At 39.2% G+C, this 1081661-nt stretch overlaps 1 protein-coding gene, 4 long non-coding RNA genes and 1 other non-coding gene across 7 annotated transcripts; 2 read left to right on the top strand and 4 right to left on the bottom strand.

Annotated features, from left to right (window-relative positions):
• Nucleotides 1-8273: 8273 nt before the first annotated feature.
• LOC134299778 (uncharacterized) lies at nt 8274-13118 on the bottom strand. Its single transcript, XR_010007031.1, has 3 exons — nt 12396-13118; nt 9298-9408; nt 8274-8576 (listed from the first exon to the last, which is right to left on the bottom strand). It is a non-coding gene; the product is annotated as an uncharacterized LOC134299778 (long non-coding RNA).
• A 115209-nt stretch (nt 13119-128327) lies between these two features.
• On the bottom strand, nt 128328-175112 carry LOC134299261 (uncharacterized). Its single transcript, XR_010006445.1, has 3 exons — nt 175025-175112; nt 138045-138134; nt 128328-129687 (listed from the first exon to the last, which is right to left on the bottom strand). It is a non-coding gene; the product is annotated as an uncharacterized LOC134299261 (long non-coding RNA).
• On the top strand, nt 163455-864314 carry sgcz (sarcoglycan zeta). 2 transcript variants are annotated; one of them, XM_062981523.1, is made up of 8 exons: nt 163465-164574; nt 585575-585769; nt 693792-693893; nt 760755-760842; nt 796499-796621; nt 834839-834911; nt 845522-845645; nt 851518-864314. In XM_062981523.1, the coding sequence occupies exons 1-8, from the start codon at nt 164392-164394 to the stop codon at nt 851716-851718; spliced, it is 1089 nt and encodes a 362-aa protein (XP_062837593.1). In that variant the 5' UTR covers nt 163465-164391; the 3' UTR covers nt 851719-864314. The 2 variants fall into 2 exon arrangements, with proteins under 2 accessions (XP_062837594.1, XP_062837593.1); XM_062981524.1 differs by lacking the exons at nt 845522-845645; nt 851518-864314 and adding an exon at nt 835381-837419 and having other exon boundaries at nt 163455-164574.
• On the top strand, nt 392888-392960 carry mir383 (microRNA mir-383). Its single transcript, NR_129968.1, has one exon. It is a non-coding gene; the product is annotated as a microRNA mir-383 (primary transcript).
• On the bottom strand, nt 663277-671069 carry LOC134299262 (uncharacterized). The gene is made up of 2 exons (XR_010006446.1): nt 670558-671069; nt 663277-663629 (listed from the first exon to the last, which is right to left on the bottom strand). It is a non-coding gene; the product is annotated as an uncharacterized LOC134299262 (long non-coding RNA).
• On the bottom strand, nt 711500-713813 carry LOC134299263 (uncharacterized). The gene is made up of 2 exons (XR_010006447.1): nt 713647-713813; nt 711500-712101 (listed from the first exon to the last, which is right to left on the bottom strand). It is a non-coding gene; the product is annotated as an uncharacterized LOC134299263 (long non-coding RNA).
• Nucleotides 864315-1081661: the final 217347 nt, after the last annotated feature.

Consider the following 1081661-nt stretch of genomic DNA (forward strand, 5'->3'; position numbering starts at 1 on the left):
ACCACAAAAAATGCAGCATCATGGCACAATCAGGGACTATTTATGGGTTTTCTAGTTAATAGTAAGAAATAGTTTTGTCACAGGGAGGTGGTGAAATAGATATTTCACACTGTAATGTGTTAGGGACCTGCTTCTATGCTGGTTTGCCACTGCCCTGTGATAAAGTTCTTAATGCATTGTAAGGATTTTTTTGGACCACAGTTTGCACCGGAGTGGGAGATAACAGGATCACAGATAGTATAAAGATGCATGATAGTTAATATAGAGGAAGGGGAAGAACATTTTCTGACATGATAACTCAACATTCTTCAATGTAACAGGATGGGAGCTGCATAGTCATTCCCGCTATACCATTCTGTTAATTATTTTTCCTCAATATTTCTTTGCAGTTTAATTCAGAATGTTCCCCATTTCTCCCATGGCAATAAACTCAATTCCTGAAGAATTGGGGGGAGGCATTCTTAGCATTTAGCTCATGCATTTTCCAAATCCAATTGTCTGTATTTGCCTTAGAAACTAAAGCCTTAATGCTTGTGTTAAGGCTTAGTATTAATCTCTATCCCAGAGAAAGTGAGATCAATTGAAATACGAAAGCATGAAAGAATCTAGCCATGGGGAATGCATTTCAGGAACAGCGTCACATGTGGTTTCATAAAAAATGAACATATTTATCAGGAACCTGTATAAATTGTATTCACTCTGACGAATGGGAGAGGGAAATGACTGAATTGTTACTTTCAAAGATGTTATGTGGTTTACATTTTTACAATCACAGAAGTCCTTCCCATACTTAACATAATGCCTCTCCTAGACATGGGAACAATTTTTGTTGTATTCAATAATTATGCCAAAAGTAGATCATTTTCATATACATACACTTACAACACAACCTCATTGTGAGAAAAAACTAATCTCTGATTGAGAATTCTCATATTAGAATACACTGCTTTTTAGAGAATGGAAATTCAAATAAAAGTGAGCAACTTATATTGTGAATGACTAAAATGTATACATTAAAGAAGTACATACCAAAAATGCTTTCATTGATGGGGTAAAATGCATGTTTAGATAAACTAAGCATAAGTAAATTCACACATTAGGGAAAATGTCTTTACATGTATGTGATGGGAAGTTGCTGCCAGCTATGAGAGAAATAAGGTTGAACACTGTGAAAGCCACCCACTGCATGGCTATCAGCCTCCTCCCAGTAGACTCAAAATAAGGAAAAGTTTCATGAGGACCACCACTCCTCTTGACATTGCCCCAATAACAGCGAGGATGTCCCTCTGCGCAGCTAAGCCATGAAATGCCAGTTGGATGACCCCACCAGAAGGTCTGCCTCCAGGGGCAAACAAAGAATGGGCAACTTGGAAGTCCCTCAACAGACGCAGAAGTGGAGTAGGCAGATCAAAAGACAACCTGGCAAAATGGCACTACCTAAATGAATCCTCCACCTTGTGCAACTGTGGAGCAGAGCAGACAACTCCGCATCTGTATGCTTACATCCACAGTGTCCTGTCTCATGTACAGAGGAAGAATTGTTTGAGGCTACAGACATTGCGATCGCTGTTTCCAGTTTTTTGTCAAAAGATATTTAGCCACTTGTGCTCCTTCTATTTTTATCGGTTTTATGCTAACTTATACAATGCTTTTGATATGAAATAAATAAATGGATGGAAATTTCAATGCAGCAAGAAAAATAATAAAGCTTCAGAATGATAAAAAACAAAGATGGAAAGAAAATATATCTGGGACTGAAATGTCACAAAAGCCCCACTGGGTGATAGTCTGTTTCTGGGCACAATTTAAAGTGCCAGTTGTGACTCACAAAGGCCTATATGGCTCAGGTGCAAGTTATTTGTAAGACTTCCCATATGAGCCTGCCCAAGCTCAGGGGATACACTTATCGATAGCCCATTGATTTCACATACATGGTTGGTAGGAATGCAGGAGAGGGTTTTTTCTGTGGCTGCTCCCACACTCTCTGCCCAAGGATGTTACCATGGCTTCTTCCTTGTTCTCTTTTCTATGGTTGGTTAAGTCCCTTTCTATTCTACTTAGCCTTTGGAAATTGGTTGTTATCAAGATAAGGTTTTTAATCCTTGTTCTAAAGTAATACTTTAAATTATTTCAATCCTATTCTAGGTTTAATACTGTTTTAACCTCAACATCTGTACGTTTTTAGCTATATGTTCTTTTAATATATTATTCTGCCTTTGGGAATTCACTTTTAGGTCTGGAAGAAAGGTGTGATCTAAATAAAATGATGCATGGATTGAAAAAGCACAGCGAAATCAAGATCAAGAGATTTTCACATCCTAAGTCTCTCGTAATAATGCTTCCCATGTTTTGTGTGTTGCACTTTGCCTTTTAAAAAGTTTTTAATGGATCCCCAATAATGTGCTGCTCTTCCTGCTGTTTTCCATCTCTTGCTTTCCTCCACTTCCTCACTCTTACTTTCATTGTCTTTGTTTGCTTTCTGATTAGCTCTAAACACAATATTTTTGCTTCTTCTGTGCATTTGTTATATTGCAAGACAGATATATTACGTTGTTTATCCAAGTAACAAGACAGTTAACAATTTAGTGTCATTAATCCAGAGCCCATGTGCAAACAAATGGGTTCTGTGCACATCATGCTTCCTTATTAACTTGAGATGAGTTGCTACTCTAAATGTATTAGTCCCATGAATACATTTGAAGAAGTAGAGGGTTTCCAGTGGAATGAAGTTCCGTCCAGTCCAGTCAATGCAGTCCATGTTCAGTTAAGTGCTCCTTGTTAGGCAGAGTAAAACATTACTTTGGACAGTTATTTGGTGGCAGAAACCCTGTTCCACTAAGGTAGTTGTAGTAAATGGTATCTTAGCAGGAAGCAAAAGCCACTGTAAGCCTTATACATGCTGGAAAAACTTGGCATTGGTTGCCTTTGCCTCTCTGGGACAGATAGTTGAGTTGTGGAATCTCTGCTGATGCCAGAACAGGGAGCCCATGTGACCACCAACAAGAAGAAAGGGGTTAATCTCCCTTCTTGAAGATCACATGTCATCCCATTTTGACATGCTGTGATGGCCAAGAAATCTGTGGCTGCCTAAGAGTGGAAGAAGTAGTGACACGGGCATGATCCCTCCCCTTTCTCTGCACTGATCAACTCAGGAGAAAGGGCATGACACCAGGATCCAGTCTGGACAGCAGATTGGTGAACCTGATACCACTTTTACAGACTGCTTGAAGCTCTGGAATAATCTGGAGTTTCTAGCAAACTCTGGAATAGCTTTGTAAAAAATGAGGCAACTCCATTCAACCTCCCCTCCCCCCACCCAATGAAGTCTCTGTGTGATATGAGAGAAGACAGTCACTGGCTTTATGGTTAATGTAGACAAGCTCTATGATTTAGCATATATTGGCATACATACTTCTCAGCCTCCTGGATTTAACTTATGTGGATCAGCATTAAGACACTAGGATAAATATTTAAGTTTATATCAAAAAGATCATGTTCATGCTCTTTTGAATGACATAATGTATAATATAACAATCACAGGGGGGCTCCCTATCTTGGCTCAATTTAATGTAAGTAATAAAAGTGTGTGAAACAGCAGAAATCTGTTTCAAATTTTGGATGGCCTCTGTTTTGTTTCAAAAATATTTCCAAAACTTCGGGAAGGGGGGTGTTCTTTTCAAATCTGAATTTCCAAAGTTTCATTTCATTTTGTTACTGTTTTGTTCCATTGATGGCAATAAGGGGACTTAGAAGCTTGTTTTTTCTGTTATTTTTATAGCTATCTGGATAAAACATGGGTGTTATAGCTCAGCCATCACGGCCTATATTTCATCAGGAGATGGATTTGGAAACAGATTATACTATGGATCTAGGAGTCATTCTAGACCCGGAATGAGGCCCCTTGCCCTTGCAGCCACCAGATGTTGTTGCACCAGAGGATCCACTAATTGCAGAGCATTCCAAGGCCTCGTCAATCTTGCCTACACCAGATGGTGTTGATTTGGGCGAATATGGGCCTTTTAATTGGAGGGAGGCTTTTACAAGAGATAGGAGCAGGAGAGAGGGTGTGAGAAGAAGTAAAAAGTTATCTCTCAAACTTGATAATGGCTAACTTTCCCATGAGAAGTTTTGTGGATCCTGTACTCCCTTAATCTTGCAACCTTGGGATCTCCTTAAAGGTGTTCTTTGTGTTCCTCTTTGCGGTGTCAACTTTCCTCTGAAGATGTTCCAGTATCCAGCTCCTAGCCTTGTGTTTCCAGCCTTGTATCCGTGACGGGTTTCCAGTTGCATGCAAATCGCACCGCACCTGTGACTTCTGAGTAGACCTTGCCTTGTTTACTTTGCTTCCCTTGTTCCTGAATAAAGTCTTTTCCAGCCGAGCCATGCTGCGCCAGTGACCTTGCCTCTTATTGTGTTATTCCTGCTCTTGAAACGGGACTCTCTGAGTGGATTACAGTTTGCAGATTTGCAGCGTTTTGTTCCTGTTCCTGGTTATTGGACTAACTTTGGTTTCTTGGTGGCACTAGTGAGTTTCACTGGTGGATTACAATTGGAACATTGCTGATCTTGTTTTGAACTGATAAAGACTCTACCTTAAGAACTATTTCTTATACTGACTTTTTACGCTAACTGTACATATATATATATATATATATATATATATATATATATATATATATATATACCTTAATAAACTGCTTGTGTATGATACTGGCTCCTGTCTGGTTTTCAGGGTGCTCCTGTAGCCTCGGGGTGTATCAATGGAACACTTGTAGGACACATTTATGATTGTAAGCCTCCCAAGTTTCAGAACATCTTGTTCATCCACTGATTTTTTGAAAATGTTAGTTTTTACAAATAATTTTTTTTGAAAAACTACTACAGTTATCCCTTTGAATTTCTCTGTAATGACACAACATATGCAGGGCATCATTCCTCCCAAGTTTGAGAAAGTTTACCTCATGCACTGATTTTTTGGAATTTTAAAAAGTTTTTAAAAGTTTTTAAAAAAAACAACAGGAGGGATCCCCTTGAATTTCTAAACGATGAGACAAAATATGCAGGAAATCGTTCCTCCTAAGTTTCAGAAAGATTTGGCCATCTATTGATTTTTAGGATTTTTTTCAATGTAAGCAATTTAAGCACCCTGGGCAAATCACACTTTCTCAGCTTCAGAGAATGTTGGGATTTCATTTTTTTTTTGCAACTTTCAGGATAAAAGTTACCACACTTGTAGGATTTTAATTTTAAGATTTGTTTTCAATTACAGCCTTTTGAGTTGGGCTGGTCTTGATGGCCTTTGGGTTTCCTTTAAATTCTAGGGGAAGCTTTAGAGGCTCATTTCTCCATCAGTTTTATGGCTATCATGATGAAACTTGGGACACTTGTAAGACAATTTTACACCTGTAAGCCTTTCATGCACTGATTTTTAATATATTTTTTTGCAAATATATATTTATATATTAAACTACAGGAGGGATTACCTTGAATTCTTCTACAATGACCCAACATGGGCATCATTCCTCCCAAGTTTCAGAACATTTCACTCATACATGGATTCTTTTGGAATTTTTAAAAATGTCTTCTCTTTCCTACTGAGAGTAGGAGACAGCTTGCAGGAAATATTTTTTCGCCGCGGCATCACATTGTAAGCTCATGTTTAACTTGTTGTCCACGAGGACTCCAAGGTCTTTTTAACACATACTGCTGTCGAGCCAGGTCTCGTCCCCCATTCTGTATCTTTGCATTTCATTTTTTTTGCCTAAGTGAAGTATCTTGCATTTGTCCATGAAGTTCAACAGAATGAGGGATGATGCCTGGCTCGACAGCAGTATGTGTGAAAAAGACCTTGGAGTCCTCGTGGACAACAAGTTAAACATGAGCTTACAATGTGATGCGGTGGCAAAAAAAGCCAATGGGATTTTGGCTTGCATAAATAGGGGTATAGTGTCTAGATCCAGGGAAGTCATGCTACCCCTCTATTCTGCCTTGGTCAGGCCTCACCTGGAATACTGTGTCCAATTCTGGGCACTGCAATTTAAGGGAGGCATTGACAAGCTGGAATGTGTCCAGAGGAGGGCAACTAAAATGATCAAGGTTCTGGAGAACAAGCCCTATGAGGAGCGGCTTAAAGAGCTGGGCATGTTTAGCCTGCAAAAGAGAAGGCTGAGAGGAGACATGACAGCCATGTATAAATATGTGAGGGGAAGTCATAGGGAGGAGGGAGCAAGCTTGGTTTCTGCTGCCCTGCAGACTAGGACACGGAACAATGGCTTCAAACTACAGGAAAGGAGATTCCACCTGAACATCAGGAAGAACTTCCTCACTGTGAGAACTGTTCAGCAGTGGAATTCTCTGCCCTGGAGTGTGGTGGAGGCTCCTTCTTTGGAGGCTTTTAAGCAGAGGCTGGATGGCCACCTGTCGGAGGTGCTTTGAATGCGATTTTCCTGCTTCTTGCAGGGGGGTTGGACTGGATGGCCCAACGAGGTGTCTTCCAACTTTACGATTCTATGATTCTATGAATGCAACTGCCATTAAGCAGCAGGCAGCAGGGATTTCTGGGACTTGAAGTCCAAAACAACTTCACAATAGGGGAGGAGAATTGACAGGAAAACCATTCCTGTGATTGATTGAGGAAAAGCATGTGATGCAGCATACTAACTTTTCTGGAATTTCGGAGGAGGGAGCTGTTTTGTTTTGTTTGGGTTTGGGGTGTGCGTGTGCCATTTCAGGATCATAAATTGGATAGTAAATACAAATTTTGCCAAAATTAATATGACTTTACAAATCATGTCCTAAATTTCACACACATCTAGTAGGTAAAATTCATATGCAAGCATCTTTTTTGGTTGGCAACAATGGATCAGATGTAGACATTTAATGTGACTTGTCTTGGGAAGGGAAGGTTAAACTCCTTAATACCAATTTTCTAAAAGTTTTTTTTCCTTTCCCTCTTACTCATTACCACTGTTCTTTTCCAGGCTCCCTTCAACTCATGCCAGGTGGCTTCAGGTCTCCAGAGCTGCATTTGCTGAGCTTTGCTTTTGAGATATCTAACAAGGAACAATTAACTTCTGTTTGTGCTACTGGTTGAAAGATTTCAAATTAATCTGATCAGCTAATTCCTTCTGGTCATCAGATGCATGACCTCTGATGCCTCTGATGTTCTATTGATTCTATGAGTGTACTTTATTCGGCTTGACAACAGAATTTAAGAAATTGTATTTTTATCATCATCTGTATGGAACAAGTCTGAGGGAACACATAGATACCCACAGTAAAAATAATCATCATAAAACAGCATCTGTCACACCAATAGAGAAATTGTTGAGTGTCATCTTGGCTGTTTCTTGACAAATAGGTTAACCACAAGCTTTCTTCTTTTATCACCAGTTCAGAGCATAAAACTGTGTTCTTTGGCCCTGTACAAACAAGTGGGATGTACACAAATTCCACTGGTATCAATTGGCCGCCAGCTATGAAAGTCCTGAAACATCACCTTCAGCTATTGAGCTATATAAAAGCCAAAAGAAAACTACTCCCTTTATTACACATTGCAGAACAATAGAGTGATAGTATAGTAGGTTAAGAGCTGTAGACTCCTCTAAGACTTCTGATAAACTTTCCAATTTTGTTAAAGAAATTACTAGGAAGTGCTTGGAAGGATCTGGGAAGAAACCTGCCTTTAACTTTCTCTCTCCACTTTAGTTCTTAGTAAAGGGTGATGTAACTTCTCTACGTGAAAAGAAACAACACAACAGTTGTTTGAATAAGACATACAGCAAGAGACATAGTGGATGATCTTTAAATCTTTGCTACTTTGGGAGAGGTGGACTATCTCACTAGGGATGTGATGTGACCCTATTGAAAATATGCCTTCATTTATGTGCAACCTATATATTTTAAACAGTAGTGCATATTATAAAATACCGAAAGCCTCTAGTAATCTCTTCCAAAAAAAACACCGCTGGGGAGCTTGCTCTGTTCAAAGAAATGGGGTGAATATAACTATATTTCCATAATATTAGGTCTCCATACCTGTATGCATAAATCAACAAATTAATACAACCATATTAAGCCAGTTTCATAGTTCTATTGATGACCTATTGGCTGAGCCCAATAATTAAAGGAGTTTTTACATGTGCATTTTTGTATAATTTGATATACAAATATCATTTTGCACCTCTCTGAATCCAATGGTGTTGTAATGTTTCAGAATGTTTTGATGTGACATGACACATTTACAGCACAATAATTAAAGGAGTATTAGAGCTTTCTCAAGATGAGTAGCAGACTGTAGGTTGGCAATAAAATTTGACTAATAAAGTAGGTACTACTAAAAAGCTTTAATTTCCTTGGGAAAAATAGTAATTTATTCCATGGTGTTTTCTTTTTTGCTGAACAAGTACCTGCATTTCCTCAGTGGTAAAATAAACCAGCTGGGGTTTTAATGTCAGGAATAACTCAGCACTTCAAAATATTGCACTTGCAAAGACAGCTTAGCAGTTTAGCTCAGAGGTCAAAAAACATGTTTCTTCTAAATGATATTGGAAGAGGATAATGCTTCTTCCTTTAATCTTGGGCAGAAGGAGGAAAAGAAAAAAAAATGAAAAAGTTAGTATACCAAATTGAAAAGCCCCTTACTATAAGACATACAAGCCAGCAGTACAGTTTTGTTGAGACATGCCCTCATATACTTATTTATGCAATAGCCTCAATTAAATTGCTTGTCTGAACCAAAGTAGACCAATGGACTCGACTGCTGAATATTAAGTCAAAACTTTTGTTTTTTGTTTGTTGTATGTGTTTTCAGCCAGATAGGTATCGCTATTAGGGGTGCACAAATCTTTCTTTTTAAATCAGCTTGGGTGCGACAGCACAATGGGATTTAAATAAAAGAGGGAGGAGATCTCACTGATTCAACGGGTTTCTTCTAGCTGAGACTAACAGTTGGACTTGGGCCTTTGACATGTGTAACTTGACTAGCAAATGAAAAGTTATTCAAGAAAACTCCTAGATCCTTGATATCTAAATATTTTCTATCAGCACCCAAAGAAGGAAGCATGCTAACTAGTGACACATTACTGATAATTCATGCAATATTACCTTCATCCCAGTAACATGCCACAAAAATGGGAAAGATTTTAATTAACACATCTGTTTCCATCAGACATTCCCAAACTTTAATCCATACTGACTGTCAACATTAACTGCAACCTGGTATCTGTACCAAACTGAACAAGGAAAGAGAAGAAAGGTACAGTCGAAAAAGAACTGAGATTGGAGAACACGTATTACCTATTTTAAAGGTATGTGGATGGGTTCTTTCTCAGTTATCTGCCAAGATCTTGGTCTTCTTTTAGAGGAGGCACCAAGTTTGTGTCAACTGTTCCTGAAGTCATCAGGGCTCTGAGATAATAGGAAAATGTCTGTCATATGAGAATAGGCACAAATGGAACTGAAAAACAATAGAATTCTGGGTTCTTCTCCAACCCTATAAACATGAGAAAAATAGTATAGAGGCAAAAGGCCTAGAGGTCAATGACCTCTCTTTGCTGAGCAATAGATAATAAAAACCTTGGCAAAAGATGAACTCACATCCAAGATAGTGGAAAATATAACCACCAAAAACCTTGATTATTGTCTAAAGAATTAAAAGAAAGAAAAAAATGGAAACAAAGAATTCATTTTCCGTTTCATTTGACAAATGAAAGAGCAATAACGTGGGAATCAGAAAGGGAATATAAAGAATGTGGGTGTATTTCACTGATCTTGTTATATGCTATAAATGTAGTGAATGCACATTGGAAGGATGCCAGTTTTGCTTTACTGTGAGCTCAGTAAGCTCCTTTCCTTGAGAACTGAGAACTTGAAGTGGAAGAGTATACATTGCAAGGCCCTGAAAATGTTGCCTAAATCAGCAGTTTCATTGGTAGCAACAGTCTACTGCTTATGGCTCCCATATAAGTATGGTCGTGAATCCTCTTGAGATTTTTGTCTAAACTTAAAAGATGCTGTCCAAGGTATTGAACCTATTTTTACTATAGGATTTAGCACCCTGAATAACAGCTTCAAAATTTGAAAGGCAGAACAGATTCACAACCCCACAAAATAGCAGCCACCATCAGCGACTTATTATCACCTGTTGGACTTATAGCATCAATTGTGTGAAAGATGTCTGGGTATGCTTGCAGTAGGATTCAGACACTGCATGGCAGTTCACCAATGATGAAAACAGAACTTATCTATTGGCACCAGCAACACAGATAGCCAGAGGGTAGAGTCGCAACTACAACCTGATAAGGTTTACATGAGTCATGGAGCCAATATTTTTCCTCTTGGCTGTATATACAGGTGGTAACTGTAGGAATATTTAGTATATATCAAAGGTAGAGTGCAGGATAGTAACTGTAGGACTATTTAGTATATACGAGGCCTATCCAGAAAGTAGGCTAGGTTTTGGATTTTAAAAAGATCAAAGTATAGGATAAATCATTTACCATATGCAGCTGAAAGACACATCCCAAAACTACAATCTCATGTAATCCCCATTTAAATTTAGCCACGTTTTTTATAGATGAGTTTGAAAAGTACTGCACCAGTAAATTCCCCGCTTGTGTCGTCAGCTCTTCTCCCTTCTCCCTTCCTGCAGCGTAGCCAAAACGCTGCGCTGCCAGCCACACCCCCATTGTTGCTATGCACCCTGCACCTTGATTTTCATCCCTAGTCACTGTGGTGCCTATAATATTATGTATTTACCCTTCTATTGTGTTTGCCCATAAATTCCTTTTGGGGCTATTTATCGTTCACTTCTTTGACTTTCCTTCGAGATATATTATTGTACCTTTAGGAACTCTTCATTGTTTTGCCCGCCAAGTTATTGGATATCTTGGCCATTTGCATGTGATCCATTAACTTATATTTCCAATCCTTTTAAGTTAATGCTTTTTCCCCTTTCCAAGTCCTAGCCATTATCATTCTTGCCACCAAAAAACTGTATTGGACTACTGTATTTCTTTATCATCCCAATTTAAGCCTTCTCTGAATAAGCCCAGCAGATACATCCTTGAATTTTTTTTGACTTTACAGCACATTTTATTTGTTTCTTTAATTATGTTACTCCAAAGTCCTTGAACATTCTCACATGACCACCTTATATGAAAGAAGGTTCCTCTCTGTGTTTTACATCTCCAGCACCTATCTTGTTGAGATTTAACTATTTTTGAGAGTAGGACTGGTGTTGTATAACTTCTATAAAACATTTTGTATATTTTTTTCTCTAATTGACCCCGCTATTGTCAGTTTGAATTCTTTCTTCCATAGTAGTTCCCAGGTTTCTAGGTCTACAGCTCTCCATAAGTCCCTAGCCCAAATGATCATTGTTGATTTTACCCTATTGTCTTCTAGGTTGTAGCCTAGTAAATATTTGTAAAGTCTGGAGATTAATCCTTTGCTTCCTTTTTCTTGTATACTTTCTAATTCTGATATTTTTTATTGCAAAGCCAGCCCCCATATCCTTTTAAAATCTTGCATGTAGTTGATGACAATAAAACCAATTATTAATGCCTAAGTAGTTTCTTCCTCTTAATTTCCATTGGCCTTTTTCCTTAGTTAGTTACTTTCTGTACGTTCAGATTTCTTCCCTTGAGGTTGGCCTCAGTGTTGCTTCTAATGGCTTTAGCCATAAGGGTGTTTTAGGTTCTATACAGTATTTATATCTTTTCCATATGTCTAAAAGACTTCCTTCAATTATATGCTTGTTGACATCTTTATTTAACTTATTCCTTCATACCATAGGTATGCATGCCAGCCATATCTGGCCCTCTAGATTGAGTAGATTTTGGTTCTCTAGTGTTATCCAATTTTTAACCAGCTTATCCCTGCTGCTTCCTGGTAATATCTGAGCTCTAGTCTGATGAGGTCATAAGAGACCTTCTATCTGAGGCCAATGACACATTACACACAAATGTGCAAAGACCAAAATGTGGATAAGAAATTACAGAAGGAAATTATTTCAAACTGAGGAACTGCAGGGGACATGCCCACTCTTTGTACTTGTTGTCCCTCCCCTTTCCCTTCACACTTTACAATAAAATCACTCTATTGGTTGCCAATTAGTTTTTAGGCAAAGTGTTGGTCATTACCTTTAAAGTATTACATGGTTTGGCTCCAAGTTACCTATAGGATTGCCTTCTCTTTTGTGCAAGATCCAGCTGTATGCAAAATACAAACCTTTTTTTTTAGAATGAAATTATTGCAGGACTCCTAAGACACAAAAAACCATTTAAAAATAACATTCTGACACACTCTTTGTTATCAAATAGAGAGAAAATGTGAACATTCTTTTCATCCCCAATATTTCAAAACAAGGTTAAACACCTCATTTTCTTCCTTACCCAATTACTTCCTTTTGGAAAGACACAATTCCAAATTTGATTAGAAAGCAGGCCATCACAGTTTCTTTACACGACTGTTACACAACACCTTTCTCAGTTTTCAATTATCTTTCCCTTCTTATGTTGGCGTCACTGGTGTGGTTCTTCTTAAATGAGAGCACAATGATTTGTGATCCTTGACCCACCATTTAAAGACTCCTCAGAGCATAAGAAGAGCAGTGCTGAATTAAGCCTATGAAATTCAGGGGTCCTTCAACAACATCTTTGCTCTACACAGCTATAGTGCTATGATTTCACTTTAACTGCCATGGCTCCATCCTGTGGAATTTGTAGTCTAAGGAAACACTAAAGTTCTCTCACACAGAATTCTAAATATCCTTCTTTAAAACTGAAAACCTCAGAATTACATAGGATGTTGCCTTGCCAGTTAATATGGAATTATAGTGCTAGAATTATGGAACATAGAAGGGTTCCACACTCAGTCCCTACAATGACCAACAAAATATCTAGGTTGAGTCCACAAAGGACACATGAGCAGAATACCACTATCTTGCTCCTGCTCCTAATGTTTGCTTTTCAGAGGTGTATTGCTCAGATACTAGAGATATTAAGGTGTATTGACACCCAACTTGAAAAGGGGGGCCAGGAAGACACCATTTCACCAAGTTGCCTGTATCAATAAAACAACATAATATATAATACTAATATTATACTATACCAATAGTATAATATTATGCATATAATATTGATAATATTATTATAATGGAATACAATACAATAATAATATAATGGAATTAAAGTAATAATAATAATAATAATATAATGGAATACAATATAATAATAATAATAATAATAATAATAATAATAATAATAATAATAATAATAAACCGCACTACAAACTAGAGCTGACAGCTGGCACAACAAAACATTGCATGGAAAGTTCCTTGACAAAATTGAAGGAAAAGCTGATAAGGAGAAGACCTGGCTATGGCTCACGAATGGGACCCTGAAGAAGGAGACAGAAGGCCTGATCCTTGCAGCCCAGGAGCAAGCCATCAGAACAAATGCAATTAAGACCAAGATCAAAAAATCAGCTGATGACCCCAAATGCAGACTGTGCAAGGAAACCTACGAAACCATTGATCATATCCTCAGCTGCTGTAAGAAAATCGCACAGACAGACTACAAACAGAGCCACAATTATGTGGCTAAATTGATTCATTGGAACTTATGCCTCAAGTTCCACCTCCCAGCAGTACAGAACTGGTGGGATCACAAACCTGCAAAAGTATTGAAAATGAGCACGCAAAGATACTGTGGGACTTCCGAATCCAGACTGACAAAGTTCTGGAACACAACACACCAGACATCACAGTTGTGGAAAGGAAAAAGGTTTGGATCATTGATGTCGCCATCCCAGGTGACAGTCGCATTGACGAAAAACAACAGGAAAAACTCAGCCGCTATCAGGACCTCAAGATTGAACTGCAAAGACTCTGGCGGAAACCAGTGCAGGTGGTCCTGGTGGTGATGGGCACATTGGGTGCCATGCCAAAAGATCTCAGCCGGCATTTGGAAACAATAGACATTGACAAAATTACGATCTGCCAACTGCAAAAGGCCACCCTACTGGGATCTGCACGCATCATCCGAAAATACATTACACAGTCCTAGACACTTGGGAAGTGTTCGACCTGTGATTTTGTGATACGAAATCCAGCATATCTATCTTGTTTGCTGTGTCATAAAATAAAATAATAATAATACACTATTATAATTGTATATTATATATTACATGTAATATTACTAATAATATTGCAATATAGTGGCATAGTACAATTTATTAATATATAATGCTTATATTGTGCTATGCTAATATATAATTTATTGTATGTGCATATAACTTGTAAGCTGCCCTGAGTCCCTTTCGTGGTGAGAAGGGTGGGATATAAATGTTTATTTTTTATTTATTTATTTACAGTATTTATATTCCGCCCTTCTCACCCCGAAGGGGACTCAGGGTGGATCACATTATAACACACATAGGGCAAACATTCAATGCCCATAAACACATCAAACAGAGACTGAGAGACACACGCAGAGGCAAGTTAACCTTCTTCTGAGGGGATGTTCGATTCTGGCCACAGGGGGGAGCAGCTGCTTCATCATCCACACTGACGGCACTTCCTCATTCCAGGTCGTAAATTAGTTAATCTTGCCTCCCCACTTTATAAGTGGTACCTTATCTCCTACTTGATAGATGCAACTATCTTTTGGGTTGCTAGGTCAGCAACTAACAGGGGCTATTTTTTATTTTTAATTGACGGGTGCTCACCCCGCCACGGGCTGGCCTCGAACTCATGACCTCATGGTCAGAGTGATTTAAGGCAGCTGCTCAACAGCTGCGCCACAGCCCGGCCCCATGTTGCTAATAAATAAATAAATAATAACTTTCCATCCACCCAACCCCAACAAATGTCCCAACAATCAGATAAACCGATTATTGGGACATTTTACACAATAGTTTCAATAGAATAGGCTTGAGTTGTAGGTAAAATAAATTTTTAACTGAATAAATGTCTGGTAGCTCTGATTTATCCTGATGCTTTACATGATGTCAGGACATTCTTATTATGGTGTCTCTTCCATTCCCTATGCAAGAGTGAGAAAGCAACACATTTCTCCCAAGGCTGATGAATATAAAATGGAACAGATCTTTTCTAAGGTCCTTGGCCCACTGACCTGTATGGTTTATTCCTGTCTTCCTGTCTCTATTTTTTGCTATACTTTCATTTGACACTAATTGCTTTGCCACTCAAGAGAACGTCTAGGGCCACATTCATTCTGGTTAACTTTATGCCTGTCATTCCATGGTATAGTCAGCATATCTAGCAATTTTACCTTCTTGTCACAGTTAGAACATAGGTTGAATCAATCTAAACAACTCACTGTTTCCTACAAACATTAGCCCTTGAATGTCTTGTGATATAATTATCTATTTAAAAGATTTTGGTCAGGGGAATTGATTTGACAGTATTCCGCCATCCTAAATTAATATTAGGGCCTTGTACTGTAAGTCACAATGACTCCTTGCAGGAGTCACAATGAATCTTTGTGCTTTTTCTGACACCATGATCTCTTGGACACCACTTCTTCTAGTACAGTCAGCCCTCCATATTCACAGATTCAGACATCCATGGTTTGAAAATATTTTTAAAAATCCAAAAAGTCAACTTTGATTTTCCCATTTTATATAAGAAACATTTTACTACACCTTGGTATAAAATAGGACTTGAGCGTCCATAAACGTTAGTATCCACAGGAGACCCTGGAACCAAACCTCAACAGATATGAAAGTCCCACAGTATACCCTTCCCTGTCATTCTTTTATGGTTAAATTCCAAGGGTAGCTGCATTTCTTCCATTGAGCTCTGGGCACCACCATATATGTCTCTTCTCTACTTTATCTTCTCGAGAATCTTTTAGGATGGGTCAATCTGGAAGAGAATGATTAGTCCAAAATCACCCAGTGAGTTTCATGACTCAGTGAGGACTTCAGTCCTGCCCCACCCCCTCCATCATCCCAGACCAACTCTTTGAAAGTTAAGACATTTCCCCAAAATCCAAGAGCAGAATGGTAAAGGCTTTTTAAATTGCCTACAAATATATGCCCATTTTAAAGTAAAGTATTATGTAAACCAATCATGAAATATAGTCAGTGGTGCCTTAGCTCACAGTACATAAAAAGTGTAAGTAATTGTGGCATTTCTGGCAATAAAATTACTCTGGTTGGGGAAAATAATAAGCAATTTCTGGTTTCTGTCAAAATGACTGTACAAGCAACTAGGTCAGCTCTTTTGGTGGTGGGGAGGGGTGTACCCTAGGGAAGTGTGTCCAGTCAAGTAATCTACTATCTATCACTGTTCCCACAATCAAAATGATTTATTTGAGCTCCACAATGTTATGCCATTGAAAGTATCCCTCCCTGCAACCCCCCCCCCCCTTATTCTGAATTTTCTTAAGGCAGCTTTCTCTTGACTAAATGCTAATGTAGCCTTTTGTTCAGTCCCTCAGCTGATCCATATGTGCAGGAATGGGAGGTGTGGGGATATATTTTTGAAGCCATAACATTTCATACATAATAACTGACAGAGGTGCCCTGTACTAGGGATGTAAATGTCACCTGAAATAGGTAAGACTGCCTGTAGAAAATCCCTGTAGGTATAGGTTACTACACAAAATTCATATTCTGTCTGTTCCACTTGCTTGAGGAATCACTGGAGGTGGTAGACACTGGTGGCCTAAATGCATTTTGGATTAATTAATGTTCATCTGAACTAGATTTCTGTATATATTTAAATGGTTTTAATAGAGTTTATATGGAAGGAAAATATTAGCTTTTTCTAACAAGGAGAATACAGCATTCTAATTGCCAACAATTATATTTAAAGCAATTCATCTGCATTACCTAGCATTGTGGTATAGAAGGCAAATATTATGATCTGCACATAATGCAGATTGGATGGGGAAGTTATGAGTTTGTGAAATATAGGCTCATCCAAGGCTGCAGTACTATGTATTCATAATGAGGAATAAGTGACATCTACTTCACAATATACCAGTAGAGGTTCAAGATACACAGGTAGTGGGTAGATTTATGGAGCTGATGTAATTTCAACCAGGAACCTCACCGCTTGTAAGCTTAGATGTGGTCATGGGAAACTTCCAATGAGGTCTCCTGCTGTTATGTACAGTATAATAGCCAAAACACTAAGACTGTGTGTGAGTGTGTGTTTGTGTGTGAATGCAAGTGTAAGATTGAAGCCTCTCTCCCTACCCTTATTCCAAATGCAAGTTCCCCCCTTTGAATTTTTCTAAAGCGACTAAAAAATAATATTCAGCTCAAAGGTGCTTTGATTCTGACATATTATGTCTATCATTATTCGTTTGCAATGTGGGTTTTTTTTGGGGGGGGGGGACTTTTAAACTGTTTCAAAAAACAAGGTTGTTTTAAGCCTGAGGTTTTAGAGAAAACCCAGTGTTTTCTATGTCTTGTTGAGCCTCTGTCTCTTTCATCAGGTGGAGAAGTTAGTTGTGGGTAGAACTGGTTGGTGGGAGGTAATCATTCCTGCCAGGAAGGGGTTCTTTCCCAGGTTGAATTTTATTTTTTTTTATATAAAAGGTGATTCCTGTGTGCAGATTTTTGTATATGAGTATATGCCATGCCAGACTTCCCAGGCAGGGATTTTGTGGTGGCGGATGCTGTCCCGCCCTCCATTGTGCCTGAGGGGCTCCTTCTTCCCAGGAGTCCCCTGTGCAGCTGGATACTAGGAGGCCCCTCCCATACAGTACTCTTAGGCACTCAAGAGGATCTGCACTTCTCCCTATGAGATGAAGTTGTTCTCCATGGCTTTCACAACTGCTTTTTTGGGGCCCTCAGGTTGGGGGAGGATGTAGCCAGCTCCAAGTCAGACAGTTTGGGAAGGGCATTACAGCTCAAGAACACTTCTGTGCAGAGCAACAAACTAGACCTCCATGTCAAAACAGACCAGGGTGGAAAAGGGATTTCCCTCACCATCCACAGGTTACAGATAGAGCAGCTTTGCCCAATTTGCCCTGGCCTGGTACTTGTGCACCCAAGGCCAGCCTCTGTCCTCCTGTTTGTACACCAGGATGGGAGCCCCCTTACTAGATACCACTTCATGGCTATCTTCTGCAAATCCCTTAAGGATCTTGGCCTCCCACATGCTGAATTTGGGGGGTACTCGTTCAGAAACAGAGCAGCTATCACAGTTGCTGTTGGTGGAATCCTGGTGGATGTCATTAAAAAATGGGGCATTGGAAATCTTCCGATGCCTTGCACATTCGACCGGGCCTCCTCCTCGAACACTCTTTGCATGTTCTCTTTCATACTCACACAGGACTGCTGATTTGGACAAGAAGGGAGAAGGTACACCCTTAGCAAATGGGACTGTGAAAGGCCCTGGTGACACGTCAAATGGTGCACTGGTTCACGAACATGGCAGCGAAGTTCTTCAGTGTAGGAAGAAGGTGGACATGACCAACAGGAGTTAGCCATATCAGCAAATTAGACAGCGCACTTTGGTGACAGTTTGGACTGTTGGGGTGCAGAGATGTTGCAGCGGCAGATGTCCTCCTGCCCACCATTGTGCTTGAGGAGCTCCTTCTTCCGAGGAATCCTCTGCGATGGGCACCCTTCCCACAGTGCAGCCAATCAGCTGATCATCGACAGGTCCCTCCCCACCACCTCACTGGCTGGGGCTGGCTACCACCACGTTAACCAGCAGCCCATTTAAGGCTGTGCTGGGCCACTCCCCAGTTAATGTGCCTCTTGGCTGTCCCAGCCCCCCCCCCCCTTTCATATATGTTATGCTGTTTGGTGGTTTTGTCAAGAGTTTTATTCCTTTGTCACAACTTGCAGGCATTTGGCATAGGCCCTGGATGTGGCTTGCTTAACGTCCCCTGGCTATTGAAAGGGGAACGTTTGGTGGCTTAGCAGGGGTGCAGCAGTAATGGTGTCCCAGTATTGTGCCGGTTGGTAATCAGCTGTACCCCCTGAAGTGGTTCAGTGATATTGGTCAGCAGTGAGCTTTCTGATTCCTGATCCAGAAGCCATGCATGGCCACCAAACCCTGTTTCTCATTTCATTAAACAGGTTATGGCCTTTGGTTATCCCAACCAAGGGTAGGTACATGCCCACGCAAAGCAGTACAAGTGCATTTAATTCAGCTACAGAGTTAGAATTTGGAATGTAATGCTCAGAATTGTCCATACAGTATAGTTAGGAGATTCTAGAAATGTTGATGTGAAAAAATTGAGTTTGAGTTGAGAAACAGATAGAAAATCGAAGGTGATGAATGAACTCAAGATCAGCAAAGTTGGTCAAGTGTAAGGGGACGGGAAAGGAAATGAGATGAGTGATATAGGTGAAGACTTTCCAAAATACACTGAAGAAGTGAGTCAGTACCTTCTGAGAAAAAGAGATATCAGGCCATGCTGTGATGTTCTATTCTACTTTTGCAGTGCTCTAAACAATGTCTTAAGACCACAACACTTAAAGCAATATTTTCAGACTGGTTCAGATAGAATAACTTGTGGAATTACACCCATCTCTGTTGTTCCATTTCCCCTATGAAATTGGTAGCTACAGCATCAAGGCTTATCATTATCTTATATTATTGTGTGAGTGCCCTTGCCAACGTCAGTTCTGGGGATAGGTCCAGCAGCTGGCAGAATTCATTTTGCAACTTTCTGCCAGAGGAGAACCTTTTACACCTGATCCTGCCTATTCAATTGTTGAATTGGTTTATGGGTTGAAAATATAAGAAAGAAATGCCCTTTTATGAAATTGGAATCATAAGAAGAGACATCAAAATACAGAAGAAGCCTCATTATCCCTCATTTCAATTCCCTTCTCTGCTTTGCAATTAGATATGGTACATTTCATAAAAGGTCCCATTTCAAGATATGATAAGAGTTCAAAAGAAATGATTGACATTTATATAATAAATCTCTTTCTCACTGGAGGATCCGACCACACATACTCCTAATAAACTTTATAAAAGATACATGGACAGTATTTTAAAATGTAATGCTATCACATAATCAATGTGCTTGGCTATCCTAAGTTCAGAGCCTCTAAAATAAAATGAAATGATCTTCAAAATACACTGGGAAGTTATATTCTTTGCCCATTTTTATTGGCTGCCCTATGCTCACATTGAGATTGCAATCTCACATATTATGGGGGGAAAGTAGAACTGACATTGTACAAAATAAGAAGAAAAGAAGTTTCATTGAATGTTTCATTTGTGAAATCCAGCTGAAAACAAAACTGGAAAGCACAACATGCCCCAAGCACAACCAAGTGCGAAGTTCTTTCTTCATTAGAATTCTTATCTCTTTATTATGGGTCTTGGTTGCTGTCCCACAACTCTGGAACATCTTTGTCAAGTAAACTTACCAAAGTCCAAGCACGATATTTTAATGAATTCTATTGAAACATTTGTTTATTAGGCAAAATCTTTACTGGTCAACTGACAAGCATTTTAAAAATAGGGGGTCATTTTAACTCCCTTGTATTTTAATGTCAATCAAATTTTTAATTAAATTCATTTTAAAACTGAATTTTTTTATTTAGTTTACAACTATATAATCCTAAAATATAAAAAGTCAATCCATATGTAATTATAAAATAACAATACATTAAATCATCATATCAAATAAATAAGGTTTTTTTTGTTTTTGTTTTTTTTAGCCTCCAATGGCCTAGGGGATAAAAGCCTCATGACTTGAAAGTTCTGACCTGAAAGTTGCTGACCTGAAAGCTATCAGGTTCGTATCCTACCCGGGGAGAGCGTAGATGAGCTCCCTCTATCAGCTCCAGCTCCATGCAGGGACATGAGAGAAGCCTCCCACAAGGATGGTAAAACATCAAAACATCCAGGCGTCCCCTGGGCAACGTCCTTGCAGACAGCCAATTCTTTCACTCCAGAAGCAACTCTGGTTGCTCCTGACACGAAAAAAATATAAAAAAATAAGGTTTTGAATCCTGATCTCAAAATGTTTAGGAAGAATTTTCACTGTATTTATGATGGAAAATATCATTACTGTCAAAAATTGCTGCCAAAATTCCAACCATCCCTGTTGGCCATAACCTGATGCAAGATTTTCATGTTTATAATTAAACAAAATGTAACCCTTGTACCTAATTTTATGAATCCTTATTTCATGTACCAACCAAGATGATGGCATTGGGTACCCTATGGGTTAACTACATGTTGATAGATAATTTATTTATAAAGTTAATAAAGTAACAGACTATTTGCTGTCAGAAAGAAAAGCTTGAAATATTTTGGTATATTGACAAATAGATGTGGCATGGTTAATCCTCACTTCCTTCCACGTAGAGCAAAATCTTTCTTAGTGGTCCTTCTGCAAGGAGACAACTGTTGTTTGGCACATCAAATGCCATGCATGACAAACTGAGTAGTTCAGATCCTACGTACTGAGTAACATATGTGTTTGAGATCTGAGCTTCAAACTTATTTCTTTATTAGTTTAATTTCTAACCCAATTTTCCCTTAACAAGCTTCAAATGGCTATATTTTGGGTACAGGTACCAGCAGTTTGGATATCTTGCTTAAAGTTTTGTTTAAAACCTGAAGTAGATTTACCACCCCACTGGTATTATTGCAAGACAGACCCCTTAAAGCACCAGAGCAGTCTTTAGTAAAAGTAGAGTTTATTAGTTCACAACAAAAGAGCCCAAAAACAAACTCAAAAAGGCTCAAAACACTTAATCTTCAGTGTGAAGCACAGTATTTCCCATAGTTAAAGCAAAACCCCAAACCCTGGAAAATTACCCAGATTTAACTGGAGTATAATCCGGATCAACTTTGCAAAACAATGGAAAAAGCACTCCAATTCACAGCAGGACACCAGCAGGCAGGAAGAGTCGAACAGGGAGGGGCCGGGGGGGGGGGGGCGAAGACATCTGGCAAAGTTAGTCAAACACAGTATCGTTGTTGAATCCAATCCAGGTCAAAGCAGGAGAATGCAGCAAACACAAGAATCCAGTCCAGGTCATACACAGAGCCAAGGCGTAGAATGCAGCGCGGCAGCTAATGCACAAGATCAACACAAGGCAGTCCAGAGAAAACCCTCACAGTTCCAACCCCCGTAGCCAAGAATAATCTGGATTAAACCTACGTCCACAGCAGTCTTCCCAAACAGCTCTCAAGGACACACGAATACCCATCAACACCTTGCCAACTGCAAAGGGGCCCCATTTCCCAACCTCACTTTTATTCACAATTCCTCCTCAGAACTGGAATCAGACAACACCCTGCTAGCAGCTGAAGCCTCTTGCCTCAATTCCTCCTCAGAACTGGAATCAGACAACGCCCCACCAGACCTCCCTTCAGCTGAAACCCCTTGCCGATCCCTCCAATCTGTCCATCTTTTATCCAAACCCATAACTCCCCAAGATTCAGCTGGATCCCCACTGTGCCAACCCTTGAACGTGTCGCTCCTTGTGGGTTCTCTAAAGATGTCCTGGATATCCCGCACCTTAGTCCAGTCCATTACCTCATCCTCAGAACTTGCCATCCCATCCTCCTGATTCTCAACCCCATCCTCCTCCTCAACTGAGTCATTGTCAGTAGGTTCCGTAAGTCTCTCCCGGATCCACTTCCTTTGTCGCTCCTCATTGGAGTCTTGCTCACGAGTAGTCTTTCTTCTCCTTCTAGTACTCCTAGTAGTATCACTACTCAAAGACTCCATCACAACAGGTATGGGGGAACTATATATACCTGGTGGCACTTGTCACTCTCTACCTTAACATTTTCAAAACAATCCTGTATGACAGGGTCAGGACGAGGAAGAATAGATGGCCCGTAATAACCCAATGACTTTAATTTCTTGATGGAATATTGAGCCTTGGTCTCCCACTATGTCACACTTGTCTCCTTTTCAGGATTAACAAAAAAAGTTTTGTTTTGTTTGTTTCGTTTTTTAAAAACCCAGCTGTCACGCCCAAGGCAACGGAGCACTAAGAACCAAACACGGAGACCAAAAACAATCTAATATCTTTATTAAGGAAATATTATAGTAGAATAAAAACAAGTAGAAAATGTAGTCCAGCAATAGACCTTTCAGGGAAGGTCAAATATAGTCCAGAAATATATTGTCCAATATATTATATTAGAGTCCAAAGTTATAATCCCAAAACCGAAACACACTCTACTTTCAGGCCGTAGAGTGGGGAAAACGTCCAAAGTGTTTCTAAGGTTTTAAGCAAGTCCAAAGCAAGAACTGGAGACAAGGCTAGATACTTGAGACAAAATCCAAGGCTGGAAACACGACAAAATAGTTCATGAAAACTTGACAAAACAAGGCAAGGCAAGGAAACTGGAGTTGCAGACTTAAAACGCAGTCCACACTAGGCTGGAACCGAGGTTAATCCTGAAGCTGATCTGTTGACTCCGCACGGATTCCCCTGTGTGGGGAACTTTTATGTTCTTCCATCTTCCTGCAAAGCAGGTGTCCAGAACTTCCTTTCCCAAGGGAAAGAGAAGCGAAACACATCTTTCTGCAGCTGCGTTCCTCCCTGCAAATTCCCAGGAGAAACTTAGCTAATTAACGTCTTGTTTGGCTGCTAATCTGAGGCTTCTCCTTGATAGTTCTTTCTGGCCCCGGCTCGCAGTATAGGATTCCTTTCTCACAAAGGGAGGAGAGGAACTGGGAGATACTTGTTCAAGGTCCGTTTGGCTAGAATCATCAACAACAGGCATCTGGAAGAAATCCGTCTCCTGCTGAGACGGCAGAAAACCCATGTTTTCGTCATCATTATCCATGATGGCGCTAGGGTCAGAACTCTGAGGCCCATGAGACATCACATCAGCTGAAATCTATGCTCAAAACTCTGTAAATTATCTCTGAATTCATAAATGAAAACACCAGAACAGAGTGGCATGGTTCTTTGCATTTCAATAGTGGCAAATGTTGGGCCCTATGTAGTGAGATGATGAATCCAGGTTTTAGTTGAGAGTTAATAAGAGCTACCCAATGTGTTCAACAATTTCCCCAAACAATTTCAGGACCTTGTGTAGTGATTTCAATCTACTCATAACATGGAAAGGATTCACTACACTAACATGGGTTCCATTACCCAGCACAACCTCTGAATCAAATTTTCAAATCTAGAAGGGGAAAATAATTCCAAATGGTTTCAGTTCAGACCTCCATATTTTGCTATCTATCTATCTATCTATCTATCTATCTATCTATCTATCTATCTATGTGTGTGATCATGATGACCAAAAGTTGTATGGGTTGTCAATAGATTTGTAGAAGTTTAAGAAACAAAAGAAGAGTAGAATCTGAGTACGTGACAAATCAAACCTGAGCACAAAAGAGTTGGATAGGTACACAGACAAGGTAAGATGAGAAGCAGGGATAAGTTATGTCAGATCTGAGCCATACTGGTTGGATTTGTAGCCCAGCAAGATCTGGAAGATCATAAGCTGCCCACCCTTGATTGATGTAATAACACTTATACAATCCTTATGCAGAAGGGTGACAAGGTAGGATTCAAATGTTAAGGCATCATCTTATTTCTGTTGAGGTACAAGAAAAGTGTAATACCTGAATATTTGTCAGATAAATATTTTCTGCACATCTGCATCTGAACAATAACATCATACCTTGCTCACACAACCTTCCAAATATGGAAAGGAAATAATGGGCTAAAACTGAATATACGATATTGTACTATACTGAGATGGATGAAAGGGTTTATCTAGCTCACAACTAGCTCTTCTGGGAGTAATTCAGAGTCCTTTCCATTCTGAGACCCCTTCTGTAGGAGACAGTGACTCTAAGACTTGTGAGTCTATGCAAAGCATGTGGTCTTGGACTGAGCTCATCTCATTACCTAAATTCAAACTCTCAGCTTTGTCAAACAGAACCAGTGGCATCTACATCATTAGGAATGAAAACAAAAGTACAAAGGGGTTTTTTTCCTCCTAAAGTCTAGGTTGCTGGGATTTTTTTTTTTTTAAAAAATCAGCAACTTCTACAATGTTCTTTTGGTTTCAATATTTTATGCACATCTCCAGGGGGTCGAGCTAGCACCAGATGTTTTCATCTTCTGGCCGTTATGACCAGATAATGTGAACTCGTAACATCATCTGTATTTCTCAACATTTAGCATTAAGACTAACTGGAAAGGGCCCAGAAACATTCTTTTATTACGAAAGCATATCAAAATGCTTCTGGCAATCGCTGCACAATAGGACGTTGTCAGATGAAACAGATCCTGCTTTCATGGTGTCATTACTTTGAGGAAAAATATGCTAAAATTTGGAAGAAAAATACCTTTTGACTCAAATGGTTTTTTCATAACCTGCCTCCAGCTCTTTGCTTCCCAGAAGCTGTGACTGGTGCATTCATTTTAAGGTAACAGCATATGGCACGCAAAATAGCCTTCCCCCAATGTCTTGTCATGCTGCATTGTACTCCAGTAGGCAGAAATAATCCTCTTTTCAGGAAAGTTCCATTCTGCAACTGCAGAACTTAAAATGATTTAGTTGAGGTCATGCTAAATGCCAAGCCTTTTGAAGCTGGAAAGTTAAATGATTGTTTCTAATTAAATTACTGTTTAGAAATTATTCTCTAAAGTATTGCCATTCCATATATATATAACACTCCTCTCCTGCCTTATTTATTGCAACTGTATTGCAACTGCATCATAAAGCCTGTCCAAGCTGCAACCAGCTAAATATTTGTTGTAACCTTTTGTCCCTGTTAGATGACACACACAAAGAGGCTTATCAATTCCAGCAGGCTAACATTATGGCTTGTGGTTGAACTTGCAGAAGTTACTATTTGGAGTAAAATTCCCAGAAATTCCCAGAAATCTCAATGGCTGTGATGGCTGACCATTCTTGGAGCTTTAATAATAATAATAACAAAGGAACTTCTCCAAGACCTCGCCTATGAGTTGCCCATAGCTCAATAATTCACATAATGCAGCCCTGTTTGATTTATAGAGTAATGAGAACAACTTTACTTTATGTATTGTTAACCATGCCAATCAGCACAGTCTAACATTGATAGGATGACAAGATAAATGTCATAATAATATAATACATCTACAACTCTAACAATGAGGAAAGCAAAGAAAATCCTTGTTCAGTGGGGAGCGACAACTTGCTCATTTCTGTAATTGCCACCAAGCTCTTGAATGCCATAAATTATATGCAAATCAAGAAGAAAAATGACTACTGTCACTTGATAATTCCATTGTAACTGCCATGGTTGCATCCTATAGAAACTTGGGACTTGCAGTTTAGGCACGAGTGTGCCAAATTCTTTGCCAGAGCACAATAGTACCTCACCAAGCTACAAAGCCTAGGATTCCTTAGAATGTTGCCATAAAGTAAAACCACAGTGTTATGGCTGAGTTGGATGAAAGGGCTCTAAACCAGATTATAAACATTTCTTCTGGACAGATAGGTTTAATTCACTGGAGTGGAGTTGCTCAAACTGTGCTCCTCCAGATTTTTTGAACTTCAGCTCCCACAATTCCTAACAGCTAGTAAACTGGCTGGGATTTCTGGAAGCTGGAGTTCAAAACACCTGGAGGAACACAGTTTGAGAAACACTGCACTAGAGAATTGTTCAAATATAACGTTCAGTGGTTTCTCTTTCAAGAATTACAGAGAAATTCATATCTTGAATGTTTCTGTCTTTTCAGAGACAGATATCACAGAGAAAGAAGGGGAGAGGAGGAAGAAGGGGAAGAGGATGAATTCAAAATGTCAGTCAGGTGGGAAACCACAGTACTTGCCATAGGAGATGCCCAACTGTGTCTGGATGCAAATTATGGCATTAATTTCTATGAAGACAGCCTGTAATAACAAAAAATGTCCATAGACCCAAAAATAAAGACAGTGTAGCTTTAAAACACTGCTTTTGTCCATAAAACAAATCTCTATTTATGTATTATTTTAAAATTTATGTACTGGGGTGAGCTATGAAGGTCAGCTTGGGCCCCAAATCCCCCATGATCAGTACTAGGACCACACATTTCTAAAGGTAAAGGTAAAGGTTTCCCCTGACATTGTCTAGTCGTGTCCAACTCTGGAGGTTGGTGCTCATTTCAATTTCTAAGCTGAAGAGCCAGTGTTGTCCAAAGACACCTCCAAGGTCATGTGGCCGGCATGACTGCATGGAACGCCATTACCTTTCCGCCTGAGCAGTACCTATTGATCTACTCACATTTGCATGATTTCAAACTGCTAGTTTGGCAGAAGCTGGGGCTAGCAGCGGACGCTCACCCTATTCCCTGAATTAGAACCACTAACATTTCAGTCAGCAAGTTCAGCAGCTCAGCGGTTTAACCCACTGCACCATCAGGGGATATTGCTAGATAAAGCCAAAAGAAAATATTAGGCATGTACGAATTGCTTAGAATAATCATAATTCGGAATAAAATCAGATCTATTTTGGGTTCTGAATGGGGTTCCGCCACGGGTTGCCACCTTGGAATAAACTTTAAATTTTGAAGCATTTGAGCCCATTGATTTAATGGGCTCATAGGCTTGTCGAATATATGAGAAAGCGTTTTTAAAGCAACCAAACTTGGTTTTGCAGCGAGGAGCAGCCTAGGCTAGGCTTGCCTCCTTGCCCAATTAGTGCTGACATTCATGTGAGTGGAGGGGTTTTGGACATCCTCCTTAAAAGCCCCTCCCGCATGTCCTGAGCCTCATTCTGGCCTGGAACAGGGAGGAGGGTGGTTTTACTGCTGCTGCCTGGCCTGTTGTTGCATGGGGGGACCTAGGAAGGCAGGCAGCCATTGGAAAAAAGAAGGAGTCTTTACAAAGAAGAGAAGGCATTTATTTTGGGGCGGGATGGGAAAAGGGTTGTGTTTTGTTTTGAAAATCTGATGCAGTTTCTTCAAAAATAAAGAAGTGAAAAAGAGAAGCATTTATTTTTGGAGAAAAAAGTGGGAGTTGAAAGTTTGGGGTGGGGAAAGGGGTTGAACACTTCACAAGTCGAACACTTCCCAAGTGTCTAGGACTGTGTGATGTATTTTCGGATGATGCGTGCAGATCCCGGTGGGGTGGCCTTTTGCAGTTGGCAGATCGTAATTTTGTCAATGTTTATTGTTTCCAAATGCCGGCCGAAATCTTTTGGCACGGCACCCAGTGTGCCCATCACCAACGGGACCACCTGCACTGGTTTCTGCCAGAGTCTTTATTATTATTATTATTATTATTATTATTATTATTATTATTAATGAGTAATATGATAACATCAACATGGTCCGATTGAAGGCTGAAGCATGAGGTTTTTAGACAAATGGATCTAATTTACATATGTTTTAATTGTTATAATGTATTTTAATGATGTATTTTTATAGTTTTAATTGATTATATGTACTGTTTTTGTTTTATTATTATGTTCTTGGCATTAAGTGTTGCCAACTGTTGTAAGTCGCCCTGAGTCCCCTCGGGTGAGAAGGGCGGGGTATAAATGCTGGAAATAAATAAATAATAAATTGTGTTTTGTTTTAAAAATCTGATACTTTTGTCCTGCCCAAAACACTGTGCCTCCCATCATTCCCCAAATCCCTTTCTGCTGTCCTCCCTTCATCTGGGGAGCCCAGCAACATTACATAGCTGAATCCTTCTCTGGATTCAAGCCCTCTTTGCCTGTTGTGTTTGTTTTTTTAGTTTGGCCTGAGCCTCCTCAAAGCACTGCACCTCCCATCATTCCCAAAACCCTCTCTGTTGTCCTCCTTTCATCTGGGGAGCTCAGAAATGTTACATAGCTGAATCCTTCTCTGGATTCAAGCCTTCTGTTTGTTTTGTTAGTTTGGCCTGAGCCTCCTCAAAGCACTACACCTCCCATCATTACCCAAACCCCTCTCTGGCGTGCTATGATTTCTGTTCTTGGTTGAGAAATGCCATTTCCTAATTGGTTCTGTCACAAAAACATGGCAAAACTTTATTACACTGCCAGAACTTTATCTTTGTGCAAGGGACATCATGCTATAAATAGCACATTTTGGTTTGCTGTGTGTCCACAAATTTAACAGAGTTTCAGCCACAAAAACATAGTTTCTGAAGTAGAACAATGACTTTCAAAGTAAAGACAACCCAATAAAACAAGAAATAACACTTTCAAACAAGGAACAGATTTCTGTAATTATTAAAAAAGTTTTTTTTATAAAAGCCATGAAAATTTGCCATAAATCATAGGATAAGGGAAACATTCTGAAATGTGGAGAGCTAACAGTGGTACATGTGCTCTACCACTGTAGCAAGTTTAATCAGGATAGCTAAAAAAATGAGGGTGGGAGAATCCCCCAGTGCTGTTTTTTGCTATTGCGCATGCGCATCTGCCATTAATGAATTAATTACAAATATTTGGAAGTTTCAGGAAGTTTCAAACTTTTTGCCTTCAAAATTCAGGAATGACTTGAGAAATGAAGCACAAGCACCCCCTACTTTTGAAGAGAGTTTAGAACCAATTTTTTTTCTGAATCGCACATGCCTAGAAAACAGGGCTAGGAATGACTTGAACTCCACTTCCATTTTTGCAGAAATGTGAATGGTTTGGATTTGGGTTATGTGCAAAAATCCCCACTGGTCCCAGAAGTCTCCAAGAATAGGGGGAAAGGAATTAATTTTGCACTGAACCTTTACACGTGTGCATAAGGAACCACAGGGAGGGGATTCTCCATGTGTTCTGTGAACACAAGAGTGCCCCTGAGGCACACTTTGTCCAACTCTGCTGTACACTGATAAATATGTTGCTCCAAACAATACTACTACTATACAAGAGACTTAAGTGAACCCCAAGATTTGCAGAAACACTAAAAAAACTTTATAAAGGGTAATGTGGGGGGGAGAGATTTCAACAATAGGCCAAAGAAAAATGAACATAATAACTGGTTGTTGAAATAATTTAAAAAGAAAATGGGGTGAGGGTAGATAGATGCAGGCAATGGATATTCTGAAAGACAGCATGGTTGACTGGCCAACCAAGTTCCAAACAGAAACATCTTCCACTGCAACATTTTGTTCCAGGTCACACTTTTAACTTTATCATTTTCCAATCTGCAACATTAGAAATCTATAGCTGACATCAGAGCTTCTGATCTTTCTCTGGAGTTCCACTGAGAGAAATGATCACTGAATGCAGCCTTCCATAAGGAACAAATGACCCATGCAGTCCTTCCCCTTGTTAAACAGAGCATTGTGCCAATCATCTGGCTGTGATCGTTAGACTCAGGGAAACACCTCCACAAACCTGCTCCTTCAGCAATCTCCCTCCTCCATTCCTGGCTCACTGTTATTCATCTACAGCCAACAGAGACTGATTAAAGTGGACAGGCAAACCAGGCATGGAAATGGCTCCAGTTACAGGGCCAGAGCTGCTCTGCAACAATATTCAACATTTAATTGGCACCTGCCTCTTTCTTAATCCCTCTTTGCAAATGGATCGATTCTTGAATGGTGTTTCAATACTTCTCCACAAATGATTATAGTGACCTTGTGGGTGGAGTTTCAGTTATAAGGTTGCACACCCATAAAGTGATGCCAAAAACTTACATGAATTCTAGGTAAAAGAAAGATGTCAGGAAGGAACTTTCTGTCGAATGACAACTCAAATCTGTATTAATGTGATAAATCCTACATGAGGTTTCCCCTGAGGAATTAACCTTAGCTCAACAAAATCAGAGCATGAAACAGTTACCATTTTGAATTGCAACTTTCACAATGTGTGCTTTAACATGTATGCTAGCAAAATTGTGATTTTACAGTTGACCCTCTATACTTGCGGGTTTAACTTTTGCAGATTTGATAATTCATGGAGTTGATTAGTATGTTCTCTGAAGCAATCTCTAGGTCCACCAACATGACTCTATTATCAATTTTTCCAATGGAATATAACCATAGAATCATCCTGGAGGAAGAATCCTTCCTTTTGTCTATGAGAGAAATATATAGGTTAGTAAATTTAGGACTAGAAACCTGCAGACATGAGTCTTCATCACACAGACAGTGCGCCCCCCCCCCCAGCTCCGTCAACATTCATGTCACTCCTGAGCATTGTAGTTTCCCCCATCACATGAAGGAAGCATTGCCAAAGTGGTGCTGACTTTGGTGGTGCTCACAACACAAGAGCCTTCCCATGTTAGGAAGAAGGCATCCTATGATGCTTCCACACCAGTTGGGGATGGGGTTTCAATAGGAAGTCCAGCAATGTCATGTGATGGGCAGCATGCTCATCCATCACAGGACTGTCTCTTTAGCATCCTAGGACACTAAAAATGTAAGTGTGATAAAATCCATGGAGGTGCAGTTGTGACCAAAGCTGGACCGAAATATTCGCCTAAAGATATTTGCAATTATTTTTTTCATTTAAATTTGCATATTTATCAAAAAGAACAACAATAAAAAAACTCTATGCACATGTACATATACATAAATGCATTTAAAAATATTTTCTAGACTCTATACCAGGGGTCCCCAAACTAAGGCCCGGGGGCCAGATGCAGCCCTCCAAGGTCATTTACCTGGCCCCCGCCCTCATTTATAATATAATATTTTTATATCAGTTTTAATAATATAATATATTGTATATACATATGATATTGATAATAATATTATCATTTTGTACAATATAATTCTAATAATAATACCATATAATAATATTAATTATATGTTATATATGACATATAATATTACAGTATAGTGGTATAGTTCAATATAGTAATATATAATGCTAATATTGTGCTATGCTAATAATATAATATATTGTATGTACATACAGCTGCTCTGAGTTCCCTTCGGGGTGAGAAGAGTGGGTTATAAATGTAGTAAATAAATGTAGTAAATGAATAAATAAATAATTTTGGACTTGGGCTCACCCAAAGTCTGAAATGATTTGAAGACACACTGCAACAACAATCCTAATTCACCTGACTATCCCATTGGTCAGAAGCAGGCCCACACTTCCTATTGAAATCCTGATAGGTTTATGTTGGTTAAAATTATTTTCATTTTTAAATACAGTAAAGTCTCACTTATCCAACACTCACTTATCCAACGTTCTGGATTATCCAACGCATTTTTGTAGTCAATGTTTTCAATATATCATGATATTTTGGTGCTAAATTTGTAAATACAGTAATTACTACATAGCATTACTGTGTATTGAACTACTTTTCTGTCAGATTTGTTGTATAACATGATGTTTTGATGCTTAATTTGTAAAGTCATAACCTAATTTGATGTTTAATAGGCTTTTCCTTAATGCCTCCTAATTATCCAACATATTTGCTTATCTAACATTCTGCCGGCCCGTTTAGCTTGGATAAGTGAGACTCTACTGTATTGTATTGTTCTTTCATTGTTATTGGTGTTGTTTTGCACTACAAGTAAGATATGTGCAGTGTGCATAGCAATTTGTTCATTTTTCCCCCCCAAATGATAATTCGGCCCCTCAACAGTCAGAAGGATTGTGGACCGGCCCTCTGCTTTAAAAGTTTGAGGACCCCTGTGCTATACAGTGATTGTTCCTAACTATGCCATTCTTTCCTCCTACCCATTCCATTGTAGTGACTTACCATCCCTTGGGTTGAAGACAGTCATGTGCAGTTATGTCTTTCCTTCCTAGTAAAATATTTTTCCTTTCTTCCTTCTAGAATAATAGTTATTATTTAAATATTCTATATAAAAATTCTAACAGCAAAAATTGTGAAGCTTTCTTAAAAAACCTTTCCCTCTTTTTTATACAAAATTTATAAGTGGTTTCCAAACTTTGATAATTGACAGGGAGCTCTGGCGTGGGCTGGTCTATGATGTTATGAAGAGTCGGAAGCGACTGAATGAATAAACAACAAACTTTGATAATTTTGTGTGTTTTTTCTTTATTCATCATAACCAATTTATCAATTTCTGCTAATCTAAAAACTATTGTTGGATTTTTCATTGTTTTGTGGGTAGATGAAATGAAAACAGTCAGTATAACTTTTAATAGTATTATCACAAGGTTTTGGCAGTTTAGCCAAGCCTGTAACAAGGAAAAATAAAGTCAGCTTCTATTGTGTGGGACTGTTAGTTCATCCAGCCCCATTTGGTCAACATTTGTTAACCAGGAGCACTCTATGGTTTCATCAAGATTTTTTCTATCCTTGTGAGTGCAAAGCCACTTCATATAGTACTACTTTCATAAATTTTAACTGCAACATCTTTCTATCATATTGGAGTTTGGCTTTTTCCCACCTTCCAAAAGGCCTTAGAGCTACCTTGGAATCTTGTTTGCATGTAGTTAACTGAAACTGGCACCTGGTGCCACTGCCCTCTGGGGCTCTAGCATCTGTGCCTAGCTCTTCACATTCAACCAGCCAGAATTTGCTGAAGAACCTTCTGCCTACCGGAAAGCCAAACTATGACATTTAATAAATTATTAACAGATTCTGTACATACGTGCACAACCCTATTCCTATAAAAAGTATGTTTTCAAATTTAGCAGTGGCACAAAAGGACGTACCACTACAGTGGCTTAAATGTCAAAACTGAAGCTTCATTACTGTTCTGAATGTTTTGAGGTGATTTTGAGGAGAAACGTTGAAGAAATTGTATTTTTTACTCTAAAGAGAGTTTTCATACTTGGGAAACAACTGCAAGAATGCAAAGTATGCAACTTGCAAGATTAAGTATGATTAATAAGGCCTTGTAGTATGGACTTCTTAAAACTAGGCTTGTTGGGTGGTTTGTTTGCATGTTTTTGGTCACTTGGTCAGGTTTTCCATACTTGATCTCTGTGTGTACATGCCTTGCTTCTCAAACAGAAGAGTCAGCATTTATGTTTTTTATTGATGTTGTTCTGTGCCTACAGACTGACTCTAATTTCTGGTGCCCTTATCCTACAGTTTTCTTGGCAAACATTGTTGAAATGGGTTTTTTTCCATTGCCTTCTTCTTAGGCTGTTAGAATGTGATTTGCCCTAGTTTACCTGGTGAGTTTTCATAACTGACCAGGGGTTTAAACCCATGTGATGTAGTGTTTTGAACACTTAAAAGACTACACCACATTGATTCAGCTGCTTTGCATTGAGACATGCCCAAATTACAAAAACCTTGAAGATAAAAAAGCACATCAGTGATTTTCGTGTGCTTATGCTCGAGGTGAAAACTTTCTCAGAAGGCTGTTTTGATGTGATGCGACAACCTCTCTCTTAAAGAACATGAAATCTGAGAAATGTGCTGTAAATCTCTACTCAGCCTTCAGCATCTATACTGAGAACATTTGGGTGTCATTACAGATATCACCAAAAGTAGCTGCTGTTGGTATACATCTCTCTGGAGCAAATCCTTCAACAATTTCCAGGAACATATTCAAGGAAAAAACAACAACAAACATTTAACTCCATTGCCCCTGAGAGAGAGATTACATTTGAAATACTTTGGCTGTGTTATAAGAAATAATTTTCTTTGTAAGAATAACCTTTTCAGTTCAATACCAACATGAAACCTTTAGTGCTTCTCCTCCTCCCTTTTATTTGGTCTTGCAGGGACAACCTTTCAAAGAATTCTTGGAAAACCCCAGCTTAGTAAAATAAAATATACAGAGTAGAATGGGAACCTGGGTTAATCCCATAATAACACAGCTTTTAATTGTATCGACAAAGCTAGGCTCTTTTTTATCATTGACATTTACTTTTCATTCTGTCTGCCTGAAAACAGGATTGCAGACTAAGGCAAATTTATTCTCTATTCCATCAAGTTTGCTGTGATGTGCTGGGATTTATATTGTACTATACTGCCATTCTAACCCCCCCCCCCCAACAAACAAATACTTGTAAACATGCATGCTTTTAAAGTATTAATTCTTTTAAAAAAATTGACAGTGACAATGAAAAGAGACAATATGAAAGTTTCTCCCATATTGTGAGATAGACAAATCCATATGTTCCCCATTTTCCTACATTGACATTTTTTCACCTCTTTTGTTCTGAAAAAGCCCTAAATGGTTTGGGCCCTGCCTATCTCTGCAATCACATCTCCCCCTATGTATCGGTGCAGACTCTTAGATCTTCCAGGGAGGCCCTCCTCTCGATCCTACCACCGTCTCAAGTGTGGTTGGTGGGGACAAGGGAGAGGGCCTTCTTGGTGGTGCCCCCCGCCTTTGGAACACCCTCCCCAAAGAGATAAAGCAAGCCCCCTCACTATCCTCCTTCCACAGGGACCTGAAAACCTGGTGGTTTCAGCAGGCCTTTGAAAGTGATTAATCTGAAACCCTAGACTGTACCCTGGCCACCAGATGGGTGCCCTCCTTGCACTTTACACACTTACATGGCCCTTAGATATGCCATTGAACTAGCTTAGCCACCCTATAGCTACTCAGCAGGCCTGAAGTTGAGTAACCCAGGCTCTACTCCTTGTCATCAGTTACACTTTATTTCGCCCCCTGGCTCTATGTTACTTCACTGCATGAGTCTTAGCCCAGTCCCTACAGTTGTTCTGACTTATCCTGGAATTTGTCCATTGGTAGCCGAATATCACCCAATGGAATGAAACTGATTTCAATAAGAATTACTATTCTTGTTATAGAAAGGACCCTGCTATACTTACTTACTTGTTGTACAGCTGGTGAAAGTGAAGAGCTTTCTAGAAAATAGAAAAAATGGCAACTCTAAACTGTTATTAAAATGATTAAATATACAGGAATTCAAACATTTAGAAGCTATTTACTCAAAGCTTTGCGGGGGGTGGACAAATCTGTCAGTTTCTGCATCTTCCATAGTCAAATTCTTTTTCACTCATATTCTTTCCATCCTATATAGTATGAGTTTTCTCTTTTTGTGAAGGCCAGACTGAAACGTCTCCACAATGCCTATACTGAACAGTTAACAATAGTGTACAGGACAATGGTCTTTTGGGTTGCCACTCTGTCATAATCCCATATACAATGTCAGACACATTTGAAATGGGGACTTCGGCCTGAAGTTTGAATTTGTGGAATCGGTTGTTAAATGGTGACTTCACAGTATTAAATTCAATAATAATAATAATAATAATAATAATAATAATAATAATAATAATAATTATTATTATTATTATTATTATTATTATTATTATTATTATTAGGGTGCAGTGCCTAAAGGCCTTGGCCTGAACTTAAACACAATTGGCACTGACAAAATTACCATCTGCCAACTGCAGAAGGCCACCTTACTGGGATCTGCACGCATTATTCGCTGATACATCACACAGTCCTAGACACTTGGGAAGTGTCCGACGTGTGATCCAATTCAACAGCCAGCAGAGTATCTGCTGTGGACTCATCTTGTTGTGTTTCAAATAATAATTTATTTATATACCGCCCTATCTCCTCAGGGGACTCAGGGCAGTTTACAACATGATAAAAACAATGCAATACAATATACATAATAAACAGAACCATACAACAGTTTAAAATAATACAAATGGTAATTGGAAGATATGTAAATCAATGGAATTGAAAACTTGGTGGTTCCTGCAGATCTTTGAGCCGGATTAGTCCCTGGCCCTCCCTTTTGACCCCACCTTAGCACTTTATCCACTTCCTGGCCTCAAGCCCTCCTCTTGCACAAGTCTTGAATAGCACTTTATAGCTGGCCATTCCAATGTTGAACTCTGGGTCACCATAACTGGCTCATAAAAGGAGTTTTGTTACTAGTTTTTTTTCATTCTTTGGATCGCATGTTGTTTATTTATGTTTCTTCCATTTGTCAAAATAGTCTTGACAATTCCACATTTTGTATTTTGTACTCATCTAGCTCAGAAGTAGAAAAGGAGATAGAGTGGTGGAATCTTGCCCCTCCTTGTAGACTTGCACCCCCAGTGCCGTTTCACCAGCAAGTGTGGCAGTTGGGAAGATGCCAGTTTTGGGGGAGAAGCATCCAAGGATGCTTCCACCCTGGTTGGGGGGTGGGGCCCCTGCCCAAAGCCACACAATGTTGTGTGATAACTGGGGTGGGGCTCCATTTCTGAAGTGTTCTAGGATGCTTGTTTTAGTAAATGTGATTAGGTCGTAAGGCAAAAGCAAACTGCTACCTCAGCTGGTTTGTTGATTCTTCCTCATTCATAACTTAGGCCCTCTTGACCAACCTGTGATGGGTCATGGTCACATGTGTCCTGTTTTTCATCAGTCAAATGGGGAGACTACATATACAAGAGTTGGGCTTAGCAATAGAATTCAAGCTTATTCCAAGTGTTTATCAATGAGATTTTGGCTAAAAAGAAATGGTTCTAATGTGAGAGATCACTGGAGGCATTGCAAAGAAAGCCAGAAGAGTTTTCATAAGGCCGCCAACATTTTTAGCAGGTTTTCAGACATCATTACTCTGAAGAGATAACAATGGCTTGGATCCTAATAGGAGGCAAAGACTCTGAGTGTATCAACTTTCAACAGCAACCTCGTGGCTGTCTAAGGTCAGGAAACCTCATAAAACCACTTTGAACATTTGCTCAGATGTTTCTCAAACATGACAAACATGATTAAATGTTGCTGGGAGAAATATAAGCCTGTCTCTCTTTTTCGAAATGCCCCATAGTGTATAATAAGAGCAAGCAGACTCCCACTGTGGGTCAGTACTGAAACTGGAGATTACAAATGTGAGCCTGCTATTGGAGATGCTTCTTCAATCCCCTACAGATAAAGCAAAGGAGAGAACGTCAAGGAAATGCATGGCAGTGAATTCATGCAGAGCAGAACCTCGCTCTCTGTTTCCTAAGGGCTCAACATTTCTGTTCTGAAACAGAGTTATAGGAAGAATCTAGAAGAAAGTAATGGAGGAGGTTGGGGGAAAGAGGAACAGAGAAAGAGAGAGAGAGACAGCAAAAGATTGTAAGAGAGGCCTTGGCATCTTATTAAAAGATATATTGGAGTGATTTTTCCAAATGTGCAGAAGTGTTTTTCAAATTCTGACATGCATTTGGTTGACAGAGCAATCATGAGTCCCATTTGGAACAACTAGCAAATTAGAGCCTTGATTGAGAATAAGCATATAGCTCTCTTGTTAAAACAGCTTCACTGGCTACTGGTTCATTTCAGGGCACAATTCAGAGAGCTGGTCGTGATCTATAAAGCCCCATATGGCTTGAATCTAGACAATCTGAAAGGCATATCTCCTAATACAAACCTGTCAGAATTTTAAAATCTTCAAGGGAAGGCTTTCTCTTAGTACCACGACCATCACAAGTCAACCTGGCAAAAAAGAAAGCCTTCTTAAAGGCTACTCCCAATCTGGAACTCATGGGAAAGTTGGCTAGCCACCTCCCTGCTGTCCTTTTGCTGGCACACAAAGCTATTTTTGTTCAAGCTGGCTTTTAAGGTGTAATCACTCTCAGAGAGGGTTCATATTGGGGTGTGTAGTTTGTGTGTTTATGTTTTAAACTTTTGCATCTTTTTAAATAATTATATAGTGCTTAAATGAGATTATTTTAATGTTTTTTAATATATACATTTAGGTTTTAACTGATATAATCTGTGAGCTGTTTTGAGTCCCACTCTGACAGAGAGGTAGAATATAAAAGAAAATAAATAAACATTTTCAACATTTATATTATAATCTCTCTTGTGTGTTCTCTCTCTCTCTCTCTCTGTAATATGAGACCTACAGAGACTTTACATGCACAGCTAGCCGCGTGTGAATTCTTTTTCTGGACTACCATGAAACATTACCTGTTGCTCATCTCTGTTACAAAGGGCTTTGAACTCTGTACAAAATAAGATTGACTTTGGCCTAAACTCTATGTAGGATATATTGTGAGTGGTATTGTTACAGTTCTTTGCATACTTATCAGGGGCTCATATTTATCAAGGACTACAGTGCTTAAAATTCTTGCAAGAGAAAGCTGCCAGTGTCATTGATATTAGGCATGTCCTATGTCTTTTTTCCTCTACCAGTCTTAGGGTGGTTCTACACAAACAAATTAAGTGTATTCTTTTGTTTTATAATCCCATTACAAAATGGGATTGTGATGGGATGTTCTTATTATTCCATGGAAGAAGAAGGAGCGGGGAAAGCAGAAGTAGTGGTGGAGGTGGTGGTGACAACGGACTGACAAAGATAAGAATGAAATTTCCATAGATCGTATTACAATAGCATCTGGACAAAATGGCACACCTTGGAACATTATACATTATCAAAATATATCTCACTGAGTCTCAGGTTCCTGTATAGAATCAAAATAAATGATGGTTCAGAATTCTAGTCAATAATACCAGGTAGGCTGTGAATGCTGTATAATAGCTTTTATTTAATACCTTGCTATTTAAAAGACAAGATATAAAAGCAACAGATAGCCTTATTAGAAGTTTGTGTCTTATAAGTGGTCAATAAAACATTAATGAATGAAAAACACACAACTATTACTTGATTTCTCTATGCTTACCCACTCTCTATTTGATCTGTGGCAAGTAGCATGTAAAAACTGACTACATGGGGAAGGCATTTTGTCTAAGCTAAAACGGAATATTCTACTGGTGGTGTTACTTCTATAATGGTCCACATACAAATCCAAGTCAATAGATAGATCTATAATAGATTACATAGATAGATAGCTCTGCAATCAGACCATATTCTGTCCACATTTTATACAGTGCAGAAGAGTTCAACCTGATTGCAGAAAGACAAGTGAAAAGTTAACCTCTTCCTATATCATTTTCACCATTAAGTGAGTTTTCCCATTTTGTTTCGTAACAAGAATGTGCTTCATTATTATACCATGATTTTTTTTACTGTAAGGAGAACACAAAATGGCTGTTAATGCACACACCTCTAGCTGTAGGCAATACATAGAGGTGTTTATGGTACCTCCCTGGTCTACTAAAAGTGGCTTTGTAGTCACCTGAGATTATTGATACACTCAAAATATATAGAGATGGAAAAGCACTGTCATTTTTCCAGCTGTTATAACAGGTGGCTGCATAATGGAGCCCTATTAACAGGGAAGAAGATTAGCAAAACACTGACAATTTATTGGATGTTTATACAGGTGACCATGGCCAACAGGTGACAGCTCTAAACACTCCAAGTGCAAACTGTATTTAAATAGCATGAAATGCAATCCTTGTAAGTGCCTGGGTGAAATCCATTATTGTGTTGTTTCATTCCACCATCTGGGAACTATTTTCACTCAGTAGATTTAGGTAGTTAATAGATCCACCCTTCAGGCTAAAAATCCTTTGATTTTTTTCTGTATTATGGGTAGTGAGAAGCATATTGTCACTTATGTAAATATAGAAACGTGGAATTATACAGCTGGAAGGCACTGTAAGGACCATCTAGTCAAAACCCATGCCATGGAGGAATAAATAATTATTGTGCCCTGAGCAGTAACCATCCAACCTCTGTTCAAAGATCTGAGAAGAATAATCCCCACCATTTGAGGCAGCCTAATCCATGCTCAAACAGGATTTAGAGCAAATAAATTCTTCATAATATTTAGATGGAACATTTTTTCCTTATTACTTGGTGCTCATACTTAAATCTTTGGAGCAGCAGAAAACAAACTTGCTGCATCTTCTACATTACATCCCTTCAGCTATTTAAAGATAAGCATCAAGGCATCTCTCTTTCTTCTCTTATCCAAGCTAAAGTCACACAGTTCCCTAAGCCATCCCTCATATGGCTTTGTTTCCAAACTTTTCATAATCTTGAGCACTGTTTCAGTTTGACATTCTCCTTCTTGAACAGTGGTGCCTAGAAGTGGATAATACAGTATTCCACATGAGGTCGGAACAAACCAGAATAGAATGACAGGCTTGGACAGTATATTCCTGTTGACGTAGTATATGATTTCATTCGCTTTTTTTGGACATTGCATCACAGTGTTGACTCACATTTAGCTTGAGGCTTATTAAAACTCCTAGATTCCTTTCCACATGAATAGCTTTCAAGTCAGGTATCACTCATTTTATATTAGTGCATTCTATTTTTCCTGTCTGTAATACCTTACATTTATTCCTGTTAAAATTCATTTAATTCATTCAGGCTCAGCTCTCCAATCTCTTAAGATCATTTTGAATCTTTATCCCATCCTTTTGCCAATTTCCCCCCACTTTTGGTGTAATCTGCAAATTAGATAGACATGTCTTCTGTTCCATTATTCAAGCCATTTATAAAGATGTTGAGCAATATTTTCCAAGACAAGACTTGACTCTGAGGCAACCACTAGTTACTTCGGGATGAGAAAGAACCCTTGATGAACTCTTTGGAACTTATAACAAAGGAAAAAAAACCTGTCACCGACAAGGACTCCCAGATGCCATTTAAATTGAGTTTTAAACTGAGCCTTTGCCCCGTGTTAGCCGCCCCGAGTCCCTGCGGGGAGATGGTGGTGGGATAGAAAAATAAAGTATTATTATTATTATTATTATTATTATTATTATTATTATTATTATTACTACTACTACTATTATTTGAAGTCATGGTTTTATATGCTTATTTATTTTATTCAATTTGTGTTTTTATTTTAGATGTACTTTTTTATTTTTAGGCACTTTGTGCTGGGTGTAAGCTACCCTGAGTCCCTTCGGGGACATGGTGGCGAGATACAAGAATAAATGTATTATTATTATTATTATTATTATTATTATTATTATTATTATTATTATTATATGCATCTTGCCAGCTATGCCAATGATATGTCCTTGAGGGCATGTTTGGGGGTGATGTTTTCAATTATCCTTGCTTTCTAATCATAATCATAATCATTATTGAATGCTAGAATTGTGCAACTCCGCAGTAACTGAGAAATATTTTAATATTTCTCTGTTAGTATAAAAATTATAAATTTGCGCAGTTGTCCAAGATCAATCCCCTCCAGAAATAACAGGAAAAAAGGAGGAAAGTGATGTTGGACAGGGCATTTTCTCTTTTATTTGACTCATGATCCCTTTATGGTTGGTGACAAGAGGATATCTGGACTGATGTGAATCTTTGTAGTTCATGATTTATTCCAAGCAAAATACATGTGTGTTTGTTTTGCTCAGAAAACAGAATTTCATGTGCAGGAAACAGCATTTTCTGTGTGGAAAATACATACTTTGACCTCAGAATAAAAATTCATGTATAGAAGCTATTTTCTGCACGATTATTTTCTATAATTAGGGATTTATTAATCATAAAAAAGTGTATGGTTGATTTGCATAGCAAATTAGCATTTTCTTTAGAGACATCTGTATTTTCTGCACAGGAATTGATATTTCTGTGTTGAAATTTCATGCAAAAATGCTTTTTCCTGTGAGAAAGATGCTGTTTTTTGTACAAAATAACCACATGTAAATGCTCACAGAATAAACTATGAGTTGCAAAACACTTTGAAATAAGCATGGTTTTTGAAGATTTTTTTTTACAGTGGGAGGAAAATTGCTGAAATCACTGCCTTCAAGAAGAAAGCAAAGAATTACATCTCTTATTATCTACAAGAACACCAAGTTATGCATATCCCACTTATTTAGGAATTGTGTATGGCAAGGATTTGCAAGCTCTTTAACCTTCTCCACCACAGAGTACTGGCATCACATCAAACTATAACTTCTATAATTCCATAGCATTGATCCATAGTAGTTAAGATGGGTGTCAAACTGCATTCATTAATTCTCAATGTAATTAATTCTAAATATTTCTACTCATTGTTAAAAGGTGTTGTTCAATAGTTTCTTTTCAAATTTCTCTTTTGAGAAAAGATACCAGCATAAGACTAGCCCCAATGCAGGCATTTACAAACAAACACTTAACTCAAACATACAGGTTAAAATTTACTTTCCTCTCCATGTCATAATCAGTAGGCTTGTGCCTAGATTTCATTTCCTCCATTTCCTTCTGTACCTTCGGGACTTCGGGAGCTTGTAATGGTAAGGGCCCTCCCGGTATGAAAACCTACCAAACATGAAAGCAAGCAGGAACCAATCTCGGCTCCTCCTACCCTATTCGGCATCACAGTTGAATCTTGTTGATTTTCCTTTAATTTCCTGATTCTTTCTATTCAGTGAGACTGACTGGGAGTTGGGAACCTGAGGGTTGATGGGTGAGATGTGCACGTGCATGTTTGGGGGCTTTCACCCTTTTAGCTTCTTTTTCTTCTTCCCTTCCTCTCCTTCAGGAAATACTTCTAAAATATTATTATTATTAATAATAGTAATCCCAGCAAACACAAAGAGAAGCCTATCTCCTCTAGAGTATAAAGTAGAAACAGCTTTAATGAAGCAAAACCCCAAGCAGAAAGGAGTTGCAGCCTTGCAGGCAAGTGAGGGGATTTTAAGGTAGTCCAAGGAGAATAGATCAATTGAGCTCCAAGTCATCACTCTTCCTTCCTTGGGCCTCCTTAAAATGCCTTGGAAAGCTGCTGGTGCTGGGAGAAGTGTGTGTGCCTGCCTCTCCTCTAGAGTAGAACAGCTTTAAGAAGCACTAAACCCAGTCTCCTCCGCTACAAACAGAAGGGAAAGGATTCGGAAACTTAAGAGTGGTAACTCTGATATTTTTAAATCCAGGTATTAATGAAGGATATGGAAGGGGAGCCTGTGGGCAGTCCCCTCCCATAATGGGCTGGATAGGGTACTTTCTTAACCCCATTGCTGACAGTGGCTCTCTTGAAGGGAAGAAAGGAAAGGCTCCCAGGGGAAAGGGGAGCCTTGTAAAATACCCATTGCCACCAATGGGCCAAAAATATCAATTTTCTTTCAGATGTTGAATGAAAACACCCATTTGGCAGCACACCCGTTTTCAGTAGGTGCTGGAAATGAATATTGGGGGGGTGGGGTGGGGGTCTTCTGGTATCCAGAAAACAGAAACTGATAGTGATTCACCTGAAATGCACAAGCCTAATAATCAGTTATAATTGTTGATTTGTTTAACACCTTGGGCACATCTCATTGCTATCCTAGGGCTGATCCAGTTATACTGGGGTTGATCCAGAATAGAGAACTCTGGATCAGACCTGGAGGAGTCTGGATGGCTAGCTCTTGAGTCACCCTGGCAGTGCTGAACCATTAACTAAACTTTAAAATATCTACTTTAATTGATTACATCAGTTTAGCTATACATGAATTCATGCCTACTTGATTCTATGCAAGTGGGGAAGTAGAGGCAGACTACTTAAATTAATGAATTAAAGAATTAATTGGCAATTATGCATTTAATTAAATTTTCACAGTATTAAAAACACACTATGTAATGATCCCATTTCCCAATGTTTAATGCTAATAAATTATTTTTAAAATTGAGGTCTCATTTGACATTGTTCCAGATAACAATAGAACACACTGGGGAGAAAAGCCAGTGTTGTTAGGACCTCAGAATAGAGGTTTAGGCATAAACAGTATGCATATTTGAGTATAAATTTTAAGGCTAGAAGTTTGTGATCCCAGTGACATGTTTTTTTGTTCCTATACCGATCACCCTGAATGAACTTGTTGAAATTATTCTTTTCAGCTCAAAATATATCAGTGAATTCAGCGCATGTGAATTCTCATCTGGTCCTCCAAATGCTCATCTGGTCTTAACTAAAGCCTATGAATCTTTCAAGCACCATCCTGTGTCATCTTCAATCATGTTACGGACATATAACTCAGGACTGGTGGACCTTAGGGACTAGTTTCTTGTAGCTTGCTTATGGATCATTGTGCAGCCATCTGCATTGAAGCTAGTGGCATCCAGCTTTCAAATAGTGGGACTTTAGCAAGCAACATGTTGCTCTCTATTATTAGTTCACTTCAAGGAAAGTCCAGCTAGGGCAAAGTATCTATAAAATGTGAAGAGAATCTAATGATTTGCATTTCTCACAGAATTGTCAACTTTTATGAAGCTGTAGAATGAAATAGAAATTCTACATGGAGTGACATACAAGATAAGCTTGGAGGAGACTATCCAGTTAGGATGCACATAGGAATTTTGAGAGACAAGAAAATATTTCAGTAGTATTTGGATGGGAAATTGCAGGGATGTTTTTGCACTGACGGTTCTAGTTCCATTATTTCACTACACACTGCAGGTGGAATTAATTAACAAGGTAGCATGCATGTAGATAAGGAGATATGAACTGACAACACAACTTTGAAGTTGCTTAGAACCACAAATGGTGAAACTGGGTAGGTGATATGGGAAAGTTGCAGAAAACCAGAAGGTGGAACAAAAGAGGTAGATTCAAAATGCAACAGTTCAGACCACAGCATTTGCCAGTTAGATAGTCAGCTGGCATGCCTCCTACAATATGTGAGCATTCTGCTCTTCAGACATTTCCCCATAAAGACAGTTTATATAGCAGCAATCTCAGTGCTGATTCTGTTTCCAAACTGCTGATAAGAAACTCTGGGAAATACCAAGCTGATCATCTCCCTATTGTCTAACAGGGAAAAAAAATTCTTACTCAAATAGGCTTTGGGCTGCTGAGGAAGAGTCTGGTGGTTTCCTTTTAAATTGTCACTAATACATCATTTCATGTAATAATGTATACAATTGTCTTTTAATGTTGCATTATGTATGCTTTTGTATATACCTTCTTAGTAGTCTTGTGAGCTGTCTTGAGTCCCCATCCCATAAGGGAAGATACAAATCAATCCAATAAATAAATAAATAAATAAATAATGTTCAGTAGGTGGCCAAAATACCCCAAAGCAATGTTTCCCAAAATTTGGACTTAAATTCCCAGAAGCCCCAGCCAACATGCTTAATAGTTTGAATTTCTGGGAGCGGAAGTTCAAACTGACTGGAGGAGCAGAGTATGAGAACCATGGTGCTAAAGCAGCGGTTCTCAACCTGTAGATCCCCAGATGTTTTGGCCTTCAACTCCCAGAAATCCTAACAGCAGGTAAACTGGCTGAGATTTCTGGGAGTTGTAGGCCAAAACACCTGGGGACTCACAGGTTAAGAACCACATTGCTAAAGGAACTAAATCACATCTGGACTTTGAAGCCAAACAGGATCAGCTCTGATTAGTACCTGGACGAGAGACTGCCAATGCATACTTAATAGTATAGGACTTCAGAGGAAGGATCTGGCCAAACAACCTCTGGGTTGTCTAAGAAAAACTTATGAAATCCACAGGTTGCTATAAGTCAATAGGTAACTTGAAGACACATACACCTAGACATTCAAGTGGTACTTCACCCTCATAGGTGTCTAGGAAGTTGTAGGCCCTTCCCTTATATATACCTTTTTCTTTTCTCTCACAAAAAGAGAACTCCCAGTGTCATAGATGCTTGTCATAGCATATATACCTGGTAGGCCCAAGACTTCACAGATACATACACAAGAGATGACAGAGGAGAAGAGGTTTGTCCAAATGAGCACATGCACTAGCAGAATACAAGATGCTCTTTTGTGTTATTTAATCCTGCCACCCACAGATTAACAAATTCATTTGATGATGTGTTGAAACTGAAGGCAGTGGAGAACGTTCTTCTTGGATATGCAAAAATATGTTTCAGAAAGACAAAAAAGGCATAGGCTGTAGTCAGGGCCGTAGCCAGAAAAAAATTTCGGGAGGGGTTTTGAAAATTTCGGTGGGGGGGGGGGTTGAACCCCTAGCACATACCCTCCCCGCTACAAACCTGTCAATATCTGCTTGAGATAGTGCCTGGAGGTACTCTTAATGTTTTGCATCTCATAGACTTAGCATGGGGATTTGGTTAACCAGTTAAAATTCATGAGTAAACGAGATTTTTTTTATAACTTGAAAAATTTCGGGGGGGGGGGGGTTGAACCCCTAACCCCCCCCCCCCCCCTCGCTACAGGCCTGGCTGTAGTTATGGTTTCCTAATATGCATTGCCTCTTTTGTCTTGTCTGCACTGTTGCTTCCTCACTTATAGACTGTAACTGTCAGGCTTGACTCCACACATCTTTTCTTCTCCTAATAATGTAGCCAGTGATACCAGAGCTCATCTATCTTCTTTCTCCAAATATACAACACTCTCTAATAGCATTTTCTCTTTACTGAAGATGTTTTTTTTTCATGGTTCCACACAGCAGCTTCCATAAAGTAGGGATGGGAAACTTTGCTTGTTTCGTTTTTGCAAGCAAGGGAGGCAGTTTTCTTCATGTTGCAAGTGCTTCTTTCAGTGATTGCTTGAACTTTCTGAACCTTTTTTTTTTTTGCAAAAATCAAAATCATTTGTACTATCATGTCTTTTATGCCAAAAACACAAAAAAACATGAAAAATGGCAAAAGACACTTTTTTGACTCACCCACTCACCCCAAGGGTGAAAAACCTCATAATATTTGATTTTTTAAATACAGTGTCTCAGATATTTTGAATATGACTCATTCTCTTCAAAGTGACTGCACTGGGAGTATAGCTACTGTTAAAGGAACAGGAAATGTGTATGTGGGTCCACACTTGGTTTGTTGGCTTTGTTGTGAATTAAAGAAATAGTGTAGTTCAGACTTAGTGCTTGGAAGTGAACAAAGCACAAAGGAAGGAAACACTATAGCAACCGTCTTCACCAAGCAAGGGATCAGAGTTTGAGGTTTGTGTTTCTTTAATTCAGTTTTTATCTGCTTATGCTTCTCCTTACCTGTCTAAACCCATACAAGTTATAGTGTGTGATCACTCCTCATCTGCAGACATTCTAGACACTTATACACAGTTCCCAGTCAGTCTACCATCCACTATGATTTAAGAATAGAACTACAACTTGTGCCTTTTGTTTCTTGTCTTCTAAACATTAGCAATCTCTTCCACACTTAAGTTGCTCAATGGTTCTCATGATGGTTACCTGCTGGGAAGAATAGTACTGCTGCTTCTTGAAGAAAGGAGCAAGAAGCACAGAAAGCTGAAATGAGATGCATGAGGTGCAGCCACAGCATTTTTAATGCCTTAAAAAAAAAACCCAAAGTAAACAGGTAACCGGAAGACAAGCATTATTTTAAAAGCGCTGTATGTGGGAGTATATTCCAAATAGATAAACAAGGCAGCAGGCATCCTCCTACACAGGCAGCAAGCATGCAGGGTGGCAGGAGGAGATTACGGCTTGCTGCAACACTTGAGATTAATGACACCTGTTTTACAAAAGAAAATACTATGCCAGAAGAATCTTGAAACCTCTTTTGATATTTACACAGTGAGATGCTAAAATGAATAGGTGATTCATTACACTGACAATATATAAATGCATTTGTTCTAGCTTGTCACCGTACAGGATTAATAGGTAGCTATGGTTCTTTCCCCTTTCTCCAAACCAACCCATGCGATAGTGTATGGTCAACTCCATTTTAAGGACACAAGTAGAGAAAAGAAAATTGCTTTATGCCCAGTATTGTCTGCTTTGACAAGTGTCCCTACTGATGGTTCAGGGTCAAAACAGATTGTACATCAAGCTTGCAATTAAAAACTGTTAGCTTTTTTTTTTCTTCTGTAGCAGAATAATTTTTGAAATAAGAGTCTATGCAGTTGGATACTCAGGTGAAGTTTGTGCTTAATTCCAATGAACAATCATGGAGTTGCTGGGAAAGTTCTCCAAGGTATCCCATAATTCTCTATTTGTCCTTTGTCTGTCTGTCACTACACTGATTATTTATATTCTCACACTGGAAAGTTTTATGTATATGTTGGGAGTCCTTGGTGGTGCAGCGGGTTAAACCGCTGAGCTGCTGAACTTGCTGATCAAAAGGTTGGCAGTTCAAATCTGGGGAGCGGGGTGAGCTCCAGCTATCAGCCCCAGCTTCTGCCAACCTAGCAGTTCAAAAACATGCAAATGTGAATAGATCAATAGGTACCACTCCGGCAGGAAGGTAACGGTGCTCCATGCAGTCATGCTGGCCACATGACCTTGCAGACATCTACGGACAATGCTGGATCTTCAGCTTAGAAATGGAGATGTCCACTAACTCCCAGAGTTGGAAACGAATAGACTTAATGTTGGGGAAAAACCTTTACCTTTTACCGTGGGAGTTTGTAGGTGTGTGTGGTGCAATCTTCTGTATATTGCAGTGGTTCCCAATCTTTGGGCCTCCAGGTGTTTTTGACTTCAGCTCCCACAGTTCCTAACAGCTGGTAAGCTGGCTTGGATTTCTGAGAGTTGATGTTCAAAACACCTGGCGACCCAAAGGTTGGGAAACACTGGTATAAAGGAAGGATGGGAATAAGAGTATTTCACTATGCATATTCAGTAACAGTATTTTCTTCAACAGTAACACTACTTTTATCTAACTGAAGTTACTAAGAAACCATACAAGAGGAATGATAGATGGCAGAACAGGGTTGCTCCTCTGCTTCACAATATAAAAGAACAATTCTTCAGATAATACTGGAAGAACAGAGACAGTGAGGATAGGATTAGAATATATCAACTGCCCTCCTCTCTTCTATTGTATAGATGAGTATATGTTTATTTCCTAAGATCAACCTTTTTCCTTTCACAATGGAGCTTGAGGGGAGGGGAAATGGACATTGACTGAGGGTCCCCATCACTCTGCTAGAACAAAGTCAAAGTTCAAAAGATAGATATGGGGAAATAAACAAATTTTACACTGATGTTCCGCCTGGATAAATAATTATTTCAGATCAGGAGAAATGGTTTGCTTTGTAATTTTTAATTTTCTCAAATTGTTTTATCCTCATTATTCCTATTTTGCTGCTCATTGCTGGCAAGCTGTGGAACAAGGTACAACAGAGTTGCATTAAAAAAATCACTTTTTTCAATAAACCTGTTGGGCCCCAAAGGCTCAAGACTGAGAAAGAATATGGTATGTGCAGTCAAAATATTTCCTCATGCATGGATCTATGGGTCATCCATTAGCATCCTTTTGCATGTACAAACAACGCATACACACGAACATCTTGTGTCTTGTTATAGTGCCACATCCATCTACATTGGGCCATTTCTTTCTCAACAACAGCTTTACCAAAAAAAAAGTCACAAATTGCTTCACACTACATTAGCTTAATGAAAGTTCTTTTTCAATCTAAACAACCACTTCATCTTCATGACCTGTTGTAAATTCATCACCAACAATGAATTTTTTGAGGTTTAGATTCTGCAGTTTCCTTTGCTAATACCCTTAAAAAAAAAAAAAAAACAGCACAGGCCCAACAAAAAGGCATTAACCTATTCAGATTGAACCAAGTATCACAAAAGTAAACATTTTTTTATTTTGTTTATATGGTATCATATAAAATTATGTAACTTAAATAAGTTAATAATGCATCACATGCTGCAGGGCATATTACTTTATTGGATATATGACAGTCCTTTCCTTTTGTTTCCTGAGGACAAATTACATAAATTAAATTAAAACAGAGCACATAGATTTAAAGCCAATTAAACTATTATGAATCAGATGCCAAGTTCTCTAAGGCTGGGAATTCAATTTGAGTATTCATTAGATGAAACTGACACTCCAGCTAGGTTTGAATGGGTTTTTTTAAAAAAATGTTCTATCTTGTTTCACTCGCCCGCCTACATCTTCTCATTCTCTCTCTCCCTCTCCCCCTCTCTCTCTATCATTCTCCCCCTAATAGTAAAAATTTCATTTTTAAATTAATGACAAGTATATGCACTTAACTATCAGAATCATACCAAGAAAGTCAGTTCAGATGAATAGAAAAATGTACAGTCTCCAGTCTGGTAAAGAGGATTGTATACAACATTGCCCTGATATACTAATATGGTATCAAGGAAGTTATATTGGCCAGAGTCTGTAAAAACAAAGAAAATAGTCTGGATACCATTGATAACATGTACATGCCCAAAGGACTAGATACCATCCAGGTTACCTGGGACTCATCTAAATCTCATCTCTGGGTTTTGATCATAGCCTCCAGTTGATCAATACTTCATCCATCAGTAATTATAATGAATACACTAATGAGGCAAGAATATGATGGCTGGCATCCAGTTCAATATCCATGAGATTGTAAGCAAGATTTAAAGGTAAAGGTAAAGGTTTCCCCTGATGTTAAGTCCAGTCATGTCTGACTCTGGGGGTTGGTGCTCATCTCCATTTCTAAGACGAAGAGCCGGCATTGTCCGTAGACACCTCCAAGGTCATGTGGCCGGCATGACTGCATGGAGCACCGTTACCTTCCCGCCAGAGCAGTACCTATTGATCTACTCACATTTGCATGTTTTCGAACTGCTAGGTTGGCAGGAGCTGGAATATCATAAATGCGAGGGATTCATATTTATGGTAATTAACAATAGAATGTGACACACACACACTCCACCCACCTCTTCAGCTTGGATGCTTAGTTTCAGTCTTTTGTGTTCAGGGACCTCATCAGGTAGCCTTTGTAAAGCAGGGGTCAGTGGGGGAAATTGTGGGGCAGCATAGGGAACCCATCTGGCTGTATTCCCTACTGTCAGGGCCATCTTCTGCCTTCCCATGATATTTCCCTACTGTCCCCCACTTCCTCTTTGGCTCATCTGCCTTTTTGAATGAGGAATTGGCTGTACACTGGGTGCAATGCTACCCACACACCGAGCCCCACCAGAAGTAGCCCTGTGTCATGTGATGGGCTCTGAAGGACTCCATGCCAGCAGCACAGAGAAGTGAGGAGACTACGACTCCATTTGATGACGTCCCAGGACAGCTTTAAGAACATCATTTCCCAGTGCCGTGATGTGTAATGCCTTGAAACCTTTGACTCAGAGTGCATCCAAGCTAAAAGTTGGTTTTCTGAGAGTTCCGATGCCATTAAAAGCAACTACAATGATAGTACTATATCCTCATAACTACATCTGATAATGCAGTCTTTTTGCTGATATTTGTACTTTGTATATTCCTACACTAGGAACAATGTGATCCAGGCTGAGTTATATTGTTGAAGGTAACTATATTCTTAGATTTCTGCTGATGTGAGGATGAAATTGTTCCTTTCTTATTTACATTTCTTTTCACCTCCTATCCATCACTATTCATAAAGCCATGAAGTTTTGCCTGGGTGCTGATGTTATGTTGGTGTACAGGAAAGAGATTTAAAGATGGGCTTAAAGCCAACCCAGGCCCGGTTTGTCATGGACACCACTGAAGCCCCCACCTCGGGCACAGTGCCGAGGCAGCGGCGGCGGCGGGTGGTGCAGACCACTGGGTTGCTCTCCACAGAACCAGGAAGTATTTTTGTATTCTCACAATATTTTGTGAGATCTCGAGAAACATCACGAGATTTCTGCGAGATCTCACGGAAATCTTGCGAGATCTCGTGACAATAGAAACTACTTCCTGGTTTTGCGGCATGCGACCCAATGGTCGCTGCCAGCGATAAGTTTGGGATGGGGGGAGGCACAATTTCGGGAGGAAGGGCGTGCGGCCCTAGGTTGGCTTACCACCTAGAAAAAGCTAGGGCCTCTCCTGAGCCAGCCTTAAAAACTGTGGCATAGACACCGAGAAGTGGGAAGCCCTGGCCCTTGAGCGCTCTAACTGGAGGTCAGCTGTGACCAGCAGTGCTGTGAAATTCGAAGAGGCACGAATGGAGGGTGAAAGGGAGAAAAGTGCCAAGAGGAAGGCACATCAAGCCTACCCTGACCGGGACTGCCTTCCGCCTGGAATCCAATGCTCTCATTGTGGAAGTACATGCGGGTCAAGAAGAGGACTCCACAGTCACCTGCATACCCACCACCAAGACACTACACTTGGAGGACCATCATACTCAGAAAATGAGGAATCGCCTCAGTAAGTATGTAAGTATGTAATTTCAGAATAGTCCAATATAGAATCATAGAATCATAGAGTTGGAAGAGACTTCATGGGCCATCCAGCCTCTGATTAAAAGCCTCCAAAGAAGAAGCCTCCACCACACTCTGGGGCAGAGAGTTCCACTGCCGAACAGCTCTCACAGTGAGAAAGGTCTTCCTGATGCTCAGATGGAATCTCATTTCCTGTAGTTTGAAGCCATTGTTCCGTGTCCTAGTCTGCAGGGCAGCAGAAAACAAGCTTGCTCCCTCTTCCCTATGACTTCCCTTCACATATTTGTACATGGCTATCATGTCTCCTCTCAGCCTTCTCTTCTGCAGGCTAAACATGCCCAGCTCTTTAAGCCGCTTCTAATAGGGCTTGTTCTCCAGACCCTTGATCATTTTAGTCACCCTCCTCTGGACACATTCCAGCTTGTCAATGCCTCCCTTAAATTGCAGTGCCCAGAATTGGACACAGCATTCCATGTATGGCCTGACCAAGGCAGAATAGAGGGGTAGCATGACTTCCCTGGATCTAGACACTATACTCCTATTTATGCAGGCCAAAATCACATTGGCTTTTTAAGCTGCCGCATCACATTGTTGGCTCATGTTTAACTTGTTGTCGACAAGGACTACAAGATCTTTTTCACACACACTGCTGTCGAGCCAGGCATTATCCCCCATTCTGTATCTTTGCATTTCATTTTTTCTGCTGAAGTGGAGTATCTTGCATTTCTCCCTGTTAAACTTCATTTTGTTAGTTTTGGCCCATCTCTCTAATCTGTTAAGATCGTTTTGAATTCTGCTCCTGTCTTCTGGAGTATTAGCTATCCTTTCCATTTTGGTGTTGTCTGCAAACTTGATGATCGTGCCTTCTAACCCTTTGTCTAAGTCGTTAATAAAGATGTTGAACAGAACCGGGCCCAGGACGGGACCCTGCGGTACTCCACTTGTCACTTCTTTCATGATAAAGAAAAGGCATTGGTGAGCACCCTTTGGGTTCATTCACTTAGCCAATTACAACTCCACCTAACCATAGTTTTGTCTAGCCCACATTTTACCAGTTTGTTTGCCAGAAGCTCATGGGGGACCTATATAGCTCTATAGTATCTGCCTGACTATGCAGCGTATGAGTATGTATGTATAGAATAATTTTATTTATCATTTGATTTTGGTTTGCTTCAAAATCAAGATCTTTGAAGTGGCTGTTACAGCTCCTGAAACATTAAAAATCAAATAAAGATTAATGCATAAACATATTTTTTGATAGGCAGAAAATATTTTTATTCAAAAATGAGTGTCATGGATGTGGTGAGGAGAGTGCATTGAAATTAGCATCTACAACAAGGTAATGCTCTCTGAAGAAACCAACGGAAAGAAGATCAACTACAACTTTCCCCCAAACAATGCTTTTCTGTAATTATATCAGTTTCTGAAATCTACTCTTTTGGCTTATAGCTTCCAGGTATTCTTAGCCAACAGTGCTTCATGGGCTCTTTCTACATAGTTAGGAAGTTTAATCCTGTGTTATTCTTGCAATAGGTAGCACATAACATTTAGCAAAGGAGAAAAGCCATATATGGGCATTGCCTCTTAAATGGTAACAGGGAACATTGTGAAAACTTTCAGTGATGGATATGTGTCTTTATCTATCTAAAAATGAAGAAGAAGATGCCACAGAAGATGACAGAGATGGACAGGTGGGAATTGGAGCCCAGAATTGGCTGGTTTGTTTGAACTATCTGGAAGCAACAAAGAGGAAGAGGGAAAAAAGACAAGATATGGTTTCTTCTTAGTTTTGGTACACTTTTCCGGGTTTGAAATGCTAGTCAGTTCATCAGCCTTTTGTGCTGCAGTCCTTTCTTCAGACCCCACTTTCCCCATACAGTTCAGCAGTAGCATGTCACCAGTGCTACACTATGGGAGAGGGCAATAGTGTAAAGATTTGCCAGGCAGTGTGGCAAATCCATGGGGTAGAAGGGAAAACTGTCACTCCACATCTCGCATTGCCCACATCAACCCTTTCCCCATCCTGTGGGGGAAAGCGTTACTGCCTGGCTTACCTCTGTGCTGGCCCCATTCTTGTCAATGAAAACACAGGAAGCCTAGGAAGCCGCCAGAACACTGGGAAGATGGACCCCCACTGGAATTAGCTATGTATTGTCTGATGAGATCTGGCAGCTCCATCCTCTCAGTATCCTAGGAGTATCCTAGGATGCTGAAACTGTCAAATGTGATGAGGTCCATATTCAAAATGGGCCCCTCTTTTGCAATGCAAATAAAAATGACCCAGGATTGCATTTCACTGGGGCATATTTACTAAATGACTTTTGAAGCACTAGCACATGCCTCGTAACATTAATGTGTTTAAACAACTGGGTGAATAATTAGTATTTCAATATGAAACAGAAGATGATCCATTTTTTTTCTGAAGAAGCGGAAGCATCCATCATGTAAGCCTGAATGAAAAAGTATATAAGTGTGTTTTTCTAAATTTTATTCATACATCTGTGTTTGCTCATGTTCTTGTAAATTCATTTCTAATGATCCCATCATATGGAAGTTCAGAAGCCTGGAGACAGTGGAGGACAGTGTGGGAGACCATGGGGTAGCACCCAGCTTTGCCCCCTTTCTGTGGTTGGTCATTGGCTGTCATCCCAAAATGTTTTCCTGCTATCCCCAGCATCCTCCTGTGCTGTCCCCGGCTGCTTCAATGAGGTCACCCATCTCATCAGGGCTCCCTGTTAGCACGCTGCCAGCATGCTGATGCCAGGACAGAGCCCAATGGAGCCCCGCTGAAGGTAGCCCTGCATTATATGATAGGCTCCAGCAGGCTTCATCTCCAGCAGTGTGCCGGCAGCATGCTCGGATGGGGAAATGTCCCCGTCTGATGAGGTGGTAAGTAGGATAGGGAGAGAGAAAATATTTTGTGGTTGTGGGGTCTATCATCAGACATACATATAACTGTGTCTGGATCATTGAGAATAATTAATGTTGAACTGAATTTACCTGGCTTATGGAGGTGGAGGATAACACTCAGAAAATCATGGCTTGCATACTATTCATCCATTACAAGGTTGTATATTAGAATTAGGACAGCATAGCTGTTTCCTATTTATATTAACAAGCAGTGTGAAAATCTGTGTTCTTTTTCATCTGCCCTAGGTTTATAGCTCCAACGAGCATAGAGAGAATGACCTTTTAAACAACTGCACTCTCAAAATAAAGCAAATTTAAAATTTATTGAAATGATAGACAAGATGGTGAAAAGCAATATAAGATTATAAAGCCGTAAGTAATACAAAATATGAGACAATGGTGGAAATAAAAATGGTTGCAGCATAACAACGTAAATGACTATAACATAACTAGCAAAAGAAAAAAAAGAATATAAGGCACTGATTAAAGTACAACTATTGAAGCTATGACAGCAGGGATAACGTGTGTGCCGTATACAAATGCAAAATAACAATAAGAAATTTCTAACATCCTCCAGCCCTCTTATCTTTTAGTGCCCAAACTTTAGATATAAAATTTATTAAATTGCAATGTGTTCAAGCTCAAGCACAATCTTAATCAAATGTCTAATGTATGAGCCAAAGGAAAAACCACAAAATAGCACAATTTTTAGAAATAAGCAGATGCATTTGACATAGCAACCTTTTTAGGCATTGTTCTAGTCTGATTGCATCGTAAATATTCCAATTATTTTTGGCTCAATTCTGCCTAGGCTTAGCCCAAGGCAAACATATACAGTATGAAAACTAAAAGTAACTTGAATAAAAATGTTATGATTTATATGTTCACTTTAAGTTTGCCATTCATTGGGAAAAAAACTTGAAGGCACAGAATCACACATACACACAATCTCTTGATGAAATCTATTCACAAAGTCAGGGAAAATAATAATAATAATAATAATAATAATAATAATAATAATAATAATAATAATAATAATTTCATTTTTATACCCTGCCTCCATCTCCCCGGGGGGACTCAGGGTGGCTTACAAATACAAAACAAACATATAATAATATCAAATACCAAAACACGCAAATAAAAATAAAAAAGGCATAAAATAAAGTCACAATCATTGATAAATCACAAGTTAAAACGCAGCAATAAAATCATAGAATGAACTGGGCAAAAGTGCACTGAGTGAGACTTGTAAACATGAAGGGAATTAAAAGTGCTATAAGATCATGGGGAGAACCTTAAAATGGGGTGAACCCTGAGGCTATATCAAAAAATTAACCATGCAGGTGCAACCAATCAGAAAGTAACCACTAGAGTGAAAGTTCAACATACAATGGGCGGTACTTATTCAAAAGCCTGTGTGAAGAGCCAGGTTTTTAGGCTCTTCCTAAATACTTCCAAGGTGGCAGCTTGCCTAATCCACTCAAGAATATAAAGAAAAATACAAATGGAAAAGAATAGCCCAAATTCTTGTCTTCTAGAATCCAAAAACGATTCTCTATTTTAAACATGAAATTCCCCCCTGTTTGATCTAGCTTTGTTCTTTCTAGGTCAGTGGTTCTCATCTTAGGGTCCCCAGATGTTTTTGGCCTACAACTCCCAAAAATCCCAGCCAGTTTACCAGCTGTTTGGATTTCAGGGAGTTGAAGGCCAAAAACATCTGGGGAACCTAGGTTGAGAACCACTGTCCTAGGTGGTGGTTTTTCTTATTGTTCAGAACTGATATCAAATTTGCACATGATAACATTGTCATGACTGGAAATGGTCCAGAGGTGGAATTCCGTGGTTCTGGCAAACAAGGCACCAGAGGATGACATGACCAATTCCCTTCAACTAGCATAAGATAGTGTGAGGAGCAGAAGCAGACAGCACTGTGGAGATATTCATTTCCATGAATATCTCCACACCCCATATTACTGGCTGTTGCTGGATAGCCAGATATGCTGGAAGGATTTATTGGCAGATGCATATCACAATGTTTTCCACCCATGTTAACAAACCTATATTAGAGGATTTTCTTTTTGTATCCAATAAATCCAAACATATATACACACAAAATTCTATCTTCAACACTGCATGAAAGAATGGAGAATGCATATTGGTTATTACTAATGCAGAAGACAGATGTGTTTAGTCACCCTTTTCCCTTTGCCCAAGTGCTACAAGTGTAATGGAGAAAAACATTCCTAAGACATATTTCAGAAGTGATACTTATTTTCAAATGAGTTACAGTTCACTCACTGGAAAACTTAACAGTTAACATATTTCCCCTGTTTGGCAATATCATTATCAAACTGGCAACATGCCCTAGCAGAAACTATTTCCAAAAGTTCTTGAGCTGAAGAATACATAATATGAAAAATGCCCCTTTTTGCAAATACTGACAAAATGCTAAGTATAAGAATGCATTAAGCATGAAGTTAGCTTCCCTTCTCACATAGCCATATAGGAAAAATTCATGCTGGAAATGCTGTTGTAGATTTTTTTAACAGGTTCAATCATTATAAAGTATGATCTTGTCGCTGAAAAAACATAGGTCTATATTACTGTGGAATGGATGCTGCTGAGGTTAATTTTATTTGTTTGACATAGGGCATGAGTGTTGCAGAATGTAAACTATACATTCATTATATAAACGTGATCATTTATTGTATACTGCAAAATACTTTGCATACGGAATTTTTTGCCACAAGCGAGATAAGTATATACTTAAGAGCAATGAAAATAAAGTTATAAATAACAAAGCTCTTATTCCTGTCCACAACTGGGTGCTGGTCTCAGTGATGAGATTTGGGGGGAGGGATATTTCCAAAATCATAGCTCTATGTTTTAAAAAAATAAAAACAAGAAAGCAAACAAAAACAAAGAGTGTTCTATGCTTCTTGAAACCATCCATCTGCTGGTGGTATCTGATTAGCTTTGGATATAATATCTCCTATATGGAGTTTGAATCCTTTGGAGGGAAAACCCATGCGGGCATTGCATCCCCAGTACTGAAAAAAGCACTAATTAATGTCAGGTTAAACTTTTTCAAGTGTTTGGGGACACCATGGACAAACCATATTTTCATTTGAAGAGCTGGGTGAAAGAGAGGAAATATCAATTCCAGTCTGCTGAAAGGCAAGAGAAAAGATCCTGCTTAAAATTAAATTAGTAGATAACCATATTAATGGTAAGGGAGTTATTGGAATGTGAGGTGGTGCAACTGGAAACGTGAAATGAACTGTGTGTATGTGTCTTCAAGCTGCCCTTTGTCTTATGGTGACCCTATGAATTTCATAGTGTTTTCTTAGACAAGGAATACTCCAAGTTGGGTTTGCCAGTTCCTTCCTCTGAATCTAGCCTGCAGAACCTGGTATTCATTGGTGGTCTTCTAGTACTAACCAGAGCTTATCCTCCTTAGCTTCAAAGATCAATTAGGACAGTGGTTCTCAACCTGGGGTCCCCAGATGTTTTTGGCCTTCAATTCCCAAAAATCCTAGCAGCTGGTAAACTGGCTGGGATTTCTGGGAGTTGAAGGCCAAAAACATCAATTTTATGCCACTAATATTTGTGTTCAGCATCAAAATGTTGATTTTGTTTAGGACAGTGGTTCCATTGAGACAGTCCCATATCCCTGGACCTTGTCTGGGATTTTACCAGGGGAATCCAAACGATGCCACTGGTAAAAACGAATTAATTCAGAATAACCTTGCTTATTGCAAATTCATTAAATACCCCATTAGATCTGCGTCTTCCTAAAAGGCCCGGGTCTAATGGAGTATTGGGCTTGTGGGGACTCACCCCTGGGTAGTTCCAGGACTGACTGGAACTACCCGGGGGTGAATCCCCACAGCCATCTTGCGCCTTTGGGCTCTTAGAGCCCAAAGGTGTAGGATGGCACCCACCTCCCCCCCCCCAAGTTTCCCAAAACAACCCTTAAAATTAAAAAACTTACTCGGCCGCCATTAAGGTTTTCAATTTGTGGTGCCAGGAATTTTTCTCTCCCCTCCCCCACCCCATCTCCTGCCGCATCATTTATTTGCACCAGAAGGACTGAAGGAGTATCTTGATGGCAGCCGGGTAAGTTTTTATTTTCATTTTAAGGGTTGTTTTGGGGGCTTCTGGGTGGGTGTATGCCATCCGGGTAATAGCGGGGATGGCATGTAGCCACCCTACCCAGGAAAGCCCGGATTTAGAGTAGTTTGTGGGAACCAGAGGAGCATTGGCTTCAGTGTGGGTTTTACCCCTGTCTGCTATATGTGTAAAACTTCCAAAAGAGCTTTTTTTTTTTAAAAAAAAAAAATCCCCTTAATGTCTTGCCAACTTAATACTGCAACTTCTTTCATTGTGTCAGTCCATTTGTAATACAATGTTGTTGTTTTTTCTTACCACCTTCTACTTTCCCCAACATTATCATATTTTCCAAAGCATTCTGTTTTCTCATGATATGCCTAAAGTACAATAATCCGTGTTTGGTCATTTTGGCCTCCAGTGAGAGTTCAAGTTTGATATCTGCTTTTTAGGTTGTCCACAGCATTTGTACATCTCTTCTTTAGCACCATGTTTCAAATGAATTTATTCTTTTTCATGTTTCTTCATTTTCATATCTATCTCTAAAAATGTTTCTGTATAAGCTATCCTTGAAGCCCATGAGGGTGTGCTTCTGCTCACATGCATGCATGCCCACAAGCACTCACAAAGGACTTAATTGAGAAATAGATCATATACACAAATCCTGCTCCTCCATATCCTTATACACTTAGTTTCCTCAAAATTTTTTGTGTATTAGCCATAAAGACCTGGAAAGAACTCTCTAGGTGTTTTGGGCTAAAAATGCTTACATAGTTCCCATAATCAGAAACCCATTCATATCAGGGTTTCCAATCATGGGAGCTCTGGGAGTCTATTCAGCTGAATGCACTTACACAGACTCACTCAGACCTTTTGTATTAAATGAGAAAGATCTAAATTGAGGAGAAAGTAGGGATGGGGCTCTAATGTGTACTCTTCCCTCCCCACTTTGATCCTGTTAAATGCAGATGAATGGTACGTATTGTGCTCTTTGTTTTCTTCCTAACCCAACATAATGTTTGGCTTGCTAACTCATACTATTTGGAGCAGGTTTGTTGTTGTTTTCATCCTAATGCTGAGAGAGCCATTCAGTAGATTTCTACAGTTGATAGTACAATGCTTGGAAATAACTCTGATTCTCTTTAATTGAATCCAGTTGGCTGAATCTATTATAGTCTATCTTTAATTACACACAGGTAAATCTAGCTGAAATGTTAAATGGAGCTTAATCAATCACTTAAGATATCTGAATATTCTTGGAAAATGAAGCCATCTGTCTATTGTCCTTGAACTCCTAGCCCCTAGCACATTTGTGAAAGAAAGCCTACACTCAAACAAATACATTTTTACTGTTCACTGTGTAACTGTAATACTAATAATATCTGACTGGATAAATAGATGAGTTCATTTTCTTCCCTTTTAATGATTTTTTATTCAAAAACAGAAAAACAAAACAATCAACAGCATGTTTACACAAATTGCAAGTTTTGATTTTTTTTAAAAAGAACTACTTATTTAAATGCTAAACACTTCTAATATTATTATATTTTCTGGCATATAAGACTACTTTTTAACCCAGGAAAATCTTCTAAAAAATCAGGGGTCATCTTATATGCTGGGTGTCATCTTAAAGGGCGGGTGCTGAAACTTCCGAGCTGGACTGGAGAATCTGTGGTTGCCGCATATGATGGGGGGGGGCCTCAAAAACTGCCGCGATCGCATCCCCGCCATATGCGGTGACCTTATGAAAGCAGCAAGGGTGGCACTGTACAAGTACGGTAGAAGAAAATTCACTCACCAGGATTCATGGAAAGAAGTGACTTAATGTAGTCCTAATGACAAGGTGAGGTGGCATCTCACCCGGAAGGTGTAACTGAAGAGCGGGGCAAGCTGCAGGCATCCGGGACTCCCGGAGTCTGGAAAAAAAGAGATAGAATGGTGCTATGCCCAGAAAAACGTGCCTTTTTCACCTGTTTGGCCTGCCCTTGTATCCTATTACTGTACCTCCTTCTCTGCCTCTCAGATATCACTCCTGAGGACTGCAGTGAAGTGGCACAGGTGCGCATGAGCGAGATCTGAGAGGCAAAGAAGGAGGTATGGTAATAGAATACAAGGGCGGGCCAGATGGTTGAAAGAAGCATGTTTGCGCTACCGCTTTGATAGTCTTTTTATTTGCTGTGCATTGGAAGAGGGGTAATCTTATACGGCGAGTTTATCCCAAACCCTATATTTTAACTGGAAAAGTTGGGGTTGTCTTATACACCCAGCCATCTTATATGCCAGAAAATACAGTACTCTATTGCAGATAGCAAAATGTAAACACACAGAGAGACACCTACACAAAAAGAACAATACTAGAAAACAAGCAGCAAGTAATCTACACACCTTTCACTGACTGTATACTGATTTTTATCTCTTTTTAATCTATTTCCCTTAGATACTACTGTATAATTACACTTCTACTTTTAGTAACATTATACTAATTCCTAAAGCCCACAATAAACAAATGCCCCCTCATTATCATAACCACAGAGTTAGAAAGTCCCAATCATGCTTGTAGTTGGATAAATATTTCTCCTTCGTCAAATCTAGTTAATTTGTGTCAGGACCCAGGCTGCAGAGCACCAATAACCATGCACAGAGACCAGAATCTATCTAATATCTTTATTAAAGGAATATATAAAGTCAATAAAAACAAGTGAGGAATATAGTTCAGAGGTAGACCTTACAGGAAAGGTCAAATTTAGTCCAGGAAAACAATGTCCAATATGAGATATTAGAGTCCAAAGTTATAATCCAATAACCGAAACACACACTTTGCCAAGCAAAGTGTGGGGAAATGACAAGGTCCTTTAGTCCAATGGAGCTTGACAACAAGGCTGGAAAAACAAACTAGATTCTTGGCAAACAAGACTTGATTCGAGGCAACAAGAAGCAAGAAGCAAGAACAGGGTCCGTGGCGAGGTCCGGGGAACAAGGCAGGCTTGGAACTAGAACAAGGTCCTGGAAACAAGGAACTGGAGTAGCGTAGTCCACACACGATCTCACTCCTGAAGCTGACGAATTGACTCCGCAAGGATCTCCTTGCGGGTAAACTCCTATATAGGATCTTGTTTTCCCGCCAAGGAACACTTTCCCTGGGGAACAAGAAGTGAAACCCAGACTGTGTCCAGATGCATGACTCCTTAAGATTTCCCAAGGGAAACAGGCTTAATCAGCTAATTGTCTGGCAGCGATTCTGGCGCTTCGGCGATTCGCCTCCCTAGCGCCTCTATCTCTATTATAATTATCCTTACGAGAGAACGGGGGAGAATTCTGCCCAAGGCTTGTTTGGCTGACTTCTTGAGGGCAAACATCCTGCAGGTGCAGGGGCTCCAATTCTGACTGAATCGGTGGGAAACCCAAGTTTTCCTCTTCGTCTGCCACAATAGTACTAGGAACGGGACTACATGGCCCATGAGACATCACAATTTGTCATTTCAACATATTCACTGATCTTCATCAGCCATTGTCATAATTATTTATCTTTCACTCTCTAGGCATGCATTCCTCCTGCTTTTTTTTTTATTTTTCTCTGTATGCCAGTTTTGTTACCAGATCTCTTCCCCAATAAGATCCATTGATAGTTCTAATGCTAACTCATTGCCCTTAAGTAGATTTTATCTACTCTACTTCTATTTGTTTTTATATACATATTTTTGTAGTATTAAATAGTTTTTAGCCAGCCTAAACCCCTTAGCTATGTTGGGATGAAAGGACAGTTTTTTTTTTTAAAAAAAGAATATGGTTGGCATTCTGTTAGTTATAATGTAATGCCACAGACATATAACCTCCAATTCACATTTATCACTGTGATCTGTGGTTTGTATAATCATCATCTGGGTCTCAAACTGGTTTCTGGATTTCCTATCTGCACAGCATTTTCTTCAATGCTGATTTGAAACATGGTCAATGTAGATGGGCCTGGAATATGATTGCCATTATCATAAATGCCCCTGAATACCAAAGTGAAATCCAGGCATTTGCCCCAAAGGTTGAAATTCTGCAAAGCAGTCAAAGATGATGTGTCTGGCCCCTTCTCTGAACAAATGGCTTTCCATTAATGAACTGTGACAGAATGTCATAGCTATCCAAGCTTCTGATGTCAGTGAGGGGAGGGAGCTGAAAGTGTCATCCTTTGGCATCTCGTTTGCATGCAGTACAGAACTCCAACCCTCATTGGGGCTGGCTGGATATTAGAATTGGTTTCAGGAAATAGAGCGAGAGACATACCATCACCACACTATCATGGTTAAGTGTATGATGCAGGAGCCCAACCTAGATGTGTATACTATACAGTGTTCTCTCGCTACTTCGCCGTCCGCTTTTCATGGACTCGCTATTTCCCGAGGAAACGGGGGTATATTTAATCATTGTTTTAATTGTTATGTGGCCTTTCTCCCCCTTGCAAGTCCCGGGGAGCTAGTGAACCCTTCCCTACCAGCACCAGCTGGGCCCTTGCTCTGGGCCTGCCGTGTTGCTCTGGCAGCTTTCCTGCAGCCAGGGAAGAAGGAACGCTGCTCTAGCTGGATGCGTGAGCGAGGGAGGGTGGGTGAGAGAGTGAAGGCCGGCGGCAGCAGCAAGTGCTTGAAAGGCAGCCAGGTCCGGCTTCTGCCTCCACTCCAGCCGGGCCACGCCGGGAAACTCCTATGGAGGTTTCGGAAGAGGGGGCAGGACTTGTGGAGGACTCCACCCCCTCTTCCGAGTCTTCCAGGGGAGTTTCCCAGCATGGCCCGGCTGGAGCGGAGACAGAAGCCAGACGTGGCCACCTCTTTCAGGCTCTTGCTGCTGCCATCAGCTTTCATTCTCTCACCCACCCACCCTCGCTCACTCATCCAGTTGAAGCAGCGTTCCTTCTCTGCTGCAGGGAAGCAGCCAGAGCAACATGATGGGCCTGGAGCAAGGGCCCAGCCGGCCCTGGTAGGGAAGGGGCTTGCAAGAGGGAGAAAGGCCACATAACAATTAAAATAATGTTTAAATACTAAAATTAAAATAGTGTCCCTACTTTGCGGATTTCCACTTATTGCGGGAGGTCCTGGAACGGAACCCCCGTGATAAGTGAGGGAACACGGTATACCACATTTAACATTTATAAATATTATATGAGTACAGTTGGCACTCTGTGTCCATTGATTTTTCTACAAATGCAACCATTCGTGGCTTGAAAATATTTTTTTACAATATCCAAAAAGCAAACTTTGATTTCCCCATTTTATATCAGGGACACAATCTTATGATGCCATTGTATAAAACAGGACTCAAATATCCACAGATTTTGGTATCAATATGGATCTTGGAACCAAATCCCAGCAGATACCAAGGGCCCATTGTAATCTTTCCAACAATCCTGCAAAACAGTCCAGTATTCAGACCCTCATAATATTTGTAAAAACAAAAAAAGTGGATGCCAGTAATAAACTATATATGATTATAATTTCAATTTTATTCCCCATAATCCATCTGCACAATGATTTATTCAATAATAAGGATGAAATATTGCCTGTATTGAAGGGCCATTTCATGAAATCTTTACTCAAGATTAAGTCAGCTGCAAATTTCAATTAAAAATACAGGAATCAGGAATGTTGTGTCATTGAAAGGGCTGCTGTAGGGCAAAACTGTACTATAATGACTTCAAATGGCATGCAGTAAATTAACTTGCCCATTTAATCAAAAATTACAAATGTTCTAGACCGAGCAGGCCAACAGATGCTATAAAAATATAAAGCAGCAACCATTACGTCAACCTGACTTGAAAATGTTTCTTATTTTAGTGGAAGTATCCCCATGTACAAGATATGTAGCATTATATACTACAGAAAGTATAACAATGGAGGTGCTTTTATCAATTACTATTTATGCTTTCCATATGTTTTTCCTGAGGGAGCTCAGAGTATAATTGTAGTTCAGACCCATGGATAAGTTAAGGGTCATTCCGTGGAGAGGAGGAGGTACCAATTCCACCTCAGGGAGACAGCTGCCCTGGTATTAGCCCCACCATTTCCCCACTTAGGCATTCAAAAAGGCAGAGAGTGTACAGAGAGTTAGTGCTTATTAGTGTTCTCCTAGGATGAACTAAGCTTTTGCCTTTCACTAGTACTCAAAGAAGAGGACAGTGCCCTTTTTGATAAGAGTTCAGGTAAAGTACTCGAATTGATCTGTGGATAATTTGACTCAGGTCTTTTGGATTGATTTAGAATCATAGAATCATAGAATAGTAGAGTTGGAAGAGACCTCATGGGCCATCCAGTCCAACCCCCTGCTAAGAAGCAGGAAATCGCATTCAAAGCACCCCCGACAGATGGCCATCCAGCCTCTGCTTAAAAGCCTCCAAAGAAGGAGCCTCCACCACGGCCCGGGGGAGAGAGTTCCACTGTCGAACAGCTCTCACAGTGAGGAAGTTCTTCCTGATGTTCAGGTGGAATCTCCTTTCCTGTAGTTTGAAGCCATTGTTCCGTGTCCTAGTCTGCAGGGTAGCAGAAAACAAGCTTGCTCCCTCCTCCCTATGACTTCCCTTCACGTATTTGTACATGGCTATCATGTCTCCTCTCAGCCTTCTCTTCTGCAGGCTAAACATGCCCAGCTCTTTAAGCTGCTCCTCATAGGGCTTGTTCTCCAGACCCTTAATCATTTTAGTCGCCCTCCTCTGGATGCTTTCCAGCTTGTCAACATCTCCCTTCAACTGTGGTGCCCAGAATTGGACACAGTATTCCAGGTGTGGTCTGACCAAGGCAGAATAGAGGGGTAGCATGACTTCCCTGGATCTAGACGCTATTCTCCTATTGATGCAGGCCAGAATACCATTGGCTTTTTTAGCTGCCGCATCACATTGTTGGCTCATGTTTAACTTGTTGTCCACGATGACTCCAAGGTCTTTTTCGCACACACTGCTGTCAAGCCAGGCGTCCCCCATTCTGTAACTTTGATTTCCACTTTTTCTGCCGAAGTGAAGTATCTTGCATTTGTCCCTGTTGAACTTCATTTTGTTAGTTTCGGCCCATCTCTCTAGTCTGTCAAGATCGTTTTGAATTCTGCTCCTGTCTTCTGGAGTGTTAGCTATCCTTCTCAGTTTTGTGTCGTCTGCAAACTTGATGATCGTGCCTTCTAACCCTTCGTCTAAGTCATTAATAAAGATGTTGAACAGAACCGGGCCCAGGACGGAGCCCTGCGGCACTCCACTTGTCACTTCTTTCCATGATAAAGACGACGCATTGGTGAGCACCCTTGGGGTTCGTTTGCTTAGCCAATTACAGATCCACCTAACCGTAGTTTTGTCTAGCCCACATTTTACTAGTTTGTTTGCCAGAAGGTCGTGGGGGACTTTGTCGAAGGCCTTACTGAAATCCAGGTAGGCTACATCCACAGCATTCTCTGTATCAACCCAACTCGTAACTCTATCGACTATTTTGGACTAAAATTTCTAGACTTATACATGGTAAGTCTTCTTGGTCTGACTCAACGTTCTATCTGGTAGATTGCATGTTATCAGAAGTATGAGCTCTGCCATGTTCATTCTCAATGTCTATTCTCCATCATTTGAATGTAGTTGCTTGTATTTGCTGTGTATTCTATGTATTGGATGATGAGTGTTATCGTGTTTTGACATTGCTGTTATTTGTTATTGCATATTGAATGCCACTTTCTCTCATTAGCTAGAAAATGTTTATCTTTGCCTGGTAGATTAATGTCTTTCATTCTTGTGAGAGACCTAATATTGGGGGATAGCTGAAATATTTTGGTTGAATGAGCCAATGGGGAACAAACCAGCGCAAGAGGGACTGGTGTTTCCTATTAACAAAATGGAATGAAAACCTATGGAATATTTGAATTGTTTTACCTATAAATGTATTTCACATTTATCCACTCTTCTGACCTAACAAAATATGCTGTACTATGTCTGACTCAATTTTCCTAAATGAAGCTTATAGACTCTGAAAGCTTTGTGTCCAGAATTGGAATATGCCAACTATTATGGCTGTCATCTTGAAAGTGTTTCAAAGTGCTCAAGAAGATAGTGGAAATCACATTACAATTTAAATAGTGGCAATCACATTAACCTCAGGAATAGTTCTTCTGCTTACATCTTTTTAATGGCAGGTTGTGTAAAGGAGCATGGGCAAGCTTTGGCACTCTAGGTGTTTTGGACTTCAACTCCCAGAAAGCCCAGTCAACTTACCAGCTGTTAGGAATTGTGATAGTTGAAGCCTAAAACACCTGGAAGGTCAATTTTTGCCCATGCCTACATGGAATCCACAGTATAGATTAGTGGTTCTCAACCTTTGAGTCCCCAGGTGTTTTGGTCTACAACTCCCAGAAATCCCAGCCAGTTTACCAGATGTTAGGATTTCTGGGAGTTGAAGGCCAAAACATCTGGGGACCTACAGGTTGAGAACTACTGGTATAGCTCTACAATGTTCAAACAATTGCTATAAAGTTGATAGCAGCCAACATGTGAACTGGTTTAAACCAGCCGTTACTTGATAGCCACAAAGGAAGAATGGACAACTTTCTACACTCCTATACTGGGCTGAAACTCCTATCTTTGCTCACAATTGGTTATGGTGACAAGGGCTGCCATTTGTGCCATGAAGCAATGGTTTATTATCTAAACATGTGTCCACGTTATCCTCCCAGTTGTTTGTATCTAGTGGAGTGAGGCTTATGGTGTTGTATATAAAAAGATAAATCATCCCTTAGATAAACCTTTTACAAATTTCTGTCTTCTCCATCATTGATATCATCCACTTCTACAATGAAGATCACTTACTAAAGAAATCTAGAGAGCATCTGAAAGTTACCTGTTGTTCAAGTGCATGAGATATGTAATCTGCTGAGCATTTATAGATATGACAGAATGTTCAGTGATGTTTGGGTTTTTTTATGACCTATAGCTTAAACAAATAAATCGAACAGAACTGAACTTACCTCCTGCTTACTATTTGTTTTCAGCAGAATCTAACGCCAACCACCAGAAGGAAAGAAGAATGAAAGAGCTCCTTTGCCGGATCAGCAGGCTTTCACTATTATAAAGAGCTATAGTCTCTTATTCCTACTGCTGCTGGCATGTTCCAAGGTTTTTATGGAACCTATCATACCATTTTCAGCCACTGATGAAGAATGTTCTGAGAGACTGAATTTTAGGGCACAGCTCAAGAATGTTTGTGTTTCATTTTGTAGCCACACACTTTTGTTTGCAAGCCAAATATTACATCCAAGAGAAATGAGGAGATGACAAATCAACAGGCTCCCGCTAATTTAAACACTCCATCTTGGGAGCCATTTCCAATCTAGAAAACAAATGCTAAAGCCAAATTACTCAGCATTCTCCCTGGAGTAGAATAAAAACTGGTCTAAAGGCTCAAATTAGGAGATTTGATTTGGTTTGATTCAGAAATGTATGCGCCAAGAGATCGGGACATGCTCTGCTTTTGATTTCTGTGCTGCAGCATATGAAATATTCTGCTGCCAGGTACTTACTTGTTGATGCCCCATGTATATATTTAACACTCCTCACCAAAGTATTGCTTTTCCACTTGGAATGCATAGTGACACCACACTGATGTTGTTAAGAGAGCACATTTGCAATCCAATGGGCTATATCAGTGAAGCATGTGGAGAACATTTTGTACATGAGTTCAACAGTTCATGGAGCAACCCCCTTCCTGGAATATATACTGCTACTTATTCACCTCATAGTAACTTGTGCAGTGTTTCAGAAGAGTTAAGTCATATAAACATTACTTCTTGGGACTTTAAAATAAATGTTTTTAAAAATGTGGGTTGCTGGCCACCAACCTTGGTGATGCTTGAATACCAAGTACAACAAAATGCAATGCGCTCTCAGTTCTGTGACTGCAAGCAGTAAACCTCTGTTAAAGGTCACTAGACATCTTTCCTGTTATTCAGATGAAGACATGGTTGCAGAAATAAGCAATGATCTGTTATCCTTTCACATAGGCTTTATGCTATGCCTGATCATTGGTCCAATGTACTTTCTACACTGATTGGTTGTGGATATCCAGAGTTTCAGACAGGAGCTTTATATAGCTTTTCCTGGAAATGCAAGGGATTGAACTATGGACCTTTTGCAGGCAGATGATATGGACTGCGATAAATTTATAGCACTCTCCACATACTATGACTGTATACATCTCTATTTTCTTCAGATTTTTTGCATAAAGCATCCAGAATTTGGCTATTGGTGGTAATGATGGTGAGTGAGAGCTTAATCCTAGCTCTTCCCTTAATGTCATAATTCCCTGATATTTACAAGCTGGCATAGAACACCTTCATTTCCCTTTGAATTTCACAGCTCCATTCATGAAGTTAGTAAATGGGCTTATTAATGGGGCAGATTAATTAGCAGGAAATGTATTCTATTATGTCTTCACTATTACTCAACATGAGACTGTTAAAAGACCGCCTGTAGCTCTGTAGCATTTCACTGATGACTGTTCGCAGATTTGAAGGATAATTTATCAGACTTAGAATAAATAACTTGTAAATACAGGGCCAATTCTACAGTCATCAATTCCATTTCAGTGATTGATCTGAATTCTGTGTCAAGCCCAAGGATAGTACTGAATAGTTTATGGCAGAGTAAATGATAGAACAGGAATGGTTTCTCTGATAGGGTGCCTTTCAGATGCAATGGACTATTACACCCATCATCCACAGGGCTATTTGGAATTATGGGGATCATATTCCATGATATTCTTTATTTAAATTTGTGACCAAAATAAAGCTATTCATTCATTCATTCATCTGCCATTCTGGATGGCAGATGCCCTGATTGGTTAAAGTTGGGACAAATGTTGTTACATTTAGTACATATTGATATTCTTGATTACATCTTAGACTCCAGGAGGAGGGGATGGTCATTATTTCTGAATCCTTACAACAACGAGCATTAATTCAAGAGGATTCTATTGAATGATAAGTGGAGAAGTGATCAGTATTGCTACTGGGCACAACTCAAAGTGCTGGCTTTGACCTATAAACCCCTATTAATGCTCCACTGTGAGAGTCGTTGAACAATTAAAAAGATTGTTTTGGGTGGCAGAGGACTTATCCTCTTTGGATAAATCAATAAACAGAGCTTGAATGGCCAATTTTCAGATGTGCTTTACTTGTTGCTTTACTTCTGCATTCCTGCATGGCAGTGGATTGGACTAGATGGCCCCTGCAGTTTCTATGTTTCTTATAATCAATTTAAAAGATGAATTGTCTCACTCAGGAACTGGCAAGAGAAGCACTTTTATATGGACAAGAAAAAAAAAAGAGTTCGGAGGGCTGCAAAACAATCATGAGGGTTATGTGTGACCCCAGTACAATATTTTGCCTATGTATGGTGCAGTGAGAAACCTTACCTGTGGTGCAGTGGGAGAACCCACAGTCATAGCTACTGGCTACAAGCTAGAAAGAGGAAGATCAGACTGAAGAAGATATTTTACCCATTTGTTTTCTTGGGAGCACTATCCTAGTTGTAGACTAATAATTTATCTAAAAGACACTTAAACTGATTAATGCCCCTTTAATAATTGACAGCCATACTCATTTTCTATCTTCTGTACTTCCAAAGCACTTAATAGATTTTTAGCTGCAAGACAGGAACAGCTCAGTCTTGCAGAATATTGTCAAATGCATCTTAAATAGTTTCAGGACTGGTGGCCTGGAGTAGGTGAATAAAAGCAATGAGAAGAGCTTGGAAAAATGGAAGGCGTCAGATAGGTAGGCTCACAAATTGCCAGAAAACTGAGAGGCAGTTTGATGACATCTTGTGTTTTTCTTTTTACCCCAAATCAGTGGTTCTCAACCTTCCTAATGCCACAGCCCTTTAATACAGTTCCTCATGTTGTGGTGACCCGCAACCATAAAATTATTTTTGTTGCTACTTCATAACTGTAATTTTGCTACTGTTGTGAATTGTAATGTAAATATCTGATATATAGGATATATTTTCATTCACTGGACCAAATTTGGCACAAACACCCAATGCGCCCAAATTTGAATACTGGTGGGGTGAGGGGGATTGATTTTGTTATTTGGGAGTTGTAGTTGCTGGGATTTATAGTTAACCTACAATCAAAGAGCACTCTGAACCTAGCCCACAATGGATCTGCATCAAACTTGGCACACTATCTACATGACCAACTTTGAATATTAGTGGAGTTTGGGGGGGGGGGGAGGGTGACCCAACATGATGGTAATTGTAGTTCTTTCTGCATCCAGAGAACCCTATGACCCCCAGTAATGATGGATCTTAACCAAACTTGGCACACAGACCCAACATGGCCAACTGTGAACTGGTGGAATTGACCCACAATTTTGGGAGTTTCAGTTCACCCACTTCCTTATGCATTTTCTACTGGGAGCATTAATAATTAAAAAAATGAAAAATTGACTTCTTTCTAATAGATAACATTACAAATTTCCTAATCTGCTTCTTCTGCTACTGATCCTCCTGATGCTGCTGGGCCACTCTCAGTCCCACATTGCACGAGCACTCTCCCCCCCCGCCTTGAAGTGACTTGCTGGTACAAAGAATAATGAGGGGCTTCACTGTTCCTTTCTCCTCTCCCTCCTCTCCCTCCCCCTCCCGCTCCAAGCTTTCCCTCTGCTTTCCTGCACCTCCTTTCCCTACCTTCGTTGCTCCAAAAGCCTTCCCCCCCCCACTTCCTTGACGACAGGGGGGAAAGCACTCGTGCAATGTGGGACCGAGAGTGGCCCAGCAGCATCAGGAGGAGCAGTAGCAGAAGAAGCAGATTAGGCAATTTGTAATGTTATTAGAAAGAAGCCAATCTTTCCTTTTGTTTATTATTAATCCTCCCAGTAGAAAACTCACCTTCTTTGCTGCCCAGATCCTTTCTCCCTTGTCTTGTTTACTTCCAAAATCCTATTTCCCTCCCACCTCTCTTTTCCTGCATGAGAGAAGTGAGTTGAACTGGATGGCCCCTGAGTTCTCTGCTATCATCATCATCACCATCATCACCACCACCACAAAGACTGGATGGCCATCTGTTGGAGGTGCTTTGATTGTGTTTTTCCTGCATTGCAGAAGCGGGTTGGACTAGATGTCCCTGGGGTCTTCCACTGAAATACTGTTTATGTTGGTCAAAGAGTTTGCCCATGACTGATATATACACATATTTAATATAAGATATATAAAATTTTCTTTGGGCTCCACAAGAAACTTTTGCTTCAAAAAAGACTCCATGGCTGAAACAGTTTGGAAACCTCTGCTCTAATGTGTCTGGATGCATGCCTTATTGCAGGGCTCAGGTCTGCCACATATAAATCTTGAGAAGGTTTTGTTCTTATTTCTTGAAATTTCACAGTAGTTTGATAGCAGAAAAACAGATTTTGTTGTGCTTTCAGCATTCTGACAACACATACTTGCACTTCTAGGATACTATTATGATCAAAGGCTACCTTTATTATTAAGTCATCAAGCTGATCTTCCAGGAGTTTGATGTCTCTATCATTTTGAAGATTTTGTTGATGACTCCTTCCATGGCAATTGTTGAACATGGCATGGTTTCCTACAGCAGTTTTCAAGCTCCATAGCAGGTTGGCAACAGCCTGTTCAAAGCTCTTGGTTTCTATGGGCTCACCAGTACCAAACATGAAAAGTCACCTAGCAGCTGGATGGTCCAGCAGTGAAGAAAAGAAGGAGTAGTGGGAAGAGTGATGAAAAGGTGATGGAAGGTGGCATCTCTATTTCAGCTGCCATTTCCCACTCTCTCAAAACCACTTGCCAACATGACCAACACTTGCCTATCAGAAATGTAATAATTTGCTTTCTATTGTTGCTTTAAAGAAGAGACGTTTGCTTAGTTTGACAATTTCATTCATGAAGAAATCACTATTAATCAATATCTGGCCAATACGTCTTTATTTGTACAGAAATAACCCTATAAATCAATATCTGCCTAGAACAGAGAAGATGCATTAAAATGATCCATAAATGATATAACTATCCGCTCAGACTCCATAAATTCAATAATGGCATGTCCAAACTATGCTGGAGACGTGGCAAAACAGGAAATTGGACTCCTATGTATCCACCTTGTCCAAAAAAATGTATTATGGGAGGATGTATTATGATAGATAAGTCAAATGTTGGGTCAGAATGAAAACTTGCCAAATAAAGAGCTTATAGCAATTATATTAAGTACCGCAAGGCTAGAAATAGCTAAAGCATGGAAAATATTAGAAATCTATAGACACAAAAGTAGTTAAATAGGATATGTCCATAGCTCTTTCAGAAAAAATAGCATACAGAATAAAAGTAGCAAAAGGGGATGCAAAAGAAGACATATTTTAGATTATTTAGAAATGATTTATTATTTATGTTTCTCCAGGCACTACTGGACTTAAACTTCCTTTGGATCAAGGAGATTCTGGAAAAACGAATATTGAAGGTTATGGTTAAAATATACATAGCATGTAATTATTTGGAAGACAATTCATATTGATGAAGATTTATAATGATAACCTTTATAATTTCATGATTTGAGGAAAGCAGGGTGAAAGGAAAAGACAGAAGGAGAAGAAAAAAATTGAATTCCGATATCAGTATAGGAAGAAGGGATTTATGGATGTATCACGATTACAATTGTAGAAAGTAGTAATAAAAGAGAAAAAAATCACTCCAAACAAAAGGAGGAGGAGGAGGAGGAGGAGGAGGAGGAGGAGGAGGAGGAGGAGGAGGAGGAGGAGGAGGAGGAGGAGGAAAGAGAAGCTAAAGAAGAGGGAGAAAATAATGACTGTGTGGTTCATAGATTTCTGAAATTTATATCCTACTCTTCAGTGATTAGCATTCGGCCGGAGGGGGGGGAGTGTTAAATAAGTACATAACAATAGAACAGCACAGAACAGAATAAACAAATCTAATCAAATACAAACCTATAGCAGTTTAAGGGAACTGAAACTAGAAGTACTTAAAAATTCCAGTAAATAATTAGGTTTTTGTCTGGTACTAGTATGATAGCTAAGCAGAAGCCACATGACTCCTTGATGAGAATATTCTACAGGGCAATTATTGTTCTTATATCCTAATTTATGAACCTTTTAATCCCTGTTGTTTTTCTTATGTGAAGGGTCTGAAAAGAACAATGTCAATTTTAGCACATGTTTTCTGTGTCCCTCTACTGCAGTGATTCCCAAAGTGGGTGCTACCACCCCCCGGTGGGCGCTGGATCGATCCAGGGGGGTGGCGATGGCACCTATTAGGACATGGGGGCAGGGCCAGAGGAGGGGCCAAGTGCCGGAGACAGGGCTGAGCACCTGAGGCACCTGTTAGGACACACAGGGGATGGAGCTAGAGGAGTGGGCGTGACTTCTTCCCAAGAGCCTGAGACAGGGCTGAGACTCTATACCTCTCCTGAGGTACTTGTTGGGACACAGAGAGCGGAGCTAGGGAAGGGGGCGGGGCCTCCTTCCAAGAGCCCGAGGCAGAGTTGAGCCTCTGTACCACTCCTGAGAGGCCTTTTAGGACTAAAGGGCAGTGGGCAGGGCCTCTTCCCAAGAGACTCTGTATATCTCCCCTGAGGCACTTGTTAGAACACAGGGGTGGGGTATAAAGGTCCAGCCCCATCAGGCACTTGGGAAGAGGCCCTGCCTGCTCCTGTAGCCCCACCCCCTGTGTCCTGACAGGCACCGCAGGACAGGGATAGAAGCTCAGCCCTGCCTCAGAGCTCGTAACTCTGCCCATTCCAGTCCTGGCCTCCCATTTGTGCCCCCCCCCCCCCCCATCTCACCCTCCCAGCCCTGCATCTTGGACTGGGGAGAGGCTCAGCCCCGCCCTCTTGAGCAGGAACCATGCCCACCCCTCTAAGCCACGCCCCCCTTTCCAGGGGGCACTGAGTAATTTTTTTTTTGGAAAGAGGGTGGTAGGCCAAATAAGTTTGGGAACCACTGCTCTACTGTGTCGCTCTACTGATAATGCTAATTTTCATGAGTGGTTTAAATTTGATTTCAGACTGCTCCAGAGGATTGCTGTTTAGGCTGAGGGTAGGCGTTTCCTGAATCTGGCTGAATCTGCCCAATTCAGTACTGAATTCAGGATCTTTCTGTACTCAAAGGACTGTTCTGCTGCATAAGGTAGAGATGATGGCCATGAATCCAGTTTGGTTCCAGATCTTATCCTCTGTCTAGAGGGTGGGGGCTGTCTTGGGTTTGTTGGGTTCCAGAAGCCCAAGAAATCCTAAACAAGTGTGTGGATGAGCACTGGAAGTTGTATGACGTGATCCTCGGGCCCAATCTACACACCACCTGCAGCTGGAAAGACCCAGGTCTTCTGAAAGACCTGAGTCTTTCCAGCTGTCAAATTACTTCAGCACAAAGCAGGGTTTTTCTGCTTTGTGCTGAAGGAATTCGGTTTTACATTGGCTGTTGTTAGGATTCCCCATGTGAAAACGTGGGAGGGCGTGCATTTTGGGTGCTGTCTGGATGCCTTCCCAGATGCACAGTAATAATTCCTGGCAAAATAATAACATCCCAGGCCAGGTACTGGATGGAGCCTTGCCACTCAGAGCTTCTTCCAAAGACCAAACTTCACTCTTTCAAACATCCCTTTTCCTGCAATGAAGAATGAGAATGGAGCATTAAATCTGAACAGGTAGTGTTTGCAAGCACTGGGTGAGAATGCAGCAACCTTTTCTTTTGCCTTTACCTGGAGGAATCTACTTCTTAGAAGAAAACCAGGATGACAGGATCCCAAAGAAACATATGCTTAATCCTTTATAGACAACACATTTCTATTCCTTTTTATTATTTCTGTTTCTAATTCTTTCCTTTTTATTTTTTATTTATGATTTTAAGATTTATGTTGAAAGTGGGAGAACAATTGTGTCAGATAGAAAAGTGTCCAAAAAAAAGAATAATAGAATATTAGAATATAGATCAGTTGTACTAAAAAATAAAGAGGGAGAAAAAGAAATAAAATAAAAAATAAATGGGAGAAAAAAGAGGAGGGGTATAGATTTTAAAAAAGTGTCTTTTTTGTGGACTTCCAATCCATATCCTTGCCATCCTTAATAAAGGAAAGTACCTTTCCCATTGGTATGTTGTAGATTGTTGTGAGTCTGCTTCCCTATATTACCAAAATCTTCCATGCCTGAGTGTTTGCTAATATCCTTTCTTTGTATTATTATAGTTTTCTTCTCTTTCTTAATATAATCCAAGAAGGGTTGCCAGTCTGTATTTTTCTTCGGTAATCGTTGTTTTGTTATTAAGTATGTCAGTCTGTCCATATTTCTTGTTTCAATTACTTTAATCAACCATTGGTCTACGTCTGGTATCTTTTCTTGTCTCTAATACTTTGCATATGTAATCCTCGCCGCTGTTGTCATATAATTAAATAATAGCTCATACTTTTTTAAAAACTTCATTTCCATTATTCTTAGAAGGAAATGTTCTGGTTTCATCTGACATTTAATATTTCAGATTTTTTGAATTGTTTTGTGTATCTCTCTCCAATTTTTTTCACCTTATCACAAGTCCACCACATGTGGAAGAAAGGATCCTTCCTGATTCATACATTTCCAGCAGGTGGTCTGTATATTCTTATAAAAGTTTCCTAATTTTTGTGGAGTTATATACCACCTGTGGAACATTTTAAACCAATTCTCCTTCAGATCATACTCATACCTTTGTCTCATTTTATGGTTTTCTTGTTTTGCTTGTCAATGATCATACCTTTAAAAATTCTAACAGTGTTTTTAAAAGTTACCTTACCTAGATGTTTATCCATTTTTGTCCTATTTATTGACGATTTGCTTATTCCTACTCATTCTAACGATGACTCCTTTCTAAATCCCCATGCCCTGACCCACAACAGACTCTGACTTCTTTCTGTGGCTTCATGTACACTGACGATTTAACATAGTTTCAAATGGATATTCAAGAAAGTGATTTTGCTGTGCAGATGATTACATAGGAAATCTGGAAACAGTTTGAGACAAGGGCTTCCTTTTGTGTGCTTTTATGGTCATTTGTTGTTTAGCCACTTCAATTTGAGGCTAACTTTAAACTTCACTAAATGGTCAATGTAGATGGGGCCTATATTGTTTCCCTCAACTAGTTATTTACTGAGGAAACCCTCTTGAGCATTTTCTGACATAGAACAAGACGGCTTCCCTCCTCTTTTTAGTTTTCTACAGAAGAAGAAGACAGAGAAACGAATGCAAGAAGGGAATCCCTATTCTCATCAGGGATCAGAAATAGCAATAATTCCCTTCCTGGTAGTTTTAGGAGAAGTCCTGAAGGGGAGAAGAAAGGCATTTTTGGAAACTTCTATGGGCCAGATAAGGACTATGGGTTGAAGGATCCCCTCCTCTCTTATCTGTCTTATATGGTCTTTATCTGGGCATGTCTAAATGTTTTCCAGAAAGCAACACTTCCTTAAGGTTTTGCTAGAAATATTTACTGATATCATTTGCATCTGGAATAAACTAGAATGACAAGGTATGTGTGTTAATGTTTGTTCTAATGCTCGATATGCTTGCCATAAAATTCTTTCTGGTCTTTGTGTATCTTCATCAGCCTTCAGAGCACACATTTTAAGTAGTCCTTCTTCATGTGTCCTTATTCACAGTGCAGCGATGACAGAGTTCCTTGCTCTGACTGATTGACACAATTCCCAGCTTATAAGAGTGAAAGCAATTGAGATAAGCTGAAGATAGATCTCTGTCTTCTCCCAGGGTGTTCAGAACAATATCTCTTCATCTTCAGATAAATCAGCCAACTTGCCACTGCACAGCAGGATGAAAGTCACTGCAATTTCACTTGCTTAACACCACCCCCAACCATAAAACATGACACAGTGTGGCTCCTCAAGGCAATAAGCGAAGAGCTCATTTGGAAAAGTTAAGCCTCTGACCTTTGAGAAGAGTCTTATATTTCAATGAAGAGTGTAGGAGTTGTGGTTGCTAAAAACTGAAGATTGATATAGGCCAGCATTACTGAAAATTTCCAACCAGTAATGATATCAGTAGGTGGCATCCCATAAGCCACCAATTCAACTAATAATGGTAAAAGTGTTGGTGATATCTTCCAGATCTTACTTACAAGGATTTCTCAGATTTTAGACCAATTCCCTTTAATTGGATATACTTTCTGGTAACGGGTACAGGACTGCCACCACAAGGACTTTGTGAATGCAAATGTTATGGTTGTTCAGGTGCTGTCTTAAATTAGGTTCCATATTCTATTTTAATTACTATTTTGATTATGATCAAACACATATGCATTTGTTAAAAGAACTGTCAATAGCTCTTTTGGTAAGAAAGATGTGGTGCTGAAGAGAGATTACTTGTAAAAAGAATGCAGGAAATGCTTGGAAGTGAGAATTAAAAAGACCTGCTTTGGGAACATGAGGCTGAAAGTGTCCATCCTTGATTGATTTTTGTCTTGCTATCCCATCTTTTGTTCATAGGACCCAAAATATATTTTGCCACATTCTTCTGCCAAAGGAGTAGCTTGCTGTTTGAAACCAATTACAATGGACAGTTCTTTAATGTCCTGAAAATCAAATCAGTTCTTCTTCTTCATCTCCTCACAGCTGCATGTCAGTCTACCTTTCTCATCTTTGCACATCTATAATGCAACTAGTCAGGGAGATGGTAAGGAAACATCAAAATATTTCTCTGGATCTTCACTGCACTTCTTCTTTGCAAAGATTTCATACCAACATACTTTACCCTGACACATCAGTGTGTAGGTTTCAAACCACACAAAATAATCCAGAATTTCTAATTCACATTTATCAATGGAGGGCTTGGGAAGAAGTTCACTTTAGGAAATACTGAAGAAGAGCTACCTTTTTGGACTGCATTGCCTAGAATACACCCAAGATAGTAGAGCCACTGATAGGTATAGAATTCTGGTGGTTGTAGTCTGAAAAGAAACTTTCTAGTATACTGATTAGGCCATCCACTAAATATCTCTCAATAAGCTAAAATTTCAATTGGTTATATGACATATTTCTTTCCTGACTGTGTGCTCCATCAGATTTCCTACCAGTTCCAGTAAATATTATATTTCCTTTCATGATCTCATACCTTCTAATGCCTTGTCATGGTTATATCCACTCTTGTGTCCAATTATGCCCAAAATATACAAAAGTTTTGGTCCCAATTTGTCACTGGTTGTACCAGATTTTAGATCTATCTCCAGTCTGCACACTTCTTTCCAACTGCTCATTTCATCTCCCACTTGAGATGAGGTTAAAGGATATGGACATGGTTGCACTCTAAGCCTGAAACATCTTCCACAAACTCAACACCTCTCCCATGTTCCTTCTACAATATCCATGTTCCCTGTCTAGCATGTTTATTTTTCTAAAATGATGATGATGATGATGATGATGATGATGATGGTGAGAATTCTATATCTCTTTAACACTGTAACCGTTTTGAAAAGGAAAACAAAAAGAAACATTCAATTTGATAACATCAAAATGTATTGCAGGAGGCATACAACATAAGCGACCTCCAGGACAAAAGTTACACTCCCATTGAATATTTCATTGGTGTACTGACATCATAGAATCATAGAGTTGTAAGAGAACAGAGGGGTCATCCAATCCACCCCCCTGCCATGCCGAAACATACAATCAAACACTCCCAACAGATTGCCGTTCAGTCTCTGTTTCAAAATCTCCAAAGAAGGAGACTCCACCACACTCTGAGGCAGTATATTTCACTTTCAAACAGTTTTGACCATCAGAAAGTTTTTCCTAATGTTTAGATGTTATCTCTTTCCCTGCAATTTGAATCCATTGCTCCACATCTTAGGATTCACCCACAATGTAACATTAATACAGTTTGACACTGTGTTAACTCCCATGGTTCAATGCTATGGATTCATAGGAGTTATGCAAATTGTTTTGCAGGATCGTTAGTCTTCTCCATCAAAAGTGCTCATGCATAAACTGCATTAATTCTATAGTGTAGATGTAACCATAGAGAAATGGGAGAAAAGAAGGCTGTAATACTGAACTGTTCTCCATTGTTTATTCACTAGTATCCATTTTAATTAATGCATGTTGCTGGAAGAATTGGGGAATAAGAACCCTCCCTCCCTGAAGTCTCAGATCTTTTTTCTTACTGGCTGCACTGTCCCAAAAATGTTATGCAAGGTCTTGAGTGATGTTCTGTATCATTACATTGGCTGTTCCAGTTGCTGATACAGGCTGATACATTGATGACAAATGGGAATTGCTTGTGAAGGAAAGTACTCAATACCTCCTAATGCAAGCGTGTACTAAGCATACTCACTAACTCCAATCTGGAGTTATGCCAATGTAATACTCCAACAGGATTCTGGCCAGAAACTTGAATTCCATAATGGGCTGTGATTTCAGACATGAAATTGCCATAGAAGTATTTTCTATTATCTGGTGCAAAATAAGTTGACATTATTAGGGCTTATCACTGGAACAGTCTGCCCCACATATGTTATTAAAGGAGTGCATTTGAGGAGAAGTTCATTTCAAGTATGCAAAAAGTACTGCAGATGAGACTGAATGCAAATAGATGAGCAATGATTACACCAGCTGGAGCACAGAGCCAGAAATATAGGCTCTGAATCACCACCACTTTGTCAACACCCCAGAAGCTTAAACATTATATTTCCAACTATGTGGGAAATTCTGACAAGCAAGGGTACATTTAAAGTAATCATGAATAGTTTTAACAACACTTTAGTTTTACAAGGTCTTTAGCCTTCTTGACCATAGAGTGCTGCTGACTCACCACACTACTATTCCCGAGATTCCATAGCATTAAGCCATTGCATTTAAAATTGTGTCTAACTATATATTTTTTTGCAGTGTAGATGCACCCCAAGACACCCTTCTCCTAAATTCTAGAGCATTTCTCCTTACTTGTAAATAGTGCAACCATATTATTTTGCTATAAAGAAAATCCTCCTCTATAAAGAAAAGGAAGAGATAACATTGATTTGTGTTTTCTCCATACCTCACAACCTCTGAGGATGTCTGCCATAGATGTGGGCGAAACGTCAGGAGAGAATGCTTCTGGAATATGGCCACACAGCCCGAAAGACATACAACAACCCATTGATTTGTGTGTTTTTTCAATCACTTTTGGCTACTGGTGCTGGGTCACGCTGCTGCTAATAAGTTACTCTGCTATGTTTTTATGGGGAGGGTCTTTTGTTAATAAGCCCACTCGCCCAACAATGATTACATGGGAAATTCTGGAATCAGTTTGAGGCCCTGACGGCGATTATACAAACCACAGAACACTGTTGCACATGAAGGGATTGACGTGTATTGACTATAGGAACGGACCGGATTATGCTTGTGGATTATGTGATTACTTGTGATTGTTTGGTTTTAAATGTCTCTAATTGTTTTAATTGTATTTTATTATTCTATTTTAAATGTCTGTTTTAATTTTGTATTGTTTTTAAATCATCGAATAACTGCCTATATGTAAAGCCGCCTTAAGTCCCCTTCGGGGTTAAGAAAGGCGGGATAGAAATATCATAAATAAATAAATAAATAAGAGATTCCTTTCACCCGCTTTTGTAGGGGTTTGTTGTACGACCATTGCAATTTGAAGCTAGCTTCAAAGTGCATTAAATGCCTGGTCAGTGTAGATAGGGCCCATGTTTGTTATGCAGTTAAACAGGAGCAAAGATAGAATGAAAGAGCATTGCGAATTCCCAAACCTTCTCATCCATCTGTGTCCTTGTGGATCACACTGGTGTGCAACTGGACAAACAAACACATCAATACAGTAGAGTCTCACTTATCCAACGTTCTGGATTATCCAACACATTTTTGTAGTCAATGCTTTCCATACATCATTTATGCTAAATTCATAAATACAGTAATTACTGCATAGCATTACTGCGTATTGAACTACTATTTCTGTCAAATTTGTTGTATAACATGATGTTTTGGTCCTTACTTTGTAAAATCATAACCTAATTTGATGTTTAATAGGTTTTTCCTTAATCTCTCCTTATTATCCAACATATTCGCTTATCCAACATTCTGCCGGCCCATTTATGTTGGACAAGTGAGACTCTACTGTAGCATGTAAAAGCAGTAGTATCCTGTTTTGGAAAGTTTCAGATTTTCTCTGTGATTGTCCTCAAGAGAAACAGGAAGAAACACTATACAGGCAGTCCCTGAGTTACAAACATCAGACTTGCAAATGACTCATAGTTAAGAATGGGGGTAAGACAACAGGAAGTGAGAGAAATCTATAGGAAGGGGAATTCACTCCAGAAAAAGTTTTCATGGAGAAAAGGTGTCTCAGCTGAAGCTTTAATCTCAATCCTCGTTTCTAAAATCCAATTATCATAGGAACAGAAAGTGAAGTGAACTCTTCTGAACTGGAGCACAGACAGCAAAGCAAACACTACAGAGGTGCTGCTAACCCTTCCCTATGTTACCCAAAGCATACATATATGGCTGGAGTTACACTTGAAACATGTACCTGTTCCAACTTACAATCAAATTCAACTTAAAAACAAACCTACAGAACCTATCTTGTTCGTAACTTTGGGACGGCTTGTACTCAAATAAATTCATGTTCCTCCTGTATAAGACTAAAGTGGGGATAAATGTGAGATTTCCCATAAGCCCCTTCTCTCAAAGTTGCTGTTTGCTTGGTAACATTCCAGATCTTTATGTACTGGGTGACAAGGCCTAAATAATAATAATAATAATAATAATAATAATAATAATAATAATAATAATAATAAATAACAATAATAATAACAATTTTCCTGGTGCTGCTCCTTTTGCTGGATCCTTTTGTATCAAATATGTTCTCCCAGTTGTTAGCCATTCACTGACACTTCCTTTTTGCAGCATCTCATTGAATTGTTGGGCCATTTTTCCATGTAAGCGAATCAGATATTTGAGCCAAAATCCATGCAGTTGATCACTACCAGGCAATGTCCAGTTCTTTTTGCACTCATTTGCTGATCACTTCGTCATACCAGGTGACAGTCGGATTGATGAAAAACAACAGGAAAAACTCAGCCGCTATCAGGACCTCAAGATCGAACTGCAAAGACTCTGGCAGAAACCAGTATAGGTAGTCCCGGTGGTAATTGGCACACTGGGTGCTGTGGGTGCTCCATTTCCAAGACAGAACCTATTCCAACCAACAACCAGCTACTTAGGATTTTCTTCAACATTGAATCTGTTTCCTTGGCTTTGGAATTTACTCTTGTTATAGTGAATTGACTTCTGATAGTATTTTGGAGATACCTCACATCGTTGACACCATCAACACAGGAGTTAAAACACCTATAAGACTTTACCTCAATTGTTTGTTACCTAGACTATTTGATTTTATACCTGTGTTTAACTATATGGAGTCCTGAAGAATCCTTCCAGAACTGCAAAGATACTAAGTCGGTTTGACTCCAATCCATGTTTAAGCCAATTATGGCCATAGGAAATCCTTCCATGACTGCAGAGACTTATATCTTTATAGTTGATTTATAATATTCAGTTGAATACTTTTGCATTGCTTAGCCCATATGATACCATAGGACTGGGCACCGATTTAGTGAATGTAAAATGCATATGATGCTCTAATATACGTATTGTGTACATCATATGGTTTGAACCTTTATTGTGCTTTATATATTTTGTCACACTGGGTGCTGTGGCAAAAGATCTCAGCCGGCATTTGGAAACAATAAACATTGACAAAATTACGATCTGTCAACTGCAAAAGGCCACCTTACTGGGATCTGCACACATCATCTGAAAATACATTACACAGTCCTAAACATTTGGGAAGTGTTCAAATTGTGATTTTGTGATATGAAATCCTGCATATCTCTCTTGTTTGCTGTGTCATACTATGTTGTTGTGTCAATAATAATAATAATAATAATAATAATAATAATAATAATAGGCATCAAATAGCTGCCTATATGTAATGGTATTTTATTTGTAACTTGCCCTATCACCCCAGGGGGGCTCATCAGGTTTCCAATCAGAAGAAGAAATTTTTTCAGGAAATGGTTACAGAGCTCTATACCGCCCTGAGCCCCCCTGGGGTGATAGGGCAAGTTACAAATAAAATGCCATTACATGTAGGCAGCTATTTGATGCCTATTAGGGTTTCTGAACACAGGAGCTGAGTCATAATGTTCAGCCCTATACACGTCTGCATGTGAAGATTGGTAGACACATCTGATGGGCTCCAACAGGCTTTGCCTCCCAGCAGTCTGGAAGCATCCTAGGATGCTGAAATTGTCAAATGTGATGATGTCCTAAGAATCATAACATATTTATTGGTAGAACGCAACATCTGTCAAAGTTTCCCAACAGAATGGGAACACTTTCTTCCCATCTCTTATCTGAAATACTGAGCACAAACGTATTACATTTGTTTTATAAAGTCAATGGTTTTATGGTCAGATCAGTCTGACATGCTGTGTATCTTTGACGATCCACACTCTGAAAGATGATTTTCTACTTGTGCCTTATTCATTCTTTTATATATAGATCTTTCTTTTGTTTAGTCTTATTTTTGATATTATGTTCACAATTCCAGCTCTCTGCTTCTGTTGAAGGCTATGGACTCATAAACTTCCCAATGTCTCAGTCATCTGTTCCCTGATCAAAAATTAAGGCTTACATAGAGCCCTTCTTTTCCTGATAAAGTATAATACCTATATCCATGGGACTGGTATCCTAACAGCTGGCAAACGGGCTTGGATTTCTGGGAATTGTAGGCCACTGGTTTAGAGACTTCAATATTTGCTTATGGACTTCAGTGAGCACAGTTATATTAAAGGCTATGGACTATCGATTAAGACTGATATCCTGTGTTCTCAACACAGAGAGAAGAAGCTAGATCCTATCTGTAACTGAACTTTATTAGGAAATTAGCTTGGGGACCTGGGTTATTTGAGAAAGGCCTTGTTTGTTTTTGGATGTGAGGTCATATCAGTTTGGTCATATGTTACGGTGTTTATTTGAAAATAGCCAGTCTTTCCTTATGTTTTTTATGAATGCTCCCATTAGAAAATGAATGAGGATGTGGGTGAACTACAATTCCCAGACTCATGGGTCAATCCTTCCCAAACCCTGCCAGTATTCTCAGTTGGCCATGTTGGGTCTGTGTGCCACATTTGGTCCGGATTCATCACTTGCTGGGTTCAGTGTCCTCTGAATATGGGTGAACTATAACTCTCTGATGCCAAGGTCAAGCACCCCCAAACCTGTGTGCCAAGTGAGTTCTAGATCCATCATGGTGGGGTTCAGAGTGCTCTTAGACTGCAGGTGAACAATACATCCCAGTCCTTACAACTCCTATAAATCATGGTGAATTCTCTCCAAACCTCTCTCTCTCTCATATGTTCAGTTGCTGATCAATTCCCCTGTTTGCTGTGTGCCATAGAAAAGGGTACGGAAGGGTTAAGGGAGAGGTAGTGGGAGGGGTCATGCAAATGGAGAGAGAAAGAACACTGGGATGTGCTCACTGTAACCTGCAATGTTCTGGGAGGAAGTGACTTGGTGGCTCCTCAGCACTGGGAACTATAGCCTGTTTGTGGAGGCTGGAGGTGGTCTATGCGATCAGACACCCATGCCACATACACACATACAGATTTTCACTTTTATTATGAGCATAGATACTGTAGATGTGTCTGTATGGTGAAATAATACAGATATGTTATTTTTCAAAGAAGACTTTGTTTTATCTCTGAGTGCATATTTTAACTAAGAGGTTTAAAGGGAGTGTATATCTTTTAGGTAACTTCAACTACAAAGAAACAACCATCATCTGCTAACCAACTATATTTTTGTAGTTGTACCCATGGCAGTCTAAAGACATGGTTCTTCAGTTTAACAGCTGAAGTTACCTGTGTGCTATTAGATTAATGCTTGTGAATATCACTTGTTAAAAGAGTTAACAAGGTCATGCTTTTTTTGAGTAGTGGTTTTCCAAAGGTGGTCTCCACATATTCATGGAGATTCACATTTGCGAAAAGAATATGTGCTCATAGACTGGGTGCAGTTATGTTCTAACAGCTGATGCAATAAGTTATGTTTTACAATAGATTATGGAATGTCCGATAGAGTTTGGCTTTCTAAAACAAGCTGAAAGAGCTCCATATAACAATATTTCTGGTATAATGGCATCCAGCAGCAGTTTCACTTCCAGTAAACATCAATGAAAGATTCACATTTTATTGTGCCTTTCATGTGGTTACTTACTAAAACTGAAATCTGTTGGGCATTTTGCTGACAGTCTTGTGTTTTTTAACACCTAGTAGAAGGAGGCATTCAATGCACCCCAACAGGCTCACTTTTCACCTGCATCTGTTTTAGATTGGTACGTATAATATCAAGACCAACTTCCTTACTGTTTTATCTGTGACTCAGGAGGATACATTTATTGAATTACGTTGGATTCAGGTATTGATGCAGGTATTAACAACTTCTTTCAAAACTCCTTTGTACTACAACTAGAAGACTCACTAGTATTTAAGGAGGTACAATTTTTCATCACCAGATTTTGAGATGACTGTCATCATTACCTACATTTTATTCATTCTAGGTGTCTATTTTATTGATGTCATATCTCCAGAGCCAGTGCTAATGTCTGAAGTCAATGTCACAATATGATACACAGGATGCCAGGTGGATTGAGGTGAAGTGTCTCTGGTATTGGACCTTTGTCTTAACAAGAAGCTATTAATCTTTAACTATTATGTCATGCAAAGGCTGAACATCTGAACAATGTCACATTATGTTTCACTCCTTGGATGTGAAAGAATAAACATGGACCAAGCTCTTGAACAATAATAACATGCACACATGATAATGATAATAAGAAACCAGTCAACTTGTTTAGGGCACTGGTGTGTCTTCCATAGATTGAATTCCTTCCTATGCTTCTTCCAACATGGTGTTTACAGCAGAAAATACCATGCAGTTTCCTTGGAAACAAAATTGCATTCCATTAAAGGCAAAAAAGTTAAAATAGATTCTTATTCCACTTGGAACCTGATTCAGGGAGTTCACAACCGGGGAAATGTGAAGATAAAATGTTGCAATGGAAATAAAGTATGCTCTAGACCTTTAAAACCCACTTCTTCTGACTGTTAAGAAATATTATCAGTGTTTTCACAAGTAAGCAACTACTTCTGTTTGGAAGGTCTATTCAATATAGACTAATCATAAGCCATGTACTGGTAGCCCCAACCTGCTATTTTTGCAATAGCAGAAAGAGCTTGCAGTGGGTCATCATTCATTGCCGATGGCAGTACTTGGCATAATGGGTCACACTTCAGTTTATGTAAGTGTGTTTATGTGTGTGTATATATATTCTACAAATTCTAACTAGGAAGTTGGAGCAACCAGTGGCAGGCATTTCAGCTCAGAACATCACATCTTCTCAAATTTGTTCCTATTTACTTCTGAGCTGCCATCTCTTTCAAGCATTTTAGATAAAATGGAGGAATTTTGGATTCATAGATTTAAGACCCTAATATCTCATGGTCTCAGTCTAGATTATACAACTTTTATCCAGTGAACATTTTTTAAAACAAAATATTCAAAAGTGACACCTGAGATGCAGCTTAGCATCATCTGTAGTGACAGAAAAGGATGTAAGCCAAAACATTTTATTTATTGTATATTTTTGTAGCTCTGTTAATCCCTATATATTTGATATTGTGTGCCTTCAAGTCATTTGCTATTTATGTTGAACCTAAGGGCAAACCTGTAATGGGATTCACTTGGCAACATTTGTTCAGAGGGGTGTTTGACTTTGCCTTAGGTTTGTCTGAAAAATAACTATAACACACATGTACTCCCTGTCTCTTTCTAATTTTTCTGGCTCAAAATGGCATATGTACAGAAAACATATGATGACGATGATGAATCAAATCATAAACATTAATAATAGTTCTCTAGTTTGATTGTAATAATTTTTAATGAGTGAAATATATTTTAAGAAAATGAAATGCCACCAACAAGTACATAGGAAACTATTTTAATCCATATAGTAAAGGTAAAGGTTTTCTCCTGACATTAAGTCTAGGCATGTCTGATTCTGGGGATTGGTGCTCATCTCCATTTCTAAGCTGAAGAGCCAGCATTGTCCATAGACACCTCCTGGTTCATGTGGCTGGTATGACTGTATGGAGTGCTAACATATATTCCTCTAAAATGCTTGGGAGAAAAGAAAGATTGTCACTTGCTGCTCAAAATATAACAGTGTAGGCACCAGGAAAATATTCATTGAAGAAGGAATCCCATAAACAGGGTTTCACAGTGAGAAAGACCTTTGTCTTATAGACATATATATGTTAATCCCTTCAGTGAGGGCCCTCTGAAGACGACCTAAAAGGGGGTGGGTGTCTTATAGACATATATATGTTAGTCCCTTCAATGAGGGTCCTCTGAAGATGATCTAAAAGTGGGTGGGAATCATGCAGCTTTCCATGTATTGGTGAGCTTGAAATAATCTGACCTGGGCCATATAGGGCTTTGAAGGTCATAACCAGTACTTTGACCACATTGTCTCATATAATAATAATAATAATAATAATAATAATAATAATAATAATAACAACAACAACAACAACAACAACAACAATAATAATAATAATAATAATAATAATATCTTTATTTAGATCCCACTTTTCTTCTTCTATCAACAAAATAATTGCTATAAATATTAAATTTGACAATATTGTTGCACCTTCTGCTTTCATCTGGAAGTACTAGGTGGCTCTGAAAGGTCCCAGATTTTCTCAGTCTCTGTCTATAATACGTTAAACATTAGGCCTGTGTTTCAATATTCATTATGAAATTAGGGGGTGGGGAAATTGTTTCTACAGTGTTCCCGAAACTGGATGGAATCTGTACCATAACTATAATGAGTTAACTACTTTTTGTTACTTTTTGTTAAGTAATTCATTGAGCTAGTGGGGAAACTTCAGGGGCACCTTTCTCCCTCATTGTTATAGCTATGATTATAGAACACATGTATCACTGTTTGCCCATCAAGTTTCAAAATGTTTCACTCATCCATAGATCTTTGGGGAATTTTCAAAGTTTTTACAAACAACTTATTTTTTTTTAAAAAAACCACAAGAGCTATCTCCTTGAATTTTATATACAATGGCACAAGATAACAGGGATCATTCCCCACAACTTTCAGAAATATTCATACATCTGCTGATATGTGGGATTTTTTTTAAAACAACATTTTTTAAAGAAAAAGCCACAACATTTATTTCATTTAATGTCTCTCATATTAACCAATATAACTTCAATTTAGGGATTTCTTCCCAGCCCAGCACAGATTTACTTACTTGTATTAAGGCATCAGTCAGTCCTCTACTTTGCAGATTCAACAATATATTGGAACTCTGGTTGCTGCTATGAGGGATAAATCTCCCTCCTATCCTAATTGGGCCTTTCTGATGCTAAGCAGAATTCTGGGAAAGTTAGTTTATGGCAGGGCTTTTTGAGTCCTCTGCAAAAGGGCTCCTTGCCATCCCAAACTACATTTCCCAGAATCCTGTGCTCTCTCAGTCTCTTTCCCAGCTCATTCAGCTTTGTCCTGCCCTTCTGCTTTCCTCTCCTTATGGTGAGAGGCTATTAATTTGAAAAGGAATGGCAGCCTTTTTGGCTTCACCTCACTTTTGCTGAAAGTGAAACTGACTTTGATAAGTTTATGAGTGTTACAGAATTCAAACAAAAAAGTATTGGGTGAGTTTTGATTCTTAAGTTTTTGCATGCCCCTCAATGTTTCTTAATATCTGTTCATATATATAAAACATACAAATTAGATATGACTTACTAATTAAAAATGAAATTTTGCACATCCCTATTGGCCATGCTTAAGAACAGCTACTTTGCTGTTCAAATTTCCAGGGTTCTTTTTACAATTCATTGCTCAAATATGATAAAAAATTTCAAGGATGGGAGTTTCCGGGGAAACTATTCTATACTTACAATAAGATAAGAATAAGCCAGGGAAAACATCTAGCTGAAAGGCATTTTGTCAAAATTTGCAAAATATCAAAAAGTTGCTAACTATCTTTTAAGCAATGTTCAGCCTGATAAACTTGAAGTAGCCAGTGATGCACTGAAATTGATAGGTCTTTTGAAGTGGTAAAATGTTTAGATATTTTCCATCTCACTGGCATTCCGTCTCTCAGAAACAGCTTGATTGAGTTTAATAGAAAACAGGTGAGCCTCTTCAATTTACCTTTTAATGAAATTGAGATATCTGATTTCTGGAATGATGACTGATGATTACTCTACCTTAGGTGGGTAGGCAGTGTCTAATGTATAAATCTAAATGGCTTGGTTCTGAATGGCAACGGACTTTCCTAACTTGGTGCCTTACAGATGGAAATATGGAAAGCTTACTAGCCATGCTGTTTGAGAGATCCTGACAATCATTTTCCCCACAAAGTAAGCAATCCAATCTCTGCTCCAAAATGTGTTGTTATACTCCATTTATGTGTAGTGTGTTATTATTTTGAGAGGGATGGCAATAGTGGTAAAGAGACAGCAAGGAGGAAGATAGCAGCAATAACTTTCCATTTGAAATCTCACTCATTTAGCTACATTTCTTTTTAACACTTGCTTCTGCAAGTGTTAATGGTGCTCCATGCAGTCATGCCAGCCACATGATCTTGGAGGTATCTACAGATAATGCCAGCTCTTCGGCTTAGAAATGGAGATGGGCATCAACTCCCAGAGTCGGACACGACTAGACTTAATGTCAGGGGAAAACCTTTACCTTTATCTTTCTGCAAGTGGCTTTGGCATTCATTCTTCCTTGGATTCTGATGTAGAGATGCATACAAACCTCAGTCCAACAAGCTGCAGGGAAGGTGCTTTAGAATGTATTCATTTGATGTATCTTGAGAGGTGCAACATGACAAAAAAAAAAAAACAGCAGGTATGGCACAACACAATCCCTTAGCAGGGTGGCATGTGCTCCCTTAGAAGATGTTATTTATTGGAATGCCACAAATTCTCCACCCTCAATAGAGTGAATATGCATATTTGCTGTTGTTGCAGATATATGACCCAAAAAAGCAGCAGATTTGAGAATGTTATCTTCAGAGGATGTGAAAAGTGAAATGCCAAGATGAACAACATGAGATGGAGCTGAGATTCATATCTACATTATAAAGCTTAGTGAGCCCTTCTATTTCTGAATAGAGAACATGACATGTAATTAAGCTTACCATGGATAACAATATACATGTAGCACACAACAATGATTCAGAGAAAGTAGATTTCTGCTTCACAGGAAAAATGATGTTGGATACAGGTATACAAAGGCAAAAGTGCCTGTAAAAAAATAAAGGGCCATATTTCAAACCATCCTAGTTATTTTTACAGTGCTTAACAAGCAAACAAACAAAATTAATACATCTGGAGAAGGGATACAAAGAAGCATTTCCAAAGTAAGAGAAGATGAAAGAAGAAAACCTATGAGAAAAGGATGAGGAAAAAACTGGGCACAGTTACTTTGGAGGTGGGTGATTAAATTTACAATTTGACTTCTGTATCTGTGAGAGGAAAACTCTGAGAGTGCCTTGGACCGCAAGAAGATCCAACCAGTCCATACTCCAGGAAATAATGCCCGGCTGCTCACTGGAGGGAAGGATATTAGAGGCAAAGATGGAGTTCTTTGGCCACATCATGAGAAGACAGGAAAGCTTGGAAAAGATAATGATGCTGGGGAAAATGGAAGGAAAAAGGAACAGGAGCCGACCAAGGGCAAGATGGATGGATGGTATCCTTGAAGTGACAGTCTTGACCTTGAAGGAGCTGGGGGTGGCCATGGCGTGGGCTGGTCCATGAAGTTAGGCTAGATGACCTGGAAAATGCCTACTGAAATCATATGCTATATTAATGAATAAATGAAACCATAGGTACTGGTCTCACAGATACGGGGGACCTACTGAATAATTCTTACATTGCAAGTCAATAGGACCCGCACATTAGCAAGTGGGTTTAAGATTGTAATTTTGGTGAATGCCTTTGCAGATGATGATAAAAATGATGTTTTTGCAAATTAGGTTTAAAATCTCATAGTAGGAAGAACATGTCCTCCATACCTATTAAAAGTCACACAATTTTTTTCAACTTTGAGGAAACAGGCTGGGGATAAACTTTGGGTAAACCTTAGCAAAAAGTTTCTTGCTAATTTTGCTATTTGTGGCAGGAATTGATACTTTGATATTCATGCAGCAGCAGCCCTACTCTCCAGTTTGTGAAAGACAGATTTGCTTATCTCCTGGAAAACAGAAGCTCTATTCATGTTAATAAACTGTATGCAAACTGTATCTACACTACACAGCTAATAAGCAGTTTGATACCTCTTTAACTATCATGGCTTCATCATCTGGAGTTCTAGGATTTATATTTTGGTGAGGGATTTAGAATATTCTGTCATAGAGCTTGAGTGCCTTATAGAAAGTTTTAGTAAGTGAAATACAGCAGAGCTTTTCAATTATTTCACCAAAGTAAAAAACAAAACAAAGCCTATAATCTTGTAAAATTACATCATCAACAATTAAAGTAATACTGAAGGGATATGCCCATCCATGGTTCCAGGACCTCCCATGGATAGCAAAATCTCTGTGTGTTCAAGCCCCATTATAGACAATAATGTAATAAGATGGTCTTCCTTATATACGATGGCAAAAACAAGGTTTACCTTTTGGACTTTTAAAAATATTCTCAAGCCATGGGTGCAAACAGTGGATGCAAAAAGGCCACTGTGACTGTGTAGTTCACAATAAAAACATTGATTTGTACTAGACAGCTGAACAAGCTCCCAGCATCTAGCAAGCAGGACACCACCAACTTGTAATCTCCCAGAACTGGCCTTATTGTTTGGCGAAGAAAGGATGCAGTTTTCCTACAACACAAGTTCCATTCTCTGTTATTAAAAATGGTGTACATTGATGGGAGGAGGGAGGGAACCAGGAAACATACAACTGTGTTGGGGTGTGCAAAACAGCAGAAATCCGTTCTGTTTTAGTTTTGAATGTTGGGTGCCTTCCCCCCTGGTTATATTTTCATAAAGATTCTGGGAAAATTGGATTTGGGATCTGGAGTTCCATTTATGTTTCAGGAAAAATCTTCCTGAAAGCAGTACCTGGGGTGGGGGGGGGGAGGCAAAATTTGAAATGAAAACATAACAAAAACTTTGCTTTGCTGATGGTCAAAGGAGCCTTTGGATGATATGTATCATGTACATGGGGAAATATGCAGACCAACCAGGCTACCCCTTGCATCCCCAGAGCCTGGAAATGTGATATATGGCCTATGAGGCTGGATATAATGAGTGCCTTGTTAGCCAGCTATTTATAGGTTGAGCATCCCTTATCTGGAATTCCAAAATCCATAATACTCTAAAATTTAAAATTGTCCACTCGAGTGGCTTAGATGGTGACAGCTTTGCTTTCTGATTTTGTTTCATGTATGAAATTATAAAATTTTGTGTATAAAATTTCTTTCAGGCTATTTGTACAAACTGTATACATGAATTTTGTGTTTAGACTTGAGTCCAATTTCCAAGATACTTCATTACGTATGCATATATAAATACAGGTATTCCAAAATCAATTTAAAAATCAAAATCCAAAATATTTCTGGTCCCAAGCATTTTGGATAAGGGGTACTCAACCTGTATTAGAGGGAACATTTTATCTCCTTACTTGGGATTGGCCATTTGACTTGGGGATGATTTTCACCTGTATCATGCTGATAGGGAGTATAAGCTTGCTGAAAGTATATTTGCTGCAGGCCAGTTATGATATGGCAGGCAGAAAACAAATTTGGCGAGTGTCCTGGGACATCTCTTAAAAGTACGAAAAACATACCTCAGACTTTTCTCTTTAAGATATGGGGTTACAAAAGATCAGGACAGATTCTCCACTTACAGCCTTTCTGAGTTAAACATCCTGATGAAACTACAGTGGCTGTCTTTCAGACTTGATAAAGAACAGTTCTGCATTTGAAGACATGTTTTGTCTGAAAGGCTGTCCAGTTCAAATTGGTTTGAAGATAAAGGACTGTAAGAAAGGAGAGCGGAAGGCCAGGAGGTTGGCCATCAATAACTACCACTTGAGAAGGAGATTGAGCAGCTATATCGGTCACCTGGCCACGGTGTTGCCCATTATAGTGAAGCATACTGTGCTCTCAATTTACTTATACATATCAATGTATGCAAATCAATAGCATCATATTTTATTATGAATTTCCTCTTTATTGCCAATATATAAGTGGCTCCAAGAACATGAGCCAGGGTTTCTTAGCACAGCAGCGAGGAGATAAATCATGATTAGAAGAAGGACTAGGCATTATCACTAAACTAAAGTTGCTTGCCCATGAAAATGCCAAGAACGTTTTCCTTAAATCTAATGGCTAGGATATCAGATTCAGTAAACTTTTCCTCATTCAAATTACTCAAGCCTTGCCTCTTGATTTATATATATATGGTTCCATCTTTCTTCAGTAAAGTAGATGTAACTAGGGAAAACATATAATTGTATCATCTTGTTCCATCTTCATGCAATAGAGAACATGTTAACACAAAAACACAGAATTGCACTTATACGTAGGTTCAGTGATGACAATATGGATCATTTATTCAGATCAAATCAGAATTTAGGATAACATATTTATGTATGTATTTATTTGTGCTATTTCTCTATTTCTTCTACTTCTATCTAGCCATTTCCAATGTAAGAACTAAAGTGGTTCTTGAAGGAAGCAATGAATAGTTCTAAGACATTTTTTTCCTTCTGTGAAAAAGTCTTAGAAAATTGTGCCAATTACAAATAGCATTGCCTGTACAGAAAAAAGATCCTTCTGCACAGAATATTGAAGAAAAAGCTGTTTTCTGCACAAAAATCATATACAAATTTGCTGCATAATAAACTCCACAGCTATAGCATTAAACAGCATGTTTTTCCGAGGGAAAAAAAGAATCTGTACATGGATATTATTTTCTGAGTTGAAATGGGTGTATCATGCACTGAAAATGTTGATTTGGGAGAGGGTAAACAGTGTCTAACTTTATCTCTGTTTTTATGGGCTGGTGTTGATGGCAAAAAGAGTCTTTTCCATAGAACCTCCTTATCTGGAAGGGTGTTGTGTATCCATAATATGACCGGAGCAAATATGTTTAATTATCTGCAACTATATCTAGTAGAATAGGCCATAGACCAAATTCAGCTATGCCAAAATCAATCACCAGGATTGTATACAAAAATCAACAGTCAGACCTCATGAACAGTATCAAGCTAGAGTCTAATGAACCTTGTAAACCCCTAATAATTTCATTTTCAGTCAATATGGGATGCTGCATTGATGTGGACTTGATGATGAGAAAGAAGAGAGTGAGAGAGAACATTATGTCAATCCATAGACCTCAAAAGTTTGGCCTCAGAACCCAGCTAAAATTAAAAAAATATCCATTCAATGTATGTGACATACTTACATCCAATGAAGTAACAATAACTGAAGGATGTAATAACATCAAATTCAAAACAGCTCAGTCGCTGACCTTGATGTAATAACTGCGGTCAGAAAAATTTATGTGCTCACAATGTTGGCGTCAGCCATCACTGCTAAGATGTAAGAGACATTGGAATCTCCTGTATATAGGACAATAAATTGAGCTCCTATAGTTCTATAAAAACTGAAATGTAGAAGAACAAGGCAGTGTTTCTGCTGCCTTGCCTTCATATTTGTCTTCCATGTATGCATGTTGTTATTAATGGCATACTGCCTTGAGGATCATTCATTCCAAAGACAGGTAGAACTCATATAAATAAATGAATAAATGTGTACATGGCCACAATGCATTGAAAAACCTGAGTCATTCATTCATCTGTTCATTTGTAAATTCATTAATTTTTCATTCATTCATTAATTCATCATTTACAGTCAAACTGAAATAAACGGACTTCACTTCTACCTAATTCCTTTTCATTTCAGTGAGATTTCAGTAGGATGTAACTTCCAGGAGATCATACCCCACAATTGCATCTGTACAGAATAGTATGTGAGATTGTGTTATCTATATCTGGTTGATGTTAAAAGGCAAGGTTCCCAAACCATCATAACATGAGGATTTTGGTATACCAAAAGTGCTAAGTTTTGGCTTTGAAGGAGGGTGTGCTGTCCTACTTGGCTTTCCCTCCCTTGCTTATTTCCTGGTTGCTGTTCTTGGGAGGAATGTTCCATTGGCTCTCATTTTGGGGGTGGAGCTTGGGACTCCCCTTTAGGTTTGGATGAGATGGTTCAGCCTGGGAGCTAATCTCTAGAGGCTTTTTTCCCTCCAATTGCCATTCCAGAGAAAAACCTTAGAGATAGGTCTTAGAATTGGTCTGGGTTCTTTGACCTGGCAAATTCAAACAGGCAACATAAATCACGTACTTACCTTACAGTTTACCTCATAGCCTTGTACTTACCTTACAGTTTACCTCATAGCCATGTACTTACCTTACAGTTTACCTCATAGCCATGTACTTACCTTACAGTTTACCTCATAGCCTTGTACTTACCTTACAGTTTACCTCATAGCCATGTACTTACCTTACAGTTTACCTCATAGCCTCATAGCTTACCTCATAGCCTTGTACTTACCTTATGTACTTACCTTATAGCTTATCACCTTATAGTTTACCTCAGAGTTATTATAGATAGTTCACTATAGCTGGTATTTACCACTAAAGTCATTATAGATAGTGCTTATCATAGCCTTGTACATACCCTATAGTCCTTACCTTATAGTTTCCTCATAGCTTGTGTTTTTATCCTTTATAGTCTCTATAGCTTTCATTCTCAATCAATATAGTTTTATTTCTGTATAATTTCAGTGATTTTACCTCATATTATTTCTAATACATTAAAAGGACTGTTTCCTGTTTTCAATAAACATATTTTTGGTTATCTTTAATCAGCTTCTAGAGTATTTACTTTGGGGTTTGAGGTATAATTATAAGGTAAACCGAAGCCGCTTGGGTAGCCAGACCTAGAGATAGCCTTCACAGAGGGTATTTCCTTTTTCTCCTGCTCAGTAATTCTTGACTGCAAATTCCTCATGTCTTCTTGTTGTACTACAAGACCATGGGCCATACACTTGCTGGGATAATCTCTAGTGTAGACCCCAAAGAGTCTCTGTTGTTATGGCTTTGGGCCAAAACAAATCAATAAATCTGAATCTGTAGACAGTCTTGCTGAAGAATAAAGATTCAACATGAGGGTCATATTTCGTTAAACCTCAGGAAAAAAGGGAAGAGCTCTGTACAGTTCTATAGATTTTGTAATAAAAAAATATTAAATGTATGTTTATCTAGAAATGTAATAAACTTATCAGGAATCAGTGTGCTGTACCAGTAGTATTGATTCTCTCTTTAAAAAAAAAAAAAAAAAAAAACCAGAAATTTGGTTTATATATCATTGAAAAGCAACAAAAGCTCATACAAAAAAGCAGAGTCTGCTAGCCTTGGTATCATAAAAATAAAAATTTTGCTTACAAGAGATGTCTGGAATGACATTAGCAAAATAGCTTTTTAAGTAGATACCACGTTTAAAAAAACAAAAGGAATCCACAAATTGATCTTTTGAGGCTTGACCTACTTTTTCCTGGCATCCAAACCGACCCTTAAAAAGATGCTGCTAATGAGAGCTTAGCTGGAGTCAGGATTTATTCCCAGAACTTAATTTGAGTTCTAGGAATCACATCAGGAAGAAACAAAAAAAATAAGAAGACTTTTGAGTATGTACAAAGTTTGGGGGTGGGTGCATGTAGTTGATACATCTATTAATTACTAATATATTCTGGTTTTCTACCAATGTCAGTTCCAGATGGCAGGGATAGCAATAACATCTGGCTTGCTTGGGTATCTGCCAAATCTCTAGTACTCATGGGTGATGCTAGATCTCCTTGCCTTCTCTATTGTGAGTGGCCAGATGAGGCACTGCCAGCTGCTTTAATTGCACAAAGCTCCTGATCAAGAATTTTTCAGGGAAATTGTGAGAAATCTAAATCTACTACTATTTCTTCTCATTATAATAGGAGAAGAAAACTTTTGACCAACTAGGAATGTTGGACTTCCTCTCTAAGTAGCCCAGAGAACATAGCCAATCATACCATCAATAGTTAGTGTTGAGATTGAAGGAAGACACGGTCCCAATCTATTCTTCTTTAATCAGACCTCATCTGAAAAACTGCATTCAGTTCTGGGCATCAAAGTTCAATAAAGATATTGACAAGTTAGAACATGTCCAGAGAAGGGCGACCAAAATGATCAAATATTTGGAAACCGGGCCTTATGAGGAATAACTTAGGGAGCTGGGTCTATTCAGCCTGGAGAAAAGAAGGCTAAGAGGGGCCATAGTTAATATGTTTAAATACTTGAAAGGATGTCACATTGAGGAGGGAGCAAGCCTGTTTTCTGCTGCTCTGGACACAAGAAAAAGTTCAATCTAAACATTAGGAAAAACTTCCTGACAGAAAGAACTGTTCAGCAATGCCTCAAAGGGTGATGGAGTCTCCTTCTCTGGAGGTTATTAAGCAGAAGCTGGATGGCCATCTGTTGGAGGTGCTTTGAGTATATTTTCCAGCATGCCAGGGGGTTGGACTGGATGGCCCTTGCAGTCTCTTCCAACTCTATGATTCTGTGATTCTATTTTTCTATTAATGCAGGATTGAAATTGGCCCATAAGGTTCCTACTCCTAAACACTTAGTGGAGCAATTCCAGTCCTTCATTACAGCAAGTAGCTGAAGAACATGGAGAAGATGTGGAATCTACAGGGGGAACAAAATTGATAGCAGAGATAGGGTTTATATCTGTTCCTGCTCTACTTTACAGAGTACAGAGAGAATCCCATGTCAACAGACTTTCTAAAGTATGAAGCTAGGGTGTATAAACTACTGGGTGTTCCCCAACATGTGTGAGGAACCTTCTCCAGAAAAGTGACCTCTGTAAGAATCTAAGGATGGAGAGCGCTCTATCAGTGGAGAAATATAGCCTTTGTTTCACTCTGCCACACGGTTAATCAGGAATAATTTTTTTACAGATGCACCTCTTTTTTTAAAATGAATATCAAGCTCTGAATCAGATATAAGAATACCACCAATGGATACTCATAATTGAGGCTCAGACTGCTAGGAGATGCAGTTTGACAATATCTAAAGGACTACAAGAATCTCATCCCCGCTCCAGGTAAAACTAGATGTATATCCAGTTCCATGTCAATCAAGGTAAATTGCTTCCAGTTATGTAGATCTGTCATCATTTTTAAAAGGAAGACAGTTATCGAATGCAATGGAATGCAAGTGACATGTATCACAAAAGCATGGTGCTAAAAATCTAAAAAGCTACTTCAGAAGTGCAAAAAAGAGCTTGTGCGCATCCAGAACTTTCATGTAAATGTAATCTGAAGCAAAATATAAAGTGATTTTTCATGTTCCTTTTCAGGCAAAACATCCAAGCAGTTCTGAAGGAAGACAAACCAAGTTTTGATAGGTTTAATGAAATTTATCAGGAACTTCATTGACATCATGATATCACCTGGATTTGCTTCAGGCAAAATTAAAGTGAACCTGGAGGTTTCACACTGGGCAAAGCATATAAAGCATCTTACTAAAGCAAACTTCTGAAGAGCAATTAGGTCCCATCCTTTTGTTATAACTTCAGTTATGACCCCCATACCTGTGGAAGCAGTACTTACAGTTTGACCTTCCCGCACCTAACAAAATATGTCCTCTCTAGGAATTTTCTACATTATCCAGGTGATTCTATGGTATGCTTCAGCTGGAAGTTTCCTTACCACTGTTCTGTAGGATGCAGCAGTATTCTAGAGATAAATTTCTAGGTCCTCCAGGATGACTCTATGGTAACTTTCAGCAGAAGTAATTCATTTTAACAAGTTGACTATTATCCACTGTATCCTTAGCAGAAATGGGATTCATATTGTACAACTTGATAGTTGTTTGTATTTAACTTAATTGCTTTATCTCAATTTGCAATGATCAATTGATGAGTTCCTACATTATGAAATGCATAATGTAGGAATAATTGTTCTGCACTGTGCGTGATGGGCAGAAAGTAGGCTGACCTTACAAAGTGCAAAGAGTTTCCTTAGGGGGCATGGTCTTTGGAATGCATGATTGACAGCAGCCCATGTGACAAAAGGGTGAACTGAGCATGTACACTTTGAAACCATGCTAGCTAGTTTCTTGATAGGTAGGTGGAATTCATACAGTTATCCTTGGAGACCTCAGTAGAAAATCATTTATTTTAAAAATATTTCTGTACAGCTATAATGATCATGATCCTCATCAGCTTCATGATAGTCATCAGCCATCTGAAGGTGGCAACTATCAGAGTGTCATGACAGCAAGAATGATCATTTTTTATTCATAATTCCTTAAGAGGTTCAACTGAATGGGAGTCTTGCGTGTCCAGTTTTGCCTGATCATTTTAATATAGTTTTAGGGAGAGTTGGGTCTAATTTTAACTATTATATCTTTCAAATTAATGAAATATTTCTAATGTTTTTTCTCAGATGCTTTGAATCCTGAACTGGGAAAAAGGCAGGACAGAAGAAACAATAATAAAAATAACAACAACAATGATCTCAGACCAACCTCTTCTATGATGATGATGATGATGATGATGATTATGATGATTTCTTGCCCACCTATCCTCATGGCTTGGGGCAGGTTACAACATTGCTAAAACACACATTCATCTAAAACATTCTTTAAAATACTCATATTAAAACATATTTCAACAAAATCTATATATATAAAAGGGTAATGAAATTTCGGCCTAGGACAAAACAACAAAACTACACATCCCAGAAACACTAAACTTGGCAGCATAACCCCTCATCCATGCCTCTATGTTCATACAACAAAAAGAAAAGAAAAATAAAGTCCTAATTAGAGGGAGAGGAATAATTGTTTTTATCCAATTGCTGCCAGTTAGAAGGCTAAGCTCCACCCACTTGGTCTTCTAGCAAACCACTCAGCCCAGGGGGCAGGCAGAGTTAGGCCTCAGGCCTCTTCCACACTGCCTATAAAATACAGATTATCTTATTTGAACTGGATTATATGGCAGTGTAGACTCAAGGCCCTTCCACACAGCTATATAACCCATTTATAATGGACTTAATGTCAGGGGAAAACCTTTACCCTTTACCTTAACTACCACCAATTCCTCAATACCTTATTTTCCATACCACCATACTTCGCCACAGCAAGGCGTGGCAGAGCACAGCTAGTACATATTAAAATACACAAAACAAAGATTAAACATAAGATGCAAGCTTAAAATTCATCATTAAAACTGTCTGGGTAGGTCTGCCGGAAGAGATAGGCCTTTACTTGTGTCTGAAATTGAGACAGCTGATCTAGCAGGTCAATCCACAGTATTGGGGCAGTCGATGAAAAGGTCCTCCAGGTTGTGTTTGCCAGTTGTGTTCAGGAAGGCTGGAGCAGACACCCCTCAGAGGACCTCAGTGTTCAGGGTGGATTGTATGGAAGAAGGCGATCCTGTAGGTAACCTGAACCCAAATCATGTAGGGATTTAAAGGTCAAAACCAACACTTTGTACTTTGCCCATAAACTAATTGGCAGCCAGTGGAGTGACTTTAGAATAGGTGCAGTATGTTCACTCCTGGATGTTACTGTAACCAATCTGGCAACTGTATATTGAACCAATTGGAGTTAACATACTTGGCACAAAGGTAGCCCAAAGTAAAGTGCATTACAGAAGTCCAACCTTGAGGTTACCAGTACAAGCACTATCATCTTAAAATCCTTCAAATCTAGGAAGGGGCACAGCTGGAGAATTGGCCAAGCTGATAGTAAGCACTCTTGACCATCGCATCTACCTGGCTGGTATTTGGAGAAATTGATCCAGGAGCACTCCAAAACTGAGAGCACAGTCTTTCAGGGGAAGTGTAACCTCATCCAGAACTGGTTGACACAACTCCATCCCCAGATTAGGACCCTTGATTGCAGGCGCCTCTGTTTTGTCTAGATTCAGTTTCAATTTGTTTTTTTACATCCAGACCATTACCTCCTCCGGGCATTAATTCAGAGGAGACACACTATCCTCAGCTGAAGCTGTTTTTGGAGGCATGAAGAAATATATTTGGATGTCATCAGCATACTGATAATACCCCACCCCTTGCCTATAGATAATCTTTTCCAGCAGCTTCATATAAATATTAAAGAGCATTGGAGATAGAAATGCACCTTGTGAGATGCCACATAGCAACCCCTTTTTTCTGGAGCAGCTATCCTGCTAACCCAAGTCTCCTTTGGGGGAGATAAAGTGGGGTATAATAATAATAATAATAATAATAATAATAATAATAATAATAATAATAATAATAATAATATCCCAAGCACCGCCATCTGGAACCTGACTGAGAGGTATGGCCAGAACCACTGCAAAAGTGCCTTCGATCAACTACTAGTGCTCACCTCTGTTCTGCAGAAGAACAATGAACTTTAAGCTTCCCTAAGATGGACCTATCTATTTTTCTCCTAACTGCAGGAGACCTGCAGGGGAACCATTCTGGTGGATAACTTTCTTTTAATTGCTTGATGATTTTGTCCATATGCAGGAAAATATTACAGCACACACCATAACACCTGGAAAATTATTAAGCTGCTGCTGAAGTTGGAAATGTGGCCTTCTGTTATTGAACAGCAGCATCCAGCATTCCTTACCATTGACTATTTTGGTTAGGGCTGCTGAAATTTGCTTCTGGGGTGTGTGGGGAGGGGGGGCATTCACACTCCTGACAGCCATCATGAAATCCAATTACCCAACAGTTAAGAAATATATTGTTGAAGCCTTTCATGGCCGGGATCACTGGGGTATTGTGTGATTTCTGGACTGTATGGCCATGTTCCAGCAGCATTTTCTCCTGATGTTTCACCTGCATCTGTGTCTGGAATCTTTAGAAATAAACAATCCATTGATCTCTTAGAGCTATTTTAGTTTGACATATACAACCAATTTTCACTCAAGGGTCCAAATACCTTTCCCACAAGATGCCCAGATAAACAAAGCTTTGTTATCAGCATCTTTATGGAGAAATAAAGTTAACAGCAGCCTAATTATGAAAGCAAATGAAATGGAATCTTGTTTCCATCTGCAGGTAATAGTTTCCACTTAAGCAGTTGTGAACACGCAAGCTCCAAATTAATTCCATCTGGAGGTAACCTTATTTGCAATAGGAGCAATATGCTTCTAAAAGAGCAATCTGGAATCAGTCTGCATCCTGAAGTATTATTTTAAAGCTGTGTTAAACTATCACCTTCTTATTAAGAGAGAAGCATGACTTGAAGTTTATTTTTATTAGGAAACTAGCTGTGCCCGGCCACGCGTTGCTGTGGCGAAGTCTGGTGGTATGGGAAATAAAGTATTGAGGAATTGGTGGTAGTTAAGGTCAAGGGTAAAGGTTTTCCCCAGACATTAAGTCCAGTCGTGTCTTACTCTGGAGGTTGGTGCTCATCTCCATTTCTAAGCCGAAGAGCCGGCGTTGTCCGTAGACTCCTCCAAGGTCATGTGGGATGACTGCATGGAGCGGCGTTACCTTCCCGCCGGAGCAGTACCTATTGATGCACTCACATTTGCATGTTTTCGAACTTCTGGGTTGGCAGAAGCTGGGGCTAACAGTGGGGGCTCTCTCCACTCCCCCAATTCAAACCTGTGGTCTTTCGGTCCAGAAGTTCAGCAGCTCAGCGCTTTAACACGCTGCGCCATCAGGGGATATTATTTCCTAAAGGTTGTGAATATACAATATTTCTGATTGGTTTTTTTGTTTGTTGGAGGCAAGTATGAATGCTGCAATTAGGAAAAATGATTAGGATGTAATGGCCTTGCAGCTTTAAAGCCTGGCTGTTTCCTCCCTGAGTGAATTTTTTGTTGGGAGGTGTTAGCTGGCCCTGATTGTTTCCTGTCTGGAATTCCCTTGTTTTCAGAGTGGTGTTGTTTGCGATATTTTATGTGCTTCTACTGTCTGTGGCCCTGAGAAAACAGAGGATTTGCCAGACTTTGATGATGGGAATCCTTTGTTGGGAGGTGTTAGCTGGCCCTGATTGTTTCCTGTGTGGAATTCCCCTGTTTATTTACTGTCCTGGTTTTAGAGATTATATTGTTCTGCATTATTCTATCCCAGTAATTATTTCATATTAAAGAAGAATCTCACTTATCCAACATTCACTTATACAATGTTCTGGATTATCCAACGCAGTCTGCCTTTTCATAATCAATGTTTTTGTAGTCAGTGTTTTAAATTCATTGTGATATTTTAGTGGTAAATTTGTAAATACAGTACAGTAGAGTCTCACTTATCCAACATAAACGGGCCGGCAGAACATTGGATAAGCGAATATGTTGGATAATGAGGAATTAAGGATAACCCTATTAAACATCAAATTAAGTTATGATTTTACAAATTAAGCACCAAAACATCATGTTAGACAACAAATTTGTCAGAAAAAGTAGTTCAGTACACAGTAATGCTATATAGTAATTACTGTATTTATGAATTTAGCACCAAAATATCACGATATATTGAAAGCATTGACTACAAAAATGCGTTGGATAATCCAGAACGTTGGATAAGCGAGTGTTGGATAAGTGAGACTCTACTGGAAATACTACATAGCATTACTGCGCATGGAACTACTTTTTCTGTCAAATTTGTTGTATAATATGATGTTTTGGTGCTTAATTTGTATAACGATTACCTAATTTGATGTTTAATTGGCTTTTCCTGAATCCCTTCTTATTATCCAACATATTCACTTATCCTGCCGGCCTGTTTATGTTGGATAAGTGAGACTCTACTGTATATTGATAATCTTATATTATCTGCTCAGAACTGGATTATATGAGGCTCCTTCTTCACAGCTGTATAAAATGCACACTGAAGTGAATTATCTGGCAGTGTGGAGTCAAGATAATCCAGTGCAAAGCAGATAATATAAGATTATAAATGGGTTATATAGCTGTGTTGAAGGGCCTTGAGTCTACACTGCCATATAATCCAGTGCAAATTAGATAATCTGTGGAAGAAGTCTAAGTGAGGCCTAAATCTGCCTGTCCCCTAACTGAAACCTGGCTGTCTCTTGGTTGCTAGGCAACCAAGTGGGCAGAGATTAGCCCTCTAAACTGGCAGCAATTGGATAAAAAAAAAATTATTGCTCTCCCTCTAATTAGGACTTTATTTTTCTTTTCTTTTTGTTGTATCAACCTTGAGGCGTGGATGATGGGTTGTGTTGTCAAATTTTGAGGTTGGGGGGCCTGTACTTTTGTTGTTTTGTGAATTGCCGTGATGCCATCACTCTTTTATATATATAGATGTAGTGTTGTAATATCCATATGTAAATGCTAGGTGTTTAATGGCCAATATGGGCCAATTAGACTGCCTAGCATTAAAAGAAGTAATGTGCAAATAGTAAGCAAATAAGAAACCTTGACAGTGCCATGAAAGTCATCAGATCATGCCTGACTATAGAAAAGTCAAAACAGCTTGAGCTGTGTATGATACGTCTGTGTAGGCCTAAACTGAAAGGGCTGTCCAAGACATTTTGCTGCTTGATGCAAAGGATAGGTTGGCATTATTCCCTTCAGTTTGATGCACAGAAGCTAATAGGAATTTTACTTCCAACATACTGGCACTAGGATTCTCTGCCACACTCAAAGGTACTAGACTTGAGTTCAAAAAATAAAAATTGCATTGGAGTAGTTTTAGAGCTCCATGAGAAATGTAGTACTATATGTTCAAGCTTTGGCTCATCATTAGTTTCTACCATAAACTTTTATTTTCTAACTCCAAATATCTTTTCTGTGTCTCCTCTTCTACTAGTATTCACATGGAAAGAAATTTCAAATTTCTCCCAATGAGCTAAATCTATTGACAACCAGGCACAACAGAGGGGTATCACACTGACAATTATTAGAATCAAATATTAGAATCTCATTGGTATGGCAGCATAGTGTGAAAGAGCACGATATATGCTTTGTTGCATTATGGTTAGCTGAAAAACAGTTTGAGCCCCCCCCCCCCCCACACACACACACATTTTTTTGTCCCAATGCATTACATTGGATGAGATTAAGAAATATTCCAGCAGCAATAAATTGATTGAGATATGTTACTGTTTGTTTCTGTTATCTGTAAAGATATCTGTGTTATCTGTGTGTGGCAAGTGGTTGAAATCTGTGAAAACAGTTTGAATATATGCAGGTACTTATTATTATTATTGTTGTTGTTGTTGTTGTTATTGACACAATGATGTTGTATGACACAGCAAACAAGATAGATATGCTGGATTTCGTATCACAAAATCACAAGTTGAACACTTCCCAAGTGTTTAGGATTGTGTGATGTATTTTTGGATGATGTATGCAGATCTCAGTACGGTGGCCTTTTGCAGTTGGCAGATCGTAATTTTGTCAATGTCTATTGTTTCCAAATGCCGGCTGAGATCTTTTGGCACAGCACCCAATTATTATTATTATTATTATTATTATTATTATTATTATTATTATTATTTTATGACACAGGACGCTGAGGGCTGTGCTGGTGGTAGTGTATTCCTCAGCTGAGGAATGGAACCAAGAGCACCTAACCCATTAGCATTATGGAGAATCAAACCAAAACGAAGTCTATACTGGCTCAGTCGTCGCCCAGGATAAAAAGGACCGCGGTGGATGCTGCTGATTCTGGACATCCATCGACAAGTGGACTACAGAATCATCAAACCCAAATGAACAGTCACAGAAGCGGCAGAAGTATACAATGCCAGAAAGCCGCACAATTATTATTATTATTAATAATAATAATAATAATAATAATAATAATAATAATAATAATATTTATATAAACATTACAAGATTAGTACATAGTAAACAAGATCACTATGCTGTCTGTTCTATTCGATGATAGTCAGACACTTCCCAAGTCTCTGTGATGTATAGGCGAATAAGACATGCACATCCGAGTAAGGTAGCCTTTTGCAGCTGGCAGATGGTAATTTTGTTAGTGCCAATTGTTTTAAGTGCTGGCCAAGGTCTTTGGGCACTGCACCCAGTGTGAGGATTACCAATGGGGCCACCTTTACTGGCTTGTGCCAGAGTCTTTGTATTTCGATTTTTAAATCCTCGTATCGTGTAAGCTTTTCCAGTTGCTTCTCATCAATTCTGCTGTCACCTTGGATTGCAACATCGATGATCCATACTTTTTCCCCCCACAGTCTTGACGTCAGAAGTATTGTGCGCCAAAACTCTATTAGTCTGAATTCGGAAGTCCCTGAGTAGTTAGACGTGTTTATTTTCTGTGGGCTTGTAATCCCACCAATTCTTTGTCACAGGCAGATGGTATTTGTGGCACAAGTTCTAATTGATCATCTGAACAATGGTATTATCCTTCTGCTTGTAGTCTGTCTGTGTGATTTTCTTGCAGCAGCTGTGTATTTGACTCATTTTTTTGTCTGCTTCCTTGCAGAGTCTACACTTGTAATCTGTAGTCGACTTCTGGCTTTGATGGCATTTGTTCTAATGGTTTGTTCTTGCAAGAATCAGGCCTTTGGTCTTCTTTTTCAAAGTTCCATTTATAAGCCACATCCATGCTTTTTCCTTGTCAATTTTGCTCTCATTTTTTTCTAGAAACTGTCCTTGGAGAGCCTTCTTTTGCAAGTTTTCTCTTCTGCTCTGGATTGCATTTTTACAATATTCAGTCTTTGTCTTTTGCACTTGAAGCAGTTTTGTATTATTGACTTCCATCAATGTTGGTTTTTGACTGTCATCATCATCATCTAGTTATGAATATCTAATTGATCCCTGACTAGTCTGGGGGCTTTGATTTCTCCCCTTCACCATTCCCTAGCAAAGAAACAAGAACTGAAGATATGTGACAATAACAAGTTTGGGGCAATTTAGTGGCTATTAGATTGACTGATAAAATGCCCATGATTAAATTGGATTGACTAGCTAAGTGCTCGTGTACTTCATGACTGAGAGATTCAATGTTTCTGTTAGGAATGCTTCTGGTGAAATGGATGCCATCTGGCATCCCAGTCAGAAGTCCGGGTGCCGGCTGGGCTGGAAGCATTTTTGGAAAGCAACCAAGACCTGCAGCACTTGAAAAATAACCGGAAGCCCCCAAAGTGGCAAGGGAGTATTGAAAATAATACACTTAGGGGGGTGCACATTATACCAGAAGCTTAAAGCATGAGATACAAGAGTCTGTTAACAAGAGTTCTTCTTGAGACCATAGCCTGGGGTGCTTATCCTTTTCTGTACCATGCCACCTTGGGGGGGGGGGGGGGTTATAGGGGAAAAGCAAGTTTAAATGGCATCTAGATGGTCCACATTTATTGCTGAAAATAAAACTCAATAAAATAGAGAAATTGTTTGCTAGTTTCCACCACCTATTGAACTCAGAACAGTAGACTCTGCAGTAGCATGAGATCCAAAGCCATGAGTCAGATGGGGTGATACACGGCATGTAATTCACATTCTCCTTGCATTAGATTACATCACCTGTACTTTAAACAATTACATTTATTAACAGAATAATCAGAACATTATAAAGCATGAATTATAGGGATTTAAGCAAGCACTATAAGGTTATTCAAACTTTGGAACTTGCTGTACCACTTAATATAGGCAAGTACTTTTTATTTAGATTTCTATTCTTAAAACGTACAGCCAGTCTTCCAGATTAGCTAGGGTGCAGGGCCCCTGTGAAAGTGGAAAGAATGCAATAAAACTCAATTTTAGGTTTTTTTTACCTAAGGCTCCATCTACACAGGCTTGAAAACCCAGAAGGAAGTGAAGTGGGATAAAAGTGGGAGTGGGCAGAAAACACATAGTCCCAATGCACACTGGAGCATGCATTTAACCCAATACAGCACATTTTAAAAAAATCAATGGCAAGATCCGAGATCGGCAATAAAATGCACTGCAGCTGATCACTGCATGGTCACTGCAGAGCTGGAATTCTGGAGCAACATGCACAGCACTTGAAAACATCTCTTCACCCTATTTGTTTGCCTCTCTGATTCTCATCCGATGGGTTGCTACTGTTCAGTGCATTCCTCCAGGCTCTTCAAGACAGGCAAAAAATCCAAGGGAAATTGGGATTTTAAATCCCACTTCCTCTTGAGATGCAGGCCACACAGCTGGCCTAAACCCTATGGTTTGCAGGGGATCAGTAGGGGTGGGCTTGGGCACTACCAGTCTTTCTCTCCCTGCCTTCCATTTTCCCCTGCACTTACATGGAGAAGACTCTGACAAGGCCTGAAGCCTCCCTCCTCCCACACGCCTCCCTTGGAAGAAGATTTTGGGTAGCATAGGAAGGATTCCTTCCCCAAGGCCCCCTGAGGAGGAACAGAGGCAAAATCTGCAGGCCTGCATGGAAGGCTTCCTCCGGTAAGTTCAGAGGGAAATAGGGGATAAGAGGTTGTCTAGACAGGAAAGAGGGAAGGAAAACATGTGTCTTCTATTCTTGCAGGTTTACACAGACATGGAAAGGTGTGTGTTTCTCAGAAGGAACTTGGTTTAAGAGTACTTTTAAACACGTAGTTTCCAGCCTTTAACCCGATTCTTCTTGATTGTTCTCACATTTTGACTAAACGTTTTTTAGTCACCTCACCTTTTAATTCGATTTAACCCAGGTTATATTGCATATGTAGAACAGCCCTCTATCTGAAGCCTCCAAAGAATAAGTTTTGTCAAGCAACAGCAGTAGTTTATTAATGTTCAGACCCTAGGCCATTTGCATGCAAAATAAATAAGTACAAGATAAAGGTGCAGCAATATAAATGGACTACAAAAAATAGACTGCATATGGATCTTGCATATTTAAAAAGTTCAATACAATTAAAATGCATTAAATATAAACTACAATACTATAATTAGATTAGATAAGATTATATTAGATAAGAACATTCCCAGAGCAATCCGCTGTAATATTAGTTATAAATCTTGCTTTAATTTTCGTTGCTGGGCAAAAAGAGAAACTTTGTGAGTTACCAGTATTAGAGAGCAGATAGGAAATCTTTACTGAAACCTTATTGGAATGTAGATAAAACAGAATAGATCTCAAGAATTAGGTTCTCAGCTCAGAATATAAAGAAAAGGAGGGCAATTAGTGGGGGAAATCAACACCAAACCTTTCCAGATGTTTGCCTATGAACTTATGGCATCATAGAATCTCTTTCAGGATATAAACAGGGGTGAATGCATCAGAAACTCATGGAATACGTAGGGGACACCCTATTGCACATGGTTGGAATAAACATCCCAATTGCTGATTCATAAAGGAACAGAGAGTGCAAAAAGAATAGATTCTAGGACTTACAAAATATCAAACTTTTATCCAACAATGATCTAACAATAATCATTTTTCATATCGAATCCTTGAATCCTTAAAACATTGTGACAATATTGCCCAACCCATCCTTGTTTTGATGTTTGGCAAGATTGCTCATGGAGACCTATCATCCAAGCCCATTTACTTGGGATTAAGACCCCTCTTTCAAACTCAGATATTTCATTCTGACTTGGAAGCATGGATGGGCATTAATGAGACTGACTAATTGGCAATATGAGTAGTAAGTTTTAATTCCAGCCTAACGGATGCTTAGAATTTGGTGCTCTGAGTAAGCCCTCTTGGGTTACTTCACTCAGAGGCATTGATCACAACGTTATTAGATTCCACACACATGTTGCTGACAGGAAAGGAAACTCAGCCAAATTTAACTTCAAAAGGATAAATTACTTAAAATTTAAAAAAATGAAAGGGATGAGTTGAAAGGAATTCTCAAAAGATGCAGGGAGGAGGGTCATATTGCTTTAGGCAGAATGGAAGTTATTTAAACTATCATAACAGAGGTACAAATAGAAAATGTATACCCTATTTGTCAAAAAGACACAAACAGGGCTAAGAGGGTGCATGGTTAATTAGCTACGAGGCACACAGAAGTTCTAACTATAAAGCAATGTTTTCTTTAAAATGCTGAACTTTCTTTAAAATGCTTAACTTTTCACTTCAAAACAACCACCTCAATAATTAAAACACAGCAGAGCAAACAACTTACACATTTATTTGCATGCTCTCAGATGTCTTGACTGGATTCCTTGAATTTGCAAATCCACTTTACACTGATTTGGACCATAGGCTCAATCTCTCTCTCTCTCTCTCTCTCTCTCTCTCTCTCTCTCTCTCTCTCTCTCTTCCAACCCCCCCCCCCCCCCCCGGTTACTTTTTCTGCTTAGGACCTCTTGTGATGGTATTTACCAAAACTTAACAATAAAGTTACACAATATGTCAAGAGTCAGATGCCAGTTAACAAACAAAACAGAGTTTATTCCGAAGATAAGCCAAAAATAACACAAACACAGAAAGTATCCTTGAAACACTTCACTTATCAGTGTTTCAAGAGTAGTTTGGACAAAAATAACTCAAAAACAAGCCACGCTATTTTCCCATGCTGGCATTCAATAAAAACTAAAAGACGCTTCAATTCAGCTTTGGAGAACAAATAGAGTGGACTGCAAGAAAATATGCAAAATAAACGAAGGCTTGAAACCTTCCAGAAGTTGCAGAGTATAACTGAAAGTGCAAAAGCCTCTTTTAGCTGCAAACTGTTTCTGAAAACAGACAGCCGGCTCTGCGGATTTAAAGGGACAGTTCTCAAAAGAAAAACAGCAAACTGGCTTGAAAACAAACAAACTAGAAGAGCAGTAAACTGCTTCCATGGTGCAGATAAAGCCGAAAGCTTCAAAGGGATGATGAATAGCTGTCGTCAGGAGAATCCAAGGTCAGGTCAGGAGGCAGCAGCAAATTCCGAATGGCAAACCAGTAGTCAGAAGCCAGGAGTAGTCGTCAGTCAGAGGGTGTAGACAGAAGCCAGGTCAAATTCAATCCAAAGTCCGAAGCGGGTGCAGTCATCCAAACCAAGTCCACGATAAGACACAGCGAGAGCCAAGCCAGATGGTATCAGCAGCTAGAAATAGTAATCAGAATGCAGTCCAGGGAAACCCACACAGTTCCATCCCTCTGCTGCAGAGCAGTCCCAGATAACTTACATCCGAATCACAGTCCAAGTCCAGTCTTCACAGAAACACAGAGATCCCAATGGCGCCTCAGCAACACCTTGTCACACGCAAAGTGCAGTGGCCAAACATTCCCATTTTATTCCCTTTCCTCCTGGGTGACCAAACACTCACACCCAAACACCAGGTGTCCCAAATCTACTCAGAGTCCGAACTCCACACAGCTAGACCTCGTGGATCCAGAGTACCTAGCAATTCGTCGGAGTCCCAATCATCCTGCCCACACTTAGCCCCATGAACACTTAAAGAACCATCCTCCCTTCTCCAAGCATCCCAAGTGGGATCAGCTCCTGCAGAAACCCCAGGTTCAGTAGTATCCATAGGCCCCAAATCCCCAGACATCTCTGGTGGCTGTGCCCATTCAGTACCCACTTCCCCAGCCACCACCTGTTCCTCAGCATCCATTTCCCCAAACTCCCCATCTGAATCTTCCTCAGAAGATCCCCCATATAGCTCTCTAAGTTGCTTCCTCCGCAACTCCTCCAGTGAACCCTCATCACGAGGGTTTTTTCTTCCTCTTCGAATCCCATCACCATCAACCATAATCCCCGAAGGCGCAGTCACAACACAATATCCTTAAAAACTCTGGTATCCAGATGTTGAGAAACAACTGAAGTCAAGATCTCTTATCACTAGCCAAACTAATTATCCTGTTGGCACTAATAAAGTGGGTGACTTCCCAGGAGTATACATCTCCATCCTGCAAAATGCTGACCTGTGTGATACCTGTATCAATAGAATCAAAAACAAACAGCCCAAATTCAAATGAAGTAAACAGTCCTGAAGCAAGTCTGAAACAACAAGGAGTTGCCAGAGATATTAGTACAGATTCAAGCCAAAGTTCACAGATACATGAAGCCGGGAATACCAAACAAGGTTCCAGGAAGTGTGGGATCTAGTGTCCACAGCACCAGGATGGATTTACTGACAGTAAACTAGTCCTGCTGGCTTCATTAACTTGATGTAGTTATACTGGCAAAAGGTGGAAGGGGCCTGGAATAATTACAAGGAGCAGGGAAGCAAATTGGAAGCAGGATGCACATGGTGCTGTGTGATGATGATGATGATGATGATGATGATGATAACTTTATTTATATACCACCCTATCCCTCAAGAGGACCCAGGGCAGTTTCCAACATAGCAAAGAAACCATACAACAAATTAAACATAATAAAGAATAATAAACATTAAACAAGAACATACAATTCAAAACAACCACTTTTTTTTTAAAAAAAAAACAACAGATACAAAATTCTCCATCGGGACCATCACCAAAGGTGACAGTTAAGGTATAAATGTTGATTTATCTGCCTTGTGTAATAAGTTAATGGATGCTTCCTGGGATGGACCAGGCTCTATATCACAACATGGCTGCCAGTGTCTTCTGACTCTAGCTGGGGATTATTCTCCTGGGACTCCTCTCCTCTTTCTTTATCTGAGGAAGCCTTCTTTAGGTAAGGTATGATATGAGGGATCTTCAAAAAAAAATTCTATACATTTTTGTTGTTTTTGGAAATGGTGGGGGGCAGGAGTTGCAGGAATTGGTCATTTATTTATTTATTTATTTATTTATTTATTTTATTTACAGTATTTATATTCCGCCCTTCTCACCCCGAAGGGGACTCAGGGCGGATTACAATGAACACATATATGGCAAACATTCAATGCCAACAGACAAACAACATACATTAGACAGACTCAGAGGCATTTTTAACATTTTTCCAGCTTCACGATTCCGGCCACAGGGGGAGCTGTTGCTTCACCATCCAGTAGTGGCTGTACTTCCTCATTCCTTTCCTCGTGTTTTGCTGGCAGTTTTATGGTGTTGTAAATTAGCCTCCCGCATAAAGCGTCCCTAAATTTCCCTAATTGACAGATGCAACTGTCTTTCGGGGCTGCATAGGTCAACAGCAAGCCGGGGCTATTAATGGTCGGAGGCTTAACCCGACCCGGGCTTCGAACTCATGACCTCTCGGTCAGTAGTGATTTATAGCAGCTGGTTACTAGCCAGCTGCGCCACAGCCCGGGTATCTGCATTATAGGGGCTGTCTGGATGAGCCCATAGAGTCATCTATGAATGAATTGAAATGTTTGAAAATGGCTGTACTAGTGTGATGGATGTGGAGTAATCTGGACGTCTAGCTACAGTCACAACCATGAGGAAGGAAAAAAGAATTCTGGAACTGATTTACATCAATGCATCAGTGGCTATGCACTCAATCAAAAACATTTACTGATAACATTAAAAAGTGGGGAAAATGCATCGCAAAGTAAGGTGACTATGTAGAAAAGTGATAAATTTGTTTTTGAAATTTTGAATAAATAGAAATTTAAACATTTGAAACTTTCTGAAGAACCCTAGGTAATGGGAAGTGGCGCTCAACAATAACTTGAAGGCTATATGTTGCCTAGCCCTACTTGGAGGTGCTTTAAGTCTAGCCTGGACATGAAAAACAAATGCACTACCAAGCTATATCCCCTCCTCACCTTGTGCAATTGTAATGCACTTGCCACATTACTATTGGAGATGGTCTTTGATGAATCAACTGCAGGCTAACTGGTAAATATCAATTAACTGAAAGTGAAGTGCACTCAGAAAGAAATGCAGATCTCGCCTCTGTCTGTCTATTAAAACAGTCCCTATGCATTGCGGATGCCATCATGCCAGTCATAATTCCAGATGGCTGAGAGCCATCTCTCACAATGTCAGCCACTGCTGAGGACAAACATCCTTAACTTCATCATTCCAAATCTTGTCCCGATATTCCCTTGTCACTACTAAGCAACATTGTAAGGAGATTTAACAGCCAAAGTTAATTTCTTTTCCTCATCTTTGTACTCTCAAGTAGCTTCTTTAGAAAATTGGGTTATGCATGAGACCATTTCCAATTGCTCAATCGGAGACGCTTATTTAAAGGAGTGTCTGCATTGTTAATATGGCTTCTTGCCAAACACTACAGTTCCAGGAGGCCAACTGAGCTGCCTCCTGAGTGACTCAGCTGGTGGTATTTGTACTTCCGTGCATAACATAGTTGTTGACTAGAGCTTTAAACTGTTAACTGTACACATTTTAAATCTTACTTCAAACCACTTCCTTGGGCAGCAATGTGTATCCAATCTCCCGCTCTTTTTTAATTGTGCTACATGTCCTCAGAACTCCTTGGCAAATATTTTCTCAGTCAAGTACTTTGGGAGGATATAACCTGAATTCTCATACCAAGACTGTATTTGTATTTAATTAGCTCAACATCAGATAAAAAGGTAACGTTTCTTGTTTAAATGCACATTGTTGATTCCAGCTTCTCTGGAGTTTAGTGTCAACGTCGCCCAGTGAGATCCCCATTGTTATCTCACTAATGCTTTAGGGACTTCAAAACATATTGTTGTACTGTGCCTTCAAGTTGTTTCCAACTTATTGCAAGGCTAAGACAAACCTCTCATGGGGTTTTCTTGGCAAGATTTGTTTGAGTGTGTGTGTTGAGTTGCCTTTTCCTTCCTATGAAGCTGAGAGAATGTGATTGAGTAGAACTCAAATTCTGGTGGTGACATATGAATTGGTACTACACATTATATCATAGGGAGGACAACTATTTGGAATAAGAATAAGGTTCTTCAACCTGTATTAGACAACAATCAATTCTACTCAATGATAGCTCTCATTTATTAATATCCTATATCCTACACTTCCTCTCATTAAATAATCAGGAAGCAGCAGACTCCTCATGCAAGGTGGAACTGAAATAGAGACCTTGTTGTTATTGGATATCTGTCATGGGAGAGGATGAGAATATCAGTCAGCTGTTTTCTGATCAACAGGGGAACATACTCTTTTTGCTCATAGCAACTACTCCCAAGTACTGGAAATGCTGTCTGAAGTGTCAGGCCAGGAAGCACTGCATAGTTACATAACTATTGAGGTTGTATACATAGCTATGTAGCTGAAAGAGAATTTTTGCCCTTGTTTCTCCTCCTCCTCCTTCAAGTTAGTCTTTAAAGGTGAACCTTCATAATAATAGATAAATCAATAGACAGCTGAGAATTATATGTAGATGGATGGATGGATACTAGGGTTGGGCGAATTGTTTGTATGCCCATTAAAATCGTATCAAATTCAGATCTAAAGCACTTTTGAAGGGGGTTCCGATGCACCTGCTCACTGCCTTTCTAATATTAAGAATTTGAATCAAAAGGCACCTTTTCCGTCTGTCTTGGATGTCTTCGGATGTAGCCATGACCAAGCCCTGCTGAGAGGTGAAGCCAAACATGTTGGCATGCCTCTCAGCCAATCTTGTAGCCTTTTTTTTTTAAAATGTGGTTTTAAAGAACTTTGAAAATTCCCAAAAAATCAGTGGATGGGAGAAACATTATGAAACTTGATAGGCAAAGAGTGGTAAATATTTTCTGAAATTGTGGCAAATTTCACCCCACTAGCTTTAAAAATGAAGGAGAACTGAGCCTCTGAATTTTCCCCATTTATTTAAGGGGAAGCGAGAAGCCATATGCCTGGACGAAACTACATTTCTCAAAAAGCATTGGGCTGAAGCAGATGTTTCCCCAATAGTACTATGCCTGCTTTAAGACTACAGTTCCCAGATATCCCAGGCCCTCTCTCCTCTTAACATTCCACACCCCATTTTGTCCTCACTTGACCATCTTGACCAAATTTTCATATGTGAATTCTTGGAAGGTATGAGAAGATTAGAGAGAGAGTGGGAGAGGGAGGGAGAGCGGGAGAGGTTTGAGAGTTGGACTCCGATTGTGGCTTGATTCCCCACTCAGCCATGGAAACCCACTTGGGCAAGTGAAGTCACACACTCTCATCCCCAGAAAAGCCAATGAAACAGGAAATAACATTTTAAAACCAGGAACAGATTTCCTTATTCAGAGGCTGATGGCCATCTGTCAGAAGTGATTTGATAGTGTACTATGATTTCTGTTCCTGGGTGATAAATGTCATTTCCTAATTGGTTCTGTCATACAAACATGGCTAAACTTTATTACATTGCCAAAACTTTGTCTTTGTGCAAGGGACATGGTGCTATGATAGCACATTATGGTTTGCTGGGTGTCCACCAATTTCACTGAGTTTTAGCCACAAAAACAAAGTTTCTGAATTAGAACAATGACTTTCAAAGTAAAGACAACCCAATGAAACAGGAAATAAGACTTTCAAACCAGGAACAGATTTCTGCAATTATTAAAAATGGTTTCTTATATAAGTTTGAAAATTTGCCAAAAATCAAAGAATAAGGGAAACATTCTAAATTTTGGTGAGCTAGCAGTGTTAAATGTGTTCTACCACTATACCAAGTTTGAAGAGTATAGCTCAAAAAAAAATGAGGGTGGGAGAGTCCTGTAAATTTCCCCCTGGCGCTGTTTTTGGCCATTGCACATGCACATCCTCCATTAAAGAATTAATTATGAATATTCCAAATATTAATTAAGTTTTTTTAAAAAAATGGGTCAAAATTCGGAAGTAGTTTCAGAAACAAAGAGCCAGCATCCCCTACTTTAGAAGTGAGTATTGAACCATTTTTTTCATGGATCGCACATGCCTAATAGATACCTGTAGAAGTTCAGCTTTTGAAAGTGAATCCATGCTTCAAAATGCTTATGTTTCCAGGAAAAAAGAGATAACTATTAATATTTTATAAAGCTGCAAAACATAATAAAATCTGTAGTCATCATAAGAAGACGTGACCTTTTTTAGAAGCATTTGTTGGCTAAGCAACATTTACAATAAGAGATAATCTGATTGTCTGAACTCAAATTATGAAATTCAATTAAATGTATAGAGTGTATATATTATGGACCTTTGCTTTTAGAAAGACTGGGTAGTTTTAAAAGAAAACTGATAAGCTAGGCATAAATCCGACACAGTGTATAAAATACACAAACTGATAAATGTAACTGACCAAAAATTAAGTATATGAAGTCCATAGGTGGTTTCTGGCCTTTACTTCTAAAACTTAATTGTTGTAATACATAACTTAAAATGAGATGAAAGCACACGTTTCTAATTCTACCCTACAGTGAACCACTTTTGGAGATGCAGAGAATAATGTACAAGGCCTTATTTTGACTAGTCACTACTTATCAGAGGTGAGCTAGGTAAGACATTAATAATATAATAATAATAACTTTATTTTTATATCCCGCCTCCATTTCCCCGAAGGGACATGGGGCAGTTCACATGGGGACAAGCCTAACAACACAAGTTAAAACACAGAACAATCAATTAAAAACATTATAACTACATAAAACAATAAAACACACAATAAGACACTACTATTTCCTCACACTCTTGACATCTGTTTTGTCAGTATTTCAGTGGCTCTCTTGGCTATACTCCAGTGTTGGGACACACAAAGAGCTCATACAAAGTCTACTTTGATTACAAACAATCCTAAGTGATGATGCCACCAAACTCTAAAATTAGTTGATACAATAGATTTGTTGAATGCATTAGACATCCTGACTTAGATTCAATCAACTTCAATAATTTTGACATTCAAGCCAAGAGTGATTATGAGTTAATTGATATCTTCTGTGGTTATATGGGCTTCATGGTTGTTATGACTAAGTAGTCAGACTCTGCCATTTGCTCTGTGACACTATGAGCAACATGACAAACATGCTTTCTATCTTCTTCTGTTGCTTGTACTTCTTTCGTTGCTTTTATAGTTTTTCTGTCCTGCAGCCACTTCCTCCAACTGCAGCAATTCTTTTCTGCAGCCACTTCCTCCAAACTATTGACATATTGACATATTGAAATATTGTATCCAAAGCACATGCCATACCTTCAGTCCTTCAGAGAAGAATGGAGCATTATAAATCATGATGGGTTCAATTAATAATACAAAGAACTGGACATTCATAATTATAATGTTGGGGGACTTGCAGCTAAATATTATCACTGAGGCCCTTGGGAAAAATTAAAATTGAACTTCAATTTGGCAAAAAAAAATGGTAGCTGATACTTAGAACTGTTTTCCAATTGTATTTATTTAAATTTTCAAAATGAATTCTGGTTAAAGAGTTTTAAGACAGGGAAGATATGTACCGAAAATGTTAGCATTGTCCAGATTAATGCTGATATGGTCACTCATAGTACTAATGACTCAAGAGCTTTATTAGTTGTCTTGTTTTCTTAAAACATGCTTTATGCCAATTTCCCCACAAAATGAATGTCAAATTGATTAAACAGGATTGAATCTTTGCTAGGCTTGTGCAATCTGGGTAAATCGCAATCTGTTTTGGTGTCTTGGATTTTGGTGGGGGTTCTGATCCATTTTTTGGGAGCCTCCTGAATTTGGGAGGACAGAAATCCGTTTTTGATCCAGGAAGCCAAGAGATTCATTTTCTGTCTGGCCCATTGGTGGCAATTGGGGGAATTTCCCACAGGCTCCCCTTCCTGTCATTTTAAGTTTTGTTTATCCTTACATACTTCATTAAGACCTGGATTAAAAGCATTGAAGTTAAGATACCACTCTTTATGTGATCCATTCCCTTCTGTCTGTAGAAAAGATGGGTTAATGCTTCGTTAAAACTGTTTCTACTCTAGAGGAGACAGGAGCTGCAGACCCACACAAAAATATAGACAAACATTTTTATCATATTATATGAAATATACAACACTATTAAAATTACAGTATATTTATACTCTAGCACTGATATAGAGAGCAAGTGATCCTTCAATCTAGCTATACCTATAATTGGTCATTATGAATAGCCCACTGTAAATATTTGATTCAACTTTCTGTGATGACGTTCAACCTTGATTCTTCATTTGATTTCTCTCTACTCATTGACATACCAATTTTGTCTTACAGTTCCTATTTGTATTTGATTCTGTCCTGTGGCTTCTAAAAGGATGTCAGGAGAATTGATCTCCTTTTGAAAAGTTATTGTTACTATCACAGCAAATGTTACTATATCAGTATACATGGGTTGTGTCTTTCTTATCCAATGTGCTTGGGATCCAATGTTTATTGGTGTTTGGGTTTTGGAAAACATGCAGTTGCATGTATACAATGAATAATGGATAGGGCAAAGGGGGTTAGTCACATTTTTCCAGAGCTTGTTGAGTTTTTCAGTAAGGAGCCCTGACAGTGGAAATAGAAGATGTATCTTAAATAAGAGACAGGCAAAAAGATGATAGCCACTTACACAAAGTCCCTATAAAAGCAAACATCTCACATGCTGCTCCAGCTATCAGCAACCTTTCTGCCCCTTTAACAAAGTAGCTGGGAAAGGGGGGGGGAAGCCTCCCTTCACCCTCTGAACCTTTTTCATTCCCTATGGATAGGATACAGGTGTTGGCCAATGGCTTCACTCTATGCTTGTCCTCATGGTCATTTCCAGGACACCAACATTGTTGTTAGCCAGGTGGGACATCTGCTTATTACAAGGGTCTTGTATAAATTGAGTCTGCATCCTTCCCCCCTCTTCTCTCTATCCTATTAAGGTTCTTTGAGGAAAAACAAAGTGGGCACTGGACATGTGACTAGCCCCCTTTCCCCAAAGATGAAAGTGGATGGTTAGTGGCAAAAAAAAAACAGAATTGGAAGAATTCCAGTTTTCTGGATGATGGAGCTTGACATGTATACTTTTTTTTCCTAATAGCAAAAATGCAGCTACATTGCATTATGATTACAGCTAAATGAAGGAAAATGTTACTGCTTTTAGAGTGTGACTGCAACTTCCAGTTACTTTCATAATTATGAAATTTGGGCTTCACTGATGAATGGAGGAGGAATGTCACATAATTAAAATTCTGCCTCATGCTGTGTCTTCTGCTTCTGAATAAGAAGCATTTAATATTATAAAATAACTTTTAATTACATTTGAGAAATGAGGAAGAGTTACTTTTAAATAATGGCAACTATAATGTTAAAAATTGTGACCCATATTGTAGCTAATTATTTTTTTAAAAATACTTTCTAAAATTCAAATATCCTTGCTAGGCTATGAATCCAACAAATTTGATTACCTTACCTTGTTCTATTGGAATGCTGGTATTGCTTTCTGTCTCCTAAAAATTCTCAGTAATGGGATTGTGAAGAGGCAGGCAGATTTCATAATGTACAGAATGATTTGTTGTCTTAAGAAAATATTTGCATGTCACAAATGAGAAAGCTATCTAAAACAGTATTAGCGGTTGAATAGAAGGATAAGGTTCATATCACAGGCAAAATGAAATTGTAGAAATGGCCCTGTATCTACAGCATTCTAATAATATTAAGCCAATAAAACACCTTTCCAGATGGAAGTTCATACTTTCATGTTTTTAAATCTCTATAAATTAAAGGCAGTTTTTAAAAAGGTTAAAGCAATACTTTTAAAACAACTAGAACAAAGTAAGAAAATAACAAAAGGAAAAAAAGAATGCTGTGTGTATGGTCAGATTCCTATTGGGTCAAACCATTCATGTTATGGATTTCCATTGCTTGTACAATGAGGCATTTCAGACTTCCCTGTGCAAATGGAAGTTACATCATTTTCAATAGCCATTGCTATGTGCACACCATCAAACCTTACTATCTATCATTAATTTTTGGCCAGGGCTTTCTATTACAGTGTCACTCAAAAGGATCCTGACCTAGAAAATATTTTTGTACCTGCAATACAATTCAGTGCTGTGAATGTTGGATTGTTCAGAAGTCTTTCTGTGTTCAACATGGCTTGCTTCCAGGAAGCATGCAAGGGAATAAAAGAAAGACCCGCAGACCTAAATACATTTACTATAGAGGTGGACAAAGCACAGCCCTTTCATATATTGTTGAATTGTCACTCCTACCAGCCCTTGCTCGCACAGCCAATGATAATGCATGTTGGGAGAGACAGCCCAACAACAACTGGATTTTGCTAATCCTGGCTCATTAATTCATATGCTTTCTTGAACATGTTGGGATTTTACCTGTATTTAGATTCAAGTGTTCTTGCAATGTGTGAGTAGAGAACAGTATCACATCGACTCATAGGTGGACCTTCTGAGTCATATATACAAACTAGTGCAATATCAACATGTAGATAGGACAACTTCACAAATACAGCGGTAGCCTTGTACACTATATGCAATTTGCTTTTATTTTCAAATCTGTTTTGCTAGTTATGTTGATCAGGCTAATACCTCTTAATTGTTTTTAAGTTTTTCTAATTGTTTGGAAGGGGGGGGGCGATACAGGCCAACAGCCAAACCACTATACCATATGATCTCTACTGAACTCTCCTCTCTAGTTGAGACGAAAAGAAAATTGAGGTCATATTGTGCTACTTCAGTTTGATTTTTGTCATGTCACTTGAAGCTACCTTTTATTTCAGTCTTACATGAATTCTAAATTAAATCTAGAATTATTACAACTTTGCTTTTAAAAATGGTAGGAAATAAAAAAAGAAACAAAACTACAATCCATTTGCAAGACCCATTTTAGCTAATGCTTACTTCAGAGAATGGAAACATATGTTTCTTTTCAGTTAAACATTAATTGCACATATACACAATGAAATGTAGCTTAAGAGACAGGAACGTCTTATATAATGTTCATGGAAAAGGATCTGTTGTCATGCACAGGCATATATGAGTACATCATATCAGTTTTAAGACTGCCATTGAAGTATGTGACAGGATAAAAGCTTTCTCCTTAGAGATCATAGGAGGGACAACAACTCTGTTTATGTCAAGCTAGTGATCCCAACAGTAAGCCTTCTGGACTGTCATATTGATTGGAGCAAGGAAGTTAAGTGTATACTAGAGTAGTCAGTCATGAACACAGCCTCCAAGGTTTAGAAGACCTTAAGATGCTGTCTATTCACTTCTAGAAAAACATCATCAAATGAAAATGGGAACCAAGGGAAGATTTTAAGTAATTTGAGCAAGAAAAGACAAGTACAAACGTAACTTGGATTGTAACGCTACCATCTTCCTGATATAAGTTTTTGATTTTGTGATATTGTCCTACTTTTTGGTCATTTTAAAAAATCATGCTGTGGTGTGTTAGAGTTCGCCTGAGCTACATTCAACATGTCTCTGGGAGGAAATACCGTATTGCATCTTGCAAGATTTTTGAGCATGCAGGCTTGGGGCACATCCATCTTGGAACTGGTTTGAAAGGAACCTCTTTCACTGCATGGGTGATTAGATTGATAAGTCTCAACCTGTTTTGAGGCCATATGGGTGATTACATTGACCAAAGTACTTGGCCTCAAGATGCCCCTCCCCTTTTCTGGAAAAATGTGCATTTGTACCACAGAGGCATAGATGGTTAAAAAGAAGAAGAAAGTAACAGTTAGGAAAGGAGGTAATCAGTTACCCCTCCCAGGGGGTTCATTTGCTGCCTGGTAGCCAGCCATGTCCTTGGGGCATCTTTTAGGCAGCCCCCTTATCACATTGTTCTGAATCCTACAGAGTGCTTCAGAGTGTCACTGTCTCTGTGATCTGAGATATACTGAGATCTGCTGCAGTGTATTAAAAGAAAGAACTCAGAAATTCCTGCTACTTTCTTTTTTTTTTTTAGTAATAATTTTATTGAAGATTTGTAAAATAAAGTAAAAACCAAAGGGGATCAGGGGTAGGGAAGGTGAATGAAGGTGTGGGGGGGAGGTATAATGGGAGTGGGACAGATATGAAAGGGTGGGGGGAGGCTGGAGAGGGGAGGTAGGGGGTATAGAATGATAGAATCATAGAGTTGGAAGAGATCTCATGGGCCATCCAGTCCAACCCCCTGCCAAGAAGCAGGAAATCGCATTCAAAGCACCCCCGACAGATGGCCATCCAGCCTCTGCTTAAAAGTCTCCAAAGAAGGAGCCTCCACCACAGCCCATTGCTGAACAGCTCTCACAGTGAGGAAGTTCTTCCTGATGTTCAGGTGAAATCTTCTTTCCTGTAGTTTAAAGCCATTGTTCCGCGTCCCAGTCTCCAGGGCAGCAGAAAATAAGTTTGCTCTCTCCTCTCTATGACTTCCCCTCACATATTTGTACATGGCACTTCTTTCCAAGATGTAGAAGACGCATTGGTGAGCACCCTTTGGGTTCGTTTGCTTAGCCAATTACAGATCTACCTAACTGTAGTTTTGTCTAGCCTACATTTGACTAGTTTGTTTGCCAGAAGGTCATGGGGGACCTTGTTGAAGGCCTTACTGAAATCCAAGTATGCTACATACATGGCATTCCCTGTATTGACCCAGCTTGTAACTCTATCAAAAAAAGAGATCAGATTAGTCTGGCATTACTTGTTTTTGATAAATCCGTGTTGACTATTAGCAATGACCGCATTTGTTTCTAAGTGTTTGCAGATGGGTAGGTCATGGGGGAGGGGGGCTGTTGCTTCCATTCTTTGTGATAGTGGTCTCAGTTTGTAAATACTTCTTGCTACTTTCTTAATTTGTTGTATACTCTTTATGCATAGTACATTGGCAGTATGCATTTTGTGGTTGTCATGGTTTTGAGTCATCTTGAAGCTGCATTGTATTGCCACAGTAGATAGGCCTTAGTGGGATTTTTATCTGATAGATAGGTGAAGAAAATCTAGGTAAAAGGCCTCTCCATCATTTTTTTCCCCACAATCCCATGAGGATTTTCATGCATCTGGCTGGGGTGAAGTAGGATCTCTTTTGCATTGCCTTGTTTACTGTAGATCCCCCCTCCCCAGTAGTTATTCAATCCACTATTTTACATGTTAGCTTGGTAGTTGTTGTAGTGTGCCTTCAAGTCAATTCTGACTCATTCTGATCCTAAGATGAACCTTTCATAAAATTTACTTGGAAATATTTGTTCAGAGGGGGTTTGCCTTTGTCCTCCTCCTAGGCTGAGAGGGTATGACTTGCCCAAAGTCACCCAATTGGTTTCCTTGACTAAGCAGAGATTTCAACCATGTTCTTCAGAACAGTAGCCCAATTTCAAAAGCACTACACCATGCTGAGTCATTCTCTATATTAACTGGAATATAGTATGGCTACACCTTGACTACAGTTTATTTGTTTAATAAGATGAATATTGATTATTTGTCACATTTGGTTGGGTGTGAGAACTTGACATTGGTTATCTCTGAAGGTTTTCAGTGACATTACAAGATGATGGGATTCACCCATTTCCCTATCACCTTCAGGGGACATGTGAGCCAGAGGGCTCACCAACACTGTCTAGAACAGTGGTTTCAACTTGTGGGTCCCCAGGTATTTTGGCCTACAACTCTCAGAAATCTCAGCCAGTTTTCCAGCTGTTGGGATTTCTGGGAGTTGAAGGCCAAAACATCTGGGGACCAGTAGGTTGAAAACCACTGGTCTAGAAAAACCCATTGGGAACATTTGCTCCCTTTATGGAATCACAGATTAAGATGATCTGCTAGGTATTTATCTGGGGTTTCGAGTCCAGAAGTCTCTGGTTGAGACTTTCAGTTTAACCAAGTTTTCACATACAAAATCATGCCCACTTGGCTATGTAGCAGGTGCAGTCTTTATTTTGTCAACTCTTGTATCTGGTATTATCACTTGTTAGGAAGGGCAACCAATTATGACCAGACATCACTCAGATGAGTGTTTTTGTTATATTATTATTATAAAAGTGCTCCATGAAGTGTTCTATGAAGCACCTTCAAAAGAGCAACAGATTAATCAATGCTCATGCTCTGGATTTTCAATTTTGTGACTATAATCATGATGTGGCCTTTGTGAAACCCTATAAAATGCAATTGACTGTGTAACTAGTGGTGACATATGCAGCAAGCAGGATCCTAGCCTAAAAAGACAAAGAAGTATAGAAATAAGAGCTGAGATAAGAGACCTAGGAAAGCATTACAAAAGTAGGAAGAGAGGTGAAATTAACTCTAAAGTGTAAGCTCATTGTTAAGCCAAGTGTGGTAAAATGTGAACTTTGCCAAATCAGTTGTTGTGTGCTTTCAAATTGACACAGCTTATTCAAGAGTTTTCATTGCAAGATTTGTGGCCCTCTTCCTCTAATGCTTAGAGAATGTGACTTGCACAAAGTCACCTATGAGTTTTCCATGATTGAGCAAAGATTCAGACCTGGTCTCCTTGAAGTTCCAGTCCAGCATTCAAGCCATCAAAGAAATTACAATGGTTTTTACAAAGACTGCCAGTCTGGACACTGGGCAGTAATTTTTGTATTGTTTAGAAATTTCATCATAGTGTACAGTGCTCCATTGTGTATAGGAGAACTGGGAAATAGTTTACAGTTGTATATTAATGAAAACTGGGTCCTTGTACTGTAAAAACAGTAGAGCAACCACTGATATGAGACACATATATCTAGCAATGAGATCGGGAGTATATTTGTTTCTGCTCAAGTAGTCTTGTCTTGAATTGTTGCAATTCAAGTTAAAATTAGGTTATTTAAATTGTACAAGGAATATGTGCTAAATCTGTCATGTAGCTTCATCAGAAACTATAGTTGGGTTAGTAAACAGAACTTCTGAAGCGCTCAAGGATAAGCTTTGCTGACTATATACATGTAAAAGAGAGGTTTGGAAAAAAAATACTTGAATGAGATGAAATTTTCAACCATATTTGAAGTCTAGTTATAGAATTAAACTAAGAATTGTGTGATCCTCTGTATGTTGTGGAATGGCAACTTTCGGCATTCTTAGGGCCCTTCCAGACAGGCACTATATCCCAGGATCTGATACCAGATTTTCTGTTTATCCCAGATTATTTAGCAGTGCGAACTCATATAATCCAGTTTAAAGTAGAAAACCTGTGATCAGATCCTTGGATATAGGGCCTATCTGGAAGGGCCTTTAGCCAATGATGAGAAAAGTAGAGCTTGAAGATACTACAGTGGTAATTTATCCTACCCAGGGCAGGGGTCTACAGCTAAACATCCCTGAGAGACAGCCATCCAACTTCAGCCTTCAATGCTCCAAAGAACAATAGTCTATTACTGCCTGAGGTAGTCTATTAGGCTGTTGAACTGATCTTTCCAGGAGAAAGCCCTTCCTAATGTTTGGTTAAAAAATTCTGTCTTGTAATTTTAATGTATTACTGTATATGTACTCATGTATGAATTCAATATGTGTATAAGCCAAGGGCAGATTTGGGGGGGGGGGGGGCAAAATTATGGATTTAGATATGACCTATGGATAAGTCAAGGGTTATTTTATGGATCTCGCAGTGATCTGAGGAGAGGGGGCTGGTGCTTCATCACATTAACTCATGGATGAGTCATCCCAGGCTTTTGGGATTATTATTTGACTAAAACTTCTAAAAGAGTATATTAGGAAGTTCAAGTTTTGTCTTCTGAACCAGCAGAAATCAACCCTGGTCTGTCTGCTAAATGATTGAACTTTTAAAAAAATAAAAACAAAACAAAAACACAAACCTACCAAATTTCTTCTTAATCTCCTCCTTTACAAGTTAAATACAGCTTCAACTATTCATCATAGATTATAGATTTAACACACCTGTCATTGTTTCTATTCATTGTGCTATATTTGTCAAAATCTGATGGAACGCTTTTGGTTGTCAGCCAAGTTGCAGTTGGCAGCTTTGTGTCAAATTTCAAGGGGGCTTCCTAGAAGCAAAAAATGGGGTCATACTATAACACTATGTAATGAAATTTGAAATATTTTCTGTTCCTGGTTTGAAAGTGTTATTCCTGTTTCATTGTGCGATACTTTGAAAGTAGCTGTTAAACTCCAGAAACTTTGGTTTTTTTGGCTGCCATAAACTATGTTGAATTAGCTGAGACTCTATGAGATATTAATTGAAAAACTATAGCAAAATGTCCCACAAAAGCAAAGTTTTTGCAGTTTAACAAACTTTTATCAATGTTTTTATGATATAACCAATAAGGAAATGGCATTTATAATCCAGAAACAAAATGGACTTACATAGTGTTGGGAAACATTTTTTTAAAGGGTGCTAGAAAACTAGAGATAAACATCTAAAGTGTTGCTGTGAAGATTACAGGGAGAAAGTCAGGAATCCAGAAAAGAAATAATGCACTGCAGCCACTATTCCTGACTTTAGAAAAGATTATAGAACAAAAGAAATGGTTTCTAGTAACATATCTGAAATTAAACTGGTGGCAAGAAAACTGAAGTTTTTATGAACATCTTTTGAGGTGTTAGGTGCCGAACTGAGCAGCACCACTAAGTTTTAGTTACCGGTAGTTATTCATACACTGCTTGGTCTCTTCCCATATATGGACAAAGGTGCTATAAAGGCAAACCTGATCATCCCTTAAAAGCAATAAGAACCTGTGTATAAAAGTTAAAAAAACCATTCTTTCACCAATTTTAAGGTAATTATTTTATCAAGATCCTCCACAAATGAATGACAGGTCTCATCCTGAGGGTTTGATAAGAGTGCCATAATGATAACTTTATTTTTATAACCTGTCTCCATCTCCCCAAAGGGACTCGGGGTGGCTTACATGGAGAACCGGGCCCAACAGTACACAAAGTATAAAATCAAATATAAAACACAAAAACATAACAACAAAATTAAAACAATAAATAATTAAAACCACAGAGTCCCACTCTGACGAAGTTGCCAACACACAGGAACCTTTAAGGCTTTTTACCAGATTTCCCCTGAAGTCTTTGGTCTGCAGCTGCCATATTTTCAGACAACTGCCATTGGCTGTCAGTGTTGAAGAATTCCCCAAAGGTTGCCTCCAGGGTCTTTTTCACAGACCTTTAGTTTTTGCCTTGAATGCTTCCAGCTTCCATCTTGGCTTTATAATTTTGCTACTGTTGATCTTCTTTCTTTTGACGTTTTCATCAGATATGTCTCCAATGAACCCCTGATATAACTTGTTCAACTGAACTGCCCTCAGTAGCTGCTTATATTCACACCAGGAACAAATGTGCAGACAAAGAACTATATAGGAGAGAAATAATACCTTGTGAAGTTTGTTCTTGATGAAAACAGTGAATAATTTTACCAATTTTCTTGTCACTTGACAACCACGAAGACTATTTGCAATTCAGGATTTATTTCTCAGCAAACTTTCCATTTAGTATTTTTGCATGAAAACAGCATTTTCTTTAACGGAAATAATATATCTGCCTACAAAATAATATTTCTATGCAGATTTATTATTTTCTGTGTAAAAATATTGTTTTCTACACAAATAATGTTTTCTGCATTTTAAAAAAATCCACATAAGACTTAAATTGTGGATCATCCTGTTAGTCCAGGATTAAAAAACATATTTTCAACCATTTTTGAATATTTTCAAATATTCTTTTTATAGTTCCTTTTTAATGGCTACTGTTTCACCTCACTACTCTTTAATTTTTAATTTTTTAAAATAAAATTGATAATTATTTAAACAAAAAAAATTTGTGATATACATTTACAAACAGAGCACACAACATACAGAGACAGTAACAAACACAGTAGACAATACATTTTCTCCATCCCTGCACACATGAACCCACCACCATGACCTGCTCACTATGATATCTATATCCGATAATGTCTATCCATATAAATATATAATAGTTCCCCTTACAGCATCCTTAAAGTCAGATTTTGCCGTCTTTCCAAGATATGCGAAGGCCAGCCGCAGATGAAATTTGTTTACAAATTCTTCATTTTTTTACCTTGAAGTTAGACGGCTTGACCATTTGTATGTAATTCATTAATTTTTCTCTCCAATCTCTCTTGAGTTCTCTTTCGCTCTTCCATGATTTTGCTATAACCATTCTTGCTGCAACAAAGCTGTATTGGCATATTTCTATGTCTTCCTGGTAAATATTCTCTCTGAATATGCCTAGACGGTACATTGCTGGGCTTTTCTTGAACTTATAGGTAAGCATGTTATTTGTTTCTATAACTACCCCTTTCCAAAATTGTGATACTATCAGACATTACCACTAGATATGGAAAAAAGCACCCTTCTGTTTTTTTCATCTCAAGCAATCTCATTCATGGGTTTTGTTCATTTTGGCTAATAACTCTGGGGTTATATAGCTTCTGTAACAAATTTTGTATAAGTTCTTTTTAATAGACCCTGCTATTGAGAATATAAATCCTTTTTTTCCAAAGCTACTCCCATTTCTCTAATTCTATGTGTTCCCCCTAATCCCTGGCCCAAGAAATCATGACAGATTTTATTCTATTGTCTTCTGGATTATATTCTAGAGTGTGTTTATATGATCACACTACTCTTAAAAACTCAGAACCTGTGGAAAAAAACCTTTTAAAATATTTCGTTTATTAATCAGACTAGACAATATGAAATCCTGAAATCTAGCTTTTTTATTATTTTCGGGAATAACACTAACAGCTTAATGGTCAAGTAGTCATTAATGATCATATAGAAGTCAGTATAAACACTATAGTTCACCTTTGTCTCCAGTAAAGAAGACAATTTGAACAGTCTTATTAAATATATAACTCACAAAAGAGCTTTTACAGGTACGAAAATGAGCATACATAGGCACTCTAGGATGAAATAGTGTATATATATATATATATATATATATCTGAAAAACAGCTATGGGGGGCTCACTTTCAAATTGAAATTGAAGGGTGTTGGCAGAAAAGAGGTGTATGTGCTGCAATTGTCAGCTATTTTGCTGCTTGGAGTTGTTTCCAACCACAATGGTTTTTCAAATGTCCTCATATTAAATGTGGTCTTTTGAAGCCAACAAATCAAACAAGCCAACATAGCAACAGTTGAAAAATTCCCCACCATATCTGATAGCCTGCAACATTAATTTGATTGCAAAATCCTATGTCAATTGCATATTTATTGGAGACAAAGGCTATGTTAAAGAAATCTGTTAAAGATAGGCCAAGTCAATTTCCAAGGAGATGCCTAGTCTAGCTTGTTGCAACAAGACCAAGAAAGTCTTGTGGCATCTTAAAGGCTAACAAATTAATAACAGTGTGGGTTTTTTGGGACTATGGCCTACTTCCAGGATGACTGCGATATCACAAGCTGGAGACGAATACATCTGAAAGGGACAAGCTTGAGGAAATTTGTTGTAGACCACACAGCCCTCCTTTTTTTTTTTTTTTTTAGTTAGACACACTTTTTAAAAGACCTTAGAAGTGCATTGAAAGAGATTTCAGCTTAAAATGACCATTATTTCACATACTGACTAGCAACCTTAATCATCTTATGGTTGACTAAGCAGTTCAAGAATTACCACAGAATTGAACAAAAAGCTGATGCATACAGATTCACCTACTTAATTAGCCAAGCTCTTTTCATTTTTCTTGATGAGGAACAGGACATTTCATGATGCTGAGAAATTTTAATCCTCTTCTCCCACCAAAAAATCCTGGCTTTAACCCTATTAAAACAAGGACTATTGACACTGAAATAAATAAACACCACCCCAAACTTGTTTTAAAATGGGAAACTCAGAAACCTGGGCATAAAATAGGATTGCCTTAAAAGCTGCAGTAACTGTCACTAAACCTTAGCTATAGGAGTCCAAAAGCAGATTATTCATGTACCCACTGAAGATATTTACCCAGCTATCAGTTTCTACTGTATTTGCTGGGCAACCCAAGGCTGAAGAAAGCCAATGCAGATTGTATGGGCAGACTGAAGCCTATAAATCATTGCTATCCCATCCCAATTTACTCCCTCGAGACAATCTTCCCCATATAAACAACTGCACGGAGAAATCGCAGTGTGACTTCGATTGCCACAGAGAAAGCCTCCAGCAATTTTTGCTATTGTGGTGGCACTTTCTGCAGCTTTGATAAAAGATGAAAATGGCTATAGGCTATTTCTATTATTAGACACATTTATAGAAGCTATCTATGATATAACTTGAATGGAATTTTTGGTCTGAATTCTTATTAGTGCCCAACTACAGTAAGCTCACTGAATCATTAGGAATTACTTATGGGTTGGTTTACCATTCAGCCATTGATTCAATTGAACTATTTTGGCTGGGAATAAGAATATTCAGGCATATGTGCAGAGAGGTAGCATACTTTTGATTACAAGATAGTGTGCAATAGGGCTGTGCACAGATTCGTTTTTCAAAACTGATTCTGGATGATTCACCATTTTTGGCTACTGAATTGCCCGTAACTGCACGGGTAGTGTGGTCATGTTTTTTTTCCCAGCTGCAACAAAACACAGCTGCTTCTATTTCTTTCAGCTACATGTGGAGTGAGCAGAGACAGCCACACATGCATGGGCTTTTCTCTGAGGTTGTGAACCTTGCTTCCTGCCTGAGCCAATCAGAAGAAAAAAGTTGCTCGAGTGCTAGCTAGCTCTGTGTTCTATCTCTTCACTCCTCTTAGGATCACATTGCTTGCTTTTGGACTCAATTCCAGTCCTTTCCTTTGGTAATTTAATTTATTATTCTTATTTAAATATATTTTATTCCTTCTTTTTTACTATTTCACTAAGGAAGTGATGGTGGGTGTGCATTTGGGGAGTGGCTGTGAAAGGGCATTTGGGTGTGTTTGTTTAAATAGTGGTGGTTTACAGAAGGGAGGGGATAACCTGACTCCCTTAGGTCCCCACGGGGAGAATTCAATTTCTCCCCAGCCCTATCTTCTTGTTTCTTTATATACTCAGTCCTGCACCTTTCTTACCCCCAAAAAACTTTTAAAAATTACAAAAAAACCCTTTTTTTCTTCTCATTCACCTCTTTAATTGACTCTCTCATTTATTTCTCTCCCTTGCTCTAACTTCTGGCTTGTATACTCCTGCCCTAGTTCACCTGTCTTGTGTGTCTTGTGTGTGCCCTCTGGCTTGTGTACTCCTTTAGCACTGAAGCCTTCCTCCCCAAAAAGAGTTATTTATCAGAATTATTTATAAAAATTCAGAAATGATATTAAAAAGCCCCTGTAAGTTGTTTTTTTTTTGTTCCTCTTTGACTGTCTCTCATATGTTTCTTGTGGCTTCTGTGTGTGTACACTCCTTTTCTCACATCTCACACAAGAAGCCTGGGCCTATCCCCCCAAAATATAAAAAGATATATATATATATATATATATATATATATATATATATATATATATATGGTGTGGTCGTGGTGTGGGTGCTACTGGGTCAAGTGGTCAGGCTTTCAGGGGAGCGAAAGCCAGAGGGATAGAGAGAGGTACTATTTAATTCCAATCAGATCATCCCTCGGGATACCTTTTTTGGTTTTAAGAATTTCCTAAAAATCAGGGGATAACTCAAACATTCTGAAACTGGGGGGAGGGCTGGCAATGGTAAATATTGTGTAGCCATTTTCATCCCAATAGACCTAAAAATGATGGAAAGGGGAGCCTCAGAAGTTCCCCCATTGCTGCTAATTGGCTGGATCTTCCCGGAGTGAAATTGGATCTTTCGGCTGTCACATCGAAAAATGGCATTTTGCCCTCCCACATTTGAGATGCTCCCAAAAAATGGAAGGCAGGGGGCACTGAAATTGGGCCAACAAAAATGGCACAGGGTTTACCTGAATTGCACACCCCTAGCATGCATACATAAAGGATCCAGGTTCTAATTCATTGTTTTAGTTCACAGCTGTTCTATACTTAGTTAAGCTGGTCCTTCGACAGCAGTCTTCCAAGAGTAGGGGGGTGTTTGAAGCCTTTCAGGCTTCTTAACATATATCAGAGATGATATCACACTGATATAGTCTTCAAGAAGTCAGGTACTTTCAAACCATGGTTTTCAAAAGCTGCTTTAAAATTGGATATCCTGGACAGGGGAAAAAATCAATGTAGTAGAAGGAGAATAGGGGCCTCTGGTGGCACAGTGTGTTAAAGCACTGAGCTGCTGAACTTGCGGACCAAAAGGTCCCAGGTTCAAATCCCGGGAGCGGAATGAGTGCCCGCTGTTAGCCCCAGCTCCTTCCAACCTAGCAGTTCGAAAACATGCAAATGTGAGTAGATCAATAGGTACTGCTCCGGTGGGAAGGTAATGGCGCTCCATGCAGTCATGCTGTCCAAATGACCTTGGAGGTGTCTACGGACAATGCCGGCTCTTCGGCTTAGAAATGGAGATGAGCACCAACCCCCAGAGTCAGTCATGACTGGACTTAACGTCAGGGGAAACCTTTACCTTTTTAGAAGGAGAATGAGGTAAAATGCAAAACCAAAAGTAAAGAACAAAAGAGGTATCACACACATATATAAACTCACACACTAACAGAGGCAAATTATTAAAAATAATTGCTATAATTGCTACATAAAGTACAGTAAATTCATTCAATGAGCTATTGAATGGCAAGTCAACGCATAGGTCAATTCAATTGATTCAGTGTCTATTTTCTTGAGAAGTAATACAGATTCAGGCCCATTGATGTTACAGTAGTGAGAAAGAGTGTGAAGAGGTGACCTATGGATCTGCTAGGTCTGCTATATAGATGCTATCCATGGAAGAAGAGGAAAAATGTTCAATATAATTCTCCCTGAACCTTTCAGATTGTCTCCCTTTGGTTTGATGTTCTTTCTTTTCTTACATTCTTTTCCTCCATAGTCCTGGTCATGACAAAGCTTTGCAATTGTGAATAGGCTCCTATACAGTTCATTTCAGTCCTATTCATAACACTTCAGAATTTGATGAGATGCAAACTGATGGCCTTTCCCTTGGTTTTTCTCAATTACACTATGTAACAAAATTTGAAAAATGTTCTGTTCCTGGTTTTAAAGTGTTATTTCTTGATTAATTGTGTAGTACTTACTTTGAAAGTAGTAGTTATACTCCAGAAACTTTGATTTTGTGGCTGTCACAAGCTATGTTAAATTGGTTGAGACTCTGTGACATATTCATTGAAAAATAATAGCAAAATGATAGAACTTATTATTATTATTATTATTATTATTATTATTACAGTAGAGTCTCACTTATCCAACATAAACGGGCCGGCAGAACGTTGGATAAGCGAATATGTTGGATAATAAGGAGGGATTAAGGAAAATCCTATTAAACATCAAATTAAGTTATGCTTTTACTAATTAAGCACCAAAACATCATGTTAGACCACAAATTTGACAGAAAAAGTAGTTCAATACACAGTAATGCTATGTAGAAATTACTGTATTTACGAACTTGGCACCAAAATATCATGATGTATTGAAAACATTGACTACAAAAAGCGTTGGATAATCCAAAATGTTGGATAAGCGAGTGTACTGTATTATTTATACCCCGCTTTATCTCCCCAAAGGGGACTCAATTAGGAAATGACATTTATAACCCAGGAACAAAAAATGTGTTATTATTCGTTTATGAAACTCTAAACTCCAATTTCCTTGCCAGGTTTGTTGTGTTATTCCAAAAAAAGTGTTATTGTGAATTGCCATTGTGTAATAGTCTAATTATCACTGTTGGTCTATATTTCCTTTTCATTAGATTCACTGTTTTCAACTCATTCTTCCTTCCACTCCAAAACTGTGTAAGTATATACACACCCAAATATGCACACTTACACATATTTATAACTCTGAACAAGGAATGTCAACCCTTATCTTTTTCCTTCTCACAAGCAACAACGAGAAGCATTTTTCCTCTCTGCTTCACTGTGACATGGTGAGATATTTCTAGTTGCTCTCACAGCATACTATTTGCATGTTCAAAAATGATTTTGCACACATTGTGTAAATTGCAAAAACTGCATGGTGGAACTTTAATCACTTCTGCCTTTTTGCAGGGACTTATAAAAATCAACAGGGGCCCCTGGTGGCACAGTGTGTTAAAGCGCTGAGCTGCTGAACTTGCAGACCAAAAGCCCCCAGGTTCAAATCCTGGGAGCGAAATGAGCACCCGCTGTTAGCCCCAACTCTTGCCAACCTAGTAGTTCAAAAACATGCAAATGTGAGTAAATCAATAGGTACCGCTCCAGCGGGAAGGTAACGGCGCTCCATGCAGTCATGCTGGCCACATGACCTTAGAGATGTCTATGGACAACGCTGGCTCTTGGGCTTAGAAATGAAGATGAGCACCAACCCCCAGAGTCAGTCATGACTGGACTTAACGTCAGGGGAAACCTTTACCTTTACCTTTACTATAAAAGCAGCATGGTTTTATTTTTCTCAATCAGTTTATTTTTTCTCAATTAGCGACTTTCCCTATTTTTGCTATGTTGATGTGATTTGCTTCAGGAAACGAAAATGATACTAGTTCTGCACAGAGGCATTTAGTACAAATTACGAATGAAAAAGTGTGTTGTCTCCTTCTCATACTGAGGGTACAGAATCTCATGAGTGTAAAAGAACTTTCAACAGTCTGTCTCAACATATCAGGAAAGTAGTTCTCAGGGAACTGACAAAGATTTCTTCTAATTGGGACAATACAACATGTTACTGATTGTATTGTAGTCCATGAACATTTATACCATATTACAGGGGTGTCAGACTCATTTTCCCCAGGGCCTCAACAGCCTTATGGTTGCCTTCAAAGGGCAATTTGTAATTGTAAGACTGTCTAAATGCAATTATGTTGTCCTGGCATCGAAAGCCTCATGGGCTACATGATGTAGAGGGCCAGGTTTGGCCTGTGGGTCTTGTGTTTGACACATGTGCCATAATACATTGGTTAGACATTACAAAGCAATGAGATTCTGGTCTCCCACTCCCCTATATTTCTTACAATTATAACTCACCTACTCTTAAAAATGCCACACATGATTAACAATAAAACCTATTTTTAAAAACCTACAAACTCCCCAATTTCCATCTAATAGTTACTCTCTGATGTTTAGTTGTAATCTATAGTATGTAATTCTGTAGTCTTGGTAGTTTTCTATCTCTAAAGTGCCCCAACAAATGTACTTATAAGAGTGATGGAACACAAAGGTATTCTCAGAAGTTTTCGAAACACAAGCCAGATCATATGAGACGTTATATTTTTTCACTTAGTCTGGGCTTACCATTGCCTTAGAGCATCCTTTTTTTCCATGCATTTGTGTGGTGGAGAGAATAAATATAGCCATACAGAACCATTAGAACGAACTAAAAACAGTTTTGACACCATCAGCTTCTGTTGAAATTATGCTACATATATTTACTGCAAAGTATCCATGTTTATTTTGCATTCAAGATTTTTTTTTGGATACTAGCCAGATCAAGTGCTTTCTTTAAAAGCACTATGCACTGGTTTCCAAACTTGAGATCCCATACATTGTTGGATGTCATCTCCCAGAAGCCTCAGCCAGAAGGGCATATTGTACAAATTGTAGTCTAACAACCTTTGAAAACTCATAGTTAGGAACCACTGGTAGGAGTGTTCAATTGCTTTCAGCTTTTCTTGTTTTGTTTACCTGTGATTGGTTGAGGTTTTTTTAATCACTTGATTTTTTTTGTAAAGGGCATATTTTCTGTACATCCACTGGAGTTAGGGACACAGGACCCTACAAAAGTAGAAACAAATGATATTTTAAAAAATCTATCTCTAAGAGTCTCTAGACCAGAGCTTTCCAAACATTTCATGTTGGTGACACACTTTTGATCCGTGCATCATTTTGCGACACAGCAATTCAGTTTTACTCACAAACCAGAGGTTAAACCAGCTCCTTATAAGAGATACAAACACATACGTAAACCACAATAACGAAATGTATGGAGACACAAAATATTTCATGAAACATTTTCATTTATATATTTTAAAATATACGAGTTATTGCTTATTTCACCTAGACTCAGAGGTTTCTCATTATGTTCACGTGGCACACTGTAATTGACACACTAACATGTCACGACATACAGTTTGGAAAGTTGTGCTCTAGACCCTCCAGTGCAATTCTGTTATCATCATCCACTAGAAATTGATCGCAGAGTTCTGCTAGAAGACTTAGAATTTCCTCAAAATAACTTATTTATTAAATCTGTAAATAATCAAATCCACAAAAATTAAAACTGTAAATGTCCATTTTTTAATGTCAGGAGTGACTTGAGAAACTTGTTGGTTGTTCTAAAATATTTTTGCGTACTCGAGATCCTGAGATGCCTTCTTGAGCCAAAATTGTGCCTTTCTCATTTTTCAAGTGATGTCAAATCATATCTGAGGTTCTGTCTTCCAACGTCAGCATGTGGCAACTATTTAACAATCCACAGGAGTGGGGAAAATGAAAAAAGTGGAAACAAATATGTACTCTTTTCATCATCTTAGACTTGCTTTACAGACTTCAAAGAGATTTTATTGTGGGAAACAAATCACCCTCCATTATCTTAATGCTAATTATAACATTAATCCCTAAATATGTTTAAACAGGATGCATTTTTACAGACACTTGCATAGTACTGCTTTAAAAAAACAAAGCTTCAGGGGGAAGGGGGCAGTCCTTTTATAATAAGATCAGTAAATTATCTGTCAAAATTAATTCTCTTAAACCTCTATTTACTATAGTGACAAAATTTGCTGTCCTAAATGTCTGTGTGATAGTGGGTACTTTTTTTAGATCCTTTATTTTGTGTGATAAGTATGGAAAACAATAGCATCAACATGAGTTTGGCCATTGTAATGAGCAGAAGTGGGTTTCTCTCTATGGCTTTGCCAGCTGGAACACCCAAAAACCATTTGTATTCCTTTGTGGCTGGACCAGACACTGGAAGTCAAACAATACGATAGATAGAAAAACAAGGGCCTCTCTACTAAAAAGCAATAGCACTATGATTCCACATTAACCACTCTAGCAGCATGCTGTGGAATCCTGTAATTTGAGCAGGCACGAAAACTGTCTGACTAACCTTTCTGAATGCCCCCTCCCTAGACATCAAATCCAAGCATTCCAAAAAGGTATTACCATATTGGTTAAAGTGGAATCATAGCACTATCATCTTATAGCTTGATTTTCCATAAAAACTGAAAACATTAGTCAAAGAGCTGTGCACAATGAAAGCTATGGACAATCAAAAGAAGGATGCAATTGTTTTGTGGACATCTCTTGCATGATTAGTAAATTCTCTGCATCCTTTAAATGGTTGTTTGCTTCCAAACATTTGCTTATCTGTTTATTTGTTTGTTTGTGTGTGCGTACACACATGCACATATATACACTTATGTGTGCACACGCTCATTTCTAAATTAAGCCTTTTGGGTTTAGAACAGTGGTTCTCAACCTGTAGGTTCCCAGGTGTTTTGGCCTACAACTCACAGAAATCCTAGTCAGTTTACCAGCTGTTGGTATTTCTGGGAGTTGAAGGCCAAATAACAACAACAACAACAACAACAACAACAACAACAACAACATTCATATATCCCACTCCATCTCCCCAAATAATAATAATAATAATAATAAAACTTTATTTATACCCCGCCACCATCTCCCCAATGGGGACTCGGGGCGGCTTACATGGGGCCATGCCCGGGAAAAATACAATATAACACAATATAAAAACAACATATCATAATACAATTACAACAATACAATAAAGAATCATATACAGTACAACACAAAATCCAAAGAGCAGTATAACAGGGCAGGCCGCACTGACACTCAGTTAAAACTCGGGGTGAGAAAAGGATAAGAAAAAGGATAAGAATAAAACCACAGGGAACTAAGGAAAAGATAGCAGACAGTCTAGAGGATAAATAATGGGGGCGTAACAAAAGCATGTAACAGTTACTCTCCGAAAGCACATCGGAAGAGCCATGTTTTTAGATCTTTCCTAAAGTCTGAAAGAGTGGGGGCTTGCCTGATTTCAATGGGCAATGAGTTCCATAAACGGGGGGCCACAGCAGAAAAGGCCCTCTGCCTAGTTCCTACAAGGCGGGTCTGAGATAAAGGCAGTGGCGACAGGAGGGCCTCCCCTGACGATCGCAGAGATCGGGCAGGTTTATGGTAGGAGATACGGTCACGAAGGTAGGTGGGTCCCAAACTGTTTAGGGCTTTATATATGATGGTCTGCACCTTGAATTGGGATCGGAAAATGAACGGAAGCCAGTGGACTTGGAGTGGCTCACATGGGCACCAATCCCAGAATGTGCCCAAGCTTTTGATGAGTAAATGACAAAGTTGACAAGTTGATTTAAGGATGAAGCATGAGGATCTCGGATGAATGGAATTAATTATATATATGTTTTTAAGGTTTTTATAATGTGTTTTAACAATGTTATTAATGGATCTGTTTATATTGTTTTGTTTTTATGATTGCATTTTGGGCATTAAATTTTGCCAATTTTTGTAAGCCGCCCTGCGTCCCCTCGGGTGAGAAGGGCAGGGTATAAATGTTGTAAATAAATAAATAAATAAATAAAACATTATAAAATACAACAGCAAAATACATTTAAAACATATAAATCTATAAAAACAAAGGGCATACAAAATACAATAAAAACATACTCACAACCAACCAATAGCCAGGCAGGCACAGTCAGCATATTCAAGATTGGAAGTAAGGCAGTAGAATGTATGAGGGTTGAATGAAAAGTAATGCCTCCACCTTCATTACTTGGATTTGGATGGGGATATTTTAATAAATCAAATGCAGAAACAGTCCTTAGAATGTGCTCCTTAACTACTGCTATTCCCTTTTCCACATAATCACCAGACAATTGGATACATTTCTGCCAATGATGAACAAGTTTTATGAAGCCGTCACGGAAGAAGTTGACACTCTGTTTCCGCAACAAGCTTCTCACAGTACCCATCGTGCACAGATCTTCCGATAGCAAAGCAAAGCAATAATGTGACCCACGCGTTCTTGTGAAATGCTGATTATGCTTGAAATTTCTCTCTGATATGACTATCGTCCTGAATCAATCTGTCAACCTTTTGCTTGTGAAACTCAGTGGTTGCTGTCACAGGATGTCCAACTCTTTGTTTGTCATGCAAACTTAAAACTTACTCGCCCAACGATGCACAGTACTCACATCAACACAATAATCATAAACAGCTTGCATTCTCTGATTAATCTCCTTTGGGGTGACACCTTCTGCTGTCAAGAATTCAATGACTGCACATTGCTTAAGTCGCATTGACCACTGTCTGTGCAAGGCTCCATACTTCACACTTTAGCAACACAACTGTTCAATGCTAAGGCTTCCCACCAAATGGAACTGTAGAGGAGAGTCTACTGAACAAGCCAGTACCTGCCGCATACTAGTACTGCCATCTGTTGAGGCGTTATGATGGTGGAGGCATTACTTTTCATTCAACCCTCATATATATGTGCAATATCTTGCAATCACTAAAGCTAGGGATCCACAGGTTGGGAACCACTGGTTTAGAATGTCTTGATATCATCCTGCAGATGAAATTATTACTGTCAGTGAAACCAGGAATATCTACACTGTAGAATTAATGCAGTTTGACAACACTGCATTAGTGTTGAACTTCATTATTTCTACAGTATAAATCCATCCTTGGACTAAGGAATTGCCTTAGTCAGCCTTGCAGCCTTCAATCTCAGATCCACTAGTGTGGTGTTAGATTTAAGCCCTTGGCACTGCCCATAGATTTTACCTTTCAGTACTTGTTTAATCTTTGGATTTAATTGTATTGGATAGGAATTGGTGTGAGGACTGGATAAAGGAAGAAAGATTTCGGTCTGGTAATATAGATAAATGCAGTGGTAGGCACAAAGCAGACTGGAATCTGGTGGTCAGTACAGATTTTTCAGCAGATCAGCAAAGATTTCTAACTTCCCATTGTCTAATTAAAAATAACTAACATCTTCCTGTACTCAACATATTATAGTATTGAAAGAAATCACCAATGTTGAGGATAAGAAACATAATTTAGTTTTCAAACCTTCTCATGTGTTTGCGCTCCAGTCAGAGCTGTCACTATTCCCCAATTACAGTGATGTTTTGAAAGACATGATCTAAAGATGTTGTTATTTTAATTGCTGTTTGGAAGTTTTTAAAAATAGATACTGATTTTATCAACTTTTCTGGAGGTTTAGGTACAACACTGTGGTCTGGACTGCTGCAGGAGGAACTCCTTGGAGATGGTCCAGATTATCTAAAGGACTGTATCTCTTTCAATTAGATGTCTATGATCAACTGTGGAGGGCTGTTTCTCTGTCCCACAACCTGCTCAAGTGCCTTTGGTGGGAACACGGGAGAGGGCCTTTTCGGTGGATGCTCCCAGACTGTGGAACTCCCTCCCAAGAGAGACCAGGGTGGCCCCAACTGGTCAAGACCTTCCTCTGCCAGCAGGCATTTGGAGAAGGATAAGGAGCACATTGCTGGGGAGGTTGTGGGTGGTATTTGTGGGAGGGGGGTTACATGTTTTAAAAAAGCATTTCATTGTATTTTAAATAGTCATAAAATACTATTTAATTGTGTTTTTTATAATACTTCATTTTAAATTGATCAAAGTGTATGATTGTTATTGACCTTGAGACCCCTTGGGGAGAAAGACAGAGTATAAATATAAACAACAATAAATAAATACATAATGATGCCATGAGTTACTGCAATGGGTGATGTCTGCTCTAGGTATGCCACTAGACGATAGTGAAAACTATTAGCCACACACAGCTGCTGTGCAAAAGTGAACACAATATCTGCAGCTTCTTGAATATAAAAAAATATATATCTGAAAACAGATGCATGATTATTTTGATGCTCTGCTACTGCTGTTCCAGTTCACCAGGCCCCTGCGCAGCATGTTACATATGCAATTGTTTCTGCTTTCAACCATGCATATTTTATTTCACTCACTTCTTGTCTTCAGAATAAATGCAAACAATAATGAGTTGCCATATTCAGCAGATGCACTGTTGCTTCAAGAAAGAAATGTGTTGGAGTATTATGATTTTTTTAAAACTCCCATTTATTTTGCCAAATCAAAAGAATATCCAGTCAGTTAATTCTATTTTTTTCTTGGAGAGACAGCAATGTGATAAATTATTCAGATGTTGTATATTAAATTATTTGGGAAATAGCTTTCTTAGGAGCTAGAGTAGTTGTAGCAAACTACTTTCTGCAGCACACACATATACATATACATCCCATTTTGTTAAACATTTTTTTCATTTTATTTACAGAAGCATTACAACAAAGATTAAAAACAAAGGAAAATCTTAAGAAGCCCATATTCAACAGTCAGCACTAGATAGGAGAGATGGGCAATCATGTTGCAGTTTTTGCATATAGTTGCCCTCACTGGATGCGTTTGCACTATAGAAATATTAATGCAGCTTGACAGTACTTTAACTGCCCATGGCACAATCTTGAAATTTATAGTTTGGTGTGACTCTTTGGCAGAGAAGGCTTAAGAATTAAAACTCAAACTCTTGGGAACCACTGCTTTAATGAGCCATGATTGTCAAACTGTCTTAATTCTATAGCAGTGGTTCTCAACCTGGGGTCCCCAGATGTTGTTGGCCTTCAACTCCCAGAATCCTAAAAGCTGGTAAATTGGCTGGGATTTCTGGGAGTTTTAGGACAAAACATCTGGGGATTCCAGGTTGATTGAGAACCACTGTTCTATAGTGTAGATGTGCCCACCACATCATACTGCCCAGGAACAGCAGCTAGCGCTATGGGGCCTTAAGAAGCAGAAACTTGGAATACAATTTATACTGTTAGATAAAATAACTTATGACCCTATGAATATTCTAGACTACAGTTATTATCATCCTGGTCAGGGATTGTGGGAGTTATACTCCAAAACAACAAAGGAGCAAAGTATAGCAGTAGGCTATACTGGATTGGATTAAGGCTCTTGCACAAGGTCTGATGGATGACTGGCATATATATTCAATGTTGCACTGTGTTAAATCTTTTATATATTGTATTTTAATATGTTATTTAACTATTTTAACTGTTTTATTATTTTATTGTATTATGATATACTGGTAGTGATCCTGCCAGTTGTGTAAGCCACCCTGAGTCCCCTCGGGGAGAAGGGCGGGATAGAAATATCAGAAATAAATAATAAATAATAGGCAATCTCCTGATGCAGTTTCCATTAGCTACACACAAAATAGCCAGTTTGCAAGAACTGTTGGAATTATAGTCTAAAACATGTGGTTTCATATCCCCAAAACAGCTGGGTACACTGCTCTGTTGACATGACAAATTCATAGTTGCAGGCAATCTGGTATTTTCAAACTTCAATTTGCATTAGCCACACCCAAGATAGCAAGTTGTCAAGGATTGTAGGAGCTGTAATACAAAAAAAGGCCTGGAGGAACTTTATGCTATGTGATATGAGAAGATGATACAGGCAAATAGTCATAGTTATTATGAAATATTACTGTTAATTGACCTATGAACAAAGGATTTATGGAAAAAACAGACCAAAAGAAACAAGTTAGGTGTGTGCGTGCTTCACTTTCAGAAAGAAATAAAAACCATAGTTAGCCCTGTCTAAAAAGTGCTCATACTGGAAACAAAAGATATAACGAAATTATTATTTTACTATATTTTTCCCATTCCTACAGAAGTGTTGCAGTCACACTGAAACAGTAGTATAATTGTTTCTTGTTCATTTACACATAGTGTAATGCTGTTGTATAATTAGTACTGGGTAAAAGAATACATTAGAAGTAACTAGCAATTTGATTGCACTTTCCTCACAATTTGTGCATTGGCGTAGAAAAGGCAATGATGGGGATGTGAGAATGGTAAGGGTAAAACAAGAACCTGTCCTTTCAAATGTTTATAGTGCTGCCTTTTCATGGATTCAATTTTTTTCAAATGTATTTGCAAAACGTATAAAATCGCCGGACATAATCCAATTTATGGTTTCTCTATAGAGGAAGAAACACGCTGGTAGGATGGAACTGGCCACTCGAACAAGGAATCTGCAACTCCCACACTTCCTCTATCAGCAAAGATCCTCTATTAGCTGAGAATGACATTCACAATTCTTCAGTTCACAATAGCTGAATAAGCTTCCTGTAGAATCTCTCAGGAGACTAGCATGGTAATGTGCTGACTGGAATTGATCCACTGGGTTTAACAGTTCTCAAATGCACAACCTAGTTTGTATTATCAGGAAACATATCTTACATTGCCTTTTTATATAAAAAACAAAGCATTCAAAATGTTTGAACTTTAAATGATAATGCCTTTAATCAGATGAATTATCTGTTTGTATCTTTGCTATTTTGTGAAGAGATTTCCCTGTTTGTCTGTTTCCTAGGCCTATTTCTTCCCATTTCCTATATGGTCCTGGTTAGGATCAGTCACGATTAATCTTCTGTCAACTCATTTTAGTTGTTTTTTAAATAGCCCATTTCTCTCTCCTACTTTTCTCTTGCTCTAAGCTTACTCCAATTAATACAAAACTGAACTCAAAGGGTATAAGTAGTTTGCACCATTAAACTCAGCAGGGAGAGAAGAGAGGAGAGGAACGGAAAGGAGGCAGAATCTTGCTTTTCCCAGTTATTATTCGTTCAGTCACTTCCAACTCTTCGTGACCTCCTGGACCAGCCCACACCAGAACTCCCTGTCGGCCATGGCCACCCCCAGCTCCTTCAAGGTCAAGCCAGTCACTTCAAGGATACCATCCATCCATCTTGCCCTTGGTCAGCCCCTCTTCCTTTTTCCATCCATTTCCCCCAGCATCATTGTCTTCTCCAAGCTTTCCTGTTTTTTCATTATGTGGCCAAAGTACTTCATCTTTGCCTCTAATATCCTTCCCTCCAGTGAGCAGCTGGGCATTATTTCCTGGAGTATGGACTGGATGGATCTTCTTGTGGTCCAAGGCACTCTCAGAATTTTCCTACATCACAGTTGGTTATACCCCAGCCACCTTTGGGTTTTGAACCTGATACAGAAATGAACTTTGACCAGGATGAAGCTTATTCTGACCTTTTACCCAGATCTTCTATGAGATCCTTTCAGTTACAGACCCTAGCTGTGGATAGTTCCAATGCTTCCTTAATTTGGAGAGATACTGAAAACATTACTACCATGGTAGAACCAGATGTCCCAAGTTCCCCAGGGAATGTATCCTTTAATAGAAGGGAGTTTTTGCTTGTTTATAAAGCTATTTTCCTCCTAACTCAGCTATATGCCTGAGAAACATGGAACATCTACAGACATCACACTCAACTTCTGGAATTATTCTATCAGCATTACCTTTGAAAAATCCTGCAAATCTCTTGGAAAGACAGGTGAGCAAATGTCAGTGTTCTGGAAAAAATAAAGATCACCAGGATCAAAGCCATGATAATTCTCTGTCACCGTGGTTCTCAACCTGTGGGTTCCCAAGTGTTTTGGCCTACACTCCCAGAAATCCCAGCCAGTTTACCAGCTGTTAGGATTTCTGGAAGTTGAAGGCCAAAACATCTGGGGACCTACAGTTTGAGAACCAATGCTCTATCAACTTCGCTGGACTGGCCACATTGTCTGAATGCCCATCACCATCTTCCAAAGCAGCTACTTTTCTCTCAATTCAAGAATGGAAAACAGAATGTTGGTGGTCAGCAATAGAGATTTAAAGATGGTTTAAATCTAACCTTAAGAAACGTAGCATATACACTGAGAACTGGGAAGACCTGGCCCTCAAGCGTTCTAACTGGAGGTCAGCTGTTACCAACAGTGCTGTGGATTTTGAGAAGGCACAAATAGAGGGCGAAAGGGAGAAATGTGTCACGAGGAAAGTGTGTCAAGCCAACCCGTCAGAACTGCCTTCCATCTGGAAATCAATGTCTTCACTGCAAAAGACCAGAACAGGTCTCTACAGTCACTTGCGGGCCCACCACCAAGACACTACCCTTGGAAGCAATCATACTCAGCATCAGTGATAGCCTATGATGTTATCCAAGATTCAAGGTGAAATTGGCTCTGCAAAATGTGAAGTGCATTTTAGACACTGACCCTGTAAAATGGGGTTTGCCTAAAAAATACCATAAGGGCATGGCTGGGCAGAAGGGGCTAACTGATCCTTGGGAAGGGCAATTGATTATGGCTGCTAATTGTCAAATATAAAGCAGTTTGAGGCCAAGTTTTATGGTAAACGTAATCACTGTTATGGCCTCAAACCGGTTCTAGGCATGGCATTCTGATCATACAGTGAAGCCAATTCCTCCCAAAACAGTTTGAAGCCTGCATAATTGTGTCAATGTAGAAGCACCTGATATGCCAGCATGCAGATAGTCTAGCTGGGCTGAGATTGCATTGATGCTGCCCCTACCATACTTTATTGGCAAGAGAGGGTCTTATGAAACTGTGGTCACCATGATCATGTCTGCTTAGTTCATAATGGTATGCCCACACAACCAATAAGGGTTTAGATCTGAGGTTTGTATATATAGCAACCTGAGCCTACAAAAATAGAGATTTTTGGAGAAAGGATGAATAAGAAATTAATTAATAAGCATCATTCTAAATTAACAATGATAATATGAGAGAGGGCAGTGAAACAAATCTGAAATTTTAAAAACCCCATAATTTTAATGCTGTGATTCCCAGCTGATTTGGACTTTAGCTCCCAGAATTCCTGACTCTTGGTTATCCTTGCCTGGGGCTTCTAGTGAACCAAAGTTTGGGAACCACTGCTTTAATGCATTAGTACCAATAATGGCAGGATATGTAGAAATCCTTTTACTTAAAATCACCAAACATTTCATACCCCTGCCCTGTTCTTGTTTAATGAAGAAAAACAGGATGTTCAGCATGTGAAAATATGAATGACATTTCATTAAGGCATCTGCAAAATCTCTATCCAAATCAGCATGCATTTGAAATGCTCTTTTTTAGGATTCGAAGATTAAGAGGAAGCTACTTAAATCGAGTTCCCGGTGGACATCTTCTCACTTCACACAGTCGTCATCAACTTAAAGCATAATTTGCTTTCATTGTTAGTCACTGCTTAAGAGAGCTGCTGCTTCTCAAACCTAATCCTGAAAAACCCTTGCTGAAATGTCATCGGTGTGGCAAACATGTATGATTCTTATGTCTGTAGATAAGGATAGAAGGCCTTCTGAAGTGCAAATGATACATTTGGAGTTTCGTCGCCAGTGCTGAAAGTAAAAGATGCTGTTGGGAGTAGTACAGCCCCTAACATTTCACTTCACATAGGGCTGCCAAACATCACTTTTCAGACTTTTTAGAAAAGTACAATGTAAATGCTAATTTGGTAGAGCATATCTAAAATACATAAATACATTTATACATACATACATACGGAGAGAGGGGGGGGGGAGACACTTTTATCTGTCAATATTTTGGTTTAAAAGCATGTCATCCCAAGCCAACTGCAAAACTGGTGGCAGAAGAATGGCAGTTGGGTTTACTTCTCTGGGTCTCTTTTTGTTTGAAATAGGCTAAGGAGAAACAAGAAGACATGCTAATGGCCAAAACCAATACGTTTCAGTAAGACAATTGTGTATTAGTCCTTGTGATGGGTAAAATTGAAAGTATTATTTTCTCTGATGGGTCTATGGACCTTAATAATTGTTGTTGTTGTTTGTTGTTGTTGTTATTGTTGTTGTTGTTGTTGTTGTTGTTGTATTTTTCCCACATGCAGATATGAGATTCATACATGATATCTGGGACCAGAATAGCCTCAGCAATGCTCACAAACTAGGACCTAGAATGAAAGTTTTCTTAAGGGAGCAGATCATATGAGTGGCTCCAGTTGTTCACCAATAACAAATAGGATGATTGGTCAATGCATATGATAATCTGGCCTATGAGACCATAAACCAAAGGCCCCATTAGAGTCATAGAGGAAGCCTACCAGCATTTATTTCCAGACTGTAGTCCCATGCCAGACTCCAAAACTAACGGTTATGATAACCAATAGAAACAGAAGTCAAACAATAAATAGTAGACTGCACATCTCTATCCTTCTTATGAGAAAGGCAAAAATCTGAAGCTTCTATCTAAGCATCCAGTAATATTCTATTCCAGCACTGTCAAACTGGTGCTCAACAAAATTTATAGTAAAGGAATAAACTAACCACAAAAGAAAGAGAACATGCTACATTCACTTGGACTGTCACCAAGTCTTGGAAGAAACTTGTATATCAGTAGTAATAATAGTACAGAGATGACATGTTTCCCTTCCTTTACATAAATAATCTCTATTCACCTAAATAAACATGAAATATATTAATATGAAGTATCTGGAGACACAAACTGATGTGCAGGAGGAACAAAGGAATGTTTACTTTGTTTTTGGCTGGAGTCAAAGTAGAGATACAAAGTTTAAAATTTGAATGATAGTCTGGCAGTTGATTGTTAGACTGTCAGTGTTTATATTAACCAAGGTGGGTGAAACTAGTTACATATCTCCTTTATAATAATGGCTGATCAAATAATAATGTGCATTCAATTTGTTGACTAATTGCTAAATGTGGGCATTCTATTTAAGGCAGTTGATCCACTGCTCTACTTATAGAATCTTACTCAAACATTTACTGATTTGCTCCATGATTTTGGTTGATGGGAGTCCCTAGTGCCACAGCGGGTTAAACCGCTAAGCTGTTGAACTTGCAGACCGAAAGGTTGGTGGTTTAAATCTGGGGAGTGGAGTGAGCTCCCACTGTTAGCCCCAGCTTCTGCCAACCTAGAAGTTTGAAAACATGCAAATGTGAGTAGAACAAATGTGTGGTCTTTCAGGTCAATGCTCATTATAGATCAAGCCAAAAAGGCAGTGGCAAAAACCAGTGAAACAATTAGTGTGGTTATCTATATAATATGATTTGCATGATTTACTTAATTTACATAACGTCCAAATGGTTTTAATCTGTTAAATTCGGGTACCAGGTGAGCTGATATTACTTGAAGGAAAATCGAGAGAAGGTATGAAAAATATGTGTGAGACTACCAAGGCAACTGTCAACAATATGCTGAGGTTAGAATGACTGTGAGTGATACCAGAGCTGTAGCTATAGCAGTTTTGAATTAAACTGAAAACTAAAAGCAGTCTTGAAGTAAGAATATGAGAGAAGATGGCATATTGAATTTTCAAGACCAGTTGGTGAGCTAATTATATTGAAGCAGGATAAAGAAACTGGCCTACGGTTTTGGATAGGGAGTGGGTTATTTATGAGTGCTCTACTAAAAAAGAAGCAGTAGCTAACAGTAATGTTAAGCTTTATATCATGTTGTTGTTGTTGTTGTTGTTGTTGTTTATTCATTCAGTCACTTCTGACTCATCGTGACCTCGTGGACCAGCCCACGCCAGAGCTTCCTGCTAGCAGTCGCCACCCCCAGCTTTTTCAAGGCCAAGCCAGTCACTTCAATGATACCATCCATTCATCTTGCCCTTGGTCGGGCCCTCTTCGTTTTTCCTTCCATTTTCCCCAGCATCACTATCTTCTCCAAGCTTATAACATATCTTAAGCAAATATTCTTGGCTCTATGTAAATTTAATTTCATGTGCACATGTGAAATTTAATTATATATTTTACTTATACAAAACTGTGCTATATAAATAAGTGAAAATGATTTTTCCACAATTGCATCATGTTCCTAGTTACATACAATGGTTTCATATACAGTAGAACCCTGGTTATCCGATTTAAACGGGCGGACCGAAACTCAGATACCTGGATTAATCGGATAACCTGATCCAGGTGCCTAGCGGAGGGAGGAAACTTCTCCCTCCAGTAGGCGCTTGGACCCAGGGAAGCACGAGGCGTGCCACTGCCTAGCAACATGCTTCGCGCTTCTGTAAAGGCCCAAACACTGGCCGAAGGGAGAAGTTTCTTCCCTTCGCCTACCGCTTGGACCCAGGGAAGCGCGAGGCTCGTTGCTGCCTAGTGACAGCCTTCACGCTTCTCTAAAGGCCCAGGCGCTGGCTGAAGGGAGGAAACTTCTCCCTTCAGCAGGTGCCCCGGCCCAGGGAAACAGGCCACGATCGCAGGACGCTTCCAGGACGCTTCCTTCTGCCTATCCCTCCTCTTGCGAGAAGGAGCTCCTTCTCACAAGAGGAGAGGAAGAGGGAGGAGGCAGTGCCCCACCTCTTCCTCTCCTCTCATGCGAAGGAGTTCCTTTTCGCAAGAGGAGAGGGAGAGGCCGGAAGAAGTGCCCCACCTCTTCCTCTCTTCTCGCATGAAGGAGCTCCTCACAAGAGGAGAGGGAGGAGGAAGCGCCCCGTCTCTTCTCTCGCATGGAGATCCTTCTCGCGAGTGAAGAGGGAGAGGCCAGAGGAAGCGGCCCGCGATCGCTGCTGCAGCAGCGCTCATGGCCTACTTCCCTGGGCTGAGCCCTTGCCCCTTGGGAAGCGGCCCATGAGTACTGCTAGGCAGCGGCGCCCGTGGGCTCCTTCCAAGGGGTGATGGCTCTTTTCGCTGGAGAGGAGATGGAGAGGAAAGGGTGCCCCCGGCGGCCCCTCAGATGATGCAGCGGGTCGGTTAACCGGGGCTTGGTTAACGGAGTTCTACTATATATGCACATGCATCACTGGGGGCATTTATGTAAGACTCTGGATCAGGAGTTTAAATATTTGATGCATCAGCCCTTGCCACTATAGTCATGGTATGGGATGCTGGATATTGCAATCCAGCAAGTACTGGAAGAAAATTCCTTGTGCCTCATGGGACTCTTGTTTTACTGCATAATACAATCTGCAAAGACAAAAGGGTTGAGAATGGGACAGGGAGTACAATGAAGACCTTGTCTGCTGCTTTTCACCTTTACAGTTATAAGAAGAATCTCTGGTTTGTGATCCGTCAATCAAGACACAGAGGAATTTCACAGAGAGTAGCTGTGCCTTTCCCATGAGTTTCCGGAACAATCTGCGGCATTCATACCGACTCTCCGTCTTGTTCATTCCCATTGAATGCACTCAGTTTGCCAGTGCTATGTGTTTTAATGAAAATTAGCGAAAACTGAAAATGTCTTTGTGAACATTTTGACTGCCTCAAGGTATTTAAAGAAATCTTCCATGTGGCTAAGAAGTAGAGGAGAACACTGAAGCTGTAAAGCGGCTGTCTTTTCAAAGTTACAGCCGAATGTCTCACAGAGATTAAGCAAAATGGCTCCATTCCAGGCTCCGTTTCTGAGAACAAAAGTACCTCCCTCCAGCACTAAGACTTGATTATGCCCTCAGATATCTGTAGCACTGAACAGCGAAATAATTTATGCATGTGAAGGGCTAACAGCAGCTTCCATGACAAACTGTTGTTCCTGGGAGAACCGTCTTCTGCTAAAAGGCAGAGGATTTGCCAGATACTCACAGTGATTTTACCCCTAATCCATTTATTCCAACTAAAGAGGAAACCTGACCAAGAGTTAAGGTCTCTTTCATAATGTGCAAATGTAAATGCAAAAAAAGATGGTTTGTTTCTAAGAAGGTACTTTTTTGTGAGCAATGAGCTGTTTCGACAAATCAACAACAAAGTACTCTCATTCAGAAAATTTAATAGAATATGAGGATTGTTAATGTACATTTGAGCAAAAATTTAAGACAATGTTTTAAAAGTCAAACACAAAAGTCGAAAATGATGCTATAAGCAATAGCCTTTCCCCCGCTCTCCACCCTGTTTATGGAAGAGAAAATGTAGTCCCATCCAAAGTCCCATCTAATCTTAAAAATAAAATAGGCCGAGGTCTGATTAATACTTGGGAGGGAGATGCCAGAGAATAGCAAGTGCTACAGATTATATACAAGGCAAGAGCAAACTTCCTCTAGATGTTCGTTCACCAAGAAAATCCTATGAAATTCCTGGTGGTCACCATGAATTGGTAACTTGAATACATGGGGCTTCATCAAATCTCTCTAGAGCAGTGGTTCTCAATCTGTGGGTCCCCAGGTGTTTTGGCCTACAACTCCCAGAAATCCCAGCCAGTTTACCAGCTATTAGGATTTCTGAGAACTGAAGGCCAATACATCTGGGGACCAACAGGTTGAGAACCACTGCTCTAGATGTCTCAAATCCAACAGCTTTTCAGGCCCCATTTACACTGACTATTTAATGCAGATAGAACTGATAGACTTATAAGATAGACTTATATAGTACAGCTCAATGCAGTTAAACTGCATTATGTGAGTCTACACTGACTGTATAATGCAGTATGATCTGCATTAACTGGTCAGTGTAGCTGGCGCCTCATATCTGAGTGTTATGTTTACCTCTAAGATATCAGGTAGGATGACAGTGTTTGGGAAGGGTCTCAGCACATCTGCAGTTCCCATAGAGCTGCTGGATTGTCCCTAAATTTACATGAGGGTTGAATCCAAGCTCCATTGCATAGCAATCTTGACTTGGTGTGACTACTCTATTGCCAGACACATCTGTTTCAATCCAAACTGAAATCAGTTAGGAAAACCATTACCCCCATTTTTCAAGGCAGCTGTGGATTTTTAATTCTTACAACACATGCAGACATTTGCATACTTTCTTAATGAAATAGACTTTGCTTGCTCTTCATTATGAGATTTTGTAAAGTGAACCTTATTGTGGGCCCTCCCACACAGCCATACAACCCAGAATATCAAGGCAAATAATCCACAATATCTGTTTTGAACTGGATTATCTGAGTCCACACTGCCATATAATCCAGTTCAATGTGGATTTTATACAGCTGTGTGGAAGGGTGGGATGTGTTAACCTGTGAGTGTGTGCAGTAAAGCTGATACAGAAGGGGGAGGTGAAATGCTGACCTGCAAATGTGTATGTACAAACAGGGGGAGACAACACCACCTTCTTCTGGATGCTAATAAAAACAAGGGAGCTGCCATTCCATGGCGGAAATGATCAGATAACCTGGGTGACCACGCACCAATAGGATTTACTCATCCCCCAATTTCACCACAAACCCAATTTGGGATTGAACCACACATTTTAAAAACCTAGTTCTTTCCCCAAGCAGCAGAGTAAATTGGATATATATTTTTAAAATCTCTTTAAAGCCCTCAGACATCAAAAAGTCTTTTTATATTGAAAGGAGAGGAATATCATGACTTTCCCCCAGGGTTGGGATCAAGGTCAGGACGCATTGTTTAGTTTGGTAGATTTAGCCTTAGCCTCTCTCTATAAGACATTCAGTGAGCAACTTGCAGATGCTGGGAGCAAGGTCTGTCATTTGCTCTGTGTCAAAGACACCCAAGTCTGTTGGGAGATTCTTCCCTGTTTTCTCAAAATTGGATCTCAACTACTCTTTGGTGCATCCCTCTATTCTGCCTTTATTGGCTAGGGGTTGATTCCTCAGCTTCTTGACCTCTCTGCTAGTCATTATCCACTTGGATTCTCTCTCTCTACTCAGAGTGAATTATGACACCAGGGAAAATCCCTGGCAGGATTAACATTAACACAGCATCTCCCCTTTATCCCCCCCCCCCCCCACCCAGCATGGTAGTGTTGTAGCTGCTACTGGTGGTAGTAATAGCAGCAGTAACTAAGTATGTAGATTCAGTTCAGTTTGCATCTTTCACAGTGTCCAGGATCTAGCATTCTTCTCAACCTTGGGGTGATATAATAGTAGCCTACAATCTTTACAATTGAGTTGAATATAAGGAAAAAGAGAGGAAAGGCATTTTCTCAGGAAAAAGAAACATCTTCTTGAAAATTTTAGCTCACTGCTACTCAAGCTGAATTTACACTGCCATATAATCCAGTTTCTTAATTCACATTGACTACATTGAACTGGATTATATCACAGTGCAGACTCATATAATCCAGTTCAAAACAATTAATCTGCATTCTGAGGGCCCTTCCAGACAGGTTCAAAATGTGGGGCCCGTCTCGCTTTTACCTGAGATGTCCAAATGACGCCTCAGGTGAAAGGGAATTAACGCGGAAAAACTGGATTTTTACAATTTGCTCAACATTAATTTGACACCTAAAAAGATCTGGACCTTAAGCTAAGGTCCAGCTCTTTCCAGGTGCTGAGCCTGTGGGAACTGACTTCCAGGACTGCTTTAGAATTGCCAGGGGTCAATTCCCACAGCCATCCCGGTTCTTTGGCTTCTTGGAACCCAAAGGAACAGGAGGGTGGCCACCCCTCCCCTCCAGCCCCCCATTTTGCCCAAAAAAAATTACCAAAGGGGCCTGGCGGCAGTGCAGGCTCATCTGCAGAATACTCCTGCTTTGTGAAAATGTTGTGTCAGGAGGTGGGGAGGAGGAGGGATTTCCCTCTCCCCCCATGTAATTTTCATGCATCAGGAGTAATGTGCAGAGGGCCTGCACTGCCGGTAGGCCTCCCTGGTAAGTTTTTTTTGGGGGTGAATGAGGGGCTGGAGGGAGTTTGGATGCCATCCCCAAGGGAAAGCCTGTGGTTTGTGTTGGGCATGGGGACATAAACCTAGGAAGAAACGGGTTATTTTAACCCACTTCATCCCAGGTTTCTGCTATGTCAGGAAGAGCTCTGAAACTGTCGATGGAGCCTCAGAGATTTAAACAACTCTGAATGGGATAGAGAATCAGGATACAAAACAGTTGTCCCACCTTCTCTCATAATCCCTGAACACAGATAGCCAAATGAAATTAATTTATTGCTGTGAAATTATTACCACAATGGTGGCAATAATGGTGAGGATAGCCACTAATACTGACTGAGTTTTTGAAAAGTACACAATAGGGTAAATGAAAGGAAAACAAGGCTACCAATAGATATTAGAAAGACCAGTATCCACTAATTGCAGTGATGCAAAAATATTTAAACATATAAAAGTTCAATTCATACATACAAACACAAATGAGTTCAGTAAAACATAGGATTGTTACACTCACACTGAAAAGAAAAAAAAGTTATTTTCTCAAAAGATGAATAGACTCCTCTTCATATGTATAGTAATAGTTCTTGTGTCTTTACTACAGATGAGTAGAGTTCAAATTCTTGTGCACCAAATGTTCTGATTTCTTTACTATAAATGAGTAAACTCCAACATTCACCACAACCTGTTTCGACTCACAAGAGTTTGACTCATCAGGGTTGTTGGGTCTGTAAATATTGCATACAACCATACAAGTTGTCATATAGAAACAACAGGCTTGTAAACTTATATGTATACACACACTACTTGCTCACTTATCAAAAAGCTTAACACTTGAGACTTGTGGTCTATTAACAGTGCTCTTTTCCACTACCGATAGATATTACCAGTCAAAATACAGTATATATATACACTACTTCATCATGACACTTTGAAGCCACTTTATTTCCCACGCTATGAAATCCTGGGATTTGTAGTTTTATGTGGTATTCAGAATTCCTTGCTAGAAAACTCTAGTGGCTTGATAAACTATAAATTTCAGGATTCCAAAGGATGCAGTTAAAATGGAATTACAATGCTATAACTTTGTTGTGTGAAAAGACCAAAATAGGTGGAATAATGGACCTGCCTGTCTTTGTGGACTTTCTTTGAGATGTTGCTATGGAGAATGTCATGATGAACATAGGCAAAAATATATCACTATACCACTTGTAGCGATGGCAAAAGCAAATTTATACAGAGGAAAATGGACAGTGTCGTAGTGTGGATTGGGGAGCTTCCTAAAGTACAGATGGTGAGATGCCTGAGGTAAAAATGGGGTGGGTAGCTAGAAAACAGGAGGCCACAGATTCCTCTGAGGATATTATGTACAAATTCAGGCTGTATTATGTACGCTTCAGCTACTACTCCACAAAGCAGCTCTGCAACTATTCAAGTTGTAGATGTAAGGTTCCCTACACCAGAATCAACAGGATACCTCTCATTCTCTGGCCAGGAAGGCTGCTTGCTTCAGTTCCTAGATGAATATATTAATCTTTATTTTGGCTCTGATAAATAAATATTATTAATCTTTTTTAGACTGATGTTATCCTTAACTCAGGAGTGTACATATTATGAACATCAAAAGATCACAATTCTGTGGTCAGTTCTTAGCTGAGAAAATTTTAAACTGAGACAAGATGGATTATGGAATTGGTACAAACAGTTGAAGTGTATTTGCACATGTTCGTTATTTCACACCATTCTTTGACTAGTCATGGATGTTGAAGCGTTAGCACCCAATTATTGTTTATGGGCTGAGCACATTTGTGCTGTAGAATTAACTACCATGAGTCAATGCTATGAAATCATGGTAGTTTTACTAGGTCTTTAGCTTTCTGTGTCAAAAAGTGCTGGTGCCCTTACTAAACTACAAATCTCAAATACTGTTACTCTTTGGCTTCTACTATTAAAGAACCTGCAAGAAACCTGAATGTTCATGAATATTCTAGATGCCCAGGGAACAGGATTTGTGATGAAAAGTACACGTTCTTATGGGTTTCACTTTAATTTTAATAAAATGTGAAAGATTTGTATGATCTGAAAACATTTTAAGAAATGGAAAGAATATTCAAAAATATTCAAAAATCATGATAATTTTTTTCTTGAGTGTCAACAAACTCTGATGAGGGGAATCCTAAACTCACTAGAATTTTTGCTCTTCAGCACCTCTTCTGCAAACATTTGCATGTGATTTTCATTTTTAGTGCAATAAAATATTTCTGTGCAGATAATGCTTTTTCCTGTACAAAAGAGGCCTACTTTCTGTGCAGAATCAAAGAGATTTGGGGCAGGAGTGGAATTTCCTGCATAGAACATGATATCTATGTGGGTAAATATTATCTTCTGGTCAGAACATGCTGCTTCCTATGCATGAATGCTGTTTTCTGTGCAAATTTTATACAGAATAAGCCCAAAGGTTAATAGTCTTTGAAAAAAAAAGGTTTTGAACTTTTTCTTACAGTGGAAAGAAACTTGTTAAAATTATTTGTTGCTTCCATTCCGAAGGAAATTAGTAAAGAATTACAATGTTAATTTGCAAATAACTTAATGATAATATTGAACTTTAATGACAGCCAAGGACAAAATCCAAACCCAACACTCTAACCTACCATCATGAAGCATACTGTACGACCCCTTTATTTGTGTCTAATAAGTTTCAAGACCCCATGGAAACCATGGGTAATAGTGAACTCAATATTTTGACTCTATTTGGGCTGGAAGCATATCATAGTTTTGCACTGGAGGACCTAGAGAGGCCCACAAATGTTTCTGGTGGGGAATATTTTTGGGAGCATGGGTAAGTGAAACCATGGATATCAAATTTGTAAATACTAAGAATTGTACTGTATTTCATTGGGGAAGTCTATACAAGGTAGATCCCTATCTATTGGTAGTTTTCTATGTGCTCAGCAAGGTTTACCGACTCACTGTGATCAAATAATAACAACTCTTTCCTCTCCCCTTCTGTATTAGATTGTTGAAAAAATGTGCTTGAGCAAAAAATATCAGGAGTGGATCTATCTATGAAAGGACTTGGGGATTGCTTCTGTCATTGACCACAATTTTAGACTAACCATATTTTGTTCCTTGATTTTTGCCATATCTTCCCCCATTCCTATTTCTGCCACTGTTTTTTTTTTTTTAAAAAAATCTTGGCTCCATTTGGTAGACCCCAGATACAGTAAAAAAATAAAGTACAATCCAATGACAGAACATATGCTTTGCATACAGAATATCCCAGATTCAATTCATAGGTTCTCTAAGCAGGACTGAGAAAATCTCGTACTGTGGAGCAACACTGGTTGTATTCATGTGATCTGGAGCTCACCGATGTTTAGTAACATCTGTAGAGCCACACAACTCCACCTCTAAAACATGAAAAGATGAGGAGCCCTTTCACACTATGCATTTACAGCACAAGGCTTCCACTTTAATTGCCATGGTTTCATCCTATGTAATCCTGGGGTTTGCAGCTTGTTGAGTGGCATTGGGAATTTTCAGGCAGAGAGCTCTAATGTCACAATCAACTACACAACTCAGGATTCCATTAGTTGAAGATATGGTAGTTAGCAAAATTATACAACTAAGAATCTATATCATGTTTATAATGAATTAGACCCAAGGTCTATAAAATCAAGGAGACCTTTCACACTATACAATTACAGCACTATGATTTCAGTTTAACTGCTAAGCCTGCATCCTATGGATTTTGTGGAGTCCTTATCTCCTCCAAGAGGGAATATTATTCCTTTCTTTTGGGGCAGTATTGTGTGCCCCTACAGATGTTATCGAACTTCTGTGTGATCTAGGCCCCTTACAAACAGCTATAAAATCCACATTGAAGTGGATTATATTTATTTTATTCATTTATTTACAGCATTTTTACCCCGCCTTTCTCACCCAAGGGGACTCAAGGCGGCTTACATATATTGGCAAAATTCAATGCCCAAAACAATTCACTAAAATCAACAGCACATACAAATCAAATAACAATACAGAATAAAAACACATTATGGCAGTGTGAACTCAGATAACCCAGTACAAAGTAGATATTGTGGATTATCTATCTTGATATTCTGGTTATATGGCTGTGTGGAATGGCTCCCAGTTCAAAGCAACTGTAGAATAGGCCATCCAACAACATCTTGGGGTGCCATGTGATTACATATGTGATATTTATCCTGTACGGTGCCAACAGGATGCCAGTGGTGAAAATTCAATATTCATCTATTGCAGTACATAAAAAGGATGAAGTCTTTTAATGTGCTTAGCTAATGTTGAAAAGACTCTCTTAGCTCTCCATGTGTCACAAAACCCCTTCATTGCATCCAATCAATAGCAAGCTACAGGGCAAGCCCTATATCTTCTTCACCTTCAGTGAGGAAACTGGTGAATGGTTCCATAAAAATAAAATACCTCTGAAAGCAGGGCAAAGGATAGTGGATGAAGGACAGAACACAGGGGCAATTTGTTTTGGCTTCCATCTCTAAACAAGATAAAATCATTTTTATTTAAAAAAAACACATAGGTGGCAGACGCTATGTCTTTTAATACTTGCCTCAGACAGACAAGAGTTCTTTCTCCCACTTTCGACATTCCACAGATATATAAACCCCACTTGCCTAGTTTCCAACAGACCTCACAACCTCTGAGGATGCCTGCCATAGATGTGGGCAAAACTTCAGGAGAGAATGCTTCTGGAACATGGCCATACAGCCTAAAAAACTCACAGCAATCCAATAATCATCATCATCATCATCATCATCATAAAAGTATGACTTTTCAAAAATCTACTTGTGGGAGGGGTAGCAAGAACCATTCCCCCTACCCACCCAAGGAACAAGCTCAGCTTTTTCCTCTAAAGAGAGACTCTCTCTTTCTCTCCCACCCCCTCCCTCCGTCCCCTTCCACACAACTTTATAAAATCCACATTGAACTGGATTAGATGGCAGTGTGGACTCAGACAACCCAGTTGAAAGCAGGTATTGTGGATCATCTGCCTTGATATTCTTGATTTTTTGCTTGTGTGGAGGTGCCCTCCTCCTCTCCCCCCCCCTTTTCTCCTCTCTCTGTCCCTCTCCCTCCCTCCCTTTTTTTGTAAGAGAAATCCCATGTCTGCTGTGTTCATGGGAATCTCAAGCTACTGGGGAGGCAGATATGACTAGGACAGGAAATCCAAGAGGATGCTCCAAATTACCTTTGTATTACTCCCCAGTGGTCAGGAATATTTGAATCAGTCAGTCAGTACATCCCTTCCCAGCGAGAAATGTATTAGCAAAATAATAATAATAATAATAATAATAATAATAATAATAATAATAATAATAATAATATAAAAGCATGACTTTTTTTAAAAAAAATCTACTTGTAGGAGGGGTAGCAGCAAGACCAGTCCCCACCAAGAAACCAAGCTCAGCTTTTTCCGCCACAGACTCTTTCTCTCCCCTTCTCTCCCTCTCTCTCTCTCTCTCTCTCTCTCTCAGACCCCTTCCACACAGCTGTATAAAATCCACAGTGAACTGGATTAGATGGCATCTTGGACTCAGATAACCCAGTTCAAAGTGGCTATTGCGGATTATCTGACCTTGATATTCTGGGTTTTATGGCTGTGTGGAAGGGTCCTCCCCCTCTCTTTTTCTCCTTTCTTCTCCTTTTCTCTCTCTTCTTTCTCCCTGTCCTCCCCCTCTCCCTCTTCTTTTGTCCCTCTCTCTCCCACCCTTGCCCTCTCTCTCCTTCTCTCTCTTTGCAAGAGAAATCTCATATCTGCATTCATGGAAATCTCAATCTACTGGGAGGGAGATATGGCTAGGGCAGGAAATCCAAGAGGATGCTCTGAATTACCTTTGTGTATTATTCCTTAGGGCCCTTCCACACAGTCATATAACCCAGGCAGAAAATCCCACAATATCTGCTTTGAACTGGGTTATCTGAGTCCACACTGCCATATGTTCCAGTTCAAAGCAGATAATGTGGGATTTCATACAGCTGTGTGGAGGGACCCCCAGTGGTCAGGAATATTTGATTCAGTCAGTACATCCCTTCCCAGCAAGAAATGTATTAGCAAAATAATAATAATAATAATAATAATAATAATAATAATAATAATAATAATAATAATATACAAGCATTACTTTAAAAAAATCTACTTGTGGGAGAGATAGTAAGACCTGTCCCCTCCCCCCAAAGAAACCAAGCTCAGCTTTTTCCTCAGCAGACACACACACACACATGCTCCTTCTCTCTCCCTCTCTCTCTCTCTGGCTCCTTCCACACAGCTGTATAAAATCCACTTTAAATTGGATTAGATGGCAGTGTGGACTCAAATAACCCAGTTCAAAGCGGATATTGTGTATTACCTGCCTTGATATTCTAGGTTTTATGGTTGTGTGGAAGGGCCCTCCCACCTTCTCTCTCTCTCTCCTTCGCTCTGGCTCTCTGGGCCCCTTCCACGTGGGTGTATAAAATCCACATTGAACTGGATTAGATTGCAATGTAGACTCAGATAACCCAGTGCAAATAAAATACTGTGGATTATCTGCCTTGATATTCTGGGTTATATGGCTGTGTGGAAGGGCTCTGAGTCCACACTGCCATACAGTTCAAAGCAGATAGTGTGGGATTTTATACAGCTGTGTGGACGGGGCTTCAGATAACCCAGTTCAAATTGTGGATTATGTGCCTTGATATTCTGGATTATTTGGCTATGTGGAAGGGCTCGCCCTATCTCTTCCCCCCTCTGTTCTCCCTCTCTCTTCTCTCTCTCCTTCTCTCCCTCCAAGCCCTTCCGCACAGCCCTATTTCCCAGAATATCAAGGCAGAAAATCCCACATTATCTGAGTGTGGACTCGGCTAACCCACTTCAAAGCAGATAATGTGGGATTTTATACAGCTGTGTGGACGGGGCCTCAGATAGCCCAGTTCAAATTGTGGATTATCTGCCTTGAAATTCTGGATCATTTGGCTTTGTGGGAGCACTCTCCCCCTTCTCTCTCCTTCTCTCTCTCCCCTTCTCCCTCTCCCTTCTCTCTCTCCCTCTCTCTCCTTCTCTCTCTTCCGGCCCTTCCACACAGCCCTATATCCCAGAATATCAAGGCAGACAAATCCCACCTTATTTGAGTGTGGATTCGGATAACCCACTTCAAAGCAGATAATGTGGGATTTTCTGCCTTGAAATTCTGGATCATTTGGTTGTGTGGAAGCGCCCTTCCTCCCCCCCCCCCTCCCCTCTCTCTCTCCGGGCCCTTCCACACAGCCTTATATCCCAGAATATCAATGTAGACAATCCTACATAATTTGAGTGTGGACTCGGATAACCCAGTTCAAAGCAGATATTGTGGATTATCTGCCTTGAGATTTTGGATTTTTTTGGCTGTGTGGAAGGGCCCTTCCTCCCCCTCCCCGCCCCCCCTCTCTCCCTCTCTCTCCGGGCCCTTCCACACAGCCCTATATCTCATAATATCAATGTAGACAATCCCACATAATTTGAGTGTGGACTCGGATAACCCAGTTCAAAGCAGATATTGTGGATTATCTGCCTTGAGATTTTGGATTATTTGGCTGTGTGGAAGGGCCCTCCTCCCACCCTCCTCCCCCTCTCGCCCTCACTCTCCTTCTCTCTCTCTCTCTCTTTTTCTCTCTCTCCTCCCCCACTCTCTCTTTTTTTTTTCTCCTCCATTGGAATGCCAGCCCAGGAACGCTCCTCGGGAACAGCAGGGGAAGGAAGCAGGATGCTTTAGGACCCGGGAGTCCCTCTTTCTTTCTCTCTCTGCTGTGGATGGCGAGAGGGGGGTGCGCTTGTGTTGGTCAGGAAAGGAAATGTTGCCTCTTTTTTTTCCTCTTTTCTGGTGACAGATGAGAGAAATCCCCTCCGAGAGAGAGAGGGAGAGAGGGAGAGAAGTGAAGTCAGTCACCTGGCGGTGAAGGACAGTAAAAACAGGACCGGGAAGGCGGCGGCGGAGGACTGGAAGGAGGGAGAGGAGAAAAAAGCTCTTCTCCTTCCACTCTCTGCAAGAGAGAGAGAGAGATACCCCCCCCCCCTTTTTTTCTCTTTTTTTGCGAAGAGAGGGAAGGACAGATACGGTTCTTTCCCGATTCTCCTTCCCTTGCCCTCTTTCTTCCTCCTCTCCGGCATCCGTGGGTCCCTTTCCCCCCGAGGCTGAAGGCAGCCTCTCCTTGGCCGGGGGCTCGGGCGTCGGAGGATTGAGAGGCGGCTCTGGCTTCTCTTCCCCAACGGGAGCCATGAAGGCGGACCGGGCACGCTCCTTCTTCGCCTCTCCCGGTTTTGCTGCATTGGGGAGACGGAGAACCGACGACAGCGCCGCCGGGTTGTGGCTTTCCTCTCGGATGGGGCTCCACGCTTGTTCCTAAGAGCCGCGCTTTTGTTTCGTGGCCATCTCGGGATCTCTGCTGCTTCTCCGGGTGGGAATCACCTGTCGCTGGGGTTCGGGAAAAGCGGGGACCGACAGGTTGGGATCCCCTCCCGGAGCATGACATTCCCCGGGAGGACGAGGCTGAGTGGTTCCCGGCGGCCAGTCCCAGCCTAGGATTGCTCTCTATGTGTCATTGGCGAGCGGCGGGGAAATTGGCACAACTTCGACGCCGGGAGGGAGCTCCTTGCTGCTGCTGCTGCTGCTTCCTCGCCTTCTTCGGGGCTTCCCGGCTTCCCGTTGCCTCCCTCTCCCGTCGCCCCTTCCCACCGATGGACAGATCCGCCAACCTGGACATTGAGGAGCTCAAGGTACAGCTTTGTTTGGTGTGTGTGTGGGTGTACAGAGCTGGAGAAAGACTACACCATGCGCTCTCTTTCTCTCTCTCTCTCTAGTCGTTTTTTATTTTACAAAATACATAAAACTACAACTCACATCATGCCAGCTTAACCCCGAAAAACTCCATCCGTACTTAAAGTTTGTTCTGTTGGGCAAGTTTGCTCTAAATGCATCATCCGTGGGGTTCAGTGTGCTCTTTGGCTGTTGGGTAAACTACAATTCCCACTATGGTGAGTCGGTCCCCTCAAACCCCTCCAGTAGGTTGAGTTAGTCATGGGGGTTCTGGGTGCCAAGTGTGGTGCAGGTCCATCATCGGTGGAAATCACACTTTCCTTGGTTGTGAGTGAACTACAACTCCCAGAAAGGAAGCTCATCCTCCTCCCCCCTCCCCCAAACCCGTCCAGTGTTCCAATTTTGGCATATTAGGTATGTGTATCAAGTTTGGTCCAGATACATCAGTGTTTGAGTTCACAGTGCTCTCTGGATGTAGGTGAACTACAACTCACCCAAATCAAGGTGAATTTCCCTTAAAGACCTCCAGTATTTTTTGCTGGTCATGGGGGTTCTGTGTGCCAAGCTTGGTCTGGATTCATTGGTATTTGGTTCACAGTGCTCTCTGGATGTAGGTGAACTATAAATCCCCCAAAATCAAGGTGAATTTTCCCCAAAGACCTCCAGTATATTTTGCTGGTCATGGGGGCTCCATGTGCCAAGTTTGGTCCGTATCCATCAGTGTTTGAATTCACAGTGCTCCCTGGATGTAGGTGAACTACAACTCCCCCAAATCAAGGTGAATTTTCCCCAAAGACCTCTAGTGTTGTTTACTGGTCATGGGGGCTCTGTGTGCTAAGTTTGGTCCAATTCCATCTTTGGTGTAGTTCAGAGTGCTCATTGATTGGAGGTGAACTATACATCCTGGTGCCTACTATTCCAAAATGTCCGGGCCAATTCCCCTCAAAACCCACCAATATTCAAATTGGGCATATCGGGTATGCATGTCAAGTTTGGTACAGATCCATCATTGTTTGGGTTCATAGTGCGTTCTGAATGTAGGTGAACTACAACCTCCAAAGACCTCCAGTATAATAATTTGGTCATGGGGGTTCTGTGTGCCAAGTTAGTTCCAGGTCCATCATTGGTGGAGTTCAGAGTGATGAACTATACATCCCAGTACCTACAACTCCTATAAATCAAACCTTTCTAGCATGTTCAGTTGCGGATCAATTCCTCTGTTTGCTGTGTACCATAGAAAAGAATAGGAAAGGGTTAAGGGAGAGGCAGTGGGCGGGGTCATGCAAATTCCACACCAATGGAGAGAGTAAGAAACACTAGGATGTGTGTGGTAGAGGAAACACATAAAATCTAGGATGAAATTATCCATGTATGAATTATCCCTGGCTGGTGGGCTGTATTGTGTTCATGGAGAACATTGCCAGGGCTCTTGTACATGTTCATGGTGCTCTCTATAACCTGCAATGTCACTGGAGGGAGATCCATTGGTGTCTCCTGAGCAGCGGGAGCTATAGCTGTTTGTGGAGGCAGAAGCTTGTCTGTGTAAGTGGACACCCCAGCCACATACACACATACATATTTTCACTTTTATTATGTGTCTAGATCAAGCATGGACAAACTTGGGCCCTCCAGGTGTTTTGGACTTCAACTCCCTGCCGGTTGTTAGGAATTGTGGGAGTTGAAGTCCAAAACACCTGGAGGGCCCAAGTTTGCCCATGCCTGGTATAGATAGCTAGATAGATAGATATGACAATAATAGTGATAATTCTCAGAATAGTATTGGTAACCCTCTCTTATTATCAGGATAGAATTGGTAACCCTCTCTGGCTGGCTTCTTTGGAGTTGGGATCAGAGTTGTGCATGGGAGGAAAAACGTAGACATGTTGGCACCCAGTTCCCACCCAATTCGAGCTAGGAGGAAAAAAAGAGGAGGGAATCAAAGAGATAGAGAGAGAGAAAAAAGGAGGGGGTAAAAGGAGAGAAGGAGGAGAGAGCTGGAGATGAGCTTGCTCTCCCACAGACTCAGCGGCTCTTCTCCTCCCTCTCTGTCTCACTCTCTCTTTCTCTGTAAGGCTGGCATTGTCTTGATGGTGAAAGATCATGCTTGTTTCTGGGGTCAGCAGCTTCCTCTCCAGCACTTCGGACAGCACCCGCCGCGCCTGTCAATCACACCCCCCAAGAAGGGATCAAAGGCAGGCACCCTGCTTTGTATTTGCCGCTGGTGGTCGGCTTTGCTGCTTTTCTTTTTTTTCCCTGTCTCTTCTTCTTCGACAGAACTTCCCTCGGAGGACTCTCTCATACACCTGCCCCCTGTTTTGAATTGGTTTCTGTGCGTACAAACCAGCAGGTTTCATCTCAAATGCCAAGGGGGTGGGTATAAAGGAGGCGATGCAGGGGATAAGAAAGATGCTGTGCCCAATTCTTGCACTATTTTGTCCTAAAAATAGGATCTCCTCTTTCTAATGCTGCCACATTCGCATAGGCAAAATGTTAACACCCCAAAAGTAGCACCTTTTTAGCATGGATGCCTTCTTCCTATGGAAAAGGGGGAAAAAATCAGGGGAAACTTTGCATGCTGAGTGCAGAAGTGGATGGTTGAAAGGCACAAGCACACTTCCCCGTCCTCTTTTCCCCCCTCTTTTCTTTTTTTCTTTTTGGCTCCTCCAGGAGCACACTAAGGAGCTTGGCGGTGCATGCGCACTGACGGCATCACCTCCCCCCACTGTCACTTTTTGCAATGGGGCCATGACAAGAGAAGGGGAGCAGACAGCACGGGGATGAAGAGAGCAGGCAAATCTCTGCCAAAGAGGAGAAACAAACCATGCTTGAGATAAAATAATCCCCCTTTAAAGGAGAAAACACCTGTGGGGGAGACGGCTAGAAATGAATGAAGGAGGAGAAGCAACATTTGTGTTTTTTTCTGAATTTCATTGCAGAGTCAGCAAAACAAAAAATAAGCAAATAAGATACCTAGAAAAAAAACCAGTTTCAAATATTCCCAGTATGTGTGGAACCTTTTTGAAGGAACATTTGTTGCCTTGTGTTGTCGAAGGCTTTCATGGCCAGAATCACTGTGAGTTTTCCGGGTTGTATGGCCATGTTCCAGAAGCATTCTGTCCTGACGTTTTGCCCACATCTATGGCAGGCATCCTCAGAGGTTGTGAGATATATTGGAAAACTAAGCAAGGGATGTTTATATATCTGTGGACGGTCCAAGGTGGGAGAAAGAACTCTTGTCTGTTGGAGGCAAGTGTGACTGTTTAAATTAATCACCTTGATTAGCATTGAAAAGCATTGAAAACACCTCCCAACAAAGGATTCTCCCAGGCAGGAATCAGCCAGGCATTGAAGCTGCAAGGCTTTTCAGTGCTAATCAAGGTGATTAATTGCAACATTCACACTTGCCTCCAGCAGACAAGAGTTCTTTTCCCACCCTGGACTCCCACAGATATATAAACATCCCTTGTCCTAGTTTCCAATATACCTCACAACCTCTGAGGATGCCTGCCATAGATGTGGGTGAAACATCAGGAGAGAATGCTTCTGGAACATGGCAATATAGCCTGGAAAACTCAAAGCAACCCAGTTGTTGCCTTACTGCTATCAGCCCATTCCTCTGGGGAGAGAGTTCACTATCCCCCAAACTCAAATGCAGGTGGTAGCTTAGATTGGTAAGGTTTGGATCATGTTCTTAGCTGAATGTAGCAGTTTCTTGATTGTTGAAGACCCTTTTCCAGGCCAAAAGTTTTGCTGCTCAATGCTGGGCACCTTTACTCAAAAGAATGCACTCCTAGGAAACTCATTGGGACATGCTTCAGAAGTAGGGCATAGAAGATGGTATCTGTATCTGGAGGTGATTATAGTGAGGATGAATCCAGTTTCAAAGCCAGTTCACTGGCTATAGTGTTTTGCTGGTGATTTATTAGAAGATTTACCCTACATATTCTATCCTTATGTGTTGCCTCTTCTGTCTCCACAGAAGATGCGATATGTAGCTTGGATTCATAAGTAAAGTTTCAATTTAGAATAATAAGGCATTTCTCCACCTGGAAATTGCTTCCCCTAATCTGCACACATTTGAAAGTTGTGTGAAAATGCTCATGGGCTATTTTTTATGGAACTGCCGTCACTTCAGGACTAGCAGATACTTTGCCGCTGCATGTGGTCTCTCTGCAGACCACAGTTGGAGGCAGAGGGACATGTATTCCCATTAATCTTCTACTGAGCAGATCTGCAATTAAGACCACATTTGCAGAGGTTGGGATACAGTGGCCGACCTTGAGAGCAGCTGCTTGGATGAAAGGGGACTCCCAATGCTCTCTCTCTCTTTTCCCACTTTGCCTTAGGTACCCATGAGAGAGTGTCAGCATTTCTTAAGGTCAACATCATTCAAAAAGTGGGGGAGAGGGGGTGGGACGAACCACTGTGCCTTCTGTTCGCTTGATATCAAACATACCTTAATCTCATCTTCTAAAGCTGACCTTATGACACCTATTTGGTAGCTCTAATGAGAGTATGCAGTGTATCTGGTCCCCGTCATTCACACACGGATGTATGCTTGTGTACATATACTGGACTCGACTTCTCTGTACCTATAGATTGGTATAATTGTGGGACCAGTATTTGAAGGGAATTCTGAATAGTCAACTTCTCCATCTTTCAAAAAGTTATATCGATATCTAATGTGATGTGACACTTTTCATTTTCATTGATGCTAGACATTGCACTAAATATTTTTCATCTATCCCATCCATACCTGCTGTGCCTTTCACGTGTTATGTTTAAGAGCTTTTTGGGCTACACAGACCAAAGATAAACAAATGTGGTTAACACTTCGGATAATTGGTTTACAACATTCTGTTCAATACCAGTAGGGGGTGATGTGTATGTAAGATTTTTTATTTATTTAACCAGGCTTCAAAGTGACTGACAGTAATAGTTGGGTGCACAAAAGCATGCAGAATATTTGAACACCCTATAACAACTAACATCATGCACTCACATTTGAATACCTTTAAGGATGAAGCATGAGGATCTCCGACGAATGGAATTAATTATATATATATATGTTTTTAAGGTTTTTATAATGTGTTTTAACAATGTTATTAATGGATCTGTTTATATTGTTTTGTTTTTATGACTGCATTTTGGGCATTAAATTTTGCCAATTTTTGTAAGCCACCCTGAGTCCCCTCAGGTGAGAAGGGTGGGGTATAAATGTTGTAAATAAATAAATACCTTCTCCTTTCTGATCTGTGCTTAACATCTTGGGCACATCTCACTTTACAGTTCAGCATGACTGAAGATGTAAGAAACTGAGATGCCTCAATGCAATATTTCTGTTTTGTTATATTTCAATATTTATTCTAATATATATTACTATACTATATTATCCTGTTGGTGCTGCTACCTAGTTATAATTATATATGGCTATTTTAACAAATATATGATTATATTTCATGTAGTTGGCAAATTTTATCTTTAAATTTTGCTAGCATCACTAAAATAACTTCAGGACATAGTATAAAGTGTAAGCCACTAAGTCGAGTGTATCTACTGAGTTGCAATATATTTTACTGATGTCATTGAGAGAACATTCTCTTCCTTGCAAGTATTTATTTTCCCTACTCTGCTACTTTTTTTCCCAAGCAACAATGATATCTCACTACTTTGGGCGGGGAGGGGGGAGGTTGTCACTGTACCTAATTGATTTTGAAAACTTTCCAAACTCTGCCTAGAACACCAAGCAAATAAAAAAGCAAAACATATAAAATGGAGGGCAGTTGCTAGGATGAGTATTTGGCAATGATCCATGACAGCTGGAAGAACTGAGGGCAGTTGTGATTCCTATTAGCGAGTGATTCTCTTCCACAAGTCCCTGTTGCATCCATCTTATTAACATGTATTTATTTGAGATGCCTGCAAATCCGTGAGTAATAGTTTATGTCTTTTGCCTAGTTTGTCTAGTTTATGTTGCTTTAAGGATATTTCGGTTTAAAAAGATTTCCAAACTTTAACCAATGTTTTTAAGCATAGCTTGTTTCTGGGTTTTGAGATGTCCCTTAAACTATAGATGGGAAAATTATAGTTCTGAGGTTGTATTTGCAATCGATTGCTCCAGATTCCCCAAGCTGCCCCTTTTCTAGAAAAAAAGGGAATTGCCTCTCCTGTAAAGCCTCAGGGATAGCAACTCACTTTTTAAATAAGCTGCAGGGAAGGAGAAGGCTGCACACCTTAATATAAAATCAATTCATTCTTCCAAATCAGAAATGGATCTCGACCTTTCTGTTTTTTTCCAGCAACTAAGGTAGTCCTTCAGGAAGAGAAGTATGGCCTCCAGACCTGATGCAATTGTTTGTCCTAATACCAAAATAGTAACTAAATAAACAGCCTTAACAGAAACTGAAGGTCAGCTGGGGAACATTAGGCTTGAGAATAAATGCCACCCCACAAATGGAGAAACATGACTCTGTAACTTGCTAGAACATTATTACATCTCCACACAAAACTATGTTCTAGAATAGACTTGGCTGACCAAAGGATGACCAATTTATCTGTTTATAGTGTGTGATTTATTTGTGCTTGGTCACTGGAAGTTCAACAAAGGATTAATTTGGGAGTCTGGCTTCTGAGACTTTCATTTCTATCTATGTGGGATGCAAGATAGCTTATGACAAGGCCAAAATAAGAAAATAAGTCAGTGGGGGAATATGTGTGCAAGGAAAAAGGCAAATTGCAGGGACTATCAATTCTCTTTGACATATGGTTTTATCCTGAGTCTGTTATATATTACAAAACGAAAAACTAGTGGTGTAGCTGGACAGAGTAGCTTGCTTGAATGGAGTGTCTGATTCTAACCTTCAATGGAAATTCTTCTGTGAGGAGCAACAGTTTATTGTAGTTCCTACTCATTTATTACATTTCCATCTCATGTAGATTCTGAAAATGATGAAGGACTTTTGCCAACTTCCCTCTTGAGGAGATTGTTGAAGGAGCATATTCATTTTTCATTCCCCACAACCAGTGCCATCATACTAACTGATCGCAAGGGCTGCTTACTTGAAGCCTTCAGTATAATAGCTGCTATTATTATACTCTTGATATGCCATGGAGATGTTGGGTTATTCTAGGACTGGTGAATGGTTTCTAGAAATGGGATAGGCAGCAATCAGTTTTGTGAGACCTACTTGGGTTTTTAAAAATGAAAACCTGATTTCTGTCTGTCAGATTCAGGTAAAAAATAGTTGCTTAGGAAAGAGGACAAACACTGATAGACAGTGTGCCTCTAAGAATATACTCAACTCTGAAAAAACCCCACACTTAGTTCCTACATCCCTGTTTCAGGAGTCAAATATTAGAACTCACTGGCCTGCTTGAAGGCCTTACAGTAGTATCTGATTATTGTACAAATGAGTCAGAAAGACTTTCCAACCTACAGCATGTCATGAAGAAATTTGTCAGAATTGTATATCCCCAACCATTATATGCCATCAACTGATCTAAACATTAGAGTAGGGATGTAGAGAAGAGACAAAAGACTTCATTGCATTGAGGTCCAAATTTGTGGGGCAGTGGAGAGAAACCGTTGCCCCATGCCCCACATTGCCTGCTGCACCCTTATTTCATCCCATGCGGGGAAGAGTTGCGGCCCAGCTTCCCCCTGTTCTTCTCTATGGAACATGGGAAGCCTCCTGTGTTCCCAAGGAAGCATTCTAGTATACTGCCACAATGCTTCCTCTAGAGACCCACCAGATTTTCTTATATCACATGATGATGTTCATCAGGCTTCATGGAGGAAGAGTCCTAGCAGTGTGCTAGGGTATGAAATTCTCTCTGTGTGATGAGGTGGAAAGTCTCAGGGTGCTAAAAAATTTTATTCTAAAAATCAGCACAGTGGAATTTGGGCTAGAAAAGGGACAAAATGTAAACAGCAAAAATTATAACAGGAGATATTAGCAAAGCCACCTAGATTTGCCTCTTCCTGTTTGTGTATTGTCTAGATAATTGTGTATTGTCCATCACCTCTCTCAAATCTGACTTCTAATTTCCGGCCTAGTTTGGCATTAGGCTCTTGGTTGGTTCAGAAAATTATAGACTTTTATTTGTCAGCAGAAAATTTAATGTTAAGGCCTTTCCAGCATCCATTTGAAAGTTAGAATTTCATTAAGCACTTAGCCACAGAGAGAAAACTATAAGAAAGCTAACTGCCAAGTATATCTTTAAATGCATGTTGTGATATTTTCAAAGGTGCTGGGCACCTCTGAAAGGTCACTTGATACAAAACAGAAAATAGAAGGGTGGGGGTTATGTTTCCCCTCACTAGTCTGTGCATGAATGTGTGATAAAAAGATCAGATCTGAAGAGTGTGTGTGTGTGTGTGTGTGAGAGAGAGAGAGAGAGAGAGAGAGAGAGAGTATTTAACCAGAGATTTGGATGCTCATGAGCTCTTTGCTTTGATCTCTCAGCTTCTGTCTCCAATTCATACCTGAACAGTTATATTTTTAAAATTCAGAGATCCATTATGTTTTTTTCCCCAGAGGAGTAGTGCCTTAAAATTAACAACTGCAGCCCTATGTCTTCCAGAAGTAAGTTTTGATAAATTCAATAGGGCTTACTTAGAATCTCATAGAATTCCATCTAAATCTCACTTTATTTATATTCCATGTTCTTTCAGACTCGGGTTCAAAGCATCTATATGGCAGGGAATCACACTCCCGATGTTTTTGATCAGGAATCAGTTATGTGTTCCTCTGAAAGTAGCTCATACTGAAAGCAGTGAGACCTACTTTTACATAAACGTACCTTGTGTATAAAAATGCCTTGTATATAAGATAAATATTCCCTAAATTGGTGCAGTGTAGCCTTTTGACTTAGCATTTTACAGCTGATACTTATTTAATGCACACCAGCCTATGCCCAAGGATCTTCTTTCTACACAGATGAGCTCAAGCAGAAATGTTTTTGCATGCCTATCTACCACCTACGCATCATTCAATTCTGTGTTAAACTGAAATAATTTCTGTTTCCTGGTTATGGATTCAACAGCATTATCTCAAATTTGAGTTCTCTCATCACCTTTAGGCAGGCTCGCAAAACATGTTTATAATGGCCTAGTCTTTGCCAGTATTCAACTCGTATGGGCAAAATTAAGCATTGTTATTATGTATTGATTTATTCATAAGAGACAGAAGCACGTGTTTAAGGCAGCAATCCCTTATCCATTTCCACTGAGCTCAACAAGGCTTATGTCTTAATAGATTACTAAAAAGGGAAAATCAAAATGTGCATAAATTTGGCTTTAAGATGCCTCATGATTGCGAGGGTAATAAGATAATTAAAAGGTATCAAAGCATAACAAATCGACATCATCACAAGTGTGCATGCACCCATGGTGAACTGTAAATTCAATAACATGAAATGTTTAGTTGAGAGTCACCTGAACTGTCTTGCAGTGACTTGCATGTTTATATATTTTAGTTAGCTGTCATATCTGAAGTGATGTGCAATCGCTTCTTATCTGTTGATGTGAAGATAGCATGTTTTGGTGTCTGGAGGAGGGCGACGAGAAGATTTCTCATTACAAGCATGTAAATTTCTTTGCTGTGAGTCACACCAACATGGCCTATATTTTGAATTTGTCATTTGCATTTTCCATTTTTTTTGTGGGGAAAAATACTCAACTCTTAGAGCATTTTGTATTTCTATTCTTTTTTGCATTTGCAATAATTGAAATATGTGCTAACTCTCAGATGGCAGGTGATTGTGTTTTATAGAGCATAAGCAGGTTCTTTACTTTTCTCCTTTTTGGATGAATACATTATGCACATATACAAAATTAGTTTTCAGGTGCTGTTATTATCATCAGTGTAATTAACGACAATGGTGAAAACAAACAGTTCAATATGAAAATTACAGTTAAAAAATTAGTAAATGTGAAGTGTTGATTCTATGGATCCTATTTTTATTTTTGGTAGTTGATATGATGTTTTGTGGCCTATATTTTAAAGGTTCAGTGCTGATTTTCTAGAGGAGCTACTGAAGAAAATACCTTTAATAAATGCCATAGGGGAAACCATAGTAAAGTCAAGGACACTTCAGTTCTGCTGATTTCACTAAAAATCTGCCTGCAGTCCAAAGCATACTTGTTACTCCTATTAATCATTATTAGTATCAGCAGCACTATTAGTATTTAATGATTATTATTAATCATGATTATAGTATGATGATGCAGCATGTTCAACAGTGGACTTAAAACATCATGTAAGAGAAACAGACATACTAGGCACAACAGGAAGTCTTAGAAGTAGCAAAAGAAGCAACATATTGGAGTAAGTATCGGGTAAGCTTGTCTTGGAAAATAATTCTAAAGCCAACACATCTCCACTGAAAAAGCCCTTTGTATTCACTTACCAAATTTCAGATGGTGGTAGAGTCTCACTTCAGAGATTTTCACAAAATATAGAGAAATAGGTTGCATGATTCAGCCAGAGAACTCATCCACTGAGTCAGCATGTGCTTTGCATACAGAGTTTCCACCAAGTGCCTTAGAGGAAGGACAACATTTATCTTCTCCTTGATTTGCCAAATAGTGGCATCCAGTGGTTTCACCTTAGCAAACAACTTGCTTCAGCTGAAAATCTGGAACATTGTATGCTTTACAGGCATATATAAAATCATATTGACGCTTTGTGTGCCATGACAGTTTCTTCTAAAATGCAAAATTGTTATGTGGGATATTTCAGTAATTCTGAAACACAATAGAAACCAAGGCAGCAGATCATCCCATTGCCAAGGGGTCTGGGCAAGGGTTCTGAAGCATTCTGAAGAACCCCTAGTTTGAAATTATTGTATAAAATGATGGAAGGAAGGAAGGAAGGAAGGAGGAGGGGAAAACAGAAAAAAGGACATGTGCCAGCACCTTTAAATCTAACTGTTTTTATTTTCATATGACCTTTCACAGAAAATCCTTTGGCTGCAGTACAATGTGATCATAATTATTGATGAGTGCAAACACTAACTGCCCACTGTAAAGACCTGTATCATATTACAGCGGCCCTTTGAAAATTTAGGGCAAGGACCATGATTTGCATTGTTCTGGGTCCTATAACGTTCCATCCCACTCCCACAACTGCATTTATTATCATTCTATACTGCATTCAAAGAAGTGTATTTCTATCCATAGAAATAATAACAACAACAACAACAACAACAACAACAACAACAACAACAACAACAACAACTTTATTTTTATATCCCGCTTCCATCTCCCTGAAGGGACTCGGGGCGGCTTACATGGGGACAAGCCTGATCCAACAAAGATTAAAACCAAGCATAGATTAAAACATATCTCAATAAAATCAATGACATTACAACAAGACAATAACGTAAGAACAGCATCATCAACAGCCAATAATCTGAGCAGCAATGAAATTCGGAAGGAAGGGAATTGTGCAAAAGAGTTTCAGAACAGGGCTGGTGGACAAAAATGCAAGGGCCAATAATAAATTAGAAGTAAAAGAGCAATGGCAGTTTAAAACGCTAAATCTATTGGAGGAAGGACAGGGATAAAGTGTGGGAACTGCTGGTAGGTATAGTTGGGGGCTGAATATCTTTGCTGAAACTCATGCAGAAATAAAAACCAGTTAGTCTTAAAGCTGTTGTTCCATTCCTTTTTCTTTTCTTTCTCCCCTGTTCCCATTCCTTCCTCTTTTTATGCTGCAGGGTATTAAACATTACTACTTTTTTGCAACTTACAACAATGGAAAGCATTTTGTTTAAACTAGCAATATTAACAACTATAACATATACGTGCCCAACTCAAGATGACTAAATAGCATTTCATGACAAGGACAAGGAGCAGGGATGGCGAAAAGCAACAACAAACCTGGAATTGTTTGATGATTTGACAAGGTTTGATGTACTTACAAATCTCAGTAGTTTTCTGTTTCCAGATGAAATATGGTGTCATCGTTAAAAACAGTAGACTACAGAACTAGCCACAGATGGAGAGTTTTGAACAGTCTTCTGGCACAGTGTAGATTGATGGTATTTAAGAAGTGCAGCATATGGCATAAGGAATGCTAAATGGAGCCACAAGAGGTTGATTCAGCAATTCTGGTGGCCCTAAACCAAGCAGTCTTATAAACTGGTTCACAGTTTTGGATCACAGAAAGAAACAAATATACTTAGAGCGATTTTTGAGCCAAGTCAAGCCAAACTGAGTGCAGTGTGGGAGGATTTCTGACGGGCAAATCTAAGTAGGTGGCTGTATTTCTGTTACATGTTAGTCATTCCACAATGCAAAATACTACTCAGTAGCAACTGACATATTTTGGTGCTATAAATATTGTATATTCATTGCTGAGTTTAGAGCAAGGAGAGCTTTCTCTTGTTAAGAGTTTTGGAACTGGTCTGATAAACAGCTCATCTTTCTTTTGTGCATCCTTCATTTGCCACCTCAAATCCCATCATCTTCACAAAGCCTGTCATCATCAGCAGTGGATAAAAGACAATTAACCTTTGCAGTTCACCTTCAAAATATCTAGTCTTCAAACTCTTTCTTAATTAAAGGTCAAGCAGAAACAAAGTAATGCTTGAAGATTTCTCTTCTTGTTTTGAAAAGGATGAGGGAGGTGCCATCATTCCAACCAGAAACCGTTCCTACCTCACATATTTTATGCTGAAGCCTTATACACACTAACTTGTGAGTAAATCTCACTGGCTACTAACCTGAAACTATTCACATACTTAGGACTGCAGATCTATGTTGTAGTAAGAAGCTCACATACCAGAACTAAACACTATTGAATTCAATGAGATTTATTTCTCCGAGTAGCCAACCACAGGATCACACTATTAGTCATAAAATCAGTCAGGTAAGTGATTACTTTTTGTGCAGAAGCACTGTGAGGTCTCAACCAGGATTGAAAGAGGCTGGCTGATATTTCCATGTGCCAGTTTTATGTGCATGAACACTGGGAATAGGCATTTAGATGGTCCTTTCAGATTGCTATAGGCTGGAGCTGGCTGAAGAAATGTTGCTATCTCACATGAAGGAGTAAATGGATCCTCACATCTACTCAAATCAAGCTACATAATATCTGATATCACACAGAAATATTTGCACATGTAACAAAATATCCCACAAGCTGTTATTGTCTTATTACCTGGTAGTAAAAATACAACCAACCCAATTAAGTAACAGATACCTTTCGTGATACCCTAGGTTTGATGGTTTAAGCTGCTACCAGGGCATATAAGAGTAGGGTTCAGCCAGTACATAGGTTTGAGGCCTGGAAAGCCAAGGAAAGGTCCATGAATTTCTGATGACCCCCTCATCAAAAAACAACAACTTCACAGTCTTCCTCTTCCCCTTCCTTCCTGCTGTGCCTGAAAGCAAGCTATCTGAGGTGGCTACTTCCTCACTCCAACTTGATGACATGAATAGACATGTCAATCCATGATTTCAGGGTCAGAACCAGAAATGCTTCCAGCTCACAATCCAGATAGTGAGAAATTCACTTCTTCCCAGGTGTTAATTTGTTTGTAGGAAGTCAAATATGAAATGCTACCAACAGGCATTCACATGTATTGTCCCTCAGGTATAGATACAACTCTGGTAAGCATGGGGAGAAGAAAAAAGATAAATGGCTTCTCTGAGTGCTAATAAAAAGGTTGGATTCCATGAAATTATACATATGGAACAGATTTGCTCAGGAGATACAGTATGTGCTAAGTAAATTGCTGAAAGTAATTGAGAATTTCATCACACATAAGAGGCAAACCAGCATTAGATACCAATCTCTATCTCATGATGCCATGTTCCTCCTGTCATTAATCTGCATCCCCTGTGATTATCTCATCCCGACTTACTGATGGGGTAAAACACATCAATAGTTCCTAATCCTGCACTGTTCCCATCACCTCCCTTGGTTCAATGGGTCCCTAGGACTTCTATATCAACATGTTGGCAGTAATGTGATGGGATTCTGCTCCTTTTCTCTTTCCCACTTTCTATTCTCAAATGGGTATTTTCCCTGATTGTTATGTTTGACATACATATTGGTTTTTTTAAAATGCTGGAATTGCACAATTGTGCTCAAAACAATAAAATTAATATGTAATTAATTGATCCCAGCAGAAGTATGGGAGGGTGGACTATGATGATATGCAGAAGTGTGATCATGGGACCATAAATTGGCGCATTGGTGCACCTGCACTAATGAAGAAAGGTGTTATATTGAGGGCGCTCAACACTATGTATCAATGATAATGTGACTGTAGTGGAATAATGGGTTTGTGTGATCAAGTCCTTGGAAATTCTTTCTTTAATTATTTAAAGTTTGCTGTTATTCTAGCTGAGCTCTTCAATCTTGCATTAATATGGAGGTTTTGCTAAGCTCACAACTTTTTGAGCTGAAAATATATCAACACTTGAAGGCTTAGTTAAAAGGAAAATCCCTCTGACTTGTACTTATTCATGGCTTTTTATATATGCTATATCCATGCTCTTAGGAACTGTCATATTGTGCAAAAACTGTTAATCATCAAATGAAGTTTTTGGTTTTAAAAAAGGAGCAGAAACAGTTGTCTCAGGACTCTTCCACAGAGCTGTATAAAATCCACATTGAAGTGGATTAAATGGCAATGTGGACTCAGATAACACAATTTAAAGCAGATATTGTGGATTATCTGCTACTGATATTTTGGGTTAAATGGCTATGTTGAAGGGCCCTCTATCTTATAGGTCAAATTAAAGAAGTGATACCTCAAATATTCACAGCTTTTTCAGTACTGACAGCTTTTTTTTAATTTAGTGTCAAATGCATTGCGTAATAAATAAGTTTAAAAGTGATGAAATAAAGGAATCACAAGCAGCTAAATAGTTTTAGACCAAAAGTGGGCAACAGTGACCGCATTATCCGTAGCTTTAAACAACAACTCCTCCCTACATGAGGCAGGACATTGTGGGCAAGTATACATATGCAGAGTTGTTTGTTCTGCTCCACAGTCACACAAGGTGGAGGATTCCTCCAAATAGTGCAATCTTGCCAAGTTGTCTTTTGATCTGCCCACTCCACTTCTGAGTCTGTTTAGAGACTTCCAAGTTGCCCATTCTTGGTTTGCCCTTGGATGCGGACTCTCATGGGGGGGGGGTCATCCAGTTGGGATTGCCTGGTTTAGCTGCCCAGAGACAGCTCTCACAGTGAGGAAGTTCTTCCTAATGTTCAGGTGGAATCTCCTCTCCTGTAGTTTGAAGCCATTGTTCCGTGTCCTAGTCTCCAGGGAAGCAGAAAACAAGCTTCCTTTCTTCTCCCTATGACTTCTTCTCACATATTTATACATGGCTATCAGCCTTCTCTTCTGCAGGCTAAACATGCTGTTATTTAAGCCGCTCCTCATAGGGCTTGTTCTCCAGACCCTTGATCATTTTAGTCACCCTCCTCTGGATACATTCCAGCTTGTCAACATCTCCCTTCAATTGCAGTGCCCAGAATTGGACACAGTATTCCAGGTGTGGTCTGACCAAGGCAGAAAAGAGGGGAAGCATGTCTTCCCTGGATCTAACACCATACTCCTATTTATATAGGCCAAAATCCCATTGGCCTCTTTTGCCACCACACTGCATTGTTGGTTCATATTTAAATTGTTGTCCACGAGGACTCCAAGATCTTTTTCACACATACTGCTGTAAGGCCAGGCATCCCCCATTCTGTATCTTTGTATTTTGTTTTTTCAGTTGAAGTGGATTATCTTGCATTTGTCCCTGTTGAACTTCATTTAGGAACTTGTAGTTTGGGAGAGACCCTTTGTTTTTTCTGCTTCTACTCTTTATCCACTCTATTGAACTACAGCATTAGAACTTCCTTGCAACAAATTCTAACTGCTTCACCAAACTAGAGTTCCTATTACATCATATCTGGATATGGTGAAAAATGCATAAGTTACATCCTGGTTGGGTTACTATAACATGTTTTAAATGGGGCTGTCTTTGGAAACGGGTCAGAAAATTCAGCAGCCTGAAACCAGATTATTAAATAAAATGGCTAAGGAAAAGCACACAGCCTCCTTATTGGAACAGCTCAACTGGCTGCCAGTTGGTTTCAAAATTCTAGCTTTGGCCTAAAAAACCCCTACATGACAAGGGTCTAGGTTATTTGGACAATCATATTTCTCCCTTATGAAGTTCTCTATGCTTTCAGATCTACTGGGAAGGCCACCCTTCTCTCTGTCCTACTGGGCAATACATGTATAGGTGGGAACATGGGACACAAGTGTTTTAGTACATGTGATCATACAATTTTTGATGTTTCTTGCATTCTGGAAGTAGTTTTTCAAAAGTTATCTGGTGTACAAAATTATTATAATACCATTTTAGTATGAATCAATCAAAAGAGTAAATAGAGAATTTGATGTGAAGGAGGTAGCACTGACAACATCACCATTTAAGCACAATGCTATGGATTAATTTGCAGAGAACTAAATACACATTCCTTCCTTCCGTTTCTAGGTATAATAGAAAAGATTTATGGTCTTCACTGCATCATAGAAAGATATCAAAACCAATGCAGATGAAGGTTCTTATTATTCTATAGAAAAACATCGCCTTCCACAAAACTCTCATCCCACCACACAAATTATCTCTAATTGTAGATGGCTTCATTTCCACTGAACTTAAAAGACTATAAAACATGGGTTTTATGAATTGCGAGCATACATATAACAGTATAAAACACAAATGATGCCAAAAATCAATAGGAGTTTCACTTCTATATAACTCTCTATGCTGATCATTGGCAGTGACAAAATGCAAGAGTCGATTTAATTTTTCAAGCTACATTTTTTCCAGCTATAACTATTGAAGAACAAAATATGATTTGTATTATGGGTCTTTGGAAAATAGTATAGTACCACCATAGGAGCCATTTAATGGAAACTCTACTTAGTAGAAAATATTCTCCTTTCTTATCTACTTTCATTATCAGCCTTCTCTATCTGATACTGAAATGCTATAGACCTGTTATTGCTAAAACAGGGAGGATATGTATAGACACCCCAGAAATCTAATGCAGCAATCCGCAATCCTTTACTCTCATTATACCAGGACTGCTGATTAAGCCACTGCCATACTACTATTGAAAGGCATGGAGTAATTTTGAGTGAGTCACACCTCTTTTGATCTTAATGTAAGGTAAAGGCAAGGCTCCTCTAAATAAACCTTGCCAAGAAAAACCAAGAGCCCCTGCAAGCTCTGCCAGTGCCTTCCATTGAGAACTGCGTCATTGCTGAAACCGGAAATATTGGCCACACAGAGACAGAGCTACTAAACTGATAAGAGATATAGTGCTATAGAATGCATCCAAACAAGAGAGTACAATGATGCACCATTGGCAAGATGTCTGTTGTTATTTTACATACAACATAAATGGAAGTAAAACGTTCTTGTTTATCAACATAATGCTTCCGTAAGACTTGGTATGGATGTGAATCATCTAAGTAATATTCCATATGTTTCCTGAATAAGTGTGCCCAACAAAGTTCTGGAACTATGTTGGAAAAAGAACCTGGAAATGCAAACAATAGGATGATGAAAATGCCAAAATAAGAGAACAACAGTTAATGGTGTCTTTGATTCATATTATATTTATTATTTATTTATGTATTTACCATATTTATATCCTGCCTTTTTCTACTTCGAGGGGGACTCAAGGCAGCGTACAGACAGCACTTATATAGACATGAAATAGAATTATAAAAATTAAAACAGACATAAAATAGAATTAAAATACTTTCCAATATGAGACTTTAGTAACTTTAGAACAAAAGGAGAAACATAATATTTACCAAACTACCAAAAGAGTGTTTCCCCCTACCACAAAGAGGTGGTAACATATGGCTACTCAACATTTTGTGAATGTACGAAATACGAATTTGAACATGCTATTACCAAGAAGTAAAATGATGAGACTATACACTGAGAAGAATTTTGATGATGATTTGAATTCAGCATAAGAAAAAAAGATGGTGGTAAGCATCGTATCAACATGGAAATGTGTGTGTGTTGTCTGTTATCTGTCATTGGTGATGCCATGAATTTCCCCAGGGAGATTAGGCAAGACCCTACACTTCTAATTTTTAGGAAGAGCCTGAAAACTTGGCTTTTCCAACAGGCCTTTGGTGAATGATTCTCACTCTTATGTTTAGGGTTGTCCCATTGATTAACAGCATCTTTGTTGCACTTTATTCCATTCCTTAGTTGGAAATAGTTTTCATGTTTACCTTATCCCAAGCCCCTTTCTTATGATAATAGCTCCAGGTTATTTACCTCTCCTCCAGTTTACATTCTTTACTATATGCACTTTCTTCTGGCCCAGTTCATTTTATGAGCTTCTCGGGTGTTTTTTTTTTAATCTAACTATATTTTATTGTAAATGTGATTTTAATATGTTTTACTGATTTGTTTTTATATTGTCGTGCCTTTTATACTGGTTGTAACTATTTGGGCTTGGCCCCATGTAAGCTGCCCCAAGTCCCTTCGGGGAGATGGAGGCGGGATATAAAAATAAAGTTATTATTATTATTATTATATTAGGTATGAAATACTCCGAGATGGTTTTGCCAATTTCTTGTTCCCAATATAGCAGACAGCACCTGGTATTCATTGGCAGTATCCCACACAAATATTAACCAAGATCAGACATGATCTGGTGCCTTAAATATTCTACACCTATTTATAGCAAAATTCAGAATAATCATCAGGTCTAAAGGAAGTAATTACAGTGATTACTTCCATCACGGAAAGATAGAACTAAGAATATATCACGAATATATCAAAAATCTGCAGCTTAAGGACATTTCCTGATAAGAATATTGTATTACTTTGTGATAAAAGATGAGTGGTAATGTTGTAGACTGTTGGCTGGAGCACCTGGGCTTTCAGTTATTTCCTAGGCCTAGAACAGAGCCCATCACACGAGTGTATGTATAAACATACTCACACAATCTGTTCAGCTTATATATAACAGATTTTAATGTTAATGTTTGTGTGTATGTGCCAAGGCTGGTTAATTAACTTGTATGGAAAAAGATTGCAAAATCTGTGTGATTTAAGGATAGTTGTAGTCTTTTGGCTATACTGAAATCTACCTCTATATGCTCTAAGACAAGTATACCGCTCTAAAATAATTTAATTCACAATCTTACTATTAAAACAGGTTGAGTATCCATTATCCAGACTTGTGAAATACTTCAGAATTATTTGCATGGTGGCTGATAAAGTGACATATTTGCTTTCTGATGGTTCCATATATTCAAGCTTTATTTCAAGGACAAAGTTATTAAATAAATTGTGTATAAAATAACCATCAGGCTATATGTATAAGGTATACACAAAACATACAAGAATTTCCTGTTTAGACTTGGATCCTATATCGAAGATATTTCATTATGTATATATAATTATGCCAAAATCCCCTCCAAAAATCCTAAGTCTAACACTTCTACTCCAAAACATTTCAGATAAGGGATATTTAACTAGTATTCTTGTCTTGGATATACTTTTCATGTGTCAGCAATTTTTTCTCTATAGCTCAAATGTTCTAGCAGAGAGACATTTTCCCACTTTAAACTATTTTCAGAAGACCAACACTTGCTACTCAAAGACTAATATGTTTTCCAAATATACAGGAACATGAGTGTGCATCACTTTAGCTTATTTAGTGAAAGAGTGGAGTGTTCTCACAGAGTACTTCAGGGAGTGACAGAGTTAAGATCAGAGCTTTTCCAGAAATGGGGTTTTATTGTGAAAATGCAATAAATGTCAATTTACTGGTTATCTGTAGCAGCTGTTCCAGAAACAGGAGACAGAATATAATGAATAGTGATGCTGTTAGTCATAAAGGCTGTGCACTGATTGCTTAGGTTTTGGGGAAAATAAAGGGCCCATCTACAGTGACCATTTAATGCAATTTGAAGTTATCTTCAAACCATGGTGGCCAAACAACAAACACTCACAAAAGCACATGAAAGAAAGTCCTTATTGTGCATCAGTGTTTTGTGGTTTGCGTAGCCGTCATCTGGGCCTCAAACTACTTCTGAAATTTCTTGCACAATCATCTGTACAGCAGAAGCCCCCAGTGGTGTAATGGGTTAAATCTTTGTGCTGCAGGACTGATGACTTGAAGGTTGGGTTGCTGACCTGAAGGTTGCTGGTTCGAATCCAACCCGGGGAGAGCACGGATAAGCTCCCTCTATCAACTCCAGCTCCATGCGGGGACATAAGAGAAGCCTCCCACAAGAATGGTAAAAACATCAAAACATCAGGGTGTCCCCTGGGCAACATCCTTGCAGACAGCCAATACTCTCACACCAGAAGCAACTTGCAGTTTCTTAAGTAGCTCCTGACATACACAAAAAATCTGTACAGCAAAATCACGTTCTTCAATAATTTCAAACTGCATTAAATGGTCAATGTATATGGGGCACTGAAGTAACTAGAAGCTGGAAAAATGAGCAGAAATTTATTTATTTTATATACATCATGTTTTTCTCTTAGTATAGGACTAAAGATGAAAAGAGAGCACTATACCTGCTAGTTGCTTATATTCTGCTGAAATCACAAAAATATAGAGTAGTTATTAGCTAAAGCTGTTTATCAAAATGAATGTAAAAAAGAAGAAATTTTCCACAGTACACACAAAATTTTATGAGGAAAACTCCATTGGAAGTGGAGAAAAGGGATACTTGGACCCAGGATTTTTAAAAAAAGGCTTTTTGTTTGTACAGAAAACGTGTGTCTTTGTTGTTACTGTGCATAAAATCCCACTTTCTGTGCAGGGAATTTATTTTCCTGTTCTTTTTAAAAATGGCTTTTACATTTTTCTTTTGCAAATTCTAACCACTTTGTTAGACACACCACTAGAATTGGCTAGTCCTGCCGCATCCAGAGGCACCCACGCAGGGACTCAGGGACCTGTCATCCCATGCCCCGCGCCTTTACAGTTTCCTCCCTGTCTCATCACACAGGAGGAAGCTCCTAAATCCAGCTTGGAAATACAGGGAGGGGCAGCAGTTTTTTTCCAGTTCGGCCATGTAACCACCTTGGAAATACAGTAGAGTCTCACTTATCCAAGACTTGCTTACCCAAGGTTCTGGATGATCCAATGCATTTTTGTAGTCAATGTTTTCAATATATGTTTTGGTGCTTAATTTGTAAAATCATAACCTAATTTGATGTTTAATAGGTTTTCCTTAATCCCTTCTTATTATTCAAGATATTCACTTATCCAAGGTTCTGCCGGCCCGTTTAGCTTGGATAAGTGAGACTCTACTGTAGTTGTATTTGGTATAATGGGAGCCATCAGGCTCTGTGGCCGAACATAAAAAATCACTGTCATCACTGCCAAAAAGAAGCCCATGTAAAGAGGTCTCTAGTCATGAACACTGAATAATCTTCAAAAACTGCACAGTTTTGCTGACTTTCTAGTAATAAGGAGAAAAATAATAGAAGTATTTGTTCATGCCTGTGGGAACAAAATGTACAAACTGTTATCCCTACCTAGGAGTATTCCTTATGCTTTACTATGTTAGCTGCAAACACAAAGCTAATAAGAAAGTAAAGCAATATTACTGGACCTCATCACATTGATGAGGGGTAGCAGGGTGATTCACCAGCCTCCATGGTGAATCCATAGGGCAGCAGGACAATCCTGGAGCCCTGCCCTACCTTCCTTGACTTTCACCTCATCCCATGGGATGAAGTGCCACCTCCTGCCCCCCCCCCCCTCCCCGGTGTCTATGGAACACGGGAAGATTTGAACGAAGCTCTGTTATTAAGACTCCTGCTTAGGTATTGGAAGTTCAGGGCTCGGATATACAAGTCAATCTACCTGTAACACAGCCTTCTTCTTTTCCTTCTCAAAGCTACCATGCAGTATGATCTGTATGCTTATACTTAAATATATTTATAGTGTTGACAATTGGTAAAAAATGTAATGGGTAAGTGTTCCAGTAGTCAGGAAAAATAGAGGAATGTACTTATTAAAATAAGTGGAAGATTGGAAGATTGGAACTTGTAGAGGCTTGATAGATTCACACACATTGCCAGATATTGTCTTAATAGCTCTGGAAAGGGTGCCAAGCATCTCCTCTGTTAGAAAAATTACAGATAAAATAAATGGCCTACTATTAAAGAGGGACTTTTATGGAAGGTGAGAAGCCATGCCTTTCTCTCTCCACTTCCAGCCAGCTAAGGTTGATATAATCTAGGCATCTATGAAGGGAGTAAAGGACACAGAAGACTGCAATTTGGAATGAAAGTGAGACTGAAGAATTTAGAGAACTGAGTTTGGACAAGAATGTTTATGTTGCTATGTGGGCATAGTAGATGTATTTTTAACCTCTACTTATGCTCAGTTTTTGTAAGTAAATAAGAAGACAGAAATGACAATTATCTAAAGAAACCTTCCCAGTCCTGGAAACTATGGTAACCTATTCTTATTATTTGAAAAGTGGGATGGCTACCTTCATTATGTTGCTTGTGATTTACTCTAGTTAGCCTGATATGCCTCCCTTTCGCAAAAAATGTCCAGATTCTGTCAGGTATTTTGCATAAGTCCAGTTTTTCCTGTACAAAAATTTATAGTGTATAACTTGAACACAATTCTTTGCAGTACAGTGGGTCCACTGTATCCATTAACATTCAATTCCAAGATTCACCACAGATCCAAAAACTAGAGATGATTACACCACATTTTATGAAATGTCAATAATGTGAACAGGGACACTTCAGCTTTAATGCTATTTACTATTATGGACATGATAATCAGCAGTTATTAGAAATCATGGATCCCATGGATTTGGATAGCCCATTGTGTTGTGCAAAGAAGTTTCCCATGGGGAAAAAAACTATGGGCTTTTCAATGCAAAAACCCAAGGTTTTTTGGTACAAACATTTTCACAAAAAGTTTCAGAATGACAAATAAAAAGACTTCTATTACATATTCTCACACAATGGCAAGAAAATGTTGAAATTCATTGTTTTTGCATGTGATATCTAGATTTTCCTCCCATATATGATTCATGTCCTAGTGATTTTGGAGAAGACTGCCTTTTATAAGATAAAATCCATCATCCATACCTCACAACCTCTGAGGATGCCTGCCATAGATGTGGGCGAAACGTCAGGAGAGAATACTTCTGGAACATGGCCACACAGCCCAAAAGACATACAACAACCCTAAAATCCATCTACTTTTATTCCCCGCCAAATCTTTGAAATTATTTATTTATTTATTTATTTACAGCATTTATATTCTGCCCTTCTCACCCCGAAGGGGACTCAGGGTGGATCACATTACACATATAGGCGAACATTCAGTGCCTTTTAACATAGAACAAAGACAAGACAAACATAGGCTCTGAGCGGGCCTCGAACTCATGACCTCCTGGTCAGAGTGATTCATTGCAGTGATTCATTGCAGCTGCTCTCCAGCCTGCGCCACAGCCTGAGCCCAATTATGTAGCTAGTTTCAACAGATCACCCTACTCCTCACTAAATTGGCCAAAGTATGGATAAACAATATTTTTCACCTATTTGAAATGTGCATTTTTTTCTGTGTACACCTTAAAATATTCAGATTTCAGATTACAAAGTACACCCAGGCTATGAACAGTCTGAGAAGTAAGGAATGGACAAAGTCTAGGAAGAAATAGTTTTATGAATAGATTCTTCTGATACTTTAGCTGTCAGTGTTACACAGTTAACATTTACCAGTTTTGAAAATTGCTAGGGCAAGAACTGTATAAGCTTTTCAGTGTTCGCTTCCCTTCCCTTCCCTTCCCACATTACAAGCAAACATGTGATTGAGGCATGATCTATTTGCCCAGCTCAAACCTCTGCCTAGTTAAGCTCCCTATTTCATTCCATATTAATTTAGATGAGGCAGATAATATTTGCTGTTCATGTAAATATGCCATCTATTCAGTCTAGCGAGACCGTTTGTGCTATTGCTTAATAAAATTATAGGCGTCTCAGTGGTGTCGCTGCATCCCATGATAAAAATTCCATCATACTGCTGACAGTCATAAAACAAAAGCTTCTTTCTGCCAAAGTGCCACCTGTCCTACTGAACTTGGGACTCATAGGCCTTGATCAATGAACAGTCTCTACCAGGCTATAAAACTGCAGCATAATGATAAACAGAGCAAGAAGGAAGAGTCTGGGCAGATTGAAGTTGTGCACCTGGCATGTCAGGGATTATAGATTATATTGGCCAAAATTTATTTTATGTGAATGCATACCACACTAAAGCTTACCACAGCTCTTTGTGAGAAATAACCAGCAACCGTTATTTGAAAAGCAGAAGAGTAAATTGTAAGGATTTGAGGTCTGACGGGGCAGGCAGAAGGAGACATAAATGGAACAGAATGAAACATTTATAAACTAAACAGTCACATAGGAATCAGATGCTGAGCTTCTGAAAAATGGCTTGATCTGGGTGTAATAATACATGCTTTGAGAAACTGTAATTATCAACAAAGCAGGGGAAAATATTGATTGCCTCATGTTGATGATATTATGGTGCACTTCTAATTTCCAGATGGAACATTTTCAGCACCTTCTCACTGTCGTTTTCAGTGATGCCACAATGCCAATAATAGTAGCAAGTATTTAAATAGTACTTTAGACTATGCAAAATTCTGTCTGGATATTATCTCAGTGGTTTTTCCAGTCCTAAATAGGCAGCACCCCAGTGAAAAACTTGCAAGAGCGCAGTTGTTGATCACTTGCCACTAGTCATATCAGTCAAGAATAATGACCTGCATAGCTACCCAGTCAGAAGCCTCCCTATTCACATATTCTGAGATGGATCCATTCCATCAATTAAACTATACTCATTTAGAACTGGAGGACACAAGGCCAGAAGTTTCAAGGATTGAGAACACTAAAGACAGTACTAGACGTCATCGGGGTTTGGGGGTCAGGAGTCTAGAATGATGAATGGAAGGAATGGTTGTTGGCTGAAAATGAAAAGATGGAGTATGTGGTTTTCATAGAATCATAGAATCATAGAATCATAGAATAGTAGAGTTGGAAGAGACCACATGGGCCATCTAGTCCAACCCCCTGCTAAGAAGCAGGAAATCGCATTCAAAGCACCCCCGACAGATGGCCATCCAGCCTCTGCTTAAAAGCCTCCAAGGAAGGAGCCTCCACCACAGCCCCGGGGAGAGAGTTCCACTGTCGAACAGCTCTCACAGTGAGGAAGTTCTTCCTGATGTTCAGGTGGAATCTCCTTTCCTGTATTTTGAAGCCATTGTTCCGTGTCCTAGTCTGCAGGGCAGCAGAAAACAAGCTTGCTCCCTCTTCCCTATGACTTCCCTTCACATATTTGTACATGGCTATCATGTCTCCTCTCAGCCTTCTCTTCTGCAGGCTAAACATGCCCAGCTCTTTAAGCCGCTCCTCATAGGGCTTGTTCTCCAGACCCTTAATCATTTTAGTCGCCCTCATCTGGACGCTTTCCAGCTTGTCAACATCTCCCTTCAACTGTGGTGCCCAAAATTGGACACAGTATTCCAGGTGTGGTCTGACCAAGGCAGAATAGAGGGGGAGCATAACTTCCCTGGATCTAGACGCTATTCCCCTATTGATGCAGGCCAGAATCCCATTGGCTTTTTTAGCAGCCGCATCACATTGTTGGCTCATGTTTAACTTGTTGTCTACGAGGACTCCAAGGTCTTTTTCGCACACACTGCTGTCAAGCCAGGCGTCCCCCATTCTGTATCTTTGATTTCCATTTTTTCTGCCGAAGTGAAGTATCTTGCATTTGTCCCTGTTGAACTTCATTTTGTTAGTTTTGGCCCATCTCTCTAGTCTGTCAAGATCGTTTTGAATTCTGCTCCTGTCTTCTGGAGTGTTAGCTATCCCTCCCAGTTTTGTGTCGTCTGCAAACTTGATGATCGTGCCTTCTAACCCTTCGTCTAAGTCGTTAATAAAGATGTTGAACAGAACCGGGCCCAGGACGGAGCCCTGCGGCACTCCACTTGTCAATTCTTTCCATGATGAAGACGACGCATTGGTGAGCACCCTTACAGATCCACCTAACCGTAGTTTTGTCTAGCCCACATTTTACTAGTTTCTTTGCCAGAAGGTCGTGGGGGACTTTGTCGAAGGCCTTACTGAAATCCAGGTACGCTACATCCACAGCATTCCCTGTATCGACCCAACTCGTAACTCTATCGAAAAAAGGGATCAGATTAGTCTGGCATGACTTGTTTTTGGTAAATCCGTGTTGACTATTAGCAATGACCGCATTTGTTTCTAAGTGTTCGCAGACCACTTCCTTAATGATCTTTTCCAGAATTTTGCCTGGTATTGATGTGAGGCTGACCGGACGGTAATTGTTTGGGTCGTTCTTTTTTCCCTTCTTGAAGATAGGGACCACATTCGCCCTCCTCCAATCTGCTGGGACTTCTCCCGTTCTCCAAGAACTCTCGAAGATAATTGCCAGTGGTTCTGAAATAACTTCCGCTAGTTCCTTCAGTACTCTTGGGTGTAGCTGATCTGGCCCTGGGGACTTGAATTCGTTTAGAGAGGCCAAGTGTTCCTGGACAACTTGTTTCCCTATTTGGGGTTGGATTTCCCCCAATCCTTCGTCCATTCCGTGTTGCTGAGGTTGAAGATGGCTTTCTTTTTCTGAGAAGACCGAGGCAAAGAAGGCATTAAGTAGTTCTGCCTTTTCCCTGTCCCCTGTCGCCATCACCCCATCTTCTCCTTGCAATGGCCCCATCGCCTCCTTTTTCTTTCTTTTTCTACCAACGTAAGCAAAAAAGCCTTTTTTGTTGTTTTTTATGTCCCTGGCAAGCCTGAGCTCATTTTGCGCTTTAGCCTTGCGAACCTTTTCCCTACAGGTGTTGGCTATACGTTTGAATTCTTCTTTGGTTATTTCTCCCCTTTTCCACTTCTTGTGCATGTCACTTTTGAGCTTTAGCTCAGTTAGAAGTTCTTTGGACATCCATTCTGGCTTCTTTGCACTTGTCTTATTTTTCTTCTTTGTTGGCACTGTTTGCATTTGCGCCTTGAGTATTTCCCTTTTGAAAAACTCCCATCCATCCTTAACTCCCTTGTTTTTTAATATCGGCGTCCATGGAATGCCGCTCAGTAATTCCTTCATTTTTTGGAAGTCAGCTCTCTTAAAGTCCAGAATGCGTGTTTGACTTGTCTTAGTTTCAGCATTCCTTTGTATTGCAAACTGCAGGAGCACATGGTCACTTGCCCCTAAGGATCCAACCACTTCAACTGTATTGATCAGGTCTTCCACATTTGTTAAGATTAGATCAAGAGTTGCTGATCCCCTTGTTGCTTCTTCTACCTTCTGGACCATAAAATTATCTGCAAGGCAAGTGAGGAATTTGTTGGACTTTGTACTCTTGGCTGAGTTTGTTTTCCAGCAGATATCGGGATAATTGAAATCGCCCATGACTACTATATCTCTTCTTTGTGCCTGTTTGGTCAGCTGTTGACAGAAGGCTTCATCAAGTCCTTCATCCTGACTCGGAGGTCTGTAGTAGACACCCACGACAAGATCTTTTTGAGTCTCGGTTCCCTTGATTCTTATCCAGATGCTTTCAAGCTGGTTTCCCGGATTACAGTCTTGCATTTCTTCTGCAACGTAACTGTTTTTGACATATAAAGCTACTCCCCCTCCTCTCCCCTTTGTTCTATTTCTGTGAAAGAGGTTATAGCCCTCAATGGTTAAATTCCAGTGATGGGAGTCATCCCACCAGGTTTCAGTGATGCCTATGACATCGTATGTGTGGTGCTGTGCTAGGAGTTGGAGTTCGTCTTGCTTATTTCCCATGCTCTGAGCATTAGTGTAAAGACATGTAAGCCCCTGTGACCTCCCCTCGAACTGTTTATTTGGGATTATTGTGCTCTCTGTACTTGGTCCTTGCTGTGTTTGTGCAGCCCTCCGTTTAGCCTTTCGGCGGTTCCCTGTGGTCGTGGGTAATATAGTGTTCGCCAGGCTGTTGTTCCCCTCCCCCAGTGGATCTAGTTTAAAGTGCGCCTGATGAGGTTTGTGAGTCTGTGTGCAAAAAGATGTTTTCCTACTTGTGTGAGATGCACCCCATCGCTTGCCAGTAGTCCATCCTCTTGGAAGAGTAGACCATGGTCAAGGAAGCCAAAATGCTCCTCTTGACACCATTTTCTGAGCCAGTTATTGACCTGTACTATTTTTCCGGCCCTTGTAGAGCCGTGTCCTACAACGGGGAGGAGGGATGAAAAGATCACATGTACATTATACAGTTTTAGCTTTGTTCCCAGAGCTCGAAAATCATTTGTGATCCTTTGAAAAGTATGCCTAGTGGTGTCATTGGTACCTACATGAATCAACATAAGGTGATGGGGCTTTAGGAGCCTGCTGAGCCTCTGAGTGATATGGTGTATTTTTGCCCCCGGGAGGCAGCATGTTTCTCGAGCCATCCCATCCGGTCTGGAAATGATGGCTTCCGTTCCTCTAAGGAGGGAGTCACCTACTACCAAGACCTGTTTATTTTGAGGATTGACAGGGTCCCTTTTGTGCAAGACAGTGTGTATGTCCCCTGAAGAGTGTTCCTGTTGAAGTGAATCATGTAGGTGTAAAGTGTTGTCCTCCTCCTCAACATCCCCAGTGCATTCATCAATGACAATCCATTGAGATACATCCGAGAGCCCATTACTCTCCCAAGGATGTTCCTGTTGCTCCTGGTCTATGATTGGGGATGGAGCATTTGCATGATTACATAAGTGTGACTGTGGTGATGCACTGTCCCCGTCAGGGCTATCCCCTGCGCATTGATCCAGGGTGGTCCACTGAGTGGTATCTAAGAAACTGTGGTCCTCCACAAGATGTGTTTCCTGATTGTATGTTAATGATGTAAGAATTTCAAATCTGTTGTGTAAATGCAGCTGAGCAGAGGAGTTCTGCGGAGGCTGCCTGGTCCTGCGTCTCCTTCTATGGGTGACCTCCTTCCAAGCCTGAGGGTTGTCTACCTTTGAGTTGATCTCCCCATAAGGTTCCTGATCATGGTCTTGGTGGTGTTGGTGTGATGCAGGCTGCTGATCTACAGCAGCGTGTTGTGCAGTGTCCAAGAAGAGCTCGAGTGCCTGAATGTCCTTAAGGGTCTTAATACGGTGCTCGAGCTGTTGGATCCTCTGCTCCATCAGAGTCATCTGTTTGCATTTGGAGCAGATGTAGTTGTCTAGTTTTTGTGTGAAAAAGCGGAACATGCCACAGCTGGTGCATGTGATGGGAATGTTTTGCTTTTGTTGCATCTCTTGGTGAGCGTGGTGGCCAAGTGGGATCTTTGTACAGTTAAGTAATTATGCACGCACTTTATGTGCAAACTGCAACAAACCACCTCTTTGTGTATTTGTTTATGTTGCTTTGTTTCCTGTATGTACTGCAAAGGATAGTTAGTAAAGATGCCTGCTGTCAATCAACTTAAGTACCTGGCTCTCTTTCAACACAACAGTCACACAACAGTTAGACTTTGACCACAGGAGCCAAGCCCACACTCAGTTTAAAATCTTAGCCAAATCTTAGCCAAATCCTACCTGAAGCCAGGGAGCAAAAATGTCCTCCTGCTGCCTCTGCTTCTGCGAGAACCAACTGCCCTTCTGGGATCAGGCTCTGGCAGAAACTCACACTGGCAAATAAAGCTTTCCCAGAAACTCAATTAACAGGGGACAATGCCTGCTGTCAATCAACTTAAGTACCTGGCTCTCTTTCAACACAACAGTCACACAACAGTTAGACTTTGACCACAGGAGCCAAGCCCACACTCAGTTTAAAATCTTAGCCAAATCTTAGCCAAATCCTACCTGAAGCCAGGGAGCAAAAATGTCCTCCTGCTGCCTCTGCTTCTGCGAGAACCAACTTTTTTTTCTAGTACAGTGGTTCTCAACCTGTGGGTCCCCAGATGTTTTGGCCTACAATTCCCAGAAATCCCAGCCAATTTACCAGCTGTTAGGATTTCTGAGAGTTGAAGGCCAAAATGTCTGGGGACCCATAGGATGAAAACCTGTGGTTGAGAACCTGGGGACCCACAGGTTGAGAACAGGTTGGCTCTAGTAGATAGCATAGAATTCTGCAAATCTGGACTGGGTAATGGTTGGACTTGAGTTATGGAATACAAAGGTTTGGGGACTAAAAAACCTTTTAGCAGGGCCGTAGCTGGGGAGGGGGGGGGTAAAGGTTCAACCCCTCCCTGAAATGTGTCAGGTTTAAAAAAACTGGTTTACTCCTAAATTGGGTAATCAGTTAAAATTCATAAGTAAAACAGGTTTCAGGGGGCGGTGGAACCCTTTTTTGGGGGGGGTCTTGAACATCCTCCCCCCCCCCACTGGCTATGGTCCTGCCTTTTAGTGTCCATCTGTTTGTAATAATTCAAGTATAGAGTCAGTGTCGAACATCTTGTGTAGCATAATTCAGTATGTTCAATTCTGAGAAGTTATGGAGTGCAAGCCTAGAAGAATCTAGAACATTTGAATCTAGAAGTTTGTGAGACTCCTCTAACCCTGATTGTCTCATAGAATACAGCTATGTTTAAAAAATACTGTTTGGCAACTTTCTTGTGGACATTATGATCAATAACATGATGAAAAATTATCACAAAATTCTAGATTAGCTGCTAATTTTTTACCCCCACTTCTTAATATGAGCACCTCCTCCTTAGGCAAGTGACTGTCCATCCTTTTGAAATGTTATATGTCTAGATTCTAGCTTTGGCTCTGCTGTGAGCAGCTGGTCAGTTTTTTCATCAGCCCAACAATAACTTATCATGACAATCTACATGTCTCAAATTCCTAAGGGCCAGTTCACCCATGCATGTGCACCATGCTGTTTTTTTTATAAACTTGATTACTCTAGAGTTGATGACTGAAAAGACCCGAGGTAATAATAAAACCTCACCTCTTAGCACTGGATCTCCAACTGTCAATTTCATACATGCTAGTAATTCCTTGATAGTGACTTAATCATGGGACAATGATGTACCTATTAGCTAGCAACAAGTCTTAGTTAGGATATTTGATATCCAATCATTTGTACAGTTATAAATATTACTTAGGACCACTATCATCAGATGACATCGTGAACATTGCAATTCAGCTCATCAGTTTCCATACAGAAAGAATGATTTCATCATTTGATATGAGACTGGAACTGCACCTTTGCATACAAACATCTTTTGCTTCTATTGAAGTAGATAGGACAGGCCATATACCAAGAGCTCCATATGGCAAAGACATGGAGGTATCTGAACTAAAGTACACAGGACTATGAATCACAACTCAGAAAGACGTATCCTTCTGTCAGCCCAGTGAACTAGAGGCTTCTGATTTAATGACCTCTGTTCCCAGACAGAAATTATGACTAATAGGAACAAAAAGACACTACTTTTTGAGGGTTCTGTCCTTCCAATCTTGATCGACCTAAATGGGAAAGGAGGAGATTCTGTTGGGAAAGAAGAACTTGAGAACAGGGCATAGAACCCTTACTCCATAAATCTCTAAAATAGTGGTTCCCAGCCTGTGTTTTGGCCTACAACTCCCAGAAATCATAGTCAGTTTACTAGCTGTTAGGATTTCTGGGAGTTGAAGGCCAAAACATCTGGGGGCCCGCAGGTTGAGAACCACTGCTCTAAAATATGGTATGTAATAAACCATGTCAGGAGCCCTCGATGGCATAGTGGGTTAAACCTTTGTGCTACACAGGATTGATAACTTGAAGGTTGGGTTGCTGTCCTGAAGGTTGCCGGTTCGAATCCAACCCGGGGAGAGCACAGATAAGCTCCCTCTATCAACTCCAGCTCCATGCAGGGACATAAGAGAAGCCTCCCACAAGGATGGTAAAAACACCAAAACATCCAGGCATGCCCTGGGCAATGTCCTTGCGGACGGCCAATTTTCTCACACCAGAAGTGACTTGCAGTTTCTCAAGTTGCTCCTGACATGAAAAATAAAAAACTATGTGTCTGCAAAAATGCAATTATTTTCTTACCATTATTAATTATAACTCTTTTATAATGCTTTTTACAGTAAGAAATGAGTATAAAGCTGCTAGAACAATTGACTTTTATCACATAGATTTCACAAGAGTAGACAACAATTTAATTAATTCAAAATATATTCATTCAAAAAGAATAATCATATGATCATAATAATACTGACCTAAACACAATAACCATATGAGACATAATATCCTCTGAATTTGAAATATACAGTTATAACCAATATTTAAATAAGAGGAGCAATCACATGGTGATATCAAGTAGAAAACAAATCCCTCAGAATACAAGGCATAAGGTCCATCCATTTTGAATATGCAGTACAAAGAAGGTATCAAGTCTATGGAACATTAAAGTAATGAAATACAAAGGTTCTTGAACTTAGAGACAATTATTCCCAGGACCTGTAGAACAATTTAATGAAATCTTCTTCGGTCTGCAACTCTTTTTAAATTGCTGTAATCGTGGTTCTGTAATGTTTTATGCTACCTGTAACAAAAATCATTCATTACATAAAGATTTTACTCAATTATTATCCAAATATTTGTGGATACAATGCTAATAATTATTTACAAATTCAAATCTTTAAGCATGTATTCAGAGCAGAACTTACAAAGACAAAAACAACCTGTGCATCTGCTTCAGAAATAACTTTGTTTTCACATGTTTTATTAATGGGATCTGGCTTTATTTTTTGTCTTTCAATCAAAAGACAGAAAAATGGTCTTCTGTCAAGGCTGGTGGAAATACATGGTGAAACCAACGTCTTAATGTGGAAAAATAAAACACAAAACAGTTCAACTTTTAAAACAATCAATTTTATTCTGCAGATAGTAATTACTTCTGCTGTCAGTAGGGATAAAGTTTACCACTGCAGGAAACCGTAAAAAGTCAAATATGTTCTTGTAAAATCCAGCGTGTGCTGCAAAGGCTATGACACCTACTTTTGGAGAACTGCTTTCAGATGTTTACCTTTACCAAGGAGTAATACATCCATATAAATAAAGCTGTGGGATTCTATAGATGTCATTCCTTTAAGAAAATGAAAGCTTTTTAATACTTTAAGATAAGCTTTGACATGATTACTCTCTTCTTGCAAATGTTCCCATACAGACAACCATGAATGATAATGTACATGAAATGTTTTGGGCTGGGTTGAGAGAAGAGTTTACTATACTAGACAAAAAAGTAGGCAATATGAACAAAACGTATTGACATTTACTATTGATCCACAGCTGGGTCAGCCAAATATTAGGGAGAATGAGTAAGAAGGTGGGCTTCAAGCCTGTATGGCATACTTTCTCCTCAACTTCTCCTAGTTTATTTCATCATGGGATAATGAAGCTATCAAGGGAAGAAGAGGATGGGAGGAAAGAAGATCTATCTGTCTGTCTGTCTATTATCTATCTATATTCATTCAAAGCTTGAATTCCAGAATTCTGAATTTTCCTCTTGTAAATAATCTCTTAAGCAGTACCTCGTCATTGTACTGCCATAGAAATCCCTGTCAGGAGTTACTCAAACTGGGGATCTTGGATTTCTATGGAGCTGCCATATGTTATAAGATATTTAATTGAATGGTGAAGTAGCTGCCTAGGCAGTTTAATATCATAAGAAAGAACATAAGAAGCTACTTTACAATGAATCAGACCATTGGTCTGTGTAGCCCAGTATTAAATTTGACTGACAGCAGCTCTTCAGTGTTTCAGGCTGGATTCTTTTTCTGGATCTATTATCACCTGGAAAATGAAGAGACAACCATGTTGATCACAAAACACAATCCAAAGTCCATAGCACATATTCAGATAATAACTTCATAAGGTGAACCAGAAGGTGCAAATTCATCTTACTAAACTATTTGTTTCTATTGAAATGTCCCTTGTATAACATCTAAATGTATTCAAAGACCTGGCAATATGGGGACTTCTTGAGCTACAGGGCCAGGAGACTAACACAGACCACATAGACCCAATTTTCAAAGGGAGTTGCTTTGTGAATACAAATGAAGAAAGTAAATTTTATTTTGTCTTTGTTACATTTTATCTCAGTCATTATTATTATTATTTATACCCCACTATCTCTCTCGAAGGAGACTCAAAATGGCTTAAATTTCAGTACACTCTCTCTTTCACCCCCTCTCTCTGTGGCCTGAGATTTATGTCTTCATAGACTACCTCTACAGTAGAGGTAAAGGTTTTCCCCTGACATTAAGTCTAGTCGTGTCCGACTCTGGGGGTTGGTGCTAACCTCCATTTCTAAGCCAAAGAACTGGCATTGCCAGTAGACACCCCCAAGGTTATGTAGCCAGCATGACTGCATGGAGCACTGTCACCTTCCTGCTGGGGCGGTATCTATTGATCTACTCATCTTTGCATGTTTTCAAACTGCTAGGTTGGCAGAAGCTGGGGCTAACAGTGGGAGCTCACTCTGCTCTCTGGATTCGAACTGCTGATCTTTCAGTCAGCAAGTTCAGCAGCTCAGCGGTTTAATCTGCTGTGCCACCGGGGGCTCCAGAGTGGACTACCTCTATAAAAATATCAAAAAAATATTCATTCCTGTGATTCTAACAGTGAACATTTCATTCTCTGCATTACTTAAAAGAAATTTTTTGCATGGTGACTAGACTAGAGAACTTCAATGCTAATGTGATTAATTTTGTGCCTTCTGGATGATTGGATAAAGGTGTGACAATGCTGTGTACTTTGGAGTTTGGATATGTTCCATGGTGGTCGGATCCAAATATCAAGCAGGTTCAAACCTATTTAAATGAGTCAATAATGAATGTCTCCAGGATGTCCTGGTAGCATCATCTAATTCTGCTCATTTCTACTGCATGGATAGAAGTTCTTTTAAACAGGCCTTCCAATTTAGTTTCTCTTAAATTACAAAGTCTGTATTCTCAATTCCTTTAGTTATTTTTGATTTATAACTCCTCACTTCTGTCTTTAGCCTTATCTCCTGTCTTTGACCATAGAGCCTGACTCCCAGTTCAGCTCAAATCACTGCCCGCTGACAGTCCCATAGTCATTGGCTCCCATTTTTTTATTATGACATGTGCTGTAAATATGATTAAAAAATAAATTATTATATTTTGTTAATTTTAATTTATAGAAAAGCAGTTCTCTGTTTTGAATACATGTATGAATGAATGACAGAATGAATGAATGAATACATGCATATGTGAACAAAGTTCCTTTCCACTGAGGGTCCCTCTGAGTGAAACTTTAGAAGTTGAGAAGAATGTTTCTGAGATCACTGAAAGCTGTGAGGCTGAGATGCACTGTTTTTTCCCTCTTTTTTGAAGTAAAATGGAAGGCACACTTATGCATGCCAAAATTGGACATTGACACATTCAAGACAGTGATGAAAGTAAAACAAATTGGGAGATATTATTTGAGACAAGGGATTCAGGAGGATGTCTGCATTAGCTGCAAATGAAATCAGTCACTCCCAAAGAGGAGACAAAGCATGATTATCTAACCTCAGAAAAAGGCTGACTGGAAACAAAACCTCAGAGAAGATTATCATGATAGAATTCATTTACTTCTCATGATATGCTAGTAGTTCTCTTGAGGTATTGTTTGTGTGTGTGTGTGTGTGTTAGCAATTGTACCACCTCCAGCACTCTGTTTTGGAATGACTGGTCTCGAAGCCATATATTGATTTCATATAAGACAGTTTTTCATATGCATATTATTATTAAATAAACCAGAGCTGAGATTTGTATGGCTGTCCAGAAGTTGTTGAATGGTGACTCCCCACACTGGCAATAGCCATCAGTGTACTTGGAAGCTGCCCTTCAACAATACAGTAGAATCTCCCTTAACCAACATAAACGGGCCGGCAGAATGTTGGATGAGCGAATATTTGGATAATAAGGAGAGATTAAGAAAAAGCCTATTAAACATCAAAATAGGTTATGATTTTACAAATTAAGCACCAAAACATCATGTTATACAACAAATTTGACAGAAAAAGTAGTTCATTACACATTAATTAGCCCGAGGCTGTGGCGCAGACGGGAGAGCAATGAATCACTGACCAGGAGGTCACAAGTTCGAGGCCCGCTTAGAGCTATGTTTGTTGTTTGTCTTTGTCCTATGTTAAAAAGGCATTGAATGTTTGCCTGATGTGTGTAATGTGATCCGCCCTGAGTCCCCTTCGGGGTGAGAAGGGCGGAATATAAATGCTGTAAATAAATAAATAAATAAATAATGCTATGTAATAATTACTGTATTTACGAATTTAGCATCAAAATATCATGATGTATTGAAAACATTGACTACAAAAATGCGTTGGATAATCCAGAATGTTGGATAAGTGAGTGTTCGATAAGTGAGACTCTACTGTATATGCAAGACTACACAGTTCCCATTCCTGATTTCAATTCTTACAGGTAGAAACAAAGTTATCTACAGTTGTATCCAACGATATGCTCCACAACATTCCAGGAAATAATCAAACATTCAAGCAATAACCACAGTTACTCAAAATCTCTCATGCAATATATATATGTGTGTGTGTGTGTGTGTGTGTGTGTGTGTATATATATATATACACACACACACACACACACACATACATACATATAGACACACACACACATATACATGAGTGCTTGTAGTCGATATAACAAGTCTTAAAAAAAAACAAGAAACCATAAGAAACCAAGGCCATCTTCTTAATGTTTTGATTTTGTTTTGTTTTTTAAGTTTTTACTACTGACGGTAACTTTTGATCTGTATGGAGATAAGGAATAGAAAAATGTGTTTCGCTTTCTCTGACATTCAGAATTTCATTTTCTTTCCATATCAAATATGAAGTATGTAGATTTTGGTAAAGGCTACAAAAATGAGCTAAAATAAAAATCCTATTGACTGGCCAGGAGGAATTGGTACAACTGTTCCTTGGATGAAGAGGACTATAGTGTAAGTGCTTGCCATATAGGTTTTCAAGAGAAAGAGTTTATTAGGAGCTCCAACTTAGGAAAAGATATTCAGTTCTATTCCTTTCACAGCTAAGGACTTGACACTCTAGAATGTGGTAGGCAGATCTGTAAGTTGGAATCTGACTCACATTCTTTTCTACCAAATTTGAAGAAAATTATGAATTCTGATTGACACTCATAAAAATTGAAATGATAACAAATTATCACTCCTCTCTATTCCCAGATGTCAATGGAGATGAAATTGGAAAGATGGTGTGCCACAAGTGAAGTACATGAGGAGTCAGTTCAACTTAGCCAGTGGGAGTCAAGGGTGGTCAGAGGTTTCTATGACAGTAACAAGCCTTGAATGAGTTATCCAAAGTGCTAAACCTATTTTGGAGATAGGTTTCAGCACCTTGAACAGCTCCCTTAAGTTTAAAATAAACTGCAGGGTGGATCCACTGCTGTACTCATGTGGAAGACCCCAGTAAAATTATTTAAAGAAGCACTCTAGAAGGTCACTTTAAAGGACAGACAGGATTCTAGAAGAAAGTATGTCTCTTCCTCAGGAATTCTGTTTGCAAGCTTTTCACTTGTATTGTATAGATCATTTATTTTTCTTTCTATATGGACTGTCTACACAATAGCATGTCTGGATGAAAATGATTTTCTCCATTCCATTAAAAAAACTTTTATCTTCTCAAAGACTGTGGATTCAGCTTTGTGCTGGTTCAAGGGTGTGTGGTGAGGTCCTTTTATTTTAAAGAACAATATACATCTTCTTAAAAATAAAGCAGATAAAATGACAATGCATCCCTAATGTGCAATCCATATCAGAGGAAGTTTAGAGCACAGTTTGCTTTTTTATTGATGCCTTCATCTGAAAAACAAAAGAAACCCTAAAGTTGTAAATTCTAAAGACTGGGGATAAGAATGAGATGCTGATACTGTGTACCACAGATAAATCAGGTGGCACTAACAGAATTTCAATACCTAAGGTTAATAATAACACCATCAGGACAGTACTTCTTGAAAAAGCTTTGACTGCCTTTAGAAACAACTTAATTTTAACTCTCAGGAGAAGTCAATCAGTATACATGTAAAATATGCATTGGGATGTGAATTGCATACATTAGTGCTATGTTTTTCTACCAACTTTAAAGACATCATGTTTCTTATTTAGATACATCACACACTAAAACTTGCAGGAAAATAAAAACAGAAAAGATCAGATGATAAACCATTAAGACTTGATAGTAGGTTCTATTGGTGAACCCGCAACACACATGAAAGAAGAATGCCCTAATATGTGTGATCTGATGGGACAGACCTTTCAACTTATTTTTCACCATATAGAGGACCTTAATAGGAAACTGGACTGTCTATATGACTGTGTATACTTGGTAGTTAAGGACAATTTAGAGCAGCTGAATACCAGGATGGGAGCAGGTGGGCGGAACATGGATCTTGAGGGTGATTATTACTGTAAGGCTATACCTCCTACTGCCTGGACCAGGGGTCCCCAAACTAAGGCCCGGGGGCCGGATGCGGCCCTCCAGGGTCATTTACGTGGCCCCCGCCCTCAGTTTTATAATATAATATATTGTATATACATATAATATTGATAATAATATTATAATGTAATACAATATAACACTAATAATAATACCATATAATAATATTAATTATATATTCTATATTACATATAATATTACTAATAATATTACAGTATAGTGGTATAGTTCAATATAGTAATATATAATGCTAATATTGTGCTATGCTAATAATATAATATATTGTATGTACATATAATTTGTAAGCCATTCTGAGTCCCCTTTGGGGTGAGAAGGGTGTGATACAAATGTAGTAAACAAATGCAGTAAATAAATAATAAATAAATTTTAGACTTAGGCTCACTCAAAGTCTGAAATGACTTGAAGGCACACAACAACAACAACAACAACAACAACAACCCTAATTAACTTGACTATTTTATTGGCTAGAAGCAGGACCACACTTCCTATTGAAATCCTGATAAATGTATGTTGTTTAAAATTGTTTTTATTTTTAAATATTATATTGTTCTTTCGTTGTTGTTGTTGTTGTTGTTGTTGTTTTTGCACTATAAATAAGACATATGCAGTGTGCATCGGAATTTGTTTGTATTTTTTTCAAATGATAATCCGGCCCCTCTGAAGGATTGTGGACCGGCCCTCGGCTTAAGAAGTTTGAGGACCCCTGGCCTAGACTGTTGACAACAGAGGGACTTGATCCCCAATATCCCAGCTAGGAACCCACCCACAACAGCAAACGCTATAACAGTATAGGCTGGCCATAGAGATAGACAGACAACAACAGAATAGCAGAGGGATGACAACCTTGGGATCAGTGCAATTTTAAATTGCTTTATGTTTATGTCTGATGTTAAATAGTTTTAATGCCTTAATTTATAATGATAGGCTGCTGTTTAAGATGTGTAATGTACAGTTTTATTATTTGTGAGGCATTGAATTTTGCCATCTATTTGATGTGAACTGCCTTGAGTCCTCTCAGGGGTGGGAAAAGTGGTATGTAAATGCAAACAAACATACAATAAATAAATAAAGCATATACAAGAGATGTAAGTGAATTCATCAAATTGATTTGATACCCCCATCACTTGCTGCCCACTGGATGGACATCTGGAATCCACATCATAAGACATGGGATATAAAACATGGCCTCAAATCATATTTTCTCTAAAGCCCATGCATTTTAAAAATTACATATTATTATGCTCATTCAAATGGGGCCTCCGGTGGCACAGCGTGTTAAAGCACTGAGCTGCTGAGCTTGCGGACCAAAAGGTCGCAGGTTTGAATCTGAGGAGCGGAGTGAGCACCCACTGTTAGCTCCAGCTTCTGCCAACCTAGCAGTTCGAAAACATGCAAATGTGAGTAGATCAATAGATATCACTCCAGCGGGAAGGTAATGGCGCTCCATGTAGTCATGCTGGCCACATGACCTTGAAAGTGTCTACGGACAACTCGGGCTCTTCGCCTTAGAAATTGAGATGAGCACCAACCCGTTGTTGGACACGACTGGACTTAATGACAGGGGAAAACCTTTACCTTTCCCTTTTATACTTCTTCGATGTTGAGAATCCCCATACGTGATTACTATAGGATCCTTATTTACAATTGAGTCACAACAGGTTTCTACATTGATAAATAAATAAACATTCCACACCTTTCCCAAAGGCATTAGTTAAAACCCAGTGAATCACCGTAAAATAGACAGCAAATGAACAGCACATTTTGATTATTTGTCACAATTGGTGGGGAATACTTGAATGGGTCACTCCAAGGATGAAATTCTATCTGATATTGTGTGTGTGTTCATGTGTATGACTAAATAAAGAAGTACGAAGTCTTTGGGATCCACAGTTCTTAATCTAAATCACATAGTATTTTGCCACATCATATGACCTACAACGAAAATGATGTTTATCCTTTCTCTATTTATCCTGTGCACAGATCCAAAGAAGGAACATCATTTTAGTTATAATGGCTTGTCTAAGACCAGGCATTGAACATAAAGTAGGATTCGGGGGGATGAGCAAAGTGTGTCCCATGAACAATCTGATAAACTTATTTCCTGCTTTGAAAAAAATACCAATATGGTTCTGTAAAAGATAAAAAGGGAGGCAGGAAGACACCTGAAAATGTGGCAGAATGGCAAGTAGCAGCTCTGATAGAGCAAAGGCGGAGCTGTTGCCCCTTTCATATGTAGAGACCATGCAGGCATGACAGTGGGAGATGAGGCTCTCCCAGTTCCCACATGAGTCCAAGGCATCTATATATTTTTGTCAGTTGCCCAACACTGTGTTAAAGGCTAAGGAAGAAAATTGAACTCAGTTGCTCCCAATCTCTATAGCATACTGATTCTACAATAAATCATTGTGATGGTTTTGGAGCTGTAGATTGACAAAGTGTCACAAGTCAGCATTTTTGTTTGTTTTAGAGGGAAAACCTGAGGCTCTATATTTCTAATAGAGAGTACTGGGAAGGGAAACTGAAGATATAAGCTTATCCTGAGCTCCAATAATACTGCATTCAGATTTCGTTCCCTTCCCCATTATCCATCTAAATTTTGATCATTTGAGTCAATGTGCCCAAGTTGGGAGCATAGGGTGGAATGGCATAATTGAAACAGAGCAATAAACAACAACAAAAAAGCTCATCCATCATAGAAGGTGTGCAGCTTAAAAAAAACTATGAACTTGAAACCTGGAAGAGTCTACTTGCTTCTTGATTAAAATGTGATTATAAATTACAGTATGAATGCTGCAATTTTGTCAAGGGTTTATACTCTTGAATTTGACCTTGAGCTAAATAGCAAGAACAGCCATTTGTTAGCTTGTTTTGATGTTTTATTCAGTCTTGTCTGGGTTTTTTCCCATGAAAAAAAATCCTTAGAAGATTACAGAGATCTACTGTCTGTAGCGATAAGGAGAAACTTGTGGATTTGACTTTTTTATATTAGTGTTCAATCAGCCCATCTCTCTTAAGGGAACTTTTTTTTCCATAGTGGCTTGAAGCACCTATGTCTCATCAATTCTAGAAGATGCCCCACCTCATTGGTTTTTAAAATTTCTGAACTGCGATAGAAAAGGATGATGTCCAAGGACTTACTGTGGGCATTATGTTGTCACTGGGCTGTGCCAATCGAAACAACTTGTTTTTATCTGCAACTATGACTGCATTTTATGAATGTAAATGTTTTACATTGTAATTATGTATGTGTGTGATTGTAATTCTATGGTTTTATCGTTTTAGATTTATGTATTGTCTATATGTAGCACTTTGCTGTATTTTGTTAGCCACCCAAGTCCCTTAGGGGAAATGGAGGCGGGGTAGAAATAAAGTTTATTATTTATTATTATTATGTTAAGGGTTGTCATTGTTGGACAACTGCTAAGGCCCCCATGTTAACAGAGACCCATTATTGATTCCCAGATTCACCTGCAAAATGACCAGAGCAACTAGGAGAAACCTTAGGCATTTTTTTGCTCGTAGTGGAAGAGTTGTTGCCATATTGTTGGCGAAGGCTTTCATGGCTGGAATCATAGGGTTGCTGTGTGTTTTCCGGGCTGTATGGCTATGTTCCAGAAGCATTCTCTCCTGACATTTCACCCACATCTATGGCAGGCATCCTCAGAGGTTGTGAGGTATACCCAGTTGTCATATTCTCACAGCCTCACACCATTAAATCAAGGTTTATCAATACAAATGAGCTATTCATTGTCTCTGTCTTATAACAACCTAACTCTGCAAAGACCATCTCATGCAAGGCCTATATTAAAAAGTTCTTGAAAATGGAAAAAATAATACTTCTCAAAGCCATTAAGAGAAAGGAGCAGTCAAGTCATGTGGTTTGCATGTTGCCCTGAGATGGTATGAGATCATAGATCTGTAGACTTTTACACATCTTGGCTAATAAGCAAATTTGATTTTGAAAGCTTGCAGAGTTGTTCTGTGCCTTTTTAGGGCGACCTAATAAAGATATTGCCACCACAAAACAAGGTTTGCATACATTGAACCATCAGAAAGTAAAGTTGTCACTATGTCAGCCATCCATGTGAACAATGTTGGAGGATTTCAGAATTCTGGATAAATTTCCCTGACATTAAGTCTAGTGTGTCTGGCTCTGGATGAGGTGCTCTTTCTCTATTTCCAAGCCAAGGAGCCTGCATCCCTAGATACTTCCTGGTGGTGTGGCTGGAATGATTGCTTAGAGCATCTTTTTGCCTTTTCCCACCAGAGCGGTAACTATTGATCTACTCACATTTGTATGTTTTCAAACTGCTAGGTTGGCAGAAGCTGGGTCTAACAGTGGGAGCTCACCCCACTCCCCGGATTCAAACCACTGATCTTTTGGTCAGCAAGTTCAGAAGCTCAGCAGTTGGAAGAGACCTCATGGGCCATCCAGTCCAACCCCCTGCCAAGAAGCATGAAAATCGCATTCAAAGCACCCCTAACAGATGGCCATCCAGCCTCTGCTTAAAAGCCTCCAAAGAAGGAGCCTCCACCATAGTCCGGGGCAGAGAGTTCCACTGCCGAACAGCTCTCACAGTGAGGAGGTTCTTCCTGATGCTCAGGTGAAATCTCCTTTCCTGTAGTTTGAAGCCATTGTTCTGCATCCTAGTCTCCAGGGAAGCAGAAAACAAGCTTGCTCCCTCCTTACTATGACTTCCCCTCACATATTTATACATTGATATAATGTCTCCTCTCAGCCTTCTTTTCTGCAGGCTAAACACACCCAGCTCTTCAAGCCGCTCCTCGTAGGGCTTGTTCTCCAGACTCTTGATCATTTCAGTTGCCCTCCTCTGGACACATTCCAGCTTGTCAACATCTCCCTTCAATTGCTTTGCCCAGAATTGGACACAACTAAATTAAGAAACATCCTGAACTTTCATTTTGAGCTCATTTAAATCATAACAAGAATAAAATGAAGTTTGCTTCTGCTGATACTAAACATGTTTATTTGGAAACAAACATCATTTTGTTGTAGAAAAAGGCAATGCAAGTCTGAGTCCTTGCCTGCAATCCTTGACAAGGAGAACTGGGTGAAAAGATGAAAAGACAAACCAAGGAATATTACCACAGCCTAGAAAGAGACAAACCAGGTAGAAAAGTAATTGGCAGTTTGGGCTAGAGCTTGGTAAAGTTACTTTCTAATTTACCCATTTCAGAATCTCTCAGCATGCTGGCAGGGGAAAGGGTAGTCCCTAGAAGGAAACTCCTCAAAGCTCTTGTTTGGGTGCTGCAGTTCTAGGGTTGTTAAAATTTCCCATTTGTGCTAGGCAATGTCTCATATGTCAGCAGCTTCAGTCTGTCTCAAATTCATGTGCTTTTCCCACCTTTCCCCACTATCATTATAGTGCAAGAGGAGAGAATATGTGTCTTGTAATCTGTTGCAGAAATATATTCTTTCCCAGCTTCAGAAACCTGTCTGAAATGAACCAGTAATTATTTGAGCTGTGTTATCGAGTACCATTTTCTGTGCTGCAAAAAGTCCCCAAATGATACGAACCTCCCTCCCAAACCTTAAATATCAGACCTGACACATTCAGCTCTGGAAAGTTTCTTTCTTGATAGGTAGATTGATCCATTGGCTCATTATCATGCACTCTCTGCTTCCTTTGGCTGTGTATATGGGATTTGCCAGGTGGTTTAAAGTGTGATCAGCTGCTCCAAGTTGTTTTCTTTCCCCTGGAATAGGCCACCTAATTTCCTCTTTGCAGCTGCAGGGGTGATAATAGGGTTTTAAAAAGAGACATAGTACATTTAAATTCATTCGTTTGTTTATTTATAGGACATTTTGTATCCCACCTGTCCAGTGTATAGCGGGAAAGGTGCCCTGAACACAGTGTGATATCAGTGGAATTTACTGTATAAGTCTGCAATGTAAAGACACAATCAGTCAATTTAAACAAGATTGCAGATTTGGAAGAGATCAATGAACGAGGGAGTCAAATCATTAAACAGAGATAACCAGCTTACCCATGTTAAATATTTGTAGGATAACAATATTTTCTTTTGGATTCCTTGTGGGTGTATTTTGAGAAAAGTAGGGCATGCAGAAAAGCCACTCCAATTGACCTCTAAAGTTATTGTAGGACAAGGGACTTAGGTTGTGCGTATGGTTTTAAGTCTAGTTCAAACTGGTAGCCAGGTACTAAAACAACAAAGGAAATACAGTCATCACTGGTGACTTCTTTGTAAATGGAACAATGAATCCAGTTTGGGGTTTAGATTGCACTTGAAAGAAGTTCTTCGAAGTGTTGAATACTTTCTTCCATATAAATTCAATAGCTTGGAATAAAACCTTTAAAACCCAGATAAAGCCACAGAGTGGATTCAATGCTCCTGACATGAAAGCCATGAGTCATCACTGTTTGTTATGGTTGAGCCTTCTGGCTCCGATACTAGGAGACGAGGTCGTAAGACTCCTCGAGAGTCAGACTCTTTTGAGGAGCGTGAAAGGAAGCGGCTTATTTGCAGAACCAACTGACGAAGACTCCTTTGAGGGTTTTACCGAGGGAATGGAGGAAGAGATGGTTAGCTCAGAGGAGGATGATATGGAATGGACTCGGGTGAGGGAGGATTTGGGTGTCACTGGCAATGATAGCGTGGGAGGCGACTGGCAGGTTGCAGGATCGGACCCGTGGACGGGCTGGAGGGATGGAACGGGATCCACAGCTGGGGATGCTGTGGGGCGTAGTCAAAGGTGTGTTAGTTCTGATGAGGATGATGATGAGGAGGCACCTGGAATTAGGATAGCAGCTGACAGCGATGAGGAGTTATGAACTGGCATAAAATGGGGTTTAGAATCAATGGCTAATTGCGTTGGGCAAGGTAATCTGGACGAACGCTTGGGCTCTTGCTGGGGAATTTCCTGAAGACGGGTGTGATTCGTTTGCTGTATACGTAAGTTACCAAGGACACTGGGCATAGACGGCGGGAGGAACTGTGTGGGCTTTTCCTGTGCAACTTGTGTTTAATCTTGATAGCTTGGACCTCCGTCGTCTTTTTGACGGACATTATTGCCAACTCTGGATTGACGCTGGACTGACTGACTGACTACGACTCTGGACTAACCCTTCTGTGGCTATCGGTGGAACTTGCGGAACCTTAGACGTCTGCGTTTGGCTTTTGACCTCGGACCGGATTGGGACTCTGCTGACCGTCGTTACCCTGATTGATGTGCCTGGACCTGGTTTTCGCCCGTTGCACGGAGGAGCAACAGCCCGAGTTACTTCTGTAGCTCTTGAGTAGCAGAGGGGAATCCGCTGCTGGGTTTTGTGTTCATTTTGACCTTTTGTTAACCAGTTTTTGTTTGTTTAATTGCCAGGCTGAAGTAAGCACCTTTGATTTAATCCGGATTAAACTTCTGTTAAATCCGGTTTATTCTTTTGAACTGTTTAAACTCAAACGAAGTTATTTTTGTTACTTTTCACACTGAAAACAAGTGTTTGCCTAGTCCTTTGTTTTCTACGGGCAATTTTTAGTTCTGTAATCTCAATAAACTGTGTTGTATTCTACTTGGAGCGTTCTGTCCTTGACAGATTGCCCAACGCCCTAAAAAGAAAGTTTTTCTAGTGAGGTTTCCACGTCAAGAAGACGATGGAGGAACTTAAGGCCCGCTTTGACCAGCTGCAGGCTGCATTTTACGCTGCACAAGCAGCACAGCCAGCTAAAGGACATGTAATGACTCCTGAACGTTTTGATGGGTCTCGAAACAAATTGCCCACTTTTTTGGCACAAATTGAACTTTATTTTTCTCAGATTAGCGCACAAGCTTTTCCTACGGACACCAGTAAGGTGGCATTTATTTTGAGTCTGTTGACCGGTCCTGCGGGACAATGGGCCACTAATTTGATTTTGGGAAATGACCCAGTCAAGGACAATTTAGATGATTTCAAGAAATTACTATCTGACACTTTTGGGGATCCCCTCCGTATGGAGAATGCTAGCTGGGCTCTGTATCGGTTAAAACAGGGAAAGGGGTCTGTTTTGGACTATTTAAATAAGTTTAATTCTTTTCGTCATCAACTAGACTGGGGGGAGAACGCGTTTATGCTTTTGTTTATTGCTGGTTTGAATGATTATCTCCAGGATGAATTGGCGCGTTTAGAACCGGCAGAAAACTGGGACGCTTTGGTGGCTAAGGTTTTGCGTTTGGATGCCCGGTTCGAATCTCGCAAACAGTCTAGAGCAATGTATGCGCCATCTGTGTCTGCGCCTAGGGCACCTGTGGCAAAGGGAGAGGAGCCAATGGAACTCGGGGTGTTTAGAAAGTTGTCAACGGCAGAAAAAGACCGTAGAAGGCAATTGGGATTATGTTTATATTGTGGGACTGCTGGGCATTTTGCTAGAAATTGTAATGTTAAACCTTCTCAGCTTTCGGGAAAAGGTCAGCCCTAGTGCGACGTGAGTCCAACGCATTAGGGCTTATAAAGCAGTCACTTGAGGGGAAGAAACATGTTTTTGTACCCATTTCCTTATCTGTTGGGGAAAAAGAACTTTCTTCTACTCTGGCACTGCTGGACTCAGGGGCTACGGTCTCGTATGTGGATGTTGGGTTTGCGAGGAAGCATGGGCTTCCTACAGTACGTAAAGCATGTGATATATGGGTGGAAGGAGTGGACGGGAAACTACTGGAGTCTGGGGTGGTTAATCGTGAAACCTCAGAATTAATGTGGGAGGTACAAGGGGTAACTGGAAAGTTTGTATGGGACATTACACGGTTACCAAGATACAATGTAATCCTGGGAATGGATTGGTTAACTTTAGTAAACCCTCAAGTGGATTGGGTAAAGCGTACTATAGCTTTTAGAAGACAAGGATGTTTTGCTTTAAATTCCTCTCAGATTGACATGGAGGGTGTACCGGCTGAATATAGGGAATTTCAAGATGTGTTTTGTAAGAAGGAAGCGGATAAGTTGCCGCCTCATAGGCCATACGATTGCGCGATTAGGTTAATAGAGGGCGCTAAGTTACCAGCAGGAAGGTTGTACGCTTTAACGGTGCCAGAAAGACAAGCCTTGAGGGAATTTCTTGACGAGAAGGGTTTATTCGCCCATCTAGCTCTCCAACTGCTGCACCTGTGTTCTTTGTGGCTAAAAAGACAGGGAAGCTTAGACTAGTATGCGATTATCGGGTTCTTAATAAGCACACCATTCGTGATAGATACCCGCTACCTTTGATTTCGGAATTATTATCGAGAGTGCAAGGGGCGAAGATCTTTACCAAACTTGATCTACGGGGGGCGTATAACTTGATTAGAATACGGGAAGGTGACGAATGGAAGACGGCATTTAACACATGTTTCGGATGTCACGAGTTCCGTGTGATGCCTTTCGGATTATGCAATGCACCTGCTGTCTTCCAAAGATTCATAAATGATGTATTTAGGGACTTAATTGACCAATTTGTAGTGGTTTATTTGGACGATATATTGATTTTTTCTAAGGATGAAAAGGAACATCAGCAGCATGTGAGGCAGGTATTACTACGTCTACGGGGTAATGGGCTTTTTGCTAAGGCTTCCAAATGTGTATTTCACGTGTCTGAAGTTGAGTTCCTGGGACATGTAGTTTCGGGAAAGGAACTAAAAATGGACCCGCACAAAGTTGACGCGGTCAACTCGTGGCAAGAACTCAAGTCTAAAAAAGATGTACAGCGATTCTTGGGATTCGCTAACTACTATCGAGAGTTCATCCCAAACTTTGCCAAACTTACTGTGCCTTTAACACAACTCTTATGTAAGAAGCAACCGTTTGTGTGGGGACGGGAGGCTCACGATGCGTTTCTACAGTTAAAATCTAGTTTCCAAGCTGACAATATACTAATCCATCCAGACATTGATAAACCGTTCATAGTAGAAGCAGACGCTTCTAGTTATGCGTTGGGGGCTGTATTATCTCAAAGGGATTCATCAGGGACTTTGCGTCCCTGTGGATTTTATTCCAGACAACTAACACCTTTTGAACAAAATTACACCATTTGGGAAAAGGAATTGTTGGCTATCAAGGTGGCGTTTGAGGTGTGGCGGCACTGGTTAGAGGGCGCACGTCATCAAATTGTGGTCAGATCTGACCACAAGAATTTAGAACATTTACAAACTGCCAAGAAATTGAATCAACGCCAGATTCGATGGGCCTTGTTTTTCTCTAGGTTCAACTTTAAGGTTCAGTTTGTGGAGGGAAAGGTAAACCTACGGGCGGATGCATTATCTTGTAAGCCTGAGTTTAAAACTTGCGAGCAGGCAGTGTGTCAGACAGTATTGCCTACTGCCTCTTTATGTGTGGTAGAAAACGAGGCTGGTTTACATGCTCAAATCCTAGAGGCTCAGAAGAACGATAACTGGACTCAAGAGCAACTCATATTACTTTCGGTAGGGACTCGTACGGTGTTGCCTCACTTACAGGACCAGGAGGGGGTATTGGTACGTAATGGGCAAGTTTATGTACCGGCGGGTGCTCTCAGGTTGGAAGTCATTAGGGCACATCATGATGAACCGATGGCTGGGCATTTTGGCAGGTTTAAGACTGTACAACTCATTACTAGAAACTATTGGTGGCCTAAGATGCGACAAGACATTCTCCGTTTTTGTGATAGCTGTGCAGTATGTCAGCAGAGTAAGACGCCTGTCGGGCGCCCTAGGGGATTACTATCTTCCTTGCCCGTTCCTGAGAGACCGTGGCAGATTATTTCCATGGATTTCATTTCTGACTTGCCTAGGTCTGGGGGTTATACATGTATTTGGGTGGTGGTGGATCTATTTTCTAAAATGGCTCATTTTATACCATGTTCAACAATCCCAGCGGCTCCTACATTGGCTTTACTTTTTACCAAGCATATTTTCCGTTTGCATGGGGCTCCTGAGGTTATTATTTCTGATAGAGCTCCTCAATTTGTGTCTCGTTTTTGGAGGCACTTCCATGAGTGTTTGGGAACCAAGTTGAATGTCTCCTCTGCTTTTCACCCACAAACGGATGGACAATTTGAGAGGGTTAATGGGTTGTTGGAGCAGTATTTACGTTGTTTCTGTTTAGAGCAACCAAGTGCTTGGGTAAAATGGTTGTCGGTGGCTGAATTCGCCTATAATAACGCTGTACATACGTCTAGTCAACACACGACATTTGAGTTAACTTATGGCTTTCATCTGCGGGGAGGGGTGGCGCCGTCGACCAATGTGGTTTCCTCTGATCCGGTGTACCGTTCCTCTGAAACGGCTGCCTTACATGATGTTGCTTGTCGTTTGTTATTAGAAGCTAAGGCAGTGCAAAAGACTCAAGCCGACCGCCATAGACAAGCCGGGGAGGAGTTGGAGGAAGGGGATCTGGTTTGGTTATCCTATATTAAACATACTGGGGGAAAGTTTGCGCCACGGTATTTGGGACCTTTCCCTATTGTTAAAAAGATTTCTTCTGTGGCATTTAGATTGCGCTTGCCATCTTCTTTTAAGATCCATCCTGTCTTTCATCGTTCTTTATTGAAGTTGGATACTTCTGGGCGCCATAACACTGTAGCCGAGGAGATCACTGCTGTGTCTTCTCCTTTGGAGGAGGAGGCCTTTGTGAGAGGGGATAGTGTTATGGTTGAGCCTTCTGGCTCCGATACTAGGAGACGAGGTCGTAAGACTCCTCGAGAGTCAGACTCTTTTGAGGAGCGTGAAAGGAAGCGGCTTCGGGACTTATTTGCAGAACCAACTGACAAAGACTCCTTTGAGGGTTTTACCGAGGGAATGGAGGAAGAGATGGTTAGCTCAGAGGAGGATGATATGGAATGGACTCGGGTGAGGGAGGATTTGGGTGTCACTGGCAATGATAGCATGGGAGGCGACTGGCGGGTTGCAGGATCGGACCCGTGGACGGGCTGGAGGGATGGAACGGGATCCACAGCTGGGGATGCTGTGGGGCGTAGTCAAAGGTGTGTTAGTTCTGATGAGGATGATGATGAGGAGGCACCTGGAATTAGGATAGCAGCTGACAGCGATGAGGAGTTATGAACTGGCATAAAATGGGGTTTAGAATCAATGGCTAATTGCGTTGGGCAAGGTAATCTGGACGAACGCTTGGGCTCTTGCTGGGGAATTTCCTGAAGACGGGTGTGATTCGTTTGCTGTATACGTAAGTTACCAAGGACACTGGGCATAGACGGCGGGAGGAACTGTGTGGGCTTTTCCTGTGCAACTTGTGTTTAATCTTGATAGCTTGGACCTCCGTCGTCTTTTTGACGGACATTATTGCCAACTCTGGATTGACGCTGGACTGACTGACTGACTACGACTCTGGACTAACCCTTCTGTGGCTATCGGTGGAACTTGCGGAACCTTAGACGTCTGCGTTTGGCTTTCGACCTCGGACCGGATTGGGACCCCGCTGACCGTCGTTACCCTGATTGATGTGCCTGGACCTGGTTTTCGCCCGTTGCACGGAGGAGCAACAGCCCGAGTTACTTCTATAGCTCTTGAGTAGCAGAGGGGAATCCGCTGCTGGGTTTTGTGTTCATTTTGACCTTTTGTTAACCAGTTTTTGTTTATTTAATTGCCAGGCTGAAGTAAGCACCTTTGATTTAATCCGGATTAAACTTCTGTTAAATCCGGTTTATTCTTTTGAACTGTTTAAACTCAAACGAAGTTATTTTTGTTACTTTTCACACTGAAAACAAGTGTTTGCCTAGTCCTTTGTTTTCTACGGGCAATTTTTAGTTCTGTAATCTCAATAAACTGTGTTGTATTCTACTTGGAGCGTTCTGTCCTTGACACTATTAGTGCCATGTTTCAAAGGAATAATCCTGGTCATAATTTCCATATAAATATTCTGAATTAATAAAACCATATATTTGGTGGTTTTTAAAATCTGGTATAGTAAAGTTGTGAAAAATAGAAACAAAAATATCTCTTCAAATTTATTTTATCTGCATGTTTACTAGTGACTACTGCTGAACAATTAATTTGTGGAGATGTGTGGAGAACAATATTTTCTTTACTTTTGGAGAACTTTTTTTTAATATGTGACTCACCAGGTTAAAGTACTGAGCTGCTGAACTTGCTGACTGAATGGTCGGTGGTTCGAATCCAGGGAGCAGAGTGAGCTCCCGCTCTTAGCTACAGCTTCTGCCAACGTAGCAGTTTGAAAACATGCAAATGTGAATAGATCAATAGGTACTGCTCTGGCAGAAAGGTAATGGCGCTCCATGCAGTCATGCTGGCCACATGATCTTGGCGCATCTACAGACAACGCCGGCTCTTTGGCTTAGAAATGAAGATGAGCACCAATGCCCAGAGTCAGATACGACTGGACTTAATGTCAGGGGAAAACCTTTACCTTTACTATGTGTATTTTATAGAATGTTTTAGATGAATGTGTGTTTTAGCAATGTTATAACCCGCCTTGAGCCATGAGGAGAGGCAGGCAAGAAATAAATAATAATAATAATAATAATAATAATAATAATAATAATAATGAATTGTGAATATTAGAGGTATGCATGCATTTCAAAATTGGGGGAAGGACATTAGAGATAATTTCCAGAAAGCCAGGAGGAATGAAAAATTGGAGTGGCTTCGTTGCGATTGTCCCATTCAGAAAACTCATTTGGAAGTGCATACTTACATTAGTCCAATTGCAGTCACTTTTCTCAATTATCACTTCCCGATAGTTATTTCATTTTTCACAATGTCTACATGAAGCATGATTTTAAAAAAGATTGTTTCTTATGAGTACTGTCATCCTTCCACAGATGTTCTAGAATGAACCATGTTTAAGTCACATTGCAATATATTCCAAAACAAAATAAAGTATGTGTCTTTTAGGGCTGTTGTGTGTTTTCAAGGCTGTATGGCCATGTTCTAGAAGCATTCTCCCCTGACATTTTGCCCACATCTATGGCAGGCATCCTCAGAGGTTGTGAGGTATATGTGTCTTTTAGTTACCCGTTGGCCTTATCCATTCCATCTGGTTTTACTTAGGCAAGGAATACTCAGTAATGTTTTGTCATTGTTGCTTGTGAAATACGATGCATGGTAATCTTTGTAGTTTTCAGAGAGTTTTTTGCCCCTGTTGATCTCAGCCATTCAGTCTCTCCCCTTGCTTGAAGTATTCTCTTGAAGTCTGTTTCTTGCTTCTGCTAGATTGTAAGTAGTTGCTGGAACTACTGCAGAATATTGGAAATTGTCTGGTAAACATTTTTTTGTTTTGAAATACTTTTTAGTTCAAACCTGACCACCGTGGCACTAACCCACTTATAAAATATATATGTACTTCTCATTTATTGGCTCCATTTACGGGCATTTAGTGGACTGGCAATAAGATAAAAAATGCTTTTAGTAGATTACATACACACATTAGATTAGGCACTTGGACTTGACAATTGACTTTGGCTATTATGATGACTGTTTCCATCACTGCAGTGTATCTGCATTTAGTAATCACAAAAAATAGCACTGCATATTTTTGTCCCTGTAACCAGAGTATTTGAGCATTATATACTAGAGTAGTACAAAAAAATCAAGCTTAACATGTTGGTAAAGGTTTTCCGCTGACATTAAGTCTAGTTGTGTCCAACTTTGGAGGTTGGTGCTCATATCCATTTCTAAGCTGAAGAGACAGCATTGTCCATAGACACCTCCACAAGGTCATGTGATCGGCATGACTGCATGGAGTGCTGTTACCTTTCCTCCCAAGTGGTGCCTATTGATCTACTCACGTTTGCATGTTTTCTAACTGCTATGTTGACAGGAACTGGGGCTAATAGCAGGAGCTTGCCCCGCTCCCCAGATTCGAACTGCCAACCTTTTGGTCAGCAAGTTCAGCAGTTCAGCGGTTTAATCCGCTGCACCACCGGTTGGCTCCAAGCTCAACATGACATCCATTCAAATTTTTAAAGGCTGTTATCGTCTTAGAGCCTGTTGCACCCCTAGCCTGCGTAGGCACCTCCAAACCACACTGAAGCCCCAGAATATAGCAAGCAAGCTGTTTATTGAAGATTATATGCAAGCAATAGCAAAATCAAAGTTCAAATTCAAAGTCAATAAAATGGGTTTGAGTCCACAAGAACAAAGTACTTGAAAATCTTGAAGCAAGAATCTATAAAAGTCACTCAAAAAACATAGTCCAAACCAGATATCAAAGTAAGTCGCAAGAAAGGTATCAAGAATTATTCAAACAAGCTATCAAGGATTAATTCCAAGGCATGAGTCAAACTGGAAACACAGGAAACAAGACTAGAATGCAGGATCAAACTCTAGGGTAGTCCAAGGTACAAAGTCAATGCTGGAACACAAGGCAAGGGTCTTGACTAGAATAGAAATCCAAACGGCAAAGTTACTGGAACATTCAACTGGATTCACAGGCAGAAGCGAGGCTAGAACTGGAAGCAAGATAAAAGGCTGCACAGGAACACGGAGAAAATATCTTACCCTCTTGGATTAGCAATGATACCACCTCTGGCTGTGTCAGAGAAAACAACCCTTTATAAGAGAAATTCAAGGTCCCTGGCTGTGAGAAGGTTGCTCATTAGTTTGTTTCAAAAGAAAACTTCTGCTCCTTCGGACATACTCCTTTTATTTCCATTGCTGAGTTATTGTCCTCCTTCTGTCAAGCTCATTATCCCTCTCCACTTTATCAGCTCCCACATCTAAACTAGAATGTCCATCTGGCACCTGGAGATCCGACCTTGACTGCTGGTGAGGAATGTGATTCAAACTGCCTGCTTGCAACCATTCTGTCTCTGGTCCCAGAATCCACTGGGACAAACTCTGGCTGCATCTCAGGCTCTGCCTGCATCTCAGGCCATGTTATATCCCAGCCAGCCATGGCTTCAGCGCCTGATCAGGAGCTGAACTCTGACACAGATGAGGCTTATTATGACTTTTCACCCAGTTCTGAGAACCCTTTGCAGTTCCAGGTGCCTGGAGAAATTAGCCAGGAAGAGCAGTTAAGACTCTTCCTTCCTTTTCTGTGCCAGGTGTTCTCAGCTCGCCTGAGAATGCGGATTTTAATCGAAGAGAATTTCTGAATCATGAGAGGAGCACAAACAAGGCCTTCGTAGAAACCAACGTCTGGCGTCCCGAGGGGATAATGGGTAGAGTTCCCATAGGAAGTTTTTGGGAGTATTGCTCTCCCTATTTTGGATTCAGTTTAGGACCCATAACAGTGTTTTGCTCGGTGGCTTCTTTGCGGTGTCAACGTAGCTCTTCCTTGAGAGAGGTTCTCCATCTCCAGCTCTTGTTTGTTTCCAAGCCAAGTTTATCCAGTTCCAGTTGGGCTGTGCCCAGTACTGGACACAGAATTCCAGGCAAAATTTGACAAAAACAGAATAGAATCATAGAATCATAGAATAATAGAGTAGGAAGAGACCACTTGGGCCATCTAGTCCAACCCCCTGCCATGCAGTAAAATGATAATCAAAGTATTCCTGACAGATGGTCATCCATCCTCGGTTTTAAAGTTTCCAAGGAAGGCTTCACCACACCCGGAGGTAGAATACAAAACGAATGTTAGTTCCCCTGATCTAGATGCTAGTACATCAATGCTCTTGGCCACTACATTACACTGTTGACTCCTGTGGTCTACTGTTATCAAACTGGGTGTCATTCAGTTATACCTATGTATTGCATTTCCCCCCATCTAAATAATTATCCCTGGTGCCAGATGTATATTTCAGTCAGTAGACACTAAGCCACAATGTACTCCTTTAGATTTCATTCAATATTTTTCTGAAGGAAAAAAATTGAGTCAAGTTGTATAACATGTGTCCTATAAAAGTGCATACTATTTTCTCCCACATTAGTAGCTAACAAAGAAACCCATTCACAGTACACATTTATTGTATGATTAACTACTGTAATTCCATCTCCTGACATCCTGGGATAGGCAGGATTTTAGGGATGGCCATTTAGGCTTCTCAGATCACCCTGGTGCCTTACCAAACTACAAAATCCATTATTCCATATGATACAGCCATGACTGCATCCAAGTGGAATAATAGTGCTATATTTGTACAGTGTGAATCGAATCCTGGTATCGGGTGAGGAATGTAGAAACTAGCCTAAAGTATATGGAAATGAGTGGAACTTTTCCATAGTTGCTAGGTTCCTGAAAATAGTATATCACTTCATATAAACAGCACAATTCTGTACACATCTAGTCAAACACAAATCCCATTGAGATCAGTTAGACCAGGCATGGGCAAACTTTGGCACTCTGGATGTTTTGAACTTCAACTCCCACAATTCCTAACAGCCGGCATGGGAATTGAAGTCCAAAATACCCAGAGGGCTGAAGTTTGCCCATGCTTGATTTAGACTTATTCCTGGGTTAGTGTGCATACTATTGCCATCTAACTCTTTCAACAAAAATTGCCTTCCCTGAAAACGTTGTATTGAATTTGATGCTGATAAATTTCAAATAAACATGTATGGGCTGGTGGCCTTAAAGTATTTCTCAATCTGTAATTTCATTTGCATTTTATGAGAAATATTTTACCTTTTTCTAAGATGGGGTAAAATTGTGCTAACTCACTTTGCTCTGCCCTTTGCTCACTGTGAAAATAAGATTATTGTAGACATTCATGAACTCCAAAGTTTGCTATGCATTTGCTATGCATTTTATCTAAATGTACAATTTCTTATTTCACCTTTTGATTTCTGGTTCTCCCCGTGCTTGAGAAAACACTGCACTATTGGTATTGTAGTCTATCATTGAAGAGTGAATATCTCTTTACCATTACTTCTGCCTTCTCATACATCCAAAATAAGGGTTTTTCCACCAGTTGAAACATTTATCTTTGCTTTATCATGCGTTCATTTGAGAACCTCTGTATATAAACTAATCAAAAGTTCAGGAAGCCTTAGAATGTAGCACAACATAGGGGGGGAAAAAATCTAAGAACGTAAAATGAATGAGATACAAGACCTGCAGTGCATTTGGAAACATAGGCCCCTTCCACACATCTGCATAAAGTCCACATTGAACTGGATTATATGGTAATGTGGACTCAGATAATCCAGTTCAAAACAGATATTGTGGATTTATCTGGCTTGATATTCTGGGTTATATGGCTGTGTGAAAGGACCCTTTGTGTTCATATGCAAACAAATATTGCAGCCCACTCACGGATAGAGAGACAAAATGGAACAAGGTCAGAAAGCACTGCCAGTGATTTTAATAGCATTTGTAAATGGTTGAAGAAAAATGAGTCTCTTAGGCTGCCTAATGTATTCTCTCGTCCTCTGCATCATAACTTCTTTGTGCATTGCTCTTCATCCATCAGTTGTATTTAATGTGGAAGCTGACCCTTGATGTGTGGATCTTCTTCTTGAACAATTGGTGTATTAGTATGGATCCAGGTAACTAAATTTGGGTTAAACCTACTCTTAAATAATTTCCCAGTGGCATGGCTGCTATTGGAGCTGAAAATGGACACCACAGCTGTGCATTTCACCGTGTGCTTGGGCCATATATTGCCAGTTCTGACCACCCATTTGTTACCAGATCCACTGCTTGGAGAGTCTCTCCTAAATACCTTTAGACAGCATCTACTTTGAACTGGTACTTTTAAACAAAGAGATTGAAAATGTGCCCCTTTAGTAGTTTTTAAATTCCCCTTCCATCTGGCTATGTTGTTCACAGCTGATGGGAATGGCAGTCCAAAAATAATCTGGAAAGTCCACACATTCCCCACTCTTGTTTGAACAAGAGAAAGCTTGTCTATTTACTGAATACCTTCCTTAGGGAAAACCACCTAACACCAGCTTGGTTTTCTTTTATGTGCTGCTGAAACTTTTTTCTAAAATTTCCCTAGACACTGTATACACCTTGATGATTTTAAACTTTGACTTTTAACTGAGTTATTATCTACAGTTTTCCACATGCTGCTTTGCTTTGTTAATCACCCAGGGATTTCCTGATATAGGATGTACAGAAATATATTAAATACATAATTAATAAATACATTTTGGGATTAAAATGATGAGTTATACTTTAAATTAGAAAAACCCAAGAGAAAAACCTACAGGTCTAACTGCCTGGAGTTCCCAGTACCATTTGGAGTTCATAATGTAGCATTTACTGTGCCCATTAAAGAAATGAAATCAGTAGGAAAATTTATGGTGAGTAGATTGTTACCTTTTTGTGGAATTGGCCAGGGTTAGGTTGTTTTATCTATTATACATTCTAGGTTAAAGAGCATCTATCAGGCAGGAAAAAAAGACACAGGGTAGGAATGAAGAGTCACTTGTTTTAAAATAAACAGTTGAAATTGTGTGTTGCAACTTCAATTTTTTTGCACATAACCCGGGCTTGAATCCTCCCTCTTTAGACCTTTCAAGCCACTCCAGCATCTGTGACATGAATTAGCACAACAGCTGTTGACCTTTTCAACACACAGCACACAGAAGGACCTATCACAATTTCTAGTAGGTCACACAGAGCAGTTTCTTAGATAGCATCAAGAACTGCATTTTAGCAGTAGCTACTGGAGATGTTCTCTGGGCATTTATCATCACTATACAGATCTGAATCCAGCATGCATTGCTACTGAGGCCCATTTTCCCCACATAATAATGAGACAACATTACTTTAGATTCCATATTATCTGAAGAATGTAATGCAATAAGGGATAAAACTAGGCCTCCTTCATAATAAAGTACTTGTCCTCTGTAGATTGTGAATTCCCTTCTTAAATGAGTCTATAACAACCTGACATTACAGGCAAGGAAGGCTAGCTATTTCAGATATCTCACCTAAGTAAAATGACCAATATATGATAAGCATAGCCCATCAACACCACCAGTGTTTTAGATCTTACTCCCCCTTCCAAATGCAATTTAGCTAAGAGATACACAAGGACATCAATAAAATGGAATCAAACAAAAACATTAAAACAATTCAACAGATAAGTGGTTTAAAAACAAAATGCAAAATGTATTGTCGAAGGTTTTCATAGCCGGAATCACTGGGTGTTGTGAATTTTCCGGGCTGTATGGCCATGCTCCTGAACATTCTCTCTTAACATTTCACCCACATCTATGGCAGGCTCCTCAGAGGTTGTGAGGTATATTGGAAAAGTAAGCAAGGGATGTTTATCTATCTGTGGAAGGTCCAGGGTTGGAGAAAGAACTCTTGTCTGTTGGAGGCCAGAGTGAATGTTGTTATTAATGAGTAGCATCAATGGCCTTGCAAGCTTCATTCCTGCCTGGGGGAATCCTTTGTTCGGTGGTGTTAGCTGCCCCTGATTGATTCATGTCTGTAATTCCTCTGTTTTCAGAGCGTTGTCCTTTATTTACTGTTCTGATTTTAGAGTTTGTGAATACTGCTAGCCAGATTTTGTTTATTTTCATGGTTTCCTCCTTTCTGTTGAAATTGTCCACATATTTGTGGATTTCAGTGGCTTCTCTGGGTGAATCTTTGTTTTTACTCTTGTGGTTTGTTCTTGGACTTGCAGCTCTTCTGATGTCTGTGGCAGAGTATCCATTGGCCTGTAGAGCCCAGTTTAGGTGGTTTAGTTCATCTTGGAGGAGGTGGGGTTCGCACTGGCTTCCAACAGCCCAAAATGCACAACAACCCAAAATGCAAAACATTTTTCAGAAGCCAGCTGGAATAAAAGCAAGCTTTCTTTGCCAGCAGAAGGACAGCAAGAGGAGGACTCACGTAGCCTCTCTAATGACCTTATTACATGGAGGAGCACCCCCGCCATGTGTTGTTTTGCCAGAAAGCTCCAGTGTAGCAACGCTTCCCCCATCACGTAGAGGAAATGATACCCAAACCGAACCAAAGTGTTCTGGCTCCATTGGAATGTTCCCATGTTTAGGGGAAAACGTTCAAGGATGCTTCTACCCTGGTTGGGGGTATGGGAAACAATCATTGAAGCAGGCTGGTGTGATGAGGTCCTAAGAAATTCCAGCATCTAGTGGCAGCCACCAGGAAGGCCCTGTGTTGTGCCCCAACCACACATGCTGTGAAATCGATAGAACTGAGAGCAGATTCTGTTCTGAGTATTGCAAGGTTTGGGCAGGTCCATATGCGGAGATACAATTTGGACCTAAGCTCTCCAGATCAGTGACATAGGGCTGAAGATACTGCATTCTTGCTCTGAGTAGCAGAATTTATGGCAAGTTCATCAACCCAATTAATTCAATCTATTTTCCAATTCTTTGTAGAAACTAAACTGACTCATTTGTAGCTGAATACAGTTGTGCAATGAAGTTGGAGAATAATAAATCCCAGGTAATTTATTAGAGTAGTCCTCTGACAATGGGGTTACCAGTTCAAGTCCAGAAGTCCCTGTCACCTTATGAAAACATCTCTAGTTAGTACAGCTTTCACTTAGGGCCCTACTAGACAGGCCCAATATACCTGGATCTGATCCCAGGTTTCTGTTTATTCCAGATTATCTGGACTCATCTTAAAACACAAAACCTGGGATCAGATCCTGGGATATAGGGCCTGTCTGGAAGGGCCCTTAGGCTCTTTCCACACAGCTGTATAAAATCCACATTAAACTGACTGTGGACTCAAATAATCCAGTTCAATGCAGATATTGTGGATTATCTGCCTTGATATTCTGGGTTATATGGCTGTGTGTAAGGGTCCTTAGAGATATTTTCACCCTCCCCCATTGTTTGTAAAAGAAGGGAGACTCTGCCTTGTGTTACTTGTGAGTCATGACACATATTATTTAAAACTTTGCCTGGCTTGGAAACAACTTGTTAAAATTCTAGTACATCCCTGCTAACTCCAAGGACTTCTTCCTATACATTGCACGTAGTAAAGGTTCACATCAAAGGAGACAAATTTGATTTGAAGCCGAACTCCAATTGTGTTGGCAATGCTGGGCTGTATGATTATTCTAAAAGGATAATAATGTGGTTGAGCTGTTGGTGGCTAAACTGAGGAAGTTGTGTCACGTAAGGAAAATGTACAAAAGGAAATGGAATTTAGAGATGAGGCTAGTTAATTACAAGAAAGATAAAAGAAAATTAATTAAAAGAAACAACCCATGAGCCGTTTAAAACATTACTATCTATAGGGCAATTGCCACTAATTGGTTACTTTTTTTGAAAAAAATCCAAGACTAACTTGATTTATTCAAGGATGCTGTCTTGCAGTTCATTACAATATTTCATTGAACTTGCAAGCCTACAATACTTCAAACATAATGGACCTTATTCTTAAGGCGTTGTAGTGGAAAAGTAATCATGGATCCCCTTCAAATGTCTGTGGAATATCGACAATATGTGCTTTATCAGTGTGAATTTGAAATCTAGGCAAATGAAAATTGTGTAATCAAGTGCATTAGAGCCCCAGGGAGCTATCCACCAAGCTTTGCCACCCCATGCAAACGCCATAAAAATGGATGGGCACTACGTGAGATGATTGTTGACAGAGGCACTACAGGAGGTCTTGTTTTTAGGTTTAGAAACAATGGAGTCCTAGGAGGAGGACCTATTTCAAACTATATTGAATAAAATAATGGATGTATTACTGGAAAGATTTCACATTATAGCTGTTTCAAACTGGGGTGGGAAACTGTAGCCCTCCATATGTATATAAAAAGCCATGATTCTCCAGACCTACATATACTTTGATTTGTGTCATTGGTTAGTATTTGAATCTTACGTTTTTTTGCATGGCTGCCCCTCCAGTTTCTTAATATCACTTTGTTTATATGAATCTTACGAAATAGATATGACAAACGAATTACAAAGGTTTGCACAGCCCTAATGTCTATAATTGTTCAGTCCTATGCACGCCCACAGTAAACTAAGTACTTCTGAGTTCAGTAAAATAAAAGTCCAGTAAAACTTCAGTAGGTCAGTAAGTCTCCATTAAATCACTGCTAGAGTGTATAGAGTGGCAGCATAAATATTCCTTCTGAAGAGTTTCATCATCATTTGATCTTGATCCAGAGCTTCATATAGCTGGTTCAATAAGTGTTTGATCCAGATTTAGCCTGGTTTTTGAGAGGCACTTTCTTGGGTGGTGCTCTTTGAATGGTTTCCTTCTCAAAGGTGTGAAAACTGCCTATTTTGTGTAGTCTGCCACTTGTATAAAGCATAATAAATCCTATGTCATGGAGAAATAGTACAACAACTGGAACATTTTCAAGCCATTTGGATAAAACACCCCCAGAAGTATAGGCACCAAAATATAGGCTGGGTTTCCCTTGAGATAAATCCAACTTTTAAGCATGAATTAAATGTGATATTTTATTGATTGAGAAACACCAATCTGATCAAGGAGAGAGGGGACAATGAGGAAGAACTGGAGAGGCAGTGATTTTCCTCTAATTTTTGATATGCTATCCAATGTGATGTTTATCAGTAGCTTTATTATTTGTTCTGTAGTTTATGTATTCATATGACTTCATAGGCTGTTCTGTAACACAGAAATCCCAAGACAGCTCACACAATAAAAGAAGTTCAAAAGAACAAAATAAAACAAGACTACAATAAATATCATGCAACACTGAGACAATGGTGAATTACGATTATAAAACTAAACACAGATCAAAAATGGAGGAGATGATAAAAGGGCTAAGAATCACATTGCAAAGCTTTGTTAGGATTTAAAAGTACTGTGATGAACCATGGGCCTTGTAGTCCTGCTCAGGACATTGTAATCCCTGATGAAGATGAAAACTTGGGTTTTTTACCTTCCCAGTCTGAACTGGATTCCTCTCAGCCAGATCTTTCCCAGGCAGATCTGGAAACCTTGCACCTGCAAGAAAGTTGTGCCCCAGAAGTATGTCAAACAACCCCAGAGCCTACTTCTCCCGTGTTCTTGCGCCGGGAGTTTTGTAAACAACAGAGAAGTTTGGATTCAGCTTCGCGCAGGAGTGCGAGGATAGCAGCTAAGAATGTTGCCAATTAACATTGGTTCTCGTGAGAATCTTTAAGGAGTTTAACATCTGGTCTCAGAGTTTAGCTTTCGTTTCTGATTCCCAGAGAACCGCTTTGGTGAGAAAGTTGGACTCTATATAGGTGTTTTGCCCGCGTAGCAACTTCGCGGAGTCAATTCGTCAGCCTGCGGAGCGAGTTGTGTTTGGACAGCGCGCTCCGATTCAAGCCTCGCTTCAGCTCAAGCCTTGCCTTGCTATCCAGCCTTCGCCTTGCTTCCCAGCCTTGTTTACCTACGGACTTTGCCTTGTTTCCCAGGACTAATCCTTGCCTTGTTTCACGGATTTTACCAAGTTATTCCACGGACCTTGTTCTTGTTCTTAGTTACCTTGTTCCACGTTCAAGCCTTGTTTCAAGTATCAAGTTATTTCCTAGCCACGTTCAAGTTTCATGGACTAAAGGACCTTGTCATCTCCCCTCACTTTGCTTGGCAAAGTGAGTGTTTCGGTTATTGGATTACAACTTTGGACCTTAATATTTCTTATTGGACATTGCTTTTTTGGACTAATTCTGACCTTTCCTGAAGGGTCTAATTCTGGACTATTTTCTACACTTGTTTTTATTAACTTTATATATTCCATCAATAAAGATATTAGTTAGATTCCGGCCTCTGTGTATGGTTATTGGTGCCTCTGCCGCCTGGGTCGTGACAGTTTGACTCCGCCACCCATAAGCACCAACTAACCGAGGCCAGGATGTCTACCGGAGCCGCGCCGGCTGGACAGCCGCTCAGCTACACCATCAGCAAGGACGAAGTGGACCGCATCCGTGACAGACTCAACGCGCAGGATGGGGAAATAAAAGGGTTGAGGGAGCGCGGAGTTCGCCTCCCGGCCATGGCGTTGCCTACCAAGTTTTCTGGAGAAGCTGCTAAGGTTCATGTTTTCCGCCGCCAATGTCAAGCTTATCTAGAGGCCCGTGATGCCGAGTTTCCCCAAGAAGACATCAAGGTGGCGTGGGTCTACAGTCTTCTAGATGGACCAGCGGCTAGCTGGGCGACGGCCCTGTTTGATCAAGCCTCCCCCCACCTAAATTCAGCACAACGCTTCTTGGATCACCTTAAGGAGACCTGGGGAATCGAGGACAATTTGGAGGCAGCCGGTCACAAACTCCGGCGCCTCCTTCAAGGAGACAGACCCATGTCTCAGTACATAGCCGAGTTCCGCGTGCTGGCCCACAACACCGGCTGGAACGATGTAGCCCTCAGAGGACAATTTCGGGAGGGTCTCAACATTGAAATGCTGGAAGAAATCTCCAAGGTGGATCCTCCCCAGACCCTCGAGGCACTCATTGATCAATGTTTACGGGCTGAAGTCATGATTGCCAACAGGAAACAATGGGTTCGAGGCCAGGGCGGTAGAGCCGGGGCAAAACCCCCCGCTCCCGCCAGTGTTCAGCCACGTCCGGTGTGGAGACCCCCGCCGCCAACCCCATACCCCAGAGGAGGCGAGGAGGTGCCGATGCAGTTGGGCAATGTGCGTCCCAGACTAGATGCCGCCGAGAAGGCCCGTCGTCAACGCTTGAACCTCTGCTGGTACTGCGGGAACGGGGGCCACTTCGCCAGAGAGTGCCCAGCCAAAGGGAAGCCTGCCGCCCGTCTTGCGGCGGCGTCCTCCACGGAGTCGAAGGCGTCTGAGCCGACTGGCACACAGCCGGCGGGGGAAGCCAACGACCGGGTGTAGAGAGGCTCGCCAACCCGGTCAAAAAATCCATCCAAGAGCCGCCAACCGGGGTCCTGTTCCTTCTCGTGGTCACATTATGGTCAGCAAAAAGGGGACCCGTCATGATCCACGCCATGATAGACTCTGGAGCTACCAACAATTTCATCGATAGAGAGTATGCCGACTCTCTGGGATTACAATATCATGATTTCAAGAATGCCCGTGTGGTGCAAGCCATAGACGGCCGTCCCCTCAAGACGGGCCCCGTAAGCCAGTGGTCGGAACCCACCAGGATGTGGATAAGGGAACATATGGAAGAGATTTCCTTCTTTGTTACCGAGGTTCCCCATTTCCCTGTGATTTTGGGAATTCCATGGCTGACACTCCACGACCCTAACATCTCCTGGTCCAACAGAGAACTGCAGTTTGCTTCACCGTACTGCCAAAACCATTGCCTCGTAGCCAAGGTATGCCATGCCACAGACTCCGAGCCCATCATCACCTTGCCAAAGAAGTACTCCGAGTATTGGGATGTATTCAATGAGAAAGAAGCCGAAAAATTACCCCCACATAGACCTTATGACTGTGCCATTGACTTGGTGGAGGGGGCCCCGATCCCGCGAGGGCATCTCTACTCCCTGACTGAACCAGAGCAAGAAGCTCTCAGGGAATTCTTAGAGACAAACCTTCGCAAGGGGTTCATCAGACCCTCTCAATCCCCAGCCGCCTCCCCAGTGATGTTTGTGAAGAAGAAGTCAGGGGAATTACGCTTGGTGGTGGACTACAGAGCATTGAACAATATCACCAAGCGGAACAGCTATCCCCTGCCCTTAATCTCGGATCTACTGGACCGACTTCGAGGAGCCAAGGTCTACACCAAGCTGGATCTTCGGGGGGCTTATAATCTAGTTCGCATCAGAGAAGGGGACGAGTGGAAGACCGCCTTCCAGACTAAATTCGGATTATTCGAGTCCCGAGTTATGAATTTCGGTTTATGCGGAGCTCCCGCAACGTTCCAGCATTTTGTCAACGACATTTTTCAGGACTATCTAGACAGATTCTTGATAATCTACTTGGACGATTTTTTGGTGTTTTCCAGATCACAATCAGAACATGAGAACCACGTCAAAATGGTGTTGCAACGACTGCGGGATCATGGACTTTATGCCAAGCTAGAAAAATGCGCTTTTGATCTACAAGAGGTAGATTTCCTTGGCTACCGCATCTCGCCTCTAGGGCTTTCCATGGATCCAGCCAAAGTTTCAGCAGTATTGGAATGGCGGGCGCCAACTAACAAATCAGAGGCAGCAACGTTGGGCTTTATTCTTTGAACGTTTCAACTTCCAGATTCATTATGTGACCCCAGCTCAAACCAAGCAAGCAGACGCCCTGTCACGTAAACCGGAATACGCTGCAGGACGCAAGGAGACCTTTGAATCCCAACTGCTACAACCTGAGAACTTTGCCACGCTCACAGTGGGGAACACCAAATCCAGTCCCATTGGTTCAACTTCCCCTACTCCAGGACCCATCTGTGCTCAAGAAATCAGGGCTAGTCAGCAGGCAGATGCCTGGGCGCAGGACCAACTTCGCCAAGGTCTGCATTTTCCCTTTTCGCTTAAAGATGGGCTGCTCTGCTATAGAAATCATGTTTATATCCCACCCGGACCGGGCAGGGAAAAAGCGCTTCGTCTGTGTCATGACTGCAAACCAGCAGGACACTTCGGACTATTTAAAACCATGCATTTGATCCTAAGAGATTTTTGGTGGCCCAAGATCCGCAAGGATGTGGAAAAATATGTCAACACCTGCCCAGTATGCCAGCGCTCCAAGATACGAAGGGAGAAGCCCTCAGGGCTTTTGCACCCCCTTCCTACCCCATCTCGCCCATGGGAAATAATTTCCGCGGATTTCATCACTGACCTACCACCTTCCTGTGGATTCACCACGATCCTAGTGGTGGTGGACCTATTCACCAAGTTAGCCCATTTCATTCCCTGCGAAGGCCTCCCCACGGCCAAAGAAACTGCGGATCTATTTCTTCAGCATGTTTTCAGACTACATGGATTGCCCAAGAGTTTAGTCACAGACCGTGGATCTCAATTCACCTCTCGTTTTTGGAAGGCACTACAAAAACTATTGGGCATAGACTCTCGCTTATCTTCAGCTCATCATCCCCAAACAGATGGGCAAACGGAACGCACCAATGCCACTTTGGAGCAGTATCTTCGCTGTTATGTAAACTACCAACAGGACAATTGGGCTTCTCTGTTACCACTGTCTGAGTTTGCCTACAATAATGGAGTTCAAGCTTCTACAAAAGAAACGCCGTTCTTTGCAAATTACGGTTTCCATCCACGTTTCTTTCCCCCTGTCATTGAAACTTCAGAAGTTCCCGCAGCAGAGGATTGGCTGCAGGAACTCACAGCGGTGCAACAACTTTTGCTCCAGCAACTGGACCAAGCCAAGGAGGACTATAAACGCCACGCTGACAAACACCGCCAGCCGGGCCCCGAAATCAAGGTAGGAGATCGGGTTTTCCTGTCCACTCGCTTTCTGCCCTCCCACCGCCCATGCCGGAAGTTAGATGCCCGCTTCATTGGCCCCTATCCAGTGGTGGCGCAATTAAACCCCGTGACTTTCAAACTCCAACTTCCGCGTTCAATGCGCATTCACCCAGTGTTTCACCGTTCCCTGCTCCTACCGGCGGATGGTGTGCGTCCTGATACAGACCAACCGGCCCCCCCTCCTGTTTTGATGAATGGGGAGGAGGAGTTCGAGGTTGAGGACATTTTGGATTCTCGCTTTCATCGCCGCCGCCTACAATATCTCATTGACTGGGTGGGTTTTGGGCCTGAGGAACGTTCTTGGGAAGACGCCTCCACAGTCCATGCTCCTGATCTAACCCGTCGCTTCCATCTGACCTATCCCACCAAACCGCGACCTCGCGCCTCGGGGAGAGGACCCCAGTTTGGGAGGGGCCCTGAGGAGGGGGATAGTGTGATGAACCATGGGCCTTGTAGTCCTGCTCAGGACATTGTAATCCCTGATGAAGATGAAAACTTGGGTTTTTTACCTTCCCAGTCTGAACTGGATTCCTCTCAGCCAGATCTTTCCCAGGCAGATCTGGAAACCTTGCACCTGCAAGAAAGTTGTGCCCCAGAAGTATGTCAAACAACCCCAGAGCCTACTTCTCCCGTGTTCTTGCGCCGGGAGTTTTGTAAACAACAGAGAAGTTTGGATTCAGCTTCGCGCAGGAGTGCGAGGATAGCAGCTAAGAATGTTGCCAATTAACATTGGTTCTCGTGAGAATCTTTAAGGAGTTTAACATCTGGTCTCAGAGTTTAGCTTTCGTTTCTGATTCCCAGAGAACCGCTTTGGTGAGAAAGTTGGACTCTATATAGGTGTTTTGCCCGCGTAGCAACTTCGCGGAGTCAATTCGTCAGCCTGCGGAGCGAGTTGTGTTTGGACAGCGCGCTCCGATTCAAGCCTCGCTTCAGCTCAAGCCTTGCCTTGCTATCCAGCCTTCGCCTTGCTTCCCAGCCTTGTTTACCTACGGACTTTGCCTTGTTTCCCAGGACTAATCCTTGCCTTGTTTCACGGATTTTACCAAGTTATTCCACGGACCTTGTTCTTGTTCTTAGTTACCTTGTTCCACGTTCAAGCCTTGTTTCAAGTATCAAGTTATTTCCTAGCCACGTTCAAGTTTCATGGACTAAAGGACCTTGTCATCTCCCCTCACTTTGCTTGGCAAAGTGAGTGTTTCGGTTATTGGATTACAACTTTGGACCTTAATATTTCTTATTGGACATTGCTTTTTTGGACTAATTCTGACCTTTCCTGAAGGGTCTAATTCTGGACTATTTTCTACACTTGTTTTTATTAACTTTATATATTCCATCAATAAAGATATTAGTTAGATTCCGGCCTCTGTGTATGGTTATTGGTGCCTCTGCCGCCTGGGTCGTGACAAGTACAGAGAAAAATAAAACAAATTCATTATAACATTTTTTGAAATGGTGCAGAACATATTAAATTTGGACCTTTGGAAAAAAAATGTTGATTTGCAATTCCTACAGTTCCAAATACAACAAGGATTTGGGATTTTAGGAATTCCGAAAAGTGTCAAAAACACCATTTGAAAAGTCATATCATAAACTGAATGTCAGTGCCAAAAAAATCCTTTCAGTAATAGCTATGTGCTGCCCATCACTTGGACAGGGCACCTGAAATATAAGAAAGGACTGACAGTCGCATATGAGAAGATCGGACTTCATAGTCCCTAGCTATGAAGGGTCTTAAAAGACTAAGATCAAAATTCTGAATGGAAGTCAAAAACCAGATGAAGTGCCCTTCAACTCTTTTGAGAAGGCTGGATTGGTTATTTTTATAAAACAAATTCATAGTTTAGGCTGATTTGTTACCTAGTGTACCATTCTTTTGCTGAAAACCAATAAATAAATAATACGTAAAGACAGAAAAGAAAGAAAAAACAAAGGAAAATAATAGAATTGAACAGGAGCAAAAAAGAGTGAATATTTATATCAATTATTCTCTGTGTGTGTATGTATTCAAGTGTAGGCTTATCACCACAAATGTGCTATTGTTCGTTCAAAAACTTTAAAAATGAAAGCATATTTAACTCAATTTTCATATTAATTGCTGAATGTTTTTCTGTATGAACCCACCCAAACCAAAAACCAGTAGCCAACCAGATCAATGATACAATATAAACATTGCAATATGCAGATGTATTTCCAGAGATTTATTCATAATGCTAGCTGTCTGTATCTGTGAATAAGGGTACCTGTATAGCCCCCCATATACTGGCTAATGTTGCCACCATAACTATATCAAGAGATGTTGGAATATGCCATTGTGCAACATCTGGAGAGCAAAAACTCTTCTACCTGTGTGTGGTTCTCAACCTGGGAGGCCCAGATGTTTTTGTCCTACAACTCCCAGGAATCCCAGCCAGTTTACCACTGGTGTAGAGAATACAAAGCATTCCAGTAAGAATATATACTCTCTTAAAAATGAGACGGGGGTGCCCCATTATTTAATTTGAGTTGGGGAATGATAAAAGACAGCTTCACAGACCTAGAATTTTAGAGTTCAAAAATGTCATGCAGGCCAATGGTTGTACTAATTTCATACACCTCTCCCTTCACATTAAACTGAAAATTGCAAAGTGTTTGTTTCCACAATAGGAGTTTTACAAGAAAGGGGGACTGTAGGAGTGGACCAACTGAGTCTATCATAATTAGAGTTCCTATTTACTCATTAATATACTGGTGAGAATTAGACAGTTTGAACACAATAGGCTTCCACAAAAGATATAGACTATGTAATTGGAATTTGCTGCTTAAATGTGGGATAAGAATTTTGTATAAAAATGCAGCACTGCAGGAGGAGAGATAAAACATAGCTTCTCTATTTTTATATGAGCGAAAAAAGGGTACTGTCTTATTTTCTTCATAGCATGAAATGTCTTTTTGCAGCACAAGAGGAAGGGAGGATGAAAACACCATCCATTAATCAGTATGTATGATGTGTGTCCATATTTGCAAAGTATTTATGAAATAATAATTACGAGATAACTAGTTATATAATCAACATAACAGGTCATGTAAAGGGCATTCTATTATTTGAGGGTTGAAAGGGGCATGCATGCGTGAGTTCTGCATCAATAAAACACTGCCTGGAAACCAATGTTGGGAAGGTATTGCCATTTCTAAGCATTGAGAAAATATCCAAAACAGAATGGTTCTGCCCTCCATGTATTGCAATTGCCAACCTCAAGGAGTTATGTACCCCAAACAAATAGCCAATGCAGACAGGCTAGAACAGTATTGAGTACTATGGGAGTGGAAGGAGGAGTCGAGCTAGTCCATCAGCCTTAATGAGATGGTCACAAAGTTTATCATAGGGATGGGCACTTACAGCATTTTAAAATGCATACCTCATAACAGCTATTCTGTCTAGTGACTATGGGAGTTGTAGGAGAAAAATATTTAAAAAGCCACCACTGCCCACCCTTGGTTTATCAACGTCATTAATCAGGGGAGGGTGATAGTCTTTGCCCTAGCAAATATTTTGCTTATCATTTTCCTAGCATGCTAGAAGCTGTAACCTAAAGCATCTGGGGTGACAACTTGGTCTCATTCATATGTTGAAGAAAAATGTGTCAACTCTGTTGGAGAACTATTACAAAGCTTGTTGGGAAACAGTCTAGAAAACTTAGACTCAAATCTCTATTTCTCAAGGGTGATCTTAGTCTAGAAACCCCTGCATTAGTTCCTTGTATATTAAAAGAATTCAACATAAGGCAGTTTTCAGTGAAATAGTGAACCTGCTCCGTATACTACAACTATTAACTGGAGATGGGACTTTTTATGGTTGAATTCTATTCTGTGAAAATGATTAGTAATTGCTAGATATTAAATGGATTCCTGCATGAAGAAAACAAGTTTGTCATGAAAGAACTAGACTAGAACGTTTCTCCTTGATATCTTGTTTTAAATCAGCAGTTTTAAGCATGAATTTTAAACCTGTGTCTTATATTTAATTTCTGTTCTGTGAATTTTAATATGTATTTTATAGAAATATGTTTTAATATGTATCTTTCATAGAAATACATTTCAATATGTTTATTTATATAATTTTTACAATGTTTATGTTGTTAATTATGCTGTAACTTGCCTCAAGCCACAAGAAGAGGCGTATAAGAAATAAAATACTACTACTACTACTACTACTACTAATAATAATAATAATAATAAGTATGATTTTTTAAGGTTTCTTTTTCTCTTTTGTTTTGAAGTATCAAGTTTGCTCCCACTTCCTATCTGAACTGTTTTAGTTCCAGTATATGGTCAACCTATGACCAGCAAAAACTAGATCCTTGTTTCAACTACATAATGTGATTCTTCAGAGGGATGAGAGAAATGATGTTAAACATATTATATTAATGAAATGTCCTTGATAGTTTCTGTAATAGGGTCTATTTGCCTAAATTACATGCTCCACATGAACTCAGTGCCAATTGCAGTAGGACCACCAAGAAGAAGATTGTATTTTGGGAATGACTCACCTTGCACACAGCCATTCCCTCTTAGTATCAGCCATCATGAAAAAGCTCTTTCCCTACAAACCAAAACTCAACCAAAACTCAAGAGACCAGTTTTCACTCTTTCTGTGTCTGAATTTCCAGTTTTATGTGTCGAACTGAGTAATGCTATGGATTTTGAACATTTTTTGCCAAATGATAGTCAACACACTCATTCTACATCAGAATAAAAATATGAGCATTTCAAATCTAGTAAAATTACCATCAATGAGTTGGGTACTATTCCATTATCCAGGCAAAGACCACTAGGGGTACTAGAGAGAGAAAGATAGTCCATTTTATGAGGGGGGGGGGAATTGAAGGAGGAAAACAATTTCCCCTGTTTTCACTGGTTATGCCCCCTCCCCACCTCCCTTATCATAAATGGGGACATGGGTGGGGGGAATAACAGGAAAACATGGAAAAATAGTTTACTCTTTCAACCTACCCTACCCTCCATAAAGTCCTTCTCTCTATAGTGCCCCCTAATGGCCTCCACTCGGATAATGGAACAGTATCATGAATTGCTTTGGGAATTGAGAACAGCAGTAAAAAAAAAGTAAATCACACTGTGACCTGAATGTTGTTTTTCATTATATGGCAAGAAAAATCTTCTCAGTGATGTCAATTTTCAAATGACTTTTTGGACCCAAATCTTAAGTAAGTTGTTGTGGTTGTACTGGAACTTTAGGAGTCATTTACCAAGTGCAAAATGCCTGGCAGTTAAATAATTATTAACAGAGGAATTATATTTGAGTATTGCAAGAGAGTTCACAATTCTTTAACACAAAAACTCACTCATGATACTACCATGCTTTCTGCATTTCAGTAATATAGTTTAGTTTAGTGGATATGTTATTTTTATGTCGTTACTATTAAGCAATTAGGAGTGAGAAATAGTTGCCAATCTCCTTCAGATCACCTGGGATTACACCAACAGATTTTGATATCCTGTCTGCATAACCATTGTCTGGGACAAAAAAGATGTGGCCAGCAAATCCCAGAAGTCATAACCAATAGTGAGGAATGCATGATTCCTACCTCTGTTATAGAATAAAAAAAATAAAAGATTCAATTTAAAGTAAAATCATGTCTCAGGCATCTACCAAGTGGTTGTTGCAGTTTCTGATCTATGGGTGTCGTACTTAAAAATGCTGTGTGAAGAGAAACTGGAAAATAGGGCAAGAATGGAATTGTAATTGAATAATCCACAGGGAGGACCATGGAAGAGCAACACAGAGATTTAAATGGTAGTGTAATAAGAAACAAACTTGTAGGGCCAACATGTCGACGAGAGGGCTTCTAATTAAAAACTCCTTGCTGAAACATAACAGGTCATCTCCATTAATCACCTGGCCAGCTGAAGCAGCTCCTGAATCTGCAAAGAACTCTTAGGGAATTAATCATATTATAAGAATACACATAGCAATGTTTAAAAGCTGCAGAAGGGTTCTAAGATGTTGCACAGAACAAAAGGTCTGTAGCACGTTCCTTAGCTCTGTATCTGGAAGAGCTTCATGGCTAAAGCTGATGTTCTTCAAAACTGCTGTTGATTCTTCAGAGCTGCATATTGGGACAGCATACACTGCAACAATTTCTTAGGCAATTTCAGAAAATGGGAATCTCTTCTGTGTTTACACTTTTGGAACTAAAAGTTGTGTTTTTCTAGGCAAATATGATTTAGAGGGCACATGGTAGAATAAAATCAGCTTGTGGCAACTTCAGCACCTGCACATGTTTCACTTGATTGATGAGCATATAGACCAGTGGTTCCTAAATTTTGTTCCTCCAGGCATTTTGGGTTTCAACTTCCAGAAACCTTGCCTGAATTGGTTGACAGTAAGTTATTCTGGGAGCTGAAGTCTAAAACACCTGGACTACCAACTTTAGGAACCACCATTATATTTGAAATGCTATAAGTGCTCTGCCAAACATGTTAGTTCTCTGTTATATTTTATTCATAGAAGCAAGTGATCTCAAGATGCTTCAATTATCAAGGATCAACAATCCATGTCTGAAGTGGCCAACAGAGTTGGGTCATCAAACTTCCCTGACAGAAATGACACTTATAATATGAAAGAGGAATGTAAGAGTGACTCATATTTGTGGAGTAATATTACATAGATGTATGTTTTGGTAGTCTCCTTCTGAGTTACAGAAATGGTGAACATTCTAAAACTATGAATTTCCCTTCTCTTTTCCATTATAATCTAAGGAGTAATCTTAATTGATGGTTCCCAGACTGCAATACAGATAGCTGATTCAATAGGTAAATGGGATTTCTTTATCCAGGCTGAGGAGTCAGCCCTGGCAGGAGCTCAGCTCTCTTGTAAGAGCAGTGTGCATGCTAACATCTCAAGGCCAAACTATAGATAATAGACTAAACTAATGATGAGTGATGACCATTAACAAGATCTCTATCTCATTAAAACATCACTAATCCAATAAAGCTGCCTGTAAGGTAACTGAGGTAGCTCTGAGCTAAAGACCGAAGAAATAATCATTTCTGAGAGCTTGCCAATACTATTTAATCTTTTTTCTAGTATTGTTCCTATTCCAAAATACAAAAATAAAATACCCACCCTAACAAGGAGACAACTCTGCATTTTACAGCCCTTTATAAGGCACAGTTCTTATTAAAATGCATCAGATTTACAGAAAGCATCTGATTTGTAATAGCATTTCATAACTCTGCGGTTTTCTGGCATTGTATATTTCTGCCGCTTCTGTGACTGTTCAGAAAGTACTATTATTATTATTATTATTATTATTATTATTATTATTATTATTATTATTATTATTTATACCACACTTTTTCTCTCCACAAAGGAGACTCAAAGGGGCATTTTATTCCACCAATACAGATCGCCTGACCAACCAGCCATTCTTTATTATGGTGCACCTTCAAGTCATTTCCTACTTCTTGTGATCTAGACTGAACCTATCATGGGTTTTCTGGACCTGAGAATTTGTGACTCCTCCAAGATCACCCAGTGGGTTTCCACTGCCAAGCAGGAAATTGAAATCTGATCTCCAGAGTTGTAGTCTGATGCTATACTATGCTGGCTTTCTTCACACATACACCATCACACAAGACTCAGATGGCAATGGTTTCAATTCTACGTAGAGCATTTTTTGAAGGAAACTCTGGAATACCATGAAACTGATTTCTGAATAAACATGCATGGGTTGCATTGTGAAGAATTATTTTGTAAAATGTGTATGTGTTTGTTGGGGAAGCATTAAGAGAAAATCCTTATTGGTTGCTTCTGCTAGTGAAACACATTAGAAAAACCTCAGGGTGGCTTTGTTAAGCTGTAGCTTTTCCTCCTTACCCACAGGCATTTGTTTGTTGGAGCCTGTATAACCTACGTTTTGATTCATTGCTTCCCCAAGGCTGATTAAAATAATCAAAATCCAGAATAAATTTATAAAAGGACCATTTTAAATATTGTGGTAAGAAAATGCCACAGAACAAAGGACAGCAAACAAATCCTCAGAGTTTTATGAGAGAGGCTAAGGCGCTCCTAGTTCTTTGTAACAAATGTGGAGGATGTGTTGTTTAGATGTCATTGAAGTGTAACTTTCATAATTCCTATCCAGGATAGATAATGACAGAAAGGGATGATAGCATTTGTAATTAACAACATCTGAAGGTCCACTGTAATGCAGTCAAAATACACCCAAGGTCAAATGGACAAGTAGGAAAGACATGAATCTCTCTCAAGGAGTTCCATCATTTTCACTCCACTAGTGGAGTTTCTGAGGAAGATATTCATATTTAAATAGGTTCATATTAGATAATGAAATCCACATACCCTGATTCTTTACTATTATGCCATTTTCTCACCAAATTCTTGTATTGATTCAGAATTTGGAAATGTTATTTGTTGGACAATGTGGTGGCTGGTTGATCCTGGCCGTAACTTTCCCAGGCTCTATATGTCTGGAACAGCAAACCTTTAATGTCAGTGGTCAGATATTTCTCCATGATGCCTTGGTGCTCTTAAAACAGATGTCCTTAACATTCTTAAGACAAATCCCAGTGGAATGGTTAACTACTCCCCACCTTGTCTTGATAGAATTCAAGTCCCCGTGATATCTCTAACATAGGGTAGAGAAAATATCATTCATGGCTGCATGTGACCTGTAGAGACCTGTTTCATGGACACCAAAAGTTCTGTAAAAATCCTTAAAGCCACCAAAAAGTGTCCAAAGAACACACACACAAATCCTTCACCCAAGCTTTCACAAAAAATAACTTTTTGGGTCTCCTTGCCTTGCATTGTCATACGCTATTCTGTACAAAAAATGTATCGCAAAATTTACAAACTTTTGTGCAGCATGAGCCAGAATAACAGCATTTTCTGTACAGAAAACAGAATGTTCCTGAGGAATAGAATACTGATTGCCAGCTTTTACTTTCCTGTGGGGTTGGATTGACTTGGACTATCAATTTTTATCCTAATTACCTTTGAGGTACCAATCCCACCTGATCTTAGAAACTTAACAGGATCATGCATGGAATGAAGTCACCATATTTCAACAAGTGACTTGAAGGCACACACACACACATGAACATTTAGCTTAATTGATATATGACTTTTAAACACTACCGTATTTACCTTTTACTACAAAATTCTGTCCAAATAGAGAATGAATTAATTTCCTTCTTCTGAAAACCACTTCAATTTTATGACCCTTTGAAAAAGGGGCAGCAGCTCAAGCATTGGAAGATATTTCTTGCACATCCTTGGCATTTATATCCTTGGTGGCTCTAATCCAGAGAAAATTGCAGCCACATGAAGTTAAATACACTTTGGTACCTTACTTCGTACAGATTTGTATGTGTGTCCATGTGCATAGGGGTTAACAGGAATAAATGTGAGTTGCATAGTTGTGTGAATCAAATAATTAATGAGATCATAATAGATGAGGTGAGTAATTTTAACTTTTTCCTACCCTTTAACAATGCCCAGGAAAAATTTACTTTTCTTGGGCATTGCTTTTGAACTAACATTGTCTTTGGAGAGACTCCTCCATTCCAATTGGTACCAAATGCTGGCTTTAGAAGAAGGATTTCCTTAGGATCACAGCATGAAAGCATCTTCTCTTAGTAATGATTCAGCCTGTTCAATCAATGAAAAAAATGTTTCAATATCCATGAAATTTGGTGGTGTGGAAAATTGTTTCTAAAGTGTTTCTGAAATTGAATGAGATCTGTACCATAACTATAAAAAGTTAACTACTTTTTGGTACTTTTCGTTGAGTAATTCATTGAGCCAGTGGGGAAACTTCAGGGGCATCTTTCTCCCTCATTGTTAGATCTATAGGCATGAAACTGGTGATTATTATTGAACACATTTACCCCCTTTAGGCCATGAAGTTTCAGAACATTTCACACAGTCATGAATTTTTGGGGAATTTTCAAAGTTTTTACAAACAACATTTTAAAAAATAAACTACAAGATAATAGGGGATCATTCTCCCCAAGTTTCAGAAATATTCATACATCTACTGATTTTTGGGAATTCTTTAAAGTTTTGACAAAAACTTTTTTTAAAAAAATCGACAATAGCTATCTCATTGAATGTCTCTCATATTAACCAATAAAACTTCCATTTAGGGATTTCCTCTCAGCACAGCACTGATTTACTTACTTGTATTGAAGTATCAGTCCTCCTTTGCAGATTCAACAATTTATTGGAACTGTGGCTGCTGCTAGAATAGGGGAGAGATTTTTCCCTCTTAAATGCGGCTTTCTGATGCTGAGCAGAAATGTGGTTTAGGGCAGGGCCTTTTAAATTCTCTGCCACAGGGCTCCTTGCCTTCCCAAACTACAATTATCAGAATTCTGTGCTCTCTCAGACTCTTTCCCAACTCACTCAGCTTTGTCTCACATTGCTGCTTTCCTCTTATCATGGCAAGAGGCTATTAATTTAGAGAGGAATTGCAGTTTTTGGCTTCCACTCACTTGTGCTGAAAATGAAACTGACTTTGATAGGCTTCAGAGCATTTCAGAATTCAAACAAAAATGTTTTGGGTGAGTTTTGATTCTTAAGTTCTTGCATTCCCACTGGTTTCTTAATATCTGTTTATATATACAAAACTTACAAATTAGACATGACTTCTTAATTAACATGAAGTTTTGCACACCCCTAGTAATTATCATCATCCCAGCTGGTGCAATTTGCATTTTCAAAAATCTGCTTGTTGGGCCCAAAATTACATTTCACCTCATATGTCTTTTGGTCTTTAATAAAGTCTCATTTGTGTTGAAATTAATGGGACTTAAATATTCTGCATCTGGCCTCAGAACATTGTGTAGCAGCATTGTAAATTGATACGTAAAGCTCATTCACTGACCCCTCGGCTACCCTCACATATTTTTGATCTAGAAATCCCATGAACCATCACCATTGAGATGTATTTAGTTGCTAAATTTATTCTCAAAGGTTATGACAAGTAATTTCAGCATTTTTTCCTGCAATTAGAAAGTCTTCAAAGCTATTCTTACAGGCTATTTACAATATGGGACTTATTCCCTATGAAATTTTACACATAAAACAACATTTGCTGCACTAAAAATAGTAGTTTTCTGTATGGAAAATAATATTTCAATGCAAAATGCTGTTTCCTGTATAAGAAATGCTGTTTCCCATGCAAATCAACAATATAAAAGGTTTAGATTGAATAAATCCCATATTACAACATTTTCCTCATTTAAGACAATATTTTCAGTACATGAATTAATACATCTGGATTGAAATATTATTTTCCACCCATAATGTGTTTCCTGTGCAGAAGAGGCTGTTTTCTAAAGAAAACAACCACATGCAGGGATTGTGTGCAGAATAAATCCTGAACTGTAAAGATTCTCATCAATCCAGGATTATTCCTGTCAGAGTTTCTCAACACTTAAAAAACATTTTTCGGCTAATTCCCAAATATTTTTAAAAATTCTTTTCATCCTTAATCTATGCTAGTTATGGTTAATAGGATCAACATCTGGCATCCATTCCATACAATGACTTAACAGTATAATACCAATAAAACAAAACTATAGAATCTGCAATGATTACTGCAGTCATCTTTGGAAGTATTTTGCATAATAATCCACATCCAGAGATGAAGGTTAAAGTGTGAAACTCACTTATTATGACTTCATTCTCCTACTTTTGTCTTTTGACTATCACATTGTTGGTCCATTATCAAGATCATCAATGGGCAACTTTGTCCCTCCAGGTGTTGGCAACTTTCAAATATCTTCTTTAATAGTCACCATAATCAGTGATGAAAGATTATGGAAAAAGGTCCAAAAATTGTCCAAATGATTTTTGGTAAATCCATTCTGTCTGGGATTACAATCAGATTAAGCCCATGATATTTAAAGCCAGATAAGTTCTTTTGACATCTGAGGACCAACACATTTTCATGTCAGTAAAAATACAACAACAAAAAATTGATCAATAAAATAATTGAAGTGCTTTTAATGACACCCAAAGTCATTTCTCTAAGATGGCCACCTTATCATGCTACCTAATAGTAAAAATAGCCCTAACATTTTTGCAAAAGATAGCATTTGGAAGAAACAGATTTATACATTAAAGAAGCATAGCAGTAAAGTAGAATGGATGCTGGAATATGATGAACTATTGAATTTGGTGTCCAATTATTTGTTTAATAAGGAGAAAATCAAATGAGTTGCATAGCATGGAAATTTAGTAGTAATATACAGAGAAACCTCATGAACATAATGGATTTTCTGCAAAATCTCATAAGACTTTGAGAACAGGATTTGTGTATTGGGGAAATGTTATTGAGTTTCTTTCTTTTAAAAATAAATAAATAAATCTAGCAATGGTTAGACTGATCATTATTTTTGTCTTTGGGAAACATTAGATAATACTGACAAAACGGAAATTCATTCAGTATCAAACAAACAACACACAACATAGCAGAACACTAGAGAGAAATAATTCTCTGAGTATTTAATTTTTAATGCTATTCAAATACACAGTAAAAGTGTATATAATTGCTGAGATCTTGGATTATGAAATATACTACACATACTCTTCCATTCAAACTGTCTCCCAAACCTACCTTTTATCTGTCATACCATCCTAAATGACACCATTTCAGACTGGTGGAGAAGAAGGTAATATCAGTTTTCTTGCCTGTACAGATGATACCATTGGTATTGAAATGGCTAAAAATACTCATGTTTGTGATAAAACATATGAAGGTAGAATTTGGGAAAGGAACGGTACAGAATTCTGACCATTGCCACTGCTACCACAATTATAATGGTGTAACCAGCCAACTGCTTCTGTTATGCCATTTCGACATTTTGCAGTCAAAAACATACATCGCCATGGAATGTCAAAGTGTGATCAATATGGAAATTACTAATTAGGAAGAATATACAAGCTAAGAGAGACTTCAGCAGTTCGCTTTTGCTTGAGACTACTGGGAATAGCAAGATTTGATTTCCTCCTCTTCTCTTTCCCCTGCTGACTGAAGTGAAGGAAAATTACCTTTGTACTTGAACTCGGTTGGCAAAAACCGAATGAAGCAGAAGAAAAAGGAGAAAAGAAGGAAATAGAGAGAGAAAATGGGACATTTAATCAAGAGGATTAGTTAGGATTGTTCTTGTCAAATCAGGATAGTTGCAGGGTACATTCTTTAAAGAGCAGAAACTCCCTTTTTCTAACATATTGATAAGGCTCCTTATGCTGTGAATGAACAAATGAAATAAAGAAAAAACTATTCCTTTTGAAACTATGGTCAGCCCTTCACATTTAATCTGCTTTGCTGGACTCTCCCTTGTTTACCCATCCTCTGTGTCCAACCTTTCTTTTTCTCCCAGAGTTTTCCTGCTGAGGTTGAGGTGTCTCTCCCTCAACCCTTTATCTACTGTACTAAAAAAGAAGAAGAGGGAAAAGGTTCATCGGGTTCACTATGAAAGTGAAAAACCACAAATAAAGAAATTGCATTTTAAAAACTTGTGAGAATACTTCTGTAGGAACTTCTAGGTCCTCCAGCATAACCTTATAGAGATTCCTAGAAAAGTGTTCTATCCAGAAATGTTTAGGTCCTCAAACATGACTGCAGGAAATTGGCCATAGTCATGCTGGAGAACCTAGATGTTCCTAGAGGAAACATTTTAATCAAATCTGTGGATAATCAAATCTGCAAAGGTTAAACCTGCAAATGTGGAGGGCCAACTGTAGACCAAACTTATTTGCAAGTACTGATCATCAAATACATGCTGAAGGAAAAAATATTTTTTAAAAAAATAAGTGAGCTGGTGTACTGATAGGTATTGTTTTCAGTTCTTCTGAGTTAGCACCTCCATATATTTCTTTCTGTTTTGGAAACCTCTAAATAAGAGATCGCCTTTCTAAAATACTTTGAGCATGATACAATATTGTAGACACTTTGAAATCATTGGAGAAAGATTTGAAATATTTTGACTACTAATATTAAAAATGATTGATAGTGGATAAGCAAATTGTTTTTGAAGGACAGTGAAAGGCAAGTACACTTTTTGAAAGCAATTTTTTACTAGTGAAGTAAAAGAGTATAGAAGGACCATAAATGCTCAGAGAAACATCTCCGAACACCATAGGAATTACATTGGTATAAATCGGTTTAAGCTGCATAAGTAAAAAATATCACTCAGTCAAACTGCCAAAACTCAAGATGGTGACTCCAGAAGGCTAGATGGGGAGGGAGGTTAATTGAAATTGGCTTAGTTGTCAGCACTCTTGTGATTTGAAACCTGGCTGAAGGACTGGAAACAAATACTAACGAAAAAGAGCAGATTATTGAGTTGTGGTGAGAAGGGCTGAAAGAGGTATATAGTTGATCAATCTGATGTCTGGTCTTATTCAACATCTCCATTAATGATCAGCAAATGAGCTGCACAGCATGTTAATGATGTTCAAATGATGCTGCATTCCATAATGTAACCACGGGATAGTAGAGATAGATAATAATTTCAAGCCTACTAAAATAAGTATCAAAGCTAAGTGGAACTTAAGCTGAAGGAAGAGAGTTCATTGATATATTAAAGTACAGGCAGTCCCCAAGTTATGAACAAGACAGCTTCTGCAGGTTTGTTCTTAAGTTGAATTCGTATGTAAGATGGAATTGACACATTTTTTAATAATGAGGTCCTTGAAGATGTTTACCTGATCTCTATATCTTAGTCTGAATTAAGGCAATCCATTCAGAAATAATTCATACATGCAAAGGGAAATACTCTGTGTCTCAGCACATAATGCTTCAGAGTAGGGCTGGGAAAATATCTGGTTTATCCTCCCACTTTTCTTCAGAAGTTCTTCAGAAAGAAACTTCAACTTCTTTCTGTCCTTGGAATGGAAAGACAGTGGTCAGCATAAGCAAATTCTTCCAAAAGAAATGGCAATGAAATTCTCAGGTCAAAGAAGAAAATATGATTGTTTGCCGCTGAGCAGCATCATATTTTTAGTCAGATTATATTGGATTTGTGTTCAAATCCATGTTCTCGCTCTCTCTCTCACACACACATATACACACATACTTTGGATGACACTGTAGCTTCCCAGTGACCTAGCAGTGGGAGGGCTGGGCTTCCTTGAGTGGTTCTAGGTAAGGCTTTTATTACACTATCATTGTGTCCTCTTTTTTCTTACTCCAGAAAATTCATTAAGAGAACATTACAGAACGGTTGCATAGTGTTTTTGGATTACTAGCACACAGAGTCTTCCATCTGGAAATGCTCTATAGCATCTTCCATAAAGAAAAAGCTCTCTGCTGGATTTCAGTGTTAACAGAAAAGCTTGATAGAAAGTGGATGCTAGAAGCTCAGCTGGATTTATGTGGCTCATGGGGCTGATACTTGAATTTTTTAAAAATTGAATTCTTCACCTAGAGGAAATTGAGTTTAGGCCTGCTCCCTAGTTCACTTTTAAAATATCAACCATGACATCATATCGGAGCCCCTTCCTCTAAGCCAAATTTACCTTATGGGCTAATTGCATGCTAATCCCAGTGTATAGAGAAAAGACAGGCTAGAAAGTGATTTTGTTGTTTACATGGAAACAAAGAATCTCAAGCGAGAATACTTTGCAAAGCCTCCCATGGAAGAAAGAGATGTAACTATGATTAAAGACCAAGCAAGATAAATGGTAGAAGTACAAAATGGATCAAGCAGAGTAGCCTTGTTTTTCTTCATTGTATCTGAATGCTTCTCACCAGCGTCACACTCCAATGGGAATTCTAACTGGCTCAGATTTATCTGGAGAAGGGAGGGACGGTGACAGTGAAATGAAGAATGTTTCACTCGCAGGTTTCTATCTGTCATCTTAACTAGATTGAAGAAAACATTGTGAACACATCTAACTTATTACATTATCCATTGTTGCTGCCATATTTTGGTGATATGCTCAAATGTTAAACATATTGCCTTCATTCGTTTTGGCAAAGACTTTCATTGAGAAGAAGAAATACATTTTAAAACATAATACGATTTAACAAATATCCTTTAGTGCCATTAATTTGAATAGTTTTTAAATCTTTCTGCTGTTCCTTTCTCAACAATTACCAGGCCTTTCTTAGTTTTATGGGGTTATTTTTGGAAACATATGTCCCTGGGGTCAGTACAGCTTTCTCCCACTTCAGGGCCACCATGTGGGGTCAGTCTGAAGTGGAAATACTTTGGACTGGCCACAAGGCCACTTACACCACCTATCTCCATCCTGTTGCAGTGACAGGACAGAATTCAAACCATTCAAACATGCCATGGCCCCACTGGATGGCCATCCTTACCTATGCCATTTGTTTAGTCACTGTAGTGGCAGTCACAAAACTCCAAAGTGATCCTAACCAATACCGGATGACTTTGCTGATGTCAACAAGAGCACTCGCATGAAATGGAGAGGGGAGGGGAAAAGAGGAGGGGCAATAATTTTCCCATTTCCAAGCCACACAGGCACTTTTATTTCCATTGGCTCCATAATTGCCACTACTACAACACTTTATTAATAACTTAGATGAAGGTTTAAACAGCATACTTATCAGGTTTGCAGATGACACCAAATTAGGAGGGATAGATAATACTCCAGAGGACAGGATCAGAATTCAAAATGACCTTAACAGATTAGAGAGCTGGGCCAAAACTAACAAAATGAATTTCAACAAGGACTAATGTAAGATACTACACTTAGGCAAAATAATGAAATGCAAAGATACAGGATGGGTGATACCTGGCTCAACAACAGTCCATGTGAAAAAGATCTTGGAGTCTTCATGGATAACAAGTTGAACATGAGCCAACAGTATGATGCAGCAGCTAAAAAGCCAATGGAATTTTAGGTTGCATTAAAGGAAGTATAGTGTCTAAATTGAAGGAAGTTATGATGCCTTTGTATTCTGTTTTGGTTAGACCTCACCTAGAATACTGTGTCCAATTCTGGGCATGATGATTTAAGAGATTGACAAACTGGAAGGTGTCCAGAGGAGGATGACTAAAATGACCAAAAGTCTGGAAACTGCCCTATGAGGAGCATCTTAAAGAACTGGGTATGTTTAGCCTGAAGAAGAGAAGGCTGAGAGGAGACATGATAGTCAAATAAATATGTGAAAGGGTGTTATAAGGAAGAGGGAGCAGGCTTGTTTTCTACTGCCCTAGAAACTAGGGGCAATGGGTTCAAATTGCACAAAAAAAGGTTTCATCTGAACTTTAGGAAGAACTTCCTGACTGTAAGAGCTCTTCAGCAGTGGAACTCTCTGCCTTGCATGTGGTGGAAGCTCCTTTCTTGGAGGCTTTTAAACAGAGGCTGGATGGCCATCTGTCAGGGGTATGTTGATCGTGCTTTTCCTGCATGGCAGGGGGCTGGACTGGATGGCCCTTGTGGTCTCTTCCAGCTCTATAATTCTATAAGTGTCACCTTCTTTTCCCCTTAATGTGGAATGTGGTAAAAATAGTATATAAACAGCAGGACTGGTTGTGAATCGGAACTGATTCAGTTGTTCACACCACCCCATGTTAGGGGTGGAGAGGCTCTGTGTACCTTGTAGACATCCAAGAATAATGTCAGACTATGTGGTCTGTATAGGTGGGCCTTGATTTTATAAAATATTTCAACCTAACATTGAACACACACAGTATTAGTTCCATTTGACTTCAATTGGATGTATTTCTAGGTAGATCTCTAAGTTTGTTTGTTTTTGTTAGTCTGGGGGTGGATAAAAACAAATCACTGTGACTTTTCATGATTTTGGGTCCATTTAGATGTCAGCATTGTCCCGAAAAAAACCCCAGCATTTTTTTAAAAAAATAAATGGGTGCAAGATCTTCATGAGATTTCCTGGAGCTTCAGGAGAAACATTTTGGGTTTCCCCAGAGCTGCACAGAGTTAATGAGCCACACTTTGCCCATCAGGTGCCTACATGAATTTACCAAACATATGGATAGGCCTTTTTCTTGCAACCAGGAGATAATGTCTGTTAAAGATGGTTCCAATTGTGAATTGTTCACATATTGTTTGTTAAAAAGAGGGATTCTAATTTTAGTGAAATGCAAATACAGACTGAATCAAGTAATTAAATGTGGCATTGGTAGAGTGTTTAGGATAAATCATCATGAGAAGCCCATGTTAAAAATGCTGGCTTGCTGGGCTGCAGATTGCAAAATAAATCCCATTGGAAGCAGTAATGTTTTCTGGTGTTAGCACAGATTTAATTCTGAAAAATCGTCATTCCTTTCTATAGTTAGCCCTCAATGCCTGTATGTTTTTAAACAACACACACATACACACATCAAGCACATAAAACAGGCTTTGATAAACGTAATATGACAGAGATATGCATACACATCTAGCTGTTAGCAATGATGCTACTGAAATCTCTAAAAGTCTATGTGTATTTATTTCCTTTTGGAAAAGGGCATCTATCTGTAGGTGCTTCAGTTCTGCTTCAGTTTCCATGTCACTTGAAGGATAATTACCATATAAACCAAATGTCTTCCCCTTAATACGAGGGATATCTGGAAAGTAAGGTAACAAGATTTTTTTTTAAATACAAAGAATGAATATATTTAATAAAATTTACATGGATTATAGCATAGGTATTACAGTATTTTTCCACATAATGACCATTCAATTCAATACATGTTGTCATCCATGAAACGAGTTTTTTTTATGTTTGTGTCATAGAAGTCTCCCCCAGAGCCAGAACAGAGAGCAGGGGGCGGAGGCGAGGCCGAGGCCGACTCTTGGCTGGAGCGGCTCCCTTTCTCCAAGGCTTGCCCTTCTCCCTCCCTTCCTCTCATCCCCCTTTTTTCCTTATCAGAGGGAGAGGGAAGGAGTAATGAGAAGGAGGGAAGGAGATAAAGATGGGGGGACAGAAAGGCAGCACATACCCCCAAAAGAGAAAGAGGAAATCAGCCATAGTCGCCTCTTCTCCTTCCTTCCTTCCTTCCTTCCTTCCTTCCTTCCTTCCTTCCTTCCTTCCTTCCTTCCTCTCTTTTTCTTTTTTTCCCTTCTGGATTGGGGGGGGTGGCATTGCATGTTGCATGCATTTCTTCTTGAGAAAAATGAGGAAGAAGGCTTCAGTTCCCTAAAGTGGCAGGAGGAGGAAGGAAGGAGATGGGGAGGAAGAGGAGGAACAGCCACTTTAGGGAACTTCTGCCCTCCATTTCCTCAAGAAGGAAAATGTGTGACACGCAAAGCCACCCTCTCCAATCAAGAAGGGAAAAAAAAGAAAAAGAGAAAGAAGGGAAGGAAGGAAGGAAGGAAGGAAGGAAGGAAGGAAGGAAGGAAGGAAGGAGAAGAGGAGACTATGACTGACCTCCTCCTCTTTTGGGGGCCCGGCTGTGAGTTAACCAGGTCTGCGCTGTCTTTGTGCCCCCCCCCCCATCTTTCTCTCCTTACCTCCTTCTCATTCACTAAAAAAAAAAAATCTTATAACCTTTCTTCCTGGATATCCCTCATACAAAGAAACAAAGTTTTTTTTTAAAGATCTATGATAAGTTTGTTCCATTTTAAAATAAAAAATAGGGTTCTCTGATCCACAGCACACAAACTGATCAGCAAATCCATACATTTCTGGACTTTGAGATAAAAAAGAAAACACAAATGCCTACAGCACCATGCACATGTTTGAAAACCATGTATACATTGTACAAATTTGTGCAAAAATGCTTTCAACAAAGATGATCTAAATTCACTTACAAAATTGGTACATTGGTCTCTTGTTCCCACACCTTTTAACAACAACAACAACAACAAAAACAACCAATCCGTATGGAATCAGCACAGAATGAAACTAGAGATGAAAAAAGGAAGGAGTCTGTAGAAAAGGACTTGACAGTTCAACCTGTTCATTGTAAATCAAACCCTACTTGAAATTTGGCTTCAAGATCAATGGGTTGTGCAGCATCAGTTAAATTGGAGATTAAAGAGATCAGTTATAACACCCTATACTGATATTGGCATCTGTTTGCTCCATTAATTGACCATTTCCTTCACTGTGCCTAGGCTGCCATAGCAAAACGAGTATTCAAGATATCTTTGCCATTTCCCTTTCACGAAACTGTCATTTACCTGATTTTAAACAAGGCGTGTAGGTCTATTAATATCCTTTTTCTCTTGCCTTTGCTGCCAGTAATAGCAAATGTCCAGAGGAGGGCGCTTGTGACCCTCCAGACTGTGTGTTCCAAGGAAAGCATTCAATACCATATATACTCATTTCTTTTGTGTGTGAGTGTGTGTGTGTGTGTGGGGGGGGGGCATTTTCAAGCACCTTATCTGAATCAGAGCACTATTAAACAATCACGGACAGTGCATGGTTATCAGTAGCAAGATTAGCTTGCAGGTTTTTGCAGTTAATTGGCATATTTATCACTCAAGCTCATTTCTAAATAGAGAAAGAAACATCTTTCCAAGGCAGCAGCTGTTGACTGTGGAGGTCTGCTGTTTATATCATGAAGGATGTGAGCACATTCATCCTTCTCCATGATTTTTGTAAGTTATTAGTTAGTCTTAATTAATAAGTAAGTGAGTAAGTAAGTAAAAGCTTTGTATCCAAATGCAAACTCACCTAGGTGGTTTATCATGATGTCAGACTTTTTCCTTTTTTAAAAAAGAAAAAAAGATGGCTTTTCTTTCATGTGATGTAAAACAACATGTTATACAGAAGTAACATATAATTCCTTATTCTATTCAAAACGATTCCATAGGCAAAGGCCATCACAAATGCAAAGCTAGATTGAATATGAACATAGGGGAGAAATTGTTTTTTGACACCAGGGGCCCTCAAATTTTTAAGCCAGGGGCTAGTTCACAGTCCCTCAGACTGTTGGGGGAGCAGACTATAATCTGAAAAAAAAAGAATGAATTCTCATGCACACTAAACATATTTTATTTTTAGTGCAAAAAATATGAAAGTACAATACAATATTTTAAATGAACAATTTTAACGAACATGAACTTACCAGTATTTCAATGCGAAGTGTGTGGTTTTCTTTTGGCTGATGATATAGTCAAGTTAATTAGGATTGTTGTTGTGTGCCTTCAAAACATTTCAGACTCAGGGCGACTCTAAGTCTAATGTTTAGGGCAGAGGCCAGATAAATGACCTTGGAGGGCTGCATTCGGCCCATGAGCCTTAGTTTGGGGACCCTTGCTATACACAGTATGATTCTCATATCTTAAAGGATCAGTTACAAGACCTCTGAGTATGGACAGCTGACACCATGGACAGTAGACTTGTGCACAAATCCATGTTAGCTGTTTTACTTTGGCCAAACTGGCTTCTTCAGTTCTACTGGGTAGCCGTAACAGCAAGGGCACAGCCATTACGTTTTCTAGTCCATAAAGGGAGCAGGTGGCAACCAATCACGCCTCCCCCTCCCCCATTTGGCAACACAGTAGTGTTCTGGCTTCAGTGTATTTAGTTACCTCTCCTGTAGAGTAGAAAGTAGAAACAGCTTTTAGGAAGCATTAAACCTGAAGCAGAAAGGCATGAGGGGAAAAAGGCAGGCAGGGCCTGCAGTGCAAAGCAAATCAAGAGAAAAGAGAGAGCTTTTTAAAGGGAGCCCAAAGAATCAGACCATCACACTTCCTTCCCTATGAGAAGTGGGAAGACTCCTTAAAATGTCTTAATGGAAAGCTGTGTGCAGGGAGAGAGTGTGCTCACTACCAGCTGTCTACTTTAGAGTAGAAACAGTGTTAACGAAGCATTAAACCCAGGTTTCCTCTACAGACCAAAGGGAAAGGATTTCAGAAAGAGTGGTATCTTACCTCTGATGCTTTTTAATCCAGGTCTTAATGAAGGATGCAATGCCATTGCCTAAAATGGCAAGAAGGGGAGTTCCAAAAACCCAATCCAGCTGCACGTCTGTTTTTGGGAAGCATGTGAAAACAGATGTGGGAGTCTACCGGTATCTGGCCAGCAGAAATGGATTAAGGTTCAGCCAAAATGGACAAGCCTAATGGATAGCAGTAAATCTTATATTTTGACTACATTGAAGCCTGAAGTGTACCATAGAATCACAGTGAAGAACCAGGAGAAGTTCACAAACACTTGAGGGGTATATTTTTTGGAGCATGAGTAAGTGAAACTATGAATATCGACTCTGGGGAGAAGGGGGTCATTCTTTATTGATTCTGTGTTTCCCTTTAAAAATTGGCAAGGTGATATGTGAAAGGTGTATTAAAGGACCTTAAGGGAGGAGAGTTCCCTTCCTTGCCATGATCATCACCACTAATTGCCCAGATCAGGCTTTATTGATCCTTAACTATATGCAAGATATTCATTGTAAAATAGTCTATCAATAAAAGGGGATAATATGCCAAACTTCTACCACGCACATACAAGTATACTTTAGTAAACAAAACTTCTGGAAAAAAATTATTCTTTTGCTCAGTTTTAAAAAAAACTTCTCCTTTTCTACCTCATCTTCTGGAAGATTTTGGCAGCACCAGCTTTGGCAGGGTGGTGGAAAAAGTCTGAAGAAACAGATTTTCATGTTGGGTTGCATCAGTATCTTTGAAGTAAACAGTGCAGCCATGAGTTGGGAAAGAATGTGATTCGATCTTTCCTTTTTTATACTTTTACTCTTCCTTATCCTACTATAGCCTCCCACAGCAAGTAAGGTAAAGAGGCGTCTTCCAGAACCCTTTACTGACTATGCATGACAGTAAAACAGAGGAATAGGAGGGAGCAGATAAGCCTGACTTATAAATTGTTCCTACTATATTGGAAAAGAATATACATTTGCTACCAAAATGGAAATGGTGAAAGGAAAAGAAAACCAAAAAGTTATATCCAGCTGCATTTTGAAATAAGTCTTCAAGCTATCTCCAGAAACTTAAAAATGTCTGTGCAATACTTAGATGACTAGATTGTTTCATTTCACATGAGATCAGCCTTAATTTTGAATGAAAAGCCTTCTGAAACATGTTGAATAGCTCTGCTTTTTTGAGGTGTAGGAAGTGGAACTCATCCTTATCCCACCATTTTGTGCTGAAGAAGAAATGCAAGGAAACACATCTACTTTATTAATAAAGCTAGACTTCTGTCTTGTATGAAGGATCAGAGTAGGGGTGTGTATTAAATGTTATTGTGGAGCAAATAATTTCCCCACCCCGCCCCAATACTTTTTTTTTGGTATGCCATGGCTGCTAACATACCTAGCACAGTATTCAATTAATTAGTATATGATTACCAGATGAAATAAGAATAAGGCCCCATCTTATACTTATAATGGCTGTATATGAAAAGGAACACCTGCTGAATTTTCCTTTTAACAACAAAATTAAAGTTTAGGTGCTCTTATATCACCCAGCACTCTGAAAGAGCATGAAAAGATCTGCTTCGGCCCTTTCCATGTAGCTGTATAAAATCCACATTGAACTGGATTAGATGTGGACTTGGATAATCCAGTTCAAAGCAGATATTGTGAATTATCTGCCTTGATATTCTGGGTTATATCCCAATCCACATCTAGCTCTGACCACTGGCATATAGTATTTGATGGGCTATCTTTCATCAGGGATAAAAATATTACCCAGCTCATTTTTCACAAAATATATTTTGTCAGATGTGAACCTATATTTATCTATCTAGAATGTATAAGTGATAGAAGTCACACATCAGTTCAGGGGCAGGTAAAAGGAAATTGCAGATAACAGAGATGTGTATAATGGCATTCTATGGCATTTCAGATATCACTTTGCTAATACATAATGTATGGAGGCTCTGTGCCACTAGCAATATATTATATGGGTGTAAAGGAAATGTGAAATTTTATAATTGGTTTCTCTAAAATATTAATACATCACATCTTAATATATTTAATGCAGATATGGAAGTAGAGTTTCCAATAATGGATTCTAGTCTCTCTCCCCACCCCTTTTCTTAGCTATTCATGTATACAGTTATTCACAAATATTTGAATGAGTTTCTGTTAAATGAAACTGGGTGAGCTACAAGATGGTATCAAAGTGGCCTTGCCTAATTCATATTTTTTTTAAAGTGCAAAACGATGCTGTCCTTAGAAAAGGGATTACAGAAATAATCCCCAATTTTCTCTTTCTTCCCCCAAGACTGACAGGCTTATCTCTCTGAGCTTAATATGAGAAAGAAAAATGAGATGTTTTAATGAACCCCCTTTTCATTATATCCTTTAGCATAAAAAGATTGCTTTGAACATTGATATTAAGGCTCTAAGATTTTGAGGGGTTGTAACTATCCCCCAAGACCTATAAAATAATATATAATTTTCAAATATTTGCCCTTAAGATTTACATTCTATACTCCACTCCATTTACTTTCCTATATTGAAATGATTGTTTGTTGGTGGAGCATCCCTGCCTTTGGGTATGTTTGGGGGAGAAAGAATTTTAAATCTGAGGTTTTGATTAAAATGACATGGGCTGTCTAAACTCTAAAGCAAATATGTAACAGTATTGGAAAATTTGAATGCCTGCCAACTGGAAAGTTTTGTTGCATTATATCCTTGAAACACCTTTTTACCCAGCACCACTGCAGAGTCCAGTAGTACTAACTACAATAGTTTATTAAGAAAAGCATGTACAAAGGGGAAAAGGGCATTTTCCAAAAGAGCAGTAGAAAAGGAACTATAAAATAGCAGTAGTCCAAGTACAAAAGCTCAATAATCCAAAAATGGCAAAGTACATGAAATCAAGGAAGTCAAGATCACAGGCATAAATCCATGAACATGAAAGCACAGCTTTTCCTAATAAAAAAAACTCTTCCAGAAACATAGGCCAACACAGGAAACTTGAATCGTGAACTTGAGAGCTAGGATAAGAACCTGAAGCTTTTGGCAATGTTGTCTGCTCTGAGAGACATCAATAAACAACACTTAATTTAAACCCAAACCTGACCACGGAGCCATGAGATCATGTTTCACACATCTGGATTTCAAGGATATTGTGGGAAAACTCCCCATCAGCAGCATCAGCTGAAGGCTGATTCCCAAGAGAAATTGACCTTTCACCAGTTTCCCTTTTCTCCAATGTTGCTAAGGAACAGGTATTGGAATCCAAAACAACAGCATTTCTCTCTGATCTAAAGCCTGAAATTCAACCTGATCACACACAGACTTCTCAGTAGGAAACTCAGCATCCTCCTCATCTTTTGAGAAATCCCCATCACCTTGCTGAGCCCCAACTAGTTAGCCCAATTACTGCTTTCAGGTTGTTGAACATTGTTCATGGGAGATTCTCTTTTTGTTCTCTTTCTTTTCATATGGGCTTTTTGTTCTCTTTCTTTTCATATGGGCTGGATCTACACTGCCATGCAATCCAGATTATCAAAGCAGATAATCCACATTATCTTCTTTGAACTGGATTATATGAGTCTACATTATATTATCCAGTTCAGAGCAGATAATCTGGATTTTACATGGCAGTGTAAATGGGGTCTTACTTAAATGGGACTGTCCCAGCCAAATTGGTGGGTATTTGTAAGCTTTATGTTGTTTTACTTTGTTATAAGATCAATAGGCAATGAGCTGTTTGGGTGTGACAAATACCAACAATTAATTGAAAAATAATTGTTTCCAGAACATAAAGCTTCCCAAGTATCCCTTAAGAATAAAAAATGAGATATTGGGATCACAGGGCACTTTTTTGAGGCACAAAATGACTCATTTCTGATGTGCAAGTTGTTTTCACTGGTTTACCTGGATCTTTGCAGGGATTAATTTTAGCCCTCTAAAAAAGCAGGTGAGGCAAAGCTCTAGTATAATTGCTAACAAGGAATTTTTAATAATTTATTTTTAAAGACTGTTAAAATAGAAAAAAGTGAACACACATTCCTAAAAATGGCCCCCATTTCAACAATCCAACAAATCATTTGCTTTTATCATCATATGTAACCATCTCACTGCTCCAAATATGAAACATGGGAAATCCCAAAGTTTACATTCCTTTGCTGTAAGAAGTGTCAATTTATGTTTCTAAAGTGCTTTCTGGTTTTTAGCTATTTTCCTATCAATAAGAAGGCTTTACTCCATACTAATTCATTAATTTTGTTTTGGCAAGGAATTTTAGGGGAAAAAATAGAATTTAAGAATTCCAAGTGTATTGGATTGCCAGTTCGTTGTTGGTAATTGTCATTAAGTGGACTTTAACTTATAGCAACTCTATGGATGAGGCTGGATCTAAGGTTGAATCTACATGACAGGGTGACTTAAATTAGATATCCACTGCTATATAATCTAGTTTCTGATCCCAGATTATGCTTTGAACTGGATTATATGACAGTGTAGACTCATATAATCCAGTCCAAAGCAGGTCTGGGATCAGATATTGGATTATATAGCAGTGTAGGTCCTGCCTAAATCACCTTGTCATCAATTATCCTAGGTTTTGCAGACTGAGGGCTGTGGCTTCCTTGACTGAATCTATTCAATTGTAATTTGGCCTATCTCTTTCCCTATTGCCTTCTATCTGACCAATAATTATTGTTTGTCAACTGAACCATGTCTTCTCTTGAGATCTCCGAAGTATGACAGTCTCAGTTTAGTTATCTTGGCTTCTAGGGAGATTTGAAGTTTGATTTGCTATAGGAGCCACTGACTTTCTTTTTAGCAGTTTACCATAACTATAGTACACTAATCCCCCCAGCACGACATTTCAGTTGAGGTGATTGTCTCCCTATCTGCTTTTTTCACTATCCAGCTTTCACAACCATATGTAGAATTGGAAAATACAATCATAATTTTAATATTCAATTAATTCTAAAGGTATTAGTGAAATAGGACAGGACTCACTTTTGTAGAAACTTGGTTTATTCTTTCACATTAAAAGTTGTTCTTTCACATAACCATTTTTTACTTAAAACTACTTGTTAAATCTAGCCATCTCCAGATAGCTTTTGAAAAGTTTATGTTTCATTGGCCACTCTCCAGTTCTCTGATACAGAGGCTGATCTTTTGAGACATGTTACATAATTGCCGTTGAATATTTTGTTGCATACTTTGTTGGATCTATAAATACGGAATCAACTCTTTGAGACATTTCATCCATAAATCAAAAATGGAGTTGCTTCCCTTTTATTCTTGTTGTCTGCTTGGAGTTATTATGGACTTCAAGACAGTTCTCTGTGTAAAAAAGTGTATTCTGTGATCATTAACAACTTTCCTCCCATTTATAGGGGGATATTTGCTATTCTTCTGTTATTAAAAATGGGAAAACAAAATCAGCTTGCAGTTCTTTCTTGCTAAAAGTACAAAGCCACCAAAACATCATTTATTTTTCAGAAGATGTTCTTCTAGACATTCACTAATGGCAGCAACATGACTGTCTTTGTGGGATAAGCATGTGCCTGGCCCTTGGTGATGTGCGTAATGAATAGAGCTGATGCTAATTAGTGAATTCCATAGCTTTATAGTTGTTTTTCAGTTGGTATATCTTTGGCTAGTAAATTGCTTTTTAGCACAGTAAGCCTTCTGAATCATGGCAGGAGTCAGCTGGATTTCTATTGACAGAGCCCTGCTGGCTAAGACTGAAAAGCCAGCAAATCTAACATCCTACTTCAAACAATGACTAAACAGAATTTTCCAAGGGCATAGGTGGAGAAGCCCTACCCCCTGCAAGTAGGTATCCAACAATTGACATTGTGTTTTTAACCTGGGAAAACCCATCCGTTTTTGGTGAATAACTACTGAAATTTCTTGCCATGTATATACTTTTAAAGCCATCTGAACCAGAACTCACAGCCACATGCTATAACAGACATGGGCAAACTTCAGCCCTCCAAGTGTTTTGGACTTCAACTCTCAGAATTCCTAAAGCTGGAAGGCCAAAGTTTGTCCATGCCTGTGCTATAATAATGAATGCCATAATATTTTAATATGCTGTTGAGACTTTTACATATTGTCTAGCAGCCTGTGATTATACAATCACCATTGTGGCCCCCAGTTTGAGATGATTGGACCTAGTATTTAAAAATTAACACTAGAAAGCAACTGAGAATGTGGCAACAATCAATCAATTTAGGAATACTTGGTTACTTTCGTTATACTCACTATGCCGGGTATTCTTTAATGCTCATAGCCATGGTTTCCAACATAATGTTGTCATAAAGTAATGGCTGGTACATATTTATTTATTGTGTCAGAAGCGAAGCAAGGGTATTAGTTGTAATGTATTTGAAAACACCAACAAAGTTTTAAAAAAACTTAGCATTATACTAAATGTCTTTTGACCAGTTACCGGCCATTTGGAGTGCCTCTGGTGTTGCTGTAAGAAGCATGTGTGCATGTGGCAGGGCTCCGACTACATTGTAGGAGGTGATCTGTGGTTTGCTCTTCTCCACACTCGCATGTCATGGACTCCGTTTTGTGGCCCCATTTCTTAAGGTTGGCTCTGCATATCGTGGTGCCCGAGCGCAGTCCATTCAGTGCCTTCCAGGTCACCCAGTCTTCTGTGTGCCCAGGAGGGAGTCTCTCATTCTGTTACATGATCTTACATCATTCCTATATCTTCCCACTGAAAAGGTTTATTTATTTATTTATTTATTTACAGCATTTATATTCCGCACTTCTCACCCCGAAGGGGACTCAGGGCGGATCACATTACACATATAGGCAAACATTCAATGCCTTTTAACATAGAACAAAGACAAACAAACATAGGCTCCGAGCGGGCCTCGAACTCATGACCTCCTGGTCAGAGTGATTCATTGCAGTTAATTGCAGCTGGCTTGCTCTCCCGCTTGTGCCACAGCCCCTAGCAATTTTGTTAACCCTGGCCCTGTTCAGGTCTTCCCTTAAACAAGCATAAAACTAAATTTGAGGATGAAGATGCTCATGTAAGCTCCTCTCTCCTAGCACCCTGAAGTGTCAGAAACTGAATTGATCATAAAGGACTAAATAGAACTTGGCGCTCTAAATGAATCCAAATGAAACATCCAATGGCATATTAGAGAAGATGCATCAGCAGATCTTTCATGATCAGTGCTTGGAAAAGTTACTTTCTGGATAGTATCTCCTAGATTCCCACAGCCAACATTGTGGGTAATTTGTAATTTTGTTATCCCAGCTCATATTTTGATGCTGTAATATATCACGATCTGAAATTACCCCTCAGCTGGTATCAGGATTCTGCTTTAAACATGAAATGCAATGATGTCTTGTGATACTAATGTTTGGTGTGAATGTATGCCTAATGGTGAATCTAAATGATTCATATAACTAAATGTCACTGGGGGGAATTTGATTTGCATGGACCATTGCAACACTCATTTCATCACTGTTCAGTGACCTAGATATAACACCCTTTTTCACACACTGTATTTTCTCCACTTTTCCACATGTCTTGAAACAGAGAGCAGATGTTTTGTATCTGAAAGGCCCAAAATGCAATCTCTGACATTTCCAATTAAAAGAAACTTGGAAAGAAGGATTGGAACCAAGCCTAAGCCAAATTTGCTATCTCCCTTCAATGGATTAAAAGTCATTTCAATAGAAATAATTGTCTTGGGCTCTAATGTCACTCTCTTTCTCCAGCAATGGTGGACTACAATGGAAATAAATGGAGAGAGGTATTATTTCTGTCTCTTACCAAACATCTAGCAAGTGGGAGCTTTACGACTAAATTAATCTTGAAATTTGACTCGTGGTTTTGGAAGAGGGCCAAAATATTGATTGCGGCTAAGGCAATGGCCAGTAAATCTGAAGCTATGAAAATACCAGTTGTGTGAACTCGAGAGTATTAGAAAGGATTGTCTTTGGCTCCTTCAACCCAGTTGTATGAAATCCACATTGAGCAGGATTATATGGCAGTGTGGACTCAGATAATCCAGTTCTAAGCAGATATTGTGGATTATCTGCCTTGATATTCTGGGTTATATGGCTGTGCTAAAGTGCCCTTTTTCTTTCCCATTATGTTTCCGACAACTTGTCTTCCTGCTCACTCCATAGAATAAAAGGGAGAAGGCCACCATTTTATGAAAGGGCTAATATATTTCAAAAAAATGTATGGTGAGCTTTTGTCAAGTTGGTTTTGCTAACTGCTTTATTAAATGCACATCACACTGAAAACAAAGCAGAAATAGTATTTTGTTTATCGCAAAGTAATCAAAATTGAATACTGTGATATAAAAGCAGACATAGAAGAAGATGTCCAGTTGATGGAGCAAATTATTTGTCATCAACTTCTGCCAGATTTGAAATAAAACAGGCCACAGGCTTTTGCTGATGTACTATTTGTTTGTGTTTACCCAAAATATTTGTTTATCACGAATCCTACTCGGAGTTCCCAAGGGGATACACGACTGATACAAATAGATAACAATGTTATTTAAAAGCAGTTTTAAATAATTTTTAAAAGCCACATTTGTAAACATGCATATAAATCAATTTCATAAAGCCAGTTCTTGTTTTCAAGACTAAAGACCATGTGGAACAGTGCGGTCTTTTCTGCCTAACAGAAACTCTTTTGAGAGACAGCCAGACTAACTTCCCCAGGGATGTAATTCCACACATGAGGTGCTACTGAAGAGAAATCCCTGCTTCAAGTACTCCTCAGCCTAGTTTCTCAGATTAGTGGGACTCTAGTTTAACATTTTAAATTCTTCAGGTCATATGGAAGGGAGACATTTTCACATATCTCCACTACATTGAACTGAGCTTGTAAACAACTTGGAAACTCATGAAATTGGTTCAAGAGATATGGCCTCTATAGGACACAACATATCAGAATCTAGATAGTGCAAAGGCAGTCTTGTATGGAGCATGTTCCAGTAGTCTAATGATGTAATCAAGACATGAATCACTGAAGTTAAATCTACTTTCTCTCGGAAGGGGCACAGCTAGAGAAATATATTCCTGTCTTAAGGAGCTACATGGCTTTCCAGAATGAGTTCAAGTGTACCCCCTAAATGGGGAATTTGATCTTTCAGACAAAGTGCAATGTTTAATACATTAATTTTGGGTGACTCCATTGGTTAGCAGTCATAAGACAAACTCCAACACCACTGTTTGGAAGCATTCAAACAAATAAGATCAACATTGCTGTACTATTGTGAATTCATATTCCTTAAATAGTCATAAGGAATACCATGTTAATAATATCAAATGCCAAAGCAACCATTGTGAATGTACTCCTCCTGTCCAGTTTCCAGTATGGGTCTTTGACCAAGGCTACAAAGGTTGTTTTGGTCTCCAAAGCAATGTCCAAATGTATCCAATTAGTTTCATCAAAGAATGTTTGGAACTTTGCAGTACCATTATGCTGCCTTATTTTAAAAGAAAAGATTAGAAATCAGCCAATAATAATTCAGGATGGCAGGATCCAGAACTGACATTGCTCTTACAGTATTTTAATCAAATTGCAACCAAACATTCACAGCCACCACTATCCAATTGACCATGTCTTCTCTGTCAACTTTAATCAGTAAGGATGGACAAGAGTTTAATGAACAAGAATCTGGCTTGCTTTTCCAAGCAATTTGTCTACAACTTCAGGTTGAACACATTCATCCATCAAAAGTGGACAAGTTCATGCCTCAATTACTTCCCAAGAATCTTCCCTCAATGTGGAGTTCAAGTCAGAAAAGATCTTAGCGATGTTCTCTGCATTTTTTTCAAATTCATGTTACTGAGTTCCTGAAGGCTCCTTCTCTTTACTCTCAGGTCCAGAACATAATGATCTTCCAGGTACCTTAACAAATGCCACTGGACAAGATTGTGCTGGTGCAGCGGAGGCAATAAAGTGCAACCAGTCTTCTAAATCTGCGGGTTTTCAATCCATAGGTTCCACATCAATGGATTCAAAAATTAGCAATGCACTTTGTGGGGAAGAACCAATTTCTCCCAGGGGGAGGAGACCAGCACCAAGTTTGTGGAGCTTGGTACAATGACACTAAATGTGAGGGGTGAAGGTTAAGGGATTTATAAACTGTGACTGCCCCCTTGTTAGCTCTTCACTGTTGGAGACTCAATAGGGGAAATGATGGTATGGTCCTCACTTCTTTTCCATGGTTGCCAGAGCAATCAGCAAGGGGTCATTTGTGGCTCACTGCCACATGATCTGACTTGTATCTGGTTTGTGAGGCCACAGTTCAAGGGACTTGAGCACCCATGGATTTTGGTGTCTGTGGGATGTGTATGTGTACCTGAACCAATCTCCAACAGATATGGATGGTTAACAGTACAGTCTCTTCACTGAGGCTCCTTCCACATAGGTGAATAAAAACCCACATTATCTGCTTTGAACTGGAATATATGGCAGTGTGGACTCAGATAACCCAGTTTAAAGCAAATATTGTGGGATTTTCTGCCTTGATATTCTGGGTTATATGATTTTGTGGAAGTGCCCTAAGTTCACTAGTATCCAAAATTGGTGCTAGCCCATATTCATTTAGATATGTCCTTAGCTTTTCCACATCCTCATACTTTATTGCCCTGAGCTCCCTAAACAACTAAGGAGACCATTCTCTGTCTCATATAAAAGCTGTTTGAGAGTGCTTTTGTCAATCACTTAAATCGTCTCCCAGTTCCTCAGATCAAATGCATGCGAACAGGATCACCAACTCAAGTGACTGTAAAATATCCAAAACATTCGCAAATTGTTCTGGATCTCTTCACACTTTAGGAAGTCCTAGCAAATAACCCACCTTTCATCCCTTGACAAGGTATAAATGGGATAGACGAACAAATAAACTAACCTCATTAAAGACAATTCACACTCAGGATTGAAAACGCTTTTACACAAGGTTCTATAGATCTGACATCTTTGCCTAATTAATTTCCTTTACAGTATAAGATCTTCCTTTCATCGATTTTTTCTTTAATGTAATAATGACAGAGATAACAGTGGGAGCTTTTCAAAATCTCAACTCCCACTATTTCCCTTACCTTGGTAATCTTTTCTCATGAGTGCTAAGCCAGGAAAGAGAACAGATTTGTTGTGTGATTCTATTAAGGCTATTATAGAAGAAGCAGGAAGGGGCAAAGTAGAGTAGGGAGAAACAATTAAACAAAAGTGAAAGGGAAGGAGAAGAGGGATTTTCTGATAGTGTTATTATCGCAGGTTTCTGCCAGGGAGATAATGGAGGCCATTCACTAGAGAAGGTGTCTGAGAGATAAATGGAATTTAACTTGAGCTGGAACCACAAACTAAAGCTTATCTGTATACCTGTTGTTAAACCTGTGGCATAATAATAATAATAATAATACATTTATTCTTATATCCCGCCCCATCTCCCCGAGGGGACTCGGGGCGGCTCACAACAATAATAAAAACAGTGACAAATTACACATTGTAAAATCAAACATGAAAAGCAGTCATACAATCAATACATACATCACATGTTAAAAACAATGGGATAAAACAGTTCTAGGCCGAAATAGAGGGCTTCTGTAGCTTCGTGGCAGAAGTACTCAGCAAGGTATCAATAATCATGGCAGAACACTCTCTAATTAAATTAAATGGGCAGACAAATCAACCCCCAAAAATTAGTCGTCGAAGGCCCTCTGGAAAAGCCAGGTTTTAAGGCTTTTTCGAAAGGCAAGGAGGGTGAGGGCCTGTCTAATCTCCCTTGGGAGTGAGTTCCAGAGGTGGGGGGCCACAGCGGAGAAGGCCCTCTCTCTCGTCCCCACCAGCCGCAACTGCGAAGGTGGTGGGAGCGAGAGGAGGGTCTCCCCCGAAGAGCGAAGAGATCGTGCAGGTTCATAGGGGGAGATGCGGTCTCTAAGGTAGGTGGGTCCCAAACCGTTTAGGGCTTTGTAGGTGATAACCTGCACCTTGAATTGGGCCCGGAAAACAAACGGCAGCCAATGGAGCTCCTTAAACAGAGGCGTAGAACGCGCCCTGTAGTTTGCTCCTGTTAGAAGCCTGGCTGCCGAGTACTGAACTAATTGCAATTTCCGGGCTGTCTTCAAAGGCAGCCCCACGTAGAGCGCATTGCAATAATCCAGTCTAGAGGTTACTAAGGCGTGGACCACCGTAGTCAGATCAGATGAGGTATGGTCGCAGCTGGCACACAAGTTTTAGTTGTGCAAAGGCCCTCCTGGCCACAGCCGACACCTGAGCCTCAAGCGTCAGCCCCGAATCCAGGAGGACCCCCAAGCTGCAGACCTGCGCCTTCGGGGGGAGTGCAACCCTGTCAAGCACAGGTTGCCACCCAATACCCCGATCGGACTTTCGACTGACCTGGAGGACCTCTGTCTTATTAGGATTCTCAGCTTGTTCGCCCTCATCCAGGCCAACACAGCGGCCAGACACTGATCCAGTATCCGAGGGGCTTCCTTGGATTTTGGTGGAAAAGAGTAGTAGAGTTGGGTGTCATCCGCGTAGAGATGGCACCGAACTCCAAAACCCCGGATGACCTCGCCCAGCGGTTTCATGTAGATATTGAAAAGCATGGGGGACAGAATTGAACCTTGCGGGACCCCACAGGACAATGGCCAGGGGTCCGAGCAGGTGTCCCCCAGCTTCACCATCTGGGAACGCCCCTCTAGGAAGGACTGAAGCCACTGCAGAACAGTACCCCCAAGGCCCATCCCGGAGAGACGTCCCAGAAGGATACCATGGTCGATGGTATCGAAAGCCGCTGAGATATCCAAGAGAACCAGCAGGGTCACACTCCCCCTGTCTAGCTCCCTGCAGAGGTCATCCACCAAGGCGACCAAAGCCGTCTCGGTACTGAAACCAGGCCTGAAGCCAGACTGCGATTGGTCCAGAGAATCCGTATCATCCAAGAATCCCTGGAGCTGAAAGGCAACCACCCGCTCCAAGACCTTGCCCAAAAATGGAAGGTTGGAGATTGGTCTGTAGTTATGCAAGTTGGTCGAATCTAGGGAGGCCTTCTTTAAGATAGGTCTCATCACCGCTTGTTTTAGATTAGATGGAAATCTACCCTGCTCCAAAGAGGCATTAATTATTCTCACAAACCAATCAACCAACCCACCACTGGCCTGTTTTAAAAGCCAAGATGGGCAAGGGTCAAGGGCACAGGTGGTCGCCCTCACCGCTCCAAGAATCTTGTCCACATCATCAGGCTGCACAAGCCGAAACGAATCCCACAAGATCGAACAGACAGAAGCCTCGGTTACCTCACCTGGCATTGCAACAAGGCCAGCATCTAAGTCGGAACGAATCTGAGCGACTTTGTCTGCAAAATGGTGAGCAAACTCGCTACACCGAGTTGCCGGGATGTCAGGTGCCCCCCCCCCCCCAGCCTGAGGAGGGTGGAGGAGCTCCCCAACAAACTGGCATGACAGTTTGAGTGTTGGACTAGGGATCTAAGAGATTAAGGGTGCATCTACACTGTAGAACGACTGCATTTTGATACCACTTTAACTGTCTAAATGCTATGAAATCAAGTTGTAGTTTTACTGCGGGAAAACTGTAAATTAACATTTACCGAAAGCCCTCCCAGACAGCCCCTATATCCCAGGATCTGATCCGAGGTTTTCTGTTTATCCCAGATTATCTGGCAATGAGGACTCATATAATCCAGTTTAGAGCAGAAAATGTGGAATCATCCTGGAATATAAGGCCTGTTTGGAAAGGTCCTGAGTTTTGTTTTCAGTTGCTTAAGTGATAGAGCAAAATACTAATAGTGTCATTGTAGAAACTGAAAAGTCTATTGGATCCCCTCACTGTCCTGAGCAATAACTACAAGCCTAAAATACCCGGCATAGCAAAAGAAAGACACTATTGAATATGGGCCTACATAATGATGGATCACCTTCAGAAGGCATCTAATCTTAACCATTTTATTAATATGCTTGCCCCCTTTTGCACTTCTACCTGGTTTTCTATACTGCAAAAGTGCATAGACAAGCCCTGGTCCACTACTAATATCTAACTTACAAAACTTGTGAATTCTTGGAATTGCTTCATGTTCTTTGATAATCAGAAATGGTTTCCTTTGACTTTGTAAAGGCCTGCCGTCTAGGAAATGAATAAGAAAATGAACGTCTGGTCAAGGGTTTAGATAATAATTTATTTCAATGTAATTTTCCAACAGGGTGCCTCCTAGTCAAAGAGCAGTGAACTGAAAGAAAATGCAGTCTGCTTTCTAATGTACAAAGTGTTATGCAAAGAGAGATGAGGTTAGAGACTTTCATAACAGAGCTTTATTTTGGATCTTGTACCCAGCTTGCACGTAACAGCCCACAAGGATTTGAGACAAATTCTTTTAAACAGCTTTTTCAGTTTAATGTTTTTATGTGATAGCTTAATTGTTTTGTTTTTTAAAAATGTTACAATTAATTATATCAGCATTATGATTTAATCTCAGTCGTAAACTGTTTTGAGTCATGTACCAGAAGGAAAGTGACATAGTAATAAAAGAAATAAAAGGACAAACAAAAGCAGTCAATTTAAAGTCTACTTGAAGAGTGTTGCATCATGTATAGAAAATACTGATGAATTAGATTTTTTTTTAAAAAAAAACATTAGATTCACCCATATAGTGGGAGAGAATTCTTTGAAATCTAGGATTAAAACGACTATAGGAAAAACATGTTTTGTTTTTAAAGATGGTTTTGAAGACTTTTACATTTTTCTATATGGATTTTTGAATTGATAGAATAAAAATCTTCACGCCCATAAGAAAGAAAAACTGACAGATTTTCCCATGACGTTTTATATGAGTATGAATTTTTGAAGCCCCAGTAAATGTTAGCTAAACTGACAATAAATAAATAAATAAACAGTACATTTAAGTATCTTTATTGTATGTCATATTTTCTCAGCCTGATAATATTGAATTATCAGCGTAGAGTAAGGAAGTCTTTGATATAAAAAACAGTGTTTTGACTTGACACAAAACAATATGAGAGTATTTATATTCTTCTTCTTTTATTATTATTTTAGGATTTGTTGTACTGTTGTAATAACAATTACTATTTTGTATGATATGCTAAATACAACAGTTGGAATCTGTGTGGTCTTTATGTATGTTAAAGAATGCAGTCAAGGCATTATGCACTGAATTTTATGCACCCATTGCAAGTGATAGGGTTTCTGGAGCAAAATGAACAGGTGAGACAAACAGGCATGTTTTCATGGATGTGGTGGAAGAGACAGCTCAAAATGAACTTGTGTCTCTTGGGACAAACCTCTCAAATCCCAGAGAGTCATATGGGAACATTTGTTGAGAGAGTTTTTTGAGCTAAAGTTATGGTGTCTTCAGGGAGTGGAAAGCTGCTTGTTTATGTGAGTTGAGTAGAGGCTTACTTGCATGTTTGCTTGTCCGGGTTCTGTTCTGGTGTGAATAGCCTCAGGTCATCTGCATGAGCAACTGCTCTTAGGAAGTAGGGGCATCTACATAGAATTGTGTGTGTGTGTGTTTGTGTGCTTTTTGCATGTTCACAAATAGTTTTAAAAGTTTTTGTCAAAACTTTAAAAATGCCCCCAAAATCATTGGATGTGTGAATCTTTCTGAAACTTGGGGTGAATGATATCCTCATTATTGTTTTTTAAAATGTTATTTCTAAAAACATTTTTAAATCCCGTAAATCAGTGGATGAGTGAAACTTTCTGAAACTTGGAGGAGGGGGCGGCTTTTCTACAGTTGTAGCAAGTTTCATTCTGATAGCTCTAACAAAGAGGGAGGAAGGAGCTCCTGAAGTTTCCCCATTGGCACAATTACTTAACCAAAAATAATGAATTCATTATATTGTTATAATTATGCTACAGACCCCTTACGATATTTTAGAAACACTTTAGAAACTAATCACTCCCTCCCCTCCCCCCCCCCCACAATTTAGTAATGAGTATTAAAACATTTTTCTCATTGATCACACAGGCCTAGTAAATATACAGTTATAATCCCACGGTTTTGTCTAATTGGTAGAATATGGGCAGAAAAAGAGTTGTATTTTTATTATGCTCTTTTAAAGAAAATAATGCACTTTCCTACATGTTGATTTAAGATAATACAATGTGTTGACCTACAGTTGACCATTTCCAGAATGATGAGTCAATATACAGTAAGCCGCCCTGAGTCCCCTGTTGGGTGAGAAGGGCGAGATATAAATATTGTAATAAATAAATAAATAAATAATACAGTAGAGTCTCACTTATCCAAGCTAAACAGGCCTGCAGAAGCTTGGATAAGCGAATATCTTGGATAATGAGGGATTAAGAAAAAGCCTATTAAACATCAAATTAGGTTATGATTTTACAAATTTAGCACCAAAATATCACGATATATTGCAAACATTGACTACAAAAATGGCTTGGATAATCCAGAAGTTTGGATAAGCGAGGCTTGGATAAGTGAGACTCTACTGTATTTCTTATTTGATAATTCATTTTTAACTTTGCTTAGGTTGCACTGCCTTTAACTCACTTATTGAAAATCAAAGGGTAAAAGGGCAGAGGTTGTTGCATGTGACACAGTGTGCCAGGATGCCACACAGGATGGGGCTGAAGTAAGAGGTTATTTATAGGCTTCACTGATCTTTGCATACCTTTTTGGATCTTCACTGTGCAGGATTGACAACAAGTGCATGATTGAAGCAGTGCACATTCTTTCCTCAGAGTATTGCCTTTTGTTGTTACCAACTGTATTGGCTTGCTTGGTCTATTGCAGGTAGTGAGAGAAAAAATTAAGAATTCAGTGTACACCTAGGCATCCTTTTGGTGAAGAAAAGAGCTCATATACTCTCTCTAGGTCACCGGGACCTAAGGGTTTGTTTTCACTCATAAAGTCTTGGAACTTGGGTGGGAGTACTCTTGATTTAACTTCCAGTAAATGTCCAGATGGGAAGCAACCCAATCATTGGATTGAAGGGAATAATAAGGAGATGATAAAGGGTTGACACCTCGCCTTAGCTGAACCCTTATTAGTTCTCCCCCTCTTGCTCCTTGTCAGGTTAAATCTAACTTAAATAGAGTATAGGTCAAATATCTGACCCAACTTTCTGTGCCTGGTCTATTTACTTTGGTGGTTAGTCATCAAATGAAATTTTCATTTTCAAAAAAATGCTTAATGAGAAAAAAATACCTTGAAGCAGTTGACTATTTTCCCAAGGAATAGATACTGTTTCATTGAGGATGACATTCCTCAATAGGGAAATAGGGAAATTGAGACCCTCCAAATGTTAGATTGCAGCTGCTTCATCCCTCATCTTTGCCCATATTGTCTAGGACTGATGAAATTTGTAATCTAATAATATTTGGAAAACTACAAATCATTGGTCTCTATTTTAAATTCAGATTAAAAACCATTAATTTCAAGGCTGTTCTTTCCAAATAGAGCATTTGGTCAGAAATATATGCATGCTGTACCTAATTACCTGGGAGTAATCTACATTCAATGCAATTGAACACTTTTCTGAACATGTTTGTATAGGATTCCGCTGCTGATCCTTTTATTTCTCCAAAGTTTAGTTCTAAGTTGAGCATCCTTAGAAAACTATCTCTAGAAGCTTGTAACAAGTTATCTAACTCATCAATTGACACTAGATGTGAAGACACTCAGAGTTCCAACCAGATCCCAAATGTTTTTTACTAGCACTTTTCAGCTGATGACTCTCTTCGTTTGAGAACTAAAATGAAGACTTGATTGAATTGCCCACTAATGGGAGTTCTTTGCTGGATTTTTCTTTCAAGTGAGGATAGCAATTTTTTCTAAGTGTAGGAAGAAAGGTTTTCCACATTTATAAAGTATCTTCACACATTCCTATAACTTCAGTACAGCTTCTGATTGCTTCCAACATGGGGTCCATTTACACAATGACTTTCTTGTAGGAATGGTGGACTGTTTTCAGTTAAGCACTTTTGTGAACAAATTAAATATGTGGAGTAAATCAGTACAAATCTTTTCAGAAGCAAAATCTACATTTGGAGATTTTGTACAAATTCATATATATCACTCCAGTTCATACTATGAAAATAGAATCTTACTCCTATTTTATTCATCTATCATGAGTTTTTATGGGTAGAAGGAGACACCGCTGCATCCTACTATCTCAAATTTTCAGATTGTAAAGCAGGAGTGGCATGCAGCCTGAAAAACTCCAACATGCAGAGTCTCAAATCCCACAAATGTGCAGGTTTAAAATGTTTTTAAAATCCCGCTTGACCCCCATGGCTTAAAACTGTTGCATAATGGTTTTTCTCCCTCAACTTCAAGTCTTTGATATATCTTGGACATCTTAAAGCCTTCCCCCTCCCAAATTATCCCCAATTCAGAAAACCAGAAGTGATGTCACTGACTCCTTATTTCAATTTTGGCTGATTTTCTGTAGTCCTGTAAGTAAGAGAACACCACAGAAATATAGGTAGGGAGCTATAGCACTGGGGGAATAGAGGTACTACATTTTGTAGCAGTTTTGAGCCATTGTTGGACTGGATAAAAACAGGTCCAGGTTGTTATTTAAAAAAAAAATCTCATGGCTTATAAACACCAATGTGGCTCACTAGGGGAAGCCAAAATGGCTACTGATTTTTCTCTGTTTATCCAAGTGTCCTGTAAAGTGTATACGTGAATTTCGAACCAGGCTTTCCAGCAGTTAGCTTTCAATTTCTGTCCTTCTACACCATGAATACTCTATGCTAGACAGACAGTATCCCCTTGATTGCCACTAGCTTGGAAACATTAGGGTGAGGACTAAAATGTTGACATTAAATTGTTCAAGAAAAATATTTTTCAAAAACTTCAGTACTAAAAAAACCCTACATTAAAGTGTTAGCTACTTCAGTGACTAGTTATATTGTGAAAATAATAATACGGAAACTGTGACAAACTAAAGTAATGAGCAACATCAAAGAGGCTATGCATTGAATTCCATAATGTTAACTTGATTGTCAAATGCTAACTCTCTTTTTTTATTAAATTGTTGTGGGAAATTAGAGCCCATTGTTATAAAATAAAATAAAACAAGAGCTCTGTAAAACAGGAGCTCATTAGTTGCCATCATGTCCAGCTTACAGCATGAATGGGAGACCTCCAAGTAACCTTGTTAGCAACAGCCTGCTTAGGTCCTGCAGATTCAGGGATGTGACTGCCTTGATTGAATCTATCCACCTGTAATGTGGTCTTCCTCTTTTCCTCCTGCCTTCTACCTTATCAGGTGTTACAGTCTTTTCTAGTAAGTCATGTCTTATGATATGGCCAAAGTCCAACCATCTCAATTCAGTTATCTTGGCTTATAGAAAGAGTTCACACTGTATTTGATTTAAAAGTAAAAGGTAAAGGTTTCTCCTTGATATTAAGTCTAGTCAAGTCCGACTCTGGGGGATGGCACTCATCTCCATTTCTAAGCTGAAGAGCCGGCATTGTCCGTAGACACCTCCAAGGCCATATGGCCAGCATGATTACATGGATCACCATTCCCTTCCCACAAGAGCAGTACCTATTGATCTACTCACATTTGCATATTTTTGAACTGCTAAGTTGGCAGAAGCTGGGGCTAACAGCAAGAGCTCACTCTGCTCCCTGGATTTGAACCGCTGAACATCAAGTTCAGCAGTTCAGCATTTTTAACACCTCCGCCACCGGAGTTCCTGTTTTATTTTATTTTATTTTGTTTTATTGGCTTTAGGACCCATTTATTTGTCCTTTTGACCATCTGTGGAACTCACAGAACTTTCCTCCAGCACCACATTTCAAATAATATAAACAGATATTAACTAATGTGTTTTAAATTATTATTTCTAAACATTGCTCCTATTCTAGATCCATATGTTCTCCTTCCTATATTTATTTATGTATTTATTTATTATTTTATTTCCATCATTTCTACTCCGCCCTTCTCACCAAAGGGGACTCAGGGCGGCTTACAAAACTGGCAATTAATGCCGATACACCATAGTACAATAAGTAAAACATTAAAACAGTTTAAACAGTTATACAATATACAAGGTTTAAAACAGTGCAAAATGCTTATGCCGTTCGTCCACCAGACCTTGTATAAAAACTGTATTCCAGACCAAGTCGAAGCCAGTAGGGACTTATTCTTTAAACGCTTGCATGCATAGCCAGGTCTTCAGTTTCTTTCTGAACTCCAAAAGGGATGGAGCCTGCCGGATGTTGCTGGGGAGGGAGTTCCACAGCCGAGGAGCCACCACTGAGAAGGCCCTGTCTCTCGTCCCCACCCGCCGCGCTTGTGAGGCGGGTGGGATCGAGAGCAGGGCCTCTCCAGATGATCTTAAAGTTCTCGTAGGCTCGTAATGGGAGATACATTTGGACAGGTAAGTTGGACCAGAACCGATTAGGGCTTTGTAGGCTAGAACCAGCACTTTGATCAAAAAGCCTTGTAAAAGTGAAGACAGTTTTGGGGAAATCTTTAAAATTTGATGAGGAAACAAATACCTTCTTGTCACCATAAAATGGGACCCCTTCATCGGTCAGTAGTTATATTTATAATCTTCTCCCTTTCTTTGATCTCTCTTTTTAAAATAAATCTAATCTGCCTTGTCGAATCTGACAAAAAATACATAACACAAAGCACATAAATTAAATATCTTATGCATCATTACATGTTTGATATGTCTTTTTCCAGCCTCATCACTTTAAATGTTCTGGCCGTGGCCATGGAACTGAGATTTCATCAAGCAAAGTAAAAAGATTGCACCTTTGACTTGGCCTTTGTGTGCAGCCAATTTAGCAAGCTTGTTTGTCCAAGTGGACAGTCCAAAATATGGATGATTAGATGCCTGATTACATGAAAGTGTTGCTGGATGAATCAGACTGCATTGCCAATTACTAGGACAGTGGGTTTGGATCTAAAAGGGACTGTCTCCTTTACAAAAGGAAGCTGCTAATTACAGCTTCCAGCTTTAGAGTCGGCTTTAGGCAGTTCTATCGATGGATTAATCAGCTAAAGCTTAATGAGTTGATCATTTTCAGAGAGTCAGGTTTAACTCCTAGGGGGTAAATCAACGGTGTACATTTGCTGATTTGGAGGATACTTTGGTTGTGGCATGATGTTGTAATAGGGATGGGAAAGAAGGAATTAAGCATAGTCCCTTCCAGAGATTTTGTTTAGCCTTTGTCTGTTAAATAGCAAGCATGCTAAATAGATTAGTATCAGCATTGAGGTTTTGGAGATTTAATAGAATTATAGAATTGGAAGGTACTGCTAGTGCCATCTAGCTCAATCTTCTATGAAGCAGAAATGGACAATTAACACAATATTGAAATATGCTCGTTCTCATCTGTTTAAAGATCTCTAAGGAAGGGGAGTCCATCACTCTCTGGGTGTATCCTACTGAGAAACTCTGACAGTAAAGAAATTATTCCTAATGTTTTGGTTGAATCTTTTTTCTTGGTGCTTAACCAATTGGTTCCATCTGTATTTTCTGGAGAGAAAAAAAAACATGCTCACTTCCTCTTTTGCATCCATACAGATATTTGAAGATGGCTGTCATGTCACCTTTCAGTTTTTCTTTTCTTCAGGCTAAATATATTAACCCCCTAAATTGCTCCATCTAGGGCAGTGGTTCTCAACCTGTGGGTCCCCAGATGTTTTGGCTTTCAACTCCCAGAAATCCTAACAGTTGGTAAACTGGCTGGGATTTCAGGGAGTTGTAGACCAAAAACACTTGGGGACCCATAGGTTGAGAACCATTGATCTAGTGAATGGTTTCCAGATTGCTGGTCATCGCAGTTGCCTTCCTCTGGGCACATTCCAGCATACCAATATCTTTCTTGTACTGGGTTTCCCCAAACTGTTTAAATAAGCTGATTTATTTATTTAAATGTGATTTATTCATTTGTTAAATGGCAGTTCATTGGTCAATTAAAAAGTATTTAGGCCATAGTGATAATCCAGTTGTTCATGGTAGACCCACTGAATCAAGGAAATGTACATAAATGTTGACTTACCACATTACTATTGATTCAATTTTTTCCTAATTGGGACTAAGAACTGGTGTGCTTGCTTCTAATGGACTGAAACAAAGCAAAATATTTTTCATTATGCCTTTGGATTTATTACATCGTGCACCTGGGTTTTTGAAACTTTTATACTATTCTGGTGAGGGAGCAGAGTCAGAAGGATAAGACCAAGCAAACTAGATAACTAACCATAAGAAAAGTGGTCTACTTATAGGATAATAATTCAAGGAAGATGGCTCACTGATTGTTTGTTATTTGAATTTGGGTTAGATTTCTTAAAATTTATGGTTCTTCATATGAAGGAATTGCTACTTCATGATTTATCTTTATTTTGTGACACTTTGCCTTAAAAGTAAATGCATCATGCTTAGTTAGGATTCATGAAATTATGTAAATATGCACAGAGTATGAGATACATTTCATGAAAGTTTGAAACAATAATTATGGAAAAACCTCTGATGCATTTTAAAATCTATTCTATTTGTTTCCTGAAAAGAGTGTCACGCTAACTCTGAACTTTCTGGTTCTTTTGTGATAATGACCATACTTTTATTAAAACAATATCGTGAAATCTTTGGCAACGAGTTTAACGTTAAAAGCATGTGTTTGTCATACATGACAGCCAGCAATTTGTGAGCCATTTCTAAATGACATTTTGCATTATTCACTGTAATATTTTATTCTGTCATTTAGCATGTATTCTTATTTTCTTCAGACATTATTATGGAATAGCTCCAAGCATCCTCATTCAAGGTAGTTTCAAGGATTTTATGCCATCTGTGGAAAGCAGTCTCAAATGCATGTTATGACCCACAATCTTTTTCTGCCTTTTAATTACATGAATAGATTTTTCGGTGAATGCTTGGAAGACTTTTAAGAAAAGACATGATTGGGGGTTATTCAAAAAGATTTTCAAGGCATTAAAAGCTGTCTTTAGTCATGAAAGGCGATGCAATTATTATTACTTTCCATTAAATGAAAATTGTCTCAGAATCCTTTCTGCTATTGTTTTTATTCTGTAGTAGTTTATGAGCTTTGTTTCTTTGCATCTTTACCTGCCCCCCCCCCCCCCCAAATATTCTACTTTTTGAATATGACTTCATGTCTCTTTTCTACTATTGTGGATAGTTTACCTGGACAAGCATGTCAAAAAGACTTCAAGGAAAGGCAGTCTTTTCATGGCCTCTATGGTCAAAGACTGTGATGTAATGTAAGGTGCCAGAGTGAGACCTATAGTGGGATGGGCTCATGGGCTATTTAAGGCTGCCTCTTTCTCCTTTCATGTCCTTTTTTGTATTGTTGCAGAATAGCCCACCCTTCCTCCTTCAGTGCAGTGTGAGTTTTCTGTCCCCATTATGGCCAAGAATTTTATTCCCTTCACCTTTTTTGTTTTCCTATTCCATATTGTATCTTAGGGACTTTAACAATTGGCTCAGAGTGGCGTCTTTAAATAGGTTGTAATTTGGAAGGTAATTGGGGGGATTTGAGACTTTATTATATACCTTGGCATTCCTTTTGGTGAATGATAGGGCTCTGGGATGGCCTCTACAGGTCCCATGAGACTTGCAAAGTGGGGCAGAAGTCTACCCTTGAGAGTGGTCTGGAAGATTTGCTATCACTTATACTATTCTGATACTTGAATGCCCCCTAAGGACTTCATCAGATAGGCGAGGGGAAATCAGGAGGAATTGTCTTACCTCATTCCCTATCATCTTGTCCCATCTTCCAGGATGGCCAGCCATCTCACATCTTTATGCCTTTCCCTGTCTTCTTCCCACTTTCCACCACTTTCTCCAGTTTGTGTTACCCAACTCCTAAAGATGGTCTTTGGGCTCCGTTTCCATGAACTTAGGAAATGGAGCACCAAAGAGACCCACCAGAAGTGCTTTTATGTCATTTGGTGGCCTCCATGGAACTCCCATGGGGCTCTGTTTTCTAAACACATGGAAAAAGAGCCTAAAGGCCATCTGATGAAGTAGGGAGCAAGCCAACTATTGGATTGCCTTTGGAACACAGTTGTTTAACCCAAAGAAGACTGAGGAGGGAGTCTAGAGTAAACACTTGGCCTCAACTGGATCCACAGCAGATTTCTCCCTGCTCTTACTCTTTTCAGATTCAATTAACTTAAATATTTATGCACTCATTTAAGCCATTTTGCTGTGTCTGATTTCATTATTCAATGATTGGTCATCAGTGTATTTTATTATAACATTTATGTTTTATACGAGAGTTTTGTTTTTTGTAGTGCTCTCAATGGCAAGAGTGTTATAAAATTCCATACCTCCTGAACAACTCTTATGCATTATTTTGAGAAACTGTTGCAATTTTTTTCTTGACAGTAGTAATTTTTAATCATGTTTTTCTTTTTTTTTAATCTGTGACTTTCTTTTGTTATATAGGTCAGTGCTGTGATCTTGTTAGTGTAGGCCAATAAAGGCTGTTGTTGTACATTTATGTTCTGTGTTCTTTCATGAAACAAACAAAAAAAAAACCCAGTGATATTGCTGCTAGTCTTCCTAATACACTAAATGGACATTGTTCAGTGGAGTTAGACTTTAGACCAGGGGTCCCCAAACTTTTTAAACAGGGGGGCAGTTTGTGGTTCCTCAGACTGTTGGAGGGCCAGACTATAGTTTTTTTTAAAAAAAACTATGAACAAATTCCTATGCACACTGCACATATCTTATTTTGAAGTAAAAAAACAAAACGGGAACAAATAAAGCCTCAATGTTAATAATAATAATAATAATAATAATAATAATAATAATAATAATAATAATAATAATAATAAATCACACAGTCCTAACTGCTTGGGAAGTGTTCAACTTGTGATTTTGTCATACGAAATCCAGCATATATATCTCGTTTGCTGTGTTATACTGTGTCCTTCTGTCAATAATAATAATAATAATAATAATAATAATAATAATAATAATAAAGAGGGTTGGAAGAGACCCCTTGGGCCATTTAGTCCAATCCCCTTCTGCCTTTGTGTACCAAAAGCACTAGAAAAGCACCCCTTAATAATTAATAATTACTTAAATAATAATTAAAATACCATTATAAACAAGCAAAGCTTTGTAAGGCACGCACCAGGCGAGGGAGGAGGTGGGAAAGGTGGAGGAGGAGGGAACCGCCACCATGGGGGCCGGATAAATGGCTTCGATGGGCCGCATGTGGCTTCCGGGCCTTAGTTTGGGGACCACTGCTTTAGACTATGCACTGGGACCTGAGTTTTGACATGACTCCGTATTGCTTATGATGAAGTGAAAGTAAAACCTAAATGTGGGTTGCTGCATTTACTCACTCTTTTTCCTTGAGGTGCTGGTTATCCACCCTGCCTATTTTCCTTTTTCTCCTATACATTAAATTGTACATTCCCTGAGGCTTTTATTTTAGATTTTTTATGGTATTGTGGTGCTACTGTTTGTAGTAATAGTCGTATTAGCAACAATAATTGTTGTCTGAAACAATTGAATTCTCTGAATTCTCCGATATGTTTTGGCCAGGTCAAAAGTTGGCATTGTCATGATCTCATATCCTTCCTGTTTTGACTCTGTAATGGATATCAGGAACACCAGAGCTTTATAACATGAACCCAGATGCAAGTGTAAATAATTTATGCCAGCTGTCAATCCCTGTAACAAGCTTCAATGGACCTGCCACTAGATGAATACTGGTGCTGTTCTCTCCTCCATGGTGGAGTATGAATACCTTTTTACCACCCGCCTTCATTCTAGCATCTTCTTTTTCCAGAATTCCTCTGTCAGAATTTCCTTAGAAACACTCAGCCACTGTGGTAACTACTTCCAGTCAAAAGCTCTAGGGATGCAGCAGGAGATTTAACTCAAAGACACATGGCTACACTTCACAGAGTTACACAGAAGAACTGAGAGCAGGCTGCAGCACACTTCAGGATCCGATAAAATAAAATTATTTTTAAAAAAATCATGCAGCTACTTCCACATGTCCAGAGGCTTTTTGCTTTGTAGTTTCTTTCTATTAGAATCCCTGCCATTAGATTATATTATTTTTTCTGAGTTTTCAACTTGATGCCTAGGAATGATAGGAATGGTTTCCCTCACTTTTGGCATATCTACTTTGTGCCTGAATAAGGTTTTGCCTTTCTGTTCCTTCTCACCCACCCCTTTTCATTTTACACATGCTGTCCTTTAAACTCAGATTCATTTTCTTTCTTTTTTTTTCTTTCTCTACTTTTGGGAGCTTGAACAAGGATGTGCTGAGCAAGAAGAGCTTCTTCTTCTTTATCTTTGAAAAGAAGATAGCAATGGAAGTTTCTTCAATAATTTTGGACAGAGAGGAGACATGGAATGGGAGAAAGCTATTTAGATATTGGCTTAAAACATTCAGTACAGGCTTTATATACCTGGCACTGTAAAAGCACATCCTATTTTAGAAGGAATGAATGAATGACTGGAATATGAAGTTGTGGCGCAAAAGATAACTGTAAACAACTGTTTAATAGAATGGCAGAGATTCGCTGTCACTACCTCAAGGAAAGGAAGCTGCCTCCACCCGTCTTTCAGTTTATTGGAGATGGAGATCTCCTGAGCAGGAGGAGGTACTTTGAGTCCCATTATCAAGGGAACAAAACATCCTATCCTTGCCACTTTGAAGCATAATAGAAATGGAGAGAGTTACTTTTCGAATGGGGTAAGAGTAATGAGTGAGAGTACCTACAGGCAATGTTTACAGATTCCACTGGAAAATAATGCTCCCAACTCTGGTTTTGTGCTCATTAAATCTATATATATAAAAGAGTGATGGCATCAGGGCAGCGGACAAAACAACAAAACTACAGGCCCCCCAACCTCGAAATTTGACAACACAACCCATCATTCACGGCTCTAGGTTGATACAACAAAAAGAAAAGAAAAATAAAGTTCTAATTACAGGGAGAGGAATAATAGTTTTTATCCAATTGCTGCCAGTTTGAAGGCTAAGCTCCGCCCACTTGGTCTCCTAGCAACCTACTCAGCCCAGGGGACAGGCACAGTTAGGCCTCACTTAGGCCTCTTCCACAAATTATCAGATTTTAACTGGATTATATGGCAGTGTAGACTCAAGGCCCTTCCACACAGCTATATAACCCATTTGCACTGTTATATTGTGTTATGATATGTTGTTTTATTCTGTTATATTGTATGGTGTCTGGGCATGGCCCCATGTAAGACGCCCCGAGTCCCCGTTGGGGAGATGGTGGCGGGGTATAAATAAAGTATTATTATTATTATTATTATTATTATTATTATTATTATTATTATTTATAATCTCATATTATCTGCTTTGAGCTGGATTATCTTGACTCCACACTGCCATATAATCCACTTCAGTGTGCATACTAAACATAAAGACAACCATACAACAGACATTCAATACCACCACTACCTCAACAATTTCTCACCAACACTACCAGACAACGCCACAGCAACGCATGGCCGGGCACAACTAGTATGTGTATATTTGTCTACAGTGTGCAAAATCTGTCAAGAAACATTTCTACGATAATTTGTCTCTATTGCCTTGCCTTTTTATTCAAGCAAAGTTTTGGCAACTGACTGGCTGACAAACATAAAATGTGTATTTAGAAGTGTCCTCTGTGTAAGTTTAGATAGGGTACACGGTACATTGCCTTCATTATTCCTGGGAGTGTTCAATGAGAAGAGTTGTTTTAATACAGGGTGTTTGAAAAAGAACTCACTAGTTTTAATGTATTTATACTTAAAACCAGGGAGTTCTTTTTCAAACACCCTGTATTTCTCAGAGGTCAATCAAATAATGAAGACCAGGTTCATAATAAGGACACTCAACTGAAAAGGAGCCTTGATAATACAATTTTGCCTGATCAGGTTTTGTTTTGTTTTTTTGTTTTTTTGTTATTTTTGCAGTTCTGTATGCTTCACTCCCACCAATTTAATTTTATTTTTAAAATAATTTTTATTAAAGATTTTTTAGATTGTTTATACATTTAAAAGATTGGGTTTATAAGGCTGGGAAAATTGGGTTGGGAAAGGGCTGGGAGTTATTGGGAAGTGAGAAGAAAAAGGGTGAAGGGAAAGGAAGGAAAGGTGGGAGAAGAAAAAGAAAAAAGTTGTATCTTCCATTCTTCTTCCTTACATTCACATGTAGTACTTTTAGTCTCTTTCATTATTTAAAGAAAAAAAATATATTGTATTGTCCCTTTTCATCATCCTAATTTTGAACTCTTTTTTTCTTTGTCCATTTTATGTATTTAAATAATCTTCAAAAAGCCTCCAGTCAGTTGTTTTAATGGGTCTTCCATTGTTTCTCTTCATTAAGAATGTTAATCTGTCCATGTCTTTTATTTCTGTTACTTTATCTAATCATTGTTCCTTGGTCCGGGCCCGGCCTGTGGCACAGGCGGGAGAGCAAGCCAGCTGCAATTAACTGCAATGAATCACTCTGACCAGGAGGTCATGAGTTCGAGGCCCGCTCAGAGCCTATGTTTGTTTGTCTTTATTCTATGTTAAAAGGCATTGAATGCTTGCCTATATGTGTAATGTGATCCGCCCTGAGTCCCCTTCGGGGTGAGAAGGATGGAATGCTGTAAATAAATAAATAAATAAATAAATAAATAAATAAATTGGTTGGAGTTGCCTCTATTTTTGAAAGTTTTGTGAAAACTGTCCTTGCCACAGTTGTTAAATATGGAAATAATATGTCCTTGTTTAAATTGAAATCTATCTCCTTGTCTGTCATTCCTAATAGATAATATTCAGGTTTCATTGAAAATTTTACTTTTAAAATCTTTTGGCATTCTTCATGTATCATTTTCCAGTACTGGGGGTGGGGGGTGGGGGGTTAGAGGCAAGGGGACTCAGCCCTCTGTCAAGAAGTAAACTCTTCACTCAAGAAGAGCAGGCTGGGACAAACCAGTTGTAAATCAGACTAAAATCAGATTAGTCATACAACCCTAGAAATAGCAAACGCTTCCACAGGAAGAGTTCATAGTTTTTAGAAGTTGATAGGTTATGTGCATGTGACTTTTAAAGTCAGAAGGAGCTCTCATGAAAGCACCATGTGATGTGATACACATGAAGGAGCAGATTGTGAACTTAGAAGACAAAAAATCACATACCCGATTGAGCACATTCATGCTCGCAACATAGATAGATAGGTCTTTAGAATCTGGCTACAGAAGTCAAACAGAGAATGTGAAATATTGAAAGACAGGAGACCTCTTCACCCTGGCCCCATTCCCTGTGGATGCCTTAGGAGTGATAACAGAGAAAAGTGTGTAGGTTTCTCTTTTAGTCTATAGTATAGTCCCAAAATTTTGATGCTCAGATAAAGTTGTCCCTACTTAAGCTCAGCATGGAACATTCTGACTTCTCGCAATTTGCTAGTAGTCTCATCAAGTCAATTTAGTGCTTCTGAAGGAATGAAGAGGACAGCAAACAAAGAATTGCTCATGCTGGCCTATATACAGTTAGTCTGAATTATTGGGTGGGGGGACTTTTTGCCACCTCAATAGAAAATTTGGAGTGGAAACCTTCACTTCTGTATAAAGTCAAAAATAGGTGAAATCATGTCTGAACTGCATAATTTAGAGAAAATCACCTTCTGTGCCCTCTCCATTGCCAACAAGCTGATACTTTTTCAAAGTGACAATAACTACTTGAAAGAGAATAGGAAATGAAAGGCACGTAGTTTCTTAGTTTGAACTGCTTCTCCTATCTTTTCTCTATATCACACTGATAATTTTTCCTATCTGAAAGTCATAAAGACACTTTCATAGTCATGCAAAAACATGCATGTACATTCAGGTTGTTGTCACTGTCTTGATTTTTTTTTTTAAGGGGAGACAGTGTGGTGTAGTAATTCATGAATTGGATTGGGATTCTGAGGCCCCTTCTACACTGTCCTTCTAGCCCAGCATCTGATCACAAGTTATCTGCTTTGAACGGGATTATACGAGTCTCCACTACCATATAATCTGGGATAAGAAGATAATCTGGGATCAGATCCTGGGAAAGAAGAACAGTGCAGAAGAGGCCTGGGAGACAAAGATTTGAATCCCCCCTTGGCCATGGAGATTTTTTAAAAAATCACATTCTTTCAGCCTCAGAGAAAGCAGTTGCAAACTCTCTCTGAACTCTCAGATCAGAGTGAGTTTGCTGTTGCTTTCATCTGACAACAACTACAACAATACTTTTTGTTTAAACTGAGCCATTGTCACCACACTTGGAATCTTTTCATGCTACATAATTATGATGCTATGCTCCATTTTAACTTCCTATGGCAACTTCCTATGGAATCAGTTTAAGGTTGTGTGTTTAGAATTCTCAGCTGGAGAACTCAAGTATCTCACTATATTATGACCTCCATAATCCCATAATATACAATTATGACACCTAAAGGAATCATAGTGCTGTATGTACATAAATAATGGAGCCTCCCGTGGCCTAGGGGATAAAAGCCTAATGACTTGAAGGTTGGGTTGCTGACCTGAAAGCTGCCAGTTTCGAATCCCACCCAGGGAGAGCACGGATGAGCTCCCTCTATCAGCTCCAGCTCCATGCGGGGACATGAGAGAAGCCTTCCACAAGGATGGTAAAACATCCGGGCGTCCCCTGAGCAACATCCTTGTAGATGGCCAATTCTCTCACTCCAGAAGCAACTCCGGTTGCTCCTGACATGAAAAAAAGTACATAAATTGGCCCATGCAGTCCAGATTAACAGTTCCCCAGAGCAGGAAGCTTATTGCTAGTGACATGCTAGTGATCGCACATTTTAAAAAACCCAAGCGTATAGGATTGTGAGTACCTACCAGTTCATGTACCTATGTATGACCAACACTTCTATACCATAAAGAAGCTGTTGAAGAGTGGATTAATCATACTCTCAATTTATAATTTTGGGGATGTATACTTGATGTAGGGATGGAAAGCATATTTCTATTCATGAACATAATTTTCTATGCAGAAAATTTTGTTTCTAGCACCAAAAGTGCTCCTTTCTGTGAACAACAACCATGTGTACATTTTGCACAGAAAAAGCTGCACAAGTACCAATAGACTTCAAAAAAATATGGTTTTTCCAGGATTTTCCTGCGGCAAGCAGAAAATTGGTAAATTTACTTTTTGTCTCCTTTGAGAAAAATTCATTGTTGACTTAATGAAGCGTAGTCTGCTGAAATGGGTTTGGCTATCCCATATGCACATATAGAAGCATACTTGACTGGTTCTAGCAGCTTTCACATTAGCAGCACATTGGGAAATTAGAGATCAACCTTCTTTCTGATTTTTTTTTAAATCGAGTCGATTTTTTCCATCAGGGTTTCACAGCACTATCCCAATGTAGCCTACACATCAATTGGTTAAGTAAAACAGGATAAAATGAAGAGCTAGTGGGATTGTGGATAATCTCTTTCAATACATGCCAAGAAATGTGGCACAATATGTGAAAGCAGCTGTGAATGCTGTCTCTTTGGGCCAAAAAAGGATGTTTTCTAAGTAATCTAAATTTTCTGGCTCAGTAGTAGCAACAAAGGAGAAGTGGTATAAGGAAATTATTGTTGCTCACAGAATCCCCTTTCTTCTTAAATTCATCTCTTTCAGGGGTGAGGAAAATGGTCATTTTCATTTTGTTCAGCATTGAACATTTTAAACCTCATTTTCCTCCAAATGTCCTCAAAGATGGCATTCATACCCATCTATCCAGGCAAAATCCATGGGGAATATCAAATAGCACTTGCCTTCCATTTATAAGTTAAAAGTTACAGGATTATCTTCTGTAAATTAGGACACACATCCATGTTTCCTGAATGAGAGATATCATCCTTTGCCAAAGGAAGGTCCACTGGAGAATCAGTATGCCAACCAGTATAGCTATGTGACATAGTTAAAGACTTTGCATTATTTGTACTTGTTGCTGATTAATTGGTTCATGAGGACATAGGTCACCATGTAACGAACTACACTATACAGCATAAAAGCTCCACTGTATATATTACTATCTAATATCAATGGCAGGATCATTGTTTTCCATTTTCAGTCACGTATTCTCTCACATTAATTAGTCCACACCAAATGCTACATTCAGATTCCTGGCACCATCATTTTAAAAAGCAGATAAAATACAATTAGCCAAACATACAGACATTTGCATAGTGTCAGCAGAAAGCACCACAGTTTTGGTACCCCAGGCAGTCACTCAGTTTGCCTCCATGGTTGCATCTGTCCACGTCTCTTCCAATTCTGTAATACTGAGAAAATCTGGAATAAGGCATTTGGTTTCCTCTGTTGCCAAACATTGGATGCACAAATGGAAGCCAGTAAATTGCATCAATTATATGCAAATAAGATCACACCTTCTATGACGTCTTCTTCCTAGAAGCGATGCCTTTCATTCCGAAATGGTGAGCAGTGAATTACAACTCCCATTGCCAAGTTAGTAGCTTTTTTTGCAATATAGAGTATTATGCAGTAGTATTTATAGTAAACATCAAACCATCCCTTGTCTCTGTAATTCATTGGAGGTGGAAGGGGGGGGGACCTAGTTTACTTCTTTTTAGGAAGCAAGAATGTGTTTATTGGAAATATAATGTGGAGCCAGATACTGCTGCTTATGTTTGAACTGATTTCAGAATATATGATGCATAAACTTAAAGACTGCTTGTACCAACAGTAAGTAGATGATAGACTCATTACAGTATAATCTCGTTTTCAGACATCATTTCCAAGATAGAGATGGTTTCAAAGTACAAATACTTGGCAACCTTGAGCAAGATGTAGAAAGGTGTTGAAGAAAGCCACCCGTGAAATTGTGTGATTTTATAAAATGGTGCCTTTGAAAGAAATAAAATAGGAAGGGATAAGGAGAAACAGTTAGAAGAATTGCCAGGAAAGTTAATTTAAGCATTCATTTAATGACAAGACACAAAGAGACTGAATGATTCTTCCAATATAATTCCTTTGCTACCAAAATTATGTTTTAAAGACAAAAAATGTTTAAGAATTATGATAGTGGGAATGGATTTTCATTCTTGATGGACAAGTCCTAAGAACTTGTCTCTTGCATAATCTCTTTTCTTTTAAATAATAACATTTAATAGCCCTGGATAAGGCCTTCAATAATTGCACTGCTGTTTTAGAGTGCTGAACAATTTGGAGATTCTGATTGTTCTGAATGTTGGCAATATATGTTTCTGCAGCCTCTCACAGATTGTCTTTGTGCAATGTTGATTTTAGGAGCTTTTCTGTTGTTGGACTTATTTTAGGTTGCATCATGCATCAGTAAAACTGGTGTGTTTGCCAAAACATCTAGAGCACTTTTGGAGTAACATTGCAACTATGTTATCGCCCAGTTGCAGCTGACTTTTTGTTGTTTGATTTTGTAATGCTGTTGCATGTTTTTATATCTTTCAGTTGTCTGATAGCTTGGACAGAAAGGTACTAATTAACATTTTGTAAATAAATAATTTGAAATGTAAAGCTTAGGCAGTTCTTGGAAGAGTAAAATGAACAGGATAGTTTCATGGTGGTATGTGAACCATCATATATAGAAATTCATAGAAACTTCTATAGGCTTGTTCACCATCAGATATTTTACTATCATGCTTCCAACCGGAGATGGAAAGTAAGAAAGTAAAGGTACATGTGCAGCTGTTTATAGTTCTACTGGTAATAAGGGTAGAACAGGGTTGGATTATTTAGGACCTCATCATATTTAATTCTCTGATGTGGGCGTAACCTATGGATGTGAGAGCTGGACCATAAGGAAGGCTGAGCGAAGGAAGATAGATGCTTTTGAACTCTGGTGCTGGAGGAAAATCCTGAGAGTGCCTTGGACCACAAGAAGATCCAACCAGTCCATCCTCCAGAAAATAATGCCCGGCTGCTCACTGGAGGGAAGGATATTAGAGGCAAAGTATTTTGGCCACATCATGAGAAGACAGGAAAGCTTGGAGAAGATCATGATTCTGGGGAAAATGGAAGGAAAAAGGAAGAGAGGCTGACCAAGGGCAAGATGGATGGATGGTATCCTTGAAGTGACTGGCTCGACCTTGAAGGAACTGGGGGCGGCGACGGCCGACAGGGAGCTCTGGCGTGGACTGGTCCATGAGGTCACGAAGAGTTGAAAACAACTAAGCGAGTGAGACGACGACGGGCGACAGCGGGGGGGGGGGGGATCCGTCAGACATTGTGGTGAATCCATAGAGCAATGGGGGAATCCATCACCCTGTGTCTTGTATTTTCTGCAGCACCTCTTTCCCCATGACACGGGGGAAAGCATCACTACCCAGCTTCTCTCTGCACTGTCTCCATTGCTGGTAATGATAACACAAGAAGGCTCCCATGTTCTCCTTGTTCTGTTGTAGAATGCTGAGAGCACAGTTCCTGGACAGAAGTAGCTGTGTGTTGTGTGAAGAGATCCAGAAGGCTCCGTCCAGGAACTGTGCTCTGAGTGTTCTGTGATGGATCTGAAAGCCTGTGTGATGAAGTTCTTAGTCAGTTTGTATCACCTTTCTCTTGCAAATGACTCTTGCATCAAACAATAATAGGTTTGTTAGCTTTTGATATTACAAGGAACGTATTAGGGTAACTGGGAGCCCATCTACACTGCCATATAATCCAGTTTGAACTGCATTATAATGCTCAGTGCAGACTCATAAATGCAGATTGAACCACATTGAACTGGGTTATATGAGTTTACACTGCCTTATGATCCAGTTCAAAGCAATTAATCTGCATTCTGAAACTAGATTATATAGTAGTATTGATGAGGCCTAAGTTATTTTCCTAGATTCTTTTTATAGGCATTCCAACAGGAATAGCTCAGCTTTTGCTGTCTTTGTGTGTCATCAATCCATTTCTGACTTAAGGTGAGCCTCAGGTAAACCCATCATAGAGTTTTCTTGCTAGAATTTCTTTAGAGAGGGTTTGCCATAACCATTCTTTTAGGCTGGGATATTGTGATCTCTCAGTTCAAAATCACCCAGTGGGTTTCCATGGCCAAATAGCAATTCATACCCTGGCTCTCATAAATTTTAGAGTTCAGCTATACTGCTGAATTAATGCAGTTCAACAGCACTTTAACTGCAATAGATCAATGCTGTGGAATCCTAGGACTTGTGGTTTGGTGAGGCACCATAAGTCTTTTGCAGAGAAGGCTGGAGATCTTGTAAAACTACAACTTCCAGGATTGGGCCATGGCAGTTAAAGTGCAGTCAAACAGGATTAATTCAATAGTGTAGATCAGGGGTCCCCAAACTAAGGCCCGGGGGCCACATTCAGCCCCCCAAGGTCATTGACCTGGCCCCTGCCCTCAGTTTTAGACTTTGGCTTGCCCAAAGTCTGAAATGACTTGAATGCACAAAACAACAACAATCCTAATTAACTTGACTATCTAATTGGCCAGAAGCAGGCCCACACTTCCCATTGAAATCCTGATAGGTTTATGTTGGTTAATTTTTTTTAAAAAAATAATGTATTGTTCTTTTGTTGTTGTTGTTGTTTTTGCACTATAAATAAGATGTGCAGTGTGCATAGGAATTGGTTCATTTTTTTTTTCAAATGATAATTCAGCCCCTCAACAGTCTGAGGAGCATGAACCGGCCCTCCACTTAAAAAGTTTGAGGACCCCTGGTGTAGATGCACAGAAGTCCAATAAGCAAAGCATTACTGTACACTGACATTTAAACCATCCATTGTGGAAGGAGAAGTTTAAAGAAGAGAAGAGATGCAATAAGTAGATTGGATTAATCAGCAAGCAGATTTTAAAACTTGTAGTCCAAATCATTCCCAAACTGGGGAAGGTAAGAAAAAAGTAAACTCCATTTCCACCCCCAAATACTGTTAATAATAATTTTTTTTGTGTGTCAGGAGCACCTTCAGAAACTGCAAGTCGCTTCGGGTGTGAGAGAATTGGCCACCTGCAAGGATATTGCCCAGGGGATGCCCAGATGTTTTTGATGTTTTACCATTCTTGTGGGAGGCTTCTCTCATGTCCCTGCATGGAACTGGAGTTGATGGAGAGAGCTCATCCATGCTCTCTCTGGGTTGGTTTCAAACAGGCAACTTTTAGGTTAGCAACCCAACCTTCAAGTCATCAGTCCCACTGGCACAAGGGTTTAACCCACTGCACCACCAGGGCTTCAATAATAATAATAATAATAATAATAATAATAATAATAATAATAATAATAATAATAATAATAATAAAAAACTTTATTTATAAATCGCCTATATGGACTCAGGGTGGTTTACAAAATAGCACTTGATGATGCCATACAACACATAAAATGCAATACATCTACATAAAAATCAATAACACATTTACATAAAACCAGACATATAAAATTAACAAAAGCAACCTCTATGAAATAGAGTCAGTAAAATATGGCTATAGCCATTGAATAAAAGATCCATAACTATCAATTTATTAATAGAATTATTAATAATTGATAGTATTAATAACAAAATGTGGCACTTGCAACTACTAGTGTCAAAATATTATATCCAATTTTTCTCTGTGTCCTTCTAATAGTACTGAATAAAAAATACCAGCTCAGTGTTTTAAAAAATAATAACATCATCCAATACTAATGCATATAAATTAATTTTTGAGTTCACTATTTATGTGGTGGCAGTGATGATTTCATTTATATCTAATCTATTTCTCAATATTGTGACAAGGCAGTTTACAAAAGTCAAAACAAATACTATTCACAACAAAATATTCCAATCCCTGCTTCCAGACATGATGCAAAAGGTACAATTTTTTGCCTACAACATAATTTCATCATCCTCATCAGATGCTGAAAATAAATGTGTAATTTGTCAATTATGTTTCGTGACTGCTGTTGTTTATCCAATATGGATCTTCCGTGTCTCACAAGGCAACTCCAGAATAACAATCAATTCAATCTATTTATAAAATCATTCATTTCAAGGTCATTGAAGAGCAAGGATGAATAAATGACTGTGTCCAGATATTACAACAAATGGAATTGAAGAGAAATTGAAATTCAAGAGGATTCTTGCTTGTTGAGTATTTCATTTGAAAAACTTGTTTGTAAAACATGATCTGTATGTAGAACAGGCAGTTTTGTCACAAGCGCTATTTTTCAAAAAAATTAAGTCCAAATGTAAGGGGAAAGTCCAAATAAAGTCTTAAAAATTCTCATGATTTCTCTAGCAAGGAAAAATGCTTGAAATTATCACTTTTTGCACGCAAGGACAGAATAAACAAACATTTACACTGCTAAGTATGGCTAATCAGCATACAGTGGGAGCAGTTAGACAAAGCACACATATTCCATTTATGTTTTAATGTGACAGGTGACCCAGTGAAATCCTCAAGTACAAATACTCAGCTTCTCATAGAGAAGGTAGAAAATGGATTAAACCTTTTGTTCTTGCATACAGTGAGGAAATAAGAGAAAATTTCCTTGGTAGCAATAATCACATATTCTTATATGTGAAAAAGAGCCTGAAGGTGTTGCTATAAATAGCAAGAAATGTTATGGTATGAAAAATGTTGCACAGTTCTATCTGGCATTTTCACTAGTAAGCTTATACTATAATAAGCCAGTCCTAAAACCAGTGATTTCACTAACGTGTCGGTTGGTAGAAAGAAAATAATTGTTTTCTGTTTAGTATTTAGCTGAAAAAACATACACAATTAAGTGTCTTTCCTCCCAAATCAAAAAAATGTATTTAATTCATTTGTTTCATTGTAGAAGAGAAGAGATGCTTTCATAGCTGCTTATTTGTTTCTGGTCACCTGTATGTTTTTAAGTGATGGGATACATTATATTTAGGTTAAGACACCTGTCAATTTCTAGATATTGATTAACTACAAATGACATAATGTCCCCTCAATGTTCACGTGGGCATCTACATTTTAAAATAATGTAATTTGACACTGAGGGGCTGTGGTGGCTCAACGGGTTAAACCGCTGAGCTGCTAAACTTGCTGACCAGAAGGTTGATGGTTTGAATCCACCGAATGGGGTGAGCTCTTACTGTTAGCCCCAGCTTCTGCCAACCTAGCAGTTTGAGAGTTGCAAAGCCAAGAACAAGCCACAAGAGTAAAGACAACAATCCAGCCAGAGGAAAAGTGAAGAAACACAACCTACAAACTATCTACAGATCCATTAAGAAAATCCAACAAATGCTACATTTAGCAAAGGATAATAATAATAATAATAATAATAATAATAATAATAATAATAATAATAAAACTTTATTTATACCCCGCCACCATCTCCCCAATGGGGACTCGGGGCGGCTTACATGGGGTAAGACAATACAATAAACCATAACATAATACAATTAAATAATACATTACATAAAATAAACAGTACAACATAAGATCAAAACAGCAATATAACACGAGCGGGCCGCATGAATACTACATTTAAAAACTAGATTAAAAATTAAAACTCTGGGTGAGAAAGGGATCAGAATAAAACCTCGAGGGACGGGACATCAGATAGTGAACCAGTCTAGAGGATAAATATCGGGGGGGAGTAGCATAGAACATTTACTCTCCGAAAGCACACCGGAAGAGCCATGTTTTTAAATCTTTCCTGAAGGCTAAAAGGGTGGGGGCTTGCCTGATTTCAATGGGCAGCGAGTTCCACAAGCGAGGGGCCACCGCAGAAAAGGCCCTCTCCCTTGTTCCTACAAGGCGAGCCTGAGATATAGGTAGTGGCGACAGGAGGGCCTCCCCTGATGATCGGAGAGGTCGGGCAGGTTTATGGTAGGAGATACGGTCACGAAGGTAGGCGGGTCCCAAACCGTTTAGGGCTTTATAAATGATGGTCTGCACCTTGAATTGGGACCGGAAGATGAAAGGCAGCCAGTGGAGCTCCTTAAACAGGGGAGTAGATCTCTCCCTGTAACTCGCCCCCGTTATTAGTCTGGCGGCCGAACGTTGGACCAGCTGTAACTTCCGGGCCGTCTTCAAGGGAAGCCCCACGTAGAGCGCATTACAGTAGTCCAGTCTAGAGGTAACTAAAGTGTGCACCACCGTGGTCAAGTCAGACTTCACGAGGTATGGTCGCAGTTGGCGCACAAGTTTGAGTTGTGCAAAAGCCCTCCCGGCCACCGCCGACACCTGCGCTTCAAGCGTCAGCGCTGAATCCAGGAGGACCCCCAAACTGCGGACCTGTGATTTCAGGGGGAGTGCAACCCCGTCCAGCACAGGTTGCCACCCAATACCCCGATCCGACGAGCGACTGACCAGGAGGGCCTCTGTCTTGTCAGGATTGATCCTCAGCTTGTTTCTCCTCATCCAGTCCGCCACAGCGGCCAGGCACTGGTTCAGCACCCGAGGGGCTTCCTTGGAGTCAGGTGGGAACGAGTAGTGGATTTGTGTGTCATCTGCGTAGAGATGGCAACACCCTCCAAAACTCCGGATGACCTCTCCCAGCGGTTTCATGTAGATGTTAAAAAGCATGGGGGATAAAATAGACCCTTGCGGGACCCCACAGGTCAAAGGCCAGGGGTCCGAGCAGGTGTCCCCAAAGGATAGGAGGGATCCTCTCACCTCTGCAGGAGTCTACCGTATACCATGCAGCTGTGGACAAGTTTACATAGGCTTGGCCCAATGTAAGCCACCCCGAGTCCCCTCGGGGAGATGGGGCAGGATATAAAAATAAAATTATTATTATTATTATTATTATTATTATTATTATTATTATTATTATTATTACATAGGGACCACCAAATGCAGCATTGCTCAAACACAAATCAAGGAACATGAAAGGCACTATGGACTAACTCAGCCAGAGAAGTCAGCCATAGCAGAGCACTTGATGAACCAACCTGGACACAGTATATTATTTGAGAACACAGAAATGCTGGACCACTCTAACAACTGTCATGTCAGATTACACAGAGAAGCCATTGAAATCCACAAGCATGTGGACAATTTCAACATAAAGGAAGAAACCATGAAAATGAACAAAATCTGGCTATCAGTATTAAAAAAATTCTAAAATCAGAACAGTAAATAAAGAACACTCTGAAAACAGAGGGAATACAGACATGAATCAATCAGGGACAGCTAACACTTCAAAACAAACGATTCCCCCAGGCAGGAATGAAGCTTGCAAGGCCATTAATGCTAATTAAGGTGATTAATTACAACATTCACACTGGCCTCCAACAGACAAGAGTTCTTTCTCCCACCCTGGGCCTTCCAGAGACATATAAGCCTCCTGTTGCATCCCTGATGGGTGAGAAGGGTGGGGTAGAAATGATGTAATAGGCTGCGAAGGCACCTCAAAACCACACTGGAGCCCCAGAATATAAGCAAGCAAGCTATTTATTGAATATTATATGCAAGCAGTACCAAATCAAAGTTTAAAGTCAATAAAATGGGGTTTAAGTCCACAAGAACAAAGTACTTGAGAATCTTGAAGCAAGAGTCTATAAAAGTCACTAAAAAACAGAGTCCAAACAGGATATCAAAGTTAATCCCAATAAAGGTACCAAGCTTAGTCCAAGCAAGGTATCAATGATTAGTCCAAGGCACAGAATCAAACTGGAACACAGGAGGCAAAACTGGAACACAGAAGATCAAACTGGAACACAGGAGACAACACTTCAAGATTAGTCCAAGGTACATGATCAATGCTGGAACAAAAGGCAGGGCTTGGCTGGAGCAGGAAACCAAACTGCAAATTACTGGAACATCAACTGGATACACAAAAATCCCCAGAAGCAAGGACAAGACTAGAATAAGAATCAAGGTACAAGACTGCAGGAATTAACATGGAATTCACAGGAAAATGGAGCATGAAGCAGAGATCTCTCTCTCTCTTGATGAGCAAAGTTACCACCTCTGAATTTCTCAGAGAACACCGTTCCTCTTAAAGGTAAATTCAAGACCTCTTGCCATGGGAAGACTGCTCATTATTCTTTCTGAATAACAAGATCTGGCTGCAGCGCCCCCCCCCCCCCCGCCCATTCTCTCGTCTGCTGATAAATCACTTTCCTATGGTCAAGCTCATTGGCCTTATCACAATGAAAATCCTCACTAGAATGCCCATCTGGCAAAGACAAACCCGACCTTGACTGCTTCAAGGAATGCAGTTCAAGCTGCCGGCTAGGAACCATTGTGTGCCTGTTCCCAGACTCCTTCAGCCGAAACTCTGGCTGGCCTGGATCAGCAGGTTCCTCCACTTCTGGCTGCATAGGAATCTCAGGTTCAAACCCAGAGTCTCTTGGCAAGGAAGGTGCAGGAGGAATCACAGTCAGGAGTAGGAACAATCACAGGTTGAACAGGCCCAACCTCAGGCTGGGCTACAATACCTCCCTTGCTTAGTTTTCCAATATACCTCACAATGTCTGAGGATGCCTGCCATAGATGTGGATGAAATGTTAGGAGAGAATGCTTCTGGAACATGGCCACACAGCCCAGAAAATGCACAACAACCCAGTGATTCTGGCCATGAAAGCCTTCGACAACACATTTTTTAAAAAGTTGCCCATAGTTTAACCTATATTAGTTATTATTATTATTATTATTATTATTATTATTATTATTATTATTGTAACTTATTATTACTATAACTGCCATGGATCAATGCTATGGAATTATTAGAGTTGTAGTCTGGTGAGGCCCAGCACTATTTGGCAGTGAAAGCTAAAGACCTTGTAAAACTACAGATCCCATTGTTCTATAGCATTAAGCCATAGCAGTTAAAGTGGTATCAAACCACATTATATATGTACAAGTGTTGATGCACTCTAGATTGGTGAGGGCTGATAGGATCTCTAATCTTATGACATCTAGATACCTTCTACACTGCCATATAATCCAGTTCAAAGCAGATAATCTGGATTTTATATGGCAGTGTAGAAGGGGCCCTAGAGGAATTTAAGTTACTCAGTTCTTATGACAACTAACCTGAATTACTAAACTTGAAAAGTCTATTGTTGTATACATTACCTCCTATTCTCTGGAGATAAATGGCCTGCCTGGCCATGCGATGTCACTTGTCATCCATATTGATATGTTTGGGAAAATAACAGGAGATCCTTTATGCCCATAGCCAATGCATGTGCTAATTAATTCTTTCTTTTCTAATGGAAGGTTTGTAATTAACTGAAATATGATTTCTTTTTACTATAGCTGGATACATGGGCTATCTCTAAACGTGCTCAGCATGTTCTATGTTGACAATTCTTTGATGGAATACATTTATAAAGCATTCGGTAGCTCTGCATTGTAGGTCAGATTTGTCATATGTCTTCAAAACTGCAGTCCCCATCTATTACACTTGGAATGAAACTGATTTTTATCATTGTCAACAGATGCATCACAGTAGGGTCATACCAATGCAATATGTCTCATCAAACTGATCTATGAGTATCTTTCTTGTCTCACCAAAGCAAATATGAAGGTCAGATGCAGTGTTCTTAGATTTTAAACTAAATCTGTAATTTATGGAACTTTCCCCACATCCAAGTGTATTTTAAACTGCCCAAATGACTAGTTTGAAATAAAGTTCATTTCCATCTTAGAGTAAACCTCATTTATTGCTCATTTGCTGCCTCTGAGATCCCTAGATATTTCCCCTCTTCATTAGCTACACATAACACAATTAGGCTTCGGCCAACTTGGGAAGGAAATAAATTAGCTGGTGAACATTCAGTATGTATCACATAACCTCCAGTGTTTCAAATATTAAAGGCCTACTCAGGTATTTGAAACATCCGTATTCCCACATTAAGGGACACTGCTGTATTCTTTATTCATTTGGCCAACAATAGCCTGTCCTTCACTGACTTTTGAAAGTGATTGTATTATCAAACTGACTTGAAGGAGGATTTCCTTCTGTTGTAAATATAAGACATTTGCTATAGTGCAAGTTTGACTGATATTTTTGTTAAGAAAAATGCTTTATAAGTTGAATTTATAAAGGATTATAAAGTACATATTCATTTTATGGTTCTTTTTCCTTCTTGGTCTTCAAATATTTTTTCCTACCAGGTCCTGTTCAAAAAAGGCATGTGGGTTTGTGAGTGTCTGTATGTGCAGCATACGGTATGGAGAAGAGTCTTGCCAGCAGCCAAAAGATTTTGACTGGTGGCACGTAATTGAAGCCTGCATGAAGAGACCAGTGATAATGCATTGACTGGTGTTTTTACTCCAGGTTCAGCAGGAGGGACGGGCCAGGGCTGAGGGTTAAGCAGATGGCTCCTCCCTCCTGCTTTAAAATTTTTGTAAGGGATCTGAAGTGGGGTATTGAGGAGGCCCTGGCTTTGTGGGAGGAAAGACACTAGGTGGATGCCTGTGCCTTCCTGTGGCAGGAATTGTAAGGTAAAGGTAAAGGTTTCCCCCTGACGTTAAGTCCAGTCGTGATCGACTCTGGGGGTTGATGCTCATCTCCATTTCTAAGCCGAATAGCCGGCATCGTCTGTAGACATCCCCAAGGTCATGTGGCCGGCATGACTGCATGGAGCGCCGTTACCTTCCAGAGTGGTACCTATTGATCTACTCACATTTGCATTTTTTCGAACTGCTAGGTTGGCAGGAGCTGGGGCTAACAGCGGATGCTCAATCCAGTCCCGGTATTTGAACGTGGGACCTTTCGGTCTGCAAGTTCAGCAGCTCAGCGCTTTAACACACTGCGCCACCACCAGGGGCCAGGAATTGAGGGGAGAATATTTTTGGTGTTCACCTTGGGACCCTTTCTATGGAGATGAAGGGGGATACCCAGGATGGCCCTGACAAGTTGCGAGGTTTGGGGGCATCTTGGGATTTTTTCCCTTGGGGTTGGACCAGGGGGTTCCCATTTTCTCTTATAGAGTTTTGGGGCTCAGGAGGGAGTGCCCCTGGAATGGCCTTCCAGTAATCACCATCTGAGCCAGCAAGCCATTAAGGGGACTTCCCCTTGTGTCAGGTGTTCACCCAGAGGTGGATGATGAGATAGTCATTGTGTGATACCTGGTCTCTGTCATGACCTATTTGTTGCTCCTTCTAGGTTTTTACTGCTATCGATTGCGGTTTAAATAGGTCAATAAACGGCCCTTTGTTCCATATTTGGTCTCTTATTTCACAGTGGTACTTCAAAACATTTTCCACAGAATTTTTTTTTATACAAGATATTCTGTTTTCTGGGGTCCCTGGTGGTGGCACAGTGTGTTAAAGCGCTGAGCTGCTGAACTTGCAGACCAAAAGGTCCCAGGTTCAAATCCCAGGAGCAGAATGAGCGCCCGCTGTTAGCCCCCGCTCCTGCCAACCTAGCAGTTCAAAAACATGCAAATGTGAGTAGATCAATAGGTACCGCTCTGGCAGGAAGGTAAAGGCACTCCATGCAGTCATGCCGGCCACATGACCTTGGAGGTGTCTACGGACAACGCCGGCTCTTCAGCTTAGAAATTGACTTAACGTCAGGGAAACCTTTACCTTTTTTAAAATTTATGCTGTTTTCTATGCAAGAATGCTGGGGGGGGGGGTTGTACAGGATTGCTGTACACTATATCCCTTGTATGTGCAGAGATCAAGTTTTGAATTGTAAATCATCTTTGAAAACCATGAAATTTTCAATGGCTGTTTGCAGCAAAGTGAAAAATGGTAAAATTCTTGCTTGTTTGCAAGTATAAATTTTAATTTACTCTCTTACTTTGTAAACCTCAGGCAGGCATATCTGGGGACCTCGTAGTAGAGGATGGTGCATCACCTTGAATGCAGTCCTGAATGAACTTTTAGAGGATTTAAGCTATACATGAGAAATAAGGATAGTGTTTTACCAGGGTTGGGTGCCAGGATCAGAGTGTTAGTGTGCCATCATCCAAGAATGCTCAAATAGCTTTGAGATATTAAACCAAGCAGTAATATCATTTCAGTGCCAGAAAGTTTAATCAGGTTGCTGATATTAACTTCCTTTTCAAGTTCCCACTGTACTCTCTGAGTCTCAGTATGAAGAGATATAAAATTAATGGGAACAATTTGGTCCAGTATACAAGAAGTACTGCTTAAGTGTATTTGGTTTCACTTGGTGAGTTAAGTATGTGCTTAATCTCTTTATCTCTCTCATTTCTGCAAGTATGATCTTTTTTTGGTGGAGTGGAAGTACTTTTCAACTCGTTTTGGAAGGCAGCAAACATGAAAACTTCCATACGTATTCTTGTATTGTCGGTCCATCCGAGAGAGTTGTGCATAGAACATGTTTTCCTTAATTTCATTCATTCTTTCAAACTTTTGTTACCCTCAGGAGCATGTAATGGGAAGCCCCCCCCATTAGCTCAACATGAAAGCAAGCCAGAGCCGATCATCAGCTCCCCCTCTGCTTTTGTGAGCACATGGTGCTCCATGCCTCTTTGCCTTGAAAAGAGAGAGTGCATGTGTGCTGTGCAGGCACAGCGTGGTGCCTGCCTGCAGCTGAGTGCTTCCTCTACAGTGAGAAAGTCAGAACTTGCCTTCTTGCATTGAGAGAGTGTGTGTGTGGCATGCAGGCCCATGCCTGCCTGCAGCCAAGTGCCTCCTCTAAAGGAGAAACAGGTAAGAAGCCTTCTTAAAGCACACACCTGCCTGCAGCTAAGTGCCTCTCCTCTAGAGTAAACCAGCTTAAATGCTTAAAATGATGGAAAGGGGAGCCTGGGAAGTCTCCCCCCCCCCATAGTGGGCCAATAGAAAACAGATCTTTCAGCACTCCAGAGCAAAAACATATACCTGCCCTCCCGATTTCAGGAGGCTCCCAAAAAATGGATTGGGGCCCCCATCGAAAGCCGGGATACTAAATGGGTCAAGGTTTACCCAGAAAGCACAACCCTAGCATCGGAATCTTCTGTGATTATTGGGCTCCTAATCCAGTTCCTCATGGTGAGCCTTACTCAAGATTCAGATGTTGGATCCTGAAATCTGCTTTGAGATACAAGTGGTGTTCCATAGCATTATGCAGTCTGGAGAGCTCCTGGAACATGGCACGAAATATATTTCACATAACATATTTGTAACATTTTGATACCACTCTAACTGTCATGGTTACATGGCACGAGAGTGCTCTGGCAGTAACTTTTAAACACATCCCATAAGATAAAGGCCATGGCAGTTAAAATGGTATCATAGTGTTATAACTGTGTAGAGCGAATGGGATATTGTTTGCTATTGCATACATCTGGAAAGATTTTGGCCCTTCCTACAATGACATATAATCCAGATGATCAAAGCAGATAACCCGCATTATCTGCTTTGGTCTGGATTATATGAGTCTATACTGTCATGTAAGCCAGTTCAAAGTAGATAATTTGGATTTTATATGGCAGTGTAGTAGGGGCCTTTTTTATCTGCATCATACCATAATTAAAACTTAGGGTTCAGACTGAACAATCTCTGCTGATTTCATATGCATTGAACCTGAAATCCATTCTATTCCATTCTGTCTTGTCTCCCCTATATTCATCCTAATTAATCTAGGAGCCCCTAGTAGTGCAGTGGTTTAAACCTTTGTGCCAGCAGGACTGATGACTTGAAGGTTGGGTTGCCAACCTGAAGGTTGCCGGTTCAAATACAACTTGGGGAGAGTGTGGATGAACTCTCTCTATCAGCTCCAGTTCCATGTGGGACATGAGAAAAGCCTCCCACAACGATAGTAAAAACATCCAAACATCCGGGCATCCTTTGGAGAAGGTCCTTGCAGAGGGCCAATTCTCTCACACTAGAAACAACTTGCAGTTTCTCAAGTCACTCTTGACACACACAAAAAATTCTAGTTAATATTGTTCCTTGGGTGTTGCTCTTTGAATCAGCAATGAGGATTTTCTCCCAATACAAATAGCAGTCTGTGGGTTTGTTTTTAGAAACCACATGGTAAGTTGACTTTTCTTTTTTGAGTTATTTTTTCCCTAACATACTAAATACAGTTCCATCAAATAGTTTTGTATGCTTCCTGTAACATTGGCATTTTTGTATGCAAAATTTGATCTGTGAGGGCAGCCTCACAATGTCAGAGAACTGCTCAATCCAATTTGTATCTTAGCCTGAGAATGCTAAATTAAGAAGGTTTAATCTAAAATGAAGACTAAATTAAATTCCTCACAGCCAGTAGAGATGAGCAAATCTATCAGGTGCCATTCCAGTTAATTTAAGGACAGGGTCTTTCCAAGCTAGGTCTATTAATAGGTTTTGAAATGCCCTCCTCTCTTGGTGATATCTGAAATGGCCAGCACAAACAAATGCACTATATGCTTTCCACTGTTACCCAACCATCACACAAGCGATTGGTTAGAAAGCTTCAGATGTTGTTCGTTTCTTTTTAGGAGACACACTAATTGGACAACAAACACAATTCAAATGCACCCTAATCAGTATGCGAGCTGCAATGCTGGCAGACAAGCACTGGAAGGAACAGATTTGAACATCAAACCCAGAGAATGCAAGATGTGATTGAAAACAGACGCTAACAGCAAAGAGTTCTCAGCATGGGTTCTTGATAAAGTCCATTCGGTCTCTCTGCAGACAGCTCAAGATTCTCTTTTTTTTCTCCCTTTCCTTTTAATCTGAACGTAGGAGGCTTTCCAAGCTTCTATTCTCTGTGAAAGAAGTTTTTTTTTCTCCTAACACCTTCAAGGATTTTAAAAAAGAAAGCAAAGGAAAAATAAAGGGCCTTTGTTTTCAATTTGTCCAGACCTATTAAATCCAGGGAACATTTTCTTGGTCTTATTAGGACAAATGACATGACATTGTTCTGTGTGTTTGAAGAATGCAAAATCTTCAAGAAGCACAAAACAAGGTTTCTGAGAAACAAAGCCAATAACATAGAAATCTGATTGCTTGTGGGCATAGATTTTCATTTTTATTACCTTGTTGTGACCTTGGTCAAAAAGGTTTTATAAGTTTTAAAATAATGAAATCGGGTAAAGAAGAGACACAGAAAGAGTGAAAAAATGTTCCTGTGTCTACCCACACATTGAGTATCCCTTATCTGAAATGATTGAGGCCAGAAGTGTTTTGGAATCTTTCAGATTTTGGAATATCTGTATTTGTGTATATGCACACATAATGAAATATCCTGGAGATGGGACCTTAGTATAAATTTATTTATTTGCAGTACTTATACCCCGCCCTTCTCACCCTGAAGAGGACTCAGAGTGGCTCACAAATAGGCAACAATTCAGTGTCACGTAAACATACATAAAAATAAAATCAACATATAGATATAAATATGAAATTCTTTTATTTCTTACATACCTTACACACATGGCTTGAAAGTAATTTTATTCAATATTATTATTAATGGTTCGCATAAAATGTTTGTGTACATTCCATCATAACAAAGCAAATCATTACTATCTGCATCAGGCTTACCTGGATAGTTTAATGACACATTTTAAACTTACATCTTATGTTTAATCTTTGTTTTGTGTATTTTAATATGTCTATTTTAAAGAATGCTTTAGATGAATGTGTGTTTTAGCAATGTTATATCCCACCTCGAGCCATGAGGAGAGGCGGGCAAGAAATAAAATATTACAGTAGAGTCTCGCTTATCCAACGTAAACGGGCCGGCAGAACGTTGGATAAGTGAATATGTTGGATAATAAGGAGATTAAGGAAAAGCCTGTTAAACATCAAATTAGGTTATGATTTTACAAATTAAGCACCAAAACATCATGTTATACAACAAATTTGACAGAAAAAGTAGTTCAATACACAGTAATGCTATGTAGTAATTTACAAACTTAGCACCAAAATATCACAATGTATTGAAAACATTGACTACAAATGTTGGATAATCCAGAACGTTGGATAAGCGAGTGTTGGATAAGTGAGACTCTACTGTATTATTGTTATTACTGTTGTTGCTATTGTTGTTGTAATTATTATCTCAGATACTCATGTGGACAATTTTAGATTTTGGAGCATTTCAGATTTCTATCTGTATGAGCATATGTATAATGAACCCATCAAAAGTCATTTTTTCCAAAATGACCTATTGATACTAAGTTTCAGAATATGTGTTTTTTTTAATCAGAACTGCCTTCCTTAGGGCAATATCAGCTCTAAAAACAAAATTAAGTGTATTGTATATTTCTTTAATTTTTGCTTTTCTTGTTGTTACAGGCAATTAGGAACAGGCAATTAAGATTTAGGATTTAACAGTTAAAGTTTAAAGTGCCCACTGTCCAGCATTACAGATGTGAATCCCAATCAATTTCTCAAAAACATTTATAGCATCCTAGTGAAATGTTAAAATCTGTCAATTTAGCATTATGAACCATATGAATTGATCCTGGTTATTATAGGTGAAGAGTGCACCATAGAGGAACACTATCATACGCATACGTGTTTCAGTCCAATAAAACAATGACAGATGCAAAATATGCACATTTTGCATACAAATAGTAGTTAACAAGATGTCTGCTTGGCCCTGACCATGTCTAGTTACTCTTTTTATTGGAGAGGAGCAATTATTGGAAAAATTGAGCTCAATTCTCAAGGTTTTAGGAGCTATAGTTCAAAAGTAAGCTTTTCATACTCTGGTCAAGGAACTCATGTGAATCAGCTAAGTCGGGATACATGAATTAATTTCTGGCTAAAGTCAGCCCTTCACATTCAATCATGGATAAAGATTTTTTTTTAACCTGAAAGAAAACTTCTCTAGGAATTTCTAGGTCTTCCACCATTACCTTATTGTCAACTTCTACTGTACTGTCGACTTCTGAAAGTTGACCACAGAATCACATTAGAGGACCAAAGGATTCTTAGGAGAACAGTTTTAATCAAATATGTGAATAGTCATATCCACAAAAATCAAAACCACAAATGTGGGGGGATGGCTGTACATGTTTAACAGAATTAACTTCTCTCCCCTGCACAGCTGGGGGCGGGGAGGTGTTTTGCCTCCTCTCTGAAGGAAGAGACTAAAAGAAAGTAGCTCCTGCTAGAGCTACTTTCTGGCAGCAGATTTACCTAGGTAGCAATCCACCCCCTTGAGTTTATTCTCTTCTGGAGAACTGACCCCCCTCCCCACTCAGTTACAGTATAATTAATTGGTCACCTTTGGGGGCTGGATAGGAGCCCCCCCCCATGTTTTTTGCCTACCCTATACTATTCATAGAAGGTAAATTGGGGTGAAGCAATTTTAAATAGGACATCATGAAAACAGCATTCAATTTACATTTTGGTGTACACCCAACGCATCCCACTTGTTGCACTAATTTTGGCAAAATAAAGTCTCCAGCTATAGCAGTGATTCTCAGCCTGGGGTCCCCAGATATTTTTGGCCTTCAACACCCAGAAATTCTAACAGCTGGTAAACTGGCTGGGATTTCTGGGAGTTGTAAGCCAAAAACATCTGGGGACACCAGGTTGAGAACCACTGGTTTAGGTCATGAATGGAAACCCTCACCTGTGGTTCAAATAATCAAAGTGATAGTAAACAAAAATGGCCTAGGAACAGGGCAATTCTGGACTCAAAATATCCTTGGGGCAGAATTCTCCTGCACGTTTCCCTTAGTGGTCGCTCAGGGTTAATTCAACTGGGGACTCACATGTTTTGGCCAAATTAGGCCAGAAAGGTCCACTCCCTTGGCTTTATTCACACCAAGTTCATGCCATCCTTTAGAAATATTTACAGTTACAAAGTTTAATTAGGTAACATTTAATAAAAACAGGGTTGTTGTGTGTTTTCTGGGCTGTATGGCCATGTTCCAGAAGTATTCTCTCCTGACATTTTGCCCACATCAATGGCAGGCATCCTCAGATGTTGCCTGCCATAGATGTGGGCAAAACGTCAGGAGAGAATACTTCAGGAACATGGCTATACAGCCCAGAAAACACACAACAACCCTGTGATTCCAGCCATGAAAGCCTTCAACAACATATTTTAAAAATAGTTGCCCATAGTTTAACCTATATTGGTTATGTCTTCTCTTTATTTCGGGGTTGGGTGGCAAAAATCTGTATTCAGAAATTCAAAGAAAAAGGAGGTTTATTCATTCCACTGTTTATTTGAATAGACAATATATTTGAACACTGAACCAATCAATGTATGCAGATAAAAATTTGGCTTTATTGATAACAGGCTTAGCAAGCTTCATTTTCATAACTCTGACATGGTTCTCCAAGTATTCACATTGACGGATGTTGTGTTTATGGCAGTATAAAGGGTATCTATTTAAAATAATACAATCCATATTGCCCTTGCAATACTGGCTTTGATTTTAGCTGGCACAAAAATATTCTGTAAACTTCTGCAAGTTTTTTTAAGTTGCCAATACTTCAACCAGCAACACTATAATGAATGAGTAAACACAGATTGAAGAGTTGCTAGGTTCATTACTGGCTAAGAATCATATGTCACATAGATATCCAAATTCTCCATAGCAACTGCTATGTGAAAATCTTTCACTCTGATGTTGGGTGGAAGGTGGAGTGGGTAGTTGCCTTAGATTTATCAAAAGGATGATTTCTGCTTAAATAAGAAAAAAGCTATTTTCATATAAAATAATATGATGTAGATAACTGTGGAAAACACTCAACACCATTATTAATTTGGCCCCAGTTCAACAAACATCTCTTTCACCCAACAATGCTATTTGTATTATTACTGATGACGACTGTGTCTGTGGCACAGCAGTGCCTCGAGCCAAGAGAAGTATGGATTTTTGTTGTGTCCGCCAGAGAATTCATACTCTAATTAGGCAATCCAGTCACATTACTGGATATGTAGGGGAGATAGCATTATAAATTACAAGCTAAATCTTCCAAGTTTATTTCTGAAACTGGCTAGCTAGAGATATTTGCGATATATGAAATATGACTATGAATCCTATTATTGTAGTTGAGAGCATACCGTTTTGGACTGTGACATACAGCAATCTGTTTTCTGCATCATGTTATATGTAGTTTCTACCTATTTGCTCCACAAGTCTGTTAAAATGATTTTCAGCATATCAGATAGTTTAGAGCAAATTCATTTTGCTTGATAAGTGAAGGAGGTGATGTAAACGTTAGCCTCAGGCATTGCCACCCATGCCAAATTCCTGCTAGTTTCTGTCCAGAATAAGCAAACGTCATCACTAAATATGACCTGGAGAGTCTGAAGCAGAAAACAAAATTTATCTAACTCACTATCTAGTGCAGCCCTTGGCATCAAAGAAAACTGCTGCTTCTCTTTGCTGTTATGAGCATATGAAAGAGGTGTTCGTGAAATATTGCTACAAGTAATGCAAAGTGATAATCATATTTAACTGTTTTATTGATGCCATTAAAGGTCTGGGATCATCAATGCATTTTCCTGATATGATAGCTTTCAGAGCTACAGCCCATAAATAGATTGTGTAGTAATCTAGCTATCTAGCCAGAGCCCTGAAGCATTGCTGGATTGAGAAAATCAATATTTGGAAGCAACATTTTAGCTGCCCTGGCTTTTTAGAATATTCTTCTTTGCCAAGATACCGAATCCTCATCTTAAGGTAATTGCAAATGTCACTCTTGAGTAGCTTGGAAATCATTGTTTGAGACAGGACCCATCAATTCTGAAAAATAGCATGTAGCACAATGTTCCATTACACATCCTCAAATGGATTTGCCTGATTTCAGCTTGTGCTGTTACTGCATGATGTATGTACATTGGCTTGGTAACACTGATGTTAATTCTGTACTGAAATCTGTTCTTACCAGTTAGGAATCTCACCCAAGGGCATTTTCAAACATCAATAGACTTGCAGAAGTAGATTACACCACTTATCAAGAATAATTATGGCATGTTACACCAGTCCAAAGAAAATGAAAATCCTTGTTCATAAACCAACATATGCTTTATTAAGAGGGCAAATCTTTGCATGGAAAGGCATCCACTTATTTGCTCTGACTTGGTGTCTGTCTACCAGAGTTTATTATTTTATGGATTAGTTACATCAAGGAAAAGTACAAAATGTGTACTAGACAGGTATGCCAAAATTGAAGTGTGTTGGAAAAACATTTATAAAAGGCACACATTAGGAGAAATGTGTTCAAAGTCAATATGAATTTCTTTGCAGATTTTTTAAAAATTGCAATTTGATGGAAAATTGGGCCAAATCAACTGAATAATGGTGCAAAAGAGTGACAAAGAAGAACTAAAATGACAATTAACCTTTTCTTTTTAAGATCACATTTTAAAAAAATCATGTGTCTATTTTTATTTGCGTGTACTTGTTAACTAGGTGATAGCTGCAAAGATCATGCAATGCTTACCTATTTGACAAAACATCATGCCCAATTCTGTTCATGCTTACAGCCCAGTTCTAAGCACATTTGCTTGGGAATATGGGTCACTGAATTTAATAGGACTTTATTCATATTTAAATGTACATAGGAATGTAACACAGGGGTTTCATCACATGAGGCAGTAAATCACAGTTACAGCAGTACAAGAGTGTTTTCAGCAGGAACATATCACTTGAAGTCATGTCTCTGCTGCTGCTTTGCAGTTTGAGCAATACTGATTACCTTTTCATTGATGGAAAAAAACCATTGATGATTGCAATACTACTTTCCCACTATTAGTCATTGTGCCATGTGTTGTGAGTGGATAAGGTTTTCTCCCCCCACCTTTATTTTTCCCATGCAGGGGAAAGTTACTACTGGGAAATGGAGTCAGTTGTTATGTACTTATTTTTATATTATTCTCCCTTCTCTCTATTCTGTAAAGGATCATGCTCATGCATACTCTAGAGAGGAGAGTATGTACATGATGATATACTGTAAGTTCACAAAGGGAAGAATGGGGTCAGTGAGGCAGTGTGGGAGACTGATAGCGGGACTGTACATCTCCAAAGCAGCACCATTAAACTATTGCAGAGATGTATGATACTGATTGTTTCCATTCCAACATGTTTCCATTTCTTTAAACAATGTGATTGCTGTAAAACAACAAGTTGCTGTGCTAACGTCACTCAACTCCTAATAATGATCAGATGCGAACAGTTTCTGAATGCTAGGTTGGGGTTAAAATTGCTGGAAGAAACGTTAACCTTAGATATGAAGATGATACCACTTTGATGGCTGAAAGTGAGGAGGAGCTGAGGAGCCTTATAACCAAGGTGAAAGAAGAAAGTGCAAAAGCTGGGTTGCAGTTAAACATCAAAAATCAAGATGATGGCAACCAGACTGATTGATAACTGGCAAATAGACGGAGAAAACATGGAGGCAGTGACAGACTTTGTATTTCTAGGCACGAATATTACTTCACATGGAGATTGCAGGCAGGAAATCAGAAGATGTTTACTTCTTGGGAGGAGAGCAATGGCCAACCTTGACAAAATAGTGAAGAGCAGAAACATCGCACTGGCAACGAAGGTCCGCATAGTTAAAGCAATAGTATTCCCCATAGTAACCTATAAATGTGAGAACTTGACCGTAAGGAAGGCTGAGTGAAGGAAGATAGTCACTATGGTGTTGGAGGAAAATTCTGAGTGTCTTGGAACGTAAAAAGTTCAAACCAGTCCATACTCCAGGAAATAATGCTCTAGTGCTAACTGGAGGGAAGGATATTAGTACTTTGGCCAAATAATGAGAAGACAGGAAAGCTTGAAGAAAATAATTATAATGATACTGGGGAAAATGGAAGGAATAAGGAAGAGGGGCCAACCAAGGGCAACATGGATGGATGTTATCCTTGAAGTGACTGCTTGACCTTGAAGGAGCTGGGGGTGGTGACAGCTGACAGGGCGTGGGCTGGTCCATGAGGCCACGAAGAGTCAGAAGCGACTGAACGAATAAATAACAACACCAAAAATTTCCCCTTGATACATACTCATTATCATTTCATTTATTGGAAATAAATTGTATTAATACTGGAAATGTGTCAACATAATTTAACTAATTTAGAATAAATATGGCAATGGAAAAAAGATGTTAAAGGGTAGAAGGCTTGTATTTTTAGGCATGCTCATCAGATACTGGGGAAAATGGAAGGAATAAGGAAGAGGGGCCAACCAAGGGCAACATGGATGGATGTTATCCTTGAAGTGACTGCTTGACCTTGAAGGAGCTGGGGGTGGTGACAGCTGACAGGGCGTGGGCTGGTCCATGAGGCCACGAAGAGTCAGAAGCGACTGAACGAATAAATAACACCAAAAATTTCCCCTTGATACATACTCATTATCATTTCATTTATTGGAAATAAATTGTATTAATACTGGAAATGAGTCAACATAATTTAACTAATTTAGAATAAATATGGCAATGGAAAAAAGATGTTAAAGGGTAGAAGGCTTGTATTTTTAGGCATGCTCATCAGAGACTTGGCCTGAAACCCTTTAACCCCGAAAAAGTAACACTTATTTAAAAATACTTTGGTAATATATTGTGATTAAGGCAATACCTGCCAAAGATACGTTTTTAAAAAGTCATTTCCCAGAGTAAGCAGTTTAATTATTGTCGGCTTATATTGAATTATCAAAAATGTTCCCATCTGAAGAGGTCACAAATTAGAAATATGAAGACAAGTTAAGCTTTAGGAGAGCAAAGACTTCAAGCAAAGTTGGGGAGAACAAACTCAACATATTAAGAACATAAGATGCCGAAATTCTTCCACATTGCCACTGGGGACTGGATCAATAGGGTTAATCTTTGTTGTTGTTCTTGTTGTCATTACCTAACAGAAGGAAAACAATAAGGAAAATGATTCCAGTTACATGAATAATTGGACAGCAGCAGAAAAAGCCATGTAAGATTCAAAACTTCTATTGATTGAAATTGAAAATCCTGAGGGCCATTTCCTATTGTCATCCTGGTTCTTCAGACTCTAAACACCGGAATGACACCCCCACTCTTCCCTACCACCCCACCATTTCCTTTCTAAACTTGCAGGAGGGGCCTGACTGCATCCTCAATCACCTTGGAGAAAACTTCTGATGTGTAAATCTGGCCTCAATCCCACCACCATCACAGTCTCACTTGATACGGACATGAGAGTGAGGCTTCTCAGTGGCTGCTCCCATCCACCGGAGCTCTTGTGGGAGGCTAGGCTGGTTTCTTTCCTGCTTTCCTTTCACCAGTAAGTGAAAACAAGCTTACACTGTGTAAGCAGAAGTGGCTTTTCATTGGACATGTTGTATATATTTTAAACCCATTGTATGTTTTTAATCTTTAAAATATATTATATATTAGTTTAATTATTTTAGTAAACGACAGCGTGGTAAATGTTATTAAGTTACTATTTTTGGAAGCTATCTTGTGTCCTGCTCTGGGAGAAAGGTGGGGTCATAAATAAAATAAACATCCTTTGTAATCCTGTGATTTGCAGCTAACAAATGGACTATCAATGATGCCAACAGATTACTTCATAGTAACCTTGGGATGAATGTTGTCTTATATCGCTTAAAGCTAAATGGTGAAGGAAATATGAACAGTAAACAGACATCCAGAAATTTCAAGGATATCAATACATTTTTTAAAGATTGTTAAAATATCTCAGGAGGTTAATATGTCTGCAAAACTTCTAAATTGCCTTAGAATTCCATCTACAGCCACATACATGAAGTGGATTAAGGGGCTGACTGAAGCATTTGTGAAAAATTGCAGGAAACGGGATTTTAAAAACAGATGACATGTCTCCAGATTGTACATATCTCTGTGTAAATCATGTACTTGCATAAATGGATGAGAGGCAGGTTCTGCACACCTCTATTGGGGATTAAGCCAAGAAACATAACACTTTTGGCATCCCTATAGGTATGTAGCAAACCGTCTCTTAACATCTCTGAGAATTAATCAAGTCTGTGGACTGCTGTAATAATTATCCAGAACAAAATTAATTCCTAATAGTTGACTCTGCAACTGGGAGTGAGTTTGTGTGCTTACTGTACATTTGCTTTGCATAGCTGACATTTCTTCCGAATCTCTGTGTGGTCAATAAGGCCCCAAGAGACAATTGTATTCCACCTGATGTTTATATCGATAATATCGAGTGGTGGTCAGCCATCCTCGTAAAGCTGTTTACTTCCATTAAGGAGTCAAGGTTTGTCGCTCTAGTTTCTGCTTAGGAATAATAATTCCTATGTTAAAGAATGGCAGCAGTTATCAATTAATCTATATTTCAGATATGGGAAGTCAATTCTGTGCCAAATATCTCTCAGACAAATTGGTTACAGAAGCTATTACCAGTGAAATCTTTGATGAAGAACAAGCCGAAATTAGAGCAAGCCTCTTAACACTGGGTAATTATGTTATCCCACATCATTTAATTCACCAATGTTTCATGCCCCTTTCCACCAGTGGGCCTATTTGTGGCTTTTTGCCAGTCTAAAGACAAGCTTAGATTGAATTCAAAGAAAGCCCTTGTGGGATAAACTACAAAAGCCCTACAAAGATCATAAATGGTTACTATTATCAAGAGCACAATGAGAAAACTACAAAAAAGTTTGAATTAGTCCCCAATGTCATTTATTTGAAGTTACCTTAGTCCCAGATGCGTTTTGGCAAGGTTGCCTGTTTGTACAACATGTAAAAACATTGTGTTAAAAGTTTTATCTCAAATCCTTTGGCTAGTAATTTAAATACCTAGGCAACTTTTCCTCCTTAAGTAGGCCTGAAAGTATAATTTACTTGCATTGTCCAATTAAACAGCAATTGTCCATCCTTTCAAGACTAATTTTAGTTTCAGCAGTAAAGGACACACTTTCAATTTTTCCTAATGTTTTTATCCATATTATTTTCTCTCTATTGTGACAGCAAAGTAGAAATGAGTCGACACTTACCTACCAAATTCCTTCTTTCACATAAACATTAGATTAAAAGCATAGGGTGGGCATGCCTGTAATGGAATGTTAATACGAAGCAAGGCACAAATGTGATTCAGATTTGGGTAAATTCAGACAAATTCAGAAGGCAATTACTTTGATCAAAGCAGATTAAATTCAAATCTGAGCATTTCTGAAAATTTGCTAACAATTCTGCCTTGAGAGGTACATGATACATTTCAGCTCAAGCGTCCTCTGTGTGTATGTGCCTTCATGTTGCCTAATGACTTATGGTGATCCTATGAATTTCATAGGCTTTTATTTGACAAGGAATACTCAGGTGTTTTTCCCAGTTCCTTCTTCTGAAATACAGCCTACAGCCCTCAGTGTTTAAGAGGAAAAAGAAGGTGAGATGAAGGAGATGTGTAGACTGTGCATGCAGCAGGACTCAGACTGCATTGTAGTAAGTGGTCTGTGGTCTTCTCCAGACTCCAACCTCCCATGTTGCAGACTTCACTTTGTAACTCAGTTTTTTAAGGTTGGCTCTGCATCTCGTGGTGCCAGAGCACAGTCTATTCAGCACCTTCCAAGTCACCCAGTCTTTTTGGCCTTCAACTACCAAAAATTCTAGCAGCTGATAAATTGGCTGGGACTTCAGGGAGTTGTAGGCCAAAAACATCTGGGGACCCCAGGTTGAGAATCACTGAACTATAGCATTGTCTGCATAGGAAATAATTTATGCAAATTTTGAACATAATATATTCCAAACTGCAAATAACACTACCGGTATGTAACATTATTTTTGTTCCTGGGTTATAAATGTCATTTCCTAATTGATTCTATCATAAACACGTGGGGAAAGTGTATTAAACTACAAACACTTTATATTTGCAAGACATCTTACAGCACATTTTGCTAGAGTTTTTCAATGAATATCTCATAGATTCTCAACCAATTCAACATAGTTTGTGGCCACAAAAATGAAGTCTCTGAAGTATAACTACTTTCCAAGTAAGTACTGCCCAATTAAACAGAAATAACACTTTCAAAGCAGGAACAGAAAAAATTTCAAATTTTGTTACATAGTGTAATCCTTGAAAACTACATAATGTGTTGCTTCCTGAGATAATGAAAGTAAGTAATAATCCCAGCACCAAAGTTGGAAGGAGGCACCAAGGTGATAAAATTATTTGTCACCTTCATTCTTGTAAGGCTTTTACATATGGTAATATTACCTAAATCTAAGAACATATTTTGAATTTTAAAAGTCTCCTTTTTGGCATGATCAAAATTGTATTCAATTTAGAGATAATCTAAATGCATTCAATCTTTCCCACTAACATTCCCATTCTGACCATTCACCTAAATGACTCAGTGTTATACTAAAAGTTTCCCCAGGCAACACTGAACTTTGCTCATTGCCTTCCTTTTGCATTGCTACCCACTGATAGCAGCTGTGATATTCATCTCTACCAGGTAACATTTTGTCAGCAATTATGCTTTAAACACCAGGGAAGCATATGGCATCTGCCTGCCAGATAAAAGGTGGATAATTATGTCTACAACGTTAAAATGCTTCCCTGCCTGCAGTATAGGTGATGATAGTATAGCTCTTAGGTTATTGTCATTTCTCACGTTTTGGACTGACCAGCAAATTTGTTACATTGTGGTTTTAAATGTAAGGTGACTTCTGGTGATGATTTCTGGGTGATGCTATTTTTGGATCTAAACAAGAGAAAGAACTTGCAATCTTATTCCAATATAGATTCATTGTAACAGGTAACAGGCTGTAAACCTGATTGTGCATGCTATGTAGAAAAGTGTTTGCACCTACACCTGGAAGTGAATACAACTTACCTCTGTGTAAATATACATATGAGTGCACTGTAAAAAGGAACAGAAGAGGAAAATAATAGAAGAACTTATTGCAGATATTTAATGAGAACCACTGTTCAGCATACGTTCACATTTTATTGTAGGATATATTAAACCAGTGGCCCAGAATCATGGGTTCTTGCATATTGTTTAACTGCAAATCCTGGAGCATTAACCATTGCTGGAGCTTCTGGGAATACAAGAAGAATCTGGGAAATCACTGCATAATCCACATTATAGAATCATTGAATTACCATTAGTAATTGGAGTTAGGGGTGCAGGTCCCCCGTGAAAATGAAAAACCACAAATTAAGAGATTGCCTTTTCTTTTTTTACCTCAGGGAACACTTCTCTAGGAAATTCTAGGTCTACCAGCATGACTCATCAACTTTCACTGGATGCTGACCATAGAACTACATTGGAGTCATGACTGGAAGACATTGACCATTGAACCACACTGGAATACCTAGAGATTTCTAGAGATAACATTTTAAATCAAATCATGAATAATCATATCCAGCATGACTAGATAGTTAACTTCCACTTGAGCTGATCATAGGATTGCATTGGAGGATTTAGAGATTTCTAGAGAGGTGTTCTCCCGAGTTCTCTCCAGAAGTCCTCAGGTCCTCCAGCATGACCATACAGTCATACTGGAGGACCTAGAGATTCATATAGAGGACGTTTTAAGGTTAGATCCATCACTGATCAAATCCACAAAAGTCCAAACCATAAATGTGAAGGAACTACTTTATAAAGTTGAAAGATTCCCCAAGGAGCATTGAATCTAACCCCTGCCATGCATAAACGTGCTTCTGGGTCAATGGGCTTTTGACAGATGGCCATTCAAGCATCAAGGAAGATAATCTCTTTTCTATTGGATTTCACCCATTTCCTTTTACCCACCATATAGAATCATATCACAGAGGTATAGAATCAGAAAGATGGAAGAAACCACAAGGGCCAACCAGTCTAACTCTATTCTGCCATTCAGAAACACACAACCAAAGCCCACTCAATGCATGAGAGTCTAGCTTCTGTTTTTACACCTCCAAAGAAGGAGAGTCCACCACAGTCCAAGGTTGTCTATTCTACTGCCAACCAGTTTGCACGTTTGTATGGGACCATATAATCATTATGCAGAAGGATTTATGCAGAAGAATCAATTCCTCAACTTTCATATTTGTTGGTCTTCCTTCTTGGTATGCATTCCATTTTTTTCCTGCCATTATGCAAAGCACTAACTTTGATGGTATAACATATTGAAATAATGCCTGGTTTTATTACAGTTTCTGTTCAAAGAAGCAGCAAATTAGACTGCACTTATATAACACCCATTAAAATTCATGTTATGACTCATCAATCACAGAAAGTCTTAATAGATAAAAATAACAAAAGTTGAAACTGAGGAAAAAATGAAAGAAAATTAGTTCTAGCCACTGAGTCTTTCCTTCTAATAGATCCTTTTCATGTTGTCTATACCCCACAAAAATTGCTTGGTTTATCTATCTCTGTCTGTTCCCTTCTATTCCCTCCACCTGGTATGGGTTTTCAAGGACGATTTCCGTCTTCACGTTATCTGTGGAATGGCAAACATTTCCACTGTTACCAAGCAACGGCTATTTGTTTCATTAATGAGACACCACTTTAGCCGGTGTTCCTTTTTGTCGCTGTTGAAAAAGCTTCTGTTAATATATAATTTATTTGAATTTAAAGTAGGCCTAGGCTTCTACGTAGCATTACAAGCTCATCATTGTAGTGTCTAACTGTTGGGAACAAAGGCAGCATTTCCAGAAATTGTAGCTGAATGGAAGTCTTTTTGAAGGAGACACCATAATTAACTTTTTAGATGACTGTGTTTGAAAGGGGAGGGAATGTTCAATGATGATCTTGATTTGTTATGAACCATTTTTCTTGAGGCCCAAACAGCCTAGAAAGAGAATTATTTTAAGGTATTGCTGGGTAGAACATTAGAGCTGATTTTCATCCTGATAGCTTTCTCAACTGTCACCCCAGGACAGAACTTGGGAAGGTTAATTTTCGGAGTACTATTTCAAAAATCCCAGTGCCAATATGGCTGGAAAAAATGCATATATTTTTATGTTGAGGCCATGTGAATGAATTTGTTCAATGATTGTGCCTTGTAGTTTGGCTAAGGACCTTGTAAAACTACCATGATTCCATAGCCTTGAGCCATGACAGTTTAAGTGGTGTCAATCTGCATTAATTATGCAGTGTAGCAAGAAGAAATCACAAGAGCTATCTAGTCCAATTTCTCATGATCTTTTAATAATTGCATTTTAGTGTAAATTGGGCTTTATATAACATGGGGTATTGATGTTGTCACTGCAGTTGTTTATTTTGAATGCTTTTTAAAAATTGCTGTATAGTTTAGGTTTTTTTTTTAAATGTATACTGTACTGTGAAGTTATATGTATATTTGTTTGTAATCATTATAAGCCAACTTGAGTCCTAAAAAATGTATGGTGATTCTAAGACAAACTATTATGTTTTCTGGGGAAGATTAGTTCAGAAGAGATTTGCCTTTCTCTGAGACTGAAAGAGTTTTATTTGCTGAAGGTCACCCAACAGGTTTCCATTGTCCGAGTTAGGGTTTCAACCCTTGCCTCTAGAGCCATGCTCCAACATTAAAATGACTACACCACTCTGGCTATTATAACAGTAGTAATAATTATAACATAGAAGTGTGTGTGTGTGTGTGGGGGGGGGGAGATGAAGGTGGTGGTGTTTGCAGAATATCGGCCATTTTCAAGGTACATTAATAAAGTCTGATTCTAAATTGAATTTAACCATCTCCTCTAACAAGTAATAAATTGAACTTTACACAAACATCTTACAAAAACATGTAGTAGGATCAATTGAGCAAAACAAAAACAAACTAATTATAAATTAGGTAAAGGTAAAGGTTTCCCCCTACAATTAAGTCTAATCATGTCCAACTCTGGGGATTAATGCTCATTTCTCTTTCTAAGCTGAAGAGCCAGTGTTGTCCATAGACACCTCCAAGGTCATGAGACCAGCATGACTGCATGGAGCGCTGTCACCTTCCATCCGGAGCCAAATATGGAAACATGAGAAATCCCACTGTTTATTTTCCTTTGCTGCAAGAAGTGGCAATTTATGCTTCTAATGTGCTTTCTGGTTTTAAGTCATTTTCCTATCAATAAGAAGGCTTTATTCCTAATTAATTTTGCTTTGGCAAGGAACTTTAGAAAAAATGTAAGAATTTAAAAATTCCAAGTGTATTGGATCACCAGATTGTTATTGGTAATTGTCATTAAGTGGACTTTAACTTATAGCAACTCTATGGATGAAGCTGGCAGGGTGACTTCAATTGGATAAACACTACTATATAATCTAGTTCCTGATTCCAGATTATCTTCTTTGTACTGGATTATAAGACAGTGTAGACTCACATAATCCAGTTCAAAACAGGTCTGGGATAAGGTACTGGATTATGTAGCAGTGTAGATCAGTCTTAAATCACATTGTCATCAATTGTCTTAGGTTTTGCAGACTGAGGGCTGAGGTTTCCTTGACTGAATCTATCCAATTGTAATTTGGCCTTTTCCCCCTTTGTCTTCCAAGGTAAAGGTAAAGGTTTTCCTCTGACATTAAGTCTAGTTGTGTCCGACTCTGGGGGTTGATGTTCATCTCAATTACTAGGCCAAAGAGCCAGTGTTGTCCATAGACACCTCCAAAGTCATGGCTGCATGGAGCGCTGTCACCTTCCCACTGGAGCGATACTTATTGATCTACTCACATTTGCATGTTTTCGAACTGCTGGGTTGGCAGAAGCTGGGGCGAACATCAGGAGCAAACCCCACTCCCCGGATTCGAACTGCCGGCTTTTCGATCAGCAAATTCAGCAGCTCAGTGATTTAACTCACTGTGCCACTGGGGGCTCTAAACTAATTATTGATTAGTTTGACTAATTTCAGCTCCCAGAACTGGCACTTCTTCACACTTTAATACAATTTCATTTTGCAAATTTTCTTGTCTTTAACCAGAAAAGGTATCATAATACTTCAAGATTGCACTTCAAAAATGCCCAAGAAGAGAAAGTCTTTCTCATGAAAGATGATGATCTATGTATGACAGATAAGTTAGCATGATCAAATGTCAAATTCTGGAAATGAATCTATATACAAGGTGGCTTCACTTAATACATCATTATTCCATTTTCATTTAGCATAGCAGTGAAAAATATTTTCATTCTTTATTTCCCACTAGATTCTTAAAAAGCCAATGCCAACTTGAATTCAACATGGAAGCTGACCTTAAAGGACCCTATAGTGAAATGTGATGGTTTTTAAAGAATAAAAACAACACAATAACTGTCTATTCAAATGTTTGAATTTCATATTGTGCTAATTGTCCAGATGGTCAGCTCCTAAAATTCTGTGAGACGGGAATGTTGACTGTCAGTTCCCTTCCTGTATCTTTCTAATCCATAATAGGAATAGGAACACTTTGTTGATTAATGTGGTTTCTGGTTGTGTCCAAACATCTAGGTCTATGAGATTTAAGTCTTTTAAATTTCTCTGGAATGTACCTTTTGTTTTCATGCAAAGCAGTTTCAGTCAGAGTTATGTTTTCATTTACTTGCTATATAATATTGTTGGAAACCATGGTGATTATGGAACAGCAGAGATATCCATTTCATCTCACAGTATCCTTCTTATATATGGAATAAATGTCAGAAAGAAAATCAAATGCATTGTTCCAAGTCTTCTCATAATCAGTTTTGATATTATACATTCATATGACTCATGATGGCATTACATGTATACACATCTTGGTAATAAAACTTTCATTGGAAAGAAATAATCTTAAGATCATACTACTGTCATTTATTCCAGATCATATTTTTTAAAATAACCTGGCTTATTTGGCCTTTGTATCTTAAAGCACATGAAATGATTGCCAGATGGAGGGCCAGTTTGGGCCTTTGTTGCCAAAGCAATTTAAAGTGAGAACGATGACATCCTTTACTTGTTTTAATCATTGCCCATTGGAAATGAACACAGCACACTTCAAGAACTCAATTATGCAAGTTAAAGAAAATAGGTAGGTGATGGACAATGCAAACTCTCTTGTGACAGAATGAATGGGAAATGTCACTGTGATGTGCTCCCCCATGTGCACCCCCCACATATCTATTTCCCCCCATCAAAGATTTCATAAACCAGTGTTTCTCAACCTGGGGGTTGGGACCCCTGCGGTGGGGATCATGAGGGGATTGAGAGAGGGGTCGCTAAAGATCAATATTTTCTGTTGGTCATGGGGGTTCTGTGTGGGAAGTTTGGCCCAATTCTATCATTGGTGGGGTTCAAAGCGCTCTTTGATTGTAGGTGAACTATAAATCCCAGCAACTACAACTCCCAAATGTCAAGATCTATTTTCCCCAAACTCCACCAGTGTTCAAATTTGGACATATTGGGTATTTGTGCCAAGTTTGGTCCAGATCCATCATTGTTTGAGTCCTAAGTGCTCTTTGGATGTAGGTGAACTACAACTCCAAAACTCTAGGCCAATGCCCACCAAACACTTCCAATATTTTCTATTGGACATAAGAGTTCTGTGTGCCAATTTGGTTCAGTTCTGTCATTGGTGTAGTTAAAATGCTCTTTGATTGTTGGTGAACTATAAATCCCAGCAACTACAACTCTCAAGTGACAAAATCATCCCCACCCCCCAAACCCCACCAGTTATCAAATTTGGGTGTATCGGTATTTGTGCCAAATTTGGTGCAGTAAATGAAAATACCACCTGCATATCAGATATTTACATTACAATTCATAACAGTAGCAAAATTACAGTTATGAAGTAGCAACAAAAATCATTTTATGGTTGGGGGTCACCACAACATGAGGAACTGTATTAAGGGGTCGCAGCATTAGAAAAGATGAGAACCACTGTCTGAAGCCAAAGTTCCTTTCTAAAACTTTTTGGATAGAGTTTTAAGAAGAATATGGAACTTTTGGGGGGCAATTTTGTGAACAAAATTGGGGAAGGACATGATTAAGTGCACATTCGAATATCTGTGATGTACTCTATTGATTCCCTAGACTGTGTTTGGAATTCTGTCATGGTTGACTCAAATCATCTCAGATTTACTCCTGAGAATAGTGATGTATTAAAGACATGTCATAGCCAGCCTTGTGGCAAAGTAGTTAACCAGCTGTTCTATTTCATGAGCAGATAGATTTCAGCACCTTTTGAGGCTTCTTTTTTTCCCCAGTCATCTCATCACACACTGGAAAGTGATCACGCTGCAAAGAGAGCAGTAACACAACCTGAATTTGCCATATGTTCAAAGTCACTCTGGGTGAATTAAATGAAGTGGCCTTTAATCTTAACTCACTGAGAAGAAATAGAAAGAAAAAAAGCTTAACATGCTTAAAATGAAGTTATAAACTCTTTGCTGACCGGTCTAGGCAGATGCAATCAAGTGATAGTCGGGGCACAATATGAAGTTCTTGTTTGAGGTAATAAATCTATGTTGGGACTGTACAAATAATATAATAACTTTAATAATAACTTTATTTTTATACCCCGCCTCTATCTCCCCGAAGGGGACTCAGGGCGGCTTACATGGGGCCAAGCCCGAATAAAAACAGTAGCAGTATAAAACACAGCAATAGACAACAACTTGCACAATAAAAAAATAAAAAAATAAAAATAAAACATTAGCCAATAAAAAACAAGAACTAATAAAAACATGGATTAAAACTGAGAGATTGTAAAAGTAGACTGGGTAAAGTGCTGGGTAAAATTGTAAAAGTAGACTGGGTAAAATTTCATATAGGAGGTCATCTGAAAGATGCTTTTGATGCAGAGTAATTATGTGAATGAAAGGGAGAAGCTAAGGCACATTTTTGTTTTACTCCTTGACATTTTGTGTAGCCAGGACATTTTATGATATATATTCACTCAAGCATATTCTTCATGCTTAATTTGAAGGTAACTTATTTTCTATGAATTATTTTTAATTAGATTTTTATTAAAGTTTTCCTAAGTAAATACAATGAAAGAGTGAGAACAATTTGTGTATAGAAAGTGAAGAAAGATAGAAATACAAAGATGAAAAATAAAAATAAAAAGTAAAAAAACCATCAAAAAGTAAAAGAGGAAAAAAAGGGGGAAAGTGTCAATTAATTATTTTTTTTAAATCAACATTTCTTTGTTTTATGTTCAATGCAAGATAGGAATAAAAGAAAAATGATTCAACTATTTCCTGACATTAAATTTTCTTTCTCAAACTTCTTTCTAGAAGTGTGCAATTCAGCCAAAAGGCATGCTTTTCAGGGAACATTTTCAGCTAACCCGTCATTCTGCTTACTAAGAAGTTACTCGAATTGGTAGGGGTGTTGCCATTTTAATTCAGCAAAGATTTGGTTCATTGCCTATAATGGGAAACTTTAAAGGCTCAGTTCTCAGTCACTTTAAGGCCTGTCTGCATGAAACCTATGTCAGATTTAGACCCCATTTACAACTGCAGGCCTACAAAGTTTCAAAACAATTCACCAATCTACTGATTTTTAAGAATTATTTTAAGGTTTAACCATAACATTTTTTAAAATAAGACAATCTGCAAGAGAGTGTTCTGGGATTGTAATTGCCAGTTGTGTCCATTCTCAGCCAATCAGAGCTGGACACAACCAGGCTTTTTACTGGCTGAGAAACACAGAAAGAGAAAAACTTCAGCTACCATCATACTCCCAGAGGAATTCAGAGACTTTTCAATGCCCACACCATGCAAGCGCTGATGAGAACTTTTCCAGGAGAAATTGATGCTGTTGCTGCTGTCAGCGAAGTAGATAATTAACTGCAATTAATCCCATCTTCTCCAGGAGCCCTGCAGCAGACCCCTGCCTCAGGTATATTGTTGAGTTAACTTCATCTTCTTGAGTATCTGATAAAATCAGGCTCCCTTAATCTGTTTTGGCCAGCCTTTTGATTCCCTCCTTCCCATTCTGTTTTTGGAGATTATTCTAAATAGACCACTGAATATTACAAATCATTTTAATTCAAACTGCTTTGGGCCCAAACCTATTGCTTCCAACTGCGACCGTACCTCGAGAAGTCTGACTTGGCCATGGTGGTCCACGCTCTGGTTACCTCAAGGATGGATTACTGTAACGCACTCTGCGTGGGGCTGCCCTTGAAGACGGTCCGGAAATTGCAGTTGGTACAACGGTCGGCAGCCAGGTTACTAACTGGAGCTGCTTATAGGGAGAGGTCAACCCCCCTGTTCAAGCAGCTCCACTGGCTGCCGATTATATTCCAGGCCCAATTCAAGGTGCAGGTTATTACCTATAAAGCTCTAAATGGTTCGGGACCTGCCTATCTTTGTGACTGCGTCGTCCCCTATGAACCCACCCGGTCGCTGAGATCTTCCGGGGAGGCCCTCCTCTCGCTTCCGCCCTCCTCACAACTGCGTCTGGTGGGGACGAGAGAGAGGGCCTTCTCAGCCATGGCTCCCCGACTCTGGAACTCCCTCCCCAGGGAGATTAGGTTGGCTCCCTCTCTACCTTCCTTCAGGAAACAACTGAAGACTTGGATGTTTCAGCAGGCCTTCAGAGATACAGTCATTAATTAATCAGCCCCAGAGGGTTTTTAATAATCTATCCTGTATTTATTACGGTCTTACCTTTTATGTGTTTTTAATGTAATTTTTTATCCTGTATTGTTGTTTTAATTGATATATTGCATTACTGTTTTATCTGTTTTATATTGTGATTGTATTATGTTGCTTATATTTTGTCCTTATGTTGTTTGGGCCTCTGCCCCATGTAAGCCGCCCTGAGTCCCCACGGGGAGATGGTGGCGGGGTATAAATAAAGTTTATTATTATTATTATTATTATTATTATTATTATTATTATTATTATTATTATTCCCTCTCTTCAAAGAAGCTTCAGAGATGTTGGTATACTTCTTTCTCATTATGTGGGTAAATAAATATCCATAGGAGGAGGTAATCTGTCTTCCTAATTCCTCCCTAAAGATTGTCTGTTCTGTCTCAAAACCACCTACAATGGTTCTGGATTAACGAAGTATGGTAGGAGGGAATGGAACTGCATGTAAAAAGTAGTTTGGCCATAAAAAAATTGGTCTAAATCATATTGAACCTGACAGGAAATACATTTGGTTCACAAAAGCAAGTCAATCATTTGATTATATAGCAACACTTGAAGTATAATTAACTAATTCCACGGGGAAATTATTGTATTTGAGAAGATATGAGTTTATACAATCTGAATTAAATAAGTTTACATGAAACAGGTTTACATAAACTGAATCTGTACGGATTTGTTCTTCAGCAGCTTCTTTATAAATACCAATTGTCACTTGAATATTCATGTCATCAGCCAACCTTAAGTTACAACTGAAAATAGCTTATTATGACTGAACAGAACTAAGAACATTGAGGAAACTAAGGAATGATGGCTAATTCCCACTGTGAATGCAAAACTAAAAGCATCCACAGAGCCAAGGAAAGGTATATAATTTCCACCAAATTTATTGCAGAGAAACACAATAAGGCCTTTATCTTCACCAGACCCCCACCCCCCACAGTGATCTGTATTTTTATTTTTCTCAATGAATGCTGATTTTTGTGCATATATAACATTATGTATGATTTCCCTTGTCTTCACAACTGAGTAAGTTTTCATTCCAATGAAAAGATTCTGAAATTTACAGCAGACAGTAATTAGCTTTATTGCATAACCTTCTTCCATAAGTAGCATCCCTTATTGCCTACTATAACATTTATTTGATGGAAAAGCTAACAGCTGTGACCTAATTGCTCTTAGACTCATTGACTTTCCAAGAACATGTTTATTCTATTTATAGCAGCAATTGTATGTTAAGAGGAAAACAGAGAAAAATGGGAAAATCTCCAGACAGAATGAAACTTAATGCAAACCCTCCGCTGCTTTGATGTATGGAGAATGGCTATAGCTTTGCATGCAGAATATCCAAGGTTGATTTCCTGGCATCGTTAGATTAGATTGTGAAACTGTTCTGTCTGGAAGCTTGGAGAGCTGTAAACAGTCTATGCAGGCAATGTTGTCTGATGTTATATAAAGCAATCTTTCCCATAATATTGAAACATATTCCTTGAAACCATTCCTTCTGTGCCTTATAGACATCGGTTCTTGAATTCTGCATCAACACTTAAATCATGTGCCAGCCAGGACAACAATTTACAAATTGCTGTGGACTAAACAAGTGTGCACTCAACAAATGTGTGCCAGGTCAAATAAATGATCAAAATTCTAAGAGTTATTTATGTAAGAATCTGGTTTTACCATTTTACAAACCATTTTACATGTTGAGGGCATGTGATTTCACAGGGATTTAATTATTCAAGTGCAACCAAAAGTGGCAGACACACAGAGAATCAATAATCTTTAAATGAGGTCATCTGTTATATCTCCATGTGATTCACTGCCCAAGGCATGCTTATTTACAATCATTTCATTTCATACTATTTTAATGCAGAAAAATAGTGTGATTTAGTTTTCAGCAGTTTGAAAAAGATTGTGCTGGATAAATAGCAGGTCATTTAAATGATATCTTGTGGCTGATTTGTTGTCCCTTTTATGTGATCTGCTAGGGATGATCAATTGCAATGAGGGCTTTTTTAGGTCCTTGGTGAAGCATTTATAGTTACTTGTTAAGAAGATGGGTATGAGAGCTTTTTCCATGTGTTTTCTCTGAGGCCATTTCTGCAAAGCTACCAACTTTCTGATTTCTGTCTAAGAAATACTGTCCCTGAGAGATGACAATATAGAGGCAAGTGGAGAAATAGGTTGATTTGTCAGAAAGCAGGCTTCATTATTCTTAAATCAGACATTCACTGTATATCTCATAGTAGCCTGTGGTTCACTCTCAAAAGAACAGAGGGTGACAAGCTCTACTGATGTGTGAAAACTTCTAGGTAGATAAAGGCAAGTGGTAAAAAAGATATTGGGTCCACCCAGAATATTTTCCCTAACAGACTTTCTATGACCAGTGCATTTTTCATGCTGCAACTTTAAGAATCATCCATTCAGCATGATCATCAATGATGAAAAAAGCAGCTTTCTCATACTACAATGGTTGCCCTGTGAGAATTTTTATATTTTGTTTATTATAGCATCAGTATAATTTTTATTCATCCTTGCTTTCATCCTGAAACCAGTGCTCTAAGTAGCTTACAAATTAAAATAGAGCCAATATAGGTCAGTAATTATGCTGTTATCAACACTGAAAATGGTTCGAAACATAAAAATATTTTAATTGTGATTTGATTAATGTATTGCTGTTACTTGTTACTTGGAATGATTTATATTTTAAAAGTTGGGGATGTAAGTTAATTGTGATAACTAGATAAAAAGATAATGTTAATAGTGTACACACTGTGATTTCATACTCTGTGTGGTCATCTAGGGTCATCTGGAATATCATGATACTCCATTTAAAATCTGAGTTCACTTTTCAAGTAAAATGGTGGGATGTAAAGGAGAATGAGAATAATTGTAACTGTAATTCACTAAAGCTCAGCTCTTTTACTTTGTCCCTTGACTAAGTTATTCTTCAGAATTTTATGTCAATAACCAAAATTGCAAATGTAAACACAGCTTTCAGCCAAAACTATCATCAAATTTTAAATATCTTTAGATTTACCATTTGTTCAGTTAAGTCCTTGTAATTTAGGCTTCCCATTAGAAATTGGCCTATTAAAAATTGGCCAATGTGCTGCACTAAAGCTCTAAGCCAAACTTTTTTTACTGGGAAATCAAATCCATTGAAATCAATGGGATTCTTCTCTAAATGATCAAATTGAGATCTGTCTAATTAACATGATCATACAACCAAGTTAGCATCATTGATCAAGAACTAAATGTTTTCTCATTTACCAAAGGATCATTAATGTCTAACTGACTCATCTACTAATTTCCCAGTCAATCTGTTTTTTACAAATAGGGTAAAGTAGGTGCCCACCCAGAAAAGCTTATGCTTCAATAAATCTGGGATTCTGCTCTAATTAAGATTAGATGCAATGGGAAATGTGGCATATGTTAGCTATGACCATTTTCACGATACATAAACTTGGTTAGAAAATAATAACTATGAAGCTGATGTTTAAACTAGATTGAGTGTATTATCAAGGGCACCTCAAAATTCTGGCAAATGACTAAACCAAGAGTTATTTGGAAAGTGTAGCTGAATATTTGACTTTCAATCTTATATTTATTAACACACTCTCTGTATCTCAGATAATAATTTGATGAAATGAAATCTTATGTTTTTGATGTCCCTTTCTTTTTCTCTTCCTAACACTCTCAGAACAGAAACACAATTTGGAAACCATTTGTAATGTCAAGCTGTTTATTTTACAGCCTCATTCTCAGAAATGTACTGATACCTGGTATTTCAAAAATTCCAGAAGATAATATTCTGCTACTTAACACCACCCCATATTAATAACATCTGATTAACTTTTATTTGAAGCTTTTCAGCTGGATTACATGATCTTTGTGTAAATTTTGCCTACATAAAAATGCGACTCGCATGCTAATCTTTCTCCTCCCATTAGAAGTAATAAACATGCTTGCCGAAATGAGCCGCCAGTTTTTATAATACCCTGGAAGCATCTCTAGCCTATTTTTAAAGCATGTTAATAGCAGGCATGCTGGAATAGTAGCTGGTAGACTTTTATTTTCATTTGGAGACTAGAGATGGTGTGCTGGCATAAATGCTAACAGATGTAAAGGATTTGATAAGTATTAGGATAGTGAACTTCCTAAATCCAAGTTTCTTTATAAAACAAGTAATTAAATGCTTCTATTACACCAGTGAGAACATGCAGAGACTTGCATTTTCCCTTTGAAGCCTACTAGAAAGCAAAAAGTAAGAGCTATCTCAGTAAATTAAGATGAACACAAAGACATATTTCTATCATATTTGTTAACAAAAAGCAACAGGGCCAGTTCAAACATCTTATCCACCAGTAGTGCTATTTTTTTTTGTGTCAGGAGCAACTTGAGAAACTGCAAGTTGCTTCTGGTGTGACAAGATTGGCCATCTGCAAGGAAGTTGTCCAGGGGAACCCAACCTTTAGGTCAGCAGTTCTGACAGCACAAGGGTTTAACCCATTTTGCCACTGGGGGCTCTAGTAGTGGTATTGAAATGCTTTGGAGCATTTTCGCTCAACACTGCATGAATGTGAAAGGTCAATGTAAACACTAAACATGTATAAACATGAAAGAGAATTACCTAATCACTCCTCTGCCTTGCATCCTTTGGGAAGGCCAAAAGTAATAGAAATAGGGTTAAAAAGATGCACATACATATAAGATAATACTCAACTCATGAAGACAATACTAGGCATGTACAACAGGGAAATGGCATATATCAAACTTTCTTTCTTGCTGAGATAGGATAAAACTGTTGCCACTTGTACCCTTTTGGAGACTAAAATGAGATTTACCATAGTAATCTAGGACTTCTCTTGAAAGAGATTTTGCATCAGAATGGCTAATAACCTTGATGGCAGGTGGGTAATGAAGGAGCTATCCAAAGTTCTGAATCTTGTTTCTCAATTCGTTCAGGACCTTGGATAGTTTCCATTATGTATGAATTATACCCAAGTGTTAACTCACTAGCATCAGAGCCACCAGCTGCTGTTGCTTTATAGGTCATAACCAGCACTTCAAATTGTATCTGGAGACAGTTTCCTAGTTTCTTTACTCAAATAGAAGGAAGAGACAAAGTTGGATATAATCATAATTCTTGAAGATGCCTGCTGTACTAAATGTGTTTAGAACTGGGCTGCTAGTTTAAAGTCTACAAGGACAGAACTGCAATGGAAGTGAAAAATGAAAAAAGGGGGAAACAAGACAGATAATTAAATAAAGAAATAAATGATATTGATATGGAAAATGGAAAGCAAGGTGAAAGTGATTAGGAATGACAGACTGCTTTGCGCTAAATGGATTCATAGTTGAAAAGCTCTATCCAGAGGTACTTTAATTAAAGAGTCACTAATTTTCCACCAATGCCAGGTGCATGCATCTAATTGCATCTGTCAGAACAAAAGTAAATGATATTCTTCTGAGATTCCTTTTCTTGTAGAAGAAAGATCCATTCCATCTGCCTAAATTGCATTTGTGTATTCTCAGAAGCTAGCAATGTATAACAAACCTCACAGAATAGATGTTTTTGAAGAAGCTGGCATTCCTCTGAAAAGAACCTAACTGGATTTGTATAACAGCACCATATGCTATTAAAATGTTGGGGCATCTAAAAAAACCAATGAAGAAACGTAGAATCTTAGTTCTAGCGAACAGTCAAGGATTCTTAGAGTTGCAGGTCGATGTGTCAGGAGGGCCAATGGCAAGCAACCCTTTTGTAGTGAACTCTTACTTTGCTCCTGTGGTAGATCTCCTCTCTAGGTTGGCCCCTCAGTTTCATATTCTTCAGATCCAATCTCTCACTTTGTCCTTTTGGCGCCCAAGATCTTTCTCTGGATCAGGCCTCAAAGTGAAGCAATGGATGGATTCATATGTGAGTTCATTTGTCTAAAGTGACTTGACTCTCTGTCAGCCTCATCTGGTGGAGTCCAAATTGGTGGGATACACCAGTTGATCTTCTCTTTTGTGACGGAGCCCACCTGTTCCCATCTCAAGACATCAAACAACTTCCAGCGGGGCTCTGTCGCAAAAGGGAAATTCAACCGGTGTATGCCGCCACCACAGCAACATAGGAAGACTGCCCTCACAAGATGGGGCAACCAGTGAGTTGGGCGATGTGGGGTGTGGAGCGAAGTACCCCTGATGGGCATCGCCAGAATCACCATAATCTATGGCGATGCCCATCAGGAAGCATGGAAGCATGTTTGATGAAGTTATATAAAAAACAGCAGGAACAGACAAAGTTGTAAAATGAAGAATAAATAGAGGCCTACTTATACACACTTAAATCAAATGTTAACCCCAATTTAATCATTTAAACCTCTCCAAAATCATATTCAGTTCTTTCTCTCCCAGCTGACTAACCTATTTCTATTATGGCTTTCCTTTCTTGATTCCATCTTCTCCTCATTTCAGTGTGCTTTCTCTCTACCTTGAGTCTCTACATTGGAGGAAAGGTGGGATAAAAATAAAGTAAATAAAAAGAAAAAGAAATATCTGCCTTCTGTTAGAGCCAAACCTAAGTTTTATATTCTCTCTTCCAATGCTGTGCTTGGCATTAACCAGGCTTGTCCAGCTCCTCCCTTTACAGTGCCACAAAAGGAAATGGTTTCCGTTCACTTCCATGGAGTAACTTAGGCCCCTTCCACACTGGCCCTATATCCCAGGATCTGATGTCAGACTATCTTTTTATCCCAAATTATGTGACAGTAGAGACTCATATAAACCAGTTTAAAGCAGATAATCTGGGATCAGATCCTGGGCAGTGTAGAAGGGGCCTTAGAGTGCCCTGAATGAGAAAAGCCATATTTTAAAATAATAGTGCCTTGTACGAATGGTCATCATGGGAAAAATAATGAAGAAGGCTTCAGCAAATGCTCCTTTATATTGTTTGGCATGTTTACCTACATAGCTGTGACCATTGATGGAATTATATGAGTCTAAATGACTCACAGAGCACAGATGACATCACCCCCCTCCAGGTTGTATTTGTCATAATTTCCTTTTCCCCTCAGCTAGTTATAAAGTAGCATTCATTTTTAGGGCTGGCACTTGAAACAATTAATAATGATAAAGCTTATACTCCTCGATTGAAAACTGAATTGTTTCTTAATTAACATGAATGGGCTATTAAGGCATTGATTTAACAGATAGAGTAACTTAAGCATAGAGTTTGGCATGCTTATGAAATGCTAATTAATATTAGATGAGTTAACTGACGCTATAGCAACCTTATCAAAATGACAACCCAAGGTCAAACAAGTTTTTAGACTAGTTTCCCACATTTCAGTGCATAATGTAACTATACTGTAATCTTCATCTCAGCCTTAAATTCTGTAAGGATTCTGAGTTATACAAGATACTTCAGGCAAATAGTATTCCACTTCAGTGTTGAGTGTAGAATGAGAACAGTTATCTGGTTAGATAGAGGGATAATCAGACAAAAGGTGTTAGGACTAGCATTCTTTTTAGGCAGAATTAAAAAAAACTGCCTCAAGTGGAAGATAGTACCAAGGTAAACTCTCTAGATAGACTATCCATGTTTTTACTGTCTGTTGGAAGACAAAGATGACTGGACTATCTAAAATGGTATGCCATGTCAGATGAAGTATGGGATTCTGTCTTTTTCACTACAATTCTATGTGATTTCTCTATGCGGAAAGGATAAGAGGTCCCTATCACAATCCTATGTGATTTCTCTATGCGGAAAAGATAAGAAGCCCCTATTCTCCTTTGTTTGGGACTAGAAGTGTGTTATTATGTAGGGAAATGATGTATCAATGGTTCCTTTTTACTAAATGGGTGTAGAAAATTGAGAGATAGATCTTCAGATCTGTTTTAAATTTAGAGAGCTAATTTAGCTGTTGGATTTCTCCCAGCAGGTTGTTCCACAGTCTTGGGACAGCCAATGAAAAGGTCCTCTGAGTCATGGTCGGCAGACAGGTTCTGGCAGGCTGGAGTAGCCACTCAATAGAGGACCTAAGTTTTCAGAGTGGATTGTATTGAAGGTGATCCTGTAGGTAACTTATACCCAACTATGTAGAGCTTCAGAGGTCCAAACCAACACTGCGTGCTTTGCCTGGAAACTAATTTATGACATACATTCTTTAGATTGAAAAAAATTCTAAGATTTAGGGTGCTTCTACACAATAAAATAAATGCAGTGTGACACTACATTAACTGCAAAGTTTCAATACTATGGAATCATGTGAGTTGTAGTTTCCCAATGTTTTTAACCTTCTTTGGCAAAGAGTGATGGAGCCTCACCAAACTACAAATACCAGGGTTACACAGCACTGAGCCATGGCAGTTATAGTGGTGTGAAATGGCATTAAAGTGTAGAATAGATGCACCCTAAATGTAGCAACTAACATTAAAACAAATCAACATTTATTTGTTTGTTTACAACTTGATGACCTTGATGTGATGTAAACACTTTGAATTCCATGGAGAAGGAAGGGACAGTTAATTTGCAAAATCATTTAATCTAATAGGAATTGGTTTCTTTGCCATGTGATAAACGGCAACTCTTATCAGATCACCTCTTTGCTGGAAGCTATTATCAGAGATCAGTTATCAAGGAATGCTCTTTGTTATCACATCAGAACATCACTGAACAAGGCGGAGGCAGGCCTTAATGAGATAAGAAAGAACAATCTCTGATAGTAGATTTCTGATAATGACTCCATTTTTGAAAAAAGGAATAATCATATCTTGGTTTTACAGCTGTCTTATTAAAACAGATTTATCTGCAATGATTATGTATGAAATGTTTTCATACCACACCAGATACTGTGTTTCAAATACAGCCATGGAATGGAACTGAGGGATCTTCTCAGTCATTTAAGCACATTCCTATTTTGGTTTTTAAAAATATAAACAAGGAAGATTTAAGAAAAATGTAAAGCATAATTACTTTGGGTGCTATTATTTAAAAATCAAGACCAGTGCTTGCATGTATATACTCAGAACAAAAGGTTATGAACAATGCATGCACACGCACACAGAGGACAAAACAAAAAATGGAGGTGGGGGAGGAACAAAGTTATTTCTCATACTAGTCAAATTAAGGCCAGGCAAGGTCATTGGAAAACACTGCAATTATACTGTACCCTCCAGAAAAGATTCACCTTCCTGATCAGACGAAAACTGTCTGATGTTGTTAATTTCCTAAACTGTGCCATGAAATTAATCCTATAATTAAACATGCTTATGGACCCTACATACTTGCTTACAGAATAAGCTCCTTATTGTCTCTCTTTATGAGATTCCAGCCATGCCTTCTCCTAACCAGCTATGCTAGAACTGAGTTGATAATCAGTTTTTAATTCTCCCTATGCACGTTTATTTTTTAAAAAATTAAAATTTTTATTAAGTGAATTAAGAAAGAAAAAACATTTACAGATAATCAATCACACATAATACAAGTACACCATTCCCCAACCCCCCCCCCTCCCTCCACCGTGAACCACCACCCCTGACTTCCGGCACCATCCAGTGTGAAACTAGTGTCTCAAAAAAAACCCCCAAAAAAACCCTTACTCTCATCCTACATTAATAAATCTATTTTTGTCTTCTTTTCTAGATATCAAATGTAAGGCTCCTTTTCTTGACAAAATCTTCATTGCATTCTCCTCGCATAGCATTTGATAACTTGGCTATTTGGATATACTCTAGTAATATTTCTCTCAAGTCCTTCAGCAATAGCTCTTTTTCTCCTTTCCAAGATTTTCTTGTTCACAGCTTGGCTAAGTTATTTTTGGACTAAACTCTAAAAAAGTTTTGTGTCTAAGTTCTGATTTTCTGTTCTAATTCTATAGCTGTGTGACGCATGTCGGGTGTAAGCAGCAAGTTCCAAGCCACTGTCACACATAAACAATGGTCCATTGGCTTATAAACTCTGACACTTTGTGTGTGTGTGGGGGGGGGGGTTTGACTTGGGCCACATGTGATTTCTTTTGGAAAGTGGGGAGGCTGGGGATTGTTTGGAAAGATGTTTAAAATCTGACAGCAAAAGGAGTGAGTGAAGAATGTCAATCACTGGGGAAAAGTTTACAATCTAATAGAGAAGGGAAGTGTGGAGGGAGGGAGCTGATAGTTGAGAAAGGGACTGAACATCTGGCAGAAGAAAGGGAGCATCTTAGCCCCCTCTACTCTGTATGAAAATGCAGTGTAGGGGGCACATTATCATGAGATATCCCAATGACATCTTATGATAATACAGATTAAACAGGTTTTTCTGAGTGTAACATAAATATGCCCATGTGCTTTGAATGTGGTTTTCCTGTTTCTTGGCAGGGGATGGACTGAATGGCCCATGAGGTCTCTTCCAACTCTATGATTCTATGATTCTATGTAGTCTTGCACTATACTGAACCATATAGTGTACCTAACTTACCAGTAATCCCTTGGTGCTGCTTTGCATATCCATTCTGTTCTTCAGAGCAAAGAGGCAGGCTCAGAGGAGCATCCGGCTAAATCCCCCATAGCCAGATGTGACAGCTGTGATGGGGCCTCTGGAGGACACCTGCATGCATAAGGGAAACCTGTGTGCATGCTCTTACCAGACATGCACACACAGAGATATTATTACCAGCCAAATGAATGAGATGTTCAAAACCTAAGAATATTACTTTTTTGAACTAAAGCTCCCTGAATTCTCCAGCCAACATTATAATAAAAATAAACATTTCAAAGCCCTGAATATATTGCTGTACAATACAGTGAACACAGTGGTTATTTCAAACTTTATTGACCTAATGAAGGTAATATGTAACATTGTAACCAGAGGCTCACCCATACTGCCTCAAAGTACTGAGAGTTTCCAGTTCTTTTTGATTTGATTGTGCTTACAATATTTATAGGTTTACATTCAATCCTCTCTTGAAGTACATTGTGTTTCCCCCTCTTCTCCTTTTCATTTATCATGTGTCACATTCAATCTCATGCAACATTTCAGAAACTGAATTTCACCAATTTCCATTAAGCCTTTTTTATATTCAGGAGATACAATTAAAATGTTAAAGGACTTTAGAAAGATTTTGTATAATGTATATTAACATTGCTTTTTCCTTTGACCTCTGTTGAATCTGTGTTCTGCAAACAATAGTTGTGTTTATTTGGTATACATCTTTACTGGTTTTCAAATAATACAAACACATAGACAAGCAACCAAAACATTTCCTTTATGTATGTTAACTCTTATTCTATTAATCCATTAATCTATTAATCTATTAATCCAGGTATAATGAAGGATATAAGGACAAACAATACCTAAAATGTCAGAAAGGACAGCCTGGGATGTCCCTCCCATAATGGACCATATAGAAAACAAATCTTTGGGTTTCCCAAATCAATAATGGATTTCTGTCCTCCCGAATTCGTGATGCTTCCAAAAAATGGATCAGAATCCTCACCGAAATCCAGGACACTGAAATGGATAGTGGTTTACTAGGATTGCACAAACCTAATAGTCAGGTCTAGTGCAAAAATACAGATATAGGTGTATCTCAATTTTGATAATTCTTCAAGTTACAGGGAGCTGGAAATAAGGCATGTTTATGTGGATTGCAATGTGAGGTTCTATCTAAAGTATATATTCAACTTCTTCTGTAGATGCATGGTTTAGGAAAAAAATGGCATTTTGTCATTTTTCACCTTGACAGTTCCACATTTTATCCTCAAAATGAAAATTAAGAATCACAACAATTGTCTGAAATGTTAAAACATATTTAAAGTTCCAACTATGGGAAATTTCTGCATCCTGCTGTGTTTTCCTAATTTAATGGTGTCACTTCTTTTTAAAAGAAAAACACACCAGAACTTTTCATTTGTTTTTTAATATCAAGATGACAGACTTGTATGAATAAACCCATGAATATGTCATGCCAAGAGAAAACACTTCTCTGCTGGATTTGGGTTTGTTTGACTTGCAGATGTCAGTGTATTCTTCAGGGGAAGCCATTCTTCTGTGACATGTTTACCAAATGAGATTATGCAGAAACTTTGCACACATTTTTCATGCATGATTATTTTTTTAAACGTTGCACAGAATTGCTCACAGAAATACAATTATTTGGAATGTGTCTAAGTTATAGGAAAAGACAACCTTTGTTAACCACACAAGTATGTTAGTTACATGACAGGTTCTCTCAGCTATCTCCATCTGTAAGCAGAGTAAGAAGAGCATGCTGTACAATTTGGAACCTGCATCTTTTTCAGTCTCTACCCCCCTTCCAGTGCTGTTCATGTAATGTCTACCTGTCTCAACTTCCACCATCTAACTTGCTCTTTATAGATATTAGAGGTGTACACTTTTTTCATTAGTCATCGCAAGTGATATCAAATTAGCCAAATTTGTACTTATAATGCAATATCTGATATACAGGTGTGGCCCATGCCAAAAACTTAAGAATTGAAACTTATCCAATATGTTTTCATTTGAATTTTGTAAATCTCAGAAGCCTCCCAAAGTCAGTTTCATTTTCAGCATAAGGAAGCAAAGCAAAGCCAAAAAGCCTGCCTCTCCTCTTAAAATTAATGGTCTCTTGACATTAGGAGAGGAAAGCAGCAGGGAGAAAGCTGAGTTTGCTGGGAAAGAGTTTGAAAAAGCACAGAATTCTGGGAAAGGTAGTTTGGGAAGGCAAGGAGACCTTTGGCAGAGAATTCAAAAGGTTCTGCCCTAAACTACATTTCCCAGAATTCAGCTCAGCATCAGAAAGCTCCAATCAGGATAGGAGAGAGATTTGTCCCTCCGTAGCAGCAGCCAGCCAGTGTTCTAATACATTGTTGAAACTGCAAAAAGGACAACTGACTGATACTTCTAGTAAGTAAATCTCCATGCTGGGCTGGTAAGAAATCTCTAAATGGAAGTTCTATTGGTTAATATGAGAGACATTCAATGAGATAGCTGTTGTGGCTTATGTATATATAAGCCACAACATATATAGATAGATAGATAGAGATATATATCGTGTTTGTCAAAACTTTAAAAAGTTCCCTAAAATCAGTAGATATATGAATATTTCTGAAAGTTGAGGGAAATTATCCCCTGTTATCTTGTGTCATTGTAGAGAAAGTTCAAGGAGATAGCTCTTGTAGCTTTTTTTTTAAAATGCTATTTATAAAAACTTTGGAAATTTCTAAAAAAAACTGTGGATAAGTGAAACATTATGAAACATGATGGGATAACAGTGGTTAATGTGTTCTACCATTGCAGCAAGTTTCACCCCAACAGCTATAAAAATGGGGTAGAAAGGAGCTCCTGAAGTTTTCCCACTTGTACAATTACTATAACTAAAATTAATGAAATTTAGTTACTCTCATTATAGTAAAGAAATTTCCACTAATGATACTTTAGAAACACTTTAGAAACGAAAGGCCCTTAATTTCGTAATAAATTTTGAAACTTTTTTCATCAATTGCATATCCCTAATAGATATGCCTATACAACTGACGAGGGGAGGTCATTTGTTTTGCTACATACAGCACAGTAATCATAATAGTCATTCAACATTTTCTCTCTTCAATCACAGGCTACTTTTCAATTTAGATTAGACTCTTCTGCCCAACATTGATATTGGAAAGTAGAATCAGTTAACATGTACATCTCTATAGGAAACCATCTTAAATCAGATTACTGTGACAAATTAATATCTACGCATTTGTAAAATAGAAGATTTATTACAGTGCTAATATGGGGCAGCATTTCATATTTCTTTTGCATCTTCTCTGTGGCATTCATGATTATCATGAAATGAGTTTGAGAAAGAGGTGAAATAGACATGGAAATTGTGCTTTACTGTTGCATTCATTTCTTATCAGTTTGCACATAAAGAGGGCTTTCAAAACCCAGACCACATAGTAATATGATGAACATGAGCTCCCCGTGTGTAAACTAATGCATGAACTGTATGAGCTGATTATTATTCTGATTCCTTTCATACATTTTTTCCAGTATTTACTGTTTACTGGAGCTTTCCAATTGAATACCCCTTATCCAAAAATGCTTGTGACCATAGATATTTTTGATCTTGGCTTTTTTTCAAATTATGGAATAGCTGTATTTGTATATATGTACATAATGAGATATCTTGGTAATGGGGCCCATGTCTAAACACAATTTATTTATGCATTATATATACCTTGGGCACATAGCCTGAAGTTAGTTTTATACAACATTTTAAATAATTTTGTGCTTGAAACAAAGTATATATATATTGAACCATCAGAAAACAAAGGTATTACTGTCTCATCAACCCAGGTGGACCATTCTGAATATGCTCCAGCATGACAATATGATAATTTCCAGAAGAAATCATTCACTTCAATATGGTTAAATATTGTTTACAGTTTCCCTGTTCCACAGTAAGGTTAGGGACTGATCCCCCATGGATATGGGTGTTGTAATGTATAATTACTTAAGAGGAAATGCTATTGAATCAGAGCTACTTCCTTTGGAGTGACTATGCATAGGGCTGCTTGTAGTTCAGTCTACTCCTTGCCTGAGCTTGTTTTCCTTTAAACCAGAAAGCTCAGAGAATGCCCTAGTGCCCTGAAAATAATCAGGATGGGAAGCACTATTACATTATCATATTTATAGGAATAAGGAAAAATAATCCTGTCCCAGAAGCAAAAACATCAACAGTAATGGAATCTTTTGACACAAGTGCAAAGACAGTGTAATTACTGAAATGAAACATATCTCACTATTGGATTATTTTAATTCTATTTCCAACATCCAGTAGATTTTCAGTGATCTCCTACATTCAAGACTTAAAGATATATAAATAAAAGACAATGGACATTTTAAAAATACCCATCTTTGTGGTTTCTAATCATGAATTGCAGCTATACACCTTTTCTTCAGACATTTAAAACAAAAACAAAAAAAGGATCCAGTGGGATTATTGTACTTTTGGACTGCTTCTGCAGCAGAATCATGAGCGGAGTGCAGTTTTGTACTTTTAAAATCTGTTTTGACTGGGAAAGCATCTGAGCTAGTTTTTTTTAATAGTGGAAAAATCTTGCATCCCATTATCACAAGAAAGGTGGGATATAAAGGACTACAATAATAATAATAATAGTAACAACACCAACAACACCAACATGGATTTATCAGCAGGTGGAAGCCCAAGATCTAGGAAGATAATATAGGAATAAAGAAACGACGCTTAGTTGCATAGGAAAATATTCACCAACACATTAGCTGAATAAACCAATACAAATTCTTACAGATCTGAATATTCTAGCACTTGGGCACTTTTTTCACTAATGAGAGACCACTGGACAACCGTTTCTTGAACAATTCACTCATAAGAAACCACAGAAATGCTTTCAACATTGTGGTGTTCTGTAATAGCTTCTTGAAAGTTACACACGCTAAGAATGATGGAAGACAACACAAAGGTAAGGCAGAATTCATCTACAGAAAGGAGATGGGGAAGCCTTATATGCATGAGTGGTCGGCTGTGGAGAATTTATGTACAGTACTACAATCTTTTGTGCCTATGTAGAGCTACAGAACAAATTATCTTGCTGTTAAAAAGTGCCAAAGCACTTTGAGTCTCCTCCAGGGTTGAGAAAGGCAGGGTAAAAATGTCCTAAATACATACATACATTGCAATCATGTTTGCTTGTTTTTTTGTTGTTATTAGATCAATTATATTTTGCAATTTTTTCATGTCCATATCATTTGAGAAAATGTAGTTTAAGGATGCCTTTTTGAAGGGCCTTCCTGTGTCACAGGTGATGTGTACTTCTGCATCAGAAAAAATGTAACTCAGAAGAAAATGTGCATATTCTTCTAACACACCATGGCCTCAAATATATTTTTTTATTGTTGCTGAAATCTGCATTTCTTATTTGAAGGTCTTTTTTTTTAGTGCCCTAGGCTACTGAAAAAATAATCTGCTCTATTCAAGTTGTGGAAATAGGTCAGCATAATTTAAAGAAAAGAGTCCTTAAGAAGTGCAAAATCAAGCTGGGCTAGGCCATACCTTTTCTTATTTAATTAGCATTATGGGATGCAAGCCCTTTACAGGCTTTCAGAAAGCTATCAAAAAAGAGAATTACAGAGCAATGCTTATCCCTAATTGTGGTATGAAACAGTCTTAATAAAAAAGAGAGCCAAATAGACAGGTAATGATCCTAAACTGATGTATGTTATAACAACTATAGATGCTGCCGAAGGTTAATGGCCTGTTAACATTTGAAGATGGAGCTCAGGAGGCAGAAAAAAGGAACAAGGGCAATGGTGTTCACACAGAAAACTTTGTCCAAAATGTAATTCACAAGGAACAGACATGAGAGAAAAAGAATCAGTAGCAGATATCAGGATGAACTTACTTAATCAAAAAATAGAGATCAAAGCAATAAAACTTACAGGGATAATAATTAACATCAAATTAGTGTGGGTGATGGTTATCATTAGAACAAAAAGTAAAAATGGTTATTCAGAGCGTTTCAGATGTGCCAAAGGAAGGGAGGGCAGGAACTGAACTAAAAGATGGGATAGTGAAGACATGAGTATATGCTATAAGGATATCAAATTAACATAGAAGAGAGGAGTCATTAAGACCAATCTTCCTTTATCTATGGTTCTCTTCTTCTTGCCTGGAGACAGATGGGTCTGATAATAAACAACAACAACAACAACAACAACAACAACAACAACAACACTTTATTTATATTTCGCCCTATCTCCCCAAGGGGACTCAGGGAGGATCACAGTACATATACACGGCAAAGATTCAATGCCATTTTAGAGACAGGACAGGACAGAATAAGACAAACAGAAGGAGTATGTAATCTTGAAGTCCAGTTTTTTTGGTGCCTTGGAGGTTGATGTTGCACTCATATTCAGTCACAGGGGGTGCTGTTGCTTCATTCTCTATGACGAAGAGCCATTGGAACTTCCTCTTTCCTCCTCCTTCCACTTTCCTTTTGGTCACCACATTTCTGGTCTTGTTATTATGGCATCATAAAATACCTCCTCCACAATTTGCAGTACCTAATTTTTCTACTTACAGCTTATAAACAGTTTTCAAACTGCTTAGGTAAAAAGCGATCTGGGCTTGAGGTTGAGTGTGCACCCCCAACTGGGCTTCTAACTGGCCACCTTTTGGTTGGTAGATCTTATTACTGCTGGTGATTTACCAGCTATGCTACAGCCCAGCCCTGAACAGGAGAGGTTCCTCTACATGTGTGGCTTTTCATGGAATTGGGAACTAGCTAAAAGCAAAACAAAATCAAGATTCCAGTGACATGGAGAATTTCCACACATAGAGAAAGTTCAGAATCACTACTCACCACTTGGCCAGAAAAGTAGAACCTGAATTAGAATGGATGGGTTTGGTGTGTTATCCAAATCTGAATTTGATGTGCAAAATGAGTAAGTAGAGCTATAGAAGTTCAAATAACTGGGAAAAAAACAAATCTTGTTCAATTTCTGTTCCTCACATTTGAACTATTTTGTGTATGATGATCAAAGCTCTGTGCTGGGAGGAACCAATGTTAGTTGTACCAATTCGTTGACCTCATGTTTTGTAAGTGTGTGATTTGTGTGTAATAGACTGATGCATTGCAGTAACAAAAAAAGAAGAAGAAATCTCATTTGGCAATCTTTTAGATTTCCCTTTTATTTGGTTTTCAAATCAGCTCATTTCCCCCATGTGTGCCTGTTGTATGAGCTGCTGTGAGAATGCCTTCTCATCAGCAAAAGCAGGAAAAAGGAGTGTTGTTAAAATAGCATTGTCCACTGTGCAATAAAAGGCTTTTGAGAGATACATGATTGCTTGGGCTGAGCAACCAATCAATTAAAACTTGTATTTCCCTGACAGAATGGTGAGGATAAAAGGCCATTTAAATCAATTAGTCATGTTGGCAGCCACCATTCCTGCTCCTTTCCTCAGTGTTTCAAATGATGCTTCTTGTTGATGTCTTCTTTCAGGAAAAGAAATAAGTGCATCTTTTAGCAATTGACTGTAAGAACTGAAAGCAAAAGAAAACACCATAAACACTACAGGGCACAATACATTTTCTCCAAATCTGTAGTTGGAACAGAATTGCTTTTTTTTTTGCACTAGCATTTTATGTTATTTCTTCAGGATGCCATGCTAGTTCCTACAAGTTAGGTCCAAGCTTATCTTCCTTTCCACCCTCTGCCATATTATGTGGATTGCATGACTTAATTGAATTGCTTCTTTTTAGCTAAGGCTGTAGGAAAGATGGATGAGCATATGCTCAGGTTTTGATGAGAACTTCCCAAAATTCACAAATACTTTCTTAAATTCAGTTCAAAACACTTACGATCATTTTTTAAAAATCAAATGATATGGAAGTAAAAAGATTCACCTATCCAAACATAAATGTAGCCCTTAAATGTATAGTTTTGAATCACTTGTGTATTTATTCAACCATGTCTTTGTTGCACATTTAGTACTTTTTTGGAAGACATGCTTCTAATTTTGTACAGTGACATGGAAATTGGGTGCAATGTGGTTTCTCACCATGTTCTCAGTGGTATGGGGATACCAAGTCACCTTGTCTGTCTCCTGAGAAATCTGTATAAAGACCAAGTAGCCATAGTAAGAACAGATCACGGAACAACAGACTGGTTCAAGATTGGGAAAGGAGTGCGGCAGGGCTGCATACTTTCACCTTCCCTATTCAACTTGTATGCAGAACACATCATGCGACGTGCGGGGCTTGACGATTCCAAGGCCGGAGTTAAAATTGCTGGAAGAAACATTAACAACCTTAGGTATGCAGATGATACCACTCTGATGGCCGAAAGTGAGGAAGAGCTGAGGAGGCTTATCACCAAGGTGAAAGAAGAATGTGCAAAAGCTGGGTTGCAGTTAAACGTCAAGGAAACTAAAATCATGGCAACTATACCCAGTGATAACTGGCAAATAGAAGGAGAAAATGTGGAGGCAGTGACAGACTTTATATTTCTAGGCGCAAAGATCACTGCAGATGCAGACTGCAGCTGGGAAATTAGAAGACGTTTACTTCTTGGGAGGAGAGCAATGGCCAATCTTGATAAAATAGTGAAGAGCAGAGGCATTACACTGGCAACAAAGGCCCGCATAGTCAAAGCAATGGTATTCCCCATAGTAACTTATGATTGCAAGAGCTGGACCATAAGGAAGGCTGAATGAAGGAAGATAGACGCTTTTGAACTTTGGTGTTGGAGGAAAATCCTGAGAGTGCCTTGGACCGCAAGAAGATCCAACCAGTCCATCATCCCGGAAATAATGCCTGGCTGCTCACTAGAGGGAAGGATATTAGAGGCAAAGTTAAAGTATTTTGGCCGCATCATGAGAAAACAGGAAAGCTTGGAAAAGATCACGATGCTGGGGAAAATGGAAGGAAAAAGGAAGCGAGGCTGACCAAGGGCGAGATGGATGGATGGTATCCTTGACTTGAAGTGACTGGCTTGACCTTGAAGGAGCTCTGGCGTGGACTGGTCCATGAGGTCACGAAGAGTCGGAAATGACTATGCGATTGAGCAGCATGAATAGGGAGGTTTTATCCCAACACTGAAAGGACAGCAGAAGGGACCTTTGTAGCCTCCCTAGATAGAGTCACACTGGAAGACCTAGAAATTCTTAGAAAGGTCTCCCAGGTTAAAAAAGCATTCTTTTTACTTTGAAGTTTTTTTCTATTTTTGTGAAGATCCTGAGCTCCTCAGCCCACAAAGGCTTTATCCCTGTACTGCACCGGCATCGATGTGACAAAAACAGTTCTACGCATGTTTCCTCAGAAGTAAGTCTCACTAATTTAATTGGAGTTATTCTAAGTATGATAAGTAACATATAAAATGAGATTTACTGAAGTAAGAGTGGATGAGATTACAACTGAGATTTTATTTTCAGTGGCAGTACTCCTCTCATTATGGATTCTTTCCCAGTGTTTTGTAATCTCTTCTTGTGTTCCTAGAGCTCTTTTGCTTCTATCTGCTTAAAAAAAAAGGGGGGGGGAATTTGACATATGGCATTCTTTTATGATTTGCTTAAACTGCCTTCTGCCCTATTAATCTTGTCTCCCCTCTCAGTGTAGGCCAGAAGGTACATAAGTCTCTCAAGGAGATTTTTTTTCTTTTGCTCTTTCCTCCCACACATCTTTCATTCTCTCAATGTTGAAAAACGTTTTATGGAAAGAGGATGGGGTATACTGTATTTACTCGAATCTAATATACCATTGAATGTAATTCACAGCTTTACTTTCAAATCCCTGAAACAAAAAAAAGGTATTTGCTGGTGAATGTAATTTATGGAAAACGAATCAGATTGAATTGATACCGTGTTAGAATCACACATGTAAACCAGTCAAGGGGCCAGTTGAACCATGCAAAGCTAATGAGTTCACCAGTTATGCCTTCCCCTTCTCTGTTGGCCTTTCCATTGCCTATCTGCCTCCCTGATAAGACTTTGCCTGTGCTGTTAGGCCTGTTGTCCTTTTGTTGAGCTTGTTATTGAGCCCACTTTCTTTCACCCCCTGTGAAGGGGAAGCCACTCGATAGGCTAAGGCCAACAGCCAAGGTGAATTCAAGTCTTTCTGTCAGGCCATCAAGCCAAGACTACAAACTCATCAGCCTTGTGCAGTTCACAGCTGGGCTCTCAACTGGTTTATGTGCATGATTGTAATGCACCATCAAATCTAATGCACACCTCAATTAAAAATAATTTTAGTACATTTCCATTCCATTTCATTGCAAAATACTTAGGTGATCCCTCGTTGTCCGAGTATGATTGTCTTCCAGGTGTGGTGTCCTGGCAGTAGATACGTTGGTGACTGTAGAGCCCTATTCTTGACCCGCATGTTCTTCCACAATGGGGACATTGGTTTCCATCGGTGGAAGGCAATCCTGATCACGGTTGGCTTGATGTGCCTTCATCTTGGCATGTTTCTCCTTTTCACCCTCTATTCATGCCTCTTCAAATTCCACAATATTACTGGTCATAGCTGACCTCCAGCTAGAGTGCTCATATGTCAGGGCTTCCCATATCTCAGTGTCTATGCCACAGTTTTTAAGGTTAGCTTTAAGCCCATCTTTAAAATGCTTTTCCTGTTCACCAACATTCTATTTCCCATTCTTGAGTTGGGAGTATAGTAACTGCAATGGGAGACGGTGATTGGGCATTTGGACAATGCGGCCAGTCCAACGGAATTGATGGCATAGGAGCATCACTTCAATGCTGGTGGTTTTGCTTCTTCCAGCATGCTGACATTGGTCTGCCTGTCTTCCAAAGAGATTTGCAGGATTGTTCAGAGGCAACACTCTATAATTCTATAATCTTTATAATTCATATATTTATTTCTTCCCATTTTTCTCATTGTGCTCCCCATCTCCGGAGTCCTTCTTTTCTTTGTGGTCCCACCAGAACTTCATTTCTTCTGGTGAGCGTTGCTTCCCATCTTCTTTTCCCAATGTTTTTTCAATATTTTTTTTTCCATATGCCTTCAAAATCGTTATTTTTCCTTAGGCCTTTTTAACTCTTAAATTACATATTAAGTTTTCATTTATTGCTAATTTCCATATTTCCTTATACCATTCTTCTATCTTAATTTTTAAACCTTCTTTCCAATTTTTTGCTATTAGTAGCCTTACTGCACACCCCTCCCCCCAATTTTGGTGACCTAATTTAGCCCAAAAGATGTTCATTAGACTCAAGTAAGTATGGCAGTTTTTAATCTGGGCATTTGGGGTAAGATTAGTAATGTAGACGATAGTACGTAAAGAGAAAAGCCACAATCTAATTGGATAAACTCAATCAAGGAAACTAGCCCTGAATCTAAAGAACATGAGCAAGGCTATTGATTGATGACTTGGGGATCTCTTATCATATGGTTGCCATACTTTGAAGTTTACTTGATGGAAGTTACCAACAGCAAGTTGGGATCCCGTGCCTATACTCTCAAACTATTAAAAAATAATCTTGAAGTCAACATGAAGTCAGTGAACAGTTAGTTCTGATTTTTTTCATTCACTTCTTCTCACTTTCTTTTCATTTCTTTGCAGTTATTTGATCTGATTCAGAATCTTGACCCTTTGTTGTTAACAGCTTGTTTACTTTAACTTTGGTTGTATGTGCTAAATGTGTTTGTCAAATGTTTTGATATGGCTGATACTACTATTTTTTTTTCCTTCTTTGGACCAAGGGCTGAAATTTCTAGCGGCTAAAAATGCAGTCCCATCACAGTTGATCATATTTGTTCTACCATTCTCTCCCTTACTCTTAAGTGTCATATATTACATTTGTTCCATCTGTTTCTCAAACAGTATTGAACATTATAGCTCTTTATCTGTTTTTACTTTTTCAGCTGTAAAGTTCCTCTAATAAGGAGCAGTAATATTTCAGCCAAAGTCTACTAGCTGTTTGGGTACATATTTATGAAACACTGCATAACAAGTAGAGGCAATTGTTCCCAGTTCTGCTGATTACTGTTTCTGTAATCATCAGGCTGCTTTATTTCTTTTAATATTTGCTGCAGAAAGACTAATTATTCATTCAGTGATGCCCTTCTGCTTACCAATTCTGTTTTAAAAATATTCAAAATTGAGACATCCGGGCTCCTCTGTAATGAATGCTGTTGCAATGCCTATAAATAAATCATCAATTATCCCCCCAGTTGTATAAAAACACAGGCAATCACATTATACTAAAATCTAATTTTTGTCTATAAAAAATTCGTCAGTTTAGAGAACCATAGGGCATCCTTAGTATCATAAATTTATTGAGGTTTGAAAGCCTTCTTACTGTCACCACTACTTCTGTTCATATTTTGTCTTCAACTTTTGTTGCTCTTAGGCCTTTCTTAGCTACATGAATTCTCATGTGCCGTTTTTGGTAAAATGTATTGGAGGTATGTGGTTTTTTTTACACAACAGAGGTTGGAATTCAGCAATCATCTATACGTTGTTGAAATGCAACCCCAACCTCTGTAGCCAGCACAGGTAAAGATGAAGAATGTTGGGAGTTGCAATTGAGCAACATCTGGAGGGCTGAACAATTCCTTCCCACTATTTACTCAGTTGAATGATTTGGGTTGGCGATGGGACATATAGTAAAAAGGCTGCTATGCATCCAACAGTATGTGGGACTGAAGATGGTTTTGGAGTAGTATAGGAAGGTTGGATTGTCCATACCATTAGATGGATGGAGGTGTGAGGAGATGGCAGATACTTGTAGTTAGACAGCACGCCATGCAGCTTACTCTGCTAACTTGCTGTATGTAGAACAATGTTCTCCCATCACTACTGAAGAAATATTCAACTGCCTATCCAGTAAAATGAAATAATAAAGCAGTATATTGTAATTTGTTTCAATGAACTATACAGTAGGACACTGTCGGAAAGAGACATGAATAAAGCCAAATGTAGGCTGAACTATACTATACAGATGAAGCATTTGGCTTGGTGGTTACAAATCACATGAAAGGTGTATCCCTTTCTCTTATTTTCCCATTCTCTTTCTAACATAGACATACCCAAGAGAATGGAAGATAGTCTTAGCCCTTGCTTTTGTCCTGCAACTGAAAGCAACACTATTACCATTTGTCATCAGTCCCAGTTTCTCCAAACTTCTATATCATGAATCTCTACTACTGTATTTGCCAGTAGCTCCAGTCATTCCAAATTTCTATATCATAGATCTCTGCTACTGCAGAATCATGGTATTGCTGACTAGGCCTTCACTCAGTACTCTTTGAGGAGCTGTGATTAGAAGTTTTGTGATACTACTTTTCTTTGCTTTTTTACCATGAATGTTACTTCTGTGCCCTGATTTCAACCACTGTTCTGGGTGATTTTTCAGCTATTTTATTTCCAACTCTTTCTTGTCTTCCTGAATTAATTTTGTTCTTTTCATTCACTCACTTCATTTGTCTAACCATTCATCACTGTCTTTGACCTCTATACAAGGATTCAGAGTGACTCACAATTGCTGACCAACCCATGAAATAATGAGACCACATACAAGACCATGAATTGAAATATGAGACATTTAATTTAAACTATTGCCTGATTAAGTTCATCCTCTGAGATGTGCAAAAAGGGGGAGCAATCTAGTGTGGGGCATGGGGCAGTTGTTCTCTCCCAGACTTCCTCCATGGCTTTTGCTGGGAGAAAAATCTAAGCCCTAGAGAGGGTCTAAAAGCTACGTTGCTCCCCAGCTATCTCCTGGAAGGCCAACCTGCAGACCCAACTCACAAACCACATGACCTCTAGTAACTCTCAAAGAAACCTAAAGATAATCAGTGTGGTGTTTTAGTTTGAAATCATGTCTATGACTCTGGAGGCCAAATTTGAAATCCTTAGTTGGCCATAAAAACCCACAGAGTGATCTTGGAAAAGTCACACTTTCTGAGTCTCTAAAGAAATCAGTGGCAATGGAAAATCTCCTCTGAACAAATCTTGCCAAGAAAACTGCTTGACACATTCATCTGTGGGTCTCCATAAATTGGAAATGACTTGAATGAACAACAAGAACTAGAATACTCCAAGTCACTTCTGTTAAAAAAGATTTTTTTAAAAAAACCAGAAATAATAAAGATTAATTAATTTCAAAAGTTGATGAATAATGTTTGCAACAATGTTCTTTCTGCTACATGTGTTTTCATGCTTAACATATGTTCCCAAGAAGCCCAAATATTATTGAATGTTGTATGCACCCTTCAACCTGATTAAAAGCCAGAGCTTGCCAGAGGTTTTCCCAAGCATATTGCCAGTAGCAGCTAGTAGCTTCCACATGAATATGCTTATCATCTATAAAGAAACTGAACCTTTGGTTCTGAACCTTTGTGGTTATATAGGATCTGTCTTTGTAGTACTTTGAGCAATACAGTTCCTTTACAATCTGTAGCCTAGTTCAGCCAATAAAGCAATTCATGCAATTTCATGTTAACATAAATTTCAAATTGGCTTTGTTCAGATGTTTTAAAACCTTCCTCCCATAAAAATGCATGACAGTTTGGGGACTATGGTTGCACATTCATAGGTTTGCTACCGGTACAAATCCCCTTTGAATTTTTGAATGTGGCCATACTGGCTGGTGAGCTATTTCCTGAAAATGGATGAAGCCATGGGAACACTGTGTGCAGGTGGATGATGTTAGTGTTGAAAGTGGAGCTGCAAAACAACAATTTCAAAAACAAATATGAGCCCACAGAGGACAATACAGATAGAAACGAGCAGAATCTTTTCTTTATCTTGTCTTCTCTATTGTTTCTTTGTGTAGATTAATATTGTCAGATCTGGGCCTTCCTCATCTTACAGTCTTTGTCTTAGTCATATAGCTGTAGCCCACACTTCTCAGACATGCGATTTCCTTAAAAATACTTTCTGTTTTCTTAAGATCTTTGATATCAATTCCAAGCTGTCAGGTACAAAAACAGCATTTGAAATGTTTGAACAAGACCAAACATACTACCTGCATCCTCGCTTATTTGCTGAGCAAGATATGTTATCAACAGCAAAATAATCTGAATTGTAGAAATCAAAATGTCTCCATTCCCATAGATAAACAGGACTAGCAGCAACAACAAGGCTGCCTGGAATCCCTTCTTCTACAACTATATCTCATTCAATTTACATCTCATTAGAAGTATGTAATGCTTTCACTTGAAATTTACTGCATTAAATGTTTTAAAGCTCTTATAAAATCTCATTAGAAAGCTGATATAATAAGTATTGTAAAGTACGTATATTTTGCAGACATACAGAGCATGGGGTGGCAATCTACCCCACCCCACCCTGGAGAATCATAGTGTCATGATGCATTGCCATCCCTATTGCAGTCCCTATAAGTTTGTTCATTCCTGATTTGGTGTGATTAGAAGCGATGACATAGCTTCTTTGTAAATAGTTTGAGCCTATGTTCACCTCAATGTAGTATAAAGACCCACCTCCTCCAATAAAATGGATAGAATTTGCCTCCCTACAAAAATGAAGAAAACTTTCACTTGCTATTTTGGCCCAACTTCATGAAATTCTGGAGACAAAGATAAATTGAAAGAGACTGAGAGAGCACAGGGTAAATTGTACAGCCCAGCTCTATTATTTGTACTAATTAGAAAGCAATTTCACAACAATATTTGTGGATGTGTCGGACAGTCCTTCCATACTTTTGTGAAGAAGGCAATGAAAGCTCTATTTAGATCTAATTGAAGGCAATGACAACTCTGTTTAGTAAGGCTGAATAAAAGAAGCACTTCTTTGTTAAGAACTTTGAGACTGCAAGCATATTTTTAATATGTAAACAAGAGAACCTTTTATGACAGTAGTTTCTTTTTTAAAAAGTTTTAAAAATGACATTATACTGTTTTATGTGGTTTGAATTGTTTTACATTTGTATTGTGAATTTTTAAAAAATGTTTTGGAAGCTGCATTTCTCACTCTGGGAGAAATGTGGCATATAAAGGCAATAAACATCATCAACAACATTTGTATTTATACCACAAACAGTGAAATTGTCCCTCATTGTGTTACAATCATAATGTGATTCAGTTATGCCTTTGTTACTGGAAAAAGAAATTACAAATAGCAAATTGCACTTAGCCATGCACATTCACTTTGCAAAAGTGAAAGACTACATGAAAATATATTTTTTTTAATTTGAAAGAAGAGGCACACAGCAATCTTGCAAAAAGGGAAAAATCACACATAAACAATGTTTTTTTTAACTTGAAATAACATCTTTCTAGGAATCTCTAGGTCTTCCAACATGACTTTATGATTAACTTGTGCCAGAAACTAACCATAGTATTTCACTCAAGGACCCAGAGAGAACATTTTAATCAAATCCATAATCTAATTTGCAAAAGTGAAATCCACAAATGTGGAGGACAGACTAAAATTCTAATTTATTACTCCAAGCTCTGCCCAGATCTGGTATAGATATTCACTGGACTGACCTAAGACATTTTGTTACCAGAGACATTGGGGTCACCCAGTTCAACAATTTAGGGCAACTACTATAAGTTATGTTGCAAAGGGGAACATCAGTGAGTTACGGAAGGTTGTTGTTACTATTCTTGAGTGTCTGCTACTTAAGATGATATCTCCAAAAGGAGTATTGATCCTGATACTAAGATACTATTCAGGTGTTAGACAAAAATAAAATTTCCTACACAAATACCAATTCAAGTAGGTCTAAGCAATCAATCCTTCTCCAAATACCTGTTTGACCTGCTTGTGGAAAACCAGCATGGATAGGGCCATCCTGATTTCTCAGAGAAAAAGCCTTATGAACCTAATAGATCGTAAATCTAGGTTCATAGAAAGTGATATGGTTCTTCAGATAACCTGGGCCAGAACCATTTAGGGCTTTGTGGGTCAAAACCAGCACATTGAATTTTGCCCAGAAATGTGTTGGAAGTCAGTGGGGCTTCTGCAACAAAGGAGTAGTATGCTCCCTGTATCTAGCCCCAGTTAGCAATCTGACTAGTGCTCTTTAGACCGACTGAAATTTCTGAGCACTTTTCAAAAGCAGCCTCACATAGTGTGCATTACAGTAGTCCAACTGCTATGTAACCAAGGCATGTACCACCATGGCCAGGTCTGACTTCTCCAGGAACAGGCATAGTTACAGCACTAGCTTTAACTGCAAAAGCATTCCTGGTCACTACTGATACCTGGACTTCAGAACTGAATTCAGGAGTACCCCCAAACCGTGAACCTACGTTTTCAGTGGAAGTGTGACCCCATCTAATACAAGTTGACTCTCTATTCCCAGATCCATCTTACGATGGATCAGGAGCATGTTTGCCCTCATCCAGAACATTACAACTGTCAGGCACTGGTTTAGCACAGTACTTCCATAGAATTCAGTGGAAAGCAGTAATAGAGTTGGGTGTCATCTGTGTATAGATAGCACCTCACCTCAAAACTCCGGGTGACCTCTCCCAACAGTTTCATGTATATGTTGAACAGCTTGGGGGACAACACAGAATCCTGAGGGATCCCACAGGCCAGTGGCCAAGGAGTGGAACAGAGCTCTTAGTGCCACCTTCTGAGAAGGTCCCTCCAGGAAGGAACAGAGCTGCTAAAGAACAGTGGTTGGGACTGAACATTGGATGTAGGCTTTAGGGTCTGATATTCTTCCTTTCCTTGGTCAAAAGAACATAACACTTTCTATGTTTGGTTGCAGGGATTTCAGGGACTTGGAACTGGCTAACATAGAGCTCTAGATCTCATTATGTGCAGTTGATTCTAGTGCAAGCTTGGTTTTGGGATTCATGTAAGCCTTGTCATCTGTAATATATGCAGGAAAAGAAAGAAACACAGGGATTAATTCACTAGTAAACAAAATTGCAAAGCAACCATTTACAATACTGACAACTGAACTGAAGATTGGATTTTTAAAAAATGGAGAATTAAAGATCCTTTGAGTCCTAAGGACTCTGTTCTCCACCATTGCTTAATGTAGCTTAAATAGTATAATGGGAAACTATTCATCTTTTCTGGTAATAAAAGCCAAATGTGTGTGTGTTTGTCTTCATAATGTTTATTGCAGAGCTTGTATGGTTTTGATGTTTCCCATTCACTGAAATATTAACATCAGCATCTGCTCAGTTTTATGTTACAACAGTTATCCTAGGCAAGAGAGGAAGGTTAATCTGTTTTTCCTCCTGTCATACTATAGCATCTCCATTCTTGCTTCTTTTATTGAATAGTTTACAGTGAGCAAGGAAACAGGGAACTGGCACATCAGGAAGAGGGAATCTGATTAAATCAATATAAATAAAACAGGATCAATTATATCAACAGGAGTGTAGAAAGTTGGGTTAGAACGGTTTAAGTGGAATTCCAGGAGTAGGACAGAACAGCAACTCCTCCAAGTAATTTCTGCTCCATTGTAGAATGTCACATACCCTTGGCCTCATATAGTTCATATGATCTCTTTATTTATTATCAATTCCCTGCTGTGGTAGTCATCCTAGTGACGCAGCTATTGGCAGAGGAGCCCTGTCTTTTTGTTTCCACCTTTCAGAAGACACCTTCTCACAGTTCTCCCAAGTTGTACACAGGAGGAAGGTGAATATGGGGTAGATGAAGGGGCTCAACTAGGGCAAGGAGGCCAGTCTTGGGTGTTGTCCACAAAGAGTAAGGCCTGGTAGAACAGAGGCAGTGGCAATCTCCAGTCAAGGGCAAATTTGCTCAAGTGAAATCAATTAAAGTAGAGGATCAACTGTACTTTAGTTTGATAAATTAAATCGAAATGTTTTGATATTGTTACATGATCAGGTTTTACTGGCAAGTAGGTGTGGCAACAATGAAGAAAATGGAGATAAGTATGCTAGAAAAACCTAACAAAAATAGTTGGGTATAGCTACACAGTAGGGCTGCTGCTCCGAAACATACATACATTTTTGCTCTCTTATCTCTCCTAACTCAAGTGTTCTCCTGATAAAAATGTTTAGGGAGAAATGTACCTGTTTTAAAGATACATTGGATTGCTTCATATGACATAGTTATAGAACTATAATTTCTCTTTAACTGCCATGGGCATGAGTTCCTAGGATCACAGTTTACAGTGAAAAATTTAGCTAGAGATCTATAGTGTTTCATCAAACTACAAACCCCAGAACGCATAGGATGCTGCTATGACAGTTGAGGTCAGGCCCGTAGCCAAGATTTTGTTTCAGGAGGGGCTGGGATTTTGGTTCGGGGGGGGGGGGGGCTGAGTCTGAGTGGGAGAGGGTCTACCCTAGCAAACCGTTTGTATTGTTATCCCAATACCCCCATGCATATGGGATATATTGAGCATGGTGATCAAATCATAATATGAATAAACATAACAGTTTAAATAATAAATGTAAGGCTTTCTCGCGGATCAACCTGAGAATTTGGGGGGGGGGGGGGCTGAAGCCCCTCAACCCCCCCCCCCCCCCCCGCTACATGCCTGGTTGAGGTGGAATCACAGTGCTAGAATTTTGTAGTGTGAAAATACCCACAGATTCTGTCATTATGAAATAACCTAAAGGCACCAGATCCTTTCTGATCTTGGAAGCTAAGTGGGGTCAGTCTTCAATGAGAGAGAATGCAAGTTATAATTGGGAATGAACTCACAAATACACTGCCAGTGTAGGCTCATATAATCCAGTTCAAAACTAGAATTAGATACTGGATTATATAGCAGTGTAGGTCCAGCCAAATGACTTTTTCACAAAGTCCAAGCAAAATTTCCCGCTTCACCTGGCTTTGCGGAGAAAAGAGAGGGGAAGTGGGGCGAATCTGTCGTGCTGTATGCAGCTCCCTCTCGGTGACGCTTTCCCCATCACACATGGGAAGTATTGCCCTTCTGGGAAGAATCTATGTTGGCTCCATTGGAGACATCACAACATGGGAAGCCTTCCTTGTTGTGAGGGAAGTGTCCAAGGATGCTTCCACCACAGTTGGGGACGGGGCCTCTTCTGAAAGTCACACAACTAGTTGGAAGCATCCTAGAATGCTGAATTTGGTGAGTGTGATGACATCATAAGACATACACACACAAACACCAAAACACTGAGATTTGGATTATGTGCACTTTAAAGGAGCTACACTTTAATTTGAACATTGTCTGAGTTGTCTGATTGGGTTCTGACATCATCTGAATCCAAAACACCTCCCTGTCTGGATCTTTTGTGGCCACCTTTAAAGAAGAAAGTGCATGGTTACAAACAATGGCTTTTCTCATTAACTGAAGTGGCTGAAGATTAATGGCAGCACTTTAAGTGCACATGTGCTTTTTAGCCTGACATTTAGTAGTGCCCTATCCTAATGGGATTGCAGCTGAAAGGCAGTGTGTCACAACCTTCTCAGCATTTTATGAGCTGTACACCATTCCTAATGGTTCATGGGCAGAAATTCAACATGTCCTGTTTTTTATTATAGCAATGTGGCTCTGCCTACTTCTAATAACCCAAAAGGAAGTATTTCCCAAGACATCAGAGACACATTAGGAACCTTTGACTCATCTACAACTCCTGTCAGTGCAAAAAACATGATGATTCTTAGGTTTTTCAGACAATCTGGCAGCTGTATTCTTTGATTCTCAGGATTGAGAAAGTCTGATGTTTTGTATGGGTGTGCACAATTTGGTTTTTGTGTACCAGATTCGGATGGTTCAGCAGATTACATTGCTGGATCATGAAAACAAGTCTGGCATGAGGCAGCCAAAGCCTTAGCAACCAGATCTTTTTGGCTAATGGGAGCTAATGGGGACCAATGCGGCTGAGGGGCACTCTACCTGAGACAGCAGCAGTGGCGTGTGGGCAGGGCAGCCTTGCAAATAAGGAAAACTGCTGCTCTTCCTTTGTTTTTCTTCTCCAGCAGCCTCCTTCTTGAAGACGCTTCCCCTCGCCTGGGAATTTGAGGCAAATGGGAACTCGCTTTCCCAGCAGCACTTGGTGTGGCACAAACATTTAAGGAGCCTTGTGCTCCCTCCCGGGGCATGATGGGAGTTGGGGTTTTTGCTCTCTGTGTTTTTCATCTTTTTTTTCCAGCCAGTCAGAGACCTGGTTAACTGTTTCCATTTTTCTCCCCTCTTGTGGTGTGTGCTTGAGAGTTCAATTCCCAAAAGCCCCTCTTGTAGTTTTTTTAAAAAAAATGTTATGGTAAAACTCTTCAAATCTCCAAAATATTAGTGGCATGGTGAAACATTCTAAAACTTGGCAGGCCAATGTGGCCAACAAGTGAGGTGAGTTTCATGCTGCTAGGCCTAAAGAAAACAGAGAAATGAGTCTACACTGCCAGATAATCTGGGATAATCAGATAATCTGGCATCAGATCCTGGGATATAGGGCAGTATAGATCTAGCCTAAGAAACATTTCTCTTTTCTCCCACTTTCCTTCAGCTTAGTTCAAACTTATGCAGATGGAGTTCAAAATGTGAAAGTATTAGGCTTCTCTCTTAGGATCTTGGCACATTTGGAGTCCTGTTTGCATTGAACTTTGCCATGAATCTGAATCCAGACTACACTTCTGCATACTTTCCTTTTGGTTTTGATTCCTGGCTTCTCACTAATATCCTTGTTCGCAGCCCCTGGATTGCTAATTCATTACCAGCTTCTCCTTTCCTGGAGTGAACTATGACAAAAAGAAGTTTGCACTCAATTAACTCAGCAGGGAGGAAAAGAGAGGAAAGGAAAGGAGGGGCAGAATCCTCCTTTTTCTAGAAGGAGGAAGCAAAACCAAACTATTTCAGCCTCTTAGCTTATGCATTCTTCCTTAATAACTACCTTTGCCATTTTGACTGCAGTCTGATGTTGCTTGGCCTTCTATGTCCTGGATTTCATGTGTCAATTACTGAAAGGTATTTTAGATGCTAGAGTGAAATAATCTGATCATTTATCTTAACATTTTGTATGTAGCTGTTATCATCATGCACTTTGAGCAAGGCTGTCGTTGTTTTAGCCAGAAATGCTAAGGGCTCATCTATACATCAAAATCCAGGTCCAGTCTGGATTTCTCCTCCAAACCAGCCCCACATTCTGTGAAGCTGTCCAGATGCTCCACCTATGAGTTGATGTAACTATGCGAGTCTAGAACAGGCATGGGCAAACTGTTTTGCCTTGGGGCCACATTGTGGGCCTGGTCGGGAGGGCCAGGCTGGGAGGAAGAGGAGCCAGGCACATGCTGGGGAGAGGCAAGGCCTGTAGGGGGCAGGGTAGTTTCTGGGTCATCCTCAGATTGTACTCCCATCATCGGGAGTAAGGCGGGACATACAGTGACTGCCCCCATCCTCCACTCTACCCGATCCTCCTCCAATCCTTGGCATTATGCTGGAAGAAGGGCGAGACAGGTGGTGACTGAGAGTGCTATGGGGACTCTCAGCCACCGTGTACCTTCCTTCTGGCATAAGGAAGGGGCTGCTTGCACCATCCTTATGCCGGGAGGAAGAGGAAGGCAAGACAAATGGTGGCTGAAAGTGTGCCAAGCTAAGCACCCAAGGGGCCGCACCTGGCCCTCGGGCCTTAGTTTGCCCATACCTGGTCTAGACTGTACAGTAGGGTCAAACCTGATGCCACTCCACTGGATAGTCATACTGAGCTGGCCTGCCATTCCTGTCATGGCAGAAGCTGCCAACACCTTTGCTAACAGTCACCCACATAGCCAAGGAGGAGAGATAATCACCCCTCTTCTTCCTTCATCATGCAGAGTTGCAAATCATACCTCCTTTTCCATGCTAGGAATGTCAGATTCGAATGTTGGTAGGCTCAAAGTTGAGGTGCAGTTCATTTAACAAGTTTTGGGATTGATTTGATTGAATGCAATTATTGTTTTATTTACATAATTTTATTGTGTCCAGGAGCCACAACATAATTAGGATAAAGTTAATTTTCTTTTTACAAAATGTATATAATGATTGCACATTTTGAATGATTTTTAAAAACAGCAGTTATACTTTTTTGTAGACTTTTATTCTCCATAGTATGCATTAATTATATGCAATTTGATCTGGTACTGTCATTAGATCAATCCCAGGTGTAACATATTTTGTCTCATTATGATACATTGTTGTAATGTTATGCTGATTCCAGTGAGCTTACTAAATTTTTCACTGTGCTTTGTTTAGTATAGAAGCATTACTGTTTGTTTCTGTTCTGTTTCAGTATTTTTTCTTTTTAAAAAGCTTTGTAATTTCACATCTGCTGAAATCACTTTTCTCTGTGATATGACATTAAGAATCAAGAAAGGGTGTTAGTGTGAAAGTGCAGTCCATTTTTGTCTTTCAGAAATCCAGAAATCTTGTTTGATTAGGTTAAAAGTTAAGGCCAATGCACAGCCTGTTGAATCATTGTAAATTATGCTGCTGCAAGTAAGATTAGTTTATTTAATTCCCACTGCATTCCCTATCTGTAGCTCAGCCAGTCCCCAAATGACTAGAGAAGACCAAAATTCTATTTGGATTAAAGCTGCAGAAACAGAGATTACAGGGATTGAAACACCTTATTTTATTTTATTGTAAGGCTTGGTTTCGTGTTCTACTGACAACTCAGCTGGTGAAAAATGTCTGAGGATACAAGTCCACCGTTGAATATAAAAGAACATTTCAGTAATCTTAAAGTAAACAACCTGAAGCTTACTGTAACTCTGTGGAATTAAGCTGAATGAGTGTGCTGCGGTCCCACAGTTGGACTTCTGAAGTGAAACATTTGCTGTGTGCTTCCCATTTTTAACAAATGTAGTCAATAACAGAACAAGCCTTTTGTTGAATAGTCATGATATTTTCCTCTTGTTCCTTCCTCTGCCATTAACAGAAGCATTTCTAAAGAAATTTAGCTGCTGAAACACATTCATTAGCACAGAGATTTTGAAAGTACAGTAGAGTCTCACTTATCCAACATAAACGGGCCGGCAGAATGTTGGATAAGCGAATATGTTGGATAATAAGGAGGCATTAAGGAAAAGCCTATTAAACATCAAAATAGGTTATGATTTTACAAATTAAGCACCAAAACATCATGTTATACAACAAATTTGACAGAAAAAGTAGTTCAATACGCAGTAATGTTATGTTGTAATTACTGTATTTACGAATTTAGCACCAAAATATCACAATGTATTGAAAACATTGACTATAAAATGCTGAGCATCATGGAATGGGAGCGGTGAGTTCCGTGCTTAAAGGGAAGGTGGTGGAGCATGCCGCCAAATTTACCCTCGTCTAATGAGATTGTAACTCTCAATGAGCTGTAGCAAAATGTGTAAATGCATTTTATTAAAAACTAAGGTATTATATTTTCAAAATCCTGTGGTGCAACATCTGTAATTGGAAATTCATAGATGCAAAATTAGATCCAAATAATTAATGGACATGTTTTATGTGTGGGCTTATCCTATAAGATCAGACTTGTAAACCTTTTCTCTGTTCAATCAGTCTTTCCCAAATCATTCCTAACTTATATATTTCTACTGTATATATTTTGAAGATGGAAAAGTTATTGTCCATGTTGTGTATTCCTTAGGATAATTTACCACCTTGGAGGTCAACATTAAACACAAGGTTTTATTTAATAGAACACCTCGAAGAAAATGGCAAATACATGCTAGAGTGTTTAATTTATGAATGTTTAAAAGGGAGCAAAAAGGGCCACAAGGAACCTGCAGCTTTATTTTTGAATTAAACGTAATCTTAGGACTTCATCACATGTCATGAGTTTCCTGTTGTTGCATCACATTTCCATCATTATTGGATCACATTTTTATTGATCAGAAAAATCTATTAAGGGCTCCAATATCACTGCTCTTCAGCTATCGTTTATGGTGCAATTGTTTCATTCTGCTGCAGTTCTGATATTCTGGAAGTCATGTGTTATGAGTGGGCATGATCACGTATTCTGCTCCCTTATGTACCCCAGCAGGATAAGGTCACTCCACTTTCACTCTACTGACAAAGAATACATCATGGTGTACAGAAAGAATATTGCTTTGCTCCAATACTTAGGTTAATTATTATTATTATTATTATTATTATTATTATTATTATTATTATTAAAAACTTGTCTTGCTGCAATTGTGCAATTGCTCTGCCATGACAAGTTGAAATTAGGGCAGCACCTTCCATTTGTAGAAGTGTTGGAACTGAGCAATTGCATCATAAGAAAACAAACTACACTTATACACATAGGATGGACATGGTAGGAAGGTGGGATCAAGTGGAGCAGTGTGAGAGACTGGGAATGTAGATCATTCAAGGGGAGCAATAATGCTATTGGAGAGAAGGTGTGAAAACAATTGTTTCTATACTGATATGTTTCTGTTTGCATAAACAATGTAATTTTTGTATTGTAAATTGCTTCCTACTACTGCATTTTCTTTTTAAAAGAAAAGAGCTCTGGACAGGAAGCAATGTGTTAGAAAGACTCTTCCCCAGAAGGAAACTGATATACAACACATTTGTGTAATCTTTCCCCACACAAAGCCTTTTAAATGAGCATATATATAACCGTTTCATATCATAGACATTTTTCAAGAACCTTTATGTACAGTATTTTACCTGGAGGACTATGGCAGAGGTCTTCCTGCCTGGAGGCTTTCACATACTTTTAAAATCTATTTGTATTAGCGGGAGCAGCGATATCTAACAAAAAGTCCACCAGTTTTAGATTTTCATTATTCTAAGGAGTAGCATCCCTTTGACTGCCTTGTCTTAATAGAATCTATGCCCATGTGGGACCAACTTACTATCACTAAAATGGATGGAAATATTTGCTATCAAAAACATACCTCTCGTACTGTATCATTCTCCACACAGGTCTAGACACATATTCTTTCACTTTTTATATAAAAATAGAATGAGATGTCCACTAAACACTTAACTGTTAAAAATAGTAATGAACTACACAGTAGCTCTCTGCCCATATTCCCCACTCCTTATGAAGGCATAGTTTCTCATAAATTGTTATGCACACCAGTGTTTCCAAATGTTGGCATCATGGTCAATTGTCAGGTGCTTTAGGTTCTGTAATCCAGAAACAACCTGAGACCCACAGGTTGAGGACAACCAAGGCTACATTTCCCCAACCCAAGAAGAAACCTGCTGAGTGACATTAAAGGTTGGCCTAGTCCAGCAACTGGTTTCCATTAAAACCAATTAGAAACTTCTAGAAATCCCTTAGGTAGGTCAGGAATCAGTGATCCCCTACCAAAAAACCTACATACAACAACCTGCACCGGATATGCTACTACCCTTTAAAAAGCAATCTAACCTTAAATACTCTGTGGGCCTATTCAGAAAGGGCCCATAACACAGGAGCTTCTGTGGTTTTACTGGGGGCATCCAAACAATGTCTCTGGTAAAACTGAATTAATTAGAGAAAAAGTAAGGAAAACCCTGCTTTGTCCTGAATTTATTTGATACTTATTTAGACCCGGGTCTTCCTCCGTGGGCCTGGAGAAGTGAAGAGGGAACCCACCTCCACGCCATATCCCCCCTAAAATCTTTAAAATAAAATAAAATCTTCCTGGGCTGCCATTAGGCCTCTCTGCATGCTTCCTGGAACATACCACTGTAGCGTTAGGAGGGGGGCATAAATTTCTCCCTCCCCTCACTTCCAGGCGCAACATTGGTACAGCCTGGGAAGAATGCAGAGAGGCCTAATGGCGGCCTGGTAAGTTTTTCTTTTATTTTAAAGATTGTAGGGGATAATTTGTGTTGTCCCCATTGTAGTATGGTTTACCATGCTAAAATGGGGAAAACACACAGAAAAGCCCGCTTTTTTGTGTGCATGTGTGAACAGCAACGTGTGGAGAAACCGGTTACTTTAACTTGTTTACTCCCACAATAAATTGCTGCCTGGAAGTGGCCTGACTTCCAGGTGACAGTAAGGGCTAGTAAGTTGCAGAATTATGAGATTTTACAGAATTCTGTTTGGATGCTGGAAATCATCTATTCAAATATTTTTCTTTTGAGTGTACAAAACTCATTTTTCCCTTTTAATTTCCCCATTTTGACATTGCATTGTTTTTCCTTGCTGCTTGAGTGTTAAGAGAGCTACCACTTTTCTTACCTGCTTGAAATGTGAAGAGTCCAATCATTTTATTTTATTTTATTGGTAAGAAAGAACTACTTCTGTCTTTTGCCAGTTCAATCCCTTTATGCTTGTAACAGGGTTTTTCCAGTGCATGAAATGAAATGAAATGAAATCAGCGTCAGAGGTGTGAAGTCGGATAGCACCAAGTGGCTTGCTTGTAGCAGTGAAGTCTTTGGATAGCAGTTAGAGGATATATTTGGGTACTAGATGGTATATGTAAAGAAATATATATGGAAAGGTATCATTTCAACAACAGAAGGTCGGGGAAAATGAATATTCTAAGAAATGGAAAATATGTGTGTATGTACATATTTGATGGTAGTGGTAGAAACAGAGGGTACCACTACCGAAATATAACTCTAAGAAATATACATCTGTATTTTTATCAAAAGAAACATCCATCAAACAACAACTTCGATGTCTATGCATGCTCTATGTTTTCTTCCAACTGCCTCAGAACCTGGAAAGTATGCATTCAGACCAAAACAGATTTCTCTGTTCTAGCCAATCCTGTATAAATCTTTCAACCTCTGAAGAGGCGTTTGAAAGCGGAAAACATTGAGAGAAATCTAGCACCCATATTTTTAGGCATGGCAACAACATGTGAATGTGGGTGTCTTCTTAATTATAATTTATCACTAGGTTCTGTTTTGTTTGTTTGGGAACAGTACAAACATAAATACATCTTCATGATCAAATTCCATAGTTACTGTAGTGGTGGTGAAGATGAAAAGGAAAAGCATGGCAGTTGCTTATAAAATCTGTTGGGACTTAGGAAATATGGGATTGGGGTGTAGAGTGGTGCCACATAATCAAAGACAAATGGTAGCCAGGCATGTTTTGTCCAGGTTCAGTTATTGTGTAAAAGTGAGACATAGACAGATGGACATTATATATAACCAGCACCATCTATTTCTCCTATTCAGCCTCATTTTAATTTCAGACTAAAGCCAGGAAAAATGGAAGTGGTACATGCTTTGAATTTTTGCTTGGGTATCCACTTGTGCATTGTGACTGGTGGCTATAAAAATATTCATAAAGTTTGTTCAGTTCATCTGTTTGGATGTCTCATATGTCAATACTCTTTCTTTATTGTGATCTTGATGCTTGGCTGAGTCTTATGGCTCCTTGGCTGTTGCGCTGAATTTCAAACCGGTGCTTGTTACAGAATTGACAGAGGAGCTTTGACCATGTTGCCTGCAGTTCTGAAAGAACAATAAAGAAGAGTTGTTTATTTGATGGGCTCACAGAGCAGGCACACATATATCTATAATATCAATCATCATTTTTGGTATGTTCAAGCTGCTTAAAATTAGCTCATCAATGAGTGATAGATGTTCTCGTTCATGAGTCAGTCCCGATAAGACAATTGAATGGCAATGAAGAACAAGCTCATTTCTTTGGGTTTTCTCTTTGAAGTCATTTTGCATTCATTTTTGTGCTTTGTGGGTCTTTCTGAAGTAAAGGCCTCCCCTCTCCCTTTCCCTGTGTTTGTCTCCCCTTCATATTAAACACATAGGCCTGTATTTCCAAGCATTACATGAGTGGGGAGAAGGCAGAGGAGAGGTAGAGACAAAGCATGACTTTGAACTAGTTCTATCTGTTAGAAGTGCTGACACACCAGTTTGTCATGACTTTTTGGTTTGTTCTTAGAGCTAAAGGGTGATGCAGAAATAATTTATAAACTAAAGTAGCTCAAAGGATGAGGTGCTTAGTCTGTAATACTATTAAAATAAGTACATATTTTACATCACTACCTAGTAGACAGAAAATATGTGTGTATCATACTTAGGGGTGATCAGCAAACTTGAGTCTTGAGTCTTTCCAATTTCTGTCCTGAAGCTTGCTGTTTAGATCTGTAAAGGTAAAGGTTTCCCCTGACGATCTAGTTCTTTCCGACTCTGGGGGTTGGTGCTCATTTCCATTTCTAAGCCAAAAAGCCGGTATTGTCCGGAGACACCTCCAAAGTCATGTGGCCAGCTTGATTACATGGAGCGCCATTACCTTACCACCGGAGCGGTACCTTTTGATCTACTCACATTTGCATGTTTTCAAACTGCTTGGTTGGCAGAAGCTGGGGCTAACAGAGGGCACTCACCTCGTTCCCCGGATTCGAACTGCAAGCCTTTCGATCAACAGCTCAGCGGTTTAACCTGCTGTGCCACCAGCAGCTCCTTTTTAGATCTGTATCAGATTGCAAATGTTCATATAGATTTCTTTGAACATTGTTTTTGTTGTGTAAATCAGATTGTTTGCTTGTAAATGTATAGATGTTCGATTACAAGTTGCATTTGAGTCTGTGTTTACATCTGGGAATTGCAAATATGGCTTATTTATTCTCTCTCCTGGCATTGTTTTTATTACTCTTCCTTAGATTCATAGGATTATAGGGTTGGAAGAGGCCAAGCCCTTAGTGCAGTGCAGATAAATATTCAGCTTCTTTTTCTTTTATTTGGGCTATTTAGCCCATTAACATTGTTTGAATATATTTTAATTTTCTGTGACATTTTCCTCTTCAACTTCTATCGCCCTCTCGACAATCGTATTTGTCTTACTTATATCCGTTTGCTTTACATAGTCCTTGGGAGATATCTCTCTCAGCCTTTTAATCTGTCTACCCCAAGATTTGTCAAAATTTTCCTCTCCCATTGTACCGATGCCTTTTGTAGTATCCTGATGTTTACCATATTTATCTTGGTCTTCTCCTTCCAGTTTAATATATTTATCATAAAATGCTTTTGCTTTGTATTCTGATGTTAACCAGTATTTTATTCCCTCCCAAGTAACCATCAATCCCTCTCTTTTCTCCCATTTAAATCTTACATTTCTTTTCTTTAATTCATCTGTGAGAAAAAAGTACTTACGTCTCCTTTCTATTATTGACAGAGGGTATTCTTTTAGTATTGCTATTTTATTACCCTTATGATAAGTTGGTTTCGCATTTCCTTTTAGAATTTCATCCCTAAGATTTTTTCTATCAAAATATACCAATACATCCCTTGGAGTATTATGTCTTCTAGCATAATTGGTTTGTACTCTATATATCCTGTCGATGTTACCCTCTAACTCCTCTTCCGTCTTTTTAGTTATTTGTGATATTATTCCCATAATTATGTTTCTGATATTTTCCTTTTCTTCTTCCACTATATTCCTAAATCTCAGCTGGTATTCTTTCTCCTTAGCTTCTAGTGTTTCTTGTTGTTGTTTTAATGTCTCAATTGTTTTTTCCATTGTGTTTATTGTTCTTTCCATATCCATTTGTTTTTTCTGTAAAATCGTATTTTCCTTAACACAATCTTGTTTCCTTGTTTTATTGTTTCTATGTCATTGTAGACAGATCTAAGTTCCTCTTTTATAGTCAACTGCAACTCCTCCTTTAAATCTCTCTTTATTTCATCCATTTCATTTCTGATTATGTTATATTGTATGTCCTGCTTCTCTTGCATTTTTTGCATCTCTATTTGAATTTTTAAAATCTCCCTCATAATATCTTTCGTGCTAAATTCCTCCGTTATTGAGTCCTTTCTCCCTTGAGTTCCTTGTGCTTTCTTATCCTTATCTCTGTCCATTTTAATTTTTGGTGTTGTCATCGTCTTGGCCTCTATCACTCTATCTTATTTTGTCTCCTCTCCTTCCACAAAGTTGATGTGTAATCACTTCATTCACTTAAGTCCCCTCAGAAGCTAGAATATTTTTACACTAGTCATGTCAGCCCCTGCTGGACCTTTTCCCTGGTGCAGATAACTCTAAAAGAGATTAAATCCTTAGGGTTGTTGAAAATCTAAATAGCTAAAGTTGTTGAAACTCAATACAATGAAGTGACTATCTTACACAACACAAATTTGCATATGTCTTGAGGGAGTAGCAAATAATAAGCAATATAAGTAATATACCAGTTTAGGCTATACAACTCTTAAATAGTCCATGTAGCATGTAACCTAGAGAATATTATAACTATCACAGTTGAATCGTTCCGTACATAAAACTTATATCATGTACCTTGTGTCTTATATCTTATAGCAGGTAGAATTTTTTTTAAATCACTTGTCTCAACCAGCTCTTGTATCCCACCCTCGTTACAACAGTTGTGAGAGTTCACTAGTCCAAAACCCATTTGCAGTCTCCCAGCCATTTCCTTGTACCTTTATCTCTTTCTATGTGTATCTCAAAATATTCCCTATCGCCGCAGGCTGAGTCAATCTCAGGGCACTATGTCACTGCAGCAGGCTCTCTTGCTTTAAGTCCATACAATCCATTTACTCACTCCTTAGTCCGGGTGCCCGTGATTTAATGATGAAGTTTCCCCTCTCCAATTACCTTTCTGTAGGCCAAGGTCAGTTTCAATAAATCTTTTTAGCTTTCCAGCTCCAATTTCCTTCGGCGGGAGAGAGTGGAGAATGCACTCCTCCTAGTCTTCTGCTCTTTCAGTTGCCCTTACTGTCGCGTTGTCCTTGTCTTCTCTCTCCCTGCTTTACTGCTTGCCTTACGACCTTGACTTTTGCGACTTTCCTGTCCTTTCTCTTTCGGTTTCCTTCCACTTCGCCAGGCTTCGCCTCCTCCGTGTCCCCACGCCTCCTCTGCAGCCCGTCCTTCTCCCTTTGTATCCTTGAAGTTTTAACCCTCCGCACTCCAGTACTCAGACCCAGCCTCAAGCTCTGTATGCTCTGAATACTCAACTCTTATGTGGCCACCTTAAGCTTTGGTAAGTTGATAACTGCGGCTTCACCTTTTTTTTCCCCCCTGGGTCTTCGTTTTATTCCTCAATTCTCCTTACTTAGTAGTTTGACCATTCCAAAGTCTCTTTGTTCTTAGAGCTTCTTAGAGCTTCTTGTTTGTTATATCTTCTCCTTCTTGTAGTTTAAAATAGCGGCCGGCGTTCTAGGCCCGACTTGCGTCGGGTGCCCTATGCTTCACCTTGCACCCTGCGGGTTAGCTGATAGCTTTGGCGTCCCTCTTAAGAGAGGCACCTCAGACTATCCCAGCTTAAGTCCCTATGGGTTTGGCACCACCACGACCTACGTCCATCGAGGTGGGAAGCTTTCTCTCAAGCTTCTCAGGTTGAAACATGAGAGGTTCATTGAGAGCACTCAATGCCCGTGTGTGTCCGCCATGGTGCCGCTACCAGAAGTTGAACTTCCAGAATATATGAACTTCCAATATTCAGCTTCTTTTGAAGATGTCCAGAGTTGCATTGCAGAAAGAACTTTTAAGGACTTTTTCACATGAGTCTGCTGTCCTATGAAATGTGCCACTTCAATTAAGAAAGCATACATGTTTTACATCAGTGTTTCTCAGCCTGAGGTCTCCAGATGTTTTTGGCCTTCAACTCCCAGAAATCCTAACAGCTTTGCACCTTTTACTCTACATTATCACTTTAGCACTGCTTTATTGATGCATGGTCACACATGTTTTCCTATGTCACTGCTGTCTTCTGGTTCCAGCATTCCCTAACCTGCACATCCGTGTCTTTGGGAAGTGTTATTAAGTGCTATGATCTCATAATTATGGTAATACATCCTGCCAGAGAAGCAATGTGAGTTCTTACTCAAAAGGAGAAGTCTCCCCACTAGAAAAAAATTGTCATTACTTTTTTGTGGTTTGTGGAGAAGCCGGCTGTGCCCAACCAAAGAAGCAGTGGAAGCTCTACCCCATGAGGAAGATCTATTATTGTGTCTTTGCAGGATAGGTGGAGATGTTGGGTTACCTAAAGACCAAATGACATAATTAATGGTTCCCTTTTACACTATTTTCCAAGCTTCTAAGGTATTCAAGTGGTTGTCATGTGTTCTTATCTCACAGATGAGATGATTCAGTGAGAAAGGTACCATCATTGTAATTTGTCACAACCATAGTTTTTACAATTTTCTCAGAGCCCAATGAGTGACTTGTCACAAGGAAATACTTTTTTGAGCCTGGTGTGCCATCTCATTAATCACTATGTAAGAATACTATAAGGATTACATTTTATGCACCAGAGCCCGACATTTATGTTCAGGCATGTTTCAGGAATAAATGGATGAGAGGGAGAAAACATTTGAAGGTAGAAGCATAGTACAGAATGAAAGAAGACAACCCATGCTGGTTTGGTTATATAAAGGAAGTAAATGTGGAAAAGGTCATTGTTCAGAGAGTAATTACATAGATATATCTTAATGGTTCTTTGGGTTTCAACCATTCAAAAGCGATGGCTTAAAAATCTTTGATCCAACCACTGATCAATTATCTGTGCCTTTGTGTGTGCCTTTGGAGGTGTTAACCTGAATAATAAGAATCCGCTTTAGCTGCTTTCCATGTCTGTTATCCCTGCTTGAAGCATCACATCAAAAAGGGGAAGAACTACTCATTTCCATCCATTAATGGACCTATTACCAAGTTGCAAGATTCTGATAGCACTGGAGTTGCATAGTCCTTGGAGGCACTGAGAGGCCAAATTTGCTGTGCCAACCCTTTGTTACTGGAGTGGATGCACTTCATTCTTAAATCCCAAGTCCAATTTACAGTGAGAGCATTTGCTTCAAACTTCAATTCATGGCAGTGACCACAGCACCTATAAAATACTGTCCAGGTTTCCTTTGCCAAAGCTATCAACAGCATATGTATGTTCTACAGAGAAATCAAACATAAAGGTTTATGGTTTAAAAATGCTTGCAAACAGCAAAAGAGATAAAGAATCTTCTGTTAAGCTTACTGATGATTTGTTCCTTAGAATCAGGCATACCAAGCACAGACAGCAGAAGGAAGGTAGCTTTTTTTATTATTTTTAAAGATTTTTTAACAGACCCTTCATTATTTCTTCACTGGTTACCATTTGATAACTAGGCCATTTCAATATAGTCTAATAGTTTTTCTCTCTAATCCCTTTTAGATAGTTCTTTTTCACCTTTCCATGATTTTGCTGTTGTCAGTCTGGCTGCAACAAAGCTATATTGACCAATTTCCTCATCTCCTTTACTAATTATCTTCCTAAATATTCCTAAGAGGCACATTTCTTAACCTTATTGGCATTCATTTTATTTGTTTTCTTAATCACCCTTTTCCAAAAATCTTGTGCTATTCTACATGTCCACCAAACATGGAAGAAGGTGCTTTTCTGTGTCTTGTAACACCTGCATTCCTTTAGATGGGTTTTATCCATTTTGGCTATTATGTCTGGTGTTATGTAACATTTATAAAACATCATATACATATTTTCTCTGATGGAAAATTTGAATCCACTTTTCCAAAGATGTTCCTAATTGTTCAGTTCAATATTTTTCCCTAGGTCTTTAGCCCAGGAGATCATAGTGATTTTTATTTGCTTGTCCTCTAGATTATATATATATAATCTATATAACGGCGCTTCATGCAGTCATGCCAGCCACATGACCTTGGAGGTCATGACCCCCAGAGTCGGTCACGACTGGACTTAACGTCAGGGGAAAACCTTTGCCTATATATATATATATATATATATATATATATATATATCTAGAAAGGTAGCCCTTATTCCCCTTCTCAAGAATACATTCCAATGTTGATTTTCTGTTAGCAAACTCTGCTTTTCCATCTTTCCTAAATCAATCACATAATTCATGGTAACAAAGGTAAAAAGGTAAAGGTTTTCCCCTGACATTAAGTCTAGTCGTGTCCGACTCTGGGAGTTAGTGCTCATCTCCATTTATAAGCCAAAGAACTGGCGTTGTCCATAGACACCTCCAAGGTCGTGTGGCCGGTATGACTGCATGCAGCTCTGTTGCCTTCCCGTCGGAGTGGTACCTATTGTTCTACTCACATTTGCATGTTTTCGAACTGCTAGGTTGGCAGAAGCTTGGCCTAACAGCGGGTGCTCACTCCGCTTCCCAGACTCAAACCTGCGACCTTTCAGTCCGCAAGTTCATCAACTCAGCACTTTAACATGCTGCGCCACCAGAGGCTCCTTGGTAACAGAAACAGTCACTTATTCCTATCTCTTCTCTCAGTTTTAATTTCCATTTATCTTTTTCTTTAGTTAGATACGTTCTATAAATTATTTTCTCATTGGATGTTGGCCTAAGTACTGTTTTCAATGCACCCATAAAGGGGTTTTTGATTCCATCCCTTCCTATATCTCTTCCAAATCCTTAGGAGGCTAGATCTTCTGTTAAATTCTTTGTTCACCTTATATTTTCCATACTATAAATAAGCATGCCATTCATATCTTAAATTATAGCCCTCCAAGTAAAGTAAGCAGGTCCTCAAGTCTAATCAATTTCTTTAACCAGCTAAATCCTGCTACTTCACAGTAGTATCTAAAGTTTGGGAGGGCTAAACCCCCTCTATCTTTTGCATCTATTAAATTCTTATATGCGATTGTGGCTTTTTTGCCAGCCCATTTGAATTTAACCGCATATTTCCTCCACTGTTCAAAAGTCTTTACACCTTTAAAAATTGGTAAGTTTTAGAAAAAAACAACATTTTTGGTAATATCATCATTTTTATCACCATTGTCCTCCCCAGGTTAATAGAACTTTCTACAATCTTTCTAAGTCTTTTTTAACCTTCTTCCAAGCTTTTTCATGATTATTTTGATATAAATTATTATTCTTAACCATTAATCATATCTCTAAGTATTTCACTTTTGTTACTACCTTACACGCTGATAATTTCTCCAATTTATCAACACTACCTGTGGATAGGTTGAAAACATGAATTTCTCTTTATTAATTTTAAATCCTGAAATGTTGCCATAATTATTATTGGTCTCCATTAAGTGTTCTATACTCTTTGTTGGGTCCCTTAAAATGCATACCATATTGTCCGTGTATGCCTTTACTTTAAATTCATATCCTTTTATTTTCACTCCTTTAATACCACAATCTTTCCTAATACTGATGTTCAATATTTCTAGCACCCAAATATACAATAAAGGTGACAAGTGACAATTTTGTCTTGCCCCTTTTTGTATCTCTATATAGTTTGATAATTGGCCATTTATTCTTAATGTAGCTCTTTTTTCATAAATGGCACCTAAAACTCTCTTAAATTGCTGACCAACTCCATAGGGATCTAGTACTTTTCCCATAAATTCCTAGCAGACATTATCAAAGGCTTTCTCTGTATCCAAAAATAGTAGAGCAATATCTCTGTTAGGATCTTGCCACCTCTAGTATATTTAAAATCATTGTTATGTTCTGGTTTAACAGTGTGCCTTAGAGAAAGCCAACTTTATCTCCATGTCCTACTTTTAGTAACATTTGTTTACGTCTATTTGTTAAAATTTCAGCAAATAGTTTCTAATCACCATTTACTAACAAGATTGGTCTAAAACTTTTGACTTGTTCTATATCTCTATCCTGCTTAGGAATAAGAACTATAGTGGTCTCCATTTATGAGTCTGGGATCTCTCATTTCTGCAAAACCTGATTCATTACAGAAAGCAGTAATGGAGCCAGCTCTTCCTTGTATGACAAAGTATCAAGCAGAAAATCCATTTGGGCCTGGGGCTTTATTTATTTTAGCTTTGTCAATAGCCTTAAACAGGTCCTCTGTGAAATTTGCCTATCCAGTTCTATTTTCATTTCCTCCATGAGCTTAATGACAGTCATTTAATCCAGATATTATTATATCTATCTGATCTTTTATCTATCTGATTATTTTTATATACATTTCTATAATAGTCTTCAAATGTCCTTTGGATTCGTTACATATCCATTATTGTTTTTCCTTTGTTCCTTAATTTTACAATTAGCTGCTTTTTTCTATGTTCGTTCAATTGCTACACTAACAATTTTCCTGGTTTGTTTGCATTTTCAAAACATTTAAGTCTGTTATACATAATCTTCCTTTCTAACTCATTCGTAATTAACAATTCATATTGCTGTTATAATTTAGTCAATTCTTGCTGTAATTTATTCGTATCCCTCTTATTATTCTCTAATTCTCTTTCCTTGTCTCTTATCTTAGAATTTCTGGGTTTTTTTGAAATTTGTTTTTCTTTTAACCAAATTGCAAAATGCTATAAGGAAGGTAGCTTTAGAGAGCCTTAATATTATTTTTGAAAAGACACTTTTCCAAATTGGTGAAAGCATCCATAATCACTGGACAGGATCTAGCAAAGCTGTGCTCTTTAAATGACAACTGATTCAATGGTAAAGAGATAAATATATGATAAACCTTTCCTGGTGATGTCAGGTGGTCATCAAAAATGCTGAGCTTTTACTAGGTTGGTCTTCCTCATACTGTATGTTGTCTATATTCAAATAACAACACAGGGACAAGAGAGTTGCAGAACTGTGTAAGTGGAATATTATATTGTGCTCACATGATGTATGGCATCGTCCCTTGTGTTCAGTCTGAACTGTCTGTTGATAAGGACAGTCTGAAATTAGACAAGTAGCTACATGTGACTCTAGGACTGTAGGTTGCCCACCCTGAGTGTATAGAATTACAGTCATAGTACATATTTGTCAAAATATTGACACAAATAGACCGAAAATAACTCAGACCACTGAAAGGTCTAGGAAACCAAGGGCTTTATCACAAGAATCCATTATTTCACTACAGTTGTGATATCACTGATAATGGATAACATGCTGTGTTGAGCATCCTTGATATTACACAACTCTTCATTACTGCAATTATCCTGATTCACCAGTTCATGGTCCCATGGCTATACCTATGCACTCTCTCATAATTCTGCCATCCTGCACTACTTCTGTTAATTAATATTTATTTTAACACAATTTCACAATTTAAGCATTTAAAACAAAAACCAAATTATAAAAATAATATATACAATAAAAGGAAAATAACCAGCTTGGAAATAGCAAGAGAGAGGAGGAGAATTCTGCCCTCTGATGTGACTTTACTGCTAACATGCCAGCAAAGTAGCGGATGGGACCCATCATACTAAGGCAGATAATGGGAACGTTGTGGGTTTGGGAACATTGCCGTTTTACTTATTAATAGCTAGGGACAGGAGAATCATGGCAGCAGGATCCATCAGTGCCAGTTTGGCTGCCTCATGTAATAATGTCGTAAGTGAAATATCAAAGCTGATGCATGGTGCAATGTTTTGGCCACTTTCCAAGTGCCTTGAAGAATTCTAACTTAGTTCATTTTATACTCCATATACACATCATAACCTCTGTCTCATAACCTTTTAAAATCAAAAATTGGTGTGTCAATTTTCAGGGCAGCATCAGAAAGAACAAGGCTTCCAATGTCTGATGTGTGTGTGTGTACACTAGACCAAAAAGCTTCCTTCTGAAGTTTGCAGTCAGTTACAACCTAGAAGCAAAACGATATGGTCATTTCCTGTATAGCTAAATTTTCTGATTTTTACCTAGGGAGGGACACATCTTTAAAATCCTGCTTAGTCTCAGACTTTTAAAAAAAATCCACCCCAAACCAGAGCCCTCTGACTTCCTGGCAGAAATCAATCTGCTGGGAATGTAATCACAAAGAAGCAGATCATAAGGCAACAAGGGCCGATGTTTCTATAGAACAAAAACCTTGCTATCAGGCAGAAACTCCTTAATCTTGGTTGGAAGATTTCTATAAAAGATACTAGCATCTGAAGTTTCCCATCCTGCAGTGCTAATATATATAAGAATTTGCCCTAAATGGGAACTTGCTGATCTAAAAGAGGGATGTTTTTTTCCCCTGAGCATGGAATAAATGTTTGTGAATTATTTAGCCAACTAAGATAAAAAAGGAGAAAGGCTATGGTGTGTTTGCATATGAGATACAATAAGGAGTTTCCATTTTTTCTAGCAATAGAAGTATTTTATATGATTCTAATAAAGCAATGCATATGGAGCAGGCAAATGGAAAGACTCTCAATTATTGGTAAATCAACAAGTACTTACTATGCTCAACAGATCTTCATTTGTGTACCTTTTAAACTCAAACGAATGGTATCTACTCCTAAAATGTTATTTCAGCAGTTTCTCCTTGGAGTGTCATATATAGCCAGACTATCTCTAACTACATGATAACAGTCAGGCAAAAGTCCTCTCATTCTACCTGTGCCATATAATTGTAACTGACATGTCATTCAAAATGATTTAGGAAATGTAAGTTTCTGTTAGATAATAAGCCACAATGAACAACAAAGAGGGGAGGAACTGGTAATCAAAACTGACACATGGGTCATGATAAATGTCAGTGATGTCAAAAAGAATATCACAGGGGCTTCTTCCTTACTGTCTTTTGCAACCTGCAGCCTGTCAGACCCATCTGTACACATACCGAGTGTAAGGAGTAAAATGACATTGAATTAGATCAGAAGGCTGGTGTTTACCAGCTCAGAACAAATGTAGAAAGCCTGGTGGTGACTGCTGGCTTCCACCTCAGTGGGGAATCAATTCTGGGTTTTAGTCTGAACATTACACAAGCTATCCAAGGTGCTTAAATTATTTGGAGAATTTGGATTAGAGAATTGGAATACCCCTTTAAAATTTAGACCAAAACTCTGTAAAGACAGGTTGCTGCATAGAAATAGAAATGCCATGTCAGTACAGTACAGTGCTCTGCCCTGACTCTTTTTTGTGAAAATGGTTTTGGGACTCTTGTTCTCATATGTGTAGGCTCTTGCCCTTATGTGGCATAGAATTATAGATGAGTGAACAATTTGTTCTGTCCATATATTTAAATAGAGTTTTATAGAAATCCATAAATTACTTCCTCAACAAGACACACTCATGTATTATTTCCAGTTGAAGATGGAAGAAAGGGAAACTGACCCATTTGCCTATCAAGGCAGAGGGCTTTGTATGCTTAGTTCTTAGAAGTTTGTCTTTTGTGTTCAGCCTTGTTCATGATGATAAATTAGGTCTGTCTCCCTCTTCCTCCCCGCTTTCTTCTAATATATACTACAGCTTCAGCTTTGGTGTAATAACCTCTGTACCTCTTCTATTTGGTCAATGCACATGGTTGATCACCAAAATCCAAGGTCTAGGAGGACCTTTAAAGTCTTGAAGGTCCTCCAAGCAAGCCAGAGAAGGTGATGGGACAGAGACAAGGATCCCTCTAGGTCAGTAGTTCTCAATGTGTGGGTACCCAAATGTTTTGACCTTCAACTCCTAGAAATCCTAACAGCTGATAAACTGACTGGGATTTCTTGGAGTTGTAGGCCAAAGCACCTGGGGACCCACACATTGAGAACCAATTCCTGACAGCGGGTAAGATGTCTGGCATTTCTGGGAGCTGAAGTTCAAAACACCTGGAGGAGCAGAGTTTGAGGAACACTGGTTTAGGCTAAATCTCTGTTCAAACAGGTGGTGCCAATAAGATGTAACCAAGACTTGTACCACTTTGGTTAAATTCAATTTCTCTGGGAATGAGCACAGTTGGTGCACTAGTTTTAACTGTGTCAATGATTCCTGTTCACTGAGCCTCTGGGCTCAGAGTTGAATCTTGAAGTACTGCCCAATCACAAAATTGTGTTTTCAGGTGAAGAGTAACCCCATATAATACAGGCTGAATCCCTACTCCCCATCCATCTTTTGGTGACCTAGGGCACTGCTGTCTCATCTGGTTTGGGTTTCAATTTTTTTGCCCTCATCCAATCCATTACATCTGCCAGGCACCAGTTTAGCACAAAAACAGCTTCCTTGGAATTGGGCTTAAAGCAGTAATAGAACAAGGCAAGAAATATTATAGAAACCAAGCATGCAGTCTTCAACAACCTTATTTTCAGTGTTCTTCCCATACGTTCTACTCCAGCTGTGACAACAGAATTCCATCATGAGCCTAATTGTAGCCCTGACTGGCTGAAGCTTTAGTGCTATAGTGGGAAAAAAAATCTAGTTCTGAATCATGCAATGTCTGTTCAGGATCACATTCCTTAGTCAGGACTAGCTTTATTATCTTTTAATGATATAAATTCTATTCACTTGTCAACATCCTAGGAAAAACATTGCATCAAATTAGTACAAAAAAGGCAAATAAGGAATGGAGATGTTTTCCAAATATATCACCAAAAGCCCTCTTTTCACTAAAACTGTTCTGTGTGATAGATCATTCTGCATCTTTAGGCGATCCACCAAAATTTACTAGTTCAGATTTTCAGAGTTAACAAAAATATTTTCATTCTTCAAAACTTCATCCTTTATGCTTCTTAAGCAATTTTCTGAATTTTACTTATTTATTTGGTACATTCCATGGTCTTTATTAATGATACTGATCACAGTTTAACATGAAGATCCATGTTCTGCTCTATGTGGTTGATAACCTTTTATGTTGTGTTGCTACAGTATGTCTAGCCCTTGTTTTTTTGAATTGTTCTTTATGTTCTTCATTGCTTCAAAAGGATGGATTTTGTTCTAAAATTAAAATATTATCACCAATATGAGGTAAACATTGTATACTGAAATGGACGTTCCTTTCCCCCTTCTCAATGTACTTAGTAAAAATAAACAACCAAACAATATGCCTGACCAAACAGAAGCTAGCATCATCTATTGTCTGGAGATGATGTTTCATACACATCATTATTTACACATAACCAACAACAAGACATATTATTAGCTAACCAAAGCAATATCTCCTTGTGTTGACGTTCCAGATGTAAAACATGTCAGTACATCATCTACAAAACAATGGCTTGTGTGACCATTCATTGTATCAGATTAGCTCACTCATCTGTAATATTGCTTATGGAAGCAAATATATAATTCATATTGGAGTCACAAATGTCAATGGTTCAAGACCTAAACAAATGAGAGGTCTAATGCAAATCTGCTACAGCTTCAAAAAGCAAGCAAACAGAGGATCTCATTGTAGTCAACATAAATAACCAGGGTGGGTGGTGGTCCATAAATCCTTTTTACTTTAATGAAGATTGTACTGTATTCTGATCATAGATTCTGTACCAAGGCAAAGTCCATGTTGTTCTCCAGATGTTGCTAGATTGCAACTTCTATGATTTTTCATCATAGTTGTGAAGGCTGGGTCTGACAGTAAATGCAGTCAGCAGTCCAACAAAATGCAGAGCACTCCTCAGACTCCATCTTTATTCTAGCAAATACTCAAGAAGTGGTTAATAAAAATGATTAAAATAATGCGTAGACATTTTTAAAAAGCATCAGTATCCGGAATGTGTTTTGATATTAAGAGTTTTCTCATTGAAAAAAAAAATCAGGAATCCATCATAATATGGATATGCATCTTTAATTATTTCAGTCTCACATTCAAGAATGAAAAAATGTCAAAAGTTTTCTTCCTGCAGGAGTGAGATTACAAGAAATGTTGTGCATTTTTCAATTATGTTTCATATTGTAGGAGTATTCCTTTCTTGCCTTGTTTCCTTTCTTGGGTGATAGTTTTATTTGTACAAAAATTCCACCCAGGAAGCATTCTAATTTATGTAAAATACATTTCTCATGAAAAAAGAAAAAAAACTTTGTTATTTTGCCAATATGTCTTGTTACAAATGTGTGCTTAGTATTGCATTATTTGCTGTATTTTATCCAACTGGCTAATACTTTTGAGGATGCCTGCATTCATAAAAGAATCCAAAGCAGTCAGTAAAAACAATAAGATAACCAATTTCAATACTGAAATCCAAAAATATTAACAAACAACAGGGTAAAAACTTCTCTCTCTCTCTCTCTCTCTCTCTCTCTCTCTCTCTCTCTCATGTTGTGTCTATATTTAAAATAAGACTAAGGAAGATAGAAAGGATTGAGACTCAGAATGTATTTTTTTTTAAAAGAAAGCATTTATCCTACTTATTGTTTCTCTTATCAGGAATTTATTGTGGTTGTGCGACCCTAAGGGAAACCTATCAAGGGGTTTTCTTGGAAAGATTTGTTCAGAGAGGGATTGCCTTTGTCTTCCTTTGAGGCTAAGAGAATCTGACTTTCCAAAGATTACCCAGTCAGTTTCAAGTCTAAGAAATAAAACATACTTATGCTATATTTTAAACTTTATTTTCTGGCTCTTTCTAGTTGTACATAATGAGTCTGCCAGGGAGTTATCCATAGAAAGAATATCTGCAGACAGAGGACCTTTGCAGTAGCTTCCAGTTTCCTGTGGCCTCTGAAGATGCTAAAATTAGAAAATACTGCACAGCATCTAGAAAATAATATAATTCTTGAATTTGGTTGCTAGATGTAATGCACTTTTCTGTGTAGAATCTAAGTTAAATTACAGAAATGATCCTCTGAACATCCCAGCCACAGATGCAGATGAAACATCAGGAGAAAATGCTGCTAGAGCATAGCCATATAGCCTGGAAACCATACAACACCCCTGTGATTCTGGCCATGAAAGCCTTCAACAATAAGGAAAATGCATGAAAATCAGGGGTGATTACAGAGACTATTTCCTAAGTTCCTATAGGTTCAATTACAGGTTACTGTTTTTTTCTTGTTCTGGTCTTTTCCCTAAGGGAATGACCAAGTTTTCTTTATTTCTGTCTGCTTGGGAATTTGCATCATATATTTCCGCTTCTTGTTAGTGCTCAGCTTTGAAAACAAAAATTGGTGAGTGTTCATGTGCATGACCAGAAATAGATTTATAGCTATAAAATGGTTCAGAAATGAAAGAAATTGATTTTTAAAAATGCACTCATTCTCACGATGTTTATTCAGTACACTAATGGAAGTCTTTTTGCCACATTTGTGGTGTTGGAGTGATGTTGGTATCCTTTTTCCCCTCTTGTTATCTTTAACATTCCCCTCCACACAGATACAACATGGTCATTTTCAGGATGGCATAACCTAATCAGTGCGGAAAGCTGAGAATTTAGCACAGATTATTTTTTTTAAAAGAAAGAATGTCCCAAACTTGAACACTTGAACATAAAACTGATATTTTAAAAATGTGTTTAAAAAACAGATGAGTGAGAAAAAGCAAAATGGACAGATTTTCCAACACTCAGTTTATATGTATCCATGTCAATTAATGGCTGATAAAACAAAAGAGAATTGTGGCTAGTTAAGATGGGCATTTCAAACAAAATGTTATGCTATGAAAGTGAATATCTTGCCACTGAACAGATTTCGGTTCAGGTATAGTGTCAGTGAGTTTGTCATGATTCAGCAACTAAAAAAGTCAATGTGATGCTAGATCACATCAATAGGAGGTTAGCATCTACATAGATGGAAGTAACAGTACTACTCTATTCTGTTTTCATCAGACATCAGCTGAAATACTTTGCCCACTTCTGGACACAGCAATTCAAGAAGGATATTGGGCCTTTCTACACAGATCCTAAAATACGAAAGTTACTGGGTTAAAAGGGGGTGGCTAAATTACGCTAGTGGTAAATCTGTGCCAATTTGCGGCAACAAATGAAAAACACTTGTTAAAAACGTCCCCTTATATCCAGTCAGAAAATGTGCATATTCGTATCACCGTATATCTCTTCACTAAAAGAAAACATATGTTTTCCTTCCCTCCCCCCTGTGGAGACTGCTGCAGCAGACAGGCACCTTTTAAAAGCCTATAACAGCTAATCAGCTGATTGGCCTCTCAAACAGACAGACAGGTGACTCAAGGGAACCACAGGTGGAAAGCAATTAGAACTCCCTCAAACTCTTTATTTTAAACTTCATAATATTAACAGAGCTTGAATTAACAATTGGGGAAAGAGAATGTTTCAAAAAGATTCTTCCATTATGCGCTGGACCTCATATGTGAACATGTGAATCTGCTTATACTTATATTAAGATATTTGCATGTGCGCATATACAATCCAGTGCACAATAGTGATTTTTCAAAAAACAAATCTTTTACCAAATGTCCCCCTTCCGCCCTCTATCTTGTTCCAATACAGAGGAAGTCCATGGGGAAAGCAGGGGACCCAATCCCAGGACTAACAAGTCTGTGTGGGGGTCTTCCTAAAAGACCTGGGTCTAATCCAATATGACTTCTGTCTAGACTGCCCCTTCAGAAGTCCTGGGACTTCTGAAGGGGCAGTCCGCACAGCTTTCTCACATTTTCTAGGCTCCATGAGCCCAGGAATCCCAGAGGGCTGTAACCCCCCTCCCCCAAACCCCTTTAAAACTCCCTGAAAAGTAAAAAAAAATTACTTACCTGCCCACCTTTATCCTTCTGCCAGATCTCTCCTGATGCATAGGAATGATGCACCAGGAAAAGGGGGGCTAGGAACAATCCTCCCTTCTCCTGGCACATCATTTTTACATGCCAGGAGAGGTCTGGCAGTAGGGTAATGACAGCTGGGTAAGTTTTTTAAAAAAAACTTTTTTAAGGCTTTTCTGGAAAGTTTTTTTGGTGTCTGGGTGCCCTGCCAACAGGTCCGCAGAGCATCTAGAGACTGCCCACCTAGGAAAGTGCAGGTTTTGAGGGTAGGTGTATGGACTTTAACCTGCGCCCAATTGGGTTTATTTGGCACAAGTTAAAGTCATGAGTGGAACCGGCCTGACAAGGCGAAAAAGGGTTAAAAATAGTAGTGGTGAATGGAATGAATTTAGCAGCTGTTTATGACTAGCTGTTAATTAGAGGTTTTGGAGTTAAACCATTCAATATGAACAAAGGCTTTGAGAAATTCAGCTACAACACAGGTAGGACTATAGGGCTGTAATTCTTCATAAATATTTTTGTGTGAAGAAAATACTATTTGTGTTTTCTGTGTGAATTTTGTGCAGGTTATTTCCAAAGCAGTGAAATTGTACATTTGTAATTGGCAGTTTCATGGCATTTGGAAATGCTTTATTACAAAATGAATAAACCATTCATAATTAATTGTATTCAGTACCAGACTTCTTGCCATTACCTTCTTCTTTTTCCTGCTGAGTCCATACCTAGTGAGTGCAGGCTCATTCCCCCCTCCTTCCTTTGTGTTCAGTGAACACACAGGGATGTTGTTTGAACACCTCAGTTGGTAAACATCACAGAAGGATGTAAACATCACGCAAAAAAGTAGCAAACGAAATCAATTTTTAAAGACCCCATGCTATTATCCCTAAGAAACAGTGTGGGAATCACAGTGCCAGGGGAGAAAGGATGGCAGAGCTGCCATTATGCTGTGTGTCCCCTGCCAACAGAACAGCAGTAGGCCATTACAGAAATTTCTTGAATATGTTAAAGAGCTTCCTTTGCTACCCCTGTAGTCATATTACTAATAATCTGTGCAAAAACATTATGGCCCTAACATTGGTAGAGAAAATCACTCTCATTGGGGTGATGGCCAATCTTCTGTTTCAAATAGGTGCTGTGCATGTTTGTCTCAGAATTATTTTGTATTCACACTTTATAGTTCACAAAAGCTCTCTGTGTTATTTTGAAATGTGTGTGAAACCATGTCAACTTTATCTCATTTGCTTTCTTTTTCCGAGTCTGCAATCTTCCAGTTTGTCTGAGTAATGGTGTCCTCAGGGGTTACACCACATTGGTCAGCTTGCATATGAAGTCCAAGAAGCACATTGGGGTTTAGTTGCCATTATAACTTTCCATGAAATATATAGTCAGCCCTCCACATTAGTGAAAGTGAAAAACCACAAATAAACTGCTTTGTTTTTACTCTGAGGCAAAACCTCTCTAGGAATGTCTTAGGCCTCTTTCACACAGTTGAATACAGTCCCACATTGAACTGGAATATATGGCAGTGTGGACTCAGATAACCCAGTTCAAAGCAGATATTGTGGGATTTTCTGCCTTGATATTATATAATAATAATAATAATAATAATCATCATCATCATCATCATCATCATCATCATCATCATCTCACCTTATCTCCCCAGGGGGATTCAGGGCAGTTTAGAACAAAAAATGGCAAACATTCAATAACAGCATAACATAACAGACAAATCAAATCATAGACAATAAAATAAACGACATCGAGGTGTACTTATAAAACAATTCAAAATAACAAAATTAAGATTTAAGTATATAAATAAGACATTGAGTTATATGACTATGTGGAAGACCTCAGGGCCCCTTCTACATTGTCATATAAAATCCAGATTATCTGCTTTGATCTGGATTGTATGGCAGTGTATAAGGGGGCAAAATCTTTCAGCATGACACTATGATTAACTTGTACTAGAAGCTGGATGCAGAACCACATTGGAGGACCTAGATATTTCTAAAGAGGTGTTCTCTCAAGAAATCACCAGGTTCTCCAGCATGACTAGGGGAAGTTGACCATGACTTCACACCAAAGAACTTAGATATTTGTAGACAGAATATTTTTAATCAAAGCTGTGAGTAATTAAAACCACAAATGTGGAGGAACCATTATTCTGAGGTCCTTCAGCTTAGCTCCAGAATGGTGAATTCTACACCTCACAAATATGTTTATTCATTATATCTTTGTGAACAGAAAATTCCTCAACATTTTGCAACAGTGTATCGCCATTTGGGTTGTTGTATGTCTTTCGGGCTGTGTGGCCATGTTCCAGAAGTATTCTCTCCTGATGTTTCGCCCACATCTATGGCAGGCATCCTCAGAGGTTGTGAGGTATGAATAAAGAGGTTTATCCATACCTCACAACCTCTGAGGATGCCTGCCATAGATGTGGGCGAAACGTCAGGAGACAATACTTCTGGAACATGGCCACACAGCCCGAAAGACATACAACAACCCTGTGATCCCGGCCATGAAAGCCTTCAACAACACGTATCTCCATTTGTTATCCAGGATAAATAAATGGATCAGAAAACATGTTGGAGCCCTTTAAAGATGTGATCAAATAGATAATCCTGTTACCATGTCTTCTGCTCCTGCGGCAAAGAATGTTGCATTTTCTTGTATGATTCAGAGGTTAAATTGTCCTTTCCATCCTGCTTTTTGGCAAATGTTCCCATTGTGGTAAACTGTCATCTTTAGTCTTTTTGGAAAGGAAGTCTGTAAATCCCCAGGCAGTACAACTAAGGCTAAATGCAGGAAAGCAAAGACAATGATAGTGCAGGAAAACAACAACAAAATATTTTATTTATTATGGAGGAAATGTTCTCTTCCTTTGCTGCCTTTTTCATTTCAGTGAGTGGCGAAGGGTGGGGGGAAAACCTAACAGAGAGAATAAAATCCCATTCCCCCACTTCTGATGCTCTTTAAAAGCTTGTTTGTAATTCACCAGGGGATTTTAAGGTCCAAGTGTCCCAGTAAGATCAATAAGCACTTCCTGAGGGAATGTAAAACTAACAGCATCCTTAATGTGTGAGACCCAGCTTGCTTCTGACATAAAGCAGCCCTGTTGGGTTTGACCTGGCCTAAAGGTTCTCACAGAGAGGAATGCAGTGAATCACTGCCCAATTATTTGTAAAATTGTCAGTAAAAGGACACTGAAAGGTTCTTCTCTCCACCTACATATCGTAGTTATAGTACAAATAAGAAGGATGAGAAGCTTTAGTATACGTACTTGTGACATTTTTTTTACCTCAAGGCAATATGATTGACAGCCAATTATCTTTTCAAGACCAGAAATTACATTTCCAAAGATACTTGCATTGACTTAAAAGCATGCACTTCAAAAGACAAATGAAAGAGGCGAAAACAGGGTGTTTGTGTTATTAAAAGTAGACTGTGATTTATGAAACATACTCCAACAGTGCTTCTTTTTGAAACCCAAATACACCCAGACACATAGTTTTAGCCAAAGGCATCCTGAATTACACAAATAATACAAATTTAACAGGACTTGGAAAATTGCATTTTATAGCAAAAGAATGCATATCCTCAACATGTTTTTTAATTCCTTTAATTTTTGTTCATACAGATTTGGAAGTAAGTTCCATATATAGAGTCTGAATTGGCCTATTCTGCCAAATCCTTCTTTTGTGGTTTAATGTTTTCCTCCTTCTTTCTCTAATTTTACCCTAGTTGGATCATAAAAATGGCTTCCCTAAACATACAATATTTCTTCTCCTAATTGTTTCCTTTGAGCTATTGATGTGTAAATATGAAAAGTGTGGGAGACATACGTAGCTGTTTGTTCCCTTTCCTTATGGGAGGGAATCGTATGAACCAGTGTAGATCTTAATATATATCACAGGATTTAATATTCCCTTGGCAACTTGTGTGAATATTTAGGTGAAGAAAGAGTACTTTACAAGGCCCTTCATTCTATTCCTTGAACTAAAATGCAATCAAGGGCATTGTATGTGTTTATAAAGTGCTGGGTGTAAAAGGTGTACTTAATGATATTTCCAGGGAGATGCCCTATGTCACATGGCCTTGGATTCTGTAAATTGTTTCCACTGTGAATTTTACCATTGGAGGCAAGACAACATGGTATATGGCTACCCTCTTATTCAGACTATACTCTAAGAGGTGTAATTGTAATCTCCCTCTGGCAATCTCAGAGATGACCCAGCTCAAAACTTTTGCTCTAAATCAAGCTCACCTGTATCCTTCTGAAATATACAACATTTCAAAGGGTTAGGGGTTAGTCTATTGGAGAAAAACCGTAAAGAGACAAGTGACACTTTGAGTCTTACAATTTATTGTATCCTAAATCTGTAATAAATTTGAAGTCCTTAAAGCACTGAACTACTCTTGGTTTTTCTGACATAAAGAATCTTCGTCAAAGCATTGAGATGACTTGTTTGTTTTGCTTATTTTAAAGAACTGAAATCTTAACTGCGATTCATAATAATCACAAGATGATTTATGAAGGCTTTTTGCCTTGAAAATAGCACAAATATCAAAATAAACATATTAGGAAATTTGCCCCAGGGCAATGACACTATCAGTGCAAGCAACTTGCAAACAAGCTTTGCTTCATAATTGATGTGAAACATTATTGAAAAAGACTTTTCCAATAGAACCTGCAATGTTCTGCAAGTGTAATACATGAGAATTTTTCACCTGGGTCACCCCAATCAAATGAGACTCTAAACCAATAAGACATATTCCCAGCCAGTTTATGAGGACGGATAGTTCATGGAGCTATTGCATATCACTCATTTTCTAAAATGATGTCCAGAAAGGGTTTATTAAGAGTGAATTTCCCCTTCCTGGTTGAAATCCAAATTGTTCTGGTAATTGCTTTTTGCTCTGATCAACTTCGTTTTCACGGATACTTCCTGAACAATGTTATTAGCAATTAAGGCAGCCGAAGATTTGAATTTCCTAGATCAATGCAAAATATTTGCAAAACAGATCTCAGGTCTGTACAAGCTAATTAACTCAGTGCAGCACAGCTGAGGATCAGTGCATGAAGAGGGAGAATGCTTCATTTCTGCAATGTTTACCAATTAAATATGGTGGGTACCACTGGTCCACAGAGATACCCTTCACTTAATGAACTCATTAAATCTGATCTACAAAATGAGCTTCCCGGTGTAATTGGTTTTCCTTTTTTTGTCCAATAAATTTATAGATGAGCATTTTCTTTGTGTCTGTCATTGTAACAGATCAGTTGCCCTGTACATAACTGGCCATTGAAATCAATATAATTTATAGGTGTTTAACCTTGGCTGAACCACACATTTGTTAATTTTCTTTTCTCTGTAACAAGTTTTCCTGGTGTAGTATTCACCGCTGAAGAAACGGCTCAGCCTTGCAGCAGATGCAACAATATGTAATCAGCTCATCTCTCAAATCCATTATCTCATTGAGTTCAATGGGACAGAGTCAAGCATGACTTTTTCTTTTCAGTCAATAGACTATAAAAATGTTTGGCTTTGATTGGAACACATTCAATGGATTTGCATTAAAGTACACTGAAATACAAAATTCTTTTTATAAAAAAGCATATCCACACACACTATGTGGCTGCATTATATGGTAGTGTAGATGGGGCTTTTGTAATCAAATGCTCATTGTCTTTCAAGTCATTTCTGACACTACTGTATATTTTATTGTGATGGGTATATAGATAGATACATCCATAACAAAGCCAATTAAGATCATAATGTATAATTCTTCCTTGCATATTTGGGAACGTCTGCATTTCTGATGTATAATAGTTGTTAGGTATATTTCCTATGCTTTCAGAACTTGTAGGACTCATTTATCTCCCTACTGCTAACAATTATGTCTATTAATTTAGAAAGTTTGTCACTTGCTAAAGAAGAGTTACTGGCCAAAATGTCTGAGAACATTTTGTGTGACATCTTACATATACAGGAAAACACAGAGACATCACAACGAGAAGACCAAAAATCATCGGAATGCAACTAGCAGTGGAAAAACCTACTGTGGAGCAGGACAGACAACTCCACATCTGTATACTTGTCCACAATGTCCTGCCTCATGTACAGAGGAAAAATTGTTTGATGCTACAGACAATGTGGTCGCTGTTGCCCGGTCAAAAGATATTTAGCCACTTGTGCTCCTTCTATTTTTATCAGTTTTATGCTAATTTATGCAGTGCTTTTGATATGAAATAAATAAATCTCCCTATTGGGTTGGACATAAAATTTAAAATATTTTCTCAACTTTTCCTTTGTAAATTACTCTTTGATGATTCCTCTGCCTGTACAACATAGGAACATATTGAAGTCATATAATCTCTGACTGCCTTCCTTCATATAGTCTCTATGCCTTCTTCTGTCATGTGTGAAATGTATTTTCTCCAGTAATATTTGACAGCCAATAATCAGGATGTAAAATTTGTGTTTTGTCCTCGCTAAGGAATGGCACTTGCACAAATACCTCTTGGAAAGAAATATTTTTCACATTCACATATATTCAAGATGTTATAAACAATAGCTCAGACGAAATCCATAAATGAATTCTGTTATAGTTGGTTGTCTACTAAACAAATGCTGCTTGAGGTCATATTAAATTCTGCTACTATCATTAAGTTTCCACTGTTGCTCATAATTGTACTTCCTGTTTCTTTAGTTTTTGTAACTACAGTGTTCCCTCACTTATTGCGGAGGTTACATTCCAGGACCACCCACGATAAGTAAAAATCCGCAAAGTAGGGACACTAGGCTTTTCTTTAAGAAGGGAGTAGAAAGAGGGAGGGAGAGAGCAAAGAAGGGAAGAAAGAGGCAGGGGTAAATGGTGCCACCTCCTTCTCGTCCCGCTGCCATTTGGGCTCCTTCTCTGCCTTGCCACCCACACCCAACTGAGACCGCCACTGTAAATCATAATATTTTATGATTTATAATATTATTTTAGTGTTTATTAAAAATTGCAAAACAGCAAGTCTGCAAAAATGAACCGTGAAGTAGTGTGGGATGAGATTGCTATTAGCATTTCCCAATATGAGCCTTCTTTAGAGGAGCCTTAAACTGGAAGCAGAGTTTCATCTTACATGTGGTGAGAAAACCACACAATGGCTGGCACCCATGTGGATTCTCTTTTGTTACTTCAGGGAGTTCACCAAAGTGAAATGAGCATATAAATATCCAGATTTTGGAGTGGTGGGGCTGCATACCTTACAGTTATTTCTGGGAACCTTCTTAAGGGAAATTGAAGGCCCGGTGACGGAGAAATCATGCAACGACTTACATCCAGGTGAAATCTCATATTTTGCTCTTCCTTGGTTCACACTCAACAGCTGGGCTTCAAGGTGTTGGAGTTTTGTCTCAATTGGTACAAAGAGCATGCCTCATACAGTGCCCTTTTGGTACATCTGAAGCCAAAACCACTCTAGTCAAAAGCAGAGTGCTTCCTAGCTTCTTCTTTATCAACTCTCACTGCTTGAGCTGCAGACAACATTGCAGTTTAGCTAGATAATTTGATGCAATTGCATGGATGCAAATGCAATACAAACAAGAATAGAAGAAAGCAAAGCACACCTTTATTAATTACTTCAAAGGCTTGGCTTAAGGCCAAGAATAGGCACAGGGTCAGAATTGCAACTAGTTGTTCACTTACTGATTTGTCCAAGTAAGGATTGGCAAAAAGACATAGGGAGTTTTTGCAACTTGGAAATCACAAGTTTCTTTCTTTTGCTTTCAAGCTGTCTACATATTAAACAAATATGTAGAATATATGAGAATGAGAATATATCTCAGATTTATTTCTCACCCTGATTTCGTATCAGGTTGCCAATACCTCCATAAATGCCACCATGAAAATTCATGCATGTTTTGGAAAGCAGTTTTCTTTATTGCATATATTTTATGTATGTTTCATAATATATGCATTTCACTGTATTTTTCTATTGAATTGATTATTTGTGTTTATTTTAGGAGAAGCATAATAAACAATGATGTGCAAATAAATTAAACAGTGGGGATACAAAAAAGAGAAAAGAATACGATGACCACAGTTTCCTTCTAGTGGTGGGAAATTTAGAAATATGTCTGTGCATAATGCTCTCACAATTTGCAAACTAGCCAAATTGATGGGAAAATGCAATCAGTGTGATTTTTTTAATCCACTTCTAGTGGAAACATCAACTTGCTTTGAAATTTGAATGAAATATGCTGTGCACTTGGCCTCCCTTAAGATATTGGTTTTTTCCTTGCAAAAATGAAATTGATATAAAGCAAGAAAAAGAATCGTACAACTCTCTGGAAGTTGTTGGGATATAGCTCAAAAGCATTTTCCACCTCTGATAATGCTAGGATTGATGAAAGTTGCTATCTTACTACATTTGCATGATTCCTATCTTGGTATATTGGAACAAGAGTTGGCAGACTGGAAACTGGAGACTACTCCTGAATATGTCATATTTGTATAGGAAAAGGAATCTCAGCAGGTGCTGCTTCTCATGAAACTAGAGAACAAGCAGTACATGCTCAAACCCCAGATTCTACTCAACCCTTAAAGATACAGGAGATGTCAGTTTTTAGTCTGGCTGCCATAATAAAGACTCTTGTTGCCTCTTCTACTTTTCTCTTCATGTAAAACAAAGCATTCAGGAAACCCAAGTGGTTTCAATTATTAGCTTGGGATAATTTCTAGAGTTCTTGTGAATCCAGAGATGTGAAGAAGGGCAATGGAGTAAAGCTCCAATTCACACAACAATTAATGGATTTATGGTGGTGGCAACTGGATGTAAGACACTTTGTAAGGAGCAGCAGAAAAGGATTTTGAATAGCTGCAAGAGAATCCGGAGGGATCTTGTGGAAGAGGATTGACCTCTAACTGAAGACCACAAGACTGACTTGCTTAACAGCTTATAGGATTAACTGTGTGAGTGAGGATGCCAGAAGCATCAAGATTTATTATGACTTTACAGAGAGGCTTATCTTGGAGAATCGATCAGATTAAACTGAGTATGTGTTGGAGAACACTGTCAGGGGCTATGATCTTAATACTTTACCCTTTGCAAGGAGCTCCCAGTGGATAGCTAGGTCAATGCAGTGTTTTTGAGTACAACTTGCCTTTAATAAAGGTTATTCAAACTTCCTTCAAAAAAATGCAAGGTTGTTATTGTGTGGTTAATTATAATGATAGGGTTGTTGTTGTTGTTTTAAAAAAGCAACCGTTTCATTATCTATATGTTTTCATTACTATCCAGCATAAGATAAACAATGGTTTCTTATAGCATTTTGAACATGTGTTGGTGCTCTAAAAAAGGAGTGAAAAAATGAACAGTGACATAAATGAAAATGGGAGTTTCTGTATACACTCCAGTGGTCTAAAAATACATAGATCTTAGAATATTTCAGGCATTCCTATGAAATGCTACCCTTTGCACACTATTATTCAAGTGTATTAAATCTTGAGGAGGGGGTGTTTTTGTACACCAACCTCACCTTAACATATCCAACATAGAAGGTTTCTAGGGAACCATATCCAAGAATGTCAAATTTCAGCTTTACATCTGTTTTTGAAAGCAGCATCAATCGTGAAGCCTAAAGGGCAGTGCAGGGTATTAAAACTTTAAAAGAGATTATAAAAAATGTTGGTGTTATAAAGCAGACAGATCTTCAGGGCAGGCTTAGCCACACTTATTTATACCCTGGTTGCTTTTGGCCTGAGATGTCTCAATTTTCTCATGATAGCCCTATCTTAGATGCTCATTACTCCTAATAGAGGAGGGTCTAACAAAACTCTGGGGCCATATAAAGTCTTTAAGACTATTTTGGCAAGGTTTGGTCTCTCTAAACTATTTTTATAACCATTTCCTTGTAAAAAAAAATGACGAGCAAATTGCATCTTTGGAAAACAGCTAGTAGCAGCAATTAACCTCTTAAATAGGTTTCATTCCCACTTACATTGGTTAAAATCAAATAAATTATGAATGCTTGTTCTGTGTTCAGCTGTCTCTACCCCATCTACACTGTCATATAATGCAGTTCAGTGCAATTAAACTGCATTAGAAAACTTCATTCTATGGCAGTTTAGATAGTTCTTCAGTCTATGTATTTGTGTTAGACATCTGTGAGATACCAGAAGATTCCAGGGGTAGAAAAACTGTCCATAGTTACTCTAACACTTGGGTTCTCAAACATTTAAAGCTAAGAGCCAGTTCATGGTCCCCCAGACTATTGGGGGGTAGGATTATAGTTTGAAAAAAAAAAGAATGAATTCTGGTACACACTCACATATCTTATTTATAGTGGGAGGGGGGGGGGGAGAGATGAAAAAACAATGCAATATTTAAATGAAGACCAATTGTGACTGACATAAACTTTCGAGGATTTCAGTGAGAAGTGTGGGCCTGCTTTGGCTGATGAGAAAGTCAAGTTAATTAGGATTGTTGTTGCTGTTGTTGTTTGTTGCTGCTGCTGCTGTTGTGTGCAGTCAAGTCATTTCAGACTTAAGGCGACTCTAAGTCTAAAGTTGAGGACAGGGGGACAGGTAAATGTTATTGGAAGGCCACATAATGCATTCGCCCTGTGGGCCTTAGTTTGGGAACCTCTGCTCTAACACCCTACAAAAGTTGAGGACACCTCCTAAACAATAAGATTTTGAATTGCTGATTCACAGGCCTACCTTCTTCTTCTTCATCATCATCATTATTTCTTACTCCCCTCTCCTCATGGTGGGTTACCACTTCTTAGGCTTTTTAGGCTTATATTCTCAAGCAATGATAACATAATTTATGATTGACTACTGAGAATAACGTTTTACTCATTTTAATGGAAATCACTCCCAAGTGCAGCCTAAGATTCAGACTCGTCTGATATTTTCTGCATTGGTGGGACCAAATGTGACCGTGAAACTTACCACTTATGGCTTTGTAATGTGTACTTACACACATGTCTGTAGGGACTGGGTGCAGCTGCATATGCATAAAGTTCCTTGTACACTGAAACACTGCGGAATTAAGAAAAGTTTGGTTGAAAGTGTGTTGTTCTTTTATTCTGAGGAAATGGTTGCATCTACCGACACCTTTTGCTCAGTCCTAGGAAAATTTACAAAGAATGGTGTACCCTCCAACATTTCACAGATGAAAACCTGGGCACATATGGTCAAGTAACATCCGAATGTAGGTAGGTGGAAAATTTTATTAATGAAAAAGAAGACATAAGTTAGAACAGGCTACAAAAGTTTGCTTTTTCCTCAAACATTGGGAAGGGCAATATTTTATCCTCCTCCTCCTCCTGCCCATAAGTGTATTGAATACAAAGTTTTTATCCACTTTGAATTCAGTAGCAATTGAAGTAAACTAAAGCCATAGTATATTTTGAATAAGGCATCTTTCTTATCAGATTGTCAGGAAGCATGCAGATCAGATTTAAAACAGAATAGCACTTCATGGAATAGCCATGAGTGTCAAGGTCAGACGCCAGCCAATGGATGGAAATACAGTTTATTGTATAAACAACTCAAAAAAGCTCATAAAACAAACATAGGAGCTTGCAACACTTAAACTTCAGTGTGAAAAAGACATTTGAACTGAAAAAACTCCAAAAAACCAAACTGGAGTATAATCCAGATTATCCAGAGATATAATCCGGATTAAAACAAAACTGCTTAGATTCAGCTCAAAATTGCCAGATAACTTGAAGAAGGCAAAACAAACTACAGGCCGAATTCCTAAGAGTCCAACATAAACAGAATCCCAACTGGGCTACAAATAGAGTTTTAAGGCTCAAAACAAACAATGTCCCAAACCAGGCCAAAATTTGCCGCCGGAGGCAAACAAACGGTGCTGGAAACAAAGTAACGAAGGGCAAAGAGTTACTGCAAGGTCAGAAACCAAGCTAGTGGTCAGTAACGGAGCGTAGTTGCAGAACCAGGAGTCAAACGGAATTGGGAGCGAAGAGTAGTTGCAGAGTCAGGAACGAAGCCAGCGGTTGGTAACGGAGCGGAATTGCAGAACCAGGAGCCAGAACCAGGTATTGGGAGCGGAGCGTTACTTCAGGGTCAGGAACGAAGGCAACGGTCGGTAACGGAGAGTAGTTACAGGGTTGAGAACGAAGCCAAGCCGGAATAGGGAGCGAAGAGAAATGCCAAAACGATGTCCAGTCCAAGGTCCAAGATGAGAAGAGAAGTCATCACAGCAAAGTCCTCGTCAATGGGTTGACACAAGTAACCAAAACGACGGAGGCGAACGAACGCATACAGTAATCACAATGCAATCTAAGGAAAACCCACACAGTTCCAGCCCCCGTCGTAGAAATAACCCGGAACGGTTGCACAGTCCCAAGCCAGTCTTCAGGAACACAAACACGAAACCCAATGGTGCCCAAGAACCACCTTGCGACACTCAAGGGCCCAATGGCCAAATGCCCTCAATTTATTTACAACTCGTCTTCAGAACTCGAGCCAGGCACCGCCCTTCCCACAGGTTGCTCCCATTCCTCATCTGAGCTGGAACCATCCTGCCGACGCCCAGACCTACCCACAGCTGTGGAACTATCCCCACTCCTCCAATTAGACCACCTTGGGTCTGATCTTGAAGGACCCCATGTTTCCTCAGCGTCCCCATTACCAGTCTCCCCATCACTACTCTCTGGAGCGCGTGTCCATTCCATGCCATCTTCTTCTGCCTGTACCACATCCCCAACATCCATTTCAAGCCCATCCTCCCCTTCAAAACCCTCAAATGAATCCTCATCTGTTGATTCCTCAAATATCTCTCTAATCCTCTTTCTCTGTAACTCCTCAAATGAGTCTTGCTCCCGAGGAGTCTTTCTTCTCTTCCTGCTACTATCAGTAGTATCGTTGACCCTAGAAGGCTCATTCACAACGATGAGTCTCAGCGAAATCATCCATAACTCCATTTTTGTTCCTGGGTTATAAATGTTATTTCCTAATTGATTATATAATTAAAACATAGACATTCTACAGCACATTTTGTTATAGTTTTTCAAGAATATCTCATAGATTCTCAACCAATTCAACATAGTTTGTGGCATCCATAAAAAATAAAATTTCTGGAGTATAACAACTATTTTCCAAGTAAGTACTGCATAATTAAACAGGAAATAACACATTCAAATCAGGAATAGATTTTTAAAAATGTTGTTACATAGTGTAATCGAGCATGCAATTTTATACCCCGTTTCCTGAGCCCCATGATCAACTGGTGTGAGATCAATAGCTTGTTCGATGGATTGGTTGGTTGTTTCTGATTTTGATTTGCGGTGTTCTTCATGAAAAAAGTGCAAAAAAACCAGTGCTATTATGAAGATAACAAATTGTACTATAGTATGAACTATCATAGCAGCCCCTGCCACAATAAACAAACACACCACATAAGTCTTTGCACATTTGCCTCCAGCAAGCTAACACGACTCTTTTGGTAACAGCATATTCATGAGACTCATTTCTGAAGACATCTGCTCTTCAACCCATGTGGGATTTCAAACATGAGGAATGTGTTACATTGCTGCACTGTCTGAGGAAGGCTGGCATGCATTTTTGTATATGCTGCAAAAAGGGCTCAGCTATTCAAGTGCTAATGGATGGTCTTATGGTATGGGATGTGCATGCAGAGTTAGAACTCCTTTCATAAGGTCCCTCCTGAATTTCTACATGCCCTTTTTACAGCTTGGCAGAATCTGTCTAAAAAGGTTTCAACTCCTAAGAAGGAGAATATTTCACTGAAAAGAATTTTGGAAGCCCCTCCAGACACTTGTGATAACCTAGAACATATGTTTCCTTTCAGCATTTTTGATAGCTTCTTACAGTTGGTTTCCTTTAGTTTAGGCTAGGAATAAAAAAATAAGAAGTTCAGTGACTAATAGAGGTACCTTGAGATTGGAGGCCAGGAGTTCACTTTTCAACCAGGATTTATTTCAAATTACATTGGAGCACATCATGACATGCTAGGATCTGGCTTGTAGCAAGAAAAAGGCATGCCCTGATCATTCTCCTTTCTTTGTTCCTCTCTAACTGCAGAAATGGTTACGCTTTTAGCAAAGCTGGGTCATTGTCTCATTTGATCATATTAGAAATATGAAAAAATGTCCTGATTCCATAGTGCTACGTGACTACAGAAGTGAAAGCTATCCATCCCAATGTCTTTCCCTTTATTTCTCTTACATCATGCCTAAGATATTGGTCAATATTGAACTGTGATTCAGTTTTTCAGGTGTAGTCCTAAATCTGATCTGGTGACCTGAACTCTGTATCAATCAACCATACAGAAGGTCCCAGGAATTGTGTTCCAAAAATGCAACTTTTCAATGCTCTTTGGACGAATTTGAGCAGAAAAATAATTTTGTTGTATGACTAATAATACCTTCTCCCAACATTTTAAATGAAGACATGGTGGTGCTGGTGGGAGATAATAATAATAATAATAATAATAATAATAATAATAATAATAATAATAATAATATACTTTATTTATATTCTGCTCTAGCTCTCTGAAGGGACTCAGGGCAGATTACAGAACACATATATGGCAAACATTCAATGCTGTTATACAGTTAACAAGGATGAGCAATACATAAACGATATATAAACAGAGGTAAAGATCTGAGAAACATTACCATTGTCAACAATGCATTGTACTGTATGTGAACCACAATAAGCTGTACATACTAGAATAGGATCCTAGAGGACATTCTACTGAACTATCTTGCAATTGAAATGACCATCATTCATGTTCTAAGTAATTTAAGTGAGTAATGTGAGTGAAGAGCTTCTTCTGTTTTGGAATTCAGAAGGCAAAATCAATCAATCAATCAGTGGAGACAATCCAACAAGGACAGTGTTTCCACTGAAGCACAACCACAAAATAAAGAGGCCATTTATTGTGCCATTTATTGTCTTGACTTGCAATCTTACGTGAATACTATCTGAATATTGAAGATTATTGAGGAGAAGCAACCAAAGCGGGTATAACTGTTGCGGGCCAGATGTCACTATGATGAGCATCTACTCACCACTCTGGCCAAATCACCTGTGAATGATTTTCTAGTGGTATTTTGAGGATTTATTTTTCATAATATTTAATGCATCTTAGCTTGAGAAATACAAACAAAGGTGGAGAGTGATGGTGGGATTAAAGTTGAAGAGTGATCACTGAGAAGAAAGAGAAACAAACTGGAATATTTGGACAAACCCAAAAAATTGTAAAATGCAAAAAAAAAGGGGGGGGATGTATAAGGAGACATCCTTCTAAAACAACCCAATATGGACTGAATTGTCCTGTGATCCAAAAAATGCTAAGTAAGTGTACATTTAATAGAAGGACTGAAAAATGCACAACGAAGGATGAGATGGGATGTGCTCAAGCTATGAATAGCTTTCTGGAACACTTGAGTCCTTGAGCATTTTCCACTATAATATGTAATTTAAGGACTCAGTCTGTAGTTTTTAAATAATCATTTAGTCACTTAATATATTGAGTGACTGATTAATTTTAAAAGGGCAGCCTAGGGTACTATGTATGGGTGGCACTTCAGCATGTATGGTAAGAATAAGTGCAGTGATCAGAGATTTGCTTCTGTTTCTACTATGGTCCTGTTTAAGTTCATTTAAATTTTTCTAGCAAAGGTTCAATATTAAAACAATGATGGAGAGAAATGTGTTGTCAAGGTAAATAATCTAATTATAAATATTCAAATAAAATCATTTTTGTCAAAAGTCTGCTTATCACAGTGCTATTATATTCAATCAAAATTATTCACAGTGGATGTTGATATATAAAAGGAACATTTGGCTGAATTACTTTGGTGATTGGACTGTTACATATCTTACATTTGACCTCTTCCTCCAGTGAACCAGCACATAAATATCTGGACCTGGGAGACCCCTCAAGTCACCTGCTCCTCAGATCAGAAGGTGATTGTGGCTTTGCTTTTATATGAAACAGCCACAGCACTGCCTGGTCAGAAAGAGCAAGTGTACTAGCCTTTTGCCTCATAAGACCTTGATTTTCATGGAACATGGTCATGGTCGGAGCCCCTAATGGAAAAACAAAGTAAAATGTTTGACTGCTTAGTGTGGTAGCATTAATGACAAATGAAAATCCAGATTTCAGCTGATCGGATGGCTTGCAGGTAAGCATTGACTGGCAATTATCAAACTTCAATGTAGAACTGAGTGGATTACATCCTTCTATATTCCATAAATTGATAGCTTTGCTTTTGAAGTAGTCAATGACTTTATATAGTACCAAGAGACCTTTAACACCTTTCTGGTTGGTTGAAACACTTTCCTCTTACAGGAAAAATTACAAACTATCTTACCTTTTTAAAGGAATGATTGAATCAACCTGTTTTTAACCCACACTTGACTATACATGTCCTCCTACTCATCGCAGTGTTGTTCGATTAATCTCTGCTTTCAAATAAGATTAAGAGTTTTTTCTTTCTTTCTTGATGCAAGAGAGAGGTCAAACTCCATATGTGTAGATTCTAGCCTTCAGCAATGTGTCCCATTATGAGGTAAGAAATTAGATCTGTTTGAAAGATAAAAACATTGGTAAGCAGTCAGCAAAAGTTATAAATGAAATTGAAGATCTACAGTTGCACTGTTTTTAAATTATTCCCCAAACTTCATGTTTCTAACTCCTTTCCCAGAAATTAACTTGATAACCTAAGTTCCTTCCTCTCAGTTCCTCCTTATTTATTCTACACACACCGCTCACATTAACAGCTTTCCATAATGGTGTTGTCTTTCTCTCCACTTACATCTTCTCCTATTCCCCAGCCTACCAATCACAATCAGTCTCTCCCAACTGTCTACTCTAGCTTCACTGCACCATCTAATGTGCTTTTGGCAGTAGGAATAACCAGAAAAGAAAAACATTTTGAGGAACATCTCCATTCATAAATAGACCCACTATTCATACTACTACAACAATATGAAACAGTGTTTGTTCCTTTTCTTTTGATATGCCACAGATGAATTAGTCAGACATAAATGAGCAAGTGTGTACTAAACATCTGGAGATTTATTTGCATAACTTGACTAATGCCTACAAGTTGTCAGTTTTTTTCCTGCCGCATTTTTTTATTTGAACAATCTGATGCTAATTCTCAGAGAATGAGATCTCCTCACCGAGTTGGATTGGACAATGTTGGGTGTGCCGTCCGCCGGACAATAAAAAACTATAAAACTGAAACGTGCTGTCCTTTATCCGGGCGAACTGCAAATCCCTATAAGCTGTCCTATAGATATTGAACGACTGAGTCTGGATAACTTCAAAAAAGGATGTTTATTCATACAAGGTTGTAAACCTGGCACAGATCTTAAAGTTGCAGAAAATGAAACAAATTTCCATAGGTTTTAGTTGCAGAATTATCCCTGGTTCCAGAAGGCAAAAGTGATTATAAAACCACTATACCCTAATCACGCTGCCTATATTAGAAGGAGAAACTCTTTCCTTCCCTATCTTTACAGCAAAGATTAGTTCTAGAAGCGATGGAATAACTTTGCTCCTCTAACTAGATTTCCTATTCCAGATCAATATAATTCAATACTTATCTAATTTGGATAGGCTTAGATTGGCCTGGTTTTGAGGATGATTTGTCCCAGTTAGCTTTGCACAGCTCCAGCACGTTGGAAGACTATAGCCAGAATGAAACTCTAAAATGGAGACTAGACCCTGGTAAAAAGGGCGGTCCTAAGATGTTGCATTCTTTGACCAATCACTGCAAAGAAAACTGCAGCCAGCACTTGCAGATTCCAAGCCATTTCTCCTAGGCTTTTGCAGCCAGAGGCTCAAACAAAATGTAAAGGAAGGAAAACAAACAAACGACCAATAGGTAAGGCAAACCATCGTCCTGGGGGACGGAACACTCCCCGCTAAATTCCCAGGATGTGGGAATTTACCAATCAAAAACATACAAACACCTTTGTATACACAACAATACAAACACTAGAACTTTAAACATCTCCAATAAGCAACACGAGGTCACTAATTGGTCTGTCCAAAATGGACACTTTGCCTCTGTTGCAAGTCTTTAATTGAACTTTCCTGACCTTACCGTCCGGGCAAGGAAAGGTCTTTAATACAATGCCCATGGGCCACGCATGGCGGGGCAAGTCTTTGTCCTTTAACAACACAACGTTGTTAACCTCAATGTTGTCCTGTGGGCTTTGCCAGATTCTTCTAGCTTGAAGCTGGCTTAAGTACTCAGCTTTCCACCTTTTCCAAAAGTGGTTGGCCAAGGACTGCACCTGTTTCCACAGGGCACGGTGAGTTCCGTCCGGAACTGGCAACATGACGTCCTTCCATCCTGGCACCTTTTGTGTCAAAATAAGTGCAGGAGTCAGTGGTTGTAAGTTCTCAGGGTCACTGGTAAGGGGAACCAGCGGCCGGTTGTTGATAATTGCGGTAACTTCCGCCATAAGTGTCACCAAAACATCATGCGTCAATGACCTATGACTCAAAAACATGGCATTAAGGATTTTGCGACTAATACCAATCATCCTCTCCCAAACACCACCCATGTGGGAGGCGTGAGGAACATTGAAAGTCCACATAATTTGTTCAGTATTCGTAAAGTTCTGAACCTTTGGGTCTCTCCCAAACCTAGACACACAATTGAGTTCTTTGGTCGCACCTACAAAATTGGTGCCACAGTCCGACCGAATTGACTTAATTGGCCCTCTGAGGGCTATGAACCTTTTTAATGCGTTTAAAAATGATGAAGTGTCCATCCCTTCTATGACTTCTATATGGACAGCTCGTATTACTAAACAAGTAAACAAAACTGCCCACCTCTTGTTATTTACAACACCACCCCTGGTTTTCCTAGTGACAACCTCCCAAGGACCAAACACATCGATTCCCACATGGGAAAAGGGTGGGTCTGTCAAAGTCCTATCCTGAGGTAGTTCTGCCATCAACTGACTTTGACAGTTTCGCCTAAGGCGCCTGCATTTAACACATTTGAAAATACAACTGTTGACCAACCTTTTGGCATTAACTACCCACAGACCTTCATTTCTAAGGGCTGCCTCAGTTAGAGTTCTACCCTGATGATGGATCCTTTCATGGTGATGCCGAGCGAGCAGCAATGCAGTGTGACTATTAGGGGGTATGATGATGGGGTTTTTTATGCACGCCTTGAGTTTAGCTTTGGCTAACCTTCCTCCAACTCTCAAAATACCCTCCTTGTCTAGAAATGGGTTTAACTCATTTAGAAGACTTTGATTAGGGATGTTGAGCCCTTGCTCTAGCCTAGCTATTTCCTGCTTGAAAGCAGATCTCTGTACTGACTTGAATATGACGCTCTTAGCCTTTATCATATCCTGGACCTGTAAAGGCTCACTATCTTTGCAAGCTAAACGATGTATAAGCCTAGCAACTGCTCTAAGAAGACTGTGCCACTCCGAAAAACGTTCAAAACGGTGTGGTTCCAGGCAAGATCTTTGGCCCATCTTGATTTCTGTGGTCATCTTGCAAACTTTCACCTCTGGAACGGACTCGGGCAATTCTGTATTATCGGTGGGAGAAAAGGCTGATGGAAAATTGACTTCGGTCAAGCATCTGGGGCCTGTCAGCCAACTTGAACTTAACACTCGTTGAGTTGAAGCTCCTCTGGAAGCGATGTCAGCTGGGTTGTTGCTGGTGGCGACGTGGTGCCACTGGCTAGGCGTAGAACTGGATAGAATGTTGTTGATTCTATTAGCCACATACACCTTGAATCTTTTGGTTGTGTTGTTGATGTAACCAAGCACAACTGTACTGTCCGTGTGGAAATGGACATCTTGAAACAAGTCTCCTATCTCTTGCTGGATGATGCGCCAGAGCTGGACAGCAAGAACTGCTGCACACAATTCCAGCCGGGGTATTGAAGTTCCCATAGGAGCTATTTTAGCCTTTGCCATGATGAATCCTGCGTGACAAAAATCTCTGTCCTTTTGTCGCATGTATGCCACAGCTGCTATAGCTCGCTCAGATGCGTCACAGAAGATGTGAAGTTCTGTGGTGGGTTCTATCATTACCTTGCAGGGCACAAATTGTCTGGGAACTGCGATGGTTTCCAGGCCTTCAGCTTGGGCAGTCCAGTTTGACCAAGCTGTTTTCATTGATTGAGACAGCTCTTGATCCCATCCTATTTTTTCTTGGATCACCTGTCTGAACAGAAGCTTAGCAGTGATCAGGACAGGAGCAGCTATGCCTAAGGGATCAAATATCCCATTGATGGCGGAAAGCATCTGTCTCTTAGTGTTCACAAACTGAAATTTAGATGCTCTTAACGAAAGATGGTCCGATTTTACATCCCAGAGAAGTCCTAAACTAGACTGGGAGCTTAACCCTTTGAATAGCTCATGAACATTGCTTTCCGCTAAGTCTTCAGAAGGAAAGGCTTGCAAGATTTGTCTGCTGTTGGATAATAGTTTGTGCAGGCGAATGTTGGCACCTTTTAACAAAGCCTGCAGCTCATGCACTATTTGGATGGCTTGATGAACGGAGTCGAACGAAACCAGAAGATCATCCACGTAGAAGTTGTGGTTAACTATGCTGGCGACTTCTGGACTGAACTGGTGCCCAAACTCATCTGCGGTTCTTTTGAGGCAGTAGTTTGCAACGGCTGGAGACGGGGTATTTCCAAAGACATGTACGCGCATCTGAAAAACCCGAACGTCACACAAATTTTGAGTGTCCGCGTACCACAAAAACTTGAGGTACCTGCGATGATCAGGACGAACTAAAAAGGCGTAAAACATCTTGTGGATGTCTGCAATAACAGCAAACTCTTTCTCTCTAAATCTCAAGATGACTCCGAGCAAACTGTTTAAAAGATCTGGTCCCTTTAGCAAAACATTATTAAGAGAAATGCCTTGGCATGCGGCACTGGCATCGAATACAATTCGGACCTTGTTAGGCTTTTGGGGATGCGTGACCTTATGGAAAGGCAGGAACCAGTTTTCTTCATTGACCTCACTTTGATCAGAGACCTCGGCGTAGTTACTTTGGAACATGTCTTCCATAAAGCCAACGATTTGCTCCTTTACCTTGGGGTCTTTCTGCATCTTCTTCTTCAGTGACCAGAGTCTATTTTCTGCCACATGCCTGTTGTTTGGCAAAGTGGGTTTTTCTGCTTTAAAAGGCAGAGGGGCTATCCAATTTCCCTCGGGACTCCGGGAAACTTGAGAGTTCATGATCTCTAAAAACCTCTGTTCATCTTTGGAAAGCGCTGTAGTTTCATCCCTTTCGGAGACTTCAAAGATGGAAGAATACTCTGGTGTTATCCCCTGACAATAGACCGAGATATGACTCAAACAGCTATGCATTAGTGTGGGGCGACTGCCTTGAAGCACGTGCGCTTGACGAGTGCCCACCGACGATGGAGGGTGCATCCTATTTATGCACACTGGGCCTGTAACTGTCCAGCCTAGTGGTAGCAGCTGAGCAATGGGCGCCCCTGGAGGTCCCTTAACTTGGTCGTTCACATAGAACAAGTTCGGACAGTCCGCACCAAGCAGAAGGGCAATGTCCACATCTGGACGGAAAGCAGGTAAGGTGTTCTTCAGCTTTCGCAAGTGAGGATGGGCTTCCACGACTTCTCTGGTGACAATCTGCCTTTTGTTCCGGGGAATAGAGGAACACTCAATGAGGTCTGGTAACTCGAACAGTCTCTTCTGGTCACAAGAGGAGACAACAAAGCCGGATGCTATGCGACCCTGCAACTTCTTCTTCCCTACACAGGTGGACATGGTGTAGTCGACCGTCTGGGTTTTTATGTCAAACAGTTGGAAAAACTCTGGAGTCGCCAGGGAGGCGTCGCTTTGTGAATCCAAAGCCACGTAAAGTCTCTTTTTAAGCCAAGGTCTTCTGGCTGGATATACATCTGCTAGGCAGATGGGATGGCAGACTCTGAACTGGTGCACGTCAGAGCATAGTTCAGTACAGGCGACCGATGGGGCATCCTCCTGCATCCGTGACGCGGTCTGCATGTTGGTGGCTTCAGTAGATGACCCTTCTTTGAAAGACGTGTCCCCTTTGGCGCGGGAGACAGCGTCAGAGTTGTGCATCGCGGTGCAATGCTTAAGGCTGTTACACCTTGCGCATTTGACGTCCTCTTTGCAGTTGGATGCAAAGTGAGGAGTTGCTCCACAGCACCTAAAACATATGCCCAGCTTCTGTACAATCTGTTGTCTTTCTTTATAAGGCTTCTTGCCAAATTCCCGGCAGTTGGCCAAACTGTGAGGCTTTTGGTGAATGGGGCAGAGCACCTCCTTCACCTCTGACTTGGATTCGTTGGCCCTGTGCTGAGTTTCAACAGCCTTAACACTAACCGGTCTTTTGGCCTCTCTGGATGGTTTTTTCTCCACTTTAGGTGCCTTCTCTGGCTGGGTCCCTTGGTATAAGGTGGGGAGGCCCGTCTGCGGATCATTCCTTTCTCTGGCCGCCCTGGTGATGAACTGGACCAAATGAGAAAATGGAGGGTATGCCTGGGAGTGGGCCTCCTTGTAGTTGAGGCATCCTGTCCCCAGCGTTCTTGCAAAGTGAAGGGCAGCTTGGTCAAGATCTGCCTCTGGGACAGGTGCTGATCGAGGCACTTCAAACCGGGCAGTTCTGGATTCTCCTTGGCCGACTCTAATTCCGTAAGGAGATCGCTAAGGTCCCACAAGAGTTTGAAGTCTTTGAGTTTTAAAGCTGGGAACCTTTGGAGCTTGTCCATAAGAGATGCTTCAATCTCTGTGCTGGCCCCATACCTCTGCTGCAACCTGGCCCAGGCCTTTTCCAGGGCTTTGTCGGGATCAGCTACGTGGGCTGCGTAGATCTTCTTAACTTGTGAGGATGAGGCTGGGCCCAACCATGCAGCCAGAAGAGTCAGTTCTTCCTCAGGCAATAACTTTAAGTCTCTGATTGCTCTCTGGAAGGTGGCCTTCCAGAGAAGAAATTCCTCAGGCTTGTCCGAAAACTTTTCGACACCCTTGTCCTTAAGATCTCTTCTGGGGCTTCTGATGATGGAGACAAGCTGGGACTCTGGCGTCGAAGGGAACAATTGAGGAGTTTGCTGTTGTGGAGTGGACTCCCACCGTGCACCTTGCGTCAACCTTTGGCCTCTTGGAGGGATGACATCGACCACTGACGAATCGGTGGCTCCCTGTGCAGCTGTCTGTAAGGGCCAACTAGCACTTGGCCTTGAGGCCCTGATTGACTGACCTAGGGATTTAGCAGGAGGCACAGGTAGCTCGGGCAAGGGTGAGCTCCCCGCTATGACGCTCTGCTCTGCAGGAAACTCAAAAGTGACTTTGGGGCCCTGCTCTGGGTAAGGAGAGAAGTCTTCCTGTTCCTCATCCGAAAACTGGCTATTTAAGCTATTAAGATGCACAAGCACCTTGGAAGAAGGGTCCTGCTTCGGCAACTGACTTACATTTTCTTCTGTGAGTGGCTCAATTAGGGCCTTGGCCAAAGTCTCAGCCCTTACCTTTTTGGCAGTAGCATCCATCCTTATTCTAAGCATTTCTATTTCACCTTGCCTTTGGGCCTGTTCCATTTGCATTTCGCTTTGTCTACGGGCCTGTTCTATTTGCATTTCGCTTTGTCTACGGGCCTGTTCTATTTGCAGTCGTTGCTCTTCTTCTTTAAAGGGAAGGGTGAGATCAGCTGCCTTAGCATCAGCCTCCGCCCCCGCTACCTTGCTCTTTAGCTTCAGACGTGCAGCCTCCTTAATGTGCAAGGCAGCTAGGGAAGAGATGGCACTCCCAGCAGCAGAAGACTTGCTAGAGTGGCTATGTTTAGATGATGCACACTCCCTTAGTTTAGATACCTGGCTAGAGCGGTTGGACTTAAGACTAAGTGCCACAGCAGGTGATTTTAAAAGATTGGTCTCATGGCTGCATAAGGAAGACTGATTTCCTTTTGGCTCAGACCTTAGATTAACAGATGGAGAACTAAATTCCAAGGCATCTAGAATTGCCCTCACCTTATTTTCTTTCTCATTAGTGTCAGCTAAGACACTCACTATTTCTAACTCTGAATCCTTGGCGTTAATGCGCTCGAGGACCTGGACTATCTTAGACACCAAACCCCTCCAGAGACCGAAGGTCTCTTCAAGGTCGGTCTGTAATATGGATGGCACCCTTGTAATACCCAAGCTCTCAATTCTGTCCATCAATGTTACAATTCGCTCCCATGCCGAACCTAACCTCACATGGAGGAGCTCCTTTTCATCTATTAGATGGGCTAGCATCTTGGCTGAAGGGTGCTTTATCCTTTGGGGCCTTTCATTCCTACTTTCAGCCTCAGAAGGAGGTATACCATCTGTATCATCTTGAAATTGCATAGACATTATGTATTCTTAATAGCAAGTAAATTTACAACAAAGGCAAATGCAATATACCTGCAAGTAAATTTACAATAAAAGCAAATTCAATATATAATACAATTCACAGCACTTAACCATAGCAATATATATCACTAAGTAACTATACTTTACAAAGATTGTGACCTTTGGCGCCAAACTTTGGTAGGCAAGCTGCAAAATGCCAACTGACAGCAACTTGCCACTTGATACCTCCCTTGCCCGAGTGACGTAAACTGCCAAAATGGCGACTTCGCCAAATTTTCAAGCACCTTGTGCTCCGCGGCTCGAGGCCTGCCGCCGAAGGAGCACCGAGGCTGGCTTTGGAAAGGAGGAGAGAAGAGACGCCTCCTCCCCGCTGTGAAGGGAGGTCACCACCGCAGGACGATGAGACAGGTCACCACCGCAGGTCAATGAGGCAGGTCACCACCGCAGGATGATGAGGCAAGTCACCACCGCCGGACCATGAGGCAGGTCACCACCGCCGGGCGACTGTCCCGGCCGAGATCCTAGCCACTGTGAAGACTCAGCCAGAACTTTCTTTTGGAGTTGCCAGGCTTATCTGGGTCCCGGCCTGGTGCTTCTGGACTCACCACCTCTGTGTGAGCCCAAAGACTGCTGCTGGAGCTCCGCGGCTCGATACCTGCCACCGAAGGAGCTCGGGGTAGATTGCTGGGTTTTGCACAGCCGTGCAATTGCAGAAACAGCCGCAGCTGAAGAGCAGGATACTGCAGAGGCTGAAGGAATGGCAGCAAGCTTCACTGCAACAGACCAACAAAATCAAAGTCTCTATGGCCGTGCAGGCTAGCTCAAGCGGAAAACCGCTGATCGACCTCAAAACTCTGCCGTCCGCCGGACAATAAAAAACTATAAAACTGAAACGTGCTGTCCTTTATCCGGGCGAACTGCAAATCCCTATAAGCTGTCCTATAGATATTGAACGACTGAGTCTGGATAACTTCAAAAAAGGATGTTTATTCATACAAGGTTGTAAACCTGGCACAGATCTTAAAGTTGCAGAAAATGAAACAAATTTCCATAGGTTTTAGTTGCAGAATTATCCCTGGTTCCAGAAGGCAAAAGTGATTATAAAACCACTATACCCTAATCACGCTGCCTATATTAGAAGGAGAAACTCTTTCCTTCCCTATCTTTACAGCAAAGATTAGTTCTAGAAGCGATGGAATAACTTTGCTCCTCTAACTAGATTTCCTATTCCAGATCAATATAATTCAATACTTATCTAATTTGGATAGGCTTAGATTGGCCTGGTTTTGAGGATGATTTGTCCCAGTTAGCTTTGCACAGCTCCAGCACGTTGGAAGACTATAGCCAGAATGAAACTCTAAAATGGAGACTAGACCCTGGTAAAAAGGGCGGTCCTAAGATGTTGCATTCTTTGACCAATCACTGCAAAGAAAACTGCAGCCAGCACTGCAGATTCCAAGCCATTTCTCCTAGGCTTTTGCAGCCAGAGGCTCAAACAAAATGTAAAGGAAGGAAAACAAACAAACGACCAATAGGTAAGGCAAACCATCGTCCTGGGGGACGGAACATTGGGAGTATATAATAATAATAATAATAATAATAATAATAATAATAATAATAATAATAATACCATGAAAGGAAATACAAGTTTCAGTTCTTATGTGTAGATACTTCTTTAAAAAAATTCTAGTTCAGAATAACATTCCAGTTCAGAATAGATATATCCAGGTTAATGAAGAGGTTTTGTTTAACTTGCATTCCATTTTTCTGACAATGACTCTCAAACTGAAACATATGTTAAAGGCAGAACCAAAATCTATGTCAGAATGAGACCAGCAAGTAGGTCACATGAACAATAATTAGATACTGAGCACTAGAGCGCATTGATTTATCACAGGAGTTCCATGGGCTCAGCTATAACGTAGCTCATTTTATAAGAGCTTTTTGCTCTGAAGTTTGCTCCCTGGTAAATATTAGCTTGTGGAAGCTTGGAAATAAATGTCTATAAAGGTGTAGTAATTTTCAAACATTATATTTTTAAGACATGTTTCTTCATGGGCTTTCTTCCACCCCTTCCTGCAGTTACCTCAAATTTAGCATTGATCCACACAAAGCTAGGATACAGAGTAATGAATAAAGTTCTCTCTGCTTCCTATCTGTGCTGATAGTAATCTAGAAGTCTGGATGAACTAAAAAGAGCTGCAAGTTATGAGGAATTGGATATTGCCTCCAACAAAAATCTTTGTCAATGATTTCTATATAGTTTCCAGCATCATCCTAGTGCCAAGCAATTCATACAGAGATCATTATACAATCTCCCAGTGTGGTGGTGTTCATTTCTGCAATGCCTTTTCAGATTGTGTGTGTGTGTGTGTGCAAGCAAGCCTATTATTAAAGGCTATTTTTGGTTATTTGTATACCTCTGACTTGATGTTTAGGTGTTTCAAATGACCTATACAGACACCTATAGAAATCCGTGAACATGAGCATTATGTATACCATATTATGATATATCTTTTCTAACCAAGACATTGTATAAAAGCATCAAGCACCCAAACCAGAACTGTGCCAGGCTTTGTAAATGTCAGGGTGAATTCCATCACACTGTTCCCTGTAGATTTCCCCACATGATGCCCATTATCCTGGCTCATTTCGGAGAGAGTAAATTTCTACTCATAATGAACTTTTCTTCATTTTCAATTGTTCTGCCACCCAACACAATGCCTCATGCTGAGAAACAACATGGGAATGTGTCTTTTTAAAATTAAAAGTGAGGAAATGCAGGAAAGAACAGATTGGGAAACGGAGCTAGGAGGACCCAAATGGAACACACATCTTCCACTCATAAAAGAGAAAAACAGACAAGAATGCTTGAATTGAATTGAATGGATGTGCTTCAGTTTCCAGATCAGGCCAGACCCTCAGATTCCAGATTCCCAAACCTGCCAAAGAGGCAGGGCTGTATCTGGGGGGTGGGGGGTGGGTTAGGGGTTCAACCTCCCCCAGAATCTTTCAAAAAAATTTAAAAACTGCTTTACTCATGAATGTTAACTGATTAATCAAATCCCCATAAGTATCCATTGAAGTTTATCTCTCTTGAGTGTCCACTGAAGTTTATCGAAGGAACCTGATTTCTAAATTATTTTGCATTATGGAACTACATTATGATTCGCTAAAAAAGGTTTACCCCCCCCCCCCCCCACACACACACACACATTTTTTTTCTGGCTATGGTTCTGCAGAGAGGTGATGTTACAAGGATAAGGATACTACAAAAAACATTCTCTGGTGAAGTTATTAAGTATGATACGCTTATTATCAATCATAGTTACATAGAGTGTGTCATTCAAATCAAAAAACACCAATGTTTAACCAATGAGGATACTCATATCTAAACACTTTTCAAGGCAGTGTGCCCACCTTACTTTGAGCACTAGAGAAAATAAAAAGGTAGACAAAAGGAATATATACCATAAAACAATGTATGAGGCACTCGTAAGGCACTGTAGTAGTATTCATGAAAGGCATGTAGAACTATTATTATGGAAAGTATTTCCTAGCCACCCATGGGTCTACAGCCTTGCAAAGTGTCATGCTGCTTTCAGACTTCAATAAGCAAGCCTTGTAATTGTCTTGAGTTTGTATCTTAAATGGCTACAGCTTACTTCAAACTATAATGATGAAAGAGGCAGCTAAGTTAGATCATTAAATAAAAAGAAGCTTTGAATCTCGGGAGACATCTGAACATGTAGAAGTAGTTTATTAGTCTTTCTTTCTCCCCTCAAGTCAGTCATTATGCTGTAATACTAATCAACTGCCTATTATTTTGCATTGTTATCTCATTTTTTTAAAGTCCTCTATGCATAGGCAAATATTGGCAGGGCAAATTAAGGCCTAGCCTTACAAAAAGAAAATTGTAGTGAGTAAGATAAGTGTCCTGCAGATCAACGAAATGATGTATGGAGTCACTGCCCGAGTCAGTTCAAGAGATGCCCATGCTGAGCCTTGTTTTATCTATCACATCAATTTTGGTGCTTAGTCACCAACAACGATTAACTTGTAATTCCTTTTTCTTTTCCATTACTAAAGGCACAGCTAAAATAGACCATGATTACAATAGAATGAGGGGTAATCTTTTGTGGTGCGACTGTAACTTTTTTATTACTCTTTAGTTACTTCTGTAATGATTGGAGACATGTAGTCTCATTAATTAGTTATGGTTTGCATCACAGTCTTGTGATGCATAGCACTGTGATGCTTTTGAAACACTGTAGTTACTTCTGCATAATGGGGAAAAACTTAAAAAATATTTTTAAAATGTCAATTTAACTAATTAACTATTTGGGGGCTATGATTGTAGCTAATTACAAATTGTAACAAGTAAGTAAGTAAGTAAGTAAGTAAGTAAAAGTTTATTTGTATACCGCCCTCTCTCCCGAAAGGGACTCAGGGCGGTTTCCAATATAAAATCAGCATAAAACATTGTACAACAAAACACTGAAAACACTATAAAACGCTATAAGAATTAAAAACAAAAACAAAACATAACAATTGACTAAAACAATCACATAAGCAGAAGGAATATAATCACTCAAATAACATATGAATCTTCAAAGAAAAAAGACCACTGGGATGGAGGAGAGGATGGCCTGGAGGGACCACTAGAACTAAAATACCATGTTATATTCTAAGATGCTTTTGGGCAGAGGAATATAGTGCAATGTTTCAAGTCAAAGAGATGGCCTGTGCAACTACTATAGCTATGGGCTCGGTTATCCAAAGGCGCAGCGGAAGAGCCAGGTTTTAAGCAGCTTTCCCAAACTCTGCCTATACGATACAGAATAGAGCCTTCTCTATCAAAAAGAAGACCACACATAACACTTCTATGGCACAGAGGGATCAGAAGAAGAATCTTTCTTGCCTAGCATTCTCTTTTCTCAGAAGCTTCCAAGAAAAGTATTCAAACTATTCTGCTTCTCTATTATTGATCGCTACAAATGAATATGCAGAGGTATATTGTCAATAAACAAATAGCCCTGCAGATTTTATGAATTGTAGACCAAAAGGGTAACCTTTATAGGCTCTTTCTTCTCACTTTAGGTTTTCAAATTAAGGTTGTTCAGAAAATCAATGTGAAGGGTATTTTGGAAAGGGAAATGGCTGAAGAGGACAGATCAGTGATGGCTTTCTTGATACATATACAAAAGAATCTTTAAATACGTATCAGATCCTGTTTGAAAGATTCATTGATTAGGTACAACATGCCAGTGGAATAGCTTCCATTCACTTCACAAAAATAAAAAAATATTTTACCCCCATGGTGAAGAATTTCCTGCCAAGTACAACAGAAAAATGAATTTCTCATGCCAGTTATACATGCTGCATCTGGGAACATATGAAATTTGTTCAATGTTGTTACTGTTGTTTGTTTTGGCCACGTAGGTAGATCATTATAAAGTTGTTTGTCATCATTGGATATGTGAATCTTAAATTCAGCATCCTGTCATTTGCAACAATGAGTATTTTTCTTAGTGTTTTCTCAGCTGCAGAAAAAAAAAGATTTATGTGAAAACTTTGAGAGGTATTAACAGTAATATAAAGTAATACGTTCATTATCTCTAACAGAGCCATATTAGGATGATTCACTCGGACCCAGAGCATCATTCTTCCTCTCACTCAATTATAGACAGCTTCTGCATGTCAGCATATTAATTCTTCTTAAAAGCTCTTCCAAGCTCTGCTCTGCGCAGAGCCTGGAGTACAATGATAACAAGGGAATAGTTAAATGAGGGGAAAATAACTCTTTTGAGCCAAAGGCAGTGAAATGGTATTCTACTGGTTCAGTGTGTTCAGCTTGATGGGCAGAATGTTTTGCTTTCTTTAAAACTAGAACAGTCAATGCTGTCAGGTCTCATTATAGAATAATTCATTACATGTGTAAAGCCCGAATCCAGTTCAGTATAGGTTGAATCAATTCATGGAGGTAGAATCAGGATCACACAAACTTCCCCCACCCAAACTCTGTTCATTAGTCAATTCTGTCTATAAAAAGCTGTACCTGCAAAATGCAGAATGCCAAGTTGCAGGTACAAAAGCTGCTTTCATGGCTAGGCACTACGATTGACAAGTGAAGATCAGAGCAGAGCCTGTCATTGTAGCCCTTGTCTCAATTCTTCACACTTACAGAACCTGTATTCCGAACACCTGGCAGGGCTGTAGAGATGCAATAATTGAGTACACACTCTTTAAGACCTAATTCAAAACTTGAATATATTCTATATGTCTCAATTCCACCCTGATACAGTAAGGTATGCAAAGGGAACCCCTTATAGTTTGGGGAAAGTGGCATTTCTTCTTAGACTGGCATAGACTTTCTCTTTTTATGGCCGAGTACATCCAGAGTATTTTATTGCCATCTGGACAGGATTATATATTATTATCACCTTAACATGATACAGCCTTTAAGAACTTGTCCCAAACTACCACTTAATCATCTCTTGGATAGAAGAGCCATGTCATTATACAGTGGCTTACAATGGCATATATATGGTTTTCTAACATAATTGTATGATTTAGATAGCATGGCTGTTTAATGTCATGGATTCCCCAAAAGAATACTAGAAATAGTAAATTTGATGGAACGGTCAGGGATTCCATGTTAGAATTATTCCTATCTAGTTCTTCTCTAAGAAACTAAAATCCACGGTAAATAATGACATAGAAAAAGAGGATAAGTGATTGAATAATGAATTGAACTGAAACTATGTTAGAGCCAAATTAGCCGGTAAAATTGTCAGACAATTAGTAATTGGCATTAACCCTTTTTACATTACAAAATTATAGCAGTATGCATCTTCTGAAATCCTTGAATTTGCAGATTTGGTAGTAGGATTTAGAATCCTAGCAACTCACCAAACTACAAATAATAGGATTCAATGGAATATCATCATGGCAATTAAGCTGCATTCTTATAATTGAATACTGTGAAAGGGGCAATAGTGTGGAGTTATTCAAAATAAATTACAGGAAGTTGGGGTTAATATGGATTGGGAATATGACAAAATTGTTTACACACTAAAGCAGGGGTCCTCAAACTTTTAAAGCAGAGGGCCGGTCCACAATACTTCAGACTGCTGAGGGGCCGAATTATCATTTGAATAAAATGACGAACAAATTCCTATGCACACTGCATATGTGTTATTTGTAGTGCATACAACAATAACAATGAAAGAACAATACAATATTTAAAAATGAAAGCAATTTAAACCAATATAAACCTATCAGGATTTCAATGGAAAGTGTGGGCCTGCTACTGGCCAATGAGATAGTCAAGTGAATTAGGATTGTTGTTGTTGTGTGCCTTCAAGTCATTTCAGACTCTGGGCGAGCCTAAGTCTAAAATTATTTATTTATTTATTTATTTACTGCCTTTATTTGCTACATTTTTATCCCACCCTTCTGACCCCGAAGGGGTCAGCATAGCACAATATATAGCATAGCACAATATTAGCATTATATATTACTATATTGAACTATACCACTATACTGTAATATTACTGTATATGTAATATATAACATATTAATATTATTATGTGGTATTATTATTAGTATTATATTGTATAACATTATAATATTTTTATCAATATTATATGTATATACAATATATTATATTATTAAAACTGATATAAAAATCTATATATATAAAAGAGTGATGGAATCCTGGCGACCGCCAAAACAACAAAACTAAACACCCCACAACCTCGAAAATTGACAACAAAACCCATCATCCATGCCTCTAGGTTGATACAACAAAAAGATAAGAAAATTAAAGTTCTAATTAGAGGGAGAGGAATAATTGTTTTTATCCAATTGCTGACAGTTAGAAGGCTAAGCTCCTCCCACTTGGTCTCCTAGCAACCCACTCACCCAGGGGACAGGCAGATTTAGGCCTCACTTAGGCCTCTTCCACACTGCCTAGAAAATACAAATTATCAGATTTTAACTGGATTATATGTGTAGACTCAAGGCCCTTCCACACAGCTATATAACCCATTTATAATCTTATATTATCTTGCTTTAACTGGATTATCTGGACTCCACACCTTTACCATTTACCTTAACTACCACCAATTCCTCAATACTTTATTTCCCATACCACCATACTTCGCCACAGCAACGCGTGGCCGGGCACAGCTAGTATATTATAAAACTAAGGGCGGGGGGCCAGGTAAATGACCCTGGAGGGCCGCATCCGGTCCCCGGGCCTTAGTTTGGGGACCCCTGCACTAAAGCCTGTATTCTTCCCTATAACACATTTTCATTTAAATATGTAGCTGTTGTAGCTCAGCAAGCGTCAGAGGATTTTTTTGATGATGGGTCAGAGATTGAGGTAGATGATTCTTTCAAAGTGAGGAGTCTTTGAGTGATCAGAGAGAGTTGCAAGCAGATGAGACTCATGTTGTGGATTCCTGTGCTCATTCCCAGGCAACAGGGGAAAGTGAAAGTTCCTGTTCCCTTGAGAAAAGGCCTTGGGCTGATGAGGAGTGTTCTCAGGGAAACTAGATTAGGCCTGGAAACACAAGTAGTGAAAAATAAACAAACAAGATATTATCAGAGAATCCGAGAAAAGACCTTGAAGTCCAGGTGTCTTTGGCATGATTTCATGGGTGCCTGGATGGACTTAAATTAAGTAATGTGGGCTTCAAGCCTCTCAGAGGAGACAACGTTGCCATAAGGGATGGCTCACCTGTCTCTGCTCTCAAGTCTTTGATTCAAGTATTCTCAAGTTTCCTGTTCTGATTCATTCCTTTGTTTCCTAAAAGGGTTTACCTTGGAAAAATCTTGTTTTTGTGTTTATGGATTCATGTATGAAGAACTGCTGTGGATTTTGGTTGTCTTGACTTTATGTACTTTGTCATTTTTGGATTACTGCTATTTTGTACTTTCTATTCTACTGACCCTTTTGGACTTGCTCTTTTCCCCTTTTTATCTGATTTCTTTAATAAACATTTTAGATAGACTTATTGGACTCTGGTGTGATGCTGGGTGGAAAGTTGTTTCAGTGCTAGAGTGCAACAGTAGCACTGCTTGGGAGGAAACTGCACATGTAGGGCCAATATAAAAAACTTAATATGGATCCGAGGACCACATAAAGAAACAACAGAGGTATTGTTGTTACTGCTTGTTACGTGTCTAGTTTGGCTCTCCTTTTCATTCAAATTGCTGTGATACATTTTTGGAAACTGTGAATCTGCTCACAATCACAACCTATGGATTCAACCCACTCTAAATTCAAATGTACACAATACCAGTAGTCCAAATACTACCTTCCCTGTGTCTCTGTGGAAGCTGCTTTCCACTCTGTGACAGGTGACAGAAGTGCCAGCAGGGCTTCTGCATGGCTGTCTTTAGGGCAGTGAGCAGCTTCCACTGAAACATGGTGATGACAATGTTGCCGCTAATTTTCAAATAAAATTTTTGCAAATGTAGGAAATCAATTCTAGCCTTTGATTTTGGCATTCTGCGGAATGGAGAAAAACTTGAAAAAGAGTTCCCTAAAGTCTAGTTTTGTCTAAAGCATGAGCACTCAAAAAGGAGTTTATAACATATATGTATGTAAAACTTTTATGACTGGCTGTAAAAATGGTGTAAAAGTGGTATTATGAAACTGCACTGTGCATATTCATCTGAAAAATTCCCAGATAGAAAAAAATTAACATAACATTAGGCATGAATATTTCAACATCAATAAAGCTCTTTCACCTAGTAGATATTGTGTTTTCCAGCTTTCTGGCAGCATCAGTGTTTTTACCAGTCTCAGAGAAAGAAATTCAAATATTATCTTAAAATATATACTTTTCTCTTTAGTTCTTTGTCCTAAGTAACTGCTAGTGCTCTGTTTTGGCCTTTATGTGAATTCTTCAGGAAAAGAATAGTACAAGATGATGTCGTGTAGCAATAAATGGGATAAATGCCCCCATTTTCAAGCTTGCACTTTTACTGCTGTCATGGAATAGGAAATGTGCCAGTAGGCATTACAATCCAGAGTGATGTATCAACAGCAAAACATGTGTGATGTATTACATTTGGGATAGCAAATTGTTCAGAGACCTTTTGCTTTGCAGATGTAATTTAGATAGATTAAACATAGTCAGTGTAATTTTGTTGTGGTCTTTGAAACATAGCATTTGATCCTAACCATGCATTGTTAAGGGCCAAACAGCATGTTACAAGAATTATCTTTTTAAATAGGTGTTCATATCTTACAATGTAATTTACTTCTAAAAAGAATTGGTTTGAGTTTCTGTGACTGCTCCAGGGCAGAGTATCTAGCAACAGGTTTGGAGTGGTTATGGGGTAAGGTTGTATCATGCTCTGACCCATTTGGGAGGAAAGAATCTGTAGCTCAGTTATGGTTTCGGCTGGATGATAAGGAAAAGGTGGATTACATAGCCGTTGGTCATCCAGCTAACTCAGTGACTTGTTTCTGTACACATTACACATGGCCAATATATTCTAGTACCTTTCTTCTAGACAGCATGTATTCACGCATCACAAGATCCGGCATTCTTATTGCTTATTCTACCAATAAATTTTGAGTGCATTTCATTACATGACTAGATTACTAAATATTTATTTTATTTATTTATTTACTGCATTTTTACTCCCCTCTATCTCCACACCGAAGGGGACTCAGAAGGGTTTCCAGTTTGGCAATATTCAATGCTACATTGCAATATAAATTGCAATGGGGTATAAATGCTGGAAACAATGAATAAATAAAATATAGAAGCATATAAAATACACAACATAAATCATAAAATCATAAAAATCATAAAAACAAACAATATAAATACATTTAAATAAACTATTAAAAGCATTAAAAGTTGTTGTGTTACTACCATTTATCACATTAAGAAGCCTGCCATCACCCCCTAAGCAGCCTGAACACTCAAACCCTTTACTTAACCCAACTAACAACTCCAAGAATAATTAGATCTTTTATGACTCTAATCTATTGCACCCCCCTAAAAAATTGCTTTATTTTTATCCTCTCCCCTCAATGAGCCTAAAGACAACATATGGCTAAATTGCACGCTCTGACTTTTTGCCAGACTGATTGGGAAAAGGTGAGTTGGAGTAAAATATGCAGATAAGGCATTTGTTCAAACAATAGTAAGGAGGGGTACAGGAATGATTATCTCGGATTTAGCTCATGTAATTCTCAAACATGCTGCAAAAAAGGTTCCCCCCACTTTGGGGGAGGGGCACAGACCTCAATGGCCAGCTTCTCTGCAGAGCTTGGAAAGTTTCCTTAAGAGGAATCAATATAATTACTATCTCTGAGCATGCATTTTCAGCCTTGCTCTGTCAGTCTATCAGTAACACACAGTTTAAAAGCAAAACGTTGCTGCCAGAGAGTCATGCAAGACTGGTTGAGAACATAAAGGAGAAAGATCTATAAAAAACTCATCTCATCTTTCACAGGGAAAGCACCTCTTGCAAGGTCTCTGGGATCCTGTACAATCCCATTCTCATGACACCCCCAAAAAACTAGAAGAGTCTTGTGATAAGAATCCTATGTAGAATCCTACTCCCTGCTAACACATGTAGAAAACTTGAAAAACTAATTTTGACTACACTTCTCATAATTTTGCAGGTTGTACACGAAAATGTCACCTTCTCCAGTTATAGTAGAAAATATAGAATCTTTAAGGGATTAGGCTATATTTTAAAGCTTGAAAGGAGTCATTCTTTGGACGAGTTCTCAGAGTTATGGGAGCTATACCACACAAAGGTAACTTTTAAGTTATGTTAAGTTATGTACATGCGCATACATATGCAAGCTTGGGGTGAACTATCTGCAATCCCTGTGAGGACCAGCCCAGCAAATTAAGTGTATGAAAAGAAAGTATAAACTTTCCTTACAGTGTATGGGAGTCCCATACTAATATTTTATTGTGAATATGTTAAAGGTAGGGTGCAGCTGTCTGCTATGAATTTAGTGTAACATGTAATTTCCTCCTTGAAGATTGTTTCTTTTTCTCCTCCTAGATTGTGGTAGAATGTTGGGAGCTATAAATACAGAAGAAATGAGAATCCTAACAAGGATATCTCTTTTTACAAGTGCTTTAATCAGCCAGATTGTTGACACATTTCATTACTGGAAAGGCATTTGTTTCCACTCATTATTGGCCACCTGCTGTTTAAATACTAATTTAAACCACATATATCATCGTAACCATAACATATAGTACCTAATAGACCAGCTTAGTTTAAAATTCCACAGTAAGATGAAGAGCTCAGAAGGTCAACAAAGCCTTACTTTCACAAGAATAATTCTGAATAAAACACTGTGTATAACTTCCTGCTATAAAATGTATGATCTAATGGTCCATCCATCATTTCCTAAAGAGCCTTTAGAAAGAAAATATCTTCTTTTACCGACTTCTAGAGTAGGATTGGAGAACTTTTTTTCTGCCAAGTGCCATTTGGATATGTGTAACATCATTCATGGGCCATACTTTTATTTATTTTATTATATATAAATAATTATAAAATTATATATTATTATACATTATAAAATTATATATTAATTGTATAATTCCAAAGGCCACATGGCACAGACATATGCCTGTATGCACACATGCTTACTGGCTTTGTCTCATCTGGCAAAAACAAGAGCAGAAGAAGCAGACTTGTGGTGCCTCACAGGAGCAAAAGGAGTCCGGTTAGGTGAGCAGACTGGGGCAGGCATCTTTCCCAACTCTGAGTCAAAACAAATGATGGTGCGGCCCTATTGCCTTGCTAGGAAATTCATGCCAAAATCACCATGAGCAGAAACAGCCCAAATTGTAAGGTAAATAATGCCTGAGAGGCAAAGTCATAGTAATTAGAACCCTATTATCTACTGGGATAAGGAAGGAGCGGGAGCACTCTGCTCCCTACCTGTTGCAGTGCTGCCAATTCAACAGTTCATTTTCATTCCCCATGCCAACCTTGCAATCAAAATAAATCAGGTAAAAAGGAGTCACACAAATTGTGGACAGAGATCCTGTGGAGCAATGGAGGACTCACGTGTATTTAGCCCTGAAAAGAGCAGAAGGAAGGCCAAAAGAGGGCAGTCAGGGCTTATAAAACCTCTGGTTCTGCCTTCTCCATGTGACCTACAGCATCTGATAAAGACATCAAGCAGTTTAACCCTGGTCTCTATCCAAGGAGGCCACCAAAAGTGCCCCCTAACCCATAGCAGCTACTGCTTGATGGTCTTGGATGCAAATTGTGTTATCCTACAGCTGTTCTGATCCTGTTGTTCTGATCCTGCTGTTCTGATCCTGCTGTTCTGATCCTGCATCTTGAATTTGGAGCATATCCAATGTTGATATCAACTCCTGAGGTCTTTTATTTATTTATTTATTTTTATTTGTTTATTTACAGTATTCTTGTTCTGCCCTTCTTACCCCAAAGGGGACTCAGGGCGGATCACAATGCACACATACACGGCAAACATTCAGTTCCACTTCAGACATACAAGACAGACAGATAAAGGTATTTTGGCATTTTTCAACATCAGCTCCTGGAGGTTATGCTCGATTCCAGCCAGAGGAGGTGCTGTCATCTGCTATGACGATGAGCCCTTTTGATCAGAGAATTTTCCCTTCTTTGTCCTTTGATCATCAGCATTTTTATGGTATTGTAAAATACTTCCCTGCTTTAAAAGGTACCTAATCTCTCTACTCACAGCTCAGCTGTTTTCGAACTGCTTAGGTGGACAGTAAGTTAGGCTAACGGTTGGGAGCTCAATCTGGCTCAGGTTTCTAACTTGCCAGCCTTCTGGTTGGCAGTGATCTTTGCTGCTGGCAATTAACCAGCTGTGATTCAGCCCGGCACTTTTCTGTGTAGTTCAATTTCCTTAATCTTCACCTGAAATTCAGGGTCCATCCAGATACCAAACACCACCTTCAAGAAAAATGAATTAATTTGAAATAAACCAAGATTTCCTTGTTTTATTCCTTATTAATTAAATACCTCATTAGATCTGGGCCTTCCCTCCCCTCCAACCCCCGCTCCCCATTTGGGCCTCAAACCTTACCGAAGATGCATAGCAGCAGCACAGGCCTCTCTCTACAGTCCTCCTGGTGCAATAAAATAGCACGTCAGGAGGTGGGGTGGGAGAAGGGATTTCCCCCCTCCTCCCTCTTGATGCATCATTTTTTTATGCCAGGAGGACTGTAGGAAGAGGCCTGTGATACAGGTAGACCTCTTCGGTAAGTTTGGGGGCCTAAATGAGGGGCTTAGCTGTGCCTTCATGCCATCCTGAATTGACTCGGGATGTCATGTAGCCCCCTCCCCCAGGAAATGGTTTGTGTTGGGAGGTGGGGACTACAACCCATGCTGAAGCAGGTTAATTTAACCTGTTTCAGTGAGGGTTTTAGCCATGTTTGAAAGGGCTCTCAGGTTTTGTGAGGATTGTTAAAAACATCAGATCTAAGGCAATACTTGGCTAGTAATTGTGTGGGGGTCCATGTATAAATGGTCTTGGGGGCTGCATGCAGCCCCCAGGCTGGATGTTCCCCACTCCTGTTCTAGAGGTTTCCAATCTCTAGAGTAATCAATCTATGGGTCACAAAATAGTTTTGGCTATACCCTTTTGATTTTTTTTCATGTATAACGATCTCTTTGACAAAAATCTTCAACAACAATGGATTAAACAATCTCTTTTTTATTTTAGTTTTATTAAATGGCTTTGTAGTCAAGCAAAAACAATTAGTGTCTTTTAAATCTGTCAAAAGAGCTGTTAATATTTTATTTTAAGTTTTATTCATTATATTTAATGTTTAGCATGAATTGTGGTGCCATCAAGTGCTTTTCCAATCCTCCTTGCACATTCTTATTCTACTGGTAAACAAAAATCAAATAATTAAGAGAGCCGAAATGATTTTTGGAAGGCACAGGCATGCCTAATAAATCTGAGATTGTATGTTTTGGAGATGGGCCTGTAATAGGATCTGTGCTTGTGAATTTTGGATTGTGTTGTATTTTGCTGCAGGCCAACACAATTACCTCTGAATACTTTTTTTCTAATCAATCCAGTACTTTTGTATAAGCAATAGTTGACATCTTGAGTCCAGTTTGGTTTTTTATTTTGACTAATACCTTGTGATCAGTCTTCTCAGGAATGAATAAGCAATTAAGCATGTATATTTCAGTTCATTTTCCCCTCCTTAGTTTGATCTCATTCTATTTCTTTCAGACTTGAGTTGCATGAAAACAATGTTTTCTCTGCAGAACAATTCTTGAGCAACATTTCATGACATTTTAATGTGGAGAAAATACTATAGAGGAATTCCACCACCATCTCCTTCTCCAGCAAGGAGAAACTACTTTAATTATGCAAAAAAGTCCTCCCCAGCCTAGAATACTGTTTTGTAGCAATTTACTTTATATAGTAATAATGACTTTTTTCATTTCTGTAGGAGGTGTATTTTCCCCTACACTTTTCTCTCACATGTATCTTTTTGTATAGATGCATATTCAGAAAATTGTACTGAAAGTGTGACTACAAATACTGGGGTAGCAGTAATCTTTCAGGTGTTGTTGAACTTCAGACCTTATGAAGCCCAACTTACTTGTCCGAACGTGTCTCCCGCTACAACCCACCTCAAAATTTAAGATCTTCAGGTGAGGCCCTGCTGGCTGTCCCGCCAGCCTCACAGGTGCGGCTGGCGGGGACGAGAGACAGGGCCTTTTAATAGTGGCTCCCCACCTATGGAACACCCTCCCAAGTGAAGTCAGGCAGGCCCTTTCCCTCTTATCTTTCCATAGAAAAGTTAAGACCTGGTTGTGGGACCAGGCCTTCGAACAATAACAGCATCATTAGTTATTACTATGTGTGTTGGAACTCAATGACAGACCCAGTTTTTTAGACTCTGAACGTGCCAATCTGCATATTTATAAGTGTATTTTTATGAATGTCTACTGTCTAATGTAATTAATTTTAATTGAATTGCAATATATTGTATTATTTTTATATATGTGCTTTTATTGTAAGCCGCCCTGAGTCCCCTATTGGGTGAGAAGGGCAGGATACAAATGCTGTAATAAAATAATTAATAAATAAATAATTCTCATCAGCCCCAGTGGTTGGGAGTCATGGATTCATAGATTTGGTAGGAAGGAATCACATAGGCCATTGACTTCAGCCTCTTGCCATGCTGGAACATATAGTTACTGCACTCCTGAAAAATGTACCTCCAAGCTCTATCTCAGTGGTTCTCAACCTCTGGGTCCCCAGGTGTTTTGGCCTACAATTCCCAGAAATCTCAGCCAGTTTACCAGCTGTTGGGACTTCTGGGAGTTGAAGGCCAAAACATCTGGGGACCCTCAAGATGAGAACCACAGTTATATCTATACTAAAGAGTTACAAAGAGGGAGAGAAAAATTTAGCTAGAGATTTATAGTGTTTTATCAAACTACAAACCCCAGAACGCATAGGATGCTGCTATGACAGTTGAGGTCAGGCCCGTAGCCAGGATTTTGTTTCGGGTGGGGCTGGGATTTTGGTTCGGGAGGGCTGAGTCTGAGCGGGAGAGGGTCTACCCTAGCAAACCTTTTGTATGGTTATCCCAATACCCCCATGCATATGGGATATATTGAGCATGGTGATCAGATCATGATATGAATAAACATAACAGTTTAAATAATAAATGTAAGGCTTTCTCGTGGACCACCCTGAGAATTTTGGGGGGTCTGAAGCCCCTCAAGCCCCCCCCCCCCCCGGCTACATGCCTGCCCCCAAGGCAGTCTATTCCATTCCAACCAGCTTTTACAGGAACTATGGAAACTAAAGTCAAGTACTACGCCACTCTGAGTATTAGCTCATGTGGTAAAGAAGCTATCCAAATGATAGGATTTAGAGTATAAAGTTTGGCATGTAGATAGGTTCTTTAATTCTGAAACCTTGATTGAAGTCTTCTTCACCTTTACTTGGAAGCCACCAGCTGCCTCCATCTGTATCATTTGGTATATAGTTATTCTTCTACATTTGTGGGTTAAGCATTCACAGATTTGATTAGTTGTGGATTACTGTATTTGCTGTATCTACTACTGCCCTATATGTTATCCAAATTATGTTCTTTTTAGGTGGAAGATGATCATAGTTTCATGTTGTCGGACCAAGAACTGGTTAAAAATCCAGGTTTATTTTCATGGGTTTTTCACTTCCTTAGGGTCCTGCACCCCTAATACCATAAAAGTTGAGAGCTGATTGTAGTTGTGAAGTATGTGAGAGAGATTCATAGATGTACAAAAAATAAATTCCATGGGGAACATTATCTGTTTTGCAGTGACTGTGAATCACTTGCAGGACAGGATAGGGGAGGAAATGAAGCGTGTGGGGAAGATAGAGCTTTGTCTCATTTTTGAAAGAAAAATGCTGATGTATTATTTCACACGAACAACAGAATCCTATGCAGTTCTGTTCAATCTCATTCGGTTCAACCGGGCTTTCTCCTAGAAGCAGGGATAAGATTGTAGCCTCACAATCCCACTTTAAATGCATTTTCTCTGAAGTCAGTCCTCTTAATTTTGATGGAATTAATTTTCAAATAAGCATGCTTAGGAGTCAAACTTTATTTAATTTCTCAGTCCTTGTAGCCTCTGTAATGTAGTGATCAAAGTCCAATAGTTCTTTTAATATGAGAAGATGAAACTTCACTGGAAACTGAAGGATTTAAAAGATGTCAAGAAGTTCAGATATCTCAGAGGTGGTTTAAAGCAAGGATACCCACTTTAGCCAGATTTGGCATACTGCTGGGCTTGCTCCGTCCAAAAAAATTGGGACTTAGAAATTTATTTTTGAGGAATTATTTCACTATTTCTTTTTTCATTTTTAAAGAAGCTTGTTAAGGTTGCTTGATATTTAAATAATTATGTGCTACAAATATGTTACTCTCACATCAATTTTAATTACTTTTTAAAATGCTTAAAAATACACCACAAATAAAAATGGCCAAATATCTATCTATACAGCTGAATAAAATCCAGATTATCTGCTTTGAACTGGATTACATGGCAGTGTAGACTCAAATAATCCAGTTCAAAGCAGATGATGTGGATTATCTGCCTTGATATACTGGATTATAAGGCAATGTAGAAGGACCCTAAGATGACCAAAAGCTGTATAGAATGAATGAATGTTATTTATTACACCAAAAAGGCAATAATGTTACTTTTGTGTATGTTAGTTAGCAAAGCAATCTCATTACCTCTCTTCCCACTTAGTGCATTATATTAAATGTTGTTAATTGTGATGCATTACTATGATCAGCAAAAGATATTAGAGAGAGAAAGAAAGTTAAAGAAAAACAATCCAAAATTATTGTAGGGATTGGAGCACTTATCTTTTAATGGAAGCATAATAGAGATGTTTAAAATCTCATATGCTATGGAGCAAGCATGGGAAATGTGATCTTTAAGATATTTTTGGATGATAGCCCCTTTAAAACTTCACTACTGTGCATGTTGTCTGGATGTGATGAAAAGTATACTCAAAAACATTCAGAGACTATCCATTCCTCATGGTTAGTATAGAGAAAAATCAGCAAAAAGTGTCTTCTCCCTCCATTCAGAACTGTCGCATTATAATATCCATCTTCTATAGCCATCTGTAGTGTTTTCCTTGCTGTAACGTGCCTGCTTTTGTGAAGGAAATCATCATATGTCTCTGTAAGACTTCTGAAATCAAGAAATGAGCCCTGGAAAATGTTACTGCAGATGGTGCAGCATGTGAGATGATAATGTCTCTCTAGGTACATTGTTGTTCCAGTTGGCATGCATTAAGTGTCCCTATTCGAGTGGTGGCATTTGCCTCCCAGTTGCTGTTGACAAATGCAAAATGAATTCTTTGCTTATGCTGAGTGATGATATTAATCTTCCACTCTAGCAATTTCAGTGTGTCATGCTCCACATCTTCATCCGTCTCTTAAAACCAGGTTGCAGGTGGCTCTTTCGAATGAGACAAATATTACCAGCTGTTCTGGATTCTTCCGCTCTCATAAGTAATATGGCATGCCTCTTGTATCCTAGGAAGTTGTTTAATGAAGGAACGTAAGGAAATAGAATGGATAATTAATCTTACAAAATGCTTCACCATGTGTTCCTTCCTCAATCCCCATTCCACACCGCTTGGCTCTTCAGGCTCTGCCTCAAGAGGAAGATGATGAAGGCTGGGGAAGCCCGTATAGTTCTAGCATTTCATACATTTATCTCTTTCATCATTCCTTTTGAAGTCTGACTCCTCTCAATTTCAAATGTAGGTGAATATCAGAGATGGGGTCTTAGAAAGGATGCATATCTTGGCTTATTTTCTTCTTGGAGGAAGTAAAAAGCCAGTTGAGGAATTTTCTTGTCACTATGAGAAAATCTTCCATCACTGCACAATTTTTGAAGACTATTCACAGATCAGAAGTTATTCTATAAAAAAATTCATGAACCGTATTTTTGCACAGAAAATTGCATTTTTCCCTGCTGGAAACAGCATAGAATTATTTGCAGAAAATGCTATTTTCTGTATAAGAAATATAGTACAACACTACCGCCGCCACCCCCCTTGTCCATGGGGAATATGTTACTGAACTTTCCGCAGAAACAAAAAAACTGTGCATAATGCCATTGTTGGATGCAAGTAGGTGAAATTGTGAGTATTGGTCTCAAAAATACAGGAGTCATACTGTATTGTTTTCCAAGCAACCATCTGTGGATTTTATGTAGAAGTCCTGAACTGCAAAGTGCATTATAATGGTTTTTCAACACTCAAGAAATGTGTTTGTAGGACGTTCAAAAATTATTTTCATCTGTAGATTTTGTCTCACTGAGGGAGCTGTGTTGAGTGCTGTAAACCCTTCCTCAGATTACAAACTTGACTTACATGTGTTCTGATGATTACACTGTCTGAATACAATTCTTTGCCTCTGTTCACTGCTCAATAGCCAATAGCCTGATAGTGATCTTTGCATGGATAAGTTGTACTACACACATGGGCTTAATTATTTGCTATAGTATAAGGGATGTATTCTGTAGAAAGAAGAAGCCAAGCTCTGCATACAGCAATGTAGGACATTGTAGCTGCTCCTTACACAGTTTATGTTGCACTAGGCATTGGCATGTGTTGCCCATTATTGCTAGTCTGCATTAAGGTTCTGTAGTGCTGGTGGAGTATGTGTCTGCATGTGGGTATTCATGTTATTTTGAAGGAATGTCAGTTTGCAGTCTTTGCATGACCAGATAATCTTGAAGAAGAACTGAAATGGCAGTACTTGCTGTGTATTAGAACTTGTAAACAATAATGGTGTACATGGGGGGGGGGGGGGGGTTACTCCACTAGTAATAGCCTCAGAGCAATTGGTAATGCCTGTGCTACTCTTGAAAATTATAACTGTCCTTACTACTGCTGCCTTTAGAGAAGAGGAGTGTTTTATTAAAGGAGGGGGAGAATGGATTTGGACAATGACATTAACCTTCACTACTACCTCTCCATCTACTTCTATCAGAAATTGGCTTGATGGATACAGTGAGATTTAGCACCACAATATTGTTTCTTCTTTAGCGTGGTTGCTGATGCTTCAATGATTGTGTGCAGTTGTAAACATATTTGTGTTTGCATGAACTATAGAAGACTTCATGCATATGTGTCCCATATTCAGCATTACCACAAGAGCAATTGGAGAACTAACTCATAGAAACAAAGCAAACTGAATTCTACTCAGTGCTGTATGTCTAGGGCAAGAATTGTGAGACCAAGGATAGGCTGAAAAGGGAACTGTATTCTTCACACGAAACAACAGACAAAAATGCAAAATAGAGCAGCAAGTTTTTAACTTTAAAAGACAAAAGATTAGGGGATTATAGGGTAGTCTTTTCTGAGGAATTTTCGAGTGAGATGGGAGAGCATCTACACTGTAGAATTCATGCTGTTTGATGCCATTTTAACTCCCATGGTTCAACGTGATGGAATTGTGGGAGTTGTAGTTTGGAGAAGCACCAGTACTCTTTTGGATAGAAGGTTAAAGGCCTTGTCAAACTACTACTCCCATGGCCCCATAGCATTGATATATAGCAGTTAAAGTGATATCAAATTGCATTAATTCTACAGTGTAGAAGTGGCCTAGGTTCGTCTCTTTCCCTACTAGCCTTTCACCATTGGGCAAAAACCTTTCTATTTTGGCTGGCTTTTGTTAATTATTTCACTGGCAGAATTGGGTCTTTAATTTTGAACTCTGTACTCCCCAGATGCATTTTACATTGTTTTAACTCAATTATTAAATTAATGTATCCATTTGCTTAATTTTAGTATTATAATTTGGTGGTCAAGATCCTCCATGATGAAGTGTAGTATAAGAGTTCTCCATCCAGATTTCTACTGCCTCTTTTCTTTCACTACTCCCCAAGATGATACAGTACAATAACCCCCAGCCCCATTGATGGTGGAGAGTAGAGGGGACTGGAGAAGCATCTGGTTATATCCTTGTAGCCATACATAGACTGGTGACATATTCTGGCAAAATTATCTCAAATCCTCTGGAGTGAATTATGTTACAGGAAACATAATTCAGTGAATTATGTTATAGGAAAATAATCATACGCCTCTCTAATTCCCTTTACTCTCCACTAGCAGAATAGGGAGGGTATCATAATAGTGATGGGGGTTGTTACAGAGAATAGAAGTACAGTTTGGGGGTCCTTCTGGACTCAGCGCTGACGCTTGAGGCTCAGGTGTCGGCGGTGGCCGGGAGGGCCTTCGCACAACTCAAACTTGTGCGCCAACTGCGACCATACCTCGTGAAGTCTGACTTGACCACGGTGGTGCATGCCTTAGTTACCTCTAGACTGGACTACTGTAATGCGCTCTACGTGGGGCTTCCCTTGAAGACGGCCCGGAAACTACAATTGGTTCAGCGCTCGGCGGCCAGATTAATTACAGGGGCGAGCTACAGGGAGAGATCTACTCCCCTGTTCAAAGAGCTCCACTGGCTGCCGTTCACCTTCCGGTCCCAATTCAAGGTGAATACCATCATTTATAAGGCCCTAAACGGTTTGGGACCCACCTACCTTCGTGACCGTATCTCCTATTATAAACCTGTTCGATCCCTCCGCTCATCCGGGGAGGCCCTTCTTTCGCCACTGCCTTTATCCCAGGCCCGTCTAGTGGGAACGAGAGAGAGGGCCTTTTCTGCTGTGGCCCCCCGACTGTGGAATTCATTACCCTCTGAGATCAGGCAAGCCCCCACCTTATTGGCTTTTAAGAAAGATCTAAAAACGTGGCTTTTTCGATATGCCTTCGGGGAGTAAATGTTATATACCTCTTGATTACTCCCCTGGGATTCTATCCTTTGGACTGTTTGGACTGTTCCGTCTTATACCCCTGTTCTCTTTATTTATATGCCTCTCTCTCCCGAGTTTTTAATTAAATGTTCATGTGGCCCGCCCTGTCTGCTCTGATTTGCGTTGTAATGTATATGATTATTTTTGTACTATTATATTGTGTTATGATATATTGTTTTATTTTGTTATATTGTATCGTGTCTGGGCATGGCCCCATGTAAGCCGCCCCGAGTCCCCATTGGGGAGATGGTGGCGGGTTATAAATAAAGTTTTATTATTATTATTATTATAGAAGAGAATACCATCAATCAAAAAAGGCATACAGAGGCATAAATGGATGTGTATGTTTCTAACAGGATGTCAGTCAGTGTGATTATTTGTGTTTGTTGTTTAAACATGTTGCGAATCACCTTGGATTCCAGTATAGCAAGTAAGGCAGAATTATATGTAATTCCTGAAAATGGTAGAACTGCACCCCTAACACAGCTTGAAATACCAGGAGAGTTGAACCTTGGTCCCACCATTACCATCCACCCCTGAGAAAACAAACCTGCTAATAATCTTGTTTATGGGATTGTACAATGTAGCTGAAAAGGCATTTATACAACCTTCTCCTTTAAGGCCAGATTTGCTATTCATCAAACTGTGTATCTGCGATGCTCCCTGCATATCCCACCCCATCATTCCCCTGTATAATAACTCCCCACAGCCAAACTGTGGATGTAGTGTGAAGGAAAGGCAATAAAAAGTGTAATGAGGAGGTTGTCTTCACAAGGCAAGAAATGCTTTAGTAAAGCTATCCAGAAAATCCTCCTGACTGTACAACAGGGGCAGCCACTTAATCATTTATATTTCTCCCCTGGAGTGAAGAACAAGTGAACTGTCCATCTTGGTAGCTTTTAAATCATGTCAATGTAGCAGATTGCTAAAGCTTTCCCAGATGCATCAGAGCAAACATAGTTTGGTGCTGTCAAATTGCATTTGTGTTCTTCCTTTTTTACTTTGTGGAGTGAATGGATTGAATCTTGGAAGAATAAACCAATGCATGATTTATGCTGGCTCATATTTTTTCTCCCTTTGTTTTCACACCTTAAAAAAGGAAATGAACATAGCTGTGAAAACTTCTGGTAAGATATCATTATCAGAACATCATTAGTAGTGGATCTATGATATGGAGGCTTATGGAAGCTGTGTGACAGTGACACAGTAGGGAAGCAAAGACTAGTTTTTAAAAATAAGTACAGGTAATTGACTTAGAAATTCAATTAGACTTGATGGGCCATATTTTGTTCTTGCCAGAAGCTATGTGAAAAATTTAAATGGTTGTTGCTAATTTTTATTATTTATTATTTATTGTATTTATATACCGCTTTTCTCATCCCTGGGGGGACTCAAAGTGGTTCACAACACAATCTTTGGCCAAATTCAATGCCTTATATGTAACATATCATCATCACATATCAAATCAAAACATCACATATCAAATTAACCACATATAGCAATAGATTAAAACCATTAAAATTATAAAACTATAAACAACAGTCACAAATACAACATAAGCTTTAGGTCTTACATCAATCCCGAGGTTATCTTTTTTTATTATTATTAGTTCTTTCCGAGAAGATTCTAATGCACAAAAACAATATAGACACACGGTAAGACTTTACAAAAGAAAAAACAAACAAACACAAAAAACAAAAACAAAAACAAAACCAACAACATAGAAACACCCCTGTGAGTCCCCCAGTGAAAGAAAGAAGGGGGAGAAGAGAAGAAAAGATAGAAGAGGGGAGCAAAACAAAATAAAAATAAAATAAGAATTCAAAAGGGGGGGGGGAATGGAAAAGGATATACATAAAATAAGATAATATCGAATTACCTATAACATTATTCTCCCTCACAGATATGCATGTATATATAAACATACATACACACATATATATTAATGCATCCATGCATATATATACACATACACACACATATATGTTGTATCATTGACAAAAACAAAATCCAAACTTCAGACCAGTTGTGTAAACATAAAAATAAAAACATGACTTCCATCAAATGTCTGATGTCTTTATAGTTTGTACCTTCTCTAATTGATCATCTTATAATAATAGACTGGACTCGGCTTCTCCCTCTATTTGGCATGAGTATCAGGTCAATTAAATCATTATCTTAACATTAGCATTGTTCAAGTACATCTTAATTTGCTCCCAATTTGTTTGTCTTTTTGGTCTGCCATAATTATTTGCTAAAAAATATGTTAATCTGTCCATATTCATAATGTCAAGAATTTTGTTATACCAACTGATTGTCTCCGGGATTTCTTTTTCCTTCCAAAGCTTAGCATACACCATTCTTGCGGCCGAGGTTATCTTTAACTACTTCATATTTTCATACTCCTGTCATTCATTAAACAATCAGGTCTTCTTGAATAATCAGGTCTTGAGTTGTTTCCTAAATGCTAGGAGGGAGGGAGCCAATCTAATCTCAATGGGGAAGGAGTTCTACAGCCAAGGGACCACCACCAAAAAGGCTTTGTCTCCCGCCCCCACTAATCGCACCTGCGACGGCAGGGGGACTGACAGCAGGACATTCCTGGCAGATCTTAGTGTTCTAGCTAGCTCATAAAGGGAGATGCGTTCGGATAGGTGAACTGGACTGGAACCATTTAGAGATTTATAGCTAAAGCCATCACTTTGAATTCTGCTCGGTAGCCGACTGGCAGCCAGTGGGGCTTGTATGCTGCCTGTACACCGCTCCAATGAGCAACTTGGTTGCCATCCGTTGGATTACTTGAAGCTTCTAAACAGTCTTCAAAGGCAACCCCACGTGGAGCACGTTGTAATAGTCTATTCGAGATATAACGAGAGCATGAACTACCATGGCCATCAGTGCATATAGCACACCATATCATTGAAAATAGGCAGCAGTTCCTTAGTACGTTAATGGCAAAAGACTGGGATGTGATGTTGATCAGAATGAAGAGAATGCTGATGTATGGGAAACTGCATAACATAAAACATTATAAATTCTTCCACCCTATGCTGATGACATCAAGAGGTGACAATGTTTCTCATATATCCTTATTATTACCTAGACTACACTTGCGTACACTACGCTTATATACACTAGAAACACCAGTACAGAAAACTAAGAAGAGAGATTGCTAGACTGTCAGGGGCAGTTGATCATAGACTGATGTTACCTACAAGTGAGACGTGAGTGAATTATTGTGTTTATATGTCAAAGCATTACACTAAGCAGTAGCATAAATACTAGCACAAGCAACAAAATAAAGCACTGTATTCCTGCCAAGGCAAAATGCAAAGCAACAGCTTAAAGCTTGATGAAAACCTATAATGAAGGAAGCCAATGAACACAGACTCTCATTCAATTGAATGGGCCTAGAGCAAACTATTGCAGTTCTGCTGTATTATTTGTTCAAGGCTACGGTGTACGCATCAATGCTAATATACAACTGAACTTTCCAGGAAGCCCAAGTGGCATTAGAGCTCTAATGTAATGGCATTTCTGGCAGTGGCCTCAAGTTTAATATCTTAAATCAAGGGAGAGCATCTTTAGCAATGCAGCCCAGCTGTCTAAACTAGACTGCGGTGCCAGCACTGGGTATGAACCCAGCTGCTGCAGGGACTCCAGATCATCCCTCTTTGGCTCCACAGTGAAAGTAATATGATACTTAATGCTTGACTGTTCTCTAGATCACTTAAGCATATCATGTACTGTTGCAGGGGATGATTAAAATATAGGGTATTACTGAACTGCTCTAGAGGATTCCCAGTCTGGAAGAATTTGGGGTCATGGACAGGGCAAAAGGAGCAATAATTCAAGCATTGTGAAGAGAGAGAAATTAGCACAACAGCATCAGCTATCATCATCTTGCTTGGCAAGGTTAATTTTGATAATAGACTGCTTATTCTCAGTGCTGTTGGGCTAAGTGGTACTGTGCGGGGAAAAAACCTCCGCTACAGAAGGCAATTTTCAAATTTCTTAAATCGATTCAAACTTCTCCAAAAGGGGATTATTCCCATTCTGCTTCTACAGATGGTCAGTTCACAAGTCCCAATGTGCTGATGGTGACTACATTGGTTGAATTTCATTTTATTTTAACGCTTTGCCTTTTCCTCCCAAAGGAAAGTTGACAATAAGAACAATACAAATGAAATAAGAAATAAAGCTTGGACAGCATTCCAGGAGTGCATGTTATGGTTGAGCCTTCTGGCTCCGGTACTGGGAGACGGGGTCGTAAGACTCCTCGAGAATCAGACTCTTTTGAGGAGTGTGAAAGGAAACGGCTCCGGGACTTATTTGCAGAACCAACAGATGAAGACTCATTTGAGGGCTTTACCGAGGGAATGGAGGAAGAGATGGTTAGCTCAGAGGAGGATGACATGGAGTGGACTCGTGTGAGGGAGGATTTGGGTGTCACCGGCACTGATAGCATGGGAGGCGATTGGCGGGTTGCAGGATCAGACCCATGGACGGGCTGGAGGGATGGAACGGGATCCGCAGCTGGGGATGCTGTGGGGCGTAGTCAAAGGTGTTTTAGCTCTGATGAGGATGATGATGATGAGGCACCTGGAATTAGGATAGCAGCTGACAGCGATGAGGAGTTATGAACTGGATAAAATGGGGTTTGTGATCAATGGCTAATTGCGTTGGGCAAGGTAATCTGGACGAACGCTTGGGCTCTTGTTTGGGAACTTCCTGAAGACGGGTGTGATTCGTTGCTGGATACGTAAGTTACCAAGGACACTGGGCATAGACGGCGGGAGGAACTGTGTGGGGTTTTTCTGTGCAACTTGTGTTTAATCTTGATAGCTTGGACCTCCGTCGTCTTTTTGACAGACATTAATTGCCTACTCTGGATTGACGCTGGACTGACTGACTGACTACGACCTTGGACTATCCTTTCTGTGGCTATCGGTGGAACTCGTGAAACCTTAGACGCTTGCACCTGGCTTTCGACCTCGGACCGGACTGGGACCCTGCTGACCGCCGTGATCCTGATTAATGTGCCTGGACCCGGATTTCGCTCGTTGCACGGAGGAGTAACAGCCTGAGTTACTCATCTGTAGCTTGTTGGTAGCAGAGAGGAATCTGCTGCCAGCTTTTGATGTTCATTTTGACCTTTGTTTATCAACTTTTGTTTGTTTAAACTGCCAGGCTGAAGTAAGCACTTTTGAGTTAACCCGGATTAAACTCCTGTTTAATCCGGTTTATTCCTTTGAACCGTTTTAGTTTAAACGGAGCTGTTTCTGTTACTTTTCACACTGAAGACAAGTGTTTGCCTAGTCCTTTGTTTTCTACAGGCGTTTTTGTGTTCTGTAACTTTAATAAACTGTGTTGTACTCTATTTGGTGGCGTTCTGTCTATGACAGTGCAGTTTGCATTTGGAAATTTTCATAGGATGGAAATCTTAAAAGCAACACCAATGAAATGAAATGTTGATGATATATTGAAATTACATTGAAATTAAATTTTAAAAAGTAGAAGCCTGGGGGCAGTTGTGTCAAGTTGCTTGTAGAACAGGCTGGGTACTGCAGAGTATGAACAGCTGATGCCAACCTATTGCTGTTCATACAGTGCGGTATCCAAAACTTTTCTGTGTAAGAAGAGCAACAGCATTAGCGCATGCTTTTATGTATTTATCGTATTAGGTTTGTTTATTTGTTTGGTTGGTTGCATGTTGCAAGTTGCTTCTGGTTGTGAGAGAATCAGCCATCTACAAAGACATTGCCCAGGGGACACCCGGATGAGTCACGATCCTGCGGGGAGGCTTCTCTCATGTCCCCACCATCACATGCTGCCAGAAAAACAAGCATTGCTACCATGCACCTCTCACTGGAGACTGTTTCTTTAAACATCACATTTTTGTCAATGGCACTCTTATAAGACAAATGATTGACAATCTGGTCTTGTCTGTGGGTAACAAACATAATATAATGTTGTTTGGAAAATTTGTTGTCTCTTACCTTTTATGTTGAAGACTGATCTTAAGCTCAAAGGGAATGGGGCGATCCGAGTGAAATGGAGGATGGTGGCATCCTTATTCATTGAAAGCCTTGATCTGCTGACTTTGTGAGCCCTGGCTCCATTACATCACTGATGGCAACATCCTTTTCATGGAAGCCAGAACAGGCGTGATGTAATGTGCTTCATCGGTAGATATCTAATACATTGAATTATCTTCTTTTTCTCTCTCAGGTCTGTTGAACAGTGCACTCTCTTGGCATATATCCACAACAAGGGGGGGGGGCAGTTTTTACACTGAGCAAAAAAACCCCGAGTCAGTCTTACTCTAAAATAATTGAATGTAATTCTGTAGATTTTATTTCCATATAAGTAAATAAGTATTGGATTTCAGAGTAAATACCTGTAAAGGATGTTCCTTATACGAGAGAAGTTAGGAGAATGCATACATATAGGAAGTATGAATGGAGGTTACCAAGGTGCTTTGCCTTCCTCCCATAATTACTCCTTCATCTACCTTTATGTGAGAGATTTAATTTGATATTTTCTTCCAGTCTCTATGTTCAGCATGGCACAGTAGCCTTCATAACATCATTGAACTCACAGTGTGTGGCTGTAATTGACATGTTAATGAAGCTGTGCCCAGGGAGGTTGTTACAATAGTTCCTACCACATTGCAAGAATAAAGTTAATGAAGAAATGTGTTATAAAATTCTTGAGGCAAAAGTAATGGGGAGCGGGATAAGGGTGATTTCATCATTCGCCTGAAGACAGTACTGCAGAGCAACAATATACGGTCCACATTTCAGGCAACTGTACAATCCTTTCCTATTCTTTCCACAGTACGGAGGTATCATTTGTGATCCTCAAGATGTTTCTGGACTGCTATTTTCATCAACTTTCATATTTGTTTAGGGCTGATGACAATTGTAGTCATCAACATCTGGAGGGTTTCATGTTTACCACTTCCATCCTATTGTATGCACAGGGGAATCATCAAGCATCCAGACAGATTCAGAAAAGCAAGCACTCCTTCTCATTCTCAAAAGTAGTACAGGGAGAAATGTTATTTTACTGACTGCATGAAGGAATTTTAATGAGTGTCTAGAAACTCTGTGGGGGAGAATCCTGAACTGTCAAATATCTTTGCGGTTCAGGAGTTTCACTGTATAAAATCTGCACTTTTTTGTGTGGGCAGCAATTAGTTTTTTCTGCATAGAAAATAGTATTATGTAGATAATTATTATTTCTTGTGCAGTAAATGTTGCTTCAGGAGCAGAAAATGCTATTTGCTATGGAGGCAATTGTATGCATTTTCTACAGAATTCAGCATTTTGTGTAGAAAAAACATATATTATTTATTTAATCTACCTATGTAGAAAATACAATTTTTTGCACAAAACCCAAGAACAGAAGAACTTAAAATGCAAATAGCCTTCAAAAACTATCCAGTTTTCAAACACTTTCTTGCAGTGGGATAGAAATTGCTTGATGCAGAAATAATAGAGAATTGTATTCCCCATTGCCAGTCATGCTCTCCCAAAGCTTTCCTGTAGGGCAAAAAGAGAAATTGAATGATCAGTATTGCATGTTTTTCCAATCTTTTCTTGAATCATGAAATACAGTTCCACTGTGTGGACTTGGAAAACTATTCCAGAAGAACCCATGGACAACAGATTGTTCATCTGTGCTTAACATAAAATATAAACTCTACAACCATTTCATTTTATTATGAAATATACCTAAGAAGAGACTTTAATCATTACTGAAAATCAAAGGCCCCATCTACACTGACAATTTCATGCAGTTTCAAGCCAGTATTGAAGAAAGCAATTCTACTGTACAGATTATTACATAGGAAATTTTAGAACAAGTTTGAGGTCCAGATGGTGGTTGTAAAACCACAGAGCAGTCATGTGCATGGAGAGCTTTCTTTTGCATTTTTGTGGGTGTTTTTTTATCTGGCCACCACAGTTTGAAGCTAGCTTCGAACTGCATTAAATGATCAGTGTAGATGGGGCCTTACTCTCTGTGTCTGTACATTTTTCTTTTGGTCTTCCTGAAATCTTAAAATAAGATGAAAGTACAATTATAGAGAGTCAGAGATTGTTTTTGTTCACTGTGTTCTTCAACCTGGTGATATTACTCCTGTGTCTTCTTACATTGTGTTTGGGTTCAGTGAACTATTAAGGTTTCCTAAATGGGCCCCAACTTTTATTGGCCTCTTTCTCTTATTATACCATTACCTGGAGAGGGGAGGAAAGCTATATCTTACCAATGGCAGCTTTGTCAATTTAGTTCCATGAATAAATAGCAATAAGATGACTAGACAACCAGGGAGTCCACACTGTGACCATGCTATTTCTCATTAACAGTGAAAGGACTTTTAAGAGAAGAAAATAAAAACTAAAAACAGTTTTGGGATTAAAATTTCCATGGGCTAGTTGTTATGGTTTTGTTACTTATCACATTGAAGTCAAGTGTTTGCCCTGTTCTTTGTTTCCTACGGGCGTTTTTTAGTTCTGTAACCTCAATAAACTGAGTTTTGTTTTACTTGCTGGCGTTCTGTCTCTGACACTAGTCTATTGAGATGAAGTCAGCTAGCAATATTCTCTCTTACTTTTTAGAATATATAGTTTTTCCCTGTTTGAACATGATATTTTCAAACACCGGGTAGCATCTCTGTATTGTATGAGCTTGATTAGTCTCTCATGCTTCCCAGCCAAACAAAATCACATAATTGCATTTTCTAATTTTGTGGTTACTTGAATTCACACTGATTATGTGATTAGATGTAATGACAATAATTACTGTATGAGAGTGGACAACGGTCATTGAAGAGGAGGAAAAATACAATAATTTTAACAAGATAATACCTAGTACACAAGGACAGGCAAACTTTGTTTGCTCTGTTGTGAATTTATTCCAATATTACAAGCAACAGCTTGAACAGTTCATGCTTCGTTTATGAGAGGTTCCATATGCAAGGAAGGCAAGTGGAACTCTAACAGCAGAACAACATCTGCAAGAAGATTAGCCAGATGTTATTCTGTCCCCTGCAGGAAGATTCCAAGCTTCTGCCTCCAGAAGGGAGCAGAGCAATCAAGTGCCATTGCATCCCCTAAGGGATACATGTTTCATTCAGAATTTACTGAGCAGTATTTCAATTACTGTAACTACAGGTGGAATGGAAAACTTTTAAAATAAATATGTATGAAGAAAATGTTCCCCTGCAGAACAAGAATAGGTGAATTTCTTTGGAAGACCATTCCAATTTTGTCAATGGCTCTTGCTCCTAAGACTGCAGCCATGCAGTAGAGCCTACACAGAGATGGTGAAAATTTGCCCCACGGCTTTCAATCGCAAAAACATTTCCCAGATGCAATTAGGGTGTGTGTGATAAATTGCTACCCAGATTTAGAGTTGCCAGGCATGTTGTTTTTGATGTTATAAAGAAATTCATTTTAGTGGGTTCTCTTTACCATGAAACCAGATAATAAGCAAAACCTGTATCATTGAGTGAGATCATACCACATAACTATTAAAACAAATAAACATTACAGTTCCAACAACAACAACAACAACAACAACAACAGCAACAACAGCAACACCATCGAGTGAAATTATCTCTCATTATTACAATTAAATTAGTCTTATCTTGATGACTAAGAATTAACCAAATGTACACAAGTAGTGATTTGTGATGAGTTGGATCCAAGCTCTGATTCTACAAATATGAAATTCTTTTTAGCTTGGGAGAACTCTATGAAGACTGCCTTTCAACTCATTGTGTACTCTGTTGGAAGTCTTAGTCCTTTGCCTTAATTTCTTTATAGCTTTAAAAGCAGCATGTGTTCAGCCTATTTTGAATTGCTCCAGAAGTTCATGAAACCTAAACATCTGTAGATTTAATTCCATTGTCTATTTGACTTTACAGTTAATGGACCAGATGCTGGGTTGAAATGGGATTGTGAGGGAAGGGTGAGCCCTTTTTTTTTTTTTTACATTCCAAAACTTTTTTTTTTAACAATCATATTGTGGAAATTACATTTTTTAATCAAGATCAAATACAAATCATTGCTATGATTGCTTCCCCTCCTTCCCCTCCCCAAATCTACATACACACATATATACATAAAACACATATACTTCAGAATAGTGCCTACAATAATTATTCCCCATTACAATATTTCCCCCTTTCCTCCTCCCGTTGCAGTGACCTTTTAAGTTTTCATACACTCCAACATCACATAAATGAAAACAAAAAAGCAGGTGTTCTCACATGTTTTCTAATTTCAATCAGCAAATTCTCTTGCATAATGGAATATTTTACACCTTCTTCCTACTACTCACTTATGTTTTTGCTTTTGAACATGATGATAGTGATGATGGTGATAACACACTTAAAACAATAACAAAAGGCACCAAAATAGTCCAGAATGCATGATACAAAAATTCTGTAAGATACATCTCTATATATACATGAAACACATAGAAAGAAATCTCATTGCATTTGGCAATGGCAACAAAAGTACTGTGTTTCTCCAAAAATAAGACAATGTCTTATATTAATTTTTCCTCCCAAAGATGTGCTAGGTCTTATCTTTAGGGGATGTCTTATTTCTTCACGATTCCTTTCTTGTACTCAACGGCTCCCTCCTCCTCCGCCGAGGAAGGCATGTGCAGCGCAAAGGAGAAGGAGGGAACCCTTGTTCAGAGCAAACTTTGTCACATAAATCCCACTATTTTAACTCATAGAGCTTTAATGAAACCCAAAAACTGTCTTGCATTTTTTATAGGCCAAGTATGGATGGAAATGCTCTGTATTATTTTAGGAAGTACATATCTGCAGAACAAAGGATGTTTCCAGTATTAGAACAGTCAGAATCTTTGACTGCCTTGGAGTGGCCTCAAAATATGAAGTGAAACACTGTGACATATTCCCTGTGGCCAATTCATTTTCATTCCCACCCACACTTCTGCCAAAGCATTGCATGATTTACTGTTTGCCACCACTTATAATGCATACCAGTGCTTTCTTTAACAGTCTAGTGGTCTCATTCAAAAGGAGTTGACAGGCTTCCAAGGCCTGTCATGATCTAGTAACTCTCTTCTGATTCATAAGGGATTAATTGCCCCTTAGTGCTAGTGAACTGTAATACTGTCAACAAGGTTGTAGATCTGTCAGTTTGATACATAAGATAATCAAGTCCTGTAATGGACTCTCCATGCATATGAATAGCTTGGAAAACCTATGCAAGAAATGAAGGAGATTGAATTAGTAGGTTTATTCAAAAGCATTGTGGATTTTTTGTTATTTATTTTGCAAAACAAGAAAAGCACAAATATACATATAAAATATAGATTTTACAATGTTTTCACTATGGGTATAAACAGAAAGTTGTATAGTTGCAGCTATTGGGAAAGTTTATGACACTTAAAAGCAACCATACACATTTATTTTGACATTTACACTACAATCCTAAACATCAGGAGTTGCTGATTGGGGGGAACTAAAGAATCCAGAAGACCCAAAAAAATCTTTTCAGGGAATTGATGAACTGGATGCATTAGTTATACTCTCCCTTTCTATTTCTTTCCTATATCTTGACATTTTCCACATCATGTGGAATGTTAAGATAAATATAGTTTTTTCGGGTGTTTGTTGGCAATATTTTTGGTTCAAAGTAGTCTGTGTGTAGGCGATTATTTATGAATGCATAAAACAGTGATGTCAAAATTTTATGTGCATTTGTTTATGTGTGTTTTACTGGGAAAGAGAATCAATAGCTTCAATGAGATTCTACGAAAAGCCTGTAAGCTGTAGTGACTGTTTTTCTGCAACCCCTCTAACAATGCAGCCATGGGGTAGTGGCTGATGATCATTCAACTATGTTCAGATACCAAAAATGAAGTCATTATCCAATACCGAGGATCCTAGCAATGTCCTGGATGATTTCTATGCCATCTGTCTAGCTATAAGAATATTATAAATAATCATTGGCCGCCTCTGCTCTCCCTTAGATATTACTTGACATGGGTAAAGGGCCTTGCAGAAAATGATGACTCTTTGGGCCATGGGAAAGGGAAACTGTGTGCAGATCCACCTGGTGGAAGTGTATGCTACTTTTCACCAAAGCAGGATGTCATCCAGTATTGAGATAAATTTGCTATAGAATTGTATCCTTACATTGAGCTGCACGAAAACTGTGTGTCTTGAGGGGTCCTTGGATGAGAAAAGTAGTGATTTAATTCCTCCACAATAACAGCAATAACAAAAATACACAGGCATAAGTTAGGTACATCATATATCAGTGACAGGGTCAACCAATGTCTTCCAATTGTTGACTGAAAATATTGCTTAGTTTTGTTAGTTGAGCCATTTTGTGATAAGATGTAAGCCCTTTTGATGTGTCCCCAAGAAAAGTAAACTAAACACACATGGAAAGGAGTATACATGAACATATGACTTTCCAAACTCTGTTTCGCCACTATTCTGTGTCGCATGGAAAACTTCTAAGACATTTAAGAAACTCTTTCCCCACTTTTTCAAAGTTGATGACAGAGGAAGAGACTTATTACCTAATGCTTATTTAAAATGGCTAAATAGAATTTTAAAGCAAGTCTACATGGGCATTAAAACCTGGATTCACCTTGAGTTGACTCCTGATTATCTTCACCACTTTCCCATACTTCTTCTGATTATCTTGGCTTATACTGGGTCAACATCAACATCAAGGATGCTTTGGACTTTACTTAAAGTCAACAGCGCATTCATCCCAGGATTTTTTATTTTTATCATTTAAAGGCTGTTGTAACTAATTACAATACTGCCCGATGTAGTTTCTATTGTTGTTTTGACAGCTTGGACTCACTAGGTTCAAATGGTGTTTAGCAATGTGCCTCATTCTCCTACCTTATGCCTACTAGGGGAGTTGAGGCAACAAAATGACTGTATGTTTTATGCCTTATACTATCCAAATGTTTTTTTTTCTTTCAGAGTAAGCAGTTTAGTTCTGCTTGAGAAGTAGGAAATCAGAGCTATCTTTAAAAATGCAACTGTGTTGTTGATTATCTTTTATTTTTATTTTAATGGATGGATTTTAATTTCATAGATTGTTTAATTGCATTAATAAAATAACTATTATATATTTAATGAGTGTTTCATATACACTTTAATCAGTAATGACTGTAGTGCTTTGTAAGCTGCCTTGAGTCCCAGTAATGGGAAAAATGGAATGTAAATAATCATGATTGTGATGATTATGATCCCATAATACCCATTATTAATTAGCAATAATTATAATGTACTGTAATAAAAATAAAATAGTATTAGTTATAATATCATTATAATATAATAATAGTAATGACAGTTACTACAACCGCCACTAACTATCTGTGCTGCTTGGAGTTATTTTTTTATTAAAGTAACTTTCCAAGCTTTATACATTCATGAAAAATGTATTCTTAGTGATCAAAACTAAGTTAGAAAGCAACATTACTCAGTTTCATTGTGGGGCCTTTCTTGGCTTTTCAAACGGCTTGCTCTATTTCTTGTTGTTGCTTAGAAGTGAACTAAAGGCTTTGCTTGGAAGTGAATTTAAAGTTATAAATTAAGAATAAGGTCAAAATTCAATAAATGGTGAAAAGGTTGGTAACACATCCTTTATTTGTGTGTTTTGGCTCTGCCAGTTTCTCAGGAACATTTAACAATAGGTCAGCTCTTTCCTGGGGCATCAGTTGACAATCACTATTTTAAAAAACCAAACCCAGGAATCCATCTAGGGATTGTCATCTCAAAGTATTTCCAAGTAGCTTCCTATTTACCAGGTCACTTTAAATATACTCAGTATTTTCCTAAATTAATGTATTGAGTACTTGTCTTTTGTATTTTTGTTGTCCTGGATCCAGTATAGATGGCCACCAAGTAAACACAGCTTTTATTTCCAGGAGAGAAATCTAACAAATCAAGGGGAAGTGGAATGTTACCACTAAAACAAAATAATCCAAATGTTTAGCCACTTTAGCACTTTGGCTATAAGTTTTGATATTAAAAATGGTGAAAATTGTTTTCTGAAATGTTTCCTGAGGCTGAATGTGCCAGGTGATCATAGAAGGGGAAAGATTCTCTCACACCAGAAGCAACTTGCGGTATGTTCTTAAGTTGCTTCTGACATGATAAAAAAATGAAGAATATAAGGACAAATGATGCCATTGCCTTAAATGATGGGAAGGAGAGCCTGGGAAGCCCCTCCATTTCTGCCAATTGGTCGGATCTGACTATATTTTCAGTGTACGGCAGGAAAACAGCTATCTGGCTATCTGCCAGTTTTTGGAAGGTGTGTGAAAATGAATATCGGAGTCTACCGGTATCTGGTCAGTGGAAACGGATAGAGGTTCCTCCGAAAGGCACAAGCCTACTGGTGACAGTATGGCTGAAGCAAAACTCTAAGACACTGAAACCATTCAAGGAAGACAGAGACAATACCCTCTCTGTGTCATTAATGGAAAAACACACAAAAATCTCTCATGTGGCCAGTAGCAGACAATAGAATCATAGAATAGAATCATAGAATAGTATAGTTGGAAGAGACCTCATGGGCCATCCAGTCCAACTCCCTGCCAAGAAGCAGGAAATCGCATTCAAAGCACCCCCGACAGATGGCCATTCAGCCTCTGTTTAAAAGCCTCCAAAGAAGGAGCCTCCACCACAGTCCGAGGAAGAGAGTTCCACTGCCGAACAGCCCTCACTGTGAGGAAGTTCTTCCTAATGTTCAGGTGGAATCTCCTTTCCTGTAGTTTGAAGCCATTGTTCCGTGTCCTAGTCTGCAGGGCAGCAGAAAACAAGCTTGCTCACTCCTCCCTATGACTTCCCCTCACATATTTGTACATGGCTATCATGTCTCCTCTCAGCCTTCTCTTCTGCAGGCTGAACATGCCCAGTTCTTTAAGCCTCTCCTCATAGGGCTTGTTCTCCAGACCTTTGATCATTTTAGTTGCCCTCCTCTGGACGCTTTCCAGCTTGTCAACATCTCCCTTCAACTGTGGTGCCCAGAATTGGACGCAGTATTCCAGATGTGGCCTGACCAAGGCAGAATAGAGGGGGAGCATGACTTCCCTGGATCTAGACGCTATACCCCTATTGATGCAGGCCAGAATCCCGTTGGCTTTCTTAGCAGCCGAATCACATTGCTGGCTCATGTTTAACTTGTTGTCCACAAGGACTCCAAGATCTTTTTCACATGTACTGCTGTCTAGCCAGGCGTCCCCCATTCTGTATCTTTGCATTCCATTTTTTCTGCCGAAGTGAAGTATCTGGCATTTGTCCCTGTTGAACTTCATTTTGTTAGTTTCGGCCCATCTCTCTAGTCTGTCAAGATCGTTTTGAATTCTGCTCCTTTCTTCTGGAGTGTTGGCTATCCCTCCCAGTTTGGTGTCGTCTGCAAACTTGATGATTGTGCCTTCTAACCCTTCGTCTAAGTCATTAATAAAGATGTTGAACAGAACCGGGCCCAGGACGGAGCCCTGCGGCACTCCACTCGTGACTTCTTTCCAAGATGAAGACGACACATTGGTGAGCACCCTTTGGGTTCGTTCGCTTAGCCAATTACAGATCCACCTAAGTGTAGTTTTGTCTAGCCCACATTTTACTAGCTTGTTTGCCAGAAGGTTGTGAGGGACTTTGTCGAAGGCCTTACTGAAATCTAGATAGGCTACATCCACGGCATTCCCTGTATCGATCCAACTCGTAACTCTGTTGAAAAAGGAGATCAGATTAGTCTGGCATGACTTGTTTTTGGTAATAGAAGTCGCAAATGAACAAGGCATGTGGCCAGAGAGAGAAAAAGGACCTCATCACATTGAAGACCTTGCTGCAGGGGATAGTGGGGGGGGGGGGAGGTCAGCAGGGCAAATCATGGGGCAGCAGGGCAAATCTGTCACCCTGCACCCCGTATTGCCAACACCACCCACTTGCCCATCACATAGATTTCCAGCGTGCACCAGCATTGTCCCCATTATTCCTAACCTGAACATGGGCAGTCTTCCATGTTCAAGTTTTCCCTTCCTACCATGCTTCTTTGATGCAGACAGCATAGAGCTCAACTGGAAGTAGATGTACCTCGTGGGATGAGATCTTGTGGGCTCCATGCCAGCTGCGTGGAGGAAGTGTCCTACAATGGGGAATGTAGATAATGTGATGAGGACATAAAAATCTGTGAAACCATAGGGAGCATGTATTTGTGATCCATTTTGATTCCTACCATTTCACAGATCCTCAGTTTCTCCAGGCTCACTTTTCTCTCTAGTGCTTGGTTTGAATCCATGGTTGATTGAGCCGAAAGATATAGGATGGAGTCATGGAATAGGCAACTATACCTTGAGACAGTCTTGTTGAGCAGACCAGGCCACAGTACAATTTCCAGATAACTATTTACCTGAAATACTAGGTTTCTACACACACACTCACAGAGAGTTAATATGTTATTGCAAAAACGATACTACACTGCATGTACCCACAATCGTAAACATTTGAGTACTTCTGCTAGTAGCGACCATTGTTAAACTGTTGCTTTTCTAAAAAAATTCAATAAGTGGCTTTAAAAAACTTTCCTCTGAGATTTAGCCAATCCTGGAGCTTTTCCCTAGTAGATTTAGTAAACTGGAGAGAATTGTTGTACTGCCAATTTCAGGACTGATTCCTCTGAGAAGGTTTGGCCAGGCTCTGTCGCTTTGTCTGCTGTGTTGACTCTTTGGCCTCATAGCATGTTTAAAAGTACACATTTAACAGGGCTGCACAAAGAATCCATTATAGAAAGGGAATGTTTGAATTATATATTTGAGAGCAGAAAAGAATAGAAAACAAAATGAGGCTAAACTGTGTCAAACGTTTCAGCAATGACATCGGCTTCATAGGCAGGAATGTTAAATAATATTCCAAGATCCTCAACCTATTTGCTGCATGAGATGAAATACGTGTGGCAAATTATTCCAATAGCAAATCATTTCTAGTGTCACATGCACATACAACACCAGTAAAATTTGTCATAGTACATCATGTCCTAATTCTCCAAATATTAGTGTTGAATTCTAAATTAGCACTTGTACTTCAGTAAAATTCTCTTCAAGAAACTGAAGATATATAGCTCAGATACGATTACATTTTTATTTCAAATCTTCAGACAGGTGCTTTCCAGATGTGTCCCACTACAGCAAACAGTTGGGGACTATGAGAGTAATGATCACAAGGGAAGCCATCCCTTCGTTCTGTTCCTAATTGCATGCTGTAACAACATATTTTCCAAATTCCTTTCTCTATTATCTTTTGTAGGCTTAAAAGAACTTGATTTCTCTATACTCTTTTGCATTTACTGAATGACATTCATCTTATGTCATGGTGGACATTCATGAGCCCTTGCTAGGGAATTATATTTCAAAATGCAGTAAGTCTTTGTTATGGCAGAACAGGCCCAGATGTGTGGGCATAAGAAGCAATATCATGCAGACATTCTTCCCTCTAAATTACAGTATCTTTCCAATTAGTGCTTGAAAGATGCCTAGACTAATTTTGTTATGTTGACATATTGTTAGTAAAGTCAGCAGACACTAATATATGCTCACCACATTTCCAATAATTGCATTCTGATGGTTACTCTATTGATTCTCTGTGTCCTCCCACCACCACCCAACACCAAAATGTGCAGAGGACAATGAGCATAAGCCTGTTGTCATTGTCTCTTTACTGATCTCTATTTCTGTATTCCATACATGGGGATTGAACTCTATACCAGATGGCTTTGCCACATGATTGATCTCATTTTACTTAAAACCCTGGAAGACCATTTGAGTAGAATGGTTTAAGATAGTTTAAGAAGACTAGCTTAAACCAGTCGGACAAGATCAAGTCCTCAGTTCAAAACTGCAGCGCTGTGATGGTGGGCATCTTGACGCGCACCCTACACAGCATCATTGAGAAGATGGAGAGGCTGCTGAGCATTTGGGTGGAGGAAATGAGGCAGCACCGGGTGCCGGTCAGCCATCTGGCCATCCAGCACAAAGCCTTAAGCCTCTTTCACCAGTTAAAGGCCCAAGGACATGGAGGCGCCACAGAAACATTTGAGTAGAAGCCATTTGAGTAGAAAAGTTTCCTCCTAGAACAAACACAACCCCAAGTTGGTACAGTAGTAGAAACAGGTCTGATGGAAAGGAGGCTCATCAAATTAATTCCCTTGAATCTTTCTCAAACTTAATTCTGAACTCCACTCCAATGATCCTTCCCCACTACAGTTGAACTTTGCATTGTAATGTGCTTGTTTGTCTTCCAGTGGACACCTACATAAAAAAAATCTATATCAAATTTGACTGAGATATGTATTCTGTGTTCAGTGGAATTTTTGAATGATCTGTGGAGTAGGGATAGTCTGATCGTTAGATCGAGAACATGAAGGTTTCATGTTAGCTCATGAAAAACTGAAGGAGCCTTCTTTCTCATATCAGGGTGGTTCTATTCTGTCAAATAATTCAGCATAGAGTTGAATTAGTCTGTGTGTGTCCACATGGTGCAAACAAGCTGATGAGGGTTAACCTGAGGTAAACCGCTTAATGTGGCCACAACTGGGTTAAAAAAAAGGGGGGGGGAGAATTTTGATCATGCTCCATGATTCGAATCTTCCCCTTTGGTCAGGAATCCCAGATTCCTATGAAAGATCCAGGATCATGTCCCCACAGCCATTACATATTTCCCAGTTTCAGGCAGCCTGGGGAGGCAGGAGGGCTGTCCCTCCTGCCCCTGGCACCCCAATCCCCACCCCAAAGACAGAAAAGGACACTTATCTATGGGCTCTATACTTCCTGTTTCACTGTTTTGTGACTGGGTCTGGCAGCTTGAGAGGCAGGGAGGGGGCTTGATCCTCCCAAGCTGCTTTGCTCAGTCACATCGGAGCAAACCAGAAAGTAGAGATCAAGTGGATTAATATAAGTGCCCTTTTTGGGTTTTTTTTAAAGAGGACATGGGGTGCAGGAGGCTTGGACTCTTACTGCATTCCACCTCATTCCTACCGCATGGTTTCAGCACAGCTGGGCTAGGGGATTACTGTTTTGGGTTGACAAACTGATTGGTGCTGCATTATGTGTAGAACGACCCTCAATCTTTGGACATCAGAAAACAGAAAGGATTCAAAGTAATGCAGAGGATGAGGTATCATGTTGGTGGCAATGGTGCAGGCAAAGTATCAATAGGGAGGAAACTGAATCCTGATGAAAAGGATCTTATGTCTAACTGGTTTTAAATCTTCCCCACATTTTATCTGATTGATTGATTTTATCTATGTCCCAATTTTTCCAGTTCTGAACTCAATGTGGTTTGAATAAGTAAGCTGTGCTTTTGACAGAAGGAGAGCATACATGGGCAGAGTAAGGGGGCAGTCACTAAAATTATAAAGATGCTAAATGAGGTCTCCAAATATTGCCAAACTAGAACATCTGTCATCTTCACACCTTTTCCAGCATATCAGCAAATAAAAAATGGCAAACCAAAATTCTTTCTCTTGTTTCATTTAGTGAAATTGGGAGCACATGGTAATGAATTGGTTTAATGTGGGGTAAAGCTGCTTAATGCTGCCTTTACCATCCTTAACCAAAGTCGCAAGTTGCCCAGAATTCTGGGCTGATGTGAACAGTTGGGCTAATTCCTGGATATTTCCATGATAAAGAAAATGGGAGGTGACAGTAAGGGTGATCATACAGCACCACTAAACTGGATTTGGCACTACTGGCCAGCTGGCAGTGATGGGTGGCTATGAAAACCATCCTGGGGGCAATCCACCATTGCCCAGTAACCATGAGTTAAAAGATACTATTTTTAGCCAGGCAAAGAAAAATATTACTATAAATTTTTTCAGCTCTCCATTTTTTCACTGACATGAAATGTAGGCAACCTGTCAAAAGGCTTTTCCTGGTACAAAACAACTGTGGGTGGGGGCAAGGGAAATTGTATTCACATTCCCCAAGAAATGTTTGGAGGAATTTTGAGTCTAAAAATCTCTTTGGAAAAAAATTGTCCCAAAATGGGGACCCTCTGGTATCCAGAATAATGACCCGGTGTGGGGCGTGCATCCCGCAGGTTACACCTTCCCACACTTACTTTGTATGTTACAACTGAAAAAGGCCCTGTTCCCTGAGCATAGGTCATTTAATGTCAACAATGGCATGCATCTGAGAGTTTTAGCTTCTGTATATTGAGAAAAAATGTTACTGCCTTTTAGAATGTGAAAAGATTTCACTCATGTCTCATTTATGATTTAGACAAGCTGGCTTGCCATTGCAATAAAGGCTGTTGGAAGTACTCAAGCACCTGAAAAATACACACACTGGCCTCTTGCATGAGAATGAGAAAGGAAGCATTTTCCCCTGCCTCTTGCTGTCCTCAGTTTGTGCAATGATTTCTCTTACATCTCTTTTGTTTATAGAGCTTAGCAGACAGAACCAGTAAGCCAAAAAGGAAAAACTGATTGCTGATGGAGACTCAAGCAACCAATGAAATGTTTCTCATTTTTAATAATCCATGCAACAAGCGAGCATTTTTTTTAGTGTTTTGGGGTTGCGGGGGGGGGGGGGATAATATTTGGGACATTACAGAAACATGAAAAAATCACATTGTATGGGAACAAATTCTATCTGAAATAAAAGAAAAGGAAGAATGATGAATCTTCTGAAGAATTTTTGATGCTCTCTTCCTTAGCACTGTCTCATGATCTTACCATCTTCTTATCCTAAGTATGAAAAACATTTTAAAAATAGAAAACAAATGCCTTTAACAATATCTTTATCTTAACTTTTTGCTTCTTGATTTAAAGGCAAATGAAAGCTGTTGCAACAAGTAGAAATCTGAAACTTTCACACTTGATGTAAGATTCCCAATAAAAGGTATACACTAACGGTGGTGTCCCCCCCCCCCCCCCGAATTCCTATTGAGAAGCAACTTGCATCCAATAACAATAGCAGCTTTCATATTTCGAAAAGGAATGCAATTTTAATTTGCCCTGTAATGATACTTTAATAGGCCTGCCTGCTATTAGCCCTGTCAGCCTGATTGCTTTCCTGACTGCAGTTTTCAATTAAGCATAATGTGTCCCATTCATGTGTTGAGAAGAAGAGAGGAAAGGGGTGGGGACTATTTTTGTTGGCATTTCACAAACCTCAATAGACACTTAGAGGAAATATGTTTTGTAAAGATGTTCAGGGATTCAATGAGACTGATTTTTCTAATTTTTACTAAATGTATCTAATTTGATTAAAGGTGCTATCCTTTATATTCCCTTCCAAGAGTAGTTCTGATTCCATTTGATGTCTCCAAACATCTTTCTTAGGATCACCAGGGAATGAAGCAGGGAGGGAACAAAGCAATCAGAGCCTGAACATTCAGTGGCACTGATTTTTGCAGCTTTCATATTGTATACATTTCTTCCAAGTATGCACTCTTGGTTTCAAATCCTGCAGTGTTTTTCAAATTGTGCTCCTCTGGGTATTTTGGACTTCAACTCTCAGAAATCCCAGTCAGGTTACTAGCTTTTAGGAATTGTGGGAGCTGAAGCCCAAAACATCTGGAGGAGCAGAGTTTGAGAAACACTGAATTACTGAATCACAATGGATGATACCCAGTTTTATGTCATACTTAGGATAGACCCAAATAATATCAGTAAAAGTGCTCAGTGATCAATGTGTAAATATTTTAAAAGAGTTTGAGCATTGTTTATCTGGAATTCCGAAATCTAACATCCTCTGAAATCTGAAAATGGATTGCTGAGATAGTGAAAATCTTGCTTGGGAAAATTAGTGACTGTGTGTCCATTTGCCCACTTACGACTTCATCACATGGGGCTTTTCCCTGTCCTAGGACACTGTCGAGATGCAGCCAGGACAGAGCCCACCAGAGCCCATCACATGATGCAGGGCTACTTTTGGTGGGGTTCCATCCTGGCTGCAACTTGGCAGCATAGTCAGAGGCAACCCAGAGGCAGCCCTAACTATGGCTCATTCACTAAACTGGGACATCATGGGAGGAGGCTGATGACAGCTGGAAAACTGTGGGATGTACAGGGGACAAAGTGATATGCTGCTTCATAATTTTCCCTACTGCCGCGTGGATTTCCCTGCTGCCCTGTGGATTTCCCCACTGTCCCCAGCTGAAGGACCTCCATCTGATGAGTTCCTTTGATTACATTTAGGTCCTTACAAAGGTTGTGAGATTTAAAATAAGCTCATCTCATGGCCCATCATGACTACAGGTGCATCTACACTGTAGAATGAATGCAGTTTGACTCCAATTTCATTGCCATGGGTCAATGCTATGGAATCATGGAAATGGAAATTGGTTAGGCACCAACACTATTTGGAAGAGAAGACAAAAAACTGCCACTTCTATTATTCCATAGTATTGAGTTATGGCAGTTAAAAAAGTGTCAAACAGTATTAATTTTACAGTGTAGATGTACCCAACTCCAATTAGATGGCAGTGGAAATCATACCGTGATTTCTGTCAGGATGAGTCCTAGTTCCTGTCATCCTATGGACAATGCTCAGTAGATGTGCAGAAGGTGGTGTCACTGGACAGTTATCTGATATTTGAGTGTATGCCCTATATCAGGGGTCCCCAAACTAAGGCCCGGGGGCCAGATGCGGCCCTCCAAAGTCATTTACCTGGCCCCCACCCTTAGTTTTATAATATATTTTTATATCAGTTTTAATAATATAATATATTGCATATACATATAATATTGATAAAAATATTATCATTTTATACAATATAATACTAACAATAATACCATATAATAATATTATATGTTATATATTACATATAATATTACAGTATAGTGGTATAGTTCAATATAGTATAATGCTAATATTGTGCTATGCTAATTATATATTGTATGTACATACAGCTGCTCTGAGTTCCCTTTAGGATGGGAAGGGTGGTATATAAATGTAGTAAATAAATGTAGTAAATGAATAAATAAATAATTTTGGACTTAGGCTCGCCCAAAGTCTGAAATGACTTGAAGACACACAACAACAACAACAATCCTAATTAACTTGACTATCTCATTGGCCAGTAGCAGACCCACACTTTCCATTGAAATTGTTTTCATTTTTAAATATTGTATTCTTTCATTGTTGTTGTTGTTGTTGTTGTTGTTTTGCACTACAAATAAGACATCTGCAGTGTGCATAGGAATTTGTTCATATTTTTTTTCAAATGATAATTCGGCCCCTCAACAATCTGAAGGATTGTGGACCGGCCCTTTGCTTTAAAAGTTTGAGGACCCCTGTCCTATATAATGCACAAGTGCTCTTATAGTTGACAAAGTTCTGCCCATTTCAGCTCCACAATTATCTCCAGTTAATGGAGATTCTTTAATTCAGACCTTCCCTTTCCAACCCACATCATTGCTAGACCATAAATGGAAAATAAATGCTTCAAGGTCTTATATGTATCTCCCTTTCTTGTTCATTTATGATACATTCAATACTTTTCAGTTCAGAGCAATTAATTCTGTTGCAATGCTTTTTTCTAGAATGAAAAGCCAACCTCATGGTTTTATGTTTCCTGAATGAAAAAGTGTGCATATATTTATGAGAAAACATGAGTGGCAGGCCTGAAATGATATCAGAAATACTGGCATGATGCTTTGCAAGTAATTTATTTTATTTTTTAAAGGACTGTTAGTTTCCATCTTTGTTATGATATCTAATGGAAACAGTTTCCAGAAGAAATCCCACTTGAGCTTCCCTTGGTTTCTTGATTCATTAAATGTTTATCAATTGCTCTTTAAAATTCAAAGCTGGTTCCAAATATATATTTCCTCTTATAAAGGCAATCAGGGTTCGCTCTAACATTAAGTCCACTGTCCTCAGCTGCCTGTGGGGAGGGGGAAGCATCAGACAGTGAATCACATCAGAAAGTAACAAACCCCACCATGGAGAGCCCCAGTGGCGACTCTTTATCTGCAACTAATATTACATCTGGGAAGTATCCAGCTAGGGATCCCAAAGACTTGTGGGATTTGAAGAGCTGTGCCACTTCTTTTCTGCTGCTTCATTGTTGGAGAACTCTTCTTCTGAATGCAAATGCTTTCCTCTGGGAGATCTGCGGAGCAACGTGGACAACATGTTGGATGTGAGGATTTTGCCTATGCCATGGTGACACTCAGAGTCTCTATGGTCACCTAACCTATTATATTTCATTTTGAGGAAGGATATTTCAGGAAGTGGCAATTGGAATTAAGAAAAATGGAAGGGAGCATAATAAGAGTGTTCCAGAGGAGGACCAGTGTACCTCTTTCCACTAAGGAGCAGAAAAACTTGCATTGTCTATAAAGTGAATGCCTCACCCAATTCTAATCTATATATATAAAAGAGTGATGGCATCAGGGCAGCGGACAAAACAACAAAACTACAGGCCCCCCAACCTCGAAATTTGACAACACAACCCATCATTCACGGCTCTAGGTTGATACAACAAAAAGAAAAGAAAAATAAAGTCCTAATTACAGGGAGAGGAATAATAGTTTTTATCCAATTGCTGCCAGTTAGAAGGCTAAGCTCTGCCCACTTGGTCTCCTAGCAACCCACTCAGCCCAGGGCACAGGCAGAGTTAGGCCTCACTTAGGCATCTTCCACAGATTATCTAATTTGCGCTGGATTATATGGCAGTGTAGACTCAAGGCCCTTCCACATCTATATAACCCATTTAGAATCTTATATTATCTGCTTTGAACTGGACTATCTTGACTACACACTGCCATATAATCCACCACTACCTCAACAATTTCTCACCAACACCACCAGACAACGCCACAGCAACGCATGGCCGGGCACAGCTAGTAGTTTATAAGCTTTCATTTATTTTACATTTTCCATCAGGATAAACTAACTGATGAAATCTCATGTATTAGAAAGCAAGACTGGGCTTTCACATTCTGCAGCTCTTGAAGTATTTTAACCACCAGTTACCAGTAAGAATACATGATTCCCTCATTTAGACATCTGAGGCAAACCTTTTAGTCCAATGTGCATGTTCCTATTCCCATTGCATTTTTAAATAAATGCTTAGGAAACAATCCCACTTAGCTATCTTCTATAATGTAAAATAAATGGCCCATCTTTCGTTCATGTCTTTCTCTGATCACACAGTTAATCTAGTATTAGGGTGCTTTTTTCTGTGAAGATCTTGGAGGGAGAATTGAAACTTGGAATTCAATAAAATTGCCTCATATGGATATTCTGTGGAATGAACACTCTGGACCTTGGTTAGAACTCTGCTTTGAATGGCACTGCTTTCTAGCACATGCAAGAATTCTCAGGAAGTATTAAGACTTCTATTTTAACATTACTGTGGCAATTCAGGAAGGAGAAGAACTTAGAAAGGTTATAGGGATGTGGTGAGTGCTAAATTGAAAAAGTTTAAAAGGTAAAGGTTTCCCCTTGACATTAAGTCTAGTTGTGTCTGACTCTGGGGGTTGGTGCTCATCTCCATTTCTAAGTCGAAGAGCCGGTATTGTCCATAGACGCCTCCTAGGTCACGTGGCCGGCATGACTGCATGGGATGCTGTTACTACTCATTAGACCCAAATACACAATAAACTTGGTTTGTCAATACTTATGTCAATTCCACTGATTGAATGCATTTAGCTGAATATATTGATATAAACCTTGGACTACAACAAGTGAAATCCCTTAACCATTGTAGGATTTTTTTTAAAAAAAAAAACTTATGGGAAATGGCAATTGACAATAATTCCCAGTACATATAATGGTATGTATCCATCATCCCCATTTTGGATTATATGTTTATAGGATTTCTAAAAACAAAAGGAGATAAGTCCGCCGAAATGGCTCCCATTATTTATCTTTATTGAAGAAAAAATGTCAAATGAGAATATTTGTCTAATCTTTTCTGTGCTACATTAGTAAAGCAATGATGGTGAAGTGGTACTATATTCACAAAATTAAGCCATTGGAATTTTTTAAAATAAACAATACCTATTTAACTTTCAAAATGAATAGCTGATGAGCATTATACCTCTGTAGACGCAACACGTGAATTCTCTTTCAGTTGAACAGCAGATGCCGTCTTGTAGCAAGCTGCTCTGTTTAAATTTAGATTCATACCTCATAATATCTGAACTATTCACGCGGAGATGCTCTCTGGCAGAAAGACATTCTGAAAGTATTCAAGATAGTTTTGATCAGTAAAGGTAATTCATGTCACTGGTTTAGAAAACAGGTGATTGAAAACAAAAAAGATCTGTATACATGAAGGGATGTAGGTGAAAAACATAGCACCCTACAGAGATCTTAACTTGGACATTTCTGCTGTCTTTATCCAGGATACATTTTTCACCATTCAACTTCAAAAAGATTACACATCTCACCTTTGCAATATAGGAAAAAATGCCAGATTGTGCTCCTTATAAAAAGCAAGATACATTGACTAAAAGCATGCCAGGTATTTTTGCTGATGCAGAATGAAATAGTTTTCAAGCTGACAGAATTTTTCAAAATATGTAAATAAATGGATAAAACCTGTTCCTTTCATTTCAAAGAATTGATAAGAACAATCCTAGATTAATAAAAGTTTTTTTTCCAATTAATAAAAATCTTATTTTATGCAAAATTGTGCAAACATTTTCTGCACAGGAAGCATTTTTCATGTTGCAAATAATAATAATTCTATAAAGAAATGTTTGTTTCTATACAGAAAACACTGGTTTTTATGCATGAAAGACTGTTGTAGCCTGTCATAAACTATGTCTTCTTTCTCAAAGATTGCTTTTGCCATCTTGGCCACACTCTGATACTGCTAGGCCCAGTTTTCATTTATGAGAGCACCTCCCTCTGTTTCTGTCTTACATCAATTTACATACAATTTATTTGTCTGAATGGAAAGAACTACTGAGAAAAAATGGACGTAACTAGGAAATAAAATTGTCTTATAACAGCAAAATAGTTCCCCTATAACTTTTTTAAAAGGGGAGGGATAGGCACAAAAACCCTATATATTTATAATAATGTATGTTAGAAATGAAGGCAACCACAACATTTAAAAATGCAAACTTAGCTATGTTAAAATGTAATGTTGCTTGATTTCATACCAACGAATAAACTGAAATATATTACCAAGTAAAACGTACGCTTTTCCAAATGTTATGCTTATATTCTTCAGACAAAAACAGTATGCTAATGGAATACATATTATGCATACATGTATCTATTAGTGAAAATGAGTATATTGAGTTAGGGAAATTTGCTTATAAAATGTACATGTTAAAGAAATTATGAACAAAATATATATTTGAGGAATAAAATACAAAACATGCATGGCTGTGTATCATCATGCATGTGTATGTCTGTTTAAACTCAGCCCAACATAATACATTTTTCTAAAAAATATTAGGCTCAAACAAAATTTGGTAGCCATTGAGAATGTATTCTGTCTTATTTTTATGCTAGTAAAAATTGAAATACTCTATTCAGGTGGATACATCAGTTGCTTTCCTGTTTGCTTTCAGATGTGTTCACTCATAATTAAGAATTTTCTTTTTCTTAGATCTGCAAGAAATATATTTCACAAGGTACTTTAATTCAAAATAGTTATTTCAGCATGTTCTTTGAGTCAGGAACTGCCAGGAGTGCAAAAATCCACTGGGCAATTTACTTGTCCCTAAACCTAAGAAAGTTTGCATTGGAATTTTCTAGGGACGCATCTGTACCATCATATATTACAGTATGAAACTGCACTGTATGGCAGTGTAGATGGGGCCAAAGACTGAATTCTTGAAGCATATGTACTGTCAGCTTCATATAAATATTGTATAGTAAACCTTTCAGTGCAATGGTACTGTGTACACACATCAAGAAATACTTTGCTTGTGATCACATGATTGATGATGATCTGGGCCAGGGGTCCCCAAACTAAGGCCCGGGGGCCGGATGCGGCCCATCGAAGTCATCTATCCGGCCCCCACGACACAAGGGCAGAAGGAGGTTGGGCTAAATGGCCCAAGGGGTCTCTTCCAACCCTCTTTATCATTATTATTATTATTATTATTATTATTATTATTATTATTATTGACATTGACATTGAGGCTGGGTGGCCATCTGTCAGGGGTGCTTTGCTTGTGCTTTTGGTGCACAAAGGCAGAAGGGGGTTGGACTCAATGGCCCAAGGGATCTCTTCCAACCCTCATTATTATTATTATTATTATTATTATTATTATTATTATTATTATTATTATTATTATTAACAACATTGAGGCTGGGTGGCCGTCTGTCAGGGGTGCTTTGCTTGTGCTTTCGGTGCACAAAGACAGAAGGGGAATGGACTCAATGGACTCTTGCAACTCTCTTTTTGTTGTTGTTGTTGTTGTTGTTATTATTATTGCTTGGTGGCCAACTATAGTCCGGCCCTCCAATGGTCCGAAGGATTGTGAACTGGCCCCCTGTTTAAAAAGTTTGGAGACCCCTGATCTGGGCAAATGCAATTATTGAAATGGAAGGCATAAAGTTAAAATATGCTCCAGGCTGCTGAGCAGCTTTCAAACAGCTGCTGTTAACCTAAAACCAAATGCAAAAGAAAGTCCTTTTCTGTCTTCTCTTGCAAATGAAGCTGGAGGGTCAATATTGGCAATTACATTGGTTTGAACTCCTGTGTAGGCAACATTCTCCCTTTTGTAACTGACATTTTTGAAGTCTGACTTCTCCTGAACTGTCAGCCATTGCAGTTACAGCTGGTTACAAGACCTTACATTTATGACAGCCAGATTATCCAACAAAATACTTGTAAATAGTCTGGACACGCTTTATAAAACATTAGCATCCACACCTTTGACATTCCAATCATGAACCTGTTGCAAAGTTACCACCGTTCATTTATTTTTCTCTTCTCCACCCTGTTAGAAAATCAGCAATTCAATGTTGAAAAAAAAAACCCTTAGTCCTAATGTCTAATAGTTGTCCATGTACAGTAGAGTCTCACTTATCCAACGGCCCAGCAGAAGCTTGGATAAGCGAATATCTTGGATAATAAGGAGGGATTAAGGAAAAGCCTATTAAACATCAAATTAGGTTATGATTTTACAAATTAAGCACCAAAACATCATGTTATACAACAAATTTGACAGAAAAAGTAGTTCAATACGCAGTAATGTTATGTTGTAATAATTACTGTATTAAGAATTTAGCACCAAAATATCATGATATATTGAAAATATTGACTACAAAAATGGCCTGGATAATCCAGAAGCTTGGATAAGCGAGGCTTGGGTAAGTGAGACTCTACTGTATATTCCTTGTTGATGTAAAAATGCTTTGCACACACACACACATACATGCTTTACCTTGTAAATTTTACAGCTTTTGTATCACCAAACACAACCCATCATCCAGTATAATGATTCCAGAGGTTAAATAAAACCTACTTGTTATTATCCAAGCATTTCTGCTGTTAGAGCAAACATACAAAAGTTTAAACTGTATTTTAAAAGTAATTACATTCTTAAACATAAACCATTCAAATGAAAACAACAAATAGTCTAGTACATTATGCAAGCTATGTTTCCCCTAAACAATCTGGATTCAAAGACCTGCTGAAAAAATGCTCTTCACCTGCCTGTAGAAAGATAGCAAGGAGGGTGCCAGTCTAAACTTTATAGGAAGGGAATTCCAGAGTCTGGGAGCATCTACAGAGAAACAAGGCATTCTCCAATGTTTTTAATAGATATATGTGCAAGAGTGGTGGGACAGATAAAGCCTTCTGAAGATTTCAAAACATGGGCAGATTTATATAGGGGAATAATACTATACTACAAATAACTTGGACCTGAGCTTTATAGGGCTTTATAGATCATAACTGGCACTTTGAATTGTACCTAGAAACAGAGTGTGAGGCAGCAAAGCTGTTACAACTATGGAAGTGTATATTCACTCAAGTTCACTGTTTCTTAAGCTGTGGATCCCAACCCCAAATTAATGGCTCAAGGTTTTTTTTCTGAATGTCACATACTGGAAAAAAAGAAAGAATGTGGGGTAATGTTATTGCATTCTATAAATACCTAAAGGGCTTTAAATATTTAATGCTACATAACTGTATTATTGGGGTAATGAAGGTGTGATTAAGTTGTGTTTCAAAATTAATACAATTGTAGTGATTTTAACTAAGACCACATTTAAGAAGGTCCGTGCTTCCGCTAAACCAGATCAGCCAGGACAGAGAACAAAACACTTAGGGTTGATGACAAACTACAGATGTTTGTTACAATTTGGCCAAAGGGGATGCAAGTACTATGTTACTGTTCAAAATGTAGAAGCATATCTTTACAGTAAAATAGAAGACATTATATACACTTTTTACAGCTAGTCAGACTTCCTGTGCCTCCTCCTGATTGGCTGAGAAACAGGCTAGCTAGAATCCATACAGGGATTGGCCAGAGGTTTCTTTGATGTCACTGACAGAAGGAAGGGACCTCCATGGTGGGAAGAACAGCTGATTATTGATAGGGTTAAACGTCCAGTCCATTGAAGAGACACCCCTATAGAGGGCATGAAACTGAAGAAGGCTATGCAGATGATTCCTTGCTTGATTTAAGTGTCTAGTTCCATAAAGACAAAGGTGCAAGACCGGTAATCCCGGGTGACCAGAGACTTGGCTACTCTTTCAGAAGGCTAACGTATTCATATTTGTTTTAGCCTTTTTTCCATGAGAACCATAAGCCTCCAGTCACATTTAAACAGGTAAACGGTGCAAACAGAGCCCTGGTGATAAAGGGATTATCTGTCTCACATACATGCACAAAGGAACTGGTATTATCTAGATTGGGGGATCACTGGAGAGAACCTTCTTAATTGTTTAGCAATCTCCCTTCCCAGAAGCTTATGTAAATAGGGGGCACTGGGGGAAGCAGATGCCTTCATAATATATCCAATAAGGTTTTATATATTTAGGAATTGATACAGTACTCAATCAATACAAGTTATAGAAGAAATATCATTCAATATATTTATCAAAGGATTGGGATATGATATAGTTAAGGGTACAGCACTGTTGGGTCCTTCTGAAGCCTTTAGTGCAGTGGTTCTCAACCTGTGGGTCCCCAGGTGTTTTGACCTACAACTTCCAGAAATCCAAGCCAGTTTACGAGCTGTTAGGATTTCTGGGAGTTGAAGGCCAAAACATCTTGGTACCCACAGGTTGAGAACCACTGCTCTAGTGCTTCAATATTGTGAAACTTTGAAAGAGTGGAAAATGCTTACACAATAAAAATATAATCATATATCTTTCTTGGAGTCTCTCTGATGGCCTAGATTAATGTGGGAAGGGGAGTGCTGTGGTCCGACAACACAATGAGTAGGAACAAAATTGCTTAATTGACTCAAGGTTAAAACTTTCTATCTGTCTTCAAAAATGACTCTTCAGGACATTTTAGATATATTTTGAATGAACAAGACATCTTCTATATAATTTGAATGCTGAGGTATTTTTTAATATCAGAAAGTAGCAATAAAATAATAAGGTACTGAACAAGCAATTTAACAAGTTAATTTTTAGGGATGTGCACGATTCCGTTTGGTGATTCTGGATTTGGGGAAATACGGCGATCCAGCAGCTGGACCGCTGAAAATGGACCCAGCTGAAGGCTCAACCAGAAACTGATCATGAACAGCCGGATAATGGGAGGTGGGGCTGAGCGGCACTCTACCTGAGGCAGAGGCCATGGTGTGTGGATCAGACAAGAGTGGGTGCCTGGGCAGTGGCTTCCTGTTTCTTCCCCGGCAGCCTCTTTATCCCTTCCTGAAGGCTCCCGCCCCTGGTGGAGCACCCATTTGAGGCAAATAAAGTGTCAAAGGCTTCCCTAGGCCTTTCTTCCAGAGAGGGCCCCATTGGGGACTCACATTCCCAGCAGCACCTTGCACTGCATGGGCATTGAAAAAGCCTCTGTGCTCCCTACTGGGGCATGATGGAAGATGAGGTTTTTCTTTCTCTCTGTTTTTCACATTTCTTTCTCAGTCAATCAGAGGCCTGGTTGATGATGTCCATTCTCATCCTCTCTTGTGGGACTTCAATTCCCTGTTGGGACTTCAATTCCCAGAACCCCCTATTGTGGGTTCTTTTTAAAAAAAATGTTATGGCAAAAACTTTAACATTTTCCCATAAATCATTATTTCAGACACTTTCTGAAATATTTGCAGTCAGAAATGTGGCCTACAAATGAGGAAAGTTTCATCCTGATAGGTCTAAAAATAACAGAGAAACTAACCTCTAAAGTTTCCCCATTGGTGCCAATAGAGTGAGCCTTACCTGATAGAAAACAGCCCACTCCTACTGATTTTGGGAATTTAAATGGAACAAGGGGAGATAGAGCTGAAAATGGGACTGGAAACTGTTGGGGTTTTTTGCCAAGTTGTACACCCCTATTAATTTTTATAACAGTGTTTAAAAAATAGTTTACTTTGCAAACACTGTGATGACTCACTGGAATGGATTTCTTTGAAAAATAACTTCCCATAAATGAATAAAAAGCAGCCAGACAAACATACAGGTTGCTATGGATGCTGTCTTTACAAAGAAGAATAGATATGCTTGTTTGTGAAATGCATTTATTCAAAAAAAATGTAGAAGGCTGGGAATAGAAGCAGTTTTTCTAACGTATTATTGAACATGACAAAGCCATGATTCCTCCAGTGAACATATTATTTCCACAAACTATATCCTAAAACAAGCATATCTGAAATTACTGAAGTCCATACTTTTGATGAGAAAAAAATGATTTGGTGTGACTTTATAGAATAACTTTCCAGCATCCATTTTTTTTCATAGAAAATGACAAAAAAACTTGATTTTTTTTAAAAAAAATGAATGAAAGATAATGCAAAACTGACTTGTTTTATCATTCAAGCAGACAGTAGCTCTGAGGAATGTTTGTTTAGTGTTAGACACTTTGCTAGGCTGCATCAGGCCTATTTGCTAAATCTGCCCTACCAATTATTTTAAAAAATAATAATGGAATAACGTGGCATTACTATAGAATAAATAACTCTGGACAAGCCTTTGTTGTATTGTATATGCAGCAGACTTCGTTTTCCCCAATCCTGCATTGCCACATTTATTTCAATAATAATGAAAATATTAAAATGTTTATTTTTCTGTACACTATTCTCAAAGTAGCTGAAGATGTCAGTTGAACATTTTACTTGATCAGAGTTATATAAAGAACTAGGACTGTTATCCAATGAAGCAAGGATTCACACTAATACAAATTTATTTGGCAGCACCTACAGTCTATAATATTTGTTCAAAAATTATCACAAATGTGTACTTGAGAGCAAAGATTATAAAATATGGAGTGCTGGTTCTGAGGTTGGCATGGTGGGTCTAAAACTTACGATTGTCTTTAGTTTGGTCCCATTAGATAATACCTATCAAAATTGAGAAACTATTTATCAAGCAAAACAGACAGATAAGCACTAGATTATAGTGTATATGTTCATGGCAAGCTGGAAGTCAAAATAGTAATATCTGCATGCAGAAACAATAATAAATTAATAATGATAATATACAGTAGTACTTCCACTGTGGAGATGACTAGATTGTCTTTAAAACTTTTAAAAAATATTTTTTTTCAGTTGAAAAACCTGTTTCTGATTTTTTATGAATATTTTGTACTTTGCATCAACTAGCATTGTAAATTAATCTAACCATTGTAGTGCACTGCTATATAATCAATGACCTACAAAAGCTGATATTTCACTTTCATGAAGGGTACCTGTATCAATGTTACATGATTTTACATAATGCTTACTGTGAAAAAGCAAAGGAGCCATACAGAGGCATGATTTGGCTCCACTCTTCCACCTAGTGCACATTGTTGGCTTAATCAAGCAATAGTTTAAGCAATTAAGCTGCTTTAGAAAAGCCCATCTTTCTAGACACTTATACACAACAGCAATTTTTCACCACTTCAAGAATTGAAAATTTCCCTATCATTGTTAATCAGTTTTATTCTTCTCCAAGAATCTGAGAAAAGTGTTCTAAACTACATTCAGTATAGTCAGTTAGACTGAAATGGATCTAAGAGCTGTTCGATGCAGATACTATAATCCAATTTGAAAGTGGATTAAAATGAACCAGTTTCACTGTGCAGCGCTAGAACAAACACTCCAGGAACTCGTCCAAGGTGGCCACAGTATCCATTGAATGTGGAACTACAGTGTCTGTGGTAAGACAGCCCCAGAAGATGTGGGCTTATCCAAGCTGCTAAAATGTTAGTGAAAAATTCATTAATATAACGAGAATAACAACATTTGGTTAATATTTTGTTATAGTAATTGCACATAATTACTATAATTGGGAGGGGCCTCTGGTGGCACAGTGTGTTAAAGTGCTGAGCTGCTGAACTTGCGGACCAAAAGGTCCCAGGTTCAAATCCTGAAAGCGGAATGAGCGTCCGCTGTTAGCCCCAGCTCCTGCCAACCTAGCAGTTCGAAAACATGTAAATGTGAGTAGATCAATAGGTACTGCTCCGGCGGGAAGGGAACGGCGGTCAATGCCACATGACCTTGGAGGTGTCTATGGACAATGCCGGTTCTTCGACTTAGAAATGGAGATGAGCACCAACCCCCAGAGTTGGTCACGACTGGACTTAACGTCAGGGGAAACCTTTACCTTTACCTTACTATAATTGGGGAAACATCAGGGGCTCCTTTCTCCCTCATTTTTACAGCTATTGGGGTGAAACTCACTACAGTCGTAGAACACATTTACTACCTTAGCCCACCAAAGTTCAGAACATTTCACTTATCCATGGAGTTCTGGGGAATTTTCAAAGTTTTAATAATTAAAAAAAATGTTCCTAGTTTAAAAGTATTATTTCCTGTTTAATTGTGTAGTACTTACTTTGAAAGTAGTAGTTCTACTCCAAGAACTTTTTTGTGCCTAAAACTTTGTTAAATGGGTGGATGATGCTGTTAGGTTGGTGGATTGTATTGTATACTACAGCAAAATGTACTATAACATGATGTCCCTTGCGCAAAGATAAAGTTTTTGCAGTTTAATAAACTTTCGCCATGGTTCTATGATAGAACCAATGATATTTATAACCAAGGAGCAAAAATCATGGTGTAGATTATTAAATTTATTGGAACTCTCATTGGCAACGGAGAGGCAAATCTCTCTGATGCTGAGCAGCACACTGTTTTCTGGGAAATGTAGTTTAGGGCAGGGCTTTTTGAATTCTTTGACATAGGGCTCCTCCCTTCCTGAACTATATTTCCCAGAGTTCTGTGCTGTTCCAGCAAACACTGCTCCCTCTTTTTCCTGCTCCTAATAGCAGGAGACTTCCCTTTACAGAGGCAAGGCAAGATACTAAGGCAGCCTTTTTGGATTTGCTTCCTTGCACTGAATATGGAACGGACTTTGGGAGCCTTCTGAGATTTACAAAACTAAAACAAAAAGTATGGGGTAAGTTTCAATCCTTAAATTGTTGATGCGGGCCACACCCATGTATCAGATATTGCCTCATAAGTCCAGATTTAACTAATTTAATATGACTTACAAGGACAAACGAAAAAATGCACACTTCTAGACATATCCCTGTCCATTTGGGATCAGTGTTGAGCCATGGCAGGGCACAGGAAATGAGAAAAAAGGGGTGGAAAGAAAGAGTTCCTGTGGGAATAATGTAGTTTCCTTTCATGGGGGAATAATTGCTTACCTTATGTTCCACTATGTTTCACCATTTTTAAAGCTTCAGTGTTAGTGGTTATCCTAAAAAACGCTCCAAATTTTCTTATTTCAGTTTCAAGCCCTGCATATTCTGCTCATCTACAATACAATTTTGGCTTGTTCTGGACTTTCTGATGAGTTTTTTTAAACACACAATTTCTGGCTTGATGTGTGTTACAGCACGCATTTGGGATGTATGCTTTGTAGACACCCCACTCTTGAGCTGACATCGAACGGCATTATGGTGTCTGTATGGATCCGCTCCTACAAACCACCAAAAAACTGCTTTTAGCTTGCTTTACCTGTGAAACAAACTGGATAACTTTGGGTGAAGGAATTTCTCTAATCCTGACCTAGTTCACAAGGGGGTCCATTTACATTCAGAATTATAGCACTATGATTCCACTTCAACTTCCATGGTTCCATCCTATGGAATGCTGGGATTGGCAGTTTAGAGAACAGTTGGGAGATGAAAATTGTGTAGGTTTTAAGTCAGACCTTTTAAAGAATTGATCAAGTTGCTAAAGCTATTTTGAGGATAGATCCAGCATTCTGGATAGGTTCCTTAAGGTCTAGGCAAAACCACCTCACTACCATCAGCCACTGCTGATTTGTACTATATTCTGAGTTCAGTAATGATCTCACCTCAAACTGTACAAGGCATTGCATTAAAAAAAAAAAAACAACAAGTGTTCAGTTTGTATATCCCCATACTGAACTTTATTTTGTTTTGTTGTTCAGCTTATCAGTCATTTTCATTCCAAGACTTTTAAAGATAAAGCTTTTAAATATCAATTCAAGGGATGCTGTGGTTTTTAACTTTGAATAGGTTTAAATGGTTTTTCACTGGGAATTTTAAAATACTGTTTATATTTAATCCTGCTTTAATGTTTGCATGTTTGTATATTTTAAATTGTATGCTGATGCTTTTAAGTTAAGCCGTTTTGAGTCTCTTGCAGGAGAGATAAAGCAGATTATAATTATTATTAATATTAATAATAATAATAATAATAATAATAATAATAATGTACTAAGGGAAATGGGTTAATTGCCTAGTAGAATCAATTCATTGGACAGGTGAAAGCAATAAAGCATGGTATTGTATTCATAATTTGTACATGGCATTAAACTTGTAGCTGCTATTTCACATGGTGAATTAGAGGCTACATTGTAGAAAACATCCAGAGCTTTTGGTCTGAGATGGAAATGTTAACTAATATTCATTGATGGTGTACCCTCAGTACATTTTAGAGCTGTCAGTTTAGTTTCCAGGACAGTCTTTTTTGCTCTATGATTTGAATGGTCTTTTGTTATGAACATTATCAGGATGAAAAGTGTGTGTGTGCGAGGGGGGGGACCTAGAGTAAATGGTTTAAGGATATACAAAGGCAAGGTCTTAGAAAAACAAATATGTGTTTGTATTCTTATGCACCAGAAGGAATGTGTGTATGCGTATCTGTGTGCGCACCTTCAAATTGCTTGGTATACACAATGTAAATATATGTCTGAATATGGGTTTATGTAAATCCTTGCTTATCTCACGTTCATGACAGTAAATGAAAAAACAACACTTTCCTCTTTACTGGACAAGATGGGGAGAGACTTTTTTCATACATTTTTGTGAAGTATTCCCAATTGCAAAGCACACTCTTACACAGACAATTTTCTGGAAGTTACAGCTGCTGCTTCTTTTGTTTCATAGATTTTTAAAGTAAGTATATGCTGTAGATAGGTCACATAAATCTTTTGAGCCACTACTGTCCTGCTGTGCTAATTTTGTGCAGGTGTTCTTTGTTGGCCAAATGCAGATGCTGCTCCTGCAAAATTATGGGGAAACATTCTCAGATTCACTCCCACCTCAATTGTGTTTCTTTGAGTGCATATTTGTGTGAGACAAAAAGGGAGTGTACATAGAAATCACTTATGATTAATTGTTAATGTTTTTTGGCCATCTTACTTCCAAATGCCTTTAAAAAAAGAATTGTGTCTTAGTAGGGTACACTGATTGTGTCCTTCTTATGGACCTGATAGTCACAATGCATTTTCCCCCTTGCAGTGATTTTTTTTGTCAAACATTGCTTTGGCTATTTGATTGTCTTCCACTGTCATTACTGTTGCAACTGCTGTCAATATGACAACATATTTTCATGGAGTTTAATTGCTAAATGCAGTGTTTGGTTGGCCTCACTGAAATCTAACTTTTCAGCCCATTTCCAAGTGGTGTGGAATACAAATGGCTTTCAAAAAATATGCCTTGTTTCCTAAGGTATGTTTCTTCACATATACCATCTTACCAGAGGAAATAATGTGTGTGTTTGTGGGTTTTTTTGGTGGTGGTGGTGGGTGGGGGTTTGGTCCATGCTAAGAATATCTGGCCAACATACGATCTCATCAGATGGGGTTGAATTTGGCAGCATGCTCCACTTTGCCTTTCCCTTAAGCACGGAGCCTGCCAGCTCCCATTACACAACACACGACTACTTCTGGTACGGCTCTATGCTTAAAAGGAAGGTGAAGTGGAGCATGCTGCCGTCATGGCAATACAGAAGACTTCCAGTGTTCTGCCAGGAACAATGGGGGGAAATCGGGAGGTTGTCTCTTCCCCCCATGGAATGGTGAATTAGGTGAATTAGGCAATGTGGAGCATGGTGCGACGGGTTCCCAATAAACCCCGATGTACCCCGCCAGAATTGCCAAGATGCGTAGAGATTCCGGTGGCCTTTTTGATGGTTTACAAGACTTGTGCTCCTGTACCATGCAATCTATTTTACACTGTAAGTTCAAAATTGTGTCCACATTGGAACCTTACAGTTGTTGTTATATACCTTCAAGGTATTTCTGACTTGTGGTGATCCTATAATATAAGCCTATCTGGGTTTGTTGGCAGAGTTTGTTCAGAGGGAGTTTGATTCAGTGCACATTTCAATGCACTTCATCACATTTCAATTTCTTTTTTATTTCTGTTGAATTATATCCTTTTAAAACATGCCTGCATAGTTGATTATATTCACCTCCACAAGCATATATATTTTTGCATTGCATTTTATTATTTCTTGGTTTGCTGATAAATTGTTTATGGTAATGGACACAGTTAAAATCACTATGAATAACATAAGGAACTGACTCCCAGAAATCAACAAGCCGAAGGAGCTGCTCCAAGCAATGGAGGCCTGTGGCATCAGCAAGTGGTGTGCTTCAGCATGAAATGGAAGGCTCTCTTGGGTCAATGAGGTCCTTGCATGCCACAAACATATCTCACACCTTTGAGGATGCCTGCCACTGATATGGGCAAAACATCAGGAGAGAAATCTTCTGGAACATGGCCATACAGCCCGAAAGACTCACACCAACGCAAACCTGCTTCTGTTTGGGGTCCATGGGACTCCATTGCTTGAGGTTTACATTTGAGTATGGCACCATGACCATGAGTACACAGCATACCTGAATACAGATTAGTTATGAATCCATAACTCTAGATTATGAATCTGTATCTGCAATGAAATATGTCAGCCATCATATTTATGAGCTGTATTGGCACATTTTTAAATATTGCATTAATATATAGGTATATTGGTTTTTTCATTTAATTTCCACATAATGGATCATATTATTTTATTGTCCACTGAATCTGCATTTCATATTGTATTTGGAGCTGGAGATTTTTGGCTTCCTTTTTTTGAGGCGGGGGGCGGGGGGGGGGGGAGGAAGCATCAATGCCTGAAAAATACTTGAAGCTACATAACCAGTTGTTATCCCAACTGCCACCCTTATAAACACATTTTTTTGCTTTAAAAAGACCTTGAGGCATGTGCTCTGTAGGTTATCTGTGTACTTAGGCATAATTCGTTGAATCACAGCCTTTTTTTATTGTGGTACAGAATACACAGAGATAAACAAAATTAAATAATATTTCTTCATAAAATAAAAATCACAGTCTCAGGCTGAAATCTGTAATGCGGGCTGTGATTTTTTAAATCATTTTTCTTCCATCAGAAGAGAATAGTTTAAAACTGTAATTTTTTACAGTATATGTCTAATACATCTTGAGCAAAATCTGGGAAATAGCACAATGAGGATGCACATTATTTTGAGAAGTAGAGACCCACAGTTAAATTAGTGTATTTTGGCATGGAAAGTAATAGTGGAGAAATCAAGGTAAAATGTTTCAAATTCATGTAGCATATTGAAACTATTGCAAAAGAAACAAAAACAAAACATCAATTGCAGTATCTTTTGCTTTTGCTTTTTTGTCTTTTAAATCTATGTAAAGACAATCTCAGGTTTGTTTTTAATATATCTGACACTGAAAGAAATGAAATAACTTGACTCGGTGTAATACCAGATAAGAGTACACAAAGCATGTTTAATCTATAATAGCAATATTTGATTAATGACACCACTGTATTATCTAAAAAAAAATATCATATCAAACTGCAATCTGTCATTATGTCATATTGCCCAGAAAGTAAGATGAGTAACTCTCATTGTGCATAAATGTTTTACTTTATACAACAATATAAAATGTAAAGCATCCCACGTCATTATATTAATCAGCAAGTTTTCTTTGGTTTTACTCTTTGCTTTCATTGGCAAAATAGCTTTACATTTTGAATTTAATTAGTCAAAGAACAAGAAGTATGAACTGAGAAGTTGTAGACTGTGGTGGGCAACACCTGCCCCATGAGCTATAAGCAGTTTCAAAGCCCCAAAATGGAAACTGTGAATCTTCTTTCAAACCTACAGACCTCCTAAAATGATTTTTCATTACCAATTCCCCCAAAGGCTTAGTCCCCTTAATCTCCTAACCCCTCACATACCTTAGAACAGTGGTTCCCAGCCTTTTTTTTGACCAGGAACCACTTGACCAAGGACCACTTTTACCAGGGACCACTTGAACAGGGACCACTCTCTAACATTAGTACCAAAAGGGTTATGAATTAGTTTTTAGTCAACTTTAAATTCAGTTTGGTGATTTGGGGTGCTGATTCAGAAAATTGCATTGAGATAACCACATCAGCTCTAGTTTCTGATGCAGAACATATGTCATCCAGTAGTTGCCATCTGCTCACCTACAGAAAACCATATTTAATAATCTAGAGCTGATGTGGTCTATCCAATGTAATGATAAGCTATGCAGAAAGGAACAGAGATAAAATTAATACAATAAATAAATAAAGAGGAAGGAGGTTTGCGGACTGGATTTTCATTCTCGCTGCTCACTGTTGTGCCACGGCCCACAGGTTGAGAACCACTGCTTTAGAAACATGCCAGAATCCTCAAATCAGCTAAAATTGAAACTAAAATGTAATGTTGCTCACTTCCTGTTTCAGTTTCAGTTGATTTTGTCTGTTGGAGGTAAAGGAGTCTGGCACATATCTAAGATATGTGTTGGGGGCCTGGGGAGCCAAAATGCTGGTGCTGACAGCGTTTTTGAGCTATGAGGAAGGCTAGGATCAAACATAATCTAGATTTTTTTTTTACAGTTTCTGAACATTTTGACCCATTACTGCAGCGTGCCAGGAATGGGAGCAAGATTAGGCTCCCATTCCATCTGCCGTACCCACTCCAGTTGTAGATAAACAGCTGTTTCTTCTGTAATGCGTATACACACATTATTTATTCCCACCAAAATGATAAAGTTTTTTTTAGGAATTATACAGGAAATTACCTAAACTAGGCCCTTCCAGATGGGCGTCACATTTCAACTTCCCTCTTAATATGGTTGATAGCAACAACAAAAAGATAGGAATTGTGGTCCAAAGGGTCAAATTGTGATCCAAATTAATCATTTGCCTATCTTCTGTTCAGCTGTTTTTAAATGTTTCAGTGTCTTTCCTCCTCCCGCTTTTCCCCTTTATCCTCAGCTTACTTCAACGGCTGCTGAGTTGAAAGGGCAAAAATAGTTTGCACTGTATTTATACAGAAGGAGGAAGAAAAGAGGATGGATTCTTGCCCCTTCCAGGCAAAAGTAATTTGCTGCCTTGTCTGTTCTTCTGCATTAATAACTTTTGCCATATTGATCACACTCTGATGCTGCTTAGCTACATTTGTCCTGGTTTTCCTATGTGAAATGTTGATTGGTATAATCTCTATTGCAGACACCTTCTAGACATCTGTATAAAATCCACATTGATCTGGGTTATATGACAGTGTAGCAGCATGGACGCAGATATATGGCAGTGTGGACTCAGATAATCCAGTTCAAAGCAGATATTATGGATTATCTGCCTTGGTATTCTGGGTTATATTGCTATGTGGAAGGGCCCACATCTGATCTTCCATGACCATGAATTCTGTGTCAATGAATTCAACTATCCCCAGTTTGAAAAAATTCTCTCTCCCCCCCCCAAAAAAAACCCCCCAAAATTGAAAAGCAAATCTTGGCTTTGTCATTTTATATAAGGGACATCCTTTTAATATGCCACTGCATATAATGGGACTTTAGATTTTGGTATCCATTAGAGTCCTAGAACCAAATCCCAATGGAGACCAAGGACCCACTGCACTACTTAAAGAAACAAACCTAGAAATCATCAACATGAGCATGTCAGTTTTCATTGCTAAAAGTTAACTGAGTGATGGTGCCAAAATATCCTATTTTTAAGGCACAGCACAATTCTTTCTCTACATTAGTCAATAATTCAATAAAATTTTCTGTTAAGTTTCAATGGTTCTTTTTCTCTAACTTCAAATATTTCTTCTCTGAGTTTTCCTATTGAGTTATAATAAATAGTTAGAGTTTTGTATGTGTTTTTTCACATATAAATAGTTATCACAAACATACCTTGACCAAGGTCTGGAGCAGGTCACAGTGTCTTCTCCACCAATGACATAAAGGAAGATGTCTGATACAATGCCAGTCTACTGATATTTCTTTTTCAGTACTACTGGTTTTCAGTGTCTCAGAGAAGATCCGCCAGCCTCACCTGGTGATAAATGTAGAAAAGCACAGTGCTACTATAATGGATAACTTGTCCTGTGTGTCATTATATTTTCGGTTGGCTTTTGTTGCATAGGTAGGAATAAAACTCTATAATACTGTGGAGCCTCAAATCTCTGTATTGATTTCCTAAGATTGCACAGTATACTGTTTTTAATGTGTAAAAAGCACTAAAGGATTTGAATCATCCCCTCATTTTTAAACCTTTAATTTCTTTCCACCTATTGCTGTGAAACCTTTCTTCTCTACTCTGTGCACATTTACTTTCATATTATCTAAGAAGACACTTGCTGCCTCTGGATATATTCTGTAATGAGCTGTTTCTTTAAATGTTATATCAATCCCAAGAAGGGTTGAAATATGGGGATTGAGAAGTCCTAAAAGCTTTAACGAAATGAATTTGAATACCCGTTTTATCATGTTTTGTTGCTTTTGTATTTTCTTGTCAAAAGTAATTTAGTTGGTATATACAGACTTGTTTAAATTATCCATTCTCACAGGCGAGGATAAGTAATTGAAACATGCTTCTCACTGCAGGAACGTGTTCAAAAACTGAGCCATTTTCACTGTAGTTTTCAAGCAGTTTTTATGTTCTCACAGGCAAGAGAAAGTTTAGCCTTTTTTGCTACCCTGGAGCATGTAGTGGCCAATGGGAGGTGGTGGGGAAAGCTATCTCAGAAGAGATTTCATCAATGCGCATCATGATTACTGATTGATTATTTTTGCTCAGCTATCCCGCTGCTTCCTTCCATTGGCTTGACCATGTAATGGTTGATATGTAGGGGTGAGCATGGAGATCACTCATCAATGGCACAGATTTCCTTATTCAGAGGCTGATGGTCATCTGTAAGGAATGGTTTGATGGTGTGATACGATTTCTGTTCCTGGTTGATAAATGTCATTTCCTAATTGGTTCTGTCATAAAAACATGGCAAAACTTTATTACACTGCCAAAACTTTGTATTTGGGCAAGGGACATCATCCTATAAATAGCACATTATGGTTTGTTGTGTCTCCACTAATTTAACAAAGTTTCAGACACAAAAACAAAGTTTCTGAAGTAGAACAAAGACTTTCAAAGTAAAGACAACCCAATGAAACAGGAAATAACACTTTCAAACCAGGAACAGATTTTTGTTATTATTAAAAATGTTTTTATAAAAACTTTGAAAATTCATCAAAAACCTGAGGATAAGTCAAACCTTATGAAATTTGGTGAGCTAACAGTGGTAAATGTGTTCTACCACTGTAGCAAGTTTCATCAGGATATCTCAGAAGCCCCTCAAGTTTCCCCATTGACAATAATGTTTTCCTTCATGCGCATCCACCATTAACAAGGTATAGTAGAGTCTCACTTATCCAAGCCTCGCTTATCCAAGTTTCTGTTTTATCCAAGCCATTTTTGTAGTCAATGTTTTCAATATATGATGATATTTTGGTGCTAAATTCGTAAATACAGTAAATACAACATAACATTACTGCGTATTGAACTGCTTTTTCTGTCAAATTTGTTATATAACATGATGTTTTGGTGCTTAATTTGTAAAATCATAACCTAATTTGATGTTTAATAGGCTTTTCCTTAATCCCTCCTTATTGTCCAAGATATTCACTTATCCAAGCTTCTGCTGGCCCGTTTAGCTTGGATAAGTGAGACTCTACTGTACATACAAAGATTTGGAGATTTTGGAGAGTTTTGAACTTTTTGCTTCAAAATTTGGAAATGACTTTAGAAACAAAGTGCCAGCGCCCACTACTTTCGAAGCAAGTTTTGAACCATTTTTCCCCCCTGGATCCCACATGCCTAATAGATAGTGTATCTAAGACCAACAAACTTGAAATGTCAGAATGCATGCTATGGCTAAGTTCTTAGGGAGACATGTGAACTAGGAACTATTGAAAAGGGTATGCTAAAGTTTCTAACAGAAACACTGCCTCTAGAGATGAAAAAGAAGTTCTCGTTCATCAAAATATTTATGAAGTTTTTTGGTGCTATGTAACTGTTAGGAAAAGTGTCTGCATAACTAGCTTAGTTCTTCCAAAAAGAAAACTCTGCATCAGAGCTTCAGCTCAGCTAAATCTGTTAAAATGAAGAAACATAATGCAGTGAAACACGCAGCTAGCATTAATTTCTTCCTTTTCTATGCCTTGGGAATAGCCAGCATCATTCTGCAGCAGTGGAAAATTTGTAAAGATGGGCAAGTTGTTGGAAGAATGGTCCACCATTATTTATCTTCTCATTTAAGAACTATATTTCTCTGGTATAACACTGCCCAGACTAGAGCACAGCACAGTTGGAAAGCCACTGATTTTGGCTCTCACTATTCTTGTTTAAGATCAGCTTAGCTCTACTGTTTGTGCTCTAAAGCCTGGTTATTTGGGTTGGCAAAGGATAGGCACTTTAAGATGAAATGCTTGATCCTAAGCAGGGTTTTGCTGGTGTACCAAAAAGATTATCTAATCCTTTCAAATGAACCATAAATCCCACATAAATTTGACACACTTTTTTTAAAAAAATAGATGATTACGTCTTATTAGGATTAGAGGAGAAATTGATTTAATTCCCATTTCAGTGACAAACTTACCTAATGTTTGTCTTTCACACTAATGCATGAATGGCATTTCAGTCATTCAGTTTCAGTGAATTTGCAATTTTATTCATGCAATAAAATGTATATATTGTTGGACAGTGCACCTCAAAACTTGTTTAAATCTACTGTCCAAGTATGCATGTTTGTGTGTGTGTGTGTGTATACATGTGAATGTGGTGTCTTCTTGGTCATATCACAGGCAGCTGGCACAGAAATATGTACCATATATACTCAAAGATAACCCAAGTTTTTCAACCTTTTATTGAGCTAAGAAATCCTCCCTCGGCTTATAATGGGGTCGAGGCCAGGCAGAAGAGCCTGGAGTACATTGCTTGCAATATATGATATATTTCTCTCTCCTTTTCCCCTTCCTTATCAGTGTTTTTTCTTTTCCAGTCAAAAGGGAGGGAAGGAGAGAAAGAAGATATATTTCATGTCCTTCTTGTTTGTATGGCTCTCTTTCAAACCCACCCATTTCCTGGCTTTTTGTGTGTATCTAAATGTATTACCTTTATATGTGCATTTTTGTTCCCTTGGAAGTGTTTACTGGCCTTTGTAAGCCCTATAGATTTATAAATATGTTTCTATATATGCATGTTAGTCCTGAAAGTCTTTGCAAACCATATATATATCCATTAATCTTATAAAAGCATTTTCCCCTGAAATATTTGTTAATCTCTCCTACAGATATAGAGACATTTCCCCCTGCAAATCTTTGCAATCCCTATGTACCTATATATCTCTACCTATCTATATACATTAATTTTATATATGAATGTTCCCCTCACATGTTTGCATGTCTCTGCAAATCCTATTTAGATATAGATATCGATAAATATATGGACATACCTATATATCTATATATATCTGTGTTTGTGTATGTGATGATATATAAATAATTTTATATGTGAATTTCCCCTCACATGTTTGCAAGTCTTTGCAAATCCTATATAGATATAATTATCTATATATAGAGAGATGTCTAGATAAATGATAGATAGATAGATAGATATGAATATAGATATATAGGGCTTGCAAATATTACAGGGAGAAATGCACATACAAATATATATATATATATAATGTCTAGACAGATATAAATATAGATATATAGGGCTTGCAAATATTGCAGGAGGGAAATGAACATATATAGAAAGGATTTGCAAATGTTTCAGGGGGAAATGCATATGTGAAATTTGGATCTATATATATGGATCTATATCTAGCTCTTCATTGTTTATATAGGCATTGAATATTTGCCTTTTACTATGTTGGAAGCTAGCCTGAGTCACCATGGGGAAGTAGGGCGGGATATAAATGAAGTATTATTATTATTATTATTATTATTATTATTATTATTATTATTATTATTGAAGTTATTGTTGATACCATATTGTTTTTGTTGACCCTCCTTTTCCACTTACAGCTAGTTTGCTGTTTTTCTTTGAAATACAGTAAATATACAAAAACATTTAACCTACTGATGCTTCAATTAATGTAATTTTATTGGTATCTATTTTTATTTTGAAATTTACCAGTAGCTGCTTTTAAGCTGCTTTAAAGGCTTTTAAGCAGAGGCTGGATGGCCATCTGTCGGGAGTGCTTTGAATGCAATTTCCTGCTTCTTGGCAGGGGGTTGGACTGGATGGCCCATGAGGTCTCTTCCAACTCTACTATTCTATGATTCTATGATTCTATGCTGCATTTCCCACCCTCAACTTATCAATATATTTTTCCATTTTTGTGGTAAAATTAGGTGCCTTGGCCAGGCATTCAGATCAGGTTATACTCAAGTATATAGGCTATTAGTGAGAATAGTGAAAATGTATTCTGTTTGTATATATATATGAAAAAGCTGTATAGTGAAAGGTGTGCATGTGGGAAAATACACACAACAATGCAACAATTTAATGGAAACTTAGAATAATATTCTCAGAGGTAGATGAGTGGAATTTAGGACTGGAAAAATGAAAAATAGCAAAAACAAAATTGATATATATTGTATTTTCATCCTTCACTCCTTTGAGCCTGAATGAGAAGGCTTTTTATTATGGCTTTGTGGAGGTCACCTGAATACAATAATCCTTTTCTTGCCTTGCTAAACTCTCATCTACTTGCACAAGCTTTCACTGGACACTGTCAGATATAAAGAAACTTTGTTTTTGGCATTACTATGTTCCAAACATGATTCTCCTAACACAACAGGACAAAGTGAGCTCTTTATGATCTGCTCTGAACAAACAAATGGGGATATTAGGCAATTGTCACCTAATTCAGTATATTGATGTTGTCAGCCCAGTTTCTTATGTAATAGAGAAGTTTGGGTAGTGATTCTTTGGTTAGTGAGGAAAATAATCTTTCCTCCAGTTTTTGACATTTTGAATTGCCTGTGCTATTTTGTAGGTTATTGTGTAAGTGAGATCAATATAAGGAAATGGGAACTAGGAAGGCCTGAAATCCTATATATCATGTGTTATTGTTTTCTTTTTTGTAATAATGTATACAGACATATTGCATGCTTGTGGGTTGTAAAGCTGTCTCTCCATTCAAACTTATTTCACACACTGATATACTATTATTTTGTTTTTCTTTCTAAAAAGTTAAAACATAAAGATGGCATTTTCTCCCTTTTGCCTCTGATCTACTTTTCAGTCTTTACACTTCATTTGGGCATTGTTTATTTCCTTTAGCACTTGAGATTGTTAGTTATATCACCATTCAGAATGTGGAAATGGATATGTGAAAAGTTTCATGGGTACTGTTCCATTATCTGGGTGGAGGCCACTAAGGGGTGCTAGAGAGAGAAGGACGGTCCATTTTATGGAAGTGGAGGGTGGGTTGAAGGAGGAAAACCATTTCCCCCTGTTTTCCTGTTATTCCCCCCACCCATGTCCCTGTTGTGGAAATAACCCCTATTTATTATATGGGAAGTGGGGAGGGGAAATAACCAACAAAAATGGGGAAAATGGTTTACCTTCGTCAACTACTCCACTGTAAAATAGGTTATTCTTCTCTCTCTAGCAGCCTCCTTGTGGGCTCTGCCTGGATAATAGAATAGAACCTTTTCATGTAAGTCTTTCAGTATGGGTCAATACATGGAGTAGTGGTTTCCATGGATTTAGCTTAAAGGTACAAAATTACCTCCTCTGATCCCAGTTTGACTTCTTTATCACAATTCTATCAACATTTTACAGAAGAAAAGTAGAATGCAAAGAGCTAATCAACATCAGGGTGTAGTCACGATGGCAAAAGTTCAGAATGAGGAAGAACAAATAAGCTGGGAAAAGCTAGGCAGTTTGGTTATGCCTGAGTCTGCTGGGAAGCCCCACGCTTCTCTCCGCTTTCCCATATTGAGTTGAGTGTAAACTTACTTTGCATTTGGAAATGTGTTTGCAGTCATTTAAGTAAGTCAAAGCCAAAGAAGGAAAAAAAAGGAAGAGAGAGAAATGAGGACATTTTGAAAGCAGCTGAAAAATGTGATGACATTAGCCAAATTGCAACCACTAGAAGGAATACCATTGGGGACAACATGCAGGAATGTTCTGGTCCAACTTAACTGTCCAAACACATCTCCCTTTATGAGCCAACTAGAGCTTTAAGATCTGCGAGGGATGCCCTGCTCACGCCCTTCACAAGTGCGATTGGTGGAGGCGAAAGACAGGGCCTTCTCAGTGGTGGTCCTCGGCTGTGTAACTCACTCCCCAGTGATATTAGATGGGCACCATGTGTTCTGGTGTTCAGGAAAACAACTAAAGACCTGGCTCTGTACACAGGCATTTGGGGACTCAGATAACATGGAATCCTAGCAGATAATGACTATGAGGAAACAAATAAGCTTGAAATTATGACTTGACACTTTGTATGTTTTTAATCTGTTTTACTGTTTCTAACCTGTTTTTACTGTTTTACATGTTTTAATTGTTTATATGTTTAACTTTTATAATTTAATATGTATGTTATTGTTATATGCACAATGTGGCATAGAATGCCATTGTTTGTAAGGCTGCTCTGAGTCCCCTTCGGGATGAGAAGGGCAGGGTATAAATAAAGCAAATAAATAAATAAATAAGATAGAAGAAAAGAGCCATTGAAAATTACTAGAAGTAGAACTTTCCCTCTTAATGCCAGTGTATTTCAGTTTCTGTCTCATTCTTTCTCTCTTTTCTCCCTTGTTCCCATTTTCTCTCCACACTATAAAATGGCAGATATGTGATAGATTGCTCTTGTTAAACCTGTGAAATAATAATAAACAGTTTTGAGAGTGACACTATCAGCGTTATGCATTTTCAAGAGCCCAGTTGCTCCAATGCAGTGGACTTAGAGCAGAGAGAGAAAGCGATCAAATTCTCCCCTGTTTAAATCAGACTTGTCATCTAATGCAATATGTGATGTGTAAGTGGAAAGTTGTTCTTAGGTGGAGATCTCTTTGGTTGAAGAGAACCAAGGAAAAGGACTGAATGGGAAAGGGAGCAAAGATGGGCATTGAGTGGGCGAATAATGGACTAAAAAACACCCTTTTTGTTGAGAAATATCTCCCTCTAGCATTTTGATTTGGGGATCCACATGCCTACATGTTCTCATGAATTAGAGCAATTATGCCAGAACAAACCAGCTCTCATGATAATTGCATAGGTTCAATTATATAGCTCATTTTATGTTGTGTAAAGCACATCCTTGAAGGAGACAGAGAAACTCTGACATGTATGGTTCTATAAAAACTGTTCTCCTCCCATTTGCAGTTCTTATAGCATGGGTCATTTCCATTGCTAAAGATCTCTGCAGATGATATTTGGATACAGTTTAATTTAGCTTCTAAAAACACAAAAACCTCAAATAAGTTTTGTAAATTTGGAAGGAAGACAAAATTGCCATACATACTCATGTGTAGGTCAACCTCATGTGTAGGTTGAGGGCAGGTTTGTGGGCCACAATAATAGATCTTGATATGATTCGTGGATAAATTGAGGTATTAGGTTTTCTTGTGACGGACTAAGCTATTACCTTTTAGAGAAGAGGGTGATTCCTATTTTTGATAAAAGTTAAGAAGCAGTACTTACACTGACACATGCATAGGTCAACCTAGAGTTTGGAGATCAATTTTTGACCAAATTTGTAGGCTAATACATGTGCATATACAGTATAGTAAAACTGGATTTGGCCTTGACTACTTAGCTTCTAAAATTCTGGGGTGTGCAATCATGTTAATGATAAATTAGGATTGGCCTATCTTTTATTTCTCTAGACAGGCTCCTATTATCTTGAAAGATAGCTGTTATTAAATGGATCAAAGAAGTCAACTGAAACTAGAATGTGGTTTGTTTTTTCAATTCTCCCCACCCCCAATCACATTTCTTTATATATTTACTGGAAATAACTTCAGACGTCTCTGTCTGTATAAATAATTGCAATCTAAAATGGGTGGGAGGGAGGGAGTTGTAGCAATTCTTCTTACCTTTTCTAAATGGCACCCCTAATGATAAGTTTAAAATTACTTTAATCCATTCAAGGAGCTTAGAGCAAACTTGAAAGCCTGGCACTAAAAAGGAGCTTTGATAGTGTGCACATTACTGAAATGTGACAGAATGCTAGAGGTGAATTGAAAGCGAATTATATTCAAACAGATTGTAATTCACCTCTATCCACAAGCCATTGCTTTCAATAGCATGCAGTCACAGACGTTTGAATATGAGTAAGGATACCATAGGTCACAGTGAAGGTTCGCCTCCCAATCACTGTGAACTTGAATAGGCAGCCTTTGTGAATTATAAATACAGTTACAGTGTCTCAGGAGAGGAAAAAGAGGATGTCTGTCTAATATTGTGCAACAACTAAGTAGATCCTTGAAGTCTTTGAGGTGTTTTTATAGAGGATGATTCTAAAAGCAAATGAAAAGAAAGACTTTACACTTTTTATTAACTCTAGAAGTAAAGTATTCCAGGGGTCTATTGAATCTATTGAACAATTTTCTATATAAAAAGAAATTTTAAAAAGGATAGGAAAATGCAAAGAAAATGTTACTGCTAAATTTCAACTTAAGTGAGTTTTTTCATTTTCACCTGTATGGTGTAGTGCTTACAAAGCCCTATATGGCCCTGGTTGAGGTTATCTGAAGAACCGTATCTCTTTCTATGATCCTGGTAGACAACTATGATCTACTGCAGAGGGTCTTCTCTCTGTCTCACCACACACTCAAGTGCATTCGGTGGGAACATGGGAGAGGGCCTTTTCGGTGGCTGCTCCCAGGCTTTGGGGAGGTTGTGGGTGGGGGGCTGAGAGTTTTAAAGGCTATTTTAAGTGTATTTATTATATTTTAATCTGTTTTTATTGCACTATACAATTTAATTGTTTTTAAACTTTTTATTGCACTTTTTTACTTGACTAAATTATTGGATTGTTAGCCAACTTAAGTCCCCGTATGGAGAGAGGCGGGGTATAAATAAAGTTAACAACAACAACAACAACAGTGCTTTGAGTATTAGACTTTGAAAATTACAGTTAGATTCCCTGCTCAGCCATGGAAACCCACTGGCCAACTTCAGACAAGTCTGTCTTTCCAATCATAGAGTGATGTAAAGGCAAACCTTCTCTGGACAAACCCTGCCAAGAAAACCTGGTGATGAGTTCATCATAAGTTGAAAATTACTTGAAAACAAACAACAAGAAGATTCTGTAGATTAATGTATTATTATCACCGTTATTACTACTATTACTGTGTTCATACCATTTTCCCACCCAATCCATGCTTTAATGATCATACAGTCTGTCTTTTAATGATCTTCCAGTCTTAGGAGCAAACTAGACATTAGGTAATTGTATGAATGTCTCCTTACCCAGACAGGTTGTGTATGTTTATTAAAATATAGTTGTAGGGGCATGTATATAGACCAAATCATAAGCTAAGGGAGGCTTTTTACCTTTTAATTTCTACCAGGATTAGAAAATTGGAATTTTCTTCCTATAGAAAATACAAGCCACTGAGAAGATTACTAAATGGAACTGTTACATAAGAAAATAATAAGATTGTATATGCTACAGTCTTAGTCTCCCAACCATACCAGGGTTAATCATGTAAATTCATGTTCATATCTAATATTTCCTTAACATTCAATATAGGAATCGGAGAAAGAAAATGTGATTATCCCCAACTTTTCTCTGTATAGTTTCAAAAGTTGGACAGTGAAGAATTTAATAGTAAAAAACATTATTTGAAATGTGGTGTTGGAAGAGAGTTCTAAAAATATCAAAGGCTGTTTAATAGACAAATAAATGGATCCTAGTGGAAATAAGATCCAAACTCTTATTTGAAGCCAGGATCAATAACTGATGCTGTTGTGTTATGGATATATCATGGGGCAGTTTGATAGACCTGAAAAGATTATAATGTTCAGTAAAGTCCAAGACAGTAGGAAGAGAGGAAACTTGTACTCTGAGTAGTTTGGTTCAATCAACAAAGCCATAGTATTGAGTCTGCAAAACCTGAGCAGGGTAGTTGATGATCAGTGCTGACATTCACAGAGTTGCCATAAGTCAATGTCAATTTGATAACAAATAACAACAATGTTGTAATAACTCCAAGGACATCTTGGTCTCAACCTGAGTGCTGTGCACTAGAAAATAGGACGCACATAGAATACTCTATACAATGTTTGCAAAAGGCATATGTGCTCTCTGGGCCACCATACTTGTAACACCTTTCTCTGATGCAATTGCTGAGAGCTGGCTTGTGCTTCAGAAACCTTTTTAGAAGCCAAAGTGATGCTTCTTCTCCATAAGTGATAGGCATTTTAGGTGGACATTAACAATATGGAAAGGTTGTCCTTTAAAGCTCAACATATAGGGAAATGTGCCAGTAGTTTCATGGAAAAGGATAGGAATTTGAACTGAGCAAGACAGAAAGCATCATGTGAGCATTCTAGACATTGCAAGCATTAGGGACAACAAGGCTGAAAGGAAAGAATGAGAGTGATGGAAAGGAGTGAAGATCATGATCAGATATTTATTGACATGTAAGAGAAAAGAAATTAGTGAGTGGGCAATAGTTTTGAAGTTAGATATGAAAACCTTTACTTGTATCTGGAAGCACAGAAGAAGCCGTTTTAAGGATTAGAAGCATGCAGTAATGATAGAGGTGAAAGGTTTTCATAGTAGAATGCTTGACAGAGATAGGAAGACTGAACTAGGGCAAGAAAAAAAGAGATGCGACAGTTGAAATTTCAAGGTGACGCAAAACCAGAGCATGCTGCATAATTTGTCCCACAGAGGGTCAAAAAGGAAGATGTGTTTTTGCAGTGCTATAAAGGGAAATGATGTAGAACTTGTCAATTAACTGACATGGGGAGAATGAAGGATATTTTGAATGACCGTAAAGCCAAAAACCTGCACAAAAGTCTTGGTGCACATTATCAATGAAAAAAAAAAGAATTTGGGGAGCTGTGGGCTTAAGTGGAAAGCTTAAAAGTTTAGACAAAGCCGACATGATTGACTTTGGGATGAAGAACCTCATCACATTATCTTCGAAAAGCATCTTAGGATGCTTCCAGGACACTTCCTTGACAGAGCCCCCCGGAGCCCATCATATGACACAAGGCTACTTCCGGCGGCCGCTATAATGGAAGTATCCAGGCAGCATTCTAGGATGCTGCCCAAATCACACGGGAGGCTTCCCATGTTCTCATTAGATAGAACGGGGGAAGTCGGGTGGCGATGCTTTCCCCCATGTGATGGGGAAAGCAGAGTAGTGGGCAATGCGTGATGCAGGGCAATGGTTTCCCCCTTGGATTCACGGATTCGCCGTGCTTCCTGGTGAATCCCCCTGCTGTCACCCAGCTTCAGGATCTCCATGTGATGAGGTTCAAAGATTAATCCCTTCCCTGAGTGCCACATTTCCAATTGATTCTCTACATTCTACTTCCTATTTGGATAAGTAGGAAGTAGAATGTAGATAATCAATTGGAAATGTGGTATTCAGTAAATGGATGAATCTTGTACTGAGAGATAGAGTTAGTTTCCATTACTCTCATTTATAATATTTTTGAAATTTGATCTTAATTTGTCTTCATTTTTAAAGTGGAAATGGAAAAGCTGTTAAAATATATTTTCTGTCTTCAGTAGATAATGCTTTTCCAGATGTTTAAGATACACCACAGGCAAAGAGGTGGCAAAAAAGGAGCTAAAGTAAAAGCCACTGTGCAAGTGAAGCAATCCCTCATTAACAGCTTTGTAATACTAATAATGACAGCACAAGAGGAGAATTTATAAAAAGGGCCTTACTTTTTCAAAGTGAGGCTGGGTATCCTGGGAAGCACATCCTGCTGAGTTTGACTTTGGCAGGAGAAAAATGGATCTGAAACACTGTGTCAAAGAGGAACAATAAAGTAGGTCTATAATTAGTGTAGAATGGAGATAAACTGGCAGGATATGTGTAAGGAAAATCGGGTGTTTAAATATAAATTAATTCTAAACATGTTTACAAGTTTTTAGAGAGAAAGTAACAGAAGTAATATAGAAAATTGAATATTGCAGATACCTTCTTTGCAGTGACCTCCATCTAAGATATGGAGCAGAAACATCCATACATATTAAAGACTAATTTTAAGAATCAACTTTATCAATTGCATTCTTAGGCCATGAGAGCTTTTGACAACACACAGTACAGGAAGACTTCATTTAATATCTAAGAACAACAAAATACTAAGGAAAAATATAAATCTTTACGGACTCTAATGTTTCAGTTCTACATTTGCAATGGATGAGATTCTTCTGCCTTCTAGATGTTTTTTATTACAACTCTCATTATCTTGCTTAGTATAAATAATCACAGGTCAAAATATCTGCTGAGTCAACACACAGAGAGAGAGAGTTGCATCATGTGCAGCTTGCAGAAGTGTAAAATCTGTCTCAGTGTAGCAGACATCATTTATATGCATTTTTCCTAATCCCTCAAGAGATATAAAGTCATGACTTCAAATCATAGGGCAAAGGCCCTGCTTATGTTGTTAGATTTGGATTCCAACTCATCCCAAAATGTTTGGCCAATCACCATCTGGAAGGCCATTTGGAAGGCCAGAGGTTCCCTACTTCTAAAGTTGTTAGAAGAGTGAATTTTATTTATTTATTGTGTCAGAAGCGAACCAAGGGTACAAGTTGCAAAGTATTTGAAAATACTAACAAAGTTTTAAAAACTTGGCATTATACTAAATATCCTTTGACTAGTAGCTGGCCACTTGAAGTGCCTCTGGTGTTGCTACAAGAAGGTCCTGCATTCTGCATGTGACAGTGTTGTGGAATTTCTTTTGGACGCAGGTGAAGAAAGCAGACTGACAGCAGAAGTTATCTTCAAGATAGTTTACTTTTGGCCAAGAGCAGGTGACAATGTTAGCTAATGCCCAGAAAATGCAATGCCATACCTTGCCTGTAGTGGCTTTCCAATTTATACAATTTTACACAAGCATGCTCAGAAAGCTAACTGACAATGGAATTTGCTGGCTATTATAATCCTTTTGGACATGCGTAGTTGCCTTGTAACTTATATAACTCATTACTCTCTACATCAGGTGAAGTGTCCATAGTTTGTTCCATGTATGCACTATCCTCAGGTGACATGTTCATAGTTCATCCCACGTATGCATTACCCAGCAAGCCAAATCATTATTGTGGTTTGCATGGCCTTACATTGTGAGCAAAAAGCAAATGTCAGGCAGAACATGTCCTGTTAACACTTTCATGGAAAAACAAGATTTTGAGTAAGGGTCATCTAGGCAAGGGATTTTCAGGGTTTATAAAGAAAATATTCAAGGGCTGCTACCTTAGCAGGGCTCAGACTGCATTGTAGTAGGTGGTCTGTGGTTTGCTCTTCTCCACACTCACATGTCATGGAATCCACTTTGAGGCCGCATTTCTTAAGGTTGACTCTGTACCTCGTGGTGCCAGAGCGCAGCCTATTCAATGCTTTCCGAGTCGCCCAGTCTTCTGTGTGCCCAGGAAGGTGTCTCTCATTCATTGTGAAGAGTGAACAAAACAAATAATCCATTTTTTTAAATGTGGGGAGACTGAGCCTTGTTCCCAGAAATGGAACTGAAATGGCTGATCCCGTAAAAAAAAGAGGAGGAGGAAGAAGAAGAGTTGGGGTAGGCACTTTGTCCTACCCTTAGCAATGTGAACTTTTGTGCCTTTCCAAACAGAGTATATGTGAAGTTCTGACAATTTATGTATAATAGTCCTTATAATGAAATGATATTTCTTTTATGGCTTTAAGATTGTCTAGAAGTGGATTATACAAAGGCCATTGAATTGTGGGAGTCTGAGCTCTGGAAGTGGAATGTCAAGGCCAGTTTCTTATGAAGTACTGCAACGTGGAATGATGCTTCTCTCAATGGCAGGTAGAATTGCCAGGTAGAAAGCATCCTGTTCAAGGACAGCAATTGTTCTTGCTTTTATTTGATCTAAATAGGTAATTCTGCTGTCCTTGCATCTGGAATTCACTCTCAAGTATATCTATTTTGAAATGCTGCCCATACACATGAGCAGACAATAATTAATTCTTTTCTGGTTTGGCTTCAGTTCTATTCATGTGGAGTTTAGACATAACTTTTAAATGTAAAACAATGTATATGTGCTGATAAACTCTTTTTAACCTGACTGATGCTATTTATATTTGTGAAAAGAATACTACTGAGCCAAACTGGCTTTATGAAGGACTTTATCACACCAAGCAGGCAAACTGGCACTGAAACCAGACAGTTAATCATAGGGACACTTAATCACAGGGGGGATGCACACAAAGTGGTGCACAGAGTTGTGCAATAGGGAGCATCACTAAAAGTGACACATCCTACTGCTGGTCTGCCTCTCCTTGTATTAACAGTCCCTTGCTATTGATGGGAAAAAAACATTCAACAGCTCACAATTTTTCAACACTTCTGTTACCTTGTACACTGAGTCTATTCCACTTCTGTGCCAGCATGACAGCAGTAAAATTATGTCAGGGGGTGGAATTCTGCTCCTGGAATAAGAAGTTTTCATTTGTATCAGTAGCTCTGTCATCCAGGATAAGGTCTTTCACTTCACCTGATACCTGATCCTTTTAACCTGAGAAGCCAGGGACTGAACCTGAGGCCATTCTGTAAACAAAAGGCTATCTTCAACCACTTACTGCAGTCATTCCATTCATTCTGAGTTTTATCCTTCCAAATGAAAATCTCTCATAGTAAAGAACAATGTGTTTTGTAGGGCATGCTCAAAGCAACACTTCTTCCAACATTGTCTCTAAAGTTTTAGTTTTCTGGATGATAATGTAATTCTCCAATACTGTGTTTTTGCTTGCTGTGATTCATTCTGCAGTGCCAGCAGCAACCTCCCCTGCCTTAATAAGAAAAATAAATTAACAGAAGGAATCAGGTGCCTGTGATGATACCAGAAAAATCAATTTATATTAAAACCAAATAGAACTGAGAAATTGACTCAAAAAAGAAGAGAGGCAAGATTGAATAGGTGCCTAAAACTTCCCTTTGTGGTTAAAAGTTTATTTTCAGCTGTTATTGTTATTGCTATTCAGCATTATACCCTAACTGATTTACTGGGCATGGACAATGTGGTGGCAGCCTACACCTGCCATTTCAGAGGGCTCCTTTTTCCTAGAAGCCCTGTGCAGCACACTCTCTTGGTGCACCTTCCTGTAGGCTGGCCAATCAGAGGCAGGCCCTTCTCTGCATCCTGATTGACTAGGGGCAGGCTGACCATAAGGAAGACCTTTTTCCTCTGGTCCACTTGCTGGAGATAGAAACAGGCCCACAATCTGAGGGTCTTCCTGGACTCAGCGCTGATATTTGATGTTCAGGTGCTGGTGGTGGTCGGGAGAGCCTTTGCGGAATTAAAACTTGTGCACCAGCTGCGACCGTACCTTGTGAAGTCTGACTTGGCCACGGTGGTGCATGCCCTAGTTACCTCTAGATTGGACTATTTCAATGCAATCTATGTGTGGTTGCCCTTGAAGATGGTCCGGAAATTACAATTGGTCCAACGATTGGCAGCCAGACTGCTAACTGAAGCGAATTACAGGGAGCAGGCAACTCCCCTGTTTAAGGAGCTCCATTGGCTGCCAATCTTTTTCCAGTCCCACTTCAAGGTGCAGGTTCTTACCTACAAAGACCTGAATGGTTCGGGAACCGCCCACCTTTATGACCGTGTTTCCCCCTAAGAACCTGTACAATCTCTTCAATCATCTGGGGAGGTCCTTCTCTCGCTTCCGCCTCCATCACAAACAAGGTTTGTTGGGGTGAGGGAGAAGGCCTTCAATGTAGTGGCCCCCTGGATTTGGAACTCGCTTCCCAGGGAGATTAGGCAAACACCCACCCTATCAGCTTTTTAAAAGGAGTTAAAAACCTGGCTCTTCCAGTGCGCTTTTGAATAATATAGTCCCCACGACCAAAACCCCACCTGAACGAATTCACTATATTTCACACCAGTGGCCTAGGGGATAAAAGCCTTGTGACTTGAAGGTTGGATTGCTGACCTGAAGGCTGCCAGGTTCAAATCCCACCCGGGGAGAGCACGGATGAGCTCCCTCTATCAGCTCCAGCTCCATGCGGGGACATGAGAGAAGCCTCTCACAAGGATGGTAAAAACATCAAAACATCCGGGCGTCCCTGGGCAACGTCCTTGCAACGTCCTGGTTGCTCCTGACACACCCAAAAAACAAAAACTATATTTCACACTTTATTCTGCTTTCTGTTGAAAGTAACTTGAATTCCTCACTCCAACTCTTTTAGAGAATGTTTAGCACTTTGTCCATTTACACTCCCAAATGACATTATAATACATATCTTTGCACTTTTGCCTAGACCGCCCTCCCATTTTATTCACTTCATTACTAAATGGTGGTCCTTTTATGTTATTATTTTATGTCTTAATGCATGGTGAAACATAGCTGAAATCGTTTTTAAGCAAAACAAGAAAATAGCAGTTTCACAGAGGTTACAGAGTAAAAGCTTATATATAATAGTTGTTTGAGGTTCATGTTTGCTCCTGGTATTGATCCCCAATAAGGGATTTGGCCATTCAGGGGGTAAGCATCGATCACAGCTTTGAATGGTTGTAGAGTGAGACTAGAAGCTTTTTTTCTCTGGCACCCCTGAAATGAGATGTATGGTAGGAATTTGTGTTTTCTGTAAAAAGTGATCCTCTTGGAGTTGCTCCAGGAGAAAACAACAGTTGATCTTCACTGACATCTGGGGCACTAGTTTAGATAAGAAATTCAACACCATATCTATTTTAGAGCTAATTAGCACCATTCAGTACTGTTTTTTCTATTGAGTCGTGTCTTCTCTTGATATATCCACATTATGGACATATCACTTAGCCATGTTGGCTTTCACTTAGCCATGTTGGCTTCTAGAAGGAGTTCTGATTTGCTTTCCTTTTGTAGCTGTTAACCTATCATTGAGTTTTCTTGGCAAGATTTGTTCAGAGGGGGGTTTCCACTGTCTTCCAGTGAGGCTGAAAGAGTATAGATTGCTCTTTTTAATCTTTCCTGGAGTCTTTGTAGCAGCCTAAAGTATCTACAGAACTCCCATTTAAGCACCACATTTCAAATGAGTTGATTTTCTTCCAATTAGTTGTTTTCATTGGTCAGCTTACACAACCATACAGCAAAACGGGAAATTTAAATGGCATGAACAATTCTGACTTTCATACCACAGATGTACCCTTATAGCTGACCTTTGAAGTCCTTGTGATCTTCTCATTCCTTTACTGCAGTAAGAGGTTGCCATCTTGTTAGAGATCTTATTAGGCATATTTAGGGTATTTATAGGGAAATCTGCAAAGACAAAATAAGTCAGCTCATTTTATATTTTAAAACCATTGAAATGAAATATTGAACAGAGATAAAGGAAATCTAACATCTTAATTGCCCCCCTCTGGAACAATTTGTTTTGGCTTTGAATATATTTACTGATGTTTTGGACTGCTAAGGCTGTGATCTTCTCCTTCTGCTTCAAGTATGATTTGATAGGCTGGGATCTGAGGGCAGTTTTAGGACCTCAAGTTTTATTGTGATTACAAAGTAGTTTAATTACCACCCATTGCTTCAGATAACTTAGGGCTGAAATGTAATCAATAATACTATAAACTGGAAGATTTTACAACAAAAGAGATACCCTTATGGGCTCATAAAGTATCTTGTGTATGATAGCATGACAAAGGAGGATAAAAGCATCACATTATCGTGCACAGATCTGTGTTTAACATTCCTGCAACATAAAGTTGATTTGTTCATGACATGGCTTCATCCTGCCATAAGGAGAAAACAGACAGATCAAGTGTTGTTGGAGGTTGTAATATTTGCAGCCTCTAGTTAGTGTGGATGTATCTTTTTGTTATCCTGGGCTATTTGCTTGTAACAGCTATAACCTTTTATTCGCACTATCCCTTTTTTGTAAAAATAAATAAATCTGAGACTATCATATCAAAAACAAATCCCAAGGAGCCCATATTTACATCTTGCTGAGATTCAAACTGGGTGCTTGTTCAATTCCTCCCATGATGTATACAGGTTACAAAGGTTACAAGGGTTAGGTTACATAGTTTGCCTGCTGGATGTTTTAAGTGGGAGAGTGTTCACCCAAATGGAAGAATGACACACATATGGGGAAACTAAGGACCATTTTATTAGCTATTCAATTCTGAGCTGTAGCAGGGCTACATGGTATATCAAATAGTGAAACACAGTATGACACCTATAAATGTGGAAACCATATCCACAATTTCAGTTACCTACTCCCTGGGTGAAAATGGTCTCTAGAAATTTGCTTTGTCCTCTAAGCAATTCTAAACTAGCAAAGTAGAAATGTCTATGTCAGGGGTATCAAACTCATTGTCATTGAGGACCATAAAAGCTTTATGGTTATCTTCAAAGGGCTGCCTGCAATTGTAATGATGTTGCCCTGGCACTGAAAGCCTCACAGGCCACATAATATGATGTTGCAGGTTGGCTTTGGCCCATGGATCTTGCATTTGATACATGTGGTCTAGGTCCTCCAATGCAACTCTAAAATATGCTAAAACTGGAAATGACATAATTTCATGGTGCTCAGTCATATCCATGGTTTCAGATAACCACAGTCCAGATGGGAACGTTTCCCCTATGGATACAGGAGTCTTATTCTATGTAAAAAAATAATCCCAGATATCACTATCAAGCCAGTAAACTTGGCCGGGTTCAGCTCAACATATTTCCAGATACATGTCTATCTACTCATAAGCTCCAATCACTAAAGGAAAAAGCCAAACAAGTCCAGGCTCAAAAGTTGATCCTATTTCCTGTCAAAGTCCCAGGATCCAAAGGACATGTCCAGAAAGCTCTCTTTACCACAAGAGACTTGTTGGTGTTCACTGCTAAATTTCCCAAGTTACCAGTATCTATTTTAAAGAAATCAAGATGAAGTGGATTTAGAAGATAACCAGTGATGTAATGGTTGCATTGTGATTCTGGAAACCAGGTTTGAATCCAAACATGGCCATGGAAACCCACTGGGTAACCTTGAGTAAGCACACACTTCAACATTTAAGTAAGGCAAAAAAACCCCCTCTGAACAAAGAAAACCCTATGAAAACTTCACCTTAGAGTTGACAAAAATTAGAAATTATTTGAAGGCACACAATAACAACATTTAAAGATATTTATTTGGAAATTCTTTAAAATTTAAATGTAATGTTGTGACTTCATGAAACATAAAATTCGGAAAAAGAGGATGTTTACAAAACTCTATCATCATTCTCATAATGTAAGTCTTTGAATTAATATTTATTTATTTATTTATTTACAGCATTTATATTCCGCCCTTCCTACCCCGAAGGGGACTCAGGGCGAATCACATTACACATATAGGCAAACATTCAATGCCTTTTAACATAGAACAAAGACAAACAAACATAGGCTCCGAGCGGAGCTCGAACTCATGACCTCCTGGTCAGAGTGATTCATTGCAGTTAATTGCACTGGCTTGCTCTCCCGCCTGCGCCACAGCCCGGGCCCAATAACATTTCTCAGTACCAGTTGAGGTATATAACTATATATATGTTCTCTCTCTCTCTCTCTCTCTCTCTCTCTCTCTCACACACACACACACACACACACACACACGATACTGCATAACGAAGGAGCCATGTATCTTTAATCTGGAATAGATGCATCTGTTTCTAGTCTATGACACCTTCACATGTATTGAATTTTAAGCCTATGCTATCCAATTTCTCCAACAGTGTGAGATTCAAAATCAAACAAAACTAGCATTAGTATTTGTGTGTGCATTTTCAGCCTAATACACATGACATAGCAATTTTATGCATGACATTTGAGTCCAGAACTACATTACAAGATTTAGAGAAGTATACAGTGAAATGGAAAGCGCTGTTCCAACCTTCGCTATTAGTCTAGAGAGTATAAATCCAGTCCTTTAGCTTACCAATATATGTAGTGAAATCCACTTCCATCCTTAAGCTGCCAGAAGGATTGGCCCATCTGAGATTTCCCTCCTAGGAGTGGGCAGTTTCTCGGCATCTGGGGATCACTTCATCCCTTGGAACCTTCTGCCACCATCATCCATTGACACTGATGTTTCCACCAAAATCTGCAGTTCATGGTCACTTTTTGAAACTTGATTTTTTTTGTCTTGAATCAAGGTGGAAATTTACAGTTCTAGCAGACTAACATATTCATAACAAAAAAGATATATTAGTATTTTAAAGGGAAATAATTCCTTTCATACTACTGGATCCCAGAATTTCAGCAGCAAAGTAGTTGGCAGTGACAACAGGGAACACTTGGACACCTCCAGGAGCCCCCAGCCAAAAGAGAGGCAAAGTTGAACAGTTCTTGGGTTGTGTGTTGTCCATCATTATCCTACACCTTTCAAAAGAGCACAGCATTGTGTGTACCATTAACTAGTTTGATGTATAATTGCTGTTGTGTGTGGTTTTAAAGAATCTGCATCACACAGCAAGTGGAAATATCACTTCCATTGCTAAGTAGAAATTCTTCCCCATATAAAAGATGTCCAGAATGTCTCTATGGGGATATAAAAATGCTATTCTTATTGAGACCAATCTCCTGAAGAAGGGGAGAAAAAGAATTACAGTATTGTATTGTACACGCATTCAGTTTTACCAGACATACTTTTTTTGTTCCCTAGGCTGATTCTTTGATGCATTTAGCTGTTAGCTGGAATTCACCCTAGCTTCCCAAAAGTGGTGGTTTTGATGCTAATGTTGCCTTTGAGAAATTAGATTTTCTTTAAAGCTTTAGTAGCAAAGAAGATAAATACACAGGGTAATAAGCAATGTAATGATCTTAGGATCTTCTGCTTCATCCTGGCCACTATCTGAAAAAGCTAATGGAATTTCAGAGGAAAGGAAGCTAAGATGTATCATTTATCTTTCTTATTTTGCCGCTTTCAGCTGTAGGACATTAACATTTGAATGGCAACTTTTGTCAATCACAAGAGAGATAAAGTGCAATTCATTTAAAAACAGAGGAAGAAAAGCAAAAGAAGCAGAATTACTAACTCACAATTACAGTATAGATTTTCACCCATATTGAAATACATATAAATAGAATGCTGAAAATACGTTTTATTACAGTTTCAGTCATAATATTGATTTATGTGCATGGTCATATGCTAAAAATGCTTTTCCCTTGTAAAGATGAATATGTGAATACAATTAAAATGATATTATCCTTTATTGATTTTAGTACATTTATATTCTATTTTTTTAATCCAAAAGCTGAGGCAATGCAAGGAAACAGGAAAAATATCATATTTCTTCAATTCCCCATATAAACATCTCTAAAAATGGGGTTCTTCTTGGAATCATGGGTGTTTTATAAATAAAGCTTTTTTTTCTTTTGGTGGTATTTAAATTAGTGTGTGCCTTACAATTGATGGTGTCTTAAAATAAAAGAAATACAGTATATGTGAAAGCTCATCCCAGTTATCAATCAAGGCATTGCACATACCAGAGTTATCCCATTGGAGACTACTGACCATGGACACCAGCCTATACAATTATCAATTAGATATATGCAGCTTGTGTTACAGTAAAAAAAAAACCCTATAGTTGCCTATATTGAACATGCATACCTCAAAGGCACGAGATTTCATCTAATTTTGGTAGCAGGGTCGGCACTGGTTATTGCTTGAATGGAAGGCCACCAACCAAAATCAGATGTTGTAGACAGTATCTCAGAGGAAGGAACTGAGAAAAACACCTCTGACTATTTATTGTATCAGAAAACCTTATACTATTCACGAGTTTGCCATAAATTAACAAGTTGACCTGAAGGCACATGAACCCATGGGAGTGTATTGTCCTTATTCTAAAGCTATTAGGCTACTAAATATGAGACATTGAAAAAAATAGTGTAAGACTTATGCTAAACTCTAAATGAAATTTCTACATAAATATGAATAAACTGAGATAAATTATAAATCAGGATGGGGGAATGCAAATGTAAATCTTCGCTTACGCACATGAATGAGCAACCTCATTTCCCCCCTTTCCCTATGAAACAGTGCCTTTTAAAACATGTTCAGTGAAAGCATATGAACATAGTAGAAGTAGCTGCACAAAATCCTGAAATAATTTGACTCCAGAGTACAAAGAAGGAGAGGGAGATGAGAAATAGCCACCAGCCAGTTGCCAGATGATTAAACCCATTATCCACCAACAGGGATGGGGAGAATATGCAAACATATTTGAAAAATACTATAACCACCACCATATCCCTTGTATATCCCTGTTAGAAATAATCATGGACTAATATGAAGCTTTGCAATTTTAGATGTACACCCAGCCCCCCAGCCCCCCACCCCACCCCCACCCCAAAAATGGGGCATGTGTTTTTAATGTGAGGGAAGCAGCATGTTTGTTTTGTGTGGGAAAACTGTTTTATATCTGAACAAAACTAATGTTTCTATGCATCATTGCTGTCTGCCATCCTGTTCAGCGTTTGCAAGATTGGCAACTGGTTTTAAAGTCTTTAAGAATTCATATTTATCTAATATGACCTAAAATAACATCTAATACTGTGAATTGGGGTACTTGGAAATGACAATTGTAGCAATTATGGGGCACATTTATGGAAATGTTGCATCAGCAGATGTAACCATAACCAAAGAGCTCCATTGTTATCATTATGTTTGATGACACAGGGTTTTGACAATTATTCTCCATGCATATCACAGTGTTTTCTTGTGCAGTTTCTGTGCAAAATTGCCACCCTATTCTTACAAAGAAAATGGAGTTTTTTTGCACACGATAATCATGCACAGGTTTTATTTTTGGCACAAAATGAGTCTCAATCTGCAAAAGCTTCTCACAGATGAAAATTGTAAAAAAAATGAATCACTAGTTCCTTCAAGAAGAAAATTAGTGAATTGCACCCCAGCCTACAAAACTATATGCTGCCAGGAAAATCTATGCACAAGTAGTCATTCCTCTATGTTCAATGGAGTTAGGAGTGGAGAACCTCTGCAAAAGTGGAAAAATGCAAATTAAAAATACTATTTTTAAAAATGTGAGACAACACTCCTGTAGGAATCTCTAGCTTCTCCAGTGTAATTCTATAGTCAACTTATACCTGACATGTAGCATGGAATTATGCTAGAGGTCTTCAAGTGCCTAAAGAAGTGTTCACTCTAGTAACCTGTAGGTCCTTCAGAATAATTCCATAGCGGATGTTGACTATCACGGATCTCTAGGACCTCTCGGTACTCCAGAATGACCACAGAGTCACACTGGAGTATCTAAAGATGCCTAGAAAGAGCATATTAATCAAATCCATGGATAATCACACCCACAGAAGTGAAACCCCCAAATATGGAGAGTAAACTGTAGTGAATTTTCAGATTTATTAGAAGCATCAAGTGGTTAAGAGGATCTTATTTTGCACATGTTGTGAAGTGATGGCCATGGAGTCCAGCCACTGTCTGATAGCCTTTCTTTTATGAGACCTTCTCATTGAGCAGTCGGTAAACCTCACTCCTTTTTAAAAAATAATGTCCAATGTCTCTCACAATCCAACAAGGATATCACAGAGTAAAATAAATCAGTGAAGAGCAATGGTATAATAATGCCTTTAAAAACAGGTAGAAATCATTGTTTGAGAGAATAAAGCAGTTCCAGTAACTGATGACAAGCTACTTCATTTAAAAAAAAATGGAACATGAAAAAAAAAGGAAGTTGGCAACTAAATGGTTTCATTCATGTAGCCATGCCTTCTCATCCAGATGGGAAATAAAAACCTGAAGAGCGACCCTTATTGCTTCTCTGTAAAATACAACTGCTGACTTCGTGCATGAACGTTATAGAAGTATAAGGATTGCACATGTAATTTATGTGTGATTTTTATGAGTAACACCATCCTGCATTGGCTGTGTTATCTTTGCTTTGAAAAGAGGCAAGAAGCTAGTTATATACACACACATCATACACAAACTATGAAAACTAAAAAGGCCATTGCTTCTTGGATGAGGTGAGGATTTTCAGAAAGAGTTTTTACAGATCTTTCATTCTTCCCAACAGCATGTCTCAAATGTGTGCATCCTCTCAGTAACAATGAGAAAATTTGTGAATAATCCTTCATATGCCTAGTGAGAAAACTTTCCCCTATTGAAATGGGATTATCTTGACTCATTTTTGTTATGGCTTTATATGGCCAAGGCCACCGAGGGTGAGGCTCAAGACTAGGCTGAAGGTAGGTGGATCTGAAATTTCTCCTTGGACTGCAGTTTTTTCATTCCTGTTATAAAGAAAGACGACAAGAGTGGATGTCATAAAGAGTTCATTCCCTACTTTCACTTTCACTTTGTTCATAAATATTATAGCACATCTAGTACTTGAATTTAGACATGTCAGCTAATGGTATAGCATTCAAGAAGATGGCCGTAATTTTCTCTGATGAAGTGGCACACTTTGCACTTAAAGTATTAGTGATTTAAAATGGAATATAGGGATTTATGTGCTGGCAAATGATTCCAGGAATTTTTAAACCCTGTTCAGGATGTTGAAAATATGATTACATCAAGCATAAGTTGTTTATCATTATCTTTTAAAACTATCGTTGGTGCACTACCTTGGAGTTGGCTTAATCCATAGAGAAAGTCATGATTAGTTATGTTTATGTCAGTGGGTCTTTTCTAGGCATAAACAAATCTGGGTCCAGTGCTATACATTTAAAAGCTAAAATAGAATGCTGGTAAATTGAGGTATTGGTTTAGATTTCACCAGTTTAATGGGGTACTTCCTACCATAATTGAATTTCACTGAAGTATCACTAAGACTCCCTCATGAAATTGCCTACAATTACATTAGGAAAATGCAGTGGCTTCTAATTCTTTTGAAAACCTCTTTACTGTTGCATTGGTATAGGTTGCAGCCAATATGTAAATCTCTAACAACATATTATTAATCTAGGAACCTTTTCACAAAGGCCCATGGTTGCACCACGCATTGTGGTAAATCCATGGGTCCCATTGGCGTGTGTGGGTCCCATTGCTCCACACCCCACATCATACAACTTACCCCATCACCGTCCACTTTCCCTACATTGTTCTGAAGACAACACGGGAAGCCTCCCATGTTGCCGTGGCAATGGCATACACAGCTTGCTCTCTCCTTTCCCAATGGACCCCGACCGGAAGTACACGTTTCGTGTAATGGGCTCCATCCTGAAAAGAAAAAGCAAGCAGTGTATGATGGGCAAAGTAGTCTGTATGATGAGGTGGTAGGATGAATGTCACTAAGGGATATTGATGTATACTGGTGCTCTCATTGTTTTGGCCTCTTAACATTATTCATCATGTTAGAATACTATCCCCACCCTCGTAAAACCTAGTGTACAAAAAACTAATTTTTTCTACATAGTGTCTCTCAAAATTGCAACCAGTGACAATGTATCACTCCCTGACACCATTTTGAGAGAGACACTAGTGGAATGAAATATTGTGTGTGTGTTGAAGTTGTTACGAGGTGTTCACCTTGCTTTGTTTCACAGGGTTCTTTGTAAACATTAATTTCTGTTTTGCTTTTGGGCAAACATCACCCAAAATTCTTTGTTTGTTTTAAAATGCACATTGAGAGTCTTGGAGCATTATAAGTTGTCTCTACGTTCGCTCAGCTAGAATGTAAATGTTTTACAGTCCTGTCCATGGTAGTCACATATAATCTGTGAGGCAAAGAATGATCATCTCTCTCCCTGCTCGCCACAACCCATTGTATAGTTTATGAAAGTTAGTATATTCCTGCTATGTCAAATTCATCATCCTTATCAGCAACAACCCAGTTTGGTTAGTCTGGCAGTATATTTTAAAAGTAAACATAAAATGAGCATTTGTAATCATGCACATTCATAACACATAGTTCTGTTGGTGGCAACCATGACATTTTTTGTCTGGTACTGATACATTGCAGAAGGAAGCATCTCTATTTGTGTATTAGACACCATTCTTACTATTTCATATATTGTAGCTCTTAACGTTGATAAAACAAGGACTCTAACTTCCCGTACACCCCTTTGCAGCCTGCATCACTGCTCCAGTATCATTGGAGCGCCTAACTTCAGATGCAGTCTTTTTTTTTTCCTTCCCATAAACCCACATGGCTTTTGCAAGATTTGAGAAGGGAAACTTATCTTAAGGCAGAAGTAGCTGTCCACTGGACCTGCTCAGATTCCACAGGGGGGGGGGGAGAGAGAGAGAGAGAGAGAGAGAGAGAGAGAGATAATGTATATGCAATTGTTTTTTGACCTTTCGGCCAGTTGGACTTAAACAGTCCTGCTAAATTCAATGAAAGATACATTTTTCAATAAAATATGACCTTACCATATGGAGTGGCAATGTCTAAATAGAGGTTCTTCTCATTAATCTAAACTATTGTGCTTAAAACAGAGGGTTTTGGAAATTAAGGACTGGGTTCAAGAAGAAAATATGCCCGTCTGTGGACTTGGTCCCAATGTCATGCTTTATATGTGTGTGAGACTACATTAAGCAAGGTATACATCTTGGATTTTGGAATAAATATTATGGTCCTTTATTGTGTCACTCATTTAATTAAACCCTGCTTATCCCATTTTCATACAATTTAGTTTGTGAAAAGGTCCATAGTTGGTGATAATAAAGGAATTATCTATTCATAGATTCTGACCACTTACCTCATTGACCAACGTGTCTCATCCCTCCCGTTTCTCACTGAAGCAGTCATTTTTCAGCAAGCTCCTAGCATCAGAAAAGCAGCTATGCCAGATGGTCTGGGAAGCCTTGACTATTTCTTACATTTATGTTTCTCTTCATTTTGTTTTGTGGTTTTAATGATCATATTTCCTTTCAATCCTTCAAATTAAATAGACATACCTGAAGACTGAAGTTTAAATACAGCTTCTGTTCTGTATTAAATACACTTAAATGCCACCAGAGGGTGAAATGACAGTTTCATAGGTCTGAATTAAGGTGTCTGCTTCCTTGAGCAGACTTTAAAATTGATAGCTTGTCTCAAAGCTTTTGTAGACAAATGATTACAGAAGAATGGTGAAAATTGCTGCTGCCTCTGTTGTAAACTAATGGCACCTTATGTGTTTTAACTTTATACATTTAAAATGTTCTTTGCACTTCTCAATTTTAAGACAATCATTTTGATATTTTTAAAGAAAAAAGACAAGGTTCAGGCTTCCATTCCCCGTGGGTAGCAATCTACACCCATTTTTCTTTCCCTAAAATGTGGCTTCATGATATATTTGCTACCATTTCCTTTATTTTCTAAGTAGGTCACTCATTACCGACTTACCCTTGAACACAATTCTTAATTTTTAATAATTAGATGGTACCTCATTTTATCCTTGTTTCATAAATTAAAATGACCAACCTGTCCTGTTTAAACCGGAACTGGTCGTTAGTAGGCTTGAGCAAATTTTTCGTTAGTTCGTTAAATTCGTTAAAAATTCGTTTCGTAATAACTTTTGAATTGACATTTGAACCATCTGCTCACTGCCTTACAAATATTACGAATTTGAATAATAAAAGTACCTTTTTTTTGTTTGTTTCTGATGTCTTCGGATGTAGCTGTAGCCCCTCTGAGAGGAGAAGCCATGTTGGCATGCCTCTCAGCCAATCAGAGTGGAAGAGGGAGGGAGGGAGAGGCATGGCCATCGATCTGCTATCATTTTAAAAATGCCATTGAGACGCCCCCCCCCCACCTCCGCGGGGACCACCGGCTCAGTAGAAGCCTTCCGCATTGCTCTCTCTTCCCTTCTCTCTCTCCCCTCCCTGCTTCTCTCTCTCTCTCTCTCTCTGAGAGAGAGAGAGAGAGAGAGAGAGAGAGAGAGAAGCAGGGAGGGAGGGAAGAGAAGAGAGAAGAGACATGCCTACCTGCGCTTGGCCTTCTCCTCGCCCTGCCTAGGAGCCGCGTGGTTTTGCTTCTTTCCAGACTTTCCAGCCAGGCTTAAAGGGGAATACCAGAGCCAGGCAAGCCTTCCTAAACGGAATCCTTAGAGCCAGAGGATATCCCTTTAAGAGATAATCTAAGAGGAGATCTCCCGGAAAGGATTATGGCACCAGCTCAATTGCAACAGATTCAGTGCCATGTAATCATGTGAGCTGTAGTTTTACAAAGTCCCTAGCCTTCCCTGCAGAAGAGAGCCAGTACCATGCCAAACTACAGCTCCCAGTTTTTTGTCAGATTGTTTTGAATTTCAACTCCCACAATTCTTAACACCAGACATGGGCAAAGTTTGCCCTTGCCTGGTATAGAAGCATTCTATTCTTCTTCTCCAGACATGCCAACAGTATTAAGTGATAAAATCTTGGGCATTTTTTCCTTTAATGCTAAAAGTTCATAGGTTGTTCAGCAACAGCCTACTGGCTGGGTTGCTATGAGTTTTCCGGGCTCTATGGCCATGTACCAGAAGCATTCTCTCCTGACGTTTCACCCACATCTGTGGCAGACATACTCAGAGGTTTTGACGTCTGTGCGAAGCTAGGCAAGTGGGGTTTATATATCTGTGGAAGGTCCAGGGTGGGAGAAAGAACTCTTGTCTGTGGGAGGCAAGTGTGAATGTTGCAATTGGTCACCTTGATTAGCATTGAATAGCCTTGCAGCTTCAAAGCCTGGCTGCTTCCTACCTGGGGGAATCCTTTGTTGGGAGGTATTAGCTGGCCCTGATTGTTTCCTGTCTGGAATTCCCATTTTCTGGGTGTTGTTCTTTTACTGTCCTGATTTTAGCTTTTCTGTTGAAATTGTCCATGTGCTTCTTGTGGATTTCAGTGGCTTCTCTGTGTAGTCTGACACGGTGGCTTTTAGAGTGGTCCAGCATTTCTGTGTTCTCAAATACTGGCTGTTAGGAATTGTGGGAGTTGAAGTCCAAAACATCTGGAGGGCCAAGGTTTGCCCATGCCTGATTTAGATCCATCTCAAAAAAGGGTATATTTGCCAAGCCCTTTGAGTACGACCTTGGCTATAGTGCAAAATGTTCTCAAGTGTTGGGTTTTGGAAGCTGCACAAGATGGCTTTAAGGCCATTTCTGACCCTCAGACAAAACATATGCAGCCAACTTCAGTAAGCTGGAAATAATGTCTTGATCATATCCAGCTCAAAAGCAGATTGTGATGGGAAAGTTCTGGAAAGTGCAGTATAAAGCAGGCATGGGCAAACTTTAGTCCTCCAGATATTTAATAATAATAATAATAATAATAATAATTGTTATTAATCTATTTCTAACCTGCCCTCTCTCCACAAAAGGACTCAGGGCAGCTTCCAAATGCAAAGGCAAATATTCAATGCCTTATACAATAATAAAAACACAACACAATAAAATAGCAAATAAATCATAGCTAAAAATGCATATAAAATTGAATCTATAGGGAGGATAAATGATTGGATTTCAACTCCTACAACTTAGCTTTCTCTGCCAATAATGGTACCATACCAAACTAAAGCTCCCAAGATTCTGTAGCAGTGAGCCATCTTGGATATTGTAAGGGATTTATTATTATTATCATTATTATTATTATTATTAGACCTTGCTCCCAGGAAGGTGCCTTCGCTGTGGCTCCCAACTTATCTATCTACCTTTCCACATATTCTCCACATTGTGTGTATGTGTATGTATATTATATATACATGAGCCCCGATGGCGAAGTGTGTTAAAGCACTGAGCTGCTGAACTTGCAGACTGAAAGGTCCCAGGTTCAAATCCCGGGAGCAGAGTGAGTGCCCGCTGTTAGCTCCAGCTTCTGCCAACCTAGCAGCTTGAAAACATGTCAATGTGAGTAGATCAATAGGTACCGCTCTGGCGGGAAGGTAATGGCACTCCATGTAGTCATGCCGGCCACATGACCTTGGACGTGTCTATGGACAACACTGGCTCTTGGGCTTAGAAATGGAGATGAGCACCAACCCCCAGAGTCAGACATGACTGAACTTAACGTCAAGGGATACCTTTACCTTTACCTATACACACACACACACACACACACACACACACACACACATATGCAGGGACTATATATATATACAGTATATATCACACACACACATTTGTTAAATTGGTGGACCAAACCATAATATGTTATGTTATATATACAGTATATATCACACACACACCAATTTAACAAAGTTTCAGCCACAAAAACAAAGTTTCTGAAGTAGAACAATGACTTTCACAGTAAAGACAACCCAATGAAACAGGAAATAAGACTTTCAAACCAGGAACAGATTTCTGCAATTATTAAAAAATGGTTTATTATAAAAGCTATGAAAATTCGCCAAAAATCAGAGGATAAGGGAAATGTTCCAAATTTTGGTGAGCTATCAGTGTTAAATGTGTTCTACCACTGTACCAAGTTTGAAGAAGATCACTCAAAAAATGAGGGCGGGAGAGTCCTGTAAAATCTCCCCTCGTGCTGTTTTTTTTGGCCACTGCGCATGCGCGTCCGCCATTAACGAATTACTTTTGAAACTAACGAATTTTCATTAAATTTCGAAAAATTTTGAGGGCAAAATTCAGAAATGACATCAGAAACGAAACGCTGGCGCCCCCTACTTTTGAAACGAGTTTAGAATCAATTTTTTCATGGATCGCTCAAGCCTAGTCGTTAGGCACCTTAAAAACCAAAAACCAATATATTTTATTTGATGTAAATCTTAATAAACTGCATGCCACTTCATCCAATGGTGGTTTCCATATCAGAGAAGTAGTGAATGAACCCTACAGCTTCATCTAAACTATAAAGGAGATATCCAAGGTGCTGAGTTTCAACACCTTGGATAGCTCCTTGAAAACTCAGTATGGCTTCTTCTCCACACTATCACAGAAGCCAATAGCTGATACAGGTTTATTCGATGCATGACAAAGACAGCACTCCAGTAAAGTAAAACTTCTGAATGTTAAAACTACCACAAGACACCGCTGTAGTAGACTAACATGATAGTCACCTGGAAACATATGTCCTATTTTGTTTTTATTAGACATGCTGCTTCTATCCTCCATATGGTATCAGACAAACATGCTGACTATATTTTCAAAGGATTTCAATCTAATGAATTCTGGCTTCTCTCACAGTTCCTACAACTGTGAGTGTCACACTGGTTCAAAAGACTCTTGGCTATTGCCCAGGATTTTGTTCTTCGTTGTGTTTTATGTCATCAAATGCTTAATAACTTTAAAGAAAAAAATCTCACAAAAATATTTACTCCTAGTGATGCTCTTTTTCTCTTGGTGAAGAAATGAATGCATTCCTTCTTCCCCTTCATCATGAAAATGATTTCATATATGAAATATGTTATTTTTATCAACACTCCATTCACACAGATATCCAATTCACAAATCCCAGGAGGTGTGTTTTTAAAAGGATGAAAAATAGTTAAGAATGACTTTGTTCTTCAGTATAACTTTTTGTCTACCTGTACTGCTCAAATTTGATAGACACTAGGGGTGTGCACACCTCAAAAAACTGCTTTGTTTGTCATAACAAAATTTTTACAACTTCCATTTTTATTCTTTTTTTTCATGCCAGGAGTGACTTGAGAAACTGCAAGTCACTTCTAGTGTGAGAGAATTGGCCATCTGCAAGAATGTTGCCCAGGGGACGCCTGGATGTTTTTGATGTTTTTAACATCCTTGTGGGAGGCTTCTCTCATGTCCTCGCATGTAGCTGGAGCTGATATAGGGAGCTCATTCTCCCAGGTTTGAATTCAAACTGGCAACCTTCAGATCAGCAACCCAACCTTCAAGTCATCAGTCCTGCTAGCACAAGGGTTTAACCTGTTGCGCCACCGGGGGCTCCATATTTTGATTTTGATTCTAAAGTGTTTTGAAAATATTTTAAGGAGTCTGTGTCAAATCTATTATGGAATTCCAGTTTTTTTTAATGTTATTCACCCATTTGTGCCTATGTAGGCACTAACAGGGCTCTTCCCTCCTTCAGTTTTAGGGTTATCAGGATGAAACTTGCTATACTTGTAGCACACATTTACCATTCTAAGCCCCATGGGTTTCAGAATGTTTTGCCCATCCACTGATTTAAAGATATTTTTGAATTTTTTGAGAACAACTTTAAAAAAAAAAAAAACCCTACAAGAGCAGCTCCCTTGATTTTTTTTTTTTTACTAATGACACACCATATCCAGGGCATCATTCCCCACAAGTTTCAAAGAAATTCACACATCCATTGATTTTTAGAGAATTTTTAAAAGTTTTGATCTTTCTCCCTCCTAACTCCATAAAACACAGATGGGAAAATTAAAATAATATAAGACTTGAACTGAGGGATCTTTCTCCCAACTAGCCAGGCCAGCACAGATTTACTACTTAATAGCAATCATATTTGCAAATTCAATATATTACTCAGAACTTTCCCCCCCCTTTAAGCCACATTCTTCTGATGTGAACGGAATTCTGGGAAATGTAGTTTTGGAAGGTGAGGACTCCTGTGGCAGAGAATTGAAAAGGCCCTGTCCTAAACTACATTTCCCAGAATTCTATTTTCATTAAAGCCCCAATGTGATGAGATCAGTACAGCACACCCCTCTCCCTCAGCCCTGATAGGCTGAGTGACATATCACAATTTGATTTTGCCTCCTGACACAGTTAGCTTGCGCTGAAAATGTAGCTGACTTTGGGAAATTTCTGAAACTTACTTAACTCTTCTGAAAAGTTGTAGGTATTTCAAATGGTTCATTTTTTGTATGGGTGCTCGCATTTCAAAAATGGCTTTAAATGTACAGAACATCCAAAATACAAATGATGTGCAAAGCACATACAACTTTCTGCACAGCCCTAATAGACACATATTTACCTATATCAAAGAGAATGGATCATGTTGTTCCCACTTGCCGGGTTGCTAATAAAGCTTTCCAGAAGAAGAAAAATGGAAATTTAGCACCTTAAACATGGTCGAATATACAAAGTATGCAGAACCAAAGTTACAGGAGTAAACCATAAAGCCCCCCACCTAGAGAGGATGAATCTTTTTAAAATTGCAAGGTTTTTCCATATTTAAAGTATTTTGCAAATATTGGAAGGCTTTCCTAAATGTAAACAAAAACAATGTTTTGCTCACCCTTGAATGAGAGTGTCTGAATTCAGCATGCATAATCAGGCATTGACATAAAGTACCTGCTTCATATGAAGGTCATCGTTGTGTTGCCAGGGGGAGTAAAATTCATTTTAGATTCCCTGAAAGAAGTACCACTTCACTTAATCCATATACAGTAGAGTCTCGCTTATCCAATGTAAACGGGCCAGCAGAATGTTGGATAAGCGAATATATTGGATAATAAGGAGAGATTAAGGAAAAGCCTATTAAACATTAAATTAGGTTATGATTTTACAAATTAAGCACCAAAATATCACAACAAATTTGACAGAAAAGTAGTTTAATACACAGTAATGCTATGTAGTCATTACTGTATTTACGAATTTAGCACCAAAATATCATGATATATTGAAAACATTGATTACAAAAATGTGTTGGATAATCCAGAACGTTGGATAAGCGAGTGTTGGATAAGTGAGACTCTACTGTACCAGGGATGAAGGATACAAGAAAATTAAACTTCCAAAAACCAGCCTTCAAGTTGTGATCAATATATAGATCTACTACCAATTTAAGTTGTGTGTAATGATTTTAGTGTCTATTGGGACTTAAATTTTTAAAAAATCGACATGAAAGTGGATATTTTTAGGCATGGGGAGAGGAACAAATTGTTGTGCTGGTTTTTCTTTTTCTGATGGGTGAAAACAAGCTGAACTATAAGCAAGAAACTAAACAGCCACATCTGTTTTACTGTCTGCATTGCGAGTTTCTAAGTGCAGTGGAGCAAAGATTGGAGTATTAGCTGAAAAGGCTGAACACACTTTGTTCACTATTAGTCAACCCAAAAATGTTATGTTTGCAGTAAAGTTAAGTGGAGAAAATTTGAAACATGTTGAGTACCTATTATGTTAATCATTTAAATTAATGTGAAAACCCATAGGGTTGACAGACAAAATGGTGAATCATACCTTGGTCGCTGCATTAAGCTGCAAGTGGCATTTGGTATTGGCTGTTTCAAAAATATTCCAGGGAATTTGAATTGACTTCCTAAACACTGTACTTTTCAAATGTGTAGAAATCTTCACAATCTCATTGCTGACTGAAAATGCTGGGATTTGTACTCAAGACTTGGGAACACTGTCTTTAAGTCATGCTTCCTAACAACAGACTGGTCTACAGCATCTTTTATCTCTTCTCCCCTTAACATAACCCAGGAGATGCTCTATATACTCATGTATAAGTCTAGAAATTTTATTTTAAAAAATCAACCCAAAAAACCTGAGTTAACGTAATCATGAATCAATGTACCTTAACTCTTCTCAGAAAAGGAACCACCTCTGAATAGAGTAGCAAAAAGCTTAATCTTTCCTGGGAGACCCTAGAAGAAGCACTCTCTCTACTTTCGTATTGCCTCTGGCTTTTTTGAATGCCTGGGTGCGAAAATCAAGGGGAGCTGCCCCCTGAAGTAGCATTGATAGTTTCTCCCCTCCACAAAATTATCTTTGACTTATCCATGAGACATATCAAAATCCATAATTTTGGTTCCAAATCATGTCCTTGACTTATACATGAGGTCAGTTTATACATGAAAATATGCACTATATTGTTCACTCATCTTTCTCCTGAAATATTCAAGAAAAGGTGGCTATAATGTGCATTACCTTTGAAATACCACTTTTGAGCACATCTATATAGATCCTGCAAGATGGGTCAATCTGGTCTCCAAAAACCAAATTGAGTCCACTTGGTGTCTCGATAGGGACTTCCTAAACTGTAGCAGGGAGTCCCCACTGCCTAGCTGCACTGAACACAGTTCCACACTGCACAGTTACAACTTTATGATTCTACACTATACAGTTATAACTCTATAATTCTGCATTGCCATATAAACGTCACATGAATACTTGGGATTGGCAGTTGTCTAATGCTTTTTTTTAAGGGGAGGGGTTCTTGGTTTGTTTGGGGGTTGAGAGATTGTGCTTTGCTCAAGGTCACCCAGTGGGTTTTTCACTTGGCTGAACTGGGACACAAATATTGATCTCACAGAGTCCCAGTCCAACATCCATAGAATTATACCATACTGATTTTTAAAGAATTACAGAAATGTAAGGAAGGCTACATCCTGACTTTGAAACAAGTGGCAAAAAGAACAGGGAAGCTTTGCAGTGATTGAATCCCATAGAATCCATGTTTCAGTACTAGGTACTTAAAACCTGTGGAATAACTAACTGTGTAGTGTTCCAACTGGTGGCAATAAAGTTATACAGTAGAGTCTCACTTATCCAACACTCGCTTATCCAACGTTCTGGATTATCCAACGCCTTTTGTAGTCAATGTTTTCAATAAATCGTGATATTTTGGTGCTAAATTCGTAAATACAGTAATTACTACATAGCTTTACTGTGTATTGAACTACTTTTTCTGTCAAATTTGTTGTAAAACGTGATGTTTTGGGGCTTAATTTGTAAAATCATTTTGATGTTTAATAGGCTTTTTCTTAATCTCTCCTCATTATCCAACATATTCGCTTATCCAACATTCTGCTGGCCCGTTTATGTTGGATAAGTGAGACTCTACTGTATTGCCTCATTTTTGCAATGCATCACATCATGTTGCCATAAAAAACAACCACAGAAAAGGGGGTGGAAGACTGACAAGCCCACCCAGCACTCAGTTACTTCTAACCACTCTTATTGTGAAAATAATTCCTGTTAAAGAGTTATGGGAAGAAGTTGAAGTTTGGCACCATCCAAGGGAGCCAAAGAAGACCTTAAGATCATGCCGGGGGGGGGGGGGGGGGGGCTAGTAGATGCTGTTTTATATTTTAATATCTTAATGTTAATGGTTTTAAATTGTATTTATATGTTGATTATTTCTATTGATTTTATGTTATGTTTTATTTGCTTTGTATAATGAGACATTGAATTTTTGCCTAAATGTATGTTGTAAGCCTCTCTGAGTCCCCTGTGGGGTGAGAAGAGCAGGATAGAAATGAAGTTAATAATAATAATAATAATAATAATAATAATAATAATAATAATAATAATACCTTGTATAAAAGAAGGAAACTTCCCAGAACACAAGTCCGAATAGTATGCACAAGCTAATAATGATTTTCTATGGTACAAAGAAAAGTATTTAAGAATTTGCAAAACATATATCACTGTGTGAATCTGCATGCTAACTGGGGGGCAACAATCCTATTCTTTCAGGATCCTACTGTGCCACTGAGGACAAGACACCTATTTCTAGTTACTAGAATGCCAAGTCTGCAGCACCAGAACCATATATTTACATTAATGATTTAGCTCAAGGCTCAGTCCTGGAGGACACGCAAGGAGATGTAAGTTGTTTTCTCCATGCACTAAAGGAAAACAAACCTTCAGCCCTTGTAACCCCCAGTAGTGTTCTTTGGAGTACAGATAGGAGCTGGAACATAATGTAAAGAAGTTACATAAATAGACCTATTATTCAAAATGTCATAATGTACTCTTGAGACAGCATATATTCTCTAGTTATACATTTTGTGTACTTTTCAAGCAAGTAGACTAGATAAAAGAATAAGAATTAGTGCAATCCATTTTAGAAACTTATGAAAAATAGGGCTTTCAATCTAGCATAAAGAAAAAAGATTTACTTGAATATAAGTATACAATATGCATGGAAGTACTCATTTCAGTTAAACCTGAAACATACAGTTTGATTACTTCTAATTATAGCTCATTTATTTAGATTCCCAAGAAAATAGATAATAGGTTAGAAACTATTATAGTGTGCTTAGTTAATTACTTTTTTAGTCTTAATGAGCAACATGGGAGCTACACAATGGCCCTGCAACAAAATGCATTTGTCATTTTGACTTGCGATTTTGCCGTGTTCTTTGAACTTCTGGTGGCAGTTTCTTGCTGACTCTTGACACATCTTCCAGGGTGGTAAATAGCACCAGTTCTCAATAAAAACAAACTGATTTTAACAACAGATTTTGAACTTCATCAGATGGAGCTGGGGGAAATGGGGGGAAATGGGGGAGATTATATTCTTTGAATGTAGAATTGTCTTCTTTGCATAGGATTCTATCTTTAAAGAAGATGGAAAATTTACCTACCCCAACACATAGGATTAGCTTCTCCAACCTCTATCTAAACCATCTGTAGAGAAGTCAGAAATCCTTGTTCTTAAGGAAGAAATCTCTTCTCTGGGCTCCTCTCCTTTCCCTCCCGATCTCCTTACTCTCAATCATGAAGTCTGAAACCTACTAGGCACTAGAACTTAATGTAGTTGGTTTAAAAAAGGGGGAAACAAAGTTGAAAAGCTAGCAGTAGAACAATTTCAAAAGCCAATATTACTATGAAGGAAAAACAAAGTGGTGACACCTTGAAATTGCTGTATTCCTGATGATTAAATTAATTTTAATCATCATGCTAGGCTTATGAAGCAGGATTTTGGGGAAAAAATGGAGCATTAATGCTCACTAGGAGACCGCCCATAGGAATGCCCATTACTCCACATCACTAAAGCGATTCAACAAGGGTAAATTTGACAGATCCCATCTCATGGCTTTTTCCCTGATTTCTACCATTTCCACACACATCGGGAGCTCAGAAGATGCTTTCTATCTGGCTCCACTTCAACCATTTCCCTACACTTCAGAGATAGTTTCCCCTACATTTCAGAGATAATTCAGAGATGAAGCAACATGGGCAAGAGGTGGAAGTTCCCTTGCATTGTATGATGTAATCCGTGTTGCTTCATCTATGAACTATTTTTAAAGTACGTGGAAGTGGGTGAGATGGGGATTTGCATGTGCTGAGGTCTTTGAAGTTGCCATTGATCCATCTATGATGTGCTGGTCTATAGCTCATTTTGTCCCTAGCCATTACAGCTATTGGATGGGATAATGAAAGTTGTATCTGTCATGTCTTGTGATTAACTTTCACTTTGGGCAGGCAAATCTAGAGAGTACTCTTTTGATTAATCTTTCTTTAATCTTTATTACAAAGTATGATCCCATGCTGAAAAGTATCTGCATGGAGTCTTTATCCATACATTTGTACATTCATCTCTAAGTTTAAAGAAAGAAGCATCATATAATCTTTCTGCTTCAGCAAGCATGTGATTACTTAAAGTGTGCAATGTTATATATACTTAAACAAGGGCAGACCATCTGTGGCCAACCTAACAATATTGAACTGAAAAGACCATGAGCACTCATTATTGGCAGTGCCTAGAGGTCAAGAAGCTGTAGGCCAAGAATATCTGGAAGACCATATATTGTCCACCTCTGACCTACAAAAAATAAGTGCTCTGTTAATAAAGCTGTTAATGCTTTTATGCTGTGTGATAAGTGAGGCAGATTGGTCTTAAAACAGTCAGTTTGCATGTAAGAAAGCTGTTGGTTTGAGCAGTGAAGACTATTCTGAATTACATTTTTTCTGGGGTTTTATAGCATTTAATAACTTATATTATTGCTTATTTTGGGATAAGCTAAACACATTATAATGTTTGAGAACAAGTCTTCTAATGCTTGAGGACAGGAGAAATGGCCCCTCTAATTTCAAGCAGTTCTGATGTCTAGTCTGAAAACAGTTCACAATGTAGTCTTTGTGAATCTATCAGAGGAGGTATGATTTGTCAATATTCATGATAATCCACCAATATTCTTGAACATGATACCCTGGAATATATCATAATCTGTGAAATTCACTTGCTGGTTTACTCTGTAAAGGCCTTGACCCAGTTATTCAATTGGATTATGAACACTATGAAAAGCTATACTTTCTTTTTATGGGGTTTAGGTAAAGAAAACAGGAATGGGAGAAGTGCTTTTGTTATAAACTGGGCATGATTCTGATCTAACATGGATTAAAATCCATCAACAGAAACATGTGACATTTCTTTTATCCTAAGCTCTATCCAGGAGCCCCCGGTGGAGCAGTGAAGTAACAGTGCTCCATGCAGTCACGCCAGCCACATAACCTTGGAGGTGTCTACAGATGACACTGGCTTTTTGACTTAGAAATGGAGATGAGCACCAACCCCCAGAGTCGGACACGACTAGACTTAATGTCAGGGGAAAACCTTTACCTTTTAAGTGTATGCATTTTTCAAATGTCCCTTCTTTTTTAAAAAAATAATATCATGGTTCAGACAATGATCCTATTAGGAAGTGTAGCTGTATTAATACAAAGGAAGGGGGAAATAGCATAGGTCGCAAAGCAGCAGAGATAAAGACTGCAGGTGTTGTGACAATGTGTATTTGTATTTATATGTGTGTAAGACCAAAGTATCACTGCTGTAAACAGCATGTGCTTAAGCACAGCTGGATGGCATAGTTTCTTAATTAGAAGTGGTAGTGATGAAAATTAATAGATAAACAAATGCTATTGCTGCTATCACATTGCTAAGACAATCAAGTTCTCTGTAAGATAATCCTAGATCAACCCTAGATCCCATGCTGGGATAAAGGGGGGGATACAAATTAAATAAATAGATACGGAAAATTGTCACTACTCTTTTTTTATAATTATTTGTATATAAGAGATAGCCACCATTTTCATAGAATCGCTGAAGTTCACAGAAGCTTCAGCAAATTGCATTCTGTTAATTGAAATATTATTTATTCAAATATTGTTGAAATATATAAAACAATGCTTTCTCTGTAGAAAATATTGTTTTCTGTACAGAAAATGCAGTTTTCTCTTCAAAAGATAAAACTTTTGTGCAGAATAAGGCCAAAACTGCGAAGATGCTCATCAGCCTAGAATTTTCTTTGTTAGGGTTCCTGGCATTCCACAAATATATGTTTCAAATATTGTGTAATATTATTTCCATTGTTCAATTGCAGTGAGAAATATTATGGTAGAAACTAAACTCACAGCTGTAGATTCTAGAAAAGATAAGACGTTACAGGTGAGCTGAGGTCATTTTTAGGCTGTATGTATTATTTAATTTATATTTCCTGATAAGGGACCCAAGGAGGTTCACAACAAAAGCTGAAATAAAATAGAGTATGTTTTTTAAAAAAATAAATAAAAAATAAACATGCAATTGTATTAAAACACCAAGTTAATATATTTTTTAAAAGAAAATTAAAACATAATAATGATGATGACAAAAATCTAGCACATTCCAAATAAAACATCTTCAAACAAATATCTTCAAAGAAAAGTGAACAAAAATGCCTTTTCCTGCCAATGGAAAGAAAGTAGAAAATAAGTCAATTAATCCTATGTTAGGGAATTTCACAATCTTGGGCAGCAGTGTCAAAGGCTCTCCCCCATGTTTTCACCCAATGTGCCTTTACTGGTGGTAGGCCAAGAGAAAATCCTTACCTGAGAATCTTAAATCAACAACAACAATTACACAGCTGAAGCGTATCGGCTGAAGCACTCCTGACCATTGCATCTACCTAGGCTGAATTTGGAGAGGCGGATCTAGGAGCATCAGTTGGGCTAAATAATTTAGTGCGACCTGGCTCCTATGAAGTTGAAGTACAAACAGACTTTTAAATCCTTATTTTTGGATTGTGCCCTAGTGTTCACTGAAAGTTGCAGGTACACATGACGAGTTCATCGGTTAAAAAGAAAGATTTTTTTATAAATAAATTTTTATTGGCATATCTAGAAATAAAATACATCAAGAGAGTGAGAACAATAATTGTATAGAAAATGAAGAAGAGAAAAAGAGGAGTGATGAAGAAGAGGGGAAGGGGAAGCAAGAGAAAAAGGAGAGAAAAAATATACAATATATATATATGTGGAAGTATCTATATACATACATATATGTATGTATATACATAGATGACCACATACACAAACACATATACATACATACATACATACAAAAGAGAAAAAAAGAAAAATTTTGATAAAAAATATTGAGAGAGAAAAAAAAGAATAAAAAAAGAATATATATATGTGTTGACTTCCTTCCAGTCCTTTGCGGTTTGGTTCTTTACTAATTCTGCAAATTCTCCCTCAAATGGGGATATTGTTGTATAACTGTACCTCTCCCAATAATTTGTTTATTCTTCTTCTGAAATAATTTTCTACCTGATCCCAGGTTGTTTGTTTAATAGGGTTACCTGAGTTCTTTTTAATCGAGAAAGCCAATTTGTCTAAGTCCTTAATGTCCATCAGTTTTGTTCTCCATTGTTCCGGGTCTGGCATTTCTTCTAGTTTCCAATACTTTGCATAGGTGTTCCTAGCTGCTGAAGTCATATAAATGAATAAAATATCCTCATTTTGCAACATAATAAGATCCTTGTCTGTTAAGCCTAATAAATAGTATTCTGTTTTTTTAGGGAATTTCCTTTGAAAGATATTTTGAATTTCTTCATGAATCTTAACCCAATAACTCTTGGGCTTGCTACATGTCCACCACATATGGAAAAAGCTTCCATATTGGTCATGACTTTTACAACAGTTCTTTAGAACATTTTTGTACATCCTTGATAGTTTTGTAGGAGTCATGTACCACCGGTGAAACATCTTCAACCAGTTTTCCTTAAGATCAGTCGAATATGTATATTTTAGCTTTTTATTCCATATTAGTTCCCATTCATTTAGATTTATAGGTCTTCGTATATTTTCAGCCCATTTAATCATGCATGCTTTTATACTTTCCTTCTCCGTAGCCCAGTCCAGCAATTTGTTATAAATTTTTGTAATCAATTTCTTATCCGTTTGGAGTATTTTATCCCAAAACTCTTCACTAAGGTTAAATCCTATCTTATTGTCCTGTTTATAATGGGCTCTGATTTGTAAGTAATGAAGCCAAGAGATATTTTTAAAGGTCTGCTTTAATTCTTGATGAGTTTTCAAAGTTGCCGTATTTTTGATTAGAATATCCTTATAGGATGGCCATATAATCCAACCTAATAGTCTTCTCTGATTGGCTTCCATTGCAGACACCCATAATGGGGTTTTAGTGTAGAAATTTCTTTATATTTGTCCCATACTCTCAATATTGAGGACCTTACAAAGGGATTTCTAAAGTTTTTCTCTTTTTTCGTTCTGTCATATCAAGTATATGCATGCTACCCTACCCTGAGGTCGTGGCCTTCTAAAGTTAATTTTTTTTTAATTTTTTTAGAGTCATCCAGTCTTTTGCCCAGGTTAATGCACAGGCCTCATAGTAGATTTTTTAGGTCTGGGAATTCAAATCCTCCTCTATTTTTTTATCCGTCATAATTAAATAAACTGCTGATTTGCTGAACTTGCTGACTGAAAGTTGGTGGTTCGAATACAGGGAGTGGGGTGAGCTCCCACTGTTAGTCTGCCAACCTAGCTTCTACCAACCTAGCAGTTCGAAAACATGTTCTGGCGGGAAGGTAACAGTGTTCCATGCAGTCATGCCAGCCACATGACATTGGGGGCACCTACGGACAATGCCAGCTCTTTGCCTTAGAAATGGAGATGAGCACCAACCCCCAGAATTGGACATGACTAGACTTAACATAAGAGGAAACCTTTACCTTTACCTTGATTTGCTATTTGTTTGTTCTTGGCATTGAATGTTTGCCACTTTGTTATTTTGCTGGAAACCGCCTTGAGTCCCCTCAAGGTGATAGCGTGGGTTATAAATTGTTGTTGTTGTTGTTGTTGTTGTTATTATTATTATTACCACCTACCATTAGTCATAACACTCAGAATGTGACCAGGAAATGCAAAAATAAAAAGTTGAATGTATTAATAGTACATATTATAAAATAAAAATTTAAAGAAAGAAAACATGCAGCATGCCATCACTGCAATGCAATTATTTCATTGTCATTTCAGGGAATAAATAAAAAAATAAAAAAATTGCTGTGCAATAATTAAAACAATAATGATTTCTGAAATCTAGGGCCACTTTGCCTGTTCCCAGTTTGTTCCTGCCAACCAAGATTATGTTTCATTAAACATAAACATTTCTTAGTTTGTCTACAGCTGCTTCAGTAACACATTATTACCTGATGTCTTTTATCACTGGGTATTTAATCATCTTTTAATTATATCATATGGTTTAGAAAGTTGCTAGATTAAATACAAATCTCTATTACAAAAAATAAAGGTGCTTAAAAGTCCACAAAGTGGGTCACTCCCAATTTAATATTAACCTAATTGCAATGTGAAAAGTTGCTAACTATGCATATGAAGGAACACGGTAACCCCGGCAAAATGGCAGCAAAAATGAGCAGCTCGAAGGTACATCCAAACACCAAGAAAATAATATTCTGTGAAAATGCCTCTTCTCCTGAGAACACTGCAGGAGGAGAACAGTACAGAATCTTGCTGATTTTTTCTGACAGAATTCCACTGCAGGAGACAAGAATTTCATTTTCAGAAGCGTTTTGAAAGCAAGCACAGTGTTGCTTTGTCTCTTTTTCAGTATTGAGGAATTAAACAGTTTTTTAAAGACAAACAGTGCATACTGGAAATGGGAACCATTTTTTCTTGAGAGACTATTGCTCACAACTATCAATTTCCTTCTGAATTCTAGGGCTATAGTCAAACCGTAGGCATATTTGGAGTATCCTTTTATTTATAGATTACCATGATACGTTGCAGGCTTTTCTAGAATAGTTTGTGGCCTTGTGTATTTCTCCCAGAATACTCTATAGAGGGATCACCATAAACTGGTGTAGAAAGGTTTCCTTCAAGGTTGAAAATTTGAAAACCTGTACATGTTGAGTGAGCACCCTTACCCAGAATTCCAAAATCCAAAAGATTTCAAAATCCAAAATTATGCACATGAATAGCTGAGATAGGGACACCTCTGCTTTCTGATAGTTCAGTATATACTTGTTGCATGCAAAATCTTTTTAAAATATTCAACAAAATTACCTTCAGGTTATGTATATATTGTGCACATGTAGCATAAATGAATTTCATGTTTAGACCTGGGTCCCATTTCTATGATATCTCATTATATACATAAATGCAGGCACTCCAAAATTAAATTTAAAAAAAATCCAAAACAATTCTGGACCCAAATATTTTGTCTCATTTAATTTTTTTTATTAATGTAAGAGTTCACATACAATTCAAATAATACACAATGTATGATAGACCATACACGCACACAAAACCCCTATCCCACACAAAATAAAACCTCTTCCCCACACCTATGCACGCTTCACTATGACTTCTGACACTTTAATTACATCGGTAGAAAAGGGAAAAACAAGGAGATGACAGGGCCTCTTGGAGGAGGAGTAATGCTGACAGGGATTAGGGAAAAGGCAGAACTACTTAATGCCTTCTTTGCTTCAGTCTTCTCACAAAAAGAAAGCCATCCTCAACCTCAGCAACATGGAACAGATGAAGAATTAGGGAAAATCCAACCCCAGATAGGGAAACAAGTTGTCCAGAAATACTTAGCCGCTCTAAATGAATTCAAATCCCCAGGGCTAGATCAATTACATCCAAAATTATTGAAGGAACTAGTGGAAGTCATTTCGGAACCACTGGCAATCATGTTTGAGAGTTCTTGGAGAGCAGGAGCAGTCCCAGCAGATGGGAGAAGGGCAAATCTGGTCCCTATTTTCAAGAAGGGAAAAAAGGATAACCCAAACAATTACCACCCAGTCAGCCTCATATTGATACCAGGCAAAATTCTGGAAAATATCATTAAGAAAGTGGTATGCTAACAGTCAACATGGATTTATCAAAAACAAGTCATGCCAGACTAATCTGATCTCTTTTTTTGATAGAGTTACAAGCTGGGTCGATATAGGGAACGCCAGGATTTCAGTACCTGGATTTCAGTAAGGCCTTTGACAAGGTCCCCCATGACCTTCTGGCAAACAAACTAATCAAACGTGAGCTAAGCAAAACGACAATTAGGTGGATCTGTAATTGGTTAAGTGAATGAACCCAGAGGGTGCTCACCAATGCGTCGTCTTCATCATGGAAAGAAGTGACAAGTGGAGTGCCGCAGGGCTCCATCCTGGGCCCGGTTCTGTTCAACATCTTTATTAACGACTTAGACGAAGCGTTAGAAGGCACGCTCATCAAGTTTGCAGATGACACCAAACTGGGAGGGATAGCCAATACTCCAGAAGACAGGAGCAGAATTCTAAATGATTTTATCAGTTTAGAGAGATGAACTGAAACTAACAAAATGAAGTTCAACAGGGACAAATGCCAGATACTCCAATAAGACAAAAAAGAAAGAAAAGAAATGCAAAGATACCGAATGGGGGACGCCTGCTACCCCTCTATTTTGCCTTGATCAGACCTCACTTGGAATACTGTGTCCAATGCTGGGCACTACAATTGAAGGGAGATGTTGACAAACTGGAATGCATCCAGAGGAGGGCGACGAAACTGATCTAGGGTCTGGAGAACAAGCCCAATGAGAAGGATGTTTAGAGTTGAGGATGTTTAGCCTGCAGAAGAGAAGGCTGATAGTCATGTATAAATATGTGAGGGGAAGTCATAGGGAGAAGGGAGCAAGCTTGTTTTCTGCTGCTCTGGAGACTAAGACACAGAACAATGGCTTCAAGCTACAGGAAATGAGATTCCACCTGAACATTAAGAAGAACTTCCTAACTGTGAGAGCTCTTCAGCAGTGGAACTCTCTGCCCTAGACTATGGTGGAGGCTTCTTTATGCTATATGCTGCTGACTCTCCACTCAGATATACCATGCCCAACTTCCACTTTTCCAAGAAGTCCTCATTACTTTTGTTCCTCCATTAGCATATAAGCCCACATTCTTTCCCTCCAATCCTTTTTAGTTAATTCCCCCCCCCCTTTCCAGTCTTTGGCTATGGTTAATCTTGCTGTGACAAAACTATATTGGTATATTTCTTTGGATAAGGGATATTCAACCTGTGGTAAATTTAAATGAGAATTAAGGTGAACTTAATTGTGAACTTTTCAAAAAAAAAATGTAGGCTGGTTTTCAATCATAATTGAATTCTCAGAGCCATTTACAGTGGCAGATGGTGGGTTTCAATCCTGTGCATGGGGTACGTACATTGGAGATGAAAATAATCTTTGAAAACTGTCAAAATGTGTTTTTGAGTATCAGGAAACTATGATAAAAAGAATTTTGGAGATTATGGCAGTTTATGCATTTTTCCTCATCAGTGCACTTTTCCAATTCAATAATTACACTATAATGTTACTTGGCTACATGCATGCCATTTTTCTGTATGGGGTGTCCTTTTTTAGAGAAAAGCCAAACAACAGTCAACAAATATTTGGCATTATATAAACCAGAAATGACTTTCTGATCATTGTGATTTCAACTGGAAAATCTTCTAGAACCTTCCAGAAGGGGCAAAGTGAAAAAGGTCCTTCCAAATTCTTAGAAGTTTGCACATTCTTACCTGACTCCTTTTGAGAGACAAATCAGATTCTAATAGTGTGTTCCTATACACCAGTGTGGTCCAACAGGTGGCCCACGGGCCGCATACAGCCCACCAGTTCATTTTTATTGGCCCTTGCCCTTTTTACTGGAAAATATTTTAATTTAACATTTAATATTTTAATTTACCCTTCTTACTGCTTTAAGTTTTTAAGAAATTGCCACATAACAGCCATATTGAAGCTTCACTCTTCGACCATTATAAAGTTTGATTGGCCCTTGGGTAACTAAAGGTTGGACCACACTGCTATACATAAACATGGGGAAAATTCATCAAAGGTTCCTTCTCCCAAATTAAATATAGGATTGTGATAGAGTCACCAAGAATAATTTTATTTACATTTATTTACATTTGAAGATGGTCCATCATGCTGGAGTAGTTCAATATGTTTGATATAAATATTTCTATCTGCTGTTGTTTTTCACTATTCTGTGTGTTTTGTCTTTTTTGTCTTTTTAACCTTTACAAATTGGCAGACTCTGCCTTGTTAATCAATCAAATATTTTTTACACTAATAAAGTACAGAATGCGTGAATTATGATTTTCTGTGAGTTTTGCAATCCAAACACTGTTCTAAGTTTAAAACATCTATTAGTAAAGTTTACAATTCATATTTTAAAATTTTTAAATTAATATCTTAATGAATTTTACACACTTATCTAGCCTGAGAACAATATCCATGGAAGTGCAGATTACCTCTCCGTATATATATAAAAGTCTGGACTGTATGAATAATAAATATATATTTAAAAAGTAACTCAGTGGAGAAGTATGATGGAACGGACTTATGAGTGATATTGTACAAAAGTGACATGGATTGGAAACAGACTGATTCCCTCGTCCCCACTATAGTTTCTGAAGTGCCTTTGTTTCTGCCAATAAAAGTGACTTTTCAGGCATGGCAGTTTCTAATGGATTTTTTAAAATGTCCTTCTCATGTGCAATTAAAGTAATTATATGGTACCTGCCTTCCTACTCATTTCATCAGCTCTCATTCTGGCATTCATCCCAAACCTTATCATTAAATCTTTTTTTAAAAACTTCAGAAGTTTCTGTTTCCATGAATTGTAACCACTCTCATCGAAAAAGCACGTAAGTTACAGACAAGAAGATTCTAAAACTTTTGAATAAATAATCAAAATGTTTAATTCAAGGCTATTCACATGCAAAATGCCAAATTACAATTATACCTTCCATACCCTTTCTTAAACAGAAGAGATTTCAAATTACATCTGAAATCCAGTGTATATTACGAAAGGTATCCTCATTGATGTTTGTGTTTCTAATTCTTGGTTTTCCTGTTGGAACTTTTTATTACTGTAGCTGTACATTTCATTGAATATCATATTCCATTTTATTCTGCCTGTAATTCTCACTGAATTTAATAAAAAAAAGATCTGTATAAATTGTAAAAAGAACATTATTTAATAATCTTAGATAAATACAGGCACCTCTGTGTGCCCACAAATTCTGCAGCCATGGATTCTACCATCCAAGTCTTGAAAACATTTTTTTCTAAAAAAATCCAAGAAGCAAACCTGGATTTTGCCATTTTATATGAGAGACATCATTTTACTAAGCCGTTGTATATGGGACTGGAACATAAATGGATCTTGGTATATATGGGAAACCCTAGAACTGAACTTCAGCAATTATCAAGGGCTCACTGTAATTCTAAATGTTGTTTGCTTTGCATGTGTGTATTCAATTTATATTCAAAAATATGTTTCCTTCAGAAAATAAAATCAATTGACAAATGGGTGCATGGGTTATCTAAAACTGGCTCATTGTTATGCTTTCAATAATACCATTACTTTCATCTGCCATATTCTCAACTAAAGAGCCAGATCCCAGATATTGATCTTTAGATTCTACTATCCCTAATTATGCAAGATATGATGACGAGAGGTTGGAATCTGGAAGATCGCAGGCTCTTCTCATTCTGTGTATAACTGACCAATGCTTTTACTTCAATTCTGCTCTATACATTTCATCTGATTTCAAACTGTCATCATTTTTCTGAGAGTGATGGCAAAAAAATGCTACTGGTATTTGGGGAAATGTTAAACAGGCACCAAATATTGTCTGTTTGTGAATATAATCATGGTAAATCCTGATTAATTATTGAATGGGAGACCGCCAACAAATACCAGGTGCTGTAGGCCAGGACTTTTAATTTTTTCCCCATTTATGACCCCTTTTTGCCCAAGACATTTTTACGCAACCTGCAGTATATAGTTATATAAAATAGGTGTATAAATCAAACATTTATTGATAATAAATCATAATTTATTTTAAAACAACTATTTGATATATGTAAACATACAGATTAAAGTAAATTTGCATATGAATGAGATGGATGTGATTTTTTTACATAAAAATAAATCTTGGTGGAATATTTGTTACTGCAGGACATAGAACATCTTCAATTTTTCAGAGTTGGGAATGTTTCTTCTCATATGAGGGTCACTCCAAAAGCAATGTGCAACATTTTAAAAAATCCATAATTTATTCTACTTCTACTTGTTTATATTTCCACGTTCTTTAAATGATAGGCTCCTCAACTTTAACAGTTACATAGGACAAATGTATGGTCCATGGGTGTAGATTTTTGTTTTTAATAGAAATGGGCTGTAATTCAGAAATCCCAACATAACTGTGATGGAGGAAAATGAAACTATTCGCGCTACCAACCCAAATATGATGGAAGGAAACTGACTCAGATTTGTTCCTATATAAATCTATCTGCATTTCTGAGTGTGAATGTTTCCTTGAAAAGAAACTACAAAATCTAATAATTTAAATGATTTAATAGATTCTGTTGATATAGTTTCCAAATCCAATTCTTTTATCTTTCCTGATAAATATCATTAGGAAATAAGCTGCCCTTTTTACTGTTGACTGACTATGATTGATTATGTATTCTGTAACTGGTTGATGTCATTCATTTTGAGATCTTCAAACCAGTGATGCAGTAAAACGGTCTACTAGAGGCAAGCAGTCAATAGGAGTAAGATTAATAATACACATAAAATCCTATCGATTATGGAATGTATTGCTATTTTTACTTTGTCATTTGGCTATATTCTCTTTTATGCCTGCTTTTCTCATATTTGTAAAGCGTAAAATCATTCTTCTTTTAAGGATAACACTCTTCATGTATTCTTTTGTAAAGGAAGGAGAAAAGTTCAACAGTACAAAGCTTGTATGATGAAAGCCATTTGATTTGTCTCACACAGACAAGTATAAAAAGATCGATGGGTGGTGTCAGCAAGCAACAGAATTTGCTCTTCATATTTTGACATCTAGTGATAGTCCAAATAATCTAAAAGTGTTCTGGAATTAATTTGGTGAGATTTCAAAACTGCTTCTTCCTCCTCCTCCTTCCCTTTTCTAAGATAGCTATTCATAGACATTTCAGTTGAAGGATTTTTCCCATTTTACTGCTAAAAGGAAATTAGTGTACACTTAAGGAAAGCATATCAGTTTAATGATCCACATAAATAGAGTGTGAAAACTGCATTTTCTAAGACAAATAGGTACACACAATTCATAATTCAATGAGTAAAGACAACTCATAGAATCCATATACATGGTTGCCTAGGGTTTTTAGTAAAACTTCTGGTACAGTTTCCTGTCGTGGAGACTTTCTCAAAAGCATGGAATGTGATGAACCTCTAGAGCAGGGGTTCTCAGCCTGGGGTCCCCAGATGTTTTTGGCCTTCAGCTCCCAGAAATCCTAACAGGTGGTAAACTGGCTGGGATTTATGGGAGTTGTAGGCCAAAACACATGGGACTCCCAGGTTGAGAATCACTGCTCTAGGGCATAAATACTTCAAAGGCAAAATGGGATGCATTGGACTTGGTAAATCACAATTTATGCAGTCCTGATAAAAATGCAGAACTTAGTTTTCTGAAAAGTTAATACAATGCCATATGGGTATCACTGTGTCCTCAAAGTGCCATCCTACCCTATCTCAGTAATGGATAGCTTTAAGATGCCAAATCTTTGAAATATGGGCTTGAAGTTTGTAATGTTGTGTTGGGTTGTACATTACCTGTTAAGGTACAAGAAGAGTTAGATACTGTATTTTTAAAATAGAGAAAGATGTGAACTAGAATGGCTGTCCATTGGTGTTGCTGTCTTCGATTGATTGATCAATCAATCAACTAAGCATCCCTTCAGTTGTTATGAACAAACTCTTGGAGCAATCTTTTATTGGAGTGGCTTCAGAAATTATGGAACTCTCTCCCCTTTACTCCTGAGATAGTTGGAGGAGTTTGCCGAGCTCTTTATACACTAGTGTAACTCCCACCTGTATCTTTCAAATGTAATGATACAAGCTAGTTGAATCTATTCTTTCTTTAGTGAACCTATTGTTCTTTAGTGAAACAATGATCGACTTGATTTCGTCATTTGAGTGATCTTCCATAATTTGACTGAAGTGTAATTCATCATGGTAAAGAGCATGAAGGAGTAATCTTTTCTTTGTGAGAAAACCAACCAAATGACCATTTCATATATATAAACCAATGACCCTCACACCCCACTGTACTACTCTTTGAAATTTTCTTTGTAAACCTTGGGTGTTTAAGCAGATGAAGGTTCTATTTTAGGTATGCTTCTCTTGTATTAGTGAGTTGAATCTGTAAGAGCTGACAGTGATTACATAGTGTAATATAACAAATGAGAGCAGGTGCAGTTGTAAATAGTCCCTGATTAACAATTTCATTTAAATGTTATAACAGATTTCTGTAGGGCAAATTACTCCCATTGGTAAGGAGGTGTAACTCCTTCTTTATAATACAATTTAGTAAACCTAGATTTAATTATGTTAGCAATAACAAATACTCTTCCTTCTGCCAAAAACTTCAAAATGTATTGGTCCCCGCTATTTTAAGATGTACAATAAAACAAATGAAATGCTGTTGGAAATGTTTCTGAAGGAGCTCAAAGGTAATAATGTCAGTTGAGGTTACAGTCTGCATATATTGAACTGTACTGGGAAAGAAAAACTAATAATACAAAATACATTAAAATGCCATTTATAATTTACCTCTTTAATTGAGACATGTTAGTTGTAATAATTAGTGCAATTTTGACAACTTATATTGCTCCAGATATTGTTTGACTGATAGATCATTTCTTGTCAGCATATCCAGTGGTGAGATGTGAGGGGCTTGGAATCCTCTACATAAATATGGCATGTGATAAACTATGGGACTGTGATGCTATTGGGAAATAGTTTCTGACCCACCATGCAATATTTTTCTGTGGCAGTGGGACTGAATGCTTCTGAGTGGCAAAAGATTTTACTAATAGTACCATTGTTACTGGTAGAATGGGGTGTCAGTTGGGTCCCTGCCCAGTCATACTGAACTATTTTTGGCATGACATGGCAGTGGGGACTCTGTGTTGCTACTGAAATGGCTTAGGTGAGGGGAAGTCATAGAGAGGAGGGAGCAAGCTTGTTTGCTGCTGCCCTGGAGACTAGGACGTGGAACAATGGCTTCAAACTACAGGAAAGGAGATTCCACCTGAACATCAGGAAGAACTTCCTGACTGTGAGAGCTGTTCGGCAGTGGAACTCTCTCCCCCGGACTGTGGTGGAGGCTCCTTCTTTGGAGGCTTTTAAGCAGAGGCTGGATGGCCATCTGTTGGGGGTGCTTTGAATGAGATTTTCCTGCTTCTTGCAGGGGGTTGGACTGGATGGCCCGTGAGGTCTCTTCCAACTCTACGATTCTATGATTCTATGATTCTAGGTGTCTTCGTTGGGCTGCAAAGTGGGTTGTAAGTGGCATCTTGGATGCCAGTACCAAGCCACTTTCTGAGTCTGTGTAGAAGGACCCCATATTAATCATTGTTTCAAAATATAATATAAAGAACATCCTTGTAGAATTTAAATATCACAAGAGTAACCGTTTTGCACAATTAAACCTATTTGACTTAATAGTGCAAATCACATGGTCTTTAAATTCAGTCTAGAGGAAAAAAATAGACTGAAACCAGGGACATTATCAGGGGAAAATGCAAAAAAACCCACCTCCACATTATTTTACCCAAAAAGAAGAAGGGGATGAGAGATGAAACTTCTCAAATATTTAATAACAGCAAGTTGCAAAAGTGAAAGGAGAAAGAAACAGAGTCCACATTCAAAGCACAATTGTATAGCAACTTATGGATAAGGACTATTATAATTACCCCTCACCTCCCCCCAAATAAAATACTACAAAAAAGTAGAACAAGGGACCATAAAATTCATAAAATTCATACATGGTTACTTTGCATAGGAAACAGCATTTTCTGCACTAGGGTTAATATTCCTGTGTTGAAATATTCCCCACTCAGAAAAAAATGTTCCTTACATATTGTTTTCTGTGTAAAACAATAACATTTGAATTTTGCACAAAGTAAGTCCTGAATTCTGAAAAGCCTTCAGAAACTCTATAACTTTTTGAGACTTTCTCATAGTGGGAAGAGAAAATGTTAAAATTATCTTTTGCTTCCTTCAAGAAGAGACTTATCTTGGGGTACTGTAGCTGTAGATTTAGGTAGTAGATTGGTATTCGTTCCTTTGTATTCTATAATTCTACTTTTCTATGAGATAAGTATATTTCAAAGAAATACAGTTATAAAGTTTTTCACAATTTGCACTTACTGTATCTGTAAGTACCTAAACTTACATCTAAATGTCGCAATATAGTCTACATTTTTTGAGGAAGGAGGAAAATCTGGGAAATATAACAAATGTAAAACTGGATCAATGATCTTTGCTTTATAACTCAAACACTCACATACACATAGAGACACTAGAGTTTCATTGATTTTTAGTTTTTTTAATATAACTCTTTAATCTACTTGCTTGTAATGATTTAAAAATAAAAATAAAAATGTGTTAACCCACCCACAAAAGAAAAAGAAACAATGATATTGAGTTGTATCATAACAACAATGCTTTTCAAAGGTTTTCACTGGATTCAAAACCAGAGAAATAAAATCTTGTGTAAATTGTGAAGACTCTAATGCTGGGATTTATATCAACAGCAGGAATAGAGAGACCAGAAACAGCAATTGTAGCTTAAAGAGATCCATCAAGGCATCCTTTTTTGTTTATATTGGAGGACAAATTTCCTGACAGCTTTAGAGAAGGCAGAGAGTTGAGAGACAAGAGGAAGACATATGTGAGTGCATCAAAGTAAAAGCACTCCGGGTAGTAGGCAGCACTAGAGCGAGTTTGCCTTTGATCTTAAGGAAACAAAAGAAGCCAGGATTAACAGTAGATAGCTCTTTTATAAATTTTCTCGGTTTTTCATTCTCCCCTCATCCCCAGTTTTCACTTTATTCCATTCCATTCATGCATCTTTCCTAATATGTTATTATTTATTAAAAAATATTGCCTACTGTATGTAGTTTGAAAACAATTCCTACTAATATAACATTTTCTGTATTGTTTTACTTATTTGATGTAAACATGCATATAAACACTCATTCACTGTCCTCTATCTGGCCCATCTTTGGCAATAATCCTCTTAGTTTAAAATGCTGATGATGAATTCCAGGTGAGTGAATGGCAAAACTGCTATCTTTCAGGACCTGTTTGTGAATGAGCATGCTAACCTGACACAGAAACCTGGTTGAATGAAAGTGTGTGTGAAGGTAAATCTTTCTCACGGCCCCCCTCCCCCTCCAATTCTCTATATAGCACAGTGGCTCTGAACCTGTGGGTCCTCAGGTGTTTTGGCCTACAACTCCCAGAAATTCCAGCCAGTTTACCAGCTGTTAGGATTTCTGAGAGTTGAAGGCCAAAACATCTTGGGACCGACAGGTTGAGAACTACTGATATAGCAACAAGTAATACCTGGAAAGTAGAGAAATAGAATTGTGTTGGTCTACTCATTCCATTCCCTTAATCAGGAGCCCAGAGCCGCCCCTAGGTACTTTTCAAGTGTAGGCGAACAGAATTTTGGCGCCCCCCAAAACAATCACTGAAAAATAAAAGCGTTGGATAAGTGAAAATGTTGGATAATAAGGAAGGATTAAGGAAAAGCCTATTAAATATCAAATTACATTAAGATTTTACAAGTTAAGCACCAAAACATCATGTTTTACAAGAAATCAACAGAAAAAGCAGTCTCGACTGCGCCCCTGTATGTTTTGCGCCCGAAGTGACCGCTTAATTCGCCTCATTGTTGGACCGGCCCTGCAGGGGCCGTATCCCACATTTTTCTAAGTTTAAATGTCTGTTTAGGGATGCAGTTAATGTGGAATCTATTCTACTGGCTAGTGGTTCCCCTTCCTGAGCTAGCTGGAGTAGTATCAGAATTAGCATATCCTAGTTTCATGGGTTTATGGATGAGACCCATTATCTAGATACATACCAATCTGGTTTCAGGTCTGGCTATGTGAACAGAGATAGCATTGTTTGCCTTGCTTGGGTGATATAGACCAGGAAATAGACAAATGAAGCATGTCCTTGTTGCTTCTGCTAAACCTCTTCGTAGCTTTCTACTAAACTGCTAAGTAGTTTTCTACAATTAACCATGTTATCCCTCTGGCTGCCTTTCTGGGATTGGGCTTGGGGACATAGTTTTTATAGTTGCTTCATCTATAGCCAGTGCTGGGTCACTCCAGTTCCATCTCTTGGCTGTTAGTATTGAGACCCCTGCAGGACTTGTTTTTGCACCCCATGGTATTTAACATATATATGAAATTGCTGGGAAATTTAGTCGAGAGTTTGGGATTTAGTACTACCAGTAAACAGATGACAGTCAGCCAAATCAATTACATCTTTCCACCACAAGTCAAGGAATTGGCTTTGATTCTACCCCAATGCCTGTCAACTCTATTCAGACCACAGAGATGTGCTCCTGCTCAGTCAAAAGGCATATCAAGGAATAAGAATTCAGCCTACACTGAATGGGATTACCCTGAAGTTCCTGGATTCAGCCCTGAGTCTGGTTTTTGTGGTGACCGGGTGTGCTTTCTACAAACTTGTGTCATCTGTGTCTATTCATTAAGAAGTCCGATCTGACCATGGTAGCACATATCTTTGTTACTTATTGGTTGTATTACTGTGACATAATGTATTTACTGGAAACTTAAACTGGTCAAAAGGATTGTAGCCAAATCACTTATCAAGGTTGTGTACAGTGAACCAGTTAGGTTCTTAGCTCTTGTGTTGCAAAATATCCACTGGCTGCTGGTCAATTTTCCATGAATAGCTACAGTGTACGCAACATCTAGGTCTAACAAATTACCTTCATTAATCAGAGTATGATTCATTCCCTTCCCTGTTATCTAGCCATTTAATCATTCCAAAGATAGATGACTGATATCAGTCTTGCTAGAATTCTTCCATACCATATCAACTTGTATCTTTGTCTTCTATCCGTAAAAGAGACAATATGTAACAGATGTTCTGAAAATGGTTATGCAAACCCACAATGTCTTAAGTTATTTTGTCATAGTCTTTTTCTCCTGTAGTAGACTTGAAATATTTTGACTCTTTGGTCAGTCCATGAATATTTTAACTCTTTCACATACTTCTTGACCAATTGCAAAATTTGATTAGCTGACTCACTAATCAAACATTTTGCATCAAACATAATTTCAGTGACTTCTATTGAAGATTGAGGGAGGGCAGATTCATTACAAAGCACTAAGCCACCTTATTTGCCATAAATCTGGAAAGCTAATACTAATAAGATCCTAATAAGATTATTATTTTAGAAATAATCCTTGAGGTGGCCTTTTCTGCATTTATCTTACAAACCTACCACTTTCCCTTTTCTGTGATTGTGCATTCCTAATGTTCCCTCACTACATCCAAATTATAGATTCAGAAAAAAAACAGATACAGAAAAGATACTGTTTACTCAGAGGCCAAATGCTATGCATACCAAGCTTCTTCTTTAACCACACCCTTTTTAGCTTGGTGTTGTAAAATATGTTCATACAGGCCTTCATGTGACCCCTTGAATTTGAATGAATTTTCTTAGGCAAGGAATATCAGAAGTGGTTTGCCAGTTCTTTCCTTTCCTAAAAGCCTCCATCACATCTGGAAACCCACAGTGACTGGTATTCCTTGATGGTTTCTTATTCAAGTACAGGCAGACAGAATCGCGTGCCTCCAGGGTATAGATGTGATCTAATTTTGTTTTCCTATAATGGTGTACCTAAGAAAACTTGGAAATTGTTTAATAATGTAACCATATGATGATTTAGTATTGCATAATAATAATAATAATAATAATAATAATTATTATTATTATTATTATTATTATTATTATTATTATTATTATTATTATTATTATTATCTAGAGAGAATAAAATAAGGAAATGTATCCTTTTCCTCCTCTAAGTTCAGGTATTTCTATTTTGGAACCTTAAATTGGGGATTGCCAGATTTTTGCCCCCTTTTATGATGCTAATTATTCTTCCATTGCAGCTTTGAAATTGATTGGATCATATTTTATTCTTCCAAGGGCAATTGATTAACTCTAATGAGCTAAGCTCAATATTTTCCACATGGGCCACTTTTTCTTCTTACATGAAATCCTCTCCTGAAGTGGCGATAAGAATCAATTAATTGGTCAACTTTTCCATTCATTTCTTGCAACTGTTTATGTAAGCCTTTGTTTGTTCAATAACAAAAGTCTGTTAGGGAAAAGGTTTCATCAAGTTACTAAATAAATATTGGTTTCCTATATAGCATAAACCCTGAAATGCATTCACTTGTTTTTCTCCATTTGGGACAATTTTATTCTGTTCCATGCAAGCCTAGTAATTGGTCACGGGAATATTAAATATCTCCTTTTGATTATTAGTGTTGATGCCACTGAGCTAACACATGCTTCTCTTTTATCTACTTTGCAAGGATTTCTATGTCTAAAAATAGTCAATTAAGTAAATATTTCTAATAAACAATTGCTCAATTACCAATCAACAGTAGCAATAAATAATTATTCCTTATTACCGGATCTCCTTCACTGCCTGTGATTTGAAAACTGATTCAGCACCCCACTCAAATAGATATTTCATATCAATATACATTAATTACCAGCAACATCAAGAATTCCTAGGGCACTTGAAAAGTGCTTGAAAGAATCTCGAGCTTTTGCTTTTATCTTCATTCCAATTGCATGCAACTAGATAAATAAGGCCAGGCCCCTGACATAGTACTCTTTCAGGAATTTGTTGTTTGACCTATTGCACTCTGTTAACTCTGAAGTGGGGAAGAAAATATCCATCGGAAAAATAAATCCAGCAGAATCAATTATCCAGCACAAGGGAAGGGATCTTCAGAATTCATGTGGCTCTCATTATAATTACATGTGATCTGCAATGATTAGATGACATGGCTGGACAGTAAATTGAGGTGATCAAAGAAGAAAGGAGGGATGGAGTACCAGAGAGGAAAAAGGGAGGCGGGTGAAGAAAGCAGACTGACAGCAGAAGTTGTCTTCAAGATAGTTTACTTTTGGCCAAGAGCAGGTGACAATGTTAGCTAATGCCCAGAAAATGCAATGCCACACCTGGCCTGTAGTGGCATTCCAATTTATAGAATTTTATACAAGGATGCGCAGAAAGCTAACTAACAATTGAATTTGCTGACTATTATAATTCTTTTGGACATGGGTAGTTGCCTAAGTAATATAACTTATTACTCATTACATCAGGTGAAGTGTCCATAGTTTGTTCCATGTATGCACTATCCTCAGGTGACATGTTCATAGTTCATCCCACGTATGCATTATCCAGCAAGCCAAATAATTATTGCGATTTGTATACCCTTACATTGTGAGCAAAAAGCAAATGTCAGGCAGAACATGTCCTGTCAACACTTTCATGGAAAAACAAGATTTTGAGTAGGTCATCTAGGTAAAGGATTTTCAGAGTTTTTTTAAAAAAAATTCAAGAGCTGCTGCCTTAATAACATCATGAAAATGCAGCTTACTCTTTCCAGTTTTAGTTCTGGTTCTGCATACTTTGGCTTCCATCAGCCATGACCCTAATTCTTTTAAACAGTTACTTGTAATAAAAAGGCAGAGTTTGTGTCATTTGTTAGCTATTGTAGAATCCTAGCTTGACAAGTCAGGTGTCATTGACTGCCTAGAGAAGTATTACAGTGGGAAGGCAGGCCGAGAAACATCCATCTTAGGTCCATACATTGAATGATGTGAAAGATCTGAGAACCAGCATGGTGCAGTTGTTTGAGCACTGAGCTATTTCTCTGGAGACCAAGTTTCAAATCCTTGCACATCCATGGAAACCCATTGTGTGATCTTTGGGAAGTCACACTCTGTCAGACTCACAGGAAGGTAAAGGTCAATCACTTATGAACAAATCCAACCAAGAAAATCCTATGGTGTCTTCATCTTAGTGTTGTCATAGATCAGAAATGGCATGAAGACACCCAATAACAATGAACTATCTACAAACTGTCAGTTGCATAATATATTATGAGGTGGAGGTGAGGAAATGGAAACACAGAAATGACATTTGTTAGATCTTTCTACTCAAAGTGACAAAATAAGTTGGTTGATTGACCTTGGAAGCTGAACAACTTGAATTGTGGTGGATTACACAGTTTCAGGCAACACAATATCTTGTGGTAGTGGATCCATGCAACAGTTTTGCCCTAAAATCAATGACTTCTGTCTACAGGTGACACCACTGTTACACTAATAATCTTTCACTTTATTTGGCAAGGCATTCATTTTCCATGTTTGTGAAAGGAATTGCATTTATTCGGCTATTACTAGATAGATAGGACCAATTCATGGTAAAAAGTCATTTGATGTTTGCCTGTTATTTTTCAGAAATGCATCAAACTGGTTGCTTTTATATAGACTTGTTACGAAACAGATTAGATAAAATAAGATGGTGGTGTTGTGTGTTTTCCGGGCTGTATGGCCATGTTCCAGAAGTTACCTCACAACCTCTGAGGATACCTGCCATAGATGTGGGCAAAACATCAGGAGAGAATACTTTTGGAACATGGCCATACAGCCATACAACACTGTGATTCCACCCATGAAAGCCTTCGACAACACATTAAAATAAGATGCTTGTGAAGCCCCTTGCTGATTCCCCCCTGCTTTTTGTTAAACACCTAAAATATTTTTTGTCTTCTTGTTGGGTGAAATTCCCTTTTGTTTTTCTCTGAAGATTCCTATTCTTCATTCTTTCCTGTATTGTATGAAATGGATATTCATTTTCTACTACAAAGACTGATGGAATTTCAGCAATAGCTTTCACATTCTGAGTTTCCATTGGATGTCTTAATTGTAACAAGTTTTGTATAGATATTATGAAACAGTACGTCAAATAGAAGTCACTTATATTCCGTACCATTCAGAAATCATTTGGTTTCTTATGGATCTAAACCAGGTCTAAAAATGCAATGCCATAGGCACTGTGTAATGGAATCATCTACTGTTCCTTCTGCATGTGGAGCGTATTACATATGTAGTTCTAAATGTTATACTCACTGGTTTAAAAACTATGCGCCAACATAGTTTTTTTTTTTGAACCAAATGAACAATAAAACTATTTGGTATTACTGTTTATGTTGTTTTCTTACCATTTTATGTGTTGCTGGTCTTTCTATACAAGGCACACTCCTTTATTGGTAGTCAAAACTACAAGTTGAACAGTGAGATACTCTGGCATTAAGATACATTCTCTGAATACATTAAATGAGGGATTTAGTCTGCATAATTCATAAATTCATCTGTTTTACTTGGAAGCATGCTTTATTTTGGTAATACATTTGGATTTTAGAATGAATTCGCTTCTGTTTACTGTTTGTTCTGGTTAAATGAGAAATGGTGGAAATTAAATGAGACACAGTGCCATCTTATCTGATAATACCCTAACAATGATTGAACTCCCAAAGTACCTAATTCTGTAAAAACAGTATTCACAGAAAATGTATAAAGACATTTTCTAATCAGTTAGTATTCAATATGTCCATTGCAATCTTCATTTTTAACTTTCTATTTAATTATCACATTTTGTCTTCAGAACAATCTATTGTGATGTATTAAGTGGAGAAGTAGAGGTTTAATTTGAAAAGTAAATTTCACACCTGAATTTTCCACATCCAAAATATAAATTTCAACTGTAATACAGCATGCAGCTCTGGTGTTTTTCTTGCCCATGTTATGACAGAAGGATAAAGTAACAGCTCATCATTGAGGCTGGTTCTACCATTAGGCAGAGTAAAGTAGACAGCACAAGGTACTGACAGTAGCATATTGGAAAATAGAGCTTTATTTATGTCTCACATGCCATCCTTTAATCCTTTCACAAGACTGCTGCCTCCAAGAGTGCTAAAAACCATTACCCAACTTCTAATATTGAAGATATATTCACCCCAATTCTCAGTTTGCTTTCATATGTAAAAAATCAGAGTGAGGAGATCTTGTGAGGCAACAAACTGTCTTAACCTACACTTGCTGATCATAATAAGTTATAACAAACCAGTAGTTTGCCATATGCATCTAGAATAAAAGGGAGCTATCTGGGCTATTTTAAGAAATCCATACTCCCCACCAGAGCCGTCCCGAGGTAATATTCGGGAGTAGGCAACCGGAATTTTGGCCCCCCCCCAAACAAATTGCTGATAAATACTGGTGGCAGCGGCGGCAGGCCCAGCCACCCGTCCGCATGGCCACCCTCCTGCTCTCCCTCATTGTCAGAGCCACCTTGCCCACCGCCCACCCATCAATGGGCCTGTGTGTATGCGCAGGCCTTCCAATCAACTGCGCGGTCAATTGGAAGGCCTGCACACATGCACAGGCCCATTGATAGGCAGGTGGTGGGTGAGGAGTCCTCAGACAGCGAGGGAGAGCAGGAGGGTGGCCGCGTGGACAGGTGGCTGGGCCTTCTGCTGCCACTGCTGCCTCGACAGCGCCCCCGCATGGTCTGCGCCACAGGCGACTGCCTAATTCGCCTCATCGTTAGACCGCCTCTGCTCCCCACCTTCAAAAATAATATTGTACTGAGTATTATCTAGTGCTGTGTAACAAACCCATTCAATAATTTGCAAGACCATTAATTTCATATTTTGGTAAAATATAATATAGTATCTATAAAAGAGCAGCTTAATATAAAAATCAACTTCTATCAAAGATGGACAAAATATTGGAAAATGTTCAAAAATGGTCAAAAGTCATGTTTTGAAGTGTTGAAAAGTATGCTGGGTTGATTGGAATCTTCATAGTTCTTGACTTTTTCTGCACAAAATTGGCATGTTGTTCTTTTGATCAAATCCAGCTTGTCTTCATGTTTTCCATGGTAAACAATACTTAAATATAAAAAATTAAATTTCTGCACACAAAATATCAAAAAGAGAATTGCACATGGCTGAACCAAACATTTGTTTGTAAACAAGATAGTATTTTCTGCATGGAAAATAATATTTTAGAAAAGAAATATTAATGACTGTGCAGAAAATGCATAAAAGCCACACATTGTTGATTAGCATAGAAACAGCATTTTCTGTGAATGAATTTATATTTCTGAGTTGAGATTTTATTTTCCATGCTATTTTCCTATACTGAAAATGTTTTCTGCACAAAATGACCACATATTATTTTGTGCATAATAAATCCCAAATTGCAAATTGCTTTCTAAAACTATATGGTTTTCTAAGACTTTCTTGCAAGAAAAGGATTTTTTTTATTCCTACCTTTGATAGAAAAAAAATACTGAAGAATTGAATCCCTGTTTCTTTCTGGGACTGGATTTGCACTTCAGTATCAGAGAATAAGCTTATGAATTCAGCTCAGCTTTGTCTGCAATATTTGCCTTAAAACATGATGAAATGTTTGATTGATTTATACAACTCCGTTTCCCATTGCCTAATTGTTTTTGCAAAATACTCTTCACCTGAATGCAGATCAGGTTGTTTTATCCCAATGTTCTAGCCTTATCTTTAAAAGCTTACTCATAGCAATGAGTCTTCAGTGAAATGTGCCAATGGAATTAATGAATCTCTGTGCAGTGAGAATGTGTCTCACTCTCTACCAAAGTGCAATATCATGATAGGCATAATCATTATTATTCTCTCCTTATTGTTATACAAAGTAGATATAAAAACTGTGATGCTACCACTACCTTTTGCATAGCAAAAACATGTGATTTATTGGAGTACACTGTCAATGGGCAAAATATGTATATTTGTGTACACTGGGGTAGACAAATCAAAGGCCAGCCTGCTACTTCAGAGTCTTCCAGTGCCCCCTTTGTAAATAAAAGTTCTGAAAAATATTGAATTCTGTGCTCCTAATAGGTTTAGGATTGCTAGTTTTGGTCTAAAATCAGACCCCGTTTCCATAAATCTCTCATAAGCCAAAACAAAAACACAAAATGATATTTATAGGCTTAATGTGGCCTCTGATGTGGCAACCTGAGTAAATTTTTCAGAATCCTTTGAAACATATACTTTCAGCAATAACTACAGCCCCAACTTTTCCTTTACTAATATCAACAAAAATAAAAGCTAGAGGGAGTTTTTAAAAGATACCCTTGGGCCATTTGCTATACAAACTCTCTTAAGCATCTTCACATGAATTATTAAAATGCAAGCAAAACAGGACAGAATGGCATGAGCTTATATGAAAGTGACAAGATCAAGAGATATATTGGATCCATTGAACAGATATAAAGGATTCTGAACTGTTCAATGAACTGTGGAGACATGACTGGATATCTTGAATGTGGACCATTGCACATTAGCATTCAGTTACAGATTATTTCTGTGCGGTATTTTTGTTTTTATTCTGTATTATTTTGGCCCATATTGTCAGTGTAACAGAGCCATTGACCTAACTAGAATTCTGAGGGGGAGAGCTCCCCACTCTCCAATTGTCTTATTCCACACTGAATGTTAAGGGAGGATTATGACAGTATATTCAGTGCTTCCAACTGAAATCTAATGTTTCTTTGATGTGAGACGAGCAAGATCAAAGTTATGATTATGCTGGGAAAGATAACCTTTGAGACCCAAAAATCTCACATATTTGTGCAAGATGAATGTTGAGGGTTTTTTGTTCTGAAATACAGAACAATGCATTTTTTACATCTTTCTCTTTGAAAACTCCTATTTTAGCATGCTCAGGATGGTTTGTGATGGAAAATGCCAGCTTTCAAGGGGAGGGTGCACAATAGCTATCCCCAGGGAACAGTCTTGGCAAGTGTTTGTGTGGGCAGTATTTCATCTGTTGTGAAAAACTGTTCAGCTGTGATATAATGTTTGACTGTTACAGATCAGTACTATAAGAAAGGGAACACTGCAGAGATTCTGTGTTTGCCTTCAATGCTCTGTGTGGTCAAAACTCACAGTATGTATTGTCTTGATATATGCTGGATGTGCATAGACCTAAGAAATAGCATCAAATAGTAGCTGAATGGATAGATGATTCAAACTCCTCAGATGAAACATTTATTTTCCTCCTTTACAATTTCTACCTTCAACTGTCTGTTGCTCACAGTACAACCTTATACATGTCTACTTGGAACAAAATTCAGTTGGGCTCAATGGTACTTTTTGCCAAGTAGGCTGTTAAAGAATTGTACCCCAGGGGGCAAGTAAGGGCATTGACTTTGAAAATCCTAAGCATTTTGAAAGTTCATTATTATTTTTAAAGGGCTGTTTTCAACCAGCTTGCCTCCACTTTGAGCCTTGTTTGAAAGATGTATTAATATGTCCACCCATGATTAAAAATAGTGATAAATGTGCAAAATAATGATATAGGCTCCTTGATATTGGCCCCATGCTTATGGAACAGAAGGGTTCACGGAATAAATGGGCCTATTGTAAGCTTTCACTTGTTAAGATAATGAAATAGAGTAAGGATAGATAAGCAAATATATTAATGATATTCCTGTTCAAATTGCACACACCAGCTTCAATGAGACAATTACTGTAGTTCTTCATCATGTTAGAAAGTACAGGAATGCAAGAACTTACTGCTCATGGTCTCTTTTATATGTGTTGTAGATTACACAGTTATGCACAACTTTTGCCTAATGGAGTTTTGTGTCATTCGCTCTACAAGTCTATAATGTTCATCTGCTGTATACAAATAAAAAAGAGATACAAATATAAGTACTGTAATTGCTTACTTATAAATAGTCAATAAATGAAGTTTTTTTTAAAACAATGAGACAAGAATGTATTCATATAAGGAAATAGAATTTGTGAAGCGTATAAATATAATGAAACTATAGCAAACACTTGGTCAGTGATTAAAGAACAATTAGGGTTGGGACAAGGTGCCCAGTTTCATTTCAAATCGTTTAAGAGTCTCATATCTTCTTTTAGTGCACCATGGGTAGTGGTGGTGGGATGAAGAATGTTAACTTTGTCCCCTTTCAGTAAAGTGTTATGGAATACATTTTATGAGTGAGGCCCCGTCTACACTGCCATATCATCCAGTTTCAGAATGTAGATTAACTGCAGTTTTTGTGTGTGTCAGGAGCAACTTCAGAAACTGCAAATCACTTTTGGTGTGAGGGAATTGGCCGTCTGCAAGGACGTTGCCCAGGGGATGCCCAAATGTTTGATGTTTTACCATCCTCTGGGAGGCTTCTCTCATGTCCCCAAATGGGTAGCTGGAGCTGACAGAAGAAGCTCATCTGCTCTCCCAGATTTGAACTGCCGACCTGTTGGTCAGCAGTCCTGTCAGCCAAAGGTTTAACCCACTGCACCACCGGGGGCTCCAATTAACTGCAGTGAACTTGATTATATGGCAGTATAGACTCATATAATCCAGTTTAATGTAGGGTAATCCACCTGATATGAGTCTACAGTGACCGTTATAATCCAGTTCAAACTGCATTATATGGCAGTGTAGATGGGGCCTGAAAGTAGAGAATGTGTGAGAGAAATAGACAATGTGTATAACTGAATTCTAACTCAGGGGCATCTAGCCATCTAAGGCCAGGGCAGTGGCAATGGACTGGAGGAGAGTAGCCTTTATCTTTTTTTGGGCATAGGTATGATGGAGCTGAGTCTGTTTCTTCTTCCCTCCCTTTGAGGCCAGGACAGGGCCAGTTGGGATGGATGGAGGGCCTTTAGTCTACTTCTGATCCTAGGCATGATGGAGTTGTGCCTGGTATGCTGTTTCTTATCTCCCTTCAATGCCAGGGCAGTGGCAGTTGGGATGAATGGATTAATTAATATAAACACTAAATTTAAAAACAGTATGAAGTATCAGTAAATGTATAGACATTTCATGAAGATGTCCCTTTGAGAATATGAATGGGTGGTGTTTTCCTTCTTTCTTCCCCCTTAATCCTCAAAATGATTAGTAGTGAGAAGATCTAATATACACTGCCTGGGTTTTATTTATTTCATACATTTATATCCCATCCTTCTCACCCCCCAGGGCGGGATTCAGGGCGCCTTCACAACCAACGGTCATTAGATGCCAAAAACAAACAGTTATAAAACAATTACAATAAAAACAGATAATTAAAACATCATTTATTTAAAAAAATCATTTAAAACTTGCACAGGTCTAAGTCATAGTCCAGGATCCATTCATTAGATAAAGATAAATGTTTTCTCCTGACATTTAGTCCAGTCATGACTCTGGGGGTTGGCGCTCATCTCAGTTTCTAAGCCGAAGAGCTGGGATGTTTTTGAAGTGCTAGGTTGGCAGAAGCTGGAGCTGGAGTAAGTGGAACTTACTCCGCTCTCCGGATTCGAACTGCCAACCTTTTGGTTAGCAAGTTTGGCAGCTCAGTGGTTTAAACCACTGCACCACCGAGGGCTCCTGTCCATTCATTATCAGTCACACAATTCATTCTTATTGTTATTGTTGTGTTTGCTGCTCGAATGCCTGGTCCCACAGCCATGTTTTGAGTTCTATATATAACTCATCGCAACTGTATTTTGCAATCTTGAAAAGACCTTGCAAGATATGTTGAAAACAATGGAGTTTTCTGTGTTGATGATATTATCTCCACTATCCTGCAGTACTTCTCCTTCTTTCCTTTAGCTGCTGACCACAGCAAACAACAAAGAGTGGCTTTGATTGCAGAAGGATTTATCATTCACCCCATTCCAGTGACAGGGATTTGTGACATATTAAAGTCTGTGCTGTACATTTCAACACCTCTTCCTTGTAGATTTAAGCATACACACTCCGCTTTCATGTGAATGGAGTTTCATTAGAGGAATTCTGTGAGGGCTTGAGCAAAAGAATTTACCATCATTCACCAAGACATTAATGGTAAGCCATTTCCTGCAGGACTGAGGTCTTGCCACCTATGGAGGGATCAACAACATTTTGAAATACCAGCTTTAAAAAAAGAAAGAATGTAGCCATTTTGGTGCCCTCATATCCATCAACATAATTGTCCCTTCTTATCGTCATGCTCATTAGTACTGATTAGCCAACTTCTAAAGCAGTCCCCCTATAAATCACAGAAACCTTGATCTTGGTAGCTAAAATAAAATTAGCAGTAAGTGAATGCCACATTTTACTTGAGACTATTTGAAAATGATAATTAAATCTTATTCCTGTCAGATTTTTTTTTTTTAGCAATGTGATGTGCCTTTATTAGTCTATCTGAATTTAATATATTAACATCTTTAAATAACAATGTTGACTTGGGACAGAAAACAGGAATATTTATTTATTTATTTCTTCACCTTCCTAGATTGGAAGTAACACTGAAGCATGTTTTTTTTGGTGAAAGTCCATATATTCCCAAAGCTGGTAATATGTTTGAAGAATAATAACTGCTCACAAAACCATGCACACATTTGGAAAACATGCATGACTTAAAATATCTGGGTAAAATCGCTGCTTTCAAATGATGTGAGTATTGATGAGTAGGAAAATGCTTTTTCTTTAAAAAGAACATTTATTTGGGAAATAAATATTAGAATGTACAGAAAGCTTCACAAAGGAACAGGAAAATCTCACAATGCAATATGAAACTGGTAGGGAATGAGAACGGTAATGGAAACACGGGGGGGGGGGGCTGGTAGATGTTCACATCTGTAGGCAGAACTTTGCATCAATATTACAGAAAGAAAAATGCATCAATTTTGACTATATTAATAGATTACAAAAATGGCTGATCTGTTTTGTAATCTTTCACACGAAGACAACTTATTTGAAAAGGAAGCAGCATGGAACTGCCTTGAATAAAGGCAAATTATAATTAATTTCACATGTCAGTGCATCAAGTTCCTTTGGATACACAATTAAATCTCTAATTATGTTCACAATGTGCCACCACACATTCAGGGTGATATTGCTGGGTCCAGCATTTCCCATCTATATATATAAAAGAGTGATGGAATCAGGGCACCGGACAAAACAACAAAACTACAGGCTCCCCAACCTCGAAATTTGACAACACAACCCATCATCCACGGCCCTAGGTTGATACAACAAAAAGAAAAGAAAAATAAAGTCCTAATTACAGGGAGAGGAATAATAGTTTTTATCCAATTGCTCCCAGTTAGAAGGCTAAGCTCTGCCCACTTGGTCACCTAGCAACCTACTCAGCCCTGGGGACAGGCACAGTTAGGCCTCACTTATGCCTCTTCCACAGATTATCAGATTTTAACTGGATTATATGGCAGTGTAGACTCAAGGCCCTTCCACACAGCTATATAACCCATTTAGAATCTTATATTATCTGCTTTGAACTGGATTATCTTGACTCCACACTGCCATATAATCCACTTCAGTGTGCATTTTATCCAGCTGTGTAGAAGGGGCCTCATATAATCCAGTTCTAAGCAGATAATATAACATTATCAATCTACAGTACAGTCTCACTTATCCAACATAATCAGGCCGGCAGAACTTTGGATAAGTGAATATGTTGGATAATAGGAAGGGATTCAGGAAAAGCCGATTAAACATCAAATTAGGTCATCATTATACAAATTAAACACCAAAAAATCATGTTATACAACAAATTTGACAGAAAAAGTAGTTCCATGCGCAGTAATGCTATGTAGTAATTACTGTATTTACAAATTTACCACCAAAATATCATAATGAATTTAAAACACTGACTACAAAAACTTTGACTACTAAAAGGCAGACTGTGTTGGATAACTCGGGGCTATGTCTGTTTTTATTGTTGCTTTTATTGTTGTTTTTATTGTTTTTATTGTTATTTTAAAGCCAAGTGTATTGTTTTAATCTATTTCTGTAAACCGCTCCGAGCCAAACTGGGAGTAGCGGTATACAAGTTTAATAAATAAATAAATAAAATAAATAATCCAGAACATTGGATAAGCGAATGTTGGATAAGTGAGATTCTACTGTAATATGAAATAATTACTGTGATAGAATAATACAGAACAATATAATCTCTAAAACCAGGACAGTAAATAAAGAACAACACTCTGAAAGCAGGGAAATTGGAAATTCCACAAAGGAAACAATCAAGGCCAGCTAACATCTCTCAAGAAAGGATTCTTCCAGAAAGGAAGCTGAGAAGGGAGTGAAGCCATGTGTATTACCAAAGTTATTATTATTACTATCATTATTATTATTATTATTATTATTATTATTGTGTTGCTATGAACTGTGAAAATGAATATAATCTGGCTCCAAGTATTCAAAAACACTAAAATCTGAATATATAAAAATTACTGTGGTATAATAAAACAGAACAATACAATCTCTAAAATCAGAACACTAAATAAAGAACAACACTCTGAAAACAGGGGAATTCCACACAGGAAACAATCAGGGCCAGCTACCACCTCCCAACAAAGTATTCCCATCACCAAAGTCTGGCAAATCCTCTGTCTTCTGAGGGCCACAGACAGTAGACGCACATAAAATATCGCAAACACCACCACTCTGAAAACAAGGGAAGTCCAGACAGGAAACAATCAGGGCCAGCTAACACCTCCCAACAAAAAGTTCACTCAGGGAGGAAGCAGCCATGTAAAGCTGCATTACATGCTAATCATTTCCCCTAATTGCAGCATTCATACTTGCCACCAACTGATCAGAAATATTGCATATTCACAACCTTTATAATATTGCATATTCACAACCTTTAGGAAATAATATCCCAATTGCGCAGCGTGCTAAAGCGCTGAGCTGCCGAACTTCTGGACCGAAAGGCCACAGGTTTTAATTGGGAGAGCGGAGAGAGCCCCACTGTTAGCCACAGCTTCTGCCAACCCAGAAGTTCGAAAACATGCAAATGAGAGTAGATGAATAGGTACTGCTCCGGCGGGAAGGTAGCGGCGCTCCATACAGTCATGCCAGCCACATGACCTTGTAGGAGTCTATGGACAACGCCGGCTCCTTGGCTTAGAAATGGAGATGAGCACCAACCCCCAGAGTCAGACACGACTGGACTTAACGTCAGGGGAAAACCTTTACCCTTGACCTTAACTACCACCAATTCCTCAATACTTTATTTCCCATACCACCAGACTTCACCACAGCAATGCGTGGCCAGGCACAGCTAGTTTTATATAAAGGCCCTTCATGTTACCTTGCAAAGCTCAGTTATGTGTGATGCTATTTGTGATGTGTATGTGTTAAAATTCTTTCATATTTGGCAAACCAAACTATGTTGTTAGTTTAAATCATGGTTTCTCAAACTGTGCTACACGGAGCCCTTGGGGTTCCATTAGTGATAGTTTTTTGTTTTGTTTTTTGTGTCAGGAGCAACTTGAGTTGCTTCTGGAGTGAGAGAATTGGATGTCTGCAAGGACGTTGCCCAGGGGACGCCCGAATGTTTTGATGTTTTTACCATTCTTGTGGGAGCATTCTCTCATGTCCCCGCATGGAGCTGGAGCTGATAGAGGGAGCTCATCCGTGCTCTCCCCAGGTAGGATTAGAACCTGGCAGCCTTCAGGTCAGCAGCCCAACCTTCACATCACAAGGCTTTAATCCACTACTCCACCGGGGGCTCCAGGCAACTCATGCTACTCAAAGAAGCATTGTAGGCTCTTAGGAATTGTGGGAGTTGAAGTCCAAAACACCTGGAGGGCCAAAGTTTGCCCATGCCTGATACAGAGTAAACAAAATCTTTCCTAAATTTTTAGTAGTTTAAACAATGAATGTTAGGGTAATGGAGATCAAAAACAGAATTAATATAATATAATGTATGAAAAGGTTCCTTACCTACTCTCCTCACCACCCTCCTTTTTTATGATTTATTTGACATCTGTAAAATCTATTAAACTAATGTACTAAATTACTAACAATAACATGATAAAATCTTACCCCACCACCTCCTGTACTATACTTTACTATACATTATGGAAAAAATATTAATAAAAAATAAAGAATTACTAAATTAGTGATAGTGATAGTGAGGAGCTCCATGGCACCATGCTGCTTCCTGCGTTCCCCTCTTTTCACCACCTCCTCCTCATAAATATAGGGAAATTTAAGTCTGGAAGTACCGAAACAGCATCCGCATCAACACAGACCCTTTCTCCTACACCTTTCTCGCAACCCAGATCCCCTCCTGCCACCTTCTTTGCTTCCAAAGCCCTATTTCCCTCCCACCACTCAAGGAGCGCTTTGATTGTTCTTTTCCTGCATGGCAGAATGGAATTGGACTGGATGTCCCCTGGGGTTGCTCCTATTATTATTATTATTATTATTATTATTATTATTATTATTATTATTATTATTATAAAGGATGGATGGCTATATGTTAGGATGATGTGATTGTGCTTTTTTGCATGGAAGGAGGAGGTTGGACTGGATGGCTGCTGGGGTTGCTCCTATTAATTATTATTATTATTATTATTATTATTATTATTATTATTATTATTATTATTACAAAGGCTGGATGACCATCTGTTGGGGGTGCTTTGATTGTGCTTTTCTTGCATGGCAAAAAGAGGTTGAACTGGATGGCTTCTGGGATCTTCCACTGAAATACCGTTCAGTTTATGTTGGTTAAAGTTGCTCTTCAGGTTAAATACTTTATTGGTCTCTCCTTTTTTCTTGCACTACAAATTATATATGTGCACACACACATACACACACACACACACATACACACACACACACACACACACACACACATACACAATATATGTAATATATAATATAACATAATATATACACATTTCTTGGGGTTCGACAAGAAACCTTTGCATCAAAAAGGGCTCTGTGGCTGTAAAAGTTTGAGAACCCCTGGTCTAAATGAGTTTATTACCTTTAAATTCTGACTTGCAGGCAAAATGTGATAAGCTTTTCTTGATGGCAGTATCATGAAAGAATTATTATCTACTCAAATAAAACAGCAGATTGAAACTAATAACTTTTTATTAAAGAAAGGCTAATATGGAGGAAGACGATCCTTCAGGTACCTTTATCTAAAGACATAGTGATCATAAAACATTCATAGTCCACAACCTTCATGCACAGATTTAGGCTTATTTCTGAAAATTGAAGTACATGACAGGGATGTGAACATGATCTTTTAATGATACACTTATCTATATAGTGCTTCAGAGGGGGATAATTCACACCTGTTTACAACCCCTTTTGACTTGCTGCAGAGTGTGTGAATTGTCGAAACATATTTTTTTTAAAAGCAGTGAGGGATCTTCTAAAGCCTTAAAGCTTGAGAACTGTATTATGGCTAAAACTAGTACATGTTATGAAATTCTTCCTATTAAACAACTTACTTAGTTACCTAATGATAGATATATACAACTGTATACATGTAAAGAACACAAAATTATATTAACAATGAAGACATAGGAACATTGAAACAGTGAAAAAGAGACAATGATAATTTTAATTACGATTCATGGAAAATAACTATAATATTCACAAAGTACTGTGGATATACATAATGACTTTGATAATTAATAGTGTTTTATAATTTAAAAAGCCACAGGGAATGAAACGGTTTTGAATTCAAGCCACAGGTGAGATAACTAAACTTCTTTGAAAACTTTAATTCAACAGTATCCTGCTAGATTCAGTCTTTGAAGTTATTTTGTTTGAGAACAGTGCTTAAAGCCAACAAAATGTCCTGGAAGACTGAAATTCCCAGTTCTGTTGAGTTTTTGAATTTTCCCATTCAAATGTAAGAGTTGTGTTCATTTATGTTTTCCTAAAGGGATTATTAGTCTTTTGTTCTGTAATATAGAATCCATTCTGATTATGGCAAGCAATATTGCTGAAAGCTTTAATATATCACATTGCAAGAAAAACAAGTGAGAAATATGTTGATACTGTGGCTGGGCTTATTATTGGGCTGTCTGCTTAGATAAGGGGACAGAGTTTTTTATCTACATTTGCTGTGGATCTGGTTCTTGTCTCATTTTTCTGTTCCATATCTATCTGACAACTCAGGATGATGTTCTCTGAATCTGATAAACTGGATTCTAGACCATGAAACCTTGTGCCCTAGTAAATTTGTTAGCCTTTGAGGCAGCATAGACTTTTTAAAATCTTTGCTACAACAGATTAAACTGACCACCTCTCTGGAAAGTGTTTTTTCTCTCTAATGATATCAAGTGAAATAAAAATTCTATTTATAATTTTAAAATATCTAACTGACTAGATTATGCAGTTATGAAGTAATAAAATGCATGTGAGATCTAGCATCAGGTATGCATTAAATCTTGGTTCAGGATTGAGCATGCAGGAAGTCTCTTCCAACCACTGCAGAGATTCAGGGCAATCAGGATCATGAAAGTAAGGCAGCTAGTTACAAGACAGACTCTAAACAAGGCCTGGATTGTTTTCCCAGAAATAGTCTGCAACCAACTGAGAAGTTGAAGTAGTCCTGCAGAAAGGTGGTTCCCTCATGTTGTATCTCTTCACTAGAAAATGTGTTGAGCTTAAAGAAATCATGCTCTCCCCTGAAACAACTGTACTGAAGTGATGGGGCATCTCATTACTTCTAATAGTGTTCTGATTGGAGATGTAGCCTTTCAAGCTACAGATTTCTGGAGATGAGTTGGAGGGTGATTCTCCTACAGAGAAAGGGTATTTACCCTGCTATGGACATCTCCAACAGGACAGTTGTACTCACCTGAACACTTTCTCTTCTTTTTGGAAACTGAAAGACCTAATAAGATACAAGTAGACATCACTAATAAAAGGGTTGTTTGGCACATTTATCAACAGCAAACTGGTCTGTCCTATCATTCAAGGAAGACATTGTAACAGCATAGTCTAAGTATTTATTTACTTAGTATACATATGTTTTGCATTTCTGCAGGAAATATAAGTTTAAAAGAATAAAATCGAAGAGATACCAAAATATAAATATGTGAAAATGTTGGAAAACAGGGGAGTATAATTTTCGATGCCAAGTACATTCTGATGGCACATACATTTCACAATACATTCCCACATCCTAGTCCTATGTGTGGTGCTTTATACATACACTATGCTGTGTCCCACTTATCCTGTTTTTTGGATGTCAGTGCATTGTTTTGGATCAGGAAGAACTTAATTTCTCATATTATCCCCTGATCTCTCACTGTGGATATACTGGCTAAGGTTCCTCAGTGTTGCAGTTCAACAACATCTGGCAGGCCACATTTTACCAAATACAGGCAGTCCCCAAGTTACAAATATCTGTGGGTTGCTGTGAGTCTTTCGACCTGTATGGCCATGTTCCAGAAGCTTTCTCTCCTGATGTTTCACCCACATCTGTGGCAGGCATCCTCAGATGTGGGCGAAATGTCAGGAGAGAAAGTATCTGGAACATGGCTGTGTAGCCTGAAAGACTCACAGCAACCCAGTGATTCCGGCCATGAAAGCCTTCGACAATACATTACAAACATCCAATGTACAAATGTTACAAATGGGGATGAGACAACAGGAAGTGAGAGAAATCTACCCCTAGGAAGGGAAATTCACTCCTGTAAGGATTATCATGGGGAAAAGAGGTCTCAGCTGAAGCTTTCTCAATAAATCCTTGTTTCCACAATAAGCCAATTTTTCAAAATCCAATTATTACAGGGATAGAAAGTGGGGTTTAATCTTCTAAACAAAAGGCACAGACAGCAAAACAAACACCATGGAGGTGTTAACCTTTAAAAAGTCCCTGTTCTTACTCACATACAAATTCAACTTAAGAACAAACCCAAAGAACCTACCTTATTTGGGGACTGCCTGTATTGACATGGATACTTTTGTTGTTTAAGATGATATGCAACTCAGCATTGGCATGGCCACTGTTGCAACTGTGAAAAGAGACATCAATGATGAGCTATTCCCCAGTAATCAAAGGGAGAGTGATTTTTGTTCAATTGAATAAGTTAAATAAATTGGGCAAATTGTGAAGCTGAACTATTGCAGATGCTGCCTTGTTACACAATCTTTAAACACCAAATGTGCTGCATATATTGTTTGCATCTTTTTGATCAATCAACTAATTTTTCTATGTCTCTTGTGGGTGGGTATTCTTTATAATGGGGAAAGGCCCAAGTATTATGCTGAGAAATTTTATACAAATTTCAGGACTCTCAAAGGAAAACAAAATACTAATTGTCTCATTTTCATGCTAGAGACAAGCTATCTTGTAGAGATTAAACAACTCTCAACAGGCTGCCTTGACATGTCAAGCCACCCTGTCTACTTGTAAATCAGCAATTCAATCATGGCCCTGTAATCTACTTTTGAATATCTATCAATCATACATGAGCATGTGTACAAAAGTTTGACACAAAATAAAGAAGCCGTTTGTTTGTTGTCCATGCTATAGCTGTCTACAAGTGGTACTTTGAATTTATATTCTTATCTAATTAGTTAATAAAATTACTATTGTCTTTCTAATTTTACTAGTTTCTTCCTAGAAATTTATTAGAAACGTGGTAGCTATAATTTTATCATGGCAACAAAGTGTCCTTTTTCTAGAGTAGTCATCCTAAATGAGGGCATTCAGTGTAAAATATTGATAACAAATTAACATGGAAGCTTGGACTTTATAACTGCAAATATCTTGGGAATTTTTTCCTGCTTTAATTAGATGAGCTGCAATGGTGGAGAGATTCTTCTAGTTAAATAACATGGTTGAAGCTATGAAAATAATTGTCTGTTTAATAAGTAGTGTTCCGTGGTAACAAAAATTGACATAAACTAATGTCATCATGGTCTGGATCTATTTTTTAAAAAAACTCTCATCAGTCATGTCCTTTGTTTTACTGTTCCTCAATATATTTCTTGCTGCATCACCTCACACTGTCTCCCAAGGCACAACAGTAAGGAGTCATTGGTAAGGTTGAAAAAAAGTGAAGAAACAATAAAGAAACAGTATTTTCCATGTACATTTAAAACAAAGTTTTTTGATATTAAATAATCTAAGTATCAAGATCATGTTGTCTTTTATAAAAATAACGATACAATAGGAAATGGCAAAGCCAGAAGTCATTCTTAATTAATTAATTGTCACAAGATTATTGTCTCAAAATTGGGTTTTCTAGTTAATGAATTCACTAATTAGAGTTAATTAATAAATTGTAAACTTATAATTTGGATTTTATCATTAAATATGAAACAATGAAGTGGGTTGGGTGATGGCTAGAGTACAGATGGTCTGAGTCTTGGAATGAATGTGACTGAAAATCAGTAAATACTCTTCATTGTGTCTACTATGAAGCACTGACACTAAAGAAAGAATCCAGAAAGTAAAGAAAAATAAGGAAAATCAAAAAGATTCAATGCTAGAGAGAGGCCAAGCCAAGCCAAAAGTTAAAGCTGAGGGCGAGTGGTGGCAAGGCAATCAGAATGAAGCATCTCTCTCTTGAGCCAGGATGCAGTTGAGCAATGGAGGGACTCACCCCATTAAATAGACACAGATCGCACAAGACACATCATGGCTGTTTCTTCTACTCTGATTGGACCAACAGCTAGGGCTCACAGGGAAACCCCATGGGAGCATTCAGCAGCCTCTCCCTGCACCGCGTGATCCTGAATAGAGCAGAAGGTAGCTGCAACCGGCAGCTACATGGTCCGGCTCTGTCGGGAAAAAAAATTTGGTGGAGCCCTTGCCATTATGGGTGTTTGAAGACGCTAAAAAAAGTCAAAGACCCATAGAAAAATGCTCAAAACTAATCCATGCAGAAGCCTGGTCTCTAGTACACTGGTCAGATTTCAATTATTAAGGCCTGAGGATGTGGACAAAATGCTTGAATCTGTGGGGTACCAACAATAAGCTGATGACCTTCAGCTCCATTTTGCTTTGTCATCAATAAGCTTGGACTATGAAGGTTCTGATCAGTGTCTGCATGTTGTAATGTCCTGTACTGAAGTCCTTGAAAAAACTAGAAACTGCAGCTAGAACAAAATGCAGCAGTTCAATTGTTGAATAGAATATTACAACGACAGCATGTAACACCAATCTTAATGGCACTGGAGGCCAATATGATTCCAGACTGAATTCAAGGTGCTTGTAATATCATTTAAAGTCCTCATCACCTGAAAGACTGCCTCCCCCCCCCATATGTGCCTGCCTGAATGCTGTGTCAGGTCATGTGTGTCAGGTCATGGCAAAGAGCACCCCAACTGTGGAATGCTCTCCCCCTAAAGGCCTCACTGGCACCAAACTCTCTTGATATTTGGGTGCCAAGTTAAAACTCGCCTGCTCACCAACACCCTTGAACCTCATTAATTCAACCCAAAGACTATTTATATTTTTGAAAAAAATCTACATTTTTAAAATCCATTTTAGCTCACATGGTTTTGTATGTTTAAACTCATTTAAACTAATGTACTGTTTTTATCCTGATTTAATGCTATTGTAAGCTGTTCAAAAATTTCTTGTTACAGGGAAGAGTGTACATATTTTGATAATTCAATTAATTAAGCATAGGTTGTAAATTATTCACAGAAACTAACAGAGTTTTGCATCTACCTTAATATAACTTACATATTAATAAGAACTCAACTCCTTTTTGTCCTCACTGCATTAAAAGCAAAGCTTTAAACTTGTTATGTTGCATCAAGGGATGTGTTAGCAAGTTACAAAGATTTTACGTGAAGTATATGCCAGGTGTAGAAATGATTTTCTTTTAGCAACAGATGTTGAGTAAAGGGTTCTCAGATTGTTCCAAGTGCTTTGAGTTCATTTGAGCATTTGTTTAGTGATCTAAACCCAACGATACACCTGGAATAGCACAATTTGAGGTAATTATCAGCAAAAGGTCAGACTCATTTTGATATGTCTACTGTACATAATAAAAAAGGCTGGCTTTAGGCCATTGATTTACATATTGCTTTTATAGCTCAAATTAGTGGAAGCTGGGCTGGTAATTTTCCTAAGCGCCTTTTGAATTAGGTATGTGTATTGTGTTTTAAATTGCTAATCCTTTTTGTATGTGTGTTTTCTCATCTTTAATAACTCTCTAATAACATAAAAAGTCAAACATGAAAGCCTTGTTTTCATTCAATTGACAAGAAGGTACCTGAAAGGAGCAAAAAGCATTATTTCTTTATCAGAAGTCAAACTACAGAAGTACAATTTAAAAGTGCATATACATTTAGTTCCTTCCTTCCTTCCTACCTACCTACCTACCTACCTACCTACAAAAGGAATAGGGAAAAGCTTGTACAAATCCTTGTTCAAAATCCATGCCACGGAGTAACCAAACTTTCTTATTCACCTTTTGGGTGTTATTTCATTGTTCCATTTTGTTTTTTGTTTTTTGATGTGACAGAAGAATTATGCCTTGTTGGCTTCCATTAGCTTCTAAACCTTTTGTTCAAAGCGGTTCATGGTATGGGACTTTTCTTTAGTTATGAGCATCCATATCAACTGTGGTTTGAGAGCTGACATTTGTTTTTAGTTCTGCAGTAAAAACTACAATGATGATCAATTTAAGGTTATGGAAGAGATTCTTCCCTCTCTGCAAGTGAAACCTTGTTTATTTATGAAAATCTATGTCTAATGCATGTAACTTTCTTCTCTGCCCTGTCTGCTTTTGAATTGTTTTTATTTAGTGTAGTATGCCTCTAACATTTTATTGTTTGCTGGCCTTGAGGTCTGCACAGAAAGCACAAAAGTATTGTTAATGGACACATTTCATAAAAATACTACACTTATGAAAAAGATATAGACATGTCATCAACATATAAATGATGGTTGTGGGAGAAAGCTGCAGTCTTCATTAATCCCTCAGGATGTTTTCACATGCATTATTACTTTGTTTCAGAAAAAGAAACATATGTTATGTTATGTATGTCATAATACCCCTTACTAGTCAACATCTTCCTGCACAATCTCCCTATAGCCCTGGTCCAGATGGAAGGGCATACCCCCAAGATTGGCCCAAAGCATGTCCCTCTCTTGTTATTTGCCGGACAATGCAGCTCTACTATCCCTCTCTTGTGTGGGAGTAAAAATACCCCTGCTTTTTTTTGTTGACTTCTGTGAGACAAATGACCTCCAGGTGAACTATGATAAAACCAAGATCTTGGTTTTTGAGAAAACCTACAAAAAGCAAGCCTGGAAGGTCAAGGGCCACTATATTGAGCAAGTAAAACTTTTCAAATACTTAGGGCTTTGGTTTAGCAACAACTTGTCATAGTCCGCTCATTTAAAATACACACTGGCTCGGTCCCAATCAAGCACCAGTGTCATCAGGAGGTTCTACCACTCCAGGAGCAACCAATATATTCCCCCAGCCCTGCAAGTCTTCCAGGCAAAGGTGAGAGCACAAATACTCTATGGAGCCCCTATTTGGCTAACCCCAAATAACAGTGCCATTAGATCATTTCATTCAAAATGTCTGCATAAACTATATGGCGTTTCAAACTGTGTTTCGTATGCAACTTTATGTTTAGAATCTGGCCAGTGCTCTATAGAGGCCACCATTTGGTTGACCATCATAAAATTTTGGTTACATATCCACTTCCACAGCTCCAGTAACTCATTGACCCAACTCACCTTTAGCAAACTCCACCTCTCAAAAGGGTGCACCACAGTTGTAGCAAAGATCGGGAAACTGGGCTATGACAGTGACTCCTTGAACATGCTAACTTTCACTGAGACTTTTACCCTCATTAAAGAGACGTTGCTAGCAATGGACCACCAACAACTGCAGAGCTTGGCCAATAAATCCTGTTTGCCAACAAACATGGCAATTCCATTCACAAAGGGAAACCCAGCCTATTATATTGTATCGCTCACTAACCCCATATACAGGAGATCCTATATGCTGGCTAGATTCAATATTATGCCATCCGCCGCTTCATAGAGGAAGACTCAATGGCCTACCAAGTGACAAGAGGCTCTGTCCCTGCAGCTCAGGACAGCTCAGGACTCCATCCTACATCCTTCTCCACTGCCCACTCTACCAAGAACTAAGATCAAGATTGCTACTGTAAGTTATAGATTTTATGAAACACCAAACAGTCAGACAAAGTAATCATGCTTTTAAATTCCCAAGATTTTAACTGTTGCCTCACAGTGGCAAGGTTTCTGAATGGAGTCTGCAAGTTGAATGTATGACAAACATGAAGTTTTTTATTGTATAATATATATCACATTTTACACTGTCTTGTTATATATGCCAATAAAGGCTTATTAGATTGGATTGGTATGTTACAATAAACATGCTTATCTTTAATCCAATGTTCATTATGACATGCATAACATACTCAGATATTATGCTTTGTCATGTTGTGTTATGTAGATCCAGAAATGAAAGGTATCTTCTTATTTGACTGTGATGGCATTAAAGTTTGTAAGGGAAATACACGAAAAGTGTGAGGGATGGAAACATTCTTGCTATAACAAGGTTCTGATTTATTTCACATTTGCATGACAGATTACAGCCAAGTGTGCCATCTGTTGCCAGGGAAGAGGAGTTATTACTGTTTTCAGACTAGCCAGTTCTTGAAAGTATGTAGCATCTGGGACAATGTTGGTACTGGTCCGACTACTTTATTTACTCCAGTACTGTGGCTGGAAATGGCACTGATTGTCTTTGCTAGCTTGCACAAGGCTTTTGTTATCCTTCAGAAGCAGCTGCAGTAAATAGTGATACAGGCATTAAAAACTGGCATACTGAAAGCGTCTTTCGTTAAAGCATTGCTGGGCAGAATATCAAATACATTGTCTTCAGCACGGGTGGTATGTTCAGTGGCAGAGAAGAGAATGGCTATTCCAGACAGGGCTCATTAAAATTTTCTTGAAGGCCTTCCTGTCAACAAAGGGGATGTCCCTCACTTGGGGATGAAATTGATGGGTTCCATTTATTTCACTAAGAGAAATTACCCTGCAGGATTCAGTACATAGGCTAATGGACAGGTGAATCTGTCTCTACTTTGTTGAATTTGAAAGTCTTTTGTCAAGCTTGGCAGGCATTTCCTTTCAGCATCTTTCAGTTTTGCAAAGCAAAAGACTGAACGACTCTGGCTACAATCCCAAATGTATTTGTTTGGCTTTATGAGACTGATTTGAAAAAAAAATTGATTGATATATGCCAGGGAAATGATCAAATGTCTTCTAGTTTTATGTGAGTTATTGACGGGTTATTTGCCTAAGGGCCAGACAACTGTGAGGAGCTCTCCATACTATATCGTTTTCTGCTCACATGTATCATCTTATCTATGGGGTTGGGAAGATGATACAATGTTTGCTGTTGGTGGGGGATATAAAGTGTTATATGTTTATATCAGTTTAATATTACCAAATTGCTGTGGCTACATCCTAATGAATCCAAAAAGAGGTCTACCACATTGGCCTGAACTGCAGCACTACAGCCTTGTAGCACAGAATTCTAAGCATCTCACAAGAATTAATTCAATATTCCTTCAATGGTATCAGCTGTGTAATCTAGATAGTAGAGATGTGCGATCAATGAAAAAATATTTTAAAACTTTCCCAGTGAACTCTGTTTTCTCCCTGCTATTTCCCACTCCTAATGGTGAGAGGCCATTAATTTCAAGACAAAAGACAGCCTTTTTGGCTTTGCTTTGCTTCCTTGCACTCAAAACAAAACTCACTTTTTGAGAGGCTTCTGAGATTTACAAAATTCAAACAAAAAGTATTGGGTAAGTTTCAGTTCTTAAGTTTTTGATGCGGACCATGCCCACGTGTCAGATATCGCATAGTAATTACAAATTTAGTGAATTTGATACAACTTATGATGACTAACGAAAAATGCACACCCCTAGTAGATAACTCATTCACAAATAAAGTAGCATCTTCAGGGTTCTCAGACATATCAACCTCTGTAACTATTCACAGGGACATGATTTAGTCAATGTTATAACTCCTTGTCCTGCATGTCCTATCATCTTTCTAGATTACCTAAGTATGACCTGGACTGGATTGATTTACGTTATCTGCTTATCTTACAATCACTTGTCTCTGGTGGCTTTCTGCTTGTAAGCATAAGACAGTCTACTCACCAAACATTTATAAGAAATAAGGGAATGTTGTGACTGGAATAGAGTGTATCTCCCATTGGCTCTTTATAAACTGTTTGGTGTATCCTGGTGTTTTATGGATCATCCATGCACATTCTTTCTGTAATTAAGAGTTATTTTATGATGAAATCTTCTCTTTCAAGGTCTTGTACTCTATAATGATGTAGTTCACTACACATACATAGAACTTACATAGAACAGAAATAGTTTGAGAAATTGTTGAGTAGAGGGCTGTGAAACATATAAATTCCCATTATAGCTTGTTATGTGTGTTCATTGCTGCCATAATGGTGTTTTTCATGGAGGGAAATAGTCATTAGAAGAAGCATTATATATTTAACAATAGCCCCTATGAAAGGATAAAAGTGATACATGGGCAGGAAGAGGAACCAAGATCATACGTGCTTCCATGCATATAGCAACTTATGTATAAGGGTAAACTCAAGCAAGCTAGCCACAGCCCTGATTCTGCAAGACCTGAGTAGTGTTGCACCCCTAGTCTGCATAGGCACCTCAAAACCACACTGGAGCCCCAGAATATAAGCAAGCAAACTTCCTCTCTTGGATAAGCAAAGTTACCACCTCTGACTCTGTCAAAGAAAGCAGCCCTTCTCAAGGAAAATTCAAGGTCTCTGTCAAGACCCAGGCTGCAGAGCACCAATAACCATACACAGAGGCCAGAATCTATCTAATATCTTTATTGAAGGAATATATAAAGTTAATAAAAACAAGTGTAGAAAATAGTCCAGAATTAGACCTTTCAGGAAAGGTCAGAATTAGTCCAAAAAAGCAATGTCCAATAAGAAATATTAAGGTCCAAAGTTGTAATCCAATAACCGAAACACTCACTTTGCCAAGCAAAGTGAGGGGAGATGACAAGGTCCTTTAGTCCATGAAACTTGAGCGAGGCTAGGAAATAACTTGATACTTGAAACAAGGCTTGAACGTGGAACAAGGTAACTAGGAACAAGAACAAGGTCCGTGGAATAACTTGGTAAAATCCGTGGTACAAGGCAAGGATTGGTCCTGGGAAACAAGGCAAAGTCCGTAGGTAAACAAAGGCTGGGAAGCAAGGCGAAGGCTGGATAGCAAGGCAAGGCTTGAGCGAGAGCGAGGCTTGAATCGGAGCGCGCTGTCCAGACACGACCCGCTCCGTAGGCTGACGAATTGACTCCGCCAAGTTACTACGCGGGTAAAACACCTAAATAGAGTCTAACTTTCCCGCCGAAGCAGTTCTCTGGGAATCAGAACCGAAAGCTAAACTCTGAGACCAGATGTGAGACTCCCCAAAGATTCTCACGAGAAGCAGTCTTAATTGGCCACATTCTTAGCTGCAATCCTCGCACTCCTGCGCGAAGCTGATTCCAAACTTCTCTGTTGTTTACAAAACTCCCGCCGCAAGAACACGGGAGAAGTAGGCTCTGGGCTTGTTTGACATACTTCTGGGAGACAACTTTCTTGCAGGTGCAAGGTTCCCAGATCTGCCTGGGAAAGATCTGGCTGAGAAGAATCCAGTTCAGACTGGGAAGGTAAAAAACCCAAGTTTTCATCTTCATCAGGAATTACAATGTCCTGAGCAGGACTACAAGGCCCATGGGTCATCACACTATCCCCCTCCTCAAGGCCCCTCCCAAACTGGGGCCCTCTCCCCGAGGCGCGAGGTCGCGGTTTGGTGGGATAGGTCTGATGAAAGCGACGGGTTAGATCAGGAGCATGGACTGTGGAGGCGTCTTCCCAAGAGCGTTCCTCAGGGCCAAAACCCACCCAGTCAATGAGATATTGTAGGCGGCGGCGGTGAAAGCGAGAATCCAAAATGTCCTCAACCTCGAACTCCTCCTCCCCATTCATCAAAACAGGAGGGGGGGCCGGTTGGTCTGTATCAGGTCGCACACCATCCGCCGGAAGGAGCAGGGAACGGTGAAACACTGGGTGAATGCGCATTGAACGCGGAAGTTGGAGTTTGAAAGTCACGGGGTTTAATTGCGCCACCACTGGATAGGGGCCAATGAAACGGGCATCTAACTTCCGGCAAGGGCGGTGGGAGGGCAGGAAGCGAGTGGACAGAAAAACCCGATCTCCTACCTTGATTTCGGGGCCCGGCTGGCGATGTTTGTCAGCGTGGCGTTTATAGTCCTCCTTGGCTTGGTCCAGTTGCTGGAGCAAAAGTTGTTGCACCGCTGTGAGTTCCTGCAGCCAATCCTCTGCTGCGGGAACTTCTGAAGTTTCAATGACAGGGGGGAAGAAACGTGGATGGAAGCCGTAGTTTGCAAAGAACGGCGTTTCTTTTGTAGAAGCTTGAACTCCATTGTTGTAGGCAAACTCAGACAGTGGTAACAGAGAAGCCCAATTGTCCTGTTGGTAGTTTACATAACAGCGAAGATACTGCTCCAAAGTGGCATTGGTGCGCTCCGTTTGCCCATCTGTTTGGGGATGATGAGCTGAAGATAAGCGAGAGTCTATGCCCAATAGTTTTTGTAGTGCCTTCCAAAAACGAGAGGTGAATTGAGATCCACGGTCTGTGACTAAACTCTTGGGCAATCCATGTAGTCTGAAAACATGTTGAAGAAATAGATCCGCAGTTTCTTTGGCCGTGGGGAGGCCTTCACAGGGAATGAAATGGGCTAACTTGGTGAAAAGGTCCACCACCACCAAGATCGTGGTGAATCCACAGGAAGGTGGTAGGTCAGTGATGAAATCCGCGGAAATTATTTCCCATGGGCGAGATGGGGTAGGAAGGGGGTGTAAAAGCCCTGAGGGCTTCTCCCTTCGTATCTTGGAGCGCTGGCATACTGGGCAGGTGTTGACATATTTTTCCACATCCTTGCGGATCTTGGGCCACCAAAAATCCCTTAGGATCAAATGCATAGTTTTAAATAGTCCGAAGTGTCCTGCTGGTTTGCAGTCATGACACAGACGAAGCGCTTTTTCCCTGCCCGGTCCGGGTGGGATATAAACATGATTTCTATAGCAGAGCAGCCCATCTTTAAGCGAAAAGGGAAAGTGCAGACCTTGGCGAAGTTGGTCCTGCGCCCAGGCATCTGCTTGCTGACTAGCCCTGATTTCTTGAGCACAGATGGGTCCTGGAGTAGGGGAAGTTGAACCAATGGGAATGGATTTGGTGTTCCCCACCGTGAGCGTGGCAAAGTTCTCGGGTTGTAGCAGTTGGGATTCAAAGGTCTCCTTGCGTCCTGCAGCGTATTCCGGTTTACGTGACAGGGCGTCTGCTTGCTTGGTTTGGGCTGGGGTCACATAATGGATCTGGAAGTTGAAACGTTCAAAGAATAAAGCCCAACGTTGCTGCCTCTGATTTAGTTTGCGGGCAGTTCTTAGATGTTCTAGATTACGATGATCAGTGTGGACTTCAATGGGAAATTTGGCCCCTTCTAGCCAATGTCTCCAAGTTTCAAAGGCTGCCTTTATGGCCAGTAGTTCTTTTTCCCAAATGGTGTAATTCCTCTCTGGTGTGGTTAGTTGACGAGAATAAAAGGCACAGGGGTGGAGGTGATCTCCCACCGGTTGTAAGAGTACAGCCCCAATTGCCACATCAGAGGCGTCCGCCTGCACCACAAAAGGGGTTCCAGGATTTGGGTGCTGTAGAATTGGCTGGGAGGTGAATAGTTTCTTTAGTTGCTGGAACCCTTTCTCTGCTTGATCAGTCCAGCGGAAAGGCTGCTTTCCACGGATGCAGCTAGTGATGGGGTCGGACCAGCGGGCAAAATCTGGAATGAACTTGCGGTAATAGTTCGCGAACCCCAAGAAACGCTGTACCTCTTTCTTGTTAGTTGGCGCCCGCCATTCCAATACTGCTGAAACCTTGGCTGGATCCATGGAAAGCCCTAGAGGCGAGATGCGGTAACCAAGGAAATCTACCTCTTGTAGATCAAAGGCGCATTTTTCCAGCTTGGCATAAAGTCCATGATCCCGCAATCGTTGTAACACCATTTTGACGTGGTTCTCATGTTCTGATTGTGATCTAGAAAACACCAAAAAATCGTCCAGGTAGATTATCAAGAACCTGTCTAGATAGTCCTGAAAAATGTCGTTGACAAAATGCTGGAACGTTGCGGGGGCTCCGCATAAACCGAAATTCATAACTCGGGACTCGAATAATCCGAATTTGGTCTGGAAGGCGGTCTTCCACTCGTCCCCTTCCCTGATGCGAACTAAGTTGTAAGCCCCCCGAAGATCCAGCTTGGTGTAAACCTTGGCTCCTCGAAGCCGATCTAGTAGATCCGAGATTAAGGGCAGGGGATAGCTGTTCCGCTTGGTGATATTGTTCAATGCTCTGTAGTCCACCACCAAGCGTAGTTCCCCTGACTTCTTCTTCACAAACATCACTGGGGAGGCGGCTGGGGATTGAGAGGGTCTGATGAATCCCTTGCGAAGGTTTGTCTCTAGGAATTCCCTGAGAGCTTCTTGCTCTGGTTCAGTCAGGGAGTAGAGATGCCCTCGCGGGATCGGGGCCCCCTCCACCAAGTCAATGGCACAGTCATAAGGTCTATGTGGGGGTAATTTTTCGGCTTCTTTCTCATTGAATACATCCCAATACTCGGAGTACTTCTTTGGCAAGGTGATGATGGGCTCGGTGTCTGTGGCGTGGCATACCTTGGCTACGAGGCAATGGTTTTGGCAGTACGGTGAAGCAAACTGCAGTTCTCTGTTGGACCAGGAGATGTTAGGGTCGTGGAGAGTCAGCCATGGAATTCCCAAAATCACAGGGAAATGGGGAACCTCGGTAACAAAGAAGGAAATCTCTTCCATATGTTCCCTTATCCACATCCTGGTGGGTTCCGACCACTGACTTACGGGGCCCGTCTTGAGGGGGCGGCCGTCTATGGCTTGCACCACACGGGCATTCTTGAAATCATGGTATTGTAATCCCAGAGAGTCGGCATACTCTCTATCGATGAAATTGTTGGTAGCTCCAGAGTCTATCATGGCGTGGATCATGACGGGTCCCCTTTTTGCTGACCATAATGTGACCACGAGAAGGAACAGGACCCCGGTTGGCGGCTCTTGGATGGATTTTTTGACCGGGTTGGCGAGCCTCTCTACACCCGGTCGTTGGCTTCCCCCGCCGGCTGTGTGCCAGTCGGCTCAGACGTCTTCGTCTCCGTGGAGGACGCCGCCGCAAGACGGGCGGCAGGCTTCCCTTTGGCTGGGCACTCTCTGGCGAAGTGGCCCCCGTTCCCGCAGTACCAGCAGAGGTTTAAGCGTTGACGACGGGCCTTCTCGGCGGCATCTAGTCTGGGACGCACATTGCCCAACTGCATCGGCACCTCCTCGCTCCCTCTGGGGTATGGGGTTGGCGGTGGGGGTCTCCAGACCGGACGTGGCTGAACGCTGGCGGGAGCGGGGGGTTTTGCCCCGGCTCTACCGCCCTGGCCTCGAACCCACTGTTTCCTGTTGGCAATCATGACTTCAGCCCGTAAACATTGATCAATGAGTGCCTCGAGGGTCTGGGGAGGATCCACCTTGGAGATTTCTTCCAGCATTTCAATGTTGAGACCCTCCCGGAATTGTCCCCTGAGGGCTACATCGTTCCAGCCGGTGTTGTGGGCCAGCACTCGGAACTCGGCTATATACTGAGACATAGGTCTGTCTCCTTGGAAAAGGCGACGGAGTTTGTGACCGGCTGCCTCCAAATTGTCCTCGATTCCCCAAGTCTCCTTGAGGTGGTCCAAGAAGCGTTGCGCTGATCTTAGGTGTGGAGAGGCTTGGTCGTACAGTGCCGTCGCCCAGCTGGCCGCTGGCCCGTCTAGAAGACTGTAAACCCATGCCACTTTGATGTCTTCTTGGGGAAACTCGGCAGCACGGGCCTCTAGATAAGCTTGACATTGGCGACGGAAGACATGAACCTTAGAAGCTTCTCCAGTAAACTTGGTTGGCAACGCCATGGCCGGAAGACGAATTCCGCGTTCCTTCAAACCCCTTATTTCTCCATCCTGTGCATTGAGCTTATCACGGATTCGGTCCACCTCCTCCTTGTCGATGGTGTAGGTAATCGGCTGGCCGCTCGGCCCAGGTACGACTCCGGTAGACATTCTGGCCGAGGTTAATTGGTGCTTAGGGTGGCGGAGTCAAACTGTCAAGACCCAGGCTGCAGAGCACCAATAACCATACACAGAGGCCAGAATCTATCTAATATCTTTATTGAAGGAATATATAAAGTTAATAAAAACAAGTGTAGAAAATAGTCCAGAATTAGACCTTTCAGGAAAGGTCAGAATTAGTCCAAAAAAGCAATGTCCAATAAGAAATATTAAGGTCCAAAGTTGTAATCCAATAACCGAAACACTCACTTTGCCAAGCAAAGTGAGGGGAGATGACAAGGTCCTTTAGTCCATGAAACTTGAGCGAGGCTAGGAAATAACTTGATACTTGAAACAAGGCTTGAACGTGGAACAAGGTAACTAGGAACAAGAACAAGGTCCGTGGAATAACTTGGTAAAATCCGTGGTACAAGGCAAGGATTGGTCCTGGGAAACAAGGCAAAGTCCGTAGGTAAACAAAGGCTGGGAAGCAAGGCGAAGGCTGGATAGCAAGGCAAGGCTTGAGCGAGAGCGAGGCTTGAATCGGAGCGCGCTGTCCAGACACGACCCGCTCCGTAGGCTGACGAATTGACTCCGCCAAGTTACTACGCGGGTAAAACACCTAAATAGAGTCTAACTTTCCCGCCGAAGCAGTTCTCTGGGAATCAGAACCGAAAGCTAAACTCTGAGACCAGATGTGAGACTCCCCAAAGATTCTCACGAGAAGCAGTCTTAATTGGCCACATTCTTAGCTGCAATCCTCGCACTCCTGCGCGAAGCTGATTCCAAACTTCTCTGTTGTTTACAAAACTCCCGCCGCAAGAACACGGGAGAAGTAGGCTCTGGGCTTGTTTGACATACTTCTGGGAGACAACTTTCTTGCAGGTGCAAGGTTCCCAGATCTGCCTGGGAAAGATCTGGCTGAGAAGAATCCAGTTCAGACTGGGAAGGTAAAAAACCCAAGTTTTCATCTTCATCAGGAATTACAATGTCCTGAGCAGGACTACAAGGCCCATGGGTCATCACAGTCTCTTCCTGTGAGAAGTCTGCTCATTATTTCATTTCAAAAGCAATCGTTTACTGCTTCTGACACACTCCCTTTTTTTCCTCTGCTGGAGTATCTCCTTCCTTCTGTCAAGCTCATTAGCCCTATCTGGCTTATCACTTCCAGAATCCGAACTAGAATGTCCATCTGGCACCAGGAGATCCGACCTTGACTCCTTTGAGGAATGCGGTTCAAGCTGTCTGCTTGAAAATATTATGTCTCTGGTCCCAGAATCCACTGGGACAAACTCTGGCTGCATATCTTAGGCCCAAACCCAGAGTCCTCTGACAAGGTAGGTGCAGGGACAATCACAGGCTGAACAGGCCCAACCTCAGGCTCACCTGATAGCTCAGATAGAGGCTAGGCTACAACTAGCAGGCTGTTGAGGTCTCCCATTTATGGGTTCATAATAAATCCAAGTTGAATTATGGAAGTTAACAACAATATCTTAAATACTAGTTGGCAATTGTTATCATTTATTTATTAGCTCCAATTTTTCAATTTAATCATGAGCACTGGAAATGTGGTTAATGCAAATAGATAAATGAAATAAACAGCAAAAGAACAGTTATTGGCTTTCAGTGATGTAAATAAAGAATTAGTGTAGATAGATTATTTAGGTATCAGACTGTCATTTTTATGAATAAAAATAATGGTGAAATATGAATATTTTTCATAGGTGGGGGAAGAAATGGCTGTTTCACTTTGTTTCACATATTGATATTTCTGATTATCCTAACATGAGGCTGATATCATCTCTTCTTGCTAGACAATCATTCTAGAATTTTACCTCAGTAGCATTTTATTACTAAATTGATTTCTAAGTCCATTTGAGGTGCATCCATTTCTACAACTACCATTCGTTCTGGCATGTTTTCATTTTTTGGCATCCTAGGATTTGTAGTTTGGTGAGCTTCCTAGCATTTGCTTCTAGTTAGCTCTAGAGAACTACGGTACTACTGTAAGTTTTACATACTGTATACAGTATGTAAATCTGGAAGGGTTGCTTCAAACAGGATTAATATGTAAAAGAAAATAATCCTTGTGGTGGTGATGGGAATTGTAAATGTTGTGTATGTGTATTTCCTAAAATATTTTTTTAAAAGAACAGAAAGTGAGAACTGCAGTACTAGAATTGACTATTAAGGAACTTTTAAGTTCCTCATCAAACTACAAATCCCAGTATGCATTGGATAATGACATTGAAGTTAAAACGGGATCAAAGTAGATATATACATATTGATTCAGTTTCTTCAATCAAAACATGTTTAACTATATTGGAGCTTGGAGAATGCTGTTTTGATATTGGACCTTCCAGTACTATCCTTTGATACAATGGGTAATGTGTTGTCCTTTATGAGTATATGTACTCTTTCAAGCTAGTCAGTTTGTTATGTTAATTCAGAAATAGGCCATGACAGCCTAAGTAAAATAAAAAGCAAAATAATTGCAACATTTATGAGAATACATACAACAGAAGTCTGAACCCTAAGCACAGTTGATTCTTCTGTGAATTTGAAAAAAGTAGATATGAACTGTCTTGGATTATTGCCAGAGAAGGGAGCTAGGTTCACTTCCCATATCTATTATATTGTTCCTAAGCCCATATAAAATCTTTAATTTACTTCAGTGGGGTGTTTAATGGCCCAAAGAACATAAAATGAGATTTAAATTTACATTATCACCACGTTACTATTCTCCTAATTCTCTCTCAGCACCATTATACATTGTGTAAGTATTCTGCATTCTTATACATGTATCTTTGAAGAAGAGTAGCTATTTGAGTCTAAGATGAGATGGTAAACTTTGGGCATTCTACACATTTTATATGCTGATTATTATAGTTAGAATTTCATAATATATCAGAGGAAAGGGAATTTAATAAAAGGGAGAGCAAGGGTGTCAGGTCCTCTCATCATCACTTTAATCACCCCCATCATTGCTCAAACTGTATCGATAACCCTCCTTTTCTCCCCACAACTGAGACTCAAGATAGATTAACACTCTACAGTTAAAAGATATGAACAGTTACCATTAAAATATAATTAAGCTATTAATAACCTTTAAAATAATTTAAACCAAACTATTATAAAAATAATAAAATTCAGTACAATTAAAAACAGTTCAGTGCTGTATTAAAAAGCCCTTTCATTAAAAAACATTCAGTTCTTACTTCTGCCACAAATTTTAAAGTTGACTTTGCAATAGGATTAAGAAGCCCAGTCCGTTGCCTGCAGTAATTATTTATTATTATTATTTACAGTATTTATATTCCGCCCTTCTCACCCCAAAGGGGACTCAGGGCGGATTACAATGAACACATATATGGCAAACATTCAATGCCAACAGACAAACAACATTCAGTTTTAGACAGACACAGAGGCATTTTAACATCTTTCCAGCTTCACGATTCCGGCCACAGGGGGAGCTGTTGCTTCACCGTCCATTGGTGGCTGTTCTTCCTCATTCTTTTCCTCATGTTTTGCTGGCAGTTTTATGGTGTTGTAGATTAGTTAAATTAGCCTCCCGCATAAAGCGTACCTAAATTTTCCCTACTTGACAGATGCAACTGTCTTTCGGGGCTGCATAGGTCAACAGCAAGCCGGGGCTATTTTTTTTAATAGTCAGAGGCTTAACCCGACCTGGACTTTGAACTCATGACCTCTCGGTCAGTAGTGATTTATAGCAGCTGGTTACTAGCCAGCTGCGCCACAGCCAACTATAAATCTGCTTTCTTCATTTCTTTCATGGGCTCCCTTCTTCTTTTCTACATTTGGGTCCTCACTGGATCCTAAAATCCAGGATTCCTCCATTTTTCATCCCTTGTTTGCAACATTCAGGCAAGTGAAATCACTCAGTTAAACTGAACTCTTTTTCCAGTATCTTGAATGCCACAAATATGAACATATTTCAAGACAACAAGATGCTTGTCTGTACTACACCGTTTACATCTGCTGCAGAGCAACCCCAAATCAAAGGCAATTTGTCTAGATCACTGGGAGTTTCTTCAACTCCCAGAAATCCTAACAGTTGGTAAACTGGTTAGGATTTCTGGGAGTTGTCAGCCAAAACACCTGTGGACCCACAGGTTGAGAACCACTGGGAGTTATCTACTCCACAGGAGGAGCCGACATCCCACCCACTGCTCCTTGCCACATATAGAGCTGCATCCAAACATCCATTGCAAATATCATAAAAGGGTCAGAAAAAAGAAAAGGAAATTGCCCTCTTCTTCTTGCTAGTCATGTGGGTAGCACAGTCCATCCTCTTTCCCAGCTGCTCATCATGGGGACAGCCAGTAGTCCATGCAGGCTGGGATTTTTAGGCTCATGTAGACAGACCCTGAGCATCTCCCACTGATTATTTTATAACACAGCACTACCAAAAGTTTGAGTCAATTACACTTCATTATTTTAATGTGATATTTACAGGGTGTGAAGTTGTGGAAGGAGATCATTTGTTAGATGTTTTAAAGGAGTGAGAAGGGAGGAAAACATACCCTGATTTATATGTTTAATTCTATTTTAATATTTATATGTTGTATATTTTAAATTGCATTGTTTTGTTATGTTGTAAGCTGCTTTGTGTCTCAATCAAGAGATAAAAGTGGATGATGATGATTCCCAGTTGTGTGGTAGGAGCACTCCACCTGATAGTCCATCTCTGCCAGATTTTTCTCTTAGAATCATATCCCCTAAGAATATGGGTAGAAAGCATGCTCCACACAATGATTGGTTTCAAAAATGATACCATGTAATGACAGCTACAGGGTTGTAACCATGTCATTAATACAATTCTTTTACTAAAATGCTTCAGTAAGCCCAAGAGGCAGATTTGATTTTAATAAAATGTTTCCATCCTGTCTTTTTCCCAATAAAGTGAAGTTCCCAAGGCAACTAGATTTTAAAAATATTGCAAATTGAAAATGTAATTAAACAAGAACTTAACATTTGCAGTAATTCAGTCTTTTAAGAAAGTAATGACTTTGAACTGAACCCAAAAACAAGCCCAAAGCATTGAACACTGGCACATGAATCATGTGTTCCAAAAAGCTGCTCTAAGAAATCTACTTCTAGCTCTCTTTGTTAGCTGAAAACGTCTAATCCTCTTCAAAGAGAATGGATCCTGTGCCATGATGGGCAATGACTTCCACGTCAGGAGTGTGGTGAATTTGCTCCAGGTTTTGTTTTAGTTAACTATATTAGGTGCTCTACACAACAGATTAAACAATGTATAAGTACTTGTGAAAACAATAGAAAGTCACCATCTAGGACAGTGGTTCTCAACCTGGGGTCCACAGATGTTTTTGGCCTTCAACTCCCAGAAATCCTAACAGCTGGTAAACTGGCTGGGATTTCTGGGAATTGTAGGCCAAAAACATCTGGGGACATCAGGTTGAGAACATTTCCTTCTCTAGATCTTATGGAACTGTTTCTCCTATCAGTTCTAACCTAAATAGTTAATGGTGAGAAAAATGAGCATTGTATTGCAGCAAATTTCTGGGCAGCACACTTAGAGAATTGGCAATATGCTTGTTGCTTATTTGTTGTTGAAGATAGGATGAGTCTTACAGCATTTGCCTGTTGTCATTTTCCTGAGGGAATACTACTGAGTATGAAGTCTTTTGGAATAGCAGGGCTTACTTTATCATAACAGTTTTGGTCCTCACTGGTGTTAATTGCTATACTTTCCTTTGAGTTTTCCTCTTCTACTGTAAAAGCTGTAGGCTTATCTCAAAACTTGAGAAAAATGGAAAAGTGCTTTCATTCATTAAGTAGCAGATTTAGTTTTTAATCTGCTATTTATTTTTTGCTTTATTTCATTCTTCAAGGCACCTAGCAGGGCTCAATGCTTTGTATTAAACAAAGTGCTCAAAGTAAGAGTATGTGATGACTCATGGGCCATGTAGTCCCGTTCATGGGCCATGTAGTCCCGTTCCTAGTGCTGTTGTGAATGATGAAGAGGAAAACTTGGGTTTTCCACCATTTCAGCCAGAAAAGGAACTATCCCAGCCAGAAATTGAGCCTTTGCACCTGCAGGAGGCTTGTCTTCCAGAAATCTGCCAAACAAGCCCTGAGTCGAGTTCTCCCCCTTTTTCGCGCCGTAATTATTATCTCCAGCAAAAAGGAGTACAACAAGCTAATCGCAGGAGTTTGAGAATTGCAGCAAAGCATTCAGATGATTAAGCCTGCTGCCATGAGAAATTTTAGGGAGTCATACATCTGGACACAGAGATTGACTTTCGTTTCTGATTCCCCAGAGAAGTGTTCTCTGGTGGGAAAACGAGGCCTATTTAGGTTCCTTGCTCCCGAAGGAATCTTGCGGAGTCAATTCGTCAGCTACCGGAGCAGCGTGTGTCGACAGCTACTCCTGCTTTCAAGCCTTTGTTCCTGTTCCAAGCCTTCGTTCTCAGCCTTGTTTTCTCCCCGGATCTTGCCTTGTTTCCCGGACCTCGCCAAGTAATTACCACGGATCTTGTTCTTGCTCCTCGTTACCTTGTTGCTTTGAATCAAGCTTTGTGTGCCAAGTATCAAGTTATTTCCTAGCCTTGCTCAAGTTCATGGACTAAAGGACCTTGTCATCTCCCCTCACTTGCTTGGCAAGTGAGTGTTTCGGTTATTGGATTACAACTTTGGACCTTAATATTTCATATTGGACATTGCTTTTTTGGACTAATTTTGACCTTTCCTGAAAGGTCTACTTCTGGACTATTTCCTATACTTGTTTTTATTAACTTTATATATTTCCTTAATAAAGATATTAGATAGAATCTGGCCTCTGTGTATGGTTATTGGTGCTCTGCAGCCTGGGTCGTGACAGAGTACACCTAAGTCTTTGATGGCACAGGGACTAGCATGTAACTATGACTAGTTTATTTCCGAAGCTGGTGATCAAGGAAGCATATTCTATCGCTATCTCTCCTGGGGCTCAAATTCAGCACTGCTAGAAATGGACAAAATAAACTCTTCAGTGTTGTGCTGGCTGTCTTAATAAATCTTTCCTACTTTAGAATAATGTTTACATCTGTTCCAATGTCCTTTCTTTCTCCATCTGCTGTTCCCATATAATTTATCTTTATAGAGTTTTCCTCTTTAGTTGTTACACAATATTCCAATCTGCTGTATTTATTCCAACATTTAACTATATTTACTATCCCTTCTGTTAACTTCATCCTTCCCACATCAGTTTTCTCAATATTCATGCCTTTCAAAAATCCAGCATCACATTTGTAGCAACATTTTTCATGTTCAAATTTAGGAGTATGGCATGTTCTGTTCACACTTAATTTCAACCATTTAAACTAAGGACTATGCTGCACCTTGCTATATTCCCTTGCTATATTTGTAAGCAAGAACACTGGAAATCAATGGTGTCCCTGGCTATGTGATCCCACAAGCCTGAAAAGCAATGCCTTCTTAATGAAATAGACTACTTATTCTGCAAAGGTATGCTATGATCCAGCAAGAACTATTCTTAACGAAATTGAAAGCTAGATAATTTTTTTTAATAATATGGAAAAAAATAACCCTGGAATTCACAGCTCTAAATAGCTGAGTGCTACCCAAAATTAAAACACTCACAAGAGAAGGAACGAGCAACAAAACCCTAACTCTTTCTCCAAACCCCTCTGTGGGAACAGCCAGACCAGGCCCCTTCACCCTCTCTCTCCCTCAAGACACGAGGCTTGCTTGATCTCCTTTTGCAGACCACCACCCTCTCCGTGCAAAACCCATCCCAGAATGGCTCATCCGGGCTACACAACGGGCTTTTATGGCAATCTTCCATGTAAAAATCAGAAATATTTATAAGAATTATGTGGCACCTTGAAGAGTAAAACTGTAGTTTTCATGGACTACAACCCACTTCTGATGTATGGCTTATTCTTCATATCTGCTGGAGTAGACTGTGGTAAATATCTAATCATCACAAAGAACACAAGATGATATGCAATGAATAGTACCGATTCTTGGGGTGCATCTATACCAGTGGTTCTCAACCTGGGGTCCCCAGATGGTTTTGGCCTTCAACTCCCAGAATTCCTAACAGCTGGTAAACTGGCTGGGATTTCTGGAAGTTTTGGGCCAAAACACCCGGGGACCCCAGGTTGAGAACCACCGATCTATACTGTTGAATTAATGCAGTTTGATATCATTTTAACTGCCATAGCATTGAAGCGATGCTCCTACGCCATCAACTCCGCTGGACTGGCCATGTTGTCCGAATGCCCGATCACCATCTCCCAAAGCAGTTGCTTTACTCTGAACTCAAGAACGGAAAACGTAATGTTGGTGGGCAGGAAAAGAGATTTAAAGATGGGCTTAAAACCAACCTTAAAAACTGTGGCATAGACACTGAGAACTGGGAAGCCCTGGCCCTTGAGCACTCTAATTGGAGGTCAGCTGTGACCAGCAGTGCTGCGGAGTTCAAAGAGGCACAAATGGAGAGCTTAAGGGAGAAACGTGCCAAGAGGAAGGAGCGTCAAGCCAACCCTGACTGGGACCGCCTTCCACCTGGAAACCGATGTCCTCACTGTGGGAGAACATGTGGGTCAAGAATAGATCTCTTCAGCCACCTATGGACACACCCCCAAGACCCTATAACTGGAGGACCATCATCCTCAGCCTACGAGGGATCGCCTAAGGATCGCCTAAGGTAAGGCCATGCCTCAATCATGAGAGTTTTAGTTTCACAAGGTCTTTGGTTTACTTTGCCCAAAAGTACAGGTGCCTCATCAAACTATAAATCTAGGATTCCATAACACTGAATCATGGACATCAAAGTGACTCAAAACCGCATTAATTGTAAAGTGTATGTGCATCCTCAATTTCTCACATTATATCATAGCTTAACATGTAAATTCATCTATTCAGGCAATCATAATACCTTTGGATGAAGAAAGGGATTTCTTTTACGGGATAGGTTCATTGGCATGTGTTAAAGTATATTATACCTCTTCAATATTTCATTCACTTCTTGACATGTCAAATGGAATAAATTGTGGTTTTGTTTTCCCTTTTGCCTACAAGGTCTTGAAGCTAACCCTGAATTATTTATGTTGGCAGCTGTGGATGCAGTCCAGTGGCAACAGTCATGTTAGTATTCATCAGGCAGGAGGCAGATGGGAGTCTGGTAATTGGAAGGAAGCATTTTATATGGTGGTGAGCTACATAGCCACGGAAAACCACATGTGTTCCAGTATACAGAATGCAATTTAAAACAGCATGTGCATACATCAGCTTTGATTTCTGTTTAGGATAACTGTCAGATTTCTCATGGGATGAAACACAGCAGGGCTGATTACAAATATTTGAAAGATTTCTTTGTGGGGGAAATATTTACAAGTTTGAAAATAACATATTCACTGAAATGACATTTGCAGATAGGATTGAGAGATTTCACTTGGAAAGAGGTTAATTAGCATTTGCCTTCTTATTCTTGGAAGTGCTTCATTGCTTGGAGATATTTTAAGAGATTAGCTGACAGTTGCAGTTGGGTTTGTTGCCTCTGTGACCACCTAAGATTTGGAAAAACATAAGGGTGTGTCAACAAAATGGAAAATGGACCTGTTACGTTGCATCTGACAAAGATAGCTCTGGCCCCTTCCACACAGCTGAATAAAATCTCACATTTTCTGCTTTGAACTGGAATATATGGCAGTGTGGACTCAGATAATCCAATTCAAAGCAGATATTATGGTATTTTCTGCCTTGATATTCTGAATTATGGCTGTGTGGAAGGGCCCTCCATTCCACAAAAAGTGATGGAAAAATCACAAATCAAGTCTTTTTTCCTCCAAAGTAATTTTATTGCTGTGCTTAATATTTCCAGGGCATATAACTCAGGCATATAACTCAGAATATGAAGGCTGAAAATACCACAATATTTGCTTTGAACTGGGTTATCTGAGTCCACACTGCCATATATTCCAGTTCAAAGCAGAGACAAAGCTGCGAAAGCAGTTCCTATCACATGTTTTTTTCCCATTCTGAAAGCTAAATAAAATTGTGGTTTTAATAGTAGTGTATTGTACTAGTGACAAGTTAATGACAAGAATAACAGAATCCCCAATGGTATTCAAGAGGTCCTGAAAAGTTACTCTACTTTAAATAAGAAGATATGTGATCAGAATGATAGCTTTTTGATTACAAAGAAGACAACAGTGAGAGGGTAGGGAGTGTTAGGTAGGGCTTTCTTTCTTTTCTTATTTTTTTCTTTCTTCCTTGCTTTAATTTAATCTGTAAACACGTTTCTGTTTTAGCTTAGATAATGAAAATCTTTTTTTAACATCATAGAATTTTTTTGTATTTGATAGTTATTGAGGAATACAATGAAATAGGTGGTTAAATATATCCCTACTTAATATCCATTCTTTTATCCTTCCCCATTCCCCACACTTAATTAATAAAATATTTTAAAGAGATTGATCTCTCTTTATCATGCTATTTGCTAATTATTTAATATGAGTAGCAGTTTATGAATCACATTTTTTATAATTATATTTATTCTGCCCACCATTTTGCTGTTTATTCTTTCAGTCACCACAGTTTAAATGTGTCTATCTTTCTTTGCTCAGTCTTCCTTATGGTCCAGCTCTTGCATCCATAGGTTACTATGGGGAATACCATTACTTTAACTATGTGGACCTTTGTTGCCAGTGTGATGTCTCTACTCTTCATGATTTTATCAAGATTGGTCATTGCTCTCCTCCCAAGAAGTAAACGTCTTCTGATTTCTTGGCTATAGTCTGTGTCTGCAGTAATCTTCGTGCCTAGGAATACAAAGTCGGTCACTGATTCCACGTTTTCTCTCTCTATTTGCAAGTTATCAGTTAGTCTGGTTGTCATAATCTTGGTTTTCTTGATGTTTAACTACAACTCAGCTTTTGCACTTTCTTCTTTCACCCTGGTTATAAGGCTTTCATTCTAGTTATAAGACTGCCCACCACTGTCACTGCATTATCCCAGTTTTATTAGAGCAATATGATTTCTTAAACATGATCTCTCTAGTTATTCTGTATCTTTGTGCACAGTGTTTGCTTGCCATCCATAAAAATTATTCAGTTCACATCCTCCTAAGATGGATCTACATCGCCATATAATCCAGATTATCTGATTTGAACTGGATAATATGAGTCTGTATTGCCATTTAAACCAATTTAAGGCAGATAATCTGGATTTTATAAAGCAATGAAGATGGGGCCCTAGAATCATAGACTCATAGAATAATAGAGTTGGAAGAGACCACAAGAGCCATCCAGTACAACCCCCTGCCATGAAGGAGCACACAATCAAAGCACCCCCAACAAATGGCTATCTAGTCTCTGCTCACACTCTTAGGTAGCATAGTTCACTGCTGAAAAGCTTTGACCATCAGAGACAGCTCTTACCATCAGGAAGATACTAGTATTATTAATAATTGAATTCAAGCTGTAAATATAAACAAACACAATTATTTTCTTGCCTACTGAATTTAATGTTCATTAGATTTCCTTATTAGTTGAACATATGTATCCCCATCTTTTTAACTATGATTGCCATAAATGATCATTGGTTTAACTTAATCTCTACTAGCATATAAAACCTCATGTTGCGCTTATGGCCAGAAGGAGGCAGCTTGTGAGCTTTCACCCTCAGTTATACTCATAAGTAACAATAAGAGCAAAGAATCTCAGGATGGTGGTAGTGTAAATCTGCTTCTACTCCCAGTTGGAAATTGGATATATCAGGGTGGAAATAAGAAGAAACTCCAGTCTGATAGAAGCAGTTCCCAAGATGGAAATTACTAAATTTGAATCAACACTGAAAATGCAGAGTATTGTTTGGGATCACTTTGCTAACTTTAAACTGAGTTTGGATTTGCTGTCTCTTTCACCATAGGCTGAAAATTAGCAGGTATCAATTGCCAGAGCACAGCATCAGCAGACTGTATAGTTATATCTATTTTGGTTCCTATTAGTGTAATGTAGGGTGCATTTACACTAGGGCTATGTGATCAATGAAAGAAATGTTTCAAAACTCATTACAACATTAGGGAGCACCGGCGTTTCATTTCTAAAGTGTTTCTAAAGTATCGTTAGTGAAACGTTCTTTACTATTATGAGAGTAATGAAATTTCATTACTTTTTCATTGTAGTAATTGTGCTACACTTGGGGAAACTGATGGGCTTCGTGTCTGAAGAGATGACCAAGTGTCATGAATTTTGCTTATCCGATGAAGTCCTAAGGCAGTGAATATTAACTGTATTAACAGTATATTAGAGCTATATTAATATTGTCCAACCACTTTAAAAAAGACGGCTGAAAGCCTCACTTAATTCTGTGGAAGGGAGGTGTGGACAGTATCCTAACAGGGCTTTGTGTAATATAACTGGAGATTTACATAAATGGATGGTCCTTTTACAATAAATGTAAGGAGGCTTCCAAGATGGCCTTGCACAAGCATTTCCCCAGGCTTCCTAAAAAACATACATGCTTTGTGTCAATCTGGGCACCTTGGTTCTCTCAAATAAGTTCTTTGATCCATATTAGTCTGGAGACCTCCATTCCTTCTATAATCCTGTAGAATCATAATGATGTAATTTATACTATAGTGATATAGCATTAAGCTATGTTAACTCTCTATAGGACAAACTTCAGTTTATTTCATATCTTCACAAATGTAGTTGGTCTTCCACATTTGCAGAGTTAACATTTATGGATTTGATTATTTGTTGATTTGAATAATATGGTCTTTTTAGGAATCTCTAGGTCTTCCAGAGACTTGTCTGGCAGACATCTGGCAGATCTATAGATTCCTAGAGAAGTGTTCACTCAGTTAAAAGAAACATTTTTATTTACAGTTTTTCCACTTTTCCAGGGTTCCTAACCTTCACAAAAGTGAAGGGCCTACTGTATATTGAATATCTGTAAAATGTTCAAAACAGCAGTTTGTGCACATTTGCCATGTTTTGATTTCACCATAAAATACTAAACGTTTCCATTAGAACATGAAAGGATAAACAAAAAGCTCTAGACACTTTTGTTATTAAATTGAAGAATGTTCAGGGATTTTTATTTTAACATTGTTATGAATAGACATTTCTAATTTGGTTCACATCACTAGCTGAAGTAATACTTTTTAAGCACAAGTTAGTCTTCCTTGCCTTTTGATATTCCATTATGTAACAGACAGAGTTAAAGCTGACATTTAACTGACAGATTCTATGAAGCACAGAAAATATTCTGTGGCCCAATTTCCTACTAAATCACCAGCTTCCGAAACTGATATTCTCTGCTCCCTTTTCTTTCTTTTTCACCTGTAAGTACAGTAATAGTTTTGTAATGAAGGGTTCTGCTGGGTTTTCAATTCTGTATCAGGAACTGGAATTAATAAACCAATGGTATTCATTCAAGTTGGGGATGTTGCAAAGAGTATTCTATTCAGTGAGCATTTTGTAAAAAAATATTTAAAATCAATTTTTATTTCTTTGGACTTTCTTAGAATTCAGTGCTTTAGATACTTTGCTATCTAAGTTACAAACCAATACATTAATAAGATTTCACACCCTTAGCTGGTTTTGAGGTGTGGACAGTTAGATCAGACTACATCTGGTTTGATCAAGTGTCCACATTTCAAATACCCACTGCTAGAAGCAGTTCTCCAGCAGAGCCTTTTTGGCGACATTGCTTTTGCTGTTCACATTGTTGGGCACTCTGTTGTAACCTCACCAGGAGCACTGCATTTGGCAAAGCTCTGCCTGTCATGAGGCTTTAGGGCTTCAAGGGAGCAGCCTCCAAGCCTCATGACTTGTGCTCTTGTCCACTTTGGGAGATAGCTATGAGGAACTTTGGGTTAGTTGATTTTGTGGGGGTTTTATTCCTAGTATGTTTGGCTACATGGAGAGAGAAAGCGAGGGAGAGCAAGAGAGGGAAGTAGGCTGGAATGAGTATGAAGAAAATGATGCTTCTGGCTCTTCACTTTGTGCTTCCTTGTCACAACTTTGGTTTGCCTTGCTGTTATATTGGCCAACATACATTTTGTTGCCTGAAACGTTCTTCCTTGCCACAACTTTGTGCATCTACCACTTAAAGTTCACCTTTCTTTCTTTTATTGTTTCATGTGAATGTGCCTGTATACATTATGTGTTATTTATAAAGTATAATTTATTATTTAAAGACATGTAACAAAAAATGGGGAGGGGTTTTTGGGGTCCTGGAATGGATTAATTATTGGGAAAATTTGTTTTGAGTAGAGCATTTTGAGTTAAGACCTCAGTCACAGAACTAATTAAACACTTAAGTCAAGGTAACACTGTACTAAATATTGTTTCAGTAAGCGTAAGTACAGACTGAATACTGTCCTGAATCATATTAAATACATGGGGATACTACTACACTCCAACTATGGCTATCATTGCACCTGGCTGCTAATTTCAGTGTGACCTGAATCCTATCTGTCTTAGAAATGCTTTTCCTTCAGTTCATAACACATTATTCCTATCTTTTTTAAAGTGTCCCCTCTGACCTCTAGTTCCAACCTTTCTCTTGCATTCCCTCACATCAAAGCATTCTAATATGTGCTGTCTATTCTCATTCTCAAAGCCACTCCCAATCCATATGCAAATATGTACTGGTCTATCTTTCCACACAAACTACTAGAACTACTTACCATCTAAATAGACATTACAGTGCTACAAACCCACACCACATCACATTGTATGGTGTATTTTTTCAGATTAGGTTTTTTGTGGTTGCGTAAAGTCGATTTTGTGGACTCCTTCCCAGGCACAATCTCCAGGGATTTCTGAGTGGAGCAATGCAGCCAAATACTGTGGCATATTTGTCATATATCTGAGGTGAACTCAAGGTATCTGTATAAAGTAGGACCTACTTTTAAATTAAGCTTAAAATTGTTTTACCACATGACAATAGGTGGTTACTATTATTATTATTATTATTATTATCACAAAGACATAGTATGACACAGCAAACAAGATAGATATGCTGGATTTCATATTACAAAATCACAAGTCGAACACTTCCCAAGTGTCTAGGACTTTGTGATGTATTTTCAGATGATGCGTGCAGATCCCAGTAAGGTGGCCTTTTGCAGTTGGCAGATCATAATTTTGTCAATGTCTATTGTTTTCAAATGCCGGCTGAGATCTTTTGGCACAGCACCCAGTGTGCCGATCACCACCGGGACCACCTGTACTGGTTTCTGCCATAGTCTTTGAAGTTCAATCTTGAGGTCCTGATAGCGGCTGAGTTTTCCTGTTGTTTTTCATCAATTCGACTGTCGCCTGGTATGGCGACATCAATAATCCAAACGTTTTTTCTTTTCCACAACTGTGATGTCTGGTGTGTTGTGTTCCAGAATTTTGTCAGTCTGGATTCAGAAGTCCCACAGTATCTTTGCGTGCTCATTCTCCAATACTTTTGCAGATTTGTGATCCCACAAGGAAAGATTTTAATCCAAAATGTACTCATTTTTTTATCTTAATGGGTACCTTATTGAGGTTTGAATATGAGTAAGGCCTCTTTCTCTTATAAGAATCATGAGTGTCACAATAAAGTAATAATAGTAAAATAGTAGCTGACAAGGTTTTTGGTTACAAAATGTGCTGGCTATGTATATTATAAAACATATTCCATTCTAGTTTGGAGAATACAATTTCAAAATACAAAATATATTTGATTCATATTCCATCTTGGATTTAAATAATTTGTAAGGCTAATATGAGATAGATGGGAACCTCCCTACAGCAACAGCACCTAGAGCAGTGGTGGTGAACCTATGGCATATGTGTCAGAAGAGGCGTGCAGTGCTCTCTCTCTCCTGACATGACTGCCATCACCCACCTTTTGTTTGCCATCCTGGCTGATGGGAATCATTTGTTGACCAGGTGGAATAGCAGTGAATAGGCTTGCAGCCTTAAAATCTGGGTGTTTTCTGCTTACTGAAATTCTGATTCTGATTTCTGAATCCTTGTTTGGTGAGCTGAAATACAATGGAATAGGTTTGCTGCTTGGAAGGCTGGGTAGTTGCGTTGTAGGGAAATGTTTTTTTAGCCAATTTTAATTTTACTGAATAGCCTTGCTGTTTGAAAGACTGACTGCTTTCTATATAGGGGCATCCTTTCTTGGGTAGGTTGAATGAGACGGAGTAGCCTCATGGCTTGAAACCCTGAGGGTGTACTATCAAGGGGAAATGTTGCTTGGTTAGGTTGAACAGCAGTGAATAGCCTTGCTGTTTGGAAGGCTGGTTGCTTTCTGCCTGGGGGAATCTTTTGTTGGGAGGTGTTAGCTGGCCCTGGTTGTTTCCTGTCTGGTATTCCCATTTTCAGAGTGTTGTATTACATTTGTTGCCTGAGAGTACAGGCAGGCGGCTCCTTTTTCCAATCCCTGGAAGAGAGAGATGCCCAGGCAGCTGAGGTTGGGAAGGTAGGGCCATCATCTGAAGAGGGGAAAAGAGGAAGGAGAGGGTGCAAGGAGCCAAGGCCCTGCTCCCGGGTGGCCCTGCCTAGGACTTCACAGCCTTAGGCCGCAGTTTGACTCTCCAGGCCTGGCCCATGTGACAGGCCTGGGCCCTCGCCGGCTGTTCAGGGCCTTCAGGACACTGCGGGGGGGGGGTCTCTTGCTGGCCTTGCGGCCACCCCTGCCTCTGCCTCTGCAGGCCTCCATTTCAAACAAAAACAAAAACATTGCGGCCTCGCTGCCTCCCTCCTTGGGAACGCGGTGCTTCCCGGCCTTGAGGCCACCCCTTCAGGCCTGTATGTCAAAAAGAAAATAAATAGTTAAAACAAAACTTGCGGCCTCCCTCCAGCCTGGCGGGAGGCAGAGGTGGGTCTTCGGGGGGAAGGTTCGGGCACCGCCTCTCTCGTGGCCGGGGGCGCCCTGAGGCTGTGGGGCACGGAGGAGGCTGTGGTGGTCTTCGCGGGGGGGGGGGGCGGCGGCAGGGTCGTCTTTCTGGAACACCCCCCCCCCGCCTTCGGCTCTACAGGCCTTAACATCCAAAAAAGAAAGAAAGAAACCTTGGGGCCTCACAGCCTCACTCCAGCTGGTGGGATGCTGAGGTGGCTCTTCAGGGGGGCCTCCCTCCAGCCTGTGGCTCATGGAGGAGGCCGCAGTGGCTCTTCGCAAGGAGGGGGCAGCGGGCCCGCCTTTCTGGAAGCCCCCCCACCTTTGACTCTGCAGGCCTTAACGTTCAAAAAAAACAAAAAAACCTTGGGGCCTCGCGGCCTCCATCCGGCTGGCAGGAGGCTGAGGTGGCTCTTCGGGGGGGGGGCTCCCTCCGGCCTGTAGTGTATGGAGGAGGCCGTGGTGGCTCTTCGCAGGGGGGGGGGTTGTTGCACGCCTGCTTGGGCCCAGCTGCGGCCTGACAATTCTTACTCCGCGGCCCTCCTCTTCAGCGGGCATTCCAGGCCCCGCTGCATGGAGGCCCCTCCTCCGACCACCATGGGGCCTTCTGGCCAGGCTCACGGCTGGGTTTTTAAGGCCCCGTGGAAGGTCTTGACGTGATTTTTTGTTGTATCAACCTAGAGGCGTAGATGATGGGTTGTGTTGTCAAATTTCGAGGTTGAGGGGCCTTTAGTTTTGTTGTTTTGCTCGGTGCCGCGATTCATCACTTTTTTATATATTTAGATAAGTGAAAATGCTTCTGCTGGGCCATATCTCACTAAGTTTAGTGTATCATATAAAAACTCTTGGAATTTGCCCACTGTTGCTTAGAGATTCTCAAATGAAAACTCAATGTCCACCTTGCATTCTATATAATGTTGGGTAGTAACCCTGTCATCTTTTTATTGTAACCACCTTCTACCATGCTTGGACAAGGTGTCTTCTAGCATAGTGAAATGACAGTGCTGTATTGCTATATCAGGTGCTTCTGATGCTGCTATTCCCAACTGTTATATCAGGAATGTATACTGCTGTGCTTTCACAATAATCCATGTATTTCACATGTTGGTGGTCTTTAGACAAGAATTCAGCCAAAGGCCACTGCACAAACCTGGAAATTCATTTAAATTAGATTTTCAGATTCCTGTTTGGTTGCATTCTGAGAAGGTACTGGGTAAGTTGACCTCTGGAATAAAGGTTGCCACTTGCTTCCTCTCCACAGAGGTTTATGAGAAAGTCAAAGAAAGAACTCCATTTTCCACACATTAATATATCAGCAGACCCAATGGGAAACTGAAAGCTAAGTTATAGCTTCTGCCATCCACCATCTCCACTTTCTCAGTATGTCTCCAATTATGTCTACCAGCATTCTGGGGAAAGAAGGCAGCAGACAGCTGTATTCTCAGCTGGCATTTACACCATATCTACTAATATACAACAGTGTAATAATTAGGAAAGAAAAGGAAACTATTTACCTAATCCTATGTGCTGATACCATGGTGGTCTCAAGGGCTAACAGTGAAACACAGGCATATTGAGACACCATTCAGCTAAGATGTGACTTGGTGTGATAAGACAGCAATCAAACACAAGTGATGCTGCATAGACACATTTTTCTTGCTTCTCATTTTCATGTTTATATGAGGATCAAATGTTCATTGTTAAATTGACTGAGCAGCATTACTTCTGCTACAGTAGAGTAATTCAGCACTACTGCAGGAATTTCACCTAGGCTGACCTGTAAAGTTCCTGCATCTTCCCTCTTTTCTGTATGCTCTATCTCTCATTTTTCATCCATCCCCAAGGATACTTTTTCCAATCTCATTAAATCTGCTTAAGGCAGATCTTACTGTGACAGAAACAAACACTCCATTTTGGATATGAGATGGACAGTGAAGATGTTGGATGTGATGCTTTAATGGACCCAGGATGATTGTTAAATTCTGTTCTGCTAAATAAATGGGGGGAGATCCAGGATGGAGAAAAACTGAAAATGAAAAATAAGCTTGCAGAAAATATACACAGTATGCAAAGAAATACATATGGTTTTTTTTAACGGGGACACATTTTTCACAGATTTTTTTGAGGGGGTAGATGGGATGGAGGAATACATTTTCTGATGTTTGCAAACTCATGCAAATACAAGCCAAAATGAACATGTAGCAATAGAAATGAGAAATTCAGAGAATCTTCCATTCACAAATTTGTCCATTGCTGCAGAAGAAGTAGGTGGTTCTGAGATCTGTGAGTTAATGAATCCTCTCTGGTTTTTATTCTTAGTCTAATGTTAAAAGAACCATAAAATGTGGTAATGTGTTTTGGGGGCCCCTTCCACACAACTGAATAAAATCCAACATTATCTGCTTTGAAGTGGAATATATGGTAGTGTGGACTCAGATAATCCAATTCAAAGCAGATATTGTGGGATTTTCTGCCTTGATATTCTGGATGATACAGCTGTGTGGAAGGGCCCAGGGATAAGAGTTAACCCTTAGTGCAACTTTATGAATGCCAAGCTAAAACATGAACTGGATTCACTATCCCTGACAACAGCGACCCTGAGTAGTAACATGTTCTCTTGCTCTACATCAGCTACTTTTAGGTCCTTTGAAAAGAAAGAGTACATTTGGAAAACAAAAAGCATTTCCAACATATAACACATAGTGCAGTTGAATAATGAGGATTCAAACAAACAAAAATGTTTAGAAAGGAACTGATGGTATTATAGCTCCACAGTGGAAAGACAATGAATTATGCTTGCTGTAATACCGAAAAAGAAATAAAATGAGACCTAGACTTGGTAACTCAAAGTTATGAGTTGAATCTAAATTGCTAGGATTTAGTCCAGGATTTTATCTCTCCAAAGAATAGAGGCTGGTTTCAGGGTAAATTGAGACTCAAAGAGACTACAGAAATCCACTGGGTCTTAAATCATTTCACCCAACTTTAAAGAAGAAAACTGGCAAAGGATATTAAAAGAAAAAAAATAGGGTTAATTTTATTGTCTGCAAATCATTCCAATATAGGGAGAAAAGGCCTCAGTCACCCAAAGGGAGTTTGCACAAAACTGGAGGGTTTTAGAGAGGGTGACTTTAAAAATCTAGAGATAATGGACTTTTCAAATATGAAAAGAATGTAGAAATCCATAGAGTCTAGATTATGAGATAATTCCATGCTCCTCTTAACATTCAGTGAAAGACAATCTTAAAAGCTATTCAGGTACTTAACATACTTGATAAATTTCTTTTGGGTACAGTCAGGTAAAGTTCATTGAGATTGCAGTGGGTTTTGGCTCCTGAGAGGAATATTCACATTTTGAAATTTTGAAGAAAAGAGGATATAAAATCAAACTTGCTTATAGGAATACAGTATGCAAAATAGATACAATAGATACCAGAATATGTTATCAGTGGGGAGGAGAAGTGAATAATAGGAGTTTGAAGCTGAATATTTCATACAATGCAGGAAAAATGCAGATTTTGAATAATGGTATGTATTTTTTCCTTGGAATCCTGGTGTTTTCACAAATAACTTTTAATGCTTTCATTGTGATTTTATAATATTATCTGAACTGTTGGATGGAATTACAGTCTGAACATTCTCAGTGGTGCTTTCATCTGTTATTTATTGTTGGTTGCTTTTTTCTTAACTTACCATAACTTTTACATAAAATACAAAGTCTTGATCTTTGAATGTGTGGCACTGGTCATTGTTTTCTTTGTTTCAATTGTTTCTTTTTCTTGACCCCCTTCAAATTGTTATATTTCCTTTCCAAAACCAAAGAGAAAAGTGTATATAAACAAATGCAAAAATTTGAAATATAGCCTTGTGATTCTCTCATTCCTCTTAACCTGTTGCACCTGAAGGTATTTACATACCCAGCACTTTACTTCTCCTTCAAACTCTGTGAAAATATGGAAAGTGTTCATCATAGGATTAGTCATTTTTGAATGCATGCTGAGACTGTGATTGTATGGCATGGATTATAATTAAATATGTTAAATACAGGGTAACTGTAAATGCTCTCACTAAGTGGTAGTGCTAATAGCAGTATCTTGCTTACAGTCATTTTCCTCCATTTATCTCCCTTTCCCTTTCAGTGGGATAATAGCATTGGAAAACAATATTTAAGATCAAGGCATTTATTGTCCTTTTATAGACAATTGTTCCAATAACTGCTTGGTAGTTCTGGCCTCATGGAGTGAAAATTGTATACCTCAGTGCTTGTTCTGGCTGTGGCTGTAATGAAGTCTCTGTAGTAATCTAATTGTATTGACTTAGCAGAAAAGTGGAATTCTCATTGACAGCATAAAGCCACGCAAATTGTAGTGTCAGAAGACGTATGCGGACAACAGCCCTGTTGACACAGATGCCAAAAGTGTTCTTCCTTATTCTAAGAAAGGATAGTTGAAAAAAACACACAGTCCTTTGCATCAAGTCTATCTATGGGTAAACAGGAGACAATTCTGCTGACAACCTGCTGTATTAATTTTCTATTTTTTTTCTGAAGTAACTCCTCAAGTCTTCTCACCAAAGTCTCTGTTGAAGAATATGCGTTGGAAGTCATGTGCATTGTCAAGGATTCTGGGATACAGTCTAAAACAGGATCTTTTCACACTAATTATTGTTTCTTATTCCACTTTAACCTGTAGATCAGGGAGAAATATTGCAAATTAGCAGCCTAAAACTAATCCGTTGTAAAATTCTTCAGAATACACTTTTGGGTACCATGGAGGACTGCTGCATGAGTGAGAGGAAAAGAAAGTCCAGCTTTTACTGCTGCTGGTTATGAAAGAGCACCTTTGGCTCTTAGGTCAGGATTCTATAGGCTGTAGATTAAAAATGATGATTTTAAAGGAAGGAAGAACTGAGAATACAACCTCTCCATTTTTTAGCAGAAAATATCTACACTTAAAGCTATACTGTAATACAGAAATCTGGCAGCAAATGATAAGGAAAGACTCCATCCATCTTGTCACTTCAGCCAAAGGCTTCTGGGCAACAGTTTTCTTTGAGTCCTGGGAAATCTAACTGGGAAGAGTGGTATATGCAGTCCTGCAGAAGAAGAGATTGTATCCATTAGTCTGAAGGCTGTGATCTTGTTGGGAGGGTGAAATAAGTTATCCTCTGTGTATGCGAGTGGCATGAACATCGGAATAGCTGGCAAGCTATTCTGACTTTAAGAAGAGTACTGGACTTGATTGTGCCTCTGCACTGTGTGAAATCTCAATTTGCAAAATGCAAGGGCATGAAATTTTTTAAATAGATGTACACTTTGGAAAACATTCCTCTAATCTTTTCACCTTTGTTTTGTTGATAATTTTCTCAAAAAAAGCAAAATGCCTTTTGTGCAGATGTGAGTAACTTAGACCATCTAGTGGACTTGTGTTGCTGTTGTTGCTACATGCTTTCAGGTAGAGTCTGACTTATAGCAAGCCTATCACAAGAGATTTTTTACATGGTTTTACTCAGAGGAGCTTTGCCATTATGTTTCTCTTAGACTTAGAGGCTATGACTTGACCAAGATCATCCAGTGGGTTTCCATGATTGAGCAGGGATTTGAACCTGGTTTCCTCAAATTTTAGTTCAATACTCAAATTGTTACACCTCACTGGTTCCTGGTCGGCTGCATAAGTCCTATCAATTGGACATAAATCAACCAGAGTGAATTCCTACTTAATTCAGCTGGAAAACTGGGCAGCACCCCTTCAAAAATCAATATGGGATAATCATTAGAAACAGACAGAAAATTAATTTGAAGCGGTATGAATATAATGATATACTTTTCTCAGATGATGCTCAGATGGTTGAGTATTAGCATGCTTTATTCCAGTTTCACTAGCTGTTCAAAAGCTTGCACATCTGCTGATCAGCCTAGCTGATCTCCTTCTAACTTCTTTCTCCCTTCGATGTTCCGAAAACATAGCCACCTCTTTTCCTTCTACTTCCTCACCATTTAACCCCAAATCGCCAAGTGTTGCTTCTTCATCCACCTGTCCTCCTTCTCCCTCAGAATCAGAAGAGCAATCCACAACAGTATCAGTAGCCAGTAAATTATTTTCAATATATTGGAGACAATAGACAATGCCAACAATGGAAGAATGGCAAATGAAGCTCATGGAACTCTCTGAAATTGAAATGCTGTCCAGACAGCTACAGAATCAGGATGCAAATACTTTCAAAAAGGACTAGGAGCTGTTAACAATATACTTGGAAAAGCTAAACATAACACTGACTGTCTCCTAAAATTGACTAAAATACATTGAACTGACAAAGGACTCAAGCTGAACAATTGATGGAAGGAATCTTCCAACATTATTGAGAACACAAGGTGGAGCTGCCTCTACCTATGAACATCTAGGGTAAAGTGAACCCATGTAAAAATGAAATTTAAAAAATCATAACATTCAGCAAATAAATAGGAGCAGGTCAATACATATTACAGTAGAGTGGGAGTAACCTTTTTGCAACACTTAAAAAGAACATCAAGCAAACAATAATAGTTAAAGCACAGTTTATGTTAGGACCTCTTCACATGGTCCAAAAATTGGCAGTGGCAATGGGTTTATTGCCCTTTCTCCACAAAGCCCCCTGGCTCCCAAAACTCTCAGTAAAAGTATTTCCGGGTCAGCTCCATGGTGGAACTGTTGCAAAACCCTGCAGCCACCATTAAGAAAGATGGGTTGAGTAGGCTTACTGAGGTTTCCCGCCCTGTGATGAGGTAGGGGGGAAGCCAGGACAGTGCAGGGTGCAGGGCGACAGGTCCTTACACAACCCTGGGCAGGTGCTGCCAGGATCACTGGGATCCGTGGTGATATTTGCCGATTCCAGCAACACGTGTGAAGATGTCCTTAGTTACGGTTCCATTCATCTCCCACTGTCCTCCAAGTATCATTTCAGTAAGGACAAACCTCTCTAGTCAATTGTTAAAATTTAGTTGGGCCTAATAGGCAACACATGTCTTCTGCTAACTGCAATCACTTCTTCAAAGTATACTCAGTATAATGGGACCTCTTTTTCTCACTCTGCAGTTGTCTCAGATACTTATTCTCAATGCATTTACTGCTTCCCTCTTATCTCATGAAGAATATGTTTAATTTCTTCGTGTCTAGTTCCACTCCAGCTGTTCTATCTCTGAGGGATGTAAACATATCTCAGTTTCTGTTTTGTTGAATTTCTCTCTAATCTTCTTTTGTATTGTGTTGCAGGCCCTTGTGATTTTTCCCATGTAGTTTTCTACAATTGCAATGCATTTCCTCCTAAATTATGCAATTTCATCTTAATTAAAATATGAATTGAATAGATTTCTAATCCATCCCTGATTGGTGGGGGATGACATAGGCTATGCCAAAATATAGATTTAAACTAAGGAGAATATTCTTTTGCTCCTTTCCCAAGGTAATTCAAACTTCATTTCCCTCTTCACTTAGAAAGATTCTAGAGTTCATCTATAGGAGACTAAACTATGGCTGAGGACCTAGAATATACATTGGCTTGGATATCATTATCAGTTTCAAAAATATGACATAGCTAGACATATTTAAGTCATTTGGTTTTGAAAGAGTTTCTGTGATAATTCTTTTAGTCTGTTCAATGCAGTCTCTCTTGAACAAACCAATACATATAATATAATATGTCAATGTGTGACTTGTTATACATTCTACATGTACCCGTACATTAACACACACATATTAAAATTGAAAAACCCAATCTGTTATTGTGCTTACCTGAAAAATGACACCATTTTAATATATAACATATGTATTTATGAGTCTTCTGCTTGAGAAATGAAGACTAGAGGGTAGCTATGCACCATCAGCTGCACTGTGTGATATGGATTACCCTACATATGGTGGGTTGCCAGACAGACAAACTGTACAAAGAAGAAAATGTGAAATCATGTCTCATCTGTAAGTTTAATTAAAGCCCCATGCTGTACAAACCAGAAGAAGGGTGGCTGACTTGCTGGCATGTGGGAGAGAATAAAGAGGTGCCCACAGCATGCGCTACCTAGCTAGAGGGCATGTTACTGTCAGTGGGAGAAAAGGGAGCCAGCTGGTTCTGGTAAATTACCTGTCTACCATTTTGAAAGAGTTCTTCTGAGTTCCTATGGTTGGTTAACAGTTAGGTTTTTTTCCCCTTCTGCCTGCCCCCGTTCTATTTTCTGATTCACTGTAAATGCTGATGTGGACACATTAAACTTAATAATGTATTTTAAAGGTTTCTCCCTCAGCTATTTTGATGGCTTTCACAGCTTGCATCATTCAGTGTCTCCATGCTAGCACAAATAATCATTTGATCTAAGTACCCATGGAGGTAGAATCGTGTGTTCTAGTTCCCAATATCAGCTTTGTATTGAGAAGGAATTATCTGGGAACGGGCAGATAAAAGGAACTTTAGCCAGCTTATCAGCTGGTGGATACAGATGAGCATTTACCGCAATGTGTATTGAATTGCTTGGATGGCTGGCCATCTGTATCATTCTGTCAAAAAGTAAGGAGATTTTGAAAATCACATATTAAGGACTACAGTTCAGCAGTTAGTTCAGGAAAAACACCTAATATTCTCCACATATTTTGAATGGCAATTCTCATCATCGCTGATCAATGGCTTGTGAGGGCTGTAGTTAAAAACATTCAAGATCACCAGACTGTAGAAGACACCTAACTATAGAATACTATTTATTAGTAATGTCCATGGTACTTCCTATTTGACATGTTACATGCTGTTGTTATTGCTGAGAATGATTGTAGGAAGCCTCATTTGGATACATGATTTAGAAAGTTGAAGTTGCTTTATTACTGAGTTCAGTTGTGTGAGTTATTTTTGTTTTCACCATCTCATAGAAATGACTAGTATAAGGGAAACATAGCCAATACTGGTAAATTTTAGAACAATCTTCCCCTAACCCAGCTTTCTCTGAAAGTTTTGAACTACAAATTTCATCACCCCACAACACAGGGAAGGACAATTTGCCATCAGTTGTCAGTCCCTGGGATCCCTATATAACATGCTAGACTAAATTGTTCATTACCACTGATGTTTGTTTGGCCAAATATGTCCCAATTTTAATTCTGTAAAATGTTGGAAAGTACAGCACTTCTTGATAAACACGTTATGTGAGCAGTTTTAAGCTGTCCTGTTTGAGAATTTAAACAAACAAATAAAACAAATAACTATTTGACAACATGCTGATGTTTCTTGATAGCTAAACAATAGTGGAATGCTTTTACAATTAATAGTATCTTTGGGTCCAATTAAGTTGGGATACATTATTTGGGCAAATAAATATCTAGGCAGCATCAAAATAATATTTTGAACAAAGCAAAGTAAATTATCATATTATTATGCAGTGTATAATCACATATTGACTTTATAATTTCATACAGTGGCTTCTGTTGTGTAGTACAAGCCACATGGAAACATGGAATAACACAACAGCACGCTAAGTGGATTGAAGAAATATAGATGTTTCTAACTATAAGCCCTTCTACATTGTCATATAATCCATCATATCAAGTCAGATAATCCACATTATCTGCTTTGAACTGGATTATCTGAGTCTGCACTGTCAGATAATCCACTTCAAAGCAGATCATCTGGATTTTATACAGCTGTGTAGAAGGGGCTATATTTCTTGTCTCAATTCTAGATACCATAGAAAGTCAACAATTCTAAAATCTTTGAGAGAAAATTTAAGTAAATAATGTGAAGCTGCCTGATTATTAACTGAAACAGTTGGCAGCATGTTTAAGGTTATTCATAAATGAAGAATAGGGAAGGAAAAATATTAAATATTAAAATGTACAAAAATGGTAAAAGCTCCATACTTATGAGTATTAGGAAGGTGATAAGAGGAATCCTGGGTTGACTGGAATCAGGACTAATTTTGGGCAAAATTTACATGCAGTTGTTTTATGTAGAAAACAGCATTTTCTGCACGGAAAACAGCATTTGTTCTACAAAAAATAGTATTTCTAGGCAGAAATATTATTTACTGCATGAAAAAAAACTGGTTTCTGCGCAGAAAATATTGTAACTGGAGATTGATTTTGTGAAAAAATGATACATTTGCATAGAATGTACTATTTTCTGTAAAGGAAACAGCGTTTTCTACTCATATATTTTATTTTCTATGGATAAAATGCTGTTTCCTCTGAAGAAAATAGTTTTCTGTTTGAAACCACTACATGCACACTTTGCACAGAATTGTCCCAAATAGTAAATTGACTTCGAAAAAAAGTGTGGTTTTTAAACCTCCTCTCATTGGGAAGACAATTACTAAAATGACGTGTTGCATCCTTCATGAAGAAACTTAGTGAGGAATTACATCCCTCTCAACCATCTTTTCCGGGTTAAACATTCCCAGATCCCTAAACTGCTCCTCATAGGGTTTGTCTTCCAGACCTTTTGTCATTTTGGCCACCCTTCCCTGGACATGTTTCTTCTTGAATTGTAATGCCCAAAAACGTATTCCAAGTGAAGCATGACCAAAGCAATGTATTACTTCTCTTAATCTCAATCAATTACTTCCCTTGATCTAGATCAGGGGTCCTCAAACATTTTAAGCAGAGGGCCTGTCCACAATCCTTTAGACTGTTGAGGGGCTGAATTATCATTTGGAAAAAAATGAACAAATTCCTATGCACACTGCACATGTCTTATTTGTAAGACATAAAAAACAACAACAACAATGAAAGAACAATGCAATATTTAAAAATAAAAACAATTTTAACCAACATAAACCTATCAGGATTTCAATAGGAAGTGTGGGCCTGCTTCTTGCCAATGAGATAGTCAAGTTAATTAGGATTCTTGTTGTGTGCCTTCAAGTCATTTCAGACTTTGGGTGAGCCTAAGTCTAAAACTGAGGGTGGGGGACAGATATATGACCTTGGATGGCCGCATCTGGCCCACAGGCTTTAGTTTGGGGATCCCTGATCTAGATTATTAAACTATATAATAACTTTCCTACTTTTCTATTTGTAGTCAGCCTGAGGTTCCTGGGCTACTGTTAGTGAAAGTGAGCCATGGATAAGGTGATTATGTACTTACATATTATAACTATTTAACCTTCTAAGATAACTTCTACTGTACAGTAAGGCTTTGTGTACTGCCCTCATCCCTTCCCAGTTTGTACTTGTTATATTCTATATTTCCCAGAGATAATGCCTTAGTCATGTTTAGTGCCATATTGCTCTATGCTCCATGATAATTAAATACATCCTGCTTCAGACATTGGTCTGAAGCAAATAGAATATAGATGGGCTTCCCTGCCATGAAGGAATTCATTCAATGGGTCTAACCCTGTAGGGGTTAGAAACTGGATGTTAACCTATATTTCCTGTTTTGGTAGCATTATTTAGAGGTTAGGCAAATGATTGCTACATATTAGCAGTAGTCCACATTAGCACTTTGGCAAGACAGAAGCACTATATTGTTAATTTTCAACTGAAGATACCATTTCTGATCCCAAAGGTCAAAGACATTAATTTTATCACATTTTATTAATGAAGGAAATTGTTCTAAAACAACATCAAGCTTTTCAGTTCTGTCAGCAATTAATGTTGAGTCTTTTTTTGCAACAAGAAATATGCAGGTGTGTGCATACTGAATGGTTCATAAATTTCTTTTAGAATAAAAGGATTTAGAAATGAAAGGATACCATAAAAGTTAATCCTGAAATCATTAAAGCAATTTTTGCTAAATACCAGAAGATTAGCAATCTAGTGAATACATGTGCCCTGACATTCTCAGTTATTAACTTTCTAAATTGCCATATATTGAGACTAGTTTAAAATGAAGACTGGAATTACTTTAATTGAGAATCATGAACTATTTCCCCCCTCAACATTTTCTCCAAGTCATTTGTTTTTACCCTCCTGAGTCTAGAGGAAAGTGAGAAGTCCAGTATATGAAAGCATTACTTGTTTGCTTCCGTTTTCTACTGCCAGTAGTATTAACCTTTATCCAGAGCCAGTTTTGAGCAATGTAAATGTTAGGGAATAGCCAAGGGTACAGTGGGATTTGAAGAAACTGACCTCAAACTAAGCTTGGAATAAAGTTCTTTAGTGTGATATATATACAGGTGACATCAGTTTATTACTGAAAATTGTAAAACCTCATGTCTGAACTCTCTCCAGTAACATACAAATCACTCCTAGTATTCACGTCAGTTGGAATAGATATCTGAGATAATGTAGCCTACATCTTGCAGGTTCCAATAGGTCTCCACACGTACTGTAGAAATCTATACATATATGATCTCCTGCCACATATATAACTCAAGCTTCTCCTTGTGATAGTGATAACTCATTGGCTCCTATTATGCCTTCAATTTTTGTAGCATCCCCAACTGATTTCACTCTTGGAAGCATGATATCAAGGTGGCTCTGGCTGACTGTAATTGTGACCATTAAAACATGCCCCATTTCTTTCTGGCACTGGCCATCACATCTGCTGATATTAGAATGGGGTGCCAAACAAGCAGAGAGAAGGAGGGCATTGCTCTACCTCCTCCTTGCTATTCATGCAAGTTTCTCTTTCTGATATCAAGAGATACAACAGGTGATGGCCAGATGCTCTCAAGAAGCTCTGTAAGTGACAGGGAGCAATAGCAACAACACAGGGACAAGGGGGTGGGCTATACCAGCTCAACATTGACCTCGGATTCAGTAGATATAGGCTGGATTAGGTGAATGCAGAGGAGAAACACCCTAGAATAACTTGCCCAATGTAGACATGGTCTCTGATTCTGCTCATCTATGTGTGTACTCATAGAGTGCATCTTGAAACATGCCATTTTATGTGTGTTGGTACCAGATCAACGCTGGAGCAGATACAAAATAACACAACCTTGACCTGTGTTACTTGACCCACATTATCTGAAGTTTCTAGATAATCTATAGCTTTCCCAAAGCTATGGCTTATCCAGTGATTTCAGGGCCATTGGGGAAATGGCACAGTTAATTATACACCATTCCACTTTCCCCAGGTTCATGCAATCTAGGGAAAGGGAATGGCACCTACTTTGTCCCTCTCTAAAATATCTAAAATATCTTCATGGTGTCCACTGGGCACCAAAGTGGCGTTGTTTGCATCTCAAAAGTCAAGACTGTATTACAACTGGAATGATGATATTCAATGCCTGGAATTATGATATCCCCAGCACACTGGACTTCATCATGCACTACACCTGGAATGATGATATCCAGCACCTAGAATGATGACATGCCCAGTAGAGTGGATATCGTCATTGAGACACCAACAAGTGCCTCATACAATTTTGATGTTTTATGGACACTGCTAAGGTAAATTAGAGGGGGGCAAGGTATGGACGTTGGGTGAGCAGAGGTAAACTGGTTTTATCACAACTCACTAATGCAGCCATCATGTACCTACCACTGATGCTGATCTGGAGTTGCCCACATCATATCAGCATCGCTTTAACTGCCCTGTGAAAATATACTCTTCGGTTCTTGTGATGCTCCTTCTTCATATTTAATGTTATTAGGACTGGTTATATAATCATTTACCACAATAATATCTCTTAGTCATCTATATATTGTACTCTGACATAAGCATCTCCTTGTCCTCTCAGTGAGTTGTATTTGGTACTTTATACTGTGGCTGCTCTTGTATAAAGGTTGTAAATTTTCACTTATTCCATTCTCATATATGAGAATGGAAAAGAAACATTTTTTTTACTGCTTAATGAAACTACAATAGTTCTTGAACGTTTCCCCAAATCATATGTTTAATTTTAATTGTAGAAATTGTGTGCCCAAAAGGTATTTTGTTCAAGAATGAATTTTGTACAAAAACCAAACAATATCCATGGATTCAAGCATCTATGACTTAAAAATTTCAAGATACTTGATTTGCCATGACAAGCACCATTTTACAGCATCATTTTATATATAGTGGAATTTGAACATTCATGAATTTTGGTATCCACACAGGATCTGGGAATCAAACCCCACTGGTCACCAAGAACACACTGATGTGTGTTTACACTGCAGATATATGTATTTATATCTACTTAGAAGGGGGGGGGGAACATTACATTCATCAGATAACTGTATGGAATTGTTTGCAGTCTTTTTAAAGCTTTGATTTCTTTGTTAGCAAATAAACGGATTCATAACTAAATCCAGAGAGACAATTCAAGAGAAGGAAAAAGAGAATTTTCTTCGAGAGTATCTTAGTCAAAGTTCAGTTATATAAAAAGAGGGTATTTCAATTGAGTTGTGAGAAAAATACTTAATGTTTGCATCTTTTCTTGTTCATTTTTCCCCTAGATGACACGAGAACAGTATATATTGGCAACACAGCAAAACAATCTGCCAAGAACAGAAAATCCTCAATTTTATCCAGTAGGAATTTATGGTTGGAGGAAGCGGTGCCTATACTTCTTTGTCCTTTTACTCTTGGTGACCATGATAGTTAACCTAGCCATGACGATATGGATTCTAAAAGTAATGAACTTCACAGTGGTAAGTAGTATCAAGGTGTTTACTTTTTCTTCATATGTACATGTCAAAGAGTTTGGGTAGTGATCTTTTGATAGTACATTTCAGGGAACTCTATTGTTTCATTGGGAAACTACTTTTTCTAGCTTTTTTAAAACTTGAAAGTGAAAATGGGACAAAAAACATGGGGCAATCAGAAATTCACACCACAATTCAGTGATCTGGTCCTATATATTGTAATAGTTGAACTGTTAAAGATAGTACTGTTTTAGTATAATTTTGTGGTTACTTTTCATTCATAATAAACAGTAGTAATGTTTTCAGCCTAGCTTCAGCAGTAACACATGCACAAAGTGAATATATTTCTATTTTTTTCTATGCATGCTTACTATATATGCTAATTTAACTGCTAGAAACCATAATGACTCGTTGGAATAAGTCCAATTGCCAACAGAATCCTGGACAGAACTTTGTGGTAGGGAGTTGCAATGCCAATCTGAATGACTTTGATGCAGGCATCTAGAGGTTTTGTGATGCTGTTATCTCTTTTCTCCAGCCATGCCTCCAGAGCAACACTGATATGGAGACATTTCAGCAAAGGATGACAGTCCACCAGGGTGTTGACTGTAGCCCAATTGACAAACAGTGGCAAAGCTAGTAGTTGAAGAAAGATCCTCTCCCACCCTAGAGGGGCCTCTAGAATTTATCACAGTGTCAGAACCCTGGCTGCTGGGCACCAATAACCTTACACGGAGGCCAGTCTCTATGTAATATCTTCATTAAAGAAATATATAAAAGCAATAAAAACAAGTGAAGAATATAGTTCAGAAACAGACCTTTCAAAAGAGGTCAAATATAGTCCAAAAATATATTGTCCAATAAATGATATTAGAATTCAAAGTTTTAATCCACTTGACCGAAACACACACTCTTGCCAAACAATAGTGTGGGGAAATGTCAGAGTCTTAGAAATCCAATGAAGCTTGACAACAAGGCTGGAAATAAACTTGATTCTTGACTAGGTCCGTGACTAGAAACAAGGCAAAACGTGAAGCATGGAACAGGGTCCGTGGTTAAACTGCAAGGCAAGGCAAGGCTCAAAAACTTGATCCGGGAAGCAAGGAACTGGGGTTACGAAGTCCACACACGATCTCTCTCCTGAAGCTGATCAATTGACTCCGCAAAGAATCTCTCGCGCCAAACCCCTATATTGGGTCTCGTTTTCCAGCCAACAATCTCTTTCCCTAGAGAACGAGAAGTGAAACCCACTCTGTCCAGATGCATGACTCCTTAGAATTTCCCAAGGGAAGCAGACCTAATCAGCCAGTTGTTTGGCAGCGATTCTTAAGCTTCTCCGATTAGCTTCTCTAACTCCTCTGTCTCTAGAATAAGATTCCTTCCTGGGAAACGGAGGGGAGTACTGCCCAAGGCCTGGTTTACTGAATTCTTGAGGGCAAACATCAACATCCGGCAGGTGAAGGGACTCCGGCTCTTGTTGAACCGGTGAAAACCCCATGTTTTCCTCTTCATCTGCCACGATAGTACCAGGAACAGGACTACAAGGCCCATGAGGCATCACACACAGCAAAATTCTTCCCAGAACATTTTTTTAAAAAAACAAAACGTTTTTACAACTTAAAGTGCTTTTCCCTTTCTAATTCCCTTTCTCCTTTGCCCATGAACTTTAAAAAAGTCAGTTAAACTCTTCAGCTCCTAATACAAATACTGGACCTTCACAAGTCCTGTTATTTTCTGCCTGAGATAGAAAGGTGTGTGAAGCATAGTGTTACGTTAGACCCCATTTTCCTGGTCTCTGCATATTCCAGTGGTTTTGAATCCTGTAAAGCCAGTGGTGAATCATGTGAATTCCATGGTCCAATATGGAATTTGGGCACAATGAAATGAGTTCATCAAAATTTTGCTCAGAGAATTGAAAAAATTAGCTAATTGTCAGTTGCTAAGGGTACTGAGCTAGTAAGGAGGAATGTTGGTGCTTGTATGGAACAAGAATGAAACTAGTAGGCACATCTATGATGACCACTTAGGTCAGTGTGAAACCAATATTGCAGGAAGGGATTTCACTGTCATAATTTACATGTGAAATTCTGGGACAGCTTTGAGTCCTGGATGGTGCTTATACCACTTCCACACAGGACCCACAGGGATTGAAATTGGCATTTGAAACATCTTTGTTGGGCAGACGGTGACCCAAAACCCTATCTTTTTGGTGGGGTGGCAGCTGGATAACATCCCAGGTTGATCTGTGATCAACCTAGGGGTTACGTCGCCAGCCCTCGACCCCCTGTTTCAGCTTGTACAGGGCTCCAGGTGCATCAAAATGATGTCAGAAGCTTTGGAAGAGAATTTCCCCATCTTATCTCCAGAGCTTCTAGCACATTATTTTGACATGCCTGAAGCTCTGTACAAGCCTCATGCCTTCATTTGGGAACCTTTCAGGTATGTTTTAGGTCAAAATGGCAGACCGGGATGAGAGGGTGACACTGCCATCCCACTTGCCCCACCCCCGCCCCATGCTACCAGAGTCCAAAGAGGTGGGATGACTGTACATGCATGGTGAGTATGTTCCCAGGCACCTCATGTCTGGGAAGGTGTGAACCTTCCTGGAAGGTCTGCATCTTACTCCAGGTTAAACTGCATTATCATGAGGCATTATTTGAATGCCTGATGATAGTGTGCCCCCTAAACTACATTTTTGTGCAGTCTGGATGGAGCCTTATATTCACTGAAGAGGCTGAACTTGAACCAGCTTCAGGATCAACAGCCACAGAGGAACCCCCCCCCCCAATGTCACAATGTACATGTAGAGATCACCAGAGCACCCATGCCTTAAATAGAATCACCATGTAATGTTATTTACATTCATGCATGCTGATGTGCATTTCAAATTTTCTTTCAGAGTATCCCCAACTTTACTTATTCCAATTTAAAGTCCTTAATGCAGATTTGCTCTGCACCTTCATGACATGCATCACCTGAACACCGTGCTGTCAAGTTGCCTTCAAACTGCATGAAGTGGTCAGTGTAGATGTGCCCTCAGACTAGAAAATGGCTCCTACCATCCCTATCACTCCTAAATAGTGCAATTCAGAATTTTTCAGTGGAATGACTAGTAAACACTGTAGATTTCCCCTGTTGTTGTAAATATTGAAATATATTGTTTTCTTCTTTATTTTAGTAGGATTTGTAAAATAAAATATTGTTTTTCCTCAGTGCTTCCTACCTGTTGTTATCATGCAAAGAACTTTAAAACTTTATTATCCAAACATATATCAGTATATTTTATGGGTCATAATAACTTTTATTCGTAGTGTCTTCATCTCTATAGATCTACACTGTCATGTTTATGTATTAAAATTGAGTTTGTAATGGCTGCACTATGATGATTCAGTAGCCTTACTCAAGAATTATTCATACGCATTAACAAAACAGGTTCAAAATGGCCAGAATCAAATCATATTAAAAATACAGTCCAAACAGTTATGAATGTTTGGGTTGTATTTTGTACATTTAAATCTTCCATGGTTAGATTTTTTTAACTTTTGAATAATACTTTCTGTTTATATCTATGTTTTGCAGTTTTTTTCTTAGTGAAAAATATATATTTTTGGAATAAGAATAATAGTTAATTGAATATGTTGGAAAATTATGCATTTCAAATTTATCAGAACATTCAATATTAAACTAGAATAGGATTTGGTAGCCTCCATTTACATAAGACCTGTTGAATTAATTGAATCTTCTTCAGTTTTAATATAAATTTAAATTTGCCCTTTGTATTCACTGTTGGAATTAAAAATGACAAATTAAACATGCTTTGATTTTTTTGAAGATAACTTCCTGCTTTCTTAAGCTAGGCTAAAATTCTCTTCCATACTCTCTCTTTTCCATAACCAAGTTGTCATTTTTGGAAAATGACCACATGTAACCTGAGAAGGAAAGGTACTCACTGAAATGCTCTGACAACTCTTACCATCTCACAACTGCTACTTTTGCTTTAGCAACCATAAGGAAGAATTGCCTTTCCTTTTTTTCTTTTTAAATAAGTGATGCCCTAAAGATGTCAAAGGGAAGCAATTTAACACACTTCTTTCTCCATTTTGGTTATAACTTTTGATGGGTCAGATGTTCTGTTTAGCCTGTGTCTACCACTAGAAGCTCTGGTTCACTCCTAACTCTATCCATATTTGGTTATAATGTGAAAACATCAGAGCACCCTTCAGAAATATGAATAGTCATTACATATAGAAATGTACTAAAACTATGTTGGTGTCATGGGCCCTGATGTTATGCCAGTTCACATAATCTTTCTCCTGATGTTCATGCACTAGATGTGAGTTTCATCTGCAGGATTCCAGGGTTCCATTTCACATGGACATTTTATACACATAGATGCTACACAGGTTGGCTTTCCTCAAAAGACATCCATATAAAGATCAGTAGGGTGGCCATGGAGACATGCAAACTGACATGCAAGAGCATCTACCTTCCTTTTCTATGTATGATGGTCCATTTAAGTAACTGACATATGGACTTCTATCTGAAGCAATATTATAATTTCATAGATTCAACTGTCTCAATTTTGCATGGGCAATCTTAATTACTTGAAATCTCACTCTTCAGCTGATTTTAAAATGTCCCAGACCCCATCTACACTGCTATATAATCCAGTTTCTGTTCCCAGATTATCTAATTTGAACTGGGTCTACGTTACAATAAATCCAGTTCAAAGCAGATAATCTGGATTTAGAAACTGGATTATATGGCAGTGTAGATGGGGCCCCAGTTTCCTCTTTCTTTCTTTCTTTCTTTCTTTCTTTCTTTCTTTCTTTCTTCTTTCACTTTCTCTCTTTGTACTCAGTTTACATCCATATTTACGAACTGTGAGCTCATCTAAACAGCACCTAAAACACGGGATTTCCAAAGTTAAAAAGGGGTGTGGCTACATGACGTTAGCGCTAAATGCATGCTGATTCGCTGCAACGGCCAATAAACATGGGATAAAAAATTTCCCTTTTATCCCGATTCATAATTGCATCATTGTATATCCCTGCACTCGCCAAAAAAACACTTGATTTCCAACCCTCCCCCCTGTGGAGAGTGCTCCAGCACATGTCCAGTTTTTTAAAAGCCCGAAACCGCTGATCAGGCTGTGAAATGGACACACAGCTAATTTAAAAGAAGAATGAACTGAAAGCAATTAGAACTCTCTGAAACTCTTCATTTTGAACTATATAATATTAAACAGAGGTTGACTAAATAATTAGGAAAAGGGAGAAATCCAATGGATTTTTAAAATAAAATCACTCCATTATGTGCTGAACCTCATATGCACACATGAAAATCTGCTTATATTTATATTAAGATATTTGGATGTACCCATAGTCAGATGTCCAGCACATATCAGAGTGATTTTTTAAAAAATCCTTCCACCGGATGTCTACCGTCTGCCCTCCATCTTGTTCCGATACAGAGGAAGACTGTGAGAACAGCGGAGAAAAAAATCACTGGACACACAGGTCTATGTGGGGACATGTTCTCAAGTTCCGGGGTTTTTTGCCCTCCCTTTAAAACTCATGTTTTTGTGCTGTCTGGAAGTGCTCTGTGGGGGAAAAAGAAGAAGAGGTCACAACTCACCTCACCCTTCCAAATAAGCGAAGGAAAAGCAAACTGTTGCAGTCTCTCCTAGTTTATCTGTTATTCCAAATTAATAGTATTTGTTATTATGACCACCACACTTTTTATCTGTGAAATGTTGGAAGAAATTTAGTTGTTGTATATAGTATGTTTTTCCAACTACAGTACATAGTTACTCATTCTGTTTGAAGAGTTAAATATTTATACTTTGTGCTACTTAGTGACACTATCAAAACACAGTACCAAGTGCGGAAGCCATGGTGGAAAGCCATCTTCCTTTAAGGGATTATTGAATCAAATTTCAAATTTAGTCTGCAGGAGCAGAGGGAAATCTTCACTGCCTGCTGACTGGTAGATTGTGGTCTTTGCTTCACTAGCTTAAGTTATGTACATGTGGCTGCAATCATTATACAAATGGGGGCTTAATGATTTCTAAAGATAACATTTGAAGTTTAATGCACTTTATACCTAAATCCAGTCTTTCATGACTGCTCTGCTCTGGCATTTCACGAAATCACTTAGCTAATGTGGATTTTAACTGTCCCTTCAGTTCTAAATCCAATTAGATCGTAAGCAGTTGACAAGTGAAAATTAATCTTTAATCCTCCTTTGTTACTCCATGAGAATGAACCAGCATCTTTCTCCCTTAGTTCAAATAGTAAACTGTAGAAAGCAGAGAAGCAAAATAAATTAAGAGTGATTTTTTAAAAGCCATGGCGGAAATAGTTCAGGGGGCCTTACTGATCTGCTGCAATTATATTTCACTTTTATTTGTTTCTCTTTGCTATCCCTTAAGTGCAGATTCATACTTGTTAACTTTAAGTCACCAGGAAGGAAAATACATTGTTGTTGTCATGCAGTTCTCTTCCTAGGAAGGCTGATGGGATTGCTTAGTGTTTATGAGAAATTCCTGAATGTATGCCATATTGTTGGTATGAGAATATAATTTTGTATCCAACTCAGACTTATATAGACAGCAGACATATAAGTATAATTGATATTTTGATAGGTATTGATCTTTATTATGGTGCATAAATATCTGTATAGCAATTTTTCATGGTGATTGCAGTATATAGATAATCTAGTTTGTAATACCAACACACATTTTAAGTCTTCAAATACTAACATGTGTTGTTCAATTGGTATAGGATCTAAGTACCACTCTGACAAGGTTAAAATGGAGAATAGGCAAATAAGAACCTTCTGTGCACTGATCTCATCCTGTCTGAGGCCCTAAGAATAGCTGCAAGTGAAAGGATCATTTTTCTTCCTGCTATTCAAGTTGCATGGAATCAAACCAAGGGAAAGTAGTGGCCACAGCAGTAAAGCACAATAGACTACTAGGAATGTGTGATCTATTAAAAATGGTTCAAAAGTCATTACAAAACTGGGGGGGGGGGGTGCTGGCATTTCATTTCTAAAGTGTTTCTAAAATATAGTTTCTGAAAATCTTGTTACTATAAAGAGAGTAATGAAATTTCATTACTATTTAGTTATAGTAATTGCACATAATTACTATAATCGGGGAAACTTCAGGGGCTCCTTTGTCTCTTATTTTTAAATCTATTGGAGTGAAACTTGCTACAATAGTAGAACATATTAATTTACTACTGTTAGCCCACCAAATTTCAGAACGTTTCACTTATCCATGGATTTTTGGGGGATTTTCAAAGTTTTTATAAGCAACATTTTTTTAAAAAAAGTATAAGAGCTATCAACTTGAATATTATATATGCACAAGACAACCAGGGGATCAATCCCAAGAAATTACAGAAAGATTCACTTGTTTTACTAAGCTTCCCCCCCCCCCCCCCAATATATATAGTAAAGGTAAAGGTTTCCCCTGACATTAAGTCCAGGCGTGTCTGACTCTGGGGGTTGGTGCTCATCTCCATTTCTAAGCAAAGAGCCGGTGTTGTCCATAGACACCTCCAAGGTCATGTGGCCGGCATGACTACATGGAGCGTTGTTACCTTCCTGCCAGAGCGGTACCTATTGATCTACTCACATTTGCATTTTTTCGAACTGCAAGGTTGGCAGAAGCTGGGGCTAACAGCGGGCGCTCATTCCACTCCCTGGAATTGAACCTGCAATCTTTTGGTCCGCAAGTTCAGCAGCTCAATGCTTTAACACACTGAGCCACCGGAGGCCCCACCATTACAAAAAAGAATGGAAGTACGCCATCCTTTTTTTCTTTTTTTTTCTCTCTTTTTGTGTGTTCTCTTTTTTTCTCAGTCTCCTGCCCCTGCTTGTGTTTTTCCTGTACCTTCATACCTCCTCACTATTCCCTGCACCTCATCCCCTTACCCCTCCTAATCATCCCGTTATTACTTACCCCATATTACCCCTCCCCCTTTTTTTATCTCATGAGGGAAATGCATCAATAAAAATTACTTATATAAAAAAGAAAGCTTCACACCTCTACATATTTTTGGGGATTTTAAAAAGTTTACACAGAAACAAATTAATTTGCCTCCCCCCCCCAATAAGCGACAACAGCAATCCGCTTGAATGCTTTTCTGTCATTATGACACACAACCACATAACTTCAACTTAGCACAGATTTATACTATTACAGTAGAGTCTCACTTATCCAAGCTAAATGGGCCGGCAGAAGCTTGGATAAGCGAATATCTTGGATAATAAAGAGAGATTAAGGAAAAGCCTATTAAACATCAAATTAGATTATGATTTTACAAATTAAGCACCAAAACATCATGTTTTACAACAAATTTGACAGAAAAAGCAGTTCAATACGCAGTAATGTTATGTTGTAATTACTGTATTTACGAATTTAGCACCAAAATATCATGTTTTACAACAAATTTGACAGAAAAAGCAGTTCAATACGCAGTAATGTTATGTTGTAATTACTGTATTTACGAATTTAGCACCAAAATATCATGATATATTGAAAACATTGAGTACAAAAATTGATAATCCAGAAACTTGGATAAGCGAGGCTTGGATTAGTGAGACTCTACTGTACTTACTTCTGTTAGTCCTCTTTGCAGATTCAATAATTTTATTTATTACTAGCTGTGCCCGGCCATGCGTTGCTGTGGCGTTGTCTGGTGGTGTTGGTGAGAAATTGTTGAGGTAGTGGTGGTATTGAATGTCTGTTGTATGGTTGTCATTATGTTTAGTATGCACAATGAAGTGGATTATATGGCAGTGTGGAGTCAAGATAATCCAGTTCAAAGCAGATAATATAAGATTCTAAATGGGTTATATAGCTGTTTGGAAGGGCCTTGAGTCTACACTGCCATATAATCCAGTTAAAATCTGATAATCTGTGGAAGAGGCCTAAGTGAGGCCTAACTGTGCCTGTCCCCTGGGCTGAGTAGGTTGCTAGGACACCAAGTAGGTGGAGCTTAGCCTTCAAACTGGCAGCAATTGGATAAAAACTATTATTCCTCTCCCTGTAATTAGGACTTTATTTTTCTTTTCTTTTTGTTGTATCAACCTAGAGCCGTGAATGATGGGTTGTGTTGTCAAATTTTGAGGTTGGGGGGCCTGTAGTTTTGTTGTTTTGTCCGCTGCCCTGACGCCATCACTCTTTTATATATATAGATTATTGGACTGAATTGAAATGGCTGGCTGCTGAGGCCCTCATTGGGGCTTTTTGATGCTGAGCACTGCATTCTGGGAAATGTACTTTAGGACAGGGTCTTTTGAATTTTTGCCACAGGTGGCCTCGCCTTTCCAAACTACATTTTAAGAATGCTTTGTTCTCAGTCTCCCACCCATTGACTTTGCTAGTTCCACCCCCAGTGCCTTTGCTTATGGTAATTGGGCCAAAGAATAAGGATTGGTTTTTAAAGCACTTTATGTTCTCTTGGCTTTACCAAAGTTCCTTAATGCTTATACTGAAAATGAAACTGACCTTGGGAGGCATCCGTAGGATACAGAATCTTAACAAAAATTATTGGTGAGTGTTTTGATTCTTAACCCCCACCCCCACCCCATGTACACACCTTTCCTGTATGTTTCTAATATCAATTCATATGCACAAATTTAACAAATTAGATACAAAAATGAATTAAAAATTAACATTTGCACACCCCTAAAGACTACATTACAAAATGTGATAAATACCTTGCTGTAATGTTCACACTTCTCTGCCACTGCATCAAACTTTTAGTTTTATGTTTTGTAAAATATGCCAAATAGAGAGCCTACATAACATCAATGTGCATGCTTGCTGTCATTCAAATGATTATAAAGAAATTATCTTTCTCCTGCTCCTATCCTCTGTGTTCTCCATATTCTCTAGATTTTTATGTAGAGGATGAAGATGAAAAATAGTGCTGGTGGAATCAGGTACAATACTATCATGGCATTTTTTCCGCATGAGAGAAAAGTCTTTGCAAAAAGTAATTTGAATATAAAACTACCTCCAACATCCTCATTCTATTCCAATAAATGACTCCCTAAGGGTTGTTCCCAGACTTTCTGAGATGTTCACGAAGAAATGAATTTGTTAAGCAGTGAAAGCTGGACAGAGAAGATGTTCTTCTTCATTTTTTTCCCTACACTACAAATTTCTTACCAATCTTAAATTCATGTTGTTAATATTTACATCTTGACTTATGAGTTGTTGTTGTTGCTGCTGCTACTACTGTTTCCCCCTTGAGGATCTTCAGATATGTATTGTGATCTCCAGGTTTTCTTTGAATACTGAAGGAGAACAGTTATATTAGAAATATGTAGGTTCTACCCCAAGCAAGTATGCCCTGCTGAAATAGAGAGCAAAATATAACGAAGAGGGAGAAGGAGAAAGCCAGAATTAAGTTATTTAGCATGGTTATTCAATAGAATTGTCATTGTTTACTGCACTTATGAAGAATGAAATGGTGTCCTGGAAGCTTCTCAGTGATTTTGGAATATTGTTTGAATGACAAGTATGCACATTGATATCAGAATTGTCTTTGTTTTTCGTTCCCATTTCCATGAAAATGACCCTCACAATGATCATCTTTAATTTTAAAAAAAACCTACGTTTAACAAGAATGATAAACTTCAAAAATTAACAGTGACTCCTGCATTGGAGTCAAGTGTTGCTGCTGTTTATCAACCACACTTACTTAATGGAAGAATGTTTGTATTGCCCATTTCAGATATGATGACCTCTGTTGATAATGTAATTGCAACTACGGTTTTTGTATTTAACCTCCCATTGTTCTCAATGTTTCTATCCCACAATCATGGTTGTATGCATGTGTAATTCAAAACCATATGCAACGATGGCTGTTAATGTGCCAGAAAATTAGATCAATGAGATCCTAAATGAATTATTTAGGCAGGAAGGGGAAGAAGGTACTTTAATCTGCTCGCTCATTCATTGCAGCTGCAGCCTTCATGATTTTTGACTGACTTGCCTCTATTTCCTTAAATTGTTCTTTTAATATACCCACCTTTACTGATAAATACAAAGCCCAGTTGTCCCCCATGAAGTCATGCATACTCCAGATTTTTGGTTCCCTACTTTTTCTATCCTTTTTCTATAGGTGTTCTATTTCAGTTGGTATTGTTCCATTATCCGGATGGAGGCCACTAGGGGGAGCTATAGAGAGAAAGATAATCCATTTTAGGGGAGGTGGGTTGAAGAAGGAAAACCATTTCCCCCTGTTTTCCTGTTATTCCCCCCACCACCACCACCACCACCACCACCCACGTGCCTGTCGTAGAAACAAACCTCTTTTATGATATGAAAAGGGGGGCGAGGGAATAACCAACAAAATAGAGAAAATTGTTTTCCTCCTTCAACTCCCCCTCCCAATAAAATGATCTATTCTGCTCTCTCTAGCACTCCCAGTAGTCTCCACCCAGATAATGTATCAGTACCTTCAATTTTACTAGGACAACACTGATCCGTTTTAAAAATGGGATTAGACACAAAATACTAAATCATTTGAATTGGTGGTATACTTTAAATGAAAAGAATAGAATGAATAGGGTGTAACACAGGGCACACGGTTTTATTCTGGGCCTTCTGATTTGTATATATGGCATTAATACAGTGGTTTCCTCCTCAGTATGTAAATTCATGGTGGCACGATAGATATTGTATTCCCTAATAATAGAATTACCTTATTTCCCCCTTTTAAAATGCTAATGGACTTACATCATTACATTGTTTCATTAGCAGTTTATTCAGCTATTTCCATTTGCAGCCCATGTCTTTCAAATCCTCAAAGGCAAAGTGCCGAGAACAATGTGTTCCCACAGCTCTCCTTGCATCTGCAAGACTCATAAATGCCAGTATGTAGAGGAAGTGAAAAAGTGTCAGATTTTGCTCTATTTGGTGTTATCCTGTACCAGGAAGGAAAGTAAACTTATTTTCAGTGAACAAGTGCTAGAGAGAACCAAAAAAGAATTGCTTCTATTAAATGTAAACAATGTTTAAACAAGAAAAGGAAAACTAGTCTTTGTAATCTGCAAGGTTGCCAGAATGACAATCCAAAACATAAGTTTTTCTCTAAACGTTTTTTTTTTAATGGACGTTTTGAATAAAGTGATCCCAAAATGTGTATCTAAGCTTGTTTAGGTTGATTATTACAACAGGTATTTATTGCGAGAATTAAAAACATTGGGTGTAAACAGATCTCTTTTAATCTATGTAATGTTTGTGTGTCTATGTATCGTTTTATTTCTTCTATACTTTTGTTACAAAATTGAGGCTCAAGGCAGCTAAAAAGAAATGCAACTAAGAACACATGTAGTTAAAAGCATATAAAATCCAATTGATTGACTATTCAGTCTCAGCATTTCTGTAATTGGTTATTAATATTGGTCCAAGCAAAAAGGGATATCAGCAGCTATTCATACTGAGCATGTCTCTTTGGTGAAAGTGGGACTCATATCCATCTCTTTGGATAGAAGGCATGTTTATTAAATTAAGCATGTTTATTGGATACATGCCTCAGAGTTTATTTGGCATAAAGGCATGCCTTTTTATCATAATACACACATAATTTAAGATACATTTGTGTGCGTATGGTAAGACATCAATTTTTGTTAAAAATGAAGAGGGAAGAGGAACAAGTTAAAGATTTTGTGATAAAGTGGACACAAAATATGAGCTGTGCCAGAAGAGCCTGAAAGACAGGGGCTCACTGCTACTTTCCCTTTAGTTTCTATCCATAGCCCTGATTTCTGTTTTCTTTTTTGTTTTAAGCAATGTGTTGCGCATGGATCCTTGGGGCAGCCTTTTCAAAGAGGATGGTACAGAGTGGTATGCAATTTGTATCACATTTTTCCTTCATGGGAAGATTTGTAGATGCTCTGGACAGTTAGAAGGAGAAAAAGGAATGAGAGAAACACTGTTGGCTTTTCTGTTTGTGCACTGCCTTAGAAACACTGCTTGCTTCTGCTGCCGATTTCATCTCTTCTATGCAAAACCACCCCTAGGCTGCTGCTGACAAAGTCAGCCTCTGTTTATTTGGTTACCCAATGCCTAGTGTTTGTATTGTATTAGCAGGTGTCTCTATTTGATTAAGAATATTTATTTTTGTAAAACGACAGATATTGCAACTATTACATCATTATCTTTGCATTGCCCAGCTTTCATTTGCTTTGATTTAATATTCAATGTGAGCAGGGATAGCTATTCAGCATTGTAAATTACTGTAGGGATGGAAACTGTGCTTGTATTTGCTGGAAAATAGCTGCTTGGAGACAACTGAGGCTGATTTGGTGTCAAAAGTACATTGGTTTTGGACAGAGAAATGTGTCATGATATAAAGTGTTCACCATGACATGTCAAAGAGAGACTTGACCACAAATGCTCAAGGGACCCCACTGGATAATCGACCTTGCATTGTTACTAATTACAAATAGTTAGTTACTTGTGATTCAATGTTTTAGCCAGTAACAAAACTACACCAGAGAATACAATTGCAATTGTAGCTAGATAAGCAATTATATTATTCCTTTTGCGCTCTGTAACTATAATATTTTCTTACTGTTATGGTTATTGCAACTGCAAGAAGACCATCATATGTTACAAGCACTGGTGTGGTGTTTTTTCCTGTATCCTGGGATCTGTAGTTGTTGAGGCACCAGCATTCCTTTGCAGAGAAGGTTAAAGTCTTTGTAAAACTACTACTCTCAGCATTCCATAGCATTGAGCCATTGTAGTTAAAGTATTGTCAAACTGCATCAACTCTCCTGTGTAGAACAGTGATTCCCAAAGTGGGTGCTACTGCCCCCTGGTGGGTGCTGCAGCAATCCAGGGGAGCGGTGATGGCCACAGGTACATATATCTTTCTGTTTAATTGCTATTAAAATTTAAAAGAAATTAATTTCCAGGGCGCTGAGTAATATTTTTTTCTGGAAAGGGGGTGGTAGGCCCCATGAGGGAAAAATGTGATACAATTGGAGTGAACTTAAAATTTCATAACAAAACCAAAAATATCAACTCTTTTTTGGGGGAAGGGGTAAATAGCAGTTTTATACATTGACTAGGTGTGCCTGGCCACACGTTGCTGTGGCTTATGGGAATCCTTTGTTGGCCAGGTGGAATCAGAATGAATAGCCTTACAGCCTCAAAGCCTGGCCGTTTTCTTCTTATGGAAATCCTTGTTTGGTGAGCTGGAATACAATGGAATAGACCTGCTGCTTGGAAGGCTGGGTATTTGTGTTCTAGGGGAATTTTTTGGGGGGCTGCTAGAATTGCAATGAATAGCCTTGCTGCTTCAAAGCCTGTCTGCTTGATACCTAGGGGAATCTTTGGTTGGTCAGCTTCAATAGTACAGAGTAGTATCGATGCTTCAAAGCCTGGCCACCTTCTACCAAGGTTAATCCTTTGTTGGTCTGGTTGAATTGTACTGAATAGCCTTGCAGCTTCAATGCATGGCTATGTTATACCTAGGGGAATCCTTGTTTGGCGAGCTGGAGTAGCACCCTCAATCAAAGAGCCTCTTTGAAGTCTGGCTACTTCCTTTGTAGGGGAATTCTTGTTTGGCCAGCTTGAATTGCACTGAATAGTCTTGCAGGTTCAAAGCCTGTGCGCATTCTACATATGGGCATTCTTGCTAAGCCAGGTTGAATGGAACGGAATAGCCTCATGGCTTCAAAGCCTGGAGGTTTTCTACGTAGGGGAAATCTTGGTTGACCAGGTTGAATAGCACTGAATAGCCTTTCTGCTTGCAAGCCTGGCCGCTTTCTACCTTGTGGAATCCTTGGTTGGCCAGGTTGAATAGCAATAAATATTCTCAGTGCTGCAAGTATGAATGCTGCAATTAGTAACCTTGATTAGCATGTACTGGCCTTGCAGCTTCAAAGCTTGGCTACTTCCTCCCTGAGGGAATCTTTTGTTGGGAGGTGTTAGCTGGCTCTCATTGTTTCCTTTCTTGAATTCCCCTGTTTTATTTCCTGTCCTGGTTTTAGAGTTTCTTAATGGTGGGAGCCAGGTTTTGTGCATATCTTTGTGTATATTTTGTCTGTAATTACCAGGCATGGGCAAACTTGGGCCCTCTAGGTGTTTGACTTAGAAGTTCAGTAAGGCCTTCGACAAAGTCCCCCACAACCTTCTGGCAAACAAACTAGTAAAATGTGGGCTAGACAAAACTACGGTTAGGTGGATCTGTAATTGGCTAAGCGAACGAACCCAAAGGGTGCTCACCAATGCGTCGTCTTCATCATGGAAAGAAGTGACAAGTGGAGTGCCGCAGGGCTCCGTCCTGGGCCCGGTTCTGTTCAACATCTTTATTAACGACTTAGACGAAGGGTTAGAAGGCACGATCATCAAGTTTGCAGACGACACAAAACTGGGAGGGATAGCTAACACTCCAGAAGACAGGAGCAGAATTCAAAACGATCTTGACAGACTAGAGAGATGGGCCGAAACTAACAAAATGAAGTTCAACAGGGACAAATGCAAGATACTTCACTTCGGCAGAAAAAATGGAAATCAAAGATACAGAATGGGGGACGCCTGGCTTGACAGCAGTGTGTGCGAAAAAGACCTTGGAGTCCTCGTGGACAACAAGTTAAACATGAGCCAACAATGTGATGCGGCAGCTAAAAAAGCCAATGGGATTCTGGCCTGTATCAATAGGGGTATAGCGTCTAGATCCAGGGAAGTTATGCTCCCCCTCTATTCTGCCTTGGTCAGACCACACCTGGAATACTGTGTCCAATTTTGGGCACCACAGTTGAAGGGAGATGTTGACAAGCTGGAAAGCGTCCAGAGGAGGGCGACTAAAATGATTAAGGGTCTGGAGAACAAGCCCTATGAGGAGCGGCTTAAAGAGCTGGGCATGTTTAGCCTGCAGAAGAGAAGGCTGAGAGGAGACATGATAGCCATGTACAAATATGTGAAGGGAAGTCATAGGGAGGAGGGAGCAAGCTTGTTTTCTGCTGCCCTGCAGACTAGGACACGGAACAATGGCTTCAAACTACAGGAAAGGAGATTCCACCTGAACATCAGGAAGAACTTCCTCACAGTGAGACCTGTTCGACAGTGGAACTCTCTCCCCGGGGCCGTGGTGGAGGCTCCTTCCTTGGAGGCTTTTAAGCAGAGGCTGGATGGCCATCTGTCGGGGGTGCTTTGAATGCGATTTCCTGCTTCTTAGCAGGGGGTTGGACTAGATGGCCCATGTGGTCTCTTCCAACTCTACTATTCTATGATTCTATGATTCTATGATTCTATGACTTTACCTCCCACAATTCTGGCTGTTAGGAATTATGGGAATTGAAGTCCCAAATACCAAGAGGGCCCAAGTTTGTGCGAGTTAGGAATTCTGGCTGTTAGGAATCATGGGAGTTGAAGTCCAAAGCACCAAGAGGGCCTAAGTTTGCCCATGCCTGGTGTATATTATAATGTTATGTGAGACGGTAGGTGTTTGCCACATCTTGTTGGGCTCTCTAGGTGTTTTGGACTTCAACTCCCACAATTCCTAACAGCCAGTAGGCTGTTTGGGATTGTGGGAGTTGATGTCCCAAACTCCTATGATGATGAGGAATTTGGGGGGCAATTTCTCAAGGCAGGGTCTCTCTCTGCCTGCCTTCATTTGGGAGTTTCTCCAATCTTCCTTTTGCCAGCTGGCTTCTGAGGGCAGGGACAGCAAGAGAAGGGAAGCAAGGACTTCTTTCCCCCAAAAGCTTGGGAGGGACGCTCTACTCCAGGCAGGACATATATTGAAAGTATATATGTATGTGTGAGAGAGAAGAAGGAGGAAGGAGGAAGGAGAAATTTCAGAGAGATTTTAGAGAGAGAGTAGCAGGTCGGTGAATAGCTGGGTGTCCCCCTCACAGAGGACGAGATTGTGGGTTGCACCATTTTGCGGTGGATTTGTAAGGAGGAAGAAGGAGCATGGAGATGAAGAAGGAGTGCAGGGGTGGTGTGGGTGAGTAGGCTACCTCGGGAAGCTTGTGTGGAAGCCGGAAGGCAAGGACGCTTCTGACAGGATGCCTGCCTTTGGGGTTTATTATTTTGAACAGTTTTTCTTCCTCTGGTTTTTTTTCCGCTCGCGCACTGGAGGGACGCGAGGTTTGAGGCAGCACATGTGCTGTTTGTTGTTGTTCATTTTGGGGGGCTTAAAGACCTTTTGTCTGTATGTGTCTGTGTTTTACTTTGTAGTAGTCAGTCATTGGATAGTCAGGTGTTTTGTTGCCAAATTTGGTGTGATTTGGCCCAGTAGTTTTGTTGTTAACTCGGTCCTACAAACGAACAGTACATTTTTATATATATAAATGAAGGCAGGTTGTATGTTGTCCTATAACCTTTGGCATGCATTTGTTGAGTGATCTTTCCATGAGATGAAGATGGTTGCCTGTACTTGCCCTAACATGAGTGTGAATAAACACATTCCAAGCTGTGAAAACTAATGAGAGAGTTTCAAAAATATGAACTGTTCCCTCAAGTGGAAATTTGCCTTCCTGCTATGTTTTATAAACTATGACATAGTTTGAGGCACATGGACCCTTTTAGTAGATGCATGAAAAGCAAAGTCTTTTGGCAGCCTTTGAATGTCAGATGTCTAAATGCAAGAGAAGTGAACTTGCTCAGATGTTTAGATATTTTTTCAGAAATAAAAAATATTAGTGTACTACTGGGCTCAGTAGATTTTTCTGACTATTTTCTGAACAAGATTTAAAAAATGAGAGGGATAAAGAGAGAATGAGGCAGGCTTTCCCCCCTTTTTTAGGAGAGTCAATATCAGTGTCCTCCAATGCACACTAAGAAAATTTCTGCATCAGAACTGAAAATCTATGTCTTGGTTGTCATGGCAAAAACTGATAAAATTCTATCCCATTACTTTGAATCTCCTTGCATTTATTAATGCTTTGAGTAGCAAGAACAATTAACCTCTAGCTTCAGTTCTTTTCATCTTGTTTTTTCTGTAGTCATTGTGCTGACACATGTTATTACGCCCAGACCTCTGTTGTTTGCTGGAAAGAGGCGCTCTTGAAACATTATCCTTTTCCCAAGGGCAACTGTCACCTTGTCATTCTGAGGTCTGCTCTAGTAACTCGTGTGCATTCAAAATTCTAGCAGCTGATGCCTCGCTATTTAGCGAAGCTCCACTTTGCATTCCAGTCTGTATGGTTATCTGGGAAGGGAGCAGATAGGTGACACGTTGATTGTATATGTCATTTTTCTGTTAATTAGAGTTGAGCAATTATCGTTGTGGGGTTTTAATTTATGTACAGATGACTGTGATCTGTTTGAATTAATTTCACAAACCTAGGTTTCCTGTCTTCCCTGGAAAACCATAAATAGTAATAGACAGATCACATAAGGAAAGATTGATATGATCAACTTACTCAATCTATGCCAAGTGTGGCAAGTTCCCAGCATGTGGATGGAGGTACATTATGCCCTTACCCACTCTAAAGGCAATTCCAAGACCATACCTGTTATTTAATATGGTAGCCATTCCTCACATCTCCCCAACTCATTTGTCATCAATTTTCACACTAATTTAAGGACAGAAAGGGTGAAATGGGTTGGTTTTGCCCCACTGATAAATATTCGTGGTATACAGCACTGCCAATTTTAGCAGCACTAGTATATTTGGTGGATGGAACCACAAAAAATAAGAGGGAGGGTTCCTGTGCAGTCCATTGATGGTGCTCTGACTGCTGCTTAACGTAAGGAGATGGGATATATGTTTCTTCTTACAGTACTGTTTTAATATCTGGGCAGAGGCCAAAAGGAGGCCTACACAGAGAAGGATAATCCATTTTAGGGGGGTGGAAGGAGTAAAACAATTTCCCCCTGTTTTCCTGTTATCCCCCCACACACACACACACCCATGTCACCATCATCAAAACAACCCTGATTTGTGACATGAGAAGGGGGGTAGGTAATAACCAATGAAAATGGAGAAATTTGTTTTCCTCCTCCTTCAATTCCACCCCCATAAAATGGACTATCATTCTCTGTCTAGGCCCCTTTTTGAGGTCTGCCCAGATAATGGAACAGTACCTTTCTTCCTTCATCTGGTAAAAATGGTATAGCTGTTGAATTTCTGCATTTAGAGAGCTAAAGCAAGTATTACAGGCTTTTTCTTATCTTTAAAGATTAAGCTGGTCACTTTTTTATTCAAACAAACATACCTGCAGGTTATGCTTTGTATAAATATATTTTTTTAATCCAGATCAGTTCTGAGTACTGCTTTGCAGCCCTGAAATTAGTTCCCCACAGTTCCTTTTTGCTGCCAAATGTGTACTTTGATGGAAGTGCATATTTTATATGAAATGGCAGCCAGAAGCGGAGAGCAAATTTGATTGGAAACCTTGATCCAGATCATTGACCCAGAACAAGTTCCCCCTGTAACATGATCCCCAATCCTGAAAAAGGGTGCAGTTCAACTACTTTTTAAAAAAAATACAAATTACATAATGTAAACTTGGTTCCCCAGATCATATCTGGGAAGGAACAGGCACTCTCTGCTGTGCTCAGTGTATAGAAATAGTGATGCAAGGTGTGCAGATCCTCCTAGAAAAGTTCACTGCCCTTATCCAAACTCACTTATCTACCATTGCAAACTGGATGTGTCAGAGCAAGCTTTCCTGATACTTGACTACCCACAGCAGTACCATTAGGAACTTAATTCATAAACAATTAAGGCAAGATTTCTAACTTTATTTTCAATTTGAAACTAAAACAGAGGAAGTAAAGAAAACTTTTAGGATTCTGATCTTTTTAAAGTATATTTTTCCTTTTAGAAAGAGGGAGAGAGTTCTGAGCACTAGTCTTGTGCTATCTGGGTAAGCCGTGAACCATTTTGGTATCCCAAGTTTCATTGGGGCCCCGATCCATTTTTTGGGAGCCTCCCAAATTTGAGAGAGCAGAAATCTGTTTTTGCTCTGGGGAGCTGAAAGATTCATTTTCTATTCAGCTAATTATGGGGGAAAGACCTCCAAGACTCCCCTTCCCATCACATTAGGCATTTAAGCTGCTTCCTACTCTAGAGGAAGAGAGGAGAGGCACTGCAGGGAGGTGTGTCTGCTTTCTCTACTGGGCCTGCATGCCATGCACACACTTTTTCCAAGGCATTTAAAGCTGTTTCCTACTCTAGAGGAGGAGACTAGAGGTGCTGCAAGCAGGCACCCATGCTTTCTCTCCCGGGCCTGCATGCCACACACTCTTTTCAAGGCATTTAAAGGAGGCAAGTTCTTAAAGTTGTTTCCTACTCAAGAGGAGGAGAGGCGCTGCAGGCAGGCAAGCATGCTTTCTCTCCCAGGTGCCACACAATCTTTCCAAGGTATTTTAAGGAGGCTTCCCACTTCCAGATAAAGAAGAGTGATGACGTCCTGGAGCTATCCTCCCTGGGCTACCTTTTAAAAGTCCTCTTTTTCTTGGCACATTTCAATCTCCTTTCTGCTTTGGTTTTAATGTTTCCTTACAGCTGTTTCTACTTTCTAGTAGACCTGGTAGTAGTTTTCAGGGAATGATGGTTTCCTTTTTTTTTTGCTGGGATTAATAAAAAAAATATTAAACTGTGATGCCAAATAGGGGAGGAGGAGCTGAGAGCTAAGACAATAAAAAGCCTGGTGGTGTCCATGCTCTGACTGGCTGAGAATGGATACAACCAGCAGCAACTGCAATTTCCAAATTTTATGGAAAAACTTAAAATAATTCTTAAAAATCAGTAGATTGATGAATTGTTTTGAAACTTGTCAGGCCTGCAGTTGTAAATGTGATCTACAACTGAGGTAGGCTTCATGCACATAGGCCTTCAAATGGCTGAGGACAGAGCCTTTAAATTTTCCCATTATAGCTAATGGCCTGAATCTCTGCTGAATGAAATGGAAAACACCCTTTCAGGTAATTTTCTGGTAAACAAAATGAGGGTTCAGATGAAAACGGACCCAAAAATGGCATGCCTTTTGGCCCAAATGCACATGCCCTACAACAGTACATAATTTTGATGAAATATAAACCGAAGTGCGCACAAACTTTCAAACTCTGGGGCAAACAGATTTAAGATTGGAAAAAACTGTAAAATCAGAGCACTCAAACAGTTTTGCCCATCCCTTGGATATTCCATCTGCTGCAATCACATATAGTTTTGAGCTGCAAATATTAGAATCATACCTTAGCTCTATAGTCACCATGGTCACTCTCGTTTCTGTCAGTGTGGGCAGAAGACGGACAACAACTAAGCAAGAATTTTGTCTGTATTTCTGTCAAAGAGAATTGATATATGTCCATGTATAATGCTATAAATTTTTCATGCTAAGTATGAGCAACACGTTTCCTTTCACTGATGAAATCCAAGTGGATATTTTCAGTTCAGAAATGTCAAGAGGGAGAGGGAATTTTGACAGATATTTCATTTCTTATCACATAAACTATCATTCCAATCTGAATTATGAACACTTGGACTCTTTCTTGAGATTAGCTGACAGCAATTATATATTAAGTGACTCAAAACCTGCAGACAAACATGATGCAATACATGAAATGTGCTTTCTTCAAATTGAAAAGATTGCATTCTTCCCTTTGCTTCTTTCCTGCCAGTATAGTAATGAGTGCTTATCACTCTAATTGTGCTAGTTAATGCAGGAAGATGGGTATTAAATACAGGAGATGATCAAGATTAGAAATATAGGGACAGAAAAATATTTAAAAACTGTCAGAATGGGTTTATTGAATGTAATGAAAACCTGATGTAGAGAATCCTAGATGGGGAAGATTTCACACAATTTGGGATTTATTTGGTGGATGAAAGACACAAAGAAAACTGCATTTTCTAACAAAGAAAATTGCATTTTCTGCGCATAATGTACAACTTAAAATCTGTATAAGTACCTTCGGGTAATACCAGAATGCCACCTTAGTGTTATGGAGATGAGAATGCTACAATTTACAGCTTGCATAACATGCCTTGACCACATCTGCAAAAATGACATCTGGCAAAGCTTTGGCATTGCTCCAATTGCAGACATCATGCCTCAGAAGGTATGGTCATACCCTCCAAGGTGAACATGAGTCCAGTTGCAAGATTGCTCTTGATTTACAAGTGCCTGTCAAGAGACAAAAGGGACAACCTAAGCAATGCTGACTGGACACATTGCACAACGATCTGAAGACTGCTGGCATACACCCTGACCAGGCATACGACCAGGTGAAATGGTGCTAACAAACGAGTAAAGCAGACCCTGCCATCAAGCGGGACAACCGCTTAAGAAAAAGAAGAAGGGTCATACCAGTCCACAACCTGTTACATGGAATATAACAGGTTGTGGGCATTTTCTGTACATTATGTCAGTATTTTATAACTTGCTTTCAATCTTCTTTGACTTTATATAGTGGCGTCAACCAACAAATTAAAATCCTATATTAAAAAGAAATTTTTCCACCATCTGTGAAGTGGTGAGCCACCTCAGAAATTGCCTATAAATGGAGGCATCTTATATCCATTTATGCTGCAACATATGGAAAGATTTACATGTTCAAGAGGAACATAGATTCTTTCTGATCAACATATTCAGAATAGACTAGCAATTCATATGTTCAGATGTTTGTACTTCTTGATGTAACACAAAGGAGGGGATAATCCCATGAATGTTGTTGAATTCCTAGCAGCTTACCAATAGAAATGCTGGAAGTTGAAGTCCAAACACTGCTAGAGGACCATATGATTCCTACTCTGATGTAAGAGTAGTGGCCCTGTGACACAGGTGGTCTCTTGGAAACTGACATGGATGTTGAAATTCTGAAATACAATTCTAATAGAATTTTCTGCATCCACAGCAACCCACGTTGTAAATGTGTGATCCCTTAATATCAAACGTTTTTGGTCTGCTGACTGATATGGACTGTAGAAAGATCTGCTATGATTGAATTGTTCTTCAAAGTTTTGAGCTTCTTAAACTTGTATGAATTACTACTAGTAGTACTACTACTACTATTATCTACTTTATTTTTACCTCACCTTTCTCCCCATAGGGAATCAAGGCAGCTAACATTCTTTGAGTTTTTTCAAAATCTGTAAAGAATTAACAGTTCCTCTGGTACAACTTTTTTTTTAACTTTCAAGAAAATAAAATGACAATTTGTTTCAGGTGCACTGGGGAAACTTTGCTAGCAGAAATAATGAGACATTTCAGATTCATGACAGGTATGAGTAATAATCACTTCAGGTGGCTATAGTTTAGTTTAGAAGCGAGTCTGTTAAATAAATCTACTATACAAAGGACCATGCCCTGGAAATGATTTTATTGGAATGCGTTTGTAAGAGGGGAAATTATTTAGGAACATTTTCTCACTCATTGCTTCATTTCATAAAATGAAAGTGAGCATGAATTACAGAATGTTTCATAAAAGGCTAATCTCAGCAGAAAGAGTCCATTGCAGTATGTCTAGAAATGGGATAGCAGGAAAGGAAATGGGCTTGCAAAAGGCAATTGAAGCAATCAAGTCCTATAAATATTTCACAATAGTATGCCCTACTTATCTGATTTTTTTTGGCTTGGGGTAATATTTCAAAAGGTTCATAATAAGCCGATAAAATACAGCTGCTTATTAACAGAAATGAAAAGACTTCCTCAAATATTAATTGCTACATCATGGAGAGCATTCCATTAGCAACCCAGAGCAACCCCCCCCCTTTTTTTTTTTTGTAAATTCAGTATTGATGGCTGATAATTGCATTTGGACATGGTTTTATTTATCAACCTGTTGTGAAATCTCTAAAGAACCAATTAGGCAAACATTTCATGTACTATGATCTTATATAAGGGATCTTGTCTTTAGAACAAAAGAACATTTTATTCTGTACCTAGCAGGGACTCAGTAAAATAAGTAAACAAAATGTATTTTAAAATCAAAATGGGATTACATTTTTTTCCAGTTTTTATAGCGAATCTGTCATATCTCTTTATGTGACTAAGGCAAAGATGATTCTGGCATGATCAGAACAAGAAAAATGGGCAGAAATGATCATGGGTTGTCACAGAAATTCAAAGCAAAGTAAAAACAATAAAACACATGGCATACATGCTACTTAGGCCCTTCTACATTGCCATATAATCCAGATTATTGAATCAGATAATTTACATTATCTGTTTTGAACTGGATTATATGAGTCTGCACTGCCATATAATTCAAAGCAGATAACCTAGATTTCATATGGCATCATAGAAGGGGCCTGAGTTGAAGGAAAGTCCCATTCCCAACCCATTAATATGAGAACCAATTATCTTGGCATACTACCATATCATTGCAAAACATATGACTGCTCTAATCCCATTGACAATAATGACTGTTGAGATGCTCCCCAACCCATTAGCAGCACACCAGGAAGCAGGAACTGGTATGGTAGATCATTGTAGACATGGAAATAATGGCAGGAATAAAGGCCAGTTCCAGGGAACAAATAGGAAGTCATAGAAGAGGTAGTAGAATGTGCTTTCTTGGATCTGGGAATGTGGAAAGAGTTCAATAATTTCATCTTTAAGTTATTTGCTATAAATAACTTTTTTTAATTTTCTACCGCTGTGTCTGATTAGTTATGTTTAAAAATGGAAAGAGAAGACTGGTCACACATTATAACACTTAACCCACTGGTCAACACCTATCCAGAATAGCAGCCATGTTGAGTAAGCTGAATGACAGGAGTTCTGAGGCTAGAAAAGTGGGATTGGTGTGAATAGGGAATTTGGTCCCCTAGTCCTATGGAGCTTCTCAACCCTCCTTTAGTTTATGGTATCTACGTCTTTCAAAATTGTAATGGTGAGTATTATTGCAATCTTTATGCTAACTGTTGACTAAAATTGTAGGTGTAAAGAAATAGAAACAAGAGTTGGTAGAGGCAAAGGTATTGAACTTTAAGTCCCACCCTGGATCACAAATGCATATAAACAATTGGAGTCCTATGACTGCTTCAACTCCCCTTCAGAAATGTCTTTAGTCATGCACTTTATGATAAATGATCAATATTTCTTGAATATTTTAATACTTAATTTGAATTACTTTTTTAATGACTTTAAACAAAACTCTTATGTCAGATGTTAATGGAAAGAGACTTAATATGCTTTTGACATAAAAATTTCTTCACATGAGAAGCAAAAATGGTAAACTATATAAGGGCAATAATTCCATACTAGATTGTATTGCCCAGAGCAACCTTTATCAACCTTTTTCCCATGGAAGAAACCTTGATATAATTTTTAAGTTTTCAGATGACTTATGCATATAATTTGTTACATCTACAGCTATTTTTTCCTCCAGTAATAATATTTTGTGGAAATCCTAGGATGCCAGAAAACCATGTTTGAGCAATCATGCAAGATAAAAGCACGATAAGACAACTTGGTGCTCTCCAGATGTTTTGAACAACAACTTCCATCATTTTCCTGTCTGGAGTTTTTGGAATTTAAAAGTACAAAATATCTGGATGGCTGGTTGGTGGGATAGTGCAATGATGAGTGGTTGATGTAGAGAAGGAATGCAATAAAGGCAGATATGTCTTTCAGTGACTTTTTGGCTTTGCTGATGAAAGTGACAGTAATCAAGTGCTGAAAACAGCAAAATGTTCAAAACATTTACTGTGGCTGGCAAAATGGAAAATATTCCTTGTCACAAAACATGATGGAAAATATATTCCAGAAAAGCCTCGATGCCAAAGAAATCAATCATTGTCCTGAGTACCAGTATTGAGTTGATGTGTTGCTTGTACAAGTGTGCTTGAGTTAACACGAGCTTTCCATAAGACTTATCATCATCCTGGAATGTACTTCTTGTCTGACAATTTCCCCCAGAGCAGTTTTAACAGATATTAAACAAAAACATAGAAAAGGATGTTCCAATGTCTATCTCTATTAATCTGGCTAATTTAGCCTGTTCTTTTAAGGACACAGGTCATTTTCAAGGTGAGGCCATGATTATTTAATAAATACAAAGTTTCTATGACTTAAAGAGACCTTTATGTACCCCCTATTGACGCTGTTGGCCTGCAATATAAATAGTTATATACAATGTGAGTAGTGTTAGTTTATTGAAGATTATGTACCAGAGTAGGTTTTCAGATTACTTACATAAACTGACAAGACAAACAGTTCTTTCACAAATTTCAGGATTTTTTAAAATACTAATTTCAAATGAAAATCTCAAAGCAAGTTGTGGAAAAAATAGATGTGATGGATGAAATTTGAGGTTGTTTTTGGATAACTTTTTAAATTCCTTAAAAAATTATGACCCTCAATTTTGCCTGTGTAATATCAACAGAAAGGTTGTACATGGTCAATATATACAGTAGAGTCTCACTTATCCAACACTCGCTTATCCAATGTTCTGGATTATCCAACGCATTTTTGTAGTCAATGTTTTCAATATATCATGATATTTTGGTGCTAAATTCGTAAATACAGTAATTACTACATAGCATTACTGCATATTGAACTACTTTTTCTACCAAATTTGTTGTCTAACATGATGTTTTGGTGCTTCATTTGTAAAAACATAACCTAATTTGATGTTTAATAGGCTTTTCCTTAATGCCTCCTTATTATCCAACATATCCACTTATCCAACATTCTCCCAGCCCATTTATGTTGGATAAGTGAGACTACTGTATTAGCATAAATCCAATTGCTGGTCCCAGCTACAGTAGATAGATACATCAAAGACTAGAGTTCTGCAAGATCTGCTGTTTTAGTGATCCTGCTTTAGTTAGTAGGCTGGTGCAGAAAGTCATATCCCATCATAAGAAATTTGTTAACTTCGTATTTATGATGAGATATCTGATGTGTGTGTGTGGCTCATGCCAAAAACGTTAGAATTGAAACTTACCCAATACATTTTTCTTTGTATTTTGTACATCTTGGGAATCTCCCTCCCAAAGTCAGCTTGATCTTAATTTTCATGGCAAGCAAGCAAAGCCAAGCCAAGCTCCCATTCCTCTGTAAATTAATGGCCTCTCGCTATTAGGATCAGGAAAGGCAGGAGCAGGAAAGGAGGGAGCAGAATTTGCTGGGAAAATCACAGAACACTGGGAAATGTAGTTCGGAAAGGTGAGGAGCCATATGCCAGATAATTCAAAAGGCCCTGCCCTAAACTACATTTCCCAGAATGCATCAGCATCAGAAAGCACCAATCAGGATAGGAGGAGAGATATTCCCCTCTGTAGCTAGCCATAGTTCCAAAAATACGGCAGGGACATTGGACTATAGCACATCTTGCTATTGTATTGTTGAGTCTCCACCAATTTAACATAGTTTGTGCCACAAAAACAAAGTTTCTGGAGTAGAACAACTACCTTCAATGTAAGGACTAAACAATTAAGTCCAGAGCATCTTTACCACTTTACTGTTTAATTTTAATAATTTTGATTTTATATGATAAAGGAGATGCTGGTTCGCATATTGTAAAGATATGTTTGTATTCATAATGTGATTAAGATGATGGCAACAGCAGAGATGATAATGACTAATGATAGCAATAGTGTCCACACCAAGCAGGTCTTGTTGCATTTCCCCCACACAGAGATGCACAACTTGACTCCATTTATGACCTCATCAGACAGGAGTGAATTTGGCAGCATTCTCTACTTCACCTTCCCTTTAAGCACGGAGCCCACAGGCTCCATGCTTAAAGAGAAGGCAAAGTGGAGACTGCTGTGGCTGCAGCAACACGGGAGGCTTCCCGTTTTACACCAGGAACAATGGGAATAAGCCAGGATGTCAATGTGTCCCCCTGTGGAATGAAGACTTGGGTGAGTTGAATGATGTGGGACTCAGTTGAATTAGGTGATGCAGGGCTATTCTGGCAGCCTTTGTGATAAGGTCCTTAAAGTGAAATAATTATACAATGCACTTTTATTGCATAGAGCCTGTTACTAGCTTCAAAACTGTAAATGTTCTTATACACATTAATAATGAGATCTCAGGTAACACGAACAATGCACTGGGTTTACTGATCTGAGGGGGAAAGCTCTCCTGGACAGTAACTCTCTGTAGGATTTTGCAGGCTGAAAGTTATTATAGATAATTAACTAAAGTGAGTCCAAAAAAGAAAAAGAAGTCAGGATGAGGACAACTTGATTTTAAAATAAAAACATTTATTAGAATGACAGAAAGCAAATGTTGTCAAAATCCAACAGAACTATGACTTTATTGCTGTATTGACCAGTCTAATGACTTCACATGTCTGCTGGTGGCAGCATTCCTCTTAGCTGAGAGTCGTGGGAAATCTGGTGGCCCATGCCTCACCTCGCATCACATTGCCTGCCGAGAGAGTGATCACATGGGAGGAAGTGTAGAGCATGTGTGGTGTACACAGCTCCCCCCCTTAGATTTTGAAAGAGGCCTCCTCTGTTGCCTCTGCACTCACAGAGCCAGCAGGACGTCATGTGAACAGAGCCAGCTGGCTCCGTGGGTTACTAGGGCTAGATCAGCATTTGCTGCAGAATCTAGACCCGTCTGATGAAGTCGTAAGTGGCTAGAGTGGTCAAGTTAATCTTATGTGTCTACAGACTAAGACGCACAAGAGATTTTCTCACCTGCAGATGTGAAACACAATCTAAATAAGGCCAGGGAAGCATGTTTTGTATGAAGAAGATTATGGGAAGATCCCTCCTGCTTTGCTTTGCTGGAGATGCTTTTTGAGACTTCTCTGCTTCCTTCAGTAGAGATCTGTCTTTGCTTTTGTGAGCAGGGGACTCAAAAGATCTGCCTATCTTCTGTACTAATCTCTCTAAGCTGCCTCTGTGTTTTATCTCTCTGCTTTTATTTAACCTATTCCCAGCTTGGGGACTGTCACCTAGAGTGAGCAAGACACCTCTGGTTAGGGCAAAACATGACTTTTATATTATCCAACGCCTTGTCTGCACAAAAACAGTTTGCACATCTGTGCAAAAGACAGATGTAAATGTGACCTGCTTGTCATCCTCTAGTAATTGCTCCTGATGACTCATAGATATTCCTCTGATGGGACAAAGCCAATTAAATATAAGATGTACCATCCTGAACCAGTTTGGCAAGATGTCCCATTCATTACAATAAGCAAGATGTTACATTCTGATGGCTTTTTTGAGTGCAACAATGAGACCATTTTCTTGTTAGTGAGACAGAGGGCTTTGAAGGAAAATTCCAGTTTGTACTTTTAAAATGAGACTTGCCTTCTTCAAGAACAGCCAGGGATCCAGGGGATCATTTCCTGTCCTGCCTTTTGCTGCTCAAACTGTGACAGGAGGTATTTCCTTGTCTAATAACATGTTTGCAAGTCACATTTATTGAACATTGGTTGTAACTTGGGACAAAATGCACTTTCTGACTTTGATGCCCCCCCCCTTCTCTTTCTCTTTCTTACTAAAAAGGAGTTGCAGCAAGCCAATATCTGTAATGGAAATCCAGTAGGAGAGATGAGATCTTTAACACCATCTTTCCATTAATCTACTCAAATTCCCTCCTACTTTTCTTTCCACTACACTGAACAAATGGGCTACATCTTTGCAAGTAATTCAGGTCTAAAACAAGTTTGAAATAGCATTTTCATTGACTTGGATGGGTAGAAAATCCTTAGTTCTCCTGATGGTTAAAAGCAGTCTTTTCCAATAATGTTCTAGTATTACCAGCAAGCAAACAAAAAACAAGATAAAGGCTGTATCTCTAAGCTTTGTTCTTCTCAGTGTCCATTTAATGAAAATGAAGCATGGAAGATTAAGCATAAAGAATGTATTGGAGGTGCCACCTAATGTTTGGGGAGGCCAGGCATGTTGGGAAGTGTAAGTTTCCTTGTACATGCATTTAAACTTTTCTGGCTATGCTGTAAACATTTGTAACCAGTTCATTTTTGCATCAGTAGAAGTCCACAGGAGTGTTTTTGCTGGCTTGCTTCTTTGTTTCATGGTGCTTATCTTGAACCTCTAACTTATTGGTGAAAATATTCACTCTTCCAAAAAATGTGTTGGAGAGCAGGTAATCACCCAACTTACATGTACTAGATAGAAGTCAACCTGGATAGCTGTAAAGAGAAATTTAACAATTTTAGTTCAGTTATCAGTGGCTACCAGTCATGATAACTATTCCATTGCCCTGTCGTATTCAGTGCAAAGTGAGCTGAAAACAAACAGTAGTCTCAAACTGGTTTTCATTTGGCATAAATCCCTTGTTCCTGCAGCTGGCAATCTGAAATTACATATGTTTCTTGCCTACACCTGTATAATATATACAATTTTCATACAAATTGGCCAAACATTTAAGAGGGGAGAAAGCAAATCACTCTTCTCATTTGAACTAGTTAACTCCTATCAATTTTAATGGGCTTAATCTAAATAAGAAAAATTTTGGATGTAACCCATAATTTCAAAGCTTTTATGGCGCTTTAGATGTATCTTTAAATATTTAAATCTGCTATGGATGACATGAATACCACTGGGCCATTAGTCAGCTCTTCCTTTATTACCCTGTCCAATTAATGAGTGCCTATAATTTTAATATTTATGGAGGACTGTTTCTGGCCTTAGACAATTATGATTGTTCATGATGTGATACAGACACAAAATAAATACCATTTCTGGATGCATAAACAGTGAAGAAAATATTTATAGCTTGCAATAAAACTGCCTCCAATCAATATAATGACACTGTGAAAATATATCGTTAGAAAGATTACTATGTTACAAAATGGGTTAACCTGAGTTCATTGCAGCCAGCAGCAAAACAAAACAAAACTTGAATTAGGAAAACAGTGTTCATACTTTTAAAAAAGAGCATGATGGGAAAATTTCTGGATCTCAAACCAAATGACAGGGTTATAAACATAGTGTTGTATGACAGAAAAGGCTAAACCAACAAGTTCCAGGTTCCATCATTTGAATACAGTCTCTATAGTTTCAGGGCAAAATCCTCCCACTGTAGATTTACTGTAGGCTTTCTAAAGTTCACAGACCTTGAAGAGGAACTTCCTGACATATGTAGAACGGGAGGAAGAAAGCAATTTATAAATGCCAGTTACTTTGTATTGCTTGACAGAGGCCAGAATAATTTGTGACAATTCAAATGTTATAAAAAAGTAAGCAGCATTGAAAGTCACAATGTTCATGGTACTCATTCAGCCGTGGTTTCAGGTAAGAGGATAAAAGGTTTCTCTTCCAACCTAGACCATTTCTACATGGCCAAAAAAATGTAGAGCACACTTCTCAGTTGCTGCAGTGAATCCATATGATGCATGAGCCAAATGTACAGCACATGCTTTGCCTCCAGCTATTATTCTGTGATAGGAGAACACACAAATTCTTCTAGAGTTTTCTGAAAGCTCCGGAGATATTCCTCACTGACAGTGATGTGGACGGATCGACTGTCTATTACCACCAGTGCTCCCACCATTGCTTCACCACCAACACACAGCTTTCTTCCACAGGTATGCTGGTGATGTTGCATTTCTGGTGAGGTCATGTCAGGTGCCACACTATGAGAACAGAAATGTGACATTGCCAGAAAGCCTCTGGGAGAGAGATATTTGCTGGTGGCAAGCAGCAGTGGTGGTGTCTGTGTGCCATGTAGGACTCTCATAGCTGCATCAGAGCATCTCTGAATCGCTTTAAGCTGGAGCCCTCCAGTAAGTGCAAACATGGACTGATTGAAACATTATGAAGAACCATAGGGCAAATGAGCAAAGTGGAGAAATGCATCCTCCCACCCACCATTTAATTTTTCGGTCATTTAGAGTTCATTTTAACAATGTTGGAAGATCTTCATGCCAAATTGTGTGGAGAGTTTCCATTGAAATTAGAGGTTAGCTTCTTCATAAATTCAGCACAAAGATTGATAGAAAGACATATGGCAGTGGTGCTGCTAAAGTGATCCAGCTCCTAGTGTTATCATTCAATATTATATTTCTCATCATGCCTAAATAAAGCTCTGAGCTCTTTCTTAAGACAGAGTCCCAGTGCAGACTACCTCATGTCTTTGTTCTGGCCAGCTTTTAGTATTGACCATACTATCCAGTATGCTTCCTTTTTCCTAAATATCTTGTGAGAGTTCTTACTCTCTGCAGTATATGTTTGCATCTTTTTCATTATTCAGAAAATTAGGTTAGATGAAATTGACATTATGGTGTTATTGATATTAAGCAGCAATTTGAAGATACAGCCTATTATGTTTCCCAAGCAGTAACATGAGTGTGGGTTTAATGTAAATAAATATTGCTTGCAATTCAGTTTTTTTTCTCAAACAAAGCAAAGCTGACAAGAGATTTTGTCACAAAAACCTGCTTTTTCACAACAGATCTATAGTCATGAGTAATGATGACATACCACCACCCTCGCTATCACACATCTCTCCGTTTGCATATCTGTGCCAATTTACTGATCCATAGTCCTGCATTTATACTTCCAACATAACCTCATAACTGCATTACATTTTTAAAAGAAATTCTTTTACAGCAACTTTGCAATTTCAGGTTTGATTTTTTTCCTCCCAAATATCACTAAAATTTTAAACATTTCCAGCTCAGAAATAGTGAGAGGAGGGAAGGAAAGTGGGAGAGGAGGACAATCCTTCCCCTTGATTTCACTTCACTGCCATGCCAATACAGAAGCAGAATAGCACTATTGCACCAGGTAGGTGACTGGAACATTATACAATTTGCAACCATTGACAGGTTCTTCCCACCAATGACAAATTAGTCACAGGGAGGAGACAATGGGATGCGCATGGTGATGTGCAATAGGGACCACCACCAAAGGTTCTGCTTCAATGCCAGTTTGTCTCCTTGTGTGATAAAGTCAAAGAAATCCCAGACAAAATTAAGGAAATCCTAAGTACCCCATGGTTACTCTTGTGTATGGTTAGGTATATAAACAAATCAGGAAATTAAAGACAAAACCAAATCTCCTCATTTCCCCCCAAGACAATTTGTCCTCCCACTGAAAAATATGAAAAGGAGGGGAGAGCTCTAATAAAGTATTTCTCTTTTGGAATTACTGAAATGCTTTAAAGCAGTGGTTCTCAACCTTTGGGTCCCCAGGTGTTTTGGCTTGCAACTCCCAGAAATCCCAGCCAGTTTACCAGCTGTTAGGATTCTGGGAGATGAAGGACAAAACATCTGGGAACCTATAGGTTGAGAATCACTGCTTAAGTACCTGCATATTATGAAGCAGGAATGGTAATTATTCACACACACACACACCAGCAGTTGTGGGATATTCTCTCCCAGTAGCCCCAGCCAGCATGATCAATAATGAAGGATACTGGGAGTTTTAATACAACATCTAGAGTTATACGTGATTCCTATCCTCATCTATAGAATTACAGAAGAATATTTCCTGTGTATTGATTTCATATATAAAACAATTGTATTTAAAATGTATTTCTGCACCAGTGCAAGCTGCCCTCTTCAGAGAAGCATATTGCAAGAGAGTGCATCATGATTTGTAATAATAAAATAAAAAAGTGTTTGATATGGGTAATCTTGAGCTAATCTTCCAATCAAAACATGCTGCTAGCCTATTCCTTGAGACTATGTTTGTAACCAACATTTACTTGGTTACAAAATGTGTGCTTTCTGTTTTTATCTTTCGTCTCGATGATAATAATTAAACACTTGTGTTTAAGTAACATAGATTGCAGCAATATACAGTGTTGTTTTTTTAATAAAAGTTAGTTTTTTATAGGTTATATATGTGCAGTATGGGGCCTCCGGTGGCAAAGTGTGTTAAAGTGCTGAGCTGCTGAACTTGTGGACCAAAAGATCGCAGGTTCAAATCCGGGGAGCAGAATGAGCGCCCGCTGTTAGCCTCAGCCTAGGAGTTCAAAACATGCACATGTGAGTAGACCAATAGGTACCGCTCCGGCAGTCATGCCGGCCACATGACCTTGGAGGTGTCTACGGACAATGCCGGCTCTTTGGCTTAGAAATGAAGATGAGCACCAACCCCCAGAGTTGGAAACAACTGGACTTAACATTACAGGAAACTTTTACCTTTACCTTATGTGCAATATTATAATTTTGTATGCTAACTTGTGAATGCGGCATTGCATTTTGCTAAAGCAGTAGCATACATATGGGAACATTATCAAAATAAATGTTGCACATATTCAGATTTTCCAAAAAAAAAGTCATCTCCCCTCTGCACAAAACCTTTTCCTTCAAAATTTATGGAAACTTTATCTTTCCTAGAATTAGTAAAATTGTACCTACTTATTGTACTTGTATGTTACTCTTCGTTAGAATGCTTGAAAGTCTGAATGTCCTTTGTAATACAGTACTTTACAATATAATCCTAGACATGTCTACACAGAGGTAAACTCCATTTACTCCAGCTCTGGACCCATCTGGAGGTCAGTGTCATGGTGGCAACTTCTGAGGATGTGCGGGCCATTTGTTCTCTTTCAGACACTGCCTTTTTTTTCTCTTGATGTAAAATAATGAGTGACAAAAATACTGTTTGGATCATCAGTTGTGATGGTGGTGGTAAAACTTCAGTATGAGTGGCTTTCTTTCCTGGAGTAGAATTGACCACTGAGACATTATAGGCAGCTGAAAGGTAAAGGGAATAACCAGTTAAGGCAGTTGGGGCTTGAGTTGGGGCTTGAGGGAAAGACAATGAAGAAGTCCTTGTTTATCCTTTATATGTCTTTGGGAGGGTGTTATTGTTATTTAAAGGGGGAAATGAACACAGTGTTACATAATCTGTGTGGCTTGGATAAAGTTTATCCCATATGATTAGAGCTGACAGCTTTCACAAAAGCAGCAATGTTACCTTTATATTCTTGAGGCTACGAAGTACAAGCAGAAAATTCTTCAAGTGATGGCAGCAGATTGGTAGTATTCACTTCCATAATAATTAGAGTTATACTATCTCTAACTTAGGGGTTCTCATCACAGGCTTAATAGCCCAAACACTCACTGTGAAGTCACTTTCATGGACTTCTGGTACTTATCATGGGGTAAAGTGTTCTAGCCCCCATGTTAAGGAAAATCACAAGATGCTCTAGAGTTGATTGAAACTTCACATGTATTGTCAAAGGCTTTCACAACCAGAATCACTGGGATGTTGTGTGGTTTCCAGGCTGTATGGGTGTGTTCTAGCAGCATTTTCTCCTGATGTTTCATCTGCATCCTCGGAAGATGATAGCCAAAGATACAGGAGAAAATGCTACTAGAACACAACCATACAACCTGGAAACCAGACAGCAGGTTGGGGATGGAGTATGTGGCTGTCTTTGGAGACATCAAGAGCATTACTGCTTAAGACTGGTCACAGATTAAGCAGCCAGTGTAGATGAGTGATAGTATGTGGATGAGTCTCTTTTCAGTCCCACCCATGACAAAATGCTATGGAATGGGAATACTAGCATTCTTTGGCAGAGAAGACAAAATACTTTGTAAAACTACAAATTCCAGAATTCCATACCATTGAATCATGGCAGTTAAAGTAATGGCAAGCTGCCTTAAGTCTATAGTGTAAATGCACCCATTGACACATTGCATACACATGCCTTTTCTGCAATTCAGTACCAATTTGATTGTTTTGAAATATGCTATAGTGTAGTTTGAAACATGCGCAAAAGGTTATGCAACAGAAGTTAGAGGACTTAAAAGGCCTGGAGAGGTACAATAATTTATAATGAATGGAAGAGAAGTTAGTATGACTATAATTGAGAAAATGACAAATGGTATCCTATCGATAGTATAACTTAGTGTTACACAGGGTATAAGGTAATTAAGCTCTTTTCACATTCAAACTAATAGTTACCCATTGAAGCTAAAAGGAAGTAAATTCAGAATGAATGTCAAGAGAACTTGTTTTTTTCAAAAGCAATCAGCACATAAAGTCTTTGACGAACAATACTGGGTGCACCAGAATTGGATTGACTTATTTCTGAATAGAAACTAATTCTATTGTTTCTGATTTCAACTGTGTTTTTGAAAAGCTAGTCAGAATGGTAGACTAAAATAGAGTGTCATTTGTGTGAGCAAGCTCTCCAACTGAAGCTGAGCATCGTTTTTATGACATGCATGGAATGTTCTTCCAAGAGGTCAACTGGGCTTAACTTTTCTAATTTCATTTTGCTGAATTCCTCCCTGGTTCTCCATGGTCATATGTGCATTTTATTTTGGGGCTGGGAGAAAGGCTTCTGAAAACTGTTTGATTAAAGTTCTATTAGCTTTATTGACTAGAGGCATTGGAATTTACATTTTAGCAACAACTCAAATGCCACAAATTTCCCAGCCCAGTGTTGGTATATGGATGGAATTTGAGTTTTCTGTCCCTTGTCTGCAACTGGAAGTGCACTTCTGGTAACTTCTGTATGTTGTATGGTCAATTGGCTCTGAGACCCATTGAACCTGACCATTTTGGAAAACTAGCCCTTAGTTTATCTAATGCCTCCCCAGGCACCTGGAAAGACCGGTCTCTGAGGCCCATTCCACACTGCCCTATATCCTAAGATCTAATCTCAGACTATCTGGAAATGGAAACTCATACAATCCAATTTAAAGCAGATAATCTGGGATCAAATCTTGGAATATCGGGCAGTGTGGAAGGGGCCAGAGGGCCTATTCAGACAGGGCCTAAAATATGTAAGCTCTCACGTTTTTACTGGAGGTGTCCAAATGGTGCCTCTGGTAAAATCAAAGTAATTTGATACTTGGTATAACCCAGGTCTTTGATGATATCCAGGTCTTTCCATGTGTGAATCGGGCCTGAGGACTGCAGCACGTGATCCCAGGGGCCAATCCACACAGCCGTCTTGGGTTTTTGGGTCCTCCCCAAAAATCCCCAAATAAGTCCTTAAAAATTAAAACAATTTACCCAGCTGCCATTAAAGTACTTCTGGAGTCCTCTTGGTGCATAGAAATGATGCACCAGGAGATGGGGGGGGGGGAGGTAAGGAGGAAAATAGCTCCTCACCCCCCCTCTCCTGGCACACCATTTATATGTGCACGGAGGACTCCATGGTGGCCAAAGTTGTTCTAATTTTAAGGGGTTCTTTTGGCAGACTTCTGGGTGACTGGGTGCCCTCCTAGAAGGTATGGGAAGGCATCTAGACACCCCCTCCACCCAGAAAGCATGGGTTTTGGGTGGAGGTGTGGGGACTTAAAACTGCTTTGGCGTACTTTTAAGTGAAGTCTGGAAACACCCTGAGACACTCAGTTGAGAATGGGACAGTGAGATCCTGACCACATGGAGCCCAACACATTCTCACACACACATGCTTGGGAAGAATTCTATTTGTTAAAGCTCCTTAAGTGTAACACACATTCTGCCATGGAGCAGTCATCTCTTGAGGCAGGTTGCAACCATCTTTCTTAAAATGCAGAGATTTAAGATATTACCACACTCACATCTTCTACGGCAAGAACTTTCCCATTTCCTATACTCAGATGTTTCTTTTCTCTACCAGGCTGTCTGCTGAGGAAGCTTGTCACAGTGGTAATGAAATCTTTTTATGTTGCAGAGACTTTGGAATAGTCTAAGTTACACATTTAGTTTATGCAGAACAGTAGGCTTTACTGTAACTTTACATGAACTCAGTTTGAATATCACAGGAATGAACCCAGATCAAAACTTACAGATCTGTGGCTCCGATAAAGGTGATTTGGTTGAGAGAGAAGAACTCATTTAACATGATGTTGGGAGTCATAATTCTCTGCAGATTTTTTTCCTTGACAGTCCTGCTTAGGTAGTCCTCATAGGTCTATTGTACAGTAGGTTCATTAATTTCTTGCTGCTAGAAGATTATTGAAGGCAACGTATTGGAGAAAGCTAATTAAGATGGATGCCTCATTACTTAGAAAAGAGTAATTCAGATACTGAAGATGGGAGTGCTTTGCTAAGCAGAGAGAATATTTGGGGAGTTCTAGTTTAGAAAGGAAATACAAGCAGGGACATAACAGAAATTTGAATCTGTAATTTGGATCAGAGAAAGGCATGGAGACAAGAATTGTCTTTATGTTTAAAGGAGTTAAAGACAGTCACCATGTTTTATTGATTACACTATGTAACACAATTGTTGTTCCTGAGTTATAAATGTAATTCCCTAATTGCTTCTATCATAAAACATAGAAAAAATTTATTAAACTGAAAAAGCTTTGTTTTTGTGGGACATCCTGCAGCACATTTTGCTATAGTTTTTCAATGAATATCTCAAGTCTCAACTAATTAAACATAGTTTGTGGCAGCCACAAAATAAAGTTTCTTCAGTATAACAATTACTTTCAAAGTAAACATTCCATAATTAAGCAAGGATAATCTTTTCAAACCAGAAACAGAGGTTTTTTCTTTCTTTCAAATTTTGTTACTATGGACCTCATCACATCAAGCTGGAGAAAACATCAAGGGGAAGTGGGGAAAAGGGTGGAGTTTCACGGGGTTCTGCTTTTAAAGAAGTTAAGAATTTACTCACTCCCATCACACTAAGATCACCGCTTTCAGCTTCTAACTCAATCATCTGTTTAATTCCCTTCAAATGGGCAAGGATACCAGCATACTTTTAAAAACATGGATCCTTTAAGGCACCACTGCCTTCAAACCCCTTAGATTGAAACAGAAACACCTTTCTTAAGGTGGCACTGGGGTAATTTGCACTCAAAACTCTTGACTGAAACAGAAGCACCTTTCTGAAGGTGGCAATTTTGCTGGGGTCATTTGCACTGAGATTTCCACCCATTGTCCCTCTAGGATTTTGATTATTTATCTTTAAAAAACAAACAAAAAAAACCATCACCCCAGATTGTAGGAAGTGGTTTAAAATTAATGCTCATCTCTCCCAGAGCCTTTGCATTGGCAATCATAGGAAGTGGTTTTAAATTAACCCATTCCCAATGCCTCTGCTTTCGTGATTTGGGGAAATGGGCACTTAGGCTCCTCCCACACACAGCGTCATCGCTTTATAAGTGGGCAACAAAAGAGGGCAACAGTGATTAACATCACACTGGGAAATTGGCCATTTGGCCTGTCTCTATGTGGGGAATTTAAAAATAAGTCACTTGCCAATTGACTCAGGAATTGTTGGAAAAACCAACATTTTAGAAATGGCAAAATACCTCACCTTCACAGTTGGAGCTTGTGTCATGTGAAGGGCACAGTGGGTTGCAATTTCTTAAATGTGTAAAAACCCTGATTGTATTGTGTGTGATGAAGTCAATAGTGTTATAGCCAATAGATCTTGGCATACCAAAAATTAGGATTAGGAACCATTTAGCTCTTGAACAATTGGTAGAATATTCTGGATTTGCAGAAGCCATAGTCAAAGGTGATGGATGTTGGGAGTTGTAATCCAAAAACATCTGGAAGACTGCACAGTTCTGATCTTTAACATAGTTGAATGACCTATTTGCTGCATAGCCCAACTACTGACCAATAATAACCCTTTAGCCAACATACTCAGAGCAGAAATCTTAGGTGCACAATAACATGAGCTGATAGACTGTGGGCTTTCACTGTGACCTGTGTCTGTGGCAGTACACTAGCCTCTTGACCTAAAATAAGCTGGGGCCTTTTAACTGACACCTGAAGAGTGTTAGTGCTGGGATGTGGACCCCTTTTCTGGTAAGTGCTGTATTCCTCTGAGGATAATCTATTGGGAGAATGCATACTTGTGTGTGTAAAAACTTCTCTCTATCTTCTCCCACACACATTTTCTTCCTAGTCATCATGGCAAAATAATGACCTATAACTTTTGTTCTCAGAAGCTTTTGATCATTGATTCTAAATGCTGCCTTAAGAGGATTCCAGCTTTGAGATTTCCCCAATGCTTACTTCTGCTACAAATCCAGCCCACTAGCTGAAACACCTTCAATGAAAACACATAAAGCATAGAGCACTGACATTAAATGGTAGAATCTTGCTGATGGTGCTAGTAAGATCATAGACTCATCTGACCGAGACAGATCTGTTAACAATCAAATATTCCATCAATGGATGGTTAACTAAAAAGTGGGTGAGTGGGAAGTGCTGTGTACTTTTGAGTGCAAGATCAACAAAAGTATCCCTCAGTTCTATGAATGTATTTTATTTAGAGAAAACTTGCATGAATAGTTCCCAATTTGTCTTTGAAAATGTGATTTTTTTACAACTTTCTCACTTTGATAAGAAAAAAAAAGTAAAATGACGTTAAAAGAAGCAAGTTTATGAAAGATTTACATCACTACAGACTTCATACCTCTACTGGAATCATCAGTTTGGATACTACTGTAAATATTAAAGGATCCTTAATCTGACACAGCAAGGCAGCTGTTTTCTTTGCAGTAAAAATGCGAAGAATTATATGTTCAGGTAAACAGATTCCCATTTTCCTTTTTTTTGAGCCAGTGACCATTCTAGCTGGGAAACTTTGGAACTTGTATGCCAAAAAGTATCTTTTCAACATTCTGATTTTTTTTCCATTAAAAAAAACAAGTAAAATAATATTATTGTGGTATTTTCTCCAGTTTTGTATGCAGACTGCTTATTGGCAAAGAAAATATGTTTTATATATTTGTGTTGGTAAAAGAAATATGCTTATTATTTTGATAGGAAAGCTAAAGATGTAAGTACCCAGAAATTGAGTAAGCCATTCTTACTTTTTTCCGATATTTTTGTGGGGTTTGACATATTAAATGCTGTGTGTCCTAGTTAATATGCTCTGCCAACCGATTTTATTCCTTCTATTATTCATGTGCAGTGAGCAATTGAACAAAATTTATTTCCAGTCTAGCCTAGGGGAAACAGTTTGTCATAATCAAAACCTGGCAACTTGTTGCTATGTCTCTATGCTGCAAATGTCTGGTCCATCTGGAAGGACCACTTTTAAAACTAGGCAATACAAAAAGAAAGCTAAATCATATTTGCTTCATATACCAGCGTGAAGTCATTAGCCCAGTCTAGGACATGTATTATTTTTGATCGTGTGAATTATATTGTATGGATCATTGGAGAAATATTGAGCAGTTTTTCTTGATCATCATTCTAGCCACAACGTTTCAGATATCAACCATACTAGGACACACACACACACACACACACACACACACACACACACATATATATATATTGATTATACAAATCAAAAATTATTTGGCTTGAATATTAAAAGTACCAATATAATTGTTTATTCAAATGAAACCTGCACTTTAATAATATCATGTATTCCAACTTCTTAAAAAATCAGTTACTTTGAGTTGCACTCATAAGTATATTTCACTGAATTCCATGGATCTTATTTCTAAATTGATGAGTATAGGATTATATTGTTAACATGTTTGGGGCATTTGAGAACCAATTGAGTTTACCATCCCTCAATATGAAACTGGAAGTGCACAATATTCACATCTAATTTTGTACAAATTCCTTTGGAAGCAAGAAAAGTTATGGAGAGGTCTTTCTCTCAAGAAAAGCAACCACTATCCTATTCCTGCTTTTTCCCAATAGAAGGGCCTTGGGAATATAGATAACCCATCTCCACTTTTAACCTTTAATTTAATCTTTAATTTAATTTGACCTAGTCCATGGAAATGAGAGGGATTTCTGTAAAACTATGATAGCAGCTGTCTTATAGGACATTTATACATGTATGTTAGGAATGCACACAACAAGATGGGTTCTAGGTACATTTTTCATCAACTAGGCACTGTGTTTGCATTATGTGTAAATGTATTGTACATTCAAAGTAAGAACCATTGTGAAGACAGCTAATTTCTTGATAGGCGATTTGTTTTTCATGTACCTCATCTGAAATGTAAGATGCATATGAAATATAAATGAATTTAATGTTTAAACTTGAGTCCCATCTCTAAGATATCACTTTATGTAGATAAATGCAAATACAAATATTCTGAAATCGGAAGAACTCCATAGCACTTCTTGTTCCATGCATTTTGGATAAGGGATATCAATCTGTATTCAGAAGCCTGGTCATATCAGGTTTTTCAGTTTCATAGTACTTTTTAATCACACTCAGCCAAATATATTCACACAGAGAACTTCCCAAATGAAAGAAGAATGAGGAAGTGGAAGAGGCAAGAAAAAAGCGAATGGCACCAATTCCCTATTAAAAAAGAATAGATAGCTTTAGAAAAGAGCATCTTGTCAATATATATTACTGATGTATTTTTGTTAGTATAATGTGTATTACTATCTTTTAGCTGTCTACCATATATGGTCTGATGGTCCTTAACACTACCAGATCCTTGTCTCTGGCAAAAAGTGGGTATTTCACTTTTAAATTTTTAGATGGTAAAATTTCAGCAGAACTGATCATATTTTCATTTGATCAAGCATCAAGTACATTTGATGTCACTATATAAAGATGAGGAAGGAGAGGTTAAGGAGGAGGAAAAAGGAAGAGAGGGAAAGGAAGAAGTAGTGGTGGTGGAAATGGAGGTGCGGAAGAGGAGGGGTGGTGGTGGTGACAGGAGTCCTTCTGTATTATATAAAATACCATATCTCTTCCAGCAACATCCTGTTTTGTTTTGCTCCAATTTTATTGAGAAACATGACAGAATTACTGGCTCTGTCAAGTACAATTCAATTTAAAAAGGCAGGAGCTGAACAATAGAATCATAGAATAGAAAGTTGGAAGAGACACATGGGCCACCTAATCCAACCCCCTGCCATGCAGGAAAAGCACAATCAAAGTATCCCTGACATATGCTAGTTCCACACCTGTATCCCCCACTTTGAATCTAGTAGAGAGAAAAAACAATCTTAGTCTCTATAAAACATATTTAGTTTTAGTTGTTCATGCTTTTCCACATGAACTCATCAGATGTGCTACTTTGCCCATCATACACTGCTTGTTCTTCCTTTTGTCCATTACACGATGCACATGTACTTCTATCTGGGCTCCATGGAGAAAGGGGAGAGCAAGTGGCATATGCCGCAGTGATGGTAACAAAGGAGGCTTCCCATGTTGCCTTTGAAACAATGGGGGGAAGTCGGATGGTGGATGCTTTCCCCTATGAGATGGGGTCTCAGGTAAGTCAGGCGATGTGGGTGGGGGACAGATTCCCCATGCCTCCCAATAGGACCCCATGGATTTGCCATAATGGCAATGTGATAAGGTCCCTAGTTGCACACTTGGAGCCATTGAAAGAGAGAAAAAATGGTTGCGGGGGGGGGGGTATATTTTTGGTAGCCTGCGTTGCTGTAGGAGGGCCCAGGAGCAGAAAAATGACTGCTGATCCTACCACAGTCCACCTGTGGGTAATGCTGACAGTTCAGTAATGAGACACATGTTGAGAAGAGGTTATTATTAGAAGTTGCCATTTAAAAGTTGGGCCAACCGGTGGAGGCTCCTTCTTTGGAGGCTTTTAAGCAGAGGCTGGATGGCCATCTATCGGGGGTGCTTTGAATGTGATTTCCTTCTTCTTGGCAGGGGGCTGGACTGGATGGCCCATGATGTCTCTTTCAATTCTATTATTCTATGATTCTACTGCTGAATATGTTAACATTGTGTGTTTTCTAAAACAATGAAATATACAGAAGAGAGAAATTATTGACATTGCACACTAAGGTGAAAAAAATTAATCTCAAATGTCTTCTCAATTATTTTCTTTGGAAGCTCAGTAATAATAAATGTATGCAAAGCTTGGGAAAAATAATAACTGAAATAAGGTTTAGTTAACTGAGCCTTGCTATTGGTAAGCCTGCCCCTATATCAGAATGTAATTGCAAAAGATTAAAAGAAAATGAAATAATTAAAAGGACTATCAAGGGATTAAAATGACAGGCTGAGTCATGAAGAAATTAGGCTCTATAAGTGTTTACAAAAGTAAATTTTAATTACTGCTCTGAGAGCTTCATCAGATAAGCTGATGTTGTATAGTGTGACTTTACTTAAAATATAGATGCAGAATTTAAGTGATAATTAACAAATGCCTAAAGTTAGCATCTCTCCTTCATCATCTGCGCTAATTTGATCATATTCGAATGCGATCATACTTCATTGTATTTTATCATGCACCATTGCATTTCTGTATTGCTATGTCATTTTTCTGCTTGCTTGCTACTCTGAAATAGAAATTACACTATCCTTCAGTATTGAACTATCCAAAATGTTCACTTTCAACTTTGTTTCTGATTTATTGATTGATTGATTTTACTAGTTTAATGTACAATCAAAATAACATACAGAGGGAACAACAGGAGAGGGAGAGAAAAGGAATAAAGAAGCAATTGCACATGTCTGCATTTAACACGTTCTTGAAGATTGATTTATCAATTTGCCAGGGCAAAGGAGTATCTGCTTTCTTTGCCCTCCCCCCCCCCCCCAAAAAACAAACTATAAGGATGCAGACTCAAGTCTACATTTGGAATGTCCCTATAGGAGGGAAAATAACATCAGAAGAAAGAAAATCTCTTTCTGCCTATAGAGATTTTTTATTCAGATCTGCAATATTGCCACCTGCAGCTTCAGATCTGGATCTGTGGCTGCATAATAAAATTAATCTAAAGTCCAGCAAAAGCTTTGCTACCATTGCAGTTATAACTGTGTGTAGTTTTTATAAATTGACTAGAGGTACACATTCACCATGGATAAAACCTGAATGTCAGTTGGCTCCTTTGCAGTGATTTAGGCTTCCCTGAAGCAACAGAGATAAAATCAGGCTGCTCTTAAAACCTTGAATCCACCTTTGAGATTTCCAGCATGAAGAGATACATGGTCCCAGATTGTGTGTTCAATGTTATAGTTTCTCTTAAAACCAACCATAAAAGAAGTGGTGAAAGCTTGCAAGAGAGGAGACAGTGTGTAATTTTGTGACTGCTTTGTTTATTAAAAAATTAGGAGTTACACAGTTTGGCATTTTTTAAAATTAATGCACATTTGAGAAAACCAGAGACAGAGTTTTCCTTGCTTATAGAGCATTTTAAATAGGCACCAATATGTTTGTTCTGTATTATTTTCAAGCTCATTCAAAGGTAGGATCTGGAAAATGTCGTTTCCAACTAGAAGTGAATGATGGGAGTGCTGCTTCGAATGCCTGAATCTCAGTCCAAAAGTTTTGACAACGTTTTGTTCAAACCAGAGCACATTGGGAAAATCTGAAATGGAAAACCAAATCCTGAATCAGTGGTGAGCTGCATAGCCTACATATCATTGTACTTAACTTAGATATTGATAGACTATTTGGATAGATGACTTCATAGCATGACTAATTCTTCAGACAAGTAAGAGCTGTTCAACCGTGGAACTCACAGCCTCGAAGTGTGATGGAAGCTCCTTCTTTGGAGGCTTTTAAACAGAGGCTGGATGGCCTTCTGTAGGGGCTGCTTTGGTTGTGCTTTTTCTGCATGGCAAGAGGTTGGATAGGATGGACTATGTGATCTCTTCCAACTCTATAATTCTATTATATGATTCTAAGTCTGTCCTGGATCCCAGAAATATGCAACTATGAATTTAGCATATATATTTATCAGAACGACTATTGCTTGCAATGTGGGTTGTATGTTGTATGTGTTAAATGTGTTTGCCAATTTTTTATTTTATTTTATTTTATTTGAAATTATTTTATTAATTATTTGATACAAACAATCTAATATACAATCAGAAAATATACATTCAAAAATAATGAAATGTGTCTAGATCTGTATTCAAATGGCAACTTGTGCAAAATAAGTATAACATACTTTACCATTCACTCGAATTCAAAACATTTTCAAAGCAAAATTCACAAGCTACTTCTCTCCCTCCCTCCATATCATATGCAGAAATCCTAATGTAATTTTTTTAAATAAAAAGAAACTCCTTGAATTTGTTTGTCAAATATTTTGATATGGCCAATGGGCTAATCAATAAAATGTATACTATTTATGTTAGAGTGATTAATAAAACAGGAATATTTGAATATTATGACAAAATACTTTGACTTTTTTTATTCTTCTGCACAGCATTTGCCTTTGAAAAGGCATTGTTTGGCCTTTATATTTTTATCTTTATCCTTTGTTTTGTTAGTCATGTGTGTGTGTGTGTGTGAGAGAGAAAGAGACAGACAGACAGACAGACAGATAGACAAATTTGTACAAAATTCTGATTGGATGAGACTAGTTCAATTGACCTAGGCTTTAGTAATTCAACTTTATTTGAAGATTGGGTGTCAAAAATATATGGGGGAAAGCCAGCTAATATTTTTTCCAATGTGGCCATACAAAGAAGACAACAAGTTGATGTGATGTATTTAGAGCAGGAGGGGCTCAGCTTTGCTGTCTGATGCTTCTAAAGGACAACCTGGGGAAAGAATCTTGGCAGCATTTTGCAATCATTGGGCTTATGAAGATTTATGTGAATCATTTTGTGTTTATGATACGTTATCTACCATATCTCTTTATTCATTAGTTGTAATAAATTACACTATATGATACTTGAGGAATCCTCCGATGAGGATTCATTTGGGGATTTGGAAGGGGATCCTGAGGTGGAAATGACTGTTGAGGACCTGGTGGTGGTGGAAGAGGTTGGCATAGATTGGGCACGGTCTCCGAAGGATCTTGGGGAGGAAACTGGGCCCATGGATGCTGAGAACGCAGGAGAAGCTTGGGGTCCTTCAGAAGCAGACCCCACATGTTCTGCCTGGAGGAATGAGGGTAATTCCACAGGTGTGGACAGGCTTGGGTGTGGGCAGGGCGATTCTGGCTCTTATGAGGAACTTGGGATGCCTGATCCTAAGGCGTTGGCTGTTTGGAGCTCGGACTCTGATGAGGAGCTTGGGACACCTGATCCTAAGGCGTTGGTTGTTTGGACACCCAAGGAAACCTAAATAAAGTGGGGACTTTTGGTCATTGTTATTTGTGTGTGGCAAGGTGTTGTTGGGCGCCATTGGGTTTCTTGTACGTGACTCCGAAGACTGGCTTGGGACTTTGCAACCAATTTAAGTTTGATCCAGGTTATTCTACGACGGAGGGCTGGAACTGTGTGGGGTTTCTCTTTGGACTGCATTGTTATTACTATTTTGCATTAGCTGCCACTCACCTCCATTGTTTTGGCTATTTGTGTAACCCCGTGACCTGGACCTTACTGTGACGACTTCATTCCTCGGACCCTGGACTGGACTATGACCTGGTGTATCTCTTCGCTCCCGAATTTGGCTTGGCTTCATTCCCGTCCCCGTGGTTGCTTCCTGTGCTGACCGTTGGCTTTGTCTCCGACCCTGACGTTCCTCTCCTGCCCTGACTCCGGACCTGCTTATGACTACTGTGACTTAGTTCCATTCCTTTGACCACTGGCCGGCCTTCTGACTCTTCGCTTTTGTCTCAGCGTTTATCGGCTTTGGTTTGTTTACACTGCTTTCAGTGGTTGACTCTAGCCCGGTTTGGGCTTCCTTTTAGTTTTGGGACCTTTTCCGTATATTTTGGGTTTCAGGACATTTTGGAACATCAGGGTGTTTTGTCCTGTGTTTGTTTTGCTATTTTCATCTGAAGCAGTAATTATTGCAACTTGTTTTCCTTATTGGTCTAGCAAATGGTAAATAATTCAGATTGAGAAGTTGTTCAAAATAATTGCGCAATTTGGAAAGTTTTATAGTTAGGCCACTAGACATAGTATTTGGTCCATTTGTAAATGCATATTTCCATTTTCTGAGATAATTTAAACAACCAAATGCTATTTCCCAAACAATTCAATTGACTGCTTTTGTTGTTCTTGTACTAAATGGAAGCTTGTAGATACTGTTAAGAAGCTTAACTTTGAGGGAGAGCATGGCAAAGTGGATTTTATAAAAGCAGGCCAACAAAGTATTTTCATTTGAAGCAAAATTAACACATTCTTCAAGACTGTCACTGTCTTAAATGAAGTTTTTTTTAAAAAAAAATGAGCTAGCGTGAAAACACTGAGTTCTCTGTTGCAAAAGCTATATAGTAAAAGCTCTTTAGACTTTAAGCCAAAGCTACTGTGCATGTATAGTTTGTTTTCCACAAGTCTGTCCTTCCTTCCTTCCTTCCTTCCTTCCTTCCTTCCTTCCTTCCTTCCTTCCTTCTGTCCATTCTTTCTTTCCCCTAAGAAGAATATGCAATGATTAAGGAGTATCTTCCAAAAAAATAGAAGGTGACAGGAAGAGAAGGACAGGCAGTGCCTGCTAGTATAAGTTTTCATTATTTGACTACTTGCATTTTCTTCCAGGAAAAATATGAAGTTAACAAATTCTTTATCAATTTCCCCTTTTCACTTTCTGAAAGTTCCAGCTACCAAGTTTCTTGTAATCATAACATTGTCTAAATCATGTTCACAACAAAGATACACCATCAAACTCAATGTTACTTACAACTGAAGAACAGTGCTCTGAATTACTCCCTTTACTAAGTGCCCATAGACTTTCCTCTTGGGCACTCAACACAAAGAAACTGAATATATCAGCAGCAGTAGAGCATATTTAGCCTCAAAGCTGAGAAATTGACTTTCTTGATACCTGGCATTTATAATTCTTGCAGGCATCTCAACAGTGCACTGGTTTAAAGCAACTAGATGTAGCGATCTCCCTTCTCTCCATCTGTGCTCTTGTGAAAACAAAAATTCAGAAGAGGAAGTTGTGCTTTTCTCTCATCACTTTCTTTGCTGTAGGCCATGCTGTAGCAGAATGAAGGAAGCAGAATTCTTCTTTGCATGGTGGATCACTGCTATCTTTCAATAAAGTGGAGAAGACACATCCCTTGAAACATCTTGAAACTCACTAGCCAGACTAATAACTGCTGCAGTAAACTCTGAAGCAACTGGTAGCTCCTAAGTCAATAGAGTAGTGAACCTGGCTTTAATCTGAACTTTTAAAAGCCAACCAAATACTAAATCTATTCTAGGGAACAGGGTTGAGAAGCTTGGCTAGTTTTTTTAATGGTTGCATGAAAATCTAAAACGGTAACATTCACATAAGAGTTACTAAAAAAATGCCATCAGATATTGTATATCAGTATGGCAAAAGTCTTGCCAATAAAATGGAAGCCCTTTAATCCAATACAGGGGTAGAAAACTTTGGCAGGGGAGGATTTTTTGTACAGAGGACTTGTTTTGAGCCGTCCCATCAGTACCAGAAAGTGTCTACATTCAAAAGTGAAAGTAACTCTAAGAAATTACTGGTTAAATATCTCTCCCTACAAAAAACGGTGTTCATTTCAACCTGAACTTCTGCTGCTTTTCACCTCCAGTTTAATTTTTCTGCTTATTTACATTTTGAATAATGGTGATGATGGTGGTGAGCAAGACCTTTAGATCTCACAAAAATAGTTGGGCTTATTTGTGTGTGGTCCAACCATTAATAAATGGAACCTTAGACATCTTCAGGTCATTCTGGAGAAGTCCAGAAATGAATTGAAATCACTTAGGTAATTGAACAAATTGCCCAGCTCAGTTATAAAGCAGTGTCTTGATGTATTAAAAACCATGCAAATGAATGAGTCATATGGAAACAGTAAAAAAATCACAGTTAAAGTTAACTATGTGGAAGAAGGGTTTGCTCTGCAATTAGTTTTATTAGAGTTTCTGCCAAAATGTGCAACAGCAAAAAAATAAGTTCTGGTTCTGTCAATTCCAAATTCCCATCTGAAAATGTTGGCAGCTATTTGATTCCTGAAATGACTTTAACAAATCCATTTATGTGCCCTGTTTATAAGACCTAGCATTCAGTATTTTCTCACTAGCAATTGGAATTCTTTAATTTTTCTGCTACCTCATTTGCTTTCTTCCAACATTTTAGCACTATGCCAAGAGACAATTTGTCTGGTGACAATTTAACTCTTTTGTATTGACACGAATCACTATTCATTCTTGAAAATCAAAGCTGATATTGATTGCAACTGAACTTGTGGGTGGGAAAAATTCTCAAGATACTTTAGGTCCATCTTCATGGGCTATATGAGTGGACCTAGGGAAAATGGACCTCATGGCATCCATACATGTTCAGTTGGCCATAATATGGCATTAAGAAAAATCATGATACATATAAAATTAGTTTGTTTGCCGATTATAAAATTTTGGCTTTTTAAATTTTTAAAATATTTTTGATCACAGTTGACAGAAAATGCAACCAATAAGGAAAGTCATTTACCCTAATAAGCACCCAGAAGTAGGGTTGGGCTCGAATCCTGTTTAATCTGTTTCATTCGTGGTTTTGGATCATTTTGTCCATTCAAATTGCACAGAATGGTACAACCCCACAGGAACAAAAGGAACAGTGAAACGAATAAAGAAAAGGAATGGTAATTGTTTGGTTGGTTGCTTTTCATCATTTAGCTGTAGGCCCTAGCTCGCAGGGCCCTTAGCCAAGCGCCAGGCACTCGATACTCGTAGGCCATGTCTGCCAGGCCTATGAGTATCGAGTACTCAATGTCTCATAGACCCGGCTTGCAGGGCCTACATTCAAGAGCCAAACGCACAATTGTAGGCCTGGCTCACAGGGCCTACAATTGAGCACCGAGCACTCGATGCTCATAGGCCCTGGCTGTCGGGCCTACCATCAAGCACTCGACCGTAGGCCCGGCAGCCAGGGGCTACGAGCATTTAGAGCTCAATGTCTCCTAGGCCTGGCTCACAGGGCCTACAATTGAGCACCGAGCACTCGATGCTCATAGGCCCTGGCTGTCGGGCCTACCATCAAGCACTCGACCGTAGGCCCGGCAGCCAGGGGCTACGAGCATTTAGAGCTCAATGTCTCCTAGGCCTGGCTCACAGGGCCTACAATTGAGCACCGAGCACTCGATGCTCATAGGCCCTGGCTGTCGGGCCTACCATCAAGCACTCGACCGTAGGCCCGGCAGCCAGGGGCTCAATGTCTCCTAGGCCTGGCTCACAGGGCCTGGCACTTTGCCACCCAAGGCCTGATTTCTTTTTCAGACCTTGAAAGGAAAAGCCCATTTCTATAGGCACCCATTTCCATAAGCAATGGACAGAAACAGAAATGGGGCTATATGAATGGAACAAACAGAAATTGTAAATAATTCTATAGATATGTGCAACCCTACTCAGAAGCTGAAGGCATGGTTCACCAAACTATCTTGTTGCTGGCTGGCTCAAAAGGATGTAGAAATTTGTTTGGGATCAAAGGTTTAACTCATTCTCTGCTGTCATGTGAAAGTAGGGTTGAGCAATGAAGGAGCTCCTTGACTCATTAACTGGGGAACGCACCTTAATTTGTTTTCTTGGAATCAAATTCCAATGTGATCAATAGGCTTTATTTCCCATTAAGTATTAATAACATTTCACCTTTGTGCACCTGGTTTAAAGCGTTTATTTTTTATTCTCTTTCGTTTCTCAGAATAAAAGAACCCTTTTTCATTCAACAAAGAAGAGAGAATACATTCTGGAAAACATATTTGTTTCTCATTTCAGTAGTTGAAGTGAACAACAGTGGTTGAACAAATTCTTTCTTTTTTTAGTGACTGAGGCCACCAAGAGCAAAATATTTATTTTCTGCATAGTTGGAAAACATTACTTCTTGGGTTTTACAATGGGGTTATAAAAAAGAGAATGAAATATTCAGGGCTGCAACCATTGCATTAGCCTTCCTCTGACCTCAAAAGTAAAGAGGCATATCTGACTCCAAGTTCACTCAATTGCTGAAGTTTTGTCCTTTCAGCTACAGTTTCTTGTAATGTAAACTTTTAGTGTATTTGGGGAATGTAGGGGGGAATGTAGGGGGAATCATTGTTTTCCAATGATGTATGTTAAAAGCCTTTTCAGTTTTGTAAATGAGAAATATTTCTTATATACTTGTGATCACTGACAACAAATTCACAAAATAAATACAATATGGCAGTGCAACTAAAAACATTATGTTGTTGAATTTGGAGACAATCAATAGAAAGGGGATGCCACCAGCATTCTTCATAATGGGCAAAGCTGGCTAGGATTGCTAGAAGTCTCTTCTCAACAACATATAGCTTAATTTCCCAATCCCCTAGCTGCCCCCAAACTGTACATATTTAAGATACCCCAAGGGGGAAATATGAACAATTTGAGAGATGTCGTTTTTGTTGGGATGACAAAAAACACAATTCTTAAGAACTATGAGTAGAAACAGTAATTTATTATCCTCAAGATACCATGGGAATGAGGGGGCGGGGGGGGGGGGGGGGAGGAAATTGTAATCACTAATCTTCACTTAAAATTTAGGGAAATATCAAGATGTGAAGCTATATAAGTCATTGTTTTTGTGGGAGGCTGAGAAAACCTAGTAGGGAGTGGGGAGTGGGAGAATGCAGTGTCTAGAACTGCAAAACTTTGGGGACAGTGAAAAATTGTATTTAAAAAATGGGAGAAGACTCATCTCTGTTCTTTCCTAGGGGTTTTCATTAATATGAGAGCCCTTTTTAATGAAAAATAAATCTACTCCTTTTAGTCAGGCCACTCTGGAGCATAGATCAACAACTTCACTTCAAGTGAGAAATTTTTTTCCCAGGTGGTGATTTAAAGATTTCAAACGTGCTTTGTAGACATCTGTATAATTAGCACATGAAAAGATGAAGGCGGCTTTAAAATAAATTAGAACAGAATCTCTCTTTAATAATGGTGTTGGTGGCAGCACTTCCTCCAGAGACTCTTCCTTAATCTAATTGATTTCAGCATTTGGAGAGCATTTTCCTGAAAATGAAACACCATTTCCTTGATTTAAACCGATCCATTATTCTGAGTTTGTACATCTTGCATGAGTCTTGGAAGGAGGGAACAAGTTGGTTTGTGACCTCAAGTCAGCCTTCTAATGAATTAAATTCAAATGTTTCAAGTTTAGAGTTAACTGCAGAGTGCCCATTGTTTTCATGTCTCAGAATAATAAATTACTTTTTAACAAACTAGACCTGGGAGCTGAGCCCCTTTCAAATTGGTTCCACAATGTTTAATACACCATAAATTGCACACTTGTCCAGGTAAATGCATCGTTTTGTTTCTATAAGTAGTGTTGACCAAGATTCTGATTCCTCACGAATCCCACTATCACGACAAAAACAGCCTGATCATGATGGTACATTTCATCAGTGTTTTTGTGTCAGTGCAAATTAGTGGCTTTTGTGTGCATATTAAGGGCCTGACTACAATACTTAGCTGGCTCACTTCGTGATTAAGGATGCATAAGACTACAGTTGTTAAATTGTCTATGCCAATGCTACTGAAAGCCAGAGTGCCAGTCCCTGAGCCATTAATAAATACCAGCCTTGGACATGAGACATCCTGAGAAGCACTGGTCTACATCATATTCTTAATTTTCAAGTAGAGATGCACTCACCCCACCACCCCCAAATTCACCATTTAATTTGTGGAGAAAGCAATTGGAGGAACCATTTTTACCAGAGCTATTCAGGAGTGGTAGAAAATATGTCCCATAGTTTCTCAGGTGGAATTAATGCACTTCAATTCCTTTTGCTTGTGTGTGCTGCATATTGATCTATGTTAGCAAAGTTTGTTTGCAGTCTGGCTACCACTTTGTATCATCACAATATCCCAGATTGCTCATCATACTAAGACTAGGTCATACTAGAGAAGAGTGTTAAAATGGTGGAGAATGTATGAAGAGAATTATGAAAAGTGAGCTTCCTGTTTTGGAGTCTAAACTGTAAAAGGATATATCTCAAAAGGACTTCACAGTTTAATGCACAATTTTATGTATTAAATTCCAGAGCACACCTGTGTTTTTTATAAAGTACTTGCAAATGTGTGTCTCTATGCTGCCTTCTAACCACCTCACTTTTTCTAATGTCCTAATCTTAAAACTTTATGCTTATGGAATATATAACATAAGGGCATAATGATACCATAAGAGCTATTGTAAGTAATTAAAAGCTCTAAGGTGTTATATTAGAATGGAACCAAGCTAACAAGTCCTATTATCTCATCTGAATATAAATGAATAACATATACAGTATTTTGTTTTCTTTAATGCATGTATTGATTATTCAGAGACTGTAACTTATGAAAAATGACATAAAATTAGACTAACAATTCACAGCCATTGCTAACCTAGATGTAAATTGCTATGCTAAAAATTGTGCTTTACTAAAGAGAGCAAGAATTAGTGACTTCATTAATCTATTTTTCAGTAAACTCACCTACCCTTACAGTACTATGCTTAATTCCCAAGATATAGTGTGGCAGATCTAGCATTCATTTTTTACCACAGAGCAATCTTTCCATTAAATGAAAAGATGATGATACACAATAACAGTTTGAAAGAAGATTGTGTACTTGGGAAAACTGACGAGTTTTGCAAAGGTTAACAAAACTACTCCAATTGAGAATATATCTGTCCAAATATGTCTTGTAGCATTATTTCTCAGTGCAGGCACTACATTTTTTGTCACTCTGTTTTTTCATCATTGGAAACTAGTCTTCCTGTAACATCTTGCATATAGATATTTCATCAATCAAGGTTTCAAATTGGCTTCAGTTAACCACAGTTAAGAATAACCATAATTTATTTAATCAAAAATGGAGGCAAGGAATTCTGAAAAAGTAATGGAGGAGCCACAGTGGCGCAATGGATTAAACCTTTGTTGCTAGTTGGTTGGGTTGCTGACCTGAAGATTGCTAGTTTGAATCTGCGAGATGGGGTGAACTTCTGTCTGTCAGTTCTAGCTTGCAGAGACATGAGAGAAGTCTCCCAGCAGGATGGTAACACATCCAGTTGTCCTCTGGGCAATGTATCTGTAGATGGCCAATTCGCTCACACCAGAAGCGATTTGCAGCATGTTCTCAAGTCACTTCTGACACTAAAAAAAACTCTGAACATATCCTTGCAATGCCAGAGGAGAAGTCAAGTGAAGTGTGGCGATTTAAGATGAAGCAAGGCAGAAGTATAGAACTTCAGGACAAATGGAAACTGGTTAGCATTACAAGAGAAAGCTAGTTCAGTTAATCTTCAGAAGAATGTTTCTTCTTCAAACATTTTGTTGCAAAATGGAACTAGCTCAGGCCTCATCTGCACTGACCATTTAATAATAATAATAATAATAATAATAATAATAATAATAATAATAATAATAATAATAACAACAACAACAACAACAACAACAACAACAACTTTATTTATAGACCACCTTCTCTCCCCAAGAGGACTCAGGGCAGTTTACATACAAAAAGACAAACATTCAATGCCGTAATTGAAGTCACACATATCAAAATAATATAAAATAACATCAGTGACCCTATAACTAAGGACAAAATTAGATTTGAAATAAAATTAAAAAATAAACATAATTTCACTAATAAAGCATAATTATAATAAAAGCCTTTGCCTTGAATATCAAACTACAAGAATGCATAAAAATGCCTAGCTCTTAAGGTATATTTCACAACTTTCATCTCTAAGTGCTGCACTTTGAAGATTTAAATAATGTTTCCCATTAATTTCTTTCATGTGAGTTTATTTCATTATTGAGTCCAGATACAGTTTTACCTAGGTGGAAAATCCAAATCCAAAATACAATTTCTTAGGTTTGTGAATTTATTAAACTCTGTTTGCCAACTTTAAAAAGCAAGTTTTGTGATGACTTTTTCCTACAGTCTCTCCACTTTATCATATAACTCAAATTCCACTGAGTTCTACACTTAAAATCTGGTATTCTGTGGGACCACTACATTCGTTTTTGGTTATAGTGCAGTTTTTGAGTCTTTTAAACATGGAGGGCAGCATTTTTTTCCCAATATATCAGGAAGAGGTGAGGAAATGGATTTTTCTCAAAACTCCAGACGTTTTGCCAAATTTGGAATGAAGTAGCACTCATGGTTCTCAGGTTAGAATCACCCAATTTCTGGGAGGAGAAATTGGGGGAAGAGTCAAAAAGTACTTTTTGGGGCAATTTCCAGCATTTCCTTTTGCTCTCCAAGCAGGAAGATTTGGTTGTAAGCTATCTCATAATGCTTCTACTTTGCAAAATAAATAAATAAATACATAAATAGCCTTTTAAGGTACCTTTTTTCCTTTCTTCCTTGATTTGTCTGTGTCCTATGTTGAGAGGGCCAGTGCTGTTGCCGTTCCAAATAGGATTTCCACCCACCCCTTTTCTCTCTACCTCTCTGCTGTTGGGAATTGTGGGAGTTGTAGTCCAAAACACCAGCTGAGCCTCTGCTTCTTCTGTTCCAAATGGGAGTCCCTCCCACCCCTTTTCTCTCTACCTCTCTGCTGTTGGGAATTGTGGGAGTTGAAGTACCAAAAAGCACCGAGAGGGATGGTGGGCAGGGCCAAATGTCTGCAGTGTGGAAACCTCTTCATTGAAAAATATGCAAACAACTGAGCGCACTAAACAGTGTGATCCCAAGGTAGGGAAAACTCCTTTTTATTACAGAATGGAGTTAGACTAAACTCTCTTCTTCTGAACACTTCTGAATACTTCCCAGTGTAATCTGATGAAGTCCTCTGTCTCGCATCAGTTTTCTTGGAAAGGAAGAGAACCTTATGACATTTCAATTAATATATCAGATAAATAGTTTACTTCTAATCAAATGCTTTTTAAATATTGGGAGCCTGCACTATTGTGCATTATGAGAGGAAAACCAGGAAAGAGTTTGCATTAATATTGGATTTCACTGTATTTTCCCTGAAGGCTCTAATTGATTCCATAGATTTGTGCTGAGTTAAGGCATTTTTCCACCAGCAGTTATTTTTCCATTCCACATGACCATTTCACAAAGCACTGGAGAGAGTAACTTAAATTACTACAAACTAATGTTCCTTGCTTTTATAAATTGACACTGCAACACTATTAAGTCTTCCACTGTCCTCTGAAACCCAATGTAAAATTAAATAAAAATTATGATTGGGAAGAAGCTAGTAGTAGTAGTGTTTATTGTTATTGTTATTATAATTTTTAATTTTTCATTAATAATTTCTATAATTTTATATGATGTTGTTTTATATTCATGTACCCTTTTATATTGTATGCTGCACCTTGTGATGCTTTTGTAAGCCGTCCCGAGTGTCTTCAGGGAGATGAATAAATAAAGTTTATTACTATTATTATGATTATTATTATTAATATTTTGGAGAAAATAAATGTATAATCATAAGATGTAAAACATAACTTTTCTTAATTGTTGTTCTAATGAGTTTCTCAGAACTTGATCTGATTTGTGCAGAGAGCCACAAAGTAATGTCAGTACACGTTCTTTTGTAGTCCTCACTCCCAAAACTGGGTAAGAGTGGTTGGAACCTTAAAGCCATTTAAAAAAAAAACCCAAACAGGGGTGCAACCATATGACCCAGTCCCTTTCAACCTGTTGGTGTCCCAATTCGTGTGACCAAGGCCGGAGACCCAGATTTAGCAACTTCAATGTGTCTCTCTTTCCGGTTCATTCACTCACACAGATTTAACTTGATCCACAGCAGAGCACATTCGCAAACACACAGGTTAGAAGTTCCATAGAAACAATGACCAATAGTGGATCCTGTAGGGGCCGGGCTGTGGCGCAGCTGGCTAGTAACCAGCTGCTATAAATCACTACTGACCGAGAGGTCATGAGTTCGAAGCCCGGGTCGGGTTAAGCCTCCGACCATAAAAAAAAAAAAATAGCCCCGGCTTGCTGTTGACCTAGCAGCCCCGAAAGACAGTTGCATCTGTCAAGTAGGGAAATTTAGGTACGCTTTATGCGGGAGGCTAATTTAACTAATCTACAACACCATAAAACTGCTCACGAGGAAAAGAAGAGGAAGAACAGCCACCAATGGATGGTGAAGCAACAGCTCCCCCTGTGGCTGGAAATCGTGAAGCTGGAAAGATGTTAAAAAATGCCTCTGTGTCTGTCTAAAACTGAATGTTGTTTGTCTGTTGGCATTGAATGTTTGCCATATATGTGTTCATTGTAATCCGCCCTGAGTCCCCTTCGGGGTGAGAAGGGCGGAATATAAATACTGTAAATAAATAAATAAATAAATAAATAAATAATAGATATGTTCTGAGTTTCAATTGGGATTTTAAAGGACATTTCTAAAGTGTTGACACTATCATTGTTATAGAATTCAGCATTTTGAATAGCTTTTTAAGGTTAGGAATTCATCTCGGAAGGGAAGCAAGCTAGCATTGCAGCTGGACCATCACCAAATGTATTGCTGTAGTGCTGCAAAATGAGTTTATGGGGATGTGCAGAAATATGGTTGAGGGACCATGAATGAACAAACCAGACTGAAGAGAGGTACAATATTGAAGCTGCTCATCTCAGTATGTGTTCTTTATTTACTTTAGCATGACTGTAGTAGAGTGGTGAGTTGGTATGGGACAGTCCAAAGCAGACTAATGTCCAAAGTAGATTCCTGACCCACTGACATAGAAGCCAGCAATAACAGCCATACATTAATTTGCTATTTAGAACAACACACAAAATATTAAACACTTAGACCAATCTTCATACAATTTCACTCCTCCATCACCCAAATGCAGCTTTTACCAAAGGGTGGAAATCACATTTTAGATGCCCCCCTAAAAGGAGTGCAGAAAGGTGACACAATGAAATTATGGAAATGGAAAAGTGCTTGAAATGGTAGCGGAGAGTGCAATTGACCCAGACCTTCCTGCACAGATCGTGATACAGGGCAATGGCCTTTACCATATTTGGTTTTTTATTATTATTATTTTTCCCTCAAAGCAATTTGCATTTTAAAAAGCAAGGACTTCAATTGTGCCACCATGCTTGGAGCAAAATGAAGTTGTTTTGTTTTTTGTTGTAATCCTCTTTGCCTGTGTTGTCAGCATTTATAAAGCAAATAGACTAAATACCCTAAGACTGACTTTCCCTAGAGTAATGTTAGTGGGATTAAGCTTAATAATTTGGAGCCTTTGGGAAATGAAAGTCTTGAATTTTTCAGTGCAACTGATTCATGTATCCAGACCTTTCCCTAGTAAGAATTTCATATATACGTGAAACCAGTGTGAAGGGATTTAGCTATATAACAAAAAAGTGGGAGGAGAAAAAACTTAAGGAATTTGATTTTTCTTTTCTTCTTTTTTGTGTTTAACAAACCCTTCATCAAACCCCTGCAGTCAGTGATTGCCAATTACCTGCAACTGCAGGAACACTAGTAAAGCATCCCTTTAATTAGGGAGGTATTAAGAATGCCCTTGGGAACAAACCAAGCATAAATGTAGCTGAGAAGTTTTGTTTTTCCTGACAGGTTTTAAGATTAGTAGCCAAATCAGTAAAAGTTTTTAGCAGAAAATGCCCTGAATAAAACTTCCTAGAACATACTGTTGTTCAAAGGCAGTATTTTACGTGTGTATGTATGTATATGTTTATATGTATGTATACACACACAAGTTGTGCCCGGCCATGCATTGCTGTGGCTTATGGGAATCTTTAGTTGGCAAGGCTATTGTTGAATAGCCTGCAGCCTCAAAGCATGGCCATTTTCTTCTTATTTGTTTGGTGAGCTGGAATGCAACGGAATAGCCTTGCTGTTTGCAAGCCTGGGTACTTGCATTCTAGGGAAATGTTTTTTGGGCTGATAGAATTGCAATAAATAGCCTTGCTGCTTCAAAGCCTGGCTGATTGGTACCTAGGGGAATCTTTGGTTGGTTAGTTTCAATAGTACAGAGTAGTATTGCTGCTTCAAAGCCTGGCTGCCTTCTACCAAGGTTAATCTTTTATTGGTCTGGTTGAATTGCACTGAATAGCCTTGCAGCTTCAATGCCTGACTGTGTTATACCTAGGGGAAGACTTGTTTGGCGAGCTGAGTACCACCTTCAATTAAAGAGCCGCTTTGAAGCCTGGCTACTTCCTTTGTAGATGAATCCTTGTTTGGCCAGCTTGAATTGCACTGAATCGTCTTGCAGCTTCAAAGCCTGGCTGCTTTCTACATAGGGGCATCTTTTGTTGGCCAAGTTGAATGGGATGGAGTAGCCTGGGAGCTTTCTATCTAGGGGAAATCTTGGTTGGCCAGGCTGAATACTGGTGGGGCCCCTTAGCCGTCTGAGGACCATTAACTGGCCCTCCACTTTAAAGGTTTGAGGACCCCTGCTCTACACTATCAGATAATCTGGGACAAAAAGATAATCTGTCATGAGATCCTTTGATAAACAGCAGTGCAGATCCAGTCTTAGATCACTGTCACACTCAAGGCAGCGGAGCACCAAGAACCATACACGGAGGCCAATAAACTATCTAATATCTTTATTAAGGAAATATATAAGAATAATAAAAGCAAGTAGAAAATATAGTCCAGAGGCAGACCTTTCAAATGAGGTCAAATATAGTCCAGAAATAGTTTGTCCAATAAATGATATTAGAGTCCAAAGATAAAATCCAATAAACCGAAACACACACTATTGCCAAGCAATAGTGTGGGGAATTGTCCAGGGTCTTTCAAGGTCCAAGGTATGATTCACAACAAGCTGGAATAAAAACTTGATTCTAGGAATAAGGTCCGTGACTAAGAACGAGGCAAGGCAATTCTTGAAATACTTGAATGAGCAAGGCAAGGAAACTGGATTTGCGGACTTTGTGAAGTCCACACAAGGCTGGAACGCGATTTCACTCCTGAAGCTGCTCTGTTGACTCCGCACCGGACCAACCGTGCCAGGCACCTATATCTGGGTCTCGTTTTCCCGCCAAGCAGGTGTCCAGCGTTCTCTTTCCCTAGAGAACGGGAAACGAAACCCAGCTTTCTCCAGATGTGAGACTCCCTGGATTTTCCCAGGGGAAACATGGCTAATCAGTGTCTTGTTTGGCTGCAATTCTCAAGCTCCTGCGAACCCGCTCTTTCACTCCCCTGTCTGCAGCAAAGGACTGTCTCCTAGCGAAGGGAGGTTAGAGCTGCTCAAGGTCTGTCTTAATTGGTTCTGGGGCGAGAACATCAACATCAGGCATCTGGAAAGATTCCGGCTGTTGTTGATCCGGAGAAAACCCCATGTTTTCATCCTCATCTGCCACAGTGACACTAGGAGCGGGACTACAAGGCCCATGAGACATCACAATCACAACAGTTTAGGGAATCATGTAGCTTCTGGCTGTTGTTGCACAACCAGAAGCCACATGATTCCTTAATCTGTTGTACATCTTCAGAAAACCAGTTTCTTTCTAAGGATCATATTCACTGTGCTTAATACCATCAGTTAAAAAGATACCAACAAATTCTTAGGACCATCAGAATCTCCACAGACAGGTCAAAGGTGTTGTTCCCTCTATTTACAACAAGGTGAAGAAAGGTGGACTGCAGGACCACAAATAGCCCCTCTGGGAGCCCATTTGGAAGCCCACAAACCACAGGAAAACCAAAGCCCCTTAAAGCCAGCTGAATATTCCACAGAATAAGACCCAAACTGCAATTTTTCATTGCTAATAGCTGTCAAGTTGACTGTGAATTTTGGAGATTCCATGAATGAGAGACCTCTGGGTCATCCTGTCATCAGTATCTCTGCTCAGGTCTTGCAGATTTGGGACCAAGGTTTCCTTGGTTGAGTTTCTCCATCTAAATTTTTTCTGCCATCCATCTACCTTACCAAGCATTGTTGCCCTTTCTGGTAAATAGTATCTTCCCATGACGTGGTCAAAGTACAACAGTCTTGGTTTAGTCATCCCAATTTCTAGGAAGAGTTGAGGTTTGATTTGTCTTCTAAGCATGCCACAGTATCCATATAATTATTCTACAGCATCACATTCCAAATGACATGGTTGTGGAGGCAAAAGTGCAGTAACGGCAATTTTCTGTCTTAGAACATAGTGCCAATCTATTACACTATTTTTATGCCATCATTTGTATAGCCAGTTATACCATTAGTGATTCAAGTGGTAGTACAGTATGTCCCCATTATCCTGGCTTCAATATCTACAGTTTTTATTTTCCCACTTTCCCAAAAATATCCCTTCTGGAAATTGTTTTAGTCTTCTCCAGTTCTTCCAGTGTAATAATACAGTATACTTCTGGCCTAAGTATAGTCAAAACTATACCCTATTATCCAAGGTTTCACACACCCATGGGTGTGTATATCTTGGAGTATATTGCCAGTAGATAAGGGGGATTGTACTGAATAATTAGAATTTATAAGATGAAATGCACTAATACTTTAGCTACTGCAAGGTGAAAACTCTAGAACTGTCTTAGCTAAAAGCTATAAGTTCTAGCAACATCATATTGGATTCAAACCAGGGATAGTAAAAGTGAGAGCTTCAGACCATGAGGCCTCCACCAGTTTTCTCCTGGAGGTCCATTAAAAACTTTTTTGTGCCTCTAACCACCCTTTGAGGAGCTTGGAGGCATATTTGTCACATTTTGGATCCTCTGAATGCAAACTAGAAATTACTTCCTTTTTCTTAAAGAGCCACTCCTGGACCCAAAAAGGCACAGAAGATCCTAAAACATGCCAAAAATGTTCCTCACTCCTCCTAAAGAAAAGATAAATGCAATGTGCATATTTGAGGGTGGGGAGGTTATGCTTGGCTTGGAGTTACATAAATATAATGACATTATAAGTATGTATTTACTCTTGAAATATTTTTGATTTTATAACTGCTGCTTTAGTATCTTATACTTTGCATTTTTATTAAAAATTAACATTATCCTTAAAGGAAAGCTAAGAAGGTAAATTAAGGGACTAATGCTCATCTTTGTAGAAAAATTCAGAGAACATCATAGAGAAAACTTTTGAAAATAATTGCATTCTAGTGACATTTCTTGTCTGTTGTTTTGTGACATTTTTGTACACGCACATTGGAAGACATTAGAAGATTATTAACATCTTTTTAATTTGACAGCTTGTCATTCTGCCTTTAACCTTAATGAAATCGGAAATTCACAGTCATTAGCAAAGGATACATTTCATCTCTTTTCAGACTGAAAATATTATGTCACATTCTTGATACTGTGATTTTTTTTTGTATGTTGTATCATTTATACTTTTAAGTTTAGTTTAGAAATAGACACGTTAGAGATAGCAAATATTTCTTTTGCGAGTTACAACACATAGAATTCCTCAGGAGTTGACATCAAAAAACATAACTTTTCCGGGTTCTTGGGACTTTATCACAAGGAGCTGGGAGAAATGAGGAAAAGTGGGGGAAAGGTGGAGTTTTATTGGGTTCTGTCTTTAAAGAAGATGAAGAATTTATTCACTCCCATCACACTAAGATTGTTTCCTCCAGCTTCTAACTCAACCATCCGCTTAATTCCCGTCACATGGGCAGGCAACAACCCCTTCCGTTTCAAGGATACCAGCACACTTTTTAAAAGAGGCATCCTTTAAGGCAGCAGTGACTTCAAGACCTTTCCGGTGAATCAGATTTAAGGCATTTTTCTTAAAGTGGCACTTTACATGGGATCATTTGCACTCAAGATCCTTCCATTGAAACAGAAGCACCTTTCTTAAGGCAGAACTTTCCCTGGGTTGTTTGCACTGAAATTTCCTCCCATTGTCCTTCCAAAATTTTGAATATTTATCTTTTTTTTAAAAAAAATCACCTCGGATCATAGAAAGTTGTTTTAAAATAACTCTCATCTTTCCCAGAGCCTTTGCATTGCCAATTGATTTTTCCCCAAGCCTCTGCATTGGGAATCGGGGAAAATGGGCATTTTGGTTCCTCCCACACACAGCATCACTATTTTATTTACCAGCAAGTGACAAAAGTGAGCAACAGGCACTAACACCACACAAGGAAATTGGCCACTTGGTCCATCTCTATGCGGGGGATTAAAAAAAATACGTCAATTGCCAACTAAATTAGGAATTGTTTGAAAAAACCAATACTTTGGAAACAGCAAAATACCTGACCCCACAGTTGAAGCTTACATTGTGTGAAGGGCACCATAGGTTGCCATTTCTTAAATGTGTAGAAATGCTGATTTTATTGTGTGTTATGAAGTTATTGGTAAAATGGCTACACACCCTAAAGGTGATCTGTATATTTTCTATACATTTTCCTTCTTTCATGGAAGAAAGAAATTCCCAGAAATAAGAAGGCACTTTGGTCCATGAAGAACTGCTGGGTAAGATTCCCAGAAGAACTATTACAATTTTAAAATATGTATTAAATATTTATTATATATTTATTAAAAATAATGTCTGCACTGCCTTATATCAAAAAGATCTCAGGATAGATCTTAGGAATCCTTCACACACTACATCATGTCAAACATGTTTTGTGGAGGATAAATTGTAGTGGATGTGACAATAGTCAGTGTCACCTGAGCTGATTGGCATGGCTGTCTTGTGTATTCATGCCATAGCCTAAATTGATATTGAAAAGCCAATCTTCTTGAATATAAAGGAATAATTCAAAAAAAAACTTTTGAGAACAATTGGGCACCCCAGCTCCACCACCACTTCTCTTTACCTGGCTGTATGATGCAGAATAATTTGATTTTGCTGCCATCTGAGCTTGTAAATGGAAAAAAAGGCTTGATTTTCCCAGCTATACAAACCCTTGGGCTTCACTGCCATATCTTTGGGTTCCCCAGATGCAGTAAAGGCAATAAATATATTGGCGGACATGGTGTTCTCCAGAGGACACAGACTGTGGACTGAAGTCTGCCACTGTGGACGGCCTGCAGAACTATCTTTGCTATGAAGCCCTTGCTTCATCTTTTAATATTCAATTAATATTTTACACTGGTGGTTCGTGCTATTATTAGCAACCTACAGACTTTGTGGCAGGCTTGAATTGAATCAGCCAGTGCTTGAAACAGATATTATGTTATTGATCATGGTATACCTCCTTAAGAAAAGGGCTCCATCCTACATAGCTTGTTTCAAATTGTAAGATGAAGTTGGTGTGATGTGGAAATTTCAGGAGTAGGATCTTTTCTGAATAGATATTTCATTCTTGAAGAATCATATTTCCTATTAGAATTCATTAATAACTAGTCTTACACAATTTTGTTTGCAGTTGTTTTCTAAAAACTGCTCTAACCATTGTTGTCAAACGATTCATCCCATCTAAATATCTGTTTGCACTTTGAATTTTATGAAACCAAATGTGGTAATAAATTATGTAGTGAGTTAATTGACAGTATATCCTTCAATTGCATGTATAAAGCAACATATTAGTTTCAAAAAAACATTGTCTTCTGGGGAGATGAAGTAGCAATGTCAACAGAGGTATCAAGGATTTTCCAAACAAGCATTAACTTCAGAGAATAAGAAATTTGTTGGAAGAAGAAACCCTTTACCTTCCAAATCCAAATGTAAAAATGGTGAAATCCAAATGTAAAAATGGTGAAATCCAAATGTAAAAAGGAATAAAGGAACTGAAACCAGTGGTATCTCTTTAATAAGCAGAGCTGTCCCTAAGTAATTTTCAAGAGTAGACGAACAGAATTTTGCACACACACACCGAATTTTGGTGCCCCCCCAAACCAATCGCTCAAAATAATAATAATAATAATAATAATAATAATAATAATAATAATAATAATAATATAATAATATGTGCACAGACAAATATTAGTAATATATTATCACAACAACAATATACTATTATTATTAACATATTCATAATATATTATCACTAATAGTAGTATTATATTCATATTCATAATACAGTAGAGCAGGGGTCCCCAAACTAAGGCCCGGGGGCCGGATGCGGCCCATCGAAGCTATTTATCCGGCCCCCTGGCACAAAGGCAGAAAGGGGTTGGACTAAATGACCCAAGAGGTCTCTTCTTCTCTTCCAACCCTTATTATTATTATTATTATTATTATTATTATTATTATTATTATTATTATTAACAACAACATTGAGGCTGGATGGCCATCTGTCAGGGATGTTTTGCTTGTGCTTTTGGTGCACAAAGGCAGAAGGGGATTGGACTAAATGGCCCAAGGGGTTTCTTCCAACCCTCTTTATTATTATTATTATTATTATTATTATTATTATTATTATTATTAATAACATAGAGGCTGGGTGGCCATCTGTCAGGGGTGCTTTGCTTGTGCTTTCGGTGCACAAAAGCAGAAGGAGTTGGACTAAATGGCCCAAGGAGTCTCTTCCAACCCTCTTTATTATTATGATTATGATTATGATTATGATGATTATTAATAACATTGAGGCTGGGTGGCCATCTGTCAGGGGTGCTTAGCTTGTGCTTTTGGTGCACAAAGGCAGAAGGGGGTTGGACACAATGGCCCAAAGGGTCTTTTTCAACCCACTTTTTATTGTTGTTGTTGTTGTTGTCATTATTATTATTAATTATTATTGCTCGGTGGCCAACTATAGTCCGGCCCTCCAATGGTCCGAAGGATCGTGAACTGGCCCCCTGTTTAAAAAGTTTGGGGACCTCTGCAGTAGAGTCTCACTTATCCACACTCACTTATCCAACGTTCTGGATTATCCAAGCCATTTTTGTAGTCAATGTTTTCAATATATCATGATATTTTGGTGCTACATTAGTAAATACAGTAATTACTACATAGCATTAATGTGTAATGAACTATTTTTTCTGTCAAATTTGTTGCATAACATGATGTTTTGTGCTTAATTTGTAAAATCATAACCTATTTTGATGTTTAATAGGCTTTTTCTTAATCTCTCCTTATTATCCAACATATTTGCTTATCCAATGTTCTGCCGGCCCGTTTATGTTGGATAAGTGAGACTCTACTGTACTAATAACAGTACATGAGACAATTATGAATAATAAATTATTATTCACAATAATACACTATTATTATTAACACAGTATGCACATGTGTGCATGTGGGTCTACATGTGTGTGTGTGTGTGTGTGTGTGTGTGTGTGTGGATATATAATGTGTGTAAATATAGAATGTCTATATGTGTATCAATAGCAATATGTGGGACTACATCTGTGGACATACTAGATAGACAGACAGAGTGTATATGAATATATATAGAGAAAATATAACTGTCCTAAGGATGATAATAATTCATCTCGTTTGCTGTGTCATATTCTGTCTTTGAGTCAATAATAATAATAATAGGACCATTTTGACTTTCTGGAAGGTTTCTGGTAAGTAGGGGGCTCTGAAGCAACCAAGAAAGGGCTGCCTGTGCCTTCCTTCTCCAGCTCTGACATTGCGCAGGCACACTGGGCTCCTCCGCGCCCAACAGCTCTCCCTGGGTCCTAAATGCGAGCGGAGGGAGGGAGGCACAGGCAGCCCTTCCTTTGTTGCCTCGGAGCCCAGCAATGAAGCACACACTCTTGGGTTGGTCTCCTTCATTGCTGGGCTCCGAAGTGACCAAGGAAGGGCTGCCTGTGCCTCCCTCCCTCCGCTCGCATTTAGGACCCAGGGAGAGCTGTTGGGCATGGAGGAGCCCAGTGCGCTTGCACTGTGTATAAGTTGGAGAAGGAAGGCACAGGCAATCCTTGGTCGCTTCGGAGCCCAGCAATGAAGGAGACAAAGTTGCCGCCATCCTTCCAGGACGATGGCGCCACAGGCAAGTGCCTAGTTCACCATATGGTTGGGCCGCCTCTGTTAATAAGAGAGACATCTAGTGCATGTCTAAGCATTTCTATTCAGATGTAAGTCCTACTTGTGTTAAGTGGCATTTACTTTGATGTAAGAGTGCATAGGATTGTGACCTGAAACTTTGTATGTACAGCAATGTCTGCTGATTATGTTTACTACTATTCTTCATCAACTAGGCCTAATTAAAGGGTATTTTTCACAAAGTAATATCCTCATTATTCAATATTTCCTAGAAACCACTTGTTTCAGCTTGCCAAATAAACTAAAAAATCTGCCAATCTTCATCCTCCTTGGCATCAAAGTTTAAATATGTTTCAATAAAACAGATTTATTACCCTTTTTAACTTCAGGAATATGGATGACTGTTACGTTATTACAGTTATTGAAGAGAAATATACTTTTCATTTTGCAAAACAACCATAAAAGTGCTATGACTAGAGGTACGCACAAATACATCTAACTGATTGAAAGCATATTAAATATTTACCTGAACCAGCTGCAAATCTGTCTTTCTTTATTAAGCTAGATCTTGGTTGACAGGAATTATTTTCAACAGTTTTATCCTAAGTTTCCCTCACTCATCCTCTACCATCAAATTCTCTTTCTCTCTTTTGATTATTCCTCTGTAGGGGGGGGGGGAAACAATTGAGGAGGACATTAAATGTATAAAGCATGGAACGGGTAATAAGCTACCCTCTGAGCATATGATAGAGATGGAAAGGGTACTCACAAATATTTCTAAAATGGTCAAAAACATGTTTCTTAAGTGTCAGAAACCCCTGATGAGAAATGCTGAATTGATGAAAATCTTCACCGTTCATGGCTTAGTTTATGCAAAATTCACCTGTGTTTATTTTGTGCTGAAAGCAGTATTTTTTCTGTGAACTTTACACATAAGTCCTGAAGTGTGAAAAATTATTTGAAAATGTTGCTGAAATTTCTCTACTTCCTTCAAGAAGAAAAATAGCAAAGTAACCCCCCCCCCCCCCAGTTTAGGATCATTTCACGAATGCATGTCCAAGCTAGGTAGTTTCCTGTAGTGAACTACACCATAGCTCTGCTGAACTATTTTAAGATGTTATGAGGATAGAGAGGTTGGTAGACCTTCCTATTTGGCTGTCATTTTTGCATGGAGGGCAAAAGCCTTAAAAAGATATCATCTCATATCTGTGGAGGCTCTCCAAGTCACATAAAGATTATCTGAAATCAGAAGGAAAGAGAATTGGAGATAGAGGGACAGTCATAGCGGACAGTTTCTGCACAAGGTGTACAGACACCTCAATGGCGATAATGTCTGCTTTAAAACATGGCACCATCCACAAAATAAAGATGCCAAGTGAATTGACATCATGCATAAAAATTATCATAGAAGAAAAACCCTTTGGTTAGAGCTATATAGGTAGACTATCTCTTATCCAGAATTCCAAAATCCGAAATACTCCTTAATCTGAGATTGTGCATGTGGGTGTCTGGAGGTCCCAAACATGGACAACAGGGGTTTGCCAGGCAACACAGCAAATCTGTGGGGCAGTGGGAGAAACTGTCACCCTGTGCCCTGCATCACCGCTTTCCCCATCACATGGCTTCCCCCCCTTCCACTGGCCTTGTTCTAAGCAATGGGTAAACAGGAAGTTTATGGGTTCTCTGGGCTCCATCCTAGGATGCTTCCAAACAGAGCCAGGATGCAGCACTGCAGGAAGTAGCCCTGCGTCATGTGATGGGCTCTGGCAGGCTTCATCCTGTCTATATAATAATAATAATAAATAAAACTTTATTTATACCCCGCCACCATCTCCCTGTGGGGACTCAGGGCAGCTTACATGGGGCAGAGACCCAAACAACATAGAATAAAATCACACTATAAAAAGATAAAACAGTAATACAATATATCAATTAAAACAAAAATACAGGATAAAAAATTGCATTTAAAACACATAAATGGTAAAATTGTAATAAATACGGGATAGATTATTAAAAACCCTCTGGGGCTGATTAATTAATGACTGTATCTCCAAAGGCCTGCCAAAACATCCAAGTCTTCAGTTGTTTCCTAAAGGAAGGTAGAGAGGGAGCCAACCTAATCTCCCTGGGGAGGGAGTTCCAGAGTCGGGGAGCCACAGCCGAGAAGGCCCTCTCTCTCGTCCCCACCAAATGCAGTTGTGAGGAGGGCGGAAGCGAGAGGAGGGCCTCCCCGGAAGATCTCAGCGACCGGGTGGGTTCATAGGGGACGACATGGTCACGAAGATAGGCAGGTCCCGAACCGTTTAGAGCTTTATAGGTAATAACCTGCACCTTAAATTGGGCCCGGAATATAACTGGCAGCCAGTGGAGCTGCTTGAACAGGGGGGTTGACTGCTCCCTGTAAGCAGCTCCAGTTAGTATGTCCTAAACACATCCTAGGACGTAGACAAACCTCATGTGATGAGGTCTATAGTGATGTCTTTGCTGTATAAAGTACATTTGAAACATAAATAAATTTTGTGTTTAGACTTAAGTTCCATCCCCATGATATTGTGTATGCATAATGCAAATATTGGCATTAAAAATAATAAAAAATCCAAAATCTCAAACATTTCTAGTCCCAAGTATTTTTGAAAAAAAAATACTCCAGCTATACACCCCAAAGCATGGAAAATTGCCATCGCCATCTTGTTTACTTAAAACAATGCTTAGCAATGGTTTAAAGTGCCAAAATCGGCAGCCCTGGAATCAAGGTCAAGAAACCTGTAAATCAGAACAGAATCTAAGAAGTTGTGGTAGCAGAGTTATCAAGACAGCTCAATAGTCATAAATCAGTTCTTACAAGAGCCATTGTCAATAGGTGGTCAGAAGTTGAATCCAACAGTTTGCCTTGAGAAAGCATTCTCTCTCCCTCCCTCCTCCCTCCCCTCTCCCCCCCCTCTCTCTCGTGTGTGTATGTGTTTGTGTGAGTACATGCACATATCTTTCTTTCTCTTTCCTCATGCTTTGAGTGATAATTTAGAAACCTATCATCAACTTTAGCTATACAGGGGCTGTTGCCACTGTATAAGACCTTGCTCTCAGAAGTATAATATAAAACTAATCTTTTTGATGTACGGTCATACCTTCTCTTAGTCTTTGGGCATGTGATGCTTTTTCAGAGCTGGTCAGGCATTTTTTTCCAATAAGACAATTTATCAGGCAACATTTTAAACTGTTTTCCATGTGAGCGCACTTAGGTTTTGACAGCTTTGTGGAAAAGCCTCCTCTTAGGCCCTCTACCATAACAGATACATTTGGTGAGGTCACTAGTGAGCATGGGTTTTTATATGGTAAAACTCCTCCATTATCGGATGCCATACTGGCTCCCTCCCTGCACCTTTTCTGCCAGTAGGCAGACCTCTTCAGTCAGATAGCTTTTTGTCTATTAACAGATTGTTGTAGATAGTGACTGTTGTACTTTCTCTTTCATTTGTTATGTTTCGTAACTATGGATGCATCTGCAGTATGATATTACTTTAACTGCCATGGCTCAATGTGATGGTAATTATGGGAGTTGTACTTTTACAAAGTCTACTACTCTGAAAAACAGTGCTGATGCTTCAGCACATTACAAATCCCAGGATTCCATAGCATTTGGTCATATCAGTTAAAGTGATGTCAAACTGCATTAATTCCACAGTTTAAATGCACTCCTGGATGTTTTTAATTTGGCACTATTTTAACATAAATGTTTCATTGCCTCTTTTTCATTATTCTGTAAAATTATGATTGGTTTTTTATTTGCAATTCTGCTTTAATCCAAAATAAATACATCTCTGTCCCTCCTTGGACTTGCACTACTTGGCTACATGTTGTGTTTGCCTGATTGCTGTTTGCTACCAATCCAAGAGCCAGGAGTTCCAATTTAAGGTCTGCATCCTGAAAATGTAGTGCTAATATCAGGAGGGCATCCTAGAATGAGGCAAAGCGAAGCGTATCGAGAACTCAGCATAGTTATAAATTACTAGGTCAGCCAGGAAGTGCAGCTTTAGCCAAATAACAATCAGAACCATTTGCTGTGTTCTGTGAAGACTTCCTTGAGGGATTGATTAGGAAACTGCGAGCAACAGCCCTCGGGCACAGCCAGCAGAGGTGATGATTTGCTAATAAGTAGAGTGGCTCAGGGGCAGCCTTTATGACACCAATTACTGTGGTGTTCGGTGACTCATTGGCGCACTGTAGCTTGTTAAGTGTGTCAGCTCCTGTGCTACTTTGCTTGCAGGAGCTGGCAAACCAAATCCCTGCATTGGCTATGATAGGAGATCCTTGGCATGTTAAGGCAACCTTTTCCAAACTTTGTATTTTTTCAGCAAAGCCTATTTAGGGCCAGATGAGAAGGGACAAGATTTTTCCCCCATTTTGTTTGTTCATTTGTGTATGCTAGCAGAGATGGTGTCTTGTATTCACAGTAAATGGAGCCTGGGTGCATTGCTTCAGGCATTTTTCTTTGGCTCTGGCTCTTTTCCATGACTAGAATTTGGAAGAGGGGGGATAAAGCAACCAGGTTTGGGGAGGTAACCCCTAGGAGATGGCAAGTTTAGCACTTTCATTGTGCAGTCCTTTTGTTAATGCAACATACTGTATCTCTACCCCAACTTTTAAGGCAAATCAAGCAAATGCACACATCAGCCCTTTTCCAGCCTTCAGTTACTGGGCAATCTATGGGCATCTGTTTTGCAATTTGTGCATATCGTAGAGAATCCTCTTTCATCTCCTACAGCGAACATTCTCTTTATTGCAGATCAAGATTTTTGGACTATACACCATGTGATCTGCAATTAGAGATGTAGGAGAAAATTATCAGATTTAAAACCCACACAGCAGATAAGCAAATAGAAATTCAGGTGCCAAAATAACTTGGCTGGCCTTGGGTTCTCAATACTGTGGACGTCTGGGGTGGAACTGAAATACCAGCAAGAAAACATCTTGATCTGGCTTTAGTTGAATAATATAGTGCAAGATTCTTGTTCAGTGGTTCAAATTATGAAAATCTCCTATAGCTCTACAAATGGCTCTGGAACATTCAGGCTGAAGTCTTATTTGGACACTTATATATAATTGTTTTTTGTTTAACATTAGTAGGAGAATTTATAGTATTTATATTCCGCCCTTCTCACCCCGAAGGGGACTCAGGGCGGATCACATTACACATATAAGGCAAACATTCAATGCCTTGACATAGAACAAAGACAAAGACAAACGCAGGAATCCAGACAATTAGTTGCTACTTATTATTACTGATTCTGTTCAACATCTTTATTAATGACTTAGATGAAGAGTCTAGGATTCTAGGATTAAACCAGGGAAACACGCCTAAACATGCCCACTCAGAAATAAGTCCCAGTCAGTTCATGTGGGCTTATTTCCAGATCTAAGAATATAAGACGAAGAGATGGAAGAGACTGAACGAATAAACAACAACAAAGAATATAACTCATTTCAGTGTAATTGTGGGACACTATCTGTGCAATGAGAATTATGCAAAAAACATGAAGATTAATTTAATTCTAGAATTCTATATTGCTTTTTAATGACTCATTACAAAAAATACATCTTAACTCTGTTTCAACACACACATATCCTAAAGGTATTTTCGTGCTTAGATTTGGAGCTTATCTTCAAAATATCTCACTATATAAGTATAGTGAGATATCTTCCCAAATACAGATATCCCAAAATCCAAAAGAATTCCCTAGTATTTCTGATAAGAGATAATTGACCTGTACTGATAAGACTTAATTGAGAGGAGCTGGCTAATGCCATTGCTAAAGATCTTTACATCCTTAAGAAGCTGTTGGAGAATTTCTGCCCAATTTTGCTGCAAACAAGTAGGGTGGGGGATATCAAGAGACCACATTTGTCCACAGTTCTGCATAATAGACAGATTGTATGGTATTTCTGTTACCGGTACTTTAATGTCAACAGCAATAAGATGACTAGGCACAAATGTACCTTTTCCTCCTGGAGTTGAGATAACACGAGTTCTGTGCTGCAATGTACCTGCTCTATGAATCAGTAATTCCATGAGATGTTTAATGATATTGGAAACAAATTGAATTCTGGTCTTGGGCCTGTTAGCAGAGGTGCAGCTCTTAGTCAAGTTGATTTATACAAGAACGAGGACACTCTATATGATGTTAGAAGATGAAAGCATCACCATAAATTTGAACTCAATTTTGCAAGCTACTCAAGGTTTATTGCAGTAGCAATTCGGGAACATGATTTGAAATGCATGTATAGGAAGGACATTTATTTGCTTGCTTGCTTGCTTACTGCTTTGCATTCCTACATAACTTTGGAATTCTAGCATATTTGCAATCTGGAAATCACAGTGTATATGCATAGCCTGGTATTGCTTCTATGAACTGTCAGAAATGTGGGTGTAGTCTCTGTTCAGGTTCTTGACAGAAATAAAGGATCTTTTCCAGAGCACTATGTCTGACCAACACTTATTTGAAGAAAAGTGGTGACACTTAGATAGGATTTGTGGGTCAAATTGGTAGGAACTGAAAGTAGAAAGAAGTAGACTCACTGCATCTGCAGAAGAGCATTGAAGGGGTCTGATAAAATCTCATGGAAACCCAAAAAAATGTGTTGTGCGATGATCATGTGGCCTTCCAGATATTGTTGAAGTTTAACAGCTTTAGCCAGCATCACCATTGTAGAGAGACATTCCAGTGTGACAGAATTATTGCCAAATGATGTATCCGATTTCTTCCTCTCTGTTTCTCATTACTGTAGCTTCCCATCAGTTTGTCTTCCATCAAATAATTTTTTTCTATTTTTTTCTTTGAACAGTTGCTCAACAGTGATTTCTTTTAATTTCCATTGGTTGAGCATGACAACCCAAATGAGAAGGAAATGATAAGTGTAGCACTAGCTTCAGTCCAGTAGGTGGCTTATGTCACATTAAAGATCTATTAACAGGAGGAACGGTTTTCTTTTGGGGCCAAGGAGATAACATGATGCAGTGAGAAAATGGAAGAAGGGAAAAAGCGGGTATTCCAACCTTGATCTCCAAAGTCATAGTCCAACACACAAATCACTACACTATGCTGGCTCTTCTTAGCAGGGCAAATATCTAATGATATTTACTACTTGGGTTAGCTATTCACATACAGAGACAATAACAGGAGTTAACTCATAATCCCATTATTAATTATGACTATATTAAAAAAATTGTGTTGCAGAATTGGAGTTCATTAGAAAATTTATAGTATAGCCTGACTAATTATAAGCATCAGCACCATAGATACTAGAAGTGAAAGAAAGTGCCAAAATAATAACATTCTCAGTGAAAACATTGATATCTAACTGTTATGGTTTAGTCAGAATATAATACAAAGTTGAAAATTTAATATCTGCATGCACATTATGCTTGAGATACTTTAAAAAAAGATAATGTGAGTATTTAAAGTTACCTTGTTATTACCATAAAACCTCTGACTGGTCATGTAAAGTAGCATCCAGATAGACCTGAATGTCATTCAAAAGCTGTTTTTGACAGTGTGCTGAATGTCAAATGGCTTAGAAAAATGAAGCTATTTTAATTAAAATGTTTCCTCTGCAGAGAATGTTGATATCTTATAATTTGGCTAAAGAACGTTTATTTTCTTTTTCTTTTTTAAAATGTACTCTACACGGTCAAAGATGTCATCTATTCAATAACATTCAGGTTTCAGTTGTCAAAATATCTGATTAAAATTAATAGTACTAGCAAAAATACTATGCATTTCAGGGCTCATTAAAATGTTGACTGAATGCAGTAAATGTATAAGGAAATAGTATGCATTTTTAAAATTCCACTAGTAGCTTTTTCTCCGATAATTCCAGTAAGTCTGTTTTTTTTTGGTCCCATTTCAGAGACAATAGTCCCATTTAAATAAAATTGCTTAATTTCAACAGAACCTAGCACTCTCTGCACTTCTAAAATAGGCACTTGCATCATTCATAGAAGGTACTGCCATGCTCTCAATGATAAAAAAATAGCTTAATGTGCAAAAATGGTAGCAATGGAAGGAAGGAGTATCTAATGTCAAACAGTTCAAGGTCAAGAAAGTGGTAAATCAGAACAGAATCCAAGAAGTTGTGGTTTGTGCTGGTATCAAAACAACCCAATAAATACCCATAAATCAGTACCTAAAAGCGCCATTATCAGAAATGAACAGCAGCTGAATCCAGTAGTTTGCCTTGAAAAAACCCAGTTTATAAAGGCAGCCAGTTGAGATGCAGCCCATATTGCTGGAGAAAATAGGTGACTATCACATGTCTTCTCAACCTCCAGTATGTCTGTGTTACCTCATGAGGAAAATGAACTCTCAAGAGGAGATATGACAAATGCAAACTAATAGCACAATTGATCTTTTTCACCTGTTACTCAGAGGATTGTGAGATAAAGTCTTCATATACAAACTTTGATTTACACCGCTCCTAGCAAGAAGAAACACTGCCCCTAGCAAGCAAAGAAAGCATGAGAGCAAGGAATTGAAGATTCTCCCTCCACCATTCTAGTGTAATGTTAGAAATAAGGCTAGGTGAAGAAAACTACCCTGTTTCACAACAAAATGTACAGATCATATGACATCCAGGAATAGCACAAATTCAAATTAACATTTGGATTGGGGGTACAGTCAGCCCTCCAAATTTATTGTAGTTAAGGACACCGGACCCCTGTAAAAGTGAAAAACTATGAATAAAGAAATTCCTGGGATTTTTTTCTCCCCATAAAAATTTCAGGGTCTTCCAGAACAAATCTTTTGTTGAATTCTCCTGGAAGTTAAAAACAGAATCTAATTGGAGAACCTAGAGATTCCTAAAGAGGTGTTGTCTCTAGAAACCTCCAGGCTTTCCAGCTTGACTTGAGGAAATTGACCATAGAGTCACATGGGAAGAGCTAGGGATTTCTAGAGAGAACAGTTTTTTAAAAAATAAATCCATGAATAATCAAATCCACAAAAGTCAAAACTCAAATGTTGAAGAATTTGAGGAGCCAGTGTCTTTTTCCCCCCAGCAATGCATTGTGAGACTGGTTAATTGGTTCACTGTTGAGGGAAATAGACAGAACCTTTTAAAAAAGCCTTTTAAAATACCATATATCTAAAATAACCCTTTTAAAATACAAAGAAGAGGTATTACCTATAACTCCTGGAAAGCTTTCACCTCAAGCTTTAATTCCACTGTTGTGATGTACCGTGAATTAGATAAAAGGGGATTTAGAAAGCAAACAAACATTGGAAGATGGTGTTGGGTCACTGTGAGATTTATAGTAAGGTGAACGACCAAAGTCATTTGAGGCTCATGCATTTCCAGCAGCATTTTGGATGAGAACGCTAGAAGCCAGGGAAGGTATTTGCCCTTTTGCCCTCTAAGCATATCCATGCTATTTAAACTGTCTGTCTAAATAGAGAGTCGATGAGGTAAACTCCAACACTATTTTGCCGAGGGTTATTTGATTTGAAGTTGGTAAGTGTCACAATGGGTTTGCTTCAAAGATTGATGACATTTTATATTTTAAAATGTATAAGTCAAAAGCAGCTTTGTATCCCTTTTTAGTGTGTGTGTATATATACATTAGCAAAGTGACTTTGCCTAATAAATAATTAATATCATAAAGCCTTTAAGAACCAATATGATGAATGGCACTTGGCAGTAATAATGCATTGCATTTTGGAGCTAAGTATACTTTAATCAAAGAGAGCTGAACAGGCTTCAACTCTTCACTTGATTGACCTGTAAGACATCAAATTGCAAGGTTTCTCCCCCAGGATTTTTTTTTACTTCTTAAATATTTCATGTCATACTGTGGCAGCTGATGGCTTCCATCCCAGTGGAGGTGGTAAATATATCCTGGGCTTTTCCCCAAAACGTATAGGAAATATCCAAAGTGCTGAAACTTGGTGCAGCCTTTTAAAAGTTTAGATTAGACTGGAATAGATTTGATGTTCAGTTCTCATGAAAGCTACCAGCCAACACAGACAGCACACAAAATGGATAAGACATTTATGCCATTTTGTCCTACATGATGGCATTGGGCATCACCTTGTGCAGAAGTTTCCTGTAATCTATAGATTTACAATGAACTCAGTTTTAAACATTTTAGCTCCCAAATCAGATTCAAGCATACGAACATACTAGGTAACAGAATATAGACCAATTTAGTAGTAGTAGTAGTAGTAGGAAGAGTGTAATAATATTATGTGTCACTTACTTCTCCTCACAGTTCAAGGCAGGGCACACATAGTTAAAATACATAAATAAAATAAACCGTAAACTACATAAATTAAAAATATATACCAAAGATTAAAATACCAATACTAATAAAAGGTAAATTTAAAATCCATAGTTTCCATGGGTTAGCTTGCTGAAAGAGATAAATCTTTACTTGTATCTTAAATTCTGACAGCTAATTTAGCTCTTATGGCAGGTCATTCCGAAGTTTCGGGGTGGCTGATGAAAAGGTCTTCTGGGTGACCGTTGCCAGTTGGGTTTTCACTGGTTGAAGTAAACATCCCCCAGAGAACCTAAGTGGACAGAGCAGATGTATACCTCAAATTCACAAAATCATCCATTTGAGTATTTATCTTGGTTCTTTCTCTTGTGCAGGTATTTTAAAACAAAAACAGTTCATAACAAACACTCTAATATTTGTACTATTGTACTGACACAATTACATCAGAATGTTCACATTGAACATGCTGAATTAACATGGGTACTGTTTTTCATGAAACAATCTATGGCAAAAAACCTCTGTTTTTGTTGGAATGGAACAGTACATGGTCATTTGTACATCATCAAAATGTGAATAAGTATCCTTGAGAATAAAGAGTAAAACACAACACAAATCTGCATACAGTTTTCATATATTGATGTATACAGTGTTCCCTCACTATTTCACGGTTCACTTTTTGCGGATTCGCTGTTTCGTGGTTTTTCAATAAACTCTAAAAGACTATTATAAATCATAAAAAATTACAATTTACAGCATAAGGAAGGGAGGAAGGAGAAGCTGAAGGGAGAGAAAAGGATCCCAAGCAGCACCGGGAGGAGAAAGAAGGAGGCGATTGATCAACACACGATTGGTTGATAAAGACTTAAAGAAGTGTATAACTACTAAAGTAACGTATAACTATTAAAATAAATATAGCGTCCCTACTTTGCAGATTTTCACTTATAGCAGGTGGTCCTGGAACCTAACCCCAGCAATAAGTGAAGAAACACTGTATTTCCAACCCAAACCAACCAAACCAATTCAATTAACTACAAGGTTACTGCTTGCAACACATATTGCAAACTAAAAGAAAGTACTGGCATATGATAGCCATTAGGGCTGTGCACCGATCTGTTTTTCAAAATAGGCTCCGGATGGTTTGGCTCTTTTGGCTCTTTCAGCCAGCTATAATGGCACGGGTGCTGCTGCCATTTTTTTTCCTGTTCACAACAGACCACACAGGCTACGTTTACTTTTGGTTTCATGTAAAGCATAGAGAGGCAGCAGTGCACCCGCATAGCCAATCAGAACAGAAGAAAACCATGATGTTTCTTTTAGCCAAGCTGGGCCTCAATTTTTCTACTTTGAGCAGGCTTCTGAGAGAGACAGATCATGCTCCAGTTTGCTGATCTAAATTCTCAATGCTAGTCGCAGCTCTTCTGCATTGCTTCCTTGCTTTTTGACTCAAATGGCAATAAATAGGCTTTTACTTTCTACACACTTAAGAAACTGCCACCAATGGTGCCCTTCACATGAAGCAAGCTTCAAATGTGGGGTAGAAGTATCCTGCCATTTCTAAAGCCACCATAAAACGAGAAGGTAATTTATATCTTTTTTTAAGAATGGCTAATGTCCTTTAGGTGGTGTGGCTCCCACTGAAATAAGTGTTTAAAAAGAGTGCCTTAACTCAATTTTGTTGAAAGGGTGTTTAGGAGAAACTATGCAAGAAAAGGTGGTTTCTTAAGTCTGATGCCTTAAACCCAGGTATTATTGAAGGATATAAGGAGAAATGATCCCAGAAACGGTGGTTTCTTAAATCTAATGCCTTAGACCCCTGTGTTATTGAAAGATATAAGGGGAAAGAATGCCAGAAAAAGTAGTTTCTTCAGTCTGATACCTTAAGCCCAGGTGTTATTGAAGGAACTGAGGAGAAAAAATGTTAGAAAAGGTGGTTTCTTAAGTGATGCCTTAAAATCAGATGTTATTGAAGGAGATAAAGGGAATGGATCCCAGAAAGGGTAGTTTCTTAAATCTGATGCCTTAACCCAGGTCTAGTTGAAGTATATGAGGAGAAATGATACCAGAAAAAGTGGTTTCTTAAGACTGATGCCCTAAAAATGACGGAAAGGGGAACTTGGGAAATTCCGCCATTGCTGCCAATGAGACGGATATTCCTGGAGCAAAAATGTATCCATTGGCTGTTGGATACAAATTTTGCAAATTTTTTTTCGGGGGGGGGGGGGGGCACTGAAATCCAGACACCGAAAATGGCATGGGGTTTAGCTGAATTTCACATCCCTAATAGCCATTAGTCAATCTTCAAACAGCACTCATTAAGCCAACACCAATTGAAAGCTAATCATATTGAACCTTTTCCTTTCATTTCAGATTGTTATTTCTATCAGTTGATAATGTCAGATAATTGATAAATATATTGGTCAAAACATTCTGTAAGATCTAATCTGCTTTTCCTTGAGACACCTAAGAGTGAAGAATACATTTTCCTTAACATGGCATCAGCATATTTAGACCTTTTAGTCACTTTTTCCCTTCAGTAGCATGCGAATTTTAAATAGGATTGCCAGGTTTTCCAAACAGCTATAAAGGACAGCCAACATTTGGAATGTGTTGGGTTATCAGAACTTAGTTAGTAACAAGGATGTGTTCTGTTCAAATACAGTAGAGTCTCACTTATCCAAAATAAACGGGCCAACAAAACGTTGGATAAGCAAAAATGTTGGATAATAAGGAGGGATAAAGAAAAAGCCTATTAAATGTTAAATTACATTATGATTTTACAAATTAAGCACCAAAACATCATGATTTACAACAAATTGACAGAAAATGCAGTTCAATACAAGGTAAAATTATGTAGTAATTATTTTATTTTTGAAATTAGCACCAAAATATCGTAATGTATTTAAAACATCGACTACTAAAAATTGACTATAAATAAAGATAGAATTACATAAAATAAACTTACAGTAACAATACCACTGGAAGTTATATCTCTAAAAAGTTCAGTCCTCTGAAGATTTTAAAAAATCTGTGATCCTTGCCTGCCTAGAGAAACAGCTGTGGATCCGGGCAGGAGGCAGACTGCGTTGGATAGTACAGAACATTGGATAAGTGAAAGCTGAATAAGCAAGACTCTACTGTACCAAATAGAAGTATCAATTTCAGTTAACAAAGTAAGCCATGTCTTACTCTATAAAATTAAAAATTTGTTCACATTCTCTAGACATAAATTGCATGTTGCATGAACTTTAGTCTACATGAAAATCCATATTTTCTTTTATTTATTTTTTAAAATAAAAATATTTAACAATTATGATTAAAATTCAAAGTAATTTGACTATCAGATATGGCTAGATTTACAGAATGCCTGTTCCTCTAATCGCTCTATTTGTTTTTGTTTTGGGAATTGAAATATCTCGATAAAAGCATTGACTTTGGAATGCTGAGAAACAAGAGACACTAAGCTCCAAATGCAGTTACATGTAAATCCTCTCTCAAAGGAACAATCCAATTAGCTTCCAAATGCTCAGTGATTGTGGAAGCCCAAACATGTTAACTTTTCCTTGTGAAGAAAGTATTTTCACATTGTTATTTTCTATTAAATTAAAAGCAAACTATATTTTAGCTCAATCCATGCCATATACTAAGCAGGCCATCTGGTCATCACTTAAGGTATTTATTATATGCAATCATAGATATAACAACTTATATAAGTAAAATACCCAGGCATTAATATACAGTACCTTTTGGGGAAAAACACAGACCTGTTAATATCTGAATATTTTTCCTTCATCAGATTACATAACATGGCATTTAAGGCTTCATTCGTAGAATCATAGAGTTGTAAAAGACCTTGTGGGCCATCCAGTCCAACCCACTGCCAAAGAACAGGAAAATCGCATTCAAAGCACCCCCGACAGATTCATTATGTTACAAGATGTGCCAAGTAAGATACTGCTACAACACTTTCATAAGGATCTTTATTTATTCAACTGTCAAGCTGGCTTCTAGATAAGTTTCTAGAAACCAGCTTGAGAGATGTAGAAATAATGATCCTTATGAACACCTAGAATAACCCAGGATTTACTTCTGAATAGACAAGGGATGGGATGAATTTTAGTACTGTGTTCCCTCACTAATTCGCAGTTCACTTTTTGGAATGGAACAGTACATGGTCATTTGTACATCATCAAAATGTGAATAAGTATCCTTGAGAATAAAGAGTAAAACACAACACAAATCTGCATACAGTTTTCATATATTGATGTATACAGTGTTCCCTCACTATTTCACGGTTCACTTTTTGCGGATTCGCTGTTTCGTGGTTTTTCAATAAACTCTAAAAGACTATTATAAATCATTAAAAAAAATTACAGTTTACAGCCTAAGGAAGGGAGGAAGGAAAAGCCAAAGGGAGAGAAAAGGAGCCCAAGCAGCAACGAGAGGAGAAAGAGGCGATTTATCAACACACGATTGGTTGATAAAGACTTAAAATAGTGTATAACTACTAAAATAATATATAAATATTAAAATAAATATAGCATCCCTACTTCGCAGATTTTCACTTATTGCGGGTGGTCCTGGAACCTAACCCCAGCGATAAGTGAGGGAACACTGTACATGAAACTTTTGCTTCCAAAATCATAGCTCCAAGACTGACTGAATCAAGGGTTGGCTAGAACGCAGAAAGGGAGAAGAAATAGGAGGAAAAGTTAAGATCCATCATTCTTCTTCGATTGCTCCCCAAGTCTACCCCTTCAAAAGCTTTCCAGCTATTCTTCTTTCAGGTTCAGCTGCCTTGAAAAATAACTGCATGATGAATTTCCTCCAGTCCTAAACCTTCCTATTCTTGGGCTTTCCTATTTTACAAAACCTGTCAATGAATTCCAACACCTTAAAATCAATTTATTCACTGAGGTATGGGATTAACTAGAGCATTAATCAGTAAATCCAGTGAGTTAAGCCACGTGACTAAGAACCATTAGTGAGTTAATAACTTAACAAGTTAATCAACTTATTTCCAAGCGTTCATGTTTATTTACAATGTTTTAATTATATGTATTTTATCTATTCTCACTATATAACATGTGTTTTGTCCAAATATTTGCAAATATATTTTGCACACAATGAATTCTTAGTCATGCCCCCCTTATACAGTTACTTTTGGGGAAAACATAAACATATTAATGAAAGGGTATTTTGCCTTCATCATATATAACATAACATGTAAGGCATAATTCACACATTATGTAACAAGATGTGGCAGGTTAGATGGAACATTTTAATGACCTTTATTTCTGCATATCTCAAGCTGTCTTCTCTATACATAACATTTAGAATAACCTGTAATTTTGCCTTAAAATTTATTTCAGGAGGTCTAGGGAGGCTGTTTGATATTTCTAAACAGAATAACTATACAATTCTGCCCTAGCAACTCACAATGGTCATACCACAAAATTACAATAAATATGTATGCAGGGGTGGCTCAAGCGGTAAGCGAACTACGCATTTTCTGAAGGCACCATCCTCTATGGGGTGCAGTTGAGGCGCATTCAGGCGCCCAGACTCCAACTGCAAAAAGAAGGAGGGAAAAGCAGTTTCTCTCCTCCCCAAAGCGGCGGCCCCCTTCCTTCTTGCAAGAAAGGAGCCCGGCGCTTTGGGGAGAAGAGAAACGGCGCTTCTCTCCTCTCCAAAGTGGCGGCCCCTTTCCTTGCTGCAAGAAAGGAGCCCGGCACTTTGGGGAGAAGAGAAACGCAATTTCTCCCCTCTCCAAAGTGGTGGCCTCTTCCTTCTTGCAAGAAAGGAGCCCAGCGCTTTGGGGAGAAGAGAAACACCACTTCTCTCCTCTCCAAAGCGGCAGCCCCCTTTCTTCTTGCAAGAAAGGAGCCCGGCACTTTGGGGAGAAGAGAAACGCCGCTTCTCTTCTCCCCAAAGCGGCGGCTCCCTTTCCCAGAATCTCAGGTGCAAATAGTAATCAGTAACTGCGAATTGACTCAAAAATATGAAGACTTTCTCACAATACAGAGAAAGGGGTTAAATAATTCCTTCTTGCCAATGAGAAGAAAATGTAAGATTTACACACCTAAGCTGAACTAGAAAGTTCAGTGGATGACTTCACATAGTTGTTAGGGAATAACCTCGGAGAAACAAACTTGTTCGGCAAAAAATGAGGTAAAATGTGATCAATAAACTTATTGTGGCAACACTATGAATAATTTGTAGTGAAGAATTACACGAGCTGAAATCTAATCAGGCCAATGTACTCCTCATAGCTTAGTACCTGCATTTTGTACCTGCTAAAATTTCTAGACAGTCTGAAAAGAGAGCTCTCTATGTAATACTAGGAAAGTCACCTGAAATTCCTTGGACGATTTCTTTCACTTATAATCTGAATGAAACAAATATGTCAATAATACATAATCCTTAAAATGTTAAATACAAAATGACCAGTCCAGCAATTTCCTGAAGAAAGCTGTTGTTTAGCAATCATTATTGAATTTGCACAGAAAATGTACTGGAATGTCAAACTAAGTGTAATTGTACATATAAAGATGACCAAAATCAGTTCATATATGTGCATTTTAGAGCCAAATAAACACAGAGAAAAACCCAGAGTGTTCAGTTAGGATGTGCTTGAAATATTTAATAGATTGGGTCCAAAACTGTATTATGGTATTCAGTTTGATCTCATTATACTGTATAACACATCAATGTTCAAAATCTGTGACCAAGTAGCTGGAACTGTGTAGCATAATAGAGAAAGATGTATTTCCTTGATGGAAATTATATTCTATTCTATCCTATGTTAAAATGGAGTTTGCTGAAAAAGGACCTGTAGCTATTGAACCAAATGTGTTGGGAAATTGAAGATCCACCCTCAAAGCTGAATTTAAGAGGGACCAAAGCTTGGAATAACCCTTTGAAAAGCACAATGCTATTTGAAACAAGCTACATATTAACTTCCTGCTTACTAAGCAGTTAATACTCCACTTTGCCAAGGCTGAGCTGAATTTATTCCCACCCATGACTAAATCCAGTTCAGAATTCCAAAAATCTTATTTGAATTAGAATATAAGTAGATCTGATATCATTCTCATTTATTCTGCCAACTTTCAAGTTGTAAATGAACCTCTTCCGGTGGTTTTGTGTAGATTAAACTGCGGAATTGAGTGCCTTTCTATACATTTTTCCATAACCCTTTCCATTCCTCGCTATTAACCAACCTGATTAGGGCTGATGGAAGTTCAACAACATCTAAAAGCCACCAGGTTTCCTCCTCCTGGGGAAAAAAATAAGACAATAAGATGTAAAATCAAACAACAAGACACAGCAAAGGCTCATGATATGGAACAGGTAGCTGCTACCACCACCTTCAGGAATCAATCTAATAAGTAGAAATGAAAGTATTGATTGTGAAGATTAGTGCCAAACTTCCAACATCTAATAAGCAATCCAAAACCATTATCAAAAGCTACTAAGTGGTACACCAAGAATCAGTTGGGTCAATAAGCCCTGTATCTGTAATTCCTGGCACAATTAATAAAACTGGGTAAGAGTCCACGATAAAATGCATGTACAAAAAACGACAGACACAGCAACTTCTCTGAATTTGCAAACTATGTAGATTCATTCCCTTCCCAGAAAAAGTTCTTTAGACAAAATGAAAATGAAGTCTTGGAAGTATTAATATTATCATGGTCATCACCTTCATCATCATTACCTCAGTCTCTTCTCTTAAAAAAGACTCAACCAGAATTAAAAACAATACAATTTAAAACATTTAAAAACCTATAGTATAGACTTGTGCAATTCAGCTGAACTGTTATCTGTTTCTATTATCTGAATTTCAGTGGATCTGCAGATCGACCCGAAAAGCCGTTTTCAGTCTGCAGGTGAAAAATGTGGCAAGATCCGACCCATTGGCGGCAATTGGGGGGGGGCTCCCCGGGCTCCCCTTCCCTTAATTTTTATAGCTATTGGGATGGAAATGGCCACATTTGAAAGACACATCTACCACATCAAGTTTCATAATGTCATCTTCTGATTTTTAGGAATTTCGTTTCTTTCTAGAAATAAAATCATCTTAAAAAATCCCAAAAAGGTATCCCCATGGGCGCCACCTTATAGCTTCTCCAGGAGCAGCAGCAGGACACCATTCCTTCCTGTCAAAGGTCAAAGATGCACGTTGACATCACACAGCCCACTATTACACTTACTAATTTACTAATTTAAAAAACCACAATTTCTTCAAAAGCTTTTGTATTTCTTGGTGTCACAACATACTGAAAGAGGTCACCAGCTCACCATCCACAAGAAACCAAGCAGCATGTACCTTTATTAGAAAAACATACAATTGTTAAAAACAAATAGTTAAAATCACATGAAACCATTTTAAAATAATGAAAACACTACACAGCACCTTCTGGCTTGTTCTTTAAAACTTTCTTCTTTAGAAGTCTGCCTGAATAAAAAGATTTTAGCTTGCTGCCAGAAGGCGAACAGGGAGAGGGCCATTCTAGTCTCCCTAGGCAAAAAGTTCCATAGCCTAGGGACAACAACTGAGAAGGCCCTCTCTCGCGTTCCCACCAACCTTGCTTGTATTAGTGGTAGAACTAAGAGAAAAGTCTGTCCTGGGGCTCTTAAGGCCTGGATAGGTTCATTCAGAGAGATGGAATTTACCAAATAGTCTGGACCTGAACCATATAGGACTTTATATTCATAAACAGCACTTTAAATTGTGCCCAGAAACAAACTGGCAGCTAATGGAACTGTTGCAGCAGGAGAATTGTGTGTTCTGAGAAGCCATCCTTGATTAATAATCTGGCCATAGCTCTTTGTACCAGCCAGAGTTTCTGAACACTCTTGAAAGGTAGCATGTTACAGTAATGGGATGTAACCAAGACATGTACCACCATGGACAGATGCAATGTCTTAAGAAACAGGAACGGTTGGCATACAAGTTTTTAAAAATTTTAAGCACTCCTGGCTACAGCAGAAATCTGGGCTTCCAGATTCAGTGCTGATAACTTGCCTTCAATATAAATGAATTCCATAGTCAGGTAGCAGTCATTTTGAATGCCCTCACCCATGTCTTCTACCCGCATACCGCTAATTGAGAGAAAGCCGAAGACTCACAAAATTTAGGCAGGCTCATTTAGGAAGATACAATTCTTCATATAGTCTGAATCCAGACCGATATAGGACTTTATGTGTTATAAACGACACTTTGATTTGTGCTTGGAAACGTAACAATTTTGCAACACAAGAGTGATATGTTCCCTATAATTCAATCCCACACAATGCTTTTGCCACAGCATTTTGAGCTTCCTGATGTTTCTGAACAGTTTCCAAATGCAATCCTATGTAGAATGTTACTGTAATCCAAATGGATGTTGGACATTGCCACATCCAAATGGGTGTAGGACAATGTTAAACAACTAACATGATGACCAGCAGCCCTGCAGAGCTGTTGGCATCATGCAATTGCAGAGCTGCAGCTCTGCAAAGCCACACTTCAGGGTGGGTGCCATAATGCTACCCTCCTACCACTTCCCCTCCTTTTTAAATGGTGAAATGCCTGGTGAAAAAAGAAATGGTGTGAGAGGAGAGAGGTAGATGCATTGCACAAGGTTAGTTCTGAGACTGTGGCATGACGGGCTTTGCTCGTGAACAGTCCCTGACAGGTTCATTGCACAGAAGTGGCCTTACACACATTGTTTCTACTTTGCTACTGAAATCACTGTGGAATATGGAAAACATGTGTCTTTTCAATAATTGCCCAAATGTTGCTAAAAATGAGAAGCTCCTTTTGGTCCTCACAAAACAAGATAAAAATAGGTTGGCCTTAATGTTTTTCACAGCATGTTCAGTGATGGTGATTGTTATTGTTCATGTGGCTGTGATTATAATCCTCCCATATGATGACCTTACAAACCTTTTGATACCTTTAAGCCTTCCCTTAATACTCTTTTAAAATCAAACTATCGTCTTTCTTAAAAATAAATTGCCAAAAATAATTATGTACCACAACCATGAATTAGGTTAAACAGTAACTTTCCTCTACAAAATGTATGCTGTTGGTCAATATGTGTGTTTGGCAGCTGGATTTTCATAATATGTTTTTAAAATCTTACTCTCTTCCCACTGATTATCTTCTTTTACCACATCAATAGTTGTTCTAATTTTTTTGAGTATATTGGCATCACACCATCTCCCAGATTTTCTCTCCCCAGGACTTTGCTAAAGTCTTTTGCTAAAAGAACATAATCAAACATAAGTAATTTTCCATGCAAAACTTAATAAAAGAAAAAAAGTTTTAAAAAATATATCGTGTACTTCATATCATTATCATCATAGCAGTGAGAGCCAAAATTTGTAATGGCAGAAAGTTGCAAGGATCAATAATACTGTTTAAAACTGCAGTCTGAAAACTACTCATCCCATGACATAATGGTTTTACAATTTCGTATCAGTTATATAATTTTGGATCAAAATACTCCACATGAAGAGATGATGCACATTGGATTTTTCCCAGGGCAGTGAATTCAGGAAGTGACACTTTTGTCCATGCTTGCAGTAGTTTTTTATGCAGGAGGGAAAAAAACAGGGTGGTCAATACCACAAGAATTAGTCTGGGGTGAGCTAGAAATCAGAGTCATGACAGAAAGTTGTGTTTCAAGAGTAAAGAGTGACCGAGGACCAAAGGAGAAAGAAGCAAGCCAGACGTTTGGGTTGAAGGAACACTGGGGAACAATCACTGGAACTTGGGACATCCCATGGTTCATGTATGCCCTAATTGCAACAGGAAGGTCTCTTATAGCTCTTTCCATTAGGGATTATCCAAATGCCATCATTGAAGGATATGAGCACTCTGTGTGGCCTAAGGATATGAAAATATACCATGATATGCTTCTCACCAGTTCACCTTATTGTGCAAGTTCACACAAATCTGATGAGTCCAATTTCCAATGAATGCCCCATATGAGGCTATATGGATACCTTTGATCATGTTCACTGTGATAAAGTTCCAACTCTAAATCCTAAGTAAATAAATAATATTTAAAACACAAAGGAGGGGAGGAAACAGCCATTCTACCAAAAGAGAAATAGGTTGACCTTCACGGATATTTCCTCAAAATTCACCCTTTGCCATATAAGCAGCCTAATCGTTCTACAAATCTGTTGGGATCAATTGGTTCTGTGAAGGAAAAGAAGGATTTTCAGCACTGTTGTAAAGAAGACATTTATTTATTTTAAATCAAATGTGTATTAAATCTAGTATCCTTTTCAATGCGTTTTAAATTGTCATCAGTTAATGAGAGCTTAAATGTAGACCAGTGGTTCTCAACCTGTGGGTCCCCAGGTGTTTTGGCCTACAACTCCCAGAAATCCCAGCCAGTTTAGCAGCTGATAGGATTTCTGGGAATCAAAGGCCAAAACATCTGGGGACCCACGGTTTGAAAACTACTGATTTAGACTGAAAGATCTAGCAATCTGGTGAAGAATGATTTTAAACTTTGTCAGAGCAGATAATTAAGAAATGTCATAACTAAAGGCAGCTTTCAAAAATGATTCCTGTGAAGTACTGAAATCTGCAGACTGAACCAGTTACCTAGACTGTTGAAGTCCCAAACAGTACTGTAAAAAAAAAAACCTCCAAAATGTTCTCTTCAAACTAGGTGAAAAAGTAACAAAAAGGCAGATGAGACAAATCCGCTTCTGCTATATGATGACGAGATCAAAGCACTATCCAGAAATAGGATCACTGTTGAAAAACTTACTGACAGTGTCAAATCTGAGTATGCAGCAGTGGTAAGAAGCAAATTCAGAGTAATGAATGAAGAAAAATGCCATTATTATCTCAGACAGAGTTCCTAGTTTCTCAACTTGTAAAAAAGGGAAATCTTTTCTTAGAGCTTAAAATTGTCATGTAGAACAGCTCACATGTTACTTGCTGCTTTGATGTTTTTATACCACATTATTTTTAGTCTTTAGGTTTGGGAATACATTTATATTTCTGATGTGCTTGTATCACTGCTATATTATTTAAAAATAATATATATATATATATATATATATATATATATATATATATATATCTGAAAAAATAGCAGACTTCCTCCACTCCCATGACCATAAAGATAATGGCTGAAATTCACCATCACAGTTGCAGATACATAACCTATGATGTTTGCCCATCAGCGTTATAGAACAGAGGCTATTGTCTGCCATCGTCTGATCAGCTTCTGCAGAATTCTGGGAAATGTAGTTTAGGGAAGTCAAGGACCTTTAGCTGAGAATTCCAAAAGCTCCACCCTGAACTACATTTCTCAGAATTCTGCAGAAGCAACTTGGATGACTGCCTCCATTCTATAATGCTGGTGAGAAACCAGTGCTTGATATATATTTGTGACTGATGCATATTCATAGTTCCTATGTTCTCATGACTGTTTCACTATTGTCACAATTGTAAAAGAATCCCAGTCGTGCTTTACTAGATAGCTGCTGCTGCAGAAGAGGAAGTTTTGTTCTCCTATCAGTCCTTTCCACCTACCTCTTGCCAATAATCCACAATACTAGGAAAGAATACAATAGGCATACTTTTTCTGATTCATAGCAGAGATTGCTGGAGGTAGGGGCTTGAAATGTCAGTAATGTTGTCAAAAGGATAATATTTACAGTTGCTGCCCATTAAAGCTAGATTGGGGAGGAGAAGGGTACGTCAGGACATGATAGTTAGGTAAGCATAATTAACTAAGATTTAAAATATGAGATCTTGGCTAGTGCTTATCCGAAAGTAAATATCATGTGCCAATGTTAATGTTAGTAACAAGAAAAGAGCATTGCCTAAGTCCAGGCCTGTAGCGAGGGGGGGGGGGGTTAGGGGTTCAACCCCCCCCCCCCTGAAATTTTTCAAGTTATAAAAAAAATCTCGTTTACTCATGAATTTTAACTGGTTAACCAAATCCCCATGCTAAGTCTATGAGATGCAAAACATTAAGAGTCCCTCCAGGCACTATCTCAAGCAGATATTGACAGGTTTGTAGTGGGGAGGGGTATGTGCTAGGGGTTCAACCCCCCCTCCCCCCGAAATTTTCAAAACCCCTCCCAAAAATTTTTTCTGGCTACGGCCCTGCCTAAGTCCTTATATTACACCTCCGAAGTAGCATTGCTTGCATTATGTTTTATCTAACCTCTGTTTCTTTCTTGTACTGAAGTTCTTCTAATCTCTCATCTTCTGAGTGAAGGCTCTTAAAGATCCTGAGGGAAGAATATTTTAACCAATAAAAATTGCCTTTGGTAGCCATTTAAATTTAAAATCAAAATGTGTGTTTTTTATATCTGTTACATGCCAAAATATTAATCCTCTTCCTGCATTCTTAGACTTAGTATCAGTTACTCCATGCCTAAACAAGCATTACATAAGTAATACTGCAGATTATTAATACATATTCATTGTGTTTGCTGAGGAGTGTTAACTAAATTGTCAAAAGTAGCTTGTGAGATTATTTATATGAGATGTTGAAAACAATATAGAGCTCTAGTTTATGAAAGCCCAAAGACTGATGCTTCAAGAGTTGTCCTCCAAGCCTTTCACTTTTCATGTACTATAATAATAAATAAGATTAATCCAAAGCACTCTATATATGTACCAAGCAATAAAAATATAGATTATATTCAAGCCATAAAAGCCGTGAGTGAAGGTTTTGAATTCTTTCATTCCAATAAAGTTTTTTGCCTCTGTTTCATTGCTGATAGAATGCTGTAAATTTTGCCATATTCATGACACAATTATAGGAAAACATCTGTCTGTGGTTATGAAACAACAAAGTATACATACTTTTTGCTGATCAATAAAATGCACAATAAATGTCAGGAAAGCCAACATCATAAATTAAACTCAATGATAAGATATTTGGATTCAAGGACACGTTAGGACAAACTCTAATACTTGCAGGAGTGAAAAGGACAGGAACTGAAAATTGATTTGGGAGAACTTATCTATAAACCCACTTAAAATCCTTCTTTATTGATGCTCTCCTAACTGCTCCTTATCTGTTTCAAGCATGGTGGAAATATTGGTAAGCTACCATGACATGTCTAGCTTTGATTTCTACAAGGTTATACAAAGAAAAAATATTCTAATTTAACTTTATAGGAACTTTATAGAAAACATTTATAATAATGTTTTCCAGCAGTAACACTACGAAACAACTAAATGTACACCATACATTATGTAGTTTAGCAGTCTCAAGAAAAGTGCTCTGAACTTCAATGATGTTACATTTATATTTATTTTCAAGGCTGTATGCGGATATGAAACTCTTTTCCTTCTATGCTTCTTTTCTTTCCTGATATATAAACCAAATGAAGAGAGTATGATCTATATTACTTTGTTTATGGGCATGTCAACGTGGTGAAATGATTTGAACATTTGGCTACAAATGTGGAGATCTGGGTTTCATTCACCACTTGGCCTTGACCACACTCTCAAGCCCAGAAAACCCTGTGATAAGTTCACCTTAGGGTTGCCATAAGTTGGAAATAACTTGAAGTCACAGAACAAGAACAACACCATCTCAGTTAGCAAAAAGATTGTGTTCCTAGACTTTACTTCTGCAACAGAAACTTTGGTACCAAATACAGAAATAATATAGAATGAATAGGGATAGGATCCTATAACTTCAAAAAGTCAAGATGTTGTAGCAAACCTTTTCATTCAGAACTAGCAATTTGCACATGTGAAATGAAAACAGCCAGGTCAGGTGTGTCATGTATAATTAAAAAAAATGTTTTGAACTTTCCATGGGTCATTTAAACATTTCTTTCAAATGCGTCTAGAGAATATCTCCCCTCATTTTCTCTGCCTTTTATCACTCAGCATCTCTCTGTAAGAGTATAAAGCTTTGAGCAGAATTCTCCTTACTGTACAATTTTGATAAAAGTCAAGATCATTTTCTGATGGAACATCTAACGCATGAGAAATCTCACGAAGAGGTTATTGTGGCACCTGACATTTTTTTCACCAGCCTCCACCCTTCTATGTTTCCCTCTTTGGTGGTGAAACTCATCAATCTATGCTTTTTGTTTTGTTTGCCCGGCTACGCGTTGCTGTGGCTTACAGGAATCATTTGTTGGCCAGGTGGAATAGCAGTGAATAGCCTTGCAGCCTCAAAGCCTGGCCATTTTCTGGAGAAGCTGGAGTAGCATCCTCCATCAAAGAGCCACTTTGAAGCCTGGCTGCTTCCTTAGTAGGGGAATCCTTATTTGGCCAGCTTGAACTGCACTGAATAGTCCTGCAGCTTAAAAGCCTGGCTGCTTTCTACATAGGGCATCCTTTCTAGGCCTGGTTGTATGGGACAGAGTAGCCTCGTGGCTTCAGAGCTTGGAGGTTTTCTATGTAAGGGAAATCTTGGTTGGCCAGGTTGAATAGCACTGAATAGCCTTGCTGCTTGCAAGCCTGGCCATTTTCTACCTTGCGGAATCCTTGGTTGGCCAGTTTGAATAGCAATTAATAGTCTCAGTGTGGCAGGTATGAATGCTGCAATTAGCCACCTTGATTAGCATTTAATGGCCTTGCAGCTTCAAAGCCTGTCTGCTTCCTGCCTGGGAGAATCCTTTGTTGGGAAGTGTTAGCTGGCCCTGATTGTTTCCTTTCTGGAATTCCCAATTTCCTTGCTTTCTGAGTGTTGCTCTTTATTTACTGTCCTAGTTTTAGAGATTATATTGTTCTGTATTATTATACCACAGTAATTATTTCATATTACAATAGAGTCTCACTTATCCAACATTCACTTATCCAATGTTCTGGATTATCCAATGCAGTCGGCCTTTTAGTAGTCAGTGTTTTTGTAATCAATGTTTTCAATACATTGTGATGTTTTGGTGCTAAATTCGTAAATACAGTAATTACTACATAGCATCACTGCAAATTGAACTATTTTTTCTGTCAAATTTGTTGTATAACATGATGTTTTGCTACATAATTTGTAAAATCATAACGTAATTTGATGTTTAATAGACTTTTTCTTAATCCCTTCTTATTACCCAACATATTCGCTTATCCAACGTTCTGCCGAGGTGTATCTGTTGGATAACCGAGACTCTATATTTATAATCTTATATTATCTGCTTAGAAGTGGATTATATGAGGCTCCTTCTAAACAGCTGTATAAAATGCACACTGAAGTGGATTATGTGGTTGACTCAAGATAATCCAGTTCAAAGCAGATAATATAAGATTATAAATGGGTAATATAGCTGTGTGGAAGGGCCTTGAGTCTACACTGCCATATAATCCAGTTCAAATCAGATAATCTGTATTTTATAGGCAGTGTGGAAGAGGCCTGATTGAAGAGGCCCTGCGCACCATTAAATGGCTGAGTGGGTTGCTAGGAGACAAAGTGGGCGGAACTTAGCCTTCTAACTGGCAGAAATGGGGAAAAAACAGTTATTTTTCTCTCTCTTATTAGGACTTTATTTTTCTTGTTTTTTTATGTAAAAACACAGACCAGATGACTTTTGTGTCCAAATTTGGTGTGATTTGGTCATGTAGTTTTGTTGTTTAAGTTAAGGGAAAAACTATAAGAACACACACACACACACACACACACACATATATATATATATATATATATATATTGAAGCAGGTTTACCCATTGCTCTCCCAGGAACCTAAATGCGTGAGCTCGTAAGCTTTTACCAATGGTGTCCAACAACACCTCTGGTAAAATCAAATTAATTTGAGACAAAGCAGGAAACCCCTGCTTTGTCCTGCATTAATTTGATACCTGGTAGACTTGGATCTTTGATAACATCCAGATCTTTCCAGGTATGGGTCCAGTGTTGATTGGGCCCAGGAACTGTGTCATGCAATCCCCAGGCCCAATCCACACAGCCCTTTTGTGCTTTTTGGGCTCAATGAGGCCAGAAAACCTAGAGGGCACCAACCTCCTCCCCAAAGCCTCAAAAAAAAAAAGAAAGAAAGAAAGAAAGAAAGAAAGAAAGAAAGAAAGAAAGAAAGACCGTAAAAATTAAAAGAACTTACTCAGCCACTTCTGGAGCCCTCCTGGCATGTACAAATGATATGTGAGGAGGGGGGGGGGATGAGGAAGAAAATTGCTCCTCACCCCTCTCCCATCTCCTGGTGCATCATTTCTACTTGTCAGGAGGACTCCAGAAGTACTTTAATGGTGACCGGGTAAGTTCTTTTAATTTTATGGGCTTCTTTTGGAAAAGGGTTTGGGTTCCCAGAACGAACCGGGAGCACATATAGACACCCCTCTGGGAATTTGCGGGTTTTGAGGGGAGGTATGGGTTCTTAAATGCATGCCTAAATCAGTTTCTTAAACCCACTTTGCCACACATTTAAATGCTGTCTGGAAGCGTCCCCATTCTCCTATGCTGTTTTGCTATACCTTAGGTGCCTGGGATTGGGTTCAGAAGGTAGTTTCTGTTTAGATGTTTGCCTTGCTTGCTATAGTATAACTCTGCTTTTTCTTGGCTGGTGGAGGTGTGTGAGCTGAGTTTCAGAGACACCTTGGGCTTTATTTACTATGGACGCTTTCATGCAACTTGACACTGAAAGTCACTCTTCTTATAGAGAAGTTCAGAGAATCAGCAAGATAACTATTGGCTCCTGCTGCTGCTTTCCTCTGCAGTATTTTTGCTGCTCCTCAGAAACTTACAGCAAGATAGTGTATGAAATCAGAAAGGAAAGTGCAACACATGAGGAGTGTCAGGACACAGGAGGATTCTCTCTTCTGCTGAACAGAAGCATGCATGTCAGTGAAGAAGCGTGATTTTAGCCATGATATGCTTGTAGTTGGAACACTGCACACCTAAAGTGAGAAGATGGCTGGCATACAAAATGAGAAAAGAAAGAGAGAATAAATTAATATTATAGATTAGAGAAGGGAAGAAAGAATTCACAAATTGGGATAAGATCAAGTTAGTCTATCACACGTTACTTTATAAAGCATCACAGTCTACAAAAGATTTTTTGGAAAAATATTTATAAAAATAAAATCTTCTGATGCTTAATGAAGATCAAAGAAAGAGACTTGATTAACCTATAACAATGGCAGAACTTACAGGGGTGCTTCCAGAGGAGAAAATGGGAAGAGTGCCAGGTCCTGATAGATTGATGGAACAATATTACATGTTTCTACAAGATCAACAAAGCTGAAAAAGCATTTGATAGTGTGGAATGATCTTCTGGAAGAGATCTGATAGCTAAATCAGCAGTCAGAATTCAAGACACAACTGAAGATGTATCTCTTCTGGAAAGCCTACATAGTCAATTTTAAACTCTAAATTTTAATCTTTATTTTAGTATTAGTGTTTGTCTTTTTTCTATGTTTTTTAATATATACATTTTAATAGTATCATATTTTATCAGTTTGTTTTAATCATGTTGTACCACACTTCAAGCCGTGAAGAGAGGTAGGTAACAAATACATTTCCTCCTCCTCCTCCTCCTCCTCCTCCTCCTCCTCCTCCTCCTCCTCCTCCTCCTCCTCCTCCTCTATTTTTTCTTGTTCTGCAGACTGACTTTCATACCTTAGATGATGGCTTTTATACTCTCTACAATAAGGGTGGGGAACATCTGGCCCATGGGCCATGTAAGATTCTGTCTCTTTCTCTTTCCCTTCCTCTCCCTCTCCTTCTCTGGGCAGTGCAACCCTGGTGGGCTCTACACTTCACCTTCCACCTTCTGCCTAGTCTGCCCATCCTTCCTTCCTGCCTCTGGTCTTTCCACTGATGCTATTGCTGGTGCTGCCTTCCCTATAGCAAGGGACACCACTGTCTGACAAAGGAACCCTCAGAAGTTCTGTTGTCAAGTGGCATTGCAAACACAGCAATAGTCATTCCTTCCCAGAGATAAATTGAAGGGATAAAGCAGGACTGAAAAAAGGAAGTGGTGCAGGTGACTAACAGGTGGGTGGGGAAACAGTCCAGGGAAAGAGATTTGGCATCCAGGGAAACAACTGATCCTAAATAATGAGGAAACCAGAGGAAAACTATGGGCCCTTCTACACTGCCATATAAAATCCAGATTATCTGCTTTGAACTGGAATATATGGCAGTATAAACTCATATAATTCAATTCAAAGAAAATAATCTGGATTATTTGATTTGATAATCTGGGTTATATGGCAGTGTAGACCCAGCCATAAAAGAATCAACTGCTGAACTGCACAGAAAAGAATGAATTTGCATGACAGTGCATGACAGAAACTGCATTTGAGTATTTAGCTTAATTTTTTTCTCATAAAAACTAAAAAGAACCTTTTAGCAACATGAGGGCGAATATAATGATTTGTCATGATATCGGCTATTTTGAGCTAGGGTCCACCTTTTTCTGATGGAAAAAAATCAATTTTCTGTTGAGCAGCCATATCTATTATCTAGTGCATGTGTGTGTGTAGTATACTAATTTTTAAATTGATCATTTTGTATGGCCCATGAATGATGTTATATATATCCAAAGGACCCTTTCAGAAAAAAAGTTTCCCACCCCGATCTATTTTTCCAGTCAAAGGCAGATTTAACTAGATTCCATTAATACAGGTATGGGCAAACTAAGGCCCGGGGGCCAGATGCGCCCCCCAGAGTGCTTACCTCAGGCCCTCCTCATTTTCCCTGTCCTTTCAGCATAAGGACATGGTGGCCCACCACATCATTATGCAGAAAGGATGGGAAAGGAAGGCACACAGCAGCTGAGAGCCATCTGGAATGATCTCAGCCACTACATGTTTTGCCCTCCTCCCAGCATAACACTGAGAGAACAGCCCAAAGATCCGGGGAGGAGGATCAGGGCGAATATTTCATGTATTGTTTTCCTCCTGGCATAAGGTTGAGATGAGCAGTCCTGTCCTTATACAATGAGGAAATTTGAGGATGACCCGGGCCCTGCCCTGCCCCCCCCCCCAGTGTATCCCCCTCCCCGGGCCCATCCTGCCCAGCATGTGCCTGGCAGTCCTCCCTCCCTCCTGGCCCAGCCTTCTCAGCCAGGTCCACAATGTGGTCCTAAGACAAAAAAGTTTGTCCATGCCTGCAGTAATGTCAACTATTATTCCCACCCAATGCCAAGTGATATTTATATGAAATCACTTGAGAGTTCACTGTCTACCGTTACGTTTCTGTGAGCCATCAGACTGCATCAGCCTGCTTGCATCAGATATGAGAAACACTTTTGTACCAATATAGTAGTTTTTTTGCTTCATTATACCCTGGCCATTTATTTATTTATTCTCTATCAGACTATTGTTTCTGTATGTCTTTGTTCTAGTTAAACATCAAGAACTACCTAGTAACTTTGGAATTTTCTGCACCCTTGTTTTGCTTTTTACTTTCAGCATACACACATACTTCCTTGATATACAGGCTTTAATTTTGCAAAATATATTAACAAGTATTAATATAATTACTAAAACTCTTTCTTAATTTTTTTCTTTTGTATTAAAATAACATACAATTCTAATATTACTTAGTATGAATTATTTGAAATGAAACATTATTTTTAACAGTTATTAATATTTTGACTTAATATCAAGTGGGTATAGTCCTCCTCCTTCTCTTAAAAAGAACAGAGAAAATCATTGTATTGGATGCCACCATTACTTTATGTATTTTTTTAAAAAAAATAAAAGACTGTAAACCTTTAGAAAGAAAATTTGACAACTCTATTTTGACAGTATCAAGAACGAATGAACAGGTATTTCAACCAAGACTTCAACAGTTTGAGTTAAACAATCAAAGTTCAGAGTGTAGGAGGACAGAAACATCATTTTTGGTTCTCCTTCATTCTTTTATTTTTTTAAAAAAAACCTTAAGGTTTATTTTTATTCAAAAAATTGTATTTCAGTAATTTTTATCAAAATGGAATTGAGGCAATTATATTAAATATTGCTGTGTGTTGTCAGATTATCTGAACTATGGTCCCCACAATCACTTGCTAATAGCCATGACAACTGGGACTTCTGATAATTGAATTCCAAACAACTGAAGGATCAAACATTCCCCAGGCCTGATTCAAATAGTATTTAATCGCTTCAGTAGTTCTGTCCAGTATCCATATCTTTAAATTTGTTTCTCTTATGATAAAATATTAATGTTATTTAGTAGTTGGTCCAGTGCTATTATCCTGATTTTATTAATTGCCTACACTTTGGTTAAAATGCATTAGTGTCATCAGCTTTCCAGACAATCATTAGTAACAAATTTTTAATCTCAATAATGTCACAATTGAAAGTGATTATTTTAACTGATTACTTTTCAGTTAGGAGCAAATGCTATATCAGACTTGACAAATGCAAATTTTTAGTTCTCAAGGAGAGCTTAATCAGTTTAATGTGTCATTAAATTAATTGACAGTTCTTAATATCCCAATGCAGCGACTCAAAGTCCTTCAGTTCATTCACCCAAAGCCGGGCCATATTAAAAGTTAATCTAACACTCATGTGGAAGGGTGAGTTGCATGACATTTTACATGTACCATATTTTGGAACAGGGCAAAATCAACTCAGTTCACTGTCATTTGATCTTTTGCATTCCCATTGATCTGAAAGGGAGAGTTAATCACATACCTAATAGGTTTTATCGATGTAAGATTTCATAGACTGAAACCCCCTTCTTCATCCACATGAAGTATCACCCAGAAGTTTTGACATTTGGCTTACATTTCACACATATAAATTTGTCAGAGAGGTAGGTACTTAGAAGTGCTTAACTTGGGCTTGTTACCATTCATAATAAAATAGATTATCCTCCAAATTATTAGTGCATGTGAAGAGGAACAGGTTTTATTCCTTTTAGATACTATAAGCAGGACTATATTCTAGTTCAAATTTAACCATCACCATTTATTGAAACATGCCTTGCTCTTTGAGAAGCACCTTATAGCGCCTTAACGTCCTTCATGTTTATAAGTTTCACTCAGTGCACTTTGCCCAGTTCATTTTATGATTTTATTGCTGTGTTTTAACATGTGTCTTACAATGATTGTGATTTTATTTTATGCCTTTTAATTTTATTTGTGTGTTTTTGTATTTTATACCATTGTATGTTTGTTTTATAACTGTAAGCCGCCCCGAGTCCCTCTGGGGAGATGGTGGTGGGGTATAAAAATAAAAATTATTATTATTATTATTATTATTATTATTATTATTATTATTATTATTATTAGGTCAAAATGATGTATTTTGGACTTCTTATTTCTTATGTAGATGTTTTATATTTCATTCCGAAAAACATGTACTTGTTGGTAAGTGCCATTAATTCCAACAGAACTTTGATCTTCCAGCGGATTTGAACTTCAGTTCCCAGAATTTCTGACTCTTGACCAAGCTGGCTGGAATTTCAAGGAACTGAAGTCCAAAACAGTTAGAGAACCAAAGTTTGGGAAACATTGCCATAGAACCTGTTTCCAGGAAAATGTGTTTAGAATTCTAACTGTAGTAGTTATCCAATGCTCCAACATAATCATCCACACAAAAAGACCTAACATTGTAAAATACAAGGACACCACCCCCACCCACCTCCAGCACTGCACAACTTGAAATATGCCATTCTCACAATCACATTTTGGAACTTTATTCAGGAGAAAGGATTCATCATATGGATGAAAGTAGCCATAGCTGAGAATTTTGTTGAATCCATGTATTAATAAGTCAATATTTACGCTTTTTATACCTCTATTAATTAAAACTAACAATGTGATACCCAAGTTGTTATTCCCACCCACCCATTGACTTCAATTTTATAAGCCTCTTGAGAGATACTTTATTGAGTGTTTTTTTAAGAAATAAACTCCAGGAAAACCAAAATACTTTTTCTAATCTTTCTAATGAATTCTCCTGCTATAAGAGCAACCTTGCAGCATTGTCTTTTGACTCCTGCCAATTATGGGGAAAGGTAAAGAATAATTTCATTTCCAAGGGTACTACAATTATACAAACACAAAAGCAATAAGTCTAGTTACATGACATCAGCATTAAACCTTTTTCCAGTATTGATTTTAGAAGAAAACTTAACATTATGGAATTAAGACCTGTCAAAAACTCAATAGCAGGCATGCCATTGTTTGCTGATATGTCTGAGAGTGAACCAGTTCCTTCGGTGCTTAATACTTCAAAAATTATGGAAAAGAAGTGATTTTTAAAATACAGGGAACCAATTTGTATATTCCTCTATGAGCATTTATTATTCTTAAATTTCTTAGGGGTTACCCTCCTATCCAATCAGTAGCTTGAAGCCTACAATATTATTTTCCTCACATAACCAAATCCCACATGAATAGTTGATGCCATCTCTTAGAGGGGACTTCCCAGTTATGAAGCACGTGTTTGCAACTGCAATACTACAGGAATCGAATTGCTAGATAGGTCAATAAATACATAGACAGATATTTCATATGCTCAGAGAAGTATTACTATGTTTCATAAAGTATTTTGATGTGAAAAGGGGCTTCAGTCCTATATTCTGAAGTGCTCAGTTCCAACTAAATGGTATATTGCCACTTTGACTCCACTGATTCAGGTAGATTTACTGGACAAAGAAAATGCTATACTTCAAATATTACCATGTTGATTTATCAATAGTCAACCCATTTGTCCTATGAAAAACAGGATGACATTTGCTCCTCAAAAAATCCCACATTCATTTTGCGTCCTTATCAGCGTCTACTCTATTCCCATGAAGCTTTCATAGGGCGCTTCCACATAGTGCCTATAATTTGGGTGGGTTAAAAAGGGAGATGGCCAGATTACTTTTGTGCTAAATGTGTGCTCAATCACAGCAACAAAGGAAAAAACCCATTCAAAAAGGTTCTCCGTTATCTTGGTTCTGGGCAAAAAAAGTGGATTTTCCCATGACGGTGTGGCACTGCAGTCATATAAAGTTTCGGGTTTCCCTGTGGATACTACTTCCTGCCTGTGCTGGTTTTAAACAGCTGATCAGCTGTTCGGGCTCCCATGGAGACACAGCTGATTTCCATCTGGTTTCAAGAGAGAAGTGGGGAGCCATTAGAGGTCTCTGAAAGTGTTCATTTTAATTTTTTAAAAATTAAATAAGTAATTGGGGAAAGAGGGAAATCTGGTGGCATTTTAAAAATCCCACCATTATGTGCTGATGCATATATGTACACAAAGAAATCTCTCTATATTTGTACTGAGATATTTGCATATGTTCATATAAACATCAGCACATAATTGAGTGATTAAAAAGAAACTTCCGGCGGATGTCCCTCGTGTGCCCTCCATTACATTCCGAGACACAGAAGGGTGTGAGGACAGTGGGGGAAGAAAGCCTAGGACTGGCAGGTCTATGTGGGGACCAGTTCTGAAGTCTCAGGTTTGTTTTTCCTGCATATTAATCCCGCATTTTGGTACTGTCTTGAAGTGCCCATAGTGTGAGTTTGAGTAGCAAGAATGATTTTCATGAACGTCATTATCTTTTAATTCACTTCCTTTTTGGGGAACATAATTTGTCTTTTTTTATGAGAGAGGAAATAGCTATCTTTAGGATCTCAGTTTTCCCCTAGATTAAATAAACCAAAATCCCAATGGATTAAATAAAGTTCATAAATCCTAGGAAGTTAATACTTTTTTTGGAATAATGATTGAACACAGTTCATAAATCCCAGGGATCCACCATCATATGAAGGGCTATAGTTATTCAGTTAACTATTTTAAATATATTTGTCAGAACTTTAATTTCTGTGGATAAATATTCCTGCAAGAGATGCTTCACACTCTCAAAGTTCCCAACATCAGCCATATATCCATCCCATTAAATTACCACTGTTCTTAAAGAGAGGAGGTACAATCAGTCCCACCTTGGCAAATGAAGAGCAAATTAAATTACCCTTCATCCAAGCAAATAAAATTGCACTTAGCTATCTATTCCTTTCCACTGGTTGTTGTTGTTGTTGTTGTTGTTGTTGTTGTTGTTGTTGTTGTTGTTATTTATACCTAGCTTTATCTCTCTCGAAGGAGACTCAAAGCGGCTTCTCTTGATAAATCCAATGTATTGTAATAAATTGCCCTATGTCCACATAGGAGTGTTTCCGGGCTCAAGGGCAAAGGTATTCCATGGTACCCAAACATCTAGACACTTAAAATGCATGCCCATTTGAGGTAGGATGTAACAGAATTGACTTAACTGAGGAAAAGTGGTATGTAGCCTACTTCAAATGGGTTGGTTTGTGAGCAGCCATTATGTAAAAAACCAGAAAGTTAGGCAGGCATTTTGTGGCTCCTTTCTAACAGCCAGGGGGAGGAGCTAGATAGCTATTTGCATGAAGTGGCCTGATTGGCCAGCTGCAAATAAGCAGATGCTAAGTCACAAGAGATGGGCGGATCAAAAACGTCAGTTGGAGCAGTTTTTCTGAACATTCTAGGCAGTTGGAGTTAATCTGGGACAGCCAAAGAGATAGCTGATACCCTGGAGTTCAGCTAGGGTGTTAGCTGGGACAGCTTATAGTGATAGCTGGATAGTTAAGAGCTCAAAGAGGACAAAAAGTCCTAGTTTAGGTTTAAAAGAGCTGCTTAGGATTTTAGAGTCCAGTTTAAGTTTTACAAGTCAGTTTTTGAAAGTAATTTTATTAAAGCCTTTTGGGAAGGAAAGGCCATGGAATTTCATTAAGGAAAGTCACACAGAAATTTTTGAAGTAATAACATCTTAAGAAAGCATTCAAAAGCCATTTGTAACCATCAAGCATTTGTACTATTTTTACATTCCTGAAAACCGTCATGCTGATGTACCTCAAAAGAGTCAAATAAACAAATAGTTCTTGTTTCATCATATACAAAGTCTCACTCTCATCTCTAAGCCTCAACACAAATAAAGCAAGGCTCCTGAATTCAAAGGGTGGCAGCAGAATCCCCTTCCTGATTGAATAGTTCCTTTACATTATTTTGGTGGCAGCATTGGGATATTAAAGCTCCCCTTACATAGGATATTTGTTTATAATAGTTGACATTTTTTTTTCTAAATGTGCAACCATCATAATTTGTCTTAAAAATGGTACTTCCACTTTTCCAAATAGAAAATAAAGATAGAAAACTGTGTTTTCAACATACAACATTAGAAAAAAAAATCCAAAGGAGCACAATTTCTCTTATTCATTTGGGGGAAGACCAAACATTAATGGTACAATTTTCTTCCTAAAAAACAAAGTAGTCTTCATCAAGGAAAATACCCCAATTAAATTATATTAAATTATACATTATTTATACCAGACACCATATAGATAAAGAGAACATTTGATATGTTATCACCTGTGGTTTATTCTCTACTTGTTTGTTTTAATTTGCTACTCTCCTGTAGAAATAACAAGGGAGATGCATGGCAGTTTTCCCCCAGAATATGTAAACCTGTTTCTGCTCTTTAGTTAGCAGGCATTTGGTACATTATAGGTTGCCAAAAGAAATCATCACCATAACATTTAAACAGGTGTGAAAATATGTTTCAGATGGTGTTGGCTTCATTTTGAAGCCAAGTTGAAATCTGAATGTTTATCCAGGTGTTTTTGGCCCTAATTAGAACATTACTTCATTTTAGTATATTGGGTGATGAAATTTATTTTAATTGTTTACTCATTTTTATTTGCTTTAGATTGCTTTTTTATTCTTGTTCCACAACCTGAATTGCTGACTGATCAAAGGAATAATGAGACCACAAAAAAGGAACAGGATAAAATAAAGGCAACTTTATTAAATATTTTTTTTTGTGATAAGCAAAACTAATAGTGGGAGCATTTTGGTATAAGAGTATTTGGAGTGGTAGGTCTCACAAAACACTACAACCTCCATTGGGCAAAAAGCTCTGGTGCCCCAAAGAGACTTCTCTGAAATCATGGTTGCACCTAGGCCAGCTAGTAAACTGGAAGGTTGACCAAAAAGTGCAAGCCCTCAACCCATGTGGACTCTACTGAGCCCAAAACATGAAGACCAGCCCCAAGGACAGAGTAAAAACTAGTTTTTTCCTCACGCCTTCCTTGATACTCAGGATGTATCCAGATAGCCTTTTAGAAGTAGAAGCTCCCGCTTCTTTAAGTGGGGTGTCCAGATGTACATTCGGCACAAAAGAGGAAAACTCTTAATAATCTGTGCCCAGATAATTTGTTACCAGGAAAGAAGTGGGTCTTCTTGAAAGACCCGTATCTTTCTAGCTGCAGGCACTGTGTAGATGGGACCAGGGATCGCGCCACATGACTTCCGGTGCCCATCTACACATCTGTCTTAGGTTTCTTGGGCTGCTGGAGCCCAAGAACCCCAAGACAGCCCCCCTCCCAAAACCCTTTAAAGCAAACGTTAAAAAGGCAAATAACTCACCTGGCAGCCATTTCCCCTTCTCCTGAGTTTTCCTGGGCCGTATCAATGATGTGCTATGAGGAGGGGAGGAGGAAAATTGCTCACCCCCCTCCCCGCTCTCATGAGACATGATAGCCATGTACAAATACGTGAAGGGAAGTCATAGGGAAGAGGGAGCAAGCTTGTTTTCTGCTGCCCTGCAGACTAGGACACGGAACAATGGCTTCAAACTACAGGAAAGGAGATTCCACCTGAACATCAGGAAGAACTTCCTCACTGTGAGAGCTGTTTGACAGTGGAACTCTCTCCCCGGGGCCGTGGTGGAGGCTCCTTCCTTGGAGGCTTTTAAGCAGAGGCTGGATGGCCATCTGTCGGGGCTGCTTTGAATGCGATTTCCTGCTTCTTAGCAGGGGGTTGGACTAGATGGCCCATGTGGTCTCTTCCAACTCTACTATTCTATGATTCTATGATTCTATGATTCTATGACATGTCGTTGGTATGACTCAAGAGAACTCAGGAGAAGATGAAATGGCTGCGGGGTGAGTTATTTGCATTTTTAAAGGCTGTTTAAGGGGTTTTCTTTTCTGTCCCAGTGCTCTGTTGAAAAGCCCAGCAGAGCACGTGAACATCTCCCCCTCCCCAAAAGAGCACATGCTTTCTGGGTGCATGTAGACTTCAATGTGAATGCAATCATGTTTTTAAAGCTTGATTGAACTCGCATTAAAGTACTGTCTGGAACCGCCCTCCATGGCAGTTCTTAATTCCCATCTTTCACCAAATCTAACAGAAAGGTGCTCACTAACACATATCTTACTCCAACACCTACAATAATAATAATAATAATAAGAAGAAGAAGAAGAAGAAGAAGATATAATGCTGGCATTATAAATTGGACACAGGCGGAAATGGACAACTTGGACAGAAAAACAAGAAAACTCATGACCATTCATCATTCACTGCACCCTCACAGTGATGTTGACCGGCTATATCTGCCTAGAAGATCAGGGGGCAGAGGACTCTTACAAGTAAAACAAGCAGTCAAAGAAGAAGAACATGCCCTGGCAGAATATGTAAAGCAAAGTGAAGAACCTGCTTTCATTGAAGTCAAAAATCAGAATCTTGGATAATCCAGAACGTTGGATAAGTGAGTGTTGGATAAGTGAGACTCTACTGTAATTACTACATAGCATTACTGCGCATGGAACTACTTTTTCTGTCAAATTTGTTGTATAATATGATGTTTTGGTGCTTAATTTGTGTAACGATTACCTAATTTGATGTTTAATTGGATTTTCCTGAATCCCTTCTTATTATCCAACATATTCACTTATCCTGTCGGCCTGTTTATTTTGGATAAGTGAGACTCTACTGTATATTTATAATTTTATATTATCTGCTTAGAACTGGATTATATGAGGCCCCTTCTTCACAGCTGTATAAAATGCACACTGAAGTGGATTATATGGTAGTGTGGAGTCAAGATAATCCAGTGCAAAGCAGATAATATAAGATTCTAAATGGGTTATATAGCTGTGTGGAAGGGCCTTGAGTCTACACTGCCATATAATCCAGTGCAAATTAGATAATCTGTGGAAGAGGCCTGAGGCCTAAGTCTGCCTGTCCCCTGAGCTGAGTTGGTTGCTAGGAAACCAAGTGGGCAGAGATTAGTCCTCTAACTGGCAGCAATTGGATAAAAACAATTATTCCTTTCCCTCTAATTAGGACTTTATTTTTCTTTTCTTTTTGTTGTATCTTACTGGAGCCGTGGATGATGGGTTGTGTTGTCAAATTTCGAGGTTGGGGGGCCTGTAGTTTTGTTGTTTTGTTGGTCGCCGTGATGCCATCACTCATTTATATATATAGACAACAACACAACACAGATACACATTAGGTCCAATTGTCTGGGATTTGTCTCTGAATATTAGGCTCTTCCCAAGAGCATAGGATATTAAAGGTATTTTTGCAGAATGTGTGCAGTTCCGAGAAGTGCTGCTTTCTGCAGCATGTGGATTGATATTCTCTCCAAATTAAAGCTTTTTGAGTGCTTTTCAAGGTTTCTTGGAATGCCTCCAAGTGCACCAATCACTATTGGTACCACTGTTGCTCTCTGTTGCTATAGTCATCCAATTTCAATTTGAAAGTCTTTGTATTTTGTGATTTTGTCCAACTCTTTGTCTTCTACTCTACTGTCTCCTGGTACAGCAATGTCTATAATAAAACATGTTTCTTTTCCACAACCAATAATAATAATAATAATAATAATAATAATAATAATAATAATAATAATAATAATAATAATAATAATCTGTTTTATTCTCTTAAACAATACTCATGAGCACCTATTTAAGACACCATCATAAGCCAATTATCCAATCTTCCATAACAATATAGAGTAGGTAAAAAAAAATTCTTTGGGGGGGATTCCTACCTAGCCTCAAAGTAATCAGAAATCTTAAATTATGAAAGGCAGCAGAAGTGTGGGTCAATGAGTCAAAAGAGGAAAAGCCACCTTAAATAGGCAATCCAGCCCACCTCATCTCCACTATTCTGACACAATCAATGCTGGCTTCATCCTCAGGTGGCCAGCAAAGCAGCAATTTTCTCCACCGCCATTATACTAAGATGGGTTAAATCAAGGTCATCTGGTATAAACTAAACTAAAATTATTTCAGTATATAAATATAGAATTTGAAAAGTACTTTTATTGCTATTTATTTTTGGATGATCTTACAATTTTCAGGCTAAAGATACCCAATCATCTAGAAACCTAACCTTTCTAGATCAACATAGGTCCATACATATTGCTCCAAGATATGGTTAAGGCACAACAGAGACCAAAAGTGTATTAACTTGGTAATCCGGAATGTGGAAGGATATACATCAAAGAGACATGTGTTGAATGGTTGTTAAGTTTGTTGCCATCAGGCAATGTGCCTGTCAAAAATCTTGTCAAATATGCATCTATGTCGTGCATAATCAGAGAGACAATTTCACTTTCCTATGCACTTACATAGCTTTTAGCATTAACCTTCTAAATGTGAGGTTTGAAGCAAGTAAATAATGCATTGTGTTTAGTGATTAGGTTCCTAAGTACGCCTCATATACACACATTTGTATATTGTTATTATTATTGCCTCTAGGATGGAATGGGAAATCTGAGAGTCACCAAAAAAGGAATTCGGCTCGAAGGTATATCTGAATTTCTGCTTCCATTGTATGTGAAAGAAATCCACTCCCGAAAGGTAGGTTTCAATATTTGCTTTGCTTAATTTAAAAGGGTGTTTCATCAAATGAAAGTATAAGATTTTCAACATCTTTTTAAAGAGACATTTAGATTGATTTTCCAAAAGAGGTTAGTAATTTAGTTTCCATTTCACAGCAGTCTTTCCCAGCTTGGTCTTCCCCATAGTTAAAAAAATATTACAGCTGTAATCTCACACATTTAGAAATTTAGAAAAGTTGTCTTATCACAAACATGAAACATGTGCACTGTTTTATATAATGTGAAAGCATATTCCCACAGAGTGCTTTAGGATAAAGACTGATTTGTAAGTGACAAAAGTCGAAGGCACACTAAATTTAGGAAAGCTCCATATGAGAACATGGCTTCTCAGGTTATCTACAAAACACAGAAGCCAGTTTTCTACTGAGGACCTCATCACACTTACCAATTTAAGCATCCTAGGATGCTTGCCAGCCAGTTGAAGGACGGATGGGCATGCACCCCATCATTCGATATCCCTCAACTTCTGGCAGAGGCCCTGCCCTCAACTGGCATGGAAGCATTGTAGAACACTTCCTTGTCAATATGGGAAGGCTCCCAGTTGGGCAGAGATTTCCCTGTGTGATGCATGCTGGCCAAAATGGCACCGGGGGTAGGGGTGGGGTCTGTAATAAGGCCCTATGTCAAGCCACAGTCATGACCAAGTAGCAGTCATGAATATGGAACAGTTTTGTATGAATGGCTCCGTATTAACAACTGCTACTTGGTGATGATTGTGACCCTAATGTTACAACCATAATTCACTTCTCCCAATTTACCATATATATTTATGCATACATCTATACATTTTAGTAAAAAAAAAAAGCAACCCAAAGAAGCTGTGTTGCCTTATCCATGGGTCAATGTAAGTACTGTACCTTTACTTCTATCAAAAAAGGAACCATCTCATTCTCTAAGGAGGGTAGTGAAAGGTGAGAGCTTAGTCTGTCTTGGTAGAATCAACTCCAATACACCCTCCACAATAGCACTAATCTTGGTTTTTTTAATGCCATGATGAAAAAATGGCAGTGGCAACCAGAAATAGCTTGCCTCCTGAGATGGTATTGATGATTTTCCCTCTCCATGGAATGACCTTTCTATGTGTCACATACAAATCCATAATTTTTGGCTCCAGAGCCTGCTCTTGAGTAATACATGAAGATGACTTGTACATGAGTATATAGGGTATTTTTCAGGCATCAGCTGTCAGTGATGAAAGCACAAGCGAATGATATTTTTGTCAGTTTTTTTAGGGGGGTAGGGGACAAGAAAGGGTTTAGAGATGTCTTAAGTATGCTTAACTAAGTAGTAGTTGGAAAAACTGGCCCATCATGATAATATTAACGTCTCAGACTTTCTTATAACCTTAAATAATACTATGTGATTCAAAACTCAATATATAACAGCAAAGTTTTCCAGATGAAGATGTCCAGATATATAATAAAATGCCATTACAAATCGTATGTGGGAAACTACAGTGGAAGGGAGGGGGAGCTATTGCTTTCCTGCCTTATTTGTGAAATTTCTTTGGCATCTTTGGTCAATGTATAAAAGAACATAGTGGGATCAGAAGATTGCCGAACTTCTCCACTTCTCAGTTGCTACTACATTACTCCCTCTCCCTGCCAGATTAAGATATAGATATTTACTAAGCAAATGGTCTAGCAATAACTAGATGTGCTTTGGGAATATATCATCCGAAATTCAGAAGAAATTGGATGCACAGCAGAATCTAATAGACAGTGATAGGATTGGTGAATTTGAGTAATCGTTTGGCCTGTGGATAACTGCTGCGGTGTGAAATCTCCAGTTAATAGCATAGCAAATATCATCCTTCTTAAGAGTATAAAAACAAGTTAATATTCATTCTGTGATTATGAAGGAGATATTTCATGTAACCAGTTGTAGGTATTAATTTCACACAAATGCAAACATGTTCAAACCTTTAGAAATTGATGGGTACAAGGATATGTTGGATTTTGCTTTTAGAGAGCCACTTTAAATAAAAATTTGACAGAAACTTTTTGTAAATGTATATAAAAATTATCATACAAAACTAGATCAGCTCAAAGCATCCCATCACATTATTATTTAGTATGTAGTTGTTTTAGCATTGAAAGTAGGCTATTAAAATATAGACTACCTGTATATTCTACAGAACAAGACAGCTTACTTCAGTTCAATCATATCAAAATAGCATTCTTAAAGGTGTATTTTCTGAAAACTTGGTGAATTGTTACCCCCTTCTCAAGTTTTTGATTTTCTTCTAGCATGTCAGCTAAACAGTTACTAAAGGGTAACAGCAAAACATTTTGAGTCAATGATGTGCACACAATTTGAATACATATAGTAGTTACAAAGGTGTCAGAATGAAAGAGCTTTATTTAAAAAGTTGGCATCATGAAATTTAAAATAAGATATGATTTCAATGCCTATTGAACTTAATCCAGGGTGGAATATTGTCAAACTCCCGTCCCCCAACATGATTGAACAATAATTTCCAGAAGCGCTAACCAGAACAGCCATTTTATGAACTTCCCAGTGAATGTATAATTTATCCTAATCTGCTGATTCCTATGCAGAAAAGATGTTTCCTATACAAAAAAATTGTTTTTTTCTGCATGGGAATACATACAAGTTTTTGTCCACAATAACTCCTGAATTGAAAAGATTCTCATCAACCCAGATTTTCATCAGGATTTCCTGACATTCAAGAAACACTATCTTGACCATTGTTTCAAATATTTTCAAATAGCTTCATATTCCTATCATGTAGGATCAATCCTGCTTCTAACTCTTTTGATAAATCCAGTTTTTTTATTCCCTAATGAGATGGAATCTTGGGAACTTACATATGAAAATGTCCCCCAGTGATATATAAATTTAATATAAAAAGATAAAAAGTAGAATTAATGATTAGGAGGATGGAAGGACTCTCTCTCTTCAACCATTTCATCTTCTTGTCTCCCCTACAGTTCCCCTTTCCCTTTCCTCAGATATGGTTGGTTCCAAATTTCATAAGTTTTAAAAAATAAGCACAAAATATACATATTTCTTCATAGATGTCATTGACAGAATATTATTTTTATTTTATATTTACAAAATCAAATGGGTTAAAGAGAAATTGATTTGTCTTTCCAGGAAAAGGGTTTTTTGAGTATTAAAAGATTAGTTTTGAGGGCACATCTACACTGACCAGTTAGATCAGTGTGAAGTTAGAACAGACCCATAGGGCTGATCTGGGTTAAAATAAATTGGGTGGAACCCAAATCCTAAGCCAGGGATTTGGGTTGTCCCCAAATCAGGGACAGTAAAGACAGCTAGGCCAATTCCTAAGTGAAACCAGAGATAGCTGGTCTGCTCTCTCTCCCAGACTTGTTCAGATCCATGTCTCACAAACTCTTCTACAAATATGCCATGACTCGGCCACTCTGTCCTAAATTTTACAAGTTCCCACCTGTCACTCTGGTTCCCTTTCTCCTCCTGTCTCCCCAAGTGCAGTATTTTATTGTTTCCTGAATAATGTATGCAAGTCAAGCGGAAAATGAAAATATTTATTGAAGGGCTTTCTTAGGACATGACCACCTATATCATCATTGTACATTCCTCATTTCTGTTGAGCAATACTGAGGCCATCCTAGAACTGTTTCTGGGGAATGATGTGCATATCTCTTCCAAACATGAGTGTGTCTGATCAACCATGTATATCTGAAGCATTAAATGAATGCTTTCCTACTCAATTCTCATTTAATTTCAATAATACAAGCAGGTCAGAAAAAAAATATTCAGGCAGTTCATTTTCTCTGCAATGAGCTTGGATGTCTTTTAATTAATTTCTAATTCTAGTCCATCCTGATGAGATGAACCAGAAGGATACCATGGTCAATGAAATCGAAAGCCACTGAGAGATCTGGGAGAACCAACAGGAACACACTCCCCCTGTCTAGCTCTCTTTGTAGGTCATCCACCAAGGCAACCAGATATTTCTCTGTTCCATAACCAGGCCTGAAACCAGATTGAAATGTATCTAGATAATCGGTTTCATCCAAAAAAATCCTGGAGTTGGGAGGCCACCATACACTCCAGAACCTCGCTCAGAAATTGAAGGTTGGACACTGGCCAATAGTTGTCCATTATAAAGGGGCTTAGGGATGGCTTTTTAAAAATAGACGCCCCAAATTGCCTCCTTTAGACAAGTTGGAACTTTGCCTTGTTCCAAGGAGGCATTGACCACCACCTTCACTCACTCTGCCAGCCCCCTTCTGTCCTGTTTGATCAGCCAGGAAGGGCAAGGGCATTGTTTCCGCCCTTTGAAGGGAAGGCAACACAGGAAGGCTCCCATGTTGCCATGGTGGTGACATGCACAGGATCACTTCCCTTTTTGGCACAGAGCCCAGCCGGAAGTCCCTTTACGTTGTGTGAGGGGCTCCATGCTGAAAGGAAAGGTGAAGCAGAATACAATGGGCAAATTGGTCTGTTTGATGAGGTGGCTAAATGTGTAAGCCTTGTGGAATAATGCTTTCTATCATAGATGGGTGCCATCATTTCTTATTTGCTCACATTTTGAATATAGATTGAATTTGTGATCACATTTCTTAAAATTTGCTAAACTACAAATTGCAATTTGTAACTAAGGCTGAATCTACCCAGATGATTATAGAGCTAATCCATGCCAAGAGAGGGGGAGGGGGAGAGGAGGAAACCTATCTTCTCAACCCCTCCTTCCCAGTGCTCCCCATCATCCTAGTCAATGTCACAAATTCTGTCAAAGAGATCAACCTCCCCCAACTTTGATTAATGTGGGGCTAGATCACATTAAAGTGGCCTTTCCTTGCCTTGGCCATGCAGCCTTTAGCCACTGTGGGACTCATCCATATGTATACAGACCTAAGTGGCTAGTGTGGATGGGGCCTCAGACATCTTTATAGGAAAGGACATCAGCAGTCATTCCACTAGTTATTCCATATTTTGGAATCTCCCTTGAATTGGTTATGGAATGCTTCATAGATTTAGAAATCATGAAAGGTATCCATTTGAAGGTCATAGAGAAACCACTTTCATGGCGACCTCTTCACATGGCCCATAGGGCCATGCTGTTTCACTATCAGTTGCCGGTGAAAGGGAAGGTGCGTGAGGTGGCTTATGGTGACCTGCGTGCCCTCCTTCCTTCCCTCGTCATATGGTGGGGATAAAACAAGGCATGTTGGTGCCCTGTCCATTTGTTGATGGGGTCGCTTGGCAGGCCCCATCAACAAATGGAAGAATTGGGTGAAAAAAGCCCTGTGCGAAGAAGTTCTAGATTTCTCTTCATGGGTACAGAATCATATCCAGAACAGATTACATGTGTACGCACATCAGGGAGGAGGGAGGGAGACATTTGGTTAGAATCTTACTAAATCCTATTGTATGTGTAATAGTGCAATTGTTAAATGTCCTCATACCCATCAATGCACATTTTGGTATAATTGAATTAGGATTTTAATAGGTAGGTAATGATAGGAGAAGTTTTAGGTTTACAGTTAGTTTTATGTTTTTCACTATTTTCACTCATGCAAAAAGAAAATGTTAGGACAGAGAAGCTTAGAATAGAAGCAACTAATTAAGTATAATTTTAAAATAAATCCTCAGTAATGAAGCCACTTGAGTGTATTTAGAAAATGCAAATATCATAGTTCCGATGTAACATTTGACACAATCAAAAGTTTATCGTTATATAAGTGACCTCTGCATAATTTATTTTATTTTATAGTTACATAAATGAACCTCTGTGTAATAATTTTTATGTAAAGGGAAAATACATTTCAATGTGAAATGCAATCCCAGGAGTATATATCAAAGTATAAATTAAGTTACTGCAAGAAAGAAGGGGTGGGGGGAGAAAGAAAGATCACTACAATCTTTTATTAGGTGACTAATTCATTTTTTTTCCCAGAGGCTAGAACTTATATGTACTAGGCACAAAATGTTTTATAAACATGCTTAGCCTCCAATGATTTTTTTTAAAAAAAACCAACCCTAAATCATGGCTCTCTTTGCCTTTGGTCTCACCTACATAGGTTCGTCTACATGGGTCCCCTAACTATTTACATGAGTCAGAGATGGCCATACACATCATCCCTAACTCATTACATGTCAGAATCCATTTGATCCAAGTGGGATGAGACTGCTTTGCTCCTGATGGATCATCACCTTACTGCCTGTGTCACTGTTGCTGCTGTGAGACAGCTGCAGAGCTACTTGAGAACTCCTGGCCATCACAGGGCCTCCATCAACAGAGAATGACATCATGTTGACATCAACCTGGAAGAAGGATTGCCTACTGGTACCCCTGCTGATATTAGTATGAGGAACCCATGATGGCCTGAAGCTCTCATGGAGCTCTGTAGCCATTTGCTAGCAGCAATATTGGAAACATAAGCCTGTTTTTTCTCTTTCCCCTGTGCTGATGAGCACAGGAAAAAGAAGATGGTGGCAGTGGCCCGTGTAAACAGCAGACTGGATCGAATTGCAATTCATCCTACTGTCCACACTGGGGCAAAGCTGTGATGTTCCCCCAGAGTTTCAGATAAAACTCCAGAGCAATTCTCAAGTTTTTTAATGGCAGGCTAAACTAGTTTACTTCATGATAATAACTGGAAGTGGCAAATTAATATGAAGATTGCCAGTAATGACTGCACAGTGAGTACTGGTTATTCAGTCCATGTAGATGAGCCCTTTGAAATCAGTTAGGCTTATACTTGCTTAATTTAGAATGTGTACCTCCTACATGATTTTGCTTGGACAGCTATGTTTATTCATACTTTACTACATACTGCTTTTGCATTATTATATTTAAAATATGTCAGAATTTTCCTATGCCTGTTAACTCAGAAGCAAATCTTGTATAATTATTTTTCTGGAGGTAATAAGTTTCTGCTATAGATTCAAGGCCACAAAAGCAGTTAATTGCTAATATGGTTATATCTTTAAAAGTAACAGAAATTGCCATTCCCATGCAATAGATGTAATCTCTCATTGTGAAACTTGTTTATTGGTTATTGGGCAATTTGAAAAGGAATAAATTACTGGCAACTCATTTGTTACAAGGAATCAGTTATTTCCATCTAGTTGCTTCAAATATCTCAGAAGCCAGCTGTGCTCATTTTAGTAAGACAACCACCTCATTAGATGAGATTATTTTAACATCCTAGGATGCATCCACCCCATCTGGAGGACTGATGGACTTGCTACCCATCAGACAACACAAGGGATTTTCCTGTGGAAAGCTGTCCTCAAATGTGGCCTCCTCCCAATGGCAACGCTTTCCCCATGTCAAGAGGAAAGCATTGCCGAGAGGGAGCTATGCATAGGGTGACAGATTTTCCCCACTGCTCACTCTTTCCTCCCCAGAACCCTGGCGAAGTGGGACACTTCACCAAGACTTTATGATGTCATTATTCTCAGGAAAATGAGTGTAGAACTGTTATCTTCACTTAAAAAATTGGACCTCTAAGTGCCAGTTCTTTAATTTATATAGGCACACCAAAAGCCAGGACATAAAACGGATCACGGTTTTCCCGGATTGTACAAGCCTAGTAGTTGCACTGCTTTGCAGTTAATTCCAACCTGACCCCCCTCTTCCTATCTCTATTTATTGGAAAGAAACTGCCATGATTAATAGGGGTTTGTTCCCTTATCACTTTGGAAGGGACTAGCTGCAATTCCCCCCTCTCTGGGAACTGGGTGATTTTCAGAGTCCCAACATATTCCCTAAACTAGGGACTACATAAGCAATGGTCACTCCAAATTCTTTAACCAAACCTATACACTGGGGATTCCATGCAGTCCAATATACTAGTAACATTATGAGCATTATTTGACCCAGTAGAAAGTATTGTAATTCTTTTGTACAGGGGTGTCCTCTTACTCAAATCTATGAACTTAAGCCTCTTCCATCTGCATTAAGGCTATGCAGACTGAATATGCAGCAAATTGGGATGATGTTACTAATTGAACATCTCGTATCTGAAATCCTAAAAATCTGAAATGCTCCAAAATTTAGATAAATACATAAAGGGATATGAAGCAAAATATACATATGCAAACACAAGTATTCCAAAATTGAAAAAACTCCAAAATCCAAAACATTTCTAGTCCCAAGCATTTTAGATAAGAAGTACCCAACCTGTACTTGGAAAGTTTCAGTGATATTGAAGCAGGGCTTGATGTTAGTGCTACATCCTTAACTGCATCCTTATTTGTTGAGAAGGCAATGAAAAATATCAACCTGCTTCTAAAACTAAATATAGGTATTTGATGACTTTTGATGCATTGGAGTCACAGGAAATGAACAGGTGGGCTGAAGGAGTGAGTTATCACACACAATATGTCTCATTTTGAAACCATGAAGGTAAAACATACATATATACACTGTAGGTTATGAGGGAAAGTGGGGTAGGTGTTAACACATGGCAGTGTTAACATATGGCAGTAGTTCTTAATTAATTTTCTTCTCCAAGAAGGAAATGAATAGTTTTAGCCATTTTCACTGTATACAACACTTGAAAAGCTACACTATTTTTGAAAGCTGTTCATAGTTCAGGGCTTATTTTCTGTAAGAATTGCTGTCTTCTCATTGGGTTTCTTCTCACCAAGATTTCCCTATATTCAATAATAACAATTTTTCAAATATACAAAGTCTGTGATTCTTAAGCTGAAAGTATGGCTAGGCAACTGGATTCTAAACAGGAATGATCTGGATTGGATCCAGATTGGATCAGATTAATACTTACTATGAGATTCATGTGAAGTCATTTGGATCAGTTTGTTTGTTTGGTTGCATACTGCAAGTCACTTCTGCCCCTATGTCTGATCACTAATGTTGAAGATAAGAGAACATTTCAGGTCAAGAAGATGTGAACTCTGATTTGCGGCCCCGGAATGCTTTGCATGAAATGCAGGTTGTAGTTTGCAGGTCATGAAAATTTTCATAGAATAAAAGCTATTGTCTGCAGACTCAGAAAATTTTCCATGGTACAGGAACTTTTGTTTGCAAACTGAAAATTGGAAAGCTGTTACATAGGCCTAGGCTGCTGTTTGTATTATGGGAAGCTATTGATCAGCATCTTAATTCAGGAGACCACATAAAATTGTGTTGTGCTTTGTTAGCTTCATGGGAAAATGATTGAATTAGGAGAGACCTTTTCTATACCCACCAATGGAAACAATGTATTATTTTAAAAATGTGGTCTTATATGCTGTGCTATCCTCATTATGGAGGCCTGCTAGGATAGCTGCTAATGGTGTTTCCCAGTGCCAAGAAAAATCCCTAATTTTTCTTAAAGCCTTTTGAATGTAATGATTCCATTATCTAAAAAGTACAGTAGAGTCTCACTTATCCAACATAAACGGGCCGGCAGAATGTTGGATAAGCGAATATGTTGGATAATAAGGAGGGATTAAGGAAAAGCATATTAAACATCAAATTAGGTTATGATTTTACAAATTAAGCAGCAAAACATCATGTTATACAACAAATTTTAAAGAAAAAGTAGTTCAATACACAGTAATGCTATGTAGTAATTACTGTATTTATGAATTTAGCACCAAAATATCACGATGTATTGAAAACTACAATACGATGTATTGACTACAAAAATGCGTTGGATAATCCAGAACGTTGGATAAGCGAGTGTTGGATAAGTGAGACTCTACTGTATGACATATTTATTAAACTAGTCATATTTCAGCAATCTACCTCCAGCCTTCTCTCCTCTTCCTCCAGCTCTAGGGTAATGTCATGCTTTTTTCCCTTCCAATCTGAATTCGCACCATCCCTATCACATCAGCTAGCCCATCAGACTGCATTTTATCAAACACTTTCCATTTTGTTTTTGCCAATATTATTAGTTTCCATTCCAGTAAATTACAAATTAATTAAAAATAGTATTTCTGACTCTTTCTCTTTTTTATCCATCCATCCACTTAATTATGACATTCTTTCTGTCTCCAGAAAAGATAATTCTTCTTCTCCCACAATCATTGAATTCTCCAGTACCTCTGTTATCCCCATACCTTTTTCAGTCTCAAAACTTTTAATCTATTTTATTGTATTTTTTTCTGCCCAAACTGAACAATCCATGCATCAAAATCCACATACCACCACCTCCTCCTCGTCCTCCTCCTCCTCCTTCTCCCTCCCTCCCTCCCTCCCTCTCTCCTTTAGCTACTACTCTCCACTTCTCCTCCATTCTTTATCTCTGTTATGATTGAGCCTCGTGGCTCTGTTTTTGACAGGCGTGGGCGTAAGACTCCTCGAGAGTCGGATACTCTCGAGGAGCGAGAGAGAAAAAGACTGCGAGACATATTTGCAGCACCCTCTGACGAAGAGTCTTTCGAAGGGTTCACGGAGAGAATGGAGGAAGGGCTGGTTAGCTCAGAGGAGGATGAGATGGATTGGACTCGGGTAAGGGAGGAATTGGGGGCCACTGGCCATGATGGGACAGAAGATGAATGGGGACCTTCAGGATTAGACCCATGGCTTAGCTGGAGGGATGGGACGGGATCCACAGCTGGAGATGCTGTTGGGCGTAGTCAGAGGTGTTCCAGCTCTGACGAGGAAAGTGATGAGGAAACGCCCGGGTTAAGGAGGACAGCTGACAGTGATGAAGATTTGTAACTGGCATAAAATGGGGCTTGGGAGCAATTGCAAATTGCGTCGGGCAAGGTAATCTGGGCAAACGCTTGGGATCCGTGTGTGTGTGGGACGCTTCCCTGAAGACTTGTGTGCTTTCCTGTGCTGTGACGTAAGTTGATTGAAATCCAGGGTCAGACGGCGGGAGGGATTGTGTGGGCATTTGTTTGTGCAAACCTGTGCTTACTCTTATTAGCTTGACCTTCCGTCGTCTTTCTGACGGACGCCATCTCCTGCTTTGAGAACCCGGACTGAACTGACCACGGCTTGTCTTTCCCCCTTCTTGGACTTGGAAAAACTACAAACGTCTGCTTCTGGCTTTGATTTACGGAACGGAACTGGTCTACTCTACTTCTACAATCCTTGGCTGAATTGCTCGTGTTGGAGATCCTGTCTACTGTGTGTGTGTGGGAGCGACGCAAGTTACTCTAAGCACAGTGCTGGCAGCAGAGAGGAATCTGCTGCCAATTAGTTGCATTCTTTGTATCTTTTGTTCCTTGGCTTTCGTTCTGTTAATACCTAGGCTGAAGCAAGCAGTTTGTTTTTACCCGGATTAAACTCCGGTTTAATCCGGTTTATCTTTTGAACATTTACTTTTGTCCCTTTTTGCTCCTAAAGGCAAAAACTGCCTGGCCCTTGTGTTTTTACGGGCATTTTTGAGTTCTGTAATCTAATAAACTCTGTTACTTTGAATCTTGTGGCGTTCTGTCCTTGACAATCTCTGTATCTCTACATTTGTCTATCTATCTATCTATCTATCATCTATCTATCTATCTATCTATCAATCATCTATATACACACACATTTATCCAGAGAAAGGGCATGTGTGTCTAAAGCATATACATTCAGTCTCCAAACTGCCCACTCCTCTATACTCTAAAATTGAATCCATCATTTAAATAATTATAATAATTTTTCTTCTCTTCAATTTCCCCTCTCCCCTCCATATATCCACATTTGGTTTGTTATAAATTATTATTCATCTCTCACATTCATTCACCCAATCAGTCTGGGCTCTGTGTGGAAAGGCCCCAGGTTTCTCTTCCATCTTGTATGGTAGTTTAAATGTAACAGGTTTTCTCCTTCACCTTGAGAACTCATTCCTTTTGAATCCCTGTCAGGCACCACTAAGGAGAGATAAACCACATGCTATACCAAGGAATTAAGCTAGCTGCAATCATCCTGGAGAGTATGTGCCAAAATCAAGTTTCCTGGCCAAATTTTGCAAATCACAAGCTTTGAACTGGGCAAGGATAAGTGCATGTGGAGAGGAACCAACAGCCACAAACTTCTTGCCTGGCTAGAGATCTAATAGTTTGGCTCCAGTCTTCAGTTCAGAGTCAAGGAATGGCAAATCCAGCTGGAGTCAAGAGATCTAGTAACTTTAAACTATGAACTGCTTCATCTCTCACACTTACCCCCCAAAAATAATTTCAAGATTTTCCTTTTTACTACAGAGCATGCAAAATCTATGTGAGTGCACTCAATGCATTCTATTTTGTTAGAATATAGATCCAAAGCTAGTACTTGCTACAGGGAAAAATCAATAGATGAATTGGTGGTGCATATCCAAATTCACTTATTACAAGGCCAAGTAAATAAATATTCAACATTGATTCCCAGTTTTGAATAGCAATATTCATTTTAATTTCTGGGAGAGAATGTTTGCCAAGTTGCTGTGGTATTCACTTGGCTTCCTATATTCTCTACTCTGCCAAAGACTCTGCTAAGATTTTTCTTTTTAAAAGAGAGACAGGGCTGGGCCAATCCATATGGACAGAGTCTTACATATCTCAAGCCTGAAAATGTCAAGCCATCCTACTGAAGGAACTTAAAGGATTTTTAATTAAGGAATGGCCACCCCAAATTTACTATCATGTTCTCAGATAGTAAATGTGAAATAGTCATATGGTGACTTCTTCAGGAGGTAAAGACAATTCTTCCATGTTGGGAAATTACCAGATGTAATATGGTTTGAGAGATTACCAATGATTTTATTGTGTGTGTGGCTTTCTTTTTATTTTCATTTTGTTTTGTTGTTTGCAAGTACTGTATGACCTCCATATCTGCAAAATTGATATATACAGTTTCACTTACCCACAGTTTCACCTATTCGTTTAGGCCTTCCTATACAAGCTACACTCTTTTTCAATATCTCTGTCATTTGTCCCCTTGAAAATAATAGGATTTATTCACTTACCCCATAGAAAGTTTGGGAAGATATCCCTGTGGGTATCGGGGTCCTACTGCAGTAGGAAAAAAGGAATTTGCAAAAACATAAAAGACACCCCCACACAGATCCTCCAAAATGTATCTGCAATTTATTTAGATTCCTACCCCATACCAAGCATCTTTGTCCCCCACAAATCTTTGTCCCCCACAAATTCAGAGAAACACCACTTTGAACAATATTGGACCTGTGTGTGTGTGTGTGTTGAAGTCATTAATAAGCAGAACTAAAGAATTCTGCTTTTTTACAGCAAATATAGCAAATTATTTCAGCTTTTGCCATCTTTGTTTGCTCAAGATCAATCTAAACGTCGCACAACATGACAGTTTAAAACATTCAATTTCCAGCATTCTCCAGTGGATTATGATATTTCTTCTAAATAAAGCTCATATAATATTAGAGTTAAGCCTTTGAATCTAAAAATTCCCCTTCTTGTTAAAAATGTCTGAAGGATAATGCATCTCAATATCAAACAGAAATGAATGTTTATGAATATGTCTAAAAAGATGAACCAAAAATTCTCCTCTCACTCTTCATGTATGTTTGTGTTTGTGTATAATTTTGAAACATTTAAATACACAGAAAATATCCCATTGATTCTGTTGTTGTTGTAATGTTTATTCAGACCTTGTCAGAAAGTGCTATGAAAAATATTTGTGTCAACATGTTGAGAAACAAATGATTGTTTAACACCCTTTTCTCCACTATAGTTGGACCAGCGAGCTGCAGGGATATGCTCCCAACTTCACATGAATACGTGAAATGTCAAATAATAATAAATCCTATTATTTAAATCCTAGACCACAAATGACAGGGATACTGAAAAGAGGGTACAGCCAGCACAAGAGGGTCTAACCACCTCATCTCACTAAAAAAAAAAAAAGCATCCCAGGACATTTTGAGGCTTCTTTGGAACAGAGCCCCATGCCAGCAATCACATGATTCTTTGGATGCTTCCTCCCAAACATGAGAGCTCCAATGGAGCCAGCATACTTCTGCCCTGATTGGGTGATGCTTCCCCTCCTATGCGGGGAGACAGAGTCCACCTTTGCAGCTGTCATTTCGCTGGTTGTTTAGGTAGCTTGTTAAATTAAGGTTTTTTTTTTAAAAAAAAAAACCTACAGCCCACCTCCTGAATTATATAATTTATATTATATTCATATGTAATGTGATGCACATACACATACCTATTTTAAATGTTCATGCAATTTAATTCATTCTGAGCAAATAAAACCATGTAGTCCATTAAAAACCTTGGCATTACTTTCTGCCACTTTCATTAAACTGTACCTTTATCTGTACTGGCCAATGCCTCTTTTGCTGGTTAGCTTTCAAGATTTTATTAATGTTGTAAAAACAAAGTCATCCATAGTGTTATAAGTGTCAGATTGATAGGGCACTACGGTAATGAGTTGGTTCATTGTCAATGAGCACTACATAATGTTGTCTTAATCACAAACTCTGCCAATAGGGACCACTCATTCAAAGTTTTACTGGAGCCTGTATAGTATCTGCCATGAAATTAAGTTGGCTGCACTCCACAGTCCTTGATGATTCATGATGTTGCCCTTGGTTTTCTATACTTTATTGCCGTTTCTCTGAGGTCATCCTCTTGAAAAACTAGTTTTTGAGCTCATCATTTTTGGTGGCACTCCTTTTATGAGTTCACTGAAATATTGCTCATTTGCAGAGATGTCCAGCTTTCTTACTGGAAACTGTGTGATATTATTGGCCAAGGATGTTCATTTTCAAGGAACAGTTTTGAGAGCAATCATCATTTATGTATTCTTGTCTTGAACTGAAAAGGCATCAGGATGTTATTTATGCCTCAGAAAGTTTATTTTTCAAATTACAATTTAGGACATCAGTAAACCATGACAAGGTTGTAGTCACTCCTAGCTGAGGTTCAAGATAAACACTAGAAGTGTGCATTTTACTTGTCTCATAATTTGGATCAAATTTGTTAAATTTTTGTACTTATGAGGTAATATACAGTACGTGGGTGTGGCCTGCACCAAAATTTAAGAATCAAAACTTACCCCATGCTTTTTCATTTTACTGTTGTAAATCTCAGAAGGCTCCCAAAGTCAGTTTCCTTTTTAGCTAAAAGAAGCAAAGCAAAGGCAAAAAGGCTACCTTAGTGCTTTGCCTTGCCTTTTCTCTAAATTAATGGAATCTCGGTATTGGGAACATGAAAAGGTGTGAGTAGTGTTTTCTGGGAACAGCACTGAACTCTGGGAAATGTAGTTTGGGAAGGAAGGCTCTCTTTGCCAGAGAATTCAAAACTCCCTGCCCTAAACTACATTTTCCAGAATACATCAGCACCAGAAGGCACCAATCAGGGTAGCAGAGAGAGATATTAGTCCCTCCCTAACAGCAGCCAGTGAGAGTTTTAATGAATGGTTGAATCTGCAAAGAGGACTGACAGATACTTCTCGTAAGTAAATCTCTGTGCTGGTCTTTGAAGAAATCCCTAAATGGATGGCCCTCATGCTATAAGACAAGCATATTAATTAGTTTAGAGGCTGGATGGCCACCTGTCAGTAGAGTTTTGAAGTTTCCTTTCTGTCTGGAAGAAGGCTCTTGAGGGTCCATTCCAACTCTTGGTTTCTGGGAAAGTGTAGAATTGGTCAATATTGGTTCATATTGATTAATATGAGAGACATTCAATTAGATAGCTGTTATGGTTTTAAAAATGTTTTTGTCAAAACTTTTATTAAATTCCTAAAATCAGTAGATGTATGAATATTTCTGAAAATTGGGGGGAATGATCCCCTGTTATCTCCTGTTATTATATAGAAAATTCAAAGAAATAGCTCTTCTAGTGTTTTTTTTTAATGTTGTTTTTAATTTTTTTTGGGGGGGGGGATTCCGCAAAAATTCATAGATAAGTGAAATGTTCAGAAATTTGGTGGGTTAACAGTGGTACATGTGTTCTACTATTTTAGCAAGTTGCACACCAATAGCTTTAAAAATGAGGGTGAAAGGAACCCCTGAAGTTTCCCCAATTATAATAATTTATGCGCCGTTACTGTAATGAAATAGTAACCAAATTTCGTTACTCTCATTATAGTAACGAATTTTTCACCATGCTGTAGAAACATTTTTAAATTGAAATGCCAGTGCCCCCCACTTTTGTAATAACTTTTGAACCTTTTTTATGGATCACACATCTCTAGTGAACACACAAAAGTCAGCAAACATTACAAGTATATAATATAGTTCATATCAGGTGTAGAAAATATAGTTCAAGCCGTTAATCAAAATGATCAGATTACCCTGCTAAACATGGAAACAGAATAAAAGAGATGAGAACAAAATAAAAAAATAGAGATACATAACTTGCCTTTCATTCATCCTGGACGAGCCCATAGAAAAGCCTTATGATTCACATGCATCAGAAATAAGTGAATTCAAAGAATATGCAGGTACTAAAGTACCTGAGTTACATCTTTGGCCTCATCTTTGAGCAGTTTCTCAAAACTTTTTCTGGCAGTAGAAATGTAAGGGAATTGATATGGTCTGTTAGTGAAAGCTGGCTTCAAGTAGCAGCATGTTCTGTGGCTCACTCAAGATTCTTTTGCTTTTTGTAAATGTACCCTTTTGCAATAGTTAGAAGCACAAAATTCTGAGAAATGAAAACTACAGCAAACTCTACAATTATCACAGTGTTAACACAGTCCAGATATTAAGAATGAAAGACACATAATGTTTTTATGCAAGTCCACCAAGAAAAATCATATTCTTAACAACATAGATAAATTTTACTAGAGAGAATTTCATAATTATCCATAGTTTAAGTTAGGAGAAAATAGAGGGCAATTTCTACTTTTCAGCCATCATCAGAAAAGAAATGAAACAAACATATTTCGATACTAATGGAATTGGTAGGATCTATTGTTGTGATCCATATTGGAGAACATTATCCGGGCCAAATGAGTTACTTTTTATCTTAAAGCTCCTGGATACAATTGTAAATATTTCTGCAGAAACCAATTAAAGAGTTTGTTTCCAAAAGTTACCAAACACATCAGAACAGATTTTGTAGGAATAAAAGAGTGCTGAGAATATACATTATTTTACTATAAAATGCCATTTTTGAGCCCTTTACTGAAATGAATTGATACATTTTGATAACTTAGATCTGTACACAACATTCTACTCCTAGCCAACAATGAGCTGACAACTATAATTCATGTTTCAATTTTGGGAGGATTTGGTACCTTTTGGAAACCAACTCCACAGCTAACTACCAAAATAAGAAGGGAAAAAAGGTTTTCTCTACTGCTTTTGTCATCATCATTTTCTTTAAAATATATAAATGCATAGTAAGGGTAAAGGTTTTACCCTGACATTAAGTCTAGTCACGTCCGACTCTGGGGGTTGGTGCTCATCTCCATTTCTAAGCTAAAGAGCTAGCGTTGTCTGTAGACACCTCCAAGATCATGTGACCAGCATGACATGACCAAGATCATGTGGCCAGCATGGAGAACACCTTCCCACCTGATCTACTCACATCTGCATTTTTTTTTAACTGCTAGGTTGGCAGAAGTTGGGGCTAACAGCAGGAGCTCACCCCACTCCCTGGATTCGAACCGCTGACCTTTCAGTCAGCAAGTTCAGCAGCTCAGCAGTTTAACCCACTGTTCCACTGTCCCACAAAATTTGTCTGAGCATGCAGTACTGTTTTAATTAGTTTTACTGATTAAATGAAATGGGGAATAATGATTCTAAAGGAGACAAAGCAAATGTTTGCCTCAGAACAACTCAAAATGCCTTCTAATGATCCAAGCATCCCCCAAAACATGGTGAGAATGTTCTTGGTGGACATTTAGGACCAAAAATTTTTAGCAGGTGCATTGGATATTACAGCCCTTTGAGGTCTCCTGTAGGATTAATGCAGCCCCCTTTCCTCCATAAATAAGCCAAACTGACTGCACAAAACTTGGCAGCATTATAGCTTGTAACCGGGGTGGTATCTGAGAGCAGCAAGTTGGTGTAAAATTGTCCTTACTGGCTTGGGTAAGCATAGCAAAGGCACGATGAGTCTAGATCGAATGTCCCTGCAGAACAGGCAGTGGAGGAGTGCATACTCAGTTGTTTCTATTTGACCCAAGTCACAAGGGCCAAATCTCTGAATAGGGGGTCTTCCAGTATCTGCCCTCGAGTACAGCTGATGGAATGGCATGACTTTGAGCCAGACTCAAGACCCTCTGATGATTGGGAGCCTCTGGTATAACTACGTTCTTCAGCTACTGGAGATTTCAAACTGGAATAACATGGGTCCTGTGTAAAAGAGAGGCAGAGTTTCTGGACATGTAAAAGAAGAAGAGGTTTCATCTCAAATATTTTTTCCTTAATTTTCCCAGATAAAAATCTTTTTTTACACACCCTGGGATTCTCTCTCTCTCATCCTTCTGCATTTGCAGCATGATTTCTCCTTTACCCTCCTCCTTCCCTAAGCCTTTTGGACTCGGCTATTGGCATTTCTTAGCCAAAACAGCACCACTACTGGCAGACCTCTCAACTGGCAGAACTCATTGATTAGCCAACAGAAGAGTTCTGCTGACACAAAAACATCTCTGCAAGAAGAAAAAGCTTGAGCTTAATCTTAATTCCCTACAGCCAATACATTTTTGGAGTTACGATTATGTTGTTCATTTCTTTTCCTGGTCTTAATTAAAATCTGTTTTTATGTTGCTGTATTCATTTAAAAACACTTTCAATTCCTGCTCTTTATGAATGTGAGGCACTTTGGGAAGATTCTGACATCTTGAATAACAGTGTACAAATCTCTCAAGTAAATAAAGGAGAGATACAGTTTCAAGAAAAATCTTTAAAGGATTTTCTTCCTTTAATTTTCATCTAACCCTGAATAGAATGGGCTCTGGTTCAGGAAGCTGCATATGCTACTGAGAAATAGAAATTCACAAGCCAGCAACACTGAATGCTCTGCTGAAGACAATAAGACTTGGCAAAGTTTGCTGCCTTTCTTGACTCATGGCCAATGTTTGCAACACTTTTTACTACAGTGTACCCAGTCTGTACTGGCGTTCATTCTTGTTTTAGTGAAATATTATAAATCTGATTTCCTCATCTCTAATTGTAATACTCAGCAGTAGTTTGCATTTTCTGCTAATCACTCACTTCCTAAACTGTATACAAGTGGCTAGTAGAACATAATATTTATCATGAAACTAATGTGATAAAAAGGATTCCTGATTAGATTTCCTATAGGTCTTTTACACAGTCCAAGTTATGCATGAATATGGTGGGGTTTGGATCAAAGGTGTACCACTGGATGGGATTTTTTCATGTAATGTTCTTGATCTGCTCTATTTTCAAATGGCACCCCTCCTGAAAGCATACTTTGCTCTAAGGGAAATTATATACAAGCACCCAAAATTACCTTTTTCAGCACCTTGACCCCATTCAGTTCTAGGCATCTACATGTTCCTTTTACATGAAAGGATGCTGATGGCGGTGATGTTAACAGGGTAGTAAATCTGCACTGGGGTTTAGTCTAGTCTTAATGTTTAAAGACCCTCTCAAAGTGCTCAATTTAGGAAACACCATGGACAGCTCTTTTAAAGTTTGGACAAAATTTCAGGTAGATACCATCACTCAAATGCCATCAGAGACATCTATTTCCACTCTTGCATTAGATATGCTTTTCTCTTTAGCATTTGAATCATTAAAGACTTCTCTGTACCGTACAGAATCTACCACTGTGATACTAATCTGCTACTAGGGTCTAGACATTCCTTTTTTTCCCTATAGATAAGCAGATAATCATTGTATTTGAAGTGGCTGAATAAGTCACTTTCTTACACAATAAAGCTCAGCAAAACAGCCTGCTGCCTGTACAAGCTGCACTTAGAGAAAGATGCTCTTTGGACCTTGGCTTTTTTCACATCAGGAGGCAATCCCAGCATGAAGACTCATGCCAAGTGCAACACTGGGAGGCAGGAGAGAGAAGGAAGCTTAAGATTAAGTGATTCTTGTAAGAATATTGGCTAGCAACACATTGAAAGTCACAGTGACATCATTCAATTTAACTGTATCACAAAGGAGTGCTAGAGTCACAATTGTCCCATTGATCAGTGCTCATCCTCCTTGCGTTCCTCTGTGAACAGGAGGAAATGAAGTTGTGACTTTGGAGGTATGCCCATTGTAATGGGTAATTACACCTGCGTAAGTAAACTTTTCATAGGCTCACTGATGATTGATTAAGATTTTTTTATGCTTTTGTAATTTTTTGTTGTTTTAAACTGCTGTTTGATTATCCTGTTTTATGTAATGATGTATGTGTTTTAAATTGACTATTTTATGATGTTATGATGTTGATTGGGCTCGTCCCCATGTGAGCCGCTCTGAGTCCCTTTGGGGAGATGGAGACAGCATACAAAAATAAAGTTATTATTGTTGTTGTTGTTGTTGTTGTTGTTGTTAAACCAGTCATATAGATAATAAGCTCATACCCACATAATGACTAAACTTGACATAACACTATATGCAAACAATTTTAATATTTCCATTAGTGTAACGAAAGGAGGATTTAATAATTAGAGGGAGTTCATATCTATCTGTTGTTCTGTAGCCAATTTTATGCTCAAAATTCTACTCTCCTTGCAGTACCTGCTATTCTCTTAAAAGTGTGTTTATTTACCATTCAAAGTGATGTGAAGAAACTGATGCTATTTTTTCACAAAACAACTACATGAAAAGTTTGCACAAATAAGACCCAAATTGCAAATAGCCTTCGAAAACTGTTGAAGAATTGCTCACAGCACAAAGAAGATTGCTGAAATTACTCCTTGCTACCTTTGAGAAAAATTAGAGGAGAATTACATTGCTACCAAATTTAGGTTATGCGAAATCCTGAGATTTGCAGTTTATTTAGGAGCATTAGAATTCTCAGCCAAAGAGCCCTAGTGCCTCACCAAAAATTCTATAAAATGCAGCTATGCAGTTATAAGAGGAATCATTGTGCTATTTTTGTGTTGTACAAATGGCCTCTCAATTTAGAGTGTCATGCTTCATATTCATGTGAAAAGCAAGCCTTTGTCAATATTCTATATAAGGTTGGGGTCCACAAGACTGAAAATTACTCTCTTGAGAAGAGCATATCATGGAGAAAACTAGATTAGAACTCATTTTATGATTTTTTTTCTACCCAGATCAACTAAATCTTACATTCTCCCAGTCAAGGACAACAGATTTTGTCATTTTTCCCATTCTAGAAAGTTGTCAAAAACAATGCAGAGGCTTGGGACTTACTATATGCCAACCATGAACTGCATAAAAAACAAGAAATATTTTTGGAGCAGAAATGTGTTTTTTGTGACGAAAACACCATTTTACTGGGCAGAATGGTTGTCTTCTAGGCAGAAATGAGGTTTTTATGTAGAATTTTTTTCTGTGCAGAAACACTTAGTGCTTAGCCTACATTTGAGCAAAATTTGAAAATTTAGTGTAATAAGTCCCATATGTGCAGGAAAGGCCCCCCATTTTCTACTCTTCAGTCCCATCATGTGACAGAGATTTCCACTCTCCCTTTCATGTGAATAGAATTATAGGTCTGCATCCATATGAGTGCATTGCTAGGTTCTGAAGGACTTTGAAGGTATTTTTTTATTTTTTACAATAGTAACTCAGAAATTAACATATGTCACACCTCTAACTTCAAATGAGAAAATGACAATATCTGCTGTGAATTTTAAAATGCTCATCACTATTAATTCAGAGATAGAGAAAAAGTAATTTGTTTCATATAGCTTTATAACAAGACAAAAATGGATACAACAAAAATACATCCAGTTTGGGTTTTTAGTTACCTGCTTATTTTGCTCTCTATTCAATTTCTGTCCTGTTGGGTTTTTATGTAAACGTTTTCAACAGAGTATAATGTGCTTTGAATGAAGCATACTGTTTTCTGCACAAAATAGTGGAAGTTTGATAGACATATAATCCAATAAACAGATGGAATTTTTTTCCTCCCTGTATTCTTATATCATAAAAATGTCTGGCCCATTAGTTAGCAAAACATTAAATCTTAAGTATAAACAAACAATTAATTGTATGTACACAAGGACTTACTTATTCCATCATTTGCTTTTGAGGAGTAACAAACACTTGCTGCTATAGCTGAAATCAGCAAGTATTGTGAATTGAAGTTAGCAGCTTTGAATAAGGATCCTTAGTTGGCATATTGCCGTTCTCCTTTGATTATTCAAAATGCTACTGAGAGCCTCTTGAAAGCTACAGGAACATCTGGAAAAAGTTGGCATGTCTTCAATATGACTATGGGCCTGACACTTGAACATGTATTCAATAATATAATTTGCACATTTAGAGAAAACAATACTCAAAAACATAGTTTACAATTATGACAGTGATAATATAGCCTAAATCAGGCATCCTCAAACTTTTTAAGCCAAACTTCACAGTCCTTCAGATTGTTGTGGGGCCAGACTATAGTTTGAAAAAAATGAACAAATTGCTATGCGCACTGCACATATCTTACTTGTAATGCAAAAAAATAATAATGAAAGAACAGTGCAATATTTAAAATAAAGAACAACTTCAACCAACATAAACTTATCAGTAATTCAATAGAAAGTGTGGACCTCCTTTTGACAAATGAGATAATCAAGTTAATAAGGATTGTTGTTGTGTGCCTTCAAGTAGTTTCAGACTTAGAGTAAACCTAAGTCTAAAGTTTAGGGCAGGGGCCACATTCAGCCCATGTAACTTAGTTTGGGGGGCCCTGGTCTAAACATTGATTCTCATACATTACGATTTCTGTAGACTTAAGACAGTATACAAAACTTTAGATATTTCACAAAACTTTCTGCTCATATAAATAGATGGACAATGAAAGATGTAAAACAACTAGAAGCCTGGATTTTTAATGGTTGGCTATTTCCGCTTACATGAACCCTAAAATGTCAGGTGCCAGAAGAGGGATTGATTAATACAGGAAAATTCCTATGTAAAAGATCCAAAATATCCAGATTTATAAATATGCCAGAAGCAGAACATAGGAACAAATAAAAATCACACAAAGAAGCTTGGCCAAGATGTTGTCAAAGACTCAATGCAATGTGTGTATCTAATCTATATATGCATGTATACATGTGTGTACATGGTGGGGTAAGTAGAGACAGATAGATAGTTGAATGGACAGGTAGATGGTAGTAGTATGTAGATGGAGAGACAATGAATCAGTTGTAAGCTGACTGTTTGGAGGCACTGGATGGAGACAAATTTATATGAGAGTTAGATATAATTAGGTTCCTTATATAGTGGGAGGCAATGCCTCAAAGCAGGGGTCCTCAAACTTTTTAAGCCGAGGGCCGGTCCACAATCCTTCAGACTGTTGAGGGGCCGGATTATCATTTGAAAATAAAATACAAATAAATTCCGATGCACACTGCACATGTCTTATTTGTAGTGCAAAAACAACAACAAGAAGAAGAACAATGAAAGAACAATACATTATTTAAAAATAAAAATAATTTTAACCAACATACATTTATCAGGATTTCAATGGGAAGTGTGGTCCTGCTTCTGGCCAATGAGATAGTCAAGTTAATTAGGGTTGTTGTTGTTGTTGTTGTTGTTGTTGTTGTTGTTGTGTGCCTTCAAGTCATTTCAGACTTTGGGCAAGCCTGTCTAAAATTTATTTATTTATTTATTTATTATTTACTGCATTTATTTACTACATTTGTATCGCACCCTTCTCACCCCAAAGGGGACTCAGAGTGGCTTACAAATTATATGTACATACAATATATTATATTATTAGCATAGCACAATATTAGCATTATATATTACTATACTGAACTATACCACTATACTGTAATATTATTAGTAATATTATATGTAATATAGAATACATAATTAATATTATTATATGGTATTAGTGTTATGTTGTATTACATTATAATATTATCAATATTATATGTATATCCAATATATTATATTATAAAACTGAGGGCGGGGGCCAGGTAAATGACCTCAGAGGGCCGTATCTGGCCCCCGGGCCTTAGTTTGGGGACCCCTGCCTCAAAGCATCTTCTTTATTTAGTTAATATGCATACCCCCTCTTTCCCAATAGAGGACCCAATGTAGCAAATAAGAGGTGAAACAAGACCCATCCAATAACCTGATTTGACCATTACAAAGCAATGAAGTTATTCATCAGGCAAAAAAGCTTAATAATAAAGATAGAAATGTAACACGCACATCAATTAAAAAGCCTTTTGTATCCAAGCTTTAGTTAAATAAAAGATGCCAGTAAAAAGAAAGCAGAGAGGACTGATTTCTGTGCAACAGGTGATTCCACAACCTGGGAACAACCTTTGTGAAGGCACTGAGAACACTGAGCGTGTGAGAAGCCCCATTTTAAAAGTCAGGCAAGCTTGAATAGGGGCTTTCTTATCAGACAGTCTGGACCTAAGCAGTATAAAGCATTATAAGCCATAATTAGCATTTGCCCAGAAACAATTACTACAGGTGATTCCCTCCCACTCCAGCTTATGGTTGAAGCATTAGCGGCAAACAGCTGACAACTAATCTTATTCATCCCCTGATGAATATTATTTCAACATGCTATACTGGCATTCCACTGACATTTCATGAAAGGAAAAATGTTATTTCTAATTAATCTCAATGTAGCCTTGATCAATGGAAGAGATGTAATTTTGTCTTTAAATAAAAATGTACAGTGCTGCTGAATATTTTGCTTTTCACCATGAAATAGAGGAATTTTCCTTGATACCAAAGAGATTTTCTCACTTTTGATATTGTGCGCATCTGAATGTGTGTGTGCTCTGTAAAAAGGAGCAGAATTAACACAATTAATAACTATTGCCTTCTTGCAAAAATGAAATGAGCAACAAAATGCAGAGGTAGCTTTCATTTAGGTTAGGCAGTAGATCTGTTCCAGGTTTTAGTCCAAACTTTAAAAAGCGATATCCAAGGAGCTGAATCCCATTCCCAAAATTGGTCCAGCAGAACGTTCTCTATAAAAAAAAAGCACCAGCCAGTCCAGAATGGTAACAAAATGCTGAGAAGGCCTGTCTTGACAAAAATCTCAGCAGCAGTGAGATTTTTTTTTACAGCCCAATCCAATAGGGTTTTACCCGGATTTGCCTAAAAAAAACAGTCTTCATCTTATTTGGCTGATGAATAATTAATTCCCATGTCAGGTCCTGTCCCAGTATCAATTGCTTTTCTGATACACTTTACTTCGTCCCTCAGCTGAAAATAACCTCATTGTTTATCCCACCCTGAGCCTTTCACAAAATGCAGCACTTTATCTATCTACCTCACCCACTGGTTTTATAATTTTCACTCCTCACACTTTGGCCCAGTTCGCCCTCATTTATTATTTTATTGTTACTATTTTGTTTTACTATGTTACTGTGTAGCATTTTTATTTGATGATGCTGCATGTCTTGTATGCATTTCATTTTGTTTTGTTGTAATTGCCTGGGCTTGGCCTCATGTTAGCTGCCCCAAGTCCCTTCGGGGAGATGGAGGTGGGATACAAAAATAAAGTTGTTGTTGTTGTTGTTGTTGTTGTTGTTGTTGTTGTTGTTATTATTATTATTATTATTATTATTATTATTATTATTAGGCTTATTGAGATGCCCATAATGGCAAGGGCTCCACAGCCATGTTTTTTTGGCCACACAGAACAGTGGCTGCTTTCAGTTTCTTTTGGCTACACGTGGAGTGCAGGGAGGGAAGCAGCTACTAGAAGGGAAAGGCGCCCAGAAAATGGTGGTTTCTTAAACCCTTGCCTTAAACTCATGTCTCCTTGAAAGAAAGAAAGAAAGAAAGAAAGAAAGAAAGAAAGAAAGAAAGAAAGAAAGAAAGAAAGAGATCTCAGGAAGGGTGTTTTCTCAAGCCCTTGCCTTAAACCCAGTTCTCCTTGAAAGACAGAAGGGACAGGATCACAGAAAGGGTGGCTTCTTGGATTATGTGATTTTAATAATTTTAATGTTGAAATGTTTTAGCAGTTATTTAAATGTATACATTTTATTTGCTGAATATGTATGTATGGCATCGAATTGTGCCTTTATGTGTGCCATTCTAAGTCCCCTTGGGGGTGAAAAGGACAGGATATAAATATTTATTTATTTAATTACAGCATTTATATTCTGCCCTTCTTACCCCAAAGGGTAGACATATAGCACACAGACAGACAATAGAGGTGATTCAACATTTTTCCAACTTCCGGCTTCAGGAGGTTATGCTCAATTCCCACCTCAGAGAGAGCTGTTGCTTCATCCACTATGACGCCGAGCCCTTTTGATCGCACTTTTTCCTCCTCACTCTTTGGCCTGACAGCAGTTTTATGGTGTCATAAAATAAATTGAATTAATTTCCTCGCATTAAGTGGTTTCTAATTTCTCTACTCACAGTGCAGCAGTTTTCGAACTGCTTAGATGGACAGTAAACTGGGCTATTAAAAAGTCAGAGCTCAATCCAACCACGGGCTTCATCTTATGACCATCCAGTCAGCAGTGATATATTGCTGCTGGCTATTAACCAGCTGCACCACAGCCTGGCACTTATATATGGCAAATAAGTAAATTCTTAAATCCAATGTCGGAAAAGGGAGTGTCATAAGTTCCCCATTGCTGCCAATGGGCTGGATCTTTCAGTTGCCGAGGCGAAAGTGGCTTTTTCCCCCATTCATTGATTTTGGGAGCCTCCCAAAAACTATTCTGGGTACCCACTGGATTTCGGATGCTGAAACGGATCACGGTCCAGCTGAATTGCACAACCCTACAATCCCAGGCCAATATGTTATCATTGACACAGGCGAAAAAAAGACAGCTGACAACTACATTTTTACATTCTTTGACCACTTACATATGGCCATAACTTGGGAAAGTCAAATATTGAACTATAAATATCAGATTTACCCAGGCAGAAGAAAATTAGCTTTTCTGAGCCATGCCCATCACCACGCCTTTCCCAGCTTCTTCTTCAATTTTTATCCTGCTATTTCCAATGAATGCTCCATGATCCAGGGGATCAGAGAATCTTGTGTCAGCAGTTATCTGCTTATCTGCTCTGTCTTTTTGAGACAGCCAGAAACTTTAGCCAGAATCTTCCTTTCCATAGTGCAGTATTCCATACATTTTATAATATACACATGACATGAAACAGTGGCTCCATTCTATCCATTACTGTACAATAGGAATACTATTGCTCACAGGTTGAGATAAGCACTTTAATAATTTGGCTATACAGACAGATCACCAAAGTATGCACAAGATAGGTTCTGTACATTTGTTCTTAAGTTGAATTTCTTTGTAAGTTGGAACAGCTACATTTTAAGTGTAACTTCAGCCATACATGTGTGTGTGTGCTTTGGATAGCATACGGAAGGGTTAACACCCTTAAGGTGCTTGTTTTGCTGTCTGTGCCCCTGTTCACAAGATTTCACCTTACTTGTGATCATTGGATTTTGAAAAATTTGGCTTACTGAATAGTGTTCCTGGGGTTTCAGTGGATATTACCTCACTTTTCAGTAAACACTGGTACATATTTCAGTAAATTGCCATATATCTTGACACAGAAGTAGCATTTTATTTTCTTTTATGTGAAAAGGAGAAATGTGCAAATCTTTTTTCTTTAGGAACAGCAATGGTCCCAAAAAATCTTTTAGTAATCAACACAACTGAATATCCATGCAAATAACATAACATTATTCATTTAATAGCTCTGAAAATCTGTAAGAAATCAATTCTGCATTGTGCAACACTTTAATTATTATCAGTGCCTCTACAGGTGATATCAGAATGGTTTTCCCTAGAATACTAAAAGAAGTTTTAAAAAATCATAGAATTCAACCTGTGAATAACACAAAGCCAGTTATGTTCACAATATACAGTCTCTGAAATATGTGACAAAATTCAAAGTATAGCTTAAATTTCCCACACAGAAGCATGATTTCACAGAGGAAAGAGGTGAGATTAATACTGAAATCTTGAAGAAAAATTTCTTCCTGGAACATGTCATGACATTGTGATTAAATGGAGTGCTACTTTAGTTAATTATATGGCCATTATATGGTGGAAAGAACTCTTACAATCTGTTTTAACTTGAACTATATATTGATGGAACACACATTTATAAAAAAAATTCACTGGACTATAAACAATGAATCCCTTTATTTCTGACTGTGCTACATAATCACTAAGAGAGCAAATTTATAAGAAATAAGTTCCTCTCAGTTTGCTTTGAAACCATCAAGTCTGGGACCTGAAATGTTTTCCAGTTAGTTTATCACTCGCTAAGGCTATCATGACAAGTGACAAATGATTCCAAAAGGACTGGATGGAATCCAATTAATTCAGCTCAGTGATGGAAGAACTTCGATCAGAAAAAAGAAAAGGGGGGCAGTTCCATTTGGAGTCCTCATCTGCTACAGAATCAGTTGGCGGCAGGGGAGTGGGGGTAAGAAATTGTCTACAGATGATTTGGGGATGGCAACCAAAGAAGATACCAATTTTATCAGAAATAAAAATGCACACATAGTATTTCAAGAAGGTATATGAGGGGATATTCATTGTGAATTAAATGAATATTCTAAACCATTTGATTCATAGGTTTAAAAAATGACAAAGTGTTCATGTGGGTAGATAAGATTTTTGGGTTTTATGCTTTCCAAAAACAGCTGCATGTGTTTTGGACTTTTTTTTTACACAGTGTTATGTGCAGAAGGGAAATTCCTTACAGATAAAACAGAATAGAACATTCTGCATAGAAAAATTGTGGTGTTTCTGAAGAAGATGCATTTAAAAACATCAGCTTAGCCACCAGTAGAAGTTCCAGAGGAACTGGAAAGGGTCTCTCATTAACAAGTTAATGCTCCCGGGGGAGGAGGGGCACCATGGCTGGAAAATAAAGAGAATCTCCACCTTTAATTTGACCCCACACACAAACACACAAAGTGTCGTTATCACACTGAATTTAATTATTATAATGTATTTTCTAATGGTTCTAATTGAACAATAGCTGCATTTCTCTTGCACAAAAGTGTTAGCAGCAATTCTTTTGAAACTTAGCAGCATTGATCCCCTCAGAAGGTTTAATGACTGTGATGGGCACTGCTGTCATTTTCTTTCTCAGCATGGTCTTTTTCAAACAAATACAAATGGAAAGATATGCAGCATCTCTCCTCTTATTTTCCTTTTTTCCTTTTTCTCTTCTCCCACCCAAAAATTGTCTAGCATATTCCTCTAGAACATTTGCTAACAAACAGAATAAAAGTGATCAGCACAAAAGAAATAAAATAAATGCATAGTGGAAGATACCACAAGCGCCATTCAATCAAAACACCAGTCTTGCAAGAAAATACAATCAAAGCACTCCCAACAGATGGCCATCCAACTTCTGTTTTAAAAATTCTATATGTAAGATCAAACTGGAAGACACAGACAATGGACCCAAGTACTCTTAATGAATTTTATGGCTCTGTGGTTACTTGAACCTGGATCTTCCAGTTTAACGTTCAACTATTGCACTATATTGGCTTGGCAACATAGAATATGGAAAGGATATATAGTGGTTTTCTAACCTTAGCACATGGAAATATCCTTTAGCAAGGGCTTGATCAAGTATGTACTCAAATATAATAATGTACCTATGCAGTTGTCTCCAAACAACTATAAACACACTCACTTTCAAAGACAAAAACACAGCGTCTGAACTTTCTCCTGCCACTTCAAACAGCTGACCTAAGAAAGACAATTAATTTGATATTGTCCTGAAGTTCTCTAATGAATGCTATATATATACCTTTATTTTGCATGCAATTGCATGGACATATTTAACACTGCATCGAGTATAGCCTAAAAATCATTGTCCACATATATAAAACATCATTCACTATCAATTGTTTGAGCTTCATAAAAATAATGAGATACTTACTTTAGACACCATTTTCAGGTCAACACTGGTTCATGGTTTAAAATGTTTAGGGCCTATGGTGAATAGATGTTGTTGCTGTTGTTGTCTCAACAACGACAAAAAGTATGCTAATTTTTAAAGGAATTTTTGCTAGCATTCAAAGAGATTTCATACAGTGCCCTGCAACTGCTCATATAATATCTAATGCCAGTTCTCTGTAATGGCCATTGTAATTTGTTCTACTAAGTATTACAGCTATCACATTTCTATGCAATCTCAGCTAGACCATGGAGACTGTGGCGATTTGGGATAAGGCTAGCTATTACAATGCCCTGAAGAGAGTAAATAAATAACTTAACATATACAATGATTTCCCTACTTGCTCTCCATTAGTGTTCCCGGTAAAGACTGAGAAAAATAATAAATAATAAGTATATGCATTTTATATATGCGTTTTATTGTAAGCCGCCCTGAGTCCCCTGTTGGGTGAGAAGGGCGGGATATAAATATTGTAATAAATAAATAAATAAATAAACTTTATTTATATCCCACCGCATTTCCCCAGAGAGAAAATTGGACTCACTCATTCTTGTGAGCATTTACCACACTGTTACTATTTAATTTAATTGTGTTTTTTTTAATTTTTGTATTGCACTTTTTAAACTTGTCTAGTGTTGAATGTTAGCTGCCTTGAATCCCCATGGGGAGAAAGGTAGGGTATACATAAAGTTAATAATAAATAATAATAATTGCTGCAAGTCATAGAACCAAGAAAATAGGGAGGGGGAGGGCTTTGAAATACCACCTGGAACAATCCTGACAAATTGATTTTTCAGAAAATACCCCAAATATTGAAAAAGCATTGGAAAACAGACAAAGAAATGTGAAAACATGAAACAGTATGGCTATACACGAAGAAAGGATTTACATTCCTCCTGTAAATGATACATCATCTCCCTTTCCCCTGTTCATCCTCTTTAGTTGAAAAAGTCTGCAAAGGGATATTCATGATGATTCTTCAATATATTTAGGCAGACTGAACAATGCAAGCTACTTTCCCTAGAAAAACTGAAGACAACTAAGATTAAAAGGTTTGCTCTTGATCTTGAAGCAGATATTGAAGCAGAAGAAAAAGCCGAGCAATTTGATGGCTCTGCTGAATTCCAGTGGAGGAATAGTTCTCAGTAAAGCAGAATTGCATATGTATACCTTGATAGTGATTTGCATGGAGGGAATTTGGTGAGACCTCCAGATGTGTGAATTGGCCTGAGTCTTATAGGGTATGGTGAGTTGACAGTGTTATGATAGTAAACGAACAAGCTTGTTTTATGGAAACATTCATAGCATCTGCTTTGAAATTCCCAAGGGATGTTAAATTATATCCCTTGATGAACATAACATTTTATAGCTGTGATTTAAAATAGGGATCCATGAGGATTCTCATTTCACTCTCAAACTCAACAGGATCAACTTGGTTCTCGTTGTTTGGACTGTACAGAGGATGGATACATTTTTTTTTGTCCCAGATTTTTTAGGATAACACATGAAGTTAATGTGTGTGGAAAACTGTCAAATCTTGGAAGCTAAACAGGAGTAAGCTCTAGTGGTATTTTGATGAGACAATATCAAAGAATACCAGGTACGGTAGGTTATATTTCAGAAGAACTGAGAAAACCATTTCTGATGACTTAAAGGCATGCACACTTTTCAGAAACATAAAAAGCACTGCTTAAACATGTTTTTGTCAAATGAGAAGATACTGTAAACAGTTAAGGGGAAACATGAAGACATTTGGGATAAAAAAATGACAGGTCTGATTTTATAAAAAGGAAACTCTAATTAAACTAGGTACAGAAAGGGCACAAAAGGAGAAGAGGTGAAGTTGGGCATGGGAGTAAGCCTAATTCTGAGTCATGGAATAATCACTTATGTTTTAGAATTGGAAGGTTCTCACAACTAGCTGTTACTGCATGAAACTTGCTCATTCAGCTATGTATTCCAAACCATTGTAGAAATTCATACAAAAAGTGAAAAAGATATTGAGATGAATTGCAGCTCACCAGCCATGCATGTTAGATTATCAGGTGTTTGGCAGCCTCATTGTATCTCCATTCCAAAGCAGTCCATAAAACCAACAGAGGATTATCTCCCACAGCTGAAATACTTTTTTAGCTGATGGTGTTTATGTGGATCAGCAATAACAAGGTAACATATTTTACTTTGGAGAGCAGGCATAAGGAAGCATAGCCAAAGGCTATTTTCTAATCATGCCTTGGAAATGAGTGCTGTGCTTATAATTATATTGTGTGTGTGTTTGTTTTGATTATGGATTCAAGGTGAAATTTTATTTTATTTCTTTCTTTCACTGTAGCCCTTCCCTTAAAAGCTGGTTTGATGTGATATCCATTATTTTATATTAGGGAATCTTAGTTTAGTGAATTGTTCAGACCTTAGGTCTGGGTAAGGCATATGTGTACTCCTCCCTAGGACCAGAGGCCATTGTCCAGTCAGGATCCTGCCTTCAGTTCAAGAGGGAGTGCACTACCCACTCACTTGTTGGACTGTCTGCATCTGGAGAGCACAGAAAAGAAACTCAACAGTGAGTACTATTTTTCCTTCTCAGAGCCAGGTCACACCAACTATCTAGCTTAAAGAGTTAATAGACTACACTGTTACTGTTGCTACTGCTTCACATATTTATCTATAATAGCCAGGATCCATAAAACAATGTCTGATCTTCTAAATCACCTCTGTCTGCTGCATATCTTCATAATTTTCCCCAAGCCCTATAAGGGACATCCCCGACTTCTAGAGGACACAGTTTTAGTAGGTATGAAGACCAGAGGGAAAACCAGTAGTCTTGAAATGGCAAAGCTTTGTATGTGCACATACATATCTTTAGAGTCTAGATTCCAGGTTCATGGACAAAGTGGCTGTTCAACATAATAGAGGAAGTTGAGGTTCAGGATCTGCCTAGTATCTCTACACATTTTTGGATTTCACTTTCCATCTCATTGGCTATGTTGACTGGGATTAATGTAGTTCGAATAACATGTCACCCAACACCAGTTTAGAGGAAATGAGAAACAATGTCTAACTGGAACCATGGAGTTCCACTCTGCACTTTCAATGGAATAAGTTACAAACAAGAGCCGCATTCCAGAATCAGATAATACAACATGCTCCAGAAAGCCTTTATTCTGGGTGTCTACATATACAGCATGAATGTGAGCAAGAGCTGAAGTATCGCCTAGTGATCTCATTGTGGAGGTCTTTACACTACGTAGAACTTGGGAAGCTTCCCAAGATCCTAAGAAATCTGTTATCCAAAGAAAGAATAAAATATATCTAATTTTAGAAATATTTTTTATTTATTTCCAGTGAATGAAATAATTAGGATTTCTGCCTTAGGCACCTAAATGTCTAGTGCTATTCTAGATAGCAGAAATCTCATTTAATTTTCTGAATGTTGTTGGTTTCACTGCTGAGCACATACAACTATTGCCTTCAATGTTGGCTGCTGAAAAACAATAAAATAAATTTAAAAATTAAGAACTCAATCAAACAAAATGCAGTGTTCAATACAGTTTGGGGGATTAAGTAAAAAAACTGGATCAGTTGACATCTTTTTTAAAAAGTGAGGATTTAAAAATCCATTTGGCCTAATACAATTTGCAAACTTAATATAGAAATAGGATTTGTCCCTTGTACAACTATGTCCTGGATTTGTTCACCAGAGCGGTTATTTTTCCTGTTATAAATGTGATGTGGTTAAAAAGTGCTTTCCACTTTGCCTTTCATCTTGCCAGCATTTCTACAAATTCTACTAAATAATTTTAGTCTATTAAAGTCTCGCAAATCCTTTGCCACAGTAAACCCCTTGGATATTTGAAGGAAATGACCTATTTATAATTAGTGGAAATGATGTAATCATGCAAGCCAGCTGTGTTTATTCATCTGTGAATTCCTAATTATAAATCCCATGAGGGCAAGGAGATGTGTATTGCCACACATGATTACCAAACTATTAAAATACTATGGAGGTGAGGTGCAGAGTGTGATTTCATCACTTGTTGCTGTTCTGTTGTAAATTACTTTGACATTGGATATAATTTCATGTAGAAGTACAGATAATTTTTTAAAGATGAGTAATATTTAATATTTGAACTATTTAATAAATACAATAAATAAATATGAATACAAGGAGCTGGTACTGGGATATATATATATATATATATATATATATATATATATATATAGAGAGAGAGAGAGAGAGAGAGAGAGAGAGAGAGTGTCTGGACCCCAAGCACAATTTAACAGCTCATCTCCTTTATATGTGAATGTCAGACTAGAAAGGTGATTGTTTGCCAGGTTTCTTCTGGAACAAAACAATTAGTAATTTTAAAAATGTTCTTCCTGTTCTGAGAAAGTCTTCAAAGACCATGTAGTTTTCTGAGCCAATTCACAATGTTGGCTTTTTTTCCACAAAATTCATATGTGGCATTTTTGCACAGAAAACAGCATTTGCAGTGAAGGAAATCTTTGTGCAGCATATTTGTTAACTTGGCAAATCAATGGGTGGGGTGTGCATGCATGTGTATGCGGATTTTGTTTCCTCCATTTCCTCTGTTTCCTTTGGTACTTTCTGTACTTTGGGATCTTGTAATGGAAAGGGTCCTCCTGGTACGAAAACCCACCTGGCATCTAAAGCAAGCAGGAGCCGATCACGGCTCCTCCTTCCGCATTCAGCATCACAGCATTCAGCATCTTTTTGTTTTTCTTTTATTTTCCTGATTCTTTTTATTTAGTGGACCTGACTGGGAGCTGAGGGTCAGTGGGTGGGGTGTGCTTGCATTTGAGGGCTTTCATACTTTTATCTTCTTTTTCTCCTTCCCTTCCTCTCCTTTAGGAAATACTTCTAAAAGATTATTATTAATAATAGTAGTAATCCCAGCAAAGAAAAAAAGACTACCTCTCCTTTAGAGTAGAAAGTAGAAACAGCTTTAAGGAGTTAAAACAACAAGGAGAAAGAAGATTGCAGTCTTACAGGCAAGTGAGGGAATTTTTAAGGTAGTCGAGGGAGGATAGCTCGACTGAGCTCCAGGTCATCGTTCTTCTTTCCCTGGGCCTCCTTAAAATGCCTTGGAAAGCTGCTGATGCCGGGAGAGAAGAAAGCATGCTCTTGCCTCTCCCCTAAAGTAGAACAAGGAGAAAGAAGATTGCAGTCTTACAGGCAAGTGAGGGAATTTTTAAGGTAGTCGAGGGAGGATAGCTTGACTGAGCTCCAGGTCATCGTTCTTCTTTCCCTGGGCCTCCTTAAAATGCCTTAGAAAGCTGTTGATGCCGGGAGAGAAGAAAGCATGCTCTTGCCTCTCCCCTAAAGTAGAACAACTTTAAGAAGCAGTAAACCCAGTCACCTCCTCTACAAACAGAACCTTAAGAGTTTAAATGCTGATGCTTTTTAAATCCAGGTCTTAATGAAAGATATATATGGAAGGGGAGCCTGTGGGAAGTCCCCCCCCCAAAAAAAAAATAATAATAATGGGCTGGATAGATAGGGTGATTTCTTAACCCCGTTGCTGAAACTTTGAAGGAAAGAAAGGAAAGGCTCCCAAGGAAAGGGGAGCCTTTTAAGTTCCCCCTTGCTGCCAATGGACTGAAAATGTCTGGGGTTTTTTTTTAATGCTGAACAAAAACACCCATTCGACAGCATGTCCATTTTTGGGAGGCACTGGAAAATGAAAATGGGGCTTCTGGTAATCAGCAAGCAGAAACAGATTCCTCAAAGTGCACAAGCCTACAAATCAACCATCCACAAGTTTTGCAGAGTCAGCCCTCAATTGCTGAATCATTTTCTGCACAGGAAATGATCTTATTTTCTTCTCAGAGTGTGATTTAAACATGATGTTTTCTGTACAAAACGACGACATGAAAATTTTGTGAACAATAGGTCCTGAACTGCAAAAATTCTAATCTGCGCTGAAATCTAATAGTGAATTTCCCTACACCCTAAAAAAATTACAACATGGGAGGTCTGAAATAAGAAAGGAAAGATTATACATCTCAACTATATAGTAGTATAGTGAGTTTCTATAGCCAGGTAGAAATTCTGACCCTGGTTTGCCAAGTTTTTTAAACACCTTCCAGACAGCCACTTAATCTGGAGTAAGAAAGTGGGGTTAAAACTCCCTGTACTTTAGGGAGAGTTCTCACACAAAGTCCTGGGAAACGGCCCCACAGTATCCAGAAAGGTTGGGTTAATGAAGATTGAACCACAAAAGATACAGAACATCCGCCAGAGGTTTTCTTTTAAATTATTTTCTTAATGACACTCAGCAATGTGCTGCATCTCATAAGCAATCATTATGAGCAGAGCACTAATGCACTGCTGCAGATATAACAAAGTGCACAAAAGTAAATTTCCTGTCATTGGCTCCCCTCACCCTCCTGGTGACTTTAGGTTTGCCCTCTTGAATCCTGTTTCTCTTTGGGGGTCACTTGACTGCCATGTTGGTGCTACTGTGTAAATTCAAACTCAATTTCCTTTTGTAAATATAAGATCAAAGGAATTGTTGGAGAGAATTCACATGGGATTTGCTTTCCTCTTGTACTTCTATTTAGACACTTGTATGTATGGCTTCATCTGTTTACATTCCTCATCAGATGTTTCAGGATTTTAAAATGAGGATAAGCACTGGAGCATTCTACACCAGTGTATCGCAGTGTATCTCCCTCTTTCTTTTCTTTTTTCTTTTTTTTTTTGGAGCACTGGAATACACAGTGCTCCATAGCAGTGCATTTTTCACCCGATATATTTTATGTGAACCTTTTTGTCATGTTTTTTTCATGCAGTCCTGTGATCAAGCATGCATTTTCAGTCTGCGTTTTCTAGCTACCCCCCCTTTTTAAACCACTTTCTTCCAGGTTTTGGGGCCTGTGTAGATGGGGCCCTAGTCCAATATTTAAGCCTCTTCATCATGCAGGTGAACACTCTTAACTGCACAAACAAAAACATGCAATGAAAACAATATCATGTTCAAATTCACAGCAAGAAAGCTTTCCAAACTCTAAGGTACTTTCCCAAGTAGTCCTCTCACATTGTAAAGGTAAAAGGTAAAGGTTTCCCCTGACGTTAAGTCCAGTTATGTTTGACTCTGGGGGTTGGTGCTCATCTCCATTTCTAAGCCAAAGAGCCGCTGTTGTCCATAGACACCTCCAAGGTCATGTGGCTGGCATGACTACATGGAGCGCCATTACCTTCCCGCCGGAGCGGTAGCTATTGATCTACTCACATTGGTATGTTTTCAAACTGATAGGTTGGCAGAAGCTGGAGCTAATAGTGGGCACTCACTCCGTTCCCAGGATTTGAACCTGGGACCTTTCGATTTGCACGTTCAGCAGCTCAGTGCTTTAACACACTTCACCACTGGAGCTCCTTCACATTGTAAAACATTACAGAACTGCTGAAAATGGGAAGAAAGTATGAGACAAGAAATTAATGACTATCCATTTCTGAGCACTACATATACCTTCATTATCAAATAGCAGACTTTTGAGAAACTGGTGATCATCTAAACTGTCTGAGTCATGCTTTTGAAAGTAAACCTCTTTGACTCTACTGACTGCCAGAATTTGCTGAGCAGCTTTGTCAATAGCTGCTTTCAACAGATACTCAAGGAAAAGCCACATGCAAATGTCACTGAAGTAAATCTATAGTTAGATAAGAAGCAAGCCTTGCTTTTAATTAATTAGAACATTGAAAATCTAGATTTAGCTAGAGTAACAAAGTGGCTGACCTTATAGGTATCACTGAATTTTAAATATCATTTTACAAAATAGGTCCATCAAGTTTGACATAAGAAGTCCGTTTTTATGTTGGTAATTATTTAGTTTGTTATCTCAGCTTTCTCCTTGCATGGGACGCATGTCAGCAGAATACTAGTCTGGCTTCATCTCCCTATTCCATTCTTGATGTGCCAGCTGTGACTGAAGCCATTTTCTGAGGCTAGGGATGGAAGGATTCGTCTCTTTTGCATTCTATAATTATTTCTAATCTATCAAAAATATATCACCTATTTTTGCATTAATTTGTAGTTTTTTTAACCCTTGCATGAAAAACATTGTAAATATGATTATTTACAGTTTCCCCAAATATATCTGTTTTTGTAAGCACTTTCATCTTCTTTTCCTTAACATTCACTAATGTTCAATTATACTCAATTTTCTTTACTGTGAATAATTTTGTATGCATTTTGTATCAGGGAGCTACATCAGAACCTTGGATAATTACATTTTGGGCCACTTATTATTTTTGGAGGTTTGAAACAGCCAGCACTTATTAAAATGTTAATGAAATGAATTCATCTCCCATACTGATAACAGGTAAAGATAAACCACCCACTTTAGCAGGAAAGTAAATGATCAAGAGTAAAACTTGAATTTGGCCTTTTTCTCAATAGTGCTCCAAGCAGTGGAGGCTGTTGGTACAAATTCCAGAGAGGCAGCTTCTGTACTTTGTAAGAGCTATCCAAGATGGTGAATCATCTTTGCAATATAGCTTTGGTATTTTGAATGGTTTCCTTGAAACTTGAACCTGGAGTGAATTTATTTGTGTCACCAGCCTCCATTGGTTCTAAACTATAGTGCTTTCGCCACAGAAACCAAGTATGTTATGGAGAGTAGGCTCCTTTCCATAAATGCATTTTGAGCTCTGCGGATATTTTTTTCTCATGCCCATTCTTAACCTCTCCTCCCTCTGGCTATGGCCCTGTGCCCATTGACATGGTGGAAAATGATGATAATAATAGTTTTATTTAGGAGGTTTTAGGTTCCTGTACATTTCTTAGTTAAAGTGTAGAATCTTGTTAGTTTTATACCCTGGCATAACATACATTTCTATAAACGTGTCCTTGGGGAACATTGCAGAAGGAAATATTCAATACCACTACTTCCTTTTGCAAAATACTTTGCCCTGGGGTTCACAAAAGAGCTGGGGGCTCTCAGGCAACTTTTCATCTCTCTGGCACTAATCAGCTAAGGAAGTTGTCCTATGCACAATTGACTACTGCTGTGTATTTGACCAAGGAGGAGCCTTATACTGGATGATAAGAATTACTGCTACTTCCCACGGGTGCATAACAGCAATCTGAATCTGCCTTGGTGTAGCCCTGCAAATCAGTGGCTGGAGTGTGTGCTTAGAAAACTTCCAGATGCTGTTTTGTAGCTAAGGAAGAAATTGAAATTATATCATAAATATGATGCTGACGACTTACTCTTTACCCACATACTTACAGGATCTTGACTGATATTCCTACCACTATATTCACTGAAAGATTTATTTGTCTCTGAGATAAGCTCACTAGGTTAACTTTCAGTTCTCACGTCCTGATTTTTTTCCCCTCCTAGAATTAGTTTAGCCAACTTGATTGTTGATTTGAGAAAGTAAGGAAGTGATTCATGATTACCAATTGATCAATATACTTGTTGAGCCACACCATTGGTATGGAAGTCACTGGGGTCAGAGCATTCTAACTTCCAAAGCAAAGCTAGATGCATTCAATCAAAGAAGAAGGCATATGTAACATATGAGTGGTGAAGAAGAAGTGAAGCAATGGTGGAAATTGTGTGAGAAGGATACTGCCATGCACCTGCATGTCAGAGAACTAAGTAAAGCCATGTCTCATTGATCTATGTAAATATCAGAGAAAACAAAACCCAGTTATAGTCAAATTTATCACAGTCCACATACATGGTTAAATAAGAAGTTATATATTAAAGAGGATTACACATTTCATATCGAATGTACAGAAGAGTTAAATAGCAATTTTTTAGTAAGATGGATGTTATCTAATAAAAATTAAGCAATTTAATATGTTCTAATGGGTTTCATTTTAAAAGTAAGCATATTTTCTTTAGCAATTAATTACTTTTAAATATTAAAATATTACACCACAGCTGAATTTCACTTATTGCCTTTAGCATCTTTGAGCTAAACTTGTATCACATGATATATCATCATTACGTGTTTACCGGGTTAGGCGTCCTTTCTTTAAATCAAATTAATAGTTCCTTTATATGTGTATGTGTCAGTGTACTGAGAATAAGTATTTGGTAATCAAAATGAAGATCCGTCTATGCTCAAAGAGGCATATCCTGAAGCAATTTAATGAACAATTCTATTGTCTTTTACACTATTGAACTGCAATATTCATAACAATTCACAATCCTCCTGCATCCTGTAACTAGACCCCTCTGCTAGGGTCCTTTACACCACACCGTTGCAACTTCTATACTGCATTCTGCAGAATTTTGTATTTTGTAGCTCTTTTGCTGAGACTTCTAATTAACCCTCCAGAGAATTAAATTCCCAAGATTTCATAGGATGAAACTATTGAACTTAATGCTAGAATTATAGTGCTTTCATTGTTTAGTATGATAAGGCTTTCTGTTATTCCTGACAGCAGCATTGAGTAGCTGCCGTGTCAGTGGAGGGAGTAAATCTGCTTTTGAGTTTTCTATCTGAATTGCAAAGGGCTGATACTGCTTGGGAGGTTGCTTGATTCAGAACTTTGGATAGTGTCTTCCAAACTAATATTCTCATGCCCTGAAGTTTTTAGACAAATTTCTTATGTGCCATGAGAAATTGTTTTTGGGGTAAAGAGAGCAAAATAAACCCTAACAACATACATCGTCAAAGTACTGTTCAGCAAGAGGAAACATCATAGATCTCTGGGTTTTGCTGTAAGAAAATTGCCTTCCACATTTTTGAAGTTGGACACAATACATGGTAGGTGGGAATATGTCTTGAAATATTAAAACATTGCAGGCAAATAGGCTCCTTTATGATTTGATGAGCATTTAAAAACTTTTTTGAAAGAAAAGTTCATTATTTTTTAAGAGGAAAAAAGTATTAAGTGCTGAAAATGTCAACCACAAGAAACTTGTATTTGGCAGGTATTAATAGGGGATATAACAAAAACATAATTATGGTCGTTGCTATTAGCAACCGTGTTATGTCCTGTAGGTCTGGACAAATATGTTTGAGAGCTTTTGTATTTTACTAATCCAAGACCACATGCCAAGAACATCACCTAATTACTGTCCTTAAAATAGACATTGCAGAAAGTAGAATGAGTATCTGATTAAAGTGATTAAAGTGAAATAATGTGGATTATCTAGCTGGCAGTCCTCATAGGCAATATCACATGAAAATATCTAAGATCATGTATTCAAGGAGAAATCTGTGGTGGATATTTGGTGCTAAGATGGTCAACAAAACAATAACAGTGTGACCAATATTGCAGAAGTGATTCCTTACTAGAGATGTACACGAAAGTTTTTCCTTCATTTCCTTCGTGCTATCATTTCGTGCTGACCGTTTGTCTACACAAAACAATAGACATTTTCAAATGAAACGATAGGTGACACAATATTGAAAGCAGCACAGTCATTGTGCTTGCTTTCATTTTTAAGCCGCATGGCCTCCATGCCTGCAATTCACTTCCTCATGCATCAGGCTGGGATTTGGGGTTTGGCTGGAGTGTGTGTGTGTGTGTGTGGGGGGGTTCTTTATTCTTAGTTTAAAAACCCCTTCTTCCTCCCTCCCCCTCCCTCCTATTCGTCATTTATTTGTTTAAAAATAAATAGATTTAAAAGGAAATAGCTTCTTGTTGGAAGACTCAAACGTTTTAAAAGTTGGTGGGCTAAAAGGGGTCAATATACCCTCCATGTGTGGCAATTTTCGCCCCTTTAGCCCTAAATCTGAGTGGGGGGCAAGCCTCGGAAGCCCTCCCATTGCCACCAATGGCATGAAATTTTTTGTTTTTTTCATTAGTGAGATGAAAATTCTGTTTGTATAGGATCCCCATTTTCGTCAGCAGAAACAAATACAAAAATGAGACAAAATGAATGAATGAAACTACACAAAATGAACAGCAATTGCATACAAAAGCATAACACTATTCCTTACCCTGTCTCCATCACAGCTTTTTCCCCCTCACCATTTTGTTCTGCCTCCCCCCCACTACCATTTTGTTCAGGCCCAGGTTATCCAGTAAACCACATTTCCTTGTATAAACTTGCCTGAGCTCTTCAATCAGCTGAGGAGGCCATACTCTCTGTCCCACCTCTGTCTCAAGAAAAGCTGGTGGGAACGAGAGAGAGGGCCTTCTCTGTGGTCACCCCCGTCTTCGGAATGCACTCCCCAAGGAGATCAAAATGACCCCCTCCTTTCTTGCTTTTAAAAAGCAACTTAAAATATTCTTATGCTTTCAAGCATATGATGAGAAGGAGGAATAGAGCTTAAAACACTGATAAATGGAACGGAAGGAAACAGATTTGGATATTATACTCTAGCTGGTTTTTAATGGCTTAAATGTTGATTATTTAACTGACAATAATTTACGTGACTTGTTTTAACTTGTGCAATGTATGTATTGCTTGTTGTTTATATGTTTTTACTTTGTTTTATACAGACATTGAATATTTCCCCTTATTATGTTGGAAGCCATCCTGAGTCCCCTAGGGGAGATAGGGGGATTACAAATAAATCATTGTTGTTGTTGTTAAAGTGGAAGTCAAATCATATGGGAATTTTGCTTTTGTTAAGCATGGATAACATGTAACAAAAATTATGATCTTTCTTTCATATTCAGGAGAGAACTACTTTGAGTGTGAATAAATGGAAAGGTCTATAAAGCCTAAATTGATAGCTGTGACCAGCTATATTCATCCAGTTGGAAAGCTTTGAATTATTATCTTTTAGAAGGCTGGATTTGAATTCTTGTGTTTTTGACCAAACTAGTATTGTATTGGCATTTCTACTCTGGAGAGCTCCTAGCCATCACCAGGTGTTTTTCGTGTCCAAAAAAAGGGGAGGGGGAGAAGGAGGGAGGATCACTACCATGGTTATAGAAATGACAGGACAGTTTCAGCAGGGCCAAATTAATTTTCCCCTGACTGCATTTTCCAGACTCCACCCTTGGCTGCTGCTGCTGCTGCTGCTGCTGCTGTGGGTTGGGGTGGAAAAGCTGGACAGATCTATGGCATCAAGGGCTTGTCCAAAGCATTTCTTCTATGGACTAGCCTTGGATTTTTGTGTAGGTGTATATCAGTGGTTCTCAACCTGTGGGTCCCCAAGTGTTTTGGCCTACAACTCCCAGAAATCCCAGCCAGTTTACCAGTTGTTAGGACTTCTCAGAGTTGAAGGCCAAAACACTTGGGGACCCACAGGTTGAGAACCACTGGTGTAGATGATCCTTCATATGTATCATTGTGTTTGGCTGATTGAGTTGTGTGCATTCTATTATTGGCTTTTAATCACAGCTAAAGATAACACTACTGTAATTTAAAAGGAAACTGCCTTTACAAGATTAACAATGTGAAACATTTTGTCCTCATCTTTAAGATTGTTTGGAGCAGTTGGTTAGGCTACTCTTTGAATGGCAAGACAAAATGGGACCCATCATAACAATTGTATTTCTATATAGCTAGGACATGTCTGAAGATGGTCGGATAAATAACCACTCTCAAAAACCCTTACAATAGGCTATCCTATCCCCATAGATTCAATTATGTGTGTTAAATTGCAGGATGGATGCCATTCATTCAGCATGCAGAGGGTTTCTTTAAAAGTGATACGAAAGCATTTTTAATGAACTATACAGAACCACTTTTTCCTTAATATAACTTTACATTTATTTAGCTAAGTAGCAGGAATACTAAGAAATCCTGGGCTTATCTACAGTGGCTAAGTAGTATGGGAAGAAAGCGGCAGAAGAGGAAGCAAATTGAACACGCACCTGATCACACGTCAACCACAGAAACCAAATTGAGGTCAGGGCAGTGCTTATATACATAGGAGAGTTGATTTTAATTGAGTTAACCTGCAGCTTGACAGCCTTGAAAAAATTGGGTTTTTTTCCCCCAAAGTCATTCCACCCCAATTCATACATGCAGGTCATTGGACCATCTATCCCTTAATCAGTTTCACCATTTGATGTGGTTTACCCCAATGCATCCTGTATATTACAGGATCTATTTCAGAGTATCCTGGAGCTTTACTTATCCTGGTTTAAGGTCTGTAATGCATGTTTCTGCTGTGGATCATTAAAATGCTGATTTTTTGAGATGCCATCAATCCACATTAAGTAATCAGTGTAAATGTTTCCTCTGTTAATGAATTATAAAAGATATGTACTTAGACAATGGCAAGAGCATCCAATGTTCATTGATGCCCAACACAAATTGGTCCCATTGTACAATGGTCACTTTGCTAGCTCTGCTACGTATTAATAAATTGGCTACAGATGCTATGAAACTGCCTGATTCTAAATCCCCCCAACACAAGCCTATTTATGAAGACATACTCTTCATCGAGGATTCTGGCTATCGGTTGTTTTTTTTTTTTTTTTAGTGTTTGATATCATATCTCTTATGAGAAAAACGAGTGAAACAAAATTTTACAAAGAGGGACAGTATTCCAGGAAATCCATGTACAAAGCAAGCTTCTAATAACTTTCTCTGTTGCTAACCTCACTATGAGTGACTGAAACCATGCTAAATATATCATAGGCTTTGTTTTCTATGTCTGAAATGTTTTAGTGACCTTGTTGAATCAATATTAATCTGTGTGTCTGCTCATACATTATAACATAATATTTATATTATATGTTAAGGTATTTACTTATTCCATGACATAGTCATACTAATGAGGAAAGTAAAATTCCTCTAGTGTGTGGACAATCGTTTTAGTTCCATAGCAAAAAAAAAATCCTTATATGTTATGGTAACTTGAACCACAGTTTGGATATAGCTTGTTATAAACAGATATCATTTTTAAGTAGAGCTGTGAAATAAATATTTAAAAGTAATTCAGTGTAACTCATTATAAAGTACAAAATAAGGGTGGCATATTATTTTGTTTGTTTATTTTCATATTCCCTTTTTAAAAAATAATCTACATTAGAAAGAAAATGACTTAATATTTGAAATAATTTCCTCAAAATGCCCATTAAAGTATTTCTAGCCTCCAAGCAGTAATGAGAAAAAATAATGAGAAAAATATCATTAAGGGGGAAAGAGTAATGACATTACTTATTTTTTTAAAGGCCATTACTGTTCCATTTTAGCTGCAGAGCTAAAGTGAGGATTCTTGGCGGGCAGGAGATGTCCAAGAAGATTAGAGGAAGGCAAATATTGTTCCCTTTTTCCAAAGTAGCAAAAAAGAAGATGCACACAACGATAGACTGTTCAGTTTGATGTGGATTCCAGGAAAAAGTTCTAGAACGTATCATTAAACATTTAGTATGTGTATATTTAGAAAGGATGTTTGAAATGTCAGCATGAGTTTCTCAAAAAGAAGTTGTGCAAAAGTGAGCTTATCATTTTATAGAGAACTAGCTGTGCCCGGCCACGCGTTGCTGCAGCGTTGTCTGGTGGTGTTGGTGAGAAATTGTTGAGGTAGTGGTGATATTGAATGTCTGTTGTATGGTTGTCTTTATGTTTAGTATGCATTTGGTTGTTTGTGTACTGTGAAAGTGGTGAGGATAGAGGACACTGTTTATGTTGGATTAGTGAGACTCTACTGTATATTTGTAATCTTATATTATCTGCCTAGAACTGCCCCGTATACACAGCTGTATAAAATGCACACTGAAGTGAATTATCTGGCAGTGTGGACTCAAGATAATCCAGTTCAAAGCAGATAATATAAGATTCTAAATGGGTAATATAGCTGTGTGGAAGGGCTGTGTGGAGGTTGGGGGGCCTGTAGTTTTGTTGTTTTGTCCGCTGCCCTGATGCCATCACTCTTTTATATATATAGATTACAAGTTGGTTAGATACAAGGAGTTGCTGTGCATGTAGTTTAAGTGGATTTCAGTAATGTTTTCCATGATATTTTTGCAGACAAACTGTTGAACTGTGGGCTGGATAATGTTACAGCTAGATGGATCTGTAATTGGTTGGCAGGCAGGACTCAGAGAATACTCTTATTTATCTTGGAGAAAGATGTTTGGTGGGGTATGCCTCAGGGTTTTATGCTTTAAATCAGTGGTTCCCAAACTTATTTGGCCTACCGCCCCCTTTCCAGAAAAAAATATTACTCAGTGACCCCTGGGAATTATTTTTTAAAAAATTTAATAGCAATTAAACAGAAAGATATATGTATTAATGCATATGGCAAATGCACCTCTGGCCATCACCCCCCCCCCCCCCCCCGGATCACTGCAGTGCCCACCAGGGGACGGAGCGCCCACTTTTGGAATCACTGCTTTAAATGATGAAATAGAAGATCTATTTATCAAATGTGCAAATAACATCAAACAGGTGAAGGTAATACATACCTCTCATAACATGAACAAAATTCAAAATAATCTTGACAGATATGAGAGCTGGGTCAAGACTAACGAAATTTATTTTACATGTATTATTTCTAGATATTACATCTTGGCGTGTTCCACACAGCCTTTAACCCGGGAGTAATAGCATTTTAGTCCACACACCCTACAGAAAGGTGTCTAGATGTCCTCCCGGAATCACCCCCCTCCCAAACCCCTTTAAAAGGCATTTAAAAATAAAATACCTTACCCGGCTGCCATTAAAGTGCTACTGGACCTCTCCTGGTGTGTAGGAATGATCCACCAGGAGAAGAGGGAGCAGGAGCGATTTTCTTCCTCCCCCTTCTCCTGGCACGTCATTCCAATAGGACTTTAATGGCAGCCAGGTAATTTTTTTATTTTTAAACAGTTTTCTGGGGGAGGGGGACATTAGAACCCTCTCAGATATTCTGGCCTCATGGAGGCCAGAAAACGCATGAGGGCTATGCAGACGACCCCCACAGGACTTTTGAGGGGGTAGTCTTGACTCTGCCTACAGCAGGAAAAATGCAAATCTTTCAAGAAGACCCATGTCTTTCTCACTAACAAATTACCTCGGCACAAACATGGTTTTCCTACTTTGTGCCGAATGCAGTAGCCTTTATGTGGGGCATTGTTTTGACGCCCCACAGGAAAATGTGGGAGGTCGCACACTTTAGATGCTGTCTGGAAAAGTAGGAAAAATGAAGTGCACATATACATGATGGGTAACACCAAGGAGCTAGGTGTCTTGGTAAACCACAAACTAAATTTGGGTCAACAGTGTGATACATGGGTCAAAAAAGCCAATTCAATTCTGGAGCGCATCAACAGAAGTACAGTGTCCAGATCAAGGGAAGTAGTAGTGCCACTCTATTCTGCTTGGGTCAGACCTCACCTGGGATATTATGTCCTGTTAGAATAATAGATTTAGAAGAGACCATATGGACCATCTAGTCCAATTCCCTTCCATGCAGGAAAAGCACAATCAAAGCACCCCTGACAAATAGCCATCCAGCCTCTGTTTAAAAGTCTCCAAGGAAAGTGCTTCCACCACTTCCACTCAATTAACTGGGTCCTTGGTGTTGGTTAGGATCCACAATAGCAGATCTCCTTGTTGCTTCTTCCACCTTCTGGACAATAAAATTGTCTGCAAGGCAAGTGAAGAATTTGTTGGATTTTGTACTCTTAGCAGAGTTTGTTTTCCAACAAATATCAGAGTAGTTGAAATCTCCCATTACTACTATCTCTTCTTTCTTCACGTTTGTCCATCTTTTCAAGGAAGGCTTCATTCAGGTCTTCAGTCTGGCTTGGAGGTCTGTAGTAGACCTGCACAACTACATCTTTTTCAGTTCTCACACCCTTAATTCTTATCCTGATGCTCTCAACCTGATGGTCAGGACTGAAGCCCTGTATCTCTTCACAGGTGTAAACATCCTTAACATATAATACTACCCCACTCCTCTCCTATTTGGTCTATTTCTCTGAAATAAGTTATACCTCTCCATTACTATATTCCAATTATAGGACTCATCCCACCAATTTACAGTGATGCTTATTACATTGTAACTGTTTTGTTGTAGTAAGAGTTCCAGATCATTTTGTTTATGGGTACTATCATTTAAGAAGGATCTTGACAAGCTGGAATGTGCCCAGAGGAGGGTTCTCAAAATGGTCAAAGGTCTGGAAAGAAAGCCTTAAGGAGAATGACAAGAATCCAGTATGTTTCATTTTTCCAAGAGAAAACTGAGATGTGACATGATCACTATCTTTAAATATATGAAAGGATGTTGTATAGAAGATGGAGCAAACCTGTTTTCTGCTGTCTCATGGACTATAAAACAACCAATGGTTTCAAATGACAAGGAAAGAGATTCCACTTTTTTTTTACTGTAAGAGCAGATTGGCAGCAGAAAAGATTGCTTCAGAGATGGGCTCTCCATCTTTGAAGGGTTTTAAACAGAGATTATGGTAATCGTTTAGGTGTGCTTTGATGGGGTATTCCTGCATGTCAGAGGTTTGGACCTTTGTGCTCTCTTCCTATCTAAGAATCTTTGATTCTATTATTCAAATGTGTGACAGATAATGCAATTAATTTTATGCATGGCTTTCAAGCTCCATATGTAGTTGTTTCGTTTTTAAATAATTAAAACTTAACTAAGTTACTGTACTATGACTTCACATTGTAATTGCAAAATAATGGGGTGTTTTCACTTCTTTTGAACTGTAACTGTAATTTGGTGGTTCTTAATCTTTGGTCTTTCAGGTGTTTCAGATTTCAGCTTCAATTTCCTGACCATTAGCCATAGGAACTGCCATTGAAATTATTTCAAATGCCAAAAGTTTCTCAGCCATTGCAGCAGCTGGTTTTCAGTTACTGTGATAGATACAGGTAGCATGTCATACTGGTGGCCAGTTATATGTTTTGGATAACTGACCAGCAGTTATATTCATATTTTTCCACATTGTGAAAGTAAAGACTTGCTTTGAAATTTGGGACTAGCAAATGATTTTTGTTCCATATGTGAGTTTTTTTGGAGCATTGTATAAATAATTCATTAGCTTCCCACCTCCACCTCTGTATGTGTGCGGTTTTCTTAAATTGGAAAGTGAGCAGGAAATTGCCAGTTGCATCTTGCAGACTAAAACCCTTCAATAAAAATGACTTGATCTTGCAAGTATGAACATCTCATATGTTTAACTTAAGAATAGTAATTTTACTGAGCCTAGAATCTATAGATTGTGCAAAATTTTCCATGGCCACATAGCTTTTACCTCTTAAATTATTTGGATCTTGAAGTACTTTCAAGAGGAAATAAAAGCCCAGGTAATTTTGCCCGCTGAAATCCACTCTTTAAATCTTTTTAAAGCTTTAAGGGGGTGATTCACCTGAGAAAAGAACATACCATGCTAAAGTGATTGGCTGCCCTAGGCAGGCAGAAAGGGAATACAAATGAAATCTTCATGTGGTTGTCATGACTTGTTCCACTTAAAGGGGTTTCACAAGCATTGTGCTGCCTAGGAAATGACTCCCACACTTTCTCAAATGCAGGCAATTTGGTACCAAAGCATATACAGCACACAGCCTGCAGCATTTTATTCATAAATCATTGTAACCATAAAGAAAGAGGACAGAAGGAGCAGCTCTTTTTGGGGGATGTGACTAGTGTGATCTCTAACATCCTGATATATGTGTCAGAGAACATGGGATGTCTTCTCCAGCTATCAACTTGGTTATCAGTAATATGCTTTTGTCCTTCCCTTGTTTGGAAAGAAACACAAGAGTTAACTAATGACTTCACTGCACACAATAAAATCAGCATTTCTACATATTTAAAAATTGACAACCCACAGAGCCCATCACATGACACCAGCTTCAACTGTAGGTTCCAGGTATTTCACCGTTTCTAAAGTGTGGGTTTTCCCCAAGATTCCTAAATCGATTGACTATCAACTTATTTTTCAATCCTTGCATAGAGACATGTAAAATGCCCAATTTAATATGTGATGGGAATCCCTCTTGCCCATTTGTAAATAAAACAATGATGACATCATGGAGAAGGAGACAGTGGGAGGATACATATGCCCCCTGTGTAGTGGCAAATCAAACAGATAAACATTAAAGGAAGCAGAGAAAAGGATTAGGTATGATGAGTGTAGGAAAATCTTTTTAATTTCAAAACGGGGTGTAGCGAAGCCTAAGGGAAAACCAACCATCTCAAATATTTTACTTATCCCTTGGGATGAAGTCCTAAGGATTGATTTACACTGCCATATAATGCGGTTTCAGAATGCAGACTTTCCTGCCTTCCTTGATCACCCTTTATTATTTCCTCGAGCATCACGCAGAGACCATATAAGCCCACCCTATACATTCTGTACTATGTTTCGGGTTTTAGGATTCAATATGTTCTATGCTGTTTTATATTGTTTTAAATTATCAACTGTGTTTTAATGTATGTTGATGCTGGGCTTGTGCCCATGTGAGCCGCCCTGAGTCTCCTTGGGGAGATGGGTGTGGGATATAAAAAAAATAAAGTTATTAACTGCATTAAACTGGATTATATGAGTGTACAGTGCCATATAATCCACTTCAATGCAATTGATCTGCATTCTGAAACTGCATTATACGGCAGTACAGATACAGCCTATGACTCCAGCCTCTTAAATAAGCGGATTTTCTGCTTTTATTTTCTCTTCATTATATCAAATATTAGTGGCCAAACTCTAAAATATTAATGACCATTTTATTAAAATATTGATATTAATTAAAATTCTGCTGAAACTGTCACCAGTAATGAGCAAAGTAGAGCATGAAATTTCTCAAAGTTATTTTTGTGGGCTACACCTGTTCAGGGAATCCCAGGGCCCATCCAGACAGGCCTTTAAACTGCAACCTGTCTTCATTTTACCAGAGGCATCCAAATGACACCTCCGGTAAAACCAAATTAATTTGGAACAAAGCAGTTTCCCTGCTTTGTTCTGAATTAGTTAGATATCTGGTAAGACCCGGATCTTAAGCAAGATCCAGGCCTTACCAGGTGTGGACTCTGTGTGGATCGGGCCTGGGGACTGCATCACATGATCCCCAGACCCAATCCACGAAGCCATCTCAGTTTTCTGAGTTCCATGAGCCCAAAAAAACTGATAGGGCACCCACCCCTCCCCAAAATACCCCCCAACATTTTTTAAAAAAACTTACTGGGCACCATTATCTTTCTCCTCATGCTCTTCTGGTGTGAGTAAATTATGTGCCAGGTGATGGAGAGCAGGAGAAAAATCCCTCCTCTCTCTCTCTCCCCCCCCCCCCCCCGGTCTCCTGGAGCATCTCAGGAGACTGAGAGGAGGACGATAATGGTGCCAAGTAAGTTTTAACAACTTTTTAGAGGTTATTTTGGGGGGCTTCGGAGTGACTGCATGCCATCCTGGTAATTACTGGATAGCATGTAGAGACACATCCCCTCCTGGAAACCCCACTTCAGCATGCCTTTCAGTCTAGTGTGGAAGTGCACCCAGTCTATGTAATAAAACAACCAAACAGATTAGTACTCTTTCTTATGAGTAGTCATTTCACTTTTAAATATCTTGCCGGAACTACCCTGCATAGCCACCCACCCCAGCAGTCAAGATCTTCTGACATGCTTAACTGTTTCAATCGAATTTGCATTTTAATAGTATAATTAATTTAACTTGCATTTGAGTATATATAATTTCTTGTGTTTTTGTTGGATCCTCCTTTTCAATTATTTTAGAAGCTGATATGCATCCCAGAAAGAAGATGCTATAGTTTAAATTGAATAAATGTATGAATCTCTAATGTGGAATAATACCATTTTTTTCACAATCAGAATAAGATTTCTGCTTATTTCTGACTCTGCGCTTATCCATTTTGCATAAGGGGATATCCCACTTTTTCATCAAGAGATGTTGACATATAAATGCATATAATATATTAAATCTTAATCAAACTAACTGGATTGTAAATGTTGGAATGGAAGCACCAGTAGAAGCTTTCATTGTTAAAAAATCAGGTTAACCATCTCTGAGTATTCTTTGTCCCTATGAAAAAAATATTGGGATTTCCATAAGTCAAAGAGTGACTTGAAAGCACACACACACTTAAGCCAGAATTTAAATCCACAATGGCCTCTGTGATTTACTTGCATTTCTAAAAGCAAAAAAATAAATGATGAATGATTTTGCTATGGTTTGCTCAGTCTTTTGAAGCTAAATTAGACTTAGGCAAATTGAATAAATTTAAGACATAGTTGCTTGTCAATGTGATCTGTTCACAAGACATTGTGGAACTCTTTCAAGCCTGTATATGATTCTTTGAGGTATAGAGCGTTTGCTTCATGCATTCGATCCTTGAGTGGGGTTTAAAATAACTTCTCAATAGCTGCCCTCATCAGTCTCTCTGTTCAAGCAACATGTGCAATTTAAAACATATACAACTGAAAAGGAAATAAGAGAAGAAAAAGACAAATCTCATTTCTCTAAACCAAATGACAAAACATGGAAGTGGGTGATGGAAGTCATTCACAGATAAAGACTCCATATATGTAGAGTCACTTCACACATGTAGCCAACAAAGTCTGATCTGGTTCTCTTAAGAACCCTGGACTGTGACAAATCTGAGTACATCATCATTAGCTACAAAGAGAGCTGCTCCCAGATTTCCTACCAGGTGACTGGCTTGACAGCCCATCTGTTGGACTGGCCAGCTGTTTTCCAGCTCAATTTTCTACCTGGCTGATATTGCTTTTCTCCAGATTGCTAACCTACACAGATTGTGCCAATCCCCTGCTGATCACTTAATATGCGAACAGATGAGTGGGACCCACACAGGTGGCAAAGTCCAAATTAAAAAGGGCAGTGCCAAAGCCTTAGAGTAGTTGGTAGACCTGCCTAAGGCTAAGGTACATTTTCCCCAGATCCCCCTTTAACAGCAGCTACTGTCATCTGGAAGCAGCTAAGGACATTTCATATCACTGCACAAAGCCTCAACCATCAATTAAAGTATGTAGTTTTTCTACTGCTTTTGTAAGTTTTCAAAGTTTGTCCATATTTTAATTACATTCTGTTTTGGTTGATTCTGTGAGCCAACTTACAATGAAAGCAAACCCTGATGCCAGTTGGCAATTTGGCTCTTTAGAAACTCAATGGACACCTAATTGTTAAGGAAACCTGACAGTAAAGGTAAAGATTTAGTTAAAAACTAGATGCAACTGATTATAGCAAATAGAACAACTCAAAGTGATTGGACCATTTAACTGTCTAAAATACAACATACAGGCCTGGTAATAAACATATCTATTATTTAAGTCAGGAGTATGAGATGAATGCCCCCAGGTTGTTTTCACAGCACATCACCCCCCCTCCCCAGTTTCCCCAATATATCCTTTCATTGCCATCCCACTACAAATAATGAATTGACTCTTCTGGAAACCTCTGGAAGTAACAGTCCGCTTGTACAATGGGTCGCAAGGCAATAGAAAGTGAATGCCTGGCAATTTCTTTCTTTTTTCATTTTGAGACAATTCTGGCAGTTCTTGTGGTTCACAGAGGGACCCAGGCTCAGAAAATGGTCTGAAGGAGCTCAACCTAATCTTGGCTATAACAATTCAACTTTTCTGTTTGTTGTTGTTGTTTTAAAAATTGGTATGGTCTCACTATGGATCTTTCCTACTTATGCATACAACTTGAAGGCCTAACGTGCTTTCAAATAAATTGTACAAAAGGTTATGGGTGAGGATAATACAAAGAAATACAGTAATATCGGAGGTTATGTGCCTATCTAGCCTTTCTATTCTATACAATTTTATTTTAACTGGGGGCTTTATTGCGCAAACCAACTATTCCACTACAGTTGTATAATTGTTGATAGTGAGTACAAACTGTGTTGGTGACCCTCAATATCACACCTTTCTTAATTAGTGCAATGGCACCAATTTACCAATTTATGGTCCTGTAATTATAGTTCCTCATCCTCTCATAACCCTTTCTTCCCATACTACTGTTATTCCTTAATTTCCTTTTATTATTTTTTATTTTAAATGCAATTGCATAATTTCACCATTTAAAAGCAAAGCAAGATAAGGGAAATATAAATATAGAATATAAAAGAAAAAAAATAAGTCATTTTGGGAATAGCAAGCGCAATCGAGTAGAGGGATAAAAGAGGTGAATCCCATCTCCTGATGTCACATTACTTCCAGCTTGTTGGTAGTGAAGTATAAGGGACCCACTGCATGAACATAGGTGATTGGGAGTTATCAATTGGTTTTTCCAGCTAATAGATAGGGATAGGAGAATCAGAGGGTGGATAGGCAGCAAATGCACATAGCATTATTCAGTAGGAACCATCGCCTACAGTGTAGCTGCCATTCTCGTTTTTCTGAGACTTGTGTTAAAGTCCAAAATTCAGTGTAGGAATATCCTTGGAATGAATTGGGTTTTTTTCAGTGGACTTACTCTGGATGATGTGGAAACCTTCTAGAACTATGTGTGTGTTTTAAGTGGTGGAGGGTTGGTGCTAAAGTGTTCAGGGGGAGGAGAAAAAACAATGGGATACTGTCTGCTATTGTAGTGCTATCATGCTTTGTTGCATAATCAGTACCTCCATCTTCCTGCAGCATTCACAGCCTCTTTCATTTCATTTAAAGCCCAAGGAAAGATGCTGTAAATGTGTTGTCTTGTTTTTAGATTTTGAGATCAGGAAATGAAGGTTGGAAGTGCCAGAAGTTCTAGGAAGACTGCTGAGTGATAGATGATTAGTAGTAGGGAAGCAGGAAAAAACATTGTTGATCAGATCACTGTGAAAAAAGTAAGCTAAAAACATCAAAAGAAACCCCAAAGACTTTCTGAAATGCCCTGTGAATTAGCCAGAAAAAAAGAAATTGAAGTCTTTTTCATGGGAGAAAATAACTTTTGTTAAACTCAAGGTTGAATTTTTTTTTTGCCACAGATAGATTTTGTCTCTTCTGTGCAGTAAGGTGCAAATACTTCTCTCATGCAAAGTCTTGAATCTTACTGGTAGTCCCAGTGAATTGAGTGAATGTAGTGGTAAGTCAGCAATTATATTCACTATGGTTATATGCCTTCAATTTCCAAATTGCTTCAAAGGGAGTGTAAAAACAATGCCTTAAATATGTTGGTGAATTAAGAATTTTTCAATTAACATAGTACATTGTGGAATTGAATTAATTGTCTTAAGTTTAAATTCAGTCATTTTTTTTACTGCACAAGTTCCCCTGAGTACGAAACGGTTTATTTCTAAATAAATATGGAATTTAATTGTTCATAATGTGTATATGTCTGTACATAACATTATGCACATTATGACCAAAGATTGAAGATCCAGTTGGAATTTGTGAATAATATAGACTGGAATTTTTGTTTGGGAGTTACAGATACTTACAAATAGGATTTCATGCTTACCTTTGCCTTACCACCTCCCAATCCCTTCTACCAAGTGGCAGCTGCTCTAATTGATGGGGATCTATTTCCTGGCTGTTTATTCCACTTTTTCCAGTGAATGATTTCTGGCACAAGTCAGATACAGGGTCTCTGTCAAACTTCCCCCTTATACCAGAGATCACTCCTGCCAGAAGATGGTCCCATCAGGCAGCTGCTTCCCAATTAGAAAGAACAGACCCCCATGGATCAGAGCATCTGCTTTCCCATGAGAGTGGATTGGGAGACTTTCAAAATCCTTATAAAGCCCTTCAATTTGGGACTACATAGAGTGTGTGAATATGTAATGGCCAAAACTGTGTAACCTTAGGCTACACTTTCATAAATGCCATCCACATTTTTAAACATGTGCTTTTAGAATTCTCAAATTATATCAAAATTAATCAAATGGATATATTAGATGAAGTTATTTATAACACCCCTGAATAGTGAATACATCTGAAGAGATTCATGGCAACAGACTAGAGAAAATAAAGTAATGAATAAGAGAAACTTGGATATCCCCTCTAAAAACTGGTGTGTCTTCTGTACAGGCATCCCATTTGTGTATTAGGGAAAAGGAGGGGATATATTGTGGTACAGCAATCTACTTAGCCAAGCCATTGGCTGACTCCCTTGGAAGGGCTTTAATATAGATCAATTAAAAGTTCAAGTTGGCTCTTTAGAAAGGCCCTTTCAGGACTTAAAGTGATTTAGCTGTGACTGTTTTTATGCCTGCCAGAAATTTCCCTCCCTCCATCCATCCTTCCCCCTTTTATTTCACACAACACTTACTATAAAAAGAAATTAATTCCAAGGATCAGGGAAGAATTTCACCCACCAGCTGGTAGTCTTTTGCTGATGGATTCCTTGTCACCCTCACAATACCAGGCTTGTATATTACTACTTGGTAGTCATTGAAACCTACCACAATCCTGATTAGGTACTAATAGCCCTTGGGCAGGATCCCATTTGGGGTGCAGTAGAGGCGGGGCACCCCACTCCAAGAGGGAAAGGTATAGGAGATCCTGAATGGTGGCTACCATGATGTTAGATACAAAGTTGTGGATACAAGTGATCAGGTGAAGAGCTATGGATCCAATAAAGCTGTCTTCTCCATTGATTGTATCTTCTTATGTCTTCCCATATTGTCTCCTAGTCTTCATCTATTCTTTTTCCAGTTCTTATTCAGTGGAAATTAAACTTAATTTTCATAATTGATTGTTTCACATTAAATCATATGCTCATTTTTGTTTTCCCACTGTTTCCGTTGCACTAAATTTTGGGTTGTCTAAAATACCTTGGGAATTCATTTCTATTTTCATATAGTAAGTAAGACACTCCTTAAAAATCTGAATTTAGAATCCAATGAAGGATGAGGAATATTTAGATCAAATTCCAAAGCATTACATCATGTCATGTTTATGGTGCATTGTAGAGGAAGCACCTGACATCTTAGCCAGAGGGGAAAGGCTATTTTTATTAGTTTAATGAGCATATAATGTATTCAAAAATCCCCTATGTTTATTTTAATGAACTCATAAATTTATCCTAAAAGTAACTGGTTCGGTTAGACAAAGGTTGACATCAAAAAGGGTCTATTATCTTGCAGTTTTATGAAAAAGCATGAAAAAGGATTAATACCGAGATAGGAAATGGAAATATGACTCACAAGCTAGTGTATGTACATACAGTTTCAATAGCATAAAGATGATAAACATAACCATTATTAGATACACTTTTTTAATTTTTCCTCTAAACATTTGCACAATGTTTGTTACCTGATTAAAGTTTAGTAGACAGATGTGTCTACTTGACAAGTTGACCATGGCTTTTGAAATAAGCCAGGTGTCTGCTGAGACCTTGAAAGACAAGACCTAACTGAAGAGGAATGGACAGCCGTTAGAGGAAACGAGAGAGAGGGGACAACCCATGACACACCAACTGGGGAGAAACAAAAACAGTTCTCCAAAGAAATATTGAAAAGATTACATTTTGAGGAGGATATAGGGGTGTCAATCTTTATCTTTTTCTCCCTAGTGCACAAAACACAGACAGAGACATTCTGATGGGAGAGTAGAATTTTAAAGTTCTGGGGAGAGTGAAAGGAAGTGCTCAAAAACCCTTGTAATGTTTCTTGGCACAAACATTGCTGTGTTGCACAATTACAACATATTTGTATGCATTAATGTATCTTGCAAAAAAAGATTTTGCAAACTAATTTTTCATTAGCAATTCCTAAAATGTGAACATTGAAAATCCATGTGTGATGTGTTTTAATGTCCTTTCCAGTCAATAACAAAAAAGCAAACATCCTTCACCTCTCTAAAAGCATGAATGACATGGACCATGTGCAAGCCTGTGACAGATAGAAAAGAAAATTGGCTTTCTATAGCTGGTGAAGGGAAGTTATCTATCATTTTGAGACCCACAAAAGTGGCTAGTTATTGCATCATTATGGTTTTAAAGTATTCTTCTGTCTTTATTCAAAAGTATGGCATTGTGAAAATCCTGTTTTGGAAGGAGGAAAAACATAGAGAAATTATGATAGAAGTAACTGAAATTAGTCACATATTTAAAGTATTTTTTAATTTTTATCTCACCTCTCTCCTAATATAGGGATTTAAGGTACCTAACAATAAATAGAAAACAATGCAAAATTAAAACAATGTCAATGCATTAAAATGTAAATATTAACATTAAAAAGCAATTAAACCATTGTGTCACTAAAACCATTACATATTAAAATATTAAATGCAGTAAAACTTCATAACCTCCTTGTACAAAGATTATTTCTTGTAAAATTGCACTTGTAATATAATTTAATGATGCTGTAATTTGAATAATAGAAATATAAGAGTTGGAAGAGACCACAAGGACCATCCAATCCAATCTCTGTCATGCAGGATCACACAATCAAAGCACACCTGCCAGATGGCCATCCAGCCTCATTTTGACAGCCTCCAGAGAAGGAGACTCCACCATACTACATAGCAGTGTATTCCACTGTTGAACAGCTCTTGCCCTCAGAACGTTTTTTCCCAATGTTCAAGTGGAAGATTTTTCATGAGGTTTGAATCCATTATCCCATGTCCTACTTTCTGGAGCAGCAGAAAACAAGCCTGTTTTATCTTGATTGTGACATCTTTTCAAATATTTAAACATGGCTATTAAGTCACCTTGTAACTTTTGCTTCTCCAGGCTAAACACACCCAGTTCCCTAACGTGTTTCTCATAGCGCGTGGTTTCCATATCTTTTACCATTTTGGCTGCCCTCCCTGAATATGTTCTGTTTTGCCAATATCCTTCTTGAATTGTGATAGCTGGAAATTAACACAATATTCTGGATGAAGCTTGACCAAAACAGCATAGAGAGAAATGATTTCTTCCCTCAATCTAGACACTGTACTCTTCTTGGTGCAGCCTTGCATCACATTGGCTTTTTAAGCTGACACATCATACTGTTGGCTCATGTTCAGCTTGTGGTCTATTAAGACTTAGAGATTTCTTTTTTCAGTTAGGAACAATGCACATTTACATAGTAAATGATATTTTCTATGCAAAAAATGTACATTGTTAGAAAACAAACTTGTGGTGTATAACTCCTTATTTATAATAACTTCCTTCCAACCTCTTTGCTTTCTGTTGCCTCCTTTGGCATACCAGTGGCTACTTTTTTCTGAGTAAGGATTGGACTATGGGACTCCTTTCCTAGACTGCTCTTGGATGGAAAATGGATCCCAAAACCTGTTGCAGGATCGAAATGGAACAACCCATTGCCAGTTCACTATTTCCTAAGATTGTATTTATTACCCTGATATCCTGATTGGTGCAGGGAGGTCAATGCTCACTGGCAGCTGGTGAGTTTTATGTCAGTCGGGCATTGGATCAACTCTTGTTTTTAATCCTAATTTTAAAAGAACTATACAAGGTTCTTCAGCCATTTGGCACCTTGGAGAACTCCTTTGATGTTCAGTATAAAATCCATAGTGGATTTGTTACCCAATGGCATGAAAGCCACCAGTCACCACTGGAAGTGTGTGATGAAGAGGACTTTCAAGATGTATTGTTTTGATACCTCATTGTTAAGTCTTTTATTATTACAGTCTCTTTTGCCAGACCAGCAGGCACCAGGGCTAATGATCTTCAAGAGTTCACAAGGGACATGAAAAATCTAATCACTACTTAGGAAAAATATCCCCAGCATCTGCTTTTGTTGCCATCCCCTCCTTTGGCAATGTTCATAAGCTCAGCCCGAATGATTGCTTTGGATGCAATGGCTCCTAAACAGTCATGTCTATACAGCTGGAAAGATGGACAAGCCAAAAAGCACCTTTCATCTGCCAAGCTGCAGGAAGACAAGCTGTTTGACAAACCATGAAATGAGTCAACTAACAGAAGGGGGGAGAAAGAGAGAAAAGGCACATCACCACATGACATCTTCTGAAGCAGTTCTCAGTAGCTCCAAACATGTATTTATGCAAACTGATAAAATGGCAAAACTAATACACTGGCAAAAAGAGGAGATAGCTTACTGACATTTGGGAGGGAGAGCAGCTCAAGATTGGAAATTCAAGAGGCATACAAAAGTAGCATTGGCCTATCATAATTTGCTGCCTGAGGTAGAGCAGTAAATTATGTTCACCATTTACCCAAACACAAGGGCTGTCATACCCCTAAACAGCCAAAATATTCTGGCTCACAAAGCAGAGAAACCCCACCAGCATGCCTCCTCAATCCCTGGCAGTAATAACAGAGATAATAAAACAAATAAGCAATGTTTTCTTGACCTCCATGACACCCATAGTCTAATGACTAATTGTCCAATACAATTTACTATAATGCACTCACAGCACTGATGGAGTTTCTTTCTCACTCTCTCTTGAGTATTGATTCTTTCCAGCAAGGTATTCTATACATATGACATGCAAAACCCAGCAGTGACTGTTGGTTTTGATGCTTTGGGTTGATATTGGACGTTTTTTTAATGAAGTGTCTCAATGTGCTAAGACAATTTAACAATATTTTTACATGCTTAATTTCAGTGTATTTTCATAAAACCGTAAAAAATAATCAAGCATATATGAGGGTTCTCCAGAAAGTAGATTACTTTTTGGAATTAAAAATGAACAAAGTATAGGTGAAAACATTTACCATATGCAGTTGAAAGCCACACCGAAATACTACATCTCACGTAGTCGCCATTCAAATCTAGGCACTTACCATAGCGATTAATGAGCTTTGCAACTCCTTCCCCACTAAATTCTGCTGCTTGCGTCCTCAACCACTTGTTTCCAACAATGGGGGCGTGGCTGGTGATGCTGCGCAGCTGCGGGAAGGGGTGACTGGCTGGTTGACGATGCAAGCGGCAGAATTTAGTGGGGAAGGAGTTGCAAAGCTCACTCATCGCTATGGTAAGTGCCTAGATTTGAATGGCGACTACGTGAGATGTGGTATTTCGGTGTGGCTTTCAACTGCATATGGTAAATGTTTTCTCCTATACTTTGTTCATTTTTGATTCCAAAACGTAATCTACTTTCTGGATAGCCCTCGTACAAAACCTATAGCATATGGCATGCTAATGTATGTATTAGAAGTGCGCTTTTTTCATTAGTCCTCATAAGTCATATCAAATTTGTTAAATTCGTACTTACAGGACAATATGTGACAGATGGGTGTGATCTATGCTAAAAACGTAAGAATCAAAACTTAATACTTATACGTTTGCATTTTGTAGAATTCAAAAGGCTCTACCCTAAACAACATTTCCCAGAATTCTGCTCAGCACCGGAAAGCTCCAATCAGAATAGGGGAGAGATTTGTCCCTCCATAGCAGCAGCCAGCCAGAGTTCCAATAAATTGCTGAATTTGCAAAGAGGAAGACTGATACTTTTAGTAAGTAAATCTCTGTGCTGGGCTGGAAAGAAATCCCTAAATGTATGCCCCTTGGGGGGTCTCTTCCAACTCAATAGGAGAAGCATATTAATTAGTTTAGAGCAGTAGTTCTCAACCTATAGGTTCCCAGGTGATTTGGCCTACAAGTCCCAGAAATCCCAGCCAGTTTACCCGCTGTTAGGATTTTTGGAAGTTGAAGGCCAAAACATCTGGGGACCCACAGGTTGAGAACCACTGGTTTAGAGGCTGGATGGTCATCTGTCAGGAGAGTTTCAATGGTGTCCTTCTGCCTGGAAGAAGGTAGTTGGAGTAGATGGCCCTTGGGGGTCCCCTCCAACTCTTGGATTCTTTGAAAATGTAGAATTGGTTAATATTGGTTTCTATTGGTTAATATGAGAGACATTCAATGAAATAGCTTTTGTGGCTTTAAAAATATTTTTGTCATAACTTTTAAAAATTCCCTAAAATCAGTACACATATGAATATTTCTGAAAGTTGGAGGGAATGATCCTGTTATCTTGTGTCGTTGTATAGAAAGTCAAGGAGATAGCTTTTTTTAAAAAAATGTTGTTTATAAAAACCTTAAAAATTTCCCAAAAATCTGTGATTAAGTGAAACATTCTGAAACTTAATGGGTTAACAATGGTAAATGTGTTCTACCATTGTAGCAAGTTTCACCCCAATAGCTGTAAAAATGAGGGAGGGACCAATCATAGTAATAATGCACAATTACTACAAAGAAAAAGTAACAAAATTTCATTACTCTCTTTATAGTAACAAATTTTTCACTAACTATGTTTTAGAAACACTTTAGAAACAAAATACCAGCACCCCCTAATTTTGTAATACTTTTTGAAAAATTTTAATGATCACACATGCCTTGTCTAGTATATATTCTATCAAGTTTCTGTGATCAGAGATGCACCAGCAATTGATTTCACATTCACAACCTCCTGGGATTTAAACATTTTAACTTTATGTTGGCATAGCTAGACACAAGCTTCATTTGGCATGAAATATGAATTTTTGGAGGAATAATCTGATACAGTATGGGATTAGGTATGCCAATAGTTAAACATACCCCATCAATTTGATCTGCAGCAATTAGCAGGTTTAGTCTAATGTTTATTCTCATGTCATCAAAACCTTTGCCTACTAATTTATTCATACCAAATTGTTGTTAAAGGCACAGCAACAGATCAAACTAACATTCTCTTTTATTCTATCAAATCATTGGCATATTTTCCCAAAAAGTGTGTTGAGAAAGACTTCCTTTCCTTAATGTCACATTTGTATAAACATGCTGCTTCTAAGAGCTCAGAAAAGTTAACATTTTTTTAATTACACTTCCTTGAAACCCCTGTAAGCATGGCCAGAACTGTTCTCAGGATGTTTAGAACACATTTCTAAATCAAACAGCAGAAGATGTGTGATGTTTCTCAATGAGTTGATGGGTTTATGTAGTAGATGAATACCTGTTTTGAGTATTTTGTACTCAGGAAAGTAGTGAGATTTTTATATATAAATATTTTTGAATATGCTGTACTGACTGAGAACCAGAATAGTGTAATGGTCTGAAAGTTGGAATATAAGCAATGAGGATTCAAATCCCTCTTGGCCATAGAAATCCATGGGTGAACTGGATCATATCAAACCCACATAGAAAGGCAATAGCAAATACCCTCCAAACAAATCCTCCCAATAAAGTACTATTATAGGTTCTAGGCATGTGCAATCGATTAAAAATGTTTCAAAAGTCATTACAAAATTAGGGGGTTCTGATGTTTTGTTTCTAAAGTGTTTCTAAAGTGTCATTAGTAATGAGAGTAATGGAATTTTGTTCCCACATTTTTACAGCTATTGGAGTGAAACGTGTGACAATAGTAGAACATATTTACCTCTGTTAGCCCATCAAGTTCCAAAACATTTCACTTATCCATGGATTTTTGGAGAATTTTCAGTTTTTATGAACAACATTTTTTTAAAAAATCTACAAAAGCTATCTTGAGTTTTTTATATAATGACACAAGATAACAGAATATTATTCTCCCCCGCCCCCAACTTTCAGAAATATTCATACATCTACTAATTTAGGTAATTTTTTAAAGTTTTGACAAAAAACATTTTTTTTAAAAAGCCACAACAGTTATCTCATTGAATGTCTCTCAAATCAATAGAACTTCCATTTAGGAATTTATTCCCAACCCAGCACAGAGATTTACTTACTAGAAGTATCAACCAGTCCTCCTCTTTGCAAATTCAACAATTTATTGACCTCTAGCCAGTTGCTGCTACGGAGGGACAATAGCTCTCCCCTTTCCTGATTGGGACTTTCTAATGCTGAGCAGAATTCTAGGAACTGTAGTTTAGGGCAGGGCCTTTTGAATTCTCTGGCATAGGGCTCCTCACTTTCCCAAACTACATTTCCCAGAGATCTGTGCTTTCTCACACTCTTTCTCAGCAAACTCTGCTCCCTGCTGCTTCTCTCTCCTAACGGTAAGAGGCCACTAATTTAAAGAGGAAAGGCTTCCTTTTTTCTGAAAATGAAACTGACTTTGGGAGGCTTCCGAAATTTACAAAATGCAAACAAAAATGTATTGGGTAAGTTTTGATTCTTAAGTTTTTGGGTACGTTTCAATTCTTCAGTTTTGGGTGCGGGCCATGCCCACATATTGGATATTGTGCAGTAAGCATAAATTTAATTAATTTGATATGACTAAGGAAAAAATTGCACACCCCTAATAGTTCTCTTCAGAATGACCACAAATTGAAAACTACAACTAAAATGGTTACAGTGTTAAGATAGAATTGAGAAGAGTCAGGTTGAAATCCATTATCAGCTGTTGCTTCTTTGGTGTTGGGTGCCTTCAAGTTCCTGTATTACAAATGCATAAATTCCACAGCAGAAGTGGTTGGCCATTTTTATTTATTTATTTATTTACAGTATTTATATTCCGCCCTTCTCACCCCGAAGGGGACTCAGGGCGGATCACATTATGTACATATAGGGCAAACATTCAATGTCCATAAATACATCAAACCGAGACAGACAGAGACGACAGACAGACAGACGCAGAGGCAATTTAACCTTCTCCTGAGGGGATGTTCAATTCTGGCCACCAGGGGGAGCAGCTGCTTCATCATCCACTCTGATGGCCCTTCCTCACTTCCTCATTCCAATGTTGTAAATTAGTTAAACTTGCCTCCACACTTTTTATAAGTCGTACCTTATTTCCTACTTGATAGATGCAACTATCTTTCGGGTTGCTAGGTCAGCAATGAGCAGGGGCTATATTTTATTTTTAATTGACGGGTGCTCACCTCGCCATGGGCTGGCCTCGAATTCATGACCTCATGGTCAGAGTGATTTATTGCAGCAGCTGTTTACCAGCCTACGCCACAGCCCAGCCCCTCTTTTTTGCCAATGTATATTTAGTGAAAAGACATAAAAACACCATTCCACGTGTGCATTCAGTTGAACAACAAAGCCATTCACATAAGAGTACTGTAATACAATTGACATGTAGCTCTGCCTGCAGAGATTTACCCAAACACTGGTGATATAACATTTGAGCCATGATGCTTAGGGATTTAATTGGTGACCTGGGTAAATCATGCTTTACCAGTCTAACTTATTTAACAGAGTTGACCTGAGAATGAGCAGAGGAACTACACTGCATGCTTCATTGAGCTCCTTGATGGAAAGAAAATATGTAAACATAGTAAACAGCAAACACATATTAAATAGAGATTAATGGCAGAGAGACAGATTGGGTGCATCTACACTGTAGAATTAATGCAATTTGACAGCACTAAATGGAACACTATGGAATCCTGGAATTTGTAATTTAGTGAAGCATCAACATGCTTTGGCAGAGAAGGCTAAAAAAGGTGTAAAATTACAACTCCCATGATTCCATAGCATTGAGGTATGGCAGTTAAAATGGTGTCAACTACATTAATTCTACAGTGTAGATGCCCCAAGGAGAGAAAGAAATAACTTTAATACACCACATGTGTATAAGACCTGAAGCAAGGTCTAGTAAAGGAATGAGCAAAGTGCCTCCATAAATTGGATTCCTGACCATTTCTACAACTTTTGCACTTATTATGCCATCCAACAGCTACTGTCTATAGCAGTGGTTCTCAACCTGAGGGTCCCCAGATGTTTTGGCCTTCGACTCCCAGAAATCCTAACAGCTGGTAAACTGGCTGGGATTTCTGGGAGTTGTAGGCCAAAACACCTGGGGGACTCACAAGTTGAGAACCACTGGTCTATAGCAATAGTCTGACCATTACTATTAAGGAAGATACACTTCTGAATCTCGTGCCTTATCACACTAGAACTTAAAAAGTAGGCAAAGATTATGCATCCCATCTAAAATCCTGTGGCTGCCTCTTGCAGAATTCTGAGGCTTGTAGTTTAGTGATACCCAGGACCTCTCTGGCTAAGCATTTTAAAGGCCCCTTCTCTAAACTACAAGCCCCAGAATTCTGCAGGAGGCAGAAAATGGATTTCATATGGGATGCATATTCTATGCTAGTGGTTCTCAACCTGGGATCCCCAGATGTTTTTGGCCTACAACTCCCAGAAATCCCAGCCAGCTTACCAGCTGTTAGGATTTCTGGGAGTTGGAGCCCAAAACATCTGGGGACCCACAAGTTGAGAACCACTGCTCTAACCGGCCCTGGTGCTGCTTGGAAATTTTTTTTTCCCCAAAGCCTTTTTTCCCTTCCAGATTTATGTGGTGTGTTCTTTGAACATTTTATACTGCATAAGAAGATCTGGACTCCTTCCTGCATTATAATTTTCTTCATATTTTGGGTACAACTATAACATCTCTTAAAACCTCTAAAGTGATTTTGGGATGTCTTGTCTGTCTGAACCACAAAGCTAGCAAATGAAAAAAAGATCTCAATTTAAAACAAAAAATCACAGTGAAAATCCTGAAATGGTTAAAAAGTTTGATTAGTAAAGAAGCAGGTTAGTATATTTTAAAGCTGGAATAAAATTGCCTTTGTAATGTTTTATAAACTTTTTTAAAGTTATGGCAACACTTATTAAGATTTCTATGAGAATGTAGTTACCATCCACTTTTTCATAGCCCATATTAATGTTCTTGTCACCAAATGCTTGTAATAAAAGCTTCCATAAAAGAAACCACAAACTGATGGGGAGGAGTTCATAGCAGAAATATAAGAACAAATAAGGTCTCAAAATTTGTCTAAGCCAAGCAAAAAGGACAGCATCATCACCATTTACATAAAAATCTTAGTAAAACAAGGCATTTTGTCATATTTTGTTTCTGGTAGAGTTATCCTTGCAGACTAGAGAGAATCTTTCCAAGAGCTTTTCATTCAGCTCATATTCTGCTGTTTAGAATGAGATGTTGCTGTCTCTTCCAACAAAATACCAGGTTTTTACAGACGTCTGTTGTTCTTACCACTATATACTTTTGATGTCTACTGACAGCAGTCTATTTGCCTGTTGTAGTTGTAGCTCTGAAAATGTCTACACTGACCACTTAATGCAAAGGGTCACCAGATCAGCGCCATGGTGGCATCGCATCATACTATCAAGTTTGCAAGCCAAAGGCTTTCACAAAGATGCAGTTTTGAGAGGGAACAGCTTCCAAGTTTAGATTTCTGGCATAGCTTAAAACTATTTTAGTTGATTAAGTGCACAGATTTTATTAGTTCTTGCCAACATACTCATGCTTTAAGTTCACAGTTATAGCTTGACTCTGCCTCTGTATTTTTTCCCTCTCATTTCCTTGTCTTATACATGTTCCTCAGGATAGTCCACTGGTCTTACAATCTGACAGAAATGTTACAGTGAATGCAAGAAATCATGTGGGACAATTAACTGGACAACTTACTGTAGGTAAGTCTTATTTTCTCATGAAGATTTTATGTATCATGTTAACTTTGTAAAAAACATTCCTTTGATGTCTATGACATAAGAAAAAGCAGTTGCTTATGATGATTCAATTTAATGCACTCTAGGTAGTTACAGTTTTGGTGGAATTTAGCCTTGCAGTGGTAGATCTACCATCTATCTATCTAACTATCTCTCTCTCTCTCTATCATCTATCTATCTATCTATCTATCTATCTATCTATCTATCTATCTATCTAATAATATACAACTTATCACATTTGAAAGCCATTTGAAAGTCATTCATTAAACACATTACTCTGTTCTCAGGTAAATTTCCCCAATTTAAAGAATCCATTTCACCTCTTAATAATGTAGATGATAAATTTATTTGGAGTAATGTTGGAACAAAATCTTTAATTATGATAAGCCAAGGGAGCAAGTTGTGGACTTCCAGGTGTTGCACTGCAATGCTGTTCCTTATTAGGAATCCGTCAATATCTGGACAGCAACAAGTAACTACCACTTCCATGAAAACATAGGCCCATTTTTAAAAAGTTATAAGATATTTAATGTGATGTGAATACACACAAGAATAATTAGGAAGCTAATGGGCTACATTTCCAGATATGGTGAGAATATCTATCAAAATTTAGATCCCATCAATTGCTTTGTGGGATATATATTTAATGAATTTATATGTGTGCATATATTTATGTATATATTCATATTATCTATCTAATGCTGTATCCTAATGACTTAGAAAGTTTACCATCTTTCAGTTCTTGAGTACAAAATAGTGGCTAATCTCTGGCAGCCATTCACATGACACAAATGGAGTGTTACATTCCACTTTCATCACCATGGAATCGTACAGTTTGTAATTTGGAAAGGCTCTAGAGCTCTCTGGCTGAGAATTCTAAATGCCCTTCCCTAAATTGGTACTCCAAGGATTTCATGGGATGTTGCCACTGTCACCATTATAGGCTATCACTTGTGACCAAGTATGATTGTTTTCCAATGATAGAGCCTTGGCAATGAGTCTGTAAGTGACAGTGCAGTGCTATTCTGGATCCACATGGTCTTTCACAATGATGACATAGATCTTCAGATGGAAGGTGGTCATCACAAGGGTTTGCTTGACATGCTTTCATCTTGGCACATTTCTTCCTTTCGCCCTCTATTCATGTCTCTTCAAAATCCATAGCACTGTTGGAAAGAGCTGACCTCCAGTTAGAATGCTCAAATGCCAGGGCTTAAAATGTGTTTATTCCACATTTTTAGGTTAGCTTTAAGTCCATCTTTAAACCTCTTTTGCTGTCCACTGACATTCCATTTTCCTTTCTCAAGTTGAGAGTAAAGTAACTGTTTTGGGAGCACCAAAGCAAACTCTAGACACCACAGTTCATTATTCCCGTCAAACAATAACTCTGCCATAAATAAGATTGGATGGTTCTGCCCTGACCAGCAATACAGGCTTGATCCAGTGTCCCAGGTGGACAGTGTTCTCGGTGACCTGATGGGGGACTTTCTAGGTCACCTCAGGGGTGTTATGGGGTTCTCACTGCCCAGCAACACTGAACATGTGTTTGACACAACTGTCCAGAGACACAAAAATGTCATCCTCCCCTGTGACATGGCTGTCCCCACAGTAATACCCTGACCTACCTGGCTCTTAGGTCAGACAATGCATTGTTCACCAAGGCAGCTGGGAAGGCGGTAAGCCCTCCTGCCCAGCCTCCTTAGCAAAGCAGCAGTTTGGCTGAGGACAAAGAACAAGAAAGAACTGCTATCCCACATCCCTGGGCCATCTGATAGCTGTGGCTGGTTTAATTTAGGTACTAGCACAGCTGTCACGATAGGTCCTAACTCAGGGGACATCTTTAATCCTGTCTCAGGACCCAGGTTTTCCCCCCAGGTTAATCTTGATCAGCCACTAAGGGGCCCATCTTAAGTCAACCAACCTGAGTGGTCAGTGCAGATGTGCCCACAGATATGTAATGGCTGAGCCAACTATTTGCCAGTTCTATGTTTTCCTTGTTCGTTCATACAGTTGTTGTGTTATGATTGTGTTCAGCTGCCATATTTCTATCACATGACAATTAAGGATTGGCAATTTAAGAAGGGGAATATAGAATTCTCAAGTGCTTCAGTGTCTCAGCAAACTACACAGTTCAATAAAGCAGTCTGAGTCTAGCATCCAAAACACTGGTTCCAGCCCACTTTGCAGCCCAACAGAGATACACTCAGCAGTGACAAGGCATCAGGATTGCCAACTCATGTCAAACCTGGTTGGGGTCTGCTGGACAGGGGACTAAATGTGGCTTAACATAAAAGTATTACCATACAATTTAAAAATATACAATTATGCAAACATTAAAATAGAATTCAATATAAGCGGTATTTTAAATTTTGCAGTTAAAATCTATTAAAATATATTCAAAGTTAAAAACCACAGCACCCCCTAACTTGATCTTAAAAACCTTCATCTTTAAAAAGCCTGTCTGAAGAAAAAGGTTTTAACCAGCTGCCGTTAGGACATCAGGGAGGGATCAATTCTGGCTTCTCTGGGCAGGGAGATCTTGAGGCACGGGGCAGCCACCAAGATGGCCTGCTCACTTATTCCCACCAACCGAGCTTGAGATGGAGGTGGGACCGAGAGAAGAGCCTCTCCTGAAAATTTCAGGGCCCGGGTAGGTTCGTACAAGGGGATGCGGTCAGCCAAATAGCCTGGACCTGAACTGTAGCAGCAAGGGCAGTGGGATGGGAGGGGGCAGTCATCCTGTGTCCCTAGCCACCTGAGATTGAGGAATGTGGTATGGCTATTGGACACCCACAGTCAGTCGGTTCAATTAGGAAGTGACTGAGCTGTCTGAACTGTCATAACTCTGTGGAATCTTGCATCAGGATTTTGGTTTTCCCCTGAGTTTTATTAACCCAGGGTGTAGCCTCATTGTGGCTTTCTCCGGGCTATTCAAGATCAGCCCCATGCATTTTGTGGCTGCCCACAGGATGATCCATCTCCACACCAACCTAAATGGTCCGTGTAGACAGGACCTTAGAGCTTCAAGATGCCAAATAATAACTGACTTAACTAATTAATGATGAAATACCAGTTAATGTTCATGGAAATATAAATAGTCCTCGTTCTTTTCTATTGATTTAGTTGTAAATATTTTTTTTTTTTGCCTTCAGCAACTATTTCTAGTTAGCATTCTGCACATTCTGTAGTATAGAAATAGCTTTATCTTTTCAGCTCTTTCTCTCTCTCTGATAAATCTATGTTTTTTGGCTTAAAAACATTCTTTGGTGATAAGACAAGGAATGAACAAAAAACAAAACGCTTGAACTGCATTATCTATACAATGTCCGAAATGACGTATAGTATGCAATGTGTTCAGTTTTTATTCATGTCTAGGGTCTATTGTTGTGGTTCATAATGATTTCTGTCATAAATAATCTTTTACTGTCGGGGTGGTATCTTCATTTATGATCCTGTCTTTCCTGATCATCCTATCTCAGTTGGGATGTCATTTTAATAGCTTTATGTTGAACTAGAATCCCACATCTTCTTTTTAATTTATCCATAATGGAACTGTAGCTAGATTTAATTATGTAATTTATTGACCAAAACATCAAAACAACTAATATTTATTTCATGATTTTTAAATTGTACCATAAATGTGTTTGAATAAGCAGATAATGCAAAGAACGGGATGGGCTGTTGCTCAGCTGTAGAATGGAAATCCAGGTAGGGCTGGTAAATAATCAAGTCTGATACTGCAGTGAACCACTCCCAGTTAGAGTCAGCAGTATTAGATAAGATAATCCAATGGTCTGACTTAAAATACCACGGCTTCATGTTTTTCAAGGTAGCCTTTTTCCTGACAAGAGAATTACTAGATCTATTCTACTACATGAATAGCTAAACCATTCCTCTTTATTTCCAAAGTTTAGATAACTAAACATCTTATTTTGTCATATCTCTTGGAGCTTCTGACTCCTAGTGGAAGATGTCAGAAGTACTGGGAAGAAAAGGGTGTTTAGACCATTCCTTGTACTACTTACATGTTTTAATTCCCACTTGAAACGATAGATAAAGAGTGCTTTCAAACAGGGCCAAAATCTGCATTTACGAGTAGCTTTAAAAATCCCAGGCCTGGCAGGAGGCCCACACACAGACCTGGCAGTCCCGGAATATGGACCCCACCACCCTCACAGTGTGTTAAAGCACTGAGCTGCTGAACTTGCAGACTGAAAGGTCACAGGTTCAAACCCTGGGAGTGGAATGAGCGCCTGCTGTTAGCTCCAGCTTCTGCCAACCTAGAAGTTCGAAAACATGCCAATGTGAGTAGATCAATAGGTACCGGTGGGAAGGTAATGGCGCTCCATGCAGTCATGCTGGCCACATGACCTTGGAGGTGTCTACGGACAATGCCGGCTCTTCGGCTTAGAAATTGAGATGAGCACCAACCCCCAGAGTCAGACATGACTGGACTTAACATCAGGGGAAAACCTTTACCTTACTACCCTCACAGTCTTCTTTTGAAGTGGATCGAGATAAGGGTGAATGGGGGACATCTGGCGAAATTTTTTTAAGTTCTCCACTATCTGCTGGACCGTATATGCACACATATGATATGCACACATATCTTAATATAAATATAAGCAGATTTGCATGTGCACATATAGGGTCCAGCACATAATGAAGGGTTTTTTTTAAAAAAAAATCCATCTGATCTCTCTTTTCCCCTCAATTGTTGAGAGTTTCAGTGAGTTCTAATTGCTTTCCATTTGTGCTTCCCTTGAACCACTTGTTGTGTCCATTTGACAGCTCGATTAGCTGATCAGCTGTTTTGGACTTTTTAAAAGCACGCATGCTCTTGAGCAGATTACACAGGGGGGAGGGACGGAAAGCATGTGTTTTGCATGACTGCAGAGATATACAATCATGCAAAGGTGCCTCTTTTTCAGCCAGAATTGGTCTCTAAGTGCACCTTATTAACATGTGTTTTTACCTCTTAACCTGATCCCTCCCTCACTTGGGCTAAATGTCATTTAGCCAGCCCACCCCCTTTAATCTGGTTACTTCTGGGTTTTACAGCATGTGTAGAAGGGCCCAAAGACTGCATTTGCAGAAAAGGAGAAGTTATCACAGAATACAATTTATACGTCAATGGACTAATATGCACTACTTGATTTCTCCTGCCCGTGTCATCCCACCAACAAAAGCAACTTCTGCAACCAGAAACTCACCAGGATGAAAATGTTCAATGTTACATCAGAATTCAGTGTCCTAATCTGCCCTGCTCTAATAAGACAGAGTCTGAAGCTAGCTTGCAATTCCCAGCTTGCTTGAATGAGCTAGGAGTTAACCACCTTCCTTTCTTTTTTGTTAAGATCCTTGTTACTGGAAACAACTCCTTTTTTGAGATTAGATTAGCAAACTAAGTATATTTGGGCAACATAAAACAATACGGTTGTTCATAAGCAAAACATCAGGAATCTCCCAAATGATGGCTTATTGTTTTGCTTAAGCATGGACAATATTTGTACAGGTAAGACTAAAAATGTGCTAGTTTAACTTGATAACTTTTTTCTATTTGGGGTTTGGTGATGTGGCTTGATATTAAGTATATTATTCCTAATATTGTTGAATAGAATATTTATATGAATAACGGTAGTTTGTTCTGACAGTTTTGGGATTGGGGAAAAGGGAAAGGCTGAATCTTATCACTCAGATTCCTAGAAACAATTTGTGGAATTCTTGCATTCCATTTTAAGAAGAGTCTTTTTCATTCGTGCAAGTCTTCTGTTTGATGCAAGACAGCGTAATATGCAAAGGCAGGCCATCTGTCATGATTGCCCCGACAAGCCGAGTCATAGGTAACCAGACCAGTTAGCAAACACAAATGGACAGAAATTAAGCTAACATCTGTCCTTGGCATATTGTACTTGCCACTGCATTTCAGGAGTTGCTTCTGGCAAATATATTATTTAAACCTTCGGCATCAGCACTATTTAAACTTCAGTTACCTCTGGCATTCAGTTGAACTGGATACATGAAAGCAATCTGACATTCTGACTGATGATATGGCAATTTGTGGAGTGGCTGTGTAAGCTGAGAAAAAATGTATGAAAGCATAGTCCAGTCTGGCTGGCAATATGTTATTTGAACTTAATACTATAAACATTTCATGTGTCTTAAAGAAACACAGGTTCATAATTACTGCAAACGCCTGTGAACTCTAATTCGTCTTCATTGTTGATACATATTTTAAATTGAAGTTACCAGCTAAAATATTTGCTTTCATTTCTACTTATAATTTTGAATAACTAGGGCAGCCAGTTGAATGAATGAATTAATGAATGATTTATAGAACTTGATGAGCTGTTTGTACCCAGTAAATAGGAAATGGAAAAACATTATTTATATCTCACATTTCTGTTGAATGGGACTGAAAGTGGCTTACAACATAAACATACAACAAACCTTTGTTGACCATTCCAGAGGCCAGCTGGAAAAAAACCATACCTCTTTCAGGAAGGCATTCCAAAGCTCAGGATAATACCCTCCTGTGCCCTTAACTTTTAGATCTCATAAGGTTATGGTATGGGGGAAAAGACCCCTCACTAAAGATCATCAGACTTGTACAGGATCATATGAGGAGATATTGGCTTTCACTAAAGATCATCAGACTTGTACAGGATCATATGAGGAGATATAGGCATACATGCTCAGGGATAAGTCCAAGAGATAGTCAATTGAGATTTCAGGGGGAGTGTAATCCTGTCTAGCACAGATTGTTTTCCTATTTCCTGATTTGCTTTCTGACTGCCCACACTTTGTCTTTCAAATATATTAACATAGCAGCAATGAAGAAAAATAGAACTAAAATATTCCACAAAATAACATTAAGCAACAATTGTTTGATACCAAAATGTGGACATGTATTAAGTCAACTCTGAATGTTGCCAAGGAACAAGACGGTACCAGAAGTTTGTGTGTTTAATTTAAATGTATTTGAAATTTCCTACTGGTAATCTTGTTCTATCTGATTTCACACCTTTTTTCTAACACATCAACAGTTTTTTTTGGGTGGGGAGAGTTGCCTAAAGTATATATTTTGTATGCAGTTTTCAAATTATGTATTTTGCATTTTTTGCATTGGTTAATTTCTGTTTTTTAGATGTGCTTGTTTTGAATTGTGGGCATGATTTTCTGCTTAGTCTCCCACAAAACAATCCTTTAAAATGTATGGATTTCAAAGGAAAGATGTGTCCCTTTTCTCTGGCTCTCTTATAAGATGTGAAATCAATGTCTGCTTACAAAAATGCAAATGTTACAAATTTTTTCCACCCCCCAATCAACATTGCTTGTGCTTCCAATGCAATATAGAGATCATATGACATCAGCATCTTTTCCCAGTTCTAGAAACAGCATCTTGCAATAGCCTAGGTTTCTGAGTAGTTTCCAGGTGAAGGCCAATTTAGAGTGCATTACATAGCAAATGGATACATACATTACATACTGTATAGGCCTACAGCAATAGTATCACCCCTTGTAGTTTCTACAGTGACTGCTGGGCTCTGGGTACATAGTAATATGTAATTGTATATGCCACTAGAAAGTATTCAAACCATTTCACATACATTAGTTACAAGGAATGTCTTGAATAAAATACTGCAGTGTAAAGTATTCTTGCATAATTCCATTCCTACACTTCCTTTCAAATTTTCTAATTATTCTCCCTTTCAGCATATGTCACAATTTTGGTGGTTTGGAAAGATTCTTCAATGATTTTCTTTTTTAAAATATGTATTTAGGAAATGGGGAGGACTTTCCCCAGTTCTCTAATTAAACTTACTTTAAAAAACAATTATGTATAATGCTGCATTAAGAGTATATATACATATATAGCAAATTATTATAATATGCAACTTTTTGTGCACATAAACATGCACCTGAATTTTTCATATAGACTTTTAAAAATGTACACTGATATAGTTGATGAGTCAAAATATCTTTCAAAATAGTGAACATTAGATAAATTAAAGTGGACATATCTATCTATCCATCCCTGATCTATGTTTGTCATAATGTTGTGGTTTGAGTTCTAAACTAGAGTCATAGTAAACTGAGCTAAATGACCTTGAACAATTCACACTCTTCAAGCCTTCAATAAAGTCAATGGACTTCCTGCACATGCATAGACTGAAATAGATACCTCATCAACCCCCTCTCTCCAAACTTTGAATTTATAGCCCAGCTGAAGGCAAAGAAAACAAAGTAAGAAATTATTCAACTATCCAGAAGTGCAAAAGGTCAAGAAGATTCCCAAAGGTAACTGATTTATAACCCAAAAGAAAGGAATCTCTAACAGATCAGATGCCCTGTGTGGATACAAAGATGGTGAGGAATATGAAAGAACTAAGCAAAGAATTAAGCAAAGCCTTGGCTACAATAAAAAGGAATATCTGTTAGGGAAGGGGAGGAGGAAAATGTTCATGAATCTGAGGGGGAGTTGTAATCTGAGGAGGAGATTCTGCAAGTACCCACATTTCAGGAGAGGCGAAAGGAAACAGAGCAGAGACGTAGTTCAGCTAGAATAGCTGCCAGAAATGCAGCTGAGTAATTGGGAATCGCCCTAGCAGCTGTGAGGAAACTCAGGACTATAAAGCAGAAGCAAGTGCAGTCAGCTTTTGCTGGTAACAAACTGACTCTAAAGCCTAAACCTTCGTTCCTCTTGTGCCTGCTTCGAGTCTGCATCTGGGAAACTGCTCCTAAGGATTTAATGCTGTTTCTTTGTCTGAAGTAAGACTGCTACTTGATTTGGGAATTGATCAGAGACTTAAGAACTGTGTCTGCCCTAAGACGACTTTGCTTTCTTTTGCATTATACCACTGAGTATTCTATTCTTTATGTTTTGCTGAAGTAAAGCAGTTTTCATTTACTTACTACATTGTTTTAAGGCTGTTCTTGAAAGACAAAATAGGACAATATCAGAGGGGATAGTTGTTCGCCAGTAAGGTAATGCTCAAGATCCTGCAAGGAAGACTCCAGCAATACATGGAACGAGAGTTGCCAGATGTACAAGCTGGGTTCAGAAAAGGCAGAGGAACAAGAGACCAAATTGCCAATATCCGCTGGATAATGGAGGAAACCAGGGAGTTTCAGAAAAACATCTACTTCTGCTTTATTGACTATTCTAAAACCTTTGACTATGTGGATCATAATAATTAGTGCATGTTCTTGGTGGTATGGGGACACCAAGTCACCTTGTCTGTCTCCTGAGAAATCTGTATAAAGACCAAGAAGAAACTGCAAAAGCTGGGTTGCAGTTAAACATCAAGAAAACCAAGATCATGGCAACTACACCTATCGATAACTGGCAAATAGGAGGAGAAAACGTGGAGGCAGTATCAGAATTTATATCTAGGTGCAAAGATCACTGCAGATGCAGACTGCAGCCAGAAAATCAGAAGACGTTTACTTCTTGGGAGGAGAGCAATGGCCAACCAGCAGGCATTGTCCCCTGTTAATTGAGTTTCTGGGAAAGCTTTATTTGCCAGAGCCTGATCCCAGAAGGGCAGTTGGTTCTCGCAGAAGCAGAGGCAGCAAGAGGACATTTTTGCTCCCTGGCTTCAGGTAGGATTTGGCTAAGATTTGGCTAAGATTTTAAACTGAGTGTGGGCTTGGCTCCTGTGGTCAAAGTCTAACTGTTGTGTGATTGTTGTGTTGAAAGAGAGCCAGGTACTTAAGTTGATTGACAGCAGGCATTGTCCCCTGTTAATTGAGTTTCTGGGAAAGCCTTATTTGCCAGAGCCTGATCCCAGAAGGGCAGTTGGTTCTCGCAGAAGCAGAGGAAGCAGGAGGACATTTTTGCTCCCTGGCTTCAGGTAGGATTTGGCTAAGATTTGGCTAAGATTTTAAACTGAGTGTGGGCTTGGCTCCTGTGGTCAAAGTCTAACTGTTGTGTGACTGTTGTGTTGAAAAAGAGCCAGGTACTTAAGTTGATTGACAGCAGGCATTGTCCCCTGTTAATTGAGTTTCTGGGAAAGCCTTATTTGCCAGAGCCTGATCCCAGAAGGGCAGTTGGTTCTTGCAGAAGCAGAGGCAGCAGGAGGACATTTTTGCTCCCTGGCTTCAGGTAGGATTTGGCTAAGATTTGGCTAAGATTTTAAACTGAGTGTGGGCTTGGCTCCTGTGGTCAAAGTCTAACTGTTGTGTGACTGTTGTGTTGAAAAAGAGCCAGGTACTTAAGTTGATTGACAGCAGGCATTGTCCCCTGTTAATTGAGTTTCTGGGAAAGCTTTATTTGCCAGAGCCTGATCCCAGAAGGGCAGTTGGTTCTTGCAGAAGCAGAGGCAGCAGGAGGACATTTTTGCTCCCTGGCTTCAGGTAGGATTTGGCTAAGATTTGGCTAAGATTTTAAACTGAGTGTGGGCTTGGCTCCTGTGGTCAAAGTCTAACTGTTGTGTGACTGTTGTGTTGAAAAAGAGCCAGGTACTTAAGTTGATTGACAGCAGGCATTGTCCCCTGTTAATTGAGTTTCTGGGAAAGCTTTATTTGCCAGAGCCTGATCCCAGAAGGGCAGTTGGTTCTCGCAGAAGCAGAGGCAGCAAGAGGACATTTTTGCTCCCTGGCTTCAGGTAGGATTTGGCTAAGATTTGGCTAAGATTTTAAACTGAGTGTGGGCTTGGCTCCTGTGGTCAAAGTCTAACTGTTGTGTGATTGTTGTGTTGAAAGAGAGCCAGGTACTTAAGTTGATTGACAGCAGGCATTGTCCCCTGTTAATTGAGTTTCTGGGAAAGCCTTATTTGCCAGAGCCTGATCCCAGAAGGGCAGTTGGTTCTCGCAGAAGCAGAGGAAGCAGGAGGACATTTTTGCTCCCTGGCTTCAGGTAGGATTTGGCTAAGATTTGGCTAAGATTTTAAACTGAGTGTGGGCTTGGCTCCTGTGGTCAAAGTCTAACTGTTGTGTGACTGTTGTGTTGAAAAAGAGCCAGGTACTTAAGTTGATTGACAGCAGGCATTGTCCCCTGTTAATTGAGTTTCTGGGAAAGCCTTATTTGCCAGAGCCTGATCCCAGAAGGGCAGTTGGTTCTTGCAGAAGCAGAGGCAGCAGGAGGACATTTTTGCTCCCTGGCTTCAGGTAGGATTTGGCTAAGATTTGGCTAAGATTTTAAACTGAGTGTGGGCTTGGCTCCTGTGGTCAAAGTCTAACTGTTGTGTGACTGTTGTGTTGAAAAAGAGCCAGGTACTTAAGTTGATTGACAGCAGGCATTGTCCCCTGTTAATTGAGTTTCTGGGAAAGCTTTATTTGCCAGAGCCTGATCCCAGAAGGGCAGTTGGTTCTCGCAGAAGCAGAGGCAGCAAGAGGACATTTTTGCTCCCTGGCTTCAGGTAGGATTTGGCTAAGATTTGGCTAAGATTTTAAACTGAGTGTGGGCTTGGCTCCTGTGGTCAAAGTCTAACTGTTGTGTGATTGTTGTGTTGAAAGAGAGCCAGGTACTTAAGTTGATTGACAGCAGGCATTGTCCCCTGTTAATTGAGTTTCTGGGAAAGCCTTATTTGCCAGAGCCTGATCCCAGAAGGGCAGTTGGTTCTCGCAGAAGCAGAGGAAGCAGGAGGACATTTTTGCTCCCTGGCTTCAGGTAGGATTTGGCTAAGATTTGGCTAAGATTTTAAACTGAGTGTGGGCTTGGCTCCTGTGGTCAAAGTCTAACTGTTGTGTGACTGTTGTGTTGAAAAAGAGCCAGGTACTTAAGTTGATTGACAGCAGGCATTGTCCCCTGTTAATTGAGTTTCTGGGAAAGCCTTATTTGCCAGTGTCGTGCACGCCTTTACTAACTATCCTTTGCAGTACATACAGGAAACAAAGCAACATAAACAAATACACAAAGAGGTGGTTTGTTGCAGTCTGCACATAAACTGCATGCATATTACTTAACTCTACAAAGATCCCACTTGGCCACCACACTCAACAAAGAGATGCAACAAAAGCAAAACATTCCCATCACATGCACCAGCTGTGGCATGTTCTGCTTTTTCACACAAAAACTAGTCAACTACATCTGCTCCAAATGCAAACAGATGACTCTGATGGAGCAGAGGATACAACAGCTCGAGCACCGTATTAAGACCCTTAAGGACATTCAGGCACTCGAGCTCTTCTTGGACACTGCACAACACGCTGCTGTAGATCTGCAGCCTGCATCACACCAACACCACCATGACCATGATCAGGAACCTTATGGGGAGATCAACTCAAAGGTAGACAACCCTCAGGCTTGGAAGGAGGTCACCCATAGAAGGAGACACAGGACCAGGCAGCTTCCGCAGAACTCCTCTGCTCAGCTGGATTTACACAACAGATTTGAAATTCTAACACAATTAACATACAATCAGGAAACACATCTTGTGGAGGACCACAGTTTCTTAGATACCACTCAATGGGCCACCCTTGATCAATGCGCAGGGGATAGCCCTGACGGGGACAGTGCATCACCACATTCACACTTATGTAATCATGCAAATGCTCCATCCCCAATCGTAGACCAGGAGCAACAGGAACATCCTTGGGAGAGTAATGGGCTCTCGGATGTATCTCAATGGATTGTCATTGATGAATGCACTGGGGATGTTGAGGAGGAGGACCACACTTTATACCTACATGATTCACTTCAACAGGAACACTCTTCAGGGGACATACACACTGTCTTGCACAAAAGGGACCCTGTCAATCCTCAAAGGAAACAGGTCTTGGTAGTAGGTGACTCCCTCCTTAGAGGAACGGAAGCCATCATTTCCAGACCGGATGGGATGGCTCGAGAAACATGCTGCCTCCCGGGGGCAAAAATACACCATATCACTCAGAGGCTCAGCAGGCTCCTAAAGCCCCATCACCCTCCCCACCTTATGTTGATTCATGTAGGTACCAATGACACCGCTAGGCATACTTTTCAAAAGATCACAAATGATTTTCGAGCTGTGGGAACAAAGCTAAAACTGTATAATGTACATGTGATCTTTTCATCCCTCCTCCCCGTTGTAGGACACAGCTCTACAAGGGCCGGAAAAATAGTACAGGTCAATAACTGGTCAGAAAATGGTGTCAAGAGGAGCATTTTGGCTTCCTTGACCATGGTCTACTCTTCCAAGATGATGGACTACTGGCAAGTGATGGGGTGCATCTCACACAAGTAGGAAAACATCTTTTTGCACACAGACTCACAAACCTCATCAGGCGCACTTTAAACTAGATCCACTGGGGGAGGGGAACAACAGCCTGGCGAACACTATATTACCCACAACCACAGGGAACCACCAAAAGGCTAAATGGAAGGCTGCACAAACACAGCAAGGACCAAGTACAGAGAGCACAATAATCCCAAATAAACAGCTCGAGGGGAGGTCACAGGGGCTTACATGTCTTTACACTAATGCTTAGAGCATGGGAAATAAGCAAGACGAACTCCAACTCCTAGCACAGCACCACACATACGATGTCATAGGCATCACTGAAACCTGGTGGGATGACTCCCATCACTGGAATTTAACCATTGAGGGCTATAACCTCTTTCACAGAAATAGAACAAAGTGGAGAGGAGGGGGCATAGCTTTATATGTCAAAAACAGTTACGTTGCAGAAGAAATGCAAGACTGTAATCCGGGAAACCAGCTTGAAAGCATCTGGATAAGAATCAAGGGAACCGGGACTCAAAAAGATCTTGTCGTGGATGTCTACTACAGACCTCCGAGTCAGGATGAAGAACTTGATGAAGCCTTCTGTCAACAGCTGACCAAACAGGCACAAAGAAGAGATATAGTAGTCATGGGCGATTTCAATTATCCCGATATCTGCTGGAAAACAAACTCAGCCAAGAGTACAAAGTCCAACAAATTCCTCACTTGCCTTGCAGATAATTTTATGGTCCAGAAGGTAGAAGAGGCAACAAGGGGATCAGCAACTCTTGATCTAATCTTGACAAATGTGGAAGACCTGATCAATACAGTTGAAGTGGTTGGATCCTTAGGGGCAAGTGACCATGTGCTCCTGCAGTTTGCAATACAAAGGAATGCTGAAACTAAGACAAGTCAAACACGCATTCTGGACTTTAAGAGAGCTGACTTCCAAAAAATGAAGGAATTACTGAGCGGCATTCCATGGACGCCGATATTAAAAAACAAGGGAGTTAAGGATGGATGGGAGTTTTTCAAAAGTGAAATACTCAAGGCGCAAATGCAAACAGGAACATAAAAAACAACAAAAAAGGCTTTTTTGCTTACGTTGGTAGAAAAAGGAAGAAAAAGGAGGCGATAGGGCCACTGCAAGGAGAAGATGGGGTGATGGCGACAGGGGATAGGGAAAAGGCAGAACTGCTTAATGCCTTCTTTGCCTTGGTCTTCTCACAAAAAGAAAGCCATCTTCAACCTCAGCAACATGGAATGGACGAAGGATTGGGGGAAATCCAACCCCAAATAGGGAAACAAGTTGTCCAGGAACACCTGGCCACTCTAAACGAATTCAAGTCCCCAGGGCCAGATCAGCTACATCCAAGAGTACTGAAGGAACTAGCAGAGGTTATTTCAGAACCACTGGCAATTGTCTTCGAGAGTTCTTGGAGAACGGGAGAAGTCCCAGCAGATTGGAGGAGGGCGAATGTGGTCCCTATCTTCAAGAAGGGAAAAAAGAACGACCCAAACAATTACCGTCCGGTCAGCCTCACATCAATACCAGGCAAAATTCTGGAAAAGATCATTAAGGAAGTGGTCTGCGAACACTTAGAAACAAATGCGGTCATTGCTAATAGTCAACACGGATTTACCAAAAACAAGTCATGCCAGACTAATCTGATCTCTTTGTTCGATAGAGTTACGAGTTGGGTCGATACAGGGAATGCTGTGGATGTAGCGTACCTGGATTTCAGTAAGGCCTTCGTCAAAATCCCCCACGACCTTCTGGCAAACAAACTAGTCAAATGTGGGCTAGACAAAACTACAGTTAGGTGGATCTGTAATTGGCTAAGCGAACGAACCCAAAGGGTGCTCACCAATGCGTTGTCTTCATCATGGAAAGAAGTGACAAGTAGAGTGCCGCAGGGCTCCGTCCTGGGCCCGGTTCTGTTCAACATCTTTATTAACGACTTAGACGAAGGGTTAGAAGGCACGATCATCAAGTTTGCAGACGACACAAAACTGGGAGGGATAGCTAACACTCCAGAAGACAGGAGCAGAATTCAAAACGATCTTGACAGACTAGAGAGATGGGCCGAAACTAACAAAATGAAGTTCAACAGGGACAAATGCAAGATACTTCACTTCGGCAGAAAAAATGGAAATCAAAGATACAGAATGGGGGACGCCTGGCTTGACAGCAGTGTGTGCGAAAAAGACCTTGGAGTCCTCGTGGACAACAAGTTAAACATGAGCCAACAATGTGATGCGGCTGCTAAAAAAGCCAATGGGATTCTGGCCTGCATCAATAGGGGAATAGCGTCTAGATCCAGGGAAGTCATGCTCCCCCTCTATTCTGCCTTGGTCAGACCACACCTGGAATACTGTGTCCAATTTTGGGCACCGCAGTTGAAATGAGATGTTGACAAGCTGGAAAATGTCCAGAGGAGGGCGACTAAAATGATTAAGGGTCTGGAGAACAAGCCCTATGAGGAGCGGCTTAAAGAGCTGGGCATGTTTAGCCTGCAGAAGAGAAGGCTGAGAGGAGACATGATAGCCATGTACAAATATGTGAGGGGAAGTCATAGGGAGGAGGGAGCAAGCATGTTTTCTGCTGCCCTGCAGACTAGGACACGGAACAATGGCTTCAAACTACAGGAAAGGAGATTCCACCTGAACATCAGGAAGAACTTCCTCACTGTGAGAGCTGTTCGGCAGTGGAACTCTCTCTCCCGGGCCGTGGTAGAGGCTCCGTCTGTGGAGGCTTTTAAACAGAGGCTGGATGGCCATCTGTTGGGGGTGCTTTGAATGCGATTTCCTGCTTCTTAGCAGGGGGTTGGACTGGATGGCCCATGAGGTCTCTTCCAACTCTACTATTCTATGATTCTATGATTCTATGAACCTTGATAAAATACTGAAAAGCAGAGACATCACACTGGCAACGAAGGTCCGCATATTGAAAGCAATGGTATTCCCCATAGTAACCTATGGATGCGAGAGCTGGACCATAAGGAAGGCTGAGCGAAGGAAGATAGATGCTTTTGAACTGTGGTGTTGGAGGAAAATCCTGAGAGTGCCTTGGACCGCAAGAAGATCCAACCAGTCCATCCTCCAGGAAATAATGCCCGGCTGCTCACTGGAGGGAAGGATATTAGAGGCAAAGTTGAAGTATTTTGGCCACATCATGAAAAGACAGGAAAGCTTGGAGAAGATCATGATGCTGGGGAAAATGGAAGGAAAAAGGAAGAGAGGCCGACCAAGGGCGAGATGGATGAACGGTATCCTTGAAGTGACTGGCTTGACCTTGAAGGAACTAGGGGCAGTGATGCCCGACAGGGAGCTCTGGCATGGACTGGTCCATGAGGTCACAAAGAGTCGGAAATGACTATGTGACTGAGCAGCAGCAGTTTTTGCTGCAAAATGAAATAAAAGAAGTGAAAAATCAAGTCTTTACTGTGATGTTTTAATTCTATGTCTTACTGTTTAAATGTTATTTATGTTTCATGTTTTAATAATCTTAATGTTTTGTTATAGCTATATGTTATTGTTTAGATATTATGATTTGGTTTTCACATGTATGTTTGGTATTGAATTTTGCCATTATGTTGGAAACTGCTTTGAGTTCCCCCCCATGGATGAGAAAAGTGGTATATAAATGCATTAATAAATAAATGAGCCTGATCAACAAAAAGAACTACCCTTGCAGCCCAGAAGGAAAATGAAGAAAATGAAGGAAAGATAAACCAATTAACAAAACAAATTGCTCAACAAGAAGACAGACAGAGAAGGTGGAATTTGAAACTCTCTGGAATCTCTGAGGATGTGAGGGCAAAAGAATTAGAAAAACAATTGGTGAGTTTGTTTACAAATTGAAATATTGTAATTAGTCATCGAAATGTGCTCACAGAATCTATAGTCTGAGTGGGAGTAATGGACAAATGAGAGAAGTGATTATTGCTTTTGCAATTGAGAGAATGAAGGACTTTGTTTATAAAGAGCTTAAGAAGATAAAAGACTTGCAGTTTAAGGATCATAAAGTTATAGTGAAACAGGAATTCTCTCCAGTGACAATCTGAGAAAGGAAAAAGTGCCTCCCTTCACCCAGAGAAAAAGGGATCCGATTCTCTTGACAATTATAATTTTCAAGGATGGGAAGAGATATAGAGCAAAAAACCCAGAAAAAGAAACAAGAATGATGGTGAAGCTGGAAATTGCAGCAGAAGCAGACTCCCAAGAAATGCATAGCAATTTAGATGAAGACCCGGAAGAAAGATCAAGCCAGAATCCTGAAGGAGTTTCACTTCAGAAAAAAAATGGAAAAGAAGCTGATTGAGGGGGAATCAAGGGTGGAGTTAAATCCTTAGAAATAGTAAATGCAGTAAAAAAAACTGATAAAATCTACTTATGCAAAATGGATAAAAGGATAAAAGGGAGTTTGTGCTATAACCTTATATAGATTGTTAAAGAATGTATATAGAGCTATGGGAGGGGGAATGAAGTTTGGGAATGCAGGAATTGCATTCATGAGGAGACAGGGAGGATTAACATAAACTAAAGCAAATCTTGGAAGAATATGGTTGATGTTCAGCTGATATCTTTAAATGAAACTTAAAACTTAAAAAACTTCAAACTTAAAAAAATATATAGATTATAGAAATTAGCTAAGGTAAAGGGGGCTCATATATTATGCATTCAGGAAACACACAAGATTAAATATGATAAATGACCACTTCTGAATTCCAGTTTATGGGAAACAATAGCTGAGACTAGAGGAACCAAAAAAGCACAGGGAACAGCTATTTTAATGTGTAAAAATTTAAACATTGAAGTCCTATATCAAATTAAAGATAGGGAGGAGAGATATGTATTTTTAAAAGCCAAAGTAGGAAAAAAAACTCACAATAGCAAATATTTACTGTCCAAACCAGGGTCAGGTACAGTTTTTGAGAAAAGTCATGAAAATACTCCAATCTTTTTATAAGGGAGAAATTATTTTAACAGGGTACTTTAATCTGGATACAAGTCAACATAATACATTTAAATGGGTAAATGGGGATTAAGGGATGCATTTGAACTAGCTAATAAAAAGGCTAACCCTATATATCACTCTAACAGAAACAAAAATATACACGTGTAGATTATCTACTGATTAGGGAATTTAATGAATTAAAGATACAAAATATACAAACACATGAGATTTGGCTTTTAGATCATGCCCCAATATTAATGGAATTAGAAATTAACTCAGAAGAAAGGAATAAAGTTTGAAAATGTAATAGCTCAATTTAACTGAGGAAAGTGGACAGGTCTTTCTATTCACAAATTGTGTTATTATGTACTTAATAACAATAATGTAAAAAAATAAAGTCAGTGACCCACTTCCTGTAACTAAATCTTGCCAATATAATTTTAATATAGAGTTGCCATGAATGGGAGTTGACTTCAAAGTATATTACAGAAATCTGCACTCAAGTAATTAGTTTATTATTATTATTATTATTATTATTATTATTATTATTATTATTATTATTATTGGTTCTAATGACATGAGATCCTTGTGTTTTAAGTAAACTGGTTTCTTAATAAAGTGATTCTCCTTGACACTGTCTAATTCCTTTTAAATTTATATGCTACAGTCACTATAATCTGTGGCAGTAATTTTTATAATACAATTGTGCATTGTAAGAATTCATTAGTGGCAGATTGTACATACTCTGAACAAAGGTTATAAATGGATATTCCATTTAAACCACAAATCTAGGGCATTGGTCCTAATGTTTATCACCATGAAGTCAAACAGAAGATAGGAAGAAAAAAGAACAGGTAAGGAAGTAGCATCCTTATGTCTATGCATGCAAAGAATAGATCCTGCCAACGACATACCTCTAATTAATTATTTTTTTAAAAAAATGGAAGCCAGTAAACCTTATCTGAATCATTTTCATTTTGCTTTAATAGCACACAAATTCCATTTTAAAAGCTTGCAATAGAATTCTTTTAATTTTTTGTCTTTAATTTATTTTGGGGAACCATATTACTAGCAGCCCAGGGTTTCATTGATTATTCAGGTTAATCAGGCAAATTGTTGCATCAACCATAGTCTTAATTTAAAACAAAATTAATATAACTATGTCTCTTAGCTATACTTGTTTCTGTTAAATTAATCTAATTACCTTTTGCATTGTTCCATTTTACAGCCATATGGCATATTATCAATTGTGACTATCTCTCTTTCACCTGGAGTGCTGAAGGTTGTCAAATGCATTTCCCAAGTCAAGTTTTGTGTCCCTCAATCCCCAGTTGCCTCTTTTTCCCACAAGAAAATATGAGTGTCTCTTTTGGGAGGACAATTTATTTTTCATAGCCCCACACTTTTTCACATTCAAAACAAACTAATCAACTTTCTGAAATCATAAGTGGATATCTGAAACTTCACTTCTTTTCGATTTTGAAGATTTCTGATCATTCAGGTGTTCCAGGCCCACTAGTTGACCATTTCTATTTTAAACATTAAATAACCCATTGGGACAGAACATTTCCCTTCTATTCTCAAACTGGTAAGTGCCAATCTAAACATTATTAACTTCTTTGTCAGGCAATATGTTCATTTAAGGACCAGCCTCCCTGTTATTTAACTGGCACAGTGTGAATCATCATGCGAGTCCATAGCTCTGCATATCTAGGAATATCAGCAACTTTCTGACTCTGACCATCATTTAGCACTATGTCTTGATATTATAGCAAAGCTGGCATGTGAAGCTCCTGCCTGAGCATTGTTGGAGAAGGTGGATGAAATGGGGGAGCGCCCAAGTAGGTACATAATCTGGGGAAGCTTATGTGGTGATTATTTGTGTATTAGCAATGAAAGCATTGAAAAGGATGTTAAGAAGCCTTCATTCTGTGTAATGAAAGCCTGACTTTAGTTTATGGGTCTGTTATAAAAGTCACAATAATGCAGAGATTAGTTTCAGTGACTGAACAGAATGGGCACAAAGGGCCTGCATAGCATAACAATGCATTCCTGAGTGAGGCATTGATCATGCAGGGGCTTTGTGCTTGAAAATGAAGTACAGGAAAGCATTCTAATGCTGGGCATGGCACATTTTTTTTCTTTATGAAACCGGATCACTGCATTTCATGGCTTGTCTATGGCATGCTAAACAAATGTATTCAATACGAGGTGCTTAAGTTCCTGTTCAGAACATCATCATATCTGGACATCAATTGTCAGGCCAATTTTTAAATGTCTGGGACCTGTTTGTGATTTATATAAAAAAGGGAAATAAATGTTAAACTTGCAGGATTTGAAGACTGATATATGTGGAAAGATTACTTTTGTTTTAATCAGAAGAAAAGTCGTTTTGCTTGCCACTAAAAAGAACTTTAAAAACTGATAGACTTCGATCGTGGGCTGTAGGGCACAAAGTTATCTTTTATGTATCTATCTGGTGGAGGTAGCACAGTAGTTTAGTTGTCAATATTTAATATTAGTTACTTTGATTTTGAGTATTACAATCAGCCCTCCACATTCGCTGAGGTTTAGGAGCACAGGAAACCCATGAGAATTTAAAAAACTGATTTTCTATGTTTTTATCTGAGAGACTATCTCTCTACGAGTTTCTAGGTCTTCCAGAATAATTTCATAGTCAACATCCACTGGAAGCTGACCATAGAATTGCACCAGAGGACCAAGAGGTTCCTAGAGAGATGTTCTGTCAAGTAAAAAAAACCCAAATATTTTCATCAAATCCGCAAAAGTCAAACCCCAAATGTGGAGGGCCATCTATTCTTTTTAATATAGAAGTGGTATGTAGGGTAGGTGTTTAGTATGTACTTGTGTGTGTGTGTGTGTGTGTGTGTGTTAGATATAAATATATATTCAACTCACACAAACACATTTGTGGATATTATAAATGAAGGTCTAGATCTGTAGCTGAGACTTATCTGAACAATGATAACATTTTGCAGAACATAAAGCTTTTCCATATCTTGTGCACCAAATCCAGCCAAATTTCTTGTCCTAGAAAACTGCTAATAAGTATAAATTGTGCATAAACTGAGTGTACAGGTATGTGTTTTGTTTTATATAATTTGTCCTGACTTGCTCATTCTAAGGTTTAACTAAGTTAGAGATGCATATGTTGAGAAAGAAGAAAGGTGAAATGGTATGAAGGAAGGATCCAAAATCACAAATCCTATCACTGAATAAAGTGAGAACAGACATTTTTGAAAGCTCGGTGCTGTGGAGATGGGTGGTTTCACAGAACTGAATAACAATTTCATCAGTGTGAGGCTGGCTTCTGTATAACAATTCACCATTATTGTTTTAAATGTTGGCTATTGAGACATTCTTTCTTGTTGAGGACAATTTCCTCCAAAGAAGCTGCATGTGCCTTCACACAGAACCCCATATTTCCTAGTTTTCTGGCCCAGGGACTGTTTCTTTTCAGTTTTGAAGTTACACAAGGGAAAACAGGAATAAGGTATGGAGCTGCCTTTGGAAAGCAGGGCAGGAAATCATTTGGGGAGCAAGGGGTTGGCTACAAATTCACTCACTTCCTTGTTGTTACTTGATCCAATTTAAATTTCTGATTTTACCCTATCAGTGCCTAGGCTGAAACTTTGGTGGCTGTGGAAATACCAGCTTCCACAGGTAATAGCAACATGATCGGGATGCCCTTAGGTCAGGCCTGCACAACCTGCAGTCTTCCAGCTGTTTTGGACTCCAACTCGCAGAATTCCTGGCCATTGGACAAGCTGGCTAGAGCAGTGGTTCTCAACCTGGGGTCCCTAGATGTTTTTGACCTTCAACTCCCAGAAATCCTAACAGCTGGTAAACTGGCTGGGATTTCTGGGAGTTGTAGAGAACCAGGTTGAGAACAACTGGACTAGAGCTTCTGGGAGTTGGAGGCCAAAACAGCTGGAGGGCCACAAGTTGTGCAGGCCTACTTTAGATAATCTTTGATCATTTCCAGTAGGACTTGGTAGCTCCAATGTCAGTGGAGAAGTAACTAACCCAGGTGCAGAATCAAGTGGGGAAAAAGGGTTCAGGACCTTAGATAATTCCTTTAAATTTAAGATTGAAACCCAGAATGGAATCGTCATCCCACTGACATCAAAGCTAACAGCTGCACTGGTCTTTTCTTATAATCTCCTCCTCACCCCACCGAGATCAGAAAGCCTTTCTCCATGGTGATCTTTCAGTTTGGGGATATTCTTTCTAGGAAAGCCTGCCTAGTTGCTTTGTTACTGACTTTGGCACATCTTTTGATCCACATTTTTTCAAGGTGTTAAGTGAAAGATGTATATTTGAGTTTCTGTGTTTTGGCTTTAGCTCTCATCACTATTTCCCATTTTAGCTTTTTTCTAATCTGTGGTGTATTTTATGTTGTTATGAAGATATGTACTTGCTGGAATTCTTATCTGCACTACATCTTAATTGTTTGGACATTTTAGTGTTTATCATGTTTTAATCTGTAGGATAATTAAAGAGACTAGATTAGTAGAGTCATTTCACAATGTGATAAATAAATGAAATATGATATTGTATAGCTGAAGAAATCATTTGATAATGGAGCAAGTACGTAATATATTAGAAGCTATTCTTGGAGGCATAACTTCCAATAACTTAACAAGGTGTGTGGTAAGTTATAGAGTCATTTTAAAAAATATATCTGTTTTAATGACTGAATCCCATACTTTACAGCTGTCAGCATAGAAATAAATTGCTACTAGGAAATTCTTATATTAAGTACTTTAATTTATAATTACCAAGACCTTAAAAATGATAAAACAAATACTATTTGGGGACTATCAATTGTATTTGAGGTAGTTCTGCGCACCTCTTTCAAAGATAATGTGTCAAAGTGCTTAATTATTGTGTATTTAACTGCTATAATTTCACTATGGAGGCAGGTGGTCTATGCCTGTCAAGACATTCACAAAGCTTCTGCTGGGTACTAAGCACAGCTAAATTATTTGCAGCATCTGGCCCTATAACAAGCCTCTGACATGACATTAAATTTTTATTTTTACTGTCCCCACACATCTTTTTGACATTCAGACATCTCATTAACTTTTGTAAAACCATGTCCTACATGCAAGCTGGAGAAGAAAGTCATTTAAGAGAGCAAGTAAGTTTAGTGGAATATAATTTATGGTATATCTAGAAAGGGTATTGTCATTCTTATGTCCTTCTGACTTAAGCTTTCAAGTATGTCACTAATAACTCTTGTAATTTTAAAAGTCTTGCAAAGGCAGATAGAACCCTAAACAAATCAGAGAACCATAGAATTGGAAGGGGCCTCATGAACCATTGAGTCCAACCTTCTTCTCAAGGCAGGATTTACCACTGGAGTATCCCCAGAAGGTGGCTGTTCATGCTCTTTAAAAAAAAAAAAAAACAAGAAAGAGACCCCACCAACTCTATGCAATTGGTTTCTTTACTAAAACACTCTTACAATCAAGAAGTTTTTTTCTAATGTTTAAACTGAAGAAATATTTCACAGAGAGTTACTGAATTCTTATTTGCGGGCCAAAATTGTCATTTTGACATCTTTTTCACCTACCTTACACTCCTAGTGATTTGCTCCCCCAACACTTTTTTTTTCTCGTGTCAGGAGCAACCAGAGTTGCTTCTGGAGTGAGAGAATTGGCCATCTGCAAGGACGTTGCCCAGGGGATGCCCGGATGTTTTGATGTTTTACCATCCTTGTGGGAGGCTTCTCTCATGTCCCCGCATGGAGCTGGAGCTGATAGAGGGAGCTCATCCACATTCTCCCCGGGTGGGATTCGAACCTGGCAGCTTTCAGGTCAGCAAACCCAACCTTCAAATCACGAGGCTTTTATCCCCTAGGCCACCGGAGGCTCCCCCAACACTGAAATAATAAGACCACACAACAATATGGGATAACTATTGGCAACTTTTATTGATGTTACCTGTTTAACTTTCTTGTGACCTGCAAATCAATTCTTAAAAGGTATGAACTTGGTGTAGAATAAGCTGAGGCAGTGGCCATCGAAGACCTACTTCTCAGCTAACTTGGGTGAGACACCTGGGTCACCTGGGTGCAACCAAACTGATCTGCTTTTAGGATGACCTCTTAGGGAAGTGGCATGAAGAATTCTGTCTTAAGTCCTGAAGATTTGTTGAGGCCAGTTCCCCCTGTTCCAAGGCCATTTTCGTTCACCCTCACCTTAGTTATTCAATACCCCCAAATGAGGGTTCCTGTTCCTGGTCTTCACCAAAATGGATGCTTTAGGTGCACACGAGAGTGAAACCATCCCAGAGTGTGAAAGGCTAACCAATTGTAAAATTAATGTTACCGGAAGTCTTTTTCATTCTAAACACCTTAAGCTGTTACTTTGCTTACTGTACAGTATCTAGCAAGTCTATTTTAAGACAAATCTTAATATTACAAGTACTTGTCCCACAGACATCTTTCTGAAACAAGATCATAAACTGCAACAGTCAAGCAATGAAACTGGAAAAGAATGAGTTAAAGAATGCTTAAGCTGAACGTATTTCATGACTTCTGGCCTGTAGTGAAATTCACCTTCCAATGTTAACACAGCTAACAAGGAAAGGATTGGCACAATTTGCAATTATTTTTGAAAACTTGGAAGACAGGTCAGGTCTTAGAGGACCGAAGAAGGTCAAAAGCAATACCCATGTTTAAGTGTTAGGGGAGATGAATCAAAGATCCAGGAATTACAACCAAGTAAGCTTAATTTAACATCTGATAATGTTTTAGAATAATGAATACAGAGGTCAATCAATAATCAGTGCATCTAGAAGAAAATAAGAAAGAACAATACCAAAACAATTAAAGTGAACTCTGAATAGACTTTGTAATGAATCCTGATATTTCTCTTTTTTTCTGGCAAGAAATGTAGGCAAGTGTGAAACTGAGTTTGCATAAAACAATCTGCTCTTTCAATAGTTAATGATAGTAAATACTTGAAAGACAAAAAGCTCTTATACCTTTTAAAAAAGTGATTGTATCCAAGAACATATTGATCTGACCCCAAAGGGTGATCAAGAGGCAAATCATTATCCCACTGAACTTTTGCACTCTGTCTGATGGGTTTTGATTCTTTTAGCCAATCTAATTTCATTGTAGATTAGCCTGGTAGCAAAGCAATCCACAGTCTACTTCGAATTCATATCAAGAGAATATAAAAGCCCATGATTACACAAAGGACTGTTGAGATTGAAAAAAGTCAGGGTAGAAGTGTTTGCATTACTAAGACACAATGGCACCAATTTTGCCATAAGCATTAGGATAGGTGAGAATTTCATTTCACTGTTTCATAAGAATTTATGGAACTGTGCAAATTTCATCACATTCAGAGTGCAAAGAATAATCACATGCATACTAAAAGAATATGAGATTTTGCAGACCTGAATGTGAGACCAGAGATAGACATCGATCTCATTCAGTTCTGCATGTCCTCCCTGCATATTTTATTATTGGGGAACAATGCAGAAACAATTCAGTAAGGTAATTAGGAATGTGCTGATTAAATTTTCATTTGACTATGATGGCTGACATCAGGCTTCCCATTTCACCCCAATGAAAAGTTTCTCCCTTCACTGGGCAACATCCAGGTCATGTCTATGTGACAAAGGAGATTTCTGTATCTTAGCTGAGTTGATAATATCAGTCTATGTATGCACACTATGGGAGAAAATGTTCCACAAGATGTATGCATTGGATAGGAATGTGAAGAAAATAGCCAAAAGTCACCTTAATATGGTGAAAGAATCTGTCTAGGATCCTCCAAACCACAAAGAATTGAGTCCTATATTATATGAATGTGACACTATCTAATATTACTGTAATTAGGTAAAGGTATAGGTTTTTCCCTGACATTACGTCTAGTTGTGTCCGACTCTGGGGGTTGGTGCTCATCTCCATTTCTAAGCCGAAGAGGCAGCGTTGTCCGTAGACACCTCCAAAGTCATGTGGTCAGCATGACTGCATGGAGTACTGTTACCCTCCCACTGGAGCAGTGCCTATTGATGTACTCACATTTGCATATTTTTGAACTGCTAGGTTGGCAGAAGCTGGGGCTAACAGTGTGGGTGCTCGCCCTGCTCCCTTGATTCGAACCAGCAACCTTTCAATCAGCAAGTTCAGCGGCTTAGCGATTTAACCCATTGCACGATCAGGGGCTCCATTGCTGTAGTGGGTTTTCAAAATAACAATAAGAGATGGTTGAAATTCATGACAGTAGGAAAGTTGCTATGAACAAGTTTTTGTTCTTCGTAAATACCAAATGAAAGTACTATTGATCTCAATTAACTTAGCCCTGTAATTCTCTGTCAAATTAACTTTACTCCCATCTTATGTTGCCAGATTTTCAAAATAACAAGAGACAGTTGAAATTCATGACATGCATGACTAGCAAAAGGGAAGTTGCTATTACGAAGTTTTTTTATTCTTCCTAAATGCCAAATGAAAGTATTGATCTCAATTAACATAGTCATGTAGTTCCCTGTCAAATTAACTTATTGACCACATCCATACATTACATGATGCACACATCTCTGCCTTCATAAAGGGCTCACACCCTAAAATATTAGATTTTTAAAGCATCTTATTCAGTATATACAAAAGACCTTCCAAATAAGAGGTATTCCTTAGAGTAAGGAACATCTAGCAGACCAATAAGGGACGAGGCTGTCATATAAGAGATATATTGGCAATCCTATTCTCATAACAATTTGCACAAAATATCCCAAGCATATTTTTTTTTCTGTGAGGCTAAGTGCACACACAATCACACGTAGATATTGAACAGACCAACAGCTCACAAAAATAAAATAAAAAACAGTATATCCAGTGCATTTACTTTTCAGTAGTCCATGCAAAATGGCAGCATTGATTGTAGCTTTAAATTTTACAGTCTTGCAAATGTGCAAATTGCTTGTGTCATGATACAGGGAGGCCTGACATAATGTGGATGATAATGGTGGCAAGGAACCTGTAATTATCAATAGATAGGAATGCTTGGGGAATTGGATTTTTATGAATTCTGATGTGAACTGACCTGATCCCCACCTCCTGGATTAATGTGCAGTTCAGAATGTAATTATCCTGCAGATTTCACATATGCAGTGCAGTACTTAGGCTCACAAAAGATGTACCAAAATACATTTTTAAAATGTCTGGCGTATAATAAAATATAGCAAGCTATGCTTACTCTTGAGATGCAGTGGCTTCAATTCAATATCCTTTTATCATAGCCTAAATACAGTGGGCCATTGGTAGCCATTGAAGTTTGTGTCCAAGATACCACATTGCTACCAAAAATCTGTGGGTTCTCAAGCCCCATTGTATACAATGGCATATTAAAATGGTGTCCCTTAAATAAAATGGTGTGTGTGTGTATATATATATATATATATATATATATACGCTGTATGTTATTGAAAGGTTACAGAGAGACAACTTTATCTGCATCATGACCTATGTGACACCAAGCCATATACCTGTATTATTTGTTTATTGCATTTATATACCGCTTTTCTCACCCCTAGAGCAGGCATGGGCAAACCCAGGCCCACAGCCCGGATGGGACCCTTTGGGCTCTTTCCTCAGGCCCCCGTCTGCCTTGGCCCTCCTCTCAGCCTGTGGATGCAGTGTCCCACTGGGTCACCAGGCTGAGAGGAGGGCCAAGGGAGAGATATTTGGTGACTGAGAGTTCTCTGGAGAGCTCTCTTGTGGAGGAAGCAGCTGTGGTATGATGGCCCTCTCTCTCCTTCCCTGTCTTCCTTCCTTCCTCCTTGCCTGACTCCTCGGGAGCTGGCAGGAGAAGGAAGAAGGAAAGGGAAGAAAAATAAGGGGAGCAACACCAGCCCTTTGGCCCCACAGTCACGCTTCCTCCTCCAAAGAAGAAGACAGACAAGGAGAGAGAGCGTGCACTGCTATCCAGGCAGGGAATGCCAGGTGTGTGTGTCCCCAGGTTGAGAAACCTGAGCATTTGGAACTCTTCCCCCATGTGACACCCCACCCCCACGCCCCGCACCAACTGCTCTTGGCTCCCCCCTACTTCCCAGTTCAGCCTGGTCTGACCCACTTGCCCCAGTCCAGCCCTCAATTCAGCCCCCACCACAAAACGTCAGTCAGCAATGGAGCTGCAGCAATGCTGCCCTCTAGAGTAGAATGAGCCTGCAAATGAAGCCACCGCTCTCCTTACCTGCATCTTGCCTCCCTCCTGTGGGGGCCAATGGCTCCCCACCGCTGAAACTGAGGCTCAACTTCTCCTTTATCTAGGAGAAAGGCAAGAAGTGGGCGAGGAAGGCAGCACTGGAGGTTTCACCTGTAGAAGTAGCTCTGGAGGACAGTGCCACTGCAGTTCCATTGCTGGCTAGCCACAGGGCTGCAGGGGCAGAGGACCTCAAAGCTGCCTTTTTCTTCCATTTCTTCTCCCTCTTCTTCTTCCCTTTCGTCCTCCTGCCGGCTACCGAGGAGGGGCAACATCAGGCAGGAAGTAGGGAAGGGAGTAAGGGAGGGGGTCATTGCACCACAGCCGCTTCCTCCTCCAAAGAAGAAGACAGACAGGGAGAGCGAGCGTGCACTGCTCTCCAGGCAGGGAATGCCAGGTGTGTGTGTCCCCAGGTTGAGAAGCCTGAGCATTTGGAACTCTTCCCCCATGTGACACCCCCCCCCCCACACCAACTGCTCTTGGCTCCCCCCTACTTCCCAGTTCAGCCTGGTCTGACCCACTTGCCCCAGTCCAGCCCTCAATTCAGCCCCCACCACAAAAGGTTTGCCCATACCTGCCATAGAGGGACTCAAAGCAGTGCACATCAAATAAATGGCAAAAATTCAATGCCTCACATATGATAAACAATATATCATACATCTAAAACAGTAACATATAATTAAAATTAAACAATTAAAACTATAAAACCATCAAACATAAACATGAAATTTTTACATTGCACCAATCCCAATTTACTGCTCCAACTTACTGTAAAGTCCTGAAGATTTTCTGCATGGCCATTCCATGCATCAAAGTGAGTAGACTGGATGTTAGATAGAAATGGCAAAGCATTTCTAATCAACAGAGAAAATACTATTTGATGAACATGTGATAATTGATAGCACCCAGGTAACAACTATGAATGTCATGACGCAATACCTATGGGAATGTGATAAAGGCTGAATCATAACTATGTGAGGGTTATTGCAAAGATGTTGCATCAACCAGTGTCCTTTACTGATGACCTATCAGCAGGTGGCTATATAAAGAGGATGAAAAAATCCATCTTTCTCTCTCCTTTGTGACTTGGTGTAAGTATCTGTATGTGAGTATCTGATTACTTTGATTGTTTGCAAGTACAAGGAAAGTGGATCTGCATATCCTGTTTGTACATTTGTATATACTGCAACCATGAAGATTAAAGCCTCTAGATATGTTGGATGAAAACCTGTACCTGTGAGTTTACCAAACAGTGTGCAGATAAGGTCAGATGCTGGCAGTTGGATTCTGCTGATAGACTGAGAGAAGCATATTTTGCTGTTAAAGGACTCTCCTGTATTTTTGCTTTCTTCTGGGACACTTGCTGTCTAGCTTGCAGCAGTTTGAGGAGGTCATGATTTAGAAACTATAAATAACTTCACGATCAGCACATCCTACTATGCAGGATTGGAGAAGGTCTGACTACACTGCCCCCATAGCCAGATGCACAACAAAGACATCAGAACTGAGATAGATGCGCACTTTCCACGTGTTTTCTGCACTTTTGGTATCCTTGGGCATCTGACTGGCCTGACACTTCTTTGATCCTGCCTATTACTTTGAAACATGGATTACTTGTGTTTTGGAAATTTCTGGAGAGGAAGGAAATACCAATTCCCAGATTGCCCAAAGAAGTACATAAGTAACACTTTCATGTGCCAATATCCTTACCTGATTTTTTTTTGAGAAAATGCTTTCATAATTCATATATGCATACAAATTTGTTCAGTTTTTTTAAAGTCAAAGGTTATGCAGAAATTGGATGGAATGGCCTGATGAATGAACACATTTAAGTAGATTGGTCTGTCCATCACTGACAACAGCTGAAGTGAAAGAGCTTCAGCGATGGAGCACTATATTGCTTCTTAATGGCAGATATATGTTTATTTACCAGTTCTCTCAGAACTGGTGAATAAATAACATCCTTTGTGAGCCTAATATAACTAGATTGTGGTATTGAGTGTGTATTTCATCATTAATCTTATTCAACTTAACTGAAGAAAGCTTTGTTTGTTTCTTTGGTACTGTTTTCTGTGAGAAAGATTTAATTGTATTGAATAGGAGTCAGATCGGGAGCATAAGCTCAGTATGTCCATAATTTAATAAGGCATTCATTACTGTTTCACATCACCATCTCAAGAGGATACACCTATTTGATAGATGTACCTACCTGAGTGATTCAGGCTTTTTGCTAAGACTGCTAGTTTCGTAGACATACACTTGTTACTCTTAAGTGCCATATTCTAGATCCATCCCACTGAGTATACATCAAAATAATAGATGCTAAAAGAAGTCAATCGGTCATGTACCAGTTTAGTTGTCCCCATTTTCAGTATACAAAATCTGGAAATAGAAAGACAGTTTGTAATAATATGCTGAATTTGAGATATACTTTTCCATGTTTTTCACATTCTAGATATATATGAGTTGTTTTCCACCCAAAAAAATAAGTAGGAATAGAAGGAGCGAGGTGAAAGATTTAACTAAGAGGAAGGGTTTCTTGGTCATAGCTCAGGACCTAAGGCAGTGGTCCTCAACCTGTGGGTCCCCAGATGTTTTGGCCTTCAACTCCCAGAAATCCTAACAGCTGATAAACTGACTGTGATTTCTGGGAGTTGTAGGTCAAAATACCTGGGTACCCACAGGTTGAGAAGCACTGATCTAAGGAATACTTACAAATTTGTCTTGTCCTCCATGAAAAAGGCTGTCTTGATACATTGAAGACACATTAATAAAAGAGTAACCTGTTTTACAAGATTTGTAAAATCTTGTACAAGGTTTGTGATACAAGATTTGTGATACCATAGACCTCACATGTCAAGCAGACCAAGGACCTCATATGTTGACAAGGCTATTTCCAGTTGTGTGGTGATTTAAAATCTTTTTGATTCAAGATTCTAGAGATTCCTTAGTTTATAGTGTGGAGATGGGCTCAGTAAACCCCTAATCACAATGTTTTCTGCATCAGGAACAAAAATGCTGTTTCTAAAGCAGGAAATATTGCTTTCTACGAAAAAAAATTTACGTGCAGATTTTGTGCAGAGCGAGACACAAAATCACAAACAGTCTTTGAAAACTTTGGACTTTTCATATACTTTTTTGGAAGAATATTGCTAAAATTACTCATTGCTTTATTTCACATCAAAATTAATGAAAAATAACATCTCAAGAGTGGATTTACAATTATATAGAAATTAACCACCACTGCTGTTTTCTTTGTGGTGTTAATGATACTCTATTTCCCCAAAAATAAGTCCTAATGAGTCTTTTGGAGCAAAAATTAATATAAGACCTGGACTTATTTTCAGGGAGATACAGTATTTCCCATGCATATATGCCTTCAAATTACAAGGAAACCTCAGAGGTGGTTGACCCTTTGTAACATAGCTTATATCCCACTACCTGAAGTCCAGATTCAGGACTCTTTACAGAATATATTTGTTGTTGATCTTGAGACATGAAAAATATCATAGCATTTTTAATGTGGGAGATGTGGTATCCTATCAAATAAATATTCACAGTTGAAGTTCTTTTTTATTGAAATACTACCAAAGGGCACTAGAAAACACACAATATTCATCTGAGTGTTATCAAGTGAAAATGTATTACTTTCCATCTTCTCATTAGCTCTTCGGAAATATCAATAAGAATGAATAATATCATTCAGAGAATTTGAATGGGACCTGTAGAACATAAACTGATTCTATATGCAGATAATGACCTATCATCAGTCATGGATTTCCACTTTAGAATCATGAAGGTTATGGACTTAACAGAAAGAGCATCGCATTATATTGGGCTATAAAGTAAATTCTTCTAAATGCCCTTATCTATTACTTTGCTTTCAGCCATGCTTTGCAATCAGCAAATCTAAATGGAGGGAGATCTAGGAAATCAATTCAAAAGAAAGCTTGGTAACATTGTAAAACATTTGCAGAACAATTACCATGAGGATTGATGGTTATATTGAGAGGTGAGGAACTGTCAGTCTCTATCTCAATACAGAAAATGAATGTTCAGCAGGAACTAGCTCCGAAGTATAGAATATAATGAAGGTGATTATGCTTAGTATTTGGAAACTGGGTTTTAGGAAAACAACAGAAATATATGCCTATTTATAAAACAGAAACATACAGACAGGCATGTAGCCGGGGGGGGGGGGGTTGAGGGGCTTCGCCCCCCCCCCCCCCAAATTCTCAGGGCAGTCCATGAGAAGGCCTTACATTTATTATTTAAACTGTTATGTTTATTCATATCATGTTCTGATCACCATGTTCAATTTATTCCATATGCATGGGGGTATTGGGATAACGATACAAAAGGTTTGCTAGAGGAGATCCTCTCCCACCCAGACTCACCCCCCTCCCCCGAACCAAAATCCCAGCCCCTACCGAATCAGAATCCTGGCTATGGGCCTGCATACTGAAAGCCCTTCTACATAGGAATTAAAATCTGTCTTAAAGTGGGATTGGGGTTGGGATGCCTATGCAGTCTTAATGCAGTGTTATTTTAATACTTCCAGTAATCAAGATGCTCCAAGGGGTGAGCACAGAACAAATGAGGCATGTGCTTCTCTGTAATCACCTCATAATTAGTTCATCTTATCCAAAAGATAGGTTGGAAAACTTTTTAATTAACATTTTCCTTTAAAATGTGCCAAGTTTTTAATGTCTCTACAACTCATCGGCCTCTCTACTAGGTTTTTCCTCCAATACCTATCCTTCTAAACAGCAGTAAAGAAAGATGCTGAAGTTTGTAGAAGTGGTGTACTTTAAAACATGAATAGTCCTACCCTGCTGGTTGCTTGACCAGTCACCTCTTCTGCTAATAGAGAACTTGGGAAGTGAAGTTAACAAAAGCTCCAAGTTCAAAGCAAAGAATCAGGTCATACTGGCGGTTCCTTTTCTTGAGCTGTCTGGTAGCAGAACATTATCTAGAAAAGAAGTCTAAAACTGGAAATCCTGCTGTTGACAGAAGTGGCTATCACCAGAATTCCTCCTTCACAAGGAGAGTGTTTGTGGAAAGAAGGTATCAATGGTGGAGAAAGGGAATCAATCACATGAAGAATGGATGCCTGAAAAAGGTACAGTATTCATTGGATAGCCATTTCACCCAAATCAGGATATTGATTTAAGAGATCCGGCTCACTTTAGAATGAGCCGTCTTCCACAAACCAGCTGGAAGACGGAATAATGCTCACAAAAATCTATTTATCATACTCTTTCTGGTTGGATTTATGTAGTACCTCACATTTCATAGACACACCAACCCCAATCTGGCTTTAAGACCATTTTTATTTATTAAATAGAAGGGCTCCCAGTTTGAAATTTGAGGCCTGATGCAAAATCAGCTGAAAGGTGGCAAACACTCAAATATCTCCATGCCCCACAATCTAAAACAACAAACAAGAGTTTGCAAGGTTTTCCTGAAATGTTTATTTGTAATCAGCCTTGGCTTCATGATTAATATGCTTGTGATAGATACCTGTTTCTCAGGTGCCAGAAGGAACAATCCAGTAAGGGGTTAATTCAAGTCTCCACCCAGGCCACAACAGAACAGTGGCTGTTGAAAAACAGCTGCTTTCAGTTTTCTTCGGTTTCACAATGGAGTATGGGGAGAGAGGCAGCTGCTAAAAGGAAAAGGATTGGAGGAAGCAAGGTTTCGTAAGCCCTTTCCTTAAACTCAGATGTACTCTACAGACCAAAGGGAAAGGATCCCAGGAAACAAGGTTTCTTAAGCCCTTTCTTTAAACCAAGGTCTGCTTTACAGACTGAAGGGAAAGGATAGCAGGAAGCGCAGTTTCTTATGCCCTTTCTTTAGACGCAGGACTACTTTACAGATGGAAGGAAAAGGATCATAGGAAGCAAGGTTTCTGAGCCCTTTCTTTAGATCCAGGTCTACTCTACAGACTGAAAGGATTGCAGAAAGAGTAGTATCTTAACTCTTATACTTTTAATCCAGGTCTTAATGAAGGATATAAGGACAAATGATGCCTAAAATGTCGGGAAGGGGAGCCTGGGAGTGTCCCCCCCCCCCATTGCCGCCAATGGGCTGGATAGAAAACCAATCCTTCAGCTTCCCAGATCGAAAATGGATTTATGTTCTTCCAAATTCTGGAGGCTCCCAAAAAATGGATTGGGACCCCCACCAAAATCTGGGACACAGGAAATAGATTGTGATTCACCCAGATTACACAAGCCTATTAAAAACCAGCTAAAAATCATACATGAAGCTAAGGCAGTGAGCTGTTGCAACAAGGAGCTTCACGTTGAGTACTGTGGATTTTTCTTTAACTTTATGTAAGCCACAAAACCAAAGCTCAAGCATTGCAATGTTGTAAATATATTTATATGGATACTAGTAAGCTACTTGTTTTTACATTACCACATCAGTTCCCATGTTCTCTTAACACTCAGACACACTTCTAATGTAAGATCATATTTGAGATTTCCCACCATATAGAATATATATTTTAGGGAATACAGGTAAAGCCCCATATCTCTCTCAATCTCTCTATATGTGTTAATACACACACACACACACACACAAATTTGATAGGGGGACACTGATTGATATCCTACAGCAGTTTGGCAGAACATAAAGTTCCAACTCCTCCTCTCCTCTATATGTAGTCTATCTGTCAGCTTCCAGAGCAAGTTCCCACTGTCATTTAGTAATCAGTAAAGAGCTGTGGGATGGTGTCTGGTGGCATTTCTGGATCCATTTCTTCAGTAGTAAACACAAATATACTATCCTTCTGGATCTCCCAGACTTAATAATTCATTTTAGATTGGCTAAAAAGATATGGTCAAGTGTGTCTGTGACAAACAGGGCTTGGTCCACTACATGTAAATGAAAAAGTATTAAAAGCATTTGATACTGCCATCATAAAATACCTAATCTTGCTCAGTACCAATGGAATCTGTAAAACTGTTGTTGAAAAAAATGCTAATTTGAAAGTTAATTAAAATCAAGAACACAAAAATTAAGTATTTAATTTACAAATGTTTCTGAAAATCAGGTGGGGACCTAAGAGATTTGTGATCATTTCCTGTGGTTTGTCTACATGTACCAGGGTTTCTCATTGACTACTTTTTGTCAGAATCAAGGTTGGACAGCTGTTCCCATCTACCTTTTAAGGTGGTCAGTAATACAGTCATCTGAAACTAAATAGTGAAAACTTTCCTATGTAGGAACACAATTGACCTAAGATGTCCTTTTCTCTGTTGTAGGTGCTGATGCTGTAGAAGCTCAGTGTAAAAGATTTGAAGTGAGTTCAAGTGAGGATGGGAGGGTGCTCTTCTCCGCTGATGAAGAGGAGATTGTTATTGGAGCTGACAGACTGAAAGTCACAGGTAGGTAACAACAATGGCATTGCTAATATTGCTTTTAAAAATGGTGAAATGCAGTTATACTTTGCCTTACATACTTGGCGTAACTTTGAAAAAAAATCTTTGGACACCAGCAAAGTGTGTACATAAAAAAATCTGAAGTCTAGGAGAAATTATATGTATGCGTGTATGTATGTTGTATGCCTTTATGTCATTTCTGATTTGTGACAGCCTTCAGCTGAATTTATTACACAGTTTTCTTGGCAAGATTTGTTCAGAGGAGAGTTGCCTTTGCCTTCTCCTGTGGCTGAGAGGCTGTGACTTACCTAAGCTCACCCAGTGGACTTCAATGGCTGACTGAGGTTTAAAACCCTGGTCTCACGGAGCGCTTGTCCAACACTCAAAGCACTACGCAGACATATATATAAATATATACACATATACATACCTACAAACATTGTATAGAAGGCAAACTACATGCAGGTTTTCAGGCTGGAAAACCTAGCTCTAACTAGAATTGACATTTCATGAATTGTTGAATAAATACCATCGTTCAATAGATCTTATCTGCTTGGGAGTAATAATAAGATTTAGGCCAAAGAAGCAAAAAAGTGTAAAGAAATATGAGCACTAAAAGAAATGCACACAACAATGCATATTAATGTTTTCATTAAAAATTAAATTCCAAATGTATGCATATATAGGATAAACTGGGAATTAGAAAGAAACTGAAGTTGACAGATTTAACAATGAACTTATGGTTAATTATACCAATGATGGCATATTGAGAATAGTTAAGTGATTTATCTGGAATTATATGGACTTTTCTAATGTATATTCAAGAACTCTACTGTTCTATATACCACATGAAGTTTTGAGCTAAAGATATATTCTGAGACTAAGAAGTTTTTTTTCTGACAGACATTTCAAAACACCTGTATATGTCACCATTAATGCAATATAATTTATTATTTTGCCATTTGGAAAGTTTACTTAGATGCTGTCCCCTCCTTGACATGACCATAAAAGCTGCCATTAAGCAGTACATGCAATGGTTTTCTGTACTCAAAATGTCATTTCTGATTTTGTGACTTAAGGGTACATGCTTAAAGTACACTGTCAAAATTACTTAAAGAAGGTTCACTAGAATGAGTGAAGTTGAAATGTAGTTCTTGCTACATGCATATTTCATTTATTGGAGGTACAGAGCAATTATAGGAGCAAGTGTGGTTTAATGGTTTGAACGTTGGTTTATGAGTCTGGAAAACGTGGTTCTCCAGCCATTGAAACCTACTTGGTGACATTTAGAAAATCACCTTTCAGCCTTAGAGAACATCAAAGGTGAAGCCCCTTTGAAAAAATCTTTCTGAAAAAACCATGTGATAGATTTTCCTTAGTACCATTTCCATAAGTTGTGTGCGTGTGTGTACACACACACACACACACATATTTTCTCCTAGTATCCAGATTGTTTTTGTACTCATTTATTTTTGTCCAAACAAACAACATTTGTAAAGTTATACCAAATCTGTATTTCAAAGAATGACTGTATTATGATTTGTTCTGTGATACAGGAAATCTTCATTTGCTAAATCTGTGAACAACAACCGGAGAATTACTTTTCTTCAAGTTCTTGTTTCAGAATAGGATGTTGGATTTGTTCAGAAAATACTAAAAGTTGCAGAAAGTATTTTGGGTACAAAAAGAACCCCAACTTGGCAAAACCTAGGAGGAGAAATTCTTTCAGTTTGTATCATTACATGAACAAATTTATTTCACACTTCCCACAGTACAAACTGTGAAGGAATTATATGTTTATATTTTCACTGACTTTTTCAATGCAATTCTCCATATTTAAAATGTATACAACAATATGATGCTTGTTAGGGGATGCATCCACGAAAAAAGGTTGCTTATTACTGAAAATAACCTTTAAAAATATATTATTGTCGGCATTGTCACGACCCAGGCTGCAGAGCACCAATAACCATACACAGAGGCCAGAATCTATCTAATATCTTTATTAAGGGAATATATAAAGTTAATAAAAGCAAGTGTAGGAAATAGTTCAGAAGTAGACCTTTCAGGGAAGGTCAAAATTAGTCCAAAGAAACCATGTCCAATATGAAATATTAAGGTCCAAAGTTGTAATCCAATAACCGAAACACTCACTTTGCCAAGCAAAGTGAGGGGAGATGACAAGGTCCTTTAGTCCATGAAACTTGAGCAGGGCTAGGAAGTAACTTGATTCTTGGAACACAAGGCTTGAAACAAGGCAACAAGAAACGAGGAGCAAGAACAAGATCCGTGGTAATTACTTGGCAAGGTCCGGGAAGCAAGGCAAGATCCAGGGAGTAAACAAGGCTGGGAGCGGAGGCTTGGAAACAGGAACGAGGCTTGGAAACAGGAACGAGGCTTGGAAGCGGGAGTAGCGCTGTCCACACACACTACTCCAGTAGCTGACGAATTGACTCCGCAAGATTCCTAAAGGGCAAGGAACCTAAATAGGTTCTCGTTTTCCCACCAAGGAACACTTCTCTGGGGAATCAGAACCGAAAGTCAATCTCTGTGCCCAGATGTATGACTCCCTAAAATTTCTCATGGAAGCAGGCTTAATCATCTGAATGCTTTGCTGCGATTCTCAGGCTTCTGCGATTAGCCTGCTGAACTCCTTTTTGTTGCTGATAATAATTACGGCGAGAAAATGGGGGAGATTTTGACTCAGGGCTTGTTTGGCAGATTTCTGGAAGACAAACCTCCTGCAGGTGCAAGGACTCCAATTCTGGCTGGGAAAGTTCCCTTTCTGGCTGAAATGGTGGAAAACCCAAGTTTTCCTCTTCATCCGTCACAATAGCACTAGGAACGGGACTACATGGCCCATGAGTCATCACAGGCATCCTGTTAGTATATGATAATGCAAATCTATCTTATGCTGTTGTAAATATACTTTTGGATTGGTGTGGATATTAGAATTAGTTACTGACTATGCAATGACTATTTTTCCCCAATTCGTCTTTTGGGTTCTTCTATACTGACCATTTAGGTTGGTGTGTCACCCGCTAAATGCTGATCCAGCTTAACCTGAGGCAAGGCTGCCTGATTTAAACTAAATTGGGGAAAAGTTTGAATCCTGCGTCAGGATTCAATCTTTCCCCAAATTTCCCAGAAGTTTGGCAGTCTTCTGTCATTCTCACTTGTTTCACAGTTGTTCTGAGCCACAGTACACTACCTACATTGTTCTTGATCATGCTGGATGATATCATCCAGAGCACTCTTGTGTTCCTGGAGGGGTGAAATGGTGAGTTTTCTCTCCACCCAGTTTCCTTAGCACATGGGTGCTCTGGCAGATGTCGAGTAGTGCACCAAAGAGCAGGTAAATGACGTGTTGCTGGGGACAGCCATGACATGGAGAACCAAGTGTGGGTGGGATCTCTAGAATAGCTGCCTAGCAGTGCTGAACTATGTTTGGCATGGCTGGGCAGTTGGCACTCCCTCCTGCTTCTGAAGTAACTCTGGCATATATGACACCAAATTGGCCCTGCATTAGTGATCAGTGTAGAAGCCCCATCTACCTCAGTCATGGCCATTTTGATATAAGTGGAGAGGAGGAGGATAAGCAGAACAGTGTGCAGTTAAGTTATTTTCTATAGCTGTCTCTGGTGCAAGAACAGAAAATATAGGGGCCTCACTACAACTTCTGGAAGTACCCATGGATGCCTTTTATGCCATGTCCAGTTAAAGGAAAATAGCTAAATCTATCTCTCCTTATTATCTAAGGACCTGAGGAAATTTCGCATCATAGGATGCTTTCACCCTGTCTAATGAACAGAGCCCCATGCTGGCCATCGTATGATGTTGTGTGACTTCCAGTGGAGGCGACCAAGGTGAAAACATCACCAAATACTTTCCCCATAATGCATGTGTGGGGGGGGGGGGGGGGGCTTCCCAGGAAGACAACACTTCCCCCATGTGATGGAGAAAGTGTCGCCAAGAGGGAGCTGTGCAAGGGATGACAGAGTCACTCCACTGTCCCTCTCCTTTCACCTGGCCTTTGTGATGTGGCCATTACTCTCCAACACAGAAATCCCCATGTTGGGGGGGGGGGGAGTGGTCTATGGCAGCAGGAGACATAGCTACAGTGTACCAGGCATACATGTCCTGTGGGAGGATTCCAGACTATGTTAGGGAGCATTGCTTGCAAAAATATTTTACTAAGACTATTATAAAAATGTACATAAAATCATGATATCTTTTTCAGACCTATAATTAAAAACCGATGCCCCAGAATTGTAGAGACAAAAACCTCCAAGATGTATGCACAGGAAATTACATATTTTACTTCCAATAAATTCAGTCTTTCTAAGAAAAGTCAATGGGCCAGTATTAAAGTACAACTGTCATATCACAGCAACCTTCCTTCCCCCTAATCCTGCTCTATCAAAGATAGTAAACAATGCATGTAACAAGTTCTCATTTGAAGAACAGAAGATTATTCTTGCCTCCATTTTTGAAGAGAAGAATGAACATTTATTTTTGTCTTTCTAAATAACTTTTCCCATTCCCTCCTGCAATAATACAGTAAAACCCTGCTCGTTCGAGCCCCGCTTGTCCAAGCCTCCATGCAATCCGAGCAGGTGAACGGGGAGGGCCGCAAAGGCCCTCCATGTTCACCTGCTCGCTGGCGTGCGTGTTGCTATAGCAAGCTACCTAGCAACATGCACAAGGCGCTCGCCCCTTGGGAGGTGCCCCCTGCGTGTTGCTAGGTAGCTTGCTATCTACCTAGCAACACGCAGAGGGCACTTCCCAAGGGGCGAGCACCCCGTGTGTGTTGCTAGGTAGCTTGCTATCTACCTAGCAACACGCACGGCCGGCTCCTTTGCCACTCTGGGCACCGGTGTTGCCGGCCCCCGGTGTGACGAAGGAGCCGAGGCACGGGCGGGCAGGTGGGTGAATGGGGAGGGCTTTTGTGGCCCTCCCCCTTCACCCGCTCAATGGCTGGCCTAAATGCCCGCCGAACGGAGAGGTTTCCTCTCCGTTTGGCGGGCGCTTGGAGCCAGGGAAGCGGGAAGTGTGTTGCTTCCCTGGCTCAAGCCGCCACCAAAGGGAGAGCAAGGAACCTGGTAATCCGAGTGGTCCGGGTTGACCGAGCGGAGGTCCGCCCTTTTAACTCGGACTACCGAGGTTCTACTGTAATTAATACTAATCTTCAAGTAATATTTTCCCCAGCTTTATAAGTAATTAAAGTCCTTATTTTATAAAAAAAGGGGATTGTTTTGTGAGCAGTGGATTGATATTTATTTGATGGAATTTAAAAACTAAATTAAAATAAATCTGTATTTTTTATCTCAAGAAAATTTTGAGATGTAGATATTTCCAATGTATCTATTAGAAACACAAAAAGCTAAAGAACTTGAAGAATATACAAATCAAATCAAACGAAAAACTTAAAGAATAAACTCAGAAGGCCTAGATATAACCTTGAGAAATAGAGCTATATTTTTCAAACACCTGAAGAGGAAGCATCTACTGGATTTAGAGTGTTTAGTTTTAATTGAAAGTTGATTAAAGATAAACAGAAAATTTTATGCAGAAATGCATTCCATACATAACTATCACTTTTGAATATCACAGTGCTAAGTGTATGTGGCAGTTTGTAGAAAAATGAAAAAAAAATTGCTTTGCATAAAAGTTTTCTTTATAAACATTTCTAGATTGTGAGTTATTGCTAGATTTCTGGATGAGTTACAGTAGGCAATTTTTAATATAACCCAGGTCATTATATTTAAACTAGAAGATCTTGAATGTCATTTGTACTTATAGATTCAAGCCATTCCAGTATGCTACTTGAAGCATGTCAAGGGGAGACCGTGCCTCTTGAGCCACCATTTTGAGTTAAACTCCACCATTACTCTGTTCAGCCAACATTGTACACCTAGACCTCATGGTTCTAATAAAAAGGGAAAGGGAAGGGAAAGGGAAGGGAAAAAAGGAAAGGAAAGGGACATCCTGATTGAAGAAAGATCTCTCCTGGGCCTACAATAGCCTACAGAAGGCCCCAAACATGGCAAAACTCTTCCCTTACCATATGGACTAAACAGCAGGCAGGCACATTTGAGGCATATTTCAAAAAGTATTTTTAGGGACTGTTCAGCCCCGCAAGGTCCTATAGAAGGATCAATGTGCCCCTTCTAAACCTTTGACAATTCTGCAGAGTTGAAGAATGGTATTTGCAGCATGCAAGTACACCATTCAGACTGAGAAAGGAAGCTGTGTTGTCACTTCAACCATTTAGGGTACAGTAAAGATAGTGGGAATAGAATTGCAAAAGATAACAGAGACGAAAACCTCCAGAAAATAGTCATCTTGCTGACTGTATGTGAGAAAATCTGAGATTGAACGAGAGATGAGTTAGTCAAGCAAAGCCTCTAGGATATCTATAGGAACCACTCTGAGTCTCCTACAACTGGGGACAGTGGTATTTTTTTTTAAAAAAAACTGACATAGTTTTAGGTCAAACTCAAAGACAATGGCAAGGAGAAAGTTATCTTAGGATTTGTATCTTGGGGAGTATAATGCCTTTTGGCAGTGTTCTAGCTGTACTTTGAAATCATCATTCATTATTTTGTAACCTCAAAGCTAGATGACATGCAGCTGTCCTTCATGATGGCTGATAGTACAGAATATAGCCTGACAATAGGAGATCACATGGTTGCTTCAGGCGAACTGTACATCACCTGCAGAATAACAATAACAACAATAACTAACTATATTTATATCCTGCCCATTGGGACTCAGGGTGTCTTGCCACCTATACATTTGTCAGCCATTTCATTAAAAATGTTTTAAATGTGTTTTTAACTGTTTGCTACTTTAGTCTCTGAAGGTAACTCAAAAATCCATATTCTTCTGAGTATTATATGTGTCTACAATAAATGGGGAGCAAAATGAGAACATAGCATCTTCAAATAATCATTCTATGCCACCCTGCAATTTTTCATCAGTCCACTGATTTCTAATATTGGACAGAGGGAAATGTTGATCATTGTTCAGACATACAGTTCTTATGTATTTGCTATGTTGACATTCCATCTTCAGATGCCTAAACTGTTTCTCCAAATGCTTAACCCTATATGGCTTTGGTCCAAGTTATCTGAAGGACCATATCTCTTTGTATGAACGTGGTAGACCTCTATGATTAATGGGTGAGAGCCTTCTCTCCATCCCACCATCCACTCAAGCACGTTTGGTTGGAACACAGGAGAGGGCCTTTTCAGTGACTGCTCCCAGACTGTGGAATTCCCTCCCAAGAGAGATCAGGGACGGTTCCACACAGCCCTTTTTCTCGGGAGCAATTGTATTTTTAAAATGTGATTGTTATCAGGTTCTAGTCTCCCTATAGCTACACCCTTGGTCATAGGAATCAACGTTTTATACTTCTAGTTCTTTTCTTACATATACATCTTTATATTTGTCTAAAAATGATTTCACTCATTCCATGTGTCAAAACAAGTTAACCTGGTTATTTTATCCTTAAATTATACAAAGATTCAATTTTTCCCTTTGGAAAATTTCCCGGAATTATCCAAAGTCATCTTTTTAAACACAAGAAATGGACACGAAAACACACAAAATAGTAATTTCCAGCAAATCTTTATCAGTTGAAACAAAAACAAAGAATGCATTTAAAAATATCACCAGGGCTCCTTCTACACTAACATATAAAATCCAGATAATCTTCTTTGAACTGGATTATATGGCAGTGTAGATTCAAATAATCCAGTTCAAAGTAGACAATCTGGATTATCTGTTTTGATAATCTGTATTATATGGCAGTGTAGAAGGGGCCTAAGTCTACTATAAGAATACCTTGCCCAGAGGTCAAGTATGGAAGTCATGTTTTTCTTGGAAGTTTTTTTGGGGGGGGAGGGGGTGAGTTAGCTGTCACAATAAGAAAAGGTTTTTAAAGAAATTCAAAATAGCCCTAGTCCTATTTTGGTCACTTCAATGATTTCTGTTTCAAATTCTTGATAAAAGAATCACAAAATGTCAAAATATATATATGTATTTCATGCTGTGGTTGATATTGTGCAATCCCACAAATTTTGTTGAACTGCAATTCCCAGCAGCCCTGGCCAGCCTAGCTAAAGTTGCAGAATGCTGGGTATTGCAGTCCAACAGCATTTGTCCCTGAAATAATATGCAGCTGGTACTAGTGGAAAAATTGATTTTTCACTAGGAATGTGAACTATCTATGACAGGAAATATGTACATGTAAAAAATTGAATATGTTGTTACTGGAGAGACACTTGAACTGCAGCTATGTTGTTACCAAGAGCAATAGCTGTGCCATCTTGACAAACTATCAGTCAAGGAAGCTACTTCACCTGTGATTGTTATACAAATTCTGGGGTTAAAACCTAAACATATCATCTTCACTTCACCACTTCAGTGCTAACAGTTGATGTCGTAAGAGCTTTCCTTTTGACCTTAATCATATTATCATTGTATTTTTTCAGATGTCATTTAGATATTTGTTTGTGCTCTTTCAAGACTTCCCAGTACTTGTCTTTCAATTAAGTAGTTGTGATTTTAACATGCACTCAAAACAAAGAAAAGACCTGATTAAAAACTTTCCATGTTCTTTGAACCTCTATTCCTGTTGCATTTTAAAACCTAAGTCATAAAAGACAGGAGGTAATACATCAAATGGTCTCCAAGGAACTGAAAGAAACCCTTATTCATATAGAGTTTTCCTGAATTTACAAACCAATAAAACATTGCACAAGAAAGCTAACTGTTGGGAACTGTGATGACTCATGGGCCTTGTAGTCCTGCTCATGACATTGTAATGCCTGATGAAGAAGAAAACTTGGGTTTTTTACCTTCCCAGTCAGAACTGGAATCTTCTCAGCCAGGTCTTTCCCAGGCAGATCTGGGAACCTTGCACCTGCAAGAAAGTTGTGTCCCAGAAGTATGTCAAACAAACCCTGAGCCTACATCTCCCGTGTTCTCTCGCCATGAGTTTTGTAAACAACAGAGGGGTTTGGAAGCAGCTTCGCGCAGGAGTGCTAGAATAGCAGCTAAGAAAGTAGCCAATTAAGCCTGCTTTTCGTGAGAATCTTTAAGGAGTCAAACATCTGGTCTCAGAATTTAGCTTTCGTTTCTGGTTCCCAGAGAACTGCTTCGGCGGGAAAGTTAGACTCTATATAGGTGTTTTACCCGCGAAGTAACTTCGCGGAGTCAATTCGTCAGCCTCCGGAGCGAGTTGTGTCTGGACAGCGCGCTCCGTTTCAAGCCTCGTTCCTGCTCAAGCCTTGTCCTTGTTTCCAGCCTTCGCTCCTGTTTCCCAGCCTTTGTTTACCTACGGACCTTGCCTTGTTTCCCAGGACTAAACCTTGCCTAGTTTCACGGATTTTACCAAGTTATTCCACGGACCTTGTTCTTGTTCCTCGTTACCTTGTTCCACGATTCAAGCCTTGTTTCAAGTATCAAGTTATTTCCTAGCCTTGCTCAAGTTTATGGACTAAAGGACCTTGTCATCTCCCCTCACTTTGCCTGGCAAAGTGAGTGTTTCGGTTATTGGATTACAACTTTGGACCTTAATATTTCATATTGGACATTGCTTTTTTGGACTAATTTTGACCTTTCCTGAAAGGTCTGCTTCTGGACTAATTTTTACATCTGCTTTTATTAACTTTATATATTTCCTTAATAAAGATATTAGATAGAATCTGGCCTCTGCGTATGGTTATTGGTGCTCTGTTGCCTGGGTCGTGACAGTTTGACTCCGCCACCCATAAGCACCAATTAACCAAGGCCAGAATGTCTACCGGAACCGTGCCGGGTGGGCAGCCGCTTACCTACACCATCGACAAGGATGAGGTGGACCGAATCCGTGATAAGCTCAATGCACAGGATGGGGAAATAAAGGGTTTGAAGGAACGCGGAATCCGTCTTCCGGCCATGGCGTTGCCCACCAAGTTTACTGGAGAAGCTTCTAAGGTTCATGTTTTCCGTCGCCAATGCCAAGCTTATCTAGAGGCCCGTGCTGCCGAGTTTCCCCAAGAAGACATCAAGGTGGCGTGGGTTTACAGTCTTCTAGACGGGCCAGCGGCCAACTGGGCGACGGCACTGTTCGACCAAGCCTCTCCACACCTAAGATCAGCGCAACGCTTCTTGGACCACCTTAAGGAGACTTGGGGAATCGAGGACAATTTGGAGGCAGCCGGTCACAAACTCCGCCGCCTCTTCCAAGGAGACAGACCCATGTCTCAGTACATAGCCGAGTTCCGAGTGCTGGCCCACAACACCGGCTGGAACGATGTTGCCCTCAGAGGACAATTTCGGGAGGGTCTCAACATTGAAATGCTGGAGGAAATCTCCAAGGTGGATCCTCCCCAAACGCTCGAGGCACTCATCGATCAATGTTTACGGGCTGAAGTCATGATTGCCAACAGGAAACAGTGGGTACGAGGCCAGAGCGGTAGAGCTGGGGCAAAACCCCCCGCTCCCGCCAGCGTTCAGCCGCGCCCAGTGTGGAGACCCCCACCACCATCCCCATACCCCAGAGGGGGCGAGGAGGTGCCGATGCAGTTGGGCAATGTGCGTCCCAGATTAGATGCCGCCGAGAAGGCCCACCGCCAACGCCTAAATCTCTGTTGGTATTGCGGAAATGGGGGCCACTTCGCCAGAGAGTGCCCAGCCAAAGGGAAGCCCGCCGCCCGTCTTGCGGCGGCGTCCTCCACGGAGACGAAGGTGTCTGAGGCGGCTGGCACACAGCCGGCGGGGGAAGCCAACGACCGGGCGTAGAGAGGCTCGCCAACCCGGTCAAGAAACCCATTCAAGAGCCGCCAACCGGGGTCCTGTTCCTTCTAGTGGTCACCTTATGGTCAGTAAAAAGGGGACCCGTCATGATCCACGCCATGATAGACTCAGGAGCTACCAACAATTTCATTGATAGAGAGTATGCCGACTCTCTGGGATTACAATATCATGACTTCAAGAATGCCCGTGTGGTGCAAGCCATCGATGGCCGCCCTCTCAAGACGGGCCCCGTAAGCCAGTGGTCGGAACCCACCAGGATGTGGATAAGGGAACATATGGAAGAAATTTCCTTCTTTGTTACCGAGGTTCCCCATTTCCCTGTGATTTTGGGGATTCCATGGCTGACACTTCACGACCCAAGCATCTCCTGGACCAACAGAGAACTGCAGTTTGCTTCAAAGTACTGCCAAAACCATTGCCTCGTAGCCAAGGTCTGCCATGCCACAGACACCGAGCCCATTATCACCTTGCCAAAGAAGTACTCCGAGTATTGGGATGTATTCAATGAAAAAGAAGCCGAAAAATTACCCCCACATAGACCTTATGACTGTGCCATCGACCTGGTGGAGGGGGCCCCAATCCCGCGAGGGCATCTATACTCCCTGACTGAACCAGAGCAAGAAGCTCTCAGGGAATTCATAGAGTCAAACCTTCGTAAGGGATTCATTAGACCCTCTCAATCCCCAGCCGCCTCCCCAGTGATGTTTGTGAAGAAGAAGTCAGGGGAACTACGCTTGGTGGTGGACTATAGAGCATTGAATAATATCACCAAGCGGAACAGCTATCCCCTGCCCTTAATCTCGGATCTACTAGACCGACTTCGAGGAGCCAAGGTTTACACCAAGCTGGATCTTCGGGGGGCTTACAACTTAGTTCGCATCAGAGAAGGGGACGAGTGGAAGACCGCCTTCCAGACTAAATTCGGATTATTCGAGTCCCGAGTTATGAATTATGGATTATGCGGAGCTCCCGCAACGTTCCAGCATTTTGTCAATGACATTTTTCAGGACTATCTAGATAGGTTCTTGATAATCTACCTGGACGATTTTTTGGTGTTTTCTAGATCACAATCAGAACATGAGAACCACGTCAAAATGGTGTTACAACGATTGCGGGATCATGGACTTTATGCCAAGCTGGAAAAATGCGCTTTTGATCTACAAGAGGTAGATTTCCTTGGATACCGTATCTCGCCTCTAGGGCTCTCCATGGATCCAGCCAAGGTTTCAGCAGTATTGGAATGGCGGGCGCCAACTAACAAGAAGGAGGTGCAGCGATTCTTGGGGTTCGCGAACTATTACCGCAAGTTCATTCCAGATTTTGCCCGCTGGTCTGACCCAATCACTAGCTGCATCCGTGGAAAACAGCCCTTCCGCTGGACTGATCAAGCAGAGAAAGGGTTTCAGCAACTAAAGAAATTATTCACGTCCCAGCCAATCCTTCAGCATCCAGATCCTGAAACCCTTTTTGTGGTGCAAGCGGACGCCTCTGATGTGGCAATTGGGGCTGTGCTCCTACAACCGGTGGGAGATCACCTTCATCCTTGTGCCTATTATTCTCGTCAACTAACCGCACCAGAGAGGAACTATACCATTTGGGAAAAGGAACTATTAGCCATAAAGGCAGCTTTTGAAACTTGGAGACATTGGCTAGAAGGGGCCAAATTTCCCATTGAAGTCCACACTGATCATCGGAATCTAGAACATCTAAGAACTGCCCGCAAGCTAAATCAGAGGCAGCAACGTTGGGCTTTATTCTTTGAACGTTTCAACTTCCAGATTCATTATGTGACCCCAGCCCAAACCAAGCAAGCAGACGCCCTGTCACGTAAACCGGAATACGCTGCAGGACGTAAGGAGACCCTTGAATCCCAACTATTACAACCCGAGAACTTTGCCACGCTCACAGTGGGGAACACCAAATCCACTCCCATTGGTTCAACTTCCTCTACTCCAGGACCCATCTGTGCTCAAGAAATCAGGGCTAGTCAGCAAGCAGATGCCTGGGCGCAGGACCAACTTCGTCAAGGTCTGCATTTTCCCTTTTCGCTTAAAGATGGACTGCTTTGCTATAGAAATCATGTTTATATCCCACCCGGACCGGGCAGGGAAAAAGCACTTCGTCTGTGTCATGACTGCAAACCAGCAGGGCATTTCGGACTATTTAAAACCATGCATCTGATCCTAAGAGATTTCTGGTGGCCCAAGATCCGCAAAGATGTGAAAAAATATGTCAACACCTGCCCAGTATGCCAGCGCTCCAAGATAAGAAGGGAGAAGCCCTCAGGGCTTCTACACCCCCTTCCTACCCTATCTCGCCCATGGGAAATAATTTCTGCGGATTTCATCACTGACCTACCACCTTCCTGTGGATTCACCACGATCCTAGTGGTGGTGGACCTTTTCACCAAGTTAGCCCATTTCATTCCCTGTGAAGGCCTCCCCACGGCCAAAGAGACTGCAGATCTATTCCTTCAACATGTTTTCAGACTACATGGATTGCCCAAGAGTTTGGTCACAGACCGTGGATCTCAATTCACCTCTCGTTTCTGGAAGGCACTACAAAAACTATTGGGCATAGACTCTCGTTTATCTTCAGCTCATCATCCCCAAACAGATGGGCAAACGGAGCGCACCAATGCCACTTTGGAACAGTATCTTCGCTGTTATGTAAACTACCAACAGGACAATTGGGCTTCTCTGTTACCACTGTCAGAGTTTGCCTACAACAATGGAGTTCAAGCTTCTACAAAAGAAACGCCGTTCTTTGCAAACTACGGCTTCCATCCACGTTTCTTTCCCCCTGTCATTGAAACTTCAGAAGTTCCCGCAGCAGAGGATTGGCTGCAGGAACTCACAGCGGTGCAACAACTTTTGCTCCAACAACTAGACCAAGCCAAGGAGGACTATAAACGTCACGCGGACAAACATCGCCAACCGGGCCCCGAAATCAAGGTAGGAGATCGGGTTTTTCTGTCCACTCGCTTTTTGCCCTCCCATCGCCCTTGCCGGAAGTTGGATGCCCGTTTCATTGGCCCCTATCCAGTGGTAGCGCAATTAAACCCCGTGACTTTCAAACTCCAACTTCCGCGTTCAATGCGCATTCACCCAGTGTTTCACCGCTCCCTGCTCCTTCCGGCGGATGGTGTGCGTCCTGATACAGACCAACCGGCCCCCCCTCCTGTTTTGATGAATGGGGAGGAGGAGTTCGAGGTTGAGGACATTTTAGATTCTCGCTTTCACCGCCGCCGCCTACAATATCTCATTGACTGGGTGGGTTTTGGCCCTGAGGAACGCTCTTGGGAAGACGCCTCCACAGTCCATGCTCCTGATCTAACCCGTCGCTTTCATCAAACCTATCCCGCCAAGCCGCGACCTCGCGCCTCGGGGAGAGAGTCCCAGTTTGGGAGGGGCCTTGAGGAGGGGGATAGTGTGATGACTCATGGGCCTTGTAGTCCTGCTCATGACATTGTAATGCCTGATGAAGAAGAAAACTTGGGTTTTTTACCTTCCCAGTCAGAACTGGAATCTTCTCAGCCAGGTCTTTCCCAGGCAGATCTGGGAACCTTGCACCTGCAAGAAAGTTGTGTCCCAGAAGTATGTCAAACAAACCCTGAGCCTACATCTCCCGTGTTCTCTCGCCATGAGTTTTGTAAACAACAGAGGGGTTTGGAAGCAGCTTCGCGCAGGAGTGCTAGAATAGCAGCTAAGAATGTAGCCAATTAAGCCTGCTTTTCGTGAGAATCTTTAAGGAGTCAAACATCTGGTCTCAGAGTTTAGCTTTCGTTTCTGGTTCCCAGAGAACTGCTTCGGCGGGAAAGTTAGACTCTATATAGGTGTTTTACCCGCGAAGTAACTTCGCGGAGTCAATTCGTCAGCCTCCGGAGCGAGTTGTGTCTGGACAGCGCGCTCCGTTTCAAGCCTCGTTCCTGCTCAAGCCTTGTCCTTGTTTCCAGCCTTCGCTCCTGTTTCCCAGCCTTTGTTTACCTACGGACCTTGCCTTGTTTCCCAGGACTAAACCTTGCCTAGTTTCACGGATTTTACCAAGTTATTCCACGGACCTTGTTCTTGTTCCTCGTTACCTTGTTCCACGATTCAAGCCTTGTTTCAAGTATCAAGTTATTTCCTAGCCTTGCTCAAGTTTATGGACTAAAGGACCTTGTCATCTCCCCTCACTTTGCCTGGCAAAGTGAGTGTTTCGGTTATTGGATTACAACTTTGGACCTTAATATTTCATATTGGACATTGCTTTTTTGGACTAATTTTGACCTTTCCTGAAAGGTCTGCTTCTGGACTAATTTTTACATCTGCTTTTATTAACTTTATATATTTCCTTAATAAAGATATTAGATAGAATCTGGCCTCTGCGTATGGTTATTGGTGCTCTGTTGCCTGGGTCGTGACAGGAACCCAGTTGTTGAATAGACTTGGGCACCATCTACATTGCCAAATAATGCAGTATCATAATGAAGTTTAACTACATTGAACTGCATAATATGGCAGTCTCTACTCATACAATGTCTCTCAATGCCATTAAACTGCATTATGAAACTGCATTATATGGCAGTGTTGATGGGGCCAGAGACAGGTGTATCCAGTTAATGTAAAGATAAATATACCTTCAGTGATACAGAGAATGCATCTACACTGTCAAATTAATGCAAATTGACACCACTTTAACTGCCATGGCTCAATGCTATGGAATCCTGGGATTTTTAGCATTATAAGATCTTTAACTTTCCCTGCCAAAAAAAGTCCTGGTTTCTCATCAAACTAGAAATCTCAGGATTCCGTAGCACTGAATCATAGTAAAGTGGTATCAAACGGCATTACTTCTATAGTGTAGGTGCATGCTTAATCTGGATTCAGGTCAGAGTTTCCTATTGTATATATGTGTAAGACAGGGAAAAATGTCCGGACTAATGTCTTATCAAGTGGATTGTAGTAAACTATATCTTGGGAAATTATAGGCTAAGAGCTTGCATCAAATACAATGACAATGGCATGGCTACATTTTAACTTCCCAGCTGATCTCCGAAATCCAACTAAGAAGCCAGTCATCCTCAAGGAAGATTTGGATCTTTGCTGGTATTTTTATCCTGGGTGTAAACAACATTAAATGGTTTACCCCAGATTAAACTCCATTAGTTTGAGTGTGTTGTTTGGGCACCCCAAGCTAATGCACCACCTACACACTGAATTATCTGCCAGTGTAGATGGGCCCTTAATCCAAAGCATTGGGTTCGCTCTGGAGTACCTACACAGAACCGGCTGTAAGCTCTCACAGAATTCACCCAGAGCCATTGAATCTCTTAATCTACATTCTGACTTGGATTCACTTCATAAAAACCCAGAATTTTGTTTCTTTATTTTTGTTTACTAATCTAATGGCAGAGACAGACAGCTTTCCCAGGCTAGCTTCAGAGGCTATAGAATGCTGAAAAATATTGACAAAGGCTGTAAAAGCTAGCATTCCCATGGGAACACTATGCTTTCATTGTTGTTTTTTTTGGGGGGGGGGGGGAGGAGCAAGGAAGGCTGCTTTTTTCATCCAGCTTCAGCCCTTCATGTTTAGCATTTGGATCTTTCTTGTGGCATGGTTTGTACACAATATTATTATTATTATTATTATTATTATTATTATTATTATTATTAACAACTTTATTTTTATACCCCGACTCCATCTCCCCAGAGGGGACTCGGGGCGGCTTACATGGGGCCAAGCCCAGATAAAAACAATAACAATGTAAAGCGCATCAATGGACAAAAGACATACACAATTATAAAATTTAAACATTAACCTATAAAAATAAGTAGTAAACTTAATAAAACATGAATTAAAGATGGAGAGGTTGTAAAAATAGACTGGGTAAAGTGCACCATGTAAATGTTGTAAACACGAGGTAACTGATAAAGTGCTGCAAATTCGTGAGAGAGCAATTTGAGATGGGAATAAACCCTGTGTTTATGTCAAGTTAACAAAGTAAGAAAAGTGCAACCGGTGCAAAAATGGTCACAGATATAAGATTGTTATGGGGATGGGCGATCTTTATCCAAAGGCCTGTGTGAAGAGCCAGGTCTTCAAGCTCTTCCTGAATGCTACCGGGGGGGATCCGCGAATCTTCTGGCTGGAATGGGGATTTCTGGTGGGTTATTTTATCACATAGTTTCAGAGTGGATGCAAGTTAGAACTTGCATTGGTGGGAACTGTTGTGTGGATACCAGAATTTTGTGCTGGCTTCAAGTCAGATTTTAGTAATTTTGTGGATGGAACCTAACATAGGAGATCATGACTGGCTATTGGGATGCACTTCTACACACAGTAGTTCACTCACCCAAACATTTTGTGCTAGGTACAACAAACTACCTTTTAGCTCTCATCTGCTGTTTAACTTGAAATGGAAAGAAAATATGGAGGAGGGTACATAAATGACAGTGCAACTATCATGGTCACTTGCTATGTTGGAAGGGGTTTCTGGCATTTGGAATCTGATAGAAGAATGTTTCTAAGCTCTGATCCTTCTTTCCCATCCCAACTTGATATTTGTAAAAATAGCAATAGATATTATAACATGGAAATATCTGTGGTCATGGGATAACTAAGTGGAACTTGCTTCTAAAGCTTATATGATGCTTATCGGGAAGACAGCAAAGTATGTCAACTATACTTTGTTTGTAATTTGTATGAGGGATTTTTAGCCTGAGCTAGATTCTTCTCTGATCCTGAAAAAAGAGATGGAGAGATAGAATATTACCTAAATGGAGTACATTTCAACTGTGGCAGATCATTTTCACAGTAACATATGAATCAGAATTAGGTGAGTCTGAAATTAAAAAAACATACTTTCATTTATTGCTTTATTCAGTCATATGATGGCATACAAAACAGGGATAAACAGTGAAAAGCAAGTTTAGCTTGGTAGCTTACTTATCAATTTCAGTTAACCAAGCTAAATCTCAGTAGAGATTTCATTCCCTGAGATAAACAGATTTTCAGATAATTGGCTTGTTATATGCCGTAAATCTGACCTTGAGACATATACACAGTGTATTCACAAAAATGAATTTCAAATAATGAACATCCTACTTGACTTTCCTGTCATAAAATCATGGACTAGAAAACCTGTTACCAGATAAATGCATTACAACAAATTAAATGTTCTTTTCTGACTGTTGGGTCAATACCCCTATTGATGTGAGGAAGAAAACAATTATGAAATATAAACTAGAGCAGGCACCATTGTTATAGGATGAAATACAGAGAAACAGCAAAATAGTCCAGTCTTTCATTATAGTAGCCACACAATTTAAACTTGTGAAAGAGAATATATACTTACTAGATTTGGTTTTAAGGCTGCATAAATGTGCGGGTAATTGGAAGTAATATACAAAAGCATGGCTATAACCATTAAAATGACATGATAAAATAGAAATATTGCTTGAGGCTATAAAAAGGAAATACAACAGAATTATGAGAAAATCAGGAATACATGCACATCACAAATTAGGTTAAAAGAATATAAATAAACCATTTAGAAAAAGTTTCAGGGTGTAGAGAAGATAAATATTGGCACATGTGTATATGAGAGAGATGGTATATCTTTGCCTTCAACACCCAACAGCCTTTTGTGGCTGATGGGTGACATCTTTCTTGCATTTTTCCTGCTTGGTCTTCAGGCAGTTCATAATTTAAGCTTGATAGATTTCAGGGGAAGAAAGTTAGGAAGAAAAACAGTAATATATCTGACTGACTTCTTGGTTAAATAATAGATGACATTGATGACCAGACATTGAATAACAAGGCCAGGCACAGAGAACTGAGTTGAATAAGGGCCACTTTATTTAACTTAAGACTTATTTATACTGTGTTGAACCTGAAAACTAGCAAGATTCGGGGAACAATCTAATGTGGGATCAGCAAAGGCAGGCATAACTTCTTGACCCCCCCCCAAGCATTCCCCTAGGCAAAATAGCTGAGCCTCAAAGGCAATACAATAACAGGGTTGCCCCCCATCTGGCCATCTATTGGAATGGAGGCCCAAGGAACTCCAACCTATCCACCACATCTCAGGACAAAAGCAAGTGCAAAGCCTCCAGGTCAGCCCCAGGATAAAAGAGGTAATTCCGGAGCCCTACCCTCTATCAATGGGGGATCAAGGAGTTCAACATAACTTATTTTCTTCTCCCATTACCTACCATGAACAAGTGGCAAGCATCCGTGTGGTCCCTTTCCCACATCAGGCTGGCCAATAGGTTGCTTATTCCCTGAAACCATGTATTATCATCCTTTGATAAAATGGATGTCTTCAGCTCTGTAGATATTAGGCCACTGAAAAACTCACCTAAAGCCCCCTGCAAGACATTTTGAATTTCCCAATTTACCTTTTGAATAGCTGTATAAATACATCAGGGATCACCCTCACCCTGCCAAACTTGGTGACGCAAAACAATAAACCATATCAATATTATTCCTGGTCATCTGTTCTATATGACCCAGAAGACATGAAGAGCCACCTGGAGAAGGTCTTCTCTCTGTCCCACCACCTTCTCAAGCACACTTAGTGGGAACAAAGGAGAAGACTTATCAGAGACTACTCCGAGACTTTAGAACTCACTTACCATATAATTAGATTGCCACCCTGTCTAGTTTTTTTTTTTGGGGGGGGGGGGTTGGTAAGGAAGTGAAGATCTTTCGATTTCAACAAGCCTTTGGAGATGAGTTGTTTAGGCAGGATAGGCCCTTCATGTTTTTTGTATTTTTTATGGTTTATATGCATGTGGTTTTAAGTCACCTGGTGATTTACGGTAGCCTCATGAGGTTCGTGGGGTTTTTGTAGGCATGGTTTTGAAAATTCCTTCTACTGAAATTTAGCCTGTAGCACCTGGTTGGAAGTCTCCCATCCAAGTACTTATCAGCACTGATCATGCTTAGCTTCCAAAATCCATTGGGATATGGTGCCTTTAGAATATGTTTTTAACTGGCTTTTAATTTTTAATAGTTTGGTCTCTTTAATTTTTGTGATTTTTGTGATTTGTTTGTTAATCAGTTTTTGTCTGCTGAAAAATGACACCCAGTCCCTTTAAATCTTGAACTGAGGCATGAAATAAATAAATAGACTCCTAGAACATTTTATGTGTTGTGCTGTCAAGTGAATCAGTACTCCTCCCCACACACACACACACACACAAAATATTTACTACCTGCTAGAATGATTTGTACTATCTATGGATTATAGCCATATACAATATGAAAAAGTAGGAGCAGTATATTGTTGTCATTTTCTCTAAAGTTGACTTTAATTTATGTTGATCCTATGAGTAAAAATCTACATACCGAAGTTATCTCTAAACAATATTTTAAGTAATGGTAAATACAAGATTTTATATTCTTGGAGGCAGGAAATACAAAACAGAAATATATTAAAATAATAAAAGGAAAATGGAATATACTGTAGCATACTGTAAAAGTGAGTGAGTGCTTTGTTAAGGTTTAAGAAAGAGAAGTAAGTTTCAAACATTCTCTTTCCTTTTTTACTAGTAAAAATGAATCATAAATATTGGGAATAAAATATAATAATTATAACATTTTGTTGGTATCAAACAGTATTATAATGTATTCATCAATAAATATTAAATTAAATACAATTCAAGAAGTTGCAGTACATTTTTTAAAAAAAATCAGAAACATAGATTTATGGAAATTTGTCAAGGGTTCAAACAGCAGTTCTTCAGGAGAGTTCCTGAAGTGAATTTCAGCAGCTTAGAGCTTTTCAGAGTCACCAGAGAAAGCTGAACACTGGTGTTGAAATAATTCATTAAAAGTTGTACTGTGGAACATGACGGCTCAGAATGATGTGCACAAAATCTACAATTTATATGGGAGCTACAGGAGAAAACAGTGAGATGGTATTTTTCATGCAATTCATTTTGAATCAAAACTAAATCCATGACATTGGATGGCCCAATCCCATCAGTGCCTGAAATGAGCATGGAACACAGTAACTCTCAGGCCAGGGCACTGTCACAATCAAAAATGTTATAATCAGTGCTAAGCAAGACAGAATATTATATTGATCAAATAGTACAGCTGAGCATCAGTAGATATAACAAAGAGCAAATCACAGCATGCAGGAGGGTAAAAAACAGCATAGGGTTTCTATTTCTTCTAATTTGGAAGATTAGGAAGATTGGCAATGGACTCATTTAGAGTTATCTACTGGCATATTTTCAGAGTGAAACGATTCCCATCACACAGAGGAAGGATCACAGAAAATTAATAAATCTCATAGTAATTTCTTGTTACTACATTGGAGAAGAGTCCTTGTACATATTTACACTGATCCAAACCAGGATTGATCTGGCATGGCATATCCAGATCAGCCCCAAGATGGGTTAGACGGGCATTTCCCTGGCCAGATGGGAGGGAGTCCCAACCACCTAGTGTTGTGAATACTGTTTGGCACCACTGGACACCGTTTCTTACCATCCCCTCTCATTTTCTGTCTTGTGGCCATCGCACATGAGTCCTTCCATTTGACGCTTGCAATGGTCCTTCACAAATGGTGTAAAGGATGAGCTAAGAGATGTTTGTTTCTGTTTCCAAGTAACATTTGAAAACTTGACAAATGAGGATAATAAGGTAATCCAAACAAAGTTCAAACTGTATCTTATGAAACTGAGTTGTTTTATCCAACCATTGTTAAACCACAGTTTGCATGTGCAACTTTGGTTAATCTAAAGTGGAAGTGTCAGATTTTAATCTCTTTACAGCTCTTTGATTGGATAAGAGAGTAAAAATATGAGCTCAACTGAGGTTCTTTCTTCTTTACTATGCTAAAGAAGCACACACTCAGACACTTTTGTAGCCAACCCTTCTTTGTGCCAATTGGTCTTTCATGTTCTCAGTGTTATAAAATTTGATACCATCATGACAGAAACAAAGAAGTGAAGTTACATCTTTAAATCCCCACTTATGTAATTTTCAATTAATCAGAAGGGTTTCCATTTAAAATAATGTGTGTGTCTAATTTTACAAATGAAAAAATGCCTTGTTCTTCTGTTGTCACCATCAATGTAATCTCCAAACCTACCAAAGTTGCTCACACTTCTACTTGATCCTGGGATGCATCAAAACAATCCCATAGAGTATGTCCATATGATATGATGTTTTACACACAGTCTCATAACTACGTGATGAGGAAGGTAGTCCATTCAGAGCACATCTAAATAACACTGAACCACCACTACTTTCATATTAAGTTATATATATATATATATATATATATATATATATATATATATATATATATATATAATCTTAGTAAAGCCAAGTTGTTCCAGCTATCGGAAGGCCACAATATCAAATGATGGGTATTATTGAGATTACATCAATAGGTCTTCTAAATGATATACTTGGGGTATGAAATAGCTTTTAGAAAGTCATCACATTGAATGATATTTTGTAATTTTCCTGTTGAGCCCAACTTTGACTTAGGAAAGTTCCTTCTGTACTATGTGAAGGTTGAGATCTGCAGTGTGATTCTAATACTCAGCATGTCCAAAAAAAAGTGAGAATTTCTTCTTGTTTTTATTTCAACTAAGTTTGATGTTTTAAAAAAAGGTTTTATATTTTAAGCCTATTGCAGCTCATTATAACTATGAAACCAAGGGCATCAAAATGGCATAAGAGATAATCCAGACATGTGGACAAGAGAGAAGGGAGATTAGATAAAGCAGGCAAGGATATGCTTAATTGGAGTTTTACATAAACAGAGCAGAATCAAAAGGGGGAAAAAATCTCCTATGCGTTTATCTGGTTTGATGGCTATAAATTTAAAACATTTCCAAAAATGTTTATGCTTCTTAATTACTTTGGATAATAAAAGGCGAAAGATTTATATGATCTGAATAGAAACCAGAGTATAAAGTAGCAAAATCCATACTTGAGGTCAGAAATGGAAATGGAGATGGTTTGGGATGATACAAATTGGACACTGTCATTGTTATGTTTCTGCTATCATAATTTTAAAGAGCTAGTTTTAATTTTTGAATAGGTTTTAATGTTTATATTGGAAAGTGTTTATAAAGGTTGTATATTACTGATGCCATGGCCTATGGCTAGTACAATAAACCATTCATTCTACTTTGGATAGTTTTCTTTATTGAATCAAATATAATGTGGAACATATGGAACCTGAGAATGGAAAGAATATTCAAAAATCTTCAATATAAATTATAAAAACATCTGTTTTTCAAATTGCCGGAAACCCTGGCCCTATCTATATACTACATAAGTTAAATACCATGAATCAGGCCAGAAATCAATTCTGGATGTCCACATGAAGTTCAGATACTACCAGCCCCTAACTCAGGGTAAAACCAATTAATCTGATTTTACTTCACATTAGGAGAAGCAAAGAAATGCTTCCTGAAACTCTGGAGCAGTTTTATACTTCAGGGTTGGGGTGACCAAAGTGGTCCATTTCTAATTTGAACAGATCAGGTATTCACATAGGCCAGTGCCACCATTCCATTTTTTCTGCACTCTGTGGCATGGGGAAAAGAAAATGGCACTTATCTGTTATGTCATTTATTGTTGTGGCAGTAGCCACAGTGTTCCAGAGAGCTCCTTGTATGCACTTATATGATCGGATGAAAGGACTAGAATTGCCCCCTCCATTATCCAAGTTAAGCAAGCACTTTTTCCAATATAGGCAACAGCACCTTGCAATAACCAGGAGCTCTCTGGAAGTCCATGGGCACTGCCATAGTGACAATCAATGACAAAAGCTAGAGTGATCATCTGAAGGTTCATGTGCTGAAGCTTAACTACATAGAGTAGTGTGGGAGGAGATATACAGTGGTCCATTGGTATCCATTACGGTCTCATTCCAAGAGCATAGGAGGTGCATCTACACAGTAGAATTAATGCAGTTTGATGCAGTTCAGTTGCCATGGTTCAGTGCTACGGAATCCCCGGACTCCATGCCATTGAGCCATGTCAGTTAAAGTAGTGTCAAACTGCATTAAATCTACAATGCAAATGCACCCCACATTGATACCAAAATCCATAGAGCCCAGTGTCCCATAATATATCATGATGCAGTAAAGTGGTATCCCTTTCATAAAGAAGATTTATTTTGGGAATTTAAAAAAATACTTTCATGCCATGGATGATTGAGGCCCCGTCAACCAGCTGCATAAAATCCACATTGAACTGGATTATATGGCAGTGTGGACTCAGATAATCCAGTTCAAAGCAGATATTGTGGATTATCTGCATTGATATTCTGGGTTATATGGCAGTGGGGAAGGGTACTTAATCTGTATCTGAAGAATATATGGGTATGGATAACCAACTGACAAACCTAAGGGCCTATCATTCAGATGTTGTTGTTGTTGTTGTCTGTTTGGGGGGACTTTCAGAATAATTAGCATTATTTCAGTACTTGTTTGTTTAATGTAGGCATTGAATATTTGCCTTTTTGTATGTTGGAAATTTGCCCTGAGTCCCCCTGGGGAAATAGGGTGGAATATAAATAAAGTTTTTATTTATTAATTATTATTTATGTTAGTTGGAGCAGTACCTTGAATTTGTGTGAGCCCACTTCATATGATCAGCATTTTCTGACAATATCAATTGAATAACATGAAAATAAAATAATATCTAGGCAGCTAATTTGTACAAAACAAAGCTCTGTTTGCTGTTGCCGCAGTGATAGATTGCACTGTATTTCAGATGCCTTCGTAGTAAATGGCACATAGACTGTAATAAACAACCCGCCTATTTAATTAATAAAGGCTATGTGTCCCCTCCTTTGATTGCAATGGTTGATGTGGATTTGTATTGCCTGTGGTTAATTACATTATAGTTTACCTGCTACCTCTATACTGCTTTGCATCTGCTCTGAAACAGTCAAAACAGGTGTATAAGCAAACAATCCCTGTTTTTACATTTACCTCTTTCTCATGTTTAGTTTCAAAATGTCCATTCTGAATAATGTCTAAGACCCCTTCTACACTCCCATATAATCCAGTATCTGATCCCAGATTATCTGCTTTGAACTGGATGACATGGAAGTGTAGACTCATGTAATCTAGTTCAAAGCAGATAATCTGGGATCAAATACTGGATTATGCAGCAGGGCAGATCCTACCTAAGAAAGTTTCTCAATAAACCATTTCCTTCCCCTTTAACATTATGGCAACCAATGTATATGAGATCACATTCCACGTCTGTGATTCAATTCCATAGTGCAGAGAGAAAGAACGAATGAGTGGGAAACCATTATGTGAGTAATAAGCAAGAACGTTATAGCAATATCAAAAATAGAACTTTTTTAATAACCTCCTTTAAAATGATATTACCAATTTAATCTCTTCCAGCATAGAAATGAAATTTTACACTTTTATACATTATTCTTTTTTTAGTCTTAAATGGAGAAAAGCCACTAAGCACTCCACCTGAAGGCTGTTGTCAAGTGACAAATCATTCATGTAAGATGGCATGCTCTATAGGTTGGGTGCATTTTACTGTGACTGAAAAGATCCACAGAGAAAAGTTTGCTCCATGTGTTACATTTTTTTTAAAAAAAATGCCTTGTTATGCACCTCAAAATGGTTTCTACAGGTGCTTGCAGATTTCATTCAAACTCACGCTGAAGTGGGTTTAACTCCCCCCCCCCCAAAATCCGCACTTTCCTGAGCGAGTGTCTAGATGCCTTCCCGGGGTTTTCCAGGAGGGCAATCAGAAACCCAGAAGCCCTTAAAGAAGCCCTTAAAAGAAGCCCTTAAAATTAAAACTATCATTCAGACTACACAGAGAAGCCATTGAAATTCACAAACCTGTGGACAACTTCAACAGTAAGGAGGAAACCATGAAAATGAACAAAATCAGGCTACCAGTATTAAACTCAAAAATCAGAACAGTAAATAAGAAGCAACACTCTGAGACATGGGAACTAGGGGCAGTTAACAAAGGATGCCCCCAGGCAGAAAGTAGCTAGTAGATATAGCCATTCAATGCAAATTAGGGTGATTAATTGCAACATTTACGCTAGCCTCCAACTGACAAGAGTTCTTCCCTCACTCTGGACTTCCCACAGATATATATAAACCTTCCTTGCTTAGTTTCTCCATACCTCACAACCTCTGAGGATGCCTGCCATAGATGTGGGCGAAACGTCAGGAGAGAATACTTCTAGAACATGGCCATACAGCCTGGAAAACATACAACAACCCTAAAACAACTTACCTGGCCACCATTGAAGTACTTCTGGAGCCCTCCTAGCGCATAGAAATGATGTGCCAGGAGAACTCCAGAAGTATTTTAATGGCGGTCAGGTAAGCTGTTTTAATTTTAAGTGCTTCTTTTGAGGATTTTGGGGAGAGGGTTGGTGCCCTCTGGGTTTTCTGGGCTCATAGAGCCTGAAAAAACCCAAGATGGCTGTGTGGATTGGACCTGGGAACATGTGATGTGGTCCCCAGACCCAATCCACACTGGGCCTCCACCTGGAAAGACCCGGATCTTATCAATGATCCAGGTCTTACCAGGTATCAAATTAACTCAGAACAAAGCAGGTTTTTTGTTTGGATGCCACTAGTAAAAGCACAGGGGCCTGTGCATTTTGGGACCTGCTTGGATGGGCCCTAAGTGGTAGCTGGTATATATGGGTTAAGGTCGCCAATTCAGAATTGTGACAAGTCCTTGTCTTTCTGGGCAAAAACCTGAGACTTAAAGGCAGGTCCTGGTTATGTTATAAAGCAGTATGCATTAAGTATTAATTGCACTTGCTCACTGTTTTCCATGCAAACAAATAAACACAGGGAGGGGGGAGAGAAGCATATTTTCCTAGAATCTTAGCTAAGAGGTGAAAGGATTCCAGTTCATGGTTAATCAAGAGGGTTATTTCTTGTCACCTAGAACAGGCAGTACTGTATTTCCATCTATGTGCTTCTAGCCATCAGGTGGAAACAGAACAGAATAGTGTCACAACAGCTGGGAGGATTGAAGGAAGCTTATCAAGTAATATGTAACACTTCTACCCCCTGAGTATATTAGCTGAGCTGGAGATTTGCACACAGCCATTTCCTTTTACCCAGAACACACCACCATCTCCTGCCTGGAAACCATGAAAATGGGAGATTCAGGGCCAGGCCCCCCGTACAGACTGACCCACAATATATCATCAGAGCTAGTTCTGAAACTGGGCAGGGTGAAGTGGTCCATTTCATACAGTTAAAGCTAGAATGGGAATCTTGCAGACCTTCAGATGCGGTTGGACACATATTCTCAGCATTCCTCACCATTGGCTGTGTGAGCTAAGTCTCCAACAACTTCCAATCCAACATTATCTGTTAGGCCATGTTATTCCCACCACTCACAATACATTATTATTCCCAACAGATAGTTATTATTATAACATTTTTATTTCGAAGAAAATTGCTGGTTTGTTATCTTTGGCTATTTCAATCACAAATCAAAATGTATTATCAATGAACAGAACAAAATGAAAGGGCTGGTGGAAAAGGTCAAGTTCTGGAAGCTGCAATGCCTGTGAATCAAATTTAATTGAGCCAAAACATCTTTGCAAATTCAAACTTAATTTGCCTCATGATTGCAATTACTGTTGTGATTAGCGATCTCATCAGACGAGGCTTACTTTGGTGGCATACACCGGTTCAGCACTAGTTTACCCATGGAGCCTGCTGGCTCCCATTTCACGATGCAGAGGAACTCCATGGGTAAACTAGCATGGCAGCAACATGGGAGGCTTCACTTGTTGCATCAGTAGCAATGGGGAGAAGTTGCACAATCAACACCTCCCCTGTGTGATTGTCTTAATGATAATCTGGGCGATGTGGGGTGCGAAGTGATGGATTCTCCATGCTCCCGACGGCAGTTGCCGGATTTGCCATGTGAAGAGGTCAGTAGTCCCATCGTACCATCAAATTATCTATCATCATGAAGCTTCTAAATCTCTATGTCTATAGCTCCATAAGCTGTTGTTACAAAGTGGCAGACATCCTCTTTAGTAATGGTGCCGTGCTTTGTACCAACAGAATCCTAGTTACAAAAAATACTTTGCTCTGCTTCTAATGTTTTCCTTCACTATGAATTTCTTCTATCTTTTTCTCTCCAGCAATACAATCTGTTGGCTGAGAAGGCCAGTCCTTAGCCATCCTGTTGTATTGTTCTGCAATCAATAGTTGAACTTTTGTAGTTTTTAAAGATCTATACTGACCACTTATCCCAGGGTCAATCTGGAGTTGTGAACGAAAATAGACCAACATGGTTGCATGTCTTTTAAAATATTTTATAAATTGGGTGTGTCCTTAAAATAATTTTTTGTGTATCAGTAGCGACTTGAGAAACTGCAAATTGCTTCTGATGTGAGAGAGTTGGCCATCTGCAAGGACATTGTCCAGGTGACGCCTGGATGTTTTGATTTTTTTTACCATCCTTGTGGGAGGCTACTCTCATGTCCCCACATGGAGCTGGAGCTGACAGTGGGAGCTAAATACTTGAAGAACGGAATTGACTACTTTAGGTTCTCTATACCTGCATAACCACCACCTGAGGAAGACTACACAGTCGAAACTGGTCGTGGATGGTGACTAACCTTGGACTTGTTTAAAACATTGGATTTCATAAAAGGATTCACTTACTTGGACGTTTAAATTTGGACTCACAATTAGTGACTTATACAGTCCTCCATGTGGAACATGAAATCTGGTGGGCATTGGACTCACAAACTCTGAATATAGAGTTTTACTTTCTATGAATGTATGTGTGTTGGTAACACATGAATTATATTTTGGTTGAATTACTGTTTTATAGTTCATATTATTGGATTACATTTCTAGCTATAGTGGCCTCTTGCCTGTGCTTTTCTACACTAGCCCTATACCTAGAAGTGGACCAGAAGTTGATCTGGTGCTGCTATAGTCCCCCCCCACCTTTGAAGTTGACTGAATTGCATTGGTGGTGGTTTGATATTATTACTGTTATATAAAACTTCGTTTTAACTTCTGTTTTATCATCTTCTTGTGTTTTAAACTGTGTATATTGTTAATGTATTTGTACTGTTACTTTTGTAACATTGTGAGCTGCCCCGAGTCCCCAAGGGGAGATGGTGGCGGGGTATAAATAAATTATTATTATTATTATTATTATTATTATTATTATTATTATTATTATTATCATCATCATCATTATTATCATCATCATCCTGGATGGCCAAGCGACATCCAGGAACATCCAGTCCTTAACACAGAGTAAACCAGGCTTATCCAGTTTAAGCCCATGTAAAGTAGTCTTTTAACCTATCTAAGTTTTCTGTGACGATTATTTTTGTCTTCTTAATATTCAACTGTCTCTAACTCTACTTTGACATTTTCCCACTTAACTTAAGGATGCAGTGGGTCAGTAGTCATTCCAATGGCATCTATGCATTTTAAATTTTTAATACAGTTTCTTCCTCCGATGTTCATGTCTTAGGCAGCTTTCCATACAATGTGGTCTGCATCCAAACTAAGCAGATAGGTTGATAAAATGCAGGCTTTAGTGTCACTATTGCCTATATTTTTCTCCATATTCTCTCCCTACAGTGGCCTCTTGATCTGAGGACAGATCTGAGGACAACCAGACTTTAAAACAATCTATAAAGCACAAACTGGTTTTCTTTTAAACTCCTTTGACGTACTTCACTATCCAATGTATGCCAGTAATATGATCCCTGTTGCTCAGTTTGGGTGTCTGATATTTCTCACTCAGTATAACTTTTCTGCATAGGAGATTATTGCAGTGGACCGATGAGCATTTTCAATCTGTGGGTCATTGTTTTGTTTTCTTTTTTTGTTGTTTGATTCTGTCTGTTGTTTGAAACAATTCCATCAGTCTATCTTTTATCCTTGTGCCTGGTGATTTATTTTTCTCAATTGCTTTGAGAGCATCATCCACTTCCCTTTTTAAAACTGTGGCTTCATTGACAAAAAGTTATTTCTTGAAGAAATCTATTATTGTGCTTTTATCTGTTTTCTACAGTTCTTCGGTGTACTACTCATATCATTGTTTACTTTTTCTTTTGACCATGCAGTGTGTTCCCCCATTGATCATATAACGTTCTCACACTTGATTTGAACTTCCCTTTGAATTTCTTGTAGATCTTGTTGAAGAGGTGTCTTGATCAACCTTTTTGTTGTTGTCTATTTCTTTTTCTTGAATATTATAATAGTGCTCTTTGTTGTCTCTAAACACTGCAATGGTGGGGGGAGTTGTTGACCTGATTTCTTTCACCTTTTACTTTGCACCTTTCCTATCTTTAGATCTTGTAGTTTTATCTAAATCCTTTTTAGATTTGATCTGGAAGATTGATGCTGCACCCTGCCAAACACAGTTTAGTTTAGTTTAGTTTAGTTTAGTTTAGTTTAGTTTTGCTTTTGTACTAAGTTGCAAAAATCTAATAAATGGATCCGCTAAAACTATACAATTATTACTCCGGATCCACCAGTACATCCTGCTTTGCCAACTGGCAACATCAGAAAGAAACCCAGATGAAATCCATTTATCCTTTATCTGGGATTATTCTTGTACATAAAAGAATAAAGTCCTTGCCATTTGCTTTTCAGCTGAGCTCAAATCAAACATGTATCAGTAGAAAATGGTATAACAGTTTAAGCATTCCAACTTCTGTCAGTGAAACCAGTAATGTTCCACAATAATCTCAAACTTTAGCTGTTCGGCCCCTTTATTGAAATAAACAAATACATGAAACACTGAATCTGCTTTCATGGACTCTGAGCCTCAAGTTATAACTGAATTATAGCCTTTTCCCCCATATAAGTCCTCCCAAATAAGAGTGCAATTGAACAATTTAGCTTTTATTTGCTACTGAGCTGACTGCATTGCCATTTTTCTTTTGAAAACAAGATGAATCATGGAGAAATCCTGATGTTACTGTTTACACAACAAGTATCCACTCATTACGTTCATTTTCTGTATACATGACTAACATAATCTATCACCAAGCTTTCAGTTCTATAATTTGTGATTTATGCTTCCAGTGATATAAATGGAACAATATTCATTGTTATTTTCCAAAGGCTGAGTCCCAGTAACTGGCAAATTGAGCAGAAATAAGTAGTTTACACTGGTCAGTCTCTGAGAGCACTACATATTCAGTTTCCATAGCTTCAAGGGAGTGCAATTTGTGAATGCATGACTAGCTGTAACATGTACTGAATTAGGATGGATATGATGTATGCTGAGCTCTCTGTCAGAGAAATATCTTTCCAAACCCTGCCATTTATAACACATTCAATTGTCCAAGCGATTTCCCCCTTTATTTAAATGATACCTCTTTAAAGATTTTCCACAATCTACCTTGTTTGTCATATGTTTTCTTTATTGATGATCTCTTCATCATGAGAATCTGGCTGCTTAAGAGAACACCTTGTCTAACTTTCAGGGCTCTTTCTTGATACACAATTATAGCATTGTGATTCTGCTTTAACTCCCATGGAATGATCGTATGTATGCCTGGGATTTGTAGTTTGGGGAGAAGCATATAGAATTCTCTGTCAGAGAACTCGGGAGGCTCACAAAACTATAGACCCCCCAAATTCCATAGGATAGACTCAAGGTATTCAAACTCAAGTAATACTGCTAGAATTGTGTAGTGTAACAAAGCCTATTGTTCCATTCTGTTGAATCCTAGAATTAGAAAGGTAGAGAGGGATAATTAGTATTCTCCGCCAGACAATTCTAGTACTAAACTACAAACTCCAGAATTCCCCAGGATGTAGTTATGGCTGGTAAAGTGATATAGTTGTGTAGGACTGGTCAATATTCAATGCTGAACATTTGACATAATTGTCACGACCCAGGCGGCAGAGGCACCAATAACCATACACAGAGGCCAGAATCTAACTAATATCTTTATTGAAGGAATATATAAAGTTAATAAAAACAAGTATAGAAAATAGTCCAGAATTAGACCCTTCAGGAAAGGTCAGAATTAGTCCAAAAAAGCAATGTCCAATAAGAAATATTAAGGTCCAAAGTTGTAATCCAATAACCGAAACACTCACTTTGCCAAGCAAAGTGAGGGGAGATGACAAGGTCCTTTAGTCCATAAAACTTGAGCGTGGCTAGGAAATAACTTGATACTTGAAACAAGGCTTGAACGTGGAACAAGGTAACTAAGAACAAGAACAAGGTCCGTGGAATAACTTGGTAAAATCCGTGAAACAAGGCAAGGATTAGTCCTGGGGAACAAGGCAAAGTCCGTAGGTAAACAAGGGCTGGGAAGCAAGGCGAAGGCTGGATAGCAAGGCAAGGCTTGAGCTGAAGCGAGGCTTGAATCGGAGCGCGCTGTCCAGACACAACTCGCTCCGTAGGCTGACGAATTGACTCCGCGAAGTTGCTACGCGGGCAAAACACCTATATAGAGTCCAACTTTCTCACCAAGCGGTTCTCTGGGAATCAGAAACGAAAGCTAAACTCTGAGACCAGATGTTAAACTCCTTAAAGATTCTCACGAGAACCAATGTTAATTGGCAACATTCTTAGCTGCTATCCTCGCACTCCTGCGCGAAGCTGAATCCAAACTTCTCTGTTGTTTACAAAACTCCCGGCGCAAGAACACGGGAGAAGTAGGCTCTGGGGTTGTTTGACATACTTCTGGGGCACAACTTTCTTGCAGGTGCAAGGTTTCCAGATCTGCCTGGGAAGGATCTGGCTGAGAGGAATCCAGTTCAGACTGGGAAGGTAAAAAACCCAAGTTTTCATCTTCATCAGGGATTACAACGTCCTGAGCAGGACTACAAGGCCCATGGTTCATCACACTATCCCCCTCCTCAGGGCCCCTCCCAAACTGGGGTCCTCTCCCCGAGGCGCGAGGTCGCGGTTTGGTGGGATAGGTCAGATGGAAGCGACGGGTTAGATCAGGAGCATGGACTGTGGAGGCGTCTTCCCAAGAGCGTTCCTCAGGCCCAAAACCCACCCAGTCAATGAGATATTGTAGGCGGCGGCGATGAAAGCGAGAATCCAAAATGTCCTCAACCTCGAACTCCTCCTCCCCATTCATCAAAACAGGAGGGGGGGCCGGTTGGTCTGTATCAGGACGCACACCATCCGCCGGAAGGAGCAGGGAACGGTGAAACACTGGGTGAATGCGCATTGAACGCGGAAGTTGGAGTTTGAAAGTCACGGGGTTTAATTGCGCCACCACTGGATAGGGGCCAATGAAGCGGGCATCTAACTTCCGGCATGGGCGGTGGGAGGGCAGAAAGCGAGTGGACAGAAAAACCCGATCTCCTACCTTGATTTCGGGGCCCGGCTGGCGGTGTTTGTCAGCGTGGCGTTTATAGTCCTCCTTGGCTTGGTCCAGTTGTTGGAGCAAAAGTTGTTGCACCGCTGTGAGTTCCTGCAGCCAATCCTCTGCTGCGGGAACTTCTGAAGTTTCAATGACAGGGGGAAAGAAACGTGGATGGAAACCGTAGTTTGCAAAGAACGGCGTTTCTTTTGTAGAAGCTTGAACTCCATTATTGTAGGCAAACTCAGACAGTGGTAACAGAGAAGCCCAATTGTCCTGTTGGTAGTTTACATAACAGCGAAGATACTGCTCCAAAGTGGCATTGGTGCGCTCCGTTTGCCCATCTGTTTGGGGATGATGAGCTGAAGATAAGCGAGAGTCTATGCCCAGTAGTTTTTGTAGTGCCTTCCAAAAACGAGAGGTGAATTGAGATCCACGGTCTGTGACTAAACTCTTGGGCAATCCATGTAGTCTGAAAACATGCTGAAGAAATAGATCCGCAGTTTCTTTGGCCGTGGGGAGGCCTTCGCAGGGAATGAAATGGGCTAACTTGGTGAATAGGTCCACCACCACTAAGATCGTGGTGAATCCACAGGAAGGTGGTAGGTCAGTGATGAAATCCGCGGAAATTATTTCCCATGGGCGAGATGGGGTAGGAAGGGGGTGCAAAAGCCCTGAGGGCTTCTCCCTTCGTATCTTGGAGCGCTGGCATACTGGGCAGGTGTTGACATATTTTTCCACATCCTTGCGGATCTTGGGCCACCAAAAATCTCTTAGGATCAAATGCATGGTTTTAAATAGTCCGAAGTGTCCTGCTGGTTTGCAGTCATGACACAGACGAAGCGCTTTTTCCCTGCCCGGTCCGGGTGGGATATAAACATGATTTCTATAGCAGAGCAGCCCATCTTTAAGCGAAAAGGGAAAATGCAGACCTTGGCGAAGTTGGTCCTGCGCCCAGGCATCTGCTTGCTGACTAGCCCTGATTTCTTGAGCACAGATGGGTCCTGGAGTAGGGGAAGTTGAACCAATGGGACTGGATTTGGTGTTCCCCACTGTGAGCGTGGCAAAGTTCTCCGGTTGTAGCAGTTGGGATTCAAAGGTCTCCTTGCGTCCTGCAGCGTATTCCGGTTTACGTGACAGGGCGTCTGCTTGCTTGGTTTGAGCTGGGGTCACATAATGGATCTGGAAGTTGAAACGTTCAAAGAATAAAGCCCAACGTTGCTGCCTCTGATTTAGTTTGCGGGCAGTTCTTAGATGTTCTAGATTACGATGATCAGTGTGGACTTCAATGGGGAATTTGGCCCCTTCTAGCCAATGTCTCCAAGTTTCAAAGGCTGCCTTTATGGCCAGTAGTTCTTTTTCCCAAATGGTGTAATTCCTCTCTGGTGTGGTTAGTTGACGAGAATAAAAGGCACAGGGATGGAGGTGATCTCCCACCGGTTGTAAGAGTACAGCCCCAATTGCCACATCAGAGGCGTCCGCTTGCACCACAAAAGGGGTTCCAGGATTTGGGTGCTGTAGAATTGGCTGGGAGGTGAATAGTTTCTTCAGTTGCTGGAACCCTTTCTCTGCTTGATCAGTCCAGCGGAAAGGCTGCTTTCCACGGATGCAGCTAGTGATGGGGTCGGACCAGCGGGCAAAATCTGGAATGAACTTGCGGTAGTAGTTCGCGAACCCCAAGAAACGCTGCACCTCTTTCTTGTTAGTTGGCGCCCGCCATTCCAATACTGCTGAAACTTTGGCTGGATCCATGGAAAGCCCTAGAGGCGAGATGCGGTAGCCAAGGAAATCTACCTCTTGTAGATCAAAAGCGCATTTTTCTAGCTTGGCATAAAGTCCATGATCCCGCAATCGTTGCAACACCATTTTGACGTGGTTCTCATGTTCTGATTGTGATCTGGAAAACACCAAAAAATCGTCCAGGTAGATTATCAAGAATCTGTCTAGATAGTCCTGAAAAATATCGTTGACAAAATGCTGGAACGTTGCGGGAGCTCCGCATAAACCGAAATTCATAACTCGGGACTCGAATAATCCGAATTTAGTCTGGAAGGCGGTCTTCCACTCGTCCCCTTCTCTGATGCGAACTAGATTATAAGCCCCCCGAAGATCCAGCTTGGTGTAGACCTTGGCTCCTCGAAGTCGGTCCAGTAGATCCGAGATTAAGGGCAGGGGATAGCTGTTCCGCTTGGTGATATTGTTCAATGCTCTGTAGTCCACCACCAAGCGTAGTTCCCCTGACTTCTTCTTCACAAACATCACTGGGGAGGCGGCTGGGGATTGAGAGGGTCTGATGAACCCCTTGCGAAGGTTTGTCTCTAAGAATTCCCTGAGAGCTTCTTGCTCTGGTTCAGTCAGGGAGTAGAGATGCCCTCGCGGGATCGGGGCCCCCTCCACCAAGTCAATGGCACAGTCATAAGGTCTATGTGGGGGTAATTTTTCGGCTTCTTTCTCATTGAATACATCCCAATACTCGGAGTACTTCTTTGGCAAGGTGATGATGGGCTCGGAGTCTGTGGCATGGCATACCTTGGCTACGAGGCAATGGTTTTGGCAGTACGGTGAAGCAAACTGCAGTTCTCTGTTGGACCAGGAGATGTTAGGGTCGTGGAGTGTCAGCCATGGAATTCCCAAAATCACAGGGAAATGGGGAACCTCGGTAACAAAGAAGGAAATCTCTTCCATATGTTCCCTTATCCACATCCTGGTGGGTTCCGACCACTGGCTTACGGGGCCCGTCTTGAGGGGACGGCCGTCTATGGCTTGCACCACACGGGCATTCTTGAAATCATGATATTGTAATCCCAGAGAGTCGGCATACTCTCTATCGATGAAATTGTTGGTAGCTCCAGAGTCTATCATGGCGTGGATCATGACGGGTCCCCTTTTTGCTGACCATAATGTGACCACGAGAAGGAACAGGACCCCGGTTGGCGGCTCTTGGATGGATTTTTTGACCGGGTTGGCGAGCCTCTCTACACCCGGTCGTTGGCTTCCCCCGCCGGCTGTGTGCCAGTCGGCTCAGACGCCTTCGACTCCGTGGAGGACGCCGCCGCAAGACGGGCGGCAGGCTTCCCTTTGGCTGGGCACTCTCTGGCGAAATGGCCCCCGTTCCCGCAGTACCAGCAGAGGTTCAAGCGTTGACGACGGGCCTTCTCGGCGGCATCTAGTCTGGGACGCACATTGCCCAACTGCATCGGCACCTCCTCGCCTCCTCTGGGGTATGGGGTTGGCGGCGGGGGTCTCCACACCGGACGTGGCTGAACACTGGCGGGAGCGGGGGGTTTTGCCCCGGCTCTACCGCCCTGGCCTCGAACCCATTGTTTCCTGTTGGCAATCATGACTTCAGCCCGTAAACATTGATCAATGAGTGCCTCGAGGGTCTGGGGAGGATCCACCTTGGAAATTTCTTCCAGCATTTCAATGTTGAGACCCTCCCGAAATTGTCCTCTGAGGGCTACATCGTTCCAGCCGGTGTTGTGGGCCAGCACGCGGAACTCGGCTATGTACTGAGACATGGGTCTGTCTCCTTGAAGGAGGCGCCGGAGTTTGTGACCGGCTGCCTCCAAATTGTCCTCGATTCCCCAGGTCTCCTTAAGGTGATCCAAGAAGCGTTGTGCTGAATTTAGGTGGGGGGAGGCTTGATCAAACAGGGCCGTCGCCCAGCTAGCCGCTGGTCCATCTAGAAGACTGTAGACCCACGCCACCTTGATGTCTTCTTGGGGAAACTCGGCATCACGGGCCTCTAGATAAGCTTGACATTGGCGGCGGAAAACATGAACCTTAGCAGCTTCTCCAGAAAACTTGGTAGGCAACGCCATGGCCGGGAGGCGAACTCCGCGCTCCCTCAACCCTTTTATTTCTCCATCCTGCGCGTTGAGTCTGTCACGGATGCGGTCCACTTCGTCCTTGCTGATGGTGTAGCTGAGCGGCTGTCCAGCCGGCGCGGCTCCGGTAGACATCCTGGCCTCGGTTAGTTGGTGCTTATGGGTGGCGGAGTCAAACTGTCACGACCCAGGCGGCAGAGGCACCAATAACCATACACAGAGGCCAGAATCTAACTAATATCTTTATTGAAGGAATATATAAAGTTAATAAAAACAAGTATAGAAAATAGTCCAGAATTAGACCCTTCAGGAAAGGTCAGAATTAGTCCAAAAAAGCAATGTCCAATAAGAAATATTAAGGTCCAAAGTTGTAATCCAATAACCGAAACACTCACTTTGCCAAGCAAAGTGAGGGGAGATGACAAGGTCCTTTAGTCCATAAAACTTGAGCGTGGCTAGGAAATAACTTGATACTTGAAACAAGGCTTGAACGTGGAACAAGGTAACTAAGAACAAGAACAAGGTCCGTGGAATAACTTGGTAAAATCCGTGAAACAAGGCAAGGATTAGTCCTGGGGAACAAGGCAAAGTCCGTAGGTAAACAAGGGCTGGGAAGCAAGGCGAAGGCTGGATAGCAAGGCAAGGCTTGAGCTGAAGCGAGGCTTGAATCGGAGCGCGCTGTCCAGACACAACTCGCTCCGTAGGCTGACGAATTGACTCCGCGAAGTTGCTACGCGGGCAAAACACCTATATAGAGTCCAACTTTCTCACCAAGCGGTTCTCTGGGAATCAGAAACGAAAGCTAAACTCTGAGACCAGATGTTAAACTCCTTAAAGATTCTCACGAGAACCAATGTTAATTGGCAACATTCTTAGCTGCTATCCTCGCACTCCTGCGCGAAGCTGAATCCAAACTTCTCTGTTGTTTACAAAACTCCCGGCGCAAGAACACGGGAGAAGTAGGCTCTGGGGTTGTTTGACATACTTCTGGGGCACAACTTTCTTGCAGGTGCAAGGTTTCCAGATCTGCCTGGGAAGGATCTGGCTGAGAGGAATCCAGTTCAGACTGGGAAGGTAAAAAACCCAAGTTTTCATCTTCATCAGGGATTACAACGTCCTGAGCAGGACTACAAGGCCCATGGTTCATCACAATAATTCCTTCCACTTGATTATTAGCAGGAAAACTTATGAACCCATTTTCTGTTCTCTGTATATGTTTTTTTGTGCTTTCTTGACAATGAGCATACTTAGCCTGTATCTTGTTTATGTTTTTAGGCATTGAAGGGGCTGTATTTGAGAACTCTGTGGAGACCCCCCACATCAGAGCAGAACCTTCACAAGACCTCAGGTAGGCTTCTTAATACTACAGCATTAATTTTGCTTTTTTGTGAACATGACTATGTAGAGCATGCTTTAATGTATAAGTGAATTCCATTCTGTTCATTGATACATTTGAAGCATATTACATTTGTCAAAAATATATCTAGCATTCATGTATAACCTACAAATAGAAACATCTACTAACAGAAATGTAGCTGTTCTATTTTGCCAAGTTGGTTTCCAGTGTAGTCCTTTTTCTGTCAAAAGCTGAGGTCTTGTTCCTATTATGAGCTATTTCTAGATGTGCAGACTGAAAATGTCAGTAGAAGGTGAGGCATGCTGAGGATTGTCCTTGAAAACTGAACTTGTATTTTTTTTCTATTTATTTTATGTTTGTAAGCCATAGGTATTGTTAATTTTTGTGTATAAGGATCTTTATTTTGAAAGGTTTTTCTTTTTGAAGCCACAAACTAAAAAGTATTCACTTCTAACTTCAGGGAAACAATAATGCATGCCATCGGGATCACTACTAAGTTGTGGCATTTGCATGCTCTCTCCAATATCTCAAGACAAGAAGCTAAAATATCAAATTCTAAAACCTGCAGTGAGCTTGTAAGTCCTACTGGGATATTTTTAAAATTAAAATGGCTTCCTGACTGGAGCCTTTGATAAAGTTTAGATGTCACTATGCTGCTGGCTTCTAATCAATATTTTTTTTCTGTAAATGGCAGAGAGATTAAATGTAAGTCTAAAACAATTCGCTGCATTTCTGTCTAAAGTTCTGTTTCTTGGGTCAATCTCATCTCTGCTCATGACATGAGGTTATGATAAGGATGCTTTTAAAAAAGCAATGTGAGGGCATTAGATTCAAGAATGTTAACAAAGCCATCTAGCTAAATTAGAATCATTATAAGATGAAAATAATAAGATGAGTTCTACTTTACAGTTCCCTCATATCTATATTTCCACTGCCTTGTGAATTCTTGCCTTTCCTTGAAAGTTGCAGAATTTAGATAAGGCAAGACATAAGGTCCAATAGTTTGAGTGCAAGACTGGGGGCCCATCCACACTGTATCTTTATCTCAGGAGCTCCAGGTTCAAAATGATGTACCCTGAAAACACAGGAGGAATCGCTACAAAGTGCTAAAACAGCAAGATTTTCAGTTGTGGGAATATCCCTGTTCTGGCTGGGAAATGTGAATATTTGAATCTCTGTATGTCCCTATACTCAGAAAATACGGAATTTTTTATGTTGGTTTGTTCCCGGATTATACATGTCGGTTCCTTATTGGTTGTATCCTAAAAACATGGCAACAGTTGACTAGAGGGCAAAAACTTTATGCTGGCAAGAGAAACCTCCATATGATTAATGAAGTTTGTGACACACAAACAAAGGTTTTGCCATGTAACCAACTTTCCACATGTTTATGATAGAAGCAGTGGGGAACAAACATCACCCCATTGTTCCCAGGTACAAGTACACAACCTAACCTGTCTTGAAAGTTTTCGTTCCTGTTTAATAGTGTCGTCCTGACTTTGAAAGTAGTGATCCTATTCCACAAACTTTGTTTGTATGTCACAAACTTCATTAAACATGTGGAAGATGAAGATGAAGTTTCTCTTCCCAGGACAAAGTCTAGTCAACTTTCCCCATCTTTTCAGGATAAAAGCAATGAAGAACAAATGTGTATGACCCGGGAACAAAACTCGTACGAACAATTCACATATTCACATCTGCGCATTTAATGTTTTTTAAAAATGCCGAAATTTCTAGTGAACATCTTACAGTGGCCATCTTGCAGACTTTGAAATCTCATGACAAAGCAATAAGTCTGGACGTTATGTGTGGACCTGCTCTCAGGTCCCGAGTTTGTTTGGGGTTTTTTGACCCTCATGAAAACCCCGCAATTTGGTGCTGTCTGGAAGGACTCTGGGATTTAGATCCGTGGTTAGACATGGAAACCTAATGGGGGACCTTGGACAAGCCACACTCTCAGATTCAGAGGATGTATGCCATTAGCCTTAGATTAAATCAATGGCAATCATCTTCTGAATAAACCTTGCCAAGAAAATCTTACTTAGAGTCACCATTACTCAGAGTCAACTTGAAAGAACATAACAATAACAAAGCACAAATAAGAAAAGCTTTCTAGAGATTTTATGATTTATTTATAATCCCTTTTTGTTCATTTTAATCTTCCAAATGTTATGACATTATCTTGTAACATATAGGAATTTTAGGGTAAGTATAGGAATTAGAGTTAAACAGATCTGTTCATTCTGTTGTGTATTTTTATTAACTATTACATAGCAGGAATACAACTTTTATCATTTTTCTTCCATAATGCTACACCTGATAACTGCAACTCTTATCTGATGCACATTAAAATTCTAAGATCGGTTGTGCTCATTTAATTCTGTAAGGTTTATTTCAGTAACATACAATTGTGTATCGAGATATATGTTACGTTTGTGCATGAGTGAATTCTACTTCAGTGAGGCTTACTCCAGATAAATAAATATAATTTGCCTTCTTTTTCCGTGTTTGGAATTATTATATATTCTCCTTCCCAAATCACTTTTCAGCTCTCCTGTTAGCCAAAAATGCAGCTTCTATGTGATAGCATTTACTCAAGCATGTCTTTGCTGGCAAGATATGTCTCACTCTTGTCCTTCTTGACAGTTGTTAAACTCAATTATGTTATCTGTAAATGAGGAAAACCTCACCACAACAGCAATGTTACCATCACTTCACAGTGGGGTGAAGACAATGGCACAGAACATGGTGGCATTCCATCAGCAACGTGCCAACATATTTTGTCTTAGTATTCTATATTCCCCAGTATAACATATGAGTTACACTGCTAAAAACACCTGTAGGACTCAACATTTTTTCTGGTAGTTTCTTGAACAATCCTTTGTGGCTGAAGAAAACTAGCAGGAATTGGAGAAAGTATCACTAGATCTGAGGATCGTATTTGCCAGCTCCGGTCTCTATCCTCCACAAGTGTCGCACCTCAGGCTAAGTTCACCTTGCTATAGATACCCAGTCAGACACACAGGTAGTCTTTTGAGGTTTTTATTAAGCAAAGCAGAATATAAATCAAGCAAGCAATCAAAAGGTAATTCAAAGTTGTAGTGAAAGAGTCAATAGGTCCAAGAGATTCTCAAAGTACATAAATGTCTAATAATCCAAAAGGGCTAGGTCCATAGGTTCAAAGAGCATAGCAAGAACAATAATCCATAAGGCAAAGAATTAGTCCATAGAGTCCAAAGCACAAGGTCCAAGAATCCAAGATAATCCACAAGGCAAGGTATTAGTCCATAGAGTTCGAAGAACAAGGCCCAAGGATCCAAGAACGCTGGCAAGGTAAAACATCCACACAGATGAAGCGATGAAACTGCACTGACAAAGAATAGTCTGTGAAAGCATGCTTTAATAACAACTTAGGAATGCATTCCTCTTCCCACAGCTAGATTCCCATTTGCGCGCCAAACGCTCGCTTCTACGGACCTGGGAACCCATCCAAGACAAACGGTCCTCTCTAGATAACTCCTCGTTATCTTGCACCTGGTCAGAAGCTAAACCGTCATCCTCAGTATTTTCCAAGGCTGAAGTCTCTCCCTCAATATTTCTCATGTCAGCTTGACCGTTATCTGTTTCTCCTGGAATCAGCAGCTCATACTGCTCAAACCGAAACTGCATGTTTGAGCTGACTTCAGCCTCAGACTGCTGATCTTGAATCCCAAACCCAGAATCCCCTTCATCTTCGTCTAGAATGTGGCCAGCCTGTGGCTGGGATACAACAACAAGCATAGAATAGCCATTCAAGTAATTGTGTCAGCTAAAGTGTGAGTTCTGAAAGGTGTGTGAAGGATTTGGTATTTGAAAGATAGAAGAGTACACCAACCTCTCCAGCAACAAAAAAACAAAAAAAATGTACAGGCTTATGCTTGTTTAGGTCACTAATGGAATGCCACCTTCAGTGAAACAAAGTATTATTCCAGCTGACTCAATGTACCATTTTAATTTGAAGCGTTTCTCTCAGTCTGGAGAACCAAATGTTACCTTTTGGATCATCTGACCAAGGAGAATATGGGAGCATTATAAGGCAGATGCTCACAGAGCAGCGCGATCTTGGCCTGCTCATTCCTTGCTCAGTAAGTATTCTTATTGGCCAAGACTTCATAAAACATAGCATCTGACTCAGCTCACTGCTTTGCTCTCAGACTAGGTGAAAGGCTCTCAATTAAAATGGTGTATGCCTAAGCCAACCAGAGCAGTGCCTTTGCTGCAGTACTTCACTTTGTAACACATATTGACAGCTACCTTTGTCAGCCAGCCAGAGGGATAGGGAATGAGAAAAGCATTGCCCCAATTTTTTAAAGAGTAGCAGGAGGCAGGCAGGGAGGGAAAGAGTTGACTCCCACCCAAAATATCTACAATAAAGTAACTGGAGGATTGTTAAAAGAGCTTGGGAAGAGAAACTACCTTTGTTGAGGTGCTTTCACAATGTCTCTCTCTCACTGAATCTGACTGTCATTAGCAAACCATTCACAACTAAAGAATCATACCTTCAAATCATTGAACTACATGGTATGTTAATTTCTCAATTTACAGATTTCTATTGTTGTTTTTATCACAAACAGCACAGTTACACTGAGTGGGGTCTAAAATCTCAAACTATTGGTTGCAACATTGGTGAATTGATGTGACCAGGCACACAGTAAGAGGCAATATCTTCCACAAAGAATAAAGGCTATTGTGGTTGTTTTGGAATTATATGCCCTCGGTCATCTTATTATAAGCGGGGTAAATTGCTTTGTTGTTCTCCTATACCTCTGGGGAAAACTTAAAGATCAAATTTAATAGCTTTCTTTCTCTGTGATTATGAAGGCTACTGTACAGCCAACTATAAGCTAATCCTGAAAGCCAACACTAGGTATAATGAGATGGAAAATTGATCAGGCAGCAAGACACTGCCAAAGTTGGTCAGATCCCTTTTTAACTTTGATCTGTATTGAAGATACACAAATCTTGCACAGTGGCTTTGTGCTTCCTACAAAGCATATAGCTGCATGGCATCACTAAGAGCCTTTCTCTGAAAAGACAGATGGAAAAAGAAAGGGCACTAACATGGCAGGATGCCTTTTTATTAAAAGCTTGAAGCAGAAAGTGGCCCAATGTGATTTCTATTACTATTAAAAGTTTCAGAACCTGACACAGAGCTATTAGATTTGAAGCAATTGGTGGTGATGTGGAGGAACAGAGGAAGTTGAGAAAGCAGCCAGCCATGAAAAATATATAACATGTGTTTTGTTGTGTCTGTGCTTTTGTCTGTTAATATAAATGATGGGACTTACAAGAGTCTTCTAGTTTACTCAGCAAGAGTACCACCAAAACATCAAGTTATTTGTGGGTTGTGATGGTGTTGAGGTTCGTAGGCAGGCAGGTAAGTGAAGGCAGGTAGCCCACAAAGTGTGGTGAGACTTCAGAGTCAGGCCAGAAACTGAAAGTTCATGAGATCAGGTAGAATTTTAACATTCTTTTGAGGCATTGTTGCATTCTTTTCCAGGAGGGGAAAATTAAGCCTGCCCTGGGTCCGAAATTCCATGAACTCTCACAATGGCATGATATTCAAAGCTGCTTTATTGAAGACTTCAGCCACTGCATGGCTTCTCTACAATAATTGTACTGAGGTTCAGAACAACTGTTGTTTCTCAAAAGACCTCTTGACTCCTCAAGCTCTCTACAAGTGTTATCTACTTAAATTATTTATCCCCACAGAGAAAAATATATTGTCAGAATCCTGTATCAAAGTTACACATATGTAACCTGCTGTTATTGCTCATGGTTATACCATATTCACAGTCCCTCTGTAGATCCTAGTTTAGGGGCTAGGTGGGAACCGTAAAAGCCCCCCCCCCCATCTCCATTTATAAGGCAGCAACTGCTACAAGTGCTAGAATACAGTCCAGGCTGCTGTTCCCATTGCTCAAAATGCAGTTGACTGCCATCCCTACCCATCCCTACAAATGAACAATATCCAGTGCAAGGAGGGATTGTGGCAGGGCCCTGTACATATGTGTTTCTATGAGGATCACTGACAGGAGGGGTGGAAACAGCAGCTAACTGCTTATGAGTGACAGTGGAACACCTTCCCCCTACCCTGACTCCAGTGTGTTCTGTCCAGAAAGTGGGGAGGGGGAATTATACCAGAATTCAGTGCACAACCTGGTAACTGCAATCCTTACATATATGTGAGGACCATACATAGTTTAATAATTTTCTCCCTGTTATAGGAATGCCCTTGAAAACTGTGTAAGGAGTATCGCATCGAGTCAGTCTTTTCAGTTCCTTCCACTGCAGTGGAATAGTGTCTAGGGGTGTAGCTGAAGATCATCACTAGCTGTGCAAGTGAAAGCTTTCATGCAGGGACAATTTCATCCTAGATGTTCTGTTTTTTTTCCTCCAGAATGGACATCCCAGGGTTCCTTAATTTGCATGATCCCGCTCACTGCCTCTACCTTAATCCTTTCCTACCCCTTCCTATGGCACACAGTTAATAGAGGAATTGATCAGCAACTGAACAAGAGGTTTGGGGAGAATTCACTATGATTAATAAGAGCTGTACTTGACCTACATCCAGAGAGCATTGTTAACCCAACCAACAATGGATTTGGACAAACTTGCCACGGATAATGGGACTTGCAGTACCTTCACCAAAACTGCAACCTCCACCAACAATGTATTGGGGCCAAACTTGGCACAGAGAAGCCCCATGACCAACTGAACATATTGCAGGGGTTAGTGGGAATGGGCCTTGATTCTGGGAGTTATAGTTCACCTGCATCCAGAGAGTCCTAAACCCTGCCAACAAGGGATCTGGACAAAACTTGGCACACAGGCTCAACATGACCAACTGCAAATACTGGCAGAGTTTGGGGGTGACTGTCCTGGGAATCTGGGAGTTGTGTTGTTGTTTATTCATTCCATCACTTCTGACTCTTTGTGACCTCATGGACCAGCCCACTCCAGAGCTTCCTGTTGGTCGTCGCCACCCCCAGCTCCTTCAAGGTCAAGCCAGTCACTTCAAGGATACCATCCATTCATCTTGCCCTTGATCGGCCCCTCTTCCTTTTTCCTTCCTTTTCCCCAGCATCATTCTTTTTTCCAAGCTATCCTGCCTTCTCATTATGTGGTCAAAGTACCTCATCTTTGCCTCTAATATCCTTCCCTCCAGTCAGCAGCTGAGAGTTGTAGTTCACCCTTATCCAGACAGCACTGAACTCAGCCAACGATGGATCTGGACCAAACTTCAGGATATTACCTAACATCCTAAAACAAACAATGCCTTCTTCTAATAACCTGGGCACCACTGCGTCCCCAAGCTAGCATTCAATCAAATAAATAAACAATCTGCCAAAATCAAAGCTGCAAATGTGGAGTTTGTACTACTAAAAGATACTACTAAAAAGAGAGGCTTCCAACAAGCAATAAGGACTGGTTTGATCAAATCAACAAGTCAAATTATAGCTGTCATTGCTGCATCCCAGTTCTGCAAGGATAGTAGACGGTGATTATCATAGTCTGCTTTATGGTGAGTCTGACCCTGCTTTTGAGCCTGAGGCTTTGGCCATGCTGACGGGGGATTATGCACTGCACAGTCCAAATACGGAATGTCCGAGAGCTTGCACTGCATTCATAGCTGCATAAATATAGCTATGAAGCAATCCCACAAACTTTAACTGCAGGTTGCTGCTGCAAGCAATGGAGGTCCGTGGTGTCATTGAATGTATTTCAAGATAACACAGCCAGCCTCTGTGAATTTCCATTGCTTGCAGCAGCTTCCTGAAGTTTTAGAAGGCTTCCAATGAACATTTTTTGGAAATAATAAAACAAAATGGGAAGACAAAAGTCATCCTTGGATACATTTTGGAAGAAGCCCTCAGGCAGTCTCAAGAAAATTCAGAATGTTTTGATTTATTTATGCATGACTTACTTCACATGTTTATTCATGTCACATGTTAGTTTTTAATGAAAAGTTTGCTGAAATGTGTAGAGCTTTTTATTAGTTTTGGAACGGGCCAGGCTTTGGCACAGCTGGCTAATCACCAGCAGCAATAAATCTCTACCACCTGAAAAGTTGGCAGTTCGGGCCCGGGTTAGGGTGAGCACTCAACTTTCAGCCCAGCTCACTGTACACCTAGGAAGTTTGAAAACATCTGTGAAGTTGTGAGTAGAGAAATTAGGCACCACTTAAATGCAGAGGTATTTTACAGCATCATAAAAGGAAATACAGTACTAGAAATGCTGGCAATCAAAGAAAAGAAGGAAAAAATTTGTGATCAAGGGCTCATTATCATAACGGTTGGAGCAACTGCCCCCACCCCCCCGGCCAGAATCGAGTACAACTTCCAGGAAGCTGAAATTAGAAAAGGCTGACATAATACCTCTATCTGTTGTCTGCCCTGTATGTCTAATCAGTATTGAATGTTTGCCGTGCATATGTTCTATGATCCACCCTGAGTCCCCTTCAGGGTGAGAAGGGCGGAATATAAATGCTGTAAATAGATAAATAAAATAAATATTTTTCCCCTGCTGTTTCTGCTTCTGGCACCAGAGTTAAAGAAGTAATGCCCAGGTACACATCTGCTTCATTAACTGAGGTATACCTGGAGTATACTGTAGCTGATGTTATATAGTGGCACTCCACATTTGTGGTTTCAATTTTTGCAGATTAATTATTCATGGAATTGATTAATATGATTTCTCTAGGCATCTCTAGGTCCTGCTGTGTGACTGTATGGTCAGCTTCCAGCAGATGTTGACCACAGAATCACACTGGAGGACCTAGAGATTCCTAGAAATATGTTATTTCAAGTCAAACAAATAGCATTTTTATTCATGTTTTTCCACTTTTATGGGAGTCCTGTACCCCTAATGTGGAGGTCTGACTGTATATTGGTAATATATAACAACAAATGGATGAGCAAATTCTAGAGAGAGCTATCTCGTTGAAGATATATCTGAACTCTTACTGATTTCACTGGAGATTTAAGGATATTCTTAAATCTCACTAACTGAAAGCAATGGTACTTAAATATCCTTAACTTTGGTGATACCTTCAAATCCATACAAAACACTTTTGCTCAGCATATTATAATTCTTGTCTGTACACATAGAAGTATCATTTTGTTAAACTGCACTTAAATTTCAGGTGCATTAAATAATTCTATAGCAACTCTGACCTATTTTATCATGTTAAGTGTACCTGTCTCTTGCTCCAAGGAAAAATGAAATTGTGTCCGTTGATAGTAGTAAAATAAATGATGCTGAGAATTATATTCACTAAAAGTTGATTCTTCCCCCCAAAAAAGAACATTTCAGCATTTTACACTGCATCACTTTTTTAAGAAACAAAGGTATCTTGTTGTAACACATGAGTAAAAACTCTTAAAAGACACACCAACCTTCCTAAAGCAAATCACAAATATTTATAAAATAAAATATAAAATCCCATTGATTTTAAAATGAAATTGTTGTGCATGAGAAACTATCTTGAGATATATATATATATATCTCCAAAAATGGATATGGAAAAGATAACATTTAATTAAAGTGTTATACTTTAGGAAATAATTTCCATATAATAGTGTTTTTAAAATGGATTAGTCCAGTTTGCTTCTTTAAGGGATTGTATGCAGAACCAAATCTAATATTTCATGGATGGGAGAAATATGCCTTTGTGTGTCTGTGTGTGTGTGTGGAGGGGGGAGATTGCATATATTACATTTGCATTGTTGTTATTTATTTTTCTTATGTAAAGTACCTTGAGGGTAGCATAAAACTATCTAACAAATAGACAATTCAAACCCGGATCAAAGGACAAATCTACACTAATAATGCATAACCATATTCAAAGTTTGTTTGGTGTATATAATGAATATATGGTGTTCTTTGATTTTTTTTTTTAAAATCCTTCTATTCTTCATAATCTTTTTCTACATTTGGTGAGGCTTTCTGTGCATTTGGGGATGATAAATGAACAAATACCATTAATACTTGAAGGTTGGGGTGCCTGGATAGCTAATAAGGGGACTTGGGGTCTACAACAGAATACTCAAATGGTTGTATACAGTCTATACACTGCACTTTGTTTTTAAGGAAGTATCCAGGGTCCTGAACCTATTTTGGATATTTGATTCAGCACTTTGCATAGCTCATCTACTGTTTGGGTTAACTCTCAGAGTGGATTTTGTCCTGCTGACATGAAACTCACTGATTAAAGAGTTTCAATCGTCACAGGTCTAAACAAAGCTCAAACCTGTTCATGTGATACATTAAATGTACAATAAAAATAAAATGGATCTCATCCTTGAAACAGACTGAATTCCACAAAGGCCTGAGAAAATATCTGAAAGAATTTTAACAGACTATAAATAATGCAAGAACTGCCTTTTGATTTTGAAAGTGAATTTCCCAGATCACAGAAAAGTCAGAGTTTTATATATTCATTGTCTTGACGAAAATAGTTTACCTAAGCGGTATATAAATGAAATAAATAAATACTTGACCATGTGTAGAACATTTCATCTTATAAAGCATGTTTTCATTAATGTGTGTTTTTAACACAGACTTGAATCGCCAACTAGATCTTTGATAATGGAAGCTCCAAAAGGAATACAAGTGAGTGCAGCTGCAGGGGACATAAAAGCCACCTGTAGAAAAGAGCTTCACTTGCAATCTACAGAAGGAGAGGTAAGCTTAACTGTAAATTAATGGCACCAACATTTGGATAGATAATAGAGAATCAGTATTAAGGCTCAATCATTGCTGCATATGTGTTTTCTCTGTATTAAAATACCCTTTCCAAGCTACCAAGAAGTTTCGTTTTCTAATGGTCTTGATCACATCAGTAACACAGTTCAACAAAATTTAAAAAAAAAATTAAAAGGAGTTGCACCAGTCTGCATATTCATGCCTGGAACTGGACCTTTTACTGCTCACTGATGATCAGCTTTAGATTGTTTTTATGCTTTATATATATGTTGGTTTATATTTCTGCTGATTATCATGTTTATGTAATTATGTAAGTTTTTATTTTTGATTTTATACTGTTATGATGTCGATTGGGCTCGTGCCCCATGTAAGCCGCTCCGAGTCCCTGTTGGAAGATGGAGGCAGGATACAAAAATAAAGTTGTTATTGTTGTTATCATCATCATCATCATCATCATCATCATCATCTTGGCATCTTCATTGTTAGGTCTGTTCCTGGGGTTATTTGGTGTGCTCATTCAGAAGTTGCATTGGATAGACCACATCAGCTCTAGTTTCCTCGATATAGTTATTATTTTCTATGGATAAGCAAATTAAGACTAGGTTGTTGTATGTTTTCCGGGCTGTATGGCCATGTTCCAGAAGTATTCTCTCCTGATATTTCGCCCACATCTATGGCAGGCATCCTCTCCATACCTAACAACCTCTGAGGATGCCTGCCATTGATGTGGGCAAAACGTCAGGAAAGAATACTTCTGGATTATGGTCATACAGCCCAAAAAACATACAACCCTGTGATCCCGGCCATGAAAGCCTTCGACAACACGTCAAATGAAGACTGGTTATCTGTTCTCTATCTCAAAACCTAGAGCTGATTGGCAAAAACTGATGCCATTTTGAAATCAGCAAGCCAAATATACATAGAAACAGGTCTAACATTTGATGCATCAAAATGTGTGTTGATTAGTGTAATATATTGGACATATTAATAGTCAAGGAATGTCTAAACTGAACAATGGGAAATGCAAAATGTTTTAGGGCATGGCATATTATATTGTTTTTTGCATATTTTCAGAGAACTTCAATATACTTTTTCAAACTTTGTTATCCTGATGCACACTAATATACAAATCTAATTTCTACATTAGAGATAAAAAATGCATGACCACTTTTCTTCCCTAAGTGGAACTGATAAATGAGCTACAGCTAAATTGATATAACCAAAGAATACAGAGTTATGTAGTGCTCTTCATTTTCAAAGCCTTTCACAATCTTTGATGTGTGTACGCACTATGCCCCAGACTTCAGCTTCATATCAATATTTAACCACCAGCCCAAACCATTTATTGAATTGGAATGATGACTGGTTGGATTGTTCAAAGAGAAGCTTTGTTGCCAGTCATCACATATCTGTGGAATCATAACAATTTCTATTAGCATGAGTGCAAGAGTGTGTCCCTTGGAAAGAGTTGTCATATTTGTTACAAAACAACTGATAGTTAAATATTGATGCTACTGTGAGCCTTTGAGAACAATTAACGAAAAAGACTGGCCAAAACTATTATTGTTGCCATTCTAAAAATCATGAAAGCATCTGTAGAAACTTGCATTTGCTAGCTATTTGCTCTGATACCTTTAAAGACAAACAATATTCTACAACTAGCTCTAGTGAAAGAGACTGTTTTGCCAGTGGATCAATCAGCAATTTCAAGATGTTGGGATGACAAATGGGAATCCCAAATGTCAAGTGGATATTAGCTTTTTGAAATGATCTGTGACAACCCCTGGAGGTCACAATAACTCACAAAATAGATTGAATCTGTACCAAAAACATTATTGTATTACTAGAAACATGAGGGTGAGCATTACTCAATAGGTAAGCATATTTATTCCATCCTCATTCAGGATAGGCAAGTTTTCCAGGGCTTTCCTTGGATTAACCTGTAATTGAACTTTCAAAATCTAAATCAATTTAAAGTCTGAGAAAAATGTGATTATCCTCCCCAAATCCTGCACCCCTTCACTTATTTACCATTAAGGTTGCCACAAGATCATCCTAAGCCCTGTTCTTTCAGGGCCAAAACCTGAGATGTAAGAATGCCATGGACAATGCCACCAGGGATCATATCAGTGTAACAATACAGGAAACTGTACTGCAACATTGTCCACTTGTAAGAGGGTGAGGAAAATGGGGTAAATCCTGGAAACATTTCTTAAAAGTTTAAAATAAGAGAAGAAAAACATAATACAATAACCCTGTAGTAACATTATAGTAACTGCGACAGTGAATACTGAAGCAGCTAAAAGGTTTTCTGAAATAACTGCTGCTTCATTCTGAACCATACCACCTTATCACTCTGGGGTTTTGGATTTTTTTAGCTCCTTTCTCCTCTTTGGGGGTGAGGCCTGCCAAGTGCCATCAGACAACGCTGGCTTGGCCCCGCCCCCAGTCATCCCCGAAGTGGTAAGGAAGTGTCGCAAGACATTTTCTCACCCACGACAGAGAGGTAAGTGGGTTTTGGGTAGCTCCACTGGAACTTTTTTGGTGCCTTTCCCGCATCTGATGGGGGAAAAGGCCAATGCGGCACTGTATGTTGCTGCCCTTTCCCTTTCCCCCGTCTGGTAAAAACATCAAAACATACGGGCGTCCCCTGAGCAACGTCCTTGCAGACAGCCAATTCTCTCACACCATAAGTAACTTGCAGTTTCTCAAGTCACTCCTGACATGGAAAAAAACCCCTAGAATTACTCAATTTTCCTGATCTGAGGGGTATGGAGTGGGCCCTAAGGTCTACTAATGTATTGAGTGACAGAGGTGGGATCAGGATGAGTGGAGAGAGGCTGATTCTTTTCACCCCTCTTCCCCTTGTCATAGAATCATATATTTGGAAGTGGTTTTATGAGCCATTGAGTCCATCTACTTTGTCACTGCAGAATCTCCAGCTAAAGTATATTCAGCGATTAGCTGTCCATCCTTTTTTTTTTTTTTTGAAGTCCTCTAGAAAAAGAGTCCACTCAAACTCTAGGCAATTGGTTCCGTTGCCAAACCACTCTTACTCTCAAGACATTGCTTCTAAATGTCAATCAAAATCTGCCCTCCTATAACTTAAAACCATTAGAGCTGGTTTTACTTCATGCTACAATAGACAATTATGTATTCTCCTCCTCTCTGTGACAAGACTTGATGTAAAGAGTGCAATCATGTCACCCTTCAGTATTTTTTCACCAAACTGAACAAGGCCAACTTCAGAGTTTCCTAATATGTTTTACTCTCTTTAGCTCTTATCATTCTTACCTTTCTCTGATTCTCCAACTCACCCACATCTTTCTTAAAATGAGGTGCACAAAACTAAACATGTTATTCCAGATGTAGTACTGCTGAACCATGTATCCCCAATCCTATACCTGTGCATTTGGGTTTTTGTGACCTAAATATAAAAATTTGCATTTGTCTTGATTGAATTTCTTTTTATTAATTTTGCTCAACTTTTGAGTTTTTCAACATCCTTCCAAATTCTATTCATAGCTTCCACCTACCTCTTCCAGTTTTGTATTTTCTGCAAACTTGAGAGGAATTCCTCCAACCTGTCATCTAAGTTGCTGATAATTTTCTTTAAAGAGTAATGGTCCTAGACAAGAATCCTGAGGCACTCCACCCAAGAGCTCCTTTCAGTTTGAAGTGGAGCCATTGATTATAACCCCATGAACACAGCTTGCCAAACAATTATGGATTCATCTGACAGTGTTTCCATCTATTTCATATTTAATCAGCTTGCTAATCAAAATTTTATGGGTGACCTTATCAAGTGCTTTACTGAAATCTAGATAAATGACACCCCCAACATTCCAACCATCTACTAAACTAGTAACCTGATTTTTTTTAAAAAAGTGTGAGATTAATTTGGCAGGATTTGTTCTCAACAAACTCATCCTGGCTCCAACTGATCATTGCATTGTCATCAAGATACTTTCAGGCAGATTTCTGCATCACTCAAGATTTCTCAAAAATGATAGCGAGTTCTTCTGCAAGTAGATAAGGGAGTTCCTTCAATACTCTGCAAATAATGTGTTTCTAAAAAACAAAACTGAAAGTGAGTAAAAACAGATGTCTCTGATTTTCCATCCTTATTTTTACCTCACATGGAAATCAGAGCAAGTAAGCTTTACTGGAGGTCAGAAATTCCATCTCACTTTCTCTTTGAAACTAGTAGTCAACTGAAGTGTGTTGCCCATATAACAATAGATGATTCCTGATATTGAACTTTGAGATCCAGCTGCTCTGAGCTCGGCAGGGAAGGAAAGGCTAGTGGCCTTCATTTAGCAACACAATCTCATTTCTTCCCCTGACTGAACTCAGAGCAGCAGCTTCTTTTAGGGCCATGTTGTCTATAAAACACTCTAAACACAGTGCCTAGGGCCTCTGAAAAAATAGGATTCACGCATACAAAATACAGGAATTGGGGGGGGGGAATAATTTAAAATAACAATATTTTCAATGTCTGGTCTTCAATGGATATCCATGTTTCGAAGTCCATAGAGGTTGCTATGACAGTTTTTGGAATGATGTCTGTAAAGAAGTGTGTTTTTATTTTGATTTATAGATGTCATGTTTAATTTCGTTTTAAAAGTCAGGTTTAACTATGTTTAAAAGGGTAAGTATTAGTCACCAGTGCGTGGGGGATGGTAGCCAGCTCAGCATTCTGAGGCAGGTTGCCATAGTAATGAGGGCGGAGCCAACCGCCATTTGAAGAAAAAGGAGGGAATGTTTTAAAGAACAGTTTAGTCTGTGGTCAGTAAACCACAGGGAAGGTTAGTTGTAGAGTCGGTGCCCTTATGAGGTACCGAGAGACTGATTCTGGTTGAGGGATCAGGGTGGCTCAAATGATTGGACATTTTGGGTCAATTTTAAAATAAGTGGTGACTTATTTTAAGTTTAGTCTGTGATTTTAGTCACAGGAAAGACACTGGTTCCAGGTTAGGGAAACCAGGGGAACTCAGATCTCTAGTGGTGTTAAATTAAGCAAGTTAGGTGACTTGTTTAGGTTTATTTGTAGAGTCTGAGTAGGAACGGAAAGCAAGCCCAGTTAGATCCAAAGTGATCAGTTAATAACTTTGCAACCATTATCTAAGTGCCTTTAAAGAAGTTACTGTAACCACTAAGCTCTGTGCCTGAAATAAACTTGTTTTTGTTCTTCAATATCCAAGTCTCTGTCACCTATATTCAAAACTAAGTAACGCTACCATCTAATGTGAATAAGAATCAGAAAGAATAAGAGAATAAAGAAAGAAAGAAATGTCCTCTCTGCCTGACATCTCCACAATTTGGTGGCAGCGGTGGGATAAAAAGATTCCTCCCTGCCACATCTCCACAATGTCTGCTCCTAGTGGTACATTACAAGAGTGCCTAGTGTGTTGTTGAAGGCTTTCATGGCTGGAATCACTGGGTTCCTGTGAGTTTTTCAGGCTGTATGACCATGTTCCAACAGCATTTTCTTCTAACATTTCACCTGCATCTGTGGCTAGCATCTTCAGAGGTTCTGTAGGCAGTGAACCAAGTGAAATGCATATATACCTGTGAAATGTCCAGGGTGGGAGAAATGCTGCTGGAATATGGTCATACAGCCCAAAAAACTGACCTCAACCCAAGAGTGCCTACTACCTACAAAAATCTTTAAGTGATCCTGGGTTCTTTATGATCCCAATTACCCTTTTTCCACCAGTAGAAAGACACAGAACTGTGTTTGCAAAACAATGTATACATGTAGGCTCTCAGCCATTTAACATCTATGCACTCATCAGAGTATTTCATATATATTTGAAGTAACCTTTCTTTTCTTTCTCCTTCTTCCTAGATATTTTTAAATGCAGACTCAATACGACTAGGGAATCTACCGTTGGGTTCATTTTCATCTTCTTCCTCTTCACCAAGCTCATCGGCTACTCGACAGACTATCTATGAGCTTTGTGTTTGTCCCAATGGTAAACTTTACCTTTCGCCAGCAGGAGCAGGCTCCACGTGTCAGTCCAGTAGCAACATCTGCTTGTGGAGCTGAAAGAACTCCTGACCTCTCCTCGCACCAGAATAGCCTTTTTGTTACTGTCCCTCTCTTCACAGTTGTGCTCGGTTTTCCTCGTGCAGTCATGAAACTCCAAACAGACCACAGAATAACCTCTTCCAATGTAAGCAAGGAATAAAACACAGCCTTGTCTGGCATATGGACATTCAAGATGGAAGAAGGCAGAAGGCAATCAAATTGTTGCCTTCATCAGGAAACCTGGATCTTCATATCAAATTTTGTCCAAAAGGGAGAATAACACAGGTGCCTTTGCTATATATGAAGTGAAGCACATTGTTTTAGGTTTTTGCAGGAACTGTAAATGAGAAACTGCACATATATACATAAATATAGATGAATAGATATAGATATTATAACTATATAAAATTGCCCAGAGTCTAAAGGTGAGATTAATTGGTATGATAAATAACTTTATTGTCTGAAAGCACAATTTTCATATGCCCATCACTTTTGGATGTAAACTTTTATCCCAGAATTTTTTAAAAATGTCAAAGCATTGTATAATGCTTGCTCTACTAAACTATTAAAATGTCATTCATATTCTGGACAGCAAGAGACAGGATCCCTCCTTTGAGAATAAGAAGATGGGAAAGTACATTGTTATTATTTGTCTTCATCTAAGTTTTTAAACATTGTGTTGATATTTTGGAAGCACTTAGTGATTTAACATATTCGTACAAAAATAACACAATTTTAAGCTTTTGTTCAGCTTTGGAATGATTATCTAAATACTGCACATAAATCATTTGATTTTTTTAGCAAAGGCAATTTGGGACCCAGAGAATGATATAGAAGCACCAGACATGGCAGGAAGCTGAGGGTAAATGGGTCCGTGAACCTGGTCAATAACATGGAAGAAAGATCACTAAGAACTCCATGACAAAGTAGGATTATAAGCATAAAAAACTTGGGCTGTAAATCTTTATTTCCTTCTTTCTTTCATATAATAACAAAACAATGAAAACATTTTCTCTCTGCTGGGCAAGGTTATGGGGTATTTTTTTCACATTTAATTGTATTAATTTTGGCAGTTTTCTGTGAAAATTTCACAAAAATATTTTTGCACAAAAATATGAACATTCTGCATATTTGGCTCTGGCTGATTCAGCTTGGGTAGACACATTAAATCAACTGTTGATTAGTGAGTTAACACATAAGATAAATGCAATTGATCTAGTGGGTCTACTTTAGCTGGGATTAACATAAGGATTTAGGTCACCATTTTTTCTCCAAAACATACATTAATTTCATAAAATTGTTCCTGATACACTTTTGTTTAAATCCCTCTCCACCAAAACTCATATTTTTATTCTCACAAATACTCTTTGTATCTTCCGAATAAATCAATTTTGTTTTGTTTGTTTTTTTAAAAAAAAAATACCAATAGAATTGGAGAATAACTGTGAGAACAGGCCACTGAAGAATTTATCATCATAGACTAATGAATAATCAGTTAGATGCCTTTTTTCTTTGAAGTTATAGTGTTTTATAATGGGGAAAAGAGCCATGTCTTATTCTGGTACCCAGTGGCTATACATGGAGCTCCTGTGTGCAGTGGAGAATGCAAATCCATGCACACATAAAACATTTATTCACTGACATGTTCTTGAGAGCAACACCATGACAAATGTCTGGACTCTAAAATAGAGGTCAGATTTAAACAACGCCATTCAAATGTGAGACATCAGAATGAATTACACACACAACATATGCATTGACAGTCAGTTGGAATGTTTAGCATATAGTCAATTATTTGTTATCTGGCCTGGATTGTGAGACAATTTAAAGAGATTCACAGAAGGAAAATTCCCTCTTTTTCCTGCAGCCATCTGTACATCCCAGAACATTATCTGGGGTGTGACTGATGTTTGCACACAGTGAATGCAGAAAAGACTCCAAATTGGTAGCTATTTCCAGAAGCCTTTGTGATGCATTCTAGACTGTTTGGGAATATCTTCTCAAATTTCTGGAAGGGTTTAGGGAATTTAGATGACTATAGCAGAAAGAAGAGTGGGAAATTTTCTTTCCCTTGGCTTTCTTAAAGTAACTTGCTTTAAAGTCCAGTCCAAAGATCATGAAATTCTCATGAGCCAAGGGGTAACAATCAGATTATTTTTTGTATGCTGTCTCACCCATGTTTTGTTTATCAAATTTACTTACCTGGTTATCAAATTGTCATCATGGGAACTGAATGGTAAAAAAAACTAAGTTGATGAGATGCTAAGGCATTTGGGGAAAATTATACTTGGTAAAAGTACATTCAAATATTCTTCATTAAGGCTAGATTCTCAATGTCATTTTTTCTGTTGTGACAAGTGATTGGAATGCAAGACTGGCTGACATGTTACTCTAGAGCAGTGGTTCTCAACCTGTGAGTCCCCAGATGTTTTGGCCTTCAACTCCCAGAAATCTTAACAGCTGTTAAACTGGAACCACTACTCTAGAGTGTTTCCTGACACCTTGGAGATTACATCCCCACCCTTCCCAATTACTGTAATACACAGAGCTTGAGGAAGTTACATCTCGACTACAACTTGCAGAATCCCCCAGTCAGAATGGTCAGTAAGTTTTCCAAGATTTGAATGCAGAAGATAGAAAATTTAAAAGGAACAGAATAGAAGAAATCACAAAGGAATTGTCTTTTTTTATTGATACAGTCCAAATGATTTACTTTTATTGAATGTAATCACCTTGAGGTAGGGATGCAAAACTTTCATTATTTTTTCCTCACATGCTGGGACAAATAAATGCCATAGTTTTCTCTCTGTTGTAGGAAAAAATTAAATTCTCTTGCAATATTCTCCACATTTTCAAATGTCCCAAAGTGTGGTGAAGAATTAATTCCTGTAAAGAAATATGTGGAATTTTTGAGCAAATAAACTTTTTCCTTAATAGGAAACAGTGGTTTTGGCACAGAAAACAGGGCTTTCCCAATGTTTTTCTATGCAGCATAATTGCTTTACAATATGCTCAAAATACTGAGACAAAACTCTGACTGTCCATTATTCTTTTAAAGGGTTTTCCCAATATTTGAACTCTGCTTTTCATTTGGGAATGACAAATAATACATCGGGAATTTATTTTCCCTTGGAAAGGCACTTATTCAAAGACATTTGATAGTGACATGTAAATCAAGCCAGAAACTGGATAGTGACCCGGTTCAGCATAAAAGAGAACCATACATTTATGAGTTATAGTTAAGGCTGAATCTCAAGTGCTTCTTCTTCTGTCTCCTCCCCCTTTGCCTCTTAGGAGGACTTTAGATGCATCTAACCCCATCAGTGACTCCTGCAATATTAAACACTGGGTTTTATGAGTTATCAATGTGGAAATGTTCTTTGGTCTTTACTTCATCTTCAGCATCTGTAAGCAATAAGAAATCCTGTATACTTCAAGGTGATTTAGGCTACCAATATCACCATCCCTAGCTATTGGCCATGGCACCTTGCTTAAAAGGTGACCTGTGATTTAAACAAAACCCAAAGTTTGAATGTTGCATGGAATTTAGTTTGCATTAAACCATGATCAAAAGCTTGTAATCCCATGTTGAGAAAAAGCAGGTGGAGAGGAAGAAGGATTCCACAAACCTGAGGCTTGGTGCAGCTTGTTGACAACCTGAGAAAGCATGGATTGCCCTCACATCTGAACTTAATCCATCTGTTGTCCAAATTTCTACAATGATATTGTTAATGATGTCATTTCTTTTATTAATCAGTTTATTTGTATGAACAAAAAACCCTCAAGTGAAATCATAGCTGGCAAGGAAACTGTAGCACAGTATAATCATTCGATTAGCAGAACAATAGATGGGTATGATTCAACCTTAGACATTGGTATGAGGAAATCTTTGGTTCTCTGGAAGAAAAAATAATGAAATACTATATAAGTTAATGGTATTTAAATGTGAGTCCTTCTCTATATGTTTTTTTTGTCTGTGGACCTTATTGCTAATTTTAAACTGGTCATTGTGCAGTTAAAAATAATTAATATGTGTACAAAGACTGTTCTCCCAGACAATCAAAACTACTGTGGCAACCAGAAAGGTGCCTGCTTGCACTGTCAGAGCAGCAATAGTTTGTTACTCAAGCCAAATTATATGAGAAATCATTTGGCTCAGCAACAAAGCCAAATCGGTTCACAGGCCTACCCAAAAGCTTCTATGTTGTACTTGTATCATCTGTACACCGTCAGATTGCTGTCACAGGAACCTCCAATGAAACCTGAATGTGTGCCCTGTTGAAAAGTCTAACTCTGTTGAAAATAATTTGAGCAAAGTCAGAGGAGCCCAAATGATAAAGGACAGCTGAAAAGAGATTAGGAAATGGGGGGAAATAGTTGGGGAGCGAGGCCATTTGTTTGTTGCCTGGTGTCCTGAAATTCTCCCCTATGACAGCAGAATAAATATGTCATATATCAGAGCAATGTTTTATTAAATCTATCGATTATGGTGCAGTATATATTTCCAAAGACTATTCTGCAAACCTGGGTAGTGAGATACAGGGATGTATATTTATGCATTTATGCATTGACACATGTTTCTTCTAACGATGTCTAGCCATATGGCAGCCTCTGAAAACTACAGATATTCTTCAGTATTCCTATGTGTAGTGAGAGTTGCCTCCAGCTTCCTAGGATAGCCAGCTTTCTTACCTTACCCTCATAATCATTCAGAAATCTGTGGAAACATGGTTTATGGTTAGGTTGGACTTGCACCATCATGAGAAGTTAGAGATGGCTACCTTTCCATGTGGTTAAAGTCAACAGGGAGACTAAAACATTAAGCAGTTGCTGGAAAGCAGTACCTAGCACCATCATAATAAAACAATGTATGACTAGCTAGTAATAGGTGATAATTGTGAATGTTTGTGTGCAACATAAAGGAAGTTGCTCAAAGAAGCAGAATAGCAATGCCTGGAATAATTTGTCTTGGATGGTTCTATCCAAACACAGAATCCTATAGTACGAGAATTTCCCCTCTTAATCCACTATGGTTGGACAAATGCTCCTTTCTTCAACTTGAACTGAATTTCAGTATGGTTTAGTTTAAAGAGTGTATTTATTCTTTTACACATGAAGAACAAACACTAGGTGAAAAAGTGCAAACACTAGGTGAAAAAAATCTCCAGATATACAAAAGATGGTGTGAGATGAAACTAATGAACAAAATTAAAGATTAATAATGAAGATGCCTTCCCTATAAAGCAATTAAAAATTACTGTTTTGCAGTTACAGATTAAGGAAATGTAACCAAGCACCACTTCCTGACCTGATGCTCCCCCATCCACCTTAAGAATCAGCTGCTGGATCATTCACTCCAAGCGGGAGGGATATCATCCTTCTTGTGCCTCAATCATCTCCTTTAAGATTTAGGCACACCTACTGTTAAAAGTGGAATGTGCGCATGCAGGATTTTCAAATACAGATTACTATTTTCATTACTGGAGACCAGCCATGTTTGGTTATAAGGCAGACATCAAAAATAGCAAAGTTTTCTAGCTTTTTGCTTGAATTGGTAAACCCCTCAGCGTTGTCTTCTTGCATTCTTTTAAAACATATTCTCAACTTCTTTCAATCTAATTTTTGGAGAAATATTTAAATTGTGGTAAATTCTTACCTTCCTACAATAATCTTCCCAATCCAAAGAAAATTCTTACCCATCTTTTGTAGGCTAACTTGGACACCTATTGTACTCACAAAAGTCTTCCATATTCCTGCATTTTATTCCAAGCGACAAGCTAGATCCTTGTTTTTTAAACAAAGGGATTTACAATTAATCATTAGTTCTGTTATATCAATGGCAAGATAGAATGTCCACATTTTGAATTGGTTAAAATCTGTAAAAGAGAGCCATTGCACTTGAGGGAAGAGAGATAAAGTACACAAAGGTCAAGTGCAAACATGTTGCAAAGTCTATCACAAATATGAACATGCAATGAGGTTTATTATTCACCTCTGTTTTTAATGAAGTTACATAGCTGGGATAATAACATTTACCCAGATGCTTCTTTGACTCAAGCCAGTAGTTCTTCTAACCCAGAACTGCCTCACTTTTTTTATCATATCAGAAGCGAATTGAGAACATTCAAGTCGCTTCTGGTGTGAGAGAATCAGCCATCTACAAAGACATTGCCCAGGGGATGAAAGGCTTCTCTCATGTCCCTGCATGGGAAGTTAGGTCTGACAGACGGGAGCTCACTCTGTCTCGTGGATTTGGACTTCCAACCTCCAGGTCAGCAGTTCAGCCAGCACAGGGGTTTAACCCATTGTGCCACTGCTGAACTACTGACCTGAAGGTTGGGTTGCTGACCTGAAGGTTACCGGTTCAAATCTGCGAAATGGAGGTGAACTCCCGTCTGTCAGGTCCAGCTTTTGGGGACATGAGAGAAGCCTCCCAGAAGGATGGTAACACATCCGGTAGTCCCCTGGGCAACATCTCTGTAGATGGCCAATTCTCTCACACCAGAAGCAATTTGCAGTATGTTCTCAAGTTGCTTCTGACATGATTTAAAAAACCTGTGTCCCCTGGTATTGTCCCACTTAATAGGCAGTGAGATTTTCATGAAAGCTATTGATATCAGAAATTAAACTTGTGATCCTATATGTTCAACAACTTTCTATGTATTCTATGTAATTGGATTTCAATTCCTTTTCTAAAGGGAAAATCAAAGTGCTATCTGCTATGAGCTACCTTAAAATACTACTGAGTCTACCACTCAGTATATTAGGTGGGGAAAAAACAGATACCAAGGAATATTGAATGGAAAGCCCACAAACCAATGTGTGTGCAATGCAAAATACAGTGGCTATACGCAGCATATATCACTCCAGTAAGAATTCCACTCTTCTGCTTCATTACTCCAAAAAAATCCCATTGGAGAATATAATGTGGAGGGAAATAAACATGTTCCTTCTTTAAAAAGCTGGTAAAACACATTTCAGAAGAAATGTAAATTTAAAGTCAGGTGCTACGGTTATATGTATCAAAGATGGCCACTTTCTAAACACTGTCGTCTTTGTGCACCATGGAAAAAAGTACCTCAATTCCCCAGTTTCTCTGGCCTCTTCAGAATTGTTTCTAATAAATCGTAAATACTAGAATATTCATATATCAGCAAAAAAAATATATCCTACATCAAGGTTTGTGGATACTATCTTTCTTTTCAAACTATAAAACTATGTCTTTCAGCACTGTTACTTGTATTTTGGGTTTTTCTTTCTTCCTTCCTTTTTTATCATAGCTCATGTATTGGTTTAGTATTAAAGACCAAAGACTGATATTTCTGTTACGTATGACACAAGAAACTGCACTTTCAGCTCCTCACTGCTGGAATGATAAGACTTATGCATGGTTAATTTCTACATGAAAGAGTAACATGCTTTAGATCTGCCAAGTATTTTGTGCTTTCAGCATTTCCCATTACTATTTTGTTTTAACGAGAAAATGAGTCTGGGTTACTGAGCACCGTTTTTTTTTTTCATTCATAGTCAATATATGAAAATGAGAAGAAATGTGAATTGAAAATGTGTCAGAATATCTTTGCTTCAGTTAATTGTTCAATTATGGATAGGATCTTATGTTTTGACTCGGTGAATGGATTGAGTTTCAGAACTCTGCTTTTGAATGAATATTTTATGGGGCAAAATCAGGGATCTGGGTCTAAATTTCTCCCTTCTCACCCCTGTGACCTGGCTGGCTCAGCGATTGAAGGAACAAGAGAAAGATTATTGCCATCCCATCACCGTAATAAGAGACCAGACAACAATGTGGATTGAAATATGGGCAACTTTTATTAAAAACGTTACCCAAATTAACTTTTTGTCATTTGGAGCATCTAACTAAAGGGACATGAACCTGGTGTGTGAAAAGCTCAAAGTGACAATTGACTATTTCCAACAGGGCTGGTCTCACCTTGGTGAGGCTGGCAAAAAATCTTCCCTATGCCAGCTGTGCCAACTTGGAATCAAATAAGATGAGCATTCGATTGTAGAGATGATTCAAGAAAGAAAGATTATCTAATGATCATATGGAAAAAATACTTCTAATAGCCAGTTCTTAGTTTCTTTTGTACCCTTTCGCTAAGATCATGCTAGCTAGCAATTGTGTGCATTGTAGTCAAATACATCTGGATTGCCATGGGATAAGAAAGTTATCCTTATTCTTATCCTTATTCATAGGATATCCTTATTCTTTACAACTTATCTAGGTATCAGTTAAATCAAACACGAATAGACCACCTTGACATGTACTCATTCACTACATTACAACTGCAAAGGTCCAATGGTTTAATGGTGTTTTCCCCCCAGGGTCTCTTAATTTCTTGGATTTGTTTGACTACTTTCATGTTAATGTTTTCCTTCTGTATATAGATATATAAAAGAGATGGAACTATTTTCTTACACACTCTATGCAATATGTTTGTAAAATTGCAATATTACCAAATTACAAAAGCTGTGCTTTTGTACTCTCTTGCTTTATGTGAAACAGATCTTTTTTCTATTTAAATGGATTGATTGTCTTATAAACTGTAGATAACCTATTAATTCACAAGCAGTATATGAATATCTTGGATTTTTGTTGTCCTTTTTTTTTCAATTAAAAACAGCAAGGTTTTGGAAACTGGAATCAACCTTTCTCAGAAAGGGTATGGCTGAATATTGGATTATACAATATTTGTATATTAGTATAGATCTTTCATCAAGTGCTAAAGAAGAAAATCTTATAAATACCAAATGAAATTCATAATTATATGCCAGGCCTGACATGCTGTAGCAAAAAATGTAGTACTAAATGGGCAATCCAATGGACATGTCTAAAAAAAAGCTTGGTTTTCATTTCAAGAAAGAATTTGCTTACAATGATGATGAGGCATCATTATCTGGATTTATAGGGTAAAATGGAATCTCATTACCTTTTAGATCAACTGACCAGTGAAGTAATAATTGTTATACTGACCAAACAGGAAGATTATATCAAAAACAGTGAAATCGGCAGGGTAATATCCATTTCTTCTGGATTTCATCTTTGTTGACACCGAAGATAAGTTATCTAGTTTTCATTGTCTAGATCAGTGGTTCTCAATCTGGGGTCACCAAATGTTTTTAGCCTACAACTCCTAGAAATCCCAGCCAGTTTACCAGCTGTTAGGATTTCTGGGAGTTGAAGGCCAAAAACATCTGGGGACCCCAGGTTGAGATCCTCAGAATTCCAGGAGTTAAAGCGCAAAGGTAACTTCGCAAGCCCTGAAAATGCCACTGTGTTTAACTAACTGGAATTCTGGGAGTTGCAGTCCAAAAAAAAGAAGTTTTCCAAATTATCTATTTTGGCTACAATTCAAACTATACCAATAATTCTCTGTTCCCCAGAATTTAGTTCATATTTTGTTTTGTTATTTGCAAATAGTCCTTCTAGTGATATACATAACGCATAATGGAAAGTTATGCATATCACTATTTTTTCACAATAAATATAGTTTAGACTTAACATTGTAATCTGCCTAAATAGGATTCTAGTCTAAATAGTTAAGACTCATTCAATACACTGCTGAAATATATTTTTTTGTGTGTTCCTTTTTTTTACAGAGTGGAACTCATGCACAAAATATTAAAATCTAGTATGAAACTATAACAGTATTAACACTAAAAATACAAATAAAAAAGAATTTGAAATTTGAGACCAAAGCTAAAAATATGCAAGTTATTGAAAAGATCATAATTGAAAATAACAGATTTGGAGGCCAAAATGTGAGTTATGGGGATAGCCCTCCAATGATGTAATTTAATGCATTGATACATTAGGCATCAATCACAATTGCTCAAAGAACCTAGAGCCAAGAAGTCAACCCTTCAGATATATGAACTTTACGCATGAGTGGATATCAGTCTTCATCTGTACATCAGTTTTCCAAACTCTAATATTCAAAGAATTTTGGACTTCAGCTTTCCCTGATAATTGGAAGTCAAGGCTTCTGGAAACTGAAGTCCATAACACCTCGAGAACTAGAGTGTAGGAATCACTGTCTGTACCAAAAAGACCATAAAGATGGTATCAGGCAAATCTCTTTTGACAGCCTGTTCCAAAACATGTGTCACCACAAAAAAGGCTCTTTCCCTGGTGGGTGCCCATCTCTTGTCTTTTGATGAGTGCAGTGGAAATAGGGAGTAGAAAGGTGATTCTATAATTCAGGTAGATTTATAATTCAGGAAAATATATAGTAAACATCATTGTCCCAACTTTTGGAACTTTACATGTTAAAACTTCCATATTAAGCCTGGCCCAGAAACAAATAGAGTGATTGCAAAATAGAAATACAATGCAGTCAAAAGGACTGAATTCTAGTCATGTAGATGCCCTATTTTGGATACTATTCTGGCATCCTTTGATTTTGAAGGGTTTAAGGCAACACCATATACAGTGTTTGCTGCATATATAATTGTGGGCAAATGTATTCATCTAGGGAAGTTTGCATCTGGCAACAAAAAGCAATGAAAGACTCTTTGAACCGGCAAAGTCACATGCAATTTACTTGATCTCAGTATTTGTAACCAGGCAACAGGCATCAAAGAAAATCTTCAATAACAATTACATCTAATAATTGCATTTAACAATTACATCTAATAATTGCATTTATTATTGCATAAACACTCTGAAATGTGTAAGTAGGTAAAGGTAAAGGTTTCCCCTGACGTTAAGTCCAGTCATGTCCGACTCTGGGAGTTGGTGCTCATCTCCATTTTTAAGCCAAAGAGCCGGCGTTGTCCGTAGACACCTCCAAAGTCATGTGGCCAGCATGACTTCATGGAGTGCCGTTACCTTCCCGCCAGAGCTGTACCTATTGATCTACTCACATTTGCATGTTTTCAAACTGCTAGGTTGGCAGAAGCTGGAGCTAACAGCAGGCGCTCACTCCACTCCCTGGATTCAAACCTGTGACCTTTCGGTCCATAAGTTCAGCAGCTCAGCGCTTTAACACACTGTGCCACCAGGGGCTCCAAAATGTGTAACATTTACATTAATTGTAACCTTAGCATTTAAAAAAAAAGACCTTGGCATTTTTTAAAAATAAGTAAATAAATGTACTGTTAAAAGTATATTTTAGTTGGGCTTCTTTTTCATTGGTAACAATTCTTAGATCAAACAAGCAACCAACAGGAAGATCATTTTGGTCCTCCCATTTCTGTGTAGACAGAGATTTTAATGCACATACAAAGTATTGTTTCTGGAAACCAAAATTGCCTGGAAAACAAATTATCCCCTCCCAACAAACCTATTGATATTTGATTCTTACTATTGAGGTTGTTTTTTTATCTCTTTGAGTCAGAGTTAATATACTAGATTTAAAAATATCCACTGGATAAACATTGTTCCAGGGACAAGTTAAGTAGAATAACAACAGCACATCAGGCTTTATTTGTGGGGACATTTTCCTATGGCTTGGGAAAGTAAAACAAGCCAGAATCCTGCATGGGAAATCCATTTTTTATAAGTGGACATAAATGTGTAAAAAGTAGAATTCCAGAATCGCATAATGTATATATCCAGTAGAGAGCTACTGTTACATATCTACATAGTAGAGCCAGCAGAAGGACTGTTGCACAATGGATCCAATTGGTCACCAATGTGCTTCAGACACTCTTGCTCATGTTCTCTTATTCTTATACATCTTTGTAATTCACTAACAGGGTCTCTTAGTGTCTCTGCTATGTAGTTTATCTTGAATGAAATTTCATGCAGGATTCTGATGACAACCTTGGGGAAAAAGAAATGGTCAGTTTATCTGGATCTCCCTATAATTATTAAATTTGATTGTGTTGCAGTGTCAGATAAAAATTGATTTTTCTCCTCCTTCCCTCCCTACCTTTTCTTTCTTTCTTTCTTTCTTTCTTTCTTTCTTTCTTTCTTTCTTTCTTTCTTTCTTTCTTTCTTTCATCTTCTGTGCACATTTTAAGTAGTGTATCAGCTAGGTTCAGAAAGCTTGTTTCTACCTAGCATTGTATTTAAAGGCCTCTTATAGACACAGTACCCCCACAATAATAACAAATATTGAATATTCTTGAAAACATTCAGCATATTATCTCCAGTTTCCAAAATCTTGCATGGATCTAATACATTAGTTTTTGAGGGGTGGGGTGGGGAGATTAGTTTTTCAGTCTAGTACATTATATACTTTTTAGAAAGTTACAAATTATATATCTAAACAACAGAAATTTACTAGTGGCCATATATTTCTGATAACTGAAAGGGAAAAATACATTCAAATCATATTGCCTCTTTTTTGCAGGATAATATAATTTCATTCTTCATATAAAAGACTCTATACAAGCCAATATAAACTAAATTTGATACTGTACAGTCTGTCTAACAAGTTTTACTTACGTTAGACTATTGTGATAAAATATTTACATTCCAACACAAAATTTCTACATAGTGTATTATTCCCTTTTAGGAAAATGAAAAATTTGTTTATTACTCAAATTGAAGAAAAGTATATCAATGTATTATCATGTCGTGAAGTATGAAGAGCTATGTTATATCAGTTTTTAAATATATGTAAATAAACATCTTTATTAATATATATGATTGTTTAATGTGAATTTTTTTCTTGCTGACCTGTGCTATTTATTTGTAATAATGCTTTGGTATAAGGATGAGTATAAATATTGTGTCACTTGATGAATCAGATATTGGGCCAGAGACATTTCACATGATGAGAGGTATTTTGGTTGTTGTACAAGTTTGGTAGAGAATTCTGACTTCCAAAACAACAAACAGCTCTAAAAAGGACATAAAATTGTGTAATCACAATTTTGGCAGTCATCTAGAGTCTTCTTGTGATACATCCAAAGGATGACACCTCAATTTAGTAATTTTGACCTCTAAGGAGAGTTAGGACTTTATTTGCTTTAGGACCTATTTATTCATTAAAAATAGTTCATGGTATTCATAAAATTTCTTCTTCAGTACCAGATTTCTACTAGTTTTCTTCACTGTCCAGAATTTGAGGAAAAGAAAAAAGAATATCAATTTCATCGTGGATGTTGCATGTTGAGAGGTAGGGGAAAGGTAGAAGTGGTAGATCTGGGTAAGAAAATGGCTGCTTTGATGAATCTTAATAAATAACCAGAAGATCTGAGTGGTGGTGAATGCAGAGTTCAGAATATAATAAAAGTAATACACTTTATTTATATTCCGCCCTTCTCTCCTAGGGGACTCAGAACAGATTACAACATTTACATAGGTAAACATTAAATGCCTTTACAGTTAAATACAATGAGACATACAAAGGCAAAGGCTTCTCCTTTCATTTCCAGCTTCTGGAGGTGATGTTCATTTCTAGCTCCGGGGAAGGGCTTTTTCTCCATTTTCAAGCTGAGGAGCCTGCATTGTAACCTCCTGGTCATGTGGCCAACAAGATTGTTTGGAGTGTCCCTTTGCCTTTTCCTGCTGAAGCGATGTCTATTTATCTACTCACATTTGCATGTTTTTGAACTGCTACATTGGCAGGAGCTAGGGCTTGACAGGCGGGAGCTCGCCCCATCTCGTGGATTCAAACTGCCAGCCTTCAGATCAGCAGTTCAGCTGCACAAGGATTTAATCCACCGCGGCCCCTATATACTAATTGGCAAACTAAGAAATATTTGAAAAGCATTCAGCAACAATTTAAAATTTAAAATGCAAAGCCACAAATCGAGAAATAAATATGTACCCGTCTGAGAAAGATTTACTCTGATGCTTACTTTTCATGCTATCATTTCACTCTCATTATTATTTCATCTTTCCACCAATATTTTCCTGACTTGATCTGTGTTTGGCCTCTCTTTGACCTTCCAAGCTACTTTTATCTGATATTCTTCAAATATGCACTGACAGTTGTTAAATGCCACACTGATGTACAAATAATATACTGTTATCATCCTCTGCTGCCAGTAGTATTTTGATATCCCATTCATTGTCGGTTTTAGCAACCCATATTATAATCTTGTTCCTGGTTTAGTCATAAAGCTACATTACATTTTTATATTTAAATGGAGAGAGTTATGTTATTACTTTTTAATGAGAAGTCTTAGGTATTCATCTGTACAAGTTTCAGCATCCCAAAATCTAGAGCTTAATAAATTTTGAAGCAGACAAACACAATGTTGTCAATAACTACCACAGTAATGAGATAACCTATTTTGTCCTTGTATCAGAGATAGATGGGGGTGAGAAAGAATAAGACCTTAAGAACAATATGTGGACCTAAATGTCACTTTATAGGTATTGTGGGCACATACATGTTGTTCAAGATTAATAAATAAATACCTTTTTAAAGGAGGGGCCAAGGGGGCATACATTTGCATAAAATCAGTACATCCTAATTTTAGAATTGGGAAAAATTTCTTTCTGGGGACTACTCACTTCAACTCCCTCAATCCCTGGAAGCATGACCACTAGTCATATTGGCAAAGAGTTGTCCAAAACACACTAGTGTGTCCAACCTATGGATTAATGCACATATATAGATGCAAGAGATAATTTCAATGACTGTCGTCCTGTTAGAGAGCAAAGATTATACTATTTCAACCCATATTTTTGGCTCTTGTGGAGATCAGATTTCTTTACACAGCCCCCCCCCCTCCCAAAAAACCCCCCGGCATTTCTATGTCATTGGAGAGTGAGGGAATCAGCACAGATGCATCCAACTATTTTCCTGCAAGTGGATCTGTTGCAAAGATGTCATTTAAAGGAACTCCTGGGGAACCCTTGAAAGGTCCTGAACATGATATCTGCAGCCATGGCTAACTAAAGACTAGCTAAACACATTTCTGCTACTCCTTCCATTCTTCACTGACACAGAAATTGCCATGTTCAGGAACTGCATTTCTTAAAAATGTGTTTAGGGTGTAGAATTGGGAAGTGAAGATATACACCACCTCATTACATGGAGAGGGGAAAGCATGCGTGACCAGCTTCCCTTTAAGGGAGAGAATCGTCCCATTTGGAGTTCTGCCTTCCCATCAGACTCACATGTGGAAACTTAAGAGTTGGAAATACATTCATCTTACATTCATCACAAGGTCAATATTACTTTTTTAATCAGGTGAAACAACAGTATCTGAAAACCAAGCGATCCCTTGCCCTGTTCAAAGCCCCTTACATTAAAGGAGACTGATACCAGTTTAAAACCACTTCTTTCCATGTGATCCTATTATTCTGCTCCAGGCCCCATAGGATACAAGAGGCAGTGATCCAGGTTAAAACCATAACTTTCCATAGAATCCTATTGTTCTGCATCAAACACCATAGGATACAAAAGACTGCTGATATTTAGGCAACGAATCAGGATGGAAAACTTTTGATGGTTCCCATCACAACTGTTTTTCAGTTGTAAAGATATGAGTAAAGTGAGATAAAAGGTAGGAGCTCTGAACACGCTTGCTGGCCCGTGTTCAGAGTTCCTTACTTTCCGGACGTTTCTTATCAACCCTGGAACATGTGATGAGCTTCATGCCTTTCCATGCTTGAAAAGAGGCCGAAGTGTTCTACGACTGGGAAATTTCTCAATGTGATGAGGTCAGATTTCTGGAGTTCCCTCCTTTCAGGACACTTCTGCCTCTTTTCAATCAAAGAGGGCTATGCAAGAAGGCCGGAAGTAGCTTAACTCATCTGATGAACTCAATACCTTTCCGTGCTTGAAAAGAGGCTGAAGTGTCCTACGACTGGGAAATTTCTCAATGTAATTAGGTGGATAGTCATCACTATATACCAGAGACAGAACTCTCAATGCAGCATCTCAGCCAGTAATTTAATTTATATCTCATCATAGTCTGTGGTTGGAAGATTTGTGTACTGTGAAGTCTGCTATCCATGTTTAAACTAGATAAAGAGCCTCCAGGGATTACTGTGCCAAGGAGACAGATGTAGGCTTGTATCCATGAGAGATATGTTCCAGGACACCATTACCACAACTGTGGATGCCTGAAACCTGTATTAGTAAACCCTATATTTTGACAATATGTGGGTCAGAAGCATAGCACAAAATCACACAAAACAAGCTAGAGAGATGCACAATCACTTCAGAGTAAATATCCCCACTATGTGTTTTAAGTAACCAGGGATAGAGCCACATAAGACTTCTTATGTCAATGTTCTGGCTGCTGTCATAAATGGAACTATTTCAAGACACATTCTTCTTACTAATGCTTAATGTTGATCATAGCTTCTCTTCTTAATCAGCAAATAATTGCTCTATCTGTTCCCATTTAACGTATTGTAGTACAAAAATATACATCAAAATAGCAAATAGGTGATTGGAATCTTACTGCTAACTTGTCCAAAGTTATGTAGATTTGGAGCACATATTTGAATGGAGATGCTAAATGTTGGACCAAAAGTCCACTTCAGAGTGACACTATTATCAATTTCAATATTTAAAAGTGATCCCGTGACAGGAGTAGTCACTCAATCAATTGGATTTGCTTTTGTCTTGATGATAGGTCCATTTTAATTGGGATCATCCAACAGGATTCCAGACATATAGCTGCATATTTTGGATCGTCTATGACTATTCATCAATGTTTTCAATAGACATCTTTATTCACAGAGACTGCAAAGATATTCATTGCACATTCCCCACGGCACAATAGGAGAATAAGCAGGTGTATGATCAGTTGCACAATGCTGATATTGAGAAAATGATTGTGTAAATACATGAGTGTAGATTTACATCACACAGGCACATTTTAGAATCACATCCAAAGTTTAGTAGTGATAAGGATAATACTTTCAAAAGCTGGATGAAAAACAGAGTAGTAGAATGCATTGTACAGGCCCCAAAATAGCCTCCTTTCACCAGATGCTCCTTTCTGCAGGAAAACAACCCTTGTTGAATGATACAATGATATGTTGGCTGGATCCCTTTGGATTACCTCAGGACATACTGGGCACAGAAGACCTTTATCTCTTCTTCACATACCTCTGTCCTCTGCACTGTGCAGCCATTCAAATAGTGACAAAAATGGGTTCAAATGAGGCCAAGTATTCCAAATAATAATTCAATTGCAAGTAAGTTGAAGACATACAAATGGCTCATTTTTTATCTTTTAAAATGTTGCTTTTGTACAATTTCTTTCTGGTAAAGTTGCTGGTTTTTAAATTAGAGAAACTTTAGCTCTGAATAAAAACTAATAACTTCGTATATCACCACTTTGCCTATTATAGTTGTTTTTCGAACAACTTCTGTGCTGTCCTTTTATCTAAGCACATTGTCATGCAAGGATATATACCAAATATGACAAAAGGTAATGGATGTTAATGATCACCATGTCAAGCTAAAGAAAACTTTGGGGGGAAAGCAAAAGCAAAAACAGAATAAGTCAGTATCTATAAAGTTTTTTTCCTCTTGGATCACAGCAGCCTATTCTGGCTGCAGTTTTATTTCAGTATGTCATACTGAACAAGGGAGAACAAACTAACACAACTGAATTTGAACAAGTTTTGGCATTGCCTTTCTCTTGACTTTGATAGTCACAGTAAACATCAAAACTAAGGAATCAAATAGGTGATGAGGCTTGTTCTAGTACTGTGAGGCAAACTTCACCAGCCATCATTCCATGTTAAGTGGTGTGAAAACTGCCCAAAGATTTCTCATGTTGCTGGTTTAAATGTTTATCTGAGCTCACCTGATTCAAGGCATTACCTTTCAGGCTCAGCTCTCCAGTACATGAAACAGAGATAATGATTTTGACCTCAGTACAGCGTTTGTCCAAAAATTTCTGGGAATACTTTGAACATTCACAAAGCACTCTTTGGTTGAAGATAAGGATCATGGAGGTTACATGGAGGCTCAGGCTACCCGTTGAGACAATGTAAGTTATATTCGACCACATGAAAAACTATTACAATACCTAGATCTCTCACATCTTACATTTTATTGGACCTAAGGCAGAGGCGGGCCATCTCTACACCATTAAAGGGCCTCTGTTTAAAAGAAGAATTGTACTCCCTAGAAATGCAAAACACTCAGGCTTTTGAACATAAAATGATTTTTTTTGTCTTTTTGTTTTGGGGACAGGATACAAAGACTGCCAAAACAAGTCTGGTGATACTTATAGCTCACTGAGCCCTGGCCAAAGAGATTTTTTTTTCGTGACAAGAGCAACTTGAGTCGCTTCTGGAGTGAGAGAATTGGCCGTCTGCAATGACGTTGCCCAGGGGATGCCCGGGTGTTTTGATGTTTTTACCATCCTTGTGGGAGGCGTCTCTCATGTCCCCGCATGGAGCTGGAGCTGGTAGAGGGAGCTCATCTGCACTCTCCCTGGGTGGGATTTGAACCCGGCAGCTTTCAGGTCAGCAACCCAACCTTCAAGTCACGAGGCTTTAGTCCACTACGCCATTGGGGGCCAAAGAGGTAACCACCATGTGATTAAAACCCAGCATTCATTATGAATAAAGTCATAAGGCACACCTACACTAATCCCATTATCTCAGAAAGGGGGAGGAGGCAAATCAGAATAAAAGGAGATGAAGCCTTTGCCTTGTTTGTGTTTGTATGACTCATTTGTGTTTGTATTTGATGGTAAAGGCATTGAATATTTGCCTATGTCAGTGGTTCTCAACCTGTGGGTCCCCAGATGTTTTGTCTAAAAAAAAGCTTGGTTTTCATTTCAAGAAAGAATTTGCTTACAATGATGATGAGGCATCATTATCTGGATTTATAGGGTAAAATGGAATCTTATTACCTTTTAGGTCAACTGACAAGTGAAGTAATAATTGTTATACTGACCAAATAGGAAGATTATATCAAAAACAGTGAAGTCAGCAGAGTAATATCCATTTCTTCTGGATTTCATCTTAGTTGACACCGAAGATAAGTTATCTAGTTTTCATTGTCTAGATCAGTGGTTCTCAATCTGGGGTCACCAAATGTTTTTAGCCTACAACTCCTAGAAATCTCAGCCAGTTTACCTGCTGTTAGGGTTTCTGGGAGTTGAAGCCCAAAACATCTGGAGAATCACTGGCCTATATAAATGCTGTAATCTTCTCTGATGCCCCTAAGGGTGAAGGGTGGAATATAAATAAAGCATATTATTATTATTATTATTATTATTATTATTATTATTATTATTGACACAATGACATAGTATGACACAGCAAACAAGATAGATATGCTGGATTTCATATCACAAAATCACAAGTCGAACACTTCCCAAGCATTTAGGACTGTGTGATGTATTTTTGGATGATGCGCGCAGATCCCAGTAGGGTGGCCTTTTGCAGTTGGCAGATTGTAATTTTGTATTATTATTATTATTATTATTATTATTATTATTATTATTATTATTATTATCTCCATGGCAGCTAAATGGCAGACAGAAGTCATTGGTGTTAATATGGCCTTGAACCAAATCAACAAAAGTTTGCAAGTTGCTCTAGATCAGTGGTTCTCAAACTGTGGGTCCCCAGATGTTTTGGCCTTCAACTCCCAGAAATCCTAACAGCTGGTAAATTGGCTGGGATTTCTGGGAGCTGTAGGCCTAAACACCTGAGGGCCCATATATTGAGAACCACAGCTCTAGATTCTCCCTAAGAATCTGGGGAAGCCACAATTTTGAGCTTGTCTAAATACTTGGGCCAGTTCTGGGATGCAGCAACTGCTTAAATGACCATTCCTTATTCTCAAGGCTTGGGCAACCCAGGGACATGGGTTGGCACTCATCATCCCCACTTCTTCTCATCATCATCATGATCAGTGGCACAACATGGCTAGGGTTCCTCACTCATCACCTGGAGTGATACTTTCCAGACAGTACGGTGATCAGAGAAATGAGGGAGAAAAGAGGGAATGATTCCTCCATCTCCCTCTTCACCATCCTTCATCATTATGACTAAATTTATTATTTTTTTAACGGAAAGGTTATGATAAGGATGGCTGTCAAGTGGTGTATAGCCAGGACTCTCTCTTGCATTTGAGCAGCCGGGAGGCTTGGCAATTAAAACCATGTGCATATATCCAAAAACCAGGGAATGAAAAATCTAGTAGGATTCTGAAAAACACAATGAAAAGGAGATTTTCAAATCCCTAGTGGGCGGAAATTCTAGCCAACAACTACAGCTCCTTTAGAGAAGAGAAAAAGAAATATTAAGCTGATCTGTACTGTACAAACCATATTGTACAGAACAGTCATACTAAGACCAAATGATTTTTTTCAAATATAAGTTTCTAATTAGTGGGCTCAAAGCACTGTGTATTCAATGAGGGAAAAATAATATTGTCCTATAATGAAGGGGTTTTTACCAGACTTTAAGGAATATGTACAATGTCAGTGAGCTTTTTCTTGGTTGTATGAAGAGTACAGTTAATGCTCCAACTATTTTCATTTTGACTTTTTGTGTGAAGCACTGATAAACTAGTTTGAGAAAATATTATATGGTGTGCATCTGGCACCCTCATGTGTAGTTTTCAGAATCCAAATGGTTATGTGTAATCTTGCTATTGTTAGACAGATCATTGATCATCACCCTTCAAAGCTGAAATGAAAGAAAAGGCAATTGTTGGATCCTTCCTATTTTCTCTGAATTCCTATAATCTGTTCTTAATGCAGTATTGTTCTGACGACCAGGATAGAACATAGCCAAAGAGTGAGCACAGAAAATGACTCGACCATGGACCCTTTTAACTGTGCCTGCATTTTATCTCATGTCAACTGAGAAGATGGTAAAGGGAATTGGATATGGAATTGGTTGAGTTGGGAGATAGACAATGCACTGAAGTTCACAGGGTTTATATCTGAATTGGGAATCTATAGCATCCACCCATGGAAACAATATCAGAGAAACCTTCCCAAATGAGCCACCAAATTTAATTTAAAAAATAGCAAATTATTGTTTTTTGGAATTCAATTAGACATTATGGTGCTAAATCAAGACCTAGAGGATCAGAAGACTATGAGATAACTTGCAGGTTAGATTGTAAGCAGGGGATCTCATAGTCATCTGGCTTGTGCATACTTTTTCTTCATTCCTGTGAATAATGAGTGGATGGATTCAAGGATGCATCAGCTTTCTTTACATCTAATTCTACTGAAAGTCTCCTGCACAAAGCAAGGGGACGTTCGAATTTTCAATCCCCATTACTCTAAAGGTGAATTTGAGTGAGGAGAGAAATAAATCAACCTATCTTGTACATATCACTCTCACATATTTTATCCATAATCCTTTTTTAAAAATAATTTTTATTGAAAATTTTAACAACAGTTACGTCTAAAGGGAAAAAGAAGGAATAGGGTTCAAGGTAAACAGGGAGAAGGAAAAAAGTGGACGGGAGATTAATCTAAGGGAAGTATGGGAATTAGGGAAGGGAGTGAAGTCCTAATATAAAGTGTAGGTTTGGAGTGTTGGGGACAGGAAAAGCATTAAGGGATAGTCAACTGGGGAAGGAAAGAAACCCTACTTGGGGGTGGGGGGGGGGGGTTAGACTTCCACTCTTCTATCTTCCGTTTCTCATCTTCTTTGGATTATCTTCTTAATTCTTCCTCTATATATATTCTTCAAATTCCGACCAGTCCGTTTCCTTCATGGCTCTACCTGTATTTTTTTTTAATCAGGTACGTTAACTTGTCCATATTTTTAATATCCATTATTTTTTCTAACCACATTTCTTTAGTGGGCACAACTGTGCTTTTCCAATATTTGGCAATTACTAATCTCGCTGCAGTTATTAAATAAGTATAATTTTTTTTGTATTCTCTTTATTTTTCAATTTAACTCCTCTCTCTTTTTCATGAATATTATATAATCCCAATAAATAATAATCCGATTTACATTCCAAATTTATTTTAAATTTTTTCCTACATTCAGTGTTAATTATACTCCAATATTTTTTAATTTCCTTACAATTCCACCACATATGATGGTACGACCCTACCTGTTCCCTGCATCTCCAGCATTTATTATCTCTATTTTTATACATTAGGCCAATTTTTTTTGGTGTTAAATACCATCTATGTATTATTTTAAACCAATTTTCTTTAAGGTCTGTAGCAAGGCAATATTTGATTTTTTTTATTCCAAATTTCCTCCCACTCGCTCATTAATATTGGTCTGCCCAGATCCCTTGACCACTTTAACATTGAATCTTTTACAATTTCAGCCTCTGTGGCCCAATCTACCAGTTTATTATATAGTATCGTTATGACTTTTTTTGTTTCTTTGCAATATAATATCCCAAAATTCATTATTTAAATTGAAACCCACTTTTTATCTTTATTAAAACTCTCTTTGATTTGATAGTACTGGAACCATGTCACATTTCTATAATCAATGTGTATTTCTTCTAGTTCCTTGATTTCTGGTTCTTCCTTATTTATGTTTATCCTTTTTAAAATCTCTTTATAGGTTGGCCAATTAGACCAGCCTAGTTATCTCCTCTGATTAGTTTCTAATGGTGAGAACCAGAGCGGTGTCTTTTCATGGAAAAATCTTTTATATTTATTCCACACTTTTATTATTTTATTATATTTTATCCATAATCCTATCTGTTCTTTTCAGCATCCATCTACATGTTTCTAAAAATATGAGTTTGGAGATATATCTCGTAATAGTGAGTCTTATGGATTTTGGACGGGTCTTAATAATTTTTCAGATACTCCTTACAGTCTAGTTTCCCAAATTAATATCAAAGGGGAAAAAGTGGCAGATTGATTAATCTTCCTAGAGGTTATATTCATCATACTTTGATTTCTTTTCAGACTGTAGATGCATTTTATCACATGATACCACTATCCCATGACAGGGATGCTAGAAACTTACCAGCATGAGCACTCCATAGTTGTGCATCAGTGACTATTCACATATCTGTCGTCCCACGTCCATGCTTCTGGTTAGGATTGTAATTCCATCCTCTTGCAGATCCACTGTTTCATTTTGTAATTTGAAGCTGCAACAGGAATTGGCACCTCTTTGTGAAGAAGTCCCACATCAATTTTTCTATTTCCCATCACTAAAACATGGAACATGTTCCACAAACTCTGATTACATATCAGAACGTATCTTACCCTATGAGTCACCTCGAAGATTAAGATCATTTGGGGAGGCCCTCCTCTCAATCCCACCTACCTCACAAGCGCAGCTGGCAGGGATGAGAGATATGGTCTTCTCAGTGGTGGCAACTCAGCTGTGGAACTCCGTCCCCAGTGACATCAGATCTGCCCCCTCCCTGCTAGCCTTCAGAAGAAAAGTAAAATCATGGCTCTGGGATGAGGCTTTCAGCAATTAGTAGAGTGCAATAGTAGACCTGGAATTACGTACAATTCAATGACAGAACAATCTCGGACTATGATTTTCAGATGATGTGATTCTAATATTGAATGTAATTATTTTTAAATGCTTTCATTGTTTAATATGAATTAATTTTAGAATTTTAATTGATTTTAAGTCATTGTTTGTTTATTTTCAAGGCATCTAATGGTTGCCATATGTAAACCACCTTGAGTCGCCTTCAGGGTGGAGAAGGCGGGGTAGATATAAGGTAAATAAATAAATAAATATGTATATAGCATGAGGAAAATTATGCTAAAATTACGTTCACAATAGGGGTAGAAAAATAATTTTGTTTTCAACAGGAAATTCACTGCCACCATTGGATGAGTTCCCCAGGAAATAAATCTGAAGGGGAATAAAGATCTTCAAGATTTATGATGCTGTGAATCATCATCTTATGCTCAACCTGTACATATGTATCAATATAATCCATATATCAAAGAAATATCTGGGGAAACCTTAGGTCTCCAGTGAGTATTTTCTAAGTCCATCAACAAGCAAACAAACACTTAAAACCTCTCAGGGCTCAGAAATGTGACAACAAATATGATTACTTATATAGTTTAAATGGGTTTGTTTCTTATATTTTAATTCATTTTTACATGCTAAACTCCTGAGAATTATATCACAGTTTAGGGGACAATGTATTTCAACTATGGTTGCCAGAGTGAAAATTGGAGATGGCGTCAGCCTTCAATAGTTGTGTAGAAGGCTGTATTGTTTGTAATTTAGGCACATGACCAGCAAAAATCTGATGAAGTTACCTGTTCCACACAACCATTACAATAGCAGAAGCAACCGTAAATCCAACGGACCTGAAATATGTTCCTAAAGTGCTTTTCTTATGAATGGCTTTATTTGGATTGGAGCTCCAAACCTTTGGAGTTTAAACAGACATGTCAAATTTATTATAGTAATTGATTAATAGGGAAATAAACTAAAATAATTCTTATATGCTCTGCTTTCTTGGCACAGCTTTCTTTCAAAGTGCATGTGTATTCAAATTCCACAGCATTTTGGTCTGGTTTAAGTCAATCCACCACACCATGGTTTTATAGCACACACTGTAAAAAACAAAACACATTTAATTAGTAGTACTAACAAAATATGACGGAAAGAAAAGGTATTGCTTTTCTTCTGGAAGAAACTGAGATCATAGAGTGACCTAAATTCACAAACTAAGAAGTGCAAGCTCTAAAAATACTCTGCCACTGAATTATTTTTTTTAAAAAAAAACTTGGAGAAAAGATTTCTGTATGAAGGAGAAGGACTGAATTCTGCAAATAGAACCTAGTTTTGTGAGGAAATGGGGCTGTCCAAATCACAGGATTTGTATAGCTGCCTATTTCCGAGGGAAAAGCCACCAGAGAAAGTCTTTGTCAGAGAATGAAAGTGATGAAAGATGACAGGGAGATGAAAACTCTGTGAGAGACAAACTGGAAAGGAACATGTATTAAAAATGTGTTGAAAAGAGAAATAGAAAGTCAGTTGTGACAGAGGTGTCTTTGCATTGATTTTAGAATTTTATTTTAGTGCTGCATTGCATAGACAAAGTTTCATAAACAACCAATGAAAATACCCAGCTTTGCAAGAAGGGAAAAAGCAGTTAATCTGATACTCTAAGGAAGAGGTTTGCTCACTCCATGCCTATGAGGAAGGCTATTCCATAGGGATGTTGTGGCGAAAGCTCTATAGTTTCATCCCTTAGACTACCCTTTCATCCCCATCTTCAAACTGTATTGGCTGCTAACTTTTGTTCAGGTTTCTTGGGGAATCAGAGCTGTTAGGCTAAAAAATAACCCTTACTTGGGATGTTTTATTTTTTTATTTACAGTATTTATATTCCACCCTTCTCTCCCTGAAGGGGACTCAGGACTGATCACAATGTACATATCCATGGCAAACAATCAATGCCATTAGACATATGACATATGGACAGAGACAGAGTCACAGAGGCAATTTAACATTTTCCAGCTTCCGGCTTCATGAGGGTATGCTTGATCCTGGCCATAGGGGGAGCTGCTGCTTCATCATCCACTGTGTACTTCCTCATTCTTCTGCACGCTGCTGGATATTTTTATGATGTCGTAAATTAATTAAATTAGCTTCCCCACATAAAGCGGTACTTAAATTTCTTACTCGACAGATGCAACTGTCTTTTGGTTGCTTAGGTCAACAACGAGTTAGGTTATTTAATGGTCGGGAGCTCAATCCAACCCAGGCTGGCTTTGAACACATGACCTCTCAGTCAGTAGTGATTCATTGCAGCTGGCTACTAACCAGCTATGCCACAACCTGGCCAAAAATATAGCAGAGTGCTAGAAGCACATTTCATTACCAGCAGAAATGTATGTGTGGTGAGCTAGGATAAGCTTCTATTCCTTAGGATGGCACAGGATTGCAGAGGCAAAAGTATTTATTAAAGTAAAACAAATACATTCTTGATAGGAAAGTTCTTGGAGCTATCTAGCTTACTAATCTTATCTACTAAGGAAGGTAAAAAGGTAAAATATCAAAAATATCCATGCAGCTACATTTTGCCTGGAGAATGGCAAAGTGTGTTCTTACTTGAGAACAGAAAGAGGCAGAGAGAAAAGACAATGAAGGCCAGGGGTCCTCAAACTTTTTAAGTGGAGGGCCAGTTCATGGTCCCTCAGATTGTTGAGGGGCCGAATTATCATTTGAGAAAAAAAAATGAGCGAATTCCTATGCTCACTGCACGTCTTATTTGTAGTGCAACCCCCCCAGCAACAATTACTTATTTCTTTATTTATTACATTTCTACCCCACCCTCTCTCACCCCGAAGGGGACTCAGAGCGGCTTACAAGTTGTATGTACATACAATATATTATATTATTAGCATAGCACAATATTAGCATTATATATTACTATATTGCACTATACCACTATACCATAATATTATTAGTAATATTACATTTACTATATAATATATAATTAATATTATTATATTATACAATATTATTATATTGTATTATTATTATTATTATTATTAGCCGCCCTGAGTCCCCTATTCGGTGAGAAGGGCGGGGGTAGAAATACTGTAATAAATAAATAAATATTGTATTGCATTACATTATAATATTTATTATCAATATTATATGTATACACAATATTTTTATTACAATATATTATATTATTACCATATCATTCATTTACAATATTTCATTTACAATATTAGTAAATGAATAAACAATCAAATATTGTTTGAGGACTCCTGATGAAGGCTGACCACATGGCCAAAGCCTAGGGCAATCAAAATACCTTTAGAAAGGAAGTTACCTTATCTCTCAAAGATATTACATTGCTACATCTACAGAGAGAGGAGGAGATAGCAGGCAAGCAAGAAGAGTAAAGACAGAGAGTCTTCTGGAAAGGCATGCATAGGGATGTGGGGAAAGGGATCCCTACCTCTAATCCTATAGCTAAATCTAGTTACTCATTGAGGACTGGAGACTTGTGCAGTCCACAGATGAAACCCAACAAGATTAACGAAGTCTATCAGTGACTGAAGAGCTGAAGTCCAAAACACCCGGAGGGCCAAAGTTTGTCCATGCCTGTTTTTGATCCTGTGGTTCTGACCCACATGAGGAAAAGACTGAGTGACTGTGTTGAGTCCCAACTTCAACTTTTAAGTAAATCAACTCTTTAATTGTGATTGTCATCAACACACAGCTCAGGTCAATTTCATCAGAACATCTAAATAATTTAGAAATGTATTTTGAAATCAAATTATGCCTAGAACTAATGTTGAGCGCCCATGACGTTTTTTCTTCACAGTATTTGGTATCAATGTTTCCTAGAAATCCTTTCATCTAGAGTGTTCTGTTTCTACAATCTATGGGCATCTTAAGAGACGTGAGGAATAAGTTTTTGAGTCTCATGTTTTGTTCTTCCTTAGTGGAACAGAATACAAGTTCACATTTGGGAGATTTCACAGAGAGAGAAAAAACAATATGACAAGACTAAATGTACGTAACTACAAATATGTACATTTGAAAAAGACAGCCCTTGAGCAGGCATGGTTCCATCCCATAGAATCTTTGGATTTGTAGATGGATGGATTGATAGATAGATAGATAGATAGATAGATAGATAGATAGATAGATAGATAGATAGATAGACCTGTTTATTGATTAGTCCACTGACCATATCAACAAAAAAGACAAAAGCAAAAATACACAGACAAATAGACACTAATCACTATGCAAAAACTCCTGTAATGGGATTAAATTACAAGATGAAAACAGAGGAGGAAGAGTGACAAGGTAAAAGAATCAGTCCGAGAATTTAGTTAGAAATAGCCCCTGCTTGTTGCTGACCTAGCAACCCAAAAGATAGTTGCATCTATCAAGTAGGAAATAAGGTACCACTTATAAAAGTGGGGAGGCAAGTTTAACTAATTTATGATGTTGGAATGAGGAAGGGCCGTCAGAGTGGATGATGAAGCAGCTGCTCCCCCCTGTGGCCAGAATCGAACATCCCCTCAGGAGAAGGTTAAACTGCCTCTGCATCTGTCTGTCTCTGTCTCGGTTCTACCATGTTTCCCCAAAAATAAGACAGTGTCTTATATTAATTTTTGCTCCCAAAGATGTGCTAGGTCTTATTTTCAGGGGATGTCTTATTTTTCCATTAAGAAGAATTCACATTTATTGTTGAACAAAAAAATGAACATTTATTATATACTGTACAGTAGTTGTTATCACAAACCAGTATAACCAGACAAACTGTGAATCCTACCAAGAATTTCTTGTTACTACCATTATTTCCATGTACTACAATCTATGGTATGTACATTTACCAATCCTGCATGCTCTGGTGTTCTGTTTGGCAGGCGCTGGCCATGCTTCCAAACAAAAACTTTGCTAGGTCTTACTTTCGGGGGAGGCCTTATATTTAACAATTCAGCAAAACTTCTACTAGGTCTTATTTTTCGGGGATGTCTTATTTTTGGGGAAACAGGGTATGTGTTTAAGGGCATTGAAAGTTTGCCATATATGTATATAATGTGATCTGCCCTGAGTCCCCTTCGGGGTGAGAAGGGCGGAATATAAATACTGTAAATAAATAAATAAATAGGTTCATTATCATGACAAGGGGCCCCATTTTGTGAGATAAAGAGATCTGGTTTCTCTTCTGACTGTATAAATCTTGTGTAGTTTCATGAGATAGTTAGAATTTTCTGCAAGGGAGTGCTAGTGCTTTTCAAACAGCAAAAGGAGTGGAATAAAAATGCCACTGGGAAATGGGGAACCTCAAACAGGGTGAGATTGACATATTTTCACATCCCTAAGAGAAACTGAAATGGTATCTGTATACATCAAATTGACAATTCCTTAATTTGCCCATGTTTGTTGTAAGTAAGCCTAGAAGAGATGGATGTGAGGTTTTCAGTAAAACAGAACCAAGCATGACTAATCATCTGTCTTGTTTTCTCTCTTCCTGTGTAATCAATCTGCATTCATGATAATCAAGAATGTTACCCTCTATTATAATACTTATTTCAGCAACAGCCCAATGCTAAACTTTTAGTTGAGTTTATACATCTTTGGATTTGTCTACTAATCAGTGAATTGGGGCATAGGTAATATAGACAATCATGGCATTCAAATTATATTAAATATTGTGCTATAATTTAAAATACTTTACTGTCCAATAAAAATGTAACATATTTAATTTAATTTATTGTTTGCAATTTTCTCCCTAAATGTTGTGTTGTTCTGAACTATCAGAAAGTAGATAGATGTTTCACTATCTCAGCCATCCATATGAACTAGGCTTGCTCAAATAATTTGTTTTCCCCGTTAACCGTTATTAATTCGTTATTTTCGTTTGTTTTGAAGCAATTTTGAAGCATTGGTTGTCCACACGTCTGGATATCGCGGTTTCGAATCGCGAGAGGCCGTTTTTCGTTATGTCGTCGTTTTTTTCGTTAGGAAAAAAAAGCTTTTGCAAATCACCCAAACTCCCACCATTCAGGCCCTTTCCTTTTGCCCCTCAGCAAAAGGGGCGTCACGGGCTCAGCCAATGGGAGGGGGCGAGGGGGAAGGAGGCCGAGGAGGAGGAGGAAGACGGAGGGGGGAAATGGCCGCCGCCGCTGCCGCCTCGCCTCAGCTCAGGCCTGGTGTCTCTCTGTGAGGCGGGAAGGCGGCGGATGGAGCCGGGAATGGAGAGACCGAGAGAGACAGAGAGGGGCCCGGCAGTGAGGTTTTGACGTCTGTGCGAAGCTAGGCAAGTGGGGTTTATATATCTGTGGAAGGTCCAGGGTGGGAGAAAGAACTCTTGTCTGTGGGAGGCAAGTGTGAATGTTGCAATTGGTCACCTTGATTAGCATTGAATAGCCTTGCAGCTTCAAAGCCTGGCTGCTTCCTACCTGGGGGAATCCTTTGTTGGGAGGTATTAGCTGGCCCTGATTGTTTCCTGTCTGGAATTCCCATTTTCTGGGTGTTGTTCTTTTACTGTCCTGATTTTAGCTTTTCTGTAGCTAAAAATGCATATAAAATTGATTCTATAGGGAGGATAAATGATTGGATTTCAACTCCTACAGCTTAGCTTTCTCTGCCAATAATGGTACCATATCAAACTAAACCTCCCAAGATTCTGTAGCAGTGAGCCATCTTGGATATTGTAAGGGATTTATTATTATTATTATTATTATTATTATTATTATTATTATTATTATTATTATTATTATTAGACCTTGCTCCCAGGAAGGTGCCTTCGCTGTGGCTCCCAACTTATCTATCTACCTTTCCACATATTCTCCACATTGTGTGTATGTGTATGTATATTATATATACATGAGCCCCGATGGCGAAGTGTGTTAAAGCACTGAGCTGCTGAACTTGCAGACCGAAAGGTCCCAGGTTCAAATCCCGGGAGCAGAGTGAGTGCCCGCTGTTAGCTCCAGCTTCTGCCAACCTAGCAGCTTGAAAACATGCCAGTGTGAGTAGATCAATAGGTACCGCTCTGGCGGGAAGGTAATGGCACTCCATGTAGTCATGCCGGCCACATGACCTTGGAGGTGTCTATGGACAACACTGGCTCTTGGGCTTAGAAATGGAGATGAGCACCAACCCCCAGAGTCAGACATGACTGAACTTAACGTCAAGGGATACCTTTACCTTTACCTATATACACACACACACACACACACACACACACACACACATTATGCAGGGACTATATACACAGTATATATCACACACACACCAATTTAACAAAGTTTCAGCCACAAAAACAAAGTTTCTGAAGTAGAACAATGACTTTCACAGTAAAGACAACCCAATTTAACAGGAAATAAGACTTTCAAACCAGGAACAGATTTCTGCAATTATTAAAAAATGGTTTATTATAAAAGCTATGAAAATTCGCCAAAAATCAGAGGATAAGGGAAACGTTCCAAATTTTGGTGAGCTATCAGTGTTAAATGTGTTCTACCACTGTACCAAGTTGGAAGAAGATCACTCAAAAAATGAGGGTGGGAGCGTCCTGTAAAGTCCTCTCCCTCTGTGCTGTTTTTGGGAATTGCGCATGCGCGTCCGCCATTAACGAATTAATTTAGAAAATAACGAATTTTCGTTAATTTCGAATTTTTTGGGGGGCCAAATTCAGAAATACCGTCAGAAACGAAAAGCTGCCCCCCTCTAGTTTTGAAACGAGTTTAGAATCAAATTTTTCGTGGATCGATCAAGCCTAATATGAACAATTATGGAGTATTTTGAATTTCAGAATTCTGAATAAGGCAATTATTTTGGTTCAACCTGTACCAAAATACAACAGAGACAAGGAAAATGTCTTATGACAACTCTAATGAGAACCATTTGTTCAGGGCCAGAATGCAAATGGAGTAGGTTGCAAGTTGGGGGTGGATGTAACACTAAGCTGATCATAGGCAATGAAGGAAAAGGCTTTTGAAAGAATATGTCCAAGCAGAGTGCTGAAGTCAGCTACTGTGGAAAACTTACTGATCTGAGGACAGACATGCTAAAAAAGACAGAGGAAATCTTTCCCACAAATTAAATCAGCAAATACAAGGACAGGTTTGCAAATTGCTGGAAGATACAATGGGCCAATGCCACAATGGTCCAATATCACAAGAATAATTATGCTTTTATGTCCTAGTTTTAGTTCAGACTTTTTACCTTTAAAATTTAACCAGTGATCAATATGCTATTATGTAGCTCAGCAAGGTCATGGATTTCCTTTCTAATGCCAGTTTTAAAATCTTTGTATATTTCCTACATGCAATATGGTATTTTTCTATGTATTATTGAATATCTGACATGCAAAAATCTCTCATTTCAGCACTGATTATTCTTAAAGTTGCAAGCACTTTTGAAACACTGATGTTTCCTCCTTTCTAATGAAAGAGTTATCTTAGAACCTGTGGTTGATGGAAAGTATATTTGGGAATCCCCTTTCAATACATTTAGGCCCCATCTCTGACCATTTAATGCAGTTTCAAACTGGTATTAAAGAAAGTGGTTTCAATGGGCAGATGATTACATCAGAAATCCTGGAACCAGTTTGAGGCCTAGATTGTGTATACACAAACCACAAAGGCTTTCTTTCATACACATTTCTGGGAGTTGTTGTTAGGCTGCCACAGTTTGGAGGTACAGTAGAGTCTCACTTATCCAAGCTAAATGGACCGGCAGAAGCTTGGATAAGCGAATATCTTGGATAATAAGGAGGGATTAAGGAAAAGCCTATTAAACATCATGTTAGGTTATGATTTTACAAATTAAGCACCAAACCATCATGTTATACAACAAATTTGACAGAAAAAGTAGTTCAATACGCAGTAATGTTATGTTGTAATTATTGTATTTACGAATTTAGTACCAAAATATCATGTTATATTGAAAACATTGACTACAAAAATGGCTTGGATTATCCAGAAGCTTGGATAAGCGAGGCTTGGATAAGTGAGACTCTACTGTAACTTCAAACTGCATTAAATGGTCAGTGTAGATGGGGCCTTAGAAACGAACAGATGGTTACATCTGTCTTTTGCTTATTTCCAGTAGTTGACATTCTAAGGCAATACGTTGTCATTGCAAATTACACACATCAAACATTATGTTCTCGGAAACAGCAAAGGTTAATCTGCTGAGAGTGTAACAAAAAAGCCTCATGGGTGTCATTCCTTGTATTGCTATAATTCAGAAATAGGAGTTAAGAGGTCTACAATGCCAATGCTTCTATCTCCTTTTACCTTACAACATGTACCATTGACATGTTCTCTTCTAACTGCTATTCATATCTTCCATTACTGATTGGATCTGGTGGGCTCCGTCCCTGAACTAAGGAGGAACATTGTAGGATGGGCAATTTTGCCCAGATGATGAGGTCATAAGACTACCGTGTAGGAGCTGTATTTCCAAAAACAAATTTTCCAGTCTCTAAACTCACTGTTGTTTTCTATCTAGGGTCTTTAGGCCTTTCCTTTCATCATGGAAAGAAGTGACAAATGGAGTGCCGCAGGGCTCCGTCCTGGGCCCAGTTCTGTTCAACATCTTTATTAACAACTTAGACGAAGGGTTAGAAGGCACGATCATCAAGTTTGCAGATGACACCAAACTGGGAGGGATAGCCAACACTCCAGAAGACAGGAGCAGAATTCAAAACAATCTTGACAGACTAGAGAGATGGGTCGAAACTAACAAAATGAAGTTCAACAGGGACAAATGCAAGATACTTCACTTCGGCAGAAAAAATGGAAATCAAAGATACAGAATGGGGGACTCCTGGCTTGAAAGCAGTGTGTGCGAAAAAGACCTTGGAGTCCTCATGGACAACAAGTTAAACATGAGCCAACAATGTGATGCGGCAGCTAAAATAGCCAATGGGATTCTGGCCTGCATAAATAGGGGAATAGCGTCTAGATCCAGGGAAATCATGCTCCCCCTCTATTCTGCCTTGGTCAGACCACACCTGGAATACTGTGTCCAATTTTGGGCACCGCAGTTGAAGGGAGATGTTGACAAGCTGGAAAGCGTCCAGAGGAGGGCGACTAAAATGATTAAGGGTCTGGAGAACAAGCCCTATGAGGAGCGGCTTAAAGAGCTGGGCATGCAGAAGAGAAGGCTGAGAGGAGACATGATAGCCATGTATAGGTTTTATAATGTGTTTTAACGATGTTATTAATATATCTGTTACTGTTTTGTTTTTATGATTGTATTCAGGGCATTAAATTTTGCCAATTTTTGTAAGCCGCCCTGAGTCCCTTCGGGTGAGAAGGGCGGGATATAAATGTTGTAAATAAATAAATAAAATAAAATGTACAAATACGTGAGGGGAAGTCATAGGAAGGAGGGAGCAAGCTTGTTTTCTGCTGCCCTGCAGACTAGGACATGGAACAATGGCTTCAAACTACAGGAAAGGAGATTCCACCTGAACATCAGGAAGAACTTCCTCACTGTGAGAGCTGTTCGACAGTGGAACTCTCTCCCCGGGGCCGTGGTGGAGGCTCCTTCCTTGGAGGCTTTTAAGCAGAGGCTGGATGGCCATCTGTCGGGGGTGCTTTGAATGCGATTTCCTGCTTCTTAGTGGGGGGTTGGACTAGATGGCCCATGAGGTCTCTTCCAACTCTACTATTCTATGATTCTATGATTCTATGATTCCTAGATTCACATAGAGAACCTGAAATCCTTGGTATATACTGCATTTTCTAATTTAAAAACTATAGTGTTCCCTCAACACTAAGGAAATGACACTTAATTGATTCAGTTCTGAACCAAGACAATGTTATCATCTGCACACAACATTTTGTTTGTAGTGATATGCTGCTGTAGAATACAAGGGGATGGATTTGCAATTGTGTCCTTCTGTCAGGTTTTCTCTGAGCAACTGGTTGGCCACTGTGTGAATAGAATATCAGAGAATATAACCCTTTGGTCTTATCCAATGAGGGTTTTGTAATATTCATTCTGGCCTGGGTTCACTGCTTCATGGCTGCATGAAAGTTAATAATTCATGATCACAAAAAAAATGGTGGATTGCAGTTGCTGTCAAAACAGTCCCTAAGAAATCATCAAAAATTCCTGCATCCTAATAATTTAGCAATACACAAATTAGTCCAGAAATTTGTTCAGATTGATAATTACCAGGATCATCTTGAAATATTTAACTAGTTAGTAAAATGCTTTTTATTCCATCCATTCTCTAGAATTTAGGCTGTCTGGGAATTTCTGGCTTAAGGTAGTAAACTACATTTTTAATACTTTGGTTTTATGAGGGCTTTAAAGGTGATCACCTTCATTTTGCATCAGACTTGGGAAGAGGCTGAGAGTTAATGCAGAGTGAATAACAATGAAGTTACATGTTCTATAACAAACCCCAAGTAACAGTCTGTACCTTTGCAGTTTTTAATTTTTTCCCAGATAGCTCCCTATTGAGTATACAGAAATCCAAAATTGGAGGCAATCAAGGGGCATGCAACAGTGTCTATATTTTCTTTTTTTACAAAGCGTGTAACAGGTGTACTTACCAAAAGTGAGCAAAGGGTCTCCTCACTATGCCTATTACCTGACTGTCCTAGGAATTATAAATGAAGCTATAATAAAAACTAGAGATTCACATAAGAGACAAAAGTGTGAATTTTCCATACTGCACAGACTGTAGCCCAAGCTATTCTAAAATTAAGCATTATGTCATGATGTTGGTCTTTTAAAAGAATCTTTATATTGCAAGGGGGTCCCCGGTGGCACAGTATGTTAAAGCGCTGAGCTGCTGAACTTGCGGACCAAAAGGTTGCAGGTTCAAATCCGGGGAGAGGAATGAGCGCCTGCTGTTAGCCCCAGCTTCTGCCAACCTAGCAGTTCGAAAACATGCAAATGTGAGTAGATCAATAGGTACCATAAGCCGCTCTGAGTCCCCTTCGGGGTGAGAAGGGCAGCATATAAATGTAGCAAATAAATAAATAAATAAATACCACTCTGGTGGGAAGGTAACAACACTCTATGCAGTCATGCTGACCACATGACCTTGGAGGTGTCTACGGACAATACCGGCTCTTCGGCTTAGAAATGGAGATGAGTACCAACCCCCAGAGTCAGACATTACTGGGCATAACGTCAGGGGAAACCTTTACCTTTACCTTATATTGTAATGTTGTTCCAGTGGCTAATTTTACAGAGTGGTGAAAGCTACTATTTATAAATTCAGACAAAATTAAGCACTTTTAAATCATATTGAGTTGAATTGGGAGAAATTAAAACCGATCAAAGTCTGAATCAAGCTTAGGTACCTTGAAAGTTAGATCTTCCAACTCTTCCATATAGATTCTAGATGGAAATGCACATTTAATGCATAATTACTCAGTCTAATATGACATTAAGACTTGTTTGGTGACAAAGATAGATCACTTTTGAGTTCAGGTTTTGAATAGATTGTTTGTGTGTTGACATATGTAAAAGCCTATGATATGAATTGTCAGTTTAGATTTCTTTAAACTTCATAAAACCTTGGTATTGCACACTCATACCAGCAGATCTATCATTTCGCTGATACTCACTCAGCACATCCAAAATAGCAATAAGTGTCTATCTTGTCTGGCATGCTGGGCCATCATATATGTCAGGCTTTTGTACTGTCAGTTAAATGGAGGGAATTGCTTCCATATTGACTTATTAGAAATATGCAGTCCCGAAGTTATGAACAAGATAGGTTCTGCAGGAATTTCCCTTCCAAGGGGCAGATTTCTCTCACTTCCTCTGGTCGTTCTTCACTATGAGTTGTTTGTAAGCCTGTTAGGGAATGTAATTCCTCACTAAGTTTTTTTTTCTTGATGTAAGAAACAAGTAATTTTAGCAATTTTCTTCACACTATAAAACAGTGTTTGAAAACCATACTGTTTTTGAAGATTATAAATTTATTTTGTGCCAAGTTTTTGTGTGGTTATTTTGCACAGAATATTGTTTCTTGCACAGTCAGAAGATCATGTTTCCAATTCAAATCATCCATGTACAGCATTAAATATGGCATTTTCTCCACAATAAAAATTATTTCTTCATAGAAATATTATTTTCCTATTAAAGTTTTTTAAACAATAGATTAAAAATTACAGAGATCAAAAATAAAAAATAGAAAATCAAAGTATAATAAAGTAAAAATAGCAGGAACGGACATAAAATTAAGGAAGAAAAAATATATAGGAGGATTCCAGTGCTTGAGAAACAACTCTAATCGAACCAAACAATTTATCTATTTCTGCTAGGTCTATCAATTTCAACAACAATTTATCCATAGTATGTGGTGTTTAATTTCTTGCATATACAAAAACGTGTGATTTTTTTCCTATTCAAAATTCACTCATATGTGATGTTGGCACAGAACACATTCCAAATCATGAATTGTCATGAATTCAGGATTCTTCTCATCAGGGTTTCTTGACATTCACAAAATGTTATTCTATCATTTTAAAATATCCTAACTATGCATGGCATACAAGAGTTATTTGCACATAAGATTCCACGTTGCTCTAAGAAGGAGTTTGCCTGATCACATATGAGGCTAGAATTCATAAGTACATGAGAGTACATGATAAGTACACTTAAACCTCTCTGATATTGCTTAACACTTGGAATTTAGATCTTTGCACACTGAATATGAAAATGTGAAAAGAATTCACTAACCACATTTGACTGAATGTAGGTACAGAGCTCCTGTAATCACAAATCCAACCATATCTCATGTCCAGGAATAAGAATAAAATTGAGTCTACAACCATAGGGCTCATGGCATTCAACAGAAGACTTTCATGCACAGTGCTTGAGAGACTGAACTTACTTCCAGATGCCTGCAAACCAGGATTTATATTACATGCATGAATAGCACTATGTGTTCATTCTATATACAGAATACATAGCCTGCATATCTATATGCTTAAAATAAAGTGTTCAATGTTGGAGTTTCTACATGACATCTCAGTATACTCAGACCATCAAATGGCATTCCTATACTTGTAAAAGCATACTGTAAGCATTACATTATTGTTTTTCCTTCCTCATCCAGGCTTACTTATCAACAGGAAAAATAAGGGAATTTTGGAATCTCTAGCTATCTCTCCTACCTTTTAGATCAAGCCAAGCTAATCAAGATTCTTTTGTAAGGCTAAATAGTTCTCTGTAAAGCTAAAATCCTTTTATAAACCTTTTATAAAATTCCTAATTACATATGAACATGAATATATATCATCTAACTATGTACATTTTAAAACATTAGTCACTCATCAAAATACCATTATAAAACATGAATAAAAATGTTAATGCATTTTAAGTGCTTCGGTAAAGTTGGTAAAAGTGAGAAAGAAACAATAAGAACAATTAAAAAGGTACATGCCTGACAAAAACCAAACATGGGAAGGATATGAGAGATTTAGTGGATCTCCTTAAGTCTGAACAGTTCGCCAGCCCACATACCCATCCCACATTAAGTATCTAGTAGAAAAAGCTATTTTTAAATGGTTTTAACTATAATACTTATGATCATCAATACAGGTTCATCTTCTTGTTGAAGGAGAAGAAAGGAAAGACTTCTACATAGTATCAGGCAATTGGAAAGTCTTATTCAGAGACAGTGCCTGTCACATGTGCATCATGAAGGCAGTCAGGGAGAAGAAGAAAAGGGGTGAGCACATGCAACCTAGGACAGCAATGGAAAGCCTACACGATTCAGGAAGAGAAGGGGCATAAACAAACAAAGAAAAGATAACTATAAACATGCTTTACCTAAACTCCTAGTGAGGAGGCACAATTAACAACCAGTGAGTTCAGGGCATGGGGAGGTTGTACAGTGGAGTCTCACTTATCCAAGCCTCGCTTATCCAAGCCTCTGGATTATCCAAACCATTTTTGTAGTCAATGTTTTCAATACATCGTGATATTTTGGTGCTAAATTCGTAAATACAGTAATTCCTACATAGCATTACTGCGTATTGAACTACTTTTTCTGTCAAATTTGTTGTATAACATGACGTTTTGATGCTTAATTTGTAAAATCATAACCTAATTTGATGTTTAATAGGCGTTTTCTTAATCCCTCCTTATTATCCAAGATATTCACTTATCCAAGGTTCTGCCGGCCCATTTAGCTTGGATAAGTGAGACTCTACTGTACTTCCAGTTTTCTCAACTCTCAGTCCTGACCTGATAGTTAGCTAGACATTTTAGCCCATCAGTCTCTGGCTACAGAGTTCCTACTGGATAAGTGTCATCTCAGAAGATTTGGCCAAGTTTCTTGACCCCACTGTTTTTTCTGGCTGCTACTTATTTGAGTATGTTTTGATTTCCGGAATAAAGCAATCACACAAACACATGTATTTGTACTGGTAGTCTCTGAAGCAAACACAGAAACACATGTATTTGTACTGGTGGCTCACCCTGAACTCCCTTTCTTCTCCCCAGTCTTTCACATTCCCTCAACAAAAATCTCTCAGAACTGGTAAGCCCTTGGAGCTTAACATCATTATGCTTAAAGTATCCTTTAGGGTACTCAAGATGTCCTCCACTTTCAGAGTGAATATATTGAAGCCCCATCAGAGCTTGCCATAATAGTGTTCTCATCCTTGTAATGATATGCAGCCTGGCCTTGAGGAGTCACATTCCATAATTAAACAAATAGATGTAGTATATAGACTCTATGACATTTCTCCTGGAATATAGAATACATCCAAATATCCTGGAAGATGTGGTAGCATTGTCACTTTAGAATGAAATTGAGCATGCATAAGATAACTTTGCCAGCAGTGGCTGCCATGGACTTTAAAAGGAAAAGAAATCTTAATAACATCTGACTAACTGTTCAGAAGAGCAATAAAAATTGTTTTTCTCAGCAAGCCTAATAAAGGACATTAATTGTTTTTATCAAAAATTGACAGAAATATGGAACATACCTTTCTGGAAAATGGGTAAATTTTCTTTTTAATTTGCTGTCCCAGTGGCACTTTTTTATTAGATTGGTTTGAAAAGTTGCACAATTTTAGAATGCATAAAATATATAATGAGTGCCACATTTCAAGTTATTAGTTCAACAGTTGTCATTTTTTATAAGCAATAGAAATTTGAAGCTTATAATGATAGACTTTTTCTTTTGCGACTCAGCATGACACTCTAATATATTTCCAGTTATTTAATAACCCAAAAGTCTTCCAGTGAAGACAGGGAAAAATGCAAATTTGTCAGAGGCTAATGGTCTCTTGCTGAGAGTCATGAAATATCTATGCTCCATTGCCTGCTGTTGATTCCATGCCTTAAACTGACAGGGAAGGGAGGCAAATGCTTTCTGGGTGTCATGTGTACTTTTGTTCAGAACAAACAAACCCAGAAGAATATTTCATGATGTGGTCATCTGTTATGAAATGAATTTTAAACATACTTTTTATACATTAGTAAGAGGGTTTTTTTTTGGGGGGGGGGGGGCTACATATGGAATGATGTTTACATTTTTGTTTCCTTTTGAAATTGTCAAAGCAATCATGTGGAAGTTTTATTTTAATTATTCTATGTAAATTTCGAAGAAGCTGTTTATATGCAGAAGTGTCCTATGCATGCCAGGCTGTTTCCTTCACATCATCTCAAATAGGCCAATGAAAAATGCTTGCTCAACACATGAAAGGTTTTCTACTTAGTTTTGTACTATCATAGGAGATTAATGGTTTGGCTTGACTTTATGAGTTATGCATGTATGGGGCTGGATGTTCCTCAGCCTCCACATCCAGTATCCCTCATACAGAACACTAATATTAAGTGAGATGTCCTTTGGGAGTACAAGCCTTCTTTCCTATATCTTGGTGTAGAGGACTTTATTTATTTGTAAATCGTAGTGCCTTCAATATTTGCAAGCATACATCTATACACCCCATGTAGGTTTTTCACATCAGTAAAACAACTAGGTCTTGAATGTGGACATGTATGCCACAGGAATATCCAAAAGTAATTGGAGAAGTTGGTGTCGGAAGCAGTTAAGGAGTTCCCTTCTCAGTAAGATGTGACAGATGTTGAGACACTCCCAGCTTTTGAAATATGGTGCAGAGATGAAGACTAGGTTTTTAAGAATCATCTATTAAATCAGTGGTTCTCAACCTCTGAGTCCCCAGATGTTTTGACCTTCAACTCCCAGAAATCCTAACAGCTGGTAAACTGGCTGGGATTTCTGGGAGTTGTAGGCCAAAACACTTGGGGACCCATAGGTTGAGAACCACTGTATTAAATAAAAAACAACGAATAACGAATCACCTGACATCCAGAGGCAATTCCTTCTAAACCTCCAAGAAGCTCTGAAGAGTCTGTGTTCTTCACAAACATTCAGCCTCTGTGACTGGCCAACTAACTGTGCTCTTGGTATTACTGTAGCTCTTGAAATTTGGACTTGTGGATTGTCTATGGACAAAGCAGACAAATCAGCATTGCAGCTGTGTTCATTCTGCTACTGATTTTTCTCCTCATCCCAATATATCCTCCCCCTGGCCTTGCAATAGTTGCCAGTCCAGCAACGTTCCTGTCACCTACTTTGGTGTGATGCATCTTTTCCACTTCTGTGCCAGCATGCCAGGAGTGACATCAGGAAGCAGGATTCTCTTTCTCTCCCCTCTCCTGCCTCCCACATGATATTCTCAAGCTGGCAGTTTCTCTTTTATTTTATACATATCCTTGCCTTTTTATACTGTTTTAATACTGAAATTGCACAATTCATCTAAAAATAAATAATAATAAAAATTACAGAACCATACTAGTGCAGGAAGGGAGGTTATGGGGATGAGAAGTTTTGAGTCTCTTAAAAGCAGAAAAAGCAGGATATAAATAGGAGGAAGAGGAGGAAGAGGATTGAGAATGGTGAATTGATGTAATTGCACTATTGAAAATAGGTGCAAGATCAACCTGGTATGTATCTGTAACCAATGATAATGCAATTCTATGGAACAGTATGTTTGTGTTCTATGTTTAACAACTTCTTGTATGATTCATTTTTAGCCTTTGGATATCTCAACTACTGTCATTGTGTAAACATGGCTGGACTGGCTGAGATTTTGATCCTGCATTTACCTTGGATTATACCTGCGTGTTCTGGACTGCACTGACTTCCCTTAGCTAGTTCCCTAAAGGAATCTCTGTTTTTCCACAGGCATAGGGCAATTTTGAATGGGACTTTACAAGTTTACTTTGGCTTCCAACCTCTTATGAGTTTATTCAGGATAAGGGAACATGAGAGTCTAAGGTTGTTTAAAGTTTCTTGAAGTTGAAACTGAAAATAATTTTCAGTTGATAATATTTGGAAGAACTATGCTCATCCTAATGGAGCTGAGATAAATAATCACCATGTGTACTGTATGTTAGTAAACTATATTTGGGTCCACCTCCTGTCGGCTTGTGGTGAACAGTGCTTACTTTGAAGGTGAAAATAAAACCTTGCCACAAAATATTGCTGCTACAATAGAGCCTTTTCTTGCATCGAAATCTTGGCACCATGTGCTAACAAGCAGAAAAATGAAGACAGAGTGCAAAGGTCACTTTCAAAACTCAGCTTTCTACTCTTCAAGGAATACTCCTGTGGGAGTCCAGTAGACCTTAAAAGACAGCTAATTCTTGCTGGTTCAAGCCAGTGTCAGGTTAAAGAAAAATAAAAATATGAAAGTAGTTTTTTTCCCTTCAATCCTGAGTTTACCAGCACAGAGGAAGCAATGTACTGACTATACAAAAATGTAGGCTTTCAGCTTCTGGGACCCTGTGGTTTGTTGCTTCAAGTACTCTATATTGTTAGCGACATACAGTAACATAACTGTAAGACAAAAGGACTGTCGGGAGTCACAGATCCAAATAAGGGGTAATCTTCCCATGAAGAAGAATCTAAACTGCTGCACACTCCTAGTTTATCACATAGGGATTGCAGTTGGCGCATGAAAGGTTTATGCTCATGGAAGAGTGATCAGAAACCAAAATTCAAAGATAAGAGCTCTTCTCACACAGTCAGTGACTATCTGAACACTTCCCATGCAGACAAAAGATTTCTAGTTACAAAAATGATCAAAAAAGAAAGATGGAGAGAGAGAGAACAAGTAGGAAGAATATTAGTTTTTACCATTTGGATTCTATCACTATACTTCCACATTCCAACTCAGTCAGTGCTGGATTTACCATTGTGCTTTGGTGTACTTAAGCACAGGACCTCGTTGGCCAGGGGTAGCCATCTTCCTGCCAATTATTTTAATGGATTTGCTTATGTGGTGCAATTCTAAATTTGGAGGCATTCCGTTTCAGAGTGATTCCAAATGTAATGATAGAGTTGATAGTCTATGGGAATGTGCCACAAAACAGGCAGAGTAGGCCTACCAGGCCTACCTCCTTCAGGGTCCAAGAAGGGGGCCTCATAACTTAACTAGCACTGGGCCTCATTTGTCCTAAATCCAACACTGCACTCAGTATACACATAAAAAGAAATATTTGTGGACTGGTCTTCTGATTCTGAGGGAGAAGGAGGACAGGTGGTTGGAGAAGCAGCACTTAGGGTTTGGGGTTGAGTGGTGAGGAAGAAGAAGAAAGAGAGGTGGCAAATATATCAGAAATCCCTACATTTCTGGAACGTCAAAGTGAGAAAGAAGTCAGAAAGAGATCAGCTAGCCTAGCAGAGAAAACACTGAACAATCAGACCATGCCCTAGGAACAGCTGTGCTGGAAAGCTCAGGACTATAAATTAGCAGCAAAGTCAAGAGCTCAGTGCTGGCTGCAACTGACCTATTTAGGGGGAGTTCCTGTTACCAGCACTGTGTCTTCATTCCAGCGTTGGATCTCTGAAGGCTCTTGTCATTTGCAACTTGTAAGCCTGCTTATCAAAGACTTTAATTTCTGTCTGATGTGAAGACTTCTGTTTTATGTTCGCTTGAAGACCATGCGTTGTCATCATGGCTGAAGTAAAGCCTTTTTTATTTGCTTTCACTTGTGTCTAAGGCTGTTTCTGAGATAAAAATGGACAGGAATTACCATTCATCTCTGTTGGTAGTTATGAAATCAACTACCTCATCAGATGGGGGTAAGTTTGGCAACATAAGCCGGTTGGCTTTATTTTTGTCACGAAGCCCACCAGCTCCCATTCCATGATGCACAGCTTCTTCCAGTGGGCCTCCATGTTAAAAGGTAAGGCAAACTGGCACATGCCGAAGTGACGGCAAAACTGGAGTCTTCCTGTGTTGAGACCAACAGGGAGAAGCCGAATGGCCAATGCTTTTGCCCATGGGATGGGATGGTGGGTAAGATAGTTGATGCGGAATATGAGGCAACAGGTTCCCCATTCCCCCTAAAAGTCACTGCCAGATTCACCATGATACATGGCAATTCTGGCAGCCCATCTGATGAGGTCGTAAGAGAACAAACTGTGTCACACCAAGCTATGTCTTTTCTTCTACTCCATAGAGAGCTACCAGTAAATAATCTCTTTCTCTCATTGTTTATATGCAGCTGACTACAGCTGCAGCCTATCTCTGCTGGCCTCCTCCCTGATTGCTGCTGCCTATGAGTTCTTAAAACAAATCACTCTGACCTTTAGAACCAGGAGGGAGATTTAACTCATACCTTTCATCACCATCATGCCTAGCATCAACCTGCTAAGCATGATACTATATTAACTATCGCCAGACTACCAGACATTATAAATAACCACCACCAACTGTGGGACACAACACTGTCAGGACAAGCTCGAAGGCAACTGGAGCAGTTAGGCCGACAATAAATACCCAAGGTATTAATTGTATAAAAATTTGAGAAAAATGAATCCACATATTGATGTAGAAGTGCGAAGAATTAAAAGAGGGAGGCCTCAGGTGGGTACTGAAAATGAAAAGTATTCATATCCGGAGTTAATTATGGTAACAATGGTACAACCCAGATGGACTTCAAATCAAGAAGGGAATTTGAACGGTGGTTTCAAATACTTATTGGAGAGTGAACAAGAAAAGTAAATGATAACACAGGAAAAACCACAAGGTAGACATGCTGTAGTACTTATATTTAGCAATACTCTTTTTCACTGAATCCTGGCATGAGCTGTGATTTGAGAGGAAGAGGTGGTTGTGGGGGTCAGCAAACACACACACACACACACACACACACACACACACACACACACACACACGTACGTAGATTTTACAAAATCGTCTCTAAAGTTGCCAGAAATAGCAGGGGCTAGCAGTGCACAGTATTTTTTTTTCCAAGTCAGCATTGTCATCATTAAATTCTTTCCTTTCCATGAGGGTCAGCCACTATGTGGCAATATTAGCTAGGGGTTGAAAGAGGAGAAAAAGAGTATCTAACACTGTCAAATTAAAGCATTTGCAAACAGCATTAATTGCAAACTGTGGTTGAGGATGTAGATGCACCCTCAACCACAGTCCTCCACAATGTTTCATTGTCTCTTGCATCTGATGATTACACATGAAATGAAATGTAAAAAACAAGATGTAAAAGCTGTTAAGGTTGAAAACATGTAAAATATTGCCTAGAAGTGGAAAGTTCCATCTCTCCTTAATCTCTATCAATCATGTAACAGTGATTCAACGACAAGCCCAAAAGCCCCTAAGATGCATGTATCCTTAAAATATTCATGTATCATGATGAGTCTGATACATTTCACTGCTCATCTGAAAATCTAGAAATGAGAGGACTCAAGTCTAGTCTTAAAGTAGCTGAACTAGAAATGTATTGCACTAAGGAATGGGAGCTACAATAGCTTAAACCTATTAAAATATCTTATAATGACCCAGACTCTTAAAATGTTTTTCTGTGTATTCCAGTCATTTCCAACTGATCGCAATTCTAAAGTGAACCTATCAAAGACAATGGATTTGCCTCCAGTCATAAAGTGGGTTTCCATGCCTGAACCCTGGTTGCCAGTCATAGCCCAACTCTCAGATCACTACACCCCACTGATCTCTCTCTTGTTAACAGTGGTAATATTAAGCCATGGCCTTTTCTTAGATTATTCAGTATAAACATTTATCTGGCCTCTTTCCAGCAAAATACAAAAGAACAATGATAAATGTTCCCTTTCTATGCTCACAGGCAAAATAGATAAACGTTGGTTTTAGATGAACATAAATATATTTCCTAGCATTTAAGAAAGAGTGCTTTAAAGGTTTTTGTTTTCTTTCTTGTGTCAAGCCAAGTGATAATAATCTTTGAGATTTTAAATGGGATATTAGAAGTCTTTTATCCTCTGAGAATAGAATTTAATCAGATTGTGTTGAGATAGCTGTGACAGACAGGGTTATTTATTTAGTGGCACCACACTCTTTCATCTTGAAACATGTACTGTTCTATCAAACATTAAAGTATGTAACAGATCTGAAGTTTTTAGTACTCTCTGTGAATGAACATATCCTGCTCATTCAGACGACAGAGTCAGTCCACATTGTTAGAGGCAAAACAATTAAATTAGCTCATTGTACTCAAATCAAACTGTAGGGAGATTGGGAAAGGTACTATCTGAGCATTAAATATTTGATAGCAATGGGAAGGAGAGCATGCCTTGGTCTGCTTAAGAAGGCTTAGTCCTGACCCTTCTTCCCATGACCCATCACTAAAAGGATGTTTATATTATTGTGCATGACCCTATAAGAGGCATTCACAGAATACTTCAACACAAGCAGATCCCATAAAAGTAATGGAGAACCATGTCACTTCTTGAGCAGAAACCAACTGAAAGAGTTGGTGATAGTAGCCTCAAGGGACAAATAATCCTGAATTTATGTAGCCAAATTTGTTGTTGTTGTTTTTGTTATTTCTTACCTGCCAATCCCCATGGATTGAGGCAGACAACAACATCTATACACATAATAAAAGTGAAAAATGTGTATGTGTCTATGTGGAGGAGGTACCTGTCCACTTACACAGACAGCCTCCCGTCTCCACAGACAGCTATAGTTCCTACTGAGCAAGAGTCACCAATGGCCCTCCCTCCTCTGACATGCAGGTTATTGTGATTGCCATGAACATGTAGCCCAAACCCTGTCAATGTCCCCCACAAACACCATTCTGCCCCCCACCCAAGTGAAGGCTTTCATGCAGGGACAATTTCATCCTAGATGTTCTGTTTTACCTCCAGAATGGACATCCCAGGGTTCCTAAATTTGCATGACCCCACCCACACCCTCTACCTTAACCCTTTCCTATGGAACACAGTTAACAGAGGAATTGATCAGCAACTGAACAAGAGTTTTGGGGAGAATTCACCATGATTTACAAGAGATGCACTTGACCTATATCCAGAGAGCACTGTTAACCCAACCAACGATGGATCTGAACCAAACTTGCCATGGATAATGGGACTTGAAGTACCTTCATTGATACTGTGACTCCCACCAGCAATGGACTGGGACCAAACTTGCCACAGAGAAGCCCCATTACCAACTGAACATACTGCAGGGGTTGGTGGAAATGGACCTTGATTTTGCGAGTTATAGCTTACCTGCATCCAGAAAACACTGAACCCAGCTGACGTCAGATCTAGATCAAACTTGGTACATAACCAACATGGCCAACTGTACATGCAGGCCTAGTTTGGGGGTGATTGACCACGGATCTGGGAGCTGTAGTTCACCCTTATCCAGACAGCACTGAATCCAGCCAACGACAGATCTGGACCAAACTTCAGTGATATTATCTAACATCCCAAAACAAACAATGCCTTCTTCTAATAACCCATGCACCGCTGGGTCCCCAAGCTAGTATAAAAATAAAATGTATACATCTCTTTAAAAAACATAACATGTCACCCAATAAAAATATTCATTTGAAAGAACATATATAATCAACACATATTACAACAATCAGGACATGTTAAAATTCATAGTTTAAAGATGATAATTTAAAAATCATCTGTTTAGAGGGTTATTGTGTGTTTTCCAGGCTGTATGGCCATGTTCCAGAAGCATTCTCTCACAAACTTTGAGGATGCCTGCCATAGATGTGGGCAAAACGTCAGGAGAGAATGCTTCTGGAACGTGGCCATATAGCCCAGAAAACACACAACAACTCTGTAATTCCAGCCATGAAAGCCTTTGACAACTCATCTAATTAGGCTTGCCAAAAGTGACTTTTCTTTAATAGGGTTTTAAATTCAAACAGTGTATTAACCTGTTGAATCTCTTCTGAGGGCATTTCCAGACAGAGCCAAAATGCGTTTCAAAACTGAAGCAAAAAATTCCGGAACCTGTCAGCAGGTCTACACACAGAACTGACAATCCCAGGAAATAGTCCCCCACCATCCTCACAGCTTTCCTTTGTAGGATCAAGGTAAAGGGTAGATGGGGAACACCTGGCAGAATTTTTGAAAAAATTATGTGTAATGCGTTGGACCTCATATGTGCACAGGAGAATATCTTAATGTACACACAAGCGGATTTCTTATCTCTTCACCCAATTGTTAATTCAAGTTCTGTTTAATGTCATAAAGATCTAAATAAATGCATGCTTGCAGAAAATACTAATTGCTTTCCCATTCTGCTTCCCTTGAGCCACCTGTGTGTCCGTGGCTCAATTTTTTGGCAGCCGTATCAGCTGATCAGCTGTTTTGGGCTTTTAAAGCATGCACATGCACTGGAGCCGTCCATACAGGGGGAAGAGAAGGAAATCATGTGTTTTGCATGACTGCAGAGATATACTGTCATGTGAAGGCGTGCATTTTGGGGGCAAAATCAATTTTTAAGTGCAACTTTTTAACAGTGCTTTTCAGCTGTTAACCTGATTCTACCTGCACTTTGTTGAAACATTATGTAGCCACGAACTCCCCTTTTATCCCAGTTACTTCCTGGGTTTTATCCATGTGTAGAAATGCCCTGACAGTTCATTCCACAATCTAGGGTTGGCAGAAAAAAAGGCCTCTGAGTGATCATTGCCAGACTACCTCTGGAGGACTGGAGTAAATGTCCCCAAGAGATCCAGAGTGGATTTTATGGTGCTTGACTACTGATTGGAATTACTGTCTATGTTTTAGGTTATTTTAATTTTTATAAGATGTGTTATTATACTGTGATTTTATTGTGTTACTGTTTTTATTGATATAATACTGTTTTGGGCTTGTCCCAATGTAAGCTGCCCCGAGTCCTTCGGGAGATGGAGCAAGGTATAAATAAAGATTATTATTATTATTATTATTATTATTATTATTATTATTATTATTATTATTTTATATGGCAGTGTAGATGGGGCCCTGTCTTTGATAATATGTACCTTGATAAATAGAAAGCAAAATGCCTTGAGCTATCTTACCTTTCATTGAAGCAGTGCTAATTCTTTTCTCTTGTACACTTAGGAGAACTTTATTTGATTGTTTGTTTCTAACATATCTCAGGAAATGATGCTATGCTATGACATAATATTGTAACTGAGTATTCTATAGGAGATATATGCCTGATGGGTTACAATGGGTCCTATTGTAAGACAGAAGCGGCCCTAGGTAATTTTGCCTTGTAGGCGAACCTAGTGGCCACATGCCCCCTGAAGGTCCCGCACATACTTGCAGCAGCAGCAGGGGGCGGAACCATTGGCTCCCGCCTCGTCACCGCGCGAGCGAATCTCTGCGTATGTGCAGTAGAGTCCCATTGGCAGAGTTTTGCTCGCTATCGCAGCACGGGTAAGGCACCCAACCCGCCCGTCTGCGCGAGCGATGGAAGCCCTGCGCACAGGAGTCCTGCTCCTGTGTGCAGGGCTTCCATCGCTCACGCTGACAGGCAGCTTGGGTGCCTTACCTGTGCCGCGAGAGCGAGGGAAACGCTGCACATGTGCGGAAGGGTCCCATTGTCCAAAATGGCCAATGGGACCCTTTCGCGCATGCGCAGAGGGTTGCTCGCTTGCGCGGTGTGATGCCTCATGGGCCCTGTAGTCCTGTTCCTAGTACTATTGTGGCAGCTGAAGATGAAAACATGGGGTTTTTGCCGGTTCAACAAGAGCCGGAGTCTCTTCACCTGCCGGATATTGATGTTTGCCCTCAAGAATTCAGTAAAACAGGCCTTGGGCAGAACTCCCCTCCGTTTCCCAGGAAAGAATTTTATTCTAAAGACAGAGGAGTCAGAGAAGCCCAGTGGAGGAGTTTGCGGATTGCAGCCAAACAACAGACTGATTAGGCCTGCTTCCCTTGGGAAAATCTAAGGAGTCTTGCATCTGGACAGAGTTGGGTTTCGTTTCTTGTTCTCTAGGGAAAGAGATTTGTTGGCGGGAAACGAGACCCAATATAGGTGGTTGACACGGGAGATTCTTTGCGGAGTCAATTGATCAGCTTCAGGAGAGAGATGGTGTGTGGACTTCGTAACCCCAGTTCCTTGCTTCCCGGATCAAGCTTCCAAGCCTTTACCTGGCCTTGCTGTGTAACCACGGACGCTTCATGTTTCATGTTTTGCCCTGTTCCACGGACGCTCCACGCTTCATGTTTTGCCCTGTTCCTAGTCACGGACCTAGCCAAGAATCAAGTTTATTTCCAGCCTTGCTATCAAGCTTCATTGGACTCTAAGACTCTGACATTTCCCCACACTATTGCTTGGCAAAGTGTGTGTTTCGGTCAAGTGGATTAAAACTTTGAACTCTAATATCAATTATTGGACAATACATTTTTGGACTATATTTGACCTCATTTGAAAGGTCTGCTTCTGAACTATATTCTTCACTTGTTTTTATTGCTTTTATATATTTCTTTAATAAAGATATTAGATAGAGATTGGCCTCCGTGTATGGTTTTTGGTGCCCAGCAGCCAGGGTTCTGACACGCGGTGACGTAAGGCACGAAGCGTGCCTTACGTCACCGCGCGAGCGACCCTGTGCACATGCACAGAAGGGTCCCATCGCCCAAAATAGGCGATGGGACCCTTTGTGCATGTGCAGAGGGTTGCTCGCCCCTGCAGTGTTGTAAGGCACACAGAGTGCCTTATGTCACCACGGGAGTGAGTGAGTGACCCCCTGCGCATGCGCGGAGGGTCCCATCGGCCGTTTTGGGCGATGGGACCCTTACGCACATGCGCAGGGATTCTGCCGCGGAAAAAATGAAAGAGAGGTGGCAGTGGGCAACGACGGGGCCACAACGGCACCACATTTTCATGGGGGCACCTCGAGTGCACCCCCTGTTGGTGTGCACCAACAGTGACCACCTACTTAGCCTCGCCGTTGGACCGCCACTGTGTACAGACAGCATACATGATGTTATTGGAAAGCTATCCAATATAGACATACAACATCTTCACTACGAAACAATTTGGCCACATGTTTGGTGATCATGTGGCAGTCTTCTATGCCCATGCTGACATGCAACCAAGATCGCTTTACAAAAAACCCATATCCTTCTTTGGAGATTCCTAGCATATGAACACTAGTATGAGCACAGGGCCCTTTCACATAGCCAGCACATGTATAAGCAAAATGCTTATGGGTATATTTTCGAAATACAAAGGTACATACATATATATACATATACATAAACGATCATTATTTCATCTTAATGAAACTTAGAGGTGGGTTAGTTTTTCAATTGCAGATTTGCTATGCTCATCAAGATGGCAAAGGAGTTCAGAAATGAGAAACCAAGTGATAGGAGAAGTGTGGGGAAACTGACATCCAGAAATGTCTGGCTATTGAACCGAGACTGGAAAGAACTATGTACAGTATGAGTAATAATATATTTCAAAATAAGTCCATGAATTTCTTTTCCTGTGTGCCTGATTAATAATTTTTTAATGAAGGGAAGAATTGGGCTGATTATTTCCATGCCAGTAACTGGAGGTTTGCTCTTGAAGATGAAACAAAATATAATCAACTGCAACTATCTCAGTTGGGGTGTTTTTCATAGCTAACAAACTCCTGCCACTGTTTCAATAAGATTTTTAATTAACAGACTTTATTGAGGTCAGGGAGAGCATCTAATTCTCTTGCTCTTCAGTGACACTGAGGCCTCATTGTGAATCTTTCATTGGCCATGGGATCTCTTGCTTGCAAATTCTTTCTCTGTACATAGATGGTGCAGTTTCTGATGCCTATCTGAAATTTCTCATTAAGCAAGGTAACTGATATCCCTCCTAAACTGATTTCTTTTCTTTGTGAAGGACTGAAATGAACAAACAGCTCCTAATTAGATTTCAGGTGGATTTTTTTTTGCTATATGTTTCTTGAGTTTTCCAAATCGTTTAAGTTGCAGATCTAGAGTTACAAATTAAATTGATGTTCTGCTCAAAGTAAGACTTAATATATGATTCAACTGAATCCACGTAGAGATGGCAAAGCACACAACTATCCTCAACCTCATTTCACATTTCTACCATTTTCTCTGTGTGGGGAAAGTGGGAAATTGCCTCTGAATGCTTCCAAACTACACTTAAACCCACTTTGGAGCAGGTTTAAGAAGCCAAGTTGGAAGCAATTTAAGTACCCACTCAAAAATGGGCTTTCTCAGTGGAGGGGGGGCTACCTACCATACTGGTAACTACCAAGATGGTATATCCAGCTATCCCAAACCCCCCTGCAAAAAAATCCCTGTTAAAAACTTACCAGGCCTCACTGCATGCCTCTTGGAATATACCAATGGGTGCAGGGGTGGGGAGGAGGTGGAGGGCAGAAGAGGTCCCCTCCCTCTTCCTGATGTGTCATTGGATGTTCCAAGAGGCATGCAGGGGGACCTAATGGTAGCCCGGTAAATTTTAAACAGTTTTTAGGGCTTTTTTGGGGGGGGCTTGGGAAAGGAGTGGGCACCATCTCACATCTTTGGACTCCAGGAGCTCAAAAGATACAAAATGGATGTAGGGACTGGCCCCTGGGTAATCACAGACCTTGTAGTCTGTTCCCACAGGGCCTATAGCCCATTAGAACCAGGCCTTTCAGGAAGGCCCAGATCTAATGAGCTATGTAATTAATTTGAGATAAAGCAGGATTTTCATGCTTTGTCTCAAATTAATTTGTTGTTACTGAAGCTGTTGTTTGGACACCTCTGATAAAAGCGTGAGAGCTCGCACATTTTGAGCCCTGTCTGATGGGCCCTCCATCTGTAGGGGTTCTTCACTGGTGGTGGACGGGCACACCCATAGAGATGGTGAATTTGTTATGGCTTTAGTCAGAACTTTAAACCAATAATTGGAGTGTTGTGACTCAGCCTCAGAGTGACTCTAATGAGGATTTTGGGATACAAGTTCAAAATGAAGGGATCCAGGTTCAGGATAAGTTTCAAGATGACTCTGATGGGAATTATGGGATTCAGGTTAAGGATGAGTTTCAAGATGACTCTGATGGGAATTATGGTATTCAGGTGCAGGGTGTTCCTGCTGTAGAAGATGGGGAACAAGGAGGCTTTCCCATGGGAGGAAATGGTGTTTATGATTATTTCTTATAGCCTTGTTTTGCAACTATCTTTTGGAACTGAACTTTTGCCTTTTAAGAACTATCTTTTTCCCTATTTCCAATAAACTACAAAAAACTATAACCTGTGTACTGCCTGGTGTATTTTAGCAAGGTGAAGCTAACCTGAGGTGCGGGAGGAAGTGCTGAATCTATTCTTTAGTATTTAGGCTACTTTGTTTCCCATACCAGGAGAAAAGTGAGAGATAAATGCAATTAATTAATTAATATTCTGGAGATGAGGCAGCATCTGAACACAGTGCTTTAAAGTTATATCTTAAACCCATAGACTACAGTCTTTTTCACAATTTATTGCACTTTGATATAGCTTACTTCTAGCACCTTAATGCTACTTTAATTTTACCCAATAGAACCCTTAGATTTGTTATTTCATAATCTCACGACACTTACATTAGCATTAAAGTACTGTGAATGAGAACTTTACCTATAGCAGCAAATGAACAGCTGTTAAGTGTCCTAGCGAATGAGTTCAAACCTATGGCTAAACTCATTGACTGGTGGTTTCCACTCCACCAGAAAGATGTACAAAGTTGTCCAGGCCCCTAGGAAGGAAACACTGGCTCACAACCATTACAAGGGACACCTAACTGTCCCAAAGTCACAAATGGATAACATCCTTGATGCTCCAAACTGTGAAGGAGTAGGAGTGAGTGTTTTTAGGGAAAGAATACTTGTAGAATTTCTGCCCTGGGTACCAAAATCAGTTAAATGGACTAGCATCCACACTCATTCTAGGGTTAAACTGCAGTGGTGTTTCTGGGGTTACAGAGAAAGAAGACAAAATTCTTAACTGCTTACTTCTCCAATACTTACCTTTCTTCATGAGCACTGCTTCTGCAGCCTCCTTCATTTTTTCATCAACACATACATGAGCAAAATTATGCTGGGACGGCTCAACAACAACATCCTCTGTCCCTTTAATACAGAACACCAAGATGAGCACAATGTTACAACCTCATCATACAGGCTGATTTGCCTGTTGTACGCTGCTTCCTAAGGAGCCCCTGGTGGCACAGTGGATTAAACTGCTGAGCTGCTGAACTTGCTGACTGAAAAGTTGGCAGTTCGAATTCAGGGAGCAGAGAGAGCTCCTGCTGTCAGCTCCAGCTTCTGCCAACGTAGCAGTTCGAAAACATGTACGTGTGAGTAGATCAATAGTTACCGCTCCGGCGGGAAAATAACGGTGCTCCATGCAATCATGCTGGCCACATGATCTTAGAGGTGTTTATGGACAATGCTGGCTCTTCAGCTTAGAAATGGAGATGAGCACCAACCCCCAGTGTCGGACATGACTAGACTTACCTTTACCTTAGGCTGCTTCCTCACCCTTTTTGCCATTGAGCCCATTACTATGCACATCTACTCCTGGCAGGGCTCTGTGGTGAAAGGGGTGAAGAAGTGGCATATGCCACTATAACACGAGATGCTTCCCATGTTGCCTTTTCTACAGTGGGGAGAAGCCAGATGACAGGTGCTCCCCCCCTTGTGGAATGGGGCTCATGGTAAGTTGGGTGATGTGGGCTGTGGGGCAGCGGGTTCTCCACACACACCTGCCGGGACCTCATGGATTTGCCACAATGCATGGTGAATCTTTTACTTAATGTGATAAGGTCTTTTGTTGTTATCTTAGCAAAATGCATTAAAGATTTCTGCCCTGTAAGTTTCACTAATTTAAAGAAAACCCTTTTAAAAATATTTCTTTGATACACCTCAGGATATTGAAAATTATCAGCCTGAGGTGAAACTTCCAAATTCGTTTCAGGTTGCAGTTTTATTTAAAGCTGACCTTATTATTGCAAGATGCTTGAAGGTGTTGTTTTCTTTTTGTTTTCTACATTTCTTTGTCATTTTGAAGCTTCAGCTGCCTGGATTTTCTAATTTCCAATAAAGTCTTTCTCTAGCCTTTAACTGAAGTGTGGGAAAATGGAGAAACTGCAGACAACTAGAGAAAATTTAGAGGAGAGATTTACCTTCAGCTATTTTATAACTTAAATAAGTTCCAAACTAAGATATGTAACTCACACTGAAGTAGGACACCTCATAAGAATTTCTCCAAAATGATGCCCCTTTGAAAAAACAGTTCAAAAAGAATGTATTTTCTATCAAAGGGAATGAGAATATGAAAAAAGTGAAATAGATTTTGGCACAGCACTATTGGTTAATGATGTTATGATCTTGAGTCTCAAAAGGAGAATAGAATTGCTACTTTATGCTATGTCTTATATTACAGATGGATTTTAATAATGATGATAAAAAGAAGGGATCCATGAAACAGTTCATGCGACTGTGTCAATACTCCTAATTAGTCTTTTCATAACTAATGTCATCATGAAATGATAGGGTCATTTAGAGCTTTTCCCAAGCTATTATTCCACATCACATTCTCAGAAACCATTAAACACCATAACCTCGGAGGTCAGTTTGTTAGAGGTTTTCTTGGAATCTTATAAAGGCTAAAAACTGTAATTATTGTTAATGGAAGTTCTACATTATTGAGAAAACCATCAATCTGCTTCAGCTGATGTTGCTGTACTTCAATAAAAGAAAGACTTCCATTCGGTTCCTGACTTCAGATAGATTACTTTTCCAAGCTGTGGAGCTTTTGCTCAGATTGTGTTGATGGTTATTTTCCATCTGTATAGATTAAGATCTATTTTGGCATAATAAATAAAATGTTAATTTGCCATACAGGACCAAAGATTACATTCATGTCTACATGCACAGCTTATGTCATCTGAAGGGAGTGAGTTTTATGTCTACGACATCTACATGGAAAAAAATTCTATTTTATTCAAGGACTCCATGTGTTCAGAGACACGTGAGAAGCCTTTCAACGTAAAACTTTGCTTAAGTATTTCAGTTTCATAAGTGAGAAAGAAATCAAAATGTTCTTCCCTTTTGGTGAAAATTTTGACATCTCAAAATAAACATTTTAGAACAGATTTTCTTAATTTATTTTGATAAAAAATGTAACTTTTTTTAAAGTGCTGGACTTTTTGCTGTGACACAGGATGAAAGCTCTCATAGTAGTTGGCAACATTCCCAGTGGGATGTCTCAGGCTGGTCTACACTGCCATATGTTCTAGTTTCTGAATCCAGATTATCTATTTTGAACTTGATTATATGCATCTACACTGACATATAATCCAGTTGAAAGAAGATAATCTGGATTCAGAAACTGGATTATATGGCAGTGTAGACATGGCCTAAATATGCTGAAACTGTTTTCCACTAAGGGCGAGAACACTTGTGTACATTCTGTACAACCACACTATCTTCCTACAGTGTTTTTCTCTGTTAGTGTAGACATTAGAGGAGAGACCATTTTGGGTTATAAGAGTTTTAAGTTAAAACATGTATGTGGAGGGGGGGATCCCACTCTTTTACCTTTGTTCCTGCCCACCACTAAAACACAGCCCTCCCCAATGAAATCAAACTTAACTTTCAGACATATATTTGTTCTCAACGATTTTGAGAATCCCATGTAGTGCTTTTGACCAGCAGATACAATGATAGAGGCACATGTGGTCATCAAACACATACTGTATCTATATATCTAATTTAGCATTGCCTTTTCACAGCTTTAGAATCTAAAGAATGTATGGCTCCGTTTTGATACAACTTCACCAGCTTGATTTGGCCATAGCTGTGTGTGCATTTAGCAGGCTGTCAATGGACAGCTCACAATGAAAGGATTAAATGTCAGACCCATGAGTGATACAAGAAAGGCTTCCATGTTACTGGTCAGGAACTAGAATAAGGTGTCAGACTGACTTGAAAGCCTCTCACAAGGTAAAGAATTTAGTGAGCCCCAGCTCAATAGAACAAGAACAGAAAGGTTTCATGCTGCTTACAATTATAGCCTACAGAGTTACTACTGGATAACACAGGGAAGAACTATACAGAGATTCTGATGCTTGTCAGCTGCTAAAGTTCTATCATAAGCAAAAGACTGAAAAGAAAGTAAAAGATGTCAGCTAAAAAAAGCACAAAGCCCCATTGGCCAGAACTGATTGTCAATCATAAAAGCACCAGAATAACTCCACTTGATAAAGTGACTTCTGGCCACTATAGATCTGAAACTCTTCCATTGTTATGATAGCTAGGGGATTCTGGGAGCTTTAGTCCCATAAGTTAACTATTACAGTAAAGTCTCACTTATCCAAGCCTCGCTTATCCAAGCCTCTGGATTATCCAAGCCATTTTTGTAGTCAATGTTTTCAATATATCGTGATATTTTGGTGCTAAATTCGTAAATACAGTAATTACAACATAACATTACTGCGTATTGAACTACTTTTTCTGTCAAATTTGTTGTATAACATGATGTTTTTGTGCTTAATTTGTAAAATCATAACGTAATTTGATGTTTAATAGGCTTTTCCTTAATCCCTCCTTATTATCCAAGATATTTGCTTATCCAAGCTTCTGCTGGCCCGTTTAGCTTGGATAAGTGAGACTCTACTGTCCTAGCTCTTACACTGAACCAATGCTCAAACTTAAAATTACATAAAGCGCCTTTTAAAAACAAAACCTGATATGTAAACAAAGTTCCTAAATCCAAATGGTTAGTTTCAACTAGAGTAAACCCATTGATTCAATGGCTGAATGGTGAGCCAACACATAGCTTAATCCCATTGATTCCTGATTAGAAGTAACAATATAATTCCAGTCACTTTTCCTTGGTATAGAAAGAGTATCCAGATGCTCAAAAGGGGAGTGAGAGAAACTCAACAATACGACTCAGCCAAAAGCTTCTTTATCATTATCTGCCCAGTTCTTGGATGGTCTCATCTTTTGATGTCAGATGATGAGTGAGTGTAAGAGAATTAAGGCCCAATCTATACTGCCGTATAATGCAGTTTCAGAATGCAGATTAACTGCACTGAACTGGATATGAGTCTACTCTGCCATATAATCCAGTTCAATGCAGTCAATTTGCATTCTGAAACTGCATTTTATGGTCGTGTAAGGCGCATCCAGATAGCACCTAAAGTGTGTTCCCTCTTGCATTTTCCCCTGGGACATCCAAACGGCACCTCAGGAAAAAACAAATGCATCCAGCACAAAGAAGAAAAACACTGCTTTGTGCCGAATTAATTTGATACTGGAAAGACTCAGGTCTTCCTGAAAGACCCGGGTCAAATCCAGTATGGCCGCTGTCTGAACTGCCCTCTTAGAAGTTGTGGGACTTCTGAGGGGTTGTTTGCAAAGCCGTCTCAAATTTTTGGGACTGATCAGCCCAGAAAACACAAGAGGGCTCTAACCCCCTTCTCAAAACCCCTTAAAAATGGTGGGGGAGTAAAATAACTTACCTGGCCGCCATTAAACAACTGCTGAAATTCTCCTGGTGTGTAGAAATTATGCGCCAGGAAAAGGGGGGAGGAGGAAAATTGCTCCTGTCCCCCCTTCTTCTGGTGCATCATTTCTACACATTAGGAGAGCTCCGGCAGCATTTTAATGGCGGCCGGGTAAGTTATTTTATTTCCCCCCCATTTTTAAAAGGTTTTGGGTAGGGGGTGTGAGTTTCTTCCTGGCCTCCTGCAAGGTTCTAGGAAGGCATGTGGGCAGCCCCCCCCTCCCCCCCAAAAAAAAACCTCACATGCTTTCTGGAGCCTATGAAGATTTCAACCTGGGCACAATCACATTTTTAAAACGCAATTGCTCCCAGGTTACAGGGCTGTGTGGAACAAAAGTGCTGTGTGTGGAATTCAAAGTGGCATACAACGGTTAAAAAACAGAGATTACAGAACATACAAACGCAAACAAAAACATCATAAACCAAATAAACAAATTGCATACAGCACATCCCTTTTCCTAGAGAAGAAGAAACTGATCATGACTATCTTAAGTTCCTCCTACACTGCCATATCACCAAAATTATCAAAGCAGGTAATCTGCTTTCAACTGGATTATCTGAGTCTACACTGACATATTATTCAGTTCAAAACAGATTATCTGGATTTTAAATGGCAATATAGAAGGGGCCTTAGGCAGAGTATCATAAATGTGGATAGTCATTATCAGAGAATCATAAAAGGTACGTAATCATCTTTTTGAAAAAGGTAATGGTTTGCCCAGTCCACACACCTGCAGATTTCTCTCTGCGGTAATCTAATACTGGTCTATTGAGTGGACTGCTTCACCTTCTCCAAATATAGAGAGTGCAATGCCAGGATAAATGTCAGCCATCTGGCTGCATCTGTTCATGCTGCTGTTGCACCTGTGACTCCTTAAATTAGCCACAGCTGGCCTAGTTAAGGCCTAATACCTATCAAATGTCAGAAAGTTGCTGACACACTTGGCTCCTATTAGGTCTCTCTCCTGATAAAGCTTGAAAATGAAGGGAAATATTGCTTCTCATGCACAAACACACAATCTGTATCACAAAGGCTAGTAAATGAAGGACTGGAGAATAATCTTCTGAGATTTGTGGAGGTGCTTTAAAAATGTTTAGTTTCTATGCTGTTTCTCAGCAGATTTTCCATGAATGAAAATGTGAAAATGAGATATGGTTCTTCTCTATTCTATCTCAGGTTTTCATAGCTTGAGAGTACTGCTGATCCTACCATACGATGGCAACCTCATCAGAGAGGGTTACTTTGGAAGCATACGCAGGTTCAGCCCTTATTCAAACTAAAGCTGCTTTCCCACAGAGCCTGCCAACTTCCCATGTTGCATCAGAAGGAATGGGGGGCAAGCAGTATGGTTGACCCTCCCCTCCCCCCCCCCCGATCAGAGGGAAGGAGATGACAGAAAAGACAGGCAACTCCCATCTCAAACAGCAGGAAAGCATGCCAGTTGGCATTATGTACATCCATCTGACTTGACCATGGTGGTCCATGCCTTATTTACCTCTAGACTGGACTACTGCAATGCGCTCTATGTGGGGCTTCCCTTGAAGACGGCCCGGAAATTACAATTGGTCCAGTGGTCGGTGGCCAGACTAATAACTGGGGTGAGTTACAGGGAGAGATCCACTCCCTTGTTCAAGGAGCTCCATTAGCTGCCGTTTATTTTCCAGTCCCAATTCAAGGTGCAGACCATCACCTATAAAGCCTGAAATGGTTTGGGACCCACCTACCTTCGTGATCGTATCTCCTATCATAAACTTGCCCAATCCCTTCCATCATCAGGGGAGGCTCTCCTGTCGCCACTGCCTATATCTCAGGCCCGCCTTGTGGGAACAAGGGAGAGGGCCTTTTCTGCTGTGGCCCCCCGACTGTGGAACTCACTGCCCGGTGAGATTAGGCAAGCCCCCACACTAGCAGCCTTTAAGAAAGACCTGAAAACATGGCTCTTCCGTTGTGCCTTTGGAGAGTAATCACTACATACATCCCTTTTGCTGCTCTCCTTCAATATTTGTCCTCCAGATTGCACCGCCACTTTATGACCCTGTCCTCTGTGGTTTTTACTCCTACTTCCTTTCTCACCTCGAGTTTTAATCTAGTGTTCATGTGGCCCGCCCTTGGTTTTATTGTTCTTTTGATCTTGTTTAATGTAGTGTATATTTTCTTTTATTGTGTTGTTTAATGTGCTATGATTTGTTGTTCTATTATATTTTGTTATATTGTATTGTTCTGGGCATGGCCCCATGTAAGCCGCCCCGAGTCCCCGTTGGGGAGATGATGGTGGGGTATAAATAAAGATTATTATTATTATTATTATTATTATTATTATTATTATTATTATTATTATCCTTTCCAGTTCAACCCTCAAATGTAGGCAGGGATATAAATCTCGCCTTTTTGCCTCATACATAAGACTAAAGAAACCCAAAGATTATTCAATCATGATTCAAATGCAATGCATTTTCAGAAGGGACACAACATCATGTGATAATCTCCATCCAAAGGAACTTTTATCTTTTATTTTATTTTCTCAGCCTTGTGTAATAAAGCCCCTACATCTTCCAAATCATCAATATGTAACAGTATATGTGATCCTTAGGAGACTTGTAATAAAATTTCCTTTATTACTCTGGATTAGTCAGAATTTCTTCCACAAACCAACCAAGAAAGCTTTGAAGTTGTTGGTTGTCCTGGTTCTAGTAAATATACCCACAAGGTTGCCATAGAGTTTTGAATTTAAGATGGGACCCTGAACCTCACTGTATATATGAAACCAGGATGTAATAGTGATTGATTTTAGAGTGAGGAGGAAAATATAATTTGTAGAATTGGCTTCTCAAGGAACAAGCACAGTTGGCACACAAGTTTTAATTGTACAAAGGCCCTCCTGGACACAGCCAATACCTGAGCCTCCAGGTTCAATGCTGAGTCCAGGAGGCCTCCCAATCAACAAACTTGTGTCTTCAGGGAGAGTGTAACCCCATCCAGAACAGGCTGAATCCCTATTTCGTGGTCTGCCTTCTAACTGACCAGCAGTACCTCTGTCTTGTCTGGATTAAGTTTCAGTTTGTTTGCTCTCATTCAGTCTATTACTGATGACAGGCACTGGTTTAGCATCAGGACAGCTTCCTTGGCATTAGGTAGAAAGGAGTAGTTGAGCTGGGTGCCTTCTGCATATAGGTGATATTGTACCCCAAAACTCCGATGACCTCTCCCAGCGATTTCATGTATATGTTAAACAGCATGGGGGATAATATGGAACCCTGAGGAACCCCACAGGTCAACAGCTGGGGGTTCGAACAGGAGTCCCCCAGCACCACCTTCTGTTTACAGCCCTCCATGAAGGATTGGATGCTCTGTAAGATAGTGCCTCCCAATCCCATCCTGGCGAGATGAACCAGAAGGATACCATGGTCAATAGTATCAAAAGTCACTGAGAGAACTAGGAGAACCAACAGGGAGACACTCCCCCTATCTAGCTTTCTTTGTAGGCCATCCATCAAGGTAACTAAAGCTGTTTCAGTTCCATAGCCAGGCCTGAAACAAGATTAAAATGGATCTAGATAATCTAAATCATCCAGAAGAGTTGGGAGGCCACCACATGCTCCAGAACCTTAGACAGAAATGGAACATTAGACACTGGCTGATATTTGCCCATTATAAAGGGGTTCGGGGATGGGTTTTTTTTAAAATATAGGTCTCACAACTGCCTCCTTTAGGCAAGTTGGAACTTTGCCTTGTTCCAAGGAGGCATTGATCACCACCTTCACCCAATATGTCAGTCACCCTCTGGCCTGTTTGATCAGCCAGGATGGGCAAGGATTTAGAATACATCTTCTCCAAGGATCCTGTCCACATCCTCAGCCTCTGAAGGCAAAAGGTGTTTCTGCTGGACCCTTACTTGCTTCTGTCAGTCAGGGCCTAAGCCTGCAGAGAGCCATTCTCAAGAGCTGGGGTCAAAGGCAGCTGCAAACAGTTCACAAACAAATGCTGCAAAACAGCCCACAAGAAGCAAATACTGCAATCAGCTCACAGCAACAAACTTTGTCTCTTCCTTCCAGCTGCTTGCAAATGTTTGGCTGTTTGGTAATTGTTGTGAGGCTGCGACCCCCACAGGCATCTTCTTTTTATCTTTTTATCCCCCAAGCTCTGGAGGCAGCAGGTATTTCTGCTGGATCCTTGCTTGCCTCTATCAGTTAGGGCCTGAACCTGAAAAGAGCCATTCGTCAGGAGCTGGTGTCAAAGGCAGTGAATTATAGTGAATTATCACTATTTGTTTACAGATATAGAAAGTGAACAAGAGACAAGATGCTGAACAAGTGGAACAGCATGAGTTACTTCCATCTTCAAATTCAGCAAAATCTCCTTTTTTCCATTGCAAAACTCTGCCTGCTTTACTCTCCTCTTTCTAATTGTATAACTGTTCTTTTCCAGCTCCACCTTCAAAGACAGCAAATCTCCCTGCTTATGGCCATGGATCATTAAACAAATATTTCTTCCAGATGATTTGGACTTCTATTCTTTGGAGCCTGATCCAGCATAGCCAATGATAAGAGATCCTTGATATTAAAATCCCAAACATTTTGAAGGTCAAAGGTTAAAACCCACTGTCTGGACACTGCGAAACATTTAGATGAAAACTAAGTAAATGCCTATAAGAAAGTCATCTCTTTATTCAGTGGCCATACCATGATGGATTGATTGATTATTCTGATTAATCTTATCATCTACCTTCTTCTTTGCAGCATCATGCCTTTCATTTGGTATAAAAAAAGAATAAGCCAATTTTAAGTTCTTTCTGAATATATATTAGCTAAATTATACTTACTTTCAGTAGATTGGAAAGATCAAATGTATTACAACATTTGTGCCAAATAATTTGAATGCATCAAGAAGCAGAAATGGAAGTCACAAATTCAATCTGTAGTGTTTGAAGCCTTATCACAAAGTGGAAATCCTATCTAATGTACTGTTCAGAAAAGATTTTTAATGTGTGCTAAAGCAATGCATGCCCACCAATAAGATGCTCTTTGTTCAACCCCAATCAAAACTAGCATGAAAGTTAAAATGATTTGAACAAAAATAATTCACTTAGAAATTCTAAATAAGGTGAAGTCTCTTGCTCCTGAAATATGAATAGACTTTTAATGTCTATGCATTTCATGTAAGGTCACTGTCTTTATTTTTTTAAAAAAACGTGTGTTTTTCTATTACCACAAACCTGGGAATACTGAACATAGAAAAATGTGTAGAGAGTACAATATACTTGTTATTCCAGTGTGTCTGTGTGAGCCAGCTGGATGGTTCAGTCCCTAACACTAGTTTGAACACTGCAGAATTCTCAAGTAGCTGAGAATCTAACAAAACAGGGTCCCCAGTCATTTTGAGGGTTCTGTCCATGTTCAGGTGAATAGAGCCTTCCTTCAGACATGGCCACTCAACCTGTTAAGTCAAACTCCAGATGACTGGAGGTAGTAACATGAGAGGTAAGGCCATATTCATTTGTGTACACTTTTTTCGTGTTAGGAGCGACTTGAGGAACTGCAAGTTGCTTCTGGTGTGAGAGAATTGGCCGTCTGCAAGGACGTTGCCTAGGGGACGCCCAGATGTTTTAATGTTTTACCATCCTGTGGGAGGCTTCTCTCATGTCTCTGCATGGAGCTGGAGCTGATAGAGGGAGCTCATCTGTGCTCTCTCTGGATTCAAACTGACAACCTTCAGGTCAGCAACCCAACCTTCAAGTCAGCAATCCTGCCGGCACAAGGGTTTAGCCGTTTGTGCCACCGGGGGCTCAGGTGTACACTGTTTTGCAAAAAATGCCTAAACACAGACAAATTCCTGCTAGCCATTTGCCTGCCACAGAATACCAGTGAAGTGTTTAAATGTTACCATGACTTCTGTCATGAGGTTTCATAAAACTAGTTGTAATTACACACACACACACACACACACACACACACACACACACATGAAAACCTAGACATTTCCCATCAAATTAATTTAGTTTTGCATCAGAAGATATAGCCTGTTGGAGGGGGTGAAGTGTAATTCTTTTATCTAATTATTGCAAATGAATTTGTTTTGAATTGTTGTGTTGTGTGCATGTTGTTTTTATTTTCCTTGTTTATTTTCACATGCCTTTCTCATCTGTGATGCATCTTTGCTGGACAGGTACTGTGTAAGTAACAGACGATAGGACAAAGGAAGTGCTTGGCTATTCCTAATAGAAAAGGTGCTCAAATGCCTTCTGCCAGCCCTGCCTGCCCATCATCACACTGCCAGCTTATTTCTGCTATTTGTCTACCAGATTACTAACTGGAACGCCTTACAGGGAGAGAATTGTTCCCATGTTACGGCAGCTGCACTGGCTGTTGGTGGGCTTCCGGGCTAAATACAAAGTGCTAGTTATTGTCAGACCCGAGGCAGCAGGGCACCAAGAACCATACACGGAGGCCAATCTCTATCTAATATCTTTATTAAGTAAATATATAAAAGCAATAAAAACAAGTGGAGAATATAGTTCAGAGGCAGACCTTTCAAATAAGGTCAATTATAGTCCAAAAATGTATTGTCCAATAAATGATATTAGAGTTCAAAGTTTTAATCCAAAACCGAAACATACACTATTGCGAAGTAATAGTGTGGGGAAATGCCAGAGTCTTAGGAGTCCAAGGTAGCTTGACAACAAGGCTGGAACAATCTTGATTCTTTAACAAGGTCCGTGACTAGGAACAAGGCAAACAGTGATTCTTGGAACGAGATCCGTGGTTAAAAACAAGGCAAGGCAAATCTTGAATACTTGATCCGGGAAGCAAGGAACTGGGGTTGCGAAGTCCACACACGATCTCACTCCTGAAGCTGCTCTGTTGACTCCGCAAAGATTCTCCCGTGTCAGGCACCTATATGGGGGTCTCGTTTTCCCGCCAACAACCTCTTTCCCTAGAGAACGAGAAGCGAAACCCAACTTTGTCCAGATGCAAGACTCCTTAGAATTTCCCAAGGGAAGCAGGTCTAATCAGCCTGTTGTTTGGCTGCAATCAGTAAACTCCTGCGATTCTGTTCCCTCACTCCTCTGTCTGCAGAATAGGACTCTCTCCTGGGGAACGGAGGAGAGGAATGCCCAAGGTCTGTTTTACTGAGTACTTGGGTACAAACATCAACATCCGGCAGGTGAAAAGATTCCGGCTCTTGTTGAACCGGCGAAAACCCCATGTTTTCGTCTTCATCTGCCACGATGGCACTAGGAACAGGACTACAAGGCCCATGAGGCATCACAGTTATTACCTATAAAGCCCTAAACAGTTTGGGCCCAGATTATTTGAAGAACTGCCTCTGCGTATAAACCAGCACTGCGGTCCTCATAGGAGGCCGTTCTCTCAGTCCCACCTCCATCTCAAGCATGGCTGGTTGGATCGAGAAAGGGAGCCTTCTCCTTGATTGCTCCCCACCTCTGGAACTCCCTCCCAAAAGAATTGAAAGCAGCCCCTTCCCTCCTCTCCTTTAAGAAGCTGTTAAAAGCCCACCTATGTACTCAACCTTACAGGGAGGAGAAGGATTAGCACTTTATGAAACAGATTCTGATTTAGCTAATGAAGATTTACTTTAGTCCGGGCGGCTTGCTGCAAATTGCCGTATATGTTTAAATGTTTTAACTGTTTGTTATTATGAGATTTATTCTTGAGTTGTTTTATAAGTATACACTGATGTTGTTATTTGACTGCTCATGATTTGATATATTTTGTTATGATTTTGTTGGCATTGAATGTTTACCACTTTTTGTTGTAAACTACCCTGAGTCCCCATGGGGAGAGAGGGCTAAAATAAAAATAAAGTTTTAATATTTGTATTATTTTTTATTATTACCTGGTCAGAGCAGACATTCTAGGCAGGTACCCTTAGCACAGAGACAAAGAAAGTGCCACAGAATTGGTTTGATTTAACCTTAAGCATTGAATGGTTTCCAAATCCTACATTACCGTTAAAAAAAACTTTCACACAACATGTGACTGCTCACCTAATATACAGAATGTATTTTTTACTGTTCTCTAATGGCCAGTAGCATATTTAAAGCATTACAGCTTTGGTGACTGGGCTGACATTGTTAGGATCCAGTGGTGTGGATATAGTAACACATTTCTACAGCTTAAAATACTTTATATCCTATCTTTATACAGAAACTGTCATCTGGGCTAATTGTAACCCACAAGGTGCTTGAAAATTCCATGTTATTCCTCATTTCAGCAATAGTTAAACAGCAGCACACACACTCACACACACACCAAAAAATAGAGATTTATTCCTGGTAAACCACCCAAAATGAAACTGTGTGGCTGAGTTTGAGTTGAGGGTGCTTGTGGACACACTGGTTCTGTGTGCGGTTGTGTGTGTGTGTATGTAAGTGATAAAGACAGACAGAGAACAGATGGTATAAGCACACAGAGAAATATCAGGACCATCACATGCAGGCTTCCCCAGTTTCTAGACATTTTAAAACCAGAGTCCTACGAAGGCCATCAAATGATGCAAAGTGACTTCCAAGGGTTGTCCATGGGTCTCTGGTTTTAAAGGGTCTGGAAGTTGGCTTTTTAAGAGTTGGATAGCTTTCAACTCCAGACCTCTCGATTCACTTGGAAGCAGGGAAAGGAGGATATTTAAAGATATTATGACAATTGCTATCAGATGTCCCCATTTTATTTTATGAAAACAAATTGTGATTGCTGTTAAAACAGTTGTTGTGACTGCGCCTTCGGGGATTATGGTTGATGGTGATGGAATTCGAAGAGGAAGAAAAAACCCTCGTGATGAGGGTTCACTGGAGGAGTTGCGCAGGAAGCATCTTAGAGAGTTATATGGGGGATCTTCTGAGGAAGATTCAGATGGGGAGATGGATGCTGAGGAACAGGTGGTGGCTGGGGAAGCGGGCACTGAATGGGCACAGCCACCGGAGATGTCTGGGGATTTGGGGCCTATGGATACTTCTGAACCTGGGGTTTCTGCAGGAGCTGATCCCAATTGGGATGCTTGGAGAAGGGAGGATGGTTCTTTAAGTGTTCATGGGGCTAAGTGTGGGCAGGATGATTGGGACTCCGACGAATTGCTAGGTACTCTAGATCCACGAGCTCTAGCTGTGTGGAGTTCAGACTCTGAGTAGATTTGGGACACCTGGTGTTTGGGTGTGAGTGTTTGGTCACCCAGGAGGAAGGGGAATAAAATGGGAATGTTTGGCCACTGCACTTTGCGTGTGGCAAGGTGTTGCTGAGGCGCCATTGGGATCTCTGTGTTTCCATGAAGACTGGACCTGGACTATGATTTGAAACTGCTGTTATCACCTAGCTTGGCTCTCGCTGTGTCTTATCGTGGACCTGTTTTGGATGACTGCACCCTCTTCAGACCTTGGATCGGAATTTGACCTTGCTACTGCCTTTGCCCTGTGATTGATGACTACTATTGGCTTTTGACTCCTGGCTTGCTCTTTGGACACCGCTGTTATCTCCTGACCTGACCTTGGAATCCCGGACGACGTCTTTTCACCATCCCTTTGGAGCCTTCGGCTTTATCCACATTGTGGAAGCAGTCTACTGCATTCTTGGTTTGTTTGTTTGTTTCCTGACCAATTTGGTGTTTTCTTTTGGGAACTGTTCCTTTGAAAACTACAGAGCCGGCTGGCAGGGCTTGGACTCAGAAAGTGCAGTTTGCACTAAGTTTGTTTAGCTTGGTTTTACCTGCTTGTGTTGCTGAATTATATTTTTGTTTGAACTGCCCTTGTAGCACTGATAGTGAAGTGTTTCAAGGTTTTTTCTGTGTTAACATTACTTTTTGGCTTATCTGCTGAATAAACTCTATTTTTGTTCACTAATTGGCGTCTGACTCTTGACAACAGTAGGAGTAGTACGTTTGATGAGGGAGACAGCACTTATCCAGTTGTAAACAACATGGAAAGGCACAAAATGTTATGCTAAAGATAGTTCCCTCTGTCCCCCCCCCCACCCCATGGGATGAGGCCCATATCTTACCAGTAGCATTCATGTGATTATAAAAGCTGTGTTGTGTGGTTCAGGGCTATATGGCCATATTCTAGCAACATTTTTCCTGATGTTTCACCTGTATCTGGGGAGGACATCTTCAAAGGATCTGAAGTTCTCTTAATAATTGTTCTCTTGATAATTATTGGGGCCCCTGATGGCCCAGTGTGTTAAAGCACTGAGCTGCTGAACTTGTGGACCAAAAGGTCCCAGGTTCAAATCCCGAGAGCAGAATGAGCACCCGCTGTTAGCCCCAGCTCTTGCCAACCTAGCAGTTCGAAAACATGCAAATGTGAATAGATCAATAGGTACCGCTCCGGCGGGAAGGTAACAGCGCTCCAGGCAGTCATGCCAGCCACATGACCTTGGAGGTGTCTATGGACAATGCCGGCTCTTCGGCTTAGAAATAGAGATGAGCACCAACCCCCATAGTCAGTCACAACTGGACTTAAAGTCAGGGGAAATCTTTACCTTTACCTGATAATAATTACCTGTTTTAGGTGTTCTCCATTTTGGACTTCAATTGTCATTAGACAACAGGGATAACACAGCTAAAAAAAAATCTTGGTGTAATGGTTGTTGCCCTGTTTCTGGGGTTATTTGGAGGCACTGATTCAGAAAATTACATTGAATAAACCACATTAGCTCTTAGATATGGTTATCATGATTTTATATGGATGAGCAAATGACTGGTAGATGGCATATGCTATGTATTTCAAAACTAGACCTGATAGGAGAAGGCTGGTGCTATTTTTGGAATCAACAGGTCAAATATACCCAGAAACAGGTCTAACATGAGTCACTAAAATGTGTGTTGGCCAGTGTAATTGCCAGGGAAGCAGGGACCGAAAAGCAGCTTAGCAAATGGTGAGAAACGCATCCAAAACTTCTGAAGAGCACCTGAGGTATAAGAAGTTCTTCTTTATCCCAACAGAAATTAGCTCCTTGTTGCAGATGGCATAAGGTGTTGATCAGATTATAAAAGTAGCTGGATACTGTGAATTTCAGCATCTTATAATTGCTTGGGCTGCCCCAAGACCTTCACACTAAAATGGTTTCAATTTCCCAAAAACATTTCTTGTAGCCAGAAGGCATTCCAGAGCTTTGAGGGTAAAATGATTTACTCATTTATTTTAGATTAGCAGATGAAAATGTTAGCTACAGTGTAATAAAGACCATATTGCCAAGAAACCTATTCACTGTGTGAAGCTTATAATGAGAATTCTAATTGTGATGGTTTTATTTAAAAGGATCTTTTTGAGGCATGTCCCTTTAAAAAATGATGGATTGATTTGCCTTGTTAAAAAAACATAAAAAGTGTATTTGGAGGATAGGAAATTTTCAAAGCAATGTAATTCAGTTTAAATGGGGAAGGGTCGGAAACATTTTCTGGAACTCGGGCATATTTTACGACTCTTTCAGGCTACACTAATGTATGACTCACCATACCACAGCTAATAAAACCTTCTTCAATGTAATGTTATCCAAATAAAAAGAAATAATAAAATTGGGGGGGGGGGGTGTCTACTTGGGTTAACTGATTTTTGCTTAGGAAAGGTTTCATTTTTTGCCCCCACTCCAGTTATCCCCAAAAATAGCTGAAAGGAACTGGCATATGTTGGTTAGCAAACTTTCTGATAAATATTATCCTTTTTGCCAAGTATTTTCATCCTGTCCACACACAGACACAGTTTTCTTCTTGTGTTCTTTCTATGCAGCAAACAAGCAGTTCTGACCAGTGGACTAGGCAAAGATATGGCTAGACTAGAAACTTTATAGTGCCTGCCAATTTGTGGAGCATATCTGGCTTTATCCTTTCTTTTCTTCTCCTGGCATGTCATTTCTATGCACCAGGAGATGGCCGGCAGCAGGGAAATGCCGGCCGGGTAAGTAATTTTTACTTGTTAAGGTTTTGGGGGGGGGGGGGGAACATGGAGAGGGGGTTAGAGCCCTCTCAAGTATTCCGGGCTGATTATGCCTGGAAAACATGAGCGGGCTGTGCGGACTACCCTCTCTCAAGTCCTGGGACTTCTGAGGGGCCAGTCCAGACAGTGGCCATAGTGGGTTAGACCTGCAGGAAGATCTGCATCTAATCCACTATCAAATTTCTTTGGACCAAAGCAGGGTTTTGCTGCTTTATCTCAGAGGATTTTTTTTTTTTACATTGGGCATCATTTGGAGGGTGCACATTTTCCATGCTATGTGGATGCGCCAAAAGTTTTTCATTAATTGTAGTCTTTGTGTTGCACCCCTAGACTGCAGAGACACTTCAAACCACACTATGAGCAAAGCAAGTTTTTTATAGAGGAATATATGTAAGCAGAAGCAAATCAAAGTTCAAAGTCAAGGAAACGAGGTTTTAGTCCATCAGGTACATGGTATTTGAGAATCTTGAAGCCAGGGTCCATGGAAATCAAACACAAGGTATCAAAATTAGTCCAAGGAACACGAACAAAACTGTAACAAATAACAAGAGCTTTAACTGGAACAAGAAATCCAAACTGCAAGGCTTACAGGAACAATGACTTGGTAATCCAAAATCCCTAGGAACAAGAACCAAGACTGGAACAAAACTCAAGATACAAGGCTACATGAACTTGGCATGCAAATCCACAAGAACATGAAACAGTATAACATGAGTCCATGAACAGGAACCACACTCGATAAGCAAAGTTACCACCTCTGAATATCTCTCTCAGAAGCAGTTCCTCTTAAAGCTGAAATCAAGGCCCTTTTCCATGGGAAGTTTGTTTAAAACCTTTTCTAATTAACAGCCTTTTGCTGCATCTCAAAACCTCCTTTTCTTGTGTCTGTTGACATATAGCTTTCTTGCTGTCAACCTCATTAGTCTTATCACAACTGATATGCCCATTTGGCAAGGGAAAGTTTGACCTTGACTCTCCAAAGGAATGTGGCCTGCTTGAAACCATCGTGTGCCTGTTCCCAGAATCCTCAGGGGCAGCAACCTCCTCTAACTCTGGCTGTCCAGGAACAGCAGGTTCATCTGGCTGCATGGGAATTCTAGGTTCCTACTCAGAGTCTTCCAACATGTCAGATGCAGGTACAATCACAGGCTGAACAGGCCCAACCCAAGAATCACAAGGCTCACCTGACAGCTCAGGTGCAGGCTGGGCTACAACACTTCCTCACTTCTTGACATTCACAGGGGTAGTCCATGTGACATCAGCATAGGCATCCATGATAGCCAGGAGCTCACACTTTTGGCTTGGAGTGATGACAATGGTGACATAGTGAGGGTGAAAGTCTAGTGGAGTGGATGAAATCCAGGGCCTTCTAGATGAAGGCTCTGGATTCAGCAGTGAGGGCAGATTTAGATTGGGCTAACCTGCCCAGTGTTGATGAATCCATTATGTTCCAATTTGTCTCTTCCATTATTCTTAGCTTGTCAACTAGTTTTGGGCTTTCTCTCTCTTCCCAATCCTCTACCACTGCCTCAACAATCACAGTCAATCACTCATTCCTTTTCTATATTCCTTCAGAGTCCTTTGTATCTTATCTTTCAGACAGATCCAAATCTTTTGATACTTGAAAATATATCTAAAAAAGAAATATCATAATCACCATTTTTGAGTTTTGTGTGTACTATCTTTAAGATGCTTGAAAGTGTATGTTCCTAATTCAATGCCCATTTGAAAGATTAACTATCTGCTCTGGGGTAGCTATTTTTATTTAGAATTTCTTCACTCTGATTTAACTCTGATTTTCTATTATTTACTCTCCTAAGATCTAGGTAAAGGTTTTCCCCTGACGCTAGTCCAGTCGTGACCGACTCTGGGGGTTGGTGCTCATCTCCATTTCTAAGCCGAAGAGCCTGCGTTGTCCGTAGACACCTCCAAGGTCATGTGGCCGGTATGACTGCATGGAGCGCCTAAGATCTATTGGGTCATTAATTTGGAGAAAGAAACCCAATTTACCTAAACTTCATTAAAACAACAGTAATTTCTTTTAAAGGCATTTTTTTTGTGCCAGGAGCAACCGGAGGTGCTTCTGGAGAGAATTGGCCGTCTGCAAGGACATTGCCCAGGGGATGCCCGGATGTTTTGATGTTTTACCATCCTTGTGGAAGGCTTCTCTCATGTCCCCGCATGGAGCTGGAGCTGATAGAGGGAGCTCATCCGTGCTCTCCCCGGGTGGGATTTGAATCTGGCAGCCCAACCTTCAAAGGCAATTGACAACAATACACATAGCTTCTTGAGCAATATGACCTCTCCGACTCATGGACACTTTATCTCATTTCCAGTCATTGGAAGAGAAGGGTATGTAGGCTAACTTCACTAGTTGCCACATCACTAGCATTAGACATTCTAAGGGTAACAGCTGTGGCTTCAAGAGTGTTCTCTTAATAGTTTTCTGTTCTAAATATTTTAGAAAGCTTGTCATAGTTGACTGGCTAACATCAAAAACAACTCCAGAGTTTGAAAAAATGAGAAAATTAAAAAAATACTTTTACTGAAATGTTGCTTTCATTACGTAGTTTTTGTAAAAGGAGCAGGTTTTGGAATAAAACATGAAGGCACAGGAAATGGTTTCATGAAAAGAAGAAAGAAGTTTGCTCAAAGGATTGCAAAGTAACCAAAATGAGACATAATGAGACAGATCATAGATTAACCTCCACTCAAGGACATTTCAAGATAAATCAAGTAAGCATGGGTATATAACTTCCACGCATTAAAAATTGAATGCAGTAAAAAAAATCTTTATTTCCCCAAAATATAAGTACTTATAACTGCTAACAAATAAACAAGTAAACAAAACACAAGAAGTTTTCCTCAACATCTAGAGCAGTGGTTCTCAACCTGTAGGTCCCCAGGTGTTTTGGCATACAACTCCAAGAAATCTCAGCCAGTTTACCAGTTGTTAGGATTTCTGGGAGTTGAAGACCAAAACATCTGGGGACCCACAGGTTGAGACCACTGATCTAGAGGATTTCATCTGGAAAACCTCTACTTGGCCAGTCCATGAAATACAGAGACCATACTGAGTAGATTGATTGAAATATGGGCAAAATTATTTAAACTGTCATTTATTTAAAGTTTTTTCTTTGAGACATGCAAAGGGGGAACAACCAAGAGTGGGAGCAGCTGGGGATATTGGCCTGTCTTACATCTTCTCTCCAAATTGTGAGGGAAAGGATGATAAAGAAAAGACCTGGCTATGGCTCACCATTGGAACCCTGAAGAAGGAGACAGAAGGCCTGATTCTTGCAGCCCAGGAGTAAGCCATCAGAACAAATGCAACCAAGGCCAAGATTGAAAAATCAGCCAGTGACCCAAAATGCAGACTGTGCAAGGAAGCTGATGAAACTATTGATCCTATCCTCAGCTGCTGCAAGAAAATTGCACAGACGGACTACAGAGGCACAACTATGTGGCCCAAATGATTCATTGGAACTTATGTCACAAGTACCACCTGCCAGCAGTAAAGAACTGGTGGGATCACAAACCTTCAAAGGTAGTGGAAAATGAGCATGCAAAAATACTGTGGGACTTTCGAATCGAGCCTGATAAAGTTTTGGAACACAGCACACCAGACCTCACGGTTGTGGAAAAGAAAAAAGTTTGGATTATTGATGTCACTATACCAGGTGACAGTCGGATTGACGAAAAACAACTGAAAAAACTTATCAGGCCGTTATCAGGACCTCAAAATCAAACTGCAAAGGCTCTGGCATAAAGCAGTACAGGTGGTCCCGGTGGTGATTGGCATACTGGGTGCTGTGCTATAAGATCTCAGCTGGCATTTGGAAACAATAAACATTGACAAAATTATGATTTGTCAACTGCAAAAAGCCATCTTACTGGGATCTGCACACATCATCTGCAAATACATAACACAGTCCTAAACACTTGGGAAGTGTTCGACTTGTGATTTTGTGATACGGAATCCAGCATATAGATCTCATTTGCTGTGTCATAATATGTCTTTGTGTCACTAGTAATAAATAATAAATAATAAACTTTATTTATATCCTACCACCATCTCCCAGAGGGACTCAGGGCACCTCACAAAACACTCAAGGTATGACACAAAATACAAAATACAACAAGTGCAAAACAAAACAAAGGGAATAAACAGTCAACACAACATCATAATTACACAATTGTGATTGTTTTTATTTTTGAAGCAAGTGCGTAAAAGAAGCCACAATATTTAATTATTCTCTCAGTTAACTTGTGGCCAATGTAAGAGTGAAATAAATTCTTACGGGCTAATCTATAATCTATTAAATGACTAACAATAATTCAGTTTGTAAATCCCAGAGTCAACAGGATTTTTTCCAAGCCTACTTTTAAAAAAACAAACAAAAACAAAAAACAAGGGCTAATTAGGCCTTGGTGTAAAAGGAACCCAATAATAGATAAGCCAAGTGAATATTTCACCCTTGAACAGAGCCCTTGTATTGGAATTTAGTGTATCATTATCATAGTTAACTATGCAACTTTTATGAAGTCTCCCATTTTTTGCCGTGTTAAGAGTTCATTTCACTTGATAATAAGACAGGAGATTAACTTCCCAAGTGTGAAAATAAACCTGCAAATCCATCCAGCTACATTATAGCATAGGTAGGAACTTTTCAAACAACATCTAGCAAACAGAGAAGTATATGCACTTTAGATCAGTATCACATTGCTTAAAGTGTTTTATAAAGACACGTTTGAAGGAATAATTTAATTTCTTCCCCGACAAGAGCAATGTTGCCGAGGAGCAGGGAGAGATTAGGGTTTGGAGCTGAACCCATTTAAGGACACGTTGTCTCCCCACTCTCCATTCAAAAGCAGAAAGGGATAGTTATTTTCCTCTGTCGAAAGGAATAATAGAGTTTGGTGTTATTGACGTACAGATAACACCACACTCCAAAACTCCAGGTGACCTCTTCCAGAGATTTCATGTATATGTTAAACAGTATGGGGGACAAAATGGAATCCTGAGGGACCACACAGGCCAGTGGCCAAATAGTCTAACAGGACTCTGCAAGACATTTTTCTGAGACCATCCTTCTAGGAAAGAATGAAGCCACTGAAGAACAGTGCCTCCAAGCCCCATTCCAGAAAGGAGAATTAGAAGAATGCCATGGTCAATGGTATCAAAAGCCACTGAAAGGTCCAGAAGAACCAAGAGGGACATACTCCCCCAGTCCAGTTCTCTGTGTAGGTCATCCACCAAGGTGACCAAGACTATCTCTGTCCCAGGCCTGAAACCAGACTGAAATTGATCTAGATTATCTGCTTCATCCAGGAATCTTTGGAGTTGTGAAGCCATCACACTCTCCAGTATCTTGCCCAAAAAATGAGAGATTGGAGATGGGTCTGTAGTTGTCCATACAATGGGGTATAATGAAGGCTCTTTTAGAAGTGGTCTTATCACAGCCTCCTTGAGGCCCATGGGGACCCTGCCCTGATAGGAGGCATTAATCACTTCCCTGACCCACAGCACCCTCTGGCCTGTTTTATGAGTCAGGACGGTCAAGAGTCTAGAAAAAGCATGGGCAAACGTTGGCCCTCCAGGTGTTCAACTCCCAGAAATCCCAGCCAGCCTATTGGGTGTTAGAAATTGTGGGAGTTGAAGTCCAGAACACCTGGAGGGTTTAAGTTTGCATATGTCTTGTCTAGAGCACATGTGGTGGCTCTCACTTCTCCATGAATCCTGTCCACACTCTCAGGCTTCACATATCAACATTGGACAAGCATTTTGGAATAAATATTAACTTTGACTAGTTAATATAAGACCAATGGGAAATTATGGGTTTTTATGGACCAAAATACAAAGTGAGTTAGTTCAAAATATATATTTCATAAGCTCTTACTTGTGTTCCAGCTTTTTAAAGCCTTCAAAGCATTTACCAGGTGGCCAGGGCAAAATTCTAATGTGTATGCCCAGAAATAAGAGCTATATCTATAATTGAGGATAAGAATGGGTAAAATCCCATTGGTGTAATAAAAATGGCTGTGTGGTTATAAATTTCTTTGCAAACATTTATAGGATAGCTCATATGTTTCTCAGTGTTCTTCTCAGCAGGCTCATGATGTTGATGAGCACCACCCTCCAAAGCTGGAAGGGGAAGCCTTACCTTTATCTGTGTTATGGTTGTTTCTAGGCATGGAGTATTTGCCTTTGTTTTTGTGTATGCTGGAATCTGCCCTGAGTCCCCTTGGGGAAATAGGGTGGAATACAAATAAAGTATTATTATTATTATTATTATTATTATTATTATTATTATTATTATTATTATTACTATTATTATTATGTTTAATGGGGCTTTATGCTGGGTACTAATGCTTTTTATTTCTTGATGTCTGTATATCATATCCAAATGCATCTATGCTGACTATAATAACAACCCCAGTTATCAGTGAATTAAATGACAATTTGTACAGATGAGATTGTCTGATGTCAATCTCACCTTTTTAATCTCACTATTTTTCCTCCTAGTTTTGCACTTGCTTTCTTAAATCATTAACTTTCATGGCATGCTTGGAGCCTTTGGCACGTGCTTGTTTCTCATAGTGAAGCAGACTTTATACACCATAATCTATAGTTCTCAAGTATACTGAAATGAAAGGCTAATTTTGTTCCCCTGGAAATAATAAATATACTTATTTGTATCAGAAAATGTAATTCAGGAAAACTGCTTTTTAGGAATTACTTTTGTCCTCATCATTATTGCTCTTTAACAGTGGAGCAATTGGCTATTCCTTTCTTATAAATAAATAATATATGACTTTAAAACTCAGAAGATTACTGGGGTTTTTTGTTATTGAATTAAACCAAGAGAACAAGAAGCAAAGTGTGGATAAATTTGTTTTTAAAAAAATGTCTTCAAAATGGACATGATTTCTTTTAAATGTATACACTTATAAGTCATATTGATCTCACTGGGAGAAGTTTATAGCATGTATACTTAAAATAATTACGGTTCAATGTAATATATTTCAGGGTAAGTGAGCATAGAATTACAGTCTTAAGCACATCTCTCACTCTCCCACAGAAACTAGAGTTTCTATGGTGTATATCCTTTGCTGAATTTTAGCATTAATATCAATCTTCTTCATGGTTTTGTCTATATTGTCCTCATCATAGCTTTGTAATCTAGGTCATTATATTTTGAAGCTGAGGAGTGTTACTGAGATACTACTGCTATTAGTCACATCAAAACACATTCACAATAGAATTGACACTTAACCTAAATCTCTAGAGTCCATAGACATCTTTTATCTTAAGAATATAAGGGCATTATCACACCAGCCTGTTGTATTGCAACTTAAGCAAATAGAAATATAGTACAGTAGAGTCTCACTTATCCAACATAAACGGGCCGGCAGAATGTTGGATAAGCGAATATGTTGGATAATAAGGAGGCATTAAGGAAAAGCCTATTAAACATCAAATTAGTTTATGATTTTACAAATGAAGCACCAAAACATCATGTTATACAACAAATTGGACAGAAAAAGTAGTTCAATACACAGTAATGCTATGTAGTAATTACTGTATTTACGAATTTAGCACCAAAATATCACGATGTATTGAAAACATTGGCTACAAAAATGCGTTGGATAATCCAGAATGTTGGATAAGCGAGTGTTGGATAAGTGAGACTCTACTGTAGTATGAAAACAATGACTTTCTCACCAATAGTGTTATGATGCTGCATCAAGATGCACCTTCTTCCACTGTCTCATTTGACACACCTTGCTACCCAGATGTGCCCTATGAAACACAAGTGATCTGTCTAATTTTTTCTTTCAAGGCTGCAATTGCACAATTACACAGTTTTAATGCCTCTTGCAAGTGGAGGGTGCTGCTATAATTATAAACCACCATAACAGTAAAGGTAAAGGTAAAAGTTTTCACCTGACATTAAGTCTAGTCGTGTCTGACTCTGGGCGTTGGTGCTCATCACCATTTCTAAGCCAAAGAGCCAGCATTGTTCGTAGACACCTCCAATGTCATGTGGCCGACATGACTGCATGGAGCGTCGTTACCTTTCCTCCGGAGTGGTACTTATTGATCTACTCACATTGGCATGTTTTCAAACTGCCAGGTTGGCAGAAGCTGGGGCTGACAACAGGAGCTCACCCCACTCCCTGTATTCAAACCATTGATTTTTTGGTCAGCAAGTTCAGCAGCTCAGCGCTTTAATCTGCTGTGCAACCAGGGGCTCCACCGGAACAGTACAATTACACTATTAGGACAAATCATTTTTTAAAAAAATCAAAACCTGGAGAACAAAGTAAAAGCAACATTGTTCCTGTATACCATGATGTTCTCTTTATCTGGCCACTGGAAATGAAATTACTTCTCTGAATAGGAAGGAGCAAAAGAAAAGAACCATACTGATTTACGACCTTATCACATTAGGCTGAGGATTCATGGTGAATCCATGGCGGGTCCAGTAAGAGGTTTACATGACATTACATGACTTACCCTGACCCCACATCTCATGGGGGAAAGCGTTGCCGCTCCCATTGCTCGTAAGGCATCACGGGAAGCCTCCTATGTTGCCGAGGTGGCAATATGTCCCGCCTCATCTCATCTTTCATCACAGAGCCCAGTCAGATGTTGGTGTGTGCCATGGGAAGGGCTCTGTGGTGAAAGGGGAGAAAAATTGGCGTAGAATGGGTAAATCAGCCCATCTGATGAGGTTGTTACACCGCATGACTGGTGGGATATCAGAATTACAGCTAAATGAAACAACTGCAGCAGAAAAAATAGTTGAATATCAGCAATACTGGAGCAATTAATGTTTTTTTCTCATCAATGAAAAGATGTGATTCAATAATTATGGAAATGCAACAAAGGGAAAACCAAAGTATCAGGTGATGAGGAAAGATCAGAACACTGAATTAAGCCAGTGCAATTGTACAACAAGGTTATCATGTTATAAAGTCCTAAGATAAGATTCTCTCATATGAGAGAAAGGTGGGATATAAATTAAATGAATTAATAATAATCTTTAAATGATAAGGAACCACACGCCTATCTTTTCAGTAACTGTGTTCATACAATATCTATTCAATTGTCCTTGGGAAGCCCACTGAGTGAAACAGGGGCCTTCCACTCATATCCTCAATAATGGATAAAGAGAGAGGCATATTATATTTGGTATCAGAGTCAATGTATCTTCATCATCACAATATTTCCTGTTATAGTGACTTCCAAGGTTTAATTATATCTTAAGAAGCACTTTCTTTTTTCTGTCTTACTTTTCTACCATAGACAATTGTAGGTCCTAGCATGGTGAGAGAGAAAGAAAATGTCCCTCCTCCTCTATTTTCTCCACACTGTGATTACATTTATACACCTTTTCCTTTTTTCCACACTAAACAAGCTCAAACATTCTAACCTTTCCTCTCAAGGGGAGTCACTCCATCCTCTTGATTATATTGTTTACTCTCTTCTGCACCTTTTCTATTTGTACAATATACTTTTGCAGGATACATGACCTGAACTGTCAGCCGTATTCCAAATACAGCTGAGCCACAAATTGGTAGGAAGATACTCCAATATGACATCTTTTTGTAACACAGTTTTAAGACATTATATCAAACAAAAGCAACTTCGTAATTAATACAGCAATACAGGAACAAAAAGAGTAACAAGGAGCTGGTTATTGCTCAAATTTATTTTTTATATAAAAATGCAGATTATACAATTAATTTCACCCTCTACAACTACACCTATTTTAGCCACTCTTCTTTATTTTTTATCTGATATTTCAATACAATTCAATGTTATCACACATGTCTCTAAAAATGGGTTCTGATAGGGTAAACCTGTGGTGTTGGTGGAAAATTCTGAGGGTGCCTAGAACCGCAAGAAGATCCAACCAGAAAATAATGCCCAGCTGCTCACTCGAAGGAAGGATATTAGAGGCAAAGATGAAGTACTTGGCCACATCATGAGATGACAGGAAAGCTTGGAGAAGGCAAAGATGCTGGGGAAAATGGAAGGAAAAAGGAAGAGAGGTCGGCTAAGGGCAAGATGGATGGATGGTATCCTTGAAGTGACTGGCTTGACCTTGAAGACATTGGGATTGGCAACCCGACAGAGAGTTCTGGTGTGGGCTGGTCCATGAGGTCACGAAGACTCAGAAGCGACTGAATGAATAAACAACAAACCTCTCTTGCCTGAGACAGGAGCATGCCAACCTAGCCCTGCTTCCTACTTCACAAAGCATTTTTGAATATGCATTGAGAAAGTTCAAAACACATTGATGTTAGCACAACTACAGAGTTATAATTCCATCTAATCCATGCATTCCCTATCTTCATACATTCCCCCCCCCCCCTTTTTTTTTTTTTTAATGTAAGTACTGTAAGGCTTTGAGAGTTCAGAGTTTTGAGGCTATACCGCTCAGCTTCCAGGCCTTCACAGAGCTGAAGCACCAGTCACACAAATATTTAAAATATATATTTTAAAGCACTTTGCAATTTAAATATTTTTCATATTGTGTTTATTCAGCACGTGGGAAGTGTAGTTTGAGCATTTATAGCTTTTGTAACAAGGCAAAGCATGTCTAAGGGCACTTCCAGACTGCACAAAAATGTGGGTTTAAAATGGGGATAAAAAAACACAGTGATGTGAATATGCACATTTTCTGGCCGGAATTGGGATAAAGGGGGACCTTTTACCCCTTGTTTTTGCAGTGAATCAGTGTGGATTTAGCGCTCACGTCATGTAGCAATCCCCCCTTTTAACTCAGGAAATCACACATTTTAGATCAGGGGTCCCAAAACTAAGGCCCGGGGACCGGATGCAGCCCTCCAAGGTCATTGACCTGGCCCCTGTCCTAAACTTTAGACTTAGGGTTGACCTAAGTCTACCTGGTCTTTGGAGGTCTCTTTGCTTACTTGTGGCCTTATGAGATTGTCTAAATGGTCTTTGAAGGTCTCTTTGCTTAGCTACGGCCTTATGAGGCCATCTAGATGGCTTTTGGAGGTCCTTTTCCTTGCCTATGGTCCTATGAGATGGTCTAGATGGCTTTTGAGGGTACCTTTCCTTACCTATGGTTTTATGAGATTGTCTAGATGGCCTTTGGGAGCCCTTTTCCTTACCTATGGTCTTATGAAACCATCTAGGTGGTCTTTGAGTGTCCCTTTCCTTACCTATGGTCTTATGAGACCATCTCGATGGTCTTTGGAGGCCTCTTTGCTTACCTATGGTCTTATGAGATCGTCTAGATCAGGGGTCCCCAAACTAAGGCCCTCCAAGGTCATTGACTTTAGACTAAGGGTTGACCTAAGTCTGAAATGACTTGAAGGCACACAACAACAACAATCCTAATTTTGGACTATTTCATCATAGTCCGGCCCCCCAACAGTCTGAGGGACTGTGAATCGGCCCTCCACTTAAAAAGTTTGAGGACCCCTGTTTTAGATGTTATGTAGATAGGCCCTCCCCCTCGATGGATTGTCACCTTGCCGTGGTGAGGGGGCTTGCGTGTTCCGATGAACCTGTGGGCACTGGAGTGATGCACTCCCAGGAGTGGCCGCAGGGGAGGTTCCAGACCAAGCACAATCCGAAGACCCAAAGACCTCAACGGCGGAGCAGGCGGAGGATAACATGGTACATGTTACAACGGCTGTGAAGGCGGAAGAAGGCTGCAACAGACTGAGAAGCCACTGTCGTTGTGTTAACCACACCACTGCTGGAACCTCACTCTGTGAAGACTGTGTGTTGACCGGCCGTGCACCGACCTCCACACATTAAAAAAAATCACGCACAGGCGTCTTCCAACAAAAATAAAAACAAACCTACAAAAGTCCCATGGCGATCAGCGAGTGGCGACGGGGGCAGGACTGTGAAATCTGGAAGCCCCTAGTCACAGACTGGCACATGGGCGGTGGATATGGACTCAGTCGTTCTACCTCAAGGACCGAGGCAGTTGAGTAGTCCGGCAGCTGTATCCATGACTGAGCAGCCCTTTTTAGGATCCGCTCTGCTCACCCCACACGGGGAAGGGGCTAGAAAAGGTGCCCTAAACATAGTCTGCCTCTCCTACCCTGACTGGACTGCCGCGTCCAGAGGGGTCACCACTCTGCGGCCAAAAAAGAAAAATGAACTTTGGAACATGGAACGTACGGACATTGTTAGATAACACTGACAGCGAGCGCCCCGAACGCAGGACTGCTCTCATTGCAAGAGAGCTGGGACGCTTCAAGATCGACATAGCAGCCCTTCAGGAGACCCGGAGAGCAGGAGAGGGGCAGCTGAAGGAAGAAAAGGGAGGCTACACCTTCTTCTGGAAGGGACTACCTGAAGAAGAGCGAAGAAGAATACACGGAGTTGGCTTTGCTATCAGAAACGACCTGGTGAAGCACCTGACTGAAGCACCCACTGGCATCAACGAACGACTTTCAACCCTCCGAATTAACCTTGCCAAAAACCAACAGGCAACCATCATATGCGCCTATGCACCAACTCTAGATGCTGACGAAGACATCAAGGAAAAATTTTACTGTCAGCTGGATACCATCCTATCGGAGATACCTAAGGAGGACAAAATCATCCTCCTGGGGGACTTTAACGCAAGAGTCGGAAGGGACTCTGACCTGTGGCCAGGGATCATAGGAAAAGACGGGGTCGGAAACAGCAACTCGAATGGCATCTTGCTTCTCACCAAATGCGGAGAGCACAACCTTGTCATCACCAACACGCTCTTCCGCCAGAAAAACAAGCTCAAGACATCATGGAAGCACCCTCGGTCAAAGCATTGGCACCTCCTGGACTATGTTATCACACGTGCCAGAGACCGCCGCGATGTGCTTCTCACAAGAGCCATGACAGGTACTGATGACTGCTGGACAGACCACAGGCTAATCCGATCCACGATGGCTATCAAGATCGTCCCCAAACGCAGACTCCAAGGAAGGAAAACAAGGCGAAAAATGAACACCCAAGCCCTTCAGGTGCCCTCCAAACGAGCCCTTCTCCAAACAACACTCAAAGATCATCTACCCACAGAACACCCCGAAAATGTTGAGGAACATTGGAACAAACTGAAGACCTCCATCATCACAGCCTGCGAAGAAAGCATTGGATACCTAACTAAGAAACATCAAGACTGGTTTGATGATAACGACAAAGAGATCCAACAGCTGATTGATAACAAAAGGAAAGCCTTCCAAACATGGCAGAGAGACACCAACTGTGCTGCCAAGAAAAAGATCTATGCCAGTGCAAAAGCCGAGGTCCAAAGAAGGACCAGAGAACTCAAGAACATCTGGTGGACAAAGAAGGCTGAAGAAATCCAACACCTTGCAGATACCCATGACGCTCAGGGATTTTTCAAAGCCACAAAGATCATTTATGGACCAAGAAACCATGGCATACAGCCCCTACGCTCATCAGATGGAACCAAAATTCTGAAGGACAAAACATCAATTGCACTACGTTGGAAAGAGCACTACCAGAACCTGCTGAATCGCAGCTCCAATGTGGCCGAAGAGACCCTCTCACAAATCCCGCAACAACAAACCAGGGATGAGCTTGCAGCACTGCCTAGTTTGGAAGAAGTCAGCAATGCCATCAGCCAACAAAAAAACAACAAAGCTAGCGGACCTGATGGGATTCCCGCTGAAATCTTCAAAGAGGGTGGACCTGAGCTGATGCAACAACTCCACCAGCTTATTGAAAAGGTGTGGATGACCGAGAAAATCCCAGCAGACTTCAAGGATGCCACCATCATCACCCTTTTCAAGAAAGGGGACAGAACAGACTGCGGGAACTATCGTGGTATCTCCCTTCTAACCTCCGCCGGGAAAATCCTCGCAAGAATCCTTGCAAACCGCCTTCTCCCTGTCTCAGAAGACACCCTCCCAGAATCCCAGAATGGCTTCCGCCCCTCCAGAGGAACAGTGGACATGATCTTCACTGCTCGACAGCTCCAAGAAAAATGCAGGGAACAAAACCAACCTCTGTACATGGCATTCATTGACCTTGCAAAGGCATTCGACACAGTGAATCGCAGCGCTCTCTGGACCATCCTCCAAAAAATCGGGTGCCCTGACAAATTTGTGAACATCCTGCGGCTCCTCCATGATGACATGATGGCAACAGTCTTGGACAGCAACGGCTCCCAAAGTGACCCATTTAAGGTTGAATCAGGTGTCAAGCAGGGATGTGTTATTGCCCCCACCTTATTTTCCATCTTCATCGCTATGATACTTCACCTTGTTGATGGGAAGCTTCCCACCGGAGTGGAAATCATCTATCGGACAGATGGCAAGCTATTTAACCTCAGCAGACTGAGAGCCAAAACCAAGGTCACCACAACATCTGTTATAGAACTCCAATATGCTGATGACAACGTAGTCTGTGCGCGTTCAGAAGAAGACCTACAAGCCACTCTAAACACCTTCGCAGAAGCATACGAGAAGCTCGGCCTCTCACTGAACATCGAGAAAACCAAAGTGCTCTTCCAACAGGCACCAGCTAATCCCTCTGCAAAGCCAGGAATACAGCTTAACGGTGCAACATTAGAAAATGTTGACCATTTCCGCTACCTTGGTAGCCACCTCTCCACAAAAGTCAACATCGACACTGAAATACAACACCGCCTGAGCTCTGCGAGTGCAGCATTTTTCCGTATGAAGCAGAGAGTGTTCGATGACCGGGACATCCGTAGAGAGACCAAGGTGCTTGTTTATAAAGCCATTGTCCTCCCAACCCTGCTCTATGCCTGCGAAACGTGGACTGTGTACAGACGTCACACCAAACTCCTGGAGCGTTTCCATCAGCGTTGTCTCAGGAAAATCCTGCAAATCTCTTGGGAAGACAGGCGGACAAATGTCAGCGTGCTTGAGGAAGCAAAGACCACCAGCATTGAAGCGATGCTCTTACGCCATCAACTCCGTTGGACTGGCCACGTTGTCCGAATGCCCGATCACCGTCTCCCAAAGCAGCTCCTCTACTCTGAACTCAAGAATGGGAAACGGAATGTTGGAGGGCAGGAAAAGAGATTTAAAGATGGGCTCAAAGCCAACCTTAAAAACTGTGGCATAGACACTGAGAACTGGGAAGCCCTGGCCCTTGAGCGCTCTAATTGGAGGTCAGCTGTGACCAGCAGTGCTGCGGAGTTTGAAGAGGCACGAACGGAGGGCTTAAGGGAGAAACGTGCCAAGAGGAAGGAGCGTCAAGCTAACCCCGACCGGGACCGCCTTCCACCTGGAAACCGATGTCCTCACTGCGGGAGAATATGCGGGTCAAGAATCGGTCTCTTCAGTCACCTAAGAACACACGCCCAAGATACCAAGGTTGGAAGACCATCGTCCTCGAACGTCGAGGGATCGCCTAAGGTGAAGGTAAGATAGGCCCTACGTGGGAGGTTCCATGAAAAGGAAATGTTTAATTAATTGGGGAAATTCATATTAGAGGCCATGAAATATTGCAGGTCTATTTTTTAAAATTTTGAAAAAAGCAATCAGGATGATCTGAGGGAAAGGTTTAACTTTTTGCTTTGCAGCCAGAATGACAACCCACTATACACCCACAATTGACTTCACAGTCCTCCCAAACCCATTGTAAATCCACATTTGCCTTACTGCATTGTAGAAGCTCCTTTCTAAAACTCTTTGAACTCATTCAGAATTAAGAAGCCAAAAGAGATGGGAAAGCATTTTCATTAATTTCAAGTTTAACATGCCTTGAAGATTGTTTTGGAATGGCATTGTGCAGTGGTAAGTGTTTTTGTTCCTATCTAGGGACCCTCCAATGTAGTTTACAGCTTTGTGTGATAATTTCCACAGCCACACATCAAAACAAAGCCTCTGACAAATTTATTTTCGACTATCAAAAAATACCCAACTTTTCCTGGGTTCAAATTCAGTTTGATTATTATTATTATTCTCCTCCCACACTTTTCATTTCCTTGATGGACTTCTCTTCATCCATGCCTGTACTCTGCCAGCTTCAACTGGATTGCAAACTTCTTAATGCTCCCCCACTCCACTCTGTCCCATGCTCTTTCTTTTTCTTTTTGTTCACTGTCTCTTTCCTCTCCACACTATCTCTTTCTTAAATGTTGATCTCCTTGGAGTTTTTATTTAGGTTTCCCCTCTTCTAGTTTTCCACCCCAAGTACCCCAGGTACCAAACACTTCTCTCTCCTTCCTGCCCTCCTATCCTCTCTGGGTTGTCATACTAAGAATAAGCAGTACACACATGTTTGATAATAGACATATATTTGTTTTAGGATCAAATATAATTAATGTGAGAGGGATGAACTGAGAGTGGCTTTGCTGATGACCTGTTTTGCAGAATGGACAGTTAATCATTAGTCCTCCCAATCCCTACTTCAGTGCATGGCCATTTTAGAATGAGACAATAACATTATTTTCCAAACTTCCATAACAAAACTGTTTCCAGATGAATGATGCCTATCAAGAATACTCTTTAAGGATTTTATCGCACATTGTGGAAAATCTGTGGGGTCCCGTCAGGGTGGTGGTGGTGGTTTACATTTGACCCCATCCTACTGCCCGCTTCCCCCCATTTTTGCAAATGCAACATAGGAAACCCCCTGTGTTGCCACAATGGAGGACAGCACTTTCTCTCCCCTTTTGCCATGGAGCCCCGCCGTAAGTAGATGTACGTTCTGTAATGGGCTCCATGGCAAAAAGGGGAGCGGAACCAGCATAAAACAGGAAAATTAGTCCATATGATGAGGTCATAAGTGTATGACAATATAAAATATTGTGTAATATAAAAACACAGTGTTAAGGTGTTTAAAATTCCTTTGCTGATGTATCTTTTTCATATATGGTGAGATGGGAAATGGGAAACCAGAAACACTAATGCCAACATATCAGGTGGTTTTGGCAAATATTCATTGTCTACAAAGCCTGCAGAAGAGAAGGCTGAGAGGAGACATGATAGCCATGTACAAATATGTGAAGGGAAGTCATAGGGAAGAGGGAGCAAGCTTGTTTTCTGCTGCCCTGCAGACTAGGACACGGAACAATGGCTTCAAACTACAGGAAAGGAGATTCCACCTGAACATCAGGAAGAACTTCCTCACTGTGAGAGCTGTTCGACAGTGGAACTCTCTCCCCGGGGCCGTGGTGGAGGCTCCTTCCTTGGAGGCTTTTAAGCAGAGGCTGGATGGCCATCTGTCGGGGGTGCTTTGAATGCGATTTCCTGCTTCTTAGCAGGGGGTTGGACTAGATGGCCCATGTGGTCTCTTCCAACTCTACTATTCTATGATTCTATGATTCTAAGCATTTAACAAAATTCACCTGTGATGTGCTTGTTTAATGTGGCTTCATTTCAAATCTTTCAGTGGGATTGTTTGGACAGTGTGCTCCTGTTTGGGTAATACAAATTGTTTGTGAAGCTTTCCCATACTCATACATTTTCTTATCAAACCTGCAATTGCTTCTGATCTCTTGGGAACTCAGCCAAGCAGGCATTTCTTCTTTATTTTATTAACCACTCATTTATTCAGCCTGTGGTCTTACACAGTCATGGATGAAATACAGATAGGACTTGCACTTAAATATATTGTTTTTATATCAATAAACAGGGCATATTTGTGAATATTAATAAATAGCTCTTTCTTCCCACTGGCACACAAAAGTAGCATAGAATTGAGAAGAAATAGAATGTCACTAATAGTAGGCTCTGGGATTTTGTGAATAAGCAATGCATTCTCTTCCCACTAAGCACATACACTTATATAGGAGGGGAATGTTCTCAGAATTGACCTGGCTGGGGTCCTGCTCTATGAGGAAATATTGCGGAAAAAGAAGGGGTGTATGAGGGAGATAGAGGTTTTACTTCTATTAAGATATTTTTCCAAGAATTAAAAGAATAAGTCCAGAAGAACCCAAGATCTACCAGCTTCCTGAGTCAATTTCATGCTTGTAAGCCTGGGACCCCTTAGATATTACAACCCGAGTCAATGTTGGGAGTATGTAAAGTGCCCACAAGCCAGGATCTATGAAGAACACTTTAAGAAAATCCATTATCACCCTATTGTCAACAAATACTTTGTTTAATTTAATCAGAAATTGAATATGCAACTGGGGAGCTGCAGGACCTCCAGTGATCAAACAGGAGGATTGGAGCTGCATAATGTGCTATGAAAACTTTCAGTTGCTCATTGTAGTGATCACTATATTGCACAATTCCTTGTTAAAGGGATCTTTGTGAATATTGGTGTTCAAGTACCTGTGCACCTGGATCAAACAACAAATCTTTTTTTTTCTAGCTTTCTCTTAATGACTAAAACATGTGTTGCTAAACATACACATTTTAGTAACATTGAACATGCTATGTACATGTTACCCCTTTGCCAGCCTCAGAAATTTAAGGATTTCCAAAGCAGGTTGTGCTTTGCCCTATTGCCAGTCTCTGATGATGCAAAATAAATTTTGGTTATTGAAATGGAAATCCAATGAATTTATTTTTGCATCCATGCATTACAGTGAGAGCAGAGAACTTAGTTTGTCACACTATACAGCTAAAGCTAATTGGCTACATGGCTCTCTAGCATCATCATATTGCCTATATAATCTCTGATGGGCTCCTCAGAACTAAAAATGAAGATGTCCAGTTAAAATGTCAACAGTGATGATATATAGCAGAAATTGTTTGTCTATTTATTGTAGAATAATTTTATGGAGAAATAGCAGTTTTCGTTCAAGTTATATGAAGCACACTTTGAAAACCATTTTTGCTTCTAAAATGTTTGGTGATGACAATCCATCATATTCTAATTACAGTTTTGTCAACTTTTATATCAATCCAATTAAGTTGTCATAATTTCTGTTTTAAACATCATATAGCTTTTAATTGTTTAGCTCTGACTTCATTAAGAGCAGTTCCTCGGGAGGAAGAAATGCAAATATGAAGAGTAGAGCTTGTGCCCAACATAACTTTTTATGCAAAAATTTTGTCAATAATGACCTCATCAGATGAAGGCAAAGAAGCATCTTCTTCCCGCTTCTCTGTGCTGCTGGCACGGAGTCCCCTGGAGCCATCTCATAACACAATGCTACTTCTGGTGGGACTCCAGGGTTCCTTGCCAATAGTGTTGCTGCAGCAGAGAGAAATGGAGCCCAGTCTCCTCACAGAAAAAAAAACAGAGGAGCTGAAGAGGAAGTGGTGGACACCGGGGAAACATTGTGGGAAAGGATACCATGGATCCTGATTGTAGGGAATACAGCATAACAGTTCCCTACACTGCCCCACAATTTCCCTCACTGTCCCCTGCTTTACAAAGGGTCATCTGATGAGGTCCTTATTCACAAGGACAGGTCTCACCTTTCAATTGCAGCACCCCCCCCCCCTTATGTGAATTTTGTGAAGAATAATTTCCAAACCAGAAATAATCTTTAAAAATTAGACAGACATTTCTACATGGGGAGAAAGTTGCTAAAGTTTATCTAAGTATTCTATTCATAAATGTGATTTCACTTTTGACTTTATGTGCTCCAAAATAATCAGTGGGCACTTCATCAAGTATTTCTACATTGTTGTAGATGAGTCCTTAGATTTGTGCATCACCACAAACATGAGTTTGGAAATATTATTTTATTACAGTTACCATGGAATCAGCTCATTATCTACCAAGCATACCTTCCACGTGGTCTCTTTCAGCAGTCTTGTGCATGGTGGCATACATATGGCAGTCTTTACAAGTTACAATGGGGCTTGAGGGTGGACATTAGCATTGGTTTAATGCTGGGCAGAAGTCCTGTACAGAATGAAGGACAAAAGAGATTTACTTATCTCAATTCCTGTCAATATAAAAAAACATATTGTCATTAGTGTGCATAAATCCTGTTTGTATGGGAAAATCTATGAATGCCTTCCTCCCTCAACCCACCCAGTTTGCTTTTTCTCTTACTTAGTCTGCCTTTTTGTATTTGACAAATGAGAACTATATGACCCTGAAAGATGCTGTATTTAAATTACATTCTTGAAAATGAAAAATTAACTCCACAGCTAATGCATCTGTTTTTCAAGGATCAATATGTCTACAAGACACTTTAGCAGTCAATTTTAAGCTCAAGAGCTTCCATAAATATTCTTCAGTGATCCCCATAACAGGACTTTGCTGTCCATTAAAGAAACCTGCAGGATCCTTACAATTTCTTCCTGTGAATTCCCATGTTGAAATACTTTGTAGGTTCTTATATTGTTGAAATGTTGTCTTTGGTTAAATAGCCTAAACTTCCTAACTGCCAATACATCAGTTAATCTTGATGAGAATTTCTGCATGTATTAAAACCACAGTATTTTCGGCGGTTTTACACAAACCTTTAAAGAACAGAAGCCCTGGATATTGTCTGTTTTTTTTTCTTTTCTTTTTACCAATCATCAAATTCTTTTGTGTTTGTTGTGTGTTTGGTACATCCAGTTTTATGAGGGAAAAGACACCGATTTTTGGGAAGTTTTTCAAGTAAAACATGAACAAGTACATTAAAATAATAATAATAATAATAATCATCATCATCATCATCATCATCATCACTCCCCCCCAATATTTATCCTCTAGACTGGTTCACTATCTGATGTCCCGTCCCTCGAGGTTTTTATTCTGATCCCTTTCTCACCCAGAGTTTTAATTTTTAATCTAGTTTTTAAATGTAGTGTTCATGCGGCCCGCTCTTGTTATATTGCTGTTTCGATCTTATGTTGTACTGTTTATTTTATGTAATGTATTATTTAATTGTATTATGTTATGGTTATATTGTATTGTCTTGGGCATGGCCCCATGTAAGCCGCCCCGAGTCCCCATTGGGGAGATGGTGGCGGGGTATAAATAAAGTTTTATTATTATTATTATTATTATTATTATTATTATTATCATCATCATCATCATCATCAACTTTATGTACTGCTCCATTTCCTCGAGAGGACTCAGGGCAGTTCCCAACATATGTGCAAAAACAGTCAGTTGTCAAAAACTTCATACAACAACTTAAACATAGAAACATAATAAGAAAAACATCATAAGACAGAAACCAAAACAGTTCTATTGAAATGGACACAGTTACAACTCCAATCAATATATTCCATCAAGGAATCGAAAACCAGTAATCAGGGCTTCGAAATAGACATGGTCAATTATAAGGGAAAGGTAAAGATTTGTACATCAGAATATTAGAGTAAAAAAAACTATGCCACACTATCAGAAGCAAAGGACTTCACAGGGATTATCAAAATGCCAGTGGTTTGTTATCAACAAGAACAAGACAGTTTGATGAGATTCTGTCCGAGCAGCCAAGACATTGAGGTTGCTAAAAGCTTGTGTCATCAACAAACTAATGACAAATGGCTCCAAATCTCCAGGTAAACCTTTCCTTGTATATTGAGGTAGATAATATTGTGCTTTCAGTGGTTGTAACTGAGGACTTTATAACACGAGGCTGGCAAAACAGTATTGGAGCTGGACTGTCACTTTTGCTGCCAATCCCTATTGCACAGTGGTATGTGCATCCCACTGTGATACTGTCTCCTCCAATTAACCCATTATCCACCACGGATGGGAAAAGTATGTCAATAGGCCCAGGCTGTGGTGAGCAGCCAGCTGCAGCCAGCTGAGACCAATCACTCTGACCAAGAGGTCATGAGTTCGAGGCCAGCTCGGAGCCTGCGTTTGTCTTTGTCTTTGTTCTATGTCAAGGCATTGAATGTTTACCTTATATGTGTAATGTGATCCGCCCTGAGTCCCCTTTCGGGGTGAGAAGGGCGGAATATAAATACTGTAAATAAATAAATAAATAGCTCACAGATTTGCAAAGTTTCCATCACCTACCTTGCACTAAAGTGACATTGGGATCCTTCTTTTCTCCCATTCTCCCTCTTCCTTTTCTCTACTCCAAGCTGTCTGTTTTAAAACATTTACTCCTTTTTGTTGTTACTCATTGCTAAATTACTCATTTTTTTAAAAAAAAATTGAAACAGAGGCAGTCCAAAAAGGTGGGATTGCAAGCATAAGCAGAAGTATGATCATGGAACCAAGGATTTTCTAATTGGTGCAATTTCACAAATAAAAAAAAGTGTAGTATCTGAGGTGCTCATCCTGGTTTGCATCTGTTATCTTTATACATAAGTATGCCCTACCAGAGTACACTTGCTAAAGACTGCTGGGACAAAGGTCTTAATATATGTCTCCCACTCTAGACCACAATGCAGAGACACAAGGCATGTATTCAATTTCTGTTTCTTTTGTACTTCTACCAAACAACACAGCAGCTTTTTGGTAGGCTTGAGAGAGTGTATTTGTAAATCTGGCCCCATCTGTTTGCACTGATAATAACTCATTGTCAGACTGGAAGAAACTCTATTTTGTTTCCTGATAGACATACTGGGATTACTAAAATTAGGTGGCTTATATGTCAGAACACAGGCAGCAATGGGTGAGATGGGTTACAAGGCATTTAGGCAGGAATGATGGATTTCAAAGCCAAATGTGTTTGACCCTACTAATGTTAACATGGACAGTAAAATCCCATGAAAGAGCTACAAGATAGGGTGGCTGTTTTGCAAATATAGTGTATTTCATTTATTTGCGATATATATGTGGGCTCAATGGACAGTGCTGCCCACTACAGTTTATCCTACTACTGTACTTCAAATTCACGTGGTCAGACTAGTTTTTCTCCTTTCAGGTGTATTACAGTGTGAATTGACTTCTGTTGTCAACTTCAGGGACTTCCCTAGAACCACGAGAGGAGTGGGGAAGAAACATACATATTAGTACAATAAACCATCCAAATTTTGTAACTTTCATGGAGGGAGGGTGGCAATAATGGAAACATCAGAAGAATGAAATAGGACACTCACTGTCTTTTTCAATTGATTCTATTTTTATAGCAATAAACACAAAGAGTAAAGTAAGCTGTATTGATACCTGGCTTTTTAAAACCAAGTTTCAGTCAGTAAATCACTTCTTTTGATAAACCTTCCCTGCTTTTCCTCCTTGTATTGATATTACTTTTTATTATAGTAATATCAATCCTCAGTCTGGAAGAAAGAGAGTTGTGTAGAACCTGTAGGAGGTTTAATGTTTTGTTATTTCCTTGTTGGTGTTAAAACACATACAGAGAAAGATTGCTGTAGACTGATGAATAGTGGAACAATTATTACTTGCCTCCCATGCTTTTATTATCCATAGCAATATTATTATGTAATGTCATTTATATACAAGTTAGTGACATTTCCCCAAGGAACTTTTTGGGGTCACAGCATTTATGATGGAAATGATTGCAATTTTAATATAGCACAGTAAGCGTGATACCAGCAAACAGGTGCAACAATTAAATTACTCACTAAGAAAGCACTTTTGTTTCATTTGAATGCTGTAAAAATATTTTTATAGGATTTATGGGAATTGCCACCCTCATGCCTTTGCATTTATTACTAAATTGTTGTTTAGAACCTACCATTTTGCGCAGAAATATAATACGTGGCAATACGGTGTTGTTTCCCTTATAGAAAACACATTTTTGTTTCACTGTCCATGAGCAGGAGTGCAATACCATTCCCACTAACAGATGTAGATCAGCCACATATATGCAACACACACCACTGCATGGCTCACACACTCACTCCACATAACAAGCCCAAATGCATCTATTTTTCTCTGCAGTCCACCTAAAAATGGTGACAAGACATAATACAAGATTACTTCTCCAGATTATATTTCATGTCCACCAGCACCAACTTTTGCTATTTTGAGTGACCTTATCTTTGATTGAAAAAACATCAGCAGTGACAGCATTTATAGCATATTAAAACAAAAGTACTTTTTAAAGGTTTATTCTAGTCCTTAAATTTTCAGACACTGAACTGAACTAGAGATGTTTGTGAAACTAGTTTTAGCAGCTCCCTATAAAAAATTAATCCTATGATCTGGATTGCAAGTAGATACTGTCTGCCATAACTGAAGTTGCTACTCTTGTTTCGAGATATTGTACCTTTTCTTTTTTGTTTTTAAGTATAATCATTTTTGAACTTCCATGCATTGCTTGACCCAATCTCCCACTCTCAAAAGTAAGTTTAAGTAGTAGTTTGCAGCTGTCAATCAATATGAAAAATCCAAAGTGGGAATTTTGTCCACAGACTGTCCCAGAACAGTAGATTGAGATAAACCTATTGACCCTCTGCCTGAAGTCAGATTCCTCATGCATCCATAATTCTATCTCATGATGCTCAAGTAAATTATTAGGAGGGATGTTAATATTTTTCTGCTTCAGCCTTGCAAGTAAGGATCAATAACTTCCACCATCTTCTTGCCGCTGCAACAAAAACAAGTATTTCTCCAAAAAAACTAGAATATGTTTAGAGAAAAGCAACAAAGATTATCTAAGGTCTGGAAATCAAGCCTTATGAGGAATGACTTAAGGGCTTGAATATATTTAGCTTGGAAGAGAAGACTGATAAATTATATGATAGCTATCTTTAAATATCTGAAGGCATACCATGCACAAGATGGAGTAAGTTTGTTTTCTGCTGCTCCTGAGACTAGAACACAAACTAATGAATTCAAATTATGGGGAAAGAGATTCCATCTAAACATTAGGAAGAACATTTTTTAATGTAAGAGCTGTTTGACAGTGGAAAAGATTGTTTCAGGAGATAATGGATCCAATTCTTTGGAAGTCTTTAAACAGAGGTTGAGTGTTCATTTGTTAGTTGTGCATTTCTGAATGGCAGGCAATAGAACTAGATAGGTTTTGTGGTTCCCTCCCCCAACTCTATGGTTACGTAATTCAATGAAAAGAGCAGTCTTGCACATAGTACATTTGTGGCTTTCAAATGTTGTTTTTCTCCCCACAAAATAAAAACAAAATTATTTTTTTCCACACAAAATTATTTTCTGAATTACTACAGGCTGTTCCAGGCAAAACCTGTGCACAATTTCTGCAACTGCATCATTTCTTCCAATTGGGTTCCCCATTTGTTGCCAAGAAACATATAACAGAGCATATTCTTTTTACTTGGGTACATGTACCCTGTTTCCCCAAAAATAAGACAGGGTCTTATATTAATTTTTGCTCCCAAAGATGCACTAGGTCTTTTTTTCAGGGTCTGTCTTATTTTTCCATGAAGAAGAGCTCACATTTATTGTTGAACAACAAAATGAACATTTATTATATACTGTAAAGTAGTTGTCATCACAAACGAGCATAACCAGACAAACTATGAATCCTATCTAGAATTTCTTGTTACTACCATTATTTACATGTACAACAATCTATGGTACCTCTTGCAATTTAGGTTTCACAAGGTTTCCATGCTGATTTCTCTCTATTCTAGTTTCAATGTAGTCATGAATGATGAATAATATAATATACTATAATAATAATATGATAATATAATAATAATATAATGATATACAATATATTAATGAGATAATATAATATAGGATATAATAATAACAGAATATTATAATAATATGGTATTAATAGGATAATATAATAATGGGATATAATAACAGAATAGCATAATAATATAATAATAATAGGATAATATAATAGAATAATAGAATGGAATAGAATGATATAAAATATATTAATAGGATAATATAAAATGGAATATAATAATAATAACAGAATATGCTAATAATAATAAAATAATAATATGATAATATAATAGAATAATAGTATAGAATATAATGATATAAAATATATTAATAGGGTAATATAAAATGGAATTTAATAATAACAGAATAATAATATAATAATATGAAAATATAATAGAATAATAATAGAATAATAATATAATTATATAATAATAATAATAGAAAAATATAATATAATGATTTAAAATATATTAATAGGATAATATAATAATGGGATATAATAATAGTAACAGAATATGATGATAATAATATAGTAATAGAATAATAGTATAAAATAGTCAGTTTCATGGCATAGGATAGGAATAAGGATGAGAGGAGAATCCCAATCCGTCCTGTACCTTTAAGGAGCAGAAGCCTTGGGGACGAGTGGAAAGCCCTCTTCCTTCCCTCCCACCCTCCCTTGCCCAGGCTCCAGGAGCCAATCAGAAGCCTCTGGGAAGAAGGGAGCATGGCCAGCATGGCCTTGTCTCCGAAGGAAGAAACGGCAGCGCAGCAGCAGCCACAGAAGGTTTTTCAAGCCGCGGCTGGGGGACAGGCAAGGCAAGGCAAGGCAGGGAGGCACAGAAAGCAAGCACTTTCTCTCCCTCCCTCCCTCCGGTGTGTGTATGAGTGCTGCTTTAGCCCTGCAGCCATGCTTCCCAATGGAACTCTGCTGCAGCCTTAGTTGCTAGGTCTTACTTTCAGGGGAGGCCTTATATTTGGCAATCCCCCCAAACCCCTGCTAGGTCTTATTCTTTGGGGAGGTCTTATTTTCGGGGAAACACAGTAGTAAAATGGCACAGTCGTAGAATGCATAGAATTCCGAATATATAATCAATGTTTAATCTGCAGCTATGCTTGCTTCTTCCCTTGACATATTATGGGTGGCATCAGATTAGTGAAATACATATGTGTTTGTGCAATATAATGTAGGTGGGAGAAAAGAAGAAATTGAAATCTGTCCCTACAATCACTCTACCACTCCAATATTTTATCATGTGACTATGCTTCAGTTTGTACAGCAAGGCAAAGGCTACAGAAATTTTTGGGTGAACAAATATTATCCACTGTGCCTGTTAAAATTAAATTTGAGAGAGTTTTCTTGCACTTAATAGAAATATTTTGTCCCCTCATTATGCAAGTATGAACAAATGGACCCTTCCAAATGCTGTTCATCTGGCTTCCAGCATCTTCTACCACTGCATGTTCTCAGTAGGGTTGACAAGAGTTTCAGTTCAACATTTAAAGCAGTGGTTCTCAACCTGGGGTCCTCAAATATTTTTGGCCTTCAACTCCCAGAAATCCTAACAGCTAGTAAACTGGATGGGATTTCTGGGAGTTATAGGCCAAAAATATCTGGGGACCCCAGGTTGAAAACCACTGATCTAAAGGTTAGCCATACCTGGTGTATAAGCTTCAACCCTCTGCTACCAGAGGGTCATAGATATTTTAAACAAGAATAAAAAAGTCTGTAATTATCCAAGAAGATCTCAAGATAGAAAGTGATTAGACCATTAATGAGCAGAATAATTAGACAAATCAGTATTTCATTGCCAGGTTCTGACTTCATCATCCAGCTTCATTTCCGTCAGAAGTTGTCACACGCTGATGCATTGCACACCTTTGTGGACTTATTTGAATTTGTACATTTTGGAGAAGAGATTGAAAATACTAGCTTATAATTATAAACTGCTACAATGGGTTTGTTCTCTGGCCGAACTAATTATAGCAAAGGGTGTATATGATAAAATATGATACAAGTGGAATAACATAGATACTGAAATATATAAACCTAACATTGGTATAACTTCTTTAAGTTCATGTACAATACATAGTGAAATCAAATTAAAGAAAAAAATTGCCTATGATGTCAATCTTCCTAAGCTTGTATTCGAGGTGGCATGTATAAGATGTAAACAAAGGCATCCAAGACAAGTATGAAAACAGTCTCCATTAGGCCTAGAATGTTTATATTACTCATATTTGCTAAGTTTTAAGAATTAATAAAGTCACCAGAAAGTACTTTTCTAGGTTGGAATCAATAGTTACCTAGTTGAGCATCTTTTTTCCCATATATTTTCCAGAGTGTTATTCTGTTGTAGTAAAAAGAACAACTTTGTGTCACCAGTGTTAATATGACAGGTATTCGTGAATACTATTCTCTCCATCAATCCATATGCATTCACTACCAATGATAACACAACTGCAGTGGAATAGTAGGTTTCTGTGATAAAGTCTTGTGTCTATTTTGTTAGGGGATTTATTGGATCTCAAGCAGAGACCGTTTAGTGAAGGGGAATGCTGGAACTCAGTCATCCACTGCCAGAGATCTGAAGACATAAATACCTGTCCATTTGTAGATACATTTACTTTTATTTAAGATATGTTTAAGTGGATTCTAGGAAAAGGAAGAAGACGTATAGGAAAGGATTACCTAGAAATGTGCTCAGACAAATTGGAATAGGGATATTGTGTGAACCCTCTATGGGAGAACGTGCACCAAAATGCATACAAGATTTCAGGCCTGTGAAAATACAAAGTCTGTCAAGTGTTTCATAGAGAGTATGCTCCAAATGGTAACTTGAGTCTGTCTGTAGCATGCTTTCAGCCAAGAAAAAGTATGCATTTGCATTATCTATGTAGAGTCATTGATCCATACTTCTTTCTATTGCATTGATTCCTCAAAGCAAATAAAAATGTTATAGTTTCAGTTTGACAGATTCCTAATGAATCCATACCTTGATTAATCACTTGCCTATTGAACAGAGCATTTAACGCAGCATGTTTTAAATATAGTTGATTTTAAATGATTTTAAAATCATGAAACCACTGGCTTCGGAATAGTCCCATTAGTATCAATACATCAATCATTTCTCAAACTCATTAAGCAAGAATTTCAGCCATGGAATACCTGCTGTATAAATCTTACCACCATTCCTCCAACATGATTGTCTAATAAAATTAACTTTATTTGAAACACAGATAAACCTGGTTATATGCTATCTCTTTATTCCCAAAAGATTGAGCACAGCTCCAAAAATTCAAATGTATATATAATGAACATGTCTGAAAGACAATTGCAAATCATGTTTTATATTTAGTCCTAGTAAGTTGAAGAGCAAAACCTGTATCATGCAGCCCTTGATCATTCCTCCTGCAGCCTCCAAAGTAGAAGAGGCCTGCCCATTTTATCCCACTATTATGGTAGGAAAACAGGACTACTAGAGTGATTCATGTGGGATGGGAGATGAGCTCAAGCCTCTCCTTCTGCATGCTGAAGTGTACAGCGTTGTGTAAAAGTCTATATGCATGTATACATATACGTATTCAAGTGAATGTGCAAGAGTATCCATGTCTTACACAAATTTTATTTATTTATTTACTGTATTTATATACTGCTTTTTGAGTCCCGGAGGAGACTCAAAGTGGTTTACAACATAATATTGGTAAAATTCAATGCCCAACATACATGTAAAACCAAATCATAAAATCTAAACAAGAAATATAACTATGTGATAAAATCAATAAGAACATTAAACATAAGATATAAACAACATCTAGACATGAAAACATAGGATTAAAAACACCTAATATAAACATTAAAATCATATGATTTTATTCTCATGGCCAGAAAGGTTGTGCAATCCAACTATTCAGGAAATACAATTCAATGGAAGATCCTATGCTTCCAATATAAAAGATCTATATTTAGTATTCAAATAAAGAGCCCCTGCTGGTGCAATGGTTTAAACCAGGGGTCCTCAAACTTTTTAAATGGAGGGCCGGTTCATGGTTCCCCAGACTGTTGAGGGGCCGAATTATCATTTGAAAAAAAAAACGAACAAATTCCTATGCACATTGCTCATGTCTTATTTGTAGTGCAAAAAAAACCCCAACAACATTTATTTATTTATTTATTTAATACATTTATACCCCACCCGCTCTCACCTTGAAGGGGACTCAGAGAGGCTTACAAGTTTTATGTACATACAATATATTATATCATTAGCATAGCACAATATGAGCATTATATATTACTATATTGTACTATACCAATATACTATAATATTATTAGTAATATTACCTTTAATATATAATTAATATTATTATATTGTATTATTATTAGTATTATATTGTATTACATTACATTAGTATCCATATTATATATACATACAATATATTATATTATTAGCATAGCACAATATGAGCATTATATATTACTATATTGTACTATACCAATATGCTATAATATTAGTAATATTACCTTTAATATATAATATGTAATTAATATTATTATATTGTATTATTATTAGTATTATATTGTACTACATTATAATATTAGTCTCAATATTATATGCATACACAATATATCATATTATTACCATAGCACAATATTAATAAATGAAAGAACAATACAGTAATTAAAAATAAAAACAATTTTAACCAACATACAGTAAACCTATCAGGATTTCAATGGGAAGTGTGGGTCTGCTTCTGGCCAATGAGATAGTCAAGCTAAGTAGAATTGTTGTTGTTGTGTGTCTTCAAGTCATTTCAGTCTTTGGGCGAGCCTAGGTCTAAAACTGAGGGTGGGGGGGGGGGGCAGGTAAATGACCTTGGGGGCCATATCTGGCCCCCAGGCCTTAGTTTGGGAACCCCTGGTTTAAACCCTTGAGCCAGCAGGACTGCTGACCGAAAAGGTTGGCGGTTTGAATCCTGGCATCAGGGTGAGCTCCCATCTGTCAGTTCTAACTCCCCATGTGGGGACATGAGAGAAGCATCCCACAGGATGGTAAAACATCAAAACATTTGGGCATCCCCTGGGCAACGTCCTTGCAGATGGCCAATTATTTCACACCAGAAGCAACTAGTAGTTTCTCAAGTCGCTCATGACACACAATTTTTTTTTCAAAATTTCTGGTTAAGATCCCTTAATTGGAGATGTTAAATACTAAATATAGATCATTTTTATATTTATCAAGTAAAATGACTTTGCCCAAGCATATTAGGCCTTATGAAGAAGTCCTTCTGATGGTTTCACATGGCTTCAGAATCCACTTGGGGGCCACTGTAATGAACTGGATGCTGTAATAAATAGGATTCATTCTTATAGAAACCATTTTACTAAATATTTGTACATGCACTCCTTTAGTTTGGGTGTTGTTGAAAAAATATATTTCCTGAATAGTAAATCCAGATCAGTGCCATATTAATGCATTTGTATTTAGTTCTTTTAAAAAATGTTTTACCCTACCATTTACCAGGGGAAGGCAAGTATATAAGGCTGGTTTGGGGGGCACATTAGTTTTCCAGTAAAGCACCCCAAATATTTTCTGGTTTCTTTTTTGGAATGCTCGCCAGCTCATTTTCAAAGAGAGTGACCATTGACAAGTTAGTCCGAGTGTCTTCTGCTGTTTGCCACCCTTCCTGTAGCCCATTTAGGAAAGTGTATATGCATATGAGTATTTGCCTAATTAATTTCAACATCAACTGTTTTAATAAAAGCAAATGAATATAGGATTTATTTTATTTTAGTATCTGACAGGAAGATGTGATCTTAATTTAAATGGAAAGTTTAACAATCTTCTAATGGCTCCTTTCCCTATTGCTGATATTGCAGACATCAAACAAGAATTGGAGAAATCGCCACCATTTACTCATGTAATGAAAGAAACTATAATTCTAATACAAAATAGCCGTTCTCCTGAATTTTTCAGCCTCCCATTATGAATGGCTGTATATAAACAGCTTCTCTGTCACTCCCTGCAGAGCCTAGCCAGCAATTCAGACCATTCACAAATTTCACTTCAGAATTGGCTTTATTGCTCAGGTTTCCATAGTCCAAAAAGGAAATCTTAGAGTGCGGTAATGTAACATAACCCTTAAAATTTATTTTAATATTAACATAATTTAGTAAACATCCCCTTTCCAATGTATACATAATGAATGTAAGGGGTCATTTTTAGCTTTTTATAAACATAATACAGTGGAACCTTTTCAAACCATTCTAACCTCTCAGCAATGCTAACTCTCTTATCTCCTCACAACAGGAAATTCTGAAGTCATATTCTGGTGTGCCTTAGAACATAGTTTCCACCTTTTTGTATTTTCAGATGTAAAATTATATCAAATTCTAAGCACATCCGGCCAGCAGAATGCTATAAATGACACTATGAGTGTGATCTGATCAACATGATATATGTCAAAATGTGAACATTAATGTAATAGCATATAATGGGATGTTAATGTAGCCATACACAGCCATTTCGGGAGTTGTCTGGCTTCTGGCATTTTTATTACCAATCAGTAGGACTAAAAGAAAAAAAATGTCCCATTTAATAGATATAGGTCTCTAGAGGACCACAACTGAACAAGAACAAGGCTCTATGTGAATTAAGAAGGGCAATTTGAGAGGAAGCTTGTCTTAGTTTCTCAGAACTCACATTATCGGAATGAAGAATTTAACAAGGAAAGATCCTATTAGTTGTATACTGTTTTAAACTGAATTAGAGATGGGCTTTTGTTTAAAATCGGAATGAACAAAAGAATAACCATGTTCATTTGATTTTCAGTTCATCATATACTTTAATTAGTGTTTGTTCTTGGTATTTTCAACACCTTTGTACCTGAGTTGCCCCGAATTTAAAACTGGCTAAAATATAATCAGTGGAGAAGGTACAGTGGCTGCATCAACACTGGCTGATCCTGGAGCTGCCCTGGATACAGAACACGAGTGGCCTGAATTCTCTTTGGAGTCTTGACAGCTGGCTGGTTTCACTGTTTCACTGTCCAAAAGCAGTTCCCTTATAGATCCTTGCTTCTGATGTTACTTATGGTACCCAGCCACAGGATCACCAAAAGTATCATCACCAGCAAAACTCTGCTTGGTAAAAGCTTCTGACTGATAACACAGCAATGGGTCTTTTTGACATCTGGACTGGTGGAAACCTTGTCCCTGATCCTCCTTTCATCTACTTAGATTACCCATGTTTGATCTGTCTTCCCTATAACTGATTCCCTTAAGTGAATTATTCCATTGCATAGACAAATAGCCTTGCTTAGGTCTTGTAAACTCAAGGATATGGCTTCCATGATTAAGTCTATCCATCTGTTCTGCAGTCTTCTTGTTTTCTCACTAACTTCAATGTTATGAATCATATAACTTTATGATATGCCTAAAGTATGACCGCCAGAATTTGGTCACTTTGGTTTCTAAGGATTGATTTGCTTTTGTACACTATTATAATTTCTTTTTGACAGTGTATGGTATCCACAGATCTCTTCTCCAGTACCACATTTGTGTTTCTGTCAGCCTTCTTTACTGTCTGGGTTTCACAACTGTATATCGAAAATAAAACTGCTATGGCACGGAGTGTTATTTAGGTATTTAATACTACATACTTGATGATCTTATTTAGTTCCTTTGTAATTGCCTTATATTTCTTGGATTATTTGCATTGTGATTAATGAATTCTTCATTAATTACTTTAAAGGTCAGAAAAATTTGTAGCCATTATTTTTATTTTCCTATTTCAGTTTTTGTGCCTATTTTCTTCCTTGGCTTTCCTCAATAATCATTCCAAGTCTCTGATATTTTACGAGGCTAATATTGTGTCATCTGCATGTCTTAAATATATAAATAGCTGTCTTCTATCAAGTTATACCATGATTCCGTATCAGAGCTTACATAATCATTGTCCAGCCAGCATAGCCACATGATCATGATAACTAGGAGACCCTGAGTGATAGTTTAAAAAGTAATTTTTCTACGCTGTACTCAAGTACTGTATACCATATTGGCAAGAGCTCACTAAGTTTTTTCTCAAATTTAACTGGAAATTCCTGTTTAAAACTGAGGAGCTCATTACATTGATATGGTTCCCCACATTGATTAACCAGCCTCCATGGTGAATTGGCAGGGCTGCGGAGCAATCCCAGTGTCCTACACCCCGCCTTGCCCTCAGCGATACTTCCCCATCCCATGTGGGGAAGCGTCACCATGTGGCTTTCCCCAGCACTGGTCCCATGATTTCAAATGGAATATGGGAAGCCTCCCGTGTTCCAGGCGCAATGTTGTAGGATGCTTGCACCCCAGTTGAGCCATGCAGCCCCGCTGGAAGTGAGCCTACATCATCTGATGGGCACAGTGTTGGGCTCCATGGCTCAACTGCGGCGGAAGCATCCTACTATGTTGACAATCAGTTGTGTAATAAAGTCTTAAGACCTTCTATATGCAGAACGTGAACTCTAGAACTGAACCTTATTGTTTCTAAATATTCTACAAGCTGGTTGTCCTGCTTTGCCCAAAAACCTGTTGAATGGACAAAGTTACATGAACTGCTTGTCTAAAATCTAGTTCTGAGGGATCCTTGCAGAATGAAAATGATTTTTAAACAAGTTTAATCTTGTATAGGCTACCTAAAGAAACAGATGTATACTTCACACCAGTCATTAAGCTGACTATTCCCCTAGGAGTTTTACACAGAAACTTGAATTTTATACATGGTTCATCTTTGCTGTGCTACATTAGGAATAGTTGCAGAAGCATAAAATGTTCATGCAAATTAGGTGCTGTGTTTCCCATCTGTGCAAGTAGAAAATGTATTGCAAATGCCATGAGGAAACTTGTTCTCCTTATTATTTTTTTAATCCAGTGCTCAAGCAGGGTCGATAATAATATTTGAATTTATTTTTGTAGTGATTTTATTTTAAAAAATCCAGTCCACACCCCACCCCACTCCACTGTAGATTTATTGTGCAAAGCTTGATTATTTTATAGCATTACACATAGCTTGGGCCCCTGGTGGCACAGTGCGTTAAAGCGCTGAGCTGCTGAACTTGCAGACCAAAAGGTCCCAGGTTCAAATCCCGGGAGCAGAATGAGCGCCTGCTGTTAGCCCCAGCTCCTGCCAACCTAGCAGTTCGAAAACATGCAAATGTGAGTAGTTTAATAGGTACCGCTCCGGCAGGAAGGTAACTGCTAGGTTGGCAGGAGCTGGGGCTCCAAGGTCATGCCAGCCACATGACCTTGGAGATGTCTATGGACAACGCCGGCTCTTCGGCTTAGAAATGGAGATGAGCACCAACCCCCAGTGTCGGTCACGACTGGACTTAACGTCAGGGTGAACCTTTACCTTTACCTATTCATTCTGTCAGAGGTTCAAAACAGCATGAAATTCCCTGATGTTTAGTGGAAGGGACTCTTCACTCCTGTTAGGGAACTAAATGCCTTCTTGCTATGAAGTGGTCTCTTCAGGAACAAGAACAACAGAAACACAAACTGTTCTTTCCAGCTGGAAGACTTTTCATTCTTCAGTTTCAGAAATGGTGCAAACAGATACTATCACAGTATTTACAGTTTGTATAACAACCTCCAACTCTCATCAAACTCCTACCCTCATCAAACTAACACAGGGTTACTACAATCTATATCAGTTATTCACAACCTGTGGGTCCCCAGGTGGTTTGGCCTACAACTCCCAGATACCCCAGCCAGTTTACCAGCTGTTAGGACTTCTAGGAGTTGAAGGCCAAACCAATCTATTATATACAACAGTCTCAGCACTGGCCACCACACCCCAATTACAGTGTCACCTGTGGTTAGACCTGAGGCACCGATCCTGTTCTCACTTAAAGAAATGCTGTGTAACTTACAAGCCACTTTTCTAACTTGGCATATAGTCCATGGTCCCGCAAACGTTGGAGCACCATTCTGACGTGCTGGTCATGCTCTGTTTGTGATTTTGAGAACACCAGGAAATCATCCAAGTACAAAACAAGGATAATCGTGGAAGATATCATTGACAAAATGCTGAAATGTTGCGGGAGCATTAGACAAACCGTAGGACATTACTAACGACTCGAATAACCCATATTTAGTCTGAAAGGCGGTTTTCCATTCGTCCCCTTCTCTCATGCGGATCAAATTGTAAGCTCCACGGAGATCCAGTTTGGTGAAGACTTTTGCCCCCCAGCAGGTCCGAGATCAATGGCAAGGGGTAACGGTTTCGTTTTGTGATATTATTCAGAGCCCGATAGTCCACACAAAGGCGTAGGTCCCCTGACTTTTTCTTTACAAACAGCACCGGGGAAGCGGCTGGGGATTGAGAGGGTCTGATGAATCCCTTGCGGAGGTTCGTCTCTAAAAACTCCCTGAGAGCTTCTTGCTCCGGTTCAGTCAAGGAGTAGAGGTGTCCCCGCGGAATTGGTGCCCCCTCAATAAGATCAATGGTGCAGTCATAAGGTCTGTGTGGGGGTAGCTTTTCAGCTTCCTTCTCGTTGAAAACATCCCAGAAGTCCAAATACCTTTTAGGCAAAGTGATGATGGGCTCTGAGTCCGTGGCATGGCAGACCTTGGCCACTAGGCAGTGGTTCTGGCAGTATTTTGAAGCAAACTGGAGTTCTCTATTGGCCCAGGAGATGCTTGGGTCATGGAGGGTTAGCCATGGGATCCCCAAAATCACGGGGAAATGGGGTACCTCAATAACGAAAAAGGAGATTTCTTCCATATGCTCCCTTATCCACATTCGAGTGGGCTCGGTCCATTGACTTACTGGCCCCGTCTTCAGGGGTCGACCATCGATGGCTTGCACCACCCGGGCATTCTTGAAATCATGATATTGTAATCCCAGAGAGTCAGCATAGTCTCTATCAATGAAGTTGTTGGTCGCCCCAGAGTCTATCATGGCATGGATCATGATGGGCCCTTTTTTGACTGACCACAGTGTGACCACTAGAAGAAAAAGGACTCCCGTTTGTGGCTCTTGAGTGGAATCTTTGACCGGGTTGGCGAGCCCATCTACACCCGGTCGCTGTCTTCCCCCGCCGGCTTCATCTCGGCCGCCTCAGCGCTCGTGGAAGACGCCGCCGCCAAACGGGTAGGGGGCTTCTTCTTAGCTGGGCATTCTCTGGCGAAGTGGCCTCCATTTCCACAGTACCAGCATAGGTTCAAACGCTGCCTTTTCTGCCACATCCAACCTAGGGCGCACATTGCCCAGCTGCATCGGCTCGTCCTCGCTTCCCAAGGGGCTGGGGCCTGGTGGCGGTGGTCTCCAAATGGAGCGAGGCTGGACGCTGGCGGTGGAAGGGGGTTTGGGTCCGGCTCTTCCACCCTGGCCCTGGAGCCACTGCTTCTTATTGGCGAGGAGAACCTCCGCCCGTAAGCAATGAGCAATGAATCTCTCAAGGGAGTCTGGGGGTTCCACCTTGGAAATTTCCTCCTGCATCTCATGGCTAAGACCCTCACGAAACTGGCCTCGGAGGGCTATGTCATTCCAGCCGGTGTTTTGAGCTAACACCCGGAATTCGGCTACGTACCGTGACAGCGGTCTGTCCCCTTGGAAAAGGCGCCGGAGTTTGTGGCCGGCCGCCTCTTGATCATCCTCAATTCCCCAGGTATTCCGTAGGTGAGCCAAGAATTGTTGTGCGGTAGCCAGGTACGGGGAGCCCGCATCGTAGAGCGCTGTTGCCCAGGTGGCCGCCAGTCCATCTAGAAGACTGTAAATCCACGCCACCTTGAGATCTTCTCGAAGAAACTCCGTGTGGCGGGCTTCTAGGTACGCCATACACTGGCGGCGGAATACGTGGACTTGGGAGGCTTGCCCGGAGAACTTGTTTGGCAACACCAAAGCTGGGAGACGGGCTCCTCGCTCCTTCAAACCCCAAATCTCTCCTTCTTGCTCCCGGATCTTGTCTCGGATCCGGTTAAACTCGTCCTGGGAAATGGTGAAGCTGGGAACCGGCGCGGCCGCTCCGGCTCCTGGTGTCACCGACATATTGGCCTAGGTTGCTTGGTGCTTTGGGTGGCGGAGACAAACTGTCATGCACCAGGGCAGCGGAGCACCAAGAACCCAACACGGAGGCCAATAAAACTATCTAATATCTTTATTAAGGAATTATATAAAAATAATAAAATCAAGTGGAGAATATAGTTCAGAAGCAGACCTTTCAATTAAGGTCAAATATAGTCCAGAAATATATTGTCCAATAAATGATATTAGAGTTCAAAGGTAAAATCCAACCGAAACACACACTATTTGCCAAGCAATAGTGTGGGGAACTGTCCAAAGTCTTTCGAGGCTCAAGGTAAATCCGAAGGGAAACTGGAAAACAAGGCTTGAATCTAGGAAGCAAGGTCCGTGGTTTTAAACAAGGCAGGTAGTCCAAAACTTGTCTCAAGAAGCATAATCCGCGGCTAAGAACGAAGCGAGGCAATTCTTGGAAACTTGGAAAGGCAAGGCAAGGAAACTGGATCGCGGACTTGGCAAAGTCCGCACTAGGCTGGGAACATGGAATTCACCCTCGAAGCTAAGCTGTTGTCTCCGCAAAGAACTAACAGAGCCCGATACTTTTATCTGGGTCTCGTTTCCCGCCAAACAGCGTCCAGCGATCCCTTTCCCTAGAGAACAGGGAACGAAAGACCCAGCTTGCAGGTGTAAGACTCCCTGGATTTTCCCAGGGGAAACATGGCTAATCAGCATCTTGCTTGGCAGCAATACGGGCACTCCTCCGAATTCTCTCTCTCGCTCCCCTATCCGCCGAGAAAGACTGTTTTCTCTCAAAGGGAGGTGAGCATTGACCAAGGTCAGTTTTAATTGATTCTTGGACAAGAACTTCAGGCAGCTGGAAAGACTCAGACTCTGGCCGTAAATCTGGAGAAAACTCCATGTTTTCATCCTCATCTGTCACAATGTTACTAGGCACAGGACTACAAAGCCCATGAGGCATCACATCACCTAACGCAGAGAAGGGTCACCTAGTGGCAGAGAAGGGTCACCTAGCGGCAGAGAAGGGTTACCTAGTGGCAGAAAAGTGTCACCTAGCGGCAGAGAAGGGTCACCTAGCGGCAGAGAAGGGTCACCTGGCGGCAGAGAAGGGTCACCTAGCGGCAGAGAAGGGTCACCTAACGCAGAGAAGGATCACCTAGAGGCAGAGAAGGGTCACCTAGCGGCAGAGAAGGGTCACCTAGTGGCAGAGAAGGGTCACCTAGCGGCAGAGAAGGGTCACCTAGTGGCAGAGAAGGGTAACCTAACGCAGAGAAGGGTCACCTAGTGGCAGAAAAGGGTCACCTAGCGGCAGAGAAGGGTCACCTAACGCAGAGAAGGGTCACCTAGTGGCAGAAAAGGGTCACCTAGTGGCAGAGAAGGGTCACCTAACGCAGAGAAGGGTTACCTAGTGGAATAAAAAGGGTCACCTAGCGGCAGAGAAGGGTCACCTAGCGGCAGAGAAGGGTCACCTAGCGGCAGAGAAGGATCACCTAGCGGCAGAGAAGGGTCACCTAGCGGCAGAGAAGGGTCACCTAACGCAGAGAAGGGTCACCTAGAGGCAGAGAAGGGTCACCTAGCGGCAGAGAAGGGTCACCTAGTGGCAGAGAAGGGTCACCTAGTGGCAGAGAAGGGTTACCTAGTGGCAGAAAAGTGTCACCTAGTGGCAGAGAAGGGTCACCTAGCGGCAGAGAAGGGTCACCTAGCGGCAGAGAAGGGTCACCTAACGCAGAGAAGGATCACCTAGAGGCAGAGAAGGGTCACCTAGCGGCAGAGAAGGGTCACCTGGCAGCAGAGAAGGGTCACCTAGTGGCAGAAAAGGGTCACCTAGTGGCAGAGAAGGGTCACCTAACGCAGAGAAGGGTTACCTAGTGGAATAAAAAGGGTCACCTAGCGGCAGAGAAGGGTCACCTAGCGGCAGAGAAGGGTCACCTAGCGGCAGAGAAGGATCACCTAGCGGCAGAGAAGGGTCACCTAGCGGCAGAGAAGGGTCACCTAACGCAGAGAAGGGTCACCTAGAGGCAGAGAAGGGTCACCTAGCGGCAGAGAAGGGTCACCTAGTGGCAGAGAAGGGTCACCTAGTGGCAGAGAAGGGTTACCTAGTGGCAGAAAAGTGTCACCTAGTGGCAGAGAAGGGTCACCTAGCGGCAGAGAAGGGTCACCTAGCGGCAGAGAAGGGTCACCTAACGCAGAGAAGGATCACCTAGAGGCAGAGAAGGGTCACCTAGCGGCAGAGAAGGGTCACCTGGCAGCAGAGAAGGGTCACCTAGCGGCAGAGAAGGGTCACCTAGCGGCAGAGAAGGGTCACCTAACGCAGAGAAGGATCACCTAGAGGCAGAGAAGGGTCACCTAGCGGCAGAGAAGGGTCACCTAGCGGCAGAGAAGGATCACCTAGCGGCAGAGAAGGGTCACCTAGCGGCAGAGAAGGGTCACCTAACCCAGAGAAGGGTCACCTAGAGGCAGAGAAGGGTCACCTAGCGGCAGAGAAGGGTCACCTAGTGGCAGAGAAGGGTCACCTAGCGGCAGAGAAGGGTTACCTAGTGGCAGAAAAGTGTCACCTAGTGGCAGAGAAGGGTCACCTAGCGGCAGAGAAGGGTCACCTAGCGGCAGAGAAGGGTCACCTAACGCAGAGAAGGATCACCTAGAGGCAGAGAAGGGTCACCTAGCGGCAGAGAAGGGTCACCTGGCAGCAGAGAAGGGTCACCTAGCGGCAGAGAAGGGTCACCTAGCGGCAGAGAAGGGTCACCTAACGCAGAAAAGGATCACCTAGAGGCAGAGAAGGGTCACCTAGCGGCAGAGAAGGGTCACCTAGTGGCAGAGAAGGGTCACCTAGTGGCAGAGAAGGGTTACCTAGCGGCAGAAAAGTGTCACCTAGCGGCAGAGAAGGGTCACCTAGCGGCAGAGAAGGGTCACCTAGCGGCAGAGAAGGATCACCTAGCGGCAGAGAAGGGTCACCTAGCGGCAGAGAAGGGTCACCTAACGCAGAGAAGGGTCACCTAGAGGCAGAGAAGGGTCACCTAGCGGCAGAGAAGGGTCACCTAGTGGCAGAGAAGGGTCACCTAGTGGCAGAGAAGGGTTACCTAGTGGCAGAAAAGTGTCACCTAGCGGCAGAGAAGGGTCACCTAGCGGCAGAGAAGGGTCACCTAGCGGCAGAGAAGGGTCACCTAACGCAGAGAAGGATCACCTAGAGGCAGAGAAGGGTCACCTAGCGGCAGAGAAGGGTCACCTGGCAGCAGAGAAGGGTCACCTAGCAGCAGAGAAGGGTCACCTAGCGGCAGAGAAGGGTCACCTAACGCAGAGAAGGATCACCTAGCGGCAGAGAAGGGTCACCTAGCGGCAGAGAAGGGTCACCTAGCGGCAGAGAAGGATCACCTAGCGGCAGAGAAGGGTCACCTAGCGGCAGAGAAGGGTCACCTAACCCAGAGAAGGGTCACCTAGAGGCAGAGAAGGGTCACCTAGCGGCAGAGAAGGGTCACCTAGTGGCAGAGAAGGGTCACCTAGCGGCAGAGAAGGGTTACCTAGTGGCAGAAAAGTGTCACCTAGTGGCAGAGAAGGGTCACCTAGCGGCAGAGAAGGGTCACCTAGCGGCAGAGAAGGGTCACCTAACGCAGAGAAGGATCACCTAGAGGCAGAGAAGGGTCACCTAGCGGCAGAGAAGGGTCACCTGGCAGCAGAGAAGGGTCACCTAGCGGCAGAGAAGGGTCACCTAGCGGCAGAGAAGGGTCACCTAACGCAGAGAAGGATCACCTAGAGGCAGAGAAGGGTCACCTAGCGGCAGAGAAGGGTCACCTAGTGGCAGAGAAGGGTCACCTAGTGGCAGAGAAGGGTTACCTAGTGGCAGAAAAGTGTCACCTAGCGGCAGAGAAGGGTCACCTAGCGGCAGAGAAGGGTCACCTAACGCAGAGAAGGATCACCTAGAGGCAGAGAAGGGTCACCTAGCAGCAGAGAAGGGTCACCTAGCGGCAGAGAAGGGTCACCTAGCGGCAGAGAAGGGTCACGTAGCGCCAGAGAAGGGTCACCTAGCGGCAGAGAAGGGTCACCTAGCGGCAGAGAAAGGTCACCTAGCGGCAGAGAAGGGTCACCTAGCGGCAGAGAAGGGTCACCTAGCACAGAGAAGGGTCACCTAGCACAGAGAAGGGTCACCTAGTGGCAGAGAAGGGTCACCTAACGCAGAGAAGGGTCACCTAGTGGCAGAGAAGGGTCACCTAGCGGCAGAGAAGGGTCACCTAGTGGCAGAGAAGGGTCACCTAGTGGCAGAGAAGGGTCACCTAGTGGCAGAGAAGGATCACCTAGCGGCAGAGAAGGGTCACCTAGTGGCAGAGAAGGGTCACCTAACGCAGAGAATGGTCACCTAGTGGCAGAGAATGGTCACCTAGTGGCAGAGAAGGGTCACCTAGCGGCAGAGAAGGGTCACCTAGCGGCAGAGAAGGATCACCTAGCAGCAGAGAAGGGTCACCTAGTGGCAGGGAAGGGTCACCTAGTGGCAGAGAAGGGTCACCTAGTGGCAGAGAAGGGTCACCTAGCGGCAGAAAAGGGTCACCTAGTGGCAGAGAAGGGTCACCTAGTGGCAGAGAAGGGTCACCTAGTGGCAGAGAAGGATCACCTAGCGGCAGAGAAGGGTCACCTAGTGGCAGAGAAGGGTCACCTAACGCAGAGAATGGTCACCTAGTGGCAGAGAATGGTCACCTAGCGGCAGAGAAGGGTCACCTAGCGGCAGAGAAGGGTCACCTAGCGGCAGAGAACGATCACCTAGCAGCAGAGAATGGTCACCTAGTGGCAGAGAATGGTCACCTAGCGGCAGAGAAGGGTCACCTAGCGGCAGAGAAGGGTCACCTAGCGGCAGAGAAGGATCACCTAGCAGCAGAGAAGGGTCACCTAGTGGCAGAGAAGGGTCACCTAACTCAGAGAAGGGTCACCTAGTGGCAGAGAAGGGTCACCTAGTGGCAGAGAAGGGTCACTTAGCGGCAGAGAAGGGTCACCTAGTGGCAGTGAAGGGTCACCTAGTGGCAGAGAAGGGTCACCTAGTGGCAGAGAAGGGTCACTTAGCGGCAGAGAAGGGTCACCTAGTGGCAGTGAAGGGTCACCTAGTGGCAGAGAAGGGTCACCTAGTGGCAGAGAAGGGTCACCTAGTGGAAGTAAGTAAGCAATGGTGGCTATTTTTGAAAAAACGTTGAATGTTTGCCTCTCCTTTCTGTCTTTATTATGTATTGCTAGCTGACAGCATCCAAGGTCAGGCCAAATGAGAGACAATCTTATACCAGATAAAAGTTGACGGAAAATGTAGGCAAAGTAAATAATAATCTCTGACTGATGATAATGGAAATGTCACTGAACTACGAATTACTGTATATGTGAAGGATCTCCTTCCTCCTGCACTGTCCAACTCATCTCCAATTTCGAGCTCTTCTAAAAAGTAAAACAATCTAGCATGCTAAAAGACGGATTAAAAAAATCTATGGAAATAATGAAAGCATGTTATGGTTGGAAAAATATATTTGAGCCATTAACTGCTCCAGTGATTACATCAACAGGACCTATTCATTTTAGATATTAGAAAAGAGAAGTGCCAATGTCATTTTCATGAAAAAGAGTTTTATTTCAAAGAGAGTTAACACTTCAATTCTGCTCATGCCCCTGAATTTTAACAAATGCAAAAAAAGGCATATTTTTGCATGTTCAATATTTTAATAAGTAGTTTTCATCTATAAATTAATACAATGATTTTGCATTTTTATATGAAAAATATTTTACCTACATTTGATTTGACTGATTTCTTACCCTTTTTTTCAAAGTGCCCCAGGCAGCTAACAACCTACATATAACAAAAAAAAACATGCAAAGGACGCAGCACAGTGAAACAGAGCACAGTATGGGAAAGAAGGGACATATGTTCCCAGGTGTCCCTGTTTAACAGTAAGAGTCCCTATTTTTAGATCCTTTGTCTTTGATAAAATATCTTCAACTTGTACTTTGGAGGAACTCCAAAGGTGTGCCTCCAAGTTTTTCCAACATGATCCAGAATGGCCAAGACTGTTGGCTCTGCTGGAACATCACCTCACCAACTGTATTGCTATCATCTCTCCCAGCTGGGCACAGTTCTTTGTGAGTGTGGGACATTAACAGAGGCACATGCACAAAGAAGAAGGAAGATGGAGCCAATCTTCTCACCTTTTCCTGGACGTATAGTCACCTCTGCTGATGTCAGTACAGCGCATCCACAATGGAGCTCTGCAGGCTGGGAGTGGCAACAGTGGCAACTTAGACACAATCCAGCCCCCTTTCCCTGTGCTGATGAGTGTAGGAGAAAGGGGAGTGTGTCAATGCCCTGTGTGGACTGTGGACAAGTCTGAATCAACAGGGCTGTAGCCAAGGGGGAGGGGGGTTAGGGGTTCAAACACCCTCTCCCTGACATTTTTCAGGTTTTTTAAAAACCAGTTTACTCATGAATTTTAACTGATTAACCAAATCCCAATGAGTGTCCACTGAAGTTTATCTGTCTTGAGTGTCCACTGAAATTTATCGATGGAGCCTGATTTCTAAATTATTTTCCTTTATGGAACTACTCTTCATGATTCGGTAAAAAAAGGTTTCCTCTCCCCCCCCCCCCAATTTTTTTCTGGCTATGGTCCTGTGAATCAAAATTGACCCTGCTATCCACACTGCCCTGAAGCTGCACCCCCAACTTTTGCTAAAGTGGGACTAAATCGAATTAACCTAGTACAATGCAGATCAAAAGTAGAGAAATGTCATGGGGACAGCCAGAAGCCGACACAAGGTGAGTACAGGCTTTAATACCCATATAAACAAACCCTGAGCCAAACTATTTTTTAAAAAATAAGCTTTTTTATTAACAACTTACCATGCTTCAAACAGCAGAGTTCCTTTAACAATTACAACTTTTCCGGAATAACGTATGCAGCGTAAATTCCAAATGCACAGGAAAAACCTTCAGGAATTTTCAGTGATCATGGGAAATCAGTTAGGATTATCTGATATGAATATAGGAATGTTGTGAGTTCACCAAAACATTTATAATTCCCACTGTGGAATAATGGGAGATTGCTAACAACATACCACTCATTTACAATTTAGACTAAATTCAAGACAGATTAATTCACCCACTGCTGTGGAAGCCACAAGCCACTACTTTCATAAATGCCACTCTCCAAATAATCCTTCTACTACAAAATATTCCTTCCACTTATATATTGGATATAGCCTGAGTAAACTGATGCTCAAAGGAATTTGTATGTATGTAAACAAGTAAGAAGTTAGTGATGATTAACTGGATATTTCTCCATATATTCACAACAATACTGGTAAATATATTCTCAATGATACTGACTCATTATTTAGCAATGGAAATACTTGCGAGCATTTAGTATTGCTAAGTGGATTGTGATCCATGATTAAGTGTACAAAACTAAACCTTTAACATATTTGGTAACTCCAGTTGTTGTGCACTCCCATATGTGAGTTATAACTTACTTAATGATGTGCAACAACTGGGATAATAGGTACATAACACCTGCCAAACTGATATTAAAATAAGACTCATTGCATTTTGTTTAGATAATTCAGTATCTGCATGACTCGTACTACAGGGTGAGAGAGGGATTGAACAAGCAAGAGGGGGATTCCTGTATAGGAAACAGAGCATACTAAATGGTTGCTTGGGTCCATTTATTCCATTTAGTGTTGACTTTATGAATGTAGTCAACTGGTGGGCTCACAGACTTTGAGGGTGTAATTCCAACAGAGATTTGAAAGCTTAGTTTCCATATATTTTAGTAAAAAATTGTTCTCAAAATGGTCAGAGCTGTTTAGTTTAATGAGGCATACACAATGAAAATAAAGCCTTGGATCAAACACCTTTGCTTTATCTAGTAGCCTGCCGAGAAAGAGCATTGCTTGAAAATAATGTTGCCATTTGGAAACATTACTTTTTGGGGATGATAGATTCTACAGTTCTCCAGCCAGACTATCCTGAGGACAGCCTGGCTGGGGCATTTTAGAGTTGTCGTCCAAAAAGCACTCTTCCAAGCCTCACCACTCCCATTATGCAATTAAGATACAACTGTATATAGGTCAGTTTTTAAAAAATCGATCTGGAATTGCTATTTCCTCCAATCCCCCCAAAAGATCAATTTCCCAAGGTTCTGTTTTTTGTCTGTTGTCCATCGGTTATTTGATGATGTACCATTTTGGTTACAGCTATAAACTCACTCTTGAATGTCTTGGGAAAATTTGAGTATAAAGTTCTTCTAATTGCATCATCTCACTTGGGAAAAATTGTCTGATTAATGAGACATGCTTTCATTTTAGCAGATGCTTGAATTCACACTCTGTGTCATCAGATTTATTTTGGTGTGGTAAGAATGCAGGTAGCTGTATCTCTCAGTGGAATTAGCCAAGGCAGAGGACAGACATTACTGGTCCTGGGGGATTAGTTACATTCTTGGACGAATCCAATTTGCTGGATGACATTGGGATCTGACTCTTTGTTGTAAGTTGTAGATACATTTCATCTGAATTCTTCCAGGTATAAAGTCATTTTTGAGTTTTGCAAGGTATACAAGCAATGGTCTCATTACATAATGAGAAAACAACTTAGCTAAGTTCTATATTGTTTCATCCAATCACTCAACCAGGTATAAATATAAATTCTATAATTCAGTGTGCACAATAAATAGGTTGCCTAGATAACAAACCAATGCTCAAAGTGAACAAGGAGTTAACAATCCAGTCATAATCCAGTGAAATATCTACATGCTTCAGCTTTATCCTATTCTTGTGTTACTCAAGCCCCCTATTTATGAGGTGCTGGAGACATGCAACAGGATCAATTTAAAGAGAACTGGATGTAGGACAGCCCACTGTTTGAAAGAGGGAGCTGGAAGAATATGGGATATATGCTGTTTGGCCATAGCCCTCTCAAAGGTTGCCTCACTCCAGTTGGGGAAAAGAGGGTAAATCAGGGTGATGATGGACTGCCCAACTCCCGGATGCCTACTATGCCAAACAGTGCATGATGTAACCAGTGGGTTTCCTGTGTTTTCATTGAGCTGTCACTCTTCCCTCAGTAGAGCTGTAGGTGCAACAGTGATTCTAAGTTATAATACCTTTTATCTCTTAACTGGAAAAGAAAAGATGCATGACCAACTCTACTCTAAAAAGCTAGATGTGCTTAAAGCCAATAAATCCAAATGGCTTCAGCATGCTTAATGCTATGTTTTCTTTTGACCCATGTGCATGTGTAGGTATGCTGAGAAGGACCCAATTCAATGCAATTTTGACAGCAGTTCTCTTTTTGAAATATTTCATAACTTAAAAAAAACATTTCAATGATTTTTGAAATGTTATTTCGCTCATTTTACTTCCCTCATACATTAATCTGTTATAGACCAAGAGTACCGAAGTATTAAATGGTGTTGGACATAAACTGCACTAACTATAAAATGGCCATTCAGCCCACTGCCCTGCCATGCAGGAAAATACAATCAAAGCACTCCCAACAGTTGTTTGTGTTGGTTATAATGTTAGTACTTGAAGAACCATTAGTGGAACAACTACCTGCATTACTTTGGAATCAGCCCAAAGACTGGAATATCCCATCTAATAAGTTGATTTTTCAACTGTAATTTATTACAAATATATCCAAGTTTGCAAGAATTTCAACTAATTTCAACAAATAAAACTGCATCATAGATTCAATCTGGGGGTGCTCAAGAATGTATTTATAATATTTAGAACCTCTTGCATGAAAAGGAATGGATGTTCCATCAGAATGGCTCTGCAGATTTCTCATTACTTTAGAAGAAATTATATTATAGAATCTGATTTGAAGAATCAACCTGCTGTCTTAACAATTTTGATTGGATTTACCTACATGTTGACTGACTCATCATTTAACAATTGAGTCAAAGGATAGACTTTTGTTAATAATATTCAATAAGATTCATTTATACTAGTTGAAACACTCATGAATACTCTTCTCTGGTGCTACCCTGGATATAGAATGGTAGGGTCCCAAAGCACTTTTGAGGTCTGAATAGCTAGCTGGGCCAACAGTCCATTGGACCAATGCTGCCACTGTTTGGAGCTCCCTGGCTGAGCCTTGGGAACTCATCACATTGAGCTTTGTTTCAGTAGTTTTATACTTTATACTCACTTGACCTTCAACTCCCAGAAATCCTAACAGCTGGTAAACTGGCTGGGATTTCTGGGAGTTGTAGGCCAAAAATATCTGGGGACCCCAGGTTGAGAACCACTGACATAGAGGGGCTGATCCCATCACATGACATTGCCCCATTTCTAGTGGTCATTTGTTGCCTCCCTTTCTTGAAATGGAGAGTAGTTGTAAAAAGTGTAGTTTTCACAACAACGGGAGAACTCCAACCATGCCTCGGATCAGTAAATAAGGTGAAAAATGAATGGGCGGACTTTAGACCCTTAGAAAGCAGGTAGGGAGGAGGAGTGGCAACCTTATTTCCCAAGGAGACCTCACATCTCACTTCTTTGCTTGAAGCAATTAGTTAGGTTTATCAGGAAGGGAGGGAATAACAGGTTGGCCCCTTCTCCCCTCCCAGGCAGCAAGAATGAGGAGAGACCTGTTGGTCACCTCATATAAGCCTTCCAATGTGAAGGGAAGGAGCTGCTGATCAACAATGGAAAAGAGAAAAGAAAAGGGAAACACAAGTGATGGTTCTGAACTCAGGAAAAAAAAGAAAACAGTTATGATGGGAAATCAAAGTTCATAACAGGATGAATGGCAATCTTAAAGTATGATTTCCTGCAATACACCATGGTTCTGGCAGTTAGTGTGAAGAAGTCTTTGCTTGTGACCTCGCTTCTGGTAAAGTCACAAAAAAGCTCTCAAGCATGCGATCACTAGAAGCAGCTTTTCAAGGCTCTGCTGGGAAGCCTTCTAGCCCAAAGCACAATTGTAGATATTTTTGACATGTGGGTATTAAAGTGCACTGAATCCAACCTCACCCAACTATTGACACCTCAAAAAAAATGGAGACACACTAAAGTTTCCTGGAAGCACCAGAGTAACTTGTAGGGCTATGCAAAACTTTGTTTGTAAGTTGTTTGTCATATCTATTTCATAAGATTTCCATATACGAGGCAATATTAAGAAATGGGAGGGGAGGTCACACAAAAACCTTAAGATTCAAAACACTGACCTATGATTTTTGGAAGAGTTATGTAAGTCTTGTAAATGGCTCCAGGTCTCTGTCACAGAATGCTTCTCCCCCAAAAGGGCTGGGTTTGGTTTCCTCAAAGGGCCCTGAGGAGGATGGTGAGGCCGGAGTGGAGGGAGAAGCCCTGCTCTTTCCCCAAAGGGGGCAACAAGCGGGGAGGCCGGGGTGCATGAGAGGCATGTCTGGCTAAATGGCCAGGCAAGGAAGAAGCCCCACCAGCACATGGCTGGACCAGAGAGAGATAAGCAGAGACCACACTCACATTGAGGTTTTAATGCAGGAAGCAAACAGAATTCTGTGAAATGTAGTTTAGGATGGGTTTTTTTTTAATTCTCTGCCACAGGGGTCCTTGTTTTTCCAAACTATATTTCACAGAATTCTGCTTACTACCTCCACATCCTTGTGCCACCTCCTCCTCCTCCCTGAAAATTTTGTTGGGGAAAAACCTGTGTTCATTTTCTAAAGGGATTTCAAGATAAAAGGGGATTTTGGGGAGTTGAATCAACCCTGTGACGCAGGCAAAGTTGAGAGGCAGTATTTAGTAGGTCTCCTATTGTTGTTGTTGTTGTTGTTGTTGTTATTTCAAAAGCTGGATGGGCATCTCTTAGGGGTGGTTTTACAGTGTTTTTTCTGCCTTGCCAAAGGGGATTATATCATTATATTTATAATACAGACCCCTAACAGTATTTTAGAAACACTTAAGAAACGATTCGCTGCCATTCCCCTAATTTAGTAATGAGTATTGAACATTTTATTCATTGATTGCAGAGGTCTAATAACTTGTGGTTCTTTTTGTGCTGGATTTAAAGATGGAAGCAAAGCAGAACTGGCCATACTTCATGAGGACTGCTCACAGCAGTTTCAAAGTGAGTTTCTTTAATTTGGCCCATGTTGACGCAGACTAAGAATAATATCTACAGATATCAATGATTAGATATCTATCATCACTATAGATATAGGGGCCTCTGGTGGCACAGTGTGTTAAAGCGCTGAGCTGCTGAACTTGCGAACCAAAAAGTCCCAGGTTCAAATTCCGGGAGCGGAATGAGCGCCCGCTGTTAGCCCCAGCTCCTGCCAACCTAGCAGTTCAAAAACATGCAAATGTGAGTAGATCAATAGGTACCATTCCGGCGGGAAGGTAACGGAGCACCATACAGTCATGCCGGCCACATGACCTTGGAGATGTCTATGGACAACGGCAGCTCTTCGGCTTAGAAATGGAGATGAGCACTAACTCCCAGAGTCAGTCACGACTAGACTTAACATCAGGGGAAAACCTTTACCTATTATCACTATATTTTGTGATTATACATAATTGACTTTTTTGCCTTTTTCTGGTTTAGATTTGTAATAGGCTTGCAAGCTTTGTAAGCACACTGTGGGTAATTTAAGATAATCATTTTAGTCAGGGCGAACAGTAAGTGTAATAATTAAAATCTCTTTTAAGCACACTTGCAAGCATCAGATATGCTGGTTATCATTTTGATCAATAGTGTATCTGTTTTTCTTTGTCATGTTTGTATTGTAAGAGGGAATAGTTATTTATCATAAAACTACAAATAAGTTATCCAGTATCTTTCAGACACTGAAGTCTGCATTGAAACCTAGAAGAACACAGCTTCCCACCCCCATAGTTTTAGATTTTGCTTAACTTAAGGGACTTTTAAACTCCCACTGACATTTCTTCTATTTGACTCAATTATATTAATATATATTTGCAGAAAAGAGGTTAAGAGAATCATATCTCAAAAGGCTAGATAAAAGATTCAAAGTCCAAATGCGTGAAAAGAAATCTGTATAGAATAATAGGTAGCACTCTTGACTGCAAGGAGAATAACAGTATGATCTTATACATTCCTACTGAGAAGTAAGTTCTGTAGACTACAGTGGGACATATTCCCAGGAGAGTCTGTATAACAAAACCAGAACTAGAGTGCGGGAATTCATCAACCAGCAATATGCTTTTTCTGCAGACTCAGTTCCTTTCTCCTTCATTGCTATGTAGCAAAAACCATGGTCTTAGTGTCTTCCAGGAGACAAAAGCAAGAGACAAAAGCAGGACTCCATCCAAGAAAGTCTCGCTTTTATCTATCATCATTAATCTGGAATATGAGCTTAGACTTAAAGGCAACTAAATGTTAAATGTCTTCTGTCTCAACACCTTTCCATGTATAACTTAGGGCTTCTTTCTTCGTGCCTAACTTGTGGTATTCTGAAACTTACAACTCTGCAGTTATCCAAAGACTATGGACCTCATCACATTGATGAAGGGCAGTGGAGGGATTCACCAGCCTTCATTGTGAATCCGTGGGGCAGTGGGGCAATTCTGGTACCCCGCACCCCACCTCGCACACAGCGATGCTTCCCCATCACACATAGGAAAGCTTTGCCACATGACTCCCCACCCCCCAAGCTGGCTTCATTGCTCCCTATGGAACACAGGAAGTCTCCCATGTTCAGAGTGAAGCATCATAGGATCTTTGCACGACAGTTCATCTACTGAGCCCCATCAGAAGTGAGTGTGCATTGTATAATGTATGGTGTGGGGCTCCATAAATTAAGTGTGCTGCAAGCATCCTACAACACTTGTGAAGATCCATGTGATGAAGAGGAATGGTGCTATGCCGTGCTTTGCTTATAGAGAAGTAGCTGCCCTGGGCTTATGTAAAGATCAGCCTGCTTTGGATGTTTCGTGGGAAAAGTCCAAAATTTGTAGAGATTATGGGCCTCATCACACTCGAGCATTTATCCACCTTAAATCTGGTTTCTGCCTCCTGCAGAATTCTGGAGTTTGTAGTTTAGTAAGGCCCAAAACCTGTCTAGCCGAGCTGTTTAAAGCCCCCTCCCTAAAGTGGATTTAAAGTGGATCCAAATTCTAGTGTGATGAAGTCCTATGTCTAGCCCAGTACACTTTCTTTTGAATTTCTTTGCTCAGCCCCTGGTCTCTTCACTGTATGATTTGCATCATAGGTGACTTCTGATCTAAGCAAGGGTGGTGGTACCTTATCCCATACTGGTGAGGTGAGATCCCACTCCTTCACATACCATGAGCTGCTGGGATGTAGTAGTACACACAGCTGGAGTGCAGCTTCCAGGAGTTCAATGTGAGTGGAGCCCTCCCAATGCATGATATATAGGATGCAGCCTAAGATTTTCAAGGGCCTAACTGTGAAAACTGTTTGCCTTCTCCTTTAAGAATAAAAAGGAAGAAGAGCTTTTAATGCTGTTAAACAAGTATAGAAAAGTAATATGAGTCTAATTCAAACATTCACCTCCTATGTTAGCTAGTTTGCATATATGGAGAGAAAGGGAGAGAAGCATAGCTGTCAGTTTTGCACATAGTAATAAAATTAAAGTGTTGGAGAATTAATCAAATGTTATTATGCAATTTTTAATGAATGTTTGGGCTTGCTGTAATGATCTGACTTTGTAATTTATCCACTGCATAGTATTTGACTTGCATTCACATTAAATAATAAGCAGGCATCAGGCTTTACATTTCATATAACATAAAATGAAAAGCTCAAGTTATATAAACTATACTTATAGCATAGTCCTGTGTTCTTTAGCTTTCAACTAAAGCTGGACAAGAGCAACATAACTGAATATTTTGACCACCATTTTAATTACAATTCCCTGAAGGTTTAACACATAAAAACATTGACTTTGTGGGTGTTGTGTATTTACACTGACATCTTCAAATGGAAAAGTTGTTCTTCCTTACAATTAACTGAAGCTGTGTTATATGGCCATGCTATATAGCTTTCTTATTACTAGGCAAAGGTATCTTGTAGGACCTTTGAGAATGAGAGAAAGAGGTTTGCAGAATGAGTTTTTATAGATTGGGTTTACTAGTTCAGTTGCATCTAATGAAATAGATCCTGGCCCCATCTACACTGCCTTATAATGCAGTTTGAAACTGCCTTAAATGAAGAATGTAGAGTCATATAATGCAGTTAAACTGAAATGAAATGCATTATATGAGTCTACACTAACTACAATATAAGGCAGTTTCAAACTTCATTATAAGGCAGTGTAGATGAGGCCTCAGTGTACAAAAGCTTATGTGACAGTCTTCTTTCTCTCAAAGGTGCTACAAGATCCCTTTACTGATACAAATATGACACAGATAGTTATGCCCTTAAATCTTACTGGGAAATCATATGACTAAAATTTTGTACCCTTAAGCCTCTTTCATATTACTGGAGAAAAAATTAAGCACTCTATAGGATTGGATGGCTATCTCTGCTGATCTGGAGTGCTTTGTGATAACAGCCTCTGGTATTTCTAAGTCCACATTGATGGAACAAGAGAAGCAGAGATATTTATTATTTTTAACTACACTATTTCCTGTCATAGCAAACTTCAGTACAAATGTCCTCCCATTTGGAGGGATATGACTATGGACTGGGAGGTACCTGTCCTGATATATATAGAGTCTATTGCTCAATTGCTCTCTTTTGCACTTCCTTGTCTTGGATCACTGATGGAAGACAAGTAAGAGCTATGGCGTCTTTTTGCAGGTTGAATCTTTTGAGGACAATACATCAACTCAGGCATCATAGGAGCATATGATAAATGGGACCAAAATTGTGTCTTCACCAGCACTTTAAGATGCAGGGCAACAGAATCAGCTCGTATGTGATGCCAGGAGCAGAGCATCCCTATTACCCGCCAGGAGAAGGCTGCCATTGCTGGGAAGTAATGGCTCAGTGATTCAGCATAACAAAGGTGAAGACTACTTAACACAACCTTGAACTGCATTAACAGAAGATGTGGGATACTCCTAAACTCTGGAATACCCAGCAACTTTGGATGTTTTTAATCAACTGTGCCACTTCCTGTTCAGGAAGCAGCACAAGTTATTGCATGCCATTCCTCAGTGCCTGGAGTGACAATATTCATTGTGCAGACAATCTCAGCACTTAAGAAGCATACTGAGAGTAGATAAAAGAATATCAGCTGCTGTAGTGAGAGCTGAACTAGAAATTTACACAATCCATGCACAGTCTAAACTATTTTATTTATCATGTCAGAAGCAAATCAAGGGTACACGTTGTAATGTATTTGAAAACACATTTGTTTAAAACAAATAAACAAACAAACAACTTGCCATTATACTAAATGTCCTTTGACAGGTAGCTGGCCACTTGGAGTGCCTCCGGTGTTACTGTAAGAAGGTCCTCCATAGTGCATGTGGCAGAGCCCAGACTGCATTGTAATAGTGGTCTGTGGTTTGCTCTTCTCCACACTCGCATGTCGTGGCCTCTACTTTGTAGCCCCATTTCTCAAGGTTGGCTCTGCATTTTGTGGTGCCAGAGCACAGTCTGTTCACTGTCTTCCAAGTCTAAACTTAGAGCATATGATTACTGGTGTAAAATCAATGTAATGGAACCCAATAGACTCCCAAAATTGTGCCTATTAGAACAGATAAATTCCCTACGACAGACCTCTTGGATTACACAATTGACAAATACAAAATAAGTTGTGGGCTCCCTGTCTCCTGTGCCTTAAGTGATCAAGTAAAAAAGCGTGCTATACAAAGAATTTTGGACATTGATCACAAAACAATATAGCCACCCTCAGTAAGGTTGACAACCTATAATGGCTGAGTCAATATAAACGTACCTTTCAAATTGCCAACTATCTAAAAATTCAAATGCCAAAACATTTTAGGGAGGTATTCACATGAGCTAGTTTGATCAGCTTGATACAATGGTCAGATCTGGGAGATTTAACAGCATCCCTTATGGAGGCATCCATAGGTATTTTGCCTTAGTAGGCAAAATGAATTTTGGTGTGCCCTCCCCGCACCATGGGAGGCATGACCGCGTGATGCGAGAGGCGTGACCAGAGCTGACCCCGCCTCCCGCACTGCATATCCTATCCCCACCTCCCATGTCGGGCAGCCACTCCTCCTGCGTCATGTGGTTATGCCTCCTGGCGGGGCCAGGGCATGTGGGCCGCGGGGGGAAGGCCCAGCCACCCTGCCTGGGCCTTCCCGCCGTGGCCTGGTTGAGTCAGGCCGTGGCGGGAAGGCCCATCCAGGCTGGCTGGGCCTGGCCATGCGATGCGGGAGGCGGGGCCAGACTTGGCCCCACCTCCTGCATTGTGCGCACTGGCCCCACCTCCCACGCCGCGTGCCCTGGCCCCACCTCCCACGCTGTGCGGGAGGCGGGCCAGGGCGCATGGGCCATGGTGGGAAGGCCCAGCCATCCTGGATGGGCCTTCTCTTTTGGGTTTGGATGGACCTTCCTGCTGCAGCGGGAAGGCCCAGACCCAAAGGAGAAGGAGGCGGGGGTGGCGCCATCCTCCCGGGGCCTCAACTGCGCCTCCAGGATGTTTTGTGCCACAGACAAATGCTTCCCTCGGCGGGCAGTTGGACCGCCTCTGATCCCTTATATCTGTGGAGCACCTGAAATTGAGGGTATAGCACACATATTATTTGATTGTCAATTGTACCGGAAGGTGAGAGACTTGTACCTTGGTTCATATATCAAACAGACAATTCATTGGGAATCCCACGTCAGAACAAGATATTTTATGTGTGGCCAAGACCCAAAAATAACATATAAAACAGCCCCGTGTTTAAGCAAAGCAATATGTCTAAGAATCACATATGTGGGGCTGATCGAGGCAAATTGTAGGGATGATACGGAAACATGATGTATACATTCATTTTTATTATATTTATTTACTGTATTGTTATAAGTGTTTTATTTAACTTACTATATGGAGTGTAATCATGTTTTATCAAGCCTTTTTGTTTGATTTGGTACTGTGATATGGCCTAAGGGCTAATCAATACATTTACTACTACTATGTTGTGCAGAGATAATTGGGGATGAGATGATAGGGCAAATATGGTGATGTTGATCCCACTTTGGATCAGCATCACCATATTTGCCCTGTTAAGATGCATCTACAGTGATGTCCTCAGGCAAAACCTAAAAATATATAGTTGAAATCCTTCATTGTAAGACCTAGCTATGATGTCGGGCTGTGGCGCAGCTGTTGAGCAGCTGCCTTAAATCACTCTGACCATGAGGTCATGAGTTCAAGGCCAGCCCGTGGCGGGGTGAGCACCTGTCAATTAAAAATAAAAAAATAGCCCCTGCTCGTTGCTGACCTAGCAACCCGAAAGATAGTTGCATCTATCAAGTAGGAGATAAGGTACCACTAAAGTGGGGAGGCAAGATTAACTAATTTACGACCTGGAATGAGGAAGTGCCGTCAGTGTGGATGATGAAGCAGCTGCTCCCCCCTGTGGCCAGAATCGAACATCCCCTCAGGAGAAGGTTAACTTGCCTCTGCGTGTGTCTCTCAGTCTCTGTTTGATGTGTTTATGGGCATTGAATGTTTGCCCTATGTGTGTTATAATGTGATCCGCCCTGAGTCCCCTTCGGGGTGAGAAGGGCGGAATATAAATACTGTAAATAAATAAATAAATAAATAAATAAATGTCATAATTTTGCTGTTGTAACTGTTTCTGTTACTACCGCTTCCCAAAAACCTCTCTTCTAAGCCAGGCAACATCCCAACTGAAGAGTTTCCAAAGCACTACAGATTCAGTCACTGGGAAAAGGCCACTGCAGTGATCTCCCAGTGATGGGGAAAATATTGAGACAGTGAATAAACCCCTCCATGCCATATAGCAACAATGTGTCTCAATGAAACCTGCAGTCATCATTTTGCAGCACCCCAATCTGCAGCATCTCAGAAATGCATAGATTGGTGAGTTAGAATTCCAGTGCTGTAGGTTAGGGAAGTATTTTAGAGAATTCAAATACACCTCAACAAACTACAAATCCCAGAATTCCATGGGATGGGACCAGGACTACAGTTACAAAGTTCTACCTAATCAAACTGCCATAATTGTGTAGGGTGAATACATCCCTAAATTCTGCCACAATACTGATTCCGAAGATTTTATGCTTTTTAAACTTACCATAGTTATAGCATAGTGACATTTTCTACAGCAACAAAATTAGCACAATCATTTACCCAATGAGATGTAAAATAATGAAAATCCATTGTGAATTATTCTTCTATTTAACAGCAATACAAAGTCCAGCCAAAGAGAATTTACTGTCCAAGATTAGAGCAACAACTTACATTCCATTACAAACTGAGGTGAATAATATCCAAAGCCAAGCAGGTTATTTCATCAGCTGTGTCAGAATATCCAATAAAAGTCTCTCACCTGCCCTGACAATTACAGAACAAGAATAATTAGGCATGTAGTTGTTGACTAATTTTCTTCTTGAAGGAAGCAATAAGTAATTTTAACAATTTTCTTTTTACAATGAGAGAATCTTTGAAAGGGAAGGGTTTTTGAAAGTTACTTGTTTTTCAAGACTAAATTACGAAAAATTCACACATTGCTGTTTTGCATGAAAACTACATTTTCAGCACAGGAAACAGAAGTTTTTTTCAAGGTAAGTATTATTTTATTCACAGAAAGTACTGTTGTGTAAAAGTATCATATGGAAAGTGTGTGTAAATCATTCCCCAACTATGAAGATTCTTATCAGTGCAGGATTCTTCTCAAGACAGTTTTTCAACATAAAAGAAGCATGCCTTTGACCAATGTAGGGCTATTTTCAAATACTCTTACCATCCCTAGGACTAATACATTAAATAAGCACTTGCTGTCCTTTCATGACTTATCAATTCATCTGCATGAGTTTGCTTCCTCACATCTAATCTTAAGGATGGTGCTGGTTTGAAAGTATTTTATCTGATTTCATTAGGTGTTTTTAACAATTATATCTTTGGATTATCCAAGAACATCATTTTACCTGCTCTAATTCTTTTCATATCCAGACCATCCATTTTCCTTAATCAGTTTAGGTATAAATAAAACATTCTGGGGAAATAAAGTTGGGATATATGATAGCTAGAAATGAGTCTCTTTGAGCAGAGTAATTGATCAGCAAGGCAGAAGCTGAAGAATTGGTCCACATCTCCCCACATACCTACAAGGGTTTCAGGAGAAAAGGAAATAAATCAATCTTCTCTGAATATATATATATACACACACAACAACAACAACAACAAAATTATATAAAAGTAGTTGTAGCTGTTCTTGGAAATAAGCAACATTGTTGTATTTTCTTGAGAGAAAGGAATAATAGATAGAAAGAAAGTTGTTATATAGTATGAGAATATTTTGGCAATTCTCACAGAGAGAAGCTTTTCTCACATATTCTAATGTAGTGGCAAAAGATAAAGAAAGTGAGATTCAGAGAATGTAGGAAGCCCATATGATAAAAGGAGAGAATGAGTGAGGACAAACAGAAAGTTACTGTAGATATGTGTTTAAATTCCTACACAATAGCATGCAAACTCACTGCAGCATCTAGTGAGCCTAGATATACATGAGTGTTGTCTGTGACAAATGTATGAACCAATGAGAAGATGGAAGAGAAGACACTACAATTACAATTATAAAAAGATAACTTTATGTTAACTTTTAAGAAGCCTAGCCAACAGTAATGATTTTCTTGAAACTCACACACGCAGAATCTCTTCTGCTCCCTCTAGTGGCTTGCGATTTCTAAACTAGAATGAACACATCTTTCAGATTTGATTTCACTCTGATTCTCATTTTCCCAACATTAAACTCATTTTATTCAGTTTGCTCATCCTTTTGCCAATTAGTTTCAAGTCCATATGAAAATCCATATGTGTTTACTTGGACATGTTTCCTTGCAATTTTATTCAATACACATACATTGGGATGTATTGATTCTCAACCTTATACATTCCTGCACCTTCCCCCCCCCCCCCCAATTGATCTGCAGATATTTATGTATATTTTTCATCAATAGAATGTATCACAACATTTGGAGAAGTGTGAATATCAAACTACAACTCAGTTTCAATGATGATATTGGTTTAGGAAATGTGGAATAAATGATGTGAGCTTGATATTCAACTCAAATAAATTTCATCTCTATCCCTACAACAAGCAGGAGTTGTATTGTGACATCACATGCACAAGATAGATAGATACGAGGGATATGCGGAAAGTCAGGTTACAAGATTTTTTTTTAAATACAAAGAATGAATATATTTTAATAAAACTGACATGGATTATAGCATAGGCATTACATTATTTTTCTACATAATCACCATTCAGTTCAATACATTTTGTCATCCGTGGGATGAGTCTTTTGATGCTTGTGTCTCAAAGTTTCCCGCCACCTTTTTTATCAAGTTCGCTTTTAAGAACTGCCAAATCCTGTCTGTAGGAACTAGCAGTAGTGGAAGAGGAAGAGGAGGAGGAGGAAGAGGAGGAAGAGGAGGAAGAGGAAGCAGCAGTAACAGAGCTGGAGTTGGGAGAGGGCAGTGAAAGCGGAGGCGAGGCGGAGGCTGCCTCTTGGCTGGAGGGGCTCCCTGAGCTGCTGAGCCCCCTGATGAGCTGTGCCATGGCTGAGCACACCTGCCCAACATGCTGCCACTGGAGTGAGGAGGAGGAGGAAGAAGAAAGAGGAGGAGGTAGCGGCAGAAGCTGCTTGGTGGTGGTTCCCTAAAGTGGCAGTTCTTCCTCTTCCTCCCCTTCGCCTTTGTCCTCCTCCTCCTCACTCCGGTGGCAGCATATTGGGCCAGGTAAGTTCAGCCATGGTACAGCTTGTTGGGGGGCTCAGCAGCTTGGGGAGCCCCTCCAGCTAAGAGGCAGCCCCGGCCTCACCTCCACCTCCACCGCCCACTCCCAGCTCCAGCTCTGTTGCTGCTGCTTCCTCCTCCTTATCCTCTTCCATTGCTGCTAGCTCCTGAGGTGGTTCCTCAGAGCGAACTGGCTGAAAAAGGCGGTGGGAGACTTATACACACAGGTATCAAAAAACTCATCCCACAGATGACAAAATGCATTGAACTGAATGGTGATTATGTGGAAAAATAATGTAATACCTATGCTATAATCCATGTAAGTTTTATTAAAATATATTTGTTATTTGTATTTTTTAAAAAATCTTGTAACCTTACTTTCCGGATATCCTTCATAAGTAGATACTAGCTAAGTAGGTAGAGTTTTATTCTGCCATTCCATGCAGTTTACTTCACTTTTCATATGGAAGAGGATGCATTCTTTTCTCCCAAATGGAGATGCTCTTCCCACAACCCAAATGTATTCTATCAAGGACACTACAGGCATCTTTCTACAGACATCTTTCAGCAGACAGATGAAATAACTGTAAAATCAGCAGCTAATAGAACCTACTCAGTAATCCTCAAAATGTTTGCTTTAACAAATAATCTTGTGATTTTTTTTAAAAAAAACTCTTACCCTCTAAATGTCCAATATATTTCTAAATTGTAGTCACTTTATGGTCAAAGTGACTGAAGGAAAAGACTGTCTTTTTCCAAACATTAATCACAGAGTTTAGTGAAATTCTGCTAAGACCTGATCCATGCACTAAGATTGCCTGTCAAAAGCTGCCTCCTTAATATTTTTTTACAATCCATTGCAAGATTCCAAGGCCAGCTTAGGCGGATTAAAATCATACTTCTGGTTTATATTTTTCCTTATCCTTTCTTAAAGCTTGTATCTTTAAACATTTCCGCCCCGCCCCCCCGCCCCCGCCCGCGAAAGAAAAACAGTGTTAGCCAAAGTTTTCTATAGCTCAGACTCCACAGGAAACATTTGCAACCAATGTGTCGTATGTTTTACAAATAAGTAAAGATATTATGTTGAACTGGCACCATTCTGCCAGCCTATCCCTTTCTTTGTGTCCTTGAGAAAAATAAAAATGTAAGCTTATGACTTATATTTTTCAGAGCCCATAAAGTAAGACTGATTTGTGTAAGGAAATCTCAGGCCTTGACAATATATTTTGATAGTATCTTATTCAGAGTCTTGCTTTGCATGGATTTTATATATCCTGTTCTTTTCAAAATTATCAGATCAATGGTGCCCTCTTTAAGCAGCGGTAATATTCAGCAGTATAGCTTATCCTTTTGGGTTATTATATAGGTCATATATATTCAACACCATTGTCGTGGTCGTTGCTCTCATTTCTCCTTGGACTATTGTAGCCTGCAAGTGTTTTTGCACTAAAAAATTTATGTTCTTTGAGATAGCTGGCTTTGCGTAGACCAGCTCTTTAGAGTTGTGAATAACTTAGGCAATTCTGCTTTGTATATATTGCAGATATAAAAATTACTAGGTGTCTCTATCCTCAAATTGGGACTGACATTTCATTCTATAACATTCTTTAGTGTGGGAACCTTCATATTCTTATTAAGAGCCACTAGAAGCTCTTGTCACAAATTTAGGACATTATCCCATGAGCAGGAGGAAAGTGGAGGAAAGTGTCCTTAAGAGTGAGGACACGACCTACCCTACCAAGGTCCATCTTAGGGGATGACCAGCCATCCCATAACGTTTTCTCATCCTCCACTTCCTGCTGGTGTCGTCAATCAGGCATTGGGGAAACACCCAACACCTGAAAATAGACTTCTCTCTCCATCTTCCCATGGTGGCAAAACAAATTTCCTTGCACAGGCACTGGAAGGAGCTGTGCATCATGGGATAGCCCTTGTGGGACTCTATTACACCAGCATACAACGATCATAAGAAAATGGGGTGGAGGGAGTTAGGGTGTGATAAAATTGACAGTGAAGCCAACTAGCCAAGAAAATTTGCTGCCTTAAGCAGAGCAGCAATTCCCCCATCCCTTCACCCAAACCAAGGTTTGTATTTCTTCCAAACCAGAGGTGTTAATAAGGCATATAAAGCAAAATACCCTCCCACCATCTCTCACAGCTTGTGTGCTCTTCTTCATAAATATATTTTATCAACTTAACCACACTCTGATGTTGCTTGTCTGTTTTCATCTGTGAAATGTTGGATATGGGCAGAAAGCATCTCTAATATCTCTGACAGTAAAAAATATGTCAATATTTGCTGCTCTTACATAATACTTCAAATCATTATCTTGAGATAATTGCCTTATTTTGCCTAATGGTAGAGTCAGCCCTATGTTGGGTAGGATTCAATATTGGACTTCTATTGATGGACGAATAGAATCCAGAGGAAGTTGGATGGACTATCTTAACCGCAACCCTCCATGTGCCCACTGAATCTTTCTCAACACTGCTTTTCAGCCAGGTCTAATAGCTGCAAGGAGGAAGAAACTTTCATGTGGTATTACACATATTCACCCAAAAATGTATCAAAACATTTTGGAAGTGTAAAAGTCTGTGAATGTCATTTTTGATCACCACATTGGTCTGGGGTGTATGGATCAGGTCAGTTTATATCCTAATTCACAAACATCAGAGTTATCAAGAATCTCTCATTCAGATGTGATATCTGAATGAGAGATGCTACTAGTAATACTGTTGAAATTCTTACTGGAATTGTCATTTTTTCCCACAGCTACAGGAGAGTTTTTAACAAGGAGTTTTTAACAAAGAAAATCAGTTAACATACCATTCCTCTGTTTGTATTTTATTTCAATATACAGACTGCTGTGCATGCACTGATTGCCACCATTTTCAGTTCACATTCCCTTTACTTACTAGTTATGGATGTATTTCAATATGCCTGTAGTAATGATGTTTGTATTGCTCAAATTGCAGTATATTACCATTGCTTCTTACATGGCACACTTTCCACTGTTCTTAACAACATCTTTGCTAGAAATGGTTCCATTTGTAGTACTGAAACTGTTATGTTCAGCTGTGGCAAAAAAGAAAGTGCATTCTATTTGAAAAAGCAATAGAAAACCATGCAAAAAGAATATGTGAAAAGAAATCACAGGAGCTCCCAGAAAGATATCTTTCCTATGTGAGCACCAACGTTAGAGATTACCTCCTCTTCTCTGGGATTGTCACTTTAAAAAACAAACACACACACACACACACACAATAAAATGTTACGGCTGCTACTCTATGGCCATTTACTATTGTTGCTGTTTACGTTCAATTTAGAATGATCCTACCATAGGGTTTTCTTGAAAATATTTATTTAGAGGAGGTTTGCCATTTCCTTCCGCTGAGACTGAGAAACATCACCAAAGTTACTTAATAGGTTTCTGTGACTGAACAAGTATTCAAACCCTAGTCTCTCAGAGTACCAATCTAATAGTCTAACTTTGTAGCATGCATCAAAGGGTATAAGATACATTTTAAAAGTCCCAAAAAAAGTCTGGGCTCTGTAAAAGAAAGGTGCTGCAGTAGATGCCAATGTATCCCAGATCTTGGGAGAAATTGGCTCTGCAAAATGAGAAGCACATTGTGGACACGAAGGGTTGCACAATTTTGTTTGGTGAAAAGGGGTTCAGGGAAATTCAGAGGTCCAGCAGACAGATTGCCAAAAATGGACCAGGCAGGACCCAGCCAAAGCCTTAACTGGAACGGATCATGAGCAGCCAGAGAGAGAGAGAGAGAGAGAGAGAGAGAGAGAGAGAGAGAGAGAGAAGGGCATTGAAGAAGCTTTTGCTCCCTCCTAAGGCATGATGGGACTTGAGGGTTTTTTCTCTGTTTGTTTCTCACTTTCTTTCACAGCCAATAAGAGGTCTGGTCGACTGCGTCCTTTCTCCTCCCCTCTTCTGGAATGCTGGATGGGATTTAAATTTCCATAACTTCCTCTTGTGATTTTTTTAAAGTTATGATAAAAACTTTAAAATTTAACCCAAAATCAAGGCAAGTTTCAGACTGATAGGCCTAAAAATGATGGAGAAACAAGCCTTTAAAGCAGTGGTTCTCAACCTATGGGTCCCCTGATGTTTTGGCCTTCAACTCTCAGAAATCCTAACAGCTGGTAAATTGGCTGGGATTTCTGGGAGTTGTAGGCCAAAACACATGGGGACCCACAGGTCAAGAACCATTGCTCTAAAGTTTCTTTATTGGTGCCAATGGACTGACTCTTACGAGAACCAAAACAACATCCCCTTCCCGACTTTGGGAGTTGTAAGCCACCTTGAGTCTCCCATGAGGTGAGAAAGGCAGGGTATAAATGAAGTAAATGAATAAATTTCCCAGGAAACAGAATTGGGAGTGAGCCACAAATGGAACCAAAGGGGCAAAGATGCAAAAGGTACTCCTTTCATCCAAAGTTGAAAAACAGGAGCCCCCTTCTAGTGCAGAGGGCGAGGAAGGACACTACAAGAGTTGGATCTTCAAACTGCAAAAAGCTGTTCATTGTGTGGCCAAAGCAAGATGGCAAAATGCATATACAATGCATTTCCTCATTGGCTTACAAATATCATTTATCCTATTGGTCTAAAATTGATTATGTCACAAGCATCTTAAGTTATATACATTTCCATTGGCCTTTTATGCTCTAACAAACAGAAAACACACGTGATACCTTAAACAATGGCACTTTCATGTCTTTGACCCTGGGCATAGTATCCGCGGGACAGGCTTATCTACTTCTTCTGTTGCAAGCATAGCTCCAAATGGCTGGAAACTAAGGGAGAATTAGCTAATACGTTCTGTCCTGATGTACTTTTATCGTTAAAAAGTAACTTCCTCTCTGCAACAACGTTTTCCCAAACTGCCAGCATTTTCTTCAACATGGACCTCACAAGGGCCTTCACAAATCAGGTCATATGGCAGTAAATCAGGACATATGGGACTTATAGTTATTGGAAACATCCCTGAAAATTCCCTTTTAAAACTACGTCTCCCTCACTACGGTTTTTGGGCATTATGCACACCCATAGTAGACACTCACCACTGCTGAAGTGTTGTAAAGAATCCTGAATGGGGCATCTGAACAATGTCCCAAGGGCATGGCTGGGCAGCGCGGGGGGTGGGGGGGGGGGGCTAGCTGGCCCCTGGGAAGGATAATTGATCACTTCCTCTGCTGTCACTTTACTTTTACTTTTCACCCATATACCTCTAATGCACTTATGCTCCTCTGTCCCAGAAGTGGGAAACCTGCGAAGTGGTTTGATGCCACATTCTCTGGTAAATGTAATTACCTTCCTGGCCACAAGCTGGTTCCAGGCATGGCAATCTGCTCACTCATACAGTAAAGCCGGTTCCTCCCAAACCGATTCCAATTTGAATTATAATATCAGTGTAGAAGCGCCCTAAGGGAGAAAGAGAGATGCATGGTTATTAGGCCCAAGAGATACCCAGCAAATTGATAGCTACTGTAGAGATAAGGAAAAGTTGGAAATTCTCAGAACTTGTCAAGGGACTTCCAAACCATGAACCAACATAGAGAACAGAAGCCACAGAGTACTTCTCTTTTAAAATGCAGCAGCCTTCAAAATTTAATCTTGGAGTGCTGTTTTAATCAATCTTTTATACCTTACAGAACTGTAGAAAGCAGTTTGTTATTTGGTCCATTGGGCTCTGCTTATATTTTTCTAGAAGTCTGTTTGCTGCAGGTAAGAATTCACATTGCTCTTATAATTGTATTGGCTTTATTCCAGACCTCTTAGAATTTTTAGTACCTCACCAGATAGCAATTCCCAATCGCTTCCTCCCATCCATGTTATCTTTACTTTTTACAGAAAGGTGTTTTTGTGGTTCACTTCATTCCATAATTCTCTAATGCACATTCATGAACGAATGGCACACAGTTTTGAATTTTTTTGAGGCAGACCCCTGAAAAATGATGTTACTGTCTACACTTGTTAAAATTAAAGCCTGCATGCATTTCTTTTTCACACCAAATAAAAAATGATCACAGCAGTAGTGCAAACACACTTCTTTCACCTGTCTGGCCCGCCCTTGCATCCTATTATCGTACCTCCTTCTCTGCCTCTCACATGTCGCACATGCGCGTCTCTGCCACTTCACTGCAGTCCTCAAGAGTGAGATCTGAGAGGCAGAGAAGGAGGTACAGTTATAAAATACAAGGGTGGGCCAGATGAGTGAAATAGGCATGTTTTTCTGGGCACAGCACCACTCTATCTCTTTTTTCCATACCCCAGGCATCCCAGCTGCCTACAGCTTGCTCCACCTTTCACTTACACCTTTCTGGTCAGGTGCCCCCTAATCTCGTCATCGGGACCACGTTAAGTCACTTCTTTCCACAAATCCTGGTGAGTGGATTTTCTTTTACTGTCCTTGGGCAGCACCACCCTTGCAGCTTTCATGCAGTTGCTGCATATGGTGGGGATGCGGCTGCAGCCGTTTTTGAGCCCCCCCCCCCCCCGCCACCATATGCAGCAACCACAGATTCTCCAGTCTGGCTCGGAAGTTTCAGCATCCACCCTATAAGATGACATCCAGCGTATAAGACAACCCCCGACTTTTGAGAAGATTTTTCTGGATTAAAAAGCAGTCTTAAATGCCAGAAAATACAGTACCTTAGGGAGGTTCTACAATACCATTTAATGAGATGTGGGGTTGCATCACACTATGCAATAAAATCCTATAACTCCTAGAATATTTGATCATGAATCAAGCTGGGTGAACCTTTGCTGAAATCATCTGGGGATCCAAAGCAGTCCTATGAAGCCATCACTGTAATCACTGGCACATCACAGACAATGATTCATTTCTTTCTTCTCAACTCTTATCTTACCCTGCATAGCAGGGACCTTATTGAGCCAGAGAATCGCTGGTGCTTCTTCAGTCGTGTTTCTAGAATACTCAACTGCTTACGCATGCACACATTTACTTCTTAGTTACTTTATTGCAGCAATTGCAGCATGTTTGGTTTTTATAGTTCACATTCCTGGATGTCAACTGTGATTTGGCAATGGGCCTAGCTATTTGGAAGTGCCTTGCTTATAGCATATGTGATTTCCAGAGTGTATGTGAAGACAGCACACAAAAACTCCATTTGGATAGAGCTAGAAAAGAGCTAGTTTGCATTTTAAGAACAATCAGCCCAGTGAGGGTTGTCCATATGTCTGCTTTTCTTCCTGCAGTACTTGTAATCTTGTAAATCAAAAGATGATGACACAGAATGATAAAACTGTTATACTGTTTGAAATATCAACAAATAGAGACACTGCCAAATCCAGATTTTTTTTACAGATTCTGATCAGGTCTAAATCAGATCATCCGAATGACACCTGCATGACTCAAAGCAATCCAAACAAGGTTTTTAAGGAGTGATGCCATAAGTATTGCTTCTAAAATTTGCAAAACAAGAAGCTACCATGGTGGGCAGACAGAAGACATTATCACATGCAAATGGCAAACTGGCACAAAAATAGGATTGTCACCTTTGGTAATGGTCTCTATATTGCATGACATCATGCAATACCTCTTGCCAATTTGCCATCTCCCTGCAACAAAGCTGTCTTCATCAATGATTCTTAATTGTGCCACGGTTCCTGAACTTTCCTGGTACAATAAGGTTCAGGTGTTTCTGTGCTGGCACAGAAATGATTTCAGGAAGTGGGATTATCCAACTCTCCCCAAATTCACTTAACGCAAAGATTTTTATTTTTATTTTATTTTATTTTTTAAAAAAAGCTCTAACTTTCACAAAATTACAAAGTTTCTTGAAAAAATAAATCTAAAAGACTGACTTTAGAAATGGAATTGGATGAAGGGTCCATCCCCATCAGGAAGTCCGGCTATAGGGAAACTAGGGTGTTGGGGAGTACTATATGTATACTTGTTTTAGTCTATGTTGTTCTATGGTCATTGTTTTTGGTCTTTTTCTTTTTCTTTTTATGTATCTCAGAACTCATAAAGAAAAGGTATGAAGTAAGGAAGATGAGTAAGTATCCTAGGATCATCAATGGCACAGGATGGTGGCTTTGTGTGATAATGTCCAGAGAAAAGAAGGGAGTACAGGATTTGTTAATTGATTGCTCATGCTTCATTCACAATGTTTGAGGTTGGGTGGGATAGTGAAGACTATTCTTTTGCTAGTTCCTGTTAACAGAAAAAAAAGATTTTTTCCTTTCTTTGTCCTACCAGTACCAGCTTCAATACTTCTTTCTAAATTTCTTCCTAATCCAGTCCTATTTCTTGTCATTACTTCTTTCTTATTTATTTCAATACATACATGTGTTGGCCTTTACAGTGTTATTTTGATAATAAATTGTGGCACTTCTCTTTCACTTGTATCCTGATTTTGATCACAGCCTTTTAAGGTCAGTCCTGGGTTTTATCTCTGTTATTTATGATGTTCCCTTAAAATAATAATAATAATAATGCATTTGCTTGCATGCATTGAGTGTGCAAATTCTGTAAATAGTAAACTGAGGCACGCAAGCCACACACATATAGCACAGATGCTACCAATGTGCAGAAAAGCAATGCAGACTAGCAAAAATGTAAACATATTAAAGCAAACTTTAAAGATAACCACTTAACCAGTATAACAAACACCCTGGATCTAACTGTATGCAACTTTCATGGTCTCCAACTTTCATGTTTACATGACAAATCAAAAAATTCAATTTTTGTTTCCAAATGCAAATCAATGAGCTGCCTGGAAAATTGGTTTTCCACATTTTGATTGAGTTTTGTGTCCAAATCACAACAGATTCCAAATTTATGAATCAAAGCTTTGCTAGAGAAGAGAATGAAACGACAGTGTTTTAAAACAGGTGAAAATTACAGATTAGCTTGCAGTGCACTCGATTTTTATGCTTCAAAGTATATAGAGGTCTTCATTTTTGTCAAGCAGAAGTAGGCAACCCTTTGAAAAATTATTAGTCTACAGTGGTTATTTTTCTTGGATGCTGAATCTAGTTAGCCTTTCCCTCAGGAGGACAGATGGGTATTTTGTAAGTTGTTTTACAACTGGGAAAACAATGGCAGGTGGGCTTAAGTGACTAGGTATAAGCTGCAGAAGGAGGTATATAGTACTACAGCATCAACCGCTGAGAATAAAAACAGGCTCCACTGTCCTAAAAAACAAAGCTGCATGTTCAGGAAATTTCACAAGCACTGAAAAATCATGTCCTCAATAATAAACCTATGGGGACCTTGATATATTTCTCTTGCGTTTAGAGAGCTGACCTATTTTCCTTTACTTTAGAGGGGAAACATACTAAAAGAAATCCTACAAACTTCAGACGACTCAGCATCACCTCCTTCATAGAATCATAAAATCATAGAATCATAGAATCATAGAATCATAGAATCATAGAATCATAGAATCATAGAATCATAGAATCATAGAATCATAGAATCATAGAATCATAGGATAGTAGAGTTGGAAGAGACTTCATGGGCCATCCAGTCCAACACCCTGCCAAGAAGCAGGAAATCGCATTCAAAGCACCCCCGACAGATGGCCATCCAGCCTCTGCTTAAAAGCCTCCAAAGAAGGAGCCTCCACCATGGCCCAGGGCAGAGAGTTCCACTGCCGAACAGCTCTCATAGTCAGGAAGTTCTTCCGGATGTTCAGGTGGAATCTCCTTTCCTGTAGTTTGAAGCCATTGTTCCGCGTCCTAGTCTGCAGGGCAGCAGAAAACAAGCTTGCTCCCTCCTCCCTATGACTTCCCCTCACATATTTGTACATGGCTATTATGTCTCCTCTTAGCCTTCTCTTCTGCAGGCTAAACATGCCCAATTCTTTAAGCCGCTCCTCATAGGGCTTGTTCTCCAGACCTCTGATCATTTTAGTTGCCCTCCTCTGGACACATTCCAGCTTGTCAACATCTCCCTTCAACTGCGGTGCCTAGAATTGGACACAGTATTCCAGGTGTGGCCTGACCAAGGCAGAATAGAAGGGTAGCATGACTTCCCTGGATCTAGATGCTATTCCCCTATTGATGCAGGCCAGAATCCCGTTGGCTTTCTTAGCAGCCGCATCACATTGCTGGCTCATGTTTAACTTGTTGTCCACAAGGACTCCAAGATCTTTTTCACATGTACTACTGTCTAGCCAGGCATCCCCCATTCTGTATCTTTGCATTCCATTTTTTTCTGCCGAAGTGAAGTATCTTGCATTTATCCCTGTTGAACTTCATTTTGTTAGTTTCGGCCCATCTCTCTAGTCTGTTAAGATCGTTTTGAATTCTGCTCCTTTCTTCTGGAGTGTTGGCTATTCCTCCCAGTTTGGTGTCATCTGCAAACTTGATGATCGTGCCTTCTAACTCTTCGTCTAAGTCGTTAATAAAGATGCTAAACAGAACCGGGCCCAGGACGGAACCCTGCGGCACTCCACTCGTGACTTCTTTCCAAGATGAAGACGACGCATTGGTGAGCACCCTTTGGGTTCGTTTGCTTAGCCAATTACAGATCCATCTAACCATAGTTTTGTCTAGCCCATATTTTACTAGTTTGTTTGCCAGAAGGTCGTGGGGGACTTTGTCGAAGGCCTTACTGAAATCTAGGTACGCTACATCCATGGCATTCCCTGTATCGACCCAACTCGTAACTCTATCAAAAAAAGAGATCAGATTAGTCTGGCATGACTTGTTTTTGGTAAAACCGTGTTGACTATTTGCAATGACCGCATTTGTTTCTAAGTGTTTGCAGACCACTTCCTTAATGATTTTTTTTTCCAGAATCTTGCCTGGTATCGATGTGAGGCTGACTGGACGGTAATTGTTTGGTTTGTTCTTTTTTCCCTTCTTGAAGATAGGGACCACATTTGCCCTCCTCCAATCTTCTGGGACTTCTCCTGTTCTCCAAGAACTCTCAAATATGATTGCCAGTGGTTCGGAAATAACTTCATCTAGTTCCTTCAGTACTCTTGGATGTAGTTTATCTGGCCCTGGCGACTTGAATTCGTTTAGAGTGGCCAGGTGTTACTGGACAACTTGTTTCCCTATTTGGGGTTGGATTTCCCCAAATCCTTCGTTCATTTCATGTTGCTGAGGTTGAAAATGGCTTTCTTTTTGTGAGAAGACCGAGGCAAAGAAGGCATTAAGCAGTTCTGCCTTTTCCCTGTCCCCTGTCGCCATCACCCCATCTTCTCCTCGCAGAGGCCCTATCGCCTCCCTTTTCTTCCTTTTTCTACCAACATAAGCAATAAAGCCTTTTTTGTTGTTTTTAATGTCCCTGGCTAGACTGAGCTCATTTAGCACTTTAGCCTTGTGAACCTTTTCCCTACAGGAGTTGGCTATACATTTGAATTCTTCTTTGGTGATTTCTCCCCTTTCCCACTTCTTGTGCATGTCTCAAGAAGTGGTGATTTCTCCCCCTTTCCACTTCTTGTGCATGTCCCACCTGATCCTAGTCATATACAAAGTTTGTAAAAGTTCCTAATTTGGACTGCAGCTTCCATAATCTACCTGAACTGGTAGCTGACAGATTTTGGGAGGTCTCGTCCAAAAACTTTTCCAAGGTTTGCAGGTGTCCCATTTTGGGAGAAAGGTAAAATATAATGGTAGGAATGAATGATGTATAGTAACAGTCATAAGTCATGACATAAAATAATATACAACCTTTAAAAGTACAATAAGCACTTGACAATATAAACATTAAAGCTAATTCTATATACTGGCTCTTTGAAATTACAGTAGCAGTGATGTGATAACAATACCAGTCCCAGGGTTTCATGGCATTGAGTCATAGCAGCTAAAGTGGTATCAAACTCAATTCTACAGTGTGGGTGCACCCACAGGTAGAAAAATGTGAACCTAGTACTTAATGGGTTTTTCCCATGGCATAACTAAATTTCCTTTATGATTTCTGAGGAGCAAGCTGATTTTAGAGGTACAAGAGCAAACTCCAGCCTGGTCAGCTGACAAGCTTAGAAGCTATTAAATGTTTTGTGAGGGTTAAAAAAGAATGTGTGGTGCAAATCATCCCTGGCTAGTTCTTTGTTCCTCACTGAAGATGTATCGCTTTAATTTGGTTGCATTAAAGACCTGAAATATTAAAAGTAAAGCTAATAGGGCCAATTGAGGGCAGCATATTGTGACATTTATGTCCTTGTTCTGAAGATGAAATGCGCAATCAGCTCCATCCTGGAAGGTAACTTTGTACAAAGGAAAGGGCATAACACTTTTTCTGGAGCAAGGAAAGAAAGCCTAGCATAAATTATCCCAAGAAAATATCTCCGTTTCTGAAGTGTATATTATTAGCAATATGAAATTGCTATGTTGGTCAGGAATAGTTCTGAGTATTCACCTAAGTTGTTAGTAGAGTTTTGGGAAATGACTTTTCAATCCACCGCCTTCAATTGTGGTCATGCTAACTGAGGAATTATGATAACTGTAGTTCCCCAAAGTAACTTTTTCTAAGTTCTTGCTGGGTGAATAGATCATTGTCAACGTGGGTAAATGAATTATTCTAAAATCGCTCTATGCCAATTTTTCATGCTGTGCATTCAGACATCAGACCATTCTGTCCTGTTTCCTCGCCAATCTACAATTTTTTAAATTAGGAATCTGCACAAAAATATGCATGTGGATGCCTAGCTAAATCTAGGTTAACATCTGGACAATTGCACACGTTTGATGCATTTGTGTTTATCTTTTATCCTGAAATTTACATTGCTACATGCATTTTAGTCCTTTAAAAAAACAGCAACTGTACAAACATCTTAGAGTCAGGATAGTCTAGATACTCACATTTAAGTCTAGAGATTTTAGTCTAAAAATTAACCCAAATTATGTAGGTCAACTTATCCATGGGTCTTTAGAAAAAGAAAAAGAAACATCCCTTTCTCTGAGTAGAGTGGTGAAAGGTAAGAACCTAATCCATCCCAGGAAGAAATAGCACCACTTCTCTCTACTCTCTCTGCTGTCACACTGCTTCTGGCCTCAATGTCTGGGTGGAGACAAGGCTGTGGCAGCCAGGGATGACTGATCCTCTGAGGGCCTATCTACACTGACATATAATCCAGTTTCTGAAAACATTTTATCTGCCTTGAACTGGATTATATGGCAAATATGATTTGATCACATGGGGTTTCAGATGTTGAGAGCAGAGCCCCTAGACGGAGCCCTTCCGGATCCCTTCACATGATGCACAGCTACTTCTGACGGGACTCCATCAATTAACTGTGCTCTTAGCAGCCTATGACAGAGCTCTGGGAACACGGAAGGTTTGCTGGTTTCTCATTAGCTAGAATGGGGAAAGTGCAGCGGGATTCGGGTGGTGATGCTTCTTCCTGTGGCATGGCAAAAGGTGCAATGTGGGCAATGCGGGGCATGGGGTGAAAGGTTCCCACGCTGCCTGCCGGATTTGCCCTGCTGCCGCACAGATGACCCCGCTTTCCCCTGGATTCAGGACCTCAACGTGATGAGGTCCTTAGTCAGTCTTGGTGCTTTCCCTTCTCTACAAAATGACCTTCAACCCATCCACAAGCCATATCAAAAGCCATAATTTTACCCTCAAAATCTGCCCTCCACTTATACATTAGGTTGACTTATACGTATATGTGGTAATTGAAAAGATACCATCATACCAATGCATGTATTTATTTTTAAAAGTGAACTGGGTTAATTTTTTTTACATTGTTGGCTGCTTGAAATCTTCAGTCATCCCTCCTTGTCCATTTGATGCAAGCACAAAATCTTGACAACATGGCAATGATAAAGAGACATCTGCAAAGATCATCACCTTCTAAAATATTCTTTTAAACAATCGTGAATAATCCCTTTCTTCTTCAAACTTAATGTCTCAAGGGCAACTTCACAGCTGTCTTCTTTCTTAATAAGAAATCAAGGCTATGGAGCCCCCAAACTCCTTCTTTGCCTGTTTGCTGATCAAACCAAAAGACAAAAGCTATGGTTAAAGGACTGCATCCTTTGGTTGCCAACATTTGACAAAAAATATCACATGACAAAGTACAGCTTGACTCTGGTTTTTCTCTTACTGCAAATGTGCTATATTTCTTGTTCATTTTTATTTCAATGTAGAAGGCTCACAGTTGCATACAATAATGTTCCAGTATAACCAGAGCAGGAACACAAAAACACTAAAGGAGGGGAAATAACCACATGAGGTGCATCTATATAATATCATCAATGCAGTTTGAGACAGCTTTAACTTCCATGTCTTAATGCTATGGAATTATGGGATATTTAGTTTTACAAGGTATTCAACCTTTTCTGCCAAAGAGGGCTGGTGCCTCTCCAAACCACAAATACCATGATAGCATTGAGCCACAGCAGTAAAAATGGTGTGAAATTCTACAGTGCATATGTACCCTTAGTCATTAGTTTTTAGAAAAGATGATCAAATGTCCAAATATAAATTCATTTCTAAATGTCATCCATAAATCATTCTTCCCAATGTTGCAAGTGTCTTTAGAGCTTCTATCCATTGGATCATAAATAGAGAAAAAAATATTACCAGTATAGAGGTAACAATTTTTAGCAGTCAAAAGAATATGAAAAACCGACCTCTGTTGGCCATTTGTTAATATCCAATAAACAAATTGATAATTCAAAAGAACATGTACATTCCTGAATATCAGGACCTTTCCCAAACTCACATGATTACTTTCTCCAAAAATACAGCTACAATGGGATAGATCTAAAACATATGAATTAAGGAAGTATTGGCAAATATTACATCTTGATTTTTAAAGGCCTTTCTTAAATATACTCATATGTTGTAGACGCAAAACAAAATTTTCTGCTGTATAAGATGTAGCTGGAGATTTATATCAATACTACAGTACCTAAAGATGTTAAAACCAATGGCCACTGATGAATCAGAATTAAATATTTTAATTCTCTGTTCTATTCTTGCTGTAAACCTCACCTGTCATATTTATGTTTAGATTATAGAAATTTACATATATAAAAATGTTGGCTTGGATACTTCTATTAACGTCTCTAATAGGAAGGGAACTTTGGATGCATTTAAAGCTACAGCGACAAATGGATTGTAACAAATACGTTTCTTAAAGATTTAGGTCATACTGATAAAGCCAATGTTCATGGTTGTGAAACTCAAAGTTAGCATGCTGAGAATGATCTAAGAACCAATGAATGCATTATAAATCAAAATGAACCTTATAGTCAAACCAAGGCTAAAATAGGAAAAACTATTGTGTAATAATAGATGTTGTTGAGTGTTGTTATTGTTCTTAAATGCTCTGTAGAGAATATAGATGATTATTACTGCTAGCAAAATGTCTGGCCCTGGACGCTACTCAATAAGAATCAGACTCATTCTCATCCAATGTGGTTAATTCATATTTGTGTTTTTAAAAATTACTCTGGAATAAGGCCCAAGGTTATGCAAGTGTGGGAGAATATTGACATCTAGATTATATAAATAGATAATGACATGACAAACCCTATTGGGTTTTTTAAAAAAATGCACAGAAGAGTAAAAGATATACTGCTGAGATGTTAGCTTTCTATCACAGCTGTGTATCCGTTACTCATTCCTGCTTTGGGAAAAAACACTAGAGCTTGTAAGGCCATTATCTATTCTTCTGTGAAGACTCTAAACTTACAGTCAACAAAGACCAAACAACTGGAAGGAGATGACAGATCAACTTGGAATGAAGATCACCTTAAGAATCAGAATTTTCACCTTATCTTTGAATGAATTCGCTCTGTGTCCCCTCGGGGAGAGAAGGCGGAATACAAATAAAGTTGTTTATTATTTTATTTTATGGCACAGCAAACAAGATAGATATGCTGGATTTCGTTTCACAAAATCACAAGTCGAACACTTCCCACGTGTCTAGGACTGTGTGATGTATTTTCGGATGATGCGTGCAGATCCCAGTAGGGTGGCCTTTTGCAGCTGACAGATCGTAATTTTGTCAATGTCTATTGTTTCCAAATGCTGGCTGAGATCTTTTGGCATAGCACCCAGTGTGCCCATCACCACCAGGACCACCTGCACTGGTTTCTGCCAGAGTCTTTGAAATTCAATCTTGAGGTCCTGATAGCGGCTGAGTTTTTCCTCTTGTTTTTCGTCAATGCGACTGTCACCTGGAATGGCAACATCAATGATCCAAACCTTTTTCTTTTCCACAACTGTGATGTCTGGTATGTTGTGTTCTTTTGCAGGTTTGTGATCCCACCAGTTCTTTACTGCTGACAGGTGGTACTCAAGGCATAAGTTCAAATGGATCATTTGGGCCACATAGTGGTGCCTCTGTTTGTAGTCTGTCTGTGCGATTTTCTTACAGCAGCTGAGGAGATGATCAATGGTTTCGTCAACTTCCTTGCACAGTCTGCATTTTGGGTCATCAGCTGATTTTTCGATCTTGGCCTTAATTGCATTTGTTCTGATGGCTTGCTCCTGGGCTGCAAGGATCAGGCTTCTGTCTCCTTCTTCAGTGAACCATTCATGAGCCATAGCCAGGTCTTATCAGCTTTTCCTTCAATTTTGTCAAGGAATTTTCCATGCAATGTTTTGTTGTACCAGCTGTCAGCTCTAGTTTGTAGTGTGATTTTCTTGTACTGGTTTTTTGTCTGCTGTGCTTTGAGGAGTTTCTGATTTTTGACTTCAATCAAGGCAGGTTCTTCACTTTGCTTTACATATTCTGCCAGGGCATGTTCTTCTTCTGTGACTGCTTGTTTTACTTGTAAGAGTCCTCTGCCCCCTGATCTTCTAGGCAGATATAGCCGGTCAACATCACTGCGAGGGTGCAGTGAATGATTAATGGTCATGAGTTTTCTTGTATTTCTGTCCAAATTGTCCAGTTCCGCCTGTGTCCAATTTATAATGCCAGCAATATATCTTATGACAGGAATGGCCCAGGTGTTTATGGCCTTGATGGTGTTGCCTCCATTGAGCTTGCTTTTGAGAATTTTTCTGACCCTTTGTGTGTATTCTTTACTGACCACAGTCTTCACATGTTCATGCTTGATGTTGTCCAGCTGTAATATGCCCAGATATTTATAGGCCTCTGGCTGGTGATACTTTATTGTTTGGCCAATAGGCATATTTATGCCCTCACTTTCAATTATTTTTCCCTTCTTCAATGCCACTGTCGAACATTTGTCCAAACCAAACTCCATGCTGATATCAGTGCTAAAAATTCGGACAGTGTTGGTCAGAGACTGGATTTCAGTTTCTCTTTTCCCATACAGCTTCAGGTCATCCATGTACATCAGATGTGAAATTTTGTGAATTTCTTAGATGTTTGATAGCCGAGATTTGTAAGATTGTTGACAGAGGGATCATGGCAATAATAAAAAGCAGAGGGGACAATGAACTCCCTGGAAAATTCCTCTCCTGATGTTGACAAGTCCATAGCTTTCATTTCCAACAAACAGTTCAGTTTTCCAGTGCTCTATCATGTTTTCAATAAAGGTGTCAACGTTTTTACAAATCCCGATGGCATCCAGGCACTTGATAATCCAGCTGTGTGGGAGTGAGTCAAAGGCCTTTTTGTAGTCAATCTAGGTCATGTGGAGATTAGCTTTTCGGCTTTTACAGTTCTCCTGAATCATTTTGTCAATCAATAACTGTTCTTTTGTGCCCCTGCTTTTCCGTTTTTTGCCTTTCTGTTCATCTGGCAAGATTTTTTTCCTTCAAGATAGTCTTGAATTCTGTCAGCTATGATGCTAGTCAGTAGTTTAAACATAGTGGGCAGACACGTTATTGGCCTGTAGTTTTCTGGTGCTGCTCCTTTTGCTGGATCCTTTTGTATCAGGTATGTCCTTCCAGTTGTTAGCCATTCACTGATATTTCCTTTCTGCAGCATCTCATTGAATTGTTGGGCCATTTTCCCATGTAAACTAATCAGATGTTTGAGCCAAAATCCATGAAGTTGATCACTACCAGGCAATGTCCAGTTCTTGACTTTTTGCGCTCGTTTGCTGATAATAATAATAATAATAATAATAATAATAAGTATTAGTATTATTATTATCAATATCCTAAGTCCTGAAGAAAATGGGGGAAATGCAGATTTAGGCCCCATCTATACTGCACTATAATGCAGTATAGGAGGCAGATTATCCGGAGGCATCCAAACAAACCCTCAGGATTATCAGGATTAACCAGGAATAAACCTGGAAATCCAGGAATATTTGTATCTTTCCGGGTATAGGCCTTATGGAGACTGCCTCTAAGGATCTCCATCTGTGATCCTGAGTCGTCTCCACAACAATTCCACCTCCATGGGCTCAGGCAGACTGCAGAGGTGGAATGGCAGGGCCATCTTCCCCTCCCCGGATCCTGTTTTGGTGATGAAAAGGAAACAAACGTGTCCTGACTGAGGCTTGAGGCTTCTGCTGGTTCTGTTTTTCATCTAAGTGACACAATTGAGTTCTGGAATTCCCCCTTCCCTTCTCTCAAACCCCATCACATTATTTTGATGCAAAACGGAGCCATCAGGATCCTCCAGCCTCAGTAAGGACCCGTTTCTTTCTTTTTACCACCACAACGGGTTCATCATGGTCCTCATGACATCACTGGAGGTGCATCTACACTGTAGAATAAATGCAGTTTGACACCATTAAATGTCAGGCCTCAATGCTATGGGAGCTGTTGTTTTACAATATCTTTAGCCTTCTCTGCCAACCAACGAGTGCTGGTGCCTCAAAATACAAAGACATGAAATAGGGCCTTTTCATCTGTGACCTCCTGGTTGTGGAATATTCCTTCTTTGGAACTGCACCAATATGTTTTCTTTCCAGCCAAGGTAAAATATTGGATTGCAGGATTAACATATTTCAAGTCTACATATATATTCAGGTCGCAAGATACCCCTCCCCAGCTCCTCCTCTTCAAATCATTCACCTACACCATAATATCCAGGCTTGTACAAATCTTCTGGTTTGTACTGTATGGCAGAATTATAAGGCCATAGCCCCAGCTCCTGCCAATCTTGCAGTTCGAAAACATGCAAATGTGAGTAGATCAATAGGTACCGCTCCGGCGGGAAGGTAATGACGCTCCATGCAGTCATGCTGGCCACATGACCTGGATGTGTCTATGGACAACGCCGGCTCTTCGGCTTAGAAATGGAAATGAGCACCAACCCCCTGAGTCGATCACGACTGGACTTAATGTCAGAGGAAACCTTTACCTTTACATTACGTATTACAGTTGCATTTAATTTTAATGCAACTGTAATACGTATGGCCTTATAATTCTGCCATACAGTACAAACCAGAAGATACCCTGTTTCCTCCAAAATAAGACAGGATCTTATATTAATTTTTACTCCAAAAGATGCTTTAGAGCTTGTTTTCAGGGGCAGTCTTATTTTTCCAAATTGACTTTTTTAATTAACTATATCTAGGGCTTATATTTGAAATAGGCTTTATATTTCGAGGATCCTCAGAAATGCTAAAAATTATTATAGGTCTTATTTTCAGAGTAGGCCTCATTTTGGTGAAAACAGGATAGTTCTTCACATTGTTCTGAATGCTGGTCCAAAAATCATAGATGGAAGTATTAACATCTGTGTTCATCACAAATTTAGGAATCCAGGCAGAAAATAAAGCAGCCATCCATACTCAAGACCACAATAGGGTTTTGATTTATGTTTAGCAGCTTTGCATATTCTGAGTAGCTCATAAACTAGTCACTTTTACTTGCTAAAAATACAACAGTTTTCTTATTTAAAAGTCTCAATCAGAATATCTTGTGCTATTTTGGAATTAGTCTGCCATCTACAGGGGGGAAATGATCACAAGCTGAATTAGGATTTTGTAAAGAGACTAATATGGAACTCTGGTCCTGTATTCGAATGCATTGGAAAGTAAAAGTCCAGCAAGGTTTGTTTAAAAAAAAGAGGCGAGGGGACACCTTGTTAATATTTTATTAGATATTCTGGAGAAAAAACAAAATTTATCCTCAAAGGTTCCTGGTCAAATGCAAAGGCTATTAGACTGCCAAATCAGCAAAATGTGACAGCTATTGAATAACCTTCCCTTGAGGTGACCAAAATCATACATATAGTTACATTTTAAGCCCAGCACACAAAAGCTATATATAATGTCATCTATTATTCAGTACAGTTGACTGGGCAGAAATAGTATTTCTTGTTAATATAACTGAGAAAACTTGATCTAAGAACAATGCCGTGCAGGAAACAAAGATTAAATATATTCCAAGCTAAGGTTCCCCAATTAAATGCCCCCTGGATGTATTGAACTAGAACTTCTATCATCCTCAGTCAGCATGATTATCCTACTTCTGGGAGATATAGTTCAATGGTATCTTAAAATGTGACCAGCATCTGATGGCAGCAGTCTAAAAATAGTTCCAATCAACACAATACAAAGGGCGGCGGGGGTTACAGGTTCAAAATCCTTCCCAAAAAACCCCTGATTTACTCATGAATTTTAACCAAATCCCCATGCGAAGTCTATAAGAAGCAAATATTAGAGTTCCTCCAGAACGGCAAGCACTATCACAACCAAATTTTGATAATTTATTCTCACTATCATTACCCACCTTTTCGCCAATTCGTCAACATATGCTGGTGGCCCGGAATGAGGAAAGACGCCAGGGGGTACGTCACGCAGTGTGAATTATGTGCAGAGGGAAAAACACCACCGGGGAAGCCCCAGGGGCTATTGCAGAAGGTGGTGGAGCCCATGAGGCCATGGGAATGCGTGGCCATGGATTTTGTAGGCGAACTACCCCCCAGCAGAGGCCACAGATACATTTGGACAATATTGGACCTATTCTCAAAACAGGCACACTTTGTGGCCCTGCCAAAACTCCCCTCAGCTGAAAAACTTGCTGATTTGTATGTGAAGCATGTATATCGCCTACATGGGTGTCCCGACAAAATAATTAGCGACCGGGGAGTCCAATTTACTGCAAAATTTTGGGGAAAATTCTTACAGCTGTTAGGAGCAGAAAGGAACCTGAGCTCGGCTTTTCATCCCGCAACCAACGGGGGAGTCGAACGCACCCAACAAACACTGTGCCAATTCTTGAGGATGTACACCAATTATAGACAGGATGATTGGGCGGACCTTCTACCGTTTGCTGAGATGGCTTTTAACGGGGCCGTACATTCGGCCACAGGTCGTGCCCCATTCGAAATAGTATACGGACAGGAGGTGGCACCTTTCCCCAGGCTACCCGAGTGGAAGGAAGGAGAGGGCCAGACCGACAAGGAATGGCCGGCCAAAATTAAGCAAGGGTGGCAGAACGTGGTGGAGGCATTGCGGGAAACACAAAAGAAGTACAAGCTCTTTGCAGATCGTAGGCGCCGAGAGGGGGACAAATTGGGCGAAGGGGATCTGGTTTGGCTGAGCACAAAAAACCTGAAATTGGGGTTCCCATCTAAAAAATTGGCTCCACGCTATATAGGGCCGTTCAGGGTAGCAAAAAGAATAAACGAAGTGACCTATGAGCTGAGGCTACCCAAGGACCTAGGAAAGGTACACCCGGTATTCCATTGCAGCCTGTTAAAAAAGTATAAAGGAACTCTGGACAGCGGAGAACAATAGTTGTGTTTAATCTTTTCCTTCCAGGACGAAGGGGAGGAGGACGCCATGTCAGAACCCTGCTACTAGAGCCTGGATGTGGCTCTGAGTTTCAGGGTCACTGACATTGATAAGACACCTGCGGCTCAGGACTCGGAGAAGAAACGGCTGCTGGACTTGGCGGGGAATTTGCGCGGGGTTTTACTGAGCGGGAAGAGACTTTTCAAATGAGGGGGAGGGTATATAAAGGATGGTTGGCCGGAGCCTCCCATTCTTGGCTTTTTTGATGTTCATGTTTCCTACAGTAAAAGTTTCTGGTGATATCACAGAGAGTCTCGTGTGTTCATTCAGGAGCGGCTGTGGTGAGCTGACAGTTTAGCAGCTTTGCATATTCTGAGTAGCTCATAAACTAGTCACTTTTACTTGCTAAAAATACAACAGTTTTCTTATTTAAAAGTCTCAATCAGAATATCTTGTGCTATTTTGGAATTAGTCTGCCATCTACAGGGGGGAAATGATCACAAGCTGAATTAGGATTTTGTAAAGAGACTAATATGGAACTCTGGTCCTGTATTCGAATGCATTGGAAAGTAAAAGTCCAGCAAGGTTTGTTTAAAAAAAAGAGGCGAGGGGACACCTTGTTAATATTTTATTAGATATTCTGGAGAAAAAACAAAATTTATCCTCAAAGGTTCCTGGTCAAATGCAAAGGCTATTAGACTGCCAAATCAGCAAAATGTGACAGCTATTGAATAACCTTCCCTTGAGGTGACCAAAATCATACATATAGTTACATTTTAAGCCCAGCACACAAAAGCTATATATAATGTCATCTATTATTCAGTACAGTTGACTGGGCAGAAATAGTATTTCTTGTTAATATAACTGAGAAAACTTGATCTAAGAACAATGCCGTGCAGGAAACAAAGATTAAATATATTCCAAGCTAAGGTTCCCCAATTAAATGCCCCCTGGATGTATTGAACTAGAACTTCTATCATCCTCAGTCAGCATGATTATCCTACTTCTGGGAGATATAGTTCAATGGTATCTTAAAATGTGACCAGCATCTGATGGCAGCAGTCTAAAAATAGTTCCAATCAACACAATACAAAGGGCGGCGGGGGTTACAGGTTCAAAATCCTTCCCAAAAAACCCCTGATTTACTCATGAATTTTAACCAAATCCCCATGCGAAGTCTATAAGAAGCAAATATTAGAGTTCCTCCAGAACGGCAAGCACTATCACAACCAAATTTTGATAATTTATTCTCACTATCATTACCCACCTTTTCGCCAATTCGTCAACATAGTGGAAGTGACCAAGTTTTGAAGTTGCAGATGCTTAATCAACATTTTTTTATATGTAGGTGATATAATTTCCATTGAAACTGACATCAGAATTGGACTCCCCAGGTTAAATTCCATTAGAAAAACTTAAATTGAAATACAATTTATGATGTTTCCAGATATATGACAACTATGATAATTTGTGCTTACTTTAAAAGTTTATATTTTAATTTCTCCTAAACTATCAATTATTTTTGAATAACTAGGTACCGGATTAAAGGTATATGATGTTGTTTCTAAAAATGTAATAATATGTGGGGTCATAGATCCTGATTTTTAGATATTCCAATTTAAAGATATTCCAATTTTATATATATATATATATATATATATATATCTCACTTTAAATTGGAATATCTAAAATATCTATATATATATATGGTCTTTCAAAATGGTGTATTTCTGGTTCTAATCAATTTTTTTGTGAAATTTGAACACAATTATAGATTTTATTATGTAGTTTCATTTGTTTTTAGGCCATGTAATAGTAATCTTTAATAGTTTTTGAAATATTATTTTTAAAAACACCTGAAAGTAATCACCTGACTGCTCTTTTGCTCTTCCCCCTTTGAAAGCTCTCTCTTACGTTCACCTTCTTGCTCCTCCTATTGGGGTATAAAAGGAAGTCATGAAAGCTGCTGTGGGTCATTCCTTACTGTGCAATTTGTCTGCTAGCTTGAGTTGCTGTTCTGAGACTTAGGGTCCTTCCAGATGGGGCCCAAAATGTGGGACCTATCAGACCTATCCAAATGACACCTCCGGTAAAAGCAAAGTAATTTGAGACAAAGCAGGTAAACTCTGCTTTGTCCTGAATTACTTTGATACCCAATTAGACCCGGGCCTTCCTAAAAGGCCCGGATCTAATGGGGTATGGGCCCTATGGGGACTGAATACTGGGTAGTCTCATCACTACTCAGAGGTCAATCCCTCCAGTCCTCTCAATTCTCTGGGCTTCCAAAAGCCTGGAGAACAGAGGAGAACACCCCCAACCTCCCCACCCAAAAAAAAAAATCACTTAAAATACAAGAAAACTGAAAGGGCCACCATGTGGTCTCTCCAGCAGACCTCCTTGCATCTAGAAATGGCATAGGAGGTGGGGGGGAGCAGGAGAGATTTGGCCCGTCTGCCTACTGTCATGTCATTTCTTCATGACAGGAGGCCTAACAGAGCAGCTTCATGGTGGCCCAGTAAGTTTTTTATTTTATTTTAAAGGCTTTTGGGGGTCATTTTGGTATGGGCCCATGACACCCCCCAAAAAGCCTGGCTTTTGTTGAACTGTACAGTGTGGTGGTGAGAGCACTTGAAGAACTAAAAGTGAGTCCTCAACAACTGATACTTTATCCCAAGCTAGACACCTTTTTTAGCTGTTCCGAATGCCGAACTTGTACTAACCATACATTTTCTAAGAAAACATCTGTCGTCATCCCTTCAGCTTAGCAAAACATTACAAAGAATAGATATGAACATTTTCTGTAGTCTGCAACATGTCAACAGTCTCTTAGAAAAAGCCAGGGAGATGCACACAGAATCTGTGAAAGAATTTCAGGAGATCTTTGATGCAGCAAAATCAGTGGTAGAGTGTATGGGTGGAGAAGTTAGGATTTCTCTCATCTGTTCCAGTCAGACTTGTAAAAACAACATACTGGTAACTTCATCAATACTGATGGAATATTATAGGCTAAAGATATACATCACATTTCTGGACTTTCTCTGCAGTCAGCTTCAAGAAAGATTTACAGGCCACTGGGAAGTAGTTCAGGAACTGCAAGTGTTCCTTTCTATTAATTGTGGACATTTAAAATCCAGCTTGAACAAGTACATAAAATGTTATAATGAATGTCTTCAAGATACTGACACACTGATGGAAGAGTTTGACCTGTGAGGTAGAAAATGAAAAACATTACATTTGCAGAAAATCATCAAATGCAGTGGAAGCATATCTTGTCTGTGATGGACAGGGTTTTTTTTTTCAAATGTGAAGACACTTATTCAGATTTCTGCAACATTGCCAGCATCAACAGTTTGTGTACTTGACATGTGATCAGATGCATATTCCTCGGCCACTTTTATCCTGCATTACTTGGTCAGTGTAGACGTACCCTCTGTCAGGCATGCACAACGAGATATGGCCTTTTAGATAATCGGCACCTAAAATTTCATTTCATTATTCTCTTAAGAATAACTTAAATATTTCTACGCAAGATAGAACTTTAATTTTTAAAATGAATATAAGAGGAAGCAAAATTGTCAAATTTGCCTATCTTAGACTCTTTGAAGTCTAGTTTTGAATCCCACAGTATTCATTAGGATGGGGGAAAATACCCAAGTGTGTGTGTGTGTGTGTGTGTGCAGAAGTAGTTTCTCAAAGCCTCAACTCCCAAATCCTGCATTAAGGCAAGTAAGGAAAATCCCCACCTCAAGACTCAAAATTTTCCTTGATATAACTTTGAAGAAGCTTCACCTAATAATGATGCAGGAATCATCCAGAACCTCCAAAAAGCAATGCACACCAGCTATCAGAATTTAATCAGAAGTTCCTCAACTATCTCATACCAAACATTATGTGGCCATTTTGAAGGCAAACTCTGGAAAATGTGGGGAAAACTTTTTCCCATTTTTTAAAAAACTGCACAGTTATTAAAGACATTCTTACAGCAGGGAGAAAATTTAAGAAAGTATTGATTCCCCCCTGCAAGTATTATTTACTGAACATCAAATCTCTAATATTCATCCATATTTATGCTACTCTATTAGGGTTATAACTGGGATTTGTGGGGACTTTTTGGTTTGTTTGTTCTTTTGTCTGACAGTATCCTCAACTCTAACTGCTGTGCAGCATACAAGAATTGGGAAAATCTGCATCTTACTGAAAGTAGCTGTAGCCCCATCTACACTGTCAGAAAATATAGTGCAGATCTCGCATTAGCCTGGGGAGTCCAAATGATGCATCCAGGCTAATGCAAATTAACCAGCGTAAGTCTTTTAATCCAGTTTACGCCCGGGTTTTTAAAAAAACCAGCAAAGATCTGGATCTTTGTAGGTGTTGAGGCAGTGGAGACTGTGATGTGGGATCGCCATCTGTGATCGCCATCTAAGATCCTAGGTGGCATCCCCACAACCATACCATGCTTCCTGGGCTCAGGCAACCATTTGCAGTTTAGGGATCGATAGTTAAAATTCTCATCCAAAGAAATCAAGCACCTCATCAAACAAGCCACAGGATTTCACAAGATGCAAACACAGCAGTTAAAAGAAAACCACAGTAAGCTTGAATAGGTATGTTAAAAATTTGCCCTCCACCATTAGTCTGACATTGGAAATCCTAATAGGAAATCCACCCCAACCCCCCAAGTTTTCTGCCAGAAGATTTTCTTGTCCTATTTAGACCACAAACTGACATTGTGTCCCCAAATTAGATGCTCTACTGGAGGTATGGTAAGGCCTAGTACATGTGAAACATACCCAAACCTAGCCACTTAGCCTTAACTGGTCTGACTTGGCATGCTCAAATGTAACTTACTTCCTTTTATTTCCCAGGGAATCTCCATAAATCTGAAATGCGCCACATTATAGGGGCCAGGGTGTGGCGCAGCTGGCTAGTAACCAGCTGCTATAAATCACTACTGACCGAGAGGTCATGAGTTCGAAGCCCGGGTCGGGTTAAGCCTCCGACCATTAATAGCCCCGGCTTGCTGTTGACCTATGCAGCCCCGAAAGACAGTTGCATCTGTCAATTAGGGAAATTTAGGGACGCTTTATGCGGGAGGCTAATTTACAACACCATAAAACTGCCAGCAAAACATGAGGAAAGGAATGAGGAAGTACAGCCACTACTGGACGGTGAAGCAACAGCTCCCCCTGTGGCCGGAATCATGAAGCTGGAAAAATGTTAAAAATGCCTCTGAGTCTGTCTAATGTATGTTGTTTGTCTGTTGGCATTGAATGTTTGCCATATATGTGTTCATTGTAATCCGCCCTGAGTCCCCTTCGGGGTGAGAAGGGCGGAATATAAATACTGTAAATAAAATAAATAAATAAATAAAAAATTATAGAAATTCAACATATCCTCTACTTGCCACTCCACCGTCATTGGAAAGAGGTTTCTGTTTTCCTCCCAGATGTCCATGGAGTTTAATATACAGATCTGATTCACAGGAATTTTTTTAAAAGTATCTTATTTATAAAGTGTTAAGTTGCAAAATATACATGGTGTGTGATCATGTGAGAAATATTATTATCATTCCCCATTTCTAAGTTTTCTGAAAAATGGAGTTATAATACGTCACTAGCTGGACATTATGGGCAACTTTTATGTTCTTATAAGTATGCTCCATTTTCCCTTTTAAATTGGGTAATTTTGTATCCACATTCGACAAAATCTAAAGTGTAAAATGCCCCTTTAGCTTTCCCTTTCACTGTAATTATTTTCAGGGTTTTCCGTTCCATTCGAACAGTCTTAGGTCTCATTATCTCTTTGTCAAAAAGAAATTATTTTTGGCAGAGCATGTAGCAAGCAATTGACTTTTCACATTTCTGTGCTTTGTGATGAAAGGCAAAAAATAGGGAGATAGTAATTATGAAAAAATCCAGCAACAAGTGAAAGGCATTTAGTTGTATTAATGAATTGGTCTATGTAACCCAATGTACTTTTCAATGGCTTGCAGATTGAAAAGAAATGCCTTGCTAAACCTTAAATGTTGCATTCAGAAAAAATGAAATTCAACAGAATAACACGTAGGAGAGACAATAAGGAGTGAAGGCGTCACATCTTTAAGCCTCAAAATAAAAGAAAATGAAAGAATTAAAAGCTGACAAGGCATAGCTATAAACCCATTTCATTGATAGGTAGATGACATAACAACCTTGAAAATAATGAATTAAAATTTCCCGAAGTGGGCATTACCTTCTCTATTATAGATGACTGATGTGAATATTTTAACTGCTCCCTATTTTGCATGTGAACTGAACAGAAGCCTAATTGTGGAGAACAGATCTGAATGTATATAATTATCCCATTTTTCTGGCCAATAAGTTTTATTTTGTTTTCAAAAAAGAAAAAACATCTCAAATAAACAGTAAAAAGGGGGAAAGATGGGGAACATGAGAAGATATAGTATGTAAGTTATGGAGCTGTGTTAGTTAAATACAGTTCCGTAACTTACATGAGTCTATTATATTGTTGAAGACGTAGGGGTGGGGAGGGGGGGAGAGCATTTATATGTATTCTTTTGTATAAGGAGAAAGTGAAATAAAAGAAAAAAATCCAATTATAATATCTTCTCTAACAAAAATAAAAAATTATCCTTTAAGATCTGGGTTAATTTATCTTATCTTCTTATATTGTCCCTTCTCTTTTTTTCCAGATTTGCAGAGTGAGTGACCCTTCTCCATATTTTATCAATTAACTTAGTCAAACTCTATTTTTTCTACTCTTGGTGGCAGCCAACTATATACATATCTTAAAGTTAATTTATTTTGTTAATAGATTAGTAGTATAAATTAAATATTTATTACCGTTTTCTATCATTCACGTAGATTCTACACATACTAAATCTTCCTATATAAATGTATATATCTATAATAGCAGCAATAATTATTCTAGTATATACATAGTCATATCACTAATATGGAAAAAACCATATTAGTGATAATTTGAAGCTACAAAAACAATTTGCCAATAAGAAGGCATTTTTGCTGTGATTGAACTGTATTCAAGGCAAATGCAACATCTGTTCCATAGAGTTTGCTTAAGGTAGATTTCCTTCAGGCCACATATTAGTTTGTTTATTTTCTATGTTTAATCTTGTTTTTCAGTCAAAAAGTTCCTCAAAACAATGAAATAATCAATGAAGCAGCTATTTTTAAAATACAAAATAATGAACCATAAAGAATCCTGAATCCCAAAGCAGTTAGCAAATGTCTTACTGAAAAAGTCATATGACTGCTTGCAGAGAGATAGTAATGAGATCATTCTCTTAGGACAAGATTCAGGTGCCATGACTATAAGTCCTTGTGAAGAAGAAAAATATTTTGCCAAAACAATAAGCTACATATTTCCATAAAATTTGTATGTGATTAATTTATATACCTAGTTAGAAATACAATATGACCGCTGTGTCTGAAAGAGATGTGTTCCTGAATATACAGTGGAAACATGTGCAAACGGTATTGAAATGAGGAAATTCTGCTGGAAGTTACCATAGAGCCACCTCAGAGGACCTTAAAAATCCTCTCTAGGAATTTGCTAGATCCTCTAATGCAACTCAACAGCACCATCTGACAGAAGCATACTATGAAAGACCTTAAAATTCCTAGATAGGATGTTTTTTGTCGCATGCAGATATAAGTGAAACCCCCTGTCCCAGTCCCACAAATGTGGGAGCTATCTGGTAGTTAATATAATACCATCATGATTTCTTCAGATTAAACGTAGGTGTGATGGATTGTATGGGCTTTCCAATAGAAGATATTCTCACACCCAGCTCTATTGTCACACCCAGCTCTATTGAACATGGAGACATGGCCATTCTGGACCTTATCACATTAAGTGAGGGATTCATCACGCATCGTGGCGAATCCCTCACTTAATGTGATAAGGTCCAGAGTGGCCATATCTCCATGTTCAATATCATAATGAATCAGTGGGGTCCCAGAAGGGGGCATGGAGACCCCATCACTCCTATGCCCCGCACCACCAGACTTACTGCCGGCCCCATCCTGAAGGGAAGAGTCTTCTGCCCAGCTTTCCCCCATTGTAGCAAAGGCAACACAGGAAGCACTCCCTCGCCCCTTTCACCATGGAGCACAGCAGAATTAGATGTGTGTTGCATAATGGGCTCCATGGCGAAAAGGGGTGAGAAAATGGTGTAAGACGAGCAAATCAGCCTGTATGATGAGACCGTCTGTCCTCATGCCAACGTGTCTCAGACAGTAGCAAAATGTGAAACAGATACCCTGATGCTCATCTAGACATGCAAGTAAATAAACTCAGGAGGAGGCAACATTTCAAATTTCCCAGCTGAAGATTTTATAAGATGTTTAGTGTCAACACCAAAATTATAAATAAAACCCAAAAATTAACAGAAATTCAGTGAAAATGACACTGGTTCTTGTTTTTTCTGTGTCATACAGCAGAAATGGTTAATAATAATTTGGCACTTTTATTTGAGTCAACCAGGCACATGAACTAAACAAAAGAGGGTGAATTTCCAGATACTTTTCAAAGTTTAAAGGCTGTTATAATTCAATCTGGAAATTACTAAAAACATATCAAGCTGCCTTGTACTGAGACTAACGACTGGTCCATGTAGGTTATTGCTATCTACAGGAAGTATGGCAATTGTGTGGTCCTCAATATGTTGTTGGAATGGAGTTCACAGTCATCCTAAGCAAGGGTGAGGACTGCTGGAAATCGCAGTTCAACAACATGCAGTAGGCCACATGATTTGCATTCCGATTATCTTCTTGGAACACAACTCTCAGCAGCTCTATCCAATATAGCTGATGAAGAAGAATGCTGGAATAGTTGGACAGCATTTGGGGGATCACACCATTCTTACTCTTCATCTACAATGACAGGCAGTAGTTCTCCAGGGTTTCAGACAGAAGCCATTTTTACATTGCTGGTGCCAGTGATTTGACCTTATCTTTTCTACATGCAAATCATAGAATCATAGAGTTGAAAAAGACCTCATGGGCCATCCAATCCAACCCCCTTCCAAGAAGCAGGAAACTGCATTCAAAGCACAATCATGAGACCTGTCATTGAGACACAGTCATCTGGTCCCAATTGGCACCACCAATTGCATACCATTAGAATTAAGAATAAAGTTTCTTTATGAAAAAGAAAGGGGATTTTTCTTTTTTAAAAATTGTAGGCTACCGGAATCTAGTGAAAGGGTTTCCACTTCAGATTCTACTTTCCTTTAAACCAAAAAATATCTGAACAGAAATCTAATGAGGTTTCTCAAAACATACCTATTATGTCTGAAACTATACTCAAAAGGATCTCAGACACATCAGGGAGGCTCCTGAAAGCAATTCCCATACAGCTAGTGGCAGTTCAAGGTACAAGAGGAGTAAGTAATACAGCAGATTAAACTACAAGCTCAAAGAAAGATCATAGGGCTTTGTATCTGCTCTTAAAGACAGTTGGGAGTGTGGAATCTTTGGGCTTTTGTGTTCTAGAGCCTTTAGCTAGATTTTAAATTGGACTGAGGAATGGATTTTACCCTTAGTATATAAAAAAATCAATAGAGGAAAGAGTAGCTTTATTTTGTTTTATCTTCAGTGCAACTGAAAGATGTTGACTCTAATGAAAAAAGAAATTATTTTAGGGGTTTTTAGCAGTCTTGTTTAGGCACTAATGTTTTTTTTATTCCATCCAGTTACCTATCTGTCATTTTGTCCTCTGAAGATAGTTGAACTTCAGTGTCTGTCTAATTATAAAAGTCTAAAAATTTTCCCTGTGTTCTCCATAAGGAATCAAGGAATCCACTTATCCAAAATGAAGTATTGTTATTAATTGCTGAAAATAATATATGGTTTCTTCTTCTTCTTCTTCTTCTTCTTCTTCTTCTTCTTCTTCTTCTTCTTCTTCTTCTTCTTCTTTGGCGATCCCTCGTAGTTTGAGGATGATGGTCCTCCAGGTGTAGTGTCTTGGCGGTGGATGCGTAGGTGGCTGTGGAGACCTATTATTGACCCACATGTTCTTCCGCAGTGAAGACATCAATTTCCAAATGGAAGACGGTCCTGGTCAGAGTTGGTCTGACGTGCCTTCCTCTTGGCACGTTTCTCTCTTAAACCCTCCATTCATGCCTCTTCGAATTCTGCAGCACTGTTGGTAACAGCTGACCTCTAATTAGAGCACTCAAGGGCTAGGGCTTCCCAATTCTCGGTGTCTATGCCAGTTTTTAAGGTTGGCTTTGAGCCCATCTTTAAATTTCTTTTCCTGTCCACCAGCATTACATTTCCTGTTCTTGAATTGGTAGTATAGTAACTGCTTTGGGAGATGGTGATCAGCCATTCGGACAACGTGGCCAGTCCAGTGGAATTGATGGCGTAGGAGCATTGCTTCAATACTGGTGGTCTTTGCTTCTTCCAGCATGCTGACATTTGTCCGCCTGTCTTCCCAAGAGATTTGCAGGATTTTTGAAGGCAACGCTGATGGAATCTTTCCAGGAGTTAAGTGTGACATCTGTAGACAGTCCATGTTTTACAGGCGTATAGCAAGGTTGGGAGGACAATAGCTTTATAAACAAGCACCCTGGTATTCCTACGGACACCAAAATGACAAGTTATTGAATACAGTTCATGTACTGTTACAGTGGATTTATTTTAACTGTCCCATATGCATGTAAAAGAGACATGCTTACTAGGCTTGATCGATCCACGAAAAATTTGATTCTAAACTCGTTTCAAAACTAGAGGGGGGCAGCTTTTCGTTTCTGATGGTATTTCCGAATTTGGCCCCCCAAAAAATTCGAAATTAATGAAAATTCGTTATTTTCAAAATTAATTCGTTAATGGCGGACGCGCATGTGCAATTCCCAAAAACAGCACAGAGGGAGAGGATTTTACAGGACTCTCCCACCCTCATTTTTTGAGTGATCTTCTTCCAACTTGGTACAGTGGTAGAACACATTTAACACTGATAGCTCACCAAAATTTGGAACGTTTCCCTTATCCTCTGATTTTTGGCGAATTTTCATAGCTTTTATAATAAACCATTTTTTAATAATTGCAGAAATCTGTTCCTGGTTTGAAAGTCTTATTTCCTGTTAAATTGGGTTGTCTTTACTGTGAAAGTCATTGTTCTACTTCAGAAACTTTGTTTTTGTGGCTGAAACTTTGTTAAATTGGTGTGTGTGTGATATATACTGTGTATATAGTCCCTGCATAATGTGTGTGTGTGTGTGTGTGTGTGTGTGTGTGTGTATAGGTAAAGGTAAAGGTATCCCTTGACGTTAAGTTCAGTCATGTCTGACTCTGGGGGTTGGTGCTCATCTCCATTTCTAAGCCCAAGAGCCAGTGTTGTCCATAGACACCTCCTAGGTCATGTGGCCGGCATGACTACATGGAGTGCCATTACCTTCCCGCCAGAGTGGTACCTATTGATCTACTCACATTGGCATGTTTTCAAGCTGCTAGGTTGGCAGAAGCTGGAGCTAACAGCGGCCACTCACTCTGCTCCCGGGATTTGAACCTGGGACCTTTCGGTCTGCAAGTTCAGCAGCTCAGTGCTTTAACACACTTCGCCATTGGGGCTCATGTATATATAATATACATACACATACACACAATGTGGAGAATATGTGGAAAGGTAGATAGATAAGTTGGGAGCCACAGCGAAGGCACCTTCCTGGGAGCAAGGTCTAATAATAATAATAATAATAATAATAATAATAATAATAATAATAATAATAATAAATCCCTTACAATATCCAAGATGGCTCACTGCTACAGAATCTTGGGAGGTTTAGTTTGATATGGTACCATTATTGGCAGAGAAAGCCAAGCTGTAGGAGTTGAAATCCAATCATTTATCCTCCCTATAGAATCATTTTTATATGCATTTTTAGCTACAGAAAAGCTAAAATCAGGACAGTAAAAGAACAACACCCAGAAAATGGGAATTCCAGACAGGAAACAATCAGGGCCAGCTAATACCTCCCAACAAAGGATTCCCCCAGGTAGGAAGCAGCCAGGCTTTGAAGCTGCAAGGCTATTCAATGCTAATCAAGGTGACCAATTGCAACATTCACACTTGCCTCCCACAGACAAGAGTTCTTTCTCCCACCCTGGACCTTCCACAGATATATAAACCCCACTTGCCTAGCTTCGCACAGACGTCAAAACCTCACCGCCGGGCCCCTCTCTGTCTCTCTCGGTCTCTCCATTCCCGGCTCCATCCGCCGCCTTCCCGCCTCACAGAGAGACACCAGGCCTGAGCTGAGGCGAGGCGGCGGCGGCCATTTCCCCCCTCCATCTTCCTCCTCCTCCTCGGCCTCCTTCCCCCTCGCCCCCTCCCATTGGCTGAGCCCGTGACGCCCCTTTTGCTGAGGGGCAAAAGGAAAGGGCCTGAATGGTGGGAGTTTGGGTGATTTGCAAAAGCTGTTTTTTCCTAACGAAAAAAACGACGACAGAACGAAAAACGGCCTCTCGCGATTCGAAACCGCGATATCCAGACGTGTGGACAACCAATGCTTCAAAATTGCTTCAAAACAAACGAAAATAACGAATTAATAACGGTTAACGGGGAAAACGAATTATTTGAGCAAGCCTAATGCTTACTATTTATAACAGAGCTTATTTGTTTTGTGTTATTCTTATGTTTCAAGCTAAAGGATGATAGAAATATGGGTATGAAAACTCAGTTGGACGTACTAGTGAGCTAAAATCATGCAAGAAATTCACAGTAGAAATGAGAATTCTTCTGAATTGGTTTCTTTACACAACTTTCAGAAAAGAATAAACTCATTTTTGAATCAGAAATCTGAGGTGTGGTTTAGGAAAGGAATGGATGACATTCTGTCCCTTACCTACCCATCTACCTTACCTACAAGGTGTTATTATAAACCATAAAGGATGATACCTCAGGAACAACTTATCACCACATAGTTTATTGTTGTGATATCAATAATATATATCCCATTTTACTTTAAGAGCAAATACTCTTAAAATGAATTGACTTTTTGCAGTGTGTTTTGAAGGGACTGGATACTGATATGTGTATGTACAACTGGGCTAACAGAAGAGCATTTGTATGTTTCCCGCTCCTATGGACTGTCCTTACTCAACTTTTCCAAAATGTTACAAAGATGACTCGGATCCAAAAATAGGGTTGGGTGGACAACATCACTAAAATGGTCCAAGTATCTGAGTGCTTTCTGAAACGAGTTGAGTCTAAACCATTCTAGGAGTAAGTGAGGAAGACAGGTTCTAGACAATCAGGAGAAAATACCTTAATGGAATTGAATCCTTCCATCAACAAAAGGCATATCATTGATTTGATCCAATGCAATATAATCAGTAGCAAACCTTTGAAGCCTTGCTCCCAACACCTATTTGCTGAATATTTTATATAGAACCTGAACAGACATACATGGGTATGTGCCTGAATGCCTGCAGAACATTTTTTAATTTTTTTTTTACTTCTATCATATAACCAATTGATCTTTAGAAAAGATGTTCATGCTATGGATATATGATTCTGTGTTCAGATACGTATGTGTTATGTGTGGTATATTTTGAAATCTTGACATTCATTCTAGAAATACATACAGCAACACACCCCAAGAAGTCCAAAAATGCTGTATAAATACATAATAAAGCAGTTCTAGGTTGCATCAATAGGGTTGTGTGTAGTGTCTAAATTGATGGAAGCAATAATTTCACTCTTCTGTTTCTGCCAGACCTCACTTAAAATACTGTGCTCAGTGCTAAATAGCAGAATTCAATTAGGATATTGATTAACTAGAATGTGTTTAGAGGAGGTTGACCAAAATGATAAAAGATCTGGACACCAAGCTCCATGAAGAAAAACTTAGGATCTCATCAGGCAGCTGCTAGGCTCTGTTTCTATTCACTGTGGAAATGGAGCCCCACGGGAGTCCCATGGAGGCCATCACATAACATAAGAGCTCTCCCGGTGGGACTTCATGGAAAAAGAGCCTAGCAACTATCTTCAGGAGTTAGGTACAGTAGAGTCTCATTTATCCAACATTCGCTTATCCAACGTTCTGTATTATCCAATGCAGTCTTCCTTTTAGTAGTCAATGTTTTTGTAGTCAAATGTTTTCAATACATTGAGATGTTTTGATGATAAATTCGTAAATATAGTAATTACTACATAATGTTACCATGTATTGAACTGCTTTTTCTGTCAATTTGTTGTAAAACATGATGTTTTTGGTGCTTAATTTATAAAATCATAATTTGACATTTAATAGTCTTTTCATTAATCCTTCCATATTATCCAACATATTTGCTTATCCAACATTCTGCTAGCCCATTTATGTTGAATAAGTTTGACTCTACTGTATTACTATCCTAGCTAGCCATCCCAGAAGACAGGGAAAGATGAGAGGGAATGGGGTAAGATGGTTCCCTCCACTTTCACCTGCTTTCTCTGTCTCCTCCTCCACCTCCACGCCATCTGATGAAGTCCTTAGGGAGCTGGGTATGTTTAGCTTAGAGAAGAGAAGGTTAAAAGGGGGCACTGTAACCATGCTTAAATATTAACTCTAACTTAAGATGGAGCAAGCTTGTTTTTTAGCTGTTCCAGAGACGACACAGAGCAAGAGATTCAAATTACAGGAAAATAAGTTCCACTGAAACATTAGAAATAACTTATCTATATCCATAATAAAAGTGAAAACCCGTCTGTGTGTATGTAGCACGGGTGTCTGTTCACACAGACAAACTCTGACCTCCACAAACAGGCTCCAGTTCCCAGTGCTGAGGAGCCACCAAGTCAGTCTTTTCCACTGGCATTGAGGTTACAGCGAGCGCCATGAACATGTATCCCAACCCCTGCGAATGTCCTCCCCAAAGACTACGGCCCACCACCAAAGGAATGCTTTCATTTGGGGACCATTTCATCCTAGATTTTGCACTTTCCTCCACCACAGGCAGGCATCCCAGGGTGCTCCATTGGTGTGGAATTTGCATGACCCTGCCTACTGCCCTTCCCTTTCAAATCTATCTGCAGAACAAACACAGCAGAACTGAGCAGCAACTAAACTTCCTGGAGGAGTTTGGGAGACTGACTCCACATGGTGGAAGTTGTAGTTCACCCTACATCAAGTCAGAGCACTGTGACTCCTACTGGGGAATGTAGAGGAGTTGTAGTTCACCTACACCCAGAAGGCTATGAACCCAAACAATGGTGGCTCTGGGCCAAACTTGCCATGCATATCTGATATGCCCAGATTTGAAAACTGGGGGGTTTTGAGGGGAATTGGCCTGGACTTTGGGAGTTGTAGGTACTGGGATTTATAGTTCACCTGCAATGAATGAGCACTCTGAACCCCACCGATGATGGACCAGGACCAAACTTGGCACACAGAGCCACCATAACCAATAAAACATATTGGACAAGTTTGGGGGAAAGGGAGTTATAGTTCACCTGCATCCAGAGAAACTGGCCCACACTGACAATGGACCGGGACCAAACTTCGCACAGAGAAGTCATATGACTAACTGAACATACTGCAGGTTTGTGAGAATGGGCCTTGATTCTGGGAGTTGTAGTTCACCCGCATCCAAAGAGCACTGAACCCAGCCAATGACGGATCTGGACCACACTTGGTACACAGACCCAAAATGGCCAACTTTGAATACTGGCAGGGTTTGGGGAGGTTTGACCCACGATTCTGGGAATTGTAGTTCACCCACTCCAAACAGAATACATAACATTCAAAGACAAATCATGCCTTCTTCAAATAACCCGGGCATCGCCGGGTCCCCAATCTAGTTATTGATAAAAGTAATTTGACAATGGAATACATTGTTTTGAAGTGTAATGGAGTCTCCTTATTTGAAGGTTTTAAAACAGAGCTTGGATGTCCATCTCTCAGGAATGCTTTGATGTTGTATTCTTACATAGTAGAGGGACTGGATGACCCTTGTGCTATCTTCCAACTTTATGATTCTAACAACCAGGTCAGCCATCAGGCAATTCCAATATAGATTGGATTACAATAAAAGTAATTCATAACAATACATTGGAGCCCCCAGTGACACAGCAGGTTAAACTGCTGAGCTGCTGAACTTGCTGACTGAAAGGTCAGCAGTTCGAATCTGGGGAGTGGAGTGAGCTCATATTGTTAGCCCCAGCCTCTGCCAACCTAGCAGTTCGAAAACATGCGAATGTGAGTAAATCAATAGGTACCGTTCCGGTGGGAAGGTAACATTGCTCCATGCAATCATGCCGGCCACATGACCTTGGAGGTGTCTGTGGACAACGCCTACTCTTCAGCTTAGAAATGGAGATGAGTACCAGCCCCTTGAGTTGGACACGACTAGACTTAATGTCAGGAGAAAACCTTTACCTCTTACCTAATAATACATTGTTGCTGAGAAAATCCATTCCAATCCTGGCTCTCAGGCTACTGTGTGGATTGTAGTTAAGCTCAGAGGCACAGGGAAAATTGAGAGAAGGATGTCAGATCATCATTCCTGTTATTCAAAAAGTTTCAGTGCTTTGAATGTGCTGTCCTGGTTCCACTATACCAATGGCAATATGTTGACTCAACGGTCGGTAAAAAAAATAATGAAGCCAAACACTCCGGGTTGGACTTTCATCTTGTGCAAAGTGCCTGCCTGTTAAGCAGTGTTTAATATGGGAATCATTCTTTGAACATACAAAATATGCTCTTGTTAGCTCCCAGTTGTGCCTCACATGCTCACAGACACAGATGCAATCCTGTCATCATTTGTGTGGGAATGACAGTGATTTCCCTAAGGATGTATGTATGAAGCATACATTCCACGTTCTTAGAGTCTTTTGTGATACTCCACTTTCTCTAATGAGCAGCTAGATTGCCTACTTTAACTCTGAGGTCATTTGGCATAAATGCCATCTATGCAGTATTTACAGAAAAATTGGCATCACATTAATTTATAATAAGAATAACTATTGTAGTGTCTTTTTAAAATGCCTGCAGGTTAGAACCAGCATTATTTCAGCTGGGCTGTTGCCAGACACAATAAAAGAAGTGTTTTTCTCACCTCTTCCAAGTTCAGTATGAAACGAGATAGATATTGGAAAGCATTGCTCTAGAGACATGACGTTTGGTATATCAGTTACCCTCAGATAAAACTATAAAATACTTCTGTGTATTGGACAACAGGAAGTTTCAGGAGGTAAATATATAGAAACCAACAGTGATTTCGCTACTCTATACAACTATATACACAGGGAATAAATAGAGGATTTCATCCAATATATGATTGGTGCTACCACGTTCCCCTGAGAGCAGATTTGTTACTGCACAAGACAGTCAAAAATCTACCAATCCTTGGTAGACAACACTCCTAGGCTAGGAGTATAAATTTATCTGTCTCTGTTTTGCTTTTTTTTTTCAAATTTTATCTGCATTCTTATGCCTACTTTGATTCATAGCATGCTTTGAGGCTTTGTTTTTGCTTTTTCCTTGCAAGAGAATTTACATGAAATTTCCTTTTAAAAGAATCTGTGCAGATTTTGATGTAAATATTATAGTGTTTACTTTCCATATTGACTAAAGTTTTGATGTAACCTTTTCAATGTCAACATTTTTGTATACACTTTCCATACTGACTAAAGTTTCTGTGCTTGTTATACTTTTGATTATACAAATTTTGGGCTGTTCACGTTTTTTATACACATTTTATTCTTATTTTATTTTACCCAAATTAGTATAAATTACAAATGGTAAATCCATGATTGCTGACTAGGGAAACAAACATTTAGAATCCTATCCTGCTTTTAGACCATACCCTATTTTCAAGTGTTTGCTGACAATAAACCTCAATTGACAAAAAGTGATACAGCTACAGTTTTTAATTTTTATGATTTGTGGATAAGTGTGTGTGCCTTTTAGTCACCTGACAACTTGTGGTAGTCCCATGAATTTCATGGTGTTTTCTTAGACAAGTAATACTAGAGGTGGTTTTGCTAGTTCCTACCTCTGACATATAGCCTGCAGAAGTCTTCTATCCAAGAACTAACCAGGTTTGACCCTGTTTACCTTCCAAGATCAATCAGTATCTGGTAGCTTTTGGGTATTTAGGCAGTACTTCCTCCAAAAGTAGGATTCTTCCTCCCATGTCATCTTTGAATAAGTACAGATCTTTTGGCGAAGACAGAAATGTATGGAATGCCAGGAATTAAGCAATGTTTTACCTTTTTTTCTCCTCCTAACATTCCAGTGTCAGAGGTAGAAACCTCCCTTTTTAACTTAACTAACTTCAGTACCAATTTGTTCAAGTACATTTAACACAAGTCCAAACATAAGACTCACCACTGCATCTGTAAAATCAATTGATTTATTCTGATTTGGCCAAAGAAATAGCCAATAACTCAGCAAGGATATTCATTGATGTCTCATGCATAAAATTAGATCTTCTTCGGGAGATTCTACCAATGAACTCAAATCTCCAGATGCTTTAAACCCAGAGACTCTAACCCAGATCACCCAGGTGAGCTGGATTTACAGTTTACATCATCCCTAAATAGCCTCCTGGTTGCAACTGCTGTCACCAGTTTTTCTTCTGCTGTGTCTTCATTCCCTACTCTGTTTTCCAAACGTGATGGGAATGAGGAAAGCCTAAGATAGACATGATGCTAACTTCATGCACACTTTGAATCTTTGCATGTTTTAAAAGTTAAAAAACATGTACAAACATATCTAGAAAATGAGACTGCATGAAAAGCAGTGCCTTGGTCATGATGAAAATTATTCACCTATAGGTATAGTGAATGGAATGAGAAAAGTGCATTGGTCTTTCCACCATGGCCTGCAGACTCACAGAAGTGATCTGTAGTACATAGTTTTAACTTATATGTCAAAATTAAAATAATCCAGAAGATTCCGTCTGGATAAAACATTTCAGGAATGTGAAGGAACATCATCAAAGTACTTAGATTAGTGACTATAAGGAAGATGTCACCCATCCATAGTGAATAATGTTTCATCTATTAGTTGAAAAAAAAGGGGGAGACCTTCATCTTCATTTCTGCCTGTCATGGAGGAGGAATCTGAATGTACTATATGACCTGTACATATTTTTCCTTCCCATCTTTAACTATTTATCAATTTCTGTGATGCACATCTATTGCCACAAGATGTCTCTATTTGTTAAGTTTTCAGTCATAGTTTTCAGTTATGCTTTGCCCACTAGTATTTGGATTCAACATGAAGGCTATTGACACTCAGACTCTCTGTTTTCTGTGGTCTAAATCCAAGTGGAAATAAGTCCTTTAGAATGGATTGAAAATCTCCAATCAACCTACTTTTTATCATGGACATAGAAGCAGACAAAAAAGCAGCTGGTACAGATGGAGAAGGATCAGAAATTAGAGCAATGGTGGAACAAGAGAAAAAGGAGTCAGAGGCAGAACAAAGTACTAAAAAGTTGGCAATGCCATAATTGAAAAAATGTTAGCACAAGGAATGATGTCCCTTGTTGATATTATTGAAATATTGCTCCCATCAACCCTTGCCAACAAAGCCATTGGCGAGGTGCTGTGGGAGTTACATTCCAGCTACATTTGGAGAGCCAAATATTATCAATATTTGCATTATATATGGGAATGGTAGCACACTTGGGTAGACTCCAGTCTCATGACCCCTTTAAATGATACCATATATTACCTCACTTGCACCCTGTGATGTTTGGAGGCTTAGCATCGTGTTGAAAGAGACTCTGGATATTCCCACCAAAGTGCTGACATGACTGCACCATTTGTAAGAAACAGTAGCCATTAGAGAATGCTTATTAATATAACATCTGAATAGAGACTGAGCTGGAATGATTAGCTTTAAATGAGGCAGAAACCATTATAGTTTGGTTCTAAAAATCATGTTCATGTGTTTTGACCAATATCATAATACACATTTTAAGGGGGAAAGAATAAATACAACAAATCACACTACAGTCAGGACCATAGCCAGAAAAAAAAATATTCAGGGCCCACTTTTTTTTTTTTTAGCAAATCATTAAGAGTAGTTCCATAATTCAAAATTATTTAGAAAGCAGTCCCCATCAATAAACTTCAGTGGACACTCATGGGGATTTGGTTAAGCAGTTGAAATTTATTAGTAAACCAGATTTTTTTAAAAAAATAAACTGAAAATTTTTGTGTATGGGGGGGAGGGGGTGATTGCACCTCTAACGCATCCCCCTTGGCTACAGCCCTGACTACAGTTTTCTCCTACTTTTTCTAATTGCAAAGTCCTTTATTTGTGGGAGCCTCATTTTGTGAAATCTGGTTCAGTTGCCCTATTTGGAGGTTTGCGCCATGTAGTCCATAGTAAATCTAGCAATGGAAAAATTCTGTGGTCCCCGCACTTCCCTTGCATATACTTTTTTTGCTTAATGGCTAGTCCATCCCTGTCTCCCCTCTCAGTGATATCAGAATGAATCACACCATGTATTCAGGTTTGCCTCCAAAATTTCAGGACTTGGGCTAGGATTAACTTGGCAGCCTTAGCTTCAATACTTTTATATTTACAGAAATCAGTGAAAGAAACACAAATGAAAGCTAATGTGTTATAGAAGTTAGAATACTGAACTAGAACTAAGAGGATAATTCAGATCTATTCTGCATGACCTTGGCCTTTTCTGGTTCATCAAAACTTACTTCGTTGCCTTCTTTTGAAGATAAAATTAGAATCAGGTTTTGCTGAAAAGGTGAGATAAAACGGCCACGGCAACAATAATCTAAGTTTGTGGAGACATTTAATACAAAATAGGTTTCACGAGAATGATGGGTGTGTGTATAGTGGGTATTATAATTTAATGTTAATGTTTTGGTTGGAGCTTGAAAATAATATGCTCTTGCGTAAGAACAAATCTGTGTAAAACTACAGATATTACCGTAACTATCCAGATATATCTTCTGGAATTAAATAGTAAATCCAACTAAATGTAGATTGTTGTAATGCATAGCATGGCATACCTGCCAACATTTCACAGATGAAGACTGTGACACATGTCAGCAAGCAACTTTGAGGAGATCAAACTGGCAAAAATTATTTATGAGGATGAACACACAAGCTAGGAGAAACTGTAGACGTTTGCTCTTGTCTCAGCTTACTGGGAAGGGCATAGTTCCTTGCCCTCTTATTCTCTCCCAGCTGCCAAGGTGAATGCAACTACTTTTGAATTTTGAAATCTGTTTACAAAATGATCTTAACAGACTAGAGAGATGGGCCGAAACTAACAAAATGAAGTTCAACAGGGACAAATGCAAGATACTTCACTTCGGCAGAAAAAGATGGAATGCAAAGATACAGAATGGGGGACGCCTGGCTCGATAGCAGTACATGTGGAAAGGATCTTGGAGTCCTTGTGGACAACAAGTTAAACATGAGCCTACAATGTGATGCAGCTGCTTAAAAAGCCAACAGGATTCTGGCCTGCATAATTAGAGGTATAGTGTCTAGATCCAGGGAAGTCATGCTACCCCTCTATTCTGCCTTGGTCAGACCACACCTGGAATACTGTGTCCAATTCTGGGCACTGCAATTTAAGGGAGGCATTGACAAGCTGGAATGTGTCCAGAGGAGGGCAACTAAAATGATCAAAGGTCTGGAGAACAAGCCCTATGAGGAGAGGCTTAAAGAACTGGGCATGGTTAGCCTGCAGAAGAGAAGGCTAAGAGGAGACATGATAGCCATGTACAAATATGTGAGGGGAAGTCATAGGGAGGAGGGAGCAAGCTTGTTTTCTGCTGCCCTGCAGACTAGGACGCGGAACAATGGCTTCAAACTACAGGAAAGGAGATTCCACCTGAACATCAGGAAGAACTTCCTCACTGTGAGAGCTGTTCCGCAGTGGAACTCTCTCCCCCAGACTGTGGTGGATACTCTTTCTTTGGAGGCTTTTAAGCAGAGGTTGAATGGCCATCTGTCGGGGGTGCTTTGATTGCGATTTCCTGCTTCTTGGCAGGGGGTTGGACTGGATGGCCCATGAGGTCTCTTCCAACTCTACTATTCTATGATTCTATGATTCTATGCAGCAATGGATGTAAGTCAAGGATGAAGACAGGAAATGGAAAAGGAGAGAGTGGAATATTTTAAAAGCAGCTGAGAAAAATGGTACAATGGAGCACTAACCAGGAGGGTATAACATGTTCAATTAAAGTTCTAAAACATGTGGGTATGTGACCCACACAGCTTAAGAATGTGGAAATTGGAACATGTGGTCTTTGGATTCTCTGCAGTTTCCGACTGCTGTAGTAATCAAATAGGAAAGATGTGGACCATCCCTTCCTGCCTAACTTTCATCTTCACCACACACATGCACTCATACACACACTTCTTCCTTCTCTAAACTAAATTTCTGTCATCACTTTTTAAAGGGGTCATTTCATTTTAATAAAGGGAGAGAAGGCATCACCTTCCTTCTCCTTTGAGACCCACAAAGTTAAGAGATAGTCCACTGTGAAGAATCCAACCAGAGGGGGAGTAGTGTGATATCAAGCATTCGAACCCATATATGTTTTCATATTTGTTGGGGTGTTTGTTGAATAAGGTGGGGATTTTATTAATGGCTGCATTGCAGAAAAATATGGCGCATAGTTAATCAAAGGGAAACCCATAGGTAAAGGTAAAGATAAAGGTAAAGGTTTCCTCCTGACATTAAGTCTAGCCAACTCCATTTCTAAGCCAAAGTGCCGGCATTGTCTGTAGACACCTACATGGCCATGTGGCTGGCATGACTGCATGGAGCACCATCATGAAACCCAAAGCAACAATAATAACTAACACACAAATGCATTCCTTGGAGCAGCCAAATGTCTTACGTTAGCTATATGCTATTCCCTCTTGACTCATGGTGCTAAAATATTTCATACTCCTAAAACCAGAATGATTATTTCAAATGTTTTTAAAAGATTTTGCTTTCTCCTGATGAGGAATGCAAGTTCTTAAATACCTTAATCGATGCAATTAAATGAATCTAATCGCCTGTGCATTTTGCCAGACTTCCAAATACTTCAGGAAGAATTTTGGCACACATAGCACAACTAGAATTCGACACTGAATGCATGAAATATGATGATGATCCTATTAACCTGGAATCTCAGATTCAAGATAGAGTCTTTCCCAAAGGGGTCTGACTTCATTGGAACTATGTCAATGTGAGTGATAAGCACTGCATCCCTCCCCAGCATTTAGAATCCAAACTGAGATAAATTCTGCTCCCTTGGTATAGTGCAGGACTTACCTTGCAAAACAGAAAGGAGTATATTTTATTTCATATATCATAAAATGTTTAACTATCAGTGGGTTTTGTGCCCAGAGATTTATAGTTTTAAAACTCTGTTTCAAAATAAATCCAAGGCTTCCCATCATTAGTAGTCATAAAAATGATGTGCTACATTCAGGATCAGATTGCAGTTTGTTTCAATGCCAGTTACTAGAAATGACACTAGGATGAGACTAATTGTGCTTTTGGGCTTCCCAAGAGCTATCCCATTAGCCTGTATAGGAGATGAGTGCAAGGTGACAGGCCAGAGCTTGGAAACCTAGGTTCATCCAGATGTTAGCGAACATTGATCAAACTGGCTAAGAGCAATGTGAACTGGAGTCCATCAGCATCCATGATAGCTAAGGGTTCTTTGTATCTGAGAAACATATTCTAGACACTCATGAACACTGTCATTTTTATACATGATGGGCACTGCAAAGCCCAGAACAATGGGGGCAAGGTAGGTATTATCACCTGTCTGGTTGCCTAATGACCTCATCCTAGTGGATAGGCTTAAAATCAGCAGCATATGCCAATTCCTCTCCATTTTCCCCACAGAGCCTGTCTGCTCCCATCCCATGATGTAGAGCTACTTCAAGTGAGGCTCAGTGGTTCAAATGGAGAAAAAACAGAATATATTGCCACCACAGCAACATGGGAGGCATCCTGTGTTGCATAGGAATCAACAGAGGAAAGCCAGGTGGTTGATGCCTCCCGCTATGGAATGGGTTTGGGTAAGTTGGAGATGTGGAGCATGAGGCAACAGGTTCCCCCCAGTCCCCCATCTGGACACCCCCAGATTCGCTATGACCCGTGGCCATTCCGGCAGTCAATGTGATCAGGTCATAAGAATAGGAAAAGCAGGATGGTAATGGAAACAGCTGCAGCCGCTTCACAAACAGAAAGCAGCACAACTATACATTTACCCAAAATGTGGATAAACACCAGAACTTTAGAGAGCTCTGAAGTATCTCACGACTTTTATTAATGCAGTTCAAGGTCACGTTAAGCAGCCTTGGCCCATGTTAATCTGAATCAGTTCAGTGTGTCATACAGCTTCCACAGAGTTGATTTGCACATCCCACTCTGGATAAACGGTCTGTTTAGATGGGACTTGGTGAGGGCCTTATCCATTACATTAGTTTGAGTAGAATGTGCCTCCATGTCATCTGATTCAATGTACAATCTGATCAGCATTTGATGGATCAATTAACTACATATTAAACCTATTAAATCCTAAACCAAATCTATACCAATTTATGTAATGAAAGTTATCCTAGATTTTTAAAAAAGCTAAGCTGGGGGATTCTGAGAACAGAAGCACAAGAAAATAATTTTTCTGACCTGTGCAAAAAGTTCACATGGGGATATATGAATCTACACGGTGTTCCTTACTGAGACATATTGAGAAGACAACTAACAGAGAGCAAACACCAAGGTTTTCAATACACACACAAGGCTGAAATGTGGAGCCTAAAAGAGACTGGCCACTCTCCAATATAAACCACAAATCTCTATCTCCTAGACCATATATTTCTACAGGTACTCAATGAGTCTTCATAGATGTGTCATCTTGCTATTGGTAAGCTGACTATTGGGTGCTGCAAAGTAAAAGATAGTGTTTAGAAACTCTAGTGTTTGATATTGGGATTAAAAGAAAAACATTTATGTTTATAGTATAATATATGAATAAGCCTTCTCCTTTTGCAAAGTTCATATGACATCTTATCTTTTAAACAAAGTGTTTGTAGATCCTAAGATAAAATTTCATGCTTTTTGTCGGATCATTTTAAAAATCCTCATATTCATAATAGAACCCTGCAGTACTGTAGAAATCAAGATGTGCACTGGCTTTGCTCATACCATCTGGCAGAAAGGATTTCTATGGGGAATTGAAAGAAATGTAAAGCCTTATGTGAAAATCAATTTGGCATACACAGCCACAAATAAAGAGGCAAAATTAAAATAGCAGATGAATGGACAAATTCCAGATGTCTGCACACACCATAACCATGCTTTTACATCTATGGCTACAAAAATCTATCAAACATTGAGAGCATGCCAAATATATTCTACACATTATTGTATACCCTTACTTGCAACACAAATGTTCCCAATATTCTGAGCCTCAGGGTGGGCATGGGTAGTTGTATACAAAAACTTATGAATGTGTGTATAAGTTCTTATTCGTTTTATTTTACTGCAGCTAACTACTTGATACATATGGCACAATTAATCAGCATTGTATAACTACAGTGTCAGTTGCAGGATCCATAAAATCAGGCATGGTAGAGTTTGCAAAATTATTTTTACAAAGAAGAAATATAATGGCAGGCCAGAGCAATCCTTAACTAAAAAGTGATTAAATTATGTCCACAGCTCAGACTGCTTGTGAAATCAGGACAAGATGTATGAACAGACCCAAACAAGGCTGACAGGAAGGAAGGAGGGAAGGCATTTCCAAGATTTGTTTAACAAAGAAAAGGCCAGAACTTCTCATTTGTCATCCTGATGCCACTAAAATTATGCACTTATTGTAGTGTGCTTTCAAGTCATTTCCGACTTATGGCAACCCTAAGGTGAACCTTTCACCTTGGCATGATTTGTCCCGAGGGGGTTGACTTTGCCTTTCTGACTTGGCCACGGCTGTCCATGCCTTAGTTACCTCCAGATTGGATTACTGCAATGCACTCTACATGGGGCTGCCTTTGAAGACAGCTCAGAAACTCCCATTAGTACAATGGGTGGTAGCCAGGTTGTTAACGGGATCAAATTATAGGGACCAGACAACCTCCCTATTAAAATAGCTCCACTGGCTGCCGGTAAGTTTCTGTTCCCAATTCAAGGTGCTGATTATCACCTATAAAGCCCTAAATGGTTCAGGTCCAGCCTATCTTTGTGATTGCATTTTCTACTACGAACTTGCTCGGACTTTAAGATCTGCTGGGGAGGCCTTCTCTTGTTCCATCTGCCATCTCAAATACGGTTGGTGGGGATGAGGAAGAGGGCCTTCTCAGTGGTGGCATCTCGGCTCTGGAACTCCCTCCCAAGAGAAATTAGATTAGCCCCCACCTTGTCCACACTCCGAAAAGAGCCGAAAACCTGGTTATTTCAATGTACTTTTGACTAATTTGGCACAAATTGACAGAGTCCTTTTACCTCCACCTATATGCAGCTACTGCACTTTATTACTGGCCCATCTTATTAATGATCTTGCAATATTTTGCACATGTATAATGTATTGCCTTGCCTCAAATCTTTGTACACGCCCATGGCACCTGACTATTGGTTATTGGTTATTGGCTGTTGTTGAGTTTATGCTTTTATGATATTTTGTATGTTTTATGTATTAATTCATCGTAATTGAAATGTATTTATGTTATTTTATTTTATTGTTATATTACTGGGCTTGGTCCCCATGTAGGCTGCCCCAAGTCCCTTTGGGGAGATGGAGTGGGATATAAGAATAAAGTTATTATTTTTCTGAGGCTGAGGGATTGCAACTTGCCCAAAGTCACCAAGCAGATTTGGCTGACCTTATGGACTGCAAAATAGCTTTGAGGCACTGCCACACTAGTATGTATGGACTTCCCATGGCATACCCAAGGCAGATTACACAGGGATATCTTGCCTGGTGTAGACACAGCCTTGCCCACCCACATGAAACTTAAAAGAGATGGGGCCAACCCAACCACTTTGGGTAGGAAGTTCCAGCAGTGGCCACCAGCCAAACATGTGGGAGTAAATCCCATTAACCACATGTACTGGGAAGAACTTGACAGTGGCTGTCCTGATTATATTAGGAAGCTAAAACTTCAAGCCCGCTGCTCAAGGAAAAAACAGGCCTGAAAAACAGAAATGAAAAATGTAAAATGTGTGCTTCAGCATATCAGTTTGCAAATGTTGTCGGAATTCCATGGTTCAAAATGCGGTGCAGCCTTTTGAAGCTCTCTCCATTGGCATTGCAGCAAGTCATGGGACTAGAGTGTCAATTATGCACAGCTATTTATTTCTCCATAGCCCTTTCATTAAAGTCACTGGGAGAGAAAATATTTTCCATAGTAGCCTTCATGACTTGAAATTTCCTTCTTTGTACAATAAACTGAGAAACAGGTCATGCGACAGACAGTGCAGTTAGGCATAAAGTTGATTTTCAATTTCTATGCTCATAAAAAGCAGACTATAGTTTAAACCTTTGCCCCCATCATACCCAAGAAACCCAGTCAGTTCTATAAGTCAGTGGCTGAAATTCTTTCCAATGGAAAAGATGCAAAGAGGGACAGAAGAGTGGGGGAATAGTGGACTTAGGCAAAAGTAAACTGCCGTTTCCTCTTCTAGCCTGAGTGTTCCTCCGCAATATCTTTTGACATCCTGACCACACCCTGGTGTGTCTTTGGCAGATAAGGCTAAATAAAAGTACAACTCCGATGATTCCATAGTTGTTAAAAGTGGCGTCAAACTGCATTAATTCTACAGTGTAAGTGTATTTATAGAGAGTACACTTTCCCTTTTGTTTCACATTTTTGTTTCTTTACTTTGATCTTTGTCATCAAGCCATTTTGGTTGCTTTCTTCCTTCCTGCAGAGGTCACTTCACCCTTCTTCCAAAAGATAGTCAGTCTTTTATATCTCTTTGTTTAGGAAGGGAGGGTCTATGGGACTTTTTCCTCAGAACAGCTAATACTCACACATGTGAGCCAGCTTTATATTTATATTCTAAATATAGGTTTATTTCCTTTTCTATCCAAGACAGATTTCTTGAAACACTAAATATACCTTTTACTTTTTAAACCTGGCAAAAGCATTCTGATTATCTCTCTCCCGTTTTCTTCCACCGGCTCATACTACACTGGCTGTGTTCCACTCTGCTTGATATATAGATACCAAATATATCCATACTTGTATTGTGTGATGAAAACCTCCTTCTGCCCCTTCACTCAGGGTCCTTCCACACAGCCCTGTATCCCAGAAAATCAAGGCAGAAACTCCCACATTATCTGAGTGTGGACTCTGATAACCTAGTTCAAAGCAGATATTGTGGGATTTTCTGCCTTGATATTCTGGGATATGGGACTGTGTGGAAGGGCCCTCAGTGGTGAAACCATCAGCAATTCATACACTATGGGAGTGGATGAACGCTTTTTTACTTACCAAGCAAAGGTCCCTATAAACACAAGTACATCTGACTGTGGGACTTGCTTTTTTTAATCAACCCACTTAGCCAACAGTTCCCCACAGACCCGTCTACCTGCAACAATTGCAAGAGGTTGTTAAAGGTTGCAAAAGGTTGGTCACGTAAGTAAGCTTTGGGCCTTCATAGTCAGCTCCAGGCTTGATTTAGAGAGATGAATGATGGATTGGCCCTGGGGTGGTTTTGACCAGTAAACCCCCCCCCCTCCAGTTGCTGCAGAGACAGAAGGAAATCCTGACCTACCAGGCAGCTATCCTTACTATCCTCCTCCCACTCTCATCATTGTGGTGGCCAGTAGGCATAACATAGATAGTATAGGTCACTTGTTGCTTAGAGTGAAATAACTTCTTACTCCCCTACCCAATCTTTCTTGTTGTCTCTAGTATCACTAGTATCACTCCAAATGATGAGAGATGGACACTAGCCATGTCACATCTGTTGGCCGCTGCAATGAGAAGAGCAAGGGAGGAATGGTGAGTGCATATCCCTGGGCCACCTGAGCCCAGGAATACAATATGACTGTATAAACGGTTGCATCCAATTATGTCCCAGAAAAAGTACAACTGCTTATATGAGACCATGGTTTCTTTTCACTCTGGATTCTCAGGAAAACCCAGAGCAACCAATGACTTTAAGACTGTATTAAGCACGCCCCCCCCCCCAATCAAAAATGGTTCTGTGTATCATTTAGTCAACACAGAACTGATTCACCCCCATTTTGGGTTGAGTCAGAGTAGATGTGCTCTCTAAATCTGAATCCAAAACAATGTCTTATATTCTCATATCTATAGAACCAGCTTACACTAAATAATAGGCTTGAGCGATCCATGAAAAAATTGATTCTAAACTCGTTTCAAAAGTAGGGGGCGCTAGCGTTTCGTTTCTGATGTCATTTCCGAATTTTGCCCTCAAAAATTTTCGAAATTTAATGAAAATTCATTAGTTTCAAAAGTAATTCGTTAATGGCGGATGCGCATGCGCACTAGCAAAAAAATAGCATGAGGGGAGACTTTACAGGACTCTCCCGCCCTCATTTTTTGAGCGATCTTCTTCAAACTTGGTACAGTGGTAGAACACATTTAACACTGATAGCTCACCAAAATTCGGAACGTTCCCCTTATCCTCTGATTTTTGGCGAATTTTCATAGCTTTTATAATAAACCATTTTTTAATAATTGCAGAAATCTGTTCCTGGTTTGAAAGTCTTATTTCCTGTTTCATTGGGTTGTCTTTACTGTGAAAGTCATTGTTCTACTTGAGAAACTTTGTTTTTGTGGCTGAAACTTTGTTAAATTGGTGGACCAAACCATAATATGTTCCATCCATGTCGCTTGCACAAAGTTCAGGCAGTGTCATAGATTTTGCCATGTTTCTATGACAGAACCAATTAGGAAATGACATTTATCACCCAGGAACAGAAATCATAGTACACCATCAAATAATTCCTGACAGATGGCTATCAGCCTCTGAATAAGGAAATCAGTTCCTGGTTTGAAAGTGCTATTTCCTGAGAGTCATCTCTGGTTGTTTGAGAGTTTGTATTAATGCTATGACAGTCGACTCTCATTTAACCAGCACCCATGGAGAGCGGTCAAGGTCGGATAACCGAGAGTCATCTCTGGTTGCTTGAGAGTATGTATTAATGCTATGACAGTCGACTCTCATTTAACCGGCACCCGTGGAGAGCGGTCAATGTCGGATAACCGAGAGTCGTCTCTGGTTGCTTGAGAGTTTGTATTAATGCTATGACAGTTGACTCTCATTTAACCGCCACCCGAGGGGAGTGGTTGATGCTATGACAGTTGACTCTCATTTAACCGACACCCGAGGGGAGTGGTTGATGCTGAATAACGCAGAGTCATCTCTGGTTGCTTGAGAGTATGTATTAATGCTATGACAGTCGACTCTCATTTAACCGGCACCCGAGGGGAGTGGTTGATGCTATGACAGTTGACTCTCATTTAACCGGCACCCGAGGGGAGTGGTTGATGCTGAATAACGCAGAGTCATCTCTGGTTGCTTGAGAGTATGTATTAATGCTATGACAGTCGACTCTCATTTAACCGGCACCCGAGGGGAGTGGTCGATGTCGGATAACTGAGAGTCATCTCTGGTTGTTTGAGAGTTTGTATTAATGCTATGACAGTCGACTCTCATTTAACTGGCACCCGTGGAGAGCAGTCAATGTCGGATAACCGAGAGTCGTCTCTGGTTGCTTGAGAGTTTGTATTAATGCTATGACAGTTAATGCTATGACAATGTTTGACCCATCCACTGATTTTTGGGGATTTTTGAAGCAACTGTTAGCAGATCGATGGCCACGCCTCCCTGTCCTTCTTCCTTCCACTTTGATTGGCTTGCTAAGGCTTCTGGGAAATGGAGTTTTTGGCTCATAATGGCAACTTGCTTCATTTCCACTTAAAAGAATGGTCAAAATTCAGAGGCTTGTTCTCCTGCATTTTGAAAGCTATTATGAAAGCAACGTTTTTTAAAAATGCTAGCAGATCGATGGCCATGCCTCTCCCTCCCTCTCTCTTCCGCTCTGATTGGCTGAGAGGCATGCCAACATGGCTTCTCCTCTCAGAGGGGCTACAGCTACATCTGAAGACATCAGAAACAAATGAAAAAAGGTACTTTTTTGATTCAAATTCGTAATATTTGTAAGGCAGTGAGCAGATGTTTCAAATGTCAATTCAAAAGTACTTGCGAAACTAATTTTTAACGAATTTAACGAACTAACAAAAAATTTGCTCAAGCCTGCTAAATAATAATAGACATTAGCAAAATTCCTAATTTGAGATCCCTTTCTATTTTTGATGGTCTCATCTTTAGGTCACTATAAAAAATTATATGAAGAAACAGAATGTTTTCCACCTCACAAGGGAGCCAAACAAGACTGCATTTTATCACAGTCACTATTTAATTTATACATATGACATATCATGTGGAAAGCAGGATTAGACTCGGAGGAAGGAGACATGAAAATTAGGGGGAGTAATATCAATTATTTAAGAGAAGCAGATGACACCATATCATTGCAGAAAACACCAATGACTTCAATCAAGTACTAATGAAAGATAAGGGAAAAGGGTGCAAAATCAGGAATACCGTTAAATATTAAGAAAATAAAAATAATTATCATAGATGATTTCCATAAATTTAAAGGGGGTAATGAAGACTTGCCTTCGACATTAATGAAAATGGAACCTGTAGCCAAGAAATCAGAAGAAGACAAACATGTGGAAAGGCAGCTATATTCAAGTGTAAAGATTATAATTAATCCCTGCTATTCAGTGAGTCAGCTTGCCAATCCACTCAGTCTGCTGACCCACTTAGGCCAGCAGGGCCTGTGCATTGTCTTCCCACCCAACCATCACTGGACTGCTCCAGCACCGCATTCCATCTAGAAATGCACTGTTAGCACTTTATTGATGATCATCTGGACTGAGCACTTTATCTAGCCCTCATAATTTAATGTTATGAATTTTCCATGCTGCTATGAATTGTGTTCAGCCGTGTTAACTCAGAGCTACAAGTTGAGGGTTGGGGTGGGTTGCCTAAGAAGCTAGGGGAGGGTGTGCCTTATTCACCTTCAGAACAGCTGTAGTCTTACCGGGGATGTTGAAGCACAAAGTCACCTTATTATTGGAAGAACTGTATAACGCTGTAGTAAGAGCTAAAGCTTCTGGCACTTTAATGGTGATTTTATTGTTATCCCTTAGCTTGTTGATCTACCTCCCTCACTCCATTGATTCTATTAGAACAATCTATGAACTAGATTCCCCTCCACCTTTAGCACTTTGCACTTTTGGGAAATTAAAGAACTTTATATTGTACTTTACGCTAGTAACTCCCAAGTGGGGGGAATGGGGAGATGAAAGAGCTACATCCAAAGGAGAGTGGAGTGAGATACAATTTAAGCAGGGATCTGGCTCATATTTGAAAGCTAGTGCCAGCCCAATGACGGAAGAAGGGGAGAGGGGCCATGGAGGGGGGGGAGGATGTCCACTAGCCGAGGGGCCCCCATAGAGGTAATCCAGGGGAGGGGGAGATACGGGAAAGGGAGGCCAAAACTGATTCGGCCTAGGGAGAGGAAGAGATTACTTGTAGATTTAAAACGGCCTCCTGATATGGTAAACTTGGATACCCAGGTTGGCGGTTCCTCCGGATTAAAAGTGGTGCTGTTGAATGCCAGGTCTGTAAATGGAAAAACAGCAATCATCCAAGACCTCATCTTGGATGAACGGGCAGACCTGGTGTGCACAACGGAGACCTGGTTGGATGAGGCGGGTGGGGTCAATCTCACCCAACTTTGTCCTCCCGGGTATGCCGTGCAGCACCAACCAAGATCCAGAGGACGGGGAGGCGGTGTTGCACTGGTCTATAAGGAGTCTATCCTGATCAGGTGCCCCATCCCGCAGTCAACCTTGTTTGAATGTGTCCACCTGAGGGTGAGTGACCGGGACAGATTGGGGATTCTGTTAGTGTACCGCCCACCCCGCTGCACTACAGTCTCCCTACCTGAGCTAGCGGGGGTGGTCTCGGGCCTGGCATTGGAGTCCCAGCGGCTTTTAGTGCTGGGGGACTTCAATGTCCATGCTGAGACCATCCTGACTGGTGCGGCTCAGGACTTCATGGCCTCCATGGCAACCATGGAGCTGTCCCAATTGGTATCTGGTCCCACCCACAGAGCGGGGCACACACTTGACTTGGTTTTCTGCCAGGGATGGGAGGAAGGTGGCGGTGTGGAGGAGCTTACCATCGCTCCTTTGCCATGGACCGACCATCACCTGATCAGGTTTAGGCTGAATGCACCACCTAACCTCCGCAGGGGTGGGGGACCTATTAAAATGGTCTGCCCCCGGAGACTTATGGATCCAGATGGATTCCTGACGGCTCTTGGGGAGTTTCCTGCCACCTCGGTTGGTGATCCTGTTGATGCCCTGGTCTCTCTCTGGAATAGGGAGATGACTAGGGCAGTAGACACGATTGCTCCGGAACTTCCCCTCTCGAGTAACCGAGCTAAACCAGCTCCTTGGTTTACTGAGGAGTTGGCAGCGATGAAGCGAAAAAAGAGGGAACTAGAGCGCGTGTGGCGTTCAGAGTGGAACGAATCAGACCGAACACGGCTGTGTCTCTACCTCAGGGCATATGCCGCGGCAATAGATGCTGCAAAGAATGCTTTCTTGGCAGCTAATATTGCGTCTGCAAAGAACCGTCCGGCGGAGCTGTTCCGGGTTGTCAGAGGCTTGTTAAATCCCGTCGCTCAAGACGGGATCCCTGACAACTCGGCAGCCCGCTGCGAAGCATTTGCTCGGTTCTTTGCGGACAAAATCGCTCTGATCCGCTCCGGCTTTGACACCATATTAACGGCAGTCTCCGAGGATGTAACACGATGTAACCTGCTTGTCCTATTTTGATGGATTCTTTTCAATTGGTTCAGCCTGAGGATGTGGACAAGGTGCTTGGAGAGGTGAGGGCTACCACATGCATCCTAGACCCCTGCCCATCCTGGCTGATAAAGGAAGCCAGAGGGGGGTTGGCCGAGTGGGTGAAGGTGGTGGTGAATGCCTCCCTTCAGGAAGGCATTTTTCCAGCGAGCCTCAAATTGGCTGTGATCAAACCGCTGTAGAAGAAGCCATCACTGGACCCCACTCAATTAGAGAACTTTCGGCCTATTTCCAATCTCCCCTTTTTGGGCAAGGTCATGGAACGTGTGGTGGCCGCACAACTCCAGGCATTCTTGGTTGACACTGATTTTCTGGATCCGGCGCAGTCTGGCTTCAGGCCGGGGCATGGTACCAAGACAGCCTTGGTCGCCTTAGTCGATGATCTACGCCGGGAACTGGACAGGGGGAGTGTGTCCCTGCTGGTTCTGCTGGACCTCTCAGCGGCCTTCGATACCGTCGATCACGGTATCCTTCTGGGGCGCCTTGCCGGGATGGGGCTTGGAGGTACTGTTCTGCAGTGGCTCTGGTCCTTCCTGGAGGGTCGGTCCCAGATGGTGTCCTTGGGGGACACCTGCTCGGCCCCACAACCATTGACTTGTGGGGTCCCGCAGGGGTCAGTACTGTCCCCCATGGTGTTCAACATATACATGAAGCCGTTGGGAGAGATCATCCGGAGTTTCGGGGTGAGGTGTCATCTGTACGCAGATGATGTCCAGCTCTGTCACTCCTTCCCACCTGTCACTAAGGAGGCTGTCCAGGTCCTGAACCGGTGTCTGGCCGCTGTGTCGGACTGGATGAGGGCTAACAAATTGAAATTGAATCCAGACAAGACAGAGGTCCTCCTGGTCAGTCGTAAGGCTGAACAGGGAATAGGGTTACAGCCTATGTTGGACGGGGTCGCACTCCCCCTGAAGACACAGGTTTGCAGTCTGGGGGTTCTCCTGGACTCATCGCTGAGCCTGGAACCCCAGGTCTCGGCGATGGCCAGGAGAGCCTTTGCACAACTCAGACTTGTGCGCCAGCTGCGCCCGTTCCTTGGGAGGTCTGACTTGGCCACGGTGGTCCACGCTCTAGTTACAGCTCGTTTGGACTACTGCAACGCGCTCTACGTGGGGCTGCCTTTGAAGACGGCCCGGAAGCTTCAATTAGTACAACGAGCGGCAGCCAGGCTTATAACTGGAGCGGCGTACAGGGAGCACACCACTCCTCTGTTGCGTCAGCTCCACTGGCTGCCAATATGCTACCGAGCCCAATTCAAAGTGCTGGTTTTGGCCTACAAAGCCCTAAACGGTTCCGGTCCAACTTACCTATCCGAACGTATCTCCTCCTATGAGCCCATGAGAACTTTAAGATCGTCTGGGGAGGCCCTGCTCTCGGTCCCACCTGCCTCACAAGTGCGGCTGGTGGGAACGAGGGACAGGGCCTTCTCGGTGGTGGCTCCTCGGCTGTGGAACTCCCTCCCCAGGCTCCATCCCTTCTGAGTTTCAGAAAAAAGGTAAAGACCTGGCTTTGCAAACAAGCGTTTAATGAATGAATTATGATGGCTTTAACTCGGTCCGGACTAAGGTTTACGTGCAAGGTTTATGTGGACGAATGGATTAAGTATTTTATTATACTGTTTTAAATGTATTTATGGGATTGTTTTAAATTGATTGTTTTATATTGCTATGTTTTATTTTTCTACTGTATTGTGAGCCGCCCTGAGTCCCTTCGGGTGAGAAGGGCGGCATATAAATGATGGAAATAAATAATAAATAAATAAATACATTATAATTAAATATCAAAATTTGAATAATCAGTGCCATTATAGTTTTGATATAGAAATATGGTTGTAGAAGCTGGACAGTAAAGAATGCTGACAGGAAGATCTAACTATTTGAAATGTTGCATTGGAAGAGAGTTTTATAGATACTGTTTACTATTAAAATGACAAAATAATTTGTCCTAGATTAAATCAGGATTGAACTCTTCTCAAAAAACCACAGCTAGTCAACAGAGACTGTTATACTTTGGACATATAATGAGATTGAGGACTACTGCTCCTGGAAGTTTCTCATTCATAAGGCTGCCATTAGTCCAAGCTGACTTGATGGCAAATAACAGCAACTACAGATTTCTAGGGATCTTCCTACTATATTATAAGTTCTGCCTTTCTGATAAATAAATAGGCATCTCCCCTAAACAGAAGTTTAGTGTCTGTATTTTATCTTATAGATCAGAGATGTCCAACTCATTTTTACCAACAGTCACATCAGCCTTATAGTTGCCTTCAAAGTGTACTTTGTAATTGTAAGACTGTATAAATGAAACTATATTGCCTTAACATTGTAGGCCTCATGGGCCACATAAAATGATATGTTGGGCCAAATTTGGCCCACAAGCCTTGTGTTCAACACATGTAACTTCTTTTAGTAAGTGGGTGTTAGGGTAATTCCATCCTCCACGTGGTTGTTGGCACCAATTGAGGCTGAGAAATGTCCAGCCTACCCACAATAGTGTTAAATGAATAGAGGTCCTGATCTCCACTGGTGACTTGTTTTATTTGTATTTTAACTGTTTGAAAGCCAAAAATAAGAAATGGGAAGTTTGCTTCTGATAACAAAAGAGACTAGAGGTGGCCAGGAATAATCAACGTTTATGTAAAGTGAGTCAGAAAAGTCTGGAAATGATTCCAACAAAGCCATTTATTTTTTGTGGTCAAAATGAAGAGATAACTGTGCGGTGGTGGAAGTAAGGGAAATGGTTTAGGCTCTCACTATGATTCAAATTGGAAGCACCTCTAGAAACATGTAAAGTCTAGACAGAAACTTGAATTTTGAACATCATGGTACGTGATGAGGGAGTTGATGTATGAAAATCAAAATGATTAATATTCTTTAACCATCTTTTTTAGTTTTTCTCAATGTTAGATTTGAAATCCTAGATAAATGCAATGGTTTGCAGATGTATGGAAATGTGTTAGAATTAAATATAACCTTAATGTATATGATTTAATTCAACTTGAATATGTTTGTGCTTTTAGTTATTTTACTTAAATTACTGAATATATTCATATCCAGTTATAAATAAATGTACATACAATTTCTTTCCCTCCTACTTTCTGATTTTCTTTTTTTTTAAAATGTGTCTTTGATTGCATAAATGTACAGGATATTCACACTGATCTCCTTGAGGTGCAGACTGGTTCCTTTTGCTGAATCCAACATGTGTCTTTATGACATTATATAAATAAATATGAAGATAGACTAGTATTCTATATTAGAAACTTGGGGTGCAGAATTAATGCAGATTGACACCACTTTAAATGCCATGGCTCAATGCTATGGAAAACTAGGAGTTGTAGTTTGGTGAGGAACCAGCCCTGTTTGATAGAGAAGGCTAAAGTTCTTGTAAAACTTCAGCCCCCATGATTCCATAGCACTGAGTCATAGCAATTAAAGTGGTGTCAAACTGCATTAATTTTACAGTGTAGATACGCCCTTAGTTAGTATATAGTACGACCCAACTTTATTCACAGATATGTTATCCACACAAGCATGTAGCTGGGGGGGGGAGGCTTGAGGGGCTTCACCCCACCCCCCAAATTCCCAGGAAAAAATATTCTAAACATTTTGTTAATGAAAGTAAATAAATAACATTTATTTATGTTATGTATATTCATATCATGATCTGATCACCATGCTCAATATGTCCCATATGCATGAGGGTATTGGGATAACAATACAAAAGCCCCCCCTCCCGCCCCCCGAATCAAAATCCTGGCTACGGGCTGTCCTGTATCCAAAGTTTCATTCACCCACACTCCCAAAGATATCCATCCCTCATCCTCTCTTGGTGCTCCAATGGGATTCAATGGTATGTTTCTAATCCAAAAAGAGTCAAAATATAAGGTTTATTATCCATAGTTTCAGATATCCATGTGGGTTCATGAAACATATCCCTTGCTTAACCTGTACTTATCCTGTACTTAACTAAGTAACCTCTTCTGGCGTGATCCCCCACAAATGTGACACTTATATTATTCTCCCATTCGCAGAAGTGACCTACCACTTCCCAGTAAAGTAGGTTGTTCGGGAGTTACAATTATGGCAATAATGTCACAATTGTCACTAAGTAGTAACTCATAAGTAAATATATATGTGTATGTGTGTGTGTAAGTCTAGTGAACTCTTCTTTATTAATAGTCGGAATATAGTTACGTTTATGACACTATAACCACAATAATAATTCCCAACCCCAATGTACCTAACCAGGTAACAATGTACCCACCTGAAAAGGAGGTGGTCCATTTTGACAGCAATCACAATATGAGTGAATGGCATTTCTATCAAGTTTTGAGGGTGGTGTCAGTCCAGAAAAGATTATTTTATTAAGTATACTTAACTAAACAGTTGATACAGAATGCTGCCATTATTTTGTTTGTACATTTGAAAGCAGAATGTACTAAAAAAATTGGTGGGTGAACATATAGGAATGGGGGGCTAATTTTTGTGAAAACTGCATGCGTGCACATGCAAACACACATTCTCTCCTTTGTAGTGCCTCTTTTGTACAAGACTTTTAATTACCTATCAAGAAAATGGTTTTACATTTCATCTTGCAACATATGAAACCCAAGTGCTTTTGTGGAATGAACTCCCATTAATTTAAGTCTGAGGGTTTATTTTTCTTGTAGTCTTATGGTGGGGCATGGAATGTATGTGTAATTATTCTTTCTTTCAGAACAACGTATGCTATTTTGTGTACGGTGAATATGGATTAAAAGCCTGGCAATTCTTTTAGCTGAAGAAAAGGAGAAAAGTTAAAGTGAAAAGAAAATTGTATTATATGTGCACAATCCTGCTGTAGTAGGTCACAGCATCCCCATTTGTCATCTGTCATTGAATAGTGGGGTCAAAAGCCAAAATGCAAAGGGATAATTCTGTTGATGGAACAGGTTCCATGAAAAACTTTTAAGGCAGTAATCTCCTCTTTCCATTGGATTTCCCCGTGCATCCTAAAACCTTGCTCTGATTTTCAGGAAGCGCCAAAAGCTTCAGGAATGCTACAATAATGTTCCATTGCACTTATGGAATTAGTCTGGACTGTTGATAAGTTTCATCAATAATGGAACTTACTGCAAGAATCCTTCCCACCTTTTGTTGACACTGTTGAGAAAAATATTGCCCACAATCCATCTACCTGCCTGATAACCTTAGTAGAAATCACACATTTCATTACACTCAGACAGTTCAATGCCTCCAGGCACATTTATACTGACCAGTTAGGTCGGTTTTGAATCGATCTGGGAGAAACTGGTTTCACTGTGACGATTAGATTGACGTGTCTGGGATGGATTTGAGGCCAGGAAAGTTATCACATTAGCCAGATAAGCTGGCCACAAATCAGTTCCATAATCCGTATTTTTTGCATTTCCGAGTGAGATGCACATCAGCACTCCAAAGGCATAAGAGGTGAAAAAAGTGAAAGTGATAGCAGTGGAGGCAATCAGTTACCTGTCCCATGGGATCAGCTGGCCTCCTGCTACCAAGCTATGCCCCTGGGGTCTTGTTCAGCAGCTGTCTGCTCCCTCATTCTGAATTTTACAAAGTGCTTCAGCACAGGCGGGTGTCTATTAAAGCCCTAAATGGCTCGGGTCCAGGCTATTTGATTAATCACATCTCCCGTTAAAGACCAATTTAGACACTGCCATCATCAGAGGAGGCCCTGCTCTCGGTCCCACCCTCCATCTCAAGCATGACTGGTGGGAATGAGAGAAAGGGCCTTCTCCATGATTGCCCCCCACCTGTGAAACTCCCTTCCTAAGGAAATAAAGATGATACCCTCCCTCCATGCTTTCAAGAAACAACTGAAAACATACTTCTGCTCATTGGTTTATAAAGAGGAGGAGGATTAGATAATGATACTGCTATTATACCTCTGATTAAAATCTGTTACCCCTATCCGGGCTCTGATTACCCTGCAAGACCAGTTGACCTCTTTGGCAATAATCAACTTATATACCCCCAATGAATTCTCTTGGCTCTGGGAATTGATGCTTATGTCTGATTATTTGTTTTATGTTGATATAATTTATTTATATCAATTATTTATTTATAATGTATGTCTTATGTTAATTTTAGATGTTAAGTTAGAATTTGTTTTTATATGTTGGGTCTTTGTGTACTGGTTGTCGTATTCGGGCATTAAATGTTTGCCTTTTTGTGTTTGGAATTCACCCTGAGTCCTTTCAGGGAGATAGGGCAGAATCTTTACTAAATAATATCAGTGCTCCTTTAGATGAGAACACAGCTTCCTGGAGTGTATTAGGACAGTGAAATAGCTTCATTTTATCCTCTTTCTACTACATGTGGCAAAGGTGGAAAGATCAGGTGCCATAAAATGGATGTGGATATTGTCAATTCTTGGAATCTATGGCATCTAGCTAACTAGTAGGGTTGGGCAAAAAAGTCGTATCCGTTGCATGTCGGATCTAATTCGTATGTTTTGTCGCTTTTGAACGCAGATCCGACACGGGTTATCCTGTCATGTGTCTCCCACAATTTCAAACCGGTATAGCCAATTTTTCTAATAGTGTTGTATGTTTTTCGGTACTAAAGCTAAAGTTATCCACAAGGACTCCAAGATCTTTTTCACACGTACTGCTGTCTAGCCAGGTGTCTCCCATTCTGTATCTTTGTATTCCATTTTTTCTGCCAAAGTGAAGTATCTTGCATTTGTCCCTGTTGAACTTCATTTTGTTAGTTTGGGCCCATCTCTCTAGTCTGTTAAGATTGTTTTGAATTCTGCTCCTTTCTTCTGGAGTGTTGGCTATCCCTCCCAGTTTGGTGTCATCTGCAAACTTGATGATCGTGCCTTCTAATCCTTCATCTAAGTCATTAATAAAGATGTTAAACAGAACCGGGCCCAGGACGGAACCCTGCGGAACTCCACTCATCCACAAGGACTTTCAAAGTAAAGACAATCCAATGAAACAGGAAATAAGACTTTCAAAGCAGGAACAGATTTTGACAATTACAGTAGAGTCTCACTTATCCAACATAAACGGGCTGGCAGAATGTTGGATAAGCAAATATGTTGGATAATAAGGAGGGATTAAGGAAAAGCCTATTAAACATCAAATTAGGTTATGATTTTACAAATTAAGCACCAAATATCATGTTATACAACAAATTTGACAGAAAAAGTAGTTCAATACACAGTAATGCTATGTAGTATTTACAAATTTAGCACCAAAATATCATGATGTATTGAAAACATTGACTACAAAAATGTGTTGGATAATCCAGAACGTTGGATAAGTGAATGTTGGATAAGTGAGATTCTACTGTATTTAAACATGATTTCTTATATAAGCTTTGAAAATTCGTCAAAAATCAGAGGATAAGGGAAACGTTCTGAGCTAGCAGTGTTAAATGTGTTCTACCACTGTACCAAGTTTGAAGAGGATAGCTCAAAAAATGAGGGTGGGAGAGTCCTGTAAAGTTCACCCCCTGGTGCTGTTTAATTTATGACCATTGCGCATGTGTGTCCACCATTAACATATTAATTACGAATATTGGTAAACTTCTGAAAATTTTTGGTTTAAAATTCGGAAGTAGTTTCAGAAACGAAGCAGAAGCACCCCCTACTTTAGAACCGAGTATTGAACCATTTTTTTTCATGGATCGCACATGCCTACTAGCTAGCTATCTCAGTTACTGATTATCCAGGATTCTCCAGAAAAGGTCACTTCTTCCAAATCTGAAAAAGTCCCAAAATTTGTATTTTTCTGACCCGCCAGGTTTGGGAAAACCTCAAATTTTCCAGAAAACGTGATTTCTTCCACATCTGAAAAACTTCCAAAATTTGGATGTTCCGACCCGTCAAGTATGGGGAAACCTCAAATTTTCCAGAAAAGGTGATTTCTTCCAAATCTAAAAAACTTCAGCTCTTCCCTCCTTTGCCAGAGAAAGAGTTGGGAGTAAGGACTTGTCCTTCCAGGACTGCCGCGATGTCTTTGGGAAGAAAACTTTATTGTTCTTGGCTATTTCCCTGTGAGTAATGACACTTTGGCCATCCACATTTCACTTTTAAGTTTAAAAGTATTTTTGTTCAGAGGAAACCATGCCTCATTGCCCCCACAGTCAAGGAAAAGGTTTGCTTTTGGAATTTAGTTTGGGGGGGCTGATATTTCAAGCTGTGGATGGATGAATCTGTGGATGCAGAATTGATGGATAAGGAAGGCTGACTATACCTAATATTTTACAATCCAATTTTTAACATGCTCAAAACATATTCCATTTGTTTTAGCTTAATGTATTTATAGATGATGTATAAGCTGCTCACTAATGGATGCATTGCCCTTAACTGCTGCTAAATGGACAAGAAAAATGGTTAGATTCACTAACTCTTGAACAGTAACTAGGAATGGAGCTGTATATAATTTATTTACATCAAGAAAAATGACCTGTAACAGTAATGTTATTACCCCTTAGAGCAATCTGGAAAATAGAAAGGGAGGAGAGGGGACAGCTAGACAGTAATTTAATATATGCACTACCAAGATTTCAAGGATGAAGCTGTTCACCACCATTTAGGAAGGCAATACAAGAAGGTCTTAAATTAAAATACTATGTCTGATTGGAAAAAGAATTAGATTATGAGATCTTACCTGTTTTAATGGTTTGGTGTAGTGAAGTAAAAGCCTGTTACACTAGACTAAAGTAATTAAGGAGGATTTTGTATGAAGAAAAGTGTTTTGTGTAGAATGGTATTAAAGGATATATTTTAAATGCAGTTAATGCATATTATATGGAGCAAGGACAGCTAAAAAGAAATTCGAAGAAAACTATCTATTGTTTAGCAAGTATTTCATACCAATGGTAAGAGACATAAGCCATGAGAAGAAATTTCCATAAGTGCTACCCCCTTCTTCCTTTCAAATCTTAATAGCATAAGATCCTAGTTTAATTCAGTTTCCTACAATGGGTAACAGAATGCTTCTTTTCACAAGTAAAACTTAATGAAAGTGATTGTCAGGCGGAAGGAGGGAGTTCTGTGCTATGAATTTTGAAGCAAACAGGTTGATGTGAAGTTCCTGAATTAATATACTGATTGGATTGAAACCTATTCTTCTTTGGATGGTTCATTATTTGAGATTGTGTGAAATAGTTCTTGATTTCAATCTGTTTACAAAAATGTATACAACAAAACCTTGTGTACAATAAAGTATATATTAGGCAAAGCATATATTGGAAGAAGTTACATGAGAAATGCAAGGTTTGTGCCTTTTTTAAAAATACATTAAACTGAGAAAGAAAGTGTACAGATTCAAAGAATGACTGAACACATGAGAAGGTGACAGAGATAATAAAGAGATCGGTTTCATCCATCCCTACTTGAATGTAATGTTATTCTTTTGCTGATGCCGTATGTAAGTATGTATTTATGTATATCAGGACAAAGATGGGATATTATTATATTAGTCCATCTCCATCCTGAGATAGATTATAAAGTAGCCCACAACCAGGAGAAAGCCAGATAAAGCTAAGACCAAGATAAGAAATTACCCCTTCAAAATAATTAATCATCAAATTTCTTTTGAATAAAAAGTGTATTTTCCCCATATATTCTCTTACCATCACAGAGTTGTGGTTAATTCCTAATTAAATTCCTAATTCCTAATTAATTCCTAATTAAACATTCCCTCCCTCTATTTTCTCTCACTTTCCTCTTGTCCCCATTCCCCAGTTTTTAGCTGCTCTCATCTTTCCCTCATTCCCACTCTTCTTTATTCTCTTTATTTTGCCTTTTCTTGACTCTTTTCCTTTTGTGTCTTTCACATTTTATCTCTTACTAAGTACAAGGCCTGTGCAATCAATGGGAAAAAAATTCTATACTCATTACTGAATTGGGGGGGGGGGGCACAGATAATAGGTTCTAAAGTGTTTCTAAAATATAGTTAGGGGTCTGTATCGTAACTATAACAATATAACAAATTAATTGTTACTTTTCATTAAGTAATTGCACAAGGAAGGGGAGTCCAACCCCTTTTATTCTGCCAGACAGGAAAAGGACTGTTAAACCACCCCCAACAGATGCCAATCCAACCTTTGAAATAACAACAACTACTACTATAGGAAACCTACAGTACTAGGTAAAGCCTTTCAACTTTGCCTATGTCACAGGGTTGATTCAACACCCAACAATCCCTTTTTATCTAGAAAACCCTTCCAAGAATGAATACAGAGGAGGAGGAAGAGGAGGCTGCTCAGGCAGTAAGCAGAATTCTAGGAAATAAAGTTTGGAAAAGCAAGGACTACTGTAGCAGAGAATTCAGAAGGCCCCATCCTAAAATACATTTTCTAGAATTCTCACTTCCTTCATTAAAGCACTTGGGTTTTCCCTCTCCAAGTTGGAGAAGTTAGTATTAAAATGGAAGTGCTGCATTGCCTCCAGCTAGTGAAATGATTTGTTTAATAAAATAGGTGGGATTATAGATTATGCTTAATGTATTATGGTTAAAGATATCACAGAAGGTCATCCCTGGGTATCAAGGTTTAGCCATGGTAGCTAATTACTCTTGTCAATGGGGAGTACAAGTTTACTCTGGGTTTTAGTCTGAACATCAGATGGGTTATTCAGGATGTTAAAACTTATCTTCAAACTGATTTCAGACAAAATATTTTATCTTCAGATCCTTTAAGATTAATCTAAAATCCAGATAGATTCTCCACCCTACTGACATACAACCCATCAGCTTTCTGGCTTTGGTCATGAAACCTCAAGGTTTGGAATGTTGCAGAATGACAACTAAATTCTCAAAAAGTGATCCATTCCCTAAGTACTAAACAATGTAACTGAGACACACAAAGCTAGCACATCTCTCTCTCTCTCTCGATCTCTCAAATGCCAGCTTCATAAAAAGACATGTGATCTGCTTTCTTTTTCTGATTGGCTCTGGCAAGGCTGGGGTGGGGGAGAGGAAAAACCCTCTCGTAGCAGCTGAATACAACCGAAGGTTGGCCTCCACGTGTCCTGTTATTGCTGATCTCAAACTGTCCAGCCCACCTCATATCTGGGAATTCAGTTTCTGATTTTAGCTGAACATGCTGAATACGGAACACCAAGCTGATATCGTGCACACACCTAATTAGAATGCTCCCTTCCTCCTATATTTATTTGAATTGCTGAACAGATGTGAAATGGTTTCCAAATCAATTTGTGAAAATCCCAGTGCAGCTGCATTGAACTTTAGTTGTCATTCTGCAACATTCCAAGCCTTGAGGTTTCATGACCAAAGCCAGAAAGCTGATGGGTTCCCCTTCTGCTTTTTGGGATGTTTCTGAAATTGGGAGGGAGGAAATGTAGCCAGAAGCTCCATTTTCACTTTGTGAAGATTTGACCATTGGTTTCAATGGGGGAAATGACCAGGCTCCTCTTTCCCTCATTTATTGCTATTGGGACAAAATGGCCATACTTGGAGGAGATATTTACCAATGCAAGCCCCCTAAGTTTCAGAACGTTTGGATCATCCACAGATTTTTAGGAAATGTATAAAGGGCTTGGTGAAAGGGGAGGCTGCTGGACTGGGGCAAGCACACACAAGCCAAAAGGTAGGGCAGGGGAGGCTATAGCAGAGACCGAAAGTCAAAGAGGTGAATGCAGGGGGGGGGGGAGGAACTTAAGTTAAATATCTTTCAGTCCTTTTATTTTACTAGTAATTTTGCTAGGGAGGAGTGGCCCACCCATTCCTCCCTAGCAAAATTACTAGTAAAATAAAAGGACTGAAAAACATTTAACTAAGAAAATTTAATGCAGAAAGGGAACCCAGCCAAAAATGGAATTGAAAATGGGATGGGGTTTTTTGCACACCCCTAATTCTAATCCCATCCTTCTCCATCATTTCCTCACATGGAGAAAGACAATTGATGCTCCACATCATCAGGAAATTTACAGTGTTATAGATCAAATGTGGAGTCTCTTCACACAATAGTGTCTTTGGTCTTCACACTGTCACTTTCTATATGAGGGCACCAAAGACACAAGGTTGGTACAGTTAGAGATCCATCTCCCTAGATATTTATTATGAATGCCTGAATAGGATCTTTTCATTTTTACTACCTGGGATTCAATGAATTCCCACAAATAGCAAAAGAGAAAACAGAAGTCAAGACCCTTGGCTCCACTCCTTTGATTTAGTGATTGAATCAACTGGAATTATGTTACAAAGATGTATTAGCTGGGACATGCCCTATGGTCCTAGCTATCAGAGTGCTATGAAATTTTAAAAACCATTGACGGCATCTCTGTAATAACAGAAGCAGAGCTTTCTTTTATCATGCTGAAATCCTTTTAGGCACACAGAGATACAAACACATGCACACAGACACATGTGTATTTTAAATTCCAAATGCTTGTGACAATAGCATGTGGTGTAGTTACCTTTTCTGTAGCCACAGTTCTTTGAAAGGAAATGTTCCCCAGTGAATTCATTACCATACTGGAGTTCCACCCCTTGCGATCATTGTAGATATATAACAAGATTACTGCTCGGGAGTTTGCAAGGATGTAAAGGAAATTATTCTCTTCAGTCAGAAACCAGGATCACTGAAATCAAGGTAAGGGGACATGTTTCTACATTGTTATCCTTTACTATAAAAAGCTGAATCTAGGCAATGCTTAATCCAAGCTTCAATTCCGTGTAATGTAAAACTTTGGCTTAAAGCTGATTCAAAGCACTTATTTTGATCAGCTGGGACACTGGAAAATGTTATGGAAGAACCAATAATATTAGATTAACATAATGACAATCTCTAAATCAAAGGAAAACAATGTCTGCTTTTAAAAGCAGAAAATAATATCATTTATAGTAAATTGTAAATATAGTATCTGATAGATAGTTCCACTGAAATAGCTATTGTAATTTGGAAGCCGAGTTTTGAGGTTTCATATATTAACTTTAACAAATCATTGTGAATATTTTGTCTAGTAAATCGTTTTTTAAAAAATTGCATAGCCAATGTGGTAATAATGTTGCTTTTTCACAATTCCTTTTATAATATTTCTTTTTTTAAAAAAAATCACATTCTCGGCAATTAGGTAATGTACTCAGTTATGAGCATCTTTCTAGGAAAGTGAATTAGTTAAGTTTAATAAGCTAATGGCATGGCAGTGCTAGCAAAATGTAGAGGCACCTAATCAATGTAGTGACAAATGGAATGATCTGTGGTCTTCAGGGTGAAGAGTTAATTGAATGAACAGACAGAATTTTTTTACATCTGCTCATACATTCCTAATGGATATCTTGGATTTAGTCTCTCTTGAAGTAATAGCACATTCATCCTTAATTTAAAGTCTCTGTGTTTTTAGCCAGTTGCTTTTAGCTGGGGCAAAGGTCTCAGGTGTTTATACTTTGGAGATTTAAATTGTCAGTATGATGTATAAGGCATCTACTTATAACTGAACGTGATTGAAAATCATTATGCATCTCGTTAACCTGCACTTGGAATTGTGAATGTACTTATGAACCAGGAGTGTTAAGTAAAATTCAAGTGCTGTAATAGAGTGTATGAGATAGAGAGAGTGCAACTTTTTAAAGCTTTGGTGATATGTCATCATAGTTTGGGTATACATGTGAACAAATGTTTTATCCACATCCATACTTCTATATATATAAACAAAATTGCATATCTGCTGATATAGAAATAGATCAAATGCAAGTATAGATGCCATAAGACTGCACCTGCTTTGTATTGTCAAAGGCTTTCATGACCAGAATCACTGGGTTGCTGTGAGTTTTCCAGGCTGTATGACCATGTTCCAGAAGTATTCTCTCCTGATGTTTCACCCACATCTATGGCAGGTATCCTCAGAGGTTGTGAGGTCTGTTGGAAACTAGGCAAGTGGGGTTTATATATCCATGGAATGTCCAGGGTGGGAGAAAGAACTCTTGCCTGTTTGAGGCAGGTGTGAATGTTGCAATTAGCCTCCTTGATTAGCATTGAATAGCCTTGCAACTTCACTTGCTTTGTTTCATCACTTTAGTTACTCTACAGTTGAACTACAGCTTATGCATGGTTTACACATTTGGAAGAATGAAGTGAGGACAGTAAGGTAATAAAGTGGGCATCTAAACTGGGAATCCATATTTTAATGGGGAGATGATGATGAACATCATCTTATAACTCATCATCATTGTCATAACCTTTCAACATACAGAAAATTGTATCTTTCTTGTACATAGGTGCAAAGCTGCAATACCCTTCTGATATGCTGAGTTTTCATCTCTAGGAAGTTGAGGATTTGATTTTATTTATTTTCTTTATTACAATATTTATATCCCGCCCTTCTCACCCAATAGGGGACTCAGAGCAGCTTAAAATAAAACACATATATAAAAAAGTACAATACATTGTGAATCAATTAAAAAGTTATTAAATTAAATCAGACATTCATAAAAACATAAAATACAGATGGGCAAGTTCGATTTTCCCCCAATGCTGAGGAATAATCAACAATAGCATGCATGCAAGGTATACAACATAGTAAGATTCATACATTCCCATTGGGACGCTGCCACTTTATTTAACTTCTTAAGTAAACCAGATCTCAATATGTGACCAAGCTTCTATGGGCATGGGAGATGTACCTGAGAATTTCAAGTGATATGCAAACCCATCTGTAGAAATTTATCTATACTGATCACACACAAAAGTGATTTTCTTGGCAACTAGGAACTATCAAGTTTTATATCAGATAAAGGGAGGGAGGAAAATTAGTATTTGAAATGTAAGATCCTTGGTCTTATTAAGGTGCAAAGGCTAAAACCTGGATTTTTTTTTTAAATGATCATTGTGTTTTATGATGTGGCCACTTTTTGAATGTCAAAGTCAGTTACGGTGTAGATGTTTCTAAATAAAAATCAAATTTGGTGGAAAGTATGTGAAATGCTGTTAGGTCTCTTAAAGTCTCTTAAAACCAGATAAAATATAGCAACTGGCCCAATATCATCTACTGAGTTAAGGCAGGGTTTCTAGCTCTAGACCTAGTTAACACTCTAATCAACATGGTGTAGTGGTTAACACAGTGAACTAGGAACAAGAAGATTAAGGTTTGAATTATCCCTTGGCCATGAAACTTCCTGGATGACTTGAAGTCATCTGCCTAATCTACTTTACAAGGATGTTGTGGAGATAGAATGGAGAGTAAGGGTATGAACCCTACCTTAAACTACCTGGATGAAAAGCAGAATGTAAATGTAAGAAACCAATACCACTACATTATTTGATTATCATTCACTTCTATTACGTGTGACATTGAAATATGCATATTTGGGTATTTGGAGTTATAAAACTTCACAAGTAAAGTATGCAAGCATCTGCTTACATTCATGCTTGGAGGAAAATACTCAGCCAGCATGCATCTAAAGCCATGAGTGAGTAGCTTCCAGATTAAGGTTGACCAGAGGTCAGCAAGTATTTGGAACACATCTTTGGAGAATAGTTAAGGTCAGGAGATAAGAAGAGATGGAATGTGAATATGGGAAAAGCAAGATAGGCAGATGTTGCAGTATGAGACTCATATCATTATTGCATTATTATAGCAGGCTAATACTGCTTTAGCTGTTTGGATCTTGAACTTTTTCACTAGAGCTCTCTAGCAGAGAAATATACATACCATAACAAAATACAAACCCCAGAATTCCATAGGATGAAGCCATATGAGTTAGTGGTATCAGATGGCTGTGTAACATAGATATATTCTCAAAGAATTTGGATACACTTTTCATATATTTTTCTGGTTTTCCAACTCCTAATTAAAAATTGCCTGTATTTTTCTTCATCTATTTAGTAGGGTTGTCCAAATATTCGTTATGTTTCTCGTTTCGTAATTATTTCGGATTGTTCTCGTTTTTTGAAACGAGTATTGAAACGTTTTCCCTGGGTGCAACTGGCAATGTAATTCGAACCATCATTGGCCCATTCTCTAATTGTTTCTTAAATTTTTCGTTAATTTTTTTCCTTCCAAAAATTTTTTTAAATATTTTTTTAAAATTATTATTTATTTATTTATTTTGTTTCTGCAACCTAACATGAATGGGAGCCTAGCACAGCCTAACATGGCCGCTCTCTGGCCAATCAGAGTCTTCCACGATGGCTGCCAAAGGTGGGGGCTAGCGTCCTCCGTGTCCACGTGGAGGATCTCTATAAAAATCCCCAACCGCAGCCGACCCAAGCCATTCTGGGTTGGGATACCAAGGAGAGAGGGTGTTTGGCGCGCGCTGGGAAGCTGCTGCTTGCTTGTTTGGGGGAGAGAGGGCTAACTGGGGGTAGAGTGTTTCTGTTGTTGCTGGTTCAATATTGTGTTTTTTGGGGGGAAATTGGCTGGGGGCTTGGGGCAGAGTCCTTGCTGTGGCTGGCTTTAGGGAACTTTTTTTTTTCCAAAGGACATCTGCGTCCCTGCTAGTGCTGAGCTTGGGGTGCTTTCCATCTACTCCTGTGGGAGACCTTTTGCCTTTCTGTTTTCTTTTTTGGAATTTAGCAATCACCACATCAGCCCTTCTTTGCAATCCTGAAAGGGGGGGGGGCTTGAAAATAATAGTTTCCAAAGGACGTCTGCGTTCCTGCAAGTGCATTGCTTCCCTCCCGCTCCGTTTGTAATCCCAAGCCCCCAGGCTGAGTGTTATTGCAGCAATCACAAAGACACACATTGTTTTCAAACCTAAAGGGTACATTGGAAGAAATAGTTTCCAAAGGACGTGGGGCACCCGCCAAGGCATTGCTTCCCTCACGCTCCATTTCTATTCCCAAGCCTTGGGCTGAGTTTTATTTCTGCAATCACAAAGTCAGACATTGATTTGATTCAATAGAGGGTCCACAGCAATTTATAGTTTCCAAAGGACGTTGCCAATCCTGTCAAGGCATTGCTTGGCGTGTGCTGCATTTCTAATCCAAAGTCTACACAAGTAGAAGAGGGACTTTTACAGTGATAAGAACCCAATTGAACAGGAAATAAGACTTTCAAACCAGGAACAGGTTTCTTCAAATATTGAAAAATAGTGTATTATAAAAAGTTATGAAAATTTGCCAAAAATCATAGGAGACAGGAAACATTTTGCAATTTGTTGAGCAAAGAGTGTGGAATGTGTTCTCCCACTGTACCAAATTTGATGAGAATAGCTCAAGAAATGAGGGCGGGAGACCCCCAGAAAAGTCCCCCCCGGTTTCCTGTTTTTTGGCAATTGCGCATGCGCATCCGCCATTTTAGAAACATTTTAGAAACATTACGAATTTTCGGAAATATCCGAAAATTTTGGGTGAAACATTAAGAAATAATTTCTATATCGAAGAGCCGGCACCCCTTACTTTACAAACGAGAATTGAAATATTTTTTCCATCGATCGGACAAGCCTACTATTTAGTATTAACTGATCATTCATTAGGTTCTAATATATCTTACTGTGGATTTTTGTATTGAGTACATTTATGCAATGATGTTTGGTCCAGGGGAAATTGGCAGAAAAGGAAAAGGACATGGGGTTGTTGTGTGTTTTCCAGGCTGTATGGCCATGTTCCAGAAGTATTCTCTCCTGATGTTTCGGCCACATCTATGACAGGCATCCTGCCATAGATGTGGGTGAAACGTCAGGAGAGAATACTTCTGGAACATGGTCATACAGCCTGGAAAACACACAACAACCCTGTGATTCCAGCCATGAAAACCTTCGACAACATGAGGAGGACATGATTTTTGTCCATTTATCTTGCTTCTACAATGGCGTTCTTTTTTGAGAGAGGGAGTGTGTGTGTGTATATATATATCGTCGTCGTCTCACTCATTCAGTCGTTTTCGACTCTTTGTGACCTCATGGACCAGTCCACGCCAGAGCTCCCTGTCGGCCGTCACTGCCCCCAGTTCCTTCAAGGTCGAGCCAGTCACTTCAAGGATACCGTCCATCCATCTCGCACACATATACATACACATACATACATACATACATACATACACACACTGTATAGATAAATTTAAATCTATCAGAAGATTTCAGGGCCCATCAGGTGTTTCAGTCCACACAAGGGGCTCGAAAGGAGTTCACATGTTTACCATGACTGCAGGGTTATACAGTTATGTGAAGGTGCACTTCTTTGGGGCAGAATTGGGTTTTAAGTGCACTTTTTAAACTCGTGCTTTTCAACTGATTCCGCACAGACTTTCCCAAAATATTATTTAGCTACACACACCCCTTCTATCCCGGTTTCTTCAAGGTTTTTAGGCATGTGTAGAAGGGCCCTAAGTTAAAGGGAAGGAGGAAGAATTGTGGCAATTTGATACAAATGGTTTTTAAGTGGGGGGAAATTGGAAATAATTATTTCCCCTGAGGCTACATTGCCCTTCTCTTCAAAATACACCTGTGCAGAAAGAGTTTTCCTGAACAATCTTAAACTTTACAGCTACAAGACTTCTTAAACAATTAGGGAATCATATATTTTGCACTTGCACTATACACGAAAGATTGGATATGATACATAGTAACTTATTCCTTTTAAAACTGCACAGAATTGAATAACAGGTATTTTAGAAGAAAATAGATTTGTAATGAAATATATATTTTTCTTCATGTGATTAGCATGAAGTCCTTGACTAAAGGCTCCATCCTTGATCAGTAACATCTTTCCCATACCTTGACAGAATCAGACATCTTGAAGAGTGAGCAACACTTTTATTCCATGGGAACAAGATATCCTTAGGTTCCCAATGGAACCTCTGCATTTCCTTCTAGACCAGGAAATGCTTGAACTTTGATGCATCAAGCATTCAAAGGCCTATGGAAACTGTAGATCACATCTGGAATACACATGTATTAATTATACAGTCTGCCTTGGCATCCTGCATTTTTGGACTCTTGTTATTTAAAACAGTCTGACTTTCAAGTGGGAAGAATAAAGCCATTTCCGTTTGATGTGATGTGCCTTTCTTAACCAAAGTAAATCATATCTTTCTCCCTCATATTACCAGAGTTAATAAAAACTACTTTCTTGGTTTCAGCTCCCAGATTTCCACTATGTGCATAGTCACTGGAGGAAGTTCTGGAGTTGCAATCCAAAAAAGGCAACCTTTCCATTTTTTTAATGTTACTGTAATTGGTGCTTTAGATAGTAGTTTTAAACAAGATTGATTTCATGATGCTTCCATTGTCCATATTTAATACATTAAAAGTGTATATTAAGTCAATTTCTTCCCTTTAGCATTACCTTATTAGGAGTGATTTGTAACCAAAATATTTAATCTCCTTAAAAGGCAAACAATTCTTTCTTCATCCTTCCAAAAGAAGTGTTGTAAAATGTTCGGTGTCTGACCAACTTGGGCCTACTTTATGAAGAAAAATGCTTTTCAGTGACTAAACCTCTTGGTGTTTCCCACACTCAACAAAAAACAATTTTTTTTCTATATATCTACATTGTTCTGTGTCTACACTTTTATTCCGAGTGGTAAAATCACAGGAATTATATGGTTCCAGGAACCATATATTTCATGGAGAGTTGATCAACAGGGGGCCTGTTATGACACTGCTTTGAAAACCACATAATCTATTATATGTATCACTCTTGGTTGGAGTGTCCTGTTGCACAGAAAAATATCAATTTTAGACATGCCATGAACAAAATTTAAATGGGACTATGTTCTTTTTCCCAGCATAGTTCTGGGGTAGATAACACTTCAGTGCAACAACCTCAATACCCCATGTTGATAGAAATGGAGCCAAAACAGGTCCATTCAAAAGAATCAAAATGATTAAGCATGCTCAATGGAACCTCAAAAATTATGGTTATAATAATGTTTTTTTAAAAAAACAAAAACAAAAACAAAAAACCTAAAGCATTTAGCCCCACCCTACTTACTAGCAATAAGGATTGTTATAGTTAGTGATCACCAAGAGCCATGAAAAGACAAATGGAGAGCAAGGAGGATGAATAGTGAATGTACTCTTAAAAGATCAGCGGCCAGGTTAATGACGGGAGCAAGCTATAGGGAGCAGTCAACCCTCCTGTTTAAGCAGCTCCACTGGCTACCAATAAGCCTCCGGGCCCAATTCAAGGTGCAGGTTATCTATATATAAAAAAGAGTGATGGCATCAGGGCAGCGGAGAAAACAACAAAACTTCAGGCCCCCCAACCTCGAAATTTGACAACACAACCCATCATCCCCGGCTCTAGGTTGATACAACAAAAAGAAAAGAAAAATAAAGTCCTAATTAGAGAGAGAGGAATAATTGTTTTTATCCAATTGCTGCCAGTTACAAGGCTAAGTTCCGCCCACTTGGTCTCCTAGCAACCCACTCAGCCCAGGGGACAGGCACAGTTAGGCCTCACTTAGGCCTCTTCCACAGATTATCTAATTTGCACTGGATTATATGGCAGTGTAGACTCAAGGCCCTTCCACACAGCTATATAACCCATTTATAATCTTATATTATCTGCTTGGCACTGGATGATCTTGACTCCACACTGCCATATAATCCACTTCAGTGTGCATTTTATACAGCTGTGAAGTAGGGGCCTCATATAATCCAGTTCTACGCAGATAATATAAGATTATCAATATACAGTAGAGTCTCACTTATCCAACATAAACAGGCCGGCAGAATGTTGGATAAGTGAATATGTTGGATAATAAGAAGGGATTCAGAAAAAGCCTATTAAACATCAAATTAGGTAATGATTATACAAGTTAAGCACCAAACATCATGTTATACAACAAATTGGACAGAAAAAGTAGTTCAATATGCAGTAATGCTATGTTGTAGTTACTGTATTTACAAATTTAGCACCAAAATATCACAATGAATTTAAAACATTGACTACAAAAACATTGACTACTAAAAGGCAGACTGCGTTGGATAATCCAGAATACTGGATAAGCGAATGTTGGATAAGTGAGATTCTACTGTAATATGAAATAATTACTGTGGTAATCCAGTCCAACCCAATTCTGCCATGGAGGACGCAATCCAAGCACGCCCAACAGATGGCCACCCAGCCTCTCAAGAAGAAGAAGAAGAAGAAGAAGAAGAAGAAGAAGAAGAAGAAGAAGAAGAAGAAGAAGAAGAAGAAGAAGAAGAAGAAGAAGAAGATCATACAATCCTAAGGTTAGGAGACACCCCTAAGGATCATCCAGTTCAACTTCCTTCTACCATACAGGAGGACACAATCCAGTCACTCCTGACAGATGGCCATCCAGTATCTGCACAATAATAATACACATCGAATCATAGCATCAGACAGGAGAGACCCCTAAAGGCCATCCAGCCCAACCCAATTCTGCCATGCAGGACACAAGCCAAGCACTCCCAACAGATGGCCACCCAGCCTCTCAATACTACTACTACTAATAATAATAATAATAATAATAATAATAATAATAATAATAATATCATCATATAATCCTAAGGTTTGGAGTGACCCCTAAAGATAATCCAGATCAACTTCCTTGTACCATGCAGGAGGACACAATCCAAGCACTCCTGACAGATGGCCATCCAGCCTCTACATAATGATGATGATGATGATGATGATGATGATGATAGAAGCATAGAATCCAAGAGTTTGGAGAGACTCCTAAGCGCCATCCAGCCCAATCCTTTCTAATATGTAGCAGGACACAATCCAAGCATTCACAACACATGGACAATGTATAAATACTATACAATACTACACAAGAACATAGACCCCCTCTACCCTCACCACTTTCACAGTACACACACAATCAAATGCATACTAAACATAAACACAACCATACAACAGACATTCAATACCACCACTACCTCAACAATTTCTTACCAACACCACCAGACAACACCATAGCAACGCATGGCTGGGCACAGCTTGTTACCTATAAAGCCTTAAATGGTTCAGGACCTGCCTATCTCCGTGATCACCTCCTTCCCTACGAACCTATGCAGGCTCTAAGATCATCCGGGGTGATGCTTCTCTCGCTCTCACCCCTGTCTCAAGCGCAGTTGGTGGGGACGAGGAAGATGGCCTTCTCAGTGATGGCCCCCCAGCTCTGGAACTCTTTCCCCAGGGAGATCAGGTTAGCTCCTTTATTTCCCATCTTCTGCCGGGAATTGAAAACATGGATATTCCAGAGCGTGTTTGAGTGAATAAGCCCATCTGACATGTTATCTGTTTACAAATCTGTATGGCACTTTACCACTGTTCCTCACTCTATAAACTTTAGCACTTTAATGGAACCGTTCCCTGTTCTTCCCCTATTCGCCCTGATTTTATTTGCGGACCTTTCAGAGCTCTGCAGTAGTCACCCTCTGTTATGCATAGCAATTTGAAGCTCAGGTTTTTAAAGTAACTGTTATGTTATGTTGCTTTTATCTTTTGTTATAATATTTTAAATTACAGTTTTAATTCTGTTGTATGTAATGTTACCTTATGATGTTGTTTTGGGCTTGTCCCTGTGTAAGCCGCCCCGAGTCCCTTTGGGAGATGGTGGCGGGATACAATAATAAAGTTGTTGTTGTTGTTGTTGTTGTTGTTGTTATTTGTTGGTTGTTGTTGTTGTTGTTGTTGTTGTTAAAAGATTATAGTGATCCCATGATAGTACATCCCAAGTTAGGTGAAATCCTGTCAAAAAAATTGAGAAAGAATTGCAACATTTTGATGTAGGTTCACATGTTTATATAATTCCATCAGCTCAGGTGTGGAGTATCTCAGGTGCTCTCAGCTTCTTAGATGACTATTTCCCCCTTCCCATAACCTCATGATGCCGTTAACCCTGTAATCCAATCATTGGTAGCTTCCCAGCCTTTTATTGCTATTTCTCATTCTAAAAGGCCGAAAGACTTCCACTACTTCTTAATTATTGTCAGTAAGAGGTGAAATAGACTGGAATTTGTGGTCCCATCCTTTTGTCTTAGGTCTCCTTCCCAGTTAAATGTAGCTAATACTATAAATAAAACCATATTCAGTACTGAATATGGTTTAAAATGCTTAGTTTTATTTTACTGTGACTGTTTATAATGTCTTATATTTTTGTGTTTGATTGCTGTTGATTTTGTATTGTATTTTAACATGTTAAAAGCCACTTTGGGTCCCTTCATGGGAGAAACATGGCATATAATAATAATAATAATAATAATAATTATTATTATTATTATTATTATTATTATTATTATTATTATTATTAAGCTTTTAGGAAGATTATTATTAATATAAACCAAAGACAGACAACAATAAAGATAACATTGGATTATTATTGGTCATGATGCATAGTTAGCATTGGGCTGTAAATATTACAAACGTTCTCTTTCAGAGCGAGTAGATGTCCTGTTGTCGTGCTCTGCTAAGACTAGAACATGTTAATTCAATATGTTTATATCCCACAATTTTTCTATGAGAATTGATAGTTGATAATCATTTTATGGAATAGCCAAAAATTATAGCCAAAGACATGTCATTAATGGCTGTGTTTCAAGATGAAAGATGTTTTCAAGTGGAGTGCCTCAGTATTCTGTTCCAGAACCATTATTTTTCAACATTTTATCCTGGTTGCAGATAACACAAAACTAGGAGAGGTGGCTAAATGAGCAGAAATTAATAAAATGAAATTCAATAGAGACAATAGCCAAATGCACAGGTACAGGATTGGGGATATATAGCTCAGGACTACATGTAAAAATAATTTGAGGTTTATTGTTGCTCATAAATTGAATATGACCCAACAAGGAAGACAAATTATATTTTACCTCACTTTAATAGAGGTAAAGTTTCTAAATCAAGGGAAACAGTGGCCACACCATATTCTGCATTGGTCAGCCCTCTTCTGGAGAACTGTGTTCAGTTCTGGGCACTTCCTTTTAAGAAGGATGTAGGCAAATTGGAGCAGGTTCAGAAAAGGACAATAATTATGATAAAGGCTGTGGAAAACAAAACATATGAGGGCTATCCACAAAGTAGGTTACGTTTTGGATTTTAAAAAGGACAAAGTATAGGAGAAATTATTTACCATATGCAGCTGAAAGACACATCCCAATATTACAATCTCAGGTAATCCCCACTGAAATCTAGGCACGTCTCATATAGATAAATGAGTTTGAAAAGGTCTGCCCCAGTAAATTTGCTGCCTCTCTCCTCCGTTTCTAACAATGGAGGCGTGGCTGGAAGCACGGCATTTTGGCTACGCTGCAGGAAGGGAGAAGGGGGAAGGGCTGAGGACACAAGCGGGGAATTTACTGGAGCAGTACTTTTCAAACTCATTTATCTATATGAGACGTGCCTACATTTCAATGGGGATTACATGAGATTGTAGTTTTGGGATGTGTCTTTCAGCTGCATATGGTAAATGATTTCTCCTATACTTTGTCCTTTTTAAAATCCAAAACGTAACCTACTTTGTGGATAGCCCTCGTATAAGAAAAGACTGAAGGAGCTGGGCATTTTTAACTTGGTGAAGAGAAGTCATGATTGCACTCTTTAAATACCTGTCACAGAGAAAAGGGGGGGCAGGTTTCTTTTCTTCCATCCCAGAGGATAGGGCCACATCTAATGGTCTGAAATTGCAGGAAAGTAGATTTTAGCTAAATGTTAGAAACAACATCTTGACAGTAAGAGCAGTTCCGCAATAGAACAATTTGCCATGGAAAGTGCTGGAGACTCTTTCTCTGGAGCTCTAGAAGAAGTTTTTCTCCATTGTAACACACTGGCAAAATGGATTCCCATGGGTGGACACCATAAGTCATGAGATGGTCTTCATGGTACTCCATGGGATTAGCATGCAAAAATGGAGGAAAACATTCATGTGATGAGGTCCTATGTTTCACACTAGCAGCGAATGAAGGGAGATGCTGTCTGGACAATACCTTGAATTGTTAGTAAATGTAGTACACCATTAAATATTTGGAGCTGATCAACCTCTCTGACAACTGCAATGGAAATACCAGAAAAGTGTTGCAAGAGGGTGGCCAGAAATTCTGGTCACTCACTGCCAAATGTTTTCCTTTTCCCTCTGTCTGAATCCAATTTAAATAAATGTTCTATGACAGTGTTATTTTTGGTATCTAACTGGATTTTCATGGAAGAATGGTTAGCGAGAGAAACAGAGCCTAATATGATTAGAAATAAATTTTAACTCAAGGACTAAATGAAATACATGGCCCTCTAACTTGGAGAATGTGACTTAGGATCAGATTCCATGAAAGCTTTAAGTGCCCAAGAATATAAGAGGAAACATGGTAAATCAGACCAAAAGTCCTGCAGAGGTCAACAAAATACCTCTGGGAAACCCAAAGCAGGATATGAGCCCAATAGCATCCTCCTACTCGTGTTCCCTTGTTAATGGTCTTGGGAAAATACAGACTGACACTGAAGACAGCATATATTTTAATGGCTAACAGGTTTTAGTAATATTACCCTTTGTGAATGCAGGGAATCCCCTTTTAAAACAATTCAACTCATTTCCTAGGGCTTTTGTTTTTTGCTTTTGCCTTTGCTTCAGCAGAAACAGAAGCTAAATCAGGAAACATCAGAATATAAACCTGAATATTCTGTCAGTGAGCCATGTGTCTTGCAATCATGAATAACATGCAACATTGCCTTGAAGTTGCTGGGCCAACATACAGATATCAGCTCATGTGTGAACCTAAAGAGTTGAATTCATAACACAAAGGTAAAAGTCTATCCAGAAGCACATTTCCATCTGCATGGACACTATATGCACAGATTTATGCGGAGCCACTTGCAGAGGGACCTCTTCTGGATTCTATGAGGCTAAGCTTTTAAATGAATATTGCAAACATGAAATGTAAAATCCAATTCCAACTCCAATGAAATTACCCTTTTGTCTCCTCCTAAATACATAAGTCCTGTTACTTTTTCAAGATTAAAAGGCCCTGTTCCTTCTCACTGGCAACTGCACCTCCTCTCCTTTTCAATTTTTTCTCTCTTTCTGAAGTCTTCTAGCAAGAACAGTTCCTCTTTTAGGCTTTCTCCAGCCACTGGACCGAAACAAGAATTAAAAGGAGTTACATGGGCTAAGAGGAATGCATAATCATTAGCACCCATAAGAAGGAATGTGAACAGGTGTTTTTTCCTGTTTTAATGGAGGAAAAAAAATCTCAGATTCTTATTGAGATTCCTTTGTGTTAAGAGAAATCAGAGCTTGGCAAAGTTACTTTTTTGAATTACAACAACGCTGGCTGGTGAATTCTGAGCATTCTGGACCTTTAAAATATCTGAAACATCATAGATCTATGTAGTTGGCTGTCCATATCGTCCAGTTCTGCATCCATAGATTTCACTAATGACTTTATCATAATTTGAGGAGGAAAGAGGAAGCCATGGGATGAAGCTGTCAGGGGTGCACAGTTCCTTCTCACAATGTTTCTTCATCATATGGGGAAAGTACTGCCCTCCCAGGGAACCCCTGTGCTGGCTCAGTGTGGGATACTTCTCGTGTTGCTGAGGAAAGCATCTGGTGATGGTTTTACCCCCATTTGGGGCATGTTGGATGCAGAGCCACAGATGGTATCATCTGATGGCTGCAGTGGGGCTCCATCCCCCAAGCTGGCTCTGAGAATCCTAGGATACTCAATTTGAACTGTATGATGAGATAGTAAGGCTTAAAAATAACCCCCTCAAAAAATATCCCTTACACAAAACAAACCTTGATTTTGCCATTTTCTATAGGGGACACTATTTTACTATACCACCATTGTATATAAGGAGACTTGGGCATCCATGGATTTTGTATCCACAGGAGGTCCTGGAATGAAGTCCAGCAAATACCAAGGGCTCACTGTACTGTAGAAACTGAAAGTCTTCTGTTGCCATTCAAAGTCAGAGTGCTTATATTAGATATGCAGTCCCAGATATAAAAATTGTGCAAATGACCTCTATTAGTGTTAGCCTTTTTAATTTCAAAAATCTGTAGCGGAGGCAAAGATCCAACAGCCATGGCAGTCAAGTGAGAAGCAGGGAATCTGAGAAGAGAGATTGTTTTAAAAAACCTTCTTAGTAAGCAAAATCTGGAAGAGCCTATTTTGTTTGAAAATACCAAATGAGACCCAATGATTGCCAAGGAAAATATTAAGAATTTTTCAAAAGAGAAAGAACACCAGCAAGCCATGAATAGAAGACTTATTCTTCAATATGGGTAGCGGAAGTCCTTTGAGATGAGAAGCCACATAGGATCCTATTTTCAACGTAAAATTAACAGGGCATTTCAGCAAGGAAATTTTATTTTGGATAGACAGCATTGCTTCTGTAAAATAATATCAGCAAATTAGAAATATGAATGCTTTTCTTTTCATATGCCAACACAAGCTTCCTTTTATCACCCCAGCAGCTACCTGGCAAGGGTCAGTGAAAGTTTCCTCTGCACTCTACACTGTGAGCCTAAAACTGCATCATATCACCCAGAATCCCTTCAGAGTGTACAGATTGAGTGTCCCTTATCTGAAATGATTGGCACAGTAATTTTTCATAATTCAGAATTGTTATTATTTATTTTGAAATATCTGCATTTTATATAAATATCTGTATTTACATATGCATAGTGAATATGAGATGGGGAAAAGGAGGACTAAACACATGTCCTGCAGCTATTGAGTTTTCCTCAAAGAGCATTGATTGAAAAAAGCAAAAATGAGAAAAGAGGGAGAACTTCGTTTCCACAATGTCCCTGTAAAAGATTGACATACAAGATGCTTCTTTAGATGTGAGCACTGTGCCGTTCGCCAGACAATAAAAAAACTGTAAAGCTGAAACGTGCCGTCCTTTATCCGGGCGAACTGCAAATCCCTATAAGCTGTCCTAAAAATATTGAACGACTGAGTCTGGAAAACTTCAAAAAAGGATGTTTATTCATACAAGGTTGTAAACCTGGCACAGATCTTAAAGTTACAGAAAATGAAACAAATTTCTATAGGTTTTAGTTGCGGAATTATCCCTGGTTCCAGAAGGCAAAGGTGATTATAAAACCACTATACCCTAATCACGCTGTCTATATTAGAAGGAGAAACTCTTTCCTTCCCTATCTTTACAGCAAAGATTAGTTCTAGAAGCGACAGAATAACCCTGCTCCTCTAACTAGATTTCCTATTCCAGATCAGTATAATTCAATACTTATCTAATTTGTATAGGCTTAGATTGGCCTGGTTTTGAGGATGATTTGTCCCAGTTAGCTTGCACAGCTGCAGCACGTTGGAAGACTATAGCCAAAAAGAGGCTCCAAAATGGAGACTAGACCCTGGTAAAAAAGGGCGGTCCTAAGATGTTGTACTCTTTGACCAATCATTGCAAAGAAACCTGCAGCCAGCTCTTGCAGACTCCAAGCCACCTTTCCTGGGCTTTTGCAGCCAGAGGCTGAAACAAAATGTAAAGGAGGGAAAACAAACAAACGACCAATAGGTAAGGCAAACCATCGTCCTGGGGGACGGAACACTCCCCGCTTAAATTCCCAGGATGTGGGAATTTACCACTCAAAAACATACAAACACCTTTGTATACACAACAATAAAACAGTATAAAACTTACACACTTTGGACAAGCAACACGAGATTGCTGGTTGGTCTGTCTAGGACAGACGTTTTGTCCTTACTATGAGTCTTTATCTGAACTTTCCTAACCTTACCGTCAGGGCAAGGAAAGGTCTTTAGTATAATGCCCATAGGCCAGGCATGGCGGGGCAAGTCTTTGTCCTTTAGCAACACAAGGTTTCCCATCTTGACATTGTCCTTTGGGGTTTGCTAGAGTCATCTGGTTTGAAGCTGGCTTAAGTATTCGGCCTTCCACCTCTTCCAGAAGTGGTTGGCTAAGGTCTGCACATGCAAAATTGGTGCCACAGTCCGACCAAATTGACTTAATTGGCCCTCTGAGGGCTATGAACCTTTTCAAGGCATTTACGAATGATGAAGTGTCCATTCCCTCTGCAACCTCTATATGGACAGCTCGTACTGACAAACAAGTAAACAAAACCACACATCTTTTGTTATTTACAACACCACTGGTTTTTCTTGTAACAATTTCCCAAGGACTAAACACATTGATTCCCACATGGGAAAAGGGTGGGTCTGTCAAAGTCCTATCCTGAGGTAGTTCTGCCATTAACTGACTTTGACAGTTTCGCCTAAGGCACCTGCATTTAACACATTTGAAAATACAACTGTTGACCAACCTTTTGGCATTAACTACCCACAGACCTTCATTTCTAAGGGCTGCCTCAGTTAGAGTTCTACCCTGATGATGGATCCTTTCATGGTGATGCCGAACGAGCAGCAATGCAGTGTGACTATTAGGGGGTATGATGATGGGGTTTTTTATGCACACCTTGAGTTTAGCCTTGGCTAACCTTCCTCCAACTCTCAAAATACCCTCCTTGTCTAGAAATGGGTTTAACTCATTTAGAAGACTTTGATTAGGGATGTTGAGCCCTTGCTCTAGCCTAGCTATTTCCTGCTTGAAAACAGATCTCTGCACTGACTTGAATATGACGCTCTTAGCCTTTATCATATCCTGGACCTGTAAAGGCTCACTATCTTTGCAAGCTAAACGATGTATAAGCCTAGCAACTGCTCTAAGAAGACTGTGCCACTCCGAAAAACGTTCAAAACGGTGTGGTTCCAGGCAAGATCTTTGGCCCATCTTGATTTCTGTGGTTGATTTGCAGGCTTTCACCTCTGCACTTCGTGAGACTTGAGCATTCATAATGTCCAAAAACCTTTGCTCATCTTTCGAGAGCGCTGTGGCTTTGTCTCTCTCAGAGACTTTGAAGATGGAGGAATACTCTGGAGTTATTGCTTGGCAGTAGACTGAGATGTGACTTAGGCAACTGTGCACAAGTGTAGGACGTCCACCTTTAAGCACGTGTGCTTGATTGGAGTCCAACGACGATGGTGGGTGCATCCTGTCTATGCACACCGGGCCTATAACTGTCCAGCGTAATGGCAGTTGTTGTGCGATGGGTGCACCTGGGGGTCCTTTAACTTGGTCGTTCACACAGAACAAGCTTGGGAAGTCCGAGCCAAGCAAAAGGGCAATGTCCACATCTGGCTGAAAGGCTGGTATAGCATTCTTTAACCGTCGCAAATGTGGATGAGCCTCCACAACTTCTTTAGTTACAATTTGCTTTTTGTTCCGAGGGATGGAGGAACACTCAATCAGGTCTGGCAGCTTGAACTGTCTCTTCTGGTCGCAAGAGGAGACAACAAAGCCAGATGCTATGCGACCCTGCAACTTCTTTTTTCCTGCACACGTAGTCATAGTGTAGTCGACCATCTTGGTTTTAAGGTCAAACATGCGGAAGAACTCTGGAGTAGCCAGGGAGGCGTCGCTCTGTGAATCCAGGGCCACATAGAGTCTCTTTCTAAGCCAAGGGCTCTTGGCTGGATATACATCCGCTAGGCAGATAGGATGACAAACTCTTAACTGTTGCGAGTCAGAACACAGCTCTGTACAGGCGACTGCTGAAACTTCCACCTGCATCTCTGGTGCGGCTGGCTTGTCGGTGTCTTCGACTGCTGACTTTTCTTTTGGTGTGGAGTTGTGCATTGCGGTGCAATGCTTGAGGCTGTTGCATTTCTCACACTTGACGATTTCTTTGCAGTTGGATGCAAAGTGCGGAGTTGCTCCACAGCATCTAAAGCAGATTCCCTGCTTTTGAATTAGCTGTTGCCTTTCTTTGTATGTCTTCCTGCTAAACTCCCTGCAGTTGGCCAAGCTGTGAGGCTTTTGGTGAATAGGGCAAAGCAACTCTTTTACCTCTGACCTGGGTTCGTCAGTCTTGTGTTGAGTTTCGACTGCCTTTACGCTGACAGGTCTATTGGCCTCTCTAGGTGGTTTCTTGTCCACTTCAGGTGCCTTCCCTGGATGGATCCCCTGATATAAGGTGGGCAGGCCCGTCTGTGGATCATTCCTTTCCCTGGCCGCTCTGGTGATGAACTGGACCAGATGGGAAAACGGTGGGTACGCCTGAGAATGGGCCTCCTTGTAGTTAAAAACCTGTTTTCCCCAGTCTTCCTGCAGGGCGAAGGGAAGTTTGCCCAGAATCTGCCGCTGGGAGAGATGCTGATCGAGGCACTGCAGTCCAGGCAACTCTGGATTCTCCTTGGCCGACTCTAACTCTGCAAGAAGATCACTGAGGTCCCACAGGAGCTTGCAGTCCTTGGGCTTTAAGGTTGGGAACCTTTGCAGCTTGTCCATTAGAGATGCTTCAATCTCCGTGCTAGCTCCATACCACTGATGTAATCTGTCCCAAGCCTTTTCCAAGGCTTTGTCGGGGTCAGCTACATGGGCTGAATATATTCTCTTAACTTGAGAAGATGATGCTGGACCCAACCAGGCGCCTAACAGGGTCAGCTCTTCTTCAGGTAACAACTTTAAGTCTCTAATTGCCCTCTTGAAGGTAACCTTCCAGAGAAGGAACTCTTCAGGCTTGTCTGAAAACTTTTCGACTCCCTTGTCCTTGAGGTCTCTTTTGGGACTTCTAAGGATCGAGACGAGTTGGGATTCTGGTGTTGACGGTGTCTTATGTGGCGTTGGCTGCTGCAGGGAGAAATCCCGTGCTCCTGGTGTCGACCTTTGACCCTTTGGAGGGAAGGCATCGTCTGTAGACGGACAGATGGTTCCTTTTGGACTTGCTTGTAGGGCCCAATTGGTGATAGGCTTTGATGGTCTGGTTGGCTGTCCGAGGATCTTAGTAGGAGGCACAGACAAACTGAGCAAAGATGAGCTCCCCGCTATGACGCTTTGAACTTCCAGCAGCCCGAAGGCAACTTTAGGGCCCTGTTCTGACCGAACGGAGAAGTCTTCATGTTCCTCATCAGAAAGCTGGCTGTTTAAGCTATTAAGATGCACAAGCACCTTGGAAGAAGGGTCCTGCTTCGGCAACTGACTTACATTTTCTTCTGTGAGTTGCCCACTTAGGACCTTGGCCAAAGTCTCAGCCTTTACCTTTTTGGCAGTAGCATCCATCCTTATTCTAAGCATTTCTATTTCACATTGCCTTTGGGCCTGTTCTATTTGGAGTCACTGTTCCTCCTCTTTAAGGTGGAAAGTGTGGTCAGCTGCTTTTGCATCAGCTTCCGCCTCCGCAACCTTGCTCTGTAGCTCCAGACGTGCAGCCTCCTTAATGTGCAAGGCAGCTAGGGAAGAGATGGCACTCCCAGCAGCAGAAGACTTGCTAGAGTGGCTGTGTTTAGACGATGCACGCTCCCTTAGTTTAGATACCTTGCTAGAGCGGTTGGACTTAAGACTAAGTGCCACAGCAGGTGATTTTAAAAGATTGGTCTCATGGCTGCATAAGGAAGCTAGGATTGCCCTCACCCTATTTTCTTTCTCATTAGTGTCAGCTAAAACACTCACTATTTCTAACTCTGAATCCTTGGTGTTAATGCGCTCGAGGACCTGGACTATCTTAGACACCAAACCCCTCCAAAGACCGAAGGTCTCTTCAAGGTCTGTCTGTAATATGGATGGCACCCTTGTAATACCCAAGCTCTCTATTCTGCCCATTAATGTTACAATGCGCTCCCATGCTGAACCTAACCTCACATGGAGGAGCTCCTTTTCATCTATTAGATGGGCTAGCATCTTGGCTGAAGGGTGCTTTATCCTTTGGGGCCTTTCATTCCTAATTTCAGCCTCAGAAGGAGATATACCATTTGTATCATCTTGAAATTGCATAGACATTATATATTCTTAGTAGCAAGTAAATTTACAACAAAGGCAAATGCAATATACCTGCAAGTAAATTTACAATAAAAGCAAATGCAATATATAATACAATGCACAGCACTTAACCATAGCAATATATATCACTAAGTAACTATACTTTACAAAGATTGTGACCTTTGGCGCCAGACTTTGGTGGGCAAGCTGCAAAATGCCAACTGACAGCAACTTGCCACTTGATACCTCCCTTGCCCGAGTGACGTAAACTGCCAAAATGGCGACTTCGCCAAATTTTCAAGCACCTCGTGCTCTGCGGCTCGAGGCCTGCCGCCGAAGGAGCACCGAGGCTGGCTTTGGAAAGGAGGAGAGAAGAGACGCCTCCTCCCCGCTGTGAAGGGAGGTCACCACCGCAGGACGATGAGACAGGTCACCGCTGCAGGTCGATGAAACAGGTCACCACCGCAGGTCAATAAAACGGGTCACCACCGCAGGACGATGAGGCAGGTCACCACCACAGGACGATGAGGCAGTTCACCACTGCTGGCCTGGTTTTGAGGATGATTTGTCCCAGTTAGTTTGCACAGCTGCAGCACGTTGGAAGACTATAGCCAAAAAGAGGCTCCAAAATGGAGACTAGACCCTGGTAAAAAAGGGCGGTCCTAAGATGTTGTACTCTTTGACCAATCATTGCAAAGAAACCTGCAGCCAGCTCTTGCAGACTCCAAGCCACCTTTCCTGGGCTTTTGCAGCCAGAGGCTGAAACAAAATGTAAAGGAGGGAAAACAAACAAACGACCAATAGGTAAGGCAAACCATCGTCCTGGGGGACGGAACAAGCACATTTTAGCCAGGAATTGAGTCAGTGGAGTCCTAACCTCCTTCCCTTTTCCTTTATCAGGGGTTCCTGATGAAAAGCTCATTGGGTGGGAGAAATGTAACTAGCCCCCATTCCTCAAAAACAGCAATGTGTGGTGCCAGCAAAATGTTTTGGATTTTGATGTATTTCAAATTTTAGATTTCAAGATAATGGTGACGCAACCTGTAATATAAACTTGATATATCTAATTGTTATATTCACTAAAGCAGATCCTTTGCTTCCATTGTGATATATGCAGTCTTTCTGATACACTGTCATAAACTGCTTCTTCCAGGCATTTTAGAATGAGGGGTTTGTAGCCTTCATGGGAAAAATCCTCAATCTATACTTTCTCTTGATGCTATAGGATCCCATCTGCACTGCCATAAAATGCAATTTGAAACTGCATTATATGGTCAGTGTAGACTCATATGATGCAGTTCAATGCAGCTAAACTAATATAATGCAGTTTCAAACTTCATTGTTAATAATAATAATAATAATAATAATAATAATAATAATAATAATAATTTTATTTTTATACCCCGCCCCATCTCCCCGGAGGGACTCGGAGCAGCTTACATGGGGCCATGGCAGTGTAGATGGGGACTAGGGACTTCATCTCACAAGATAAGTCAAGAATTTGGGAGAGTTGCTTTTCCCTTAAGCTTTGCTACACCCCATTTTGAAATTCTGTAGAAATTTCTCCTACCCCCATCACACCTAATCCTTCTCTTTGCTTTCTTTAAGATTTATCTGTTTGATTTCACATCACCCAGTAAAAACTTGTTTTCCCCACTTTCCCTCCCCCATTTTATTTTCTTTATTTTCTTTTCTTTAAAGGACTTCTCTCTTTGTAATTTCAGGAATTTGACTTACAGCCCAAAAAACTCACAACAACATATATAGAGGGGTTATTCTTACACTGCAGAATTGAGAACAGAAGGGAGGCAAAAATTAAGCTTTAGCTCTCTTATATGTTTCTCTCTGCTAGCCTTTTGATAGGCAAAACAAAAGCCTGACAGCACAACAGGAGTTTCAGAGAGGCAAGAGTTCAAAAGGACTTTTATGACTGACAGCGGGGGGGGGGGGGGGGGATGTTGAAAGAAGGAGCTTGCTAAGGTTACAGAGATATAGAAGAAGCACAGGATTTGCATGCTTCCTATTTTCTCATGAATGTTTTTAATATCTTTGAATATTTTGCTATACCTTCTCAGTCCCAAAATGGTAATGGTGTAAGAAAGGAGTTAATACCACCCATCTTGGCTTCTTTCTCCATCATCATTATGTTTACAAACAGGCAAGGAATTCCAATCATATGTTAAATTGGGCATTTTTACACATCTCTACACAGGGAATAGAGGAATAAGTTGCTTGCCAACTGGCTTAGGGATTGTCAGTAAAACCCACACTTTAGAAATGGCATGCTATCTCTATCCTACATTTGATGCTTGTATCATGTGAAAGGCACCGTTGGTTGCAGTTTCTTAAGTGTGTAGAAATGCTAATTTTATTGCATGTGATGAAGTCCTAGGATAACGATAAAGAGATACAAAGTGGGAAGAAAAAACTGGGGATAACAGTAAAAATATATAATTTTTGGTTTGTTTACATTTCTGGTGAGCCCTACATCAGCACAATTAAGCATATTATAAAATTAAAATGCAAAAGCAAACAATTAAAAGTCCCTTTCTTAACAGCTAGACAATTGCTAAAAGCACTCCTTAATTAAATAATCATTGCCTACCAGTCTGTGAGCAGAAGGATAAGTATGAGGGGATCATCCAAGTTCCAGAGTTTCCAGGAAGGTCTTCAATTCTAGTTAAATTGATCTGTGTTATGAGATGCAATACACATTTCAATGGAGGCTGCACCTTTGTTCTGTACTTACACACCTTGCCTCACAGCACAGTAGGGAAAGTGAGTCAAAAATGAAAGTTATAGTCATTACAACATTAGCTTGATGTCTGCAGCAAATCAGAGCAGTAGTTGAACAGTGATCACTTTGGAGCAAACAATAATCATTTGGAAGAACTATACCGCTATTCTGGAGATGGTAGTAATATGCCCTTTGATATTTCATATATAGCTCTCATTGACTCAATATATTTACAGTGCTTTCCAAACTCAGAAAAAGCAATGTACAGACAGATGTGTGAGAATTCTTTGTTTCTTACTGACTTATATCAAATATTATATACCACCCTTCCCTTCCTAAACCTCCCAAAAAATCTGCTAAGGAGGATTGTCCCTGGGTCTGTTCAGGAGCAATATGGAACTGTATGCATAGGTCTGCAGGAGACAGAGGAAATCCAGCTGAGGAAGTAATCTAGGCATGCAATATAAGATTTGATATATTCTCATTTAAATTCCAGAACTATCAATGCTATACAATATTTGAAATACTTGCACAGATTTGATGAAGGTTTTTCTTTCCCTACAAGAGAAATCAGAGGCCACAGTTAAAGTAGGCTGAGCATATTAACGTCTGCATATAATGTCCACTTACATTATAAATCTATTAAACCTAACATACAAGAAAGACGAGTACCATGAAAACTAAACCACTGTTGTAGTGAGTACTCACTTTCAGGAAGTTTAAGGTAAGCATAAATTAAAGTGCCTGCTCTATTTTTAGTGCTCTGCTAAAATAAACTCTTCATTTTCGACTATAATAATTATTACCAGGCTAAACACCAAAGTTCTACAATTCTGTTGTGGGTATTGGATTATTTTTCTTACAGAGTTTACCTATTTAATGAATAGTTAATAAACTAGAATCCATATCTGAGATTCTTTAAATATGATGGCATACCTCCAGGGCACACTAAATTCCATTTGAAATCAATAGGACAAACTAGTCATGAACCATCTGACAAATTTCATTCATTTCAAAGGAATGTTAAAAACTAAACTAATTGTATTGGTATTAGAGCTTATATGAATGCATAAGAAAGAACAGGGAGCCCCCGGTGGCACAGTGTGTTAAAGCGCTGAGCTGCTGAACTTGCAGACCGAAAGGTCACAGGTTCGAATCTGGGGAGCAGAGTGAGCGCTCTCTGTTAGCTCCAGCTTCTGCCAACCTAGAAGTTCGAAAACATGCAAATTTGAGTAGATCAAAAGGCACCGCTCCAGCGGGAAGGTAACGGTGCTCCATGCAGTCATGCCAGCCACATGACCTTGGAGGTGTCTACGGACAATGCCGGTTCTTCCGCTTAGAAATGGAGATGAGCACCAACCCACAGAGTTGGACACGACTGGACTTAATGTCAGGGGAAATCTTTACCTTTACCTAAGAAAGAACAGCCTCACATAATGCTGAACAACTGATGAAGCCATCCTTGTTATAACCAAGAACAGCCTTAATGTCTTGCTAACCACTCAAGGATCATCCTTTCACGAGCTCCCAGAAATTCATAAACAAAACTGAATTGCTGACTTGTTTGTGCAAATGTCATCCATATTTTCTGCAACCCACAACAACCTCATTGCTCAGTTTTGTATAATTCAGTTGATTAATTTTTAGAATAGAACTTTCACATGTTTTTCACATTTTCTAAAATAATAGAGAAAGGCATTAGTGCATAGTTCTATCGCATACAATGGCTGCACTTTGGAGGCTGTGGTAGATCACCCTGTGTGGCAGCTGTTATGCATGTGGGAACCATTCATAGGCAGTTATTCAACATGCATTATGTGACCTTGTTCTGTGGTGACACAATGAACGTGGAATGAAGTGTGTGGTAAGTCATTTAAATGAATACCTCACAACGTGGCAAAAGCTGGCATGTTTTAAATCAGCCACCACATAGCAATCAGACCATTATTTATTTAAAAATTTGGCACCATTTTGGATTTATATGCTTTCTATGTAGTGTGATTATCATTTCACCCTAGTTCCATCCAAAGTCACTGTGACAGTTTTAGAATGAGCGATACCATGAGCGAGACAAAGCTGATGGCAATTAATAGAGAACCTCTGACTTTCACTAAGAATAGACACAATCCATTAGAAAGTAACATAAATATTTTTGCTATCCAACTATTGGAATAATGAGACCAGACATAAGATATGGGGTTAAATAACAGCAACTTTATTAATTTTGCCTTTTTAATTGTTTTGTGGTGATGAACAGATCTAAAAAGCGGGAGTAGGTCTCACCTAGACCACACACCTCAGCCTTCCTGGGGTGAAACACCATAGCCCAGAATCCCCGAAACTCAGGGTTGCTTCAAGGCCAGCTACAAATTGGAAGACTGGTGATGGAAAAGATCCAGAGACCAGTCCCAAGGACAGTACATTTTCCCTCAAACCCTAAATCCATTGATACACAGAGGTAGCTCCCATATTTCACCAAAAGTGTGCCAAAAGGTGTTGACCAGCTCATAGGTAAAGGTAAAGGTTTCCCCTGATGTTAAGTCCAGTCATGACCGACTCTGGGGGTTGGTGCTCATCTCCATTTCTAAGCCAAAGAGCTGGTGTTGTCCATAGACACCTCCAAGGTCATGTGGCCGGCATGACTGCATGGAGTGCCGTTACCTTCCCGCCAGAGCAGTACCTATTGATCTACTCACATTTGCATGTTTTCGAACTGCTAGGTTGGCAGGAGCTGGGGCTAACAGCGGGCGCTCATTCCACTCCCAGGATTCGAATCTGGCAAGTTCAGCAGCTGAGCGCTTTAACACACTGTGCCATCAGGGGCACCAGCTCATATCTCCCAGCAATACCTATTAGGAAGACAAAGCTAAGTCGTATTAACAGAGAATAACTGTATTTCACCAAGCAAACACAATTACTTAGGAAGTAATTTAAATGTTTACTTTATCATGAAAGATAAGTGAGGTCTTTAGCCTCCATCTACAACCAACAAACTTAGCAATAACTAGTAAGAAAAGGTATCCTTTTCTCATGTTGTCTCTGAGATACTGATGGGCCCTTCTTAAGATTGTAACTCATCTTTCAGCACAATACTGTTTTATGCACTTTCCCACACTAATAATATCACTCTTTTCTGTGCAGTTCTCTCCTTCCTGTGGTCAAAAGTGGAATTAACAACTTACTGTATAAATGCTACTCTGCAATCTCTGCTAACATAGGATCCAATATAGATCCTAAGAGATGTTTGGGAGCTGCATTTTTGGACTATAACTACCATAATGTTTTCAGGGATTCTGAGATTTGTAGTACCATAAAGGAACACTTTCAAGTTCCATTTTCTGGCCTAGATGTAGGTTGAGAAATAAAAAAAAAATCAATTGCCAATTTATGATTTCTTTGAAAAATAAAATGATTTCAGCTTTCCTTCAGAATGTAAATTCTCTTCCACATGAGACCATGAGTCACAAATGACGTTAATGAATATTAATCCATCTGCCTTGTATTATACTTGGCTTATCTCCCATCTCTCATGAGAATGTGGTCATTTCTGAGTTCATCCCCTGCATTAAAAAGGGGGAGGCAAAAAGAGAGAGAGAACCTTGTGTTTTAGGCAGTTTATGAATAATAGTTGTAGTGCGGGGAAAGCATTATAAAGGGACGCATGCTCTAAATCACATTTCACCCTTTAGCGCTAGAGGCTGCCTTGTTTTGTGTGATTAATAATTTTGGAAAAACCCAAACAGTTTCTTTCTAAGATTAAAAGGGAACAACTCATTGAAATAATGCTGGCCTCATGATAGTTGTTGAGAACAACCAACTACCAAAGAGAATAATGTTAATTAAAATGCATTTCTGCATCATCTTATTCTGGGGATAAAAGTGGATAGTGTGTCAAAAAGACTTTCTGACAGTATTCTTCCGTTCAAGTATCATCAGCATCCCTGCTTTAGTCTCGACTATGGCCCACAGGGAGATTTTGCTCAATTTCTCTCTGTTGAACACTTGAGGCCCACTGAAGTCCTGACTTTATGTACCAGATGTGACTTCACATTCATAAATATTTGGCTTTTGAGAGCATTGCATCAGTGTTAGGAGGGAATGCAGAACAACAAAAGTGGATGGATCTTACATTTTAGAAATGGCCAATGATTTGTTAATCCCTTCAGTTTTTGAAGGCCATGTGTGCTGTAAAAATGCTATCTGAAAAATGAGAGGGACTTGGAACAGAAAGAAATGATGATTCTGAGTCCTGTGGGACATGTTGCATTTTGCAGATGGCTGCAACTTGCTGTTGTCCAAAAGGAAAGAAATGGGGGAAAGATCAGCATTTCTTCATGGTTAACTCATTTCAGGCCACCATAGTTCAGCTTCATCATCACCTCTGTGGGATATTAGTTAACCACAACATCAACAACAAAAACCTTACTAAAACCCTATTGTTGAAGATCATTTGCAAATATTTGGTGGGGTTTCTAAAATGTGATTTCATATGTGTCTCCTCACCTCCCCCACCCCCCATTTCACTTTGTGGCCAAGTTGTGAATTTGCCTTTAGGTTTATCCAGGCTGCAAGGAGTACATTTTAAACTCAAGATAATGAACGGGACAGTTACAAAACTGCAGCACAATGGAAAACAGATTTCTTCAGTGAAAGTAACAACTGCGTAATTATAGGGACACAGAGATCCGTTTCAAATAGGATTTGTTGCATAAGTATTTGTCCACACTCTAAACAGATTTGTCCTATCTCCCCCACTCATCCTCATGAAGATAAATTGGAACCTTGCATTTTAAATGAAATTTTTATTTTCAGTTCCACAAAGTAACACCTCAGTTCCTGTAGTTTAAATCCACCAAATGAAAAAACATCTGGAGCTCCACAGTTTCTTATCCCTGCCAGATCAGCCAATTTTTCTTTATCAGGATAACTGAGGAACAGCAAAATCAGCTCTATACCAGATCTTACTCTTTCTCTATCTAGCTTAGTCAATGGAGTGGTAGTGACCCTACACAATCTGAAGCATAGTTCTTTCCCATTGTCTACCATGTAACAACAATCTCAGACTTTTTCAATCAAAGCTTATAGCTCCTGAGTTTGTTACTGAAGGGACAGCCAGCATAGCTATCTGTGCCAACCTCTCACATGAGTGAACTCATGACTGCAACAGTTCTTGAACAACAGAATAAATGAAAATGAAGCATATCTTGGGTCGCTTCTCATTTCTTAAACATTCCAAGGCAGATATCTGGAGATACATCTTCATTTCATTTCTAAATGCAAAATAGTATTTCTAACTTGGGATAGAGAGAGGTTGAGCCAATTATCTACTGTTTTCTGGTTCACACTCTAGCTCCAGGCTTAATGCAATAATGTGGTGTGTTATTAAATATCATGTGGCTTTTTCTGCTGGGAGTGAATATTTAAAAACAGAGATCATAAGGTTACTCATGCCTTTGAAACTGAATCCGCAAACTCACTGTGCCTATTGTTTGAAAGTTTACAGACTTGTTTTTCCACCCAATTTTAAGCTACCGGCCCCATGCTTGACATTTTTTGCAATATTCAAAAAGGAACTATATCCTTTCTATTATACAGCATTGCTACTAAAATTGGCTTTGTGGTGATCAGAACTAAAGCAAAATCTAAAAATCGATTGATTTCATAATTATCATATGGATGAGAAGCTATAGAGCAGGAAAAACCAGAGCTTGGAAACATTGTTTTGCTGGACTACCATTCCCAGCATCTCCCAAACAGCATTACCAAATACTAGGAATTGTAATCCAAAAAGCTATGTATCTTCCTCATAAGGATTAAGTAGGAGCACATGCATTCAGAAATTCCTAGTTTCGGTTCCTACAGAGATCTGAAGGACTCATGCTTTCAACTGTGGAAAACTAGACAATATTGAAATCAAATAGTAGTCTGACTTGCTATAAGACAGTATATGTTCCATTTTGCTTATCTGCTGAATATTTTCCTTTTAGTATTGTACATATCTATGAATACACACATTACCAAATCTATGGTGTTTTATATATGCTGGAAGTCAGTCCAGCAGAGAGTAGAAATCTTGAGTTTCCTCAAGTGAAAAAGGCGGGGTAAAAATGCTGCAAATAAATAAATATAGCAGAAGCAGGACATTCTAACCTAGTGGTTCTCAACTTGTGGGTCCCCAGATGTTTTGGCCTTCAACTCCCAGAAATCATAACAGTTGGTAAACTGGCTGGGATTTCTGGGAGTTGTAGGCCAAGACAACTGGGGACCCACAGGTTGAGAACCACTGTTCTAACCAAACTGAGTCTCATGTTTCCTTTTCTTGAAATCCTTCACCCAAAGTTAAGCTTTCTCTACAGCAGTGGAACCACTGAAGCCATTTGCTTTAGATTTTCCTCTTCTCATCAGAACAAAACAATACATTATCTCAAGCATTGTCTGCATTGGATCAAAAATGCATTAAATAAGCTCCTAATGGAACTGCTATCATTGAAGCCATCAAATTCTGAGTCAAACTCAAAAAGTGGCTTTGTCTTAGATGTTGAAATGTCTCAGTATGAAATGTCTGAGACTTTTTTCAATGAAAGACATGAAACTACTTTTCTGAACTCAGCCAAGAAATTGATTTCAAAAAAGGTAAAAGATAAAGAGTACTCAGACACTCCACCATGTGTAAATCCACATTTCGCCAAGAACCCCTTTCTTCCAACTACCGAATGCCATGTGGTACCTGGAGGATGTAGCCATTCCACTGTACTTATATGAAGCTCTGTGATCTGAATAAACTTTATAGTCATTAATCTTATGTCTAGATTTTATATTTTCTTGTTTTCTTCTTGTTCTTTTTGTGTGTGTCATAACTTTAAAACTATAAAACTGTGGGCATGAACTATTTCATTTCTGATATTTGTAAGCTAATCTGGAAATCTGAGGTGTGAGCGGGAAAATAGAAAATAGTAGATAAATTCATTTGCTGATGTTTTTATATGTATTTGAGTTGATTACAATACCTGGTGACCTTATATGGAAACATAGGACTTACTAAAAGCACTGTCTCACCTATTCCCAGTTTCCTCAGAAAGGAAAACCAAATGTTGTCCTCAATTAAAACCTCTGCAGGATTTTGTGCCAGGAGTCCTAAAAAGAACATAGGCAAATTCTGAAGGGAAGAGCTGGAAGATAAACACTATTTGACAAGAGAATGGTTACAAGTAGCTGCTTTGGACATGAGTTCCAGAGGAATTGAGTATTGTTTGAAGAATTGGGTGAAACAATTGGACTAAGGCTTTTTCTGGCTGGGGAGAATACCCATGTGATCTAGAAGTCCAGAAAGATATGGAAAGAGCTGAGAACAAGCCCTTCTGCAAATGGGAAAGCCAGTCAAGGAAGCCAAGTGGACTCAGATGGTTGACGTGAAGCATCATTTTGCTGCTATGTTCTTATTATTGGTTTGCTGATGACTTTGTATGCTCCCTGAGGCTAACCCACCCTAGCTGTCCCTAACTCCTACTCTGGAAAAGCAGGTGGAAGATCTTGAACAACAAAACACCATGTTTTCAGTATATCCAAAGTGAGGCACAGTCATATTTCATCACATCCAAACAACATTCTGGACTGTGGTTAGAGTCCAAAACAGTCCTTGGCTTCAGAAACTAAAATCAGTTATAAAGGAGGTGGTTGAGGCCATGCTAAGTCTAAAGGTGTTAGAGTAATCACATAGCCCCCTGGAGGAGTTCACTGGTGCTAGTGCCCAAACCAGATAAAATGTACGTTTCTCTATAGGTGTATGTCAAAGTCAAAGTCTAATGTCTAGGTCTAGTCTGTCTCTGCTAAAACACACCAGACTGCACAGTGGCTGCAACTTCTAACCAAAAGAAATATGCAGTGTTTCTTAAGCCTTGCAGGATACTGTCAGAAGTTTATACTCCATTTTGCCATTTTAGTCACCAAGTGAGGGATTTAGGACAAATGAGGGCCTGTACTAGTTAAGTTATGAGGCCCCTTACTTGGGCCCCAAAGGAGGTAGGTGTGGTAGGCCTACACTGGCTGTTTTGTGGCACTCTCCCATAGACTATCAATTCTATCACTATGTCTGGAATCCCTCTGAAAAAGAGCACTTTGAAATTCAGAATTGCACCACATAAACAAAATCCATCATAAAAAAATTGGCAGGAAAATCCCCTCCCCCCCCCCCCAACCAGGCCAATGGGACCCTGTGCTTAAGCACATAAGCACAATAGGAAATCTGGCACTTTAACTGAAGGAAGAGGAGCCCAAGGAAACTAAAATGGACAGTGCAAAAGGAGGTAGTCTTCAATGTCTTAAAAAAATTTCGCCAAAAACAGCTCCAAATTTCACCAGATTTTTCATAGTTCAAACTGATGTCTCTGAGCAAGGCTTTGAGGATTGTATTATTACAGCAAAATGAAAGTGGAGAACTTCCTTTTCTATACCTAAGTAAAAAATTGACCCCATAAGAATGGCAGAATTCCACAACTGAATGAGAAGGCCTCTCTGTTTCTTGGCAGTTCGTAGCTTATGACATTATTTAAGGAGACGGGTATTCAAGTTACTGATCATGCCTTATTGAAGGATACAAAGCCTCATTTGACTTGCTGACATCTTGCATTACAACTGTATACATTTACTGTACTTTTACTGTATCCTAGGACGCTTCCCAGAGAACACAGGAGGCCTCTCATGTTCTCATAGAGAGGAACAGAGATAGTACAGGGGAAAATCAAAAGGCAACACTTCACCCCCATGGGATAGATAAGTGGGTGATGTGGGCAATGCAGGACACAGAGTAACAGGTTCCTCACAGGTCATGGGTGAGGATCCTCTTGGTGGCAGGATATGTGGAAGGTAGGACTCCCCAAAAACATTCCTCCAGCTACTCCCAACTCCCTAGCCACTGGAGGAAAAGAGAACAAATGAAAGCCTCTTTGGGAGGTGTAGCCAAGACCCCAATAGAAGAATATTGGCAAAATTGGAAGGAGACAGCAGAAGCTATCTAGAAGTAGAAGGGTTGTGTGTGACTCTTTTGGACTTGAGCTCCATTTGTGTGAAGAACCATGTGAAAAAACTAAAGTAACCCTTAGATTGAGGTTATTCCTGGCTTGGGAGGGCAACCATGTGAGCTGGGAGCCTGGAGACAGCTGAGAATAAGCTATTCTGAAATTTGAGCTTTTTCCCTACCTGATGCAGGGGCATTAGAGCTGTTTCCTTGTCACTTTTGCAACACCCCATCATAGTATTTTCTTGTAGAGATTGCCTTCTTCTTTGGCTGAGAATGTGACATGCCTGAGTGGGTTACTATAGACGAGTTGAATTAGAATCCTCATGTCCCAGTGTCTTGGTACCACATTTATGGTTCAGAAAAAAGTATTACCAGTAGGACCTCATTCCCAGCTACCATAATCAAGAGGCATGTGAAGTCAGTCAAATGAATTGTCAGACAAAATTCCTGGTTAGCAAGATTAAATTATGGACTCTGGCCACATCCCTTCCTCTGCTTTGTAGTGTTGATGTCACCAGAAGGAGAGATACTCTCAAGGTAGTACCTAAGTTGCATCCCACGCAACTTCCCTCAAATTACAAGTTCAAGGCCCTCTTGAGAGCCCTATTGCAATGGAAAACAAAGAATGTTAGCATCATTTAGATACAATCTAACAATAAGTCAAAATGCTTCAATCCAACAGACTAAAGTAGCTGATCCGGATCCAGAAATGCAATCCTGGTCAATGACCGCAACAGCTCTTTTCACCTCAATAGTACAAAAAAATGAGTTT

This window comes from Anolis carolinensis, chromosome 5 (assembly GCF_035594765.1).
Source record: "Anolis carolinensis isolate JA03-04 chromosome 5, rAnoCar3.1.pri, whole genome shotgun sequence".
In the NCBI taxonomy this organism is placed as follows: Eukaryota; Metazoa; Chordata; class Lepidosauria; order Squamata; family Dactyloidae; genus Anolis; species Anolis carolinensis.

Bases quoted from the DNA above. Each gene is read 5' to 3' on its own strand.
- sgcz (XM_062981523.1), top strand. From the start codon at position 164,392: ATGTGTCATTGGCGAGCGGCGGGGAAATTGGCACAACTTCGACGCCGG. The intron at 164,575-585,574 runs GTACAGCTTTGT...TTTTTCCCCTAG, and splicing joins TGGACATTGAGGAGCTCAAG to ATGACACGAGAACAGTATAT. The intron at 585,770-693,791 runs GTAAGTAGTATC...TATTGCCTCTAG, and splicing joins AAGTAATGAACTTCACAGTG to GATGGAATGGGAAATCTGAG.